General features: G+C 42.4%; 4 protein-coding genes, 4 long non-coding RNA genes, 1 other non-coding gene and 2 pseudogenes across 31 annotated transcripts; 5 read left to right on the top strand and 6 right to left on the bottom strand.

Annotated features, from left to right (window-relative positions):
* Positions 1-65795: 65795 nt before the first annotated feature.
* Positions 65796-148121, bottom strand: LIG4 (DNA ligase 4). Of its 14 annotated transcripts, XR_004915817.2 has the most exons (10): positions 147989-148121; positions 145525-145784; positions 130037-130296; positions 121367-121493; positions 121112-121239; positions 117491-117968; positions 84477-84733; positions 81443-81612; positions 79952-80045; positions 65797-76427 (listed from the first exon to the last, which is right to left on the bottom strand). XR_004915817.2 is itself a non-coding variant. In XM_078070095.1 (4 exons), the coding sequence occupies exon 4, from the start codon at positions 141750-141752 to the stop codon at positions 139017-139019; it is 2736 nt and encodes a 911-aa protein (XP_077926221.1). In that variant the 5' UTR covers positions 141753-141780; positions 144674-144871; positions 145525-145784; positions 147989-148121; the 3' UTR covers positions 138401-139016. The 14 variants fall into 14 exon arrangements, 5 of the variants coding, with proteins under 5 accessions (XP_077926221.1, XP_035943215.1, XP_035943213.1 ...); XR_013446844.1 differs by lacking the exon at positions 130037-130296; XR_013446847.1 differs by lacking the exons at positions 121112-121239; positions 121367-121493; positions 130037-130296 and adding an exon at positions 119453-119506 and having other exon boundaries at positions 65796-76427.
* A 43-nt stretch (positions 148122-148164) lies between these two features.
* Positions 148165-168609, top strand: ABHD13 (abhydrolase domain containing 13). 6 transcript variants are annotated; one of them, XM_078070091.1, is made up of 4 exons: positions 148165-148437; positions 150613-150689; positions 150923-151174; positions 163548-168609. In XM_078070091.1, the coding sequence occupies exons 3-4, from the start codon at positions 151126-151128 to the stop codon at positions 164579-164581; spliced, it is 1083 nt and encodes a 360-aa protein (XP_077926217.1). In that variant the 5' UTR covers positions 148165-148437; positions 150613-150689; positions 150923-151125; the 3' UTR covers positions 164582-168609. The 6 variants fall into 6 exon arrangements, with proteins under 6 accessions (XP_077926217.1, XP_077926219.1, XP_077926220.1 ...); XM_078070093.1 differs by adding an exon at positions 157874-158089 and having other exon boundaries at positions 150613-151174; XM_078070094.1 differs by lacking the exons at positions 150613-150689; positions 150923-151174 and adding an exon at positions 157874-158089.
* A 32211-nt stretch (positions 168610-200820) lies between these two features.
* On the top strand, positions 200821-233737 carry TNFSF13B (TNF superfamily member 13b). Its single transcript, XM_036087331.2, has 6 exons — positions 200821-201363; positions 201471-201558; positions 217516-217572; positions 228809-228921; positions 229006-229156; positions 232135-233737. The coding sequence occupies exons 1-6, from the start codon at positions 201016-201018 to the stop codon at positions 232245-232247; spliced, it is 870 nt and encodes a 289-aa protein (XP_035943224.1). The 5' UTR covers positions 200821-201015; the 3' UTR covers positions 232248-233737.
* Positions 233738-352892: 119155 nt separating this feature from the next.
* MYO16 (myosin XVI) lies at positions 352893-927118 on the top strand. Of its 3 annotated transcripts, none has more exons than XM_078070087.1 (35): positions 352893-352975; positions 493763-494026; positions 534181-534251; positions 547172-547315; positions 574699-574807; positions 581601-581725; positions 591407-591532; positions 604398-604473; positions 607138-607291; positions 622071-622221; positions 631201-631311; positions 639529-639594; positions 649377-649507; positions 655172-655277; positions 662371-662488; positions 675695-675842; positions 715376-715487; positions 718576-718693; positions 719503-719574; positions 721962-722103; positions 746287-746359; positions 760780-760932; positions 765222-765422; positions 787363-787438; positions 792441-792616; positions 795045-795125; positions 795390-795595; positions 831104-831206; positions 847535-847631; positions 852198-852444; positions 854341-854612; positions 864391-865431; positions 885289-885447; positions 900790-900881; positions 925896-927118. In XM_078070087.1, exons 2-35 carry the CDS (start codon positions 493801-493803, stop codon positions 926121-926123), a joined length of 5511 nt encoding a protein of 1836 aa, XP_077926213.1. In that variant the 5' UTR covers positions 352893-352975; positions 493763-493800; the 3' UTR covers positions 926124-927118. The 3 variants fall into 3 exon arrangements, with proteins under 3 accessions (XP_077926213.1, XP_077926212.1, XP_077926214.1); XM_078070086.1 differs by lacking the exon at positions 352893-352975 and adding an exon at positions 462659-463085; XM_078070088.1 differs by lacking the exons at positions 352893-352975; positions 864391-865431 and adding an exon at positions 462660-463085.
* On the bottom strand, positions 588754-589286 carry LOC118538134 (large ribosomal subunit protein uL23 pseudogene; annotated as a pseudogene).
* LOC118538135 (large ribosomal subunit protein eL21 pseudogene) lies at positions 620272-620893 on the top strand (annotated as a pseudogene).
* On the bottom strand, positions 786834-786906 carry TRNAR-CCU (transfer RNA arginine (anticodon CCU)). The gene has a single exon. It is a non-coding gene; the product is annotated as a tRNA-Arg (tRNA).
* Positions 860117-865003, bottom strand: LOC118538137 (uncharacterized). 2 transcript variants are annotated; one of them, XR_004918463.2, is made up of 3 exons: positions 864884-865003; positions 864100-864305; positions 860117-862425 (listed from the first exon to the last, which is right to left on the bottom strand). It is a non-coding gene; the product is annotated as an uncharacterized LOC118538137 (long non-coding RNA). The 2 variants fall into 2 exon arrangements; XR_013446842.1 differs by lacking the exon at positions 864884-865003 and adding an exon at positions 864398-864503.
* Positions 927119-929509: 2391 nt separating the features above from the next.
* Positions 929510-932842, bottom strand: LOC144381552 (uncharacterized). Of its 2 annotated transcripts, none has more exons than XR_013446840.1 (2): positions 931835-932842; positions 929510-930963 (listed from the first exon to the last, which is right to left on the bottom strand). It is a non-coding gene; the product is annotated as an uncharacterized LOC144381552 (long non-coding RNA). The 2 variants fall into 2 exon arrangements; XR_013446841.1 differs by having other exon boundaries at positions 931937-932842.
* A 36346-nt stretch (positions 932843-969188) lies between these two features.
* LOC144381457 (uncharacterized) lies at positions 969189-970800 on the top strand. The gene is made up of 2 exons (XR_013446695.1): positions 969189-969421; positions 970586-970800. It is a non-coding gene; the product is annotated as an uncharacterized LOC144381457 (long non-coding RNA).
* Positions 970801-1152105: 181305 nt separating this feature from the next.
* Positions 1152106-1153027, bottom strand: LOC118531147 (uncharacterized). Its single transcript, XR_004915008.2, has 3 exons — positions 1152785-1153027; positions 1152516-1152644; positions 1152106-1152320 (listed from the first exon to the last, which is right to left on the bottom strand). It is a non-coding gene; the product is annotated as an uncharacterized LOC118531147 (long non-coding RNA).
* Positions 1153028-1153433: the final 406 nt, after the last annotated feature.

Raw genomic sequence — 1153433 nt, 5'->3', positions numbered from 1 at the left:
AAATGAGAGCTTGGTCACTGAAAATGAACATTTTTCCCCCAAAGGACTGAGTCTAAACTGGTGGTGAGGGGGTACCCAGTGTGAGTACCGGAGGGAGCAGACGTGGGAGTGGTTTCTTACCCTCCATGTCCTGTGATCCAGTTGGTCTCTGTTGGCCTATTTTAGGCTTTTCATTTATCATTTAGGATTTGTCTGCAGGGTCCCTGGAGGACCTGTGACTTTCTGCTTTTGAGGAGAGGGGGATGATTTAATACTTCCTGCCACGCTGTAATCCAGCGAATTTCATCAGCCTCCTTGTCACCCTTTACTTACTGGGTTCTACTTTGGAACCATGGAAATTGTTGTGTTTCTCTTGTGCACTGATGGAATGAAGAGGAATATTGTAGGATTGCTTTAGGCCTGTCCTTCCAAACACACCCCACAGCCATTCCTCCGGGTACTTGCTGCCTCCCCAGGGCTCCAGCTGGAGCACTGAGTACACATACCCTCCACTCTCAGATCCCACGAACCTTTCTGTTCATTCTGGCCTCCCCGTCTCAAGGCTTCCTCCTGGCCCACCAGGTCTGCACTCTTCCTGCTGGCCCCTGATTCCTTTTCTTCCATCTGGCCAGAGGACCATTAAATGGGTTGGGGGAGGGATGATGAGGAAAATTTGCAATATTCTCTAAAAGCTACAGATAAGCCCTTTTTTTTTTTTTTTGCTGTCTCCTATTTCAAACTTTCCTCCAGGGAAAGAATTTGATATTTTATTTGTCTGAATGCTGAAAGGGCCAAGGATTAGAAATAAATTCCAGGGAGAATCATGACACCAAAGAAACTTGACATGATCTAATAAACTGTTGCAAGGCAGCTTTCAGAATATAACATCAGAAAGATGGCTAACGTTTCCAGGGTTCAGTTTGCTAGACGAGAGGAAAATGACCCCATATTTTAGAGAAGAGTTAAATAAATATTTTAATGTGTTGTGTAAAATGTGTTTTAAAAATAACTGTCTCAACGCCTCATTAATAGCATTAATAAAGGTAACTGATAATTATAATAATGTATCAACATTGATTCATTAATTGTGACAAATATGTAATACTAATGAAAGATGTTAAAGGTGAATGGAACAGTATATAATGCATGGAAACTCTTGGCACTCTCTTTGCAACTTTTATTTAAGGCAAAACAATTCTAAAATGAAAGGATTTTTAAATAGATTTTGAACTTTTATTTCCAAGGGAAAGGTGACATTGCATTTAACTGAGAATTATTTATTTCATATTCAGAGCTTATTAATTGTGTCCTACACAGTACCCAAGCTAAAGCTCTTCCATGATTGAATCAGAAACTAGGAACAAGTCCACCAGCATTTAAGAGTTATGCTTTCATGCTCATTTAAGTGGCCATTTCAAGTTCCAATTATAGATTGCTGACATGGACAATGAGGCTCCCTTTTAAAACTCAGTAGACAGTTATCTGTGTTTTGTTTCTCACATATTAAAGGAAAAAAGAAAATCCCATTGGTTATTATGTTTATATTAGCCTACACCTGCTTATTTTTCCTTTTTTCACATACATTAAAATACAGGGGCTTTGAAGTATAAACAATAGTTGAGAAAAATATCCCTTGTGTAAAAGCTGAGCCTCCCAAATTATATGTCTCACATCAGATTCCTGCTACAACCCTAGACCCATGATGTTCTTCCCTTGAAGTGTTTCTAGTTTTATTGTGATACCTTCCCAGAAAATATGCATTTGTTTGGCTAGTCTCCTAAAATCACTAGAGTTTTAGGTTTGTGAATTACACATAACTGACCTTTCTTTACAGAAGTCATAAAAGTATTCTGTCTTGTTTTATACCCTGGACTTTAACAGGATCAAATCCTGGGGCAGCAAATGAATTATGAATTTTGTAAAAATGCCATTTATTTCAGAGTCTCTAAGTGACTTCATTGATGGTGGGTTTTTTCCCCCAAATTTAAGAAACTAAAAAAAAAACCCAGACACTTTAAAATGTATTTTCAGAGTTGTGTGGCTTTAGAGAAACTTTAAAATACAGTCGTTGTGCACACTTTTGCTTTTACTAAAAAAATAAATCCAGGTATCTGGATTCCTTTTCAGTTCTGAAAATTGTTTGATTACCCATTAATTTTCCTTATTAATAAAATAAATAATAAACTCAACTTTATTATTATCCTAAAGGATATTCAAAGATGAACCAGAAATGTTAAAAATCTATATGACTTAAAAAGGTGTATTGATAGCACAAACAGAAAACTTGACATTTCAGTTTTCTATTATCGTCAGCTTTCACAGCATGTGTGTTTTCCAGGAGGGTGATTTTCAGGGAGCATGTTGGGATGCAGCATCTTTAGTTATTTAGAAATATTTGGCATGTCCAACATTGACTGATACTAACTAAAGAAAGAAAAGCAGGAAGAAGAAGGCGGTACCTGTTCACACCGGCCACACTGGAAATTTCACGAGTCATGGTGCTTAGGGCAGTGTGCAGAGGGTCTGGCTTCAAGAGCGGGCAACAGTGCGTCCTAGACTCATCACTTCTCCAGTCCTGCCTGACAGGCCTTCAACCCAACATCTGAAAGGATGAAACTGTTTCTAAATAACTTCACTATGTCCTAGAATGCAGAGCAGTAATACTTTCAGGGATATAATATTATTCACTCTTGAGTAAGGTAAAATTCACAATGGCTAGGATCCCATAAGAAATTACCAGGGATGCAAAGAAGCAGGAAAACAGGGCCCCAAAGGGGGAGACAATCACTCAATTGATCGATGTGAAAATTAACAGACACTAAAGCAATTATTATAACTGTATTTCCTAGTTACAAAAGTTAAGGAGAGACAGAAAAGATATGAAAGGAACCAAATTAAATTTCTACAAACTACAATGTCTGAGATACAAAACACATCATATTAAAGGCAGATTAGACATTGTAAACAGAAAGATTAGAGAATTTAATAACTAGCAATAAATACTATCCAAAATGACATACAAGGAGAAAAGAGGTTTTGGGGTTTGTTTGTTTGTTTGTTTGTTTTTGCTATTTTCATCATTTTTAAGTGTACTGTTTAGTGGCATTAAGAGCTTTCACCTTGTTCACATGGTCCAGCTATCACTACCATCCCTCTGTATCACTCATCATCCCACACGGAACTCTGGACCCACGAAATAGTAACTGCGCATTCCCCACCGTCCCAGCCTCTGGCAATCACCATTCCCCTTTCTCTCTGAATTTGCCGGTCATATAAGTCCATTATGTACATGGAATCATGCAACATTTGCCCTATTTGTGCCTGGCTTATTTCACTTGCTATAATGTCTTCCAGGTTCGTCCACGCCACAGCCTGCACCACAATCTCACCCATTTTTAAGGCTGAATAATGTTCCGATGTGTGTACATACTTTTGTTCATCCACGCATCTGTTGGTGGGCGCTGGGATGGTTTCTACCTTCCTGGGGGTACGGATATCTGTTCTAATCCCAGCTGGATTATATGGTAAATATAATGCTGGATTATATGGTAATTCTATGTTTAATTGCTTGAGAACTATCCTATCGTTTTCCACAGGGATGGCACCATTTTACATTCCCACTAGCAATGCGCAAGTTCTAGAATTTCTCCACGTCCTACCCAACTCTTCTCCTTATCCATCTATTTTACGTCTTTTCAGTAAATAATACTGGAGCAATTTAATCTCCAAACAAACTTAATTATATCTAGCATCTCTCTTTTCTTAAGGCAAAATTTTTTTAAATCTTTGTAATTTTCCAGGACTCTGGAAAATCTTAGAGATAGTCTCATATGTGGAAGATAGATGGAAATTTTTTTCCTTTTCCTAAATGTATGATGTGATATTGGAAAGACAGCTCACTTGGTTAAGGTAGGATTATGCATGCCTGAGAAACAATACTTGAATACCTATTTCATCAATGTGACAATAATATATTTTTGTAAGATTTATTTATTTACTTTTAGAGAGAGAGAGAGAGCGTGGGGGCTGGGGGCAGAGGGAGAGAGAGAATTCCCAGCAGACTCCCAGCTGAGCATGGAGCCCTAGGCAGACTCTATCCCAGACCTGAACTGAAATCAAGAGTCTGATGCTTAACCAACCAATTGAGCCATCCAAGCACCCCATCAATAACATATTTTAAAACAAACATAGAAGATACCTTACCTCATTCAAAAGTGAAGGAGTGAGTTATAGGACAATTTTTTAAAGTCAGTGATATAGTAAAGTTAGCAGATAAATTATTCTAGTGAGATACAGAGTCTCTGTTACTTGGGAAGATTACCTAGAAGGTAATTAAGAATTTCTATTACCCATTGTCAAGAACTCTAAGAGCAGCTTATAGTTTTAACAGAGAGAATGCTGAAGTCTGGTTTTGCATTACTAAATATTTATAGTTTCACAAACATTTTATTCCTTATGAGTAAGAGCCAATTTTGACAAAATTTTAACACATTTTATTTCTTCTTTTCAGAATCCTTATTTACAGTTATTATAAATGAAAGAAAAATTTAAAAATTTCCTTCCTTCTACAACATTTTCTATCCATACATTTGTGTCTGTCACCTTCTCTTTTATTCTGGGGGGGACCACACTTCATGACAAAGTATGCGTTTTCTCTCTTGAACAACAAAAGCTCACCTTAATAGCTTGCATACACAGCTGAATGTCTGTCACTCTACACTCCCAGTGTACTCTCAACAATCAATATTAATTGTAACTTTTAGCCAAAGAAACTCACTTATATTCCACAAAGTAAAACTGGAAGTTAAGACTTGACAATGTGCAGAATATACTATCATTTTACAGATTAGCAAAATGCCTGACACCTGTTACACATCCTTCTCCATCCTCAGATGCCTCCCGTCCACCATGTTTAGCAACATGGCCCAAAGATAGAGCCACTCTATAGCAGATCAAGATTTAAAAAACAGCAGTACCCGAATACCAAATAATGTTTAATAGTCAAAGTTTTAGTACTCAAAGATACTTAGAAATTATTTAGGTATTCATGGATTATTCATTAATCTACTCAATGTATTGTAAAACCAAGTTCATAAGTTATCCAAATATCTTTAATATTATGTTTAAGCTGACATTCTACAAAACATAATTACTGTTGATATTAAAAAGTTGCCAGAGTAATGATTCAATGTAGTTGAATAAAGTAAATGAGTTTTTGTAATTGTATATATTATATAGGGATGATGTTAGCTTATTTGATTAGTAAACACATTAGAAAAGTTTAGGACATTCAGATTATTAGGGTTTTTTTTTTTTTTTCATGATGAAACAAACCCAGAACTTATTTTTAAAATCAGATGTATATGGGGCCCCTGGGTGGCTCTGTCAGTTAAGCATCTGACTCTTGATCTCAGTTCAGGTCTTGATCTCAGGGTTGTGCGTTCAAGCCTCACATTGGGCTCCATGCGGGACGTGGAGCCTACTTAGAAAAAATCAAATGTGTAGTTGCATTATACTTCACGTGGATAAATCAAAGAAAAGATGTTTTTCTTTCTTAAGCAAAAATTATTAAGCTCGTCTTATTTACTAAAAGATTCGCCTTAATTATTTGTCTTGGATTCCTAAAGTATATCTGAACCAGCAGGGTTGTGTTTTGTTTTGTTTTGTTTTGTTTTCTTAAAAGTCTGGCACATGTACAAAATCAGAAGTTTCTTATTTTGGGTGAATTTTGAAACTATTAGATTTTTTTAAAACGCCAATCAAAGAGACCACCTTTAATTCAAAAGATGTTCCCTCATATTTATACGTGTCTCCTGCAGTTAGGAAAATAGTTCACACTCCTCTGGGAGCTAGTTGTGAAACACAGACATACAGGTCCACAGACACAGAGAGAGTGTGTAACTCCAGTTCAACCTCAGTCAACAGTGAAAAGAAAGACAGAAAGACAATTACACCAGATAGAAAAAGCTCTTCCCCTCCCAGGGAACACAAATATCTTAATGGACCTAAGCAAGCTCACAATCAGACAAAACCCCAAAGACTGACAGACTGAATTCTCTGCCTTCTCTCACCCAGCAGACAATAGCTGTCCAAATTTTATCCAGTAGAGATCACCGAATGCTCAGACCACTAGATCGAATTTCCCACCAATGCTACCTCTGAAGGGGAGTGACTTACTGACAATGCACAAGGCAGAAACAAAACATCAGAAAAAGGAGACGGGGAGTTCAGTTTTATTGCTGCTTGGAATGCACTCTGGGATGGGAGAAAAGGTGCACTTGAGCTTAAACAGCCCTGCGGTGCTTTTTCTAAACAACATGATTGACTTAGCTCCCGTTGGGTTTCCTGGTTAAACTTCCAAAACTTTCAATGTGTCATTATCAAATATGCTTTTAAAGATTTACTTATTTATTTGAGAGAGAGAAAGCTGGGGGTGGGGAGCAGAGGAAGAGGGAGAGAATCCCGGGCAGACTCCCCACTGAGCACAGAGCCCGACAGGGGGTTTGATCCCAGGACCCCGAGATCATGACCTCAGCAGAAACCAAGAGTCGGACACTTGACTGAGTGAACCATCCAAGCGTCCCTCAAATACCCTTTTAAAATGAAGTTTATAAAAGAAAGATGAATATATGCCAAAGATTTGTTTAACCCATCAGTTAAAGGAACTAGTAAGATATTATGACCAGTTCAAAAGGCCCTTAAGAAGGCGGATATAAATAGGAAATCAGAGGGTAAGAATGTTAGGTTAAGATACAAAACTGATTAATGTCAAAAGAGCCATATACACATAACCTTCTGGTTTATCTCAAAAGAAAAAACATTTGCATCGCTACCAGACAAAAATCTACAAGTTAAAATAGAACTTTATTTATTTATTTATTTATTTATTTATTTATTTTTACAACTTTAGGTACTCTTTCTTTATTTGAGAACCCTCCTGGAATCAGTCTCTTTTTTCGTTTGTTGTTGTTGTTGTTGTTGTTTTATTAACATTTAATGTATTATTTGTTTCAGGGGTAAAGGTCTGCGATTCATCAGTCTTACACAATTCACAGTGTTCACCCTAGCACATACCCTCCCCAATGTCCATCACCCAGCCACCCCCTCCCTCCCACCCCCCACCACTCCAGCAACCCTCAGTTTTTTTCCTGAGATTAAGAGTCTCTTATGGTTTGTCTCCCCCTCCGGTTTCATCTTGTTTCATTTTTCCCTCCCTTCCTCTATGATCTTCTGTCTTGTTTCTCAAATTCCTCATATCAATGAAATCATATGATAATTGTCTTTCTCTGATTGACTTATTTTGCTTGGCATAATACCCTCCAGTTCCATCCACGTCACTGCAAATGGAAGATTTCATTCCTTTTGATGGCTGCATAATATTCCATTGTGTATATATAGCACATCTTCTTTATCCATTCATCTGTTGATGGACATCTAGGCTCTTTCCATAGTTTGGCTATTGTGGACATTGCTGCTATAAACATTGGGGTGCATGTGCCCCTTTGGATCCCTACATTTTTATCTTTGGGGTAAATACCCAGTAGTGCAATTGCTGGGTCATAAGGTAGCTCTATTTTCAACTTTTTGAGGAACCTCCATACTGTTTCCCAGAGTGGCTGCACCAGCTTGCATTCCCACCAACAGTGTAAGAGGGTCCCCCTTTCTCCACATCCTCGCCAACATCTGTCCTTTCCTGACTTGTCAATTTTAGCCATTCTGACTGGTGTGAGGTGGTATCTCATTGAGGTTTTGATTTGGATTTCCCTGATGCCGAGTGATATTGGGCACTTTTTCATGTGTCTGTTAGCCATTTGGATGTCTTCTTTGCAGAAATGTCTGTTCATGTCTTCTGCCCATTTCTTGATTGGATTCTTTGTTCTTTGGGTGTTGAGTTTGATAAGTTCTTTATAGATTTTGGATACTAGCCCTTTATCTGATATGTCATTTGCAAATATCTTCTCCCATTCTGTCATTTGTCTTTTGGTTTTGTTGACTGTTTCCTTTGCTGTGCAAAAGCTTTTTATCTTGATGAAGTCCCAATAGTTCATTTTTGCCCTTGCTTCCCTTGCCTTTGGCGATGTGTCTAGGAAGAAGTTGCTGCGGCTGAGGTCGAAGAGGTTGCTGCTTGTGTTCTCCTCAAGGATTTTGATGGATCCTGTCTCACACTGAGGTCTTTCATCCATTTTGAGTCTATTTTTATGTGTGATGTAAGGAAATGGTCCACTTTCATTCTCCTGCATGTGGCTGTCCAATTTTCCGAACACCATTTGTTGAAGAGACTGTCTTTTTGGACATTCTTTCCTGCTTTGTCAAAGATTAGTTGACCATAGAGTTGGGGGTCTATTTCTGGGCTCTCTATTCTGTTCCATTGATCTATGTGTCTGTTTTTGTGCCAGTACCATACTGTCTTGATGATTACAGCTTTGTAATAGAGCTTGAAGTCTGGAAAAATGTAACTTTATTTAGTCTAGAACTTGTAATCAACAGTAAATAGTGAACAGAACTTGGCATATTCTTGTGGCTCTCAACCCCATGTGACATTAAAGGAATGTACCACACACATTTTTGCTACATTTCCACACTGAGTTTAACTTTTGCTACCCCAAATTCATTTTTTTTGGAACCTCAACAGAATTTCTAAATATTTAAATGGCATAATCAACAGATGCCTAAATCGTTGAATTAGCCGAGCTCCTTCCCAAACCACCCCCCCATTCCACACCCACCCACAGTTTCAGCCGCACATTTCTCCTCTTCCTGGACATCAAGTCCTACCACAGTGATACATCCACAGTGAATTGGGAAACAGAAGACCCGCATTCAAGTCCTAGGTTCACCAGCAACTAATCTCTTGATCCATGGCAAATTATTTTTCCCTGTAAATTCCAATATCCTTCTTTACAATATGAAGACAATAATCCCCACACATGTTGGATAAATAAAGCAGTAAAATGCACAATGGCTGTCTTTCTGGCATGGTGTGATCCTCTCCTAGGCTCCACAGCTCACCTCCCACCACTGTCTTCAGCTCAGATCATTTCTTGGAGGGGTTAGCTGTGGGTTACCCAATAGGATTTTCTGAGATGATGAGAATGCATTATATCTGAGTCGTCCAATATAATAGCTTTGCATTCAAGTGACCGTTGAGCAATGAAATGTGGGTAGTCCAACGGAGAAATTGATTTTTTTAAAGTTGTTTCATTTTAAGTGATGTAACTAAATAGAGTCCTGTGGTTAGCGGGTAGCCCGTAGGACAGTTTGGGTAACAACAGCAGTTCAGAGCAGGAGGTCATGAGGTTGTGGACGTCAGGCTACACAGTGAATAGTTCATTCTTGCCGATCAGAGTTGAAGAACTGGCGTAGCAATTAGGCTACCTGAAATACCCGCTTGACTGTATTTTAAGTGTAAGCTCAGTAAGGTCACTTTCACTTCCTGAAGAAAATTTTTAAAAAACAATCCTTAAGCCAAGCTCTAAAGTTGGAGAGGGGGTGCTCCTGGTTCCTGGGCATTTAGTGAATTCAATCTCTCAAACAACATGTCCATAATTATGATATTATCTGTTTTTGTTTTTTGTTTTTGTTTTTTATTTTTTATCTCCTTTGCCTGGTTGCCTTTTTAAAATTGTTTAGTCCCAAAACAACTTAAATAATTTCTCTGGACGTTCTGTGTTTGGACATTCCTGCTGTGCGGCACCACGGGCTGAATTGTCTCTGTGTGTAAACGGCATGATATACACAGCGTTACTTAGCTGGACTTCCTTGACCGTGTTGCTAAAACATCACAGCTGCAGATGGTAATAGCACAAACGCAAAAGAGAAGCTGCTTACATGTATGGCACACAAAGTCTTGGTTTTCAGAAGCAGGCTCTATTTCAAATACTTTGATTTCCCACAAAGAACATGTGAATGTCAGATCAGATATTTTATTTTTTTAAAGATTTTATTTATTTATTTATTTATTTGAGAGAGAGAGAGAGAGCAGGAGCAGAGGGAGAGAGAGAAGCAGGCTTGCCGCGGAGCAGAGAGCCTGATGCGGGACTCGATCCCAGGACCCTGAGATCATGACCTGAGCCGAAGGCAGACGCTTAACCATCTGAGCCACCCAGGCGCCCCAGATCAGATATTTCAAATCTTGATTCTTAGCTTCGAAAAATGTAAACCTACTGATCCATAGGTGTTAAATATGTGTATGTTGACTTACCCTATTAATTAATAAGTTATAAGTTTTAAAAATTCACTGTACTCCAGTCATTCACCTATAAAAATGGAATATGGAAGCTCAAATGACCAAATTTAATTTCCAGGGAAATGGGCAGTCTTTTTATAAACATAAGAGCCTTAAAAACAGAAAAAGCCAGTTTCCTGCCCATCTGAGATATTGTTTCCCTAAAGTGGTGCCACTTTCATCCCTGTATTCACCGTCCACCCGTAGAGACCACCAGGCTGCCGGGACCCCAAGACCTCAGGATACTGCAAAGGACGCAGCAGTATTGATTCTTACTGCCCCGGAACTCACTTTTTTAGTACTTAAAAACATAAATACCTTGAGTCGGGTAGACGATCATGCTACATTAGAAACCACCTACACAGAAACACCTACGCTGTTTGCAAACTGCAGTTGATGAAACGTGAGCCAGTTGCATCAGCATGAGCGCGATCTAGAGGAAGTTCCAGGGCTACATTGCCACCCTCGCTAACAACACAGACAAGAATTCAAATAATCATAAATATTTATTAAAATGTTCCCTCGGTTCATCTTTGAAAATCTGATAGTCCATCCAACTCACAAACGTCATGATTGTTTCATTTTCTCAGGTAATTCAAACACGAAACATTTTCAGATTTTCAGGATTTCAGTCTCTTACCATTCTAAATAAAACTTGCTTCTCTCTCTCTCAAGAATTTCACTCCTAACTTCTGCTCAAGTAATAGGCATGTCTGCCAATCAAGTGTTTTAGCCTTTAAGGGAGCAACAAGTGACTGCTTTTTTTTCTGAAATGAAATAAGAAAAAAGACAAAAGAACTAATAAAACTGGAACAATAAATGTTCAAAACATAGCAATCAGATAATGACCTTTCTGGAGACTAATACTACAAACAATTTTGCAAATATACCATGTAGAAGAAAACCAAATAGCAGTGAAAATGTGAGCTGCCCTTTACTTTATAAACATCGCCACGCAAAATGTGCACATTAATTATGCTGGTTGAATGCCAGGTGACAGTAGTGATTTATTTTTCTTGGAGAATTAAAAATTAGGACCTAAAACTTTATACCGAATAATTAAAATATACACATGCCTTATTCTCTTTAGCTAATTCAATGATGAACCAGAAATCTACATAGTCTCTCCAATATTGTTAGATGTACTCACATCCAAATCATAACTTTAAAACTGTTGGCAAAGAAGAAAGCTGGAACTTTTGCTGATAAGGAGGCTGACACCCAGAAGTCACTGGTAAGCACCACGGAAGCAGAAAAATGTTTCTGTATCTATTCTAATTTCCTGACAACTGTATAAAAACAGGATTAAATGTTTGGCCTCTGCATTAGGAATACAAAACAATTGTCTCTGGAGGGAAAAACAAACATCCTTCTTATGGTAAACTTGGGAAAATAACAAAAAGAATAAAGAAGAAATTAACATCCCTCTGATTTCACTATCCAGAAAGAACAACTTGTTATATTTTTGATGTCTGTCTAGGTTATGTGGGAGGGGTAGGGTGTGGGTGGAGGGATATGTTTATCTTTGTAACTTATTTTTTCAAAACTAGAAACAGAGGTTATATACAGCTGAAAATATGAATTTTAGCAACATATTCTGAATTATTTCTCAAGTCCTTAAATATCCTTCAAATAGATGATTATTTAATGTCTTCACAATATTCTGTTGCATAAGTGTACCATTGTTGAATTAATTAATCTCAATTTTTTTTTTTAAAGATTTTATTTATTTGACAGAGAGACACACAGCGAGAGAGGGAACACAAGCAGGGGGAGTGGGAGAAGGAGAAGCAGGCTTCCTGCAGAGCAGGGAGCCGGATGTGGGGCTCGATCCCAGGACCCTGGGATCATGACCCAAGCTGAAGGCAGATGCTTAACGACTGAGCCACCCAGGCGCCCCAATTAATCTCAATTTTTTACAGATAGGTTGCTCATGAGGTTTTATTGTTATAAACAGTACTGTCTTAAATATCTATTACTAAAAGTTCCTACAAATGAGCTTACTAGCTAAATAATGTGAACTTAGAAACATACCATTTTCTTTGGTTAAAATTAATATTTAACATATCTCCTTGTACAATATATGTTAAATGCACAGAAAGCAAAATTAAAATAATCAAAATTATTCATAATCCTATGCTTTTCTCAGTTTTTAAGTTTATATATACTGTGCATTTTTTAAAAGGCAGGATCCAACTTTACCTACAATAGGAACTGTCTTGTTTTTGTTCCAGATTCTCACCGTCAAATTGTTTTTTAAAAAGATTGCACCTTGGGGCGCCTGGGTGGCTCAGTCGTTGAGCGTCTGCCTTTGGCACAGGTCATGGTCCCGGGGTCCTGGGATGGAGCCCCGCATCGGGCTCCTGGCTCTGCGGGAAGCTTGCTTCTCCCTCTCCCACTCCCCCTGCTTGTGTTCCCTCTCTCCCTGTGTCTCTCTCTGTCAAATAAATAAATAAAATCTTTAAAAAAAAAAAAAAGATTGCACCTCTGTACATTTTTCACAACCATTGTTATATTCTCAGCTAAAATTAAATCCGTTTGTATTACAATCTGAGAAAATATTCATTTTAGAAACATTTAGGAAGGCATACAAATAAAAAAATTAAAATTAGAAAAAACTGTAAATGACAAAAAAATGAATAAAAATGCATATAAGCGAAATACGGGACATTTTAAAGTAACCACCATGCCGTTACAATGACATGGTCATTGTTAATATCCTGGTCTACCCACTTCCAGGCAGGGGAGAGAGTTGCTGAGAGGGAGGACCCAAGGCAGCGCGGGAGGTGCAAAGCCTGGTTCCTCTGGAGCAGCTGTGACACCTGCTTATTGATGCCTTCCTTTCGTCTCAGTGAGATGGGGTTAATACTAGGGTCTAACTCACGGAGCTCTTTCGAGGGTAGAGTGTGTAATGTATGTGGCGTGCTTAAAACCCCGCAGGGCCCAGAATGGGTGTCAAGCAATGGTAAATGCTGCAACATCACGGCATCTTCAGGAGAAGGCGGTGAGGCTTGCTCGTGAGCGGACCCCCCTGCGTCAGGAGCAGCCCTGACTCACGAAGCCTGAGCACACCGGTGGTCAGCGAGTTTTCTCCTCTCCAGCTCTCGGGGCTCCGGGAATTGTCCAGCGACGGCGGAACTACAATAACTGTTCCCCCGAGCCCCGAGCCTCATGGGGTTTCAGCATCCCAGGCACAGCTGAGCACTCAGACAAGGACCTAAAAGACACCCGGTCTCCGTGTATCCCTCCCGTTCCTCTCTCTCACTGACTCCAGCTGCTGGTCCTCCCAAATCGTCCCTGCTCCTGAGCCCAGCGAGCCCACTGTGTGCTGCTTGGTTCCCACTCCCGCGCTGGGTTGGGAGGGTGCCTTCCTCCACGTCAAGTGGGTCAACTGTGGGGCTCCCCGCATCTGTCTCCTGTCTGCCTCTTTTCTAATATCTGGGAAAATGTTCGATAAGCTTCTTGTCCAGTTTTGCAGATGTTTATAGTGAGAGAGCAAATCCGCTACCGGTAGGGATAAAATGGAAATCTCACACGTGACTTTGTGTACTTAAAAAAAAATCATTCAAGAATACATTACGAATAGCTTCTAACACTGATAAATATTCATTGTATTATCATGTTTATACCTAACTAATAGCCCAGTTCATGGGGGTTTAGGTTTCATCTCTCTTAAACGCAGATACTAATTTGGTTGATTATCATAACAATCATTGTATGTGTCCCTGGGGCAATGTTAATTATTCTTCAAATTCAGGCATGGTCCCAACTGGATACTCTATAGCTTAAAGGCTAAATTATAACTACCTCTTACGTGCAACTCCTATGTAAATTAGTAAGGGGAAGAAAACAGGAAAATATTGGTATATAGATGACAGATGGGTGGATAGATGATGATGAGAGAGAGATGATAGGCACCCACCCCCCACCCCCCCACACACACACAGGAGGAGATAACAAGCAAGAATATGGTCCACTCACAAACATGAGTGCATCAAACACGTGAGAGAGAACGATCCGCCTTACTGCCACAGCTCTCATTTCTCTGAATACCCCCAGCTTCCTTCTTTCATCAGCCATTCCAACCGGCCTTGTCCCCTCCTGGAATCTTGGCTAGCAGGTGTCTTTAATGGAACAACTGGATCTTTCACTCTTTCCTAAACCCTCTGCGGCCCTCGTTTGCTTTGGTTGCTGCAGCCTTGCTGTCACTGTCAGTACATGACACAGTAGGTGAGAGATGTCCCAGAGAATCCCTGGATCCCGGACAGAGTCCCCTGCCCACATTGTGTGGCAGCAACCAATACCCTGTGAGTCCTTCCAACATAACTGTTCGAGGGATACAGATTTCATAGAATTCTGTTTTGTTCTTTGTTCCCCACTTGTTTTGGAGAGAGGACAAGAAGTCTTCCTTTGTATAAAGGACACTTGCTTCCCATCAGGCAAGAGAGCACAAGTGTTATCACCACTGTGCGGGGTTACACCTGTGCGTGTGGGCGGCTGTGCTTGGCCGCCGAGCATCCAGCTCGGGGGAGGGGAGGTGGGGTGTGTGCAGGCTGCTGTACTGTTATTCCTCCCTCCCAGCCATCTCCCCCCAAGGCTCCCATGCTGGAGGTACCTACAATCTGCACTTCTTTGTCAGCTCGCTCTCTGTTAGCTCACGCAGCTGACGCGGGCTGCTGGGGGGAGAAGGGAAGGCAGAAGGAGGCAGCTTGGTTTATTCTATTTGTCCTGCCAGTTTTCCACCAACAATGTCCCTCCATTTGGCAGCAGTTGTGCATTCCCAGTAACAGCTGGTTCTATTTCCAGACATTTTCCTGCCTGCCAGAACCACTTCATCACATCTTTCAGAAATAGTAGCACCAGCCTAGAGGTAGTTGCCTCCCACTCCTCAAATGTGTGGCTCCCAGTGTGGTGAGCCCTTGTTTGAGATCCTGAGGTTCCAACAGCTGTCCACCTGCACCCTTTCCTTAGAGGTCTGGGTCCCAGCCTAGCAGAGGCTCCTCAGGACTCATGAATTGCTGGTACCAGCTAGACCCCCTCCCTGCTCCGAGTCCAGGTTCGTAACCACAGGCCTCAACCAAGGTTCTACTTGTAGATAACCCCCAACCGCTGCTCCTTTCATCAGTGGCTCTTGAGGTGTACTTCTCTGGGCCCCAAACCACTTCCTCTCTGTTTTCCAGTCTTCCAATACCTGTGTAACCAATATCCTGTATTAAATACTCTCAGGTAAAAACAAAACAAAACAAACAAACAAAAAAACTGTTGGGGTTTCTGTTTTCCCAACTTGATCCTGTCTGATACAGATATCAAGCCTCCTAATTTGAAAGCATATTAGGAAAAACAATCTGTGAACATAAACATATCAGGATTATACTAAATTCTCCTTATTTTCACTAAAAGGCATCATAAGTTTTTTGTTGTTGTTGTTGTTTTTCCCAGTAGTCTCTTTGGAAACAGAACCGGGTCCTATGACACTCCCTATTCATTGTGCAATTATGTTAGTAACAATTATAAGGATCAGCAGGCAGACTTTTCCTTAGATTGTAGACAGCAGATGAATAATTAACTTTTTTTCTTATAACAAAGAAATTTCTAACAATAATATAATCCTGATACTGGGTTTTAGAAAAGGAAAAAGCAGTGAGATGTTACTTAAAACCACTGCCATCAGGACAATACCTTTACCTTAAGAATAGTGAAAGCCAGTCTCTGAACTTGGGATCTAGAGGAACAGGATCGTGAGGTAAAGCATGTTTATTTTCCCAGAAATAAATGAGTATATTCTAAGTTAACAAGCCATGGAAACGAGTCTTCATGACCCCAGTGGGCAGCCCATCCATCCAAATTCCTTTCTATTAAAGATAATATTTAGATAGGCTTATATGAATGAATATCGAGTCCATGATATATATAACTTCAGTTTCTATAGTTCCAGTTAATTTCTGACTCCAGCTTCCATTGTCCCTTGTCCCTGCCCCACAGGATTTTGGGTCCGAGGGTCTTCTGTCATGCCAAGATGGGTCAGAGCACATGGCCTCAGTCCTCAGGTCACAGATGAGCAAAGAGGTGTCCATGGGGTCTCATGGTACAGCCAGTCATGTGGTCTGTGGTGCTCTTGGACCACAGAGACCGTTGGTGAGGCAACATGGTCATTGCTTCCTGGTGTCTTGCTTCCTATCCAAGGCTCCTCGAGGATCAGGAAACCCGTTCCTCTGCTCCCAGGGCAGGCAAAGATGTTTCTCTTGTCTCTTCCCTAGCCTGGGAGAATGCCTTTATTTTTTTGTGTGGACTGTCCTCAAAATGTTATTGTTTGTGTGAAAGGCCTCAAATGTATATCTATTCTCTGTGTCTTAAATTATCAAACTTATAAGAGCCAATAAAAATTATTTAACTTCTTCATCCATCATGCTCATCAATTTTGTCTATTACACAGACACTGAAAAAGAAATCTTTGATATGACTACCTTGGGGCATCTTTTAGGTGAATTTCTCTAACTGGATTCCAACAACATGAGTCGTTTATGAAAATTTAGTGTTTTTACCATGACTTGAGTAAACATTTAAAAATGTTCATCTGGATTTCTAATGTGTTTCTGAGAACCACATGAGATTTCAGGGCCTGAGCTCACATTTGTTTTTATTATAGTACTTGTCATCATTGCTTCGTTTTAATTTTAATAAGCCAGTGTTTGCTATTTAATGTTATTTAATTTTGAGGCACTTAGAGAAAATTTATAAAGGAAGTGTATACAGGGAGAAAAATATGGTGGTTGTTTCTGATACTGAAATGAATACATGTGTTAATTTAAGACAGCTTGCTTAACAATGCACAACTTTTCAGCCAAACAATCCCCATTCCTTGTCAACTGAAACTTAGCTTTACAGTGCTTGTGGTCATATAGCATTGGTGTTCTTAAAAACCCACCAGGTGATTTCCCTCACACACCTCCAGAGGTTTGATTTATAGATCCCCACTCCTGTAACAAGTTGTAGCTACAAAAACAATGATTGGGAAATCCACAAGGGATCCTCAAGAGTCTAAATAATCCATAGCCAACAGCATTAAACAAAGACCACCTCTAACTTCTCTGGGACTTACTCACGTCCATGGGGCTGGGTGTGAGCAGAAGTCAAACCAACAGTTCCGTGAAGCCATTCCCCATGTTTAGAACGCTGCCTGCCTCGGGTTTTGTGGGAGCTGTCCGAAGCAGCATCTCCTGGATGAATGCAGACAGTGTCAGGGCGAAGCCCACTCTGACCATTCGCTTCTGCAGCCCAGTGCTGAGTGCATACCTGGGAGGGTCACTAGCAGACCCCCGCTCCGTAGGTGTAACAAATGGGTACAGAAGGTGACAAAGACTGGGAACTGGGAGGATCAGTAAAAACATGTTTTTGGCAAAATGCTGCTCCACTTGAAGTACTAGAAGACCTATCTTTTCACACTGGATTAAGTTCTTTGTCTTCCGTGTTGATAATATATCTCTAATCCCACAACCAGACTCCGGTAATCTGATTTTCTTTAGCAGAAATACGCGGAGGCTTACATGAACTTTAGTTGGTTTCTGAAGCCACGTTGTGATGTTTCATTGCTCAATCTTGTACCAGAGGGCTTCTTAGGTCACCTGCTCTGATATGATCAATTGATCAATGTTCTCTCTTATCATTTATTCACATTTTCATTATTTTCTCCCAACACTGTGCTTCAGCTACCTCCTCCACGTACCTTTCATCTATGGCACCCAATCCCTATTTCCTCACCTGCCAAATAGAAGGGGGGTTGCATTAAATACTATGGATTTTATGCCATGGGCAATGACAGAAAACATTTGATAAGACTTTTTTAAATTACCTCTAAGATACTGGATTTCAGCTTTCTGAAAATAAACCCCAGGAAAATGTTCTTATATGTTTCACTACTCAGAAAGTCCTAGAGCCTGATTCATTGTCATCACGTCCTCTAGCCTAAATTCAGGGAGCAACTTTGGCCCCAGAAAATAGACCGTTGATTTTACTGCTCAAAATACAGCTATGTAGAGTCTTTCTTTCGTGTCTCGGTATATGACATACACCTTGCAGGATGGGTCAGGCCAATGAGGTGGAAACTCAGGAGCCATTCTTCAGGTTAGGAGAAGAGATAAGCAAGCTGAAGGCAAACATATTTACCAGATGGGAAGCTGCTCTCAGATTTGCAGATGATGTAGGCTGGCTTACACTAGTCTCCTTCCAGAAGAGACGAGTGGGAATGACACCGTGGACAGCGCCTTTTCTCCCATCTCCCTTGGCTCTACCTGCCACGTGTGTCCCTTTGCAAACAGGGGGTTGCCCTCAGGTTGCCCACGTGTGAGCAGATGGTGGGCAGGCGGGTGGCCCCTGAAGTCCTCTCTCTGCTTTCTGGAATTGATACTGTTTACGCTTTTCTTTTTTCTCTTAGTTCCTTCTTGCCAGCTGGAGGCAAATAACTCGCTCTGTCCCGCAAAGCCCTGCCAGAATCCATCATGAAAATTTAGGGAAATGTAGCATTTCAATGATACGAAACCCCAGTGCCCTGCTGCCACGTCCTCCTTCGGGGTGCTCCCACCTGGCGATTTAATAGACCTCTTCTGACACTGCATGAACCGACCAGGGGCAGCTACCGCCCTCTGAAAAGCTGCTGATTTTCTCCTCGGCAGAGCTCAGCAATGTTACACAAATTAACATACATCTCCTTTAGAACCCAATACATTTATGACTCGACTAGCCATTTACAATCAAACATGAGAATCACTTTACTCCTGCACGTAACATCTAAGCCCCAGGATTTCAGAAGTGGTGCATGCGTTCCTGAACAGAGGCCATCAGGGTCTGCGGGGGAAGGATGGTGATGCTCAGTCTTAGGGTGGAAACATTTTGAATTAATTTCAGTAATGTGACCAAAACACAGATAGGGCTTCTTAATATCAATCAGATTATAAACTAATGGGCTAATTTTCAATATCATCCAGCTAAAACATTCCCATTCTAAATGCTGCATAAGGCAACGTATTCCAATCCTCATTCTATAACTACTTTGTATTATGCTAAGGGGATTATCTGTGTGATTTCCATGCATGTTGCTAAATTGATCACAACAATGTGTACACTGAGAGACAAAAGCCAAAACCTCGATATGCAAGATAAAATACAATAAGTATTTTAATTTTCATAAAAATACTAGGGCCCATGCCAAGCGGTATTCCTGAATATTTTCTGTTAATGCAATGCCTGCTTATATCTTCCTAAATAACAATTCATAACTTTAAATATTTAATTTTATGTCAGATTAATGAAATATTTCTTCATGGCATATTATAGAGAAATAAAGCATGCAATAAAAGTATTAGCATCAGCTTTTATTTCAGGAAATCTAAAATAATCATTTTTCTGAAATGGGCAAGCCAACTTCAAAGTCATTTTAATAGGTTTCAATAATAATAATTATTATTATCCTGCCAGATGGATGCACAATATTGTCTGTATAGAAAATGCTCAAATGAAATTTTTCCTATTATGTCTTTATTTGAATGGACATCCAATAAAGCAAATGTCAGGGCCTTAATATGAGGTTTTCTAAATTTTAAAAACGTCTTTAAAAATATAAATAATGCTGGTGAAAATAGGACTGGCATTCTTAATGACAATCAAGTGCTTTAACAACTATCCTTGTGGCTGAGGCTTGGTGCAGCTTTTCTCTCATCTCCTCCAAATACATACATCAAATCACTCACATCAATCAAAAGGAAATTAGAAGCATTTCTATCTTTATTCAGTTTCTCTCTAAAAGGCTACTGGGGAGAGAAAAGTATATGCTTGCTGCCGAGAAGTATTTAAATCTTCTCTTATTCTGGTGAGCCCAGCCCACCGTCTTCCCAGGAAGGCAGCTGCCCCCCTAATGCTCTACTTTCACCCCCAACTCTCAAGTCTCCCAAACTCTTCTACTTTCTCTAATTGCTACTCACACCTCATGTTGGCCATTCTACCTTCTTTTGTGGATTCTGTCTGTGGACTCCAACCTTGCTCCACCACATCGACACAGAGCTCTTTCCCCTTGTAAACCAGATGCAGGAGGGATCTGAGAGTGTACCTTATTTGTATGTTTCCTATAATATGAACACATTGATAATTTTGATGACATGTCACTCAAACATACATTGCTTCTTCATAGTTCTTCCTTTCCCCCCCAATAAATCGTCCACTCCTCAGATGCCGAGGTGCACACACACCACCCCACATAATTAGGGAATAACCCCTCCAACTGAACTGATTTCGATAGCATTAACCATAGGAATTCTCAGCAGGGATAGTATTGACCCCAAAGGGCATTTGGAAATTTTTGTGTCTGTTCTGTTTAATGGTATCGCTGGGCCAGGAGTGCAGCTGGCATCGAGTGGTTCCGCAGGTGCCAAGAATCATGGTACCCCTAATGCCAGTCAAGCCCCACTGAGCAACACTGAGTTAGAACAATGAACATTGCATTCTTTGGGACCTTCTACCACAGGGCTGGAAGGGATTGGAGAGGGCCCTTGGTTGTTTGCTTTGCATTTGAACAGGAAGTAACATCATCTTACAAAATCAGGGAGCCCAGAAGAGAAAACATTGAGAGGATTGGAATTCCAGAAACCTCTCTAAGAATGTGGAACAGGAGGAGGACCTGAGAGGATACAGAAAGGTACCGTCTGCTGCCATGCCAGGTCACACAGTTTCCTAGGAACAGAAGACAAAGCATTTATACCTCTCCGCCATGCTGGTCCAACCAGTATTGCTTATCCTGGAGCGGAGACTCTGCCCGCAGCCACATCCTTCACTTTCACTTTCTTAGCTCTGTGAAGACCCTATTTCCAAAGAAGGTCATGTTCTAATGTTAATCCTTGGGCTTAGAACTTCACCATGTCTTTTGGGGGGGGAACATAACCCATAACACCAAGTGTCTGCCTTTTTTTCCTTAACAGTAATTTCAAATGCAAAATCCTAGGTCAGTCATTTTTAAGTGATCTCAGGAGCCAAAAGTTTTGAAATATTCTTTTGTCTATTCTAACTTTACTGGAAGGTAATCCTCATAAAGTGATGGAAGGTATCCTCATAAAACAAAACCCCAAAGTTACAAAAGCAAAATAAACAAAGTTGGAATCCGAGTATTCCAGTATTTTAGTGGCGGAGGGCTTGGCAGCGAGCAGGTATGTCTGGGCGCCCAACACAGAGTTCATCTTAAGCATGATTACATCGGCAAAAAAGAAAAGATTATTTTAACAAGGCCCTGGGTTTTATTTGCATGCATGAAATAATGCCGTTCAGCAATAAACAGGAATGAAAAAAAAAAACATTAAAAAGAGAGAGTTCATGCAGTGGAGAATGGATCTGAATAAATTATCCAGAAAACAGAACAGATGGACAAAGAGATAGAAAATATAAAGGAGAGGTTAGGCCAAAGCACTCTCTTAAAATAGAAGGCTAAGTAAATATTGTGATCTTAAAAAAAAGGAAAAAAAAGGATAAGAGACATGGAGGAAGGAGGGAGAACACTAAAACCATATCAAACCAGAATTCCAGAAAGAGGCTGAAAAAAAAAATGGGTCAATGGAAATATTTGACGAGATAAAAACTCGTCGAGATAAAAAACGAGAATTTTCCAGAACTCTAAAAAAAAAACAAAACAGTTTCCAGAGCCCAATGAATTTTTAAATCACATTTTATACGCTGTCAAACTGAATCTTTCTCCTTCACAAAAAATGAATGGCTTATCTTATTCTACTTCCATTTTCTAAACCTACACCTGAAATGGTATTTGTTGGTTTTATCTAAGACCATAAACTATGTCACTTTGATAGCAACACAAATGATTTTTAAAAGATTATTCATCTTCAGCATTCAATTTTTCCATTGTAATAGCAATTTTAATTTTGATATGATTTCTAGGGGATGGCTGGTCTGTTTCTTACTATCATATTTGCCTACTATTTCAATATATACTTATATATTTATATTTCCTACCTTTATAGGACTTATTTCTCAGTGGCTCAGACTTCAAACGATATTTTCAGGAACTGCAGAGGCGCTCAATGTTACGAGTTACACATCTGTGGGGGGATAAGGATGTATATTGCTTCAAACATTTTTCCAGTCAGCATTTGTAGGTATCATGCCATTATTTTTCTGGTTTGTTAAATAACTGTGAAGAAGGATGCAGTCACTTTATTTGCATTATTTTGTAAATAACTTTAATTTTATTTTTAAAAATCTGAATGCCAGTTAAGTGGTCACCTGATTATGACCAGGTGTGAATCTTTGCTTCTCTTGTCTCTGACTGGCAAGTTTTCTACAAAATCAGAGAATGTTTTACTCATCCACGAGCCTTTTTTCTCTATATATTTGATTACATCTCTTCCTACAGTTGTTCCATTTTTCCTTATGTATGGTAAAGGCTCCATCATATATTCAGTATCTTATACCCTATCCTACCCCACTTACTTTCTTTCCTCTCTGTGATTGGTTCACAAATGTGTTAAGTCACTAATTCAATTTCTGTTATATAAAAACCTGTTATTTAGAATATCTTGTTTGTCTTCTTGCTTTTTAAAAAATCTTTGCTAACATTTTCCATTCCAACTATTCTCAATTTTGCTTTTATTGTCTCTACAATGACCTGTACTTTTATCATAATTTTTTTATTGAGGACATAGAGAAACTATAGTGTAATTTTGGTTTTGCAAAAAATCTATTTCAGAAATATGTATTTTTCTTGTGTTCTTGGCATATGCTCTCTTCTCCTTTTGTGGCAATAACTTTCTATACGTCCCAACTGAATTTGTCTCTGCTAACAATACAAAAAGAAATCTATTTTGACAGCTGACTCTCCCACCCTGCTCCCTCGAGCGTCTTTCCAGGCAACAGTAACTTGCAATAGGGAGAAAAACAGAGCCACAGTGATGCACAGATATTTAGTTTTTTTGCACTCCTCTCTCTGCTCAGACCACGTAGCAAGAGGAATGACCAGCATGAGCAGCGCCCAACATGATCTCAAGAAATCTTCAAGTTCAATACATTCCTGTTTAACTGCCACACCAACCACTTCCCCATTATTTCAGGGATTTTCCTCTATATGAATTTCCCCAAACTGCACCTCAATTTCTTCCTCTTGTGGTTGTAGAAACATACAACTGTACAATTCATTCTGTTTTATCATTACTGTATCATTCTTGTATCTAAAAGTATCTTGCTGAATGAGTCTTTTCATACACTTCTAATGGAATGATGTGTTCTATTTTTACAAACAGAACATAATATGTATTTATATTTCAAACATGCGAGTGTGTTGTTGAAATAAGGAGGAGGGCAAGAACATAGAAGCCTGGGATGTTGCAGGGATAATCTGCACAGAGATTGAAAACATCAAAATGAATACAGGAGAGAATGAGGATGAGTGACATGCTGAAATCTTTATTTACGTCATGAGAAGGAGTAAACCAGAAGTCGGGGGTGACCATCATTTGCCCATTTTCCACAAGAAGGAATTGAAGTACAGAGACATTCATAGTTTGCCCTGACAGAAGCAGAGCCTAAACTGGAAACCACTGTCTAACTCCAGTGCCCACCCTTAACCCTTTCCTCTCCAAGTACAAGGAGCAAAGTTGGCTACAACCCTGGGAAATGCATCATCATGATGGATAACTCTGAAATGTGGTTTTATTTTTTTTAAGATTTTATTTATTTGAGAGAGACGCACAGGGAGAGGGAGAAGCAGACTCCCCACTGAGCAGGGAGCCCAATGTGGGACTCGATCCCAGGAACCCAAGATCATGACCTGAGCTGAAGGCAGACACTTCACCGACTGAGCCACCCAGGCGCCTCTACCACGTGGTTTTTATACCTGATTCCCTGCAGACTGAATTTCTTTCGATCCATTTTTTTTCCTTGAAGTTGCAGCATCATCTTTACGTTCTAAAATATTAAATGGCATGCAAACAATGTTAGTGAACAGACAGCTCTACATTGTGAGTAAAATGCATCTACTCACAGCAGTATCGGTTGATTGTATCATAGAGGGTGCAATCTAAATAAATGCTCACCCAAGTATATATAAATGCTGGTTTTACATTTACAAGTCTGTTCATATGCACAAAATTTGTATACCCGTGTGTACACAGTGAAGAAATCTGGCTTGCTTAGGTAATTTCCTTCAGAGCCAACAAGAGGGCAGGTGGCCCTCGGTGGGGACCTGACCACACTTCTGACGGTCTTCAGCACAGGTCATAAGTCTCAGACTGTCTTCCAATCCATTAGGTGATTCTATTTTCTTATTTCAAGCCAGACTCACATTTGTTTACTTCATCATGCTGTGTAGACACACAAACACAAAAATACAAAGACAATAAAGTAAAACATGGTTGCAAGTATAATTTATTTTTGTGTATCTGGGTATAAAGTTCTATGAGTATTTATAATGAGGTTAATCTAAATAACCAAGAACCTTGTAATAAACTTTCTCTTATAATAAACTTTGACAGTCTCACCATATCTCTAATGCACATTTCTGAGAATAAGAAATATTTATTTGATGAATGCCACAAAAAATATTTATTTGATGAATGCCACAAAAAGATAAACTAAATCACAGAAACGAGCTAAACTGACAGAGTATTATGTTTTTTTTTCCCCCTCAGGAAAACTTTATAAAAAATACCAAATCTTTCTACATGATGTTTTCCAGTTGCAACCAAAGATTGCAAGACTTGATGTTTGCACCCAATTTTAGAGTGTGTCAGGTCAAGTAGATTTGATTTTACATGACACTCCAAAAACTTATGCTGTTTTTTTATATTTATCTCCTTTTCTTCTAACACAATTAAAAAGCCTCTTGCTTTCTTCACAGTAATCAGAACATGAAATATTAACTGGTGTTCCAAATGCAGCCCATGGGGTTCCTTAGCATGTCTCTACAAGGCTCTCGGGAATTCTGCACAAATGTTGGAAAAACACATGCTGGCAAAGTCATTAAAGAGGAAGAAAACAGATGGTTCTTTGGCTAGAATTTATGCAGGCAATTTTATATGTTCAGGACAAGTTCAATTAAATAAAAATATTGGTAGTACTTTTAACTAACAAGTAGCTGTCCAGCCATTTTTTGTTTTAGAAGAAGGAATTGGCTTTTAGTCCACTTCCTCTCTAGCCCCGTCCCTCTGGTAAAAATATTTGGTGTTTTTCCATCCTAAGATACCAAACTTGAAAAAGGTTTACTCTGCTCTGTCATAATGTCTTAAATCCTAACCACGTTTGACATGAGGAGGCCCCACAGCATGGTGGTAAAGAGTTTGTGCCCTGGGGTAGTAGACAGATAGAGCTCAGGTCCAAGGACAATTAACCTTCTATGCTTCAGCTGTTTTCTTGTTCAGCATGAGGGATAATGACAGCATTAACTTCGGAAACCTTCTGTGAGAACACAGTATTTGGAAAAGAATGCCTGGTACTCAGGAAGCATCCAATCCAGCTTCCTTGTCTTTATAAATCCCTGTGTTTGGACCTACAGGCACAGAGCAATGCCATCTCCTCCCCCACCCCACCCCTCCCCGAGGGTTAACTGCTCTTTAATAATGTGCCTTAGAATAAATAGAATACGAGTGAACCTCATCTATGTGATTCGTTCCCTTGAATGGTTTTTCATTCTGAGACCCAGAGTCTTGCCTCTAACTGAAAGCATAGGTGTCCAGCAAAAAAGTGGGGTGATAATAGATTGAACTTTGCCACTAGGAATGAGCTGCTTGAGATTTCTCCATACTTACTTAGTACACGGGGGCTTGGATGCATCTTCTGCCTCAGCATAGTAACATTATTTGGAAGGAGAAAAATAATAGGGCCAACAAGTCATTAACTGTGAATAAAGCCATGTTTCCCTGCAGTTATGTTTTGTCCTAGCCTCACTCAGTATCATCAGTGACAAGCTTGTGAGTGTGAGAAAGTACAGTTGCAGGGACCGCTGTATCAGAAGGAGCTGCTAAAACAAGGAGTATCAACAGGAATAAACCACTTTTCCCTATTTTTCATACATCGAAATAATAGAGAATCATCCTGAAAAACTAGATCCTACCGACCACGTGACTGAAACTGACTTACCTGTCACGGGCTAATTGTGAGGTTAAGGAGGCTGTTCCTATTGTGATCAAAGGGGTCGCTCTTTGTAGGTCTTTCCCCACAATGGGTTTAGAGACAAGCTTTTTTTAGCAGCCCACTCACAAAAAAAAAAAAAAAAAAGGAAAGAAAAAAAGAAAAGAAAAAAGAAAAACCAGGTCAAAAGAGTCTTCTATTATCTGGAGTAATTACAGTAGAAGTTTTGTGCTTCCTATTTCCATTTCGTAAAGAATGAGGAGGATTTGGAGCAGCTGATAAGTGAAAAGCGCATTGATTTTATAGAGTACATCAAGGCCATTAAACATGAAGCCCATTCCCAGGGCTTGATTTCATCTTTTGTACTTACTTTTTTTGAAATGGAAACATACAACCATGAATTCTAGCTTCCATGTTGCAAAGTAAGAGTTACACTGGAACATTTGGCTGAAACGTTTAAGCCCTCAATACTTTTTAACCATTATCATGCTTGCCAGAATTCTAGGTATCATAGCCAAAAACTCTACTGGGCATGACCCCCAGCTCCCTCACACTGTTCCCCGTACACAAGGACAAGAATGGTACAAAAAATTTATGTACACAGAACCAAGAAGGGAAAAAGGAGTGTGTATATGCCTTTTGAGGTAGTCCAAAGTTGAACACGAGTCGTTGCTAGTAATGTTTCTAAAACTCAGAGCTGCTCCAAAATTCTGTTTTAAACCTCTGATAATACAGTAAGCCATAATATGCCAACTTTCACATTCATGCAAAATGGGATGGAAAGAAGGTAATAATCATTGTATCACACATCTCCCATGTTTGCATTGCTTTCTACTTTTCAATATACTCTCAATCATAATGCAATAGAAAAGGACATTTTTTAGAATAGCTTATAACTGGGTACTAGGAAGGGCCATTAAATTTAACTATGTTATTAACAATTATGTAAAACTAACCTTTCCAGAGACATAGCTAGAAATACAGTAACAAAAACCAACATAATGGTGCATCCCTGAAACCAATACTTGGATTTAACTATAATTTTAAAATCCAGGTTGGTTAATCATTTGTTCTTTTTCAAACTATTAAAACGTACCCTTGGGTGCGGTTGACCTGCAGATCCCATCTTGGTTGGCCCATCCTGGGCACCCCCCAAATGGATTGGGGCACATCAACAGAAGGGTCTTTCTTCCCAAAAGCTCCCCTGTGACTTCAGATTCACTTCCCAAGGTGATTCTGAAAATGATCTTTAAGAAGTTTTCAAAAACGTCTTTTTTGAATTTTGTTCCACACTTAAAATTTTTTTTTATTATTTGAAAACAATTCTAGTGATTTTCCTTCCAACATTGCATACTTTTTAATTGTTTACAAAGGCAAAGTTGTGCTTAGGTTTTCTGCAGCAAGAGAAAAATCATGTTAAGGCAGATTTACATTCTCACGAACGTATAATTGAGGCTCGCTCAACTGACTGTTACTGTTTTATTCCAAAATCAAGAGTTCCTGGCATCCTTTGTCATTCTTTAGAAGCCCCTCAGCTGAAACAAAAGCTTCAATGGCATCAGGAGGTTACAAATGTCCCTCGGTGTCTTACACATTTGCAATGATTTTAATCTTATATTGCAAATTTCTCATTTTTATAACTAATATAAGTTCTTAATTAAAAGAGAATTTTAAATTATTTAAATAAAGATTTCAGAGATTGAAGTGAAAATATTTCTAAAATTACACTCACGCCCCCAAAATAAAGCTGTTGGATTTTGTTGTTGTTGCTGTCCATTTCAGTAGTCAGGTTGAGCTGATTTGTGGAACAGAGAACTAGGGAATCCAAGGAAAATCATAGGAGATGATCACTTTTCTTAAAAAGAAAATAGATAAACCATATTTGTAAGTTTCAAAATATTTGCTGAGATAGCAAGTTTCATGTATTTTGACGTTCTTTTACTAGGTACGCACACAGGAAGCATTGTTATGTCTTCCTGGAAAATTGACTCCTTTAACATCTGTAATGCCCCTCTCTTGATCTCTGACAATTTTCTTTGTTTAAAGTATGTTTGTCTGAAATTAATACAGCTACTCCAGCCTTCTCTGGGTTCGTGTTAGCATGGTATCTTTCTCCAACCCTTTGCTTGTAACTGATTTTTGTCTTTAAATTTAAAATGGGTTTCTTGTCGACAACATATTGTGAGGTTACATTTGTTTGCTTTTAATCCACTCTGACAATCATTGTCTTTTAATTGGTATTTTCGGACTACTGACATTTAATTGAATATTGATATACTTGATATGGTTGGACTGATACCTACTCTGAATATAACATACTACCTCTGTCTGCTGGGATTGCTAGACCTAGGACGTCTGCAAGTGTGGAGGTCCCCCAGGTCTCTCTCATTCATGCTGGCCCACCCTCACCTGCAGCATCTGGTCAAAGTTACCATGTTTGGGTTCTTACCAGCTTGTGCTTCTAACCAGCTGTGCTCCAGGAAAGCTGATCTCAGCTCTGATTCTCTGCATTTACTGTCTCTCTTTGGAGGTGGCCATTCTCACTGTGACCTCAGTTCTCTGATGAGTCCAAAAAAAGTCATTGCTTGTTTTTTGTTTTTTTTTTCTTTTTTTCTTGTTGTAAGGACAGGACTTCTGAGATCTTTACATGTAGAGCTGAAACAAGAAATCCTGCAAAAATGCTTAACGTTCAAATATTAATCAGTGTAACTCACCACATTAAGAGAACAATGGAAGTAATCACCTAAAAATATAGAAAAAGGGGTGCCTGGGTGGCTCAGATGGTTGGGCGTCTGCCTTCAGCTCGGATCGTAATCCCAGGGTCCTGGAATCGGGCTCCTGGCTCCCTCTCCCTCTTCCTCTCCCCCTGCTCGTGCTCTCTCTCTCTCTGTATCTCTGTGTCTCAAGTGAATAAATAAATAAAAATAAAAATCTTCTAAAAATATAGAAAAAGTATTGGACAAGATTAAATAAACTTTCCTGAAATTTTTTTTTAAATACCCTACACTTAAGTAGAGATTCTACTCCTTTTAGATTTTCTCATATTTAATCTTTCTCAGGTCGAGATATTTTTGATAATGTTCACCCCTCTATGTCTCCTAACAGTAGGGTATATCATGACATTTCTCATTCTTTCACATGTACGCTGACGCTTGACCAGCCTATCTCTTCATAGGAAATTTTTCTACGCTTCTCTCTCTATTTACTTTCATTGTAATATTCCATAATCAACAACAACAGAATTCTTCCATACTTAAAGCAAAAATCTCTAAGTAAACTATCTTGCTGGGGAAACATGTACCTCATAAAATCTATATTGCAATGGCAAAGACACAATCGATCATATTAATCTTAGATATATTAAAGAATATATGATTTTGAATTAAATTATCCACATACTTATAGAACGTGTTGTTTTCCTTGAGACTCCTTGTTTCAATTTTCATTTACTAATGTCAAGGACTGAAAACATTTCCTAACAGAATTAACATATATGCACTGAAATGTTCATCTATTTGTATTGAAAGACTACTGATGTTCCTTTAAATAAAGATAATATAATGATGACTTAGATGAGTGATCATTAGACAAAATAACTAAACATTCTTAAATTAATTTAAAATATTTCCATTTTGCTGAATTCAACATTAAATCTCTCCTTTTCATAGTACTGAAAAATCATTTTGTTTTTGTCAAAAGTTTATTTTACAAATTAATCTTCAGAAGTTATATCAGCATTTCTTATGAATTTAGAAAATCTTCATATGTATTTAAACTTCTAGTTTTCTTCATAGTGTTTTCTTTTTTACTAAGGAGATATATAACTTCAGAAGATTAATTTGTAAAATTCATGAGATATGATTTACATAAATGTAAAAATAATAAGTAAACATATGTATGGGAAAATATTCAACTTCATGTAATTTGTAACTGAATTGAAATAAACTTTTGACATATTGACAAAGCATTTAGAACGTTTAAATGCCTAATGTCTACGGAATGGTAGTGACTCTGGTTGTCTCAGAGTTTGCTAAAACGTTATAAAGTCGTATTGTTAATTCAAAATGCTAAGACTGTGCACTGTAAGAAACATTACAATTTTCATGCTGTTTAGTAATCCCATATTCTGTAATCAATTCCAAAGAAGCATTATTAAATATAAAAGATGCATAAATGCGGAAAGATTTTATAACATTTTGAACATAATTAAAAATCAGAAATGAAATGATTTTTCAGTACTATGAAATAGTAAAGGAAATTATTCAGTAGGATGTTATATAAAATGATTTAAAATAAGATGGTTAAGAAGACACACTCATGATATAACAGGAGGCAAAATGTTTACATAAAACCAAATCAATAAAAAAGAACCAATTTTGTGCAAAAGTAATCAAATTATGAGTGTTTTTTCCATTTTGTCTCATATCAAAATTGTGTTAAAATTATAATAAAATTATATATAAAAGCAAAATAGAATTAGCTGTTATTAATACATGTATGAGTTGAAGCAGAGATAATATATGTAAGAGTCCTTATTGTTGCCAAAGATCTCACTATTTAAGATTACTCTAAATAAAACTATTCAGCAATGAAACTAGATAAAATGAGAAAACCTAATTACCAGAAACTTTAGAGGAAAAAAAAAAAAGAATCTTCCTTCTCTTCCTGTAAACTTGTGAATTTTGTTCCTAATGTTTCCATGTGAACTTATTTTTATAAATGTGCTAAATAAATGCAGAGTTAAAATAAATCATCTAAGTTTTTGCTTTAAAAAAATAGGATTTCACATTACTGATCTCTCTCATAGTGCATGCATGTTATTAATGTCTACTCAATGAACCCAGTATAACAGAGAGAGAGAGAGAGAGAGAGAGAGACTGGAGGGTTGAGGAGGGCAGAAGGGACAAAGAATATTGATTTATCAGTTTATTACATTTTTAAATGTCTTCAGTGGAGTGTCTCCAAAGTTCTCTAAAATATATATATATATTATATATATATTTTATATATATAAAAAACATATTTTATAATATAAATATAAAAAATATATAACATATTTTATAATACAAAACATATATTATATATATATAACCATCAAACCTGTTGATATATTTTATCTATATTCATTCATAAGTATTTATACCATTCAAAGCTAGGAATTTTTTCACTATTTCCAAGCTACGTTAAAGGTTTTATTATTTAAATATTCTTTAAATATTACTAAATAATATAGAAACTTCAAGATGCAAAAATTTTTTTAATGTTTTAGTAAAATCTTAGATGTTAAATAATATTAAAATAATGTTCTTTCCACCTAATTGGTTCATAAACCTAACAAAAGTGTAGGTGATAAAGATATCTATAGAAATATTCCTTCTTTCTCATGTGACTGAGGATTTAAGACAATATCCCAAATATTTTCTCCTGGGATAATTCTTAAATCTATTCATGATGGGTGAAGACAAAATTCTTCCAAAAGAGAAGGGTAATACATGAGATATGAAAAGAAAGAAAAAAAATCAGATACACAGATCTGAGTAGGAAACTCAAGGTTCTAATGAAAGCAAAATAAGTTTGGTGACCTGGGGGTCAAGGTCCATTAGAGGAGAATGTGATGAGCTCCAGGATTCACTGCTGCATTCCAGTAAACAAAGTGCAACTCTTTAAGTGTTTAGGTCATATATATATATATAGCAAGTAACAATGCTCTGTAATAATCACATTGTAATTCTTCAGCAGGTAAGAAATGTGGAAGTAAGAACACAGTACGTATTAGGAAGTGCTGTCATAATTCTGATGTACATTCGTCAAGAAACAATTCTGAAATACACAAAAATATCCCCAAACTCTGTCTTTCAACATTAAACAGACGTTGTGCTCAGCTCATTCTGAACAAACAAGTTTGTGAAGTTTTATGGTGCATGTATTTTATGGTGTGTGTGTGTTTCTTTAGAATAAAAACTCCTAAAGGATAGGCATTTTGCTTTCTTTTTGCAAACTTGTTAGAGTGGCTTCTTAAAATACTTTGTGTGTAAAATTTGTCTGCAGAAGAATCCGTGATTCAAAAAGAACAACAAAACCAAAAAACCCAATAGCAGTTCCAGTTGCACTCAGGATTGTCCAGAAGAGCTGGAAGATGCTCACCTCCGTTGCTCAAAAGAGCTAGGCAAGAATACATCCTTACCAGCACACCGGCCCCAGTGTGATCCCAGGGTGGCTCTGCAGCAGGACCTGCCCCTTGGGCTCGTCCTGCAAGCCGGCTAGCCCTCAGAAGCCCTCGGTCTGACTTTCAGCTGTTGTCCTACTGGTTGCCTGAGAGAGGGCTCAAGGGCTGTATGCCCTGGGCGGGGTGACTCCACCCGCCCCCCTCTTTTTTAAAAAGATTTTATTTATTTATTTGAGAGAGAGAGCATGAGCAGGGGGAGCTGCAGAGGGAGAAGCAGGCTTCCCGTTGAGCAGGAAACCCTGAGATCGTGACCTGAGCTGAAGGCAGACGCTTCACTGACTGAGCCACCCAGGTGTCCCAGAGTGACTCCCCTTTTAATGCATAGTGTTGGGCCTTGCAATCAGTAGGTTCTGAATAGATATTTGTTAAATGTTACTAACTACCTGCCTAGGTGTTCCACGGTTTACTCACGCTCGACAGTCTGAACGGAATTCAATTTTTCTTCCCAAAGCCTGTTTCTACACCCACTTATCCCATCTTAATCTTATTATCCTCTCAGACACAGGAGCAAGAGATTTCTAAGTCAAATTTATTTCTTACTTGCCTTTATTCACTCATAAATAATTCATTAATTCTACAAATATTGCTGCTAGGAACTAAAATAAGTTCCGGTGACACAGAGTCAAACAAAACACAGCCTCTGCTTTCAAAGATAATTGTGTCTGGTGAGAAAGAGAGACAAGTACATCAAGATTTAGACGACGATGTGCAAAGCACAATGGCAGGACAAAGAAGGAGTATTCACTGGGCAGAGGCCGGGAGGCCAGGGCCATCTTCCTGGGGAGGGGAGGCCCTCTGGGGAAGGATGGATGGAGAGAGCTGGGAGGGGTGCGGAGAGGGCAGAGGAGACGGAAATGGCATTTGCAAGCACAGAGAAGGTCAGTGGTGAACACAGGGGTGCGGAGTGGCCAGCGTGGACACTACGTTCAGGGAGTGGGACTCAGGCTAGAGCGGCAGGGAGGCCAGCCCTGTCTTCCAAATGCCGGAAGCCCTGTGGCACTAGGGAGGATGAGCCAAACACACCCCCTGGGGCAGGAAGGTCATTTCGTCTTAATCCTTGAGAGCTCTGGAGAGTGTTGGAGGGATTTCATACAGGACTTAACGATGTGTGTGTGTGTGTGTGTGTGTAGTACATGTATGTGTCTCTCTGTGTGTGTGTATGTACATGTGTGTGCTATTATAAGAAATATATTTCTCATGCTGCCATAGGCATCTAGTGAAATATCTTGTCAAATTTTTGATATGGTTTTTATATGTTTACAGCAATTCTCTATAAGTTGTGAACGAGCTCAAAAGGCAAATACAGGGTTAGTACTAGGTTCTGGACCCCGAGGATCCACAGGCAAGCACGAACTGCTCTGTAGCCTGGGGAACTCACAATCCATAAATAATAAGAACCCATACAAGATAATGTGGGAAAGCAGCATGCAGATGGAGGTGGCCTCCACGGGACTGCAGGGACTGGGACAGGACAAGCAGGCTTGCTGCCTGAAGCCTCTGGCCACTGGGCAGTGGGGTCCTGGCCACCAGACTTCCTTCTCTTAGTACACAGACTTCATTCCCACCAACAGTGTAGGAGAGTTCCCCTTTCTCCACATCCTTGCCAACATCTGTCGTTTCCTGACTTGTTAATTTTAGCCCTTCTGACTGGTGTGAGGTGGTATCTCATTGAGGTTTTGATTTGTCAAGAAATGGGCAGAAGACATGAACAGACATTCTGCAAAGAAGACATCCAAATGGCCAACAGACACATGAAAAAGTGCTCAACATCACCCGGCGTCAGGGAAATACAAATCAATAATATTTTAAGTAAGTTTTTATTACTACCATTATGTTACAGGATTTGTGTCCCTTTAGTTGTGTGGGTTCTTGGTTGCGCTGCTTCGAAGAATGAAGAGGTAGACTAGATGAGGATTGGTGGGCAGCAAAGCAAAGTTTACTGAGCAAGAGTCCAAAGCTCCTGGAGAGGGAGGGGAAACTGAGTGGGTTGCCCCCAGAGTTTCTAAGTTTAGGGGGTTTTATGAGCTCTTTTGCAGAACTTTCTTAAGCAATCAGGATGTACTAAATCGTGCCAATCAGGGCTTTGGTCATGTCTACCTATTAGCTTAATATCCACGTGCTGATGGTCTTTTTTTTCCTGACATTGGGGGCTTAGGTCTTTACTGTCCCTTGCCCATGATATTGACAAATGCTTTCATGGTTCATTGTCTTATTTTAGGACGTTTTGCAGAAGTCAGTTGTAAAGCAGAACATCAGTGCGGTCCTGTCCAAGCTGCAAAGCAGATGTCAGTGCTGTTTGATCTTAGCTGTCCTGACTCCGTATTTTCTTGTTGGGGACCCTGGCCTGACTACCTAACTGTCCAACTCACTCCTAACAATCACAGCATCTGTGTCCGGTAGGAAAGCAGGGTCTCTGTGTGTGTTTGTGTCTGCGTGTGTGGTGAAAGTGGCTGAAAGAGATGTTTGCAAGAATTACTTAAAACCCATGCTAATGAGGTAGTCTCTGGGGTTGGGGGAGAAAACAGTTGACTATGGCTTCTAAACATAAAAGAAGAGTCCAGTCGGATGAGAAAGTTTAAAAAAAAGGCAATAAAATGGATACTCGCATTCAGATTCCCCCCCACAGCTCTGGGTGACGCAGGCTCCTGAGCGGGGCCGGGCACCAGGCAGAGGGCACCTTATCTAGGGTAAAGTAGCTAGAAAAACAATACAAGAAAATAAGTAAATGTGCAAACTATGCAAAGGCCTATTACATGCTACAGGGAATTAGATTTTTTTTCAAAAAAGAAAGAGTTATCGAACAATGTGACAGACAAAATAGTAAAACCATACCAAAAAATTAGACAAAATGTCTGTAACTAATACAACTATATTCAAAAACACTTGTGAGTCTGATGTGTGATTTTTAAGAACATATACATTTTATTGTGGAAAAAAATATTGATATAGAAGATGCAACAATTTTGAGACTTAATAGACGTAACATAGTGTAGGGGCCCAGGGCAGGCTGCCCCCAAATGGACCACAGTGACATATTGGTTATTTTGAATTGAAGCTACTCGAGAAACAACCCTTGCAAAGACACTCAGAACCTCCCCTGTCCCCAGAGAGTAGGAAACAAATCTCCCATGTGAAAAATACCCTGCCTCTGCTAAGAAGTAAAAGACATCCTTATCACTAGAGATAGGGCTTTCAAGTCGAGAAAGCTGTAGAAATAAACCTTGTTATTATTATTATTTTTTACTACTCTACTACCCCAGCCCAAATTCTGCTTAGAATTCTTTTTTTTTTTTTTAATTTTTATTTATTTGAGAGAGAGTGAGAGCAGGGCTTGATCTCAGGATCCCAAGATCATGACCTGAGCCAAAGGCAGCCTCTTAACCAACTAAGCCACCCCGGGGCCCCTAGAATTCGTTATTAATTAAAGCTCCCAACCACCTGTTTTCCTTATCCTGTAAGTTCTTCACAAATTTATCATCTCTTTGTCTAAAATGTGTAAAAACTGGCTGCCTTGGTCATTTCTTTGGGCCTCAGTTTCATTATTAGGCCTTTGTGTGCACGAAACAAAACTGGGTTTTTTCCTCCTGTTAACGTGTCTCATGTAAATTGAATTCTTAGTCCAGCTGGAAAACCTTGAGGGCAGAGGAAGAGTTCTCCCTCTTCTACAACTCAAAATATAACACGATTATCTTGTGAAGAGATTCAGTAAGTCTGGAGGAGGTCCCACCATCGGTATTTTTATAAAACTCCATGGCTAGGTCTGAGGTGTGTCAGTAATTAAGAATATCTGGCCTAGAAGATGCTAGATTTGTAGGCAGAAAGAGTTAGGAGTCCCCCCAAAATGAAAGGTGAGCCACAGTTTTCCTGACACAAGAAAAGTCTTTCTAGGCCCTGGGCCATCTTGTGAAAGAATGTAAGAGCAAAGAGCGAAGAGCCACTAGGGGCCAGGAGATAGCTTGTCACATCAAAGACAAAAAATCAGTGGTAAAATTCCCAGTGCTGGTTCAAGAGTGAAGATTGACCCGACACACATTCTGAGTTATCTATATGGGATCTGAACCTCTGAGCACTCGGGTTCTGGCCAACAGAGCCAGAGAATCGAGGATGCTAACCTTCTCAGCCCTCGAGACTTTGACCTAAACGCTCTCACCTGAAGGTGACTTCTGTCCCATTCTGCGCTGAATTCCCCACTGTGCAAGCCCCTTCATGAACATGCATACACCTTAGCTTGTTTCCCTTTCTGTTGTTCAGGAGACACTGTTTGGGGAAAGATCCTTGGCGTTCTCCCTTCTTGTTGCAAGTAAAACCCTACCTTGTCCTATTCTTTGGCTTGGTTGTGTCTTTGGGCTCAACGCCCACCAAGAGGCAAACCCAATTTCGGGTAACAGATTCAAATTAAGTAAGTAAGGTTATGGCCAAGTAATAATTTTAAATAATAAGTAAACATATTGATGTTGTTTTTGGATATAGATGAGGTCCGGAGCTGACGGCCAAGAAAGAATTCTTGAGATGTCTTCGGTGCAAATAGGTGATTTTATTAAAGCCCGGGGACAGGACCCATGGGCAGAAAGAGCTACATTACAAGGGTGAGGGGTGACTGATTATATACTTGGGAGCTGGGAGTAAGGAAAAAGGGAGGTTTTCAAAAGAATTTTTGTATGCTAAAGAGGCCCTGCAAGATACTGGAGGCCTTCCCATTGTCAGGGTAAGGTTGTCTTTCCCTCTAGTAAGGCATTAGCATTAAGACTTTCTCGGGAGGAATGTTATGCTCTGCCTATCACAAGTCCTTATCAATGGGCTGCAGGTCGTAAGGGAATTTTATTTTATTTACATTCCCTTCTACCTTTGTTTCTCACATCACCATGGATGGGTGGGTGATATTAGGGCTCCAGGAAATTGAGTCTATGGGTCTCTGGGAGTTAGGCTATTGATGAGAACGCTTTTTTCTTGTAAATCACTAAAACCTTGGTAAACTGAGGGAGACTCGGGTCTTGCTGGACTGTGATTTCTATTAGTTAACCATTTGTGTTTTTTTTTTTCCTTTCCTTAGTTTTAGGGCAGGCAGGAGTGCCTGAGGAATGTCACACATATCCCACCTGGAGGAGGGGGGTGAGATGGGGAGGCAGGGGTGGGGGGTGGGGGGGTTTGCAGGGTGTCAGCTTGTGCTTTGTCCTCAGCTTGCCTTCTGCTCCCTCATCAATATGACTGATGTCACTTACTATCATCAGGCAAAACACCAAGAGGACTCTGATAAATAAAAACCTACTGTGGATGGTGCGATATTGACAAATAATCTAGGAACTTCCTATAAAATATGCCATTTCTGAAATATTTACAGTACTAGCATTTCTCTCTCTGCAAGGCTCAGTCAGCATCTCTTCCAATTCAACGCGTGTTCTCATGCAACCATAATAGTAACATATTAAATAAACCTAATGATTTCCAGCTTGCCTCTTTTTATAGATGAGCGAACAAATCTTTGTGATTATCCAGGGCCCCTCTGGGAAACCTCAAGCTACTTTTGGGTTTAAAAGGTATCCTGAAAATTCTCATTTTTCTATATTTAAGATCCAATGTAGGGATGCAAAAAATCACGGTTGTCACAGGAAATGTGGACATTTGATTAAGACAGGAATATGGGTGCCTTGAGAAGCAACACCTGGTGAACTAATCAAAAACACAATAAAACATTTAAAGTAAACCCTGCCATTTCATCAGTAACAAAAAGATGCCTCAGAGGTATACAGAGCTGGAAAAGGATATCACTCACATTCTAGAAGAAGAAAAAAGCAAGACAAATTGAAAATTGATGACTTTTCTTGAGCCCATCAGAGAATTAAAGCCACAGGACAGATAATGTTCCTGAATTCTGGGGAGACCCAGAAGTCTGCATAAGAAATAGAACTCACACATTTGCCTGGGGGCAGACATGTCTGGGTGCGATATGGATCTGCTAGGAAGTTTAACTAGAAAAATTTAAGAAGCTGCTAAAAGCTGAACGTGGGCTGTCATGTGAGTGTCATGGGGGACACTGACATTGAGGGCTTGTCACATTCCTATGGGCCTTTGCCCCAGGACACATCCACTAGCATCTCAAGGAAAATCAGAAAGAATCTGCCTCTTCTTTTTGCCCCCCACTATAAAAATCTACCGAGACCTAACCCGTCTGTCCTCACTAAAGAAAACACTGCCTGAGTCGGCAGAGATGGTAGGACTGGCATCCCACCACTGCTGGAAAAGGGGACAGAGGCCCCACTGAGACACAGCGCAGACTCATTCCTCCCTTCTTTCCTTACTAGGAAAAGGCTAATCTTCAGAAGAGGAGGGACTGAACGGGAGCCTGGAGACTGTGCAGCTGGAGGGGGAGGGGGTGGGGAAGAGTGACAACAGGAGGACAAGAGGTCTAGTGAAGGCCACACACCCAAGGTCCAGGCCCCCAGGACTTGCCTATGTCTGAAATCGAATCAGAATGCAATTGAAAACCCACCTCCCCTCTGCCCTCACCCCACAGTCATGCTAACAAGGCTCCAGCAAAAGATGAGGGGAGACTCCCACAAAAGGGAAACTGTCTCAAAGGAGAAACACAAAGTCAAGACCTAGCACCAACCAGGGAGATAAAACAAGATATCACTAGAGCAGCTGAGCGTCTGTGGTGTCCATCCCAACAACAAATTTCAACTCCAGTAACTAGAGCAAAAATACCTTCAAATCCAGCCCAAATCCTGCCTAGACGAAAACAAATCCTATACTAAAAGCATAGAAGAAGGAACAGAGTGAACACTGGCTCAGTACCTACCGTCCTCCACAAAACTGTGAGACACACGGGAGGGAAGTAAAGGCAAAAAATACCACCACGGTCTGGAGGGTCAAAGTAATCATCACAATCCAAACCCATTAGGAAACAAATGTTGAAAGTATCAGACAGAGGATATAAAATAATTCTGATTAATATGTTAAAGGCTATAAATAGCAAAAGCAGATAATGTGCAAGATCAGAAGGTAATTTCAGCTGTGAAACAGATACTTAAGAAATAGCCAAATGGAAATATTAGAAATAAAAAGCACCGTGACTGAAGCTCTACAGATTGATCGGTAGACTCGACACGGCTGAGTCTTGAAATAGGGCTGGACTTGAAATAGGTCAGGAGGAGTTTCCCAAACCCAAACGCAGAAGAGAAAAGATACTAATAAAAACAGAATGGAGTCGCCATCCCCTGTGGGACTATATGAAAAACTCGACCACACAGGCAGCTGGAATGACAGAGGAGCTGAATGAGAGAACATGAGGGAAGAAATAGTCAAAGGAAGGGTGGCCGAGGATTTTCCAAAATTACTTATAGATGCCAAACCACAGATCCAAGAAGTTGGAAAATACCAGACATGGTAAATCACACACACACACACAAACACACACCCCTGAGCATGTTGTATTCGAACTCTGGAACCAAAGACAAAGAGAACATCCTGGAGGCAAGAGGCAAACGCCTCCCCTACAGAGAAACAAGGGTAAGACTTACCGCACACTTCTCAGCGTGTGACAGGAGGAAGTACAATCCAGAGCATTGAAAGGAAGGAACTGTCATCCTGGAGCTCTCTTTCCAGGAAAAATATTTCTCAAAAATGAAAGGAAGTAACAAATTTCCCAGGCAGACAAAAACTTATGGAGTTCATTGCAGGCCAATCTACTGGATAAGCAACGTTAAAGGAAGTCATTTAGGGAGAAGAAATATGATACAGGTCAGAAGCCTGGGTCTAAACAGAGAAATGAAGAGTGTTGGAAAGGAAATAAAATGTTATCATATTTTAATTTCTCTAAAAGATAAATAATTGTTAGAGAAATAATATTAACAATGTATTGTGTGATTATAGCCTATGTGACAGCAAAACGTGTGACAAAATTGGCGGAGGAGGGGTGCCTGGGTGGCTCAGTTGATTGAGCTTCCTACTTTTGGTTTCTGCTTGGGTCATGATCTCAGGGTCGAGAGATTGAGCCCTGCGTCAGGCTCATCCGCAATTGGCAGGGAGTCTGCTTAGGATTCTCTCTCTCTCTCCCGCTGCCCCTCCTTCCACTCATGTACTCTCTCTCTCTCTCAAATAAACAAATAAATCTTTTTTCAAAAATTGGCAGGAGGGATGAGAGGGAGGAATTCAGAATATACTGCTCTGAAATCTTTATGCTGCACTCGATGTGGTAGAATATTTGTAGGTGGACTTCAGTGATTTAAAAGTGTATTTTTTACACTCTAGGACACAATCTTCTCAGTGGGAGTGAACTAGTCCATGTGCTTTTCTCTATCTTGGCTACCAGTATTTTATTTGCGCATGATTTTTCTTACAGTAAAAGTTATTGTCCTGAGGAGGGCATTCTCCGTTCGGAAACTGAGCTAGTTACGAATACAGCTACAGCCTGAGTGCCATCTGACTTGACTATGTCTTTGCTCTATCAGATCAACCTCTATTCATAGCCATTTCTCTCTGTCTTAGCCTGTTCAGGCTGCTATAACAAAAATGCCATCGACTAGATGGCTTATAAACAATATGAATTCATTTCTCACTGTTCTGGAAGTTGGGAAGTCCAAGATCAAGATGTTGGCGGATACGGTGTCTGGGGGGGGCTGGTTTTGGTTCCTAAAGGGCCATCTTCCAGGTATGTCCTCACCTGGCCGGAGGAACAAGGGACTCTAGGGGGTCTCTTTTACAAGAATCCCATTCCTGAGGGCTTTACCTTTATGACCTAATCACCTCCCAAAGGCCCCACCTCCCAATACAGTCACGCTGGGGGCTAGGTTTCAACATAGGTATTTGTGGGAGGACATAAACATTCAGTCTATAGCACATTCCTTTGCAAAATGTCAACAGTCTACAATTTCCACCTCCTAATCTGTTTCTCTACATTCCTTTATTGGCCAGTATACCTTTCTTCAAATACACAGACTTAACAGATTCTGAAATTGCTAATAATGTCAATCAATTTTTTTTTCCTGAAAATCCAGCATTTTCTTTCTGATCAAGGGGACCTCACAATACATGCGATCCTTTATTGAATCTTCTTACCAGAAGTAGCCAAAGATGCTTGCTCTCATATCTCCCTGTGTAGCCAGAGATGCTTGCTCTCAGATCTCCATGTAGCCAGAGATGCTTGCTCTAAGATCTCCCTGTGGAGAGCATCACTGACTATCAGCCTCAGTTGTTGACCCTTGGAATCTGTGCCAGATTTATGGTGAGGCCATGCTTTCTCTGGGTTGCCACCAGTCAGTGAATGAACATGGCAGTGCCAGCCCGTTCCTACCTGACATGAGACCCCTCCAATGGGCAGCCTTGCTTGGGACTTCACCATTGGTCTATGGAACTGTGATCTCTGTCTCCCTACCCAGCCTGTTCTCCCTCTTTTCCCGTGGTGGTCTGGCATGCATCATGAGCTAGAGACTTCCCTGCTCATTGCCTGTTCCTGATCCCTCTTTCTTTGTTCATCACAAATATCTCCCTCAATAAATGGTTTGCATACCTGATCCCATCATGACATCTGTTCCTTGGAGAACTGAAAGTGACACACCATCTTGGCATTTATTAAAGCTGATCTTCACAAGCAAATATCACTATCACCATTTTATAGTGACAAAATTACTTCTAGGTAATTTGAAGTTGGTTCTGCTTGGTTCCAAATTTCATCCTCTTTCTACTACACAATACAACCTCTATTGACAAGTAGGTCTCTCTCAAATGAGTCAAATGATGCTTGAAGACTAAATCCTATTTTTAGGCAAATGAATGTTATATATATGTGATTTGTATATTTCCCAAATAAAGTCCTATATATACCAAATCTAATTTGATCAATTATATACATATGATCTGTCTCAAGCTTGATTAATTGCATGATCACTTTGATGAAAACTTTCAGAAGCATAGAAACATGAACGATTCTATTAAGTACAAATATGATCTATGTACACTTACGAAACATATTTAAATCCTTGTTCTACTACTTCTTAGAGATTTTTCAATTTTATCTAACAGGCCACATATAAAAAATACTAAGACATTTTGCTACTAAGCAAAATGTAGAGACTTACAATAATAACCTAAAAATCTGAAATTCAATCTTGAATCAAAAGGGCCTTTCATCCAAAAAAAAAAAGGTATTTCAGAGTTAAGGAGTAAAAGAACTCTATAACTGTAAGTTATGATTAGGAAGTGATTTTTTTTTTTATACCTAGATTCACTGTTCAAGAACAGAGCAAACTTTTCCATCCTGTAAAATCTAGCAAATTTCTTAAAAGATGAACAGCAGAACCTTTGCCTCCAATTACAAGTGAGTTGGTGGCAGTGAAAAGTGCCAAACTCTCCACCATTAATTACTCTCAACAAATTAGCAGACGAAGCCTCCTTAAATGCCAGGCATAGAATGTGTGTTTAGCCAGTTCTTTCATAATGAGATACTGCTCTCTATTTGTCATAAAACAATTTTATAGCCCTGATTAATAGGAACCTTGTTAAAGAACGCTAATACGTCCTAGAGAAAAAGAGTCGTAAGCTACTGTCCAAAGACAAGTATAATAAAAATTCATATCTTAGTGTCTTAAGCAGGAGAAGAAAATGTGTGCCCTCATGTCAGCAATAGTTACATAAGACTTTTGTCATGTCAAGCAAAAACTTTAAAACTCTGACTTAAATGGCAAGAGGAATCAACGTGGGATTAAAAATACGATAGTTTAGGAAGAATACTAATTGAAGTGTTGGACAACTCAAACCAGAGAGGCAATTGGCATTTCATTTACATTTAGAGCAAACATTGTCATTATTTTAATATAACCAAAAATAACAAGGCTGTTCTATTCAAAAACATTATTGACTCTCCGCTAACTAGTAACTAGTGCTTTTTGAAATAGTGATGATTTGTATAGATCTTTCCACGGTCTTGGTGACCACAAGTATATGTGAGACCACTGTTCAAGACATTAGTGTTAATATCATGCAACACCACTTTTTCATTAGAATTACCATCACCACCATCACCATAACCATGACTGTCTTGTCTTACTTGTTCAAATAGGTGGTTTTTTTCTGCCTCTGCACTTAATATTCTTATTCTTTCTCCTACTAAAAGTAATCAAACCGGACAAAGTATTGGAGGTGATCCATTAGTAGGAACTATGCAATGAAGTATTTAGGAGTAAAAGGAGGATTAGGTTTGAAACTTACTCTGACATGGTTGAGAAAAAATAAAGCAGATGTAGTAATGTTAATATTTCCGGGTTTGGGATAAAAGTCCTCCAGGAATTCTTTGTATTATTCTTGTAAACTTTCTCTAAGTTTTTAACTACATGTATAAAAAAATTTAAACACAGTTTGTAAGTCTTTTCCAAGACCAGGTGAACATTTTTATTAACTTTGTGGCCAACAATGATAAGTTTTCTCTGATGATTAAGAAAGTACCTCTAGGGGCGCCTGGGTGGCTCAGTTGGTTAAGCGACTGCCTTCGGCTCAGGTCATGATCCTGGAGTCCCGGGATCAAGTCCCACATCGGGCTCCCTGCTCAGCAGGGAGTCTGCTTCTCCCTCTGACCCTCCTCCCTCTCATGCTCTCTGTCTCTCATTCTCTCTCTCGCAAATAAATAAAATCTTAAAAAAAAAAAAAAAAAAAAAAGAAAGTACCTCTAATCCTGTAGGGCCTTGCCTCTGTGAGAACATGAATACTGATTATCATTTTACAGAAGTGCAAGAAATATGCAAGAATGAAGAGATATTTTTATTAAAGATTTATGAATTATAAGTATTTTGGGTTATTGCCATCTTTGTCCTGATCAATAATAGTATCTATAATAAGAAAGATCTGTGATGCCATGATCTCTGTCATAGGCCAGTCTCTGGAAAGATTGTCAGGGTTTGGATAAATGGTTTTATTGTTGCAAACTATTGTTCAAAGATGAATGAGGTTTCCATCAGCTAAAAATGATGTTGATAATGAGATCCATCTTTCTTACTGTTAGAGAAAGAAGTTACAACTAATCAAAGAATGGAAGGCTAGAATGGATTAGAATCAGACATCAGAATGAACTTGTGTGTGTGTGCGTGTATGTGTGTGTAGAAAATGAAGAAATAATTACAGATGTGTGTACGTATAGGTTATTATGCGTACACAATTTCCTAGCTCTGTCTGCTGAGAGAGTCTAGAAGCAGTGATACCCCAATATGGCCAAGAGTACTCAGCACCCTGTTCTTGGTTTCTAAATACTATTATCCACTAAAAGGAACCAAGGCACCTTGAAGAAATGGCTGATTCTGAGAGTGGGGCAGGGAAAATATAAGATGATCCTAGACTTGTGGTCCCACCATGTAAGAAAGGGCCCCAAACTAAACAAGCATATAAAATGATGGAGATAATGTCAAAATGACACAGAAGCCAATCTAAAAGATCTCCCAGTGGATACATCTGGAACAATTTAAGCAACAAAATAAATAATGTAGAATTGGTTTATATCCCACCATATAGAAAAACATGCAAGAGTTCACACTGATGTAAGTAAACAGGTAAGGAGGGACAAGATCTTCTTACAGAAGAATTCCAAATAACATATGTAGTTACTCCCTGTTCCAGGATGGGGAACTTAATTCACTCTCCCTAAGGAATTTATTTACCAAAAAAACCAAAAACAAAAAATGAAAATAAAACCACAAACCAAGATAATTATTTGCTGTTTTCTATATATTGTCACCAAAACATTTAACAAATTTTATTGCCAATGTACAGTAATCACTCAACAGTATTGCACAGAAGACTCTCAACTGCATCCAACTACATTCCTCGTTGGATCCCAATTTATATTCACTACTCAAATGGAATTCTTAAGCTGCCTAGAACATTTTAAAGGAAAACCCAGATACTGGGAGGAAAAGAGAAGACCAAGAGGAAGACTGTATTCTCAGCTCTGAGAAATGTGTTTATTTTAAGAACAGAACACAATTGTTCTTTCCCGAGTGAATGTAAGCACAAGCACATAAATCACACCCAAGAAGAACTTCAGTGAGAAGTCATTGAATGTGGATTAAAGTATTCGTAATTTACAATAGCAATTTATGTTTGGCAGGACTACTTTTGATTAATTGCTATATGAATTTTAAAAATCCCCAGGACAATGAGTTGCCAAACTAACCTTGCAAATATTGCATTTTTCGTGGGGCTGGTTCTTGAACATTAAGACAAGATTCTATGAAAGGTTATTGTAATTGGCCCATTGTGTGACCAGGAATTTCTTGTGTGATCCAGAATGATAAGGGTGATTCTTGAGAGCTGAAGAGGATATGACAGTTTGGTACCTCCAGTTAGTATTTTATTGAACCTAGAAATAAGATTGCAACTATGCATGTTCCACTCCTTAATTTGAGCATGCTGTAATCCTAGCCATTTCTTTCTGTGTTAGAGTTATCAGTGAGGACTACTCAAGTCCTTTAAATCTAATACTTTTATAATTTGCAATGTGTAATTACATACGTCCAAGGTGATTGATTATGTATATATATCCTATTACATTAATTATAAATAATATTAATATTATGTTAATCATATATATTACATACACATTTAATTAGGGGAGAAACACATAACATAAATGTATCCTTTAACAATTCCAAGGTGATAGTTTGAACTCCTATGTTTTTAGATTCATTCTTTGTGTGCCTAACACTATGAAAAGAAGTTAGAATAAATCAAAGCACCAAGAAATAAGTAAATGAAGGAATCAAAGCATCAAGAAGAGACTTGATATGTTTTTGTCCCATAATGTTTAATTGGAAAGACTCATTTAAATCTCTTAAATGATTATCATGGACTTTTCATTCTTGTCCTAGAAATTCAATGAAGCCCAGAGGCATTCACCCTAGGGACGGTATGACCCTATGAGTGAGGGCCTCTGCAACCCAAATACTCAGAATTTCTGAGCTGAAACTGAGCACCCCTTACAGTGGAAGTTAAGAGAATCTGTAAGCCCTGATTTATAGAAAAACTCTCACAATATTGAAATGTCGGTCCCAGGTTTTCTATAAACAGTGGGTGGAGTATATGTGCATGATGACCATCTGCTCTAGTGTGTGAGTCTGCCCTCTCCATTAAATCACAGGTGTCTCAGGAACACACACTGTCTACTGTTCACATTTCTGTGATGCGGCTAACGCAGGGCTTGTGCAAGGTGCCATTCATGTTCCTGGACTTGAGTTGGCCAAAGACAAAAAGAGACATCCAAAAAAATACCGTGATGCAACTTTCCCTTTGCTCTAAAATCTCTAGTGATGGCAGTCTTAACGAAAACCTGAAGGTCTCGCACAGGTTCGCCGTAAATATTGCCCCAAATTAATGAGCTCTAACGTCTGCCCAGTGATGGCTCTGGATAGGGGCGAGGGATAATTATAGCTAAGGGCATCATGATTGACAAATGATCTGTTGCAAATCTGTGGTAGAATAAGCCAGAGGAAATTGCTGCCTGGTAGCTCATCAGCCAGGCTTCATCAATTGGCTTGGGTTAATTCAGTTTCCTGACATCCAGTTCTTTGAAGAGGTTATTTTTCACATTGGGTGGCTTTGTTCTGCACTATATCATATCTCTAACAAGGTTGTGTCATCATCTATACAATATTTCTAAAATGAGAAAACAATCACTCCTAAAGTGAAAAATAAGCTTGTATTCTCATTGTCTTACATTTTGTGTTTTTTTTTTTCATGGTCTTACATTTTGATTATCACAATCATGTGTTTGAAGATATTCTAGCCTTTTCCACTACCTTTAAATGTGTTGAAAATTCAAAAGTCCATTTTTCCTGTGTCCTTATACTTACTGTATTCCTTTACTTTGAAACATGTTTCCATTAGTTTGAAGCTGAGGAAAGTTCGTATTTTCTATTTACACTGCATTTCTGCAATTTACTGTGCTTTTAAAAGATGATATTAGGAAACTCCCAAGATTTTCCTTCTTAGCAATGTTATTAATGATGCACTTCTACATTCTTGCATAGAAGGAGCCAGCAAGTATAAAGGTCATGTGTATGCTAGGTAGCCATGCTATGTATGGATAGCCACTGCTAAGAATAAGAGTGACCATATGTGTTTCTCTATTCAGTATGTTAATTAATATATTAACACTTAGTATGTTCATTAATCAGCATCATAAAATATTAGTCCACTTCCTTTCACTAAGAAAACTCAAGACACAGGGCAGCTGGTGGCTCAGTCAGTTAAGCATCTGACTCTTGATCTCAGCTCAGGTCTTGATCTCAGGGTTGTGAATTCAAGCCCATTGGGCTCCACACTGGGCATGGAGCCTATGTAAACAAAAACAAAAAAACTCAAGACACTTGGTATACAGATTTAGATAGAAAATATAAGGGAGGGTCGATGTTCACATCATAGCCAGACAATAGGACCAAAGCAGAAAGCCATCATCAAAACCCATAACAAACTAGTTGAAGAAGAGAAAGTTGCACAAAATTTTCAGGGTGAAAGTGAATACAAAGATTATGGCACACTGTGTCTAATTGCCCTTATTTCTGTGTTCTGACTTGAGTTGCAGATGACACAAACCCAAGACACATTAGCTTACACAAAGTAAAAGGAATTTATTGGCATGCAGTGGGTCAGTCTCAGAGCTCCTTTGTACCCAGAGTTTAAAATAATCTCATTCTCTGGCAGGCTGCCTTGGTGTGGTGAAGACAGAGACAGGAAGTACCTGTTTCTATCATCCTCCTGGCTAACCAGCCCAGGGAAATCAAAATCACATCATTGTTCCAGCAGATGACCTTGGAGGATTCTCCTGAGCTCTGCTCGGGTCAAATTCTAATCTGTTTGCTAATTACTGTACACCAGGTGGATACTGGGCCTTTGTGAACAGTTCCCAGTGTTGCCCGACTCCAGCCCAAGACTGGGAGAAGAGTCAGAGCCACGTAAGCCACGTGAAGACTGGTTTGTTACCCCAAGGGGAAAGGGAGGTTGGTGGAAAATAGACCTGTGATCTACCTGATCTGTAGCCACCACTGTCCACTACAACCCCCAACCCGAGGAGCCTGCTGGAGCACATAGCCTTCCATACAGGCCCTAGAAAACAGGGGCCATCAAGATTTAAGTGTTACAGGTTAAGTGTTCGGGCCCTTTACTTCAGCTACTTGATCCTAACCAGGAATCCTCTGTTCTACCCTCAACTTATATCAGCTGTTTCTTTCTACCAGCCTCTGTGATTCTGATGCCAGCCACACAATCTGATCTTAATCATCTCTGTTCTAGGGTCTTAGCAAGAATGGCCAGAGACCCTTGTATGCACCTGTCTTGACAACATCTTCCGTTGTTCATTGTTTTTAATATTCTCATCTGTTAATACTGCCATGGAAGGGTTTTGGAGACAGATGAACTATCTTCCATTAGCTCGAGTCCCCTGGACCATCCCCTTGAGCACAGTGGATCACTGAATGGTTCAGTGTTCTTCCCTGTAAAACGGACATGGCAGCTTCTAACAGAAGCAGGTAGAGTGCTTCCTGATGAGGGCCCCTAATAGACAATATCTACTCCGTATTCAAGGTCCAGGTTCCTCCTTCAATTTCCAATACCCTAATGGATTATTCCATTCAGGACTCTTACTCTTTAGTGTCTGTATACACAAGACTCTCTGCTGGATGGTTTGGGTCTACCCGATAGCACTGAGCATCCTCCTGGGTTTTAAAAACAATATCCTGAGAGTTTTATCGTCCTGGATGCTGACTCGGCCCTGGCTGGCATCTGGCAGAAGGGTTTTAGGCATGGGCTGAGCTGGCTGTGGATATCCGGTGGCTCAGAGGATACAAAGAATCCTCTCAATGGCATTTCTGCTCTTCTTGGAAGGGTGACATAAGCTCATCTATAACTGGCTGGTTTTAAGTTTCATGGTTTTTCTGACCCCGAATGGTATCACAAAGCACTGCTGATGTCGCCCAGAGTAATGATGTGGAAATGTTGGGGTTCGGAACCAGAGGCCAGGAAAGAATTCTTAAAATGTCTTCGGTGTAAAAAGGTGTTTTTATTAAGGCTCGGGGACAGGACACCTGGGCAGAAGGAGCTGCACTGGGATGGTGAGGAGCAGCTGACTTTGGAGCTGGGGGAGGTGAAGATAAAGGGAGTTTCCAAGAGGATTTTCAAGGGCTAAGGAAGACTCACAGACTGTAGGAGGCCTTGCTATTATCAAGCTAAGATTGTTTTTCCCTCTAGCAAGGCATTAACATTAAAACAGTTGAGAGTTTCCTGGAGGAATGTCATACTCTGCTTGCCTCAAGTATTTGTCAATGGGCTGCCCATTATAAGGAAATTTAATTTTATCTACATTTCCTTCTTGCCTTTGTTCTCCACATCAGTAACACTCCAATGAGATCTTCTCAGTGAAATGGCATCTTGGAAATGTGCCTTTGCTTCTGGACCTTGTAGATGCCCCTGAAAGTGCTCTCTGGATATAAAATTCTACTCTGGGGAGAACATATAGTGAACCAGTGTATATTTTTTCCAAATTAGCAGTCAAGTTTTAAGTTCAGTGATACGTATAATATAGCATGACTGAAGGAAGCCCTCGATCATTTTTATAAAAAGGCACATACATTCTTTAAAAAAATCTGGATGCTTTAAAACCCCTGGAGGGGCAACTGAAATAGAAGGAACGTGTACCAAAATGTCTTGAGACGAGAATGCACTCTAGGGGGAAATGTCCACTCAGTTACTTCCTTAAAATATAGCCATCATACCTTTATATCAACTCTCTGAACTCACAGGTTCTGTTCATAATAAGGACCACGTTTTCTATGGATGTGTCATATGAGTGAACTGGTTTAGAGCATTTTGAGTTCTGTATAAAAAGAATTATATAAATTATTTTATTGGCACAAATATGGAATAATTTTCTTGCAGCTAAAGAAATAGGCTCTTGTATGGATAAAGTGAAGTGTCGGAACAGAGACTCTGGTGCTCTCTATACTGACCTGCAAATAAAAACAAACATAGTCTTTACTATATGAGTAACTCTCATAAGCGTTAAATTCACTCAAAGGGTTATTAATTGGAAATGTACAATGTCCTACTGGTTACAACAATACTTATGAATTTATATATTCCTGCATAACTGTTTCAACTCTAGATGCTTTACAGTGAAAGCTGACTTTCCTCTGTATCACAACAGCTAGAAAGAATTTGACTCCTGCATCTTTCTAAACCCTCCCCCCACCTCCCCGCATCACCTTATTTTCTCCCATAGTGTTCTCTGCAGGAAATGAATCTTTGAAGTTGTATTTAACATAACAACATAACGTCCCCAGCAAATGCAACAAAGCTTTAACCCTTTTAAAGAAAGCCCTATGAGATTAATTTAATCAACAGAAAGAAACTTAAAAGTCATTGACTAAGGCAAGAATCAACATCGCAAATTTTCAAAACATGTTGATTAGAAGTGAGGGTTTAGCAGCAAGAATCATTCTATTATCTGGAAGGATTTTATTTATGTGTCTAACTTTTATTTCGTTCTTATTGTACACAAATAAAAACAACTCCACTATTTTCCAGTGTTAGCTCAAATTGAGTCACACTGTGTATCAGCAATCAGCACACAACTATTCTTTGGGTGATTATTATCAAAAGGCCAGGCTGATTCAGTGTTTTTACCCAAGTCCAATAATTTCTCTCATTTCTCTCACGTATAAAGTTGTGGGAGTTATTTTACAAGTTTGACTTTTGCATCAGTTTAAGTATACCAGGTTTTCATCAGTTCTAATTTTCTTTTCCTATTTGAACATCTGATAGTCAGATGCATCCTATCATTGATGCATATCATGGTTTAGCGGGCAGTAGTGCCTTTCCTACTGGACATCTACGACATAATAGTGTAATGTTTAACTGATGGCATCTCAGTTTCCCTGGAATAAGCTAAGGCCTCCAATAATTCAGACAATTTAGAAGGAAACAGAAAACGGGTGAATAGAATATCACAGGGCAGACGTCCTAGGTTCAAGTCCCATCAGTAGCTCTTAAGTGCTCTATAACTCTATATCTATAAGTTTGTAGATAAAACTTGTCTAAACCTTAGTTCCTCAGAATACACATGGATTAGGATGGCAATTAAATGAGACAAATTAAAGCATTTTGACTTTAGTCGGTATTCAGAACATGGTAGTTCCCTTTCTTCCAGGGTTTAAGTAAAAATCCACTTCTTAGACAATCAAGAATAATGATAATTCCTGTGATGGGAGCTGATAATTTCTCTCTGCCTGGGTTTCCAAGTGGAAATGTTTCCTCCAAGACTTCCGGGCCTCTTGTCCCAGCACTTCACCTTCTCCAAGGAGGCTGAGAGAGTTATCTGACGGTGGGACACAGCCAGGTTCCCTGTTCAAGGGGTGGTGACTCATTCTCAGAGCACCGTGGCCTCGTCTTACTCTTGGGCCCTCCCGTAGACCACCAGGGAAGGGATGGATACCAACGGGGGGACAGGGGCCATGGTGTTGGAATAGCTCTCCCGAAATGGTTGCTTCTAGCAACTGTGCTTTATCTGTGTGTGTCTTCATGGGGTCCATCTCCTCAGCATCCCTGAACTCAGCTCAGTTGAGGGCAAACTTGTCTCATGGTTCTTCCTGTTTCAGGTCTGATTCTCAGTATTATAAAGAAGAAACATAGTAGTTTGAGTGCAGGTCCCTCCTTCCTCTTCAGGAAATGTGTCTGCGCAAGCTTTCCGAGGTCAGATACCAGACACTACCGCACTCTCTGATCCCTGCTCTTCCTCTTCTGCTCCCCTTGCCTGTGGCTTCTACCCGATCTCCTCAACATGGTCTGGGATCTGCGGTCTTGACAGAAATGGAAGTGTGTTTTGGTGTTTTGTTTGGTTTTTCCATTTTCCTGTTTGTGTTTGCACTGCTTTCGAGAGAAAGGGCAAAATCTGACCTGACGTGGCCACATTTCTTGCAAAGGTCACTTTTTTTTCCTACATCAGTTTAAAGGTCCGTGTTCCTAGGGAAGCTTCTGCTCATCTCTGGCCATTCTCTGAGAGATGTTCTGATTATTAAAAAACCTGCTCTCAGTCTCTCTCTATTAGTGAAGGTTCATAAAGAAACAGAACCGGGAGGATATATATAGGAGATTTATTATGAGAAATTGGCTCAGTGATTCTGGAGGCTGAGAAGTCCCACGATCTGCCATCTGCAAGCTGGAGACCCGGGAAAGCTGGTGTGTAATTCAGTCTGAGGCTGAAGCCCTGAAAACCAGGGAGCTGATGGTGAAAATCCCAGTGTGAGGGCCCAAGAAGATAGGAGCTGTAGCAGCTCAGGCGGGCGGGCAGGAAGCAGAAGGGGTGAATTCCCCCTCCAGGCCTTCAGTGGATCGGAAGCTGCCCACACCCCTGGGGGAACACAATCTACTTAGCCCAGTCCACCAATTCAAATGCTAGTCTCATCTGGACCCGCCCTCACAGACACACCCAGAAATAATGTTTAATCCGAGCAGCTCTATTAGATCCCCACTGGGAGTATATACACAGAAGTTGGAGGTTTATTTTTATGAGCAACATGTTCATAAATAATCCCCCAAACTCTTTGTATTTACAAGCAAAATCAGTGTGTCTAACAAAATGTTTGGATTATGTGTTGAGGAAATTGACCGGAGGTAATATTTTCATGGGGTGGGAAAGGGTGGTTATATATGGAATTTTGCTGCAATTTCTTCTCACAGTTGATATCTACTTCGGTGACTAGGATATAAATGCCTATGGTAGCTGTCTATTGGGCAATCAATTGCCCAAATTAAGATGCAGTGCCCATCCAAAGGGAAGTTGGGAGGTGCACAAAAAGCAAGATCTTGTCACTACTTAGTCTGTCCCTGGAACCCCAGTATCTTCCTCTTCCAGTGCTTTGTTCCTAGCCGAGCCTGACCCCGAGCATGGCCCGGTGCTGTGGGTCTTGCTGAATCCTGTTCCTGGCCCCACTTGTACATCTAGTCAACTCTGCCAATAGGCGACTTTCCAACTCTTCGATCCCCACGCCCACCTCCATTTATTTCTCAGGCATGGGCCTCACTCCTTTTGGCCTGACCTCCCACCCGCAGATGGGTCACTTAGCAGCCGAGCCCTGGGCACCCCCAGAAGCACATGGAGACCTTCCTTGCTGGGGGCCTCCATGCGCAATGAAGTCTTCAGTGCTTTACACATGAATAATTTGAAAGCCTCTAATCCAGAGTTTTCACGGATCATGAGGATTTGGATGTGTAAAAAGTAAAATCAGAGAAAATTTATTTTTTTGTATCCTTATTTCCTATTTTCTGCTTTTTACATAAACCTGTGTCCATTTTGTATTTTCAGTAGGTAATTCTGAGACCTTCAAGTAACTCCTACTTGATATCCATGATCCCCAAAAGAGTGGCTTCTGAACAGTTTCCGTATAGACCAGCCCATGTCTCACTCTTCCTTCTCATTGCAGTCACACACCAGTCACTCAGCGAAGAGTATTGAGGGAAGTAAACATGATGTCCAGCTGTGCTTTTTAAATTACAATATTCCAATTTATGACATGATTGAATTTTCAAATGCCAGAGACATTTGACTAATCTGGGAAGTTGAATAGATCACTATTTTTCTGCAGACAAACTACAGGGATCACTGATGATAACAAATCAATCTGTTCTTTGTTCCCCGAAATTCAGAGAATTCATTATGACACAGAGAAAAATGACCCCAAGTCAATTATTTTTAGCAAACTACAATTATACAAAATGAATGTGTCCTATAATCAAAGTTCAAATATACTGTTTTAATTTGGGGGGAAACCCCAAGAATAGGCCTTGTTTATACTGACTTACGTCAGACTGTTTATTTTAATCTCACAGGTCACTGCAAGTGACAGGCTCATTCTGATTTCCTGCCTGACAATGAAGATGTACATGTTGACAGTGAAGTCCACCTTCATTTCCTCACTAACTCTCATGGTGACGTTTATCTTCAGGGTTCTGTTGTGTTTGGTGACATTCTGAAACTTTAATAATTCAGCCATCTGAAGAAAATCTAGACATTTTTTTAAAGCCTGAGCATGGTTAAATGTAAAATGGGTTCTTTCATGCCATGCTTTTTCATGTTATCTTCTGATCATTATCACATCTTCCAAATAGCTGCCTGATTCTCATGTTGCCAACATTAGACTTGTTTTATCAGGGAAAATGTTTTTTAAAAATCTAAAGGATGTTTTTTATGTTTGTACAGACTGAACAAACAAACCACCCACTCAGATCGCCTGTCAGTTGATTTAAAGGATGTTGACTCAGGGCGTGTAGAAGAATTGTGACAAGACAGGCGTTCTAGAGCTGGTTAGAATAAATGAGTCAGTCATTACGAGTTAGACTGCTCTCAAAAGATTGGTTTTCTGGTTTCTTTTGCCATACATAGGTCATTGGTTAGGCGGACTTTAAGCAGGAATGATGTTGCCACCAGGGTACTGGAATATTTAAATGAAGGCAACACACTGAGTGTTCCTTGTATGAATATCCAGAAGGGAGCATAGAGATTGTCAGGATGCACAAAAGGTAAATATTGTATCAACGTTTTGATACTAACATACAGATCATTAAGGAAAAGTAAAATATCTCCTGTCAGACTTGACGGAAATAGAATTTCCCTAGAATAAAGGGGAGATGTTGATGGAAAATCCTAATTGGGAGGACAATTGTTGTCTTAAAATAGACATTATAAGGTTAGGTTTACAAGTGGGAAATCTTATAAATCTTAATTTAAAAGCTTCTGTCTCTGTTAGTGCATACTGGGAAATATTTTATGTATTAGGATTTATTAGGAGAAATTATATGAACGAATAGAACCACACAAAATGACTGATTCTTTTAAGGAAATATGTCCAGGTTAATACAGTTTTTGGACAGGTGAAAATAAGACAAAAATGATAAAGAGGCGATGATTGTACAATTTTGACACCTCCCCCCCCCCCAGGGAGAAGGAGGGCTGACGGTGGAGACGGGGAGCCCTGTGGGTTGGGGACCGAGGTCTGCAGGACAGTAAAAGTCGTGCATGGAGCCGGTCCCTCTCGGGTGGGGCACCTGCCTTCTGTGAAGTTTCTGGAAAGCTTCCGCAAGGACCCGAATCAAGGCTGCATCGCCCTGTGGAGATTTCATGTCCTTTAGTTCATCATCTCCACTGGGGAGGAAAATCTCGAGACAGCAGGGTGGGGGGATTCCAGAGATTTCACTTACTTTGCTCCGATGGTGACTTCCCAGGTATGCTTCTGAAATTCATCTTCTAATTTTCATAAACGTGAACTCAAATGACGGCTGCAGCAACAACAGCACAACACACCTACACGGACACACGCACACTGCGGTTTCTTTTCTGGGGGTTGCGAGTTACATACAGAAGACTGAGGTTTGGTGTGGCTTGCAGAGAACAATGCTTCCTTGGTTGTTGGTATTGGGAATATTATTATTGACATTAGGGATCATGTGGTAAGTGAGAGTAATTCGTACTTGGAAATTAAACACAATGACTCTACACGGTGCACTGTGTCATGACGCATTATGTCGTCAGGGACCAGCCTGTTTCCTGGAGGCTACGTGTAGGAATCGAATGCTTCTGAAGAGAAGCAATCTATAGAATCCCAGGTTTCAAAGGTGTAAAAAAAATTTTTGTGTTTTTTAATTACATTTTTATTTTGCATATAATTATATGTACAATCTCGTCTTTTTATAAGAGAAAAACGTACTTCGAGTTCAATTTTCTCCCCGTCAAGGTGAAGTAAGAATTGTTGGAATAACTACACATTATCATGTAAATCAATTAAAACCTTCGGAGTGGCAATACAGTAGAGCAGTTCAGAGCACGAGATTTTGTTTCAGACAGAACTGAATTCAAGCCTATTTCCACCTGTTGGTAAGTGATGAGTCTGGGCACGTTACTTCACATCCTTCAGACTCCAGTTTTTTTCACATCAAACAGGGATGATGACAATAATTGCCCTTACCTTGTGAGGTAATGTATTTTAACTGCATGGCACAGTGCGAGGAGCGCCAGAAAAGTTTTGATAAATGTTATTTATTGGGCTTATGTGGCTTCTTTTTTCTTTCCCATTCTGGCAAGCTGGGGCCTGATTATTTTCTCTCTTGGGAGAAGTACTCATGAAATGAAAGATCAAAGAACCTGATGTCTGAAGCCTGGGAGGAAGGGGCATTGGTCCTTTGAGAGCTCCTAGGGTGATCCTACTGTGAAGCTAGGGCTAAGAACTGCTCTCTGGAATTGTCATCAGAGTGAAAATCCGCCATAGCCCCAACTCCTGGGTCTTCACACAAGACTCAGTTCCTCTGTGAGAGAATCTTTTCACATTAACAGGGGGGCACTGTCTCCATGCTGAGGTCAGAGTTCCACTGAGTGCGGGGGGGTGGGGGTCGGTGGGGGGGTGGGGGGTGCAAGAGGGACTCTATCCCAGGATGCTGGACAAACCACAACCCAGAAGGGCATTGTGGTCCCCAGCGCTAATGAGAGCACAGCATTTTGGATCCTCTCAGGGACTTCATAGGATGATAGAAATGTTCTACATCTTGATTTGGATGATGGTCACTCAGGTCAAAAATCATCCATCTGAATGCTTCAGGTGTGTGCATTTTATTACATATAAATTCTAAATAAGTAAATACATAAATAAGTAAACAAACAAACCACTTAATAGAAATACCTCAGTGACTCAATTAAACGGTCTGCCATAGTAGGATGTAATTTATAATCGGGCTTCTGATAGTGTTCCATATCACAATCTACCATTCAATTAAAGAAGAAATTCAGAAGGAAGAGACACATACGGCAGATTCTTTTGATATTTTTTTATTTCTAAGTTCCAATTAATGGATGAAAGATGGAGAATTCCATAAACATGCACATTTACAAATCAAATGTGTCTGCAATACTTAGGTAAGCACTTCCATTGTCCTTATTCATGATGAGTGGGCGCTGGGCATGCTGCTGGGTGCTCTATAAAAGGGGCTTTAACATTGATATGGTTAAAACATCACACAGATTCTCTTTTAAAATTCTAGTCTCCTCTATATCATTAAAAAACTGTTCCTTAAAATAGCATGATTATATTCATTCCCAGTTGAGAAAACAAAGTGAGTAACATTTCAAATCGTTTAATAAAAAAAAAAATAGAACTCAAAAGATTGTGTTCTGCTTGAAACCCATAGATTTCTATAAGTACAACGGTCAATAAATTTATGCACGCCATCGGCCATTGCTTCCTGTTTTGAACTAGAAAAGAAAAAAAATTAATGGCAGAGTGCACTGAAAAGTCTATATTTGCTTGTATATCATTCCGTGATTGCCTTTATGTAAGAGTCCTATTTGTGTGTTCTGTGTAACTCTTAGAAATCCAAACGTTTCCAAGTGCAGCATTATTTTTATATTTGAACAGTCATCTACACGTACACCCACATCGTTATACCTCTATACCTACCTCCACATATTCTGTAATCTGCAAACTGAAAATAACTATGTTACTGACTAGTCGATAGATTCTTTCATCCACAGGTGCTTACTAAGCACCTGCTATGAGCTGCACCATATTTGAATATGTAAAGAAATGATAACCTCCCAGAAAGCCTAGTTTAGAAACCCTATTTCTTGTTTTGAGAAACAGGTGGAAAAAGTCTCTAAGGTAAGAACATAGTAATGGGAATTATGAAGAAAATGATGTAAGTGACCTGGAGGAAAGATGCTGGAGAGGCAACCCATGAGTGATGAGAATCCTGAAAGGAGGGAAAGCAGACCAAATACAGAGAATTAGCCACAGGTGAAAACACAGTCAAATCTGTAGTTTGAAAGGCTTCCCCAAATCCCAGGATTAGTTGGCGACCTGTCTGGTATAATTCCTGAATTCCAAGAGAAAAGGAAATATAATGCGCATTTTGTGATGGGGAGCATAAAAATGAAATCAGATTCTTTATGGAAAAGCCTGGTAGCTGGATGGCAGTGGAGCAATATTATAAATTATGGAGAAGACCAGGACCAGAACCAAGAACACTGTGGCAAGCCAAGACAGCATCCATCTGCTCGTGCAAAATAAAGATAGTCTGGGGATTGCGAAGTTCAGCCAGTGTCTGCCTGCGCTGGTGTTGGCTTGCTGGCTGTCAGCCCACCCCACGCCCTGCCTTCCCCAGGGTCTGCGTCCCGGGCCCCCTCGCCAGCTGGCTCCTCAAGAGCTGCCAGGAGGAGGAGGAAAGGAGACACCGGGATCTTTCTTCCTCCTCCTCTCTGCTTCGGGGTGCATCCTTTGGCTGGCACTGACTCTCCTATGGTTCCAGCTCCCACCACGGTGTGGGCAACACCACCCATGCCCTGATCCCTCCCGCCCTGGAGGCATGACTGGCTTCTTGTCACCGCTCCCCATGCCTCTGCCACCTGTGGCCTGTGACAGGTCTCTCAGCCACTGAACCACCTCCCACAGACCATATCTCACCGACAAGACCCCGATAGTTGCCTGCATCTGCCACCACCCAATATCCTGGGGACTCTACGAAACAACCATCGGATCAGAGCCGATATCTGCAGCCACATTACAGGGAAGAAAGCATGGGAACAATGGGTCTTGCAAGCCATCGTTAAACATTCATGGACGGTGATAATGAACGTGGGGATCTGAAAAATCATTGTTATGGGAAGCTTCCTAAAGTAAAAGAGATGTGTCACGTGGGTGAGTTTAGTATTCTGGAAATAAACAATGTTAGACTCTCTCAGAGAAAAGAGATGGGAAAATCCAAAGTATTTTCAAGATTTCATCTTGGAGCAGGGAGACATGGCAAGTCAATGTGTGAGGGAGGGCATGCAAGAATTAGCGTCGTTCTTATAAAATAGGAAGAAGGCTTGGAAAGCGCACCGGGACCTTCAACATCACAGGAAGAAAAAAAAAGAAAAGAAAAGAATTCAAGCCATGAAGATAAAGAAAGGGCAGAAGAAGAGAACATAACATCAACTAATCATTACATGTAAGTACAACTTAAAAATTTAGAGTAAGTTTCTCAAAACGTCAATGGGTTAAAAGATTGTGTCATGTACAGTGTCAGACTCTATTAGAAACAAGAAAAGCTCTTATTTATTATTCTTTTAAAAAAAAACACAAATGAGGTGACAGGAAGGAAAAGTGGACAGCAAGGGCATACCAGATGTTACAGTCACATCAAATAACATGGAACTCCAGGCTGAGAGCATTAAATAGGGCACAGAGAGGGAGCATACATGATTTTAAAATTTTAGCCTTTGAAGAATAAACCTTTATGCACACAAAGGGGGGGCAGTAAAGCAGAGATTTTTATAATATATTTTTTAAAGATTCTATTTATTTATTTGACAGAGAGAGACACAGTGAGAGAGGGAACACAAGCAGGGGGAGTGGGAGAGGGAGAAGCAGACTCCCCACTGAGCAGGGAGCCTGATGCGGGGCTCGATCCCAGGACCCTGGGATCATGACCTGAGCTGAAGGCAGACGCTTAACGACTGAGCCACCCAGGCGCCCCGAGGTTTTTATAATATTTTTGTGGCACACCTCACTTTGCCCAAGCTGCGGATGGAGGGGACAGGAGGGCATTGTCAGACTCGCGGAGCCAGGCGGCACCTGAACCTATGCTTTCTGACTGAGAGAGGAGAGTAATGAGGCAGGTTCCTCTGCATCTCTCGTCTGCACCACTCCGTGCTCATGTCCGGGAGCAGGTCTGCCAGGCTTGCGTGCTTGCTGGTGTTGGTGGTGCTCATCAACAGCAATATAACGAAAAAGCTGCCCTCTGCCCATGAAATTCAAGTGGTTTCTAGAGATTGGTTACAAGTAACAGCTCGTTCACAGCGATGTATCCCCCAAACACAGTCACCTGCTTGGATTTTCAAAAATATTTTCTCAATGATCAAATAAAAGCTAGTCAAGTTTCCAGCCTCGGCCCCAAATCAGAACCAAAGCAAAGCATGCACAATGTTCTCCTGGACAAGGGATCCCGGCCAAAGTCTTTCCCAGTGGTCAGCACCCATATGCCTCTTAACCTGTCGGTGTCTTCTTACCATCAATTTACTTCCATCTCAGGCACAAGGATTGCAAAGAAAGAATCAGAAGCGTCTGGTGATTGAATGGATATAAGAAGTAAAAATGTAAGATGAGTTAAAATGCTTTTAAGTTCTTAAACCAGAATGACCAAGAGAATGCCAGAACATCCGTAGAAATGAAGAAGTCAGAGCAGTTTACCTCTCAGGAAAATTAACGCATCCTGCGTGCATGTCCTGTGTTGCTAGTGGAAATGCTCACCAGAGTCTGGACAAGTGAGACTCATGCTCAGAACACAGTCCGAGGGTGAGGCTTTGGAAGGAGGGATAATTCATAAAGGGCTGCTGGGGATGTGTTGTTCTGAGAAGAATGGGCACAGATTTGAGGATGACTTGGGGAGAAGTCACAGGAGGTCAACTCAGCAATCAGGGTCCTGCGTACGGACTTCAATGTGCACTAAAGAACACGTGATAATCAGAAGCTATAGTCACCCAGAGTCCCTGTGCCTCCACATAAAGCACACACACATTTAGACAAGATTAGGGAAATGTTTTCAGATGAAACATGGCAAGGGTGAAAGCTCATAAAATGCAAAGTGAGTAGAATCAGTTGGTAAATCACGCTCTGGGTTTGAGAGAAGATGTTGGAAAGGAGAGAAGGCAGCCCCCACATGGCTGGTGAGCGCAGCCAGCCCAGCGATTTCCGGCACCTGGAAGGTATTCTTGTGAAAATATTCACCTAAATCCACCCAAACAAATACAATTTCCTTCAAATTTCTAAGACCTATATAAAAGAAGTGCATAACTTCTTTTTATCTCATGTCCTATTCCACATTTCCTCCTTCAGTCTCTCTCTCTCTCTCTCACGCACACACACACACACACACCCACACACAAGTATGAGCACAAACACTTCACCACCTAAAGCCACATCACAGTCTGAGTTGGGGGCTGCTCTGTTTGCTTGTTTTGATAGAAATCATCTCTCCTGAACTATAACTCCTTGAGGGCATGAATTATATCTTTTTTTCTTCATCACGATATTCCCTGTCTCTAGACTAGGGTCTTGGACATAGAAGGTTCTATATGCACATACATACTTCATATAAAGCATATGCACATGTTTACATAGCACATACACATACCCACTGGACAAATGCATTTAACGGCTCTGCAATACTATGTTACTTATGACTGAAAACACTGGAGCATTAGTGCATCAAATTTTAAACAACTAAGCTGTGAAAATAAAGTGACAGAGCATTTCAGTATCATTTGTGCAGACATGAAGGTTCTAGACCACTATGTATCATCTACCATGAATGCACAAGAAACACATCATCCCCTTGGGAAGACAAATGTGGAAAGAACCATGAAATTGTCCTGATATCCAAGTGAAAGCTTGGCACGAGACCCTGGTTCTCCCACCTTCTAGCTATAGTGACTTCATTTCTTTGGACTTGAGTTTCTTTCTTTCTTTCTTTTATAAAAGTAAAAGCAGGGATAAGAAGAACCCCAAAGGTCACTTCTGGATCTAAATGTGATTCTATGGTTAGAACACATGCATGTAATTACAATGGAGATCTGCACAAAGTCGTGACCTAAATGGTTGCCTGAGCAGGTGCCAGAGGAGAACACGGAACAGAGTTCCATCCAGTGCTGGAGATTCAAGATCATCGTCAAGAACTTTCAGGGCAAATGTTGGGGGTTTTGCCTAAACACCTCACCCAACTCATCGCTTTAGGTAGTTTTTCCTAATCATTCACAAACATCTGATAAATATCTCATTCTAAGACATTATGTAGTACTAACGACAGGTGGAAATCCATCTAGCCTGGAATTCCCTATGGCAAGATCCAAAATATATTTGTGTTTTGTCCCCTGCACTTACCATAGTAAGAAAGCACTCAAGATTCCTCCACCATTTCTTTAAGTGAAATAAATCGAATCCTGAATGTATGGAGATTCATTGTCAATACACTAATTAATCTTTAGCATCCTGGAATCAAAGATCTTGTCTTAAATATATTTTGAGAATTGAAACATCCAAACATCTGCTCTACTTAACATTGGGGGCTGCAGGGCCCACTTGGGGCTTGGGGCTGTCCAGCATTCTTTTCTTGGGCAACAGCCCCTCTCACTCTATATGCAGGTAGGAGGAGTCCAGGAACCTAGGGGTGCACACATCGCCCGTGCTGAGTGATCACATTCTCCCACAGGAGAGCTGAGAACTTGTGTGAAGACATTTATAAGGAGTAAAAATCACTGGAGACTTTATTCTTTTGTTAACGTTCATGACTTGTTCAATAGTAGTTCTCACTGCACATTATAATCACCTGGGGAGCTCTCCAAAAATAATGGGAGAGAGAGAAAGAGGGACAGGAGGGCAGGGAGAGAGAGATGTATTTTATATTACACTCTAATTATCTTCTCTTACCCTATAGGATACTTCTGTTTACTGCATTCTTGAAAAAAAAAATGTGTATCTTTGTTTGGTGTGTATGCATTTTAAAATCTTTTAATGGCATTCAGCTAAATATGTTCTATTTTTTCTTTCTTCACTAAGCAAATGCTTTTAAAAGCCATCTATCATCTATCTATCATCTCTCTCTCTCTCTCTCTCTATCTAACATCTATCTAATATCTATCTATCTATCTATCTATCTATCTATCTATCTATCATCTATCCACGCTCTTCACCTAATACTCCCAATCATACATTTATATTTATATAAAATCCATTGCCTCTAACTGCTGCTTTTAGCTCCTGCACGATTCCCCTTGGTATATATCTATTAATTTTAAATTTCTTTTCTTCCAGGGATGGACAGTCAACTTGAAAACAACTCACCGTAACACAAAAAATGTTGTGATGAATATTCTTCAACACGTCCCCTTAGGGACCTGTGTGAGAATTTCTTGGGGGGTAGACAGCTAAGAGGAATACTGTGCTATGTGCATAATTTGACTAAATGACAGATGGCCAAATCACTTACAAATGGCTGCCCCAGTCCACACTCCCAATAGCAAGGCATGAAGTTTTATATATGTTCACATCCTCACTAACTCTTGGCAACAGCCAGTGTGTTAATTTTTTTCATTTCAAATTTCAAAGGGGATATTTTTGTTTTATGTTTCATTTCTATATTTGTCAATGATTCTGAGTATCTCTTCATAAATTGGTTAGCTTTAGGGTTTTTTTTTTTCCTTATGGAGATTATCCCTTCATAACCTTCATTCATTGTGATATCAGAGTTTAAATTTTGATTTTTTACTAAATTTTGGTTATATTTTTGCTTTTGATTTATTGTTTATTTCCAGGAATTCTTGGCACACTCTAGATATTAGTTGCCAGGTTTAGACTTGAAAATGCTTCTTTGTATTACTGTCAATTAATTTCAGCCACGGGGCCCTTAATTTGATACCTCAAGTTTTTCCCATATTTTTAACATCAGAGCTTTTTACAAGTTCTGCCGTTGAGTCTACTGCGTAGCCAGGATTCATGCTGGGTTCAAAACCAACGCACAAGATAGATGCTCAAGAGTTTTGTTGCTGGTACCTAAGCTGGAGGAGGCCTGCTTATCCAGCTCTTGTTTCAATTCTTTGAGCTGCTCACTATCCTTCCAATAAGTGCCTTTCTTCCTTAAGTTAATTAGAGTTGTTTCTCTAGGTTTCAATTAAAGAAAACAACTGTGGAATTTAGCATGACGAAGTGGACCACAGGGTCAGACCCTCACGGGATCACAAAGAGCCATTCTGCCCCATGCTTCCACGAAGGAGAGTTGGGGATACTTGGTGAAGGGTATTAGTGTCAACTACAAAATGCCTTTCTCAGCATATCCAGCCAGAAATCAGAGCTTCTCACCCAACTATCACACAGACTCAGTGCTCCTTGGATGAAAGCAAGTATTTTTTGAGAAAAACCATGCCATATTATTACACACAGGGACTTTGAATTTTCCATTTATCAGGCTCACTACAAAATGTGGAAAAGGAAACACCCACCATTTTCAAGGCCCCTTGGACCTAAATCCTAGGGATTCAAGGTGATACAGGTCAAACATCACTGAGAGCAGAGCTCAGAGGACTGATGGCAAATGCAGTTTGATATTCGTACCAAATGCCTGATGACACAACATGTCACCTTGTAACTTTCCCTAGAGACTGAGCATAGGAATAACACAGATACCTTCAATGAATCGCACATTTTCCATATTAATTTGCCATTTGTCATCATAGTTGGAGAGATCCATGGACAATAACAAAGCTGTGTCCTTCCATATCAAGGCAATACAACACTGTCCTTGATTAAGAAAGAGCCACAGTTTATTTTGTATGGCTAGCCTGAGGTCAGATATTTTTTTTTGACTCATTCCCTTGCTTCTGCTTCTCTATAATAAAAATTAAAATCCCAGCCCTCTCAACTAATTTCGGAATGAACTGTGGTGTTAATGGAAATAGAATCCAGAATGGAGGAGGTCCCTAAGATTTGTTGGATTTCTGCATAAGAAGTCGGGCTTCATCTTGGCTGGTGTGCAGACTTAGAAAGACTTACGGAGAACTAGAAACACATGGGAGTTGGTCATACAAGATGTAGGTTCCAGGTAGGGCTCTGCTAGCCATGTGTATACACTTTATTCTCAGCTCCAAGGACTTAAGTGCTCAGAAACGTGACTTGATTGAATGACTAACCTGCTAAATGATCTGGACATGAGTTCCAACTATTTGAGTCCACATTTTGCCTGAATCGGGGGAGTAGAATAGATGTAAACTAAGCTCTCTTCCAGTTCTGGGATTCCAGTATATTGAAAAGTTTCTACCAGGCGGCTACCATTTGTGAAGCATATCACGGTATATTCTCAGATTTTTATGACATACAGTCTCTTTTTAAATAAAAATTTCCTCATGTTTTCATCATATAGTAACTAAAATCTGCACGACCTGTATGAATTCCTTATTCCTACCAGTCCAGTGCACCTATAAAATCCAAAGAAATTATAAAATAAATGAAAATAAAACTAGAAAAATAAATTTATTTCCAATCAATAATGTTTATTTAACTAGATTATCTTGTTGGAATTAAACTATAAACACTGGCTTTAACAAGAAAGAATATGTATTTAATAATAAGGAAAAGTTTGCCCTCTCTCTTTCGATTTTAGCATTTTGTCCCATGTTGACTTAAATATACAATATAGAAAATGCCTATTTGCATTGGTATGTTTTATAAAATATTAATAACTTTGACTTGACTGCTGGAGCTAATCAAGCTTCTCACTTTAATGAAATTCTGTCACAAAATCTTCTCTAATGATGATTTTAATTAGCATTCATGTGCTATTTGAATACAAAGTTTGCATAGCTGCATTACTGAATTCTGCATTTCGTGAGCATATATGGTAATCACTGGCAGGATCAGGAGCAGAGAAGTCTTCACTGAAAATAAACTGTTGTAAATTGACAAGTGTGTCTGCTCACAATCTGAAGGTGGTAACGTCTGCTGATTGCAGGGGTCTTTTTGAACTCAACCATCCTCTGCCAGTGAGAGATGTGTTATGGACTCATTCCTCCACCACTTTTCTCAGACTACTGCAAAACCCTCCTTTCTCCAGCGTACCACAAATGTTTACATGAGGTCTTTACCCCGACTGCAGTTAAACACAAAGGTAATTATTGTAGCAGAAATAAACAGCTGGGATTCAGTTACAGGCGTCATTCAGATGATTCAGACTATGCTTATAGTAAAGGTTTAATTAAAGATAAAGTCAAACGCTTAGTGTAAAAACATGGAAAAGCTGAAGGCCTCTAAGAATATTTCCCGCGCTAGGAGGGAAATATTGGGGTCACTGTTTGAGAAATATGGATTCTGAGCATAATTGCTAATAAAAATACTAAGGTTCTTTTTGTAAGGGAATTCTTAGAATGCATTTCTTTTATGGAGAAATGTAAAAGCAAGAACTAATGGAAGAAGCTAAATACGTTATCGAGGTTCTAAATAATCCCGTTATCCATTGCTACTCTCTGGGTTTTCTTACAGGAAATAGAACCCACAGGAGATGAAGCTAAATATTCAACTAGTGACTTGTAAAATTCATGTAGATGAGAAAGAGTATAAATATGGAGAAACAGTAGGGACTCTCTCAGATCCTTGTTTTACTCCCCTTATTTATCTGTTCCGCTGCTTTGAAGCAGGTAGAAGCAGCTCTCTCGGTCCTGCCTTTCTTCCGTGTGTGATGGGGATGCTAATTTCAACATTTTCAAAGCGAGCAGAACAAGCAGACGGAGGGACACCAGGACATGGAAAATGAACTGACTGGATCGCCGGCTCCCCTGCAAAGACAGTTAGCTGTCCCTCTAAAATAATAAGGCAGAACATTTTTTTTTTAAGTCATACATTTCTGGTATTTGGGAAAAGATCAAAGTTTGTCAGCATGACACTTGTACAGTTTCAAAGGAAAATCGTAGTTGTACCATCCTTTCAAATAAAGCAGGTAAGCATGTTAATGGACAAGTGAGCGGGGGTCACCTTGCAGGCCATTCCCATTAGAGCTGCCCGCTGTTCTCGGTGTGACAACCAACATCTGTTGGACAGGTAGGAGCTGTGACTTCAGTGCACTGTCGTTTGTGGGGGGGAAAGTAAATACAAGTTTTAGCGCTGAATTCCCAGTAGCTTTAACTTTGAGTTAATGATTGTTTTTGAGTGCACACACTTGCATAATTGCACTGGGAACCAAATCATTGATTGTTGAAATAGAAAGGAACTGTAGAGAAGGGCTTATCTTATCTCTTCATTTCAGGCTAAGTCTGATTCAGGAAGAATGGCTTACTTGTTAGGGGCATAGAGATGCTCATTAGATGAAATTTGGGTTAGGGTGTTCATTTCAGGATTAATGGCAGCGTGGCGGTGAGGTGAGGCTGTGAACTTTCCTAAGCCTCACTCTTTTTATCTAGGAAATAGGAAGGAGGATATCCATCGTATGAGGTTGTCATGAACATTAAGCCAGTTATGAGCAAAAAGTATCCTATATATAAAAAGTGCCTAATAAATGGCAGCTATAATGAGCAATGCTTGAAATCATATGATTAATGACTACTCTATGAGGGAGTATGCCAAGGAAAACATATGTTCTGCAGGTTATGACCCCATATAACACTAACCACCACAAACTATTGTAGAAACAACATTGGATTAACAAGATACGGTTCTTACCTTGACTTGGCTATCAGTTTAGTGTGTGATTTGGGGTACTTCACTGTAACTTCTCTCAATCTTGATTTCTCCTAAGTAATACACAGGGTAAGCCTACATATCCTTTAAGTGCCTTTCCAGAGATTAAATATCATGATCTGCTTTTGTCGGAGTTGCTAGTCTATGAATAATATGTAGACTGTTCACACCTTTTTAGACATGCAAGTGAAGACTGCTCTTGAGTTGACACAATGCTTCAGCCACCGATGGAAAAATGACTAACTCTGGCCCCTGCCATTCCCTACACATTTTCTATTGCTCGTTGACAAACCGATCAATATGGAAGTTATTGTGTGGTAATTATGATAAGGTGAGGTGATATGTCCTGTGGAAGTTCGAAGAGGTAAACAGACACATAAGAAGAAAACTAACCTCATTCAACTCTAAGCATAGTCTATGGTAATATCAGGTGCTAAATTCAGGCTAAGTGTATGAATGGAAAAACAGGAGATTGAACATTAACTGTTTTAAAGATGGGTCAGACTCAGAAAATAAGGAGACATCCAGTGACAAGTAAATACTTCCTATCCTTCTGCCCTGCACTGTCTTTCACTCACAGGTATGTCATTTTTTTCTTTTATAGCCCCAGTCACTGTATGGATTTATGCATTCCATAACTCAGGTATAACCAAGAAAGAAAGAATTGAAAAACACAAGTGGTAGAAAAAGTCACCTTTCCCTACAACGTTTTGGAATCTTTAAACTTGCATTTGAACCTGCAATTAGTTCATGAATTTAGACAAATTCTCTACCTGAATTTCTGGTCCCCCTTGTCTCTGACAGGACATGCAAGAAGAAGAAGTGAATATTTCAAGGTCAAATTTGGGGGATGATTCAGGGCCCTACCACATCTTTGCCTGACACGAACCCATTAGAATCTTCCATCACTTCAGCAATTCCTCATTTGCCTTCTCACCAACCACTTGCCAAGGCTGTACTGTGGCTCAGTGAGACTTCCGCTTGCTTCTTTCATTCATGCAATAGATGTTATTGAATGCTTACATTAGCTTCTAGGCCCTGTGACAGCTCTTTGTGATGTAATAGTGAACAAGTTCAAATCATACTTGCAGACATGTCTTTCGTAGCATCTAAGGGACACAAGAAGATGTGCTGGGGTAATACGTTGAGAAAATGTTCAGTCTCGTCTCTCCCATGGTCCCAAGGTAAGCTATTTTTCAAGTTTTTATTTTAATTCCAGTTAGTTAACATACAGTGTTATACTAGTTTCAGGAGTACAGTATGGCGACCCAACACTTCCATACATCCCCAAATAAGCTTTAATATGCAATTTCTGTTGCTATCCATCAAACAGCTATGCGTGGCTGAACTTGGAATGTGAATGCTGACCTGGGGGGGTACTCATGTAGAGGTGGGGTGGATAAACACCCCAGACGCATTAACCCTAGAAATTGCAATTCCCAGCATGTGTGAGCATTGCTCTGTAACCGATGCTGGGTGGTTAGGTGCTCTCCAAAAAGAATTGTTTCAAGCCACCTGTCTTATAAAAGTAAAATATTAGAATTCCCTCAAACTAATTGTAAGATCTCAGAGAGGGGTTTCCCCCCAAGAGCATAGAATTGATCATTTCTTGGTTGAAGGTTCTTATGTGGATACTTCTTATTTCTTATTGTTTGATGAGATTTCTACTCTAGCAGGAACATGCACATTCTTCATAATCTCGCTCCTGCCGTCCTTGCTGATCACTCCCCTACTCTACACCATCTTCCAGCCATAACAGCGTCTTCCCTGCTCTCCAGACACATAGGCTCTCTCATGTAACAAGGCGTTGATGTATGCTGCCCCATTTGTCAGAAATGCACCATCATTGAGTTGTATTAGGCAAACTCCTACTCGCTTTGCAAAACCTCTGCAGGGTGCCCTGGACTTCCCTCGGTGCCCTCACATAGTGCTCAGGCCATCTAGTGGAGCCCTTACCAATTTATACTGTAAGGCACTGTCTTCCCTTGCCCACCTAGCCTAACTGGGCATGAGTCTTCAAAGGCATGCTGTATCATTGATTTTTGTATCACCAGCAATTTTGGCTGAGCCAAATAAACTAAAAGATTCAAGGTCTCTCTAAACTTCGAAGAGCAAACGTAGGTATGTTCCAACAGCAGGAGACTTTAAAAGGGAAAAGGGCTCAAGAATGATAGAAGACTCTCATAATGAAATCAGGAAGATGTACTAACATATGACCTAAGTAAGGAAAAAATATCTATTTGAAGAGGCTGATGTAGTCGTACAGGCTGTTCTCCAGTGACTAAGATATCAGTGGGAACGTACAGAAAAAGGAAAAATAACTAGGTGCAGAGAAAAGATAGGAGGAACTCAGGAGAAAGGTGATTCATTCTGGGGCTCTAAGCTATCCATAGAGCTTCATTGTGCCATTGGAAAGCAGGACTCTTTCATGGGGAAGCAAGATAGGGAAGAAAGATGGCAATGTCCACCCGACCACAGGAGATGTGGCCTGGGCGCAGTTTTCCATCCTACTTGGCTGATTGAGGTGTTGAGGTGTATCAATCAGAGGGGTAAAATTTCCTCATTCCATGCCCTCACAGTGGTATTAATGTGGATCCTGACAGGGTCTGCAATACAGATTATACTTTAGCCCACATGGAGGAAAAGATTGGCAAAGAATAGACAGGTTATTAGAGCCGCAACCAAATGACATAGTGGGAGTACATCTCCAGTGAGATAGAACAGTGCATATCAGGGTCTGGGGAGGTCAGTTGTTGGGCTAGGAAATTATAGTGTGGGATATTAAGACTAGGTGGCTGTTGAGTGTTTACAGATATAGGAGAGTAGAGAACAGAAGGGAGAATCCCCACTAAGAACAAGAGATGCCAAGCTTAAACAGTGACAGTGAGATTTATTCTCCTCTCCCAGATGGAAGTGGTGAGTCTAATGTCTGTTGGCTATTTCAGCTAGGTCCTCTAGCAGAGGGATGTCAGGATAGATAAAAACGGAATTTGGGTCAATAATGCAACATGGCTACTACTAATCTTCATGAAAAAGAATAAATTAATAGAAAGGTATTCTCTAGAATAAAATATGTAACCGATACTCCATTTTTGAACTGTCAAGTGCACACCAAAAATGTCATGTTATGTGCATAGCATAAAGGTTAAGATGGAAAAAGACACAGGGATATATTAAATGGAGATCAATAGTCAGAATTCAAGATAATCTTAAACTATGCTATAGAAACCAGAAATGTTTAACCAGAAAGAGAAAAACACGAAAGATTATAGCACTATTTAAATGTAGATGAGGGACTAAATCTGTGAATCTGAAGAATTTGGGAAGTTGGAACTAGTACCAATAACTTGAAGTTTCAGAGTTTATACTCTCTAAATACAAAGACTTTTCCCTTTTCTCCAGTAGTAGAGACCCCCAAACAAAAACAGAATGATCTGCCTCTGCAAAGGGGCACGATTATAAAACATGCTCCTTAGGGAAATATTTTGTCCACTATATTAACAGGTAAGAAAGAGATTGGAATTCTCAACCCGGTGATAACCTAGGACTTCGAAAATCAACTCTGTGTTATTGCAAACAGTGTTAAGAACATTAGGATCCATGAGTGAGAATATCTCAGGGGCCATACCTAGAAGACATTCTCACGGTCAAGAGCAGGTGTTGACAATACGCTCTCCTGGCCGCAGTCTATGAGTTTTGTTTCTTCTTTTCCAGTTCTTATAAATGCTATTTCTTTTTTCTTGCCTTCCTCCACTCTTCATAGTGAACAGAAGTAGTAAGCATGGCCATCTTCATATCCTCTCTTATTTTAAGGGGAATGCCTCTAACATTTCTTCATTAAAAATTGTGCCAGGAAGGATTCCATTAAGGAAATGAAACCACTCCAACTATTTTAGGCATAAAATTAGTTAATATAGAGTGTTGGGTACTGATAAAATATTTAAAATGCTGGGGTAGTGGAGTCTTGACTATTCATGAGGGGGAAAAAAAAAAAAATATATATATATATATGTATACACCCTGACTCAGCTTTCTGAAACATCCAGGAACGTAGCTTCCATCTAACTTCCACCTTCCAGATCTCATATGTTTATCTAACTGGAAGGACTTAATTCATTTTCAAACCCTGTCTGTGAAGGAAGCTGGGAAATGCAAATTTCTGCTTTGAGTTCCTGCAAAGACTCACTAGAAGGTATGCCGAGAGCCGGTGCTGTGACTCCTCTCCAACGTACTTTCTCTTCCGTGGACACTTACTTGCACTCTCAGTCATCCTTGTGTACACTCACCCACTCCCTTAAAGGGGAGGCCATAGTCCACGAATCACTGTACACATCTCTGGGTAATATCCTTTCCTCTTCCAGGTCGGTCATAATCCCACCTTACCATCCTATAAGCTAAGGACTTAATGGCTAACCCCCTTCAGCACTACTTTTATTCATGCTGTGAAAAAGAAGGAAATGGTTTCATTTTTACAAATACATGCTTAAGAAAGCAAAGCTGAAAAGAGGGGTAGTTACTAGGGTCTTAGTTTCTGCAATTAATCAAGAGATGGTGTCTGACGTTTAAAATGGGTTCTCCTTCCACCCACTGCATGGGAGCATCTTAGCTGGGGGAGTTCTTTGTGTGGGGGGTTGAAGCGGAGGACCCAAATCCGTATTTCCACAAGGTCTGAGCCCCTCATGGTCTTGTCTGTATGGACTTGCTGAAGTCTTGCACGAATTTTTCCCACCGGACCTGACATTGGAAAGAGGTACCCCAAATCATTACCTCGGATTCTAGCACATTCCTCCTCACTCACATTGCCAGCAGCAGCACTAACTCCCCACGCTTGACAGGATAAACCCTCCGGCTGACATAGAATATTGTGGGGCTATTGGATCAACGGCATGAGGAAAGCAAAATGGCAGTCTCAATGGAGACATTGTTACATCCTGTGATGAATCACCTCTCCCTTAGGCCCTAGACTTCTGAGAGAGCAGAGTCTAAATTCATGGTGATGGATAACAAGGATTTTGCAGATGGGCCTCAGGTGTAAGAGTGAGAGGTACCATTGCTGCTTGTACCACTGGTTCTCCGGTCCTGTGTTCCAGCTGTGGAGAGACAGCGTTCTCTCTTCATTGATCTTGCATTGCATTCAGTCCACCCCGTAGGACAATAGCCCACACTCAGGAGGTATTTTCTCCCAGTTGATGCTGTACCTGAATTGTCAGGAGCCAGCTGCATCTCATAACTGGGCACATAACGTGAGTGAATGCCATGGTATGAATCTATTGCCTTGCGTACTTTGCCATTTAAAAAAAAAAAAGGAAAGAGAGATAACGTGGTTAGAAATAGTGTTGTGTGGAATACTATGAAAGAGAATTAGGCATTTCATAAGTTTACAGCGGGAGCTCTAGAAGAGATATGGCAGGCATGGAAGTCGAATCCATATTGAAAGTAAGGATATGGGCCCCCACTATAATGGAACTGGGCCCATGGGGTCAACTTGCCACCAGACAGTGATGTCATATCTGGGGTTTGGCGTCTGTCTCTGCTCTGGTAGAGAGGGCCCTTAGCAGTGTTGGTCATTGGCTCAGCTTTGTGGACTAGAAGTCCATATTATTGAGGACTATATTCAATTTTATAAAATTATGAGGTCTTTTTTTGGTTATCTTTTCTTTCTTTTATTTATTTCTAATAAAATTGCATTGGGTTCAGAGAATGTATGGTACGAGTTACTTTATTTGGTGTTTGTTTGCTAATACCTGATTTATGAGTCAGTCACAATTTTTATAAATGCTCTATAGTACACTTGAGAAGAGTCTGTTTTAAGTCTATGTGTATGTATTTTCTTTCAAACCAGATTATATACACATGCTGTTTTTAACTTTTCAAAAGTAAATGTACTATGAACATTTGCTTATAAAAACTCCAACACATTGCTAAAAATAAACTTTTTAAACTTAAACCCGGAACTGTCCACAGAAGTTGTGTAAGTCCCCGGATCCTCATTAAGACATGCTGCTTAGGGGCCCCGGGGTGTCAGGGCACCAGAAGGAGGCTGTCTGTGGACTTCAGAATGTGTAAAACTCAGGAGTCTTTGTAACTGCCCACATTACTTTTGTTTCTTTCTTTCTCTACCTCATTCTCCAGAGAGTCTGAGAGTAAAACTTTCCCAAAGAAAGAGCTCCCCTGCTCACTAAAAAGCCTCAGAGAGATTGGGAGGATTAGGGTTCATGCTATGCCAGGCAGGGAGGAGATCTAACCACAATAGAGAACAAACATGAGGTGCTGGCTTTTGAAGGGAGGCAACCTAGCTGTGTTCCCCAAGTGTGCTGGGACGAAGAAAGGGAAAAGAGGGGGATACCATTTACAGAATGAGAAGAGCTGGGGGCTCCTCCCTTTTGGGCTCCGTCTTGTCTCTGCTTGGAGCCTCTCTGAGAGAGAGAAATACGTTCCAGCTCTGCGGAGACGTCTGCGCAATTTAACAACTTGACTAACACCCTTGCTAGGAACCAAGTCACTGAATTTTGCGACACTTTCACCCAGACTGTGTAAAAAATAAGCCCTCGGGCTTCTGCTGACCAGCCTTCTTGTGGGCAGAAGGCCACTGTCTGATGTGGAGGACCACAGGGCGCACCCCCATCGCCTTGGAGGGCCCTGGGTCCGACAGAGGCTGATCTTTCCGAGCTTTCACGAAGCATTTCACAGCAACTTTCTCACCCTTGTCTTTGCACCAGGCTTTCCCGACAGTGCTCTGGATTGGATGTTTGCTCAGAAGCCATTTTTAATTTTAGCCTTGTTTGGCATCTGGAGAGCTGGGAGCCTTCCAAGCCAGCAAGTCACGATTTCATTTCATTGAAAGCCCTTCCTTGACGTATTCCTGTCCTTTTGCAAATTTTATCCCGAGCATTGGGAGCCACCAGGTAACACTGGCCACCCCCGGAGGGAAACCTCCTCTGCTGGATCACCCAGGACGTCAGGTGGACCTCCTGCCTTCCATGGGCCTCAGGTGACAGCGTTGGCCTCGTATGTCTAAAGTCACTGCCCGCACCTCGCCATTTCCAATCAGAGCCCCATTCCTGGCATACGGGGGAGGACTCAGTCTCCAAAACCTCACAGTACATTTCCAGTACTACCTCTCAGCCAGGATGTGCATCCTTAATTAAGTACTGCCACTTTCAGCTAATGGCGGTACAGGAAGGGGAAATGGGGGAGGGGGAGATTGGTGGGGGGTGGGGCAGCAGCCCAGGTAGACAGGTGATAAATGGAGAAGAAAAATAATCAAAAACCCTAATGCTTGGCATAATGTTTCCTAGGGCCAGGACAGAATCTAGCATAAAGACATGATTTTAATCATCGAGATCCTGTTTTCTGTCTCAGCTCTGGATCTGGCATTACTTAATGGTACGACTTTGAGAGCATCAGTTTGCCTATTGGGGTCCCCAGTAGTTCTCTTCCGAGGAATGAGGATCTATAATGTCCCTTTAGTTCTCAAATCCTGAGCATGGGTTGCGTTTGACCTCCTTGTACAAAGAATAAGCTCCTTACCCTCCATGTCCGAGGATGATCACTAGGCAGAGTGCCCTGGGTAAGCTGCACCATCTTGTGTCCCCTCCCAGCCCAAGGTTTGCATGTCGAAGATGTGCTCTCTGTGTTCCTATTCAAGGAGACATGACCTGTTGCAGCAGTCACTGTATTTCCCTGTGTGTTCAATTCTCCTTCAGTACAGGTGTTCAAATTGAGACCTATCGACTTTGTTCTCTATCACCAGGGTCTCATCTGCCTCCTCACTGTCCTTTGCTAATTGATAACAGATTGCTTCATATTAAGCATGGGTTCTAACACTCAGAAGACAAAAGGGAGTTCTGTCTCCCACCTCGTGTCACATAGCCTGTTGTAGTCTAATATCACTGAATATTTTCTGAAGGAGTACAAAAGGAAAATGGATGTTTAAGGCCATATGATCAATACTATGTTTATCTATGGAGAGTGAGAAACATTGAAATTATTGTAAACCAATGAATACCATCCTGAAAAACTGTAACAAAAGGAAGTCCATTCAGCAAATTTCATTATCTCAGAGATGGGAAGAAGAAAATAGAGATTTAAATAAGTTACCTTTAAAGAAAACTATCAAGTATTAAATAAGCATGCAAGGGATTGTCTCTGAACTCCTAAAAGTACTTCTTAATTCTAATTCAATTGGCATTTATGTCAAATTTATTTATATCATTAGTTTTCTCCTGAAGCATCTTATTTATCCAAATACATTTTAAGTCTCTTAAGGACAGAAATTTATTTCAGGTTCTCGATCTATATGTGTTCCTTCAATGATTATTAGTAATTACAGTTTGTGAAATACCATATGATAGGTAGTCTGCAGATCAAAAATAAACATCCAGGTTAATTTCAAGAAGCTTACAGCCTGTTGAGGGAGGATGTGGTGTTAACAGATGGGGTTAGGAGTCACGTTAGTTCCTCGACTGAACGTGGGCCCTGGATGGATTACCAGCTTCTTGCTCTGTGGTTTCATCATCTGTACGAAAAGGCTGATGGTACCTGCCTCAGCTGGAAAAATGACATGTGGTGTCCCTAGAATGTGCTTGGCGCTCAGCAAATACGGGATTCCGTCTGGCCTCTCCTGAAAACACAAGAATCGCGTGTTAAATAAGCATTTACTGTCAATATTATGAAAATCACGAACGTCCACTCTCCGAATCCTCACAATCACCCTCTGAAGAAAGCACAACCACCAGCCCATTTTATGGATGAGGACATTGAGGCCCAGAGATGTTACCAACAAGCTGCAGGGCTGGGACTTAACAGCCAGCCAGTCAACCTGGCCTAAGATTCTGGGTTCTTAACTACTTGGTTGGTTTACAAACCCAGGCATTTAAGAGAAGATGGTTTCTATTGTCATCTGTCTTCCAATATGTAAGTAAAAACTAAAAATGGATGTTTTTACTTTTCAGTTCTGATGAGACTGAATATGGTTTACCTTTACCTTTCATTGCACTTCTTTCAAAAATCTCTAATTTCCTTTCCTGTTAACTTAATCATCTATTGTTGATTTGCTGTAATATTTATTCTCCACTTATTAAAAGTAATAAATTTTGGTTGTCATGATTTGCAAATGTATTTCCATTCAGTCACTCAGCTAATACTTATCAAGAGTTTATTATGGGTGAAGTCATGTGCTAAGCACCTGAGACATAAGGAAGAAAGATCTTTTGCCCTCTGAGGGATTAAAGTCTACCTAAAGACACAGATATTTAAACAAATACACATGTTAAAGGGGCTATCAGTCTGATCCTTCCAATCTTCTTTTCTTCATTTACTAGCTGTAAGACATTGGCCAAACACTTAACATCTATTTCCTTCAATTTCCTTAATTATAAAAGCAAAGTAACAATGGTATCTACCTCATGGGATCATGTAGCGAGCTCACCGAGTAATCCATGGAAAGTGCCTAGCAACAAGTAAGTTGTAAAAATTTTACCTACAGATCAGGAGGCAATGTTTACAAGTAAACATAAGACACAAACAAACAATGAGGGCCATAAATGAGGTATAAATAAATATAAGAGTAGAGAGTCAAGCAGATTTATTATGATTACTCACAGCAGAGGAAGTTTAATGAAGGATATTCCAGGAGTGTTGGGGCTTATGGGCTGAGGAAGGTCTTACCCACCAGAAAGTCATGTGAGGAAGGGAAATCTTTGTTGAGCAAAAAGGGCAAGGCTAAGAAATAGTAATTTCAGTAAGTTACCTGAAACATGGCCCACTTAAAATGAAAGGAGAATGGGGCAAAACAGCAAAATGTATTGTGGTAATAGATTGAGAAATAGAAAGATATGTACATTTCATATTTATACTTATTCTCTATTTGACTTTATTCCACAAACTGAAGTATTCACCTCTGAGAAATAGTTTCCTGTTGGTGATTCTGTTAATGTGAGTTCAAAACTGGCACATTCTTTAATAAGCTTTTATAACGCTGTCTATTTTGAGAGAATGAGAGCGACAGGTATAGCTTATAGAAATCAACACCTGAAGTCATTAGGCAGATTATTACAATGTGTCACTAGCTGTGAGAACAAGAAGACAGACAGACCGCGTCAATGTCAGCACACGGCAAAACTCGCACCCGCTCTAACGAGGGCTGGGAGACGGATAACGACCCCTTCCCACCGAGGCCATAAACTCCCAAGGATTTGGTTCATTGCACTATTACTCTGTTGGTAAAAGGAACGCTGTCGTTTGAACCTCTCACAATACTGGGCGTTAGGATTTTGTTTTTAATTCCATTATGCCTCCTTTCAGAACAGGCTCAGAAATATAAATGATCCCTCCAAGGCCACACAGCCAGTAAGGGATGGAACTGGGACCCTAGTTCCGATGTTTTTTCCACTACACAGTGCTTGAGTGTGCACACGTGTGTGAACACACACACACACACAATGGATTAATCAATACAAAAAAGCAAAGCTTTAGAAGTCAGTAACCTCACAGGCCCTAGTAATGCCATCAATTCTTATTCCAGAAAACAAGACAGGGATTATACTAATTTCTACTCCCTACATTTCTTCCACACCTCCCCACCTTTAACTGCTTACTCTAAAAACTGGTTTTATTTTAACCCAATTGTCACCCATAATATTGCCTGTGATAGAGTGAGAAACACTTGAGTTTTCTAAATTTCTTCAGAACATAACCCTGAAACATAAGGAACCTGCAATGATGAACTATAAGAGTCACAAGTTATCATGTACCCAACTTGGTCATTAGATTTGAGTGGCTTTGTTGACGTAGAATTGACCTACAATAAAAATGACTGATTTTAAGTGTACGATCTGATGAAGTTTACAGATGCATGGAGTCGTTTAGCCCCCACCACGTGATAGATATTGGACATTTCCACCACCTCAAAAGTGCCTTCATGCCCCTTTCCAGCCTGTCCCAAGAACCCCTGTTCTGCTTCCTGTCAATACAATTCTGCCTTTTCTAGAATAACGTGTAAATGGAATTATAGAGTGAGTAGTCTTTTGTGTCTGATCGATCAGTGACATTCAAAGGTTCATTAAAGTTAGGGCCCAGATAAGTGGGAATTCCTGAGGGCTTACATAACAGAACGGATAGCTTAGTTTACTACCACGAGGAAGCAGTTCACCCAGAGATTATATCTTTTTTGAGTACATTTCCATGTTCTATGTGAGATCTAACCTGGATTCAAAAAGTAATTTTCCAACAGCCCTAGAAACTCGTGAGATGAAGGGAAGCTAATTGTGACCAGAGCTCATTGTTGGTTTTCGCAAAATCTCACTTAAGCCTTAAGAGATCATACTAACATTCGTTCTTCTTGTTTGTGCAAAGGAAGCCAAAAGTGGTTATGTGGGCAAATAATAGAAGTATTCTGCTTTTGTTGGGAGATCATAGGAAAATTATATTACATAAACACCTGAAAGGCTGTGCCAATTCTCGTATTGACGTGTTATCAATTATTATTTGAAATTTGTTTCTTTGTTTTACCAGGTATTTGGTTTTATTCGCTGTTTGTGTTTCATTTGTGGTTCTTATTCTTTATTCATAATTGAACCAACATCTATTTAACAACATTCTGCCTTGGGCTGTGATCATGACCATTAAGACGGTCCTTCTGTCGGAGGACAGAGAAACCAGAGGGGGTCGTCTGAGGAAAGAAACGGGGACGGACCGATTCACAGACAGTGTGGGTTTTCTTGGTGCCTAAACCCATTCCTTTTACAGCTACTGCCACACCAAAGTCTCTCTATCCACAAACCCCCACCACAAGACCTGAGTTTCTGAGCCCCAGCTTAAGGTACCCTCGCCTCAGACCTGGGGAGAGGAGGCTGAGTTTCAATGTACAAATCCAAACAGCAGACCACTGAGACTCAATGAAATAAAACCCTTCCATTGTGACTCTGATTTCAAGGCCTCTTTCTGCTCAAGATCTTGACTTTCTCTCCTTATGTTTCTTAAGCTCTTACTGTGTTTATGCACCACACTAACCCCTGGGAAATCAAAATAACTACAAGACATCATCCCTACCCTAGCGAGCCTCACAGGAAAAGGAAACATAAGTTATTAACTCTAGGGTTACCTTGTAACAACTATAATAGATACATGTAGACACATACTACTCACCTTCTCTGTGGGGATCAAAGGGGAATAAAGAGTGATCCAGATGACAGGTGGCCTTTGAACTGGGACTTAGAGACGAGGCAGGCAGAAGGCAAACCTGCATGAAAGCAGAAATAGAAAAGCTAACTGTGTGTTTAGGGAAACTCATGAGTATGAGTCTCTTCACCCTCATGATATTCCTAAAGAATTAAGAAATTCAATGTTCATTATATTCCCAAGCTAAAAAATAAGCGATGGTTAAAAATAATTCAGTGCATGCAGGTGGACCAAAAAAAAAAAGTAACCTATTTAATATTATTATTAATCCCTTAATTCTCCCTAGTTCAACTTTCTTGAAGTGTCTCTGAGCTCCATTTCATGACACTGGAAGTCTACTGAATTAATCAGTACATTTGGGAGGCAGCGGAAATCAAGGCACTTTCTTCACTCAGTTAGCTCTCGTCCTGCTGAGGGTCCTCGCCTGTGTGCCCTTTTCCTCAGTATTCCCTTCAGCGTCGCTTTCCGGAGCTTTCTCATCCTGCATCCCATGGTTTGCTGGTGACATCATTTCCTCTGCTTTTCTTCTCTAATGAGGTGGAGTCTGTATTTGTGGTTCTGTTCCATCTCCCTAATGTTAACCTCCTGCCGAAGGCAGGGCTCTGATTAAGGACATTCATGATTAGATTAAAATGTTCCTTCTCACTTTCCCCCTAACTATCTTTCTAACACATAATGCTATTAAAATACAGCTGCACTGTGCCCTGCTCCCTTATAGCTCAGACCGGAAGCTAAGTCCACATGTGTTCCAGATATCCGTAATTTTAGGGACAAGTTCTTGTTTAAAATATCCCCAAACTAGGTCTAAGATGAACAGGAAAACCACCACAGCACTTCAAATGACAAATAAGGCAAAATAAGACTCTTATTGACCCCTCATCACCACCATCCCTAAAGATGTACAGAGAATTATGAGCATCTTTACACGACGGCAAAGATACGGATGTAATTCAAGGCTCTTGGATTTGAGGAAGTTATAACCAGGATTGGAAACAAGACATTAAAATATGAGCCCTTAGTCATGAAGTATGGCAAGAGTTGATGTTCATAGTAGAGATATGATGGGTTGCTTAATAAATTTTAAGAATAAAAATTGTTGCAGTTCTCTGTAAAAATAAAAAAATCACTTCACGTTGACTTGTAATGCACTAAATTGCTACATCCTTCCCTAAAACCTAGATTATCAAATGCACAGCTTGCTTGTGCCTTGAAATTACTGTCATTTTAGTTTGCCAGCTAATACGTTTTCTTTTCTTCAACCCTGGTTGGGGCAGGAGAGGAGGGGAAACTAACCTTGATTGAGACCATCCTTCAAGTCTAGCATTGTGTTAATAGTAACCCAGATGCCTTTTGAAATTCAAGTTAAAGCAACTTGAAAACCACCCCCATTTCCTTAAGGAATTCTACCTGCCCTCACCCTGGGGGGTGGTGGGGGCGGTAAGGTAGGAGAGGACTTACAGTTTTATAAGCCTTCTCACTGTGATCCCTTGTGATAGCTCAGGAACTGGCCGCTCTTTTGGTCCAGTGTAGTCTGTGTGCCCTGGACAGGTGCTCTCCCACAAGATGAGACTCGGTTAAAAAATCTGTTTTTCTCTCCAGATCCTGTATTCTGGTGTCTGTCTTTTGTACTGGAATGACAGTGTGATGTTTTGTATTGTGTGAGAATGCTGGCGATTTGTCTCAATATCTAGCAGACCACCTGATCAAAAAATCAACTTGTAGTTGGTTAAGTGGCCAATATTTGTTAGTTGTTACCACAACAAAGCCTAGTAAAATTCAGTGAATACAGGTGAGGTCACCCTCAGCTTTCCAGCCTCATCTGCAACCATTTTACCCAGCTCCTACATCAAAGAGTTAGGGTTCTGCATCCCACACCCTAGATCTATCTCGCTCATGTGACCTTGTTCCCCCAAAGTCTTCCAAACTTACATTGCTTCCAGAAACTTTCTTAAGAAGCAGATACAGCATTGCTTGGTCAGTGATATCCTCCTGAACCCTGGTTGAGTACCATTCCTTATCACCCGAGCAGCTCACCAATTGAAAAAAAAAAAAAAAAAACTATACAATATTAGAACTATCTGTGAATCTGTCTCCTCCATTAAGTTATAAGCTCTACATGTCATTTCATATTTTTGCAATATGTAATTATAATATTTTAAAGGGTAATCTTTGGACTACTATCTCTCTAGACACATCAAAAAGCCCAAAGATTATGATATTTTGTCTTTTGCTTCTAATTTGTGTCCTCAAAGCACCTTGCACAGTTCCAATGGAAAATAGGTGCTCAATATAGATTAGTGGATCTGACTTGAATAATGAGCTATGTTATAAAAGGGCTGAATTATATCAATAATTAAAGTTTTAGTCAAATCCTGTGATAAAGAACAATGCTTAATTCACCCTAGAAAGGGCACAAAGCTCTTGATAATGACAAGATTAAAAGCCTATTAATATTTCAGGAAAAGTGTGATCATTTACATCTGTCTATTATGCCCTCCTATTTTTAATGCTATGTCACTTTAGGACTTAACATATTAACAATATGAAATTCAATTTTCCATTTATTTGACGTTTCTTCTTGGGTACTTATTGAATATAAGTAACAGCAAATATGAAGCTCTGAAAGCTCTATAATTATATAGTTCTAGGGAGAACAAACAAGGATAAACTACAGAGCACCTATAAATCAAATAAAATGCATCTGTACTTGGTGGGAAGAAATCTGAGTTTAGGAAAGACACTTAAAATATGTTTAACAGAAAGAGTCAAGTAGTCAAGGAAAAAATGCCTCTTAAAAAGAAATATCTAAAATAATGATAATCCTGTTGAAATGATGGGTGAGATCATAAAAATAACAGCTGTTCGAAGTGGGTTTTAATTAAGTCACTAAGGCAGATGACATTCGTGAGATTACGTTATTCCTGTCTTATCTGTTGTTTCACACAACAGGATACTATCTACTTTCTTTTTTTTTTTTTTTTAAGATTTTTATCTATTTATTTCAGAGAGAGAAAGAGACAGAGAGCACAAGCATGAGGGGGGGTGGAGAAGGAGAAGCAGACTCCCCGCCGAGCAGGGAGCCTGACGCCGGACTTGATCCCAGGATCCTGAGATCATGACCCAAGCCGAAGGCAGACTCTTAACTGACTGAGCCACCCAGGCGCCCCTATCTGCTTTCTTGTAAGTGAATGAAATGTAACTTTATAGAACTCAAAATTCATTTGCAGAGAATTCAATATGAGAATATACTTGTATCAAGAGTACAGCGATAGGGGCGCCTGGGTAGCTGGGTCCGTTGAATTTCCGACTCTTGGTTTCGGGTCAGGTAATGATCTCAGGGTCATGAGACTGAGCCCCACATTGGGCTCTGTGCTCAGGGTGTAATCTGCCTCTCCCTCTGCCTCTGCTCCTTACCCGTCCCCTCTCAAATAAATAAATAAGTAAATAAAATCTTTTTAAAAAAAAGAGTACAGTGATAATTAGATTATTAACCAGGCATAGGATTGTCTTCACTATTGATGTCTCCCACTCTATAATTTCTATTCATTTTATTTCCCTAAAAGCTGCCAGTTGGCGGACCCCACACTCTAATGCACACTTCAAATTAGGTCTCACATAAGTTTGTTGAGGAAAATGCTTATTGCTCAAAGGAAAAATATATTATTAGGCATTCAATTTTATTAAAATCCCTCCTCATTGAGGTATTCTATCAACAAAAGTATTTGTTAAATTGCAAGTGTTTTGGGTAAAGATTTGTTCATACCTTGGTCTCAGAAATAATGTTACATTTTACTCTATGCTTTCAGTAGAATCTGGAATCTCTGTATAATACAGAGCATTCTTGGACAGCAGCTTGTATAAGTTCATTATGTAATTAGAAATTGCATAATTGCAAAATGCATTTGTAATTTCTAGCTTGAGAGAGCAAATATTCTCAAAAATCGATGATTCCTCAGCAAGGTGCATCCAGGTTTGACCCTTGCACATATTATGGTGGGTTACTTTGAAATATTACCACCATCAAGAAAAAGGAGCAGCTAGTGCCCAGCATACTGGCTAAATGGCTAATTCAGTGAAAGACACTATCATTATCTCTCGAGATTTCTCTGTGTGTGGCCCAGAGCTAGGTGCTCTGCATCCGTCTTCCCGACAAATTCCTTTATATGACTTCATTAATAGCTCTACATTCAGGTCCCCCTGGGGTCAAAGAGAATCAGCGTTAAAAAAAGAGCCAAGTTAGCCTGGCTAGGACAGAACCCCTTGTAGAAGATACAGGAATACATATCGGACTAGGCATATATGTTAAACTCATTGAAACATTAATATATAAATAAGCAATTCATGTATAAACAGTGAGCTGAAGAAAAGTAAAATATAGGAGTAGTACTTAAACTATATATTATTTAGATGCCTTCTTGCTGGTTTAATATCACTGTAACATTACAGTAAAGCTAGTTCCCCCCAAATAACTCCCCAATGGTGCCTTGCTGACCAGTTTTCACATGAGAGGACTCCATCTTTTTCAGACAGTCCATCACTGAAGTGCGATGCTAATCGGAATGGAGCTCCCCTTGGATCCCTAGCAACTGATGACGTTTCTCTGTTCAGGTAGAATGGCTTTGATGGCATGGAAGAGGTCACAGCTGGGCATCAGAAGACCCACACGGAGTTCGTGCTCCAACGCTATGCCGATCTTGGAGTATAGATTTACATGCTCTGTGCCTCTCCTCTCTCATCTGTTAAATGGACCTAACAATAAGGATGTGTAGGGTTGTAGAAAAGATGAGATGACATTGCACATGTAAATACACATTATACATGGAGATGCAAACTCTGTGCCCTTCCACGGGTGGGCGCTCTGCCCATCCACCTCCACCACCCAGGCGGGCCCAGCCACACTGCATCCTGTCACCCACCCACTGGAACTCCGGTTCTGCTGCACTTGGAATGAAGTTCCTGACCCCAACTAACTCAATACTTCCAGACATGATCCTGAAACAGGAAAAAATGGGTAAGTAGAGAGAAAGAGTGGAAATGAAAGTTCAACAAGAGAAAGGAGAGGAAACAAGGTATTTAAGTAAAGGAATCAGGAATGGCTTGGGGAGCAGAAATCATCGAGGGTTCTATACATATGTATTATAGGATGATATGTGTGTATTCATACCGAGTGTATACATACAATACATAAATCCCATATGTATACACAAATCTCCCATTAAAATGAGAGGTGCATGTTTTTTTTTAAATAAATGAATGATTTATAAATTTCCTTTACCTCAATAATTTATCAGTCTCTTCAAAGATATTGATAGGCAATTAGATTGGAGGTTTGCAAGCTTCTTTGAAATGAAGTCAGAAAGAACTAAATGGTATTCAAATTGTCATCCTGACAATTTTTGTAGAGCAAAATGTATTATGGGGAAAGTATAGTAGTTATTAAAAGACAATTCCGAACTACCATTTTTCAGAAGAACTGATTGATACCCAAGAAAGGATTATAGTTATTTTGGTTTTTATTAAAATAATCTTTCCTCACATATATTTTCCCAACTGTTCTTTTATTCAGAAGACATTAATGTAATTTTATCTAAGAAAGTTCCCCTCAGCACCCAGAGTTAGTTAAGAAATGAAAAGTAACTATCACAGATCTTGAATACTGCAGGGAAGTTGCTGGTCAGAATTGTATTTGAATTTTTCTGAAGATACGGGAACAAAAAAGTGCAAATAACAAAATTCGGTTAGTAAAATAATGTCTGACCTATTTGGCCAAAACGTAAGTTAAATTCGATTGGGCTTAAATGAGTGAGTGCAGTAAAATCATCGAGTAGACCTGGAGAAGCCAAGGCGAGGAGGAGGAGAAGGAGGAAGGATGGAAGAGGATCAACCCCAGCAGCACCATGCGGTGCAGAGCGAGGGGCCGATGTGACTAAAGAGGCACAAGCCTCCCCGTAGGGCCTGAGCCATGTGTCCACATGGTCCTCTGGTTTTGAAAGTTTATAATCTTGATTTTTTTTTTCCTTTGGAAGACAGTTGTCTTGGTCAGCTTAGGCTACTATAACAAAATACCATGGATTAGTGGCTTAAAAAACAGGCTTTTATTTCCTGAAGTTCTGGAGGCTAGGAAGTCCCAGATCAAGGGGCAGGCAGATCTGGCTCCCGGTGAGGGCCCTCTTGCCCTTTGCAACAGTGGTCTTCCCACTGTGCTCTCACAGGAAACAGATTGGTGTCTCTTCCTCTTTTTGTATGGGCACTAATTCCATCATGAGAGTCTCACCTTCCTATACTAATCTAATCCCAATTACCTCCCAGAGGCTCCACCTTCAAACACCATCACACTGGGGATTATGACCATGGCATGAATTCTGACTGATACAACATTCAGTCTATAGTAAGGGTCTCCAAATTTTGTGAGCTTCAGGCCCCACAAGCCTGCATCCTCCACAACAATCACTATGATAGAGCTACGGCTTTGTTGAAAAAGTCAGGAAAAAATGTGTGTGGGAAGATCGTTATCCAGGTATTTTAAAATACATTAGCTCATTCTGATACTCAGCTGTTCCTGCTTTGACCCATCAAGCAAATCTCTGTTTTACCCTCTTCTGCGGGTATGTTTTGCAGGGAAAGAGAAGGACAGATGGTATCTAAGTGGGTAAGAAACAATTCTCCCAGTGCAGCATTTGATCTTCCATTTTGAGGTTATTTGTTCTCCAATCCCAAGCCTCTGGAGGATTAGCTGTGTGAGTTGGGTTGCTTCTTGGCTTTGCCCATTTTTAGTTTAGGATTAATGTTTCCTGTTCATGCAACCTTAGTTACTACTGTACATCTGCTTTCCAGCTTCCAAAATTTTACCCTCTCTGTCTTCTTTCTCTTTCTCTCTTTTGCAGATTTATGGTTTTGAAAAGTCCCAACAAAAATACCAGTTGGATTTCTGGGGGAGCAAAGCAGTCGGATTCCAAAGTATGCCAGGAAAAGAGAACTTACAAGACAGCTACAAGAATTCTGAAAAGCAAACAGTAACAGAGAGCAAGATATTAAAACATTATAATGCAGCAATAATCAAGAGATTGGCATAGTTCAGGAGGCTCGGGAAAACAGAAACAAATACCAGAGGGCATGAAGAAAAATACTGAAAAACTTGAACATGAAATGTTTGTAAACTATGAAAAGGCAAACCCCCCATAACCCAAGTTGAAAGGGAAGTACACATTAAGGAAACATTTATTTTTAAGACATAGGCCAGACCAAGGGATAATACCTAAAATGTATAAAGAATTACTTTAAATTTGTAGGAAAAAACTAACATCCCATTTTTTAAAATAAAAATGCAAAAATACAAGTGATAATGCAGAGAAGGGAAATTGCTTATATACATAGGAAACATGAAAATCACATGTTATTATAAAATAGAATTACACAGATACAAACTTGAAAAGGTAAGATACTATCTTTACCCTCATGTTGGTAAAGTTTGAAGTGTTTGACCTGCCATGTTGAAGAGAGTGTAAGACATAACCCTACCATCCCCTCTTGCTGGAACTGTGCAAACAGAGCAACTTAGCTCTTCAATATTTACACCTTTTTTTGTCCTTCGACCCAGCTACCCACCTGTAGGATTTATCTTATTAATTTACTTGTACACAAATGGAAATATATTCAAAGCATGAACAATAAATAAGCTAAGGGTCCTTGAAGAGAATGCCGGTTACTTAATCTCTAGTACATCCATAAATGCACATACTCTGTGGCTATTATAAAGAATAAAGTTGATTTTAACTTGCTAATATGGAAATAATTTCCAGGTGTTGTTAATTGTAAAGACTGTGGTTTAGAACAGTATGCAGTACAAAGTCTCCTTTGCAGATTTTTACATCTATGTATGAATCAATGCATTGAATGTCTCCAGAAGGAAATACAATAAATTATTATGTCTGTGGAATGAAATGAGGGTACAGAAAGGGGTTTTTGTTTTATATGCTCTTGATGGAAGAAATCACCATGTAAATATCTTGCATTTATATTTAAAATAAAAGCAAGTTAAGTAAGAATTAACTAACAGTTAAAATAAACAAAATTTGAATTACGGCAAGAGAATGGTCAATAAATAAACAGAATGAAACAGATACCTAAGAAGATATACCTTAAGGGAGACAGCACAACGCACAGGGAAGAACTTTTCAATAAAGGTTAATAAGAACTTAGAATAATTTGGCCAAAAAAAAAAAAAGGTCTTGGATCCTCACTTCACATTATGACCAAAACAAATTCCAGACAAATTCTAGGGTCAATTAAACAAAACACTAAGCTATTAATTAAACCATAGATAAACTGAAGGAAATATAACAGTCTTTAATAAACTAACTGGGGGAGGACCCAATGAACTTCAATGTAATTAAAAAGGAAATCTCAAAGAAAATTGATCCATTTGGTGAAATGGGATGAATTTAAGTTCAACCACAAAGATAGTTGACGAGATTTGTGGGGAATGTCCATCTTCCGCTTCTTACCATCGTTACCCAGCCTTTGGGGACCACTGTTGTTGGGGCAGGACAGCACCAACCCAGCTGCAGGGGTGAGGGGGAGAGGGGCCGACTGATTCAAACGAGTCAAGAAGCCTACTTCTTCTCTGGTCACAGTGGCTGGTTCAGGGAAAATCCAGTAGCCAACGGAAAACCCTAAGATGTGAGGGGATATTCACAAAGGTCTTCTGGGAAAGGGAAGTTTTCTCTTCTTTCTGCAGAAGACACTAGGAGAGACGCTCTCTCTTCTTATGAACTGTGTGATGTGAGAATGGAGGGCTGAGGTGTTGAAGCCATTTTGCTGCTGCAGGTGGAGTGATTGGGAGGGAGCATGGTGGGAGGTTGTGCAGCCTGCAGGGGGAGCGTGAGACCAACAGTGAGAGAGGCAGGGGGCACAATCAGGATGAAACGTGGTTCTGGGCATGTAGCTTGAGTTACTACACAAAGGCTATCCTAAGGCCAGATTTCTAGCGGCAAACCCAGCTAATTAACTGTGTGTTTAGAAGAGCTTGCACTGGGTTTTCCATAACTTGCAATACAGAATATTATGATACATATTTAAATGGATATTTTCTTTTTTTTTTTTAAATGGATATTTTCTCAAGATAATGTTTTGGATTTCAGGGAGGGTTTTTGAGTCCACAGACAGCGCCCCCAAATATAAAATCCACAATCATCCCATCGGAAGTAATCCTTCACTTTATAAATAATTCACAATGGGGCTCCTCCGAATATAATCTCCCCTAGTGCCCTTAAGATGGAAACTGATTTATAAACGATTTCTATCCTAACGTGAAGTAATACCCTTCATCTCTTAGGATTTCACAATTTGTGAAGCTGTGTTATGTGCATTATCTCATTCAATCTAGGAAACCAAAGGAAGCTGGCGATGGCCAAGATCCTAGGAGTATTTTCTAGGAAGAGTTGACATCCATTTCAGTCCACCCAACAGGGATAGTGATTCACTTTGCAGTTCTACAGAATGATGCCAGTGCCATAAATCCCGAATTACCACCATTCACACATGACCTCATATCTCCCAAAACAAGCCCACAACAGTTCTATTTGATGGTCTGGTCATTGGTTCAGTAACCCCACTGCCAAGTGGGAAGCTCGCGAGCTCATTGGGAGACAAATGGGTGTGAAATTACTCACATTCACTAAATACATGACATTTGGAAAAGTTACTTAAACACTTGGAGCCTTGAATTTATCATGTGAAAGTGGAAACAATAAACACCCACATCACAGTTTTGAGCACTAAGCAAGAGCATCCCTTTCACATTTTTATTCTTCCTGTGACCTGTCTTACCCTCTTCAATGCTTCTTTCGTACACATATGCAAATTGTTGTACTTTCTTAATTTGGAAGTTTGATCATTTCATTCCCATGCTTAAAAGAGTTCAGTGATTACAGAATGGAGCCTGAAACCCACCTGAGGACTTCCACCACCGTTCACAACCTGGCCCCGGGCCACCTCCTCACCTCTGGGCACTTGGCACGCCTTCCGGCCATGTGCCCAAGATGCAGAGGCAGCTCCGAACAGCCCGAATGTTCCCTCAGCAAGAGGAAACTTGAGTCAGGCTTCTTCCTACTCTTTGCTTAGAGCGCTTACTTTGGAAACCTTGCAAATTCATTTTCTTCCTCTTTGTAATGTCTGCTAATCTTTTTAAAGGCCTCTTGCAAGTTTTAGAATCCAGGACTGTCTTTCTCAAGGACGCAGAGTCATCCCTTTGAGATGTAAACATCCCAAGAGGTAACACCCTCATCTCCCAGGTTCTGTTGGACGGTAAGAGCCTAACTTTGGCGGGTGCTTTGCTCCCCGTTGCAAAACTATCTCTTGTCACAAGGACATGGGTTTACTTTTACTTTGGGTGCTGCCTTTTAGCAACCGCAGGTGGCCATGTTCTCCCCTCATCTATCGTTAAGGACCCCCTGCCCTTTGTTGTCATGGAGCGAAGCTCAGACTGAGCCCGGCCTCTCTACCCTACTGCAATGACCTTGAATAAATTCTCCTTGCTTGTCTACTTTTTTCTGGTGGGGTTTTTGCTTTGACAAGCCCCAAAGGCACCATGGTGTGGGGTGTTATTCATGCCTGGCTGAGCTCACGTCCCATCAACCTCAAAAAACTGTCTCTCTTTACCCACAGCTCTTTACGCCTCTTATGTCAAAGGATTTACCATGTGGTAAATTGCACTTGTTTCAACCCACTGGCCACTTCAGCTAGAAACTTTTGAAGACAGAAACTGTTTCTTTCAAATTTTTGTCCTTGCTGGTTAACCCAGTATGAGGTGCTCAGAGCAGTCTCCATAAATATTTGGTATCTATCAAGCAGAATATGCAACCTGCATCTCACCAAACAGACTTTTAGCCTCTTATTTTATTGGACCTTAAAACTAAGTTCGAGCCAGAAAGGAAGTTGGAGGTCAGAAGGAAAATCTCATAAGTAAATCAGGAACAAAATACTAGTATCACTTCTCAGCAAAGATAATGAGGATACTGAGACCATAGGCTCTCTCCTTCCAGGAAATAAACACTATGTGGGAGGAATGGTGGCAAAACCAAAGACACCGACTTCAACACCTTCCAAAGTATAGTTTCCTCCAAATAAAAGGGAAGCATCTCATGGATATTTCCATATAGCTTAAGACAGCTGTGCTTTTCCCAACTGTATTTTCAACATTACTAAAGCAGATGTTGAGAAATAATAATTGTGAAAATACTATGAAGAGGAAAAAAAGAAAAGGAAGAGAGAATGAAAAAGAATACTAAACATTTTGGACCCTTATAATTTTGGGGGAACTGTTCTAAGCGATGCGCCCTGGCCGTGCAGCGGGCACATGGACACTGAGGTCATAGGCACCAAGAGGCTGGCTAACTGTCCAGATTCACTCCGCTAGCGAGCCGCACGACCCGGATTCAAGCCCGGGCACATCATCACCCGAGCCTGGGATAATGCTCACTGCATTATAATGAAGCAACACATTCACTTATGGATAAATTCAGATGTTGCAATCCAAATGGTACTGTTGGTGTGAGACACACTCAGATATGCACTTACATGTTGTAATGAGCTCTATAGAAAATAATCACTACTGATGAATTACTGAACTCTGCTTCTGAAACTAACGATGTATTATATGTTGGCTAGTTGAATTTATTTTTTTTAAAGATTTTATTTATTTATTTGAGAGAGAGACAGAGAGACAGAGCATGAGCATGAGCAGGGGGGAGGAGGCAGAGGGAGAGGGAGAAGCAGACACCCCCCCTCCGCAGGGAGCCCGCCATGGGACTCGATCCCAGGACCCTGAGATCATGACCTGAGCTGAAGGCAGATGCTTAACCGACTGAGCCACCCAGTTGCCCCAGCTAATTGAATTTAAGAAAGAAAGAAGAAAGAAAGAAAGAGAAAGAATGAAAGAAAGAAGAAAGAAAGAAAGAGAAAGAAAGAAAGAAAGAAAGAAAGAAAGAAAGAAAGAAAGAAAGAAAGAAAGAAAGAAAGAAAGAAAGAAAGAAAATAGTCACTAACTTTGCCAACAAACAACCCAAGATCTTGGGGAGAGGATTGTATAAAAACTCCTTCCCATCTTAGTTTGCCCGCCATACCTCTTCTAAAGAGCATAGATGCTCAAAGTGAAACCAAAGCAGAGCATGCATAAATCAAACTAAAGTTATTAGCACTTTAGTTTCATGTGCCCTAAAAATCTCTCAAAATGAATAAATATGGATGAACATTATTTTCCTATACAAACCACCTGCAGTTTTTTAGCAAAGGTGTTTTCAGGGCGCCTGGGTGGCTCAGTTGGTTAAGCGACTGCCTTCGGCTCAGGTCATGATCCTGGAGTCCCTGGATCGAGTCCCACATCGGGCTCCCTGCTCGGCAGGGAGTCTGCTTCTCCCTCTGACCCTCCCCCCTCTCATGTGCTGTCTCTCTCACTCTCTCTCTCTCAAATAAATAAATAAAAATCTTAAAAAAAAAAAAAAAAGGTGTTTTCAGATCAGCCAAAACAATTTTTCCCTCCAATTGAATATAAGTACATAGAATATTATGAGCAAAGAAACTCATATTTTCCCAAGAAAAAAGGGCAATTCTACTTGTAGAGACTTCATTCCAGGTCGAGAACGATGAAATCCTCATAGGGAATAATTGCATTCCTGTAGGGTGCTCTGGAATCTTAAATTGCTTGGCACCTTGATATTAAATCACTCAGAGGTCCCATTGGTCACTGTTTGCTAATGCACACTGAGCCAGCAAGGGAATGGGCATTTGAAAAGCATTTTCTGAGAATGATCAAAGATATTCATTTGGAGTTTTAATAAGAAGGGCTAGGAAAGCTCAACAAGAAAATAGTTAAATTAACTTCAATTTTATGATTTTTTCCAGAGGTAGATATCAAAGTAGCCTAGATGAAAAGTAAATTAATTTTATACTATTTTAGAGACTTCACATGGATTATTACTCATGACCTTTAGGAGGCACATTGGTTTTATCTATTTTGGAATGAGGGTAGCTTCAAGTTAAACTGAACCACATCCAAAAAGTAAAAAATTGGTAAACTGAACTACATCCAACCACTGAAACCCGTTGATGTGAGGCACCACGTACTATTGAGTCCAAGCTCACGTCACCATGTTACCTGGTAATTACTCTTTCTGAGTAGAGAACAGTCAATTTACTTTTCAGTAAATTATCCCCTAGATAATACACTTCTGGATAAATATACTGAGTTTTTTCCATGGCTGTGTGTTACACTGCATTTCCAAGTAATGCTGACTTTGACAAATGTTGACTTTGTGGATCCTACTGTCTTACACAGAATTTGCTAGACTGAATGGTTAGTGTTTTGTCCTTATGTTTTCTGACTTTTCTCTGGGATTCAACAATATCTACTGTCCTCCTTAAAAGTTCTGTCTTCAAATGGATGGATATTTAAATGCCTACTTAACAAATCCAAATGTGTGTTCCTCAGTCAGCTTAACCACCCGTGTGATGGAATTTTACTTCTCTTTCTAGATCAAGTGTGTAGCACTTCTATCACTGTCTGTCCCTCATTTCTTTTCTCTCCTGTGTCTAGTCTTCTCCAAGTCTGGAGGATTTTGCTTTTTCCATCTCATAGCTGCTCTGTCCCCTCGGTCCTCATTGTTTGGACGCCTTGGTTTAGGCTCTCGTTATAGGTTTCACAAAGGCCTCCTTCATGCTATTCCTTACCATCCATCCACTCCAATACATTCACAACCTGAATAAACCTAATCATGTTGCTCCCATCACGCTGCTGTTCTCTGGAAAGTCTCCCGTAGCTTCCCATAACCTACATAATAAATCTGAGTTCCTTAGTAAGATTTTTCAAGATAGAATACTGCCCAGTTTTTCATCTCTATTTACTTTCTTTTCCATCTGCAATTTATGCAGCAGTAATTCTCAGCTACTTATAATTTTGCAAATTCACTGTTATGGACTGAATAAAATCTATATGTTAAAGCCTTCATCCCTAACTTAATAGTATTTGGAGCTGGGGCCTTTGGAAGGTAATTGGGTTTAGATGAGACCATGAGGGTGAAGTTCTCATGATGGGATTAGTGCCATTATAAGAAGACAAAAGGCTCCAGAGCTTTCTCCGTTTCCTTGCACACACACCGAGGAAGGGCCATGGGAGTACATGAACACAAAGTATGTAAGCCAGAAAGAAGGTCCTCACCTCCGGTGGTGTCAGGATTTTGGGTGTTAGCCATTCTAATAGATGTGAAGTGAGATCTCTCTGTTCTACAACAGGTATGATTTTTGCTGTGGATTTTTGGTTGATGTTCTTTGTCAAGTTGAGGAGGTTCCCTTTACTTCTAATCTGCTGAGAGTTTTTATCATGAATCAGTTTGAGAATTTTTCACATGCTTTTCTTTCTGCTTCAATTGATAGGATCAGAGGCTTTTTCTTCCTTAGCCCATTGATACAGTGGATTATATTAATCAACTAAACTGTATCTTTTCACTGATAACATTATTGCATAGCTACAAAATCCAAGACTCTGGTATGAAACAACTAGAATTAATAACTTGAGAAGGTGGCTGTACACATTACAGCAATAAAAATCAATCATCTCTGTATATTTCATTAATAAGTACCCAGAAATGGACACAGCAGGAAAAAATATCATTGACAATATTGACACAATTATGAAAAATCTTAGGGATATATTTGACAAGAAAGGTATCGGACATATATAAATATTCTAAACTATTTTTGAAAAACAAAGAATGTAACTTGTTTTAGCTCTTCTAGATCTCTTTCTTTTTCATAAGAATTTTAGAATCAACCTGTCAATTTCTGCAAAAAAAGGGGGGATTTTTTGGGGGAGTTTTCATAGGAATTAGATTGAATCTGTATGTTGATTTAGGGCATATTGCCATCTTCACAATATTAAGTCTTCAATTCGTAATTGATTGGGGTTTAAATGTACTGTGTCACTGTTTGTTTTATATTTCTCCCTCCTGTTCTATGTTCTTCTGTCTTTTATGGGGGAGGGGGTTAGGAATAATTAGATGTTTTTACCATATTTCCCTTCCTTCATTTCATCAGTTCCACCTTCTATTGCCCTTTCTTAGTGATCATTCTAGAAATTATAACCTACATGCTTGACTTAACGATAGTCGAGTAAAAAGGACTACTTTTAGCAATTCCTAGACCTTAGAACATTTTCAGTCCACATATTCCCTTTTTCTTGCCAATGTAATTGTCACCTGCATTTTAATTTTATGCATATTTTAAATTCCATGGATGTTTACTACTATTATTTTGTACAATCAATATTCTTTAGATTTACTCACATATTTACTCAGTCTGTTGTTTTTCACTTTTTCCTTAACACATAGTCTTCTGTATGGAATAATTTCCTTATATGTGTGATCATTGTCCTTGCACCTAATGAACTCACCTCCCCATTTCTTTTTTTATAGTTCTATAGGCAACAAATTACTCCAGTGCTAGTTTTTCTGGAAATACCTTTATTCTGCCTTCATTTTTTGAAAGGTAGTTTCAGTGAGTAAGGAATTCTTAATAGCAATTATTTTCTTTCTGCACTTCAAAGATATTACCCAATTATCTTCTAAATTCTATTTTTTCTGTTGAGAGATCAACTGGAATTTTTATTGTCTGTATGAAGGGAATGCATCTTCTTCCTCTGCTACCTTTAAGAGTTTTCTCTTTTACTTTTTACTTTGCTTCAACAGTGTTGCAATGATATGCCTGGGCGTGGTGCTCTTTGCATTCATCCTGCTTTGATCTGTGGTACACTCTCTTTTTAAGGTTTATCTTAAATTATCTCTTCAAATTGTTTCTACTTTATCCATTCAAATATTGCCTCTGCCCTATTCTTTCCCCTCCCCTTTCTGACTTCAATTTCACATGAGACCTCTTTCATTTCTTATGTCTCTCATGTACTTTTCTGTATGTTACATCACTTCTCTCTGGATATTTCAATGGACAAATCTTCCCCACACCTGAATATAATCTGCAATTAAAACTGTGTATTTCACCTCCTGTATTTTTTCAGTTGAGGGCCCTTGAAGTCTTTTTACTACACTTAGATTCTCGGGAGAAATCCTCCAGACTGACATCCATTGCCTTGAACCTAACAATCACAGTTATTGTAAGGACTGTGTCTAGCAACTCCAGCATCTGGATCACCTGTTTCTATTGTTCTACTTCTACTGTTTGTTTTTTCTTTTGTCTGCTTTTTGACATACCTGGTAATTATTGATTTAATGTTGGATATTAACATAACGAATTGTAGAGTGTATCTATGTGAGCACCTAGCTTTTGACAGCAGTTGTAATAGAGAGAGAACCTCCTAACCTGATGTGGAACTGATTTCGGCAGCATACGCACCTCTGTCTCCCACCTGGGGATGAGGCTGTTTTCTCTCTAGTCTGTGGCCACAAGAGTAAAGTTCCTGGTGCTGAGTTGAGTTTGGGGTTTCAGACTCTGAAAGACATGGTCAATTTCGGGTTTACACTTTTCTTAGAAAGCAGTCCTTCCATCATTCCAACTAGAGTCTGGGATGTCTAAGAGAGTGCCTCCTCCCTGGCAGGCCCAAAACTCAAGTTCATTCATCGAGGCTGGTGAAACTTACAAAAACCTTGCTTACACCTCAGCCTGAGGAATTGGTCCCCCAAATCCTAGCTGGTTTGGTAGGCTGACTTTCAGTCCTAGAGTCCTGGTGCTGTGAGAGAGCCAAAAGCTCTGCATGGTCACCGCAGTCTGCTCAGATTTCTCCTTGGTTTCTCAGCCCCTTGTCTAACTTATTTTAAATATCAGCAAATGCCTCATGGGGAATGCAGCATGGAAGGTCAGGCTCGACTCAGTGATTTTCTCTTCTCCCAGTGATCTTGGAATCCTCAAATTTTGGCAGCTTTGGCTGCTTTCTGATGTCTCTGAACAGATTTTTTGGGAGGGTGAGGAGATGGGTGACAAGGGTTATTTTATATGTTACTTTTCTAATTTTGGAGGATACAGAAGGAGTGCTTTGCTAGAATCAGGTCCATTGTAGCTGGAAACACAAGTATCTACTGGAATATTTAAAGCAAATCCAAATTGCTATACCATTTTGTCTGTAAATATTTCAACATGTACTACCAGCAGATAGGATGTTGCTTTAACACAAGTCTATTATCATAAAATAACAACAATTACTTAACATAATCTAATATCAAGTCAATGTCACATCATGTCTTCTCAAATGTCTAAAAAAAAAAAAAAAAAAGGTTCCTGAATTTGGATGCAAATGAGGCCCAAATGTTGTATTTTATTGATGTTTCTTTTAATCTATAACAATCTCCTCTCTATTTTGTCATTTTCACTCATAATTTAAGAAGTAGTTATTTTTTTCCATGTAAAATTTCCCATATCTTCAATTTTGCCGATTGCATTCTTGGTCATTTAACTTGTTCCTCTAATCCCCATGTATACTATAAAAGGGGTTATACAGAGAGGTTTGATTGTATTTAGGTTCTTGACAAAATTGCTTCAGAGTACACAGGTAAGTTTTTATTATCCTACTCTTTGGTTAAAAAAGATGTTATTTATTTGAGAGAGAGAAAGAGAGTACACACGCGAGAGAGAGCATGAGTTGGGGGGTCTAGGGGTGGGGAGCAGAGGGAGAGGGAGAAGCAGACTCCCCGCTGAGCAGGGAGTCCGAAGACATGGGGCTCGACCCCAGGACCCTGAGATCATGACCTGAGCCAAAGGCAGACACTTAACCAACTGAGCCACCCAGGCACCCCATTTATTATCCTACTTTTTTTTTTTTTAGATTTTATTTATTCATTTGAGAGAGAGAGACAGCATGAGGGGAGGAGGATCAGAGGGAGGAGCAGACTCCACACTGAGCAGGGAGCCCAATGTGGGGCTCCATCCCAGTACCCCGGGATAATGACCTGAGCCGAAGGCAGTTTCTTAACCAACTGAGCCACCCAGGCGCTCCATCCTACTCTTAATTTTGTTTTATATATACCAGTAGGCCCAGGTATTATCAGCACAAAATATTTTTAAGTGTAAAAAGACTGTCAAGAACATTGCATTATATCATCAGTTCTGTAACTCACACGTAATCATGGGCTCTCTTAGGCTATATCAGTGGTGGCCTCTGCTCTCTTCATTTTGCTTAGTGTACTTTTCTTTCACTCATAATTGCATTTTTATTCAGTTTTAAAGGACATATAAATTCGGGTGCCTGGGTGGCTCAGATGGTTAAGCATCAGCCTTTGGCTCAGGTCATGATCCCAGGGTCCTGGGATCGAGTCCCGCATCGGGCTCCCTGCTCCTTGGGAGCCTGCTTCTCTCTCTGCCTCTTTCTCTCTCTGTCTCTCATGAATAAATAAGTAAAATCTTTAAAAAAAAGGACATATAAATTCATCTCAGAATATTCAAGTGCTGTTAGAAAAACAGTACCTGCCCTCAAAGACCTGTCATGAGTAGGGGAAAAAGAGAGAGAGAGACATTATTGCAAAGGCTGGAGTGAAAGAAATATCCACAAGAAGTCTAAACCTGACATAAAGCTTTTAACGCAGTGGCTCCCAAAGGGATGTTCCCACCATTGGTGAGAGTTATGCGCTGATGTATTCCCCAGACTGGTGTGCGCAGCTCCGGGCTCCCATATGCTGGTGGGACTAGTTACCAGCAGAACTTTCCTGAGGCTGCTCAGCCTCCCCCAGCCTTCCTCCAAGAGGCGTAAACCCCACCCCGAGCTCCTGCTCGAACCCGGGACAGGGCTGTGCTGCATGTGGACGGATCTCGCACCCCTGCGGTGCTTTAATTTTTCTTGCAATCTGTGAGCGAAGGAATGTAGCTCCTGGTTTTAACAGGGGCCTGCAGAGCATCCCTGAGCATATTCTTTACTCTGTAAACTGTGACTTATACCACCTGGCTGTTCTCTTCACGGCCGTATTTTGTAGTGGTTTATTCTCTCCTCCAAATTCGAGAAAGGCTTTCTGCCTGATTTCAGCTTGGCCAGCTCCCCCATTGACCCATGGCTCTAAGAAACTTGGGGAAGCGGTGTCCATGTTCAGCCAAGGTAAACCAGGTGCCACGTGAGCTGGACTTGGCATCCCCCCTCTACAACCAGCCACCAAGTGCCTACTGGGCACAGAGTGCTGTAGATAAGGTTGGGAGGGACTCAAAGTTAAATAAACATGGCTTCACCTCTCAAAGAATTTACAGTGTGGCTGGGGACGTCACTGTTCCACCAGAGAGCCGACAACGCCAAGAGAAGGCTTTTGTCACATTACTTTTAAAACACGGGCTGCTCTTTATGCCAGCCCCTCTGACGTCCTCCTGCTCCCCATTTCTCCTCCCCATCATTCTGCCTCTCCTTGGTCAGTACCGACATTCATCCAAGAACCATCATTGAAAGGGGCCCCAGGAGGGAGGGCTCCTCCAGGTTCTAGAAAACAAGATAAACAAATACATATAAGGACAAAAGCCAGGGGTGTATTCAGAGACAAGCCAGGATTCCAGGGTGAGGGTAAGGTTTTAGGGAGAGAAGCCATGAGTAGATATGTCAGTAAATGATTAAATCAAAGGTCATTGGTAAAGCGGCTTACACTTCCCAGTGTTCACACAAGGAAGAAAGTATGGGTAGAAATATTCCCTAAGCTCTGTCTGAGTCCCCTCCTGTGGGGTTATGTAATCTTGTTACAGCACAACTCGAGCTAGGATACAGAAATCATCTTGGATTTAGACAGCGTTGGTGAAGCACAAGGACACGGTAAAGATCGATTCCCTCAATAGCGCCCCAGATCCAGTCCCCGCGGCCCCACATGGCCCCGTGAGGTTCTGTGCGCCCACACCGATTTCCCTTGTTTCCCCTGCCCTTCCTTTGCTCTCCATCAGGCTGCACACCCCTTCACTCCAGGACTCCGTGAAATCCCACTTTCTTTCCTGCTTGAATGACTTCTAGTTTTCTTCATTCATTTCTTTATTTCTTACTGGATAACTCCTTAACGACATAATGTTTTCGCCATCAATTGATGATTATCTTTAATATTCAAGTTTCTTTTCAGGAAATTCATCGTATTTTTCCTAACATGTTTAATTTTAATCCATTATTACATATCCCACCCTTACACAACATAGTATTTCGGTTAAGAAACTGGAGGCAGACAGCCTGGTTTAAAATCCTACCTCCTCCACTCAGTAGCTTGGGCAAAGCCCCCGCCTCCGTTTCTTGGTCTGTAAAATGGGCATGATAATAACACCAACAGAAGGTTGTTATGAGTATTCGGTAAATGGTACATAGTGAGTGCTTAGAACAGTGAGAATGACTTATCCCTCAGTACGTTTTAGCTATTTTTATTATTATTGGCCTTAATATGATATGTAATCTCCATTTTGAGAAGCTACTTCATCAGCATATAGACACATATATAGACACATATAGACACATGCTACTTTCACATTTGAGGCTGGCTGGGAGGCCCGGGAGGACTCAGTCAGAGTAGAGAGAACAGTCTGTTAGTGCCCAGATTTTTTGAGAGGCTCTTCTGCGTTTTGCGATATTCTATGCTGCCACCTGCTGGCCCTCCCAGGAGTTGTTCCTGTCGCAAGAACGGATGAACCATGCCACGATGTTTGATAGAATTTCACGTTAACACCAAATAAAGCAAGTAAAATATATTACTCAAAGCATGCACTCAACTAGTATTCATGTGAGCGATTGCTCTCACTGGGTGGCTCCATGAATAACTAAATGCAGTCTTAAAATGCTCTGTAAGGTTGTGTGGTCGGCAAAAAGACCACACCAATGTGCTTGTGAGCATCCTCATATTTATGATGACTATAAAGGCTCTCTTAGTCATAAGACCCACGCTTCAGGGAATATTGTAATGAAAAGTAGAACATGAGACAAATGTGACATTTAAAAGATTGTATTTTTTAAATTAAAAGGAATTTGAATTATTGATATCATAAAACCGTTTGCTCTTGTTATTTAGAAATACTTTAGCATAAAAGGAGGAAAATGGTTAAACAAATAGGAGACACTGAGATAAAAAATCAATAATCTCCTCAGAACGCTAAGGAAAATGTAAAATATACTTTTAGAATCTTTCCATTATTTCCCACTATTTATCAGATTTTTGTTTCACGGGGTCTATGGTTCTGTGATGGGAGCCATATTTTTGTTATACCACCATGGCCAAGCTTTGAGCCGAAGTGAGAGACAAATCCATATGGAAGCCTAGGAAATAATATAGCAGAATTTCATGAGTAAAGCTTAGAAAATATAACTCCTCTTGATTTAAAATTACTTAACCCCAAACAGACTCCGAGAAAAATGACATCTCTCATCATCACATGAGTCCTCAAAGGCAATGAAGTACCTGTCCCCCAAAGGTCACAAATCCCAAGTAGTGGAGTGTTGGGATACATTTCTAAGAGTGAATTGTATTAGTGAATCAGCACATAGGCCTTAATAACCACTAAATCATTAAATATCGAATTCTCTGTCTAGAAGGAGCACAGAAGGTTAGGGCCTTGAACAGCAGGTTAGAAAATGTGAGAGCTGTCTCCCAAGGTTTCCTGCTGAAGAGATCTGTGCATCTAGACACCTCTGCCCCAGTCAGGACTCTGACTTCTATCCTGTGGTATCAGACCACATTGTGGTTAACATGCAGGGCGTCAAGAACCCAACTGAGAGTTATATGAAGGCTGTGAACCCAACTGAAGTCATATGAGGTCATATGAAGGCTTCCCCCTGAAATTCGCATATCCACCACACACACGCACACACACACACACAATTGTCAACCCCCTGAATCTCTTTCTTGGATCCCCTAAGGGTAAAGAATCCATGACCATACCAAATGTAAGCAACTTTCCAATACTAAACTCCAAGTAATAAATTTGGTCAAAGGTGTCCCAGCCCGGAGTGAAGCATTGTGATGGTTCATTTTATGTGTCAGCTTGACGGGATGCCCAGACATTTGGTCACACATGATTCTGGTGTGTCTGTGAGGGTGTATGGATGAGATTAACATTTGAATCAGTAGATTGAGCAAAGAAGATTGCCCTCCCTAATGTGAGCTGGCTTCATCCAATCCACTGGAGGTCTTAATGGAACAAAAAGTTGGGGGGTGGTTTGGAAATTTCACTCTGACTGTCTTCCAGCTTGGGCCATTGGTCTTCAACTGCCTTTGGACTCAGGCTTGGACTGGAACTGACACCATTGGTTCTCCTGGGTCTCCAGTTTGCTTACTTCAGAACTTAGAACTTCTCAGCCTCCATAATCACATATAGATTCTTTATAATAAAGAAATATATATATTCTGGAGAAACCTGACTAATCCCAGTGTGTAAGAGGAGAATCCACAATGTCCTGGGATCAGGAAGTTGGAAGGATGACATACCTTGAAATGGTTGTGTGTATTTCCTATTTCTTCGATCTCCAGCTCTCCAGATAGGCCCCCACAAGGAAAGGCCTTTCCTTGTCCCATCAGGAAGTCCCAGAACTTCTAACTGAGGCATGGGAGGGGCACCTGTGCCCACGTGCCCTGGTGGTGGATTGCAATAGAGAAGACACACATTGGTCAGAAGCAGGCTTGTCCCTCTCACGTTCCAATTTTGTCTGAATCATCAAGTAATGGTGTGTGTTTCTTATCCTCCACAGCCTTATACTAAAAGAAGTGGAATTGTTGTACTCCTAATGCCCTGTTAGTGGTCTGCTGTGAATCCACAATGATCGTGTGTTTATGGTCCTTTGCAGTCTATTTCTAGACCATGAAGTGAGAGCCTGACTCCCCAATCCTACCCTACAAATGCATTTTGCTTTCCTTGTCTTTGGCCACTCGAGGAAGCACAGACTTATGTTCGTTCTCAGGTGACTCAGCTCATCGTGAAGAAGCATGACCTGAATGCCGAGGAATGGCGGGATGGGCAGGGGCTGCACTTCTGGGTGGGCAGTTATTCTGAGCATTCAGGAGGCATAGCTGACAAATGAGTGCAAAATGTGGCCCACTTACAATTTTAATAACTGGATCACCTTCAGTAGGTCAGATACTTGTGTGAGGTATATATGCATTTGCATACATTTCCATTTTAAATCTGACAGCAACAGTACTGGCAAGAGCAATATTGCTGACAAGGAAACTGGGGCTCACAGGTTTCAATATCCTATTCAAAGGCTGGCCAGTTGTCTAGGTATGTGTGGTGCCAACATCCCTAGACTATGTTCATCTTCACTGCTGCATGTCTGAAACCTGTTCAGATGGGATCAGGCTCTTTCCCCTTTTTATAAATTAATATTTTAACTTCACTGAAGACAAGATCTAATATTGCTAGCCAACTGATTTCAAATTGTCAGAAGAAAGGTGTTACATACATGCCAAATGGGGTGATTTCTTCCAATAAATTTGACTGATTTGTTCTGTCCGACACCATATCCCCGAGCTTACTTCCACTTCTTGGTACACATTTTCAGAAAAACATCTGCTAAAACACCAAATAACTTCATTTCTTTGTCTAACTTGTTCATGCTAATAATCAACGTTCATACCAACTACAATATCATAGCTAATTTCCAGGTTCATAATTCCTGAGTAATTAACACTTTCAATGACTTTATTGGAATAAGATTTGATAATAAGGAAGGTTGTCATTTCCTTATGGTCTTTCTCTATATCCATTAGCTTCCCATTCCCCAGACAAAAGGGTCCACATAAAGGTCATAGTGGCCAGTCTTCTGTCTTTTGCCATTATGGCTACAAATCCAAACAGAACCATAAGTTCAAACCAAAGTTTCTTGCTTCAAAAGATGTAATCCAAGAGATGACACAACTTGAAAATTTAAGTTAATAAAGAAACTGTGAGATACCGAGTGTCTCCATGCTAGCACACCTGACATTGTATTGTTCTTTTTTTTTTTTCTTTTTTTCACTGGGTACAGTATATTTCATTGATACATGACAAGGTAGGGCTCCGCAAGCCCCTCCCCTTCTTCAGTTGGTCTGAGATGGAAATTGTGGAGGCCGAGAGGTTCTCAGTGTGTTGGGGGATGAGTTGGGGCAAGGACTCCCCAGCAGTTGAGGGCCTCTCTCTTCCTCTTGCTCTCACTGGGGCTGGTGGTCCAGGGGGCTCTTACTCCTTGGAGGCCATGTGGACCATGAGGTCCATCACCAAGCTGCTGTAGCCAAATTCATTTTCATGCCAGGAGATGAGCTCGACAAAGTGGTTATTGAGAGTAATGTCAGCCCCAGCATTGAAGGTGGAAGAGTGGGTGTCACTGTTGAATTTGCAGGAGACAACCCCATTCTCAGTGTAGCCCAGGATGCCTTTGAGGGGGCCTTCCAAGGCCTGCTTCACCACCTTCTTGATGTCATCATATTTGGCAGCTTTTTCCAAGTGACAGGTCAGATCCATGACTGACACATTGGGGATGGGGACATGGAAGGCCATGCCAGTGAGCTTCTCATTCAGCTTAGGGGTGACCTTGCCTATGGCCTTAGTGCCAGTAGAAGTGGGGGGATGATGCTTTGGGCAGCCCCTCGGCTGTCACACCACAGCTTCCCCAGAGGGGTCATCCATGGTCTTCTGGGTGGCAGTGATGACATGGACTATGGTCATGAGTCCCTCCACGATGCTAGAGTTGTTGTGGATGACCTTGGCCAGAGGGGCAGGAGGCATTGCTGATAATCTTGAGGGAGCTGTCACACTTTTCATGGTTCATGCCCATTACAAACATAGGGGCATCAGCAGAAGGAGCAGAGATGATGACCCTCTTGGCCCCACCCTTCAAGTGAGCCCCAGCCTTCTCCATGGTGGTGAAGACAGCAGCAGACTCCACAACATACTCAACATCAGCATCACTCAATTTGATGTTGGTGGGACCTCACTCCTGGAAGATGGAGCTAGGCTTTCCATTGATGACAAGCTTCCCATTCTCAGCCTTGACTGTGCCATGGAATTTGCTATGGATGGAATCATGCTGGAATATGTAGACCATGTAGTTGAGGTCAATGAAAGGGTCGTTGATGGTGACAATATCCACTTTGCCAGAGTTACAAGCAACCCTGGTGACCAGGTGCCCAATACTGCCAGATCCATGTACTCTGACCTTCACCACCATGTCTCGGGGACACGGCTGGGCCTGCACCAGAAGATGTGGCTGTCTGTTGAATGGGGAGGAGCAGAGAGCCAATATTGTATTGTTTTGAGGCCCTCTTGCCCTTGAAGTTTAAATTATAAATAACGAGCTTCTACTTGTGAATAAAATCTTGCTTTAAATTGGTTACATAAACATTAATAGTGTCACATTTCCAAGGGAGAAGACCAGAAGGAGAGCACTTGATGATTTTCTAGGTCAGTCCTAAGTTTGGGGTATCATGGAGATGTTACTATGATTTCTCAAGAGGTTCAACAGGCTTCATGATCTCCTTTCACTGAACCATCATTGAGAAATCACTCCTCCCTGTCTGGAGGCTCACAGTCTCAGACGATGACAGCTTCACAATGTTACCATATTTCCCACTCAGAAATTGATCCTTTTGCGAGCAAAGCCTCTAGACAAGAAACGCTTTCTCTGTGATGCAACAAGTTTTCTTGCCTGTGACAACGTATGCAATAATAAATTAATAACAATATGGAAACAGGTCAGTATATGGAATAACTGACTTCAAAGTCAACAGATACTTGAAAAGTGAAATATATGTCCCTTAATTTCTATCATAAAATGACTCAAAAAAGAATAAAAAGCTCCAACTTCAAGTTCTAGCCTTGAAGAAAATTGCTATGTGGGCCTTGGCCAAATCACTTACCTTTTCTGGGCTTCACGTTTTTATCTGAAAATTTACTTTTTCTTTTCTCTTCCCATCCTCTAAGGGTTAGCATGCCTCCAGGCCTAGTTCCTGAACACTCACTCTCTTTGGAATCTCCTTCAAAATTGTCATTTTAAATACTGTTTATATGTTACTGATTCCAAAATTCACATCTCCCACCACGGTGCCCCCCAGACTCCTTACTTGGCATCTTAAAAACGTCCCCAATAAGCATCTAAAACTTAATATAGCTAAAGGAGAGCTTTTGATTCTCATGCCTCATCATGACTTCTCTGAATTTGAACAGTAATAAATATTTGATACTTTAGGAAATTACTGCTCATTTCTTAGGGATGATAACAGAATTGTGGTTGCTTAAAAAACGATTCCTTGTGAGATGCATAATGAACTTAATAATGAATTGATTGAAATAAGTGATAAGAATACACGATGTGAGGTCTGGGATTTGCTCGTGTAGGCTCATGGGGGTGGGAGGTAGCGGGAGAAGAATCTAATTAAAGTACGGACAGAACAAGGATCTCAGTGAGCTGACTGCTTCAGCTGCGTGATGATGTGCCAAGAAGCCAGAGCTGGAGTATTAAACTACAAACGTGCAGATCATGACCGGCTGCAGGAGGAGGAACAGGCCAAATGGGGTGGGCAGGTAGCCCTCTCGCATCCGAGGTCCCATCTGGGGGAAGTGAGAACCTGGGTCATCTTGACTGAAGGCACAGTTTCAGTGCACCCACACAAAGGAAGTAACGTCACAAGATGTGCTACTTGCAAATCCCCCAAATGGGGGTGGGGGTCTGGGGGTGGGCTTCGAGCCAGGGGAAGGGCGGTCCTCTATCCCAGGTCATGAATGAGCAGGAGACAGAGAGCAGGGTGGTGGCACCTGTTACGTACAAGGTGGTTGTGGCCAAAGGTCACTAACTTTTCAGGCTCAACCCTGAGTGGTTATTTTAAAAGGTGTACCAGGAAAAACAAGGTGGGGACTGGGGGCGGGAATCCTACGCTCAGATCCCTAAGTGTCCAGACTCGGGACGTGAGCAGGGCCACCATTCTGTGAAATGCCTAGGCACCCACTTGGAAGAGTTGTTTGTCTCATCACAGATGAGTATGTGGGTTTTTATATTATTGTCCTTTTAATTTGGGGTTATGTTTACATTTTTCCCTAATAAAAATCTTAAAAGAAACTACCTCTTCACCATCCGGATAAAGAGCATCACCATTAACTCAGTTGCTGTGAACAAAAGTCTTTGAATCATCTCTGCCTTATCTTTTTCCCCCCGTATTTCTCACATTTGCAAAGGACCTAGGTTCGGAGTGTTCTTGGCAGGTCTGTGCAGCAGCAGAAAGATTGAAGCAGCGTGCGTAAGGGATGTAAGAAGTGGAATCAGAGAGATGTCTTGATGCTTTTTAATATAGGACCTTAATGGTCGTGGTAAGAATTTGTATTTTATTTTCTATTTTGCTCTGCATGTAATGTGAAATCTTTGGACAATTTTGTTCAGAGGAGGAGAGTGATCGGTTTTACTTTTGACAAATGTCATCACGGATGGTGTGTGAAGAGTAGACATTAAGGGGCCAAGACTGGAAGAGGGAAACTAATTAGATGCTATTTCAGTAAGTCAAGGAAATGATGGTGGCTTGAAATAGCAATCTCTACGGAGGTGTGTTGGAGGGGTGGTTAGGATAGAATTTTAAGGTATTGCTGACATGATTTTCTAATGGATAAATAAATGTAAGGTGACACTACTGAATTAAAAAATCTCTAAATTGTCCTTTAGCTTCATAGCCCTACAAAATACAGATATCGTGGCCTGCACCATTAATTCCATGACTTCTGGGAGTCGCCTCCTTGCAATGCACGCACATGGTAGAAACGGCGTGCCCCAGGGTCAGAGAACGTGGGTTTTAGTTGGAGTGGGTGGTGCCGTCTACCCTGCAGGGCCACGGAATGAAATGAGACAGTGTGCGAAAATCCCTGAATACTGCACACTACAGCATAGGGACTCAAGAAAAATATTTCTTTCCTAAGTTACTTGCCCTCTGCAGGGGCATTCTTTCCTCTCTCTTACCCAGCCATGGGATGTCCACCTTCCTTTTTTTTAATATATATATTTTTTTATTTACTTGAGAGAGAGAGCGCAGAGCTAGAGGGAGAAGCAGAATCCCCACTGAGCAGGGAGCCTGATGCAGGACTCGATCCCAGGACCCTGGGATCATGACCTGAGTCGAAGGCAAACACTTAACCAACTGAGCCACCCAGGCGTTCCGGGATGTCCACCTTCGTTGCGTGTTCTCCGACTCCACCCTCAAGATTTCCACAACCGTGTACTTTCTCCTTGCTCTTTTTAGCCTGCAAATTTGTACTTACTGGAGCTGGGTTGAAAAATCACTTTGCAGAGAGGTGACCCTTATTTGGGGGCTAAAATGAAAGTATCCTTAGTTGGAAAGTTCTCTTAGTTGGAAATTTCAGGTCTTTATTACCTGATTCATCTTACATAGATCAGATTCACTTGTAAAGTGTCAGCCTTGCAATGGCCTTTTAATAAAACCTCTTCTAAATTCAGAATTAATAACATAAAATAAAGCTTTCATTTGCACATACATAACTACTTTATATTGCCCCCCACTTTTTTTTGTTTCCCTGGCTTCCTTTTTTATAAGCATTAATTAGTGGTTTACATTCTCATGTACATGTAGATAAGCAAAGATGGATAGAAAAAATTGAGTTAAGAGGAGCCTGGGTGGCTCAGTGGGTTAGGTGTCCGACTTTTGATTTCAGCTCAGGTCATGATCTCAGGGTCGTGAGATCCAGCCCCATGTCAGGCTCTGCACTCCGTGGGGAGTCTGCCTTGTCCTTCTCCCTCTGCTCCTCCTCGTTCTCTTTCTCTCTCTAAAATAAATAAATAAAATCTTTTAAAAAATTTGAGTTAGTAAATAATATTTTTACAAAATCTTGACTGTTTATCAGTACCTTCATTTGATTCATATTGGATTTATATAATTTAGTGGGGAGATATCTAGTTTTATGTGATGGTAGCACTAAAGAATTTTAACTGGGAAAGTTCAATCTTTAAAAAAAATCTGATTATGTCATTGAATAGATATTTAGATAGAATTTTCACTAGATAATAATTCCTTAAATAGTAACTGGAGCACAAACAATGAATCATGGAACACTATATCTAAAACTAATGATGTAATGTACGGGGATTAACATAACAATAAAAAAATTAAAAAAAAAAGAAATAATGGAACAGTGAAAAAAAAATAGTAACTGGAATGTCAGCGAACTTTCAGAAATTGTGCAAATTGGGGAGCTGACTTCCACCCATGCGCGACACCTTGTTTGATTCTCAAAATCTAGTATGGAACGTGACAAACAGATGTTTAGACAGTAAAGTCATGAAGATAATAGAAGAAGTGTGCTAATAAAGCCCATGACATCAAAGATAAAGAATTCCATTTCTGTGCATTGTTGTTATCAATCTGTGGTCAGTCTACCGGCCAGTAGAGGAAAGAACCCCCACAACATGGGAGGTCCTTCTTCAGCATCCTGCTGAAGCCTGATCATTAATCCACACGCAGTGGATGCTGTCTGCTTCTGCCCAATGCATTCTCTACTTTCCAGTTTATAAATATTTCCAAGTACTTTAAGTGAGGTATTCTAATTTTATCCCCCTGTTGCGATTATTTTTAATTTTTCTTGTTTACTAAAAATGTCCTCAATCTAAAGCTAGCGGATTTACTCATCCTAAGCACTGAAAGTTGGACTTTGGCAAATCATTCCCAATGACCTTCATGTAGAACCAGAGGCTCTCACGATACTCTGGGCATATTTCCACCAGAGCAGTTGTGACACTCTGTTGTGATCATGTTCTACTCTCTCTCTCTTGCCTTCTTCAACCCCTTTGGCCTAAACCTCGGTCATCCAGGCCTGTGGCTGGAGCTGGTCCTTTGCTGGTGTTCTACCCATCCCTCAGCATATACTGGTCTGGCATACAGTCGGAACTCAGGAAATATTTTATTACTGAACAAATGGTAAATAAGAAAATTTATTTACTATTTATATTTTGGACAAAAAAAAATGGTATAACATCAAAACTAAACACTATAGCACTTCCCGAAAGTGAGGCAGCCCCGGGTGGATGTGTGGATTGCGGGAGTCCGTCCTGGCCACCCCCGCGGGTGCCTTCCTTCCAGGTGGGGCCACTGCCCGGCAGTCCTTCCACTCCTCCCCAAGCCAGTCTGTCCGTTTGTACAGAGAGACTTACTATGATAATAGTCCCCAAAGGATAATGGCTCAGCACAATGGCAGCTTATTTCTCAATCAGAAAAACAGTGTAGGATGGGTCATCCCCGTCACCAGGCAGCTTTCCTGCCTGTGTTCATTCAGGATCCGGGTTCCTTCCTTCTGTGGCTCCTCTAGGGAGGGGGAGGGAAGGGGGAGGGGAGGTGGAGTGTCTGCTTCTAGAAACCCCTGGTTCTGCAATACTACACACCACCTGTGCTCACATTCTATTGGAGAACTAGTGAACATGGCCACACCTCATGCCGAGGGGCAGGGAACTATAGACCCTCTCAGCTCCAGCACCCACCCATGGATGGACAACATGAACTGCCCCACTTTGCACGCCTACCACTGAGGAAGAATTAATCTAGAGGTTTCATTTCCAATAAGGTACAACAGCTCCCGAAGCTCACTGCTCTTCCTACCTAGTGGTGGTCTCATTTTTATCTGAAATCAGAACACAAGCCCGAAATGGAATTAGATCTATTACTAAACAGAAGGTGTGGTGGTGGGAATGTCAGAAAACCTTCCGAAATAATGCAGGACAAGCAGCTGACTTCCAGTTGTGTACCAAATCATCTTGGTTGAAATAGAAGATTCTCAAAACTGTGTCCGAAGCATTTGAAACATATCCCCACTGCAAGTGTGAGCCTAAGAGACTGAACATGCTAATAAAACCTAACATTATCCCCATCTAAATAACTCCCTGTGGTAGAATTGCTTTAATTTCCTACATGAATGACTAGTCTACCCACAATAGGATATTAAAGCTTAGAATATTAGCACAGACACTTCACAGACCAAAGAAAATGCATCTTTCATTACAGTGTGGCCCCAGTTCTAATGTGCATGTGATTCTCTGAGATTCGAGCATTGCAAGCCCCATGGCCCCCAGGGGGCGCTGTCGCCCAGCACCCCGAGCAAATACCCCAGGGTGGGCGATCTAAGCATCCTGGCCTATATCGCACAAAAGGTGACAGAATAATGGCCTCACGGTGAAATATTCAGCTTTGAAGCTAATAACAAACAGGAACACATTTCATTTGCTTTTGTGCATTTTTCACTTACTTTCACTTGTTGATATGAAAAACCTCAAATGTGATGATTTAATAGAAATGGGAAATTTCAAAACACTGAAGTTTCCACAATTTGAACTTAGTATCTGCATGTTATGAAACTCTGTGATTAAATGCCTTAAAAGGTCAGGCCCACTGTGAATTTGAATGGGCTTCAGAGCTTCCCCTGATTTTTCTAGGAATAGCTACAAGTTCTGAAGACAAAGCCAATAGTCGAAAGACAGGTATTTATCACACAACAGAACCTATGCAACATGTTCTCCTGGAGAAATTTTAGAATACTCTTAAATACTTACAAAATGTCCTGAACATCATAACTGAATCACAGTTTAAATATATTCATAAATAAAATGGGACCTAATTATGCAATGTTTTTGCTCCAAATATTCTGCAAAACGAACAATTTTGTCAGTATGTAAATAATATAGAAACTCATGCAGATATTGGAGGTTTCCCTTGCCTTATATCAGGGGTTAAAATATGTCTGTGCGTCAGAATTATATGGTGAATTTTTTTTAAAGATTTATTTATTTATGTTAGAGAGAGCGAGTGAGTGGGAGGAGGGGCAGAGGGAGAGAATCTCAAGCAGATTCCCCACTGAGTGCAGAGCCTGACACAGGGCTACATCTTACGACGCTGAGATCTCGACCTGAGGTGAAACCAAGAGCCCAACGCCCAACCAGCTGAGCCTCCCAAGCGCCCCTATACGGGGAATTTCTGAAACTGTAGAGCCGAGGTCCTATGTCCAGAGTTTCTCATTCAGTGTGGTGTTTGTGGAGCTTGAGAATTTGAATTTCATTTAACTAACACATCAGGCAATTGCGATGTAGCTGGGTCAGAGACTTGTGGATTACTGATAAGGGTTTTGAAAGATTCAGAACAGCACTCCTCAAACTTTCTCGGGCGTGCGAATCACCTGCTTCAAAGGATTGTTGCAAACACCACATAAGAACACGCAGGACTTTGTACATTGTAAGCCTTAGCCAACAGCAGATGGGATTGTCTTCACTAAAGGCTAATGAAGAGTTAGAAAAAAGGAAAAACGTTCAACGACTGGAATAAAATGGAAAGAAGACGAGGGCTAACAGGCAGGGAAAGAGGCGCTGATTCAAAGTCAGGTGGTGCTGTACGCCTTCGCGCTTTGGGGCGAGCCAGTCGTAATTGTGAAAGATAAATGACAAACAGCCTTCAAACAGCTCATCCTATTCCCCGTTTGCAAGTCTGAAAAAACAAGGGAAGCGAACATTTTCATTGTCTTGATCGCTGTTCAATTCCCAGGAGCCACACCGTGCTCAGTGTACAGTTGATGTGTAATAAATACTCGTTCCATCAGTGACGGGTTGATAAATATGATGCAGCATATGTACACAATGGAATATTACTCAGCCGTAAAAAGAGGTTAATCCTGCCATTTGGGACATTATACTAAGTGAAATGAGTTAGAGAAAGACAAATTCTGTATGATCTCATTCACACGTGGAATCTAAAACAAATCAAAAACCAAGCCCACAGATACAGAGAACGTCACAGTGATTGTTGTGTGTAAGAGCTGAGGGTGGGGGGCCGGGGGGGGCGGTCAAAAGGTACAGACTTCCAGTTATAAAATAAGTAGTCATGGGGATGTGATGTACAGCGTGGTGACTGTAATTAATAATAACGTACTGCCTATTTTGAAAGCTATTAAAAGAGTAAACCTTAAAAGTTCTTATCACAAGGAATAAAATTCTGCGACTCTGTGTGCTGACAGATGCTAACGAGACTTCCTGCCGTGGTCATTTTGCAATATATACAGATAACCGATCATTATGTTGTACATCTGAAACTAGTGTCATGTTTATGTCGATTATACCTCAATTTATAAGTAAATAAACAAATAAATAAATATTTGTTGAGGGACACATATTGTTTACTTTTAATCAACTCTTGTGAAAAAAATCTCTTTCTTTAAATTCTTTCTGTGAATTGTACGAAAGCCACTTCCTTTGTGTATTTTCTACAAATGGCAATATTGCTTGATCAATAGATTTATACCTCAATTTATACAATTTATATAAGCCATACAGAGTTCAGTTATCTTTCCTCCCTGAGTTCCTTTTTTACGTACAAATAAGAACTGATTATATCAGTCATCAATACACAGAAATGTAACAAGTGGCAAATCTACTCCTTATAGTTACTAAGTATAGAGTAACGGGCACTTCAGTTCGGCTTGGAGAAAGAGATAAAACATAAGATGCACTGGATACAGGTGTTAACCAGAAACGATATTTTATCACATGACATGGCAGAAATACAAGGTGAACTGTAACTTGCACTTCCCCGGGCTGTACCAATCATGAGACAACAGCAAAAACTGGTAAGGCAAATACTACTCCTTTGTGCCCAGAGACCTTCCCTGTGCAGAACAAACAATCTGAGGTGGCCAATGGATTCTTGATTTTGGGACCCTCTGTGGCTGCCAGTCTCTCTCAGCCACGGACAGCCTTCCTGGTGCCGCCTGGTGTTACTGGGGCTGCTGCCGCCCCCACCTTTCAGCCTGACTCCCCGACTAGCCTGTGACCTTGCTCCACGTCTCCCTGTCCTTATCGTCTGGTGAGGCCATTCCTCCTGTTAGTTAGTCAATCACCAAACATGTGTTGAGCTCTGTGCCAGTCACCGGGCCGGCTGCTGGGACAGTCCTGTGAGGAAGTGAGTCTGCGACCTGTTCCCACGGGAGCCGGAAAGCAGCAGAGAGAGCACGCTGTTCTCACTGCGACAGGGAGAGCTCTTCAGACGGGCTAGTGAGGTAGCCCGAATTATTCCCTCTCTACCGTCCCTTCCACAAAGAGTGGTGATGGGCCTGGGGCTGGGTGACTTCCCAGTGTGCTTGCCGGAAGCATCTCCCCAGAGCTGAAGACCAGCCTATACCCCAGGTTCATCCAACTCTCTCCTGCCTCCCTGGGGTGAGTTTACTGCCCGCCAGGAAACTGTCTGAGAGATTTAACTCTGGGGCCTGGCTATTATTTCTCAGGGGTCTCATCTCTTCTCATTGGGCACATCAAATACTCACAAAAAAAGAAAATGTAGAAGCTCTCCACTACAATATACGGTGCTCCCTAGGTATGAAGATGCAGCCATTTTTCTGTGTCACTTTTAAAGGACAGACATGTGACTTCCACAGAGAAAACTAACTTAAGGTGGGGTTTCTAATAACTCCCCACCTGGCAATTCTGACCTCACCCCCAGGTCTGAAATCCAGTAGCAGAAACACTCAAAAGTTTCAATACTCTTGTTTCCAAAGGGGGAAAAAAGCCCACAAAACATGTGGCAAACAGGAATAGTCATTCCTACTCCTTCTGGTATTTGGGGGAAAAAATCAATAAAATGAAGAAAGGTTGCTCCTTATGTCCAGTAGTCTACCCAGGAATGTATAATAACCCAATAAGCTACAAGGTGGGGTCTATGCAATAAACAAATGGCTATTTTAGACAGGCTACCAAGTCCCAGCTAAATGGTATTCTGTGGCCACACAGAGTAGTGGGTGAACCGCTGTGTGATGAGCGAATCTGAAATACTAAAGAGACCGGAATCAGTTTAGAGCACGCACAAGCTAGGCGCTGCCACGATGATAAAGCGGGTTCTGAACTGCAAGGTCTAAAACGGGCCATGTGTAGATATATATTTTTCAATGTCAGTGACTCGGGACAGCATCCAGCCGATAAGTGACCTAGAATCCAGATGGCATGATGTGAAATCAGAGTAAGTTTGGAAGAAAGGAAACAGAAATATTTAGTCTGTGCACAACAGTGAGAAAAATACGGCAAAAGACAAAACGAAACAAAAACTTGTTCTCAAACAAACAAACAAAAAAAACCCTGATCTAGAAGAGGAATCAGCTGGCCTGATGGTGGTAAGACCAGCTCATCTGCTGCTCAAATGAGCTAAAACCTCCAACCCCGCTGCCCTGTTTATCTCGGGCAAACCGCACCTGCCCACACAGGATTCTCAGTGTGGTGAAACGCGTGGGGATACTTTTAGACTGCTGCTGCTGTGTGCCCTGAGCCCGGGAAGAATGCTATGGAACAAGGCTAACATTTAATATTTTTGGTCACTTCCTACTGACGGGACCTTTACTTGTCCTTTCTTTCTTCTCCCCCCACAACTCTTTGAGGTTGGTGTCCCTATTCCCGGGTAAGAAAGTTGAGACGGTGAGAGGCGAAGCATCGTCCCCAAAGTAACAAGTAGGACTTCCCTACCAGGCATTCTGACTCCAGAACCCCAAATTGGAATCATTTCTTTGTACTTCTTTTTGAAAATCCTTCCCTGATCTCCAAGACTGGATTCGATGTCTCTCCCGTGGGCTCCTTCTCATCCTGAGTCACTCCATCCTCCTTCGATGTCATGGCCTGGCCCTGACATTTTGCTGAACCAAACTAGGAGCTCTGAGGCAAGCACGGTGCTGACTACTGTATTACCAGGCTATCCTAGAACAGGCCTTCATTTATATTTCCTGAATTACTGAAAGACAGACATTTAAACCAGTGAATATTGAAACAGCAAGGCCAGGAGGAACGCCGACCCTTGATCTTGGCTCAGGTCTTGATCTCAGCATTGGGTTCAAATCCCACCATTGGGCTCCACGCCCAGTGCGGAGCCCACTTAAAAAAACCAAAACCAAAAAACAAAACAACAAGGCCATAGAGGAAATTTCACTCCTGACCAGTGGGTGGCAACAGTGGACCAATATCAAAGGAATGACCCAGGCAACCTGACCAGGTTCTTTCCTGCGGGGTGTTCAGCTGAGCTACCAGTTTTGCCAGAGGAAGTCATCTTATTGCATTAATAAACAGTTACTGTTACTCTTCTCTAGATGCCTTCCAGATTTGCTGCATTTCTTCCCAGCACCATAAAATCAGAACGGGTTTAATTATTCCATTTATAATACCACTTCTGCTGGATCTATTTCTTCACTAGCCTACCCTGTAAAATATTTATGTTCAAAGAGCAGATAAAAGGTTTTATAGATTTTATTCCTATAATTAAGCTATAGCTTAAATATATATATGACACATTCCCCAATTTGAAAGTATACGTTCCTATTCTGGAATATTTGTGGTTTGAAGAAATTGTGCCTATACCAGCAACAAGATGTTAGAGGAGAAGACTGACCGAAACTAGCAACCATTGCTGTTGAATGAGGACAATCTTCCCTTTAGATTTAACCACCATCAAAACATTCCAGAGAAGGGGGTGCTCTGCAGTATAATTAAGAACGTTCCTCCCACAGGGTGGGGTGGGAGGGATGGGGTGACTGGGTGATGGACACTGGGGAGGGTATGTGTTCTGGTAAGCGCTGTGAATTGTGCAAGACTGTTGAATCTCGGATCTGTACCTCTGAAACAAATAATGCAATATATGTTAAGAAAGAAAAAAAGAAGAAGAAGAATGTAGCAGGAGGGGAAGAATGAAGGGGGGGAGATCGGAGGGGGAGAAGAACCATGAGAGACAATGGACTCTGAAAAACAAACTGAGGGTTCTAGAGGGGAGGGGGTTGGGAGGATGGGTTAGCCTGGTGATGGGTATTGAGGAGGGCACGTTCTGCATGGAGCACTGGGTGTTATGCACAAACAATGAATCATGGAACACTATATCTAAAACTAATGATGTAATGTATGGGGATTAACATAACAATAAAAAAATTTATTAAAAAAAATAAAAATAAAAAAAAAAAGAATGTTCCTCCCACATTTATTTGCATAAACTCCCATTCCTTCTAATAAAACTATTTAGACTGGTGCTTCTTAGTGTTTAGTGTTACAGAGTTATATGCAAATCACCCAGGGAGCTGGGAGCCTATTAACATGCAGCTTCTGATGCTGGGGTCGGGGCAGGTCCAGAAACCCTGCATTTCCAGCAAGCTCCCAGGGGAGGCTGGTGGTGCTGCCTCTGGACCCCCATTTCAGCAGGATCTGGAGTACAGTTATTTCCAGGACTTTAAAGACAAGAATGACCCGTGTCTGTGCTCATTAATAGGTACGCGATGGCCTCCGATCAAATCCTCAAGGCGTGAATATTTCTTAAGTATATTTTGACTTACCTTAATATACTTAGCTAAGTTATTATATTGAATATTTATGATAAATACAGTCATTTCCTGAAATTAATGTTGTAGCTGTTCCTCAATTTAAATCAAAGTACTATTTTAGTTCTCTCTGATTGCATGACAAACCCTCCCAGAACTTGGTGCCTTTAGACGGCAGTCACGTCACTCTATCTCGGGGTTTTGTGGGCCAAGAGTTCAGACAGGCGCTGCCTGGGGTCACCAGGGGTCTGCACTCACGTGTCTGTAGGGCTGAGCTCAGCTGGGTCTCTCTCCCGTTCCTGGGTCTCAGGGTCCCTCTGGATGGTCTCTTCAGTAGGGCAGCTGCACGTCTTCCAGACTGGTTCAGGATTCAGGATCAGGGTAGAAGCGGCCAGCCCTCGTAAGAAAGAGCCATGAAACTAGGGTGGCATCGCTTCTACCAAAGTCTCTCAGTCCAGACCATCAGAGGCCCGCCGGGGCTCGGAGGAAGGAGCAATAGCCCGTCCCTCGCCACAGGGAGAGTGTCGAGGAACTTGCAGCCATCAGGAGTCTCCCACAGTTAGTTAATATCGGCGAGCAGGGGCCCCTGGGCGGCTCAGTCAAGCGTCTGACTCTTGATTTCGGCTCAGGTCATGATCTCAGGGTCTCGGGAGCTAGCCGGCGTTGGGCTCCCTGCTCAGCAGGAGTCTGCTCGTCCCTCTCCCTCTGCTCCTTCCCCTGCTTGTGCGCGCTCTCTCTAAAATAAATAAATAAATAAATAAGCAAATAAATAAATAAATAAAATCTTAAAAACTATATCAGCAAGCAAATCAACACCATGGAATCAGGGCATGTCTGTGTATTTGTGTGAAGGGGTAGGCAGGACTGGAATACTTCTATTGACTTCTTTCTCCCGTAAAATTGGTCATATTTTCAACTAGGCTTTCTTTGCATCTCTCTTCCTTTCGCTTGGAAACCACTATAGAAACGTAAAGATGGATGGAAATTAAGATGGACACGCTAATGCTCTCACAAGCCTTGACTTTGAACACATTTTTCTCTTCCTCCTTCTTTACGCCTCCCCCTCCACTTCACCTGTTTTTCTGTAGAATCCTTTGTTCTAGGAACTCGGTCTCCATACTTACTAGCAAGACTCGGATGGTCAGCGGCACCAGTGACGGTCACGAGACCACCTTGAAGACGTGAGGACTGCGGCTGGCAGCACTCTCGAAACCGCCCAGGTCCTGCATTTTTCTATAAAATCCTCAGCCTCTTACCCCACAGCCTCCCTTGCTTGGCAAAGTCATAAAACCGTCCTTCCTGTTCCTCTTTATCCCCAAGTTCTATCTCCGTGTTGTAGTTTATCTCCGGAGCCCAGAGGTCAGTTTTCGACCACAACTGGACTATTGCATTCATGAGATGGAACACAGGTTTGCTGATATGTTTGTTAGTACTGAGAAATGTACACGATGTCTCTAGGTTTCAATTTTCTTATTATTAAATTAAGAGTAAGAACTTAAATGATTGCTAAGCCTCCTTAGAACCCTGTGATTCTAACATATTAATCTATTTTGTCACCTCGTATAATATACTTGCAGTATTAAGAATATTTAATAGTGGGATGCCTGGGTGGCTCAGTGGTTAAGCATCTGCCTTCGGCTCAGGTCCCAGGGTCCTGGGATTGAGTCCCACATCGGGCTCCCTGCTCGGCGGGAAGCCTGCTTCTCCCTCTCCCACTCGCCCTGCTTGTGTTCCCTCTCTCGCCCTGTCTCTCTGTGTCAAATAAATAAATAAAATCTTAAAAAAAAAGAATATTTAATAGTCAATGTTTCAGAAGCACACCAATCCAAACCAAAAACGCACATATAGATGTATATGTATATAATTATACATACATACATTTACCTATTTACACCCTAACTCTCTGCCTTATCTTTATTTCCAGTAAGTGCTTCCAGACCTTCTGCATAATTTATTGCTTATTTAAAGATTTACTACTTTAATTATAGACATCCTCTCTCTGAAAATTCTTTAGATGTTTAGGGAAATCTTACAGCTCATTCGAACCTATATAATTTATTTATATAATATAATTTAAAAGCTTAATCAAAACATTCCTCGGTCCAAGTTATTGTTGGCAATGTTAAATCTTCTGACCTTTTTATATTTCCTATAAAACATTCTCAACTAGCTATAATTTTCAAAGAGTTAGAGCTGAAAAAAAATCCATCCATCTATTACCTCTAGACAGCTCTAAAGATGAGAGATTGTGAATCTTGGGGTTGGCATTCAGACCTAGAAGAGGGAGGGAAAAGGTTTACTTTATCGTAAAAATGTCACGGAACTTTCTAGACATTTCTTTGAAAGTGCTGGTACATGTTGATTTTTCCAGGGAGTTAAAAAAATTTTTTTTGTAACACAGGCCTCCAAAAGAAGAGGACTCAGTCAGGAGACAAGTACATCCTCAGGTATGTTAGGGACAGGCGAGGAGAGATGCTGGATGAGAATAAAATACAAAGCGAGAGAGGACAGGCCAGCAGAAGGAAGGGAGAAAATAGCAGGGTCTGTAGATTTGGGACAAACCCTCATGGAAAGCAGGGACTTGCAGCTCCAGCCCAGATTTTCACACAGTACGTCTGCCCAGAGTAAATGTCCTAAATGTAAAATGGAAACCTACTTAAGATAGTTCTTAAATATACATGGTTTCACCCCCCCAGACGAACAGTACCTGTATGGGCTGAATTGTGTCCCACCCCCCAAATTCCTATTTTGAAGCCCTAACCCCCAGTACCTCAGGACGTGACTACATTTGAGACAGGACCTTTAAAAATGTGACTTAGATAAAATGAGGCTGTTTAGGCGGGCCCTAATTCAATCTGACTGATGTCCTTCTAGGAAGAGAAACTTGGGACACAGAGGACACCAGGGATGGGTGTGCTGAGGAAAGACCACATGAGGACACAGCAACCACCAGCCAAGGAGAGAAGCCCCAGGAGAAACCAAACCTGCCCACACCTTGACATTGGACTCCTAGCCTCTGGAACTGTGAGAAAATACATTTCTGTTGTTTAAGCCCCCAAATTTGTGGGATTTTGTGATGGCAGCCTGGAAAACCAATATAGTGCCTTCATGTAATGCAAAGATCATGGGTCTGAATCTCATTTTCACCATATACTAACAATGTTCTCTAAGGCATTCTTTTCATAAACATTTTTATTTTAAGATGGTTTTAGATTTACAGAAAATGTGCAAAGATAGTACAGAGGGTTCCTACAAACCCACAGTTTCCTGTACTGTTAATATCTCACATTAGTATAGCACACTTGTCATAATTAATGAGTCAGTATTGATGCATTAACTAAAGTTCATACTTTATTTGAATTTCCTTAGTTTTTTTAAAGATTTTTATTTATTTATTTGAGAGAGATAGAGCAAGAGAGCACACACAGGGGGTGCGGCAGAGGGAGAGGGACAAGCAGGCCCCCCGCCCAGCAGGGAGCCCGACACATGGGGCTCGATCCCAAGACCCCGGGATCATGACCTGAACCGAAGACAGATGCTTAACCACTGAGTCAGCCATGTGTCCCCTGAATTTCCTTAGTTTTTACCGAATATGCTTCTTCTGCTCCAGGGTCTCTCCAGGACACATTACATTTAGTCACCACGTCTCCTTAGGCTCTTCTGGCTGCGACAGTTTCTCAGATTTTTCCTTGGTTTTGATGACCTGGACAGCTTTGAGGACTGCCTGCCAGTCAGGTATTTTGTTGAACGTCCCTCTATTGAGATGTGCCTTCTATTTTTCTTCGGTTAGATTTGGGTCGTGGGATTTGGGGAGCAAGACCACAGAAGTGCTATTCTCATCACATCGTGTCCAGGGTACCTGCTATTAATACAGCTTACCAGTGATGATATTGATCTTCCTCGCCTGGAGAGGCGCTCTCTGCCGGGTTTCTCTACCATAACGTTACTCTTTTCCTCTGCTCACACAGTAAGGCAAGATGTCAACCACCCTGAATCTCCCTTTCTTCCTGTTGTAAAATATAAACAAAACTACTTCGAATTTACGAAGTGATGTTTTCATTCTACTGACAGACCTGGGCTGCATCTATTCTCAACAAGTCGGCCTTGAGCGGGACAGGGAAAGTCACTACTCACACATACGTCGTTCCCCAGTTCCAAAGCTAACATGCGTCCTCTAAAATTCTCTCCTCCAGCCCATTCTCCAAGAGCCTCCAGCCTCCAATTTCAGGTTCCATCCCCTTCAATATCTCTCTTCACTTTCCTAGTCAAAGAAATTTTGAGTCATGACACCAATCACTTAATACAGTCTTCAAGGGTACAAAGTCTACTACGCTCTCCCCAGTAAATCTTACGGCCATTTCTATTTAAAAGATTGGAAAATAGTAAGTAACAAATAATTTCCTATCATACCTGCTTTCTTATCTCACCTGTATAAAATGTAGCATCCCTTGGAGACGAACCATGAGAGACTATGGACTCGGAGAAACAAACTGAGGGTTCTAGAGGGGAGGGGGTTGGGGGGATGGGTTAGCCTGGTGATGGGTATTAAAGAGGGCACGTTCTGCATGGAGCACTGGGTGTTATACGCAAACGATGAATCATGGATCACTGCATCAGAAAATTAATTAATTAATTTAAAAAAATGTAGCATCCCTTGAACATAGGGTGATACCTAATACAGGTGGTTCTCTTGTTTTCCTTCATATTGCCTTTCACTGACACATCTGTGCAAGCCAGTTTCCGTTGATGCACCCAGGAGAGGAGAAGCTTTCAGAGACACCAAGAGCCTGGACGATGAAGCCAGAGCCGAGAAGGCTTTATTTTACAAGAGGTCTCTCAGGAGTGAGGGATCTGCGTGTGTGTTGGAGTGTGTCCTCAACACTCGGCCAGGCCTTGGCCATCCTGCCCGAGGCTTCACCTTCTGCTGGTTCAGAGCCTTGAGGTCAGCCACGGGGAGAGCTTGGGGCCTGTCCAGGTTGTTTCTGAGGACACGCCCCCCTGGGTATGGATTCTAGACTCCCTAGAATACGTGGGAGTTTTTCAAAGTCCCCTGTGGACATCCACTTTCCTTGCTATTTAGTGTTTTCCCCTCCTTTTAGGTTTTTGGTTAGCTTGCAGTTTGTCCCAATGTCATCCCAGCTCGAACAGGTGTAACATCAAACAGTTGCCCCTGATTGTTTCCCGTCAAGGCCCCCAGGGAAAAGCTTTTTACCTGGGCCCCCTCTGAGTCTAATAAAATTACAATCAGCCTTACAGCTGGGTTTTCCAGGGAGCTGCCAGAGAGGCCGAATCATGACAAGTCTCTGACAAAGGTTTTGCCCTGGACCCTCTGGTGGCCACTGGTTTCCACTGTAACTGTGGATGCTGGTTTTTAGGGTTGCCGTGGAATTAGGGAGAGGGTAATGGGAATAGGGCAAGTTAAGACACCACAGAGCTCACCAGTCTTAACAAAATCAAACTGTTTTTCTTAAATAAACGTCCCCTAGATTTTTTTTTTTTTTAAAGATTTTATTTATTTATTTGAGAGAGAATGAGAGAGAGCACATGAGAGGGGGGAGGGTCAGAGGGAGAAGCAGACTCCCTGCCGAGCAGGGAGCCCGATGCGGGACTCGATCCAGGGACTCCAGGATCATGACCTGAGCCGAAGGCAGTCGCTTAACCAACTGAGCCACCCAGGCGCCCGTCCCCTAGATTTTTGTAAGCCTGAGTGCAAATTAATTACCAGAGTGCTTTAAAAAAAAAGTTGGCTTTGACAAGTTTTGCCAGTTTTCTTATTGCTTTTATGGAGGAGAGGCTTCTGAAGCAAGTTACTCTGCCTTTCCCAGTGATATCACTTGATGTCATATCTAATTTTGTATTAATTTTTTAAAGAGGCACCTGGTTGGCTCATTCGGAAGGGCATGTGACTCTTGATCTTGGGGTAATGAGTTTGAGCCCCACGTTGGGTATAGAAATTGCTTGGATAAATAAATTTTAAAAAATTTTCTTATAGAAGAGCTGGAAAATTGTATAAGCTTGGGACGCCTGGGTGGCTCAGTCGGTTAAGTGTCTGCCTTCGGCTCAGGTCATGATCCCAGGGTCTTGGGATTGAGTCCCACATGGGGCTCCTTGCTCGGAGGGGAGTCTCCTTCTCCCTCTGCCTGCCACTCCCCCTGCTTGTGCTCTCTCTCTCTCTCTCTCTCTCTGACAAGTAAATACAATCTTTTAAAAAATTGTATAAGCTTTAAGCCTCCACAAAAATGAATCTGTCCCTGGTGCCAAGCAGCTGTTTTAAGTCCTTTACAGGTATTAATCTAATCTTCACCACAATCCCTTGAGGGAAGCCCGTTATCATCACGATTCTACCTAGAAGTGGAGTTCAGCTCAGAGCTAGCAGAGTGAGCAGCCCAGAGTCATCCTGCCAGCAATACTAGACTCAGAGTCCAGCATGAAACCACTGCACAAATACACCTTAAAATTGGTAGCAGGTGCTTCCTGTCCTCCACAATCCCCAGGCCCCCCTCCAATCACATACAAACCATCTCCTTTCTGTGGTTAGTTTTTGAATATGTTCTAGAGTTAACTTCAGTGCTTCCCTCTGCTGATTCCTTGTTAGCTTAGATATCTGTCTATCTATCGATCGATCTATCAATCTATCTATTTTTTGCCTTTGAAATTAGACATCATTGTCCCACAGGGAGTTTGTTTTTATTTTTCTAAATCTCTATTAAAAAGTATCAGTTTCATAAATTATTCATCAGCAATCCTATGAAATATTTATTTACCAACTTTTCAACACTGTAACTATTTCTTTTTTTGTTTTATTTATTTTTATTTTCTATTTATTTTACACTACTTGGATAAAAATATAAGTATAAAGGTAAAATAGTACAATAATATCTAATCAGCTAACCAGCAGGTGTTTGCTATGTATCTCTATGACTTATAACTGAAGCAGGAAAAATCCCCTGAAAATGTAGGTAAAATTTTGCATTTCCCTGAAAGCCCTACTAAAGACTGCTATAACTATAGTAAAACAGGGGGATCAAGTACCAATTTGTTTGGTTTGGGCTAAAAACACAGGAGGATTTCAGAGAGGGAGGGGTTAGAGGAAGGTGCAGGGCAGGTAAGGGTGGGAATGGACCATGAAAATAGGATGGACATGCAGAGGCAGAGAGGGGGCCAGGGGTGCTCCAAGATCTCTGTGAACACAGGCTACGCTATAAATAACAATAATGCATATATCTTTCCTGTCTTTTGTGTAGAAATCATTTATTAAAGACTGATGGGCAGTGGAAAGCTTGTTAACTAGAACAAAGGTTTCCTGTTGAGAAACGGAAGCACAGTGTGAGTGTTGACGAGCCCAGGGCATCTCCCGAGATCAGGAAGTAACGTCCTACGGTGTCTCAGGACCAGGCTGTGATGTTTTCTACTTGTTCTCTCTCTCCTTTTATTTGTGGTCCTTCATAGGCACAACATGTGAGCTGATGTTTTATTCACAGAGGAGTGCTAAACTGCACCCAGCCATTAAGCTCATCCTAAAATTTCTGGAGACAGACCTGAAGAAATCAAGAATCTTATGATTCACTTATAATGCATTTTTTAAAAGATTTTATTTATTTATTTATTTATTTATTTATTTATTTATTTATTGCCCGTGTGCAAGCCAGGGGTGGGGCAGAGGGGGAGAGAGAGAGAGAGAGAATCTCAAGCAGGCTCCACACTCAGCAGGGAGCCTGTTGTGGGGCTTGATCTCAGGACCCTGGACCATGACCTGGGCCGAGAGTCAGTCACCGAACCACCTGAGCCACCCAGGTGTCCATCATGTGTTTGATATACATCCCCAGCTTCCTAATTTATGGCTCCTGTCACCAACACAAAGGGCACCTGGTGAATTTCTACTTCTTATCTTTACTCTAATATATTGTGCTACAAAATCGATTCTTTGTCTAAAGAAAGCAGGAAAAAATGTGTCCGTGAGGCTCATTCTCACAGTCTGCCTTGGGTGGCCTGGGCCCAGCTGCTAGGCTTCCGATCCCGCCATCCCCGTGTGGAGTCAGCAACACCACCATGTCAGTCAGAGCTGGATTGGACCCACCAAGTTAGGATTCGAATCAAACATAACTCCTGTCTTCCCACTAAGTAAAAGCTTGTGAATTGAATGCAGGAATCATTAGAAAGGAATAAATGTCTGAAAAGTTAAATTAGCCAGGAGGGAAAAAAAATGAACATATCTTATGAATGCCAATAGGAGAAAAAAATAAGATCTCTGATTTCAGTGTTCAGTTTTCATTGAACACAGTGTTCAGTGTTTCATTTTTAAGTCCATACTAATTTCATTTCACTGGAATTTTCCCCTCAGTACAAAAGTACTGGAGAACTCAGAAAAACACAAAGAAAAAATAGGAGTCATAAGGACGGCACTTACATATATTTGGTGGTCCTATTTTGATACAAGATCTATAAGGTTATATTTTTTTCTATGCATTTAAAATATACTTTTTTAAAAATTGCATACTGTATATATATTTCATACATTGCATGCCATGAAATTTCCTCCCTCGTTAATTTAACAGTTGCCTACCATATCCTTATACGAAGCACTCTATTTACCTAACCTCCCAGATTGTTTCCAATTTTTTTCTGTTGCAAATAATAATATGATGAACATCCTTGCACATCCATCCAGCCATATATATGGGATTTCACTTTGAAGAGGGACGCTAACCGAGAACTGGATCATTCTCACTATGTTCAAAGAAAGGAATATGATTAAAATTATGCATATCATCTCCACCTTTCCCATCAGGTATTTGATGGTAACTGATAATTAGCAAGTGCTCCTACAGTGATCTCATTTACTCTAATTAACAGAATCAGATAAGGTTGAAATTTATTGTCCTATTCAGTGAATCGTGAGTCTGGCAGCTGTTATGACCGAGGCAAGCATTAACACCCGGGTGTTAACAGATTGTCTGAAAAAGTATTTTGCTGATTATCTCCTAATGAACTTATTCTTAGGAGACGATGTTGTAAGAAGTACAGGACCAAGTTTCTCCACTGAGAAAAGTTTAAACTGATATTGCATTGGGATTTCTGAAACAAAAGGGGAAGCTCCTTCAGTTAATAAATGTACATTACGGCCCAGGGTGCGCTGGAGAACAGGCATTCTGAGACATGCTGCAGAGGAGGAGACTGGTATCTTCTCCAAGTGTGTCCTCGGTTTGGTGGGGCAGAGAAAGGCAGCACTGACTGCGCGCTTTAAGTTTCCATCTCATCCTTAATCTGGAGCATCCATTTTGGATGAGCGAGATCTTATCTTTTAATCTATATTTACGATAAATGGACCAATATCCAAGTGTGGTCACTGTCATGGCAATAATAACAAGGAAAGAAAGTGGTAGGTCTCTTGTGGTTAGACAAGGTTTTCCTTTCTTTTTTTAAGTTTTAACTTAAATTTCAGTTTGTTGATATACAGTGTAATATTAGTTTTAGGTACACAGTATTGTGATGCATCACTTTCATACATCACCTGGTGCTCATCACAACAATTGCGCTCCTTAATCCCCATCTCCCGCCCACCTCCCCCCTGATAACCATCAGGTTGTTCTCTACAGTTGAGAGTCTGTTTCTTGATTTGTCTCTCTCTTTTTCCTTTGCTTGTTTGTTTCTTAAATTCCACATATGAGTAAAATTGTATGCCTGCCCAGTCCTTCCCCAGCAAACACACTCAGCATCTCCCTATCCCACCACCAGAGTTCTGACATCTATCTGTGAGCATCTGGGCTTTATCTTGATTTATTTTGTGCTTGTATTAGCAAGAGGCATCCTAAGGTCTCAGAAAAGCCTAAGAGAGGTGAGTTTTGGGGGCCTGGGACTGCTCAAAAATGTTTCTGTATCAATTAATGGTAACGGTTTCTTCACTTCACGTGGAGCTTAGAGAAGTTTTCATAGGAACACTCTACTTTTGTTTTTTTTTTTTTTTAAAGAATTTATTTATTCATTTGAGACAGAGAGAATGAGAGAGAGAGAGAGCACATGAGAGGGGGGAGGGTCAGAGGGAGAAGCAGGCTCCCTGCCGAGCAGGGAGCCCGATGTGGGACTCGATCCAGGGACTCCAGGATCATGACCTGAGCCGAAGGCAGTCGCTTAACCAACTGAGCCACCCAGGCGCCCCGGGAACACTCTACTTTTGGATATTGGGGGAAACCTGTATGAGTTCACTAGTCTCTATGTCCCTTAAAAAAATACAAATGTTAAAAGAATTTCCTCAGTGCCCTGCAGTTCTCTGAGATATAATCAGAAGGGGAAAAAAAGGGGGGGAAACTCTTAGAAAAGAAAACACATTTTTTTTTAGTAGGTTCCATGCGGAGTGTGGAGCCCATCGTGGGGCTTGAACTCACAACCCTGAGATCAAGACCTGAGCTGAGATCGAGGGTTGGACACTTAACAGACTGAGCCACCCAGGTGCCCTGAAAAGGCATTTCTATGCATATCAGAGTTTCATATTCTCATGGGCTGATATACCATCACTTAGTAATCAAACTTCTGTTAACATTTATTTCTTCCCCTTCATCATAGTAATTTTACAGTAACTATCCTTGTAAATATGTCTTTTGTATATATGTAACAACATCTGTAAGGTAAATCCCTGGAAACTGAATAACTTGGGCAGACCATAAATGCATTTTAAATTTTGGTAGGTACTGTCACTTGCCCCCATAGAGGATTAATATATAGAGGATATAAATAAATATTTGCATTAAAAAGCATAAGAATATGTTTTCTCACATTCTTATCAAAACAAGATATCAAAGTTTTGGTTTATAAATTTTATAGCAAAAAGAAAAATACATTTTAGTATGTCTTTGTTATGGATGAGCAATCTATCTTTTTACAAGTTTAATAGCTGTTTTCTTTCACCTATATTTTTGTGTTTTTGAACTTTTTATATAAAGTCATATTTGTTATTTCTTATGTAGATGATAGCCTTTCTTATAGAAGCTCTTCATATCATAAAGAAAAAAGTCATTTTTCTACTATTTCATCACAAATATTTTCCCTACTAGGCCCCCTCTTTGACTTATTTATGGTATTTACTGCAGAGTATTTTTATAAATTTTGTAAATTAAATTCAGCAATCTTTTCTTCTCTGGTTTCTATTTTGTTTTTGTTTTCAATACGTAAGACACCCTTCTCCTAAATTTGTATTATTTGTATGGCTTTATTTTCTTACTTTTATTTTATTTTTTTAATTTTTATTTTTTTAAATGTTTATTCATTTGAGAAAGAGAGAGAGAGAGTGAGCGTGAACAGAGGGAGGGTGCAGAGGGAAAGAATCTCAAGCAGTCTCCCTGCTGAGGGCACAGCCCTAACTCGGGGCTTGATCCCAGGACCCTGAGATCATGACCTGAGCCAAAATCAAGAAGCAGCACTTAACTGACTGAGTCATCCAGGTGCCCCTGGTTTTTACTTTTAAATATCTGGTTTGGTTTGTATGAAATATATTTGGTTTAAGCAGTGAGGGTTCCAAATTGACTATTTTTCTCTAGATGACTACATAGTTGTCTCCAAACTATTTATTAAATAATCCATGTTTTGGGGTGCCTGGGTGGCTTAGTCGGTTGAGCCTCCCACCCTTGATTTCAGCTCAGGTCATGATCTCAGGGTCCTGGAATTGAGCCCACATCTGGCTCCACACTGGGCAGGGAGTCTGCTGGGAATTCTGTCTCTCCCTTGGTCCTTCTGTCCCTTCCCCCCACCCCATACACTCTCTCTCTAAAATAAATAAATAAATCTTTTTAAAAAATGCATGCTTTCCCCCATTGACATGCAATGTCCCCTTTATTTTACACTGAAGTTCACACATGGTCTCCATCAGAATTCGACAAAGCTAAAACCCACAGTTCAGGTTTATGCCTTTTCAAGGCTAGCCACCCCAGATTTACCCCAGTAGGTCACCAACAAATACTTTTATTCAGATTGATGCTGAGTTAAAGATAACATTGTTATGTAAATCTGCAGGTTTAGACTCTGCTCTAACAGGAGAATGTCACATTAGGTGAGATTAAGACCTATTTTGAAATTTAAAAACATTTATTCAGTGGAAGTGTAAAACTGTATTTATGACATAATTTATACTTCATACCTACAGAAAAAAGCATATTGTATTATACCCAATGTCCTGGTTTCTTGAGGTTTTTGCAAACTGTTTTATTGCTTTCATTTTATCAGACAGTCTAAATTACACAGTGACTCATGGGTCAGAGAAAATCAGTTTATAAATATAATAATATAATATAATTTTTCCTATGAATTATTTTTGTTTCTTCATAATCATTAAAGTTGTATTATGGATTCTGGCTACCACTCTCCCTTGCTATATATAGTGTTGCAAGGTTGGAAGAAATTTACTCCAATTTAGCCAACAGACCCCAAAGCAAAACCTATAGTTTTCTTGATTTTAATGAGCCAATTTATATACAGTCATATCCCAGCCATCTAAAGTTGGCTTATGTCCCTGATGCCTATCTTTCTCATTATAAATGTTCCAACTTACCAAAAATCATTCAGTATCGCTCAGGTCTTTGAGGTTTGCCTGGGCTAGTGAAGGAGCAGGGTCACAGCATAGGTCTTCCGGAATGGTAATCAATAATAAATAGCATTTACGTAGGACTTTACATCTTCAAAGGGCTTTGCAAACACTAATTAACCTGCGTACTAACCCCTTTAAAAGAAATAAGCAGGAATGAGCATTCGTTTTATGAATGAAAAACTGACTCGCAATAAAGCTGTGATTATGGCTGGTCTGAAGGCATTACTCACAAATAATATAATGTCTTCTCCCATCACATTTCACATGATTCTGGAACAACTTTCGCCACTTCGACATGATGGAACCTTTCATCTGGTTAATTGCTGTGGGGGACTTTCCTGTTCACTGTGGGCTATGTAACAGCACCCTTGGCCCCACCATATGCCAGTTGCGCTTCCTCAGTCTTGACAATCAAATCGTCTCCAGATGCTGCCCAACCCCGGGGCTGGGGGCAGGAGGGTGTGTAAAAATCATCCTCAGTTGTGATCCACTATGTAGAAGAAAGGGCAAAGAATGACTGACTGCCTGTTGGAAGGTTTTCGCTTACAAGAACAGTTCTTTTCTCCAATTCACATTCTGTTATTACCATGTATCACAGAACCCCTGCACCTGTTATTTCCCTTCCTACCTTATGGACAAAATAATACCCTATATGATGCAGTGTTCCAAGTATTGTTCTAAGACACATCCATGCACACGGGCATGCACATGCGTGCACACACACACATACACTTAGTCCTCAAGACAACCTGATAAATTAGGTGCTGTTCTTACCCTGTTTTATACAAGAGGAAACGAAGGCACAGAAAAGTTGCATTGCTCTCCCAAGTACAGAAGTCTGAATTCAGACTCGGGCCCCTTGTGTCCAGAGTCTGTGCTCTCAACCGCTAAATTATACCTGCATGTTTTTTGTTGTTTTTTTTTTCCAGCAGAGACTCTTTAAGCAGTGAACACCGCTGATGTCCTAAGTGTCGGTATAAAGTCTCTTAAAAACAACAGTGATACTACGCATAAGGAAGGAAGAAAGTTTCAAAAAAAAAAAGAAAGTAGTGAAGCAACACTGTATTGTTGTACTCCAAATATATTTATGACCCTCCATAAACACAAGACACACTAGAGCATAAGAGATTCATGCAGCATTCTTCAGATCCTCAAAGAGCTACTCAAAAAATAACATCAGATAAATAGATGTTAAGGCAGAAAATTATAAGGAGCACAAAATTGGTAAGTTCCTGGGTGGTAGGGAGGAGATGCATATGACTAGGGAACTGGGGCAGATCACATGATAAAAATGGCATGTCAGCTCTTCAAAGATGAATAGGATCTAAAATTGGGGGATTGTCACAGCAGGTGCTCGAAGAGAGCATTTCTGAAGAGAAAACAGGATATTTGTGGAGGGAGAAAGGGCAAAGTGTAGTAAGTCAGTGTGGCTGGAATTGGCTAAGCAGAGAAAGACAAGATTGAAGTCAGGATTTAAATGTGTTATAATCAATTTGGATTTTTTTTTCTAGTAAGCCTTACAGAGCAAATGGAGGACGAGGAAGTATTTCTTTAATGCCTCCTTCTGCACTGAACACCGCTAGCACTTTGACATAAATTCCTTACTTAATTACCGAAGGTTTTCAGGAAGAGGAGAGCATGATGAGACGTGTACCAGTCTCTATTGCTGCATTTCCAACTGGAGGCTCAAATGGAAAAGGCTTTGCCTCCCTGCTCTCAGGGCGGTGGCAGCATCGGCTCCTCACAGCTGCAGGGCCCTTGACGGCTTACTTCCGTGAAAGTCAGCAAAGACAGAAAGAGGGACAAGAGATGGAAAGAGGGAGAGAGGGAAGAGGAAGAGGGACGCAGGGACGAAGGGAGACAGAGAGGCTAGGGAGCGTCTGCTAGTAAGACTGACTTACACAATATCATGTAATCATGCGTGCCATTTATCATCTTTGTCATTTTCTCCTGATAAGAAGTAAGTCACAGGGCCTGCCCACAATCAAGGGGAGAAGATTGTACAAGGATGTGAATACGATTATGCAGGGATCATGGGGATCACCTTACACTGACCACGAAAGTCCATCCTCTGACCCTCAATGATTCTGTCTCTCTCCCATGTGCAAAATACATTTGCCAAATGAAAGTACTGTAGCTATTTCTAAGCTTTTTAATCTATGTAGCTAAAAATATACTAATAAATTGCTAGAATCAGGGTGCCTAGTTGGCTCAGTCAGTTAAGCATACAACTCTTGATTTTGGCTCAGGTCATGATCTCAGGGTCATGAGATCAAGTCCGGCATTGGCCTCCACGCTAGGCATGGAGCGTGTTTGAGATTCTTTCTCTCCTTCCCCTGCCTCCCCTCCCCCACCACTCTCTTGCTCTCTAAAAGAAATTGCTAGAATCTCACTTAAAGAAGGAATTTAAATTACTTTTTAATCTACTTCAAAATGTTACATTTGCGATCATGCCTGTGAAAGAAAAGATGCAAGAATGACAAAACTAGTTAATCTACAGATATATCAAAAATCCTACTGGGGCACCTGGTGGCTCAGTCAGTTAAGCATCTGCCTTTGGCTCAGGTCATGATCCCAGAGTCCTGGGATTGAGCCCTGCGTCAGGCTTTCTGCTCAGTAGGGAGCCTGCTTCTCCCTCTCCCTCTGCCCCTGCTCATGTGCTCTCTCTCTCTTACTCACTCTGTCTCTCAAATAAAAAAATAAAATCTTTTTTTTAAAAAGAAAGAAAATCTGGGGCGCCTGGGTGGCTCAGTCATTAAGCGTCTGCCTTCAGCTCAGGTCATGGTCCCAGGGTCCTGGGATCGAGCCCCGTATCGGGCTCCCTGCTTGGCGGGAAGCCTGCTTCTCTCTCTCCCACTTACCCTGCTGTGTTCTCTCTCTGGCTGTCTCTCTCTGTTAAATAAATAAATAAAATCTTTAAAAAAAAAAAAAAGAAAGAAAATCCTACTGATAAGTTTGTAATTATCATCATGAAGTCTATATTTTTTCTAGCAAAAAGAATCCATTTAAAAAAATACTTTAACATGTTATCCCATTTTTAATATGTTGTGCCACAGTTTCATAAAAGTTTGACTTGTCCTTTGACATTATTTATATCACTATTATTTAAAAATTATTATTTAATTCCAAGAAGAAAGGAAGAGATGGGATAAAATTACCATGACACGTAAAACCAGTAAGGTCTACTAGCAGAGTAAAAATTATAGGGGTAACTGCATTTCATGGCAGAAATAATAGGATGCCTTGCTTTGGTTTGACCCAGGTCCATCTTGATGTATCTGGAATTAAAATTCTATTTAAAAAACATACACAAATTTTTAGGTTAGCATCATCAGGCTCTGAAAATCAGTAGGTATACAGGTCTAGACAGATATTTCACACATTTCTAAAGAATCTTCTTTGCATGACTTTTAACAGTATTTGTAGTTACTAGTGAATTCTAAAAAATATACATAAGAAATGAAAGCCTCCAGGATGCGAGCCATCTGTCCTTACATGACATTCATACATCTTTTTATGTCATTTTGCCCGAATCAAAATTTTTAATATTGTTGGCATTTGGGTAATAGTCTAAAGAAATACAAGCAAGCATATGTCTTTTATAAATATGTGAAAATAGTCTTTAATTAACACTACTGAGGTCTTCAGCCAATGTGATCTTTATATATATATATATATATATATATAATATAATTCTAAAAGTATAAGAGGGTAATGTTAAGAATTAATAATGCCTTAATAGAATACATATTTGGCTATTTTTCATTAATTATCTAAACAATAGGTTCCAAATAAAGAGATATCCCCAACACATTTAGGATCATTAATTTAACCTAGAAAGTTAAATTTTAAGAATTTAAAGTTATATAACATATTTTAAACCATATTTCATGTTTCATGGTGTCTATTATTTTTATGTTGCTTTTTAATCCCCAAATTTGTTATAATGCTTGAGACATAGTATGTATTGAAGACCATTCATTGAATTAAATTTTACATAGAATCAGGTCATTATCCTACTGTCACTACAACTTCCCATAGACATAAAAAGGCTTTTAATAAATTCAACCAGTACATGATAACCCTAATTGAAAGGTTACAAACACGTAACAATTTTAGGGCCGTGAGAGACCTAAGAACACTCTGTCCTTTACACCACTCAACAAATGCCAACACGGAACTCCAATGAGGTTAGGCGATAGGTTTGGGGAACATACATCATTTTCTTGAGATCACACCTGACATATACCCTGAATAATAGTTAAATGACTGTTTAATGTCATCACTATAGATCAAGGGAAAAAATCAGTTTTGACCAAACACTGATTTGGCTATTTGGATTTTCCCTGGTATGTATCTGCCAGAGAAAAAGCAGAGATGAAGAGTAGTGGGAAACTGCATTTGTTTAGAGACCATCATGGCTCAGGTACTATATCAGGTCTTTTAAAATACATTTAGTCTTTACAACAATGTATGTGAAGAGAGCGTGGTCAGCAATAGAAGCTCAAGAATACTGAGCTGCAGGCCCTCAGATAGGAAGACAAATTTGCATTTAAATAAAACTTTCTTATTCTACAAAATCACTGCTGTGGTCTGAATGTTTGTGTGCCCCCTCCCCCAAATCCATATGTTGAAATCCTAACCCCGAAAGGTGATGCTATTCGGAGGTAGTCATTTTGGAAGGAGTTTAAGTCATGAGGGGGGAGCCTCCATGAGTGAGATTACTGCCCTCCGCCAGGTAAGATGCAACAAGAAGTCTGCAATCTGGAAGACGCCCCTCACCCAACCATGCTGGCACCTTCATCTCAGACTTCCAGCCTCCAGAACTGTGAGAAATAAATGTTTGTTGTTTAAGCCCCTTGGTTGATGGTATTTTTGTTACATGAACTTGAACTAAGATGGGGGAATCAAGAAATAAGCCTTAGAGGGGAGCCTGAAATATCTTGCTTAAAATTCTTCAATGCATTTTTCTTGAGCACCAGATGCAACTCGTACTCTGCAGTGTGGCATTCAAAATCTTTCAAGGGGCTCCTGGCTGGCTCAGTCGGTTAAGCGTCTGCCTTCAGCTCAGGTCATGGTCCCAGGGTCCTGGGATATAGTCTCGAATCGGGCTTCCTCCTCAGCCAGGCGTGTGCTTCTGCCTCTCCCTCTGCCGCTCTCCCCTGCTCACGCGCTCACGCGCTCTCGCGCTCTCTCAAATAAATGAAGTAAAAAAAACCTTAAAAATAAAATCTTTCAAAATCTATCCTAAGGTACCTATATCTTACCCTCCCACCTAAATCTGAGTATTTTGCAAACATTCTCCCCTGAATTTTTGTTCTCCCCATGCCTGTATTTATTATCTTCCCTCTGCCAGGAAAAACCCTCCATACCACTATGTCTGAGGGAATTCAACTTACGGTTCCAGAATCCACTCACTTATTAACCCCCATTGGTGTAATTAACCTCCTCTGGAAAGGCCCAGGTAAGAGCAGGTGATAAAAGCTGGAGGGGCCTTTCTGTATGTTGGGTGCTATAAGTCTGTCCTCAAACATTCTGGGTGAGATAGATACTGTTTCCATTTGAAAGTTTAGAAACGAAGGTTCAAAGAGGTTGTGATTTGCTCAAATAACAGATAATTGGTGGCAGAAGTGGAACCGAGCCCAGGATAACTAGATTCTAAAAGCTTGTATTCTTTTCACTACAGCTTTCCAGGGAATCCATCTTTCCTTTAACTAGGAAAGCACTTATCTTTTGTATTCCAATTATCCTTATCTTTCGGTACTCTGTGAGTTCCTTGAAGGCGGAGGCTTTTTCTTTTTTTTTTTTTTTTTTTGCTCATGTGACTGTCAAAGAGAATAAGAACTTAATATACATTGGTTGAAACTGAATGGAGATGGTTTATAAAATAGCTCTAGTGCTCCGGGAATTCCATATTAGATGTTTTAAAGCTATGCTCAACCTATTTCCCCCAAAGTGAGAATTCCAAGGTTCCCCATCAGCCCTGTCCACTCCAATGTCAGGCAAAGCGCATGACTATGAAGCAGCTAGGGTAGCCACCTGACTTTCAAAGAAGGTGCCATCAGCCTAAAGATATGAACTCGTTCAGGATGGTGAGAAGTCATCATGGTGCAGAAAAAGGCGGAGTTCTTGAACGGTAAATATCTTGTCCTGCTTTCTGGCAAGAACCCATGGCCTTGGTGAAGAGCAAAGTAGGATTTTCCATCTGATTCAGAGGAGTTATTCCATTAATATTTATTGAGTGACCGATTACAACAGTGAACAAAACACACCAAGTCTTCATTCGTGGAATTTGTATTCTAGTGGTAAGAAACAAAGATACAGTGCCTTGGGGAAAATAAAGCAGAGTGAAGGGATAGTGAGTGTTGGGGATGTGAGTGGGGCAAACTGTGAGAGACCTGGATGAAGTGAAAAGGAAAAGCACATAGACCAGTGAGACTCCAGTATGGTGAGCAAGGGGGTCCCTGGTAGGAAATCAAGTCAGAGAGCTAACGGAAGATAGCTTGTCATGGCCAGGTCCAACAGGCCATTTAGAAGACTTTGGAAGTTGTGAGTGATGGTGATTCAGTAGTTTTGGCTAGTGGAGGAAAATGAATTGACTGCATCTTTAAAAGTACAAATGGCGTCCTGGAGAGCAGTGATGACAGTGCAGAAAGGAAGGTGATCGTAGTCCAGTGAGTAACAGGGCAGGCTGTGGTTACTGGGGAGCCTGCTGAGGGGTCATATTCTGGACTATTTGGAAAGTCTAGCCAACAAGATTCTCTGTGTATTGGAAATACGAGAACAGAGGGGGCCGAGGAGGGCTCCATGGTTTTCAGCTTGAGCAGCGGGGTGGACAGATGCACCATGTAGTGAGGAGGGGAACACTGGGAAAGAGTGTAAGTGTATTCAAGAAATCCAGAGTTCTCTATGGAATACTTGGTAAATTAAGTTAGGTAATCTAAGTGACTGCAAAATAACCCAGAGGTCTGTAAATATGAAAAAGATGGATCATTGACAATTGCTCACACTGTGCACATGCAGGTTCATTATACTATGCTCTTTTGCATTTTAAATTTTTGCTATGATAAATATAGTTAGACATATTAAGTATGAGAGGCTCATTAGACTTCATGTGGAGATGTTATGTGGATAGATACATGAACCCGAGCTCAGCAAAGAACTCAGGGCTAAAAACATGTGGGAGGGATCAGCATATTTAAAGCCAAGGAGTGAATAAAGATAGAGAATAGGTCCAGTACTAAGAAATTGAACTCTCCAACATTTAGAGATGAGAAGAATCTAGAAAGGCATTTTTGCATATCAAATTTACATAAATGCATATCAATTTACTAAAAAATACATAACTTTGAATCAGCAATTCCATCCTAAGAACGTATAGAGAACAAACAGGACTAGAATACACAGACCATGATACAGATTTATCATAATGCTCACTAGGAAAACAAAAAGGTGGGGCAGAGGGACGGTGGCGAGGTCAAATAATCTGTAAATCGAACAATAATGGCCTAGCTGAACACATTACACTACATTCAATAGTGTACAACAATTTAAAGTGATGTAGGTCTACTTTAGTGACCTGTAATTCTCCCATTGAGAAAAGCTGATCAAATAAAGCATTACAGTTTTATACTTATCTGTTACACTGTAAATAATGTATTTTGCACTTTCCTTACTACCAATAACCTAAAATAGTGAATGTTACTATCTTTGGTGGTAAAATTATGTACTTTTCTCCCCTATTACCCTTACTGGTATCTGTTTTGTAGTTTTTCTCAATAGGTATTATAAAAATATATAAGTTTAAAATTTTTTTAAAGATTTTATTTATTTATTTGAGAGAGAGTGTGAGAGAGAGCACAAGCAAGGAGAGGAGCAGAGGGAGAGGGAGAAGCAGACTCCCTGCGGAGCAGGGAGCCTATGCAGGGCTCAATCCCAGGACCCTCGGATCATGACCTGAGCCGAAGGCAGACGCTTCACTGACTGAGCCACCCAGATGCCCCACAAGTTTAAATTTTTAATAAAGTTCATTCAGCAATACGAAATACAAAGGACCTCAAATAGGAAACTGATTTGAATCAGTCAAAAATTATATTGATACCAATAATATCTGACTGAAATAACTATTATTGTTTTAAAATAAATACATCATAAATTTTAATAGTATATTAAATATTTTATTTAAATTAAGAAATATAATATTTGTTGCACTGTTTCGATAAAATTTCAAATTACTTACAAATAATAATAATAATAATTCCTTGGGTACCACATTTCAAGTATTGCAAAGGTGTCATGAAAACATATTTTTCAAAATGAAAGACTATTCTAAAATTTGGTATATAAATCCAGACATAATACATATTATACATACTGAGTTTAAATAATCTAAAGATAAAAATCATTTTAAATAGAGCAATTTACCTCTCTGTAACGGAAGTTACAACGCATGCCATCTTGACATGTACTCAATGGATTACATCTAGGAAAATCACTCTTTGTGAATACGATTTATTCTGGAGTACAGTTCACATAAAAACACTCTCTTCAAAACACGCTCTGTTTTAGAAAAAAAATAAATGTGGGCCAAGTACTTTTAAAACTGCAAGTTTCTTTTAATTAAATTCATCTAATTTTAAGTTATTTCTCCTAATTTACCTAATGACATCATTAACAAGGTTTTATTCATGAGCTTGCCCTTAACCTTAAAAAATAAACTTGTTTACATTTCACACTTAAAAGAATTTCAGCCTTCAATTTAAAAGACATATTTTTTACAAGTCCAATTGTAACAATTCTGCTTCTTTCTTGCAATGCTTTTACTAGATAAAAACTATTAAAATTTTGACCTCAGAAAATCCACTTAGATCAATGCTTTTAATGACTCTAAAAGCTTCTGAATGTATTTTATTAATACTTGAGTCAAAATTCTCGATTTCTATAGGGATATTATATAAATGTCCCTTCTTGAAACTATTTATTTCATCTTGGTTTTAAAAGTCATTAAATACTACACCTCTAAAAGAATTTTTTCTTTCTTGGCCTTGGTCCATTCAGTGTTTTATCTATCTCAAAAGTTAAAATTATTGTTTTTCTATATCTAATAATACTGTTTAAGCATAAATTTTAAGGGATAAAAATAAAATGTCGTTTAATATTTTATCATGACCACCTGTTACAATGAGGCTTTCCTCACTAGAAAAGCTAGCTTTAAACCAAATATAGATTTTCCTCCTGCAACTCACACTTGTCTATTGAATCAGTTACCCAATCTTGTCGCAGGATTTTAAACTTTCTCTTAAGAGTTCTGCGAAAAGCTTTTAAATCTGCAACACGACTCTGATCCTCCCCAATGATTACATGAGACACTCCCTGAGCTAAACGAGAAACTACTTTGGCTCCATGAAATCGAAGCTCCAGAGCTGTAACAGCTAATCTCGTTCCCTCGATTTGGGTACTCAAGTCATTAATAACAGCATACAAATCCAAATAAATACTGTGGTGTCGAAACATACTGAGAGGGGAACGGTCCCAGGAATACCGATACTCTAAATTAGCAATCACAGAAGCCATTTCTCCAGGAGTTTGTGCGCTGGAATTTTTAATTCCTGAGAACACTTCCTTCAGTTGGTTCAGATCTGTATCAACAAAATAACTGTCACCGTAACGGTCATATTCACGGGCAAAGTGTTCCTTTGTTGACGGGCACATGTGAATCATAAAGTGAGGCTGCCACGGCACGCAGCTTTTGGTCTTAAAACACTCCAACAGCCACTCGGGCTTGACAACATCATGTTTATTCGAAGAAATTATGTTTTTCACTCTGATGTTCTCGGACCCTGCAATCACGCAGTATGTGTCTGGGCCTGGATTTTGTACTATATAACCACCAAATTCTGCAATTCTGTTCTCCAGATCAGGCTTCGGATGGCTGTCCGTTCCGCTCATGACACAAAACTCCACATCTTCAAATACATTAGAAACTTTGTTTACATTAGAAAGGTTGGGTGCTTTTAAGTGCTCGATAATTCCAATAACTTTCTTCACCTTCGGGGCAGCTTTCCTCTTCTTTTCCTGTGGTTCATCATCGCCACCTATGTAAAGGTGTTTGGACGCAAGCTTTCCCGATGCTTTCCCACGAAGCTGTTCTAAGTCATCCAGGGTGGTGCATTCGTGCCACTCTTTGTCTTCTCTTATCTTCTCGATTCGTGGAAAACGCAATGTGCAGCCAGCTTTGTACATATCGCTGGAGACGATCTCTGTGGCCTTAACTTGAACAATGACAGAATGACAAGGCTCGATGTACACCTCAGGCTTCTCTGTTCCACACAAAATGCTGCTTGGTGGAGCTTTTTTATGAAAAGGCTTCCAATGTTGGGCCAATTTCAAACCCAGATCGTACAGCTCTTTCATGGTATAACCCGAACCAACACGACACAGAGTATGAAACACTGACGGTTTTTCACCAGGAGGAGGCTTCTCTGCTATAGCACACAAAAAATGAGACATCATCCCACCTCGGGAACCTTTACCCCAGTAGCCCCCAACAATTAAGATGTCCAGCTCATCCATCAGCCCGTCCACGTACTCTGGTTTAATTTTCAACCATCCTTCGCCTCTTTTGTCTGGCTTGTAAATAGACAGAGGCTGTTTTATCATGATTCCCTCTTCCCTTTTATCTATGGCTTCATTCAAAGCATCGATCACTTCTTTCTGAGTATGAGCTTGTGTTTTTTGCACTATTTCTATTCTACCTGGTACTGGTGTAAAAACACTAGTAAGAATTTCATACCTCTTTTTCAGGGTTTCACGCCCTAGCTTTTTATTATTAACCATCAGTACATCAAACACACAATAACAAGTCTGCAGATCAGAATCCTCCACCATTCTTTTGATATCAAACTTATTGCCCTTTTGCATAAAAGTCTGTGTGTTAGGGTTGAAGGCCATCATCTCTCCATCCAGGATACAGATTTCTACGTCTGTTTTGAATGCGCTGTGAATGAACGGCGTGAGGGAACCTTCCCGGGGAGAATCGCCGAACTGATCGGTATAGTTAAAACCATTTCGGGAGAAGTACTGATACGCATCCCCCTGTTTGTGCATCTGCATCCGCTCACCGTCCAGCTTGGTTTCAATGTAGAAACTCTGGTGTTTCATGTCCCTCTCGATGCGCTCAATATCTGCTATAGCCGCCAGCATTGGTTTAAAGGCAGAGAATAAAGTGATGGAAATATCACTGAGTCCTATGGAAGGATCATGCAGTTGCCTACAGACTTTTTCCAGATCTGTGGTGACATTATGCAATTCGACAGCATCATTATGGAAAACAGAAAATACAGACTGCTCACTGAAACCAAGTTTTAAGTCCTTTACAATCATCCGTATAAGCCACTTTTGTTCCAGCGCTGAACTCTGACTTATTAGCTGAAGAAGACTCTTCTTTATTAGGTCCTTTCTTCTGGCAGAATTATTGCTGGCAATTGAGTCTAAAATGTCATTTACCTGCTGTATGGTTAAACTTCCTTTCTGCAAGCATCTTGGTTTCAACACAAAATATGCAATTGTTGCAAAGTCTCCAGCATCTCCATGAGGCCTGGTGGGCGTTCTATAATTTAAAAGTTTAAGGGCGTCTTTTCCCTCTTTAGGTAAATTAAGCAATTCGATATAAAGTTTAGCAAGCATAGTTTCTTTGATTCCGTAGGCCATTCTCTCTCTTTCTAGCTGAGGAAGAATAAGTCTCATTGCTGGATAAAAGGAGTCCCTGACATCTTTTTGGTTCTTATGAAGGGCATCGTGAAATCTTCTCCAAGAATCTAAAAATTCCCTGAAGTGTCTGATTTTTTCAGCACGTCCTTTACTTCTCTGTATTCGTTCTAAAGTCGAACACAAGTCTGCAAAAGGAACGTGAGATGCAACAGTTTGTGAAGTCTGTGAGGCAGCCATGGAGGTGGTGATCAATCCTCTGGTTTAACTAATAAGGCAAAAAGAGAATAACTTTCAATAAGAGACAAATTTCAACTAAATAGTTCATGTAAAGCCTTTACAGAGAGTGCCTCATTCGTGATCAATGTTCGCTAAATGAAAATGAAGTAATGCTAGAAATTATGTCTCTTTTCAATCTCTACATTTAAACTTCAATCCTATTTAGTATTTATTATCAAAAGTATCACCAGCCCTTCTTGCTACATTTACAATACTGAAATCGACCACTTTGCCTTTCTCCCTAAATTCTAACTTCAGTTGAATTAGTGATTCCATTCCTTATTTAGCTCGTCGTGAAAAGGAATAACAACAACAGAAAAACAAGGCTCAATTCATTTCATTTCTGGGCTTCTGACTTACATTTCTCCTCCTTTTCTGTCAGAGTACCACGCAGCATCAGAAACAGACGTTTTTAACAAATCATTGAATTGAAACTCGGCTTTGCAGGAAGTTTGAACTCTTACATTGGTAGGATTTCACCAAAAAAAAAAAAAAAGGTAAACAAAGCCCACGTCTGTGTTTACTTTCATTTCACTGCTAGCTATGCCAAATCACTCGTGTTCAAAACCCCACTCAAAATACCCTTCCCCATGAAATCCTTACTTGACCTATCTCTTTTAACTCTATTTTATCATAGTTACTTAATAGCTTCATAAACTTAAGCTCATTAGTACACTTTTTTGTTCATATTCACATGCCACTTGCCTCCCAACAATTTACTGACTACATATGAGCCATGCACCATACTATGGGCAAACACAGTGTGTTTCTGCCTTAAGAGAGCATACATTCTGTAAAGAGAGACGGGATATAATAGGAACTAATTACAAAATGCTGTGTTTTAACAAAAGTAAAATGTCATGAGGCAGAACTTTTCACTGAAGCATCTTCTAAAGTCAGAGAGGAAATAACAGGTACCTTGCTGGGTTAGGGTCTAGACTGTTTCCTAAAGTGGTCACAAGTGTGAAATTTCTTTGAAGTCTTAAATATTCATGCAAATTTTTTAGAGGGGGGAGGGGCAGAGGGAGCGGGAGAGAGAGAGAATCTTAAACAGGCTCCATGCCCAGTGCGGAGCCCGACATGGGGCTCCATCTCACACCCTGAGATCATGACCTGAGCCAAAATCAGGAGTCGGACGCTTAACCAACCAAGCCACCCAGGCGCCCCAGCAAATTCTATTAGAATCTACAAGATATCAGAGCTATTATATGATTTAAACTATGTAACATTAAAATCAACTAACTTTTCCAAAAAAGACTTCAAGTAAAAATGTGCGTTCCAGGAATATAAACCGTGTCCCATCTTGCGGTTTCAGACACCTCCTGGCACATCCCTATGTCGCCTAGAGAGCAGGGAGATCCACTGCAGTCTCCGAGACCATGAGATCGCCCACGGCAGCAAACAGGACAGCACACACCAAGAGCACAAGGCTGCACCGCCTGATAGCTGGCACAAGAAATCCAACGGCTGCTCATGGTACCACGGTTTCCACACTGCGGTCTCTGGAGGCCAGGAGCGCCTGGCATGTAGGAGGTTTGTTTGTGGAATGAATTACTGAGCACCTAGAGTTAAGTTCCTGGAGAAGCACACTAGGAAAGGCCAGGGGCTGGTCATACACCACCCCACTCCCCGCCACAGTGAGCCTCGTGGGATTCAGTGTGGTCAGAAACATTTAGCAGCTATGACTGCACTGGGAAAGTTTCACAGCAGCCACTTGGTGGCCTTTCGGGAAAAAGGCCGCACTTCTCAGTCTAATGCCTGACAAAGGAAACTCAACTTCCAGGGAGTCAGTTAGACCAAGAGACAAACCCATGAGAGACCACTTTCCTGAGACTTTTCCCTTTGAATACAGTAACTGCTTCCTCTGCCTCATTTGCATAACCGACTGAACCACCTGCTTATATATGTTTACTGTCTACCTCTCCAGACATGCTCTCTCTCAAGTCAGTACATTATGGTATATAATGTTATGTTTACAAATCACATACAGTATGTACATAAAACAAAGAATGTTAAGAAATACTTCTTGGAATGTTCAAGATGGGTGTACAGTTTCTGATCTATCTGAATGTTCCACTTGGTCTCAGTTTCCCTCAACAAGTTCCAGGCAAAGACTCAAATTACTTTATAACAACACTGAAATCTAGGTTACACATGTATGCCAAAACTGCTATAAATATAACAAGGGTTCCAAAATTGGTATAAAATGAATAGACTTAAAATTTTTACTCATTAAAATTGTACAGGAAAATCGCTTCTCGGCCTTTTGGCTAAAATCAAGTGTCAAACTGTACAAGAAAATAAAAATAAAATTGTATAAAAAAAGTCAAATATTAGGATTTCCTTTAAACATCAAACATAAAAGGATTTCCTTTTAAACATTCTCTAATTTTATTTTCTGGATTCTGAGCTATTTAGCTGATGTTTTTGATTTGTGAAAAAACAAAACAGTTTGTGGTTAGGGTTCAGGCTCTCGAGTCCAGTAAGTGTGAGTTCAACTGTGGACTCAACACTTAATAGCTGTGTGACATGGGGCAACCACATAATTTCTCTAAGAGTCAGTTTCCATAAGTCTAAAATGGGGTTAATAACTGTAGAGGGTAAGATGAGGATGACGTCAGATATTTACACAAGGTGCTTAACACAGTACTTGGCAGTTAGCAAATCCTTGGTTAATTCAGTACCATAATGCTTGTTGATTAAAGTAATATTTAAAATATAAGTATTACAAAATATTAAGGAAATAAGGCAGGGGTACGCTTTACTCTTTGATAAACATAAGCAAAACACTCAAGAGAATGAATACAATTAGCATAGAATAATGACTCATCGTCCATTCAGCTGCTGCCCATATTGTCCTAAAGTGACACAACAAAACGTACTAGCAAGGTGATTATGATGACTCCGTGAGTATGATGATTCAGAGGTATTTTATTGGAGAGAAAGTGACTGGGACAACTTCAGTTTCCTCCCTGCACCCCCTGACGAGACGATGCGCTTCCCGAAGAGACGAAGGGTTTACGGTAGCCTCCCGCCCACAGCACTTGTGACAATCGGGGAGAATCTCAGCAGAAAGGAAGCTGTGGAAGGAAAAGGCCAGAAGGCGGTGGGAGCCGGAACGTAAGAAGAGAAACAAGGCTCCAGGATCTCTGCCGACTCCACCGGAACACGCCTGCACCACCGCCGAGGGCCCACACCACTCCTCCGCCCCCCACCCGCACCCCCACCCCAAGGAAACCCGCCACGGATCCCGGGTGAATCCCCGCCGCGGGGGAGGATCCCGTTACCTCCTTGAGCCCGAGGGTCCCCACCGGCTTGGGGAGGAGGGGTCCCGGAATCAGAACGTCTGTGACCGCGCCATCACAGCCCCAACACACTCTCTGCGAGGCAGACGCGGACGAACCCCAGCCCCCTCGCCCGAGTCCAACCGTGGGGGTCTAGATCAAGAACCCCCAACCGAAGGCCCGCCTTCTAACGCAGCGCCGTCGCCAAGGTGGCCCGGGCCCTGCACCTGTGACGCCGGGAGGGGCGGAGGGGCTGAAAGACTTTTTGTCCCGAAACAAGAAAAGCAACTTTTAAGACCATAAGCATTTGCTGGGCTGAGAAGACGAGGGCCGGCGCCCTCCCGCCCTGGTCACCCTGGCGCGGCCTCCGCCTGCCCGGACTTGCCCTCCGGCTCGCCCCGTGGACTCCGAGGCCCCTCCCCAGCCGCGCCGCCACACAAACGTCCTACCAGAAGCGGAGCCGCAGGTGCTGTCACCAAACCGGAAGCCGCGCCCGAGGAGATGTTCCGCCAGCTGCTCCGGGCGCATACGCAGTCGCCACTGAAGGCCAGGGAGGCCCTGACATCACGAAGATGACGTGCGCAGACGCAGTCGCAGCTCCAGGCCGTGACGTCATATGGACGATGTGCGCAGGCGCAGTGACGCTCGGGATGAGCAGGGGCGCGCCTTGGAAGGCTGAGGACTCCAGGGAGCCCTGGTAACAGTGTGACTACAAACACAACTTCCGTTAGCCTCCCAAAGCAGCAGGTGCTCTTTGCTAGTGGTTGACCCATGAGAGTGGATTTCCTCTCTGAGCAAGAACCGAGAGTACTTTGTGTACTAGCTCCTTACTTGGACCATGAACCTAGTCCTCTCTCTGCTAGGCCTGCTCACTAGCAAGGGACAGCCTCATAGAGTTCTGTTCTCTGTCTGTAAACAGTGGTACCAACACTCATCTCACTGGTGGGTTGTGAAAATGCCCAGGACTGAAAAGGGCATCTTCCCTCCCAAAACATCTGCTGTTTACTTTAAATGGAAAAATAGGCTTTTGCAAAATTGCCTAAGGCTGTCCTTTCCTATTTGTTTCTCACAACGGTACAACTTTGACGTGAGTTCTTATCTCTTAATACAGAAATACATAATTCATAAAAACACATAATATATAATTCTTAATACAGACATAAAGAGTTGCATGCCCAGAAATCAACTATGGACTCTTCTAAGTGTCTGTTCAAGGATTCAAAATAAAATTATTTGGCAAACCTTTATTCAGCACCAATAGAGTAATTGTGCTAGGCATTCAAGATTGAGATGAAAACAAACTTAGTCCTTCTGTTCCAGGAGCTGTTGATTTCTACCAATATTTTGTTATGGTTTGTTTTCTTTCATGGAGAATTGAGAAATTATCCATGACGATGGGGGAAACAGCTTTTATAATTATTTCCTCTTAGCATAAAATACTGTTGCTTTAAGATGTGGTATTTTAAGAAAGTGGTATTTTGCTGCAACAGACTCTGAGAACATTTTAGAGCTGTTAAGTGCCCTTAGGAGCACTTAGTGTACAAAAATTTCATTTTACAAAACTGACACTTATTTAATTCACAGTATTGGTTTGTAGTAGAGCTAGACTTAGGGCTCCTTCTAGCCCAACAACATTCAGTGAATTTCCTTGTATGTCTAATTCACCTAAGTTATCCAAACATTTCTCTGAAATTAGCTATGAAGTTTTAAAGTCACATGATACTCTTGTGATGGTAATTTCTCTACCTACTATTCAAGTTAATTATCAATTTGTTTTGGAGTAACACCCAACAGTGTTGGTAAAGGACCCCCCACAGTTGCCCATCTTATGAAAGGCATTTGTCTGTGCACATTTGCACCTTGTTCAGCATCTACTGAGCTCCTACAATGTCAGAGTTTGTACTTTATATTTTTGATATGAGAAGAACCATGGATTATGAAACCAAACTCCAAATTAATTCAAATCTTCATCTCCAATTTACCATGATATTTTAGCTTTTCTAATGCTTGGTTCAAAGATAATCAGAGGTTTTTCATTAAGTATCTTCTAGAATTGCTGTGATTATTAGTTTATTTATTTAAGTAGTCTACCTTAGTGCCTGGCATTTATTAGGCGACAAACAAGAAGAAGCTATTATCGAGAGCTTATGACCTGGAGCTCTCCATCTGATGGAGGATACATGTTTGTTTGTTTTTAAATATGAAATATTCTTTGTATATGTATAAAATAGGGTACAGAGAATAGGGAATGAATGAGGGAGGGGGACAGACATCTGTAGAAAAACAATTTAGTACAACTTGGTGCCCAGGAGGGTTGATAGTGACGATAATGAGGGGTGCCTGGGTGCCTCAGTTGGTTAAGCCTCCGACTCTTGATTTCAGCTCAGGTCATGACCTCAGGGTGGTGAGATGGAGCCCTGAGTTGGGCTCCATGCTCTGCAGGGAGTCTGCTTGAGATTCTTTCTCTCTCTCTCTCTCTCTCCCTCTGCCCCTCACCCCACTTGTGCTTTCTCTCAAAATAAATAAATAAAATCTTAAAAAAGAAAAAGACAGTGAAGCTAATAAAACACCAGCTTCAAGGGCCCATTTGTGTGGCCACTTCCCAGGACCTGGGCTCTAGGAATGTTCCCCCAGTCTTGTGCTTTTGTAAAATTTTAAAAATAAGACAATTTTGCATTCTTTTTCTCTAAATCTCCCCAGGTTCAGGCCTCTGATAGAGGTAGGAGAGGGCAGGGTTGGGAGAAAACAGAAACAAAATGAGTTATGCACGCCTTCTAAGTACTTAGAGGAACACACTCTAATACCCTCATAATTCTATTAGGCAGACACGCTTTCTTATGTAATTAATACTTATTTGTGTGCACGCTTAGAACTGTGTCCCGAAGGGAAATCTGGTGCGTTACTAACACTCACCCTGGGGACCTCGGATGAGGGGCGGAAGGCCTCCAGGGGCCCCCGGCGCAGAAACCACCGGGTAGCCTACAGCGAGCTCCAGTACGCCGGGGACCAAGCTCCAAGGTATCTTGTCCCTTTGGGCCACCGTCGCGGGGACTCCCCCCGCCTGCGGTTTGTGCGCATGCCCCGGAGGGCGTGTCGGGTTCCCACTCCGGGGAGGAAGGCGGAGAGGAGAGCAGGTGATGTGGGAGCCGGCGGGCAGATTTGCCGGCGACACCGAGCGTGGGCCGGAAGTGGAGGAGCCGAGAGCGGCGCCGCAAGAGCTCCGGGCGAGACCGTGGCGACGGCGGCGGCCCCTCGGCTGGCGGAGGACGATGAGGAGCGACGGAAGCGGCGAGGGGGGACGCTGCTGCGCAGCGCCGGGTGCCGACTCCGCGGCCGACTCTGCAGCCTGCGAGCAGGTCTAAGTAAGTGCGGTGCGCGGCCGCCGAGCTGCCGGGTGCGCTCCCGCGGGGTGGGGGGCGCGGGGGGCGGCCGGCGGGGCCTTCCCGGGGCTGCGGGATCCGGCCGGGGGCGGGGGAGGCGCCCACAGGGGCGCCCAGCGTGGACGCAGGCGCGCCGGTGACCGACGGCCCCCGGGGTGCCGTGCGGGGACCGCCCTGGAACCGGGGTCGGAATGGTCCGCGGTGTTCCCTGGAACGCGCACAGACCGGTACTGGGAGACCGCCCCGCCCCGCCCCCACCCTCCCTCGCCCGGAGGAAAAGTGAACCAGAAATCCCCAGCTGCTGGGGCGCGGGGACCTGCCGCTCACAGGTTTCGACCTGCGGGTTTCACGGCAGGAAGTTTGGGGCGTCTAGGAAACAGCGCGAGCGCGCCCCGCACTGTCGAAGCCCATCTTGCTGTGGATTTCTGTCAGCCTTTATTTTCTGCAAAATGCATCAGTAGTGTGACTGCCCAAGGTGTCGTGACCAAAAAACAAAAAAAACCCCAGATCCTTTTTCAGGAGCTGTTCAGCGTAGGTCTGTAGGTGGTGGTAACGGAGTAGAAAGGCGCAAGACGATACGGGCGTCGAGTTCTGGTGTTCGGTTTTCGCGGATCCCCTCGCGGTTTCCCTTGGCACGGGTTAACACCTCTTTGTGTGCCGCTTGGATTGATCACATGTCTTTCACTAAAAAGTTAAGTTTCATTTCAGGAAGTGACAGTTTGCTGTTACCCGTGTCGTACCATCTCATAATGACCCAGAACACAGCCTGCTCAGTTCAGTAATCGTGGGTACACTTACTGTGTGCCGGGCACTGTCTTCTGAAAATACAGAATCGAATAGAGGAGTGCCCGTCATCAAGGAGCTCCCGGTCGGTGTGAGGCGGGGGGATTAGTTACACCGTAGTAGTGCCACCACGTACATGCGTGCCCACTACGGAGTATGGGGTGGGTAGTAAGGGAGGGCTTTCTGAAGAGCTGCTCCCTGAGCTGGGTTTTGACAGAAGAATGAGGCATTGCCCTAATTACTTCCTGTCTGCACATACTCAGGTATTCTCCGGTGAGTCTTACCCATTATTTAATCCAAGTCTAACAGAACTTCTAGTTGTACTTACTGCACTTACCCTGCTCTGGTGGATCATAAAATACTTCAACTTCTGTCTTACAGACGCAGCTGCATTAACACGCTACCTATTACATTTGATCCCAGCAGTTTTTCAATTACATGTTTCATCTCCCCTTTACTTACGAGGAAACATATATTTAGAGAAGCTAAGTGAGCTGGCAAAAGTCACCCAGGTAATAACAGACCAAGCCGGAAAACACGTCTCTTTCCACCGCCCCACACTGCCTCCCATGGTAGTTGACTTGAGAGGATGATCTAAGCCAGCTCCTGGCTCCTCTGCCTTCCCGTCCTGGTGCCTCGCCTGCCTCCTCAGGCCCAGCTCCGGCCCCTGGCCCTCTGAGTGAGAGGGCTTACGAACCAGGTTGCTCTGGGTTAACAGTATCACCTGGTGTGATAGGTTCAGGAAGCTGTCAAGCCTGCTGTTTTCCTATGATCTCCCCTCTCTTGTTTCTCATCTCAGGGGAATGTATTTCTGTTTCTGTTTTTCACTACTCTAGGACTCAATTATAACTCAGATTCTAAAATCTTTCTAATTCTTGTTTTATCACCTCAGGAATGCCTGAGGCCCGTAGATACCCTTCTTAGATTTAGACCAAAAAGGGTTCTAGTTTTTCTAATTCTTCTAATTAAGATGTTTTTCCCCTCAAATGACACACTTCATAATGAATTATTACATTTTATGTTACTGTTTCTTACAGGTCTTAACTCCTACAGTGGTACATTCTAAAGTTGCAAAGGTGGAGTATTTCTAGGACGTGAACTCTCTGCATTAGTGAGTTAGCCTGAGAATCATAATAAGAAAATAATTTTTAAGTTTCATCCGTCTAGTGTATAGTGAAGTGTCTAGAACAGTGCCCCCTTCATAAGTTGGAAACTTCCTGAGGTTCATTATCAGTCTTAATTCTCACATTACTGTTTGCATCTTTAGCCTTTGTGGATCTTTTAAAACAATTTTTCTTACAGATATTTATAATCTCAGAACAAATCGTGATTGGCTTCCACAGTGACAATGATCTGTCATCTTTGTTCTGTCAGAGTTGACTGCATTTGCCAAGTGTTCCACGCTTCCAGTAAAGGGGAAAGCACAAAAGTGCTCTCTGTGTGGCTGCCTGGTACATAGGTCCGAGATACCTGCTGAAGCAGGTTTAAATCCCAGTTCAGAACGCTCTCTGAACGATTCAGTTCCCGTCCAACATTTCCATAGGCCGCTGTTGTTCATCTGTCCCAGAGGACTGTTAATACACCTTTTTTCATTATTGATGACATGTGGGTACCCATTAGGGAAGTAGAGAATTCATTCTGTGGTGTCTCCAGCGCACTGATAGCCGCTGTGTTTCCATGTCAGCTCTGCAGCTGGCATGATTTCTCAACTTCCCGCTGCTTAGAAGAAAAGGAGATACGGTGATGCAGGAAGGTTGCACTTGAGTTCTGTATTACTTGAAATGTGATTGGAAACTGAATTCCCTCGGAGTTCTTGATGAGCAGCGTGGGATACTCCTAGATCCCTCGTGATCTGGCTGTTAGCAGTGACGCACGAATTTGCTGTCCATGTTTTACAGCCTTCACTTGAACCTGCACATGGTTCTGTCACTTGGAGGTATGCTTTTTAACGAATGATCAGTTTTTATTTTTAAACAAGCTGTTTCCAAAATTACCAATTTGAGATGGACTCAAGGGCCTTTAAAAATAATAGTACATTCACGACTGAGGACTTTTTCCATTGCATGTATACAGTTGGTGAACCTTCAGATTGTTTGGGGGAATTTGTCTTTCACGTACAGGTAAAGATCTTCTGTACTTTTCAAAGACCTTGTACTGTTGGCAGAATCAGTAAATCACTGTACACGGTGTAATACAATGTAAACATCTGCGATTAAAAAATAATTAGGCTAATTAGCATTTACTTTTTTGTGTGAGAATTCCAACCTTTATTAAAATATAATTTTAAGTATGATTGAAAGAATAACGTATTTGTCTGATTTACTCTGCTAGTTATTGAGGCAATGATAATTAAAATGTATTCATTCACATAGTTTGGAGTTTTAGTTCTTGATATATTTAAGTTGTTTTTCTTTATAATTTGTGGATAAAATATAGCTGGAAAAAGAATTGATCTGAATAGGTTACCAACTTCAGAGGGAAGTGATAATATTTTTGGCAAGGAGGACGTTGATGGTGGTTGTTACTCTAGACTTGAAATTAATCTTTAATGTAGTGTTTGCCATCATGTACATTACTTTTTATTGGAGAGACTAACGTGAGTTCCATTAACTAAAGCAAAAACAAGACCTTTCAGAGTTCATGAAAACTCTTGATAGTTCCTTGTGTATTCCTGGCTTTCCTTTCTCCCCTCCCAGTAATTACACAATCCTAAAACATGCTATGTTTTATGGGAAGGTTGCTCAGCCAAAGTTATTTTCTACAACTTTAACTGTGTATGCTTTAAAAATATGTTACTTTGACAGTAGTGGTGTGGGAAGGAGACTGAAAATGTATGATGAATAAAATATTTCACAAACCTCAACTGAAATATAAAATCACTGTATCTGTGCACATCGGAGATTTCTAGACTCATTTTTAATCTTGGTGCATACTTAAACCTCTCTCATTAACTTTTCAGTTACTTATTAAAGTCATATAACTGGACTCTCCAACCTTCTACTGTACTAGATAGCAAAGACTATTTATAATCTAATGCTTATTTTCCAACTCTACCTTTAATTTTTCTCTGTCACCTATAAAATAGATTTTGTGAGACCTTAGGGATTATTCAGGTAACAGCTTTCTTCTGCAAATCTGGAAACCGAGACCCAAGGTAAAAAAGTGGTATGTGGGAATACCCATTCAAAATGGGTTGGCACATTTAAATGTGGACTTGGCTAGTGATGTGAGAATGTGTGAAGCAGCATTCACGGAGTACAAGCCTCACCCAGAGTGACACAACCTTTGCCTAGGCAGAAAGTTCTCTTTCCAGAGTTTGTCATCTGTCTTCTGTTTATGATCCTTGGGAGCCTGAAGAATGCTAGGTGTTTTTATTAAAGATATTTCTCTTCCAGAATCTAGCAAGCTTTAGCAACCTGTATATATGATAATGCACAAAATATTTAAATTAATGTAGTACATCGTTCTTTGGGGGGGGGGATTTTTCTGGTTTTATTTTATTTTTTATTTTAATTCCACTATAGTTAACATGCAGTGTTATATTAGTTTCAGGGATTTTTTTCTGGGGATGCAGAAATGGTTCAATATTCTCAGTCAACATGATGCAACACGTTACCAAATTGAAGGATAAAAATCGTAAGATCATTTCAGTATTCAGAAGAACCATTTGAAAAATTTGAACATCTGATTTAATGATAAAAACTTTCAACAGAGTGGGTATGAGGGGATATACTTCAACATAGTGAAGGCCATACGTATGTAGAAAAAACCCACAAGTAACATCCTAGTCAGTGGTGAAAGACTGAATGCTTTTCACCTAAGATCAGGAACGAGACAAGGAAGTCCACTTGCCCCACTTTATTCGCCATAATACTGGAAGTCCCAGCTGTAGGAATCTTCTTCCATGTGGCCTCTGCTTTCCCTTTAGTTGTGGAGTTTGTTCTGTCAGTCTTCAGGTCGACTTCTGGGGTATTTAGGATGATTTGATAGTTATCTAGTTCTCCCCCGTAGTACATCGTTCTTAAATTTGAAGGTGACAAGTTTCTGGAGGAAAAAGGTAGGAAGGTTATATAGTTAGTATAGAAGAGTGGTTTTCACGCTTTCTGGTCTCAGAACCTCTTTACATTTTAAAGAGCTATCAAGGATGCCAAAGTGTTCTTGTATATGTGTACTATAGAGAGAGAGAGATTTACTGTGTTAGAAATTAAAGCTGGGAGTTTATAAAATATATAACATTTTCAAGTGGCAGTAAAAAGTTCATTACATGTTAATATATTTTTTATCCAAAACAGCTGTTTTGAGGAGTATGGCATTGTTTTACATTTCTGTAAATATCTTTAATGTGTGCTTAATAGAAGGCAGATTATCATGGTTCTGTATTCATTCTCAGGGGTAGGTTGTTTTAGGTGAACGGTGTGAAGCAAATCAGGCTCACACAAACCTGTAGTTGTAAAGAGAGGAGTATTATGGATATTCTTTGATATTACTCCAATACTCAAATATGGTAGTTTCTTAAGGGTTAGTTACATTGTGGAATCTGAAAATTAGATCAAAGAACTTTTGTCTTTGTTACATTAAAATCCATTGGTTTATCTTATAATGAATTTTTACTCATGCCTGATTATGTGACTCATTCATTGGTCATTTGGAAAATATTTGTTTGCTGTGTTGGGCAGATTCTTTAAAATGTTGATAATTTAAAAGCTTATCAAAAATCACATTTGCTAATATCATCGCTACTACGATGCCATCAGAAAAGTCTCTGAAGTCATGGGAAGCTATTGGCAACTTCACATTCATTTTCCGTAAAATGTCTGCCAGACACCTAAGTCTGAATAACCACAGTTTGTCAATTGTCTTTTTAAGTAAAAAATATTGTCGCCTGAAAAAAGCAGCTAGTTCAGCTCACAGCTCAGAATTTCAGTACCTAGCTCTAGTGCTCTTTGTGTCCTCCCCATTTTGTCACACATTCGTCACACAGAATGTTAAAGATGTGTACTCATTGGTTGGGATATAATTAAATTAACAATTTTTACAGCTTTTTCAGTGACATTCTTAAGTAGAACTGACTTCCCCCCTTTCCTGGAGTTCGTGGGGATAGAGAATAGGACTCCTGCTCTTGGTATCACTGCCTTGATTGTGGCCTAGGCAGCTGCAGTCCTGCCCAGCATTGGTTTTGTACCATTAATGCAAACAGTGTCTTAGTATAATTATAATATGGATCTTGAAGATACCTCGAAAGGGTCTTGGTGGCCCCTAGGAGTCAGCAATGCAACCACCTTTTGAAAACCACTGGCATAGAAAGATCTGAGGCTTAATAGGGACCTTGAAGACCGTCCATTTCCACCACTCTGATTTCCTCGACACTGTGATTGCCAAGTATTTACTTAGATTATGCTTGAATACTTCCAGTTCCTGTGAATAATTGTGCTAAATGAATAAAAATAAGTGGCATAGGCAGCTATTTGATAGCAAGTAAGAAAAATCCTTAATCATGGAGTTGTGCTTTGTCCTGTTTTTAAAAGTTTGCATAAATTTCCACTTGGTTTCTTTAAGTAACCAAGCATGATGAAATGTAGAGATTACTCAAATTATGTTGTAAAGGACACATAGTTGTGGTTTTATTTTTCTCTTGCTGTTTTAAGGGCCGTTGTGATCTTTGATTTTTTTCATCTCCTCTATAATTAAATCAATTTATGTTAGACATGCCCTGTTATATATGCCCCTGTTTCCTGAGTAGATCATGAGTTACTTGAGAGTTACCACCGAGTAGATCATGAGCTACTTGAGAACAAGCACTATCCATTTATGAAATGTAAATAGTCTTAGTGCCCGAGCACTATCATGCAGATAATAGGATCTGCACATATTTGTGGCATTGTCTTCAATCTTTAAGTAGTATGGTAGGATGCACTGGAATCTGACGAGGCTGGGAGACCAAGTGTGGAACTGCTTCAGTGGCCCGGGCTGGGTTTGAGAATGCCCATGGGGATTTGCGGTTGTGTTCTGAGGACTCGTGTCATTGAGGAGGGGCATGACTTTGGTACTGGTCTTTCTTTTTTTAGAACATCAGCTTAGACAATATTTATTTAAATACTTTTCCTTAGAAATGGAACCATTTGCAGTTCTCCAAGTACGTATATATGAGGGAGCACATGAGATGATTAACGGAGATAGGTGAGCATGCCTATGACTCACTCGGTTGACTTAACCACTCGGCGCACGCTGTATTCAATATGATGGTTCTGACAGCTTCATGACTTCAAATTGTTTTTACTTTTAGTCTTAAATTGGTGATTGTGTACTCATAACGGTCTAATATTTAAATACCTGAAGCACATGGAGCACTAAAGGTGAACAAAACAAGTTAATCAGGACCATAAAATTCTCAAGATGATCATCACCAGATCTGTAAGTTCTGGTCATATGATTAAAGTGCTTCTATAGTACATCAAGGTGTTGCTAATACTTCAAAACCATTCTCTTAAAAGGAAAATTATCATATCTACTTTGTCTATACATTATAATAGAAATTAGTAATGCTTTCAACAGATTATTTTTTTTAAGATTTTTATTAGAGAGAGAGAGAGACAGAGAAAGAGAGCGCGCACGAGCAGGGGCAAGGGCAGGGGCAGAAGTAGAGAAGCAGACTCCCTGCTGAGCTGGGAGCCTGACTTGGGGCTCAGTCTCCTGACCCTGTGATCATGACCTGAGTCAAAATCAAGAGTTGGCCACTCTACTGACTGAGCCACCAAGGCGCCCCTCAATAGATTATTTCTTGAGAAGTGCTTAGTAGTATCAATTTGATGCCTCTGATCACTTCATCTAAATAAAAAGCACAAAATTATTTTTAATGTTGACTTTTCGTTCAAAGTCAAGACCTGTGCATGTTATAATAATGTGTTTATTTTTGAAACTGTAACACATTAAATTTTAGTTTACATGTTACTATATATTGAACTCCAGAATTTCACCTGTTTTTGAAAAAAATATTTGTTTACACATGCTTTTTGTTTTTTGTAATTAACATAAAGCATGCAAAATGGGAGGTGAGGAGAAGGATGTGGTTACTTGTAGGTAAGTTTGAGGTGTCAGTGAACATCAGGTACTCAAGGAACAGATAAATTGAGATTGTAGATGGAGTAGACATAGGGAATTAGAATAAGTTATATACAAGTGTGATAGTTGGAGCCATGAGAAAGAATGAGATTGAGGGAAAGGAGGTAAATGGACAGGACCTTGGAAAATACCTACATTTGGGGGTGTATCAGAGGGAGGAACACTGGGATTTGAGTATACTGGAAGCTGAGGAGGAGTCAGTGTTTGGTGTTGCTGAGGATTGTGGTGTTACAGTGTGGATGGAGAAAAATCCATTGGATTTATTGGCAAATGAGGTTTAATTTTTATGAGAGATCGTGATGAGGGCTCATGCATCAGATTTTCACATATTAAGCAGAGAGTTCCTGGAGTGGTTAAAGCCACAGGTAGATGGATTTTAGAGACATTTGACATGTGCGACCTGGTGTGATAGCCTGGTAAGAGCAGAACTGAGAAATGGGAATGAGTCAGATGTGTAGGATGTAGGCATAAGGTTAAAACAATAACATAGAAGCATGGAAGATGAGAAGATACTGGTTGACTGAGTTTCTGTTGTCTATAGGTCTAATGCTCTTTCCCGCTAAGCAACCCTTCTAGTTAGTGTAAACTTTGGTTTAACTTTGAATATATTAAACTCATCATTTCTGTTGGTGGTTTAGGATACTAAGATAATGTCAGGAAATGCATTTGAGCATGCAAAAGAACCTGGCAGATAATCCATCTCTTTTGGCAACACATTTCGTGTTTTGCCCCATAAAATGCACTCTGAGGTATAATCAGTTGCCTTGCTCATTGTCCATGACCAGCAGCAGTGGTCTTGGGTTCAGCTGGATATTTGCACTCTCAACACCTGATAGGCCCTACTGGCACTCTCTCTGTCCCCTTTGTTGAAAGATAGGGAATAGAAGACCCAGCATGTCAGCATCAGGTGTGTTGTTCCCAAATAACATCGCAGGCCAGTGGAACGATGACATGTGGTGGGAGCGGTGCCGCGCTGACTGAGCTGCATCTTCTGTAATAGCACGCGGGCATTGCATCCAGGACTCAGCAGAGAACACGCCACTTACAAGTCCTGTCCCCACCGGGAGGCGGCCTTATTTACACTTCCTACCGGACATGTGTAGCCCTACTCAGTGTCTGCTCAGTCCAGATGTAGCTCACCGCTAGGGGTCAAGTTTACCACACAAAATGTTGCTTGGAAACAGCTGGTGTCCCACCTTTACCAGGTTTCCAGGGAAACAGTACCAGAAGGTTCACCAGAGGTCATGCTTTTCCTGCCTGAGAAGAGGTTTTGTTAACCCTTTACTCACACTAAGTTATTGACAAAATCTATGGAAAACTTGCATACCACTAGCTGTAGGATCTAGGCAGTGGACTGTATTAGAGGCACTGTTCATTTTCATTACCTTTCATGACATCTGGGTCTATACGAAATTGTTTTTACATGCCAGCAGATGGCTCCAGTAATTGTATTGTGCTGATAGGTTCTTTTTTTTTTCTTTTCTTTTTTTTAAGATTTTATTTATTTATTTGACAGAGAGAGACAGCGAGAGAGGGAACACAAGCAGTGGGAGAGGGAGAAGCAGGCTTCCCGCTGAGCAGGGAGCCCGATGTGGGGCTCCATCCCAGGACCCTGGGATCATGACCCGAGCCGAAGGCAGACGCTTAACGACTGAGCCACCCAGGCGCCCCTAAAGGCAGAGGTTTAACTGACTGAGCCACCCAGGCACCCCTGACAGTTTCAACACGTTTAGTAAGTAAAAAAATCTTCCCTATGTTAGGTTTGCTTGCTCCAGTTCTTTAAGAGCATAGAAGTGTGACACAGACTAGGGAGCAGAAATTATTAGCAAACTGGGTTAGGTAAAAATAAGGCAGTGTGTGAGTAGAGGTCTCTTTCTAAACCACCAGTATGCCAAAGCATATTAAAGAGGAGACAGCGTACATACTTCAGAGCCGTTTTTATTCACCTGTCCTTAAAGTTGATTTCCATTTGCTATTCCTCCAAATGGATTGACTTTGATATTGTCTTCCACAGTTTAAAATTATAAGATTATGTTTGTTTATCACAAAGTCATTTAGTTAAGGTGACTTTTCAGGAATGCTTTGTGGAAAACAAATTTAATTCCTCTTATTTCTGAGCAAAAGTGGACTAAAATATGCCATTTTTTCTGATGTCTGGTCCTAAATATATGTATGCCCAGTGCTCAGAATACAGTTATGTTTTCTCAGAAGTCTAATAATTTAGGTATATTACTGGATTATCCATTTAAAAAACATTTTAGTCTTGAATATATGTAAAGTGGTGTACTACCCAGTAGGGATACAGTAGTGAAAAAGAGAAAGACCGTTCTTGGCCTTATAGATTTAAATTCAGTATTTTATGTTGAAATTAGATGTCAAAGAGGCTACTTTAAAAAGATAATTTTTCAAAGTTCGAATAATTGATAATTGTAACTATTTTTTCCTATATATTTGATATATATGCACATATGAAATATTTTAGTAGTTTTTGTTTGATTTGAAAATTGGTCAACTCTTGATTATCCAGGATATAGGGAGCCTTATCAAATTTCTACATTTGCTTGCTACATTCTGATGTTGATGTTAATTTGAGCAGAACATGGTTAGGAACATAGTAGTACAGCTAGAAATACTAGTCACAAAAGCAAATAAAGTTAACATATCTCTATAGCATTTGTAAATGCTTTTTTTTTAAAATTTTATTTTATTATGTTATGTTAGTCACCCTACAATACATCATTAGTTTTTGATGTAGTAAGTGCTTTTTAAATTAGTTTCATTTGGTAATGCTGACTGGCCTTATATGTAGGCGTTTTAAAAATTCTCATTCTACTGAAAAGGAAATTCAGACTGGAAATAAGTGATAAACACAAGATTATTTAGGAAATATATGGTAGAGCAGAATTTAGGTTGATGAAATTTTACTGTGTGTTTTTTTTCTACTAAATCACCAAATAAATGGTGTTTGAGTTACTCATCTCTCTGATAACTGTCATAAATGATTGGCTTTAACCATGAAAAATACAGTAAAATTGTTCACTAAAGAAATACCTTAAGTGGTATCTTATTTTCCAAATAGTGCAATGCTCTAGTATATTTGTATTTTATTCCAAACCCCGCTAATCCTAATCATTACACAAAAAAAATTTTTATTTTGATGTAAAAAGTTAATGCTGGTGTGTTTTCACATTTCTCCAGTATATCTTTTGGGTACAAATGAAAATCATTGATATCACTTACAATTAAAAAAAAATAAAATTAAGTAAACATTAGATGAAAAGTTTAAGTGGGCCAGATGTGTTGTTGAGACTTAAATACTGTGTTGAAGGAATATGGAGTAGCCCTGTCTGATCTAAGCTGTGTTGATAAATAGCTGTCATAGGTTGTAAAGGCACTGATTGATTATTGATCTGGAACAGTTTTCAGTATTGAATGAATTGGCTTATTTGGCTGCTGTAGTGCAACCTCTTTCAATCTGGTTTTTAACCAGTTCTTGACACCTGCTGCTCAGGTATTGCTTCTGTGACTGTTAGGCTTGAATTTGTGCTTTACCTCACATACCTGCTTTTCTCTGGCTTTCCATAGTGCTCATTGTAATAAAACTTGCTACAACTGGGTGGCAGTGTTGATTTCAGAGAAACTTCAGAAAAATGCTATGTTGGTTTATGTTCAAAGAGAGTCATTTGAACAAGAACTCAAATTTGGAAGTCTGTGTTTAGCGAAATAGTGAGACATGTTTGGTGAGATAATGAAAAATCAAATCTATTAAGTCATCTAACTCATCTTTGTAGCCAATCTAATTTAACTTGGTTTTATGATTTTTTTCAGTGTTTAATTCAGTGAATGAAAATGTCACATTTATTAGCTTATGGAATACAGTAAAATCTAAAAAATCAGTCCCTAACATTTATTAAATTTAAGAATAACTTATGGTAGTTGTGTTAGTAGTAAAATAGAATTTAATATTTTTTTAGCAAATATGTAAATAGATGACTGCTATGTAAGAAAACTTAAAACACGTCTCACCTTTTTTGCCTTTTTAAGGCAGCGTGCATTAACTTTTTTATTTGGTAACCAAAAAAATTTGACTTGAATCACTTTTCTTCTGTATTTTATTTTATCAGTTATAATTTTAGAAATCTTTAAAAAAATTTTCTCCAATAAGTCATTTTCTTCATTTATCTCTGGTTCTCAAATGGAAATGCTGTGTCTGTTATTTCACACTTACTCCTCAGGTGTTTATGGTCTTGTCAGTACAACACATCATAGCAGCGTGTTCTGACTCACGGATAGGACACTGCACTAAGGGCTCCATGAAAGACTGTGCGTTATTTCATGACACTGGCAATCAGAAATTTCTTTTTAATCGGATGTGAACAACAAATTATTCAACTTTTCCTCAAAAATAATACAGTATTAGAAACGAGTGGTTAATTTAAGTAAATTGTTTAACTGTGAAAACCTCCAGGTAGAGAAGAAAATATTTTATCCTTTAGTTTGTTTAGTTATAATTTATAATGTGAAAAAGATAGGGGCGCCTGGGTGGCTCAGTCGTTAAGCGTCTGCCTTCGGCTCAGGTCATGATCCCAGGGTCCTGGGGTCGAGCCCCACATCGGGCTCCCTGTTCAGCGGGAAGCCTGCTTCTCCCTCTCCCACTCCCCCTGCTTGTGTTCCCTCTCTCGCTGTGTCTCTCTGTCAAATAAATAAATAAAATAAGTTAAATAAATAAGTAATCTTTAAAAAAAAACAAAATTGACAATAAATTATATCATACTGGCCTTGATTGGTTAGAACATGTTAACCATCTCATAAAATTTGCCTTCAACCTACCTTAGCTCATATCAGAAAGATAAATTAAGAAAACAGTTTTATTTACATTTCCATAAAAAAATAAATACCTTGGAATAAGTTTAATCGAGGTGGTGGAAGGATCTGTACACTGAAAACTATAAGACATTATGAAAGAAATTGAAGAAGACAGAAATAAGTGGAAAGATATTCCTTGTTCATGGGTTAGAAGAATTGTTTTAATGTCCATATTACCCAGAACAGTCTACAGATTCAGTGCAATCACTATCAAAATTCCAGTGGCATTTTTTACAGAAATAGAACAATAATCCTGCAATTTGTATGGAACCACAAAAGACCCCAAATAGCCAAAACAATCTTGAAAAAGAAAAAGCTGGAGGCATCACACTCCCTAATTCAAACTATATTACAAAGCTCTATCAAAACAATGTGATTTTGGCATAAAAACAGACACGTAGGTCAGTGGAACAGAAGAGATGGCCCAGAAATAAACCTACACACAAATGGTCAGTTTATTTATAGCAGAGGAGCCAAGAATATGCAGTTTCTTCAACAAATGGTGCTGGGAAAACTGGATATCCACATGTAGAAGAATGAAACTGGACCACTATTTTACACCATAAACAAAAATTAACTCAAAATGGAATAAAGACTTTAAGACCTGAAACCACAAAACTCCTAGGGGAAAACTTGGCAGTAAGCCCCTGACATCTGTCTTGGCAATGATTTTTGGATCTATGACACCAAAAGCAGGGGCAACAAAAGCACAGAATAATTAAGTGGGACTACATCAAACTAAAAAGCTTCTGCACAGCAAAGGAAACCATCAACAAAATGAAAAGACAGCCTACTGAATGGGAGAATATATTTGCAAATTATGTATCTGATAAGGGGTTAGTCTCCAAAGTATATAAAGAACTCAACGTAATAGCAACAAAACAAACAATATGATTATGAAATGGACAGAAGATCTGAATAGACATTTTTCCAAAGAAGACATACAGATGGCCAGTAGGTATATGAAAAGATGTTCAGCATCACTAATTGTCAGGGAAATGCAAATCAAAAAACCACAGTGAGATATCCCCTCATACCTGTCAGAATGGCTGTTATCAAAAAGACAAGAAATAAATGTTGGCAATGATGTGGAGAAAAGGAAACCTTTGTGCACTGTTGGTGGGAATATAAATGGTGCAGCCACTATGAAAAATAGTATGGAGGTTCTTCAAAAAATTAAAAATATAACTACCATATGATCAAGCAATTCTGCTTCTGGCTGTTTATCCAAAGAAAACAAAACCACTGACTCAAAAAGATATGTGGACCCCCATGTTCATTGCAACATTATTTACAACAGCCAAGATATGGAAACAACCTAAGTGTCCATTGATGGATGAATGGATAAAGAAAACGTGATACATACAGACATGAAATATTACCAAGCCATAAAAAAGAATGAAATCTTGCTGTTGTAACAAAATGGATGGACCTGAGAGCATTATGCTTACTGAGATAAGTCAGAGAAAGACCAAAAAAAAAAAAAAAATCTAACCCCCCGCCCCAAAAAACTAAAAAAACCCAAACCCCAAGTTTATAGATACAGAAAACAGATTGTTGGTTGCCAGAGTCAGGGATGGATGAAACGGGTGTATGTCCAAACTTCCAGTTGTAAAATAAATAGCCATGGGGATATGATGTACTGTTTGGCAGCTATCATTAATATTGTGTTGTGTATTTGGAAGTTTTAAGAGAGTGGATCATAGAAGTTCTGATCATAGGAAAAAAAAATTTTTGCAACTGTGAATGGTGACGGATGTTAACTAGACTTACTGTGGTGATCATTTCCCAATATATATAAATATCCTTATGTTGTACACCTGAAATAATACAATGTTACATGTCAAACCTCAATACAAAAAAAAATTTTTTTCTCAGCCTGCCTAGCCCACTTGTGGGCACACGAGGAGCTTTGGGATCGTGCTCGTTGGCCTCTGGCCTCTTGTACCTGAGGAGCTGGGAGCACAGCAGTTTACTTACACCCCTGAGCGTCCATTCCCTTATATAAAAATTTGGGAACATGGCATCAACTGATTTTTCTGTCAAATCAAGGAGAATGCATTAATGAAAGTACCTGGCAGTAATTAAGCACTTTTTAAAAAAATGAGTATAATTTGATGAATATTTGTGTTTCCTAAATACAGCAGTGGAAGGAAAAAGGAGACTGTTGAGAACAGAACGAACAAGGGGAATTAGAGCAACGGTGGGTGGACTGATGTAGCCTTCCGAGGATTCTCCTAGTACCATAATTTATTATATCATGGATCTAACTTTTAAAATAATGTATGTTGAATTACTGATTCTCTCTCTCTCTCTCTCTTTAGGATACTTACGGAGAGCGACCATGGAAAAGTCCTGGATGCTGTGGAACTTTGTTGAAAGATGGCTAATAGCCTTGGCTTCATGGTCTTGGGCTCTTTGCCGTATTTCTCTTTTACCTTTAATAGTGACTTTTCATCTGTATGGAGGCATTATCTTACTTTTGTTAATATTCGTATCAATAGCAGGTATTCTATATAAATTCCAGGATGTATTGCTTTATTTTCCAGAACAGCCATCTTCTTCACGCCTTTATGTTCCCATGCCCACTGGTATTCCACACGAAAACATTTTCATCAGAACCAAAGATGGAGTGCGTCTAAATCTTATTTTGATAAGATACACTGGAGACAATTCGCCCTATTCCCCAACTATAATTTATTTTCATGGGAATGCAGGCAACATAGGTCACAGGTTACCGAATGCATTGCTTATGTTGGTTAACCTCAAAGTTAATCTTTTGCTTGTTGATTATCGAGGATATGGGAAAAGCGAAGGAGAAGCCAGTGAAGAAGGACTCTACTTAGACTCTGAAGCTGTGCTAGACTATGTGATGACTAGACCTGACCTTGACAAGACAAAAATTTTCCTTTTTGGCCGTTCCTTGGGAGGAGCAGTGGCTATTCACTTGGCCTCTGAAAATTCACACAGGATTTCAGCCATTATGGTGGAGAATACATTTCTAAGCATACCGCATATGGCCAGCACTTTATTTTCCTTCTTTCCGATGCGTTACCTTCCTTTATGGTGCTACAAAAATAAATTCTTGTCCTACAGAAAAATCTCTCAGTGCAGAATGCCTTCTCTTTTCATCTCCGGACTCTCTGACCAGTTAATTCCACCAGTGATGATGAAGCAGCTCTACGAGCTCTCCCCGTCCCGGACTAAGAGATTGGCCGTCTTCCCTGACGGGACTCACAATGACACGTGGCAGTGCCAGGACTACTTCCCCGCCCTCGAGCAGTTCATCAGAGAGGTCCTCAAAAGTCGTTCTCCGGGAGAAATGGCCAAAACTTCCTCTAACGTAACAATCATCTAACGTTGCTCCTTTTGACTCATGCACTGTATTTTAATTTGTGCAGAATGATAAAGAATGTTCCTTTCTAGAAATGTGTTATGTCTGTACTTGTCTGAAGAGTGACATTAAACTTTGAAAGGACTTCAGTGCTCCTTTGAGATGATCCAAATAGTTTTTTACATTTGAAGAACTAGAATTCTTGGGATTCTTTCATACATTTTCATCCAGCCTTTCAATGTGGTTATGTATCCATACCTTCACTTCAATATGCCAGTGTAATCGCATATTGTATTCAAAAGTTTCTTGTGGCCTAAGTGGTGTGCCCTGTGTGACACTTGGGTTAATGGCGGGGTGCGGAAGGAGATTTGTAAACGAGAAACCTTTGAGTATTCTGCCTTTAGTGAATACCGGGACAATCATGGTGAGCAAACGTGGTGTGTAACTGCATCCTTCCCCGTAACAGGTAAAGTGAAGTGCATGATGGTATTTTATTCCTTGAATTATGCAATGCAATGTTTTTAATGTAAATACTACTGGTCATATACCGATGTATATGGTAACCTGGGTCATATCTATTTTTATGTAAACTCTATTTTGTTCTTGGCAAGAAGTGAAATTGAGGCCTGTGTGCAGGTTGCCACTGACTTTTGCTCTGGTGAACGCTGAGATCCAGCTTTTTCTTACAAATAAATGGGACCCCACTTTTCCAATATAAATGTACCGTGTTTTGTTAGGTACAGTCTGGATCATGGCATGTAAAAATAGAAATTTAGAATTTTACTGCAGCTTTGATGTGCATATTTGAACTTTTTAACATTTGTAATTTTGGTGGCAAAGAGAATTTTAGCTTCTGTCAGTTTTGTACGTCTACAGCTGAACCACTAATAGCAGTCATGATGACAATTAGAACTTGTTGAAGAATTAAATTAGCAAGTCTTATCATTACATGATTGTACATACGATTTTAGAGAAAGTCCCACATTTGATTTTTAAGTCCAATATCTAGGTATATCTAGCCCACTAAAGTCAAGATATCATTTATTGGACTTTCTGAAAATAAAAGTTACAAAAACAAAAGCAAAAAAGCTGTTCTTTGGTTTAATGTTTCAGTTGTTAATGATAGTATTGAAAGACAGTTTCAGGAAGTCAATTATTTATTTTTCTCCTACATGTAGGAATGTGGGAGTGAAGGAACTCTAGAGCTTTTTCTTACAGAACCTATTACCACATTTAACAATTAAGTGGCTATAAGTGAGAAGTAGCATTTAGACATATAGAAGAGTAAGAAAAACTTAAAAAAAAAAGAGCCCCTTAAAACTTGCAGGATTTACCTTAAAAAATATAAGCTATGAGGTATAATTGTGCTAAGTTGTTTCAGGTCATCCTCAAAAATTAGGTGTAATTGAGCTCTCTACATTATGTCAGCTTTAACGTACCATATTTTGAATATTTTAGCTATATTTATTGGCTTTGTGCAAGCAGCTAGAGCAGAGAAATAATGGGTCAATGTTCTTGACCTTAATTTTGAAAATCTTTCCATGGAGATAGGGCTAGAAATACTTTTGCCAAATAACATTCTTATTCACTTTATGTCAGTATTTAGAAAAAAATACATTCTAGCAAGTATGATTTCTAAAGGACACTGTTTTTCTATAAATTATTGTTAGAAAGTCATGCTTTTTTTAAAAAAAGTTGGTAATGCATATCGTGGAAGGAGTATTTTTATGTATAAATTCACCACGATTAAAGGATACTTTCCATCTTGTCAATCATTGCTATGTAGAATGACTATCCTAAATAGTAATGTAGTAAAAAGAAACGAGTTAATACAACAAATGTAGTGTCCTTAGACATGAGCCTACTTGGCACACCGTAGACTTTTATCATTCTTTAAAGTTTACAGAGTACCTTCATGTGTTTTCATGTGATTATTTAGTCTACTGCTTGTGGAGGGGTTTATCAACTTTAGTTGTAAATAGTATGCTGATGAAGTATAAAAGCTTTTTCTTCATCGGTGTTTTGTTCTTATGCTGCTTTTTTTTTTTTTTTTAGGGTTTATAAAGTTTTGTTTTTGTTTTTGTTTTCCCTAAAGCCAGGATTTCAAAAGTTGTAAAGTACTTGTGTCCATCCCCACCTTCATTCCCTTCGGATTAAGAGGCATTTCTTCTGCAGCAGAGGGAGGAGGCTGTGTTTAGGCTTGTAGCTCATCTTTCTTTCCTGGCTTCTATATTTGAGATTTCCTTAGATGGGAAGAGGATAGAAAACAAATTCTTGTTAACTGTGGTCCATGAAGCCCATGGCATCATTTTTTCAAACAATGTCTAACTTTGTGGCCAAAACAATTGGTCTTAATAAAACGTGAATTCTTCATGGGTCACTCCTTCATTTGGACACATGTCTTAGTGGGAATAGAAGTGTTTCTGTCTTGTGTATTAATTTCTGATGCATTTTGCAAGAGCAGCTGTTAAGAGATTATGAATGATTTTTAAGTTTTTAAGTTACTGTAAATTTGGAAATCCTAGAATGATTTTAAGTATGGCAAGATACAGTTTATTTAGATCAAAATCCATTATTTTAAAAGGGATTATTGGGGGGGGTGGCAAAAAGAATTTAGTACTAAAAAGGATATTGCAAAATAGAAGTAATTTTTGACAGATGAAAGATAAAAGATACTAAATGAATGGAAATAGCTGGAAAGGGAATGTGACCGGGTTCTTGAATGTAGATCCAGGAAATGATTAACTGAAGAGATTGGCAAAAAGGATACCTAATAGTGCAAAACAATACATTTGTATGCAAGGTGTCTCTAACCAAGAAAGTGACTGGAGCACCTGACATGGCAAATACATTGACTGTAGAATTGATATTTTTATTGAAATGGTATTTTCAATTTTGTTACTGGGCAGCTTAAGCTTATTTTTTCATGATGAGCTGTAGACACTTGGTAATTACCCAAGTCCCAGCTTTGGTAATATGTCAGTTACATTCTCTTGTTGAGAATTCGTACTACCTGATGCTTTTATATTCATTTCTTATTTTTGTAAGATTTAGTTTGAGGTAGGAATAGGTTTGTTTGGTCAAATTACAGAATGAACGCCATGTTGAATTTTACATAAATTTTCTCGCAATCTCAGTTTAAGGGCAGTTTTTATTACTGAGTCCCTTTCTTCCTTAAGGTTGGATAAAAATAAGGTTAACTTTTACAGAGGATGTCACAGAAGTCGCTTCTAAAATCAGTCATGATTGAGATACCCTGAACTCTTGCACTGACCTCCCCCCTCTCCGTTTTTTCCTATTATGTTTGACAACAATAATGAAGAAGAAAAAAAAAAAACTGTGAGAAATATTCGTTATAATGCTTTCGGATTAATCCACTTAAATTTATGTATTTTCATATCACTCAGGTAAAGTTGGAAATGACAGAGCACAGACATCTATTTTTTAAATCAGTAGGATAGAAAATGAAAAGCACTTCTGTTTATTTATATTACCATATATGCACATCATCTTAGCTAATCAGAAATAATATATTCATTTGTATAGCAAAATAAATGCATTCATCCTAGTTATAGTCAACACGTTTTTGCCAAATGGCACAAATATACCTCCATTTATATTTTGTATCTAAAAATGTAGTTTAAAAATAGGACTACGTATAAGAGACACTTTTTACAAAAAGTGCCATATACACATAATGTAACAGGGATGAGTGTGTGTTGTTCAGCATAATTTATAACAGTTTCTGTCAGTACAGTGAATACTGAAAAGTCAAGTTGTTTTCAACATATTCAAGTATATCCAGGATAAAATAAGTTAACCCAGTTTCATGTAAATCATATTTTTGTTATTTGCCATATTTTATTTGAAGCAGTAAGACAATTTTATAACTCAGATTTGAATGTTAGCGTACACAATGTGCTAGCCATGGCAAGCAAACATTTACATTTGTTTTTTTTTTTACAATAAATTTCTTTTAGAATATACTTTCTATTTTTCTGTACTGACATATGCAATAAATTGATACATTAAAAGTTTGATTAATGTCTTAAGATAGTTTGTATTCAGTCTTTTTTTCCCCAGTTTTCTATTAACCTAAATTATATGGTAGGACATTAAGGTTTCCTTAAGGGTTAAATAAAATTTCTGAATTCATACGGAAATTAGTGAATTTTTCTTGTTGTAATGGTATGGATGATAAGTACAAGTTAGATTTATATTCTCTTCCTTCATATCCTCCCACAGACATTTAATTTAGGCTAATAGTAAATATTTTCTTTTCTTTTTTTTAAAGGTAAATTTTTTTGAAAGATTTTATTTATTTATTTGACAGAGAGTCAGAGAGAGCAAGGCCAAGCAAGGGGGAGCAGCAGGCAGAGGGAGAAGCAGGCTCCCCACTGAGCAGGGAGCCCAACGTGGGGCTCGATCCCAGGACCCTGGGATCATGACCTGAGCCAAAGGCAGACGCTTAACCAGCTGAGCCACCCAGGCGCCCTGTAAATATTTTCTATATATGAACCTATTCATTCACATGAATGAATAAGGCCCCAAAGCATTTGATTAGTTAAATGAATCTAGGAATGAGTACATTTTAACTGTTCATAGGCCTATTGCCTTCAGATTTCATAAAGTGCCTTCTCACAAAATTCTGGTCTTTTTTCCCTCCCATTACTATGGAGTTGATAGTTTAGAATGATTTAAAATGGCCTGATACTCATTCAGTCTTTAAGAGTCTGTAGCTTGCTTTCCCTGACAAGAAACTCACATGCTTCAATAGTGTCAGAACCAGTTGGATGATAGGAAATGTATGACAAACCGTTTTAAATGGCCCCGTGCAAGTGGAGATGAAGAGTTCACTTATTGGAGACTACCCTTCCACTGGTGGATGTGGGAGGTGAGATCTCCCATGTACTTTCCTCAAAGACCGCCAACCTGAATCCCAAGAGAAAGTAGTTTTTTAGACTACTAGTTTTTGTTTTCAAAAAAGATTTTTTCACATTCCTATTTCACTCTCCAACTCTTGCATTACATTCTGTTACATGCTAAAAGTCATGAACAGGTGGGTCTGGTTAGAGACTGTAACAGTTACCTTATCAAAGAAAAGGGAGGGAAATACATTTTCTGAATACCTGCAAGTGTAATACCCAAGTGTAGAGCGTGTTAATGATCCTTGAACCCCCACAACAGACCTTTGAGTAATCTGCTCAAGAGTAATGTACTCGTTAGGAACACTTCCAAAAAATTGGCTATAGATCAAAAATTAAGAATATTACACAACAAACCACATTTTCCCAAAGCATTTAAATGTGTTTCTGTGGAAGATCTAGAAGTTAACCTGATAAGACTTCTCATTCTCTTTGTTCAGCCCTTGATAGATAAGCAAAGCATAAAAAATATGGGCATCCATCTTCCTCCTGTTGTGCAACAGATACTTTTGAAATAGATCTTACTGTTTATTGCCCCAGCCTTACCATACTAGTCCCTGACATTATTTTATAATAGCTAGCACTTTTACTGAATGATTATGACATACCAAGTATTGTTCTGACTCCTTTTTGACATTTATTCTTGATCACTAAATAGTGAACTGGTTTCTTTCTTTCTTTCTTTTTTTTGCTCAGCATCAGGGAAATCCAAATCAAAACCTCAATGAGATACCACCTCACACCAGTCAGAATGGCTAAAATTAACAAGTCAGTGAACTGGTTTCTAACTTCACTGAGCTTCACTCCTTGATCTTTGTCCTGTTCTAACTTGCCAAAACAATGCCACACCTTTCTCCACCAAAGGGCAGTTATGACTGCATTTCTCATTAGATCAAAGTCAGAAAAAAGTCAGACTTCTGGGTCTATAGGGTCCTTCACAAGGTAAACTTAACCATATGCTTCTAAAAGGTGGCTACTCCTTCTCTTTCCTGAATCAAACTCATTTCTCTTCTGTGCATTTACTTACGCACCGTGCTTTAACCTCTAGATCGAATGTCCTTTCACCTCGCTAGGCTCCCACACCCATAACCCAAACTCAGAGTGGCTCTAGGAATAGTTTCTCCCCTTTCTGAAGATCTGTGGCACTCACTAACTTGTAGTTTGGTACTCAATTATATTCAATTCAGTTCTTTGTTACACACTGTCTTAATTTCCCTTTCGTATGTCTTGGCTTTGTGAAATAAACCAAGATGTGGCAGGTTGCCATGTGATTTCTTTGTGTCTGACAGCACCTAGCACAGTGCTAAGCACCTTGGAGTGCTAAGTGTGTTTTCTGTGTGGCATGTGCTCGCTGAAGTTAGTCCACACTTTTCCTTCTCTAAGAACGAAGATGCACAAAGGCAATTAATGTAATATTTTATATTTCTTAAAGACTTAGATCTAGAATAGCAACAGAACCTGTAAGCAAAGGTACACACACACACACACACACACACACACACACACACACACACACACACACACACACACCCCTTAGCCAGTGATTGAAGTAGAAACATCAGAAGTTGCCTGTGTGATTAAACCACCCTTCAGAGGAGGGCAGGGGGGAGCAATAATTATGCAGGACATATGCCACTTGCAGGATCTAACTTAAGCTGAGCACAGGAAAGAGACAAAGGTGAAAACACACTTAAAAAGAGACAACACAGAGGGAGGGTATGGAACAGAGATCATATGTGATCACTAAGCCTGGCAGTAACTAGTGGATCTGGTATAGGGTAAGAAAGAAGGACCACAGAGTTAGCAGGCACACTAGTGGAAGGCCACAGGGTCCCTTGTCGTGGGATTTCTCCTCTGGGTGATGGTTTATGTCCGAGTTCTGTTATCTTCCATTATATTTTTAATCATGTACCTGTAATTCCCTTTTTAAAAATTTATCATGATTCCTATTATCATTTTTTTTAAACCAATAAGATATGCACTTAATGTGGCATATTGTTTGTTTGGGCTTTTGGTTTTTCATTTTTCGTTTTTTGTGGGGTTTTTTGTGGCCTTTATTCCCAGGACATATTCCTTGATGTTTAATGAGTTCAAGGCTCCTCTATAGTGATCATGCAGGCCTCTAAACACAGGACAGACTGGGTTAGGGGAGAGCACAGGGGCAAGTTCAAAATCTCTGGAGACAGTTGGTAAACAATTGTAGTTCTCACTTAAAAGCAGACCTCAAGTTGAATGACAATTGATGTTAGTATTGCTAAAATCCCTTCCAGTCTTTTACTATATTTCACCATTATCTGTTATTTGGGCATCTAGCATTTTCATCATCAACATTGTGAATTACAGACACACAAACATCAAGTATACAGTGTCATCCAGTAGACTAAACTTTGTGAATATGGGCACAGTTCTCATCTCTCCTCATTGCCTTGGACACATAGCTGGAACTCAGTAAATATCAGATGAATGAAAAATATCCCTTGGATATAACAAGTACTCCAATGTATGATGATACTGATGGAAAATATATGTAGATACCTTTGCACTCCAGAGACATTATCTGCAAGAGCGGAAGACCCTAGAACTTTTAGTAGGCTCTGTATCCCTGTGTCCTCTCAGCTTGGAAAGGCTGCAGTGTGCACTGCAAAGGTAACCTAGGTATTGAAGTTAAGATGATTATAAAGGTCACAGCCGAGTTAAGTGATGTTTTTATGATTGAAACACAGAAACGTTAGTTTACATGACAGACTTCGTTTACTAGAATACCAGGTAGTTGGGGTCGGTGGCTAATCATGTTTTATACTTTTTTTTCCATTAAAAAAAATAGAAGCTTTTCTTGAGGGGTGAATTAAACATTTTCATATACTCTTGAAGAATTGTACGTTCTAGACAGTTTTCCTATAGGTCCTAATAGAATTGTCCTGTGAAGACCAGTTTTTCTCAGTTTGACCTCATATTTGGTATATGTATTTTGCATACCTTAATTACTTGTCTTCCATTTTCTAAGGGGGAGCTAATCTAAAATATAAACCATTTGCATTCTAAGAGTATAATTTGTTTCCCTTATTAGAATAATTGTGGCTTAGAGCCTAAAATGTAAGAAAATATATTGAGTAACTCACTGCCCTTTAATTCTTATTTATTATGAGTAGAACTGGAAGAGAAAAAAGGCTGAGGGCAAATCTGCCTGAGGAATAGTTCATAAGAAGGTCATTTTAGCAAAGTGTGTTCTTATCTCCTACTGAGCTTTGGGAAAATGCAGAGGAGGAATGATCCTGGCATGTGAGAAAAGTACACACCTAGATTATAATGTGGCACAGAAAATAGCCTCCCCCCCCTTTTTTAATTTACTATCCTCAAAATTAAAGAGCCCTATAGCATCCTGTTGAATTCCCCCTTCCTATTTGAACCTTTTCTTCCTCTGGAAATATTAGTCTCTCAATTCTGCATTCACCCTTTCTTTATTCTCTACCATTTGAAAGTAAATTCCCAAGCTAATGCCCCATCATTTCTGAATATTTTAATGTGTTTTTGCTAAACATGTTCTCCTGCATACATACTCATAATGCAACCATTAAAAACAAGAAATCAACAAAGTAGATTACCTAATTCTCAGATCCCATTCATATTTTGCCAGTTATCCCAATATCCTTTATGGAAAAAGCATCTCCTTATGAATATAGGTGCAGAAACCCTCAACAAAATCCTAGCAAACTGAATCTAGCAAAATATGAAAGGATTATGGACCATAGACCAAGTGATCTTTATCACAGGAATGCAAGGTTGGTTTAAAATCTGAATCAATGTAGGGGCACCCGGGTGGCTCAGTTGGTTAAGCATCTGCCTTCGGCTCAGGTCATGATCCCAGGGTCCTGGGATCGAGCCCCGCATCGGGCTCCTTGCTCCATGGGGAGCCTGCTTCTCCCATTCTCTCTGCCTGCCACTCCCCCTGCTGTGCTCTCTTTCTCTGTCAAATAAATCAATAAAATCTTTAAAAAACAAACAAATCTGAATTAATACAATACACTATATATAGTAGTCTGCTTGGGCTGCTATAACAAAATACAGATTTGTGGTTTAAACAACAGATTTACTTTCTCACAGGCTAGAGGTTTATGATCAAGAAGCCAGCAAATTTGGGTTTTGGTAAGAGTTCTCTTACTGGCTTGTAGATGGCCTCCTTCTTGATGTGTCCTACGTGGCCTTTCTTCTGTGAGTAGATGGAAAGAGATCTCTTCCTCTTCTTATGAGGACACCAGTTATCAAGTTAGGGTACCACGGTTATGACCATATTTAACTTTATCCCTTTAAGGATTTTTTTTTTTTTTTTAAGAGAGCGGTGGGGGAGGGCCAGAGGGAGAGGGAGAGAGAGAATCTTAAGCAGGCTCCATGCCTCGCACAGAGCTTGATGCAGGGCTTGAACTCACAGCCCTGAGATCATGACCCGAGCTGAAATTAGGAGTCAGCCGCTTAACCAACTGAGCCACCAAGGTGCTCTGTTAACTATCCCTTTAAAGGCCATATCTCCCAATGCAGTCACACTGGGGGGTTAGGGCTTCAACATAGGAATTTCTGGAGGACACAATTCGGTCCATAACGCTATATGAACAGAAGAAAGCATTTGACAATATTCAACACACCTTCTTGATGAAAAACACTCAACAAACTAAGAATAGAAGGAAACTTAAGCCCATAATGAGCATTTACAAAATACTTGGGGCTAGCATCATACTTAAAGGTGAAAGACTGAAAGCCTTCCTCCTTAAGATCAAGAACAAAACAAGGATATATACTCTTGCCACTTTTATTCAACATTATACTGGAGGTTTTATGCAGACCGATTAGGCAAGAAAATAAAATAAAAAGTAGCCAGATCAGAAAGGAAGAAGTAAAACTAGATCTGTTTATAAATGAAATGATTTCTATATAGAAAATCCTAAGGAAGCCACAAAGATCAGAACTAATGAGTTCAACAAGGTTTCAGGATTCAAGATCAAGGTACAAAAATCAATTTTATATCTATGCACTATTAATAAATAATTCAAACATGATAGTGTCGTGGATTGGATTGTGTATCACCCCCAAAATTGATTTTTGACACAAGTACTAAGATAATTCATTATTGAGAGGACAGTCTTTTCAACAAACGGATGTGTTGACTGGATATCCACATGAATAATCTGGATTCCTACATCACACCATATAAAAAGTAACTCAAAATGGAACAAAGATCTAGAAGAAAACATAGCCACAATCTTTGTGACCTTGGATTAGGCAATCGTTTCTCAGGTATGATATCAAAACACAAGTGGCAAAAGAAAAAAAATAGATAAATTGAGCTTGATAAAAAAGTTCTTTAAACTGTGCTTCAAAGAACATTATCAAGAAAATGAAAAAAACAACACACACAGTGATATAAAATATGTAGACATCACATACCTGATAAGGGACTTGTTTCTATATATGCAAACATCTACGATTCAATAATATAAAGACAACCCCATTAAAAAGGGACAAAAGATTTGAAAACATTCTCTGAAGAAGAATAGAGGTGGCCAATAAGCACATAAAAAGATGCTCAATGTCATTAGTGATAAGGGAAATGTGAATCAAAACTACAATAAGATAGTACTTCACACCCACTAGGATGGACATAATCAAAGATGGTGACAGCAAGTGTCAGCAAGAATGTGGAGAAGTTGTAAACACTCACATTGCTTGCGGGAATGTAAAATGGAGGAGACACTTTGGAAAACAGTCTAGCGGTTCATATAATGTTAAAGATGGAGTTAACATATGACCCAGGATTTCCACTCCTGGGTATATATCCGAGAGAATTGAAAAATACATGTTCACACACAAATGTGATTGTGCATGATTGTTCATTGAAGCATTATTCATAATAGCAAAAAAAGTGGTGCCAATCCAAATGTCCATTAAATGATGATTAAATAAATAAAATGTGATATATCCATACAGTGAATGTACTGTTATTCTGCAATAAAAAGAAATAAAATACTGCTAGATGCAACAACATGAAGGGACCTTGAAAACATGCAAAGTGAAAGAAGTTAGTCACAAAAGACTATGTACAGTTGACCGTTGGAACAACCCAGGTTTGAACTGCAGTGAGCACAGATTTTTTAAAATGTAAATACAGTATAATACTGTATATGTATTTTCTGTTAAGATTTTCTTAACACTTTTTTTCCCTCTAGTTTTATTGTAGCAATACAGTATATAATACATATAATATACAAAATATATATTAATTGACTGTTATCTTTTGGTCAACAGTAGGCTATTAGTAGTTAAGTTTTGGGGAGTCAAAAGTTATACATGAATTTTCAACTGTGTCACAGGTCAGCATGCCCAGCCCCCATTGTTCAAGGTTCACCTGTGCTATATGATTCCAGTCACTTGCAGTGTCCAAACTAGGCAGCTCTATTGAGACAAGAAGTAGATTGATGTCTATCCAAAAGGGGCACTGAGGGGAAGCGGGGAGTGACTGCTGAGTTTCTTTTGGGGGTGGCGAAAATGTTCTAAAATAGATTATTATCTATCTGTATCTCAACTATGTGAAAATGCTGCAAATCATTGAATTGCACCTTTAAATGGGTGAGTAGTGGTGCATGTAAATTATCTCAATAAAGCTGTTAGAATGGGTGAGAACATTTAGGAATAGTCTAAGTAATAAGCCTTGGATTCAAATGATAAGTGTTGGATCTGGAGAGAATTGGATGGATTCAAGATACGCTTGGGATAAAGCTGATGGAGGCCTGCGGGAGGATACAGAATGAATAGTTCTCTACCTCTGCCTTTAATACCTGGATGATTAGGAGAGCACAGGAAAGTTTTGACAGAAAGACCAGGAGATCAAGTTAACTTTATAATGAGTTTGAAGTGCCTAGAAAGCAAAATGATGAGCATTTTTCATTCTTTTCACTGCCCAGCACCTGTCCTTTGGCAGTTCTATCGGACGAGTCAGAGCTGGTCTCTCAGTGTGGGATGCTTCTCTCACAGCAAAGATGCAGGTCCTGGATGTGACCCAGACTTTGTCGACCAGACACACTTGCTCCAGATGTGGAGGTGGAGAGGTGTGACACAGAAAAGGAAGGCCGTAGACAACCACACTAGTGCAGGCAGGTGCGGTGAGCAGCCAGATACAGATCTGAGAGGCTCCCGCACGTGTGGGTCTAGCAGTAGTTCCCCAGAGGCGGGCATGCCTACGGCAGTGTAACCGGAAGGATCTGGGCCAGTGGCAACAGCAGTGGTATTTTTATGGGCCCAATTCTGCATCATGATGGGGGAGGATATATAGATATTGAGCCCCCAAGCATGCTTCTCTAGTTCTCTACAAAGATTCTCCAAGTTACCCCAAATCTGTTCAGTGAAGTCCTTTTCTATTTAATTAGCTACAGTTGGTTTTTGTCACTTGCACCTAAGAGAAACCTGAAGGATATGCTATCCCTTTAGATAAGAGATCTAAAGATGGGCACTGACGTAGCCATCAGGGATACCACACGAACGGAGGGTGCACAACAATGTGGACACACTTAATGCACTGAACTGTATATTGAAAAAAGTAGATGAAGTGGTAAACTTTATGTTATGTATGTTTTACCACAGTGAAAAGAGAGAGAATGTTGAGGGCAAGAGTCTAAAAGGAAAGGAGGAAACTAGGACCCAGCCTGAGGAACTTGAACATTTCAAGAATAGGAGGACAGAAGATATCCCTAGAAGAGAAAGAGAATGAGATGTTTTATTTGATTCTTTGCAGAGTACCTGGCACTTGATAGTTTAGAGCAAGGTTTGTTTAAAATGTGAATGAATGAATGAATGAATTAATGAGCTTCATGCCCAGCTAGAGAGTTTTGGAGGCTGCTGAGTATTGATTGCTTATGCAAATACACATGGGTCATAAAAGTTGGTATATAGTATGGTGGTGAAAAAGATTAGCAAATTGCCGTCACAGCAAAGAGCGGCTTCTTTTATTACAGTGCAGAGTCCACAGGAACTGAAGGGGGGAAAGGACACTCTCAGCCCAGTCCTGCTGACTCTGCGTGTCACAAGAAGCAGGACAGCACCTAAAACACACGCTTTAACTCAGTGTATATTGTGTGTCTAGTAAGATTTATTCATGGATTTAGGTCATCATTAACAACCTTCATTACTACTGGACTACCACACCTTTATTTAATTAATAATGCCACCTCCTTTACGTTGACAATAAAAATGATGTCCAAGTTAATTCTTACATTTTCTTTTTCTCCTTCGCTGGATACGTAGGAGTGGCAGAAATGAACATATTCAGATAATCTGTGCAAGAAAGAGAGAGATAGTGGCGTTTATGCTTAGACTTTCTGTTACCTTGAAATTTTTTTTATTTGGAAGTATAACCAGTCATCGGAAGTGTAACCAGATCAAGGCGGTATCCTCCCGATACTGACTGTCTACTGCTGCTGTGGGAGGAGAGGGAGGACCGCGGGGAGGCTGGTTGGTTGAGAAAGACTATCTCTGGCCTTTTGATCTTGTTCCATTGACTTCTCTATCTGAATTTCAGTACTATTATTACTGACTCTTTGGAGTTTGGAAATCTTTTAGAGCAAATCCTCAATATTTATTTTTTTTTCAAGATTTTTTGAGTGTTCTAAATCATTTGCATTTCCCTAAACATATTGAAATCAGCATGTTACTTTCTAAAAAGAAAAAGCCTGCAAATTGATGAACTGTTTATCAACTTGGGTCAAATTAATATCCTAACAATATTCATCTTTAGTCTTTAAGCTCTCTCAGCATCCTTTTTAAATTTATAATTTATCTTCAGATAATACTTACACTCTTCCATCTCTTGCCTTTGTGCTGTTTTTGTCATATATTTTGCCCCTGTCTGGCTTACACATTTCATAGTTATTATTTTGCCATCAGTTAAGTATCTTTTTTTAGTGGTAAAAATCACATAACAGCATTTACTATCTTAACCATTTTTAAGTGAGCAGTGCATGTACCTTGTGCATAAACCCCTAGAACATTTTTATCTTGCAGAACTGGAACTCTGTACCCGCTGAATGACTCCTGTCCCCCTTCCCCCAGCCCCTGACAGCTCTCATTCTACTCTTCGTTCCTACCAGTGTGACTACTTCAGATACCTCATATAAGTGGAAGCAGGCAGTGTTTATCTTTTTTGGGACTGACCTATTTCACTTCACACAATGTCCTCAAGGTTCATCCACGACAGGCTTTCCTTCTGTTTTATTTCCTTCTCTTTTAAAGCTGTATTCCATTGTATGTATATACCACATTTTCTTTATCCAGCCATCAGTCAGTGGACCTTTAGTTTCCACCTCTTGGCTATCCTGAATAATGTTTCAGTGAACATAGGTGTGCAAATATCTCTTTGAGATCCCATTTTCAATCATATTGGGTATATATAGTGGAAGTGAGATTTACTGGATCATATGGTACTTCTATTTTTAATTTTTTGAGGAACGTTCATACTGTTTTCCGTAGCAGCTACACTATTTTACATCCCCACCAGTGGAGCACAAGGGTACCACTTTTCCCAAACCGTTGCCAACACTTTATTTTCTGCTTTGTTTGTCATTAAAGTGACCATCCTAATGGGTGTGAGGTGAGAGCTCATTGTGGTTTTGATTTGCATCTCCCTGATGATGAGCGATGTGAACATCTTTTTCACATGCTTGTTGACCATCTGTGTTTCTTCTTTGGAGAAATGTCTATTCAAGTCTTTTGCCCACTTTTAAGTCAGGTTATTTGGGGTTTGCTGTTGTTGTTGCTGAGTTGTAGTTCTTTATATATCCTGGATATTGCTGCCTTATTAGATATATGGTTTGCGGTATTTTCTCATTCTGTAGGTTGCTTCTTCATTTTGCTATTCCCTTTACTATGCCAAAGTTTTCAAGTTTGATATAGTCCTGATTGTCTGTTTTTGCTTTTTACACCCATTCCTTTGGTGTCATATCTACAAAATTGTTGTCAAATCCAATGTTACAAGATTTTTTCATGTATGCTCTCTTCTACAAGTTGATAGTTTCAGGTCTTAAGTTTAGGTCTTTAATCTATTTTGAGATAGTTTTTGTATATGGTATTAATGTAAGGGTCCCACTTTATTCTTTTGCATGTGGATATCCAGTTTTCTCAGCACCATTTGTTGAAGAGAGACTGTCCTTTCCCCATTGTGTAGCTCTGGCAACTTTGTCAGAGATCGTTTGATCATATACGTAGCCGCGCACTTATTTCTGTCTCTTCTGTTCTGTTGGTCTGTAAATCTATTTTCATACCAGAAACATGCTGTTTTAATTACTGTCACTTTATACTGTGTTTTGAAATTAAGAAGTGTGAACATTCTAGTTGCGTTTTGTTTTGTTTTTCCGTTAAGATTGGGCTATTTGGAGTCATTTGAAATTCCATGTGAATTTTACTACGGTTCTTTCTATTTCTGTAAAAAATGCCACTGACATTTTGACAGGGATTGCGTTGAATCTGTAGTTCACTTTGAGCATATTATGGACTTTTTAACAATATTAAATCTTCCAATCCATGAACACAGAGTGTATTTCTGTTTATTTGTGACTTGTTGAATCACTTTCAGCGATGTTTTGTAGTTCTCAGTGTACAAGTCTTTTGCCTTCTTGGTTAAGGTTATTACTGATTATTTTTTTCTTTTAAAATGCTATCGTAGATGGGATTGTGGTTGTAATTTCCTTCGGACTGTGCGTTGCTACCCTACAGATTGTATGTTGATTTTACACTGTACCACTTCTGCTGAATATTTATAAGTTCTAATAGGTTTTTCATGGAATCTTCCTGTTTCTACATATAAGATCATGTATCTGTGAACAGAGACAGTTTTACCACTTCCTTTCCAGTTCGGATGCCTTTTATTCCTTCTTGCCTAATTGCTCTGGCTGGGACTTCCAATACAGTTTTAAGTAAAAGTTTCAAGAACGGGCATTACTTACTTACCTTATTACTTACCTTAGAGGGAAAGCTCTCAGTTTTTCACCGCTGAGTATGATGTTAGACGTGGGCTTTAATATATGGTTTTTATTATGTTGAGTTAATTTTCTTCTAGTTTAGTTTGTTGAGTGTTTTTATCATGAAAGAGTGCAGGATTTTGTTAAACGCCAACGAAAGCAGACCCTAGCATGACCATTTTGATCAAAGAACCAATGACTGAAGCTTCTCCCTGGCCTGCTGTGGGGTCACATGGACTCTCATCTCTGCTCTCGCTTGGCAGATTGAGTTCTGCTGTGCTTGGACTTAGCCCGTAATTGGTGCCATCAGAGGTGCCCTCAGCCCCACTGCTCAGTTATCGGGCTGTTCATGGGACAGGTTGTCTGAGAGGGGAACGTAGGGAAAGGGAGGAGGACATGATGAGCATCTTCAGTATAGTGTCTTTCTTTTGGAATATATGAATTCTAGGAGGATTTGTTGGCAATTGTATTTTAAAACCATAAGAATTTAATGTTTAGTGAAATTAGTGGAGAATTAGGACATTTCAGTATGTATATAGTTGGAATAACATTTGATTTGGTGTCAGTGTATGAACAATGCACTGTTTCATTTTTCAAGGTTATCAGGAACAAAATTTATATGGTTGATACAATGAATTGTGGATCACTACATCAAAAACTAATGATGTATTGTATGATGAATAACATAACATAATAAAATAAAATTTAAAAAAAATTAATGGTTGATAAAATCTTTAAATGGTTGGTAAGGTCCTATGCCAACAAGGGTACAAGAAAGTGTTGCAGGCAGGATTATGAATTGTTACATTTTGGAGACCAAATTGCATCTATGTATTGAATGTGAAGATTTGTTTCATCACTTTTAACCCAGTGTTTTCACTTTGGGGAGTCTGTCCCCAAAATACAAGTAGATGAAGGCATGTGTAAAATTATATTTTAACGTAGCATTTTTGGAGTAGCCAGAAAAAACAAGCAAGCAAACAAAAAGCCTACAGAACAGCTTGAAACTCCATCAGTGGGAAATAATAAATTACAGAAGGAATTAACTCTTTTTTTTTAATCTGCAAAAATACTTAACGAAATTTTTACTGAAGCAAATCCATTGCAGTGCAATGTGAATAGTAATCGTCTATTAGGAAGCCTATACATATATAAAATCTGTGTGTGCATACCAACCCTTGACCCAGTGACACACCAAGCAGTGTTCTTGAGCTTGATACATATTTTTCTCATTAAAGGTTCAAAACAAAAATACACACACGGAGGTGTTGGTATACAATTTGTATATGTTATCTGATTCATATGTAATATACACAGTAATAATGTTAAACTGTTGATATTAGTTACATGTAGAGAAAGCGATTGCTGTAGGTAGGAGAAAGAAGAGATCATTAGTTGGTATAGGACTCAAAATTGTATTGACCTAAGGTTATAAGTGAAATAATGTTTAATAAAAAGGATCTTTAGACAAAAATATGGGTTTTGTTGCACTTAACATTGAAAAGATAAAGCTGTGGCATGGGGTGATTTTGTATGTGATTGCTTTAATAGTTTTCCCCTCCCCTAGTTCATAGAAGAAGTCTTTCTAGTGATATGGTGTTAGAAATTGGGGCATAGTGGCTTGTAAAATTGCCCAAAATAAAGAAAAGGTATTTTAAATATGTCATTCATGAATTACCAAACAAGTCATTATGTATAAACATACATATATACATGCATGCGTACATCCGTATCTGTAATATATTCCGTAAATCCCCTGTCTGTCTGTCTCTCCACCCCCACTGATCTCTTCTTAGAGAAATGGTAGCATTCTATACATGATTTACTCCACTGTGCGTTTTTCACTTAATACATTTAGGAGGATTTAGAAAAACATAAGAGAAGCACTTTCATATTGTTGAAATTTTAAGGATCTAAGCATAATTGGAATAAACAAAAGTTTATATTGAACGTCAAATTTCTTTTTTTTTAAAGATTTTATTTATTTATTTGACAGAGAGAGAGCGAGCACAAGCAGGGGGAACGGCAGAGGGAGAGGGAGAAGCAGGCTCCCCACTGAGCAGGGAGCCCAGCACAGGGCTGGATCCCAGGACCCCTCAGATCATGACCTGAGCCAAAGATAGATGCTTACCCAACTGAGCCACCCAGGTGCCCCTGAACTTCAAATTTCAAGTCCTTTTAACAGAGTTTTGAAATTATTTTACTAGATCATCAGCTATAGAGCATCATACAGCGTATACTTGTATCTATATTCTCCAGCTGTTAGAGGTAGAAGCCCATGAGCCCCAGCCCCTCCATCTAGCAGCCAAATAGGAAGTTAGATGAGAATGCCAGCCTGAACTCTTCCAGGTGCACAGCTCTCATTGTCAACAGGCATGGGCACATTGGATAGAGCAGGGAGGCACCTTTCTTGGCCCTTTGGTACATCTGACACCCCGATCAACGGGTCACTCCATGTTGTTTGATAATGTTTTGAGGCAGGATCAGCATGCTTTGTGGATCAGCAGCTCAGACAGCAGGATTTCCCTTGAAATGGAGAGATACAAGGTTAATAGGATCCATGCCTTCAGAGCACTATGATGGCTGGACCTGTCAGCTTCTTATCCTTGTAGGTGCAAAGGCAGTGGGTCCTGTCATGATCACATATCTTGAAGTCCACTCATTTTGCCAATTAAAAGTCATTTTTTTAGAAGATTTTATTTATTTATTTGACACAGAGAGAGAGAGCACAAGCAAGGGGAGCGGCAGTCAGAGCGAGAGGGAGAAGCAGATTCCCCGCTGAGCAGGGAGCCCAACATGGGGCTCCATCCCAGGACTCCGGGATCATGACCTGAGCCAAAAGCAGATGCTTAACCAATTGAGCCCGCCAGGTGTCCCTAAGAATCATTTCTGACAATCTTTTTTTTTTTTTCCAAGATTTATTTATTTATTTTAGGGAGAGAGAGCAAGTGCCTGCGAGTGTGGGGAGGGGCAGAGGGAAAGCATCTCAAGCAGACTCCCCACTGAGTGTGGAGCCCCACGTGGGGCTTGATCTGAAGACCCTGAGATCATGACCTGAGCCAAATTCAAGAGTTGGCTGAGTTACCGACTGAGCCACCCAGGTGCTCACATATCTGACAGTCTTTATGTTTCTTATAAAACCTAAGATGTACAGACAAGGTCACTCTATATAATAGTTAACCAACCTTAATTCATTAAATCTGATTAATTGGCATGCATCACGGTTGGCATACTGAAGTATAATAAACTACCAGAAATCTAACATTGTCAATCTAACACATGCTGATAAGATTTTGATATATGAATTCCCATAAATAGACAACTGTACATTTAGATAAGCTAGCCTGAATTCTTGACTATATAGATATGGCCACATTAAACACATGTGGCCTACACAATGGATACTGTTTATCACCTTCTTTCCATGAATGGAGCATCTACGATACATCTGTCACTGTGCTAGATTTTGGTTCTGTAAAGGCAAATAAAACGGACACAGCTTCTGCCTTCATGGAGTATGGGTAGGTGAACAATTAATAGGTAAATAAACAAACATATGCACATGCAATACAAATATGCAATAAGTGTTGCAGTTGGAAAGAATAGATTTCCCTGAAAAAGAATTGTCTCCCTTCTACTTGGGAGCAGGAAACATCATGTGTCCTTGTTTTTCTTTGTTTCTTCTTCTTTTTTTTTTAAGATTTTATTTTTCAGTACTCTCTACCCCCACCATGGCGCTCAAACCCATGACCCTGAGATCAAGAGTCACACACTCTAGGGACTGAGCCAGCCAGGTGCTCCCCTTGCTTTCCTAAATCAAATTAACCTGCCTCAGCCCTCCCTGACCTATCTGGCTGGATTGTCAGTCTGGGTGATTGGATGGAGAATGGTTCTGGTATCAGGGCATACTAATCTCTTTTTGGGGTTGGTTGAAGAGCCATCTGACTTATGGGATCTAAGGCAACTGGAGCAGTGCCTCTGATTTTCTATACATTATGACACCTGCTGGTGTGCTTGCTGTCGAAGCCCGTATCGGGTGATTCTGATCCCGAGTTCATTCTAGGGCAGTGTCACTCCTTCCATACCAGCCTCAGCCAGGACATCATTTTCCATGGCTTCTAAGGACACCATTTGTCTCTGGTGCCCACCCCCACACAGACGCCCATCAGAGGTCCTCCAGGGGGGCAGACACCCCCTTGCCTCTCCAGTCTCTATTCTGACTGCCTGTCTATTGGAAACTGACATGAATGCTGTATAATTTGAAAACCCACATCAACAAAGCATATGATGGGCACAGACCCTGAAGGGTTAGAGTAGAAAAAAGTTCATCTGCCTTCTGGGAAGAAAAACAAAAGCAAGAGAAAGCATCATTGAAGCTGACCCAGTTGTTTAGGTGGACTGTTTTCAAACCAAAAACTCAGGTGCAAACGCAATGCTATAAACAAGAAGTAATGGCTGAATGAAAAATCTGCTTTTTATATGATGATCAGCTTTGTATCATCATTTTACTTTTGAGAAAAGGATTGTTATGCACATGGACAAAAGACTGAGGTGTGACCTCCAAAGTTTGCTTTTCCTGGAACTTGTAAATAGAAAACGGTGCTTCACCTTTAGTTTCATTTTGGGGAGGTTACAAAATTTTCATTCCTTCTGAGATGTTAAAATAATAATAAAATGAATAAGCATTCACTTGTCACTTAGATTCAGCATTGGGGTATATTTTGCTTTACTTGTGTCACTCTGTTACATCCATCAAGTACCTATCTTTTATGTTGAACTGCTGTAAAGTAACTTGCAGTATGATGACACTTTATGCATTAATACTTCATGGTGCATCACCTGAGGACGAGGATGTCCTCCTGCATGAGCACATTATCAGTAATACACCTACGATGATGGACAGTGAAGTAGCCAGTTCGTATTCAGCTCTCCTCATCTTCTCCCCATATGCCTTTGAAACTTTTTTGTTTTTGAACTGGGATCTTCATCTGGTTGTACATTGCATTTGGGTTTGTATTTTATATTACAGAACAAACTATAATAAGTTAAAAATATGCAAAATCACCTTAAAAAGTAGAATATCTATGGGACAAGACTAACAAATCCAGAGGAAAACAATTCCTCAGTTAGAGAGAAGAGTGGTCAGGCACTAGGGTTTAGAAAGTGGAGTTCAGATTGTCGGCACATCTCCTGAGTGACCAAGGACATGGTGACCTAGAGGGTGTGGGTGTTAGAACAGATGTGCTCTTACAAAGGATGTAGGTTTGTTTTGCTAACACGGGTTGATAACAGTAACTATGAAATCAATCCAACTAAATCCCCTGGTCAACTCAGCAGCCTTGTGTTTCTAATTTTGCTTCACCGGTGTGTTTGCAAATGAAGCAGCATATTTGAGAAAAGTTGCAGATCAATGATCAAGAACTGTCTCTAGTTTTATTTTACCATGTAAATAAATAAGCACACATTATTTTTTAAAAGACTTTAGAAATATATATATATATATATATATGTATATATATATATATACACACACACATATATATATATATTGGTCTTTGACCCCGGATCCTAAATCCCTTGGGATATCCTAGGTGATACCCGTGTCTTCTGTTCTAATGAGGTGGCTCTTGGTGGGCTCCTGGATGGGGCTGGTTACTGAAAAGACCAAGCTAGGATTAGAAGCTTGGGATTTTCTGCACCCTATCATCCCCCTTCTCCAGAGAGGAGAGAGGGGCTGGAAATGGAGTTAATGATCCATAATGCCTAAGGAAGCTTTCATAAAAATCCTAATAAGTATGGGGTTTGGAGAGCATAGAGGTGCTTGGAGAGTGGTGTTCCCGGAGAGGGCATGGAAGCTCTGCACCCCTTCCCACTTACCTTGCCATGTGCACCTCTTCCATCTGGCTATTTCTGGGTATCCTTTATTATAACCTTCTGCAACAAACTGGTAAATAGGAAGTAGACTGTTGTCCTGAATTCTGTGAGCTGCTCTAGCAAATTAACCGAACCAGAGGAGGGGGTCGTAAGGACCTCTGATCTATAGCACCTCCATCAGAAGCACAGGTGACAGCCTGGATTTGTGATTGGCACCCTTCCCCAGATAGAAGGTGTCAGACTGAGTTAAATTGTAGGACACCCTGCTGGTTTTGCGGAGAATTACCAATGGGGGAAAGCACCCACACATCTGATGTCAGAAGTGTTGTGAGTGTGGTAGTCATGTGAGATAAAAGAGATACATGGGAAGAAGACAGAGGTTTTCTTTACAAGCAGATTTGAGCAAACACTATGTGTCTATCTGTAGCTTTATTTCATAGTGTAAACAAGTTAACATGTATGCTGTTTTTTAACGTGGTTTTTTAAAGAGCTTTAAAAATTGTCCATAGTTCTTCACTAATCAGGGAAATGGAAATCAAAATGACAGTGACATATCACCTCTCATCCATTAGGATGGCTACTATCAAAAAATAGAACGTAACAAGTGTTTGCAGGGATGTGGAGACCTTGGAACTACTTTGCAGTGTTCGTGGGAATGCAAACTGGTGCAGCCACTATGGAAAACAGTATGGAGGGTCCTCAAAAGATTAAAAATAGAAATACCATCTGATTCAGCAATTCCACTTCTGTGTATATATCCAGAAGGATTGAAAGCAGGACCTTCCAAGAAGTATTTGCACAAGAACATTCTAGCAGTATTATACATAATAGCTCAAATGTGGAAGCCATCCAAATCGACCATCCTCCCTCACTGATGGGTGAGTGGATAAACAAAATGTGGTATTGCATCGGCCAGGGTCCTCCAGAGACACACAAACAACGGGATATGTACATGTATGCACAATATTCTAATACAAATCCGAAAGCCCGAGAACCCAGAGAGCTGATGCCGTACGTTCCAGTCTGAAAGTTAGCAGGCTCCAGACCCCAGAAGAGCCAGGGTGAGTTCAAGTCTGAAGGCAGGAAAAGACCTATGTCCCAGCTCAGCAGTGAGACAGGAGGACTTCCCTCTTCTTTGAAGGAAGGTCACCCTCTGTTTTATTCGGGCCATCAATGGAGTAGATAAGGGCCCCCTACGTTAATCACAGACGTACATACAATGGAATATTGTCCAGCCTTAAAAAGGAAGGAAATTCTGATATAAGCCATAACATGGCTGAACCTTGAGGACATCATGCTCCATGAAATAAGCCAGTCACAAGAAGACAAATACTATATGATTCCACTTATCTGAGGATCTAGAGTGTCAACATCATAGAGACCGAAAGTAGAATGATGGTTATCAGGGGCTGGGGCAGGGTAGTTGTTAGTTCAATGAGAATAGAGGTTCAGTTTTGCGAAAAGTGCTGGAGATGGATTGTGGTGATGGTTGCCCAACAGAGAGAGATGGTAAATTTTATGCTGTATGTTTTTTGTCACCATAAAAAAAAAAAAAAATGTAAGGCCAGAAGAGGCATTATAGGCAAAGGACAGTCCTGGGACTCAAAATACCTTTCTCTGTACTAAGTAGAGTGGAGTGGTCCACACACACATTGCCACCTTCTGGAGCCTGAGATGATGTATAAATCCTCTTTGTGCTCCAAAATCCATGACATGCAGAGGTTTCCCAAAGTGAAATAGGTTTCCTTGTCTGAGTTGGGGTGAAAATTATAAATTCAAAAGTCCAGCTATGTTAAAGAGAAATTGAAGAGTGCCTTTATAAAGGGTAAGGTGGTAAATTTTATGTTATTTGTATTGTAATGCAATTTTATGACCTATAGTTAATGATTTAAGGTTAGTGTTCTGAAATGGTGAAGGATTTTTTAAAAAACTTTTATTTATTAAGTAATCTCTACCCCCAATGAGGGGCTCGAACTCACCACCTCAAGATCAAGAGTCACCTACTCTATGGGCTGATCCAGCCAGGTGCCTGAAATGGGGAAGGATTTTAATAGTCACCAGCAGATACAGTTTATACTTTATTCACTTTCACTTGTCATCCTTGGTTAATTATCATGAGTACTGCTGGTTGATAAGTGACAATGAGAATTTCACAAGAATTTTGCACTGCATCGTGATTGCTTCTCCTGAGCGTGGAAATACCAACATGGGTCTGGATTGTGTTTAATTTTTGAAACTATTAGAAGCCCATTATTCAGTTTAAAATATGTAAACAGCTGAAGCCGTGAGATAACAGATTATGCTTTTGGTTAAAATTCTGGAAATCACCCTCTTTTTTTTACCCTAGTGGTAGAACAAACAGACCTATTTTTAAGAGGAATAGACAAAAAAAATCAGTTCATTTTAAATGCAGAAAATACAGAAGTAATCAACAATAAGACGAATTCTTACTAACGTATTAGATAAGTTTTATGACTCCCCACAATTATCTAATATAGCTTTTACAAATTTTCTTATAAATTTGTTGGGCAATCAGACTTGGTAATAAAATAGTTTGAGAACATGAGAGTCTTCAGCTTTATATTTTGAGTAGGAAAACAACAAAAGAAGTTGCCAATTGCGGATAAAAGACTAAACATAACGAGATTTAATTTTCCTTGAGACCCTGTCTCTATGTCCTTTGCTACTCTTTCCTCCCCCCATGAGTAAGTTCTCAGTGGCAGGACTGTTGAGTGGAAGTGCGAATGTTACTATGTTACAATGTTACTAGGTATGGCCAGAGTGGTTTCTACAACAACTTTTTTATTTTGCACTTTTGAAAGAGTTCTTTTCTCACATTCTAACTAGCAATACATAATTAACAACTAACCATCAATGCTTATTACCTTTATTAACTTTCACTTCCTGGGTTATTTTGGCTTATTTTATTCCTTTTCTGATTTCTTCAGAATATTCTTGTGTTTTGATGATAGCTTTGTTTTCAGTGCTCTGATGTCATTAGTGACTAATGCCTTGCTGTTTTAATATAAATTGTTTCCCTTCTCGGTGCTTTCCAGGTAGTTTCTAACTTCAGTTTTGCATACCTCTTTGATTCAGATTTTATCTGTGATTGTAGTTTTACAGTTTCTGGGCTTTCTTTTTTTTTTTAAGATTTTATTTATATACTTGAGGGAGTGGGGAGAGAGAGACAGAGAGCACAGAGGGAGAGGGGGAAGCTTATTCCCCACTGAGCAGGGAGCCCAACGTGGGGCTCGATCCCAGGACCCCAGGATCATGACCGGAGCCAAAGGCAGACGCTTAACCCACTGAGCACACCGGGGCGCCCCTGTAGTTTTACATTTTCAAGTAAACAACTCTGATCAGCTTTTTAAATGATTTCTGTTATTAAACTATAATCAGTGAATGTGATATTTCAGTTATCTATTGCTAAGTGACAAACCACCCTAATTTATTAGTGGCTTATAACAGTGATGATTTATTATTTTTGTGATTCTGTGGCTTTCTGGCAGATGCATCTGCTGGTCCCACCTCAGCTCATTACTGTGGCTGCTTGTATCTGGGCTGCAAGGCTCCAGCTGGCCTCCCTCACACATTTGACACTAGATGCTGACTCTTGGCTGGGACACTGGGGTGCTTCTCCATGTGTCTGCCCATCCCCGGTGGATACACTGACTCTCTTACATGGGGGTCTCAGGAAAGCAGCCCAAGAGAGTGTAAACTGGAACTGGATCGCATCTGCCATATTCTGCTGGTCAAAGCAACTCACAAGGTCAGCTCAGATTCAGGGGGCAAGGAAATAGAGAAACCTTTTGATAGGAAGAGCTAGAGTCTCATGGCAAATGGACTTTCACCAGAGGATTTATTCTCACAGTCTTCCAAAGCTACCCATCACAGCAGCTTATTAAAAACTCTACCTTTGGAGCACCTGGGTGGCTCAGTCGGTTAAGCATCTGCCTTTGGCTCAGGCCATGATCCCAGTGCCCTGGAATCTAGCCCCGCATCCGGCTCCCTGCTCAGCGGAGAGCCTGCTTCTCCCTCTCCCTCTGGCTGCCATTCTGCCTACTTGAGCGCGCGCTCTCGCTGTCAAATGAATAAATAAAATCTTAAAAAAAAAAAAAAATTTAAAAAAACTCTACCTTTTTGAAAGTTGTTAATGTTGACTAAATTTTGTGTTTCTTGTATGTTGGAAAAAAAATCTCTTTTTCATAGATATGAGTCATTATCTTCCTGTTTTTTTGAATATCTTTACACTAATAATGTAATGTTAAATAATATAAAAAAAGAAAAAGAAACTGTAAAATAATAAATATTATAGCATCAGTACTCATAAACCTAAACCCCAGGAGGAACAACTGGAAATACACAAATAAAACATTCGTTGTAGAGACTTTAATCCATCTCAGTCTGTAACAGATTACATAAACAAACAAAGGATATTGTGGACTTTAATAAAAGTATGTGTGTTATAGTCACACAAATGAAAGTATTAATCTACAAAGAAACTTTAATTTTTAGAAACAGGAAGAGGAAATGATAATGCAGTACAATAAGTGAGAAATTAGTAAGAAAAATGAAAAAGAAACTCTGGCAAATTAAGACAAATTACCAAATATCCCTTTTTTGTTTTGTTTTGTTTTAAATTTTAAAGTGTGGGGTTTTTTTTTTAAATTTTTTTAACTAACATAATGTATTATTTGACAGGTCTGTGAGTCATCAGTCTTACACAATTCACAGTGCTCACCATAGCACATACCCTCCCCAATGTCCATCACCCAGTCACATACCTCTTAACTGACTTCTGAGTCAAAGTAGAAATCCAAACCAAATTGTGAGATTTTCTTGAAAATAGTAATAATAAAAACATTGCTTATCAAATACGATTGAATTTTGCTAAGCAATGCTCTTAGGAAATTTAATAGCCTGTTTGTTTATATCAAATAAGAAAGGAAATGAATGATTTAAGCATTCAACTGAAGAAGTTAGAACAACAAAACAAACTTAAGAAAAGCAGAACGAAGCAAATCCTAAAGATAACAAGTAAAACCATCTGTTGATTACTTAGATAACAGTAACCAAATAAGTTTTAGCTATCTTTTCATGAAATAAAGGGAGAAATCATAAGTAGACAATTTAAAAAAATAGTAAAAAAACAACCACAGATACTAACGTTGAAAACCAGGTAGAAACTATTTTGTATAAATCTATTATAATTTGAAATTGTTTGAAAAGGATGATCTCACACAGCGGAATTTAACCTCCAGGAAACAGGAGTTTTCAACCTTTCTTTTTAAATTTCTTTCTTTTCTTTTTTCTACCTTCTCTTTCTTCCTTTCCTTCTCATCCCTGGCACCTGGAGCATTAATGACGGACTGAATGGTATTTCATCTGCCGTGCTTTCCCTGCTTTATTATTTCATTTTTCTTGTACAGAAAAAATATATACAAACTCCCATTTCCCCTTATTATTACTGCAAAAATTTGTTCATCAAACCCTCTTACTATCTTTTTGGCATCTGCAGTTGCTCTAGAAACGTCCCATTTGTCATTTTTGTTAGTGTGAATTTGTACTTTCTTTTTTTCTTTGTCTTCCTAAAATTTACTCATTTTTTGTTTCACATAACCAGATTCTTTTATCCTCTCTGTTGTGTGGTTACTTGCTATCTATTCTTTTTTTAAAATATTTTATTTATTTATTTGAGAGAAAGAGAGCACACAAGCAGGGGGGAGAGGCAGAGGGAGAGGGAGAAGCAGACTCCCAGCTGAGCAGGGAGCCCGATGCGGGGCTCGATCCCAGGACTCTGGGATCATGACCTGAGCCAAAGGCAGAAGCTTAACTGACTGAGCCACCCAGGCGCTCCTATTTTATTCATATCTTATCTTCCTTTTATCTTCTATTTTTAAGCTTAATTTGCTGTGGGGTTTTTTTTTTTATTATTTTTTTATTTTTCAGGACTTTGGGAACTGTATGCTTATTTGCCATTATTTGCCATTGTATCATTATTTGCCATTCTTCTTTGCCACAGTGCTCAACCGGAATACTCTGCTTTCTCTTTAGATCACATAAATCTTCCACCTCTTACTAAAATACACAATCGAAGCTGTCATTTCCCCATAAAAAGAGTTTGAAGTGCATCTTCCAGGGTTTGGCGTATTTCCTGCAGGCCCCACGGACTTCGCTTGTGCAGGGATTTCAATAGGCTTCCTTGGGTCCGTTTTTCTCGGAGCTACCACTTGGTACACACTTTCACACTGGCGTTAGGTCTTTATTGGATTAAGAAAGGTTTTTTTTCCCCCTTCATGGTTTCACATCACTGTGTCTTTAATCCACCATGTTACGTCTCCTCTCTTTTGTACTCCGTGTTCTGAGGCATGACGTCCCCTCGGGCCTGCAGGCCAGTAATTCAGAGCTCCGAAGTGACCATCCTTGCCTTGGATTCATCTCTTAAACTGTTTTACTGGAAAATTATGGGAATCTTTCTCAGTTCCTAAAAAATATTACCTGCAATTGAATCTTCTATCAATTTTAAAAATTCATGTTGTCTGCCCCTACCCCCTTTGTATATGTGCAGGGGGATTTCTGTGTCCTCTTTCTTTCTGGGACCGCTCACCTTTCCTAAACATGTCCTTGGATCCTTTAAAGGCATGGCATGGCTTCAGTCTCATCGGCCCCGCTGGTGGGAAGCCAGCCAGCGCTGTGCCCGCAGAGAAACTGCAATCTGCCCCCGAGGCACGAGGGCAGGCTCGCCTTTCCTCTCATCTGCTTCCATTCTCCCAGCCCCAGGCCAGGAGGACTAAGTGTCCCCATCTAGTTCCTTCATACGTGCTCAGGGGTCCAGGAAACGTGGCCCGCTCCTGTGGGGCTGATGGCGGCCGCCGCCTGGACCACAGCTCTCTGCTCACCCTTCACGCACAGACCACTGAGCCTCCCGTCTCACATAGAGACTGTAAACCATCACTTGCAAGGAAAGCCTCACACCGTCTTTCTGTCTCAGACCAGTTAGAGCCCCAGGCATCACTACCATCCAGCTGCCTCTGGGCCCCCCTGCCGTTTGGCTTCCGAAACAGGTCCCTGGGAGCTAGTAGGAAGGACAGAAGGATGGATTCACACTGTGTTCCCCTTTGTGGCTCCCCTTTGTGTGTTTGAGTTGCTCCCCTCCCCACGCAGAAACCTACAATTCTGATTTCATATTTTCCCTTCGGAACAGGTGACTGAATGTCCTCTGGTTCCACACAGAAAAGACAATCTGTGACCTACATCTCCACACGGTAGCACTTGTAAAGGTCTTGTTTTCTTAAGTTTCCTAATGCTACGAAATAACCGAAGTTATCAAAAAATAACTTCAAGTAAAACTGGGAAGAAGACTCTTAATGAATGCATCCAGTTTTTTCCAGCTGTGGATGCTGACCTTTTCTCTTTATATTGTAGTTTTTAAAATGTGGACATGTGGAAAAATTCTGAAAGAACATTCAAAACTGTTCTGTACAAAAAGTCTTTAATTGCAGGACTATAAATATCCCCAAGCTAGCAGAATTAGTTAGGACATCTCTGGGAGGCTCAGCATCTAATCATGTAGCAAGTTGGCTTAAAGAAGAAGGAAAATGTATTACTTAATATAAGAAGTCCCTGAATACGGAACACGAAGATTGATTACTTCAGCAGCACAGTCATGGGGTTTGAGACCAGGTCTCTTCCATGACCCGGCTCTCCTACCCTCAGCCTGTCAGCCTGGGCATCCCAGCAATTGCAGACTGCTGGCACCATTCTCTGTTGTCCTGTGAGGACGTGTGACAGAGCGAGTGTTTCTTGTGTTTCTCTTTAAAGATGACGAACTCTTTCTCATGAGCCCACCCCCACCCCATCTGCTTGTAAGAAACCTCGCTAGTACGTCCACGCTTAGCAACCAAAGGCAATGTATGTGGAGTCACCAGAGCTGCATTTCAATGATTAGGATTTAAGCATGCAATTGGTCAGAATCTCACAAAGACAGACATCTAAGCAAAATCAGTTTCTACCCTACCACCCAGCAATGCACTCCTAGGTATTTATCTGAAGGATACAAAAATACTGATTCAAAGGGGCACATGCACCCCAATGTTTATAGCAGCACTATCAACAGTAGCCAAATTATGCAGTAACCTCTTCGACCTCGGCCACAGCAACTTCTTGCTGGACAAGTCTCTAAAGGCAAGGGAAACAAAAGCAAAAATGAACTACTGGGACTCCATCAAGATAAAAAACTTCTGCACAGCAAAGGAAACAGTCAACAAAACTAAAAGGCAACCCATGCAATGGGAGAAGATATTTGCAAATGACATATCAGATAAAGGGCTGGTATCCGAGATCTATAAAGAACTTATCAAACTCAGCACCCAAAAAACAAATAATCTGGTCAAGAAATGGGCAGAAGACGTGAACAGACACTTCTCCAAAGAAGACATACAAATGGCCAACAGGCACATGAAAAAATGCTCCACATCACTAGCCATCAGGGAAATACAAATCAAAACCAATGAGATATCACATCACACTAGTTAGAATGGCTAAAGTTAACAAGTCAGGAAGCAACAAATGTCGGCAAGGATGTGGAGAAAGGGGAACCCTCCTACACTGTTGGTGGGGATGCAAGCTGGTACAGCCATTCTGGAAAACCATATGGAGGCTCCTCAAAAAGTTGAAAATAGAACTACCCTACGACCTGGCAATTGCACTACTGGATATTTACCCCAAAGATACAGATGTAGTGAAAAGAAGGGGCACCTGCACCCCAATGTTCATAGCAGCAATGTCCAAAATAGCCAAACTGTGGAAGGAGCTGAGGTATCTTTCAACAGATGAATGGATAAAGAAGATGTGGTCCATATATACAATGGAATATTACTCAGCCATCAGAAAGGATGAATACCCACCATTTGCATTGACATGGTTGGAACTGGAGGGTCTTACACTGAGTGAAATAAGTCAAGCAGAGAAAGACAGTTATTATATGGTTTCACTCATATGTGGAAAATAAGGAATAGCATGGAGGACCATAGGGGAAGGGAGGGAAATCTGAATGAGAAGAAATCAGAGAGAGAGACAAACCATGAGAGACTCTTAGACTCCGGGAAACAAACTGAGGGTTACAGAAGGGAGAGGGGTGGGGGGATGGGGTAACCAGGTGATGGGTATTAAGGAGGGCACGTGATGTGATGAGCACTGAGTGTTATACACAACTAATGAATCGTTGATCATCAAAAACTAATGATGTTTACAAACTAAGTTTCAACTCTTTAATATATCAGTATAATATAATCTATATTCCTTTAACCACAATCAAATTAAAGCATTGTGATATATTATTGCTAGCAAATGTTCTTTGCCCTTCAGAAGGGATGATACCTACTGACTCCTTAATTCCAAATTTTGCTATTTGATTTGCTTTGGGGAATTAATATGTTATTTCAACTACATGGGAATTTTCTCTTGTATGTACAGAATATTATATAGGTTTTAAATTAACTAGATGAAATCTCACATAACCTTGCTATATTTATACATCACATTCTGAAATGTGTATTAAAATATGACATTCTATGTGGATTTTCCCAATTTATAATGAAATTATGACTTTTTTTGCATTATATACATGTGTATATGTAGAGGTCATATTTGTTGATATATAAAACACAAGAACTTATTTCTCTCATAAAAAAACTAATGATGTACTATATGTTGGCTAATTGAACATAATAAAAAAAATATATATTTTTTAAATAGCCAAATTATGGAAAGAGCCCAAATGTGCATTGACAGATGAATGGATAAAGAAGATGTGGGGGGTATATATATATACACACATATATATGTATATATAATATGTATATATATGTATATATATAATATGTATATATATATATCATATATCTCATATATATATGAATATTACTATATTGGAATATTACTCAGCCATCAAAAATGAAATCTTGCCATTTGCAACGACGTGAATGGAGCTAGAGGGTATTATGCTGAACAGAATAAATCAGTCAGAAAAAGACAAATACCATATGATTTCACTCATGTGGAATTTTAAGAAATTTAAGAAAACAGATGAAAATAGGGGAAGGGAAGGAAAAATAAAATAAGATTAAAAACAGACAGGGAGGTAAGCCGTAAGAGACTCTTGAATATAGAGAACAAACTGAGGGTTGCTTGGAGGGGAGGGGGGTGGGGGGATTGGGTAACTGGGTGATGGGCATTAAGGAGGGCACTTAAAGTAATGAGCTCTAGGTGTTACATGCAACTGATGAATCACTACATCCTACCCCCCTGAAACCAGTACTACACTGTATGTGAACTAACTTGAATTTATTTATTTATTTATTTATTTATTTATTTATTTATTTATTATGAGACAGAGCATGAGTGCAGGCATGCAGGCATTGGTGGAGGGGCAGAGGGAGCGGCAGAGAGAGAATTTTAAGCAGGCTCCATGCCCAGAGTGGAGCCCGGCTTGGTGTTTCAATCTCACAACCCTGAGATCATGACCTGAGCCAAAATCAGGAGTCGAGTCGGATGCTTACCTGACTGTGCCATCCAGGTGCCCCTTGAATTTAAATTAAAAAAAAAAATGAAGTAGTGCTCAAGTTAGAAAAAAAATCAGTTCCTAGATTTGGGGCAGGAAAGAGTGTTACGGTGGTGAAGTAGCCTCGGCTGGGCCTGCAGACATGTCCGACCTGCACTCCCCACCGCCATCATTTTACTTCTAACATTTATTGAGCAAAATTTCAAATAAGTTATTTTAAATGTTTGCGAGTTCTGCCTTATTAATTTTTAGAGGCAGAGAGTAATATTTCTTGCATGGGTAGAATCACTCTATCATTTCTCCCAATGTTTTTGAGGTGGGTTGAATCTGAGCAGCTTTTATTCAAGTGTTCCTAGGTGTCAGTGTGTGTTCTGTGTCTGTGTATGTGACATGGACAAATTCATTCCTGTATATGAAATAGGTAGATGATTGCAATGACTGACACATATCCATCTTAATACTAAATAAAATTTTATTCGTGTTGGTGTTATAAAGGTAAAGAGGAGCAAACTATACTGCACTGTCATTGAAAATATATTGAAGTCAACAGATATTTCTTGAAAGCACACCCTTAAACACTGTTATTCGAGAGCATTACATCTGAAAGCAGTCCCACAACAAACTAAAGATCCATCTGCAAATGAAAATGAATACTGAACAAAAGTGGATGTTTTTCCCAACAATGACACAATTAAGCTCCAGTAAATGCACATGCTCCTATTTTTTTTTAAGATGTTATTTATTTGACAGAGAGAGACACAGCGAGAGAGTGAACACAAGCAGGGGGAGTGGGAGAGGGAGAAGCAGGCTTCCCGCAGAGCAGGGAGCCCGATGCGGGGCTCGATCCCAGGACCCTGGGATCATGACCTGAGCCGAAGGCAGATGCTTAACGACTGAGCCACCCAGGCGCCCCTATTTTTAATGTAACTATTGAGAATTAGGAATCAGTATTGCCAGCATTATTTTTTGTATATGAAATGACCAGAAAACTATACCATTACTTCACAGTTAAGTTACCAAGTGATTAGCATTTAGCCTTACAAATCCATTTCACTGGCTGCATATATATTTCCAACAGAAAACAACGTGATTGTTTCTCAAAAGTAATAATTATTTGTATCCAACTGTTTACCATATTTTGAGCACTTTAGGAAGCCGGTTTTACCGAGATCTATTGTTACCTACATCCACATGTCTAGAAGAGTTGTCTACCTGCTTGAGTGGTCCAAATCCTCAGGAAAGACAATTTGTCCTCAAAGAAGGGGTATAAGAGAGGTGTCCTAAAGGTGCTAACTCTTCACAATACTATTAAGCCAGAAGTTTCTGATTAAGCTTTTTGAATATTTTTGAGGTTTTCAGTATAAGCTGCAGGCAGCCAAAGAGTGCATGTTTGTTTTATTCTCTGGTTCACACCCTTGGATAAACTCGTAACTTAAATTCTTTTCACATATACTCTCACACGTTCGTATCTGCCCAATCCTGAGTGGATGGGACAAGGAACATGGATTCATGTATTACATCTGGTAGAGCTGTATTACCCGGGAATGTTTTCTATGCTAGGTGAGAAAAAGAAGTGGGTAAAAATAGCTCCATCCTGGCCGAGAACACTCTGTGGCTCAGGTACGCTGGCTTCCTTCCCTGAATAAACTTGTGGCATGGCGTGTTATTCAGTGAATGGCATGCTATTTGTTGAACAGAATTTCAGTTAAATTATTGTCAAACCATTTCCTCAGCAGGAAACAGATCCTTGATTTATGGAGTAATAACTTCCTTTTGTTCCTCTAGTAAGAAACTCGGGAGCACATGACTGCCGCTTGGTTTCTACCTGTCTCCAGAGAAGTTCAGTGGTGGCATCGCTGTGGGCGACACGCACGTGGCCTTGGCCGCGAGCTCACACCTGGGTCGGGGAGGCCGCCGCCCGCTGTCCTCTCCGTGCTTAGGGCTGCCCACTGCTTGGTGCGAGAGGAGACGCGTGTTGCACGCCGACCTGCACGGAGGCTGCTCGGTGGCTCCCTCCGGAGCCCGTCGGCCATGAGGGTCTCCGAGGGCTCATTCTCTAGCAGTCAGATTAGTCCCTGTCTTTGGACTTTTTACAGCAGAATGTGGAGAAGCGTGGCCCCCCCGGAAGTGGAAGAAGCTCGGCTCCCAGGGAGACGCAGTGGCTGCAAGTGTCCTGAGTGAAAGAAGAGAGCGATGGGTTTCTAGCTGTGCCTTGAATTCCTTTATTTCTGTGTGTAGGTAGGTAGTACTAATACACGGGACCTGCGTGAGTCTCCCTTACTTCCACCCAGAGGGTCTGAGTCCCCAGACGAATTCTGTTTTTTTCTGGAACGTGACCTACTGTGTGTCACCCAGATGGGCCTGCTGACGGGCTGGGACAGGAGATGCGGTCACCTGACGTCTGGCACACACAGAAGACGTCCTTCCGCCTCAGAGACTGGAGAACGGCTGATGTGGGGGACCAAGGTCATCTCTGAAAGAACTTTGTGAAGTTTTCCTAAAGTTCTTTAAAAGTCATTTAAAAAGGTCTTAGAACTCACAGACACAACGAAAAAAAATAACAGTCCTAATAGGTAAAAATGAGTGTCTGATGACGTCACCCGTAGCGTGGGGAAGCCCTCGGGGGGGCTCCGTGGCCCCTGGTGACGGTGAGGAGGTGCTGACTCCCCGCAGGCGTCTGCTGTCAGAGCCCCGCGGGCGTCATCGGGGGACGCGCACAGAGGCGTCTGCAATAAGAACACTTCACGTAATGGGTGAACATGGAGGAGCAATGGAAGCAGCTTAAATAGAGTTTGTTCTGCGTTCCTCTAAGGCTCCTTAGAACTCTCAGGGACAGCCGTCCTCCCATTCCACAGATGAGGAGACGTGTATTTTGCCCAGAGAGATTCACAGCCTGGCTCTGGAGCCCTTCTCCTTGCTCACACGGTTCCTGCAACTTGCCCTTGGAAGCTGGCACAGGAGCGGGAGGGGGGACGGAGCACACAGAGGACTCGTGTGTCCCGGCCTCGGCTCGTGCCCAGGCATGCCGTGGAGGTGGGAGCTCCTGACCACACGCCTGTGCTGGGGGCAGAGCCGCTGAGAAACGTCCAGAAGCCCGCCATCGAGACGGGGCAGGACTGCCGTCTTCGCAGCCAGACCAAGTCCAGCAGCAGAGACTGGAAGCCAGAGTGTCTGCGGGCCGAGTCAGGTTGTTCGCACGCCCGTTAGGCTGGGGCAGAGTCACCTAACGAGGACTGCAGGGAGAGAGCAGCTCACGGGGGGCTGGGCGGACAGAAGGCTGGCTTTCCCAGACCGCGTTGCACTGAGCGGCCACTTGCGGCTCGGTGGGAGGGCTTGTCAGGGTGGCCAGTCCCAGGAGGGAGGGCACGCACAGGTTTCCCCTCAGAATGCATCCCCCGCGGAGCAAGAACGCCTCCGATGGACTCTAAATACACCTCCCAGATTCGGTCACATTCTGTGTGTTGCGTTGCTGAGACAATAAGAAGGCGACTGTGCCCCAGTGGACTTCCGTGCCTCCTCTGAGGACGGCTCATTCTGTTTCCTACTTAGAGACCGTTCATAAGTCACTCTCCAGCTGAGTACAGTTCAGGGCTGCCACTTAGCTTATCTGACCTTCACATTAATTATTTTTATTACCGCACCAAGAACCTCAGTGTTCTTTTCCCCCTGCCGCCCGGAGCCGTGTGGCCCCGAGTGGGGCAGCCCTGCCATGCTCGTCCCGCACCTGCACGGCCGCAGGGCTCTCCCCAGTGGGCCAGCCCACGCCCCGAGTCCCGTCACGTAGGGGGATGCACGGGGCCCGTGTGTGCGTGTGTGTGTGTGTCTTGAGATGCCATTAAAATTCTTACAAAAACTGAAAGTGAAATGAGGAAATGATTGGGCAATCGGATTGAAGGGCCAGTGCCAGGAAGACCTATCATACAGTGGGGGCCGGGATGCAGCGGGGCAGACGGCGGGAGGCTCAGGAGAGCTCTCCTGCGGGCGACAGCAGGGCCAGGCCCTGGAGTCAGTGCAGGACACCAGCAAGCACAGCTCACAGGAAATGATCCATTCCCTGCGCTCGCTCACTCGAAAGGCCCGAACCTCCAAAGTTCCAGGAGTGCCATGGATGGCTGTGCAGGCCGGCGGTCATGCCTCCCTCCCTGCCTGCAGAGGGGAGAAGAAATGAAACCGAGGGAGTGTGTCTCCATCCTCCCCCTGAAGGAAAGCCCCTCTGTCCCGTTCTCCAAAGATGGAGCGCTGCTGGCCGTGACCCTGCTGCTGGCCCTGACGGCCAGCTGCCTCTCGGTGCTGGCTTTCTGCAGGGTGGCCGCCCTGCAGGCCGAGCTGGGGAGCCTCCGGGCGGAGCTGCAGCAACACCAGGCAGAGCGGCTGCCAGGCCCCCCCCAGGCCGGAGCCGCAGCCCCCGGGGCAGCCGTGCGGGAGGCTCCAGCTGTCACCTCGGCCCTGAAAGTGAGTTTGCAGCAAGCAGCTGCAGCCCGAGGCGTGGGCTCGCCCCGCACCGCCGCCTCCCGCACCTCAGATGTCTTTGCAGTAACTTGGGGTTTCTCTCTTCTTAGGGGATCTTCGCACCACCCGATGCAGGAGAGGGCAACTCCAGCCAAAGCAGCAGGAACAAGCGTGCCCTTCAGGGTCCAGAAGAAACAGGTAAGTTTCAGGCACAGAGGCATTTATGAGTCAGGGAGCCTGGCGTCCACAGGTGTGGAGGGTGGCCTCCGCTCTGGGGCCCCGAGAGCGGACCAGTGCACGGAGACTGTGAGAGTTGCATCTAAACCGGAGGGGGCTTCCAGGCGCAGTCCGTGCACAGCACGTTCTGTCCTGCAATGAGCAGAGCCTGAGGGCTGTCCTGTCCCACAAGCAGAGTGGAGGAGGAAAGGGCCACATAGTCTTCCTCATAGATCATGCCTGTGTCAGAAACTTGTCTAGCTTCCAGGAAGAACTTCCTTGTCTAGCCCTCCAGGAAGAAAGCACCGCATGTCTACCCGAGTCAGAGAAGGCCAGGTAAAGGTAAACACTTCTCAGGGCGCATGGCGTGCCCTGCCGCCCAGGGAAGCTCATATTGCAGCAGGTGTGCGTTTGTGATTTTTTTGTTTGTTGCCTTAGTTTTTAAAAAGTTCATTTTACACACACATGTACACATGCAGAGATTGTAATGCTTTTCCAGGAAATCCACAAGTTTATGATCTTCTTGTAAGAGTTCTTGAGTGATTCCTGCCTTTGTTCATGTCCCACTTATTCCAAAGAGTCTTACAGATTCCTGAAACCTCGGATTGGCCAGGGCCTCCCCAAATGCTCAACTCTACTTCCTGCATTTCAAAGAAGAAAAGGAGTTATTTACATTACATTCAATAGCAGCACACCTTAAGAAATCCTTGGGATTGTTTCTCTTTTATTTTGAAGGAACATGTTTGGAGCACAGAATGTGCCAGGCAGGCACATGCTGGGATAGTTATTGTCACCGCTACTGTGTCCTTAACCCTCCCATTGACCGTGAGGTGAGCAGAACAGGTGCAGTTCTGTACATACAGGTTTGCACTTGTGAAGGGAAGTGCATGACTTACTGACTAGGTGCTCTTCTGTCAGATAACACTCACACACACACTCACACACACACTCACACATATGCTCTCATCAGATGCTCGGGCTGGAAACGTATTTTTCACTAACTGCCTTATTCATGGACGAAATTCTTACCTATTTCATAAAGACCGTGATTTTAACATATGCTTTGTGTCAATTATCAGAAACAGTTGGATTGAAACGTATATAAACTAGGAAACACTAATCCTTTTACTATACTCTAACACATAAATTATTTTCATACTTTGCATTTTGTCATCTGTATTTCCTACATAATTGAAAAAATACAGCATATATATAGTATATTTTTGTGTTCACTTATCATTATACAATAAGCATTTTCCCTATTTCTAAGTAATTCCATATTAGTTTGCTATATCATGCAGTTATTTAACGTGACCATTTCCAAAATTTTTGAGCAGATCTCGTTTCTGAGGAATTATATGTTCCATATAAATTCTATAGATAGACTATCAGAGCTAAAGAGGATGAACATCTTTACCACCCTTGCTGCCTCTTGCCATGTTGCTTTCAAAATGAGTTATAAATGTATGCAGTCAGAAATGCAGTGGACAAGTTCTCCACATTCTTACAGCGTTTTATCTTTTAAAATTTATTTTGGCTAATTTAGTAGTTGTAAAACAGTATCTCAGATGTAATTTGTTGCTCGCTTGCAAATAAGAATTAATTTCTTTCTGCATATTTGGTTAACTTCTAATTTTATGTTCTGCTAATTTTTATTTATAACTTCCCTCATTTGTCCTAATTTTTTTTGTAATTTTGAAGAAACTATATTAGACATTCTGCCTATCAAAATTCTGCTGTAAATATTTTCGCAATATTTTGCTTCTTTTTTTAACTTGTACAGAGATTTTACATCTGTGTATTTAATGTGATAAACTTTTCCTTTTGATTGTCTCTAATACATTAAAGCTAAAAATGTATTTATTCATAATCTCTTATATAGCCTACTCTATTCGCCGCTACTTTGACTTTTTTATAACTTAGTGTTTTAGTTTGGTACTTAACTCCTTAATCCTCCTGGCGTTCGTTTGGTAGATCTTGTCTACTAGCTTTAACTTCCCCTTTATTCTTTTATTTTTTCCTTCCAAATTACTGCTAGATACCTCAACTAAATTTATTGGATGATTCTTTTTAACTTGTTTGCATTCGAAAGCTTATTGTATTATATTAAGTTTCTCATATAGAGTTGAATCTATTTTGGGCTGTTTTTTCATTGATTTATTATTCTATTTATCTGTATTAAATAAAATACTTTAAGTATTTTATAATATAATGAGCTTTAATATCCAGTAGGGTCAAAGTGCCTTAATCTTCTTCAACCTCTATGCTAGTATTTCCCAGTCTCTGCACATTAGTTTTACAAATAAACCTTAACTTTACCATCACAAAGAGGATATGGGCTCTTTATAGCAGATTTAAGAAGAAAGGACATTGAGTAAGAAATTAATTAACTCCTGGAGTCCCACGTCCCCAAAATACCCTCTATTATATTTTAAATTTTCCTAACGTGCAAATTTTTACAAATTTATGATTTTATGGCATCCAAAAGTTATATGCTGATTAAAAATTTTCCCTAAATAATTTGTAACTGTTAGAAAGTTTGGAAAGTAACAAAAAATTCTATCAAGTGAATCAAAATTTACCCAGCTTCCAAAGTCCAGATGTAATTGCTATTGTCATTATCATGGTTTGCCTGAGATTTTTATAGACGTTTTATATAGTCCATATATCTATGTAGTATACATAGATACAGTATGTATATGAATTTATCATATATGTGTATAGATAACATATATATGCAATGAACAGTACATCTCTCTCTACACACACACACACACACACACACATACACACACACTCGTAACATTCATAGATCTGAGATGGAAGGCTTGAAGAGGAGAACCTCAGTGACAGGTCATATTTACTATTCCTCATTCATGAAACTGGCTTGAATGTTGTTTTAGATGCCATCCTTTTGTGCACGGAAAATGTATTTTGTTTAGCACTACAAAATTAATGTGTCCATAACCAAGAAGTTTGTCTGAAACTCCTTGATTTTTTTTTTTGTCTGTTTGGTACTGTCCTTTTTTTGGAATTGAGAAAATTACAGTTTGAATCTATGCACTATGCAGCTTTCTTTGTTTTTTTTTGTTTCTATTCTGGTTCTGATTTATTTTTTGAAGATATTTATTTGTTTATTTATTTGAGAGAGAGAGAGAGAGAGAGACCATGAGCTGGGGGGGGGGTGGGGGGCAGAGGGAGAGGAGAAGCAGACTCCCCACTGAGCAGGGAGCCCGACTCTGACTCTGGTTTAATCCCAAGGCCCTGAGGTCATGACCTGAGCCGAAACCAAGAGTTGGACGCTTAACCGACTGAGCCACCCCGGCGCCCCTAGTTCTGATTTATTTTAAGTAAGACTCAAAAACTTTAGGTTGTCCCTGTTACTTTCAAAGTGTCCGGCCATTCATGTTCTTATTTATTAATTTTCTATATACATTCTAGAACCATTGACATTTTTTGTTGGAATTTTATAAAAATTGTAACTCTGAAGAAGAAGATGGAATTTTTACATGGTTTAATTTTATATATCCAGGAACACTTAATATCTTTATTAAATATCAAATTTTAAATTTCCCGATTAGATAGAATTTTCCTTTTATAGGTTTTACTCTTCTTTCATAGTTAAGTGTAAAAAACGTTTTGTTGTGATTTTGGAGTCCTGGGATTTTCAAATAGGTTGTTAAACTGTTTTAAAATGTACAGAATTTTCAACAAATAATGCAGCATTTGATCAATCTCATGGTTAGTTTTAAGCCACATCAACACACTTACTGGATTTATACTTAATAGAATTATAGTATTGTTTTAGATTTTGTTTTTAGGATACTCTGCTTTCTGCATATTCTGTCATTTTATGTCAAAAAGTTTCAGAGCTAAGTACTGCTGAATAACACTCCAGAATGTTGCCCATTTTTATTTCTCTGTAAATCCAGCCTAAATTTCAGCAGGCACTTCAGTTTTATTGTGTGTTTGTTCAATTTGTAAGTAAACTCCAGTGTGTTGGGCTAGAAAGCCCCACGTCCTCAGCACACAGCACACCTGGTATTACATATATCACCTGAGGGAGGTTTGTACGTGTCCTGTCTGTCAAGCTAAAGAGGAGAGGATTCTGTGCTCTGGGTCTTGTGTCTTTGGCACATTCATCATGATACTTGTACACACTAGGTGTTCTGTGAGTGTTTGCTGATCGATTTTGGGCTCACTATGAAGTAAGATGCAGTGATCTGGCATCATTGGAAGGGGGGATTTTCCCGTATTTCTTTTTTTTTTTTTATTATGTTATGTTAGTCACCATACAATACATCATTAGTTTTTGATGTGGTGATCCACGATCCATTGTTTGCGTATAACACCCAGTGCTCCATGCAGTGCATGCCCTCCTTAATACCCATCACCAGGCTAACCAATCCCCCCTCCCCCCTCCCCTCTAAAACCCTGTTTGTTTCTCAGAGTCCATAGTCTCTCATGTTTCATCTCTCCTTCCGATTCCCCACCTTCATTTTTCCCTTTCTTCTCCTAATGTCCTCCATGCTATTCCTTATGTTCCACAAATAAGTGAAACCAAATGATAATTGACTTTCTCTGCTTGACTTATTTCACTTAGCATAATCTCCTCCAATCCCATCCATGTTGATGTAAAAGTTGGATATTCATCTTTTCTGATGGCTGAGTAATATCCCATTGTATGTATGGACCACATCTTCTTTATCCATTCATCTGTTGAAGGGCATCTCGGCTCTTTCCACAGTTTGGCTATTGAGGACATTGCTGCTATGAACATTGGGGTGCATATGGCCCTTCTTTTCACTACATCTGTGTCTTTGGGGTAAATACCCAGGAGTGCAATTCCTGGGTCATAGGGTAGCTCTGCTTTTACTTTTTTGAGGAAACGCCACACTGTTTTCCAAAGTGGCTGTACCTCTTCATTTCTCAGGTTTTGATTGGAGGCCGTGTTATGCAATTTTTTAACTTGACATTTAAAACAGCTAATTCACCAAAGAATGAGTTGGATAGCAAGGCTGGACTTGCTGGGAGAATTTGGGGGCCCCTTGCCTCAGACTTTCTTGGTTCACCAGGTAGAGGTATAATTTGGGCTCACTGAAGAGTCACAGAGAAACTGTCATATTCAACAACCTGTCTAACTAATTTTGTGGATTTCTTGTTTTATTTAATGTTTTGGTTTTAGTTGAAGTATTATTTACATACGGAAAAGGGCACAGATCGTAAGGGTATGGTTTGGTGAGTATTCACAAAATGAACAGCAGTAGATGAAGGGGCGGACATCACCCTCAGCCCACATGCCCACTTGGTGCTTCTCCAGGCCCCCCAAGGGTAAATGCTGCTCTTAAGTAGTTGTACGGTTTGGGTATTTGGCTCCAGTTTTGTTTTTCTTAATTGTGTTTCAAATGGAGGTCTTATTAGGGTTCTGTGTTTCATAAGATAATTTCTGATTGTAATATAACAAACAGAAATGTGGGGAAATCCAGGATCAAAGAATTGCCAAATGGCTCATATTAGCCAAAAGTTCACTTTTCAGCCCCTGAGTGTATTTGGAGATATTCCCAATTAAAACTAATAACTAAAGTGATCTGGCTTTGAAATATTCTTGTTAAAATTTCTTCACAAATGGAATCATCATGATCCCTACTGTCAGCTCTCAACTAACTATTCCATCCACTTAAAGAACGGAGAGATAACCATACTAAGAGCCCATCAGGAGAATGGGTTCTTTCAAATGGATTCCCACTGAGCTAAAACAAGGTTTTGTTAATAAAATCAAGTAACCTTTATATTTTCCCCATGTTATTCAGTAGGGAATTTAAAAGTTATTAGAATTGCATGTGTTTTAGATTATAGAAATACAAAAATTACTTTTATTGATAGTGTGTATCATACTCATCTCAATTATAAGACTAAAAAGGTGTTGAAAACATGAACAAAATACAAAAACAAGAGTGGAGGAAAATTATCCATATTTCATCTTCTAAATATTTGTTGTAAGATTTTGGCCAATCTACTTTAAGTTATTTTTCTCCATTTTTAAATAAACGTTCTTGGTTTGGGATTATTTTAGAATTGCAGAAAAGTTGCAGAGGTAATGCAGAGAGTTGCCATGTGCCCCCCACCCAGTATCTCCTGTTGTCTTATATTACCATACTTCGTCACAACTAAGAAACCAACACTGGTACTTAACAAATAACTGAACTCTATTTTTGAGTGTTCTTTCTTGAAATCCATAGTCCATCTCCTTTGCAAGGAAAGATGGCAGGTCCAATGGGTCTGTAACATCCAGTCTTTGTTCATGGACATTTCTGGCTTTGCTGTATCTTACAAGACTGTAAAATGAGTGTTGAATGCATATGCAATATAAAGCTCAGTCATCCAGTTTGTACCAAAATTAAGTTAACTGGAACCTCCTCCCCAGTAAGGGTGTGTTCCTTCCTAGAACAGAAACAGCCGGTTGTTGTCATGGTGATCTTTGACCAGAATCTTCCCTGAGTGCTATGCACCCCCCCCCCCCCTGCTGCTTCAATAATGACTTCTTTTTCAGTGTTGCAAGAGCTGGCTTCTGTTCAGTTTCCAAAAAAGCAATAAAATAAAATAGGGACCTCACAACCAAATCTCTGAACCCTGTTCTTGTCAAGTTTAAAGTTTTGAGAAACAGAAGAGCCAGGAAATGAGTCAATCAAAGCAGCCAAAAGTGATGTCGTGTATCTTCCATGGAAGCCACAGGCCCCTTAGGTCTCAAGCACTGTTCTAGGTGTTGGGTGTTGATCAGAAAACACAACAGATAAAAGTTTCCTGCCCACTGGAGATTACATTACAGCAAGGTGGAAAGACACAGAAAGTAGTCCATAAACACAATTAATGAGTAAATTACAGTATACTAGAAAATGGCAGACATCATGAAAAAGTGCAGTATCTCGGGCAGGGGTTCACAGAATGGGCAGCGTGAAGGGCGGGAAAGAGGAAGAGCGTGCGTCAGGGAGGCCGGGGTTAAGTCTTTGTTTCTCCTCGAAGGCTCAATAATTCTTTACACTTCCAACTTAAAAAAAAATGTGCAGAAATGGGTTGATATTTTAAAAGTAAATTCATAATGTTGAGAAATGTGTTCTCATTAATAGTCCTATAGGAATGGATAATACTAGTTGTACTATTCATTATTTTTGTAAGTCAAGTCTTATTTAAAAGAACCATATTGGGCAGCTGCACTTTCATTGTGGTTGGATTTTCTTTTAGAAGGTATTCTTGGGGCTCCTGGGTGGCTGTCAGTTAACTTTTGGTTTCCACTCGGGTCATGATTTCAGAGTCCTGAGACCAAGCCCCACATCGGGCTCCGCGCTTAGTGCCAAGTCTGCTTGAGATTCTCTCTCTCCCTCTCCTCTGCCTCTCCCCCGCTCGCGTGCACATGCTCTTTTTCTCTCTCAAATAAAATCTTTTTAAAAATTAAAAAATTAAACAAATAAAAGGTATTCTCATTAAGAGTTAGAGAAGAAACAGATTTTGCTCAAAAATAGAGGAAACATCCAGTGTGCCAAGGTCTGAGGTGGCACTCCAGAATATACAGAAAAGGGGAGAGAGAAACTAAGCTATTGGATACGTGGCACATACAAGCTCTGGGTTGGGCTCTGTGGGTCTATGATACCATTTACCTTCTCAGTAACCCCTATTAGGTTGGTGTTATTGTCTTCATTTTAGATGAGAGAATTAAAGCCAAGACATAACCAGTCCCTTACCTCAACAAGCTAAATACTGAGTTGGAGAAATTAAAGAAAATTAATGTAAATTTTAAAATAATAATCAACAAGCTCTTTAGTCTTTACAAAGCACACGTAAATTATGACTTCAGTTGGTCCTCACAATACTATGAAGCAGATATTGTTATTATATAGATAAGAAAAAGATATTTTAATATTAATGTTAATCTCATGATTAAACAGCTAAATTGGTTTGAGAACTAATGTTTGGATTCATTATATACTGACTACAAATTCTGAGTTTTTTTTTCCATTGTGCGAACTGTACGGGCTTAACGTTTGAATAATACATCAGATTTGACAAAAACTGTTGGGTCCCCAAGAGGCCTAGACTGTTACTAACATCAATACCAACAGGAGGCCATCTAGCAATGGTATCCTAGGATGTGAGTTCAGATCACAGACTGAAAGATGATTGACACCATGATGGTTAAGAGCTGAGCTGGGTTTTGAAGAGTGAGTTGATTTGGGGAAAAGGAGACAGTATCCCACGGCGTGGGAACAGGGATGCAGCGGGAAGTAGAAAACACGCAAGAAGAAGCCTTATTGTAGTGGGTGGATGGGGCAGAGTACAGGCCAACACCTTGACATTGTTCCTTTGCTTGGATTTTTGCAAAGGAAAACTGACGGAAGTGTTTTTACAAGTTCACGCTTCCTCCTCCTCGTCCTAGGGCTGGGCCATTTGGGATAGATGGGAGACCACTGTAAATAGCTACCTAATGCAGCTTCTGACACCGGCTGAGAAGTCACACTTCACGGCTCAATCTGTTTCTCTTCCATCTGCTGCACTAGAACTTCTTCTGGGAAATAGAGAGTAAGAAATCGTAGAGAAATACTACATAATCATTTGCTTCAAAAAAAAATATTATAGTGTGCTTCGGTTCTACAAATGAAAACTCGAAATCCTTCTTGTTGAGGGTTATTTGTTATGGAAAATGTTTTTCATAGAACCCTGGGCCCAAGGATTTATTTTTTTTTAATTTTTTATTTTTTTAAAGATTTTCTTTATTTATTTGAGAGAAAGAGTGAGAGAGAGAGAGAGCACAAGACGGGGGAGCAGGAGAGGGAGAAGCAGACTCCCCGCCGAGCAGGGAGCCCGATGCTGGACTCGATCCCGGGACTCCAGGATCATGACCCAAGCCGAAGGCAGTTGCTTAACCAACTGAGCCACCCAGGCGCCCCCCCAAGGATTTATTTTTAGAAGGTCCAAATATCAGTGGTTGTTTTTTTTTTTTATAGAACCTATTTTCCCTAAAGCATTAATTTAGTTTGATTTAACGTGTATTATAAAGTTGGATATAAGGATGAGGTTTCTAAGAACCAGTTGGAAAAGGTGGATATTGTTATGATGTCTGTTTTTGTTCTAAACTGTTGCACAGATTTTCTTTCTTCTTTTTTTAGTCTGATGTAAACCAGACACTGTGCAAATTTATAAATGATGGTCCTTAATATCAAGTGACTGAGCCTAGAGAGAGAGACAGTAATAGAAACAATTAGGATGTTTAGTGAAATGTTATTTCAGTAGATGTGTGCACAAAGTGTAGTGGGAGCCAATATTTAGCTGGAAGGATGAGGGAAACTTGATATTTGGTCTGAGCCCTGAGGGATGGATGGGTTTCACTAGATGCCAAGGCGGGAATATGTAGCCAAGGGAATGGCAGACATGCAGTCGCGGTTGGAGCTCCCGTTCTGCGAGGGGTGGAGGGGCTGAGGTCCTGGGGTCATGAAGGTAGCTTTGGGTTTTGTGTACAGGGGAAACCCACTGAAGGAGTTAGAAACATTAGAAGGACAAGATAAAATTCAGGTTTAGGAAGGTCAATCTGGAGGAAACACAAGCAGTGGAGTAGAAATGGCAGAAAAGAGAAGAGGCACAGCTTGGTGGGCAAGTGCAATTGTCCAGAGCAGTGAGGGTGGAGATCTAAACATGGCTGCCATGCGCGTCTTGTCCTTGTTTATTATTCTCCCCCTGCCTCTGTCTGTCTGTCTGTCTCTCCCTCCTTTAGCCATACTTGCCGTGTCCCTCCAACCTCAGCCTTTGTGTATACTCATGACACTTTCGTCTGGAATGTTCCTACCCCCTTCTTTCTTCTGACTTTAGTTTAAGCATCCCGTTCTGAGAAACCTTCCTGATCTCTCTTGCAACTTCAATTCTGTATTTGTGATGCTGATTCATACCTGTTCTCCATGGGGGTAGGGATGCTCCAAGGGGGTAAGGATTGTGTCTCCTCTGTTTCTTTTCTTTTTTTCTCTTCTATCCGGAGCCAAACACATGACCTAAATTTAGTGTTCAGTAAAATTATTGAATGAGATAAATGACAGACAGAATCCAAATTGAGCAAAAGTTGAAAATTCAAACCATTAGAACTGGGTTATTTGCCGGGTTTCAAGATTACAGGAAGGAACTGGGCATGTTTACAAAGTTTCTCGGTTGGGCAGCTCAGAGGGTAGTTATAGCCAGTAAGAGAAAACAGAAGAGTGAGAGGTGAGTGTGTGTGCGGAAGATAAATAGATTTGGGTCATGTTGAGTTTGAATTATCACTGTGACATCCAGAGAGAAGTGTCCAAGGGGAGGTTGAAGGTGTAAGAGCCAATTGTGCAATTCTCTGGTAGCTTTCTTCAAGCATTCAGAGATATTTCTATCTTGGTTTTCACCTGCCTTGACTTCAAGTATGTTTGCATGTTGTGTCATGAAACTAATTTTCTTCACTGGTAAGTTACTGATATCCAGTGCTTTATGAGTGTATGCCATTAATAATGAGAAATATTCTAAAGTAATGCAAAGAAGTCATGGCAAAAGAAAAAAAATAACATGTCCCATGGAGATGGTAATGCAACTACAAAATTAATAATTTTAAATTAAAATAGTTCATCAATTATAAAATGAAATAACTTATGAAGATGGCATTTTGTTTTCCTGGGTTTTGTTTTGTTTGTATTTTTACTCTTGGTGTTTATGAGGCAAGACAAAGAGCTACCCTTTTACATATCCTACAGTGCTTTAGACATAAAAGATACTCACATTATGAGTGGTGCGTGACAATATCCAGTTAGTGCTTAAGACTCTGCACATACTCTCTGTCTCTCTCTCTCTCTCTCTCTCTCTCTCTCTCTCACACACACACACACACACACACACACCTTCCATTCAGATATCTTTCTTTACTCCTATTGACTATTGTGATTTCTATATTATTTTATCAACCTCTTTCCAAAACCCCCAAAACCAGCCCCCCTTTGGTACTGCCTCAAGGCCATAGTAATGCTACCACCTTTCTGAATTATCCAGAATTGAAAATTTGTTTTCATTATTAGTTTTTAATTCTTCAGACACATTCATTAGTCACAAACCTTTAATTTTTTTTCCACAATTTACCTTGGATGCTCTATTTATATAATTGCTTCTGGGATCAAATAATCCTTATATTATGTTTACTACCAGTCAACAGCTGAACCTTTGCTTTCGTTCTCTCTGCATGGCAACTGATTCTACACAAGAACACATGTGTGAGCTTTCTAAAGCACAACATGTATCAGGCGGGCCCCTCTCAAGATTAAAAATTCCTAATTTTTAAAAAATTTTCTGGTACATCAAATACATACTTCTCAATTTAGCTCTCTAGAAATACTTTTAAAACTCCATTAACTCGTATTGGCAAACTGTTTATCACTGGTCAAATAAAACTCTATAATCCAGTTTTTTGCCCCTAAATTCTTATATTCCCATTCCAGTAGAAATGTTTATCCCAAAATCATGCTTTCTTCAATTTCTTCATAAATCTATGTCCCTCATTAGGTCAATATTTAGATCTTTATGGGATTTCTCCTAGTTAGACTTTTCTAGCCACTGATTATTTGTTCAAAACTAGTTCAAGAAAAATCAAACTGTGTTTCTCATGACTTCCATATACTGAATTGTAAGGTATACAGAAATAGGAGATTGGCATCGCCTTCAAAAACTCTGATGCAGTAAAGTAAGAAGACAGAAAGACAAAGAAAGAGACCCAGGGAAATGCAGGAAGGACATCTCATCCAGACTAAAGAGCTTGGGAGTAGCTTGAATGAGATGAGTAAGAAGGACTACCAAGAATGAGTAGGTGTGCATCATATGGATGGGGCAGATGTGTTGAGAAAAGCTATGTGTTTCCACTGGAGTTACGTGTAATCTGCAATAATTGCATTATTTATGGTAGTTTATATTAGGTTGAGCTTTGTTGAAATAATGTACAATAAACCCAACTCCAGTTTGAAAACGTTTAGTTCCGATACAGAAAATAATACAGCAGATACTAGCAATCCCATAAACATTCAAATCCCTTTTCCTAATTAAATGGTGTTTGAATGTAATATAAGTGTCGTACTTCAACAGATGGCTTTCAAACTCAAAATGTTTTCCGTATGGAAAATATTTAAATGCTTTTCTGTGAGGTTGGCTGGATTTTATTATATCAAATATTGAGCAATAGCAAATTATTTTTGTTCTAAAAACTCTTATTTTAGGAATTCTCTTTTGTAAACTATTTTTGCCATCAATATAATATTTTTGTTTTAGAAATATTTTACAGGGGCGCCTGGGTGGCTCAGTCAGTTAAGCGTCTGCCTTTGGCTCAGGTCATGATCCTGGGGTCCTGGGATGGAGCCCCGCATCGGGCTCCCTGCTCAGCAGGGAGTCTGTCTCTCCCTCTGCCGCTTCCCCTGCTTGTGTTCCCTCTCTCTCTTTCTCTCTCTAATAAAAAAACATAGAAATATTTTACACAAAGTTTAATGTTATGAATAAATATTAAGCTGTAAATTTGTACTTACCAAGATTAATTATCCATTTTTTCACACATTATTATAATATAAAAATATATATATATAGAAATATGTGTGTCCCCATCAGACACAGAAAGGTTTTAACGCATGTTATCGTGTTGTTTAGTTAAAAAGATAAATTATCTCAGACTCTCCAAATTCCCTTCAGTTGTAGTAGAGGGAAGGTTGTACGCAAGACTTTTGAAAACCAAATACAACTGATGAGCATTATAATTGTTACCAGCATTGTGTTTCTTACATTAGACTGTGCATTCTCAAAATTCTCGTGGCTGGCTGTCTATGCTACTCGGAGATATGAAAAAGCAGTATTGCTATTTTGACTCACTTTTTGTGAGCAATAATCTATACTTTAAGATCAGATCTGTGTTGAACCGGAAAGTCTTAAAGGATTGTACTAGAGATAAGATGATAACGGACATCGGATTTCCTAAAACGGAAGAAAGTGAAAGAGGTAAACAGCACTGCTGAGGTTGATGGGACCTAAGCAGCATCTCATGAGGCCAGAGTGGGCGGTCCTCAAGCTTATTTCCAGCAACACTCCTTCCAAAGCCCAGTGACTTTCTCTGGAATAAGAAGAGTGAATGAATAGCACTGGCTTCAGCAGGTGTAATTCAAACACTATTATCGAACTTTTATTTGAATAATCCACTTTCCTTTCTGAAGAGTATTTCTTGAAATACACTTTTCTCCCCGCAGTGTGTTTTCTTCTAGAAGTTCGATTTCTGCTACTACATGATGGAATAGATTTATTGTTTTTTTAACATGTAGGTTGTAGCTAACTCCAGTGGGGCTGCAGAGATTAAAATTCGGATGTTTTCTTAGCAGTTTAGTAGTGTCAAGGCTCACTCTAGGGAAATCTCTTTCTCTAAATAGAATGTGTAAGTCTCCTATGGGGTGTGGGGTAAATGGTCAAGGAAAGGGTTCATTGGAATCATGAGTAACATCTTACAGTTTTTCTTGTTTCTCTTTATCAGGTTCATCTGGCCTTCACAGCCTTCTAGTGCCCTTCCTTTATGTGCGCAGTTTATTGGGTTCAGTACTGTGAAGAACAATAATGCTAGCACCTCCCACTATAACAGCCAAGATTGATCTCGCTGTTTGTGGGCCAGGAATAGTTCTAAATATGCCACATGCATTATCTCATTTAATCTCTGTATGCACGTGCACATACAGCCCAGGAAAGAGGGAACATTTGGAAATTTAACCTTTTTGTCAACATCCTTTTCTGTGTGGAGGGAAGATTCAAGGTTCCCATGCTCTGCTTGAGCCTTGCATCCCTCACAGAGCTTATCACGATGCCCTGTGAGCAGTAATTCCTTAAGAAGTGTTTGTGAGAAGGATAGGAGCACGTTTAAGGGAGGGCTGGTAGCGCTCCTCGAGAGACTGCCCCTGCTCTTTAGCCTCTCTCTCTGCTGTGGGTGTTTTGTTTCTCCTTTCTTTCGCGCCGTCCTTATTCACGACCCTTCTGCCTCTTAATGATGCTTTTACGTATTTTTGGTGGCAGAAGGTCTGCCATGGTAACAGTGCTAATGAGTCACATTTTCCCTGTGGCACACACATGGCCATCGTGGTTTTGCAGATCAACCAAAGAATCACGGAGTCGTCCAGAATGTTCTGCTCCTATTGAAATGAGCAGATAAACGTAAAAATATGTTAGAAAAGTTTCAGAGTTATAAAGGAATTGCAGCTTTTTAAAAAAGATCTTGTATGAGAGAGAGAGAGATCGAGCGCACGCACAAACGGGGGGTATGGGGCAGAGGCAGAGGGAGGAGCAGGCTCCCCACTGAGCAGGGAGCCCCACGTGGGGCTCGATCCCAGGACCCTGGGATCATGACCTGAGCCGAAGACCTACGCTTCACCGACTGAGTCACCCAGGCGCCCCAAGAATGGCAGCTTTTAACATTATATTCCCACTTTGAAATACCAAGGGGGAACTTCTTAACAGATTTTCTGATGTGCTTACTCCCTGCAGCAGTATTCTTCGAAGGCCTGTGTGTCTGCAAGCTTGGGAATAGCTTGTAAGTCTTACATCTGTTATTAGGTGCTGTGCTATTAGGTATCAGAACTCAGAACGTTTTCAATTAATAAGGGAAGCAGGAATTCACCGTGTCAAACTCTTAAAATGTGAACATAGAGAGGCATGTTTTTAAAGTACTTCTTCAACTCTGAATAAAATACTTGCTAGATAATAAGAGATCTCGACTCATATTTTCTTAATTTAAAATAGGCACACTTAAACTGCTTTGTCGTATTTCCCATAGATATTTACTGGTCTTTTTCCCATAGACAGTGTTCTCGTTTTGCTTTCACCTGGAGGCATCTGTCCTTATTTAACAGAATAGTTCTCTGTTTCCTTGAATGCTAGCTGGAATGTCGTACCCGTGATATGTGATGCAAACTGATGCTTCCCAGAAGCTTTACTGATTATGCGGTTTCAGGGAAATCTCCCATTTTATTTTTAAAGATGCTCTCTCTCTTCTCTTCTTGGTCCAAAATATTTTACCCAAATCCTGACTTTGGCTCTGGAGTGAAACAGGCCTGGCTTCAGTTCTGGCCCCATCACTTTCCGCGACAGGCCCCGAAACAAGCCGTTTATACTTGCCAGGACTTAGTCTCCCGTATGTAGTTTTGAGGATTTTTGTGAGGTTGCCTGTATTTATCTGCTCAGTAAATGTTAGCAATTGTTTTTATTTTCAGGAATGGTAATTTTATTAGCAGTAACCGTGAGTTACTATTTAATGTTGGCTTTTTTTGTTTGTTTCTGTTTTTGTTTTTTTGATAGAGAGAGAGTGGGGGTGAGGCGGGGAGGGGCAGAGGGAGAGGGAGAGGAAGCCTCTCAAGCTGGGCGTGGAGCCTGACGCTCGGCTCGATCCCACGACCCTGAGACCATGACCTGAGCCCAAATCAAGAGTCAGGCGCTTAACCAACTGAGCCACCCAGGCGCCCCTTAATGTTAGGCTTTTTTTTAAAACAAAAAATCACTTTATAGTATTCTGATAGTTTGGCTTATACGTGTGACAGACTTGAAAGACACATGATAATCACTAAACTCGCTTTCTGTCCAGGCCTGACACCTTAAGGCAAGTTAGGTTGAACTATCAGGATGATATACTTACCATGTTTCAACAGCACATAGAGTTTCTCTAAACCGAATTTCAAGTCCATACTATATTTTAAGTAAAATTTATAATAAAAATCTGTGTGCAGATGTCATAAAGCAGTTTTAGAACAATGAGCAGGCTCCGGAGGAAGCATAATTGGTTCCGTGTTTCTGGAAGAACAGGTCTGTAGCTTTGTGCGGTGCGTTCAGGCATCTCACTCCCTACGGTTCCTCTTCAAGTAACTAAAAGGATGTATTTTTGCTTTTCAGTCACTCAAGACTGCTTGCAACTGATTGCAGACAGTGATACACCTACCATACGGAAAGGTAATAAGATCGTCTCCCGCAGCGTTTCCACTTACAGTTCAATCACTCGTAAGACTGTATTCAGACTTCATCTCAAATCAGCTGTCTGCCTCCAAACTTCTCAGAATCAGATGTAAAATAAGAAACTTCAATTTATTCAAAATGATCGGGGAATAAATATTTAGGCTAAGGTAATAATCTAACAAACAGAATTACCTTAGAGACACGAATACTTAGAGATTTAAAATAATTAGCATTTGATAAAGCCAATACTAAGCCAAATTCAGGGTTTTTTTTTATTTTTTAGAAATCATTTTGGCTTCTCAGTGACTCAGGATCATCTTCACAAATATTAATTGCCCTATTTTATTAGGTTTTAGAAATCATAATAGGATGAAGATGAAACTGAATGTACCATAAACATTTTATATTAATTATTAGTAAATATGTGCAAATGAATATAACACTTTTATGATAATCCAATGTGAAATGATTACTTTATATTTTGCATGTATTGGTTAAAGACATACAATGTTCTACTTACTGTGTGGGCCGTGGGGCTTAGCAAAGAATAAAATGTATATTGTTCCTCACTTTCATGGAATTTACCTGTTGATGAGGGGAAACGGGGAAAAAAGCTAATGAACAAGTGAAATGTAGAATGATAAAATTAAGTGCTATGGGGAAAACTCCAGCGGGGGGGGGGGGGCTAGGGAATGTCTGGGCTGTAAACCAGAACAGGGAGTTCACAAGTGTCAGAGGGTTAAGCTAGGGGCCGGGAATGGGGAAACAAGAAGGAGCCCAGAAAATGAGTTTGGATGGGCCTTTGTAATGAGTGCCAAGAGTACTGTCTTGCATCTGTATTTCTCTAAGTGGCTTTAATGATCCCAAATGTAACATAAGTACTAAACTATTTGAAGTTCTGTTATTATTTATCGCTCTACATTTTCCAAAGTCTTATGTTTGCAACTTTAATAGGCAGCAGACTGTTTAGTAAGAATTAAAAGAAGTCAGAAGAAGACCTTGAGGACCAAAGATAAAATTTTTGAAGTATAACTTAGGAAAAGTTAGTTTTACACATTTGGCCAAAACAAAAATGCTGTCCGTCACACAGAAAGATGAAGCTGCTACTTGATCGTGAATGTGAGTTGCACAGAGGATTGTGTGTGATCTTCCTGGTTGGTGGCTGCTCTCCCCCGACCTTGGGGTGCTTATCTGCGTGCTTTGCTCCTTGGATGTATAGGTTAGCCTGGTGATACCAGCAGGCCTTGAGCAGCACGGAACTGTTAGTGGGCATGGGCACATTTTAGCACCACTACTTGCCTGCGTCCCGCAAGGTCGGGTAGGTTGTGTTTCCATTTTCACCTGTCTCACGATATTTTTAATTCTACTTTTCAATTTCATGTGACCTGTTAGTTGAGGAGTGTGTTGCTTAATTTCCATGTAGTTTTGAATTTTCCTATTTTTCTCCTGTTACTGATTTCTAGTTTCATGTCATTGTGGTTGGAAAAGATACTTGATGTGATTTCAGTCTTCTTAAATCTCTTCAGATTTATTTTGTGCCCTAACACTTTTTTTATTATGTTCAATTAGCCAACTTATAATACATCATTAGTTTTGGATGTAGTGTTCAATGATTCATTAGTTGCGCCCTAACATTTTATTTATCCTGGAGAATTTTCTTTGTGCACTTAGGAAGAATGCATATTCTGCTACTGTAGGATAGAATATTCCATGTGTATCTGCTAAGTCAAGTCCATCTGGTCTGTAGTGTTGTTCAAGCACACTATTTCCTTATTGATTTTCTTTTGGATGACTTATCCATTATTGAAAGTAGGTATTGAATTCCCCTACTCTTATTGTATTGCTGTCTATTTCTCCCTTCAAATCTGTTAATATTTTCTGTATACATTTAGGGGCTCCAATGTTGAGAGCATATATATATATATATATGAATGTATACATTTGTTATATCCTCTTGATGAATCGATCCACTTGTCATCATATAATGACTTCTTTGTCCCTTGTGACATTTTTTTACTTCAAGTCTATTTTGTTTAATATAAGAATAGCCACTTCTTATCTCTTTTGTTTACCATTTGGATGAAATATTATTTTCCAGCCTTTCACTATGTGTGTCCTTAATGCTGAAGTGAGTTTTTTGTAGGCAGAATATGGTTGCATTTTGTTTTTCTTTCAATTCATTCAGCCACTCTATGCCTTTTGATTGGGGAATTTAATCTATTTACATTTAAAGTAATTATTGATAGGACTTATTATTTTCCTTTTGTTAATTGTTTTCTGGCTGCTTTATAGTTCCTTTGTTCCTTTCTTCCTCTCTTGATGTCTTCCTTTGTGCCTTGATTATCTTGTGTACTGATATGTTTTGATTGCTTTCTGTGTGTATTTTGGGTATCTACTACAGGTTTTTAAATTGGTGTTTACCATGACACTTACATAAAGCAACTTAGTTGTAGTAGTCTCTTTCAGGCTGATAACTTAACTCTGATTTACATCTTTTTATACTGTGTGTCTATTAACAAACTACTGTAGTTATAATTCTTTTAATACTTTTGTCTTTTACTTTTATACTAGAGTTCAGAGTGATCTATACTCATTATAGCCATTTCTTTCAGGTTTACTGGAGATTTGTCTTATCCCTTTGATTGTGTTGGGTTTTCTTGATCCTTCATGTTCTTTGCAGAGCTGCTTTGTTGCCTATGAAGCTATCTCTCCTACTCCTCATGGACTGATTTTGACTGGGATACAATTTTACTGGTCAGCAGTGCTTGATATTAGCCACGGTAAGGCCTCAAGGAGCAAGGCCCCCTTTGCTTCCTCCCTCCCCTCCTGGAGGAAAAGAATCTCTTCTCTGCTTTTCCTCAATCATGCAAAACAAAACAAAACAAAACAAACTGCTGGCTATAAAAGAATGTCTTCCCCTTTTCTTTGTTTCTAACTGTCACAGGGACCAAGCCCTTTTGGTTGTTCAGCACAAAGTATGGGGCGAGATGGAAAGCAGCTCCGCAGAAGGCACTCTGAGAGGCCATGTGGCCAGGTGCACACTCAGATCTCACCGTCCCTCCGTGGGGGAATCACAGACCGAGGCTGTCTTCTTGGTGCCGACCGAGGCCTGTCTAGGGGAGGGACTGATGTGAATAAGTTGAGATTGCTCCTCTTAGCTATATAAATGTGACTGCTTCTCAGTTTGTGCTTTACTACTTAGCTTCTACTTCTTAGCTGGATTCTGAATTTCTTTTCAAGGTATTTGGCATTTTCAAGGTATTGTTAAATCAATGTTTCTGTGGAGGGATGATGTGTAAGGCTTACTACACTGCACCTTGCTGACATAATCCTTCATTCATCCCACTGTCTTTTGCCTACACGGTTTCAAGTGAGCAATAAACTGTTAATATTATTGAGCATCCCTTGTACTGGAAGAATTGCTTCTCTCCTGCTGCTTTCAAGATTTTCTCCTTGTCCTTTCTTTCAACCACTTAATTATAATTCACCTTGGTATGGATCTCTTTGAGTTTATCCTTTTTATTTTTTTAAAGATTTTATTTATTTATTCGTCAGAGAGAGAGAGCACAAGCAGGGGGAGCAGCAGAGGGAGAAGCAGGCTGCCCACTGAGCAAGGAGCCCAATGCAGGACTTGATCCCAGGACCCTGAGATCATGACCTGAGCCTAAGGCAGACGCTTAACGGACTGAGCCACCCAGGCGTCTCTGAGTTTATCCTTTTTAGAATTCATTCAGCTGCTTGGATGTGTAGATGCATTCTTTCTTCAAAGTTAAGAAGAGTTTGGCCGTTATATCTTCAAATACTCTTTTTGCTCCTTTCCCTCCTCCTTCTGGCACTCCCATAATGCAAATGTTAGTCTGATTGAGGGTCCCCTATGTTCAGTTCACTTCCTTTCATTTCTTTTCTTTCTGCTCCTCAGACTGGATAATTTTAATTGTTCTATTTTCAAATTTGTGGATTCTGCCTTCTGCCTGCTTAATTTGCTCTGTAACCTCTCTACTGAATTTTTTAATTTAGCTATTTTACTTTTTAGCTCACAAGTTCTATTTGGTTCCTTTTTTAACAAAATATTTTTTATCTGTTTACTGATAGTGTCTGTTTGTTTATATATAATTCTCCTAGTTTTCCTAGGTTCTTTGTGGTTTCCCTTAGCTCCTTAAGCATATTTAAAGGATATAAATCTTTGTCTAGTAAGTTCAACGTCCTGGTTTCCTCAGAAATGGTTTCTGCCAATTTCTTTTTTTTTCCTGTGAATGGGCCATAATTTTCTGTTTGTTTTGTATGCTTTTGTCAGTCTGCTGTCCCTTGTTCCAGAAGGCTACAGGTAGTGTACATCTTTAAAGTTTTTGGTTGACACCAGCCTGGGGACCTGCTCCTATCTGAAAGAAATCTCCAGACAGGAGCGCCTGGGGGGCACAATCAGTTAAGCATCCAACTCTTAGTTTCGCTCAGGTTGTGACCTCGGGGTCGTGGGATCAAGTCCCGCATCAGGCTCTGCACTCAGCACAGAGTCTGCTTAAGACTCCCTTTCCCCCTCCCCAGCTCTCGCTCTCTAAAATAAATAAATAAATATTTTTTTTTAAATGAGAAAAAAAAAATCTCCAGACAGGTCAAAATGCATAGCCACAATGATTTGGGAACAAAGTGTTATACCCACCAGCACCAGCAAGACGCCACCTAGAACCCAGGCCATCATGTCCATAGCTGCTGCCATGCTGGAGAATGGGGGATGGTAAGTGAGGAAGCAAAAATACAATACTTCCTTACTGAAATTTAACAGCCTTTTTCTTTTTTTATTAAGTACTCTCTTGGTTGCTGTAAGTTTTTTTATTAGATTTCATATATTCAAAGATGTTGATTTGGTAAGTTTTGCCAGCTTAAGTGCTATTTTGGTGGAGGAACTTATTCTATAAGCTTTTTACTTTGCCATTTTCCGTGACATCACTCTGACATCTATAATTACCTCTTTAGGGAATATCTATTGACCACTCTAGGCTAGAATAAAATTAATATGATTCCTCTTAAGTCTCTATATTCTTCTTGTCCCCCACCGTACACTTTTTGGGTGCTAATATTATATTTCTAAATGTTTGTGTATGTACTATTAAAATATTTATGTTTCTGTTCCTTATCTATCAACTTTAATACACAGCCTTGGAGCCCCAGGTATTACATATGGGGCCATTATCAATATTTTTCCTACTCTACTTCTCTGTATTTATAAATTTTATAATTTCTACATTGTCATGACATAAAACTGTTTCCTTCTTTTCTTTCAAACCATTCTCTTTATGTGCTTTTGTCTTGCTTGGTTTTACAGATAAATATATTCAATACCCATTGCAAGTGCTTTTACTGTGCTTTCCTCATTCACATCTTAATTTCCTGAATTTCACTCTTGACTAGTTTATTCAAAATGGGCTCATGAGAAAAATGGTCACCAAGTTTCTGCATTGATAAAACTTTATCTTTGTAGTTTCTATACTTTAAGGACAGATGGCTAGATGCGAAATCCCATTTCCCCTTTCTTTACTTGAGTTGTAGGAATTTCTCCACTCTTCTTTGGCATTAAATGCACTTTGAAGAGAACTAAGGTAAGAGAAATTTTTCTTCTTATGAGTGGCTTGACTTTCTTGCCTGATTACATAAAGAATTGTTTATTTACCTTAAAAAGTCAGTATTTATTTTACGCTGCATCTCAGGGTTGACTGCTGTGGTAAGTAACATAACAGCTCCCAGAGACGTCTGCAGCCTCATCCCTGAGACTTGTGAGTATTGTAGGTCACATGGGAAAGGGCACTTTGCAGATGTGATTAAGAAATGTGGGGCAACTACCCTGGCTGATCTGGGTGAGCCCAGGGTAATGACAAGCATCCTTACAGAGTGAGTTGGTTGGGTCAGAGTCAGAGAGGTGATGTGAGGATGAAAGTGAAGTTGAGAATGATGAGACTGGTGCCTGGGAGATGGAGGAGGCCAGGAACCAAGGAAAGCAGGCAGACTATAGGAGCCAGAAAAAGGCAAGGGATGGGCTTGGCAGCTTCCAGAAAGAACACAGACTTGCCAACACCTTGATTTTTGCCCAGTGAGACTTCTGATGTTTAGAACCGTGAGATAGTAAATGTGTGTTGTTTTAAGCCACTGAGTTTGTGGTAATTTGTTGCAGCAGCAACACAAAACTAATGAAGCTATATGGAATCGACTTCCCTGGCCCGGGGTGCGCCTCCCCGTCTGTGGTTGCTCTGCTTGACTTTTTGTTGTTGCTGGTTTTGTCTACCAGGGTTCCAATGACGTGTATGCTGGTAATTCTTGACCTGTCTTACAGGTCCTATATATTCGATAGTTCTATATATATATATATATATATTTTTTTTTTTTTTTCAAATTCTAAACTCTTTCCACCTTACTTTGTCTTGTGCAAAACCTGTTTCCCATTCTGAAACTTTTATTTTCATTTCAGTGATTTTTTTCCTCCTCGTCTTCCACGTTCTTTTAGCCAACATGGGCATTTCCTGGACTGTGAGTTTGTTGGAGATTTCTATGTGCATATGAGGGCTTCTTCACCATTAGGGAGTTGATTTTTGCTGGCTCTTTGTGAAGCTGGCCCCTGTCAGGACCTGTCACTGTTTTCCTGGCTTCCCACGCCCAGCCCCAGTGCGATCCCAGGGACTTCTGGCAGCCCGTACAGCTACTCTGGAGAACATGCATCTGTCTGCTTCTTTCACATGACTGAACAGGAGGTAAAAAAGGACAGACGTTATTTCCACAATCGTGTTGATAGCAGAAGTCTCTTGTTTATTTCTGCCTTGCCATCTAATTATTTCGTACAGGCAATAATGAAATTTACTTTTACTCTCCCAATAGAATTTGACACTTGATAACTCCCTTCTTGAAACATATGCTGCCCTTGGGTTATTTCTCTAATAATTTCCTTACTCTTTTGGCCACTCCTTTTTAAATTTCTTTGCAAATTACTCCATAATGTATCTCCGCAGTATAGATGTTCTTCAGTCCTCTGATATAGTCTTATTCTCTTTTCCTTCTTCTTATTCCTTTGGCGTTCTTAAATACTCCTATGTTGTCCCTTAGCATGTATGTGCTGATGGTTTAAGTGTAGATCTTTAGCCCAAACCACTTAGCTCCAAGCCTATATATACCTCTATTTAACACCTCTTTCTTTACACCTTGGTGGAATCTCAGCCCGGACTGTAGGACTTGTCCCCAGATTTCCTCCTATTTCAGTGAGTGTGATGACTGTGTCCCCGGTTGTTTCAGGCAGAATTTGGGGTGTCATTCTTGACTGGTCCCTCTGACTCAGTACATCAGTCTCAAACTCTATCAGTTATTCCCCATGAACGTAACCTGAATTAATCTATCGCCCTTCGTGCCCATCTCACCATCCTGTTACAGATCCCCATCATATCTCTCCTCTTGGCTGGTTTCCTTGGCCCCCATTCTTGTCTGGTAGACACAGAGTGACATTTCTAAAGCAGAATAATCATTTCTCTGCACTGCCCACAGGCCAGCAGGGGCCTCCGAAGGCCCTTCGTATGGCTCAGCCCCCACGGCCCCGCCTGGCTGCCCGCGCTCCCTCCTGGCCCCCCTGCCCTGCCCCAACGACAGAATCAAACCTGTCATAACTGTGCATCTCCATGCCAAACAGCACTTGTTTTATATAAGAAATTACTGCGGCTTGAATTGGTTGATATAATCTGCCTTTTAAAAAAGCATTATCAATATCTTATCCCCTAAAACTATTTCCAGCAGCTGTGTGATGATAAGATTAAAAAATCAAGAGAAGCAACCAAATACGATAGCTATGATTGACCGCTGCTCTCTGTAGCGAGTTTTCAGTTACCGAGGGAGGTAACACCAGAAGTATGAATGTTTGCAAGGAAATCTATCCATAAAGTAGAATAAAAAACAAGTATTAATGAAATATATCTGATTTTTCTTTCTTTTTTTTTGGTTCAAGATTTAATTGGGCATTTTATTTTTTTTCAATTTTTTAAAATTTATATTCAATTTACATCATTAGTTTTTGATGTAGTTTTCAGTGATTCATTAGTTGCGTATAACACCCAGTGCTCATCATATCTGATTTTTCTATGAAATGTTGTCAACAGAAAATTTATGTTTTCACATAAGTCAGATCAGGAAAGAGCTAGTCTTTTTAAGAGCAGACACTTTTCAAGTATACGTGTAAATTATTTTCGCATGTTAGTTCTGGCATTCTGTTGATTTAATTTCACATATTGTATACATTAATTTTAAGTTTTCAGAAACATTTAAATACATCAAGTATTTCCAGCTCAGTGGAGCTGGGAAGTTCAGGCTTTATACACCGCAGCACATCTGTGTTTTAGCTGTGGACTAACAAAGATAAGCAGTAATACTCTTGGAGTTTACTTACAAATTCTCAAATATTTATTGGTGGTGATGCGTTCTAGTTTAGAAAAGCATCCTATGGAATAGGCATTTCATGCATATTTTCTTGTCAGCATTTATCCATAGTCTAATTAGCGTGCTAAAAATCTAAGTTTTAAGATGTAGAAACATGTTATAATATTTATGCTTAAGTTTCTAATTACTTTAGCTTTTAATGTATTGTTTCGTCAATTTAAGATTCTCTCAGCACATACTCACTGAGCACGGATGCTGTGCAGGGCCGTGTTCCTGGCATTTGGCCTCATGCAGTGTGACTTGTGGGCGCCTGCACGCACGTACACGTGTGTGCGTGTGTAACGTGTGTGTGCAGCGGGCAGAAATACAGACAGTACATAAAAACCAGTAACCATGGGCTGTCTCTAGTAAGAATATTTCCAGCAAGATAGGACAAAATGCCAAAAGAAAATGTCAAGAGAACAAAAGAATATATGTCTAGTAACTACTTGTTCTTCTTTCTATTCTGACAATGCAGCAGTGAAATTTGGTAAAAACCAGCTCACTAATTTTATAGGTGTACGTATGGTGTAAAGAAATAGGAAATCAACTTAAGGTATTGAAAAAAAAAGTTTAGTCAATAAACATCTCCAGCCAGAATGTAAGCAAGCAGTTTTGGAAACGTGCGCTTTCCTTTACCTTGCGAGTACATACTACCGCTGTGATGATGTTCCATCTCACACAGTTCCAGCGACCAGCTCATAAAATGCTTTTAAGAATAAATTAATAAATAATACGAAGCTTTGGAAACACAATGGGATGTTTGTGGGCAACTGCGTAGGACACCCCCACTTTGAATTTGTTTATGTTTAAAGTTGAGGTAGTTAATTCAGTGACTGTTCAGCCCGCCGTCGGCCAGCCATCATTTCAGGCCCTGGGAAATAGCAGGGGACCGGACTTCGGGGGTGCCCGGACCCGGAGAGGTCCGAATCTCAGACGTGTGCTGTTTGGAAGGGAGAAAAGGCCCGCCTGGGTCAGAGCATCCGGCCGGTGTCCTCACGAGCACGGGAGCGGCCCTCTTTCCTCATCAGTTGTGTTTTACAGTAATAACAACACGATAAATCATTCTTCCTCATATTTTGGTCACTCTGCATTTAAAAGTGCCTTGAGCACATGATCTCCTTTAAACAAATGTCAAACGACGGATGATGAGCTTGCCTCTGTGACTTGTCACTGAGGGAGACCTTTCCTCCAGGGACTGTCCCCTTGCAGTGTGGCCCCGGGGGGCTTTCATCCAAGCCCAGTTTCCTCACAGACCTTCTTGGGAACAGCAGAGCCAGGTGATCAGGCCTGCCGAATCCTGGGGGGCCTCCCTCCCCGTAGGAGACAGAGGCGCATCCTGGGAGCGCACAAGAAGAGGGACGAGAGCCTTCTGTCCACAGGCACCCGTGGCTCCTTTCGTGGTCTCCCTCACAGCTGCCCGCCCTCCACCTGTGGACTTGCCGACTTGGAGGACTGATGTAGGGGACGGAATTCAGATTCACAGTGTCCTCGGGTTCTTTACTTCTCTGAAGTATCCTGAAAATATGGGGTCCTTGTCTTATACTCTCCCCTCAATCCTATTAGGAAAAAGTTCAGCTATGATGGGTTTGCCTTGGGGGAGCTGGCTGAAGGAGGCACATTCCCTCAGCAGTTGTATTTATGAGTCTGAAAGCATCACCAACCACCACATCCTACGGTGCTACCCCCTTGCAAAAATCCACAGGGAAATTGCTCTATACACTCAGTCGAGGACAGATTGTTCTGCTCTGATCTTCTGGCATATTGTCCTGGGACTCTGAGTTCTATTATTTCCCTTTTTGCTATGACCAAGGTGAAGCCTGGGGACATGTGTGGTCCAGCATTACCAATTATAAGGGAACATTTTTTAGACTATTTTAGACCACAGTTTCATTTCACTATTCTCTCCTTGTATTACCACTTCCCTAATCTTCTTTTCACTTGGTTTATGCCATTTTATTTATAACCCCCGCATTCTTAACCTAGCCTCAGGGTTCACAGTTTACTCCAGTATTTTTACACGATGGTGAGAAATCCAGTGAATTTAACGCTGTGAATTCATGGGAGAGGAGTATATAACCTTCCTCACAGGTGTTTGTCCCAGAGCACGTGTTCAGCGCGGAGACTGGGTCCCCTCCTGCCCACCCATTTCTGTAACCACCAGCAGCTCTGTGCCCCCTTCCTCGGGCTCGTGCGCTCGGCGGCTCCCCCGTCACTCCCCAGGGGCATCTGAGGGGTCACGGAGGAGAATTTGTGTGCTGACCAGTAACCACTTCAAGTTGAATATCACAGACGAGTCCCGCCGAGTTCCTTGACCCTGTCCAGTAGAGATTGTCTTGGTCACTCCCTCGCTGCCCCTAAGCACTCTTCTGGTGCCTTCTGGGGAGGGGGCTTCTTCCCCTCCTTCCCCGCCTTCCCCCATGCCCTGCGCTAAACTCTTCCCATCCTAACTCCCTCCTATCCAGGAACCAAAGGAAAACCAGAAAATCTCCGTCATTCAGAGACATTTGGTCCATTTGGTCCTATGCAGACCAGCTCTTCTGTGAACATGGCTGAGACGCACACAGGACTGGAAGAAAACACAGACATTTCTTAGGACGTGCTTGTCCTCGGGTTCCCGAGGGGCGCGGGGGGTCATGTGTGAACCACGGCTGAAAGACCAGTGGAGAGTCCTGACTGGTCTCCTTTGCCTCTTTTTTTTAAAGATGAAATTCCCTAAGTTTCAGACTCGGGCTTAGCCTCTGAGCAGAGGTGAAAAACTGCTCTTCTCACAAGCCTTCTCTCTGTGTCACAGGAGCATACACGTTCGTTCCGTGGCTGCTGAGCTTTAAAAGAGGAAGGGCCCTGGAGGAGAAGGAAAATAAAATACTGGTGAAAGAAACCGGTTACTTCTTTATATACGGTCAGGTAGGTTCCCCACCCACCTGCTCCCTCTGTCCCGGGTCTCGCTGCCATGCTCCCTTCTGACCAGCATCTTTGTTTGTCCCTCAGGTTTTATACACCGATAACACCTTTGCTATGGGACACCTAATACAGAGGAAGAAAGTCCACGTCTTTGGGGACGAATTGAGTCTGGTGACTTTGTTCCGATGTATTCAAAATATGCCTGAAACACTACCCAATAATTCCTGTTATTCAGCTGGTAAATAACAGTTCTGTATAAATAGAAAGACATTCCTCGATATACTGTGTGGTGTTTATTCTCTGGAAGGATGAGTTAGTTCGTTTGAGTCGAAACGGATAAAATCATTACTAACAGTTTTATTGTTCTTCGGTAGATAATACTGTGTAAGAACACAGGAGTGATTGCCATGTGCCAGGCATCCTTGTCTTCACCTGGCCTGGGCTCCTTCGTATGATCCCCCTGTTTAAGGGAGGCGGCATCTAGACACAGAGAGGTAGTGCACCTTGTGCCCGATGGCACAGCTTCCAAGTTCCAGAACTTGGATTAAACCAACCGGTCTGACCCCAGAGTGTGAGCCCCCAAAGCTTTTTTTCTTTGTGTTTTTGTTTTACGTGCTGCTGAAGACATGCCCTTGACCGGATCGAGGGTCCGGTCAGGTTGCCCAGAGGCTTCCTCCCCTCTCCTTCAGGTGACGTCTGGTGCACATTTGACTTTGAGATGGAAACGAGCAGGAGCAAGGCTCCTTCGGCTCAGGGTCAGTGAAGATGCGGAGAGAAAAGAAAGAGAAAGGGAGGGCTTTGTCCACTTCAGCTCTTCAGGCTATAATTGCCAACATGGTCTTTATTTTATTTTGAGGGTAAATTCATCAAAGCTGCTGTTAGGGGGAAAAAAAACCCATATTTGCCTCTAACACATTTATTCCTCTCTGGTGACTTTGACAAATCCATTGAGAACCCTGAGGAATGTCTTCAGTTCCAGACAGTTCCCTGAAACCCAGGCATGGGGCCTGGCCGCCTCCTCTGAAACCCTAAGTTTCGAAGGCATTTGCTACCAAGTGCACAATCACTCAATCAGGAAGGAAGGAAAATCGGAGACGATTGTCACTGTGGACCCGCGGCCATAAACAGCTGTAAGGGATAATGAGGAAGTGTGTTGAATTGAAACTCCCTCATTTTCATAAAGAGATGTTCCCCTGCGCCCAGCAATAGCCAGTGTCCTGGCGTTGCAGAAAACCCACAGAACGGCGCGGCCGCCCCGTCTGCACTGAGTCCAGACTCAGCGGTACTTACAGGGCCGCGCTGGTCACTGCCCCTCCGTGCTCACGCTCTCGGCCATGCTTCCCAGGGGCCTCGCCTTTTAAGACTAATTCACTAGACCTGAAATCTGTGTCTCAGTGCCGTAGCTCACTGTCAGGTATGAGAAGCGTTCTCCAGGACATTCCAGGTTTGCGATTCTCATCTCTTCTAGCGCCAATCTGCTTAAAACCATTAAAAGCTACCTATTAGTACATCAGAGCATGCAGTGCTCCCGTACATAATAACCTGGAAGAAAATGCAAATGGTCCTTTTGAGGAGCCCAGCATAACACCAAGCACCGCCCTTACACAAAGCTGGACCTTACTCACTATTTCACTAACAAATCGAGTGTCTGTCGTAGAGGTCACTGCTGGTTGCTGTAATCTGGAAGAACTGAAATAGCCAAAAACTCAGTGTTAAGAGTTTCAAACAGAACCTACTTGAAAATCGTCGGTTCACACTGACCTTATTTTGAGAGTTAGTATTACTTAATGCTCCGTGATCGATAACCTTTGTCAAAATATTAGATTCTCTTCATTCTTTATGATAACAACTGATTTATTCAACAAGTAAATTCCAGTCTATATTTTTTCATGTAGTCATCAAATGCTTTGCTAATCCTAAAACGTGTGCACATTACCCTTCATGATACCTGAAACTGTTCTTTTGTTTGTTGTCTGTCTTAGTCCATTACAAAAAAAACAAGATCCCTGGAGACAGAATCTTTTGTCATTCTGATCACAGCCCTGTGCGTGTCTAGAAAGGTGTCTGGTACATCGTAAGTTTCGATAAATAAAGACTGACTGGCTGTTGCCTGAGGAGATCTGGGTGCTTTGGGCTTGATGATGGATGTTAACATACATAATATAGTCGTGTAAATACATTTTCACGGCATCTTCACAAAAATGCAACTACTTTTTAAATTGTTGGTTGAAAGTATTAACAACTTCGATGTTATTTTGTTAGTTTCTTTGCTTCTTCTCCCCTGATTGTCCTTTCTTTCCCTTCATGTTTGTCTTTGAAAATGGGGTCCCTACTGATGTACCGAGTGTAGTTCCTGAATTGTATTCTGTGTTCCTGAATCACAGAACACATCATTGTAAATTAGGCACATAAAGATTTATTGGTCAGTTTTGAGAAGCTAAGTATTTTATTGCTTTTGATTACGAGGACAAATATGGTCATTTAAGGACATGTAGAAATATAGAAGGCTATAAAAAATAATCCAAATGACTCCTAACCCCATGGTCTGGACTCCAGAGAAAAACTATGTTAACCGATGGGCTTTGCTAATATGTGGTGTTTTGTTTTTTATTCTTAGTAATATACACATTTTAAATGCACATTTAAGTGTGTATTTATGCAGCGTCTATGTGGTAAATACATACTGCATAGTGTGTGTGTACTTTTTGTATTTCTATTTTGTATTTTTATTTAACATCCTTATTTTTTGTATTTCTATTTTTTATTTTATTTAACATCCTTATTTTTTTGTATTTCTATTTTGTATTTTTATTTAACATTTTAAACACTATTATAAACCATTTTGTTAATAAAATGAAGCAAAACCACTTTTAACCAGACAATACCCCAACGAGGGATGTGCTATGATTTACTTAACTTTTTTTCTTCAAATAAGACATTGGTTTCTGTTCAGAATCTCCATTCTATAGACAGTAGGTGATAAATACATTTATATCTGTTGTAAACCTTTCTGCTCATTTGCTTTAGCTTTTTGTTTTGTTTTGTTTTTAGGCTGGTAGAATAGTAACTGGACTAGAAGTCCGCTGGAGTCACTTGAAGTGTGAATGCCTATGTTAACATTTTTCCAAAATAACATCGTTTTATTTAATGCACCCCCCGACCCTGCCTCCCATATTGTACAACCACTTAAAGCCCCTGTAAATCATTGTTTTCCAGGCATCGCAAAGCTGGAAGAAGGAGATGAGATCCAGCTTGCAATACCACGTGAGGATGCTAAAATATCACGAGATGGGGACGGCACGTTTTTTGGTGCATTGAAGCTTCTGTGACCTACTTACACCTTGTTTGTGGCTGTGTTCCTTCCTTTCTCTGTACCTCTAAGGAGAAGATACTTAACTGGAAATACCAAAAGGAAGAAAAACAGTAGTTACCATAGCCTTTTCTGGGAGCTACTTGTTTTGATTTGCTGATACTAGACCAAAACAGGAAATTTAACAGACAACCACAGCCAAAGGGTGTCATGTGAATTACAAGAACTAGGGCCCGTTTAGGGAAAGCTAGCAGTAGGCTTCTCACTGTAATGCCATGTTGAACGACTTAGTCATGGCTTCTTGACCTGGACGGAGCACAGGTTGCAAGGGGACAAAAATCATTTCTTCCAAAAAGGCATTCCATTATCGACTGCGGAACTAAGTGTCCGTGTCTGTCGGACATGAGGACATTCTTGGGGAATCTCAGGATCCAACCTTTCTCTTTATGTTAAGTATGCCCCTCTCCTTTTGCAGTTAGCATTGTGGAAAGTAAAACAAAAAAAAATTATAGAAATCTTGCATTTGACATATGAAAAAGTAATTAAAAGCTTACATTGAAATATATTAAGCAGTTGGACTTAAAATACAGGTACTATTTAAATTCTTCTGGTTTACTTCAAGTCTGCAGTTTTTATCTGTAATATTATATCACCTGATGGACCACCAGATATTTTTCACAGGAGGGAAGTCACTCTCTCGTGTGTCTATCCCTAACATGTATTTTTTTCTAGCTAATTTCAGTCACTTTAGAAACTTAACCGGGGGGTAATTCCGATTCTTACGCATATGAGCATGAAGTGAAAAAATAGCTCTAATTGTTCTTATGTAAAAATAAAATCTCCACTAGAAGTTAATGAATACATTTATAATGAATCTATTTGCCCTTTATTTCCTAGTCTTCTGTTTTAAACTGCTGCTATTATCCCAGCCTTTAAAACATACTCATGTTATTAGCTTTACAGAAGTTGAGGTTTCATTAAAGTTCCTGGCGTCCTGAAGGGTGTTTGGTGCCTTGTGCTTGTTACCTGGCTGAGGATATGCCAGAGACACCACCCTCCTTTCCATCTAATAGAGAATCGTATTCACAAATGCGTCTTTAGGACATCAATCTCCCTTGTTCTGCTTGTCTTTTTTGTAAATGTCATCGGTTTAAAGAGTTTACTTTATTAAACAGTTTCCTTCTCTAGTTTAAACAGTAGGTGGAAAAAATAGACCCTGGTCTACACTCATTTTCTCCAGTCCACATTGAAATGTGTTTAAGAATATGCTTTTCAAGACAAAACAAGAGATGATTTGTATTTTGTGTCTAAGATTAAACTTTGTTTAAAGCTCTGATGACCACAATTTTGGCTTTCTGGTTAAAATCAAATATATTTTGCAACTTACTGTGTTTTAGAAAATTATAATTAAAAAGTATAGGCCGAGCAGGAGTCCTGATCTAGGAGGTGAGTCATAGTCCTAGTGTTGCTGCTAACTTGAATCACCAAATAAAAAAACTTTGTGCCTTCTGCCTGGCCTTTTGATTGAGTTTGGTTAACACCACTCATATTTTGGTTTCTCTCTACGTACCTAAATGCCATTTTAAGGATTCAGTGCGGGGGCGCCTGGGTGGTATAACCTGTTGAGCCTCGGACTCGGTTTCGGCTCAGGTCATGATCTCGGGGTCATGAGATCGAGCCCCGTGTCTGGCTCTGTGCTCAGTGGGGAGTCTGCTTGAGACTCTCTTTCTCTCCCTCTGCCCCCCCCCACAGGCACGCTCTCTCTCCCTCTCTATAAAATAAATACATCTTTAAAAATAAGTAAATAAGAATTCAGTGCATACTCATAAAACATTATAAAGTAATATGTGTTAGGGTAGGAAACAAAGCATTTGGGATTGTGAATATCTTACATGTTTCGAAAAGAATTTGTTCACGTCAACACTATAGAGACAGATACAAAGCAAGGAATTCTTAGAGCATATGGGCCGAGAAGATCGTGCTCCAGATCGGCAGGCCTGCACGCCAAGCCCCTGTGGCCTGCAGCTGCCTCCGGTTCCTTTTCCATGACTTAGCACAGTTCATCAGCAGATGATGCATTCCGCCACATAAAGTATTCCTAACGTTTATTTTGCTTTGAGTTTAAACCAGCGTTAAAATGTGAATCCCGTCTTCCTCGAGTGTGAAACTGTGAGGGAAGTCAGATTGGTTCAGGAGGAGTTTATTTAGCAATGAGGAAACGGGTGAAGAGGAGGTAACCCCGTGGTGGTGGGGTGGGGGTCTCCACGGGAGCACCGGTGGTCCAGCATCCCTTTCCCTAGCTTTCTCCCAATTTGCTTTAGGAGAAATGATGTTATAGTGGGATTTCCTATAACAGATCGTTTCTAAGGTTAAGTGTAGGGGCCCAGACCCGAGGCGCTTGTCTTACATGCAAACTCAGGAAGGGTGCTGATAACTAAGTACTGAGGGTGTTGACTTGCTCACCTGTGCGGGACGGATGGACGAGCCAGCAAGCCCCCCGGCCAAGTGACAGGCAGCCCCACCGGGCCCCCGGAGAGATGGGCGCTCCTTCTCAGCCCTGTGCGGAGAGGGGGTCTTCCCAGCCTGGTTGGTTACGGGGGGCGCAGTGTATCGTTAGAAGATCTTCGTGGATCCCCTTGTAACTTGAGCTACGAATCGGGCTTGCCTGTCCCGGGAGAGAGGCTGTAACCCGTGAGCCCCGCTCCGACGCGGGCAGCTGCTCCGTTCGCTTGGCTCCCGGTGGCTTTACGGTTTTTGACTCGGTTGCTAATATCAAAATCTAGGCCCATTACATGAAAACAGGGCATTTAAACTTTCTATGAACATTCTCTGAAAGTATCTGGGAAGACCTATGTACACATTTCTGTGGCATTGATACCTAGAAGTCGAACTGTCGTGACAGGCTGTGCCTGGGTTCAACTTTAGCAAGTACTGCCAGGAAGATCTCTGAATGATAAACCGCGGAAAATCGCACAGATCCAGGCTACTGGAGGCGACAACCCACTGGGCTAGTTCCTGTCCGCCCACTGCGGCCACGCGGGCGAGCGCTGGGCTGCAGACCCCACGTGACTCTCTGTCCACCTGTCATCGGTCTGGCCCCCCACGAGGATGCCGGCGATTATCAAATACACTCCACTGCTGATTATCTGTAATCACTTTCACAAATCAGTTCTGTAACTTTGTATACATTGGATTAACTTTTACAAACTAATCATGGTTAAAAGGGAGTGGCCCAAGATCCTGGTCTTGCTGATATCCTTTGGGGTTCCTCGTCTTCCGTGGGTGATGCACGGGAGTGAGGGGCCCGTGTGGGGTCAGCGATGCCACACAGCGGGGCCGTCGTCCCTGCTCAACTGTGGCCAGACCAACTTTCAGGCTTGGTTTGAGGTCCTCACCTTCACCACCGTCCTTCTTCAAGTCAACTAAGTCTTGTGTTGTTTTAAAAATGATGCAATGAAATTATGTTTAAGATCACTTAAAAATAAAGACAATCAAATAAAATCATATACGTATATTAATAATGTAGCACCAGTATGGATTTCTTGCTTATATAGATTTATTTTTACAATCTTATGCTGGTGTGATCCTTACCAATACTTAGAACGATTTATTTAGAAGATAGCCTACCTTCTCTGCTCATGTAATTTCATGCATGTGGAAAGTGTGGGGCAATTGTTCTTTTCTTGTTGTTTAATCTTTTTTTTTTTTAATGTCCTGCTGCAGTATCACACTGTTTTTAAAACTAATCACAAGGATGGGAACTAATGGGCTTTCAGGAAGGAGAGGGGAGCTGCATCTGATCCAGAAATGGTTGATAACGATGCTTTGGATATTGAACTGTCCATTGAGACCACCCAATGGTTACTTAACTTGTCATTTTAGAGGAATAAACAAAGGAGAACTACAATACAAAAACAGTGATACACCTCATATGCAACAGAACAATTTCTGTGTCTCACTTTTTCCCTCTATATAAAACTAGCAATTTTTTTCACAAATGCGCACACACACACACACACACACACACACACACTGGAAAGCAGCCCTTGAAGATGGAGCTGCTTCTTGGCCACTCCGCAGGCTCCTAATCTTGGTTTAATCCTCTGCTGCCCCATCTTGAGATTTGTAATAATTTTTGAGCAAGGGGTCCTGCATTTTTGTTTTGCACTGGGCCCTGGAAATTAGGGAGTGGTCCTGCTTGAAGCTCTTGGAGAAGGAGTACAGGATGCTAAGTAAGGGCACATCTCTAGGGCTGTGCCTCTGGAGTTCATGTCCCTGTTGGGCTGTTCTCTGGGTGTATCGTTTGGGATTCGGGGATAGCAGTACCGCTGAACTCCCGCAGCTGCTGGGAGAGATAAAGGAACATGTGAAAACACCTAGAATAGTGCCTGGCATATTATACGTGCAGAATGTTGTTGCTTGAAAGATACACACATATACACAGAGAGAAGGGATTGCAATTGGAATTCAAAAGAAGTAAAGAGACGTGCACTGTTTGGTTTTATTTTAGCAAAAGATCCGAAAGCTAAATTGGCAGGAAATTGAAGAAATCTGGTTTTGTCGTTTGGTTTTCAGATATCTTGAATAGACCAAAAATAAAAAGAGAAGAAAGAAAGAAATGAGAAAGAGAAAGCAGCCCCCACCCCCCCAGGGTTGGGAACACCATGTCGGCCCTTCTTCAGGTCCCAGAAGGACACCTGCCTCTACCCCACGGTGCCGATGGGACAGAAAACGGTTCTGACTACATCCTGCCCTGGAGGTTAAGCATTTCCAGGATTTAGGGGACAGGTGGGGCAAGAGTGTCAGTGTGGGAGCCAAGGCTGCCCTAAGTTTAACCCGATAGGAGTGAAAGAACCAGGATCCAGGGGAGCAGGTGGGAGTGGCAAGAAAACAGGGTGGGGGGTTGATGAGAAGGAAAACGTCCACAGGAAAGAGTCTCCTGGGCCCTGGGGGTGCCCATACGAGCCCAGCTTGCAGGTGTGAGCAGGGACAAGGGATGTAGACAAGGGGACTCCGCTCACACCCCCCTGCATCGCCCCGCACACGGCTCTCTCCTAAACGCTGAGGGCCAGTTGATCCTCGTTAAGAGGTCTCATTGGGGAGGGAGGCCCCGTTGGGTCCGCGGTCACCAGCTGGAGCAGGAGTGAGTCACATGGGAATAAAAACAGCCACATTTTGATTTGCATTTCGGATACGTCTACTGCATCATACATGGGATTTGACTCCCTTGGAAGTTAAGACAAACTGATGGTTTTGTTAAGTGTAAACCTCTGAGCTGATAGGACTGCCAAATGAGAGTGCAAAAATCACAGCAAAAACGAGCAGGATGTTTGCTGAACAGCATCGCCTGCTGAGGACTCCTCTCGGCCCCCTTGGAGGCTGTCCTCCAGCCTCGGAGCAAACTCCCCCGGAGAAGGCAGCCTGCCTCCGTGTCGCCCTCCGTGTATCCGTGTGTCCTGCGCTCGGGACACCTGTCTCACCACGTGTCCCGGGAGACGGGAAGGGCGCGCGTGCGCACGCCGACGCTCACCAGGCGCTCACCTGCACCACTCGTGCAAGTCTGGGAAGCTGCAGGCGGTTTCATTTCCGAAACTGCAGACTGACTGGCATCCTGGCTGCTGGCTGATGTTGTCCTGGGGAGTGGGTCCCACAGCTGCTCAAGAAAGTAGAGCCCCCCCCCCCCGCATATGCGGTGAAAGAGACCCCGCACTTCCCAACGCAGCACCTGGGTGTGAAAAATACGGATGCTCCCAAGTCATGAAGCGTAAAGAGAGTAGAAATTTCTATACAAGAGGGAAAAATAAAAAATAAAGACACCCTTCCCACACACACACACACGAAATCCGAAAAAAGGAGACTAAGAGAAAGAGGGAGGAAGGAAAAAAAAGAACGAAGAAACATTTTCAATATGCAAGGAGCTAGAAGATAAAATCAATCAATGGATAGAACTTACAGAATTTTTTTCTTTTTAAAAAAATTTTATTAAGGTACAAATTACATGCTATAAAATTTACGTATAAAGTGCAAAATTCAATATTTTTTAAATGAATTTGAAAAGCTGTGCAGAAAGTTACAGAATTTAGTTAAAAACATTAGGAACTTGAGATTATATTTCCAGGAAGGAAGGGGAGGGGCTCCGAGGAAGATTAAAACAACAACAACAACAACCTTTTAAAGAAAATATGCGAACCATCCTTTTTTATTTTAGAGTAGGTTTAGGTTTACCAAAGTTTACAAAGGGAGCACAGAAGGTTCTAGATATACCTCACCCAGGTTCCCGTACTCTTCATGTCCTGTTTCTTACATCTTCACAACCAAGAAAGGACCCCTACATATTACTATTCACTGAACTCCACACTTGACTAGGATTTCATTATGTTTCCACTGCTGTCCCTTTTATTTCCAGAAACCAGCCCAGGGCACGTCCTTGCCTTCAGGGCTCACGTCTCCTTTGCTTCCTCTGGTCCAAGTTTCTCAATTTTTCCTCGGTTTCATGGCCCGCGCAGTTTGGAGGAGTATTGGCCAGCTGTTTTGCAGGAGGTCCCTCAGTCTGGGTTTGTCTGATCTTTTTCTCAGGTCGGAACCATAGGCGTTTGGGGGAAGAATCCCAAAGAGGTGGAGTATAAAATAAATCCTATAAAATCAGAAATACACGATCGTCTGGCCAGGTAGTGTTTGCCAAGTTCCCAAGGGACTACTTTTAAATTCACATATTTCCTCTAGTATGAAACTATTAACTATACATGCTACATTTATTTGGAAACAAACCCACAAAATGTTCATTTTGGGCAATGAACCGCCCTGCCTTTGCCTTGCTGAGGTGTTATACCCAAGTGCAACCACTAGAGGGAAGCACTAGAACAACGAACGGAAGGGTCTGCATCAGACTCCAGTGTGATTTAACCTACTGAGCCCCTCAGGCACTCCAGACTCCAGTGTGATTTAAAGAGAGAAGTATTAAGAATGATAAAACCAGAAGCTGGAAGAACGTTAAAAGACAAGCCAGACCCTGTTAGTGTTTCCTCAAATCATATTCAACTTTTTTTTTAAAGATTTTATTTTATTTATTTGACAGAGAGAGAGACAGCGAGAGGGAACTCAAGCAGGGGGAGTGGGAGAGGGAGAAGCAGGCTTCCCGCCGAGCAGGGAGCCCGATGTGGGGCTCGATCCCAGGACCCTGGGACCATGACCCCAGCCGAAGGCAGACGCTTAACGACTGAGCCACCCAGGCGCCCCTCATATTCAACTTTTAAGGAAAAGATGCAGTATCACAACTTCTGCTCTGTTCCTGCGTGATGGACATGATTCTTGTTGAGTTGTAGGAAATGGTTTGCAAACCTGGGAACTTTGGCAAAGGTATAGTCCCGGAAAGTCAGGGCAGAGGGAAAGAATAATGGCAGGGAGAGACGGGGGAGGGAGGCTGCAGGACAGACTCTCCTAAGTTGGCCCAGGCTTTGTAGAAATCTCTTCCCATCTCTGACTTCTTACTAGGAGATGGTTAGTGATATATTCTGAAGCCGACACATTGCAGACAACTCCCGTTAAATTTTTAAACTACTTATACATTCACTGCAGTAGGCCAGTTTGCACGCATTCTCTCATTTTAATTAAAAAAATCAATAGACCATTTTTAGAGCAGTTTTAGAGTTACAGAAAATTCAGCAGAAAGCACAGAGTTCCCATACACCCACCCAAATCACCACCACCCTAATCCCCCCTATTTTTAACTGATTGTATTAGTGTGGTGAATTTGCTACAATTAATCAACAGACACTGATACACGATTATTAGCTAAAGTGCACAGTTTACCTTAGGGTTCACCCTTGGTGTTGTGCAATCCTTGGGTTCTGACAAATTCATGATGTCATGTGTCCACCACTGCAGTGTGGTACAGAATCTTTCACTGCCCTGAAAGTCCCCTGGGCTCCACCTTTTCACCCCTCCACACCCCAAACCCCCGACAACCACTGATTTTTTTTTCTCTCTGCCTTTTCCAGAATGTCAGAGAGGTTGGATCACACCATATGTAGCCTCTTGAGACCAGCTTCTTTCACATAGTAATGTGCCTTTAAGGTTCTCGAGGCCTTTTTGCAGTTGGATGGCTTGTTTCTTTTTACTGCTGAATAATATTCCACTGTCTGAATGATCCAGTTTATCTGTTTGCCTATTGAGGGACATCTGAGTTGCTTCCAAATTGGGGCAACTGTGAATAAAGCAGCTATAAACATTTGTGTGCAGACTTCTGTGTGGATCTGTTTTAAACTCATTTGGGCAAATAGCAAGGAACACGATTTCTGGAACATACAGGTAAGAGTATGCTTAGCTTTGTAAGAAACCACCACACTGTCTTCCAAAGTGGCAGCACCATTTTGCATTCCCAATGGCCATGAAGGAGCATTCTTGTTGCTCCACTTCCTCACAGTATTTGCTGTGAGTAGAGTTATTTCATTTGCAATTAATTTGCAGTTCCCTCATGTCAGAGGACGTGGAGCATCTTTCATACGGTTATTTGCCATCTGGTTATCTTCTTTGGTGAGGTGTCTGTTGAGCTTTTTGCCCACTGTCCAATTGGTATGTTCCTTTTCTAATAGTTGAGTTTTAAAAGCTCTGTGTATATTTTTGATGCAAGTCCTTTATCAGATGTGTTGCTAAGATTTTGTTCTAGGCTGTGATTTCTCTTCTTATTCTCTTACCTATTTTAGTTTTTGCAACAACTCTGTGATGAAGGGGTTATGGTCATTAACTGGGGAAATCGGGTCCTGGAGAAGTTATGTATATCATCCAAGCTCTCAAACACTACAGTACAGTGGATCTGGAATGTGAACCCCGATGGGGCACTTCTTTGCCTGGTGTTCAGTGCTCATTAGCTTTGCACACAGGCCATTGGTGCTTGACTGAGGTCAATTGTGATGTGGAGACCCTGATACTTGTCCATTTGCCATCCACATTATGCTAGAGCCTAAAGCTTACTTAGAAATGCAGTGAGTTAGCAATAGCAGGTGCTTAAAAATAGACTTTTAAATGCTGTAAAATCAAATCCAGCCTCAAAAGAGTTGCATTCAGACCGACAGTGGGGATTTTTCAATGTCAGAGAAGAGAATGGTTTCTGGAAAGATCGCATAAAATTCCACTAAAACTTAAACAAGGGGATTTTAGTGGTTTTCTTGGAGGAAATGAAAGTGAATCTTCAGGAGTGGAGGCATGGGGTTAACCGGCCTTATTTTAGATCCCTTTGGCCTGGAAATTTCCAGGCAGAGAGCTATAAACTTCACTTAATCAAACACAGAAGAAAATGTGGATGAGCTATGTTGTGAATGCATTATCAACTGGACCAAGTTTTCTAAAAACAAAACAAACAGAAGGAGAGAGCGAGAGAGAAGAGGACCTGGAAAGCGAGGTGGGGGTGGAGGGAGATGGTGTTACCTCAAATATTTGAAATGCTTTCTTGAAGAAAGAGCATGAGTTCCTTTGTCCTGCATTAACTCCAAAGTGCACAATGAGACTCCATGTGAGATAAATTTTTCTTTCAACACAAGGAAATTTTTTTTTTTTATGGAAATACAGCTGCTCCTGCCTAGAATCAGCTACCTTACCATCAGTCAGAAAAGTCTGGGTGGATGAGCATTTCCCACACTCCCCGTGTGCAGAGCTCACCATCTAATCTGTGGGCCTCCGGGCGGGGCCAGCATCGTAGGGCAGAGGCCCAGGGGAGGAGGCCTGGCCTCCACAGGCACCCATGGCTGAGCTAGTGCCTCTGAGCATGGGGCCTGGAGTCACCTGGCAGCGGGTAGAGTCACGGGTGGGAGTTGGGAAAAACAGAGAGAAGACATACAATTGCGAGCAGTTCTGATGACAAAAGAGAATCCTTTTCGAGCAATCTGCTAAGGAGAGGGAAGGAGGGAAGGAGCATCCCGCAAGTGCCCGGCCCAAGTCCTGGATCCAGGAGAGGAGCTGGTATGAGGATCGAGAGGAGGGAGGGAGGTGAGGACCAGGCTGGAGACGGTGGGATCCAGCATCACAGCGGAAAGATAGCTTTAGATTCGCTTCACCTGAGGCCTCCGGGAACAATCCAAGGACCGAGCACGCAGGAGGCAGGAGAGAGAAGGAAAGGCAGCGCTGTGCCCAGAGAGAGCGAGAGAGAGAGGGAGAGAGAGAGCTTTCTCTGCTTGTCAGGTAAGAGATGAGGGTGCTGACGGCACTGAGCGTGTGGGCTTGGGGCGGGGGCTCTCGTCCTCCTGGGTCCCTCTTCATGGGACCCCCTCACCCTCTGGGGACAAGCTGCCCACACTCCGCCTGCTGGTGGCTACCTGCAGGGGGCGGTCCTCCTGTCTCCTGGCTCTCCACCCTCCTCCCCGCCCTTCCTCTAGCAGCACAGCCAGGAGGATTAGGATTCCTTTGCTCCCCTGCCCATCAAATCAGTGTGAAGGTGCCGAGTGCCTGTGGCCTTCCTTGCTTTATGAAGGACCCAGTGGGTCTATTTTCAAGCAGTTACATAAAAGCAACGGCAAGATCGCTTTCAGCAAATGTTTTCATGAACGGCTTCATGAGCTGTCCACAGTGAGCTGTAGAAACTGTGGGAGGCAGGTGGGCCCTTCCTCCTCCAGGCCCAGCCCCCCCCCCCAGCCGACACCCCCACTGCTGGTCTGCAAGTCGCTCAAGAGCTGACAATCTCCCCCTGAGTGCTGACAAAGCAGGTCCTGTTGATGGGATTCTTGCAAGTCCCGTTGAAGTTCCTGAAGTCAACTCCATTCAAGCTCCAGCGATCGTAACGCGCACATCGTTTCCTGAAACGCATTGCCTACTTCGTGGCACAGAAGGTGTCTCTGTCCCTGCCTCCTTTCACTTCTAATTAGCTTTTCAGATTCATAATGAATTAAGTTTAATAGGCCCCGAGCCTAGAGGCAGCCTCGTTGCATTTCACTCTCTTTAGTTGGAACTGGCCTAGCCACGCATCACTAGGAGTGAACGGATTCATCCGTATTGTGAATTGTATGAATAATATACTATCAAATATGAGAATTTTAATGGTTGTGTTATTAATATCTGAAATAGTATAATTTTAATGATTGTGTTATTCATATTAATCTCGGAGTTCCAAATCATCAGTTTTCTTTTAAATTAATGCACCGGACCAAAACAATGAGACAATACGGGGCATATTTGGTATTTCAAGGACCATTCCCATTTTACACTTTAACTAAAGAGACCTCGGTAAATCTTCACCCACACACTTTTCTTTGAACTTACCATCTATGAATTAATAATGGTGGAATGGTATGTGTACGTATCTGAAATGGCTTTGGGATGGAATCCCTTCTATTTTGCTGTGTTTCATTCAACATTAAGTACCAGTATGTCCATTTGCCATGAAGATTTCACATCTCTCTTCATTTAAGATTGCTTACGCCTTCCTCTGAAATGAGACAGAACTTCATTTCCACATTTTTGATGCATCATATTACATTAACTTGAAAAGTGACATGGAACCGTGGTTTACTAAGACACGCAGCTCCGTCCTGCCCATGGTGGCCGTGGCGTCATCTACACCCACATGTCCTCTGTCACTAGGCTGGTGCTGATCAGGGAGGGCAAAGGCAATCCCTACCTTACCTTTCTACCGCCATCGCTTAGCTCAGTGTTTTGCTTATAAAAGTTGCCAGTTTATGTTTCTTGATTGAGGAAACTAATTATTAAAGGAATGAAGTGTCTTATAAACTCTAACTTAGGGGACACCAGGAAAGCCATGTTCTTCACCCGTGTCCATTTCTTTCTATATGTTAATGTCAGTTTGTAAAGAGATACGGCACTTTCATTGTGCATCATCTAAGGTCTTATTGGGAGGAATAACATATTTTTTACATTTCAAGTAAATAGAGGGGATTAAGAGCACATGCAGTGTTGTCTCCTGTATCCACAAGTATCCAGGGGTCAACAGAGCGGGTCGACATCACTTGGCATTGAACTAGTAATAAAAATGACTCCAGACAAGTCACCATTCAGATAACAAAGATTTGCTGTAAAGATTTGATAATACTGTTTTTGTTCCTTATGGATAAACTTTATAAGAGGTTGTGACAATTATTTCTCTCATCTCTGTTCTTGTCCTAGAAAAGGCTAACTGGTGAAATACTATAACCATCAATATGGTTGAATTAGGAAGCTTAGGGTGTATGCACTTGGCTTACTCTCCCCTCTTCGCTGTGCATACCCCGTCCTTCTGTGGTTTCTGGTAAGGATGGGAATGGCGGTCAGAAGTAGTCGTAGTCGGGGGGCTTCTGCCACAGGATCTCTATGACGTCTCCACTAAAGGACTAAGTCTCCACTAGACAAAACCCCAGAAGAAAACAGTTATAGAACCTGGACATGCCCAAAACCGTTACCTGGAGGCTGGTGACAGGTAAGGAGGAGCTGACAGATGCCCACGGGGGTAGGGGGGGTGGACGTTTTCTTGGAGAAGGGGAGATGGACTATATCGGGAACTTTCTCTGGGGGGTTGTGGGGCACATGTGGAAAAAGCCAGTCTTATTCTCTAGGAAGTCAGAAAAGAGCTGGTAAAACGTAGCTGTTGAGGAGAGCTGGGAATGTTGAAAGGAAAAGGTCTGGGAATGGATGTCTGAAGCTGACCTGCCCACTTCTCTCTCTGACCCCTGACACACTCATGCAGACTCAAAGCACAGAGCTAAAAAGAAAATACCTGAACGGAGACCAGACCTCTGTCCAAGACATAGTTCAAACTCAGCAAACACCATTTTGTGCCACTCCCGAAATTCACCAACCCACATACATAAAGATTTGAATGGCATGGAAGGATTTCCTGATAGAAAAGAAACATGGGGGTAAATGAGGGTCAGAAAAGCCTGATTTGACAATAACTGAGAATTTCACCTATTTTGTAGGCTCATCTATTTTCAACTCGCTTGCTTTTTTTTTTAATAATCAATTTCAAAAGAAAAGTGCCCTATCAAATTATCTTTTAAGGTTTTCACGGCAGGTTGTTGGTGGATTCAAAATTTGTGAAATCACTTTTATTCCCTCTACATAATTACTTTTTCATGTATTTATTTATTATTATTATTATTTTAGAGAGGAGAGTGAGTGAGAGAGAAGGAGAGAGGGAATCCTAAGCAGAGTCCACACCTAGTTTAGAGCCCAACGTGGGGCTTGATCCCACAACCCTGAGATCATGACCTGAGCCAAAATCAAGGGTCAGATGATTAACCGACTGAACCACCCAGGCACCCCGCATTTATTTATTACTAGCATGTTTTTGTTTTTATTTTTGTTTGCTGGAAAACACTTAACCTTTACTTATTCGCTTAGATTTTGGTTTCCTTGCATTCAGTCTTGTGTTGGCACCTCCAGTCACGTCTTTCATTGCTTCATGAGTTAGACTTTTCCTGAGACAGATATAAATCTGTTAAAATCTCACACAAGTCAATCTGGTGATTCATAGTCACCATATCCTTTTTGGTGGACATCAGTAGTTTCTAACAACTGGAGGAATCCCCCCTCCGCACCCCCCAGCAAACTGTCTACCAGGAGATATGCTGCAGAGAGAGGGTATTGAATTCTGCCACACAATCTGACGACCAGTTCTCTGTACTTCAGTGAGTGGTTTGCATGAAAGCTTTACTCAATTTCAAAATCAACCGTGTTCTGAAGGTAGATATACCAAAGTTTTTGAAGCTGTTTGTCACAGGATCAACCAGAGGGTTGGACCTTTGGCACCATTTGGAAAGTTAAGCGACTCAGTCACCAGATTTTTGTACATGATCTCGTAAAGGCAGAGATGCCTAAAACTACTGTCAGCAACCATATAGCGTGAACACCACACATTTCTCCAATGGAACATCATGCTAATTCATAATCCTCCAGTGCAGAGGTAGATGGTGTTACACGTGGAGCTGGACATTCTAGCCTCTGGACTCTGGAGTCCCGATGAGGGTCTTCAGTCTCCCACCTACATGGAGCCTGTTGCATGCGTCGTCCATCATTGCCTCTCATCCCTCCAGCATGAATGAGGCCACTTGCCACACAGACCCCTCGCCACGTCTGTGCTGAAATCTATAAACAAATTACAGATCACATCACAGCCTCAGGTGAAGTTATGTGACAATAGCTCTTTTAAAGCACTGCAAAATGTTGTAGAGTGCAGGCAGCTTGGTCCCGGAGCAACCGAGGTAGAGGAAGTGAGGTGGCTACGGGAACCACGGGAGGAGGGGGGACATTGGAAAGCAGTTCCCGAGGACGGAGGTGACCGGCCAGAGCCGAGCAGCGGGCCCGGCAGGTGCGGGAGAGCAGAAGCGCTGATGTTGCTATGAGTGCTAGTGGGAGCGGACGGGGGGGGGGGGGGCGGGGGGCGGACAGAGGGGACGGCAAATAGAAAGTACAACGAGAATTTCATCATGCCTGTTCAAAATAAAGGAAGAGACAACTCCCCTCTTTTTCCTTAGAAAACGTATAGGTTCTTTCTCTGTCCCTCTGAATGTATGCCAATCTTTTAAAAGCTAATTCACCGGTTTCCCAACCCTGGCCAATCTTTCTCAAGGACCAGGGAGCCTTCTCTAAGGGACGTAGCATCAGGGAAGACAGCCACCCTGTCTCTTGACACAGAGATGGTTTATTTTCCTTTGTATGAACCCATTTCGCTAACACGGATGGTCACCCTAATGACCAGGCGGATGTAGGATGGACGACGCGCATGCTGTCAAGCCTGGTCCCTTGAGGACCAGTTACCAGGTACCCTGAGAACACGGACGTGGTGGGTTGCACCCGCTCAGCCACACAGAGGGTGAGATTTTCTTCTCTCTTTGCAGTCTCTTAGCAGACTACCTGTTATATGAATCACATTCTGATTTAATGCTTATTCGATAATAACACTGTTTTCTTTCTGTACTGACTTCGTGGAGAAGATATCTGAGTTGGCAGATTTTGTTTTAAGTTATATTTCCCCACGAAAGGCTAAAGCTTGGGGCAACTCGATTCTTTGACTTCTTTGTTATTTTACCTGCAGCAGGATGATGACATGTTCTCTAAACATTTTCTCTTTGTTTGTAGAAATATGGTTTATTTTCCAGCGGGTGAGCATATTGACCCTCCTGCTTCTGGCTGACCACTGTAACTTAGATGCTCTTTCAGTAACTGCTGACACCTCTGATCAATCTAATTGTTCTCCCTGGCTGAGCCCTGAGGCTTTCAGTCCATCCCTATGTGCCCATTGGTGATGTAATCAATATCGTTTGGCCAAGGGCAAACTCGCCCCCGGGATAGTTTAGTCAGAATAATAATGTTAGAGACAATAACAGACACACATAAATTATTTGAAAAGTGATATTTTTGGTGCACCGTTGGAGTTTTGCAACTCTGTCTTTGAATATTTTCATCAAATTCTCAGATCTTTATCAATATCTTCAATTTCTTTTTCATAATTTTTCTAATTGATTTAGCTCTATTTTTTAATAGATTGAGAGAAAAAAAATAAAATCACCCCCCCTCCAGAGAACACATCACAATATTAATGACCCAGAGATAATCACTATGAAGACGTCACAATTCTCAGTGTGTTGGTATCTGGGGATTTCCACACTTCTGCTATTGCAAAGCAAGCAAAGCAGTGCAAAGGAATATAGATTTTAAAAAAGTAAATTAGAAAATAATAAAGTAGGGGTGCCTGGGTGGCTCAGTCGTTAAGCATCTGCCTTCGGCTCAGGTCATGATCCCAGGGTCCTGGGATCGAGCCCCGCATCAGGTTCCCTGCTCAGCGGGGAGCCTGCTTCTCCTCTACCTCTGCCCCTGCTTGTGTTCCCTCTCTCTATCAAATAAATAAATAAAATCTTTAAAAAAAGAGAATAAAGTAGAAATCCCTTCCCCCCCAAATTCATAATAGCACCTAGATATTTTAAGAAGCACCATACTTAAAAGACAAATACATCACTGGAAGAATATTCATTTTCAGTGAGGCTTTCATGTTGAACATCATATTTTCGGTTCTATCACAGTAACCCAAATTGCTTTGGCTAAATTGCTTTCAGCCTAATCACACACCGTTTCTCAACACAGTGCTCTGCGTAGCTGTTACCAATTAATTGAAGTGATCTTACAGCATTCTTTTTCATTAGAGAGATTGTCTTTAGGGATGCATCAATCATTTGCTTGGAGTTTGTAGGAAAAAAAATTCAGGATCGAAAAGCAGTTTCCAAATTGCAAGTCATCCCCACTCTCTGTTGCTTGTTTAATACAGTGTAAGCCTTGAACAGCACCAACACACACACACACACACACACACACACACACACACACACGGGCCCCTTAGGACAAACACTAACAGTGACAGGTTACTGACCAGAAATCTAACTTCTTGCGTTAGAAAAATCACCTTAAATACACCTTCTTCTGAGAAGAGAGAAGGGGCACAACCAAAGTAAGGGTGATTTCTTGAAGCTCATTGTGGGCTATCATGACCTTTGAAAGTTATCCCCTTTAATCCAAGTATTTGAAGAAATCCTTTTCTTCATTAAGCACCAGTCTCAAGTGTCACTGGCCAATACTCTCATGGCTTGAAAAAATTACTTCTCCAGGTGGTTTAATTTCCAACAGGGAGCCCTTGAAGGCACAGGAAAACTTGGCTTCGTCCCAGCCTGGTCCTCACTTGGGAGGACAAAAGGCTGCTTCCGTGTCTGGTGGCGGCCACTAGATGGGGCACGATGACAGTTCTTCAGTGACTCGTCCTGGACCGCCTTCCTTCTCAGGAGCTGCAAAAGCTGTAAGCGCAAATATTCCTATAATTTACACATTGTCTTCCTAAAATGAGCACTCAATCGTTTAATATCTGTTGGGCGACCTCATGCCTTACCGGTTCTGTGTTTCCGGGCCTTCCAGCACCTTCCGAGGAACAGCGGGAAATGCCCACGGTGCTGAGGGAACCAGTGGGCACGACCTGCAGTGACTTGTGCGCGTCGGCGATTTGGGGAATCGAGACCAGGAGGACCTGGAATATTAATATCCTAATATTTTCCCTAAAGGCTCGAGAAGGGAGACGTGAGCCTTCCACTCGCTAAAGCAATGATCCCCTGGGAGGCCTTGTCTTTGCTGCCAAGGACAGAAGAGGGACACTGGAAGTGCAGGCCCGCATGAAGGCTCTGATGCTGTTGGCCGATCGCAAAAGCAAGAGGGGGACGCTCTGCTCTCACGGGTAAGAACGCAAATGCCTCACAGCCAGAAACAACAAACCCAAACAAAACTCTGCTCCTTGGGGAGAAAAGGAAAGTAGCAGGTCATCCTGGGGAGTTGCCGTCCCCAGAATGATGAAACCTTGACTCTGTTGCCAAGATCGGAACTCGGACGCCTGAGAAAGTGAGTCTGAAGGCCGGGGCTTTGAGCTCCAGGAGGACTCGTACGCTGACCTCAGCTACCTGTGTGGTCTCGGTGATCAGACTTTCCTCCAACTATACCCAAACCCAGTCCACGTACTAGATCCACTCAAAATTAGGTGATCCGTCCTCACTGCGAGTCCTTTGAGCAGTATTTGCAAAGTGGAACTATGGAGTCAGTTTCAAAAGTATGCAGTATATCCTTCTCCTTGAAGGGCAGGCTTTGGATGCAGCCACATTCGGGGTTACCCTCTAGATGCTCTGTTTCCCAGCTGCACGACGTGGCCCCTCCACCTGGGCTTTCTACCAGGGCCTAGTCACACTAGGCACCTTCAGTCATCTTGAGGATTCACTGAAATAAAATATGTAAAATGCCTTTCAGCTTGGCCCATCACAGGGTTCAGTAAATGTTAGATATGTTTCATTATTGTGCTTATGTACTTCAGTTGGAAATTAGTTACCCACATACAGGTGGGACTGTTGAGACCTAATGGTCAAGGGTCTCATGTCTTCTATCTTCTACCAGCGAGCAGCATAGACTCTAAGACTCAGGGCTTGTTAAAAATTGTCGTCATTCTTCTCAAATGACAGCTACAATTCTGAAGTTTTTCAAGAGGTCTTAAATTAATTCAACCAACAATCCATCGATAATTTTGGGGTTAAGCCTGCAGACCTTCTAACATTCCCTCGAACACCTGAATTCCAGTATTTTTTTTTTTCCTATAGGCAAAGAGATTGATGGTACCAAGTGGTGGGACTTTCTCAAAGGGCTTAAGTGTTGGGGTGGGTTGGGGGGAGGCATCCTGTAACAGGGTGCCTGACTCCGCCCAGGAAACAGGAGGACACTGTTAGTGAGTACTTCCTACGAGGATATGTTAAGGAGTCTAACGTTCATCTTGGGGGCAATGGGAACTAAATGACTGGTTTAGTTTTGAACAGGAAGTGACATCATTATTTGTTAAGATGGCGTTGGCGGCTCTGCGGTAGCTGGTTTGTCACAGTGAGAGAGGAAACAAGAAAATCGGTGAAGACGGCCAGCACCCCAGCAGTCATGCAGAGGAAGTGACTCGTGGGCAGAGGGGATACCTGGGAGGTAGAGCCGTCCCAATGATGGGCCTCGGCCTGGCATTGCAGCCCCTCCGGCTCAGAAAGAAAGAACGAAGGGAGGCGTGTCCTGGCGGTCCTGGCGGCCTCTGAGCCTCTAATGGGAAAAGGGGTGAGGCTGTGGTTCTGGGCCTCTCTGGCTGCAGAAGAGAGAGCACTGACCATGAACTCTTGCAGGCTTCCGAGAGCCCCGCAGGGTGAGAGGACACATGTCCACCTCAAGCCTTGGCCCTGTTTCTGTCGTCTGTGGGTTACTCACAGTTGGGTAGTGGAGACAAATGGGAGCGTTCATCCTGCCCTGAGCCCCCCGCCAGCCTTGTGTTTCCCACACGAGATCGACCAAGATCAGAACCAACATTTCCAATGAGGAGATCTTTGCTGCCCGTGGTGAGAACAGTTTCAATCCTTCCAGAGCATCAGGGGATGGAGAAATTGGGCTAGATAAGGATGTGGGGACATGAAGTGCATTTCATTTCATTCAATAAGCTTGTCTGTGAAAGGAAAGAGAGAGATAAGGAGAAGCAGCCTGAAGACGTGTTGTAAATTGAAGTGTTCTTTATATTCGGTTAGATAGATGGCACTTTATTTTAATGTTTTGCTATAAAATAAGCCATTGATTATGTGACTAAGTATGAGAGGCCAGTAAAAATGGCCTTCAATTCTGTTATTTTCCAAGTCACCGAATTGCTCCCTTGTGGCCAATAATCATAAATCTGTTCTCGCCAACAATAACAAAACATTTATTTAAGACATGTCCTCACATGAGGCCAGCCTTTTTAAGAAAGTGAACACTTAACATGCTGTGCTCTGGGGGACCTATTTCAAAATATCCCTCCTACCTCATCTACCGTGGACCAAAAAAATCCCCCAAACAGAAAACACCTGAGCATACTTCACCAGCAGCAAATCCTGAAAAACACCTCCGTGGAGACAGAGCAACACCATGTGGGATTCCAAATCTAACTCTTCAGTAGTTCAAACTCACTGCATTTTTTTTTTTTTTTCTTTCTGGTAGACTTTCTGAGAATAGTCCTAGATTTACAGAAAAAAATGGGCAGTTAGTATAGAGTTCTCACGTACTCTGTACCATGTGTCGCAATTAATGAACTGTACTGATACCTGATTAATGACAATGTTGCACAGTTTGTTTATATTTTCTTAGTTTTTACCTGATGTCCTTTTCCTGTTTCTTATTCCTATTCCCATTTCCTGTTTCTTACCTGATGGTCCCACCTAGGGTAACCATATCACATCCAGTTGTCATGTCTCCTTTGGCTTCTCTCGGCTGTGACGGATGCTCACACTTCCCTCCTATGTAAGGACCCTGATGGTTCTGGAGAATACCCCTTGGGCATTCTGCAGCATGCTTTTCTATCGGGATTTGTCTGATGTTTTTTTCATGATGAGACCCGAGCTATGGATTCTTGGGAGGAAGACTGCAGACATAAAGCGCCTTTGTTGTTCCCTCTTGTTGAGTGTACGTGTTATCAACACAATTTATGACTTGATGTTGGCCTTGAGCACCTGTCTGAGGGAGTGTGTCAGATTTCTCCACTGTTTGCTTTGGAAGGAGAGCGCCATGTTCAGCCCACACCTAAGTGAGAAGATACCTTCAGTTGAGGGTAGAGTACCTACTCAAATTATCTGAAACTCTTCTGCATGGCAGATCTGTTTCTTCTTCCATATCTATTAATATAGTCAATCATTTATTTATGTCATATGGATTCGTGGATGTTTATTTGACACTTTGGGTTGTAATCCAAGACTACTTTTTTGTTGTTGCTCCAACTATTACAGCTTTGGCGACTGGGGGCCCTTTCAGTTGGCCCCTGTACTCCTTTGAAATGCTCCTGTCACTGTGGGATTTCCATACCTTCTGCTCATTGTGGGTGGTTTTTTGTTTTTGTTTTTTTTTAATAGGTGGAAAATGCATCTAGTTTTAAGGGAAATCTACCTAGAATCGTGCTTGGGGTCTTTCATATTCTTCTTTATTTTTGTCCACTGGGTATGTCCTGCACCGAGAGTATGTTTACAGTAATCCCTCACCTCCCATAGTTTCTGCCTTATGAAGGAGTAGATGTGTTATTTAGTGCATAAGTATTCATACCTTCTATATCTTAATATAACATATTTAAAATGATGAAATGGCATTGAATTTGTTTCACGGAAGGTTTTTGATTCAAATTCTACTTTGTCTCTATCAGGATCGACATTCCAACACTCTCCTATTTCCATGGGCCTTGTGTATGTTGCATATTCTCTCATGTTTGTCTCATGCTGAATTACTGTTCTGAGTATGTCTCTTGAGTGTGGCATGTAGAAAACTAGGGCTTCCTGGGTTCCTCAGTTGGTTAAGCATCTGCCTTCGGCTCAGGTCGTGATCCCAGGGCCCTGGGATCAAGCGCTGCATCAGGCTCCCTGCTCAGCGGGGAGTCTGCTTCTCCCTCTCCCTCTGACTGCTGCTTCCCCTGCTTGTGCTCTCTCGGCTTGCTGTCTCTCTCAAAGTAATAAATAAAAATCTTTAAAAAAAAAAGAAAGAAAGAAAAAGAAAGTTCTTGCTATTGATGGGACTGAGATGATTGGTCTCCGCTCGCTCCCGTTATTTTTGTTGAATGTGTTGTGTTTTCCATTACATAATTTTGCTAAAGGCATAATATTTGGGGGGTCTATTTGTTCTTCTCGGTGATGTTTACAGAGTTTTGGAGGATATGCAAAGTGATTCAGACATAAGTGACTGCCGTTACCTCTGTCATCCAGAAGTTCCTTTTAACACCCACCAATATTTCCTTTTAACATTTATCACTCCTTCCTTATGCTCATAAAAGCTATTAATGCCAAAATGCCTTTGGGACGTCCATAACTGCTACTTCGATTTGGCATGTCCTTTTTGTAAAATAATTAATAAGGCCTTTTATAAAGAAATTAAAATGTATCTGACATTGTCAAAAAGCCCATCATAATAGAGAACATTACTTATACCATGAAGTCAATTCTTCCAATAATTTTTGGTAATTTCCTTTCAATAAAATTTACAATTAAGAAATCGGATGACATGATCTTAAAATTCAGATGAAGATGCAAATGTTTGAGAATAGCCAAGAAAACTTTTTTTAATTAAAGATTTTATTCATTTATTTGTTCGAGAGAGAGCAAGAGCACAAGCAGGGGGAGTGGGAGAGGGAGAAGCAGACTGCCTGCTGGGCAGGGAGCCCAACGCGGGGCTCAATCCCAGGACCCTGGATCATGACCTGAACCGAAGGCAGACGCTTAACCGACTGAACCACCCAGGAGCCCCAAGAAAACTTTTTTAAAAGCCTATCTGTCAGATGTCAACAGACACTACAAAGCTAGTGGAATCAACTCAATATGGTGTTGGCATAGGGATAGATAGATAGATTAGTTTAACCAAATAGTAAACCAAATAATTTTGGCCGTATAAAATCCAGGAATTCCGCCCAGTATACATGAGCTAAAACAGCAGACAAAAGTGGTATTTAGTTCAGCGGGACAGGGCGGCTTATGTGACAGGAAGTGCTGGCCCGACTGCCCATCGGTATGAATGAGAGGATCTCAGGCCCCAGAGTGGCAAGTCCCAGCACTGGCGCCTGCGTCCATGGGCATGTGGCCAGAGAGAAGGGTGGTGGTAGGGCCTGCAGGTGGCATGGCTTTGAGACTGTAGAAGTCTTCACCAGTCACAGAAGGAGTGAAATTCAACCTTGTAGGAAAACGGGGGCCATTTTTTCTATGAAGCAGAAGGAAGACAGTCAGACATACGTTTTAGGACAGAGTTGGTAGACATGTGAAGGATCTGTGGGAGGGCAGAGACCCTGCGTGGCAGGTAGCTGGACAAAAAGGTCTGGGGGAGGCAAGACGTGGGAATGCAGGGTTTCAGGACTCAGGTGAGGACCTCAGATAGCTGGGGAACAAACCCGTGAGGCCAACTTGCCTGCTTGATCCTTTTGCCAAGAGAGTCAAGAGAGTCAAGAGTCAAGAGAGCATTGCAAGCATGCTCCTGGTCTCAAGGTCTTTTCTCTCCTGGTCGACAGCTGTAGGGACCCAAAGGGCACAGAATGTGTGCTTAGCCACCAGCAGTTTCCCTGACACTGAAGTCCTGCCCTTTTCCAGCTCCTGGAACCAGCTTTCATTACACAGACCTCCCATCCTCTTGTAACCGGATTGTAGCCATCAGCTGCCCCGTAAAGAACTCCCTCAAGGGAAGCCAACGATCTTGTGGTTCAAAACCCACCCCGGAGTGTTTCCAAGCCTAAGAGATGATGCATCGTCCAAATGCTGCTTCATGTCAATGAGCAGTGGTGCCAACTGGCGGGGTGACGTTTCTCTCTGCGACTTGTACTCAGCGGCCGGTGGTCCGAAGCAGCAGGTGGAGCCCAGCTGGATGCAACAGACCCACAGCTGCCTGACCAGGACGGCGGAGGTGTAAATCTCCTCAAACACAAACCCTAGATTGGGTCTGAAGTCCATTCAAACTTCATCATGCAAAAGGTCACCGCAAAAACATCGAACATAAACAGAGCAGAAAGCAGTTTGTCATTTAACTCAAGTGTACACGGTGCCAAGGAACTCGCTCTCTCCACATTATATTTCCTTCCCGTTAAGCCAAAGCAACTCGTGTGAATAGAGAAAAGCTTGAGTAATTTTGGTGATGTATTTTGCCTTGAATGCAAATTGCTTTTTTGCCTATAATCTTAATTTAACTGGATGAATCATTGAATCACGTTGATGCGAGCACTGAGTCTGAAGAGGGTGACACAGTTTCAGCATGTGTCCTTGTACCCATCCTTGCCGGCCAGGTTCAGAATGTGGTAGTCATGACATTATTATTTAGGACAAGCTACTTAAATTTTCTAAACCTCTGCTTACTTGTCTACACAGTAGTTGCTCTAAACATTAAGTAAGAATAGATGGAAATGAACTTAGAGAATAAGACTTACAAAAAAAAAAATGCAACAATCTCCTTCCCCTCTGTCATACGTCCCCCTCAGATCTAGAGTGTTCCTAGACCCCCCTTGCACTTTAGATTTTAAATAATGCTTTGTGGTGAGGATGGCATTCAACCCCCAAAATAAACATCTCATCGTGGAATTTCAGGACTACTGTAAACAAAGGGGGGAAATGATAGGTTGTAAGATACTCTTGGAACATTTTCAAATCTCAGTCATCTGGCATCTGTTTCTTTAAAAAGCGTTGTGGGGGGTGCCTGGGTGGCTCAGTCCATTGAGCATTTGACTCTTGGTTTGCCTCAGGTCATGATCTCAAGGTCATGTGATTGAGCCCCAGGTCCAGCTCCCTGCTAGGCTCAGAGTCTCCTTGGGATTCTTCACCCCACCCTCTCCCTCTGCTCCCACCCCCACCTCTCGTGCACACATTCTCTCTCTCTCTCTCAAATAAATAAATAAAATCTTGGGTGGAAACATGTAAGTTTGGGCTGGCGTTCACTGATACAGTCTGGCTTTGTAAAGAAGAGAGGAAACCTTTGGATAGGAAAGAACAGGACAAGCACAGAGAAGGAAAGACAAAAATTTTCTAAATGAAAACATACAAAAATTGGTGAGAAAATAGTGAAAAAATAAGCCATTTTGATAGACAGCTGTGAATGTCATTAATGTTTGATATTGTCATTTTATCTCTCAAGGCCATAGTGTTAATAATAATTTTTACAACCGTTTGGTTTGATAAGAATCGAATCGTCACAGCGGATTGCACCGGCCAGAGGCAGAGGCTGGCGTGGGAATAAAGGATGCTTCACTACTAAGGTGCAGGACCTGCTACTTTCACAGTCACGTGACACAGAGCAAGAAGAGATCCGGAGAACGTAGCATTCAGGTTCTATTTTTCTGGAAAGTGACAGGTGTGCATTGTGGTTGTCTGCAGAGGGAAATCGTGCCCTTCTTCCTCTAGAGATTTCGGTATGGTTCCACCAGAAAACAATGCACTGTCCCCCACCGCACTGTGTCCTCCTGCCCTTTGGGGATACAATAGCTCATTTCAAGAGACCAAGTTTCATTTGGCTGTGTTTCAAAGACTCTGGAATTCTATGAGGACCATCGGAGAAAGGACGTCCTTGGGCTTCGTCAATTTGTTAGCTTGAAAATAGAACTCGAAGTCTCTGTCAAGTGCTCCTCTTCCTTGGGTAATCCTCTGAGAGCCATTATATTTAAAGTCAAAACAGAGCCAGGGATGCATTTAACATCTCCCTGGTGACTCGAAGAGGTCTCTCTGCTGAGGAAGGCACTTATGTCCAAAGTGATATACACAAATGTTCGAAACTACCTCATGTCAAAGAAGACAGATTATTGAAAGCCTCTGACATATTTCGAACTTTGATGTACAGGAAATAGGCTAGTAAAAAGTGTCCTGTCATTGAGCTTAGGAAATTGAAGAGTCACTGAGTTGAAGCCTGAACAGAGAAAAAGACAGGAAGATGAATTTAGCTTTCCTCTTCATCAATATACTATTGACAGGATGACTAACAATACAGCCGTCAGATGAGAAATGGTAAGTGAGGCTGACAGATACACTGGTGAGGTCTGCTCACCTGCTTTGTCCTCATGGGCTTACCTTTTGGGGGGGCGCACATCAGCTTTTATTTAATGTAGTAAATGCAGGGTTGGTATAAAATCATTGATTCTGAAAGCTTCACATGTCTCCTTCCATTAACAATCATTTTTAGTACCTGCAAAATGTATGTCAGACTCACAACATTCAAAATGGAAACGACATGGGCCCTCTTTCCAATGAGCACTCAGTCCCTGGGGCACCAGATTCCCTCCCCACAGAATGGAACTTGGTAGGCATTTGTGACATTATAATCTAGCTCTTCACTTCTGAGTGATCAGTAACCAGGGAGGATTCCCGCAGTATTATTTGATGACTTCCTGACACGTTTACATTATACTTTGATCTCCTGCTACAGATGAAAGCAGAGGAGGAATTGTGCAGAAGGGAATATTCATCCAAGGAGGGTGTCATGACCTCGAGTGCAGGCAGTCAACTGCTCATTGTTTGGATTTAACGCATCTTTGAGCAATAGGCAGGAAGGTGCTCGGTAGGGTCACCAAGCCCTGTCTTCAGCCATTTGAGGAGTGGTGACAGCTTTGAGCTCTTGGTGGTGAGGAACTCCACGGTGCCATTTTATCTTATAAGGAGGCTGTGCTAGGTGTAAGGGCTATCGTGATACACTCATACGCCCCGCCCGGTCTCCATCTGAGGGAAGGTGGTGTTTTTGCTTCTCTGACCAACCAAATCGTTTTTAAGAAACTCTCATTGGTGAGAAGGTGGTTCTATAATCGCAGGAGACAAATCCATGAAATACTTTGCTCCAGACACATTTTGTGTTTATTGTGGTAAGAACAGAGAACAGGAGATGTACCCTCATTGTTAACTAAAAGCCCAGCGTTGTACCCCAGATCGCTGGCACTCATTCATCATCTTGTGTAACTGGAACTTTCAACTACCTCTCATTTCTCCCTCCCCAACCCCTGGAAAGCACCGTTCCACTTTCCACTTATTCGAGGTATCTAAAAGAGTCCAACTCGTGGAAGCTCCAGATATTTTCGAAGCATAGCCCACCATGACTCAGGCCTGGAAAAGGGATATCCAGTCCATGTCTCCATAAGCTGTTGAGTTAACTGATCACATGAGTGGATTCAAATATGAGTTGTTCATTTATTGAACTGAAGAGACTCCCTTGATTTGCTGTTTCGGTGTTGTAAGCCCGCAGTCCTGTGCCTTACTCTGGACCACAGCTCTTGAAGACCCATCTTTAAAGCCACGCGGGGGATAGTGAAAGACATTTTCATCGGCAGCCTGTTACGTGTCACCCTGTTTTAGTTTGGGGAGACGTAGTGAGGAACAAGACAAAACTGTCTGCTCAGGGAGCTTATATTCCAATGAGGGAGACAGACGGTAAGCAAGTTGAACACATAAAGCCCACAGCATACGGAATAGTAATATGTGCTTAAGAGAAAATATGGAAGAGGGAGGAGGCGTAGAGAATGTCCGAGTGCAAAGCAGGAGGGGGTCCTGACACTTCAGTGGTACAGAGGAGGCAAGCTTCACAGGGAGAGTGACTCCTGCGTGAAAACTGAATGTCGCGCGTGGGGTGCGTCCTGTGGTGAATGGGGTCGGAGAGCAGCCGGGGAGCAGGTACCAGCCAGGTGCTGGCGGAGGGCCTGGGTATTTGGGGAACTGAGCCCTGGAGTGGAGGCAATGGGAGGAGAGGCCAGGAGGAGAGGTCAGAAGGGCCAGGGGAGCCTGTTGGGTGAGAGGCCTGGTGGGGCTGGAAAGGAATTTGGCTTTTTCTCCGAGATGGGAATCTCTGGTAGAGTGGTGCACAGAGCAATGCAAAGATACGTCGTGACAGGTTTAGACGGATGGTTGTGTGGAGAATATACTGTAGAGAAGCCGCGGCTGAGGCAGGCGGGAAGTTAGGAGTCAGGGCCGTCACTAAACCGCGGCCGGTGATGGCCTTGCCCGGGGAGGGGCTTGGCCGTGAGGGTGGCGGGAAGACAACAGGACTTAGGGTGGGAAGGAATGCGGGCAGGAGGAGGGGAGACTAGAACGGAGACTTGCTGGACAACTTGCCTTTGCCTGAGGCTGGGAAAATTCCGGGGGCAAGATCCCATTGGCGGAAGACAGAAGTCTGCTTTTGGGCCGAAGTTTTTGACATTACTATGATTCTAAATGGAGGGACCAGTCGACAGGTGGACAAATGGTTTCTGGACAAAATGTCTGGAGTAGAGACATACCTTTGGGACCCATCAGCAAACAGGTAGCATCTAATACTGCAAAACTGGATGATAGCAGCTAGAGCATGAGTAAGATTTTTTTTTTTTTTTAAGCCTCATCAGAAGAGACAAAGAGGCCGAGATCACAGCAGAGGCTTGGCCAGCCTGGAATGTTCGGAGCGGGCCTGGGGCAGCTGCTGGAGTGTCGGAGGAATTCCAGGCCCCGCCTTGGGAGCCGCTTCTCTCTCCTCAAGCCTCACGGTGGATCACCTGGCGTGGGTAAAGGGGAATCCTGCGTCTGCATACGACATACCTGCAGAATCCAAGTCTTCACTGTGTGCAGAGGAGGGGGATTGAGGTAGCAGAGGCGAGGTGTTGGATCGGCCGCGGCAAATATTTTGTCGCAAATGTAACTAACTATATACTTTCCCACAAAATTGAGCGTTTTATTGTGTTCTCAGTTCTTGTATTCATACCACTAGGTTACAACCAGACAATAAAGTGTTGTTTTTTTTTTGTTTTGCTTTTTACAAACAAAGGATATTTTTTTGCACAGTTCACAAGAGTGTCTGCCAGACACCTGGTAAGCAATAAATACTTCTTGGTAAGAGATAGTAATTTTATAGTCGTGTTTCTTTTTTTTTCTTTCACCAGAAATGATCCTGGTTTGAACTAGGGTTACAGATGAAAGTCCAGAAGGTATGCACAATCTTCGTTTGCACAAGTGTATCTTGGTGGTTTCTTATGGAAGTAACGTACTCTTTTCAACTGTATTAGGGTTACTTCTTTGCAGAAAACAAAAATTAAAAAGAAAAAGCCTAACTCCCTTCCTAGCACCTTCTGAATGACATTATCTTTGAACTATATTTTGCCTCTGCCTCCTGCATTTAGAGAGCGTCCTGCTAAAAATACCATCTGGGACAGCGGGGTGGTGGATTCCAGAACCTACAGCTGCTCTGGGGTGAACTTTTGATCCTTGTCATCAGAAGCCCAGTTGCTAATTACTACCATAGCAAAGGTTTTCTTTTTCTTTTGAAAAACTGAAATGGAAGCGACAGCATTAGGCCTTTCATGCAGCATGGAGTACTTTAAAGAGCCCTGATGGTCCTATGCCACCGTATCATGAGGTCCAGAAATGACGTGTCCGAATAGAGTACCGCCAGAGGAACTGAGAGTTAAAAGCTAAATATGTGTAGCATAACCATGTAAACTGCTAGTGAGAGACCCATAATCGGGAAGCCAGGACAAAAACCTGAAGTAGATTTATAAATTCATTTACAACAGGGTAAAATACATATGGCAAACACAAATGCCGATCATCCTAAATCAGCTTTACTGAATCGATCTGGGCTCTAATTGAGTGCTTTCAAGTAACATTTATTGAGCACCTATGGCAGCCCAGGCATTTTGCTGAGAACTTTGACATCCATGAGCTCACTTAATCTGTGCAACAATCTTTGCAATATATATTATTTTCCACTTTTATTGGTGTGGGAACTTAGGCTCACATAGGATAAAGTGCTGACCCCAAATCACCCCATAGTTCTTAAAGATTCACAATATAAAATTAAGAGTTACAACTTAAGGATACAAAATGAATATACAGAAACTTGTTGCATTTCTGTACCATAATAATGAAGTAGTAGAAAGAGAAATGAAGAAAACAATCCCATTAAAAATTGAATCAAAGAATAAGATACCTAGGAATAAACTTAACCAAGGAGGTGAAAGACCAAGATTCTGAAAGCTATAAAATATTGATGAAAGAAATTGAAGGGACGCCTGGGTGCTCAGTCGGTCGAGCATCTGCCTTTGGCTCGGGTCATGATCCTGGGGTCCTGGGATGGAGTCCCACATCGGGGTCCTTGCTCTGCAGGGAGCCTGCTTCTCCCTCTGCCTGCCGCTCTCCCTGCTTGTGCTCTCTCTCCCTCTCTGTGTCTCTCTCTCTGAAAAATAAATAAATAAAATCTTAAAAAAAAAAGAAATTGAAGATGGCACAAACAAATGGAAAGATGATTAGAAGAACCAATATTGTTAAAATTCCCATAACCACCCAAAGCAATCTACAGATGTAATGCAACTGCTACCAAAATACCAACAACATTTTTCACAGACCCAGAACAAGTAATCCTAAAATTGGTATGGATACAAAAAAGACCCCAAATAGCCAAAGCAATCTTGAAAAAGAACAAATCTGGAGATATCACAATCACAGATTTCATGATACACTCCAAAGCTGTAATAATTGAAATAGTATGGTGCTGGCACAAAAACAGACACATAGATCAATGGAACAGAATAGAAAACCAACGCTGATATGGCCAATTAATTTATGACAAAAGAGACAAGAATATATAATGGGAAAGGGACAGTCTCTTCAAGAAATGGTGTTGGGAACACTGGGGAGCTACATGCAAAAGACTGAAACTGGACCAGCACACACAAAAATAAACTCAAAATGGATTGAAGACCTAAAGGTGAGACCTGAAACCATAAAACTCCTAGAAGGAAACACAGGCAGTAATTTCTTTGACATCAGCTTTAGAAACATTTTTCTAAATATATCTTCTCAGACAAGGGAAACAAAAGCAAAAATAAACTATTGGGACTACATCAAAATAAAAATCTTTTTCCCACTGAAGGAAACCATCAACAAAAGGACAAGGCAACCCAGTGAATGGAAGAAGATATTTGCAAATGATATATTTGATAAGGGATCAAATTTGATATTTGATAAGGGTTGGGGGGTGTTCAGAGTAGCCCTACCGCACTGAGGGCAGAAGATATTTGCAAATGATATATTTGATAAGTATCCAAAATATATAAAAAAACTTATACAACTCAACACCAAAACAAAAACAAATAATCTGATTAAAAACAGGCAGAGGACTTGAATAGACATTTTCCAAAGAAGGCATCCAGATGGCCAACAGACATATGAAAAAATGCTCAACATCACTCCTCATCAGGGAAATGTAAATCACAACCACAGTGAGACATCACCTCACACCTGTTGGAATGGCTAAAACCAAAATGACAAGAAACAACAGGTGTTGGTGAGGATGTGGAGAAAGGGGAACCCTCATGCATGGCTGGTGGGAATGCAAACTGGGGCAGCCACTGTGGAAAACAGTATAGAGGTTCTTCAAAAAATTAAAAATTGGAATACCACATGATCCATTAATTCCACTCTTGGGTATTTACCCAAAGGAAATGAAAACACTAATGCAAAAAGATACATGCGCCCCTATGTTTATTACAGCATTATTTACAATAACCAAATTATGGAAGCAGCCCAAGTGTCTATTGATAGATGAATGGATAAGGAAGATGTGGCCCACACACACACTGGAATATTACTCAGCCATAAAAAGAAATGAAATCTTGCCATTTGCAACAACATGGATGGGTCTACAAGGTATAATGCTAAGTGAAACAAGTCATAGAAAGTCAAATACCATATGATTTTATTCATATGTAGATTTTAAGAAAAAAAACAAATGGGGGTTCCTGGGTGGTTCAGTCGGTTAAACGTCTGACTCTTGGTTTTCGGCTCAGGTCATGATCTCAGGGTCGTGAGATTGAGCCCCGTGTAAGGCTCATGCTGGGCATGGAGCCTGCTTAAGATTCTCTGCCCCTCCCCCCACTCACTCTCTCTCTATTCTTTCTCTAAAAATAAACAAATAAACAAAAAATGAACAACTAAAAATAGAAACAAACAAACTATGTACTCTTAAATACAAAAAATGACCTGGTGGTCACCAGATGGGAGATGGATGGGGACATGCATGAAATAGATAAAGGGGATTAAGACCACACTCATCATGATGGGCAGAGTGATATATAGAATTGTTGAATCACCATATTGTACACCTGAAACTAACATAACACTATATGTTAATTATATTTCAATTTAAAAAAAAGAATTTCAGGGATGCCTGGGTGGTTCAATTGGTTAAGTGTCTGCCTTCAGCTCAGGTCATGGTCCCAGAGTCCTGGGGTCAAGTCCCACATCGGGCTCCCTGCTCAGCAGGGATCCTGCTTCTCCCTCTGCTTGTGCTCTCTCTCTGTCTCTCTCTCTCTCTGACAAATAAATAAATAAAATCTTTAAAAAAATAGTTTCAATTTAAACAGAATTGTAAGCAGCACAAACTAAGGACAAAAGAAGTGAGGGAAATTCACATGGTATGATTGGCAAATCCATGTGCCCTACAGAGGAGACTCCCAGGGCAAACCCTCCAACAGTAGGTCAGAAATGTCACCTACATACCAGAGAGAGGGCACATTGAAATGAACAGGTTGTGATTTCTGAATGACAAATGGACTGGCTCTGCTATTTTTACCTCTCAAAGGAGGTGACAATGACACTCATGTGGCACATTATTAGACAACTGTCTTTATAACTCTAAAAATATATACTTAGAAGGCATTTCAACAACAGCAAAATATCAAGAATGATGACACTCTTTGTAGAGCACCCATATATTTGCTCTGAATTAATTTCTGCTAATGCTATTTTGCCAGAATGCTAATGTATTCGGCTAGGGCAGAGGTGTGGCAATGCATAGCAAAACAGCAAGGATTTTCTCTGAGGGTTCCTCACTTCTTTTGCATTGTCCCTAACTTTAATGGACCTGGTGTTAATGGTGACAAACATGTAGAAAAATAAAAACAGAAATCACCAAAATGGGCCTTAAAGGGAAAAAGAAAGCTCGTCTTCCTGTGTAGTAGACAGTTGACCTGTGACGAGGGCTGAAGATGACGTCTCCTACGTTGTCAACCCTCACAACCATGATGACCTTGAGTCCTACTGCTTGACTGCTAGCCTCCACTTTGTGTCTATCTGCTACAAAACCCAGAGTCTCTAGGACCACGTTTCCCACTGTGTTGACAAGAAGAAAGCATGGTTTGTCTTGACTCCTTCTCAAGGATTCTGTGAGAATCGAACAGGGAGGAAGCATGGGGGGCAGAACCCGGCTCTCCTAGGGTGGTGTGACAAGCAGGGATGGTCCCACCCTACGCCAGCTGCACATTTGAAACATTTGTGGGGGGCTTTAATATTCCTGAAGCCCAGGCCACACGACAGACCAGTTCATCCAGAAACTCTGGGAGTGGGGTTCTGGCATTAATGCATTCATACTTGGTAAAGCCCCCCAGGGGATTCTCCTGTGTAGCCAAGGGATTGAGACCCATGGGGTTGGGGGGTGTTCAGAGTAGCCCTACCGCACTGAGGGCAGACTCCTCATCCCAGAGACCTCGGCTTAGGACATATCCTGGCTCACACCCAACGCTGTAGCCTTCCCTCCAATGGATTGGCGCAGATTACAAGCTAACAGGGACCAACTGACAACTTGAGGCCTGACAAAATGACATACAGAGGAGGAATAGCATGATATCTTGGAGAAGAACACACATGACACATTTTTTTCCTCAAGAGCCAGTTCAAAATACGAACTTTCTAAATCATGAAATGTTTCTGACCCATGGTAGAAATAGCTGCTTATTCAATTTATGTGCATACCTCAGATGTAATTTTTAAAAAATTTATTTCTTTATTGAGCTGTACTTGACATATACATTATGTTAATTTCAGGTGCCTAAAGTCATTAATGATCTGCTGTTTGTATGTATTGTGAAATGGTCACTACGATAAATCCCATTAACATCACCACATACAAAAGATAGAGAATCCCAAATTTAGGGAGTGGAGATAATTAAGACATAAATATAGAATTTAGAATCAGATGTGAACTTACAGATTGTAATTGTGCTCTTAATAAGGTGAGTCAGTTATTCTTTGGGATGGATATGGTAGGCTATCTGTAAGGCATTCGAAGTTTTAAATTTTTATTTCTGAAAAAAAAAATGTTTACTCACTCACTCCTGGAGAGCCCACATAACCCAAGGAGGTTTTAAAAACATACTTGAAAGAGAGCAATTTATTTTTGTGGAGTCAGCCAGCAGCTACCTATTCATCAATGGGGCAATTAGCAGTTAGCAGTCCCGGTCACAAGACGGGAGTTTTAACCATACTATTCCAGAGCCGGTCGGAAGCACCAGGAAAAGCAATTTCAGTGTGGACTTCACCTTCCCCCTGTCATGGTTCATCAAGTACTGCAACAATATTCATGGAATGTATACATACCTCATAAACATGACCAAAGAGGGCTGTCAATTTTAGGATATCAATCTGGCAGGGGTCTATCATTAACCTTTGAATTTTATTCTCGGGAAGAGCAAACAGCACTGTAATTAGAGTAGCAAATGCTGAGTGCCTAAGACTTATTGTTTGCACAGGTCCCGTAAGAAAGACAATGCAGGTTTATGAGGTATAATAAACCCATCTTATATGCTATGCCTACTCATCTTCCACACACCTGAAAACCCCTCTTTGCCCTGAATGGATGAGACTAGCATATACCTGAAAATTATTTAGATAATCCAGGTTCCCATAACTGTGGAAAACGGGTGAGTCCTGAGTTTTATTACTTATCACGTCACTTTGAGTTCTATCTTTCATAGCCCCTCGACCTGATAACTGTGGGCAAACACGGGAAATGGATACATTGGAAGTCCTGGCTTTTAGGCATCCTCTGAGGGTATGGGGTTTGGGGGGGCGGGCAGAGGGCATTGGGATTTTCTGTTAGAGGAAGGGTACTGAGTATTCTGTGTTTCTATTCTGAAAGCACACCAAGTTCACGCAATGTTTGTTCAGTAACAAAGTGGGCAGCCACCTTCTCGGGCAGAAAATAAGGCTGGGGAAATGTGAGATAGGGTGCAGTGGATTCCAGGCCAGAGCACAGCCAGTGATGATGCGGAGGAGGCAGGTGGGAAGACCAGCTGAGGACACACAGGGGACAAGTGTTGGAGTGACAGGTGAGGGTGTGGGCCGCTGTTAGCGCATCGTGCACCTGCCAGGCTCAGTGCAGGGCAACCACACCAGCTGCTGACATTACGGGTGGGAAAGGGCAGGCAGCAAGAGAGAACACATGCAGGCCTCTCATGATGGGGCTGTGACAAATGAGCGACCTGTCATTGGAGTTGCCATGGGCCTTCGCGTGTAAAAGAGCGCAGCAAGGAGTGATTTTATCCTTATTGACTTCTGTCTCCCCTGTACTAACATATTTGCAGAGAATGGATGGGTGTGCATTCACCAATGCATATTTTAGTCTACACGGTGTGCTGCCTGGATTCAGCGCGTGGGTGCGAATCCTTGCAGCTCTGTCACTGCCCAGATGTGTGACAATTAACACAACCTTTCTGTGTCTCCATTTCTGCATGTGTGCGACTGGGATGATGACAGTAACCAGCCATAGGGCGGCCGTAAGGATTAAATGCATGGATTCCGAAGAAAAACACTAAACCGGAAAATAATAGCAGCTACTACTTTCTCCAAAGCCTTTTAACCAGGTAGACTAACAGACACCATCATGAAGCCACCGACTCGTCGCTGTTTTCCCATCGCGGCCGATTCATCAGGGGAATTAGCTCGGGGCAGTGCTCTGACTCTCGGAGCACACTTCAATTAATGGATTGCGTTCATTCATTATGAGGAGTGCAGCAAAAATGTGGAAAGATTTTTAAAAATATATCATCAGGAGAATATCAAACCAGGGATACGTATGTCTGGGAAAGCAAATAGTGCAGAAGGACTTAAAGTAAGAGGAAGTTTTCTGCTGGTTCAGTGTTTCTTACTCTCAGCCTTTACACCAAAGCAATAAATTCTTTCTTAATTTGAAGAATAACGTAGATGTCCAGAAAAAGGCACACATTTTCAGCGTCCAGGTGGACTTTTGCAGAGTGGACACACCCACGTAACAAGCAGTCAGGCCGAGCTGTAGAAGGCCTATGTCCCACCAAACGGCCAATGGGCCTGGACACTGGCCTTGCTCGCAAAAACTGGTAATTGGCTCAGTTATAGGACAACACGTTAAGTATATTTGGAAAAACCTGAGTGTGTGAATCTACTTTTTTATCTGTAAAATGTGAGTATAGGTTAAGAATTCCTGTTGAAAAATTAGCATCTGAATTGAGGAGGGCTGTAACATAAAAATGACTGATTGCAAAGACTTCGTACAAAAAATCTAAAATATCTCAATAATCCTTATACTGGTTGCATGCTGGTTAAATAAAGTATATAAAAATAGTTTTATCTGTTTCTTTTTAGTTTTTTAAAAATGTGGCTACCAGACATTTTCCATCAGACCCAGCTCTGGGTCAGCACATGTTGGTCACACTGACCTACCATGTGAGTAGCGCCCTTGCCAGCTCGCGCCCATGGCTAGCTAGCGCTGGCGGGTGGTTCTCTTTACTGTTCTTTGATATTCCATCATTTTAAAACCCCACAGTTCAATCATTTATCCACTATACTGTGAATGGTCCTTTGCATCCTCCCTTACTCTTTTTTGTCTTGCTGATTACTATGTTCTAGAAACTAGACTTGGATAACCCTTCAAGGATCCAGTTTTTGTGGGATTTCCCTATTCCTACAATTTCCGTCTGCCTGTTGTTCTCCAGTTCTTTCTGGAGCTCGTTTGTTTCCTGTACTTTGTGGCTGAACGCACTTCACCTTTCACCCGGACCCGTGGTGTCCCAGGCTGTAGTTTTACCAAACGCTTTCCCATTGCCCAGCATGCATTTCCTGCAATCCACCTGCCAAATCGTGTCCTGACTCCCACCGCTCTATCTCCACACCCGGGCCCCTATGTTCCAGCACCAGCTCAAGTCAAAATACCGATTTCTATTTTCGTCACAGTGTCTGAACGGCTGAAAAAAGCCCCCAGATCTCAGCTTAACATAACACCGGTGTGTTTGTTGCTGCCTCACCGCGGTGGCTCCGCAGCGGGTGGCCGCGGGATGCCTGCCTCCGAGCTCAGTGGTGTGTCCCAGGAGAATAGGAAGGACACCGATAGTAATGACCCTGCCATTCTCTGCTGCAAAATCCTGTTAAATCTCCTGTGGTGTCTTCCTATTGAATTCCTCTGCCCTCCAACTTTGGAAATGATCATGCTTCACTCTTTGATCATGTATTCCCCTCTTTTTGGGAAATTGCTAGCAATTGTAGATTGTACCTCCCATAATGACGCTCTGTGTCGCTTATCTACTGCTCTCATTTGTTTTTTTTTCTTTTTCCTCTCTCATTTCTTGAATTTGTATGCACTTCCCAAATAAAGTTTTCTTTCTTGTTGGTCTTGTTTTTATTTTCTGTTCTTTGAGTTGTCTTCCTGGACATTTTGTCTTTTGTCTTGGATTTTCCACCTCCTATTTGAGGGGTTCTTAAAATAACTGGTTCCTCTACTGTTCACATCAAAGAAGATGGTGATAAAACAGTGGAATGGAGCTTGTATTTGTTGGTGGGCTTGTTAACTAGACAGACTTCACCTCTGGTAATCGGAAAAGTGCCAGGACCCTTAAATATGGAAAATAGATTGTCTTTACCCAGGGATTTTAAATCACTCCATTTTCCTTGTTGTCCCCTCAAAATATCTTCAGAGAATAACTCCAACAGTTATCTGTTTTGTCTCGTTTAAGCTTTAGGTGTTATCCCAATGCACACGTTCCATGTGTTGTTTCTGGAGAGAGCCCGTCAACTGCATCCTCCCGCTCTGCCTCTTCCCACACCTAAAACCTCTCGTGGGTTCTGCCCAGCAGGTTGGCTGCCCCCTCTGGCCCTGAGACCACTCCACAGACCACTTCATCATTTGGATCTCCTTTGTCTAATTTCTGCCTTTGGTTACTGGGTCAAATGACTCATACCCATATCTCTTCCACTTAATGAACTGGTGGATTTTTCCCCCTTTATTTTCACTCACATCAGATTTGGGAAAAGAGAGACTACTCTTAACTTGTCACTTGAACAGAAGTTCCAGGTTGTTACACTTAAATTGATCCAACAGAGGATACATCTTTTCCTAGAGGCCAACTGAGCGGTAAGATGGAGTGAAGAGTCAGACTGTTGTAGAACAGAATATTGACTTCACTGGGCTATTCAAGTAAAGTCAGGTGCACCAACAGTTGCCTACTACATTTTGGTGTTTTGAGGGCTCATTACACAGTCTATTTGAACTGAAGGCCGGGAAATTACGTTGTATTCATGGAGCTCAGATATTAGTGTAATTTTAAAAGTGTGTTTTGCATTAAATTTTTTTTGGATGCCAGTGACAAATGTTCTCTGTGTGTGTGTTCTCAAAGGATTATGAGCCATTTATTTTTGATATATTGATTATACAGGAAAATTCTCAATTACTCCCAAATCTCAATACTTAAAATATGATCCACAGTTTCAATTGATGGTGGTTTAATATGAATTGTTGCCAAGTAGCTAATAGATAGGAGTGTTTGCTTAACAGGAGATCAAATCTTGTTTTGTGTACTCTACACTAGAGGATACATTTTGTGGTTATCTCTTCTGGCCAACACTTATTAGACACCAGATATCTGACCAAGAGTTTCCCATGAAAAGTCATGTTTAGTCCTCTCAATAGTTTTATAAGGTAAAAAGCATGATTAACTCCGATTTAGAGATGGCAAAGTTGAGTACTAGAGGATTTACTTGCCTAGGATTCCAGAGGTGGTAAGTATCAAACCCAGGATTGAAGCAGAGGAATTCTGGGTCAGGGTCCACACACCGGACGGTCTTGCGGGCATTTCTCCCACATGGGTTGCTGCGAACCACTGTTATGATGTCTGCCACGCCCATTCCATCAAGCACCATCTTCATGCTTTTTGGCTGTATTTCCGCACCACCAGTGCTGCTGTGTACTGAACACTTGTCTTTTAATGCATTCACTTTTCTATTTGACTTAAATTCATTTATTTTACCAAGAAACCTTCTATCTCCAGCTCAAAAGGAAAAACGGTCATTGTTTGCTGTTTTTACCAGGGCGACAGTGCACGATTGAAAGACACAGATGATCAAAGGACTAGAATTTTATTTGGCTAATGATGGGAAATCAGAGTATAACACAAAACAAAAGACAATTCAGTGTATTCACAAATGGAGATAGATGGCTTTGCTGGGTCTCAAAACTTCCCGTTGCTTATGAGAATTCTCTTAGATCAGAAGCTTAGTTTTTCCATCCTGAGTTTTTTTGTTTTTGTTTTTGTTTTTGTTTTTAAATGCCATCCTGGTTAGAACAAATGATAGGCCTGACTGCTCTGGAGACCCCAATTACCTAAGTCTCTGCAGATAACTGGTGCCAGAAACCCCCAATGTGTTCTCAAGTTTCCCTGCAGAGGAATGGCTCTCACAGCAAACTTGGGTTAATAGATTGAATCCAAGGTCAGTCCCCAGGTGCAGCATCTCGAGGCAAACCCAAGCTCCAGGCCCACCTGAGGTCCTCCCTGCCCACGCGATAAACTAAAGGTGTCACATAAAATAGTTTTACTCAGTTTTAGCTGGATGCTATCATCAATCAATGCTCTAAGCCTAAAGCTCTCTCTCTTTCCTAGAAAGGGAGTTAAGGGTCCTAAATACATACTAACATCCAACGTGGACTTATTTCTCGACGTTATCTCATGATTTTAAAGAGAAGTGAAATTGGTCAAAAATTTTTTTCACTTTGTGATGAAGTGATATTGAATGACCCGTGTACATCTTGCCTAAATTAGCAGAGGCACCCTCTGTCTTTCCTGTCTTGCGCTTTGGGAAACTCCACTCAGCTCTTACTGTCCCTAAATCAACCAAACTCTTAGCCAACACAGCGAGAAACACTAGCAAACTATCCTGTGAACCAGTTGGTTACCAAGCATTATCATTTTTTAAAAAGTTACATAAAGTAAAATAGACTTTTTGGGGTATGTACGTTCTATGAGTCTTAACACACATGTATTTTTGCATAACCACCACAATCAGGATAGAGAACAGTTCCATTGCCCCCCAAAATGCACCCGTGTTGCTTCTTTGTGGACAGACTTTCTCCCCCCACTCCCAATGCCTGCCAATCACTAGTCCAGTTTTTGTCCCTAGAGTTTTCCCTTTACCAGAATGTTGTACAAATAAAATCACACCATATATAACCTTTTGAGATGGACTTCTTTCACTGTGTCTATGCCTTTGAGATTCATCTACCTTTTTGAATGTATCAGGAGTTCATTCCTTTCCATTATGGAATCTCACAGATGGACCGTGGTCTGTCCCTTTACCCACTGACTAGAGAACATGTGTACTGTTTTTGTTTTTTGACCACTATGAATAGAAATGCTATAGACATTCACGTTCAGGTTTTGTGTGAACATCATTTTATTCCTAGGAGTGGTATTGCTGGGCATAGGGTAGGTGTGTGTTGGATTTTATAAGATAATACCAGACTGTCTTCCAGAGTGGCCGCTCCTTTCTGTGTCCTCAGAGGGTGTGAGGGTTCCAGGCGCTGCACATCCTCACCAGCCTTTGTCAGTTATTATTCATTCCTTCACTCATCCATTCACACATTTGTTTAAAATTGCAGCAGTTCTAATGTGTCCTGCTATCTTGTTATGATTTTAATTGGCATTTACCTAATAGCTAGATATGTGGAACATCTGTGCACGGGTTTACATATCCATTTGTCAAGTGTCTATTCAAATTTTTTTGCCATTTCTTTTATTGGGTTGTTTGTTTTCTTACTGTGGAATTTAGAGAGTTCCTTAAATATTTGGAATACAAGTCCTTTGTCACATGTGTAATTTGCAAATATTTTCCCTTAATCTGTCTTTTCATTTCTTTAACCATGTTCTTGCAGAGCAAACATTTTTCATTTTGATGAACTCCAATTTATTTTTCTTTTCTCAATTTTGCTTTTTCTGTTGCATTTAAGCATTCCTTGCCTACCACAATGTCACCAATTTTTCTGTTTTCTTGTAAAAAGTAACAGTTTTATCTTTTATATCAATTATATCATCCATTTTGAATTATTTTTTATAACGTGTGAGGTTTATTTTGCAGTTCATTTTTTTTAAAAGCAACCTTTGTTTTATTTATTTATTTAGAGAGAGTGTGTGTGCACATACATGAGGGGACAGAGAGAGGGAGAGAGAGAACCTCAAGCAGACTCCACGCTCAGTGTGGAGCCCAACGTGGGGCTCGATCTCAGAACCCTGAGATCATGACCTGAGCAGAAGCCAAGAGTCGGTCACTTAACAGACTGCACCACCCAGGTGCCCTGTGGTTAGTGTTTGTTATTTTGTTTGCATATAGATACCCATGTATTCATCACCATTTGATGAAGAGATTTTCCTCCATTGTTTGCTTATTCTCTATTCTGTTTCACTCATCTCTGTGTCTGTTCCTTCACCAGTACCATATTGTCTTGATTGTAGTAGCTTTATGATAAAAGTTAAAATTGAGTCCTTTAGGGCTCTGGGTGGCTCAGTTGGTTAAGTGTTTGACTCTTGATCTAAGCTCAGGTCTTGATCTCAGGGTCTTAAGTTCAAGCCCCACATTTGAGGGACACCTGGGTGGCTCAGTCAGTTAAGTGTCTGCCTTTGGCTCAGGTCATGATCCCGGGGTCCTGGGATCGAGCCCCGCGTCGGGCTCCCTGCTCAGCGGGGAATCTACTTCTCCCTCTCCCCCCTGCTCATGCTCTCTCTCTCTCATTCTTTCTCCCTCAAATAAATAAAATCTTTTTAAAAAATGTTGAGTACTTTTGTCTATTCCAGTTCCTTTGCCTTTTGGAATAAATTTTAGAATTGGCTTCTCTGGATCTATAACCTGACCCAAGAACTTAGATCTTCATTTTCTCTTTGATCTGTGGTGACCTTTCCTCAACACCAACTACCTCATTATCCTAAGACTCTAACTGGGGAGTCCAGCTCCAATTACTGCCCTGCTTTGAGTGGGGCTATATGTTGTATTGAAAAGTATTTAGTATTTTTCTTAAAAATATCTCAATGACAATTATCAGTAGGTTCTATCTGAGAAGGGAGATATTCTCCAAAAGTCACTCAGTGTTTGACACCCAGGGGCTTGAGGGCAACTGTTCATCTTTAAATTGGCTTTTTTTTTTTTTTCTAAAAGGTTTGGAAAGATGGGGAGTTGAAAGTATTCATATAAATCAAGTGTTACATTTGCTGTGGATTTTAGTTATCCCAGATACGAATATTGATTTTAACAATTGTTAAAGAGTAAGTACTTAATTTATCAATTTGTTAAATGAGAAAGATCAGTATTGAGGGTTTTGTTTTATTTTTGAGGTTTTGTTTTTGTTTTATTTTTTAAAAGCACCTATTGAAGACACACATCACAATAGGCAAATGGATATTTTGACCACGAATTCCATGTTTATGGGTGTGAGAGACAGCAAGTCAACGACCAATCCAGCTTTCTTTAAAGAAATGGAATATGTTTCTCAAATTTAGTTTCAATTTTCTGGTTTATGCTTTTATGGGGATTGGCTGATTATGATCTGTTGTTAATAAGTTAAGTCCTACCCTGTTTCAATTTTCGTACCCACTCGACATATTCAGAACACATGCCTTAAGGAAAAAAAGTATCAGCTAATAACAAAAATGTGTAAAGATATAATATTCACACACTCTAAAGTTGGCTTGGGAACAGTCTGACCTCCATTTCCCACTAACCAGATTGATGCACTGAAGGCTCTATGGGATTATGCTCCAGTCCCAGGTATTTCTGAGATGCTCCACCTTCCAGAACATCCACATTGCAGTTGCCCTACTAGTCAAGCTTGGATCTACTGCTGTGCTTGCTTGGGAAGAAGAAAAGTCATTTATGTAGCACGTAGACTGTAAGTCACATAGGTTTCCTGTGAAGCTAGTAGGGCTGTGGGGCGTGACACCTCCTGGGTGGTGTTGCTTAGGCTAAGAACAAAAATGTCCTTTTGTGTTGCTTGGCTGGACTGTTTCCACAGTCATTAATGGGAAGACAATTTCGCTTTCTGTGAATACAGTGGCTAGATAATGGGAGTCAGGAAATTGGATATAAAATGCATACAATTTTATTTCCCCAATTATCACATCCCCTCTAAAATTTTCTCCCTTAAAAAGCTTACTGTCTCATTTGCAAAGTGTATTTAGAGAGCATCTTAAGTAAGTTATGGCCTTTTAACTGACTAGAGAGCGATTTTATATTTTAAAAATTTGAAAGATTTTACATACTTCCATTCAGATTTGTTAACTAGTTAAATCAGGTTTTCTCAACTGTGACACTATTCAACATTTGGGCTTTTGAGGGACCATCCTGTGCACAGTGGGATGCTTCGCGGCATGCCCGGTCTTCACCCACTAGGTGCTAGAGGCCCTCCCACTGCCTCCCCCACCAGTTATGACCACTCAGAAATGTCCCCAGACATTGCTAGTTGTCCTTGAGGGGTAGGGAGCGGAACTGTCCCCAGCTGAGACCGAGGTAGATACAACAGCTCTGAGCTGTAACGGATGTTTGCACAGAGTTTGTGACTTCAGTTTGGAAACAAGGGGTTGTTCAACAAAAGGCAAAAAATCATGTTTCAGAAAAATCATGTTAAAATCAACACATTTATGTTAAATGATGTATTGAAATATCCCAAAGCTGTATCATTTTCCAAATGTTCCAGTCTCTCTTTATAAGTGTGAATTACATAAAAATCAAGTGTTGCCTATGAGTGCCAAATTTATTTATTTATGTGATTTATTTTTGCTATAAAATGTTTACTTTTCTGCACAGACAAGTGTATTTTTCTGGCTGCAGGATATTTCTATTTTATGCTGAACTCAGTGGGCCATTATAGAGCAGCTGTTTCTGGAATCATATGAAAACACTCGAGTCATTTTATTTTAGAATCTCACATCTTCACATTCAGTGGTGCAATTTTAAGTAGTTCACTTATGAAATGATGCTATTCTGGTTATTTGGAACTCATTTACATCCCTCTAAGTACCCAGCAGGAAGTCTTTAATAATTGTGGTGTGCTACCATTTTGTTTTACTTTGTTCATCTTCCTACAAGACACTAGTGACTACTAATCTAATTCTATCTCGTTCCTTCTCTATCATGTACTAGGTGACGTTATGCTGGTTTTTGTTAGACTTTAAATGGAGAACAGAATTTTTTGCTTGAGATAGTAACAGAAAGCCTTTCATTCATATTAGAATTATTTAAGTTCCAAGGGCACAATCCACACACAAACAGCAACAAGAAAGAACAGAATCATAAATACAGAGAACAAACTGGAGGTTTACGAGGGGAGTGGGGGGATGGGCAAAAGGGGTGAAGGGGATTAAGAGGTACAAACTCCCAGTTATAAAATAAAAAAGTCATGGAGATGAAAAGCACAGCATAAGGGAGGTAGTCGATACTGTAATAACGTGGTCTGGTGGCAGGTGGTGACTGCACGCATCATGGTGAGCACTGCGTAACGTACAGAACGGTGGGCTCAAGGCTGAGCATCCGAAACTAATACAACATTGTATTCAACTGCACTTAAATAACAAAAAGAAGTAAATACATAAAAACTGAAAAAAAAAATCAATGGTATGATCGAAATGCAATGGCATCATTTGTTTCATGACAATTTTTTATTAGAAAGTAAAACTTTTTTTTTAGAAAGAGAGAGAGAGCATGCACATGTGTTGGGGAGAGGGGCGAGAGAAAGGGGGAGAGAGAATCCCAAGCAGACTCCCCCCGACTGCGGAGTCTGATGCAGGGCTCGAGTTCACGACCCTGAGATCATGACATAGCAAAAATCAAGAGTCGGCCGCTTAACCAACTGAGCACCGAGGCGCCCATAGAAAGTTAAAACATTTTAAGCAATGCCATGTAAATTATATATCTTAACATTTCCACTTTTAGAAAGCCTCAGGTAATTCAGTGGTAATAAGAAATGTTTTCATAATTGCAAAAAGTATCCACCATTGCAGTGCGATTTAGTGATATTAAGAAATATAAAATTTCAAATCCTTTTTTTAAAAAGTTGCTTATTAAAACGGTATGGGATAATTGGTACTAAAACAAACCATTTAGTATACTGAAACCCCAGGTAAAGATGGTCACTTCCTTCTTTGGAAATCATTAAGAGAATTGTAAGTAATATGTTGACTCCACACTAGCTTTTGTTGTAGAAGCATGATCTCTTTCCCTTCCCTCCATGAAGGTGCCTTTCATCACTGTCTTTAGACACACTGAACAGCCAGTGACCACAAGCAATTGTACTTAAGAGCTCCAGGTTTCTTTTTCTTCTTCTTTTTTTAAGATTTTATTTATCTATTTGAGAGAGAGAATGTGAGAGAGAGCATGAGAGCAGGGTGAGAGGCAGAGGGAGAAGCAGACTCCCCGCTGAGCAGGGAGCCCAACGTGGGACTCAATCCCAGGACCCTGGGATCACGACCTGAGCCGAAAGCAGACGGTTAACCGACTGAGCCCCCCCAGGCTCCCCAAGAGTTCCGGATTTCTAGAGCAAAAACAAACACAAAGCACATGCCCAAGTGAAGAATGTAATTTTTAAATTCCTCGTTAGCTTAAAAGTCGAGCACCAATTTCATTGCTTCTTTTTGGTTACAAAGGCCAACAAAGGAGTCTGTTGGTCAGTGGTCAGGAATGGGGCACATTCTCAAGATGCTGCTGAGCTTTGCAGCCCGTGGCCCTGAGAAGGTACAAAACCACAGGCAGGTTATGAGGAGAAGGGTTTGGGGCAAGCACTAGAGGCCAGGGAGGCAGCTTACACCTGGAAGTAGGAGGCTTGTGGGTGTTTGGGGTCCACTTTCAAATCCTACAGTTTTTGGTGTAACAGCCAAAGACGTTAGCAGACTTGAACAAAGCTGAACTAGCCCTCAGGGATGACATCAAACACATTTACATTATACAAGTTCTTACAGTACCAAGAAAAGCACCTGCAAATAGATCATTCTCTGGTCAGCCTTTCCGCACTTGCTGGCCATTTACCTAGAACTGTTGACTGCCCTCACGTTGCTCTCTCCTAAATGCCCACGGCACACTCAGAAACGTCCCAGGAAACAGGTGATCTGTCTTGGCAGTGGGCTCCTGCCCCCTGAGCTCACAGCCAATTGTACCCGCTCACTGCCACGGCCAAATGCTCTGGCTGGCGTGGGTCTCCCAGCAGGGTAGCAAACGGAAATTACATTTTGCTAGTGTTTGGCAGCATACTTGGGCAGGAGCTGTGGGATGTGGGCTAGTGAGCAGGGACGGGTACCCCTCCCGCACCCCTCGCAGCTGCAGACAGTACTAATCCATCACTGCACTAACCGCGCTGAGGGCTGGGTTTCCTCATCAAACAGCCCCCAGGGCAGCCCATTCTCTGCGAATTTATCAAGTTGGGACTAGAGTTGAAACCTCTGCGTCACCCTTATTTTAATTCTCTCTTAGGCCACTGACTTGAGCCCCTCATACCTCTTGGTCTTGACTTTTCTCGTCTCTAAAATAAAAGGAGGGTCATTTTTCAAATCCATCATCACTAGTCTGACTGGAAGAAGAAAGGTGGAATATTTAAACTCAGGCTTCTTCCAACTCATATTTTAATCATAAAAACATATAATATTAGACTGCTGGGGAGAATTCGAGTATTTCACTTGCTTACAATGGCTTATCTATGGGAAGAGTACACTATTCCAGAGTATTATAGTTCTTGAAAAATATATATAAGAACTCTATGTTATTATAAGGCAAAATTAGATTATTACCCAGAAATGATTTCTTGGTGCTGAGCAGGAACTCTGTAACTTAAGATCAGCTAACATTAAAGCCATGTTTTTTAAAAAAATAACCCATTTTTTTCCAGCATTCCTTTCTGAAAGTTTTCAAGTCTTAGTAATTAACTCTAGCTTCCGATTGCACTGTTTTTAGCCCTCAGTGTTCACATGAGAGCAATCTGACCAAAATTCACTTAACATATGGAGCTGCAGCTGTTACAGAAAAATGAGCCGCACAAGGCTCTGATGTTGGCCCCCTAAGTCCCAGGTATGGTCACTAACACGTGAAATTAAGGATTGCAATCAGTTTTTAGTCGTGCACCACTGAAAGAACTATTGTTAGCAATTTGATTATGTAAGAAGCGTTCCCTTTAGAAACGGCTAGACTTCGGCAGGGAGGGACAGAGCTCTACTTACGAGGCATGAGGTCATGGAGCCCAAAACAGCAGACAGCTGTCTTGGTACCGGCCCTTGTGTAAGCTTGTGTGACCTTGAGAAGCTTTGAAATATCTTTGTGCCTTCTTTCCACGTGGACAAAAAAGAGATAGCACCTACCAGCGAGTGTGCTTATGTGTTAACTTGGGTAACATGCACAGTTCTTCGAACACTGTTTGTCAACTAGCGATGGTCCAACAAATTTTAACTATTAATACTGGGAAACATGAAAATTATATTTTCCTTAGAGTTTCCATTTTTTTAAGATTTTATTTATTTATTTACGTGGGGAGCGGCAGAGGGAGAAGGACAAGAGGACTCCTTGCTTGACACAGAGCCTGATGCAGGGCTCTATCTCATGACCCTGAGATCATGACCTGAGCCAAAATCAAGAGTCAGATGCTTAATCAACTGAGCTACACGGGCACCTCTAGAGTTTCCATTTTTTAACTTGAAGACTGTCTTATAGAATGAGATTCAAACCAACATATTTGGAAGCTGTACAAGAATGGATGACAAGAATATTGTGAATTAAATACAAAACTAAATAATACCTCAAGAATGCCTATACAAATTACCTGAAACAGTATTTAAGGCATTTAAAAGTATTAAAGTATTTAAGTACTCAAGCTGTTCACTGTGGATGAGAAAGGATGTGGCCCATGAACATAAATTTTTAAGCAGAAACAACTTTGGTGGGCAGATAACTACTGCAAAGTTGTTTTTTTTTTTTTTTTAAGATTTTATTTATTTATTTGACAGAGAGAGACACAGCGAGAGAGGGAACACAAGCAGGGGAAGTGGGGGAGGGAGAAGCAGGCTTCCCGCGGAGCAGGGAGCCCGATGCGGGGCTCCATCCCAGGACCCTGAGATCATGACCTGAGCCAAAGGCAGACGCTTAATGACTGAGTCACGCAGGCGCCCTACTGCAAAGTTTTTATTGGGCAATCAGAATAATGAAAGTGAACTTGAGCAACATAAATCAAAATTTCCCCATCACTGTAATTCATTACCATATGTCCACATACCAGGATATTAGATTGCAGTTGTTTCCTTCTTCTTCTTTTTTTAAATTGGATATTAAGAATAAATTATATCATGCATTAAATAGGTATTTTACAATTGAATACTTTGGCTTTTAGAAAAGGCAATTTGATTCAAATTAGTTTATATAAGAGAATGGCTTTATTTAAATTAATGAAATCTTTATATGTCTTTTTAATATAATTTAAAGCCAAACATAATAAACTTAATGTGTCATGATATTATAATCAATCATTGAAAATGAATATAAATATAACACATAGTCTTTAAAAACATGATAAATAATTCTTTACAGGGTATATCTGAGTGAAAAACAGTTTTGCTGCTTTCTGTACTTATGTAAGAGTAATTTCATATAGGCTATTAAAATTTTTAGTGTTATTTGAAAAAATGAATTGATTTCTTTTAAGGAGAGTGGCATACATATATCATAGAAGGATGTCTGGTTGACAAGACTCTGTGAGATTCTGTGTAATGGAAGAATGTACTTATCAAACGCACATGCTGTATCTCTCTTACACACACACACACACACACACACACACACACACACACACACACCCCATTACATCCAACCCAATAAAGGGTACTGAATAGATGGTAGTAAGTTTGGGATAATTAGAATAGTCAGTGAACTGAGAAATTAGAATAGATCATTGTTAGCTGAGCTACATGTTTTCACTTGCATGTTGGAGAAAATAAAAACTGGTCAAAGTGACTCTTCAACCAGCTTGGTAGTGGTCGGAAGCTTGGTATTCCGAAATAGATGAGAGACTTGTTAAATAACAAATGTGTTTAGGGACGCCTGGGTGGCTCAGTCGGTTAAGCATCTGCCTTCGGCTCAGGTCATGATCCCAGGGTCCTAGGATCGAGTCCCACATCGGGCTTCTTGCTTGGCGGGGAGCCTGCTTCTCCCTCTGCCTGCCACTCCCCCTGCTTGTACTGTCACTCTCTCTCTCTCTCTAGCAAATAAACAAGTAAAATCTTAAAATAAAAGTGTTTAAATTACTATTCAAATTGCAAAAATAGCAAAGTAACTCTTGACTACACATACAGTAAGTGTAAGATACATCCCCTCATATCTCTGCGGCCTTTGCCAGGTCTTTATCTCCCCAGAACCATTTTCTTCATTTCTGAAGTGGGATCACCCAACTTCATCCCCAAGACAGGCTTCTCTCTCTCAGGGGAGCCCATTGGCCACTACACACAGAAAACGCCTTCATCCCGTGCTCCATGTCTGCCGAGTTCTGTGATTGCCCTTAAAATGATGAAAGGGTCTTGTACCTGATCTGTCACACAGACACGCACTCATGGAATTTTATGTGTTTTGAAGGAAAGAAAATTTTCTTATTGTATTTCTTGCATTAAACAAGGTGACTCCATACGTTTTTGGTATTATTTGGAATTAAATGAAAAGTATTAGTTTCTCAGACAAGTTAAAAAAATCCTGAATGTGAATGTAGTGCATAATGCTTGGCACAATTTAGTGTCCAGTAAAGTGTGGTGTTTCTATTTGAGTTTCCAAATGGCACCAAATAATCAAATCCCAACTCAACAAGATTTCATGGTAAGCATCGTTCTGCAAATGAAATTATAGTAGAGGCATCCTGGGCACACAATTCATGAATGACACAAAAACCTGGATTCCATAGGAGATTCTGGATATGTTAAGATTTGGGGCAGCATTTGGCACAGACTAAGTGTCAATTCCTATCATGCACATCATCTCCATCCTCATCACCTCCGCCCTTGTCTGGTCAATAACCACTATCAACTTACCAATAAATACCTATGACTTTTACTTTATAAGTCTTTCATCACCATTGAGAACCGAGGCTCAGTGTCAACTCAATGACTGAATACGGGAAGAACTAATTCTAATGATAAGGTAAGTGGTGGTGGGTTGAGGAGAACCTACTCAACTCATGAAAGATTTTGACTTCTCTTCAGAAAACAGACAACACCTGAGAAAAGGAAAGACAGTATTTTCTGTCCGTTGTAACATCTTCCCTGGGATTCAGAGACCTGGCAAGGAAATAATTCAGTTCCTCACAGGATCTATGATGGAGTGAGTGACACTGTAAATGTTTAGAAACAAATGTGCAGGGCATAGGGCCAAGCTGGTGGTGTGGTGCATTCTGAGGGGTAGAGAATCCCAAAGGAAACAATACCCCCAAGAGGTAGACAGGCAGAGACTTGGTAACAGAGACACATGAAAATCTCGGTTTCCGTGTGCTCAGATCGCTTCCCTGCACAGAAGTGGTGGGTGGAGGCTGGGGGCTGGGGTGGCTGTGTGCGTGGAGAGCTAGAAGACACTGGTAGAGAAAAGCAGCCTACTTACTGCATGTTGGACTTGGGAATTCGAGTGGGGTGCTTGCGTACTGATCTGCTGTTCAGCAGTAGTTTTGAGAGGATTCAACCATGAGTGATCAAAAAATCAGGGCCCAAAACTCATTTTTTCATCTCAGCAAGTTTCAAGTATTATTCCCCATTCAAAGCTAAGCATAGAAATCAAGACACACACACACACACACACACACACACACACACACACACACAGAGATCAAATAGAATCTATAAAGAAGTACTATAAAATATTATATAAGAACAGACAAAATGGAAGAGTAGATTTACAATGAACATATAAATATTCTGACTTTCACTCCAGAAATTACAAACTCAGCTCTACCCGGGCAATAGGAACACAACAGCAATCATTGAGTGACCACCAGGAGGGCAGACGATGGTCCCAATCTGGAGCCCACATACCCTCTCCCAAAGGGAGACCAGAAGAAACCAGCACCAGCTCAGGTCATCCAGTGAGGGTTTTCAAATAAAACTAAATCTCCGAATTTTTTATGGGAGTTCTCTCAATGTTTTTAATATTGTGTGTGCCAAATAAAACATGTCTGTGGGCCATATGTGGCCCAGGAAGTCCAAGATATAACCCTATTCATGCACCAAATAAGAATGCATTAAATATTTATATCTAAAAATGTTAGAAACACAAGGCTTTAATCACCATAAAGGTAGCATTTTACCTTCGGACTTTGTCAGAACAAGGAGGCAAAATAGAAACAAGCAAACAAACAAAAGCAGATATATATTATGTATATATAAAATTTAGGCCAAAAATGAAATCTTGCCATTTGCAACGATATGGATGGAATTAGAGGGTATTATGCTAAGAGAAATAAGTCAATCAGAGAAAGACAATTATCATATGATCTCATTGATATGTGGAATTTAAGAAACAAAACAGAGGATCATAGGGGAAGAGAGGAAAAAATAAAACAAGATGAAACCAGAGAGAGAGAAAAACCATAGGACTCTTAATCACAGGAAACAAACTGAGGGTTGCTGGAGGGGAGGGACATAGAGGGATGGGGTGTCTTTGTGATAGATATTAAGGAGGGCATATGATGCAACGAGCACTGGGTGTTATATAAGACTGATGAATCATAGACCTGTACCTCTGAAACCAATAATACATTATATGTTAATTAAAAAATTTAGACCATAATCAATTAGGTTCATCTTAGAAATGCAAGTTCAGTTCAACAGTAGGACATCATAAGTGATATAAAATAAACTTTTAACAGCAAAAGAGCAGGTAGCAAAATTCAATATCCATTCCAGTTACAAAATAGTACTGTGTGAGGCCTAAGGCATAAATAAGAGGATTGGTTACTGGAAAGTCTGGTTTCAGGTCAGTTAGCACAATGCCCCATCTCTCCCCAGCACCTAGACGCCTAACCACTAGACAAAACATTGCAAAGTCATAGAAACTTGCCCCGAAATACTCCAATTATATTCTTCTGAGTTATTCTCCTGCCTCCTGGGTAATTACCTAAGATGAAGCTGCTAACTGACAAGACTTGCTCATACAAAGAGAGCTCCCAATTAACGTTTATTGTTTCCATCTCAAATATAAGTAAAACCACTGGATTACTTAATGAAATCCTTGTGATAAGGAAGTCTCGAAGATTAATTACAACAGCCCATCACAGCAGCAACTGATACTGCAGGAAATAGATGAGACCCAAAGAGAAAAAAAATGTCTATAGAGAGATTCAAGAAGACAAGTTTCAAAAAGAAGGCTCATCCACAAAATAAGAAAAAGATGCCATACAAAACTGAAAACAAAACAACACTAGGAAATTAAACTATGATTTAAGAGATTTAAAAAATATTCAGTAACAGTGGTGGGAGTTTGAAATAAAGGAATTATCCTAGAAAATGGAATAAAAACCAAAAGCATGGAAAATATGAGTAAAAAGATAAACAATATGAAAAATCATTCCAAGAAATTGCATTCAATTTGCACTCAATTCCAAGAACTGTACTCAAGGAAAGAACAGAAAAAAATAGATGGGGACATGATAAAAAATCTAACACAAAATAACTTCCCAGAGCCAATGATCAGGAGTCAGAGGTAAAAGAAGACCAACGAATGTCCAACAAAATGAATGAGAAAAAAATCATATTGAGTATATCATCACAGTAATTGAGAACATCAAGTTTAAAGAGAAGTTCCTAAAATTGCTACAATAAAAATCACCACAAAGAGATGGGAAGGAGAAAACTATCAAATTTTCTCATTACTAACAACAAAACTTCAAGTCAAAGGATTCATGCTTCAGGGCTGTACATGAGAAAAACTTTTACCTTAGAATTTTGTTGCAGTAAGACTTTCAGCGAAATAAATGTTAAGAACAGATAAATTTTCCAATTATAAGGACTCAAGTTCATTCCTACTTATCTTCACTTTTGAATGTGTTCTTTGGAAATAAGGGATAGTTCCCCAAATGGAATCAGTAATGGATACATGTAGTAGTAATCCCTCTTACAGTAGTGATGAGGGTCCATAAAACAATAGTAGACAGACAGTGAACACAGAGAATTTAGAAAGCCAAGGAGAACAGAGGACTCCAAGAGACAGTTATATTGAAAAGAAGGTGTATAAGATTTTTGACACTCTATTTTAGAATTTATAATATCTAATAAAACAATAAAGGCAGATGATACAGGGAAGAAAAAGTAATCATGAATGATGTAGTATTTACAGTAATTAGAGGCAGTTCTGGAGAAACAAATGCATACACACCACCAGAAGGTGAAAACTATCTCTCTAATTAATAGATGATAGACAGATTGATGACTAGATAGAGAGATAGATGACTAGATAAATAGATGATGGATGGATGGGTGGACAGATGATGGATGGATGGATGATGGATGGATGGAGAAAGACAGATACAGTGATATAACTCAGAATAAGAGAAGCTATTGATTTATGTATTGTAGCATTATTTACAATAGCCAGGATATGGAAACAGCTCACGTGTCCATTGACTGATGAATGGATAAAGAAGATGTGAGATATATATGGGAGATAGATATAGATATGTAATGGGATAGACGTATAATGGAATATTATATATGTTATATATAATATGTGTTATATATATATATTACTCAGCCATAAAAAAGAATGAAATCTTATTTTTTGCAATGACATGTATAGAGCTAGAGAATATAATGCTAAGCTAAGTAAGTCAGTCAGAGAAAGATAAATATCAAATGATTTCACTCATATATGGAATTTAAGAAACAAAACAAATGAGCAAAGGGAAAAAAGAGAGAGAGAGAAATGAAGAAACAGACTCTTAACAAAGAGAACACACTGATGGTCACCAGAAGGGAGGTGGATGGGGGAATGGGTCTTAGAGGTGATGGGGATTAAGGAGTGCACTTGTGATGAATAAGGGGTGATGTATAAAATTATTGAATCACTGTATTGGTATGCCTGAAACTAATATAGCAGTGTATGTTAACTGAGATTAAAATAAAAACTTTAAAGAAAGAGAAGCTATTGAAAAAAAGTAACAATTGTTTAACCATAGGAATAAGACTGTTTACCTGTGAAAATTTTGGTTTTGAATCAGAAAAACTATTATAAACCCTAGTAGAGCAATAAAGCCAAAAGAAGTGTAGCTTCATGGAGGGGCATAGAAAGAAATAGAAGTATGTTAATTTCATTATCTTTCTACCAGGAAATCAATCAATAGTGTCTGATATTGAAACCCAGCTTTAAAAAGCCAAGAGTAGGACTCCAAACTCTTAAATATTTGTGTAATACCTTTTTGCTTATCCTTAATAGCATGTGCTATAAATCCACATCTCTTGCAGTAAGGGAACATTTATCTGAAGTTCAAAAATGCCTTTAGGTTCACTTTTTCCTTCTTCTATTATATTCAACTTATATTAAACTGTATACCATTAATTTAAAAGCAGCATGTTTACTAGTGAATTTATAAGTAAAAATTCCTGACTTAATAACTGTTCTATGTATAATTCCACAACAGGGATCGAGCCCCTCATCGGGCTCCTGGCTGCCTCAGCAGGGAGTCTCGATCCCAGGACCTGGAGATCATGATCTGAGCCGAAGGCAGATGCTTAACCATCTGAGCCACCCAGGTGCCCCTGATGCCATTTTAATAAAGTTATTTTTACAGTTTCCTATGATTCCCTCCAACTAGCAAGTTACACACACACACACACACACACACACGGGTGTTTAGGTGTTTCCTGAGGTTAAGCCATGCACGTGATTCTATAATTTTAGGTAAATGCAGCGCTGACAAAAATCCCAAAGTCATAAAGACAAGGCAGATTCCATAACTCCTAATTCTAGACTTACAGAATCGGCCAATAGAAATGTCACCAGTTGTAACCTTTACTATCAAGTGAAAGACTGACAGCTCTGACCGCATACAAATCTACAGCTTGTGTACAGACAGTGACATTACATACAAACTAGGACAAGTCTTCCAGATATGACGATACAGCCGATCCTAAAAGCGAAATGACATTAATCAGGATCAGTGTTGCAAAACCTGTGCCCCTTGTCCCTCCTTCTGTTTTCTGTTACCTGAGACAGTGACAGACAGAAGCACTGAATATTAAACCCCATTCAAGAAGAAAATTCTGGGGGAAACATGTTTGTAGCTTAAGAAAGTAGAAGTTCAAAGTAAAACAGTATGTAAATAGTAGAATGTTGAATACAGAAATCAACAAAATTCAAAGCTTTATATGAATGTAGCTGGTATGATTCTTAATCCATACACCCAGGTCAGCAAGGTATATGTATATATAATTTGGATTCCAAGCAGAAAATAGAAAATTCACATTCATTTTATTTCAGGCCCTGAAGCGGTGTGCATATCCAATGTCTTATTAAGCATCGAGGCAATGGGGAAGACTTTTTACTCGTCAGCCTGGCTGAATCATGCCAACTGCCCATCTCCCCGGCCCCTAAGAGCCCAGTGGGCATGACAGGGGATGCTGGGGACCTACACACCCACATTTCAAGGTACACAGACATGCTTTCCATCTGAGTCCTGCTCCTTGCAGGGGCTCCCATCTGCCGAGCAAGGAGGCAGGGGCAGCAAAGCCCCTGGCCAGGACGCTGCTCTCATGACCAGTAGATCTCTCTCCCCTTACAGGTGTTCTGGGATTCCCCTTGCCCCATTTTCTGTCTTTCAAGGCTTTCCTCCTGCCCCTCTAGAAAAGCCAGCGTAATATCTCCAATGGGTTTAGTTTTTATAATAGATGGGGAGAGACAGATTGCCTTTGTTTTCTTCCCGGCCAAAATCCCCAGAGGAGGGATGTAAAAAAGAATGATGAAGCCTGGCTACTTGCTCACAGTGAGGAGAAAGAGGAAATTATAGGAAGTACCAAAACAATGTCCTATTTCAATAACTTATTTTGGCCACATAAAGAAAGCAGATTTAAGCAAGTCAAATTTGAACCACAGCGAAAACGCTAACGGCAAGAAGTCATCAGAGAAAACAAAGATTTGTTGTCTAATTTAAGATTACATTTTAGGGCTCCTGGGTGGCTCAGTCTGTTAAGCATCTGTCTTCAGCCCAGGTCACGATCCTGGGGTCCTGGGATGGAGCCCCAAGTCGGACTCCCTCCTCAGCGGGGGGCCTGCTTCTCCCTCTGCCCTTCCCCCTGCTCGTGCACGCTCTCTCTCTCATGTTCTCTCTCTCCAAATAAATAGGTGAGGTCTTTAAAAAAAAATCAAATTTTAAATAAAATCATAGCATCCAGTTAAAAGAGAAAGGCAAACAAGCTTTTGAAGCCAACAAAACAAAGACAGATGATTTAAAACCTGCAGTTGATCAACAATGCTACTTCCCTGTATACAAACGTGCTCAGCATGTGGTCCCTGTCTTGGCTGGGGGGGTCACAGAGCAGCAAGAATCCCGGGGCGCTGCTCTCTGCCTCATCCACCCTGCCTGGAGCGGTCCCATCGGAGCGAGGCATGTCCTGGCTCCCAGAGTGAGCCGCGTGCCCGAACAGATCAAGTCCACTGAGCTGCCACGGAGCTCTGCTGCAGAGCCTTCCAAGGCAAGGTAATTTTCAAGAAGAGTAATCGTGTTTACCTTTGCATCTTCCCCACACTGCACAATGTGAGCTGGAATATAGAACTTGCTCTCACATTTCACCACTCTGATGAAAAAATCTAAACAAACACGATTCAAAAATACGTTACAGGAGAGGACCGGGGGAAACGTCTCTGGTTTTGCTGTGAGGAGAAACAGAAAACGGGGGCGGGCGGGTAGTGAGAGGTGCAATGGAAACAGAGAGAGGGTTTGGTCTTGCTTTTGTGTTTCTGCTGGGTCAAGAGAATTAAAAGCGCAAGTGATGTTGGTGGCGCGATGTCACCAAGGAGGAAAACTGATAAAGCAGAAGGAGGCAAGGGTGACTAGCACAGAGCCCTTGAGCAGGTGGAGGGAATGATGCCTGCCTGCCGGTGGGGAGGACACCTGGGAACAGGGGACCCAGAGCCTGAGCACCTGCGGGGCACTGAGCGCCCTGGGGATAGCGGCTCCAGGAAGGTCTCTTCCAGATGCTCTGGCTCCCTGTGCAATGGGGAGCGAGAGCACCAGCCGCAGGTGAGGAAGTGGGAGAGAGAAATGGGCCAGCAGTTCCACAGATGCTCACGCCTCCTGGGGGTCCTTGACCCTACACACTCCTCTTTTCCGTCCCCAACCTCTTTCTCTCTGCTGACCCCTCTTCTGTAGAAGGACATGTTGGAGCCGGTCCCACTTTATCTTTTTAAAGGTTTCATTTATTTATTTGAGAGAGAGCATGCAGGAGTAGGGGGAGGGCAGAGGCAGAGGGAGAAGCTGACTCCCCGCTGAGCAGGGAGCCCAACTCCATCCCAGGACCCTAGGATAATGACCTGAGCCCAAGGCACACTGAGCCCCCCAGGCGCCTCACACGTCCCCCTTCAAACAACAAGATCAGTTCTTCAGGTTTTAAGCACTCTGGCTGCTACCAACCTCCAAGCTAATCATTCGAAAATTGGACGAAATGGTGATTATTTAGGGAAAATGAAATATTTAAAGTCGACCTCAGGAAATACGTAAAATCTAAAAGAGAAATTACCAAAGAAAAAATTTAAGGAAACAGGCAACTAGCTAACTCTTTTGAATAAAGTAATATATCATAAATCCCCATCTTGATCACGGCTGAACATCTAACTGATAAAATTCTACATTATTCCTGATAACCTGACTTCTGCAAGTGAAGTCAGGTTATAATGCCCTTTTCTCTGTAAATTAATCCAGTGGATCTCTTTTGCCTCACAGATAATCTACAAACTCCTTTTATTAGCATACACACAGAGAACCCTTAATGAACTAGCTCTTGCCTGCCTCTTTCCTTCCTACCCTGTACATTTTATTATGCTTCAAGCAGGCTGAGTAATTTGTGTTTCTCTGACCTTGACATTTTCTGTCCATTACATCATAAGTAATTTCTCCCCTAGAAAGTCCTTTACTTTCTCATCCTGCTAAATGCTAACTCATTCGTCAAGACTCAAGTCTGGTGTCCATACGCCCATGAACTTAAATCCAACCTCTTACTATTTTGTATGCACCTCGGTTTTTTATTTTTTACTATCTTTGAGGATAACTGTCACCATTCAGTAGATTGACTTCTTTAAAACAGTGATTTTGTTTTACTCATCCCCTGTAATGACTAGAGCAAAGCGTGATGCCTGGCCCTTGAAAGCAATGTGTGAAACAGAGTAATTTAGTCCTCCTGCCTCAATATATCCACTCTTGGAGCTGTCCTTTTATCCAGGGCTTTTGTGTGGCACTTAGCAGGAAAACATCCCATATAAGTCTGTCTTGGCTGATTTATTTGCCTCTTAGGGCACAACATTAATATAATCATAATAAAAAGCCCTAAAGATTAAAATTACACTATAGGGCACCACTGGAATGACATTTTGTGGTTGATAGAATCAAGTGCATAACTCAAGCCATTAACTGAAATCTGCTAGCCCCGCCTTGCCCACGGGAAAGCATGCGCTGCTGGAGAAGGCAAAGAGAAAGGGGTGGCTTGGGGCGGGAAGAAGGGCTTGTTTGTTTCTGCTGCTTATTTTTATTTCTTTATATTTCTGATGGACACATTGCCTTTGTATTCTCTCTGTCCACGTCAGCAAGTCTCAGGTTGAAGAGACAGCTTTCCTGATGGGGTGAGCAATGTTTCTAATGAGGAGGCCACCCCACAGAGGAGGAATTTTCCCCCTCTCACCATCCTCCATGGTTAGTGACCGTCGCTGCTGCCTGGGATGGATTGCTTTTTACCAGCCGCCTATTAAAGCCGACTGCACTTAGTTTGATCACATCTACTTCGTTCCCAGGAAAGTAGAGTAACTACACCATTTTGTACTAACTATTCTACTATAATCATTGTCCTTCCCTTGCACGGAGGGACGAGCATGCTTCCCATACATAATTACCCCTCTGTCCCAGGCAGAAGAAATTGCTTTCTTGCCATAGTCCCAGTAAAGAAACAGTAAACATATTCTTTAATCAGAATATGTTACAGCCTAATATTTATTAGTAATTTGTTTTTGCTGATTTGATTACCTATGCACACCCTTAAACAACCAGGCAAATGAATCAGTTTGACAGGAAAAATCAGTTAACCTAATTGTTTGTCCCTGATTCACTGGAATTACCATGGGATAGCTTTGGAATATTTGGTTTTAAAAGAAAGGAATGAAATAAGGTCAATCAATGCCCTTTCTTTATATGGAACATAAAGGATTGTCATCATTACAATGTTTGCTTTTAGACGGTTGACCCAAGGATCTCCTACTCGTGCACTAACTTATAATACAACTTTTTTAAAAGAAAATAATACTATGACAGTGAACTAAGGTGAAGTGACACATTTCTATTCAAGAGTAAGTCCGTTTGAGAGTATACAATTTGTGCTCCCATATTTCATTATTTCATTTATGTAAAATGTTCTGAACAGGCAAAACTATAGAGGGAGGAAGGAGATTCGTGTTTGTCTGGGGCTAAGGGGAGAAGGACAAGGTGGGTTACTGCTAACTGAGAGGGTGTTTCTTTTGAGGGTTTGAGACTTCTCTGGAATTTGATGGTGGTAATGATTGCACAACTCTGAATATACTAAAACCACCGCATTGTACATGGGAAAAGGGTAAATTCTATGACATGTGAATTATATCTCAGTAAAACACGGTACGGAGAGATTATATCTATGTTGTATTTCAGTTTGCCTCTGTACTGAAAGCTCTGTAAGTAATTCTTTTCTTCAATTATGTTCATTGTTTTAAGGCCAGAAACATCGTTTTAAGGCTTATATTATTCTTATACTATATTAATTATAACTTATTCAAATATTCTTATAACTTTTGACTACCCTTACCTACTTTGCCCCACTCCTCACCTCCTCACCCCTACCTCTGGCAACCACCAGTCTGTTCTCTGTATCTATGAATTTGGCTGTTTTAGATTCCACAGATCAGTGAGGTCATACAGGATTTATCTTTCTCTGACTTACTTCACTTAGCATAATGCCCCATTGGTTTCCATGGCTGGATAATATTCCATTGTATACATATCACAATCTCTTTACCCGTTCATCTGTCGACAGACACGGAGGTTGTTTCCATAACTTGGCTATTAGAAATAATGCTGCAATCAATGAACATGGAGGTACAAATAACCTCTTTGAGAGAGTGATTTTGTTTCCTTCAGCTATGGACTCTGAAGCAGGATTGCTGGATCATATGGTAGTTCCATTTTTAATTTTTTTGAGGACCCTCCATCTTGTTTTCCAGAGGGGCTGCACCAGTCTGCATTCCCACCAACAGTGCACGAGGGTTTCCTTGTCTCCCCATCTTTGCCAACACGTGTTATCTCTTGTCTTTTTAATGACAGTCATTCTAACAGGTGTGAGGTGATATCTCATTGTGGTTTTGATTTGCATTTTCCTGATTGTTAGTTATACAGAGCACCTTTTCATGTGCTTGCTGGCCATTTTTATATCTTCTTTAAAAATTGTCTATTCAGTCCCTCTGTCCATTGTTGAATTGAATTGTTTGAGTTTTTGTTATTGGGTTCTATAACTTCTTTATATATTTTGGATATTAACTCCTTATCAGATACATTATTTGCAAAGATTTTCTACCATCCCATAGGTTGCCTTTTCCTTTTGTTGATGGTTTCCTTTGCTGTGTGACTAACGCTTTAATTTTTCTAGTTTTCCGTAAGGTACTTTGTCCTTGAATAAATTGGCAAAGACTCTAACCTACAGCTTGCATGTTCTCCCTACAGCTATACTTTCAGTCTGGCTGGGTCTCGGGTAGAAGAACAGGAGTCTGAAAAGACCGCCTGCACATGACCCTGTCCACCGCTGTACCACCTCACCTCTCAAATCCCTGCAAAGCACATCTGATTCCCTTTTCAACTCCACATTTCCCAGAGAAGGTGATCTCGGAATCCTTTTGCCCCCAAAGAACACCTACTCTGCATCTCTGGGGGCACTCATTGGGAAACACTGCTGCACTGGCTGATGCTCTTTCTGAGGATAAACGCCTTTGCTCTACTATGAGAAATTGACTCATGTCTAGCCTTGATAAATAAATACTAAGAAGTGATGGTTGTGATTCTGTTGAATATGTTTTCTTTTAATTCAGAGAAAACCTAAGCAAAGCAAAAGAGTAAATCCATATAAAAAAAGGGTATTCAAATATTGACCAAGAACATCATTTGGTATTAACACACAAAGAAGTCTAATCTATCCTTGATTAAAGAGGGAGGGTGTATATTGTAGGATTTTTACTAATGTGAGAAGCTATGCTTGGGCCTTTTCTTTAAGAATTTAGCTAAAAATAGTTTCTTCTCCAGGCTGAATTTGAATACATTATAAAAATAAAAGAATAATTGTCTTTCATACAATGAATTGCATTTACATTTCTTTTCTTATCTTTTCTGCTCTTTTTTTTTTTTCACCAGAGGACAAAATAGATGTTGGATCCAGGTTTACAAAAAACTGACAGCTAAAGCCAGTATTGATTATGATAAAATCCATTTTTTCAGCAGCTTATAGAGAGCTGAAGAAAAATATATTCTACATAAGATAGAAAGTACAGCCAATCAAGCAAAGCTTTATCAGTCTGTGGATAAAAAGGGCTGATTATTTTGCAATTGCTGGACTTTGATGTGTGAATGTTTTATATACACTTTAAAATCTTTCCTTTAAATTCAAATGAGCAAGAAACCAGACGTATCTTATCTAGTAGTAAGAACATACTAATGTTTAAAGTGTTTCTTTTTTATCTTTTCCTCTTTATCTTTTTAAAAATTATTTTGGGGGTGCCTGAGTGGCTCAGTCGATTAAGCGGCTGCCTTCAGCTCGGGTCATGATCCCAGGGTCCTGGGATCGAGCCCCGCATCGGGCTCCCTGCTCGGCGGAGAGCCTGCTTCTCCTTCTCCCTCTGTCTGCCGCTCTGCCTACTTGTGCTCTCTCTCTATCTCTGTTAAATAAATAAATAAAAATCTTTAAGTAAAAAAAAAAAAATTTTGTAATTAATATTTCAAATGCCTGGCTTGTCAAAAGTCTTACACATGAGAATTTGACAATTTTAAGTACAAAGCATTCTAAGCAATTTATAATCAAGATACTTATCAATAATAGTTACAACAGGCTTATTGAATCTTTTGTCTTGCCTTCTTGGTCTCCAAGGAGAGCCAAGGTAAATATGTCATTCTTGGTCTTTCACACCTGCATCTACAAGTACAAACTTGCACATCGCTGGTCAGGGGTTACATGATATTCACCACACCTTGTAATAAACTGGTTCAAAAATAGTTTACAAGTGTAGAAAAATCCCTGCTACAGAATACTTTAAAGAAAATGTCTAAGTGATAATTCAACAGTAGATTATTGATTTGAAAAAAGCTAAAAATAAGTGAGTGGTATAATTCATTTGGGCATGAAAGTCTTTTCATTGTGTAAAAATAATCATTGTTTCCAGTATATACACGGTATAAGAAGACTTGATGCTCACATAATTAACCTGGTGCTAAATCATGCCAACACAGCATAATAAAAGGAGGGTCCAAGGGAGATTTGTTGGTTGGTTGGTTCGCACGATATTTATTTATTATTGTTAACGCTGAGGAAAGTCATTCAAGAGCTGAGGTGCAGACGGAGTGGAGTTACTTCTCTGGGAGAAAGCTCTGCATCAGCAGTGACTGGAACAGTGGGGACCCACCGCTACGCGTCAGCACACAAGCCTCAGACCCTCTTCCAAGACAACGTAAGATTTGGGGGGAAAGAATTTGTCTGTCTCATTCATCACAGCATCCACAGAGTCTAGAAAAGTGTCAGGAACATATTAGATACTCAGCAAATATTTGTGAAATTAATAACTATTTTGAGCAAGTTAATTAAAAAAAATTAAATTACTTTTGTTTTTCTGTTATGTAAATACATTTTAGAAGCATTGGCTAGAGAACTTCTATGCGAAGTCCCTCTGCTGGAAATGTTGACCAAAGCTTGACTTTCCTCTGAGCCCTTGTCTCTTACTCTAATTGCTCTTGGTGAGGCTTAAAGATTGTTGGGGCTCATGTGAGACATGAGCTGCCTGTGTTTACCCACATTTTTCTTGAGTTTGGAGCCAACATTACTAAAAATTATATTGTTTTGAGATGTTTTCAATCTATTCTTTTTAAAAGATGCTTTTCTTTTCTCTTTCTTTCTCTCTCTTTCCCTTTCTTTCTTCCTTCCTTCCTTCCTTTCTTTCTTTCTTTCTTTCTTTCTTTCTTTTTCTTTCTTTCTTTCTTTCTTTCTTTCTTTCTTTCTTTCTTTCTTTCTTTCTTTCTTTCTTTCTTCCTTTCTTTCTTTCTTCCTTTCTTTCTTTCTTTCTTTCTTAGCACAATAGTATTTGTTCTATTTGTGCCCATGGCAGATCAATAGAGAATCAAAACTCCTTTTTTGGCCATTGTACCTTTTAGCACAATTAAATAAAATAATTTTCTACTCATTTAAAAATAAATGGGTAGTTAATCCTTATAAAGATCATTCTGGCTGCAGGAACCATTAGAGCTATGTATAGTTTCCTAAGATTTAGTGCTGGGTGCATTCAAAGGGCCATCTCATTTTTGGATATATGTGTGTATGGTCTGTTGGTTCTAATGCTGCTGACTTTTAGTATTTCCTAATTCAGAGTTAGCGCAGTCACTTCAATACATCTAGTTGGTGGCTGTAAACTTTCCCGTAGGATTTAGCTGCGTGCAATTCTGCAAAATATGGTTTCAGCCCTTCTAACCTTTCTGAACAGAAGAAATCTAAAATGGCATTGCGGGGAGCCAATCCAGGCACCAATCGCATTTGCCAACTGTCGGCCAAAAGATGGCATCACCTTGTGCCCAGGCAAGATGAAAAGGGCAAGGCCAGGCAAGCCCCGTCTGTCCTCCAACCATAGAAATGAAATATTTCCTAATACCAACACCCCTCCCAGGAGCGCACGGCTCATGCCTCATTGCTCAGAAAGACTCCCAGGCCACATGGAGCTGCAAAGGCAAGCAGGGAGAATTCTGAAATACTTCCATTGGTCCGCGTCTACGTCTGCCTCCTGAGCTCAAGTGTCAGTGAGGAATAAAAGGAATAAAGGATACTTTCAAATATTCCTGCTTCTAGAGATGAGGCACTCTTCCTGAAAGGAAATCATTTGATAACAAATCAGTCCTGGTAACAAAATTCATCCAAGAGATGAATGACAACGTTGGATTAAAGGATGAATGGTGAGCACTAAATCCATTTCAGTCCCAAAGTAAAGGCACAGCAGGAAACACAGGGTATAAATAATAGGACACCATGTCAGCCCCATGTGGAGCTGGAAGGGGAGAGCAGGGGAGACAGCTGTGCTCCAGCATTCTTATCTTTCCTTGTGGGGGGTCCAACGAACTACCTAAATCTCATAACTTAATTAATAGAAGCTTAAGAGCATAAATAAGTCCCTAAGAAACACAAATTATAGTAACATAGTCAATTCTATTAATGACTGTAATTGCTTTAATTTTCTTATCTGGTAATTAGGGGAAAGCAGAGGTGAATATATCATTATTTCTTATTATTGTTCACCAGGATCCACTGCCCAAGCTTCCTCTAAAAAACTGCACATGTGTTATTAAAATTTAAAAAGGAATTTTCAGGACAAAATAAACCCAGACTCAGATCCTACGAAACATGCAGAAGGGAGATACACACATTCAAACACATGAAATTAAAAACATAGAGACTTGGGGCACCTGGGTGGCTCAGTCAGTTGAGTAACTGACTCTTGATTTTGACTCAGGTCATGATCTCAGGGTCCTGGCATTGAGCCCCATGTGGGGCTCAGTATGGAGTCTGGTTGAGATTCTCTCTCCCTCTCCCTCTGCCCCTGCCTCTGCTCGGACGTGCTCTCTCTCTCTCTCAAATAAATAAATAAATCTTTAAGAAACAAAAACCCCCACAGAGACCATGAAGGAAGAAAGAAAGAAAGAATAGAAGAATCCTTCAAAAGGAAATGGGAAAGAAAATCGAAGAGAAATGATAAAACGGAGATCAGACTTTCCTGTCCTTTCAATAAATGTAAATGAAAATGACACAAACTAATTAAATGGAAATGTTTCTGTTTTGATAAAAAACAGAAGCCCAATCTATGTGCACAAAGCAATGTGGTCTAGAGTGTACTTATAAAAAAATTGTTGGACATAAAGAAGAGGAGAAGAATTAACTGATCAATGTATACAAAATGAACTCAGGGATCATGAGGTTGTGTTTGAAGGCAAGGCAACAGTACTGAAAGACAGAGCCACTTTCTGATGATTAATATTCAGTACGGAATAGAGCCCTAGAGCCGCCATGAAGCTAATGGCCCAGTAAACTGTATTCCAAGCAAAGGTCTCTCCCAAGTGTTGTATCCTGGACTCTGACGTATGTGTGACTTACTGTGATGGCTGCAGAGGGTGAAGGAGACAAAAGCCAGGAGATGGAGCCTAGGGCCATTTGAGGTCAGAAGTCTGGTGGGAATCCCGAATAAAGTCGGCCCCAAAGTCAGCCCCAAAGTATCAAGCCATGAAAAGACATGGAATCCTACTCAAATATTACTAAGTGAAAGAAACCAATCTGAATTCATTCATTCTGTGAATGAAAACAAGTCAGTTGGCCGCACCAAAGAGGACAGGAAGGAAACTTAACTGCATCACTTCAGCCTTGAGTGACCATATAATATATCTTCCCCAGACACTATAATTATACTCTAACAGGTTGGAAGGGAAAGGAGATTCTCTGCTGATCTATAACTACAACCTCATTCTTCAGCCAGTTTTCAACACGAGTTAACACTACCTATAAGTCTGTTAAAAACTTAGGCAGATCATCTAACTTAGTCATCCCAGGTTGGTGGTGACCCCAGGAGAATGATGGAACAAATATCATCCCTCTTTGGAGGAATGCAGCCTTAAACTAGGCCCCAAAGAGTTTTCACAGATAAAGTGGAATACGAAGTTAAGGATAAATGTCAGAAAACACCCAGGAATAAAATAAATTTTGAAGGAAAAACTCAACTGTAGAGAGATTCTTACCCAAACAATGAAAATAATTCTATAACAAGTCTATGGAAAGAGAGACAAAAAGAGACATATAAATGCTCTAATTAATTACTAATCCAGAAATTCTATAACTAATATACAAATTCAAGAATTGGTCATTTGTATAGCAGCCATGAGGTAATTAGCCTAATCAAGATTAAAAAGTACAAAATAAAATAAAATACGATAAAGAGATACAAAATAGATGCATGTGATTTCACATTGGAATACAGCCACATTGGAGCACACTTCAGTAGTTTCTTACAAAACTAATCATATTCTTACCATAAGATGCAGCAATCATGCTCCTGGATGTTTACCCGAAGGAGCTGAAAACTTCTATCCACAAAAAGACCTGCACATAGAACTTTATAGCAGTTAGTTTATAGCTTTATTCATAATTACCGAAACTTGAAAGCAAGCAAGATGTGCTTCAACAGGTGAATGGACATATAAACTGTGGTACATCTAGACAATGGAATATTATTCAGCACTAAAGAGAAATAAAGTATCAAGCCATGAAAAGACATGGAATCCTACTCGCATATTACTAAGTGAAAGAAACCAATCTGAAAAGACTATGTACTTTGTGATTCCAACTCTATGATGGTTTTGGAAAGTTTATGGAGACAGTAAAAAGTTGAATGGTCACCAGAAGTTAGCAGGGAGGGAAGGATGAACAGAAGGAGCACAGAGGGTTTTTAGGGCATTGAATACTCAGTCTGATACTATAATGGTGCATACACACCATTAAGTGGGGCAGGCGATATAGATCTGGGGGTGGGGGTCTATGGAAAACCTCTGTACCTTTCACTCAGTTTTGCTGTGAATCTAAAAGTGCTCTAAAAAAAGTAAGTCTATTAAAAAAAAGTCTATGACTCCAAAGCAAGAAATTGCTCAAAACAAACAAAAAACGCCATAAAGACCTGCCTGACCTGCATAAGGAAGCAGCCTGAAGGGTTACCACTGGCCGAATCTAGGAGTGGACTCTAGTACAGGACAAACAAAACAAAACAAAACAAAACAAAAAAGATTCTTCAAAGAACATTATTGAGACATCTGACAAATTTGGAATATACATGATGGATTAAAGTATTCTATCAAGATTAAATCTTCTGAGTCTGATAACTATACTGTGGTTACATAAGAGAAGGAGACAATGTCCTTAGGAAATACCCTTTGAAATAGTAAAGGATCAAGGAGCACGATGTTTCCCTCCTAGCCTCAAGGAGCTCTGAAAAACAACAAATTGTGGCATTTGTTAAACAATGAGCGGATCTGGCTAAAGATTATTTGTAAGTTCTTTTATGTGGCCTCCAACTTTTCTAAAAGTATAAACCTATTTCAAAATAAAACCAAAACAAAAATGAGGAAAAATCCCTTTGTCTCCATTCCCCATGTGATGGAAAGCACAGAGCAGAACCCTCCGGGGTGGAGCTGAGCTCACAGTTCGCTGTGTCAGTGTGGGAGTTTCATCTACACAACTTGGCAACTCGTGCTCCCGATGAGGTGCTGGGAAGCCAGGTGTGGGCCCCAGGCATGTTGTGCTTCCGGTGCCACGGGGGTGCTATTCTGCTGATGGACACCCCCTTTCTTTAGTCCTTGTGTATCAAGTGGAATGGATCAGTGTTTAGATGAAGGAGAGGAAATAAAATAGCATAGAGCCCTGTGTACAAAGTGCATGTGAGCAAGTGTGTGTGTTTAATGCTTTTTTTTTTTTTTTAAGTAAACTCCACGCCCATTATGGAGCCCAACCAGGGCTTGAACTCACAATCCTGAGATCAAGACCCGAGCTGAGATCAAGAGTCAGATGCTTAACTGACTGAGCCACCCAGGTGCCCCTGTTTAATGCTATTTCTTTATCTTTCTTGGTTTATGCATGCTGGTTAGACATCACCTTAACTAGTTAACAACCTGAGATTACCTGATGGCAGCTAACCAGAGATGAAGACAGAATCATAAAAAGAACTTAGTCTTTCTGGGACTCCCAAATGCCAACCCTTCAGCTGTCCCAGGTGCATCACAGTGATTTCTCAGAGTCACGCATTTTCCTGGAGCCATTAGCCCCCAGGTGGACGTTTCCAGCCCAGGTCAGCGTACTTGAGACAGGATGTTGCAGGGTTTTGGCAGAGGCCCTAAACTCCAGGCGTGACACAGCAGTGACTTGCCGAGAACGTGCATGTGCTAATAGGAATGCTTAGAGATTGTAAAGTGTTTCTGCCAGCCCATTGTCCACCTTGTGGATAAAAAGGAGATGAAATTGAAGATACCAGAAAGTGAGAACGTTGTTGCATTCCTGTGGCCTTTCTCTCCTTACCTGTAGGAGGGGGGAAGGGGGCTTCCCCTTACCCAACACCAAATGAGAGGGGGCTCCCAGAGCATCTCCAGGGGCTTGGCCCATGCCCCTGGGAAGGGAGAGACATGGCCTCACACCTAAAGGTGTGAGACATTTGGTTCACACCTAAAAGGTCTAAAGGCAAAGAGGCTAGAAGCAGAGCTGCCAACTGAATGCTTGGAGAGCAAAGCCAAGCGGCTGTGGTGACTCCCAGGCCAGAAAACGTCTGAGCTTCCGGGGCCAGCCACGAACCCTGCAGGTGGGGCTGGCATGCACTTAACCCAAAAGGGATCCCACCCAAGAGAGGGTGCCTGGGAGGGGAAGAAGACCCACCGGAGGGATGGGCCTCGGGAAATCCAGGGTGAACGTCCATGTCAAGCCATTAGGGAGAGAGGCTTGTGCCGAAGAAGCTGGGTCTGGGGGTGCCCAGCTGGAGGTGCTCACAAAAGCTGGGACAGCAAGGTTTGCCCGCATCCGCCGCAGCTACAGGGCACCAGCGCCGGGCGTCACCAGGGACGCAACCAACAGTGTCGTTCCCGGGTCTGCTCCACATCGTGGGCCTCGTCCTCGAGAAGTCAAGCGTGGGAACCAGGAGATGAGGAAGAGAGACCGAAGAAAGAAGCGGGCCAGATCCCTTTTCTGCTTTGCGACTTCCTAGCCTGAAGCAGGCCAGGCTTGGGACAGGGAGAAATTCAAGTGCGATGAGAGCTTGGGCTGCTGGTTGGTTCCTAGCAAGGACACTCTGAAGCCAAAATGAGACTGCATCTGTGACTCAGAGAGGAGGGAAGGCGCGCCTGAGTTCCTTCCGGGGGCCAGGAAGCTGACTGGGTCTAACGGGCAGGGGTCTGTCTGCACCCTTGGGAATCCAGCGTGCTCAATAAAGTGCGTAAATGCTTAGTGTCTTCATTTGGAGATCCCGCAGAAATTTCAGTATCAGGATCCCCAGGCCTGACTTCTTCAATATCCAAATCTTATCTCCTCTTTTATCCACATGGCAGTGAGCAGACCAGTATCCCAAGCTGGAGGCTACACGCCGGCTCCAGCATTTCCACCTTCAAGTTGGCAGAGCTGAAGAGAGCGATCTTGCAACCATGGCAAGACCTTCGTTTTACTAAAAAATCAGCCCACACTCATTCTTGTATCAAATCACCTGTTTCAGTTTAAAACCAGGTGCCCTTCCTATAAGCCTGTCTCATGTACACACTTCCCTTGTCCCCTCCCAGGGGCACCAATCACTCTAGGACCACTGTTCTTCTTGGAATCCCCAATCATATCATGTTTCATGATTCTGTGGCCTCAAACATCTTGTTGGCTCTCTCCCCTTCTTCAATTATATCTTATCCTACACTGCTCAATCTAAGCATCATGGTTTGATGTACCTTTTCCTGATGCTGCATTATGATTTCTGGGCTCTGCCTTGGCCCCCCATTATAACCTGCAGTTTACTTCATTGTAGCTCATATCACACCTTGCCAGGAATGAGGATTTACTTCTCTTTCTTCACCGCACCTCATGCTCCTGTATGTCTTGTTTGACATTGCATTTCCTCACCCAGCAAGATGCTTGTTGCCAATTATACATTCGCTAGTTGTTGAGTAGGTGAATGAAGGAAAGATGGATGAAGGGTTTTGTTAATGCAGTGTATTATCATTACTGTGATGATGATGATGTATAGCAATAACTTATGTCAGCAGTCCTTGTAGTTTGCAGTGTTTTCGTATGCATTATCCTATTTTTTCTTCAGCTGTATAAAAGAATAAACCCAACATAAGAGAGATCAAAGAACTTACACAGTATAAAGAAGTAATTTTTTTCCTCTAAAACAATCACAGCTTTACAGAAAAGTTGGATTATTGTGCAAAAAGCTTTTTTTTTTTTTTTTCCAGAGCCACTTGAGCATAAAGAGCTAACCCATGATTCCATCAACCCTGAATACTGTTATGTTCCAACAAGGAAAATGCAAAGGGCAACATCGAACTCAGGAAATTAATACTGCCTTACAACCCTCAGGCATGTCATATTGGTTCTGCCAACTGTACCCACGATGTCTTTTGTACCAAAGGATCAGAAGCAAGCACTGCACTTGTCACATCTTCTCAGTCTTCTCCAGCCTGGAAAAGTCCTCCATCTTCCCTCGAAGTCATGATCTTGATGCTTTTGAAGATCACATAACAGTTATTTAGTGGGACAGTCCTCCATGTGAGTTTGATACTTAGTCATGATTTGATTCAGGGTCTGGGTCTTTGGCTGGAGAATTGTAGAAGTGACACTGTGTTCTTCGCATGCTATCCTTCCAGTGGCACGAGATGTTGATCTGTCTATACTCATGACGTTCCCTTTGATCGTGAATTAAGGTGGTGTCTTCCAGGTTTTCCACTTGCTGGGCTACTCTTTTCTCCCTTATAATCAGCACATACTTTGTGAGCCTATACTTTGGAAATATGGAAATAGGCTGTTCTTTATCATACTTTCAAATTATTAACTCAGTTTGGGCTATATGTCTCCAGGGTCATATAAGGTTAAGAGCCCTCTTTTTTATCCAACGGACTGCAATATATTAACTCTCATTATGTATTTTGATGCTTCACTTGTCCTTGAGCTGACCGATGTTGTCCCTTCAAACTGGCTTCTGTGTCTTTTAGACATTCCCACCATACTTGGAGCACTTCTTCTTCTTCTGGCAAAACAAGATTTTGTGGGTTCATTAGGTAATGTTTTTGGCCTTGAAGCCAACAATTTCTCCAAAGAGCCTTGGTTCTTTATAGTGGAAAATTGGCACTGGGTCTGCTCATTTTCATGGGGGTGACACGGTTCTCAGTTTCCTTCAGTGGACAGAGCTAGGGGAACACACACATATGCACATTTACATTTATTTCTATATCTAGAAACAGGTATTGAAAATGGTGAGTTCACACCAACACATCCAACACAATCAACATTGAGAATTTTATTCTAGTCACCCTCTTCCCTATTTTTGAAACTCCTCCTCTAACAATATAAAAACCTAGTTCTAATCATCATTAAGATATTTACTTTTTGGGTCACTCTCCCTATGTATTACCAATTTCCTGTCTCCCTTGCTGCTCTTTTCCCTCCTCAACCTGCTTGGGCTTCAACCTCCAGGCCTGACCACCCCTCAGGGGAGACAACTTCTTCCCACTGCTGGGGCCCTGACATTCCATGGCAGACAGCTCCCTCCCTGAGGAGTCCCACCACTATACTCGAGTGGGAGCTCCTCTCTGGGCCACCATGGCTGTCCATCTTCCACTGTCCAAGCAAGAAACAACTTTGCTTTCAGCCCACACCGTAGCACTAGGCTTGAGCTGTTTAACACATGTTTTAGTAGCAAAGAAATAAGATAATCAGGGCATTCAATTCTAATTTTCTTGCCTTTCAAACAACTCCTTGGTATTTCTATACTTATAGAGGCTACAGGGCCTCAGTTGGCTTAATCTAGTGAAGCATGAAATAGCCATATGCCTTAAAGGGTTTAATGGCTAATTTCAGGAACAACAAAATACTACTTGGATTTTCCTTAAAGAGGTGTTCAAATTGTAGAGGCTCACTGAAAGTATTAGTTACTTATTTCCATTTTTTCTTGATGAGTGATGCTTCAACAAATATTCTTGTAAGAAAAATCTGATGATTTCCCTAGGATAAATTCCTGGAATTGAAATAAATTATTGGTTCAAAGAATGAATATTTTTGAAGATATATATGTATATATTCATTCTTTGAGATATATATAATATATATAGAGAGAGATATAGATATAATTGCCCTAAAATATACCAGTTTTACTATAAAATATGTACAAAAGCAAAGCAAGTAAAGAACCGGCTCATAAAACAAAGACAGTTATATACCTCTTTATATATCACACAAATTATTCAGAACAGCTAGAACTGTTCCTCACACAGAGTAGATACCCAATAAATTTATTGAACAAATAGTGTTTTCACAGATGCCACATGATCTAAGAGTGTATGTGTAGGTACATACATACATATACATATACACATGACATTTCACATATACCGCATATGAAATATATGTGAATATACACAAAATATGTATTTGGATATACATATGAAACATACATATTATGCTTTACAGACTCTCAATGTTTGGCCATATACCTTTGGATGAAACATATAGGCAAGTTCTAGACATTCTTCTGACTTTACTGACTATGGGAACTTGCACAAGTTATGGATATTGTCTGAGAAGACCCCAGAGACACCAAGCAACAGAAGTATCATAAAAGCCAACAAAGGAGCCACAGAGAATCTGAACTTCTACGAGGGAAAACAAAAGGGCATTTAATGAGATGAGATACATGTCAATTCTAACGATGCAATGTTGGATTGGATGCAATGTTGGATTGGTTGCAATGTGTTTTCCAACTCTAGATGAAGTCTTGAGAGACAGAGGTGAAAAGAGGTTTGATTACTGGGGCGCCTGGGTGGCTCAGTTGGTTGAGTGTCCGACTCTTGATTTTGGCTGAGGTCATGATCTCAAGGTTGTGAGATCGAGCTCCTTATGGGGCTCCACATTCAGCGGGGAATTTGCTTGAGATTCTTTCCCTCTCTCCCTCCCCCTGCTCATGAGCTATTTAAATAAATAAATAAATAAATAATCTTTTAACTAAAAAAAAAGAAGTTTGAATATGATGAAATAACCCTTAAAAACTAGAGATGCTCAATAATGGAACTGGTTGCTGTCTGAACCCCAAACACCCTAAACCTTGAGCTTGGCCGAGCTAACGCCAAAGTGTCAAAGGAAATGCCGCACAACAGTCACCTCCAAGAAGGAGGAAATTGAATGTGCCTCAGCCAGGAGTTAGGGCCCTGCTTCTTAAAATGTTATTACGTAAGGTCCAAAGTATCATTTTGTTAATTTTATAAATGACAAAATACAAACTTTACGTATATAAGAACATAAAACAGGCATCTTCAACCAACATAACTGCCTCACGGGATGGAAAATTTGGTCCAGATGTAGACTGATCACCCACTCAGCGTGCCAATGAACCAACCAAAGGGCCTAATACTGAAATGGATGTTTACAATTTTGCCATTCCCTCCTCCACCACAGCATTATGTAACTTCTCAAAACAAGGAAATGTCCACGTCGGATTTATCGGTAAAACACTTGTTTCTATTTTGTTTTAATTTAAAGTAGGACAGATGTGTGAAATTTAAGAATATAATAGGAGGAAGAGAGTGAATAACAGTGCCAACAGATAAACTAGCAAGAATTTAGAGAAGCTAGAAGTGGGGAAAAAAATAAAACCTAATAAGCATTTATCTCCACCAGGCTGTTTAGGGATTGGAAATGGGCTATCACTCAACTTGAACTTCTGCCATTGGTAGGGAAGACTGGAATCTTCTGAGATAGAATTATGTTGGCTCGGGTCTAAATTGCCACTGAATAAATTGTGAGGGACTTCAGTTCTCATCTCCATCCTGAAGCTTCAACGGACTGCATGATTTGTCGGCGATGCGCCCTGGTTCTACTTGACTTTCAAGTATATCACATGTTTCTTTACATGGCTTGGAATGCTAGCTGCTCAGAATGCTAGCTGCTCGATAGTTTTGCCAAGTTTCTGCATCTTTTTTTCTACCTGGGACATTTTATTTTGTAAACACCGCAGTATTTTTGCAGATGTCGTTAGTTATTCATGTCCCCTCTTTGATATTTGAATCGTAGATGGAAGTAGAAGCCGTAGCTCTAGAAAAAGGTATCTTTCAGCATTGACCAGCTCCTGGCTGAAATTCCTATTATAACCGAATGAGATTAAGCCCACATTGAATTTGTATTTAGATAACCTTGTCGCTTTCCATTACGACTTGTAAACAGTTATGAGTAAGTGAAAGCCCCCATTGTCCTTCCAGGATTATGCCAATGTCAGGGAAATAAACACAGTGTCCACAAGGCATTACCCACATGCCTTCAGCAGTTAACAGATTCTATTGAAACAAGACTGACAAACTATTCTTAGATTCTCTGTGGGATCAAAAATTATCAAGGAGGCTTCTTTGTTGTCATAGATGTAGAGTCCACTTCTCCAATTAACTTGGACTTTGTGGATTTAAAATTTCCATTCTCCCAAGTGAAACTCTGTTTCCCCCGCTTCCCCCCCCCCCCCCCCCCCCACACAGCACAGGTGATTGGGCTCAATAGGGCCGTCTCCAGGAGACAGGGTGGTTGTATAACAGACGTGTCGGCTGAAAGAGAGAGGCGAAAGCTTATAGTGCATTCTCAGACCTGACTCCTGAACAGCAATTTCAACAACCCATCATGGCACTGCTCAAGATGCTCTGTGGGGGGCGCCTGGGTGGCTCAGTTGGTTAAGCGACTGCCTTCGGCTCAGGCCATGATCCTGGAGTCCCAGGATCGAGTCCGGCATCGGGCTCCTTGCTCAGCAGGGAGTCTGCTTCTCCCTCTGACCCTCACCCCTCTCATGTGCTCTCTCTCTCTCTCTCAAATAAATAAATAAAATCTTTAAAAAAAAAAAGATGCTCTGTGGGTAGGCTTTGAAAAATCCCCTTTCCTGCAGCACACACAATGGATATCCTAATCACTACAATGATCTCTGGATATTGACAATGACCAGATCATATCCAAAATCTATTTTAAAATAAGGCAGTAGTTTTTTGTGTGTTTGTTTGTTTGTTACTTTTTTTTTCTTAACATGCTAGATCAGGGGTCAGCATATTCAGCTTAAAACCAAATCCCGATTTCTTTCCTATGACGCCCAAGCTATGAGTGGCTTATATATTTGTAAATGGCTGGAAAATATCAAAAGGACTATTTCATGAAACACATTATTTCTATAAAATTCAAATTTCACCGTCCATAACTAAAGTTTTATTGGCACAGAGCCACACTCCTTGGCTTGTATCGCCTACGGCGGCTTTCGGGCTGCAAATGCCAAGGGCTCTGGCCAGTAACTGAGTCAGTCCAGATACAGAACAAACTCTCTGAGATTGTCCCCACCAGAGCTTTGCCAACAGGCATGTCTGATCATCACTGTTTGTGTCTTCATGATGAGTTGAGCTACAGGCTCCTGCCAGCTGGGTGGTTAATTAATTACAGGGGTCTCTTTGTGTTCTGACAACTCAGAAAATGTCACCAGGTGCCGCCACCACGTGACCCACATGTCCCTCCCTCAGAGGGAACTCTACCAACGGTGGGGGAAGTTATTAGTGGTTGTGGTTATCAAAAACTATCTTTAAGCCTTTTTTCTTATAACCAAACCACTATTTTTTTTTTTTTATCATTGGATGGACAGTATATAAGGTCAAAATCCATATTTGCATCTTTGCTTTAGAAAGTAGTTACTTCTCACTCACCAATCTTTCCTCAGAGGTGCAGATACGTCAGAAGCACAGATCTCTCTGTGGTGTACAATTTGCAGAAGTGCTGTGCATCCTCGTGCTGTATTCATCCCACCGATGCATTCAGTTAGTCTGGGGTTCATTCTCCAATTCACCTAAAACCACAGACTGGTTTAAGTTTAGACAGAGATAAGCATCTGTCCGGGCTATGACATACTATAATATTGTGAGTTATAATAAGAAATATATATTTAGTCGTCATCCCCCGTTTCTGGCACAGAGCTCCTAAAACTCTTGGAATTTCCTAGGCCAAGAAGCAATCAAGTGTCTTTTGTTACGTTAATGAGGTGACTTTTGGAAAGCACCTAAGGATGGGGGCTGTTGCCAGGGGAACCAACCATGAATAGAGAACTTCCAGTCTTACCTCCTGATTTCTGGGAAGGAGAGAGGGACTGGAGGTTGAACCCATCACCGAGAGCCAATGATTTAATCAACTATGCCTCTGTAATGAAGCTTCCATAAAGGATGGGGTTTGAAGAGCTTCCAGGCTGGTGAACACCTGGAGAGCTGGGGAGAATTTTGCACTCCGAGAGGACATTGGAAGCTTTGCGCCCTTTCCCCATGCCTGGCCCTAAGCATCTCTTCCATCTGGCTGTTCCTGAGCTATATCCTTTCATAATAAACTGATGATCTAGTAAGTAAAATGTTTGAGGTCTGTGAGCCACTCTAGCAAATGCATTGAACCCAAGGAAGGGGTCATTGGAACCTCCAAGCTATAGTCAGTCTGTCAGAGCATGGGTGACAGCCTGGGCTTGCGATGGGCATTTGAGGTGGAGGGCAATCTTGTTGGACTGAGCCCTTAACTTGCAGAATCTGATCCTATTTCTAGGCACAGTGTCAAGACTGAGTTGAATTGTAGGACACTGAGCTGATGCCACTGAGAATGCTTCCCCTCCACCCCCCCCCACACATTGGAATTTGGTGATCAGAACCACCTTTAATATGCCCTAATCCCTGAGAAAGTGTCTCTGGGGTCTCCCCACTTGAGGTGTGGCTACCAAGAGTATAACATAAAACAATTCATGGGAAAAAACTCAAAATAGGGCATTCCAAGTCCAAATGGAAATTCTGTTATCAATTTCTTATCACTGTCGCTGTTCCTATTTTGATGGATTCCATGTCTATTTATAATTTTCTAAACTTCAGGTAAGAGACAAAATAATAGAGAATCATCCCAGAGATAACAACCCCCCTCCACCGCCAACACACACACACACACCCATCTTACCAACCTAGTGCAAAAATGAGCTGGGTAGCGTCTACATAGCCTCTGCTCGATTTTTCATGGTAGAGAGCTCAAGACCTTGCAAGGAAGTATACTCCCGTTTTGTTATCTTTAATTATTAGATATCCTCCCCACTTTTTTTGCACCCGTGTGAGTGTCCTCTTCTGTACCCCGAAATAACACTATTAAGCATAACCCATTTTCCCCAGCCTGCCAAACCAGGTGATTCACTACTGCACAAAAGCATGGGACAAAGTAGTGTTCAAGGTAAAAACAAATCTCTTCAAGCTACTTCATCATATGCGGGACATTGTACGTAAGTAAGGAAATAGATTGAAGAACTGAAATTAGCTCACAATTACTTAGCATGGGAGAGCCAAACACTGACAAACTCAACTGAATTATGATGCACTGATTTCAAGAGAAGTTACTATCAAAAGATCAACACTACACCGAATTTATTATACGTCTTTATTTTTGGCTGGGAAAATGAGGACAAACAGCAATTGCTTTGTTATTTCTGAACTGATCCCAATTTGGAAAGTGTTACAAGCACCACCAAAGAAAGGAACCTGGTATTTAAAATGGAACAAGAAAAGTTAGAATTCTCATGGGAAATAACAAGGTAATGTTTAGCCTGGGTAATTCCCATTAATAGACCCAGGGACAAGCAATCCGGACCCCAGTTGATCAGCAGGGGATATACTTAGAAAGTCATGAGCAACAGTGCTGAAAAAGACATGTTTATGCAAAATAGTTTGCAATTGGAGAGTAAGCAAATCCAGTGTGACTTCAGCTATCACCAAGAAATCATCATACCCTGAGGTGTATATAATCCTTCCGTCTGCCATACCAATGAAGCTGGAGGAATGTCATAGAATGAACTCTCTGACATTCAGCATACCTCAATGGCATAAAGATGTGATAAAATTTGAGGGCTATAAGAACATGAATACCAAAGGAAGAGAACAATTGGCTTAGAAATATTTTAAAAGAACGGAGTCTACATGAATAGTCTAGCCTATTATTTATGTGTGGTGGAAAAAAATAATGAAGATATTTTTCAGGGGATGCTTTTCCAAGAGCACAGTAGTATGTGAATCACTTAATTGCATGCAAATGATAGATTCCGACTCAGAGCACAAGTCATTTGCATTCCTATCTCTAGATGTGAGGCTTCCACTTGAAAATAGTAGAGAGATCGAAACAGGAAGGAGGAACATGGGTTGATTCAGGATACAGGAAGAAGCAGTGTTTCAAACACAGAAATGGTACATACTGAGAATGCGTGTGTTTCAAGATAAATGGTTTAAATGTCCTGCCTTCTTTCAAATATATAGCAGCTCGTTCCTGTTTTCTCTAATACCACTAGGCGCATTGCACAAGACAGATGGCCTAAATGCCCTGCTATGCCAATATTCGAAAGTCCCTGCCCAACTGTAACAATAATGTCCTTTCAAATTTTAATAACACCTGTCACCCAGGGGACCCATGACCCTCTCGAGTTTCATTACATGCAACATTTCCATTAGGTTGGTTGTCTGCTTTGTTATTCTCAGCCAGGGAAGAAGCACATTGGGGAGTGCAAATTGGCTGGTATGATGATTCAAATTAGTTAATTTAAAATAAAAAACGTGTATTATAATTGGACCCACAATTCCCTACACATTGGTTCATCGTGTATCTAATTACTATATTAATTTTTACTGAACTGTACCTTGATGATTAATGTATTTAAAGGTGAACTGTAAATGTGCTTTCCCTTCAAACATCAGCAAAATAATGTCTTCCTACGTATTCACATTGGATATGAAACGTCTCTTGTCAGCTCTTTGTGAATTTATGGAGGACCGTGTATGGACTTTGAACTTACTCTTTCACTATTTCACAGAAACATGGTTCTTTCTCTCCATGGAAAGTAATCTCCTTGGCCTTGAAAGCCAAAGGAAATGGGGCTGCCTAGATGACTCACACGGGGACATTTAACGGAAGAGTGGGTCCATGGGTTCGCTGAACACAAATGTTGGTATGGAAGGACTCAGAGGACAATCTCGTGGCCATGTCCACCTGCCTCCTCTCAGCCATGCTTTCCTGTCCCTGTCACCACCTGCTGCCTACCTCCTTCAAAACCCCCAGGGCTCACTCCTTCTTATGTGCAGGATGGCCCATAACTTCATAAGGAGAATATCACTAATGGTCAGTATTTGTTTGGAGCAGAACAAACAGCTATCTATATTCCACTGGTGGGGCTAATTTTAAATCCTCACACAGCCTTAGACATTAATGTATGTGTCTGATTTATCTAGAAAGTATATTACCAACCAGTCAAATCAATTATTTCATTGAAAGTGTAAAAAGTGACCTTGAGTCTTTGATTGATGGGTTTTACATATGCACCTTGGTGAGCTGAGTCCTGGTTGGGCAGGGGTGTTGGCAGTCTGGGCCAGACTTTTTTCCTTAACAGTTTTACACTAACAGAGCAACAAAACAATCAAAACAATCAAAAGGGCAGCTAACTTATGCGCGCCGTTACCCGAGTCAGGCATAGTGATGAGCACCATTCCCATAGCCATTTAGGGGATCCTATGAAGTGGGTCCTATGACGTCCCCATTTTAGAGGTGAGTAGACAGAGGCCAGAGAACTTAAGGGTCTTCCCCAAGGCAGGTAGGCGCTAGTGGTTCTCTTACCACCTTTCTGCGCCAACCATGGAAAGAACAGTAACCCAGGTGCCTGGAATGCCTGCATGGTTTGCAGGCCCAGGGCAACATGAAATAAGGGCCCCTTGTTCAAATCTGTGAACAATTCCACAGCAGTGAGAGCAGAGCTGTCCTCCTAAGCGTGTGGCCCCTGGGCAGCTGTATCGGTCTCACCCCCATGAGCCAGCTCTGCGCTTAAGCCTCAGCTTCCTCCACTGGCAATGGAAGTGCTGACCGGTGGAAGGCAGCTTTCCATTCAGTGATGCCAAGATGTCCGCCCTTCCTCACCCAGTCTCCATTTCTGTCATTAGAAGAGAAAGGCATCTGTGTTTCCTGAATCAACGAATTTCCTTGACTAGTCCATACATTCAGGTAAAATCTGGCTTCCTGGTTATACTATATCCTGTCTCCATATGCAACCCCACAGTTGACTTGCTTGGTCTTTTCCCTGCGTCCACGTGCACACAGGCACTCACACGTTTTGCTCATCTTTGTGGCCACTGTCCAAAAGAACCTGATGCTTCTCGCCTTCCCTAAGTAGGAAGAGCTTTGCACCTTTCTAGGGATGATGAGACTCATGAGTCACCTATGGTAGATCATCTACAGGAGCTAACAAATCATTGATTGCAGAACTTCCCATGCTCTACCTTCTTCAGAAATCCTAGTGGCGGAGAACTGAGAGTTTTATGTTCATATTTATTGCTTAATCTTTGCCAATCAAGAAACTTCAGGTTTATTCTTTCCTCATTTTGAATATTGTAAGACACGCCATCTATAATTTTTCTCATAAGAAACGTTTAGTTTATTTCTATTGAATGGCAGTGTCTGTGCTTGACGTCCGATTCAGATCCCACATCCAAGAGCTTACAAGTGACAATCGCTCCATATTCTTCACTTTCCACTTCATTTCACGGAATCATGAATTCTCCATCTGTCCCCTGAACTAACATCTCAGGATGCCTCCTACCAGCATAACCCAAACATTTATTATCCAGCTTAATTGCCCCTCAGCGTAATAAACATCACTTGCATTACAAGGACTGTGATTTTGTGCTTACATTTTTTTAGATATCTTAATTTGTGTGCTAAATAGGCCTTAAAAATGCTTCTTTATATCTTACTTTGTTGAAGTAAAAAAATATCGAGTATTTTACCAGCCTTTTCTTCATCTGCTAATGGACTGGTAAGAGTGAGCTCTTCCCCATGCACACTTTTAATCCTCACACCTATGGAAATCTATTCCTCATATTCATTCTATGCCATAATTTTACTTTCAGAATTACAAAAGCAGTTAATTTTGGCTCATACACTTCAAGATAATGCATATGCTCAACTTAGAATTAGTTTCACAAAAGAAGGTACTTGAACAGCAAACAAAACTCCCAACTGATTTGAACCTTGAGTTATTTTCATAATGAAAAGAAACAGGTGAAAACTCATTTCACTTTGATAATATAAAGAACAAATCTTCATGTAATATTGACAAAAGCTAAAGTTTTTTGAAGCCACAGCACACCCTTATTATTGGTTCAAACAGGCAACTTCCAAGATGGCCTCCTATTGCTCCCCAGAACGCCCTCCTCTCTCTTTCTATTTCTCTCTCACACTCTCACACACACTCTCTCACACACTCTCTCATACTCACACATGCACTCTCTCACACTCATTCTTTCTCACACTCTCTCACACACACTTTTTCTTCCACACACTCTCTCACACACATTCTCTTTCTCACACACTCTCTTACACACACTCTCACACTCTTTCTCACATTCTCTCTTGCACTCTTTCACACATGCACTCTCACACTCACTTTCTTCCTCACACACACACTCTCATACTCTCACACACACTCAAATATTTTCTCTCACACACTTGCTCACACTCACACACTCACTCTCTCACACTCTCACACTCATATATACCCTTTCTCACAGTCTCTCTTGCACATTTTCATACATGCTCACTCACTCACACACTCTCTTTCACACACTCTTTTACACACATTCTCTTACACACACTCTCACACACACATTCTCTCTCACACACACTATCTCACACATACACACGTGCCTTTCATTTAGTATGTGTTAATTATGATTCTCTTTAATATGATGAATTTTTAAAACACAAGGATTCTTCATTCAGCTAGTTCAGCACTCAATATAGTTGATTCACATAATTAAATTCTGGTGGATGAAAAAATGCATTATGACCAGACAATAAACATGTTCTATATAGTGCTTTACAGTTGACAGTAAATTTTGTAAACGTTATCTTATTCACCCTCATGACAACTCATTCAGCTGGGACACTGTTATGGGCTAAATTGTGTTCCCCTCCAAAATTCATAGGTTGAAGGCTAAACCCCTGTACCTCAGAATGTGACTGCATTTGAGGGCAGGGTCTTGAAAGAGGTCATTAAGGTAAAATGAGGTCATGTGGGTGGGCCCAGTTCAATCTGACTGGTCTCCTTGGAAGAGGAAGATGAGGATCCGGGCACACAGAGGGAATACCGTGTGAGCAGCCGGGGAGAAGGTGGCGGTCTGCAAGTCAAGGAGAGAGGCCTCAAAAGGACACCCTGATGTCAGACTTCTATCCTACAATAATGTGAGAAAATAAATGTCTGTTGTTTAGGCAGTCCCGTCTGGGGCACTCTGCTCCAGAAGCCCTCGCAAACCAACACAGGCATTCCACCGAGGTGAGGTAATGAGGTCCGGGCCTCCTTACTGAGCAGGCCTAGGACCTGAATCTAAAACTTCTGACTCTGTACAGGTCATGGCCATGTAAGCACTTTGATGTCTAGAAACAGAAGTTTATTGAGTATGTTTTGCCTTTATTTTATGGTCTTGACTTTATGTTACTAGGTTCACTTTGTAAGTCTTTTCAAATAGAGTTTATCAAGTCAGTTAGGACCAAGCATAAAACCTTACTAACTGCTTTGTTCATGGTGAAATGAAGGAATTTTTAAAATAAGCAGATTCTGTGGTGCTTCAGTTATTTTGAGGACAGTAGAGGTAGAAATAAAATCCATTGTATTTCTGTTTGATTTTTTTTCGGAAAAAAATATGGGTAACATGAAGAACCTAACATCTTCCACTCTGCTCCTCATTTCTAGTCATCACTCTCATGCAGATTTAGAGAAAGCGATCTATTTGGAACATTAAGAAGGTGACAAGGTTATCAGAGATTAAGTGGCATGATGTCTGGTATTTGCTTTCACTGTGGGGAGGGAGATGAAATGAGATTGGGAAAACATTAATAACAGTTCAAATTGGATGATAAGAACATGGAATTCATTTTACTGTTGTGAATTATTTTAAGTAAGTTTGACATTTTTTTCTAATGGAAAAATAAAGGGAAAACTCGCCAACACTTGACCGCGGACTGCTGACTTTAACATTTGGCAAGTGTAATTACTCATTTCCTGATGGACACAAATACAGAGAACGGATTCAGATCTTTACTGCTGAGGCAAGACGGGAAACTTGGGGCTTTTATGGGGAGCTCAGTAGGGCTCACCTACTACCTCGTCTGTTTCATAAACTTTTCTGTCAACAACACACTCTTTTCCTTGGAAGGACCTAGAGTCCTTCTCGGAGAATAAAACTCTTAGCTACAACTTGGACTCAGACCGTGAAGTATGATGAGTTGACTAGAAGCAAGACAGGCCGACGAGAAAACAAATCACGTGGCAAAAGGATTTAAGAACTAGGGTGGCTGAACTGGCCAGAGAACGGGGCTCTGGGCAGAGGGCACAGGGAAGCTAGGCACCAGCATCGGGTCAAGGGCAATCGTCAGGTCAAGGGCAATCGTCTTTGACCTTACCCCTGGGTGTAGTCATTGCTGCGGGTGTGACACGGTGGAGGGAAAAGCATTCCGCTGTGGTTGTAGGGTCATTGATGTGAAATCCATCTACAGATGACAAAATCCGAGAGTGGAGATCAAGGGAACAAGTTCAGCTTCTAAAATGGAGAGGAGGCAGGAGGCACAGAGAGGACAGTGCTCTGACTTACGCTGTGTGGCCCCTATGCCATGGCTTACGTGTCTGGTCCCTCTCCTTCTGAGCCTGCCCCCTTGCCTTTGGGACCTGATGCTCTTCCTGCTTATGGCCACATTCCTGCCCTGTACATACTCCGATTCTTGCCGTCCATCCCCTTTCCTATCATGTTGTCTTGGGTAATCACCTTTTTTGACGCTTCTTGCTTCAGCAGAAGGTTTACTAATATCACTAAAACTGATAGAAGCATCTCTTATATGGAGGGCAAGACTAGTGAAGTCAAGATAAAAGAGGAGTAGAACTGAGGTCGGTCGGTAAGAGACCACAACCACATAGACTGCCAAGATAAAATGGGAGGTATAGAGAGGCACAGATAGAGGGTGATGGAGACCAGACCTAGAGGATTAAGCAGAGAGCAAGGGTTTGCCAGCCAGGAGCTCACTAACAACTAGGAAAGTGGTCTCGGATTTGAGGCGGTGACCACCTCTGACTCATTTTGGAGTCACCATGGGGTCTCAAGTCACATCCCCTCTGTTTAAGAGGCCAAGACTGGGACAGGCAACCCCATTACCCTTGACCTACAATTGAAGGAGGACGATGCCATTATTTTTCCAGCTCGGGAGCAGACAGTTCTCTTCCTATTGCCAGGTTGCAAATAACATCTTGTCTCGCCTTCATTCATGAATTTGTTCACCTATGAAAAATACATTACACAGCGAGTGTGTGTGCGAGGCACGGAGGCTCCGATAGTGAACTGAATGCACGCTGTGTCTTTGAAGAGTTTCCCGTGGGACGAGATGCACAAGAAAATACACAATTTCTATGCAAAATAATTTATGGAGAAAGGACTACATGCTGGTCTCGAGATAAACTGATTAGAAGAAATCTGTGCACCAAAGTTGTTCTCAGTTAAATTAGTGATCCATGCCATCACGGTGCCAAGTAACAAATGATCCTGAAATGTTGTGAGTGCAATAATTAGCACACACGGACCTCCCGAGTTTGCACTTTGGAGATTCAGGCTGGTCCCGGCTGGGTGTTTCTTCTGGCCTCAGCTTGCCTTGCTCACGTCGGGAGCAGATTGAGGATGGTCTCGGCTGGGTTGACTCCTTTCTGCTCCACGTGTCTCTTGTCTTCTGGTGGGCAGTGGGCTATCCTGGGCACAGGCTCATCGTGGTGGTGGTGGATGTCAGAGAGACCCAACACCCTGATGGCTAAATGCCACCAGCCACAGCAAGTCACATGGCCAAGTGGGAGACGAGAGTGAGGAGGTGCTGCAGGGAGGGGGGGGGTCCAGCTGCAGGATCCAGCTAACACACCGCCCTGGGGTACAGCAAACTGGCTGCCATCTTGGTTCTGTCACCAGCATCCAGAATGAAGAGAGGTAGCCAACCGTGTTATCAATGAATAGGGTATTTAGGAATATCCCGATACTAGGGGCGCCTGGGTGGCTCAGTCATTAAGCGTCTGCCTTCGTCGGCTCAGGTCATGATCCCAGGGTCCTGGGATCGAGCCCCACATCGGGCTCCCTGCTCAGCGGGAAACCTGCTTCTCCCTCTCCCACTCCCCCTTCCTGTGTTCCCTCTCTTGCTGTGTCTCTCTGTCAAATAAACAAGTAAAATCTTAAAAAAAAAAAAAAAAAAAAAAAGAATATCCCGAAAAGGAGATACACACCTGGGGAGCTGGGTGTTCACACTTCACTCAGGACAGCCTAGGATGTGTCATTTAAGCCGCACTATCTCCCTGGGAGGTTCTGAGAATCTGGTTTTTATTTTTGTTTTTGTTTTAGAGAGAGAGCATGCATGAGGGGGTGGGCCCTCGGGAGAGGGAGAGAGAGAATCTTAAGCAGGCTCCAAGCCCGATCCGCGGCTCCATCTCTCGACCCTGAGATTATGACCTGAGCTGAAATCCAGTCAGATGCTTAACCCACCGAACCACACAGCCGCCCCGATAATCTGTTGTTTTGTGCTGGCTTCTGGCTTCCCTTTTGCCAACACCGGGCTCAGCTGCACTTTGGATCAGGGGGAGCAAAGAGTTCCACTGTGTGGGGGGCACGGGGCAGTGGGCAGAAAGGGCCACACCACAGCTTTCAAGACTTCCATCTCGGACTCTTCTTGTAGCATCTCCGGATCATGCGGGGGCAGCGCTAAGAAACAGACCCCTGCCAGCCTGGGAGAGTAGACAAAGCAACCGCAAATCTCCGTGATGCAGAAAAGACACTGCCTTGACAGCCCCAAACAAATGGGTGTCCCAGAACGCAGGGGGCCCTTTATTGTCTGTGGGTCTCATAATTAGCTCCAGGGAGACGGCATGAGAGGGCCTTGCTAAGGTTTCTTCAGAGCACCAGGCGGGTCCTTGGCTACTTAGGGAGAGGCTAATCCGTTGCATCATCTGTAAAGAGAGAGCAAAGGTAACCTCCTGATCGCCCCTAGAATCAAAACCAGGTCGGTGAAAGGAACACACATTTCCAAGAGAGTTACAACTACTCAGTTGGTGTAATTACATGTCTGACATGGTTTGGATCCTTGAAATAATTCGGTTTATTTCAGACTTAATTATCCATTATAGATTTTATGTGTGTGTGTGTGTGTGTGTATAAAACTTAAAATATCTTACATAATGTATATTTATATCTCATACATGCATTTCATATATATGTACACATACACATGTATATTTACATACACGCAGACCTATTTCTTATATCTATGAAAATTCAGTCGAATTAACTAAGATTCTCAAAAAATATCTTTTAATATTTGGATAAAATAAGCTGAATTACCTAAAGGGAAACATACTTCTCTCTCTCTCCCCGCCCCCGTCTTTTTCTTTTTTTTTTTTTTAAAGATTTTATTTATTTGACAGAGACAGCGAGAGAGGGAACACAAGCAGGGGGAGTGGGAGAGGGAGAGGGAGAAGCAGGCTTCCCGCCGAGCAGGGAGCCCGATGTGGGGCTCGATCCCAGGACCCTGGGATCATGACCTGAGCCGAAGGCAGTTGCCCAACCAACTGAGCCACCCAGGCGCCCCCCGCCCCCGTCTTTTTAACAGAGAAAAACCCCATGGTCATTTTGTCACTACTCTGAGTATATAGCATAGTGCTTGGCATCGTACTATTTATCAGCTGTGCACACTTTGGCAAGTTACTCCTCTCTGTAATTTACAAAAGGGCAATATTAATTGTACTTACACACAAGGTTGTTGTGGGAATTAAGAATGTGTAAAAAGCTCAGCACAGTTCCTGAAACATTGCACTGGACTGCACTGGTGTAATCAAGACTCTACCACTAACTTGGTGATTCTGATATTGAAATCCCCAACATTTAATTTAAATAACATTCACTAAGTGCCTACTCTGCACAGAATTCTACCAGACTCTGTATGGATACAAAAAGGAAAGTGATATGTGGAGGTTGCCTTACATATAGGAAAACAATATGTCATAATGAAATACCAAAAAAACCACAAAAAAAAACAAAAAAAAAACAAAGTCAAAGGCACCAGAAAGAGTCGTGAGCAGTGATGGGCATCCAAGTGGAGGTTGAACTTTGGGGTTCCTTGCAGGGAAAAGAGGGATTTTGAGTAGCGACAAGGCAGAGAACACTCCAGGCAGAGAAATAACCTGAGAAACTTACGGAAGTTGGAAAGATTGAGTGGCATTTTGTCTCGGTACCCTTGCTAAAGGTCAGAGAAATGAGCTCCATGACATTATAATTCATACCATATGATTCACAGGTCATATGTGAATTCGCATATATAATTCACATATAATTATGCTTAAACATTTATGATTATTTGCAGAGTCAACACACACTTTTATGTGTACATATCATCTTGAGTAATATCAAATCCTCAACATAATAAATGAACGCGAACACTACTTATTTATTAATTCAATGGACATTATCTCACACTACTAGGGTGCCAGGCACCGCAGGAGGGGCTCGGAACACAAGGGAAGATGCGCAGTGTGCTCTTGAGAAGGGTTCAGTGGCAGAGGGAGGGAGAGAGACATGTCCACAGGCCATTGCAAGGTTGCCCAAGGAGGGCAAGGTAGCTCAGACGACAGGAGGGTAGGAAGGAGGACAGAGGGGTTTCTGGAAGAGGTGACACAAGGGCCCCAGCAGGCAGGATACAGCGGAATCAGAGAGACAGGGGAGAGGGGGCATTCACAGCAGAGACTGGAATATGCACAAGGCTGGAGGCGGGAGGATGAAAATCAGAGGTTTTCCATGCTGTTGAGGACTGCTCCCGTGTAGAATGAGAAAGGGAGCTGGTGGGATTTAAGGCTGACGGGATAAGCAAGGAGCACATCATTTAGGGCCTTATATGCTATGCTAGGGAGTCAGACTTGCATCCTGTAGGAACAGGAAATGAAGAAAGTGTTTCCGATAAGACAGAATAGCATTTGCATTGAGAAAGGCCACTTTGGCTGCAGCGTGCAACCTGATTGGCAGGGTCAACTCCAGAGGTGGGGACGGCAGGGGCTTCGGACCACAGGCAATGATGGCTGGACCTGGAAGCCTGGTCTGAGGACGAAGGGCAGGAACTGAATCTCGCTGTCCGGGGAGACCTTACCGATGTGTCTCAGGTGTTTAACTCGCTGTTTGTATTCGTCAGGGGGATGAACCAAAGCGATTGTAACAAACACATCTAACACCACAGGGGCTCAATACAACACAGTTTTACTGAGCATTTATTTAGCACTCAGTGCACAGCTGGAGGCAAGCAGGGTGACTCTCCGCCAAGCAGTGTCTTTTGTCTCGCAGGGCGCCCTGGCAGAATTCTTCCTTTGGGCCCCATGAGAAGTATGTGAGAGAATGGGGGAAACCTGAGGACTAGGCTTGTAAGGAGCCCACAAAACTGCTGTCCAGGGTCTTCTGCCCAAACTTGGTCACACCATCCCCCCAGGTGCAGGGAGGCCTGGAGAACATGGTCTTTCTTTGTATCGGGTTGGAAAAAAAACCAGCGTAGCCCAGCATTGATTGCGCCAACGTATCCTTTTCTGAGGTAGGAAACCCTGGAGGAAGAACACATCGTTTGGGGAATAAAGCAGAGTTCAACTGTGAACTTACTGACTTCGAGTGACCTACGGAGCATGCTGGGTCTCTAGATGGAGACATGGAAAATCAACTCTAAGTGTCCGAGCTCAGAAGGTGATTCCACATTGACGTCAGCCTTCCAGGAGCCAGCAGCTTATGCGTGGTAGAGAAAGCAGGTGGATGCGTGGGAGCACAGAGGGAGAGCGCCCAGGGGGAGGACCTTGGGGGAAAATTCACTCCTAAGGGAAGCGTAGAAAAATAGGAGCCCACAGAAGAGAATGAGAAAGAGTTCCCCGAACCATGGATTAAATGACTAAAGGAATAGCAGGACATACTGTTCTTTAGTCTTGCAGAGAAGTCAAGAAGTTAAAATGGAAAAGTCCATAGGTGACAGCAAGAGTGTCCATCAACATCCATCGAGAGAACAGTGTCAGTTGCCTGTTGGGGGATGTTGCTAGATTTCAATCAATGGGAGGCTGGAAGGTAGAGAGAGGGGCAGGGCCAGTGAGAGTAGATGTATCCTTCCAGGGCACCTGCTGTGTAGCTGGGGAAGGAGGAGGGTTAAAAGGAACATTCTGCCATTCTTCCTGCATTATTTTAAAGAAGGGAGAGACCTTAGTAATTTTAAATATTGATGAGAAAAAGGGGTTTGTACAAAGAACGCAAGGGAAAAGCGGGGTGTAGTGGGATAGCTGATGGACTGAGGGCTTTGAACGGCCCACGGAGAACAGATCCTGAAGGTGGAAGGACCAGTTTGGAGAAGAGCACGGCTATCTGCTCCTTTGCACAGGAAGGTGCTGGCTGGAGGCCACAGCAGGTGGAGAGGTTCCCCCTTCTGGGGGCGGGCGCGTGGCCGAACTTGCTGGAGTCCCACACTTTGGCACGGACCGGTTATCAGCTTTTCAAAGGGTCAGTACCCATCCTGTTGGGTTTTGCACAGGGGAGTGCAGGATTTAGCGAGCAACAACGAGGAGTCTAGCACCGCTCTGATCAATGACTTGCCCTGTTGCAGAAAGAGACCACTGTTGGCGGAATGACCCAAGCAAGCCGGTGGTGAGACGTTCGTGGTGAGTGCCTGGTTTATCAGGCATGTCTGACATTTTCTTAAAAAAGATTTTATTTGTAAGTAATCTCTATACCTAACGTGGGGCTCAAACTCACAACCCCATGCATGTTTGACATTGTTACGGTGAAGATTGGGTCAAAGGTTATAAATATGTTATAATGCAGATACTTTTAAAACTCGGTGTTTTGTTTTTTTTTTTCAAGTTCTCTAAATGTTTTGCTGACCTTTGTACCCATGGTAATAAGACCAGCAACAGTGGGGATGTGGTTCCTGTGTCTCTGTATGGTCAATCTGGGCTGTGATTTCATTTTAAACTTTTGTTGATTGCAAAGTCTCATTGTTACTTTTACTTTTATTTTTCGTACTATTAGTAAAGGTAAGCATCTTTCCATATATTGTTCAGCATTTTTATTTCTTTTTCTATGTATTATGTGGACATATCCTACTTGTGAATAGGGTTGTTTGTAAATTTTTTTGTCAATGCTTAAGTGTTTTTTTAATTTAAAAAAAATTGCTATTTCCTCTCCTGTGAGTGGCATACATCTTTTAGGTATACTTTTAAAATTCTCCCCAACGTGTACTGCATATTTCTTGCAAAGTTTAACCTCCCTTCTGGGGTGGGGGGCATTATGTTAAATCTGATATTTTCATTTCAATTAAAGATAAAAGCAGTAAACAGTGTTTTCGTTTGGGGTATTAATGGGATCAACCACTTTCTGACCTGTATTTAATAGTTTTTATTGTACTTATTGTATTTGTATTTAATAGCTGGGGTTTTTTTCCATTTAATTCCATTGTATTTAGGTGTAGAGTTATAACACCTGTAAGTGATCGCTTTGCCACCTCCTTATTAGTTTCACATTTTTTTCCACTCTCGTGCCTGTCTGGATTGACTAGTAACTCCTGAAGAGCCGAGAGCAGGTGACAGTGCAAACAGGGGCCTTCCTGCCTTACCCCGCTCTGCACAGGGCTGCCCTCAGCTCTTCTCGAAGCAGGAGGCAGGGTTTGACTTCACTGGGTGTGTTCTCACCCAGGAAGGAATGTTTAACTGTCCTGATTTTATAAAAATGTTTTTCTTTAATCAGGCATTGTGTTGGAATTTTTATGTCATTTTTGCATCAACAGAAATGACAAGACACTGTTTTCGTTGTGATGTATATTGATATCTTACTTGGACTTCACTACGATTGCATTCCTGAATAAATCTCTTTGTGGGGAGTCGTTCTTCTTTTCACGTATGTTGGAGTCTATTTACTCTGCGAGGTATTCACACGTTGCTGTCCTTTCTTTTCGATGCCGCTGAAGCATCTTCTGACTCACTCATTCCTCCTGATGCCAGCAACCTCTCCGGAGGAACTCATAATGGTCTCTCCCTGTGTTTTCCCCTGGCCTTCCAAAGCTACACTGAGACACTCTTACTGGTGCTTGAAAATCTGAAATCTTACAGGAAAGGGCGTGCTGAGAGCTGGGCTCCCAGATTATCCTGGAACAATGGAGGTAAGACTAGAGTGTGGGGGTGGTTCAGCTGGAGTAGGTAAGAGACGTCATCACAGTTATAGTCAAAGAATCGACTTTCAGCTCTCCTCAGTTTTACTTCTTTTTTAATTTTAAGTTCCCAACTCATTGCTTTTTCAAAAAATATATTATTAGTTCTTATCTTCTCCTTTGTTTTGTTTTGGCATGCTTTCAACTAAATTCCCGGGAAATGCCTTATTTAATTTAATCCATTCTTTTTTTAATTTGTTTTATTGTGGTGTTCATTTAATTAATTATTTAAAAAGTAGACTCCACGCCCAATGTGGGGCTTAAACGCATGACCCTGAGGTCAAGAGTCACATGCTCTACCAACTGAACCAGCCAGGTGCCCTTTGAATCCATTCCTATTTGATTCTTACTTGATTTAATCCATTATTTAATGACGTTAATGGTTAGGTCAACCCACATCTTAAATTTCTCTTACTTAGTGAAATACGCATATCTTCCTCTTCTGAAAAGACTACGCGTCCTTCAAATTTCAACAAAGTCATCTAGACCCTGTAAAAGGGATGAGGGTAAACATTCCCAGCCTGTGCCAGGAGTGTGAGTTGAGACTTTTTTTCTTTTTTTTTTTGATTTGGGCATGCATACAAAATACAGTGTAAACTTTATGTCCTTTCATTCAATAATGACACTCCTAATTTATCCTAAGGGGACAGTTAGAAATACACAAACAGCTTTATAGAAGAAGGATGTCGGGGTGCCTGGGTGGCTCAGTCAGTTAAGCATCTGACTCTTGGTTTCGGCTCAGGTCATAATCTCAGGGTTGTGAGATTTAGCCCTGTGTTGGGGTTCATGCTCAGTGTGGAGTCTGCTTGAGATTCTCTCTCTCCCTCTGCCCCTCCCCCCCAGATAAATAAATAAAATCTTTTAAAAAAATAAGAAGGATGTCCATTCCAGTTCTATTTACAGAATTTAGATGCAGCAAAAAAAAAAAAAAAATGTCAAACATTGGAACCATGCTTAAATACAAGCTGTGGGACCTCCTTATGATGGAATATTCTGCACTTGGGTTTTATTTTTCAATTCTAAAACTGTTTACTAAGACATTAAAAGTTATCTTCTTGGAGAATATTTAAAGATTCAGGAAAATTCTTAGATTTTAAAGTGAAAAAAGAGATTACATCTCTTAAGAAGAGTATGTCTCCAATTTTGTAAGACAATCATTGGACAAATACATGCCAACATATTTTATGTGTCAGAGATATGAATACATTATATTTTTAATATTTTTCTCAATTTCTCCACATTATTCATTCATTGTTTTTATAGTAGTAGGGAAAAAATGAACATTTTTCATAACAAGTGGGAAATTATAAGCCCAGTTTAAGAAGCAGCCTGGGCATACAACTCACCGAATAAAAACAACTGGCAAATAGCCTGGTGCTGCTTTTTTTCCCAGAGCATGCAGTCTGTAAATCTTCTGGGTCTCCTGCAGTGATCAAATATTTCACTTTCAGAATTAGTCCTCATCATGCACATTTACTTGCTAGTTGAAATGATCTACCAAGTAAATAGACTTTAACTGACATACTCCCAAGTAAACAGGAGATATCCAGTCTCGTGTTTTGTAAGAAAGACAGCAGATGCCTATGTTTGGGAGCAGGAGAGAAGAAACTCTCATTTCTTCTTCTTATTAGCTGGGTGAGTCTCTAAAATATTCATGGATATTATTCCAGGACCTGAATGACTGATAGGGAAGGTTAGAACTGTGGGCCTGAGTTAGGTAGGAGAACTCCATCAGATAGAAAACTATGAGACCAATCGCATTCTTGATTTTTCAAGGCTCAGTCTTAAATTTTTTAAAATTTTTATTGAAATTAAAAAAAAAACAGAAAAGGACTTAATGTTTAATCAGAGCTGTTCTCATGACTACTACTCGCAACATACATGGAAGAAGAACAGGTCAGAGCTTCTCTGAGTAAGTGGGAGGGTAGGGTTTCTTAGATCTCTTGTAACAAGCCATTCTGAGTAGAAAAAGAAAAAAAAAGTGGGGGGAGGGGTTATTTTAAAGTGTGTTTGGATCCTGTTTTGGGGGGACTACCTGGAAATTACTGACATTTGAAGACTATTTCTGTAAATTAAAACTAGACTACATGAATGAAATTTGTCTTTCTCATCATCGAGAAATGTAAATTTTTTTCACAATCTAATTCACAGTAGAGGTGGCCTTCCCTATCAACCTATCCAAAGTAGGTGTGTGCCTATAACTTCCATGAGAACGGGCGCCTTCTTTCTGTCCCAGTTGTAGCAAAAATTTTAATATTCTTCTTTCTGTCTTTATTATTTCTTTTCTCCACTAAAATGTTTATTCCATGAAGGCAGCTAGTCTGCCTCTTATGAGAACTTGTGTACTCATTACCTATCTTATGTATCTATTTGATGGAAGAAGAAATGAATGATCATGCCAGAGTCAGTGATATTTAAAATCTGTTCAGATGATCACATGTGTAACTGGGTTATTTTAATCCTTTCAAGGGAAAAGAAATTTCAATAACAAGAGAAAGAAAACTGGATTTAAAGTATATGATTAGGACAATGTAAACTTTATTTTTGCCGCAACAACAACAGTCAATCTAAGGCAAAGACCTTATATTTATCTGTCAGTGGAATTATAAAGTCCTGAGGGGGGGATTGCTTCGCATCCAAAAGCAAACAGCTTCTCTTAGACCCGTGTGAGCCTGGGAGCCTTCTGTTTTTCCAGAAGTATTTGAAGAGCGATGATGATGAAGACAGAGGAAGTGTGCAACTGTATTTATTATTCCTACTTTGAAACATAAAGTCTAAACTTCTCTAATTGTTACTTTTGTTTCTTTTTATGAAACAACCACTAAAGCATAACAGTGAAATCACTGCTTCTGAAGAAGGCTCAGTGCGTTTTCAAATTCTACCTGGTTAGAAGGCTGAGCCCTGACAATGTTGCTATTTCTGGGGCTGCCTCTGATTATTATTTGATTCTCTAGGAAGCCACCACTCACCTTGAGAGCTGCCTAGATGATCAAGGAGCACATGCACTGAGCGACCTTCATGAACTTCCTTTTGCATTTATTTTCAGAGTTTCCCATCTCATTGCCAGTTCCCTTTCTCTCGCCCCAGGAAGTTCCCAGACGTGCACCTGCTCACTGACCTCGCCTCTTCCCCCAGGAAGGACCAAGGCAGCAAGACTCACAGTGAGGGAGCTCAGTGGTCCTTTTTGCCCGACGGGTAAAAAAAGAAAAGTGGGACTCTTACAGTGAAAATCAAAGTTTTCAGTAGTGGCTTGATAGACAGCGGTGGAATCCAACCTGAATTTGTGGAGGTTAAAGATTATTTTGTAGAATCCTGCATTAATCATGATATAGGTTCACAGAATTGCACCAGGCAGGGTTTGAGGGCTTTACGTGGATTAACTCACTTGTTCTCTTAACAAACTTACAAGGCAGTTGCTACTATTATGCCCATTGTATGGATAAGCAAACTGAGGCTCAGACGGTTTAAGCGGCAGATCTATAGAGCCATGGGGCACGCCCGTGGCCAGGACGGCGTAGCACAAACCATGCATTCACAAACACGTGCATTTTTATACATGTTAACCCAGAAAACTCACCTGCATGAGGAATCTCGAGGGTATCATGACATTTACTGGACCTTGTGCTGGAAAGGAAATCTCGTTTAACATCTTAAAGATTAATAGTGGTCTGAAGTATTTCCCCGAGTATCATGCCTGTGGCAGGCTACGCCCAGACCTTTTCTCTGACAAGGAGAGCAGGCCTGAAGACACAGTAGGAACTGAAATAAGAAGGATCCAGGTTGTACCGATACGTCAAGGAGTGCCCACTGAGTGCTGCTGGGCCATCTGCCACCTCGCCCCATCACTTTAACGATGGCAGGTGAAAAGGCAGCAGAACCTGCAAATCCCAGATCATCCCGGCATTCCAGGTGATGAAGAATTGGGAGACAGCCCCCTGTCTGTGGACTCCAGGTGCTGCCTTGCATCGGGTAAGAGATCTCGAGGGAAGAAGGTGGGACAGAAAGCTCCCGCAGGGCACTGAGAGTTCGAGGTCTCCTGGGATGCTTTGCACTGTGTATTCACCAGCATGATGATCATGAAGTGAAAGGAACCAGAGCCAAGTTAGGTCTTCTTGTTGTTCTTGAACCCAGACCTTGTGGTTTGGCGGCCATTTCTACTTACTTCTGCTCTGTATTGAATATAATTATGTGTTCTGAAACCCAAAGCACACGTTATTATACATTATTGATGATCTCTTTAAAATGTTACTCTGCTACATTTGTTTCCATCTTCAAACAAATTGCAAATTCCCAGAAGGTTTTTATTATATATAAAGGTAGGATAAGGGGCTCTATCATTGTGAAATGAACATCGGAGTCATTGGGTCACCAAAGCTTTTTACAATTATTCCACATTAAACATAAAATGATCAGTCAAAGCAAGACTGGGTGACTGTGAATGCATCAGTCAGAGAGAAGCCTGGCTACTCCAGCAGGTTATCCTTCGAGAAGAGTCATTACATTTCGGGGGAAAAAATGGATAAGTCTAACCTCGTAACTGTATGAATTCTTTCATGAAACTTAATTTTTTGGGGGCTGATGTCCAAAGTCTATGGCCCTTCTTTGTTCCTCACAAAACTGTTTGAATTGCTTGGTGGCACGCTCCATCAATTCCTAAAGAAAAAAGTCACGCACGGAGCCCTCCCTACAGCCATCTCCATCTCCATGGGCGTAGGTCCAAGGCTGCTCAGAAACATTCTTTGCTGGTTTTCTGGGTCCATTTCCTTCACTAAACCATTAGCTAGAGTGTGCTGGGGAAGCAAGACTCTGCCATCCCCCAGTTGTGAAGAATCCCAAGCCCAGAGCAGAGAGAGGGTCTGTCAGTAGAGTGACTCCCAGCGGACGGATGCAGCTCTGCTGTGCAGACCTGCCCATGGGATGCCACTCTCACTTGTCACCAGGTGTTATGGTCAGTATCGATGGCATCATCAACTTTTTGATCCTCTCCCGGAAGACCCTGCATGTGGCCCGCACCCGGCAAAACTTGGCTCCAACCTGCTGCAAATGTCACGGTGCTAACCATTCCTACCAGAACTAGGATTCGGGAAGTTTTATGCACGGAAATCCTACCAGAGCTTGTTGGCATGTTGAATGCGTTGCTTAAACCATGACACACTATAAAGTTTTGCTCTGCACTCTTGGCATAATAACATTGTTAAGGAGGAAGTACGTTAGTTTGGCATCCTTCAGTTTTTTAAAACTAGAGAGAATGGCCGTGTGGTAAAACGCCATACTCAAAAAGACCAATATAATTCACGACAAGAGAAGTAATTTCTAAAAGACTAGAAGGGGAGAAACTTCTATTACAGGGATGGTGGAGTCCAGTCCTTGGAGAGGATTTTCACTTCAGTGTCTGGTTTGCAAACCCTGTGAACCTGTCGAAAATACGGGTTCCAAGAAGCAAAGACCGAAAAAAAAAACAACCCAAAACGAGGCTCTGAAAATGAGTATTAACACTTTTGTAAATCTGCCAAGATTCTCAATACAACTGCCAAAGTTTTGATGTTTGGAAAAACACAGAGGAACTGCTAACATGCATGCCGCATAAATGACCATTCAGCGAATGAATGCCGCAGCTTATAGGTGCCTGCTTTCTCTGGCTGACTAATATATCAAGCATGGTACTGGTTTTGTGCTCTGAAAAACTTTCCCCATTACCATAGTAACCTCTACATGTTGGCGGAAGCTGATGTCATTCAAGGTATTATTCATTCTTAGTGAATTGATACTCAGCGTGCTAATAAGTCTCAGGGAGATAAAAAGCACTGAGTATACATACTGGTTAAACATTACTTAACCCTTTTACCTCACACGGTCCTCGAATGCCCACTGAGGGGATTACTGAGGGAAATTAAAATGCAGCCTGGACTCGGGATGATTTTATAGCTGGGGTCACCGTCAAATTACAACTTACTTTGCTCAGTAGGTTATATCGTTGTGTTATTCAGCTCAGGCTGCCACCACGAAATACCACACTTTAGGTGGTGTAAACAACAGAAATCTATTTTTGCACCGTCCTGGTGCTGGAGATTCTGGTTTCTGGGACACTCTTCGTGTCTTACAGTTAGTTGCCTTCTGGCTGTGTTCTTACGTGATGGGGAGAGAGGTTCTGGTGTCTCTTCCTCTTCTTAGGACACCAGTCCTTTTGGATTAATTCCCACCCTTATGACCTCATTTATCCTTAATTATCTCCCTGAGAGCCCTATCTCCAAATACCATCACCCTGGGTGTTAGGGAGGGAACATATGATTTGGGGGGTGAGGAGGACACAACTTAATCCATAGCAATCATCCTATTTCTCTTATAGTCCAGTCCAGAACAAACCTATGAAATAGTACATTTCTAGTGAATGTGTGGTTTTCACTATTTTATTTAAACAGGAAGCCGAGACCGGGTTAATGGATAATAAAGACCAAGATCATCTTGACCTGACCCTGAGCCCCAGGTTAGCATCACTGTAAATATACCTCTGCATCCATATGTTGTAATTGTATGTATACGTAAGCTTATGTTAAAAATACTGAACGCTCATTGGCATTTAAGAGCAAATTGTGACATTGTATTTCCTTTTATCCATGAATATAAATTCAAACATTCTCCTGCATGGGTCTCAATGTTAATTTAGTTTTACACTTGGATTTGTTTTCATGTTGGAAATATTTAGTGCAGTGTTGACAGGAAGTCTAGGAGTCAGAGGCCGATTAACCTTCCACTAAGAATGTGCATAGACCCCATCACCAGGATATTCCAGGTAGTGAAGACCCAACCCCAAGTATGCTGTGGGCAGAGCACAGAACAACCGGTAACACACAACAGTGGTGTCTCCCACTTCACTGAGTCATTCAGTAAGTGTGTACGCATTTGGTAGGTGGGCAATGGCCTTCTAGAAAGGGAAAGTACGTCAGCAGTAGAAGCAGTAATTAAAGGCTCATTTCAGGAACAGCCTAGGACTGAAACAGAGAACAAGCATTAGCAACTGCTATGGTCTCAGTGTTTGTGTCCCCACCCCCCACCCCCAAATTCATCTGTTGAAAACCTAATGACCAATGCGATGGTACTCGGAGGTGGGGCCTTTGGGAGATGATTATGTGAGGGCAGAGCTTTCGGGAACGAGATTAATGCCCTTATAAAAGAGATCCCAGGGAGCTATATGAGAACACACTGAGAAGTGTGCCCTCCTCACCCAACCGCGCTCACATCCTGATCTCCGACTTCCAGCCTCCGGAACTATGAGAAAGACTATCTGTGGTTTGTAAGCTCCCCAGCCCGGGGTACTTTGTTCTAGCCGTAGGAACTAAGACTGAGACTGATGAGGCCAGAGGGGCTGGAGGAGCTGCGTCTATAGGGCTTCCTACGCTCAGATCAGGAGCTGACCTGGACTCTACCAGGTGCCAAACAAGGAAGAGGCTTGTGTTGAGGGATGTGGCACAGCAAAATTTCATCTCAGAAAAATAACTCTGATAGAATGTTAAAGAACCTTGGCCCTGCCCCCTCCATTTTCGTCGTGGTTGAGCCCTTCCTGCCACTTAGATCTTATCTTAAATAGCGTCTCTTTAGAGAGGCTTTCCCTCTCCATACAATCTAAATCCTTTGAATAGAACTTGCCGCTAACTGATATTTGACTTGCTTGTTGTCAGTTTCTTTGTTTTGTGTGTTTGTGGGACTCCTGTCTGCCCCATCTAAAACAAAAGCTCCATAAGAGATGGTCCATGTCTGCATGACCGTTGCTGAGAATGGAGAATGAGAATGCTGGGCAGTCAATAAGTATCTGTTGAATGAAGGAATGAATGAATATGGACTGGACTTCCAATAAAAACCTATGGCAGTAATCTAAGCAAAGAGTAAGAAAACCCGAAGTTAAGTTAGTAGTATGGAGGGTGAATCGGAATATACAGGTTTGAGGAACATTTAAGATGCAGACTCAACTGGATTTATTGACTAATTAAATATGGACAATGACTATGAATTTTGACATGGAGATTGTGTCAAACAGGGATAAAGGACCACTTGGGTCAATGGGACAGTAATGGCAGAGGTTGATGATTTGATTTCTGCATGGGGCAATCTGCTTTTTTAGAGGGACAGTATCTAAGTGAGAATGACTATCAGAGTTGACTATACTGATCTGACTTTAGAAAAAGTGAGAAAGCACAGGGATAAATTCAATAGAAGGCTAAGAGTGAATCCTACCAACATTGGCACTAAAGGATGAATAGGAAGAGAGGAGTCCATAAATAGGAGAGCAGGAAGAGAAGTAGAAGGGAAACAAAGTGAGCGATGGTTACCAAGATCCAGGAAGAAGAGACTTTCAGAAAGAAGGAAAGGATTGCCATCACAGGGGCAATAGGAGGTCACATAAAATAAACAGAAAGGTGTCCCTGGGATTTAGCAATATACAGATTATTAGTGACCATGGAAACTGTGGCTTTAATGAGGTGGTGGAGACAAGCACCATATTTTAATGGCTTGAGGAGTGAACAGAAAATCAGGTAAGAAATACATAGAGTTAAATTATAAAGAGTGAAAATGGCGGAGTGATAACTCAGCAGTGATGGCCAGTGATTAGAAGACAATTTCCTGGGACATATTTAAGTGAATTTATAACCAGTGGAGAAAAGAAGTAAAAGCTGGAGGGGACAGAGACTGTCGTGGAGTTGGGTCCCAAAGAAGACAGGAAGTCTTAGTGGAGAAGCAGGTATGAGTCTTGCAGAGACACTGGAGGGCATGTAGGAGCACACACGAGAACCATCTGTGAGACCTCGCCCCCGGACTCCCACTCAGTTGCAAATGGGCCAAAATTAGTTATAGGGGGTCAAAATCTAGTTACAGTTAAGAAGGAGTGACAGGGGCTGGATCTACCTGCTCACATGAAGCAATTAGAAAATGGGACAAAACATATGAAACAATAGTTTCCAAGAAGCTGAGCATCAGACAATGAAAGAGAGTGGTACCTGAGAGATGGGAACAAGGTGAACCCTGGGGGTGTCGTGGTGCAGGCAGGGGACAACAAGGCATGAGGCGGAGCCTGGCAGACTTGCCTTGGCTTGACAAGATGGAGCAGAAAGTCAAGGTGGACAGGAAGGGCTGAGTTCCCGTGGGAGACTCCCAGAGAAGAGCACACATGGAGAGTTCCATAAACGTGCACAGGGTCCCCACTGGTGTCCTGAAGACCACATTGTCACTGGGAGGGAATGACCAGGCGGGGGAAAGCACTCCCTGCAGGAATTAGAGCGAACGCTACTTGAAGCTTATGCAAGCTGGGAATAGTGTCTGTGTCTACAGGCCAGACTGGAAAACCTCCCTTTTCCCGGGACATTGGCTAGAATACTCAGAAGCGTCGGGTCTCAGTAGTGGAGAATATTTAGCCCTAGACTAAATGCTGCTCTGCCTTCCCCTACCAAATCTTAAAAGCAAGACCTAAGAAGATCCAACTAGTTCTTTGTAACAAAACTGCATATCAGAATAAATATGAAAAATATTTATAGGAATGCAACAACGTCCAACATGCAGAAGGTAAAATGCAGAATATCTGGCATTCAATCAAAAATTATCAGCTTGCAAAGAAGCAGGGAAATTCTATCCATGAGGCGAAAAGTCAATCACTTGCAACCAGAACTGACAGGGATGTCAAAATCAGAAAGCAGGGCCATTAAACAGATATTCCAACTGCATTCCATGTATTCTGGAGCTAAAGGGAAGATGGGGCGGGTGAAGTAGAGACAGGGACAATATAAAAACACCTGAATTCAACTCCCAGAAATAAAAACTACACAGTGTCTGATGTGGAAAATATATTGGGTGGCTTTATTAACAAATTAAAAACTGCAGAAGAAAAGATCGTTGAACTTGTAGACATCACAATGGAAACTACTCAAAACAAAATTTAAGGATAGAGACAAGAAGGCCCCAGACACTGAGGGCATCTGTGAATCCTGAGGCAAAAATCACACAGCCTGATAACATGTAAGTTACTAGGATCGTCACAAGGCATGTCCTCCTGAGACTTCTACTCAGTATCATATCGGAGGTTCCAGCCAGGTCAATAAGGCAAAAAAGAGAAGTGTACAGTATCCAGGTTGGAAAGAAGCAAAACTGTGTTAATTTGCAGATGACACGTTCGTTCACATAAACAATCATATGGGAGTACCCAATAGACGTTTCCCTATGTGTGGATCACTATAGTCAATTATACTTCAATGAGGCTGTTAAGAATGTCAGTTGTTGGAACATTGTCCCTTCCATTAAGGCTTCGATTTTGATCTTTACTTTTATTCCTTCAAAAAAATCCCATTAAGTAAAGAGAATTGGTCTTTCCCATATCCCCAGGGACCAGTGAGGCAGTCCTCTAACTGAGGTAAATGTTGCTGACGTTTTAGGCAAGGAGCGGGGGAGTCTTTAATTTTCAAGGACAGGACTTGCTTCAGGACAGAGGAGTAGATGGGAGTGAACGTCTGTGGGTTATCAACTCATTTGTTCGCTCGGAAAATAACTGACCCACAACAATGAGCACTAGTCACGGGGGATACAGAACGAACAAGAGACCATGTTCCCGCTCCTATGGAGCTTTCTATTTCAGGGGACAGAAATCCAACAAGTTAATGGGAAATATGCCAGGTGAGGACATGTACCTTGAGAAAATAAAGCAGGGAAGAGGTTGAGAATGGTGGGTGGGAAGGCCTCTCTGGCGAGGGGGCATTTGGAAAGAGACTCAAGGAAGTGAGCTTACGAACCACACGCCTATGCCTAATGGGGAGGCAGAGGGAGGAGCTCGAGGGACTGCGAGCCCAGAGAAGGCAGGGAGGGGTGGGAGGTGAGGACGAGGACAAAGGCCATTCAGGACTTTGAAATGGATGGGAAGCTTTGGAGGAGTTTCAGTAAAGGGGAAACGAGACCCAACTTGGATTTTTAAAAAGATCTTTCTAGCTACTATGGGAACATGGACTGTAATGAGGGTAAGAGTCGCACAGATTGCAATCTGGAGGCCAGTCAACAACCCACACCATAGACAATGATGGCCTGGACCAGGTGATGACACAGGGCATCCTTAAGACAGGACAGGAGACTCTGCCCCGGATCTGAAGGGGGAGCCGACAGAATTTGCTCCTGTTCTACGTGTGCAAGAGAGAGAAGGCTCCAGGCTGACTCTCAGCTGTTTGGCCCAAGCACACGGGATAAAAAGTTACCCTGTACTTCGATGGGTAAGACAGGAGGATGATATAAAACAGCTTTGAACAAATAGGTAAGGAGGAGCGGCTTTGAGACGCTCACCACCAAACAAAGGTATTTTCATTCTTATGGGGAAATATTTGTCTGATCAAACCTACTATCAGCTGACCCAAGGCACGGGCTTCTCCGTGTTAGAAAACAGGCGACGCCCAAAAGAGCCAAGTCTTGAGGGAGTAGCACTCTACATGTTACCGGCTAAGTCTTCAAATTATGATCCACAGAAAGGAAAAATCCAAAACAGCTTGGGCCAAATAGGAGCTTGTATTCATCTTGTAAATTAAATCCTCTCAGTTTGGGGTTTAACGGCCATGTAAGAATTCGTTTTAAAAGGAGAATGAGACTCTCGTTGCATGCCTGAGATACCGAAACCTTCTTGCTTAGTTTTCCCACCTCCCCTGCCTTGCTTCCCTCCTAAGAGCCATGAGTCACTTAAACAAGGACCCCTCTTTCAGGCTCTGCTTCTCGGGAGCCTGACCTGAGACTCATAAACACACAGACACCCTTGCCAGGGGTTTAGAGATCCGATCGCCTAAGAAAGCAAGCTCATAGAGATGAACAAGGAAGGTAAAAATCACTTTAGCTCCACCATCCACAGACAGGTACTATGAACGTGTTTTATGCATTGTAGGTCTTTTGCATGTGTAGTGATGGGTATAGGATTAACTGACAACACCAGCAATGCTATTCCGCACTAAACAACAAAGCTTAGACCCCCTCGTCTGCCATCAACTTTCTTCTAAAGCTTCACTTATAAGGGCTGCATAGAATTTTATGATTTGGGAGATCGAAATAGCAATTGGGGTCACCCTACCCTCTCAGCTGTAGATAAGATTGGCTCGAAATCCACATGTAATGGACAGTAGAAAGTTCACTGCCCTCAGCAGGATTTCTGTAAATTACTAGGGGTGTTATTTTCTTACCATCAATCCTGACTCTATGTTCAGGCTGCCATTCAATTATTTCTCTCTTACAATTTTCTCACTGTCTCACACAAGGTCTCCTTGTCTGCACCACACTGACCTAGATATGAATTCTAGGTATTTTCCTTAATAGAAATATCACAGAAGGCATTTCTGTGCACAACTGAAGATTTGGGGGGCCGAGGGGCTCCCCTTCCTGCAGTGCGGACGCCCTCATGCCAGCATTAGACATCACTGTCCTTAAGACATTTCTCGGTGGAGGAATTTTCGGTTGATACTTTATTTCTCAGCATTGGTTGCTCTTCCTTCCCCTCACCTCGGTTCTGCCCTTTTCCTCTCCGGAGCAAAATGGAGTTCTTAGGGAGGAGTTTCTCCCTTTTATTTCCAGACACATTTCAATTTTCGGCAGAGCCCTACCCTGGAGCTGAGCTGGGGCACTTTCTTTGAACATCCTCTGATTTAGAAGAGAATTCTTGCATTTGCCCTGCTTAGTGAGGTGAGGGGGTTGGTTTTTCCATTTATGTAATTCCTCTAATGTCGAATATTTAAAATGCTTCCACTTCTTTGCCAATACAAGTAACTCTATGATAAACATGTTTGTGGCTCAATATGCACCTACATTTCGAGTTTTCTTATTCTAGATGCCTAGAATGAGAATTTCTATATCGCAGGTATGAACGCTGTCATATTTGTGGGCAACCTGCTTTCTACAAAAGCTGTACCACTTTGTACCACCACTCAGAGTGCATGCGAAGACCCTTGCCTTCTCTGGATGTTCGCATCCTATTCACTTTTTACCTGTCTGATATTTGAGAGCATAATCTCACTTTTTAATTGGCATTTCTTTAACTGTCACTATGCTTGAATACTTTTCCCATATCTGGTGGAAATATGAGTTTCTTCTTTTCTGAGCTGCCCTTCAGTCTCCTGGGAGCTCTGCTTTTCAATTTAGTTATTTTTCTTATTAATTTGTTAAGAGTTCTTTGCATATTTAGGCCACTAACAAGCTCTTTGTCTACTGTTTTATGTTTCAGCCTGTTGCGTGTCTGGTAGTTTCCAAGCCTGCAGATGTGTAGCGGTTTTAAGTGGCAGTGTGAGGGGTTGTCCCCTCCTTCATGCTTCCTGACTTTGTGGCGTGGTCTGTGGTTTCTGAGGCGGCCGGTGATCCTTGCTCCCCGGCCCCCATGTAAGGCCCTCCTGTTGCGTGTGGGCTAAACAGACTGACTTGCCTCTGATGAGCAGAACATACAGAGTGATGGGGTGTCATTTCCAAGATTCAACGACAAAACAACTGTGGCTTCTCTCCTGGGTGTGTGTGCGCTCTCTCTGTCTCTCTTCTTCTCTCTCCCCCTCCCTCTCTCAGGGAACCCAGGAGAAAGCTCTGTGGAGGGGTCCACATGAGTGAATTGGAAATCATCCTCCCCCAAGGACACTGGAGATGCCCGGAGTCTGCTTGACACCCTGATGGCAGCCTCTTGAGTGACTGAGTCCAAACCACCAGACTAAGCCACTCCAGCTCCCAATCCACAGATACCAAGATCATCCGTGTTTGTTGTTTCATGCTGCTAAATTTTTGGAGCAATTTGTTACATTATCAATAGATAACTAAAACTGTGGTTACCTTGGAAATCCTTAAGCTCAACATTTTTTGAAACCCACTTATCATTCATCCTAGTTCTCTTATACCCCAGAGCACATGGGAATTACTCACACCAGCCAATCCTAAGTCTCCTTACCTTGCCTATTCTGTTCCTTTCTGCAGAAACCACAATACAGGCTCTCGCCCATGTTTTCCTCTCACTCCCTCTGCCTTCTAACGGACCCTGGTGCTTTCCCATGGGGCCCTGTGTGCACGGCGTGGCATGCCCCCTCCTCCTGGGGTCTGTGAATATAATAACCCATCTTGGGGCGCCTGGGTGGCTCAGTCAGTTAAGCGTCTGCCTTCGGCTCAGGTCATGATCCCGAGGTCCTGGGATCGAGCCCCACATTGGGCTCCTTGCTCAGCGGGGAGTCTGCTTCTCCCTCTTCTTCTGCCCCTCCCCACTGCATGTGCACTCTCTCTGTCAAATAAATAAACAAAAATCTTAAAAAATATATATAATAACCCATCTTGTCAATGAGTCCTCTCTTGATCTATTGGCCACAAAATGGCTGAATAATAACAACGCTTATATTTTAAAACATACGTGTATGTGTGTAACTATGTATGTACATATATAGCTACTCTATCACATATGTGTGCATATACATGCGTGTGCATGTATGTACACGTGTGCATATAAATCTATACGCAGTCACATGGACACACAATACATATATAAAATGTATATAGTTGCCCTTGCTTTTCATAAAATTACTCTGGTAAGGTTATTTTGGACAAGGAATTATACTAACTTTTGTATCCTCAATGCCTGTTATGCTAACTGATTGGAAAAACTGGGGGAAAAAAGACAGTTTTGTAGCATGTGGTATACCTTTCTAAATCTTGTGGTGAGAGACCTCATTTGCAAGCTGTGTTTCTGTAATTACATTACTCACGGACATCACGAGATGCTCAGCGGATTCACAGTGTGGGTGTCCAGGAGGGCCTCACTGCTCTGGACTGGGTTGTCACCTTGCGATCACTATATATCATTGCAGGCTTTTTCACTAGAATTTATAGTGTTTCTCTTACAGGCAGTTGCCAGTCACACCTTTTGAGCTTAGCACGAAATGACAGTGCAAGCATCATTACCATCATTCAACATTTATGGGCCGTGCAGCGTGAGGATGGGACCCTGAGGTACAGCACTCGGCTGAGATCAGTCAGCCCAGTGCAATGTATCCTTCTGACCGTGATGAAGGCAATCTACAAAAATTGCATAGGTGGTAAAACTTAAAAGAGGAGATTAAAAAGCAAACACATTAAAAAAATAACCCTGACATATTGCATTTTTCCCCAAGAAAAACTAAGCACCTAACAATGTATTTTCCACCACTTTGCTAATCCTACAGGAAATTCTCCTCTTCTATAGCTTTAATAGAGACAAAGGAGGGAAAGCCAAATAAGAGATAAGGAAGGATGGAGATGATCACTCAGGGGCAGTGAGGGACGTGACAGGGTTGAATAAAAGCTAAATGAGGAGTCACAGCAGAGAGAAGTGGCCAGGGAAAGCGGTGGGCTGGGCGGAGACTGAACTGGCTCAGAGGGCGAATTGGATGGATTCAGCCCAAGTTGAACGGGTCTCCGGGGAGCACCATCCGGAAAGCTGCACCTGCAATGTGGGGCATTGGCAGGGCTGTCTTGGAAGGGGCTGAGCTGGGACTTCTGTGGCAGAGGCGGTTTTTGGGACCCACGGCAGCCCAGCATGATAGCCCGTGGAGAGCATCACTGCCTTCTGTCTGCAGGGGTGCTGACGGGCTGGAAAGAGCTTTGGAATCCGAAAACCAGACCTTTATAACTGCCTCTCTAGACAGCTGAATGCTTTTGAACACCCGTTGACCTCCTTGAAAGATTCATTTTATTGGAAAAATACGATCAATAATAGGAATTTAAAGCTTACACATTAAAGAAGGTGGCTGTAAAATTGTCAAAGGAGATACTCTACCCTAAAATCTCTAAATGGAAAAGAACTACACAGCCAAGAGTGAGGGAGCTCCAGAGATCATAACAGGTAAAATGAGCTCAATTAGCTCCCATCATTCTCGAAGCACTGCCTCCTAGACAAGGAAGTTATGTGTGTCTCTAAATAAACTGCCCATGGAAGATACATTTCCCAGAGCACAACGACAAGAAAGGAAAGGGTGCCTTCTCCACCACAAATAGTACACATTTATCTTCTGAAAAAGGCAAATGTTGAAATAGATTATATTTGCATTCAGTTTTATTGCTTAGATTGAAACAACTGTGAGGTCCAATTCTAGTGGTCGCTCATGCTCACAATATTATTAATCTCTTCTTTATGGCAGATGCCATTCTGTACAACTTCATAACACACAATGCTGCGCACCAATTACTTCTGTCATTTTATGGCTTGGCCTTTGTTTCGCTTTTGCCTTTATTTTAATCCTATTCATCTCTTTCTACTTTGTAATATTTCTCCTTATAAGCTATCTTATGCCCTTTCAGAAAGAGAAGAATAAATAAAAATAACAAAACAGATACATCAGGATACTATTCATAAGCAAGTTATGTTTGAGATGAGTGTACATTATATATCTAAATCATATATACACATATATTGCATATTATATAGATTTTTAAGTGCATTTTATGATGGAAGCAAACTGAGGATCTTGAGTAATATAATAACCACACATTACAATTGCACTTGGTATTGTTAAAGACACAAGATGTGATTGTTAAAAGTCAAGTTTTGAACATGGTGTTTTCAGAGATCAATAAGGTTTTTCCTTTTATTGTTAGCAATTTTCTAATAAAATGGGAATAAAGAACAACCACATGAAATTCTAGTGGCTCAAGCAAACCCCTTTGGTCTCTGGAGATTTATTTGAAACGATGCCTCATTTTCTCTGGCAAATGTAGTCTAGTACAAAGAAATGTCTAAAATGCCCAGAGGTGATAGCATGTACACAATGGATTTGAAACAAAGCAAAATGACTGATCACAGAGATTTTGACATTGGAACAAATGGGGTCTCAGTTGCAAACTGTCCTCCACGGTTAAGGTTTAAGCACAGTTAAGAGAGGCCTGACCTTGGCTGAGGATCCAGCCGGCCCCCAGGCAGGAGATGGCTTTTCCGAGAGTCTGGTGGCTGTGAAATGCTTTCAGGAGGAACTTCTATCTGCCCCAGTCTCCTGATTATGAACGGACAGAGAAATTATAGAATCAGAAAACGTGGCTTTGGGAGTTTCCAGTCTTTGCTCGGCTTTCTCCCATCCTCCGGTGGTACCTTTTCTTTTCCACCTCCCCTTAAGGTACCGCATGACTTTGCAACACATGGAAAAGCCATTGTGTCTTCATTTACACTGATTACAAGGGAATTCCTTGTCATAGGTCAGCTCCAACTCTCTCAAACATTTCTGTTGTTAAACATGTTCTTTTTATTTTTGGGAGAAGAGAATGTGTTGCTAAGACATTTCAGCTTGCATGAAAGTAAGAGTTTATTTTTTTAAATAGGAGGATGATACTCTTCCTTAAGACAGTATCCACTTACGAGCAGCTTGACGCTGCACCTGCTTACTTACTTTCACGGCTGCATAAGAAGGAGGAGGCAGAATCCGGCAGGTGAGCAGACTGCGGAGACAGCTCTGCTGTGTCCCTTTACTTTTCCTTCTGTGGCAGTTTTCCTAAAATGACCCTCCCGTGCTGCTCCTCCAATCCCCCTGAGAGCCACTTCCTCAGATGGCCTCTGCTCTACCCGGTGTTTTTGCTTGCCACTCGTGTTCCTTAGCAAGCATGCGGTCACGTCCCGGCGTTCTGTTCCTACCATCTCCACTTTGGCAGTTTCTCCTATTTCTGACCCGACCAGAGAGCGCAGGAAGAGTAATGTCTTTGCGGGATCTGGAAAAAGGTTGGATAGACCTCGTGGATGAGCTTCGAAGGTCGTCTAAGGCCCTAAGATCATGGTGGAGGCAGGTTGGGGACAGGAGAACTCACGATATTTCAGAGTAAATATTAAAAAATGTTTGCCTTTTAGATTCCAGAAGAGAAATTTTGAATATAAGATGGTAATGATCAGAAACAATATATCTTGCTGAACTCAGTGTAACCGCTGTAAGATTTTTTAAAAACCTACAAGGAGAAACTAAAAGCTGTTTTGGCTACTAGAAAATTACAACAGCTTAGATGAATGTCTAACCTTGTCTAATTAGCTTGAAGTACCGTAATAATTACATAAATCTCTACGTCTGTCAGATTTGGCTGGTGGAAAGGGTTATTGCAATAATAAAGTCTATATGTATTTATATATATGTGTATATATATATATATGTATTTATATATATGTATATATATAATTAAGAACTGTTGGAATTGTAATAAGGTTCCATGATCACTTGTCCTGGTCATTTAATCATATCTTTAAAAATACACAGATAACACTAATGAGAAATGACGAAGAGCCATGCTGTCCTATGTCGATTAGCAATATAATCACAAGTAAAATACCAGTGTCAGAGCAGAATGAACCACGGAGTCACGGATAAGCCGACTTCAGAAAGTTGGACCCAAAGTCAGTTTCAGCATGATGGTACTGATCTGGGAAGAAAGTTTTACTAGAAATGAAAACAAGGCTCAGATTCTTGGGTCAGGAAATGCATTTCATTTTAGGTCAGCGTATAAACAGTCTATATGAAAAGAGAGGGGTAACTGAGGGAGTAATTAAACTGGAATCAGAGTCTGTGTGGTCATAAAGCCTGGAAGGGACAAAGCCTAAGGCAGTAAGACTCACGAGACGGGCATGTAGGGCAGAACGAGGACCTTTGGAGGAAAGGAGCTGGTGTAACTGTGTGAGACGTATCTGGACTGCAGAGCTCATGTGATAAACACATCCGTGGGGTCACAGGTCGAAAAGCGTGATACTCACACCAGGAAAGCAATCTTTCCTTTGTTTGATTAAGTGAAACATATCTCAGTGTTAGGCCCTTTGATGTAACTGAAATATTTTAATGTAAACCGCACTCTATGTAGCAGTGCTAAACATTCTTTTAGGAAGAGAATTTAGCAGAAATGCGTTGTTAGCTTCTTTCCTCAGGGGTTTTCAGTAACACCAATAATTCCCCTATATGGACTGCTCCAATCCAAAAGGAGTGAGAAGAGAAAATAATGGGTAATTATAAGTTAACAGTGAAATATGCTTAGATTAAAAAATCATGCTCTAGGGGCACCTGGGTGGCTCAGTCGTTAAGTGTCTGCCTTCGGCTCAGGTCATGGTCCCGGGGTCCTGGGATTGAGCCCCGCATTGGGCTCCTGGCTTGGCGGGGAGCCTGCTTCTCCCTCTCCCACTCCCCCTGCTTGTGTTCCCTCTCTCGCTGTGTCTCTCTCTGTCAAATAAATAAATAAAATCTTTAAAAAAAATCATGCTCTAAAGTAAGAATATTTTCAAATTAAAAATGTTGCTACACTTGCGGTGAGCACAGCATAATGTATAAACTTGTCAAATCACTAAATGGTATACGGGAACTAATGTAGCATTGTGTGTCAGCTATGCTCAAATTAAAAAAAGATGTTTCCAGATCATTCTAATGTTTATAAGATTGTAAACACTTCCATGAACTGACTCATAGATTTATAAATAGATTTCACACTGCATATGTGGTCTCAATAGCCACTACATTGCCTATGAAGTTTCCTAAATCTCATCTTTTTGTCAATAAGTTGTGCATATACAAATAACAGCAGTGTCGCCATGGTAACCCGCGTAGGTTAATATTGGTTTGCAACTTTGAGAGCTGGGGGTGGGGGGGTGAAATTTGCAACGGGCCTCCCATTCACAGAGGGCAACAGGAGACCAAAGAAAGAAGCAGACCACTCTGGATTGGTGGGTGGAAGGTGTAATAAGCAAGGGACCTTAGGTAGGGGGCTTGTCTTGGGTGGCTGCAAGACAAGCCGATTTCTGCACCAGCCCTCCAGAATCTTAAAAGTTTATATAGAGGCCTTAACAATGTGATTCAGTCACGTAGTCCCCACGTAATCTCAGCAGCACATTACTCTCTCAAGGCTTTGTCCTGGAAAACGGCTCTTCCGGTGGGAATGGTGGGCAGAACGTACATCCAAGGACAGAAGAGGGGCTTAGAAGTTTTGGCTGCCCAGCACCAGCTCACAGGGCAACTGTCTCACCTCCTCTGGATGACCTCCTTCAACCTTGAATGGGTCCATTTAAAAGGTAAATAGCTTAAAATAGAGTGAAACTGACAGGGGGAAAAAAAAAAATGTGTACTTGGCTATAAAGCCTGAAGCGAAGTACCCAGTACGTTTTTGGAGAAACCAGATTCTTGCAATTTGGGGGAAAATGGGAACTTCACAAATGATGTAGCTCAGGTAACTTATAGTTCAGAGAATCCGAATGTGTCTTTGTCTCTTACTCATTTATGGCACAGTATCATCTTTGCAAAGACTTCTGAAAGACTGTCTACTATTGAGATGAAATATTAATTTTTAGATGAATTTGAATTAAAATTTGGAAGGCCTCAACTGATTATAAGATAATTGCTGGAAATCTTATAATTTGCTCTGGGTATTTTGCTATAAGACACACTTGAGGTGATTTATTTTTATTTATTTATTTTTTAAAGATTTTATTTATTTGAGACAGAGTGAGAGAGAGCACAAGCAGAGGGAGTGGCAGGCAGAGGGAGAAGCAGGCTCCCCACTGAGCGGGGAGCCTGATGCGGGACTAGATCCCAGGACCCTGGGATCATGACCTGAGCCGAAGGCCGACGCCCAACCGACTGAGCCACCCAGGCATCACGAGGTGATTTATTTTTAAACTGGTTCATTCAAAATGTACGATACATACAGACAAGTGGGGTATGGGGGGTCATTTAGCATTTTAGAAACTTTTACATTTCAATCAATTTTCCTCATCTCCCTTCACAACAGTCAGTGATTATTCAAGAAAATTCTTATAAGTGATCTGATGACAACATTAAAGAATAGGTAAGCAAAGATTTCTATTTCTGACCAAGAAGGAATTATAAAAACCAAATTTACCGTCCTGCCCACAACAACTAAAAAGTGAGACAAAATACACAGAAGAATAGTGTTCAAGGTGTCGTACATTAGCAATAAAGGACAGTGGTCCCTGAGCTTACTGCCCAGAGGAAATGTTCAGAAGCAGAGCAGGAAGGAGGACCCAGGTGGAGACACAGGCTGCGAGCCTGAGAACACCACAAGGACACCGTGCTGACCAGAGTTCACAGGGTACCAGAGGTGAGAGAGCTGCACCACGAGAGAACCCCAGAAATCTGCAGGAGGTCCTCCTCAACTCTTCACATGAGTATTGATCCGTTCACACATGAAAAAAACACCGGAATCTGGGAAGTAACTACTCAAAGAATTACAGGGAGCAATCGATGGAGTTCGCACAGGGCTGTTCTATTTCCAACAGTCACAGTGGGAAACCTCATAATTTGGGGAGCATTAGGTAGAGAACTTCACATGGATACTCATGTAGCTCAAATGCAGGGGACAGTCAGACCTAGGCTGAGCATTTCTTTTGTCCACCTGACAGCTTCAAAGTAACATCCAAAAGGATCAAAGGATCAGACAATTTCCAAGTAGCTTAACTGTGTCACAGAACAAAGCTCAACAATATTTATAAGAATACAAAATATCTAGCAACCAGAAAGGAAAATTGCAGTGTTTATCCAATCAAAAATAACTAGGCATGCAAAGAAATACAAAAATGTGTCTCATAATAAGAAAAGATACTCAGTGGAAACCAAACCAGGTGACAGAAGTAGTGGACAAGGATGTTAAGATGGCTACCAGAGACCAACCCTCCATGCTTGGCATGAACACAGGGCTGTGGTCCTCTGGGAGCTGATGATCATCTTTAGAATGGGGGAATGGGATTGTGGAAGAGCTCTGAGTGTCTGCAACACTGTTATAAATCAAGGATTTCCACCAGCTCTTAGAGGAAGTATCATCCATGTTGTGCTCCCTATGGACTTGTGTGTGTGTGTGTGTGTGTGTGTGATTTTACCAGAATGTTCGTATTTGAGGGAATAGTTGACGATAGAAGATACAGTAATGAATTATGTTAGTTACAACCAAGCTTTTCTTTAGGGGAGAAAAGGGAACTCAGACCCCATCTCCTTGTTTGCTGCCTTGTCTTTAGCTTGGACATACCTTTTTTTAAACAATTACAAAGGCTATTTGTTTCATAGCCTGGCAAATAAAAGTGAAGATTTGAACAATAAGGTTCTCAGACATTTAAATGATCTCTATGAATTGGAGCCACAGGATGGTTCTGTGGTTGTGGATCATACCCTTCCCATGGCTCAAGGGAGTGCTCCTTCTCTGAGAGCCATGCAGCCATCCAGTATTACAAGAAAGATTCTGGAAGTCCTGAAATGTATGCTGTTGTGGAAATACATGGTGCTCGCCCAGATGACTATGGTGACTTGACATTAAAACTACATCATGGTCAAAAGCAGAATTTGAAGGAACAGTGTCACTTGGGTGTCACTGAAGTTTTTATTTAGCCTTTTTATAGGAAAGAATATACACATTCTTGGTGGGATAGGCTCTGCACGCAGAGGAAAACATTACGACCTTGCCTTATGATTGTGAATGGCAAGGTACCAACTCATTTTCTTACCCGAATCTGGATATAGCAAGGTGGACTACCTTGGTATCAAATTCTTGGGAAGATTGAAAAATACCATCAAGTCTAAGAACAAGAGCTAAACACATGCTGTTTCAATCAGCAGTCAGTTGTATTTGGGGAATGGAAGAGCTGGCCATGTAAAACCACGGAGCAGTCAGGTGATCTGTGCTTCCCTGATACTGAGAAGCCGCCAGCATCACCCCCAGTTCAACGGGTTACATCTACTGCTAACTCGAGCCGGGCGAGTGGGCTGAGGTGCTCGCAGCTGAGGTCAGCTTTCGCAGGGGAACACGGACACGCTGCAGAAAGATGCATGGCTAGATTCCCCAGCGGCACCAGACACGAAAGGATTCAGAGCGGGTGCTCGCGGACAAGGCGGTGGTAACACTCTTCCCAGCAGCATTCACGTTTTCCCGTCTAGATAACAGCTTCCATTCTTTGATAAACAGTGGAAAAACTGGACATATATCCATGCGAGGGACTTCAGTGGAACATAAACCAGATTCCTAAGTATGGGCTGGCTGCCCGCAATGCCCTTCATGGTCATTTTGGCAGCCAACGTTTCTCACATAATAGTTAAGGGGTGGAGATGCTGAGGAAAAGTGAAAATCCTCACACTTCAACAAAGGTGGATGGACTAAGTAGTTGCCTGGGCTTGAGGCACTTCTGTGTTCAGCACTGTGCGGGGCACGCTGGCTGTCATACACTGCTGCGTCTGACATAGTAACTGTCCTCCTTGTGGCCACTTCCTATACCTTCCTTCATAAAAGCTCTGCTCTCTGACAAATCTCTCTTTTTTTAAATTTTATTTATTTTTGAGAGAGAGAGAATGATAGAGAGAGAATGAGAGGGGGGAGGGTCAGAGGGAGAAGCAGACTCCCCGCCGAGCAGGGAGCCCCACGTGGGACTCGATCCCGGGACTCCAGGATCATGACCTGAGCCGAAGGCAGTCGCTTAACCGACTGAGCCACCCAGGCGCCCCGCTGACAAACCTCTTTTCTTGGTTAGTACTGTGATGCCAATTTTTCTACCCATGTGATTTGATTCCTTTTAACTGTTTAAAAGTGGCACAGGGCTTAAATAATTATTAGAAAAAGATGCAAGTTCAGAAACTGTGCCTTTGACATTTACGATTTTCTGAAGATCATGGTTAAGATCCAAACTGAGTAATGGATTTTCTGGATTCTTTTCAGATCAATATATTTGAATCTATTTGGGGCCAATTCATTTAACGTATTGTAGCCTTCAATTTCTCCATCAAGAAAAGAATTGACCTTTAAGATCTTCTTCAGAACCATCATTCTGTCTTTTCATGAAATATCAAAATTTTCTTGAGGTATGGGACTGAAACTGTCATTACGCAAAATTCCAAATTAAGGTACCTGTCCTGCTACTGCAGATGGGAGACATATCTGTATCTTAATAGGACACAGGGTTTGAACCAGCGCTTTAAACACTTGTCAGACTTATGAAAATGCTCTAAATGTTCCATTTTTTCAGTTTTCACCATAAAAATGTAAAGCTCCTTTACTTCTGAAGTAGAAACATTGTATAGCTTACTGAAGCTCCAGTTCCACCTTGAAGATGCAGAGAGGCATCAGGAACCCGCTGTGGCAGGTACCTTTTAAATCCTTTAGGAATGGCCATGGGGCGCCTGGGTGGCTCCGTCAGTCCATGATCTCAGGGTCTGGGATGGAGCACCCCCATCCGGCTCCCTGCTCAGCCCGGAGTCTGCTTCTCCCTCTCCTTCTGCCCCTCTCTTTTTATTTAAAGATAAATAAAATCTTTAAAAAATCCTTTAGGAATGTCCTGTGTCTCCTACCTATTCAAAATCTGGAAAACAATAGCAGAACAGCAATTGCAGAGTAGACATTTCAAACCACCAGCTGCAAACATTGCAGGAGCCTGTATTTTTCACACCTTATGTCTATTTAGTTACAGAGTAGCTCTGTACCCAAAATTCACAAACAAAACTCAGGCAAATGTTGGTTCATTCTTCAGGACTGATCTGTATGGGTGTTGCAGTTACTAATTTAAAATATATGGAATATTTAACATAGAGTTTTTGTAAAGAACTGGGATTTGCTGTACTATGGTATGTATGTATGTATGCATGTTTGTATGTATTTTTAAAGATTTACTTATTTATTTTAGAGAGAGAACGAGAGCGAGTTGGAGGAGGGGCAGAGGGAGAGAATCTCAAGCAGACTCCCCGCCAAGCGAGGATCCCGACGTGGGGCTCAGTCTCACAACCTATGAGATCATGACCTGAGCAGGAAACTGAGAGTCGGACACCTAACTGAATGAGCCACCAAGGGGCCCCTGTTACACCACGGTATTTATAATTAATGTGTCTCATTCTTTTGAAAAAAGTATGCAAACTTAGATGTATCACGAGAGCTTTCTGAACTCTGAAGATAAAATAAATGTACTGCCCCAGTTCAGTTAGACTATCACTTTGTGGCTGTACGAATCCTTGATCACATGGCACGTTGGCATAGGTATGGCTGGTTTCTTACCCTACCAATTCCTCGGTGGTAGCTTTGTCTTATATTTGTTGAACTGATATGCTTTGCCTTTGGCTCATGTCTGCTTTTTTAACTAGTAAAACTCTAGCTTACCTCGTTACTATGTTTTTAATCATTTGTCTGGGCACATTTAATCCGGTGTGTCTGATACAGGCTAAAGCCAATACTTAACCGAAGTTAAATTTAGAATAAATAGCAATTAGTCACGCACACATTGAATGCTGGTACTTGTTGAGTGCTTATGTGTGTTTAAATAAAAAATATGAATGAAAAGTTAGAGTAAGTGTATGTTTCCAGGAAAATTGTTTAACAAACTATTTTCATTATTAAAGAAAAACTGGATTTTTAACCCCTTTTTTTCAACATTAATTAGTGATTTGCATCTTGAAGAACTTCTCTCAATGGCAAGGCATTATTGATTTTAAGCAAAGCACCTGAGCAGGCGGTGAATGTGAGCCTGTGGTTCTAACAAACGACTTCACTTGTCCGAGAGGAGGGTGGCATTTCTATACCGACAGACTCTAAACAAAATAAATGTTTCCACTTCGAGAATTAGCCAACTGCTGTTATTTTCTGGCATTTGTACATTAATCGCCGATTACTTTTCTCTCTCAAATAAGTGACTGGTAACCTAAAGATATCATTGAGACATCTCTGTGGCTTTAATATTATTTAATAGATGGTCTGGAGTAAAAAAAAAATAATAGATATCTATTTGTGTCTTATGATTTGCATATTTTTCTAAGTAAAGATCCTTTTGTGCAACAATGGGCATACTATACAGATAGACTTTTCCATAAGAGATTACACTGAGTGAAATTACTTTCTTTACACTTCCTAATTGTATGAGCAAACCAGATGTAGCCAGCCTTTAAGCCACAGCCCTATTCCTAGGCCCTGTGACTTCAGTCCATATACGGAATATATGGAAGAACACGGACGTAAAATTCTTTCTTTTTTTTTTGGATGTAAAATTCTTATACTTTATGTATGCTTGAGATAAATGTAAATTGCCCAAACACTCCAATTAAAATGCAGAGATTGTAACATTGGATAAAAAAAACAAGACCTCATTATATGGGTTTCCATAAGAATCTGTTGGTTTGCAAACTCGGAAGCCTCCGGGTAAAATCTGGAACCGGCTCCCATAGCCAGAGGGCAGGAAAGACAGAAGAAAGAGACCGGCCACTCCAGATGGGCAGGTGGAAGTTTCATAAGCGAAGCTTTATGTATGAGGCTTGTCTTGGGCTGTGGCCAACTGAGCAGATCTCTGCATCTGCCCACCAGAATCTTAAAGTTTATATGGAGGCTTACCTGCAGGCAGTCACGCCGACTGTCCAGATGATCTTAACAGCATCCTTGCTGGCTCAGGGCCGTGCCCGTGAAAATGGCTCCCATTGTAGGAACGGAGGGCAGAACGCACATTCCAAGTTCAGGAGAGGGTGAGGAGCCTCCGATTGCCCTGGGCCAGCTCACAGGTCAACTGGCGGTCACGTACATCCTCTCGATGCCCACCTCCAACAGAATCTTTAAATATAAAGATCCAAATCGTTTAACAGTGAAAAGATGAGATACTAGGCTAACACTAATCAAAAGAAAGCTGGAGTGGCTATATCAATATAAGGAAAAGTAAACTTCATCTCAAGGAATATTACAGGGATAAAGAAGATTATTTCCAAACGATAAAGGGATCAATAACAGTTCTAAGCATTATGCACCGAAAAGAGAAACCCTAAATACGTGAAGTGAAAACTGACAAAACTGAAAGAAGAAATATGGACGTTCACCAGTTACCGTGGGGGATGGCAACAGCCCTCCCTCAATAATTGATAGGATAGTATCTTAGTCAGTTTGGGTTGCTATGACAAGTGACCGTAGGCTGGGTGGTTTATCAACAACACAAACTTATTTCTCAGTTCTGGAAGCTGGTGGTCTGACATCAGGGTCTGGCACGGGGGGTCTGGCACAGGGGGTCTAGGGGGAGACCCTTGTCTGGGTTACGGGAGACCGTGTTCTCATCGTCCTCACACAGCTGAGAGCAGACAAGCAAGCTCTCCGTCTCTTCTCATAAGGGCACCAATCACCTTGGTGGGGGCTCCACCCTCGTGACCTAGTCTCCTCCCAAAGGCCCCTCCTTCTAATACCATCACACTGGGGGTTAGGATTTCAACATACTAATTTTGGGGGCACACAAACCTTCAGTCCATAGCAAATAGAAAAACTGGACTTTTATACAAATGGTAAACCAGGGGTTAAAACGGTGCAGTGATTTAGAAAATGATACTGTGGTCCTCAGTAATACATATGAAATTCTCCATTTGCTGGCTCCTACCAACACTTTAGGGATGTGACTAATCTGGACACGAGTGTCTCTGTTCCCCAAACTATTAAGAATTAGCAAATTACTTTATTTCTGGGTTTAAATTTCCAGTTCATTTGAGAAAGGTATATTAGCGGGGCAGTAGATTATGAGCGTAGTAAAGCACAAAGAATTCTTTGCACAGACTTTTCCATAAGATGAAGCTTAATCATTTATGTTCTGGAAAGTGACAAAAACTTTAATTCAGGATGTGCACGTGGCCAGGTTCTGTGGGGCTTCTGTTTATGACATTCTTCTTTTTTTCTCTCTTTTTTTTTATTATTATGTTATGTTAATCACCATACATTACATCATTAGTTTTTGATTACGACATTCTTCTTTTACTAGCATGTACCTCATGGGGCTGCTGAGCTGGGTAATGCCTGCTTCTGTGCTCGCAAAATAATCACTATTCCAGCATCAGACCTCTCCATGTAAACAGAGCACTCGCCAACGGCAGGAGTTACCTTCGGGGAACTGAACCAATATTGACATTCTTAATAATATGTTGCCCATATGCCTGGATAGCAGAATTATTTTTTTTAAACCTTATCAAAGTCAGTTGTGTATTTAAAGCCACTGTGGTAAAGGATGAGGCAGAATGTGGTGGGAAGAGCTAGAATACAGACATGATACTGCTCATGATATATGGGTTTTTCTTTACATATTTCCCTTTTACTTTCTTCTTATAAGGTACTAATGTAGACCCTTAGATATATAACCGATAGGAACATACGTCAACTATATAACCTATATTTCAGAAATATAAGCACTTCAGTGATACCGAACATAAACTCTCCTGCCCAATCCACGTTAGTATATTAGCTGACATCTCTTGTTTGATTGTAGAGTTTTAAGTGCTGGTTACCAGGGCTGTGATCTTGGTTTGGCTCAGATCATGATCTCAGGGTGCTGGCATCGAGCCCCGCATTGGGCTCTGTACTCGGTGCAGAGTCTGCTTGAGATTCTCTCCTTTTCCCTTGCCCTCTCTCCTCTCTCTCTAAAATAAATAAGTTAAATCTAAAAAAAAAAAAAGTGCTGGTTACCAGAGCTAACTTTTGGTAAATTTGTGCAAATTTCTTCTACTAGAGAAATCTTACAATATCGAGAAAAATGGAATGGTTTCACATAAAATGCAACACAATAAATATAGAAATGGGTAATCAGCGCATGGCTATTTCTTGGTGCCAGTGTATAAAATGTCAAGATAACAATTAGGTGTTGAAATATTTATTTTACTTTTCATTCAGAACCATTCTTACTAGTCCATATTATCCTTAGTACTATTGTTGAACTGCTTTAATAAATTCAATGACCCTATAAATTATTTTTGCAAGAATTAAATCTGACTTGGGACTATATTCTTGTCACATTATGTATGGAAAACATCTCCATATCATCTCATAGTATGTAAGGTAAGCTAATTCATTGTCCTAACAGTCACAAAATGTATCTCAAGTCACAGAAAAACACGGAATATAAATGAAAATTAATATAGGATCTCAGAATCATCATTTAATCCATTCCTGAACATGCAGTATATAACGTCACTTAAATCTGAAATTTTGCATTTCCAGCAGAGAACTCCAGACTATTTTTCATATACCCATGTATCACATGTTTTATTTAGATGAGAATAATCTGAATAATTAATGTGATTATAAACTCATTTGAATAAAGTTATTGCGTATGTGTTATATACAAGGCCCTTTGCTATAATATATTATAAAGTGTGTGTTTGTGTATGTGTATCATATTAACCCCAGAATTAATATAGCCTATAGCTCTCACGGCAAAACGTGGACAGTGAAACATGTTTACAGGGCAAACAGGAACAAAAGTTTTTGGGGGGGTTGGGTGTGGAATTCTATTCTGTCATGAAAATCGCCACAGAGAGCAGATCCCCAGAGAAAGGCTTGAGCTTGCCCAAGCTTATCTTGTCCCACGCCAAAATTCATATTTTGGAGAATTCAGGACAATTCAAGGCTCTCAAGTACGAGGGCAGGAAGGACTGTTTGGCCTCTGTATCTTTAAAAGGGTCACTCATCTCATCTGGTGACAACCGCAGGGTCCCCGCGATGGCCTTTGTTCTGGTCGGACTGCCCAAGGGGGATGCCCGCTCCGGGTCCCAACTCCCGGCCACAGCGGGGAGGACCCGCGTGGCGGCCACCTCCTTCCCCTCCAGCTCCCTCGCTTCTTGCAGGAGTCAGGAAGGAAAAGTTGGACGAGTGAGCCCCATTCTTAGACTGTCAGCAAAGCGAGAGGCGGGAGAACCCGAAGGAGAGGATCGGAGGAGCAGGAAGAGGAGAGAGGCGCGGTCTCAGCGCGTGAAAGCGTGGGAAGGAGGGCGGCCGGAGACCTGGGGCGCCCACTCCGCCGGAGGGGAGGGAGGCGGGCCCCGCATCCTGGCCGAGGCAGGAGCCGCGGGCCAGCCAGACGCGGAGTGAGGGGGGCAGGCGGCGCCCCCCGAGACCTGGAGCCGAGCCCGGCGGCCGGCGGGGCGCGCGGGGAGGGGCGAGTGTGGCCGCGGGTCCCGGAGGCGGGCCGAGCGAGCCCAGCCCACACCGGGCTCCGAGCGGCCGCGGCCAGCCTCCCTGCGGCCCGGCTGCGCGCACCGCGCCCGCCCCGAGCGTGCCGCGGCCCTGGGCGCAGGGGACCCGCGCCCCCGCCGCCCCCGCGCCCCGCCGCCCCCGCGCCCCGCCGCAGCCGCTCGCCCTCCGCAGCGCACCCGGAGCCAATCCCCGCGTTCGCGCCGCCGGCCGCGCGAGGCTCCCGTGGACCCTTCCCCAGCAAGGTAGGGCGGCGGCGGGGCTCCGGGCGCGCTCCCCAGCGCGGGGCAGTCGAACGAGCAGCCTCGCCCCGGGTGCAGAGGACGGCGGGGCGCCCATGCGCACCCCCCGCCCCGCGGCGCTGGCGACTCCGGGAGGGTGCCGGCTGCTCGCACCTACATCGCGGGCTCCCCAGCCCGAGTCCCAGCGTGGAGAGGGGGGCGTGGGGAGGACGCTGGCGGTCCTTTCCCGGGAGGGGGACGGGGAGGTGTGTGAACGCGGGCAGAGCGCAGAACGCCTGTGAACTCTGGACCCGGCCGAGTTGAGGCGACACTGGCAGTTTAGAGGGACCTGGGAGCCTGTCGTTGCTGCGGGAGACGGGAGGAGAGGCGCGGTCACCTACTCGACCGCTCCTGGGGGCGGCGGGGGGCCGTCTTCCTTCTCTTTTTCCTTTGGGGATGAAAAAGAGCGACTACTTCAGAGAACAAAGATGTAGGGGTGAAGGTGGGCTCCCTGGCTGTGGCCTCTTGCCCTGATCCCACTGACCCCTGACCGCGACCCCCGCCGGCCAGGGTCCGCTCCATTGTCCTGGAGGCCCGGCCGCCACACGGTGGGCCAAGTCCGCGGGGCAGCGGGGTACCCATCCGGGGCTGCTCGCGGCTCCTGCTCCCCTCGGCCTCCGCCCACCTTCCCTGGCTGGGTAAAACCCACCAGCTCGGTGCAAGTGCTGGGTTTAACTGGCACCTTGTACGCCCCCGAAAGGAAATGGAGATGATTTTCATCAAGTTCTCTCGGCGTATCTGTCATTACTGAGAAGCGGTAGCTACTCGCTCGAGCCTCAGAGCTCTGTTTGGGGGACTGAGCCAGTGCATTTAAATTGGGTGTTAATCATTTGCCACCTGGTAGAATTATTTAGCCATTGGAAGAGAAGGGCTTGTGTTTTGCTCAGCAGGGCCAAGTAAAACTTAGCTGTTCTGAACCGGCCAAAGGAGCCAGGGAGCAGAAAGGCAGGCGCAAAGGCGGTCTTGGTTCTGCCCAGCGCAGGAGCTCCCGGGGAAGCGGGGATCCTGCTTGGCTTTCTTTGAGAATCTGGGGAAATGTTTGGAGTCTCTGTTCGGGAGAAGGTTAAAATGCCTCGCGCATGTTTACCAGGCGTTCTTGGGGTACTTATGAAGCTCCCGCAATCTATCCATGCGTCTTCTAGTGATTTTCACTTAGAATGAAGAGTAAGAACAAGAGACCTCCAGATCATCCATGAGCTCCGGAAATCAAAGCCACACGACTGAGGACAGGGCACCCCGCAGACCTACCTGGACCATCAAGTTTCCTCTTGATGGACTACATTAAATTTTGCTCTTGATGTTTTAAAAGTTTTTGAAGGTAATTTGTCAACCCTGAGTTAAGGGTCCTCCAAAGCATGTCAGGTTGTCTGTTTGAAGTTTAGTTTATTAAAATTATGCAAGCATATGTAACATGTGCTGGACATTAACAGCTATGGTCCCTTGCCACAGGTAACCAACCTGTGTGAGTCTATGAGGTTTATGTTTGATGGACTTTTTGGAAACCAGAATATATGACACTGCTTTAGAGATAGTGTTAATATGCCCCAGGGGTATATCACTTGCTATACAAATCATCCAGAGTGTGATATTTACTCGCAGAAGGAAAAATAAGTTTAATCAGTAAAATTTCATGCAGAGGGCATAATGCTATAGTTCAGTTTATCTGTGTCCTTTGAGAATTGGGGGAGTGAAATTTGTTCAGCACATACTAAAATACTAAAGTATTTTATTTTGCATGTGAAATAATACTGTAAAGATTTTCCCTCCCTCTGATCTGAGAATGCTTGAAGACACAAGCTCTAGTAGATAGTGTGGCAGGCCATTCATGTGATGAATGCTTATGGGATCCTAATATATATGTGTACGTATATGTGTGTACATAACTTGCAGGTCATTTAATGTGTTGAAACATTTGCATGAGTGAGAAAATATATTTCACTGGAACTGGGATATTTAGAGATGGTAGTTCTTTATATTTGACCTGTGGTGAGCAGAGCACCTCAAATACATATCTGCCTTTTTGGGATCTTCTCATCATAGCAGAGGACCCAGAGGACCTGCGTCATGTTTTCAAGGGCAGAGAGCTAGATCTAGGCAAGGTTTTTGGGCCTTGGTCTTTCTACCAAACAGGAGCATCGGACAGGTGGGAAGGAAGAGGGTTTGATCATAACCCCCTGAGAGGGAGACACATGGGGCAAACCTTGGGGAGATGGTATATTTTAACAGCAGTGATAAATCTCTTCTTCTCTCCTCACCTCTTTCTCCTATGGTTCTCCCCCCAACTCTTGTGGCCACTCCTCTGTTCTGGGTTCTTCTCTGTACTAGAAATAACACATCGTTCTATACGAGTTTCAGAGAGCAAAGGCTGAGCATGTCAAGCGAACAGGAAACCTTTAAATGAAAATTACTTATTTAGTTTAAAAATGCATATACTTTACCCATATGGATTAAAGAAAAAAGGGCCAGGTAGTGAAAAAAAAGATGATTTTCACCCAAGGTGCATTGAGGGGTGGAAGCAGTCATAGGAAGTCAAGTGTCTTTACCCTCAGAGATTGAGAAGCTCCCAGTAGCAACTGGGCCACTTGTGAGTTGTTTTCTCACCTGGGCTCTCCCCTGATCTTCTCAACTGCCCCTGGAAGGTGAGTGTAGACATGGCCACTCCTTTGACATTCCCAATTTCCCTTTCCTGAATCTGTTCCTTCTCCCTGTGGAGATGCCCCCAGGCAAAATTCAGTGCCCTTCCAGAGCCTCCCTACTGGTGGGTGATTATCACATTGTTTGTGTTCTGTCTCAAGTCTTTTCCCAGTGCCTTTACAGTCTCCTGCCTGGGGTGTGACCCTCCATATGGATCCAGTTTATGCTTTTAGAATATTGAACCAAGGGGTGCTTGGGTGGCTCAGTTGGTTAAGCGTCTGCTTCTGCTCAGGTCATGATCCCCTCGGGAACCTGCCTCTCCCTCCCGTCGCCACTGAAATCAGGCACTTCTACTCACTGGCCTCTTTAAGCAGCTACTTTTTTTCAGAGAAATGTGTGAATGATTTTTAGACCGTGAGAAGTGATAAAAATGCATTAACAGTTCTGTTGTGACATTTCCTGAGAATGAGCAGTCATTCAAGTACACAGAGATTTAGGTGTGTGCTCCCTGGGCTCCCTAACTCCCCCCAACCTGGTAGGAGTAGATTTCCTGAGCCGTTCCTAGAGTGCGGGCTGGGACACAGGACACAGCCCTGAGCGACTTCCAGGAGCTCCGTGTCTAAGAGCCACTGTGCCAAGGGCGCTCAGGAGTTCACACCTCAACTCCTCCAGCCAGCTAGAATCGCCTGTCTTTCCCAACACAGAGAGCAGTCTGCAGAGATTTTCCTACTTGCCTATTCTCGCGTTTGATTACAGTAACGAGGAACACCTCACAGTAAATCAGGCCGTTGGTTCTAAGGAAGTGTAGATCCACATTATCTAACTGTAACTAAAAGTAGACAGAGACAAAGTGATGCTATTTTCTTTTTCTTTTTTCTTTTTTAAGATTTTATTTATTTGTGAGAGAGAGAATGAGAGACAGAGAGCATGAGAGGGAGGAGGGTCAGAGGGAGAAGCAGACTCCCTGTTGAGCAGGGAGCCCGATGCGGGACTCGATCCTGGGACTCCAGGATCATGACCTGAGCCGAAGGCAGTCGCTCAACCAACTGAGCCACCCAGGCGCCCAAAGTGATGCTATTTTCTGACAGATGGTAGATTTCAAGTGGCAGGATCCTATCAACTGATTTTATTTTATATTCTGGGCGGAATGACAATACTTTCTGTGTAACTGTGTTAAAAAGAGCAATTTTAAATGCCATGGTCTTTAGGATTCCTGCAGTGTGCTTGTTTCTGTGGATATGGAGGGAGCTGGGGTAGAGTCTGCACCAGTTTACTCCCCTTCATGAGAGTTTCTCTGCGCCCATGGCCTTCCAGCTTCCATTCAGACCCTGCTGCAGAAACTCACCTGCACCCTTATCCCTCAGCCCCAAGGGCATTTGACAGCAGGCTCTCACCTCTTAGCTGCTCCTGGTTCCTTTGTCCCCTGTCCGCCTGATGTGGCTCCCCATGCTGTCCCTTGCCACCCGCTTGCTTCTCCCCTGTCCATGTTGCATGAGGGTCCCTCTCCACCCTCCCCCTGCACGCAGCTCCAGCCCTGCAGTTCCAGCGCCTCCTCCTGGGGTACTTTCTGGCCTGAATCTGCCTGCGGGACCTCTTACCTGGATGTCCCCTGCCTGCCTGACTTCAGCGCCCCAAGGAGAGTTCAGAATATGTTCCTCTCTCCAGGTCGCCTCTCTCATTCCTGCGCATCTCCCCCGCCCCAGGGGTGGAAGCCCCATGGCTGGCCCTCCTCACCCGCTCTTCCCTCCCCAACCCCACTGCCCCTTCCCTGGGTCCCCAGGGAGTCTCAGTTTATCTGGTAGACATTGCTGAGAGGAGTCTTCTTCTTCATTCTGACCTCTTATGCCCAGGCTTAGTCAAGTCTTCATCTCCTGCCAGGGCTCAGGGATCAGTTGCTAACTTGCTATTCCAGGCTGTCCCCTCAGATCCTGTGACAGATGCCAGAGCGATTTATCTTAAATGCCAATTTGGCCACGAGGCCTCTTGCTGCAAGTGACGTCCTGTTCCACAGCACCGTGTGCATGCGCCTCTGCACAACGTGGTCCTCCTTGACCCCCTCCTGCCCACCCCGCAGCCTCCTCTCCTCAGTCCCAACTCCCATCTGCTACCTTGGACGACACTGAGGTGCATGTAGTTTCCCACCCAGAATTTAACGTTTCCTAACGCATAGACTTTATTCATTCTCCTGCCTGTTGGGAACGTGCTTCTCCCTCTGTTCAGCTGGAGTCAGATGCAGAACACCTTTCTCCAATCACCCTCACCCCATAGATGTTCCTCTTTTGGCATCTCCTTACTGCACACACGTCATGGGCTTGTCCTTAGCGCCACCTGCTCTGTTTGAACGTCTGACTTCCTGCTACACGTCCTGGTGCATCTCTGTGTGTGTGTAGCTTGGTAGATGTTCTAGGACTGGATTAGATGTAAGCACTGCAAAAGCCAAGCTGCTTCGAGCCCTGGAAATGCCCTTTGGAGATTCCGGCCCCGACCGCGCCCTGCGCGCCTCACATTTTACTGTGACCCTTGTCTCTGCCACCACCCCAGACCCTGCCCCACAGACCCCTCTGACTGTGTCCTTCACTCTCCCATGAAAATCATCTGCTGATCTTACAGATAAGGAAGAGAAACCTAGAGAGACGGAGTAATTTATTCAGAGTTACACTGCTAGCTCGGGATAGATGAGGACTTGCATAAAGGTCTGGTTATTAATCCTGTGCTCTTGTCACTAAGCAGAAATCCAGGTTCTTTCTTTTTAAGAGAGGACCATTTTTTTTTTTTCCTTTTTGGCTTCTTGAACAAGTGCCATACAGAAGACCCTCTACAGCCAGGGGCAGCCAGCTGTAGGCCGGGGGCCAAGTATAACCTGTGGTTGGTTTGTGTGGCAGGCTGTGAGCTACACGTTTCATTTGCAAAGGAGAGCAGAAACAAGACAATGCAACCCAACACAGCACAACAAAGAAGGTGTGAGCCACTGAGACCCTATGGCCCTCCTAGCCTAAAATATGCGCTCTCTTGCCCTTTGCAGAAGATAACTGCCGAGCTTGATCCAAGGGAACGATGGGGCCTAAAGGTCATGTTCAGTGTAATTTATGTGGAAACTGACTTTGGTGAATAATCATCATCCCCCCAAAAACTGGACATTTAAAAAATTAGTTGTAGATTTGCTGCATTTTAAGAAGAAAAAAAATGAAGGCAGAACCCATATTTCATGCATTGGATGAATTGTGTTCGTGCTTGTTTCGTATCCTTCTCCTTTACCCACACGTGATTACCATGGTAGACATCATCACTATTACATAATGTAAGTAAAATAAGTCAGGTATGTCCCCCCAGAATTGCTGGGGGCATTTTTGGTTAAAAAATATGATTGAAGGTATGGATAAAGGTGAGTTTGATGTTCAAATTCTCATAAGCTAAATTGAATTAAATAAATTGCATAAAAATAGGCATTTGAATATATTCTTTTTCTATAACTGAAATGTTGAATGCCTTCTTTTCACTTTTATTACTAGAATTAGTGTTTTAAAAATAAACTTGGTAGGTTAAAGTCTCTGGCATGTGGCACTGTATGCCTTTAATGAACACATTTGAAATATTAAATAATTCCTTTAAGAATGATAAAGTCTTATTCAGGCGTACTCATTTTCTTTCTAATTTAGATTCTTGGTTATAAGCAGTTCAGTTATATGTGGTTGAGAGTCCCTGGGTAGAAATCATTCCATGAGCTCTCCAATCTTCCTTTAAAAAGTCTATTAATATGCCTTTTATCTTTATGATTTGGGACAGCGAGTCATTAACTTTACATTTATTTCCAGTGATTTAAAACTAAATGCAAGAACAAGACAAAAGAACTTTGGGATAAGAAATAAAGAAATTTCATAGAATGGAATACCGAGGAAGATATTTTATACAGGCTGGAGCTGTGTTCATTTTATAGTGTGTAGAAAGAGACAAGTCACAGTTTTCTGGAGTGAAACAAAGACATTTCTCAGGAAAGGGGTTTGCTGAAGCAATATATCCATGAGAGTTCAAATAAGGATGGTAAGTAGAGTTTTCCTAATATAGGTGATAAAAGAGGCATCGAGGCAGGAAATTGCAGTCATAAGACATAGTATGAATATACAGTAAGTGTAAGAGGTCAATGAGGAGGTGACCTTGAGGTGGGCAAGCATATGTTGGAATTCCAGATCTGCTTCTCACTCCTCTGGCACCACGAGTAAGTGGGAAAACCTTTCTACACTTCATGTGTGAAATGGGGTAAACAAAGTGGCTGCCTTGTAGGGTAAAATGCGAGATTAAATGAGATACAGTTTCTTGGACCCGCTTAGCTCGGAGCTTATCACTGGGCAGGAGCTCTGTCAATTCAGGCGGTGTCATCCTGCCTGAAGAAGACAGCAGTGTGCTCGGACTTCGGCCGAAGTTTCCTTCTCAGAAAGTCTAGGTGACTTAATTAAACAAGTTGGAGTGCTTTCTAAAAATGTACCATTCAAGTGCTGTGATGGACTTGGACTTGAATCTACTTACTAAGTAAGAACTTGTTGGTGACATAAACGTGGCAGAACCACTGGAGAAAATGATCTCACTAGCTTGTTTTGTACTATGTTGAAATAGTCTGGTGCCTAGTGGATCCTAAGAGAGTGGATTTTGAAATGCTGGGAGAGAGGAGCCCAGGGGATGGACAGAGACTGTAAAATCAGATGTGGGGTGGGAGATTCTACAAAGCAGCGTCATGGCTCTGCAGTCACGTATGGTCATTACGAGGAAGCAAAAGAAGGCACAGGAATGGCACATCACTCCCTAGGGTCTACCTGTGAGGTGACACTTAGCGAGGACGTGCATACGGGCTGTAGAGGGAGCAGGTGTCCAAGCAAAGTGAAAAACAGTAACATGAACCCATAAGAAGACTGTCAGGACTGAACCTCATCATGAGGGCGGGTTTGGAAAAAAATGCTGAAGACAACGAACAGGCTCTTCTTGCAATGTTTAGAATAAGAAGAGCAAGGCCGTGTTCAGCCTCTGCTTGGGACTAATGGTGTAAAAAGTAAAGATCATGTAAAGATGGATCTCCTCATTGTCGTTTTGGTCCCCGTCCTCTAAATCAAAGAGAATGAGCTTAAACAAGGAAAATAAATCAGAATCTTGGACCAAAGCCCAAGATAGATGAGGATATTAAGACAGAAATTCGTGTATTTCTTTTAAGTGCATTCAGGTGAAGCTCAGGTGAGTCGAATGCCAGGGTACAGAAAGAACTGCAGGTGTGTGAATGAGGATGTCCTTGACAATCATGGGACATGATGGAGAATGGCCAAAACCTTGGAGAACTGGGCAGGTCAGATGTCCTGAGCTTCATAGAATATCCTAGAAGCCGTAGATTGGTATATAGATTCCCATCAACAATAATACATTATAATATTATGTACACACACTCATCACAAATTTTAAACCACAAGAAAAACACAAGGAACCAGAATAGTTCACAAAAGTCAGTCATTACAAACTCACCTGACTACTTATTTGAAAAGCCAGTTACAATGAATGCTTCGCTTTGCTCATCTATAAAATTAGGTCAATTAATTTCTTTTTTTTTTTTTTAAAGATTTTATTTATTTATTTGAGAGAGAGAATGAGATACAGAGAGCATGAGAGGGGGGAGGGTCAGAGGGAGAAGCAGACTCCCTGCTGAGCAGGGAGCCCGATGTGGGACTCGATCCCGGGACTCCAGGATCATGACCTGAGCCGAAGGCAGTCGCTTAACCAACTGAGCCACCCAGGCGCCCCAGGTCAATTAATTTCTAAGGTTCGTATTTATTAGTATTTATATTGAAGTTTAGTTTGATTTTTTTTTTTTTGCTTTACGTGGTGTTAGTTGTTTTTTTTTTTATTGTGGCAAAACACACATAACAGAAAGTTTATGACCATAACCATTTTTAAGTAGATAGCAGTGCTAATTGTTGTGCAACAGATCTCTAGAAGTTTTTCCTGTTGTACAACTGAAATCCTGTCCTCATTGAACAAGAGCTTCTAATTTCCCTCCCCTGCCTGCGACCCTTGCAACCACATCCCACTTTCTGCCTGTGAGTTGGACTATCTTAGATACCTCATATAAACAGAATCATGCCGTATTTATCTTTTTGTGACTGTTACTTCACTGAGCATAGTGTCCTCAAGGTTCATCCGTATTTTGTAGCATTTGACAAGATTTCCTTTTTTTCTTAAGGCTCAATAATATTCCATTGTTCGTATGCACCACATTTTGTTTATCCATTGATCCATCAATGGACAGTTAGGTTTCTTCTGCCTTTTGGCAACCGTGAATAATGCTGCGGTAAATATGGATATGCAAATGTCTCTTTGAGATCCCGTTTTCAATTCTGTTTGTGATATATATCTTGAAAGGGGATTACGGTGTCATATGATAATTCTATTTTTAATTTTTTCCAGCTTTATTGAGATGTAATTGACATATAAGATTGTGTGAATTTAAGGTGTACAGAGAAGTGATTTTATATGTGTATATATTGCAAAACGATTACTGCAACATAATTAACACATCCATCACCTTATATAGTTAAAATTTTGCATGTGTGTGTGTGGTGAGCACTTTAAAAATCTACCTCTTATTTACAAATGATAGTACATACTTATTACTTATACATAATATAGTATTGTTAACTATAGTCACCATGCTGTACATTACATCCCCTTTGCTGTGCAGAAATTTTTAAGTTTGCTTTAGTCTCATTTGTTTATGTTTGCTTTTTTGTTGTCTGTGTTTTTGGTGTTATATTCAAGATATCACTGCCAAATCCAATGTCATGAAGCTTATCTTGTTTTCTTCTGGGAGTTTTGTAGTTTCAAAGCTATGTTTTTAATCTATTTTGAGTTGGTTTTTATATATGTTGTAAAATAAGGATACAACTTCATTCTTTTGCATGTGGGCATTTGGTTTTCCCAGCACCAATTGCTCAAGAGACTATCTTTCCCCTATTATGTAGTGTTGGCACCCTCACTGAAGATCATTTGGCCATGTACGTGAGGATTTATTTCTGGGCTCTGTATTCTGTTCTGTTGGCCTATTCATCTGTCTTTATGCCAGTACTATTCTGTTTTGATCATTATAGCTTTGTAATATATTCTGAAACTAGAAGAATGAAATTTCTAGTTTCTTCTTTGTCAGGATTGTTTTTGCTCTGGGCAAAAAGATGCCCGAATTCTGTGAATTTTAGAATAGTCTTTTTATTGGTGTCAAATGCCATTGAGGGGGCACCTGGGTGGCTCAGTCAGTTAAGTGTCTGCCTTCGACTCAGGTCATGATCCTAGGGTCCTGGGGGCTCGATCTCAGAAGGGGGCCTGCTTCTCCCTCTCTCTTTGCCCCTCTCCCTGTTTGTGCTCTCTCTCTCTGTCAAATAAATAAATAAAATCTTAAAAAAATGCCATTGAGATTTTTATAGAGACTGCATTAAATCTATAGATCACTTTGGGTAATATGGACATTTTATAATCTTAAGTCTTCCAATCCATCAACATGGGTTGTCTTTCCATTTATTTATGTCTTCTCTAATTTTTTTCAACAATATTTTATAGTTTTCAGAGTACAGGTCTTTCACTCCCTTGGTTCAGTTTATTCCTAAGTATCTTATTCTTTTTGGTGCTATTGTAAATGGGATTGTTTCCTTAATTTTCTTTTAAAAGTTTTCATTCCTAGTGTATAAAAACACAACTGATTTTTATTTGTTGGTTTTGTATCCTGAAAATTTGCTGAAAACTATTAGTTCTAATAGTTTTTTTTTTTTTTGGTGGAATCTTTAGGGTTTTTACATAGAAGGGCAGGGCATGTTGTCTGTGAACAGAGATAATTTAACTTCTTCCTTTCCAGTTTGGATATTTTTGATTTCTTTTTCTTGTCTAATTGCTCTGGCTAGGATTTCCAGTACTGTGTTGAATAGAAGGAGTAAGACTGGGGTTCCTTACCTTCTGCCTGGTCTTAGAGGAAAAGCTTTCAGTTTTTCACCATTGCATATGATGTTAGCTGTAGGCTTTTCACATATGATTTTTAAAAAAATATTGTGGGAATTTCCTCCTATTCCTAGTTTGTTGAGCATTTTTTTATGAAATGGTGTTGAATTTTGTCAGATGCTTTTTCTGTCATTTGAGATGATCATGTGAATTTTGCCCTTTGTTCTACTAATGGGGTGTATTAAATTAATAGATTTTCAAATACTGAAGTGTTCTTGCATCCCAGGAGTAAATCCCACTTGGTCATGGGGTATATTGATTTTAATGTGCTGCTGAATTTAGTTTACTAGTATTTTTTTGAGGATTTTTCACCAGTGTTTACCATGGATATTGGTCTGTAGTTTTCTTTTATTGTGGTATCTTTGGCTTGGTATCAGGGTAGCCTCATAAAATGAGATTGGAAGTGTTTCTTCTTCTTCAGCTTTTTGGAAGAATTTGAGAAGGATTGGCATTAATTCATCTTTAAATGCTGGATAGAATTCTCCAGTGAAGCCATTTGGCCCTGGGCTTTTCTTTGTTCGGAGGTTATGATTACTAATTTGATCACTTTACTGGGTATAGTTCAGCTCAGATTTTGTATTTCTTCTGGGTTTAGCCTTGGTGTGTTTTATATTTTAGGAATTTATTCATTTCTGCTATGTTGGCATGCAATTGTTCATAGTAGTCCTTTATAATCCTTTTTATTTCTGTGGCATCAGCTGTTGTATCAACTCTTCAGTTCTGGCTTGACTGAAAACGTGACTTTTCTTCACGTTTTTCCCTTAGTCTAGCAAAAAATTTCTCAGTTTTGTTGATCTTTTCAAAGCCCAACTCTTAGTTTCATTCACGTTATTTTTTTTTTCTGTTCTCCATTTTATTTATTTATTTGAATCTTTATTATTTCCTTTCTTCTGCTAATTTTTGGCTTGGTTTATTTTCTAGTTTCTTGATGTGTAAAGTTAGGTTATTGATTCCAGATCTTTCCGCTTTTTGAATGTAGGTGTTTACTGCTATTAACTTCTCTCTTGGTACAGACTTATTGTATCCCATAGGTTTCGTGTATTGTGTTCTCATTTTTATTTGTCTCAAGATATTTTCTGTTTTCTATTTTCCTTTGTGAAGTTTTCTTAGACTCATTGTTTTTCAAGAGTGTGTTGTTCAATTTCCACATATTTATGAATGCTCCAGTTATTTTTCTATTACTGATACTTAGTTTAATTCTATTGTTGTCAGAAAATATACTTGGTATGATTTCATACCAATACTCTTAATTTTTTTTTAATATTCTCACACTTTTAAGACTCGTTTTGTGGTCTAATATGTCCTAATATGTGATTTATCCTGAAGAATGTTCCATGTACACTTGAGAAGAGTGTGTATTCTACTGTCGTTGGGTGGAATGTTCCATATGTCTGCTAGGAATTGGTCTTTAGTGTTCAAGTTCTCTCATTTCTTATTGATCTTCTGTCTGGTTGTTCTAGTCATTATTGAAAGTGGGGTTGTGTTAGGGTTAAAGAAAGAAAAGGAAATTTTTTGTCAATAATTGGGTCATGTGATTATAGAGGCTGTGAAGTCTCATGATATGCTCTCTGCAAACTAAAGGCCTAGAAAAGCTGGTGATGTAATTCATCATACTGAGTCCTATAGCCTGAGAACCAGGAGAGCTGATGGTATAAATCCTACTCCAAGGGCAGAAGATGAAATGAGATGTTCCATTTCAGTGAAGCAGGGAAAAAAAAACAAGGATAAATTCCTCCTACTTCTGCCTTTTGTTCTCTTCAGTACTTCAGTGGATTGGATGATGCCAAACCATGCTGGAGAGGGCAATCATCTACTTTCTGAGTCCGCCAATTAAAATTCTAATCTTATCTGGAAACACCTGCACAGACATAACCAGAAACAATGTTTGATCTGGGAACCCCATGACCCATTCAAATTAACACATAAAATGAACCATCACATGAGGTATTGAAATCTCCTGCTGCCTTTGTGTTATAATCTATTTCTGCCTTAGATTATGTCACTTTTTTCCAAGTGTTTGGATGCTCTGATGTTTAGGTGTACATATAGTTATAATTATATATTCCTGGTGAATTGACCCTTTTGCCATTATATAATGTCTTCTTTGTCTTTTTTGACCGTGCTTGACTTCATGCCTGCTTCAGCTGCTGTAAATAGGGCTGCTCCTACTCTGTTTTGGTTGCTATTTGGATGGATTATCTTTTCCTAGCTTTTCACCTTTAGCCTATGTGTGTCCTTACATCTAAAATGAGTCTGCTTTTTAAAATCCATTCAACTACTTTATGGTTTTTGTTTGGAGAATTTAAACCATTTACATATAAAGTAGTTATTGACAGGGAAGGACTTACTATTGACATTTTGTTAAGTGTTTCCTGTATATATTATAGCTGTTTTGTTCTTCTTTTTCCTTTCTTGCTGCCTTCCTTTATGTTTTGTTGATCTTTTGTAGTGACATAGTTTCCTTTGTGATTTTCTTTTGTATATCTTCTATTGTTTTTTTCCTTTGTGGTTTCCATGAGGATTACATAAAATGTCTTATAGTTATGTAAAAAAGAACTAATCAGAGATGAAGAACACAATAAATGAAATTAAAAATACACTTGATGGAATAGATAGCAAGCTGGAAGAAGCAGAGGAACGAATTAATGAACTAAAAGACAGAGTAATGGAAGGTAGTCAAGCTGAACAAATGAGAGAAAAAAGAATTATGCAAAATGAGAATAGACTTAGGGAACTCAGTGGTTCTATCAAGTGCGGTAACATTTGTTTTATAGGAGTCCCAGAAGGAGAAGAGAGAGAAAACGGGGCAGAGAATTTATTTGAAGAAATAATAGCTGAAAACTTCCCTAATTTAGGGAAGGAAACAGATATCTAGATCCAGAAGGCACAGAGATCCCCTCAAAAAATCAACCCAAGGATGTTCACATTAAGACATATAGTAATCAAAATGGCAAAAAAGTAGTGATAAAAAAAATTAAAAGCAGCAAGAGAAAAGAAGGGAGTTACATACAAGGGAATCTTCATAAGGCTATCAGTGGGTTTTTTTTAGCAGAAACTGCATGACAGAAGGGAGTAGCATGACATATTCAAGGTCTTAAAAGGGAAAAATGTACAGCTAAGAATAATCTGTTTAGCAAAGGTGTCATTCAGAATAGAAGGAGAGATAAGGGAACTCCTGGCTGGCTCAGTCAGTGGAGCACACAACTCTTGATCTCAGGGTTGTGAGTTCAAGCCCCACACTGGGTGCAGCAATTACTTAAAAATAAAATCTTAAAAAAAAATGAAGGAGCGATAAGGAGTTTCCCAGACAAACAAAAACTAAAGCAGTTTATGACCACTAAACCAGCTTTATAAGAAATACTAATGGGGACTCTTTGAGTGGAAAGGAAAAATTGTAAGTGAGAGTATGAAAAGCAGAAAACACAAAAGCAATAAAAATAAGTTTTTCTATGAAAAAACCAGTCAAGAGATTCACAAAATAAAAAGATGTAAAGTATGACACCATATACCTAAAATGTTGCGGGGAGAAGAGTAAAGAATGGGTTTAAACTTAAGCGACTGTCAACTTAATATAGACTGCAGTATGCACGACATGTCATACACAAACCTAATGGTAACCAAAAATCAAACCACTAATATGCAAAGAATAAAGAGAAAGGAATCCAAGTATATCACTAAAGAAAACCAACAAGCCATGAAAAAGAATAAGAGAAGAAAGGGTCAGAGAAACACTACAAAAATAACCACAAAACAAGTAAAATGGCAATACATATCCATATCTATCAATAGTTACTTTTAATAGAAATGGACTAAAAGCTCCAAACAAAAGACATAGGGGGACAGAGTGGATAAAAAAACAAAACCCATCCATATGCTGCCTATAAGAGACTAATTTTGACCTAAACACATCTCCAGATTGAAAGTGATGGGATGGAGAAACATTTATCATGCAACTGGATATCAAAAGAAAGCAGAAGTAGCAATACTTATATCAGACAAAAACCACTATAAAACAAACATTGTAACAAGATACAAAGAAGGACACTATATAATAATAAAGGAGACAATCCAAAAAGAAATAACAATTGTAAATATTTATGCACCCAACATGGAAGCACCCAAATACATAAAACAATAACAGACTTAAAGGAACTAACCAATAGTAATATAATATTAGGGGACCTCAACAAACCATGTACATTGATGGAAAGATCATCCAAACAGAAAATCCACAAAACAATGCCTTTGAATGACACCCTGGACCAGATGGATTTAACAGATATAATCAGAACATTCCATCCTTAAACAGTAGAATACACATTCTTTTCAAGTGTGCATAGAACATTCTCCAGAATACGTCACATATTAGGCCATAAAACAAGCCTCAACAAATTCAAAAAGATCGAAGTCATACCATACATCTTTTCTGACCACAACACCATGAAACTAGAAATGAAGAAAAAGTCTGGAGAGAACACAAACACACAGATGTTAAATAACATGCTATTAAACAATGAATGGGTCAACCAAGAAATCAAAGAAGAAATCAGAAAGTACATGGAAACAAATGAAAACGAAAACATAATGTTCCAAAACCTTTGTGATACAGCAGAAGTGGTTCTAAGAGGGAAGTTATAGCAATACAGGCCGACCTCAAGAAGCAAGAAAAATCTGAAATAAGCGACCTAATCTTACACCTAAAGGAGCTAGAAAAGCAACAAGCAAAACCTAAAACCAGCAGAAGGAAGGAAACAATAAAGATTAGAGCAGAAACAAATGATATAAACACAAAACAAAACAAACAAAAAAACCAGATCAGTGAAACCAGGAGCTGTTTCTTTGAAAAGAGCAACAAAATTGATAAATATCTAGCCATACTCTTAAAAAAAGGAGAAAGGACTCAAATAAGATCACAAATGGAAGAAGAGAAATAACAAAACAACACTACAGAACTGTAAGAATTTTTTGAAAACCTATATGCCAACAAAGTAGACAATGTAAAGGAAATGGATAAATTCCTGCAAACATATAATCTACCAAAACTGAAGCAGGAAGAAATAGAAAATTTGAACAGACTGATTATTAGCAAAGAAGATTGAATCAGTAATATAAAAGCTCCCAACAAACAAAAGTCCAGGACCAGATGGCTTCACAGGCGAATTCTACCAAACATTTTAAGAAAAGCTAATACCTGTTCTTCTCAAAATATTCCAATAAATAGAAGAGGAAGGAAAACTTCCAAATTCACTCTATGAGGCCAGCATTACCCTGATGCCATAATCAAATAAAGGCATCACAAAAAGTAGAACTACAGACCAATATCTCTAATGAACATAGATACAAAAATCCTCAACAGAATACTAGCAACTCATATCCAACAATACATTAAAAAAAAAAAAAAAATCACCACAATCAAGTGGGATTTATTCCTGGGATGCAAGAGTGGTTCAATATTTGCAAATCAGTCAATGTGATCCATCACATCAGTAGCAGAGAGGATAAAAACCATATGATCATTGCAACAGACACAGAAAAAGCATTTGACAAAGTACAACATTAATTCAGGATGAAAGCCCTCAACAAAGTAGTTTTATAGGGAACATACCTCAACATAATAATGATTATTTATGAAAAACCCACAGCTAACATCATCCTCAATGGGGAAAAACTGAGAGCTTTCCCCCTAAGGTCAGGAACAAGACAAGGATGTCCACTCTCACCACTTTTATTTAACATAAAAGTACTGGAAGTATTGGAAGTCCTACCCACAGCAGTCAGACAACAAAAAGAAATAAAAGGCATTCAGACTGGTAAAGAAAAAGTAATATTTTCGCTATTTTCAGATGACATGATACTACATATAGAAAACCCAAGAAAGTTCATCAAAAAACTACTGGAGCTGATAAATGAATTCGGCAAAGTCTCGGGATACAAAATCAATGTGCAGAAATCTGTTGCATTTCTTTACACCAATAATGAAGCAAAGAAAGAAAAATTAAGAAAACGATCCCATTTAAAATTGCACCAAAAATAATAAGATATCTAGGAATAAACTTTAACCAAAGAGGTGAAGGACATGTACTCTGAAAACTGTAAAACATTGGTCAAAGAAGGTGAAGATGACACAAAGGAATGGAAAGACATTCCATGCTCATGAATTGGAAGAAAAATTTGTTAAATTGTCTATGCTACCCAAAGCAATCCACAGATTTAATGTCATCGCTATCAAAATAGCAACAGCATTTTTCACAGAACTATAACCAACAATCCTAAAATTTATGTGGAACTACAGAAGACCCCAAATAAGCAAAGCAATCTTGAAAAAGAAAAGCAAAGCTGGAGTTATCACAATTCCAGATTTCAAGTTATATCACGAAGCTGTACTAATCAAAACAGTATGGTAGTGGCACAGAAATAGACACACAGATCAATGGAACGGAATAGGAAGTCTAGAAATAAACCCACAATTACATGGTCAATTAATCTTTTACAAAGCAGAAAGATTATCCAATGGAAAAAGACAGTCTCTTCAACAAATGGTGTTGGGGAAAGCTAGACAGCTACATGTAAAACAATGAAACTGGACCACTTTCTTAAACCATACACAAAAACAAACTCAAAATGGATTAAAGGCCTAAATGTGAGACCTGAAACCAAAAAATCCTAGAAGAGAGCACAGGCAGTGATTTCTCTGACACTGGCAGTAGCAACATTTGTCTAGATATGTCTTTTGAGGCAAGGGAAATAAAAGCAAAAATAAACTATTGGTACTACATCAAAATAAAAAGCTTCTACACAATGAAGGAAATAATCAACAAAACTAAAAAGCAACCTACAGAATGGGAGAAGATATTTGCAAATAATACATCTGATAAAGGGTTAGTACCAAAAATACATAAAGAACTTAAACAACTCAGCATCCAGAAAGCAAATAATCCAATTAAAAATGGGCAGAAGACATGAACAGACATTTCTCCAAAGAAGACATACAGATGGCCAACAGGCACAGGAAAAGATGCTCATCATCTCCCATCATCACGGAAATGCAAATGAAAAGTACAGTAAGGTATCACGTCACACCTGTCAGAATGGATAAAATAAAAAACACAAGAAATAGAGGTATTGACAAGGATGTGGAGAAAAAGGAATTGTATTGTTGGTGGGAATGCCAACTGTTGCAGCCACCGTGGAAAGCAGTATGGAGGTTCCTCAAAAAATTAAAAATAGAACTACCCTATGATCCAGTAATTGCACTACTGGGTATTTACCCCCAAAATACAAAAACACTAATTCAAAAGGATACATACACCCCTATGTTGATTGCAGCGTTATTACAATAGCCAAATTATGAAAGCAGCCTGAGTGTCCACTGATAGATGAATGGATAAAGAAGAGGTGGTATATATAATGGAAAAAAAAAAAAATATATATATATATATAATCCAGCCACAAAAAGAATGAAGTATTGCCCTTTGCAATGACATGGATGGAGCTAGAGAGTACAATGCTAAGTGAAATACCATATGATTTCACTTTATGTGGAATTTAAGAGACAAAACAAATGAGCAAAGGAAAGAGAGAGAGAGAGACCAAGAAACAGACTCTTAATTACAGAGAACAAACTGATGGTTACCAGAATGGAGGTTGGTGGGAGTACGGGGGATATGGGTGATGGGGATTAAGGAGTACACTTGTGATGAGCACTGGGTGATGTGTGGAATTGTTAAATCAGTATATTATACAACTGAAACTAATATAACACTATGTGTAAACTATTCTGGGATTTAAAAAAATCTTACAGTTATAACAACCTATTTTAAGCTGATAACTTTATAGAAAACCTCTACTCCTTTATATCTGCCCCTCCCCACATTTTGTGTTCTTGATGTCACAAATTAAATTTTTATGCTGTGTACCCATTAAGAAAATTTTATAGTTCTTTTTTATGTTTTGGTTTTTTGAGTTTTATACCATAATTAAAAGTGATTTATGCACCTTACAGTGTTATAGGATTCTGTGTTTGAGTATATACTTGCCTTTATCAGGGAGTTTTATATTTTCGTATGCTTTCCTTTTTATGTCAGCATTTGTCATTTCAATTTGAAGGACTTCTGTTAACATTTCTTGTAATGCAGTTCTAGTGGTAGTGCATCTCTCATCTTTTGTTTACCTGGGAAAGTCTATTTCTCTATTTCTCTTTCATATTTGCAGGATAGTTTTGTTGGGTATATTCTTAATTGGCAAGTTTTTTTTTTTTTTTTCTTATACTACTTTGAATATATTATCCTACTCTTTCCAGACATGTAAGATTTATCCTGGGAAATCTGCTGATAACATGAGAGCTCTCTGATGAGTCACTTTTCTCTTGCTATTTTCAGGATTCTCTTTTCACCATTGACTTTTGACAGTTTGATCATGTGTCTCAGTGTGGGTCTTTTGGCTTCATCCTCGTAGGGATCCATTGAACTTCTTGGATTTGATGTCCATTTCCTTCCTTAGACATGGGAAATTTTTAGCCAATATTTTTTTGGGATTCTTAGAAGAAAGACAAAGAAAGAAAGGGAGACAATTAGAGGATCTCTCTCTCTTTCTCTCTTTGGCTTTCTTCTAGGGATCCCATATGAATATATTGCTTTCCTTATAATGTCCCATATATCCCTTAGACTTTTTTCATTTTTCCTCATTCTTTTTTTCCCCTCTGACTCAAATATCATATTACCAGTTTTTGAGTTTTCTGATTCTTCTGCTTGACCAAGCGTGATGATGAACCTCTCTAGTGAATTTTCAGTTCAGTTATTATATTATTCAGCTTCATAATTTGTGTTTAGTTTTGTTTTTTAGTTTCTGTCTTCTGATGGTATTTTCATTCATCATTTTCCTGATTTTGTGTAGTTTTCTCTTTTTGTTCTCATTAAGCTCATTGAACTTCTTTAATGGGGCTATTCTGAATTCGATATCAGATATTTCATTGATTTTCCTTTCTAAGATTGATTTCTGGAGATTAATTTTTTTCCTTTGTGTCATCTTTTTCTTTTTCTTTTTCTTTCTTTCTTTTTTTTTTTTTTCTGGGACTTGGGATTATGAGAACACAGCCATCTCTCCAGTCTTCATAGTCTGGCTATGTACAGACTTCACTAATCAACCTAGCTAGAGATTCTGGGAGTCCCTCAAACCTTTGTGGGGACACATCTTCTCTGCGTGATCTTCCAATTAGAGAGGTTTACCTGTTTATTTTTCAGGAGGTTGCAACCTCTTCCTCCATCGGGTGTCTGCTTGTGGTGCGGCAGGCTCTCTGGTGCTGCCGCAAGTCACCGAGATCTCCTCTGTTCCCGGTGGCTCCCAGGCATCCAGAGTATGCTGGTTCTTGTCAGTGCCCCACATCAGGCTAGACAGAAACCAGTTCCCAAGGCAGCCTCCAAAAGCTGGACTGCTGCATTCATGTTCCTCTCTACTTTTTTTCCTCCTGAGTGAGAAGGTGTACATTGGGATTTTCTCCCAGTCTTGAGGGGATGGGTAACTGTGGGTAGAGAGCAAAGGCTTTTCTTACTCATTTCAATGCAGCTATTATAGGCATTGTGCTTGCCTGGTCTACTGTAACTACTTTGAGGCATTTTGATCTATTTATTATTTTTGTCAAGTCAGTATATCTGTGGGAGAACAAGGGATGGGCTTCTTCTTCCATCATCTTGCTGATGTCCCTCCATAGGCTGGAGTTAAGTTTGATTTTAACAAGGCATTCTGCACACTTTTTTGGATTTGACAGAAGGCATCATTGCCTTGATCAACTGTGACCCATATCTGTGGACAGGAGACCCCTGGTAAGGCGAGAGAGTTTAATAATTGAGCCAAGTTGCCTTTAGGGCAAAGTATTTAATTGACTAGTGTCAGTCTTGAACAATCAAAGATCAACTTTAATGAGACATAGTTGAAAGAATAGGCAGAGAGGTGTGAAAATTATAGGAAGAAATATAAGTAGGGGATTTATCAAGGTCAAATCATTGGGGGACAGGATCTCATCGAAATGGGATTCCAGGTAACCATTAAGACCAGTAAGATATGTACCCAACCTAAAAGCACTTCATGAATAGAAGTTGAACTCATGCACAAACTAGAGACAGGGTATTGATTGGTCTAGAAACAGTGCAAAGTACATGCAAACTGAAAGAAAAAATGTAATAATTCATGTTCCCCCTACTCTGTGGAAATGTACTCTGTACACGTTGGTGTATATCCCTTCATAACAGTGTCTCTATGTATGAGTGTGTATGATTATGTATACATATATGTGTGCATGTGAATGTATATCAATCACCATTCATTTTACTGTTTTCCTCATTGCTTAGTGCTTAAATGGTCTGGGTGAAATTGAAACAAATCAAACTTTGGAAATGGACTGTGACTTGGCTTAGGTTTATCAGCGTAATAGTATTCTGCTTGCTCTCGTGATTTTTTAGGGTTAAGAATGTGGTCCCAATGAATGTGGTCAGAACTTTTCTTCTATTATTGAGTCAGTATCCATCCATCTATCCACGCCTCCTTCCCACCCTTTCTTCCTCTTTACATTGTCCTACTTCAGCCATGTTGCTGTCATGACAGAAACTGGCCTCTGGAGAAAACCACCAGGAGAAGTTGAATGAGAAGAGAAAGGGGCTTACACTGTAATCAGACAGCACCTGACACACTCCCCCACAGCCCACCGCACACAAACTACTTCTGACTTAGGATTTTTGTGGGTTGCAGAGGATAGTCATTCTAATTAATTCTTTTATTTATTTATTTATTTATTTTTAAAAGATTTTATTTTATTTATTTATTTGAGAGAGAGAATGAGAGACAGAGAGCGCGAGAGGGAAGAGGGTCAGAGGGAGAAGCAGACTCCCTGCTGAGCAGGGAGCCTGATGTGGGACTCGATCCCGGGACTCCAGGATCATGACCCGAGCCGAAGGCAGTCGCTTAACCAACTGAGCCACCCAGGCACCCTCTAATTAATTCTTTTAATTTTTTTAAAGATTTTATTTATTTATTTGACAGAGAGAGACACAGTGAAAGAGGGAACACAAGCAGGGGGAGGGGGAGAGGGAGAAGCAGGCTTCCTGCAGAGCAGGGAGCCCGATGTGGGCTTGATCCCAGGACCCCGGGATCATGACCTGAGCTAAAGGCAGGCGCCTAATGACTGAGCCACCCAGGCACCCCTAATTCTTTTAATTTAATCTTAGTCTTTTTTTTTTTTTTTTTAAGATTTTATTTATTTGAGAGAGAGAGAGAGAGCATGAGAGAGGGGAGGGGCAGAGGGAGAAGCAGTCTCCCTGCTGAGCAGGTAGCCCAATGCAGGACTCGATCCTGGGACTCCAGGATCATGACCTCAGCTGAAGGCAGTCGCTTAACCAACTGAGCCACCCAGGCACCCCTAATCTTAGTCTTTCTTATTGAAAACTATAACACTCACAAGAGGAAAAAATGCATATAACATAACCACTCTAACAAATTGTTATAAGGTAAACACATGTATCAAGAAATAAACTGTTGTAAGCAACTCCACTGCTCACTGTCTTTACTTTATAGCATTTCTTTCTTTTGCTTTTCTGTATACTGTTATTATCTTTGCATCCCTGAGCACTGTGGTTTTGTCCAGACTGATCGTGAACTTTGTGTGAATGGAATCATCGAATATTTGTTGCATGAGTTGTAGGTTAGTCAGTTTCATTGCTGGATATATCTCTTCTTCTCAGTATACCAGAATGAATTTATCCATTCTACTGTTGCTGAGCTTGGGGGTTTGGGTTTGCAATTTGGATATATTACAAATAATGCTACTCTGTCAAGTTTGGCCTCCTTCTAGATGCATATATGCACATACGTATGTATGGTGTATACCTAGAAGGGAAGGGCTGGGTTATGAAAATGAATACCTTAGATGATTTAGATCAACATTTTAAAGACCTTGGTAGGCTGATCTCTGGGTCTAAGAATAACAAGGGGGAATTTATTATGGAGAATTTTAAGTTTTGTTGGCTGATTCAAAATATTAATGACACAAGTTCAGAGTTATCAAAGATATGCCTTGACAACAGAGCATTTGGAATAAATTTGTGGGTATTAGTTGACTAATGCTTAGCATAATGAGCCCAATGTCACCATCATAAATGCAGATATGCTATTAATAGTGAAACCCGGTATCTAATATCCTAAGTAGGTGAGTTCACATTTAGAGTAGTATATTCATTTTGGGGAGTCATATATAATTAAAGATTCGACAAACTGGAGGATATACAGAGAAAATAAGCTAGAATAGTTAAAGTCTGGAAAGAGCAATGTGAAAAGTTTCTCCCAGGAAGGTTTACCCTGGAAAAGGGTAGAGAGAATGTTGTACCTTTCATGTAGAAAAATGATTACACCTATTTTGTTATCTCTGTATGGTCGACCTTGGACCAAGGTGTGGGGTGGGAGAAGATTGTATGAAGGAATGCTTCATTTGCCTCATATTTTAATATAAATGTGGTTCTAATAAGAGAACCAAGAGAAGGAGAGAATGATCTTAAAATGTAGAGAGCTCACTATCAAAGAAGTTTCAAATGGAAATGGGAAAAACATATTCCTGAGATGTCTAGATGTCCTGGCTCTAGGTGATGAGTTGTTAGTCTTCTCCGTGTGTCACCCTTGCAGGCGAGGCAGGAAGAAATCACAGCTCCAACCAAGGAAATCCCGGATAACCTTAAATATCCTGTGTAAAGCATTTCTCTACATCTTGAACAGAGAGGCATTTCTTAGTTCTAAATTATAGCTTCCACTCACCATGTGTAATGTGACTTAGACAATTGCACCTGTTTTCCATATGAATAATTACTAGTTGAAAAAGGGATAAAGTCAAAACAAAGGGACAAGTAATCCCTAAGGGTAGATAGGTTTTAAAAAATGTACAAAATGACATTCCATAGTGATTAACCTTATATGGGGTCTTCTTTAAAGTTCTGGCTTACTTATTACAGAGCAATCTTGATTTATAGAAACGAGAATTACAATGGAGGGATTTCTCATTGAGAAAAAAGAATGTCGGAATTTAAGATGCTTCAGAAAGTCAATGATCACTTTAATTTTCTAAAATAATTTAATAGAATTAAAAATTGCTGTCAGGCCAAAGGATAGACATAAATTCAGTGATGTGAACTCAAATGGATACACTTAAAAAAGAAACCATATTCCTGAGCATCTTGGAATAGATGCTGTTTTTAAAGTGTTGAAGAAAATAGAAAAAAAAAAAAAAAGAAATCCTAGTGCTTAGATGACTTTGTATTCTCGAGAGATCAGTGGCATAATAAATTTCTTAAATCTACATCAGGATCATCTTACCAGAGGCAAGAAGTCCAGGTTTCACACAGGTGAGCACAGAATAGTTTAATCTTGCCTAGCAGATGGCTCCAGGTCAGTGGCCAATAACAATTTGTAACACATCAATGATAATATAAGGCAGCCAGCTCTCTCCTAGGAGTGCAACCTGCTTTATAAAAATAAAAAAGGCTGGTGACTTTTTCTGTAGCATAGAAATCTGTCCTCCTCCCTCTCTCCCTCATTTCTTTTCCTCTTTCTTCCAAATTATGGACTTAACTGTACTTAATTGTTCCCTTGTTTATGGAAAAGTACTACATATATAAGCAAATTAGATACTTAAATAGATATCATATACAAATTCAAACAATGTAAATAAAAATAAGATTTACTTGACCCAAATCAGCCATATGAAAAATATCACACACACACACGCATGCATGTGTATCAGGAAGAAATTCCAACTTGTATCCACCATCCAGATGTTTTCGTAAGAGTTTACAGAAGCTATCTCATAAACGGACATCATGTAAAAATAAAGTGGGAGGACCATTCGTGGGATTCCAAGTAAATGTGCCAGGGAATGGATCTCCTGCTCCTTCCCCTGAAAAAAAGCAACCGAAGTGACTGGTGTTATATAAATAAACTGAAGATACGAGTTTTGAGAAGTTCAGCATGTGTGCATTTTAATATTGTATCTGTTCTAATAAGGAATTTGACTTAGGAAAGCCACATTGAACGGAAGTCTGCCTTTCGTCCCTGAGGCTGTGACTCTGGGACCATCAGTTTACAAGGTAGCTGCTTACTAGAATTTTAAGTATATTGTCATCGAGGAAATTAGAAAGATGAGGATAGATTCATTTTCTCTGGCTTCCCATGGCTCTCTCCTTCTCTCTCTTCTTTCTCCCTTGTCCCCCTCCGTCTCCGTGACCTGCCTCAAGTCATGCGAGACCATCGTGTGACGGTGTCCAAATAACACAGCGGGCGTCATGAGGTCTTTTGGGTCTGCTCCAGTTTTATAAGAATCAAACCAAAGTGATGCACGTGAAAGTCCTTTTCAAAACTGTAATATACACTCTGCACACACAGAACCATCAATAAATCAATCAATCAATGATATATCTGTAAGCAAAAATAGGAAATTACCACCATAATGAAACCACAGGTCATTCTACATGGAAAAAAAAAAAAAAAAACCTCTCAGTTTGTATGTGTGAATAGATATCATCAGACTGTATCTGTTATTTGGATATTAGACATTAGTTTTTATGCCAGCATTGTGGATTTGAGTTTCTCGTTTTTAAAAAAAAGCTTTGCAAATAACTACTCATCTGGGGGAGTTACGGATCTCAATACCTTGAATTAGTAAAATATGACACATTGTATAAAATTGGTGCCTGTCAAGAAGAAAATTGGCTGGTAAAGATCTATGGACAGTCTGATACATTGTTACCATTATATTAAATTATAATACACATTGAAATTCTCTTCAGTCTCAGACGCATGCAGGGCCAGAAGCTTTTCCCATTCTCTGTGGTGCGGTTATGGACAATTTAAAAGCCTGCCGTGGGTGTGTGTCATTGGAAGCAAAGCTGTCACAGTGGCTCTGAGCCCCCTTCCTCCCGGCGATGGCTCCAGCAGGTGCCCTGTCACCCCTCTTCCAGGAGCAGAGGGTTCGCCTGAGGACTCAGGTTACTCCGTGTGATGGGCAAGCCCCGTCTTGCATATGTCCTTCCCCTCATCCCTCCTTTTCCCTCCCATCTTCCCTCCCCTCTCCCCGATCCATTCCTGTCCTCCAGTTTCTCTTTTCCCTTCCCTTTCTCCTTGAACCCGGTATCTGTGCCCTGTTGTGACAGGTGTGAGACAGAAACAGCACAAGACATGTCCTCTGACCTTGCGGGTCCTGCCGTCCAGCTGGAGAGAGGCGATGAGCACAGGAACTGGGTAGGGCAGAGCGAGGCCAGTGTCTGTCCCTGCAAGAGGGGAGCGGACAGACAGCGAGTGCAAGCCACACTTGGGCAGAGGGCGGGTTAGTGAGCCTAGAACACGTGGGGAGACTGTGTGGACATGTCGTGGGCTTGTGGGATGCATGCAGGCAGAAACGATGGTCTGTGGACAATTAAGTAAGGTTTCTATGATAAGGCTTTGTCATTTATTAATGGTATTTTGCAGTTCAGTGTTAGGTGATGAGTAGGGCAAACAAATAACACTTTTGAAATGGATTCCAACTTCGTTTAATTATCTACAAAGTCTGTTTCTACCACAGATGTCTGTTAGAGGAGGTGAGTCTTGCTTTTTGGTTCCTTCTTCCTCAAACACAATTGGTTGTAATAGGAATGTATTAGGGGCGGCCTTCCGCTTACTCCGCTCACCTTTGTGCTGCTGTGTGCTAAATAGCGCTATTCAAACTGATGACTGTTCTCTCTATGTCTGATAATCTGCCTCTGAGCCTGGTGTTTGGGACCTTAAGTAGTTTTGCTTGTAAATGTGATTATATTTAATGATCTGTTTTGTAAATACAATGGTTTTCCCTTTCTGTGGGTAGTCAGCTGAAACTGAATGTGGAAAAAAATGAAGAAATGAGAGCATTATACATTTCAGAAAATACAGCTATTATCATGTATATTTTATACTTTGTTCTAGATTTACATTAAGCACAATTGCATTACTATTAATCTCAGACAACATAAATAGCATGCAGATTTATATGAATGTTTCTTTGCAATTTTCATAAGAGTTCTTAATATAATATATCCAGCATTGTGTATGAAGGGTGCTGAGTAGTTATCAGTTATTTTCTAAATGTAAAAGCAAAATTAAAGTCATGAAGGGAAGAAGAAAAGAAACCTAAGTAGAGACCATTTTGCATAGGTACGGATGATGTGCTAGGAATGATAGTCTGTTTAATGGGCTCTGGTGCAGCCCAGACCTGGGCCAGAAGTTTGGAAATACACAAATTCTTCCCTATTCAGAAAGTAAGGACTTCTGTGAGTTGTGTGTTCCAAAAAATGAGCCAGAAAGCAAATCTCTGGCAAGTGTATTCCTATTAGACTCCTGAATGAAGAAACAAATGAATATATAAATAAATCACATTTAGTATCTATAAATTGTTTTCCTCATGGATTTAAAATTGTGTTTCAGAAGAATCTAGTTACTGAATCACGTAATTCCTAAGAACAGACTAGGAGCTAATTTTTCACGACTGTATCAGTTTGCTGTCTGCAATAGCAGACGTTCATTGTTTCACAGTTCCGGAGCTGGGAGTTCAAGGTCAAGGTGTCTGCAGGGTCAGTTCCTGCTGAGGCTGGTGAGGAAGAATCTATGCCGCATTTCTCCCCTACCTTCTGGTGGTTAGCCTGCCATCTTTGGCATGCTAACTAATTACATCTGCAATGACCCGATTTCCAAATAGGGTCAGATTCAAAGGTACTAGGAGTTAGGACTTCAACATATGTATTTGTGGGGTGGGGTGAAGTGATACAGAATTCAACCCATTACAGAATATCAAAAAAAGGCCCCAATCCTTTCTACATAGGTGTTATCTGGACAGAGACAAAGATTAAATACAGACTGTGGGATGGAACAGACTCAGTAAGAGGACTATGAGGATGCGAAGAGCTTTTAGGTGCAGCAGTAATAATGATGACACAGTGCCAAGTCCGCTTGCACTAAGTTGGGGAGGTCTTCACAGAGGAGATGGCGTTTGAGAGTTGAAGGATGTGGAGACATTCTCTGATGATCACGAACCTCAAATTTATCATAAAGCAAACTCAATTTTCTAACTAAACTTGTTCCTTCTCTTGAATTGGTTGAATTGGATTAGTTCTAGCAGTGGAGTCAATGGAATCAGTCTTCTCTCTCCTCCATCACATCTGTTTAGATCATGAATGTCATCTCTTCTGTCCTCACAGAATCACTCCGTCCTTTCCCTGTTACATTTTGACTGCCGCTGCCCAGCATCAGAGCTTCCTTCCAGAATGCCAAGGATGGGGCTGATAGTTTTCTGTGATATCCTTGATTTCATCTTCCCTTCATCATCCTTCCTGCACATCACCACCCAGTTCACCTCCTTAGTACCAATTTGGGCATTACTCTGCAGGCCCCAGACCTTCAATATCTTCTGCCTGCCTGCCAGTCTTCATCAAGCTACCCCAAATCTTCTTACAGCCTACATTTCAACCTACATTTCTCACATCAACATTCAGTAGAGTTAAAGAATCCCATCTTGAGAATGGATTTTAGAAATCATCTGGTTGATGTCTATCATATGCATGAATCCCTCAGCAACATCCCAACTAAGTGGTCACGTCTTATGTCTGCCCCCGGTTCCAGGAACTTTGCCTGTCACCCTGCATACCTGTGGTCCTGACCGTTTTGAGCTCATGGGTATGTTTCTCACTTCTGTGTCTTTGTTTGTGCCACTGTTATGTCATCTTCTTCTGAGACATCTTTGTCCTCGCCCGTTATCCCCCATCATTCAAGATCTGGCTCGCATACTACCTCTGCTATGAAAAATGGCTATGGCACTCAGATTATAACACCTGAACCAAGGACTGTGCTGTGATGACAGGGGATAAATGACAAATAGGATGAAATGATGAAATAAAGATTGAGGCGGTAGTAGAGTGAGTATACGAGAGAAAAAGATGTAAGTGGAATTTGGGTGTAAAGGTTTTTGTTAAAGGTTTTGATGAAGATAGGTACTTTGTATAAAATTTATTTTTGAAACTATAAAGATGACTTTTAAAGTCAACTTGCCTCGTTGACATTATTTCTGATTTCAAGTTAAAATGACTGCCTTGTGGTTTATATTTTTAAAGCAGAAGAAAAAAATCAGACTCCCGTGATGTAGTTAGTCCATGTCCACAGCGTGAGGACTCTGGGTCCACACGTAACAGGCATAGGGATTACCTCGGGGTCCCGATGGGAACAGCGATCAGAATCACCTTAGTGTATCATTACACAAGATGTGACTGAGCGTGGATGGTGCAAGGGAACCTGCCCCACGTCACCTGCTTCTCTTACGATCTTATGAGATGTTGTGCAGCAGAGCTGTACTGCCTCAGAAATAGCCTCATTTAATCTATGTATTAGGAAGCAAAATGACAGCTAAATTATTTGGATCTGCCGACTTTGAAATGGTCATCCGGTGTCAGGCACTTTTAATTTATAATGGAAATAATTAAATTAATGAGATAATGAATACCATTTAGCAAAAGTTACGCTCTGTTCACAGTCCTTGGACTATGGGGGGCTGTTGCCTCATTTTATAATGTCATTTGAATGTGCGTTTGGATGTCCCCATTTCGCAGCAGCCTTTGATGGTTTGTACTTTCCATCTGAAGAACTGGGCACCGTATGAGACGGGAGTTCTGGTCCCCCTGCCTCCGATGCTGGCCAGCAGGTGGCTGGCTGTGTAACGTTTACGCACATCCTGACGCAGCTGGTGTGTTCTGATTCTTTAGAAGCATCACTGGAGGAATTAAAGTGGTGACTTCATTAGCATGTGGTATCTAGACCAGGGTTTCTCAACCTCGGCACTATTGACATTTTGGACCAGATCATTCTTTGTTTGGGGGGCTGTCCCATGCAGCCTGGGACATTTAGCAGCATCCCTGGCCTCTGTCCTATGTGCTAGAAGCACATCCCTCCCACACACAGTTTTGACAACTAAAAACATCTCCAGACACTGCTAAAATGTTTAGGGAGCAGAATCACCTCCAGTTGAACACCACTGATCTAGATATTAGCACCAACGCCGTGAATCTTATTTTTCATTACATCGAGGGGCCGTATACTTAGTGAAGAACACCTACTCCGTGAGTCACTGCATGATTGCTGAGCATGACAGGTAGGCTTATTATCTTATTAAAGGGGCTTTAGCGAAAAGCCTGAAACTAAAACCCATACATTTATGATTCCTTCAATGGGTAGATTGCACGTAACTGAAATGATATGGAATTAATTACTTTTTACTCATCTTACACATTTTTCTTGTGTATCGCTTGAGCAAAGGATGCCAATTTTTTTTCTTCTTTTAAGTCTGGCAACAGACGCTGCTCTTCATCTCCCTATGTCTGGTTTTGTGTGTGTGTGTGTGTGTGTGAGGTGGGGGAGAGGGAGCAGGAATGATACCAGCTGGTGAATTCAGAATTAATTACAGATTGTTTCTCTCAAAAAAGACACATGTGGGTCACTAACCTCTAATGATTTTGGCAGCTGTTTCGGCCCTATTAAGATTACTAGTAACTGGACAGACACTTTATTCCTTTTCTTGGAAGCCTATGTTGCAATTTGGGGGGATTTGAACACTAGGAGCTTTGTTACAGATGCCACATCTGATGAGAATTTAAGACTATACAAGCCATTGCCTCCGAAATCCATTATGTAATTTACTAATTCACTGACTTTTTGGTAATACTTGACTTTCTGTTAAAGACAAATGTACAAATAAATAAATTTCAAAAAACTACAGGCTCAGAATTAAAGGATATATGTCTTAAAAGTGGAAAACTTTCAGATAAGTGAAGAACGATCTCTCTTCTTATATTGGATTGGAAAAAGAATGATTTCAACATCATTTAAGTGATTCTTAAAATGTGTTATGTTCATGGCAACGATTTTGGGGGAGACATTTCCTTCTCCCAAACTCTGATAAGTTAATGGTTTAATTGCATTGAAATAGACTCTTTAAAAAAATTCAGGGTTGGTATGGAACTAATATTACTGTTTTAATAAATCTTATAATTGGAATCACTTTAATTTAAATTATATGGTTGAAAGGAAGGCTCTTAGTCTCAAAAATAGAGTCTACACACTGTTTCCAATGTCTTGTTTCCCATTTATTCCTCAATCCACTGAATTTGAATTTAGGTCAATGTGTTTCTTTAACTGGTCTGTTGGCTGGTCTATCTCCTTTCTGCCTTTCTTCCCTAGGCATCAGATGCTGCTGATGCCACTGGTAGGATTTCTCTCCATCACTTCCTTTTGTGAAGAAGCAGTGTAATGTCAGGGTTAAAAGCACAAACTTATTGTCGACCTACCTGGGTTTGAATCTTTGTTCTGCATTCAGCTGACTTGGGAAAAGCCATTACAAGGTACCATCTTGTTATTTCTCTGTCAATTAAGGTCAAGTTATTAAATTTGGATGAAGTTACAAAATACTGAGATCACAGATGGTGAGTTAATTATCATGAGGCTGGTGGATAAAATCAACCTTCTATGACAAAATGGCTTGTAACTTCAGGTGAGCGAGCACAGTTTTCAAAGACAAATTTCTAACAAATGTACTTCTTAAAACACGCTATGGTAAATATGGTCCTTGGAACATTTAAATTATTTAAACATATCTTAAGTACTTATAGAAATTTTTTTTCACATTACAAAGAAACTGAATTTTCATACAAATTTAAGTTTACAATAAGTTACAGATTGAATATACAGCCGACCTGAGTTTGATGGTAGCTTGTAAGTGAATTTTGACATACATTTTTTATTTGTGAATAAGATATAAGATAAATGTATGCTTTAATTCATCAAATTCCTTATATTAATAGTCTCTCGATTCTTTTCATGCTTCCTTATTAGACTGTTAATTAAAGCTTATAGCCTGTGGCTTCCATTATAATTTTGAGCAAAGATTGAATCAAAGAGTATGGGGCTTATAATTTCCCATTTTCATACACACTCATTAAAGAAATCGTTTAGCACAGATTCCTGTAGGTGCTCAAAATTACATAGCAATTTGAATTGTACTGTATATGAGTTGTAATTCTGTGTAGAGTGGCTGTTTTCATATCTCTGAGGTAACGGTGTATCCAGTAAGAGGATTCTCTAATGTGAGAGGGTGGTTTCACAACTTACTCATTTCTTTCTTTTTTTTTTAAAGATTTTATTTATTGGGCGCCTGGGTGGCTCAGTTGGTTAAGCGACTGCCTTCGGCTCGGGTCATGGTCCTGGAGTCCCGGGATCGAGTCCCGCATCGGGCTCCCTGCTCAGCGGGGAGTCTGCTTCTCCCTCTCCCACTCCCCCCTCTTGTGCTCTCTCTCTCTCTCACTCTCTCTCTCAAATAAATAAATAAAATCTTAAAAAAAAAAAAAAAGATTTTATTTATTTATTTTAGAGAGATTGACCATGAGCTTGCGGGGGGGGGGGGGAGGGCGTAGCAGATAGAGAGGGAGAGAAGCAGACTCCACCCTGAGCTCGAAGCCCCACGCGGGGCTCTATCCCACAATCCTGAGATCATGACCTGAGGATCTGAGCCAAAATCAAGAGTCGGGTGCTTAACCGACTGAGCCACCCAGGTGCCCCACACCTTACTCATTTCTTCTGTAAGGATTATTAACATAGGAATCTTAATTCTCCTCTTTGTTTTGCCTAGTTTTTTTTTTAAAGTTCTTTTTAACTTGGCCTTTTTAACATCTCTGTGTTAACATGTAGGCTAATGAGAGAATTCTTTGAAACGGAGGGTGTTACAGTCCACCCTATAAGAATTTTCCTGCAATATTCCTATAGTAGTTTTCTGCAATAATTGTTCATGGACTTCCAAAATATGCTCCTTGGTTTAGGATTCCCCCATATTTCCTGTGTCTGGGGAGGAAACGCCTCACTGCAGTGTTAGTTCACTGCCTGGAACCTAATTGAACGCATGGGAAATTGAGAACCGTAGGATCCCCGAGCATCCGCTGAGACACGAGGAAGAAAGATTAGAGTCAACAAGACAAGTGGAAAAAACATGATGAGCATGTACAGATGTGAAATTTAAGCATTTAGGGGCAACTAATGTTTCATGGAACCAAATCAGTGTGTTTACCACATTGGACAGCTTTGTCTTTTTATGTGATTTTATTTTAAGTGAAAGCCTTGTGAATGGGATGAAGGGCGAAATCCCATAAAGAGACAGACCCTACAAATAGTTAACCTCTTGGCCAGATGGCACAACTTGAGGCTTTTATCAAGATCTGAGGATAGAAATTGGGACAAGAAACATTAGGTCCAATGCCAGGAAGACAGGAAACTAATAGTGAGGGGACATGGCTTTATCCCGCTTGAATAAATACAGCAATGTTTCAAGTGCGGTTCCTTGTATTAACTAGGAAATCAACCTAGTTCCTTTAGTTCCTTACATTATACTCCATGGTCGGGAGGAGTAGGGACAGAGGATGGGAATTGGGCAAGAGAGAAGATCCGTTTCGGAGACTGGGTTGGGTCTTTCTTTTTCATTTCATTTCTTTTCCTTTTATTTCCTCTTCCTTTCCTTACCTACCCCCTTATCTCCCTTCCTCCCTTCTTCTCTTCCTCCCTCCCTCCCTTCCTTCCTTCTTCTCTAGACTTTCTTCTAAGAAGATATGGGATGGAAAGAAATGATGGTAACTTAACCAAAGGACAAGTTGGTAAGGTAAAGAGGGAAGAGGACAGGCCATGGGTTTAAACCAGTCTAGGGTGCCGGGTCAGGAGAGATAGCTCAGTAGTAATGTCTCAAGTCCAAGAAAACACTGAGACCAAAGAGAAGATCAGCAAAGCAGAAGTAAAGAATTACACTTTAGGTGCTGGATGGATAAAGCCTTGGTCTAGGAGACAGGCTTTAATTCCAGGTGTGTACTAACTAGCTGTGCAAGGAATGCACTTAAGTAGTCTCAGTCTGTGTTTCCTTAATTTAAAACACAAGGGATTGGATTTGCTTCACAGAAATTGTTGTTTCTTTGTCCCCAAGGAAGTCACCATATTTTTAAATATCTCTTTATATTTTTCTCTTTATCTCTACAAATCTTTCGAAACTTAAATACTTCAATCCTTCATAACTTAAATACTGTTTCCCCCAGAAAGCCTTTCTTACTAATTCACCCCAATTTGAAATGATCTCCTCACTGCCAAACCCCAATATTGGCCACCAATGATGCCTACAGTTTAACTGTCAAATAATTAAGTATTGCATTATATTTATTTCATGGTTCTATTTTCTTATATATTTTGTTCTGGTCTCTGATTCTAGGTCACTAAGACTACTGGGGTATTTTGGGCAGGAAGAGTTTCATGCACTTCTTCCTCTTCTTCTTTTTTCTTTTTTTTTTAATTACTCAGCACCTACCATGATCCTTGGAGAGAGCATGTTCTTTATTAAATACTTTATTTTTTCATGTGTTGAACTGTCAATCTGGAAACCTTACATATTTCCACATTAAATTCATTTTCATAACTTAATAAAGTGCCCTCTTTTGGAAGCTCACGGATATTCTACTGGGGAGGAAAAATAATGTCTCTATTTATTTTGGATTTATATTTCCTCTCTTAAAACTCCATCAGGGCCAGCCCCTTGCCCAGTAGAGCGAGCGGTAATTCCTATGCACCTGGACCAAAAATGTTGAGTAAAACCAAATGGATCATCGGGGACATCAGGGACAGACTGTATACCTCAGTAAGGTCATCCTCAAGGCATGTTTTTTTCTTGAACCTGATACCTGTTTGTGGAGCGCATTACTGAATCAGCAGAGTAAGTTACAACTGATTCTGAAAAAAGAAAAAACAAATACAGCTCCATCCTGAATCATGTTTGTTTAATTAATGCTGATTTGATGAACCACCAGCGTTCTCCTTTGTAACTCTGTGGGAATACCAAACACCTCTTCTGATGATCCCTGACGCACCAGCACCCATCTTACGAGAGTGTCAGCTCAGCAGGGCATGCTCACTGCTGACCTGCGGGGCCGTGTTCCTGTAGGCCCCAGAGCAGTAACTGTAGGTAAGACGGATTCTTTGCTTTCTCTCTCACTGGGATTTTCTGAATCCCCACATCTCTCCCAACACTTTTCTGCTGTCCCCACAGTGAGCTCGATGTTCCAGTTCCTAGTCGTCCCTGAATCGAGTTTAGCGCCGAGCAGACCCCCAGATACCTGCTGCGAGTTCTGTCCATGCCCATTCCCAGTCACTTCCAAGTTTTACGGAGGGATATGTCCGAGCGAAAGAAGAGCCAGGAGATGAGAGCCCGCTCTTTAACAATAACCACATTTAGGGGGTCAGTAGGAGGAGACATGGCCGGGAGGGTAAAGAAAAATAGATGTGCTGGAAAAAACAGAGATTAAAAGGGAAGGTGGGTGGTTTAAAAGATGCAGAGCAGAACGTCAGGATGATTATTTAATTGTGTGATGTGATGGGATTATAAGACGAGCTCTTTGGCTCCAGCATTGTTTCTTTCAGAGAAATTAAGCGTGCCTAGGTCACATGTCCCGCTGTTACTTAACTTAATCGTGGGACCCTGATTTTCAAAAATAGATTTTTAGTTTCCTTGTCTCATGAGCACATTAATTATATATGATTATTGGATGAATAAATCTCCACTTTGCTGGACTATAGGCTCCAGGGAGGCAGAGGGTATACCTATTTGATGACCGCCATATCCTTAGTATGAGTTAGGCACTTAGCTACCTTCAGAGATCAGAAGGACAGGAATTTTGGGATGGAAAAGTAAGAGGAAGTTTGAAAGAATATGTTTTTATGGAAACCAGAAGAAGCATTTATTTCAAGAAGGGGGGTAATTACCTGTGTAAACTCCCACTAAGTAGTCGGGTCAGGTGAATTTACTGGTGATCTTAAGGAGAGCCGTTGGTCAGGGTGCCTGGGTGGTGTAGTCCAACTCTTGGTTTTGGCTCAGGTCATGATCTCAGGGTCATGAGATCGAGCCCCCTGTTGGCTCTGCGCTCAGTGCAGGGTCTGCCTGAGATTCTCTCTCTCCCTCTCCCTCTGCCCCTCCTGCTCGTGCTCTCTCTCTCTCTCTCTCAAATAAATAAATAAATACTTTTTTTTTTTTTTTTTAAGAGCTGTTGGTCAGAGTAATGATGTCAGGACAGAAGCTGGTGTGGATTGAAGACGGTGCTGGGCCAGGAAGTGAGCACCTCCTCGTCTTCACGAGGAGAGCAGGGGTGTCTCCGAAGAGATGAGGGAGAACATTCTAACGAGTGTTTGGATGTAAGAGGATGGGTCCAATGGGAAGGAATAGATTGAAGATGCAAGATAAGGAGGATCTAATCCAGAAAGTGAGATTTTCCCTGGAAAAGTGGAAGCAAGGAGGATCCAGAGCAGAAGGCAGGACAGCTGGCTTTTGACGTGACAAAAGATATGCTTCACTATAAATGGAAGGAGAAAGAAGAAAAAGAAGGTATGGATGCAGGGTGGTTTGCAGGTTTGCTGGTGGAAAGATGAGGGGATTCCAGGGGATTCTGTCAAATGCCTTCAGTTTTTCTTTTAAACGATGAGCGTGGTTAGCTGGTGACATCACTGGGAGTGGTGGTGAGGGGGAGTCAGGTTGTAGAGGGGACAGGGTCCTTCCTATCAAGTTAAGGGGGCTCATGCAGAATTAGCAGCCTGGATAGTAAGAGATTTGGCTTCAACCAGAGAGAGAGCTGGGCTTTTTCCTGGATCCTGGGAGGTAACTATTAAACTATTGGATTTTCCCAAGTGATACTTGGGAGTACCTTTGTTAACATTGTCCCCGGTGGGCTTCTAGAAATATGTCTGATAGGTTATGCTAATGAATGAACCAGAATAGGGCTTGCCACACCAGGTGGACTTAGCGTGGGGGCTGCCCATGCCAGAAAGACCACCATATGGTTTGTGGTGGTGGCTTTGGTTATTGGTACACCTGGAGACTGACTTTGATCATATGGGCAATAAATCATCAGTCATACCGTAAGTAATGAAGTCTCCATAAAACCCTGAACACCAAAGCTTGGGTGAACTTCCTGGGCTGGCTATGCGCTGTGTTTGCCCCACTTTGGTTCTGGGAGTATAAAGTGTTCCCGAGGACAATGCAAGTTTGCCTTAGAACCCTCCCAGACTCTGCTCTGTGCATCTGTTCTTTTGGTTGGTTCTGATTTGTAGGGTTTTCCCTTATAATAAATATAAACATGAGTAGAATACATTTCAGTGAGTTCTGTGAGTTCTTTTAGTGAACTTTCAAATGTGAGAGTGGTTTTGGGAAAACCCCATGGACTTGTAGTCACTGTCACAAGTGAGGATGGTCTCATGTGGATTCTTCTGTCTAACTTTGTAGTTGGAACTTGCCTCCTTACAGTACAAGTCAGAAGCCATGGGCAGTCTTGGCTCTCTCTAGGAAATGTGCTCCTAGCCTCATAGTTTGGCTACTTTTGTGTACAACCCATTTACTATTTGGGGGAAATTAGGCTTGACGTGACCAGAACTATTCCTTGAGAAATTGTGACTCAGTTGTGTGTCAGGTGATTGGTGGGGTCTGGACTACTGGAGTCAAGGACAATGAGTAGCTATCACAGCTTTCCCCCATTGTGCCACGTGGGTGGTTCAAGTGGCAAAAAAGAAGAGGGATCCAGATGCAGAGAGATTTCAGAGACAGAGCTGATAAAGCTTAGGAACTGCTTTTGGAGGCGTCGGTTCATAATAGTTTTTCTCTCCCAAGCACACGTGAGGCCAAAAGCAAGCCTATTTATAACAGCAACCCACCTCTGAAAGTCACAGTGCCTCAGTCACTGTCATGAGTGGGGTGGGGGTGGTGACGGGACACGGGTCACCGTAGCGTGGATCAGAGTATCTGCGTGGGCAGCACCCCTGGAAAATGTCTAGCAGGTGTTTCTGGTTGGTCTGGCTGAGGAAATGTGCCCCTCTCCCAATATGGAAAATAAGCGGCTTAAGAAATCATTTCAGTAAACAGAATTTACATAAAAGAAAAACTTTCTGTGGCAGAGGACATGACCAGTGAGGCAGCTGGGTGGTCAGCTTCTCTGGGGCAGGCGCTGAGCCCCTGGAATACCATCCCAGGCAAACCTTTCCACCCTTGGGGTCTTTGCCCTGCTTGAGAGCTGTGGAGGTTTATATATAGTCTGTGTCCAGAACATTTTCTGATGAATCACAATTAATCAGAAAAAACAAAGGTTACCATTTGGGGTGACGTTCTGTTTCCCATAGAAATGAATCCATATTTCCTTGAATTAGAATTTGCCTCGGATAAAAAGATGCAGAGATTTCTGGGTAGTGATTTCAACTGCATGTATTCCATTGAGTATGCATAGCACCTTGAAAATGATTCTCCAATTTTAGCACTGGGACTTTTATTTTACTGGCGATTTCTCATGGCTTTCGTCCACCCCCTTATTTTTGTGCGGCTATAAAAGCATATTTTATTTATGTTTGCTCGAATGGGCTGGATGTTCCTGACGTGTTAGAACTCAGACTAAGTACCATAATCATTGTGCAATAACAGAAATGTTGCCTGTTCCGATTTTCAGGGGTTCCTATTTTTTGGCGTTTCCGCTCTGGCTTTACATTTCGTACATCTGTGCGTTGTGCACGTGTCTAATCGTGGTAGTTCCTGTTTCAGCTGTGCTAATGGGGAATTCGGGAGAGGGCCCCCAAACTAGAATGCTGTCTTCGTGTTATCTTTCCGGGTTGTAATCGGATACCGTTTCTCTCTCTTGGGCCACCGTTTGTACGTATTGCTGGATGTGGACGGTTTCATGCTGATTCTCCCATAGCTTCTGGAGAAAGAGTTCTATATCGTTGATGTAATAGGCATCATCTCCAGAAGTGCACCCCACACTCACTTGATTGTTCTTGGAGCCGTTTGGTGTCTGGTGATGATCTGTAATTGGCAACAGAAGGCAGCAAGAAAGATGGGTCGTGCTGCTGTCTGAGTAGCTGACGTCGGGTACCTCCCTTGATTGTCCGCGTGTGAGGTACTTAGCCCTTTGTGCAGGAAACACTCATTTTTCCAGTTTCACGCAGGGAGATTCGTGAAGGTGGGAAAGTGGAGTCTCTACTTGCTCTGCTTCTGGGTGAGGATTTTTCGAAGGAGAAGCCTCTGCTCCGTACCGGCTCCTGAATGGCAGCCAACAAGTCTCTGCAGGTAACATAAGCAACCGCACTTGGCCGTTCTTAACTTTTGCTTATATCTTTAGCAAAGAGGGGGCAGGAAGTGGGGAAAAGAACCCCGCAAGCATCAGGACATCTCAGTTACCTTCATTTGTATTACTGAAGCATAGGCTGAGTAGCAGCAACATCCCAAATCACAGTGGCCTAACTAATAGAGATATTTATTGTTCTCTCTAATCTGTTAGTGTGCACAACATGGGGCTGGCGTGGTGGCCCCAGAGTTATCAGGGACCGGGAGAAAAGCCGGTGTTAAAACTGGCAAGTCATCTTTGGTGAGAAGTGTGCAGGATCCGTTTATTTTGGCAGTAAATTGGTTATTGGCGACTTTGGCATGAGAACTTTCACCGGAGGCATATGTTTGTGGGCTAGGGCAGCGGGAGCCCAGAGACACCGGTGGAAGTGAATGTCCGTGATGACAGGGAGACAGCAGGTAGAGGTTGTGGCTCATGGAAGCTCCACTCTGAATGGAAGAAAATGTCAGGAGCTGGAGAGTCTCAGGTGGGATTTCCCAGGGAAGCCTATCCTTGTGGGTCTAAGGATTGGAGAGGTTCCACTAAGGTTGATCCTTAATGGGCATATTTGGCTCTGCCCAACCCCAGTCCAAGGTCTTAGGGGAGAGGTTCTTTCTTTTATGTATCTCTTTGTCCCTAGTGCTTAGCTCTGTGGCTAGAACACTCAAAATCTCTTTGTGGAATGAATAAGGAAGTCCCACATGGCACGGAAACATCATGCTGGTTTCTGTGCTAGCCTAAGCATTAGTCCCAAACTTGGATCTGCTCTCTGCTGTCTATAAGAATATTCAATCTAAATCCCAAACAGAATGGCTGTAAGTTTCATTTTCTAGTTTTCTCAGCTGAACAGGGCACCCCGTGAAGTCATATGTCCTTGCTCCTGCCTGCACCTTGTGCCCCCCCTGCCTTCACCCTGGTGTTTTTCCCAGCCTAGATGCATCACCTTCAGCTATCTGGCTACACGGCCCGATTCAAAAACATCCTACGCTGAGTTGTTATTTATCAGAAAAATTGTTTGCCAGTGTTTTATGTTCTGTACTTGAGTTAAGAGAAATGGATTTGATCAGTGTTTGCCAAAGCCTCTTTCTAAGAAAACTGTCCTTCTTCACATCAGTAATTTACATGACCCACAAATAATGTTCAAGATCTGTTTCATAGATGCATAAGATGTTTTATGAGTCTACGACCTTGCCAGCTTATGCTGCAAAGCAAAACAGGCCCACGTTTCTGTGATTGGTCCAACGGCACTCTGCACGGACCCCTCCTCTTCCAGTTTCCAGTTTTGAGAGAGCTGGCATTTTATCATTTGAGCAAATGAATGAGGAATGACCTAAAATGTATATTAAACTTCATAGTTTGTCCAGGAAACCAGGGCAAGGAACTCTGAATTGATGATCTGCCTCCCTGTGGGTCACATAACTTATGATCTGTCTTGCAGTGAATGAAATGCTGTGGTTAAGAAGGAATATTATGGTGGTTATGGGCAGATGTTTCGTACATTGAAAAATGAGTTTATTAATGGCATGCTTATGAAGAAAGTTCTAATCAGGGATTCTGTTACCGTATTTAATTAACTAGTCAGCCGTTGAAGATCCCTGAATCTCAGATCCAGAAGTGAGTGATAATCAATTTTTAGTTTTGCTCTGTCCATAGCTACGAAGAGGACGGTGGCAGACCTCGGAAAGCTCAATCAAAAGAGTAGATCAATATTTTATTTTGTCTTGGTCACTGATAACCTAATGAGAGGAAACACACACGTCTTCCTTGATTTCTGTTTGGCTCTACACTTGTATGAGTTTCAAGCGGGTGCAGAAGACGTGTGAGTTGGAAAAAGAGTATCAGATCATTTGGTCATTGCAAGGTGATAGTTACATGCCAAGATGGTGCAACCAGTGTTTACCACTAAACTTCAAATTAATAGCGCTGTAACAGGGGACGTATACATCATCAACAGAACCTTCAGAAAAAGATTTGAAACTTTAGGGACAATGGTCCGCTTATTTCTATAATTATAGAACTAACTTCATCCCTCTTCTGATGCAACTCTTGAATTAGATTCCACATTTACTGGACTATAATGGAGGACACAGGTGGGAAGATGTTTGATATCACATTAACATACACGCAGGTGTGCAGTGGCTAGCACAATGACAGGAGCACTAAGGGCTATGCAATATGAATTTTGTTCTTTTTTAAATTTTTAAATTTAAATTCAATTAATTAACATATAATGTATTATCGGTTTCAGAGGTAGAGGTCAGCGATTCATTAGTCTTATATAAGCAGTATGAATTTTAAATGCCTTATTTTTATGGATTTTCCTTTGTGGCAAAGCCAGTATTTTATAGAACAGTTAAATGACAATAGCTCTGGGCGCCTGGGTGGCTCAGATGGTTAAGCGTCTGCCTTCGGCTCAGGTCATGATCTCAGGGTCCTGGGATCGAGTCCCGCATCGGGCTCCCTGCTCCTTGGGAGCCTGCTTCTCCCTCTCTGTCTCTAATGAATGAATAAATAAAATCTTTAAAAAAAAAAAAAAAAATGACAATAGCTCTTGCATGAAATGGAAATATTGGAAAATTTTTCTTTTGTCCATTTGGAAAAAGCCTTTATTTTATTAATGATGGCACTTGAAGATGTCATACAAAAGAAATGAGCCTGGCACGACCCAGGAACACCTTGAAGGACCCTGGTGGATGGCGTGTGACAGTCCCTCTCTACAAGAAATTATTTAGAACTTGTGTGGGTCTGTGCTGTTGCATTCAGAGCCTCATTTCTGCTTTTGAAAGGCTAGAAAATTGGGGATTTTTTTGCTACTCATAAAAAAGAGACCAAATTAATTTTGGTGCTGCACTATACGTTCTTAGCAGTACACCATCCCGGCTTCTGCCTCCATTTCCATATTCAGAGTCAGCTTCCAAAGAGCTACCCTTAGAAATCACAGTGGAATGCCTTAGATCACAAGGATAAAACTTTGTATTTTTCCAGAAGCAGAACTATTCTGAGACTATGGCCTCGAAGTCAATTAGCCAAGAAAGAGAACTGTACTCACAAAGTTATAGCAAAGTTTTAATTTTCCACATGTTAAAAATGATAAGGCTTAAGTGCATTGCTCAGAACACACATGAGAAGTGGACATTTGAAGATTGGGAACAGTTTTAGGTGAGGTAAATATCGAGATCGAATGGGTGTTGTTTTTACTTGACACGACTTGAGAGTCTTCTTACCGAGAAGACTCCAAAGGACAGTGGACATGATTGAATGCTTGTCCCTGAGAATTCCTCAGCACCCTTGGGTGACCCCTTACTGTTGGCTGTTGGCCATTATTATTCAAATCAAAGTTAGGGAACTAAAATAAACATTTACACGTTTCTTACCAGTGACTTTAAAGACCTCTGCTATGTATATCTTTTCATTATACATCTTTACATATATCTGTATAAATACTAAAATGAAAAGAGGTGTACATACAGTATTCTGTAAGGAATGCATCTTTTGATGCACCGTAACATTCAGTAGACAGTTGCTTTAACCGCAAGGCTGTTGTGTTCCATACTTTTCGTTTTATGCTTTAAAGGTCATGGGTTCAACCTGTTCTTTCCTCTTTCTTTTGACCATTTTACCTGAAAAATGTCCAGCGTACTTCAATATAGAGCTAGTAGTACATTAAGCCACCAGATACTTGATATTCAACAATTAACATTTATTTCTTAACAAAAGTTATTGGGGTTTTGGTCTGGTGACTTTCTTCAGGGTCTCAAATCCTATAGTATTTCTTGAAATGGGTTAAATATGCACATATAACCGTGGGATGTCTTCATTTTGATATCTTATCTATAAATTCCCAGAAAGTCACACTGGAGTTTATATAAATATTACTATTGATAGTTTGACTAGGTATTGGAATTTTTAATAATATTATTTTTTTTAAATTTATATTCAGTTAGCCAACGTATAGTATTCTTGAGACACTGGAACAAAGGTGGAGTCAGGGAAAATTATAATGAAGCTCATCTGCATTTTCTGCCAGTGTTGATTTTTAAATAAGCCATTAATTGTTACATTAAGATTATATTGTTATGTAACAGGTGTGAACAGATAAAGCATTGTTTTGTATTCTGCAGAAGTCACATGTTTGATTTCAGCTAAGTGATCATGCTTGCTTGTTTTAAGAAAAAGCATTCTTCAATATCAAATATCACAAGCCTCCCTTTGTGGAAAGTATCAAATGAATATTTGGAAAGGATAAGAAAATTCATTATTGCTTGAAGAAAGAAATTTTAGTGTTTAATTAAAGTTTAATTACAATCATCTACGTTTATTGTGATTGTAAAATGCACAATAGTAAATAATTCCACCGTATTTTAAGGTTCAATATACACTAATGAAATAAGAGCTTATTTTAGCAAAATAGAATTCCCTAATTTTCTTATTCGACCAAAGTAAATGTACCAGGTGAATGGATTGCTTTTAATTAATGCTTTTGATCATACACTTTGTTAAAAGAGAATGGTACTTTCTTTAGTTGTTTTTTTTCCATCCGATACTATATACAGTGTTAGATTTTAATGGTTTTCAATCACTGCGTATTCATATGTTTAAATTAATATTCTAATTCGTGATGTAACTTATTATAGGAAGAATGTGGAGATCAGACCTCTGTGTGGGGGGCAAGTCTCCGCAGGCTTCTTAATCATGTAAAACCTTAGATATTAGATGAGAAAAAAAGGACATGTTGAGTCACATTTTAGGTACAAGGAACAGTGGAAGAGGGGGGAGTTTGGTTTACACCCTGGGGGAGTGCACGGCAATGACCAGGACCTGGACACCTTGAGTCAGGACTGGGTGTGGGTTCTGGTTTTGCCACTTTGTGGGGGCTTGGATGACCTTCCAAGCTTCCATGAAATGGAGATATTTACCTCCAAGTTTCCATGAGGACCAAACATAAAAATGTGTGGCTAGCGTCTGCCATATAATAAACTCCTGATATTCAGGAGCAGCTGGTGGTAAAGGTTGCCATGATAGTGAGATTGTGACCCTTGGCCATGCTGGTCCCACTTCTTCCTAGCTGTGCTGTGCCACTGGTTTTCTGCATGAGGGCAGATTCTCATAGTTATAAGCTACCCAGGTCTGGGTGTGTTCTGTGTGTGAGAATGGGGGTGCAGACTCCAGTGAGGCCAGGGGCTGCCTGGAAGTGGCCTAGAGTAACAGCATTTGGATGACAGAGAATTCTGGAGGAGCAGTGGTCGTTTCTGGCCAGAAGCCCATAAGGCTGCATCCTGAGCACGCTTCCCAGTGCTAGCCATCTTTTATTCTGGTTTCTTGTTATAAGAAAACTGAAACTGCCCTCTTTGGGGGGCTCTTCTGAAAGCAGACTTTTCTAGGGCAGTTAGCTTTAGGGTCTTGAAGTGTATCAATAGGACCTTGAAGGTGCATATAAGAACTTTAAAGTGTATGATGTGACAGTGTAATGTGTCTGGGGGACAGATTTATCTCAAAGAAATCTCTTTCTCTCTCTGTCACACACACACACACACACACACACACACACACACACACACACACAGAGCCTCAAATGTAGCTTATTATAAAATTTGGCTGGCACTTTCCCAGTGCTAAATGTTTATTTTCCTCATTTGCTTTCTGAAAGTTTAACTGAGAAAATATTCACTGTGATAGCATTGGACTGATAACTAAGCCCCAGAAAGCTTACTTACACAAAATGTCCTGGTCTCATTGCTCCCATTTACAACATTGATACAACACACAGACCACCCCCGCAATGGAGGCGGGGCTTATGTTTCCACTTCTCACCTCATCTTTGTTTCTCAGTGTAATCAAAATAATGGGATTTTGCATTTGTAGAACACATTTCAGAACTGACTTTCAGATCACTCAAGAAAGAGCCTCACGTGCGGTTGGTAAGTGGTAACTGTTACCTGTCCTCTAGGGTAAAGTTAGACAATCGAAATCGGAGCTGGCTCAGAATCACTTAGTAAGCTCCTATCAGGGCTCAGAACAAAATGCAGGACTGGTGAATACTTGTCAACTCACCTGTGTCTGCAAGCCGTAGTATGCGTGATGCTTACCAGTTGGCTCTTTTCAGGGGAGAGAGAGCTCTGATAGTAGCATTTCCTAGTTCCCAAAGTATGCACACTTCCACCAAGGCTGGTTCCAAGCTCCTGATGTGATGTTACTGAACGCAGAGTTGGAAGAGACGTGTACCATTGACTCTCCGGGGCTGTTGCAAGATGGCAGCCACCTACTACTCCTTACGCCCAAGAGTAAACCTTTCTGGAGCTTCAGGTAGTCGTTTACAGGATCTTTATTAGGTTATTTCCAAGAGCGACGTGGTGTACTGCCGCTTATACACAAGTAGGATATACAGTGTCTGTCGTCCAAGAGCTTGCTGATAAAATCGGTAGATGGTGTGCATGAAGGGTGCACCGTGCTTCAGTGAGGCGCTGGCTGTCTGGCAGTTCCCAGGTGGCTCATGCCAGGTGGCTAAGATCTCTTAAGGCTGGACGAGCAGGGCTTGGACTAATAGATGGAATTTAAATAAGTGGAAATCTTCAGTGTGCAGACCAAGTCATCATGAGGGGACTTCCTCTCCTCCTTTTCTACTCTGGATCGTTCTTTTGAACTTGTCACCATCCCTTCTGGTTCAGATATGGTGTGGTTTTGAGGGAACACCACAGAGTCATCGGAGGGTCTGGGTTAAAGAGCTGATTTGTTACCTTAGAATAGAAGGTGTTGGGCAAGTCCCTAAATGTCTTCACTTATCTGAGTTTAAGCTTTCTTCGTATATGAAATATATGTAGTCCTTTAGAAAAATGGTGACTACTTTGCAAGCTCTTTTTGGAGGAAAAACAATGTATTCCAATGATAAAAATCAGTTTGCAAGCTTACCACACCGTCATGCTGCTGCTGATGTAATGATGTTGGTGGGGGTGACAGTGTGGATGATGGTGATGGCGGAGATGGTGATTATGACGATGGTGATGGCGTGCTGGTGTTGATGACACGGGCAGTGGTGCTGGGTGGGGGGGCGATGGTGGTCTCTCACTTCAGCTGCCCACTGCTGGCTTTCAGGTTCAACACTAGCAAATGGAGTGTCTTGGACACTCATTAATTATTGTAACTAGTTGCACTGGTATGAGTTAGTAAAACAACACAGGCGAGGGATCCTACTGTGTGTGTCCCTCCTTGCACACAATTTCCAGGGTCCTGCTCCCACCATGGGGAGGAGATGCTGTTGGCAGCGGCATTTCATACAGAAATCGGAGATTGACTAACGCACTGTATCAGTCTCTTCCCCTTGGCTAGCTTTAGCTTGTTACAACACTTTCACACGGTGAAAAAGAAAGAAAAGGAACTTATCAGAGAAGAGATTCTGTTCTATCCAGAAAAAAATACGGCTTTGCAGGAAAGAAAAGTTACCTGATATTTACATATATCTTGCTCCCACCATCTCTGACGTGGTTCCATGCCTGACATAAGGAATATTCAATAAACGGAACCCGGGTGAGAGCCTAAGGTGTGGAAGGATGGGATTTAACATCTGTAGGCAGTCTGTGTCTCTGGGGAGCTGCACAGGCCTTTCTTACCACATTGGAACTTTGTTTACACTTATTTATGCTATAATTATACTTTATTTTCATACCCTGTTGCAGTCTCACTTAAAAATGAGAAAAACTTAAAAATCTGTCTTTTTTCATTAAAAATTTTAAAAAGACTAAATAGTATCCTTGCTATTTCCACAAGTTAACGCAGGGTTTGTGGGAGGTGTGTGAATATGATGTTTGTGTGTGTGCCTACGTGCACATAGGTACGCTTTATCAACAAGGACTCATTTCATTTAGGAGAAAATGGTAAGACGGTCATCAGTCAGAATAACTGTTACACGGTCACAGTGCGTCCCAATGCCGAGCACACACTATAATAGAAGCCAGGGTTTTAAATGGTTGTTTTGTTGGCTAGGAATGGTCCAGAATATCTGTCTTTTTTGCTCGCAAAGATTAAGTGATAAGGTATGATGATTACTTATTGGTTCCAATTTGTTTGCTGTTAACTGGTTTTTGTTGGGTCAGATTTTACCTTCTTCTCACACGGATTTCCAGTCTTGCTGGTGAGGTCAGAGCTCCTTTTCACAGATTAATATTGCCTAACATATTGCTTGCAAAACTCCTTTATTTATATTTTGAGGCATAAGAACTCACGGTGAATTATGTTTTATATAATATTTTAATATAATAATACTTTATCTTATCATTTTATATAATTTATAGGATGTAAGCCTCTACTCTTAAGCTTTTTTAAAATCCTATTTTAACGCTAGAGAGTATTTACAATAGTAAAATTCCTGGAACATGGCATGCATCTCCATCTGTTCAGGGTTACTTTTATGTCTCCCCCGATGTGTTACAATTCTCCTCATATAGGTTTTGGAAATTTGTTGTCTTTTTATATATAGACACGCGTTCACACCTTTGTGAAACACTTTTTTTCTATAATAGTGACGCTCAGTACATTTCTTTGTTTATTATATGTTTCTCTCCATAAAATTACCTTCTGAGGAGAGAATTTGTTTTGTTCAGTGTTGGATCTCCAGCGCACATAATAAATACTGAAAATGTACTTGTCGAGTAAATAAAAGAAGATACGCGTCAGCTTCTTCTCTCTCCCTAGCCTTCCCTTCCAAGCATATCTCTACTACCGTCAGGCAAGGTCTTGGGTATCTTCATGATTGGTCTTTACTTATATTTAAATGAAATTTATTATATAAGTTAACACTGAGCAAATAAATTCTAGAGCACAAATTGTAAACTGGTAATTTATGGCAAATTTAGCAGGCATCTTTTTTCCTTCCCTGAACAAGGTTTAATAAACTTCTTGTCTAGTTAGGTGGCACCCACGGGAATCCAGTGATTTTGTTGGCTTTCCTGGGTAGACTGGCAGAGCTGGTGGTCCCAAGCTTCTGTGAGCATGACACGTGTGGCCAGGTGCTCCCCGCAGAGGGCCCAGGGGGTGTCCCAGCCACAATGCCTGCTCTCGTTTGACCTTCACCTGGATTCTTGTACTCATCATTCATCTCTTCTGGCTTCAGAAAGCATTTGCATTTTCTGTCTGAATCCAGTGAGTTTGGTGTTGGCCCCAAAGAGAAACTGGTTTAAAATGAGAGCCTACTAGGGGGTCCGATGATTCTCTTCATGTTACCTTATTTGATTCTCCCGGTGACCCAAGAGGGCAGGCCTCTTGTCTCTGTGTTTCTGATAAAAGAACAACAACACAAAACACAACACAACAAAACCTAGATCAACTCCCAGGGCATATGTCCATAACGCTTCTTCATGCCTAGTAGTAGCTTAGTAATTTAAGGGAAGGCAATTCATTTTATTACATATAAAATTAGTGGGTGTTCTCACTTCTGAAAGCCTTGTATATTAATTCTTGAATATCACCCATCACCTCAAAAACATTTATTTCTTGGGCCTCTTTTTATCCTCGGTACCCAACATAATTGCCTCCACACTGTACATGCTCAATAAAGACTTGCTGGTGCTTATGCTGTGTTAAGAGAGGCAGACATGTGAAGCATTTTCATTCTGAAAAGGCAATAAACTATGATAAATCTATGGGTCACATCATTGGTTATTTTGTCCATTTGATGAACTTTTCAAACAAGAGTTGTCTGGACAAAGAGAAGATGCAGTGACAGCCCAGCTGGGAAGGCGTGGAGAGAAGCCAGGTTTGAATTTAACCTCAAACAAATGGGCCTGGCACGTTTTCCACAGGACCGGGGTCTCCCCTGGGCGTCCGGGAAGAGGGGTGTCTGTCGTGTGTCTGACCTGTGTCTCCTCACATGAGTACCACTACCCGCCCCTACGTCAGGCCTTTATCTTGGGCTTAAACACAGCTGCGGCTCCCAACTAGCTCTTCCATCTTGGTTTCACACCGACCCTCCGCTCAGTTGGCACACGAATCTACCTTAGGGAAGTAGAGGAGCCTCGGGCCTTGGGCTACTCTTCATTTCCTTCAGTTCCACCTTCACTTTTCACTGGGGTGAAAAGAACCAGCATCTAGCCCCAGCCCAGTCTTCTATTGGCTTCTCTCTCCTCACCCTTTCCCTATCATCAATCCTCAGCTCATTCCTTATCCCGACTCTTTATGCAATTGAATATTGTTCATCCATTGACAATCAGTTTATCCCATTATCTAGAAAGATCTGACTACTCTGCCATGCTTCTTTCCAACTTAAATTGTGTGCTTCACTCTCATGATTCTGAAAAAATCCTATACACACACACACTAATATATATCACAGCAGTATCTTCCAATTGGACTGCAATATTCTTGAAGGCGGGAGTCTGAGGATCGCCTTATTGATTGCTGGATTCCCATATGTGGCAAGCAGAAAAATGCTCCCAGAGATATCCATGTCTTAACCCCAGAACCTGTGAATAGTTCATATGGCCCAGGAAACTTTGCAGGTGTGATTAAATTAAGGATCTTGAGCTAGAAGACTATCTTGGGTTATCTGGGTGGTTCCAATAAAATCCAAAGGTCCTTATAAAAAAAGAAGCAGGAGTGTTAGAGTGAGGGAGAGCTTAGAAGATGCTGCTGGCTTTGAAAATGCTTAAGGAGCCAGAAATCAAGAAATGCAGACAGCCTCTAGAAGCTGGGAAAACAAGGGGATAGATTTTCCTTTGGGCCCTTTAGACTGAACACAGTACTACTGACAGTTGGATTCTTTCCCCCAGCGAAACCCATTTGGAGCTTCTCAATACCAGAACTATAAAATAATACATTTTTGTTGTAAATTTGTAATAGTTTGTTATAGTAGCAATGAGAAACCAGTGCACACTATGTAGAGGAGAGAGTAAATATTTGATGTGTAAGCAGTGACTGATAGAATGGGGTATATGATGGGACATGTCAAACTTTCTGTCAAAGGTACAAGAAGACATTAGTTTTAGGAAGAGAAACAACGTTGTATTGGCGCCTGGCGGGTGTGGGGAGGGGGGGAAGACTGGTGCTGGCACGTATCTGGGATCAAAACTTTCAGAATATTGAGATAATGGGAACAATGTAAAAAATTGTGGGGAAAAAAACCCAATACAACTCCCACTATGCTAGCAGACTTTAGAAAGTGGTTAAAGTTTAGCAAATATCTTAGCACTGGGAGCAACAGGAATGCTCATTCACCGCGGGTGAGAATGCAAAATGGTGCAGCCTCCTTGGAAGACGGTTTAGTGGTTTCTTACAAAACTAAACATTCTCTTACCATATGATCCAGCCTTTGTGCTCCTTGATATTTACTTAAAGGTGTTAAAATTTTATGTCCACACAAAAGCCTGCATGTGGACATTTATGGCAACTTTATTCATAATCGCCAAAACTTGGAAGCAACCAAAATGTCCTTCAGTAGGTAAGTGGAGAAATAAACTGTGGTACATCCAGACAATGGATAATTATTCAGCACTAAAAAGAAATGAGCTATGAATTTATGAAAAGATATGGGGGAATCTTAAATGCATAAGACCAAGTGAAAGAAGCCAATCAGAAAAGGCCACATACTATATGGTTCTGACTCTATGACATTCTGGAAAAGGCAAAACTATGGAGACAGTCAAAAGATCAGTGGTTCCTAAGGGTTGGGGGATGGTGAGGGATAAATAGGCAGATCATGAAGGATTTTTAGGGCAGTGAAATGACTCTGTATGACGCTATAATGGTGGACACAGGTCATTATCCATTTGTCCAAACCCACAGAATGTACAACACCAAGAGTGAACCCTAATGTCAATTATGGACTCTGGATGATGATGACTTGTCAGTTGCAACAAATGTCCCACTCTGGAGGGGGATGTTGATAATGGGGGAGCCTATGCATTGTGGAGGGAGGGGGACTATGGGAAATCTCATTCCTTCCCCTCATTTTACTGTGAACCCAAAACTGCTCTACAAAATGTCTTAATTCCCCTCCCCCCCCAAAAAAACTTAACAAATTTGAATAGAAGCTAATTTTGGTAATAATGCAAAGTAGAAGGGATAACCATGAGCCCACATTCCCTGCAGGCTCTCTGGCCCATCCCTGGGCAAGATACTCTGGGTTTCTGTCTTGGGTGATCTCCCATGCAGTTGGAACTGAATCCAGCTCTGCTCCATGTCCATGGTGCTGATGGGGCCAGCTGGCTGGCAGACCCCTCACTGTCTTTGTGCACCCGCAGCCGCAATGGTTGATGGGCAGGAAGAAGTGGAGCATGTGAGCAATGAGGAGGGACAGCCGGGCCTTGGGGGCAGTCAGCCCCTGCGGCACTGTCCCTCCCCCATCTGCTGTGTGACCACGCTCCTGGGCTGCTACTTGTGGTGATGTCAGCCCTTTGGCAGCTGAGCCCAGGGTTCTTGGAAAGAACAAAGTCTTTGCAGTTGCCTGGTAGTCCGGCCCCACTGAACCCTTGAGCTTTTAGCTCAGATATCACTTGTGGGTAAAGACGCAGAGCATGGATGCCCAGTAATGTCAGAAAAATCATCCTTCAAGTGACGTTGAACACCTTGAACCTAAATATGGAGTCTTTTGTTCCTTAAAGAAAGCATAAAAATAGTTTTCCTCTCACCTGCTGGAGTACAAACAGAGTTTAAAATAGAAAAGCAAGCTGGCAATGTTAGATTTGCCGTTTGTATTCGGTCATGACTTTTAACTAAGGCAAATAGTATTGAATCATTTATAGCACTTTGAGATTATTCGAGTTATATAATGTCTGCGGATCTGTAATAGAAATGGACTAAATTGAAAGAGGGAAGTAATGATTATTGTTTGTCTCTATTTTATTATAGCGCTATCCTTCTCTTCTAAATTTGCTTTTTCAGTTAAAAAAACATTCATTGAATCCCTGCTCATGCTATGAAAATGTATTACTGCATTTGGGAGAAAGCATTGCATGATTTTTCTCTTTTCCTCTTTGTCAGCAATGTTAACTTGCTCTTTGAGGAGGCACCTCCAAGAGAAATACTATATCCACGGGAACAATGCATGCTTGCAAATGCACCTAATATCTTCTGCATTGGATAAAAACTGATTATGCTTCGTACTACGGGGCATTGTGCCTGTGTCTTTTTATGGAAGCTTCTTCCTTGCCTTTTGTAATACCAAAATAGCATCGTCACCCTGATGAGCAGTTCCTCCTTGCGTTCCTCCACACACTCATTTTTATCCATTCTTTTCTTAAATATTGGGGTTCCAATCTTTATCTGTTTTCACACTACAGGATCCCCTGGAGTAATTTCATCTCTTCCCTGGCTTCATCTTGCAATTATACCTGGAAACTTCCTTGCCTAGGTCTTTAGCCACATCTGTCTCCTCTTTTAGACTCATTTGCCCAACCCTGTAGTAGACCCCTTTCTGTGGCTGGCTCCCTAGGTCTGAGGTTGCTCAGTACCATTTTAACCTCTAATCTAGCCCTACCCCCACCCCATGCATTCTCCACAGTCAGTCCAGAATTTTCCCACACATCATCCTGTTTTTTGCTCTGTAAAATCTTTCCATGGTTCTGCATTGCCTAGGAGAGGAATTCTTCACCCTTCCGCTTTGTAGGAAAGGCCTTTTTTTTTAAGTGATTTGATCCCTGACTATTTTTCTCAGCTGATCTCTCATCATTCCACAACTTAACGTCTGTTATTCTAAGTGCACTACATTTCCTGGGCTTTCCTCATGGTTACTGATGTGCGGGGAGTAATCCCGATACAAGGGGTGGCTTCCAAATGCACCACCAGCAGGCTGTCCCAGAGGTTGCTGAACAGAAAAGCTCACGCACCAAATTAAAATGCCTAAATCATTCCATTGACTAACTTCATTTGAAACACACAGGAAGAGCAAGGTAGAATGCAAGCAGGCAGAAACCCATACTCTGTGAGTCCTAGGACACTGATGATGATGATGATGATGGGGTTCTGAGGATCCAAACTGAGGCTCAGTCCAGTGGCCCATGGGTAGAAGGTGCCCTGGGCCAATGCCTTGTACTTCCCGTATCCGAGAGCAGGTTCACCTGGCTACAGCTCTGGCTAGTTCATTAGCCTGCTGTCAGACATGGGCTTTCTCTGCTCTGCTTGGGTCGAGGACATGTGGGGCCAGTACTGCGCGTCACCAGTGGGTGACAGAGCTGTCATCCTGGAAGTGTCAAGTTAATGGTTTGGTCCTCCCGTGGTTACCATCCATACAACACTCTTGTTTGTGGAAGCAGGTTTTACTTTTATTTATTCCCTCTGTCTTTGGCCTGTCTCACAGCTCACTCACTCTCTTCTCGGTTCTGCCTGGGTTCTTCTTAACCCAGTCCCCATCCCCAGTGGAGCCGGAGCACGTTGCTTTTGTGTTGCCAGCCGCCCGCATACCCACAGTTCACATCGGACGCTGTTTGTGGATCTCATCCTTATAGCAGAATGAAATGTCACGAAACACGCTCTCCGGTGCGTCTCGTCTATTGCACACGCGTGTGGCGGCCGTGAACCGTGTGCGCGCCCTGGCCCAGCCTCTCTCTCCTGCCAGGTCCGCCTGCCTGCCCTTCGCCGGGCTGATCTTCCTTCCCCCTCAGGCTCTCGTCCTTGCTTCTCCTCCCCAGGAAGCGTCCCGTCCGTGAGCCCGCCAGTCTGGATCAGAAGCCCTGCAGGAAACGCTGCCTCTGTCTACACTGGTCCCTGTACTTAATCATAGGTTCCCGGAAGTTCACACTGTTCCGTTCGCTCTCATTACACTGGGAGCCACCGCGGGCAGAACTGGTGTGCTTTCTCTGCCGGTATCCTGAGTTATCGCAGGCTGCGCTAGTCCCACGTGATGGGGTCGACAGCAAGCAGCATTGCTGTGGCTTTGTTTCCACCCCTGTTGCAGATAGTGTGGTTCTGCTTCGGGGCTGTGCCTTCCCCCCAGCGTGTAAGGAATCCCCCCGGCAGGTGTCTCATGTGCTCATCACCCCAACTTCTCAGCTGCCCCTGGGGGCGTTCCGCGGCCCTTCTGTCCTCCCCTCCTTCCTCTGCTGCAGGCCACGCTAGTGCTCTGGGGACGAACACCAGACGTGTTTTCAAACCGTCCCTGGGCTGGAGACCGTCCCTGGGGCTGGCTCTGACATAGAGTGGCATCATCCCCGACACACTGCCGCGTCCCAAAGCCCCGGCGCTCTCCCCGAGTCACAGTGGTGCTGCTTTTCCTTGATGGGCTCTGAAGCCTGTTGGGGGCTTCTGCATTTGGGTGCAAATAATCTCTTTATTTTACACTCTGTTCATGGATCCAACAAGTCAGTGCTGGGTTGACTTGCCGACAAATGACAGAAATTGTGCACTACGGCCATCCTTCGCCTTCTTGCAGTCTTTCTAGTCTGACTTCTGTGGTTCTGCCCCGTCATGTGACTCTGACCATTTTTACCATTTTTTTTTTGGCTTCTTTTCCAGAGTCTTTTGCTGTTCTTCAACTAAAGGCAGAAATCTGAGGTCAGCCCTCACCTCACAAACTTTCCTATAAATACCTGTCTCCGAGTGTTCATCCTTCTTTTGCCTTGAGTTGCTACCTTTATTTGGCTCACAAGTCTGAGCTACTCCTTTTGCCATCGTAACTGAGTACTAGTCATGGTTTTATTACTGTCTACTTGGTGCTGGTCGTGGGCTGGGGGGTTAATGTTTTCCAGATTGTACTAGCTTCTCAAATCAAATCTCCGTTTATCATCTTTTATCCCACACCTAGGTGCCTTCTACTCTTTTGGTGATGGTCTCTCCTAAATGTGGAAGAGAGCTGGATATTATCTAATAAATGCAAAATTCTCAGACCATACGGAAATCTAACTTCTGTATTTATTTTTATTAGCTAGCATTGAACACCTAGCAGGTGTTTAATAGTAGCTGTTGATTCATTGGCTTTCCCCAGAAGAGGATCATTAAATGTTTGGACCTGTGTGTATTCCTTAAGCCAATTATTCATCATTTTATCCAATTCTTCAACAAGTTTTCCTCAAGGACTCGTGAACTGTAACTCTGTAGGCGGATGAATAGAGTCACAGGCACATGCGTTAGCTGAGCTCAGATGACATTTGCTAGTGTTCAAGCAGAATGGGAGAGGTCCCTGAAGGGACATGGCTTTCAGATTTTTTATCATGATGCACATTAACTATTACATTTAACACTGTGCCAAACATATTTATACGCCACACAGACATACGTACACACTTGTAACTGAAACATAAGTATAAATTATAATTGAAGCAAAAGTTTCACAAACAATGCTTGTTACCATATGGGATAGAGTCTGATATTTTCAAGTCTAGAAATAATGCAGGTTGTTACCCATTCAGCTGGTATCAAAAGCACAGTTTGAACAAGACCACTATGGTTTACTTGAAATTGGGGACAGTTGCCTTGATCTCTAGCTCAAAGTGGGAAATGGTATGTTTACTCTAAAACCTTAGAAGAGAAGAAAAATGTTCAATTGTATAAGTAGAATGGATGAAAATAGGTAAATAAATTATCGAAAGGGAAGAGTCGCAATGCCTACTCAGCACTTAAAAAGGCAATGGGGATTATGCAAATAGAAACTGAAGGACTGCACGTGGATTTTCTCTCTTTAATTTTATTCTTGTGTAGTGATAAAAAGAATTTACACAATTCATATATATATATATATATATATATGAATTGGTAGGCCAGTCGATAGATAGATGATAGATGTAGGTACATATACACATGTTATCGTGCAGTGGGGCTACATGTTAGTTTGGGTTAAGGAACCAATGATAAGCATCTTCTGAGAGTAATTAAGGTAATCTTTTATTAAAATCTCATTTTCAGTTTTATTAAAGAAGGATTCCAAATATAGGAGCTTTGCAGTGAAAAGAAAAATACTGTGATTTCAGGCTTTTTTTTTTTTTAATTTTATTTTATTATGTTATGTTAGTCACCATTCATTACATCATTAGTTTTTGATGTAGTGTTCCATGATTCATTGTTTGCGTATAACACCCAGTGCTCCATGCAGAACATGCCCTCCTTAATACCCATCACCAGGCTAACCCATACCCCCCGCCCCTCTAGAACCCTCAGATCGTTTCTCAGAGTCTGTAGTCTTTCATGGTTCGTCTCCCCCTCTGATTTCCCCCCCTTCATTTTTCCCTTCCTTCTCCTAATGTCCTCCATGCTGTTCCTTATGTTCCACAAATCAGTTTTGAATTGCCTCCTGCTCTTCTGGCCTCTCCCATGTGGAAGAGGCCTCAGCAGGAGTGCAGGCATTCTTTGTGATGCTAGCTAAGCTCCACTTTGAACCCGGGCAAAGCTGCGAGGGCTACCTGAGTACCCTGAAGGAGTGTCCCTCCACGGGGCTTCTTGCACAACATTTGCAGCTGTGAGGGGTGCCTGGGGGGCTCAGGCAGTGAAGCCTCTGCCTTCTGCTCAAGTCATGGTCCCGGGTCCTGGGATCGAGTCCTGAGTCGGGTTCCCTGCCCAACAGGGAGTCTGCTTCTCCTTCTCCCTCTGCCCCTACCCCCCCCCATGCTCTCTCTCTCTCAATCTGATAAATAAATAAAATCTTAAAAAAAAAAACGATTTGCAGCTATGGAGAAGAATGCACAGTGGGGGCTCTGTAAGGTGTTTGCAGATGGAGTGTGTGTAAAACGACGTGGCCACAAGCAGCCAGAGGAAGTGAAGAGGGAGGGAGGCATTCATCCTTGTGCAGACAACCAACGGCTCACCCACCCAGCTTCCTCTGAGGGATGATACATGCAGATGCCCCCCCCCTCCACCCCGCCCCGGGAGTTTCTTAGCCTCCTCGCAGAGCTGGCTCCCCCTCTTGCTCCTGCTGCCCCCCCACAGTGATGGGGGACCTGCTGGAGGCCCATGGGGATGCCCTAGAGTGCAGGGATGAGGGACGGAGCAGTGCTAACTCCCAGAATCTCCTGTCACAGCCTGTCCCTTGGCACCTGTGAAACCACCACTCTTCTCAGCTCACTGTTCTACCTGTGGCAGTCCATCCCTGCAGATGAAGGAAGCAGTGCACCCATGGGACCTTGGATTTTTCTTCATTTTGTACGAGCGTCCCCTCAATAGCACAGTTGTGAGTTGAATTGTGCCCCTCCCCCAATCTCTGTTGAAGTCCTAACCCCCATAAGCTCTGAAAGTGATCTTATTGGAAATCGGGTCTTTGCAGAAGTCATTAGTTAAGATCAGTTCTTAGAGCAGCCAGACTCCGGTGTGACCAGCGTCCTTACTGGAGACAGACTGGGACAGAGGGAAGACAGCTCCATGAAGCAGACAGAGACGGAGGAAGCGCATCTACAAACCAGGGACCGCCGATGCTTGGTGGCAGCCCCCAGAGGCTGGGAGGAAGGAATGCATTCTCCCCTGGAGCATGGCCCTGCCCACACCCTGATGCTGGACTCCTGGCCTCCAGAGCTCTGAGAATAGTTTTGTGTGGTTTGAAACCACCGAGTGTGTGGCACTTTGTTCTGCAAACCTAAGAAACGAATCCAGACACGTCATGCTACCAGGAAGGTTCTGTAAGAAAAACCAAGGTGTAGTACCACCCAGCTTCTCATGATGAGCAATCAAAAATTAATCTTCGATTTGCTTTTTAGTGTTGAATTATCATTAATTGGAATTAAAATATCGACGTTAAAATATCAGGCTCAGAATGAGCGGGAAGGCCCATCTGTAAAGGCTCGGTGTTGCTATTTGCATGAGGCAGTTCACCATATACTGGGACTTGACTGCAGCGCTGGGCTGGCCTGTTACCATGTTGCGCGGTTGCTATGGCAACATCAAACCAATGAATGGACCACCTCCCAGAGACAGGGAGGTGAGTAAGTGTGAAATTGATTCAGTTGTACACAGGAATACGCTCAAGCCAAATTTGTCAGGATAAAATCACTGGTAGGAAACTGCATTTTTAATTACATAGATATGATGAAAATGATATTAAATATTTACTTTGGGTATTCTAGTAAAACGGTATTTGAAAACTAAGTGTACTGTGGCAATTTTATGTTTTTTTATGTATGCTTTGCACTTAATTTCAGGTTAACACTGATTTTTGTTTCCATTATTGGAATTTGGGTATCTAAAGCATAATTTTTACATTGAGATGAATATTTTAATTTATGTGCCCCTGATGTTAAACTGCTTTTATTTGCTCATTTTACATGAACATATTTAGCAAATGACTTTTTAGGATATACAAATGAAAGTTGTATGTATATATATGTCTTTATTTTTAGATAACATTTATAAATTGCATTTTGCATCGAGTGGTGCAAAATATCACAAGTAGTACAAATCAGTCAAAATTTAAACAAGTTTTAATATTTTAATACTTAAGCAGCCTATGATCAGGCTTCATAAAAATTATTTATTCTCATGACATATTATTTCATTGTGTCCAGAACTCATTCTTAGCATGCAGTTATTATGCAGTGTTACTCTAGGTGAGAAATCTTGATTGATGTAATGCTTTATGATAAATAGTTTATTTAGAGTAATCTGATAAAATGGATAGATTTGCTTCCTTTCTTGTCTTACTTATAATGCATACACTAGGCTTTGTCTATCCCACGAGGTTGCTGAACACACTATAGAGAGGAGAAGGATCTCTCTGTGATGTGGTAATTACTGTCTGATGTGAAATGCAGTTTCTATTAACAAAATATACTTATCAGGCGTCATCAGTTTGAAGTGAGAACATGTCTCATCTCAGGGACCTGCACATGCTAAGGGCTGTCTACCTTCCCATTAGTTCAACTTGTAGCACAGAAGAGCATGACTTGTTTACATAACAGAAACCAATATTTGCTCTCTCTTATTCTCTTGGCATAGACTTCCAAGGGCAACGTTTGCCAGATCCTGGCAAAATGCTTGCTGACGATGCATTTCTCCTTGGGAGATGAAATGGAGCTCTCTAAACCAGAGCAATGCTGTCTGAATGTTTTTATGACTTCCTAAGAGTTGCATGTGGATCCATCAATGTTTTTGTATGGGGTTAGTTATTATGAAACCAGTTTCCTTTTGTTTTGTGACCTGAAACTGATTGTAGCCTGATACTTATTTGGAGGCATTAGCACTCTGACATGATGCTGTCGTTCAGACGGTCTTCTGTACTCAGTCACATCCATTCCTGGGCAGGAGTTGTTACTATTACGTGTGCACCCACGGAGAGCTGTGGACACACACATTCGGGAGAATCGTGTATTCGAAATACTAAGTAAGACAAACCACTCAAGAAAGCAAGTCAAACAAATCTTCTGGCACAGAGTCATTTCTGGAATAATGGTACATTGTCTGGTATGAGGGTAGTAAGCCTATTCAAAACGGGATCTCGGGAGACAAGGGGAATATTTCTGAGTAAAACCTGACTCCTTCAGCGTGTTCCTAGCACCCCTGAATCTCGACTCTGTCACCATCTAGACCTTGGAGTTTTACCTGCCCGAGGAGGCTTTTCACAGAAGGCTCCCAGCTGCCAGAGGACCTAAGAAAAGGCAGGCAGAGGAGAAAAAGTGTTTATTCATTTTGAAATCCCTGCCACAGTGCATGCTGGGGTATCATTTGATGTTGATTTTAAGGGTGTGACAGTTTATCGATGAGTTCCATTTTTAGGAAATTTACTCCATAAAGTGTTGAGGGTCCTAGCATTTAAAATTGGCTTCATAGACAATTGCGATATGGTTTTGACAGACTTGGTTGGACCAGTGCTGGTCTATGAATTTTTGCGTGTGACTGGTCTATAAGAAGCAGAGGCATTGACAGAATGTGCTTAGAAGTATTTAGACAGATGTGGCATCCAACTGCCTGATTAGGGGGGTCATGGCATTAGCGTAAAGCAGATTGGGTATGACTGATCCTACGTGGTGTGGTGTAGGTGGTGTGTGCTTCCTACTTGGGCAGAACCTCACATTTTTTAATTGACATGTGAAAAGCTGTAGATATTTAATGTATATAACTCAGTGAGTTTGCGGAGAAGTGTACCCCTGTGAAACTATCACCAAAATCAAGGCCGCAGATATATGCATCTCCCCCCACAGTTTCCTCTTGTCCCCTCATTACTATTATTGTTATTATTTGTGTGTGTATATAGTAAGAACACTTGATATAAGATGTACCCTCTTAGCAAATTTTAAGCGTACAATACAGTATGGTCAGCTAGAAGCACTGTGCTGTGCAGTAGATCTCCACAACTTATTTATCTTGCAGAACTGAAACTTTGTACCCTTTGACCTTCCGCTCCTCGTTCCCCCTGCCCCCAGCCCCTGGCAGCCACCATTCTGCCCTCTGTTCTGTGAGTTTGACGATTTTACATTTCACATGTAAGTGAGATCATAGAGTCTTTCTCTTTCTGTGTCTGGTGTATTTCATTTAGCATAATGTCCTCAAGGTCCATCCTACCGTGTTCTTGCAAATGGCAGGACTTCCTTCTTTTTTTAAGACTGAATAATATTCCGTTGTGTTTTCCCTGTTCATTCCTCTGTTGATGGACACTTAAGTTGTCTCCATATCTTGGCTGCTCACAAACATGGGAGTGCATGTATCTCTTCCAGATCCTGACTTCAATTGCAGTACCACATGTTTATCCATAATTAATTTTTAAAAAAAGTTTATCCTCACAAATAATGTAGGACACACTGGTGTAGACCAAGGGTTTATTTATTTCAAAAGGCCCAATGCCATAATTTGATGAATATGAACTCTAACATATTTAATCCAGAATACATATCTTTTTTAAAGGTTTTATTTATTTATTTATTTTAGAGAGAGAGAGTATGAGTCAGTGGGGAGGAGCGGAGGGAGAGGGAGAGAGAGGGGGAAAGAACTTCAAGCAGATTCCCAAGCCAAACGTGCAGCCTGATGCGGGGCTCGATCTCACGACCCTGAGATCATGACCTGAGCTGAAATCAAGAATCGGATGCTTAACCAACTGAGCCACCGAGGTGCCCCTAGAAGAGAAAATAATTCTGACAATGATGATAAGCAATAAGAATAATTACAACAAAAAATTGCCAATTGCTGCATACTAAACATATTTTGAGTATCATGCAAGGCTTTTCATCTATGTTATATTACTTAATTCTTAAGATAACCTCTAAGGTAGGTAATATTATTTTCATTTTAGAGAAGAGAAAATAAAAATACGGAGTGGTTTTTGGCTTGCCTGAACTTTATCACAAATGGTAGATCTGGGATTCAAGCATTTTTCTAAATCTGGAGTTCTCCTCACCACACTGATGAGAAAGAAATATTTAACTGAATGGATATTTAACTTGATATAAAATAGGGGAGTGGAGGCAGGGAAGGAGAAATTTCTGAGTGGAAGCAAAATGTTACCTACAGATACAGGGATTGAAGGCTGTCAGGTTTGTTTCAGGATGGAAATTAGAGCACCTTGACTAGGGTAGAAAACTAGTTAGTGTGGAATACTAGAAATAACAAGGGGAAACAGGATGTGGCCAGTATATGGAGGCATTTCAGTCCAAAAGATTGAATTTAACCTTATAGGCAATGAGGAAATACTATTTTTTAGCCAAAAAAATTCCACAGAGAAAGATATTTTAGTCAGTCATTTTTAATATGAGTTAGGTGAGGAGAAACAAAGGCAGGGGAAAGGGTAAGGAGAGGATATGGAATAGTCTGCCTCGAGATGATAAAACCAAGAGTCGGGATGGTGGCAGAAGTAGAAAGGGAAGGACAGTTAAGAGAGGGATCGGGAGAACTGACATAACGTGATGAGCGGGTATGAAGGCAGAAGGAAATTGCAGATACCAACTCCAGTGCTTGGAGCCGGGACCCCTGGAGGGAAGAAGATTCCTTGACTGCTCGTGGGCCATTGATTAAGGAGAGTAGCTTTATCAGCCCAGGCAACAAAATTGATCACTTGCATTGAGATACAGCAAAAACTGTAAATATAAATGGCCAATAGACATTTGAAAATGTGAAGACAAAATCTGGGCATGGGAAAGATGTCTTATAATTACTTGAACACCACTTAGATAACCACAAAGGAGGACAGTTAAGGTGCTACAAGCTTTACGTGGTAACGTGAAGAGATCTGGGTGAATGAAACAAGGTCTATGAATTTGTGGGTTTTTTTTATTATTTATTTTTTAGAGAGAGAAAGAGAACAAGAGCAGGGGAGAGGGGCAGAGAGAGAGGGAGAGAGAGAATCTTAAGCAGGCTCCAGCCCCAGCGTGGAGCCTGACGCGGGGCCCGATCTTAAGACCCTGAGATCCACGACCTGTGAGCTAAAATCAAGAGTTGGACGCATAACCAACTGAGCCACCCAGGTGACCCATGAATTTATGTTATAGATGACAGTAAATCATGAACAGACATGGCTAAATCAACGCTTAACATCTTCATCAAGATATAATTGATAAACCATAAGATTCACCCCTTCAGTGTGTACAATTCAACAATTTTTAGTATAGTCACAGTTCTACAACCATCACCACAATTAATTTTAGAAAATTTTCATCACCTCCCCCCGAAACATCCCCATACCCATTAGTAGTCACTTCCCATTCCAACCCCCCTAACTCAGGCAACCACTGATACAATTTTCTGTCTTTATAAATTTCTTGCTTTTACTGGACATTTCATATAAATAGAATCATGTACGTGTGGCCTTTTGTGACAGGCTTCATTCACGTAGCATAATATTATAATGTAGCACTGTAGCCCATATCAAAACTTCATTTTCCACCCTGGCTAGTATTCCTTTGTATGGGTATACCACGTCTGATTTTTCCATTTATCCGTTGATAGGCATTTCTGTCGTTTCCACTCTTTGCCTGTTATGAATAATGTTGCTATGAGCGGTCACGAACAAGTTTTTTGAGGATGCAGGTTTTCATTTCCTTCGGGTGTACATCTAGGGGTGTAAATGCTGTGTCATATGGTAACTCCAATTTTAACATTTGAGGTGCAGCCAAATTATTTTCCAAAGTGACAGCAGCATTTTAATATCCCACCAGCAATGTATAATGATTTCAATATCTTCATATCCTCTCCAACACCTACTGTTTTCTGAATTTTGATTATAGTCCTCTGAGTGGGTGTGATGTTGCATCTCACTGTGGTTGTAATTTGCATTTCCCTAATGACTAATGATGTTCAGCATATTTTTCATGGGCTTATTGGCTATTTGTGTATCTTCTTTGGAGACATGTCTATTCACATCCTTTGCCCATTATTTACTTGGGTCGTCTTTTTATGGAGTTGTAAATGTTCTTTTATTCTGAATACCAGAACCTTAAAGCATATGTTTTTCAAATACTTTTCCCCTTATATAGTTGTTTTTTCACTTGATTGATGGTAGCAACTGCATGAAAAAATGTTTAAAAGTTTGCTATAGTCCAAACAGTCTTTTTTTTTTCCACTTGTGATTTCGGTTTCATATCTAAAAAAATATTATCTAATCTAAGACCACAAAGAAAGCCTTCATCTAAGACTTTTATAGTTTTATATATCTTACGTTTAGGTCTATGATCCATTTTGGAATAATTTTTGTGTCTGGTATAAAGAAGGGTCCAACCTTATTCTTTTGCATGTGGATACCAGGTTGTCCCAGCATCCTTTGTTCAAAAGCTGTTCTCTTCCTCATTTGCACCTTTGTCAAAATTCAACTGACTGTAAACGTAAGGGTTTATTTATGGACTCTGAATTCTACTTCATCGATCTATATATCTGTCTTTGAGCCTGTACTACATTGTCTCGATTACTGTAGCTGTTCCGTAAATTTTGAAATTGGCAAATGTGAGCCCTCCAATATTGTTCTTCCTTTCAAGATTTTTTTTGGCTACCCTGGGTCCCTTGCCTTTTCATATAAATTTTATGGTCAGCTTGCCAGTTTCTTCACAAATCCAGTTAGAATGTTGACAAAGTTTGTGTTGAATTCATATATCCTTCTGGAGAATATTGCCATCTTAACAATATGATGGGTTTCTACCCATGAATGTGAAATGTCTTTCCATTTATTTCAATCTTCAATTTTTTCACAATGTTTTGTAGGTTTCAGTGTACAAATCTTAGGCTTTTATTAAATTTATTCCTAAGTATTTTCATTATTTTTGTTATTATTGTAAATAGAATTTTTTTAATTAATTAATTAATTTATTTGAGAGAGAGAGAGAGAGAGTACGTACATTCATGCAAGTGCCAGTAAGCTGGGGGGGGGGGGTAGGGAAAGGAAGAGGGAAAGAATCCAAAGCAGACTCCATGCTGAGCAGGTTGCCTGATGTGGGGCTCCATCTCAGAACCCTGAGATCATGACCAGAACCGAAATCAATAGCTGGTTGCTTAACTGACCAAGCCACCCAGGTGCCCCTATAAATAGAATTTCAAAATTTTATTTTGGTTTATTCATAATGATTGTACAGAAATACAATCAATTTTTGTATGTTGATCTTGTATTCTGCAAACTTGCCAAACTCAGTTGCTAGTTCTAATAAATTTTTGTGTATGAATTCCGTAGGTTTTCTATATGCAAGATCATGTCTTTGTCAATAGAGAGAGTTTTGCTTCTTCCTTTCCAATATAGATGGTTTTGTTTCTGTTTACTGTCTCATTGTCCAGGCTAGAACCTCTATTGAAATGTTGGGTCAAGGTGGTGAGAGCAGGATCCTCGTCTTGTTCAGATCTTTGAGGGAAAGCTTTCTGGTTTTCACCATTAAGTGTGATGCTAGCTCAGGGTTTTGTAGATGCCCTGAATCAGGTTGAGGAAGTTCCTTTGTCTTTCCATTTTGTTGAGTGTTTCTGGCAAAGAATGTTGTTGGATTTTATCTGATGTTTTCTGTATCTATTGAAATGATAATGTGGTTTTTTTTGTCCTTTCTGCTCTTACTATGGTGTGTTGCCTTGATTGCTTTTCATATGTTCAACCAGTTTGCATTTCTGATATAATGTCTACTTGGTCATGGTGTATAACCCCTTTTGTAAGTTTCTGGATTTCATTTGTTTATATTTTGTTGGGGATTTTTTGCATCCATATTCATGAAACACCTGTCTGTAGGCTTTTGTTGTTGTTGTTTGTTGTTTTTGGGGGGGGGGTTTGGTGATGTCTACCTGGTTTTAGTAATACTAGCTTCACATAATGAGGTGGGATGCATTTCGTCTTCTTCCATTTTTAAAAATATTTGGAAGAATTGACATTAATTCTATCTAAAATGTTTTCTGTAACTTCTGGTAAAGCCAAGTGGGACTGGGAAGTTAACATTGAAAACTGGGTTTTCTGCTTGTTTATCTAGTCTGGGCACAAGAGTCTGAAATACTTTGTAGGTTCCATCAAGTCCACATATCTAGCTGAGGTAATCATAAAGGGAAAGCTTATTTAAGTCAAGACTTTATGAAAATTAAAAATAACATTGAGAATGACTAAATCTGCTCATGATTATAAATGACACAGTTGTGGCTAAGAGCCTTGCCTTTTCTAGATATCTATTATTCTGTTTCCCAGTATGCTCTTCGGTAATTCTCTACTGAGATTGGGGCTTTCCTTTGAGATCGTCATTATTTTGGATTAAAACATCTCTTGGGTCTCTTATGCACTTGCTTAAAGTTAGCTTTATGGACAAAACACTTATCAGAAACATTCTAAGGAGGGCTAAGGTGACACTCACTAAGCCATTGTAATTTTGGATTTTGGTGTAATTAAGTATGAGTAAGCCCAGATCTGATTATGTGAGGTTTTTGTATTCCTCAGGCAAAAGGGAAGAAAAGATACAAAAAGGCAAAGAGTTTGTGCTGCATCTCCCATTCTTTCTTTCTTCAGGCTCTAAGAAAATACTTCGTTGATGACTGGATCTCTGTGAACTGTGTAAGTCTAAGAGCTGGCCCACCGATTAAGGATAAGAGGATCCAGTATGGATGAAAGCAAGGGATCAGAGGATAGCTCAGAGCTGAGAATTAGCCCCTGGAGGAAGAAAAGACAAAATTGTCAAGGTTGGGGAACTATTGAGAGTAGAAAAAATAAAACAAGTGCCAAAGCTGGGAAGGACTGCAGATGTTTGCCTCGTGATAATGAAACTGATCTGAGAAATTACTAAAATAACAAAAGACTAATCACAGCTATTGTAGGGAATTAGAAGTTAAGGTTTTCATTAGTTGTATACTGAGAGTAGTTTCAAGAGAAATTTCAAGTGTGTAGGACATGGAAGAAGTGAGAATGTGCACGGTGGTGGTCAGTTTGTGCTCTTGAAAACAAAGTTGGCTACTGGCAAATTCCTGTATATTTATTTCTAGGTATTTTCTTTATTTTTGGTGCTATTATAAATATAATTTGTTTATTAATCTTACTTTGATTTGCTCATGATGAGTGTATAAAAATACAGTTGATTTCTGTATATGGATCTTGTATTCTACAAACTTGCTGAAGTCAGTTGCTAGTTCTAATAGATTTTTGTGTATGCGTTCCGTAGGTTTTCTATATACAAGGTCATATCTTTGTCAATAGAAATAGTTTTACTTCTTCCTTTCCAACCTGGATGCCTTTTGTTTCTCTGTACTGTCTCAATGTCCAGGCTAGATCCTCCACTGCGATGTTGGGTCAAAGTGGTGAGAGCAGGGTCCTCATCTTGTTCAGATCTTTGAGGGAAAGCTTTCTGGTGGTCACCATAAAGTGTGACTCTTGCTCAGGATTTTGTAGATGCCCTGAATCAGGTTGGGAAGTTCCCTTGTCTTCCTATTTTGCTGAGTGTGTCTAGCAAAGAATGTTGTTGACTTTTATCAAGTGTTTTTCTGTGTCTATTGAAATGATCCTGTGGTTTGTTGTCCTTCCTGCTCTTACTATGGTGTGTTGCCTTGATTGCTTTTTGTATGTTCAACCAGTTTGCATTTCTGGTATAAATCCTAGTTGGTCATGGTGTATAACCCCTTTTATGTGTTTCTGGATTTCATCTGCTCCTGTTTTTGTCGGGTTTTTTGCATCTATTTTCTGTAGTTTTCCCCTCCAGCAAGCTGGAGAAGTTTGTCTCTGCAAGCACCGAGGACCCCTGTGGTCCCAGTGTTCCACTGAACACGCATGCTCCTTGATGGGGAGTCATGAAATAAACTTTAAGATAAACTTTATCTCCCATGAACCATCAAACCTGCTCAGTGATGACAATGTTTCCTCTGCTATTCCATGAAAATTCAGACAGGTCTGATGACTCTTTTATGTAACAGGCCCGTAGCATAACGTTTTAGTTCAGGAACTTAAAATGTCCAGTGCCTGAAAATCAGCACTATTTTCAAGCTGACTTGAAGTTACATTTTTCTCCCTTTCTGCAGTTGGGGCCCTGATAAGTATTCCTGAGAGAAAAAGAAAGAGAGAAGGAGAGATTCTTTCCCTACCAAGAGTTCCTCTCTCCCCAGCTTGTTAATCACAATGGGTGCTATGTCTATGACTAGAGAGGTTTGATTCAAGAACTAAAATAATAGAAATGCTACCTCTAAGTGTCATTTGAAAAGTGAAAACTAGATAAACTGAGAAACTTTACATAACAAACTTTCTAATTGCAATCCATTTCATAATCTAGACTTAAATGGGAATTATTTTTTTAAAGATTTTATTTATTTATTTGACACAGAGAGAGGGAGAGAGCACAAACAGGGGGGAGCAGGCAGAGGGAGAAGCAGGCTCCCCACTGAGCAGGGAGCCCGATGTGAGACTTGATCCCAGTACCCTGGGACCATGACCTGAGCGAAAGGCAGACGCTTAACGACTGAGCCACCCAGGCACCCTGCACCGTGACCTTTTTTATGTGATGTTTTCATGTCCTGGCTCCTTTGCTTTCTTTTTCTGTCCAGTGTCATGATCATAATCAGGACTGTGTGTGGTGTGGTAGACCTTTCTGGCTTACATGTGTATCTTGTTACTCCAATATCAAAATAATGTAAACATACTTGCTGAGGAATCCTATCCCTAAAGTCATATTGCATACAGACTGGTTTCTCTTTCAGGCACCACCCGACTGCCCTTTGGGATTATCATTCTAGATACTAAATTTCTAATGGCTTCTAATTTTAGTTACTGAGCTTGTCCCAAGGGCAGTGGTGATTGATAGAAAGACTCCAGGAGACCTAGGCAAAAGATACAAGCTACATCCACATCAATAAGGATATGCAGTCCTAAGTACAAATAAAAACCTCTGTGGGGTGTGGGTCGTCTCTGGGATTTCAGGTTTCCACAAGATGCCAGCAGTCAGTGATGATCCCCTAGGGTCTTCCTCCCCTCTACCTCTCTAGTGGGTGGTGGAATATCCACCCATGCTCTTCCCTGGCTCCTCAACTCCCACTACTAACTAGTCTGTGTATCATGACTCTCTACTCACTGCTTCCCAAATACAAGTTCCTGGGAAAGAACGACCTGCAGCGTGTTCCCAGATGTTTCCTCATATTTGAGAACATCAACCCTCAATTTCCTAGGTGTTGCAGCTCTTGACACATGGCAGCATGGGGCTTCCTGAGCTCCATCCCAATGCTCAACAATGTTTGACTCAAGCCTTGGCTTTGATGATTTTCTTGTATGTGATTCCCTTTACTCATTAGCACATCTCCTCTGATATAATCCTGCTATTAATCTTCTAGGTCTGTATAACTCAGCCGCTGTTGAAACATCCTGACCTTTCTCCTCTGCCCCAGTCCAGAGGTAAGGGCAGGAGAATTTGCCATCAAACATCCCTCGAACCTCGTGATGTAAATGGAGGGGGTAGGAGGGGTGGGTGTGTCCGAGCCTGCCAGGTGATGGTTACCCAGTTGGTGTATCAGAAGAATTAGATATTAAGAAATGATAATTAGATGCCCAAGGACTGAAAAGATACAAAGGAAATACTAAGGTATAAAAGAGAGGTAGCAACTGCAAGATACAGCTGTGACCCTTAGATTTGGGGTAGAAACTTGGTAAAGCTTACATTTCTACCGGTGGGAATGGAATTCTCCCGGCTAACAGGAGACCAGCCTCGTGGGCAGTGCATGCCCAGGGGGTCAGCAACGTTGATCAGGATGGAGGACATCCAGTGAAGGAAAAGCAATTAAAAACTTCTCCTAGAAGAGCCACTTGTTCTAAGCAATTTAGCAACCCAGAAAATAACATACAAATGTGTTTAACATTTAGACTGCATAGATAGTCTAAGAATATTGAGGAAAATAAATGTATGTGAATGGTCTTATAAGACTTTAACACACCTTTCTTTCTAAAATAGAATTTTAAATTCCTTTTTTTCTGTATGGCAGAAGATGTGAGTGGTATTTTAATTAAATTAACTTTATATTGAATGAATCCATGCCATGTGGATGCATGTACTTAAAACAACAAATGTAAACATTTTAGGGCATCATTTTTTGAGTATTTTTGGTGAGTGAAAAGAGATACAGGAGCTTATGATGATTCACTGAAATTATATAGCAAAAAGGGTGAAGAGTGTGTGTGTTATCTAAGACAAATTTCTAAATGTAGAGTCACATCCTAGTAATGTGAATATCATTAGAGATTCTAGCCTGAAACTCCCTTTGACTGTCAGAATCCTAAGTCTTACACAGACGATATATACATACAATATGCAAGCTAAATTGAACAAAATATTCAGACTCTATTACTATCACATTCTTGTTTGAAGGTGGTTTCAGTAATTGAGGTGCCTTTTTTTTTCTACCTATAAACCTCCACCCTTCTTCTGGCCTATTTAGATACACTGCCTGTGTTTCTTGTCGTCATGGTCCCACGGGGGTTTGCTGGCTGCTCTTTCCCAGAGGCCAGCTCTAGGCAGTGTTATCAAGTGAGGAAAGTATGTCAGCAGTGTTACGATCAGGTGAAGCTGCTTGGATTCTTCCAGCATTTCCAATGAGGTTGTTGAACTAATGCATGTTCATTGTTTCCATTTGAGAGAGTACAGATGATTTAGATTCATTCAATAATGAATTTTCTGCATGTCATTAAAGCCATTTTAGGGTAAGCCAAAAACTTAAAATTTTCTCTAGTTCGAAAACATTTTTTAAAAATGTAAATTAGTTCCGATTTCCCCGCCCTTTTCATCAGGATGAGTGGATTTTCAGGACCTTTCTCTTGATGGTGACAATTTCCGATTCAAAAAGGTGACGGAATGCAGAGAAACTATATTAAACTCAGTGATAAAGCACCACAGAGTATTTATTTCTTACCCTCGACCTCACATCTCAGTCTTTTCTGTCCAGTTCCACATTTATATGTTCAGTCTATCTCACAGATACGGGAAGCACAAAATGAAATAAACACGTTTCTAAACTTGTGGATCTTGAAGGAGGAGGAGGATGTTCTGACCAGGGGAGACAGGTGACATACCCCTACCCAGACCCCAGCACCCCCAAACCCAGCCAGGGGAACAAGGAAGATATATAAGCAGAACAGGTCAATTCATAGTGTAAATATTAGAAAATAGTGTGGGGACAGAGAGCAGGGACAATCAGCAAACTAATTTGGAGATGGCTTCTATGTCAGGGGAAGACTGAGTTGAATCTTGGGGGATAAATAGCGATTGGCCAAATAAAGGATGTGAGTGTGTAGGGGGAGGATGGGGCTAGGGGTTTAGGGTGGAGATGAAAACCCTTTCATACAAAAAGAAGACAGGCTTGCATTAAGCAGCATTATGGTACATGGAGTCATTGCCTCAATGTTTATGAATGATTTTGGCATGTGAGGAGTGACCTCCTAGGATTATAGGGTCATCCCCTTCAAATAGGATCATGTATATTAAAGCATTTAAAAAAATACAAATTGCAAAAATGTTTATAATACTAAATTTTAACATTGGTATTTTACATTCAGAAGATGTTGTAGGGCAGATTCATGAGTAAATATTGTCATATTAATGAAAGCATTCAAAGAGCAATAATGTTTGAGGACTTGTAAAACTGCATGTTGTGTGTGTTTTGGCTGTTACATTCTAAACACAATGATAGGAGCACTGGTGATTTCTTGTTTTCATATCTGTTTTTTTTTATTTTAAATGTATGTAGGATTTGTCTTTTGTACACATTTATTATCTTCATATTTTCAATCAAAGAAGTTACACAGGATGTAATATAAGAACTAGTTTTAGGATCACATCCGTAAATCATCCTGGGATGGAAAAAGGACTCATACATCAAGTTGACAGGGTTGATGGCATTATTCCCTTGGAATTCCTGTATTCAGATGCAGAGGATTCTAGAAGAGTCTTTATTTAGAAACATTTTCCTGATACATGTTTATAATATTCTTTTGGGTTCGAAATTTAAAATGTTAGTACCTTACAGATTTCAGCCTCAGATTTCAGTATGAACACTACAAGTAAGCATAGTGGACTTGAAATATTATATTAGGATGACTTCCCATAGCACCTGATTCTATTTCTAAAACACCAGGTTATTATAACCATACAATCAAACAATGTTCTAAAAATAGCTTGAAGCCATAACACGCCTGTAAGCAGAGATTAATATCTGGGCCATAAATCAACCTCCTCTGAGATCGACAAACACATCTGGACACAGCCAGGACCTGAAGCACACAAACAATTTTTTTTTTCCTAAGTAACAGTTTAAATAAATACAAGTGTACTGCATAGTATTTAGAAAACAAAAAAACTACCTAAAGAAGGAAATACATTTTTTTAAATGGCCTGCAATACCATTACTGAGGAATAGCAACCTTTAAAATACTTTTTCAGAGCTACTGCATTACATACACATATTAAGTTTACACTTATTTATTATTATAAATACATAATTTATTATCATGATCATCTTGTATGAGTGATTTTGCGTATGCTCTCTGCTTCTCAGAGCGCTAAATGTGGTCTACTCAAATGTCCACGCCTTGAAAGGAACACTACCTGTATGTTACAATCCCTGCTTTGCCTGTTTGGGAAAAGAAGTTTGCCTAATTTGTACTTGGATAAATGGAGCTATTTTCCAGAACGTTCCGATCGTAGAGATTGTGCAGAGACATGCGTCATTGCTTGCTAAGTGTTCAGGAGAGGAGTTCGTACAGAAAGCAGCAGATGTAAAGTGTGCTTTGTCTTGCAATGATATTACAGCAGGAGCAGCCTGATAGACACTTACTAAAAAGTTATAAAAACAACACAAAGCAAGACAGAAACAGAGAGAAAAGCATGCTGGACATTGGGGAGGGTATGTGCTATGGTGAGCGCTGTGAATTGTGTAAGACTGATGAATCACAGACCTGTACCCCTGGAACAAATAATACATTGTATGTTCATTAAAAAAAAAAAAAAAGAAAAGCATACTGAAGAAAAAAAAGTAACAGTAGACCACCTCCCTTCTAAGACCACCTCCCACACCCAAGAGAACCAGAAAGGTCTTTATAACAAGAGCAAGGTTTGAGAAGATACTGAGTTATGAAGGTATTTTTATGGTAGTCATGAATTATATTTGCAAACTGTTCCACCTGGCCTCTTTCACACAAGGTAGGATTGCACTTTCTAGGCCTGTCGTGGTTGGGTGGCACCAGGTGATGAGTTTGGCCAAATGAGGTGTGAAAGGCGCTCTGTGTCTTTTTCAGGCATCCCGCTCACTTGTTGGTATGAGGCCTTAGACTCCTTCCTCCCGCCGAGTGACTGGCAATGTTTGAGCTTAAGCTGAATAGACACCCCCTGCCCCCCTCTGATGAGCATGTAACATGAAAGACAAGAAACTTTGGCTGTTTCCAGCCACTGGGGTTGACTTCATCACTGCACAATTTAACTCGTTCTTACTCATAAAATGGTTTGGCATTTGTGGATTTTATGTACAACACTTTGGAATTGCTATTGACTAAATGTGTACTCTTTCTTATTTGATCATGGAAAAGACATTGGAAAGATGTTTCACGGGCGAAGGCAGTGTCCGGTGAAAGGAATTCAAGAACAAACTGCAATTACTGCAGGTCTGAGGCTTTGGGGACGGTCCCTAATTACACCTGTTGTCCTTGTATAATTATCAATGGTAACTTCTTTCTCTCCCAAGGGTCCTGGTTTGGATGATGAATTATGTTGGAACTCTACAAAAACAACATGTTGACCTCCTTATTCTTACCTTTTCCTATTGAACAGGTTGCATGATTTGTTTGTCATTATTAACCTGATTAATATATTTGGTACACTTCCATATGAGTAGTTTACTTCTTGCGTTTCACTGTCCTAGATCTCTTGATGGACTTGCTCCTGGTGTCTTCATTACTGTAGTACTTATTTTCCTCTGCTTTATAATACACCAATATTTCCTTAGCTCCTTCCTTTTCACGATCTCGTAATAAACACAAGGAAGTTTATTGTTTCATAAACTTGCAACTGTTCAGCCAGTAATCACTGTAACAGCAAAGCAAATGCCAATGTAGAAGTAATCGTCAACCCAAAAGGAAAGTGATACCCAATATTACTCATTTAAGTTTTTTCAAAGTATTTTCTAGGGCTCCAGTCTGACTATATGTATTGAACACCTCGTTCTTTTCTTTTTTCTTTTTGACCCAGAAATTACATCTACCTATTCAAAAAATTTAGAAACCATTCCAAGTGTTTTCTGAAATCACGACTCTGAAAAACTGGGGACAATTTGGCAAGAATAGTCCAAATAGAGTCCTATATTATAGTCCTTTGGAGCAAAATTAGATAAAACTGTGAGAAAGACCTGAAAACAGTGTTGAAATCACCAGCTTGTTCAGATTAACTTCCCAAGTTCAAGTTTCTTGGGTTTAATTCTCTCACATGCACCTTCTTCCTTAACCTTGACCTTTATTTCTAAACATCTGTAATGGCTATACATAAGAGTAACTATTTTGTGATCTGTATTATGCCCGCCTTGAAGACGTAATCAAACATCCACAATCATATTGATGAGAAACCTTTGGGTTCTTGAAGAGCATTGTCAAAAAGCCTCTGTTTTCTAAATAGCATATTTTTAGCATAGGCTAAATTACTGGTATATTTTTCTTCAATTCATGCTAAGAAAAAAAAAACCCGCAAACATTCCATTTTAAAGTATTACACACTTTTACAAAGAGCTGTCAAATCTGAGTCTTGCACAGTGGTTCTCAACCCTTGCAGTGCACCAGAACTACCTGAATTTTTAAAGAAGAGTAATGCCTGGCTTCACCCCTGCAAGGTCCAATTTAAGTGGTTGGAACCTAGCATTGCTGTGATTTTGAAAGTTCAGCAAATCGAATGAGTAATCAATGTGGAGAAACAAAGTTTTAGTGGATCCTAAACTTTGGTGTGCACACAATTTAGGCTGAATTGTGTCCCCAAGAAGATATGTTGAAGTCATAATCCTGGTAGCTATGAATGTGACCTTATTTGGAAATAGGGTTTTTACAGATATGATTGGTTAAAATGAGGTCAGCCTGCAATAGGGTGGCCCTAATCCAATGATTGGTATCCTTATAAGAAGGGGGAAATTTGGGCACAAGACACATGGAGAGGGAAATGCCATGTGACAACATAAAGACGGAAGGGGACGCAGAAGACAGAAGGCCATGTGGGGATGGAGGTGGAGATGAGGCAGTGTGTCTACCATCCAGGGACCCGAAAGGACTGTCCACCACACAAAAGGCAGAAGAAGTGAGGGAGCGTTGTTCTCTGGAGCTTTCAGAGGCTGCATAACCCAGCCAGCACCTTGATGTTTTGGATTTCTAGCCTCCAGCACTGGGGGAATGTATTTCTGTGGTTGTAGACCACCCACCCATGGTCCTTGATTAAGGCAATGCTAGGATATTGACAGAGTGTGTTATGACCATTTGCTGAATTCACTAAAAATCAAGAGGTTCAGTTCCTGCTATGTAAGTACTTACACTGAATCTCTGGATGCAGGTCACGGGTTGCTGAATTTTTACTTAGTTCTCTAGACCCTTGTCGTCCGTGGTCCAGCCGTGTTGACATCACCTGGAACTTGTTGGAAAAGCACTCACAGGTCCTGAACCAGATCTCCTGAATCCAGCTTGCATTTAAACCAGACCCCATGTGATTCACATGCACAGTTCAGTTTGAGAAGCCTTGCCTCCAGGGAATCATGAGATGCTGCAAGGCATGAGCTTGGTTGCTGTAGCCAAGAAATAACTTTTGAGATGAGGAAGAGCCTCAGTCTTTAATGCAATTTGGTTAGTTGTGAAGAACAGAAGTTATTTCCTAAACATAAAGAACACCCAGTATTTGAAAATATAGTTGAGAATTGAGTTCAACAGAAAATATTGATTCCCTTGTTTTTTAAAAGGAAAAAAAAATCTGGCTCTCAGGTTCATAAATGGTTAATGTCTGCATCCTTTCATTTTGAGTGCTGAGCTACTTTTTTTTTTTCCTTTTTCATTTTTAGCTTACAGTTAGTGGCCTTTCATAATGATTGGAAGGAAACATTACAACAAAAGCCAATTTCATGACTTATTTTTCCCAACAATACTGGATGATGTGCTTGAGAAGAAAAAGTATTTGGATTTGGGTTTTACTGTTGTTGAGCCTTCGTTTATATGTTAACTGCTTTCTCTTTCTTCTTCCTTGTCCTTTCTACTGTGTAATGACCTACTTTGAAGTTTCAAATAAAAAGAAGTTAAATAGGCTTTTATTTGGCTCTTGATTCTGTCTTTTTCTAGCAAATTTGGAAAAGGTCCTGACTTTGAGTATAACATGGCTGAGTGTAGAGAGAAAAGAAAGAGCTTATCCTGTCTTCCCTCTTTCTACTGGTTCACTCCCAGGACTTTTCCAGCTCTGAGGGAGAATAGCAGACTCACCAATATTTGTAGTCCATGAATAGAAAAATTTGAGTTAAGAAAAATAAAAAGTACGATGTACAAGATGTTCACCCACTTTTTGAGATGTGACAGCTCTGTAAGGGAGCACATCATGTGTGTAGTGTGGTGTAGTTAGCTACTGTAGGGATGGAAAAGAATTTTCTCACTACCCTTCTGAGCTCTTAGGGGAGACTTCTGTAACACAGGCAGATTAACAAGAGAGAAGCAAGGAGAAGTTTATGAACCTGTATACCTTGTGCATGCCTGTGGGATATGCAGGGGAAAATGAGTAACTCCAAGAGGTGGCTTAGAATTCAGGATTAAAGTCCATCTAATTAGGGAAAGGGAAGGGGGAAAAGCGGAGGGGGATGGGGGAGGAGAGGAAATGATCTTTAGGAAAGATGAATGGGCCTTTAGAAGAGCAGATAAGAGTTATGACAGTTAGTGGCAAAGTTTGTCTCGGTGTGGAGTAAACTTCTAGTCTCCTGGCCTGTGATAAGGGTCAGTTTTCCCTGGTTGATAAAACTCTTGGGGAAGGGATTTATCACAACTGAGTTCTTTTGTCTTTGGGCAAGAATAGGCCCTCAGAGAAGGGATCTCCCTGCAGGTGTCTACAGCTCAAAACAACATAGCAAAGTGGCATATTTTGGGCTGGCACATTCTGCTACCCTTCGTTACATAGAGTTTATTTTATCTTAAATGCTTTGGTACCAATGTAGGGTCATTCTTAATAGGATTTGATAACAAAAGTTTTTTAATTAAAAAAACCGAAGTATGCTGCTGTTGAAATGGAAGACTTTTATAATTTTTATTGTAAGCCATTGTACCCTTTCCAAAGAAAATAGTAATGGAGGGGCGCCTGGGTGGCTCAGCCAGTAAGGCGTCCCATTCCTGATTTCAGCGCAGGTCATGATCTCGGGGTTCTGAAATCGAGCCCCGTGCCAGGCTCTGCACTGGGCATGGAGCCTGCTTAAGATTCTCTCTCCCCCTCTCCCTCTGCCCCTCTCCTCACTCTCTCTCTCTCTCTCAAAAAAAAAAAAAAAGAGAAAGGAAAAAGAAAGAAAAGAAAATAGTATCGGGGCACCTGAGTGGCTCAGTCAGTTAAGTGTGTGGCTTTGGCGTTGGTCATGGTCCCAGGGTCCTGGGATTGAGCCCCACATCGGGCTCTCTGCTCATCGGGGAGCCTGCTTCTCCCTTTCCTCTGCCTGCCACTCTGCCTGGTTGTGCTTGCTATCTCTCTGTCAAATACATAAGTAAAATCTTAAAAAAAAAGAAAATAGTATCTATAGTTCCCTCAAAATAAAATAGCCCTCTATCTATAGAGTTATCCTTAAACTCAACTCTTTTGATGGCACCTCTGTTGTCTGTTCTGGTGAACATGGATGGAATGCGGCATCCTCTACCTGTAGCCTGAGGAGGTTCACACCCTATCATTTCAATGTCACCGAGGAAGGTAATATTATATCTCTTGAAATGTATGAAAAATGAAGAATGGTTAAGTGGAGGGTGAATAAAATGCTTAAGAAATGGACTGACAGCTTTTCATGATGGGTGCAAATTCGTTAGCTGTTACTTAGTATCAACACAACACATAAGGGGATTAACATAAACTAAAATACTCAAGGAACTGTTCCGGAGTAGTTTAAGAGGAAAACAGACGATTCGATGCTGGTATGGTTTCAGCTGTGTAAAAGGGACGCTGGAGGTGGGTTAATCCAATAGACCGGAGAATCCCAGTAATGGATTTGGGGAATAAATTGCTTGGGGACAGAGCTACAAGGACAGGCGTGAGCTACCAAGAACGTGGAGCTTCCTCGATCTGGACCCACCTGAGATACTGTTAGAGAGAATGGTGCTGTCTGCTTTACAATCTGCAGCCTTACAGATAAAAAGCTTCCTTGCATATTTTAACAGTGAGGAATCCAGACTATGGTTTGCATAGTGTGGCATTTTGACGTATGGCGTAGGGCGGTGTTACCTGGAAACCTGGACAAGGGTGGGCTGGACTAGCTTGCGAGGGCGCTGGTAGCTCCAGCCTTCCTCAGAGCCTACTGTGAATCCTCAAATCCTCCCTCCCTTCAAGGCAGGTGTGGGCATGATGACGTGGTGCATGGGGATGTTTGCTGTGCTCTCACGTGACTCCCAAGTACTGCACAGCAAGTCACGTCTCCTGTCCGGGAGAAGTGTTCCTTTTACTTCCCCTCTGGGGAGACTACAGTGACTCTTCCTGGCAGCAGCTGCCCGGCATGCCCAGTGGGGTCACAGTGCTCTTCTGCTGAGCGTAGACAGTTTCACCAAACCCCATCTTCAGATGCTCTGTGTCTATGAACGATCAAGACGAACATGGGATCCCTCCGTTGTCCTGCATGAACACAGACAAAAACATGAACCCTATTCGAGCTGCAGAAGTGACTGAACTTTCCCCACGCTGGTCAATATGAGAGATGCTCACATTACTTACAGCGTTAGTGTCCCTCTTGGCTTCCCTGCTAAGAGAGAAGATTTATTGACACCCACCCTTAGAAATGACCCAATGTCCTAATGTCATCTGCTCCAGAGAAAAGTCCTGGGTCCTTGAACCCTCTCCCAAATCACCTAACACCACCCCTAAGTTTCTCTGAGATGCCTCACAATCCTCTGGCGTGTCCCCCCGCCCCCCCCCCCCCCGCTGCAGTGAGCATTAACCCAAACTTGCTCAACTTTTGCAAGTGCTTCTGGGGGTCTCTGCTGGAGGGAATGGACACTCTCTCCCCACTTTCATGCATGCTTATTTCCCTCCCCTCCGACAAATTGAGCCACTTCTTGAATCCCAGCTGGTGGATTCTCCCCTTGCCAGCCACACCCCTCCCTAGCCAGGTGATTAGCGCCATGCGATCTTTTTTTTTTTTAAAGATTTTATCTATTTATTTGAGAGAGAGAGAGTGCAAATGAGAAGAGAGAGAATCTGAAGCAGACTCTGCACTGAGCACAGAGCCCAATGTGGGGCTCAGTCCCACAACCCTGAGATCATGACCTGAGCCGAAATCAAGAGTCAGACACTTAACTGACTGAGCCACCCAGGTGCCCCAGCGTCCTGCCATCTTTTAACAAATCTGTAGGAATCCATCACGGGATGATTGGCTCCGATTTACCTGGCCTGGAATTCCCCGTTACCTGTCCCCCTATGGGATACTTGGGTGCTGAAAACCCCTCCAGTGTACTCTGGAACTTAACATGAAGACCCCAGTAGTGTGCTTTGCACAATCCCCCACCACTGGATTAGTTTCCTTAGGCGCCCCCAGCCCAGTAGCTGAGCAGATGATAGGGTTTGTACCCTCGCCTGCCTGATGTATGTGACACTTGTGAGGTCCCTAGAAATACTCAGGCATGGGCTGCATGGGATCCTTGCATGGGAGGGAGGATGAACCAGTAATTTAGTGAGCACCCTTGTGAATCAAAATTTCTGTGAGGTTAGGATGCACGGAAGTTAAGGAAGAGGAATATTTCTTGCTTCTTTATGATCAGTTATGGATTGCTTTTGCTAAAAGATAAGCCGAGGTGACTTCTGGTTCATATATATCAAGAAGTAATTTATTCCTTTCCAGACTTTGAACTCTTTTAAATATATTCAATCTATATATTTCATAGGTACTTTGCCTGAATAAGTCTCAAATATAAATGCCCGAATCTTGACTCCCCTGGAGAATTTGTTCTTCCTGCACGTTTCGTCTCTCCCTTTTGTAATTAACTTTGTGTTACACATAGATCTTTTATTTCTTAAAGTGACCAGTTGCAGAAGCCTGGACTGTCACAGCAGAAAACCACCATTGACATTTCCTGTATTGGTTTTTCATAGGAGTATTAGGCTTGTTTAATTCATTCCGAAGCATTGAATGGAGTAATGGAATCAGGTCAAATCTACCCATCGCAACGGGACTAGAAAAAAGTCTGGATCTGATACGTGTTATGAGGGGCCTGACTCCGAGCTCACACTTGAGTTTTTTTTTTTTTTTCTTTGAGTTCCCTCAAAGAGAGGTCTGAATACCCCACAAGGTTACGTCCCCCAAGTGATTAAACAAGGCTGCAGTTAAGGTGGTGACGTGCTTTCATCGGAAGGCTAATCCGCCTCTGCTCACCCCAGCCGCTGTGGCCTGGACCCCACCAGCCTCTGGTCTCTCTAATCACTATGCCCTCAAAGCCCTGCTCCACGTGCTGGGCTGTTTTGACACAAAATGAGGACTTGGCCCTGCATAGCCTCTGATCCCTCCAATAAATAAAGCTGCTGATTGGCACACCTCCTCTTCCCTCCCGCGACTCCCTCCACTTCATGCTGGCTGGTGCATCTTACTGGTAAACCTTTGACTTTATTTATTGTATTGACTTTGACGTTCATCAGGCTGGCTTCTTTGAGTGTTTCTACAGATAAAAAGTAGTGCACGAGTTAGAGCTCTTTACAAATTCAAGTCTTTGGTATTTGGGTTTTTTTTTCCCCCCTTACCTTGAGCAGACTTCCCTTCTTGTTAATGAAAGATCTGCACTGGAGCCCTAAAAGAACAGAAGCCAAATTCAGTGAGGCTGAATGTGGGGCTGCCCTTGGGTCAACCTGAGCTGCTTTGTTTTCTAGAATGACTTTTTTAAAAAAAGTCAGGTTTTGACTTACTGGAATCCCCATCATTTGCCTGGGTGGGGGGGCGGTGGGGGCGGGAGAGGGATGTCTCAGACACCCCGTGTGGACCAGACCTGCAGGCAGACTAGAAATGCAGGGAAGGGATTTCCAAAGGTTGTATTTTTCCTTCTGGTCGGAGCCTCTCATCCACACTGTGGTAAGTGGGTCAGCTCCAGTTCACTCTTCCTTTTAGGAGGAGGGAAAACCCCATGCAGAATTAACCCTGCATTTCCCACAAGCTAATTTTAAATTTCTGATTTTAACCTTAGGATGTGTATGTTGCATATCAAACTTTTTTTGTTTTTGTTTTTGTTTTTCTCATTTTTGTTTTTGGTTCTGTTTTTGCTTTTGCTTTTTGAGAGATTCAGCTTGGTGCAATGTAGTCATTCTCTTTTAAATTCATAGTTCTAATTAAAACTGAAAATAAAATAAATCTAAATTCCTGAAGTCTTCCTGAGGAAATCATACGTTAAACAAAGAAAATACTGGCAAAGTTCTGAAAGACACAAAAAGAAAGAAGGTGATTTTCTCAGTTCTACATGCTCTAGCAAATTCTTATGTGTAACCTAAATTTGAAGCTTGTAGTGGATAGTGGAAGAAAGATACTTTTCTTCGAGAGCGCATAAACATTTTAAATGCCTCTATAATGTATATAATACACTTAAAACTGCACACATTTTTCTTTGTTTTCACAAAACAGGGTGTATTTTTTGTAAGATCATAGTATTTGTCTGAATTTTTCAACCTTGACAATGGCTTTTAAAAGAAGTAATAGCCACCATTTATTAATGCTTCCTATATGCCAGGCACTATTAGAACTTTGTGTGCATTATCTCATTATACACTTATAACACACGTATCAGGCCTTTTTGTTACTCCCTTAAAAATGTATTTATATCAAAGTAGAACATACCACAGTTAAAATAAACTGAAAGATATCAAGGGGCTCATGATAAAAACCTGTGATCTCTCACCCATAATGGGTTCACCTAGTTTTACACAGTGAAGTGTATTTATTTCTGTTACTAGTTCTTTAGGGAGATACCTCCAGATTCCTAACAATATACCAATTTAGGCATTGTCTACTGATGGGTGACGATTTAGCTCATCCTGCACCTTCATTTTTGTCATCCTCCATTGATGTACTTTCCACCCACTCAGCTAAATATACATGTACTTTCCCGGTCAGTCACCTTTATAACCTCAAACAACATACTTAAACCTGTGTTTATTATTCCGTCCATACATATGGTATTTTTTTTTAAAGATTTTATTTATTTATGTGACAGAGAGAGAGACAGTGAGAGAGGGAACACAAGCAGGGGGAGTGGGAGAGGGAGAAGCAGGCTTCCCGCTGAGCAGGGAGCCCGATGCGGGGCTCGATCCCAGGATGCTGGGATCATGACCTGAGCCGAAGGCAGACGCTTAACGACTGAGCCACCCAGGCGCCCCACATACGGTATTTCTTAACTCCCCAGTTGGCAGCATGCAGCTGTTTGCTCTCCCATCTCTTCCTGCACTTCTTTCTCTCCTCTGTTTTCCAGTCTCCACCAGCCGTACCTGGATTTTGATCAGCTCGAAGTATGTGAAGTTGCCAATATGCAATAGCTTTTAATCTACAAAAACGGCAGTTCTGTATGTCATGTCGGAGGCGGATAAAATTACAGTACTTTGCATTCCGTAACCATTGTTAAATCTTCCGGATCTCTGGGATGGTCTTAAAATGGAAAACCAATTCATATTGTTTATATTGTAATGGCTGAGTATGTATTTTTAGAAACAGGCATGCACAGTGAGAAGGATGAACTCTTCCTTCTTTATCGACCCTTTGCTTTAGTGTGGATTTTCCTTTTGAACAGCTCCCCCCCCTTTCCTTATCCAGAGAAACAGTTGCTCCACCTCGGAAATTGCTGGACATGTATTCAGTGCTGCTTTTAATACTCGCAAGGCTAGTCATTAGCATTTTGGACATAGCTGCATTAGGGAGATAAATGAGAACGGTGGGCAGTGATCAGTATCAATGTTACTTTCATTTATTGATTCTGCAGATATTTATTGAGCACCCACTGTATGCCAGATACTGTGTGATGGGGTGAAGGGGACATGACACACTGGGGTCTGACTTCAAGGAGATGATACTCTAGTGTTAGTATTTTATGGCACTCTACATGATAGACTGTAGTGTCTGGAAATTGTGTGTGTGTGTGTGTGTGTGTGTGTGTGTGTGTATTAAACCTAGGCTAGGATTCTGCCCAAATTCACTGAGATTTTAGAGCATATTTGGATTTTCCTCTGAGTTATGACAGGTTGTTTTTTTTTAACCGAATGCTGATAAAGTACATGTAATTTTTTTTTTACTCTAATTTATACATTGCTAGTTTTCTCATCTCTAACAGGGATAGTAGAATTCTCATTTGTATCAATTGGTCTGGAAAGATTCTATGTTTCTATAATTTTTTAAATTAAATTCCAAGTTTATATAACAAGTGAATTGTCTTTCTATGGCTGAAAAAAGTATTTCTTAAAGGCTGCTCTTAAGGTGATAGTTTGAGGCTTTTTACATTTTATTTTATTTTTTTAGAAAGTGTTCCTGGCTTATAGGAGTAGAAAGTATCCATTTTTTGGTTGCAGTTTCATTAATTGCTTTTAAGGCAAATGGAAATGAACCAGTAAGTGTTAATTTCTTGTGTGATTACTCCCTGGAACCAAAGCAGTCTTCCTGGCCTGACTTGTCCTTTGCCTCCAGAACAAAATCAGTGTGTATGAACAATGGGAATATTGAACAAAGTTACCTGTGGTTTAATTGCTTCTCATGTCAGCATTTCCTTTTTACCAATATCATGGGAAAACAGCAAGGGTTGCGCTCACTTAGGCAGTGAGTTTGTAACCCGGGTGCCATCATAGGCCACGGTGCCCTTCTGTCTATAACAGATGCTTCACATGCAAGCGCATCTAACATACAGTCAGTGCCGCATAAATACGTTTGGAATCAGTGAGTGAAGTTAACTGAAACCCTACTCAAGGACCTAAAAACTCAAAAGCCTTCCTTGAAATTTCTGTGAATTCCAGGGGGGTTCCAGGGTTATGGCTCCTTTTGGCTCGTGACTGCTTTGTGCCAGTTACGAAAACGTTTGGGTTGTCTCACACAGCTGCCCATGCTCTCCCAGCTTGGTGCTGAGATTTTTTCGCTCCCTCGTGCTTGATGGAAGGACGAGTCAACGAAAGACCCATTTGTGATTACACCCGACTTTATTCAACGTTCGGGAAATGTCCTCAGTCTTTATGTGCAGTGACTTGGCCGTCCATCTGCAGAGTCTCCTCCATCTAGACGCACCCCCAACACCTATTTCCAGAAACAAAATTACTCAGTTGAGCAAAGCCAGCACTTCTCTAATGACTGCTGTTTACCCTAACTCTTGACTTTTTAAGGCTACATTTTCTAGTACTCTGATTCTAATGCAACATATCTGGCAGCATTGCCGTAAGAGAGTGGGGGGGCGGTCCATGGTGTCAAACAGAACTGGCTTGGCATTTCCGCTCTGCTGTCTGCCGATCTTGGATGTTGGCTCATTTGCCAAACTTCTCCAAGCTTCGATCTCCCCCCCGCGCAGTGTACGTGAGTGTAACACTTCACCTGCGTCGGAGAGTTGTAAGCATGATGTGAGCAAGGTGCACAGGGCAGTGTGTAGCCACCCGGGAGGCAGCCGGGGGCACTCTTGTGTTGGTACCGTATGAGTCATACCCCTACTGCGGACCCTTCCACACCCGGAGGGCTTCATGTTGGTGGAAGTTCTGTCAGTCATCTTTAGAAATTTTTGCTACTACAAAACTTAGTACATTTAGGGACGCCCGGGTGGCTCAGTTGGTTAAGCATCTGCCTTTGGCTCAGGTCATGATCCAGAGTCCTGGGATTGAGCCCCGCACATTGGTTCCCTGCTCAGCGGGGAGCCTGCTTCTCCCTCTCCCTCTGCCCCTCACCCCCCCCCTCAAATAAATAAATAAAATCTTTAAAAAAAAAATCTTAGTACATTTAAAAATAGTTTGCTACAAGGGAATCAAGCAGCAAAACTGAAAAACCACAGGAGAAGGTAGGGGGGAAAAATGGTACATGAGACTTGCTGTCATGACCAGACCATTTGACTTTCTGTTAGAAAATTCTAGTACTTTGAAGTGAAAATACTTTGAAACTTAGCAACCACGATATCAACGGCAGCACTTTTTCTTCTTTCATTTTACTGTTGCTGTGGGGCATTTAGTCCAGGTAGCCCATGACAGGTCTCTGATGGTGAAATCAGTCCAGCCTGAACTCATGTCACTGGGGTTTTTATAAGTAAATTAGTTTTCTCAACTTTATATTTTCCAGCAGGTCTTATTAAAAAGCAGGTATTTTTGACTACTGGGGAAATATCAGAGACACATTTTTCACCATGAGGATTTTTTTTTCCTTTAGAGAAAGAAATATGGAGAGAGAAAAAAATGTAATTCGAGATCCCTTTTACTTGAGCGGTTCTTAGATGACTTTGAACTCAGTGTGTAGGGTGTTTTGACCCATATAAAAACCTTACAAAAAAATAGCTCGCTTTTCTGAGAGGAAGGTCAGAGCTGACTGGGTCTGTGTGGCTCCATCCAGCACACTTGTGTCCTTTGGAAATGTGCATCCCACAAAGGATGAAGCCTGAAATACAGGCTTTGAAACTAGTATTTGATGGACTTTGGACTGTGTTGTGGACAAGTGGAAAATTAGAAAGCTTCCTAAAACCCACTTAGAGAATTTTCTGCTATTTATTGTAGCTACACTCCATCGTAAGAGTAAATTATTGAAATGTTCAGTAGGTTCCATCCCTCTGTTTTTGTTGTTGTTGTTGTTGTTGTTTTTAAATGAGAAGGAACACATTTTTGGTCACATATATAGGAAACAAAGGAGAAAAAAGTAATTCTTCCCTGTTTAGAGAACTGTAAACATATGGCCACCTAAAACTCCGTTTGCGGACTGGTTGTATTGATTTGTTAGTAATGATAATAGGAGTAATTTTTTTCAAGTTTCAAGATGATTCTAAGCTATTTCGTATAGTGTGTATTTGGAGATTGTGTATGGGAGAAATTATGAGATTATCCCAAAGACCCACAGGCGCATCCTCTTGCACCTCAGACTGTGGCCCCTCTCCCTTGGGCTGCCCGAGTCTATCCTCTGTATTTCCCACACCATTGAGAATAACCCAGGCTCAGTCCATTCAGGGTCTGACTCTTGATTTTGGCTCGGGTCATGATCTCAGGGTCGTGAGCTCGAGCCCTGGAGATTTTCTCTCTCTCTCTCTGCCCTCCCTACCGCCTCCCCGATCACGTGTTCTCTCTTTCTCAAATAAATAAATAAATCTTTAAAAATAATAATAATAACCCAGGCAGGAACTAGGTTTACAATGCTAAGTGTTTGGTTACTTGACCTTTAAGTAATTTGGAGAAAGCGTGGTCTTTTCATTGATGGTCTTGAGTCTTCCTAACTACACAGGCACACAACATTTTACTGGTGACTTTCTACTTGTTTGTACCTTTTGGGTCTTTCCAGTCTATGCGTATTCGTTCAAACTCTCATCTCTCAGATATACTTTTTGATGGTCATTTTACATATAATTGCAATCCTGAAACACCACGTTTAGATTTTAAGATACTGGTAGGAGTTTTTGTGAAATATCATGAAACATCTTGCCTAAAGACTAACTGAGACATTTAGATTTCGTGAGTGTCATGACTGTGTTGAGAATAAAGGGGTCAGGGAAACAGCCAGTTTTACTAATTACAGAAAATCCTAGACATATTTACATCATCCTAAAATGTTGTAATCAATCTTTGAAGCATTAAATGGGCTACTTTTCCTAACAGGGGTAGTGCATGTGTACTGAATTGCTAATCGGCACTGAGATTAGTTATATCTTGCTTCTAAACTAAGCCAAAGGTGGCAAAAATTTATGAACTTAATCTAAAATATTATTTTTTTATTTGGTATAAAACATTGAAGTTTATTTGGGATGTTAAACCTCTGATATGAATTGTTTGAATTGTTGACAGTAACTTCTACTAATGTTTAAATTGGGCAGTTTTTTAATTTTAATTTAAATTTTAAGTTAAAACTACTTATTCTTTGTCTTTAAATTATGTTATTTACTTCTTCAGATTAATTTGTTAATTTTCTGTGACTAAATTCATTTTAATAGCTTATTTTTCACAGCACTGAACTATGTTTAGCTGTATTTTTCTGTTCTGTGGCTATGATTGTACCAGATAAAAGGGACAAAAGCAGTTAATCAACTAAATTCAGCGTATGTTCTTATGCTATTTTCTTTCTTTCTTTTTTTTTTTTTAGAGAGAGAGAGAGAGAGTGAGCATGAGGGTGGGGCAGAAGGAGATGGAGAGAGAATTTTTTTTAAAGATTTTATTTAATTATCTGTCAAAGAGGGAGAGTGAGCACAAGCAGGGGAAGAGGCAGGCAGAGGAAGAAGCAGGCTCCCCGCTGAGCAGGGATTCCCAACACGAGACTTGATCCTAGGATCCTGGGATCATGACCTGAGCTGAAGGCAGACGCTTCACCAACTGAGCCACCCTGGCGCCCCAAGAGAAAGAATCTTAAGCAGGCTCTAGGGAGCCTGACGCAGTCCTCAATCTCATGACCCTGAGATCATGACCTGAGCCGAAATCAAGAGTTGGATGCTCAACCTACTGAGCCACCCAGGTGCCTCTGTTAACTTCATTTTTGAAGGACTGACTCATTGGCACAGTACAGACTCTTGTGAATGAATTATACCTGGAGCTAAATAGGGCCGTGAGTGCCAAGGTCGGATGTTCTAAGGAGCCTGTATTAGTAATGTATCTAGGAAGGTTTCCTTTTGTTTAACAGGAATATTCATCATTGGCTTACTCCATGAGTAAGAAAAATCCTTTCGAATGTTCTAATACCCCATGATGTTCTAATGTTCCATGATGTTCTAATGCCCCACAAAATTCTAATACCCCACAAACTTATAATACCCACACAATGTTCTAATTCCCCACCATGTTCTCATGCCCCACCACGTTCTCATGCCCCGCCATGTTCCAATGCTCCGCCATGTTCTAATGCCCCATGTTCTAATGCTCCACCATGTTCTCATGCCCCATGATGTTCTAATATCTCTCTGATGAAGGACTGGTCCCTAAACTCCCAGACGGATGGTGTTGGTATGGAAAGAAGGGAATCTGCCTGTCCTTACTTCCCCCGTGGAACGTTTTGGGACTGAAGCCAGCATGCTGGGGTGTCTCCTGCTCAGGTCAATAATGCATGCTGCCGCACACCTTGCTAGGAGCTTGGCACCCTAGCTAGATACTGCCGCCAAACTTGAACTCCTGGCTCTTTGCGTGTGGGTTTCACCCTCTTCTCTCCACCTTTCCCCACAGTTCCCGATCCTACAGTGCTCTTCCTCAGCTCCACTGCAGCTTATCTAAAAACGGCCCATTTTAAATAGGCCCTGTAAACATCATTAAGCTTTCCTAGATTTTCTTAGCTAGTCAGGATCTCTTTCCCACAGCACTTTGTGACTCTAACGATCGATAATTACCACTTTCAGCTGTGCAGATTTCTGGAAATCCTGATGTTAGCTTCCATGCCTGTTTTGGAAGGCGCGCATTAATGTTTCCATCAGGCTGCCCGAGGCAGTGTTTGACTGTGACCTGTGTTTACTGAGATGCGTTGGATGTCCCTCATCACGTATCTGCCGCTCCTCTCAGAACCCCCACGCCGTCTCCCACCACTGCCACGGTGCTTTTCCGGCTCGTTGGTTCGTCATTTGCCGTTATCCTCCCTGCGCCGGGGACATGAGCAGCCTGGGCCTCACACCCTGGCCACGAACTCCCTGTGAACACGTGAACCACCTTAGAGCCAGCTCTCCTCTGAACCCCCTAACGAAGTCACACTTCTTCTATTTTATTTTTTCTTTCATGCTATCGTATTCCTGACCTCCCTTGTATTGTTCACAGATTTTATCTACATACATACATGTCTGTGTATAACCTGAATACATTTAGAATCCATGTGCCCACTCTGTGCAGGGATTGACATTTAAAAAATCGCGTCCTCTTACCCAAAATCAACATGAGGAATGTGATCAGTGTAAAAAATTCTTTTTTTTTTTAAGATTTTTTATTCATTTATGTGACACAGAGAGATCGAGAGAGAGAGAGCACAAGCAGGGGGAGGGGCAGAGGGAGAAGCAGACTCCCCGCTGAGCAAGGACCCCGATGGGGGACTCGATCCCAGGACCCTGGGCTCATGACCTGAGCCAAAGGCAGATGTTTAACCGACTGAGCCACCCAGGTGCCCCAGTGTAAGATTCTTCATCTTCATTTACTGAAGGCCAGTGAAAGGGATCCAGTGTGTGATGCACAGTGACACGCCTCACAAGCTCTTTTCTTCATTGCCTGCTTGTTCCTGATTTTCCCAGAAAGCAAGTTCAGGTCTTCTCACTTGCCGGACACCTTGGTCTTGGCCCTGAGCTCTGCCTGTCATCTCACACGTCTGGACCATTCACACGGACTCTGCCTCTCAGGCTCTTCTCAGTTTGTTCTTTGCTAAGTGCTGTGGAGCCACTCGGGAGATCCTTCCTCCCTCTGTCTGTGTCCTTCTGCAGGTGCTTTGTACCCCCTGAGGGCTGGCCGTGCTTCTGATTCTGCAGCGTAGACAGAGAGGCGCTGGGGTCTTCACTGGGGAGAAAGTGCTGGAGGCGATGCGAAGTCAGGGGGGGCCGTGGAGTCAGGGAAGAGAGCAGGAATGCTCTTGGGCCACGGAGTGCGGCGAGACCTCGCCCCCAGGGCAGGGGCCCCTTCCCTGTAGCTCCCCCGTTGTGGTGCTGAGCCCACAGGAGGTGTTCAGCCAGGGGTGATGGTGAGGAGCGTCCCTGGGCTTTGGAGAGCATGCAGTGATAAACCGGGGCCACTAGAGGGAGAAGGGGGGAAGGACTTTAACAGGACGGGGAGAACAGAAGTGGGTTCAGCTGTGTTTGCGAGGATGGAAACTTCACTGCTCCCTCCTTGTCTTAAATTAAAAAAAAATATGGTGTGAAATCTAAACTGAATCGGATACAAATGCTTTCTCTGTTTTTAGTACAGGCCATGATGGCCCCAACCATCTGTAGAAAAAAAATGTAGGAATGCTGGTAGACAGTCTGAGATACTCATCGGGGTAGAAGGCTCATGAAATGGCTCTGTATCAGTCAACAGATGGGCGAGGATTAACACCACTAGAGATCTGACATGATAAATCAGAGACCAAGAAGGAGTGCTGGGGGCAAATGTGCTTGAGGGGAAGCTGTAGCCCACCAGAGAGTTGTGTGTGTTACGTGAAAGGACTCCCTTGCATTCTCACCAGCAGTCAGTAATGTAATTCGTCCAATATAGGGGGAAGCAGGAAATGTCTTAAGGTCCTGTGACCCTCTAGGACAGACTGCTCTGCCCGACACCCAGGGCTTCCTCTCTGTTTGACCTTGAACGATGACCTCTGCCAGCCTCGTCTCACCATCTGTAAAATGGGGGTAACGATAGTCTGTGTTTCACAGGGATTTGGTGACGTTTAAAGGGAAGAATGCACGTAAGGCGACAGGGACCTGCCTCGGAAGCATGTACCACAGGTGCTAACGCTTGGGTGGTACCCGATAGAGACCTTTATGTCACTGGGCCAAATTTCCTAACCTGTGCCCGCTTTGGTCCTTCCTCTTATTGGCTTCTCTTTGAGTGATTATGCTCTGCTGGAGTTTTTTTCTTGGACCGTTCCTCAAAGCGTTTGGGACCGTGAGTGTTTGGTGGGGAAGAGCAGTCTTCTGTGATTTTCGCGACCCCTCTGCATGTTGGTGCATCTGGTGGGATGGACAGGTGAGGCGCCCGCGGTGGCTGAGGGGCAGAGGTGCTCGGAGGAACATGTCTGACGGGCTCGGGGAGATGCTGAGGGAAGGGCTCTGTGATGAAATCCTGTGAGCCGTTCCCCTTCTGTTGCATTCACACTGCAGTTCCTAGTAAAGCCTCCTCTTTGTATTTGCTTCCTTCTTGGCTTCTGTATTGTTGGCTCCTGCAGAGGTTCTGATAAGCAAATGGCAGAGCGTAACCCACAGGGTACGGGTAGCCTTGAGGATGAGGAGGGAGGAAAGCTGACAAGACTGAGTAGGCAGAACTGGGGAAGGTTAACAAAGGAGCGTTTGCCTTTTCTGTCACCTTCGGTGTATAAGAGTTTTTTGTTTGTTTGTTTTTTTCCCTCTGGATAAATAAAGGTTGCTGCAAGTTCATTTCTAGATGCTTAGTAAAAAAAATTAAGTTTTATAAAAAGATGATAGGAAAGCCCTGTGTGGCACAAAAGCCATGTGTTTGGAGTGATGAATTCTTACATGAGCTTTAAAAATTAAAGATACCCATTAGGTATGACATGTATCGTTTTTGAAAAATAATGTCATATCTTCTGTCTAAATTGGAAAGAAGTATCACTTCAATGATCTTAAAAGTCCATATAATTTAGCCATCTGTAAGTAAGAGAAAGCATAAAATGCAACGAGACGCTGCCGTAGGAATATCTCAGAGTCTTCTAGTTTCAAAGACGGGCTGTTGAACCTTGTCTTTTGTCTTCCCCCTGCATTAAATCACAGAAAAGAGAGCAAAAAAAGAAAAAAAGAAAAGACCTCGAAAAAGCACCTAGTCAATGAATCAAATTAATCACTTAAAAAATTCCAAGTTGGAAGTCACACTGAAACAAATGAGAAAGGAATTAATTTGGAAGCACCAGAAAAATGACATGGAGCCAGTACTGGATTCCGTTCAATTTAAAATCAGAACAACTTTTATGTTTTACCATCTGCCTCACCAAGGGCCTGATAAAATTTGAATACTACAAACTTTAGAGATTCCCATATGAGGACAGCTTTTTTAAGGCCCTTTAAAGAATACAAAATCAGAATAAATAATGTTGGTGTTTGTCCAGGAATCGAGTTAGTAATTAGTGATTACTGAAAAGATAAATTGCATCTGTGGTTTAGGGACTCATATTGCATTAGAGTGTCTACCCTCTGCAAAACCTCGCAGAAGCCCAGCAGTGGGTCTTCTATTCCATGTAACAGATGAGTAAATGGAGGCCCACGGAAGGCAAGCCCCTGGGTCATACTCACCTCACCTGCAAATGGAGCAGAGCTGGAAAGAAACCCACAACTCTAAATTTCTGGTTTTTGGCATAACAATTACTAAACAAAAAAGGCAAGAGCATGACACAGGAATTATGTCTGCCTGCCAGATTTTCATGCTCTGGTTGTATATTAAGGTGAGCTAGCTAGATAGAAAGCAAGTGATATGATATGCTTTGCCTTTTACATACACACATGCATATGTGTGCATCTTTGTAGAGATTTTGATCAACTGCAAGCATTAGTTTATGGATAAGATATGAACATTATAATGTTTAAATTGCCCAGGTAGTTGATATTGGTGAAGCTCCCTGTGGATACGGACTGCAGCTTTCTCATCTTTTAGTCCCTTGTCTCAGACATTGACTATTCAATGAGTGAATGAGCACCTAAGGAGAGAGGAGTCTTCGAGAAGGCAAAAGAAAAGAGGAATAAGGTTCTGATGCCAGGAAAAGAAGTGGTAATATGCTTGAATCAAGGTTTTACTGGAGCTGATGATTATAATAAAAGATTCTACATGAGTTGGCATATTTGGGCAGTAATGCTCATGAGGAAGATCTAGTTAATATCTGCACACTCTTGACAGATGAATACCTTCACTTTTGAGAGTTCACATTCACTCTTTACTGATTTAACATTCTAATTGTGCCATGTGACTGGGTTAGAATGTCAAATAAGACGTGGTCCTTGCCCAGAAGGAGTGCACAGAAGACATCCAAGCAAATTGATAAGGGGGATATCAAGTGATAGATGCTAAGATCACACCTACATCACATCCAGGGGAGTTCAGAGGAAGGGGCACTATTGGGTATGAAGCAGTGAGCTTGGTCAGGTGAGGAGAACAGAGGTAGGTGGTAGGGGTTGAGCCGAGACAGCGCTTTGTCTACTTGCATGCTCACCTCCTCCTTTCAGACTGTGGGCAATGTAATGCAGGTCATCAGAAGTGATACCCGTTTCATGTTCTTGCTTCTCTGTAGATCATGCCTCTCCTGTTGAATGAGAATAGAAACCAAGAAAGGTTAGTTCTTATTTGAACTAGGACCTGAAATTAAACCAGGATGTAATGTGTGGAGAAGTAGCCAGGATGAGGACAGGAGATTATGCCAACACAGCCTTTGAAGCAAGAAATAGCACTGCCTGTCTGAAGGTGAGAGAGTATATAGGTCATGGAGCCCCAGATGAAAAGGACAAGAAGTAACCTTGACCGAAGTTCTAAAGTCATGCTTCCAGCTTGGGAAGGTGGGGTTGATTATGGACATGCATAAAGGTCAAGAAAGCAACTGGACAGATTTTCTGAGGATGGCTAAAGTTCAATTGAATATGATGGAAATGTGAAAATACTGGTTTTCAGCTTTTTCTAGATATAGCAAGACACATTTCAATGTCTGGGAAAATCGACATAATCTTTCTGGATTTGACATTCTGCCTATAAAAACATTGAGAATGTGTGAATGAGGGATTGAATTTAAATGTGCCCTCATTTCTGGATATGCTTGAGACATTCTAAAATTCATCTTCACTCCTCCCCTCTCTTTAATTCCTGACACCCAGTTAGCATGCCTGCTGATTTTGCTCATGTAAGATAGCTTTACTGTGTAACAAAACGTTCTCAAAACTTAGTGTCATGATAGAAGAGGAGGTAACATTTCCCAAATCATTCTATGCAGCTAGTTTTTCCCTGATACTAAAACCAGACAAAGGCTTTCCAAGAAAATGATATACAAATGCCATTTGTGAATATAAAGAGGAAAAGATTCAATAAAATACTCACAAACCACATCCAGAAACTTATTAAAGGTTTATACAGCATGACCAAGTGGAATTTATCCCAGGAATGCAAGGTTGGTTTAACATATGAAAATCAGTCAATGTAACACATCATATTAATGAAACAGAAGACAAAAAACACATGATCATCTCAATAGACCCAGATAGAACATTTGACAAGATCCAACAACCTTTCAGGATAAAAAACCTTAAATAAACTATGAATAGAAGGAAAGTTCCTCAACCTGATAAACTGCATTCATGAAAAAGCCACACCTAAAATGATGTTTAATAGTGAAGGAATGAAAGATTTATCCCTAAGGTTAGGAACAAGGCAAGGTTGTCTGCTTTTATCACTTCAGTTCAGTAACATACTGGAGGTTCTAGCCAGGGCAATTAGGCAAGAAAATGAAACAAAAAGGATTGAGATTACAAAGGAAGAAGTAAAATGATCAGTTCTCAGATAACATGATCTTGCATATGGAAAGTCCCGAGGGACCCCCTCCCCCACCACACAAATGTAACTAATAAATGATTCCTGCAGTTTTACCATATATAAGATCAGTAAACAAAAATCAGCTGTATTTCTATTAACTAGTAATAAGCAACCCAAAATTGAATTTAAGAAAACAATTCCGTTTACAAGTAGCATCAAAAAGAATAAAAAACTTAGGAATAAGTTTAACAAAAGAAATGCAAGATTTGTACATTGAAAACTACAAAGCATTGTTAAGAGAAACGAAAGAAGTCCTAGGCAAATGGAAATGCATTGCGTGTTTATGGATCGGAAGACTTGATGTTGGAAAGATGACAGTGCTCCCCAAACTGGTGTATGGGTTGAATGTGATTCTTATTAAAATTACAGCTGGTCTTTTCAAATACATCGACAGTCTAAGCTTAAAATCAATGTATAAGTGCAAGGAACCCATATTAGCCAAAACAGTCTTTTTTTTTTTTTTTTAAGGATTTTATTTATTTATTTGAGAGAGAGAGAGAGAGAGCACTAGAGAGAGGGAGCAAGCACAAGTCAGGGGAAGAGGGAGAGGGAGAAGCAGGCTCCCCACTGAGTAGTGAGCCTGATGCATGGGGCTCAATTCCAGGACCCTGGGATCCTGACCTGAGCCAAAGGCAGACACTTAACTGACTGAGCCACCTAGGCGCCCCAAAACAGTCTTGATGAAGAACCAAATTATAGGATTGACACTTCCCAATTTCAAAATTACTACAAAACTACAGCAGTCAAGACAGTGTGATAGTGGTGTAAGGCTAGATATTTAGACTAATGTAACAGAATTAATAGTCTAGAAAAAACCCTTACTTATATTTGCAATCAGTCAATTTTTGACAAAGTTGTCAAGACCATCCAATGGGGAATCAGTAGTCTTTTCTGTAAATGGTGCCAAAACAACTGAATATCTGCATGCAAAAGAATGAAGTTGGGCTCATACTTCATACGATATACAAAAATGAACTTAAACTGGATCATAGACCTAAATAGAAGAGCTAAAATTATAACATTTTTAGTAGGAAGCCCAGGAGTAAATCTTGTTTTTTAAGGTACAAGAAAAATAAAGTTTAATTTCTTTTCTCCCCTCAACCTTTATTGAGGTGTAATTGACAAATAAAATTGTATATATTTAAGGCGTACAATGGGATGACTTGATACATGCATGTATTGTGAAATGACTAGCACAGTAAGCTCATTACTACATCCCTCCCCTGACTTAGGTACCTTATTATTTATTTATTTATTTATTTGGGTGAGAACGGTGAAGACTTACTCTTAGGAAATTTTAGGTGCACAATATAGGTATAATTAACTGTAGTCACCATGCTGTCCATCAGATCCCTAGATCTTATTCATCTTACAACTTGAAGTCTGTACCCTTTGCCCAGCATCTCCTCACTTCCTCCTCCCCCTGGCAACGACCAATCTACTCTCTGCTTTTCTGAGTTGCACTTTTTTAGATTCACATAGGAATGAGATTGTACAGTACTTGTCTTTCTGTGTCTGGCTTGCATAGGAGTAAATATTTATGACCTTGGATTAGGCAATGAGTTCTTAGATAGGACACCAAAATCACTAGTGAAAACAAAGGGTAAACTACATCAAAATTAATATCTATGTGGTAGAAGGGATATGATCAAGACAATGAAAATAAACCCACGGAATGGGGCACAGTATTTGGAAATTATATATCTAATGAGAGATTTTTTCCAGAATATACAAAGTAATTGATTGACAATTCAACAATAAAAAGACAAATAACCGAGTTAAAAAAATGGTCAAAGAACTTGAATAGTTCTTCTTCTCCAAGGAAGATATATAGATGACTAACAAGCACATGAAAAGATGCTCAATATCATAAATAATTAAGGAAATGCAACTCAAAACTACAGTGAGAAATACTTCATATCCACTAGGGTATTAAAATAAAAATGCCAATCAGATGATATCCCGTCGTTTTGAGGATGTGAAGAAATTGAAACTCTAGTATGCTGCTGATAGCATTATAAAATGGTACACTGCTTTGGAAAACAGTTTGGAATCTGTGCAAAATTGTAAATACAAAGTTATCCTGTGGCCCAGAAATTCCACTTCTAGGCATAAAACAGGGGAATTTAAAACATATGTCCATACAAAAGCCTGTACATAAATATTCATAGCAGCAATTATAATAGCAAAAATGTGACAGTGACCCAAATACCATCAATTGAAATAGACAAACAAAGTGTGGTATATCCATTCAATATTATATTATCCTACCATAAAAAAAGAATGATGTATTGGTCTGTGCTACAAAATGCATGAACCATGAAAACATTATGCTAAGTGAAAGAAGCCAGACACAAAAGGCCGCATATGGTTTGATTCCATTTATAAATGTCCAGAATTGGCAAATCCAAGACGGCAAGTAGATGAGTGGTTGCCAGAGGCACTCAGATTAGTGTAGGTTTAGTTTCCAAACAACCTAATTTACAATGATCTACCTCAGCGCTGCACAGTCTATTCTTGCACAGATAAAGCATGCACTTCCCTCTTTGTTGAGCTGACTGTACCATTCTCAATCTGGACTTTCTTATCCGTCTTCCTTGCTCAGCTCAAATGCAGTCCCTTATATCCCAAATTAGAATGAGTCACTCTCTCTTCAGTGCCCATGTAGCACTGCATACCGCACTTGGTTTGGCATCAACAATTGTGCCAAATTTGGCTAATGACCTTCATGCCCATCCTCTTTTCCCCACCAAACTGTATGTCCCTTGAGGATAGGCCCCGCGATTTTTGTCGGTCATCATGTCCAAATTAGCCTTTAGGGAAAGGGGTTTGCACATAGTAGTCTTTCAATAACTAAGATTAAATTGAATATTTGAAGAGTAACATGTTCCAATGAAAATTGAATATGAAATAGATATTAAAGAGAAAATCTGTTCCCTTGCTCTGTATTTTATGCCCAAGTAACAAAAACAGCAGGCTTTCAGAACAAAAGGACATATTTTGAACTAACTGTGGTCTCAGTTTGTTTGGAGGATTCTAGTATCTTCACTGTTACAGTATGTGCTTCTGATATTTGAGAAAACAGGGGACAGCATCTCGGCCATTTTCTGTTCTAGTTCAATCTTACCCATTTGGTGATGGGTCACAGGATGGTAATGCCTCGGGAATGTGTCCTTAGGCAGCTGGTTTGTTGTTTTCCTCTCTTTTTTCCTTTATGGGTAAAGCAGTCTCTGAGTGAGTGAAGCTGGAGTGTCTTCTCTCTGACGCCGAAGCCTTGTGCGGTTCTGGGGAACTATCAAGTTCTTCCTGCAGGAGCTGAAATCCTTACTTCCTGCTCTAAGCAGATTAAATGCCATATAGTTTTGGAACTTTTTTGGAGACATGTATCAGAATCTAGCAGTAACTCAGTGCAAGGGACCAAATGCAGAGGACAAAGAGCTGCTGGAACCTGATCAGGTCTCTCCTTACACTTGAATGTGGGAGCACAGGAAAGCATCGGAGCAAAGATAAAGAAGTGTTTGAGTAAACTTTTGTTATTATAAAAGCACTGCTATTATTGTATCCTATCTGTATACACCGTGTGTGAGGTTTTTTTTATTAATGTGTTAATTAAGCAACCCATGTACTGGGCAGTGGGGCTTCAAAGAAAAATAAGGCTAGGTGTGTGTTCATAGTTTAGTGAGGGAAAAATAAGAAATGTAAAACTTACAAAGCACAAAATGTGTGATCTAATATAAGTAGACCAAACTAATCGAGCATAGGGGAGATCTCTCCTTCCCTACATCTTTCTTGCTGTGTATTATTTTCTCCTGTTTGTGTATGTGTGGTATCTCCAATTCTAGAGTCGATGCTAGGGTATTTTTTTCTCAGATTTTCTCTCCCTGGTGATCTTCCCACACCCATGGCTTTCATATCTGTGATTTATATACAGTTGACCCTTGTATGACCTGGGGGGGAGGGGAATTGACCCCCTCCCCTTACAGAGTTGAAAATCTGCATGTAACTTTTGACTCCCCTAAACTTAATGACCAACAGCCCTACTGTTGACTGGAAGCCTTACCAATAACACAAATAGTCAATTAACACATATTTTGTATTCTTCTATATTCTCACAATAAAGTAAGAGAAAAGAAAATGGTATTAAGAAAGTCATAGGGAAGAGAAAATACACTTTCAGTGCTGAGTTGTAAAAGTTCCACATGTGAGTGGACCAGCAGAGATCAAGCCCAAATTTTTCAGGGTCAGCTGTATATACTTGGTTTCCATCCCTGTTTGTGGGATAGAAGTACTAAAACCCTTGGAATTTCCTAACTGGTGAGAGCCACAAAGGTGTCTTTGATTGTGTTTATTAGGTGGCCTTCAGAGAGCACCCAAGGATGGGGGCTGGTTGCCAGGAGAACCAACCACAGGATTAGAAGGTTGTAACTTTCAGTCTCACCCCTTCCTAAGAGCTATGTAAACCCAGATAACTCACTCTCTGCTGGAACATTTCCCTAAAGTTCAAGAACAACCCTGACTCACTGTCCCTAGAACTGAGCTCATCGTGATGCCTCTAGTCCCCGAGTTGCTCCTCCGTGTTGTGGGCAGACATGGTGATCTTGTCCTCTGCAGTCTCTCAAACCCAGTTCATGAACTTACCCCAAATTCTGTAAAATCTACCTCCTTAATAGATTTGAGACTGTCGGGGCTCCTGGGTGGCTCAGTCGGTGAAGCGTCTGCCTTTGGCTCAGGTCATGATCTCAGGGTCCTGGGATCGAGCCCCGCATCGGGCTCCCTGCTCAGCGGGGAGTCTGCTTCTCCCTCTCCCTCTGCCCCTCCCCCTGCTCGTGTGCTCTTTCTCTTTCTCTCTCTCTGAAATAAATAAATAAAATCTTAAAAAAAGAGATTTGAGACTGTCTCACTTCCTTTTCATTTTTTGAATATGAATTTTAAAAAATCCAGAAAAGCATATAGTTTAGTTTCCCCTGTCTGAGGGCTAGTGACAGGTGGGGGCTACATTAGTGCCACGGTTGTTCCTGTGGACCTGGCACCCTGCCTGATAGTATAGATCCCATGAAAATGGTTACTCAGGGATAAATTAAAGGAGAGCTAATGGAGACCAGAGCCCATGTTTACTGCACCCCGTGTTCTCTCCAGCACCAGCCCAGGCCCTGTGTGCGGCAGAAGCGCTGCAAATATTTGGCGAATTGACAAATGATGGTTTTATAGGGATTGAAGGTCAAGACATTTTGAACAGCTCCTATATGTACTTTTTTATTCTATTGTGGGCATGACTTAGACTTTTCATCTGCAAAGAATATGTTGTTGCATTTCCCCAAACCAATCCTTCATTCTCTACTTCTGCACCCCACCGAGGACTTCACCAAATGCACAAGCACCTCGGAATGGGGGGCTGGTCTTCCCTCCTGTCTCTTGCGCTGCATCTCACCTTCCGTCCTGGCAATCTCAAAGTCATTGCTTCCTGAGAATTTATCCATGTTCTGTCCCCACCGCCGTGGCTCTATTTCAAGGCCTCATTATGTCTGCTTTGGACTTTTATAAGAGCTTCTAGTTTACTTCCCTGCTGCCCACCTTGCCTCCCTGTGATCTGTCCTTCGCAGAGTCTCACAATTTAACTCATCTGTTTAAAATCTGCTAACCACTCTCCCTCAACTTCAAGAAAGATCTTAATTGGGTCAGGGACCCCTTTGAAAAGATTAAATAAAGCTGGCCGAGATGATGAAGGTCTTTGTGCCATATGCAGCCTCCTTAGTGATGTGCTCCTGTCTGTCTCTTCAAGTTCAACTCCAACCACGTCTTCATCCTCCGTGCACCTGTCCCCAAAATCCGTTTGGCCTCTAGCAGTCTTAACGCACTGTGCCTTTGCTTGGTGCCCTCTCCTGGAAACAGTCTTTTCTGACCTCTCGTGAGCACCCTTCTTCCTGAAGGACACAGAGCGCTGTGCGTCCAGGATGCCCTGTTTATAGTTTACCTTTGCGTTGAGCATATTATATTATAACTGCCAGCTTACTGTGCCGGGAAACTACTCTGAGGGCTGTGACTCTTCTGTGTTTGTAAGGATGCATCTGCATAATCTACGTAGCCTGTCAGTTAGTGGTTGTTGAAACAATAAGTGTAAGATGAACTACCTTTGTTTTATACCCCTTGGAAATCTTTCTTTTGCTCTACTTCTTGTTGCTGTGTTTGGAACTGTGTTACTTTTTGTGACACTTAAAAAAATTTTTAGATATAATGTGGATACAGTAAAGTGCACCAATCTTATAGCTCAATAAAGCCTTATGTATCTTTATATCTCTCTATATTTTTATTTATGTCAAAAGATGCCCGATCAAAATAGGAAACATTTCTATCATTCTAGAAAGTTTGCTTTTGCTTCTTTCCCGATGATACTCCACTTTTAAAACTTCTATCGTCATAAATTAGTTTTACCTTCTCTTAAACTTCATGTAAGTGGAGAGTTATATATTCGACACCCTCAAAATATCCCGTCAGGTTCATGTGAGACTTTTATTTCGGTGATATTTCTTCGCACCCATCACATTACATCCTACCTTAAACCACTTAATTAACACCTCCATATTGGGGTCTAGAGATGTGTGTCAACATCCTCTGTGCTCTGAAAATAATCCTATAATATTAACGGCCTGCATATGATTGCTAGCAGCTGTAATATATTAAATTGAAAGAAGAGTCTATTAAAGTTGTTACGGCTTAACTTCGTCATGAGAATCTCAAATTCCATTCCCCTCTACCTCTTAAATCCTGTACATAAAAATGTATCCTTCTTCCTTCTAGTAAGTCCTACTTCTTATCTGTAGATCTTTTTCTTAACACTTCCCTTCTCTTTGCATGTATGGTTGAGTGACCCTGCACATCGCAGCGCTGCCATGACGGATATTCTGGGGTGTAAGAGTAAACATTGTAGTAGCATCATATTAGCATTTTGAGAGAAATGCCACATAGGAGATAAATAATCCATAATAAGATGCAGAATCAGAAAGCATGGCAGCAATAAATAAGCGTAGCTCACCTAAGCTCAGAACGAAGGGGTGGGGGACAGAGAAGGAGCCACGACTCACCCCGCTTGGATCCTCCATTGCTTATTTTCTACCTCATTTTACCCACCTTCTTCCTTTCTTCGCCTTTTCCTCTCTATAGGTCTTTTCTATGTGCAACTTCCCTCTCTCTCTTCTCCCTCTATATGCCCATAATATATAGGGTTGAGTTAATCAGACAAAAGAGGTTGGGGGTGAGAAAGGCAGTAAAGAATGTTCCAGACAGAAGGAGAAGTGTGTACTTAAGGTTGAGGGTCACCAGCGTGCTCTAGAATCTAAAAGAAGGGCTTGATCTCCGAGCTGGAGGTGGTAAGCAGTGAATAAGGGTGTGGTATGTGCTGTGCCCTCAGCGTTTTGGAGAGCCAGTATGTGCTTTCACTGTCGTGTGATTTTGGACGTCTTGTTTCGTCTTTGTGACTCAGTTTTCTCCTCTGTTAAAAACAAAGATGATAGTACCTACGCTGGAGGTCTGTTGGGAGGGTTAGATGAGTTGGTACCTACATGGTGAAGAGAATAGTGCCTGACCCGTGATTGGCACCTGTCAGTTGTTTGCTATACCAAATCAAGCCTTCAGAAAAATTTGAAGTCACTTCCTAAAACCATTCAGAGAGCAACTGATTCATAATTTACTTATTCTCTACAACTGGTTTGGATATTTATTCTGGAAGTGCTAAAGGGAATGACACTCCGTGTATTTAGTTTTTGACCACCCGAGTTTCAGGACGGGGTTCTGATATTTGAGACCTGAGCCACACTGAAGGCGAGGAAGGGGGGCTAAAACACAGGAGGAGGATGAATACAAGTGACTTTTCCCCGCGTCCCAGACTCTCTACTGAAGCCTGCTCCGTGAGCGGAACTTGTGGAGTTTGGGCTTCTAGAGAAGAGAGGTTTGTAGGATTGGTGATGTGAGGTATGTGAAAATGGCACATTAGGTCAGATCAAGTCTGCCCTTCTGAGGACGGGGGAAAGGGCTGGATGGCAGGTTGGAAAAGAGGGCCTTATAAAGAAGAAGGCAGATGCAGGGAGGAGATTTTGACGTAGGTGGTGGAGGGACTTAGAGTTTGGTCGGAGAAGGATGTGCCGTCTGTTCTCCCCACTTACGTCTGCCACCGCTCCAGCCTCCAACCCCTCTGCCTTGCATTCCGTGCCCAGCTGCCCATGGAGACAACCCTCCCGTTGTCTTCTGCTGCTGTCACTCCCTGCAGTCGGAGTGATGCTCACGAATCGCACCGCTAATCATCCCCTCCAGCATTCAAATGCCCCCTGTCTCTTTATGTTTCACGAGAAGGAGTAGAACCACCCCCCACTTGTCCCCACCCTGACCTCTGATGACTTCTCGAGGCTCACCTCTCACCTGGCTGTCCCATGAACTTCTCCTTTAGTCCTGCCCAGCTGTTTTTTATCTGGAACATCCCCCATGTCACCTCCTCTGTCCGCCTTCTTCACCAGATTTTTTCCGCTCATGCTCAGCTCTCTGCTTAGGTACCGCTTCTTCAGGAATATGCTCCAGACCCTCAAGCCTTGGTGAGCTGCTTCATGAGACCGTGCATTCAGGACACTTCCCAGAATCTTTAATAATCCTTACTTCCTGGTCCCTCACCTTTGCAGAGCTTCATAGGGCAGGGTCTAGGTCCGATGTGTAACTGTCACATGCACCGGGCATCCACATATTTCCAGGACTGATGGAATTCTCTGAAGTTGAGCTATGTGTTTAGCGCCTGGCTCATAATAAGCGCAGAGTAAGTGTTTACTGAGATTGAGTTTTACTAGTCATGGATGCTTGCGAGGCTGTGCCAAAGGGCAGTGATGTGTTTAGGACAAATCACATAATAAATATTTTCACTAATATAAAGATCACACTAGGTCAGTAAAACATCAGGGGTGTACAAATTGTTTTGAAAATAATGGCTGGGAGTACACTTGCCAGGTGCCTAAGCTATGCGTGAGAATTCGCTGTAGCTCGTATCGGTATCTCCTTTTCTCATCTGAGGAATTGGAAGCCCAAAGAGGTTGTCTGACCTTTAAGGAGTGACAGAGGCAGGCTTCATATCTAAGCATGTTCACTGATGTGAAAGGGGGGGCCACCCACTGGAGGAGCCTTGGTGATGGACAGGACGTGCCGTCCTCTTAGGGCTTCATTAGCCTTTTCGGTGCCTGCAGAGCTTACCTCTGTTTATAGCTTCACTCCGAGGAGTTCCTCCAGTTATCCCTGCGACAGGAAAGGGGGGCTGTGCACAGAGAGAGAGGGAGAGAGAGAGAGAGAGAGAGGAAGAATATGTACACAAATCTTCTCCAGAGAAGACAAGAAAGTCTCCAGCTACATCCCCCTGAAATATAATAATGTATAATATTATAATAATATATTATAAGCAAATGAGTCTGGGGGAGATGACTTACCCAATCTCCCCAGAGCTATATACTACCTTTAGCTTCTAAGGCATGTTTGTATCCTTAGGCATGGTAGTCCTTAAATCAAGGTTGCTGGTGCTCTTGGCTCTCACGGCCCACACTGTAGGCATGTGAGGATCGTTATGGAGAGCTGCCCCCAACAATGAATGCTATTGTAACTTTTCCAAAAAGTTTTAACCTTTAAGTTTGTGAAATAATTGGATGCCATTTGTGAATTTGGGAATTTCACTGTACCTTTTTTTCCAAATCACTTTAATATGCTGTTAAATTTTCTCCCTCAAATATAGAGACCACGCTTTATCTTTTGTAGTCCAAAGTGGAATCTGCAACCAGAGGGTTCATTTATTTATTTATTTTATTTTTTGGGGAATTCATTTAGAGAAAAGAAGTCATCAGTGTTTAAACTTGCCTCCTTATCTTCCTATGATCCATTGTAAATTCATAGGGAACGTTGAAAAGGCAAATAAACTAAGTCTACTTGTGCCTGCGTGCTCCCATGAAGGAAGGTGTGTCTTTCACTCCATCTCTCTGCTCTGCTCCTCTCAAGTCTAATAAATTATATACTCCCAAGTACTCAGTAATCCTGAATTTAATAAAATATTACCACAAATGTTATATATCATGACCAGAAGATGCTTTGTAGCAATTCTAATTCTTGGGTTCTTCATTTGGTGACCCTCGACTGTTCATTGGTGTTTTGGACTTTGTAGGAAACAAGCAAAAGTAGTAGGTCTGTAGCTAAAATAACTAATTATTTAAGTATGAAGGGACTGCCCAGGTGATGTAATTAAAGAAAAGTACAGAGCATTGTGTTACCAGGTGCTGGATTGACCGGTACGTAGAAAAGTGAATAGAGGGTCAGTTTAGGCTAGGACTAATTTAGGCCAAGATATATCGAGAAGAGTTTGTAGGTTAAATGGGCTCAAAGTGAATTTCAGTGGATTCAGAGAAATTGAGTAAGTATCTTAGTGTGTGTGTGGGTATGGAGAAGATTCAAATGAAGAAACTTTTGTTTTTTAAAGATTTTATTTATTTGTCAGAGAGAGCGAGAGGAAGCGGGCATACGCACATGAGTGGGGAAGGGACAGAGGGAGACAGAGAATCCCAAGCAGACTCCCTGATGAGCATGGAGCCCAATGTGGAGCTCATCTCACAACCCTGAGATCATGACCTGAGCCGAAACCAAGAATCGGATGCTTAACCAACTGAGCCACCCAGGTGCTCTGAGACTTTTTTTTTTTTTTTAAAGGAATGCATATCAATTGGGGACCTAGGAAGGAGAGGTTCCAAATTTAATCCCCTCCAAATTCCTTTCTTCTTTTTCAGGAAAATTGAGATGATCTTTTACATCATCAAAATACTTCACCGATACTGTTTCTTTAGTGACAGTGCTGTAGAGATCTGCCCACCTAGATGAGCTTTGTTCGTCAGGCCATCACTAATCTCTACAGTTGCCTTCTTCATCATTGAAAGTCCGCTTGTATGGGGCGCCTGGGTGGCTCAGTCAGTTAAGCGTCTGCCTTTGGCGCAGGTCATGATCCCAGGGTCCTAGGATAGAGCCCGGTGTCAGGCTCCCTGCTCAGCGGGGAGTCTGCTTCTCCCTCTGCCCCTCTGCCCCCCGGTCGTGCTCTTTGTCTCTCTCAAATAAATAAATCATCTTTAAAAAAGAAAAAAGTCCTTTTGTTTGCCCCCCACTTACAGAAAGCCATGTACCCCCACAAATGTGTTGAAGAACAAGGCAGAGAGTACTTACTCATTTGCTTACACGTACCCATGTATTCACACACACATGCACACGAACCTAGGTGCAGCACAGTCCATGTCTCATTTACAGTTAAGATATGCAAACCCCCGTGTTCATTGTCAAATTTTGGTGAGTTGGAGCAGTAACTGAAAGTGGGCAGGTCCTTCTGGATAGTTGTAACCAGTACGCTGGAGAGATTTCCAAATGGTGTTAACATTCAGGTGGATACATTTGCAAAAGTTTACAAATTTCCTTTCTTTGATAGCTACTTTAATTGCTCCATATTAGAATTCAAAGCATTTCATTTTGATTAGGGAGAAAAAAATCACAAAGGGAATGTGGGTAACCAGATGCCTTTATGAAACAACTAGAGCATCACATATAGCCTGTGTGTGTGTGTGTGTGTGTGTGTGTGTGCGTGCATGTGTGTGCACATATATCCATATCAGTGCAAGTATATGCATATGTTATAGTACTCTATATTGCATTACATAAAGAGCATCTTCATTCCATTTGTGGAGCAATTTTAAAATTGCATTTTTTTTTTTACTTTACAATACTATTCTATGAAAATGTTAGTGCTGAGGCTGATGAGCATTTTCTCGCCCTTATATTACATGCTCACAGTTAGGCACTAAACAGTGCTCAGCTGGGTTAGCATCCTCAGTGCTCTGTTGCCACAGAAAGGGTGGTCCGTGTTAACCTCTCCTTTCTTCCCAGCTGTGCAGATCTATATTGTAAATTCCTTCCTCTGTTGCCCCACGATTGCCTACATCTAAATTAGATGGCCGCTGGTTCTGGAAGGAGATCTGCGTGACTGTTTGAAAGTGGGGAGGCCTGAATCTGATAGCCAATGATGTAATAGACTGGCTGAAATCAAGATCAGTCCCAATAAGTGGCAGATTATGGAAAGGGAGCTGGTTAGAGAGGTAGGGGTCTGATCAGTTAGGCAAGGCAGGCTTGATCCTGGTCCTGAGGCATTTGTGAGATGACCAGTGAGGCTGATTTTCTAGCAGGTACTGAGTTTAGTGAAGCCTCTTCCTTCTTGACAACTCACATCTTTTTTTCTCTGCAGTCTTCAGAAAAGGGCCCCTTAAGTCATAGAGGGCCCCAGCTGACTAAACCAGAGTGTTATTCCCAGGAGACAAGATGGTGGCTCCATCTACCCAGAAGCATTCAGTAATTGTGGCAGATTATACTATAAATTTAATTCCCAGCCATTTGGGGGGATTAAGTGTGGATCAAAACCAATGTGTGATTTTTTTTTCATCAAAGTCAGTATTTATAAGCCCAGCCCATTCCCAGAGCAGAGGCAAAGAGGCCTACTTCATAGAGCTTGAATTTGAATTACAAACAAATTGTGCATGTGATTTATAGCCTCACTTGGAATTTTTATAGTGATCTACTGTGTATATGAACCCTACTGAAACTAGTGGTGTTTGTAAACTTGAATTTTAATTCCATCATTTAATAAAGTATGAAAAAAGTGCAGAACTATTAGATTTAGAAATTATCTATGAAAAGACTGGCCTAATAGATCCGTCCAAAAAGAGGTCTAAGGAGAGTAGTATTTCACCTGTGAGCTTTCACTGGAAAACCGATTTTGAAGCTGTGTATCACACAACTCCCACTTTAAAAAATATTTAGTAATAAGCAAGTGCATAATTGTAAAGTGCTCGTCTGTCACTAGAATCATTCCAGTTCATATTTTTTTTTTTTTTTGGCCAGGAAATCATTTGAAAAAAATCTGGTGTATAATGATACTAACATTTGAAATCATGTGTTTTTATCAGAAATAGTGTGAATAGTGAGCAGCTATTTGGTGTATAAAAGAGAGAAAGGAATTTCTTTATTGTTCCAAATTGCTTTTGAAATGTTATGTGTGACATTCACAGACAGCAGTTGGTCATTGTAGTAATCCTGAAAGATAATAAAATAATAAAATACTTGTGCTTTCTGAGCGTGTAAGTTTTGTTGTAGTGAAAAATAACTTCTTTTAATGCATGATTGCATTTTTTAAAGATTTATTTATTTGAGTGAGAGAGAGAGAGAGTGTGAGCATGAGCAGAAGGGCCAGAGGGAGAGAGAATCCCAAGGCAATTCCACGCTGAGCACAGAGCCGATGTGGGGCTTGATCTCACAACTCAGATCACGATCTGAGCCAAAACCAAGAGTCAGACATCCAACTGACTGTGCCACCCAGGTACCCTTGCATGATTACATTTTGTCTTAATGATCATAATCTGTAAAACAGATAGGTTACTAAGAATACAGCTAATCCAATCTAAGTCTTTCCTAACTACTACCATCGCCAATTCTGATGTTATATTTACTATATCAGATTCACAGAATCCTGAAATGATCAATCTGATCTCTTAACACTGAGTTGAATTTCTCAGGGGTGGGCAGAGATCAAGAAATTTTAACCCCTTGTAAATTACTATCATTTTTCTACTTTATAAAGGGAATAAAGTTAATGGGGCCAAAATTATTTTCCCTCTGTATTAATGCCTGCATAAATTTTTTGTTTGCCAATGAGGAAAAACATAAAGCTGTATGTCTTTGTGGTCAAACATAGTTCTACTAGTGTTTTGAGTACAAGTATGTTGTTTCCGGAGGAAAAAAAAGATGAGAGAACTTTTTAATCTGGGAGAATTATATGTATGTATATACATGCATAAAAGCACACCCTAAGTATTATAATAAAGGTAGAATACATCTCTTAGGATAGCCTCCTTCAACTCTAAAGTGGATTGGACATTGCTCCTCTAGGTTGTTTCAGAGATGTACATTTCCCATCTTGTAATTTCTCGCCTGCTACCCTACGCTGGCTTGCGTGACTGTCAATATTTCTCCAGACGACAAGCACTTTGAGGGGAGGGGCGACGTCAGCCTTCCCGTGGGTCTCAGTGTACCGTGACTTGCCAAATATCTGTGGAATAAATGAACCAGAGATTAATAAACGCATTTGGTAATGAGCCCCCGAACTATGGGGAGAGGTGTTACTGCTCACAGGGACTTTGTTCAGAGTTCTTAAGTTGGTGGGGGGGAGGTGAGTTAGTTAATAACAGACTGTTTGGGGCCCAAATCAATAACATATTGTCTTTGCCAAGGGCACACCATGCTTTATCTGAGTCGCATACGTTAATTTTTTCCCTTCAAAGGGTAAAGGGTGTCATAGAGCTCAGTTGAGTATTATGGGGAGGCATGCAATTTGCAGAAAACTAAGAAATTTAAATATTTAAGGAAGGTATGTAGACAACATACCTTTGTGTTAAAAGAGGAGGACATAGGGATATCTAGATGGATAGCACCTTCCCCAGAGAGACACTGGACATCATTCACATAAACTCATAATTACTGTATGTGTATACGAAGACTTGTCATGAGGTGAGAGCGCCTTGCTCTCTGTTGGATAACAGACATACATAGTTGTCTCTTCCAGTCTTATTAGGAAACAGTTGACACATAAGGAAATCTTAAATAGTCGACTGTATATTCCTTGTATATAAAGGCAATTTTTATTCCTGAAAAGCCTTTAAAATGGTGACTTGTGTAACGCAGACTTTCAACAATTAATTGTGGAATGAATGAATTAATGAAGAATACATATTACTGAAAACAGCTGAAACTCCTCATTCTGATTCTTGGGAAAACAAGTGAAAGTATGCATTGCAGTCATTCAGCATAGAGCTAACTGTTTTTTCCTTGTTAAACTGATGACAGCCTTTCAGTGCAGACCAAGAGCATGAACTAGAATTTGGATAGGCGTTTTCCTGACCTTCAGAACAAGGGTTAGGAATTGTACTTCCCATGTGTAGGTGAGGGAACTGAGGCTCTAGGAGGTAAAATGACTTGTTCAAGTTGATACTCTTGTAAATGGTAGAATCTGGATTTGAACTGAGGCCATTCTGACCAAACCTTGAACTTGTTCTTCTACATTGTACTACTAAAATGATTAGAATGATTTCTCATTGAAAACTTAAGTCATGACCCTTTGTTGCATAGGTTTGAATTTTATAATCTCTCTGCTTAATAAAGGTGCTGCTCTTCAAGTTTTGCTCAGTAAGGGAATCCCAGACGTAGGCTTCTACCACAGAAGGACATACATGTTTAATATATTGTTCATATTTGTCTTTCTGATGCCCCAAATCTAAAATACAGATTCTAGACTGTGTCAACTCACTGGCAGAGATCATTATAAAAAAGCATCAGTTTGCAAAAACAATTAATTTGCATTTGTAAGTGACTTAAACATGACCTTTTTCTTTGGCTCACAAGGCTATTGCATGAGGGGCATGGTATTTATTTTTATTGCAATAACCCTTGAAGACCATAGATTTCTTTCTTTCTGATTCCAATTCACTCAGACTTATTTCATCCGGTTGTACAGTGAAATCCATTGCAGTCTGCAGAGGTAGCAGACTCCTAAATTTGTAAAGCTATGCAAACCAGAAGCTTTCTGGGGATAATTTAAGTTTCACATTCTGCAGAGAAAACCAAAAAATGGGCTGCGCCATGCAATGTAATTTCTTCGTTACTAGAGGCGGATCAAACGACCTCTCATTCTAAGAGGTGGCATTTTGAGGTCCTGCTCTCCGTTTTCTGTTCACACACAGCAACTGGTGGCAACTAAAAATAATCAGCTCTGCCACCGGCTAAGAATCTGGTCACATTTGGCTTGTGGACAGCGTGCACAAATAAGATTGAGGATCCCTCATTCGGTTTCTTCCCTCCAGCCCACTCATCAGCTAGTTTGCTGCCATTTGAAAGCTGTTGAAAAGCCATTAACAGGCAGGACCGGGAGAGCCGCAGTGCAGCACACCTCTGTGTGGGCAGAATGTGGCTGCATGTGAGCACCAATTAGAGCGGACTATTCCCGGGACTGTGGCACCAGGAGCCCTGTCAGTCAGCCGACCTACAATAGCACGTGCAGCAGCAGTAGCTCCGAATCCACCGAGAGGCTTAGCTGAACTCCAGCTGCTGAATGAGAATGAGTTTGAAGCTTTTTGCACGATCATGGAACAGAGCCTCGGTTCAATAATGCATCCTGGGGTAAACTGTTACCTGAGTCAGGGCTCTAAATAATGCATTTCCTGGGGACTACAGCTGTAGCAGAAGAGAATGCTGGAACCTGTAGCAGGATTGCTGTCTGAGATGGAAAGATGTCTCACTATCATTTTATCAAGTGCTGTAAGTAAGCTGGGTATTTTGCTCATACAGTTGTCTTCTTGAAATAGGATATGCAGATGCCAAAATTCAGGCGGGTCTTCTGGTATACCACGTCCAGCTGAGTGACAGAGGATGGTGACTTTGAAAGATGTTTTACATGCTTAAATGTGTTTCCTCTTAATTTCAGGTGCTGAAATTATTCCAGTGTGATCCAAATGTTGATAGTGTAGAAATCTTTAAAAGTTGACCTTTGTAAGAAAAAAAAATACATACACGCAGTAATTTAAAAAAATAGCAATCGGTAAAAAGGAATGTGAGAAGGATATTTCTGGATATCAGCATACATTAATACAGTGCTTGCATAAAAACTTAGCTCATGAATGTATGGCTGAGACCATTTAGTTCCTGTTTTACTCTCAAGTTTGACTGCTTCTGCCTGCATCCAGTGCTCAACTTGTAAGCTTGATCTTTCCGATTATCCTTGACTGTAAACTTTTGTCCTTGCATCATTCACCTTGAAGTGTTCAGGGACTCGAGTGGCATCTGTACCAGATGCTCTGCACTGATACTGGTATGGTGAAAAATAGTTTGTCACTGGCTTTCTGATGAGTCCAGAAAGGCTTTCTTCAATGCCCGATTTTTTAACAATTTTCCGAGCTAGATAAAAGCTGCCTCTGAACCTTCTCCGGATGGTAATCATGAAGAAGGAGACATATTTATAGCAAAAAAGGCTTGCTAGATATACATGTGGCACTTGTGAAAACTTTTGTACATGTATGTCATTGTCTTAAAGTGACAGATGACAGTAGTAGAAAATGCTTTCCCCTTAGGGTGAGGGTTTTGTTGGCCAAGGGCATTACAATGTTCCATTTAAAGTAACATTGTGAAGGGAACACGTTTGAATGCATCTTGAGTTTTGCACTAAAGGAGAGTGAAAAATAATGCTAATTGAGAAAGAGAAAATCTTTACCTTTCTTTTGTCTTTTGTGGGGGTTGGTGTATAGGAGTGAAATATCTATGATGAATGAAAATGAAAATGCCTTACTTACTCTTCACCATACCCAGAAGAGGCATGCACTGGGCTTGCTGGACAATTTTAATTCCAAAAGGAATTCATTGATCAGTTTGTAAGTTGGAAAATTAACTCTTTAACAAAAATTGGGTGTGTGCAGCATATTTAGGAATTATGAGAATAGGGTTTTTTGTTTGTTTTAATCCCTGAAATCTTGGGGTTATTATCTTGGTGAAATGTCTGCAGGAGAGCACTCTTGGCAGGCTTTCGTGTTGCCCCTCCTGTTTGCACTAGCAGAATGTCATTATTTCTCGTTCCCGTACCTCTGCAGAGGAGGTTCCCGAAGCCCTCTGCACCATTTCTGTAAGGAACCTGGGTGCTTATTAGGCAGAGTGAACACACCTGCTGGAAGGCAGCTGCAGAGCCTGGGCAAAATCACAGAGGACAGAGTGACAGGGCTCAGGGAGGTTCAGGGAGCAGTTGGTCACCAAATAGAGCATGAGGCCTCCCTTTGCTGCCATATATTCCTTTTGTTCCGGCTGAATGATCTGACTTTAGAATTTTGGGAAATTAAAAGAAGTGATGATGTCTGGTCCAGTGGAAGCATTTGAGTCAATGCTTGCAGTCTGGATGAAATATAAAATTAGTAAATAGTGAAATGTTTCAAATACCTGGAAAAAAATGTTCCTGATGGATTTATCCAAGTAATTACATAGTACTTATGAAAGATCCGACTGTGTTCTACGCTCGGTGTTTGGTAGTGCCTATAAAATGGAAAAGAAGCATGGAAATGTCAAAAACTGTCTTGCATGGTGGAAGGGTACAACATGCTAAAGGAGTTCAGAAATTATATCTCACTGTGTGCCACCAGTCAAGGGACGTGTCATAGTCAAGCTGGATCCGGAAGGACGAAGAGAGTCCAGAAGGAAAAGTGGGGCCTGTACAGCATCAGAGGGTTTGTTGATAAGGATCATAATCCACAGCTTAATTGTTGTTGTCAAGGCATCAGTTATTTCCATATTGTGTTCCCTTGTCCCTCATATTGGGGCAATCTATTGGCAAGGTTCGTGGGCCCGTATTCTTCACACTCTTTCTTCCTCGCTTGAGCGTCCACATGCCTGTCTTCTCATCCTGGCCCCGACTCATGCCCACACCATGTCCACTTCCCAGCTGGGCAGCAAGGCAGGAAGTGTTCCAATTCCAGAGCAGGACCAAGAGCTTCTGAAAACCGGCAATAGCAGAATCCCATGGCATCCTAGGAGGGGAACCTGAGGGCTGGATTTGGGGAGACCGGTAAAGAATGCTTACAAGGAACTTTCAATATCACTTAGGGAAATACTCGTTACTTAATGTTAAAGCGTGTATATACTGAAAGGTCTAAACTAAGATTCTGGCAGTGGTTGACTCTGGCTTATGGAATAATCACCGTAGCATATAGAATTCTGTTAGTTATCCTTTTTTTTTTTTTAAAGATTTTATTTATTTATTTGACAGAGAGAGACACAGTGAGAGAGGGAACACAATCAGGGGGGTGGGAGAGGGAGAAGCAGGCCTCCTGCAGAGCAGGGAGCCCGATGTGGGGCTCAATCTCAGGACCCTGGGATCATGACCTGAGCTGAAGGCAGACGCTTAATGACTGAGCCACCCAGGTGCCTCTCTGTTATCCTTATAATTAATATAATATAAACAATTATATTATTAATTATAATTAATTAATTATTCATATATAAATATAAAATATAAGTGTCTATATATTAATTATGACTGATTTCAGAATATAATTATATAATTAATTATAATTATGGGATTATCTGTTACTTTTCTAAATTCGCCTATATTTTCTTTCTTTTTTTTTTTTTTTTAAGATTTTATTTATTTATTTGACAGAGAGAGACACAGCGAGAGAGGGAGCACAAGCAGTGGGAGTGGGAGAGGGAGAAGCAGGCTTCCCGTGGAGCAGGGAGCCCGATGCGGGACTCGATCCCAGGACCCCGGGATCATGACCTGAGCCGAAGGCAGACGCTTAACGACTGAGCCACCCAGGCGCCCCTCGCCTATATTTTCAAAATTGCCCATAGTGGGCATGTTTTCCTTTGACAGAAAAACAGACTTGAGGACCACATAAAGAGAATATACGGAGGAAGAAATAAATGGCTGAGACCCACATCTCCACCCACATTCCTTTCTGACTCCATGGGCTCTGGCCTAATTCTGCCTGTTCCATATATCTTATATAGAAAAGGTAAAAAACTGGAGTCTAAAAATGTCTCGTGGAAGCAAGATGTAGCAGGAAAGCCGAGGGATGTCACAGCAAAAAGTGCTGAGGTTTCCTGGACTGTATTTCTGTGGCCAAGAGGTGTCTTTGGACGGGTGTGATTCTGTCCAAGTCGCGCCTGGTGAGGTGGCAGGGAGGGAGGCCGGCGGCTGCCTCAGCTGAGGTGCAAGAGGAAGGGGGGAGGAATGGGCTCACAGTGTTTTAGGGCCTTGTAAAACCATGGAGCTATACTTCCAGCTTCTGCTAACGATGGGCAGAAGCATGAGGTCTGCCCTGTTAAATCCTCTTTGGTGCCTCAGGAATCAGACCTCTGCCTGGCCTCTATCTTTCCCAGTTTACTTCTTTAAGTATATGGGGTCGGACAGCACTGTTTGCAGGAGGAGGTGAGTTAAAGTTATTTAAAATGAATAGACTCCAGACCTGTTAGTTCATTCACAGCAACCAAGGATGAGTTATACCATCAAGGCTGCTATTTTGCATACTAAAAAATTTCCCGGTACCAAGGTCACCTTATTTTTCCTCTTGTCACAGGTTTTCATAAATGCTACTTCCACTAACATGCCTTCCCTGATCTTTCACTGATTGTGCATGCCGTTCACGAGTTAGAGCCCCGTGATGCTGCGAGCTCACCGAAAGGTCAGCCCGATGGTCCCAGGATCACCTCCCCGCCTCCTTGGCCCGCCCTCTGCCCAGGTCAGGCCTGTGGTCCTTCACTGAAGCCTCCCACTCCCTCGCCCTGATCTCCGCCTTGCACTCAAGCGAGAGATGCTGAAGCCAGCTTGAACCCGACTGTCCATCCTGTCTGTCCTTACACCAGAATAGCTGGATGATCACTGAAGGCGAGGCTGGAGCAGAAGCAGACTCGTTTCATTTCAGTTTCAGACAGCAACACTCTCCCTCGCTCGTGCCGTTTCCCCAGGAGGCATGGCTGCTCACACCCAGAGAATCCTTACATTTCCCATCCTGAGAGGATGGAAGCCATCAGATGGAAATAGCACATCTTCCTACCATTCAATCTGCAAAGGCGCTGGTGTGTGAATATCTCTTTGTCCGCTCTCTTCTGTGATGGTGAATTGTTCCTCCTCGTGTCCAAAGCCAGTGTGCTCTGGACTCTGTCCCCTCTCGCCTCCCTCCTTCAGCTACCCCTGCTCTCCGGCACCCTCAGTCTCTTCTCCACTGAACCATGTCTGCTAGCATTCATACCTGGTCCAACATGCCCATCTTCAGATAATCAAACAGTCACCCTTGACCTTATGTTCCTTTCTGGCCACCATCCTATTTCTGTGTTTTCATGGTCACTCTTAGAAAAATTGCCTGTACACATGATCTCTGACCCTCGTCCCCCTTTATGCTCTACAAATTATTCCACTGACCACTGCACGGAATCCACCTTAGTTAAACCATCTTTATGTGGCAAAATCCAGGGGACATTAGTCACTTGACTTCTACCTCTTCTTTTACGATTCTTGGGATTGTTCTCTTATTTCACTGGCAACTCTTCCTTTGCCTCCTTGCTGGCTTTCCTCAGTAGAGGTTGGCCCTGACACCTTGCAGAGTCCCTGGTTGACCCCATCCATTCCTGGGGCTTTAACCCTCACCTGTGTTCTCCCAGATTTGTACCTTTATCTCTGACATCTCCTTTTCCTAGGGGCAACTTTTCTGGTCAGTAAACATGTGTCTTCTAAGTATTCTTGTTTTGATTGCTAAGTAATATCCCATAGCGTTTATTAGACCATTTATTCATCAATAAACTTCCTTTTTGATAGGCATTAAAACATTATATTTTAGCATTTTGGCTTCTATTACTAAAGTATTGACTCACAAAGGCAGTGTTGTTGAATCAAATGGCATGTGTAATTTTAAGTGTGGTAGAAAATGCCAGATTTTTTTCTGCTAGGCCGTAGCGCTTCAGGTTCCCACCATTGGCCGAGAATGCCCATCCCTGCGTCTTCATCAGCCTTGGGTGCCGTCCTTCTCCTGATGTCAGCGCCTTGGCTGAAATACAGTTTCTCACAAAGGTCTAATTTTATTCTACTAATAAATAAGCAGATTCTCTCATTTCTTTTTTTTTTTTTTTAAATTTTATTTATTTATTTGACAGAGAGAGACACAGCGAGAGAGGGAACACAAACAGGGGGAGTGGGAGAGGGAGAAGCAGGCTTCCCGCCGAGCAGGGAGCCCGATGCGGGGCTCGATCCCAGGACCCTGAGATCATGACCTGAGCCGAAGGCAGTCGCTTAACGACTGAGCCACCCAGGCGCCCGATTCTCTCATTTCTTATGGGCCCTATCTCTTCATACCTGTTCTCATTTTTATTTTGGACTGTTTCTTCTTTTTCTTATCAATTTTATGTAATCTTTTATATTAAGAAATATCAATATTTCCCTGAATATGTGCTGAAGATAGCTCTCCTATTTTTTCTCTTTTCGTTTTGGGCATTTGTTGGCATCTAAGTTTCTAAATGATTTATGGAAACAAGGTTTCATGGATTTTGGTTTTATTTATTTATTTATTTATTATTGCTTTGGGTTGTCTATTTCCAAACTAAATGGTTAGTCTTCGTCTTATTTAAGCTTTTATTTTTATATTTTAAATTTCTAGTCCTTGTAAAATTAAGTGTATGATGCTTGTGTTCTTGACTGAAGACCTCTTCTTTCCTTCCACCCTGCCTTCTTTTTCCACGTGCACCATGACCACTGAGTTATAATTTCATATTTGTCACCTTTTAATTCCAAAATGTACTTGCATCTATTTCTAGTTTCTGTTCAGCTACACCGATTTATTTGCCTTGCTCACAGCCATACTGTTTTAGTTACTGTGGCTTTATAGTAACTTTGATAAATGACAAGGCAAGTCCCTTCTGAATTTTAAAATATTTTTATTAGATATTCTCAAATATTTATGTTTTCATTCAATACTAAATTGTTCAACTAGTCTTAAAGGAAAAAAAATTCTCAACTGGGTTTAAAATAAATTCACCTTGCAATTTAAATTTAATAATATTAGAATAAGATTTGTAGCTCAATAGTACGTGTATTTCTACTAAATCGCACACTGTTCCAATTTGATAGTTATCTTAAAACAGTACATTGATAATTATAGGAATATTTTATGTTTATGAGAATTATAAGAATAATTTAATATCTTATGAAGAGTTTTCTTGAATATTATTAAAATAAAAGAAAAAATAAAACGTTCATACCAGGGATAAATCTAGGACTCATAAATCTAACACAATTAAGAAAAAGATAGAAATCATTAAATGTGCCGCTAAAGATAAATAAATCTTTAATGTTGGACATTTATTTCTATGCACAACTCCAAATCTAACCTATATCTTTCTCTATACAAATATATCTTTTGTGTATATTTATATATGTATCTTTTATATCTATATCGGTTTTCCTGTGGTACCAGTTGTGAAGAAACAATTGAAGAATATGTATAAAATGATAGAATTATTACAGTATATGTCTGTTATTCAACATTTGACTGCATTGTTCATACATTTCATGTTTATACAGACTCTTAGGAATGTCATGGTTCCTTATGTCCCAATGGTCCCTCCAGTGATAGTATTTTTGTGTATTGATGCAGTTTTGTCATTCATTATTAAAGGCTTGTCATTATAGATGGAGGATTCCACATTCATGGCCTCACTGGACATCTGTTATTCTAATGTGATACCCTGTCTTTCTGTATGTTGTTTGGTGAATGAAAGGGGGCTCTTTATGCTTCCCGTGGTTGGCTCATACTTAGTGTCACTTTAGGCCATGGTAACTTAACTGAGTTGAATAGATTAAGTCGATCACATTTTCTTGTATCCCATTCGTTCATTTATTCATTTCATGTATTTTTCAATTAATTCAGTAAATGTAATTGTGTTCCTGTTCTTTTCCAAGTACTGGTCTAAGGGCTAAGAATTCAAGGATAATCCAGGGAGTTAACATCACTCTCATCTTGAAATCCTGATGACCGTGGTGAGACAAAGTAAACTAGTAAACACACAGATGTAGATAAGAGTTTTTGGTAGCAGCAACTGATGTGAAGAAAATAAAGACGTCTAAAGATTTAATAAGTGACCTGGCAGCAGAATGCGGTGAGGGTCAATTCTGAATAGGCTGTGAAGGGTTGACCTCTAAGTGATTGAATGCAGTGAGAGAACCAGGATGTGAATATCTGCGGGAAGGCTGTGCCAGGCAGAGTGGAGAGCAAGTGCAAAGGCCCTGAGGCAGGGATGGGCGTGTTTCACTTTACTGATTCGGAGAATCTAGGCTCCCAGAAGTTAACTTTTTCTTAACACTTCATTACTACTTCCCAAACTCATAACTTTATTTCAATGCTCTTAGCTGTTCAGGCTAATAGCCTGTAGCTCACTTACCTTTACTTCCAAACTTCTTTAAACAGTTATTTATAGATGGCCCTCAAATACCTTGCTACCCAGGGACTGCATGTTAGCTCCCACTTCATTATTGCATTGAAACCTCAAACTCTCTTTTTTGTTCCTCATTTACCTCAAAATATTTACCTACTTCGACTCAGTGATCATCTCTAATTTCTTAACCTTCTGCTTTCCTGGAAAAGAGTTTGTGTAACTCGTTGACTTTTTCTGCTCTTCCGGGTTCCTCCCTTGATCTCTCCACTCACCCCCAGTGATTTCAGATGTACCCATCAGTCACTCATGCTTGATGTGATACAGTGCACTCAGCTTCTAGGTGTAGACAGGGTTCTTTTCGGCAAGAAATTCACAGTCTAGAGAGGAGCTTGGGAACAGTGAACAAACACTATCAGCACATTTCTGTAAGTGGGTGTTGGCGGGGAGAAGGCAGCTCAGGGCACCTGGGTTCTGCTCTGGGGAAGGTGTGCGAGGAGTGGGCCAGTCTCCTCAAAGTGAGCGAGCAGGTGTTGAAGGATGAGGAGGCATTTACTGATGATGGATGGGTCAGGGACCTGGGCAGAGGGGAAGGCCTGCATGAAACCCAACGTTGTGAGTGCATGGTACATTCAAAGTACCAATCAAAGGAGTTCCACATGGTGGAGGGAGGAGAAATGTGCAATGTTTGGACAAGGATGATGCATTTTTATGCATTTTTATGGTATTCATCATAGGAGAGAGTTCATGGAGTGGTTTTGAAGAGTACAGGATGTGATAGGATTTGCATTTAGAACTGCCATTCTGGTCTCAATATAGTGGATGGATTAAAAGAGAGATTGAAAAGGGAAACAGATAAGAAAATAGGCCAGATGACAGCTTCAATCAGAGTGGGGGCAACAGAGCTGATGAGGCATGGTCTGATTTGAGCAGTATTCATAAGAAAGAATTAACAGAACTTACCGTCTGATTAGCAAAAATGTCCATGCTTTGCCCTCTTTTTCTTTATACATGTCCTGTTAGGGTTATTTCATCTCCAGCATTTTTGTGGATAGATTCCAGGAAAATCTCCCTGGTTGTGCTTTCGTCAGGCTCTCTCGGCACATGTGGTCAGAACCCAAGCAGACCTCTCTGTCTTATCAGCTCTTCAAACTCGCAACATCCAAATTCAGTCCATGCTCTTCCTTCCTAAATGTGAACGTTGAGATGGCAAAGGCCCTGTACACTGTGTAAGCATGTTTAGACTTTTCCTAAGAGTAATCAGAATCCATTAAGATCTTTTACCCATTAGAGTGAAGAGCAAAGATTTGTGTTAGTGGGGTCAAGTATGGAGAATGAGTGGAGGGGAGCAGCAATGGAGTGGGGGAGGCCGGTGGAGAGGTTCTCGTGGCAATCCGCACCCAGGTGGAGGGAAGGCTGTCTTGGTGAGTGACATGAGAATGGAGAAGTGTGGATGAAATTGAATGATACTTGAGTACTAAGGAATCTTAGGCTATAGGACCGATTTAGGAGTTGCGGAGGATGAAAGAAAGGGAAGATTCAAGACTGGCACTTATGTATTTGCTTGAATGACTGTTTGTATGGCGTTTCTGTTAAGCTTCAGATGTGCACCAGAGAAAGAAAGACAGGCCAGACCATGTTGGGTCCTGTGATGTCCGAGGAGAGCTGCCCGGTCTGCGGTTGTATATATGAGTCTGATATCAGGCAAGAGACGTCTGTTTAGAGACATGGGGTCATTACCATACTGGTTTCCTTTAAGCCCTGGTACAGAGGAAGGAGCCAATGGGGAAATAGATTGCTCAAGTTGGACACTTCGCAAAGGAAGGAAAAGATGTTCACAAAGAAAGGAAGAGGTCTTCAGTCAAGAACACGAGCATCATGGTGCCAGGAGGCAGGGTCTGTGAACAGCCTGGCACTATGCGATGAGATTAGGGCACATGTTTGAGGAGGATCTGCTGGGACAACAGACGGGGAGCAGGGTCAGTAGAGAAGAGGGAGTGGAGTTCAAACTGCAGTGTCTTGAGCTGTCATTGGAGAGGCGTTGAAGAGCGCTATGTGCTTCTGTTTCTAAAAGGAAGAGAAGAGAAAGGTCAGTTGGTGGGCAGAGATGTGGTTCTCAACACCGTTTTTCTGTTTTTAAGATAGGAAATACTTGAGTTTTTAATTCATTGTGTCTACTTCCTTGTCTTTGGAACCTCAAGCCCATGCTTGCTGTCATTAAAGACTACGTGTTGGAACTTTAAAAAAAAAAAAATCTTTGAGCATCGCCCAATCACTTGAGAAATTAAAATAATGATAAAACAAGGACAATAACGGTGATGCCACTGAAGATTCAGAAGAGCCTTGACATAAAGGCAACTTTGGTTTTCACCAATTGTCACAAATAAATTCACACTAGTGTCATGCTTTAAGAGCGATCTCATTACATGGGCATGACTCTCTTGTGCCATGCTTTGAAAACTTCTATTCCAACCCACAGCAGAATTATCTTTTCCTTTCTAAGGAGAAAGTATCCTACATGTGCAGAGTCTATTTGAATAATTCTTAAACTGTTTGGTTTTAAATTAGGACACAGCTTCAGAAAACTATGTAGAGGTCATTGTGGACAGTTCAGTAAACACGTCATCTCCGCAGATGGTAAGTCGCTAAAAAAGCTGATTGGGAGCTGTTCTCCACTTAAAGACAGGAAGATACGATGCAGAATGAAGACTATGACATTGCATGAGTCAGTGGAGTGTTCTAAATACTTCTCCTGTTTTGTTTCGTTCCGCATAAAAAGGTCTTTGGCTCATAGGATGCTGTCAAGGGAGGAGTAACAAAAAGGCAGAAAACTTCAGGGTCTTTTGAGTAAGGAAAGATAGAAGAGGCTTGAATTATTTATTATCTGGAGAGGAGGAGTGACGGCAGAGACAGACATAAATGAATGAATGGTTTTGTGGAAATCAATTGGCCATTCTTTTTCATTCAGGCTTTTAGCAGAAAAAGAGGAAGACACTTGTCTCGGTGGCTGAAAACACGTATGGAGTGGATGAAGGATATGCCTCTTGGTGCCTCATATTTTAAGCACATAAAAGCCAATTCTGTGGAGTATCATTGAGAGGAGAAAACCATTTGAAGTTGAATTGTTTCCTAGATTTCTGGTTCATTATGCTTTATTCGGAACAACTTGACCTATGAGGTTGAGCTCTGGGGACTGACTTAGACCCTTTCCGCTGGGGGCTCAGTGCAAGGCCATACATTGCTTCACCATTTCTATTCTTGTGAGATCCTAGACAAGTCTTTTTTTTTAAAAAAGTTAAAAAACATTCCAGTATAACTAACATACAGTGTTATACTGATCCTAGTCAAGTGTTAGCCTCTTCCTTTCTCACCAGTGATCCATAGAGTGTATCACCTGTGGTGGGCCAGTGAAATCACTGGAAGGTGGGCCCTGCACAGCGTGTCGTGACGCTCTCTGTCCAGGGGAACTGTGGTCACAGGTGTGGCCGGTGTGGGTGATGGAGACAGTACATGTCGTCCACAACCACCTGTTACTTACGGGCCGGTCCTAAGCTGTTTCAACTACAGTCTAGTTTTTTCATCTCATCTTTAGTATATCACTTAATTTCTTTAGGGCTTGGTTTTTGATGTCCTCATTTGAAAAGTGTAGATGGTAACATCATCCTTCTTCACTTTACATGTGTCTGTGAAAATCAGCCAGTTCGTTACTCTTCCCTTCCCTCTTTCCCTCCCTTTACCCACCACGCATTCATCCATCTCTGCAGTCAGCACTGGCTTTGCCATAAATCCCCTGCTTATGGTGGGGCCCACCGGCACCAGATCTAGGCGGGGGCTGGAGGCCCGCAGGCAAAGGAAGATCTCACAACGAAGCTGGTTTGGTGTTAAAACCCAACTTCTGTTAATAATATCGGACACATATTAATGACATAATAATACTTGATAAATGAAAATGAATCATCAGTAGTAATTAGTTCACATAATGACAGTCATTAATATTCCTTAATGAAGCCATCTTTCAAATTCTCTATATTTCCCCTGGTCTCTACCACAGTTTTCGGGGTTGAAAAGGACCTCTAAACCTTGTAAGGTTTAGTACGTACAGTTTTTCTTTGTACCTTTTTAAGGCCCCAATGTATTTCTCGACATCCAGAGACATCACTGTCACCCACACCTCCTTGCCCCTCGGTCCCCATGAGACCTCCCACAGAGTGGGCAGCACCGTGTCGCTTGCCTGCATGGATTCTGGGGGAAAGGCCCCCACAGCAGTTCCCACCAGCAGTGACTATGGCACACACACACGCTGAGCTACAAAAAGACAAGACACCCTGCATGGATGGGCCACATGGAGGAGTAGATTGGGAGGCTGGGGCCAAAAGGGCTGTGGAGGCCCACACCCCTGTCTCTCCCTTTATCCTCTGAGCTCCCTTGCGTGCGTCCACAGGGCTCTATGCCAAGATGCTTGGGGAGAGTAGAACTAGTGACTCCAGGTCGCATTGCTCAGACTGAACGAGAAGCCCTTGACAGGGCAGGGAGGTGAGGATTCAAGAGTGGGGCAGGAAGCCCTTCTCCCCAGCATTCTCAAGGTCAAGCGCTTACTCCTAGCCACGCCGCAGACCTGCCAGAGACTCCAGCCGACTGTATGTACGGGTCTACCAGGGCCCCATATCTTCCCTGAATCCCGTTTGTGATCCCAAGTCTGCATGAGGAGACAGTGGTGGTGGTTCTGTGAAAGGAAAGAACAAAGTCAGAAAGAATAGGGACTTTTTCTGTTTGGTTTTGGTAGCACATGATTCCTTAATGTATCTGTGTTTTATCATCTGTGCTTACCATAGCATTTTGTACTCTTTCTGTGTTATTCAGTTAATTTTGCACACGTGTCCGAAGATTTCAGAGGCACACAGACAAGTCATATAACTCCATTTTATTTTTAGAAGACATTTTTGTTCATTTCTGATTCCAAACCAGCCATGAAAGTATTATGTTAAAGGATGATATTAAAAGTGATGGAAATAAAATCTACTGTACATTAGGGCAAGTCCTTATTCCTTCCCTTAATTATAGCATTTATAAATTAGCATGAAGATATGATGGGCCATTGTCTTTTTAAATTGTTCCAAGATTGGGCGCCTGGGTGGCTCAGTTGGTTAAGCGACTGCCTTCGGCTCAGGTCATGATCCCGGGGTCCTGGGATCGAGTCCCGCATCGGGCTCCCTGCTCAGCGGGGAGCCTGCTTCTCCCTCTGACCCTATCCCCTCTCATGCTGTTTCTCTCTCTCTCTCTCTCAAAAAAAAAATAAATAAATAAATAAATTGTTCCAAGATTGATAGAATCTGTGAAAAAGAGACAATATTGGTAATTTTGATATCACTTAGAAATAACCAAATGCATGCCTTTCAAAAATCACTTAACAGTTTTTCCCCATTTTTCATGAAGTTTAAAAATATGTAGTAATTAATCACAGTGCGACTTGATGCTTATTGGCACAAACCTACATCTGGTTTAAAAAAATTAAATACAGCTGATATATGTGAGGTGCTCCAGGATCTGGGTGGAGTCGCATTTGAATGTGGACTGCTGCATGGTGACGGGCTAGCCGACAGACGTGAATCGTGGTTACACACACACGTCTGCTTGCTCTCTTCCAAAGTCAATGGTATGTCCTCTCTCACCAATGGCATCTCCTCTGTCCGGCCTCTGCAGTTTGGAAGCTCAGAGGCAGCTCTTACTCCACGTTCTGTCTCCACTGTCTCCTTCCTCACCCGCCTGGGGTCAGTTGCCACCTCTGTAAAATTCTTTCTTCTCTCAATGCTCTCACCTCCCGTGCTGTCCATGGTCCTGCTCGGGTGTGGCTGGGGCCCTGAAGCCTCAACTCTGAGAAAGCGTCCTGATGGAGCCTTCCACCCCATCTCCCCTAGAAAATCTGGAGCTGCTCCTGATTTTCCACAGATCCCACTGTTGTGATTGGAATGCTGTTGACACGTCCTCGGTGGCTCCCTGTGGCAGAGCTAAAAGTGTAAGACTTTTTCCTCCCTCAGAAATGTTCTGATTCCAGTTGTTTTACTCTCATTTCTGACTTTTCACCTTTATATGTCTTTGCATCTGTCCAACTGAACTGCACAAATGCTTTCATTTTTCTCTCATTATTGCCTTTCTTCTATTTTTGCCCCCCCAATTTGAAACGGAGAAATTTTTTTCTCGTCTTTGAATTTCCAAATTTTACCCGTTATCAAAATTCAGGTCAAATACCATGAAATTGTACTTGACCTCCAAGTACTCAGTTCTCCTTATATCTGAGTTAACTTAGCACTTTATCTGTTCTTCTTTGAAACTGGATATATTTAGATGGCTGTCCTCTTTATCTTAGTCAAGAAGCAATATGAGTGCAGCACAGTGACTGATTAAACTTGTAACCATCAAATGTGTAAATACTCAACTTTGCATACAGCAGGTTCTTAGTAGTATATTTGAATGAGTGAGATTGAGATTGAGTCCTTTACATGGCAGGCCCCCTAGATATGCTCTGTGGATGCACCTGTGAGCAGAACTAGAGATGGTCCTTCCCTAAAGGGGTGTATGGTCTATGGGGGGGAAGAGAAGGAAAGAATATTGACTAAAGTGTCCATTGAATTGTGAGAATAGAATTTTACAGTAGGAAAACTGCTTCACACCATTGTGTCAGGTACATGGAGATAGAAAACTTAAAGTGCAAGAATTGGGTTCGTTGGTCTATGACAGCATGAAGAGGGTTAAACTGAATTTTTGTGCTCCAGGACTCTGTTTTCTGGCCCTGCAGGTCAGCACGCTCTGGAGATGGTCAGGGATATTGGCATGTGCCCTGTGAGAAGCACAGAAGCCTGGCTGTCATTGTGCCTGAACTTTTCCTTATATGTATGAATTCTCAATGATGTGGTTATACCGTTGTGACCAGGGACTTTAACTTCTACCTCTTTACATCTCAGTTCATAGCCATGTGCACCGAGGGCATTCAATGACTATTTTGTTTACTGAGAATTGACTAGAGGGAATTTTTACTCTCCATCTTAAGCACAACATATAGGGAACATGTGTGGGAAGCTTTCTGAAATTCGGAAATGTATTATTTTAAAATAAGTAACATATAATAAATATTCAATGTGATGTAAAAGTTTAAACCTTTCTTCTACTAGTGGAAATAAGCTACACATTCATGGCTGAAGAGAAAACAAGTCAGTGCTCTATAGTGATGTATCTTTTAGCGGGAAGAAAGATGTGTATGTTATATGAGTCACTTGGTTGCCATTGACAAAAAATCAACTCATAAGGGTTTAAGCACAGAATGGAATTTATTGGCTTTCATGTGTGGAAAATGGCCCTTATACCTGGGAAGTCCAATTCAGTTGGCTTCAGATACTGCTGAATCTGGGATCTGGGGATTTAACTGATATTATTTTCTCTGTCTGTTTCTCTCTTTTTCCTCTCTCTCTGTTCCTCTATTTCTCTCTTTCTCTGAGTCAGAAGATATAAGTCTTGATAGCTCCTACCTACATCCTAGTGGATTGATAATAAAAAATAAGACAGGGTCTTTTTTTGTTGTAGTTGTTGTTCCTCAAGTCCACCTATCAAATCTCATGGAAGGGTCCTGAATTGTCCCCACTAGGATCATATCCCTACACAAGGACCAGTCATCGATCTTCAATGCATGGGCCATTATGATGGTCTCACCTAAGTCATGTTTCCAGCTCTGCACATGGTTGAGTTGGGAAGACTTTGTAATAACCCCACTAGGACCACAGGAAGGGAGAGAGGAGTGGTGATTTCCAGAAGGAGGGTGTTCCTAGAAGAAATAATGGGGCTCACTAGATTGGTAATGATAGATTCAGATTCTGTATGATGGAGTAGCAGGAAGACAGGAATGAAGATGGAAGGTATGTAAAAGGTTGGATGGTTTGTATGGCACACTAATTAGTAATAATCTTCAGTGGGCAAGGTGGAGCCCATGGATGATGGGCTTGAAAACTTTGACTAGTTTTATTGCTTATACCATTGTTTTAGGTTAGTATTAAGGCAAACTTTCTCTTTTTTTGAAAAGTGTCCAGCAGAGCAGAGTAGTAAGAGACTGAGGGCAAGTGTGTTCAATGCAATAATTAAGACTTGAGGGGAGCCTGGGTGGCACAGTCGGTTGGGTGTCCAATTCTTGGTTTCAGCTCAGGTTGTGATCTCAGAGTCGTGAGATCAAGCCCCGAGTCAGGCTCTGCGCTGAGCATGGAGTCCGCTTGAGATTCTCTCTCCCTGTCCCTCTGCCCCTCCTGCTTGTGCTCTCTTTTTCCCTAAACGAAATAAATTTATTAAAAAAAAAAAAAAAAAAAGCTTGAGACAAGGAGTGTCCTTATGTTGGATATGGGGATGTTTATTTGTGAATCATACTCTTTGTTTTGATATTGCATTTTTAGTTGACCTTGAAGAAATTTCTTTTATCCAAATGTATCTTATAAATTGATGCAAAGGACAATGGAAATCATTTAAAAACACAAACTATAACCTAGAAATGATCTTAACCTAGAAGGGATAATAGAAATTTTAGCATATGATTTTTCCTTAAATTTTTCCTATTTCAAAGAAAGGCGAAAAAACCAGACTCTATGAAGCCAAAATTAAATATTAAATGTGAAATTCCGTTTTGTTTCAGCTCATTACAGGACTGAAAATATTTTATATCAAAAGAGTGTCAAATATCAAATATTTTATATCAAAGTACCATTTTAAATAAAAAGTCTTTGCAAGACTTAGGAAAATGATGAAATAAAAAAATTATTTATAGCCATGAAATTACAGTTGCATCGACACATACCAGCTTTCACATAGAAAAAAGAAATTTAAAGAGGAGCTGTTAATGTACAGCATGTGCTCATTGGTCTTGTATTTGCCATTTGCAATGCTCGTTTTATAATGTTGCTTCAGGACTTAGACTAAAGGCATGCAGGAAGCTGCGTGATTGACTGGTGGGGTCATGGGGCTAGTCAGGGCTCTGTTTCCTAAAGAGGAACCAGTGTGTTGAAACTGGCAGGTATCCCATTCTGAGACAGCCTGGAACACCAGGGAATTTGTCTATTTAAAACATTGTCTGGCAGGAATAGAGTGAGCTGAATCTCTCCCAGCCAGAATCGAAGATGTCGACTAAAGGTGAAATGTGCAGATGTGGATTATGAACAGAAGATTATGTGAAGTTTGAGGGCCCAAACATATGTATTTGACGTAGAGGGCCTAAATCTGTTTTCTTCTGAATGAACCAAAAGAGATCTTCTCTTTTGAGCTACCCGAAATTGGAGTTTGTCTGAGACTGTTTGTTAATTCCAGGGCGTCGCCCTCTGTTGGAAAGGACTGGACAGCATTTACAGCAGTCTTGGAGACACCCAGTAGTGGGACCATGGTGTTTAGAAAGGCAGGGCATTCAGGAAAAGTCAGGATTTGATTTTAGCAAGATGGCATGCCAAAGGAAGTGTCTGAGAATAGCCATTAGCAGGCCGTTCTGATCTTAAAGGGTCTAGACTTCCCCAGACAAGCTCTCGTTAGTGTATCCCATAAGATAATAGCTAGTTGATATTTAGAGGTGGGGCTCCAGATTACCAGACTCTGTGGATCCTGAATGTAGCTGGGTTGTCTTCTGAGAAGGAGCCTGGTCTTCCAGTTCTCTGTGTATCAACGTAAATCTTTGTGCTGGGCATTAGCATGCGGGCATGATTATGGAACTATCTATGGCCCAGGGCAGAGCATTCACGACATGGTACCCTCCATCAGCCATAGATTTGATAAGACATGTGGGTCCACTTGAATAACGAACTGGGACCATTACCTCAGGGTGACAATCTTCCGTTTTATTGTTACCTGAAACAAATTCCAGAAAGAATTATGACTGTAAATCTGTATCTCCTGAAAAGCTATTTATCATAATCAAATCAGTTGTTTTTAAGGAAATTTTAAATGTAGAAAACTATAGGTCAGTGTGTAAAAACATAAATACACTCTGGAGTATGCATTCATTTTTTAGGTTGCGTGTATTTGCTTTATTTCTATTTTAACTTAAAGAGAGAACATTCTTCACATTCTCTCATTAGAAAAGCATGCCATAATAACTGGATAGATACAGAAGAAGTGATCACTTGACATATAAGTTTAAAAATTTAAAGACAGGGGCGCCTGGGTGGCTCAGTCATTAAGCGCCTGCCTTCGGCTCGGGTCATGATCCCAGGGTCCTGGGATCGAGCCCTGCATCGGGCTCCCTGCTCGGCGGGAAGCCTGCTTCTCCCTCTCCCACTCCCCCTGCTTGTGTTCCCTCTCTCGCTGTCTCTCTCTGTCAAATAAATAAATAAAAGCTTAAAAAAAATAAAAAAAATAAAAAAATAAAAAAATAAAAATTTAAAGACAGTAAGTAGTGAGATGAAAAATATTGTTGATTTTCTTGAGAAGAATTTAAATTATTTAAGTTTACCCCTCCATCATTCAGAGAAGTGTCTTAGTGCAGAATTTCAGGAAACAGGCATTGTGGACCTACATCCTAAGATATTTTAAGGCATCACATCTATATCTTCTTCCCCAAATGCAATTTCTTTTTACTATTTTTTGCTCTGTAAAGAGGGATATGAACCTGCAGCTTGATTGCAAAGATGTTAAAAATCTAGCACTTTTTAAAGACTTCAATGCTTCAGAAGAGTTTGTTTTTTTGTTTTTTTTTTTACGGCTCTGGGGGAGTATGTTGAAATTGATTATACTCTTGTCTTTGAAAATCCTCACTGTTCCTTTGTTTCATTGTCATTGTGTATGCAGTAAAAATAACTCTGGCAGCATGTTATCACAATAGATTCTGAGAATAAAGCTTCTGCTAGGACAGTTGTTGGGTGCATAGATAGGAGTGTGTGTGTGCGTGCGTGCGCGCACATGGGCGTGCTCAGCACCTGTGCGTGAGCACGCTGGTTTCCTTCCCGGACAACTGCCTTCTGCCTCTCAGACTTCATAGCAAACATTTTTATAATGTGGGATGAGCGATCAAGTTTGCAACTACATTTTTCATGAAGTATTTAAACTATGTACATATATTTTAAAAACTCCTGTGATACAGCCCATGTGTCTTGCTCTCTTTGTTCCCCACTTTTTTTTTATGGGGGTAAAACACGTAAAATAACATTTACTAGCTTAGCCATTTTTAAGCGTATCGTTCAGCAGTTAAGCATATTCACGTTGTTGTGACAGAGCGCTCTAGAAGTTTTTCGTCTTTAAAATCTGATACCCTGTACTCATTAAACAGCAACTCCCACTTTCTCCCTCTTTCCAGTCCCTGATAACCACCATTCTAATTTGTTTCTATTGAGGGAATCATACAATATTTGTCGTTTTGAGACTGGCTTGTTTCATTTAGCGTGTCCTCAAGGTTCATCGTTTTGTAGGATCTGATAGGATTCCCTTCCTTTTTAAGGCTGAATAATATTCCGTTGTATGGATAGCCCACATTGTGTTTATCCACTCACCATCGGTGACACCTGCCTCCACATTTTGGCCCCTGAACGATGCTGCGGTGAACATAGGTGTGCAAATAATACCTTTTGTGATCCTGCTTTCAGTCTTTTCGATCTATACCCAGAAGTGGGATTGCTAGATCCTATGGCTGTTCTATTTTTGATTTATTGTGGAAACTCCATATTGTTTTCCAGAGTGGAAACCATTTTGCAGTCCCACCAACAGTGTACCAGGGTGTCAATTTCTCCACATCATTGCCAACACTTCTTATTTTCTGTTTTCTTTTTTGGGGGAGTAAAAGCCACCCCCTAATGGGTATAAGGTGATGGCTTATTGTGGCTTGATTTGCGTTGGACTGAGAATTTTGAGCTTTCTAAAATATGCTTGTTGGGCATCTGTGTATCACATTTGGAGAAATGTCTAAGTCCTTTGCCAGTTTTTAAATTTGGTTATTTATTTTTTTCATTGTTGAGTTGTAAGAGTTTTTTTTATATTTTGGGTATTAGCCCCTTATCAGATATGTATAATTTGCAGATATCTCCTACCCTTCCTTAGGTTGCCTTTTTACCGTGTTGACTGTGTCCTTTGATGCGCAGAAGTTCGTAAGCTGGTCCAGTTTGTCAGCGTTTGCTTCTGCTGCCTGTGCTGTGGTGTCCCATCCGAGAAATCATTGTCAAGGCCAGTGTCACGAAACTGCTGTTTCCTTCTGTGAGTTTTATACTTTTAGGTCTTATGTTTAAGGCTTTAATAAATTTCCATTAATGTTTTGCCTGTGGTAGGACACAGGGCCCCACTTCATTCTTCCGCATGTGTGCCTTAGTACGTCTTGTGCTGTTACTACTTTCAGTTTTTGAAAACCTATGTCATCAGGTGTGTTCGAGCTGTATAAATTTTGCACCTACGAGAAAAATCCTTCCCTTTGGTGTAAACCGTGAAAATTAACAGAAAATTAAATACGTATAATCTTACATGTATTAGATCGTGTTTCCTAGAAGCAGAGTCTTGAGAGAGGGCTTCAGGAGCACATGACAATATATAGAGAGAATAATCATTAGGGAAATCCTGTAGGGAGTGAGGGAAGCAAGGCATTGAACAGAAAGAAGCGGCAAAGCAAGGTAGTCTTGGGAAAGTCTAAACTCTTCCCGATTCACTTTGTTCTGGGTTGTAAATCCCGCCGTAGAGTTGTCTCCTCTTAAGTCAAGGGGACACGTCTTTGTACTTCTGTGGGTAGAGTCTTCCACTCCCTGGGAGACTGAGTCTGGCAGGCAATTCTCCAGAGGAGGGAACAGCTCTGAATCCTTACCAGCCAATCCTCAGAGCCCCTGGGGAGGGTACACCACCCAGTAAAGGGGATCTGCGCAGGGCATCAAGATCACCTACCCTAATATAAAAAGTATTTGAAGTCTTTGATAGGAAGCATCCCCAAAATTGCAAATATAAGCTAATGGAATGGAAATATAATTCATACTCGTAAATTCAGATAAATACACATTCTTGCTTATAAATGATAAAATGTATTTTCTTTCTTTTCACAGGGAAAATTATAACACTATTTTTTTTAGAGATTTTATTTATTTATTAGAGAGAGAGAGAGTGAGAACACAAGGGGATGGGGAGGGGCAGAGGGAGAGGAAGAAGCAGACTCCCTGCTGAGCATGGAGCAGGGAGCCCGATGCGGGGCTCGATCCCAGGATCCCGGGATCATGACCTGAACTGAAGGCAGACGCTTCACCAACTGAGCCACCCAAGTGCCCTGAAAATTATAGCACTATTTTTATTTCATTCTGACAATTCATTTTCTTGTAGGACAACTAGGGTAATAAGCTATTTCTAATCATGCCCAAATCCACTCCATTCTCAGCCTTTTGAGGTCGGCTCCTGGAGGACAAAAACATATCCACCAATATCTAGTTTAATAATAATAATAATAATAATAATAATAATAATAATAAATCAGTCAAGCTAAAAAGGCACCGTTTGCTAACTTTCTTCCCTTGTTCCCTTGCTGGTGCCCCGTGGTGACAGCTGACTCAGCACCAGACAGTAGGTGGACAACGTTACAAGAGGAAGCCATTCTTTTTGTTTGTTTGTTTCAAGTTTTTATTTAGATTCCAGTTAGTTCTCATACAGTGCAGTTTTGGTTTCAGGAGTAGAATTCAGTGGTCCATCACTTACATACAACACCCGGTGCTAGTCCCACCAAGTGCCCGCCTTCATCCCCATCCCCCGCCCCTTCCCCACCCCGCCCCTCCCCTACCCCCTCCCTCCATCTACCCTCAGTGTGTTCTCTGTCCTCGAGAGTCTCTTTTATGGTTTGCCTCCTCTCTCTCTTCCTTTCTTTCCCTTCTCCGATGTTCTTCTGTTTTGTTTCTTAAATTCCATGTATCAGTGGACTCATATGCTACTTGTCCTTCTCTGACGGACTTATTTCGCTTAGCATAATACCCTCCAGCTCCATCCACGTCAGAGGGAGCTGTTGTCCTGCTTGCTTCTGAAGTTTGTAACTTGCCTTGGCCTCGGCGTCGTGGAAACCATCCTGAATGGGCTTGATGACCTGCATAATCTCACCTAGCGCGGTCGATACAGAATGTCATTATTTAAAGAAAACGCCAGACTATTTTCCTGTGTGGCTGTCCTATTTTACATTCACAACAGCAATGTTGAGAGATCCTGTTTCTCCACATCCTCGCCAGTATTTGGTATTGTCACTAATTTTATTTCATTTTTTTTAAAGATTTATTTATTTATTTGAGAGAGAGAGAGAGCGTGAGCAGGGGTGGGGAAGAGCAGAGGGAGAGGGAGAGAGAGTCTCAAGCAGCCTCCCCACTGAGCACGGAGCCCGACATGGGGCTCGATCTCACGACCCTGAGATCATGACCTGAGCCGAAACCAAGAGTCTGAGCTTAACCGACTGCACCACACACACCCCACTAATTTTATTTTGGTTTTAGCTCTTCTGATGGGTGTGTAGTGGTAAGTCATAGTGCTTCTAATGAACATTTCCCTAATGGCCGGCGCTATCAGACGTCCCCTCGTGTGCCTGTTCCTCGCCGTCCATCTGTGTCCGTGAAAAATGTCTGTCATGCCTTCTCCCATTTTCCAGTTGGATCATCTGCCTGTTTGCTGTTGGACGTTAAGGTTTTTACATGTTCTCGATGTGAGTCTTTGTCAGACAGGTGGTTACAAGTACTTTCTCCCGTTCTCTAGCTTGCCTCTTTTTGCTCTCAGCATGGCTTTGACACACCAGTGTTTTCAGTTTTGATGAAATCCAGTTCATCAGTTTGTTTTTCATTTATGGAATGTGTTTTGGTGTCAGGTCTACGAAAGCCAGGTCTCAGCGGTTTCCTCCTACGGTCTTCCAAACGTATTATAGCTTTACATTCAGATCTAGGATTCCTTTTGTTTTTTTTGTTTGTTTTTTAATTTAATTTAATTTAATTTCATTATGTTATGTTAATCACCATACATTACATCATTAGTTTTTGATGTAGTGTTCCATGATTCATTGTTTGCGTATAACACCCAGTGCTCCATGCAATACGTGCCCTCCTGAATACCCATCACCGGGCTAACCCATCCCGCCCACCCCCTCCCCTCTAGAACCCTCAGTTTGTTTCTCAGAGTCCATCGTCTCTCATGGTTCTTCTCCCCCTCCGATTCCCCACGTTCATTTTTCCCTTCCTTCTTCTAATGTCCTCCATGCTATTCCTTATGTTCCACAGATAAGTGAAACCATATGATAATTGACTTTCTCTGCTTGACTTCTTTCACTTAGCATAATCTCCTCCTTTTGGATTCGTTTTCCTGTATGGTGTGAGGTTTGGGTGGAGGCCCGTTTATTCGCTATGGCTGTCCAGGGGCCCCGCCCTTGTTTGTTGGGAAGACTCTCCTCACTGACTCACTGCACTTTGTCACAAACAGTGAGCCGCCTGTGCGCAGAAGTCTTTCCAGGTTTTCTTTTTCAGGTTCTGTTGATCTAGGTGTCTTTTCCACCGGTACCAATAACAGAAAATATTCAAAGGCACAGGTGGCAAAATAGACTTTTTTCCTCCAAAACTGAGGGAAGGAATTGCTTACAAAGTTGACTTTTGTTACTCCTAATCCTTTTCACTGCATGCTAGATTATTTCGTATTTGTTTATTTTTACGTGCAACGTATTTCAGAGGGTTTCTAGAGTACTTATCATGGTTGTGGGAGAGATACATCTTCAGTTTAGTGAAGTAGTTCCAATTTCTCTTTAATAGCAACGGGACAACGTTGTCAGTCACATGAGTGTGAAATGATATGTTTTAAAATTTTTCTAGACATAGGTAAGGCTGAACATCTATTATTAGGTTTGAAAATGTAACTTTCTTCTTGTGTGTGTATATTAACTTGTGTTGAGCAAAATTCTGGCCTATCAGTGCTAATGGCTGAGTCATAGAATGTGTTTGACTTCTTATGAGGATAACAGTGTTTACAATGATAACTGGTTTTCCCTTCTTTTACTCATGTTAGGGTCCTTATTTCTTTTCCTTTTGTTTTCTATGCTAATGGAAACCTTCATTTTAAACCTTCATTTAATAAAAGCAATGATAGAGGGCCTTCCTTTTCTAAATTTGAAACAGAATTGAAAGAAGTGACATACATTCATAGATGTTCTAAAATTAGCCATTTTTTATTCACACCGACAAACATACGTACGTAGGCTATTTACATGTGTATGTGCACATACTACTGATCTGTAACTCCTTTTTTTATGATGTTCTCATTTGGTTTTGGTAGCTTATGCTAGTCTCAGAAAATGAGTTGAGGCCATTTCCATTTTTTTCTAGTCTGTAGAAAAATTGGGGGAAAACACAGGTTATCCATTCCTTAAAGGCCTGTGAAATCATTTGGGCCATGCTTTTGTATGTTTGTTTCATTTTTTTGTAATTAGATTTTTAACAATTAATTTCATTAATGTAATGACTGTAAGTCTATTCAAGTTTTCTCTTTCTTCTTGAGTCATTTTTTGGTAAGATATATTTTTTCTGGATATTGTCCATTTCCCATGTCTTTCTTCGACTTTGCTCATCCTTTATTTCCTTTCTATCCATTCGGACCCTCATTTTATTATTTTCTTCTTTCTTTTTTGAACTTTCCTTTTTTGTTCTTTCCTACGAAGATGCTGTGGTCACCGATTCTAGGACGAGATTCTTTTCTAACAGGTACATTTAAAGCTGTAGATTTATTTCTATGCACTGTTATAGTTTCATCCGTGAAATTTTGATGTAGACTTTCCTCAATGGTTGGTGCTGGAAAAGTATGATTTCCCTTAGTTTTCTTCCTTAGATCTGCTTTATTTAGGCTCAGCGTTGTGAGTTTCTGAGCACGTTGGGAGGTGTGGCTTCACCTCTAGAGGTGATGTCCCGTCCTCAAGTGTGCTAAGAAACCGCTTCTATAATTTCAGTTCTTTAGCATTTTTTGAAATTTGCTTTGCTTTGTGGCCTAAGACATAGTCAACTTCATAAATCATCCATGAATGTCTGTTCCCCTGAAAATTGGGTGCAAGTGTCTGTAAATGTCCTTGAGATCAAATTATCTGTGCTTTTATCATTTTTTATTCCCTCTTTGATCTGCCAGTCGTGGAAAGAGGTGCAAAAACCTCCCACAATGAGTGCACCGTGGACCCCATGAAGGTTTTGGCTCTTATTGAGATGAAGGTATTTCTGGTAGTTGTACAGCAGAATAATTTCAGGAGTTCATTTTCCTAGTTCTCTTTTCCTTAATTTTATTCTTTATGTTTCTGGTTTGCTACAACGTGACATCCTGAGATCATGGCACAGTGTGTAGGGCCCTCCAAGACCAAAGCATGGAGCTCCTAATTTTTTAACTAGATGTTCTGTAATTATTTCTGAATGTAGATCTTTGTTTTTTCCTTGATGTATTTTATTTGCTGGCTCTCAAATTTTGTTACATAGAGATGCATGTTTGCTGAGCAGGGATTTCTGGCTATGGTAAATGTCTCTAAGTTTTTATCTAGAATTGCAGCATAGCCCTATATATAGCCCCCCCCCCAAATAAAAGGAGTAATATGGTAGATTAAGAAATCCAATACGATCATAAACTTGGCTACACTGTGTCAGTCCAGATAATTTTGTGAGGAAGAGCAATTAGGTGAGAAGTATGGTGCTATTGTGCATTTCTGTAAGAGCAGAAGTAATAAAAATCTGTTACCTACTGTATGTTGAGGGCTGGGTCAAGTTTTAGTAATACATACGGTTTCTCTGCCGGCAATTTAATTAAACAGTTTCACTAACAACAACAAAAATATTTAATATCTACTATTCCAGATGCTGAGAATAAGCAGTGGATAAAATGGTCCAAGTTCTTGCTTTTTGGGGGCTTATAGATAAATAAGAAAATATATGGTGTAAGTATTTTTTGTAAACAGCATTAGCATGAGTATAATATACATTCTAAGTATAATGATTGATATTGTAGAAACATAATTCAGGGTGATAAATACTAAGGGGAAAAATAAAGCAAGAAATAGGAATCGGAAGTATTGTCAGGAAACATTTGCAAATAGAGATAAAGGGGCCCATGAAAGTCTCATGAAGAAGGAGATTTTGAGAGAAGATGTGGGGGAAAGGAGGATGCTAACCATATGGTCTCCCACCATCTGAGGGATGAGTGTTCCAGGCACTGGGAACAGCAGGTGCAAAGACCTTGTGCCTCGAGCATTCATGGTGCATGGTAGAACCAGAAAGAACATAAAAGGGAGAGAGAGCCCTCCATATGACACATTCCCTTCTCTTTGGTTCTCTTAACATAGCCCATCTATACAATAGTTGGGACACACAGATCCTCATAATATATTCCTAATAAAAATAATTTCCATTCATTGAGTACTTACATTGTGTCAGACATGTTTTACAAACTATCTCCTATTTTTTAAATATCCCAGCAAATTTGAAATATTGCCTCCTTTTTATATATTTCAAAAATCTTAAAAGTGTTGAATATTTCACCCCAGGTCCTAAGTAGAAAATATGATATCTAAGATCAGAACTCAGTTTTTTCCATTTTTTGTTATTTAACATTACCTTCTACAAGTGAATGATTTTGATGATTAAGAAATTTAAAGCAGGGGCGCCTGGGTGGCTCAGTCATTAAGCGTCTGCCTTCGGCTCAGGTCACGATCTCAGGGTCCTGGGATGGAGCCCTCACCGGGCCCCCTGCTCAGCGGGAAGCCTACTTCTCCCTCTTCCAGTCCCCCTGCTTGTGTTCCCTCTCTCGCTGTCTCTCTCTCTCTCTGTCAAAAAAGAAATTTAAAGCATATGGTCTCTTGTCTTCCTTTGATAACTCAAACTACATTTGGTTAAATCATTTAAACATCCCAGGGTGCCTGGGTGGCTGTCAGTTAAGTGTCCGCCTTTGGCCCTGGTCATGATCCCAGGATCCTGGGATTGAGTCCTGCATAGGGCTCTTTGCTCAGCAGGCAGCCTGCTTCTCCCTCTCCCCTGCTCGTGCTCTCTCTCTCTCTCTCTCTCTCAAATAAATAAAATCTTTAAAAAAAAATCCTGGACAAAGACTGTTATATATTTATTATATATATATATATATATATGTATATATATATAATGTATATATATGATATATGGATAGATACATAGATATATATACTTATGGTTATAGTTATAGTTATTTTCTCTTGAGAAGTGGGTAATTCTTGGTGCTATCTCCTTCACTCACACATTGGAGGTCTTGCTAGAATATCTTTTCCTGAATATTTGTTGATTCTGATGCATATGAAGCCGTGATTCTCCATCGTGGGCTTGGTGCCGTGGTTGTGCTGAACCCGGCCTGCCCTGCCTTAGGGAGAGTACCTCTTCCCATCTCTTTGTTTAGTGATGTGACATTGGTAGCTTGAAACCGACTGTGAAATTTGCACCGTGATAATAGGCAGGCCCAACAAATTAAAGATTCCACTCCCATTGCACCAGAGCCTAGTGTCAAAAATTTGCTAGAACCCCACTTGGTAGGTAGTAATGGTGTAGTCTTACCACTCAAAATTCTACAAAAATCTGAATGTTCCCTTGATCACCACTCAACACTGTGAAGATTAAAAGAAAAAAAAATTTCTAGTTAGGGTGATGTTAATTTTTTTAAGACTTAAAACCCAAAACCTCAGTGCCTAAACGCAGTAGAAGTTCATTTCTTTCTCAGACACAGAGTTAAGAGAAGGGCTGGTTGGTGGAGGGTGCTCCAAGCAGCAGTGGAGAGACTGAGGCTCTCTGACACGTGGCCATTTTTGCTATGTGGTTTTCGCGGCCCCCATGTTCACAGGCAGCAAGCTGTAGGGGGGATAGAACATGATAAAATGCATGTGACCATTTTTTTGTGAGCCAGCCCCGGGAAACTCAAAAATGACATCTACTCATGTATCTAAGGAGAAAAGACAACTGGTCTCCCCAAGTCAGTCTCTGCCACATAATGCAAATATGCTCTTTTACTATAAATGTGTCCTGCATACTAATGAGCTCATATATCATTGTGGGAATGTGAGAATGAGGTTCAAAAAATGTTGAAGTTGCGTTAGTTCATGTGTGGCTTTTTCTAGGCCAAAATAGCAGGAAAGAATTACAGTCATTACTGGGGAAAAGCTCTTGGTTCTGGGCAGGCAGGACCCTGTCAACTCTCCTGCGGGACAGTGGAAAGCAAGCGTGTGCCCAGGACCCCCATCCCAGGGGTGCAGATCAGCCTTGCTCAGCTCAGACCCATGAAGTTCCTCTTCAGCCTTACCCACCTGCCTGCTTGGCCTGTCCCGATTGGCACCTGAGCTATTAATGGCTGTTACTCTTAGTGCCCCAGTGACCAAGTTCATAGGTTTTGGATAGACTGCGTCAAAGCTACATTTCCCAAAACTACCTTATTTTTAGTGTGGTGTCTTGCAGACTGAGAACAGCACATATACATGACGTAGCTGTTCCGCGCATAATGACACAGAAAGAAAGTCACAGCGCCCGTTACATATTTAGAAGTAAAATAAATGGAAGTTCAGACCGCTTAAAATCAAAGCACGGGGAATGATCTAACAAGAAAATATGCTAAAAATCAATATTTTATACATGTAGGGATTTGAAATTTAACAGCCTTGGCATCTGATTTTCCAAATCATGAGGGAATTAATTTATGAACATCCCTCAGTGCTCCTTTTTGACAGACTGAGAGGGCTGCTCGATGCATCATGAGCTGTCACTGCAGACTCCTTACAAGTTCATTGAAAATTCCACAGTATGGTTTTTTGTATGAGCCAAATGCCAGAGGACTGTTGTGTTTATGAGGTTGTCCTCCACCTTTGACCACGTGCTCCTCAGCAGGTGACACGCTGTGAGGTCATCGGCTTTACCTCTTCGGGTTTTCCAGTGGTTCCCCTGATGCTCTGGGCACCTGCTCACACACCAGGAAAGTCATGGCAGCCACCGGGTCCTGGGAACCCAAGTGCAGTTCTCTGAACAGATTGGAAGGCAGAAGATATCTCCTGCCATTACTAATGAGCACTCAGAGACGATCTGCTGGTGATCACGGCTTTTATCACACGGACCGACTTCCGGGATTTCACGGCCACCGCTGTGTCTTTGTGTTTAGGTCACTGGAAACCAAACTTTTTTTTTTTTTTTAAAGATTTTATTTATTTATTTGAGAGAGAGAATGAGAGACAGAGAGCATGAGAGGGAGGCGGGTCAGAGGGAGAAGCAGACTCCCTGCTGAGCAGGGAGCCCGATGCGGGACTCGATCCCGGGGCCTCCAGGATCATGACCTGAGCCGAAGGCAGTCGCTTAACCAACTGAGCCACCCAGGCACCCGAAAGCAAACGTTTTATATGTAGTTATTTGATGCTTCTCACATCACTCTGACAAATACATATGACATATGATACATATGAAATCTACATGTACAATATGAATCTACAAATACATATGAAGATCTTAATGAAAATATAGGATTCTAGAATGTTGTCAAACACTAACGAACAACCAGAACAAAATTTCCCAGCTCTGCTTCCCTCTCCTCCTCCCCCCTCCTTATATATCTTAAATATCTGGCTGTAGAGAGTCACTGTCTGTTATTCTGTTTTTTTCTTGAGCCTTTATGGAACATTTGTGATTGTCATATAATCATCTCTTTGGTCTTGGACAAGTCATTAGCCTCTCTCAACTTCGTTTTCTTTACTTGCAAAAGAGGAATGGTCTGGCCTGGTGGTTGTGAGAATAACACTTTGCGAAGCGTCAAGTGATACAGAAATGGAAACTGCCTTGTCACAACGTGGTGTCCTTTCAAAGGAGTTGGGCATCTCTCTGAAGATGAAGCAGCAGTGCCCTTTCTGAGTCATCTTTCCAGACATGGCATATGATCAGCCACATTTGGGGGCTTGCATAGTTCCTTTTACTTGCTTGAGACTTCCATCATAAATACCTGAAGAGAAGAACATACAAACACTTCTCTGAACTTGTGGGTTCGACTCTCGAATTTTCAGTGTTCTAATGTTAATTTTTTGCCAATAGTAAAATTTTAATCTAGTGGTAGATATATGAGCTTGTACATTTCCATTATAGGGGTTTGGGGTAGTGTTTCTAAGGAATATCAAGTTGAAAGAAAGTGAAGATTGCTTCAGTTTCAGGACAGAGAATTCAGTCTGTTATTCACTATATTAATAAGACAGAGACCACAACAGCAACAATTCTATCCATGGTTCTGAATTGCCAAGAGAAAAATCTGTTTTATTATTTTTTGTTTATTTATTTTTTAAAGATTTTATTTATTTATTTGAGAGAGAGAATGAGAGAGAGAGCACGAGAGGGGGGAGGGTCAGAGGGAGAAGCAGACTCTCCGCTGAGCAGGGAGCCCAATGCGGGACTCGATCCCGGGACTCCAGGATCATGACCTGAGCCGAAGGCAGTCGCTTAACCAACTGAGCCACCCAGGCACCCTCTGTTTTATTGTTCAACCAATATTAGGTCTCTTAGAAATGAATGTTACCAATCCATAGGAAAAGTGTTTAGCAATATATTGGTGGAAATAATCACTGTGTCACATAAACAGTTGATAGCCTACATAGGTTCTATTATGCTAGATAAGCAGAGTCATAGGGATATACAAAACCGATTTTATTAGGGTGTGCTGAAAGACTCAGAATGGCTTTCTGCCAAAAATTAACACACAAAGTTTAGTTGGCGTTATTCAAAGAAGGAACCTTAATGCATCTGTAGAACTTTTAGGTCTTTGGTGAAGATTTTAAAAGAATAAGAAAGGATGGTGTTTGCTAATAATTAAGTTGCACAAAACTGCACATCTAGCTCTGATTTTATTATTTATTTTATTACCGTGCGATGTTGAATAAGACATCAGCTCTCTTTGCTTCTCTCTCCATCTGTGAGAAGGCCTTTGCTATTTGCATGTCAAGCGCAAAGAGGAATGAGTGAGTTTCTGACTTGTGTGCTGGGCAATAGGGAATCGAGTACGCTCTGTCGTGCTACTGTATTGTAATAATGGGTCTAGTGACATTCTCACTGTGTTTCTTGCAGGTTGCTTTCAGCTATGTAACATTTTTCGAACCCATGAAATGGAAATTGACCAGTGCTTGCTGGAGTCCCTTCCCCTTGGCCAGCGGCAAAGGCTGGTGAAGCGCATGCGTTGCGAGCAGATCAAAGCCTACTATGAAAGAGAGAAGGCTTTTCAGAAGCAGGAAGGATTCCTGAAAAAGCTGAAGCATGGGAAGAATCAAAAAGTTCACTTTAACCTTGCCGACATGATACAGGATGCAATTATCCACCACGATGACAAAGAAGGTACATGACATGAAAGTTTTCCGATGTGGGTTTTCATTTGTTGTTTCCTGGTGGGGGAGATGGAGGATGGTATTTCTTTTAAATGTTAGGGGCTTTTTTTTTTTTTTTTTTTTAGGATCTGAAATAATCAAATAGTCCTCTTTCGAAAGAACATAGTTAAAACTTCCAAGTTTAGTACAGATGAACGACATGCAAAATTTTGGTAAAATTATTATAATTTTTTTAAAGAATTACCTACCTGGAAAGCATGTGATTTCCTTGTAAATTGTTCATTTAAATTTTTAATGAAACTTTTTTTTCCCAATGAAATTGTTTCCTTTGATGATGAGATTGTGCTGCAAAATTCATTATTATCTCATTTTGAATTCATGGGTAGAAATACCATAGGAATAGGAATTAGCTACCGTTTTATTAGTCTCTTCCTACTTGGAGCTCTTCATTTCATGGCCATCCCCTCTGTGGAGCTGTAAGCACCTCCAGGGGCAGCGATGCTCTCAGCCAAGTTCACCGCCCCCCTCCCCCTCCCAGTACCTTCCAGAGGTGTTGAGTGAAAGAGGGAAGCAGTTTGTCCATGTTCACCAGGCAGTACTTGTTGGAACATGTCTAAATTAAATGGCAGGCAGATATAAGCCCTATATTGATTTAAAAGTCATGCAACAACATAGAGATTATTCTTATGTAAAATATCAACAGGACAAATAATGCCTAAATCGGGTTAAAAAAATCAAGAAAATTAAGAAAAATTAAGAATAGGAAAATCATAAACCCAGAGATCGAGAGGAACATATATGTATAATATATAAGATGTGTAATAATATATATTCTATATTATAACATTTGGTGAAAACACTGAAGTCATAAAATTAATCCTGATGTAGACATGTCACTTGGGTGGTCAAGTGCAGGAGATACGAGTCCTGTCTTCAGAAAACTTCTAATCTAAGTAGAGAGGAAAAAATCCTCATAAGAAAGTAGAAAACAGTTAATGGAAATGGAGTCTGGTATGAGCGGGAAGAGTTGGGCAGTAGAATGTGATTTTTGAGGGGCTCCGAAGGAAGCTCTGTCAGTAAAGAGGAAAGCACACGTAGGCAGTGCGGTGAATAGCCGCCCAGCATGAGTGTGGGCATGGGGATCTGTCTGAAGGGAACAGGAGTGAGGAGCGTGGCTGCTAAGCTGTATTAGGGAAATATAATTACTGCGGATAATTCAAGTCCTACTTTTGAAGCAGAATGCAATGGCAGCCACTGTCTGTTCCTCAGAAGAAAATGCATATGCCTGTAATAGTGTTTAGTAAAGATTCATCAGGGATGTATATCTGTAGGATGGATGGAAGGATAAGGATAAGAACTAGAAGCAAAGACACCACTAAAAATCCAACGATGAAATTTCAGTGGTAGAGGGAGCCGGCTTGAGCTGGTAGCCGTGCGGATTGGAACAAAAGGATGAACCCAGCAGCCATATTCCACAGGAAAAATGCCTTAATATATCAAATATTTATTGAGTTTTTATTATGGGCCAGGTAGCTGTGAATGGAGGAGACCAAATCTCTATCTCTGTGATGCCTCACTGTCTGGTATGTGACCATAAACAATAAGATAAAGTTGGATGTGTAGTATGGGGAGGCGGTAATGGAAGGAAGGAAGGAGGGAGACCGCCCAAGGGAGGTGTGGGGAGTTAAGCAAATGGATATCTGAGGCAGAGGATTTCAGGTGAGCCCAGAGCTGTGAAGGGAGCATGTGGGAGGAACCAGTGTCAATACATCGGGAAGACAGACAAGCAGCCAGCATGGAGGGGCTAGCAGAGTCGTGGGAAGGATTCCGGCGTTTGTGCTTGGTGAGTCCTGAAGCCGTTGGGGGATCTTGAGTAGAAGAGAGAGCTGGTATCACTTGTGAGTTAACAGGACCAACCCGGCTGCTGCATTCTGACTTGAATCAAGAATTGTGAGGGCAGAAGCAGGGACACTGGTTGGGAGGCTGTCAGGAAGCTGGGCACGAAATGATGGTGGCTTGGGCCAAAGCGGAGCGAGGGCATGATGAGAAACAGTCAATTTGGACATATACTTTCAGGATAGAGCTGACAGGAAATGCTGATGAATGGGTGATGGGGAGTATATCAGTTTATACTGCTGCCGTAATGAATGACCACTCCTTTAGTGTGTAGTTGCAAAGGGTGTGAATGTATCCTCCATTAGTTCTGGTCAGAAGTCCTGGGTGGGTCGCACTGGGCTGAAATCCAGGTATCATCAGGCTGCGATGCTTTCTGGAGGTTCTAGGCGAGGATTGCTTTCCTTGACTTGTCCATTTTCTAGAGGCCATAACATTCCATCAATCCTAGCGCCTCCTCCATCTTCAGAGTCGGCAAGGGTAGATGGAGTGACCCTCTCAGGCCTGGAATTTCTCCTGGTTTTTTTCCTGTCCTTGCATTTCTCTGATCAAATCTTTTGCCTTCTTCTTCCACCTTGAAGGCCCATGTGATTTAGGGGCTATGGGCTCACTTGGATCATCTCGGATAACCTCCCTATTTTAAGTTCATCTCATTAGCCACATTAATTCCTTTCCCTACATAGTAACATATTCAGAGACATGACACCAAGTGTGAAATTATGGAACCCAGATCCTACAGACTTAAGGATCACACCAACTTTGCTGTGGCCCGAACCACTAGGAGGATGAAATGTTATTAACAGAGTTAGGGATGCAGCTAGGAAGTCAGATTAGGAGGGGGTGTCATGCTGGCTGGAGATAAAAATTGGAGACAGATGAGCATATAGCATATGGGCATCAAAAGCCCAAAGACTATATATCACTTAGGGAATGAGAGTAGATAAAAATATAAGAAGCTCAAGAACTGAGTCCTAAGGAGCTCCAATATTAAGAATTCAGAAATGAGGTAGAACTACCAGAAGAAACAAAGAAAGGAGGAACATGAAGTGAGGGAGCTGTCCTGGGAGCTCAGTGATGAGAACTTTTTAAGGAGGAGAGTGATTAACTGCCAGATACTGCTGTTCAGTCATGGGGGTGGAGACAGAATGGACTGTTGCATTTAGAAGTACGGAGGTTATCAGTTCCGGTGAATTGTTGGGAGCAAAAATCTAGTGGATAGCAATGGGGATAGAGTGGGCAAACAGAAATGGACACAGAATATGGAGACTTCTTCAAGGGAGTTTTATGTAGAGGGGAGAAATGGTAAGGTAGCTGCCGAGGGAAAAGAAACGAAGAGAACTTTTTAATGATGGGAGAAATAATAGCATGTGTATATATGGAAACAAATCATGTATTTGGGAGGGAAAAACTGCTGGCATGGAAGTAAGGAGGAAAGTTGCTGGAGCAAGGGCTTTGAGTATGCACACACTGATGAGATCTGGTCCTCAACTGGAGGGTTTGATCTGGCTAATTTTATTTGTAATTCCAGCATCTCGGCTCTGCCCATAGAGATTCTGGTTCAACCAGGGTAGTTTTCCAGTGTGTCTTCAGTGCTGTGCTGTGCAGACAGGGTTGAGGACCTCCTACCGAGGGCGATGGGAGAAGAGATGGAGCCAAATGGCGGGTGGGGTGATGGGAACTTAATGGCGGCTCTCTTACTGCCTCCAGCACTTACTGATGATGGAACCTTGGCTGTCAGAGAAGAGGGAGGATGGGGAGGAGGGCTTGCAGCTCCAGGAAAGAGGAGAACATGTACACATGGGAGAATATATGGACTGGGGCAATCTGGTATGAAAAAGAGGACTTAGATAGAATGCGATATAAAAAACAAAAACAGAAGGACCACCTGTGACTCAGAGTTTTCAGAAGTGGGTTGGGGCTCAGCGGGGAGCCCGCTTCTCCCTCTCCCTCTGCCTGTTACTCCCCCTGCTTGTGCTCTGTCTGTCAAATAAATAAATAAAAATCTTTAAAAAAAAAGTGGGTTGGCATGGCCTCTCCACTCGTGGGTCCTTATTCTTAGCTATTTGCTTTTCTACCCTAAAATTTTCCTCTAGCTTTTAGAGTACAGTTTGTCCCCACTTTGTCTTCACACATTCCACATGTATAGATAGATACCATTTTGTATGGAATATAATATCACCTCATCAATAGGCACTCAGATTTCTCACCTACTTGAAATCACTTGTTAACCACCAATGCCCGCCAAGCACACGTTCACACCTGTTTTTCAGTGGAGTACATGACCGCGCAGTACACGTAGCAGGTTGTTTGTATATGAACGTTGATCTAAAGACACCAAAATCTAAGCAAGAGGTCGGATTTGATTTTTCAACTCAGAAGAGGCAAGGAGTAATTTTTTGTTTGAATGATTAACTATGAGTTGGGTTTCATTTTTTAAATTTTTCATATTTTTAAAGATTTATTTTTTTTATAGAGAGAGCATGTGAGTGGAGGGGGAAGGGCAGAGGGAGAGAGAGAATCTCAAGCAGACACAAAGCCCAAAGCGGGGCTCAATCTCACAACTCTGAGATCATTACCTGAAGTGAAATCAAGAGTTGGACACTTAACCAACTGAGCCACCCAGGCGCTCCTTGAGTTGGGTTTTATTGAAGAAATTGCTTTTGGAATTGCAACGGAGAGAATGAACTGGTCAGTAAAGTTCCCCATTTTGCTTAATGTAATGACCGATAGAAGGTATTTAAAGTGATAGGGACAATAGGAAGTAGAAGAAAAAAATTGCACACATACACACACACACACACACACACAAAATGTTCATTACACCCCTGCTATGCACAACAAACTATAATAAACCCTTCCTATATACTATCTTTTTTATTCTTTATGACAGAAATTACACAAAAAAATTCAAAAGATTCTTAGAGAAAAATGTCTTCAGAAGGACACCTTCTATAACTTTCTTTACCCCTAGGAAATAGTTTCTATTACTAATGGAAGCAAAGATGATGTTCAGTAACTAAGATCAGCATTAGCATCAAATGATGAAGAAATAGTTCAATGATTCTTTTTTTTTAATAGTTTTCTTTTTTTTCTTTTTTAAAGATTTTTATTTATTTATTTAACAGAGAGAGAGAGAGAGCACAAGTAGGCAGAGCAGCAGACAGAGGGAGAGGGAGAAGCAGGCTCTCCACCGAGCAGGGATCCCGATGCACGGCTCGATCCCAGGACCCTGGGATCATGACCTGAGCCGAAGGCAGCTGCTTAATGACTGAGCCACCCAGGCGCCCCTAGTTCAATGATTCTTGAAACTCAACACAGGAGTTTGAATTTCTAATCAATTATTAAAAATTTAAGTACATTATTGCAATGTTAAATTAAGATATTTATCCACTGATAAATATTTATCCCTAAAAATTTTTTAGGGCTTTTAATTATATAAAGAATCAAATATTCTTTTTCAAAGGACAACATATTATTCTTGCTAAGGTTTGTATTATGTCATTGAGAAGCAATTCAGAATTGTTTAATTTTATGAATCTTGCATTTTTGTAATTGTAAATTTAGTATCTTCAGAGCTTTGGTCTCTTCTGGGAATTGGTGATGTTTTAGTGTTAATGTGCTGTTTTAATATACTACATCAATCTAAAATGTGTTCAACCTCCTTTCCATCTACAAAAATTTGTTCTAAAATTTTTTAGGGCTTTTAATTCACTTATTTATCACCTCCCCCAATTTCCTGCACTCCCTTGATTAAAAAAAAATAGTTTTTTTTTCTTTTGTGGTGAGAGCATTTAACACATCACCTCCCAGCTTGGCCTTTGATGGTAAAGGAGCTAAACTACCAACCCCACGAGCTGATTTGCCTTCACTGCCCTTTGCAGTCCTTTCTTCCTCTTGTCTAGTTGAGTTCTGCTCACTGTCACGGGGACGGCCGGAGGTGGGGACAGACATTCTTTACACTGTGACCTTTTCCCTCTCTCTCTGCTCAGACTCCACCTCCCCTTTTTTGGCTACAGTTTAGGAGGACTTATTTATTAACCCACATGCTTAATATTTTCTAAGAGTCTGTTTTATTCCAGCCACACAAAGAACTTCTAAGTGTAGTTACAGACCTGTAATGTCCAACTTCACTTATATCAGAAGTCAACTCTTAGGAAAAAAAAGGAAAAATCAAATTATAACAATGTGAGACTCTGTTTCCTTCTCTTGCCTCTCAGACCACTGGCCCCAGTTTCCTTGGAGGGCTAAGGTGAGGGGCTGTGGTCTAAGGCTCTGACCCTAACTCTTTCCACTTCCCACTTGTCCTCCCTGGAAGGCCTCCCTTTTCCTATCGCATTCCCTGTCCCCAGCTCCAGTGATTCTCAAATCTGCATTCAGACCTCTCTCCTGAGATCCAGACCCTACCTTTCCTAACTTGTGACACTCACAAGTTATCTATCTATCCCCTTCTCCTTCCAAACCAAAATTTCTTCTTCTATTCTCTACTTCAGTTATTGTCACCTTCTTCCACTTCTGGCCCAGAAATCTTGAAGTTGTGCTGATTTAGATATAATTTGTGAAGTCTTGATGGTTGTACCTCCCCTGAATAATTCACAGGAAGTAGTAAGTGCTTGGATACTATCCAGAGCCCTCTAAGAATATACCTAGAATGCAGCAGATAAATCTATCTACTATGTATTGAATTATCTGTTAATGGGTGGAACATTTCCCCACTTAGAGATTTTTAAGTAAATCATTAGGACCAAGTTTTCTCTTCCCTACCCACCCACACCCCCAGGTGTAGTTTTGGGTCAGAGAATTTCACATATTCCTCAAGTGTTTCACACATGAAACATGAAAGGAGGTTTCCCACTGACTTAGCACTTAGGGGTACTTAGCTGAGCCCTCTCCTTGCCTTTACTGGACTGGCATAGAAGTTAAAATAGTGAAGTAGGTGGTTACTACATAGATGTATTTATTTTTTTATTTTTTATTTATGTTTTAATATCTAGAGTATAGATGTAAAAAAGGAGCCAATTATGATATTTTCCTGCTTCCATCCTGTCTTTATGAAGATGACCCCATCTGCCCTGGCACTCTTTCCCACTGGTGGCTATGGATTTCTCCTGAATGCAGCCTCTTTCTGTCTCCCTCACCTCCCCATATTCAGGTGCATAAGTAGGCAATTGAAAAATGTGACAGTCAATAAGTAGATTTAATTTGACCCCTAAAGAAATTGAACCAAGACTCTGCCACCTTTAGAAGGATGGTCAGACCTACCGAGCAATTACCCAATCCTAGTTCCCTACATGCATTTATTCTGAACATAGTTGAGTGTGATGTGTGTTAACTACCCTGCAAGGATACATATTTCTAGAATTCAAAATTAGGCATATATCCTTGACATAGAATGTGGAAAGACCCTTCCCAAAAGAGTTGGATTCAACCAATATGAATGTCTTATGTATTGGATACTTGGGGTTGGAAAGCAAATAGAAAGCATCATCCTGTCTTTAAGGAAGAAGTTGAGGAAAAGAACATTCCCAGTGAAAAGACAAGCAATCTACTGCTGTCTGCGTCTTCCACGTTCTAGAATGGTACCAAACCTGGGCAGAGTGAGGGAAATGACAGCTTTATCAAATCCGCTCCCATCTTGTTGACTTCCAATGATGGGAACAGAAAATGAATGAATCTGTTCTTCTCATTTGGCAGAGGAGGGTGAGGATTTCGGAAGCAGTAGCTCAGGTAAGATGTTATCCGGGGCAGACACAGGAACGAAAGGACCACTTCTAGATTTTAGAGAAAAGGATGAGCTTTTTGGTGCCAGACATGTGTTCACATCAGAAATCTGGAAGGCTAAGTCAATATTGCTCATAGACATGCTGAGTTTTGAATTTCCCAAAGAGCTTTACAGAACTATCTTCACTGGACTGTGGTGCTTTCAATGAACAGGTAACAGTTGCTAGGTAATTAAGGGTGCCCGTTTCAAAACCAGTTATAGAATCATAAGGAGTTGTAAATTAAGTGCACTTAAATTCCGAGGGATTCTGTACGAATTTAATGAGGAGCTTAGTATTTCGCCAACACCACATTCATATTCCCGACAAGTAGTAATTATGTGAACTGCCTGCAGTATAGTCACGACTTTACTAGGGAGTGTGAAAATCATTGTAAAGAGAGAGAGAGAAAAGTGGGCTTCATAGGCATTTGTAATCTCAATGGGAAGAAACACTGTTCTGTAACAAGCAAACAAACTAGAAATGGATCCATTTAAAAGGAATCACAGTGGGCATTCACTGAGGTGAGGTCGGGATGAGATGAATCTGAAAGTCTGGGGGAAAATTTCCCTTTGGTAGAAGGAGAGAGAGGGACTTGTTGGCTGAGGCAGAGAAAAGCAAGGTTCTGATGGGAGAGAATCTTGACAGAAGCGTTGCTGCACTCGTTAGGACGGGTCTGTCTCTACTGCGATACACCTGAGCCGCGCGAGCCTGGCCAGCACACGTGTGCCTCCCCATCCTCTCCTGCCGATGAGGGTGAGAGGCAGAGCGACCCTCTTGCCCGTCCGGCAAATGTTTCTGGGGCCATTGGCATTCTGCTCATTCTGCAGGGCTGCCCAGGGTGACTGCTAAGGCCCACTCCCTCTCCTCTCGCCTAGTGCTGCCCACCCCCCAGGCTCCCAGACCACATTCCCTTCCCCACCGCTCGTCCCCACAAGTCCCTTGACCTCTTCCACAGCCCCGGGGTCCTGATATCTAGGCCCCAGGAGAGGGGGAGGATTGGATCATGTTGTTAGAAGACATCAGGAAGGCAACTAGTCCCACATCCTGAATTTGGAAGCTCTCTTCCAGAATTTAAGTGTTTTAAGAGGAATCAGTTTCTTCTTTACCCGAGGCTATTCTCCTTCTCCAGTGACTAGGAGGAAAGTTGTCTCTTTCCTCATTAATTCTGCCTTTGCTGCTCACTCTCTGCCTCAGGCCAACTGCTTTCTATTGATCCATCCCAGGGGGTACGTGGGGGAGAGAATGAATTGATGTAAATGCATGTGAACTCTGCCTGGTCCATGGTCTGCAATTCCAAGGATGGGAAACACTCTTACTGCTGAGTCCTTGGGGTCTTTGTTTAAGCTTTGTCCTCTGCCTAGAACATTCTCCCACCTTTCTCTTCCAAATGAACCTCTCTTCTCCCTGGTAGAACTTTCTCTGACATTCTTAGGCAACACTAATTCCTTCCTCCTTTGTGTTGCTAGTGCTGATTCCTTGAGGTTATAATCACTTGTTTACACATTGGTATCTTCCACTGGAATGGGTACCATACAAGGAAAGGATCATTCCTTGCCCCCATCCATTCCATTTTTAGTGAACATTCATTGAACCCCTGCCATCTGCCTTGCCCTGTCCTAGGCACTGGAAAGATACAGGAAGGGGAGAAGGGGTTCTGGGCAGAAAGAAAAGATTGAGCAGAGGCAGGATAAGAAAGTATGTTTTCTTTTCCTGTCCTAATAAACATCATGATATTTCCATCCCTTTTCCTAGCACAGAGACTGCGTGTGTCAGTCAAGGGTCTTGAGAGAAGCAGGACCGATAGGGGACACACACACACACACACACACATATGGAGGGTGGGGGAGATTTATATTGAGGAGTTGGCCCACATGATTGTGGTGGCTGGCAAGTATGAAATCTGTGGGCTGGTAGGATGGAAATGCAAGTAGGAGTCAGGGTTGCAGTCTTGAGGCAGAATTCCTTTTCTTCTTGGAAACCTCAGTCTTTGCTCTTAAGGTCTTCAACTGATGGGATGAGGCCCACCCACATTTTGGAGGGCAGTCTGTTTTAATCAGAGTCAACGATTGAAGCATGAGTCACACCTAAAAAATACCTTCACAGCAACATACACTGGTGTTTGACCAGATAGCTGGGCACTGTCGCTTAGTTAGGTTAACACATAAAATTAACCAGCACAGACTTTCACAGGGGACTAATAAGAGTTAAATTAATTGAATATTTACGAAGGTCCAGGCACTGTTCTAAGTGCTTAAAATGTATTAATTCTTTGACTCCTCACTGTGGCCTGTGATCTGATCTCAGAACAGGTCTAAACATTGGGTTCGACTCATGAAGTGCCTTGTCACAGCACGCACAGTTAGTTGTGGTAGACCAGAAGCCCAGGCAATGCTGCTCTGGAGCCGCTTGACAAATAAAAACAAATCTGGATTTAAATAAGGAGACTTTATTTGAAAAGACTGTTGTGACAGGGGAACACTGACCTTAGGATCTGAAAGCATTCAAAATCAAGCAAGAAGAGGCTTGGCTTTTCTAGGAAGGGGTTAGCAGGGCCAGTGGGAACTTTGGGGAGAAGGGCCGGGAGGTGGGGCGAGCCCAGAGCATGATTAGGTGGGTTAACAGGGCATTTTTCTCTCTGTGGATGGCTTATTTTTGCAATGAGCTGTTAAGGGAAGATGTTCAGCTCCTTAGTGCTTGCTTCAACATGGAGCAGACTGGGTCCAGGAGCCTGGGGGGAGGAGCTTGGTCAAGCCAAGTCAACGGGTAGGTAGCCAGGAGTCGCGAGCTCTCAGTCACAATGATGCTTGTAAAATCTAAACTATCTGGGAGGTCAGTACAAGTCATGGGAATTAATTAGCTCAAGAGCAAAATATTTGGGGTGCCTGGGTATCTCAGATGGTTAAGCGTCTGCCTTTGGCTCTCAGATCAAGATCTCCAGGTTGTGGGATTGAACCCTACCTTGGCTCCCAGCTCAGCGGGGAATCTCCTTCTCCCTCTCCTTCTGCCTCTCCCCCGCTTGTGCTCTGTCTCTCTCTCTCTCAAATGAATAAAAAAAAATCTTAAAAGAGCAAAATATTCTTTCCGATGATATTGCATGATATTATATGGGAAAAGTCAGGACATTTTTCATATTGTTGAAACTAGTATTCATTTACTTTAGCCTCTTCATTTTCAGTGAATGCCATTCTACTTCTCTTAGTTTTTATAAATAGATTCTGATAGCACCTAGTGAGTGGCGATATGAACAGACCAAGGTTGAACACATTCATTCGTTCCTTCAGAATTAAGGGCTTATGTTTTCACGTGTGCCCAGCAGTGGGCTAGGTATTGGGGATATCGAGAGAAATAGATCTTGTGCTCTGCAACCTGGCAGAAGGAGGGACAGCTACCGCAAACAAAGGCTGACAGTGTTTAACTTCTGTAGGAGAATGTAGATGGGCGGTGGGGGCAGTGGGTCAGAGTGGAGTGGGAGGTGAAGCCGACTACAGAAATGGTGTCTCTTGGCTCTTCTGAGTCAGGAAACTAAGCCAATGCTAATGTTGGTCAAAGGCCAGAGGTCCCGGAAGGATGTAATGTTCCAGAACTGCAAACACTGGGATATGACTGGGATTGGGGGAAGTTAGCATCGGTCTCTGGAGACCTTGCGTGCCATTGCAGGGAGCTTGGGAGTTGGAATATAGGAGAGAAGAACATTAGTTTTGAGCAAATGTATTCAGTTGTAGGTGAGCATTATAGACAGTTATGAATCTATACTGTCCGAAGTGGACATTGCTAACCTACCCAGGACAGTGATTTAAGGCTTTTTCTGGTTTTCCAAAGGAGTGTCAACTTGGTGGCAAGAATATAAAGGCAGACACAAGCCTATAGGTGTCATTCCTGATTTGCTATCTGCTGTTTAACATGAATGTAAGAAGTGTGGGAGGGAAAAATTGGATTAAAAAAGCACATTAAAAACTTTTAACCTACTAGTTTTCATATTTTAGGGAGGAGAAGGGCAGATGGTGGATTCTGGCATGTACAATCGCACATTGTCTTAAGATTTTGTAGTCACACTCCTCTATGTCGGTTTCTTGCTCCATATGACGTTACTTCTTAGACCTGCTCTCTTCAAACATAAACGTTGAATGAGAATTCTCGGCAGAACCTGAAATCTGCATGTTCTAACTCTCTACTCTTCAAGTTTTGACTAAATTGAAACTGAAAAAAACCAAGCATTTTAGTTCACTGAATTAATACTGCAGCTAAGGTCTCTGATCCATCAAATTTTAGACAGTGTTGCTGCTGCTGCTATAGACCAAGGGTTTTCTGATTCAGTGTGCTCAGAACAGCCTCTGAAAAGAAAGAGAAAAAAAAAGGACTCGTCATTTTCATAGGAAAAAGGCAAAAATCTGTCCGAGGCCCGGACTGCGGCTTGGTGCATTTGCTGCTGACAGTAGGACAGCGGTATGCTCCGCCCGAGAATGTTCCACAGGCGAAATTGAGATTCGCCATTTCCAAGATCAAACAAGTCATTTCGTGCCTGCAAGAATGGATGGAGCGGAATATATCATCAGAGTTTCTTTTGAGGTTTTTCAACACACACACCATTTCTAGGAAATTGACATTTCAAGGGCTGTTTTGTAAAGCAGCCTACTGGTGCCAAGGTCAAATGTGCCCACTGGACCCCATCCCTCTGGCCTTCCCAAGACCACCACGCTTTCAGCTGCCCCGTCACCGTCCACCACACAGGATCATGCCATGGGCGAAGAGTGCTTCATGTTGTCCAAAGTGGAAAGGAAAGAACACTAAACTAAACGAAATCACATCCCCTTCATTTCACTGATCCTTTATGACCAGCACTCCTCAGAAGAAGAGCCTGTCTCACTGCCCCCTATTTCTCTCGTCTCGAAAACACTGCCGCCAGGCTGTCTGCCAGCACTTCCTCCATCCAGTGCTGTCTGTACTTGCCAGTGGCCTCATTGGGGCCAGTTTGGGCATATTCCTCAGTCCCCATCCTCTACCATGTCTCCTGCTCAGGTGGCTTCTGGACCTGTCCTCTCTCCTGGGCCCCCAGTCTGCCTCGCTGGTCCCCGCATCACCGTCTTCTGGGCAGGGTATCCTCAGCCTTCTGACTTGGAACACCATAGCATCCCAAGACTTTAGCGCTCTTCCCTGTCTACCCTCCACCCTCTCAGAAATCACATTCCAGGCCACGTGGATGCCGTGAATCCCAGTCCTTATGCCCCACCAAGACCTTTCCCTGGACATCAGACTTTGCTGCAGCATCACATGAAGCCCTGCCCACCGTGCATGTTGGGCTTTCCCCAATGACCCCCGCTTCTCCTGCATCTTCCCCATGCACTGAGTCTCTCTGTTCCACCAGGTGTTCACACCAGATGTCTTGGAGGCTTTCTTGACTCCCCACTCACTCTCCCACGCACTGTCTGATCCAAGAGCACATTCCGTTCACTCTGCCTCTGAAGGGCATTCATAATCGGACCACCTCTGCCCGCTTCTGTGGTCACCGTCCTGTACGCCATCTTGCTGGTACCATGTCTCGCTTGGATTATTCCAGCAGCCTCCCACAGTACCACGCGGCTTCACTTCTAGTGCCCCTGTGTGCTTACACAGTTTCAGTGGCTTCTAGGCTCCCCAAGAGTGGCACCCGAGTCCTTGCCAGGGGCAAGAATACCCCACGATGTCTGCCCTCAGTCCTGCCCCACTCCAGCCAACTTACTGATCTCATGCTCTCGCATTTTCCCTCCCACACACTCTTCATCAGCCACTCTGGCCTTCTTACCTTTCCTCAAACATGCCACACCTGCTCTTGCCTCAGGGCCTTTGCACTTTGGGATCTAGATGCTGCAGGGTATTCATTCACCCACTTGAGCCCTCTGCTGGAATGTCACCTGATCAGAGAGGCTTTCTCTGACTCCTAGTCTCCTCAGCCCTCTCCCCTCTCCACCCACCCTGCTTTCTTATTTTCATCGCACTTCTCACCGTGCAGCTGATCCTTCGCTCATGTGTGTGGGCGCGTGCGTGTGGGCGCGTGGAATGTCCCAGGAGAATGCAGGTCTACAAGACCAACAGCTTTCTTTGTGTCGTTCACTGCTGTTCCCTCAGCTTCCAGAACTCGGCTTGCAGGATGTAGGCAACCGTAACATTTGTCTAGTGAATACGTAAGGGAATGGAATCTCTTCGAAAACATCTTTTGAATGTATCATTCTTGCCAGTCCCCACTGCCATGGCCTGCTTGTGGCCATTGTCACCTGCAGTCTGGGCTGGTTCCCGTGTCCCTAAACTGATCACCTACCTTCAGTTTTGTCCCCCCACTCCCTCAATCTGCACATGCTAAACATTACAGTCTTTCCAAAGCACAAACAGAAATTTTCTCTCCTCTACTCAGAACTCCTGCTAATAATGATATTAGTTTCCAAACTCCTTTTCCAGTGACTCAGCTGTGTTGATCTTTCCAGAGTGATTCTTTGACACCCCCCACGCAGCCTGTCTCCTCCCCTGTGCCCCCAGCATCTTGTACCATCTTACCCCTAGAACTTCACACACCTCCAGCCCTTTCTGCCTAGATGGTCCCCCTTCACCCTTAGGTCTCCATCTATCTATCTCAAAGCTCCAGGCCTGGGGCACCCGCACAGAGGAACCAGTCCTGGGTCCCCAGGCCAGCTCCCAGAGTGCCCTGAGATGCCCCTGTTACAGCGTGTCTCCATATGTATAATGACATGGCCCGTTTGCTTCTCTGTGTCCGGAACTGGCAGCGGGCTCCATGGGGGCAGAGCCTGCTCTCGTTTCTCGCCATCTGGATCCCAGCACCTAACACAGGGTAGGTGCTCAGACATTGCATGTTATGTTTTGCATGTTTATTTTGCAAATTAACATAAAATATCTCCGCGCAGCTATAAATTGTTTCTACGACGTAAAGAAGTCAGCAGCTCTTTTCACCTAATCAAATATTACCTTGTCTTCTGTCTAGTATTTACCCAAACATCCAAGGTCAATGTGTGGTCTCTGGGTTAACCTTGCCAACACTCTGGAATGTAGGCTTTGCATAAACTTGCTCTTTTTTGTTCGTTTCTTCATGCAGGTAGAGAGAAAGCAAAATTACTGCTAGGAGTACAGTCAAAAATATCATGTTTTTATAACTTGAAGCGCTTCTTAACCCTACGACTCTCATGTTTCCAGTTGTTATATACATATTGGGAACTGGACCTACTGTGATGACATAGGAGGAGAAGGCAGAGTTTTGGGAAAACCCCGAACACTTCCATTACACACCCCTCCCAGTGTTGTGGACTGGATCCCACACTGTGCACTGGGTTCACCCTGCATAGGGTGACCTGAGCGACGGCATGGGTGCAGTTCACGGCTTCACTACGGTCCCAGGTTACGTATGAATGATGGTGTTGTTGCTTATATTATACATTTATATAGTGGTTTCTTATAACATTCCATAATAACAGTGATTTTATTAAAATCTCCATGGTCTGGTAGGAAGAGTATTTGTCAATGCGATTTTGAGTCAAAAACGTCCAATGTCTTTCTCATGGCCTTGGTCTCTTTCACGGGGTGATTTCCAAATTTGATTTTCCAGAGTCCAGGCACTACTCTAATTTTTCCTCTTGTATGTTTAGTCAGAAACCATACAGGCATCTGAAACTAAGCCTGAAGCTGCTCTGTTTTTCTGTAGCCCCACTTGCCTTTCTTTACAGAAAGTCCTTCCCCCCACATGCTCATTTGTCAATATATGGTGATTTTTTTTCCTCAGAAACTCCAGTTTGAAACCTAGGAGTTACTTTTGATATTTTCTGTCTAAACTGAACATGGGCCTTTAACTTCTACCTTGCAGATCCCACTAGTGAGTTTCGGTAACAGGTCTGACCCCCACCCTGCATTTTGCTCATTGTTGCCGGAAAGGCTGTTTGGACCTTCTACGTGGCTTGCCCCTTGTCTGTTGCTTCTTCACTTTTTTTTTTAAAAGATTTATTCATTTGAGAGAGAGAGAGCACGAGTGAGAGGGGTGGAGGGAGAGGGAGAGAGAGAAACTCAAGCAGGCTCTGTGCTGAGCGCAGAGCCAGACACGGGGCTTGATCTCACGACCCTGAGATCAAGACTTGAGCCGAAACTGAGAGTCGTCAGACGAGTACTGACTGAGCCACCCAGGTGCCCGCCTCTTCGCTTTGATGTTGCACCAGCCCTCAGTCATTCACTCTGGAACTCCCCAAATGTAGTTTTCCAGTGCATATTTGTGCCCAGGAGGGCGTTCCGTGCTAGGGAGGTTAATAGTGAGCAGAAGCAGGTGCGGTCCTTGGCTGACGCACCTTACAGTCCAGAATGAAAGGCCACCCCCTTGGTCTGGTTGGTCTGCTCTTCTGGGCTCTCTCCTTCTCTCTCATCAGGAACATGAACTTGAGCCCCCTGGTATTGCTCGGCAGGCAGATGGAATGCTGCTCCACAGGGATAAGAGATACGCACCTGGTTTGTTTTCTCATAAGACAATTTCTAGAGCCATCCAGCTGCATTCTGTTTCTCTCTCTCTCTTTCAGTTTTGAATGGAATAGTAGGAATGTAATTGGGCATTTGTCTTCAGAGACTCTTCCTTCTTATAACCTAGTTGCCACTCATGGCCTTCCATACTTTTATTCCAGTATTACTTTCTGTGTCTCTGTTCTCTGCACCAAAGACATGCTACCCCAAGGAGCAGCATCACCCTCACCTGGGAGCTTCTTAGAAATGTAGATTAGCAGGCCCCATCCGGGACCTGCTGAGTCAGAAACGAGGGATGTGGCAGGGATCTGTGTTTTAACAAGCCTTCCAGGTGATTCTGAAGCTTTAGTTCGGTTCTAGAGGTTCTCAACTGGGCGTGTTTGTCATATGTACACTTGGGATCACCTGAAATTCTCTGTCCAGGGGACGGAGATGCTGAACGTTGCATAACCTATGGGACAGCAACAAATAAAAATAACTGTCCTGTCTCAAATGAGCCAGTCGTCCTTATGGACAACAGGGCGAATCTGGTCTAACAGAGCTGTTGCCGTGCTTTGCACGGAAGGGCTGATTTCCTGCCCTGTGTGCTTCCTCATTCTGTTTCTTGCTCTGATTTCTATCTCAACATGTCTGTGTTCTCTTCATCGGTCAAGGCCTGAATTGAAAATACCTCCTTCGGGACTCTTTCCTGACTTCCTCGGCTGAAAGAATAGAACTTCTCTGTACACCCACAGGCGTTTTACCCACGGATCTAGAATTTGCTTATTTGGATCTGCCTTCGAATATCATTCTTGATAGAAATGTCTTCTCTTCCCTACTCTGCATAGCTCAGGACAGGATTGTGGCTTCTTTCTGTCCCCAGCAGAGTTGCTGGCCTGTGAGAGGCTCATAGCAGGGACAGCTGTTCCCTTCCCCGCTCCCGGCGCTCTAGTGGCCTCAAGCACTAGAAACACAGCAGCTGCTGGCCGACTTCGCGGTGTGCAGGAATATGAAAAAATAAAAGAGGAAATACCCCCCGCCCCCGTTACAGTCCATGACTGCACTCTCAAAGGAAGCTCAAGAAACCTGCATCTGATAAATGAGCCCCTTCGTGCAGAATTGGTGCGGGATCCAAGAGCTGTAATTCCGGCTCGCTCCAGCTGTGCGATTCTAGAAGCCGTTTCTGAATATCCTGGGGCAACACAGAGTTGACAATTGCCTCCATTTCCCTCCCAATTGAAAATGATTCTGTAACAAAACAAGATTACCTTCTTGTCCTAATAAAATGAAGATCACAAACCCAGTTGCATGTCCAATTTGAATTTTAGGAAGATAAGGCTCCATTGAAGTACAACCCCGAGAATCCAGGGCATCGGAGTCCATTGTCTGAATTCCCCTGTCATGTGGGGCGCGTGTTAGGGGGTAGCACGCTTGCATCTGGAACCCCCGGGAAAGTCAGCCTGGGTCGCGTTCCTGAGAAACACAGATGTGTGAACTGGGAGGCTGCTGGGCGTGCCCCGCAGGGGACACTGCTCTTTTTCCGCCTGTGGGATTGTCTTAGGCAGGAAAGGGTTGTATTTGTCTGTTTGGACTGCTATAAAAACAGTGCCGCAGACCAGGGGGCTTGAGCACCAGAAGTGAATTTGCTCACTCTTCTCGAGGTCAGAAGGCTCCAGTCGAGCTGTGGCAAAGCCGGCGTCTGGTGAGAACTCTCCTGCTGGCTTGGCAGTATCTGACTTTTTGTGGCCTCCCGTGGCCTTTCCTTGGTGGAAGCAGAGAAAGCCAACTCGCTGGTGTCTCTTCTTAGAAGGACATCAGTCCCGTTGGATCAGGACACCACCAGTGTGGTCTCACTTAACTTTAATTAACCACCTTCACGGCCCCCTCTCCAAGGACAGTTGCACAGGGTGGCCAGGCTTCAACAGGAATTTTGCCAGGACTCAGTTCTGTCCATAACAGGTGTATTTTAGTTGAGTTCTCCTTTCAAGAAGACTGGGCGAGTTGGGGTCCATTGAAAAGCAGACACCAGGATGAGATTAGATGTGCAAGAGATCTGGGGGGAAACGCCAGCAAGGAGCAAAAGGGAAGGCCGCAGAGGAGGCTGGGAGAGACTTGAGAATGTGACTCAGGGGTGAGCCTGGTTGTGTTAGTTTGCTAGGGCTGCCGTCTCACAAAGCACGGCAGCTGGGGGCCCTAGACAACACACGTTGATTTCCTCACAGTCTGGCAGCTGGGAGACCAGGATCATGGTGTTAGCAGGCTGGATTTCTTCTGAGGCCTCGCTCCTTGGCTTGCAGATGGTCAGCCCTTGGTCCATGTGTGTGTCTGTGACCTAATCTCCGCTTCTTTTAAAGACACCAGTAAGACTGGATCAGGCCCCCTGTAATGACCCCATTGGACCTTAATTCTATCTTTAAAGACCCTGTCTTCCAATACAGACACAATCTGTGGTACTGGTGGGTTAAGACTTCAACGTAGGAATTTGGGGAGACACCATACAGCCCACAATACTAGTGAAGAAGAGAAGGAAGCAGAGGAGTGGGGAGACGTTTCAGAAGACAGCACAGCTCTGAGAAGTTGTCTAGGAGGCTGACACGTAGTTCTCCAGGGTGGTCTATCAGAGTCCCATGTCTCTCAGGGACGGACCTGCCTGAGTGCCCTTGCTGCGCTCTGTCATTTTGGCTGGGAATAGCTTGTAAAAAGCATGGCCATGGTATGATTTGGGCACAGCCTTTTTGTCACATGGCCACGAGAACAGAGATTTTCAAGATAAAAGCCTGTAAAACTGGTCTCCAGAATAGAGATTCAGGTCAGAATGTGAAGGTAGGAGCTACACTCAGTGTAGAAGGCCAAGCACAGAGAGATAGTATAAACTGTCCCCACATATAGGCACGGTCTGAATCACAAGGTCCCAGATTCTGAATATTATAATTTGGAGTCAGAAAAGAAGGATGGCAGTTATTACCAAAATTAATGGAAGATCTAACCCAAACAGAGAACTAACGTGAAGATACTCCGAGATCTTTGCACCAAAATAATCCCCTAAGTTTTTTTTTTTTCCTTCACTTACGTAAAGTTCTAACTTCCCAAAATATTATAAAGTCGATCTGGAAGTTATCAAGAAGACAATGGACAATTTACCTTGGATGATTTGGATATTCATATGCCTGATGACAATGGTATGAAGAGGTATGGTCATAACTGGGGGCTGGAATTGCTTCCAAGGCTGGAGTCGATCTGCTCCGAGGGAAATGGAGCCGTGGGTAGTGGGTGGTAAGACAGACAGGAGCATCCAAGGCCACATGGTGTCCTGTAAAATTGGTGCTTACCCCATCTGCCCACCCCAGTCCCCATGATCTTCCGTATGGATCTCCTGGCTGGCCAGTGCTATAGGTTGACCCTAGGACATTCCAGTACTCAGCCAGTTTTGACAAGAATAGTTAACCAAGTTTATATGGTCCAGTTTTGGTTTAGTTGCTTATTCTCACATTTTATTTTATTTTTCTAGTATTTTATTTGAATACAGCTGGCACACAATGTTACATGTGTTTCAGGTGTGCATCGTAGTGATTCAACATCTCCATAGGGTACGCTATGCTCACTACAAGTGTAACTACCACTTGTTACCATAAATGCTATTACACTGTCACTGACTATTCCCTGTGCTGTGCCTTTTATTCCTATCATTTATACATTCCACAACTGGAAGCCTGTACCTCCTACTCCCCTTAACCTATTTTGCTCATCCCCACACACCCCTTCCCTCTGGCAACCATCAGTTTGTTCTCTGTATTTCTAGGTCTGATTCTGCTTTTTATCTGTTTATTCATTTGTTTTTTTGATTACCCACATGAAAAAAAATCATATGGTATTTATCTTTCTCAGTCTGACCTACTTCACTTAGCATAATACCCTCTAGGTCCATCCATGTTGTCTCAAATGGCAAGATCTCATCCTTTTTTATGGCTGAATAATCTTCCATTATATACATATATAGCACATCTTCATCTGTTCACCTATTGATGGACACTTGGGCTGCTTCCATATCTTGGCTCTTGTAAGTAATACTGCAATAAAAATAGGGGAGCATATATCTTTTCAAATTAGTATTTTCATTTTCTTTGAATAAATACCCAGTAGTGGAATTACTGGATTATATGGTATTTCTATTTTTAATGTTTTGAGGACCCTCCATACTGTTTTCCAGAGCAGCCGCACCAGCTGGCATCCCCACCAACAGGGCACGAGGGCTCCCTTTTCTCCACATCCTCCCAACACTTGTTGTTTCTTGTGTTGTTGATTTTAAGCCATTCTGACAGGTGCGAGGTGATATCTCATTGTGGTTTTGATTTGCATTTCCCTGATGATTAGTGATGTTGAGCGTCTTTTCCTGTATCTGTTGGCCATCTGGATGTCTTCTTTAGGGAAATGTCTTTTCAGGTCCTCTGCCCATTTTTTAATTGGATTGCTTGTTTGATTTTTTTTTTTTTTTTTTTTTTTTTTTTGGTGTTGTATTGTATAAGTTCTTTATGTATTTTGGATATTAACCCCTTATTGGATATATCATTTGCAAATATCTTCTCCCATTCTTTGGGTTGCCTTGTCCTTTTGTTGATGGTTTTCTTCACTGTGCAAAAGCTTTTTATTTTGGGGTAGTGTCGATAACTTGTTTTTGCTTTTGTTTCCCTTGTCTGAGGAGACATATCCAGGAGAATGTTTCTGCGGCCAATGTCAACGAAATTACTGTTTCTGTTTTCTTCTAGAAGTTTCATGGTTTCAGGTCTCATCTTTAGATCTTTAATCCATTTTGAGGTTTTTGTTGTTGTTGTTATGGTGTGAGAAAGTGGTCCAGTTTCATTCTTTTGCATGTGGCTGTCCAGTTTTCCCAGCATCTTTTCCTCATTGTATATTCTTGCCTCTTTTGTCATAAATCGACCATATAAACATGGGTTTATTTCTGGGTTTCTGTTCTGTTCCGTTGACCTGTGTATCTGTTTTAGTTCTAGTACCACACTGTTTTGATTGCTGCAACTTTGAAGTATATCTTGAAACCTAGGACTGTGATCCCTCCAGCTTTGTTCTTCTTTCTCAATTGCTTTGGCTCTTCAGGGCCTTCTGTGGTTCCATACAAATTTTAGAATTATTTGTCCTGGTTCTGTGAAAATTGTTGTTGGTATTTCGATAGGGATTGCATTAAATCTCTAGATTGCTTTGGGTAGTACGGGCATTTTAACAATATTTGTTCTTCCAGTCCATGAGCGTGGGATGTCTTTCCATTCATTTGTGTCATTTTCCATTTCTTTATCAATATTTTATAGTTTTCAGATTACAGGTCCTTCACCTCCTTGATTAAGTTTATGCCTAGATATTTTATTCTTTTTGGTGCAATTGTAAATGGCATTGTAAAAGGAGATGTATCACTTTGGACTCTGCCCCCTAATACAGATTCAATTTATAATGACCAATTCTACACTATGGAAGAATACTATGCAGTTAACTAAGGAGTTACCTTGAGTATAGATATGTACACAGCAAAGTATAAGTAGAACATAAACCCACCTCCTCTGTGGATTAGTAGACTAACTGTAATGTCCTATTCCTAGGGGTTTGGTTAACAGTTATGGCAAAGGTAGTTATAGGTATGTCCCTGACCTGGTTCTGGGGTCAAGTTTTTGGTGCCCTGGATAATTATAATCACACAGATTCTTCTGTGTGTTCTATGCTGATGTTTTCTTCACATTGAACCACACTAGACTGGTCACGTCTCTCAGAGCTGATCTCCCAAATGCAAAAAACAACTGTCTTTAGGTTCAGAATTCCTGCTTCCTCTGGGATTTTGCTTTTCGTGCATTTGAAACCAATTATTGGTGGGTGCATGCATTTCCTAAACTTGTAGCTGGGATGAGTTGAAAATACACTGAATGTAGAAAGAGAAGCTAAAAAGAACTTTAGGGATTCAGACAGTGTACTTAATCCACCGATAGAAAAATTAATAGGGGCAAATGTAAATTCCAAAATATCAATGACTTTCTTTGGGATATTAGTGCTCTCCCTTCCCCAGTTAATAAAATCAAAGGCTGCGTTAATAGAAGTACAGTTTCTAAACCAAGAGAGGCATAAGTCCGAGGATCATGTAAATTAATTTGGGGGCCTTGATGCATTTAAATGTAGAGAATCTCATCAGGACCGTGAAAACAGTGAGGGGCCTAAAACCATTTTGTGGAGGAAGAGACAATGGGCCAAGGGTGTTTGGCTCAGAGAAGAGAAGGCTCAACCAAGGCAGAATGGTTCTGAGCATTTGAAGTATTGCCATGTCGAACTTATTCCTGTAGCTTATCAATTTTTTTTTCTTGTGACTTAGACTTGTTCTCAGTGGGATCCAATGGTTAGAGAAAGCCAGGGGTTTGAAGTTGTAGGGAAACAGAATTTAGCTTTGTGTAAGTAAGCCATTTCACGTATTCAAAACAGTCTGCCTTGGGAGATGGTGAACGAGGTAAGCAAGTTAAGGAAACTTTCGTGCCCGGTTTACTCATCTAAAATAATAGTGCCTACTCCATAAATATATGAATATGAATTTGCAGCTTTGTAGTTGTAAGTTGCAATTCCCACTATTATTATTTTACTATTATTTTGAATACTTGGATTGCTTGATTTTTACAATCTTTCTCCATATAACCATAGTGTGATTCTCCAAGTTCTTTATACCAAAATAATTGCATGCTCAAGTCACAACTGTAGGCTGCCATAGAATTGCTCTAGAATTCTTGAAAAGTTCAGGATCAGATTTCTTATGAGATTTAACTTCAAGTATAAATTATTTTCAGTGCAAAAGTAGAAATCGATGTAGGCAGAGAACAGCCTCCTAACAAATTCCTCTCCTGTCTCCTAAACATTCTGAGCAGGTTGGCACTTGAAGGGCCTGGGGGTAGGGGATATAAAATTATATAACTTTATTAAAGTGCTTCATGAAAATATATTTTAGCAAAGATGGTACGTTTTGGAATCAGCAGCATGTGAGCTGGTAATTTGTTTTTTAAATATCTTATGTTTTACCACAATTTTTATCAAAAGAACCTTTAAAAATATATTGTGGATAATAAATTTAGTTATCTTAATGTGTATATATTTGCCCTTAAATGTCACAGTCAGACATTTTATAAAATCACAGTAGCTAATTAAAGTGATAATTTTAAAGAGCTCAAACTTTTATCATGAGACTATACTATACTGGTCAAAATGAATCGTCTTACTTGAATGACCCACGAAGATCTCTCAGTGAGCAGTAGACATTATGATGATCTTTGCAATGATCATATTCAGTAAGAATTGGCTACACTTTTGTTGTCAAGACTTATCTAACTTAAACCCAGACGAATAACCTACTTTCTTGCCTATTCTCTTTTTATTAACTATTTCTTATAAAGTGAATGAATGTACAAGTACAGAGAGTCTTTAAAAACATAATGATAGCAGCAAGAAGCCAAAGCAGAAAAGCTTATCAATACCGAACTGGACTTGGAAACTACCACAGCCAATATACTTCTAGTTACTTCACATCTAGTGGAAAAGAACCGATTAACTGAGGAGCAGAGAGAATGGTTTAATACAGAAACAGTCTTCAAAATGAGATCCTGTCTAACACCCTTCCGTGGGGACTGAGGATGGCACCTGTGTTCTCACCGAATATAATGGATTCCGTATGCCCCTCCCATCATTTACCAGGTCACCTCCCACTTTTCTCTCCACGAATTGTTTCCAACCCTCACTTTTCAGCCTAGTAAGTCCAGTGCCTTCCACGAGATCCACTCAAATCCTTTTAATGTAGGTGGCTTGGGGCCACCTGAGGTAGAGACAAAGCAACACAAAAGGGGGAGCCTCTGTGAGCGCTTCCAACTAGTGCGGGAAGGCTTGGGAGATGGAGGGTGTCAGTCTCTCTGCATCCTCTGTCTCTCCCTCCCTCTTCCTTCTTTTCTCTTCTTTCTGCTCTTCTGCACAATGATTAAAATAAAACCCCTGCTATTTCATTTTCCAAGGGAGTCACAAAAGAACATGAACACCAGAAAGTGAAGATTATGGGAGTTGCCCTAGAGTATGCCCACCGCCCATTCTGCTCTGTCATTTTCATGATTAGAACCTGGTAATAAATACTTATGTTCATTTCTGTTATGCGCACGCACGCACACTTACACACGTTGACCTCTGTTGATCATCTGAATGCCATATCCTGAAAGAGATTAATTAATTCCAAATTTCTTCTGTTAATTTCAACTTTCTGTTTAACATAAAGTTTTAAAAATTTGTTTTGTAATAAATGGCCTTAACCACGAAATAGTTGTCAACGACTTTGCAGAAGTCAGTGAATTAAATACAATTCAGAGCACTTAAGCTCTTTTTATAAAATGTTTACAGTGTCAACCTTAAGGGAAAGTTCTCATGCCTATATATACCACCCCCAAAGTGCAAAATCATGCTCTTCACTGCATAAATTTTTTCTTATTTTAGTAGTGTATGTAATTTGAAAAATTAAAATTAGACAACTCAGCTCATCACAAAGGATTTACGAATATGCTTTTTTATCCATGCTTTGAGTTATATTCTTATTTCACAAATATATTTTAGGTAAATAATTCTTTCAGGGTTGATTCTCAATCACCTTTTTACTTTTTTATATCTTTATTATAAAATCAAAGGAAAAAGAGGCCTGTTGAAAGTCACAACAAGAAGATTCTGTTTGTGTTAGCTAGATTAAACAAAAACTCCTTTGGGAGAAAAAAAGAAAAATTGAAAAAAATATTTTGAAGGATAGGCAAGTTAGACGAGACTAGAATATTACACATGGATGCCAAGTATCACCTTAACATGAAAGATACCGAACCAATTAGATCTGTATAATAGAAGATAGTCAAGTTTTGTACTATTATTTTTTTCTACATATGTTCTGTAAACTCTATTCTACATAATTACACTGATTTCTTAATTAAACTGCTTGAACTGATTGTTCTGATAATCAGGAGTGATTGTAATCAGTGAAATTAAGATAATTACATTAGCACAAAATACTGGATTTTGCCCACACACATACACATACACACTCACATATACACCCACACTCATGTAATCATGCTGTAAAATACCATGTATGTTTGGGCTTTTGTGCATAAGAGGCTTTATTTCCAGAGCGTTCCTTCATTTTTGCCTATGGCCGCCTGTCTTTGGACTTGCTGATGGGATGTCCAATTCTTTAACTTCCCTGTGGTGTTCTCGGGGGTAGTTCTAAGCCTAGCTCAACTGCTATACCATTTTACACCCTCTCTATCTCTGTATCTCATTGCTTCCCTGATGTTGTCTGAGTCATTTAATTCTGTAGGGATGTCACTTGTCTGTTCTCTTTCAACTCCCTCTTTCATCCCTTAATCTTCTGGCTAGCTGCCTATCTTCACTGTCAGCTCTACTCTGGACGTGGCTTCTAGTGCATTAAAGACTTCAAAGGGGCTCAGTCTTTTTGATCCAATGAAAATAAAAATCTATCTTTTTTTTAGTTTGGGGCTTCAATGATTTTTATGACACATAAAGGAACCCTAGAGAAATGTTTATTATAAATCCTTTTTTCCTAATCTTGGGTATGTGATAATAATCTAAATTTTCTTTGATGATTAGAAAATACAAGATTCTAGTCTAGTACAAAAATGAAACTTGTCAAAACTTCAGCAGCTCAAGTCTGAATGCGGCAGACAAAAATTTGACGCCGTGATGAGCAATATGTGGGCAAGGCCAAACATCTGAACATTGTTTAAATAATTGTTATAAAATGGTGTTAGAACTGACTATATGATAAAGAACTTACAATCTAAGGAAAATGAGATAGGACATTTAACAGATGGGCTGGATAATGGGTTAATTTGGAATCAATGAATCAATGTGTAGCATTATTTTTTGGATCACTTGAGGTAGGGAAGGGGGGACAGGACTTTTGCAAAACATGCCTTTCCTCCAGCTGTGGGTTTTGTGGGGGCTGTCACGTGAGGCATGGCACCAGCAGGAAGAGCATGGAAGCCACAGGGGATTTCATTTCATGCCATGGGCATAACCAAGTGGCTGCTGGATTCATAAGCTAAGGATCAAAGCCCTGGTCTCTGCTCTACTCTAATACAACTGAACATTTTTCTATGTCCTTGGTCCCCATTCTCTCACTTGTAAATGACTCTTACCCTAATTGTAGGTTTTTTATTAATTTTAACATGCCAAGGTATTAACAAATTCTTGTTTATATAAGTTTTTCAATTTGCTTTTTTACGTCTCCAAATTAGAGTCAAGCTCTAATGTTGACAACATCTGGACTTGCAAAACGTTGGCATAATTTTGTTTCCTACATGTTTTCAGGTAACTGCTGAGCAATGTAGGTGATTATGTCACCTAAATGACTGTGAGGAAGTGTTTGACTCTACTTCATTTATTCCTTTCAGAAAGGGTCCATTTTGTATGTGGTCTGCCAATTTTTGCCTATTAGGTTATGCTTTGAATAACAGAAGGAAACCCAGAAAACAAGCATGGTCTGGTTGGGTGGTACAGAAAAGTAGAGGGAGACAGAGAGAAAGAGAGAGAGGGAGAGGAGAAGAGAGAGAGAGGGAGAGGAGAAGAGAGAGAGAGGGAGAGGAGAAGAGAGAGAGAGGGAGAGGAGAAGAGAGAGAGACAGGGAGAGAGATCATTTGGGTTTTGCTGTTTGTTTTTTATAAGGATTATTTCATCTTGAGTCCAAAGGATGAAGGATGCACTTATTCAATAATTCCTGTCATTTACTTCATCATTCCAATTTCTAGCTAAACTGAAGTTTTGTTGTTGTTTTGGGGAGTCTATGGTTGAAGACAGGTCATTTTGTAGTCCACCCTAATAGTTGGTTCTATATTTGATGAATATAAATAGGCTGGAAAAAGAGCCAAGACTAGCGCCACTGTCACGTATGTGAACTTTCGGGAAAGCATGGCACTAGACCTTGGTTGAGAGGTGCCCCTTTCAGGGCAAAAGTAGATTTATCTTTAGTGTCTCTCGGTTGATTGAAAAGTACCACCTCCAGTGACAACATTTTGAAATGTCCCTGAAGCTTAACTCATTTTATCCTTGCCTCTGACTTTTTTGACCTTCTCTTCACATTTAATAATGACTTTTTAAAAAGATTTATTTATTTATTTATTTATTTATTTGAGAGAGAGTGGGAGGAGGGACAGAGGGAGAAGGACAAGCAGACTCCCCCACTGAGTGCGAAGCCCAACTCTGGGCTAGATCTCATGACCTGAGATCATGACCTGAGCCAAAATCAAGAGTCAGATGCTTAACGGACTGAGCCACCCAGGTGCCCCGACATTTAATAATGAATTTTTAAACAAAGAACATCATGAATCAAATGTAAATGTTCAATATAGGATTAAGCTAAGTCAGCTGTGGACACCAGGAAAAGTCTCCTCTCTAGAGCCTGCTCTTTGAGGAATGATTTCCATCATGCATGCCTCATATTTCCTTGATTTTTCATGAAACAGAAATGTCGTTGGCGCCTCTGAGGCTAACCGAGGTACTTGTTATTCATCAATGTAACTTAGTCGGTGTGCATAATATTGGATTTCTAAAAATGTTTAAGACACAAACTGAAAATTGGTTAGTCAAAAATAACGTATTCCACATGCAGGGATATTAAATACTGATTTTGCGTGGGTCGGGCAGTTTTTCCGTTCGAAGACCTAACACCAATAGATACATTTATCTGACGGCTTTTGTGGTCCTGAGCACCCTGGGAAGGGGCGGGCTCACTCGATTTTGTTGAATGCTGAAGCCTCTGGCAAGTCCTGAAATTGGAATTGATAATTTCCTAAGGGGCAGCATTAATCTCTCTTCCTTAATGTGTCGCACGGTATATATTTTTCTACATGAGCTTCTCTGGGGACAGCAGTTATAAATGCTTAATGGGGCATGTGTCTGAGTATAAAAAAGAAAAATGTAATGATTAATGAGACTCAAAAAGAAAGTAAGCAGTTGAAGTAGGAACATGGGAAATAGCAGGGTGGGTCAAAGAACAGCAAAGAGCCTGTGGTTTATTTGAGGCCCCGTTGAAAACCATAAGAACTGGTGTCCATGATGCTGACCGGACTTGAACTAGCTCTATGTGACCAGAAACTGTACCTGTGAATCAGAACTATTCTCCCCAGATTTTTATTGGGGCTAAAATTTGCATAAGTTTAGCACATTGGAGAAAAAAAGCTCTACATGAATATTATGCAGCTAAGAAGGCTTAATTAATATCCCAAAGCTGTTCCCTCTCCACCTCAGAATTATTGAAAAACACAAACAGGATTTATATAAATAGACTCACTTGACATTAGATTCTCTGTAAATATAGTTTTATAAAACATAATTATGCCAAAATGTGTGTGTGGGGCTCCTGGGTGGCTCAGTCGGTTAAGCGTCAGACTGTTGGTTTCGGCCCAGGTCATGATCTCAGGGTCATGAGATCAAGCCCCTCTGTGGGCTCTACACTCAGCACAGAGTCTGCTTGGGATTCTCTGCCTCTGCCCCTCACCACCCCCCAAACACCTGCTCTCACTCATTCTTTCTCTCTTTCTTTCTCAAATAAATTAATTAAATCTTAAAAAAATGTCTGTGGCTTAAGAAGTTTATAATGTTCAAGACATCACAATAGGGGGATCATGGCTTTTTAATTGTAGTAAAATATGTCTAAAATAAAACTTACTATTTTTATTATTTTAACTATTTTAAAGTATACAGTTCAGTAGCAGTTAACACATTCACAACGTTGTACATCCATTACCACAATCTAGTTCCAGGACTTTTTCTTTTTTCTTTTTTCTTTTTTAGGGGTTTTATTTATTTATGAGAGAGGGAGAGAGCACGAGAAGGGGGAAGGGCAGAGGGAGAGGGAGAAGCAGACTCCCCGTTAAGCAGGGAGCCCGATGCAGGGCTCGATCCCACGACCCTGAGATCATGACCTGAGCTGAAGGCAGGTGCTTAACTGACTGAACCACCCAGGCGCCCTTAGTTCCAGAACATTTTCATCCCCCAAATGGAAACCATACCCATTAAGCAGCCCATCTCCATTTGCCCCCCCACATACCCTGACCACCACTAATCTGCTCTCCGTCTCCATGGATTGTCCTACCCCTGATATTTCAAGTAAGTGAAATCACACAATATGTGGCCTGTTGTCTGGTAGAAACCAGACAACTTAACATCATGAGCTTGCATGATGCGTGATCAATGTTCATTCATATTGTAGCATGTAGTACTTCATTCCTTTTTTATGACCGTGTAATATTCCATTGTATAAATATAACACACATGGTTTATCCATTGGTCAGTTGAGGAACATTTGAGTTGTTTTTACCTTTTGGCTGTTGTGAATAGCTTTGCTATGAACATCAAAGGTATAAGTACCTTTGAAAACTCTGACAATTTCTAAGAAATGCAAATTTATGCATAATCTGCAATCCAGCAATCCCACTTCTAGGTATGTGCCTTATAAAAATTAATGCATGATTTTACAAAAAGACTTGTGCAGGAATGTTGATAACAGCTGTATTCATAATTGACAAAAACTGGAACCAAATCCCGTGGTAGACATTTTGTTCTTTTATCTATTGTCTACTCTTGGACCAGTGCTCAAGAGTTTTAATTGTGATAGCTTTAATGTATCTGATACCTTTCCGTGTAATACTTGGCTCTATTTTTAGCTCACTGAAGAATTAAAGCATTAAAAATACTGTTCAGCCTTTGTGGTTGTCTTCAGGGAGTCAATTGCTCCAAAATGTCTCATCTTTTAGAGCAAACTTTGCTTGTATGAAATTTCACCTTTTTTCCCCATTTTTTTTTAAAGTAGGGCACGGAGCCCAACTTGGGGCTTGAACTCATGACCCTGAGATCAAGACCTGAGGTGAGATCAAGAGTTGGATGCTTAACCAACTAGGCCACCCAGGTGCCCCTGAAATTTCACTTTGAAAATGAGTTAAAAATAATGAATATCTCTGATACAGTTGGAATTCATGAAATACCCTGCACTCTGTGTTCTGTCAGTGAGTTTATCTGACAAGGAAGTCTGGAGGGGAAATATGAAAGATTAAAAGACTACATCTATACAACCACAAATACATCAATGAGTATCATGCTCTCCACCCCGTCTTCTGAGTTTATCTTTAGGTAGTGGTCAATGACGGAAATACTCAGATAGTTCTCTCCCCTTTCCCTTACTTTTTTTTTTTTTTTTTGAGGTGTAATTTTTTAAAAACTGGCTTGTGATTTTTTTTTTAAATTTAAGTAAAATTAACATATGTAACGATTCTATACATTACTCCGTGCTCCTTGAGGTAAGGTTGTCTTAACCTATTTCGCTCGTGCCCCCATCCCCCTTTGCCCCACTTAAAAGTGGGTAAATAGTTGTTTTACCTTTTATTTCAAGTACATCACATTTTAATAACTTTGAGGAATGTTTGTATTATTCTGTTTCTGTTTTTGTTTTTACTGTCCTCAGACATAAACAGAATTCTGAATTAGTAATGCTGATGGTGTACCGTGTTTTTTTATCATTTCTTGAAAATGCATCATTTTTTTTGAAGCTAAGGCTACTTCTTAAATTTGAAATATAAAAAAACATTTTAAAGTTATGTAAGATAAATTGACAACGGATTATAGAGAGAGAGTAAAAAGTGCAGCATGTATTTATATTATGTGCATTCTGGATTTACAATTCCTACATCGAGGTCTGAAGAAATACGACGCAGTTAAATCTGTGTTGTTATAAAACTGTCACTTTGGTTCTGTTCTGGAATATTTGGAGAGTTAATGATTTAGGACTGGTTTAGGTACACAGGCCACTCCTGATTCCTCCCAGGCGTATGCATCACAATAATATATGTTAGAAATTCTGTAGAACAGGTGAACTTAATAGAAGCCCTTTTTTGAATATCTTTTCAGCTCCCTAAAGTGGGGAGGAAGCAAATGAGTTACAAGCAACATTGGAAGAGGGAAATGGCAAATAATTTTCCAAAAAGATTCAGGATATCCAGGCACTGACTCGAGAACTACAGATCCCTCTACTGTGTAATAACTTCTTGTCTGTCTTCTGTCTTCACCTACTGGTGCCCATGAGATTATAAAGTGTATGAAGGCAGGATTTTTTTTTTTTCTGTTTTTTCCACTGCTATAGCTCCAACTCCTAGAACAGTGCTCCGCGCAGAAAAGGCACTCACTGGATGTTTGTTGCATCCATCACAGCTGCACGAGTGGGTTGGGTGGGGGTCTGAGTTGGCTTGGCAATGGCAGTCTTGGACCCTGGTCTCACAACTTCCAGATTTTAGTCAGATCCAGTTTTGACCCAGCTGAGTAGGGAAGGAGAACTCTTCAACTAATTGCAAAGTAAACAAACGATCAAAAAACACCTCATTACAAAGTCGGATGAAATCAGCCTTCACTGCCCGAAGCCTGGTAGGTGAGTGGGACTAAGGTGGGCCTCGGGTACCTGATTCCATGGTACACCTCGCTGATTGATCCATAGTTCTCTTACTAAGTCTGGAACGCTAATGCCGCCTTGACCCCACGGGTCTCTGGTTCTAGGAGAGCGGCTGGTAGCATCCCTGAATGTCCTGAAGATGCATGTGGACCTGACCCAAATCAGAAGCAACCACTTATGTGTGACTGAGCCGCTTCCCTGAATCCAGATACCAGGCCGATCCTCACTGTGAGCTTCACAACCTGTCAGAGCCTCTTCATGTCTTCGCCAGGCTGGGGTGGAAACAAGCTGACCAGCCCTTTGGATACTGATTTCCACTGCTTCCCACCCTTCTCAGTATTAGAATCATCAAGGTGCTTTGATCTTAAAAACATATGGACAGTTGGGCACATTCTTGACTGATTTTAAGAATCTGGTGATAGAACAGGGTATTTATAAATTTTTAAGTTTTGGTAATTGTTCTAAGCATAATTAGGGTTGAGAATCCTTGCCCCAGACTCAGGCTTTGTCTCCACCTGAGGACACCCCATCCGCGCAGACCTTGACTTCCTCTTGGAGATGGTCCCACTAAACCAAGATTCCAAGCTCAGGCAGGTTTGGCTAAATATGTATTTATTGAGAATAAATTGTGTGTTCTGAGGGATACTCGGGATCCCATCGAGAATAAATTGTGTGGTCAGAGGGATACTGTGATTCATACAGCATTAGGGGTCAAATTCTCAATGGCAAATTAACGGGAACAGATCTGCCATAAATTCTTAACTTTGGCACTCATTCTCTTGCTCTAAGTGAGATGTTGAAGGTAATTTTCTGAGATCATAAAATCCTAGCAGTTTTTCTCAAAATGAATTTAGGTGACCATCTGCACCAGAATCTCCTGGAGTGTTTGTTTAAAATGCATGGTTTAACCAATTGAGCCGCCCTTTAGATCCCATCCCGGAACGCTTGAATCAGAGTATCTGGAGGTGGGCCTAGGGCTTGATCCTGAAGCGGGGAGAAATGGCACCCCAAGGTGAAAAGTCTTTCTTGGGGGAGAAAAGTGTTAGCTTTATGGATGGTTTGTTGCCCTTCCTAGGGCCACAGCACCTGGTCAGATGGACAGAATATCTGTGGTATTACAGTTTTATGGTAGAGGTTGATGGGGAATGAGTGATAATGCAAAATAGGTTGAGAATCACTGAACTAGAAAAATCTATTTTAGGGGCACCTGGGTGACTCAGTCGGTTAAGCATCTGCCTTCAGCTCAGGTCACGATCTCAGGGTCCTGGGATGGAGTCCTTGCATCTGGCTCCCTGCTCAGCAGGGAGTCTGCTTCTCCCTCTCCCTCTGCTCCTCCCCATGATCCTGCTCTCTCTCAAGTAAATAAATAAAATCTTTAAAAAAAGAAAAATCTACTTAAAAAAAAAAATCCTCATGTCATTCTTAGACATCCTAAAATTTGGGTTCTACTCAGGGCAGGAAATCTGTGTGTTAAGCAGCATTGCTGTGCAGATAGACATTTCTGTGGCGTTAGTAACGTAATCTCTATGTTCCTGCTTTCTGCCTCCCTTCTTTATTAACATATTGATAAGATAAACCTTTTAAAGCATCTCTTAGAAGACTATCGATTGTTATGGAAATTTTCACATCTATGTTGTTTGCAAGTCTTTACATTGCTGTTCCTATTATCCCTTCAGGGAGAGAGGACTCTGCCTTGATTTTTTTGTAGTTATTCATTGTATCTTTTTATTTCGAAATTAAACCAAACTTACAGAAGAGGTGAGCAAATAAAACAAAGCACTTCCATACACCGTTCAGCCAGGTTTACGATTTGCTAACGTTTTATCACATATGAGTTATCTTTTCCTCTCTCTAAAAAATGCCTGTGCGGGGCTTAAAAACGGGGCCAAGACTTAGAACCCTTGGTTATGTTGTTTCCCTTGTCCTTCCATCCGTTGATTTTAAATGTAAAATCTTTGTGAATATAGACCCACAGTGATCATGAGAATCACACGAGCATCATAGATTGCTGTGTAGCCAGATGCCCACACGGGCTCCCAGGATCCCCAAAGCAGTTACGGGCCCCAAGTTGCTGTCCGGTTCCTCTCCTCCATGTGTGGTATGTCATCAACGCGGATAAATCACAGTGCTATCTGGAGACTCAGAATGAGTGCGGATTCTCAGCGGGACTCTTGGCTTTGGCTGTTGGTGGCGCTGGTGGGGACCTTCAGTGGGGACAGATGTATAGTCTGTTAAAGCTCCTTAGCAAATCTTCTGATGTGTTTGCCTCTATTTTCTACCCCAATAGCTGAAGATTTAGAGACTGAAGGTTTCTTTTTAAATATCAAATCATGCCCCCCACACAGACTTCTCGGTGGAGCTCTGTGGCAGCTTGATGACGAAGCCGCAAATATACAATAAATGCTGAATCAGTTCCAAGCAGCGCTACTCTAAAAGGAAGCCTCAGCCTCATTATTCTGCTTGGTCCCCAGATGGCTGTCTCTCCGGCTGTTTTCCTGCGGATTTTATTGTCGCAGAAAGACTTGGAGTGGCTAGGCCATTTGACTTAGCTGGCAATTCGCATCTTGTTATTACAAAGTTGCTACGGACCTGTGCCTTTTTAGAGAAAGCGTTTTAACCTACTTTTGGGCAGTTTTACACAAAATGAGTAATCGGAGGGCATTAGAATGGATCTTGATTCCTGTTGTGACTTTTTCTTTTCTGTTGTGATTTTTAAAATTTCTCTACCTTGATGCTCTTCTTGTTAAGAATCCTTGGAATCTTGCTGCCCACACTGAGTTCTAGATCTACCAGGTTACCGTGTGGCTTGGGGGGGGCATCACAAAATCTGAGTCTGAGTGTCCTTCTTAGTGAAACAATTATAGGATCTGCATCATGGAGTTGAGAGAATTAAAGTAATTTTTGTACTAATGTACTTACAGCCCAAGTACTTAGAAGACTGCTCACTGTGTGTGTTAGCATTGGAAAAATGTACCTGATGTAGGAAATGTTGGGGTCCAGAGCCGACGGCCAGGAAAGAATTCTTTAGATGTCCTCAGTGCAAACAAGGTGGTTTTATTAAAGCACAGGACCCGTGGGCAGAAAGAGGAGTACTGGGGTTGGGAGGGGGTCAGGGAGAGCGTAAGTCTCTAAGGAATTTTGGAAGCAAGGTTTCCAGGACCTTGAGGGGGTCTAGCTATTGTTGGGAAAAGGCCATATATTACTGTCTACTAAAACCTTAGTCACGAGACCCTTCAGATGCATATCGGTGGGCCATATGCTTGGGGGATGACTGCTGACACATATCTCAGGGAGGGGGGGTAATGGATAAAGGAACTTTCCAGAGGAATTTTTATATGTTAAAGTAGACTCACAGGGTCCTGGGGGTTGGGCTAAGGTTGCCTTTTGCCCTTAGCAAAGTGTCAATATCCAGGCAGCTGAGCTCCTAGAGGAATGTTGCTCTGCCTATTTTAAGGACTTGTCAGTGGGCTGTAAGTAGTAGGGAAATTAATGTTTCTTTTGCCTTTGCTTCCCCTATCATACCCTCTTTTTCAAAATTCTCTGTTATGAATGAATTATTATGCAAATGGAATTTTCTTCATTACGTCTTTATATCTAGGTACTTCACAGTGTCCAGTTTTAACCCTTGGCAGACATAGAATTTAGCTCACTCTACAATTTGTGTGTGTGTTTATGTGAAAAACATTTATTTTGTGAACAGCTAATTTTGTCTTATTCTTGAGTCCCCACCATGGTATCCAGGGGCAACCCAGTCAGCATGCCCTCCGTGGTTCTTAGTTCTGTCTGATAATGTAAACAGCCCTTCTGGAAAACAGCCCTTCTATCTAGGGGAAAAAATTATGCTCAGATTGTCCCCTCCTCTTTTCTCCTTAGGCTGAGGTGTGGCCCAGTCACGAGGGGTAGGACTTATTTGTCTGTCACTGTGGCAAGAAGTTCTGGAATTCTTGGGTGTAGTGTCCTTGTCATTCCTGGATGTTCTTGGACACGTTCCTTAAGGACCTCAGGCTGCTCCCAGTGGTTCGCTGAGCTTGCCCTTCCAGACCCTGAGAACCAGTTGTTAAAATTTCAGGAATTTGTCAGTTGGCTGTTAAACAGTTAAACAACGCCTATAGTAAAAATTAAAGTATATAAACTTACAATTAAGTAGATTGTAATAAAGAGTAATGCACAAGGGGCGCCTGCGTGGCTCAGTGAGTTAAGCATCTGCCTTCGGCTCAGGTCATGATCTCGGGGTCCTGGGATGGAGCCCCGCATGGGGCTCCTTGCTCAGCAGGGAGTCTGCTTCTCCCTCTGCCCCTACCCCTCCGCTCGTACTCACTCTCTCTCTCAAATAAATAAACAAAATATTTTTAAAAAGAATAATACTCAAGACTCATCACTTCCTAATTAGTTCACTGCATTTTTCTCTCATTTATGCCCTTGAAGTCACCTGCATGTCTTGTGGTGGGTGGTGGAAATGCTGTATAATCATGTGCTATGTCACATCTTTTCCCAGCCCTGGGTTCAGTGACATCACATTGGCAGCTTGAGATAGGAGAATCACACCACGGAAGCTGGCTTGATCTATTGTCTTATTGCTTGTCTAGAATTAAGAAGTTTTGAAGGCCATGTTCATGCAGGGCTATACTTACAAATGTGTTATGTCAGGACCAAAAATTTGACACAATATGATACATTGTTCAAAAACCATTATCTTACTTCCAAAGATGTCCGTCAGGTCAGGTCATTGATAAATGAGCGACATCTGACACACTTCATTGTTTCGTTTTAACCTTACTCAGAAGCCAGCAAACTTTCTGTAAAGGGCCAGATAGTAGCTGTGTTAAACTTTGCAGGCTACCTAAAGTCCCTGTTGCCCATTCTTGTTGGATTTTTTTGGTTGTTTTTCATTGTTTTGTTTTTTTTTTTACACACCCTTTAAAAATGTAAGAACCATTTTTAGTTCAAAGGCTGTATAAATTCCAGAGCGTGATTTGGCCTGCTAGCCATAGTTTGCTCACCCCGGCTCTACTCATTAATGTCAGTGAAAATATCCACCAGAATGTCAAGGTCATGTGCACTGATTGTAACCACAGACTGGCTGTGGATGTAAGAGTTCAACAAAAATCATCAAAAGTATTCTGTGAGAATCATTTGGCCAGATGGCATTTACAATCGTGAGTACTATGTATCTAATTATTTGTAAATTGTGGGCTACACAGCATTTGTATCAGTAAAATGTGTAGTAAACTCATAAATGCATATCTGTCTATCCATCCCTCTCTCCATCCGTCTGTCCATCCATCCATCCGTCCATCCATCCATCCATCTAGACATCTAGATCTCCATCCCTGTGCATGCTGGAGCATTCACCACCACACCACGGTATTCTCCCTGCTCCTGTGATTGACCCATCCATCTTCAGCACCTTACAAACTGGTTTCCCTGGACATGGTGTAGTGCTCCACAGACCCCTCCCTTTGCCGTGTGGCACCCACTCTGTCCCAGCCTGCTTAGTCGGCACTATACCCTCGACAGCAAATTATTTACAAATAACTAAATATAGAGTACTCAGGGCTGACTGGCCGGCATTTGTTGCCCACAAACTGGTGTCCGAGTCCTGTAGCGTGATGTGCCGTGTCCTCCCTGGGCCAGTCCTCCGAGCCACATGCTGTGTCCCACTCCCCGCACGCTCACCGTGCTTCACTGCCTCCCGCATAGTGCTCCTCACCCCTTTCGTGCTTGATAAATTACACACTCGTCCTCCAAGAGACTGCTGCTAAATCTGCGTGGTTTATATCCTACACTTACATTCAACATTTAAAAATTGGAAGGTTTTGAGAAAATTTAGAATAAACCTTAAGTTAGGTTTTTGTTGTTGTTGTTGTTGTTTTTAAGATTTTATTTATTTATTTGACACAGAGAGAGAGAGAGAGAGCACAAGTAGGCAGAGTGGCAGGCAGAGGGAGAAGCAGGCTCCCCGCCGAGCAGGGAGCCCGACGTGGGGCTCAATCCCAGGACCCTGGGATCATGACCCGAGTCGAAGGCAGATGCTTAACCAGCTGAGCCACCCAGGCCCCAAACCTTAAGTTATGGATTCTAGGATATGTTATTTTGGGGTCTCGTGACGTAGAGTAATTATACTAGTAGGAATCATTTGGAGATCCGTGCCGAGGGCCAGGAGGCATGATTAACATGCTGCTCTATTGGCTCATTCACTTCTGTCAGTGCCCCCATGGCGTGAGTTCAACTGAGAGGAAACTGAGGCACAGAGAATTCAGTAGCTCCCCCAGTGGGGCCTCATAGCCAAATCTGTGGATGCCCAAGGCCAGTGTCTCACTGACTTCTATTATGTATAATTCACTACACATGTGCCTGGTGGAGTCTACTCAAAAATCTGATAGCAGGGGCACCTGGGTGGCTCAGTCGTGGGTGTCGGGCTCTTGGTCTCAGCTCAGGTCCTGATCTCAGGGTGGTGAGATCAAGCCCCGTGTCAGGCTCCTTGCTCAGTGCGGGGTCTGCTTGGGACTCCCTCTCCCTCTCCCTCTACCCCTCCCCCCTGCTTTCTCTCTCTCTCTCTCTCTCAAATAAATAAATCTTTAAAAAAAATCTGACAGCATTTTATGAATGTTTTTCTAATAAAATCTGCCTCATACTGTATTTGTAGTATAAGTGCTTTGCTATGAAAACTTTAAAGCACTGTGTTGATATTAGTTAATTCAAGGTGAATAATTTCGTTTGCTAAAAAAGTAAACATTTGGGTAAAAGTGCTATTTATCTTCTGAGGAAACCATCGGTAAATGTATTTAATTAACTGTCTGTTGTTGGCAATGGACTGTTCAAAATTAAGGGCAAGAAGTATGTGAGGGAGCAGGAAGTGCGTCCATTTATTATACGTGTGCATAGAGAGAGCAGGGAACGGGAGGGAGAAAGGGCACCTGCAAACCACACGGCAGGACAGCTCCTAGAAATACAGCGAGGACTAGAAAGGCAAAGGACTTACCTTCCTGGATGTTCTCCTGCTGGCTGAGGGCAGAGATGCCCAAGTAAGCCAATGGTCGCCCCACGCCATGTCAGGTTACACTCAATCCTGTAAGAATGCGGTCTTGGAGAAATTATTTTGTCACAAACTACCAACATTAGGAGAATCTATGTTATGAAAAGAATTCAATTCTTAATTGGAGAAAGAACATACTCAAGGGGAAGCCACTTGGAAGGTGAACAGATGTGGACAGACTCCTGCTGAGGACAGCTTTCAGGGAGCGGACTGAAGTGAAGGGGCGCAGATCCCAGGAGCCCAGAGTTGCCCCAGTTGAGAGGGCATGGGGGTGTGTGTGACTCCCCTGGGGAGAGAGATTTGGACGGAAGGCCCTCCAACTTCGGGAAGGGCTGTCTGGAGGGCACACTGGGCTGGGTACGGGTTGTTCTGCTGTCTCCACGTCACCCCCATTTCGGAGAGGCTGTTCAGTCTCCCTCTTCACCCCCACTGCACACGTCATCAACGAGACGGCCTTCCTGGAGAGGGGACAGCTGGGGTAGCCATGTCTGCCAGGACCCAGGGCGCCCCTCGTGACGTGTGGTTAGCTTTGGGGAACATGGTGACACACTAGATATTGGAACGCATAAACGACTTGGGGTACCATAGAATAGAAGGTACATGATGTAACACTCCAGACTACAGAGTAACTTCATGGAAAGACAGTATGCTCAGTGAGGTATGCGTTTGAATCCGAGCCATTTAATATCGGTCTGTGGTATAATGGGGAAAAAAAGAGTCACGGGTGCTTTAATTATAGTTTTTGTGGAAAATGCATTAATGGCTTTTTATTAAAAGACTGTGATACTGCTATTAACTGCGGAAATGTGCTTTGGGGAATTGATAAGCCTTTCTGTGAGGCTGGTCCTAGAGCCCATTGTAAGAGGCGGAAAATACAGCAATCGGTCTCCTCACGCCGGTGGCATTCCTTCTACTAGTGAATTCACCTTTGCTGTTCAGGTGGAAACACAGGCCACCTTCCACTTGTGCATTTATTCTGATAATTGGCATCTGTTTTGACCTATTTGGCATTATTAACTCGAAATGGCTTTGTGCCATAGTCCTTCTTGGGAAAGGTGGACACCCTGCCAAGAGGTCATCGCAGGAAGAGAAGTTTAATGTCCAGAGTACAAAGTTTGTTTTAAGCCAGTGGGCCCTAATGAGATTAAAAAATAAAAGTTAAGTGGTCCAGTCCCTCCATGAGCCTCGTGAAGTAATTTCTTTTTATTATTTTGCCCTACAAAGGATATACAAACTCGACACGTTGAAACAATAAACTGTAAGAGCGTGTCCCCCTTTCTGAATGATTTGCTCAGCTGTAATAAGAAATGACACTGAGAGACGGAGGAATCAGTTTGAATGTGGAGACAGACGCCACCCGTCATACGTACACCAAGTGAGGTCAGAGGGCGGTTAACGAGTCTGCATTGGCTTTTACGGCTGTTTGCATTTTAGATATTAAGGAAACGCTCAGGTTTTGGTTCACGGTGTGGACGAAGCACGTGCTGTAACTGCCTACTCTTCCGATTTTTCAGCGCTCCGGCTCCTGAAGGAGGGCGCAGATCCGCACACCGCCGTTTCCTCAGGAGGGTCCCTGCTGCATCTGGTGAGAACCTTCTGACCGGGGCACGGTGGTGGGGGGGGGCGACACAGGGAGGAGCATCAGTCGTGGGCTCAAAGTTCAATAGCCAAATGTACATCTTTTTTTTAAGAGTTTATTTATTTATTTGAGAGAGGAAGTGCATGAGCAGGGGGGAGTGGGAGAGGGAGAAGCAGACTCCCCGCTGAGCAGGGAGCCCGATGCGGGGCCCGATCCCAGGACCCTGAGATCATGACCTGAGCCGAAGGCAGATGCTTAACCAACGGAGCCACCCAGGCGTCCCCCAAATGTACATCTGACAGATGATCATCAAAACATGACACTTTCAAATGATCAGGCTTGGATAACGAGCTGCAGTAGTTCCTAATTACTACGTCGGAGTTTGTAAGTAATCTTTAACAAATGGAGTTAGAACTTCTGCCCTAAAGATGCTTTTGAAAATGAAGCAAATAATATTGTATCCACTATAGACTATTAGGCATTCTTTTGCTTCTACATGTTGTCTTTGGCTACAGTGAACTTTCTCTATGCTCTGCTTGTGACCGGGCGCATATAAATGTGACTAAAGCTCACCGACATTCTTTTGGAGACAAAGCAGTGAATGGCTAAGTAATTAAGTAAATAAATAATGGCACAAACAAAAAAATATTATATTAGATTCATGTGCTAAAAATTTTTACGGGTCCACTTAAAAAGTCAATAGAAGGATTCAATTTAGTGGTCTTTAGGACTATGATTAAGCCTTAATTTTGAAAAATATAAAAATTAACATAACATTAAAAACCTAACTTAGGGTCATCTACCAAGGTCAGGGATGAGCTGTATTTCTTTGCGGTACATTGAACTCTGTTAAAGAAGGTCATGCAGCAAACAGCCCAGAGCTCCGGAACACGCCACCGGTTCTCAGCCTGGATTGCACGTAGGAATCACCTGGGAGCGGTAAAATGCTGACACCTGCCTCCCAACCTTAGCCCGGTCCGTGGAGATTCTGACTTAATTTTTCTGGGATGTAGCGATTGGGAGCTCCCCCAGCTGATTCTGATTTGCAGCCTAGGCTGAGAAGCACTGCATACAAGAGAAACCTGTGCCTCCCAAAGGCTCAAGATATCTGGGGGTACAGACAATCATGTTATGCACTCAGCAGAATAGAAAAACAACTCAGAATATTGATAGGAGACAGTCTGTAGAAGAAATGTAAACTGTTTCTCTCCAGCATTGACTGAGACAGAAAGAGAGATTTCTAGATGACTTTTTCCTTCTCTGGAGTGTTTTGGTTTTGAAACCTCTCCATTTTAGACTCAGATCATTACATGGCTTATGTGAAATTTCTAAGGATCCAAGCCTTGTTAGTTCCTAGATCCCAGGTCTGATGATGATAAGCAACGCTAGCTAGACTAGGGTCATGTGCTCTTGGTCAATATGGTTCTCTCTCTACCAGGAGGTCCAGTGATCAGCATGTTCAGAAGGAGACCAGGCCAGGCCCTGCTTTCTTTTCTTGGGAGTGTCTACACCTGCTTCTGTGTCCCCCATTAGAAGATGATCAGGAGAGAATTTGATCCCATGCCAGCGACTTTTGGTCTTTTCCTCTCATATGTAACTTCATGTACACTTACTCCTTTCATGAAGTTTGAGGAGATGCTTAAGCTCACCGAGGCTCATTTTTTCCCATCTGTGAAATGGGGCTATTATCTGGGCTATTGTACTCAGAGAATTTATTGTGATGAATACACATCACAGCATGCATTGTGATGATAAGATAGATACGAAAATAACTTTTAAGCCATAAAGTGTCTTTGCTATGTTAGATATTGATCAATATGCACATTATAGTATATTATTTATGATGCATTTTCATATAAATTAATTTTTTATTTACCATAGCTCTGTGTGCTTGGGAATACGCCTATGTGACTTTCCTAGTTAGAAACAGAAGCAGAAGAATGAAACAATTTGGCCAGGTTCACACAGTAACAGTGCAGAGCTTCCGCTCTGGCCTCTGCGGACACCAGGTTCTGGTCACACCTGTTCCCCCAGCAATGCTGCAAGGTGCTCATTGCAGTTTTCAGAGAACACACTGTCGTTCTAACTGAACTGCTGGAAGACAGACCTTTTCTGTAAACAAATCATGTGAATTCATTGGTAATACTGCCAAAAATGTATTATTACTGAGCGTGTGTGTGTTTGAGAGGGAGAGAGACACACCCATGACTTAATATATAAAATGCATTTGCCTGCAATGAGCACAAAGAAGTGCATCCTGTCAGTCAGCAAATCAGTGCTTGCTTTCTGGCCAGATGCCACTGTGTCCCTTCACCTGGACCACTGCCACCCTCTCCTAAAGCATCATCCCTTTCACAGGATAAGCAACAGCCTCTCTCATCTCCCTGCCCCATCCTCACCCACCTGCAGGCTGTTGCCACACAGAAGTCAAGCCAGCGTCTCTCCTCCATCAGAATACTCCAGAAACTTTCCTTCCCACTCAAAAAACAAACAAACAAACAAAAAACCAAAGTCCTACATAGAGCCATACCATGACCTGCCCCCACCATGGCCCCCGCCCCGTTTCCTCCCCTCTCGTTCTCACGGCTCCTTACTGTGCCCGCCACACTCCCACCAGGTGCACCCCCTCCCTTCTGTCTTTTCCACTTGGAACTCTGCTCTGCAGGTATCCACCCAGCTCATGCCCTCGTTCGCTTTGGGTCTCTGCTCGGAAGACATCTAACAGAACAGCCTTCCCTGGCTTGCCCTGTAGGATAGGGCAAACAGACCAGAGACCCATGTGATTCTGTCCTGCTTCCTAGACCGTCCACTCCGTGAGAGCAAGAACTGGACATATTCTCATGAGCCTGTTGTACGCCTGGGGGAGTGCCCAGCACTTGGTAGATGCTCAGTAGATTTGTTGAGTAGGAAAGTTGGTGCGTTAACTACTTAATTAATTAGTATCTGGTGCTATGATGGCTCTTAGGGGTGCAAAGATTCAGAACACATTCTGTGCCCATATGGAGTTTAGTTTTTCGAGGGAGGGAGGAAAAATAAACCACTGATTACAGCAGACCTGGGAGAGGCGTAAACAGGAGATCGTGGCAGAGGACTCTAATGAGGCCACTCCTGCCTTGGCAGAACACTTCTGACACCTTCTCCGACCCTCCTGATCAGACGTAAGTACTCTTTTATCCAGGATCTCCTAGCGCATGATCCTTGCTTCTGCTACAGATCTTGTCATGATGGGTCATAATTAATGGATGATGTGCCCTTTCTCTCTGCCAGACTGCATTTTCAAAAACTGTGGCTGCCTTAGATACTTTTATATCATTGGCGTGTGATGTGCAGGAAATACTCAGTACGTCGTCCATGAATGAACAGATGAATGAATGGGCCCCAAGGACATCAGGACCTCCTTGGCTAATGAGAAGTGAGTTATTTGAGGCCCAGGTCACAGAGTATAAAGACTCAGAAATGGTGGGGTCAGAAGGAAAACGAAATGAGAGGATTCAAGTGAGAAGGCAGAGGGAAATGCTTTCTGAACTCTCCGTTCAGTGCAGCTGTGTTGTATCTTCATACCGTTAGGCGTGGGCTGCGAGCCTCGGATAAAGGGGAGGTGGAGCTGGGGTGTGCGTGAGAAAGCCTGGGGACGGCCGCGGGCTCAGCACCGAGTCATCTTCCCCTGGGGTTCCTGAGTAAATAAAAGCAAATGAAAATTTGCGAGTTGCCAGAGAGACAAAATTACAGGGTTTCAACATGCCTTAGGTACTGAAAAAGGCAATTTCGCCCTCTGAAATGTCAAGTGTGAGCATCTGCGCTGTCGGCCCCACCTTTGGGGCATCCTGCGCTGTGAAGCTTGACGTGTTACCAGCACAGAAGCTCTAATTATAGAGGCTTGGATCAACGCCTTCGAGAAAAAGGCAGCCTCTGTTTGTGTGGACCATCGAGAATAAGCGGTGGAAATTGTTGAGATTTTCGGAGTTTTATTTAACTCAATTATTCTTCATTGAGTGTCTGATTCCAAGTGTAGATTTTGGTACATTCCTCTTAGAAGTGGCGGGAGAACTTTGATGTTGGAGATGAACAAATCCCATCCTGTACAGGTAGATATTTGAGAAGCAGGTTTGAGTATCTTTTGTCATATAAAATCTTTAGTTTTATCTTCTTTTAAAGTTTTCACCAAATACCTCTGGATTAGCTTGTTTGCCAACCCTTCCGTAAATAATTCATGTATCACACATATGGCAGGTGTCAAGCCCTGTGATCGACAGAGGGGAAGTAATTACAGCAGGTGACAGTATCGGCACCCCAGGAGGCCAATAGACACGAACACTCAGATTTAAGTCTCAGGAAGAAATTACGATATTTGTGGATTTGGAAACAGCACCACACGGGTTTTGCGAAACCACTGTCCAGGGTTTTATGTTATGACCTCTAATAAATGAGCTCTCGAGAAGGAGCTCCTGATGGTGACCAAACCCTCTAGAAGGGAGCATGAAACACAAACTCTTTTAGTGTGGTCTTGTGACAGCAGCTGACCACAGTGAGGCTTGAGTGGAATGCATTAGAAATAGGAACTACCCTTTCTTTGGCCTGGTGAATTGTGTATATAGTACAAGCAGGTAGATGAGATGAGAGAGAGAAAGAGAGAAAGGGGGAGAATCTTTTGCGAGAGCAGAGAAAATCTTGAAGGCTAGACCAGAAACTTTTAGCAGTGACTCAGGTTGAGGAAAGGAGGCAAAGTCTTTTCATTTTTACATGTATGTTTCATATAGTAGAAGAAATTGATAGAAGTAGTTCTGACTGCTGCTTTCTTAGACGGTAAAATTCTAACTGTTTTAATCACTTCCTGCTCTTCCAAGGAAGTCTGGTGTCTGAATTGGCAGCTCACTGGGCTTCACTCTCCACATCTTTCAAGCTTCAGGAGCTGGAAGAAGCAGAGATAATTAGCAAATTACTACAGTTGCAGCTGTTCCACATTTTAGTGTCTTTTAGAGGGGGTGGAATATTATATTTTGAAGAGTCAGAATATTAGGACTGTGCAGGAAAGGTCTAAAGAAAGATCTTATTTTAAGACTGGTCTAGGTGTTAGAGAGCAACAGTGATCAACAAGTACGTGGACATTGTCCAGAGCATCTGGGCATTGACCGTGTGACCCCCCTCCTTTGCTCTTCCAGAAAGTAAAGGGGAAAAGCTGTGGGGGTAAATAAACACTGGCGAGAAAATGAATCCTAACAGAAGAGAATGTGCCCTCTCCAGGGTCCGTTCCTGGGAGCTTCTTGGGTGTTGAGAAATGGGGTACATCCATACAGTATGGTGCAGCAGGAAGTGAAGAGGCAATTGAAGGAGCAAGATGGATGCAAAAGGATAATGCCCATGAGCAGGAGAACCCTACCATTCTGATGTCTGAGGATGATGCTGGAAAGGGCTGGAAAACAAGAAGTAGAGTTTCCATGGACAGGAAATAGTGACTCCTTTATTTTTTTTTCCAAGGATGTGATTAAGATTCAAATTTCTGGCTGGACTTTGCTTTTTAAAATCCAGCATCTCTTTGGTCCATGAGAATCATGGCATCCATAACTGGAAAGCCTATGTCCAGGATCTTTGATCATGGGTACAGTATCCATCTGAATCTTGAATGAAAATCTTAACCTTGTTCTGTGTGGTGGGTATATTTTTATCTGGACTGCCTGGGTGCATGACTTGGGGGTAAGAAGGCGACAGAAGTGCATTTCTCAGAATGTTACCAGGAACTGAGGGGAGTGAATTTTCCATTTTTGAGTAAATATATCACACAGGACTGGTTCATTCAAGAGCAAATTCTAAATTCCTTAGTAAAGTTACCACTGAGATTTGTGTTTTGTTTTGCTTTATCTCTGCAACCATAGAACCCAACTTATAAAGGATTAGAATCCTTCATGACAGGGTGAAGGTAGATGGGTGAGGAATTTTTTACAGATGTCTTTGAACTTTGAGCCCCTCTGAGAAAAATCCCAGTCGACCAGCTTGAGAGCATTGGTACAGAGCCTTTCCTAGGGGAAGCTGGATGTCGTACCCAGAAAGGTTTTCCCTGAGGTCTCAGTCTGAAACTCACCCTCTCAGAAAGGTGCCTAATGACATAGAATTCCTCAAAGAGCCATTTTCATTCCTCCTCCAGATTGTTATGCTGTTTCCTACTTTGGGGGTGCTCTCTGAGATGGCCCCGTAGCTCACTGGACTTTCCTATCATACTTCTCTTCTGACTGCATTGCCCTCTTGAATTTGGCTATTGATTGGGGACAATATCTAGTCCATGATACCAACTCTCTGGCTTGGCGCAGCACTGGGCACATGGTAGGTCTTCAGTGAATACTTAATGGATTATGAATGTCTCAACCCCTACCTTCCCCACCAAATCCTTCAAGACCTGTGCTGAGAGTGTCCCATACTGGAGTGTCCAGTTCTATCAGGCTGTTAGGTACGCTCCACTGTGAGTCTAGAATGCTCTGAACACCCTCAATTTCATTCAGCTGGATTGTCTGTTTCCCAAGGGCAGTTACTGTGTCGTTAAACTTTACTTGTACGCTGCCCAGCACAGTGCCTGGAATAGAGTGTTGCCTAATAAAATCTTGGTGATTCAAAGTGAGGCAAACCAATGTTGCAGCTGAAGGAGCCGAGTTTACGTTCACTTAAAAGGATAAAAGTTCCATTAGGATTTTAAAGTTTCTGGATGTGCATCAGTGGTACATCTGAATCTCTTTAGTAATAGCCTGGTTTATAATTAGAGTTTGGTTCAGTTGGCTGGAAGATATGTATGCTTAGAATGCAGGTGGAAATAATAACTATGATTCAGCTTGGAGGGTTCTGGGTAGGTTATGAATGGAGAGGTAATCTGTAGGACAAATATTTGCCAGAGAGAAGAAACACATCTTATATGACTTATGATGGGGTTATGTCTGGATGAACCACGTGAGTTGAAAGTATCGTTAGGTCAAAAATGCATTTAATACATAACCTACCAAACACTGTAGCTAGCCTAGCCTAGCCTAGCCCATTAGCCTACAGTTGGGCAAAATCATTGAGCACAAAGCCCATTTTCTAATGAAGTGTTGAATATCTCATGTAATTTATTGCATTGTCTACTGAAAGTGATACCACAGAATGGTTGCCTGGGTACAGAGTGGTTGGCAGTGTATCACTTGTCTTCGCTCATGACAACATGGCTGCCTGGGAGCCACGGCTGCTGTCCAGCATCATGAGAGGGGCTTGAACCGCATGTCGCCAGCCCTGGACATGATCCAAATTCAGAATTCTTTCACACCTTCGTAACGTCAAAAACTCTTAAGTTGAACCATTGTAAGTTGCAGACCATCTGTACATGAAAAACAAAAATGATGAGAAGTATGTTCAAGATGACATTATAATGAGTGCGATCCTTCAGTGTGATATAATGGCAGAGAGCTGAAAGTGATTTTGTACGGATCTAGGCACTGGTTGAAAGAGGTGGCTAGTGGGATTGATGTTCAGTACAAGGGGCCATATGGAAGTTCTAGAGAGATTTCAAAAATTTTAAAAATTGCAACAAATTCAAATTCATTTTCCTACTGATACAAATCTGTGTGTGTGTGTCTCTCTCTTTGTGTATCTCTGTCTCTGTCTCTCTCCATCTGTCTCTGGTTGTAGAAAAGTTTTTAACCACTGAGAACCCATAAATATAGGACAAGAAAAATGGACAATGATTAATCCAAATTGCTTCCCCTCTCCCCACCGCTTCTAGAGAGTTCAGAGATAATTTTTTTGTTTAATAGCAGAACTGTGCTTAGCACATGATACCCACTCAATAACTGATATCTGGATCAATCTGGATGTTGTCCCAGTAACTCTTTGCTAGTCTCTTCTGCCCTAGTGGCTTTGAAATCAACACAGGAGAAAAAAGGGAAGTGTACCTGAAAATGTATAGACGTTGAGAAAACTAATGTGACAGGTTCAACCCACGTTTAAAAAAAGAAAAAAAAACTTGCAAAAGATAACTGTCATGTATGAACCAGTGAATTTAATGTGGGAATTCAGCTTTTGATTTTCTGAGTGATAGATTTCAGGGTTGCTCAAGACATGCTCATTAGCCAACCAGAAGAACTAAAATACATAAAATATCCCTTATGACAAGAGGTAGGGAAAAGACAGAACATTTTAAGTTTAAAATTGTCTGTATTTGTTACTTGGTTTCTATGGTTTTTAGGGTCTTTTCAGCTGAATCAATACTACGCATTGTATTGGGTTTGTACATCGAGAGACGTTACCTTTGTTTAGAAACAATTCCAAACAGTGAAAGAATGCATTCCCTGAGAAGCTGTGGACTGCTGAGTTAGTGTGGAGAGTGTTCGTTCTTACTAATCCTAGGCAACTCAATAAACAGTCTTGGAGGAAGGAGCTATTTGTGGTGTCGCTCTCTAAGTATGCGTTAGGAGGCAGAATGGAATGTTTTGATCATGGATTGGGATATGGGGATTTAGTACTTTAACAGGGAGCCGGTCTTCATGGGGGCAAGCCAGGGGGTGGTAAATAAGTAAAACGTGGTGGAGGTTTCTGGGTCTTGGAGGGAAGACATTTTATGCTTTCAGAGAAGGTGGGTAACCCAGTATTGCTGTTGTGCTCAGACTGTGGGGATGACTGTGATTGTAGTCCCTAACTTTGATGAAAGGGGAGAGCAACCCTTTTGGGAGAAGAGTGAATCTTAGAAAGTAGCACACTGAGGTGAACAAATGGTGACTCTAAAAGAATCAATGAGCTCAGGGGCGCCTCGCTGGCTCAACCGGTGGAGCATGGAGCTCTTGATCTCTTGGTCATGAGTTCAAGCCCCACGTTGGGTGTAAAGCTTACTAAAAAAAAAAAGAGTCAATAAGCTCAGAAAGTAACCAAGGTTTTTCAGGGCCTGATGGGAGAAGAATTTTACCTATTCAGTGGAGGAGGCTTCAGGAGAGATGGTATTTCCAGACAGATAGATTTAGGTTCTGTGGACATTCCTAGGTAAGGAGGGTTTATTTGAAATGGACAAGGTTCCAGAGGTTCACTGGAAGGAAGTACAGTGTGTGGACTTGAGGGACCTGGGGGGCTGGTTGATTAAGAGGTTTGGCAGTTCAAGGCAGGCTTCACAGGCACATGGTCCATGTGGTCACTCCAGGCTTTGTGCTCTGCAGGACCCATCCTCTGCTTGGTTTCATCCTCTGCTGTCACCATCTTAAAATTCTTAGTCATTTTTTTAAAAGATGTATTTATTTATTTGAGAGAGAGAGAGGAAGACAGAGAGGGTGTGGGGGGAGGGGCAGAGGGGGAGAGAGAATCCTAAGCAGACTCCACACCCAGCACAGAGTCCGTCTTGGGGCTCAATCTCACGATCCTGTAATCATGACCTGAGCTAAAATAAGAGTCAGATGCTTAACTGATGGAGCCACCCAGGTGCCCCCAAATTCTTGGTCATTTTTGAATAAGGGGCCCCACTTTTTCATTTTACACTGGGTCCCACAAATTATGTAGCCCATCCTGCCTGGACCTTGGAGAGGCAGAGGACGGTGACGGGAGGAGCCAGGGGAGATGACTAGTGGTGTCAGAGCTCTCTGAAGGTGACCGAGTGGCAGTTCAGCCACCTTCTTGCTCCTGTAAACTGTTGCCAGAAATGGGTTGAAGTTGGATGAAGAACAATCTGAATGGGGAAGGAAGATTTGCTAGCTGGGAGAAAATTCTTTCCAGTGAAAATGACGTTTACTATCTAGCAATAATGTTGTAAGAACATTGTAACAGGAATGTTCAACCATCGTAATCTTTTCAGACAAGTGTGATTAGAAGGTATTTATTGCTGTCAAATTATTATTCATGATCCTCTGAAATGTGAATCTAAAAATTACATTACTTGAGAGAGGCTGATATCATTTTCCACACTGTATCTAATTAACTCTTTTTTGGTGAAAGACATGGAAAAGCCAAACTGTAGGTATCTTTGAATTGTAAATGTGGATTCCTGAGGTGCAGGCTGAGGAGATCTTGACAGACAGGGAAGGAGGAGGTCGCATCACTGTTGATTATGCAGTGAGTTATCAGAAGGATAAAGAGAGCGGAATAGGCATTACCTGCATGTGAATTTCCTGAAAGAAATTGGATCCAGGCCCCAATTCTAAAACCTATTTATTGAGCCTTTATACTCTGATCCTCATCTTATTAGTCATTGTACCCGAACCTGCAGCTACAGTAGACGGGGCTCTGGGTCATAGCGTCTTCGTTATTGTTACACATGATGCAGTACATCACATAGGCAAAGGTCATGGTTCAAAACTGAAACTAATCCTTCCGAGTTCATGTGCACCGAGTTCATTGCCCAGGTGCTTCCATGCATCCCAATACTGACAACCTGTGCTTATCTTCCTTCATATGGAACCTGTACCATGATTTTGCACCACGCTGACCGTACGTTCTTGAGACCACCAGGTACTAGAAGAAGATAGGAATGTTCTTCCATGACTGTATTATGATTGGGAACCACAATTCATATGTCTTCTTTTTTCTGTCTTTGGTGAAGTATCAGCTCAAATCTTGTACCTAATTTTAAAAATTGGGCTATCTTGTAATTACTAATTTTAATACAAATTAAATAATAGGAAAAATATAAATCAATCCATGTGTAGTCCCCATTTCCAGTGCTATCAGTTTGTTTGGTTACTGTCTGGAGATTGCCCATGGCTCACCAATGCTCGGTTCACTTATTGAAAGTCCTCTTCTGCTCTGTCTCACTTTGTGTAATCTACATTACCGTCTTCAGGTTCACCAGTCTCATCTTCTGCAAGAGCCAGTCCATTGTTGATCCCATCCATTGGTATATTTTTCATTGCAGCCAAGGTAGTTCTCATCTCCAGGAGTTAAATTTGAGTCTCTTTGCTGTCTTCCATGTCTCTGCTTACCATGTTCAACAGTTGCCCAATTTTTTGAACATATGGAATGTAGTTATTGTAACACTTTAAACATGCAGGTTTGCTCATTCTAACAAGTGTATCACTTCTAAGTTGGCTCCCATTGATCACTCTTTCTCCTCCTTGTGGGTCCTATTTGCTTGCTGTCTTGTATATCTGGTCATTTTTCCTTGGATGCTAGACGTAGTGAATTTTGCTTTGTTGGGTACTGAATATTTTTATATTTCTGTAAGTAATCTTGAGCTCTGTTTGGGGGGCATTGAAGTTATGTGGTTTGAGGCTTTCAGAACTTGAGTTTAGTATTTCTAGGTGGGAGTAGAGCAGCTTCCAGCTCAGGGCTCATATCCCCCCCTTCCACCCCGCACTGAAGCAAGACATGTCTGGTACTCCACCCAGTGCTGCATTGATTAGAAGGCCTCCTTCCTGGTTGCTGGAAACAGACACTATTTCTGGCAATTCATGAGCTCTGACTCCTCTTCTTTTTCAGGGGCTTCTGTTCCTGACCTTGGGTAGATTCCTAGAGTGTGTGTGTGTGCCAATCATGATTTTTCTGTGTACATGAGGGGACCGACCGCAGATCTTGGAAGTCCTCTCTCTCTCTCTGCAGCTCTGTCCTCTCTGTGACTCTGTCTGGTGCATGCTGGCCAGCTTGGTCTCTGGACTTTCAGTTCAGTCCCCTCTTGAGTGCCCAGGGTGACTGGGGTTCTCCTCGCTGTGCGGCGGCAGCTTGGGAGGTCCCTCAAGGCAGTGAGCTGGAGCAATAGCAGGAGCAGGACTGCCTTGTTCCCTCCCCAGCTCTCCGAAGTTATATTTTGTCTGAGTGTTTTTGTTTTCGTTTCAATTGATTTGGGCAGGAATGCCAATCTGGTCCCTGTTACTCGATAGGGGAAGTCCTCGGGTGATTTGCTTTTAATTGTCTGATGCAGTGACTTGTTGACACATTGGCATGATGGTACGGCCAGTGGCAGCATCGATGACTGCTTTTTGGGAGGGGAACCTGTCTGCTGCATCCACATCCCATGGAAAGCGTGTATCTTTCAACCCAGAAATTTTGCTAATAGGTAGTTAGGTTATTTAGCATAGGTCTTTTTTTTAAAACTAATTAGGTAATATGCATTTGACACTCATGTAGCCTGTAGATAGAAAATATCAGTCTGATACTAGGACCGGATAACTTATAAGGTCCAGGGCAGAATGAATATGTGGGACACTTCAGTAATCATCGAAAATTCATCATGGCAACAGTAGAGCCTTAAACCAAGTGCAGGACCCACCTAAGCATGACTACAGAGATTGTGCACCCTCGGAGCCAGCCCTGACTTTGAATATTTTTATGAATTTTACCTATAAATAATATATAAAAAGTAAGAGCAAAACAAGTCCCTGGAGAGTTTGATTTAGTAGACTATGAAATTTCTATAAAATACAATGATTAAAATTCATTTTAGAAGATTTTGAAATTACAATAGTTAACTGTTCCAAGGTGGCACCATGGAGTTTTTAGTTGTCTTATACAGCTAAGCTGAAGGCTGCATTTGGATGATGGGGGATGAGTTTAGAAGGACCACAAAGGGTCTTATCGGTCTTGGATGCAATAAGGTGGTGAAACTTTATTCTTTGACAAAATTCAATGACAAAATATGTACATTTTAAAGCAGAAGGATCATATGATCAAATCTGTATTTCAGAAAGATAATTCTGGTAAATGGTCCAAGATTTTCTGGTAATCCTATCTACAAATGTGGAGGACCCAAATAGTGAAATTTTTTCCTCCTTCTTAATGTCTGTCCCTATTTTCTCATTTTTATTTCTACTGTGTATGGATGCCATTTCCCCTTGAGTCCTCCATCCTCCATATGCCCCTTAGCTTATAGGTTAGCTGGAGAACAGTTAGCCCCATCTCTCAATCTCTAAATTGGCACTGAAATTTTTATCCCTGGACATTTGCAATAAACCTTATCATAGTTTGAAATACATTCCTTTTTATTTTTTCGTTCTTTCTTTCAGTGCGCTCGGTATGATAATGCCTTCATTGCCGAGATCCTGATTGACAGAGGGGTCAATGTCAACCACCAGGATGAAGACTTTTGGACACCAATGCACATCGCCTGTGCTTGTGATAACCCTGATATTGTCCTGCTGCTTGTACTAGTAAGTAAAGCAATTTAGTTTATTACCATTTGAAGATTTGACAGCATATAAAAGGCTATATATTTAACTATTAATATTTCACAATATGTAATACTTTGGTTGATAAAAAAAATGTGTATGTATGTCATCCTTTATTTTCCTGGAGTTACAAGATAATTAGAGACTAAGGTTTTGGGTCACAGAGTTCATAAAACAAATTGTGCAGATGTCATGTGAAGCTCTACTCCCCTGGTTTTTTTTCTGGGAAATTATGTGCCTTAGTACTTTGCAAGTGAGTCCTAACTAAAATGGTTTCATACATGGTGTTTCTTTCAATCCATTTTCTTAATTTTTAGCCAACTAGGCATACAGTAATGAGATATGGCATCTATTGAATCTTACTCTCTTGCTCACATCTAGTAAAGCAGTGTCTACAACATTTCTTTACAAGAAAATGAAAACTTTAAGTATAAAACTCACTAGAGTTATTTGTTGCTGTGGTTTTCAATTATAGTTTAGACCCTGACATTGATCCTCACAACATACTTTAATTATTTTGGAATTGAGATTTGGGATTTTTTCCCGGTGAGTTTATCTCTAACAAAGATTTTAAGAAATTATGCAGGATTTTTAGAAAACATGCACATCTCATCGTCTGATTATGTTGCTTTTCTTTGGCAGACAAAACTGAGAAAGAGAAGGTGGTTTTATTTCATGTGTGATCATAGAGTTAAATCTATAGTTTCCAGATTAACATGGTCATGGTTGTGCAGTGACCCTTTTCTCACATCAGGTACAAAGTTGTATTTCTGACAGTTATGTTCTGCAGTGATTTACTGATCATTTAATTAATGTTTATTGATTACTATTTTTAACATAATTCCTGCCCTTGAGGAAATTACAGCTTATTCGTTCATTTGAATATTTGTTGAATAACCACTATGTTCTAGGTGCTACACAGTGAACAAAAAGACATTTTACATTATAGAGTATGACAAAAACAAGAGCAAGCCAAATAAGGGCACCACTGAGAAATGTGATTAGTAGATTAAGCAAGAATAGAATAATTACTTTTATTTTTTTTTGTTTTTGAAAATTCTATTTTATTTTTTTAATTTAATTTAATTTTATTATGTTATGTTAGTCTCCATACAGAACATCATTAGTTTTTTTTTTTTTTTAAAGATTTTATTTATTTATCCATGAGATACAGAGAGAGAGATAGGCAGAGGCAGAGGGAGAAGCAGGCTCCCCGCAGAGCAGGGAGCCTCCTGTGGGGCTCAATCCCAGGACCGTGGGATCACGACCTGAGACAAAAGCAGACGCTTAACCGACTGAGCCACCCAGGCGCCCCAGAACATCATTGGTTTTTGATGTAGTGTTCCATGATTCATTGTTTTCGAATAACACCCAGTGCTCCATGCAATACATGCTTAGGTTCTTTTTTTTAAACTAATTTAGCTAATATGCTTTTGACACTCATGTAGCCTATACATATAAAATATCAGTCTTATACTAGGACCGGATAATTTATAAAGTCCAGGGCAGAATGAACATGTGAAAAACACAGCACTAAATAGACCACAACGAAGACTTTGCACTATGACGGTGAAACAAGAAGGCCCGGCATTGGCTTGTGGGATCTCTGTTGCAAATGTGTGCACTGGTTGACAAGAATTTTCCCCACTCCGCTCAAGTGTGCGAATGACCGCGGAAGTGGAGCCCAAGGATTCCTTGTGGTATTACAGAAAAATTCTGCCAACAGAAAAATTCGCAAAGGTGGAGCCTGTGAATGATGAGGATCCCTCTGTTTATCACTAAGCAAAACAATGGACACTTTCTTAGAATTTTAAGTATGAAATAGAAATCATCTAAACCCAGTATATTTTAGGAATTGGGTGGATCAAAAAATGATGAATTTCTGCAAGAAGTTTTCAAAATTTATACAAAGGAAGTCTCAGTATTTTTATAATTTCCAGTACGCAGCTGGATAGGGTTTTGGAGTTTCCTGCAAGTTTTACAGAGCATTCCTATGATGTGAGCAGTATACTTAATATATAATCCTTATTTTTTTATAATAAGAAATCAGTTATCAGAGAGTTTCCATAATAGAATAACAAGTCAAATCTAAATGTTTTGGCTCCCCCCAAAATAAAATTTTAGTGCACTATAATTTTTTATATTTATATATAATTACACATGTATTTAATTATGTGGAATATACATTGTAATTACACAGTTTGTCCACTGAGAATTTTCTTTTCCTTACTTTATTTTATTGATTGTTGAGCATCTCACATATGTACATTTTGATTTTTCATTCTACATTATCTAATTTTAAAAATATTTTCTAACTTGCTCCATATTCAAACGCTAATGTTCTATAACTCAGAATTATATCGTGATTTTTTTTTTTTAATTTCAAGGTAATTGGCTATTTCCCAGATTTTAAGAAGCTTTTCTATTACTCAGGAATATATCACAAAGGCTGATAAATGATTAACTCAAATCATGTCAGGTCGTCTTCTCTAGAAAATCTTGATTTCATATTTATTTCAGCATGTTTATGTATGTATATTTCTAGCCTGTTGTATCACTGCATATATACCTTGAAGAAGTACTTATGGAATATGCTCAGAATTTGCTCAATCCCTTGCCTGTGGAGGGAGGGACAGTAGGCTTGTCTTTGCTGTCTCGTGCCTTGGGACTGACTGCCCAGGGAACAATCTCTGAGGAAGCTTGCTCAGTTCTCCCTTCTTTTCTCATATGACTTTGAGTAAAAGATTTGCATTTATTTCAGTTTTCTGAATTTTCACGTCCGATTTTGCAGTGTGGCCACAGGTGCTACTTACTCTGCCCTGTGAGAAGTTCCAAAGCCGGGCCACATCTGCACGTTTTAACAGTCCATTGCATTTGGAACCATTGGAAATACATCCCTTTAATTTGGTGTTAATTGTTTTGAAAGGAAAATAATAGAGTAAAAGACTGTAGGATGCTTCTACTTGAGAAAATAATATACCTGAGTTACTGATAAATCATCTTGGACTTTTTGTCTTTCCTATTGAAAAACTTGGGAGGATATAATATTCCACATATCCTGGAATTATTTAATAAACATTACTCCGTAAAGGGTAGCTATTAAACATGATTGCAAGAAATGAGTAATGGACAACAGAAGGATAAAATGTCATTTTAATTAGTTTTATTTATAAAACAGTGAATTAATTCTGTTACATACTACCAGGAGACCTTTCAAGGTATTTTTACTCCTTGAAATCAGAAAGCGTAGGGAAAATATTAGCAGATGGATAGTCATTTACTAAGTGAGGCTCAGCAATATCTTTATCATTGTTTCACTTCAGTAACAATGGAATGATTAGTGGAAATTGCACTGAATGTTTTCTCAATCCTTGGCCTTTTGCGTGCGAACATCTGATGTTCATAATTTTTGTGCCTGTTGGATAGAGTGTGTCATGGACCATGTCTAATGGGTAGTGTGGAACCAGATCATTTTAATGGGTGTTGCAGGTAACTGCCAGAAACCAACAACTCTGTCATAACTGAGATAGTAAATGATATTTCAAAAACATATTGCTTACTTTGTGTTAGGTGGCATAAATTGATAGATCAAAAGTAACTCGTTCCCAAATGGTGCTTATTCATTGCTTAGACCATTCTTGGGTTAAATATTAGGACATGGGGTAGCCTGCTATTTAAGAAGGTGATATCCTCCCTAGAAAATGAGCTATACATCCAGATGGTTCAAGGTAAGTCTGATTTTCCAGTAAGATCTGTGGCAGAGGGCCTGGCGTCATTATCAACTTTTTATGTAAATGACCCCACACGCAATATTAAATCTCCCTTAGCAGTTTCTCTTGCCTTCAGCTTCACTGACAAAGTAAGTTTCCAGGCTTGAGTGCCTTCGGCTTCCACCTAACAGACAAAATCAACAACAAACTGTTAATTTTTTTCCTATTTATTCACAGCCTTTGTTCCATCCTGAAAATGTATTTGTTTCCCTCCTGAAGCTAAATTCTCCTCCATCCTCTCTAGACTCTACTAACTGCCACCTGTCGAAGGATTTCTCCGTCACTTTTCCATCTCCCGTTTCCATGGTCTTTCCACTGGGCTCCTCCTTTAAATTCATAGTTATGTCGCAGTATCTTCCAGTAATTAAAAAACTAAGGAAAAGCCCGATTAAACATCTTTCCTATAATTGTCACCACGGTGTCCCTCTCATTTTTATAGTCAGGCTTCTCTGAAGAGCAGCATGCTTTTGCGGACCCACTTACTGCCTCCCAGCCACGCCTCCATGTGGCCAGGCTGCCTGCTGTCCACGCAGGGACCCCAGCATGGCCTTGCCGAGAACACTTTTGACATCGCTGTGATGGATTTCGTTGTTTATCCTACTTCATTTGTCTCACTAGATCTAAAGGCAAGTGGGTCAATGAAGGAAATTGGGCCAACAGCCAGGTTTTTTTGCTCAAGGTTGTATTTTGGGGGCTCATCAGAGTAAGAATTTGAAAGAAGCTGCTCTGCCTTCTAAGCCCTGTTCATGGCCATTAAACTTAGGAGCCTCTTTGCTTTATTGAGGTACACTTGGCAAATAAGATTGTATATTAAGTGTACAGCATGATGATTTGATATACGCGTACTTTGTGAAATGGTGACCATAGTTGGGTTATTAACACATCCACCACATCACGTAGTGATCAGTAATTCTTATTTTGTTGTGGTAAGAATGCTTAAGATCCACTGTCTTAGTGAAACTCAAGTGTACAAAACAGTATTATTACTTACCGTCACCATACAGTACATTTGATCCTCAGAGCCTATCCATCTGCAACTGACCAGTGGCTCCCCATCTCCCCCACCCCAGCCCTTGGTAACTACCTTTCTACTGTCTGTTTCTATGAGTTTGACTTTTGTTATTGTTCTTATGTTGTGTTTTTGTAAACCTATCATTACCTGACCCTCCCCATGACTAAAATCTATGGTGAAAATTCATCCTGACTTATGGTGAAAATTCTCGCTCAATATTCACAGTGATTAAGACCATAAAAGTGATTTCAGAAAACAGGCAATAATGTGTGCTTCATGATAAATCTATAACTTGACGTAAAATCCTTTGAAGAATGGAGAAATACGTTACACACCTTTCATAGGCATCTGACAGAAACATGAGCACCTGAGGTTTTTCTCAGGCTTGTTAAGTTTGAGAAACACACATTTCCATGTCCAGGGTCTAAGGACAACTTCCTTAGGCTTCCTAAGTTCATTTATTTAAGCTTCCATTTTTAGTAAATAATACTGCCTCTTCAAAAGTGCTTTTCATGATAAATAACATTTTCATCTATATTTAAGACAATTAAAAATTTAATAATTTGCATTAATACTGTAAAGCATTTAGATTTGATTTCTGAATATCCTTTTAGTAAGACATTTTGTTTTTCTAATTATAGGACCAATTCACATTTGTTTTAGAAGCATTGGGAAATATAGAAAACCCAAAAGAACATAAAAGTCACCCATAATCCCACTGGTCAGAGAAAGTCAGTATTAACATTTAATAAATGTCCTTTTGGTTCTCATTGTGTGGGTGAGTGTAACACACACATAATACTTAGATTTGTGTTATATACACACTGTTTCATTTAGTTTTTTTTATTTTTAGAGATTTTTTTTTATTTGAGAGAGAGAGGGGGAGAGAGTGCAAGCAGAGGGAGAGGGAGAGGGGGAATCTCAAGCAGACTCTGCACTGAGCGCAGAGCCGAACGTGGGACTCAGTCCCAGGACCCTGAGATCACAACCTGAGCTGAAATCAAGAGCCAGACACTCACCCCACTGAGCCACCTAGGCGCCCCACATATTGTCTCTTAAATGTCACAAAATTATTCTGTGTTTTTAAATATTTTGTCCAAACACATATTTAGTGGCTGCATGGTGTTCCAGAGTTTAGATGCTGTAATACTTTTGGGTAACTTAAGCTGTTTCCAGTTTCTCACACTTAACAATGACGAGTAGTTTGTAATTTAAGAGAGCTGTTATTTACAATGGAACGTAGTTATCAGTTTTATTTCCTCCAGGAGTGAGGTGGAATGAGTTGAACTAAAGAGAGCTCTGAGGGTGTAGATGGATGTCTATACATCTGGCTCTTTCTAAATGAGATGCGCTCAGTTGAGGGGTTTTTCTAGCTACTACCGACTGGATTTCAGCAAACGAATTGTACCGTGATGCTCAGCTCTAAGACGCTCCTCAAGTGAAATGATTGACTTATACCTCTGGAGTGGTCCTAATAACGCAGGCCTTGGAAGACTGACAAAACGGTTACGGCCAGAGCCCTAGGTGAGAAGGTCGTGCCACTGTGGTTCCAGCCATTTCACACGGGGCCTGGGCTCCTGCTGTCGGGTCACGGACACCTGGCCGTGTTTACATGGTGAGAAACATCACGCAGCATTTCTGCTCTGCTTCGTTTCCCCCTCTGACCTTGCCCTCCCTGTAATGGCTCAAGAAGGGCTTTGGAATGATGAAGTATCGCCCCCTGTGGGTATCATAGCGTGGGGGTCATTAACGAATATGACTGACTTTCAGTCTGGGACGGGCCTTCTGTGTCGACGGCACTAGGCTGGGTGCAGGGCCGGGGAGAAGAAAACCAGGAGAGGGACCTCTGTGTTAGAGGCTGCAAGTGGAGGTGGAGGCCACGTACGTGAGAGATACATGGTGCTGGATGAAAAGATGTGATGAGAAAGGAGTAAGTGATGGACTGAGTCTCATTTCCGTGTAGATGGAGCTAACAATTTTAAACCCAAGAGTGAGTCAGTCTGTCAAAGGTTGTGGAATTGAGAGGAAGAGGATTCTGATTGGAATGATATTGTTGAGCGGACCCATGTCCTCTGTATTTGGTGAGGGCATGAATAAGGCTTATAATTCAGGATGGTGAGTTGTAGACGGTGTTTTGGGTTTTTCCTGGCTGAGTGACTGTTGTGGAATCCCAGCAAGAGAGCGATTAGCCTCAAAATCAGTAGTATCTTGAGTGGAGGGAAATCCCATGACTTTGCTATCTGTGAAATTGTCTCTATCGAATAAAGTGGAAGAAGAGTGACAAGCTTTAGCCAGCCCCTGGCTTGGGGAAACAAGGGCATGGGTTAGACAGAGGGTTTGGGAAGACTTCCCCCAGGAGCTGATCACCAAGGTGAGATCTGAAGGGGGACCCAGGTGTGTTCATCAGGGGAAGGGGGAGGATAGAATATTCCAGACCATTGAACACCTTGTATATTAGACTCCTTGATGAGATGAGAAAGGGCAGGTCTAGAGGAGGCCAGGCGCTTGGCTGGAGAGAGTGGGAAGAGCATGATGAGGAGGGAGAGGTAGTTGAGACCCAGTCAGATGCAAGGGGAACCTGGCTTGGAACCTGTGAGGATGGGTAGGTACGTGGTCAGATTGTCACATGGAAATGATCTCCCTTAGCATAGTGAGGTTATCACTGCAGCTTCGGTGAGGGGAGATGAATGTTTGGACCAGGGTGGTGAGGGGCATGAGCAAATCTGAAAAATGGTTATAAAACAGTACATATAATATGGTCCTGTTTTATAAGAAATAATAATATATTCATATGATCACATATATATCCATTTATAATTGTATATAGATACACTGTAGACATTTTTATAAAGCTGATATCAATATCCGTGCGACTTTACAACCCAATAAATACATGTATTAACAGGACAACTTGCAAGGGTGTATTAAAATGTATCTACTAGCCGTTTGCTGATTTATCCTTTAAATGACAATGAGAATATTGAAATAGAATGCCATAACAGTTGTCTTAGAGATTTTTTTTTTTTTTAGATTTTATTTATTTATTTGAGAGAGAGAGAGAGACAGAGATAGCGAGAGAGCATGAGCGGGGAGGAGAGGGAGAAGTAAGCTCCCTGCTGAGCAGGGAGCCTGATTTGGGGCTTGATCCCAGGACCCTGGGATTGTGATCTGAGCTGAAGGCAGATGCTCAAGCAACTGAGCCACCCAGGTGCCCTGCCTTAGAGATTCTTTTTTTTTTTTTTTAAGATTTTATTTATTTATTTGACACAGAGAGAGAGATAGAGAGAAAGGGAACACAAGCAGGGGGAGTGGGAGAGGGAGAAGCAGGCTTCCCGCGGAGCAGGGAGCCCGATGTGGGGCTCGATCCCAGGACCCAGGGATCATGACCTAAGCTGAAGGCAGACACTTAACGACTGAGCCACCCAGGTGCCCTGCCTTAGAGATTCTTATAAATTTCTAAAACACTGGTTCCCATAAATATAATAAATTTAACCTTTAATATTAACTTCAAATGTTCTTAGAAACTTGTAATTTAAAAAGTAAATTTTACCTATTGGAAAAAGTAGCACATTTTAGCATGGCCCACAAAATAAAAGCCTTTTAATGGGATTATTTATTATAATACAAGAAAATCCTGAAAAAAATATGTTACATTAAGCCAATATCAATTAAATATTTACCCACTTTCAAGAACATTACATCTGTGATAAATTTAGTACGAGAACAGTGCTCTGAAATTTTTATCTTTGTCTTTAGAATATCCCATTTCTAGTGCTGGAACATAATTTATAATAGGAATTTCCAACACATTATTGATGGTTGGAAGGTATCGATAGATCAGAAATATCTGTCATCCAAGTTTCTACGGTCACACTTAGAGTCGATTCTATGATACAGCTGCTGTTAAAGTATGATTGTTTCAGTGTTAACTTAGCGCTGCTGACATGCACACTGCACCATCAGACCACATTCAGCCTCTTACTCCAAGGGAGACGCCTTGACTTCCAGTTCAAATTGTATTTTTCTCAAATTTTATGCCCTATAGGTCGATGACTGGTGTCCCATGCAGATTTTGTCCTGTCCGTGTGTCCTCTAGGTAGAGCTTGCTTGGGAGTTTATATTTTACTAGCGATGACTTGAATTGAACCATTTCTGTAAGAGATCACTGTTATGACAACTGCTTAGTTCCGAGGTGGTTAGATTTTCAGTGTCTTCAGCTAACGGGAAGAGAAAAGGATCAAGTCATTTCCATCAGCATGAGCATCTTATGGAGAAATGTTGGTCTTTTGATTCCAGTCATTAGGGCTCCCTCCTTGCCTGCATTGGAAGAGGAGACCTGGCCGTCACTCTAGCTGCTGGATGTGGGTGATAGAGTATTTTTTACTTAATTCAGAACTCATCCCAGGGACTTGGGTGCAGTGTTTATGAATAAATCCAGCTCCACAAAATCAGAAATTCCTTCACAGTCAAATATAACGAAACATTCAATCTTTAAACCATTTTTGAAAAGCACATTGTTGTACCAGGACAGTGCAAATATTCCCTTATTTGGGGGGATTCATAAACACCAGACCCAGAACAGTGCATATTTCTGACCAGTGCTGTAATCTAATACCTTTGCTGTCATTCATGATTCTTGACACCCTTATTTCTTTTTCAATATTATCTGTTACAGCAACCAGATCTGGGTATTTTAATATTAATAAAAATATGATGTTAGGTAACTTATACTTTAGATTTTTTCATATTCAGTGAAGATATTATGAGATCTATTCTTTTATGTGTATAATTTAATTCAGAGAGCTTGAGCCAGGACTTGCCAAATGAAAATCACTCTTTGACAGATTTTGTAGGCTATGTTCTCTTAATGATTGAGTCTGTTTAAAAAAAAAAAAAAATCATAACATCTCATCTTTCTGAAGATTTTTACTTTAAGAACTGTATAATTTGCAGATAATATAGCAGAATTTCAAGATTCTCTGTTGACTTATGAATAGCCATTAGTGATTTTTGTGTAGATGAGGCAGGAATGACTATGTCATGAAACGCACACATTATCCCCATGTCTACGACCGTTCGCGTATTTCTGACATTTTGTGTGGTGGGCACATGGTATTTTGTGCTTTTTATCAAGTCACTGACCAGTTAGGACTCAGGAGAAATGCAGCGATCTGTGTTACCTGGGAACTGGGGAGGAAGACGAGGGAGTATCATACAAAAGATGTGATGCGGGAAAAGTGCTGTCAAACTAAGATGCGTTTGAATTTAGCTCCATCTGACCACCCGGGGCATGTAGAGTGTGCAGGAAAACTTAGTATGGGAACCATCTGGCAGCCTCTTTTCTGTAGTAATTGAAGACTTGTAGTAAAAACTTTGGGTTAAAACCTTTAAAAACTAGAAAGCAGGTAGAAGCGTAGATAGGAGTAAACAATATATCTAATGAAAGATAAGACAACTGTTTTGGCTTGAGAAAGTAAATTAAAAAAAAAAAAAAAGGCTGAGCCAAAGTGATGCCATAGAAAATCCAGTTACCATTCAGTATTTTCTGTCAGCCTAGAAGAAGTAGAATGGAATAAATCTGAAAGCTTAATTTCTTAACAGAAGCAAGAGAGGCATTTGATGGTGGCATCCACATGACCCTAAGGCTGGGGACAGAAAGAAGAGAACTCTGCCAGGAAGCACCAGGCAGGACAGCTTCGACAGCTGGGAGGCTGTGCAGCACGGAGCCCCCTCTTAGGGGCTGTGCAAAGTGGGTCCAGCTTCACGTGCTGCTTGCCACTCTCACTGGTTCTCAGATTCAGCAAACATGGGTTCTAGAATTGCATCGTCGGTCCTAACACTTGCCTGCCCTGCTGGCCTCAGCCATGGGGACACAGTTACCACCTGCCTCCATTCTCCAATAATGGAACTGGTAAATAAAGGGATTACCGTAGAAAAGGGTTTGGGCATCCGCAGTCCAGGCGCATCCTGATGAGGCATTTCCAGACCGTGCCTGGAACTGGATTGTCTAGCTCAGCAGTGCCCAGAGCCCTTGGATCACGGGGTCCCCATTTCGCTCGGATCCTTCTAGCATACAGAGGCTTCACATTACTCTGAGGCAGTGTGGGGTTCTAAGAGGGACAAAGAGTCGGCAGGGACCCCAGACACCTTAGAAAATCTCTCTTACGACCAGACTGTGCCATGAAATGCAGGTGACAGCTGAGGAAACTTTTCAGGGGAGCCAGAGGGGAGGAAGGACACCCCGCCGCCTGGGGACTTGGCTCTAGCCCCGATCCAGTGTCCTCATCTCTGTGACTCCTCTGAGTAGAGTTTAGTTGGCCGTGTAAATACTTGAGGGCGGAATGCTTGAGATCAGGGAGAGTTAATTGGAAGGTCAGAGAAAATCTCAACAATGGAGTATTTTAAGAGACTTCACTTTTTCTTTTTTTTTTTAATTCAATTAGCCAACATATTAGTACCTCATCAGTTTCAGATGCCGTGTTCAGTGATTCCTCGGTTGTGTAAACACCCACCCCTCATCACATCCGTGCCCTCCTGCATGCCCATCACCCAGTTCCATCTCATCTCCAAGGGAGAGGACACTTCCTCTCAGTGATGTCGTTGCCTGGGTTTACGCAGTCACGCAGCCCGACAGGGATTCACCTGGGGTCTGTCTGTTTCCAAAGTTCGCGTCCGTCCCCATCTCCGCCACCCCCTCTATCCGCTGTCTTTGTTGTGCTTTGATGCCGATGGGGATTATTTTGTCAATTTCACTGGACTCCTTAAATTGTAAACACCTTGAAGGTAGATTCTTTGCCTTAGAGTCTTTATACCACTTCTGCATCCTCCTCTGAGAACTGCAGATCCTAAAATGCAAAGGGAGACCTCAAAACCTGGAATAGAATTACGGGATTCAGAGTTTGGCTGGGATCCTGTCCCATCACCTCATCAAAAGAGGTCCTTGCACTGTCCCAGGTGTAACGATGGTCTGGGGCTGGGTTTAGAGAAAAAGCCACCTCTCCGCCTTGCAGAACACCATTGATAGATCTGCTCAGTTGTTCTTGAATCCAGGTGGATGTCACCTTTTCCTATAGCCATCAGACTTCCTGCTTCTCACAGGTCCTATTCTCTGAATTAGTATAAATTCTTTTTTTTTTTTTTTTAAAGATTTTATTTATTTATTTGACAGAGAGAGAGACAGCTAGAGAGGGAACACAAGCAGGGGGAGTGGGAGAGGGAGAAGCAGGCCTCCTGCTGAGCAGGGAGCCCGATGCGGGGCTCGATCCCAGGACCCTGGGATCATGACCTGAGCCGAAGGCAGACGCTTAACGACTGAGCCACCCAGCGCCCCGAATTAGTATAAATTCTAATGACTATTTTAGAACAAGAAAGCCATCCTCAATAAGCTGTAAGCTGTCAATCTTCCTCTCAAACTCAGGTTAAAAATGGAAACACTATTTTCAAAAATATCTCTGGTTAACTTATGATGTGAATTCATTCATTCATTCATTCACTCATTCATTCATAAAGTACATTTTTTATTGAGAATCTGCTGTGTGCCCAGTGCTACGGTTGCTCCTAAGGATACATGAGCAACAAGAAAAACAGGGTCTTTGGCCGTAAACACTGATACTCTTGTGTAGTAGAGAAAGTAAAAAATGAGCATAAACACTAATTAGTTTTTAGTGTATAATCATTAATATATTTACATCAATGATTTTCTGCCTGCCATGTGTCAAATCTCAGCTTCGGGTGAGGGCTGTGATGGGGTAAATATGAGAACCTCGTCCTCGGGGCTCTGGGGCTCCTCACCGGAGGCAGTTCCTTTGCAAGAACATCACCTGAAACGCTGGTAGGACACTGTGGGTTTAGGGTGTAGTGATGAGAGTGAAGGAAAAATTGATGATATATTTTGAAGGTGAAATCAATAGTAATGCAGGGTTTTTTTTGTTTGTTTTTTTTAATGTTAAAGAAGGAGAGGGAATTTTTTTTTTTTTTTAAAGATTTTATTTATTTATTTGAGAGAGAGAATGAGAGACAGAGAGCATGAGAGGGAGGAGGGTCAGAGGGAGAAGCAGACTCCCTGCCGAGCAGGGAGCCCGATGCGGGACTCGATCCCGGGACTCCAGGATCATGACCTGAGCCGAAGGCAGTCGCTTAACCAACTGAGCCACCCAGGCGCCCTGAAGAAGGAGAGGGAATTTAAACATGACTCCAGGCCTTCTGTGTTTGGGAAATTGGAAGGGATGGTGCAAACACCAGTGGAGAAATACTTTTCTGTGGGAGGGCCATGCGTTCCTTGTTGAACATGTCAAGGTCAGGATCCATGAAAGATGCACCTGGAGAAATCCAGGAGGCAGTTGGTCCTGGGACGAGAGAGAGAGAGAGAGAGAGAGAGAGAGAGGATGTCTTATCTGCACACACATGGGAACAGAAGCCCTGGAGTAAATCAAATCAACCCATCAAAATGTGAAGTCCAAAAAAGAAAGAACATCTAAAAGAGGGTCCGAAGTAAACCAATTAAAGGACTGTTAGAGAAACCGGAATCTGCAGAGAAGACTGGAAAAGAGAAGCCAGATTTGGAAGGCAAACCAGAAGCGGGTACTGTTGTGAAGTCCAGGGGAAATATGCCTGGAGCATTTCCTTGTGGAATGAGAACTGGAATTAACTGGAGAAGCTAGTCATTCAAACATGGAAAAGCAAACGCTAGGAAAGTTGCAAACTGCATCTCTTGCTCAAATGCAAGGACATATAAACTCTGCGTGGTTTCCCCTTCTTATGTATATAGATATTGCAGTGTGGAACATTAAATAAAACTGTAATAGAATATGCTATAGACTAAAGAAAGAAGAAAAAAAAAAAAGAGAGGAGCTGGTACCATAAGCCACCAGAGAGAAATCACACATGGAGACCATTAGAGCAAGATATTTAGGGACAGAAAGTATCAACTGCCCATATTCACAGTTTGCTGGTAAACAGACCTGGAAAAGGCTGTATTTTTCTCAGAGCAAAGTATGGAGTGTTCAGATTAACAAAATATGATTTTTTCTAAAGATTTATTTATTAATTTGAGAGAGGGAGCCAGAGCATGCGCAAGAGTTGGGGGGGGAGGGGCCGAAGGAAAGAATCTTGGAGCAGAGTCCCTGCTGAGCGCGGAGCCCAGCTCAGCTGGCACTGATCTCAGGACCCAGAAGATTATGACCTGAGTCGAAACCAAGAGTCGGACGCTTAACCAAGTGAGCCACTCAGGCGCCCCCAAAATATCCTTCTGAAAAAGCAGAGTACCCTGACTGGTATTGGAGAATATTACATGAGGTAGGAAGACATTGGCTCATTTCATGCAAGGTCTTAGTGAATGAATGTTGTGTGGTTCACACAAAACCATAATATGAAGGGAAATGACCAGCTTAGTAGGACATGTAATATAAGCGACTTGCACAATACCTTGAAATTATGTTCAATTTACCCTAACCATTGGGGCTCTTTACTAACGTGGAACCCATGATTTCTTGTCTTAGCTTTTTCTCGGAAACACTTAATTCAATATACTTGCTTATGAAATTGTATTTTTTAATTGGGTGGTTCACCTTTAATTACATCGAGGCCATTCATTGATTCAAACATCACTCAGGCTCGCTCACCAGATAATCATCGACTTGTCTAAAGTCTTACTCCTCACCTTTGACTTTAGTATATTGGAAACCTGCCGTGGACCCAAGAGAATGGTCATATGTTTTCATCTCCTTTCATAGTTTTGTTCATTGTTTACTTTGAAAAATATTTTTCTCAATATAAATATCACATATTTATTGTAGAAAATAGAAAGAAACCCATAAATGTAAAGAAGAAAATTAACAAGCACTAATAATTCCATCACATAGAGATAATTACCGAATGTTTTGCTGTGTTTTGTAATCTGTCTCTCCTCTTCCCCACATGTTAGAATTTATACAGAATTTATCTGATGTTGTGTGTATGTATTGGTAGCCTGTTTTTTTGTTTTTTGTTTCTTGGTGCAAAATGGTGGTTTTATTAAAGCACAGGTGTGGGCAGAAAGAGCTGCTGCCCCAGGGTCGTGAGGGGTGCTGATTATTTACTTGAGAGTTGGGGGAGGTAAGGAAAAGGGAGGTTTTCAAAAGAACCTTCATCTGCTAAAGAGGACCTGCGAGATATGGAGGCCTTACCATTGTCAGGTTAAGGTGGTTTTTCCCTCTAATAATGATGCTGGAGAAAGTCATTTAAGAAAAGCCAATGAATAGAAAGGAGAGCTTGAGAACTGGGTGGGGTTAGGCCAACATTTCCTCCCTTTGAGGAAGGGGGATTGACCACACCTTTCTCTAGAAGCCTGTCACCTGAGACTTAAGACCTGTGGCCGAGCTATTTACTTTTAACTGGCCAATAGGTGCCTGGTTTTGCTGTTTATGAGAAGAGGTCATCCAAGGGAGAGACGTCTCCCAGGAAGGAAAAGAAAAAGTGTCTGCTTTTACTCACCCTTCGGTGATAGCGTTCACGGGTTTTGGCACCAAAATGATGCGGAGAGCGATGTTCTTGTCTCACGGAGTCGAAGAATGAATCTCGCGGACAAAGGAGAGTGAGTAAAGCTGATGTAGGAAAGACGTTAGGGTTTGAAGCCGATGGCCAAGAAGGAATTCTTGAGACGTCTTGGGGGCAAAATGGTGGTTTTATTAAACCACAGGGCGCCTGGGTGCCTCAGTCAGTTAAGCCTCTGCCTTTAGGGGAGCCTGGGTGGCTCAGTCGTTAAGCATCTGCCTTCGGCTCAGGTCATGATCGCAGGGTCCTGGGTTCGAGCCCGCCATCGGGCTCCCTGCTCCGCGGGAAGCCTGCTTCTCCCTCTCCCACTCCCCCTGCTTGTGTTCCCTCTCTAGCCCTGTTTCTCTCTGTCAAATAAATAAATAAAATCTTTAAAAAAAAAAAAAAGCCCTGGGACAGGACCTGTGGGCAGAAAGAACTGCTGTCCCCCGGGTAGTGAAGGGTGGCTGATTATATACTATGGGGTTGGGGGAGGTAAGGAAAAGGGAGGTTTCAAAAGGATTTTCATATGTTAAAGAAGACTCATATGAACATTTTCATTATGTTAAAGAAGAAATACCAGAGGCCTTGCCATTGTCAGGTTAAGGTTGCTTTTCCCTCTAGCAAGACATTAATGTGAAGATAGTTGGGAGCTTCCTGGAGGAACATTACACTCTGCCCACTTCAAGGATCTGTCAATGGGCTGCAGGTTATAAGGGCATTTAACTGTATCTAGATTTCCTTCTGGAAGCTAGGTTGTTGATAGAAATGCTTTGTTCTTGTAGATTGCTAAGACATTTGTAAATGAGGGAGTCTCATGTCTTGCAGGATTGTGATCTCTACAAGTTAACTATTTGTTTTTCCTCTCCTTAGCTTTAGGGCAGCCAGGAGTGCCTGAGGAAGGTCACAGAGATCCCATGGCGGGGGAGGGGGTTGTGGGGTGTCAGCTTCTGCTTTGTCCTCAGCTTGCCTTCTGTTTCCTCATCAAAGCGATAGTTTGATTCAGTGAAGGCACAGAAAAAGCTCTCGGGACTGAGAGGGGTCCAGACAGGGTTGCCACTGAGGGATTTTAGGGATGGTCTTTTATCGAAAGCTAAACAGGGAACTTAAATCCTTTTAACATCTCCATTGATACCACCATACAGCAAGGACTAGTGATAACACCTTCAATGGCTTACTTTTTAGGGTCTGGTCATTTTCTTGGTCACAAGTAGCTGTTATAAAAAGACCCCACCTCTGACACCTAGGACAGGATGGTCTGGTTTGTTCCCTTATCTCTGGTTTCCCTTCATCTCCTGAATTTTTTAATTTTGTGAGCCTGATCCAATGGCCCCCTACCTCTCTCTCCCTACCTAGCCTCGCCTGTCCCTTACTCAGTAAGGTGTTAACATTAAGACAATTGGGAGCTTCCATGAGGAATGTCACACATATCCAACCCTAGAGTGGGGGAGGGGGGATGGTTTGCTGGGTGTCATCTTGTACTTTGTCCTCAACTTGCCTTCTGCTCCCTCATCATTTCCCCCCTGAACAACTTTGACCCATAAATCTTTAAGGTCGTTGAAGGTGGAGGTCTCATCATCTGTAACGTCTTCCTGCTGGATAGGGGCGTGGAGATGTCCCTACCTATGGGTCAAATTGGTTAGTTGGGGAAAGTATAGCGGGGCTACAAAAGGGGGAGGCAGCTGAATCCAACACAGACAACACCAATGAACCTCCAAGAGTAGAAAGGATCATCTGTCAGCTGGAAGCTGTGGCTGGGAAGGAGCCGTGGCACTAGGCAAGGAGACACAGGAAATAACAATAAAATAAGGTTAATATTATAATGAGAAAGAGAAGTCAGAATAAAAGACCTTTAACAGTTGACCTTTGATAATTTTCCTCCAGTCCAGGAGTTTAAGGCAGTCACTAAAGGAAAGAGAGATCCTTTAAAGCGCCAATTTGAGTATTCATGTCAGTTAGAAACCCAGAAGTATTTTGGTGGTAATCTGGAATATATACACAGCATTCTATTTTTACGATAGTGCAAGTTCTACCTTGTGCAACAGTTAAGACATCGAATGCCTTTTTATTTTGTAGAACCGCTTCACGCATTTATATTCCTTTAGTATTTAATAGAGAAATGCTATTTTGAGTGTCATTTAGGGCTTTGACCATGTACCTGTTAAGAGTTTCCATGTGCCAAACAACATCCTCCAGTCTCAAAGGGGGAACAAAGATGGATGCTAGGTGGTCATACCAATGTAACACAAAACGTGTCCGCCATTGTTTTAAATTTGGAAGGTTGGCTTTGTTGGTAGGGGCTTTTAATAATGCATCCATCTTTTTATTTACACATTCTGTCCATCTCCAGGTCTTACAGTTTTCTTCTACAACATTGCTTAGTGATATGCAGTTGGATCATACAAATGTCCTTAGTTAAGTATTCTCTTATTTTAGACATTCTATACAAATTTTCATTACTTTTTCTATGTTTACGACACTGTTGTTACATCATTTCACAATCCTGGCAATACCTGTTTCATGACATAAATAATTGTTTGTGTGCCATTGTTTTCCCTTTAGGTTTGTATCTCTGTCATACAAGCCGATATTTAGAAAGCCAGAAAACCAGATAATTCTATGGGACTTGTTGGAAGACTTGTCAGATTAGCCATGTCCTTCCCTTCAGCTCTTCCCTTCACATTTTTCTTCTCAGATATAATCACTTTGAACTCTTTTAGATGGTTCCTCTGGTTTTTATATCTATTTCATGTTAAATAACTATGTTTATGTCGCTATGCGTTGACTTTTCATCTTTAGTCTGGAAGATGGGGATTGAGCTGGTGGTCCCACAGCCCCAGGCACCATCGTGTCCGCCCACTGCTATGTGCCCATCAAACTTCTGTCATAAGTAGAAACATGTCCAGACTTCTTTAGTATGGCTGTAAATGCTAGCCACACCCATTTGCTTGGAATTCTTCAATTACCCTTTCTTTCTGACGTATTTTGTTTTCTGGACGTGGTTTGTTCCCTAGCATGGCAGCGGTGCAACACGTAAGGATGTACATGCTCCCGAAGTAATAAGTATTGACCTCAGGATGTTCACAGAGGGAGCTGTAGAAAGGTGCTCCAATATGATTCAGCTGTTATAAAATTTTAAATGGTTGTAATACAGGTTTTAAAATTTTTATTACCATAAAAATTCACAATCATTAAAATCTCAAAGTACATTTTAATTATAATAAGGGGCTTAATACATAGTTCTTAATGAATGAATGGATTCCCCAGTGGTATTGCCTCCTACATTATCTGCTAACAGTGCAGAAGCAGGAGGAAAGTTGCATGCTTTTAGTTTTCCCTCTGTGCTTCAACAGTGCAAACCCATGGGAAAGTCTCTGCTCCAGACTAGAGATGAATGGATCTTCTGCCTCAGTTCCTTAAGTTTTCGTGATTGTGGGCAGGTGGAAGCTCAGCAGTTCTCTGGTTGGTCTGACTCAAATACAAGAGAGATGGCCTGTGGCAGGAAGATGGGTTCTTCCTTCTTCTCAGCCCCATTCACTGGTGGTCTTCAGGGGTAATTCACTCTGTTACAGGTTTCTGCTGGTGCACACCCTACCTGACACCCTCTCTCTCCCTGACTGCCACAGGGCTTTCAACTGGGATGCCTCAGCTGAGCCTTGGGGAAAGAGGTGGCGATTCAATGTCTTGGGGTTTTGAGGGTTTTTTTTGTTTGTTAGTTTTGTTTTTTAAGATTTTATTTGAGAGAGCACGTGTGCATGCACAAGCAGTGGGGAGGGGCAGAGGGAGAGGAAGAAGCAGGCTCCCTGCCCAGCAGGGAGCCCGACATGGAGCTCAACCCCAGGATGCTGGGATCATGACCTTGACCAACTGAGCCACTCAGGTGCCCCAAGGGCTTTTGAGGTTTAACAGTTTCTTCACCTGTTCCTTTTGGTGGCATGAATATTTCAGAATGAGAGGGATTGCTTTCTGAATGTACCTTATAAAATAGCATTTCTGCCAATTGCCCAATTCAACAGTAATAACAAGTGTAAAACGATGCAGGGTACAGAGAATAGGTCGTTCCAAGAACATGAGCCTCTGTCTTCCCTGATTGCATTTGGTGGCCCTTTGGGTCAGTACCTATTATTCTTTTTGTTCAGTGATTTTAGGTTTCATTTTTGGGGGGAGTCTTATGGTTTTGATTGTCTTTTTATAAAAGCAGTTTTCTGTCTTTGTTCTAATTTGTTTGAAGGTTTAGCAGTTCTTTTGGAGATTGTCCTTGAAGACAGGGCAGAATTGTCATAAAGTTTTCTTTTCATTCTCAAATAATTGGTTGTAAGCTGTAGTGAAGGGTGTAGTGTTTTCCTGAGTCACTGGCTGGAGGACAGACTTTCAAAAAAACTAAGTAGCAAATTACTTGGAAATAAATGAATTGCACAGATTTTTGGGAGATCTCTTTCAGAAGTACCTGTAAGTTTCTACTTAATCTTTCATAAAAGCATTTTGTTACATGTGGGTTCTTTTTAAGGAACAGATTTACAAAAAGTTCCCTTATACATCTCAGAGCACATTGCATTTTTGTCAATAGCAGTGATAATAGAGGGCATTCTGGTATTTTTTTTTTTCTGGTTTGCATTAGATGCTGCACTTGAAACTTTTAACATTGTTGGACCTGCGTATTCTGGGCATGACATTTTAAACGTATTTCTTGCCTTTGACTGAAATTATTTTGCTTCCTCATTGCTGGTTTTGTCAAATATATTATCCGGTAACAATTAGGGGAAAAGGGAAGCAATCAAACCAAATCTACCATCCTCAGCACTTCAAGGAGCTTAGGCTGAACGTCCCTGCCTCTCTCTCTTCCCAGCTGGTTCATTCTGCCCATGCCTTTTGGAACTTGAATTCAGGACCCAGCTAACAACTGTGTGCAGAGAAGGATGGGTGGTTTAATAGAGTCTAGCTCAGGGTCGTCTTTACAAAGACCGTATTTAGTAAGATATTCTTTCTTTTCCGATTACTGTTGTTACCGGAGCTGGAGTTTATTGAGTGCCCATTGTATGTCAGCTCTGTGCTGGGCACCGCATAGGCTCACCCTGAGGCGAACTGGTGTCTCCATTCACTTTGCAAACTGAGGGGCAGAACTAGGTATATTGCCCTTGGTCACAAAACTGGCGAGCAGCACCCCGGCACCTGGCGTGGCTTCTCTGGCGCCAGGCCTCATTTCGATGTGCCAAGAGAACTTCCCTCCCCCTTTCCTGCTTCCTGTCAGCTCTAACTGTCACGGACTGTCGTGTCCGTGTTTTGCAGCTCCCTGAGTTCTAATGTCCCACTTTCCATTTCTGAACAGTGTCGCCAAATTTACCCCCTCAGTGAATGCAAGATACTGGAAATACACAATTAAACTTCTATGGACTTCTATTTCAGAAGCCCCATGTAGACTTCTTGTTCTTATCTAAATATGTGTTTCTTTCTTTTGAATGTGCATTTCTTGTAGGATAGCAACTTTTATTGTTTAGGTAATACGAGACTCTATGAATAGTTCGGCAGTGAATATTGTCACGCTTCCCAAACACAGTATTTTTGGTCAAATGAATTCAAAAAATTTGGAGACGATCTTTAACCAGTTGGGGTCTGGAGGACATGGGCACTGGAAGCCTTAAGAAAGAGTTGAGGTGATCCCTCTGATCCCACAGTACAATTCCCAGTATCCTTAAACTAAAAGCTTGCAGAAAGCTATTAGCATGTGTTCTGACCTAAAATAATTGCTCGTGCATTATACATTCGTTTGGGACAACCTTCATTTTTTTTCCCTGCTAGCACATAATGCAAAATTTTCTACAGAAAGAAGAGAAACCATCTGCAATTCAAAAGCACAAAACATCCGCTCCCAGAATTTTCTATTTTCCCTATCATGTTAGATGCCAACATTTTTATATTTAAGTGGGATATTTTGTGGCAGGATATTTGAGGACTGTGTAAATATTCTATTCCTCATCAAAGTTTCCTTCAAACTTCCGCCTTTCCAGCATCCAGGAACATAGTGTTAGCATCCCTTGGTGATTCTCATCTGAATCAATTACAACTAGAGCGAATGCCAGATTCTAACCTTGTCATTCCTCCTGCATGTATTGGTTGGTATTCTGTTGTAAGGAAGAGCCTTTTCTTCTCCCCTCTATTCAGGTATTCATGTGTTTCTTGATATCAGCCTGCACTCATGGGTTCCTAGCTGTAGTTCTGCTGTGCAGAAACCCGGCACACCTCACCTCTGCCAGTGATCAAGGTTAATGTCATCCGTGATGGGACCAAGGGACATCATGTGTGCGTCTGATAGGGTACAATGGGATGAACGTGCCATCCCCTCTGTGCTTTGCCTGCCAAAAACCTACTTGTAAGGACATATGAGAGAAGGCCTTGAAAAGACAGAGGGACTGTTCCAAATTGGAGGGAATTAAAAAGAAAGGACAACTACATGCACTGGGGGATCATGGATTACCTCCTGAGCCAGGGGAAATAGCTATCACCAATACAATTGGAAAAATTAATGAAATTTGGGTATGCATGGTGGCTCAATAATAGTGTTTAGTAATGCTGAATTTTCTGATGCAACAACTTTTATGCATGAGAATTACTCTTATGCTTATGAAATACATACTAAAGTATTAGGGGTAAAGGGACATGATTCCTGTGATTCACTTTTAAAAGATTCAGAAGAGGCGCCTGGGTGGCTCAGTCTGACTCTAGGTTTTGGTTCAGGTCATGATCTCAAGGTCGTGGAATCGAGCCCCTTGTCAGGCTCCATGCTCAGCTCAGAGTCTACTTGGGATTCTCTCTCTCCCTCTCCCTCTGCCCCTCCCCCTGCTCTTGCTCACACTTGTGCTCCCTTCCTCCCTGTCTCTCTCTCAAATAAAATCAAACTTTAAAAAGAAGAGATTCAGGAAAAATAAAGAGAGAGTGCAAAAAATAGGGGCAAAGTATAAATTGGCAAATTTGGGTAAAGGGCAGAGTATTAAGTTTCTTAGGGTTGCTATAATAAAGTACCACAAACTAAAGGGCTTAAAGCAACAGAAATTTATTGTCTCATAGTTCTGGAGGCCAGGAGTCTGAACAAGGTGTCAGCAGGGCCACAGGGCTCTGCAGCCTCTAGAAGAGTCTCCTTCCTTATCTCATCCAGTTCCTGGGGCCACCTGGTATTCCTCTGTTGGTGGCTGCCTGGCTACCTCTGTCTTCACGTGGCCACCTTCCCACCACGTGTGTGTCCCCAGGGCTCCTCATCTTAACTTTCCTAATTATGTCTGCACCGTCCCGTTTCCAAATAAGGAAACATTCACAGCTACTAGGGATCAGGACTTCAGTGTTTCCTTTTTTTTGGCGGGGGGGGGGGGGGGTTGGGGGGGAATGCAATTCAGCCCCTAACAGGTACTCAGGAGCTCTCTGTACTGCTCTTGCAACTTTAATGAAACTTGAAATTATATCAGAATAGAGTTACCAGAAAGTGTTAGCCTATAAAAAGTGGCATTTGCTTATTAAGATGCCATCAGGTGCCTCTCATTAAAATTCCAGTATTAATGTGTTAGAGAATTATTACTGAATGAAAGGCTTGGCAGGTATATTCACTGACATTAAATGGTTACATAAAGCAACCAATACAAGGTTTATTTACAGGAAAGGTGCACTTACGGGTTCATATGTCATCTGATAGGCAGTAAGTTTCCTATCTGGCGGGTGGGGGGTGATATACTTGAGTTCTGTTTCCAATACCGAGGAACATAGGTTAGGACAGGCTGGGTTTGGGTGGCCTTCCTTAGAGAAAATGTGCTCAGGGCTCCCCGTAGAAACTGTCCAGTCCTCAACCGAAGGAAGTATTTGAGGAGTGGGATTTTGCGTAGATAACATTGATTACTTTCATTTCCCTGATGAAAACCAATCACGATGTGATTGATTGTCTTGAGGCCAAACAGAAGGACTTGCCTCACAGTCTGTATTGTACAAGGATAACGTTTTGGTTGAGCTCTTCTCGCTAATGCAAGTTTTTCTTAATGCGGAACTTCTTCTTTGAGTAAGACAAAGAATAATGACGACTGTCAGTGTAAGAAATGTGACATCTGGTGATCAGGTGTAGGAATGTAGAACTAGGAAGATGTTTTGCACACATACACACCTGTGCGCGCACACACACCTCCCAGGGCTTAGTGTGCTCACGGGCGCTGGATATAAACGAGAAACTGTGTGTCTACCATCTATTCTCACTCTTGCTATCCTTTTTACACAGCCAGTTCCTAAGCCATCTGTTTTTATAAAGTCCAACGTTCAGTTATTATAAAATACTGTTTAAGCTTTGGAAAACATGTTGTGATGGCTTAGACAGTTGTTCTTGTACAATAAGGTAGGTGCGACCTTGGACACGCTTTGTCCTGTGTTTGAAAATCTAGCCTAAAGCCCTCACCTCATCCTGCTTCTCAGGCCCTTGAATGAAACAGTGGTGTGCGCCGTGAAATGCACACACCGACACATGGGGAAATTAAAGTTTATGTTTGCTTTTGGCGCCCACATTCTGTGCTGAAAATAGGGAGCCCTGTATCCACGGAAACACTGTAATTAATATGTGGTCAGTTCAGGAGCACTTTGCCCCGGCTTTGATACTCAGCACTGAAAAACCATTTTGGACTCAGCATCCGTGGAATAAATTTGAAATGTGAAAAGAATTTTATTTTTTAAAAAACGTATTTAAGAATATCATGTCTGGAAGAGAAAAAATATTTTATTTATTTATTTATTTATTTTTTTAAAAGGTTTTATTTATTTATTTGACAGAGAGATAGAGCCAGAGAGCACAAGTGGAGAGAATGGCAGAGGGAGAGGGAGAAGCAGGCTCCCCACTTGAGCAGGGAGCCCGATGCGGGGCTCGATCCCAGGACTCTGGGATCATGACCCGAGCCGAAGGCAGACGCTTAACCATCTGAGCCACCCAGGCGCCCCGAGAAAAAATATTTTAGAATACATATATGTTTTCAAATTTCATATTAAAAAGGGACAATGTCAAGGGGATATTTTTATTGAATGTTTTATTGGCTCTCACTTTGTAAACTTGAGAAAATTCATTTTATGTTACTGAGTGGCTCAAAGTATTTAAAAAAATAAGTACTGGCACAATACGTTATAAATGTTACTACATCCCAACCCCGTGGGCCGTTTCCTTTCTGCCTGCTGGAAATTAGACCATCCTGATGGTTTAAGGCAGGTCTCTGATATTTTGAGGAGAAGTCTTACTTTGCAAGTCCTCAGCCCCTCAGTTCCAGTGGGATCCATTAACAACTAAAATTGCACACTAACACTTGAGCCAGCCACGCTAAGAATGATAACCAGTCATGAATCTTATCAATGGTGTTTTTTTCCATTTTTGTTTTCTTAATAGATACACAATTTCAGAAGTGTAATTACAGATATAGAGCTTCTCAGGGGATCCTTCAAGACCAGTGTTCTTACTGCATACAGTTCAGCTTGTTTGGGGACCTCTCCCAAGACCAGACGGTCAGGGTGGAGGCGGCCCAGCACCGGGACACCCACAGATGGGGTGCTCTCACCCTGTCCAGTGATGAGAGAAAGAAGAGAGGGAGAAGGAGGGGGAGAGGGAGATGGAGGGAGGGAAGGAGGAAAGGAGGGATGGAGGGAAGGAGGGAGGGAGGAAGGAAGGAAGGAAGGAAAGGAAAGGAATATTCACAAATATACATGTGAAAGAGCAAAGTCAGGAAATGTAAGTATGCATACAGTGATTTTGTAATTTTATTTGTGCACCCTTAAAAATAAAAGGGAATTTAGTTAAAAATTATGAAAATTATAGTTCTCTGCTTTAATTTTTAATAATTAGTCTAAGTTCAGTTTTTGCCTTTTTTTGGGTTTTTTTTTTTTTTTCCAATAAACCTTTTTTAGTTCCTAACATGGGCCAGGCACCATAGCGGGGGCGGGGGGGGGCTTCTATAAGGGGGGATAAGTTGTGATCTTTGATGAGGGAAGTTTCTCACCCCCAGGGAATAACTTCTGTACAGGGGAGAACACCTGGGAATTGAGCAGCGCAGACTGGTGAGTGATGAATGGGTTGGAATTGCAGTGAATGAGCCCAGCTAAAATGCTGAGCTGCAGGTGTCCGCTTCAGACGTGCTTTGTAAGAGCCTCATTACTTCTTACAGAGTAGAAAGAGTTCACTCCAGGTGCACCATCCCCCTCAGCACCGAGTTGTCCTCCTATTTCTTTTTTTTTTTAAAGATTATTTATTTATTTATTTGAGAGAGAATGAGATAGAGAGAGCACATGAGAGGGGGAGGGTCAGAGGGAGAAGCAGACTCCCCGCCGAGCAGGGAGCCCGATGCGGGACTCATCCAGGGACTCCAGGATCATGACCTGAGCCGAAGGCAGTCGCTTAACCAACTGAGCCACCCAGGTGCCCCGTCCTATTTCTTTTTGTTGTTATTGATAATACATGACTCTTAGTTATATTCACTGTTGCCTTGTATCCAGATGTTTGGCAGAGATAAGATTCTAGCCTGGACGTTTATGCATTGGGGGAAAAAGAGAATGACTTGATTGACTTCCGCTCATGAGTATTGAAATGGACAATGACACCCTGCAGTTCTCTCTTTAACAATTGATACTTGAGTAGGTTTGCAAAATCTTACTCTCCTGGTTGGACGCTAAAGGAGAGGACTCATTAGGAAAGTCTGCTTAACAGTACTGCCTCAAGTGATTTCCTTCCAAACTCTGAATGCCTAAAAAAATTAAATGCACAAAGAAGATCCTTTGAAGTCTTAAGGACCTTAAACTTACATGTTTCCTTAGCTAAGTGAAAATCTGCATTATAGAACTTAATTTGTTCAAATACAGCAGTATCTTTATATGATTATAGAAAATAGAATGTGCTGCACTCTGGGTGGTGAGGGGAGCGGCGTAGTTCTCTGCAGGGCAGATAGCAAGATATAGAAGATTTTGCCACTTGGATCTACTTTTAGTTTTGTCTTCACAGGATATTTAGATCAGTCCTGTGGAAACGCTGTGTGGAGTCAGTAAGCTATAGGAAAGCTGTTTGTTTACAGGTATAGAATAACAGAAGGCAAAATCCCCCATTGTAGTGTATGAGATTATGAATGTCACACACCTTTTCATGAAACCTTAGGAATTCAGAGAGTATATGAACTTTAGTAACATTGCAGCACAGAATTGTATTCAGTAAAGAGAATAGGGGAAGACTTTCTTTGCTTTGACCTGAGTTCAGTGACTCGTGATTGGGAGGTGAACAGGGAGTCTTGGTCAATGGGTACGTGTTCACGCCATGCCCTTGGAGAAGAGATGCAAACCGTGCCTGATAAATATTATGGAGCTCATTAAAGATTTATGTGAGCAAATTTTTTTCAAAGGGAAAGTACATCTGTCATTGTATTTAAGCCGGAATGGGTGGCGGGGTGGGGCATGCATCCTCAGAGTTGCTTGATGGAGGGTGCTTTGAAGCTAAACAAGGTGTCATGGCCATATTTAATGTTCTTCATCCATTGATATCTACAGATTGTGCTTTTTTCAGAAAATAGTTTCTGGAAAGAGGAAAAAAAAAGACAAACAGCCAGAAGCCATTAGTCCAAGCCTTTATTAAAACATAGTAGTGTGAGACTAGCTCTCAGATGACTTTCTGTGGAAGAGGTGCTTGAGAAGCTTTTAGGATAGTTTGGGGAAGATGGGTCAAAGTTCATAGAAAAGTTCTCCATGGAGACTCTCCGAAGGCATGGGGGGTTTCTGCTGTGTTAGAAACAAGACACGGGGTGTGGTTGGCTCAGCAGTCATGGGCTGGATATTTGGGGTTTAGCGAGAGGGGTGGGGAGAAGTAGTCGGGGCTAAGGTCTTGCAAAGGTCCATTTTTAGCCTATTGGAGTTCCTCACAAAGTAATTGTATTTGTCTTGCAATGTAATTACAGTTTCCTACAGGGTTCTCCAGGGTTGTATCTAATACAGACTTTTCTGGACCTGTTTCTCCACTAACATAGAAGTGAAAGTTTTGATCTGCTTTCTTTGCTAACAGTATACATCATTTTCTGTTTGTTCTTTTTCATTTACAGGCTGGAGCCAACGTCCTTCTCCAGGATGTTAATGGAAATATCCCGTTGGATTATGCCGTAGAGGGGACAGAATCCAGTTCTATCCTGTTGACCTATCTGGATGAAAGTGGTAGGCGGATGCTTTGAGAAACTGTACCAAGATTTAAAGACAGCATGGTAGAATTACAAGTGCATACTTATTTTTTAGGCATGCTCACATGATTGCAGATGGATGTGCTTTCCCTAGATGGCACAACGTGAAGTCTGTCTTTCTCTGTAACATTTCATTGTTCCCACCGCGGTGCATTGTTGATTCAGCCAATGCCGTTTTGCAGGGCAGCAGAAATCTAGAGGCCAGAAATGAAGGAACATTTTAACAAGCGTCTGAAGTCTGTAATTAGTGGCACTGGGTTTGTAATTATAATCTATTCTCCACTGGGAGGGCAAAGGAAGTGAACCAGCACAACTGAATTTTGAGTTAATGAGAGCCAGGTCATCTGAAGTGTATTCTCTTAGGAGCGGGTGGTCATTGCAAGAAGGACATGCCCGTAAGTGAGGGCTTAAGTCAAGGGCAGCCTGCAGAGCATCCCAGCACCCGCTGTTGGTGACACGAGGAAATACCAGTGTTGGAAGTGGCACCTGGGTCACGGTGCTAGCCTGAAGACATGAGCCCCAGCTCCCAGCTATATCTCCTGACAAAGAGTGTTTAATTGCACAGACTAAACGTATAATTTCACGAGTAAGTTCAGCACTGGCAAAGTGGGGGTATCTGCAATCCTGAGCCCAATATGGTATTAAGCTGAAGAAGTCTGCCACTTTTTTTTTCCTTTCTGTTTAGGTATAAATAACAACAAAGAAACTCCAGTCCCTTCAAGTATGATCTTTTGTCAGAGAAAAAGTTTAAAAAATTTTAAGAGCCACACAGTGCTTCTGACTCTGTCCTTCTTGCTTCTAAGAAAAGCCCTCACATCTGCCTCTTTGTTCCCTGTGCTCTTTGCCTCCTCCAGATCCCTTGTATCAAAAGGTTTATTCTGAGGATGGCTTAGAATAATAATAATTAGTACTTAGCAGCCACTGAGTTCTTAAAAAAAATTATCTCATTAATTCTGAAAGCGGGGTGAGTACCATTATCTTCATTAGGGACAATGTGAGCCGGGCTGTCCTACCGAAGGTCACAGAGTCTCCGGCTGGGGTGACAGAGGCAGCGTGGGGGAAGGGGTGTGGCTCCCGGCTCTTCTCCTCACTCCTTGTACCTGCTCCTTACATGAGGGTCACATTCAGATCTTTTATCCGCTTGTCAGCAGTGACTCCTCGGGGACAGATTCAATCACTTCTAAGGGGAGGGAAGCCTGACGTCATGCACATCCCACGGCTGCAAAGTTCATTGTTTGGACCTTTGCAAAACTTGGACTGGCGGTGGCCACTTGGGAGTTTGCACGCAGAACTCAGTTGTGTAGTATTAGCTGAGTCAGCTCTATTTCACACCTTTCTGCTCTAATTCTTCTGAGTTTCTTGTAGCCACAGTGGTAAATATTTCTCTTTGAAAATTAAAATCAAGTATCTTTATTTGCAAAAGAACTCACCTGACTGATAAGCCTTTCCAATTCATCCAAGGATTTTGTTTGATAAGAAATTTTAGTATTTGCAAAAGCAGTATTATCTACCCTCTATAAAGAAAAATAAGTGTATTCCTTTGGGAGGTTGATTTAATTTTTTATTTTTCATTTTTGTAGAGAGAGAGAGAGCAGGGGTGGGGGAATCAAGGGGAGAGGGGGAGAGGGGGAGAGAGAGAGAGAGAGAGAGAGAGAGAGAGAGAATCCTCAAGCAGACTCCCCCCCGAACATGGAGCCTGACACAGGGCTTGATCCCACAGCCCCAAAACCACCACCCCAGCTGAAACCAAGAGCCAGATGCCAACCAGCTGAGTCACCCGGGCGCCCCATGAGGTTGATTTTAAACGTGGTTAAGGGAGAAGAAAGAGGGGGAGGCATTGACTCTGAATGGTTAGGAGAAAATCTGTCACGACGCTGGCTGTCACAATCAGTTTGTAACATGCATGTTTGCTGGAACAAATTCAATTTAGTATCTCCTCAGTTTTTAATGCTGTTTTCCATTTGTCCCTGCCTCCCACCCCTCTGCCCCCCCTCGGGTCATTCAGTCTGCTCCCCGTTCCTGCCGGGGTCCCTCCTCCGTGTCTGTATGAGCTGCCACGCTTGCCGGGAATACTGTCTCATTCGATTTATTCTCTGCCCCCTCGTCGGTGTGCTTTTAGAGTTATCCGCTATGACAGCGTGGGCTGATAGCCTCAGAAATTTCTAATATCCCACGACAAGACTGTCATTACTATTTGGCTCTCGGTGTTTCCGCACTGCATTCTTAATAGCTGGGTGGTTGCAAGTCCTTGAATTTTCCGTGCGCTTCCTACAGTTTCCACACCGAGTACTTATCACACCGTCCCATCAGGATGCATGTGGCAGGAGGCAGGCGAGGTCGTGAGCAAGCTGATTACGTGGAAAATCACTGGTCACAGTTCTAATTGTACTGTCGCCGCCGACACACCCTGTCCATCCGGGCACAGCAGTTAACCTCGGCTCACCACCTGAGCTCCCCGGGCTGGAAAATGACACAACCCGGAGCGCTGATTGAGCGCGGGATGCGTCTTGGCTTTGCTGCGCGAGGCGAACCCACTGGCTTTCGCAGAAAGCAATGGATTATAAAATGATCCCGCAAGGGAAGAAAGCGCCGCAGGGGGAGCACAGGGTGGTCTGGGACGGATGCACGGCTCGGGGAAGAAAATCTGCTTTCCACTCTGCTCCCTGTGTTTCATCACCCAGCTCCCTCTCTTCCTTCTGCGGACATCCATCCTTTTAGAAGAAGTCGATCCCATTTATTCTCCTGAGCTCCTGGTCTCCTCTACCGAGCCCACTGAAGTTCAGCTTCTTCTGCTGCTGGAAATGTCCCTGCAGGGATGGCCATTGCCTCCTTGGCTCTCTGTGGGCGGATCACCCTTCTGTGCTCACTCGTCTCCCTGTGACCCCCATCCCACTGTTCTGTGCACCCTCGTTTACCTGCAATGATTGTTTGTACTCTTCTGCATTCTCTTTGAGCTTTCACTTAGTCTCCTTTGGAGACTTGCACGTGCAGACGCCAAAATATGGATGATTGCCAGAGCTTTTGTCTTTGCGTATCTTCTTCCAGCCCGCCGCATGCTATTTTGGGCTTATCTCACCCCATTCCTTGTGTGGTGACCACCTGCCTGCCCCCAGGAATACTCCTGCAGCTTAGCTATCTCTGAAGACCTTCTGCTCTGCAGTGTGCTATTTTTAATAAAGTTAAAGTATCAGACAACTTGAAATAACACGTCCAATATGGAAATTACTGTTCTCCTTGTGTGCCCTATCCATAGTCTGTTGTGCCCTTTAGCCAGGAATCTGACCATCTGAATGTCACTTCTTTTTTCTAAGTCTCTCACATTGAATTGTCACCAAATTTCATAGATTCTGCTTCCCTGACGTCCCTCTGCTACATCCCCATCCCTCACTGATTGTGCGGTTGCTGCCTTAGTTAAAACCCTGGGTTGTCTATTTTTGGAACAGCCTCGGAAACTGGCTTAGCCCCCCAAATCTTCACAAGACTCCCAGATTCATCAGTGCACAGTGCCCTCGTGTATTTCTTCTGCCTAATAAAGTTCATTCAGAATGCTGTCCCCACACCACCGTCTTGGGAATCACCCACTGTTAGGGTGGCGGTGTGTCCCAGGGTGCCTGGGACAGTCCCACATGATGCCTCTGGTCAGGATTGAGGGGAAGGGATCAGGGGCAGGGCTCAAACACCCTTTTGGCTTGAACATGTCTATTTTTCTTTGCTAGAACCAGCTTCCTTTTGTTGCCTGCCCAGAGCAGCCTTCAATTGTTGGATTTAGCAAGCTTAGGAAGCTTTCGATGGAGACAAAACGTAGAGTTGGGACTTCTAGGACCTGGAGAGTGCCATGCCTCCATCAAGGGGCTGGTCGTGTGGGCGCAGTGGCACAGTATTATCTGCACTAGCAGCGCCGAGTCCCCTCCCCGAGTACCCCCCACCGAGCCCCCCCCCAAGCCCCCCCAGGGAAAAAGGGGTAATGGAGAAGAGGAAACATGGAATTGTTAAAAACACAATGTTATCGTGAGAGGGACAGTTAGGGAGATGGGTTACCATAGGGTTTGGACTGACTTGAGGTGTTACTGCGATTTCAGTTCTGCACATGCACCTCCTGATGGTTCAGACGTAATCAGGCAATAATATTAGCAGCACGTGGAATCACTTGTGAATTTCAGGAAAATGATGTTTTTCTTATTTCCTAAATGAAAAAAAAAATTACCAAATTCCTGTCAAAATGATAAATCTAATCAGGACTTCTATTAATGGTTTTCAGAAAACAGGATGAAAATAAAACTTAATTTCTTTGAAAAAAAAAAAAAAAGACAGGCTTGGCCAATTGCCCATTACAAAATAGACTTATTATGCCCATAATAAGTCTTGGCTATTTTTCTCCTGGAGCAGCTTAAGAAGTTTGCTTGACCAAGAAAAGGGATTTCTGTTCTGTTGTCTTACTGAAAATAGACTTATGCTTTTTTCCTGAACATATAATGAAAATCTGAAATCACATTTTACTTGGTATCATATTTGGTTCAAAATTAAGTTTCAAATAGTAAGATACAAGGTCATAATATTCCCCTCTGATTCCTTCACAACAATGGCTAAAATAGATTGCTTTCTCATGACACATTGTAAGTGAGCTGAAATGAGTGATCTCTAATATGTTTTTAATTTGTCTTTTATCTTTGAGCCCTGTTCTTCTATTATTCAGTTTTAACCATATGTTTAAGTAATTCTCTAAAAGATACCTACCACTCCCATAAACACTGCCACATTATAAAAGTTAGAATAATGTAACCATCAGATTCTTCTGCTGCTTCCAACTGTGCAAAATTGAACACTGACATTTGAGAAATAATATTTTCCAAAATTAACTCACATGTTCAATTCCATCACCCTAAAAATAAGAAGAGAGTGATAGTTTTAGTTGGTTCTTAACAAACCTCAAAGCAACTCTTAGGGGAAATCTGTTCATTCTTCCAACATGGCGTGGAGATTCCAAAGCTGGTCATTGGTGCCCCTTCATGTCTCTACTAACATGGGTTTACTTTGGACAGAGTATTTGAAACAGCCCACATTATTCAAATAGTGCATTCGGCTTTATTTTGTTTGCTTCTTGCCTGCCTCTTTATGACAAGAGGCATAATGAATGGCACGTAAGCCCTGCAGTGGGGAAGCTGAGTACGGATGAGAGCTCCCGTCTATTGAGCGCTGGCCACAAGCCAAACAGGGGCGGGGTGCTTTCTGTGTTGTTTGTAACTCATCCTCATAACAACTAGTGAAACAAAAATTATCAGCCCCATTTTGCAGCTGGAGAAAGTGAGGCCGAGGATAAGTTACCTTCTCCCATTGGCACTAGAAGTAGGTACAAGACCCAGCACTAAAACCCAGGCAGCCTGACCCCTGAGGCCATGCTCTGCTGTTCAGCCAGGCTCCGGGAGAGAGTTGTGCCACGAGGCGGAGCTGCTGGGCTCTGAGGGGAGAATGATGGGAGGTGTGCAACAGGATGGATGCTCTCTGCCCCGTGGACAGATCCTATAAATAGTGTCTGTAGCTTCTTTACTCCTTTGGGATGTATATTATTATCGGAGTGAGTGCAGATGTGGAAGATCTGACAGGTTAAGTTCCTTTCCCAGAGTTGCCCCAGGGGAGGTCGACCACAGACTGGCATGACCAGGGGGACTGCTCCTGGTGGCCTTGGTGCTCTGGTCCCCTGCATCTCGCCCACCTCCACGTTTGCCTCAAGGACTCAGTCAGATGGGAGAGGGAGAGAGTGCTGGTTCATAGCAACCACTGGCTGAGAGGCAGATGTTCATGGTCATCATCATCATCATCATCGTCGTCGTCATGATTACTTTCCCTGACAATAAGGTGGATTATTTCCCCTTAGTAAACACCTGTTCTGTCCAGGAACCAATGCTGGGAACAGAATGCATAAATGTGAAGGTACGAGCTACCGTGGAGATTCACGATCGTGAAAGCTCAGGTTAGAATGAAGGCTGTGCTGATGGACGGACGGGCAGTGAGCAGACCTGACTTCTCCGTGGCTGCATCCACCCCCCTCAGTCAAGTTGGACAGCCAGTTCTTCACTCCGCTTTAGTTGATTCCTCTTGATTAACACAAATAGTCATGAAATGCTTGATTGGAGAATCTCTTTAAATGTGTTTTGAAAGCTTTTGAGATAGATGGGAACGTTGTGAAAATAGCACAGGGAGATTCCGTACACCCTTCACCCAGTTTCCCCACATCACCAATCTACACGGCCTCACTATGTTGATCCAAGCTACGGAGTTAGCGTGGGTACAATACTATTCACCAAACTATAGATTTATTCAGATTTTTCCAGTTTTCCCACCATAGGCAGTTTTCTGTTCCAGGATACCACATTGCTTTTGGAAGCAACTCTTTTGGCCAGGAAATGATAGAGAACAAAAACTATATTTTCTAACTCACTTCAGTTCAATTCAAACCGTTTAAAATACTTTGGGCAGTGTCCTTGATGATTTATATACTAAACCAGAGATGCAATGAGAGCCTGTCATGGATAAGGCATCATATCACATCTTTGGGATATAATAAGAGGAAAATTATTCAAGACTGTATTCTAGCTGAAAATAGAATGCATGCCGAGAAAAACAATTATACAGACTTTGAGTGAGAATTCAAAGTGGAAGAGGGGCTTCAAAGAGGAACGTGTTGAAAGAACAGTAAGATAAAGCTAAGGGTTGACCCCCAAGCGGCTGAGAAGCATCTCTGCCTTCTGATTGAAAGGCTGTTTTCCTCCTAGGAGTGGATCTGACCTCGCTGCGCCAGATGAAGCTTCAGAGACCATTGAGCATGCTAACGGATGTCAAACACTTCTTATCAGGTGGTGGAAATGTCGATGAGAAAAATGATGAAGGGGTAACTCTGGTAAGTTTATGTAACTGACTCCAAAATATTGCTTAAATAGAGAATTTCAGTTGATTTTTACTGCATAGAATTGGGTACAATTAACTTATAAAAATGTCTTTTTTTTCTGATCGTAAAAGTACTACCTATTTATTGTAAAAATCTTGAAAACACCTAAGTATGCAAAAGGAAAATAGAAATCACATATGTCACCGCTCAGAGAAAACCAGGAGTTAGGGGATGATATATTTTCTTCAGGACTTCCTTCCATGTATGTTTAAAAATTGGGAATAATTTTTATGCATTACTTTGTCAGTGTGGTATCTGAACTGGAACTTATAGGATAATGTTTTCATTTTAATTTTAAGAAAAACAAATTATGGGTTACTCTGGTGAATGAATTTCTAAATCCAAGCAAAATCATGTCATTACTTTTTTTATAGCTATCAGGCACAGTTGCAGTGATGTAAAAACAGTACAATTAAATTGGATTAATTCTAATATAAGCGTAATGTCTAATCATGAAAATAAGAAACATTTGGACTATTGACCCATAAAATGTACTTGAACTGGGCATGCTGGTGTTAAAGTTAATTGCAGTGGAACTAAATGTATTGAAGCTCAGGGAAGAAAATTGAGAGAAATTAAACTAGCAGACGGGACTATGATGCTTGAAGCATGGGGTGCATAGAAGTGTCAATTTCTACCATGGAAAAAATAAGGTGTGAGGTTGAATACAGTGATGAGAGAAGTGACTTGTTTAAATGGATAAAAGTGGTGTGAGACCTGATTCAATTTTAGATTTATTAGATGCAAATCAAGCACTTTGAGACCTCTAGATAGAATAGTCTTCCTAGATACTGATTTTGGACTTTGGAATATAAATTTCAAAAGACTTTCAAAAAAACATAATGCCAAGTTATAAGCAAAGAAAACAAAGTATGTTTAGAATTTATTGAAAAATCACACATTCAAATGGAAAAATATTCTAATTACTCTATCGAGGAGCTATTAATTAACCACCTCCTGTGAACAAAATAATAATGAACAAAACCACAAAAATCCTTTTTTTGTGGGCTCACATTTCATTGGGGAAGGTACATAATATATAATATAAATGAGCTAAATATATAGCATATTAATAATGATAAATGCAAAGGAGAAAATAATAAAACAAGACAGGGAGGTGCTGAGCATGTTGTTGACATTTTGGAGGCACACAGGTAAGGTCTCACTGACCAGGAATTTTGAGTAATCTGAGAGAGGTCTGCACACACCACAGGTGTGCATAGGAGCATTTCAGGCTGAACATTGGTGGGTGCAAAGGCCCTGCGGCAGGGGTGGGTGTGTTGTGATTTAGAAACAGCACAGGGGCCTGTGAGTCTAAGCAGAGTAAAGGAAAGGAGGGAGGTAGCTGGCCCAGATCCTACAGGGTCTGTGCACCCGTGTGAGGATGTAGTTACTCGGAGTGTGATGGGAACACGTTGGAGGGCTCTAAAGAGAGTGAGACATGGTCCTACTTCAGTTCTAAAAGCATCACTCGTTCTGACTGCTGTGTTAAGGATGGACTGTCAAAGGGCAGGGCTGACGCTGAGAGTTCAGGTAAGAGGCTTTTCCGGTAACCCAGAGGTTGGTGGTGTGGCTCAGACAAAGCCGCAGGAAGCTGAGGGGGTAGGAAGTGGCTAACTTCCGTCTGTATGGAAAGAAGATCCACTGGAACTTCCTGATGGCCAAGTGATGGGAGAGAAAGGATGACTGCAGAATGACTCCAAGGACTTTTAGCTTGAACAACTGGAGTGATGGAGTTGACATCAAATGGGACAGAGAAGGCAGAGGACAAAACGAGCTTAGAGCAGGGACAGTGTGGGAAACATAGAGCTACACCTGCCTCTGAGCCATCTTCATGGAGATGTTGAGTTTGTGGTTGGATACTGGAGTCTGGAAGTCAGGAGCTGTCTGGGCTGCAGACTCACTTTTGGGAACACTAGCATGTACATGACATTGAAAGCCTTGACCTTGGATGAAATCACAGATTTGATACAGAAGGGAAGAGAATTTGGGACCGAGCCATGGAACTTAGGAAGAAGAGAAAGATCCAGAAATGAGACTGGGGGGAGGAACTCCCAAGGTAGGAGGAAAACCAAAAGAATGAGATGTCGCAGGAGCCGAGGAAAGAAAGTATGATGATGAGGAGGAGTGGGGGGAGGAAGCAGAGGACTATCAGATACCACTGGGAGATCAAGTGCCTGGAGATGGTGAGTTGGCTGTTGGACTTAGTAACGTGGAGGTTGTTGGTCTTCTCAGCGAGGACGGTTTCAGTGGAGTGGGAAGCTCGAAATCCGGATTGGAGTGGGTAACGGTTCTTTGAACACATGGAATGCACCAATGTCCAGCCTAGAAACCCAATAGACCTTTGCTTCTCTGTTTGGCAGAAGACATTAGAGCTTTATATTTCTTTTAAAAAAGATGCCCGCTAAATAAAAAAATAGGATGAGTGTTTCAAATACCGCTGAACAAAAGGACCCACCTACTTCATTAGCGAAGCTGTGGAAAGAATCAATACAGAGCCATAAATTGCTATCGTGTTCAACCATCTTCAGTGTTTGACATTCTTTGTGACTTGTTTCTATTGAGCATTGAGCATAAACGTTGCAAATAATTGTGTAATAACTAAATGATCATCTCTGAGCTTTTTATGAGGGAAGTAACAGTGATTGGGAGGCTAGGAAGTTGTTCCTCGAAGATGGCTCTCAGCATTTAGCAAGTGGCAGTTTCAGTGGATTCTTACATCTGAATTGGTTAGTCTATCATGTTAATGACTGCCACCACCCTGAGCTGGCCTCCAAATTGTGCGCATTCTGGTCTATTGTAGGTGGGGACAGTGGAAGACACTCTTCCACAGATTTCTGTATCCTGAGTTGGGATGCCAGTTGTGGTTTAAAATTAAGCATCATTTCCCACGCTGTTAAATTGTGCAAAAAAGATAAAGCTGTCAACAAAAGGCTCAATGCCACTACACTTCTAGTATGTTGCCTTTTTCTCCTCTGTTAGAATATGCAATAAAATAACCAAACATAATGTAGCTCTTTGAAAAAGACCTCTTGGTTTACACAGATATTCTTCTTAGAAGAAAACAAAGCCTCAAAAAAGGATACAATTCCAAAAAAAAAAAAAGCTGTTACAGAGCATATGGAAATACGTTCCTGAGTTCGAGCTCATAGATGCTCTTTGAAAATATGACTGTAATGACTTTCAGATCCATTATGAAAACGCTGGCTCTTTACTCTTTTGTCACAGAATTTGATATATAACATCTGGCCTTGGGACTCATTTACTTGGTTTGTTGGAAAAGAATTATTCATGAGATGCAAACATCAAGCAATTTTATTTTTGTCTCCCTTTGTTATTTCAGTACGTCTGGTTCATCCCTTACTTCTGAATGAAGACTTAGCCAATGTCATCAGCTTTCTGGCCATTTTTAGGGAATAGAGCTTTTTTTTTTTTTTTTTTTTTTAAAGATTTTATTTATTTATTTGAGAGAGAAAATGAGAGAGAGCATGAGAGGGGGAAGGATCAGAGGGAGAAGCAGACTCCCTGCTGAGCAGGGAGCCCGATGCGGGACTCGATCCCGGGACTCCAGGATCATGACCTGAGCCGAAGGCAGTCGCTTAACCAACTGAGCCACCCAGGCGCCCCGGGAATAGAGCTTTTATGGTTACTTTATATCACAACGCATAGTCTCAGTTTAGAGATTAGAATGTCTGGTCCTATATAACCATGAAAAGCCTCAGCTTGCATGAAGTCAGGGTTCACTGATCTTTTTTATGCCATATTACCCTCTAAATCTTGGGTGTAGCCATGGATTCCTTATCAGAATTGTGTTTTTAATGTCATAAAAATGGTGCCTAGAATTACGAAGAAACCCAGTTATATGGAAACATCATAATCCTAATATTAAAATTAAATTTGTGATTTGTAATGCATGTGCTTCTTTATGAAGGCACTGAGTAATGCATGTAATCATTACCATGATGTTAGAGTAGAGTTGAATATGGGGGATATTTGGAGATATCTGCTATGACCACAATGTGATAGGAACATATTTCTTTCGATGATAGCATTGTAGGTGTGTGGCCTAGGTTCACCATTGAAGAATTTGCTAAATTTCATTTTGGGTTAGAAAAAAAAATAAAACTAACCATTTTCCCATTTCCAAGTTTGCAAATCCCCTGAATCTCTCCCTAGATCCTGCAGGGGCTGGTGGACTCAGGTGTTGAGGACCCTGATATCAGTGAAATCTTGAACCTGCTGCTTGCATAGTGTTGCATCAGACTAGGGAGTCCATGGGAGGGAGGGTGGCTGTGCTCATCTAGTTTCCTCTCCTTCCACTGCCTCTTCTTCCGTGTCACTGAAGTGGAGAGAGAGGATGGGAGGAGACAGATGGGCAGGAGGAGACACAATGGGACCTGGAAGGCTTTGACTTGACTTTCCTTGAGAGGATGTTCTGCTCTCTGGGCAAGAAGCTGACATTTCCCTTGTGAGGATGTGGGGGTTCTTCAGATACCACCTCCTTACCCCCCATCACTGGGAATCTCCAGAGGGTCCTTCACACCTGCCTCTGCTCTGGGGAACCAGGGGAACCCCAGCCTGTCTCTGCTGAACCGTGCTTCCTCCTCAGGCATCCCCCTGAAACAGAACTGAAAACGAAAATGGCTTGTCCCCAGAAAATCCTCCCTGTGTTTGTCTTTGCCCTTGTGAACTCATGAGCGGATGCCAGTGTATCTGTGACTCCCCTTCACTGCTCACGAAAGCAGAGAGCCAGCCTGTCTCTTGCCCCTTACTTCTTCTAGTCAGGAATCAAAACCAGTAATAGTGTCTCCACCAAACCCCTGAGGACACAGAGCTTCTGTTCGTGGCCACTGAAGACGAGCTCTCCTGACTTGAATTAGGGAGGAATCCAGGCCCCACTGCCACACAAAAATTTCCCACGTGTGCAGTCTCCCTTTATCTCTCATTTGGAGCTATTATGCCCTCAGTCTAGACGTAGCGGTCAAAAATAATCTAGGCTGGGACACCCGGCTGGCTCAGTCAGTAGAGCATGAGACTCTTGTTCTTGGGGTTATGAGTTCAAGCCCCACATTGGGTGCGGGTGTAGAGATAAAACATTAAAAAAAAGTAATTTAGGCAGTTTTTGGACAACCTATTTTCAAATGTCCATATTTGGTCTCACTTTGAGATGTGATACATATTAGCTTCATACTCAGTCAAAACTATGGCAGGAAAAATCCTCTGTTAATATTCTGATAGAAAACTATAATTGGAGAAAATTCGCAGTTATTGGTTCAAAATCTGGACTAATTCCTGTAGGTGTTTGAATAGCTATTCCTCAAGATTGATTTTCATTTACTCCTAAAATAATTTTCATCAAAATTTGACATTAACCTCAGAGTGACCTGCCAGCCTTAGAGTGGCAGGTCACAGACCTTAAGTAAGACCACATTCATTGGGAAGATATTTTAAAATTCACACACAGATTCTTTTTAAAAATGAGATTCACAAATAGAAGACTGAGTAAGTGACTTAACAGTGAACCCCCAGTTTCCATGTTACACAAAAGAAAGGAGTTAATTCTGGGTGGAGAAAGCCCTTCCAATATCCAAATAGGGGGAGAAAGCACAAAGGGAAATACTGAGATCATTGACCATGACAAAAATTAAAACAAACATTTGTGCATTAAATAATGAGCAAAATTAAGAGGCAGATAATAAACGAGGAATGATATTTGCAACAGGTCTTCCAAAGTGTTAATAGTTTTAAAAAATGCAGCGGTCATAGAAATGAATGAAAAAGATCACCATCTCTTGGTAGAAAAACAAATAATAGAGAGAGTCAATACACAAAAGAAAATACAACTGTCCTCCAAATATATTAGAAGAGACCAATTTTTAGGAATTCAGTACATTGAACTTATTTATAGTCATTTTAGAAATACGTAATAGTGAAGACTGGAAGGCTAAGGGTCTGTGAGGGAGAGTCCCTCCACACACCACTGGATGGGGTGTCAATTGCACCAACATTGCCGAACTCAGTGTATGTAAATACATTGAAAAAATGTTCATTATTTTAGAATCGCAATTCTATTTCTGGGAATGTGTCAGAAGGAAATAATCAGAGAGACAAATATAGTGATTATCGACAAAGCGATCTTCTATAAAATAAAAAATGCGACAAATGCATAAAAGCCCAATAATGAGGAATTGGTCAGGCGGATGGTAATGCTCCACAGGATTGTGCACCATGCTCTCCTGAAGAACAGCCGGTTAGAAGAAGAACACCGTGGTGAAGAGGTGGGACAGTCCTCAGGCTGAGCGCCATCATTCCATGGATGTGACTTTTGTCGGGTTATCATCCTCTCTGTCTTGACCCCAGACTCGCACACCACCTGTGTGAGGAAGAGGCTGTTCAGAGACGATTGCGCTACCGCAGACTTCTAACTGGGGTCCGAGACTCTTACGGGTCTTCATATCTGAAAGATGCAGGACCTGGTGATGGTTTTGATCAGTATGAGGAGGCTACAGGCCATGCTTAACACACGAGGCTGCACCTCCACGGGTGTTGGGCCAGGGGAAGGCTGAAACAAGTGTGTAAATGGTGGGCATCTTCCAGAGACCAATGTTTTAATACAAGATAAGGATATTGGGGAAGGGGTGGTTTATAGGAAGAAGAAAAATTCCGTTTTTAAATCAATAAATTATGGGACGAACACAAGGATCGTTAGGAGCGCTAACAAATTGTGGTTGTTAGGAGCACTACACATTGTGGTTGTTACCCTGGTGGCCTGGCCGACTCGGGTGTCCACTCCCGTTTGCTGTTTCAGAGAGTCGGTGCTGGAGAATGCAGAAGAACGTGGCTTCAGCCCACAGGGGCCAGGCTCCCCTGGGCTGGTTGCCTAAATTAACTCGTCCCCAGCTTTTGCGTCTGCAACATTAAGGCAATGATTATTGCATCACGGGCTGTACAGACTAGAAGGAATAACTGGTAACTTTTTTTTTTTTTTTTTGGGTGAAAAAATTTATATTTAGATTTAGCCAGCTGGACTCAGTTTAGATGATTCCAATTTTGTTGGCAACATCCAAAGCATCATAGTCAGGAGCCAGTCGAACATGTGCCTCTTCTCTGCATCAGGCCTGACCAAGGTGTTGACCTTGGCCACGGCAATGTCGTAGAGCTTCTTCATAGCCTGTTTGATCTGGTGCTTACTGGCCTTGACATCCACAATGAACACAAGTGTGTTGTTGTCTTCTCTTTTCTTCATGGCTGACTCAGTAGTCAGGGGGAACTTGATGATGGCATAGTGATCAAGCTTGTTTCTCCAGGGGGCGCTCTTTCGAGGATATTTGGGCTGCCTCCGCAGACGCAGTGTCTTGGGTTGTCCGAATGTAGGTGACGTGCAGATCTTCTTTTTTTTTGTGACTGTGGACGCCTTTCAGCACCGCTTTCTTGTCCTTCAAAGCCTTTGCTTCGGCTTCGGCTTTGGGAGGGGCAGGGGCTTCCTTCTTAGCCTTCGGCACCATCTTCGTAAAAGGGCATAACTGATAACTTTTATGGGCAGCGTTTGCGAAGCGGCTATGAAACCTTGTCCCGCGTTGTAACTGGATAGGTGATTTCCAACCGGCCATAATTTTCCAGGACTGTCCTTTTGCAATCGTCCTTCCAAGAAGCTGCTGCTAATCGTTTACAGAAAGAGCAGCTGCCTTCGTGTTTCTCCTAAGACCCCATAAAATAGCAGGAAAGGAGTATTCTAAGACATCATGGGGATAAACACTTTCACATTTTGGCACCTGACATCTTCCAGCAATTGTCAGGACAAAGGAGGGGTATAACTTCCATTTCAGAAAATAGACATCTTTTAAGCTCTAACTTAGTGATGAGAACGGTCCCCTGGGGGGTCTGGAGGCTTGCTTATGGATTCCGAAGTGGATTGCCAGTAGCATCAAGGTAGAGCCTCTGAGCTCTTAATATCTTACTACGATGAATTTTTAAAATTCTGTTATCTCTTGTAAGGAAGTGGAAATACTCAAAGTCAGGGGTTTTTGCCTTCGTTTTGAGATTGCCTAGGATTAAATTTGTCTGCCTCCAGAGATGTCACTGGGAACTCATGCTTTGGATAGCTTTTCTACCAAGTGAGCCAAGACTTTCCTTTTAGTCTTTTCCTTGAGAGCAGTGCCTGAGCTGGCAGGGCAGGAACTGGGCTGAGTTTGAAATGGGAGAACCCGATTTTTGCCCCGTGGAAAGCAAATCTGCTCATTAAGGAGTTCATCCTTAATGCAAGTGAACTTGACTTCGTTAGGATCAGGTGCTAACCAACAAATGGTCAGTGAAAACCTTCTCAGATCCAGATATTAGTGCTCACTGTTCACAGTAACCTTTGAATCACCTGATTATTCAAGTAATGTAGAATAAATTCAGGAGCAGTTGAAAGATTGGTTTTCCAGGAGATCAAGCGTATAATATTATATTTCTCTAAAATACTTGGGGTGGATATTTTATTCTTGGGACTGTTTGCTAGAATATTCATGAGGTAAATTTTATATATAACAAAGTACAGGAAGATTGATGTGAAACTTAATCTCTTAATGTTTATACCTTCAGTTGGATAAATGTATTTGTCCTTTTGGTGCAATTAAGTACAAGAAATAAGCATATAAATACATGCTGTACGTTAAAGAGCAAAATTAAGTCCAGAGGTAGAAAAGCAAATGTTTTTGCTAGATTTTATTAATATATCTGTATGTGTATTTAATAAGTCCTTTGACTTTATTATAATTTTATCTTTGTAATAAAAAGAAGCTACAAAATTCCATGCTCCAAAACCAAGAAGAAATCATTGGTTCACTACTTTTATATTTTTTCTTTTGCCTTCGTTATAGTTTCTTATTATTATGCTCATGAAATCAATCACGTAGTTACTTAATAACCTAATTTAAATTGTGCATGATGACAGTTTACTTACAAATCAAGGCTGCTGCATTGGAAACAGGAATTACCCCATCTGAAAAGTCTGAATCGTTCTCCAAACCCCGATCCCATCATCGTAGCACCTAAGGCTTCATTCCTAAACTTCAGGTTGCATTCATAAACTAAACTGGGAGCATGTTCAAATGAGAGCTCCATAATCATTTTAAGGTTTGTCAGGATCAACTCAGTCTTTCCAGTGTGCCTGCCCCTTTTTCCTGTTCCTAAGCATCGAGATGTTCACATTTCCTATTGTCATATGTGTCCTCGAATCTCCTCCAGTCGCACCAAGTACAGGGCTAGAATTCCAGAGCCAGTCACTACATGTTTGACTTTTGGGCAAGAAGTGGTAAAGCATTCAATTATTGCATTTTGTATTTAAAAGTATTCAGATTACACTAAAGAAGAAAATAGGAATTATATGAAAAAGTGCACATTGTCAGGGTCAGAAGGAAAATAATAATTAAACCATAAGCCTTTGTTTAAAGAAGGATGATGTCCACTTATATCAAATAAATAAAACTGCATGTATGTTCTTTTTTTAAAGGTATTTTAGATTTTATTTTATATTATTTATTTTATTTTATATTATTTAGATTATATTTTAGTAGCTCTCTTCAAGCCACTGAATAAATTGTTTTTATGTCACTGCTTTAAGTTATATAACAAAATATTTCCTCACTGCAGTTGCATATGGCATGTGCAAGTGGCTACAAGGAGGTGGTGTCTCTTCTCCTGGAACATGGCGGGGACCTGAATATAGCAGATAATCAGTACTGGACCCCACTTCATTTGGCAGCAAAGTATGGCCAGGTAAAACGATCTCCTAAATTATTTTAAAAAATCATTCTATAAATAATGCATCATTTCATATTTAATTTTCAAATTTCAAATTGTGTACTAGTCAGCATGAAATTTGACTTTTAATGGCATCCTATTCATAAACAAGTATTTTCATGGTTGAACAAAAACATTGTCTTTTGGAAGGATACATAAAACACACAGTCCTCAGGATTCTGCATATCGTCAAAATTGTTGGGGAAATAAGACAAAATCATAAACATTTTTCATAGAATGGACTTATTATTTTCTTAACATTATGTAGTCCTTATAGTAGTTTATAATTTTATGAATTGTTAATTCTGTTTGTTCTCTGAAGTTAGTAGGAGTAAAGCAGAATTCCATTTTATGTTTTAGTTTTTCACTATAAATTATATTTCATCTTGACAAATGAAGGTGAATAGCAGATTTTTTTTCTCTGAATTGGTTTTTGGTCATAGCTAATACAACTTGAGTTAGTATCGCACAAATTACTTTCTCACCAGGTACCATTATATCGTCAGGAAGAAGCAAACGGACTTTTAAATGATTTTATGTGGGTGAATGTGGCAGCAGTGTTCGTAATAACTGATTAATTTTGAAATCTATTTATACAATACACAATATTTTGTGTTGGAGAAAGCCTGAGTACTGTTTTGGAAGAGAATTCATTGTTAAGTAAATGTGGAGATTTAGGTTAAACTTGTTGCTTCTCAAAAGTTGGTCTGGGGTAACAGTCATGCCCCTTAGGTTCATAGTAAGTTAAGTCTCTTAGGTACTAACTGGTATGCAAAATATCCATCATAAAATCTGAGTACTGCAGGTGTTGAAATAATTGAAACCATTCGCATTTCACACATTTTAGAAAAAGCACATTGCTTAGGGAAAGTCTTTCAAAATAATAAAAACATTGTTTGCTTTGACAACATTTCCTTTATGAAAACTTTCATTCATTAATAAATATTTCTAACAGGCTCTTTATTAAGTACCCCAAACTGTGTGTTTAGCAAGTGAATGTTTGTGTAAGTAAATGGATGGGTTAAGGGGAAGAGGCTGCAGATAGCTGAAGTCATCAGTCCCAGGGGTCAGGGGTCCTCGGTCCCCCCAGTAGATCATAGGAGTATTGGAGGATCCATAATCTACGTACACCACGAGCACATTGGTTCTGCATTTCTAGCACCACAGCATACCAGAAGACACTGGGTGAGAGGTTTTGTCTTTAGTAAAAAGTCGAGAAGCAAACACAGAAGCAAGTACTTCCTTGAATACAACCTGTTGACCTGTGCAGAGAAAACGGTGATCGGTGAATTATCAGAACATGCTCATTATCGTCAGTGCTCCCTCTGGAAGGAGCTAAATCTGCAAGTGAGTGAGAGCTTGGTAAAATGTGACAGAATGCTACTTACTTCAACTCAATTAATTAAGGCTTTCATTCTACCCATTTTTTCAATTTTTCTGATTGGACTTTTAGATTTCAGATTGGGTTCATTTTAAAGAATACCAAATTGGTTCCCTTTAACCACTTTCATAAGATAATGGGAGAATGGGACTAGATTTAACAAGTTTTTCTAAAGACATGCCTTGGGGGTTGCCTGGGTGGCTCAGTTGTTTAAGTGTCTGCCTTCAGGTCAGGTCATGATCTCAGGGTCCTGGGATTGAGCCCCATATCGGGCTCCCTGCTCACTGGGGAGTCTGCTTCTCCCTCTCCCTCTGTCCCTTCTCCTGCTTGTGCTCACTCTCTTGCACGCTCTGTCACTCAAATAAATAAATAAAGTCTTTAAAAAAATAGACATGCCTTGGACTAAATATGTCACTATTGCTGTTATTAGACATTTAAATAATTTTTATCAGAAGCCAGTGTGTGGTTTTTGTTTTATTTGGTTGCAAGTCAGATGAAATATTTGGTATGAGTTGGTGTATTATATTTGTTATTGTATTTTTTGGTTCTATGATTTCCATTTGTTTTTTATTGTAACTTCTGTGTCTTTGATGGGATTTCTTATTTTTTTCATTTGTTTCGAGAGGATTTGTAGTTGCTTATTGAAGCATTCTTATGAGCTCTGCTTTACCGTCATCATCAGACGATTCTGGCATGATTCATCTTGTTGTCAGTTTATCATCTTTTCTCATTCAAGTTGTGATTTCCTGATCTTGGTATGACAAGTGATTTTTAATTGCATTTTTGGACACTTCAGCTATTATGTTAGGAGAATCTTGGTCTTATATAAATCTTCTATTTTAGTCATCCTGTTTATGTTTGATATGCAGGGCCTAGTCTACTCCAATGGGTTGTGGTTCCAGTAACAGTTTAATTTTCAGACCTTTGAGGTGTCATTTTGGTCCACTTGGCCTATCTGGTGTCCCTGGGGTCCTCACTGCTTCTTTTAGTGTCCCCAAAGGTGTGGAAGAAGAGGTTTTCCCAAGCCAGATTACCCCATGTCTCAGGGTGAGGTAGGGGGATTGCCACAAAAGACTTTCAGGGCTGGGGGCCCGCTGGGTTATGCTCCCTCTTGTAGTTGCCCCCTCCCAGCTGCCCTTGCCTCTCATTGGGGAGGGGAGTCTCAGCTCAGTGGGAGAAGAGTGCTTGCCCTGGCACTTTGTATTAGCAGATCGTGGTGCTGGACTCACCTGATGTTGTCCGAGGGACACAGCTGGAATGTGGGAGGGATACATCAACCCAGGCCATCTTCTGTCCCTAAGTTGGGCTGGGAAACACCGGGTATGGGCTAGCCTTCGATGGGGTGGGGTTCCTGTCCATGGTTCCTTCCTTCTGCAGGTCCTGAGCCAGTTTACCTTCCTCCTTCCCTCTTCAGAGTTCTTCTTGGGTTTATTGTAATTAACAGGGAGGATCAGAAAGAACCAGTCTAAGCTGGTATGTTTTAAAACAACTGCTCTGGGGGCGCCTGGGTGGCTCAGTCGTTAAGCATCTGCCTTCGGCTCAGGTCATGATCTCAGGGTCCTGGGATCGAGCCCTGCATCGGGCTCCCTGCTCAGCGGGAAGCCTGCTTCTCCCTCTCCCATTCCCCCTGCTTGTGTTCCTTCTCTTGCTTTGTCTCTCTCTGCCAAATAAATAAATAAAATCTTTAAAAAAATAAATAAATAAAAAAAAATAAAATAAAACAACTGCTCTGTTTCAAAAGAATTACTGACTTCTGAAAGCCTCCTGAAGCTTAATAGAGAGTGATGGAAGGAAGTTAATTTATGGTTATTTTCACATGAAACCCATCTGTGGGCAGAAGAGAAATGAAGATGCATTTATACAATTTCCATTGTGAAGTGTCTACTGGGATCTTTGACTCTGCCTGTTGAACGTGTCTCGATGTGACTGATTCTTCCTGACTCATATTTTGAAAGAGCATCTAGACATTTCTGTTCTGTGTCCTGGAAGCTGTACAATTAAGGCAGCAAGAATGAGTGGCTTTCAGAAATTATATCCCTCAGGCAATCAGATGGAGCTCCTGATCCTTTTCCCAGTAGTTGGCTGCCATGTCAGAGGCCAAGAGTTCTGTGTGAAAATAAGGAATTGACCTTTCAGGGGTCCACAGGAAACCCTACCCTGCAGAAATGGGAAGTTCTACCCAAGAGACTACATTTTTAAAGTGCCTGCAATTGAGCTTTATTATAGGATAAGTGTTAAAAAACAGGATTGGAGTCTGATAAAACTTGTATCAGGGAAAGAGACCTATTTGATAGAACCATGACACAAGACTAATGAATATATTAAACTAATGAAACAGGTTGGCTATATGGTAAAAAAAAAAAAAAAAAAAGGCAGTTGGTTTTAGTAATGAAAGTAGATTTTTTTTAAAGATTTTATTTATTTATTTTAGAGAGAGATCCCGCTCGTGGAAGTGGGGGGAGGGGCAGAGGCAGAGGGAGAAGCAGATTCCCCGCTGAGCAGGGAGCTCAATCCCAGGACCCCGAGATCATGACCTGAGCTGAAGGCAGACACTTAACCAACTGAGCAACCCAGGAGCCCCATGAAAGTAGATTTTTAACAATTTTAATTTACAGTTAGATTTAAGAAAAAAATAATGATTGGCATATATACGGAGCATGAGACCTGCTGTGATGTACAGAACATAAGCCCAGTACGATGGCCACCTCCTTCCTAAAGCTTCCTGGAGATTCCCGTCACACACAAGTTACAGGATGCAGGAGTGGCTGATGAATAAGGCAGGAAGAATCCACGGATGGCAGTATGCTCAACCGATTACCTGCCATCTTTGAACAATTTTTCAAACTTTGGGCTTTCTGAACCTATATTTTCAACCTAGAGAAAGAGTTCTAAACTTACATGGGAAATGGGACCCAAAGCTACATTTAATTTGCAAGATGCAGAGTAATTAAGACTTATGTTTTTGTAACCACTTCTCCAGTGTGCCAGTGATATTTCTAACACTCATCATTTATTAATGATAAGTGAATTAAGAAACGCTTTCCAATTGCTCCATTTATTCTTTCAAAACCAGCTGAAAAATATTTGACCCCAACTTTTAAAAAAATGATGTCTATATTTTTTATTCTTTCTTGTGTTTCCCAGACACTTCCCTACACAAACATCTGTATTTCATTCTGCCCAGCCACGTGATGAAGCCAGGTTTGTTTTGAGGAACAGGGCCTTCTCCCTGGCTCTGAACGACTGGCTGTGTGAACCTAACAAGCCTCACTAATTCTCCTTCCGTAGAGTCTGGCCCTTCAATCAATGTGAACTGTCAACCTCTGTTTAAAGGGGGATTCTTACATAGCTCAGGGGATTCTGGGGAATGATGAAGGCAAGTGTATGAGACGTGTGTTGAACATCACTTGGCGTGCGTTCTGGTCAATTGATCCGGTTGCTAGATTTGTACAGACAGATACCCGACACAAAGGTTTCCAGAAATGGCCATGTATAGTGTTCAAATGAGGCAGATTTAAAAACGAATGTCACCTTTATCCTCTGCTTCTCTAGAAAATGACTAGCCATTGTTCAGTATTTTCTAACTTACATTTTAGTACTGAGGATAGATCTGAAGATCACATGTGTCCTTTCTGTTTTGCTCCATTAACCCTGTTCAGGTGGGGTCTCCACCAGAATGTAAGCTCTGAGCAGTGAGGACTGTTTGCTTGCCCTCCGTGCTCGGTGCTCAGCAGAGTAACCAAAGGAATTGGAAGGACAGATCGATCAACCAAGAACTCGAAGCAAAGCTCTAACATGCAGAGGCAGGGGGGAGGGGGGAGGCTTTTCTGTTAGAATATAGGACACCAAAACCAAAATACCGTTCTTCAATTCAGACTAAAAAGACAACTAAGAGATTTATGTTAATAGATTTTGAATAAATTGTATCTCAATTATTTTGTCAGGAAAATACCATATGATATATAGAATCATATTTAAAAATTATTCACCTGTAAAAATGCCATTTAGTATTCATTTTGGAAATAATAATTTAGAAATAGGTTTTATCTGAATGTCAAGTTATATGCATGGGAGATTATAACTCTCTGAAGAAATTTACTGTAAATAAATTTATCTCAGTTTAGAAAAAAAAAGCTTTAGAAATGCTAACATTTTAAAAGACTAATGGCATTTTTGGAGACTTTCATAGCAATTTCACTTTCTTATAAATACCTTACAAATATAAATACCTTTATGGGGAAGGTAGCTTATAATTTATAACAGTTTTTTTTATTGGCATTTATACTGCGATGGCATATATATTTTAACACTTCCCTTTATAAATATGTTAACTTTCCATTGAAAAAAAGGAGATGCTTGTTCTTGTCTAAAACTGGGAACTGAATAATTTATGTGACTGATGCCTTTTGGTTTCACAGTTCTTTCATGAGTTGTACATAAAATTTGATTCTAGCCTGATACATATTTTTAGTGTTTCTAATAGGATTGGTCACACTACAACAAGATAGGAAAGTAACTTCACAAATGCTAAAACCTAAATACCCGTCCCTTCAAAAGTATTTTGTCACACCACCCACATATCTTTATGTTTAAAGGAGTTGTTTGTATTCTCAAAAACATTTTTGCCCAAGTTCATAAGAACTGAGAAATCTTCAGAGGGTTTTTATTATTATTATTATTTCTTCTTTGCTTTGGGAAAACATAAAGACCCTCTCTGGCTTTCCTGCCACCCCTCTAGCGCGCGGTGTTGGCAGCCTCAGCGCTCTGTGTGGGTTCCCTCTCTTCTCAGTGTTTACACGTCTTTAGGGAATCTCCCCCCTGCAGCCTCCTGTCCCGGACATGCTCATGGCGCCCAAAGCAGCCTCTCGTTTCCCTCTCAGCTTGCAGACCCCTGAGGCCCACCGCCCAGTGGGTGATCTCTACCAGCCTGCCCCCCAGCTGCTCTCCTGTACAAAGGGAATGGTCGGCTCCTTTCTCAGCCCCAGTGTGCTGCCCTTTCTGTGTGTCATTTACTCACCACCACACTGGGCATCATCCTTCCTCTTATCCCTCCCTGAGCTTCCAGTACCCAATAAACCCTGAGTCCATGGGCTTCCACCTAGGAAGGGTGTGGGGCTCTGTGAGGTGTAACCGCGGCCCCCACCCCATCCAGCAGCATCCCTACCCGGGGATCCACTGGCCCGCCTGCCCCGCCCCCAGTCCCTCTGCACACGTAAGCTTTGTCAGGTGTCATCATAGCATCTCACACAACGTCCTTTGCCCTGTGGGGGACAGGAAGCACACACTCACTCCATAGCGCAGTTTGCGAGCCCCGTGCGCCTGGACTTCCGCTTCCTTCTCCAGCTTCATTCCCCCGCCTCCCCCATCAGGCTGGCGCATGTAGCCCTACTCAGCCACTTCTGATTTCTGGACGAGGCCACCATGTGCCTCCTTTCCTGCTCCTTGCTCTTCCTGAAATTGTTAAGTGGTTCAGTCTTACTTACATGGAGGACCACACGGAGATGCCACTTCAGTGGCCCCTTCCCAGTTTCCCAAATTCCAGTGAGGACACTCCCCCGTGCATCCGATGTGGCCCGTGTCTCCGCACCTCGTCCCTTACCACAGCGGGCTGCAGCTGCCCCTTCATTTGTCCGCACTGTCCTCCCATCTGTAACGACCAAGTGTGAAGACAACGAACGCCCTTTCTTATCAGCACAGGGTCCGACCCAGGACGCATAGTTCTGCTCTCGAACGAGGGAGCCCGTGTCCGCCCTAGAGCGGCAGGTGCCTGTCGGTCCAGCAGACTGTGGCGGCACCTGAGCCGCGAGCCCGCAAGCCCACGCGTGCGCTGGCCAGTGGGAGGGATGGGTCCCCGGGTGCACACATCTGTCCCCGGCGCCCCAGAGAAACAGCATGTGGGCAGAGGGAGTCCAGCCGAGGGCGAGCGGCACCGGCAACACCTGTTAGGTAGAGTAAGGGGTCATCCAGGAGTCTGACCAGGAGGGCGTCAGGGGAAGGAGGCTGCCACCTGGGCGGGAGGAAGGACCATCTCTGGAAGGACTGGCGGGTCCTGGCGGGATTGGAGAGCCTGTGTTTTCAGGGATGGAGGCAGAACTCTTGTGTTTAATGTGAAATCACAGTTGGGCCACAAATAGGGATAATATTAACAATTTATTAGATGGTTTTGTATTTTACCTCTGAAATCCTCCAGGGGGTTCTGAGTTGGAGGCATTTAGGCGTTACAGTGCGGAGCCTGCACCCGGGAGGTAGGATGTGCACATTGTGAGTTCTGGGACCTTCAACACTTCAGCTTCTTGTTATTGGATCAGTGAAACAGTCTCTTCTAGTGTCCCAACTAGAAACCAGCTGCGTCCAAACACTCATTGCCATTGTTCAACTCTTTAAAGAGGTAATTTAAATGACCATCGAGGAATTAATTTTGCTGAATTTATCCACACTGAAGGACAACTTTCCAAAGAATGAATAAAGTCCTTATCCAGTGAAACTTGTGTGGATTTATATTTCAGCTTAAGTACATTTTCGATTAGCCTGCAGGGTCTCTGTTTCCACACTCACCACCTGCAACACACACACACACACACTCTCTCTCTCTCTCTCTCTCTCTCTCACTCACCTTATCCTCTGGAGCCTTTGGTGATTATAACGTTCTTGTACTAGCGATGAATTCTTACTGGGTTATGCACTCAACCTATTCGCATTTGAAGCAATTTACCTAAAGGTCTTTTGCGAGGGTAAAGCAAATGTTCCATGTTCCGGAGGAGAGTAAGTGAAATTAGCACGGGCCTGTTTAATTTAGTTCTGTGATGTGCCTCCCCGATTTCTGATTGGAAGCACATGGGGAAAACGGGCTCTAAAAAAAGAAAGGAATTCCCCAAATGAGAGAAACGTCCTCCTTCCACACATGAATGCCTCTTTTTATGGGCCTGAAATAAAATGGAGTTGCTTTTATTGCTAAAGATTTTCATGTAGGAAACATTTTGCTTTTATTACTGAAATGCTTTCCGTGGTTCCAGTTGAAGCTGCGGAGAGAAGTGGTTTGCTGGGCGATGGGACATATTTCTCTTTGGAGGCCTGGACACCCTGAATTGAATTTAGAAATGCAAAGGGATTGTTAGGCATCTGTCTGACATTTTTGCAGAGATACGAAAGCATTTAGGTTTATTACTGTTCTTTCAAATTTGGGAAAACCAAAGGCAATCTTAGCTCATTTTTGGCTTTTTTTTCCTTCTTCCTTTCCTTCCTTTGTCCTTCCCTCCCTCCGGCGGTCCATCTTTCTTTTCCTTCTTCTCTTTCATGTGGTTTAAACACAAGCACATCGCTCTCATCTTTAATATAAAACAAAACTCTTTCGGGCACCTGGGTGGCTCAGTCGTGAAGCGTCTGCCTTCGGCTCAGGTCATGGTCCCAGGGTCCTGGGATCGAGTCCCGCATCAGGCTCCCTGCTCCGCAGGAAGCCTGATTCTCCCTCTCCCACTCCCCCTGCTTGTGTTCCTTCTCTCGCTGTGTCTCTCTCTGCCAAATAAATAAAATCTTTAAAAAAAAAACAAACCTCTTTCCTGTACCTATTTTAATGTCCTGGGAATCTGCTCTATATATTTTATCTTTCAGATTTCAAGAGAATCTCTCTTGCTTTAGTAAACTCTCTATTTGGAAATAAAAGTAAACTTCTACATATAAGCACTGTAACATAATTTAAATGTTACTGATAGAATCCGTGTTCTGCAAAACCAAATGCTGATTTTGAATGGGCTTTGGGAAAGCTAACAATGAGTAGATTATTTAAAACCTAATTGATTTTTTAATGAAAATTCTAACAAGAACAATCATTGGTGGGTGGGGAGATGCCTTGGTGTGCCTGGATGCGAAGGGGAGAACCACAACACATGTTACAAAAGCAAAACCCAAGATTGGAAAAGCCAGTCTCGTTCTTATCAATATAATAAAGCAAGAAATAGAAACAAAGGACAAAGTTGGGAAAGGAGAAAGGAGGATAAGAATGCCAAAGAAATCAGCAAAATAATGGAAAGACTAGACCCATTAAGTGCATTTATCAAGTTGTTTACGGTGGCATTAAAAACTTAAAATATATAACAATATATTTAACAAAATATTTTAACAAAAGATTTCTACACTGAAAACTATGGTACACCACAGTGAGGGAGTAAAGAAGACCCAAATAAATGGAGGAGTAAGCCATAATCATGTGTTTCAACAGTGAATATTTTTAAGATATTTGTGGAAGGCTGAATAGTGGCCCCCAGAGATGTCCACACCCTAAACCTCAAAACCTGTCAATATGTTTGTTCACTGAAAAGGCAAAAGAACTTTGCAATTGCGATTAGTTACAGATTTTGAGATGGGAAGAGTTTCCTGGATTACCCAGGTGGGCCCAGTCTCGTCACATGGGTCTTTAAAAGCAGAGAACCCTTCCTGGCTCAGGGTCCTCCCATGGTGTGGCTATGCAAAAATGGGCAGACACCTGCAACATTGTTGTCTTGAAGATGAGGGAAGGGGCCACAAGCCAAGGAACGTGAGTGGTCTCTAGAAGCTGGAAAAGGCAAGGAACACATTTGCCCCGAGAGCCAAAGGAAACATAGTGGTGCTGACACCCTGATTTTAACCCAGTGAGACCTGTGTCAGACTGCTGACCTACAGAATTGTAAGATAATATTTTTTTTCATTTAAACCACTAAATTCGTGATATTTTAAAAAACCATATAAAATTAATATGGTATCCGTTTAAAGCAATTCCAATCAAAATCTTAAACCCTTTTTTCTTCAGAAATTGAAAAGTTCATTCTAAATTTTTTTTTTTTTATTTGACAGAGAGAGACACAGCGAGAGAGGGAACACAAGCAGGGGGAGAGGGAGAGGGAGAAGCAGGCTTCCCGCGGAGCAGGGAGCCTGATGCGGGACTTGATCCCAGGACCCCGGGATCATGACCCGAGCCAAAGGCAGACGCTCAACCGACTGAGCCACCCTGGCGCCTCCATTCTAAAATTTATATGGAGATACAAAATACCTAAATAGACAAAATCATCTTAAAAAAAATAAGGAAATTACAAGCTTTTTTCAAGACTTACTATAAGTCTTTCACTTATAAGATTTCGATACTGGCTATAAGCTATACTAATCAGAGTAGTTAGGAAATGCAGTAGGGATAGACAAATAGATCAGTGAGACACACAGGAACATAGTCGATTAATTTTCTACAAAGGTACCGAAACAATTCAGTAAGAAAAAAAGGTCTTTTTAAGAAATACTGCTGAAAAATGAATGGGTGATGGACCAAAATAAATTTGAGTTTTCCTCTGTCATTTGCGAAAACTCACTTGAGATGGACCATAAATATAAAAGTTAAAATTATAAAGCCTTTAGGAGAAAATATAGTGTGGTATTGTCATGGCCTTTGAGTGGGTAAAGAGTTATTTTGAACATAAGGAGTGCTGAGCACTTGAGAAAAAAATACAGATGTTGCACTTTCACAAAAGCAAAACAAAGTTAAAATACTCTTCTGGTCTTAAAAAGACATTTTCAAGAATATGAACAGGCAAGTCATAGAACGGGAGGAAATATTTGTAATACACGTACCTGACAAATGTATCTAGAACATATAAGAGCATAGATCACTAATACAGAGATAAACACTCCAGTAATAAATGGGCAAAGAAGTCTTGAACAGACACTTCACCAAAGAAAGTCTAGGAGGGGCCACTAAACACATGGAAAGGTGTTCAGTATCCTTTGTCATCATGGAAATAAGTTAAAGTAGACTGAAATATTACTTCATTCCCAGTATGATAGCTAAATTTTTAAAAATAACAATATCAAATGTTGGAGGGAATGTGAATCTAATGATATGTAAATGCACAATAACAAAAGTATTAAATAGAATGTGAAGCAACAGGAACTCTTGTTGGGTATGGGGGTGGACATCTGAGCTCTTTGGAAAACAGTTGGAGCTATCTAAGCCACTTTGATGATGTCCAGACCTTTATCCCAGCAATTTCAGTCCTATGTACATCTGTCCTGAAGAGAGACCCTTGCTCACGTGCACCAAGAAAGATAAATGAGAATATTTGTAGCAACGTTATTTGTAAAAATAAATGACTGCAAATGGCTTGAATGTCCAGTGAGGAAGGCAGGTTAATTGTGATATATTTGTACCGTGCAGTTATGTGCAGCCAAGAAAATGAATAAATCTTGTTTCGATCCATCACCTTTGAAGATTCTCAAGAATGCAGTCATGAAAGCAAGGCATCAGTGAATATACGCACTAGGATTTCACTTCTCTAAATGTCACAAACAGATAAAGCTGAGCAATGTGTTGTTTGGGGGGTACTTCTGTACATAAGGGTTAAACATATAAAGAAATCATAGCCCAAAATAGCCCAAATTTCATGAGAGTGGTCAAATCTGGGAAATAGGGAGCGGTATAATTTTGGGAAGAAACACAGAAAGATATCATGAATGACCTATTTTAAAAAGTTGGGGGGAGCCTGGGTAGCTCAGTCGGTTGAGTGTCTGACTTTTGATTTCTGCTCAGGTCATGATCTCAGGGTCGTGAGATTGAGCCCCACGTTGGGCTCTACACTCCGTGGGGAGTCTGCTTGAGATTCCCTCTCTCCCTTTCCTTCTTCTCTTTCCCTCCGTGCTCTCCCTCTCTAAAATAAATAACTCTTTTAAAAAAAGTTGGATAGGGCGCCTGGGTGGCTCAGTTGGTTAAGCGACTGCCTTCGGCTCAGGTCATGATCCTGGAGTCCCAGGATCAAGTCCCACATCAGGCTCCCTGCTCGGCGGGGAGTCTGCTCCCTCTGATCCTCCCCCCCCTCATGCTCTCTCTCTCTCTCATTCTCTCTCTCTCTCAAATAAATAAATAAAATATTAAAAAAAAAAGTTGGATACACTGAAAATTATTTCATTACTTCTCTTTCAATGACTTATGCATATATATATATATATATATATATATACTCTTTGAATTTACATTTTATAATAAGATTTGAAGAGTATATTAACCTCTCATCAAGTTGCTTTCTTTTTTTATAGCTCGAGTTACATTTAAGTTTTCGTAACTCCCCCGTGACTTTAGTTCATATTGTCTGTGGGGCTGCAGTGATTGGACAGGACCAGTGAGACATTAATGAATCGCTTAATTAAAACAAAACACATATAACATGTAATTCCTCCCACAAGATGCCCTAAAATAAACCTGAAAGGCGTTAAGTGAGCCTTTTCAAATCCCCAGCAATTTATTCCTCATTTGATAAGTAATTTTTGGTTTGAATGTCTGTTATCTTTTCAAAAGGAACTGGGAAAACTGGAAGCAGAGAGAGTAAGAAATGTTTAGGGTGGGATATGCTCATGCCTTCTCCCTCCAGCAGGCTGGAAGCGCCCTGGAGACCACCCCTGTGTACCACTCCCTGATGAATCTTATTTCAGTGAACTTTACTGTTTCAGACAAACCTGGTGAAGCTTCTTCTGATGCATCAGGCAAATCCAAACCTTCTGAACTGCAATGAAGAGAAGCCCTCAGGTAGGTTATGAATATCCTGGGACCATGGAGCGGTTACTGACTCCTTCCTGTCCTACCGGAACTTGTTCATCCATCATTAACGTGGCTGCCGAGCGAGTCAGCCTCCCCTGAGAAGCTCTGCGCAGATGCTCCATTCGGGCACTCTTCCCAAACTCCCATGCCCACCTCCTGCACAAGATGGCATTACAGGGTGGTTCTGATCATTGGGGCCCCTTGTACTTCCCTGAAATTTGCTTTTGAGGTTTTCAACTTCCTGCACAGTGATTCCTTCAATGTCACTTACTTTCAAATATATTTTTGCTGTTATTTAATTGGTTTCTTATCATTTCAAATACATACTTGTTCATCAGGGTAATTTTAAATAATAATCTCTTTTTTTTTTTTCCCAGCACAGATAGGTATACTGCAAGGAATCGAGACTTGACATCCTCAAGCTAATTTAAAGTTTTCAAAATCTTAATTTAATGTTACAATTTTTGATAAGTATCTTTTGAACATTTCTAGAGTTCTTTTTACCACTGTTCTTTAATAATATTCATCTGCTAATTTAAGAACATGGATATTGCATTCATTTTCTAGCTTTTATAATTTGACAACAAATTTACTCATAAGTTTTTTGTTTATTAAAAATAAAAATTCTAAGTAACAGAGAAAAGTGTAGCATAGGTAAAAAAAATAATATGAAAATCTTGAAGGTAATAATTGAGCTAAATAACTTAATTCTACTTATTCTTGTTACCATACCTCTAATAACCTAAAAGCACTTTACGCCTGAGATTTCTCATTGGATGTACTTATAGGAATATGATTACATGATAAACCTCCAGCTTAAGACAGGATGAGAGATTTGCTCTATTATTTTATTGGAGTTAGATATTGTTTAATGTTTATTCATCTTAACCTGCTAAAATAAACTGAAGATTTAACAAATGAAGCTCTAAGATAGTGTTATAGTTTCAAACTTTGGAATCAGGCTAATGTTAATGATAGTGTCGTAACCTTAGTATTAATGACAAAAGCATGTCTAATGACAAATATTAAAAGAGCAAATAGAAATTTGTGGGCTTTTTCTATTTGTTTAATGTATTTATTGTGAAATATGTCACATCCTCTGTTTACTGTAGTTCTAACAGATCACATTTGTCAAGTTCATATCCCTGGCTTCTTTCCCAGAGAAGAGAATATACAATTGACCCTTGACCACATGGACTCCCATGTGTCACACTTATACCTTTTAGGTCTAGTGTGTTAGACCTAAATGTGCCAAAATGGACACCCGAGGCAACCCACAGTCCTAGAGCCCAGGACGTGACTAAATGTCTGGTCTAGCCTCAGCCCTGTCCACCTCAGGATAGGATAGCTGTCTTAGACAATTTGCCTGTGTTGGCCATGCCTAGTCTACCATCAGTGTAACCCATTTTCCATGCCTTGTTGGTCAAGAGAGACACAGTGATGGGCTGATAGAAGACTCTCAATAATCACTTGTTGATTGAAGGAAAATACTTCTTTCACACACAAGGGAACAAAGAGCTATAATGCAGTGAGAGTTTCGAGTAAATGCAGGAGGCACCAACATCTAATCCAGCAGCAAGAAAAATGAACCACATAACATAATAGCACAGAGAACAGGAAAGTAGACACCCATGTTATGACCAAGCAAATGAAAATCGTCATCAGTATTCTATTCTTGCTATTTTGTGTTCCTTGAATTTGGAGTGGATACAGAAAAAATTATCTGGGGGACAAAAGCAGTTCGGGGTCTAGTTGTTAGGTGGGACAGAAATAACCACCCAAGGTGAGGAAGCCAAGCTGCCTCCTCCTCGTTACTGGATATGATTTAACCTAGAGCAAATGGTGATCAAATCTTGGCATAAACATCTTCTTGTGGTGGCTGAATTAACTCATCCAGCCCATCAAGCCTCATAACTCGAATTTGTAGACACAGGTGGTCATGTACTTTAGTCAAGAGGATTGAAAAGGAGCAGTTTTGTCCATTAGGTTCCTAATTGTTATTATTGTGAATTTTTCTTCAGGATCTTTTGACTTCCAGTTTCAATTGTTAGTAAGTGTTAATTTGATTAATGCACATCTGTCTATATTGCTGCCCAAGTATATTCAGATGTTACTGTTAACACGTATTGTATAAGGGAGTATAATTGTATTTCAGATTGGAAAAACAGATCACAGAGGCTAGACTCACTGTTTTCATAATGCAACTATTTATTTGTACATCTACAAATGGATGCTTGTAGAATGCCACTACAAGTTTTATAGTAACCCAGTCTTTGGGAATGTGTAACTATTTTCATCAATTTGATTCTTATTCATCAAGATGAAGGAAGAGTTGCCCTGAGAATAAAATGACATCAAGTTCTTTCAAGCTTAGCTTCTCCGTGATTTTACATTTTATACATCACCACTCAGGGAATATTATTTTTATATTTTTTCATTTCATTTGTAATTAAATATGCCACAGATACAAAACACAGTCTTTTAAAATGGCAGTACTGCAGTTTTATTCCTACCTTAAACTTGTAGTGTTTTTCATTTTGCTCTAGGTATTGATGAGTTTTCATGTTTTAAGCACACCAGAATCATTGAAAGGGAACAGTTTTCTGTGATCTCAGCATCCGCTTTTTCTGATGTTTGTATTGTTTCTTGTAGATATCGCTGCATCTGAGTTTATTGAGGAAATGCTGTTGAAAGCCGAAGTTGCCTGGGAAGAAAGGGTAAAAGAGCATTTATCTGTTCCTGCGTTGGCCTCCGAGGAGCCCTATGAAGAGATCCTCCATGACCTCCCACCTCTCTCCAGCAAGCTGTAAGTGCCTTCACCGTAGAGTGCTAGCATCGTAGATCTTGCTCATGGAAGAGTTGATTATTTTCTCTGCCATCCCTGCCGACCATTTTATAGTCAGTATTAAGATGGACTCATAACTAAATTGAAGCTGAATGTTAACATCTTTACCAAAAAATACTTGTTGACAATGATGAGTTTAGCCTAATTTTCTGAGAAATCCTCTGATTCTTTTAAACATTATTATTTTATTTAGTTATTAGATCAAGTTTGTCACCATGAGACCAAAGATGATATTTTAAACGTACTCCACGTTTTTAGCTAAACTGATTTATAGGATTCCCAGTGACTATGGTAATGGCTAAATTCCTCAAGTAGGAAATACAAATATTCACTTTTTTCTCTCTAAAGTACAAAACTTAATGATTTCTGGTTGTCTAAAATATCTCCTAAATACCGATACATACTACAACAAAGATGACCCTCAAAAACGTTATGCCGGGCGAGTGAAGCCAGGCACCAGAGGCCATATACCGTATGATCCCATTGGCATGAGGTGTGGAGAATGGGCAAATCCATAGAAACAGAAAGGATATTAGTGGTTGCCAGGAGTGGGGACGGGGGCAATGGGGAATGACTCTTACTGGATATGGGGTTTCTTTTGGGGATAATGGAAATGTTCTAGAAGTAAATGTGATGCGTACACAAATTTGTGAATATGCTAAAAAAAAACCTACTGGATTGTAAACTTTAAAAGTGTGAATTTTGTGCTATGTGGATCCTATCTCAACAAAAGAAGGAAATACACAAAAAATATTTCAGGTTGAAAACAACATTTTTAACATGCCGTTCTTTTTTTTTTTTTTAAAGATTTTATTTATTTATTTGACAGAGAGAGAGATAGCGAGAGCAGGAACACAAGCAGGGGGAGTGGGAGAGGGAGAAGCAGGCTTCCCGCCGAGCAGGGAGCCCGATGCGGGACTCGATCCCAGGACCCTGGGATCATGACCTGAGCTGAAGGCAGACGCTTAACGACTGAGCCACCCAGGCGCCCCCATGCCGTTCTTTTTTTAAGATTTATTTATTTATTTTAGAGAGAGGGTGCGGGAGCAGAGGGGAGAGGGAGAGGGAGAGACTCTCAAGCAGATTCCATGATGAACTGGGAGCCTTAGGCAGGGCTCGATGTCAGGACCCTGAGGTCATGACCTCAGCCGAAACCAAGAGTTGGACGTTCAACCGACTGAGCCAGCCAGGTGCCCCTAACACATTGTTCTTTTGATAGAGAACATATATGAAATGAATCAGAGCTTTGGCAGAATTAACAGAAAACATACACGTGTTTCTTTCACAGATCTCTTGTGCATCATTTACAAAGCAGCATTTCTTCACACACCAGTTGCTGGAGTCAGTGGTTTAGCCCTGGTGTTCAGGAAGGTTTGGTCTTCTGTCTCTCTCCTCACCTCAGCACTGCTGAGTTTTCCCCAAACCATTTCTATCTTTTCCCTCCATTAAAATAAACAAATGCTACTGTTCTGTGAAAATCCAAGTTGCCCTGGTTTAAACCAAGTGCCTTCTTGAATGGTTTGATAACCTGAATTTTTAAATGTGAAGCCTGCCCTTCAGCTCTTTCTAGAAGTTCCTCAGCTTTAGGGAGGTGAAGAAGGAATTAGAACAAAATAAAACTCCTGGAAGAAGGGGAAAGAGCAAGTAGGCCTTGCCACGTTGGCCAGTTTTCCTCGGCTCCAGGTAGGAGCAAGCATTCCCATGAAGCTCACTGCTTCTTTCATCTCATTACTTTGCCCAAGGATGGATAGTGTGTATTCATCGGTATGAGAAGCATACGATTAGAAAGAACTTATTCAGCCTTCTCTTCTTCTCCATGTAATCTGTGTTTATCTTCAGAAAGTCTCTTTTCCCAGCTTTTATCAGCAGCCCTCTTTCTGAGGACTTAACCCATATTACCTCATCTGAATTATTATTGCCTATCTTTCAATTTTCAATCCAACTTCCTATTCCTTTGTGTTCTACAGTTAATGCACTCCTTTTACATTTTCCTAGGATATATTTTGCTAAATTTTTGAGAAATAGTTGAGTGGTTTCTGATACCTCAGCATACAAGTCAAATTCCCTTTCCAGTATCAACTGCTGTTGATTGTCTTGAGAGGCTTTGTGTGCGGAATCATGAGTTAGTGAAGATAAGAATGTCACTCCCGCTCTACTCCACTGTTATCAGCCACCCTGTCTTTGGTTAAACATTTAATCACGAGGAAATTCCTGTATTATTGAATTATTTCATATTCCATGTTTCTAAGATAATCTTCTATTAAGTGAACAATTTTAAGGGGTCTGTTTGTTGCCTCACTTTCAAGTTCGTGAGCAGGTTAGACTTAACTCCAGAGCCCTCCCAGCGACAGTCTTTCCTGTCTGTAAAGCTTTCAGGCTTCCTCTGTCTGCTTTAAATTTGCAACAACTATTGTCGTACTTGACTGCCATTCCCCCTTCTGTTCTTTCTTGACTTCTGGCCTCCTCCCCGTGCTGTCTCTCGTGTCCTGACTTGGATCTCAGTGTCGCGCATGCCGTGATTGCCACGAACGAGACAGCTGTGGTGACATGCGCCCTGTGGTGTTGGGACATGGAGATGCCCTCCCAGGGTCTGTCATCTCTGGAATGTTTGATGTGTGCCAACGTTTGCTACGAGTACTCTATTTCACGGGGTCCTGGAGTTGGAATCCACAGCGATTCCACCTAGTACCTGGCAGGGTGGCGTCGTTCGCTGAACAGTTGTGGGTGTTCAGCGATTCACGACAACAGCTGACGGTTCCCATGCGGCGACCAGACTTCAGGATTTGTGCAGAGTGTTTGTGTGGGCCATTGCCTTTAATCCGCAGAACAACACAAGTATGCTCTTTCTTTCACTTTTTGTTGTTGTTAATTTTTTAATTTGAATATTGTTGACGCACAATGTTACATTAGTTCCAGGTGTACAACATAGTGATTGAACATCACTATATGCTGTGCTCACCACAAGTGTAGTCACCATGCATCACCAGACAACACCATTACAGTATCATCCACTATATTCCCTTTGCTATATCATATCCCCATGACGTTTCTCTTTACTTATAATTTTTTTCAGTTTCAATATATTGACACACACAACACAAATATTTCTTTTTAAAATTTTTTATTTAAATCCCATTTTGTTAACATACAGTGTATTATTAGTTTCAGCGGTAACACAAACACTTTCTGTTCTATCCCCATGTTATCCATCCCTGTCTGAGACTCAGAACTCAAGTAACTTGACTCATGTCATGCACATGTACCCACTCTCCCATTGTTTCAGCAAGGAGGTCATTTTTATTTGCAATTCGAAAACTTCTAATTTGGCCTGAAAGAGGAAATTGCGGATCTGAGTTTCCTTGTTATGGTCAGTCAACTTTAGGCGTGGAGTATTGTCAAGTTAGCATAAGTGTTTCTTCATATGACAACTTACGGAGATAGTCTGTAATTAGGAAGACATTTCCCGTCTGCAGAAATGAGAAGCATGAAGTCTCCTCACTGATCTGCTCTTAAGCTGAAGCTCAAGTCAAATGGAACAACATAGGGCCATTATTTCCCATCTGGGGCCATGTTATTTATCAAACCCTTGGTCTGGCTTGCTCTGAGTGTCTACACGCACTCCCTGAGGCGACCTGTGAGGCCATGTGCTGTGGTCCTTATGGACAGAGACCCAGAGCCACACATCCTGGTTCAGATGCTAGCTTGCACCTGCTGGCTCTGTGACTTCAGCAATTTAGTCAGAGTCTTTGCCACCTGTTGCCTCCAGTGTAAAATGTGGGTGCTGTATAGTAAAGAATTTGTCCGGGCCTTTCTCCTTGTTTCCTGGGAGGGAAGATGCTCAGCCCTTGGAATTCCCAAGCCATAGGACTGCCTCTGTTGTCCGGGATTCCTGGGATCACACTTGAGTTTATGCTCACAAGGTGCCTCATGGTGGGGGCCGGTCATACCAGAAAACCCAGTGCTGGGATGGAATGACTGATCAGTGAGCCAGCCTGGCCTCCGGGAGGCCATCATGTCTACGGAACCAAACCTCAAGGAAGACTCTGCAAGCCCAGTGGAGCTTCCTGGTTGGTGAACACCTCTGTGTGCTTGGGGGCTGATGTGCCTGGATTCCCACACCTCACCTTGCGTGTCTGTGTGCATGGCTGATCCTGATTCGTACCTTCCCTCAGAAAGCTTTAATAGTAAGTATAGTGCATTCCTGAGCTCTGCGAGTTGTTCTAGTGAATTATTAAACCTGAGGGAGTTGTGGGAGCCCCTGAGCTGGTAGCTCGTGGGTCAGAAATGTGGGTGAGCATGGAGACTCCCAAAGTTGTGGCTGTGTCTGAAGGGGGGGCAGCCTTGCCCTTAATTTGTGGGGTCCATGCTATAGGTAGTCAGTGTCAGAATTGAGCTGCAGTCCACGGGTGGTGACGATAGTGGTCAGAAATGTCTCATGAGGTGGTTCTTGATGACTCCGTGACTTAATATTTTTGAAACACAGCAATATCTGGCTCATTGTGATACCACATAAGTGCTTGAGAAATGACAGAAAGAAAAGCAGATGTTCTTCATTCATCAGTGATTGTCAGCATCATCATTTAAAGAATAAAGGCCTTCTAGCTCTAAACTAAGACAATAGAATTAAGCTTTCAGTTTGGTGCTTTCAAACTGAATATGACCATATAGAGAAAAACTTATTTTCTAAGGAGCTAGACGGAAAAATCCAATCTCAGAGAAGACCAGCTTTGGTGTGGGTGTGTCCTTTCAGTGGGTTGCTTGGGGCTGGCTCTCCGGGGCTTCTGAGTCAGATAGCACCTGGGGTGGAGAGACGATGTGACTGGGAAAAGTCTGGAAAGAGTGGAAAGAGGCAGATCTGAGCGGGTCTGAGGACACAAGGACAAGGCGCTGGGGGTAGGTGGGTCCCAAGGTGCATAGGCCAAGCGGCCATTGATGAGGAGAAATACCCTATGGGGATTTGTAACAGGCAGAGTATGAGTTTTGCAATGTGTCTTTCTGGACCTCAGTAAAACCTGAGACTCACGACAGGCTTGGAGTAAATGTTATGGAAAGCCTCGAAGGGGTTACATTTTATGAAACAAGCCCAACATGCATTTATTTATTTATTTATTTATTTATTTATTTTTTTTTTTTTTTAAAGATTTTATTTATTTATTTGAGAGAGAGAGAATGAGAGACAGAGCACGAGAGGGAGGAGGGTCAGAGGGAGAAACAGACTCCCCGCCGAGCAGGGAGCCCGATGTGGGACTCGATCCCGGGACTCCAGGATCATGACCTGAGCCGAAGGCAGTCGCTTAACCGACTGAGCCACCCAGGCGCCCCCCAACATGCATTTATTTAAAAGCAAGCCAACTGTCGGTGGCTACACAAGGATGTCTCCTATGGCCTTTGTTGCTCAATGAAAATAAATACGATTCGCATATCAGTGCAATTTCAGTAATCATTTCCCTTGATCTTCACTTAAACTCCATGACTGAGGGTGGGTGGACATAATCATCTACATTTTATTTAGGGAGAAACAGAAACCCAGAGGTGTGACAGACGCAAGGGGATAGCGAGTGAGTAACCGCTGCAATTAGAACCACAGTCTTCGGACTCTTTGTTCATGCTCTCCAACCTGAGGCGGGAACAGGCTCAGGAAGACTGTCTTGAGTATCTCCCCAGGCTCATGGTGTGCACAATCCTGTTGTACAAATCTATAAAAAAACAATGACATTGCAAATGAAGGACATAGCCTTTGACCCGTGCCTCACCACCACACCTGGGGGCCTTCTTTACAGAAATTGTCTCCTAGTGATTTAGACCAGGACGCTTGGATAAGCAATCCTGAAAAGTGCATTTTTACTCCTAGAGTCTGAGCACAGTTGTGCTGCAACCGTTAATTTCCTGGCTCCTGATGGTTGAACACACTACCTGTCTGGTTATTCCTGCGAGGCATTGTTCTTGTACCTTTACTCCTGATCCTGAATGACCTGACCATTTTCAGAATCAGCGCAGCTCCCGGGACCATTTTGCAGTAAAATAACATCACCTGAGATAAAGTCGGACCAGATTCCCGGCCCTGGATTCTTCAGAGTCTTCAGAAAAAGCTTTGTGTTACAAAAGTGTTGATAAAGCAGTCCATCACTTCAGTGTGAATTTAGGCATGGATTCTGTGGTCCAGAGGGGGACAGAGAGAAATGTCACACAATACAGGGACATCATGAAACCTTGAGAATTATTTAATATGATTTCCAATTTTAAACCATTTACACTATCCCTCAAGCATGGTTGAATAACTAGTTGGTTTTCCAAAGTTGGTCGAGAACTAGACTCAGTTTAAGAGGAAGGTAGAGGGAGGGGGCAGACATTTCCATGTCTATTCATTTTCTTTTCCTACAGTTGAAAGTGCTCCAGAAATGGAAACTCACTACCTTTCAAAGCAGCTTATTCCACCCACCACCAAACACACACATCATTTTCTTCACTTTTTATCTTCTGTGCTGACGTGCGCACAATACACTGCACACAGTGTGTGTGTTCTGGAGCTTGCTCGAGTAACTTACGTAAGTTTTGCCCAATTCTATCAAATTTACTTACTAAAAATGTCTGAAAATGCTGATTATTAAGTATTTCCTTGACTCAAATGAACGATGATAATGTCGTTTCATATAAATATCATTCATTAAATGCCTATTCAGAAAAATAAATATATGCTGGACGGTCCCTTCTCACAGTATAACACAGCATATGCAGAAACTCATGCATTCACAGAGCTGCTGCATTCAACTTATTTTAAATTAGGTTTTTAAAATTTCTTTGTAGATACCTGTTGAGAACTACTAAATGAATATAAAATGTCTTAAAAACAGTGTCATTTCCAATTCAACCGCAAGAGACACGTTGTTGTTTTTTTTTAAATAGGCACCACACCTAGCATGGATCCCGACATGGGGCCTCAGGACTCTGAGATCGGGACTGTGAGATCAAGACTTGAGCTGAAATCAAGTCAGAGGCTTAACCGACTGAGCCACCCAGGCCCCTGACATTTTTGCTTTTTTAACACAAGTAATATTTTTAACACAAGTATATTACTTATAACACAAGTAATAAGCCAAGGTTTTTTTAAATGTATTTTTTATTACAAAAACTAAAGTCATTTTTTGGGGGGCACAGATATCAATTACCTCAAAGCTCTCCAAGAACTGTTCCATTCAAAATTAAGCTTTGCATCATTATTTTGTAGATGCAGAAAAACCAAATTCCTTATAGTAAATAATTTATGTAGCTGTGTTCTTAGGATTAAAATTGAGAACTATCTATTTAGTAAATTGAGAACTATCTATTTAGTACATTACTTCACCACCAAAATAACCTAGTCACATACGCCATTTCTTCACATTTGTTTTTTTTAGTATTTTTTAAAAATTTTATTTTATTATGTTAATCACCATACAGTACATCATTAATTTTTGATGTAGTGTTCCATGATTCATTGTTTGCGTATAACACCCAGTGCTCCATTCAATACGTGCCCTCTTTAATACCCATCACCAGGCTAACCCATCCCCCCACCCCCCTCCCCTCTAGAACCCTCAGTTTGTTTCTCAGAGTCCATAGTCCCTCATGGTTCGTCTCCCCCTCCGATTTCCCCCCCTTCATTTTTCCCTTCCTACTATCTTCTTTTTTTTTTTTTTTAAACATATAATGTATTATTTGTTTCAGAGGTACAGGTCTGTGATTCAACAGTCTTACACACTTCACAGCCCTCACCATAGCACATACCCTCCCCAGTGTCCATCACCCAGCCACCCCATCCCTCCCAACCCCCACCACTCCAGCAACCCTCAGTTTGTTTCCTGAGATTAAGAATTCCTCATATCAGTGAGATCATATGATACATGTCTTTGTTCACATTTGTTTTGGTTTGATTTTTTTCTTTGTTGGCCTAATATATCCCAATATAGTCAATTTTGCTTGTTGTCTATAGTTTTCTAAAATTGCTATAGTCATAATGGGCAATAATTGTTGCCTTTGTTAGTTTTATTTTATTACCTTCCTGTTTCCATTTTCAGAAATAAAATCTCAATTCCTATAGGCACATTTGCTCTGCGTGAAATGCCTTTTATGTTTATAGAAATCAGTAAGTCTTGAATAAATCCCGTAGAGTTCAGAAATTGATTGTCCACTGGTATAGTCTTGTGTAGTTTTGTCCACAGTCAAGTTAAAGCCGTCTATCCCCAGTTTCATCTAAATTGTCCTTGAATGGTTGCTTCCTCCATTTTCTTTATGTTTGTGGAATCTGCCTTACCAAAGCCTTCTTTTAGAAAATATACTCTTTTCAATCCTATTTTTTTCTGTTTCTCACTGATAAATTTCTGTTCCTGATACTTTTTTTTTATGTAATCAAAATAAAATTTTCTTACGGAGGAAAATTTGGAAAACTCAGAAAAACATATAGAAGCATGAAAAAACTCACTCATTAATGTCAAAGAAAAATTATACCAGAGAAGTTAAAGATGAAAGGAAGACTTTATTCAAGACTATTGCAATATGGGAAGAGAGAGAGTGAACTTGACTCAGAGAGCTTTTAAATGCTGGGATGAGCTTGTGGTAAAGCCTGGGGATATTAGCAGGAAGGCTGGTCCTTTTGAGAAGGCCATCCAGAGTTTTCTAGTTGGTGCTTAAGGAAGTGAGGCCCCTTCCCTCCCACAGAGACCAGGAGACTGGGGCTCCCTCTATCAATCCTGATGGTTACATTCCAACAGAATGGCTCCCAGGTCCTTGAGAAAGACATTGTGGGATTGTAGAATATTTACATCTCAGAAGGACAAAGGAAGAATTTACAATGGAAAGTTCTCTAAAGTAAGCACTCTAAGAAAAGAGAAGGCCACAGTCTCAAGTTGGGGAGAAGACTGTCCAAAGTATAGCTAATATGAGGGGACTGTGAAGTCCATTTCCTTCAGTAGTCTATGTTTTTTATGAAACTACTATTAATTTGGTCTATTTCTTTTTATCTTTTATGTTTTTCTTTTTCTTTATTGAGTTCTTGTTCTTTCTATATACCTGCATCTTATTTTTTTTTAAAAATTAATCTCATATCAAATATTTTATCATAGTTGATAAACATTTAATGAGTGTTGAAATAAATAGCAATGATTACTTAAAAATTATTGCTTTTTTCTAGAAAAATAGCATTTTAGTACATGTTCATAGTGTACCAATGGATAATCAGTGAAAATTTAAGTATGTAAAAGTTATCTTGTATGAACGCTGTTGTTAATCACAATGATTATGGATAAAATATATTTCATTTTACAAGTGGGAAAGAAACCTAAAGCACAGTTTTCCATAAACCTTTAAAACATTATCACATGCCATCAGCCAAGGTATCGGTTTTGTATTTTCTTACAGAAAATATGTGTATGACAAATATGTTGTCATTCGATTCAATTGTATTATTTAGAACCATTTTTTCTTATATGAATAAGAGTATTTTTAACTAGTTACTAACAATTATTGTTAGTAATAGATCTATGGTATTATATATGATATTATTGAGTGTGTAAGTGATTTTTAAAGATGTAGGTGAGATGATGTGTAAAGAGGGATTATGTAGTAACGTCATAGGTCTGTAGGGCTTGGCATACACTTAGACGTATGTCATCATCTAATCCCCGCATTTGCAAAGGCAAAATGTGGCCCAGAGATTTTGAAGGCTTACAGGGTCAGGTAGTTGCCAACTTGAGGTAAAAACTGACTTAGGGGCGCCTGAGTGGCTCAGTCGGTTAAGTGTCTGACTCCTGATTTTGGCTCCTGTAGTGATCTCAGGGTTGTAAGATCGAGCCCCATGTTGGGCTCTGTGCGGGGCATGGAGCCTGCTTAAGATTCTCTCTCCCTCTCCTTCTGCTCCTCTCTGCCCTCTATCTCTCCCTCTCTTAAAAACAAACAAACAAACAAACAAAACCTGACTTAGGATGAGGTCACTGTATTCCTGGATCAATCTTCTTTCCAAGTGTACTTCTCAGTTGGAAATAGACTAGATCCTGCTATTAACGCTGTGATTAGACTTGAGATAGGAGAGTATTTTAGCTATTTTAGTAAACTCACTGTTTCTTTATAGAAATCCTTTATAATTGGTGATTTTATGTAGTTTCTACCTGACTAGTCCAACCATTGCTTTCTTCATCGCTTTATACTCAAAACACCTGGTATAGTCTATGCAAAGCCTCTCTTTAGTTTTTCTTTGAAGACTTTCTTACAAAGCAGAAAAAAAGAGGTGATTGACATTCAAGGGTGGATAAGTAAGGAAATATTTTGGTAGGCATGAGGGTGGATTTTGGATGCGGGCAGTGTGACTGGTGGTTAAGAACACGAGCTCTGTATCTCAAGTCCCACCTCCACTCCTGCCTCACTGTGTGTCCACAGCCCGTTCTTCTCTCTCTCCCAGTGTACTCACCTATAAATATGCAGAAAAATAGATATTCCTTATAATGCTGTTAATATGAGTTAATATGTATAGAGTTAATATGTATAAAGTACTTAGAATGGAGATTATCTTGCATTCAATTCCAACTAATTATTAGAATGTTTTATAGGTGGTCCACTCACCTTATAGAAAATATAGGGCAACTGCAATGGTCTTCACATATTTGAAGGGTTCTCATGTCAGAGAAACAGAGGATACACCTTGGGAGCTCCAGGAATGGTGAATACAAGTTAGGACAGCAAGCATTGTTTCACAGTTGCTCAGGGAGGAAATAAGTTATGAATACCTTATCACTCGATGGTATTCCAGCAGATCTGGATATGAAATTTTTATAAGCATTAAAAGCATTCTAATTTTATAGTGAATTTTTAAAATTAATAACCACACTGTTGAGAGAGATAGTCTGCCCTGGGCCTTGAGCACCCTCTCCAGTGTTGGTCAGTGTGTCAGAAAGCAAAGCATATGTGCTCAGTCATACAGGCCATTAGGTAGCTCAAGGAGACCACAGAGCAAATGCCCGGCGGGGGGTGGGGGGGGAGCAGTGGCTTCTCTGCTTCTTGGTGCAGCGTTTGCTGATTGCTCAAAAAAATACTTGACTCCCGACCAGTTTCTCTCCTCCAACACAACACACTGCACATGTAAGCGTGCATGTAGTTTCCCCTGTGTTGGCCCCTCCTACCCACCATGGGACATGGTCAAGCGTGAACCTCTGGATACTGTGTGTGGCGTGAGTCATGAAGTCTTCTGTCTCAGATCCAGGAATCTCTTGTCTTCCACGCCTATCCATGAAGTAGTAACTAGCTAACCTGTTAGTTTGTAAATAGAGCAAAATCCTTGAAGCTTCAACAGTGCTGGACCCACACAAATCACGACTTTCCTTGCCTGCTTAATACTGTAGTCACTGTGCTAAGCCCTTGGTGTGCATGATGCTAGAAATCTCTCAGTAGAGGCCTTTCTTGCAGATTGGTTTTAGAGAATGCTTCTTTCACTTGCCCCGGGGTGCCAAAGTTGGCATCAAAGTGCAGTTTTCTGACTCAGACACATAAGCTCCTGGCCCCCTGCTGTCTCTCATCAATATACCTTTTCACCTACTTCAAAGTCTCTTCATTGTGGGGGTGCCTGGGGAGCTCTGTCAGTTCAGCGTCTGCCTTCGGCTCAGGTCGTGATCCCGGGGTCCTGGGACCGAGTCCCACATCGGGCTCCCTGCTTAGCGGGGAGGCTGCTTCTCCCTCTCCCTCTGCTGCTCCCCCTGCTTGTGCTTTCTCTCTCTGTCAAATAAATAAATTAAATTAAAAAAAAAAATCTCCTCATTGAATAAAACATCATCATCCAGAGCTCAAGGAAAGTAAAACTGACCTCACATTTCTGTAAATATGTTCTTCAGCTCTTCCTCAGGCCTTTCCCTCAACCCTGGACCTCATGTAGCCCATTTACTGGTCTTATTTTATCCACATTTTTCTAGACTCTGTGGTAAAGTGGGAAGATAAGGTCCAGAGATGGGCTGCAAACAGTGAGACCTTGTGGTCACATGACTCTCTTCCTCCCCTAATGAATGTTAGTCTACCAAATCATTTGCATTTCTATATACAGCAACAGGAGATTGAAATAAAAAATTCATTTGTAATGACATAAAAAGATCAAAATAAATCTAACATTATTTGCAAGACTTTAAAGCCAAAAGTTATAAAATACTGAGAAATTAATGATCAAAATAAATGGAGATATATACTGTGCTTCGGGATGACAGAATTCAACATTGTTAATATGTAAATTCTCTCCAAGTTGATTGATCAGTTGAGCAGAATGCTAATCAAAGTCCCAGTAGGCATGTTTATAAAAATTGACAAATACATTTTAAAATCTATATGAAAATGCTAATGATCTCGAATAGCTAAAACAAAAGAAAACAAAGCTGGATGAGTCAAAGTACTTGATTTCAAGTCTTACTGTGCAGGTACATTAATCAAGACAATGTAATAGGTGTATGACTAGACTATTATATCAGTGGAACACAATGGAACATCCCCAAATAGACCCATACATATATGGTCAATTGAATCTTAACAAAGGTATCTTAGATAATTGGCTGGGGAAAGATGTTCTTTTCAAAAATGATGCTGAAACATTTGGACAGCCATATGAAAACATAACAAACCCCGACTCGTACATAGCACCATATGCAAAAACTACTCATGATGCATCATAGACCCAAATGTAAAGCATGAAACTATGAAATTTCTGGAATAAAACCTAGGAGAAAACCTTTTTGACCTTGGGTTAGGGAAAGAGTTTTTAAATAAGACACAAGACGCCCAAGGCATAGGCAAAAAAAAAAAAAAAAAAAAATGTTCTTTGAAACACACTTACACTTACGCTTGACAACAGCTGGACAAACCCACATGTTTGGTGACTGGACAACCCAAGTGTAGTGCATTCTCCGGGAGACTATCACTCGGCACCAAAAACCAAACCATTGTATGTAGAGCAGCGTGAATGAACTCAAAACCATGATGTTAGCTTCCTTTCGGCCGGAACTGCCATCTTCCAGTAATTCGCCAAAATGACCAACACAAAGGGAAAGAGGAGAGGTACCTGCTATATGTTCTCTAGACCTTTTAGAAAACATGGAGTTGTTCCTTTGGCCACATACATGTGCATCTATAAGAAAGGTGATATTGTGGACATAAAGGGAATGAGCACTGTTCAAAAAGGAATGCCCCACAAATGTTACCATGGCAAAACTGGAAGAGTCTACAATGTTACTCAGCATGCTGTTGGCATTGTTGTAAACAAAAAGTTAAGGGCAAGATTCTTGCCAAGAGAATTAATGTACGCATTGAGCATATTAAACACTCAAAGAGCCGAGATAGCTTCCTGAAGCGTGTGAAGGAAAATGATCAGGAAAAGAAGGAAGCCAAAGAGAGAGGTACTTGGGTTCAACTGAAGCGCCAGCCTGCCCCACCCAGAGAAACACACTTTGTGAGAACCAATGGAGAGGAGCCCGAACTGCTGGAACCCATTCCCTGTGAACTCATGGCATGAAAAATGTAAAGAAAATAAAAGACCTCAAGACTGAAAAACAAACAAAAAAACCCATGATGTTAAGTCCGTGAAGGCAGATACAAACAGCTACATGCTCTGTGATCCCTTTCATAGGACATTTTAGAAAAGGCCAAACTATAGTGAAAAATAATTATCAGTGGTTGCAAGGGGCAGGAGGCTAGTGGAGACAATGGGTTCCGAAGAGCAGGCACAAAGAGATGGTTGGGAGTGATACAAATCCCGTATATCACAGGTTATGTGGGTTACACACACACGTATATATTTAACCACGTATAACTATATATATATTTGACATAGACATCTACAGGACATGAACATCTACACAAAGTGAAACTTACCGTATGCGGATAATACCATAATAAACCTGAATTTTTTTTAAAACCAAAAAGTACATTTAAGCATTAATTAGAATCACAAGTGCTATTGTAGAATACATGAAATAATTACGTTTATATGTATTGCACTTGATTAAATATGTATGTCTTTCTGCTCGTATGGTAACATTTAGGGAAATGCATTTTTAAATCTTACTATCATAATGTGTTACAATGCAAATTAAACATTTATATTGTGCTTATTTTTTATGGACATTACATAATAATAGCTTTCTTTTGGCAATGATGTCTACGGAACAACAAAAGAAATGAAGTAGCTTTTATTTTTTGCCTAGTTTGAGCTGTAATGAAGTAAGGAGTTATTGCTTGCAGTATTGGAATCCTTGAGCACATCATTCCTCTCTACTGCCCCTAATATTATTTCGTTACAAACTCTAAATATTGCCCATGATTCCATAACATATTTTAAGTTGTATATGAACGCTATTTTAATTAATTGTATAATTTGTGCCTTCACTTGTTTGCAGTTCACTTTCACCTTTAAATATCTTGCTTAGTTCAGTCGTGCGTTCAACCTTAGCTTATAAATTGCTTGTTGATTTGTCTCCTACAGTCATATATACATTTGTAAACATTTTCTTCTCAAGTTGAAGTGAATATATTTTTCTCTTAAAGTTGAAATTGAATGGAAGTTAGAACTAATAGAAAGTTGACAGATTCCCCATTGACCGTTTTTTTTCCCCTGTGTGTCAAGAAGTGGTTTCTTATCTGAATAAAACAACTTTCTATAACTGAGCTGTCCTGTTGTGGTTCTTTTTGATTAATATGGCAATGTTAGCAGAAGACTAATTATAGTATTGATTATTTTCCGTAGCAGTCCCCTGGTGTTGCCAATTGCCAAGCAAGACAGTATGTTGGAGAAAGACATTATGTTCAAAGATGTCACAAAAGGTCTATGCAAGCGACAGTCTCACGACAGCATCCCTGAAAATGCTACCATGAACGGCCCCACAAAACCTGAGCAGGTAAGTACACCTTTACTGCATGCCTGCTTATTACGTCATCCTTATAAATCCAACATTTCAACACCAAACACCCACAAATTTCCATTCAAAGAAAGATTCATGAATGCAAAGGTTAATAGTTTTTTGAATTCCCATATATAAACTGTTATATTATATTGACCATTAACAAACATAGCTGCTATTGTGTTGTACAAGGATTTGAATTTTATATATATCCTGACTTATATATCAAGAATGTAAGCTCAGCCAGTATGCTAATTCCCGAATATTTCCAATTATGTCCTTAGTCCTCATTTTGATTATTATGTAGGGTATGCTTTTTGTTTCTTTCAAAGATCCAATATTTTACATAACAAGAAAGGAAAATCAATCACTAAGAGTCATTTATGAAAAGTATCTGTTGGTGTGTAACTCTGTGTGTGTGGGGGGGGCGGTGTATGTGCGTGCCACAGTGCCCACGTTATGGGAGATCACTTTGATGAGCTTGGGGTTATAGAAATTAGTACATTTCCCTAGAGAAATCAATGATTTTTATATGCTTCATGTTTTATAAATGGCAGAGTAATTTTATAAATGTCAGCATAATCCTTGAAACTGGTGTGTTTCATTGTATCTTATTTTGAATATATTAAAGACATTTTAGCTCGATTTTTCTAAGACCATCTTTTCAAGATTTAATTTTAGTTTCCTTAATTTTTATTATTTCAAAATAACTAATAAATATTTTTTGTAATTTTGAGGTACTTTTAAATTTCAGTAGGTGTATTTGTCAGCTTAGGCTGCTGTAACAAAATATGACAAACTGGGGGGCTTAGGCAACAGTTTATTTTTCACAGTTCTGGAGACTTGAAGTACAAGATCAAGGTGTCTGCTGGTAAGGTTTCTGATGAACGTCCCCTTCCTGGCTGCTTTCTCCCTGTGTCCTTGTGTGGGGAGTGGGGGGTGGGGGAGGAAACAGAGACAGAGAGAGGAATGAACTGTCTGGTGTTTCTTGTAAGCATGCCAATCCTGTGGGATCAGGGCCCCACCCCTAGGACCTCCTTTAACCTTCATTACCTCCTTAAGACCCCATCTCCAAAGAGTCACATTGAGAGCCTCCACACATGAATTTAGAGGAATGCAGTTCAGTCCATAGCAGTAGGCAAATTGAATGTTAGGTAAGATGTAAGGCAAAGTTCTTTCTTAACTTTTGTAAGGGTCCTATGAACTTCCTATAACCTTAAATGCATATTACTGAGTGAAAGAAGCCGATCTGAAAAGGACATATACAGCATGATTCTAGTATTTGACATTCTGGAAAAGGCAAAACCATGGAGACAGTAAGAAGATCACTGGTTGCCTGGGTTGGTGGGGGGAGGGATGAAGAGGTGGAGCCCAGAGGATTTTTAGGGCATTGAAACTGCTCTGTATGATTTTGTAGTCATGGATGCATGTCATCACACATGTGTCTAAACTCCCAGAATGTACAACACCCAGAGTGAGCCCTGATGTACAGCATGGACTTGGGGTGATGGTGACGTGTCCATGTAGGTTCACCTGTAAGAAATGTCATCATTCTGGTGGGGAGTATTAATAGTGAGGAAGGCTGTGCACCAGTGGGGACAGGGGTATATGGGAAATCTCTGTACTTTCCTCTCAATTTTGCTGTGAATCTAAAACTGCTCTAAAAAATTAAGATCTTAGGGGCACCTGGGTGGCTCAGTCAGTTAAGCGTTCAAGTCTTGGTTTTGGCTCAGGTCATGATCTCAGTCAGGGTCCTGAGATGGAGCCCTTCGTGGGGCTCTGTGCTCAGCGGGGAGTTTGCTTGAGATTCTCTCTCTCTGTCTCCCTCTGCCCCTGTCCCCCATCACACGCATGTTCTCTCTCTCTAATAAATAAAATAAAATCTTAAAAAAAATTTAAAAATTAAAATCTTAAAAAAAGAGAAGATACAACATGATGTCAAGTATAAGCCTTATAGAATAGCCTTTCTGATTTTAATGTTAAGCTCTTTATAATTATACAATTTATAATTATATCCTAGACATTAAAGGCAGTTGCAATCATGTTCTGTTTGTTTGGTACTGAAGAGGGAGCAGCTGTTATTCAGCTTTTGCATTCATACATTATCGATGGAACATTTATTGGCTCTCATCTCCCGCTGTGGGCACCGCGGGCATCTCTTCTTGGCCGTGAGGTGCGTGGGTGATTCTCTCCCATGGAAGACCAACATTATCCACTGACTGGATTATATTTTCACATTTCATAAGAGAGCTTTAGAAAAGACTTGTCAAAGCAAGAACATTCTGATTAACATCTTAAGGAGAAATATGTAATGTAGAAAATTTTTTAAAAATTGAAACAAAAGCCACAGAATCTCTCCTTCCAGATTTTTATAAAATGGAGGTTTTATCAAATGGTAACTGTGTGAGTGAATATTCAAGGTTTGATTTAAACTTTTTTTGGTTCTGATAATCGCCAAAATGAACACATAATATCTCTGAGAAGGTAGAATTTTTCTTCAGTTGCTTAAAAGTGTGCAAGACATTCTTCCTTTAGGGCGCCTGGGTGGCTCAGTTGGTTAAGCGACTGCCTTCGGCTCAGGTCATGATCCTGGAGTCCCGGGATCGAGTCCCGCATCGGGCTCCCTGCTTGGCAGGGAGTCTGCTTCTCCCTCTGACCCTCCCCCCTCTCATGCTCTCTGTCTCTCATTCTCTCTCTCTCTCAAATAAATAAATAAAATCTTAAAAAAAAAAAAAAAAGACATTCTTCCTTTAAATTCCTTTCCACTCTGCCTTTCCCTCTCTTTCTCCTCCCCCGCCTTCTTCCTTCATTCTCTCTCTAATTGTCTGACTTCTTTTCCCCCCTCTCCCTTCCTCCACTTCCTTCCTTTGTGAATATATTTCTTTAAATTTAGTTCACACTTGAAATTCCAATTTTATTCCACTGAGTGAAGGCACATTAGTCTGGGAGTTCAGAGAAAGGCAGATGCTCTGGCTAGGTCTGCTGCTGAAAGTCTATGGCTTGGAGGTTCCTTGACCTCATAAGCCCCATCTGTGAAATGGGTACATGGTATAGGTCTCACAGGGTTGTTACGGAGCTGACAGAAATGAGGGCTATATGGTTGTAACACATTTGCCAAGAACAGAGTAAAAATGCACTAAGATGCATTTATGTTTTTATTGTTATTGATATAGACTGACTGTATGTTAGGTTTATCCAGAATGGCTGAATTTATCTGCTCTTGATGTAATTCCAGTCAACACATCCACTGCGCTTTATTTTTATCAGTGCAAACATAGATGACCTTAGACAATAATAATACAAAATTATACTTTATATGAACATTGCAATGCTTAAACATGCATTCACCTGCATTGTCTTAATCCTCAGAATACCACTGTGGGCAAGTTATTATCCCTTTTCATTACTTAATTTACACTCAGTTTACAGATTAAGTTTTTTTTTAAGATTTATTTATTCATTTGGGAGAGAGAGAGTGTGCGCGCATGTGCGCACACACACGTGCAAGCGGGGGAGGGGCAGAGGGGGAGGGAGAGCAGACTCCCCACTAAGTGCAGAGCCCCCTATACAGAGCTCCATCCCACGACCCTGAGATCATGACCTGAGCTGAAATCAAGAGTCGGACGCCCGACCCATGGAACCACCCAGGCGCCCTGCATATTAAGTTATAAAATGATCAAACTCCAGAACTGTAAGCAAATTGCTGAGAATCACAAGTATTTCTTTTACGCTGGATCCCGTTCTGTATTGGGGGCACTGCAAGGAGCATATTCCGGAGCCCCATGGACCTGTGATGGTTCTGTAAACAGGAGAGGAGGTTGGCGATCCACGGCTGCGTGTGTGATACAGGGGTTTTGAAGATGGGCGAGAATTCTCTTCCTGTGGTCCACAGACACACCCATCTCCATGTACACGAAAGTGTAAATCCTCGGCCAGGCAAAGCACTAGTAAGCAAAAGGACCTGATAGGTTTTATTGCCGTACAAACATCTAACAGAAGAACAGAAGCAGGGGGGAATAATTAAAATGCTGTCTGGGCATGGGGATGAGCTTAAGCTTTGGAAAACAGTATTTGTCAGATTATCACCTTTTTCCCTGCTAGGACCATCCCGGTCACCTCGTTTCTCTCCTGACTTCCTCTTTCCTCTTTATTCATGAATACTCGGTTGTTTCCTCTCCCCAAGATACTGTTTCTCTTCTCCCATTTGTCAGACCACCTCTTTTATCTATTGGACTTGTAGTTTCTGCACACATACTGCTCATCTCCCAGAGGGGACGTCACAAACGAACAAAACAGTAAAGTGGACGGCACGCCACGCAGTGTTGACAAGTGGAGACCAGGAATCAGGGAAGTCCGATTATTCCCAAATGTTAAGTTCCCTTTGGGTCTCGAAACATTTCTCAAAGTGTTTCTCTGAAGTTCGTCCTGACTTTCTATCCTGAACGATTTCTAGTTTATGTTCTAGATCTCTCCTTTTACAGAGATAGTTAGGGATATATATCTTCATAGAAATCATAGTGGTCAGTCCTAGAGAGAGGATGTTAATCTTTTTTACGTATTTATCCCATCTCTGTTTTGCCTTGTTGTAATTGTTTGGCGGACTTTGGCAGTAGACGTTATCCAGCCGACAACTATAACATAAAAATATTCAGAGGTGCCTTTTTCTTTTTCTTTCCACTCGCTAGCAGGTGTCCCCGGGCTTTTGAAATCTTTATAAAGAATGTGTCCCTTTGATGGCCTTGCTTAACATCAATTAGGAAAGCCTCCTTCCTGATCCTTTTGGGATCCTGTTGTGATAAATGCAAGGAATGCTTCTCTTGACTGGCTCTCACACTGTATTTGTCACATTTCACATTACTGCTAGGGCGTCTTCCCATTTTTACTGTCAGCCTAGTATTTTCCCTAACCCGAGAAACAGCTGTGCCACCGTAGATGGAAATCCTCAAGAATACCAACGAGATGTCTGCAATAACTCTTTCGGGCTTGTCGGAACAAATGTGGGACTTCTGTTAGTACTCTTCATGCTTTTTCTAAACATACACCCAGAAATTTGCATTGAGCTTGTTAGCACTGTGGTTATAAGAGGAAGTTTATTATCTAAGAAATGTAAACCATTTCTTCTAAAGAAAAACTCTTGCTTTTGATTTGTCCCCTTTTTATGATGCTTTGGGAGTTAAATATGTATGCTAACTTGATGGAGCCTTTTGTCTTATTTTTGCATTGTTCAAAGTTATTGCAATCCATTATTGGCTTGTACCATATCATGTAGATGCATGAATGTATATATATGCGTGTATTAGCTTGTACGTGTATAATGTGTATGGATATACATTTGCACATCCATATCCATTTTCTGGGGTGCATATCTGTGTGTATGTAGATGTATACATTTTTTACTTTCAGGAAATGCTCGCAAAGACACTGGAAAGAGGATATTTACATCCGTCTCTAAATTGATAATGAAAGTTTCCTTTTATGTCTCTCTCTATAAAGACTTTTGCCAGTAGGCTTTTTATTTCTTGGAAATACATGCTTACCCATTTGTACTTATTTTCTGAATTCCTTTCATATTTAAGGGCACACACTCGCGTCTGTGATCCTGGATACGGTGCAGTTGTCTCTCAGTATAAGTAAACCTTAGATCTCATCTCCGAGGGTCGCGAGTAGTAAATCCAGCGCAGATCCCGGCCACGGTGAGCGTGGCAGCTCTTCTTGTAGCCTCAGCATCTGTCCCCGGGTGCATCTCTCTTCCCTTCCACCACCACCTGCCCTGTTTCCTCCTGCCCTGCAGCTCACAGGCAGGACCTTCGGGCCCTTACCGAGTTCTTCCTTCTGCCTGCGCATCTTCTCATGCACCCTGCGGGACGGCCTTGCTGGATAGGGCCCAGGTGCAGCTTTGCTCCATCTCATCTGGGAGGACTTCTAACCACCCAAGCGAGAGTGCACTTTTTCACTTTTCACAGCATCCTCTTGTTTTCCCTCGTAGCACCTTTTATAACTGCAGTTTCTTACTTGCGTCCATCCTTCTCCCCCAGCGAACTGTCAACACTCTTGAGGTACAAGACCACATCCTTTTGCTCCCTCTCTGTACCAAACCTCTAGCGCAGCGCCTGGCAAAGAGCCCGTGAGCCAGGAAAAGAAAGGGGAGTGATTGAATACACATTGTCAGTTTATTCGTTATCTGCTAGACTTTCTCCACTGTTCCCTGATGGGTATTGTCCCAGCTTCCCCTTCTGACCTATCCGCTGTGTGACCCCAGGGAAACTGTGTGACCTTTCTGGGCCATAAGTTCTGCATCTACTGTTGGATTATATCCACGAGTTTCAAACTTTTCAAAATTATTATTTCACAGCAGATTCTTTCCCAAAACGATATGTGAAAGAGAATTCCAGTTTTTAGAGCAGGTGAAAGCTGAGGGTCTCTGCTGAGAGCCGCACAGATTGGCCCAGAGCCCTCTGCAGATTTGCTCCCCCTTCCTCCAAAGGCAGCCCTCAGGGAAGTTGGCAGGAAGTTTACCTGTGGTGCTCACGGCCCTCTCCAGATGTTTCGCTAGATAACGGTGCACCCCGTTACTGCACACTTACCTGCACACCAGACGCCTTGCTGGGCCTCCTCGCAGACTCATCCTCACAGCCTCCTGTGAGGGACACCCCATCATCTTCCGTATTATGAAAGACAATGAAAGTGACTTACGGAAGAAGAAGGTTCAGGGTCCCCCAGCCGGGAAGATCCGCCACTGAGATTTAAACACATTCACCCCCATGAGTACAAAAGTAATCGATGCCTTAGATGTGCTTCAGTTTCCAGCATTTTTAAGGTGGGGAGACTCAGTTCAGTGTGTAAGATTTTTACCCAAATCCGCATGACTGATGAGAAATGCAGAGTGGAATGCTGCCTGGGTCCACAGACTGCTGGTCACTTCCCCGGCAGCATTTCGGGCCTACGAGACTCTTCAAAGTAGAACTAAGTGTTGAATGTGAAAAAAACAAAAACAAAAACAACACAACAGATACCACACAATCCCAGAATTGATTTTGACAACCCAGAAGAGTATCAGGAGAGGAGGGGCATGATGACTTCAATTTTTATCAGCCACAAGTACCAGCTTTTGGTTTCTACTCTTGACTGTTTATTTATTTATTTATTTATTTAAGATTTTATTTATTTATTTGACAGAGAGAGAGACATAGCGAGAGCAGGAACACAAGCAGGGGGAGTGGGAGAGGGAGAAGCAGGCTTCCCGCAGAGCAGGGAGCCCGATGTGGGGCTCGATCCCAGGACCCTGGGATCATGACCTGAGCCGAAGGCAGATGCTTAATGACTGAGCCACCCAGGCGCCCTTACTCTTGACTGTTTAAATATTTCTGACAGTATCAAAGTCTTCCAGCTATGCCTCTAACTAATTAAAGTTAATTAATTGACTAATTTTAATGAGACTATGTAATATGCTCCTTACAGGTTAATTCTGAAGGGTATTTTGAGGCCTGTTTCTTTTAAATGCTGCAAAAGCAAAGAATATGGACTCAGAGTGTTGGCTGAGTGTGTGCATGGTTTGGGGCGAGGAGAGGTTGGTTCTTGACCCTCATGAAGTCTGGAGTATTTTACAAATCAACTTTTAGTACATAAACAACTTCCTTTTGGAAGATGGTGTTCGCCGCTTACATAAATGGTGGTATTTCTCACACCAGAGTCCACTGTGTGATACCCGTCTAACTGGAAGACATAACAAGCCACTCTTCTGACCACTTAACGATTCCCAGGAAAGAATTTGAGTTTCCATTATGAATACATTAGGATTACAAGCAGCCTGGGAAAGCACTGACTTGAATTTATGAACTCCTGAGAAAGATTGCATTTTGCGAACCAGTCACTCATATCAGAGAGATCATCCTACGTTTAGGTTTTTTTTAATGTGTAGTATTTGTCAATGCCATAAACATTTAGCTGATAAACAATAATATTTAAGTTCAAATTCTTTAACAGTGATACATACAATGTTAAGATATGTAATGCAAATATAAATACAAAAGGCAATGCAAATATAGAATACAAACGCGAATACAAATGACGCAAATAAACTTGCTGTTATTAAAAATTCACTATGGGCACCAATGAACTCGCAGAGGCTTTGATAAGAATATTCTTGATCTTTGGCTCCTCTGTGTTTGACAAAAGAAAACCAAAGCTGTTCTCGTAGATCAAGCATCTGTTTAGCACAACGTATCTTGTGTATGTAAAATTAAACATGGTCCATTCCTAACTTGCGAATGATAGATTACCGTCTAATTAAATCACCCAAATTCATCTTTTTTATTTGAAATATTTCCCAGTTTTTTTAACGCTGTCATTTTCTATTAAGTTGAATAGGGAAACATGTTTTTCGTTATGACAGAATTATCTTAATCTCACAGCTACTTTCATTGTAGGAGTTATGTAGAAAAGAATAAAAGATCCCAAGCCAAAATTCTAGAGTCTTCTTTCAAAATCTGGCCTCCTCCTACATGTATGCGGAAACTAAATTCCAGGCACACTGGTTCCTTCACCATGCCAACAACAGTAATAGGAGAAGTTTTGCTTTAGCTTTGGAAACACTGCAGATACGTGAGCTTTTCAGCTGCTGGTCGTAGAGGATGCAGCACAGCTCAGAGCTGTCTACATTTTAAGTGGGGACTAGGAAAGTCGACGTGCTGAAATGATTTTGGCAGACTGATGCCTTTGCAGGACGGAAGGTAGCACTGGGGGGTGCGTGTGTTAGTGTGTGTGAGCGCACCCACAGACATAGGACAGAAATTCTCATCTGAATACATTTCTCTGTGGCTGTTGTTCCTTCTAAGTGAACCATTTCATCTTTTAATAATGGTTTCAAACTCACGTGGTCTTTAAACTTTTGACATGTAATTGGAAATGGAACATCCAACTGTGAAGAAAGTTGATTGGAAAGCAATTAGAATTGATCTTACTTCATTTTTTCTCCAGGTCAAGCTGATGCCTCCCGCTCCCAGTGATGACCTGGCGACGCTGAGCGAGCTGAATGATGGCAGCCTGCTTTATGAAATTCAGAAGCGCTTTGGGAACAATCAGATATATGTAAGTGCCCTTGAACCTGCCTTGTGGGCTGCTTTGTCTTGCTGCCGATTTTCCCCTCCAGGCTGCAGATATTACAAGGAGGGGGCTTGTTGTTGTTTCTGGTCTTGCAGATAGCTTAAGGTCGATTTCTCGGAGTTCAGGTTCATTCTGATTCAGTTCTAAGGCAAGGTCAGCAAAGATCCAAATTTCAGAGTTGTTAAGTGAAGGTTAATACCCTACGGGTTGACAACTATCCTGATGTCGAGTTTGCTGTGGAAGAAGATCTTGCTAGAAACAGCAGGATCTGCAAGTCACTTCTAAAAATGCTCTTTGTTTCCTGTACTTAGCCTGCTAGATCTGGAAAAGGAAGCTAAAGAGGGAAAGTTCACTCCTCTTGGAGGATGTCCTCGCTATCTGCATGAAAAGAGAAACTGCTGTCCCTTTAAGTTATCAGGAAATGCTTTGTAAAGTAAATAATTTATACACCATTCTCTGATAACAGGGTAGGAATATATGACTCAGATGACAAACAGCACAGAGAATTAATTTGCTGTGGTTCTGCCCCGGTTTATATGTGTTATTTCACCCAGTATGCAGAACGATTTAGACACCATGTCATCTCAGTCCCTGTCTCTGTCTGTCTGTCTCCCTCTCCTTGATTTTGTGATATTCAACTCAAAGCAATTCAATCAGAATGTCTATAGAGAGATCTGATTATGCCCATATGTGCTATCCCTTTTTGATAACACTCTTTTTTCCCTAGTCTACTGAGAAATTGATTAAGTAATTTTCATGTAAATGCAAAGTCTAAGAGTTCCTTCTGAGTAATAAATCGTCAGGTGCTGATTAGCCTATGAAAATTCAGTGCAGCATCTTAATGCTTGGATAAATTGCCTGCCACTGTAAATACACTTAAAATTAAATGTTTCTATCAAAATGAATGGGATTGAGTCATTGGCATAAAGTGGTGAAAGCTGATTAACTTTGCTCCCTGGGACAGCCCTGTTACTTGTGTATTAGTTTTATTCATTTTCCCACCTTTCCAACATGGTGCTGATCCTTCTTCTCCTCTACCTCCTCCTCCTCCTTCCTACCTTCTTAGTTACATTACCAGAAGACCATTCCTTGAATTGTGTTGCATTTCTTTTTTCCTTCATGCTTCTCGAATGCCTCTGTCTTCCAAACATCCACTTAATCTACCCTCCACCTTGGGGGTCACCATCCTCATCAAGGCTACTGCCATCTCGTCTCAACAGCCTCCTAACCATGCAGAGGAAACCTTGTTCCCTTTCAGTCTGATCTCACCAGGAGCTAGAGTCATTCTTATCATGAACAAATGTAATCTTGACACTCCCAGTCTTAAGATGTCTCTGTGGCTTGTCCCTTCTCATGGGAGGATGACCACAATCTTCACTCACGATCCGGGCCCTAGATACTAGTTGGTGCTCTCAGCCACCGGGCGATTGCCCTGCTGTCTGTGTCAGGATTTTCCTTGGGCTGTTTTTCTTCCCCCTAAGCTTCTCTTTCTACCCCATGGAGTAAACACTTAGCTTTATAAACTCCCACTCGGAAGTTCTTCAGTCTTTCTGAGGAAGTCATGATGGCTCTTTCTTCTCACCGCTTGTGATGATCTATCTCACTGGTGATTTGATGAGTGTACAATTGCTGTGGTAGACTCTGGCTCAGTGACAAAGGGATCCGTGCTGGGTTTGCTCACTGTGAGGCCTGGTCAAGCACTTTCCAATCTCAAGTGACAAGTACTTCCTATCTGTTTATCAGAGTCATGGCTCCAACTCCTCCCCACGCTAGGCCATCTTCTTAGATATTTTCTGCCCACTGGGTTTCTCTTTTCTTTCTGGATCATGCTTTGCTAAAGTTCACATCAAATATAAATTTGCCACTGTGTGAGACATGGTCTTCCTCTTCTCCATACCTGAAATATTGAAGAGCTAAATTGTCTGGGATGAATTTTGTGATGAGTATGCTAAGTTATGTTATTTGAACTCGCCTTTAATGGATAGACAAGCCATTTAAACATTATTGATTAAATAATAACAAGTGATTCTTAAAGTGTATCCTGTGGACCATTGGAAGTATGAACTTTTTATTACTGGTCTGTCCTGAGAGTAAGCATTTAGAACCTCTTATGACAAGTTGATGGTTTCATTTCCTTCTGTTGAATCTAATAAGAATCCAGGCTTGCATTTTGTATGCCTTATGTCTTTTTCAATGCCATGTTTACAGGAATTCACTTTTATTACATTTTACAAAAGTGTCAGTCCACGATGAAATGGAAATAGAAGTATTCCTTCTCACAAATAAAAAAACACTGGTTTCAGTGGATGTTGTGTTCAGAGTTGGTCAGCTCACCTCCATACCCACTCTCCCTACAGGCCCCTCCCTTCCCCTCTTACTCTTCTCCCAGTTTCAGGCTGAAGTGCCTGGTTAGAGTGTTGAGACTGGTCTTTCTCCAGTGTCCTGCATTTGATTTTACTGCAAATCTCGGCAGCCCTCCTTTCAAAATACACAGAATGGACCTCCACTACTGTCACCAGTCCATCAGGGCCAACATAACACATGTCTGCTGAATTAATTGTCTAACCGGGATTTTCATCTCTTTTTGCTGTAATCTGACTGGTTATATAAGATGATCTTTCAAAACAGTCTATAAGTTGCCTCTTTTCTTTTTCTTCTGTTCTCTTCTCTCCTCTCCTCCCCTCCCCTCCCCTCCCCTCCCCTCCCTTCCCTTCCCTTCCCTCCCCTTCCCTTCCCTTCCTTCCCCTTCCCTTCCCTTCCCTCCCCTCCCCTCCCCTCCTTTCCCTTCCCTTCCCTCCCCTTCCCTTCCCTTTCTTCCCCTTCCCTTCCCTCCCCTCCTCTTCCCTCCCCCCCTTCCCTTCCCTTCCCTTTTCTTTTCTTTTCTTTTCTTTTTCCTTTTGGTGCCAAAACCCAGGAGCAAACATAACTTGCCCTTTTAACTAAGTGTATATAGCATTTCATTTGGATATCAGATTGTGAATGTTCCATACAGCCCATACAGTTCCATACAGCAGTAGGATGTGCCCAAACCGTCAAACAAAATGAATTGTAAGAGATGAGATGTTTGCTTGCTAAATAATGCAGAGAATAAAGACATTTCTTTCTCTGAATAATTACTGTCAACCGGGACAGTGGAAATAGAATATGCAATCAAATTTCTTTATGGATGGCAGATAAACATGGAGGTAATATTCTCTTTACAAACAACTGGTAGGACTCGAGACTGGTAAAGAAAGAAACCCCCCAAATAAACAGAGGCGCCTGTTACATCTAGTTAGCCAGGTAGGCAGCCTGGCTCACCTGAGCCACTTATTAACTGAACATTCCCCTCCAGGTGACCCAGTGGGATGTAGTGGGTCTTCTTTGTAAGAGCAGCTCAAGAGGCTAAAGTTGACAAGCTTGTGTCAGAAGTCGAAGTCTCTCTCACTTGGAGGATATTTGAAATTATGAGGACAGATGCATTTTCCCCCAGCTGACACTGTTCCCTAGCCTGGACTCTGAAGCTGCACCTACCATATGCAATACCTGCCATGTCACCTGTCATTCCACTGAACCTCATAGGCCCTTGTGAGCACTTAACATGTGTGAGCTATTAAAAAATAAAACAGTGATATTTTAGAAAGATGAGTAAAGGAAATGTGTAGGTTTCTAAATTTTAAAAAAATTCTTTCTCTGCAAAACATTTACAATGTTACTTTTCATCAAAGCAGCCTCTTGAGAATATGGAATAAACCTATATAAACTCATACATTAGGAGTATCGTTAACACTCAGATCACATTTTTCTAGACTATTTTTTTTTTATCGCAAAACACATTTGCAAAGACAGTCTCAAATTCCTTCAATAATTAGATCAAAATAGAAATTATATCGCAATAGAAAAGTGCAATTTAGAAGTCTTTTGATTTTATTTTAAAGCTCCTCATTTTTCCTTCCTTAGCAGATTTCTCCCTTCTCCCTCAGTCTACTTTTTTTCTTCATTTTTCTGAGTAATTTTCAGATACTTCACTACAAAGATCCCTGTTTGGTTCAGTCATTTTACTTTTCTTTCTTTTTTTTTTTTTTTTAATCATTTTACTTTTCTTTTCTCCTTTACTTGGCTGTAGAATCCTGGCCAGTCCTTCTTTGAAGTCAATGTTATCTTGAATCACAATATATAAAGAGAGTCATGCATCACTCATGGGTGTATGGCTTCATGAATTTTCATTTGGTGAACATGCCCAGGTAACCAGCAGCTTCGTAAAGAAATGAAATATTAAAAAGCCCCTTCTTCAGTTTACCCTAATCATCACAAAAGATTTTGGCATATATAGCTACAGATTCTTTTGGTTTTTTTTTCTGTACTTTATATAAAAGGACTCACCCAGTGTGTTCTCTTCTGCGTCTGCCCACTTTCATTCATTGTTGTATTTCTGATAACCATCTATCCTGCTGCTTTCAGCAACAGCTACCCACTGTTACTCCTCTAAAATCATCTGCTGTGTGAATATATCCTCATTTATTTATTTACTCTACAATGGAGGAACACTTGAGTTGTCTCCACTCTTTGGTTATTGAATTACGCTGTTACAATTATGTGAATTATTTCAGTGATACTGTTATAAACCATCTTGGGCCTTTTTTGGCGACATGTGTACGCAAGTATTTCCATGGGGCTATTTTCGTGGGGCGTGAACTGAGCCCTGGAATGCCGGCATCACAGGTACCTTCAGCCTGAGTAGACATAGCCACTTTCTCAGAGTGGTTACACTCCTGCCACAGACTTTGGTTTCCGCACCCTCACCAACACCCAGCATAATCAGTGTTGGCTGTTGTGTTAGTAGTTTTCACAGATGCTAGCCATTCCGGTGGTTGTGGTATCCCACTGTGGTTTTAGCTCACGTCTTCCTGCTGACTGATGATGGTGACCAGTATGTGTGTGTGGCTCACTTGGCCATCTCATCTCATGAGGCACCCTTTCAGTTATATTGACATTTAAAAATAAATGGGTTGTTTTATTTTTCTTCTTGATACGTAGGGATTTTTATATATTCAGGATATTCTTTCTTTCTTAGATCTACATATGTGTAAGCATTTTCTCCCAGTTTGTGCCTTGCATTTTCGCCTTATCGTAGGTCTGTAGATGAATAGAAGCTTGCAGTTTTTACAAAGTTCTTTACATTTAGTGTTTTTTGTGTCCCACTTAAGAAAATTTGGCTTGGGACATTTTCTTATATTTTCTTATTTCAGTTTGGTTGTTTTAACTTGAATATTTAAGGTGTATTACCAGCGTGGAAGTGATTTCACAGTGGTACAAGAGGAGAGTCCAGACTAATGTTTCTCCATGTGGATTCCCCTGCTGCATTGCAATGGCGCCTTTGTGGTGACCAGATGACCCTGGGGAGTGGGTCTGTCTCTCGAATCCACCTTTTGTTGTATGGATCCGTTGTGCCTAAGCCAGTACTGAGATATCTTAATCACTAGAGCAGTATAATAAATCTTGATATGCAGAAGTCTTCTATATATCATGGAAGGTTAATATCCCTCCTTTGACCATGTTTACTTTCTCTGGAACATTTTTAAATTTTTGATGCAGAAGTCTTGACCATTTGTATTAGATCTGTTTCTAGGCCTTTTTCAAACTGCGATGCTATAATAAATATTTTCTGACTGAAAATAACAAGCAAATTTCATTTCCTTTTTGTGTATTATAAATATAGAGATACAATTTCACTGTGATATTCATGTTTTATCTGCCAAACTTGCTAAGTTCATATGTAAATATTGATTTATATGGAGATTTTTTTGGATTTTCTGCATATACTGCCATATAGTATGTAGATAATGACTTTTATTTTTCTCTTTTAAATCTTGATAGCTTCCTTACTTTTTTTTTTTCTTGTTTTATTTCACGGGATGGCACTCTTAATAAATAGATAATGGGAGGTGACAGTAACCTAAGATAGGCATCCCTGTCTCATTTTGGATCTCAGGGAAAAGCTTTCGATGTTTTATCATTAGGCAAGTTGTTTTCAGTAGCTTTGCCATTGGTATGGTTAAATTTTATTAGATTAATGGAGTTCCTTCTATTAATAGCTTTCGAAGTTCTTATTTTTAATCAAGAGTAGGCGTTGAATGCTATGAAATGTTTTTTGACATTTATTGAGATGATCATATGGCTTTTGTTCTTTACTTTTTAGTATTATAAATTACAAGAGTGGATTTCCTAATATGAAGCCAACCTTATGTTACTAGAACAAATCCTATTTGGTTGAAACAGATTATCTGTTGAATGTATTACTGGATTTAATTAGTCAGTATTTTGCTCAGGATTTTTGCATGTACACTATGAAAGAGAACAGCCTGTAATCTTCCTTTCTTTCAATATACTACTTAGGTTTGTAATACCAAGTTTATGCAGGCCTCTTAAAATGAAACGGTGTTCCTCTTCTGTTATTTTCTGGAACAATAGGAATTTGCTTATTTTGCTTATTTTGTTCATCAATATTGGGAAGAATTCACCAGTGAAGTTTAAATTTTCTTTGTGGAAAGGTTTTTAGACATAGATTCAAATTTCTTTCACAGAAAAAAACTAGTCAGATGTTCTATATCTTACTGTGTTAGTTTTGGGAAGATGATGGTTGTTGTCCACATTTTCTAAATACCCATAGTGGCTAAAATGTGATTCCGAATATCTCTTTATCTGTTTTCATGTCTATATTGTCTGTAGTAATGTCATATTTAGGATACCGATAGTTTATGTATTTTCTCTTGTTTTCTCAATCTTGTTAGGGTACTCACCATTTTATTACACTGTTCAAAAGACCACCTTTTGACTTGTGTTTTCTATTCCATTAATTTCTGCTGTTATAATGATTATATTTCATTTTATCTTTATGTAGTTTGATGAGCTCCTTGAAAAGTATACTTAGATCATAATTACCAGCCTTTCTTCTTTTTTATAAATAGCATATCAGGCAATAATTTCCATACTAAGTATACCTTTGGTTGCATCTCACAAATTATGATATGTTATAATCAAAATATTTTCTGATTTGCATTGTGGCTCCTTTTTTGGTTCATCGGTTATTTGCAGATGCATTGTTTAATTCCCAAACATTTGGTGATTCTCTAGATATCCATTATTAATTTCTGTCTTAATTCTACCATGATCAGAGTGCATACTCTATGTGATTCAAGTCCTTTAAATGTGATGAAACTGACCTGTGTTCAATTTCAAAGAATGTATATTCTACAATTGTTTGGTAACAGTGTTGTATATAAGTCAATTAATCACTTGGTAATTATTTATTCCAAAATTTTATCTGCTTATTTCATGAGTTACTAAGAAGAAAATTATATAAAGTCCCCACTGTCATTGTGAATTAATTTTTCTCCTTACAGCTGTTTTTCTTCGTATATTTTGTGCTAGATTTTAGTCTCACTGAAATTTTAAATGCTGTATCTTCCTGATTTAACATTTTATCACTGTGAAATGTTCCTTTTCATCAGTTTTATTTATTTAATTTTTTTGTATGTGTTAATTGGGTGTTGCTAAACCACATTTTCCTGTTATCATTGTTTTCAGGTATATCTTGTTTTATCTTTTTATTTCTAAATTTTCTTAATCTATACAGAGTACTTTAGTTCATAATCTTCGTCCTTTAGTTAGAGTATTTAGTAGCTTTGCATTTGATGTAATTACTGATTTTGGGGGGGTTAAATCTATCATTTTATTATTTGACTTGTATTTATTCTATCTGTTTTTTGTGCCTTTATATCTCATAACTTGTCCTTTTTTATTACAAAAGTATTTTTATTTGCTTTCTGTGCTTTATTCATTTTTCAGTTGTGCATTTTATTCTTATTCTGTAGCAGCATAGAACTCATTACCACATTTATTTCCTCCAGTATATTTTGCCATGTGTTTTAATTTATATTTTTTTTATTCAGTCTAATTCTCAAAAAAACCCTTTAAGAAAAGCAATTCTTAGAATGTGGTCATTATGTGTTTAATGGAACAAGCCTATTGGTTTTATTTTATTTGAGTTTGACTTTCCTATTTCTTTATATACAAACTTTCAAAACAGTTCACAAAATGTTAATGTATGGCTTTTATTTATTTTCTATATTTTATACAATGATGTTAAAGTTATATCATTTTTAATTTTAAGTGTTCTATTTATATAGTCCACCAACTATTTATATCCTTTTCTTTTAACAGACTTTTATTGGAGACATCCTCTTGCTTGTTAACCCATTCAAGGAGCTTCCAATTTATTCCACCATGGTGAGTATAAAATTTAAAATATCATTTAAAATACCTATTTGCATCAAATGATTGATTAAGAAGAAACCCCAAAACAATAAGTAAAGTCAAACGTCTCAGAGAAGTCTAAATTGAAATTTGCATAATAATGACTTTCATTTGTTCTGAGACAAAAATGGAAAAGAACGTTATCTTCTCAAAAGATTCCTTTGCACTTAGAATGTGTCATTTTCCTACAATTGTAGTCACTAGACAGACTTCTAAAATTAAATAATATATTACTCTACTTTCCATACCTTCTTAACTAATCCAAGATCAGTTGGTTTACAGTCCTTATTTCAACATCATGACCTCTTTCAAAAAAATTCTATGATGTTAAAACAATGAGAATAAGAAAGGATAATGTTGAATTTTGTACATTTTTCCAAATGACCTTCCACTTTTAATTATGAGACTCTCAAAATTAAAAGAGAAATTGCTTTTGGAAAATTATTCCAGGCAACTGAAAACACAGCATGATTTTCGAGTAGTAATAGATCAAGAATATCATTGTGCAAGCTCTCTATTTTTTTGTAAGCACAAGGCTGGTTCCAGTGAAAGCAGAATCCCATATCTGGAGCAGGAGCATGACAAAGAGGCAAGGGGAGCGGACACGTGTTTCTGAAGCAGGGACGTGCTCCTAGATGTTGGAGGGGGAGGTGGTACGCAAGAGGTTGGAGAAGAGGGAGAAGGAGAGAAGGAGGGGAAGGGAGAGAGAACACCTTCTTTAAGCTCCCAAGGAATCAATGAAGAATTCTTATAGAAACCCCACCTGCAAAATAGAGTGCCCACTCACTACCCCAGCCTCCGCCCTTCTTACCAAACTGACTTGCACTGTTGCTTTAAAACTGCTGCACCTTGCCCACTGTCCTCACTCCACTCAGGCCAATCCCAGCCTTAGCCTTGGGCAACCTGAATGTGTGGTCACGTGATGGGCCAGGGCAAGAGCAGTCACCTGAAGTCATCTCAGGAGTTTTATCAGAGGAGTTTAACCTGACCTGTGATGATCAAATAGACATATGCACTGTTCGATTTTTATTTCTTTTTATGTCAGTTCTTAATAATTTTGTTTTACAAGGATTCTGTTCATTATATTTAATCTTCCAAAGTCTGGGGCATATAATTATTCATGAGTCCTATTTATTTTTTTAATGTTTGTAGAGTTTCGAGTGATTTCTTTTCGTTCCCAATGTTGATCATGTGTGCCTTCTCTGACTTTTTAAAATCAATTTGCTAGGAATTTCGTGATTGTATTAATCTTTTCCAAGAAAAACATTTCCTGACTTAATTTTTTTTCTGCTGTAAATTTATTCTCTATACAATTGATTTCTGCTTTTTCTTTTTATCGTCTCCTTCTTCCTAAGTTCTTGGAGTTTAATTTGATAGTTATTTAAGTTATATAGTTATATTGTCAATTTTCTGCCTTATATAAATAAGTATTTGGGGCTTTTAATTTTGCTTTAAACATAGTTTTCTGCATCTTTTTTTAAGATTTTATTTATTTGAGAGAGAGAAATAGCAAGAGAGAGCATGGGCAGATGGGAGAGGCAGAGGGAGAGGGAGAAGCAGGTTCCCTGCTGAGCAGGGAGCCCAATGTGGGGTTCGATCCCAGGAGCAGGGATCATGACCTGAGCCGAAGGCAGATGCTTAATGGGGTGCCTGAGCCACCAGGGTGCCTGAGTTTTCTGCATCTTTGATGCTTTCCAAGTTCATTATTCTTCAATTTAAGAGAGAGAGAGAGAGAGAGAACTCCTGCTATTTAAAGCTGACTATTAATGTGTTGTTTCTGGCTTATATTTATGGTATTATATTGGATCATAGAGTCAATAAGAATCTTATGGTGAGACAAAAGCCAGTTTTAAATAATTACATATTAGGGAGGACACGTAGTGCATGGAGCACAGGGTGTTATACGAAAACAATGAATTATGGATCACTACATCAAAAACTAATGATGTATTGTATGGTGACTAACATAACATAATAAAATAAAATTAAATTAAATTAAAAATAAATAATTACATAAAATATATATATATATAGCTATTGTAAAAATGCTTATATAGATCTAGAGGTCAAATTCTAAGGATTAGGGAAAATGTACCATAATAAATTGTTTTAGTATGACATTGCTTTTCATGTTATATTGTATCTCAAATGGAACAGACCTGTGATTTTGTGGTTTCTTCGTTTTTAGGGTGTTAATAGTTTGGCAGTTTTATGGCTTCAAGTAATGTATTGTATTTGCAGGTCTTTCAGAAATACATATAATAGAGAAAAGGAGAGACATTAAGAGACATACTTCTTTATTAATGTAGAAATAAAACACAATGCACTGAGATTTTTGCATGAACACTTCATTAAAACTTAAAATGGTGAATGCAACATATAACTTATATGTATCATCCTTTATATCCATCAATTCCAGTGGACTCTGACATAGAATGTAAGAGGAAAATAAATATATTTAGGTAAAATATACACTGATAAAAAGCTTACAATAAAACTGCCCACTTTTTATAGGACATAATGAGATTTTACTGTGTTTGGTGCTTTTGGAATTCACTTCCATTATGTAGAATTAAATACTTTGCACTTTCCTGGGCTACAAGTAATAACTCAAAATATAATTATAGATATTAGGTAGCTATAAGGTTTAATTTTTAGGCCGAATTAGTGGTTATCCTCTGTAGCAATCTTAGTACCTTGCGATTTTAAATCAGTTACTTGTGTACTGAACCACATCAAGTTACCTCAGTGTCCTATGGACATGCAAGGGAAAGTTTCACTTATTTTTGTGCTTATTGATTATATAATCATATATATGCTTATTATCTTAAATAAATTCTGTTCAGATAGTTTAGTTTCTTCCCTCGTTAGTTGAATAAAAGAAGAAACTAAAACATTGAATATGATTATATCTATAAGGATTATATAGACCAGGAGAATGCCTTCTGTGTTTCATGTTGAAAAAAAATCCACATGCATCATCTGTAACTCACTTTAATTTTGTTACCATTAACTGTGTTATATTAAGCTTTGCATAACATTCATTTCTTATTTCCAGGAGGCCATTAATCATGGATGTAGAGCCCTCTGTTTTGAACTGCATTTTGAGACTAATACAAACACATGGCAGCAAGCAGCCCTGTCCCTGGTTTGGGACATAAGCAATGTTAAGGTGATGCGAACAGTCACTGGGGAGGAGTGGCACCTAACGGGCCAGTAGGCAGACGGTTCTAAATGAAGTACAACCAGCGGAGGGGGGGGCTCACTATTGTGCTGCCCATTTATGTTGAAGGCAAGTGACATCGCTCATTTTAAACACATAAGAGGTAGGGGAGAGGGAAAAAATAGCAAAGTAGCCAGATCTTTCTGAAAAGGCTTTGCAAAAGGAGCAGTGTTATAATCGGGAACAAGAATGCTTCATCAAGCCAAGAAACGTTTATCGAGTCTATTAAACACGATATGTTATGTTAGGTATTTGGGGATGCTAAGAGTCTCCTCATCCTTAAAAACTGCATTGACATTCTAGAGATAATACATAAGTAATGATAAAAATAATCACAGACTTCACTTGTAGCTGAGGACAGTAAGATAGCTATATTGAGAATGTACACTATTAATTGACAAGTCAGGAGGTTGGAGGGAAGGAAATCTTACCAAGTTGAGAAAGGCATTAGTTGGAAAAGCAATGTGATTGGTGCAAATCCCAAGGAATGAGTAAGATTCTGGTAAGGGGAGAGGAAGTATACTTTGGAGAATTGTCTAGAGACACATTATGGGGACAAAAAAATATAGGATCATTGAGAAGAAGGCATAGACTAATCCTATAAGAGCAGGAGTTCAAAAAGTTAAAGAATTGAAAGTCTGGTTTAGATCTAGACTATAAAGCTAAGTTAGAGAGTTTGGGTTTTAATATTAGAAAATAAAGACCCACTAGAAACAAACAAGTCTGATACAAATAGTGTTTATAAGTCTGTCACCATCAGTTTGAGAAAAAGAGACATTTAGGCAAGAAGACTAGTTAGTAGGTACTGAAATAATCCAAGAGCAAGCCTAGTGTGGGGGCTCTGGTGGTAATGGGCAGAAGTTGAGTGGGTCTGTGAAAAGACAGTAAGAAGAACCTGCAGAGAATTTCATTTAAGGAACAAATAAGAGAGGAGCATCCCTTGAAGATACAGGCTTTGAATTTGTGGGTCTAGGAGAATCTATAACAAAAAAGAAAATGAAAGAAGAGAAAAATTGATGAGGAAAAACCAGGTACAGGTGAATGTACAAAGTTTTTGGAGATTAAAATGAAATAATGTTGAGGTTCTACCTTGGATGCAAGATTAGGAATAATTCACATAGATATTTTGTTTTGTAAGATTTCTAGCATTCATACCAAGTTTAAGAATGAGGTAGAAAAATAGTAGAAAGCAATGAAGGATCAGGAGGAGGAGGTAGAGGAAGAGGACCACAATGACAGGGCAGATGGCAGCCACTAAAGAACCAGGTCTAGGGGCGCCTGGGTGGCTCAGTGTTACACATCTGCCTTCGGCTCAGGTCATGATCTCAGGGTCCTGGAATCGAGCCCCACATCTGGCTCTCTGCTCAGCGGGGAGTCTGCTTCTCCCTCTCCCTCTGCCCCTCCTCATGCTCGTACACTCTCTCTCTCTCTCTCAAATAAATAAATAAATAAAATCCTTAAAAAAACCCAGGTCTAATGCATTGTCAAGGTAGTAATTAGAAAGGACAAATAACGTGGTGTTTGTATCATTGTGGAAACCAGTGAACACGTGAATGTCATGAGAGTAGACACTTCAGCTGTAGAGATGCATTGGCCGCCTCAAACATCCATGTCAGACTTGTCTCAGATATTTCTCACTGTGCCCTTTACTATGGACTTCACAAACCAAAGATATATCACTTGGAAACCTCAGTGTGCAAAATAATGACGCCATTCCAGATAAAAGATCTGGAGATCATTTCTCAAGGTTATATTTTTAAGTACACAAGGACACAGAAATGATCAGTACCCACTTTCTCTTTGTCCTCTATTGGCGGTGAACTTAAGCTCTCCCACTATGTAAAATGGCACCCTAGTGTAGCATGTCAGCCTTAGGGCTTCATTTAATTTTCAGATTCTGCTTGTTGTTGGTGTCCTAATATTCCCACTGCATGTTTGAGTTTGGCGAGTAGCTGGGGTCACTGAGCAGAGAGTGTTATCTCTGAACGAGTGGGGCTGGAAAGAGGACCTTCTTCACTGGAAGCAGAGTCCAGCAAAGGGAGGTACCCATGAATGAGGCTGATGTGATGTCATCTCACCCATGGGTTCCAATCGAGCACTTAAAATTACCAGTGACCAGAATCCTCTCGTTCCCAGATGATGCACATGGGGAGAGAATAAGGTGAAGGGGAGAGAGAAGGCAGGTGGGAGGGAGTGGCTGTTGCTGATGGTAGTTGCTGGACCCAGTGGGAACATCCAATAATATTAATAATGAAAATGACAGTGGCAATGAATGATAACCAGTCTGAAGGTTACATGGCCTGTCAGAAAACTGGACCTGCATAAGTGAAGATCTTCAAGCTTCAATAGAAAAAATTAAGTAGAATTGATTATTATCTTTATTAAATGCACTATTATATTAACATTATTATTTTGTATTTATATTACTTACAAAGCCTAGAATCAGCATCGAGCTAAGTATTACCAGGGGATAGCAATTGAATAGTCTACAACATAAAGTCTGACACTGTATGGAAAGGAGAGGGCTTTTAAGAGAAGGGATCTGAGAAATGTTAGTTTGATTATCATGAAAAAACATAGACACCCAAGATCCCTTACATGTCTAAAGTCTAGTAAAACTTGGCCTTAAGAGAAGATGTGACCCTGAGGAGGTTTGAAGAAGCAGAGTAGGAGTCACATATGCTCCTGGCTCTCTTCTGTCTTGCCTTGTTTGTAACATCAATGAAATTCTCAGCAGGATTTTACAGATGGAGTTTAAAAGCATTCTGTTAAAATTTGATTAGGCTGGTGTTGGACTTGGGACATGAAATAGTGTTAGTGCAAGTGTTCAAAAGGAACAGAAATTTGTCCTGCAAGAAAATAGAGCTGGGCTAGAACTCCCTGGTTGGTTTATGAATTATAATGTATACGTTACTATCATTAATTCTTTTGGTATCCATTTTAAATTCTGAAATAATTAAAAATACAAAACTCTGAAAACTATTTCAAATAAAGAAGTCCTATTTGTTCAGATACACTCCTGAGACTGGGATGCAGCTATAAAGATGTGCTAAGAACACATCATGCCCTACTTCAACTGTAACATTTGTTTTCTGCGTAGAACAGAAAATAAAGCTTTGTTTTAATTATATGGTGTCTTAGATTAGCTGGTGTAGTGTGCTATGAACACAGGCAAATTCCTTTTCATAAGCAATGACAACCACTCTCCCGAAACTATTATCCTTTCATCCAGTCATTTTTCTTAAAGGTTTTATTTTATTTTTTTATTTGAGAGAGAGAGAGAGAGCACGCATGTGCACAAGCAGGGGGAGGGGCAGAGGGAGAGGGAGAAGCAGACTCCCCGCTGAGCAGGGAGCCCAATGCGGGGCTCAATCCCAGGACCCCTGAGATCATGACCTGAGCCAAAGGCAGACGCTTAACTGACTGAGCCACCCACGCGCCCCTCATCCAGTCTTTCATATGTTCACTATACATAGGCACATACGGTTGTCCCACTTACCTGTGGTTTTGCTTTCCATGGTCTCAGTTACCCGAGGTCAGGGTCAGTTGGGGACCGATCTTCCTTCTGATGTAGCATCACATCAGAAGCCTGCATCACATGCCTGTGTCACTCATTGCACTTCATCTCATCATGTAGACAGTTGATCATCTTTCATCATCGCAAGAAGAGGGGTGTATACAGGAAGAGAAGGAATTTTGAGAGAGACAGAGAAACCACACTTGTACAACTTTTATTACGGTATATTGTTATAAGTGTTCTATTTCATTATTAGTTATCCTTGGTAATCTCTTACTGTGCTTAATTTATAAATTAAACTTTATCATAGTTAAGTATATATAAGAAAACACATAATGTATATAGGGTTTGGTATTCTCTGTGGTTTTGGGAGCCCCCTGGGGGTCCTGGAACATAGACCACATGGGTAAAGGGGGGGGGGGACTACTGTACATGTGAAAAAAAAACTTCAAATGCCATTATTTTCCATTTTAATTCACTCAGATATATTGCTGATATATTCACATATATTAACTATATCCTTTTACAAAACAAATCTTCATTAGCCATTGTACTTTTTTATGTTGATAGTTTCAGGTCTCGATAATTTATTCTAAATGCCCTATAGTATTTTATCATATTAAAACACAATCCTTTATATTCATCCATTAAACCCTATACTGATTTTTAAATTATTGGCATGTTTTCTGCTCTTACAAAGAGGCTAAGAACCGTTTCATGTGTGCTTTTTGCTAATGTTCAAGAGTTTCTTCGGAGAGAGTCCTGGTCAAGCCCACCTTCAGTTTAGAAGTTGTTACCAAATCACTGTTCCAGTTAGAACAACTCTCCATAGTGCAGGTGCGTTTTTCTAGTGCTGGAGAAAACTTCCTTTTGAAACCAAGCTCTACCACTAATTAGCTATGTGACCTTTGACCGGTTACTAACTTCATTGCTTCAGTTTCCTCACTCGTAAAAAGAAGATCATTCTCATACCCAAGTCATAGATTTCTAAGAGAATTGGATGAATATGAAGTGCTTAAAACAGTGGCAAGCACATAACAAGTGTAAGCCATTATTATTAAACCATTGATAAAGTTACTAGTATTTTATATCTGTCACCTTCCTATTTGAAATGGCATTTTCCTGCTTACCAGAGAGTTTCTGCTTCTTTTCTCATATTTATTGGTTATTCTTTTCTGTTTGTATTCTTTGTCCAATTTTCTATTTTATTTCCAGTCTTATTTATTTGTTGGAGTCGTTTATAAGACACTGTTAATGTATTGATAGTACACACAGCTTAATCTCCTCTCTATCTTTGATTTTTATCACATTACTGTATGTATGATGTTTGTGGTCGAACAGCAATTGTCAAATGTACTATTTTGATATTGATTCATCCTTCCCATTATAATTTGTGTTTGGGAACCCTATTTCCTTATTCCAAAATCATGAGAGTATTATTCTGTTTACTTGTGTAAATGTTTTATGCTTTGCTATTTATATTTGGGACTTAAATTCATCTAGAATTCAGTTTTACACATGGCATGAGATAGAGATCAGCGTTCGTTTCCTTTACTAATAATCAGCCCATTCTTTACGACTAATGCATGAAACAGCCCCCTTTCGTACCCCAAATCCACACCCATGTGTGGGCTTAGGTTGAGTTCTCTAGTTTGTCCAGGTGATCTCTTCTTCTGGTGTCTGCACCAGGACCACGGTATTTAAGGATTTTGGCTTTCTGGAGTTTTTATTGAGATGCAGCGGACATGGGTTTCTAAGTGTCCAGATGGGTAAATTTTCACGAGCCCTCAGATCCAGAGCATTTACCGCACTCCAGAAGCCCTGCTTTCACCCCTCTGCGATCACCAGCACCTTGGCCAAGGCACCACCAACCTGACTTCTACGGTGTGGCTTAGTTTTACCTGGTTTTATACTTTATCTTATTGAATGTTCTCTCGTGTGTCTGACAGATTCCACTCAACATTATGTTCGTGAGATTCATCCGATTATTTTTTTATAGCTGTAGGTCATTTATTCTATGAAAAAAATTATTTCCCCTATGATTTTAAATGACTTCAAACATATGAAAAATTTGCAGATAAATAGCACAAACAACTTTTTCCCCAGCAATTTTCAAATGACTTGCTGGTATGCTGTCCCATCAGCCTTGAATACATGCATTGTGCGTTCAATGTGTAACCTCCATATCACCCCTGGAATCAGGAAACTGCTCCTGATGCACTGTGACCATCCAGTCAAGATGCCTCACTCAGGTCTTTCCCCTCGTCCCACTGATGCCCACAGAGCCAAAGACCCAGGCCGCCATGACAGGATGGGTGCCCTTTCACCTTGTGTGGACACTTTCCTCCATCTTCTGATGAGCTTTCCACCCATGACGGCCTTGAACCTACAGGCCAGTCACTTTGTGAAAGAAAAATTAAGTTGGTCTGATATTTCTTCATGACTCACACGTCTCCCTATCATTCAGTGTTTCTTCTAATATAACAGAATTTACTAGAAACTCAAAAGGACTAAACATACTGACACCATGACCATCCTCATAAATCACTGTGTCACTGAAATTAAGTTCATTTTTGTTTTTCTGAGAAGTTTGTAAGTTCTTCCGTGTTTCAGCTGCAGGTGCTTTCTACTCGGATCAAAAATCCTTTCTGTCTTACGGTAGTGAAATGAAATGTTGCTGAGCGACGTTGTGTGTGATGTAAATCCCCACAGGTTCAGCTTACTTCATGGGTTTCTATCAAACTGGATGTGCGTGGGATGCTCTGCTTAAGGACAGCAGAATAATTTCAAGCCTGTGAACCAAGTAATGAGGGATCAGACAGCCGCCTCTATTTTATCATTATGAATGCTCAAAACGTGCTGCAAAGGGCGTAATTCCCCAGGCGTTTTGTAGTTACAAATGAGTCTCAGACGTGGAGCTTCCCTGGCGTTTGGATATGGAAATAAGGCAGCTGTGCCCTGAGGCGGGGGGCCTGCACCTTCTCACCGCTGTCTGTCTCCCACACTGCTTGGCAGGTGTCTCGGCTCTACCTCAGCAGCACGGGGCAGCCCTGCTCCTCCTCCCTGCCACCTCACATCTTCTCCTGCGCCGAGAGAGCCTTCCACCAGCTTTTCCAGGAGCAGCGGCCCCAGTGCTTCATTCTCAGGTGAGCCCGCCCCTCGCCCGCCCCTCGCTCACCCACCCGCTGATGATGCGCTGATGCAACGCTGGGGGGCTTGGGCGTGAGACCCTCCTCCTCGCCTATGGTTCACGTTTATTGACTTCCTCAGCACCTGGTGGTCCAGCGTGTCTTTGCCATAAGTAATTTGACTCGTTACCAAGGAGAAACATCTCTGTTCTTAGGAATAGCCCCAAGTGTGGCGGAATCAATATCAACACACTTAACCTGAAACTCAATTCATTTTGAAGATTTACTACCTAGGACCAGAGTGTTTTTGCTCTCAAACCTTAGGAATCACCGGGAAAGAAAGGCACCTGCTATTAGCGCCCACTGTATGGTGCGGTCCAAAATACAAATTATTACCCTGCAATTGTGGGTTTTCTCACCTGCTTCTAGCTATTTACCTCTGCTCATATTTTACCAAAAGTATATACCTGGACATATTTTACACTGAAATATCATGGTAACATTAGTTCATAAATAGCAAGAAGCTCAGGACAATGATTCACATTGGAGCAAACACCCACACATACACACACACACACGAACCGCAAGACGTAGAGGTGAAATGTGATTATGTATTGATAAAGGATTAAAGAATTATTTCAGTGTTAATATAAGATCTGCATTGAGAATTATGTTTCGTATTAGGAGCAACCTCTACCAGAGGGGACTTCTGTAAATCCTCAAGGCTTTGCCCGAGTTATAATCAGGCTGCAACTGAATGTTGTCAATAAAGCTTTGCCCAACTCATCAAAGTGAAATGAAAGATAGGACACATGGACACCTGGATAGAACCCAAAAGACATTTATTTATTGTTTTAAAAGATTTTATTTATTTATTCGACAGAGAAAGACAAAGCGAGAGCAGGAACACAAGCAGGGGGAGTGGGAGAGGGGGAAGCAGACTCCCCGCTGAGCAGGGAGCCCGAAGTGGGGCTCCATCCCAGGACCCTGGGATCATGACCTGAGCCGAAGGCAGACGCTTAACGATTGAGCCACCCAGGCGCCCCTAAAAGACATTTAAATACTTAAGTAGGCACTTACTTATACACTTTTACATTATCAATTTGATCAAAAAGTTCCAGAGAGGGTCAGATAGATGGCTTGCAAACGTCAATGTTCTGGTTTTCAAAATTGTGAGCAAGTGGTTGTTTTCACCCTTGTTCTGAAGAGTCCCCAGGGTAGGAGAGGCTCTGGGGGCAGGGTGGCCCCAGCCGTTCTTGAATCAAGCAACTGTGTTTTCATCTGCTTTATCTGTCCAATTGTCTAGTCTAACTTTGACCGAAAAGGGGAACACTTTTAAAAAAATCATGAGACTGTGGGGCATGTTATACTAGTGTGGTCAGTAATAACAACTAATGTTTACTGAGAACTTAGTAAGTGCCAGACCCTTCACAGGATGCTTTCCACATATTCCCTTACCCATTGCTTTAGCAATCTTATAAGATTGGTATTATTATTAGCATCACGATTTTATGTGTCAGGTGACTGTGTATTACGAGGAGTAACTCATTAGTCTAGGGTCTTCAGTTAGTGAATAGTGAATCTGGGATGTGAGCCCCATAATGTGAATTAGTAAATGGTGATTAATTAGTGTAGGGTCCAGTGGATGCTATATGTGGGATGGGAGCCCATAGTCTGGCTTCTGGGCCTGAATGAAGCTTACCCACGAGTGCATGGCCGGCCCCCTGTGGCTACCCCAAGGAGGTTTCCAGAGGCCCACCCGGGCTTCCCTAAAATGATGGCCACAGATCCACGGATTTTCCTAAATTCTTATTGAATCCACTCAATTCTTTTGAAAGACATTGGTCCATAGCAAAGTTCTGAGTTGCCAATGAATTGTATCCTTTGGGAATCTGCCTGTTATAGATTTTACAGTATCTAGCAAGTTGTTTCAGTAAATAAACCTGTTTATCTGTAACCCAGTGCTTTCTACGTGAATTTGCCCATGGAATTGCTTTCCCAGTAGGACTTGTTAATATTCTGCAGAAGCAGTATCTCTTCGGGGCATTTTTTTTTTTTATAAAGATTTTTATTTATTTATTTAACAGAGATAGAGAGAGAGCACAAGTAGGCAGAGTGGCAGACAGAGGGAGAGGGAGAAGCAGGCTCTCCACCGAGCAGGGAGCCCGATGCGGGGCTCGATCCCAGGACCCTGGGATCATGACCTGAGCTGAAGGCAGCCGCTTAACCAACTGAGCCACTCAGGCGCCCTCTTCGGGGCATTTTTAAAGGCTAATAATGCCATGTATCAACCAGTTTTTCTTAAAAAAAAGATTTCTTCGTTCAGGTTTCAAGAAATGAAGAACAAATCTGTGATCACAAGGACTTACTATTTTAGTCATTCTCTTTCTTCTTTCAGGATTGATGTTTTTATGTGGCTTTTCTATCTCCTTGATTGTCTTGACTAAGATAAAGGTTTTCTGCATTTATTTTATTATTTTTTTAAAGATTTATTTATTTATTTGAGAGAGCGAGAATGAGAGAGAGAGAGTACATGAGAGGGGGGAGGGTTAGAGGGAGAAGCAGGCTCCTCGCCGAGCAGGGAGCCCGATGCGGGACTCGATCCCGGGACTCCAGGATCATGACCTGAGCCGAAGGCAGTCGCTTAACCAACTGAGCCACCCAGGCGCCCTTTTTCTGCATTTATTATACTAATTCATTAAAATTAGTAAATTTAGAAGTCAGCTAAATACATTGTTTAAAGATAATTTTTGAGAGTCTGTGTGTCTTTAAAAGATTTATTTATTTTTGAGAGAGAGCGGGAGGGAGGGGCACAGGGAGAGGGACAGAGAGTCTTGAGCAGACTCCTCGGGGAGCGCAGAGCCCTATGTGGGGCTCCATCTCGCGACCCTGAGATCAGAACCTGAGCCAAAACCAAGAGTTGGATGCTTAACTGACTGAGCCACCCAGGCGCCCCAAGAGAGTCTATTCTGTCTTACAACCAGCATTTACAAAGGATAATTTAAGACTTGGAGTTCAAAACACAGATATTCCTGGAATAGCCATCCTGTAACTTAGGACTAGGGTGGGACTTTTTAAATTTTATTTTCAAATTTTAATTTTATTTTTCACTTTGTTGATAATTATACGCCCTACTAGCACACTAGGCTTCATCTTGAGGAATAGTTTTTTAATAATTTTCAGAACTTGGTCCTGGGTTATAACTGAGAGTTTGGTGTTCACCATCATCTATCTTATCTTTAATTTTCTGAAGGCCCTGATAGATGGTTTTAATTAATTGTTAGAGCACATGTACAAAAATCCATTATCCTAACAGTGTGTGGAGCAAATCTAAATTAATGTTATATGCTGAACATACAAGTAACTTGGGAAATACGCAGCCTAGGGTCTGCCTTTATCACGTGCAGATTTAGCAGACAAGACTGATCAGATAAGTTTTAAAATTCTTATGGGTCCTGATTGGCACCACCCAAAATCTCTGGTCAATTTCTAATTGAATCACAGTCTGGATTTGCAGATCAAGGAATGTTTCTTGATCACACTGAGCTAAAAGTTTTAGTTTTAATGTGAAAACCTGCAGTGTCAACCCTATCCTAACATATCCCATGTCTTTTTTTTTTCTTTTATTTCCTTGTATTTTACTCAGAGTTTAAATGGAATATGGCCATTTTGAGATTTTATGATATGGTTAAAATGCATGGGATTTTAGCCAGCTAAGAGAACTGATGGCCATTTTCTCTATTCCTACATGTCCTGATAGAGTGAGCGCTGTGGTGGGGGGAGGTGGGGGCAGCTCAGCCGCACATCCTCACAGATCTCTGGGGTCTTCGTGTCCGCAGACTGCTGGCCTCGTCCACCTTGTAGACTCACCCCCTGTTTCAGGTTGCATAGTACATGCTCGGGAAGTACTGGTTGAGAATTTCTTGTTGAATAATCACTGCCTTCCATGCTACCCCTTCTCCAAGAATCAGCTCAACCCCCACCTCATGGGGAAGTCTTCCCTGGTTTCTTCCACCTCTGGGCACCTTGTTCGCTGTGAACAGAATCTCTACAAAAACAAGATTTAAGAAACATCCAGTTATTTTGTTAAGTAAGAGAATATTTATAACAGCGAATACAAGTGTAGAAGTTAAATTTCCACCATGAAAGAGCTAAATTGTTTCCTCCCTGAAATGAGAAGGTTAAAAGCAAATGCCTTTGAACCCAGAAAAGAAACTCCTTATCCTGTGCAGGTCTCTGTCACCTGCTTCCCTGAGGCTGCTAGGGTAGTTGTTCCAAACGTCGTTAAAATATTTATGGGGAGTGTAGATGAGGGGAATAGAAAAGCATTTCTTAACAACTTGAGACTTGAATAAAAGAAGCAAATTTCGGCTTCTTCTTTTCTGGCAAACATCCTTTAATCAAATTCATTAGTACAAATATCAAGGGAGAAGCCTGAGAAATCAGCACTAGTAAAGAGATTTATATATATTTTTAATTTTTAAGCTATCAGATGAATAAAGACCTTTTCATTTCATTTACTTAACTGGAAGCAGTAAGAACATTATTTTGTATCAGTAATTACTGTATTGGATTTCTATGTTAATCTTCTCATCTCATGTCAGAAATGTAATATAGTTATTATTTATAGAAATTAGATGAGTTATGGGGCGCCTGGGTGGCTCAGTTGGTTAAGCGTCCGACTCTTGGTTTCGGTTCAGGTCATGATCTCAGGGTCCTGGGTCCATCCCCACGTCAGGCTCCATGCTCAGCAGGGAGTCTACTTGAGACTCTCTCTCTCCCTCTGCCCCTCCCCCTGCTTGCACAGGTGTGCATGCACGCACATTCTTTCTCTCTCTAAAATAAATAAATAAAAATCTTTTTAAAAAAAGAAATTAGATGACTTATGAAGTATGCCTGAGAAATATCAAAAGTACCGTCATTATAAATAACAAGTTTGGTGAGTGTTGTTTGTTCCTAGATTGAAGGAAAACTGAACACACAGAACGTCAGACTGAGAGCAGCCTCAAGAGGCAACTGGCCATTGGAGGGTCCGCCGCGTGCCAGGCACCTTACTCACCTGGTCACATCTGACCATCCTAACAACTTAGTTTCCGGAGTTCCTTGCTTTATGTTCATTTTGAGGAGAAGACAAGGGAAGCTTAGAAAGATTTCATGGGTCTCCTGAGGAAGATGTAATGTCTTTCCTGGAAGGCTCAGAAAGATTTAACAAGGTCATGTGGTGTAGCTCTAGGACACATGCATCCCCACCTTAGCGGCCGTCCCCTGGGGGCCACCTCACTTACCTTCATTTACAAAGCTGAGGACAAGTCATCATTGTCTTTCTTTTCAGCCTGACCCCTTTCCACTGTAATTCACCTACGTGTGTGGTTCTACCCTGTGAAACATTGGATGGCAGACTCGCATCCCATTGATATGATGTCCCAGCATTTAGAGACGTTGGCGTTAAATTCATATGTCTTCCCAGCATCTAGAACACCATAGGGCATGTGACATAGGACATATGTACTAAATATTTCGGTGAACCAATCAAAGGGAAGAGTGAGATGATACCATACATGCATTAAAGGTTCTGTCATTCCCTCACCATCTTTGTATCTGAGGATTACCTCTGCTCATTGGATCGTTCACTACATTCTCCAAAACAGTAAACTTAGGTTTTCTCTCTCTGTTTTCTTTTAGTGGAGAAAGAGGATCGGGCAAGTCTGAAGCCAGCAAACAAATAATGAGACACCTCATCTGCAGGTCTGGCTCCAGCAGACCCATGTTTGATTCCAAATTTAAACATGTAAGTTTCTTGTTTGGGTTGGAGAATATGTTGAGTCAAGAAACCTGTAGTTTACAAATAAAAGGGGATATCATAGTAAGACCATAGTTTGACCATAAATTGGTCAAAGTTTGTAGAAACAAAGGAAAAAAAAGATTGGTGCAAATTAATGCTGCTCAAGTGAAGGTTTATTTTTTTGTACATATTTTCAAATACTTTGAACATACTCTTTTTATATTTGCTCAGAACAGTTGGATTGAAAACATGTAATATAACTAGATTGTTGTTGTTCACCTAAAAAGTGCCACTTCGGTGTGTAGATTCCTTTGAGGGATTTGGCCCGATAAGCACCTCTTTTGGGGGGATCACTGAGAGCCGATAATAAAGTTTCAATGTATTTAAAAGAATTGATAACAGGAAATGTTAATGACATTGATGGGCAGGTAATATACCTTCACCCCCAATATTGATTTTTTTGACATACAACATTGTGTTAGTCTTAGGCATGCAACATAGTGATTGGATATGTGTATGGATTACAAAATGATCACCACAGTAAGTTTAATTAACATACATCACTACACATAGTTAAATTTTTTTTTCTTGTGCTGAGAACTTTGAAGTTTTGCTCGCTTAGCATCTTTCAAACACACAGAGCAGTGTTGCTCACCGTGGTCACCATGCTGTGCGTTAGATCTACAGGACTTACTTATCTTATAACTGGGACTTTGTGCCTTTTGACTCCCTTTGCCCAGTTTAGAACTGATTTTAGGTTACATTCAGTAACACTTGCTTCTCATCGTGTTCCTTCATCCACCTAAAATATTGTCAGGATTCAAGGAGGAACCAGAAAGGCCTCTGAGCAGCTAAGATAAAGGTCAGAAAAACTCAGAAATTTTACCCAAGGACACACCTGCAGGTGCTTGTCTCTTGTTCTTGCACGGTTCTGTTAAGTTTGGTTAGCAGGTTTTCCCTGGCACAGTAGACTGGAGGAACCAACTCGGGAACTGCTAGAAAGATCCTGCAATGAGAGCTTGGGAACCCCTAGGGGGTGGGAACAGACAGAGAGAGATGATCAATAACCAATCAGGAAAATGGTCAGAACTCAGAAGTGTGCTGCTCTGGGAGTCTCCATCTGTAGGGCTAAGCCTCCAATTTCATCATTTTATAGGAAATAACTCTAGAATAATCCAAGTACGTGATGATTGTTCTCTTACATGCACCCCATTGCTTGAGGGGCCATGGGTCCTACACTCTGCGCTTGCTTGTGCTCAGTGGTCCCAGGACTTGGTCCCTTCCGTGTGTGTCACGCTCTGTCCTAACCCCACCTGACCCCTTTCTTACCGTGTAGACTCCTGCCCAACAGCCTTCCTGGACATCCCACAGTGTGCCCCTAAGACATGGCCAGACCTGAATGCATGGGCTCGCACATTTCTCCAGCATTTCCTCCCAGGTCACCCATCAAATAAATGGCACAATCACTTTCTCATTTCCACGCTGGAAACTGGCTTTCACTTTGAGGCCAGCCCCTCCGGGCTTGCCCCAGGATCACAGTGTCCCATCAATCACACCAGCTGCTGTTTTCTTGTCCAGCCCCCTAGAGGTTCCCTGTTCCCTTAATCTTGCCAAAGCCACCTCTGAATGCACATCCCCCCCGACTGGGCCATGGTGCCCCTGTCACTTAGTCATTTATTCAACAATAACCTTAAGTGGCTGCCATGTGCATGTCCCTTGAATTCAGAGACACCATCTTAGAGCCTGCCACATAGTAGGAGATCGGTTTCCAGGTAGCAGAGGAATGAGGGCAGGCATAGGGTACCCGTAAGTATTCCTGGCACACCTGAGATACAGTTAATTATCCCAAGTTACCTAAATTGATGTACTTTAATAATATCAAATTAATTTAATGTGGATACACCATTTGTATGTCTTCAGGACCCTGTAAATTTTGCTGCGTGTGTGTGAGGATACACGCCATTGGCCGTGTTGCCCCGGCACCCTCTCTCGGTGTGCATTTCATAGTGAGGTTTGGCAGGTGCACACCTTGCCCCTCTAGAATCTCTCCTATACAAAACTTGCTGTGCACGCATTTCATTCGGCAATTTGATATTTGAAAATGTCTGATGACATTGGAATAAAAACAGTTGCTGTTAGCTTAGATTATTCCCTAAAATGGTACCCTCTGAAAGTTCAAACGTTGAAGATCTAGAAACCCATCGCCCTGAGAGAATTGTGCTATTTGTGTTTGGTTTTCTGTCCCTGCCCTTTTGACTTATAGCTGCAGGCCAGAGTTATTTCTGCCATGGTGGTGTTCACAAGGGAATATTCTGGACATTTTAGTACGCGATTCCTCATTTAGAAATGAGAGGGACTTCTATTTAATCGATAGATCAATGTAACTTCCTCATATTTTCTACTTTTGAAAAAGAAGTCCTTAAAAAATTAAATCTGCTCTTCTGGATTCCCAAACCTACGCCCGATTCTGGAGATTTTTCTCTTTGTGAAGAATGTACAGTCAATCAGTTCTGCAGCATATCTCTGGTGACATATGTGTTCATTAATGACTCTAATTCATAACCATTCATTAAGCTCAAACTATATACTGAGAACCTGCATAATTCTACCGCACAGCTCAAAATAATTTAACATTTTGGGTCGAACTGGGTAGAATAGCATAAATTATCTTTGTTCAGATATTGTCAGATACGTACTACTGACACATAAGAATTCGAGAATTTATAGAACAACATGGTTATAAAATAGACTTAGGTTAACTAATAGAATGATGGGATCTGTTGGCCTAATTATACTGGCAAGGAACAATAGTCTCCAATGTAAATTTAGACTAAAGCAATCATTTATTAAAATGATCCTTTGTGAAAGAGCAGGCTGCATAATTTCTAAACTGCATTCTAGATTACTTTATGTAAATTGGCTTTGCATTTTAGCTTAAGTGAATACATACTAAGTTGCATTTCTTTAGCTAGATATAACTCTTCCAAATCAGTTAGCATCTGGGAATCAATATTATGATATCCATGCAAATTTCAAGTACAACTATTTCTAATTCACGTGTTTGTTTTATTCATAAATCCTAAAATAAGTGATTTCTAGTCTTGTGAAATAATATTGCCCAGGGTTGAGTATGGCTTAAACTTCATGTCAATTATGCTTTTTTTGTTGTTTCTCTCTAAATTACAATCCTCATGAATATTGTTTGGTGTCCAAAGCATTCCTGAAAATTACCCAGTCCATTTTTGCACAGTGCCCAAGTATATGTGTGGGAATTAAATACAAGTGTTGGATAAACTTCTGAATTGACTGTAAATCTTTATAACATCATAGGGGTTTAGTGAAATTTTATACATTCCAGAGATGGGCCCGTACTTCCTGCATGAAAGAAAAGTCTGATTAAGGAGATGAGTGCCTAAGAGCATCCTCGATGGTGGAGCCTTCGGCAGAAGGCTTGAAGTTCAGCGCAAGGTGGGGTGAAAGGAAGCTTTGTTAGGTGACCCCTGGAAGGAGAGACGTGGGTGAGCTGAATAGGAAAGCCATTCAGCCCAGACCCTACGGTGCAACATCGCTCTGAGGCTCCGCACCAGCACGCGTGGTGCGCGAGGCTGCCCCATGGGGCCGCGTGCGCGACGGACACCCACAGGGCGTCTCCACTGGGGATGCTGGCTGCCTCTAGCCCACATGGTTTTGCCCTGGTCTTAGGATACTGCGAGAGAAAATCAGTTATTGGAGGTTATTCTGATCAGCAGTTTCTGAAGAAGAGTGAAGGAAGGGTGGGGACATGAAAGGCGTAGTGGGGTGGCCGTCAGCAGAGAATCCTGTAAGCTGAGGCATAGAGAGTGTTTTTCTTGTGGTTTCCATTGATGACCTAATTAAAGATTATTATCTGGAGCGTGGGGAGCAAAAGGACAAAGTGAAGAGGTTTGGGGGGAAGTTGGCTGTTGATAATCCCTCCTGACCCGTAAGCAGCACTCTCCGCCGGGGGCACAGAGGGGAAGAGGGGGATCCGGGTGGGGTCTGGAAGGCCAGGGAGAGCCTGGCTCCGAGTCCCAGACATGATTTGTAATATTTTCATGCCGGCCACACATGTATTATCAAGAGACACTCAGCCGTCATGTTCCTGAATCTTAATCTTATACTTCAGTTGTCCTGCCCCAGAAGTCTACGGAGGTTTACATTCTGCCCTCGCAGTGGGCTTCCGAGTTCAATGGGTTTGAACTCCATCACCGTGGAGGTGTCTTTTGATACCCCTGTGCAATTTCAGAACAGCTAAGATCAGTGAAGAAGGCTGCCGTTTTTAACCCTCATATCTGAATTTCAAACTGGAGAAGCAGGGGATTTTCTGTGGCAATAGGTTTATTGGAACATAAAAATCATGTGTTGGGGGAGAAAACCAACTGCCTGGTGCTTTTCACTAATTTTGGCCCAGATGACTTTCAAATTGGAGGAACATTCAGTTCCATTTAAATTGCTTAAATAAACATTTATTGAGTAACTGCTTTTACAGAGCAGAGTGATGGGGTCCACTTGTTAAGCCATTGTTTTTTATTGAGGAAGCCACAGATTTTTACTCTCAGAAAATACCGTACGTTAACGACTGCCAAAATAGGAGTGCATAACTTCTAGAGACACAGCTATTAAAGCTTTGGAAGAAAAAAACATACAATTGTAAATAGAAAAAAATCTTACCACTAAAATTTGGATTGGGGACTACTTAGGAAATATTTATTTACTTCCCTTTGCTATATTTTTATTTAAAGCTTGGTGTTATGCAACATTCTCATTATTTTCTTTCAAAGTTAAGGCGAGCAATGAACAATACCAGTTGTGCTTTTTTTTTTTTTTTTTGGTATTTCTCTTAACACATTGTTATTTAGTGCCACCTATTGGCCAAAGGGATAATTAAAGATAAAAAATGTTATTCCGGTATAACCCGAATCTGAAGCTTGAATTATGGATCAACAGAGCATAGTGCAAGATTGCCGTATGAGCTCTTGCATTTTGTTCAATGGGTTTAGCTTCCTATAGTTTGAAGGCTTCTATGTCCTTGCTGTGGTTCTAGCTGTCACGGCCTGTCACCCAGTGAGGAAGCACATCTTATTTCGCAGAGAGATTGCCTGGGTTCAAATCCCAGCTCCACTATCTCCAAGCTCTCAGTCTTGGGGAAGTTATGTAAGCTCTCATTTCCTTTTCTACAAAACGGAGACACTGTTGTGAGCATTAAAAGAAATATAGGCATAAATGTACATACACATGTATATCTATGTGTGTATAGAGTATACATAATTTTATATATAACTTCATTTATATTATATATGTTATATATAAAAAACTTTAGAATAATGCTTGACACAGAATAAATTTTGCTACTATTATTAACAAAAATAAAACTAATCGTTGTTAAACTTTGTTGGATGCGTACCATGTACCAGGCACCAAGCTGAGAACTTCATACAGCTGACATTGATGAGCACTGAAGGAGTTATTCCTGTGTTAAAATAAAGGAGAATGTGGTTCTGGGAATTCATGAAACTGGCTTAATGTCATATAATTTATTACTAGCAGAGCTGGAATGTGGGGGCAGCTACTTCTCACTCCAAAGCACATGTATTGAACCATTACCCTATATATCCTGTTTGAGCACATGTTATTCTTTATCTTTTATGTCTCTTTTCTATAATAACAAGCCAGTTTATTTTCAGATATAGCACCAAAATAGCTAGAAGCCAGAATACTTTAAAAAAATTCATTCTAATCCTTGTTATGAATTTTTAAATGATTACTAAATGTAATTTACATGTTAAAAATGTGATTTAATTACACTATTAATTCCACATTATATCTCTTTAATATTGAACTATTGGAAAAGAAGCAAAAAGCAGGACCTTTAAAAATACTATTTCAAATTATTTTTCAGAATATGTATCTGCCGTCATTACTATCGATTCACTGTTATGATCTTTAAAATTAGGTTATTACAAAGAGACCTAAATCCTGGGCTTTCCTTAAAGATTCAACATGTTTCCTTCAAAAGTTCAAAAGTTCAAAAACCAATCTTTTGGTATTTTACTATTACCACAAGTTTTAGCACTTGGGATTTGTGATTAGAATCAAAGTATTGTTTTGTAATCTTTCAAGATATAAAATACTTCCAGGTGAACCAAATACCTTAATAGGTCAGTATCCAGAAAGTAAAAAAGTAGCAGCAAAGTTTTTTTTTTAACTTAGAATAAAATTCTCAAAATTTACTATCACCAGAAATTATAAAGAAACCACTGTATCAGTAAAGTAATGTGTTAGTGTGCTCCTCCTTGTGGCTGGTGCAGGAACTGCATTTCACATCCATGACTTGAAAGATACAGAAAACTACTTTGAACCTTCCAGATTTTCACTTTCTGGAGAATTGCTTGGTCATCATCATCATCACAGACACAATCGATTGTGATAAGAAATGGTGTTTTCTCTATAGTCAGGGTTTAAGGAAACATGTCAGGAAAGACTTTCAGATGCCAGGGTTGATCTGAAGATCTTTGTTAACAGCATCTTAAAGCCCTAACTCCCCTCTCTGAAAGAGAACACTGGTGGTGAGACACACCGAGTAAAACAGTTTCATCTAGAGCTCTTATTCCTGTTCTGTGGGAGAGAACAGGAGAGAACATGTAGAGGCTCGGGGTTGAAAGAGTGTGTGTGTCAATCCCCGTTCAAAAGAAGGTTAGAAGCAAATGTTTAAGTTCATTTGTTTGTTTCAAAAGAAATTCTCACTATCGCTTCTATTAAATTTAATTCCTTCCCTCCAAAACCACAAAAGCATTTCTGCTGTCCTATTAAGTCTAAAAGCCTAAATAATATGTGTTGAGTTGTTTATGTTTGTGTGAAGAGATAGCAAAGCCAAGGGAAATCCTCTGTGTATCATTATCTTATTAAGTTTGAGGCAGAGGATACTAGTAGTTTGCTGTTGAAGAAAGAGTGTAAAAATTTAATATGGTATCATACAAACAACAGAGAACCTCTTAGATAAGGGGATATTTCTGTATCTTTGCTATTGTTCCCTTTATTTTGAAAAATGAGGAGCTCAGTAAATGTTTCCATGTTGCTGCAGGTCCTGTGCATCTTGGAAGCCTTTGGACATGCCAAGACAACGCTTAATGATCTGTCCAGTTGCTTCATAAAGTATTTTGAACTTCAGTTCTGTGAGAGGAAAAAACACCTAACTGGAGGTAAGAATAAAATTAAGAAAGGCAGATCTCAGGAGCTACCAGGAGAGGGCAGAGGAACACCAAACGTGGCGGCAACAGGGACCATGCACGTGGGTGCGTGTGTGTGTGTGCGCCTGAATGTGCACACCTGAGATGCCAGGTTAGGAGTTCTAAAATTATTGTGAATTGAAAAATATTCAGAAATGTGAGGTGAACCTTTTCAAGATGATTATTGTATAAACTATATAATATGGCACCAAACCAAAAACAGCTGAAATGAATCCTAATTATTGAACAGAGAAATGACTCACATAGTTAAAATAAATTATTACTTGAGTACATATAATTCCTTCATACAACAGACATTGAAATCTATTTTAAATAAAGCTGAGTCTATGTTTTTAAAACGATTGAATTAAAACAAATCAAAACAACAAATAACCACCCAACTAAAGCCAAACAGAACTATTTTTTTTTTGTTTAAATATTTAATGTGTACTTTATGAAAAGCCCTTATTTAAAATTCAACTTATTTAGGGGCACCTGGGTGGCTCAGTCGGTTAAGCCTCTGACTCATTTCCGCTCAGGTCATGATCTCAGGGTCATGAGATTGAGCCCTGCTTCAGGTTCTTCTCAGTGGGGAGTCTGCTAGAGATTTTCTTTCTCTCTCTCTCCCTCTGCCTCTTCCCCTGCTCATGCTCTCTCCCTCCCTCTCTCTTTCTCTCTCAAATAAGTAAATAAGTCTTTAAAAAAATAAAAAAAATTAAAATTCAACTAATTTAGAATTCACTTGTGATTTTACGTCTTTCTAATCAAAACAGATTATCCATGCAAATTAATCATCTGAACAGAATTGTAGGTGGGGTGCCTAATGCGCTTGGGAGAATCAAGTATTGTAGAAACTTTAATAACAGCCGTTAGCACACAAATGATTGCTAAGTGTAATGATTTTAGACAGAGATCAATCTTATTTGATGTTTTCAAGTGCTTTTCAGGAAACAAAAGTTAGTTTTGACCCTAATTTAGAAACAAAAAGCCTGTATTTTTGCAGTACGTGTTTGTCAAAATCCATTATTACTAAATGTAATCGGGTAAGAAAAAATGCATAGAAGGAGTCAGAGGAGCTAATTTTCGATGTTGAAGTTAGCAGCTTAAATTCTGCAACAGGAAAGTTATGTTTTAAAAATCCCTGACTACGAGCTCTGTTGGAAGGTCCACTGTGTTAGGAAGACCTCCGAGGGAGCACGGCCTTGGGCCTCCAAGCCTGGTTTCCGGGTCTCGGTTTTATAACCCTGCAGTGAGCATGTCCCTCTGAGGGGGAGTACAGCCTGACCCCTTCAACTCAGGGCACAGTTCCCCTTGAGCTTTCGGGGAGCTGCTGTTGGAGCCTTAGATGCTGGAGGTGGAGGAGGCCCTGTGCAGCCCCCCCCCCCCCCACCTTGCTCCAGTGCGTGACTCCAAGACGCGCCCTCGCAGCCCAGTGGGGGGCTTGCTGGAGAGACACACCTGCTGAACGGGACTCTGCGTTTCACAAGATTCCCAGTGACTCGCGTGGTCGCCCACGTTTGAGACGCACTGTTCCCGCCACAGAGAGCCGGCCACTGTTTTATGCACACGTGGCTCGGAGGAGAAAGCACCTGTCCGACATCACCCGCATGACTTGGTGTGCTCTGTTACCTTTTCCAAGGCGAAGATAGGATAACGGGCTTCTGCAGGTCTTATCCGTTACTGATGTTGTTGAGTTCCTTCCGGACAGAATTTAGGATGTTGGTCTGGAAAGGGTCTCCCCGTGTGCGGCACACCAGAACGCGCTGCCGCGGGCCCCCCTCCCGCCTCCGGGACGTCTCCGCTAGCGTGCAGCCCGGCTGCTCCGGCAGCATCGGGTCCGCGAGTACCGCCCTCCGGCTTCTGCACACAGCGCGCCGGGACCCGGGTATCGACTCACGGGGGTCCCGGGGCCCTCCCCAGGCCTGCGCTCGGAGCCGTGCAGGAGCCGTGCGCAGACGCGCCGGGTGCCTTTGGCACCGTGCCCACTGGGTGTGCCCCCCCCCCCCCCGCAGGCAGCAGGCCGGGGTTTGGTGGGCGCCCACCTCTCCCACCGCCCCCCGTTGTTCTCCCGTTTCCCATCTTCTCATCAGCATCCTCGATTCCCTTCCTGTCACCGAACTTGTTGGTTTGGTAGCTTCCTGCTGTGTTCTTTTAAAAAATCTGGCAAAGTGATGTTCTTTTTTTCTAATTTTAAGAGCAAAGCCCGCATTACAAAAACGGGCCAGTGCTGGTTGAGACCCCGTTGCTGGGAGCAGGGAAGCCGGAAGGCTCCGAGGGGAGCGCAGCTCTGCTTCCCGTGGGGAAGGGGAAAGGGGGGCAGTGTGTGCAGAGAACGTGCATCAGCGGGGGAGCGCTCGGGCCACGCCTCTGGCCTGCACGTGGAAGGACACGGAAGAGCAGAGTGTCACGGGGCACACGGCGAGTGCCTTCAGATATTCGCTACCGCGTGGAGTGGGCTCCGCAGAGAGGGTGGATGTTCCAGAGAGATCACGAGGCCTTCCCAGCGACTTCCTGGTGCGGCCCCCACCCTCTCTGCTCCGCCGACGGGCGCTCCAGCAGCGGGAAGGTGCAGACCCCCAGGCGCCCCCGACAGCCTCCATGGGACCTTTGCGGGGTTGCTCTAGAGAAGCTGCCTAACGCTCCACGTTCCCCAAGTCCACACAGGAAGCACCTGGTAACTGGTGACCGGGTCCCGATGCGCAGCAGAGTGACTGGATGACGCGGATTGTGCCCTGGCGCCCGTCAGCCTAGAAGAAAGACCCCGTGTGGGAATTGTGTCGAGTGCGGGAGCGTGTGAGACCCCCTCTAACAAAACATCACAGGCTCGGTGGCTTGGAACAGAAGTCGGATCAGCAGGGCTGCGGTCTCTTGGATGTCTCCGGGGGGAGTCCTTCCTTGCCTCTTGCAGCCTAGGTCAGGGGCTCCCTCGCCTTGGGGGTTCCCTGGCTGGTAGCTGTGGCACTCGGGTCTCTGCCTCACTTGTCACAGGTGCTGTCCCTGTGTCTCCCTCCTTACAAACACTGGTCACATCGGAGCAGGATCTGTCCTGCTCCAGTGTGACTTCATCTTGTCTAAAAAAAGTGTATTTTATGTTTTATTGGACACTTACATGCTCATACTGTTGTGTGAAGTGTTAGCTCATCAGTGCACTGGACTGTCCTGGGTCCGAGGCCCACCCAGTGCACCTATGGCCTTGATCAAACCATGTGGACTCTCTAAGGTTGATTTGTAGAATGGAAAGGTGAGACCACAGAGACCAGGCAGAACAGGTGAATGAAGTAGGATGTGCAGGATAGTGGGGACCGTGCCAGTCTAGAAGCACTCGCCCTATGGCGTGACCTCATCTTAATGTGAGTACATCTGCAGGTTCCCTGCTCTCAAACACAATCACGTCCCCAGGTCCTCGGGTTAGGACTTAGGCATACCATTTGTGGGACACAGTCCAGCCCACCACAGAGAATAAGAATCTGTTGTGTTGTCTTGGCATCTCAAACAAGACGCACTGAGCCCTAGAGGTGGCTACGGGCCAGTACGATACCTTTGATAATCTCATCTGATATCCAGGCTCCTTTTCTGAAAGAAAAACAAAAGAAATATTCATTTAAACTACTTCACACAAATTTTAAAGAGAGCTGAGATATTCAAATGGGTCCCCTGGAAAAGGCTTCTGAATTTGAAGTGTTCACTAAAATAGTAAACCAAACCTGAGTAAGGTTTTTACACCTCAAGCTAGGTCAAGTAAATGTAGGTTACAGGTTGATTTTGTACTTCATGGTAGTCTAGAGTTTCCCTTAAATTATCAACTTTTGTAAAATAGTGGTGATGGGTTTTTTTGGACGGGGAGTATTCTCTTACTAATTTTAAGGTTGCGAGATGTTGCCTGTTTCCTTTATGGATACTGTTGCTCATACTTTTATAACTTAGTGCCAGATCCCCAATCAGGGATGTAGCCACAGATTATAATAGAAAATATGAGGCTCAGTTTTATGAAACACGAGCTATAGAAAAGTAGGGAGTGTTTCTTATTTTGAAGAAAATTTAATTAATAAAGAACATTCTAGTCTGGCTTTCAGCCCAATATTTCCCCCCATTTGATTACTTATTTAACAATATAATTATTCTGAGTCCCGTTGTGTATATGCCAGCAGCCTCAGGATGGAGTAACGTCCAGAACATCTTACCATCACCCCATAGGTGAGTTTATAGTGTACAGATAGTAAGAAAACTCTGCCAGTGATGATTTGTTTTCACTCATCCAGTACACTTGGGACTTTGAGGTAATTTGCAGGTATGGTTGTCTGAATCCCTAATGATTTATATTTTTCGTCTAAGAGTGTAGGGAGGTTTTCAGGGTATGAGTTTCAAGTGCACTTACGAAGTTAATGGCAAGGAGTATATTGGATGCCCTATTCCCAGTTCTTTCTCTTGTGATCAAGATCATATCTGGTCTTTTTAAGGTCCTTTAAAGTATAAGGTTGATATTCATTGTAGAATATGTGCAATGTTTTGACACATGATAGAGTAGTATCCTTTCAGTCTTGTCCCCAGAGGACCATTTTAGTGTTTCTAAATCTTCAGATATATGTGATAGAGGCCTCCGCAGTCTTTGGGAGAATAGGTCAAAGCATTCTTCAGCAAGGGCGCTTGGCGCAGCACAGAGGGGCTCCCAGGCCGAGCTCAGCATGGACGCTGGTGAATGTCCCTTGCCGCCTTCTCCCAACTAGAAAATTCAACACCAGACCAGGCTCTCCTGTGCTCCTTTCAGCCTTGTTTCACTCAATTGGAGAGAAACTACTTTTGAAGTTGAACATTTCTCAGGCTTACGGCGGAGGCTACGAATGGTTTGTTGTAGCAGCCCCTCACCCCGGAGGGGGCAGGCGGGCTGTGACGGTGGTGGGGGGCCAGCGGTGCGTGCCCCACTCCCCACCCCTGCGCTCGGCTCAGCGAGCTGCGGGTGGCGCGGCGAGACGCCCTCGTAGTCCCAGACCTCATTTGGCAACTAGACGTTCAAAACTGGAGCGTTCCACAGATCCAAGGTAAACCCCACTCCCCACCGGATACTTTGTTGCGTGGTAAGGTCCTCTCCTCTTCTGGGACATTGACGATTGAAGAGGATGCTGCTCCCTGAACACTGATTGAAAGACTTTTGTAATTCACCACATCCCAGCAAACACGGGCTTTTAATGCTTTTCCTAACTGTTTAATTGTGGGATTATACACTCATCATAATAACAAAATAAGCTGTGGTTTTGGAAAGTATCAGACTGTCTAATATGAGGACTATTAGCTAAAACTTCCAAACTTTGGAGGCTGCTCTCCTGAAGTCTTTGTAGACTAAAGGTGACTTTTAAAAAAAAAAATTTTTGATTGTGTTATACTGAAATGAAGTCAGATTATTTTTCTGTTATGATTTCTTTTGAAATAAGCTTTTACATATTTTTAATGCTTTCTTCTGCATGGTTTGTATAAATTAATATTTTCTTTACAATATATTGTTTGGTTTCACTTTGATGTACTTCCCAGTTCCCCTTAAAGTCTACTTCTTCTCATTTTGCTGATCGTTCTAACCCTCTTCCCCTGTCCTGTCGTTGGTAATTTATATCCCTGCATAAACCAGTATGACTGTTTGCATGTTGGGATGTGTCCGGGCTGGGCTCTCCAGGGACTCACCGGTCTGTGGGCTCAGGTGAGTCACTGCAAGACAAGTCAGATATGCTGGCCCATTCCTGCCTCACCCCATTTCTTTCTTTCTTTCTTTCTCCTTTTTTTTTTATGTTCAGTTAGCCAGCATGTAGTACATCGTAAGTTTTTGTCGTAGTGTCAGTGATTCATCAGTTGCTTATAACACCCAACATGTGTCCTCCTGAATACCCATCACCTGGCTACCCCATCCCCCCAACCCCTCCCTTCTGTAACCCTCAGTTTGTTTCCTGGAGTCCATAGTCTCTCATGGTGTGTCCCCCTCTCTGATTTACCCCCCTTCAGTCTTCCTTTCCTTCCCCTGTGGTCCTCCACGCTATTCCTTATGTTCCACATATGAGTGAAACCGTATGATAACTGTCTTTCTCTGCTTGACTTATTCCACTTAGCATAATCCCCTCCAGTTCCATCCATGTCGATGCAAATGGTGGGTATTCATCCTTTCTGATGGCTGAGTAATATCCCATTGTATATATGAACCACATCTTCTTTATCCATTCATCTGTTGAAGGGCATCTCGGCTCCTTCCACAGTTTGGCTATTGTGGACATTGTGGACATACCTCATTTCTGATACCCCCCTTCGGTATTCCTGGCCGTGTCTCTGGACCCGGTGCTACTGCCCGGTGGTCTCATCCTGGAGCCCTTGGGTGGCTCACCAGTCAGAATGTCCTCTGGTTTAATGAGCTGAGGACAGCCCTTCCTCTCTGGGCACTGGAGGCCCCCCCCCCCGAGGTTCTGTGTTCCCATGTTTTCTGAATTTAGCCTTGTTTGGAACACCCTACCCTCCAAAAGACAAACCAAACCCACTTTGTGGTGTTTAGACTAGTATTTTTTTTTCTAAGTCATTGCCTCATTTACATACATAAATGTTAATTAAGAAGATAGCTTACTCTGTAGCTCAGTGGAAATGGAAATCAGCCATTGCTGTCAGGCTATGATTATGCCTCAGTTATTCTCCTCTCAATCCACAGAGCCCTTTGCTGGCCTCATCAAAATGTCAAGCCCAGGACCGGCTCCCTGTTCTTTCAGACTACAGCCCTCACAGCCCACTGCACCCGAGTCCTCCCCGACCTCCCACTTCACCCCGCCGCACCCGCTCCACATTCTCCAGCCTCACTGGACTTTTTAAGTTCCTTGGTAGATGAGGCCAAGGCTTGGTTTTCCCTCTTGGCTGCCTGGAGGAGGCTTGCCTGCTCCTGGAATGGGCAGGCTGCTCTCACTGTACTGGGTTCAGTTCAGGTCACTTCTTCAGAGAAATCCCTCTTTCTTCCCCAAACCACTCTTTCTAAGGTGACTTCTGGATCCCAGCTCTGTTCACTCCAGATCTGTCTCCTTCCTTATTTCTTCCACAGCATTTGTCAAAATCTGAAAGTGTCCTTTTCATGAGTTATCAGGTCAGTTGCTGTCTGTGTCTCCTATTAGGATATAAGCCAGTTAGTTGGCGGTGCAGATCCAGTCTGCCAGCATAGAGTAGAGTGGGCACTCGCTAAGTATTTGTTGGATTGATGAGCCTAAGGAATGTATGTAAAGCGTCAATAAAATGAGGCAGCCATTCTTCATGTCAGGGAGGAAATTGTATAAAGCCATCATGAACTTGTTCGTGTCCACAAAGAACACATATTATTGAGAGTGCAAGTAGATAAGGAAAGCTATCAATATTTAACTCGACTTTTTAAAAAAAATTAGATCCAATTCCTCTTCGTAACGACAGTTTGTGTATGGTAAGAATAGAACTATTTTCTGCCTCCTTAGTGCCCACTCTTTCCCCTGGGGATTGGTAAAGTGGAAGTGTGTGCAGAGGGAGGTGGGCACAGAGTCTGCATGTGGGAATTGGGACTACTTGGCTCCTGTCTTATCTGTGCCCTAAAGATGCCCACGTCTATTTAAGCGGAAACTGAAATTTACTAACAATCAGAAATGTCTCCCAATAAATATGCCAAGGCTATGTTATATACTTGGGAAACTTAACCTTACAGTTAAGGCAGATGGGATGGAAAATCTATTAGGGCTTTTGCTTGTGTGTGGTTTTTGTTTTTTGTTTTTTAAAACAAACCAGATATCATCTTCATCTTCATTATTAGCATCATCAATTATCCTTAGTATTGTACTCTCATTTGGACATTTTTTAAAAGCTTCAGAGTGCTTTAAATGATCTTGTCTCCTTTGAGGAGCAGCATCTTTTAGTGGTGATAAGCCAGTTGGGTTTCAACATGAAAAGGCTGACAATAGAATTTAAATGAGGCCAACATCTGAAAAGCCCCAGCTCAGAGCCCAGTAACAGCAGGTGCGTTGAATGGTAGTCCCTTCCTCTTGGAGGCCAGAGGAAGCCTGGGACCTTTCTATCTCTTCACCCCCACATTAGTATGGGGACATAGAAGTTAAGAGGAATGTGGAAATTGTCAGTGTCAGATTCAGGACCAGGAGCCACACTTGGGATCCTAGTTGAGGCACTTTTCCTCATACCACTGCTTGTGTTAATCTGGAATAATGAAGTCAAAGAAAATGCATAAGGGTGAAAGAGAATATTTGGATATATTAATTCAGCAACAGTGTGCTTTTAGGTGATTGCCAATTGAAGACATGATGGGGCTCTCTGGGAAGAGATCCTAACTGGTCATGATTTATAACTAGAAGGGTGGGGCAGGTGACAGTGAGTGCTGGAAGTTTCTGGAATTCAATGGGAAGGGCAATGAGGGTAGGTATTTGTCTTTCCTGAAGGAGAGGAGATTTATTTCCTCCATTTTCTTTTATAATTTAAGAAAAATTAGTATAGCTCTGTAAAATACTTTTACTGCATATTATGTTCTATATAATCTGCAAACATGTATGTCTTTACAGTGCCAAACTTTCTGAGCAACATATTCATATGTAGATTTCTGGAAAGATAGAGGATCACAGGTATATTTCTAGTCAGGGATATTACTGAAATAAAACATCTTTTAAAGCATTCGGGTCTTGAGAAGTCAAAAAAAAAAAAAAAAAAAAACCCAGCAAGAAGCTTTTTTCTGTGTGTGGACATTTACATGAATGAGTCAAATCTCCTTAACCCCATACCTATCATTTTCCTTCCTTTATTTCAGTGTCATTTCAGACACAACGAAAAGGCTGGTATTTTCTCCATTTGGAAGAATATTAGGGTCTCATAGAAATTTGAATTTTTGGTTGTTTTGTGTTTTCCTCTAGCTATAAAGCCCCTTTAAGATATATATATATATATATATATCTTTTTTTCTTTTTTTCAAAATCCTACTGATCAGAATCCTGCTAACCCACAGCAATTTTATTCACTGCGGGAGATGAACTAACTGGGATGATTACTAATTACACTGTTTTTGAATTTAGATTAAAGGTACTGAAGTCACTCTATGATGTGGAATTGGATTAGTTTTGAATGCTACTCTAAACAAAGCTTGTACATTGGCTGGGACAAATGGGCATCAGCCTCTTATCTGAATACAGAAGCAGGATGGTCAGGAGACATCTGTTCAGCTCTCCATTCCCTCTTGATACTTCTGTAGTTGACAACTAAAAAATAATGGGAAGGAACAAATAAGGCAGTTTATTTCCTATGTGATTTTAGAAATATCCTCTCCAGCAGGGCTAATATTATTAATACTACATGGAAAATGTTTTCAGCAAATAATTTGCTTAAGAAAGAAAAAAAGAGAGGAAAGAAAGTGTAGTAGTTAAGACCTCTCCTTGAAATTATCACCTGATTTAACACTCAAGGAGAGATGGGAAAGAAACAACGCTACCCTATTCTAATTTTAGCATCACCTTTGGACAACTAATTAAAGGGATATTTTGAAAGAGACTTTCTTTATGCACTTACAACAACTTTTCTAAAAGGTTTCTAATAAAACAACTTTTCTAAGTAGGGAGTGTTAATTTTGAGGTCTTGGGTTTTTTGTTTTTTTTTTCTTTTTTTGCACTAATAATCATGATGACAGGCTGGACTGACCACTTAATGAACTTTACCAGAGGGAGAGCACGTATGAGTGGTTCCATTTGTTCAAGTAGATTTGCACTGTAAAACCAAAACTAGGAGACCTCACATTTTTGCTTTTGGAGGCAGGACTCTAGAATAATTATCAGCAGACTCATTACACAGGATGATGTTTCTAGTTCAAATGTAGGGTATAATTACATCCATTTGACTTCCTAAGAACTGCCTCCTTTTGATAAAAAAAAAATATATATATATATATTGACCTTGGATCCTTACTTTGGAGTGGGAAACTACGGTAATTCACAGTTGCATTTGAAATTGGAATGCTTAATTGTTTACTGGCTGTTCATAATGATAAGAATAAACCTAAATTCAAATAAAAAATACTCCAGAAAAACTAGAATTTTCAGCCCGCCAAACATGTAGCCATAAATGTTGATTGACAGTAATTTCTGTATTACCAGTCCTATCTCTGAAGCAAATCAGGCTTGTGATTCCCATCCTATATCCTTTTGTCATTGTTCAGCTTCTGTGAAATAAAATGTCAACAACATGTCCTCATGTCATGGGTTATTTTTGTTTGTATTTTTGTAATGTTTAAAGACAGAAACCCCAAATGATAGATATTACTCTCTACTGTACATGTGAGGTCACGACAAACCACAAGATGGCTAAACACTCTTCACGCTGGGCATGCACTACTTTATAAACACATCACCTGCCTTACTCCTTAATTGGGATGTAAACCTTATTATCGAGGCATCTCTTTCATTATCTACTACCGGGCTATAAACCATGACTTGGCTCCTTTTTTATGATTTCAATATAGGTCTTGAAATTTTCCTAATATACCTTCTATATATTAAATTGTGTCTGCATAAATTCAAGTCATGTTTGCCTTTCCTGCAGTGGGTTGCTGCCAGTGTGTGCAGCAGCGAGAGACTATTGTCTATGTTTTTTGGTCTTTGTATAGTGTGGCTCTATACAATTCTGATCTGGTCGATAGCAATACTTGCTAGGGGGCCTACAGCAGAACACTTTATAATCAATGTCTGTATATATATATATATATATACCATAGCAATATGATTTGTGCTTTCAAATTGTAAGACCGTAATGAAGAAAATTCTAAAACTTTTTTGGGTGCTTTTGTTATACCCAAGGACGTGTTTTGCATCAGATTATATTGTGCACAAAAGTTCCATGTTTTCAGCATTGTACTGGAAGTCCTAGCTAATGCAGTAAGACAAGAAAAAAATATGTATATATACAGATTGGGAAGAAAGAAATAAAACTGTCTTTGTTCACAGATGACATGATTATCTCTGTAGAAATTTGGAAAGAATCACACCAACAAAAATCTCCTGGAACTAGTAAGCCAACAAGGTTGCCGGATACATGCTTAATATGCAAAAGTCAATTGCTTTCCTATATATCAGCAATGAACAATTGGAATTTGATATTAAAAACACAATATTATTTCCACTACCACCAAAAAATGAACTACGTAGGTATAAATCTAACAAAATATTTCTAAGATCTTTATGAGGAAAACTACAAAACTCTGATAAAAAAATCAAAGAAGATCTAAATAGATGGAGAGATATTCAATGTTCATGGATAGGAAGGCTCAGTATCGTTAAGACATCAGTTTTTCTCAATTTGATCTATAGGTTCAACACAATCCTAATAGAAATCCCAGCAAGTTACTTTGTGGATATTGACATAAAGTTTATATGGAGAGTTAAAAGATCCAGAATAGCCAATGCAACATTTAAAGAGAAGAACAGAGTTGGAGGACTGGTGCTACCCAACTTCAAGACTTACTCTAAAGCTGCAGGAATCAAGACAGTGTGGTATTGGTGAAGAATAGACAAAATAGATCAATGGGACAGAATAGAGAGCTCAGAAACAGACCCACATAAATGTAGTTAACTGGTCTTTAACAAAGGAACAAAAGTAATTCAATGGAGAAATGATAGGCATTTCAACAAGTTATGCTGGAACAGCAGGACATCCACATGCAAAAAAAAAAAAAAAAAAGACTCTAAATGGATCAAAAATCTAAATGTAAAAACAAAACTGTAAAACTTTTTAAAAGATAATATTAGATAAATTGTTAGGTGACCTAACGTTTGGCAATGCCTTTTTAATACAACACTAAAAACACAATCCATGAAAGAAAGAATTGATAAGCTGGACTTCATTAAAGTTAAAAATGACTGTTCTGTGAAAGACACTGTTAGGAGAATGAAATGATGAGCTGCAGATAAGGAGAAAATATTGGCAAAAAAACACATCTGATAAAGGACTGTTAGCTAAAATGTGTAATGAACTCTTAGTACTCAGCAATAGGAAAACAAACAACCCACTTTAAAAAATGATGAAAATATCTAGACACCTCACCAAAGAAGATACACAAATGGAAAATAAATAAGCATATGAAAAGATGCTCCACATTATAGGTCATCTAGGAAATGTGAGTTAAGACAAAAATGAAATACCACTGCAAACTTATTAGAATGTCTGAAATCCAAAACACTTACAACACTAACTACTGGCTAATGGATGTGGATCGACAGGAACTCTTGGTTAATGGCTGGTGGGGATGCAAAATGGTGCAGCCACTTTGGAAGACAGTTTGGTGGTATTTTACAAAGCTAAACATAGTCTTACCATACGATCTACGAATCACACTCCTTGGTATTTACCCAACTGAGTTGAAAACTTATGTCCACACATAATGTGGATACAAATGTTTATAGCAGCTTTATTCATAATTGCAAAAACTGTCAGCAACCAAGATGTCCTCTAATAGGTGAGTAGATAAATAAGCTATAGTACGTTCCTATGATGGACTAATATTCACTGATATAGGAAATGAGCTATCAAGCCATGAAAAGACAAAGACGACCCTTAAATATATATTCTTGAATGAAAGAAACTGAAACGATTACAACCTGAATAGTTTACGTACTGTATGATTCTAACTGTACAGCATTCTGGGAAAGGTAAATCTACAGAGACAGTAAAAAGAGCAGCGGGTGTCAGGGGTTAGGGAGGGAGGAAGGGAGAAATAGTGGAGCATGGGATTTCTAGGGCAATTAGACAGCTCTGTATGATACTATGCTGGTGGATACGTGGTGTTATGAGTTTCTTAAAACCCATAGAGTGTACAACACAGAGCGAACACCAACATACATTTACAGACTTTAGTTAATAATGAAGTATCAATATTGGCTCATCAGTTTTAACAAATTTACTACAGTAACGCAAGATGTTAATAAAGGGGAAACTGTGCGTTGGGGAGGAAAGAGGGTACAATGGGGCTCTCAGGATTTTCTGCTAAATTTTTCTGTAAACCTAAAAACTGCTCTAAACAATAGAGCCGACTGATATTTTTCAAAAGGTCTGTATTTGAAAACGGCTGCATTATTATCTCTTGCAATTAATTAGTTTGTGTAAATTTATGGAAATGAAACTAGTAATGCCATTTAACAGGATCACATTTTTTTTTTCCTTAACCAGCCAGAATTTATACATATATGCTCGAGAAATCCAGACTTGTTTCACAACCTGTTGGCCAGAGCAATTTTCTCATTTTCTACTTGTTGATGGATGGGTTATCTGCTGAAGAAAAATACGGACTTCACCTTAATAATTCATGTGCGCACCGGTAAGTGACTGCATATTTTCTATGTAGTAATTCTGTCCTCAAGTTGTGATGGCATTTTAGCAGTCTTAAATTTTCTTCTTATTTTTCAGAGAAGAAGTGGTGAGTCAAAGAGAATAATTGGGCACTGTTAGGTTACAACCTTTGGGGTAACAGGACTGTAACAGTTTAATTGAATGTTGAGGTGTGCACATGTATTTGTGTGTTTGTATTAAGTTATGTTTTTGTTTTCCTAGTTTTCAGATCAGATTTAAATAATTAGTGTATGTATGAACTTTTATATTCCTTTGGGTATTTTGGATATAACATTAGTTATGCATTCCTAATCTTTGGTAGTCTTTTGAAATAATGGGAAATATTATTTGGCAATCATTATTCATTAGTAACAGATGAAATTGCATGATGGATGAAGACAAACCACACACATAAACTGGAGAGCTGATTTTCTGCACCGGAGGCAGAAAGCATTTGCTAGAAGGCAGACTCATTGGTCATGGGATGGGATAGGGGTGAGGGAGACGTAAAGGTAGGGAGCTGAGGGATGTCTTCACATTGTGCACATTTCCACCACCTGCCTGATCCGAGGCGTCTCCCCATGAAGATTGGTCCAGATTTGGATCAGGATGAGAAGGAAACAGTGAGGAGGGTAAGCCCCATTCAGGAGAGAAGCAGGTGGGAGAAAGGAGCAAGAGAGCTCACTGGTAAATCCATGGCTGGGCAGACGCACTGGGCTCAAAGCGATAGGGATTTATTTCAGATACCTGTTACCACCTGATTAGTAGTTTATTGGGTGTTTGTTATTGGATTCAAGAAGAATGGTGTGTGTTTTCAAAATTGTTGAGAAATCTTGTGAGAAGAGTTAAAGAATGCTTGGAGAGGAGGGGCATGGCCTGAGGACCCCTCTTGAGGGTGAAGGTAGAGAAGTCTACGGGGCAGATGCCAGTGTGAGAGCTGAGGGACTTTTGGGGGGCGATGGGGTCTCAAGGGCGCTGAGCTCCTGGGTTGGAGAGGCATGGGGTTGGAGAGGCATGGGGTTGGAGAGGCATGGGGCAGCCTTTACCGTGGTGACTGCCATGAGGTGTTCCTGACGGGGGGGCACAGGGGCCAGGCAAAGGGATGAATTGTCCCTATTCTAACTCCCGCCGACAGTATTAACCACTCTCATTCCATTTCTTTGAAGATATGATATCCAGGAGTAGAGGTACAATGTGTCATGTTGAAAGGGGAAGAGTAGTCAAGAGGTTAAGAAGAACTCATCAAAATTGTGTTTTATTTAAAGTGAAAGACTTTGGTGGTTTACTGTGCTCCCAAACAACAGAAATTCCGAAGATAAAGAAAACACTAGTATTAGAGCATGGGAGCTCAGGTAAAAGTCGTAAAAAAAGAAAAGAAAAAATGGGAATATTAAGTTCCTAGGGCACTAGAAATGTTTTTATCAAATCCCCTCATTTCGTAAAGGAGGAAATCAAACCTAGAACCATAAAGAAGCTTGCGCCAAAGGGAATATGGGCCATAACAGCCGTGCTAAAAGCCCATTCCCTGGAATTAGCTTTTGTTTTGCCACATTGAGCATCTCCAATGGGAGGCATTCTCCCTGGGAAGAAAAGCATCAGATTGGAAACCCCGGGTCAGGTGTTCAGGAGTAGGCGCACGAGAAAAAAGTCCCATGGATTTCTGTGTTCCGAATCTTGCTTAAAAGTAAAAACTCAACGTTGATAGCAGATAATTGGTTTGGGGGGTGCATCTATGTGTATTTGCCCATGTGCACTTGGCATTTCCGACATAGACCACTGAAGAGTAAAGGACCATAATCTAATCTACCATGCAAAGAAACCGTTTAACTTCTGGGTTTGAGGTTTGGACCCGTCTCTCCAAGTGTGTGAGTGTGGGGGAGAAAACAAGCTTTTCTTTATTGAGGTCCAGTTCCAGCATTCATCTCTCTTTGCTAAAGAGAGTTTGGAATCACTCAGGCTATTTAGAAAGTCAAACAGCCAGGGGTTGCTTTGTGAGAAGCTCCAACAGGAAAGAACTCAGCAAAATCATGAATCATTCAATTCCCTTGAACAAAGAGGTTGTTTTATTAAAATGTATTATAAATATCTAATGGGAACAAAACAACATTCCTCAATAAAAATACATACCACAACCCCAGATTCATAAAAATATCAATCAGAACATTTGTACAATGAGAATTCCACAGGCATAATGTTTTTTGACAATAAAACAAGCTGTTTTGCAAGTTATAGTGCATTATATAGCATACTATTTTTGTGGTTTGTGCTGTGTGGGTCTTCTCACTTTTTACAGTGTGCTGGCAAGTATTTGTCTGATATATGAGTTGAGGTTGGGGTCTAATCTTTATCTGGTAATGATGTGCCTTAAGGACCATAATTTTTAAAATTGTTTGGCTTGTTTGCAGTCAGCAGTATAAATCTCAACTTGCTAACTTTCTAACTTTTCACGAATCAGTGGCCCTTCCAGGTTCCTCCTAAAAATCAGCACTCGATAGGTCTGGGAAAAATCACTATGTGGACACATACTGTTGTGAAGAGTACTGTTGCTACCATCACATCTACTTATCTGATTTTCTTTAAAAAGGCACCTATGTATCTATTAAGTACACCATCTGAATATGCCTTTGCTTTTTCAATGCTCATTCCACAGTGCAACTTGTACTGAAATGTTGATGAGGTGTGTTTAGTCTTAAGGCAAATGCTACAAAGAATTGCAAGCCTGCTTCCTCCAAATGCACCTTTTTTCCTCTTCATTATTAACAACCCATTACCTGCATGAAACATGAAAAACACATGGAACAGTAACTGGGAGCTGGAGACCTACTCAGTATCCACCCTCTGTTCTTATATAATTGAATTCCAAGGAGAAGGAAACATTGCTGGAGCTGATGCTTTAGAATTAAAGCTACGGAAGTGGTTTTTTTTTTTTTTTTTAAACTTTGACTCCGTTTTTGGAACTAAAAGTTTTCGGAGTCTCACATGAAAATTTATGGAGGTTTATTTCAGTGTTAAATGCACCTAAAAATACTTTCCTGCTTGTAAAATTGGAAGGATACCTAGAACAAGCAGATAGCACTCTTGCTTAAGTATGGAACATAAATGGTATGCTTAAGTATGGAACATAAATGAGTTCCTATAGCTGATCTGCATGAAAACAATATTTATAACACTTTGCATAAGGATCTTTCTGTACAGATTGTTAAAACAACAACAACAATGGTGACAAGGAAAACAAGTCTTAACATTTTAAGCAGTGGAAATAAGATTGCGTTCATCAAGAATTCCCACTAGATGGCGCACTCTCCACAGGGTCAGGAGCCCAGAAAAAAAAAAAAAAAGCTCCTCACTTAAGGTTTCTTTTTTATTTATGGTTCTTCCTATGATTTACTTCTTCTTTTCCTGGCTGTTTGTTTTTCAAGTTCTATTTCAAATTCCTTTGTACAGAATAAATATAGTCTGTGTTCGTGGGAATTGAGCTTTAATGAAAGTTAGAAATAGTCATTAATTGCTGATCTTCAACCTCATTTAAACAGCTTTTATGGGTTTAGTCCCAGAACAGCTGGACTCTGAAAAGCAAAGAAGTTATTCCTAATCTTCCTCCCTACTGATGAGCGATGGAAATGATTGTGATGCTGCATAGTAACATTTTCAGAAAAGGTCAGATTTTGAATTATAAGCTGAAAGCAAGCAATCGTTGACTCAGAGCGTGTGACCTGTTTCTAACCTTGCGTGTTAGTGAAAGGAAACTCTGACTCATCGAGTATTTGAACTTGTGATTCCTGCCTGGGAGTACACCTGTCGCAGTAGATGCTCTGACAATTAACTCTAAGTGAGAGTTTATTTTTATTTTGCTAAGGATCTATTATGTACGTTTGACTTCATCCGAGAAAGTCTCGCATAATTAAAAAATAGTTAAGGGTCAACTTAAATATTATTTGAGGATGAGTCTTCTGGGTTTTGTGATACAATAAAAGATTTATTTGGCCACGTAGTTTAGGCAAGCAAATCTTGAAGGTGCTCCCAAGGCAAAGTTTCCAGATAAGAAGAACCAAAATTGTTTTCTACCGGACTGTATTATTAGTTATATATTTTTTTAAAGATTTTATTTATTTATTTGAGAGAGAGAGTGAACACGCGAGAGAGATAACAAGCAGGGGCAGGGGGAGAGGAAGAAGCAGACTCACCACCTAGCAGGGAGCCCGATGTGGGGCTCGATCTCAAGATCCTGGGATCATGACCTGAGCCGAAGGCAGATGCTTAACAACTGAGCCACCCAAGCGTCCCTATTATTAGTTATCTAAATAATATTCACAGTTGTAGTACATACAGCTTAAGGAGCAGCCCCCGTCAGGTTCTAGACCTTGTCCTCGTGTCATCTTCCTTGTCTCTTTGAGTCCTCACCTGTAACTGAGCGGAGGGTGCAGGACCACATCCACATTGGATAGACCGGGCCGTGAAGACAGAGAGGTCAACCAGGTGCCAGATTTGAGTCCAAGTCCTACTGACTTTTAGCTTTAACCCTGTATTGTGTCCACAACAATGTTGCCTATAAATTGACAACCACTGCCTTTGTAACTTTGTGTCAAGGACATTTTTAAGGAAAATGAAAGTGAAAGCACAAGGTCAGTGTTGGTGTACATTTTTTTTTTTTATTTAAAATTAGTTAAACAAAACTAACTTAGGGCATTGTAGACCTTGTCACCTCTACCAGAGAAAACAATTCTGGGTTGCTTCTTTATCAAGTAGCATAATTAAAATTTTAAGCCGTAAGAGATGGCATTATCCTAGCTGAAGGTTATAATATTGGAAATATAGAAAGGGTTGGGTCACCTCTGTGAATGGTCAGGCGAATTCCACTTGTGGAAAGCCAACAGCGAGGAGTCAGGGGCAGGGGTTTCTTCCTTCTTTTTATTCTTGAGTGATGTGTACCCAGAAGAGGAGAGAGAGGGGAAAAAAACACGCACACACAGATATCAGGCATGGTACTCTACCTCTTTAGTCTTCAGAACCCTACGGGGAGTTATGAATATTCTAAATTGTTTTTATAATAAGTCTGAAGCACAGAAATGTAACTTAAGGACATTTAGCTGGTAAGTGTAGCAAATGAAAGAGACAGATTCCAAACCCAGGTATGTGTGGCCTCAAATTTGCTGTTCATTAGAACTCTTTGCAAGTGTCGTATACCCCACACTAACACATTTAAGAAAGAAAGAAGAAAAGAAAAAGAGGGAGATTGAGAGGATCGCATAACTCACTGGAAAATAAGAAGTGGTGTTCCCACACGCATAACTAGATCGTCTCTCAGTCTCTGCCTCCCTCTCTCTCTCTCACATCTGTTTTATTTGCATGTGTTTTGGAACATGGAGAAAAATGTGACACACACACCCTCACCTTCCATGTTTTAGGAACCCTGGGGAGGAAGCAGGAGTTCCTATTTTCTGTCTCCTAGAGGCCACCTTGGCAGCCCGGCTCAGGTCTCAGGCTGACCCGAGCCCCGGAGTCAAGGGGAAAGGGTGGAGGATAGGAGCTGTTTAACCACAGAGGCGGACAGGGAAGCTGGGCACCAATAAGCAGCCGCACGAAGCCCATGATGCTTCAGCTGCCACGCTGGTCCCCCGCCGCCCAGAGGAGTGTCAGCCCCGGCGTCAGGACACAGGTGTCAGGAACCCGGGCAGCAGGCCCAGCTCTGCCCCCGCTGAGTGACTGTGGTCCAGCTTACCCTGTGGATTTTCTAACTGGCAGTTCCAAATAGCTACCCATATGCAGGACCATTAATTATGCAAACATATTTCAGAAGGCCTGCAAATAAAAACTGTAAGGCATTGCCATATAATTTCTGTTTTATGTGTATTTCCCCCAAAATATTTTTGGGGGTTAAAGGTTAAAACAACACTATGAGGGGCGCCCGGGTGGCTCAGTTGGTTGAGCATTGGACTCTTGGTTTCCACTTGGGTCATGATCTCGTGGTTGAGGGATCAAGCCCCGTGTTGGTGTCTGGGCTCAGTGTGGAGTCTGCTTGAGGTTCTCTCTCTCCCTCTCCCTCTGCCCCTGCCCCCTGCTTGTGCTCACTCTCTAAAATAAAATAAATAAAATCTTAAAAAAAACCAACATTATGATCCACCCAATCCACAATATTATTAAGTAGTTTGTGTATGAGAATTTTGATGTCTGAATATACCTCAAAAGTTCAGATTTCTACTTTAAGTCAGTGATGTGTGTTACATGGTGACATCTGTTGTTTCTGTTGATGGTACCCTTATGGTTACCATTGTGATACTTCCAAAATTAATAAAATCATCACCGACTGAGCACTCTCCACAGATTTTTCTCTTTGTTCTGGATAATTGTGGAAGGTTATAACTGATCTCCCCATGTTGCGGACGGGGTGCCTGAGAGCTGTGGGTACTTGGTTAACCAGCGTGGGATGGAGGTGATGTTTGAACTCTGACCTGTTCAGTTCTCCATCACTTATACCAACAGTTTTGAAATTATTCCATACATGAATTTGCATCACAGTTAACATTTCGTGCCTCTACGAGAGTGAGAAAACCATTTGCTAAATTCAACTTTGTAATTCTTTTTTCTTCCTCAGATTTTTGACACTAATAGCATGGTCAAAATTTTGAGGGTGCATTCACACGTATAAACAAACATGCGTACCTCTATGGACAGGCACGAAAACCAACAAGAAACTACTTTTAAGACTGTATTATATGTTCCATTGACATTAAGTCCCAGACACTGTGATCAGTAATTGCTTGTATTATTTCATTTAATTCTTCTAGCAATTCTATGATATAGATATTAATATTGTTCCTTTTTTTTCGATGAGCGCACTGAGCTCTGCAGGACATGTAACTGCCCAGGGCTGAGCAGGAAGGAAATGGGGGCACAGTGATTTCAAACCTGCTGGTCTGTCTCCAGAACCCAAGCGCTCAACCGCTTGCCACTGATCACTGTTTGTCCATTTGGGAAGAGCGATAGCCAGCCTTAGCCCTTAGAAACTGACAGTCTTTTCTGACATATAAACATTAATTTCACTGTCTGCACCCTCATGATTTGAAGAAAACAGATGAAAACATACCTTTTCTCGGCATAACCAGCCTCTTACACTCTTTTCAGAGTTTTGTTTCTGTTCCTTGAAATTCCAGTTGGATCGTGTTCACTTTCCCAGTCACCAGTGCAAAAAGAAGGTATCTTGATCCCCAAATATTCTCACATCTTTGTTCTTTATTTGATTTTTTAAATTTATTTCTGAGAGAGAGAGAGAGGGTGCGCCTGGGGGGTCAGGAGAAAGCAGGGGGGAGAGGGAGAGAGAGAATCCCCAGTGGGCTCCATGCCCAGTGCAGAGTCTGATGCAGGGCTTAATCTCATGACCCTGAGATCATGACCTGAGCCGAAATCAAGAGTTGGATGCTTGACTGACTGAGCCACTCGGGCACCCCTCATCTTTGTTCTTTAAATGCAACACCATGTGCTGACCATTTTGATATCCTTTCTCTTCCCTGGCCAGGCCTGGCCTCTGCCTGTCCTGTCTGCACAGATGCTTATTTGCCTGCCCCTTCAATCTCGCTCTTTACACTCATGTCAGATGAATATTTGGTAAATACCAATTTAACTATGAAACCACCTAGCTCAGAAATATTTCATGAATATTGCTTTTCTGTCATATCAAATAAAGTCTTCTCGATGATAAAAGGAAACAGAGCTGATGAGGCCAAAAGGAATTTGAAAGAAGAGATTGTCAACATGTTCTTTGAGATTCTCTCTACTCTTGTCTCAGAGTGGAGTTGAATATCAGTCAAGGGAAAATTTAGTTTTATGCTGAGTGAAGAAATAAACAGTCAGTTGACATTAGATGATTAGTCACCATGTTTATCTTTCAGTTAGAAAAAGGAAATCCACTCTCATATTAGGAGAGTTAAGTGCTCTGTGTCTCACTTTCCTAGTCAGTAAATTAGTTGTAAAAATTTGTAGTATAGAGCTTCAATCGAGTCTTTATAGCCCCCAAATACAAAATGTTCTGAAAACCAAAACTTTATTTATGACTCATGTGTTCGTGGAAAGACTAACAACCTGAACTCATTTGAAGCAGAATCTAAACGTGAATCGATATGAGTGTATTTATAATCTTTATATAGTTCTCATTTGTTGAGAATATTCATATGGCTTTTCCCAGAATTAAAGTATTTGGTTAAAGCATACTGCCAACCTTGCTGGGAATATAAACACTGCATTAACTTACAAAAGGAAAAAAATGTGAATAGTAGAACATACTCGTGTCCAGGAGTTTAGGATAAAGAGTTGTGGCTGGTACCATCTGGTTTGTGCAGGTGTGCTATGGCAGTCATTGCTTCGCACTCAGGCGAAGACTCAGCCTCCCCAGAACGAAACACTCACTGGAAAATGACCTCCCCACCGGCCTTAGTGTCTGACGCCTAGGACCCTCCTTCCCTTCCACGCCCAAGAGCCTCCTTCCCTCTCAGTCTCTCTTTGTCTCCCTCATCTCTGTCTCTCTCCATTTAGAATTATTTCCCCCTTATAAATGACAGTGATTTTATTGCATTCTAAATCATGAAGAACTGGATCGAGATGGCAGACGGGCGTGGGCTTAGAGGACCAGCGCTCCGCCGGTGGTGGTGATGTCCTCTGTAGAGGGAGGCGTGACTCCGGCCGACTGACGAAGCCTGTGGAGAAGGGCCACAGGGCACACTCAAGTGTTTGCTTGGTGTCTCCCTGTTATTTTAGAGGGACTCATTCACAGTTCCATGTGAGAGACCGAGAGAATCTGTTTCCTTCTTTTCAGACCCACCCATGCGACTAGCAAGCAGCACCCCACACTCAGGTGAGACTCAGGTGAGGGCTGCTTCCCATCCACCATGGCTGCCAGGCTAACACAGTGGGTGTCAGGTCTTCGCTCACATCCCTGCTCGTCAGCGTCATCTGCTGTTGGCACCTGGCAGTCCCACACTGGCCTTCCTCTGGGTCAGAGGTGGAGTGACCATTTCCATGTGACAGGGAAGCCTGGGTGAGCCGTCCCCACCATCCCCACCCGCGCCTGCTCCGGCCTGGCTTCCTCCCCTTACTGAGTCAGTGACCACGCTACATAAAGAGCTCTCTTAGCAGCGCTTTCCACATGCTCCCTCCCCAGTGGTCTTCCAGTCTCCCTTTGTAGTTCACAGGATGCATTGGACAGACACAGCCCGGCGGAAGATAAGATGCGGTTCCTTGTCCGGCTGATAGAACCGCATTGCTGAAATCAATACACACGAATAACTCTTAGCAAAATCACACACCGATGTGGCCTCTAAAGTCCAGTCCTGCTCCTGCTGACATTTAGGGGGATTGTGTCCTCGCAATGGGGTGACTGTGTTTTGTGCTTGGTAAATATTCAATGATAAAGGCATGTGAGCTGCTGCAAGCACCCAGCTTCTACCGGACGCCCCTCTCCCTGCCTCGGTAGTTTGGGGGAATCGTGCAGGCTGTCTGTGCTCCCCATGCTCTCCTGTGAAGGGGGCCAGCCTCAGCGCAGTGGTGCATGTGGTCCTTTGGGGGGGCTCCTCTGGGAGCCCGCAGAGCAGGGCGCGGGACGGACCGGACGGACCCGTTACATTGTTACTGTCATTATAGAAGGCTCTTTTCCACCGAGGCCATGTGTGAGTAACTGAAGTAGTCATTGCTTTGCAAGAGATTATGAGTTGGCATGAGAGCTTTAGCTCCCCTAGAAGAACTGGGACCTTGGGAAGTCTTCCCCCGTGTGTGTGACCTGAATTTCTGTCGTGCGTCAAGTCCTTCACTCTGACATATTGCAGTTGTGAAATTTAGTTGCATCTTTTGATGACAATCAGCACAGCCTTTTGAAGAAGCGAGGGTGACGGAGAGCAGGTGTGTGTGGGGGGTGGGCGCGGGGGCCTGGCCTTCCCATCAGCCACAGGCGGGGCTGCTCAGCTGCCCCCCCCTTACAGGCAGGCTAGCAGAGCGGGTCCTCTTACAACCTAAGGCAGAACCCGAACGCTGCAAAACTTCCTGTTTCACATTTTCCCTAGGGCAGAAAATCAATTTGAATGCTTCAAATGCTTTGTCATTCTGTATCGGCTGGAGTCAGAAAAAAGATTTTCTCCAAGCCAAAAGACCTGCATTTATTTAATCACAAAAGGTGATGACCTCAGTAAGATTTGGGAATGCGTGCTTTGTTAGCGGTCAGGTGTCTCCTCCAGTGGATTGCGTGAGGGTCAGAGCAGACATGCACTGTGCCTACGACAGGGCGGGTTTGAAACGGATAATGTGATGTGGATATTTACGCAGACCCTTGTGATAAAACGTGTGTATAATGTGTGTGCACACAAATCGAAAATTACATCCCGTGCAGTGACGGGAAGGGGCTCTTGTTCCTGTGGATCCCCCGCCGCATCAGCAAGCATGTGGGAAGGACAATTAGAACCATACTGCCCAGCACCTGTGTGTGCTGAGCACTTGACACATGTCATCTCACTCATCCCACAGCTCAGCCCGACACAAGGCAACATTGACGGAATCACCCAGTGTCACGTGGCTTTGCCCGGGCCTCTCTTAAATACATCACATCTCTGCCTTTCAAACCCTGATCTCCAAATAACAGGTGAAAGATTTCAGGCAAGTGTTGGAAAAAGGGCCACGAAATGCTCGCAGCCGCCAGAGAAGTGTCCTCTGACATATCAAGAGAGGCCGGAGCCCCCAAGGGCGCCGATGACAGTTGTCCATCTTCCTGGTGTGAGTGAGGTATGGTGAGGGTGGACAGGAGGCAGAAGCCTGACCTCTGGCCGGTCCCTCTGCCCCGGCCCCCAAAGGCCCCTCTCCTCCCCACTCCTCTGCACCCACCCACCCTCTCCCCTCTGTCTCCTCTTCCTCCACCCCCTCTCCACCTACCCCAGCCGCACTCCACCCACCCTGCCCCTCTCTCCCCACCATGACCCAAACCTCCCCACTTTCACTTCCCCTTCTTGCTGCAAGCTTTCTGCTCACACACTTTCCTTCTCCCTCTGCCCTCTTAATCCCTGCTTTCTTGCAGATTCAGAATTTTCAGGATTCAGGCCAAGCATGCTGGGCCTCGTTGTTTTTTGCTGGTTTGGGGAATCTGCCACAGCAGGGCTGTCTGTGAGCCTCACCGTGAATGGACATGCAGAGCCTTGATATTTTACAGGAATTACTCCCAAGCCAGATCTTTCCCGGCCTGCACGTGTAGACTGATTTTGGAACCGAGGTGTGGGCCGTGACATGTGAGCTGTCACGTGGCGGCTTGTTCGCTTTGTTCTGACTGTGGCGACTTCTCCGGGTGAGCTCTTGGCTACAGGAGGCCTCCCCGCGGACCCTCCAGGAGAGCACAGTGACTGCACCTTCTTCTTCGGCTAGCGGTCACAGCCTCGGTTGTCTTGCAGGAATTGGCCTGTTAAAACATGTGGGTCCTGGTACTAACACATAAAGCAAGTGCCTATGAGAGGGACATTTCCGTGGCCCCCTAAACACTGGGATACCTACCAGAGATCTCTAACTGGACATGTCCCAGTCTGGGGTCCTGGGAAGCACCCCCCACACAAACCTGCGGCATCTCCCCTTCGCCCCCCCAGCAACCCCAGCCTTCCACGCCCCTGACCAAGCTCCCTGAGCCTCCTGGACGCCTTTCGTCCCCAGTGCCGGGTGACCCCTCAGGCCGGCACGGCTGCTGCCCAGGGTAGTCAGTCCGCTACCTCACAACGTCTCCAGTTCGGTGCACCCGACCACAGCTCCCACAGCGCCTCACAGTCTGATCTGTGGGGTCCGGCTGGGGAGACTGATGCAGCCAACATTCTATCCAGATCAAGCTTTTAGGTATAAAAACCTAGAGGTTATGGGGTATATTTCAACATATGCTTTGACTCGGCACCTCTAAATGAATAGTGGCAGGCAGCAGAAACGCTTGCTTCCTCCAGGATTCTGTAAGAAGGTTCTAGCTGACGGAGTTCAGTAACAGCGAGACCTCAGTGTCAGAACAGATAAAACCAGCCAAGTCCGAAAATAAACACCCCAAGAGCAGTGCTGGAAAGCCCCAGGTTGTGGCAAATGAACCCAAACAAGGAGAGGCATGACATCACTCTGAAAATGTTTATCTTAAGCACAAGCAGGGTTTTGGGGATAAGGATGCATACAGTCCAGAGTCAACCCTATTCTGTGCTGAGAATTTTTCAGTTTACCAGTGATTGAGACAAGCATCTGCGCCCTCTTGGACCTTAAATTCCCACAGAGGGACACACGAGGAACAGTGGGTGCCGTGAACGAGGAAATTCAAGAGCGTGCCAGGGTGCTCAGTGCTGTGGAAGGAAGCAAGCAGGGCGTGCGAACAGGGACCAGGAGTGCGGAGTCTGGGGCTCGGGTGGAAGTTCTGGGTGGCGGGGGCTTACAGAGACGGCAGACGTGAGCAAACTCTTAATGACGTAAGGGAGTTACCCAAGGTGGAATCGGAAGAAGAACGTTCCAGAAGGAAGAGGGAACAGGTAGAGCAAACCGAGGCTGGGAAGCTGCAGAGAGCTCAAGAAGCAGCGTGGAGCCCTCCGTGGCGGAGTGGGGAGCCCACAGAGGACGAGGAGGGAGGTCAGCGCCCACAGGGAGCAGATCAGACAGGCCTTGGGGGCTGTCAGTGGGTTGCTACCCTCAGGGAAGCCAGGAAAATCTTCAGGCTCGCTGAAGAGAGCTTCAAAGAACCGCTCTGCTGTTGCACTGAGGACTGGTCACTGACGGGGACAAAGGCAGCTCTGTGAGGACATGTGTCCTCACCTCAGCGAGACGCGGCCTGGGTGCGCGTCAGTGGGCTGTCTTGGGCGACGTGGCCCAGCGTGTGGCATGCTCCTGATTTCAGCCCTTCTGCCCTGAGTGCGGGTTGGTGGGCTTTGTTCAGCGCCCGAGTCTATTTTAATCCATTTGTCACACCCTGAGGGGTTCAGCTTCACTTTTTCCTGTTCACTCCTCTTGGCAAGTAGGTGATTGCTGGAGTCTGTTGCTCTGAATGTGACCTCTCTTTTCTTGACTCCTGTGTGTCCAACAAGGGGGGTTGACATCCTGGGATCTCCGGACACTGCTCTGCAGAATGAAGAGTTAGCTGAGCATCAACCGCAGGGTCCCCCGAATGCAGGGATGGATGGCGTGGGACGACTGGGGGGCAGCGTTTCCTTCTAGAATGACAGTGGTCATTCCAGACAGTCCCGGCTTTTCTGGGTTACCTTCTAAGGGGTTCGACTCATCTCTGGAACCACGAAGTTCTTGCAGGGCATTTGTTTTCGGGAATAACAATGCAGCAAAGGGAGAGTGGGCTGCAGAGATGCACGGGGTAAGCCATTCACCAGCCCGGGGACGCCCCACAGGTTATAGGGTGTCTCTCCGAACCCTGCCTTTTGCTTACCTGCAGAGGTGGTGCTAATCCTTTTCGGCAGGGGCTGGCGGGAACGGGGCTTGGGTGTATAGAAGGTGACGTACAAGCTTGTGAGTTTCTGATAGCTTTGGGGTGATCATTTCTCTTCTCTCCCCTCCATCTCCCCTGCGTTTGTAAGCGGCATCCCACTCCTCCCAAAACCTGCAGTGTTGTCCTTCACTCTCCTCCCTCCCACCCCCGTCTGTGGGCAAGTCCTGGCCGTGCCGCCTACCTGCACAGCAGACCCAGCTCCCTTTCCCCATCTTCCTACTACAGTCCTGGGCTTGGGGCCCAGCCTCGCCCACCTGAAATTCTTCAAGCCTTCCTTTCGGGCTTCCGAACACCGACCGGCCCCACCACGGTCTACACTCTGCTCTGCGGTCAGGTGCTCTTTCTAAAGTAGAAGTCAGGTCCTCACTGCACCCTGCTTAAAGCCCCCCAGCAAACAGAGCAGACCTGCATCTCTCGGCCTCGCCCGCGGGCTCTCTAGTCCGGTCCCTGCTGCCGTGGCTGGGCTGTGGCGGCTGCCGTGGCTTGAAGCCCCCACGCAGCCACCGCTCAGATGGCTCATCCCTCGGCCCTCCTTGCCTCCACTCTTGGCAGCGCACGGTCTAGCTCTTGCAAGCTGAAATGGGCGGAGGGGTCCCCACGGCCTCCTGGGCAGAGGAGGGGGAGCCCAGGAGACCCGCCACCCAGAGGCTGCGGGCAGCCGGTCCCAGGAGACTCAAGTCTCCGCTCGTCTTTCCCTCACTCATTCGAAAGGAAGCATTATCTCCTGAGCCCCAGGCCCGGTGCTCTTTTGTGAGGATGCAGGAAAGGACGTGGTCACTACTCGGTAGCCGCTCAAAGTGCTCAAAATCTGGGCCATCAGCTTCTCAGTGACAGTGTGACAAGTGTCCTGAGCATCTGACTGAGGGCCTCAGGAGCAGGCGATGAGGCCCCGCACCAAGGGCCGTAGGAGCAGGCGAGGAGCCTCCGTGCTGGCTGCAGGGGGCCGGGAAGCAGGAGTTACAAGCCCACAGATGAACTTGAGGAGCCCAGGAAGGCGAAGGCGTTGGGAATAGAGAAGCAAAGATACCGGCTGAGTGTAAGGTCCGTGGGGACCAGGCAGGACCCATGGGACAGGTATCTAGAGAGCAGCGACCACACAGAAGCGGAACAGCGAAACAGCAACAATTCCATAAATGAATGCTGATGGCGGGCTTCTTCCAGACGGGTCCCTTCCTTCCCTGAAGAGTACATACTGCACAGTGACTCGTGCTAATGAACTGGTCCGACTCATACTCAGTACACCTTTTGAATTGCTGGTGCTAAATAAGAGAAGCACGTAGCATACGGCAGAAATCAGTCCTTTCAGATTGCAGTTCTGTTTCGGGGAAAGACGCGGTGTTGGGAGCAACGAATACTGAGGTGTGAAATAACCTGGCCGAGTTTCCAGAGTCCTGGTGTGAGAAATTCCCATAAAGAGGCGAGAACTGAGAGCGTGGTCAGACGGAGGAGCTTGACCCGGGGCTCTCAGCCACACACGGGTGTTGGGCAGCATGCTGTCCCCCTGATCGCAGAAGGTGCTCACCAAGTATGGACAATGTCCCAGATGGAGAGTGAACACAGCAACAGGACACTTGGCGAAAATGGGGGTTGTGTCAAAATACCAGTGGTGTTCCTAAGTGAGGATGGAGTTATAATGAGTTATATTTGCATTTTAGCATCTTTTCCCTCTCGTGCCTTCCTTCAGAGAGCAGCAAGACAACACTGTCTGAGTTAGTGATTTCTCACATCCCTTGGGGCCTGCTAAGCCCATGGGTGCCTCCCACTTCCCAGAGATTCTGGGATAATGGGACCAGGGCATGGCCTAGGCACTGAGACTCACTGCCATGGGACTCGGACATGGTCTAACGAAAACCACCGTCTCTGGCGGATCAGATGCTGCACCAACCTTCAGAGGTTCCCCGAGAATCCTAAATCTCCAGCTTGTGGAATTGATTCTCAGATAAGACCTTCTGACCTGGAAATGTATTTACATTTTACAGGATTTTTGAAGGTTTGCAAATTTTCCTCCGAGACAAGGTAAAGTCAGGCAGGGCAAATATTTTGCTGTAAATGAACCTAAAGGATGGCTATGACATTTCTCTGGGGCCATGGTGGGAACGTGTTGGGCACATCACAGAAACTCAAACCAACCTGAGTCCTCGGGGCTACCCCACAAGGCTGCCTTTCCTGCCATTTCCACCGATAAGGAAGTAAAAAGAATGCAGAGAACGCTGAGCTCTGGAATGTCCGAAGGCAAGACCTCAGTCAGACTCCGAGCCCAGCGAGCTCTCAATGCTATGTTGTCTCTCCCGTCAAGTTCTTTCCACCAGACCCATTTTTCATTGCGGTGGCCAGGACTTGCTCAGGAGGGGCTCTGTCTGAAACAGCCCTGCAAGATTTCTAGAACTTTCTATCCTCCCACGTCTGTCATTTTAGAAAGCCCCACTGTCATCCTCCAGCCCATCTCTTCTCAGCTGTATTCAGTAGCAGGTCTTCCAGAGAGGCATGGTGAGCTTGCCTTCCAGGCTCTCTCCTCTCCCCGGTCTTGGAGAGGAGGAGGGCCAAGGGGACAGGGACAGAGAAGTTGCAGAAGAGAGGAAATGAGGATGTATTCCTGAGGCTTTCAGGAAAGAAGTGAGGACAGCATGGGACCAACCTGGAGGAGAGGAAAGACTCTGAGGGCCAAGAGCAGAAGGGCCCGTCCAAGTGCCAGATGCTTCCTCCTATGTCACGTCAGTAACTGCAGTGATGGAGTTATTAACAGCAAGCTATATTATTATATAATTACATCATGTACTATGTTACATATCATCTATATAAATGTTGCATAAAGTGCTATATATTATTTCATACACTATATTATTAAAATACCTAATCCCACATCTTTTATGCCTGAGCCAGCAACGTGGTGTTCATCTAGAAATAGGGTAAGTTTTGCATTTGGATAGGTCACCTTGAGTGGATGTTAACGTGTAAGAAAGACTTGTGATACATATAAAGACTCGAACATGTGAATAATTGAAAGGAAGAATGGAGCAGTTTGTTAGGGAAAAGGAGTGTATGTCGGCAGATGTGTATTTTAAGTTAATGAGAGGGACCATACAAAGAGCAGTGCTGTAAAATAAAATTCATAGAAAGCAAATGGGCCCAAAGCTGCATTTGCTTTTGAGCTTAAATTGCCTAAAATAAAATAAAGAGCAAAGATATATCAGGCAAGCAAATGGTAGCTTTTCATATCAATACTGTATTTTAGACACTTACTAAAAAAAATTGATCATATCTAAAAATAAACTCAAAATGGATTAAAGAACTAAATATGAGACCTGAAACCATAAAAATGCTAGAAGAGAACACAGGCAGTAATCTCTCTCACATCAGCTGTAGCAACATTTTTCTAGATATGTCTCCTGAGGCAAGGGAAATAAAAGCGAAAATAAACTATTGGGACTACATCAAAATAAAAAGTTTCTGCACAGCGAAGGAAACAATCAACAAAACTAAAAGGCAGCCTACTGAATGGGAGAAGATATTTGCAAATGACATGCCCAATAAAGGGTTAGTATCCAAAATACCTAAAGAACTCATTCAACTCAACACCAAAAAACAAGTAATTCAATTAAAAAATGGGCAGAAGACATGAACAGACATTTCTCCAAAGAAGACATCCAAATGGCCAACAGACACATGAAAAGATGCTCAACATCACTTATCATCAGGGAAATGCAATGAAAAGTACATGAGATATCACTTCACACCTGTCAGAATGGATAAAATCAAAAACACAAGAAACAACAAGTGTTGGGAGGATGTAGAGAAAAAGGAACCCTTGTGCCCTGTTGGTGGGAATGCAAATTGGTGCAGCCACTGTGGAAAATAGTATGGAGGTTCCTCAAAAAGTTAAAAATTGAACTACCCCATAATCCAAGAAGCACACTACTGGGTATTTACCCTAAAAATACAAAAACACCAATTCAAAGGAATACATGTACCTCTTTTCATTGAAGCATTATCTATAACAGCCAAATTACGGAAGCAGCCCAAGTGTCCATGGATAGATGAATGGATAAAAAGTAGTGTGTGTATGTGTATGTATGTATGTATATATATATAAACACACACACAATGGAATACTACTCAGCCGAAAAAGAATGAAATCTTGCCATTTGCAACAACATGGATAGAGCTAGAGAGGATAATGCTAAGTGAGATAAGTCAGTCAAATACTTTATGATTTCACTCATAAGTGGAATTTAAGAAACAAACAAGTGAAGGGAAAAAAAAGAGAGACAAACCAAGAAAGAGACTCTTAACTATAGAGAACAAACTGGTGCTCACAAGAGGGGAGGTGAGTGGGCGGAACGGGGAATAGGGGCTGGAGATTAAAGAGTGCACTTGTCATGATGAAATAAATAAAATGATTAAAAAGATTTATCATATCTTAGGCCATAGAGTAAAGTTGAATAAGTTCCCAAATTAAGAAAATGTGTAGAGTATATTCTTTGTACACAATGTATTAGAAAACTAAGGGTAGATCCTTGGTGATAGAAACCAGGGATATGTATAAACACAAAGGTAGTAACACTAAATGAATAAGAATCCTTCGTACAAATATGAAATTGACTCTAAAAGAAATGAAAAATCAAATGAGATGAATAACCATAGAAGAACCAGGACAATTTCCAAACATGAAAGGAGCCACACACAGGAAATTCCTAAGCATGTACTTCCAAACCGTCAAAGCACAGAAAATTGTTTTAATCGTTGCAAAAATTAAAGAATGAAGAAAATCCCCTGTTCCTTTTTCAGAAAGCAGCACATACAGAAGAAAAACCCCAGATTTCCAGTAAACATACGAAAAAGATGCACATTCTCACAAATAAGTAAGGAAATGCAAATGGAAAGAATACTCAGATACCATTTCAAAATGAGAACATTTGCAACAATAAGAAAAATCGGGTAACGCAAAGAGCTAGCCACTCACTCCTGATGAGAGTTTAAACTAGTAAAACCAATTTGATGAACAATTTGGTAATAGATGGTAAAGTTGGACATGTACATAACATATCATTGTAGGCTGATGCAACTCTAGAGGGGCTTTTGGCAATATCTGGACACGTTTTTGGTTGTCACACTTTGGGAGGTTGCTACTGGCATCTTCCGAGCGGAGGCAGAGGGTTCAGGAAAACACCCTGGGTTCCGCAGGATGGCCCCACAACAAAGGATTATCAGACCCGACCTGAAATAGCAGTCCCAAGGTCAAGAAACTGTGGCTTAGGTAAACTCACATGTATGTGCATTAAAAAAATAAATAAGAAAGAAAAACTTGTACATGTCTTCCCTGACACATTTCCAAAACTGGCAAATGATTAGAAAAGAAAATAAATTACTGCATTTAAGGAAATGAATAAATTAGTCAGGTGTGGTCATGGTGGAGTATTTTAAAACAATTTAGAAAAATGAACGTAACTATATGTAAGAATAGATCTTATACATCTAAAGTTGAGTTAACAAAGCAATTTGCTGAATGATGCAATGTAAGTAATACTTATATAATTTTAAGTAGTAACATTACATATTTTGTAGATGTATACATTTATAATTAGAAAAAGTAGACTGAAAAGATAGGCACAAAATTGATCATGCTTATTTCATCTGATAAGGGAGTAAAATAATGTATTGATGTGGAGATGTTACTTTGTGAAATTTGTTGAAAACAATGATCTGAAGTAAGTATGTCACAACATTGCTTTTTTCACACTGGAGAATGATGCATTGTCTGTCTCTATATTCTTCTTTTAAAACTTTTCTCATTGTCAAAAATGTATAGAAAAATGAAAAATCTAGCATATCTATGCTGGTAACACATCAAAAGATAGGCCAGTATAAGAAAAGCGTAGACAGTTATCTGGCTGGTAGATACAGAGGCAGAAATAAAACATTAGCAGATAGAGTCTAGCAGTCCATTGAAAGATACTCAATGATCAGTATCAGGAACTTTAATTATTAGTATACATCACATCAGTAGGAAAAAAGAGAAAAATCAATTGGCCATTTTAGAAGGTGCCAAAAGACAGTAACAGTCAACTCCAAATCTGGTTTTTTTGTTTGTTTGTTTTTGTTTTAAAGATTTTACTTACTTATTTGAGAGAGAGAGAGAGCATGTGGGGGGAGGGTGCAGAGGGAGAAGCAGACTCTCTGTCGAGCAGGGAGCCAGACATGGGGCTTGATCCCAGGACCCCAAGATCATGACTTGAGCTAAAGGCAGATGCTTGACCAACTGAGCCACCCAGGTGCTCCTTTGTTTTTGTTTTTAAAGGAATTACTGGGATATACGCCTTGTTGGTATTAACCTGTGGAATATGAGGCTTTTTTAAAAGATTTTATTTATTTATTCCAGAGAGAGAGACTAAAAGTGGGGGGTAAGAGCAGAAGGAGAGGGACAAGCAGACTGCGCTGAGCGCAGAGCCCAATGCGGGGCTTGATCTCACGAGCCCAAGATCACGACCTGAGCTGAAACCAAGAGCTGGGCACTCAACCGACTGAGTCACCCAGGCGCCCCCTAAATCTGTTTTTTTTTTATAGTAGTGAAAGGAATCTTTCACACGAATACACACACAAAATTATCTGAAGTCTTAAATGGACATCATATTTAGTTGTGAAATAGATTCAGACGTTTTTAAGCATTGATCCTAAAGTTGGAATCACCGTGACGAAGGAAGAAAATAAAAAGGAATAAACATTATCAAGAAGCATTAGGCAAAGTCTACATTATTTATAAATCAGATGATTGTCCACCTGAAAAATCCAATCAATCAATGGCAAAGTATTTTCTCTAATAGTATATTTCAGTAAAGTTTTGAATGACAAAACAAGTTATGCAAAAATAGAAAGATGACATGTATACCAGCCAAAACCACTTAGAAGAGACAAATGGAAACACTACCGGCCTTTGAACAATGCTGCTAAAGTATGAAATATCTGTGCATGAGATGCACCTAACAAAGACATCCACAAACAAAATGCAGTCGTGAGAGCAGGGATTTCCGACTCCCAGGGCTCCAGCCATGACAGACACGCCCTGAACACGCATACATCTCCTCTTTCATCTGAGCATCACTCTTTTACCTGTTTTATGTACTGGAATTACTGGGATTCAAAGTTTTCATGGTGGAAAAAATTATGTATCCAGATGTCTGGCTCCTCTGGTCCAAGCTAACCTGTTACTTGTTCCCACCTAGTCTTCTGTCCTCCGGTAAGAGCATGTGTCATGAATCTGGTCAACCGCATTCAATTCAATAAATAAAAGAATGAATGAATGAATGCCTTCACATCCTTCCTTTTGTGTGGATTCTCCTCCACCTAGAAAACATTTTCATTCTGAACGTTCGTCTTAGAGTACCTCTGTCCTCTGAAGCTGTTCCTGACTCCTTTCTCTGTCCTTTGTAGTCACGGGTAGGTAACCTTTCCATCTTCCCATCTGCAGGGGGCTCTAGGCACACCTCTGCTGTGGAATCCATATGACCCACGTAGTCTTTCTGTGCATGGCTGTCTTCATTCAGAAAGCCAGCATCCTAAGATTTGAGACCATGACTTAATCAACTTAATGCCCTAGACCCTGGCACCATCATTAGCACATAGGAATTGTGGGATAAAATGGATAAATCAATAAGCATTGTTATATGTGTGAGCCCCCATGCGCGTGTGTGTGCAGATTTCTAGTTTTGCTACAATGATTATTCATATGAATTTCATCTTATTTATTCTGTTTGAGATTTTCATTTGTAAATCATCAGATGCATTTATTTTACCAAACTTGAAAAACTATTTGAAATTTGAGAAATTATTGGCCATCATCCCTGCGAATGTTCTCTCTTCATCTTTTTTTTTTTCCCCTTTTCTTTTTTTCCTGGAACTCATTTAGGTTCCTGTTGTTCCTTCTCTGTTTCCTCCCCCAGCTTCTCTTTTATATTTTCCATCTCAGTCTCTCGGTGGTTCATTCTGGACGATTTCTCTACCGCTTTCTTATAGTTTCCGAACCCGTTTTTGAGCAGTGATTAATGTGATATTTAACACGTGCATTGCATTGTAATTTCAATGACCTTTTTTCCATTTCTAAGAGTTCTTTGTTCTTTTTCACATCTGCTTTTTCTTAAATATTATTCCTTGTTCTTTTCTCATATTATATTTCCAGTTCTTTTAGTTGTTTTAAACATGCTCATTATGCCATACATAACCAATCATTGCATTATCTGAAGGTCTCGAGATTCTACGAGTGCTATTTATTATGTCTGCCCAAAGGGGATTATTTCTCTGTGTCTTTGTCCTTTGGGGTGTGATTTGGTGTCCTGTGGTGGCCAGGCGGGGAGAATCTTGAATGGAGGGTTAGCCCTGTACAGACATTTGTCGTCCTTCTGCTTTGGTGAAATGTTCCAAGAGTTTGACCAGCCTGGGACCATTTTTATGTTAATTCTTTAGTTAAAATGTCCTAAGGGCACATGGAGTCTAAATTTAAACCTCTAAAACCAAGGGAAGGCTGGCTATGATTATGATTTTTCTGCGGGGAGACATTTGCCCACCCCGAATTCACCCAGATAAATTTCCTTGTGGCCTTTGTCTGTCTGTAGGCAGATACTGTATGGTATTTCTCCCACTGAGGTAGGAGCCTTGTGATTGGCTTTATGTAGTTTCTAGGGCCAACAAGGTGTCCTCCTTCCCCCCATGTGGACCTTAGCCCCTTGGTTAATAGAATATGTCAGAGTTCCCAGTAACCCAGAGATTTAGATCACAGTCCCCTCTGGGCGGCCCGGGGACTGTTCTGTATGCAGTGAGATTCAGCATTCCCTTTGAAAGGCATGGTCCATATGGTCCCAGAAGTTTACGAAGCAAGGTCTTCTTCACAACTGGTATATTTACTGCTTAAAGAAATGAAGAGATTCTGTTTCTCTTCACTATAAATCCAGAGTAAATAGTCATCTTAGGCTATTTTGAGATATTTCAGCTCCCTATGTCTGTAGATGAGATCATGCTGGTATGTGCACGCACATGTGTATGTGCATGTGTGCGTAATGAAGCATCTTTACATCCGCAGGATAAGGATGTTACTATTTTGATTACAGCTAGATATTTTGACAAGTTCTAAACACTTTTGTACTTATTTGGGGAATATTATTAGAAAGAGCTAATCCAGAGGCTTAGCTTTCAGATAGAGTAGATTAACCCTTTTATCTGGAATAATATACTCAGGATATCAATATCAATGGAAGGTACTGGGTGATATTACACATAGTGATGCCATGCTATTGTTGATGACCTGTTGGGTCATGTGTAGTATTGTGTGTGTGTGTGTGTGTGTGTGTGTGTTGGGTCATGCATAGTTTTGTGTGTGTGTGTGTGTGTGTGTGTGTGTGTGTTGGGTCATGCATAGTATTGTGTGTGTGTGTGTGTGTGTGTGTTGGGTCATGCGTAGTATTGTGTGTGTGTGTGTGTGTATGTGTGTGTTGGGTCATGCATAGTATTTGTGTGTGTGTGTGTGTGTTGGGTCATGCATAGTAGTGTGTGTGTGTGTGTGTGTGTGTTGGGTCATGCATAGTATTGTGTGTGTGTGTGTGTGTGTGTGTGTTGGGTCATGCGTAGTATTTGTGTGTGTGTGTGTGTGTTGGGTCATGCATAGTTTTGTGTGTGTGTGTTGGGTCATGCATAGTATTTGTGTGTGTGTGTGTGTGTTGGGTCATGCATAGTATTGTGTGTGTGTGTGTGTGTGTTGGGTCATGCATAGTATTGTGTGTGTGTGTGTTGGGTCATGCGTAGTATAGTGTGTGTGTGTGTGTGTGTGTGTTGGGTCATGCGTAGTATTGTGTGTGTGTGTGTGTGTGTTGGGTCATGCATAGTATTTGTGTGTGTGTGTGTGTGTTGGGTCATGCGTAGTATTGTGTGTGTGTGTTGGGTCATGCGTAGTATTTGTGTGTGTGTGTGTTGGGTCATGCGTAGTATTGTGTGTGTGTGTGTGTTGGGTCATGCATAGTATTTGTGTGTGTGTGTGTGTTGGATCATGCGTAGTATTGTGTGTGTGTGTGTGTTGGGTCATGCGTAGTATTGTGTGTGTGTGTGTGTGTGTGTTGGGTCATGCGTAGTATTGTGTGTGTGTGTGTGTGTGTGTTGGGTCATGCATAGTATTGTGTGTGTGTGTGTGTGTGTGTGTTGGGTCATGCGTAGTATTGTGTGTGTGTATGTGTGTGTTGGGTCATGCGTAGTATTGTGTGTGTGTGTGTGTGTGTGTGTGTGTGTGTGTGTAAGAGAGAGAGAGAATGATATCCAGGTATAAAATGATTTGCCCTAGGCATGCTTACAATATTTCACCTGTTTAAATATTTCGTGGTAAACAGAACATCATGCAATGATGGCTGGTTTCATTTCTCAATTGTCTCTTACACCAAATGCATTAGCTTGTTAAAATAGTCCACACATTATACCTATAAACCCTCACCATGACATTACGGCCGACTGATAGCCTCTGCAAAATAAATTAAAATAAAACGAGACCCTAAGCCCTGTGAGCAGCAGGTGACAGCTACAAGCGACTGGGGAGTTCAGGTGACAAGATTCTGATACTGCACTGAGTAGCTCTTCACAGAGAATCCCTTAAGAATAAAATAAACCTGGGGGTTTTGGCCTAGGTGGCCCAGTAGACCGCTTCCATGTATCTTTCAGACGAAGGATTACTTGTAACATGTTTTGCTGAACTTGGGCCACCTGCCTGTTACGTATTTGTGATGGGGACTATGAGCTGGAAGCACCCAGCATCCCGGGAGAACAGGCTCTGGAAAGAAGGGTTCTACCAGGTGTGATAGAATGACCTTGAAAAGATGAGCTATGAACTTGCAGGAAGGGGCCAGGAAATAGACATCTGTGACCATTTGCTCTTTTGTCTTCTTAAAGAATGTTCCCCCAACATTGATTCATGGAGAGAAATGTCCTTTCCTTTTGGTATCAATAGGAAAAGCTCACTGCAGCAAGGGAAGTTCAGATTAATTCGGATTTAACATTGTCGTGTTTTACTGCTTCGGGTCCTGCAAGCACATTCCCCTCCTTGTTGCAAAGAAAATTAATTTTGTTTAATTAACTTTGAATATTTTGAAAGATCTGGAAGTCGGTTTAATTATGCATACCTACAACCATCTATTTTGTGGCTTAATTGGCATAAATCCATCGTGTTTTAAGTTTGTACTTTACCCAGTTCTGTACTTTCCCAGAATACCGCAGAGGCCAGCAGGTCTGCATTTCATGGAAGGTGCTTTATTGATTAGAGACTGGGTTTTTAAATTCTGATTTATTTTTTCAAACAGTTACTCTGTTATTTGATTATTGCTTCTCTGTCTTGCATGCTATCATTATTATTACAGGCACATTTCCTCTAAGTATCTGCATTACTTCTAAGTTCACCTCCCTTAGACAGGGATTTGTGTGATGTTTGAAGAATCCCCAAGATCCGAAAGCCTCTTAGACAATACGCTGATGAGAGTGAGTGCATTTATGGAATCGTAACATCTTATTCTCTGACTCACTGAAATGCACATCTAGAGTTCCTGTTCAGCCAGCTGATGGAAACGGCACCGGCATTTTAGTATTAAAAATAAAATCGACCTTTTAAAATATCAGTTTGCTTTCTCAGAATTAATAATTAGGTATTCATTGCTATAATATATATTCGCACTCTATGTAATATATAATAGAACGAGTTATCATATTACTGTAATTTTGTCTTAACATGTCTGTCTCCCCTGCTGAAGTGTGTGTCATCTGGATAAATACTGTGTCTCGTTTGTCTTTGAACCCTCGGTAATCACAATTCTTGGCACATGTAGAAACGCGGTATTTCATTTATCTGACTGAAGCCTTCCGATCTTATATTAGCAGTTGATAATAACAGAAACGTGACATGCCATCTATCACGAGCATACAGTTGGCTCAAATCTTTCTCTATAAAGCTTCTCTGAGTCACTGAAACAGCATGGACCTAGTGTGACATGGTCACATCTATTAGAACCATTTTCATAGTCTATATTTTTGTTTAAAATTTTCCCTAGTAGTGAGTAATGAGAGGGTGGGAACCCTGCCTTATTGAGGCCTGGGGCCCCTGTGGGGAAGCATGGTTGGCATTAAATTAAACATTTTGAGATACAGTGAATGAATTATCAATGAAGGACACTTGGCTTATTTGCTGTGAGGATAAGAATGTTCATCCAATGAAAGAAATGAATATTCTGGCCCCAAAGAAGAAAAATATGAAAACATGTTTGTGAGTACCCATGGTTCAAACATGAGCACTAGTATTTTTAGCACCCTACACTTGGTAAATCCAATGGTGGTTGGTACAATGTTTCCTTTCAATATCTGCTTTACCGACAAGAATAGTATTTACTAGGATCACATCATAATACGGAGGGGTTGCTGAAATGCAAAATAACTAACATATGAAACCCTACAGCAATTTTCCTGATTGAGATCGTTATATAGACGTAGTACAGGCGTTTAAATGTAAGATTGTGAACCATTCAAATGCCCTACATTATCTGACATTTTAAAATGGATCTTGTAAAAAAAATTAATAAAATGGGTTTTGCTTTTTCTTTGGCTAAGATGTGTGATTGATTCCGTTCAGTAGGTATTTTCAGTTTCAGCAGGAAGAGATTTCCTATGTGAAAATGGAAATCCGAGGAAATGGAAAAGGGCATTTGGAGTGGTGGGTGTTAGAAAATCAGCTGTGTGAGGTTCTGAGCCTGGGTAACAGACAGAAAGCAGAGCCCAGGATGCACTATAATACTGGCTTCTTTCCTCTTTGTGCTCAGCCTGCTCTGGGTCTCTGTCACTCCCCCGTGCCCACACAGAGAGCTCTCTGGCCCCGCACCAGTGTGCCCCGTGAAAACGTGAAGATGCCGGGAGAGGGCATGCAAGGGGCCAGCCCCCCAGCTTCTGAAATAAAGCTTTCCCGAGATCATCATCTGCTTAAGCCGAAAAGGAAAAGGAAATAGGGCACGAGCAGTCATTCTTTTATAATGATAACTGTGGTTTTTAACGTTATCAGTTTATTTGTATAATTTAGTTCTGAGCTTCGGATTCCCTAACAAATCAGAAGGAAATACCTAGTGGTTTTAATCTTTTTAATTTTAGGAGCTTTTATTTTCATCCAAGTTGAGATTCGGGGTTAACTCTTTGAAGGGTTTCATACCTTAAATGTAAATACCGAAGTTACTAGAAGCAGCAGATTGGGCTGAAAGAAGCTACCAGAGGGATTTCTATAAAGTTCAAGGAACCCACAGCACCAAAAACAAAACAAAACAAAACAAAACAAAACAAGACAAAAAAACCCAAAACCATTCAAATTTATTTATTTATTTATTCTGACAGTGAAGATGCATCTGAGCTTCATCATATTTATCCTTATAATTTTATTTTATAAACATTTCTAGTAAGTGGAATTGGCTTAGGAGAGCTACGAGGTTATTTCCATGCAGAATAATGTTGTCATAATATATACTAATATATATACTATATATATATATAATATATATACTAATATAATAATATACTATATATTAGTAATATTAGTGAGAGGATGACCTGATCCTGCCAGGTCAGAATGTCACTTCACTCTCTCAGGGTCTGAAGGAAAATTAAGGCAGAATGTTAACTACTGGGATTGACAAGCATATTAAGCCCGGAATAGCTATGCCTACCAGTCTTGAAGGCTCCAGAACCCATCTTTGGAAAAACTGGTCTTTTATTGATTTAGTACCTTCCTAGGTAAGCGATTACTTGTTAATATCTTTGTGTAACTTACTTGTATTTCTCATATGAACTTCTCACAGTTATACATTACATCTGGAGCCAAAGCACATCATTTGGATTTTAATATGTTTTCACATTTTTTTGATTTTCAGTTAATTTTTTAAATGTCAAGCTGTAATGACCTTTAGGCAACGTGCTTGGGTCTTTTCTGCAAATGTTTTTTTTTTATGTGGAAGCATTTTGACCTAAAAACACAATACGACATGATCAGGGACCTCTTGTAGGATTAACCTATTATTTGCACTGCATGCATTATTTCATGAAAAGTGTTTTCTTTTTATTATAAGTAGCTTAACTTCAGCATGGAGGTGTAAATCCTGGAGTAGTTCAAAGTTCAGAACCAAACCAAGAAGTAGAGCTTACTTTGAGTGCCAATGACGTCCATCATTTCTCTTTTAGATTACTTTGGCTCCATTTTTAAACATTCTTCATTGTAATATAATCTGTGGATGATATTTTTGTATGATATATAATTTTTTTTGAGCGAGAGAATGCATGCACCCAGGGGGGTGGGGTGCGCAAGCAAGGAGGGTCAGAGGGAGAGAGAGAATCTCAAGCAGGCTCCATGCCCAGCTCAGAGCCCGACACAGGGCTCGATCTCATGACCTGAGCTGAAACCAAGAGTTAGAGGCTGAACCAACTGAGCCACCCAGGAGCCCTGTGTCTTGAGTTTTCTTAATGAAAGATTTATTTATTTACTTTAGAGAGAGGGAGAACATGTGTGCAAGCACGAGCTGTGGGGGGACAGAGGGAGAGAGAATCTGAAGCAGACTCCCCGCTGAGTAATCCCAGGACCCTGAGATCAGGACCCAGCCAAAATCAAGAGTTGGCCACTTAAATGACTGAACCTCCCAGGCACCCCTGTATGATATATAATTTTATTGAACATAGGTAGTGTATTTAGAATGACAACAAGTCCACAGCCATACCTTATTAGAAATTACTAAGAAATGGGAGCGAAAAGAGGTACAGTAGATAGAAGGTCTTGGTGTAGAGCCCACATATTCCATCCCTTTCTTCTTAGGTCAGTTATGGGCAAAGAAGTGTTTTTGTATGTTCTAACTTAATCATTTTGTTCAGGTTTTAAATAAGAATTGATATTTAGCAAAATGAGAAATAAGGCATTTACTCGAATTTATGAACATGTTGCATTTCTGACATCATCTGATTGAATATTTGGTCTTGGGCTAGATTACTTGACGAGGGACAATCTACATTTTAATAAGGTCTTGTGGTTGAGGAGATTTTCCTTATTTTTAAAACCTTTTAAAAATTATATAGTACATTTTTATTTTAATCATCTCAAGTTCTCTATAAAAATCGCCATTTGTTGAAACGGAGGTGCAGATGTTCCTTATTCACATGACGGAAACATTTTCGCATAATTCTGGGTGCCATACGGATACTGGGCCTTGAGCTTTTGTTTGTGGGATTTGCGCCTTTGCAGAAGATGTGGACATGCCGTGTTTTTGCCGAAGGTTAAGTTTACTGTCTGACTAATTATCAGGAAAGGCCATCAAACTAATTAAGTGAACTATTTATGTTTCTTCTTTAAAGCTGTTTTATTATTTCCTCACTCCTGTCTTCCTTCCATATTGTCCTACTTCTTTCCTACGACTTCTGTAAAGACATAGGGCAGGTTGATACCTCTGATAATTTACTGCATGTTTGTTGCTTTATACTAACCTTTCTTCACTAAATTCTTCACTGTAGTGTTTATGGGTTATCGTTTACTTTGGCAAAAGAATTGATTTTTATGACACGGATTTTTCATCTAGTTTTGCCAATCTTTGGCCAAAGGAAAAGGGTAGAGCTTGTGCTCACTACTTATAAATCAACCAGCTACATTTAGCCCCTTCCTGGTATATTGAGAACCTACCAGGAACTGACTAGGTATATATGGAAACTTTGAGATACATGTGGAAGCTTTCAGGTGTTTATAAAACCTATCATTAATGACTTAGATTTTGCGAGAACCCATGAGAAACTTTAAGACATGCTCTCTTTCTAAAAACAGTCACATGGGTGACATTTAATTCCTATATATTAAATAAGAACTATTAAATGTGTAAATAAATAAAGTGGAGAAAGGAGAGTGTATTCGTTAGGATTCTCCGGAGAAAACCAGTGGGAGGGATATGGATATGGATACATAGATGCAGATAGAAATATACATGCACATATACAGAATTGGCTCACATGATTATGGTGGTGAGAAGCCCCAAGATCTGCGGTCCACAAGCTGGAGACAGGAGAGCTTCTTCTGGCCTGGTGCCTGCATCTGGCTGGTCAGGAAGAGAATCCTGGTGAGAAAGTGGCAAAGAGCAGGGTAGGTCAATATTAAGTCACATGGTGGCCAACTGCAGGGGGAGGGAGAAGGTGTGTGCAAAGTACAACAAAATAAGAAGAGTCTGATGGGGAAGAGCCATGTTGTGAGGAGTCTTGGAAAACATGGAAGAGAATTTATGATGTAGGCGAAATGTTTATGAGTCGAACACTGACATGATGGCAGTACGGTTTGGGAAGATTAATCTGATAGAGGCTGTGCATACAGTCATTTTCTTCAATCCAGAATGACAGCTACTTCGCAAGGCTGGCCTTGCTTTTTCATGGGGACCCACGTCCAGGCAATTTGCATAGAGTCTGATAAAGCACTATTATGGAGGAAATTCACTGTTTTGGGGAGTTCGTACAAAGGACATCCAAACCGACAAGACTTCCTGGAGAAAGTGGGCTGCCGAGAACAATGGAACTTATCCAGAATGTTCTGTGGGGCTTGGGTATGTGTGGGTTATGTTCCCAGTGGAGAAAGCAGGATGAGTGAGGGCCCAGAGGTGGACAAGAATGAGGTCTGTCTGAGGGACCAAGGTAAGTTCCGTGTATGAGCTCAGAGGACACGGAGAGGCTAGAGGAACAGAACATATGGCACCTGATCATGCGGGCCTTTGATGAGCCACACTGGGGAGTCAGGATTTAAGGGTTTTGACCTGGAAGTGAGTTCACTAAATTTCCATTCCAAAAAGAGAACTTTGCCTTTCATGCAGAAACTAGATTGGAGGTGAGCAGGAATGGGTTCCGGGAGACCAGGCACCTGCCGTGCTCCGGGGGATTTGAACCGATGGAGACCAAATACCACAGTCCCTGGGTGTCCGCTGAGATGCTAGAGGCTGCGGGGAACATGGAGGAAGGTCTACCTCTTAGATTCACGGTGCATGAAGAATCGACCCAGTTAGGGGACATTCCACACAGTGTCAGAAGAGAAAGAAGTGTAGATGCTGTGAATGTTCTAATCGGTCCGACTGAAAGAGTAAAGTCGGGCAGGTGATAGAAATAATTCATTTGACACGAAAGTAGAAGTCCCTTTGAGGATAACCGAGTTGGAAGAGGTGGGTTACAGTCTGCAAGGTGCTTTTTCAGGGTTAGCACTGCAGAAACACTTGGTGTGAGTCCACGAGTTCATGGGCAGGTCCCAGAGGAGAGCAGGACACAGCATGCTCCCCAGCGTAGATGCTGGTAGATGGTCCTGCGTCTGCATCACATTTTCTGTCGTATTTATATATTACAAGAGTTTCAGTGTAGGTGCCTACCCCAGGATTTAAAACACAGGGGGATGATGAGGTTCATCCTTCACAACAGCATTATGGACATGATCTTGCACAACGCTTTTTCTTTTTTTTTTTAAGATTTTAATTATTTATTTGACAGAGAGACACAGTGAGAGAGGGAACACAAGCAGGGGGAGTGGGAAAGGGGGAAGCAGGCTTCCCGCCGAGCAGGGAGCCCGACATGGGGCTTGATCCCAGGACCCTGGGACCATGACCCGAGACGAAGGCAGACACTTAATGACTGAGCCACCCAGGCGCCCCCACAACGCTTTTTCATAACGATCCTCCCCGAGGAGGATTTCGGTACCTGTTCAACCTTGCCTGGAGCATATTTATATATTTATATATATACTGCGTACCGCCTCTCCCTGTGCACAGAGCTGGGGCCAGCCTCGGGGTGACTCGGTATGAGTCACTACGGACCCCTCCTCTACCCCTGCAGATGCAGCCCCTCTGGCCGGGGCTTGTTAAACAGGTGCATGAAAGCCAGACCAAGCCACCCATTCCGAGCAATAATTTCTCTCCCCCACCACATTTCATTCATTTAAATATTGACAGTTCTCTGGGAGTGCCTCTGTGAAAAGAAAAGGGAAGGTGCCCCTTCCTCTGGCAGAAGGGGGCCCATGCTGGACACAAGGTTCGGGGCCTGGTTGCAGACCGGGGTTCGGGCCCCCCAGACACTTGCCCTCAGTCTTTGTGCAAGATGCAGCCACTGCGTCCTTGGGCCTCCACCCCCAGCTCTTGGAATTAGACGTTTTGAAGAAACCAGTTAGTTGACCGTAAGCACTCACTATTTAAAAGATGGTAAGAGTTTAGAATTTGTTTCACCAGATGTTTTGAAGAAATATTCTGACTGATGAGAAAAATATGGACAAACTATTCTGGGAATGTCACAAGACCCAAAGTCTTTCTGAATGCATAATTTATTAAATGGATTCTGTTTTTTTCCTGAGGACCACTGGCAGGGTTTCCTCTTTCCAAACAAAATAGTTTGCGGCTAATATATTAATATTTTCATTGGTGGAGATTTATGTATCCGAACCTGTGGTTAATAAAAACCTTATTCATATCCAGTTTGGGGGGATTTAAAATTCGTTAATACTTTCCAGAGACTTTAAAAACAATAAAGAAAAGAATTTCCTTTTTAGGAGCAAAGTGGGGGGTGGGTGGGCAAGAAGGGGTAGTTTACCACCTTCATCGGTAAACTAGTAAACAGTGCCAACTGTTGATGCCAACTTTTTGCTTTTGCCTTATCTGGTTTCTGTTTTCATATTAAACATCCCCAAGTCGAAGGCAGCTCTGCCCACAACAGAGAAGACATTGTTCTTTTGTATTTATAAGGGGCAGATAAAACCCTGAGAGATTCATCATGTTCACAGTCGGTGAGCTTCTGACTTGGTGAATGGGCCATGCACGAGGCTTTAATTAGTAATATCTTTTATTTGTGTTCAAGCCCTTCCTTCCCAGTGTGTCCTGGGCACAGAGTTGGTTTGGGTCTGGTGAGTGGTGCTGCCCAGCGAGTACAGGCTGGGAAGCTGATATTTGTTTGTTCGTTAATTAATTTTATGTTGAGATATAATTGACATACAACATTGTGTTAAGTTTAAGGTGTACGACGTGTTGGTTCGATACATACATATATATATATTGTAATACCTCTATCCTGTCACATAATTATTATTTCTTTTTTATGGTGAGAACAATGAACATCTAGTCTCCTAGCAACTGTGAAGTTTTTAAGTTATGTTGACTGTAATCACTATGCTGTGCCTTGCATCTCCAGAATGTATTCATTTACTAGTTGCACGTCTGTTATTTTAATGTTCCTGGCACCTCTGGGAGATAGGAGCTGCTGACACCCGGAGGGGACACAGGCCCTTGAAGTCCCACAGTGGAGATTTTTGCAAACAGTCATTGTTTGTATTTGATATTCAGATCATATCAGCACTACCTTGAATTCCCAGCCCTCCTGTCAGAGTGATGCTACTGACAGTTTTTTATATAAATTTAAAGGCAAAGCTGCCATATGACCAAGCTCTTGCACTCCTTGGCATTTATTCTAGAAAAACAAAGACTTCCATTTACCCAAAAACCTGCATGCGAATGTTCGTAGCAGCTTTACTCATAATAGTCCCAAACTAGAAACAACCTGGATGTTCCTCCAGTGACCACGTGGTGTGACAAACTGGTATATTCCTACTGGGGAATGCTACTCAGCGATAAAATGAAGCAAATTACTGAGACACACAACACACTGGATGAATCTCTATAGAATTATGCTCCTATTTCTTGAAACTCATAGTTTTATGGAGATTTTTTTTCTGGTTATACATAATAGTCATTGGTTCTTGGAAAATTGGAGAATATGGAACAAAAAAAAAGAAGAAATGTACCTCCAATCTGCCATCTATTCCTCTGTCTTTCCATTTTGGTTTCCTGAAATTTTTTAAACTTACCCATGGAGAGAGAGAGAAAATAGCACAGCTTCATGATTCAGCGTTATCCAAGGGAAGGTTAAAAAAGTAAAGTCAATCATGTAAGTTACAGAGTATGCAATGGTGCTGGGGTCTGGATGCTGAGCTTTGTGAAGATAAAGACTGGGGGTTGGTTGATTCTGTATCCTGAGTCTATGTATTTGCCCCTGCTATTAAATACCCGTTTAATGGAAAAAAGTAACACATTTTACATCTATTAGGACTTTGGAGTGATTCATTAATTTAGGAACTGAGGAAGATATTTCCTAGAATTTGTCTCAAGAAGGATTGACCATGCTTAACATTTGGAGAGAAGGAATGAACAGGAACAGTGGTAGAGACAAGATCTGCTGTGAAGCAATATTTAACAAGTCTCCTTGTGGTGACCAATTCAGCCAACACTTATGATCAAGAATCTTCACTCTTTAAAAATATAACTTTATATAGTTGATAGCAGTGTTATCAAAATTTCTACAAAATTGGACTCCCTAATTTCCCGTGTTTTTGTCCTTTGTTAATGAAACCTAAGAACATTTAGTCAATACTGACTTTCTTAGAGGAAGAACAGCAAGCTCTTCACTGGGTCTTCAGAAAAAAGTGGGGGCTTAGATCTGTTCTTTAGTAGAATATTTCTACTGTTTCCAGATATCAGGATGGACATAACTTTCCCACCATAGAACTTCATTTTCTACTTTTTGATAGAATTGACCTCCTAAATCAACTTGTCCTTATCTGTTTCACAGACAATGGAGTTATATAATAAATAATCCATGATAAAAATAAGGGTATACTCATCTTCCTCACTGAATATCTCATTTCACGTTTTTCCTCCACCATCGAACAGAGGAACCATCATGCAATTATACTCAGTCAAGATTTGTATTGAAATAAATCTCTGACTTTGCATCATTTAATTTACTTCAGTGCAAATTATTTGCTTCTTGATAGGACTGTAAATAGAATTATCCATAGTCCTATTGAGAGCTAAATATGTTGTCATGACTACAGAGTTTTAATATGTACTAATGACATTTCATAAATTCAAGTTAAATACTGCTTAGGCACATGCACGTGTGCGTCAGATGCACGTGTGCGTCAAGTGCATGTGCCCGTCTGCGCATCATGCCTGGAGTGTAAGCATAAAGAGTTGAATTGTACACTTTGAGATTTCTTGGTGTGAAGTAACACAATGTTTACTACAGTGGTGTAGTGTAGAGCATGAATATCACCATCCAGCAGCAGTACGGGTCATCTAATGCAACCTGATCTCTGATCCTTGAATCTCTTTCGGCAAACCCATTTAAATGGCTGTAGAGCCTCAGCTTACCTGCTAATGACAGGGAGCTTACTACCTTAAAAGCAATGCATGGCTGTCCAGAACGTTTGTTTATTAGAAAATACTTTCTGATGCTGCATTGAAACCTGCTTCCTTGTAGGTTCTTACTGCGTATTTGGATTTATGTAAAAATACTATTATATAGCAAATTCTCAATTAAAAACTAATATTGATGATGATGATGGGATGATGACAATGACAATATCTACAGATTTACCATTAATGTAGCCTAAATTCACATATTGCCTTTGGTCAGATTAGTCTTCGCAACCATTAAATCCTTAGGATTTTACTCACTCATGCTAAGCCTGTCTTAGTAGTGGGAATTTTGGGGTAAGATGTATGTTTGGGTCTCTCTGACCTAGACCATCAAATTCCTTACCTTAACCCACCATCCAATGCAGTGGTTTTCCCTTAATCTTCACCACCACTGAATTCCATTATAACATCAAAGATGCTTCACAGGTGTCTGGGCCTTTCGCTGGAGGCCTCGCCACAGTGCGTAGACCCCTACGCAGAGGCAGCATGCGCTCGGCAGCATTTCCCAGATGCTCCCCTGAGCTGGGAGCTGCTCTGTTTCTGGCCTGCAGTGCAGCCATAAGACTGGTCTTCCCTGCCGGAAACCTGTAACTGAGCTCAGGGAGCCCTGGGGGCTCTGGACCCAGTGTGTGTTGGTCACCACTTACAGCTGGGAGGCATTCCAGAAACTTCAGCTCCCTTACACCTTAAGTGGGAGCAATGATAGGTCCTCTCTTCAAGGTCAACGTGAGGATGAACTGAAGCAGTGCTTCTGAAAAATACAGTCGAGAATGATTCGTTCACACTGCCTTTCCCTTTGAGTAGAATTAGTCAAGCAGTGTTAATCCAACTACAGTTTTTAACATGACACAACCCACAAGTTACTCTTCTGCTCCGGGGTAGAAGCTTCGTCTGGAGCGTTCCCTCGATTTGCCAAGCCTGTCAAAACAAAATAGCAAAGATTCTTGGTTCAACAAATGACAATCTCTGATGCTTCTGACACTGGACTCTGATATCTGTATGTTGCCAAACATTACTGTTCCAAGTTACATCTGAGTGAGAAGGAGATGATTTAAAAAAAAGATTATTTGAGTAGTAAGTGTACTCTTTTGAGTCATCAAAGAGATGATAAAAAACACATTAATTCTGAGATTTCAGTACTGGGAATTGTGGGACCACTAATTATTAGGTGACAAGTTGGAAACAGATGAAACACTTACACAGATTCATCTCGGGTGGTTTTCAGCCACTGTGTTGTGATGATGGGAAAACCTCAGGGGAGTATCGCTTCCACAGGGGAGTCTGTAACCCTAACCCACCATCATCATGAGCTATTTCCAGGTGTTAGAAACATCTGGAAATACCATGGTAATATTGCACATGCGGTCATTAACATTGCATTCTACTCAATTTATCACGAAAAAATCATCAAGAAGTGAGAACCATGATCTCTATTCCTTTCATCTATTTTATTTGTGGAAGAACAGAAAAACATATTTTATAGTTTAAAATATTCTGTGTTGTCAATAACATTTGTTATAATTTCTCAAAATGTTCCTTGATTTGAATTGGTTATTTATATGATTAAAAGCTTCATTAATGACAGAGCACGCTGACTAAAAGCTGCCCATACGTGTAAGATACACTATTTCCAGGAAACATACTCTACATGTGCATTGCAGTCTGAGTGTAGAAACCATACCACACACAATATCTTATTTGATTCTCACGAAATCATCATGAACTACAAGTGGAGAATTTTTTAGTCAATTTTTAATCTACTTACACTCCATTTTACAGATAAGAAAATAAAGGTTTAAAATGTTGTCCAAAAGGGTCAAATCGGACTTGACTCTAAGTCTCCAGATTCTTGGTTGTAATATTTTCTGGGCATATTTTTCAAGTATTTCCCTGTCCTTGTGTGTGGTTTCATTAATAAATAATGTCAAAGGGAAAGTGAGTACTTTTAATCTCCAAAAAATAAACTTTAAATTTTTTTTTCTGATACTAACCTTTCCATCTTAATATAGTTTTATGGATAGCGAAGAACTATACTTCTAGTGATCATTCTAGATGCTATTGAATAGTGGGAGAAAATTTAAATTTATATAGAAGACATTGAGTTCTGTTTTTTGGGGGGAGGTCATTTTCATGCCAACAAGTTTTCTGGCCACAAAGAAAAATACAACCCATCTTCAAGCATCGTTCCTCCATCAGGCAAACTGTCCTCTGAAAGCCTCGATTGTGATGGGGTTTCTCCCGGACCATTTCATACTTAACAACCAGGGTTAATTTCACATGGCTTCCTCCATCCAGAATGTAATGGAAGCGAAAATGCCTGTTCTCACGGCTCCACGCAGCAGGTCATAGCTGCTGGAAATTCTCTACTGTAAGGACACAAGACATGGGGGGTGGGGACGCTGAAATATTTAAAATGGCGCATCAATTAAGGGCATCATAATTGATTACTTTTTATTATTTTAAAAGAAACCGTGGTATTTTGCCCGTTTGACTCTGTAATATTCACGGGAGCCCCTTGTTCTTTGCAAGAGATTCTTGGTGACATCTTTTGATGGGATACGGACCTAGGCAATGGGCAACTAGTAAGTGGGAAAGAAAAGATGGCATCAGGGAGTTGGGAAAGCTGCTGTGGGAACCAGGGGACTTGAGAGAGGTTGCGATTTCCTATCTTTAAGACTTTTGAGTCGCTAAAATTTTGTAAATTTTAGGCAAAATGACTGACCACCATAACCCAGGTTCTCACTGATATTGCTGCCCTTGACCTTTTCCTTTGGTTCCATTGCCCATCCCAACTCATAATCCAACTTCTAACTCCTAGAAGCACTGAAGCCTCAGAGGGGCTGCTCTGAGACGCTAGCCGCCTGCGGACCGTATCTATCACCTTACCCGGCAGGTCGGAGAAGCCCCTCCGCAGGGCGAGGTACACCCTCCACGGTAACCCGTTCCAAACCCTCTTCCCTCCTCAAAACCCCCACGGCTCCCTTTCTGTCAGCCTTTTATCCGGGCTCTGTGTGCTTCCAACTTAGCACATAGCCATTCCGAAGGCCCTCCCGGCCCCCACCCCAGAGGCTAGACTGTGTCACTTGTGTGCTTCGGAGCTGGGACCGAGGGAGGAGATGGGCTCCCAGCCCCACCTGCACAGCGCCGACTGTGGTCTGTGTCCTCCCCACAACACCACGCATTTCCTTGTTTCTCTCGTTTCTTTTCTGTCCCCATCCATCAGTCTTAAAAAATGTTAGCCTTTTGTTTTGATGACTGGCTTATTACGATTTTCCTCCTCCCTTCCCGAACATTCAGTTCTTTCTTCATCCCTAAAACGTTAGCGTCTTCTTTGGGGTGAGCTCACCCAGTCACATGGTTTTAGTCATCTGCACGTTGATGACTTCCAGATCTTGTTTTCTAGGCTTTTCTGAATTTCAGGTCCTTCCAGCCAATTATTTTTTGGAATTCTCCTCAAACTTCAATGAGTAGGTCAAAGTCAACATGACTAATACAAAAGAGAAGACTTTCTCTCTCAACAACATACCCCTCGTTTTGAGAACGCTCTGGTTGAATGAGCCCACTCTGCATCCTGTTTCCCAAGATGTCATCTTGGAAAGCATCATTAATGCCTCGCCCTTCTCCTTCCTCTCTATCCAGTCAGTCCCCTCATCCAGCCAGGTCTGCCTCCACGACACCTCTGTCCCTCCTCTTTTCTTCACCACCACTGGTCTCACTGGTCACCAAGTCCTTAGTAGCCCTGCCCGTTCCAGGTTATCTTTCACTGGAATATCAGAATACTCTTTTTCACACACCACTCTGATCCTGCCCTTTCTTTGTTTCAAGACCTTAGGACTGCCTATCATTTCTAAGAGATAATGGAAGCTCTTTAGCAAGAGAGACAAACCTCTGACGACATCTCCAGCCTCATTGAGTTCTGCTTCTCTCACCACAGACTCCAATTTTGCCCACATACCTGCGTCCCTGTGTACATCATGCATGGGCAAGGCTGTGTGTCCTTGTACATGTTGCTAAGTCTTCCAGGAGCACCCTGAAGTCCTGGATTTGCTTGGAAAATTCTTATTCAAGTGTCCGCTTTGGATGGGAAGCCTCTTCCTCTCCCACAGGCTTTTTTGCATCATCCATTCTGGGTTTGGTCCCCTCCCTGAATACTTACAAACACCTCTTGTCCATCTCCGCTATTCTGCTTCCATGCTCTACTGTATATTGTATATGATACTCTCTCCTTCCTGAGTACAGCAATATACCGCTTTTGTTGGTGCTGAGCTTCCTGGGATGAGCCTTTTATCTTTATATCCTCAGCTGCTAGTACTCTATGTCTGGGAAGTGATTCCTATGTGATTGTTGCATGACAGGAATAAATCAACAGATTAATCAACTACCACATAATTAAAGGATATTGACAAGAAGAAATAATAAATGACTCTAAATTAAAAATCTTTAATAGAAGTACTAATTACAAAGCATAGGCTAGGACCCAGCAGATTTCTATATGAAATACATAGAATATCTGTGACCTTCTCCTTTAGGTAGGAAGGGTACAGTTCAGGTGAGAACCAAGTAAAACAGGGTAAATAGGTTCTGGTACAACAAGAACTTTTTTTTCCTTCCTGAAACATCATGTGCTATTATGTATCAAAGCCTTGTAAACACAGGGTACACAATGTCCAGGTGACTGCTATTATTCTGGGGACCAAATATGGCGGAAGTGACTTGTAACCACTGGAGTTTGACCACAAGCCAAGCCATAAAGCTGTGTGCTTTCTGTCCTCACAGGTATTTGAACCAGACCCTACCAGAAGATGTATCAACAGCAGAGCATTCTCTGAACAGGGAGAAATTCGCTATTTTGAAACAAGCCCTGAATGTAATTGGCTTCAGTCACTTGGTGAGTCATACCATAAATATTTCACTGAGAAAACCAACCTTCTACTAATGTACAAAAGTTATTCATTCAAAAACATTTACCGACGCCCTATCGTATTCCGGATATTGGTGGGAATACTCATGATTTAGCAGAGAATAAGCCTCAATCTCTGCCTCCTAGAGTTTATGTTCCCATGGGGGAGTTAGACAACAGTGTGCCCGGGGTCACAGGTCACATGAAGACAAACAGTGACCAGAGGAGGGGCATCTCTTTTCAAGAGGGTGGTCAAGGAGACCTGTTCCCAAATGAACCATGTGAGCAAACAGATTAAAGAACTGTGCATTGACCAATTCCAAAGAAAACTGGCAAATCTGAAGGAACTGTTTGCTGCCAAGAATCGCTTTGAAAAGTAACCTAATGACTTATTACGGTATCTTTCTTTGCAACATAAAGCTTTTTTTTATTCTTAAAGAATTACCAAATACCCACAGGCATCATGAAGCGGAAAAATACAATTTAAAATGTTTAAACCACTGCTCTACAATAGAAATTTTTGTACTCATGGGAATGTTCTGGATCTGTGCTTCACAATATGGTAGGTCCATGTGTGGCTAGCGGGCACTTGAAATGTGGCTCGTGTGAATAAGGAAATGAATTTTTAATTTCTTACTTTTAATTAATTTAAATTTAAGTAGCCTTGTGTGGTCAGTGGTTAATGAAACAGACAGCACAGGTCTAGTGGGCAAGAGATCTGAAATGAGATAAGCCTGGAGACCCCCCACCATCCCCTCAAATTCCTCTTCCCCTTACACATTGGCTGTGCCCTCCTCATTTGGTTTGGTGTCATTTTGAATTAATGGCCAATTCCTCATTGGCAGTTAATAGGAGATTGCAGGGGTAACTTTGGTATGCCCGTAGTTTAGCCACCCAGATTTAGCCATAGATTTATATACCTTCTTTTTCTTGTAGTAAGTTGATGGATTTGGGTCTTTGTTTTTATTTTTTTTTTTTCCCCTAGCCCACATAGATACAGCTCACGGGACAGCAAGATGTGGGAATATAAATGAAATAGCTCTGGGCACTTCACCTTCACCCCATTCGGAGACGGGAATTCTAGGGACCTACAATCATATGGTCTTTTGTTTTTTTCTTTCTCTCTCTCTTTCTCTAATGATCCAATCTCTATATTTTTGTCTTTTAGTGACTCCCACCCATTTGCACTTTTCTGTCCTTGCATTTGCTACTGTTGTACTTTTCTTGTTATTTCTTTCCCCTTCTTCTGTGCCTAAAATTTCTGCTTCCTTCTAGGAAACTGGGATAGAGAGATGGGTAAGGAATCACTCTACCAAAGTACCCGTTGCTTGGAAACAGGGCTTTAAAAATCCATGATTGATTCTCAAAGGCAGGGTAACCAAAATATGCTTTCCTCCTAAGGTAGCTAATAAGAGAATCTACAGCCTTTTTGGTAAAAGAAATATGTGCATTTTAACAAAAGGCATGAAGGTAATTGTGTCACTGAGCTGCTTTAGGGCGATGAGTATGGGGACATTTTAGTGCACTTAGGAGGGATGGATCATGCCCAGGTATGTCTGGGCTGGCGAAGCCCCCGAAGAAGACTTGCTCATCAAGGCGCCTGTGCCCAGAGGGATGGTGGGGGGTGGGGTGGGGGGACAATTGCTCACTCTCCGCACACGCGGGACAGCAACTCTCTGCTCACAGGGCGTAGTGTTCAGCACACATAATTCGTAGTATGGCTAGTGGTCATACTCTGTCTCCACCGCTAAACTCTGAGATCCTTGAGGTCAGAACAGTCTTTGTGACCATGTCTCCGAAGTCCCTACCTCACAGAGCACCACTGGGAAACCTCCTGAGGCAGGACGGGATTTATTACAAAGGGGGGAAGGCAGTTATCAGGGAGCATGAGGAGTAAACTGTTACTCAAACCAGCATAATTCGATAACATTTGAAACCATAACCTGTGATTGGTGGGTCACCAAAACCATTTGTAAGTAATGCCACAATCCTAGAGTATTATACCTAAAAATTACTTGGAGACTGTCCTTGTCTGTGTCCTCATTTTAAAGATGATAGAGTTATACTTTGTGGTGAAAACTAGCAGTTCTAGAGGAGATTCATGGAGGTCCTAAGGGCTACATTACTCCACCTATGTATTTATAAAGCAAATACGAATTGTTCTTAGTAAATTGTCACAGGCAGCAGCTTTTTATTTCAAAATTACCAATTAGGAAAATGAGAATTTAAAAGATTATGTCACTTGCCCAGTGTGGACCTCAACCAGTGTTACTATCAATATCACGATACTAAATATTTGTTCTAGAGAAGTGTATTTCTCAGCTTACAGATTTTCTTGATTTTTCATTGTCGCCACAAAATGACTGTCCATAAACCAAATTTAAGGCCTAATTTCTTTCTTTATGCAGAGTTCCAGATTCTCAGATCTCTTCTTTCAGCAGACACTCTCTTATTTCCTTCTCCCTTCTGCTCAAAGATAGCTCTTGCCAACATCCATTTCTTTCTCTTTTCCTTAAGATACCTTAAAAAACAATTAGCATTTTTTAATCTAGGCATAGATGCTTTTATCGTGCCTTCCTGAATCTCCCAGCAGAAGTGAGAAGTCCGATAATCATACCATCAGTTTATCTCAGAAGGGACATAACGGGAAGATGGACATCAGAGTCCGTGGCCTCTCGGGAAGCAGCCTCGGTGGGTGGCCCCGCGTCAGCCCGGGGAGCACGCATGCGATCTGACCGCGCCGGCGATGGCCCGCCAGTCCGACCCATCAGGACACAGTGATTCCTGTTTCAGTATGAGATTTATCTAGAAGCTGTCCATTTATATCAGAGCATCACTTCCTTACCCTCTTTTAAGGAGCAGAGACATTGATTTAGAGGAAACGTGCACTAACGCGATTTTGGTTTCGAGCTGGAGACGGGTAGTTCTCTTACTAGACACGCAGGATCTGAGAAGTCACAGCCCCACCAACAGGGTCCATGTCAGTTTTTTTAAGCTATTAGGTTTTTAAAGGATTTGTCTTTTCATCTTTCTTCTAAGCAACTCTATTCATTTTCTGTCTTTGTAAAACGGATAGGAAGTAGAGAATCTGTTTGTGATCCTGGCAGCAATATTACACATTGGAGACATTCGATTCACTGCTCTGACCGAGGCCAACTCTGCGTTTGTCTCTGACCTCCAGTTTCTGGAACAAGGTCAGTGGAACAGATCTCTCATTAACCTCGTGAGTGTGCAGTTTTGCAGACCTGCCAGTAGATGGAGACACAGTACAGAAAAGCCAGGGGAAGAAGCCCTTTCTTCCAGAGTAGAATTCAGAGTGGTAAAATAATATTAATAATGATAAACATAATAATAAAAGACCCGTATCCACTTTGTTCTTCTTTCTTACAAATGGTTTGGGGAATGAATAACGGTATGTACGTGATGTGCTCATGCTTCCCACATTTACGGGGTCGATTCTTAGGCACATTCTTGGGCTTATTTATGTTGTTCTAAATATTATTCCACCCCCACCCACCCCTGCCGCCCAGTGTATTTTGGGGGCATGTTATTAGCCAAACATTTTAAACAATATAATTACTTTCCTTCAAAGGTCTTGCCAAAAACCTCTCTCTCCCCTTTGAAGTTGCCTTGTTAATCACTCCCCAATTTTTTCAAAATACCTTCAAGCCACAGATTGTCAGTGAAAGTCATATCTTCACCTTATATCAAAGTAATTTAACCAGGGGCTGGGAAAAACATCCAGGGCCGTCTCTGAGGGTAAGGAGGGAAATGACTGGTAGTGATTTCAGGCAGAGGCCCCACCAGTCATTAGCGTTGTGATTACTAGAAGCGGTTTCTCTAGTTTGTTTTGATAATTAAAGCGGTAGTCAGTGTTCTGTTATACACCCAGTTCCTCATGGATCTATATCATAAACTTGTAAATAATAACCATAAAGTATAATGTTCTCACCATCCAAAAATATATACTAACCTTATGTTTTCAATGCTGCTTTAATTTTAGTGGCCAGATTGTTACAAGTATCAACTGATGAGTTGGTGTCTGCTCTAACAACTGATATCCAGTATTTTAAAGGTAAGTTTACTATACTCTGATGTTTACCTCTGTGCAGTTTGTGGTCTTCTCTGAGATATGGAGAGCAAATGCAACCTTCCTTTCCCCACCCCGTGTAACTGTTTCTATGAACTGAATGCCAAATGAGAAAAGCATTATGAGCCCATCTGGTCACTTGATATGACTCTGTGTTGGAAACCCTTGAAGCTCTTGAGAGACCGTTTTGATGAACTAGTCACCTTCTCTCGCTAATCAGTCATTTTAGACAAATCAAGTCATCAATCCAAGAGGACATATTCATCTAAATAATTGGAACCATTTGTGTATGCCTAGGCCACCCTCGTCAATGAGGAGCATCCCCTTCCCTCTACAACATAAGTCAGAAGAAGAGCTGCCATTTACTGGGCACTTAGGAGCTGACGGGCACTGTGCCAAGTGCTATGAATGCTGGAATTTTAACATTCTCACCAATCGCTATGAAGTGGGCATCACTTTTTCTTTTTAACAGATGAGAAAACTTAGATTCAAGGAGACTAAGTAACTTTGCACATCAAACCACTAGCAAAGGCGTGTTTGGAACTAGAATCGAATGCTGTCTGACTCCCGCCATGACTCTCCACATGCCATGCGCGTTTCTCTCTGTGCAGTGGGCGAGGAGAGTGGTTTTCCCACATGCACCTCGGTTGCTCCCTGGAAATCGGTGCCCTACCAACCTTCCTCTTAGTGAAAGTTTGAGGACTCACCATCCCTCTGATCTTTTTTCTCAAAATCACCACTGTCCTTACCTGTTGCTCCTCTTGAACCTACTTGCGGATGTTTAGGTACGTGGCTTATCCTTTCTGCCTCCTAGCTCTAGAGGGTTCCCTTCCATATTCCGGAACTTTATGAATCTCCCCATCATCCAGTCAGCTGTGCAAAAGTCATTTTGATGCTTTTTCCTCCTCCTTCTCCACTGAGTAGACCAGACGCAAGTCAGCTCTACTCCACAAATTGCTCTCATTCTCACTACCTTCTCTTCATTTCTGCCCACTGCCTTAAGATGTCATTCCTTCCCTAGAGCAGGGAACAACATCCTCTTTAATCTTTTATCTCCTATCGTCTCCCTTCCCCACTGCCTCAAGAATAGTCTTGCTGAATCATATTCTGCAAATGTGATTTTCATCCGTGGACTACAGCCTTTCAAAGATGCTCCCAGCTCTTCCCAAGTAAACCTCATCCCTTTAGGATAGCCCAGCACGCACGCCCTTTCTTATTCGGGCCCACCTCACTTTTATACTTTATTCTGAGCCATTTTCCCACCAGCCCTTGCATCTAATTATATTGTTTCTTGAACTTCTCCAAAATCATCATATCTCATGACTTCTTAAAGAAAACTTGAACTCACCATTAATATCTAGAATTTACTATACACACATTTTTCTGCTTACACCGTCCTCGTGTCCTTACTCGCCCACTATGTTGGTGACCCATCAACACCCTCAATCATGTTGACTCTGGAGACCTTAATTCTATAATGTCATAAATGGCACCTGCTTTCACGGCCACCTTGTTTGTTGATCTCGATGGCCTTGAACTTGTAGGTCTCTGAGTCTTCCTTACCTGCTGTTTTTTTTTTTTCTTTTATCTCTGCCTATCTCAGAAGAAGTTCTCCTCCACTGACCAACAGCTCACTCAGCTGTTATTTCACACGGTCATCATCCTATTACTTAACCCCCTGCTCGGCCGCGTGTCCCAGGTTGGCCCGCTGGCCATGGCCACACGGTATGAGTGTTAGACTCCCTCCTCCTCTCCGTCTCTAGCGTCAAAGCTATCACAGGCTCAGCTCCGAATCATCCTCACCTGTTTTGTTTTTTGGTTTTTTTTTTTCTTTAGTTTTTTTCTCGAGTCTTTTTTAAAAACCCTGTCACTCAAGATTTCAATCACCATCTCTTAGAGAATGAAATAAACATTTCTACCCGAAGGCCCCAACCCGTTCCCAAACTCCACACTCACATTTTGGTTAGCTGGACCATGTCTTTGAAAATATTTAAAATATGACTGATTTTCCAGATGGCCAGGTTTCCAAAGGCCCTGGGGACAATTCATATTCACGCCAGTGAGCGGTTATCGGAAAGCTTGTTAAGAAGGCCCCGCCCACAGTTGGTTCCCTAACGGAAAGGAAATCATACAGCCTGCCTCGAGATCCAAAGCTGTGCTGTGTTGGTAACAAATAAGACTGCAGGGTACATGGCCCTCACTTTGGGAAACATTTTAAGTAGTAACTGGCAGAGACCTCGTTTATCAGCCTTGTCGCATAGTTTTAACATCTTTTGGTGTAGGGGGATGTGTGAGGGATGAAATGGATGTGCGCGGTGTTGTTCTATGTGAGGGAAACCTTGTTCTACCTCCTCTCCTTTCTGCTGTTCCAGGGGACACCATCATACGGCGACATACTGTGGAGATGGCTGAATTTTACCGGGATCTCTTGGCCAAGTCCCTGTTCGGGCGTTTGTTTAGCTTCTTGGTGAATACCATGAACTGCTGCCTCCACAGTCAAGATGAGCACAGCAGGTAGGACTGGTGGACACTGGTCTGCAGAGTTATTCCTGCAGTAGCCAACTTAAAGGGCTCCCCTCCTGCAGGTGCTTTGTAATCCAATGCGACATGTAAGTTCCACTATCGTGTAAACATCTCATTTTAACAAGTGATTTTACCTAAAGGGTTTTATTGACTCTTTCTTAGAGATTTAACACCCCCTCCAACTCCCCACCCCCACACATTGATGAATTAATTAAATCGTATCTCATGCATGGAGATGCACGTACATTCTCTCTGGGCTGAAGGTGTATCTGGCCTTCTGAGCACCAAGAAATGTAAATAAAAATTATAAATCTGGGAAGAAGACTGTTTAAGAATATCTAAAGCACTTAACGTTTGTTGAGGAGTCCATGTCTCTCTTAGGACCAACTCTTCACGTATTTGTAGATTATTTGACGAAAGGTCTCTATGGTAATCATTTTGACTCATAGGCTTAATCACCTTTAAAGCAGTAGCTTTACAGGATTATTTGACAATCTAAAAATTACAGACCTCCATGGCATCTTGTCAATGGAAAACTTTGTTAATATTCTTGTCACTAATAATGACCTTGGGCAGGCCATTGAAAGCAGAAATGCATCCAGAGGTCTTCACACGTATGCTTGTCTTTGAATGAAATCTTTTGAGGATTTCTTTGTTGTCCATATAGAGTTCTTCACTAAATTCCTAAAAATTGCTACATTTGGAGGTTTCTTGGAAAACACTGGAAGTAACATGTATTGACGGGACAGTTCTTAAAGAAATGTAGACATCCCAGAAGACTTCAAGGACAAAGGGATACTGAAGACCTCATTAAAATGTGCACATATAAATCTCACAGCACGTCCATCAGCACACAGTACAGTCTGGGATTTGGGATCTAGGTGTAATATTATCGATATTTTAGCAGCTGTACCTTAGAGTTTGGTATGGTGAGGATTCTTGGGTTTATAGTTGTTTATTGTCAATTTTTAGTTTTCCTTAAAATATGAAGATAATTCACAGAATGATACTAATATGCTAAGTTTTGCAAATTAATCTTGTGTGAAATTATTGGCTGTGCAACTGAAATTGACGTTGAAAAAAATTAATGTTATAAATCCAGCTGTACATAGAAACTTTTAGAACATTTCCATTTGACATTTATTTTTTTAAAAAGATTTATTTATTTATTTTAGAGACACAGAGAGAGAGAGCGCACGCTCACATGAGCAGGGGTGGGGGGAGGGGGCAGGGGGGAGAGAGACTCTTAAGCAGACTCCACACTTAGCACAGAGCCCAAAGCAGGGCTTGATCTCAGGACCCTGAGGTCACGACCTGAGCTGAAATCAAGAGTTGGATGTTCAACTGACTGAGCCACCCAGGCACCCCTCCATTTGGCATTTAAATCTTACAGAGCCTTAAATTTATATAATTGGAAAAACTTATACATAGCCTTGATATTTGACTACACACACACACACACAACACACACACACACACACACACAGAAAAATATACAAATATAAACCTTGGAAAGCATATTGTTTCCCTTTCAGTGGTAACATTGCCACTGGGTCAGTATGTAAATTTATGGTGTTAGTGCTGTTTATTAAAATTCTTTACCAAGCAAATGAATGAGGACAGGGATTAGCAGGAAATTAGTAATGATTTAATGTATTAGAAGTTTAACTTAGAAGACATAGTATCCTCAGATGAGTCGTAATTCCCATGTTTTTCTCCCATTTCTCCCCGGGGTCACCCAAACCTAAATTTAAATCTCAAAATACTGCAAAAAAAGGTTATATTTGCAGTATTTCTAACTCATTGAAATTCATGGAAAGCTGAAGGATTTGTAGATTTACAGACCCATTTCCTAAGTCTCAGAGAGGTCTCAAAATTTGGATAAACTTAGGCTTTGATTGTTTATGAATCCTCCATTTTTTTGAAATGTGTAATCATGTCAAAACCATTATGTAAGAAATGTGTATCCCCATGGTTCAAGTTGGCGAGCACTCTTGATGTTGATGGGGAGTATTTTTCACACTACATTTGTTTTTTGTGGGTTTTTTTTTTTTTTTTTTGGTAAATTTTGCAAGAGAGAATAACTATAAATAAGATGTACTCTAACAAGTTATTAAAAGAAAACAAGTGAAATTGAATCAGATGAAATGTTTGTTCTTGGAATGGTGAACTCATTTCCTGGATTACAGCAAAATAGGTACAATATTAATAATATTATACACTTTAAAAGATGTTACTTTCTCTACCTAGATTCTAAATAGGGTCACTTCTAAGTTAAAAGCCTGAGGTATAATGTGGGAGATGGTGATGATTAGTTAATTATGATGAACCAAAGCATCTGCAGTATTTGCTTGGCCAGAATCAAGCCAGTAAGATTGCAGTGTGGATGTCTCCCAGCCTGTGGCAGGCCGTGGTTTTAATGTACATACAGGCTGGGGACTGACCAGGCTGGGGAAGCTCTCATTCAGGGGACACGCTTTGTGGTCAGGGCACTCCAGAAATTGAAACACACTAAAACTTTATTTATTAGGCTCAGTTGACAGTAATTTGGTCCAAGTAGGCAAAAAAGGAATAATGATAAAAACAGCAACAAAACCAATATATACAATGTGTTATATCATATACATTATTATATATAATGCATTATATATAATGTGTATTTTATCATATATCAAAATCCTCTATATAATATACAATATATAATAATATATATACACATACATATTATATAATATATAATATTATGATATATAATATATACTATACATGATATATAATTTATAATAATTTATACATATTATATACATAAATTATATCATACATATGTAATTATATATAAATTATATCATATAATCATCTTATTGTTATAATAGTTTATTTAATATATAACTATTATAAATGATTATATGATATGATAATTTGTATTATATGTACATAATATGTATATGTATACCTTATATATTATATATAAGAATGTATATATGATATAATAATATAATACATTCATTTGTTTAAAACTTTAGTGTTCACAAAGTGCATACATATAAACTACCTTCAGAAGAAATCCTGTTAAACAGCCAAGAACAACACACGTTACCGCGGGAGCAATGGCAGCTCTGGGAAGTTGTGAGGCGTGGATGTCCTGCTCCTTTTTTCCCCCTCTCGATGCACCTCCCTCTGAGAATTCCTACACAAATCAGAGCTGTGGTGTGTTAACTGCTTTCTGGGACATTTCTTTCTCTAAACTATCACTTTGGCCTCTGAAGCGAGGGGTACACAAGGTTAATACGGTGTTCCATGATGCTGGCATACCCCTCTCCCTGCCCGGTCGTGACAGCCTCGGTGGCTGTCCCGGCGCGTCTGCCCAGCATCGGCTCACGGGCTTGCTGCCGCCTCCCGTCCTCACACATCCAAGTGCTTTCATGGTCTTTGGGGGACATTATCTGTCAGTGGTCATCTTCACGTTTGATTCATAATCGGTTGAGAAATAAGACAGTGGAGTAAGGCGTTAGGGGCCAAGACACCGGTTCTGTGGATTGGGGGAGACAGCAGACCCGGGACGTGCCCCCGAGTGCGGGCAAGCTGCTTCTGACCTCCGCTGTCACGCAGGCTGGCTTTCGTGTGGGCCCCGTCAGCACTGGGGGGGTAGCCGCCCCGGGCAGGAGGGCTCCAAGCCTCCCACCAGGGCTGCCTCCTGCTCGCCTGTGGAGGAAGACCTCCTGCAGAGGCCAGGAGAGTTACAGCCCGTGGAGCTTCTCTCATGGAAGGAAACCCCAGGACCAGGGCAAGTATCTCCACTTAACAAGATATGAGTGTTTTTAAGAGTTGATTGGCTTGAGGGGCACCTGGGTGGCTCAGTCATTAAGCATCTGCCTTCAGCTCAGGTCATGATCCCAGGGTCCTGGGATTGAGCCCCACATCGGGCTCCTGCTCGGGCTCTCCCTCTGCCGCTCCCCTTGCTTGTGCTCTCTCCTCTCTCTCTGTTGAATAAATAAATAAAATCTTAAAAAAAGAAAAAAAAAGAGTTGATTGGCTTGAAAGACCCAAGGCCCATCTGATGCAAGAAAGCACGTAGGCTCAGGGACTCCTGTGCTGAATGGTTTGGGTCCTTTTTCCTGGTATTTTCCAAAAGATACAGCTGAACCCATCTGTCTTACGGTGTGACAGTCCTCCCTTTCTGTAGTCCTCAAGATGTGGCCACTAGATACGCAGGAGACCCTTGTAGTCTAATAGTACTTGGCCTCAACTCCCCTGTAGATTGTTAGCTGACACCCCATGACCAGTGTAGGCATAAAGGAATTCCATGTTTGAACCATACAGAGATCCATATGTAGATTCTTATAACCTCATATGTAGAAAATTGGCAACCGCCAAGAGCACGGGAAACACTGGCCTTCGATTCCACCCTTCACTGGCCAATTTTCTTCCCAGTGAATCCAAAGCTGTGTGGTGAGCTCCCTTCCCGGGGATACAGCCCTTCTTCTCCCCTCGGATGTCTTCCCTCGGATGCTTCATTAATTACAGTCAGACCAACATCCTTCTGCTTATTCTTCTCAGGAGGCCTTGAGCTGATTCCCAGGGTCCCCTTTCCCCAGGGAGTTAGCTTCCCTCATCAGGAGACCACAGTCTCCTGCAGCTTCATGGTCCCGCTGCTTCCCGAGTGTGCCCCAGCTCCCGTCTGCCCTGTGGTAGAGTTGTGATGTGCAAACACTTGGGGACTGTCACCTCCTGTGTTTCTGTCTGTGAGTCTTCCTATAGCTCTAAGTAGGCTCCTTTCCAGGGTCCACCCTCTGTGTTCCAAAACATCACCTCAAGCACAAACTGTGGGAAATAGACAGGATTCTGCATAAATTTCCTTAATACCTCCCTCTTCCCATGAATTATTTTGCCTTATCATCGTGGAACTCCTTCTCTGTTTCAGGATATGGGTTGGCTGTTTTTAGTGGAACATTCAAAATGGAAAGGCTTGCTCTTCAGTATCTGCTGTTCCTTTACTTAATAAAATTACAAACCTTGGGGCGCCTGGGTGGCTCAGTCATTAAGCGTCTGCCTTCGGCTCAGGTCATGATCCCAGGGTCCTGGGATCGAGTCCCGCATCGGGCTCCCTGCTCCGCGGGAAGCCTGCTTCTCCCTCTCCCACTCCCCCTGCTTGTGTTCCCTCTCTCGCTGTGTCTCTCTCTGTCAAATAAATAAATAAAATCTTTAAAAAAATAAAATAAAATAAAATTACAAACCTTTTGAAAAAGATAGTAGGGAGACACATTAAATTGATCTTTCACCTGAAAAGGCAACGTTATGGACAGTATTATGTTGGCCCACAAGAAAGTATTTCTTTTATTGTGTCAGCATAAGTAAAATTGTCCACAGCTTTTCAGACCTGTAGTATTATTACTTACCTTGGTGTAACAACCCTATTACAAAGTGTGATTTGTGGTGTCATGAAAACACATGTTCTTCTCATGCCTCACCTTCCCTTAAAGAGTATTATATGAGGAGAATATGTTAAGGCCCTGGGAAAAAACAGTGGTAGGTCCCAAGACATTTCTGCTCGCAAATTACAGTTCTGTGAATCCGTTAGTCCCCTAATATCCAGTTGGAACAGAAATTAAAAGTGTCTCAAGATGAGAGTCCTCTCTCCTGCCGCCGGGCCCGTGGTGGTAGCGGACTGCCTTCCAGGAAGGGTATGAGGTTGGCATGGGAGATGGGGGAAGGGACAGGGAAGTGAGGGATATCTTGGCTTTCTGATAGCTGGAGGATGGTTATCCCTGACCCTTTCTGGCTCCTCATAGATTCCCATGCTGGACCTCTCCTTCTGCAGTCCTCAGGGGGTGAGAAGGGTATTCGTTCATTCATTCATTCATTCATTCATTCATTTCCCACATGTCCCCCATTCTTGGGGCAGTCCATTCAACACAGGCTCATAGCAGAGTGGGCTGGTCCCCACACCTTCCCAGGTGTGCATCTTGGGCAGGATTTCTCTGGGTTGAGGGCAGAGAAGGACTCAGGAATGGAACGGTGCCTTGAGGAGTTGCAGACATTTTCATTACTCACTTTTTATAATTTTTAAACCAAAACACAGGCTCTAAACTGCACTTAACTTGTGTAAAGGATATCATCCGTGTGATTCTGAAATGAGCTAAATGTTGGAGATTCTAACTAAAGTAGAATGAATAATAAATACCTTGATTTAAAAAAGTGATAAAATAATTTTTGCAATTCCTAAACTTGGACTTGTTCCATAATGCAACACTGAGGATTGAATTGGCAATGTTAAATTTAAAATGACTACTTGTTCCTGAAATGGCGCCTTCATCAGAGTTGGACCTGGCTGCTTTCAGACGTTCTTGAGCAGCAGAGGGGTTGGGGGAACTTTGGGACAGTTCCCCAAATGTCTCGGACGCTGAAACCTGCAGTTTATTTCACTGGTTTTCATCATGCGTTCTGAATACAATGGTTTATGTTCCTGAGGCCAGCTGAGAAATAGAACCTGTGGAGCATATTCCTTTTTACCATTAGACACACCCTAAGAATATATAGATGGAGAGTTGAAGAAGGTTAGCAGGTGGAGGAGAAGAGGCCGGGCGGTAGAGTGGTATGGACAGTACACTTTATTTATTTACCTGCTTATTTATTTGTTCATTCCTTCATTCGTTTGTTCATTCATTCATTTATGTCTGCTTGTTCTGAAATCCACATTTTTGGTCAGCACAATTTGGCATGCAAATATATGCGGTAAATAAATGGAGTTTCAAGCGTACATATGGAGATTTGGGGGCTTGTACTGAGCCTTCAGTTTCTTAAATATGCTTATACTGTATTACGTTCTTACAATATTTTACTTGAGCTAAACATAAACATTTAAAAATTTTATGATTAATTACATTCGGCTTCAGTGACTTACAGAAACTTGGGAAGAGTTCCCCCCAGATGTCTTCAGACACCGAAACTGACAGTTCATTTGACTCATTTTCATCCTGAGTCCTCGGGTATCCAAGCTTGTCCCTCCCGGTTCCTCCGGGAACTTTGATTGGTGTCCAGGGTTATCTGAGGATAATGAGAGGACACCAGGTTGTCTGCGCAGAGCCAGACACCGCGGGAATGGCTGCTTGGGTAAAATCCCTAAAATCCCGGTGGGTGTGGCTGGAAAGAAGGCTTCCTGGTTGGGGATTTGTCTGTGGAGATGCAGGGATCCAAAGAGACGCAGATGGACAACACGTTGGGAAGCCAGGATATGGTCTAGTCTTTCCCGTTGAGTTTTTGGTTCAGTGACTTTGTGTGTTTCAGGGAGTGGCAAATAGAGGAAATATGTTGTTCCTTAGAAATAGGAATGTCGCCTATCACGTACACTCCTGGACCTGAGAGGTGTTTTCTCTTTGCTCAGTGTCTTTGCAATAAGTGGGTGACAGTGGATTTGCATCAGTCAGTTTCCATCCTCTGTCCCTTTCTGTGCTGACACATCCGTGACTCACCTGCAGAGAGCCTGGCTGGTCCAGAGTGCAGTGTGAGCTCCTTGATGGTTGCAAAAATGAGGTCCACATGGCTTAGATGCCGTATTTCCCAGGAAGTAGGGGTTCCTTGAGGAAAAACTCACATGGCAGGATGCCAGCTCCATGGACAGGTGAGTGTGTGGTGCCTGGATGGATTCTGGCTGAGGCAGAGGAGACGTTGGGGGCAGGGAGCTGGTGCTCTGGAGGGGCCCCTCTGGGCACCTGGGTACAGGTGGGAGAATGGGGTCAGATTGGAATGAAGGCTCCAGGCTTTAAATATGAAAGCCATCTTGTTTTTCCTGGGGAGGTAGGGGGTCACCACCCCAAGAAATGTCCAGAGTCTGTCCTTCCATCCATAGATTGATTATGGAGAGAGAAAAGAAAGCTGTTGAGAAGAAATCACTTGTGAAATTGCTCACACTGTTAAATGTCTCCTCTCCCACCCAGGATACGTGTAGTGTGGGTTTGAGTAAGAGATGGAGGTGTTACACAGATACACCAGTGAGAAAGAAAGCCAGACTATTTTAGAGAGAAGTTGAAGTTTTCTTTAGGAGTTCTGTTCTTTTCTTTTTTTTTTCCTTTGAATTCACATATCAATTCAATGGTTTGGTTCCCGAAATCATCAGTAGGATGTTTTTTGCATCTTACCCTGCTTCTAAAGTCACACATTTTGATAGTAAGGAAAAATCCTTCTGTAAGTCAGCATGGAACGTGCTAGATGTCCAGAAAGATTTCCATTGGCAGGGTCACCAAATGGCCCGTGTGCTCCCCAGCGGTCTGGCTGGTGTCACTGCAGAGGACGGTGGTGTCCGCCGTGGGGGCGGCTTCCCCGAGTGTCGCAGCAGAAGACACGCTCTCTGAAATGAGAAGAGAGGAGCACGTCCAGTGGGACATAAATTTGAGGTGCTGTCATGATGCCAAGCAAGTCCGTTCCGCTCCAGCATCTGACAACATCGGAAAGGATGTGAGCATCCAAATGAACATAGAAAATCTGGGTTACATTGTAACAAGCAAGTTAATGTTCATCTTCAGAAAAATCGCACTCCTTCATTAGATGAGACATGCTATTCTTCCTTAATTAGAGAGAACAAATATTTCCTGTAGGGAAAATATAATTATAGCTTTGGAGCGCTCTGCAGGCTGGTTTAAAAAAGAAACCCATGTCAGCATTTTGGATAATCTGTACTGGGTCTGAAGAGTGTCTCAGTGAGTGGCAGAGAGGGCCGATCTCTACCTTGGTGCTCTGAAATGAAAATACAGTGGATTAATGGGGTCAACTGGGTATATGGCTTAAGTTTATTGGGGAATTCTCCTTAGTTTTGTTCTGCTAAGAATTCAGTTCATAAACTATTAATTTTGAATATACACGTACATGTTTGTTGGATTTCCAAGGATTTTAAGTAGAAAGTAATATCTTTCCTGTTTATATAGAATTTGTAGGCAAGTTTGTTGTGATTACCCATTTATCTCTCTTTGATGCAATCAGGTAGCACTTAATGTACTTATGAAATGTTATAGTGTCTTTTTTTAGGTCAGGGTCTCATTTGAGAATCCGGTGAATAGCATAAACACACACACACACACACACACACACACAGTCCAATGAAAAAATTTAATACCTTCAGTGTGGTTCCTAGTCCCCTGGTAGTTCTTGAGGATTTTTAAGTCAATTTTTTTTGGTAATGATTTTGTTGAGATTTTTTTTTTGATTAAAAATTATCTTTTAAAATATTAGATGAAATCCATGATTTTTTAAAAAACATACCCTGAGGTACCTTCTAATAGATGAGTAACAATTTTAAAAACACTAATAGGACAGTAAACATGTGAATCTATTCTGGAAGATTAGGTATCCTAGATTCGATGTTTAGCTGTAACCGAGTATTTGTCAAGGATCTCGTCCGTCAGTGACGGGGAGTCAGAAAGTTGGGTTACGAGGTACTAGGGGGCCTGAATGCAGCTGCGGGCAGAGCATCTTTCTGCTGCACAGCAGGCCAGCTGTTGAAAATCTCTTTTGGATTACAGGTCAGACCTGCACTGTTTGCACAGATCATCTCTGCTTTACCTACCGTCATATGACACTTCCAAGTCCCGTCTGTAGGTTGTTGGTTTGCTTTCTGTGAGGGGGATTTGTCATGGCTTCCGCACCTGCTCCTTCTGTTCTACACGATGCATAAACCTAAACTCCAAGCAGGGCTGTGTGTGATTATATTGTTCTACATTGTTCTTAAATTATTTAACCAGAAGACTTTTTTTTTTCTTTTAAATGTCAGGTGCAACCTATGACTTTTTAGAAGAACTTGTAAAAGGCTATGGGATGTAGCCATAATGTTTATAAATGGTTCTTACGGAAGTTTAATTTGTTTTATCTTTTGCAAGGAAACAAGGTCAGTTTGGGGAGGGTGAGTCTTTGAGCTACAAGTTGGAAGATTAATCTTCTCCAGAGTGGCAGCCATGGGGAGCATCCGGGTGGTGAGAATTGTCCATCCCTGGGACTTGAAAATCTCAAAAGGTTCCGACAGTGTCATGACCTTGCCACGCTACCCACAGAAAGGTCGCCTCTGCTTTAGCTGAGGGCTTGCCATCATTCCCTACACCTGGAGGCTTACAATAGTCTGTGCCTTCCTCCTTCCTGAGTCCGATGAGTAGGAAAGATTTTATTGAAAACAAGGAACATGAATTTTGAGAACATCTATGCTCCACCAGCCCCCGCCCAAGTATGGAAGAGAACTTGTACGATGATCACCTGGCTCCAGATTTAAATGTTTTCTGCTCTTTGGGACTACTGACTAGATGATCCGTAGGGATTCTCAACAGTGTGGGGTGGGACAGGGCTCAGTGACCTCTGCAGAGCAAAGGAATATTAAAAATAATTTAAATCTCTTTGCCAAACCACACACATCTTCCCCATAACGCTTGAGGAATCATAGGGAGAGTTTGAAATGCCCCTCCATTTTTGTTGGTTTTTTTTTTTTGGGGGGGGGGGATGAAGTAAGTGATAGAAATGGTGATAGAAAAATGGAATAAGAAGAAAATGTCTAGAAAGTAAATGTTTTTTCACTGTTATTTTGATAAATTGGTAATTTCCCTAAGAAAACATCTGACCATATGATCTATTGTATTGAAACTCACTTGAGAATCCTAAGTAAAATCTCATTCTCTCTTTTTCTCTCTCATTTGTTATGTATTTTATAAATTCCTGTTGAAGTTCAAAAAAGGTTCACAGAGATTAGCTGTCCTCCTTTATGGACACAAAACTGGGAACAAAGTGAAACTCGCTTCTGAAGTAAGGATTGAAGGTGTAAATGAACCGATTAAAAACCAAATGTTTACTTACTAGTTTCAGTTTTCTCCCTTAACAATTTATTGAAACGATTCTAGAGATATAAAGTCTTTGCTGGATATTACAAATCAAAAAGATATCTGCAAGAAAGATAATCTAAAATTCTAGACCATCGGTTCATCAGTAATTAAGAGTTGGTACGATGATATTTTGTACATTACTTTATCAATTATAATGTAAAGTACTTAATTCTTAAAAATGAACTTATTAATTCTCAAATGTCTCACAGAAATACTCAAACACCTGCTGTGCATTTGTGGGAAAATTAAAATAGACTTATCCTGTGTTTTTTTTTCCCCCACTGAACATATGATATCTTTCTTCATTAACGGTCTTTTTTTGGAGGTGGGGGCAGATGTACTAATCAAGAGAAGTGCAGAAGGGTATAGCCAAGTCACTCATTCACCTGCTATCTAGAATTAACACTGCTAACATTTCCCACTTCTGTTTCAGATTTTTATTAACATAGAAGAAATAGGAAATTGCTGCTGAAAGCTCAAGTTCCTTTTGTTTACCAACATAGATCCATTTCTCCCCTTCTACCCCAGAGACAACAATGTCATCAATTTGGTATAAATTTCCCACAGTTTGTTTTTTTTATTTGTTTAGGTGTTGTGTTTTTTTTTTTTATTACAAATCTATAACATTGTGAGCCATTAAGGATTGAAGAAATGCTATCACACAGTACATTTATGCAGCACTTCCCTTTTTAAATCCACACGGCTTTTGAGAGTTATCTGTATTGATACAGAAAGAGCTAATTCAGTCTTTTTAACTGCTACATTAATGCCCTTTAATGAAAAAAACCACAATATTCTCATCTCTTTCCCTTTCAAGGGACACTTAAGTATCTTTTCTTTTCTTTCTTTTTTTCTTAATTATACACAGTATTGCATCCTTGTACGTATCTCCTGAGATACATGTTTAGAGTTTTCCTCCGGGTATATATTTAGTGACAGGATTATAGGGAGAGCATTAATTTGCATTTCCCTGATTACGAATGAGGCTGAATGTGGCAGGTTCTGCCCCATCCCCTGGTGATGTGCACGGAGAGATGTGCAGTGAGATTTGTTCAGTGATGCTCAGTTGTCTGACTTTAGGGCCCTATCATAGACGTCCTTCTCCTACTTCAAAGTCACCTTACATTTTCCTCCTAAAACCCTTAGATTTCAGTACATCAGGAACTTCTGTTTATATGAACCATTGATATAATGTTATATTTTTAGTCAAATATTCCATGGTTCCTATCCCCAGTTATCCCCAATTATTAGAAATGTTTTTTCACCCCTCCTGATTTTTAATCTATTTCACTAAAACTGTATCAGTAATATATTGTTTTAATAAGTAAGTTCTCATAATAACTTTTTATTTTCTTTTTTGTTTTGGTTATCTCTGGATCTTTATTTTTGCATATGAATTTTATAATCACTTTGACCCAGTCCATAAAAAAGTTCTTTGGGGATTTTGACTGGAAATACATTTATAGATTAATATGAGGAGAATTGGCTTCTTTAGATTATTGATTCTTTTCTTCCATAAATATGATCTATATTTCTATTTATTCATGGTTTTTTCTTAAATAATGTTTGTATTTTTTAATCAATTTCTTGAACATTTTTATTTTATTTTTTTCTATGTACTTTGTACTTTTGTTGTTATTTTTCTATCGCATTTTAATTTGTTTATTGGGACTTTCAGTCTTGCGTTTCATATGTTGATCTTCTATCTAGAAACCCTGCTGACTTTTCTTATTAGTTCTAATAATTTTCCTGTGGAATATCTTACTATTTTCTAATGTAAATGATCATAATCACCTTTTTTCTCTTGTCTCTCATGTCTCTTATTTCTTCTTCTTCTTTTATTGCTTTGGCTAGCACTGCCAGTACAACATTGATAGTTTGTGGTGATAGTGTATATTCTTCTCTTGTTTCCAAATTAATGTACTGTCTCTAAATATTTGCCATTAGGTAATCTGTTTACTTAGGGTTCCAGGAGATAATCTTTCCTGATTGTTTTCTATCAAGGATGCTAAGTTTTATATGTTTTTTTCCTCTACGTATTAAGATTACTGTAACTCTCTCTTTTTCCTTTTTTGCTCATGTGGCAATTATATTGATGTGGATTTTTTTATGTTGAATAATTCCTTTATAATGTGAACTCTGTTTGGTCATGATGTCCTAGATTCAGTTTTCTAGTCTTTATTAAGAATGTTTACATTTACTTACATTAGTGAGAAGAGATTCTATTTGTTTTCTTACACAATCCTTTGTTGTCAGGTTTATGTGAAAGAGTAAATTGGGTAGCTTTATCTGATTCCTCCTCTCTAAATTGGTTTGTGCTAAATGAGGATGATAGGCGCCTTGAATGTCTGGTGCAAGTCTTTCTAAAATATTTTGGGGAGGTGGAAGGTGGATTGCCTTTTGAATACTAATTATTTTAAAGTTCATAGGTCTAATCAGATTGTTTTGTTTCTTTTTTGGGTCATTTATATTTTCTAGAAAATTGTCCACTTTAATAATTTAATAATACTCACCAATTGAATCCTAGCTTTGTTTTATAATCCTTCAATTTCTCCTGTAGCTGTAGTTTGATAATTTTTTGATGTTCCTGGTGTTTATGTCTTTACGCCAATATCACTGATGAATCTTGCTTGAAACTTGCATGTAAGAATTATTTATCTTAAAAAATCCTTTTTTCCCATTTCTCACATTAATGTTATTCCTTTTACTAAGTCCTGAAGTTTCCTTATATCCCTGTTTCAACTTTCTTTGAATTTTGCTCTTTTTTTTCCCCCCTGACTTCCTGAGTGGAATGTTTGTCTCTTATTTTTTGATGATTTTTGCTGACCCCGAGTCTATAATGTATCTCCCAAGGACCTAGCATCTTCCAGACGCTTACTATGTAATGCTCCCTTTGTTGTTTAGTTCTAAATATTTTGTCTTTATGCTGTTTCACAGATAAAATAACAAACAGTTTGTCAGAAAAAATAAATTTGACACACCATGTTTTTCCCTCCCTCATCCAAACTGGGGAGTTTTTTTTTTTCCCCATTAAATAATGAGATTTCTTTGATTCTTATGAATATAGTATGAGTGACTTCTATTTCTGTATAGACTTATTTAAATCATAGTGCTATTGCCATGACAACCAGAACTACACAATTTAGCAAAATATCTGAGACAAACCTGCTTTCTAAATAATTCTCCTTCTGCTCCATTTCCTTACCAAAACACCCATATGTATAATGATTTCCTGAAGAGCTAAGAACTTTTTCTCTGTAATTGTACATTTGTTTTTCATTATTTTTTGAGACCCATTTTTTTTCAAATAGAAGGATCAAGAGGAATGAAAAATATTCAAATTTTACTAAGGCATCAGGTATATTAAAATGTTCGGAAATAATTTTAAATTACCACATAATAAATACAAAATAACGTTTAAAATTTGACTACCCTTGTTATAAAAATTACCAGATACTACAGACATAATAATGGTTAAATTTAAATATTAATCATGATAATGTGATAAATTTTTTCAAGAACAGTGCAGCTTATTGAACCAATAAATAACTATGTACTTTTCTTTTAAGTACATGTTTTCAGGAGATGGAAAAAAAGATTTGTCATAACTATGAGAATATGACATTTTTAGTATCAAACAGGAGTTGTTTTTCCTTTTTGATAATAACTATCGTATGATTTGCAAATATTATTGGAGACCCAAATATATTCCACAAAATGTGTAAGAAATTCAGTGATTTATAAGGCTAATAAAAAAACCTTCTAGCATTCTATTTCTCGAGCTCTTTCTCGAGCCCAGAATGTAGAGGCTAAAGCTTGTATATTTTATACAAAGGATAAAATTCATTGCATTGCTAGCCATGCCCACTCTCTTGTTTCATTTCTAACTGGGGAAATGCACTTGGCCTCTTTTCAACCCTCTGATAACCTGTTCTGCTCAACAGAGTTAACCAAATCTGTATTTATTATGCTCCTCTGTGCCTGTCATTTGAGCATCGTGGCAGGTCTACCCGACTAAATAGTACTGCAGTGTTCAGAAACGAGAGCAGAATGTCCCATTCTGGCTCCCGGTGACCCAGCCTCACCGTGTAGAAAACACCAGGGAGGAAATGTCAGCACCACCATTTCAATAGCGTTTGCCTTTTTCTGTTATAATTCTCTAATCGAGGAGGATGTGCTTTTTGACATTTTTAGTTTTTGTTGGCTCCATGCTTTAACTTTTCTCGCTTCACACCATCTTATTAAAAATACATTTCCGGGCGCCTGGGTGGCTCGGTTGGTTAAGGGCTGCCTTCAGCTCAGGTCGTGATCTCAGGGTCCTGGGATCAAGCCCCACGTCGGGCTCCTTCCTCAGTGGGGAGCCTGCTTCTCCCTCTCCCTCTGCCTGCCACTCCACCTGCTTGTGCTCTCCCTCTCTCTATCTCTATCAAATAAATAAATAAAATCTTTAAAAAAATAAAAATACATTTCCAAGCCTGGCTTCTGTGCAGATGTGATATGTGATAAAGGTGCACTTATAAAAAAAAAGAAAGAAAGAAAAAAGGACACAATTATCGAGGTTATCGTTTATTGGATATTACCTATAAATGAGCTGGGCTTTGAGCTGAGGATTATTGCAGTTAATATTGACATTAGCCATGAGGTAGGTATGGTGGTCTCCCTGTTTTAGATAAAGAAACTGGAATTCAGAGAGGTTTAGTAAGTCCTTTGTCACACAGCCTGGAAGTGATGGACTTAAGGTATGAACCCCAGTAGGTCAAGATAGAAACCTGAGTTTTTCCCAAAACCTCTCCCACATTGAAGACTGTCAGCAGAGTGATAAGAAAGCATAGTTTGAAAACTAAATTTTTAAATTAACCTTTTGAAATATAGATGACTTCTTTTTTTTTTAAGATTTTATTTATTTGTCAGAGAGAGAGAGCACAAGCAGGGAGAGTGGAAGGCAGAGGGAGAGTCAGGCTCCCTGCTGAGCAAGGAGCCCAATATGGGACTCGATTTCATGGTCCTGGGATCATGACCTGAGCCAAAAGCAGACACTTAACTGACTGAGCCACCCAGGTGTCCCAATTTCTTTATTTCTGATAAAATTATTATTTAAAGTTTAAAATATCTATGTATGAACATGTTCCCAAGAGCAAGGCTGTTCTCTGCTTTTTTGTATCTGGGCTTTTAACATCCTGCACAGTGCTTGCAAAATGAGGTGTTCTGTATATATTCACTGAAAAGGTGGATGAACTAATAAATAATTTAGTTAGAAGCCACTCTCAAGAGAAGAGGCTTTAGTAGATTGCAAAGACGGTCCCAGTTCTTTATTTTTCTCTGCGTCCCTGACTTTCAACACTTCTCTTATCCAGAGTTAGGTCTCTTTCCCCTCCCTTTGAATTTGAGCTCCTCTTATGACTTGCTCTAGCCCACAGGATACAGTAAGAATGATGATGCACCAGTTCTGAGCCCTGATGCGAATCTGTGTTCTCAGATCCTGGTCCCTGCCGTGTGCCTAAGTCTGGGCGAGCTCTGAATCGGCCCTCCCCTACACAAATGAGCCTAAAATGCATCAAATTCAGTGAATCCTTGAGTCTTACTAGAACTTGTAGTACCATCATCAATAGGTGAATTTTTAAACCTGCAAATCGCTTGCACCTGTAAATACTCATACTCATGACCTTGGTTAGCTTACCTCTTCCAGTGGCTCCACCCTAACAAGTCTAAGCCCCAGAGAAGGATGAGGTCCCCACTGACAGTCTAGACTCCTGGCGTGCACCTACTGGCACCTGTCCATCCATTCGCATAGGACAGTTCACACACAGGGGGACCCCTTTCCCACAATTAGTCATCATAGTTTGAAGATCACAAACATTGCAGATGAAGGAGTTTGATGGGGTCTGGAACTACTCCCACCCGACCTCCCTGGATTACCCACCCTTACTGGGAATCCTGACTTGGCTCTGCCTTCCAGACCAGACTCACCTAATGGGGTTTCACACCGCTTGAGTTTCCCTGCGTTTTGTCCCGAGCACTCTCTGACTGACCTTGGGCATGTATCCGACTCACCATTGCCCCTGTGAACCTTAGGCTTATTAAAAGCCAAATGTATGCTACAAACACACCTTCAGAGCTCACTGTCCTTTCAAGCCTGTCCTCTCTTTGAGGGCATGGACCCGTTTGTGGTGTGCGTCTCCCAAACCCCACTGGGTCTCACAATCTCCTACCAACTGACACAGACTGAAAGGGAAGGAGAGGTATCCGTCTTCTTGATCTAAGACTGGAAGAAGCATTTCCTTGAAAAGACAAATCAGCTACAGAATTTCTGCATCCTCAAGGAGGTTTTTATTTTGACACTTGTCAATTTAGAAAAGATAGTCCAAATACAATGATACAGGAAGGAGCCCACCTTAGAGGCATATGGCTATAACACTTCTTGTTATTGTATGGCATATAGGATGATGTAGCTGCTCACTGACTCTGAGAGCACAGGGCTAAACCCAAGGAACCTACAGCTGTGTTGACTTCATTTAGTTACTTCGCTTTGCTTTTTCAAAAAGCTTTCAGGCATGGCATGTTCCCTAGGTTGATGCGTGCTCTGAAGTAAATCCATCACCCTCCTTATACCAACGTACATCGACAGCAAGGAGCTTTCCCGAGATTCTCTCTGACTCAGTTATTCAGAGAATTGGTATTTTTGTTAGAGGGGCTAAAGTCACGGGTCCGAACGCATCCCCAAGAAATGCAACTCTGCTTTCAAAGAGCAGTAGGTCTTTGCCAAGGGAGTCAGCAGATAAGGGAGGGAGATAGATAGAAATCTCAAATGTAAATGAAAACAATAATGGGATAAATACGACTAATTATATTCAAGTCCTTGAAGAATATATTTCCATCTCTTCCTTAACCTCTGGGCCACTCAGGCCTTTGTAACTGTCTTCCCTACTGATGTCTCTATATTAATAAACAGGACTTGAGCCTCCTGGAGCAGCCAGAGTTTACGAGAAGGGACACTGTTCTAGCATCGCATTAGCCTTGGCAGCAACAAGGAAAACATCCATCTGAACATTACTCATTCGACAAACATTCACCTAGTGATCTCTCTGTCCTCACACGTAGTCGTGGTCCTCATGCACACACTTCTTTCCTGCCCTACTGAAGTAGAACATAGCCAAAGTACACATATTCTATATACAGCTCAGTAGATTTGACCCATGCAACGTGTCTGTGTGACCTATACACGGGATTGGTGGGCAGGATCTCTGCAGCACTCTGGCAGGCATCTGTCATGCCCGTTTACTGTTTTGGTTTTTTTCTCCTCGATATTGGGTAGGAGAGGGGCATCCACAATGTTGAGTACAGCAGTGGTTCCTTCTTACTCTATCCCTGAGGAGTATTCCTCTGCAAACACATGTCTGGACAGAGCACTCTGACTTACTTGTCCTACTGTTGGTGGGCACTTGGGGTGTCTCTAGTTTTTGACTATATGAATAAAGCAGCCACGGATATTCTTGTGCATGTCTTTAAGTGGGCACACGCCTTTGTCACCCCCCCCCCCGATTCGTGCCCACGAGCTGAACTTGCGGGTCATTCAATGGGCTTGTGTTTAGCTTTAATAGATGAAGCCATGTTCCAGATTTCAAATGTAAGCTACCCTCAGCAATGTCTGAGGGTTCTAGTCGCTCCATATTCAACACATATAGTTTTTATCTGACTCTTTTCATTATAACTATCTATCCATATTTCTATTTTTCCTAAGCATCACTTTTAATAACTGTTGAATACTTGGAACAGCGACGCCATAATTTGCTTAAATTGTCTGCTTTTGTTCTGATATGACGGTTGTTTCAGACTAGGAATGTGAAAGTTCATATGAACTATTACTTATGGTCTTAAGTAAATTATATGGTAGGTTGATTTTTGTTTCTAACGATGCTTCTGGTAACAAAACGTACATCTGTGTCATGTGACAAATGCAGCTTATAAAGAAGGACATATGTTCATTAACAGTAGTAAGTGTTGATGCTTTTCAGCTGTGAGTGGGAGCTTTCACTGATAAGGAGGGTTTCAGTGAACTTGTATTATTTCTACTCTTAAATACGCTTGTGGAGGGTTCCTTCCCTGGCTCCCAGAGGCTGGAGTTAGACTTGGTTCTCGGACCAGCAGGTGACAGCGGGTTTAGGTGGTGATTCATTCGCAGGGCTCACAGGTGTGGGCTAGGGTTAGACAGCCTGCGTTCCTGTCCTGGATCTGTCTGGTGCCAATGTGTGCCCTTGGGCAACTTAAACCTTCTCTGTCCTGGCTCAGTATTCTCCTCTGTAAAATGGGAGGGGGGGATCATTGTACGTGCAGCATAAGGTAGTTCTTAAGGCTAAACGAAATACGGCATTTCAAATGTTCTAATGGTGCTTGGCACACACTCCTCCCTAAGATGGTAGCTCCGAGTTTTACCCTCACCCCAAGTCTTTCTTGTATATCCAGGCTAATTAACTGCAATTCTCACCTCAAGAGGTCTCGGCTTTTTACTTCCTAACTTCTCTTTCCGGTGGGAAGGAGCGTGAAGAAGGGCTGCGCTTCAGAGCCACGTTGGTGTGTGTGTGGTATCACTAGGTGAGAAGGGGGCGGACAGTTGCTTTGGTAACATCACCCCCACCCGTCACCCGGCTTCTAGTTCAGCTTGTCAGCAACCGCAAACTCTTTCCCTAATTTCTGACATGTTTGCAAAAAATGATAAGCCTCACGTACTTTTCTTCGGTCAAAGACTAAAAGGGAGGAACTCCCAAAAGTATGCACCCTGGAGTGCCCCCTCTCTGTCTTCTCACAGCCTCGAGAAAACCCTGCAAGTTTCAGACAAGCTATGGCACGGGCAGAATGAGCCTCCACGATGACACACCTTGCCCATTACGTTAAGTAAATTCTTTAGCATGTTGGTGCTAGACTTGGTGGAGGCCATCGCGTGGCCAGCATGTTCAGGGACTTTGCACCAGTACCCTCCGTGAAAGTGCATCTGACCCCGAGGGCAGGGTGTCTGGACAGCAGGATCGCTCTAGTTCCTGTGCTTTTGTATTTCAGTCTTACCCCATCTGGGCTCCTACAGGTCAGCGATCAGCCAAAGAGGCTGATTCACCTCCGGCTCAATCTAAACACGTTATGCCAGGCAGGATTCAACTGTTTCCTGAACTGACTAAATATTTAGGCAACTGTCTAATTCATCTCCTTGCCTAGGGATGATCGAGGACAAAAGCAGACATGCACATCCCACCGGACCTCTCTGCCCCAATAAAATTAGCACATCCATGTTTCAAGATAGACATTCTATTTAATTTGGACCTTCCTCCCTTCCCATTCTAACACACGTCGAGGGCAAAAACAACACCAGACAATTGCCATGGCAATTAATATTTTGTCTGATATAAAAGGTATTGCATTTTACTAATAAGTAAATGCAAGTGAGCCAGTTTTGTGAACCATCCGGAAAGTCATCAGTGGAATTCTAAGGCCGAATACGAACAGACCATCTCATTAATATGTTAATTTTGCCTGTGGGATTGAATCCTAGTGGATCTGATGACCTCTGTCAGCTCCTTGCTAGAAACTGGATATTGGGTTAAAGGCCTGTGTAACGTAAGTCACAGTACCAGTAAGAGAAATGACAGCGATGCCGAGTGCCACCCAGCATGGGCATTCTGCTGGCTGCAAGTCCTTACGACCCTCCCGCCAACAAAGCTGTTGTAATAATGGACACGGACTTCATTCAGTCCTGGATGATAACAGCGATTTTTGGAAAAGAAATGAACATGTCAGATCTGTCGATAGTTGCAAAATTAATCCTTTAAATGCATTCGTTTTCCCCCGACATTGGTTTTTCTGTTCTTCCCCTCTTTTTCTTTAAAAACATTTTTATTTTGTAACCAGATAGAGTTTGGAATCCAACATCTGTGAAATATGGGGAAAAATCATTAAAAGGGAGTGCTCTTTCAACCACATTTATGCTATTCTAAATTGCCAATTAATCATGGACTTTCCCCAGTCTGAACTGGAATATTTAACACGTGCGCTCACCCAGACACGCCTGGGGGCCCGGCATCCTTCCTCTGCTTGCCACACGAAGCCACCATCCTCACGAGAAGGGGAGGGACACTGGTCGTGCGACATCTTGTCACCCACAGCTCTTGCCCTTTGTCCTAACTTCCCACAACATGATGGGACGTACGTATGGGGCCACTGTTGCCCGGGTCGGCTGGGAATCAGGCAAGGAGTCAAGGTCCGAGTGGGAGGTTCTGGTATAAGTTGGCAGGGAACATCCGTACCGGCCACCACCACGTGGCCTTCAGCCACAACCCTGCTCTCTCTCCCCAGCCCCGGGGTCCCTGCTGCTCCGCGGGTTGCAGGAAAACCAGACGCCCTTCTCTGCCTTCCCTGCTGGGCTCCACGTTCCTCTCTCTGCCCTGAGGTCATTGTTCCTTTCCCCACCAACTCAGGAAGTGCCCAAAAGGTGTTCCCTCATATATTTTTTAAAAGCAAAGGTTAATACCCAGTTTAGAACACTTTAAAATTAAGAAATCACCTCTAGATCTAGCATCCAAGACATCTCCTGCCTACATGTGCTTTACTTTTTTCTGTGTCATGGGTTTATTTTTTAACAGGGGTGCAATTATACTATGTTCCCATAAGTGTACAAATGGTATAAATTTTGTTTCCAGCTTAGTTGTTTTTAGCTTTTGTTGTTCAAGAACATTTCCCATGCCGTCACAGCGTCTTTATCAAGATCAATTAAATACTAACTGGTTAAAAAAATACAGAAACCTTAGAAAAAAATACAGAAACCTTAGAAAAAAACAGAACAGTAAGAAGAAGTAAACAAAAGCGTTTCTGTCTCCTCTTCTTGGGCTGACTATAGTTCTTTCGAGGTCTTCTGAATATATAATTGGGGTTATTCTTTATATAGAACTTATATATTGCATTCTATTAACTTGATAGATTCACTAAAGTAATCCATCATAGGATGCATGCTATTTAATTAATCATGTCTTTAGTGTGGGATATCTGCTATTTCTTTTTGTTGTTACTATAATTAAGATAAGGATGAACATCCTTGTTTGTAAGTCTTTAATTGCATTTCTGATAATCATTTTAGTATAGTTTCCTGTATATGGAAATACTGGTTCAAATGATACGAACTTTTCAAAGCTTTATGCTGCATAACCAAATTGTTTTTTAAGAAGACTCTACCAATTTTATTTATTTATTTATTTATTTATTTATTTATTTATTTTAAATAAAGTAAACTCTACCCCCAACATGGGGCTCAAACTCATGACCTGAGATTAAGAGTCTCATGCTCTACTGACTGAGCCAGCCAGGTGCCCCAAGAATCTACCAGTTTAAACTCCCCAAAAAAGTGTATAGGAATATCTTTCTCATCCTAATTTTTTAAAGTTTTATTTGTTTAGTATCTGTAATCAGATTGACATTTATAATCTGCCCAAGCAACTTGGCAGGGGCCCCTGGCTGGCTCAGTCAGTTGAGCGTCTGACTTTTCATTTCGGCTCAACTCATGATCTCAGGGTCGTGGGATGGAGCCCCCTTCCCTCCTCTTAAATAAATAAATAAATAAATAAATAAATAAATAAATAAATAAAAATCTTTAGGAGAAAGAAAAGCAACTGTCTACCAGCGATTGTCCTAGCACTGTTTTTAATCACTTCTAATTGTAACAGCCGTCCAGGTGGACAAATATTACTTGCTGTCTCAGTTTTATAGATGATGAAACTGCAATGCAGAAAATTGAAGTAAGTTGCCCAAAGTTGTCCACCTAAAAAGTGTCTGAACCAGGATTCCTGCCTGAGACTGGGCAACTTCAAAACCTGACAAGCTTTGTCACCAAGCTCCTACAAGAGAAACAATGCAGCTCATTACATGGAAAACACACACACACACACACACACACACACACACCCTAAATAAAACAACGTCTCATGTTACACCTTAGCACCATCACTACCGAGTGATGAGCATCATCTGGGCATCTCCTTGTGCACATTGAAGTCACCAGGGTGGAAGGAGGCACACGTGGACCAACAGATTGGAAAACATCTATGAAACTGAATGAGAAAACACATTTTATTTTTTTTTAATTTTATTATGTTAGTCACCATACAATACATCACTAGTTTTTGATGTGGTGATCCACGATCCATTGTTTTCGTATAACACCCAGTGCTCCATCTTAAAATAATACTCACCTCTCATAGTTTTGTTTTATTTATGCAACTTATCCTGCAAAGAATTTGGCATTTGTGTCATCATACTTTGAAACATTTTCTTTTGATATCTCTCAGAACTGAAAGCAGAAAAAATGATCACATTTGTTTTCTTGTGCATTTTTATAGTTTCTTGCTATAACATTTTATCTCTCTAATCCATATCGAGTTTATTTGGGCATACAGGGGGAGTACAAAGCTCACTATTTTTTCTTCTAAAAAATTAAATCAATTACCTAGTGGCACCCACTCGATGACTCTGCTGCTTTGTATTTTCTGCCATGTGAAATGTATATGAAATGTATATATAAAATGCTCTCCTTCCTGCTTAGGAAGCTGCTATTTGTACCATCTACAAGAAGTAATCTTAGAGAAGGGATATCATAGAGTCATTACCTTTTTAAAAAGAAACTGGTCATTTGAGTGACATATTACAGACCCTAAAATATTATGGTAATGTACTGCTAGGGAGCACCAAATACAGGCACAAAAAGAGAGTTGGGTGTCAGTTGCGCAGTTTGGACCAAACGAGTGGGGAGCAAACCACGAAAGTGTCTGCATCAGCCAGGATAGTGGTATTGAAATGATCCGTGATGACGACGGACCATCACCCCCACCGGCAGAAAATCAGGACAGGAGTCAGGTCCTGCTGAGCATCTAGAGCTGCAGTGTGGGAGGGCTGGGTGTGCGCCTTCCAGGGGACCAGCGTTCCAGAATCATCTGGGGCTTTCTTTGTAAGAAGCCTCCTCACACCCTCTCCTCGTGCGTGCTGCCCCCATTCCCCGCAGAATCCAGGCTGTCGGGGCTCCCACCACCTTCTGGGTTTTCTGCCCCCTTTCCTCACTCACTCCGAGGTTCCATGTCTGTGGCCGGACCTCCCAAGATGGCTGCAGAGGGCAGGAGAGAGAGTTTACATCGAAAGCAGGGCTATCACGAGGTACTCCCATTGCTTGCTTCCAAGTTGACACCCAAGTATCATGTTCTTCATTCTCCTGTATTTATAAGAATTTCTTTAGGAAGATCATAACATAATTTTTGCAGGTCTAAGTATGCTTGCTCACTGATTCTTTGTTTACTTTCAGCCCACAGACTTTGGATATTGGAATACTGGACATCTTCGGTTTTGAGGAATTTCAAAAGAATGAATTTGAACAAGTAAGTGAGTTTCTTTTGAAACTTTATAAACTCTAATGTGTTTTTTCCAACTAATAAGTGAATTCTTTAATTCAATAGAGACTGTTTGCATAATTACTTGCAAATACAGAATTAAATTAAGTATTTTGCTATCCTGTTTTAAAATTTATATCCCTGGTTCATGGACATATTCATCCTTATTATGTGGTCTGCAAACAACTGGCATAATCTTTTTTTTTTTTTTTTTTTTAAACAGAAGCACTTGTTTTTAAAGATAGAGGATGCTATTTCAACCAGGTCGGAGAGATGGAGGGCATCGCTGTGTGAAATCAGGGCAAAGGTCTTTAGAAACCTTGGCCAAAAATCAGAACAGAACACTCCATTATGCTAAATACTGTTATTTGTAGGAATTGTCTTTCTGTGACATTCATACAAACGACTATCGGAAACTCGTAAAAATAGATTCAAGAGGCCCTGATTATTTTTAATCCATTTATAGTTTAGGGCACTCTGAAAAATGCTAGTTCTTTTTTTAAGGATCTCCATAGTAATGTATGAATCCATTTAATCGAAGTAAGTGTATCTAAAAATTAAGCGTTAAAGAAGAGAGTAGAAATAGAACTTGCCCCAGCCGGCAGAGAAGGGGAGGCGAGCCTATGCAGAGGTACGGGGGGAAGAGAGAAAACCAGGCCGGGTTACAGCATGGGAAGAGTCCCAGCCGTGCCGTGGTTAGGAACGCTCTTAATAATGACATCACTTGTTCGGCTTTGCTTTTTTAAGGGACATAGCGTCATGGTGAATGACACCAGATGGGAGTTTGAAACCCAGTTCTGTGACTTTCATGAGCAGAGCTGTCTCGGTCAAGAGCAAACATCTGTAATGAGCCTGGGTCTCCTAGTGTGTAAAATCGGGACACCGATAGACTTGCAGAGCTGTGGGACTTAAGATGCCTGTCCTAAGGGTTCCGGTGGCATTTACTAGCTCCTGTCCACGTGTGAGAAATAGTGGAGAGCCACCGACCCTGTTGTAAATGAGGACACTTGAAAACCTTTTAAAATTCAGCCCTTTTTTTTTTTCTTAAAAAGTGGTGCAGCATCTTGTGAGTAGATCCTAAATCATGTTGACTCACCTCATCCAGGGTGAGTCACCATGAGTCATGTTCTTTACAAAACTTTTAAAAAGTCTGGTACGAAATCAGGCGAGGAGGACCACAGATTTCTCCTCCTTTCAGATTTCTGTACCGTGGGTGAGTGGGAAAAGGAGGACTGTGGTTTTATTTATTCACCACATACTCTAAGAAAACTAGGGGTTCACGGAGGCAGAGGACAGTTAGAAGACTCACCGGGAAAATGGTACAACAGACGTGCGTCTGCGGGCCTCGACCGAGATGCAACTCTCAGCACAAGAACTTGAAGGTCGTCTGGCCAGCAGTATTGACTCCTGACATGTTTGCCTTAAAAACATGCAGGCTCTCCTGTCCCCAGTGAGACTCCCTGGTTTCTCCATCTCCTGGTATGCGACATGCAGAAACCACAGGTGTAGGGGGCTTGTCATGGCCACTCCAATGCCAAGCTCCCAGCACCTGTTCCACACCCCACACATCGATGCATCCAGCCTGTGCTGATGACTGAGATGGACAAAACCTGTGTGTTGTTTTCTCATTAAAACTTTCTTCTTTTACTACAATTACCTATAGCCCTCCTTCTTTCTTTCTGCTAAATATTTTTATTATATATTTTAGAATATATTCACAGGCTGAGATTTTCACAGAACAAGGAATGGCATGTTTTCAAATCTAAAGAATGAGTCTCTATTAAATACCAAAAGTTAGTTTTAGACACTTCTGGGTAAAATCTAAAAATCAATTCTTAGGTTTAAGTTATGAAAAAAAAATATTAAAAAAAGAACTGTACCTTTTTCTTAGGTTTGGCTGTTGTATACAATAGTAACTGGGAGCCATTTAGAAGAATAAAATTATTTTCTTTGTGATGAATTCAAATCTCAGCTTACAGTGGATTTAGCAAATTTCTAAATTTGCATGTGAACTTATCACAAAGGCTTTAGTTTGAATGTTGCATTCTAGATTCCTGAGTTGCTAATAGAATGTGAACTTTTTCATTTTATATTCCATTGCAAACTTCCAACAAAATGTTTAACAAATCAATACTATGTTCTGAATCAAACCCAGAAGAATATTAGTGCCTTTATAACTATTTATTTTATTCTGTTTTGAGCTTTTTGACCCATCTCTCAGCTATTTGCTAGAATGTCAGCTCCTGCAGTGTTGAATTGTGTCTGGTACAGTATTTTGTATATAATAGAAGCTTAACAAATACAGTTTTTTTTTTTTTTTTAATTTTTTTTTTTTTTTTTTATTTGCGAGAGAGAGAATGAGACAGAGAGCATGAGAGGGAGGAGGGTCAGAGGGAGAAGCAGACTCCCTGCTGAGCAGGGAGCCCGATGTGGGACTCGATCCCGGGACTCCAGGATCATGACCTGAGCCGAAGGCAGTCGCTCAACCAACTGAGCCACCCAGGTGCCCCTTAACAAATACAGTTTTAATTGAAATCTCGAGAATGAATTCATAAGAAAACATCTTCATAGTGGATCTCCTAGTGATTTCCTTGCTCAGGAATAAACATATGTATTTCAACTGTCCCTCCATAGGAAGCCTGACAAATGTTTAGAACAGGGACAGTTTGAGGAGATGCTAAGAAGCACTTCAAAACCTCAGCATCTCCAACCTCAGTATCCCCAAGTAGCTCTAAAAGATTAGATGGGCCTCTGCGGTTCTTTAGATGAGAATTTATTTCAGCTAATAGGAATTGCTAATCCTGTTTTAATGATTCGTTTCTATTTAGAACTATTTTACATATTATAAAAAGATATTTAGAGTAATATATATATATATATATATATATATATATATATATATATATATATATATATATATATATATATATATATATATATCAGCAGTAGTTGGATGGTTCAGTAGAAGGGGGGTCATCCTGGGGCGCCTGGGTGGCTCAGTCGTTAAGCTTCTGCCTTTGGCTCAGGTCATGATCCCAGGGTCCTGGGATCGAGTCCCGCATTGGGCTCCCTGCTCCGCAGGAAGCCTGCTTTTCCCTCTCCCACTCCCCCTGCTTGTGTTCCTGCTCTCGCTGTCTCTCTGTCAAATAAATAAATAAAATCTTTAAAAAAAAAAAAAAGAAGGGGGGTCATCCTAAGTAATTGGAGTCCCAAAGTATAATTTGGAAGGCTCTGAATCTACCAACCTCATTATTTAAATAATTACATTATTACCAGCTTATCTCTGTTATGTAATACCTGCATTGTATGAACCCTATTTCCTTCATCACATAAAGTTTATCTCTAGCTCTGTAAAAATATCTCCTAATGCATGGAGGGAGAAGCCTCTGCAGCTGTCCCTCCGGCATCAGGCAGGCAGTGAATTCTAAGTTTGTAATGCTCAAGAAGCAGAAAGACAGTGAACAAGACAGGGTTATCCCTTACACATCACAGTGCCCATGGTGCCAGAAAGGAGAAAGCAATTGGAGGCATTAGAAAGTGGGAGAGAGAGGTAAAAATATTTCTAGATCCAGATGTGATGATGTATTTGGAAAATCGAGAAGAGTGATGCAACGTCATGGCAAACAACAAGAGGACTTGAGAGGGAAGCTAGTTGTGGCGTGAGCACGCAAAACCAGTAACTCCTATAGAGTTTAAAAATAGCATGTCAGAGGCATGGTGGGAGTGAAGATGGACTGACTTGGTCAAAATGAAGTAGATAGCCTAAGTGAGGGACTGTGTAGTGGAGAGGGCTCCTGAAAGTCACGCACTTAGACAGAAGGGCTTGGTGTCTAAAGATGCCCATCCTCCCTAAGCCATGACACAGGTCACTTGGGACGGTCCCACTACAAATAACTAAGGAACGGAAGGCAGAATTAGAGCAGCTCCATTCTGCCGCTCCCGATATGTACGGAATCAAGGCAGGAGTATCGGTGACTGCTAACGTTGCAACAAGAGACACACACAAGATGCTTATCGGTGTTCTTGCCAAGAAAGAAAGAAGGGTGAGGATGGAGGGAAGGAAGAGAGAAAAGCTGAATAGAATGAAGTTTCCTGAGCTAACTACTAGATAATAGGGACCAAGGACAGAGGAACATGATGCAATAAACCATGAGGATGCTCTCTGCAAAATCCAGCACATGGGAAACCATACAGGACGAATGGCCCGATCTCTTCAAATGCAAGGGTAAAGTATAGAAGGCAGGTAGCCTACAGATTCAAAGAGATCTAAGAGATAGAGAAGTCAGTTAAATATATGAGCATTATGTAGATCCTTAATTAAGTATAAAATTTACGAGTTAACTAATGTAAAAACTGGACATTTGATGAAATGAAGGAATTATGTTGATAGAAATCATGTGTGTTAAAGCTACTGTGGTTGTGTTTTCTAAGTCCTCATATCTTGGAGAATTATACTAAAATGCTTGCCAATTAAATGACACAGTGTCTGAGAATTACTTCAGCTGAGTCTAGTGTTGAGGGTAGTAGGAAAGTGGGTAAAGCAGAATTGGCCATGAGTTGATAATCCTTTAGGTTTGTGGCTGGCAGATGGGGGTTCATTACTTTGTTCACTGTGGAATATGCTTAAAACTGTCCATAACATTATACAATTTTAAGTAAATGAGAATATTTTGAGATTACATAGATATTATTTTAATAAACACTAGAATATTTCCACACCTAACAAATGGGATTGCAAAACTCTACGAGCTACAAATCTTTACCAAAGGCACAAAGAACAAAGTCATGGAAACTAATGGTTTAACATTCAGTAGTTTTCCTAAATTTCCCACTACCCACATAAAATGCAGCTATGTCTAATGAAATGCTTGGAACTATGGAATTTAGTAAAATTGCATGTCAACAACCTACTGTAAGAATATAGAGAATTTGAAGAGAGAATACATTTGTTCAAACTTAAACTCTCTTGCAGAAGATAAAATTGTGATATGCGACCTGTTTTCAAGCCAGGCTTCATCTAAGCTGATTTCAGAAGGTTACAAACTCTTTTCTAAAAAGTGAGATTTACTGGAAAGTCCAGACGAACAGTAATTCAATCAGGCCTGAGCTAAGTGTTCGAACACCAAAAAGGTCAGATACCTTGACTTCTAAAATTTTAGGAAATGAAGTAGTATATTTTGTCAACCTCAACCTCAAAAAAAATAATACCATAAAATCCTTAGTTGTGAAATCACTATCCTAGAAATGATACAAAGCTAAATCGTCACCCTTCACGTGGAGTACCCCATTTTACAGATGGGAAAAGTGAGGGCTCCAGTCTCTGCTCTGTGACAGAGAGTATTATTAGCAGTACCAGAAAGATCTGTTTTTCTGGCTCATTTGCATCAGGGCAGTCTATGGCTCCTTCATTAAACAAACGTTATTTGCGTATGTACGAAGTTCCACGCCCTGTTCCAGGCACTAAGAAATGTGCAGGCATTTGATGTGGTCTGTAGGATGCAAATGGAAGACCAGTTCTAATCAGATACTGTGGGAGAAGGACTGGGAAGCCTTCGTGAGGAAAACGTTGCCGTTTTATCTCCAAGGATGGAGGACCCGTGCTATTTTCATCACAATTAATGTCCTGACAACTATTAGGTTTCAGTATCGATCCGGGGTACCTGGATGGCTTAGTGGGTTAAGCGTCTGACTGTCGATCTCAGGGTCATGAGTTCAAGCTCCACGATGGGCTCCACACCAGGCATGGAGTCTACTTAAAAAAAAAAAAAGTAGGTTTCAGTATTGATCTGCTTACCACTCAATTGATCTGTGAAAACAAAAAAATATTTTTTTGTGAAGTCACATCACATTTAGATTCCAAAATTGTACATACATTAAATATCCAACTCAGTTTAAGACAAATTTGAATGAGAAAATTTACTTACTTTACATAGCAGAACACTAGTATAGTGCTACTCAGGTTCTATAGAGAAACAAACAATAATTAAATAATGAGATGCTATTTTAATGTACTTCTTGCAATACTATTGGGTTCTATTTTTAAAAAAACAGTATGGCTAGAAGTCTTCTTGGGGGAGGGTGGGGTGCCTGGCGGGCTCAGTCAGTAGAGCGTGCAACTCGATCTCAAGGTTGTGAGTTCAAGCCTCACATTGGGTGTAGAGCCTACTAAAAAATACATACATACACATATATACATACATATATATATACATAAACATAAGATAAAACAAAAAAAGAAACCTTCAGGTAACAGTTTTTGAAAAGCTAATTTTGAGGAAACAAAAAAATGAGGCAAGGAAAAGCAATCTCAAGTATGTAAACTGTACATTTAATGATATTTTCCCCACCAAATGCTATAACTTAAAAAAAAAATCACCATTGTGGTGCTAAGGAAAGCAAGGCTCAGATAATTTAAGTAAGTCACAGAAGGACACAGCCACGAGGCTCTGAATTCAGGACTGATGATATGTGCTCTCTCCACAGTTCCGCAGGTGCTCTGAAGCTAGACTTAAATGTGGATTATTACTATACATTTTCTAAACTGCTGCCTGCCCGTGAGGATATTTGTTTGTAATTTCTCTTAGGACACAACATTATTTATTCTAATAAATGTAGAAATAAAAAACTCAATACATTTTATTTGACATCATTTTTTTTTTCCCCATCGTGGAGTTTTTCACCAAATCCTTTTACTATGTATAAATAAATTAGAGAACGCAGGTGTATCTTCTTTATTACAGAATACCACCAGAATGGTTAAAAGGAAATGTTACAGGACATCGAAAGAAGAACGAGATGGATTTGAAAATATGCGTCAGGTCACCCTAGACAAGAGTCAATTGAGTTCTTGTGGTGATGACTAACCAAGGAAAAGCCTACGTTTACAATAGGGACTGTTTAAAGCCCAAATGTGCTAACCAGGGATATAGATTCATGTAGTTTTCTGCTAATAATCAATAATGGCTACAAGTTCTCGAGTCCCTACTATGATTTGGATGCTTTTTTTGGATGACCTCTGACTCCCACAGCAACCCTCTGGGGAAGGCTTTGCTGGCCAAGCAGGGAACGTGGCCAAGGCCAGCCCTCCGAGTGCTTGCTGTGCCCCTCTCTTTGCCACCTTGTGACCACCATCCTGAAGAGCTAGTTATTGATTCAGTACCTCTTAGCTTTGCATCAAATCCTGGGCAATGACAACTATTTTAAAAAAGAACCAATATTTCAGTAGAAATTATATATTAATTATTGTTTTTAGGCCTACATTAACAAGTGAATGTGAGAAGAGAAGGCATATTGATTAAGCTGAGATTTTTTTGCTAAACACACACACACACTTATTTTTTGTTGAAAAGTGATGAAAAGTATAGTGTCTGAAGCTTTAAAATATGAGAATTTTGACCAGAAGTTGTGTTTCCAACAACTGGGCATGGCTTCTCTGTATATGGAAGGATAAATTTTGTGGACAAAGTATCATACAAAATATCTAAAAATACTTACTCTTCATTTGCAGTTTCGAATTCTGATGTTAGTAGATTATTATATAGAATATGGCAATCAACTTAGCCAATGGTCAATCCCTAAGATCCCAGAGTAGTGATTCCTCCCATTAAAGGAGAATACAGGTATGAGTTAGGCCCATTAGAATGCTTAATTTATTTTATAAGCCTGTGTTGATCTAAATAAGAGAATCAGTAAGAGAAATGTTGAGGAAGTGGTTTTTGCGTGAATAAAAACAATGTTATTTTTTAAAGATTTATTTATTTATTGAGAGCGTGAGCAGGGGGAGGGGCAGAAGGAGAGAGAGACTCTGAAACAGACCCTGTGCTGCGTGAGCGCGGAGCCTGACGTGGGGATCGATCCCACGACCCTGAAATCATGACCTGAAACCAAGAGTTGTCCACTTAGCCGATGGAGCCACCCAGGCTCCCCTGAATAGAAATAATGTTTTTATGCCTGTGAAGTAACTTCCATCTACATTTGCTTAAAACCTGTTCTGCAGAGTTTGATTTTGAAATTTCAGAGGGAAACCAGAGGACGTTTGCAAGGACGTTTGGTTTGTTTAGGAAAGAGTAATCCACCAAAGAGGAGTGGAGGGGCAGGGAGACTGGAAAGGGTGAAAACCAAGCAATTCCAAGGTAGGAAGCAGCAGGGGACCCGGTGTGGGTGGGCGCTCAGCAGCTACCTGCTGACCCAGGCTCCCCCCGGGGGGGAGAGGCCCAGCACGCAGTGTCTACGCAGTGCCCTAAGCCTCTAGTTGTACATGACATCAGAGTGTTGGCAGGCGCTCTGTGGTCTATCAGGTTGAGACAGATGGTGCTAAGGGAAAGTAAACAGGCCTCCCCAGACAAGGACAGAGAGAAGAAAGGCCTCTACCATAATAGGACATTCAAAGAAGGCAAAATAAATTATAGGTTTTAAAAGCTGAAACAAATCAGAGAGGTGCCCTCACCAGCCTCTGCACCTGCTGTTTTATAGATAATGTGTCAAAATTGGGAATGATTGATTTGTTGGGGAGAGAACATAGAACAATCTGGCAAGCCCCGAGGCATGCTTTGAAAAAGTAAGGTAGACAGTCACAGTGTACTCAGCACAGGAAAGGCCCTGAGAAGTCCTGCAGAGAAGCCCATTAACTTAGCTCAGCTCAGTGTTTCTCCAGTGGGGCTCTGATTTAGTGCTTTTTTGTTTTTGTTTTTTAGACAGTATCAATTGACAGCTCACTCAATTAGTGTTCTGCTAAACACATGCAGAAAATACAGACTATCTGAAATCTGACATCATTCCTGCACAATCTAACAATTCCATTAGTGTATAATATACACATATCTGTATTAATTGAGAAACAAATCATTTAATGGATTGTGTATGCTCTGTGCTATGTTTCAGTGTATTCACCATGTCTACATATTAAAATTACCTGGAAAGCTTTTAAAATATATCAATGTCTGGGCCTCACTCTGACTTGATTGGTTTGGGGTCAGGCCGAGACATCAGCATTTTGTAAGAGCTCCAAGGCATTTCCAGTGTGCAGGAAGAATGCAAATCGCTGTCTAATGCCTGGGGCTCTGCCTTCAACTGGAGTCGGCTTTAATTAACCTCCTACTTTAATTCTGTGATGTAAATGTCATGCTCTATTATATTTTTGCTTCAGAGATATTTCACTGAGTAATAAAAATAAAGGGAGAACAGTTGGTGAAAATTTACTCAAGAAATTAAGTTTGTCATTAATACAAATGATAGGCCATCTGGATAAGCAATAATGTTCTGTTACTAAAGAGTGTTTCCAAGGGGTGCATAATTTTTATTATTAAACCGGTTAGCAACGGCACTTAATGTACGAAGCATGCGTTTTAATCAAAGAAGGGCGCATGCTAATTAAACAGTACTTAATAATTGCTCATTTTCATCTATGAATACTCACCTTCACTCACATTCAGGCTACTCTGAGGAATACCCAGAAATTTAGTGGAACCCAATTATGATTCTGATGGATGATGTCAAAAAGTAAAAATGATTGCTTTGCATTGAAGTCAATCATACTCTCAATTATCAATGCAGATTTGTGCTTCTAGATAACGTAAACTAATTTGCCTAGAGACATCATTCACAGTATCTTTCTCTTGTGTTTAATACACACCCACATATACACCCGCAACACAGCAGTTCAGTGAAGCCGAATCAGGAATAAGCAGGTTCTGACCATGAGTGGGGCCACCATTTTGTGGGTGGGATCCATTTTTTCCATTTTCAGCTAGGTATCTGACATAGGCCAATGTATTCATATTAGCTCCCTTAGCCACGTTTACTGGCACTTTTGAAGTTCATGCTACAGTTCTCTTTTTAGATTTTAACTTTGGTTCAAATAGTGGGTGCTGTAAACAATATAGAATAGGGAAAGGCAAACTGTTTTGGTAGAAAATTGTAATGTACACGTTACTTCAAAACGAGTTTAAAAAACCGTTCTACTTTGAACTGTATATGCTCCCAGTGATTTCCTTTACTGCTCAGCATTGGTCTTCTCTGTTAGAAACACAAAAACATTTCAGTTTCAGCGAGCACCAGTGTAATAAAGACTGCAAGTCAAAAACCACCGCCCAGCCTACTCAGTTTCACACATCAAGCTGGAATTTTCCCTATGGGATTTTAATAAATGACTTCTTTTTTTTCCCCTCCAAATACAAAGAACATGATGTACAATGCAAGGTTCAGATGTATTGTTCTGATCGCCCCATGTCACAAAATACCATCTGATGCTGCAGCTTAAAAATGTCAAGGCTCAGTAAAGGAGCTGGATGGTTTATGAATCATCTTGACCAGGAGTGTAAGAAATCGAGTTGTTGTATCCAGAAGCACAGGCCAAATCCTTTTTCTGTTTGCGGAAGTTCGGCAGATTACTTTAGGCCTTTTTTTTGGGCGGGGGGGGGAGGAAGAAAAAGATGTACTCCGACCCCCTGCAGCTCTTTCTCATTTTACTGTGGCTTCGACCACATTCCCACTTGGTGCCACCATTTTGCCTGAAACAGGGGTTCAATACAGTGAGGCCAAGACTTGGTTTGATAAAATATTAAACAATAACAACTGAATTGTCTGTTTGAATTATAAAAAAGCCTAAGTCAGTCAGACCAGCCAGGTGTATGGGGAGATGCTCAGCTATGAGGTAGTCAAGGGCAAGAGGATTCAGGCAGGTTGTCGTGGAAGGTAATTTTTGCAACTGCAGACCTGCCACCAGTTGTGAATGCGAAATGATAAGAGAATTCTATTCAGTGTGTTCGAGACATCCACATCTAAGTATCTTCAGTTAGAGAATCTCAAACGGAGGGTAGAGATCCATGTCCTACAATTTGGGTATCTCTTGTACAACAGAGAATCAGCCAGGGATCTTCTCACTTTGGAAAGCTTCATCAGACAGTAACCGACAGTAACCCATAAGACATCATACAGTATCAGACATCTTATTTTTCATGGCTTTGACCTTTATCTCCTGAGCAATCCATTTCCTAAAATATATTATATTTAGGCACACTCTCCATAACCACTTTTAAACCACTTCTTTGGTAAAAGCTCAGACTGCTGAGATATAGAATCTATGTTTTCTTAAATGATTTCATGTATTTTTAATACCAAGAAGTTTGAAAAATGACAGTTGTGTGTATCATATAATTAAAGAGAGTATTTTTCCAGCAGTTTCTTTCCATAATGGAGTCATTTATTTTCTGTTCATTTACTGTAAATATTTCACCCCGAATTTTAACAATCTTTTATAGCATTGATTCATCTTTGGTCACACAATTACTTTGGTATTAAAGGAGTGTAACACCTGATTAGATTGGGGAAACATCTCAAAATATTTTTTAAACAAAGTGAAATAATTTTTCGTATTTCCATTTTTCTTCCCCAACAACAATTTTCGGACATTTCTGTTTTTTGTTTATGATCAAATGAGAGCAACAGGTAAATGTATTACTTTCCTGGGGGGGCTGCTACTGTGGACAGAGGTGACACCGTTTTATGGAAAGGGTTTGTCTTTCCAGAATCACGTCTGGAAATTTATACCCTGGAGAGTAAGATAAGTACAGATCTTGGTCGGCTTTGCTTTGACGGAACAAAGCAAGTGGATGAATGTGAACCTAGGCTGTGTCAGTTACAAGGAAGGAAATATTTTTCGTATGATATTTAAATAGTGAGTTCCGTCTCTTTTTTTGCCAGCTATAATGTGCCGACCTTATTGGTCTGTGTCCATATTCAGGTTGTTTTAGCCATAACAAACAAGCATGTCAAGTTAAATGTCTTACGTGGCATGTTGTCACCTGAAGTGATTGCGGTTGTAATATTTTTATATTCAGAGAATTGATGAGTGAAAGTGAGGGTTTGTCTAAGAGACTTTTAGTTTAAATATAAAGAACGTCCAGTTTCGCCTCTATCTCATGAACTCTAGTTGTCAGGGGGCAGGGAGGAGAAGTTCTAGCAACTACTGGCCAAATCAGATAGAAGGAAGAAATTTCAGGAAATCCCAGCGACCATGGCTGGAGTAGCAGGAGGGAAAAGATGAGGCGAAGAGCAATTCTAAGTTTAAATGAATTGTCTCCAGTTCTTTAGGTTTTAAAGTTAATTTCCAAGACAGCAGCAATGTGGCAGGGTTCTTATTTTAGTTTTAACTTAGATCTTATTTTGCAATAGAATGCAATAAGAAAGCTTTTTCAGCCTACAGACATTCATTTTATCACGAGATTTACAAAAACTTTTTTTTTTTTTTTTTTTTTTTACTGTGAGGTCAGAGATGCAAAAACAGCTATTGGAGACAAGGCAATAGCCCTGGACCATCATTTTCTGACCTGGAGCTAATAAGAAGTGCTTTTGTTATTCTTTGAGTGTCCAGATAGGGTATTCAGATCTTATTTTGAATATAGTTATTAATTAGGCATGTTATTTGGTATACTTCTCTATCAGTCATTCTCCATCTATTGCATTAATAACAAAATATCGATGTACCATTCATCATTGCAATAACTTAACTACTTTAGGTCATCTGAGCCTCTACCTTTTCAGCTCTCCAATCATGCTTTAATCAGTGTAGCCCCATGCCCACAGTCCTGTCACCATGTCACCATTCCTGAAGACATTTGAGCTGTGTCTACTCACAGAATTCTGGTCCTGGTAAGAAGTAAAGAATGGAACCTGACATTACACCATCGGTTTCAGGACAAACTCTGTGTTCTGACCAGTGCCCTGTGCTGATAGGTTTGTTTCTTCCCCAAAACCTCTCCCTCTGAGACTTCATGTCTGTAAAAACCCATCAACTCCCCTTCTCCCAAATAGCTGGATCTGTGAGAAAAGGACTCTTTCTTTCTGTGCACACATTATTCTAAATCATGAATAGCCACACCCTTACGTGCGGGTGCTGATACCCATATGGAGAATTAAGGCGTTCCTGGTGTTGGTCATTTAGAAAAGTGGCTTGGCCTGCTGCTTGGAAGCTGGAACATAAGGGGTGCTCTTATATGTCCAAGAGAGAAGCCATGAGCTCCCAGTAGAAGGACAGGAATGTCTAGGAAGAGCTCCCACTTAGCAGGTGCTATAATGACACCAGACGTGGAGAAGAATTTTGATATGTGCAAAAGAGAAACCTAGGGTGGCTTTTCTTTTCTCCAGTGACTATTTCAGTCAGTGTGATTTACAAAATCTTTGGCGTTTTCTTTGTATAACTATAGCACATTCATATTACATATAATCCTAGATATTGTTTCCTTTGCAGATGAGATCTGATTTTCTTTTAAAAGCTTTTATCAGTTGTTTTGATTTACATAAATTGTTCATCTTTAATTATTTTCAGTGAGTTATTGAATTCTAAATACTTCTAAGCAATTTCTGGATTTTACCTGGTGTAATATAGGGGCTCGTGTGTGCGTGGCCTGTGAGACTGAGTGAGCTCATGAAGGACGTGGGTGTAGATGGAGAGGCCCATGAGGCATGAGCCCATGGTGTCCTGAAAGCCAATAGAGGCAGCTTTCCAGGAAAGCAGAGGAATCACCATGAGATAGTGCTGGAAGGTCAAGGAAAATGAATACCAAGAGTTGAAAACTGGATTTCAGAATGCACATGTCATTGGTGACTCCCACCAAAGTGATTCTGGTAGAACATTGGGGCACAAAAGTTTATTGGAGTGGCTTAAACAGTGGAGAGGAGAAGAATTTAAGATAATAAAGAAAGACAACTCCTTCGAGGTTTTCTTGTTAGAAGAGAAAGCAGAAAAGTGAGAGGATAGCCTAGAGAGGAAGTAAGATGACATTTTTGTTAGATTGGGGTATTTTATTGATTTTTAGTATTTTGAGATAATTTTTAAGATTGAGAAATAACATATTTGTTTCCCGATGGGAAGATAAAAGTTGACAATTGGAGGAATATAAAAAATTTTCTGATAAAATAATTTCTACAACAGAGTGCTTAGAGCAGTTATTCTTTCTGAAAGAAACCCATGTTCTCTTGCCCATCATGGATACATAACACAAGTGAGGAGGCAGGACATGTTTCTTCTGTCTCTGGGCTTTCATGGTAAACCCACCTTTTATCCTCAGTTGTTGACTAAGCCCAGATATAATTGCCTTTTGGAAATGTTTTTAAATACTCAACTATATTTTAAACCCCAACTTTGTGAGTTAATGTTGTAATTATAATTATACTTCTTGTTTTTAACATACTCACTTTAAATTGAATAATCAGACCAAATGAAGTCAACAGTATCAGGTGAAACTCTTTTCTTTCACTTCTCAAGCAATACTGTAATACTTTATCTCAATAGACTAATTGGTGAGGAACGTTTTGAGCCAATATGTCACTGATCTGAAATGGTCATATAACGAGTGGATCTGCATGGCTATAATTACCTTGTGAATTGTTTTCTTTCTCCCCCGAAATAGCTTTGTGTCAACATGACCAATGAGAAGATGCACCACTACATCAATGAAGTGCTTTTTCTACACGAGCAAACAGAATGTGTACAAGAGGGAGTTACCATGGAAACAACTTACTCTCCTGGTAACCAGACTGGAGTTTTGGATTTTTTTTTCCAGGTATTCATATAATATAATTAGATACTTTACAGGATTTAAATATACTGAAGACAAAGAATTTTCTTTCAAGGGGCCTTAATTTTGAGATGGCTTTATATCTGAGACTTCACTGTATTTATTTTTCAGAATTTTTTCAGAAATTTATTTTTTCAGAGTTGATTCAGGAGTACAAGTTACCCTCTTCCTGAAGGGGCATTTGAAGGATCATCAGTTCATTGAAAGGACCAGAAATACCAGATCATTTTATTATAAAAATATTCAGCGTTGGTTATGTCAATAAAACTCTTCTTTTGGCATAGTTACAGATGCTCAATGTACAAAATTAATATTTTATAAAACAATACTAAGACTAACAAGCTCATAGAACAAATTCAACAGGATCTTTTTAATTTATCTTCAAAGTTTTTAAATTGAAATATGGAAAAACATTGGCAGAAAAATATGTTTACATACATATAGTCTTAGGACATCTGCCGGTGTCGACCCTTACCTTTATTATTTCTACCTTATAATGCAAGAATCTTTGCGTCAGTATCTCTATCATAAAAACAAAAATCTACCATACAAACAACAGTCCCTCTGTACTGATGCAGTAAGACATGATATACATCCATCAATAATATCTCTAAAACACTTGAACGTTGTTTAAAACTGGTACGTTTCAGCCACTGGAGAACATAGGCTGTAATTTTCTACCCTTTATTTCTATAAATGTAGACTTGTAAATTTATTTTATACATTTACCTAGTATGTAAAATATTCTTGTTCCTCTTACCAACTTGTCAACCTTCTTTATTTTAATGACAGAAGAAGCCCTCTTCCTCCAGAAACCTCTCCCTCATCATGACACACATGGTATATAACTTCTCTATGTAAAGTTTAAAAATGTCTTCAAACAGGGGCACCTGGGTGGCTCAGTCATTAAGCATCTGCCTTCGGCTCAGGTCATGATCCCAGGGTCCTGGGATCGAGCCCCGCATCGGGCTCCCTGCTCAGCGGGAAGTCTGCTTCTCCCTCTCCCACTCCCCCTGCTTGTGTTCCCTCTCTCTCTGTGTCTCTGTCAAATAAATAAATAAAATCTTTAAAAAAAAGTCTTCAAACCAACAGCAATATATAGTGAACTGTGTATGGGAAGCCTCAGACACCTGCTGCCCTCATTCTTGCTTGGTGCTGTGTTCTCGACCCCTAACCGGTAGCCAGCAGAATGATGTTCTTTCTGTGTCTTCGATGGCCATGATATTCTTTCTCTCTCTTTGATGGCCGTCCTTGAGATTTCACCATGGAATGATGATTACTTCAATAAGAGGACCCTCATCGGTATGAGTTGGAAATGAGAGTGGGTATTTCTGACTGCTACTTCTCCTTGATCCCATAAAAATGAAAAGATGTACCAAGTATAGGGGGAAGCTTGGTGTTTACCTACAAATCTGCAGGTTTGTGTACCAGGCAGGCATACCCTATAGTAGAAAGGAAGCTTATTGTTTCCTTCCGAGTACCGTAATCCTCTACTGCTCACAAACATCTGCGATTTTTGCTTAAGCCACATCCATATTTCAGTGAACACGTATTTGTCTTATGTCCATGACCAGAGGAGGTGGATCCAGATTCTTACCTGACTCTCTACGTGTCTAGTGCATTTTGTTACCCTGTCGGTCCTCAGTGCTTTCTCTTGTCAAGGTGAAATGGCATACATTTCGTAGAACAATTCAGTCTCTCCTAAGCCCTCATTTCTGAAGGAATTGAAGGCCATTTTTTACGACTTCTTCTCCATGTTCTGTTTTCTTCTTCAGACACTTCACCAAGTTTCCAAGTCTATAAGTTTGATTACCACCATTCTTTCATGGCTTTATATCAAACATCCAGAAAACATAATACATATGAATTTTAAAACTTTTGGAGACAATCCAAATTGTAATGCTTTAAAAAAATATCTTGTGCTGGGGCGCCTGGGTGGCTTAGTTAAGTGTCTGCCTTCGGCTCAGGTCATGATCTCCGGGTCCTGGGATCGAACCCCATGTTGGGCTTCCTGCTCATAGGGAGTCTGCTTCTCTCTCTCTCCCTCTGCCCCTCCCCGCTGCTCGTTCTCTCTCTCTCTCTCTCTGTCTCTCAAATAAAATCTTTAAAAAAATAAAAAAATACCTTGTGCTATACACAACTAATCAATCACTGAACATTATGTCAAAAACTAATGATGTACTATATGTTGGCTAATTGAATTTTTAAAAAATTAAAAAAAATAAAATATTTGGTAGAATTAAAAAAGTGTATCTTGTTGGTTTCTGACCACCTTATCCTTGGAAAACATCATCTTGCTTTTGGAGTAGAGCACTTCGGCTATTTTGGAAGTTATCCCTTCCCTTACACTACTTGGGGCCTTGACTTTGAGTTACTGAAACACCCACTAGAGCTCTAAATTCTAGCCTCCAAAGAGGTCTGTCATTGCCCCCAAAACATGGATGCATTTGCAACATCCTTAACTGGCCCATTCACCCTTGCACTTGGTGTCTGTGTGTGCTCGCGTGTGTGGGGGGGTAAGTGTGACAGTATATGGAGGAGTGTCATGGTGTGATGCTCAAATGCACAGGTAAAGAAGCAGCTGCTGATCTTATGTATCCACATCATACTCTTCAGCACATAGGATGCTATACATTGAAATGAAGAATCTGATCTTTCAACAAATCCCAGGCAAGACCAGTCCTCTGCCAACTCCTTATTGGTTTTTCTTTTAGGGCCTCTCTCCATCCATTTTGTGTACCCATACTTTTATTTTTTTTCACCTCTGACTCTTTATAGGGTCCCTGGTTATCTGAGAATGTACCATACATTGGACTTCCTTCACCACATCCCCTTATCAGATACATTTCTGTGTTGGTAACACAAGTCCCCGGAGGTGTTAGTGACCCTAGGTCGTTTGCTGAGGTGGGTCAGCTTGCTTCTTGCAGGCCTTCCCAATTCCTTCCTAGTGCCCCTTCCCCCTTTATCATTCATTCTTCTCCTTCCTTCTCAGGGAGGCTATCTGTCTGCTTATTCCAGAGATGGTCCTTCAGTTGCCAAATGTCTCCCAAAGGGCTCCCCCTGGCACGTGAGCCCCAAGCAGGCATAGGTCCTTCCCATGGCTGCCGCTTCCAACCTCTCTTCTCTGTGGGTGGCACTGGAAGGATCTCAACGTTTGCAGCCCTGAGACAACTGTATATAGTCTTTGCATTTTCTTTACCATAAGCAGGAAACTCCAAAAGGCTTAAAACAACTAAAATATTTCAGCCACAAAGAAACAACTTTCTTTTGGCCTGTGGTGGTTTGGTTTGGTGACCTCGGGTCAAAATACAAACCGAATGGCTGTAGGGGCCAACAGAGACCTCTTCACTCCCTGAGAAGAATTATTTTATGGTATTCACACTTCCAAAAGCACACTTGAGTTGATGTGAAGAATTCAGATATATGACAGAATGAGGTAAATAAATAATACAAATTACCTGCTTTTTAAAGGTAGATTTGACATGTCAACAGAAGAACTTTCCTAGAGAAGAAAAGACAAACAGCACAGCAGTGGGTCAGAGTTATTCACCTGATGTGTAAACCACGCAGGCACAGTGGTGCTCTGTGTGCGGGGAACGAACTGTCAGGGTAAATTGAGAAGTTCTTTCAAGCAGCGTTTCCTTTCATGTGAGATTAATTTTAAGTGGTTGCTTATATATGACTTTAGCTTCCGTGTTTGACAGCTATAAACTATCAGACTTCTAATTTGAATTTTACAAGTTATAACTTCCAACTTTATTTTCTCTAGGTCTTAATATTTGAATATTATAGTCACTTCTACTTCCTGCTGAATAGGGTTTTTCTACAATTTTTATGACTCAAATGATTATAGGTTCTGTTTTCGGAGAAGTTACTTGACCCATCGTAACTGTGAAGCGGTCGATACGGGTTAGAGGTCAAGAAAAATTACACTTCTCCTTTAGTTGGAAATTTTATTTTTCTTTTTGAGATGACAATATGATTTTTAATAACTCCAGCATTTGAATGACATTAAAACACACTCTTTAATTGATTTATTCATTATCAATTATTAATCAACCAATGCTGTTTGGGGCCTACATTACATCTGAATTTTGCTAGGTGTTGGGGATACAGTCGTGAGCAAACATAAATGTGTATTAAAAGTAGACTAATTCATTTTTTGAGTGCTTATATGAACATAATGAAAATACAAATGAGCATACATGTACAATAATAACAAAACCATCAAACTGAGTAATAGAAGAAAAATACTATCTCTTCTTGATTTTCAGAAGCCATCTGGATTTCTCTCTTTATTGGATGAAGAAAGTCAGATGATTTGGTCAATGGAACCAAATCTTCCCAAAAAGCTACAAAGTCTCCTCGAATCGTCAAACACAAATGCAGTCTATTCCCCCATGAAGGATGGGAACGGGAACGTGGCGCTCAAAGACCAGGGCACGGCGTTCACTACCATGCACTACGCAGGAAGGGTGAGTGCAAAGAACGGCATGATATAGCACGTACACTAGGGGACCAAACGTCTTCAGGACAAGCTTTCAAGTTTTAGACATTTTAGAGTTTATTATTTCAATGAATGGAAGTTGGGCAAACAACCCACACAATTTTACTTTTCTAAGTTCTTTTATTTTAACCTGAGGAGGACTTTGCATCTTCAGAATGTGGGTGATGAAGCAGGTGGTCAGATCCTTCCGTAACATTCCCCAGATTATAACATAATGTGAGCAAAAGCACCTTGGTTTTAATACAGACAGCTCTGCTCTGCACTTTGGGATCCCTTCATTATCCAAGCAGATATTCGTCTTCTGACTTTACTTGCCCTCAATGTAGTTTTTAGTATTAAATTATTTTTCTTAAAGCATGTCAACCTGAGTAAAGAGAGGTACTCTCCACTCTCTCTCAGTTCCCTAACCAGTTTAGTAAAAGGCGCTTCTTTCTTAAACACCTTCAAGGACCTCCTCTTACCTGTCTACAAAAACCTCACACCCCTTAGGCTGGGCTAATATCCCAGGCCCCTCTGAGCTGATGCCAGTCGTTTTAGCCATGACTTCTGTGTCACAACCCCCTTAGCCAAAACCTCTGTTCAGGTGACTTTTCTAATCCACTCACTGTCTCCTGCATTCCACACCCCTTGGAGCTCCCACTCCTCCTGCTCCAGCTTAAAATACCCTCCTTCTTCACAAGGTCACATCATATTCATTTTTTGATACTCGAATCCACGTTCCATTTACCTTCCATCCAGGCCCATCTATGGTTACTGTCATCCCCCTATGAATTTGTGGCCCCTGGGTTTCCCCCATTTGGCGCTTAGCAGAAGTTACCTATTGGAGGGTGAAACCTCCAGTCAGTGTGTTTCAGGTCATTTCAGTCCCTGTTCACTGAGACTCTACTAGATTCCAAACCCAGAGCATTAAAGAAGCAAAGATGAAGAAACCATATTCCTTGCTCTCAAATATCTCACTGTCGACAAATAAGGAAAAGGCAAATTAACAAATAATTATGATATAATTTACTTATAATAACATGGGTAATATTAATCAAGTTCTGTATTACCCTGGAGAAATAAGCAATCATTTGGCTCCCAGAGAAAGTGTAGAAATATTTTCTAGAGGAGGTCAAATGTGGCCCAGGCCTTTGGGGATGTTAGAGCTCAGTAAGGATAAAAGGAAGGAGCATTCTGGTGGAGACATGGACCTTTGAATGGCATGTCCATCCCCCAGGACTCTGCTGCCTAGGACAGAATCCACTATCGCTGTTCAAGTGGAAAATAATTTGGTGTAGGAAAATAATTGTCGGGAGACTCTAAGTTGAACATTCAGGAATGACTCAAAACCACACCACAGGATGGGGCTTCCAACATCACTGTGGCCTCGTCTTTGATCCAGAGGCTTCCAGCCAAATGGAGAAGCTGCTGCCCCAGGTACTGACCCTCAGTTCCTGCCACCCACCACTGACACCAGGAAAGTGCCCATCCACTGGCAGTCAGCACAGAGAAGTCAGTGAGCCAGTGACCAGGCTGGGCGGTCTCCATTGCCAGAGAAGACGGCATCTTCATGACATGCTTATGAGACACACAGGAGACGCAACTGAAGCACGGCCTCCACCACGCCTACCTTCGGAATCTTGAGTGGTAGTGCCAGACTGGTAGAAGCTAAAGAACAATCAGATGCTAGCTGCAAGGAAGCCTGGGAATTTTCCCACCTTCTAACGTGTGCGGTGCAAGAAGGCGGCTATTGCTGAGAGTGCTGTGGGCCCTTCTGCCATGTCCACCCACCCTGCATTTGGGAAATGGTACAAGAAGTACAGTTAAGTCTAGAGATTGGCTGGAGATAAGTCTTTAAAAAAAACTGTTTTTGGACCAAATCATGAATAAATATACATGTACTACTCAGGACTTTGTCCTCTCGACGGTGTTAACTCCCCACATATTTTCAGACAGTGTGGGGGATGAAGTAAGGAAAACAGAGAACACGGTAGAGGATGGATTGGGGGAAAGAAGAAGGCGGTTATGGGAACACTCAAGCAAGAACTGCCTTTGGACCATAGCAGAAGATCGCAGAGGTGGTGTTCTGAAGACGAGGCTGCCGTGCTGGCTGATGGGACGCCCCAAACAGGGAAGGGGCCATAACTTGAAATGGCAGGTGTCTGTCTCCCCACTGTGGATGGATGGTTCCAGTGCCAACCACGAGAGGAATCCTGGAGAAGAGGCAGTCTGGAAGGAAAGATATTCAGTGTAGATGTTTTGAATTTGAAGTTTTTAGTAGAAACTTCAATAGGATGTGACAAATAAAAGAGGTTGGTTGTTTTTAGAAACATAGGCATATTTGTGGAAATGTGTATCTTGGTAATTTCACTCAGGAAGAACATGGAGAAGATGGAGAAAAGGAGTAGGAAATTGATCATGAAAACCAAGAGAAAAGAAGGACAGGGTCAGCAGGAGGTACACCTGAATGGAACAGGTGGGCCAGGAGCACCCCGGGGAGACGTTGTAGTATCATAGCGCCATGGGAAGGGCCGAGGGGTGAATGGCCGTGGAGAGGGCCTCAGTGCAAGATTTTATACACACACACGCGCGCGCATTCTTAGAGTGTTATTAACTTATTAACTACCTTTTACATATGAGAGATTTAGCCTTTAACATTTTTTATAATGGTAGCAAACCTTCTAGTCCTGTATTTGAATTTTTAATCTATATTTTCTTCATATTGAGCATTTACTAATTCATAGGATTTAATTGAAATATTACAGTAAGACATAAGTGGTGATTTTGGAAAACTACTTTCCTATTTTCCTCTAAGTTTCATGGAAGCTATCTTTAAGTCCGTCTATACCTGACCCGCCTTGTATTGAATCTTGGAGATGTATCAGATTGTTCAATAAATGCTGATTGCATTAAACAGAATGGGACCAAGCTTTGGAATAATATTTTGTTTATTAATTATTTGTTTGCTTTTAAAAATTATTCTACAACCACTTAATAGAATTTCAATTCCAAGTGTTTTTTTTTTTTTAATTTGGGGAAAAACAGTGAACAGTTTGAATAAATACAGTTATTTCGCTGAGCTCTGGTAGCAATAAAGCAAAGCAGAGCCAGTCAATCGATTAGCTGCCACAGAGACAAACCCCATGGAATTATGAATTTTTCTGTAAAAGTGCCTTTATGTTTTAAGCAGGATTTTCCATAATTAGAGTCAATTTTGTGGTTTTATAAAAATCTTTCATTTTACTGAGATCTACTAATGAGTCTTAGCCCAAGGACTCCCTAAGGACTCATTCACATGTTACAGTATAGATTATATGTAATTTGTGGCAATATGTCAAGCCATATGCCTTTCTAATCATCAGATGTAGCTACATATATTTAATTGTGAGCTACTGCATTTTCAAGGAAAGCAGCGTACTCTGCATTTTATAAATCAAGAGACATAGCAAAGAGCTACTTGGTTTAGAAACAGCATGCACGATCTATTTTGGACAGTAGTATGAGCATTCCTGAAGGGCCCTTTGGTGATAAAGCTGATCCCAGGGAAGAAGCTCAGTAGCTCTGGGGTTCTTGGGTTTCTTTGTGGCCTCTTCTTTGGCCAGATGGATGGGCTAGAGTGTCGCTCGGATCACCATGTGCTCTTCAGTGACTGGGTTACCTGGTTTCGCGAGTGAAAACTTACCTCTCACGGGAAGGATGATCATTGTGGCTGGTGATGATACTGACATCCAGCCCGCCAGGAGGGACTCTTCTGCTCTGACTACGAGACCGCACCATGCTTCTGAATCCTGTTTGGAGCAGAGGCTCCTAGGTCCTTTTAGAAATGTTTAAGCAACATTATTTGAATTATAGCTAAAGATCTTTCCTAAACACATTTGAATTTTTCATTACTCATAGGAGCCTGGTGTATTTTCCAATCTCCATTACAGAAATATTTTAAAGTAAATGGGAAGAGGCTGTGCATGAAATATTAACAGGGTCTCATTAATGAGCATGGATCTGAATTAAAAAAGGCTGAGGGGTTTTTTTTGTTGTTATTTGTTTTAGCAAATTTTAAATCATATATGGATTAGCTGTTTTAGGAATTGCTCTTAAACTTCCAGTGGTGATTTAAATGATGGATATGCATTAAATCCAGAAGTGTGTCTAATTTTATTGGCTCTTAAAATTAAGAATCTTGAAGGAAAGAAGAATTATGATTTGGAAAAAGACATTGGCTCTCAGGAAATTTGAATTTCCATTAAGGTGATTCTGAACTAACTCTAATAGGAAATAGTATTTTGAAGGTCCTAAATTTTAATGTGAGAAAAGTGAATAGATTAGGAGATAGTAAAGCAATCTGAAGTAATAAAAATTAAATTAATGAAAATATAGGTCAAAGTAGTAGTTATAAAATATATGATACTTGCCTATCTGACCTTTGTTGTCTGCTCATAAGGTCTTTGTCTGAAAGTTGTTTATGGCGATAATTTGTTTTAACACAAAGTGATTCTCTTTGGATCCCAGATGGGTGTCCTGTATGACCGGCCTGGTTTATACAAATCAAACTGGTGATATTGTTCTTGCCTGAGATGATGTGTCTGTGTTTTGGCTTCCTTTTCTCCCCAAACCCTTAAATATTGCAGTGGGCTGAATGGTGGCCCCCCCAAAAAGGTATGGCCATGTGCTCATCCCTAGAACCTGGAAATGGAATATTATTTGGAATAGGGGTCTTTGCTTATGTAATGAAGTCCAGGATCTCGAGGTGAGGAGATCACCCTGGATGATCTGGGGGAGCTCTAAATCCAAGGGCAAGTATCCTTCTGAGAAGGAAGCAAAGAGAGATATGGGAGAGAAAAGGAGGTCACACAAGCAAGGAGGCAGGGACAGGAGAGATACAGCCACGGGGCAAGAAGCTCCAGGGCTCCCAGAAGCTAGGAAAGGCAGGAAGGCGTGTCCTCTAGAGCCTCCAGGAGTGTAAAGATGCCCAATGTCAGAGTTCTGGCCTCCAGAACTGTGAAAGAACAAATTTCTCTTGTTTTGAGCCAACCGGTTTGTGGTCATTTGTCACAGCAGCCCCCAGAACCAATACACGTGTCCATTGGCTCAACATTCACAGATTAGAAGAGAAGGGAGTGGTTTTAATTCATACCTTTATGGAATTTCTTTACCACATTTGATTCATTTGAAAGTGACCCTGACATTTCTCCACCTGTATTGTTGCTCATGTAGTTTTCTTTACCTGAAATGCCCCTTTCCTGTCTTTCCAGACCTTATCCATCTTAGGAGCAGGTTCTTGGCCTAATCCACATTTCATTGATCTCTCTCTTCCCTAATCAGTAGTGATGGCTGATGCTAGCATGGCATTTTCCGACTTACAAAGTGCTTCTGAGGCCTTGTGTATAAACGTTGCTATGTCAGTTTTCCAGTTAAGTCAGCCTTGGTGAAGTTCAGTGGTTTGCCAAAGATTGAACAGCTATGCACGAGTCTCCTGGGGGTGCCTTAACAAAGTTCCACATGCTGGGTGGCTTGAAATGCAGAAATTTATCTCCACATTTCCAGAGACCAGAATCCAAAATCAAGTGTCAGCAGGGTTGGCTCCTTCAGTGGAGTCTGAGAGAACTCTGTTCCAAGCTTCTCCCTGGCTTTCGGTGGTTGCCAGCTGTCAGCGTCACTTGGCTTGGAGACACAATTCCCGATCTCTGCCTCTGTCTTCACAGCTCTCTGTCCCCTCCTCTTCTCTGAAGGTATCAGGCATTGAATTTAGGGCCCACTCTATGCACTATGACCTCATCTTATATAATGACATCTTTGAAAGATCTTATTTCCAAATAAGGTCACATTCTGTGGTTCTGAGTGGACATGAAATTTGAGGGTACGCTACTGAACCCACCACAGGGTGGTAGGTCACAATACCGTATTTCGCTTTACGTTTTGAGGACCACGTATTTCCCCATCTCCACCATAGTATGTGTGAAATTCTTCAAGTGCTTGTTGTCTGTGGTCACAGAATCCATGTATTACGATAGAGAACCTCTGCAGGGCCCATGGGGACTCCATCACCAGGACGTTGAGGAGGACACTGACCCCTCAGTTTCCACATCCATAAAGTTTGCAATTCAGGAGAATATAATTGTGAACCTCATAAACTTGTTCTGAAGGTCACGTATTGGGCAAGAAATCAAGGCATGTATGATTCTTTTGAGATGTTCCATCAAATATGAGTCATATTTCCCCCAACAATAGCTGAAGGTCTCTCCATGAAGAAGTACCACTGTATTTGGCAGGATTTTGAACTCATCAATAACAAGTTTTGAAGACTAGAAAATATTTCAGGTATCATCTATCAACTGGCTATATTTTCAGGCGAGAATATTAGGGGCCCAATTGACTTGCTGAAATTAAGTTAGTGATAGAATGTCCTTCATTAGTTAAAAAATAGGTTTGTTAATTTTTATATCTTATTGATATGCTCAATGCCTGAAGCAAAGCTTTGTAAGTCATGTTAGAATGCTTATTTTTATTTCTCATAGCATAATTAGTATCACTTCAGCCGGTGATAGGGAAAATGTAACCACCAAAGTTATAGTATTTTCTTCCCTATCATGCTTGAAAACCTTCAGCAGAAGGTGCAGAAATAGAGATATTTTTTCTATCTGTGAAAATTGTGATAATAGAAGAGAAAACATTTAGATAATATTTTAACTTAATGTTTTTCACTGAATATACAGGTCGTTTTCATGTTAAGTAGCTCTACCTAGATCTAAGAGAATTTTTGTAAATATTATGTTCTTTACCGTTTTGCTTTATGACTAATATTTTAATGGAGCAAACAGGTGTGTAAAATTTTACTGCAGATTTTAGAAGATCCTTTCCATTATTGTTTGCCTGAAGGAAATGAAAGCATTCTCTGCAATTTCTATACTATATATTCTGAGATGGAATTTTATGACAGTTTGAAAATGCAGAGTGCCTTTATATAATGTGCTTGTAGATGTGTCTTTCTGTGGGTGGATTTTGATTGTCTTCATCAGGATTCCTTTTTCCGTCCCCGCAGGGCACGTTGTAATCCCAGACATATAGGCCTTGATCATTAGTGTTCGTGTCGCTGATTTCCTCAGACCTTTATGAGAACCATATTACTAAAACATCGCTGATAGAAGTCATGTAGGGGAAGAATGATGTTGCTGATTTGTGGCCAGTCTGTGAAACATCTGATTTTTTTTTTTTTTTTCCTTCTCCTTGAATAAGATCTACCCCTGTCACTGGATAAACTAAGTCTGAAATTTATCCATTAAGGTTGCTGTTACTCAGATCTGAGAAGTAGAGATACTGCAGTAGATTTTGGTGACATACTGATGACAACAAGCCTCTTTGCCCCTCAGACGTATTTACATTACACGTATGCAGGGGAAATGGTGGCCTGTTCAATTTCCCAAATCCACCTGCCCCAGGAATGCCTTCTGTAGCTTGTCAACTGGCCTTCACCCTGGGGATCTGTGGGAGACACGATGTGCCCAAGAAGACTTGGAAAGTGAACCTTTAAAATCAAAAGAAAAAGGAGATGAACTAGTCAATAGGGAGGCTTCCATTTATTTCTCTTTCTTTTCTCCAGGCAGAATCCCCAGACGTAACAGTGCAATCTGTCTGGTCTAAGCCAAACGGATACTATTAAAAGTTATTTGACAAGGATATCTTGACCCACACAAAATGAGCTTAATTTACATCTGTATTTGCTCACCTCTTGGGCAGGCTCCTGGAAAAATAAAAACTAAGTCCACAAGGCCCCTGGTGCTCTGTTGCTCATATCAATTTTGCCTCTGGTGTAAATTTCTGTAGGAGACCTGATAAATGTTTCCTTATCCAGGGTTTCATTTGGAAGAGAAAATGCGGGCTCTCATTCAGGGAATCCTTCTGTTTCTTTGGGGATTTAATAGGTTCTGTTATCTTCACGGACCGACAGAAAGTTGTAAATAAGGAACTTTAGGTTTCCTGGAATATTGATATCTTATTGTTAGTTGATTGTTTTTTTTTCCTTAAAAGGAACCAGTGAGACATATTCATAAATTTCAGATATGGAAATTTCAAGGCAATGTCTATATTCAGATGCTAGATAAGGACCCTTAACAATAATACTGTGTGCTCCTAACTTTCTTTGTTTATTAGTATTTATAACATAAAGTGAATGAGAATGAAAGCAAGCAGTACTGTTAGATAGAATCACTTAATGGAAAAGTAAAAAGTAGAAGCCCCTACCTATAAATATTGATGGCTATAGAGAGATCAATTTACCACTACACATGAAATTGAGACTCTTTTTTAGCCCACCTCAGATAGAAAGCTGAAACCACTCATGAAAAATTATCAGACCCATTTGTATTTGCCTGAAAACAATCTTTCATTTCTTTTCCTAAAATCCGATCTTTACATACATTCCGATGTTATGTCTTATATTCAAGAGGATATTCCAAAGTTTTGAGTTTTTATCACCTGGTAATCCCAACCACCTCTTTTCTAGAAATCATATTTTGCATCACGTGAAAGGGATTAGAAATTTGACTAATAAGTGAATTTACTTCCATTCCATAAATATCAGTGTTTCCCAGGAGAGTATTTTATGTCTCCTGCTAGGACTTTATATACCCTCAAGATTCCCTTTTCTGCATGACATGAGTCCCGAAACTCCAGTCTATTTGCCTGTGGGCTTCACGCCTGCATTTGTGCTTGTTAAGATCTCTCCTTGGCTGGCATCTTCAGCTCAGCAGATCCAGAAGCGAACTGCACTCAATTCCCAAACCACCTCCCACGCTCTCTCTCTCCCTCTCAACTCACTTCAAAAAAGTAAAGCAGTGAAACTGATTTCCCGTATTTGTCCCACTTTTCAACTCATGGTAAAATCAGAAACACAGTTAATTGCCAAATACCAGCCCCCCCTCCCCTCCTTACTCCTGAATCCGAATGCTCCTTTCCTGCTCCGGGACCCTAGTTCACGGCCCCTCACTCGCGGCTCCTGACGCCGGCTGGCTGAAGAGGCTCTAGTTACCAGTTAAGGAATGAATGAGCGGTTTTACTTAAAAGTGTATGAACTGCCTCTGCTCCGTTGATCTTTTTGTTTCTCCGGTAACTGTTCAAAGTTAAAGGTGATTATCCTTATTGCACTTGTTAATTATGGACACGCTCCCAGCCGTGGTGGCTCCTGTCCTTATCAACTGCTCATAAACCGCTCTTTTAACCGATTTTGCCACCAACCTCCATCTCCCCGGTAGAAGAATAAACTTCCCTTTCCCTTCTAAAGACCAGATCTTCCAGATCATTTTCACACTCCTGTTCTTCATGTACCTGGGAGTTGAACAAGCAACTCGGGGGATGTAATCAGATTCAATTTTATTTTTGGCTCACACTGCTTTTTAAAATATGTTCAGCAGAGACAGTCCTTTCCTTGGAACCGGATAAAAACCCAGGCAGCTCCAGTGATATTTCTGGTCTCTGTCCAGTAATAGGACGTCCTTCATTTGCTTTCGTTGGCACTCACAGACTCAGTTCCGTAATGAAGAACGTCTAGTCCTTGTTAATAATCGTCATTACAAACTTAACTGAAAGGCGAGGTCCCTCCTGCTTCCACCGCAGAGGATGCTGTCTGTCCAGTGGCCTCGGGAGTCCTGCTTTCTCTCTTTTCTCGAGCTGCGTGGTCTCACAGCGTCTCAGTGGTTTCCCACAAATGATGCCTTTCAGCGTTTAGGGCTCGCTCTGCCTGGCTGCTTTCGTGTGTCCCCGAGACACTCTGCCTCTGCCGGGGTGGTGCGGACCCTTCGGGCTGGCTGCCCCCCATGGCCCTGGTTGCTGGGGTTCATCACACAGACTCTCTGCACTGGGCTCCGTTCCTGCCAGTCCCAGCTCCCGCCCTGTTGGCCAGGATATCACCGAACTCGGGCTTGGGGACCACATAAGGGAACTTCACCATGGCCTTTGTAGTTCATCAAAAACCTTATATGTTCTGTGTTCTCCACTTTCAGGAGCTGACAAGGAGGTCCAACCCACTGCAGCACTATTCCTGGGCCCCCATCCCCCCTCGCCTGCCTGCTTCTGACTTTGTGCTTCTCGGTGGAGTTAAACACTGGCTTGCAATGTCTCCCTAAGTGGTATGGCAATGTCAGCGTATGAGAGGGGTCCCATGAAGCCCCCTCCCAGTTGGCTTAGGAGACAGTAGGGAGAAGTTGTGGAAAAGCATTTATGGCCATATTCTCATGCTTTATAAAGCACCTGCTGTGTACTCGAACTAGGTACGAGGGCAATAGACCCATAGAGGTAGACATGGATATAGAAATCAATTACAGTAGATAGATTGATAAAGTAAACACACACACACACACACACACACACACACACACACACACACTTCAAATACCCATGCTGCCTAAACTCAGGAAAGCTCTCCATGCTATCATCTGGGAGATCCTAAAATGCCTGAATTGTCAATGAAGGTGGCTTGCTTACAGAAACTTTAACTTTTAGCACTTCATCTGTATGGAAATACAGATTTCCATATTAGAAACATTGTTGATGTGATAATATAATTAACAATTCAGTTTGTCCTCAACTTACTGCCGTATGAGGTAGAACGTGTGTGCTATTGAAAACCCCCTCGTCCTAATGTGGTGTCTGTAGTGTGGACGGACTCTAGATAAGCTCGGTAAGAGTGAGAACAAAGGAAAATTAAGGCATTTGCAGTCTAAGGAGTGAATTTCTGAGTGAGGCCATAAAAGGCCCCCCTGCCCCCCCAGGGGGAAATTATACCGTGGTTTGGCACTCGGGTCTTTCTCAGATTCTGCCCGGAATAAGATCGAGAGTTGTCATATTGGTGTTTCCAGCCTACACAGCGGTGCCCTGCTTGTTCTCATGTCTTTCTCCTCTAGCCCGTGAGGCTCCGCATCCCTGCCTGTGTGTCGAGACCCATTCTGCTCACTCCACAGGAGTCATTTTATGGGCCTGGATGAGCTCTCCTATCACACTCACTCTTTCTAGAATGACGGGTTCTCGTTGCTTTGTCTGCTGCCCTCCATCAGCGCCTCCAGGCCCCGCGTCACTCTCTTTGCTTTCTTTCCTCTTTGCCTTCAAGAGCTTCCTTCTCTTTCTTCAGGTGTTTTGCACAGTGATGAGTGCGGTGTCTCTCCCTGTCCTTTCCTGAGCTGCAAGCAGGTGGGAGCATCTGAGCCGTCAGCACCGAGACAGCAGTAGACAAAGCAAGCCACTGGGAATGCTGGAGGTCAGTCAGGATGCAGTCTGGAAAGAAAGCTGTGCCAGATTCTCAAGGAGGGGGAAAGGAGTACAGAGAATGGGTTCCACAGGAGAAGCTGAGGAGACAGACAAGGGACATTGAGGTGACCCAGAGGCGTGTCCCAGTGGATGCACTCACCTCCTCGGAGGCTGGAGAAAAGAAGGGAAGATGAGGTAGCTCTTGGGTGAGAATGGAACCCATGTGTTGGGGAGGAAAAGAGTCTCCAAGGGTCCTACCCTCCAGTCTTCCGCCCGTGGTCCCCGTCACAGCCCAGCTGGAGGGCTGGGTCCAAGCACCGCCAGGCAGACAAGGGACAGTGTGTAGATGGGACAGGACATTACTAAGCACAATGTGCGGCTGGGCCTTATTTTTTTAAAAGGGTGTGTTTAGACAAGGATAGATTTGATAGATGATACATAGATTAATATTGGCTATCTCCGAGAAAAGGAGTAATTTTTACTTTATTATTTTTATTGTTTTCCCAATTTTATAAACACACATGTATTGTATTTTGTAAGGTGTCTGTAAAATATAAAAGATTATAAAAAGACTTGCCCTAGCTATTTTCCTTGATTTTTTTTTTTTTTTTTCCGGATGTAGTCTTTGAACCCTGACAGCGTCCTCAATCCGATGAAGGTGGTATTTAGTAACCTTGGCTACTAGCCGCATCAGAGGCGGTTCGAAAGTCTAAGCAGATGATATCCACACCCGGGCCCATTTACCGTGTTCGTACGGAGCCTGCTCCCGTCCCCTTAAAATAACGATCTGTATTGCGGGCTGTGCCGGCAGAGTCAGCGGACTTTAGTGGGAACTGACCTCGGGACCCTTTACCTTGAATAAACAAGAAACCGACTTCCAGGGAAGCCGATGATGTCACGCCCACAGCTAACGGTCACAGTCCGCGTCCCGTAAGTGGGTTTTCGGTTGGCGGGTGGACGCTAGAATCAGAAGGCTTCGTTATAGCCGTGGGTGCATTTCCCTTCTGCTGCAGCACGCTTTTATTCATTTTCTGTCCCCAGACTGCCAGCGCTGTTTATGGCTTATGCAGGGTACCCCAGCAAGCAGGGTTGTTCGAAAAATACCGGGTTCTCTTGCTCCTGTCTCAGGTAAAAATATTTGAAAATCCTTTCTGAACAGCTTTTTACAAATGCTGACTCTCCTAAGGAAAAATGTTGGCAATGAGTATAATTATAGTGTCGTCTCATCTTAAACTTACCAGCGATTTTTAGCTACGCCAGGATCTCCTCCCATCATGACGCTACATCTAACATTCCTCGGCAAACCCTGTGGCCGGGCTCCCTTGCTCGCTGCCAGCATCCCGGGGAGGACAGAGTTCACCGAGCAGCCTACGCCGTGGTACCTGGAGCCACGATTCTCATCCTTGTGTGTGCACCGGGATCAACTGGGGAGTGAGTTAGAAATGCAGGTTCCTTGGTTCCACTCCCATAAATGATGATTAAAGAGGGCCGGGGACGTCCAGCGTGTGCGCCTGTGTGTTAAGCCCCAGAGAGTCCTCTCTGTAGGTAATCTGTGAAGGCTGTTTTCAGAAACGCTGAAGGTGTGAGCACCTGGTAGGTGCTCAGGTGAGCACACGTTCCACAGCCTTGCATGGCCTGGCCCCCGCAGGGGGAGCTGCACTGCAGGCCTAAAGAGCACACAGAGCCCAGCTCGGCGACCTCAGCACCTTCCTTATCAAAGGGCTGTAAGCCAGCCGCTCTTGCTCTCAACTCAGACTGAAAGGCTTCTAGGAGCAACCAGGCCCGAGCCTGACAGCCTTCAGGGAGGAGGAGAGTGCATGTGCGGCTGGCATTTCGTAACTTTTCTTTGTGGACCCAGGAAACGAGGCAGCTTGATAAAGTGTGATTCATAGCCATGGGGAAAGCTTGATTCTCCCTTTTACATATATAGCCTATGTAACCTAATCTATCTTGTGATTGTGTGTATTGCGTCCCCGAGTGTTAACAGCAAGGACTTCCGGGAAGACAGCACACGCACCGCCCCCCATCCCTGGCTCACCCGCACTCCTCCTCCTCCTTGGACCCCCAGGCTGAAACATTTGCATGAATCTTGCTAACTGCTGAAACACAAGCAAAATGCTAAGTTTCCTTTGGAGTCTTTTCATTGAACAGACTCATTCCAAATGAATCTTTGAATACGTAGATGGCTTCCTTAAACATTGGTATTGGGCTGTATGCATATAAATGTCTCCATTATATGCATGAGGGACGTTGCCACTTAACACATGAATCCTATCTTCTAGTCCTTAAGAGGAAAAAAAATAAAGCCTGAGGTCCAGTTATGTAAAGACAGTGGGGGGGGGGGAGGAAAAAAAGTAGTTGAAAGCATAGACTGGCCTCTATCTTTTGCTACTTTCATGTTCTTCTCCTTTCATCCCCAAATACTAAACCAGCAAGGACAGGCAAGGCAGGGCAGCGAGAGAGCTGACCTGAGTGATGGAGAAAGGCCTCTGCCTCCCCCCCTGCTTCCCGCCGCTCCCACAGCACCTGTCCATCAGTCCCTCCTCCTTGGGGACGCGGCTGACAGGACGGACCTGGCTCTGTTCTCCTGATGGCACAGACTCACAAAGCCAGGCACGATTTCTAGGGTACATTGAGTCTCTCCTTGGCTGTTTCCCTTCCATAGAAAGTTCTCTGTCCGTTCCACTGGGCTTTGAGGCTCACCTCCCTTTGGATGCCCGAGAACCAGGGGCGTTGGTTCCACTGAGTTTTGCAGCTTCCGTAGTTTCTTCTCTATGCGGCCGTTGCGCCCTCTCCCTCCTGGAGGCCGTTGCTGTCGGCGAGGTCCCGATGGCAAGGTGGCCAAGGTGGGGATGGCAGCGAGCTTCAGGTGGCTTTCCCTCCTGGGACACTCACTCTGTGAGATGGCCATGAGCCTCAGGTGGCTTTCCCTCCTGGGACACTCACTCTGTGAGATGGCCATGAGCTTCAGGTGGCTTTCCCTCCTGGGACACTCACTCTGTGAGATGGCCGCGAGCCTCAGGTGGCTTCCCCTCCTGGGACGCTCACTCTGTGAGATGGCCGCGAGCTTCAGGTGGCTCTCCCCTCCTGGGACACTCACTCTGTGAGATGGCCGCGAGCTTCAGGTGGCTTCCCCTCCTGGGACGCTCGCTCTGTGAGATGGCCGCGAGCCTCAGGTGGCTTTCCCCTCCTGGGACGCTCACTCTGTGAGATGGCCGCGAGCCTCAGGTGGCTTCCCCTGCTGGGACACTCGCTCTGTGAGATGGCAGCGAGCCTCAGGTGGCTTTCCCCTCCTGGGACGCTCGCTCTGTGAGATGGCCGCGAGCCTCAGGTGGCTTTCCCCTCCTGGGACGCTCGCTCTGTGAGATGGCCGCGAGCCTCAGGTGGCTTTCCCCTCCTGGGACGCTCGCTCTGTGAGATGGCCGCGAGCCTCAGGTGGCTTTCCCCTCCTGGGACGCTCGCTCTGTGAGATGGCCGCGAGCCTCAGGTGGCTTCCCCTCCTGGGACGCTCGCTCTGTGAGATGGCCGCGAGCCTCAGGTGGCTTCCCCTCCTGGGACGCTCGCTCTGTGAGATGGCCGCGAGCCTCAGGTGGCTTCCCCTCCTGGGGCGCTCGCTCTGTGAGATGGCCGCGAGCCTCAGGTGGCTTCCCCTCCTGGGACGCTCGCTCTGTGAGATGGCCGCGAGCCTCAGGTGGCTTCCCCTCCTGGGACGCTCGCTCTGTGAGATGGCCGCGAGCCTCAGGTGGCTTCCCCTCCTGGGACGCTCGCTCTGTGAGATGGCCGCGAGCCTCAGGTGGCTTCCCCTGCTGGGACGCTCGCTCTGTGAGATGGCCGCGAGCCTCAGGTGGCTTCCCCTCCTGGGACGCTCGCTCTGTGAGATGGCCGCGAGCCTCAGGTGGCTTCCCCTCCTGGGACGCTCACTCTGTGAGATGGCCGCGAGCCTCAGGTGGCTTTCCCCTCCTGGGACGCTCACTCTGCGAGATGGCCGCGAGCTTCAGGTGGCTTCCCCTGCTGGGACACTCGCTCTGTGAGATGGCAGCGAGCCTCAGGTGGCTTTCCCCTCCTGGGACGCTCACTCTGTGAGATGGCCGCGAGCCTCAGGTGGCTTTCCCCTCCTGGGACGCTCACTCTGTGAGATGGCCGCAAGCCTCAGGTGGCTTCCCCTCCTGGGACGCTCACTCTGTGAGATGGCCGCGAGCCTCAGGTGGCTTTCCCCTCCTGGGACGCTCACTCTGTGAGATGGCCGCGAGCCTCAGGTGGCTTTCCCCTCCTGGGACGCTCACTCTGTGAGATGGCAGCGAGCCTCAGGTGGCTTTCCCCTCCTGGGACGCTCACTCTGTGAGATGGCCGCGAGCTTCAGGTGGCTTCCCCTCCTGGGACACTCACTCTGTTTGGAAGCAGTTCCTCTGGAGTGTGACACAGGATCCGACAGCGACAGGACGGGCGGCCCTATTGGCAGCCTCAAGAGAGAGGACCTAGAGGACGTCGTGAGTCCTTCTCACATCAGTGCCCTCACAAGGTTCTGGAACAGGTCGGAGAAGGTGGAGGCGAGCATTGGAAGCGGGTGTGGGGCGTTGACTGGGGAGGCAGGTAGGGTGCAGAGCCGAGTGCTAATAACACCTTGTTCACTGATGTTCAAAATCCCCTCGAGAGAGGCAGACGGGCAGAGGTGGAGAGAGACAGGGAGGCTGACGGGACCTCCCGTGTCCTGGAGACGAGAAGGCCCAGTATCTTGACGGGTTTACCCAGGGGCCGTGGCCAGTTGAAGCTGGAGCCCAGCAGGTGTCCGGCCCTGCCGAGCGCCGGGGCTGCAGAGCAGACTGGGCCCTGGCAGCTGGAGGATCTGGGAGGTTTGCTGAAAGGGCAGGCAGGATGGACGCCAAGGGAGGGACCGGGCCGCAGAGTGGCGGGAAGTGAGGAGGAAGGCAGAGTGGAAACGTGCCCCAGGTGGAAGGAGCCTGTGCAAATCGTTCTGTAGGTGAAGGTTTATCGGGGATCCGACGGCAGTGCTCGTTGACTTCGTGCTTTTCCATTCCATCTTTTTCTCGAAATTAACTTCACGTTCTTGCATTCTTTTTGGATAAAAAAGTAAACGTGTGTTATTTTAGTCTAGATTATATTTTTTAGCTATGGCCACCTTGTTTTCTATCATTTTTTTTTAAAGTAAAAACAGGCACGACCTTTTAGTTACACTTATTAAAATGCAATTTTCCTCTTAGGGCGTGCAGTTTTGAAATGGATAGGCCTATTTCAGATTTCTGTGCTAAGTTTCTGAATTTGTATTGTACCCCCACCTCCCCACTGCGGCAGAGGATGTCAGAGGAGGTCTAGTGGGGGGCCGGGACTTTGGCCACCCCCCAGAGGTAACCCGGCCACAGTCCCCCTCTTCCCACACCCCCTCAGTGGCAGCCGTGTGGTAAGCCATGAAGACGCATGCCAGCCCTTCCACCTGCTCACCCCACAGCCAGGGAGGTATGACGGGGGCGCAGGAGACCAGAACACCCCTCTGCCCAGCAGTGACGAGAGTGCCCTCTTCTCCGTCAGAGGTGGTTGAGTGGGGAGCCTGGCTTCTCCCACGTGGCAGCGATGAGGCTGTGCCTCCCTTGTCCTGCCAGGTGGCATCAGAGGAAGCCAGCTGAAACAGAAGTTTATGCTGGAGACATTGATACCCTGCTCTGGACACGTGACAGAACATCTGTAACGATCTCCGCAAGGATAGAGTAGAACTCCACAACACTGCTAACCAACAGGACCTGCTCACTTACAGAACACTTAAACCAATGAAAGTAGAGTATGCATGCTTCTTGAGTCCCAGCAGAACATGGATCAAGAAAGACCACGTGCTGGGCCATAAATCAAAACTGAAGAAGTTCAGAAAGATTGGAATTCTATAGAGTGGGTTTACCTCCCACAATGCAACCAAACTAAAAATCAATACCAGAAAGATAGCAGGTGGTTTTCCAAATACTTGGAAACTAAACAGTGCCCTTCTGTGTATTCCATGGATCAAAAAGGAAGTCTCAAGGTAATTAAAAAGATATGTTGTCTCAAATGAAAATAGTACGTGTTGAATTTGTGAGACACAGCTAAAACAGTGTGGGGAGGAAAATGTATATCACTAAATGCATATGTTAGAAAAGAGGAAGGTCTCAGTCGATGATCTAAGCACCTGCTTCAAGAACCTAGAAAAAGGAGAGCAAAATAAAACCAAAGCAAGGAAACAGAAGGCAGCAACAAGAACAGAAATCAATAAAATTGAAAAAAAGTAGAGAAAATCAATGAAACAAAGGGCTGGTTATTTGAAGATAACCAGAAAATGACAAACCTGTAGAAAGAATGACAAAAAAGAGAAAAGACACAAACCGCAGTCTATCAGGAATAAAATGGAGTTTCACCACAGACCGTGCAGACACCACAAAGATGGAGAGGGATACTGTAATCAACTGTCCCAAACAACAGCTTAAATGAAATGGACCGGTTCCTCAAAAAACACAGACTACCTCAATTTACCCAATGAAATACATCACTGAATATCTCTATAACCATCAAGGAAATGAACTTAAAATTTAAATCTCCCCAAAAGGAAAGTTCCAGTCCCCAGTGGTTTCACTGGAGAATTCTACTAAATGTTTAAAAGAAAATTAACATTAAACTTATAAAATCTTATCTAGAAAATGGAAGGGAGAACACTTCTCAATTCATTTTATGAAGCTGGTATTACCCAGTATGAAAACCAGGCACAGTACACACACACACACACACACACACACACACACACACACACACACACACACAACTGAAGATCAGTATCCCTCATGAATGAAGATGCAAAAAGACTTTTATTATTAGCAACTATAATTTCACAATATGTAAAAGGAATTATCCACCATGAATAATTTGGGTTTTTTTTTTTTTCCTGGAGCTGCAAAGCTGGTACGATAATTTGAAAATCAGTCAAGATTAATCCACCATGTTAACAGGCTAAACAAGAAAAAAAAATTGCGTGATCATATCAACTGATGCAGAAAAAGCCTTTGATAATTCAACATTCATTCATGATAAAAACACTCAGGGGCGCCTGGGTGGCTCAGTCGTTAAGCGTCTGCCTTCGGCTCAGGTCATGACCCCAGGGTCCTGGGATCGAGTCCCACATCGGGCTCCCTGCTCTGCGGGAAGCCTGCTTCTCCTTCTCCCACTGCTTGTGTTCCCTCTCTCGCTGTGTCTCTCTCTGTCAAAAAAATAAATAAAATCTTTAAAAAAAAAAAAACTCAGAAAAATAGGGTTAGAGGAGACATCCTCAATTTGATAAAGAGCATCTACAAAAATCCTACAGTTAACATAATATTTAATGGTGAAAGACTGAGTGTTTTGCTCATAAGATCAGAAAGAAGGCAAGGATGTCTGTTCTCACCATTGTTATTAAACATAATGCTGGAAGTTCTAGCAAGTACAGTAAGATAAATGAAATAAAAGGCAGATATATTGGAAAGGAAGAAATAAATCAGTCTTTTTGTAGATGATGTGATTTTCTATATGTAAAATCCCAAGGAATTTACTAAAAAAAGAAAGGAAAAAGGAAAAAAAATCCTCACAGAACTAATAAGTGAGTTCAGCAAGGTTACAGGATACAACATAAATGTAAAATAATCAACTATTTCTATATACTAGTAAAAGGCACCAAAATTAAAAATATAATAACATGTACAATTGCTCCTAAAAAATGCAGATGGGTATAAATTTAACAAAGCGTGGAGGATCTATATGCTGAAACCCGCAAAGCCATGAGGAAAGCAAGCAGAGAGCTGCATAGGAGACATGTCACGTTCATGGGTTAGAACACAGCATGGTCAATAGTCTCACTGACAATCAGCATTGTAATACTTCTCCCCAAAATGCCACCCAGGTTTAATGCAATTCCTATCAAAATCGTAGCAAAAATTTATTTAGATATAGAGCTGTTGATAGACAACATTGCTCTAAAATTTATATGGAATAGTGAATAAATTAGAATAGTTAAAATAATTTTTTTAGAGATTTATTTATTTTGGGGGGTAGGAGGGCAGAGGGAAACAGAGAATCTCAAGCGGACTCCCCGCTGAGCACAGAGCCTAACACAGTGCTCGATCTCATGACCCTGAGATCATGACCTGAGCCCAAACCAAGAGTTAAACGCCTAACTGACTGAGCCACCCAGGGGCCCAAAACAATTTTTATAAAGAATAATATGGGAAGAATTCATCCATTTAATTTAATGTCTTATTATAAAGCTTCAGTAATCAAGACAGAGGTGAAGGGATAGACACATAGATCCATGGAACAGAGTAAAGAGCCCAGAAGCAGACTCTTCCCAATAGGTTCAAGTGGTTTCAGGGAGATGAGTGTGTGCATACTTGGTGGCATGTGGGATCTGTGCACTCAGGTGAATGTCCTGCATCTTCATGGAATTAATGTCAATACTCTGGTTGTGGTCGTTCTGCAGGACATTACCGTTGGAGGGAACTGGGTAAAGGGTCCACAGGATGCTGTATTATTTCTTACAACTGTAGGTGAATCTGCAATGATCTCAAAATCAAAAGCTTAATTCAGAAATATTTTTTTAAGATTTTATTTACTTTTTGACAGAGAGAGACACAGCGAGAGAGGAAACATAAGCAGGGGGAGTAGGAGAGGGAGAAGCAGGCTTCCCGCGGAGCAGGGAGCCCGATGCGGGGCTCGATCCCAGGACCCTGGGATCATGACCGGAGCCAAAGGCAGACGCCCAATGACTGAGCCACCCGGGCGCCCCCTATTCAGAAATATTTTAAGGTGCTGGTAGCAGGTTATATATAGACGTAATAAATGGACAAGAGTGGATATCATTTATTTAGATTTTCAAATTGCCTTTGACAAGGCCAATGTTAAACTTCATTGGCTTGAAGAAATTGTCACGGTTAAAAGACCAAATTTGGAATCAGATTGTATTTTATCTTTAAAATGAAAAAAAAAAAATTTAAAACCCTCACATAGGTGTTTGGTATGTGTGTGTATTTCTCGGCTCCATCCACTGAAAACTATAAACATTGACCGGCCCACCAATAATGTGCTGCTGTGTACCTTTTAGGGTCCGGGGGGGAGGCGTCTCTCATTTTGATTTTCCCCTCAAGTATGCAAGGACTTCTTGAGGAAATATTTCATTCCAGATTTGGGACCAGGAAAAAAAATATTCTTTGGAACCATGTGTTAACATTCCACTAATGCCAATTTTATGTAACACATTCTCAGTCATTTGCGTTATTATCTTGTGATGATACAATAACCAACTGTTGTGGGCAGTGTCTAAAACTTGTGTTGAGCTGTGAACTCAAATCCTGTCAATACTGTGGTCATCCATATCTTACGAGTAAGGTCAGAAGCTCTCAGACTCAGAGTGCCCTTCAGACTATTATTTAACACGTGAGAGAGAGCTATCGTGGTTTGCCCATTATCACAAAAATAATTAAGCTTGCATGCTTCAAGATTTGTTAATTTGATAAAGTAGAAACGTGTGCTAAACTCTGTGCTTCCTACAAGCATCACGCTGCCCTAGTTGAGCATTTGCACTTGGATGTGTGTGCAAGATGCCGGTTCCTAGGTGACTTGACCAACTGGAGTCTCCCACTGGGAAGTTCTGGACTTGAGTTTCAATGAGAGACCTTTAGCTTTTTCTCCACCCGGTACAGGTGCCATTCATGAGAACTTTCCAAAGCATGATCCAAAAAGCACAAGATCCAAAGCATGATCTTGTGATAATGAAAGACTCATCAGCACAAGCTTTAATGAAATGGACAGCACAATGTTTCACGGTGTTTGGTCATAATGTATTAAAATCTTTTTGTTCATTTCACCGAATATTTATCAAATGTGCCCAATGGACAGGTGTTCTGCTAGTTCCTGCAGGGAGACAGAGTTGAACAATTTGTAGTCACTGCGCTCAAGGTATGGCAGGAATTTTACTGTGGGATTAGGAATGGCCATTACAAAATGAGGCCATAACAGAGGCAAAGACAGACTAGGAATGTTTTTAGAGAAATTCAGGTAATCCAATTTGTGTGTGTGTGTGTCTGATTCAGAGGTGTCTGTGTCTGTGTGTTTCACTCAGAATCATGTTTTCTTCATTTTTTTTCCAATATTTTATTTTAAGTACTCTCCACACCCAACATGGGGCTCAAACTCACAACCGTGAGATCAGGAGTCTCGTGCTCTACCAATTGAGCCAGCTGGGCACCCCGTGTTTTCTTCGTTTTAAAGACGAACTGTTTAAATGATCCAAAAGGACTCTTTCAATAAAGAGACCATTGAATTTCTTCAACTGAAATCACTCCTTCTTCCCCAGACATGGTGGAATCCTCCTACCTGGTTTAGTGAGTTTTCTGGGCAGGCAAGCGTCCTCAAGAATAAAGGGGGGCTGCATGAATGTGAATCACCACCGTTTTCTCTTAAACTCACAATCAGAGGGGGACTTGGAAAATTAGAACAGGAGACGTGTCCCTTGTTTGATGTGCAGAAAGGGAGCACCCGGATGGGAGCTTTGAACTTGGGTGTAACATGAACTCGAAGACATGAAACACCTCTCTGGTGAATAATTGAAAACTTCCTCTGAATCAGATTATTCTTTAAAAGAAATAATTTTTGTGATCATGTTTAAACATTAGTAACCGTGCTGTTTTCTTTTATTATAGGTAATGTATGAAATTGTTGGAGCAATTGAAAAAAATAAAGACACCCTCTCACAGAATCTTCTATTTGTAATGAAAAGTAAGTTTTTTCCCCTATGGTTAAAATGCCACACATTTCTTCTTCATCTCTGAACATTGTCCTCTGTAATATGCCACCGGCGACAGGGGGATTGAAATATCTTTTACATTCTAAAGCCCGGAATAATAAAGAATGGATCTTGCCACACTGTACATTGGCTACAATTTAATTTGGAGTCTAGTAGAAACCATAATTTAACTAAGCTTTTAGCAGATAGAAATATAAAATACCTTTACCACTCTAGTGGTATGAACATAAAAAAGCTCCTTTGTGAAGACTAATAAAGATTAATACAGCTTCCAAAATTATTTAGGCCACAGCAGGGTGAATTTCATTACTGAAGATGAAGTCTGGAGCACACCTAAGGGTGGTATTTTATTCTTATGTACTTTCCGTTATAAAGAATTAATGCCCATGAAGTAGAGGGAGTGTATAAATTTATATATACACACACACATGCATATATGTATGTATCAATGTATAGGCTCCATCTACTTAGCGAATCTTAGCCCTTTATGTACGTGTATCTATTTCTATACAACAGGTAAGTAACTATATACTACACTTAGATATGGTGCATTTCTATGTATCAAAATGTGTACTTCTGCCTACTTTAGTCATTATTTCTTGATAGCAATTCTGTAGACCTTGGTTCTCATTTTCCTAACAACCTTAAAGTGAATTAAAATGTATCATCTTTTGTGCTTTAAGTTGCTTGGCATGAGCTGAGTCATTTATCTTTCCTGGAAAAAAGAAGCCTATGATAGCCTTTCATGAGATAGTTGGATGCCTCTGAGCTGGAAATAAGACATCCATATCACTGTTGGCTTGAGGAACGTATTTACCTTAAATCAAGCAGCACAGATGCAATAGATTATTTTTCATGGGGAATTACTCGGCTCGTCTCTCAGAACTTACGGTGATTGAGTTCTCTTAAAACTGAGACTGGTGGGAGGAGCATGGGATTGGAATAATATATAATATCATGTAGAAGGAAAGAACTGAAATAATTGACCCTATTGATTATCATTGGAAATATCTTCCTTCTTGTTTTCAGTTATTTGACCTTCCATTTATAATGTACTGCCATCTAAGTCATATCTTTTTTGAAGATCTAATATATAGCATGGTTTTGAAGATGGTGCAATGGCTTTTTCTTTATTTTTTATTTCAGGTGATAGAATATATATTTAGAAAGAGAATGTGATGGCTAATGATATTGTGATCCTTCTTATCTTAACAGAGTCCCTATATTTTAAAGTCATTCTTTTGTGTATACTTGCTATTAAATTCCAAGAGAACACAAGTGAGTCTTGTTTCATTCTAAATACTTTTGTCATCTGAGCAGGTGGACAAATTTACAATGCATTCATATATGTTTATACAGGAAGTAGCAGGTGTTTTCTATAAAGGACCAGATAATAAACACTTCAGGCTTTGCAAGCCATAAGGTCTCTGTTGCAACTTCTCAACTGTGCTGTTATAATGAGAGAGCAGGTGTAGACAATGCAAATGGACATGTCTGTGTTCCAATAAAACTTTATGTACAGAAATAGGCAGTGGGTCGGATTTGACCCACAGGCCACGGTTGCTAACCCATTCTGTCATATAGGAAAAAGATGCATGGTTGTGATATTATTTTATGAATTTGTGAAATGTTTTGATGCTGTAAATAGTTGTTAAAAGCTAGTGTAATTCGTATCATATGACCTCAATGATAATGAGGAATTCTTAATCTCAGGAAACAAACTGAGGGTTGCTGGAGTGGTGAGGGGTGGGAGGGATGGGGTGGCTGGGTGATAGACACTGGGGAGGGTATGTGCTATGGTGAGCACTGTGAATTGTGTAAGACTGATGAATCACAGACCTGTACCTCTGAAACAAATAATATATGTTTAAAAAAGAAGATAGCAGGAAGGGAAAAATGAAGGGGGGAAAATTGGAGGGGGGAGACGAACCATGAGAGACTATGGACTCTGAGAAACTGAGGGTTCTAGAGGGGAGGGGGTGGGAGGATGGGTTAGCCTGGTGATGGGTATTAAAGAGGGCACGTTCTGCATGGAGCATTGGGTGTTATACGCAAACAATGAATCATGGAACACTACATCAAAAACTAATGATGTAATGTATGGTGATTAACATAACATAATAAAAAAAGCTAGTGTAATTTATAGATAATATTTTTTTTTTATTTTTGAGTACCTTACTAGGTACTTTGTTTATAGTATCTAATTGAATCTTCATATTATCAAAAAGCTCCCAATTGAGGAAGGTGGTAGGGTCTGTTATGGGATCTGAACAAACATCCCTTTGTCCATGAGACACCTTTCCAAGTGGAGGCAGGTAGCTTGGAGACTCAGCTCATGCAGAAATGCAGTGAGCGCTCTCATCTGTGCCTGAGATGTGAAATAAAGTCTGCTTGGCTCAGAAAGAGGCAAAAGAGTCAAAATCTGGAGTATTAAGTCTGCTTAGAAAAATAAAAAAATTTAAGATCTACTGTCAATAATGTTAACAGCTCTTGAGTCTACTGTCTCCAAGTGCCTCTGCATACCTGCTCGTAAACTGTGCGCGTAAGTTAGCTTATCCTGATGTCCTGGCAGGAAGACACTCGATGCAATGTTTACAGACCCCCTGCGGGGGAAACAGTTAATGTTTATGTTGAAATGATTTCAAGTTTAAAGTTACAAAATTAGTACCAAGAACTCCCATATGCCCTTTTCCAGATTCCTTTTCCTCAGTTCCCTTCTTTTACTCTGGCTTCTCCCTCCCACTCACCCTGTCTTCCACTCCCCAGCATCCTTCCCTCTGTGTGCCCGTGTGCACGTGCATGTGCATGCATGTGAGCACAGGTGTGTATGTGTGCGTGTGTGCATGTGCGTGTGTGTGTGTGACATATATTTTCTGAACCATTTGAGACCAAGTCACAGGCATCTTTGGTATACATCCTAAGCTAAAGGACATTATCTTACAGAACATCAGCCACCTGTCAGAGTATTAAACATTGATGCGGCGCTAACATCTAGACCTGAGTTCTGTCCCTTTGCCACTCACTCTTGCCATGTCTTTCGTAATGATTTCCCCCCAATTCAGGGCCGGTCGCTGCATTTAGTTGTCATTTCTCTTCAGTCTTCTTTAATTTAGGACATTTTCTCTGCTTACCTTTTTCTTTCATGACTGACATTTTAAAACCTAAAGGCCAGTTGTTTTGAAGACTGTCCCTCAATCTGGATTTATTTGCTGTTTGCTCACATTGTCATCCGCGCACCCCTTCTTGGCGGGAATCCCACAGAGGAGCTGGAGGGTCCTCACCCATCCCGTTCAGAGGATGCACCGACTGTTTGAAACCCCATTGGTGACATAGCCTTGTTAAGGTGACCCCCGTCAGGCTTCCGTAATGGAAAGCTGCTGTTTTCCTCTGTCATTGATAAGTAGCCTGTAAGGAAGATGAGGCAAGTAAATATTCTCTTCCACGTCACACTTTCACCCGCTGGCTTGCGTACATGAATGATTCTTGCCTGAATCAATAGTTTCTCTGACGGTTGCAAAATCGTGATTGTCTACCCCCCGTTTTTCCATCAATTGTGACATTCAATTGTAAGAACTCCCCTTTCTCATTAATTAACTAATTAAATTATTATTATGTATGGGCTCATAGATTCCTATTTTATCGAATGAATCACAATCTATTACTATCATTATTTTAATGCTAACATTGCTCAAGACGTGGCCAGGGAGAACCCCTTCAAGCCAGCTTCCACATTCTTTTCAGATTCTCATGACCTTGTTTAGCACTTCCTTATATTCCAAAATGTTCCAGGATTATTTGCTATGCCTCCGAATCAGCCCTGTGCCCAAGAAGCCTAGATTTATTTTAGAGAAGAATGATATTAAGAAACACTGAGGTCTGGGGGCCTGATGAGCCCTTTTCTACTGGGTTGTCCTTGCTTTGAGGCTCCTTCAGAACTAGACAGTTAAAGATATATAGATAATATATAGGTATGTAGCTCTATATTAAAAATCATGAATTTATCTTGATAGCCCTAAATTGGATCCAACACCACAGGGCTCCATTTTGCCTTCCTGCATTCCATAATTGTTCTTTCCTTCTCTGACACTTCTCCCTAGTTTGTGTATTACGTAGTGACTTTCCTTTATATGCTTTGCTACTAAGTATGTTAGTCGGAGCAAGCAAAATAATCTGGGTGTGGAAAAGGTAGAAAAAAGGTTTTGCTGTTGAACAGTGCTAACCAGCTGATGGGTCGGCATGATCCTAAATGATGTGCGCATGACTTCACATTTTAATCCTGTATAATCCTTGAAGTAGGTATGTCATGGTCATTTTGTAGAAAAAGAAACTAAAGTGTGAGGGTTGTGTATATACAAATGTAGGTAACGTGAGAAAAGTGTCTTATAGAGCCCTAACCACCATACACAGTTTTCACTATGCTATTCCAATTTGTAACCAAAATTTAGTAGAATTTGTATAACCTAACATGTAAAATACATCGGCTTTTTACCTTTGTAGCTGAACAGTTTCCCCTAACAACTGGTACAAGCAAATGAGACAGGGTCCCCCACAGGTGTTTACACACACATGGAGACTGGATAGATCCTGGGACATGTGTTTCTGGGGTGGGAAGTTGCTGGTGGAAACCACAGGTCTTCATGACTTGGCCAAGGGCACTGAAGGCCCGTATACCCAAGCCGGTGAGATTCAGTTCCCACGGCTAGGAGAGTAGCAGGTGCTACTCAGAGAGCCAAGGGCCAGTGCTCAGGTGGAGGACAGGGGACACGGGATTAGGACTCCTGGCCAAGGACAGGGAAGGTCAGAATTCATCAAGTGCTAGGATTAATGGTGGGGGCAAAGGGAAAGATGGACCTCTCACTTACGTCTTGCACTGAGAATGTCTAGGGCTTACGGCCCTGGAATGAGGGTGTGTTGAGAGCTTATGTACATAACAATTTGAATGCCACTCACAATATCTCTTTATTTCTTTCCTAGCTAGTGAAAATGTCGTGATCCATCATTTGTTCCAGTCGAAACTGTCACAGACGGGATCCCTCGTGTCCTCCTATCCTTCTTTTAAGTTCAGAGGACAGAAATCGTCCCTGCTCAGTAAGAAAACAGCAGCTTCTTCAATTATTGGAGAAAACAGGAATTATCTAGAACTCAGTAAGGTAGGAGTTTCTCTGATTCTTGTTTGGTTGTTCTTAAGTCTGCTTAGTACATTTACTTTTTCTTTTTAAAGTGCAACTCTGAAAACTGATGGAAACAAATTGATATTTTAATTTAAAAAATGAACGAAAAGGATGCTGCCTGAAGTATAATCATAAGAGAGAGGGGATGGTAGAAGAGGGTCCCGTAGAGTGAAAATTCAATAGCAAATAGGGCATTAGTAATTTTATTGGTTGTCTCTGCAACATCCTATTTGTGCCTTGTCTCGGTGACTGTCCTTTTGATGAATGGGAACTGCAGGGAATAAAGTTAGCTACCTTATTCTGTTGACATTAATCACTTCAGAGGTTTTAGGTCTCTAAACAATGAATTGTAGCTTCTCTTAAGACATGGTGTATGTTGCCGGGGCTGGAATTATTTTTACCGGATAGTTTGTAGATTTTAAGCTTACTTTTGTATTATACTAGTTTTAATGTGTACGTGTCCAACACACGTGTGGTTATAATTAAAACATAAAGGTTCTTTTTATAAAATAGAACTACAGATTCAGTGGAGTTTTCTCAAACTGATAGGAAATAGGTAGGAAATGTGTTAACGTTAAGGATTCAGCCCCTGACAGTAGTCTGGTTTGCTCCGCTTGCCTCTACCAAAACCATAGAGATGAGAAATATGTTTGGGAAGGTGTCCAGGACAATCAATTTTAGAAATTCAGTTGTTGTAGCTTGTTGGAATGCATTTTAGCTTACCAATTAAAATAAAAGCATAATTAAAATCAGCTCTATTTTGGAAGAGTGGCAAGATGTATATAACATATTAGAAATGAGTGAGTGTGCGCGTGTGTGTGTGTGTTTAGCCAGTGGTCCCTACAATTAGGGATCCTTTGATGTAGTCATTCCTGCGCTATCTGATCACAGGAATTCTACCTCACTGCATACAAAATGGCATTTTTTACATAAAAAAGACAAAGGGTTACCCTTTATAAGGAAGATCTCTACTCCTGAGGGTTTCGCTGAACCTCCTGGCCCTTCCTTTCTCAATCATCCTGGAAATCAAGAGCGAGAAATCACCACACACCTCTAAACTGTAATTTTTAACCTTAATTATTAAACATTACCAGGCATGGATGCCATTAGTCTTTTCCCTGAAGGACTGCAAAAGGAAGATAATTCACGGTGGTTCCTCCACCCAGAGAGGGAAATTGAGTGTTCAATTTCAAGGGATGGAGATTTATTTATTACGATTATTCCTTAAGTGTTTCATTCCTCACTTCTGTGCAAACTGCCCTCATCCCTGCACGTCTGCGCCTGTGACCAGGATTCTACCCACTCTTTAACTGAGCATCACGCTTGGCTTTGTGTTTGTAGAAAACCAGTTGATCTTGGACCAATCGCTTCATTTTACATTCCCTTGTCAGTTACAATTGATCATTTCAGCTTGACAGTTCACGTTAATGGAAGGAAATGAGCGGTTGCCGTGATAGCAACAGCACCATATTGACAAGAATGTTTCATCAGATTTTTTCTCCTATCAAGACCTCTTTATTGTAACATAAATGATTTTGGATCAATAGATATGTTGGTCTCAGTCTGTGTGATTTTGTGAAGGGCAATAGTACATTAGTGGCCGGGGTTCCTTTTAACCCCCGGTGGGATTGAATTAATTACCTCCTGCCCTTTCTTTCCCCATTGGCTTCCTTTCCACTGACTTCTTTTATCTCCAATATCATTTCATCTTTGCTACGTATGCCTTTTTTTTTTTTTCTTTTAAGAGCTGTATATAATGACTTATCGAAGAAAACACAGACTTTTGCCATTTTTCAGACAGGTAATTTACTAACTCCTTTGAGTAGTTAAAAAAAAAAAAAGAAGAGGAAGGGAAAGAAAAAAAAATGGGAAGAAATTGATTGTGGTTAAACTTAAGGGAATAAACCAGTGATTGTTAGAGCATCAAATCTTTGGAACATAAGTGAGTATCCATTTGCCTGGCAGTAAGCTACCACTTCCTGAAAAACACGCACAATGGTGACGCAACCAGGCACCAGCGTGAGCTTGTTTCCTGCTAAGCGAGTCGGGCTCTGATTCTCAAAATTCGAATAGAAGCAGGGTGGCAACTTCTGTGTACTTGAAAGGTTGGTGGTAATGGTATTATTTAACAAGTAGTTGCCCGTTTCCCCAATTTATAGTACCATTGCCGAAAATCATTTGGTACTGATTTTTATAGTCTGCTATGAATCTGTGTCATCTGTGAGTGAATTCACATGGATGGGAGGCTGAATTTTTTTCTTCTACATGGAATTTAGGAAAATACTGCTAAAATCACTATGTTGTACACCTGAAACTAATGTCAACGATACTTCAATTAAAAATAGATGACTACATACTTACATAAACAAATCTGCTCACCCTTTGTTTCTTTTTATTTTCATTACAGTTATTAAAGAAGAAAGGAACTTCTACATTTCTTCAAAGACTGGAACGGGGAGGTCCAGTCACCATTGCATCGCAACTCAGGGTTAGTGGATTTTTTGGTTTTCCAAAAGTTAGATTTTGATTATATCAACTGTAGAGGGCTTACGTGTATTTTTTCCCCATTTTTGACCTCTTGAGTACCTTCAGATAAAAGTAAGCACTCAGTGTGCACACAGACACACACACCACAGAGAATTCATAATAAAAGATATATGGGTTAAAGATAAACATTTCTATTGAAAAGCTCTTTATATTTTCAGTCAGTGTTTTCTTTGGAGAATCAGCTGTTTTTTGCTTCTCTCCCTAGAAATCTCTAACGGATATTATTGGAAAACTTCAGAAGCGCACTCCGCACTTTGTTCATTGCATCAAGCCCAATAACTCAAGACTGCCAGATACTTTTGATAATTTTTATGTGTCTGCTCAGCTACAATATATTGGGGTCCTGGACATGGTGAAGATCATCCGATATGGATACCCTGTTCGCCTTTCCTTCTCGGATTTCCTGTCAAGGTAAATTCTGCTCTTGAAACATTATGTGCATGCTTGGTGTGGCATTCTGACGATGTGCTAGCAAGGATCTTCTGTTTTGTTCTTTGTTTCAAGCATCGGTTTTATTGTTTATACAGTTGACTCTTTGAACAATGGGGGAGGTTAGGGGCGCCTACCCCCACACACACACTTGGAAATCCACATGTAACTTCTGATCCCTCCACAGCTCGACTACTAATAGCCTACTGTTGACCAGAAGCCTTACTGATAACACAAACAGTGGATTAACACATATTTTGTGTGTAATACGTATTATATACTATATTCTTATAATACAGTAAGCCAGAGAAAAGAGAATGTTATTATGAAAATCATAAGGGAGAGAAAATACATTTATAGTGCTGCACTATATTTATATAAAACAATCTCCATTATAAGTGGACCCGCACAGTTCAAACCTGTCTTGTTCAGGGTTCAAGTATATTCTTCTAAGCTGAGTAAACAAAATACTCTGGGAAACAATAAAATGCACTGACCAAGCTTTTTGTAGAAGTTACTAAACTTTGATACCTTGGAAACCATTTTCATGTTCCTTTATATGAGTAGATTTCCTTGGATTTAAAGATTTCTAAAATTGTTGCATATAATGTTTACATAAGTTTTTCTGTTTAAAAGAACATAGGGGCACCTGGCTGGCTCAGTCAGTAGAACATCTGACTCTTGATTTTAGCTCAGGTCATGATCTCAGGGTTGTGAGATCAAGCACCGTGTCGGGCTCCACACTAGGCATGGAGCCTGCTTAAGATTCCCTGTCTCCCCCTCCCCGCTCTAAAAAAAAAAAAAAAAAAAAAGATTCTCCCTCTCCCTCTGCCCCTTCCCCCCTCAAAAAAATAAATAAATAAAAAATGAAAGAATGTATATATGTGATTATTTTCTCCCTTATATCTATGAACAAAATATTTTTTTAGATCAGGGAAACTACTCTCATTGGCCAAATCCAGCCCACTACCTATTTTTGTAAATAAAGTTTTATTGCAACACAGGCACTGGTGAAAATAATGACAGTGTCTGTTCTTAGGCTATTACAGAATAATAGGGAAGTAAGCAAAAAAAAAAAAAAAAAAAGAAAGGAAATAAAGTATTTAGTAATCCTGTATAAAAGAAGGTGAAGTTTTAAAATAAAATTGATATAAAATATTATCAATATTACAAGAATAAAATCTAGCATTTATGGTTAAAACTAACTGTACACCTAGTATGGAAAATCTATTTGACAAACCATTCATTTAAGAAAAGAGATTTAACACTTGGTTGACCAGAAGTTCCACTTGAGCCACTAGCGTGAGGAGGCGGCTAACTGAAAACAACGTTGTCTGAACTGCCCTGTTCCCCCAGCAGAAGGTGGTGAGCCTGGCTGTGTGCGCACATGTGTGTATCTATATTATATATCACAATGATTAGAAAATGCTTTTTACCTTTGTTTTTTTGGTATTTTTCCAAGTCTACTTTGACATATATACTCAGCCAGGACTTATCTCTAGGAAAACAGTATATGAGATGAATGTCTGTTAAAATTAAGTACGGCATTTCACATATACGCATCTCTTGCTCTACCATGACCTCTAGGCTGGGACCGTGTCTTACTCAGTAACAGTGCTTGTGCACTGGAAGTGTTTAATCAGTGCTTTCAGAATGGACCTGGCCTTGCAGATTATTCATCAATTTAAAGCAATATTTCTACATAACAGAGACCAGAGCCATGGTTTGTTTAAAAGAGTAGTGGGGATGGGAAATGATACTTTTTGGTAAATCTTTGTATCTCTTTCACCAGCCCCTTACTTAAAAGGAGATATGATTTCTACTTATCCTTATTTGCAGTGACATATCAATAGAGATGGAATTATTAATTTATTTCAGTGGAAATTTGCCACCATATTTCTTTTTTAAGTAGGCTCCATGCCCAGCATGGGGCCCAGTGTGGGGCTTGAACTCACCACCCCGAGATTAAGACCTGAGCTGAAATCAAGAGTTGGAGTCTTAACCGACTGAGCCACCCAGGCATCTTGCCACCATCTTCCTTAAATGAAGGATTCCAGTCTGGGCTATTGTCACAAAAAACACTGATCCTTAGAGAGATGATCAGTTTCTATAGAACTTGAATAAAACGTAATCCACATACTGTCACATCAGGAAGTAGCATAATTTTTGTCTTTGGTATAGTTGACACACAGTGTTACCTAAGTTTCAGCTGTACAACATAGTGATTCCGCTATAATTTAATATTTATTTAGAAAGCTCATCAGAACTTTGACATTGCCTCAGCAATCAAGCATCATTATATAAACAAAGATTAGAGGTGCAATTTAATAGAAAATTTTGCTTGCCAAAATCAGATAACCAAATGTATTGTTCCTATGTAAAATACTGATTTTCCCTTCCTATCACCTTGTCTTAATTGTTAGAGAATAAAACCCTTTGAAAAGAAATTACTTTGTTTAGTACACAAAAAGGAATATGATTGCCACAAGTGTATCGGACAGGGAAGAAAAAGATGTCCCAATTTGAAGCAAGCACCTACTTACTTGAACAGCATTTATTGTTCCTGAAATCCAGCAGGACACTAAACAGGGATAATGACATTCCTGTGGAATCTGTAGGTGGATGTGATGATATTGCAAATTTGCTTTGTGGTATTTTGGCTTTAATAACTGTCGATCATTCTGAGTCTTCCTAACTGAAACTGGAGAATCGCATTAGTCTAGCGGATCCAATTTTGATTAAATGTAGAGGTACGCTTGCTGAGTGTTTGCCTAATAGCATCAGTAGCTTCCCAGTGGGATGATAAAGATGTAAGGTCCTGTCTCCCGTGACAGGAGACTCCGCGAGTTTGGATATAGGAAAAAGAAAAGGAGCATCATGATCCATAACTGGATTTCCTGTTGCTATGAACTAAATCGTACGTCCCCTAAAACTCATAGTTCAGTTGAAGCCCTAACCCCCCACTGTAACTGTACTTGGAGATGGGGCTCTTGGGAGGGCATCCTTGTGGAATGAGCTCATAAGCATGGAGCCCCGATCCGATAGCATTAGTGTCCTTATGAGAAGAGTCATTAGAGAGCATGCACTCTCTCCGGGCTATATGAGGACACAGCGAGAAGGCAGCTGTCTGCAAGGTAGGAGGAACCTCTGTAGAAACGAAATTGGCCGGCACCTTGATCTTGGACTTCCCAGACTCCAGAACTGTGAGAAAATAAACTTCTATTGTGAAGCTGCCCAGTCTGTGGTATTCTGTGATGGTAGTCGAAGCTGGCGGGGATACCTGTGTTTGTAGGATATGTTTCTATGGTGTCCATGGGTGGCAGAGCTGGACGAATTATGTTGGGAAGTTTTCGGCGCTTGTTCTTGTTATAAAATACTCTTGTGTCAATGGAAGGAAATAAGAGTTTAGGGGCATATATCCTGTGGTTTCAAAAACTCTCTCATCCTTTTTACCTTTGTATCCATTGACTCAGTAGTATTTACTTAATATTCAAGATTCATTCACTCAGGCATTCTCTCCTTTGGACAATCTTTCGTAGAATCCCAAAGTGCTTGGTGTCTCTTTCTAGGCTTCAGAAAGGGCTTGTGCAAGACACCTGTTATATGCTCCCTGGAAATAGCCCTTCACGTCTCAACCACCAGACCAGAGGTTAGCAGACTACAGCCCATGGGCCAGATCTGGCCTGTCACCTACTTTTTCATATGGCCTGAGAGCTAAAAATGTCTTTTGCATTTTTAAATTGTTATATTTTAAATGGTTACGTAAATACAATATTTAACTTCCTCAGTCTTGTCTCTTGGCATACAAAACCCTAAAACGTTTACTCCCTGACCCTTTCCAGAACATATTTACTGTCCCACATGAGGCCATAGGCTGCTTGGATGAGGGACAGGTGTTGCTGCATTCCTGGACTCCAGCAGAATGCCAGTCACCCTTCGTGCTTCTCCAGCCAACTCAGTGACACTGAACGGAATGGATCTCATATGCTCTTCTGTCTCAATAACTTTCCCTAATGTTAGTCTGGTTCTTCAGTGTGTGAGATTTTTCAGAGGGCACTGTAAATGACAACTCTCAGCAGTAGATTCTTGGAAGATAAAACCCCACGTCAGTGGCTTGCAATAACAGAACTTTATTTCTCTCTTGCACTCATTTCTGTGATTTAGAAGTAGTACAGCTAAGCTCAGGCCAGCTCTGATCTGGGCCTCTTTTTTCATGGTGGGCCCCAGGAAAAGCTGAGATGTGGGACATGCCCTTTCTGTGTCAGAGGGAGAGGAGAAATGGCCGGAATGCGTGTTGCAATGTCTGCTGAGCTGTGGCATTTTTCACTTATATTCCATTGGTTAAAGGCAATCCCTTGGCCAAAGCCAACATGAATAGGGTGGAGAAATGTCCTATTCCTAGGAGATACTATACAACTCGTAACAAACTCAGTTCATCTGTTGCTCTGTATCAGACACCCCAAAACTTCATGGCATAAAACAACATTGTATTATTTCTCCTAGTTCTGTGGGCTAACTGGGCTCAGTTGGGGAATTCTTGCTTGGGGTCTTTCCAAAAGTCAGAGCCATATAGCAGAAGATGCTGGCATTAGCTGGGCTGGACGTATAAGATGGCTTCTTCGCTCATGTGCCTCGGTGTTCCTCCAGCAAAACAGTCTGGAACTCTTCCTGGCAGCTCCCAGTTCCTGGGGCAAGAAGGGAAACTTGCAGTCCTCCTCGAAGCTGGGCCTGGAACTGGTCCATCATCGCTGCCCTTGTATTTTCTTGGCCAAACAGTTGCAGACCAACCCAGGTCTATCCCCTGGAAGAAGCAATGGGTGGTAGCCAATGCCAGAACCAGCTACCATAGCCCCTTGAAGGGAGAACAGGCAAGTAATTGGGAACAATAGGAAGACTCTTCCATAGCCATGCCCCTTTGTAAGAATTGCTATTATTTCATCTCTCCCCAGTAAGTATATGGGAGTTCAATGTGTTGAATAATATAATACCATCATGGTTTTGTGTTTTTTTACAGTTCTAGAATTGAGGGAAGAATAATATGAGGTAATGCTAGGAAAATTGTTTGGCTGTTTTTTTAAAAGATTTTATTTATTTGAGAGAGAGAGAGAGGACGAGCAGGGGAAGCAGCAGAGGGAGAGGGAGAAGCAGGCTCCCCACTGAGCAGGGAGCCCAATGTGGGGCTCGATCCCAGGACGCTGAGATCATGACTGGAGCCGAAGGCAGACGCTTAACCGACTGAGCCACCCAGGCGCCCCTAGGGGAAATGTTTTGGGAACTCCTTCAAGGTATGGTACCATGCCTTTTACCTTGTAAGGTGCGGTACCATCATTCTCCAGTGGCTCGTGACATTGTAACAAACACCACTTCTCAGTGGAGCCAGCAGATGCCAGTTGTCATCCCCGTGAGTCTCTCCTTCATCAGAGCACGAGCCCCTCACTTTTTATCTTCTTCTAGATGCGGCAGGGAAATCTTTTGGAATCTACCTCTGGATGCTGGGTCGCAAGCTTCTGGAGCTCATGGCCACCCCCCCCCCGCCCCCCCCGTTCATCTATGGACTTACTTACAGTTGGCAGGGGAGAGTAGGACAGCATCACTCCAGGGTTGACCCTTTGGGGAGGCAACCTTATTTGGAAAAGACAGAAGGACTTGTGGGCGAGAAGCACCCCCGGGGGCTGGTATGATGCTTGGCGTGGTGAGGGAGCATGATCTGTCCTCTGAGATTGTCACTGGATGGGATCCCTCTCAGAAACAGTCTGAATCGTTGAGCTTGTTCCAGCGACATAGTGGTGGCTGAGAGGTCAGGCTGTGAAAGCACACGGCCGTCATACTAAATTGGGTGCGGGGGGACGCACTCAAGGAGCCGCACTTCGGGTTCTCGGACTCCGCGGGCGGGTGGCGGCCGCCCGGTGAAGCAGCATCACCAGAGCCCTAGGTCTGAGCTGGAATCTTCTAAACGTTTTCCTTGTTCCAGGAAAGTGCTTCCAGTACTGTCAGTGCGTCTTTAATAGAAATGTGAATTAATAGGTCCGGGAGCTATTGAATGTCCTAAAAGCTTTAATTGGCCAAAGGTCTGTTTTCTTCGGGGTGGTTTTGCCAAGGCTTCCCGTGTTCTCCCTGCTGAAACTGACCCGCCGGGTTGGCTTCATGAAGTTTGGGAGGAGAGGACCGGTGACTTTTCAGTGAAATGTGAAATAGGAAAGAGAAGCATCAGGCACATGGTTCTAGAAGCCATTTCAACTGAAACATCTTTATTGGGAACCTGTTATGGTGCTCAGTGGGTTGTGAATCATCATTTCCCCCATAATCTACTTGGGGCAAGTGTGAACTTCTTCTCTAAAGGGCCAGGTGGTCACCGTCGTGGGCTGTGGGCACGAGGTCACTGCCGCAAGCGCTCAGCTCTGCGGGGGACCCCGTGCAGCCACGGAGGGCGCGCGGAGGACAGACCCGCGGGAACAGAGGGCAGGTGGTTTGGGCCCCAGAGCAGCTGACCCTTTACCTAGGCCCACCCAACCCCCTTTTCCGGAGGAGTTGGGGAAACTTGTCTGTAGGATGGGCGCAGGGAAGGAAAGGTGACTGATATTTGCTTTTGCGCTTCCCAAATCTGCTCAGATCCGCGGTTGTGCCCCATCTGCTGGCATCCGTCGTCCATTTCTGCCTTACGTGCTCCCCCCCTCTTCCTTTCGTCAGGTGTTTTACCGAATCAGATGTGGTTACGACAGAAGTCCTCCCCGTGTGCGCGGATGCCCACTGTGGGTCACGCTCCAGATCGGCACCGTGTGCTCATTATTCTGTGCCTCATAATAACCTTTTCAGACAACCACTCTCATTGTGCAGATATGAGTTATCTTGTCCTTACAAGCTGCCAGCTTTGATTTAAACGTGCCTTGAGTGCATTCATCAGCGCCGGGGAGGCTGGGGCGGGGCGCTGGGCTGAGCGCTCCCCGAGTGTCATTCATTCCATCCTCGCGTCCCTGGGGACTTGGTTACAGTAGCATTCCTGTTTGCTAGCGGAGAGAACTCAGGTCCCCATGGAGTTCGGTACCGGCTCAACCTCTCGTCCCTGAGGGTGTCTTTAACCGATCCACAATGCTGGTGCTGTGCTGACGTTGGCCCTGTTCCCATGTCCTCTTGCGTCGCACGTCCTCCTCCTGCTGGATTGTCGCTAGCAGAGGTGCAGGACTCCAGAGCAGCACCGTGACCTCAGTGGGGAAAATAAATCCCGGGACACGTCTCACATTCAGCCCTGGGCCCTGCACTCTGGATTTCCTTTGCTCTACTTCCGAAAAACAACCCAGCTAGTTTCATTGGGTTCCATGTCCCCCAGTGTCCCTGTCCTCACCAGTAACCTTGCATGGTCACACAGCGGCAACGGGGCGCTGGATGATGGAGTGTGGACGGATGAATCGTGACTTCTGGAAAATGAGCTCCAAGTGAGTAAGAGAAGTGATCCTTGCAGATGGAGAACTGCACGATTTCATTTAAAATAACAAAAAAGTGAACACAAAAGTGTTTTACAACTTTCTAACAGTACCTTGGAAACAATACACCACAATGACTGGTCTAAAATAATTTACTAAGTGATTCCACTTGAGTAAGCATCCAATATGAAACCAATGAAATCAGGGTGATTAGTGCTGTTCCGGGAAAATAGACTCAGAAGCTACAGGAATTCAGTATTTTAACAATTCTATTGTATTTCTAAAACGGTTTTAGAAGAACATTAAAAATTCAGTCCCAGAATTCCGAATCTTATTATTCATTACCTGATTTATCTGGGCTTCCCCACTTTCCTCCACTGATGTATCTTCATGTTTTTAATTGTAAGTTATGTCTGGCAAAACATAATCACAAAATGATCTTGCTTTTGGGGCCAAACCAGCTTTAAATACTTACCCATAAGTTACTTGTTTCATTACCTACAAACTATTTAATTCTATTTATAGAACAACAGTGGTTTTTAATGTGACCATTAGTATGGGATAGTTGTCATTGATTCTATCTGATTGATCTCAATAATTCAGGAGTCTACAAAGAACCTCGTGTCGTCATTGGGATCTTTGAAGGAACCTAATCAATAGCATCTTTTTCCTTATTCAGTTTTTGGCGAAAGTGAGAAGGCAAAATGATCAAAATGTCACCTTTCAAAGACATTGCTCAGCGGGAGAGCTGGAAGTGCCTAATAGAGCCGACCCTACCACTGGTCAGCCTGACCCCTCAGTTACAGGCAGCATGGACCCAGCTAGACTCTGCCATGAGGGAGACTGTGCAGGGAAGGCTTGGAGCTTGGAGAGCTGAGGAAGACGACCAACTGTGAACAACAAGCAGGTGGTTCATTAGCAGCTGAGACTGCTGTGTATTTTTCTCACCAAAATTGCCAATCGGATTAGTCTGCCACCGCACCCTCCCTTACGAAATGTGCGGGACTAGAGAGGCCAGAGTGTCATCCCACCTTCCTCTCTAAGGAAACAGCTGAAAAGAAGCATCCTTGGTGAATCTCTGTGGGGTTTTGTGTTCTGGGACGTTGGACTCCTCCAGGAAGCCTGTCAACAGCCTCGGGGTATGGCTGGTCCCCTGGGGGGACACCCCGTCCTTCATGAGCACCCCACTACTTCTTTCTGTACCTTCTGGGACCACTGACAAGCAATATAAATTTTGCACCCAAAGATTCTGAAATGGGCCAACAGTGCATTACTTTAATTGATTTCAAGGCCACTCTGTATTCATGGCTGTAAGTGCATTTTATTTCCAGTTGTAAACCCTGTCTAGACAGAGTGTCCAACTGAGTCTATCAGAGATTCTGCAACCAGAATAAATGAAAATATTAAAATAAAACAAAAGAGCAACTCAGATAATAAAATCCCAGTAGCCTAGATATTCCCCAAATTTGACTATACATTTTCTTCCATTATTAAGTGCCCAGTGAGAAATGAAAGTTCAAAGATTAATATGTCTTGTAAATGAAAGTCCAGAGATATTCAATTCCAAAGGAATTGAAATCCCAAATCTGATTATCTTGCCTTGCTGAGTTAAATGTCCAGAATTCCATATGCATAAGTTAAATTTCTATTTCTGAATCATTCTTTCCAGTTTCTCGCTCAGCTCAGACGAGCTAAAGAGGTTCCAGATATCCTGGCTGAGCTGGGACTCTAGCATGACAGTGTGAGCGATCAGTCACTGTGTTGGTCACAAAACACCGCAGACTCGTGGCCTAAACAACAGATACTTATTTTCTCCCAGTTCTGGAGACTGGAAGTCCAAGATCAAGATGCCAACAGGGTTGGTGTCTGGTGAGGGTTCTCCCCTTAGACTGCAAACAGCTGCCTTCTCGCCATGAGCTCCGTTGCCTTTCCAGGAAGTGTGCCTCCAAAAGAATGAGAGAGTGAGGATCAGAGACCAAGAAGCAGACTGAGGGACAGAGCGAGAATGCTCTCCAGTGATAAGGACACAAATCCTATGGAATTAGGACTCCATCCTTATGACCTCATGTAACCTGAATTATCTCCTAAAGAAAGACCCTATTGACAAATTCAGTCACCAAATACTGGATATCAGGGCTTCAAAATATGAATTCGGGGGGGATGGGGCAACAAACCTTCAGTCCATCGTGGTCGTCCTTCTGGATGCGACTAATTCAACCTCGCAGGTTGTCTTGACTCAGTGCCGCATCCTTGATTACCTCCACATTGAGAGTCTGAGGAGTAAATAGTGGATGTGAGGTTATTCGGGCCCTAACTTCATCATACACACTAAATATAGCAATCTATCCCTAGTAGTTTTCTCTCTAGAGAGAGCAGGATACCACAGGCAGAATTATTCTAGAATCTTATATTTTTTGTTGACAATGACAAGGGTGACTGTATAGTATATGGACCAAACCAGGACATGTTTTATAATGAAATGGGGAACTTGATAATTTTGACAGGAATCCAGGTATAAACTGGGACTGCCCCTGGCAGACCAGGACATTGGCCACCCTACTCACCCTGCACCCACCTGCTCGTGAGCCTTTGGTGCATTGCCAGGAACATTTAACCCCTGCCATCCCTAGTACAAGCTCTCTTAAGGAAAACCTTCTGCTCTGTGCACATAATAGGTAGCCAGCCAGTATTTGTTGAATGAACTAAGACATGAATTAGTAATGTTTTATTTTCTGTATAGTTTTATAGTTGAGCTCTACATTTGGTGGCCAAGATGTATAAGATTCATTAGTGGGCCAAAAGAGTTGTCATTATCTAATCAGCTTAAAATGTTTGCTTTAATTATGCCAAGATATTTCCATTTTAGGACAGCCCTTTAGACTTTAGCACGAGACAGTGATCCCAGGTTTGCCTTTTCCACAGTTTAATAATATTCTCACTCCCCTCCAAAATACCGTGAGTCATTCTCCGGAATTTCTAGTCATATGATAACTAGACAACAGTGCCTGGATGCGTACTCCCATACTTGTCTAAGAAATAGCTTCATTTTATGTTTTTTCTCCTGTGTTCTTTGAAATGCTTTGTTAACTAAAGGCAGTTTCTTTGATCCCGTAAGGATGGAGGACCAATTTATGCAGTAGAAATGTATTTAGGAATAAAAACACCAAATCACAGTAGACTCTACTGATGATCTATGTTTAGGGGAGACGCTATTTTTAACTAAGTAATTTATAGTTAGAGCTGACCCACTTTGTGATCTTTCTACAATATGCTCACTTGAACCCTCTACTATAACTATATTGTTGTAAGACCCTATTACAAAGCTTGAAAACTTACTTTTATGGCAGTTTAATAAGTAAATATTTATATTATATGAAATAAAGAGTTCTACATTTAGCAGAATGTATTCAACTGCAGAATAAAAGCAATTTGTCTTATTGTTAGGAAACCCATAGTTTTAAAAAAAATCATAGTTTTAAAAATGTGGTGATGATAACATATTTTTAAACTTCAATATTCTTACAAATCTCTCCATTTATGACCAAAAAAATCCCAACATATTTCTGTATAGGGCCTCAGCTACTTTCTCCACAGCTGGAGAAATGGGATAACTGATATTAGGAAGGAACTTATATTCAAAACAATGAAATCTGCAGAAAAAATGAATCCTGCAGAGTGACCTGAAAATTGTCAATGCACGAAGTGAGGAGCTCCAGAGGAAAATAATAGGAATAATCTGAACTATCTCAACTGACAAATGGTTGGAGATAGGGGCAATGTGACTTTTTTTCAGTTCTGATCATCCTGACACAAAAAGTCAGAGTCCTATTCAGGAAGTAGAATACCAAATGTGGCGTTCATCATATTCATGCCCTCCCTTTTTTGAAGAAACTTCTTTTAGGTCTCTACAAAGCTAAGAAATGGAAGGCATCATTTATACATTATATTTAGTAAAGAAGTAATTATTTAACAAGACAGGAAAACAAGAAAGTTGTATTGTACATTTTGCATTAGAGATACATGCATCATTTCAAGACTGACTTTTATAGAATTATCAGGAAAAAAACTATTTTTTTTTTTAGAGAGAGAGCATGCATGAGCAGTGCGGGAGGGGCACAAGGAGGGAGAGAGAGAGAGAGAGAGAGAGAGAATTTTAAGCAGATTCCATGCCCAGCATGGAGCCCAATACAGGGCTCAATCTGACAACCCTGAGATCATGACCTGAGCTGAAACCAAGAGTCAGATGCTTAACCAACTGACTGAGCCACCCAGGCGCCCAGGAAAACACTTTCTAAAAGGAATCATTACATGGGCTATTAAAAACTCTACTGGTCCTGTCCCAGTGAAAGGTGTATTTGGAGCAAGTGTAGATACAGGATAATCTGTTTTCTATGCCCAGTACACCCCAGTGTCAAGACCAACATCAGTGCCATAATCATCTTCCCACACCAGAATTAAACAGTTCAGCACTGCTTAATTAGATACTTTTAGATGTTGACTTCCAAGTCTTTATTATGCTTTGACCATTACTCCAAATGAAGCCAACGGCATTCCGATACAGGACACACATCATCCCCAGCCCCAATCCAGTGCCCTTATATGTGGTTGATTGGGTTTCCTGCGTCAGGGCACCCTAGCTTCACAGTGCAGGTTGGATCCTCTTAGTGATTACTCTCTTGATGCAAGGCCACGGAGGACGTTAATTTCAACATGCCATGCTATAATGTACCTTAGAAATGTGGTGTTAAAGGCATTTTTCCCATTCTAGCTCTTTATTATTGGAATAGAAAGATTTGGAATAAAGAATGTTTTCTCTTCCCATTATACCATAATATATCTTACAGTCTTATCTAGATACAACCCTATACATACCAGTCTCTTATTTTATTTTATTTTATTTTTTATTTATTTATTTTTTTAAAAGATTTTATTTATTTATTTGACAGAGAGAGAGACAGCGAGAGAGGGAACACAAGCAGGGGGAGTGGGAGAGAGAGAAGCAGGCTTCCCGCGAAGCAGGGAGCCCGATGTGGGGCTCGATCCCAGGACCCTGAGATCATGACCTGAGCCGAAGGCAGACGCTTAACGACTGAGCCACCCAGGCGCCCCACCAGTCTCTTATTTTAGATTGTGTCCCCAGCACCTAACACAGGGCCTGATACAAGGTTGGCAGCTAATAATCGTGTTGCTATTCTTGAAATAATTAACAAAATATTCAGGCTATTGGTGGGACTTTTCCAGGGAATGCTCATACTCCTTGCATCTCTGTTACTGTTTGTAAAACCTGTTAGTAAACACTCAGTGCGTGTGTGGGCATGTACGCGCACACACACACACACACACACACACACACATAACCGCAAGCATTCTTCAGATCAAATTCTTTAAATCAGTGCCTCTCAACCATGCTGGCTAAGTAGATTCACTAAGTTTTAAAAAAAAAATTATGGATAGCTGGGTTGGGGCCTAGGCAGCAGGGTAGGTTACCAAGTAAGATACAGGATACCCAGTTAAATTAAAATTTCAGATAAACAACAAATGTTGAAAATTGACAAAAATGATGACCTCTAAAGGATGCCATGACATTGCTGGGATCACAGTTTTAAACACTGCTGTCTCTCTTTCCTCCCCTTTTCTTCTTTCTGTGCTCTGACTCCCTTTCCGTCCAGATAGTTCCAGATCGTCTCCTATGCATAAGGGATTCTTAGCTGCACTAGCTAATTGAGGGTTTTTGCAATTCTTGTAGACTAGTGTATTCAAATCCATTATTTGTCTAAGATAGGCTTCCATTTCCTATTTGTTTTACATTAACGATTGCTAAATATTGAGTAAGAATATTGGGTAAAGGAATGGGACATCTTTATACCATACGATGGTGTCTAAATGTGGTGATCTCTACTCAAATTATTCAAAAATACTAAGAAAACATTAAATTATTTCATTCATTCATTTAACCTGTGTCCTATCATTCCAAGATAAGGGGTTTCTACTTTAGCCTAAAGAAAAGTATGGAGATACATATTTTTATACAGATGTATATTTCCATTTACTTTCAACACAACTTCAGGCATATATAGAAACGTGGCCATTGAGGATGTGAATAGGTCATTAAGACTCTCAGTAGCTGACTAAACTGTATTATGACCAAATTACACGGAAAAAGCTACACACATGAAAAAATAACAGGGTTTTTCTACCCTTCAGTATATCCTCTTAAGAATAATCCTTATCCATTAAATATACTTAGACACCAAAAATGCAACACCAAATACCAGTGACTGACGTTTTATAGCTTTGCTGCTGACTAGACACCATCAGAACATGTGTTATGTACTCGTACCTCCCCCAGCGGTCATAGGACCTACATGTGCTTTTCATCAGCATCTCAGACTAGTCACTTCCTGTGAATCCATCTTCCTTGCTGTTCTCAGTACTGGTGCAAACACTCCTCTGTGTTTACTTACCATGCTAACTGAACATCAGAAGGAACGAGCACTTGGGTTTCTATTGTAGGCATCCAGAACAGATTTTTTTGTTAAGTTTCTCTGAATTCTTTTTATGAATGGTTTATTTAATTTATTTCTAAAATTTTTTAAGTTTTAATAGAATAGAAATGACATGCAATAAACTGCATCTGTTTTTTGGTTTTAAAAAAATGACAAGTTTTGATAGAAACCTACATCCTAGAAACCATTCCACAAATCACGATGGTGCACATACCTGTCATCCCACTAGAGATTCCCCGTACCCCGTGGTATCCCCACCTTCTCACCCACCCCTGCTTCTCCATCCCTAAACAAGCATTGGTATGCTTTTGTTCATGATAAATTAGTTTCATTTTCTGAAATGCCATACACATGAAATAATCAAGTATGTACTTTTTTTGTCTGGCTTTTTTCACTCAGCACAGTAATATTGACATTCAGACGTATAGTTGTGTGTATCAGGAGTTCACAAAGTCTTATTCCTTTTGTATGTTACTCATGTGTTGACAGATCATTAACTGTCCCCGGCATTTGGGGATTACAAGTAGAACCACAATGACCATTCATGTACAAGTCTTCATATGGACATGGTTTCATTTTGGGGGTGGAGTTACGGGTAAAAATAGAGTGGAATGGCTGAGACATATGGCTAGTATACATTTAACTTTAAAAAAAAAAACCTGCCAAACTGCTTTCCAAAGTGGGCATACCATTCTGTATTCCCACCAGTAGGCTATGAGAGCTCAGTTATTCACATCGTCTTCAACACTTGGTTGGATCAGCCATCTTGTTTTTGGCATTCTAATGGGTGTGTGCTAGTATCTCATTGTGATTTTACCTTGCTTTTTTCTGATGACTGATGACGTTGAGCATCTTTCCACGGGCTTATCCATATGTCTTCTTTGGTGAGTTTCCTATTCACATATCTTGCCTAACTTTTCGTCAGGTTTATTATTTTTTAGAGTTCTTTGTAGATTCTGGAGACACATATGAATTAAATATTTCATTGGCAAACATTTCCCCCAAGACCGTGGCCTATCCTCTATGTTGTGGAAAAGATTGCATAGAATTGGCGTTAATTTTTCTTTCAATATTTGTTAGAATTTGCTTAGTGACACCATTTGGGTGTGGAGATTTCTTATTTGGAGGGATTTTAAGTATAAATCCAATTTCTTTAATAGTTCTAGGGATATTCATGTTAACCTATTTTATCTTGGTTGGATTTTAGTAACTTGTGGTTTTTGAGAATTGCTCTATTTCATCCAAATTGACATATTTATCTATATGGGGTTGTTTATATCATTCTCTTATTATACTTTTAATATCTACAGTGTCAGTGCCAACTTCCTTTCTTTGCTTCTGATACTGATAATTGTATCTTCTGTTTTCTTTTTCTTTTCTTTACCAGTCTAGGGTTTTATCAGTTTTGTTTATTTATTCAAAGAACCAGCTTTTGATTTTGATTATCTCTATTGTTTTATGTTCAAATAATTTCATTGATTTCCATTCTTATTTTTATTATGTCTTTCCTTCTGCCTGCTTTAGATTTACTTCGTTTTTCTCTTTTTCCAGTCGTAAGGTGGAAGTTTAGGTTAACAATAGGAAGCTTTTATATCTTCTTTTTTTTAAGATTTTTTATTTATTTATTTGACAGAGAGAGTAAGAGAGCACAAGCAGGGGGAATGACAGAGGGAGAGGGAGAAGCAGGCTCCCTACTGAGCAGGGATGTGGGGCTCGATCCCAGGACCCTGAGATTATGACCTGAGCTGAAGGCAGACACTTAACCAACTAAGCCACTGAGTAGCTCCAGGAAGCCTTTATTTCTTTTCTGATATAGGAAATTAATATAAACTCACCTTTATTTATTTAAACAGCACCTTTGAGCTGATTGTGAGTTTACCATTTTTCCCCAGGATCCCCTGGCCTGGAATCCAGGCAACTCTAAACCCAGAAGTCAAACAGCTCCAGAAGAAGCCCTACTTCAGGCTCAAGGGACAGGATATGAAACTCATAAAGCTCCACATGAAATACACTGTTTTTTATTTTCTCCCTTCTCTCATGCCCCATCCTGAGCAGTCCTGTGGCAGGGGCCCACAGGCACCTACTCCTCTGAGGAAGGGGAGCCTTCTTCCCCAGTCAGAAGAATAGTGGTCCCAAGAGGGTGGGGTGGACCCCTATCTTTCTTGGCAGCCTACAGCTCAGCCCCAGATGCAGGTGCACTCCCAGGAGTGCACAGAGAAGGGGGGTAAATAAAGCCCCAGACTTCAGGCTAGAGGACAGGAAAGGGGAGATCCAGGCAACATGAAAGTGCTTGTGAGCCTAGGCAGGAGGAGGAGCTCTAGAAAGTGGCACAATAAAGCTTTTTATGAACCCATGGCTCACCTCTAAACTATATGTGTATAGATCATATACTGGTTTCACCTTCCTTTTTTTTCAGTTCATTTTTTTATTTTTTATACATCATATTTTTGAGCACTTTTAACTTCACAGCAAAGCTGATTGGAAGATAAAGAGAGATCCTCCCACACCCCTCCCCCCACACATGCACAGCCTCCCCCACATCAATACCCCCCAGTAGAGTTTTGTTAAATTTCTCTGGATTCTTTTTATGAGTGTAAAGATAATTTATTTACACATTTATTGTCACAGTCGATGACCCTGCATCGATACTTCATCACCACGCATCGTCCATAGTTTACAATACAGTTCATTCCTGGTGTTATGCGTTCTCTCCTTCATTTCTGAAAGATATTTATATGATGTAAAGTATCGTAGGTTGACATATTTTTTCTGCTAGTATTTTAAAGGTACTACTTCTCTGGGTTGTACTCTTTCCAAGAAGAAATTGGCTGTCATTCTTTGCTCTTCTGTGCAGGATTTGTCTTTTTTCTTCCTGTGTGCTTTTACGATTTTCTCTTTTTTACTGCTTTTGAGTAATTTGAGAATGATGCACTTTGGTGTGGTTTCTTTCTTGTTGCTTGTGTTTTGGGCTCATCAAGCTGCTTCAATCTCAAGCTGCTTCCTGGACCTATGAGTTTACAGGTTTCATAAAATCTGGAAAATTTTTGTCCATAATTTCATCAAGTATTTTTTCTATCTACTCTTTTATCTCCTCTAATTTAGATGTTACAATTCCATGTGTGTTAGATATGTGAGGTTGTCCCACAGACTCTCATCATTGATTAGTGCAAATCGTGGATGCTCATCAGTTTTTAGCCTTGTTTCTGTTTCATTTTGGATAGTTTCTATTGCTATGTCTTCAGGTTCACTAATCTTTTCTTCTGAGATGTCTAATCCACATTTAATCCAACCCAGTTCATCTTTTGCTTCAAATATTGTAGTTTTCATCTCTAGTTCAGTTTGGATTTTTCAAAAATCCTTCATGTCTTTAGCATTTTATCTTTCTTTTAGTACCTATTTGTCTACTAATTCCACTATCTGCCATATCTGGGTCAATGTTGATTGATTAATTTTCTTTTTGTTATAGATCAGAGTGTTCTGCTTCTTTGTGTGCCTGGTAAGTTTTGATTCAATACCAGACATTATGAATTTTACCTTTTCAGGTGGTACATATTTTTGTATTTCTATAAATATTTTTGAGTTTGGTCTAGAAAACAGTTAAACCACTTGGAAACAGTTTGTTGTTTTGAGGTTTTGCTCTCATGTTTTGCTAGGTAGAACCAGACCAGTATGTAGTCTAGAGCTCATTATGTCATACTAATTATGCAAAATAATTGACTTCTCTATCCAGTGCCCCATAAATTGTGGAATTTTTCACTCTGGCTAATGGGAACAGCCTTGTTTCTTATCTTTGCCCTAGGATGGTATTCTCTCCTCCATTTGGGTAGTTCTTCTCTAGGACCTAGGTAGCTTATTCACACGTGGTAACAGTATTCTACTAGAGACTTGAGTGGGCTCTGAAGGTCTCAGGAATCTTCACTTGGTGCAGCTCTCTCTTCTCAGACTATCTTCTCTGTAAACTGAAGCTACCTTGGCATCCCTCATCTTCCAGGGCTGTCTCCTCAACTTAGGGAGAGCCTTGGGCTTCACTTGGGATCCTTCTTTGGGCCACAGTCTAGAATCTTCCCTCATGAAGTAAACTGGGAGGTCCTCCCAGGGATCACTACCTTCCTTGACTGGTGTTCAGTGCGTGTCCTGAGAACCAATGCCTCACATATGTTAAGTTGTTTGAGGATAGAGGGTAAGACCAGTCACTCTCCCCCCATCTTGACTTGAAAGCAGAAATCTGTGAATTTATTTTTATTATTGGTTTCCTACTAGGTGGGTACTTTATCTATTAGATTGTTGTTGGGCTATCTTGTGAGTACCTATAATCTGTCCTTAAAACAGAGAACTTCCTAAAATGATGGTATTATTTGAAAACGTGTATTTTTTAAAGATAATTTTGATAGTTCAGATAATGGTACACTTTTCTCCTTTGATTATTCAGATTATGTATACTAATTTTTCCTAAACAGACTTGTATTTCTGTATAAAAATTAACATAGAGCAGCTGGTATTTTATAAAATGATGATGCTAGACAAGAGTTTTGGATAGGAAGTGGAGGCGAATACTATATTTGTTTGAATGTGCATGGGATTTTAATTAAGCTAAAATTAAGCACGTTAGAAATTGTCCAGGAAGCTGATGACTTTCATTCTTATTCTTAGGGAATTCATGGGTTGGACGTCTCTATGACCAAAATGGTCAGAAATGCATATTTATGTAAAGGATTCTGAACAGGCTTGTGAACATTCTGCCCCCCATCCCATGCCAAAAAATGCTTTGGCTCAAGAGAAAAAGTGCCACCTGCTTTGCCCACAGTAGAATTTCAAGACTTAGCAGGAAATCTCCTATTCCCTTATTTATCTACCGGTACTTTACGCAGGTAAACCCTGAGACATCAACAAATTCTTAAGACATTCCAAAAATTAATAAGTAATGAGAATAGGAGGATATGCTTTTTTAAAAAGTACCTTTAACTCAGAAATTTTTACAGTAACCATTACCTGCAAATACTGCTATAACCATTTCTCAGACATGTATAGGAAGAAGGCTCAAAAAATTAAGATTTAAGCAAATACCTCTGGCCTTTATTTTATTGCCATTGCATTCCAGTGGTCAGGGAAATTATAGATATAGATGTGGATACAGAGATATGTTTCAGTGATTTATCTGTTTCAAAGAAACACATGTCCTGATGAAGACAGACCTTGAAAGATAAGAACTATATGTATGATTCTTACACATTCTCTCAGGATTCTCACACATTATTTATTTATTGAAGCATTTAAAATTAAGAAAAGCAGGAATCATAAACAGATCTAACAAAGTAAAATGTTATATTATGCATGTACTTTATTTCCCTCAAAATGTTATTTTATTTCTTGCCCTAAATCTTACCCAAGTGTTCTCTAAAGACCTAGAAGCTTGAAAGCTCAAAGACATTGCTATAAAAGTTATTCATTAGATTTAATACTGAGTTCCTGCAGACTACCTGCAGCCATTCTGAGTGTTGGGGATGGAAAGATGAGAAAGTCTTGCCCACATCTAGATCATCTCCCAGTTGAGTTGGAGTCATAGACTCTTCGGAGTACTGTGGCTTATTGTCAAATTCTGGGAGTAAAGCCTGTTATCTCACCAGATGGAAGCAATCATAAGGAATTCGTAGCGGAGTCTTGAGTAATGATGAGAAAGTTATTGAAGGAGATGATGGGGGAAACCTCAGACTTAGAATGAGACCAAGGTTAGGTAAGACGAATATCATTAAAGGGAAGAGGTAAGAAGCATCATAAGGTGTACGGGGAAGACATTCTTACTGTAGTAACCTACGAACGAACAAAGAAGAGAGAAAGGAAGCAAAGAAAATGATAGCAGAGAGAAAGGCAAGGCCTATGTATTTTAGGATATGAAACAGGGAATTTATTCTGTAGCTAATAAGCATTAAATGTTTAGAAACAGGAAAATAATATGGTTTTGTTTTCCTTTAAGTAAGATCAGGGGATAGCATACTGTGGCTCATGGACCAAACCCAGTTAGCAGCCTATCGATTAAATACAGTTTCTCTGGCACTGAGCATGCCTATTTGTTTGCACATTGTCCTTGGCCACTTCCGTGTTACAAAGGCAGAGCGGAGTAGTTGTGATGCAGAATTTATGGCCCACAAAGCCTAAACATTTACTATCTGGCTTTTTATAGAGAAAGGCTGCTAACCCCTGAGCCGGATCTCCCTGGCAAGAGTTTTTTAACCTTGACACTTGACTTTTTGGGCCAGATCATGTTTTGTTGTGGTGGGCTGACCTGTGCATTATGGAATGTGGCAGCATACCTGGGCTCTACCCACCAGAGTCCAGGAGCACTCTCCCCGACCCCACCCCCATCATGACATCGAGAAATGTCCCCAGACCCTCCAAATGTTCCCCGGGAGGAAAGACTCACCTCCAGTTAAGAACTACTTCTAGCAAGTAAGTGGAGTTTGGTTTTAAGTGAACATGATCAGAGCTAAAGTTAAAACACTAGACAATTGAATGGACCGAAAAGACAGATATGAAAACCAAGGTGTTTTGAACATGAAAGTAGTATCACTTAGTGACTGACTGTGAACACGAGGCTTTGGACAGGTGGGGATTGAGGATGGCTTGCCGAGGTCTAGCTTGCATTATAACCTGCGTCATGGTGCCCATAACTGAGATAAGTAACAGCAGAGGGGAGGCAGGTGTCGAGGGAAGAGAAAGAGCCCGGTTTGGATGCAGTGGGTTCGGGTACCGAGGGCTAATGGCTATTGAATATGTATATTTGAAGTCAGTAGATGATAGCTAGGTTGTAGATGAAAACCAAAGAGCACCGTGTCAGAAAAGCCACAGGGATATGAAGCCTACGGGAACTGTGACCAGAAGGGTTTGTGCGGTACAGAGAACCAGACATACGGAGCACAGATTGTCCACTGCATCTCTAAATTGGGGAATGACTCACTGAGGGTGCTGGGAAGAAGAAAAACCGTGTGGCTCGAGGCGTGCGTGATAGTGAAGAACTTTCGAAAGATATAATGAGACGAGGGAAAAGAGAAGAGATTGCGGTCAGGCACTCCATGCCCTTGAAGGAATGCTGTAAGGAGAGTTACCACTTAATGCTGACCACAGCCACGTCCAAGAACAGTGTAGGTGAGCAAAACACTTAGCTCAGGTGTTTCGCGAGGGCGGGTTTCTTCTAAACCTTGCACTTGTATGGACGTCGCACTGGGTAGGTGGTGATTATGGCAGCAGGAAAGGGTTTCCAAGACCCCCAGCATCGCAGCGAATACTTGCATCGATCTGTGGGAGAGGTGGAGGGTCTGGGATTGAATTCGTGAAGCTGTAGCCTGCGGCGTCGTTTCCCTCCCTAATAGAGATGCGTGCTCACACGCAGGATAGACTGTTCTGAGCAGCACACATACTATGCGTTACATAGAAACGTAGGCTTCAACTTGGTCTGTTCTGTCACTTTCGCTGAAGTTCATCTACTCAGCAGTCCTGTTTTTAGACACTTTAAAGTGGTTTTAAATAAATTGGCCGCAGACTTCTTTTAATATCATTCAATCTGAACGACTGTAGAGGCAGCAGCATCTGAGGAAAAGGGAGCACTTGGAAAACTTCTAGGCAGTGAAGGAGAGGAAGAGTACTGTGAGGGTAGAGCCGGCAGGGACAGCGGCCTGGGGAGGACCCTCTGCAGAGCGGACGCCTCCTCGTCACCGTGACCACACCTGTTCCTTCGCTTGTGCTGCCCCCACCGACGCAGCCCCGCTTCCCCACTGCCTCTGGGGGGTCAGCGAGGAACCCCATGGTCTCCCCCAGCTGGAGAGGGTGACCAGGTAGACAGAAACAGTCAAACCCCTTAATATGTCAGAAATAAAAATAGGGAGGGGCGCCTGGGGGGCTCAGTCGTTAAGCGTCTGCCTTCGGCTCAGGTCATGATCCCAGAGTCCTGGGATCGAGCCCCACATAGGGCTCCCTGCTCAGCGGGAAGCCTGCTTCTCCCTCTCCCACTCCCCCTGCTGTGTTCCCTCTCTCGCTCTCTCTCTCTGTCAAATAAATAAATAAAATCTTTAAAAAAAAAAGAAATATAAATAGGGAGATGACTGGCTCTGGAATGGTGCCCTTTACCTTGGGTGACTAATAAAATATATGATGTGATAGTACAGTCACTGGTTTTTATACATCAGCATAAGGGGATGGTCTCCAGAAAAAAAGAAGGAGGATGTCCTTTAGTTATTATTAAAATAATATTAAATATTTTTAAAAGTATCCAATTATATTTGCCTTATAAATAAATATACTTACTTATACATGAATATTATAGATTTAATTATATTTATATATAAAATAACAGTTAAATAATCATTAAAATTTTATTTTCTCCCACTTCCTCATTTCTCTCTTCTTCTCCACCTTCCTTTGCCTGCTCACTCAACAATAGCTTGTTGGATGTTTTCAACATGTCAGATACTGTGGGGTACTTTAGGGTTGAAAATATGGAACACATAGAATATTCTGTCTCAGACAGCAGGGAAATAAAGGACAATGTGAAACAATGTGGTAGAAGGGGATGCAGACAGCATCTAGACCAGACAGTGTAGGTGTCCAGGGAGGGGATTCCTAAGATTTCCTGGAGCAGTTGTCATCGAGCTAAGGTTTGGAGACCACTTAGAATTAACCAGAAGAAAATTGAAGGGCAGTTGTCCGTGCAAGCATGTGGGAAAACACAACAATGAGGAAGAATAACAAGTTTAGTACATTTTAGTGTGGCAGAAGCGCGTGATCCTAATGGCTGGGAGGTGTTTAACCAGGAAAAGACAAAGTAAGGACTGCATCATGAAGGACCCCATAGCATGTGTGCAGAACAGGGGGGTCCCTAAAGGATGTTGAGCAAAACAATGTGAATGAAAATTGAGCAGACAGGGCAAGGCAGGTGTATGCAGGGCACTGTTGATTATAGTCATTGAGAAAGAAGCAGGTGAGGCTTGATGGCGAGAATTTAAGTGAGATGAAGGAGAGGTCATAACACGTCAGAGCCAGACGTTGAGGAGTAAGTCTCGGTGGACTCCAGGTTGCACGCGGGGAGGTGGACTTGTGGTGGAGCCCATGGAGCAGGATCAGCGGGGAGTATGTGGCAGGAGCGGGGCGTGGAACCCATTGGGCTTCCGGTGTGCTTGAGAGACCCACACTGTGCCGTCTGGCAGGCCATTCAGCATAGTGCTGTGCAGTTCAGGAAGGTGCGGACACGCATTTCCAATCATTAGTTCATAAATGCTAATTGCCTCCTTGAGTGCATCTGAGATCGCTCAGGGAAGACGTTCCAGGAGAGCCAGAAGCAAGTGCAGAAAAGCACACACATTCAGTAGCAGGGTGGAGGGGCTGGCTGGGAAGGGAGACTGCGGTGCGTGGGACCGTGGGAAGGAAGCCTCGGATGGCAGGGCTATCGGGGAAGCCATTTCAAGGAGGGAGAAGTCGGTGGTATCAGGTGCTAAAGAGCGATCAGGTTATATGAAAACAGAAAAATGCAGCCGGAGGAAAAAGTCCTGAAATACAGTTATTGGATTTGACATATAAAATGGTAGCTATCTTGACACATGATGTCTCGACAAAGTGATGCGTCTGGAAACAGAGCCTGAATTGCCGAGGCTGGAGACCATACTGGGCTGGAGAAGTGAATTGGGTTTGACTGTTGCTGGAACACAAACCCGTCCCTGCCAAAATTCTTTTTTTTTTTTTTTTAAAGATTTTTTATTTATTTATTTGACAGAGAGAGGTACAGAGAGAGGGAACACAAGCAGGGGGAGTGGGAGAGGGAGAAGCAGGCTTCCCGCCGAGCGGGGAGCTCGATGTGGGGCTCGATCCCAGGACCCTGAGATCATGACCTGAGCCGAAGGCAGACGCTTAACGACTGAGCCACCCAGGCGCCCCGCATCCCTGCCAAAATTCTCAACCCCCACACCGGATTGTGCTTAAGTATCATTTTTCAAAAAGGTAAAATCCGTGACTCTCGTACAAGGATAAAGCATCTCAAAGATTTTATTCAGCTCCTTATGAAAAGAGGGAACTAATAAGATGTTAAAGCCAGTTCAAATGAAAATCTGATTTACAGAGATTTATCTTCTCTACTGACAAAATTTATTTGCACTGCCAAGGCAAATATCATTTGCATCACTTTGGACAGGAATTATCTGCATTGTTATCAGTTTCCCACGGCTTATGTTCTAGTCCTGCAGAGCTGTAAAATAGCTTAGTCAAAAGCAGTGAATTATCACACCTCTATAAAATTAAATAATTTCCGGAGATCCACTCAACAATGTCCAGCATTCAATGCAGAGGATACCCAGAGAGAGAGAGAGCACATGTGCGCACACACAAGCGGGGGTGGGGGGGCGGGGAGGGAAAGGGAGAACCCCGAGCAGGCTCCATACCCAGCATGGAGACCAATGTGGGGCTCGATCTCGCGGATCTCATGACTCTGAGATCATGACCTAAGCCGAAATGAAGAGTTGGACACTTAACTGACTGAGCCTCAGGCACCCCTATAATGTCTTTTTTCGAATTAAAACTTCAATTAAAGATATTAGTACCTATCGGTAATAGGTAAATTAAATTAAAATTTCTGTTCAGGGGGCACCTGGGTGGCTCAGTTGGTTAAGCGACTGCCTTCGGCTCAGGTGATGATCCTGGAGTCCCAGGATCAAGTCCTGCATCGGGCTCCCTGCTCGGCAGGGAGTCTGCTTCTCCCTCTGACCCTCCCCCCTCTCATGCTCTCTCTCTATCTCATTCTCTCTCAAATAAATAAAATCTTTAAAAAAAAATTTCTGTTCAGTATTTACATACAATGGAATATTATTCAGCCTTAAAAGTGAAGGAAATTCTGCCATTTGTAACAACATGGATGAACGTGGAAGTTCACAGAAACACAAAAAGACAAATGCAGAAAGACAAATACTGTATGAGCTCACTTACATGTGGAATCCAAAATAGTCCAGCTCATAGAAGCAGAGAGTGGACTGGTAGCTGCCGGGGGCTGGGGGAAGAGGAACGGGGAGGGAAAGATCAAAGGGCACAAAGTTTCAGTTCTGCAAGATGAATAAGTCCTAGAGATCTACTGTGCATCATGGTGCCCACACCTGACAATATTATATACCTAACAAATTTTCTAAGAGGGTATATCTTATATTACATATTCCATTCACAAATAAGTAAGCAAACAAATAAAACTAAAGAGGGTGGGAGGAACTTTCATAGGGGATGCGTATGTTTATGGCATAGATTGTGGTGATGAGTTCACAGATTTATCCTTATTTCCAAACTCATCCAGTTAAATACAGTAAAAATGTACAGCTTTTTGTCAACCATACCTCAGCAAAGTGGTTCTAAAAAATATCATTATGGTTGACCCTTGAACACGTTCAGTGCGGGGGTTAGGGGTGCTGAACCTCCATGCAGTCGAAAATCTGATTATAACTTCCGACTCCCCCAAACTTAACCACTAACAGCCTGCTGTTGACTGCAAGCCTTACCAATACCATGAAGAGTCAATTAACACATATTTTGTATATGTATTATATACTGTATTCTTAGAAGGAAGCAAGCTGGACAAAAGAAAATGTTAAGAAAATCAGAAGGAAGAGAAAATACATTTATATTGGCGTGCTATAAGAAATCTGCATGTAAATGGACCCACTCAGTTCACACCCATGTTGTTCAGAGATCACTGTGATCCTTTCTGAAATTAACAAACATAATTAAGTTCAGACACTGATCTCTAAGTCATCGTTCAAGCCTGTCACACACTTTCAAAGTAGATGTTCAAAAGAAAGTTTCATTGTTATTGAGATAGTATGATCTAGGTGCAGGGCCAGACTGTTCCTGGGAAGATCATAGTCATTCTTTTTTGTGATCAGCTAACCAGTCATAATGACAATTACAGCTACCAATCTCCATAAAATGTTTTAGCATGTCCAAGGAAAAGAATTGCCCTCTCTTTGGTAGAGAGAGAAGACAATGGAATAACAAATATTTCTAGCAAATAAATTGACCTGCCTTGGTTTCCTGTCCCTACTCGGAAGATCGGTGGTCACACTGACCCTGGTGGGTCTTTGCTTAAAGAGCAAATTGCTTTAGAAATGGGATAATTTTACCCAATTGCATAGCTTAGAGAGGTCCCTTATTTAAAGGCTTCAACAACCAATGAACATCTGTTCTTTTCAGCTTAACTCCACAAGCTGTTCTTGTACCTGATAGATACGGGCTCTAGCTCAGCCAGTAAATTCTGCAAAGCCCAGAGGAGGAAGGACGCAAGCACATCAGTTTCAGCTCATGCACTGACCATGCTCAGCATCCTCCCAGGCGCGTGTCACGAGGCCAGGAGCTGCAGCATTGGGGGCTTTGCCTACAACCGTTATTTTAGCCCTGTTACAACTTCCATACACCCAAAGGGCACGGTCTTCAACGCCCCCCATGGTAGATGGCTCTGGAGTGCCGGGCATGCCCCGGTGGGGTCTCCGTGTAGGAGAATAGCCGAGGGCTGTATCAGAAGTGACCCAAACCTGGCTGAGATCAATGGTGGGGCACCACAGGCTGCTTAGGAAATGGAACTCATTGTACATTTCGCACCCGGACACTTCTCATTCAGTGTTTCCCTTTCATCCATTTATTGAATACATAGGACGCGGTTACGTCGTGCAATTAAAATGAAATGGAGGGACCGGGACGTGAAGTAAGAGAACTTGAGAGCATTATCATGTAAATTCTTAGCAGATGTTCTGAATTCATTTTTTATCTGCAAAGCGGGACTGGCTAATCCCAGGAGCCAAGGTCTAGTCTAACATTCTTTTTTTCATTATTCACCTCCCGCCTTGTCTGGGCTGGGAACGCCCTGGCTCGATGACACGGAGGGCATGAATGAGTGCCATGGGATGAGGCCGCGTCTCCGGGCGGGCAGGCCGCCCTGCCACGGGCTTGGGCTCCAGATGCTTCCCGGGAGGAGGCTACCGTGGAAGTGGACAAATCTCGAATCTCGGCCGCGTTCACACCCACCACCCTCGCCCGCCGGCCAGCCATGCATGCCCTAGCCAGAACAGCAGGTGGAACAGAAGCAAAGCCCGCAGCTTCCCTAGAGCTCACAGCGGGACAGCTTCACTCAGCCTGGGGACTCCCCGGTGACCGCGAAGGGCTCTGCCGAGCCTCCCGGCCCGTCCAGTAAGCACTCGGGAACTCCAGGATTCCCTCTCCCCACCCTTCCTGGGTCTCTCTCAGCAGTGGTGTGCGAGCCAGGCTTTGAGTGTGAGTTTTGGACGCTGTGTTTTAGAGTCTTGACAGACAAACACCTAGCAATGCTGGCTGTGATGACATTAAAGTAATACCATAATGTTATTAAAATAATAGTAGCAGAAAAAAAAGTAAATAAAAAAATAAGATAAAATAATAGTAGCAGAAGCAATAGTCACCACCACAATGAGATTGAGAGAGAGGGTTAGAGAGAGGGAGAGATGGAGGGAGGGAGAGAGTAGGAGGGAGGGACGGAAGGTGGGGAGAAAGGAAGAGAGAGGGAGAGAGAGAGAGAAGAAGGGAGAGAAAGAGAAAGAGAGGGAAGAAGAGAGAAAAAGGGAGAGAGAAAAAGAATTACCCCAATGCAGAAGATGTAGAATGTAAGGGACAACCATGGAGTCTGGCTTTTCCATGTCATGTCTTAGTAATATTCCTCATTTATATATTATTCTGCATGATGGTCACCTTTATCCTCTCAAGCCCAGAAACAAAAGGGGCAAGTGTCTGGTTTTATCTCATCTCCCACATAGCTTAGTAGAAGCCAGATTAGCCCCTAGCTCTGCTATAAACTACCTGAAGGTGTCACACAGCTTCGGCAAATGTCGTCCTGGGGTTGTGAGAATTCCGTGTTGATGTGCGATAACCTGTCATCACACCTGGAATTTATAGGCACTTTGTTAATCTCCCTCCCTCCTTCCATCTCTCCTGCTCCCCTGCTCCATTTCCAACCCTGGAGACCTGCCCATAGTAGGGGGGAGGCCCCTAACCCGCCAACAGCTGGCACGGTGTGGGCTGTGGGGTGACGTCGTTCCGGGGGCGGGCAGCCCCTCCCAGCACCTTCCCGCTCTTCCCCAGGACTGTCCTCCTTGGGGCTCTTGAACCAGGACGCACATGGAAATGTGAAATGCTAGCATGTCTTTGAATGGTGCATCCATGTTTCTAAAGATGACGGCCGCCTATTTGCCGTAACTGGGAGAGAGCCGGGCAGTCCGTCTTGACCAGTGGCACGAGCAGCAGGCCTGGCGCTGTCATAGTGCCTTCTCCACTTGATCGAGTCATACGCAGTTCCTGATGAGCACCGATAAGCTTAATGTTGATCCCACTAGATGTGAAAATAAACTCACGTCCAGATTCCAGGCCTGCGCAGTCCAGGAGGCCCGAAAGCTGTTGCAACCAACAGCTGACATCCCCTTCCTGTCCTTCCAGTGAACAAACAGGAGGAGTCGTGGGTATGCAGACAGCAGTGATGCACCGGGACGTGGGTCAGGCTGACAAGCTCCAGGCAGAGGGCACAGCAGGTGCAAAGAAGTGTGGGAAGGCTGCAAGTGGAGCCGTGGAAAGCTGGGAGAAGACCAGGCAGAGTGATGGGCAGGTGCACATGATAAAGGCTCCGTACGGGAGGCTGAGCGGTGTACTCGCTGGGCAGTTGGCGGGGGCAGGGCCGGCCCTCTACAGGACGGAGAGTTCAGGGGACGAACGCTGGACAAGCCTGCCATGGGAGATGGGGTCTTTAGACCGTAAGTCATGGGGAGAAGAGAAAGAATGTGCACACTTAGGGAACACAATGCATTTTTGTGTGAATGATGATTTTTAACAACTTTCTCTCTGTGCTTTCACGTCTTTTTCTTTAAAAGAAAAAAAAAGTGCTCCTCTTTAGTTGAAAAGCACTTCTGCAAATCCTGTCTCTCTCTGCCTCATTTCTCTTTCTTCTCCGCTGCCCCCCCCACGTCGAAATAGATTTTATTTCTCCCCCAAGCCCTCTGTGCTCCTTTTTCTTCCTACTTCTCACTATTTTCATGATGTATGTCAGTCCCGTTGCTAGGCAGCTGTTACACTCAACCCACCACTCAGCATTCTGAATGCTGGAAATTAGCCCCAAATAGCTAGAAAATCACCCCTCCGCACCTGCACTGTGTTTGCTGTGAGAGCAGGCATATGAGGAGCAAAATGAGCAGTCCCGGCAAGTTCGCAGAACAAGTGAGATGCATCCCTATTTAACTGTAGACAGAGAGCTACATTTCTGGCAAGGATGCTAGGTGGAGAAGCCCCGCGGTGCCCTGTGGCGAAGTCTCAAGGAAACGGTTCTAGAAGAAACCCCATCCTTGTCCTTTCAGAGCTAAACATGAACGAACAAAATAATCTGGAGAAAAACAGCAGTACCCCAGAATAAGCATGAATAGAATGTAGGCTTTGTCTGTTTCTGTAAATGTTGCCTACAAGCTCTGTGGTTCTTCCCCGACCCTGAAAAACAAACCCCCCGCAGTCCTGCCCCTCCCCTCCCTCCTCTGCCCTCCCAGCCTCCACTCTAGAGCTCCAGGGACATCCCGTCTTTCTGTGGATTATCCAGTCCAGTGCCAGAGGGATGAGGGTAATGGTGCTCCCCAAACCTTATTTTGTTGTTCCTGACTTAAGTAAAATATGTCCATTATAAGAAAATTTCACGAGGTCTTGAAATAAGAAAACCGCATCTTTTCTGAGATACAATTTTGGCCCAAAACGTCATACCTGAGCATATGCAGTCAAATGAGAGTGTTGCTTTGCCCGTCTTGGTAACCTTGCTTGTAAGAGGTGCTCGATAAATATTTGCTGAATAGAATTAAATTTTAAGGGGTTTGGGGACCAAAGCTTTCACAACAGAATTGTGCTTGAGCATGAAGAGATGAAGTCAATATTCAGCAAACAAACCATTTCAGAGAAATTGCATCTGAGGTTGTTGGGTTTTTTGTTTTGTTTTCTTTTTTGTAAGCATTAGCTTGATACATACACTTTGTATTTTTTCTAAGGAAGTGATTCTACTGTTTCATGGTAGGCTTCTTACAGGAGTGAATTCAGAGTCACTACTTTGTTTAACCTGCCTCTTTGGTCACTCCATAAGCTTATTTTATCTCTAGGTTAGCAAGAAATAGGACATCAACATTCTCCTCAAAGCTAGAAGGAATGATCACTTTGGAAAAGACAAATATTTATCTCATCACATTCCTTAGGTTCTCCGGTACACGTCTCAGTCATTTGCTCTTCTCACTCTCTTCCACATCAGCCTGTCCCTCTTAGACTATAGAGACCCCCGAATGAACACAACGGACAATGTGGTCCTTCTACCGATGATTTTGCCGGGCACCGTGATGCCTGTTAGGATTTCAGAAGCATCCTATGCCCGGTGGTGTGTGTGTTGAGGAGAGTTCTTGTACTTGAATCCTTGCTGTCGAGAGAGTACTTAATGACTAGCGTGCAGGTTGGAGAATTTTTCGGTAACTGTGCTGGAAGTCGCCATGAAACCCCAGGCTTCATCAAGTATTGGCCATCTGGGCTGTGGGCGGGCTGGAGGAAGGGAAGTTGAAAGTCGGCAGACGCGTTCACAAGGGAAGCGAGACACAGCGGGGTCTGTTCGGTTTCGGCCTCGGGGACACATGAGGACCCAGCACGAGGACATCTCCCGGACGGTTCGCGCAGTCCTGGCCAGGAGGCAGCGGCTCGTGACAGGCGAAAGGGACTGCAGTGGAGCGGCTGGCAGCCGGCAGGCGGTGACTCTGTTTCGGGGTGCTGGCTGATGTCGTGCGTCCTCTGGGAGCTCCAGCAGAATCTCCCTGCGGTCCCCCTCCATGGCGAGGACCACCGCCCTTGGGTTTGAGCAGCTACTCTCCCCGGGGCGCTCCGTCTCCGCGGATGTCGCTTCTGTCCTCCAGCTTCGCAGGTGCCGCTCCCCTCCCTCCTGCATCCACGTCCAGCCATCAGGAAACCCTGCCGTGTTGGCGGCTGCCCATGGACCCGAGGCCCCCGGCTCCTCCGGAGAGTCTCCCGGGCTGTCCACTGCACATGCCCACACCCGGGCCGGCAGCTTCCCTGACTCTTCTGGAGTCAAATGGTAGGACCCGTCTGCTCAAACCACCGCTCCCCGGGGCTCTCAGAGTCAAAGCCCGAGTGCTTAGAGTCACATGCGAGGTCACACCCTTACCTGTGAATCTGTCCCCAGCACCTTCCCTCTGCCTGCTCGGCTCCAGCCACATTGGCTGCCCTGGTATGGCTCACACAGCTGTGCACAACCCCACTCAGGGCTTGTGGGTTTGCGTTCCCTCAGCTGGGATTCCCGATCCCCCAAGGGCTCCGCAGCTTCCTTCCCTGCCGTCAGATATGTGCTCTCAGGGAAACCTTTCCTGCCCCGTTTTTCTCCCATCTCTCTCGTTGTATCCAACATCCTTCCTCATTTATGTTTCTATTCTTTCTGTCTCTATCATAGGATGTGAGGATTTTTATCTGATTTGTCCCCTGCTGCATTCCATGTGCGTATTTTGTGCTCAGTCAATATTGCCGTTCGTATTGGTTGATCAATTGAATGAGCCCAAATGAATGAGCCCCGGGAACCGGAATCTGGACGTGGAATTAGATCCCAGTCATTCCCTGCAACCCAAACCAGGACGAGGCAACAGCGAGCTGTTTAGCAGACTTGACATCTTAGAGTCAGTTGATCTGTCTCAGACACAGGCAGGTGCCAGCCTGAACACAGAGACCTTCGGTGGGTCAAGGTGACCTGGTCTTGGACGACAGAGGCTGAGAGGGTGTAGGGAGTGGAAGCTTCGAAGTCCGCGTCCAGTCACACCTGTGCTCAGCACCCGTGCGCGGTCCCAGGCTCATTCCTACCCCTCGGCCTCGGGCTGGAGTTTCTGTGAGAGCCTGTGTCGGCTCCGTGATCGACCTGGGACACACCTATAGATGACACTCGCGTTCCAAATAACAAGATGTTTTTAATTACACTAAAATAGAGTACCTCGCTCTGTCTGAGATGATGTGTTTGTCTTTTCAGTTGAAATGTCAGAATTATACCATTTTAGGTGTCACAAGAACAATATAAAATGAGGGGAAAAAAGCACCCAGTGTAAGATCTTTGTTCTGACTTGTTAATACTGTATTCAGATACTTGAATTATGTCAATTCAGTTCTCAGTGATAATTAGCAGAGCTCCAGAATGAGACAATTGTAAGAGAATAAAAAGATAATTTGAGTGATTTCATTTCATTGTGTAACTGACTAAATGGTAGGAACATGCTGGCTTCCCTGAGCGCTTGAATGAGTCTGTATTTCATTCTGAGCTTGAGTTTACCATCAGAGGCCCTGTCACCCAAAGGTCAGAGAACCTAGAATTCTTATCTCTGCACGTCCAGCATGCTGCGGATGATGTTGAGTGTTAACCTTTCCTGTCTCTCACGCTCCAGCCCTTTTCCGCTCTAGAGCCATCTGGGGCTGGGGGCTTGTTGGTTCCTGCCTAAACCGTATCAGTGATGGCCGAGAGACTGTCTCTGGGGTCACCTGGTCCTGGGTTCAAATCCCTGCTCAGCCACTGTTACCATCTCTCTCGGTGTCCCGGGGCTGTCCTAACAAAGCACCACAAACCGGGGGACTTCAACAACAGAAATGCACTCTCTCATAGTTCTTCAGCCTGGGAATCCCAAATGAAGGTGTCAGCGGGGCTCTGACCCTCTGAGACTCTGAGTGGAATCCTTCACGGCCTCTGTCCAGCTTCTGGAGTGGTCGGTCACCCTTGGTGCTCCTTGGCTCGAAGCCCACTCCCTCCAACCTCTGTCTCCCTCGTCATGCGATGTTCTCCTTGTGTGTCCCTGTCTGTACGTGGCATTCTCCTCTTCCTAGACGGACACCAACCATATTGGACCAGGGCCCACCTTAATGAGCTCATCTTAACTGCTTGATATCTGCAAAGACTACTTTCAAAGAAAGTCACGTCCACTTATCTTTTGTTGGTGGGGGGGAACGCAATTCAACCCATAAAATCATCTGTGTGAACTTGGGCAAGTGCCTTGATTTCTGTGACTGTCAGCTTTCTCACTGTTGAAAGATTACCATGCAGGCCTCCTGCATCTGGGAGGAGTATGAAAAGCCCATACTCCTGTTCAGTGCCTGACAAATGTCACTTTCCACATCCCGCTCCACCCCCCCCATTCCCCCAGCCCGGTTTATTGGTCTCCCATCACTTATTAGTACTTGCTGCATGCAAAGGCAATCCAGCAGACTGTGGAATGCACAGAGATGGTCCATCCCCTGGGGAAGCTCACCCACTTTGAGGAACCATAGGAATTAGACTCGTGCTTTTAATACAATACAGAATTCGTGTCACATCTTGAAAACGCATGCAGGCAGAACCGAGAGGGGGTATTCCTTGTGAAGTGGCCGGCCAAGGGTCTTGAAGCAATTCTCTGCAAAGTTAGACCCCGAGGCTGTGTTTAGGTCCCCCATCCAGTTTCTCCCGTATTCAGACCCACTGTGCAAGTCCATCACCTGTCGCCTTTGAACCACTGAGACATTATAAACCATAATCTGGTCTGCTCACTGATGTGTGCGTGTCATACACCCACATTTCTGGAGGGTCCACCCCACTGGCCTCTGCACATGATACTCCTGGTCCCGGCCCTTCACACACACACACACACACACACCATTCTACCCATTCTCTCTGTTCCCTTCTACCCTGAAGACACCCTTGTCTCTTCTGCAGCAACCACACGCTAAGACCAGTAGAAAATATAGATACCAACTCCAGTGCTTATGGGGTAGGAAATCACATTCTTGCCTCTTGTAAAAAAAAAAAAAATCACTAAATACTTCCGTATTCCACAGATCATTTCAGTCCATTTGGTGTGATCAAAATGATGAGCAAGATTTTTCATATCCTTGCCTCTGACACTATAATTTTCATGTTCAGGCTCGGCTACCTGCTATTTTTACACCCTCCTGTACCCTGAGTTTGATTCTTGAGCAAAAAATCTGTGTATGAGAAGGAAGGCTTGTGGCTGATGTTGATGTATTTCATTTGTCTGATGTGTGGCCACCAAGATGAGGATCATTCTCAGCCCAGGACAACCAATAGACCGAGTGCTCAGTGATAATGCTAAGGATGCAAAAAAGGAAATAAATGTCTGCTATTGAAAAATTCAAAATAGGTGTCTTTTCTCAGTGTGCGTTCTGCGCCTTGCCCACGGTTCTGGGCCCCTCCCCATGGGGTGCCCCGCTCTGGTGTGGCGGTCAGGGGGACTCACGCCCAGTTCTCTCCCAGCTGCTCTGAGGGAGCCTGGCCGATAAACACGTGGAGGCAATGAGCTTCCTTCCTTGCTCTAGGGAAGCAAAGAACTCATCCTAGAAGTTGCCAGATTTGCTGCAACAAACTTTAGATGGAAAGCTAAGATATTTTACAGAAAGTCACAGAGAACTTAAGTAATTTACCTTTGGGCATTAAATTCCCAGAGCAGCTCAACATGGGAATCATAAACACAGTGCAACTAAATGCAATTGCACTAATCTTTGCCTGTTTCTTCTCCGTCGCTCTTCCTCCTCCTCCTCCTTCTCTTCCTCCTCCTTCTTCTAATGCAGTTTTACCTCTATGTCAGGCTAAATACCCTGCATGCCAGGGAAATTTTATATAGATTTTTTTAAGTGGCTGATAGAATTTTGAAGGGCATTTAAAAAAAAAATCCATAGAAAACCATTATATTGCCATGGATTTCAGCTAGGGAATGACAGCCAATTATTCAGAGGAACTTTCAAAAAAATAAATAAATAAATGTCCTTCTAGAAGATTTAAAATTCTCAATATGTAACATAATGGGAAGAAGCTACTCTAGCTCTCACTTAAAACTTCTGGACGTTTCGATACTCACTTATTATAGGTTGTAACTTTCACTTTCACTTTCAAATGGTCCTAAGGAATTCTAAGATTCCTTAAAAGGTCTTTTTTTTTTTTTTTTTTTTTTAAAGATTTTTATTTATTTATTTGAGAGAGAGAGAATGAGAGAGAGCACATGAGAGGGGGGAGGGTCAGAGGGAGAAGCAGACTCCCTGCCGAGCAGGGAGCCCGATGCGGGACTCGATCCAGGGACTCCAGGATCATGACCTGAGCCGAAGGCAGTCGCTTAACCAACTGAGCCACCCAGGCGCCCAGAAAGGTCTATTTTTAAGAGCATTCTAAACATTTACATGAAAACCATGAGTTTTCCTTCTCTTCAGTTTTCTTTTGTTAAATGGTTTCCATCAATCGGTGATAATAGCGTTAAACATACATTAAAGGATTGAAATACCTATTTGGCTCATTTTAGAAATCATTCTCCACGTCACAGAAGAGGGTTACCTCACGGTTGGACAATGTTAAGTGCACAGCAGATGGCGATTTGGGGGCTTGGAGGCTCAAGTAGGGATTGGGGAAGATTAAGGAAACAGGGTGACAGAGACGACCCTGTCGAACAGAAGCATTTGCTTGACAAACTCAGTCATGGCTTTCGTGTTCCTGCTGCTTTTCCCAGGTACAAGCCTTTGGCCCATATGCTCCCGGGTGAGAAGCAGCCGCTGTCTGCCGGGGAGAAATGTCGCCTTATTCTTCAGCGGTGCAAACTGCAGGGCTGGCAGGTGAGTGACCCGCAAGCGACGAACACACGGGCTCAGGAGTCAAACAAGCGAGCTGAGTCACGGTGGGTGCTAGCAGCCTCCCTGGCAAAAGTGTCGATGTGTTTGGTAAGACGAGACACTAAGTGCAGTCCCTGGAAACACAGCAGTCTTTCTGACGTTCCCCTTGTCGGGGCTTGGTGGCAGACCCGTGAGGGGGGGCCAAGGGGCTCCTTGAATGGCGCGGACCAGGAGCTCATGAAGCCGCATTGTTGGCCTCTGTGTCCGTCACCCTTGTCACTCAGGTTTTCTGAGGGGGCTAAGGAGAGCAGATGAGGGTGTTGGTTTCTTGGCCCCTCGCTGGGAGGTGGTCTCTGTTCTTCAGACCCAGTTCCTGGCTCGTCCGGGGCTGTGTAACCCCGTTTGCTGCTTCTCAGCTGCCACACAAGGAAAAGGTCACTGTCCCTCCCACCTCACTCCATGGCAAAAGCTTCACCACTGGAAAAGTTCATTCTTTCCTGTGGCCCCCTGGTTGGCAGAGTCCAGGGGCCCACGGGAGAGAGAGGTCCTCCTTCCAGAAGGAAGAACTAACGTGAGACAGAATAGCCTGGGGGGCTCCCCAGAAACAGTGGGGTACAGTTCTGATTTTGTTCAGCACCTGGAACAACATCAGAATGCCATCTGTGACTACTGTGGGGAATAGGAGGTTTGAAGCTTTTGGAAGCATTTGAGAAGTTCACAGTGACACGGGAATGGGAGACAGAATAAATCCCCAGACACCTGGAGCCCCTGGACGTTTCTGGCCATAAAGCAACAGAACAGAGCATGGCGGCTAATCGCTTTGGTAAAACCTACCAATCACCAAAAAGCCGCCAGAAATGTCAGGTTGAAAAGCAGTGGGGCATCTCCAAGAGACGATGTAAGAGAACGGATGAGGCCAAAGACGAGGGCTTCCCTTCCGATGGTTCAGAGTTGCTGGATGTGTGTGGTGGTGCCCACCACAGGCGACACAGGCGGGGACCACAGGGCTGACGTTGGCACCTTGTGCACCGGCTGCGAAGGACGTGGAATCTGGAACGTCAGACCGATGACTGATGGCCTCGTGGTCTGTCCCACCCGATCTCTCTCTCTATTATCTTCTTTACCTTTCCTTTGTTTTCAGCTAATAATGGGATGAGCTTTAAATAGTCTGAAGGGGGAGGCGCACGCGGCTGTAGGACTCGTGGGTGCACATCCGTGCCCGGGGGCTAGAATGGAAAGGGAACGAGGGGGTGTCACTAACACGGGACGGTGTCCGCTCAGCACTCTGGAGCCGGGGGCAGGAGGGGTGGGGTCACATACAGAACGGTTAAACAGACGCGCAGGAAGCTGAAGTCATCTCGACTCAATCATTGCCAGAATTTTTAAGTAAGTCTTTTGGTAATAGTTGTTCCTGAATACAGAACTCTGAGATTTTCTTATTGTATTTTTTTCCCTTTAAAGAATACTCACAGAGGGGCCCTTGGGCTGCTCAGTCGGTTAAGCGTCCAACTCTTGGTTTCGGCTCAGATCGTGCTCTCAGGGTCATGAGATCGAGCCCCGCATCCTGCTCCACTCAGCGCAGAGTCTGCTTGAGGTTCTCTCTCTCTCTCTGCCCCTCCCGCTCATGCTCTTGCTCTCTCTCTCTCAAAAAAAAAGGATATTCACAGATAAGGATAATATGCTATTAATGCTGAAAGGAGGCTTGAGTTGTAGAGAAAAGGTGAGGGCATCTGGAACATTCTTCCCCCAGCAGGTAGGAAGCACAGTGTGTGACGTGCATCAGTCCCCCGATGCCTGTGCACAGAGCACGGGGTTCCACATGGGGGCACCAGGGAGGCATTTCATGCCCCCGGGCAGCCACCATTCCTTCTGTACTTCTGCGTGTGCTGGGATACTCGAAATCGCAGCTAGGGATGGGATGACATTGGAACACGCACTGGAACTTTGAAGAGGTGCATCAAAATAAAAAATGGGAACAGGTTCCCATTTCATTGCCCTGGTGTATTTTCCTCACTCCTTCACTCCCCAAAGGAGACTAAAAATAGGGGACAGAAGAAATAAATAAATCCCTTTATTCGCTGCATGTTTGCTTGTGTGTTCCATAGTGAATCATTCGGAAAGACTGCTTTCTTCAGCTTCTCCAAATGTAACTTCTTGTATACTTTATACTGTAAGAAAAAATCATTGACTTCATAGAAATAAAGCCTATTCATATTACACTTTTTTGCTAGACAAGAGAGCAAAAGAATTTTTAATTAATTAATTAAATTAGAGAGAGAAAGAGAGAAGGGCAGAGAAGAGGGAGAGAGAACCTTAAGCAGACTCCATGCCCAGGGCAGAGCCCCACGCTGGGCTCGATCTCATGAGCCACGGGTTTGACCCACTGAGCCACCCAGGCGACGCAGCAAAAGAATTTTTAAACATCATTTATTCCTGACCTGGAAAGTCAGATTTGTCCATTTCAACAGCGAAGCGTTTATTTGAAATGTGTTGGTAGTTGCAGGAAGAGTTGCTATGATTCTCCTCCGGCTGGTTAATCAGGACAAATCGAACGCGAAGCTGTTGAAGCAACAGTAAGGTCCTAATGGATGGCTCTTGTTTTTGTAGCATGATTCCCAAAGTGCTGAGAGTCACAATGTATGTTTCTATAAAGCAGTCAGTGTTCATCCTTTGGCTCTGAATGGTTAGCAGGAATTAATAGTCATTCTTTTCCATTTTTTTAAGAGCAGTGCTAGGAGACGGCAGGGATTGGGGCCATCTTTTGCTGTGTGAAACTGCGTGGAGTGTTAGCTAGAAATTCAATTATCTTACCTAAAAATACGATGATCCTCTTACTGTCTCTCTGATGGGTCCTGGAGGTGTTCATAGTGTGAGCTTCCCGCTCCTTTACGTAAGTCAGACTCTGTGCAGGGAAGCCTCTGAGGCGGCAGCAGGGGGTCCTAGCCCCACATTCTCCCACTTCTGTGCATTGTAGCGACTCCATGGCCTCTCCTTCTGTGTCAGATGCCAAGAGAGACGTCTTCCCTTCGGTGCTGTTGGGTTTGTTTCGGGATCCACCCGTGCTATTTTTTTCTCCCTGTAGTTTGGGTCTGGAGTCCGTGTGTGAGGCACTGGAAATTTTAATATTTTATACATGATGATTCCTCTCATCTACAGAATGTGTTACTATTCAGAGCTTTGGCTTTATTTGATATAAACCTAATAAACAACTATACACGGAAAAAGGAAAGTCGGCAGGGTGAACGGTAATGACCTCATTTGAGATATGAGGAAATGGAGTCTTGCAGATTGGCATACTGATCAAGGTGTTAGGTGCGGTTAATGTTTAGTTTCCGTGGAAAGGCCGCTTTGCTGATACCAGCATCTACGTCTTGCTATGCTGTGTTCTTTCCACTGCATTTAACTCGATCTATATCTTGTAATGTAACCATCTGAAGCCCTTTTATTCAGATTGCAGAACTTGAAAGGCATAGATTCTGCATCATAGTGTGAGCTCTGATCAAAGGCACTTATAGCTTCTTTTATTAGTCTGAGCAGATTGCTTCTTGGAGTGGGTGTCTTCTTACGTTGATAATTCACCTGGTGGAGGAAGGAGAGTGCCGCTGACTACACCCCATTTCAGGCGGGTTCTGATCCCAGTCTTGCTTACTCAAACCGTCCACCAGTGACCCTTAAGTAGCACAGCTCTTTTGGACTCCCCCTCCTAACTGCATCTTGGGAAGAAAAGGAGGAGAAGGAGAAAAGGGAGAGCAAGAAAAGAAAGAGAAGATGGAGAGGAAGATCTGGAATCAAGTGAGGATTCTCAGGAAGGGTTTGACTCTATAATCAGTCGTAGACGGAGCTGCTGCTCCGGCCATCCCCAGGCAGCCCCAGGGGCGGGAGACAATTCGGGGTGACGTTCCTGGAGATGGAGTCGAGGTAACACTGGCTTCCAGCTCACGGCTTGAGCGAAGGCGGGCTGAGAATAGTCATAGTAAGCCGTTTTGGTAAATCCCCGGTCTGCAGGATGCCAGGCTTCGCTCCATGCCATATTCTGACTTTCCAGCGTTCCCCACATCTCCAGAACACTTGCTCCCTCCTTTCTGCTCTATTCTAATCCCTCAGGTCGCACATCTTCTATAAGGTTGCTGATGGTCTCCCCATCACTGGGGATTTGTGTGCGCCGACTTTTTTCCCACGTCCCCAGGACAGGGGGCAGAGGAGGAGGCCCAGTAGACGGTAGCAGATAAGTCTTGGTCCCTAAGAAGCTGCCAAACCATGTATTTTATATGGATACACGGATGTTTAAGAATGCTTACAATCTGGAATAATTCACCACAAAAACCTGAGAGTGGTAATATCTAGGGCATTGTTTTGAGATGATAGTCAAAATAGAAGTGTAGTCTGTCTCCATGATTAGAAGATCAATGTGTTCATAAATTACTTCTGTAATTGAGAATTATTTTTAAAATTTGTTACCGCCCCATAAGTTTAATTTAAATAGAATATTGTATAGGGTCAAATTAATTATTTTAAGCATTTATGAAAAAGACCTGTTAAGCGCACTGACTCTGTTTTGCTCTAAAGCATTTTCTCCTTCAAATAACAAGTCCTTCTTACTGGTGGTTTCTTGTCCATGTTTACAATGAAATGATACATTTTAAAAAATATGGCGGCCTAGTCAGAGCCTCGTCCTTATTACATGGCAGATTTACGCCAGTTGTTCGAGGAGGAATGGAAGGTTCTGGAGGTAATCTGCATAGATTCAGTATGACTGACTTCCAGTACTTTTGTGGGAGCCCCTTGTTATGTCTTCCAGGATCTCCGTTTTCTGTGTCTCACCAGATACAGTTTTCTTGTTGAAATAGAGTCTTCAGATTACTTCATTTGTGGAAAAAATACAAAGAGTTTGAATTAAGTCATAGTTTGCAAACAAGTTGCGTGGAGCCGCGAGTTATTAACCTTCTGTTGTTTGTTTTTAACAATTATTCAGATATCTGCTCTACCTAAATATGTACATTTTTATTTCAGTCCTACTTTCAGGTGCCTTTGAAAACAATCCCTCCAAAACTCTGCACATTTAATCAACCACTTTCTGCCCTGATTTCCCCACGCCACAGAAAAGTGACTGGCAGGCACTTAGGCCCATGTGGAACATGCTTGTTTTTCTATGTTATGTCATTTATGTAAAGTGAAAACTTTTGAAACTACTAATTCTAAGTGGAAAAATAAATGGTATAATCTGATTTTCACACATTTTATATGAATCAACTGGTTATAGGATGATTTTTTTCTGTGTAGTTATTTGAATGCTATATTCATTTTAGAGCCATCTGGTGGGATGACGAAGGGAGAAACAAATCTGTCAGAGTCAGTCCGGGCGCTGCCAGGGGCGCCGTTTCCCAACACAGACGCTCGGAGCGCAGGGAAAGTCAGCGCTGGGGAATGGCTGGCCCCCCTTTGGGAAAGCTTCTGCAGTGAAGTTTCACCGTCCTTTCAAACAGATTCTGAGGACTTTAGAAAGTTCTGTGGGAAGGCAGAGAAGAGAGTCCTGTGAGGTGAGGCTCCCTTGAAGCAGGGGCTCACGATAACTGTTGCTGGAAACTGTGGAAGGAGAAGTTGAGAGAATTTGACATGGCGTCAGGGTGAGAAGGCAGACCCAGGGAGACTTCCGGTGACTTCCTCAAGATTAGACAGACAGGAAGTGAGAAACAGAACCGAAACTTCAGCTTCTCCCAGCTAGCCACTTGATGTGATAGTTACTCTCTCCCGTGCGTGCCCGTGTGTGGGCGAGTGTGAGCATGCGTGTGTGTGTGTGTGTGTGTGTGTGTGTGTGTGAGACAGTGAGGGAGAGAGGGACGGAGATCCTGAAAGAAGTAACAAGGGGCTCTCACAAGACAAACCCCAGATCCCAATGAAATACACTTTTCCTATTTGTGTTTGTTCACCAACAAAAAAATTACAAGAATTACTTTCTTTACCATCATTTTCTAGTGTGACTTTCACGGGATGGCCTAGATTTCATGGCGTGTCTCCGTAAAATATATGATCTTTGAAGGAGCCCCTCTTACAGTGCTGAGAACCGCAAGATTAACATTTTACCATAACATTAAATAAAATCAGTTGGACGAAGGATTTATTATTTCATTAATCTAAAATAGTACAGTAGAGAAAAGATAATAAAAGTAAGAGCAAGAAACTGTTAAAGTTTTAAGCACCTTCCACTTTTTTTACATCTTCTAAGACAAGACAATGGTATTAGAGCCCTTGGCTCTTATTAGCACAATAAATTAATGGTTTATAACCTTTGTTTTATTACTCAAGGAGCACTTCATAAATCAGCTGTAAGTACAGGCTAGAAAATAGCCTATAAAATTATTCTTTCTCTCACATCCCTTCCCTTTCTCTAGAATTATTAATGTTGAAAATAATAAACGTTAGGGATCTTAGTGTATCTCTTGGTACTATGTGCATTAGAAACTGAGAATTACTATATCCGTGCACATATATTGATTTCCTTTTTTCTCTTTTACTAGACACACACACACACATATATATGAACACATTTTTGTTATGAAAGTAGTATTTATTCTTGTTAAGAAATTTGAAAAATAGTGAAATTTAAAGAAGAAAATACAGATCACCCATCATTGAACTACCCAGAGATAAATACTCCAAAGTTTGGGGGTGTATTCAGTGACTCAGCTTTTAAAAATAATATTACAAAGTCTGATTCCTGGTCAATGTATCTCTCTCCTCTTTCACTCTGAATTCTATTAAGGAAAAATATTATGTCTTCTTTTTACATATATATATTCTCGTGTGTGTGTGTGTGTGTGTGTGTGTTTCACTATTACATTCCCTACAGGGTCTGGCACATGATAGACACTGAACATGTATTTGTTGAATGAATGAACAAACCTACTTATTATCACGTTTTCTCTTTGGAAATGAAGGAAGCCACCACCAAGCCTTCCTGACACGTATGATGGCTTCTTCATATCATTCCTCTCAGCTTTCTTGCACAAAGGCTTAGTATAATATCTGGCTTAATAATTGCTAAGGGAAAAGTAGCTGTGCCTATTCCTAATCCAGCTCTCATCTCTTAGAAGTCTAGTTCATTTCCTCTAGCTCCGGGCGTATTGGTTGATTGAATCAACAAGCATTTATTGAGCACCATCTGTGTCCACACAAGGCGATATGGTGCAGTGTGAAGGCAAAGTGTCACGGCTGTCTTCCACAGGTTTGCAGGCTAGCAGGGTCGAGAGGGAAAGTGGGAACCACAGTAAACTAATTAGGAGGACAGGTTGGGACCCGCACTGGGAAGGAACCCACAAGGACCCTGGTTTAGGTAGGCATGTGTCATGAAGAACAACAGTGGCTTGTGATGCTCCAAAGCTCAGCCCTCCTGGACAGCAATTAACAATGGCTTGACAGCTACTAGAAAGTGGTGGTTCTGTCTGTGCCTCATCCAGTGTTCCATCTTGTGTGTATTGATCTGTTTGTGCCCAGTTCCAGGATTATTTAGTCCTGCAGCAAGCCTTTAGTAAGTACCTATTGTATGCCACAAACCTTGTAATAGCAAAGGGTTTTTTCGCAGATCAGGAACCAGGTTCACCGTCTGGGGACACTGACTCACCACCTTGAGAACGGGGCTTAGTGGGAAGCAGGGGCCAAGCCCGTGGGACCTTGGTTGCATCAAAACACCACGTTCTGTTTTAAGTTCACTGTGAAGCCATCGATAAGCTTCAAAGAGGGTGGTGACATGACCTAATTTATGCTTTAAACATGAACAGATGTGTTGCCGGACATTAAGAACAGAGCCGGGAAGCCAGTGAACAGGGGGGTGCAGCAACAGTGATAGGCGGGACAAGGACAGTGGGGGCAGGGAAGGGGCAGGAGACGACTCACAGTGGCCTTCAATAGATGGGCCTATTAAATCACTTGAAGAGTGAAATCTCTGAAAACCGACATTATTAACAAGTGCGAATGTGCCGCACAAAATATGGGCGGATCTCGAGACGATGCAAACCCCTGGCCCTCTAGGAGTTGAAAGCAGAAGACGGTTCACAAAAAAAATAAATGTAGATGAATCTCAGAAAACAGGAACACCCCATGTAACAGGTATTTATTTGGAAAATTAGGAAAGTGATGTAGGTATCTTTTTTTAATATCTGAAAATGCTCTTCGGGAGGAACGGTGTAAGAGCCTGTGCCCAGGCTGAAGCACCACGAGGATTCCTAGTTTTAGAAGTAAAGCAAACCTCAAAAGACATACATGGCAGTGACCTGGGGGACACTGGTTGGGGAGGGCCCCTGCATGTGTGTGTGTGTGTGTGCAGGCCTCAGGCAGGACAGCAGGCTGTGATCGTGTGTTTGCTGCCGTTAATCATTTATAGCATACACATACCATGAGGCAGGTAATTCTTATTCATAGTATCGAGGCCATTTTGTTAAAAACAAAGACCGATGGTGCTCCTTCGATGAATGCATCCACTTCTCCATGCACTCTCCTTTCTGATTCTGAAGCTGATGAGCTTTGTGTGGCTTTGGCTTTGGTTTGCTTTTCCCGATGTGTGACTTGGAGCTGAAGAGGTTGACTTTCGTCAGTGCTCTTGACCACATCGATACGATTTCTGGAATGAAGCAATGTGTAGGATCACATAGTGAGTTATTCACCAGTCAGCTCAGAATAGGAGTTTTTGCTCATCTCTGCTTGTTGTACAGGTCATACTGTTCTAGGTGAGAGTAACTAATTTTCTTAACCTGTAATTATATGTAATTCGAGCCGAACCACCTTCCTCAAATACCGGAAGATGTGGTACTCTGTTCAACGTGTGTGGCTGTAATTATCTTCTCTGTGTTGAAGTTAAACTTCAAGAATAGTCTATTTATAACAAAGAGAACTTGTATTTTAGTATAAATGTATCCTCTGAGGATGTTTAAAAATACATTTAGAGCCAGGCTGAACATTAGAATATTTCCATTTGGTAGTTTTTCAAAGCTACCATGAAAATGTAAAGTATTGAAATATTAATAATAAAATGTACACACATAAAATAATGCCCATCCTTAGAAATTGAATGAATCAAAAAGCAAATAGGGGAAATATGTTAATTCAGCCTGAAGAAGATGAATTTTACTTAAACGGTTTTACTGAGTTTCTTGAAAGGATAGGCCATATTCTATTCATCCTTGGGGTCCTAGAGCCTGGCAAGGTGCCTGGTATCAGCCGCTGGCAAATGTTGGGATGGATGGATGGATGAATAGTTGGATGGTTGGTTGGATAAATGGATGGATGGATGGATGGATGGATGGATGGATGGATGGATGGATGGATAAACTAGTGGATGGGTGGATGAATAGAGGGATAGATGGGTGGGTGCGTGATTGGATGGAGGAGTGGATGGGTGGATGGAAGGATGGATGAATGATTAAATAGATGGAGAGGACAGACCATTGATAGGATAGATGGATGAATAAATATGAGACAGGAAAATCAGGAAAGCCATGAAATACAATGCACCCGAGAGTATGTGAAAATGACACAGAACCAGGAATGAGTGCAGGACTGTTCATGGTGGGCATATGGAAGTGTTGGGGTTTGGAGGTGTTTCTGTTTGGAAGAGATTACCTGGTAAGCACAGAAAGTACTTTGCATGGTAAAAGAAGAAAGGACCGTGCTTTAAAGGAACACAATGACATTCTCAGATCAGCAGGAAGGAAAACAAGGCTGATGGGAGAGTGATGCAGACATCAAAACACATAAAAGAAAAAGTGTGTTGTTCAGAATCTTGTCAAGAAAGCTGTTTAAAACTGGGAACAGACCTACTTTGGTCGGGCACGTTAAGAGATACCAGACATATTTTTGGAGTGCCAATATTACAGTGAATGATGACCACTTTGGATGCAACTATAACATGAGATATCTTGTCTTTAAATGAGAAGTATTTATTAGAATAACGCTAATGTTTTTGAAGTAAGGGATATTGACATTTTCAAGGATTAATTCTTTGTCAATAATAATGAAAATAAAACATTTTTGCAGCAAAAAAATAAACATTCACCATAAAGTATTATTAAATGTATGGTAATTATTAATAAAGATATTTCAATAATTATAAATATACATAGAGAGGGACAGTATCTAACATAACACTGACAGCAACAGTAACATTGAATTCAATACAAATTCCATGTGTAAGAATGCTCTAGGCCCTTGATAGTGTCTACAGAAGTCTCACATCGGTTTTCTGCTCTCACAGAGTGTGTGGGAAGTTGAAGTAACAGTAAATAACACCTATTTTAGAAGAGTAAAAAGTGTGAACTCTTCAGAGATTAACAAAAATCATATTGTGGAGGGCTTTGAATGCTAAACCCAAAGGTATACATTTAAGCTGCTAGGCAATATGGAATCATTGAAGGTTTCTGGAAGGTTAATAAATTAGAGGCAATGTGCAAGGTGAGTCAAAAGCAGGTAAAGAATTGGAGGGCGAGATAAATTATAGATTTTGGTTTGTGATAATCTTACATGGGAAATTTGGTGACAGCAGAAATATGCAAGGATAACATTTTTGTTTCTTGCTCTTTTCATTAGATGCATTTTACAAAATGAATGAGTTCAAATAGTTTAAACAGATTTAGTTTTTTAAATGTATTTAAAGTGAACTATTCTTTAATATCTGAGTTCATGTTATAGCTCGTGTCCAGTAAAATCACTCTTGAAATTCTGCTTTCTTCATTTTAGTGTTCCATTTACTTTTATCTCCTCCACCTTAATAGATGTAACTTAAGATCTTTATATTTGTCCAACATCATCCTAGCCCACATGTATCTCATAGTCAAGTTGAATATTCAGACGGGTATACAAATAATGACAAAAAACAGGAACTCAGTGGTATTATAGAGGTATATATGAGGTGCATTAGTGATGTGGGTATGCTATTAAAATGAATTCATTATTTTGAGGTGCATACTAGACTCAGAGTTCACCAAGCCATCTGTGTTTTAAAGGAGTTTATCCAGTAGATGATTTAGAGCAAGGTATATAGTGTATGTTGAGCCAGAGAAGAAAAGCAAGCTCCCATTTTGGAATAGCAAGCAATATGATATAGTTTAAGAATAGATACATCTGAATGCATTGAATAAAGCCATACTATAAAAAGTCTAATAAACATTTCAAGAGTTTGAACATTATCCTGAAAATCATGACCTGCTATTAAATCATGTTAGGCAGGAAAGTCACATGAGCTTGATGTTTAGAAAGATCACTCTGAAGATAGTTTTGCCCATGGTCTCCCAGTCAGTGAATGGGGGACATTCCTAAAAGGGCGAGGCCAGTAATAGGCTCCTCCTGCGGGAATCCCCGGGTTGCCATGGAAACCGGGAGTGTCTGTCCCTCTACCCTTCCACAGGAGGGCCACCTCTGCCAGCAAGCTTGCCCCTGCCCTCCTCTTTGTCTGCACCTTTGTGATTGGAGGCAGCCTTCAGTGATGATGAGGAGGAAAAGGAAAAAGGGAGAAGAGCATCTTCACAGGTCCCTTTGATCTCTGGCTAGTGAAGCCTCCAGGCTACCTACGAGCCATTGACGTGCCATCCAGCAGCTGTCTCTGCTCCCCCAGCCCCCACCTCTAAAAAATCCCCAAGAACTGTAGCAGGAATTGAAGCTTTCGAAGTCATCAATGACAATTTTGTTTAATCTTTTAAAATCTGTCACTTCAAAAAAGAAAAAAAAAACCTAATGGTTTTCTAATAAAAATAGCGATGACTATAATTCACAGATGGTTTACTTTTACAGGAGTCAGAATGACATTAACATTTTAATCTCAGATCAGAACACTCTGCATCTAGAGAGTGCACAGGGAGAGGGCTCAGTAGGAGAATGTTTTAACCTCTCCTTCTCTCTGGTTGTGAGAAACATTGTTTGATAAGAGAATGCAACCAAAATAAAAAATGTAGGTGATTGGAACATTTGGTTGCATTCAAATGAATCCTAACTTATTGGATTTGGTATAGCACACTAAGGCACTCACTTGACGTGAATTCATTCCATAGAAAACATTAAAATGGCCAACAATTTTCTCCTGGTCAATGACATTAATAGACAATAAAAATATAGAATCCTTGTGATCTTGTCTGGGTTTTCCTGGTTAAAAAAGATTCCTAGATTTATGTCCCAGTAATCCTTAGCCTGAATGATAGCAGAGGACTTAAGACTACAATGTGTTATTCAAAATAGTTTCTGACAAAGAAATCCAAAATACTACTAAATGACACATCTCATTCTTTAAGGAAAGGAGAAGCATTTACTATAAACATGACGTCTCTAAAAGACCAGCAAAGTCAAACCAATGTTAACATTTCCGACGAGTATCTCCAAATACTGCCAATCCACAAATAAATTACACGGTAAAATATATGTATATATAAAGAGTGAATGAATGAATGAATGAATGAGTCGCCCGTTGGGTAAGTGTAAGGTGTACCCAGGTAGCTGAATGAAGAATTATTTAATCCATCTGAATGTGATGGCAACACAATACCCAGCCATGCCCACAAAGTCTTTAGCTGTCCCTTAGTGGGACACTTGTCATGTAGATTCAGGCTTCTGTCCCCTCCTCCCCCCACTGAATGGAAAGCCCAGAAGCCTCCCTCATTTACAAAGCCTTTGGTTTTACCTCTGGAGAATTTCCATGGGCATAACTATACCAGAGCCTCAACAGGAGCTCTGGGAGCTGGTCTTATCCCTCTGGCTCCCAGAGGAGCGTCTACCTGTCTAGCAGCGCACCTTCCCCTCACACGCCCTGTGCCTCATGTTCCCACCCAGCTCCTCCCTTGCCATTGTCCCAATCCATGGATCTCAGGAAGGACTCCTTTTATCCTGCCTGCAAGACATGCACATCTGCTGTGTGAAGCGCTCAGACCACTCCTTAACGACCCACCTTTGGGTCCTGTGAAATCTCTAATACATTGTGAGAAGAACCTACTGCATCCATATTTACGCCCCTTCTAAGTTAGCCTCCATATGTGAACCGAAAACTGGACGTTCCTGAAAATACTCTCTTAGGAGGTTTCATTTCTTCTCACTTCCTTTGTCTCAGTGGGGGAGCAGGGCTAGCTGACTCATTGCTCCCCAGCCTTCTGTCTTATGTCTATACCATTTGTAGACCATTTTCACCCCACTTTTCTTTTATCGCCCCCATCATTTGTTCTATCACCTACGGGCTGCCGTAACTTATCTCCAGTTTGCTGAATGACTTAGGGTCTGGCTTGTGTTTTCATTGACCATCATAACTTATTTTCATCCTTGAAGACATTATCATCCATTGCGATGACTCATCTTCTTATACCAGGACTTCACAATTCCTTATGTTCTGTTTCTAATCTGAATCCACCCTCCCCACATCCCTACCACTTGTGAAGTTCAAGAATATATCTTCATATTCTTCAGGAGATGTAAATGTATGTGCATAATGGCAAATATGCAATGCAATATAATAACAGAAATAAGGAATCATTCATAGGGTGTTCTGGGAACACAAGTGAAAGTCATCAAAGGCCTACTAGAAGTGGATAAATGGATCTCAAAAATCTAATGATGGAAGCGGGGCTTGATTTCAGTCATGAAGGATAAATAAGAGTTGGTCAACACACAAGCAACAGTGGTAAGATCTTCCAAATCCAAATTGTTGATGACCTTATATTGTCCCACTTCACCAAGTACCTCCGAGAGCCAAGCCCAACAACCCATTCTTCAGATGATTTTAAGAAGGAACTTTATAAATTTCAAATACAATTTCAAAAGTCATTTTTATGAAATTTAGCTGGGATCCTCTTTAAATCTTCCAGTGGATCCACATTGTTCATAGAAGAATGTCCAGGTTTTCCTGGAATACTCTTCACGATGTGGCCGCCAGTTACACGTATGGCCTCTTCCCTCATCACTGCAGCTGCGCCCCAACATAGTTTTCTGCCCCTTGCTGTTCACAGGCTACTTTTTCTGTCCCACATTTATCTTCTCCCTCTATCCCTCGACACCCTGAAGAATTCCTGCCCATCCTTCAAGACTACATGGCTGAGGTAACTTGCTTCTCAGTGAATCCTACCTGACCCCAACTTGATCACCTCTTCCTTTTTGGTGTCCCTCAGACATAACTATAACTCTGTCATCTTTGTTCACTGCTGATCTTCCCCAGAAGCTTCTCTTTGAGGACAGTATCCTCCTTTATATCCTCGGCATCCAGCACAATTCTCAAGATAAACCTACTTCAGTGTTTTGAATGGCTGTTAGGAATGTCACTCTAGGAGATCTTTTTCATCCTGTCCAACTCCCTTCTTGTCCAGCCAGCGTCCCCATTTAATTAAGAGAGTGGAACTGGAATCCAGTTGTCTCAGTTCCAATCCATAGGTCTTTTCGCCATGTCGAGCGCCCCCCATAGATGAGTTCCCCTAGCGATCATCACCGACTCCACCCATTGGGCCGTATTGCTGGCTGTCACTATTCTACACTTGCATTTTGGGACAGAGGTTTGCATGCATTTTGCCTTTGGGATTCAGTTTCCCACAATGAGTTGCATACCACAGTCAGTGATGAACAGAAAGATGCCATGCTCCCTCCTTTCCAGGGCCCGTCTCACAGATTTGTTCCACAGCGCTCACAGACACTACCAACTGTTCTTCCTGTTGGCTGCCAAAATAAGTCAGCAGTTGGGAAGGGGGGAAAAAAAGACTATGAATTATGGAAAATAACCAGGGAGAGAGAATGGCAATAAAATGGGAAAAAGTAACAACTCTTTGTAGCCCCCCACCCAGGTGACTGTCTCAAATTTGAGCAGACTACCAGAAAACTAAACGAAGAACAGCATCCAGTCAAGCAGGAGCTTCTGAGACAGGACAGTCGTTGAAAACTTCCCCGGTTGATCTGACTCACCAGCCGGACCGCCATCATGCAAGACTCAGGCCCCAGTCTCTTGCACAACCGTGTGTTTCATTAAGACAGCAGATCACACGGCAAAAGGGGCAGCTAGATGGAAGGATGGGGAGTGACAACATATGTTTGGAATAAACTCAGTTTCCATATGAAAAGGTTCGTAAACCACCTCTGGCTGAGCATTCCGGAGACAAGTCTGACCTATAAACCCTTCCAGTGCCTAATGGGGTGTGCATACGGGCAAGCTTCGGGTGTCATTGTGATGTATGCCCGAGCAGAGGGGTGCTAGCATTTTAACGTCCCCAGCTCATGCTTGGGAGCACACGTGTTAGTCTTGTCATCCTGGTGGCGTTTGTCTCAAGTGCTAAGAATACGATCATGAACCTATCACGAGGTGTGCCTGAGCAGTATTTTTTCTTAATCTCGCAGAATATCACCTCAGAGCTCCCCCAGCACCTCATGTTAGTATTTACCAGGCTCTCCTGCAACTCTTTATGCCTGCTTCCCCTCAGAGCCTGCGAGAATTTACATCGCGAAGGGCATTCCTCGCACCTACCCTAGTTCTGTGAATTCTTAGAAAATACGCACAACACACAAGAAAAATTACTTTAGAAATGCATGGATGTGGTTTGTTGTTTGTGGCTTTAAGACTTTCCTTTGGCAGTTGTCTTCCTCAGGCGCAGGGCGTCTGCACCAGCTCATACCACTGTAGCTTTTGTAGAAGCTGCTTTGGTAACACGCTTTTTAAAAATGCTGCAGAGACATGCTCATTGTATTTCTGTTTACACCATCATCTAGACGACTGTTGCTCATAGATGACTTTGTTAAGACTTTTTACTTTTGGGCCGCAGCTCTATAATTGTGGTTGTATAAACATTCAATTTATAATAACATGCAGTGTAGTGGGAAAAAAAATAATGGAAATGAAACAATTTTGTGTGTCAGCTTTATGGGGTTTGTTGGTCTTTTTGTTTTATTGTTTTCCTTTTCATAGACTCAACCTCCCCACTTTGAGTTGAGGAAAGAAAAGAATCACAGAGGGAGGAGAGGGGTCCAGCTCTGCAGTGTGAGTGCTCGTCGATGGGGATGGTCGATGGGGAGGGTCTTACCTTCCAGTGGAGCCGAGGCCCGTGTTTCTCCTCAGCCCCGCGCGGTGCAGACGCTACAACTCTTGTGTGTGGGCATCTGCAAACATTAATGACAATGTGTGCACACAGCAAACACACTTGTTAGAAGAAAAACCTTTGGGATTGCGAGGAGATGGAATAGTGTTTAAAAAAATTAAGGAAAATGTACTGGAATTAATTTTGTTAGCTTTGTTTCTTCTAATCCTCTTCTGGAAAAATCTCTTGCCCGACTGTTTTCCCATCATCATTTTTGGCATCTTCATGCTGTTTAGTGTCTCCCTGCTGTTTGTGTTTTAGATGGGAGTCCGAAAAGTGTTTCTAAAATACTGGCACGCCGACCAGCTCAATGATTTGTGCCTGCAGCAGCAGAGAAAAATTATCACCTGCCAAAAAGGTAACAATTACACACTCACCTTTCCGAACCTCTTTGAGTTGTGAAATATGAAATCATTTAGTGCACCCCTGAGTCGAAATGTCAGTGGGACCTACACTCCAGTGGACAAGGACACGATGTGTGGACTGTGTCTGGGAGCTGAGCCAGCCCCGTAGTTCCGTTTGCTCCTTACCTGACTCTAAATCAGCATATGCTCGCTCTGCTCGTACCATATCTGGTAGTCATTCCACCTGAAATTTTACATCAAATTTTCACCTCACTCACAGTTTGGAAGAGGGAATATTCGTATCGTAGAATTTACGCAGCTGCCACCTCGCAAATAGTCACGCTTGCTGATCTGTTCAGAAAGCACAGGGCAGGAAGGTGTACCTTTGAATCCTCAGTGGGAACCCCCGCCCACCACCACCACCACCACGTGGCACTGCGGTGCAGCTAGGAGCCAGACATAGGCCAATTCGGTCAGCATCACTGGGACGCTGGGATTTTATGTAATCCTGCATGTGCCTTGGGAAAATCCTTGACTCTTACCTTTCCTTTATGAAGTGACAATAATGTCGGAGTATTATCTCTGATAGCAGACAGCTATTTTAGCGTTGGGAGAGATTCCGTGTAGAACTTTTTCCCTATAAAAACCCAAGTGACCATTGAAAATGGGTACATTTAAAAAAATCGTAACTATGCCTCCCATAAAATATATATATATATATATATACACTTAATAACATTAATTTTTAATTTGCTTAGTGATTTGATTATATTATATATCGTAAATATGATATTTAAAGGAAGGTCAAAGAAGGAGATACTATAAAGGCTAGTTTTTGGGGAACCTGTTGTAATGAGCTTAGCTCTCCAATATCTCCGGAAATGTTAAATACAAGCACAGCTCGTGGGATGCAGAAATCAGTTTTATTTGGTTCAAGCCTCTGTCCGTGGAGCCCCTGCGTAAAATATCCAAGGGGGTCCCATTGTTTTCTGATGAGAAAAAGCCCTGCTACACGCTGGTCCCTCAAACTGTCTCTATCAGAATTTTATAGGTCCAGTCCAAGAAATGCTCAAAATTCAGAATTACCTTCCAAGTTAAACCATCCCTCTTGGCCACCGCAGACCCCGCGGGTGGGGCCTGGGCATGGCTTTCACCCTGTCTACACAGGTGTGTGCAGACCCCTAGGACTGGCGACAGAGAGGGAAGAGGAGGGGGCAGGGTAGCTCTTCTGTCTGACTGGCACCTGTGTAGTCTGGCATTGGGCTTCTCTGACAGGGCTGCAGGTGTTCAAAGGCTCTTGGCTACGTGGGAGCACATCAGCAGGGTCCTTGGCACTGCACACCTGAGAGGTGGCCCGACCTCTCCTTGGGACAGTACTTGTAATTCTCCCCTAGCCTCTGGGATCCCCACAGGTATGCTGGCCTTGGTGCTCTCAAATAAGCCCCTTTCAGTGACTCCAAGCAGGTGTCTAGTGCCCGAGAAACACAGTGTGGGACCCTGGCATGTTCCACCATGTCCTCCAGACTCCACGGTCACATGGCTGGTTCTCCGCGTGGGCTCCTGAAGCCACTTTCACCAGCCTGGAGGTCAGCAGTGGTGTGGGGAGGCTCGGGTGATGGAGGCAGTCCACCCCAACTCTAGGCAACTTTTGCTCCTCTCTGGGTTATGACAGCCTGGTCTCCTTAACTTCATCCTTCATCCACGTAGCGAGAGGCTGGGGTCCCAGGTCAGTTTGCACCACCGCCTTTGCAATTCTTATCTGTGGGCTTGGCCCCACCAACTGCTGTGCCCTGTGAGCACCTGCCGCATCGGCATCACCTGGGAGCCAGTTAGAAATGCAGAGTCTCGGGCCCCCACCACCTCCAGATGCAGCATCTGCACTTGCAGCCTCAGCTGGACCTGGGATGGGGGACCCTATTGCCAAGACCAGTGCCCTCACCCTGAGCTATGGAGCCAATGGAGAATCCCATTTACCATCATGTTATCCGCACATAGAATGGGATCTCAAATTCCCCTGGAAATGTTCTTTCAATACAACGAAAAGAACGTGTACCCCTTCTTCACTCAGGGATGCTCACTAGAAACGTCTCCCCTATTTAATGACAAAGATTAAGCTGACCCTACTGACCTGAAAGGGTTACTCTAGGTATTCCTTCATGTTTAAAGATAAAAATTGAGACAGGTCTCAAAAAAATGGCATCACAATAAAAACCATAATTTCAGATTGCATAAATGAAATAATGGATATAAAAGTTCTTTAAAATTACAGGCTCTTAAATGCAAAGCATTAATTATTGATTTTTATTTTTACATCTCTTGGAACAGTCCCTTCAGTACTTTTTGCCTGTGTGAAATTTACTCAACATTTATACAATCTGGAGTTATTTCCCCATTTTTCAAGGGTTCTCGTTTTTCCTTCGTACATGTTGCGGGGGGGCGGGGGGAGAAAGTTGTAACTTTAAGCATTTTAATAGTCAATGACTCCTAATGGAAGTTTCTTCCTGATCCTACATGTTCATTTTGTCTTGGATGAAAACTGTCTTTAAACTCTCAATGCTGGAAAGGCCAGGAAAGCCAACTTTTAACTTGTCTGAAAGAGAACAAGTATCGGTTATCGATTATGGCAAATTTATTTTTACCAGTTGCCTCTTATTAAGGAAAGCCAGTTTTAGCAGCTGGTATATCATTTTTAAGGGATGTTTAAAGGCTGCCAGGATGAAGTGTGAGAAGACAGAGTCCCCGGATGCGGGACAGCAGGCCCCCGGTGAATGGACATGCAGCGAATAGCTCTGCTCTGACGGGGTCAAAAGAAGTCTCCCATGGCCACATTAATCTTCCCTTTGTTCCAAAAGATTAAACATCTTGAATATACCCTCACCTTCACCCTTCCAAAAGTCAATGTCTCCATTTTTTTTTAATGTAATAGGAACGAGCGAGCAGACAGACCAATTTGAGCTTTCTGTTTCTGTCTCAGTTGCCCACCGCCTGGTTAACACTTCTGCCTTTTATGCTGCACTTTATATTCCTGGAAGTCTGATTGTACCTTTTACTGTTCAATTTTTTTTCCCCTTTAGATTAGTTCAGCATGACTGTTTTATAGTGAACTTAATACAACTGCATTCCAAAGTAACTAAACATTTAGTATTGCCATTTGGAAAAAAAAAAAAAAAAAGCCTTAAGCATTTTAGATGTCTGCATATTATTTGCCTCTGGAGCCATAATTGTGGAAAGTTGTGTTCAGCTTTCCACCTTCTAATCAAGTAAAGGCATCAAAATGAATATCCTAGATAAGCCGCACATTTTTTCTTCTATAGCCAGGGAGTATTTTAAAGCACTTAATGCTTTACAGACCTTCCCCCCCACACACACACTATAAACAAAAACAAAGCGTCTTTGCTGCACACATTGGTTTTTCCCTGAAATTATAGATCTTCTTAGAATTCCAGCAATTCCTTCTAACCTTAGAAACTTGGAGTTGGAAGGGGCAGCATCCTAGGGTCAAAAGGCCCACCTGGGAATTTACACCTGTTCACAGTATCCAGATGGGGCCATTTACCCTCTCGGACACGCTGACTCCCTCTCTCAGGAGCCGGCCTGATCCGTTTACACCCTGTGCTCATTATTAGAAAGTTCTTCTTCACGTTGATCGCAAATATGCTTCCCTGTGACTTCTCCATTGGTGACCTGCTCTTTGGAGAGCTAAGGTAGCGTCCGGGTGGTCCGAGGTAAGGGAATGAATTTGGCTGCATAAGCACAGAAATTTGAAACCTGGCTCTACTGTTCATTGGTTGTGTTTACCTGGAGGAATTTTCTTAGCTTCACTAAGCTTCTCTTTCTCCAGGTGCAAAATGGAGATAATGGTTTATGAATTATCATTGAGTTTTGGCATGAAATGATAGAGTGCCTGACACATGGAAATGCCTTCAAATGGTGGGCATTATTATTTCTGTTTTCAAGTGTTACCATTTGTTACTGACATATTAGCGATTTCAGAGCGTGTTCACTCACGTAGTTCTCCCAATTCTTACACATTTTTCTAGCTAGCGCCACTTCTCTGGAGAGCAGGAAGGATGTCCTAAATTCACACACAATCTCTTTCCAGAGTCTTAAATGCACTGTTCGTTTTTCTAGGAGTTAAATCAGAGTCTTATTAACAATATGTGCTTTTTTGAAGACAACTTCCACAAGCCTCAGCCATTTCTGTTCTACTCGGATATAATGAGAGACGAGCAGTGCATCCTAAAATGGTCCAGTTGGAACTACACTGCAGAATTCTCTGGGGTTTAGACCTGCTTCCTCCCTACTGATTTTCATCCAGTCCGTCTCGTCCAGCTGTGCTAAGAAAAGAAGTGTGGATGTCTCATTTCTTAGGTTACGGATTTTGCCTCTTAGGTGTTACCATTGCTGAATTTAGATACCTTTTCAGATACGAGATTAGAAAGTTTTGTAAATTCTTATTCTGAGTTAAATGCATCTTATGTTATGGCTGCTGAGACATCAGTGTGTTGTGACCTGTTTGTATGTCTGGGGTTTCGCTTCTGCTCCTCTCACTGACCCATGATTGTGTTCTTTTATGAAAGTTGTAAGAGGATTTCTAGCACGCCAGCACTTGATTCAGAAAAGGAGCATCAGACAGCAAGAGGTCACGTCCATCAACAGCTTCCTGCAGATTACAGAGGACATGGGGCTGAAGACCTACGATGCCCTGGTCATTCAGAACGCTTCTGACATTGCCCGTGAAAATGACCGGCTGCGGAACGAAATGAATGCTACTTACCATAAGGAGAAGGTGGAGGCCAGACACAAGCCAGAGGAAGGAACCAAAAGGTAAAGGCAGATAGTATGCAACTTTAATTACCTTTGTCATTGATCCAGTGGAGTCAAGAAAATCCCGATAGCGCTTAATGCAGGGTTCACTCAAACCTGACGGTGGCCACGGGAACGAGCATGGATGTGTGCATGGCTTCCTATTTGAAACCTCCGAGCAATCTAAAAGGGTCCCTTCTCGTGCTTTCTTTTCACGCAATAGATGCTCTGTGTTAGTTTCTCTGTATGAAACGTTATTGCTTCCCTACGTGCTGCACCGCTTACCGTCTCAAGGCCAGAGTTTTAAGGCAGCTTATATTTCTGTCTTAGCAAAAATATACACCTGGGTTCTTGACATCTTTATACAAGTATTATGTATATGAGGGTGACTCATAGAAACTTCTGGAAGTCTGACCCAAACAATGGAGAAGCCACTCTGAAAACAGAGAAGTGGTGAAATCGATGTTTTGTACGTATAATATTTCCCTTAGTAATTTGTCACAGTTTCTTCGCCAATAGGGAAAGTTTTGGGGAAACACTTTTCATTTTAAAGTTCACTTTGGATGCTGAGCTTGGAATAGAAATGTGGAGGCGACCTGGTGCTTCTCCATCTTATCAGTCTTGCCTCTCTGTGAAGCATGGGGACACCCCTGATCCTCAGCACCCCACCCGGGAGGGCAGGGACCTGGGCCCTCACTAGACGTCAGGCAGGTGTTTGTTTTTCCATAGGAACTTGGCGTTAGCTGGTCTTTTCTCACTTGAAAATGACTCCCCTTTGCCTCAACTGCCGGTGTCCAATGATTTTTTATTAAAGATGAAATGGTGATGTGTCTCTCGCTAATTAGCTTCAACTATCTCTCCATGATTAAATACTGAAGAAATTCCCTTTGTACGAAAAACTGTAATTAAACATTACAGGGAAAACAAATTATTCACTGAGCGCCCTGCTTTCATCTCTGGCTAGTTCATTTTCTACATGGGTGTCTGGCTCTGTCTCGTGGTAGATCCCAGCCTGGCTGGGGCTCCGCCACACAAAGATATAATTACACAAACAAACGCTCGGAGACTCCTTGTGAAATGAACGCATTGGCATCTCACTAGTACATGATTACATTGACATGTGAAGCCAGAAGGCATTTTTTTTTTTAAACCAGATAACTATTAATTTTATCTGACTTCCAGAATAGTATTTATTATTTTCGCTGCTGGAACTAAACAGCCACCCCAATTTCCCAATTTGATTATGTATTCGTTTGCCTGATATAAAATTAAGTGAAGAAGTCTTTTTCTATGTATTTATTGAATACCAGCAGTTCCCTTGGCATTGCACAACCAGATGGGGTAAGAGAACAAAAATAATAATTCTGCACATCATTAAATATTGCTCGTGGGGTTTAAATTGCAAGGAGAAAAGGGGGGAGAGAGAGAGGTGTAAATCTTTGACAGTTTTAAGTCAAGTACGTACTCTTCGGCAATGGGAGATGGTGATGAACTCCCAGCATCTGATGCATCAGTAACTCTGTATTAAGATGGATTTCCCAGAAATTATCATTCAGATTGAAATTCTGGTTTCTTGATTTGCTTAATAATCAGAGTGTGAAAAATTCATTCAGTGAATGCCTGATAGAAAATGTGGCGCTCCTTAAGCAGTGCTATGTTTGTGTGAGATTCTTACAAAGTCACCATGATGAATCTCCATCGTGCTCATTTATCAGAGAGCAGGGGCCGGAAGGACGGGCAGCGCTCTCTGGATGCGCCCGTTTCCAGAGCGCTACGCACGCATCCTCCAGCCGCGGAGGGGAAGGCTCTTTACCAAAAAGCCGTGATTATGTCTGCTTGAGCGGGTTCATTGTGACCGTCTGAATAATGCATCTGGGCCCCTCTGGTGGGGTGCTCTTTGTGTTTTGTTCCCCCAAGAGCCGAAGACAAGTGTGGACCCAGGCATTTCCACTACAGCTCCGTCCCGGTCCCCATGGCAGTGGATGGCCTGATCCAGTCTCTGGCTGGCCCGTCCACCCGGTCTCCTTCTCTGCACTCGGTGTCCAGCCTGGATGACAGCAGTGGCCTCCCCTCACCGCGGAAACAGCCTCCACCCAAGCCAAAGAGGGACCCCACCACGCGGCTGAGCGCATCCTATGAGGCCGTGAGCGCCTGCCTGTGGGCAGTGGCCAGGGAGTCCGCCAGTGAAGGTCAGCAGAGGGAGGGAGGGGGGCGCCTTGTCGGGGCCCCGATGCTCTGCCTCCCGGTGTCTGAATGAAGCAGGATCGTTGCCCTAATCTATTTTTAATAGAAATAAGTCCAGTTGTTGGCTTACCAGCAGCTCTTTCACCATTAAATATAAATCCTATGTATTCAGTTCTCTGAGGGTGTTAGGGAAAAGCTACTCATATGACATTTCCTTACCGCCCGTCCCCACGTCAGCGTCGTCAGTGTGGGCGAGGGCCTCTGACCAGAGCATGTCAGAGTATCTGTCCTTGGCCGGGGAAATGTTCACTGGTCAAAGCCTAAAAAAATTCATCGGGCATCCCTATTGTCACCGTCTGATTAAAAACCAAGCCTGCTTTATCATGGGGAAAGTGCAACTTTCAGGCAGAGGAGACTCACACTGCAACAAAATCCAGTCAGCAGAACTTTGGGGTCTAGCTGAGGGAAGTTTCTGCATCGGCAGCCTAGAAATATTTAGGCAGAAAAGGGGGAAACCAGAGTCTTCTCTCCATGAGATCTCTCATCGACTAGTACATGTGACCGTTATCACTGAATTATGCATTTTTCAAAGAGTGAACAATAGAGGCAGGACGCCTTGGCAGAGCAGGTACCGATTCCAGGGTTATGTATCACCTACCCACAGGCAGGCCCCATCGTAGGCCCTAGGGCATACATCATAAATAAAACAAACGGGATCATCTTTCCTTGTGGGGTTTCCGTTCTCGTGTGGGAAGACAGATGCTCGACACGGTACACAAGTCCATACGTGAAGTATTTTAGCAGATCACGGCTGCAGAGAAGCGTACACAGGGTAAGAGGTGGTAGTGCAGGGCGGGGGGCGAAACTCTACATGGAATGGCGTGTAGGTTCCACTAGAAAGCTCCTGAACATGGGACAGCTCACAATTCCTTCCATAAGCAAATGAGCCAGGAATACAAGAGCGCGGCAAAGCCACACGCTCACCTGTGGGAGAAGATGGGTGATACCACGGGGTCAGTGGAAAGCCCACGGCTCAGGGGCCACGAGCAATGAGAAGGCCCCAGCTACCTACAAAGATGCTTCTTACTGGTCACTAAAAGGAAGAATGGATTTTTAAGAGAATATTAAAAAAAAAAAGGCTATTACTATTGTAATGTTCGAGTTACGTCATGGTAATACGGAGATGTAGGAAATGTAGGAGACATTCCTGAGTTTGGGGAGAGGAGTACAAGTGTGTTTCTGACGTTGTGGCAGCAAAAATAGCCACGAAAGGAGAAAATGGGGTTAGGGAAATCTCAGGAGGACAGGCTTCGGCGGACATAGATGTGAGCGCAGACCCAGTTTTAGAGCGGGGTCTGCGGAGATGCGTGGCCTCCTCCGATGCACCACACTGACCACAAGAGGCTGTAGGCTGAACAGATCAGAAATACGCTCCCGGGGCAAGGGGATACATCCCATTTCCGGCCCTACTTTTGGACCTCTGCCCAGGATTTATGGTATAGAGCTCAAAAAAGTGTGCTGAAGGAAGCTCCTTTGGCTTATTGGAAGAGGAAGAATGGCATCCAACAGGCTAACCCTGATGAGATGCGGAGCACGTGGAATAGACCCAGGATAGCATCAGAAGCTGGAAAAACAGGAAACAAGATTGAACATTGCAGCCTGTGGAAGGTGGTTCCCTGTCCTGATTCGAATGCTGCACACGCGCTCTAGAGATTTGAGGAAGTCGGCCCCAGAATAGTCCGTAGCATCTAAAAACTCCTGTGTGTGCCCATTCCAAAACCATCTGCCCTGGACTTGAGATTCTGGAGTAGTCAGGTGATGCCAACTAGTCACGTCATCGGGAAGGGAGAGAAAGTATTGCGGATGATGTCAAAACACATCCATTAAGAAAAAGTGACTGGAGAACCATAGGAGAGAAAATATATATATAAAAGCAGATGACAGGGAATTGCCACTCCTCTGAGGAATCACCAGGCTCTTCAGTCTCGCTGTTTAAAATACATGATGTGATACCATTAGAGTTCCAAGACTTACAGGAAAAACTTAAGTTCTTGGAACCTAATTTAGCAGGCATGCGACCGAGGTGCTTGTCGGGGTCTCCCCCGCTGATCACAGCACCCCATGAACTCAGATTTTGGAGGCCAGCCCCGAAGGTGGTGCTTTGATTGCTGTCTACAGTATGTGTCCTTTCTTACAAGATTCCTCACACGGACTCTGCGCCCACCACCACATCTCCTGCCGCTGGAGATGAATTCCTCCATCGAAGCTGCTGATCCGATCAAGCAGGTGTGCTCACTGCCCTTGCAGCACGTATAGCATCAGGAGTCGGGGGCCAGTGGGGGTCTGGTCACCAGGATTTCCAATCCATAACTGCAAGGTGGCAACACCCTCCTGAGATAAACCCACCGTGCACAGGGGCTCTGGCCCCGTTTATGCCTTTGTGACAGGAGCTGAGGTGTCCAGAACAGAAGCCACTAGCCATGTCTGGCTATTAACATTGAACTTCAAATTAAGTGAAATTTAGAACTCAGTTCCTCAGTCATTAGTGACACTGCAGGGGTGTGGAATCTCCAAACATCGCAGAAAATTCTGTCAGACAGCATTGATTCTACACACTTGTACCCCGAGGACAATGCTGAGTTTTTTGCACCCCATAGTACGTCACAAAACTGTCCTCCTTCTGCAGAAGATAGGAGGAAGCTCGGATTGCTATTTAAAATGCTCTGTCAGCCTTGGTTTCATAAGAACAAGGACCACAAGCAACCCAGTCGGTTTCTAACCTGAGCCATTCCTTACAGCTTCTTAAAAAATCAAGTTCAGATTTTCTTCTTTTATGTGGAAAGCTGCTGATTCATCTCTGAAGGTTATGTAGTGAAGGGAGTTCTGATTAGAGAAGGAGAGCCAAGAATCTTAGAGAAATCAATGATTAGATCACGTTAAGCTTTGTGCCCATCCCTTTCCCATAGATTTTCACCCAGCAAACTTGGCCATAATAAAGATGGGCAGTGGAGAGAGCTCATTTTTTTCACCGCCTTTGTGCTTGAAAAGCATGAGGCAATTTTATGAGCCAGTAAATGTTGACACTTGTGTGCAAAATATTAGCAAGCTGGGGCCAGCTCTTTGAGAGTAGAGTCGACCCCTGAGCAACACAGGCTGGAACCGTGTGGGTCCACTTATACACGGATTGTTTCTCGATACAGTACAATACTGTAAACGTAGTTTCTCTTTCCTATGATTTGCTGAATAACGTTTTCTTTTCTTTAGCTTACTTTATTGTAAAGATACAGTATATAATACATACACAAAATATGTGTTCATGGTCTGTTGGTGTTATCGGTAAGGCTTCTGCAACAGCAGGCTATCGGTGGTAGAGTTTGGGGAGCGTCAAAAGTTACAGGCAGATTCTCACCCCTAACCTTTGCATTGTTCAAGGGTCACCTGTGCTATTTTTCAAAAGTCTGGGGTTGGTTTTTGCCAACAGTGACTAGGGGCAGGAAGAACAGGGCTTCTCCTTCTCCTTGCTAGGGGGTTCCCCAGCTCCCAGCTCATGTACCCCTCTGGAGACTTGATTCTCTAAGCCCACGGTGCAGACTTGCTCCCAGACACGGGGTAACTGGATGGGGAGATTGCAAGAGACAGATTTTGTTCGATCAGCCCTTGCCTCCCCGCTTTACTCTCCTGTCATGTAATCCCCCCACCCACCACCCCTTCAGACTCCAGCAGCCCATTCCTTAGAAAAAATACCTTGTGGAATCCATAATTTTTAAAAGTAAATTGCTGTATAACTCCATTCTCAAGAAGACCATTTATGTGCATAGATACAAGAATAGTTCCTCTCTGTGGCTTAATTTGGAAATAACATTCCATTTCGTTTCTTTCTTCCTGGTCTGGTTTTTATCTTTACTCTAGAATAGCCCTTGACACATAGTAGGCACTCAATAAATACTTATTGAACAAATGCATGTTCTATAAATACATTTCTTTGTACTTCTTCCATTAAAGCAGGATTCGATTCTTATCAGTAAATCAAAATGAGCACAATTTGGCCAGGTTCAAAATGTACCCTTGAGATTTGCTGGATTTGGCCTGTCAGTGTATTTTTCGTAGAAGCCCTTGATTATATTTTTCTATTAGCTGAAATTTGACAGAAATTAGGTATTCCATGAACACCATCCTGAGAATATGTTACTGAATATAGAAGAATAGGATTGTTCTGGAGATGTTTCACAACTTAGGACACATGACTCCATTCAACACATAGTAATTGAGTGTACTCCATGAGGCTGGCTCCTCCCAGAGGGCCATGGAGACCAGTGGGGGAGATAAATGGGCAAACAAATTATAAGATAAGCAGAGTAACAGCAAAGAGAGCAGATGGTGTGGAACACAGGGCAAGGAGGCTGACCCTTGTTGGAACCTGGGGAGGAGTCGGGAAGGACATCTCAGTGACATTACGCATGTGGGGTGAAGTCCAGTGGGTAAAGATGGGGTAACAGCCAACGTTATGGACTCCTCCCACCAAAAAAAAAAAAAAAAATGCTGTAAGGTCACAATGTATCACAGCTCAGTGGAAGCCCTTTTTTTTCCCATTTGTATCTGGTTGTACATCGATACTACATTCACTCATGTATGTAGCTGGTCCACCGGCCAGCTAGCCAGCATTTATTTGAGCATCCTTTATGTCCGAGGTCCTGTGCTAATAAGCGTTAAGTTTGCTCTGAAACTAGGCAAAATCACACTGGAAGGATTGGAATACAGTGGATACGTACACACACAGATAGAACTGTTTTCTTGATGAACAAGCTTCTCGTTCATTTCTTCTCATAGATTAAATATGTAGGTACCTGGTTTTCAGTGAGAATAGGGCCAAATAACTTGTGTCCTACTCAAAATGGTTACCTAAAAGCCATCTGACATACCTTAGCGAAACTTCAAAGGGCAGGTATTCTGTACAAGAACATTTTATCTCCTAAGAGAACCTCAACATGATATAAGTCCCCAGATCGTTGCACGGTAGCTCAGATAAGAGTCAAGTCTGAGAATGTGGGGTTTAACCCTTAAGCTACTGTTACAACACCAGGCCTTGCCTGGAAGGTGTCCTGTGACCATGAAATGTCTACCGGACACCATCTTGATGGAGTCGCAGATGTTTTGCCCATAAATCTTAGGACTCAAAACATTGTTAAGAAAATTCTTTTTTTGGACACCTGAGTGGCTCGGTCATTAAGTGTCTGCTTTCAGCTCAGGTCATGATCCCAGGGTCCTGGGATCGAGTCCCGCATCGGGCTCCCTGCTCAGTGGGGAGCCTGCTTCTCCCTCTGCCTGCCGTTTCCCCTGCTTGTGCTCTCTGTCTCTCTCTGACAAATAAATAAAATCTTTTAAAAACTTATTTTTTAAAGAAAATTCTTAATATAAGTTCATTGTTCATAGCCCTCTGATCCATATTTGCCAATGAACTATTAGTATTTGTGTGAACACACACGCATGCAGACACGCAGAGAAACAGCCATAAAACCAAATGAGACTTTAATACTCTAACTGTGGTTTTCTAATTGTATTTTATGAAGCCCAAAGCTTTCCAGTTCTCACGCCCAAAGATTCGAATTCAGTCTTCATGGGCTCCTCTGTGTGGTCCTCAGTCAAGGTCCTTCTTGAAGCTGTAGGTGGTGGTTGGAATCATCTGAAGGCTAGTCCCTTGCACTCTGGTGCCTCGGCCATGTGAGGACTGGGACGACGTGGGCGTCTCTATCTCGAGATGTTTTCTGCACATGGTTTATGCGGTGTGATAGCTTTAGGGGAGCTGGACTTCATACATAGAGAAGCAGTGTGTCAAAGGTACATGATTCAAGAGAGAGGAAGCCAGGCAGCCTCGGAAGTCATGCAGCCTCACGTTCACCACCTCCCTCCCATCTGTCAGGCGGTCCCAAGGGTGCATCCAGGTTTAAGAAGGAGAAACAGACTCCACCTCTTAATAGGACGAAAGCAACACTATTGTGGCCAATTTTTGGAAAATACAATTCCAATCCACCCACTGGACAAAACAATTCACACCCATCCCACAGATGAAATACAGTCAGTCCTCTTCCAAACTCTCCAAAGCCTTCTTTCCCTCACCCCACCAGGCCCAGGCCCAAAGTCCCCATCTAGTTGTCTTGGTCAGACCCAGGCTTCCTGGCTGCTCAGGTGGACAGCTCTTCCAGGATGCCCCATTCTATCCGAAGACAGGCTCTCTACTCCCTGCAGTAAGCAGACCCTGGAAGGATGGGTGTGGATGCTCTTGACCGGAGACTTGGGAGCTTGGGAGGCACTCAGCAGTTCCGAAGGACACCTGGGCACAGGTTGCTCATGGCTTGAGTAGGATTGAGTCCTGGTGCAAATGATTTTCCATGGCTCTTAGGCCCATGCTCTGTAATTTTGGCTCACCTTTGAGTTATAACTCCTAATCTACTCGAGGCACCTTTTTTGGGGTTGATAGTTCTCTCAGCCTGCCTTCTGTTCATAAAATTTTGAGGCACCAGAACTCTCCATTTTGTAATGACTGTGCCCCTTTTGGTGCACACTGATACAATTCCTTTAAAAGCTTTGTGAGTTTCGTGTGAGTCAATCTGTAATCCCCTCCAATGGTGAAAAGCCACAGACACTAACTTTTTGAGACAACCTCTTCTCTAATCTGGGCTCTCTGTGGGAGTTCTGTGGAGCGATACTCTTGATATTCTTAGAAGGCCTGTGGTGTTCCTGCTTGGGAAGGATGCACGAGACACTGCTTCAGATCTTTCTGAGGTCTTGATAAAGAGTTTCAAAGTCATGACCTTGACTTCATCTTTAGCTAGGTTTTCAGGGAAATGCCCCAGATTTCATCTCTGCCTGGAAGTCATGTCCACTTCAGAATTATCTGCTATCTGGACAGCCGGGCAGTGAGGAGCCATGTTATTTTCCAAAAAAAAAAAAAAAAAAAGAGAGAGAGAGAGAAAGTCCTGGCTCCTTTATAGTTACTAGCTCTTTCTTTAGCTTATGTCTTTACTCTCACATTTTACTAGAGACAGCTAGAATAATCCTGAAGGCAGCGTTCACACTCTGCCTGCAGCCGTCCTTCGCTAGATCCTCCAGCTCCTTGAGCACGGTTTCTGTTTTCCACATCATTGCAGGGGACACTGTTGGCAACCCTTCTGCGGTGGCCTAATAAGGGCGGCCTTTCCTCCAGCTTCCAGCATCTTCCTCACTTTCCTGGAAGCCTCCCCAAGAGCATTCTTGAGGATCACCACACTTCCGCTCACACTGTCTTCAAGGCTCCTCCCATCTTCCAAAGCTGCTGCCATACTTTTCAAGTTACTTTGTAGCAGCACTCCACCGGACCAATGTTGGCATAGTCCTCTGTCGCTGTGTAACAAACCTCTCCAAACTGCAGTGGCTTAAAAGAACAATGATGATCCTCTCTCTCCCACGGCTCCGGCAGCTGGCTGGGCTGAGCCACAGCTGTGGTCAGACAGTGGCTGGCGCTGGAATCATCGAAGACTCAGTTCACTATATATTTCTGGTGTCTAGGCCGGGGAAACCCGGACAGCTGAGGCCTGGAGCAGATGGGGTCGCCTGGCATCTCTCACCTCTACGGCCTTTCCGCGGGTTCTCCACAGCAGGGCTGCCCCAGGGTAGACAGACTTCATGCAGAAAGATCAGGGCCGCCAAGACGCATCCCAGGGGAGCAGGAGTTGGACAGAAGCCGTACTGCCCATGAGCCAGCCTCAGAAGGCAGGGGGCTTCCCCTTTGTCATAGTTTATTCATCAGGGGGCAGTCACAGAAGCCCTGCTGGTTTCAAGGTTCTGGACGAGCATGTGGGATTGGAAAATATTGTTGAAGCCAGTTTTGGAAAATACAGTCTGCCACAAATCCTTTAAATTATTCAAATCTTCAGAACAATTCCGTAATACTAATGTTAAAAATTTGTTTGGTTCATTAGCTTTCTAGAAGCTTATGAGCTGCTCTGTTTTAGCACATTAGAAAGCCTTTGGAATAATGCTTATGAATTACAGAATTGTGCATTTTGGGTATTTTCTGCTCTTAGAAGTTGGCTACTTTGGGGAACCCTGTATAATACTGGCTTACAAAGATGTCCAGTGGGTTAGAAAATTAGCTTTGTTCTTTTCCTTTCTCTCTTGGGTATCTCCCATTTGATTCATGTTTACAGTGTGCCAGAGTAGGAACTGGGCACCTTCCATACAGTATGTCTCCCTTTTACTCCTCTAAGTTAGTAACTGCTATCACCATATTGCGTGTGATGATACTGGAGCTTAGAGAGATGTTCCCAAGACCTCTTTTAAGTTATAGTTTGCACCCTGACCCCCCCCCAACACATACACATACTTCAGTGACCCCCTTATTGTGGCCTGCTGTTCCTGGTCCTCATGGCATGTATCACATTCCAACATGCGAGAGAATTTACTCATCTGTTTCATTTACTTGCTTTTATTGTCTGACACCTCCCACTAGGGCAGAAGAAGGTACGGAACATTCTGTCTGTGTTCACGAATGTGTCTCAGTTAAATGCTGCTTGGATGCGTGACTAAGTGAATGACTGCATGAGTGATGGTCGCTCTGGGATCTGAATCCAGATCTGACTCCAGAGCCCTTACTTTTAGCCATGATACCCCCCCGGAGACGGACACCACTGTAATACATGCATAATGACAGGCTGTCTCAGATAACTCGGGAACTCAGCGAAATTAGCTGCGCTTATATTACAAATTCCTTCAGATTAGTAAAATACCAAATTAATGAAGTAGTTGAAGATTTTCGAGAAGTTTTGCTACTTCAGCAAAACTTTACACAATTTTCTGAAATTACCATCTCAGTTTCAAGAGAAATTATAGTTAATAAGAGCACTATTACAATATATAGTAAAAATATATTAGAAAAAGAAGTCTCTTGGAATTTTTTTTTTGGAATTGTTTTAACATTAACCTTTAATAAATGTTTTAGGGTCATACTTAAGTGGTTCTTCTCCCTCTGTCATTGTTTTTCTGAGTATCTCCCATTTCAACTTAAGAAGTTTCCACCTTAGAAGGTTTTTGTTGTTTTTTGTTTTGTTTTAAGTAATCTCTGTGCCCAGGGTGGGGCTCAAATTCTCCACCCTGAGATCAAGAGTCCCGTGCCCTCCCCACTGAGCCAGCAGGACACCGCTCCACCTTAGAAGCTCTTAGTGAAATGTTGCACTCTTGATTTCCCTGTTAAATATGTGTTTCTCTTAAGGATTCAAATATGTTGTAAAACTCACCCCAAGCATCGTGTTTCATAAAGTTCTTTTCTAAGAAAATAATCTCTCCATGCACGTTGGTGTTTTTGTTGGTGTTTTGTTCACTGTATACCCCTTACAATGAGCTTAGGAATTTCCTTCAGGAAGCATCCATATGCCACTAACTAGCTCATGTGCTTGCTGGCCCTAGTCTTTATTTTCTGGTCTCTAAAATCGTGAGGATCGGTTCAGCCAACACACTTACCTCACAGCTGCATCAGGCCCCAAGCGTTCAGGTCTAGTAGGTTCCAGCAGCAGATCTGAAAGGCCCTTCCCAGGGCTTCACCAGGAACGCCCCCTTCGCAGGTGGCTGCCAGGCGCCTTGCTGCCCACATGACGCCTTCCTCCACGGGTAGCTGCGGCCTCCCGCTCCAGGATCTGAATAGGTTTCCTCCCTGGCAGTCTGGGGCTCTGGAAGGCGGAGGGAGGCAGGCGGGTGCTCGCGGGGGGCCCGGGGTCTGGCTAACACCTGCCATCCCTCCGCTGTCCCCTGCAGTGCTCACCCGGCCCCGACCTCACAGCGACGACTACAGCACCATGAAGAAGGTTCCCCCTCGCAAGCCCAAGCGCAGCCCCAACACCAGGCTCAGCGGCTCGTCGGAGGACATGGCGGGCGCGCGGCGCAGAGGCGGCCCGCAGCGCGCTCCCGGGGTCCCCGCGCCCCCCGCGCCCCCCGCGCGCGCCCCGCCCGAGCCCCGGCCCCCGCCCCCGCCCGAGCCCGAGCCCGTCTACATCGAGATGGCGGGCCGCGCCGGCAGCCCCGAGCAGGCCGAGGCCGTGTACGAGGAGATGAAGTACTTCGTGCCCCCCGAGGCGTCCGCGTCGCCCCCTCTGCTGAGCGACAGTCGGAACCCCGTCACCTGGGAGGACGGCGACGGGGGCGGCCAGGCCGCTGGGCCCTGCAAAGACGCGTGCGACATCCCGGCCCCTTTCCCCAACCTGCTCCCTCACCGTCCCCCGCTCCTGGTGTTCCCCCCGACCCCTGTCACCTGCTCCCCGGCGTCCGACGAGTCGCCCTTGACGCCGCTGGAGGTGAAGAAGCTGCCCGTGCTGGAGACCAACCTCAAGTACCCGCTGCAGGCCGAAGGCTCGAGCCCCCTGTCTCCACAGCACGCCAAGAACCAAAAAGGCGACGCGGACAGGCCCGCGTCCCCCGGCCCGCCCGCCGCGAGCGGGTCCCCCCTCACGCCGCCGGCGCCCCGGCCGCCCACACACTTCGCCTTCCCCCCGGAGCCCGCGGGGAACGCGGGCCGAGCGGCGGCGGCCGGCCCCGACGTGTCCAAAGCGCCCCAGCCGCCCGGCTCGGCGCCCGCGGGGGGCCCGTGCAGCTCCTTCTGCAGGGCCCCCTACTCCCCGGGGCGCGCAGCCAGGGCCGAGCACCGGAGGGCCAGCGCCAGCCCCTCCTCCCCGGGGCCCTACAGCCCCCCGAACTGCAGGGCGCTCGGCAGCCCTCTGGACGAGCTCGCCAGCCTCTTCAGCTCTGGAAGGAGCGTGCTCCGGAAGTCCGCGGCGGGGCGCAGGATCAGGGAGGCCGAAGGTAGGGGAGCCGACACGGGGTGAGCACACTGGGACGGACGTCCGTCTGGGCCGCGGTGGCCGCGGGCTGCAGCGCGCGCACACGCACACACATGCACGCACTGCGGGCGGCCGGTGGCGGCCGTTCGGGGCAGGTGACGGCGTGAAAAATCGTATGCGGCCCATGTGGTCAAGTGGGTAAGAATTCAGATTTCCATTTTGCACGGAAAGGCTCGTGATATAAAAACACACAGTGCTAAAAGTGGGTTCAGTACGTTTTTATGACTTGTAAGGATGGGAGCAAGATTAAATTTGAGCTGTTGTTCTCTTTTCTCTAATAATGCTCCCTTCTAACGCGGAAGTGGAAATTTTTGTAGCATTATCTGGCCGATTCCCATTTGATTCAGGGTTCACCGTGAATGCCTGAGTGTCCTTCTGTCTGGCTGTCCGTCTCACTTCCAGGCCAGGTGTCTGGGGTGAAGACCTGCCCATCACTACCTTGTACTTAATACTGCTCACCTTGATATTGCTTTGGATGAATGATTTTTCTTCTGTTCATGTACCACCCACGGAGCGTTTTAACTCCCATCTGTGAATTCCTGTATCTTCTCATGGAGCAGCTCAGCCTAAGGCGTGGCTTGCACTGACAGTCCACTCACTTAGTGAGCAAAGCCCCCGGCTACTGCAGCCAACGGCTGTTGCCTGTATAAAAAAAAAGAGCCTGTAGTTTGTGTTCCTATAAAAGCAGAAGATAGCTAACAAAAAGATCCCCATAAGGAATTTTTGCTAACCACATGCTACTCCATTCAGATAAGGTAACCTTTGTGCCAATGGTGTTGTTTGGCGAAGGTTCGCATAATAATCACAAATAACATAAATCATCTTCCCCAAAAAAACCTCCTAAGGCTTTTATACAAAAGCAAGGTATTTCCCAATGCTCTGTGTTTTGAGGGAAAATTACATTAATATAAAGCTTCTTCTCTTTAAGGAAGTTCTAACAGGTCTCCTTAGTCTTGGTGCCATTAATACCCACCCCTTCTGGTAAAAGGCAACTATTAACATCCTCGCTTTACAGACAGATGGGAAACTTTGAGGTGAAGAGGTAAAGGCCTTCTCAAGGTCAAGTTGGTAGGATTGGAAATAAAATGTTGCTTGATGATGTAACTTTTTATATACACATTCACTTGCTGTCTCTCCAAAAGAAAATATATAAACATGTTAGCTTTCATCATTTGATTAGGAAAATTACTTTTCCATTTAGGAAAATTAGAAAAACTCTAGAAAATCTAGAAAGCAATCTGAATAAGTGAAAACTAGATCGAGGTAACAACACTTAGCAAATGAATAAATAACCTACTCCCTATTTATTCTTCAGATAAATACGCCAGTTGTTTGTTTTACTAACAATTTAAGTATGGAGCCATTAATAAATGAAATTGTCTTTGTAAGTAGAAGAATGTTTGAATTTCACAAGTCATATATTATATTTGAAGGAACAAAATGGAATCTACGAGAAAAGCATTAAATGCACAAATTAATATTTGCTTTTAGAACTAAAAGTTAATTAAAACCTCATAAAGCTCATTTTACCGTAGTTAGGAATTGGGTGAATTCTTCTTGACTCTATTCAGGAAAGTGAAGTGAATGGATTTCTAGACACACCTTGTCATCTGGAAATCCCTGAGCTGAGGACTCAGTGTAGTGAGAAGTACAGTGGGGCCTCCAGGCATGGTGCGTGAATTTGCTAATTATATTTCCCTGTGGTGGAATAAGCCAGTATTTGAGAACACGTATCAAAACCTCAAGTACAGTACTGTTAGTTCAAATCTAAAATTATAAAATACCTATTTTTCTACCGTGGGCTTTTACAAAACAGTCTTTGTTTGAAAAAATTGGCTTGAGTCACTTATGACTTTCTCATAAATACATGAATTGGCAACTTCTGCCCCAGCACGGTAGCTGTAAACCAAAAATTTAACAGTATGAGACCAGGTCATCCTCACACACCAGATTACTGGAGCTCCAACTCCACATTTGAGAACTTGGTAATTCGTGATGGTCCGTGATGTGGGAAATAGGTTTGCGCGTTTGCATGGCATGTTCTCATGGGATCTTATAGGTTGTTCTTTTAGAATAAAAGGGGCTAAAGATAAGATGTGGAAGAGAAAAGGTCTTCATGCTGAAACTAATCACTGGAGCTGCTATATGATGATTAAGGTTTACACAGTTTGATCCTGAAGTCAGTAATCCATTTTCTTCTGAATGAATTGAATGGCTCTTATTAATGATTTACTGTAGTCTTGGGATTTCTTCCCTTTAAGGCTTTAAATCGTCTACTTTACCCTCTTTATATTTAAAGATATTCTTATTTTCACCTGAAATGGCTTTCTTACCAAATAATCCAGTGGGCGGCTAATTCACCCTCCAGGCACCTAAATTAATTACAGCTCATTTCTTGGATTTGTGGTCTGGGGAAATTGTTCTGCAAATTTTGCAGAAGCATTCAGGATATTCCCCTCGCCTCTTTGGAAAGTGACCTTGAGGAGATTACACTGCTCCCTATTACCCTGCTGTGGGCATTTCCAGTTAAAATAGAAAAGACAATGAGTTGTGTGTAGTAACGAAGTCATGAAGTCCTATGGTGTGTAATTCTGCTCCATCACTGTTCTGCAGACTTAGATATAGGATTTCACAAATATTATCTTCCTCCAAACGGTTGATTTTCTATTGACTTGAGGGCATGTGACCTGAGGCATATGAAGTCACTCAGATTCTAAGAATTCAGGATGCACGCGTGCAGACAGAAGGATGCGGATGGTGATGGGCCCACAGCCCCAGAGGAATGATGCTGACAGCCAATGGCTGTAGTGCCTACTGGGCAGTTATTGTTTCCATGACCCATTTAATTCTCTCAAGACGAGAAGCTCTCTGCTACTATGATCCCCATTTCACAGATGGGAAAAAATGAGGCACAGAGCAGACCCCCTTGCTCTCAGCGCCATCCTACTGTGCGCGACATCACATGACTCGAGTGCAGTGATTCTGCTGCAGAAGCAGTTCTGTCGACCAGCACGGTGGTGCCTCGGACAGCAGGAAACAGAGGACAAGGGTTTAAACGTTCGCGTTTGCTTGCCTGAGCTACAACAAGTCGGAGTCCTAGAGTTGGGGTGGAGAAAACAGTTTCACAAATTTAAAAATGCGAAACATGTACGTGACAGCTTGGGAGTATATATACAGTTTTGGAATAGCGTATGTGGGCCACTTGGCCCTTAACGTTGAGAGTGACTAAATGTTTAATTACCTATGCCTTTCTAGATGCAGTTATCCCATTCGGTCACAAAATGTTTTTCATCTGATAGAATATGACTAATATTATGCCAATTTTTTCTAGTTGCTTAGTTTCAAAAATCGTGAGACCTAATTCGAATGGAAGGAGAGATTCATTGGCTTGTGTAGGCCACTAGGGGGCTCCATTGTTCCAAATGGTATCCCGGAGTGCGGGTGCGTTTATCTAGAACATGAAATAAAATGAGCATGTCATTCTCCACTCATTGAAAAGACCAGGCTGATAGGACTTTGACAAAAATGCAGCACACCTCCAACATCTAGAGAAGGAAGGAGGAGAGCCCGGCTGAATTAAGAAAAAGTCTGATTTGCAGAATATTTTTACAAAAATTGTTTTATTACTTTTGATATTTCTCATCCATAGTTTATAAGATATAAATAGGTGGTTAAAAATGATGTAAATAACAACAAAAAATGTACAGAATTTGTTTGCATATAGATGTTTATTAAATACCTATTTGATGAAAACCTACCTGAAAAAAAGCAGCTTGACATATGACTGTATTTAATAGACCTAGCCCTTGAGGTATTTTTACTTAAAGAGAATCACCTAAGCCAAATGGAAATCAGTGTTCATTTCAAATGCTTTATTTTATTGCATATACATTCTGAGTAAGAATATTTTGAGTTTTAAATCAGTGTTCTATAGCTGAACTTTTACAGTTTAGTATTTTATCCCTTAGGGCCATTTGTTTAAAAGGGAGTTCTTTTTACAGTTGGCCTTATGGAAAATTTCAAACATACGCAAAAGTAGAGGGAATACATGAATGAACTCTCTCCGTGGCCAATCTTGCTTCATCTCCAGTCTTTCCCACCCACCTTGTTCCCCACTGGACTATTTTGAAGTGCATTCCATTGTCAAGTCAGTTTATTAATAAATATTTACAAATATTTTATTTAAAAAGTCCTTTAGAAAAAAATAAAAGATTTACATCACCTTAATTTGTCCAGACCAGTGGATCCATTTCAGCCTTCCCTGACCTGAGCCTGAGGCTCCTAAGAGAAACCCGCTTCTGGAAACCAGGGCATCATTTTTCACGATAGAGACAAAATGATTCTCAGGGGTTAGCTTTCTACTGAAAGAACACTGGCCTGCGAGATCTTCTACACGGGCTTCGAGGGCAGCCCCTGAGGTGGGCAGCTGGTGCAGGCAGCCCCCCGTACTACCACAAAAGATAAAATTAAAAAGGGTGGATCTCTAAATATTACACCCAAACAGAACTAAAAGACCAACGTTGCAAAAGACATACAGTTGCTTCTGAAATCAATATTTTATGAGGTTTAGATGCTTCCATGCCAAGTTAAGTAGCTACTTATTCATTGTTTAGTAACAAGAAGAATGCTTTAAAATCACTGAAATGTCATGAAATTGCTGGCAGAAGTCTGACTTGCTCGAGGGCGATGTCTGTAAGCTGCCATTCTGTCCTTGTGTTTGAAGCACAAGTTTGGACACCATCTTCATTCAATCTCTGCCTCATGCTAGTGAGATCACAGCAGAGGAAACTGCTCTGTTTCATGCAAATCTCGACCTCCCAGAATGGGATGCAGAGCTTGGCATCCCATAGGCTTCCTGCCTCTCTGCGGGTTCTTCTAGCACTTTGTCCTGTGCAGGGGCTGCTTGTCTTCCTCCCTCCCTGCTCGGTTTCTCTCCGTCATGATTTATTTGGGGGGAGGGCTTGAGATGGGGGGGTGGCCTGAGGCATCTTGAAAATCATGAAGGGCGTGGACAGACAGGCACATAGTTTACTGATGTGTCTGCCTTCCTGCCTCACATAAGAGTCTGCCTCCCATGCAAACAAGGCATTCCTCTGCATTCTGGAACGATTTTGAGTCAACACTAAATGTCCCTTATTTTCCAAATGAGTAAGTCCTTTGGAAAGATGAGCTTAACACCCCAGAGAAGCAAGTTCTCTGTCTCTCACTAAGTGGCTAGGAGGCAAGGACGCGCTGTGTAGGTTTTCCCCGTGCAAATGAGCCCGAGCTTTGACAGGAGGAGAAGCTACCTCTGTGTGAGAAAAGGACTGTGTTCACCAAGTTCTCAGCCCCTCTGCAGTAACAGGGAACCTCTGTATTTGGGATGTGTTTGCAGTGTTTCTAATCTCCCAAATCATACTTAGCTCATCTCCACTTAGAAATAAGCTTTCATTTTTAATAGATTGATCAGTAGCCAAACTTACCTACGTTAACAGCACAAAGCTCTTTGTCTTCTATATGAATGGGACAGTTTTTTTAAAATGTCTAATATTTGTTGTGAACGTTTGTGACATTCTTCTCGCAATTTATAGCACCTTCTCTTTATGAGTGCCCAAGAATTCCCCCAGGGCAGTTGTGCAACTGGGGGCCCGTAACGGACTTGCATTAACTCGCAGAGCTAATTCCCTAATACATTTACCTAGTGGAAGCACGGGGCTTGCTACTGGGAATCGAGAAATGGAGAAATTCGTATTGTCCCTGTTCTCTCACCGAGTATAGGACATAGGCGGGTCCGTCCGGTTTCGGTGAGTGAAATTCTAGTGGAGGAGAGAGGCTTTAGCCGGAGGGTCATAAACCACCGGTGGGTCCGTAATTGAGCTCCAAGTGGCCCGTGAGTCCAGTGCTGGGCTTGTTCCTGATTTGGTGGAGAGGCATCATGTGTGCGTGGGGACATGTGAGCTCGGGGTACACGGGCCCCGTTAGAGCACGGGAGTGAAGGCTGCCGAAAAGGCAGAGAGAGAACAGAGGGCACTCCTTGCCTTGCATGGGATCAGGGCAGGGCGAGCTTTCTACCTGGAAGGTCCACAACACAGCTCTGAATGCGCTCCATTGTGTCTCCTCGCCACGTGGGAATTCAGCAGGAACTCTTCGGATCTTCCCCCACAAAGACTGCAAAGAACCGGAGGAGGGGGATGACCCAGAGGGTTAGTAGCACTTCTGGGTATGCGCATGTGACCTCGTGTAATGGAAAATACTCGGAAATGCGATGGAACATTTGTTAATGGTATTCTGTTAATAATATTAATAGCCAACGTCTGTGAGTGGTTCTTTCCTGTTGGCCAAGCACGCAGATGTCCCCAGACCCTCGGCCCTGTGTGAGGCGAGTGAAGCAGGTGCTAGCCTCCCCCTTGGCTAATGAGCAATCTGAGAGTTTGAGGGATTAAGTGACTCTCCCATAATCACAGGAACTAACCTATCCCAGAGTCAGGAATCAGACATGGCTCCTTTCTCCGAAACTCAGGAGAAATTTCTATTTCTGTTCCCTGAGGCCATTCTCAGTCTCCACAAACGATTACAAATTTTAACTGCTACAAAGTCTCTGTCTGAGAGAATCATCCCTTTCTGAAGTTAAATGGAAACTCATGACCAGGGAAAGATATGGGAAGAGGGCATACTCTTGTCTTTTCAGTGATTTTCAACAGCCCCCATGATTGGGATGGGAGAAAGACATTCGAAAAAGCCTCCATCATTCGCCTCTTGGTGACGTTCTAGATGAAAACCAAAAACAATAGCAATTCATTAGTTTCTGAATTATGTCAATCTGGAAACAGAGATGCAGGTAATAGAATCATGTCTGGACCAAATACTCTTGTCCGGCTTCCAGTCCTTGCCCCTCAAGCAGGACTTGTTGGGAAAATATTCAGCCCACAGGTCTCATGACCGTGGATGTCCACTGGACCATGCCGCTCTGTTATCCTTTGAAACCCAGGAGCAAAACCAAGCAGAGGATGGTGACAATTAACTATGTAGATCAACCTGATCAAAAAGTAACCTTTGAGTCATGTGAATTATATTGGGAAATTACCTGAACATATTAGCTGTGAATCCATAGCCACTAGCATGCCACTCTTACCAGAGATATGTGTCTTGCATAAATAGCTCATCGTTTCTGAAATGAGCCAAATGCAGCCGAGAAACCATCACAACTGGGATGTTCTATGATGCGCTGTCAGCGGGAGAAGAAGCTATTGTACCTGGAATTCTGAAGAAGAAAAAAAAAGAGGCAGTCTTTTCAGAAGTGGATTATCTTTCATAACCAGTAAATATTTTTCATGCTATCAACCCGTTAAAGCAAGCAGCTATTGTGTATTGTGGGTCTCTATACGGGATTGTGAATTAAACTCCCACGGGGGGCTCCAAAGAGAAGCCGGGTGCTTTATCTTGTGAGGCACTCAGCAGCTCTCCTTAAGCAAGTTAATAAAGACCTTCCTGACAATCTGCATCTCATTATTGCTACATAATACAACATCCTGGGGTTTTCTTCCTTTTGTGAAGAAATGCTTAAAAGCAACATGGTGCGTGGAAAGTTTTCCTAAAGATGGGCTGGATTGGTGCCATGTTCTCTTTCTCCTTAAGAGCATTGGCAGAGGAAAACCTATTTCTTAATTACCTACCAGTGTTCAGGTCCTTTATGCCAACTTGAATCATTTTTATGATTAATCCTCAGATTAGCCTAGAAAAGCTCACACTACCTGAGAGTTAGCTCTATCCAGTATCACTTTATCCAGCCCTCCGTTCCATGAGTCCGCAACGGTCACCTAGCATCCACTGTGTGTGAAGCTTCACAGACTTTTTTTCTACTCTGGCTTTTACTTCCATCTTTTTCTCGTTTCTCCTTGAAATCTGCAATGTTCGTACCCACACACATTTGCAATTACTGGCCTATGTTAATCGTTATAAGACAGCAAATAACCTTGTTCCATTTGCTCCCCACTCAGGTGACTAGGTCCTAAAAAGCGCAGGGTCCAGACAATGGCAGGCATGAGCTAGATCTGACATTACACAGATTTACCTCAGAACACTCACTGTACCTGGATGCCCGAGAATTTGTACATTACCCAGAATTGCTGAGAAATCTACAAGAGAGCTTCTTCACACCCAAAACTCTAGGCTTATCATCAAACCTAATTTTTCAAAGGAAAATTTCCTTTTAAAGAATGAAAGAACTGACATATATACACACTGGGTACAGGGGGGGTATTTCCCAGGCAAATGTGCGCATCTGGGATTTTGGTTTAATTATTCTTTGATGTGTAAAGATGGACAATCCACGAAGAAGTAAGTGTGAGAGAGAAGATGTGGGCAAAGCAGTGGGGGAAAGCTATGAGCCCTACAAAGGCATTTCCATGTTACTGAAAAGAGAACCAAAGCTCCCAGCTATTAAATTACCTTCTGACGTCACCTCCGTTTGCTGGGGCTACATTTGCTTAAACTGTTCTCAGGTGAGATTACCAGCCGATGGGGCCAGGCTAGATTTCACAGCAGGATGGAGGGGACACATCAAGGTACAAACACCTGACTTAAAGCGGGGGGGCACACCCGTGTACTTCCACCCACTTGCATGTCCTTTCTTAGGGAAACAACCAGTGCCCAGCCCCAGATCGTCTAGAGCAAAAGGGTACTTATTTATGTATTTTATTTTCTTGAGAATTGGATTGACTCTATTTCGTTTCTTGGTATTTAACTACTTTTCTATATAGCTAGTAAGAGAGTCCTTTTTGGATTTTTTAATAGATAAATTGCTTTAAAAATAACTCCTGAAACACATAATCTACATTGCCCCATTTCAGGGACATTAGCTTGCATTCCAGGCTTACCGTGTTGTTCTAGTGCCTTCTGGCCACCCCTGATCGCCTCCGCGTACACCTGAGCACAACTAGAGGTTTATTGAATCACCTGCGTGTCATACAAGACAGTAAAACTCTAATTGTTAACATTAATTCACTGGTGTAGTTGTGGTGTGCAGGGAGGGGGTCTCCCTCGTTCACTTATGGAGCCTTGGAATTGTGTCTAATTTCCAGAGGCTGAGGAGCGACACGGGACAGAGGCACTGAGCTCATGTTTGGTGATGAGGGATCATAAAAACGCCTTTCTGATCTGATGATTATTAGAAGACCCAGCAATGTGGTTCAGCTGCCAATCAGAGAGCATTTTCACTGCTGTGAGGATTGAATCCATCCTAGGAACCCTTTGTAATGATTTTAGGAGAAATGTTCCTTTTTTTTTTTTCTCCAGATAATAAAATCATTCTATGACATGGCCCCAAAATGTGCAGTTCTTCTCAGGACTTAAGAAAAATTAGAGGTTAACTCCAGGCAAGAGGGTTCAACTAGCAATATTTTGTACTGCTGTTCGCCTGATGTTTTCAAAGAGGTTTGGAAAGATCATCAAGTAAGAAGGGCAAGCTTCACTCATTTTTTTGTTTATTCTAAAAATGCAGCAAGGATCTATTTTGTGCCAGACATTGTACTAAGAGGTATGGATTTTTAAAATAAAATGTGGGGTCTGTTCAGAAGCAGCTCACAGCAGGGAAACATGAAAACTCCAGTGTATCCAGGCGGTGAGAGACAGTTTGCATGAAGACACGATTTGGGTGTCACGAAACACTACTTACCCTCAAAGCTTGTGAAATCCTGCGTTTTTATTCATTTGGTTCTATTCTCCTTCATCTTTAAATGCTTATCATGACCCACTAAACTGATTTCCCAGCCTGTAAATATATCCTTTGGAACACTGGTCTAGAAGGTGGGATTTGAGACCAAACACGAGGAGAGAAAGAACCAGGGCGGGAGGACCCTGGCCCCCATGCTAGGGACCAGTCTGTGCTCCATCCTGCACTGATTATAGGGTTTTGCACAAGGCATGGTGACATAATCAAGTTGTGTTTTGGAGTAACTCCATTACGGTATGTGGAAAGGACAGATGTCTCTCTTTGATTTTTCTATATTCATTTAAATGGAAACATACACACTTTAACAATGATTAATGAGGGGCGCCAGGGTGGCTCAGTCGTTAAGCGTCTGCCTTCGGCTCAGGTCATGATCCCAGGGTCCTGGGATCGAGCTGCGTGTTGGGGTCCCTGCTCCGCGGGAAACCTGCTTCTCCCTCTCCCACTCCCCCTGCTTGTGTTCCCTCTCTCGCTCTGTCTCTCTCTGTCAAATAAATAAATAAAATCTTTAAAAAAAAACAATGATTAACGAGAGATGCTTAGTTGCAGGGTGTATGGTGGTTGGCCATTTAGTGGTTTCTTTCTTCTGTAGTGGATGAAATGAGCATCCTTTTGAGATACAGGTTCAGCCTGGCCCCACGGGGTCCCAGGTGCTCCTCCCTTCTGAGTACCTGATGTCAGTGCTGTGATATGTCGCTGCGGCAGCTCAAGGGAAATGCCCTCACATGCACATATGATTTGGAGGCATAAGGAATTAGTAGCACCAACCAGCCTGCCCTTGGTAAAGGATGCAATCCCAGAAGCTACCAAAAACACAGTCCATGTGGCTCATCAAGAATTTTGACAAGAATTTAAATCTATATAGATACTTCTATTTTTTTTATTTTATTTTTTAAAAAGGTTTTATTTATTTATTTTTTAGAGAGAAAGGGAGCACAAATGGGGGGAGGAGCAGAGGGAGAGAGACAAGCAGACCCCGCACTGAGCAGGAACCCTGACGCGGGGCTCGATCCCACGACCCTGAGATCGTGACCTGAGCTGAAACTGAGAGTCAGACGCTCAACCGACTCTACCACCCAGGCGCCCCTATATAGATATTTTTAATTCGTTACTGAAGGCTTCAGAGTTACTGGCTCTCAGGTGGGATTGTTCCTCGAGAGATGAGCGGGGGACCACCCTATTGTTGTTAAAATATTGAAATGTCCCAGTAGGAGCTGGACATGACTACTGTTCGGGGCCTGCAGGGTCCCGAGCGCACCCCCACCCTCCACCTGGGTGTCCTGGCCCCAGGCCTGTCCAGTTTCTCCCCAGTTAGATGTTAACACAACAGGCTTAAGGTATATGGTTGGTGCCTCTTCTCTTGGCCCCCGCCTGTGCCCTTCTGGTTATTAGTATCTGAGGTGGGTACATTTTGTGATTCCTCCTGAACAAAGATTTTGAAAAGACTCAGCATACATCACTGCTATTTTTTTTTTAACTTTTGATGATTTTAGTGGTTCTCTCTCACCTGCTGCAACCACACCAGTGAAATTAGGGTTCGCAGCTAGAGTTTTCCTGTCCTGTGGGACCCGTGTGTGAATCAGCAAACCTCTGGTCGTGCTAAAGGTGTATGCAGAGGAGATCGGGGGGGGGGGGGAGCAGGGACTAGAGCATCGTGGCTAAGGCTGAATGCAAGCTAATATCCCTGAAATGGAGCAACATAGATCATATTTTTCTTAAGGACCAAAGTAGTTATTCTTAAAGCAAATCATCTATTAAAAATCCAAGAGGGACTCAATTACTAGCTATATATAAAAGTGACCAAATGCCAAGAAACGAAATAGACTCAGTAGAATGCTCATGAAAAATAAATAAATAAATGCTCTTTTAGGCTCTCTAGGATCTGGGGGGTGGGTACTGGTCATTTACGTAAGGAAGGATGCGTGAGCTGGTGCAGGTGCGTGGGGGCTCCTCTGTGTTGGTCTTGAGATGCTGGGCATCACTAGCTCACCGTCCGTGACGCCGCGCAGGTGTCGCAAATACTACACCTTCCCCATCAGAGAGCAGAGGATTATCCTCCTCACTTTTGCTTTCTGGAGAAAGCGGGGAGGACCCATTCACCCAAACGAAAGCTGCCCAGGCTGCCTGAGCCGCCTCGCAGGCTCTGCATTCCACGACTCCTGGATTTACATTACCACCTGGCACTCAGGAAATGTAAAAATAACAGCAATATAAATAACCACATGACCTATGAAATTATACATGAGGAATGGGTCTCCGAGCCAGGCCGGCGTGGTGTTTAGATGTTGCATGTCCAGCTAATTATAGGAGAGGCGAGCTACCCGAGTACGCGGAGAGGGAAGGAATTGGCGTGATTTGTTTCCCATTATGGCAGGGACAGAATAGATGGGCACAAAAGGATCCAGTTAGTTAAATTTAAAAGAAAATTGGCACAACATAATTTTCTGTGCATTTTTTGGGTTCTAAAAACCTTATTTATACTGACAGTCATTTTTTAGCTTTACTATCAATACATTCTTCCCCTGCTCGGCACATATGTTGTTGAAGATATCACTCTATTTCCTGATTCAGTTGGCGTTTCTAGCGCAAACCCTCTCCTTGCACTTGGCAGGGGAGTGGGTAGCAGGAGTTAGGAGTAGGGGACAAGGAAGCATTTCCATTCTACCCCACTTAACCCAGAAGATAAGTGTTGGTGGCACTTCCTGCCGCGGAAGAACGCCTAAAACACAACTCAAGAGGAATTTTGATGTACTCAAGAGTGGCGATTTCTGAAGGGTCATTATAGAGTAGGAAGGTGTGCTGGGGACTGGCGCTAGCCTTTTAAGGCCAGTAGCCTTGGGCAATTATGTTTTCTCAACCCACCCATGCTTTGTGATTGCTAAGGGGCTCTGTTTTTTCTGTTTCTTAAGTAATGGGTTCCTATAGAAATACAAGCAGACTGTGGGATGTGGCTGTGTCCTAAGGGTAATCGCACGGAAGCCTGGTGTTCTGTCCCCAGGCCCCCCTACTGTTATACAATGAAGCCTGCTCTTGATACATTTCTGCAACTATCAGCAAAGGGACGGCGAAGTCCGATTCACATGGCTTGGGGTCAGTTAGACGTGCGCCGTACAAAACAGACGCAGCGAGCGCCCCTCCGTGTGAGTGGACGCACTGTAGTCAGACCCCCTCTGCTCCTGTCTCATGTCTTGTGGCACAAGCCCGCACGGGGCGGGGGGTGTCTGTCTGCTTGTTTGAGGTTAGGATCAGACAAGGTCTAGGTGCATCCTTACACCTGACGTTTGTCTTTCTCTGAGACAGTAGGCCCTGTGTTCGGGCCATGCTAGCGTGTATTTTTTAAAAAAGTTTAATTCACTTCCTAGAAGCTTGTTATAGCAGAACGCAGGGCAACGTGGGGGTGCTAACTCCTTATTTGTAGTTCTTCCTCACGTGCGATAATGTAAGATTTTAGAAAAATCAGAGCTGTAAGAGACATTGTTCCTTGTAAGTCACACACGAGCTGCCGATCTGGGGCCTAAGTGATCCCATCCAAATTTAATTATGCACCATCTATGTGTATCTGTAAGCACAGTCTCGCTGTAACTCCCAAGTTTGAGGAACAAGAACTTGAGAAGTAGCAGGACTATGCCAGCCATGTCTCTCAGTGTTTGTACCTTTCCTTAATGCCAAAGAGGAAAAACAAGCGCATTCCCTCCGTGCAGTAGCCTTCCTGGAGAGGAATTTTCCTATAGAGTTGCGGAATGAATTAGAGCCAGCATGAGTAATGAGTTTAAAATGTATTTTCACATTTTTTCTGCCTTGCATAGCACTCTCAGTATTAAATCAGTCAAACAGCAATAGTTTGTTTTTCTCCTGCGTTACTGAAACCTGGATCCTGTCTCCCATGTTTCCAAAATACACTCTAAAATTATCTCAAGTTAAGGTAACCAAGAGAGAAATGATGTGTTTAAGCATTCTTCTTAAAGAAACACTCCGTTGCTCATTCCTCACTCATTCTCTGCGACCTTTCTTCGGTGCGCTCTGCTGTCAGCCTCCCTCTCCCCTGCTGCCCCCCCACCCCGATTCCGAGCCCACACCTGCCTGTTTGTGTCCACTGTCACTGTGCCTCGCCTTCCACTGCCCCCTCCCCTGCAAGAGGTCTCCCTACTAAGGGATGCTTGAGTCTCTCCCACACACTTTCTTTTCGGTCCTAGTAAATGCTGTGGCTCAAATAATTGCCACTCAATTTCACCCTTGGGCATGCGGCTGTCACTTGAAGGTCAACATGCACAGCCCCAAACTTGTCCTGTGTCCAGGCGTCTCGCTGGTGCTGACTTACTCCAGTCCCTCAGCTCCAGGAGACCCGTAACGCGGACCTCCCTGACCACCCAGGCCTGCCTCTGCCCGAGTCTAAATGCTCCCTGTTCCTGTCTCTGAGCTCTCCTCCAGCCTCATCCAGCTGGACACATTTTTGCTGGAGTAATAGCATTTTAGAAAATGCAGTCTTCACGTTATGCCCTTACCTAAGTAGTGGCCGGCCACCGCTCTGGTGGCGCTCCATGAGCTGCAGACTCGCAGGCTTCCCAGGGCAGAGGGCGGCGCCAGACTCCCCTCTCCTCTCCTCTCCCCTCCTCCCCTCCTCCCCTCCTCTCTCACCTCCGCTCTTCTCCTCTTCCTTCCCCTCTTCTCCTCTCCGTCCTCTCCTCCCCTCTCCTCTCTGAGCAGAAAGGCTTTCCAGACCAGCGTTTTTTTCCAAACATTGGAGCTTACACCATGGCGGCAGGTGTGGGGTGTCTTTAAGAAAAAGAATAAAAATGACAAACATTTAGGGAGTGAACGGAGCATTTATTTAAGATGAGGAAATGGGCAAAGCACACATTGACCGAAGCTGTCTTCTGCAAGCATTGACCGACTGGTGCTTGGGCCTTGGATGTGACCTTGGCAAGTGAGGGTGGGGTCCGCGACCATCACTCGATAGACTCCTGGTCAACCCACCTCTGCCCATCTCTAGGCACCAAGATGCCAGAGCCAAGACTTGTCAAACTGATTGCAGTTTTCTGAGATTAGAGGTCGCAAAGCCATGTACAGTAAGATTTTTAAAAACTGAGCATGCATGAACCGTGCATATCGGTGGGACAAGGAAGAAATATTTATCAGTGATAATTGGTAGCACAACAATGAAAACCTGAATGCACACTGTGGGTCAGAAATAGATTTCAAATATCCCAAAGTCCTTTCTTCCCCTCATGTTAACACTCAGGTGGAAAGCAAACAGCTCTGGCCCTTTGAATATGTAGGAAATTTTCACCTCGCACAATGTGAAGTTTTCCTTTTCTTATAATTTTAAATAAGTGGAGATTAGAAACACAAAGGTATGTTAGCAGTGGAGGTCCTTTCATGTTTCCAGGAATCTCCTGTGAATGAGGAGAAATGGTTACTGAGATTTTTCCATAATCATTCACATAGATTCTTCAGTTGAGTAAATTTGTCAACTATTTTAATTGCAAAACATGTAGTTTCCTGTTAGAAAACAAGAATTTCTATAGCAGTTTGGTTGTGATGATTCGTTTATTTATTCTGTTTTCCCTTTCTTTCAACAAAGATTTTCTTGAGCGCCTACTGCGTGCAGGCACCTTCCTAAGTTCCCACGTGGCACTTGCGCTGATTTGTGCCCGCACTCCGGAAGGGGCGCACGGGAAACAGACGATGGGGACGTGATACGTCCGCAGTCAGAAGGACCATGTAGGAGACTAAAGCAGGGAGTGGGGACAGAAATTGAGCTCGGCAGAAAGAGGTGCCGTCCTCTAGAAGGTGGTCTGATTTGAAGAGAGCCTGAACGACACGCAGAGCTCCGGGCTCTCTCTGGAGAGTGGGGTGCGTTCGTGGAGGGCTATCAGGCCCACGTGGCAAGGGGGAAGTTGGAAATGAGGTCCAAGGCGAGCAGAGTATCAGGTGATGGAAGGTCTCAGCCCCGGGACGCCTCTGGGTCTCAATGCAAATGAAATAGAAACCACTGGAGAGACTTGAGTGGGCACATGACATGATCTGACTTAGGTTTTAAAACAAGGCTTCTCAGCCTCAGCGTCATTGGCATCCTGGGCAGGAATTCCTCGTCCCGGGGTCTGGCTGTGCACTGCTGGGGCCTCACAGCACCTCGACCTCCACCCACTAGATACCAGTAGCAACCCCCTCCTCCGGGTGAGGACTAGCAACAGCTCCAGACATGGCCAAATGTCCCCCCCCCCCGGGGCGGGGGGGCAATATCACCTTCTATTGAAAACCAGTTTTCAAAGGATCACACCCACCCAGTGTGATATTTTAGTTATATATATTTTAAAAAAAAAGAACACACCAAAGCTGAAATTCTTCTTGTATTCGCATTTAGAGATTTGTTAGAACTCTCCCACTAGATTAAGATTCAACTTAACTGTGTCCACATTGCATACTTGTATTTAACAATCACACCCTAGGGTAGAGGCCAAGGCTTTATCTTTGAGTCAGACCCCAGGGTGATTCATTCCTCCCATACCTGTACAAACAGCACCGGGCAGGGGTGGCAGAGAAATCCTGTTTACAGGCTGAGAGAGAACAGCACAGGTATTCAGATCGACTCGTGTTGTGGAGCACCCAAGGGAAGGATGCCACTGAACTCCACAAACCACTGATTACACAAGACGCGGAGATACAAAGTGACTCAGACATGCCTTCAGTCTTCCTACAGGATTTCACAGCACACACTCCTCTACTTGTTTGTTTAGATTCACTCAGACTCTCAAATACTGTCCTTTGGTGTGACTGTGACGGACTTTTCTTCCCCCTCAAAATTCCAGTGGCCACTGCTTGGAGGCATGAAGAGGCCTCACGACTTTGTTTGCTCTGGATCATTCCCTGTAGGACTCTCCATGAAGTACGCATCTTGTGTATGTGCTGTTATAACTGAGACTGCGTCCAACTCAATACCAGCATCCTCTGGATTTTTTACAGTTGGAATTCCTTCAGTGCCCGAGTCCAGGGTCACGGGCACACTCAGTGAGGAACATCGCACCCGCTCATGGGCTAACCTGACCCTTTAGAGCAAAATCAAACCGTGGAGGGTTTCTGCATTCGCCCCTCGTTGTGGCTGAATCGAGGCATTAACAAGTCGGGGCACAGGCGCTCTGGCGTGTTTGGATTTCACTTGGAGCCAGGCTGTTGATGAGCAGAGGCTGACCAGAATTTAGGAAGCCAAGAGCCATCCCCACAATTAATATTCATGAGAAAGGAGAACCCTAAAGCAGAGACGTCTCTATTGATGTCGCAACTCTAGTTGAGTACAATGTTCAACCTCCAGTCCCCAGTTCATCACCACTGAGGCATGGGGATCCAATAAAGCCACGGAAAAGCAGCTGCATTATCCTTTAGATCAGCAAATGAAATGACGGAAGACTTTACGCAGACGGGCCAAGTGTAGGAATGAGTGTGGGTGGATGTTGGTCTGAACCCGGCTGCAACCACTGGCTGATTATGAAATGTTTGCACGTAGGTTAACCTCCCGAAGCCTCAGTGACCTCATCTCGAAAATGGGTGAGAAAGGGACAGCTCTTCAGAAGTACGAAACCAGAGCAAAATCAGATGCTCTGGGGGATTGGCGGGTCATAAACACTCAGGAGATGGTAATTATCATCAGAACAAGGTGAATGAATATCATTAGATTGGCCATCAGTTCTTACATCTTACTTGAAGAAGGACTTACTTCCTTATTCCAATCCAGAGCCATCCCTGAGAAGACCTATACTTTTAAGATAAAAATATAAAGAAGATTTTAGTAGATAATGTAAGAATCACAGCCTAACTCGCAGGACACATTTAAAAACAGTCCTTCGCTGCAGTGTAACCTGCTGATTGGAAATATTTTTAAAACCTTAATAGCAAAATTGGAGGTTTTGACTTTAAATATATGAGTTGTTTAGGAGCTGGAAATTGGTTAGGAAGGAAGCTAGCATCTTGTTCATACCAAGAGTCTACACAGTGTGTCAGAGGATTGAGTTTTGTCCCACCAGAGGTAAGAGGACCGTCCCCATTTACCCAGTGAGGGACACCCTGGTTCCCAGCCTTGGGTAAGGTCCCTTTGCGCCGAGAACAGAACCTCAGCTCCTTGCTGCGATGGCCGTCCATCTGTCATGGTCATTACTGCACTTGGAGCACCTGAAGAGTGCAAACACATCGTAGGCATTCAATAAACAACTGAATTAAAGAGCGAGAAAAATAGCTCGAAGAGAGGCAGATGAGTATCTGTGTCTTGAGACAGCTTTAAAGCTAACCATGTGTTACTTTCAGATTTCTATGAAAGGCAAACTAGAGTCAACCAAAAGAAATACATAGTCTTTCAGCGCCAGCCTGCTCAGCGTTGCTCCTTGTCAAGAACTCAGATGTCTCCTTCCGATCACCTGTTGTCCAGTTCATCACTGTTCCTACGCACACTGGCTGAGCCAAAGTTTTTCAGCTTGTTTGTAAGTGCAGGGAGCCAGGAGCTGCGGTGGCTCCCAGGTCGCTGAAATCTCAACGCCCCCACCTGGTTTTCAAAGCCCTGTCCATTTTGCGTCCATTCTACCTATCCAGCCCCTCCTGCTCTAGACAGCAGCACCCCTTCCTGTGGGGCAGACATGGCTCCTCTCTGGGCTGCACGCTCCACTTGTAAGTGACAGGTCCCTGTGGCTCATCTGACCACGAGCCCCGCTGATGAGGACAGGGCCACTCTAGCTGGTGGGAGTGCATACAGCAAAGCAGGGAAACACGGGTCAGTATGGAGCGTCTGGATACATGCCCATTGCCTGTAGTACTGATTGAGTGTAAGGCTCAAGGGCAAGAGGAGATCATGTCTAGAGGCAAGAGCTAGGATCGTGTCAAGATCAGCCTGGAAAGACAAGCTTTGGAGGGCTGGCATCCTCCCTCTTTTCCTTCCCTTCCTCTCTCCCTCTATCCTTCCTTCCTCCTTCTTCCCTCCTTCTATCCTTCCTCTCTCCCTCCCTCCATCCACCCTTCCTTCCTGCTTCCTCCCTCCCTCCATCCACTCTTTCCCCTCCTTCCCCCTCTCCCCCCCGCTCCATCTTTTGGGATCCCTGGAGATAAACTGTTCTGCCACATGTAAAGTATAATAAAGTGAATTATGCTTTTTATCCCTTTTGAATAATCTGTTAGCCTAAAACTTCAGAAAGGCCTAACCTAAAGGCAGTCAGAATCTACTGTGTACCAACAAAGGGCAGAAGAACATGCACTTCCTCCGTATTGAAGAAAAATCCTCCAGAACATCCCTGGGAAGCAAGAGCCAATCCCAGGCACACCTGGCCAGCCCGAGAGAGGGACCCTGACTCCAAGAGAGGAGAGGGGAGGGGTGGTGAGGGCCACACCTGACGCCATGGTGGACAATGGTGCTTGATTTGCACCCTCTGGTCATTTGTAGACCCTGCCTGAGGATAATGCAGTGGACATTGCTCCAAACCCTGGCATTTGTTATATTTTACTTTATTATTACTACATAGTTTAAAAAAAATCTTCGTTTGGCTCTTCAGCATAATTTGGATGATGGCGTCTGTGTTCGTCTATCTCCGAGCACTCAACACGGGACATGCAATGAACAATTAAGCAATGTTAGCGTACAGAATGCAGAAGTAGGGTTTTGAAGTTTAATACTTCTAAATGGATAATAACAAATTTTGTAATGATGCTGTAAGTCTATTTCTTATTTTTTTCAAGCCTATAAGATTGTCTCAGCCCTACTTAATTTAATAAATGAGAAAACTTCTGAAACATGAATTTATTTCCGTGCTTTTTAGGAAACAGTGTTCTCAAGAAGGTGCTCTAGTGACAAGTTATTAGACTCTGACATCAGAAATTCTGTATAGATATGTTTGAAAATAAGAAATTATGAAATTCATTATCACCACTTAATATTTCCCATTATGTTTAAGAGTGTTGTGACAAAATTCGGTGAAGATTTTGTAGGCCATAAATTTAATTAAAGATGATTATTAATTTACTATTTCAAATACAATTAATGTTTCATTTGATGAATTTTGTTATTTTCTTCTACTATTTTATTAAATTATTTGGTACATATTATCCTAAAAGAATAATCCTTTCTAAAATTTATTTTAGGTTTTGAGACTAACATGAACCTAACTGGCCGAGATTATGCTGGTAGATCAGAAATTGCATCTGAGACTCAAGACAGAAATGCAAATAACCATGGAATTCAATTATCTAATTCACTCTCGAGTGCTATCACTGCTGAAAATGGGAATTCTGTCTCAAATGGTAAGTGCTTTTTAAACTCAGAAGTAAACAGATGAAAGTATTAAGTTCTATCAACTTAATAGGGAGAATGGGTTTGAAACATAAAAATGAAGTAGGCTTAAAAACTGGAACATAGATCATAAACTTCACTGTAGAGTATATTGTAGCATTTTATTGGTTAGGTTAAAGAATTATAGTTGTATTTGATGTTAGTTGACTTTTCAGAGATTGTTGTGGATTATTTGATATGTGGGAACCAATATAAAATGAGATTATGCAGAACAGAAGGAGGAGATGGGGTTGCTCTAACAATATTTTTAATTTAAAAAATACCTTTTTCTTCTCATACCTGAGTAGTGTGAGGGAAAATAATATCGAAGTTATGGTAAACACCAAACTGGCATTGAGTAGTTAATTGGAGTGTATCAAGGAATGTATCATCTAGAAATTGGTTAGACTGTGCGTATCCAAAAATCATCTAATAGTGGCTTAAACAAATAACTTATTTCTCTCACACATAAAAGCAGCCCATGGCTGTTGGGAAGATTTTCTTGAGAACATCCAGAAAAGCTGGCCAAAACTTCCATTATTGTTTAATCTGATTAAAGGCACTAGAAAACCATTACGACCATGAGATCCAGGGAAGAGACTGAGGAAGGGGGTTTGCAATGTAGTGGGGACCAAGCAAGGAAGCCTACGTTCTAGGCTTTTCTCCAAGGGACATTCAGAGCACTCTTCTAGTTCACAGAAGCCAGCTCCGAAGCCGGACTGGACTTCTGATAGCCTCCTGGACTGTGGGGACCGGGTCTGCCAAGGCCATGGGTCGGAGCCTTAAAGTGTCCCTCCTAAGGGCTGGGTGTTCCCAGTCTAGAAACCACAGCTCAGCTATGAATCATCTCAAACCCCTGATGCTGGATGGACGTCCTTCAGGACTGACAGGGCCTGCAAGTACCTGGGAGGAAATGTGTGTGTGTATGTCCCAAAGGACAGTTACAGCATCGGAAGCTTCAAAATGATGTAACAAACCATTTTTCAAATACAATATTCAACGCAGAGTCAAAAAACCAGACACATGATGACACAAAACAAGATCAAAAATTAACAAGCAGAAATAGCAGTCCATTGCAACACATCCATGGGAGCCCAAAAGATTGGAGTTCAAAAGCACATACTTTAAGCTAAGTATGTTTACTATGCCCAAGGAGATGAAAGAATGAGAATGAGCAGAAATGGGAAACTATAAAAACGTGTCAAATGGAAATTCTGAAATTGAGAAATAGTCATAAAATTAAGTACAATAGAGGATGAGTTTAAAGTTAATTAGACGCAGTCATTTAAAAGGAAAAAAAAAACCTGGGGAAGTGGAAGATAAATGAGAAAATTACGGAATGAGACACGAAGAAGCTAGAGAAGATTGGGGATTCCGGAACACGGTTTAGAGGCAGGAAGGGTGTGTTGAGAAAGTTACTGGAATTCTGGAGAAAGAAGAGAGGTTACACCGGCAACAGGGAAGACTGTGCCCACGTGGATACCCGTGTGCAAATGTTCATTGTGCCCTCATTCATCATCATCCAAAATGGTGACTGGATCGTGTCGGTTATCTACTGCTCTGTAAATTTACGGCCACCTGCCCACCGCCCCCAGAACTTAGAGGCTTAATTCAACAGAAGGCTGTTATTTCATACCTTCTGTGGGTCAGCAGTCTGGCTGTGGCTGAGCTGAGTGCCCTTGCTTCAAGGTCCCTTGTGAGGCAACTGTCAGCTAACTGTTGGCCAAAATTCGAGTCCTCTTGAAGCTTGATGGAGAGGTGGTGCAACTTCAGGATCACTTCCGTGACTTCTGGCAGGCCTCATCCCTTCCCAGCTCACTCACACAGGCTTCTGCGTAAGGGTGGCCTCACGCCAGGGCAGCTGGCTTCCCCCAGGGCATGCAGTCCATGAGAGAGCGAGCAAGAGCATCTGCATGGAAACCATGGTCTTCTCATAGCCCGTCCTGGAGGGGACATCCAGCCCCTCTGGCACATTTTGTTCCTTACAAGCAGGTCATGCATCCAGTCCACTCGATGGAAGGGGGGGGGGATTATATGAGGTGTGAGTGCCTCGTAGTGGGCTCCCTGCGGGCCATTTTACAGGCTGACTAGCACACGGATAAACGGTGCAAAAATAAAAGGGGGGCACTACCCTTATGTGCAATGAAATGGGTGACTCTCAAACATGTTGTGCTAAGTGAGAAAAGAATCAAAGACTACGAGTACCATTCTGCGCACATGATGTTTTGGAAAAGGCAAACTATAGGCATAGAAGACCGAGGCTTGGCTGCCCGAGGCTGGGTGTGTGGGCCGGGATGGACTGCTGTCTTGCTCCATTCGGGCTGCTATAACAAAATACCTAGACTGGAGGGCTCATACGTGGCGGAAACTCTGCTCGCAGTTCTGGATGTCTGCGATCACGGTCCAGCAAGGTCAGCTCCAAGGTCGGCCCGCCTCCCAGCGGCAGGTTGCCTCTCTCCCGATGTGTCCTCACATGGTTGGAAGGAAGAAGCCATCTCTCCAGTCTCTCTCCTAAGGGCACTAACCCCAATCGTGAGGGCTCCGCCCTCATGACCTAATGTCCTCCCAGAGGCCCCACCTCCTACGACCATCACCTTGGGGGTTAGCATTCCAACATATGAATGGGGGTGGGGGGGACGCAAACATTCAGACCATAGCAGACTGCAGAGGGGCCTGAATCGTTATCCGCAAACGGGAATGCCTGTGTTCCTAGAAATTTATACACGTGTACATCTTTCTGTCTGTAAATGTGACTTTTGTTAAAACAAAACCAAACCCTGCTTAGCATAAATAAAAAGAAAACTGCCCCTAGGCATCTCATAGTGAAACACTGGTAACTAAGAGTGAATATTAAAAGCAGCCAGAAGTAAAAAAAGACAAATTCTAAGGAGCAGCAATTCAAAGACAATTCAAAAACAATGAAGTAACATATTTAACGTGCTCAAATAACTGCCAATCTAGGTTTTCATAAATAGTAAAAAAAACTTCTGTAAGGATGCAAAGGAGTTAAGGCAGTTTTAGAAAAAAAAAAAAAAAAAAACTGGAAGAATTAAGTGCGGGGCAGACCCAGAATGCTCAGAGATCCAAGGAGGAAAAACAAGCAGTAAATAAAGCCAGTGAAATCAGGAGAGCATGAAGCAGGGTTTACAATGACACGCGGATAACTCAGACTCGCAGGCTGTAATTTCAAAGGCAACCACTGAAGGAATAATAGTAGAATATATGATGTCCAAACTAATAGAGTAAAACAGAATAATAAAAGTCAGTCCACCCAAAAGGTGGCAAAAAAGAGGTGAACCGGAGCAATCTGAAAAACAAGATGGGACTCCTGGGTGGCTCAGTCGGTGAAACATCTGCCTTCGGCTCAGGTTGTGATCCCGGGATCCTGAGATCAAGTCCCGCATCTGGCTCCCTGCTCAGCAGGGAGCCTACTTCTCCCTCTGCCTCTGCCTCTCCCCCTGCTGTGGTTTTGATCTGTCTCTCTCTCTGACAAATAAATAAATAAAATCTTAAAAAAAAAACAAAAACAAATAGAAAGGTTGTAGATGGTAGGCATAAAAGCACCTCTGAAAATAACTAAGCTTGAACGCCATGAAACTTTAAGAGACTCATTTAGTGTGAATTCACATTAAAGATAAATCCATTAATAAAATATTTTAAAGCCTAAGATTTCTGAAAAGCATGTAAAACGTGAGGATGCTAAAAATTTAAATGTGAAGGAACAGAACCAGGAAAGGTATGCTATGAAAATATTAAAAACAACCATTCTCATCTGTCTGGGAGTTCTAAATTACATCTCCAAGGAATCAGTAGATTTAGGAAGAAATCACAAAAAAGCAGAACTTCATAACTAATGACAATGAAAATATAACAGAACTTGTGGGATGCTGCTAATGTCTTTATCAGTGGAAATGTATGTCTTTTAACATCTGTATTGCAAAAGAAGAAGGCCAAAAATCGGTTTTTCAAATGTAAACAAATTAGAAACAGAGCAATAATTAAACACCAAGGAAGTGGAAGAAAAGATATAATAAAGGTAAGAACTAAGTTATTGAAATTTATAACAAATAGCAAAACCAAAAGTCAGTTCTTTGAAAAAAATTTGTCTTTGAAACATGAATAAAATGGAAAACTCTCTTGCAAGAAGAGCAGAGAAACAAAGAAGGTGGCACAAATGGCCAACTCTAGGGATGAAGAGGGGACCCACCCCAGACCTTCCAGAGCTTGAAAAATAGTAATGAGTATATTATGAACAGTTTATGTCAAAATAAATTTGTGAATTTAGATGAACAGACACATTTCTCAAAAAAAAAGCTACAACTAACCAAAATGGACCAAAAAATCGGAAAGCTAAATAGTAACATAAATATTAAATCAATCGAAGTTGTAATTGAATACTTTTCTATGAGGAAAACCCAAATGACTTTTCCAGTAAGTTTTTTCAAAATCTTAAGGACAAAGAAATGCCAATGTTACATAAACTCTTCCAGAGTCAAGGAATACAGAAGGGGAAAGAAAGAAAACCTTCCCAGCTTGCATAAATAACTACTTAATTTACGACAAACTTGGCATTACAGGGCACTTGGGGAAGGGTGATCAACTGCTATCCGTGTGAGGAAAAAAAATTAACTTGACCCCTACTTCATGCTATACACACAAGAGATTTCTGGTAGATTATAGATCTAAGTGTCAAATGTAAGATAATAAAATGTGTTGATGAAAATATAGGATTTTTTTTTTTTAACCTCAGAGATAGGAAAAGAAAGGAGGACTTCTTAAACAGGCCACAAAAGAGTACTAACCATAAAGGAAAAAAAATAATTAGAGGAAGTGTTTTCAATACATTTAACCAACAAAGGGCCATATTCGGAGTTTACTTAAAAACAAAACAAAAGACTATCAAATAAGAAATTGGACAGGGGACATAAATAAGCACTTAAGCATTTTTCAGAGTCCACATTCATTGGGAATTAGAGAAATGCACATAAAGAACACAGGAGAATGGCAACACTGACCGACAAGGAGGGGCTCGGGCAAAGAGGGACGCTGGGAAGGGATTGCTGCCCAGGATAGGACAGGGATTTCCCTGGAGGAGAAGAAGCCCATGGTGATTGGGGAAGAGGATGATGGGGGCTTCTGAGTAGCTTCCTGTTTCTTGACTCATGTGCTAGTTACGGTTCCACAACGTAAAAAGATAAAACAAAGAGAAAAGACAGGAGGGAGAGAGAACGGAAGGGGAACGGAGGGGCAATGGAGAGTCCATGGTATGCATCCAGGATGATGGCTGGTCCCCACCCTATCTCAGGCTTCCCTCAAGGTCCAAGGGAACATAGGGAGGCTGGGCACCATAGCTTCTCAGCTGAGCATATTGCTCACCCACACGTGCTCACGCTGATGTCAGAAGCAGGAGGAGGAGAGCGGGTATAGGATGAAAACCAGGCAGGACCATTGCAGTCACAAGTCACACATTACGTTGGGGCCGGGGTGGGGAGGGGGGTATGGAGGCAGGTAGTTGGTCAGGGCAGGGTTTATTCAAGCTTAGCATGAAGGTCACCAGAACAATGTGGGAATTCTCTGTTGGCACTCAGAAAAAAGATTGCTCGAATCACACACACGGAGAAAAACCCAGATGTGTTTACGAATCTTATCCCACCATATTAAGCAAGGATTACAAATAATGATCAGAAGTATGCAGGTCACAGGGCACCTGGGTGGCTCAGTCGGTCAAGCGTCTGACTCTTGATTTCAGCTCTGGTCATGATCTCAGGGTCATGAGATTGAGCCCTGCATTGGGCCCCACACTCAGTGGGGAGTCTGCTTGGGATTCTCTCTCTCCCTCCTTCTGCCCCTCCCCCCACACATGCACACATACACTCTCTCTCCAAAATAAATAAATAAATCTTAAAAAAAAAAAGAAGTATGCAGGTCACAAAACAGAGGCTTTTTGGTGCAATTGGGGAGTGACATCAGTTAGATATAGAAGGATTTTTCTACCAGCAACAAAGACTTTTAGAAAAAGAAACTGCCCTTACCAAATTGTACTACCACTGCAAGCAGACAAAAGTTCGGCCAAGAATGATACAGGCTCTTAGGACCCCAAAGCATCAGCTCACCTTAACATTTTGTCTTGACTGAATTTCGCAGCTTTTAAAAAACAATATATTATTGGGCGCCTGGGTGGCTCAGATGGTTAAGCGTCTGCCTTCGGCTCAGGTCATGATCCCAGGGTCCTGGGATCGAGTCCCACATCGGGCTCCCTGCTAGGCGGGGAGCCTGCTTCTCCCTCTGCCTCTCTCTCTCTCTCTGACTCTCATGAATAAATAAATAAAACATTAAAAAAAAAAACAATATATTATTAATCAGATGGCATTTATAATTTTATGCATGTTATAAAAATTATACGTTTTGGAAAATACAGGGAAGAGTAAAGAAAGAATAAAAACTATCAATTCTATTACCTAGAAATACTCTAAATATGTCTCACATTCCACTGTGTTGAATTTTGTGTTTTCATACAATTATTATGTGTGTGGTTCTATCATGTGTTTGGCTTTATTTTTATAAAGTTTGAATTATACTACATGTAGTTTTACTATTCTGCTGCCCTCGCCCCACCTTAGGAATATCATGTGGTGTATGTCCATGTCAGCAAGTACAGATCTGCTTAGCTTACAGCTAGCTATTAAGCATGCTCAGTGCATGGCACTCCATCTTATTGGACAATAACGAAGCCCCGTGTGTTGGAAAGCAAAATAATCTCCCGATTTCCCACCCTGAATTACTCCACCTTGATTAAAATAGGCATTTTGTAAAACTCTCCATGTTAATGTTTGATGTTCAGATTTATATGTATCTGTTTAGCTAGAAATATAGAGATATAGTCTTTCTCTTAAGATGGTTAGTTTCTGAAATCTCTGATGCTAAACCCTTTGGGAGGAGGTAAAGATTACAAAAACATTGTATACCCTTATATTGAAATTAAGTAGTCCTAAAATAATAAAAATGGAATTTGAGTGACAGCAATAGCCACCAAATTGTGATAGAAGTATATTTCACAAGGGCTACATATATCTAGTAAGAAAGTAACTAATTCCTGTTTTACTTGCAATTTTGGAGTATTTAAAGATCACCACCAAAAAAAAACGGAATTTAAAACATGTTCAAATGGTAAAAACTGAATACACGAATATTTAAGAAAGATGACCATATACTCATTCACTTTTGCTAAAATTTCAGCCCATGCTTCTCCCTACCTCACTTTGGATGACATTTATCCTACCATAAAGAAAAAGAAAAGAAAAACTTCCTGTCACCAAATTACTTAATTTGTCTGTGTCTTGACTCAAAAGCCAAAAGCTATGGCTTGGGCAACGGTCCTGGAAAAACCTAATATAAAAAAACTGTGAGTTTTACTCTAAAAATCAAAGTAAAACCAAAAACCCATGGAGAAAAAAAAAAAAATCCTCTAGACCAAACTGGAAATTTCTGTGGAATATACTGCCTAAAATTAATAATATCAAATTAAATATTTAGGACTCTCAGGCTTCTAAACATCAGCATGTAATAAATGTTTGAGCCCTAGAACACAGGTATATACATTACCCCTTAAATCTTATAGGGACCAGATTTTAAAATAAAGCAAGTTCTGTATTGTCATTAATTGATGATGACTTGGAAATCTCAGGAGTTACATGCACAAAAGGAAAATTATTTCAATTGGGATTTTGGTCCTTCAAAGCTACTTGACATGTTTATGTTGGTCTACTTCTGCGAACACCGTGAAAGTCTGGGTTCCTGCAACCTCCCCAAATCACTACAGTATCTAGCACAATGCCCTGGATACTTGTCACTGGTAAGCACTTACCGATTGGATCAATGTTGCATGTGCATAGGAATCAGTGAGTTCTGTGCAGGGTGCAGAGTTAGAAAATTTCTCCTTGTCGGTATGATACCAACTGGACAAATATTACACACGCGCAGTACCTGATATATAGGTGATCATTATAATTCTGAAAGTGGTTACTAGTCCTGATTCCTAATTCACAACATATAGTCAATGTGCTTTCTGCATAAAGGCACAAGATGGAAATAAATGTTTAAAATAACTTGGAATTGTAATTGAATCAGAAATAGTGTTATTTTCTAGGAAATGATTTCTCTTGAATGCCAGTATCTGCATGCTACCTCTGCTTCCCAGAAATAATTATCTGTTTGTTCATTTGCTGAAATATAGTTATGTGTGGGTAATTATAGCTATCACTTACTTTAATTGCCATCCTTTTACTGATGTGAACACAGACTTAGATCTTTTTTGGTATACTTAATTATTCCCTGGACTTGTGGTTATTTATCATCAGATTAAAGAACAGTTTTTAGTGTTAGGACATTTTAGTTGCATCACACAAAATATTGTGAGTATAAAGATGTTTATTTTGTGGGGAAATAAAGATATAAAAAATTCCAGCTAGACCATTTTATGTCCGGTATGATTTTCTTCCTTGCTGCTCAATGAATATACATGCTATTGCTGGGCATCAGGAAACAAATGGCAATTAAAGAATACAGTCATTACATTTGATTTTACATTTATCATTCTGTGAAGATTGTCTCTCTTTTTCATTTGCATTATGTTTATCCTCGGTGCACAGTGAGGATTATCTGTGGCGGAAAGGGCTTTCTGCAGGGAAAGACTGGGTGAGACCATCTGCAGGAATGGAGGAGCTCTGCATTCTTTGCGTAGCCTCCAGCACCATATTGAAGCTCACACCATTGGAGCACCAAACCACAGTGATTCTGGAAACATCTAAAAATGGCTTTTGTCAGTCCCGCTCGAGATAGATCCAGAATGCTGGCAAAAGATCCTCTCGTTTGAGCCCATGAAAAAATTCAAATATACGTTTTACAGCATCACTTTGTTTATGGGGATTGTATAGATTCTTTGGAACTCATACTGTAGTCTGATTCAAAGGCTAACAGCCAGAGGAAGCAAGCCTTCACTTGAAAATCTGGAATATTGTGCAATTATCTATTTTCAGCAGCAGAAGGTAGCTTTGCAAAAGAAAGCCAGCTCTTCGGGCATTTAGAAAGCCCTGCCCCGCTCCTTCTGGCTAAGAATATTTTCAAGTCATCTTAAATAATTGCTAATTTGGACTTCATTTAATTAAATGTCCTCCACTGTAGTTGAAAAGTCGGGATTCAAAATGGCTGGGTTGAAATGCTGACTCTGCTCTTTCCTGGCTTCGTTGCATTGTTCCTGTGTTCAGACCCCAGCTCTGATGCTTACCAGCTCCATGCCTGGGAGCAGATTACTTAACCTGTCCAGTTCTCAGTTTTCTCATCTTAAAAATGGGGATAATTAAAGGACCTGCCTTATGGGATTGTTATGAAGGTTTTGTACAATAGTGCTGACACAGGTTAGTGCTCAATAAACATTACCTATACCCAGATATCATAAAAGCGTAGATGTTTGGGGGCTAGAAGGTCACTGAAAGCGTGTCCAGGAAAAGCAAAAATGCATGATGTAGATGAGGTACAAGGCAGTGAGTTAATTCATCTGAGACCATACGGATTATAATGCTAGAATCAATGCCTAATGACTTATTTACGCATAGACCCCAGTACACGCACATGTATAGTCGAACATGCATATCATTTTGGTGGCCTATGTTGGCATTCCGTGTGATGACAGATACTACAGTTTGGAGCCTCTGGGATGAATGGAAATTGGGATAGGTGGGTGGAGTTCCAGGGAACTTGGATGGTTAGAGGATTCGAAATAATATAAAGGACAGATTGGCAGGAAGAATCCTAGAGAAAGGCAGGTGCACATCAGTCAGTCAGAGCATTTATTAAGTGCCAGTTGCATGCAGGCATTGTGCAATGTGTGCAGAGCCGTGGGAAATCTAAGCAACTCAGGATGTGCTCTGTGTGAGAAGAGAGCATACGTGGAGCGTTAACAATACATTTCAAGAGAGATCACAAAACAGGGCAGCCGGTGACAAGTGTCAGATCAGTCACATAAATAATGAGTGTTCTGTTGCCTCCACATGGAAAAGGAGATTCCTGTGAGCTGGGATTGTCAAGGATGCTCCTGGTGAGGATTGGGATTTTCAAAACGAATCAGATTTAGACCAGAAGGGCACACCTTTCAGTGAAGAAAATTTATTGCACAGTATCTTTGTGGCAGGGTTGAGAATGGGGTACTTTGATGGAATAGATAAGTAACTAAGATGAGAGAGAAAGTGGCAAGAGCATTGAATGCCGATTCGAAGAGTCTCTCTAGAACAGTAGTCTTGGCTTGGAAGTGGTGGGGTGCTACCCGCTATTTTGGAGAAACTTCCCTGATTGTGTTATTCAGAGTGAGCAGTGGAACAGAAACTTAAGTTGGTAAGAGCAGTTTTGTGTTCCCCCACCTGAGCTTTCGCAGGCTGTGCACCCCAAGGAGAATGTTCAAGAATGGGCTTGGGACAGGAGGCAAGAAGAGGGAGTGAGGGTGATCCAAGATGTTGAGGTTCTGGACAAGAGAACAGGGCACTCTTTAACAGAAGTTAGAAACAAAGTTTGAAGAGGAGGTTTATTCTGGGGGTTGGATTTGAAGTTCAAGACCTAGGAGGGACTTCTGGCTGTAGACAATGCTTATACATATAAGCATCATTATATATGCTTATGTATAAACGATGCTTATAGTTTGGGAGTTTAAGGGAAGCTCCAGGATGGAAAGATAGAAAAGGCAGAGTTTTCAAGGAAGCTGGAGAAGTGGGGATCATTTATAGCATCAGAGGAAAACATTTAAAGAGAAATGAGGGGAAAATCTGATGACAAAACCGTGTAGAGTGCCAAGCTTTGAGAAGTATCCCTTGAGAAGGGCAGACATGGAGATAGAGAATAAATGATCAGAGGTAGAGGAACACTGATATCCAATTTCACAAACACCAAGAGAGGCATGATTTAAAGAGTAGGGCGTACTTGGTAAGCTGGGGGGACACGAAAGGAGAATCAAACCCCATTGCTGTTGACTAAACAAACTTGGGTTTGGACAGAATTTTAGGCATTGTGACTAGGAGGTACCAACTGATTCATTACATAAAGATGCCGAGCCACACCACCGTCTACAGCCTCCCCATGCTCTGTTCTTAGAAGACTTGACGTAAACCCATGGGGTTTTACATGAAGACTTTACCACCACAGAGGCTCTCCCTTTTCAACATCCCCTTACTCGAAGAGTCACGGAAGTCCAGGGTCTGGATCCATGCCACACGTGATGGGCATACTACCCACCCTGAGCATCCTGGGGCAGGATTCATTACAAAGCACCCAGTACACAAGGAGAGGGAGCACAGAGCCTCCTCCCTCTACCTGGACCCTCAGTCAAGGCCGATGACTCCCTGACTCCCCCTCTGCCAAGCCCCAGTGCAGGGTGGCGTGTTCTGTAGAGCGTTGCTCTCTACTACGTGGCCCACATCAGGGCGAGGGGAATGCCTTCCCCAAGCCTCTGCCTGCTTTCTTTGAACAGAAGAGCACGGTCTCTGGGGGGCAGGATAGGGATGGTTTCAGAAGACCTTAGCCTTTGCTGTAATTTGGACAAGCATGGCTCCTGAAAATGATGGTTTCATAGCAAGTGGGCATACTTAGCATTCTGAGGCCCACTGTTGCTGCCGCGGAAAGCACATGTGGAGGGCACAGAACTGTATCCGCTGGGAATTATCACCTCAGAATGCCGTCTGGGGAGAAGGCTGTGGCCACAAGAAGACTAGAGCACACTCATGAAAATGTGCGAGCCATCTTCTGGGATAAAGCCTTCCGTGGGAGTCAGTGAAAAAACGTTCCGGCTCACCTTAGATTTCCGCCCCCCACGGGTCAGGAAGCTTCAGCTCAGTAGGAACACAGTAGAATTCTCGACCCCGAGACTTGGGGGCTTTTCTGGGACCTTTGCATAGCACACTGTACTTGCACAAGGAAACCCCTGGCCTGCAGGAGAGACTCGTGCTCTAGAATTGACATTGACAGGTGAGATGACATGGTTTCCAGAGCTTTTTTTTTGGTAAAGATAATGAGAAGTAAATGAAACAAGATTGAAATAATGAACATCCCAAAGCTTGGTGATGGGCACGTGGAGTTTCACTACGTTTTCTCTTTATTTTTGTATGTGTGTGAGATTTCTGTAATAAAAAGTTTTGTAACAACTTGTTATCTTGATAAATAACATGGGTAAGTTATCGTACTTCTTTGTGCATTTCTTTGAATATTTATTTATTGATTGCTTACTTTTAGGTTTATTACTTAGTGCTTATTTACTCTCTCTCCTCCCTATACATATTCTTTGCCCGTATTTTAAAATCTGACAGCAGGTCCTTTATTTTGATTTGTAGGATGTTTTAAGAATAATAGGGCTTTTTATTTAGTGCATTTAAATGTTCTGTATTGTTCTTTTTTAGTTTGCATTTTATCTTTATGATATTTTAGTATATATTTATTTTTAAACATTCAAATGGAGGTACTAATCCATTTTTTTCCTTCATGGGTTTTCTTTTTTCTTTCGGTGTCATTTTTAGATCATTTGCCTTTAAAATGTACTGCTTCTGATATGGCAACAAGATAAAATATTTTATTGGCCCAAAACAAAACAAAGCAAAACAAAACAAAACAAAACAAAACAAAACTCTGCCTTCTAATGCCCTCAGTGCTTCCTGGCTATTACCTTATCCTCTGGCTCCCACTCCCTTGGCATATCGTCCTGAGTGAGCTTCTTCCACCTGTTTGCTACAACCAGCAAGGGTGTTCTGCACCCCAGGCTGGGGGGGTCTCAATTGCTCCCCCCACCTGCACCTTCATGACGGGAAGGAGATAGCATGCACACCAAGACTGCCAGCACCCCTTCCTTCTCCCTCACCGTCCCTCTGCACCCCCCCACGTTCCCCTGCCCCACGCTGACACCATGTGTCCCCACCCTGTTGACCCTGCCATAGGTTCTGGGATCCATGATTTCTTTAGTCAACAAGTAAGAAAGGCCTCTTAACGCACCACTCAGGTAAAATGGTGTCTCATCACAGTCCCCTCTCAGAAACCTACGGTGCTGTCCATTGCCTACAAAATATCGTCAGACGTCTGTGGAATGTCACGTCGAGTGCTTTCCCTCGACCTTCTCTGCCTTCCAGCACATCCTGCAGGTTCCCCTGCCGGACACACCCTCTCAGAAGCCCTTACGTTGGGCATGGAGCCATCTGGAACTTCATCGTCTTGGAGTGAGTTCTCCAAGCGGACCCACCTCACCTTCACCTTTCAGAACTTTCTCCTCCCAGAAGGTTCAGATCCTGTGGTGTCTCCACCACCACATCCCTCCAGTGCCCTGCATCAGAATCCATCCCTGCTCTCTCCAGGATCCCGCTCAATGTCACCTGCCCCCCTGCCTGACCCGTAACTCATTCCACTCTAGGTTCTGGCTAAGAGCCGCTCCTTTATTCTTCATGGCATTTCCCAGTGCCTTATTCAGAGGGGGACTGTAAATAATTCTTAACTTTATTTAATTGACACTATATAAAGCACAATATGCTACTGATTTGGCTGAGTTTGTATCCTCAATGAGCTGAGTTTCTGTTTTTATTCAGGGAGTAAACTTCTGATTTATAATTCAGTTTTAAAAAGTGGACTGAAACGTTCTTCCCCTTCCTCAGATTCCTGGTCTTCGCAAGACGTCCATGAAGTGGATTCTTTAGACGTGGACGTTTGTCTTGCTCATCGGTCAGCACTTTGTTCCCCCCACCAACACCCACACTTTTGGCACTCCTCTTTCCCATGAGTCCCAGACTCTCCGCTGCACCGTGCAGCGTGGACACACATTTTACTGCTGACTCTCTGCTGATCTGGTTGCCTGGAATTCCAGCTTGTGACCGACTCAGATTTCCATCGTCCCCTCCACCTGGTTTAGATTCCAGACCTCTCTACCCCTGTTTGGCCCCTGTCCCACAGCTGCTACCCCAGTCTCTACTGCAGTATTCCCTAGCCAACCTCAGACGTTGCTGTTGCTTCTGGCCAGCACCCGTCTTCCCCTGTGGCCCCCATTGTAGGCCCGTCACTTTCCAGGTGGTGGCCCCAGTCTGCCCAGTCAGGACGAAGCTAAGCTTTCCGTGCCAAGGCATTTGTATATGGAACAAGAAGATTGATCGGGGGCCTTGTTGCGTGTTGATGGGGTCTTGTGGACTTCCCTGCAGAACTCACTCCTGTAATTGCAAAAGTGTGCAGTGATTTGCTAATGATCTTTAATTTAGGAAGCCTGTATATGTTTAATCAATTACACCATCCTGGTTAATTATGATTTTAGGTAAGAGCAGTAATCACTGAATAATTTAAGGTCTCTGGATTGAGCACATTTCATCAGGTGACTTTTCTTTTTTCAGGTATTCATATTTATTAGCAAGTCACTTGTGATGCTGTTTGATCTCTCCCTCCCCGGGGTGCGCAGTCAGGGATGATTTTTGCCTCCCAGGGGGGCGTTTTTGGCTATCACAGCTGCTGAGGGTCTACTACCAACAGGGGTAGAGACCAGGGATGCTGCCAAATGCCTTACGCAGGGCAGCCCCACGACAGAGAGGGAGGCAGCCCAAAGTGTCCGCCATGCGGAGGTCGGGAAACCCTGCTTCTATCTTGAGGGATCGTCAGTAAAACCCTTTGGTGCCTCACAGGTATTTCTGTATGATTTTGGTGGGGGATATAAATTTCCTCACACCCGTTGTTTATCCTCCGGGGTTGGTTAGGAATTGGTCTGCTGTGAATACACAGGGGTCCTGACCTCTTCTGCATGGAACTCCACCCAGTCTCTTCCTTCCCTCGGTGTGTGCAGCGAGCACGAGTCAAGAGAATTCATACAGCGTCTTATCCGTCCTGAATCCCCCTCTGCCTCCCTGCGACCCCACAAATGAAATGCAAGCTTCCCTCTGTGGCAGTTGAAGGACCCCGTTCACTCTGTTGTCCACATGCTTCTCCCTCCACCATTGCTGCTTCACCGAACTATCTTCAGTCTCTAGAAGTTTCCCTCCCTCCCCCTCCCAATACCTCTCTCCTCCCTGCGTGCCACCATGGAACATTTCTTCGTTACCACTTTATTGTTTTTCCAGCGTATTTCCCCTTTTATTAAATGGAACTGCAACAGTAATTTGTGTTCCCGTGTTCCCTTGGGAAATTTATTATTCAAGGAGCATTTACTGACCGTCCTTTCAATCCACGAACTATAACAGTTCATGTTTATTGCAACAAGTACACAGCTTGTCTTATTTGGGGCAAGGACACACTTAACTGCTTGTCGGTGTTGACCTCCGTAGGTTTACCTGAAGAAGATGGATTCTCCAGGTTGTCTGTGAGCAGCTCCACAACATCCTCATTTCAGAAACAGAGAGAGAGCCACACCACTCAGGTAATGACCCCCACATTGTCACAGTTGTAATAGAAGCTGGAACTAAGGGGTGAGCAGACCCTCATGACGGTGTGACCAAGAACGTGCATTCCCCCTGGACTAGCAAACACGGTTGTTCTCACTCCGGCCCTAAGTGTCTTCAGCTCAACATCCTTCTCTCTCCTCCTCTATCTCCCAGCTTTCTGCTGGTTAGAAAGAGAAGAAGAATGCCCAAAACAAACAAAAATTAATGAATACTTTTAAGTTGAATATTGTAGACGTAATTTATGTTGTGGCATTTAAAAATCACTGTCAAGTGAAGATGACATTACATCCCCGGAGTGATGTTAACACTTTCTCCACGTTTGACCTCAGCCCAAATAGGAGGACTCTGGGTGCCAACAGCGTGGGAATAAAAGGCTTGAGGCACCTGTGGTTTTATGCCACTATATCTGTTTCTACCCCTGAAGTCCACATAACCCAGATGCATTTGTAATATGGTACATGGGGGCGCCTGATAGAGCACGGGACTCTTGATCATGGGGTGGGGGGTGGTGAGTTCAAGCCCCACTGTGTTGGGCGTAGTGCTTACTTACAAAACTAAGTAAATAAAAAAATATAGTGAATGATGAGAACGCTATAAAATCCAAATGAGATTACAGTTCACAAAACTGTTTTTGACGTATTTCAGCGATTTTGTGTATATGCTTAATGTGTTTGGCCTTAAAAAATTCACCAAAGTAAAGATTATCACTTCAAGAAAATAAAACAAAAACACTAGGATTTTTAGAAAGGGAAAGGATTTTTATCATATAATCTAGTGTTCTTTTATGCTGAATTTTAAAATATGGTTTTAATCATTATCTTCAGAAAGATGAGTTTGCAATCAAGGTGACACAACCAAGAATATATCAAAGAGCTTGTTATCAATATAGTCAAAATTATTGCTTTAGCAACAGGATTCTTATTTTGCATGAAGCTGTGGTACAACTTTCATGATGCCAAATATCTACATAAAAATCTTTAAAAAGGGGCGCCTGGGTGGCTCAGTCAGTTAAGCATCTGCCTTCGGCTCAGGTCATGATCCCAGGGTCCTGGGATCAAATCCCATGTCGGGCTCCCTGCTCAGCGGGGAGTCTGCTTCTCCCTCTGCTTCTGCCCCCTGACCCCTGCTTATGTGCTCTCTCTCTCTCTGTCTCTCACTGTCAAATAAATAAATAAATAAGATCTTTTACAAAATATTTTTTAAAACTTCGAGTATCCAGATGTTTCCATAAAATCAACAATCCAGCCAGTGATGCACTTTCATCTGAATATTTGGCCTTATATAGACAGGTCCATTGTTATCAGATGAGATTTTTCTAAATAACACTGATGAGGGAGTGAGAAAAATCAGTAACTTTAATCTTAAAAATAAATCTTACAATAGGCAGTCTGCTGAAATCACAATGATATATAGGTACTGAAATAGGAAGAAAACACAGATTGGTTGCAGTAACAGATCGTCCTAATCTCCCCTCTGTTCCTTAGCGATGCATTTACTTTACTTTGTAAGCCTTACAGATGCTTTATCTAAGGTAATTCCCAGGGGAGACCCACTTGTAATGAACACTGGTTTGATTTTTATTATTATAAGACTGATTCCTGTACCTTGGAGCACAGCGGTCGGCCAGGAGATGCCCTTTCCAGGGCTCCCACGACAACGTGGTTCGTAGAGAAAGGGGTGATTTTGCAAGAAGGCGCATAAGGTGGGCATCTCTTTCGTGGATTTGGCTAAGAAGCAAAGAGAGATGGGAAAGATCTTCAGGAATAAGTTTCCATTTCTAGTTGTAAGTGCGGGCATTCTGCTCAGGTGCAAATTCTCTGCCTTCAGTGACCTCGTGGTGCCTTTTTTCAAGGAAGCAGGGAACCAGGCTCATTTTCTTCCCTGCAAAAGTGCAGGCATCCTCATGGTAGGACACATTTCTCACTGTTGAAAAGCTCTAAGACTTCTGTCTTGTATGGCATTTGTACAGGAAATACGGACACCTACAGACATACTGCCTGTTAGATTTTCTACTGATGCAACTAGGTAAGAATTCTATAAAGTCAGTCCTGGACTGATTGGATCTATAGCAGTAAAATTAAATGTTGACTACAAATTAAATTTCTTGTTGTGGAGGTCTATAGTCTAATTACCATCATCCGTGATTTTAGTGAAATCTCTTTAAGAAAGACAAAGTGTATGTGTGTTATTGTAGATAGAGAAAACAGGAAATAGATTTGGTAATTTGCCAAAGATCATAGGGGAAATTCAGAGTGCATGCTTTGAATGGATGCCAAGACTGTAAGTCCTGTTTCTGAGAATGAACTTACCAAAACCCATTTTAAAAAATGGAGGAGTCATCCAACTTTTTCATAAAATTTGAAGAATTGTTGGTCAAGATAAAAATCGAGGTAGCCGTGGTGGACATTTGTGGCTTAGCTTTTTAGCTGCTGATTGCATGTTAAGGCTTCTCACGATGAAAACATAAGGGAAGAGACTCACCCTTCCGTCCTTTGGGAGCTCGACAAGCACATGCGGGATGGGCTAGGTCAGTCCGTCAGCTGTGGATTATGGAGTGAGAGACATATGATGGAAGGGACGCCAAGAGTAGATGTCCCCAAGGGGGTGACATGTGGCTGAGGTGGCCCCCTTCCGTGGCAGTTGTTAGGCGGCGTATGACCACTGCCAGCCACTGAACCCACCTTGATCCCTGCCCTCTTGCCACGCCGTTCCTTCCCGCCTCATGCCTTTCTCTCACTTTCCAATAAGGGTTCCACCTGTTGAGATGTGCAGAGTTTTCGTTGCCTGCAAATAAGAATTTTGACTGACGCTGATAGAGATGTAAAACATTTTCTGATGAGGGTCACACCTCAATCAATACTAGTTGTTCCTTTCCTCGAGGTGCAGCGTAGAGACAATGCCGTTTACGTCCTATGCCGTCATACATTTTTTACAAATTTGCAAAACATAATGACTTTACATTAGAGCAGTGAAAGTAAATTTCATTTGAAATATTTGAAAATCGTGAAAGCTGGGACATCCACGCATCTTGAATGTGGCTGAGTTCCTGTATGCTCCTCCTAGGGGAGGCTCGGTAGGTCCTTGCTGTGAGCAGAGCAGCACAGACATGACCTCGCAGGGCACTTAGTGCAGGTACACCCAGCAGTGAGTGTGTGATACCAGGCGGCCCCACGTGCTGGCCCCGCCGGGGAAGCTTTGGGGGACACTTCCCACCGCTCAGCTCTGCAATTTCCTAGGCTGTAAAAGCCACTTCAGGTTGGTTTTGAAATTAGACAGTATTTATAAAAATAATATGCCATTTATCCACTTGCTATTTCGTGAGATGTAAAATAACTTTTTTTAAAAAAAGTGCGTGCCGTTTGGCACGATGAGATCCCTCCGAAGTAACTCAGCGGGAGGAGCCTCAGCAGGGAGTGAAATAGTGAGAACACCTTCCAACCCAGAGTGACTTGGCGTTTTTTGCTGTGCTTGCAATCCTCTGCTGACTCAGAAGTCCGGGTAACCTGACACAGGATCCCCGTGGATTATAAATAGAGCAAAATCGTGAACCATGCGGCGGGTGGGGGCCCAAAGGCAGGAGGGTCCAAGGAGGGGATGGATAAAATAAAATGCTTGGTTCTTGCCCTAAGCCTGAAATTGCAGGTTCTACATGGGCTTAGGGCTCTACGCTTGATATTGAGGAATGAGCCATTTTCATTTCTTGTTTGAGCATACCTTATTTGTATTTACATCCTCCTTTTCACTTCTGCAACTTCTGCTCCACGCTGTTTTATTCCTCTCAGGTGTTTGTGCTCCACAGCGATACGTGATTTATGAGCTTTGATTTCCATTGTGGCATTTATCGTATTCCTTGCCTAACTTTTTGTTACAATTTTTTAAAGAGCATAAAACATTATTATTAATATCTGTCATATTCAAATATTCATTGTCAGAAATCACTGATGGTCTCTGATAAAATAGTGGCAGTCCAGCACCCGGGAGCTTAATAAATATCCAGCCTGCTCCCAACACAGCCACTGAAGAAAGCCGTACCATAATCAATGTACAACTGATCCACAATCAAGAGACAAAGTGTTATGTGGTTTGTCTTACTGACCCATCAAAGAAACCTTTCTGTAACGTCACATGTCAGCAAAATGAAGTGTTGCAGGGATCTAAATAAAGCCAGCACCTTCCTAAAGTATGCATTGTATTTGTCACGTGGGCTGCCTGAAATATATCCTGGCAGGGAAAAGAAACAGTGCGCTAGATAAACTAACAAAATGCAGACACATTTAGTTCAATCATTAAGGGATAATTCTAAAGCACATGGTAGGAAATAGAAATTAGATAAACACTTCAAAAGGAAATATATATGTATTTCATTTATAAGCTACAAATGGAAGCCGATCTAGCAGAGAAAGCTCTTTCACGGAGCTGAGGTTTCAGGGAATCAGTATGCACCCCTCGTGACTTCCATATTACGTGCAAGAAATGAAGGCAGTAAATTAATTTGATGGTATGGGTTGAATGGCAACGTTTTCAACAGAAAAGAGACAAATCCTGTATAGATATATAGAAACTTGGAAAATAAAAAACAAAACCAGATCTTGTTTTTTTTCTTGATTTTTCTTTCATAAAATTATACCGTACGTAGATCCGAAATGTATTCAAATGCATAGTGTTTTTCTAGTGAACACGTTGACTATTATCAATGAGGAGATCATTCAATCTTAAGAAATATTAGAAGAATGAGAAATACAAAGGTCTCATGATATCTCTGCATGATCACCTTCCAGTTGGGAAAGCTGCAGTGAGCCCACACCATTGCACAGTGGAGAAAACGTGGTTGAGGACAAATTCCAGTTAACTTAAGAATTTCAATGTTCATTTCATTAACTAAGTTTAATTTTTAAAATTAAATAAAAGAAAAGAAAAAACAAGAAGAACTGGGTATGAATCCCATAACTGTTATTTAACTTGGGGGTAGAGAAAGTAGCGATTTGTTTTCAGATTGATTAAAGAAAATATATATAACCTGACAAGTCTGCCCTGCAATATAACAAATGCTTAAAAACAGTGCTTGCTCTATTATCTTGGTATTCTCCCCCCACACCGAGGTCAGTATTCTGAACATCAATTCTGATTCTAAATAGTAGATGCTATCTAAAATATGCGGGAGATTAGACCGAATCGGCAGGACCCTGCACTTATCTGGGATTTGGTTAAAATGTGGCATGTATGTGATTTTCAAAAATATTTCGTGGTGGAATACTATAAACTTAGGGTAAAGAAGCACAGTGAGCAGTAAAACACCCAACTTCAGTAAATCTTAACATCTCCCCATATTTGCTCTGGCACCATATATTCTAGAGAAATCTATCTCCCAGTTCCTAACCCCCCACCCCTGCCTGCCACACTGGGGTGAATCCTGTCCTGAAGTTAGTGCAGAGCCCTCCATGCGTGTTTGCACTTTTACTAATATGGATGTAGCCATAAATTGCATCGTGTCTATAGATAATAATGGATGCTTGGCATGCTTTTAAAATCATGTATCCCTCTGAGCAGATTACTTCACAGATACTTGTACTTGTTGAGGTGTTTTCCCCCACTTTGATACATGGTGCTCTCCTTTGCTGTCTTATTCCGAGTACTAGCTCCAGGTTAAATGTAAAGGCCTTAAGGTGGGGCTGTCCCAGGGAAGGAGTAGGAACGGAGATGACAGTGGACACGCTCTTGCGGCCACTGAGCACAACATGGCTTTCAAGTTCCCTCAGCAGGGAGCAAATCTACTGGAAGAGAAAAGTCCAAAGGAACACAACACCCCATCGGGAAGGGTAGGTCTCACCCTGCTGCCATCTCTGGGCCCAGGGGCTAGCTGTGTCTCTGGCAGCCCCATTGTCTTCCTCCAGACCTTCACAAGGTGGTCGGAGGTGTCACTTGGGATCCTGAGAAACCTAATCCAGTGAGCTCCATGCAAGATGCAGGAAAATGATGCTGAATGCCCAGGGACAATATGGTAGCAGGGACTTTCCTGCCCGAACATTTATGAGAGGGCTACAACTGGGGCATTAGCAGAGATTCTTACTGGTACCTCTAGAAGCCCTCTTTCAACACCGTAAAACCAAATTGTATTACTCACTTTTTAGGTGTAAACATGCCTCCTCCACTTTCAACTTTTCTCAGAAACAAGTTTCACAGAGATACATTCATGACATTTCTTAAGAACAACAGGTTTGCAGGGCGCCTGGGTGGCTCAGTCGGTTAAGCGACTGCCTTCGGCTCAGGTCATGATCCTGGAGTCCCGGGATCGAGTCCCGCATCGGGCTCCCTGCTAAGCAGGGAGTCTGCTTCTCCCTCTGACCCTCCCCCCTCTCATGTGCTCTCTCTCATTCTCTCTCTCTCAAATAAATAAATAAAATCTTTAAAAAAAAAAAAAAAGGACAACAGGTTTGCAGTTTGACCAAGTGGAGTGGAAAACTTGATCAAAACCAAGTTTCCAAGTGATTACCGTTACAGATAATGCCACAGTGAAAATCATAGGATATGCCTCTAACTCGTAAGTAGAGAAAAATATCCGAAGTTTTCCCCTTTAAATGAAAGTGCTGCATTTCTGGAGATGCACATTTTCAACATAGGAGTGACTGCCAATTATTCCCCAAAATAGTTGTACCAATTTATACACCTCTAAAAGGGAATATTTCACATTTCTGTTTTGGTAATCTCTTGGTTTAATGAATGATTTTTTTTTTTTTAACCAATGTGATTAAGTGTAAAACATCTTATTATGGTTTTATTTTGCCTTTCCCTGGTTGCTATGGAGCGTTTTCATATGTTCTCAGACCTGGTAGTCCAAAGACATCCTTTTCCTATTTCTGAACTGGTTTCCGTGAGTTTCTTGATGATTTTCAGGAATTCTTTACATATCCTGGGTAATATTCCTTGTCAGTTGCATGCATGGCAAACACTTGGCTTATAGTGTTTTCTTAGTCTAACTAGAAGTATGTCAACTCTATTGATCTTTTAAAAATAGCTTTTGATTGTATTGATATATTCTATTATTTTTCTGTCTCATTGATTTCTGTGCTCTTTAGTATTTCCTTCCTTTCGCTTGCTTTGGGTTTAATTTGTTCTATTTCTAAGTTTCTTAAATAGCAAGCTTAGATTATTGATTTGATGCCTTCTTTTTTTCCCTAATAGTATTTAATGCAATAAACTTCCACCTCTAGCTGTGTTACCTGCATTTGGAACATTCTGATATGTTTTGCTTTTATTTTCATTCAATTCAGAATATTTTCTACTTTCCTGTAGGACTTCCTCTTTGACTAATGTTGTTTATTTTCCAAATATTTAGGGACATTCCAGATATATTTCTGCTTTTTATTTCTGGTTTAATTGCATTATGATCTGAGAATATGCTTTGTATAATTTCAGTTTTCTTCAATTTATCAGGAATTACTTTATGGCCCAGGATATGGTCTATCTTGGTGGAATTTCCATGTGCACTTGAAAAGGAGTATTCTGCTCTTGTCGGATAGTGATCTGGAAATGTCTATTGGGTCAAGTTGGCTGACAGTGTTATTGAGTGCTCTGTATCTTGGCTGATTTTCTGTCCACTTCTTTTATTGAATTCTGAGAGAGCATCCAAGTCTTCAGCTATAATTGAGATTTTTGTCTACTCTTCCTTTCAGTTTAACAGTTTTTGCCTCATGTATTTGTAAGTTCTGTTGTTAGATGCATGGACCATTAAGATTATTACATCTTCTTGGTGAATAGATCTATTTATCATTATGCATTTTTTTCTTTTTTATTTCTGATGATATTCCTTCTTCTGAGGTCTACTTTGTCTGAAATTAATATAGCCACTTCATCATTCTTTTGGTCATTATCAGCAAGGTATGTTTTTTCCATCCATTTAATTATTTTTAGACAGCTTTATTAAGATATAATTCACATACCATACAATTCAGACCTTTAAAATATACAATTCAGGGTTCTTGTGCAACTATTACCACAATCTAATTTTAGAGTGTTTTCATCCCCTCCTCATCCCAAAGAAAATCCATCTCTTTTCTTTTAACCTAATTATGTATCTATTTTTAACTCGTGATTTTTATAGACAAAATATGGACGAGTCGTGTTTAATTTTATCCAATCTGATAGTCTTTGTATTTTAATTAGTATGTTCAGACCATTTACATTTAATGTAATTATTAATGTGATTGGCTTTAGGTCTGTCCATTTTCTCTTATTCTGTTTCTCACCACCATTTTTGTTCATCTATTTCCCAATGGTGCTTTCTTTTGGATTATTTGAATATTTTTAGTACTCTATTTTAATTTATCTGTTGGTAATTCAACTATGTATCTTCATATGTATTTTTTTCATAGCTGATTTAACAGTTGTTATATTTACAAACCTAACTTTCAGTCTATTTGCAGTCAACCATATTGTTCCTTTTAACCTCTTTTACTGACCTTTACTTTATAGTCACCACATACATTGCATCTACAGTTGTAAATATATTACATCTGCATTCTTTATAGTTGTCCCATATGTTACATCTATTTTATAGTTGTCCCATACATTACACCTCCATACATTGAATATCTTCTCCCAGGCAATGATGCAACATTTGCCTTCAAATGTCATGCATGCTTTAGATGACTTCAGTGGAGGAAAATCTCCTTTTTATTATCCCAGTACTTACCATTTCTGCAGCTCTCCTTCACTCCTGAAGTTCCGAGTTTCCTTCTACTACCATTTCCTATAGCAGGTCATTCACAGCTGATCGAAGAATGCTCCTAGTTTTCCTTAATCTGAGTGTGTCTTTCTTCTGTCTTTATTCTCCAAGTTTTGATTTCCCCCCAAAATTCACATGTTTTTGTTTACTTTTCTGGTCCTCAGATAGATGTGTATTTTGTCCAAAGTTTAGTTATAATTACTGAGAGAGATAGGCTACAGTGGATTTACTTCATTGTGGCCCAACTAATGTATTTATCACACAGAAATTTATAATGTTAATGTAGTCAAGTTGATTAACCCTCATCTTTATAGGCTGTGCTTTTTTGTACTGTTTAAAAAACCTTTCTTATCAAAAAGTCAAAAAAAAAAGTCTCTCTTACCCTGCTTCCATAAAGATCTATCTCTCTATAAATATATTTTAAAGTTTAGGGTTTTGGGTTTTTCGTTTGTTTGTTTGGTTGGTTGGTTGGTTGGTTTTTGTTTTTGTTTTTTACATTTAGGAGTTCAAGCTACCTGTACCTTATTTTTGAGAATAGCGTGAATTAACAATGTAGTTTGACATTTTTCTGCGCCAATAACCATTGTCCCATGCCTTTTATAACATAGGACCATACTTCTGACTTCCTCCTAATGCTGAGAGCATTGCCTGAAATGGACTTGTTTCTGCATTTATCTCTAACCTTCTAGATTCTTCTTTAATATTACTTTCCTCTTGATGACCTTCCTTGAGCATCCCTTCTAAGCAAAGTACTTAGTTGCCTCTATAAATTGGTTCCTGTAATTCCATAATGCATATCTCCTTTATATAGCCTATTTTTCTGTAGTATAATTATGTGCATGTGTGTAGACCCTGTAGACTTTTGAGCATATAGAGAATTCATTGAATGCATCGTAATCAGTTTTGCATTCCAAACACAAAGCACTCAATAAATTGCCAACTCTGTGTAATTGTCATCTGGTAGCAGCTTCAGATGAATTAAGAAAAGCAAACTGGTAGAATATTTCCTAAATTTATTCAAATATTTAAATTCAGTTTCATGTTAAAAATGTACTAATAAAATTGGTAAATAGAATCACAGGCAGTTGCATTACCAGTTGAAGGATATTAAAGTCACATTTTATTTGGTGATTAGGTTCTGAAGTTGGCATGGTGTGTGAAAGTCACATACAACAAAAAAAGACTCCAGAACATCCTTTATCTTGCCTGTAAAAAAAATGTGTTTTTATATATTTTATATATAAAATGGTATTCTTTTGATGTACACAACTCTATACAATTACATGCATATATTTATGCACAATATATAAAACAACTTAAAGCATTAATAACATAATATTTTGAATTCTAAGAAAGTGAATTGCACAGAATTGAATTTTCAGAGGTTCATTCATTCATTCATTCATTCAACAAATATTCCGTGCGGACCAACTTGTGCCAGGCACAGATCTAGGCACCTTGGTCTACAAAACCAACATCCTTGCCCTGATGGGACTTAAATTCTACCACTGGAAAGCAAACAATAAACAATATTTAAATAAGTTCATAATATACTTAAAGGAAATAAAACATATTAAGAAAAGTAATCAGGATAAGCAGACCTGGGAGTGACAAGAGTAGGTGTGGAGGGAGGTTGGGTTGAGCAACGAGTTTAAGAAAGAGGGTCAGCAGAAGCTTCACTGAGCAAAGACAGAGGAGGGAAGTCAGGGAATGAGCCATGCAGACTGATGTCAGGGGAGAGTGATCCAGTTGGGGGACAGCGAAGGCCCTGAGACAGGAGCACCCCTGCGTGGCAAGGTGGCCAGTGTGGCCAATGGGGCGCTAACGGCATGTATTACTGGATGATTAAATGAAGAGAAGTTGGAATTAGCATTCGTTGTAAGTGTTAATCCTAGAAAAGGGAGACCTTTACATTATAAATGATAGCAAGAGGCTAAATGTAAAATACTAATTATGACTGTATTGTTCTTTCTTCAAAACCATTTGCCAAGTTTGGAAACTCTGGTCTGCTCAGAATATAAGTGAAGGGTGATTGTTTGCCTTTTCTGTAAGTGGAAAATATAGACGAATATAACTCTACTGTTGCTCAAGATCAAGAGAACTGGAACCTAGGCGGCATATTCCTTGACTGGTTAGGTGTGGTGATGGACGCTGATGTGGCCCGGCATTTTTGAATGCACGATTTTGGCTGAAGGAACAGATAGTTTTCCATTGTGCTGAAATTGTGATCAGTTAATTATGGTGAAAAGATTTATTTTATACAAAATAAAAGAAGGATTTATTTTCTGACCTTAATAGACCTTGAAGACAGGATTCTTTTCTGATTTCTCTGATTACATTATTATTTGACACTGTCATTTCATATTCCTGACTCTGTCAGAAATAGGTTCTAGAACAGCTGAACTGTGATATTGGGAAGAAGTGTCATGAAGTCAATGATATAAAAAGCATAGATTTTGAAGCCCAAGTGGATTTAAATTAATTTTATACATTTCCAGGTGATTTTTATTATCTATTTTTGGAAAGAAGTCTTGATTAAAAAGATTTGCTCTCATGTGTTGCCTACTTTGGCAAAATCTTGTCTCTTCTCCTTCCCAGTCCTTCCTGGTATCTGTTTTCCCTTTCCCTATGTTGTCTAGAATTTGTACCTGCGTGATTTGCCAAGACTATGTCTTAAAGACCCTGTAATGGACCCCAGAGTCACAGTGACTGCTACTGTGCCCATCAGGTCCATTTCTTCTTAGACACAGAGCTGCCTATGTTTCTCAGCTTCCCTCGGGGTGCAGAGCAGACCTGTAATTGATACCTACTCAGTAGAACAGGAGCCATAGTGAGCTGCATCCCTTCCAAGCTTGGCCCATACACCCCCCTTTGCCTAGCGTACCATGTCCCTTCCCATCTAAAAGCTAGATACAAGATCCCAGGAGGCGCAAAGTACACGCACGACGACACAGAAGGCCGTCCACTGATCCGAAACACCTGTTTTGGCCTTCAGTCGAACAATGTACATCGTTCCTGCCGAACCAGTGGTATTTGTCATTTGCCTGTTGTAACATCTAACCGATACCTCCTCCTTATTTATTTAGTTTAATGTTGTATGTGTTGCTGCTAAGCATGATTATTTATAGTACTTAGTTTTCTAAGTTTAGCTTCCATTGTGTAATGAAAATTATTTAAGATATCAAAAATCATACCTGCTAATGACAGAATCAGAATATCGCTTATTAGACATTTAATACAAAGTGGTGATCAGTGGTGTATATATATATAAAACCAAAGCTTATAACTCTTAACAAATAGTCTCTCAGAAATTCCTCAAAATCAACAGACTTAATTTTCCTCAAGGACAAAGTTAATGCCCTATAACAAGTTGGACACCCTAAGAAATGTTTTCATACTTTTAGGACCTTTTTGATGTGTTCAATGCTTGTGAAGGAGTGCCTTGCTAACCTCTAGTTCTCAAGTGGGTGCTTCTCACTGGTAACTAAATTTTGGAAGGAAAAAATCACAGTTGAGGACAGAAAATAAGTTTTCCCCAGTGCTGTGAATTCCATGGCCAATGGAGTTGCTAAACTATGTCCATTTCTTAATTATAGCTGATTTTTAAAAATCTCCTTGGATTAGCTTATTTTATTAACATCTAGTTTCTTAAGGTGTTTTTTTCTCATTCTTATTTCATTATATCTAATGCCATAATATACAGATTGTGATTGTTTCCAGAAAAAAATATAATGAGATATTAATAAATTAACAGATAAACTGTGTCCTACACAGCAATGCAGATCCTGGCTAGTTGAACAAGTTGGGGAAACGCTCCTTCTCCGTGGCTCCTCCATCCTCCAAAAGCTGTGGAGTGCTTTACTATCACGAGTACCACTCCTTATAGAACTCAACCCAAATGTCCTTCCCTCTTTTTGTATCCTATGTATCCTTTTACTCCAAATCAAACCCCACATCCCAATATGAATTTTTTGGCCAGTATATCACCTTGAAATGAGTCATGTCTCCTCTGTATTCCAACAACAATAATTATGCATATACTGTGTTAATTAATGAATGCTGCACTCCCTCATGACGGGTTTGTGGTTGTGTGACGTTTAAGCATCTTTATTCATCTAACTCTTTCTGATTTTATGTCTTGTTGCTCAGTTTGCATGGAAGCCCTTTGAGGAAGCAGGTCACACTATGTGGTTCTCAGTCCTGTAGAATGCATCACAGTGCCCTCCACTTCACATTCACTGAAAGAACTCGTGTTCACTGATCAGCACGCATTCTCGGAGGCCAAAGTCATTGATTAGTACCCCCAAAGGTCGACTAAACTCAGTGTACTTGAATTTGTGTTCTGACTACACCACTTACTAGCCAAGTGAGTTTGGGCTTTAAAGATGAATTTCAGCATCTATGAAATGAGGCTAATAATACAGAGCCTGCTTATTTCACATGGTTATGAGAAACTACTAGAATAGTAACATGTGAAAATGCTTGAAGAATAAATATCATGAAGATGATGTTAGAAATTGGCCCTCAGAAACCTCAGAGGATTCTGTATTCGGGCATACGACCTGGGACTGCCGCACAGAGAAATAGAATTCTAGGTGTGGCTACATCTGATTGGACTGACAGAGAGAGTCTGTGAGAATGGATGGTAAAGAAGCCGGAATAATCAGTGTGGCCAGAAAATACAGGACTTTCTGTAACCTCCTAAAGTGTGTAGACTTGATTGCTTAGACCAGGCAAAGTGGTCGCATTGAAGATTTTTGAACACACAAATTATATGAATACATCTTTTCTTTGGAGAGAGAAAAGCTAGTAGATTAATTGTCCTCAATAATACCTCCGGTATTTGCAGTGAGTCCCCTATAAAATCCCAAGAAAAATGTTTTAAAAGAAATCGTAATGCTATTACTTTCTGTATTTCCAATATAATAGATTTATGTTTTTCTATATATTCCATGGATTTGAACCCCATTACTATAATATGTCATTACTATAAACATACCCTAAATATATGTTATCAGTTTTTGTTACAATTTAGTCACTTACACTGATACTGCCATATTTTCTTAAATGAATTGAGGTAAAAGACCCGAACTCATACAAAATCCATATCCCGAAGTGTCACAAATTAATTACATTGCATGATGTATAGTACAATTGTAAATTTCTATTTTATAACTTTCCATTAATAGGAAGAAATATACATTCACTCATCAGAGTCCATTTTTATTCAAAGCTATTAACCTAAAATCAACCACAAAATGCAAATAAATGTCCATTTAAATGATATTAAATGTGTTCCAATACTTACGACAGTTACTTATGAAAAGTTATGAACGTTAAGAATGGTGACTATCTTATGAAAGTTAAGAACAGTTACTATCTTTTTTAAGAAATCAAAGTATACAGATAAGGTAAAAAGCTAAAATCTTCTGTCCCTCTCTTCACTGCCTGGTGTCCAGAGATAGCTACTCTTGTTTACAAGAGAATTTGTAAAGTGCCTTTGAAGAGATATTTTTCCCTTTATTTAACTCTTTGGCAATAAAGGAAGCCAAATGGCAATAAGAGAAAAAAATAGCAAGATGAACTTAATTGAATCGCTGTATAAATAGCTATTTCTGAATTAGAAAGGATCAACTCTCTTTTGCCTAAACCAGAAATTCTGTTTTCACATTCAGATCATTTTCTTAAATGTTTTTAGAAGTATGAAAATATACAACCCTTTAATCAAAGTTTTTTTAATCATATGTTACTTTAAGCCACTTCTTTAGGATCTATTGAGGTAGACTTTGGCTTTACAAACTGTGATTTTCGAATTTCACTTTTTAACGTTTTTATTCCTGCAACATCTTGTTAGCATCAAGTAGAAATGGGATTTGCATTTGAAACACTAATGTTCACTATTCAGTCAGCCAAGAAGCTTCCTTCTTTTAATTTCCATAAATGTCAGTAAATGCCTCTTTTCACCTTTGGGTGAATAGTCAATAGAAAAATCAACTCTGTGACAAATGAACAGCAACATGATTTTACATATGAATTATTTAACAAAGTCTATTTTTATCCTGGAAGGGAAAGACTTAAGGTAAAAATCAGCAGCAAATTGTTAATTTACATGTATTAATATTATTCACAGAAATGCATATCCACGGGAAGTAAAGAAATTTATATCTCATTTTTTAATTAGTTCATCTCCTAGATTTCTATTAATGACACCATAGAAAACTATTGAAAATTAATAAAAAGATATATAAGTAATAAACCTCATGACGTCTTTACATCACATTGGGTTTCCCTCTGGGTTGTGAGAGATTCAGTGGATTTTGACCGTGCAAAGCAAACAAACTAATGATAAACGTCCCACTTGAGATGTAGAACTTTCATGAACTCAGTTTTTACATCCCTTTATCAGATACTTGTCCTCATGTTCGCCTGATACCTCTGGACATTAGAAGGCACAAAATACTTTACAAGTCAGGTAGGGAAATGGACGCTAGATTCATGTCTTGAACTTCTAAATATCAAAACAGCAAGATTTTCTCAAACACAGAATAAAATCCTTTTTTTTTTTTCTTTTGAAAACCCCCATAGTGAGTTACTGAGGTAGTAATAGCCAGTGTTATAAGGGGCACTGTTTTCTCGGGATTACTGTATCAGTGAAGTAATCTTCTTGTTAAGACCCCGCTGAAAGGAGGGGATATTGTCTGAGGATGAGTATTCCAGCCCGCGGGGACGTGTCTGGACCGTGGTCGTTCACGTGTCTGCTCACACCTGCTGGGAGCTTGAAACGGGCGTGCAGAGGCACCTGTTTATTGAGTGTGGATGGCGTCGCTTCCCCTCCCGTGATCTCTCCTTGAGAGCAGAAAGGTTTGAGGGTCTAAGCTGACAGGAGGTTGTAGATTGCAGAGGCCACCTGCCCCCGTCCCGTGCACAGCACGTGGGGGCGACTCCAGGGCCCAGCAATGCCTCCATCTGTCAGTTCCTTTGAGGGGTCCGGTTGTCCCAGCTCCCAGTGAACGGTGACTTTCTATTTTCCCATGCCAAATCGCCAAGTGGCTTTTAAGCTTTGAAGCTTTCATATTTCTTTTGAATGTCAAATTTAAAAATAAATATCACAGAATAGGGGCGCCTGGGTGGCTCAGTCATTAAGCGTCTGCCTTCGGCTCAGGTCATGATCCCAGGGTCCTGGGATCGAGCCCCACATCAGGCTCCCTGCTCCGCGGGAAGCCTGCTTCTCCCTCTCCCACTCCCCCTGCTTGTGTTCCCTCTCTTGCTGTGTCTCTCTCTGTCAAATAAATAAAAAAATCTTTAAAAAAAAAATCACAGAATAATTTCCGGGTATATTATTAGATCCTCCACTGATACTGCTTTCAAAGGCATTGAAGCTGACAGATGGTCTGCACCCTTGTCTAGAAGCCTGGGGTTTGTACCTGTTATACAATAGTATCACTTTTTTTCCCCATGCCATCCAAAAATAATAATTCTGGGCATGGGACGTCTTAGTCTGTCCGGGCTGCTGTAACAAAATGCCACAGACTGGGTGGCTTATCAACAACAGAAATGTATTTCTCAGGGTTCTGGAGGCTAGAAGTCCAAGATCGGGGTGCCGGCAGGGTCAGGGGAGGGGGCCCTTCCGGCTGCAGACTTCTCTGTGTCCTCACAGGGGGAAGGGGTGAAGGAGCTCTGTGAGATCTCTTTTATAAAAGCACTAATGCCATTCACGGGGGCTCCACCCTCATGACCTGACCACTTCCCAAACGCCCCAACCACAAATAACACCACACTGGGGGTGAGGATTCCAACGTATGAATTTTGGGGGAACACAGACATTCAGACCACTGCATAGGATAAGCTTGTCTGATCGTCAGAGGCCTGGCACTCGTTGGCCACCCCGAAGTCTGGGGAGACCATCCCACTGTCTTTCAATGGCCCCACTCACTAGCCATTCAAAGCCATCTAGGCATGTCTGAATTCAGAGTAACTAATGGGTCTGGGACCACCCACACCCAATGTGATTTCAGGGAGCAGAGCATTTTTAATAAGTTCCCAGGGTTTTATGGTGTTTGAAAGGGCCTTATCTGAATCCATGACATGAGAACTACATCTCAAGTGTAAGAATTTGCTCAGGGTCGGTCTGGTATTACTTGAAGGCTCTCTCTTCCTTTCCTTCCCTGTCCTTGATGGTGGGGAGGTGCCCAATGTCCCTAAGTTTATTTTTTTAAAAATGAAAACACAAATTTCATATACTGTGAAAGAGAGGAGATTTCAATACAGGGCGAGCAAACCCAGTTAAAAGAGTCTTTTTTAAAATAGCATCGGGAGGCCATAAGGAGGAAGAATTTATGCACATCCTCCTCCAGGGAGGAACCTGGAACTTTCTGCCTGCAGCGAGCCCTCTGCCTGGACTTGAGTGCTTCCTCACCAGGACACCTGAGTCCTTTGCTTTCTTCACTTCAAAAGGAACCAGCTTTCAAAAGTCTCTGTATCCTTAATTTGTATATGAACCCAACCAACCCCAGTTAAGCTAGTCTCAATCCCTGTTTTATATGGAGGACCTAACTGAGAACAGCACTCGTGACCCTCGCCTTTATAACTCTGCCCTGTCCTCCTCGGCGCATGGGAGTCAGGTTTCTACCTGAATCCGTCTCCCAAGTCCCAATTCAGATTGCCCAAATCAATGCCTGTTTGCTTAAATTTCCAGCCAGTTCTTTCAAGGTTGACGATTGTGATCAACTTTCTCCCTTCTCTCAAGCATGCCCCTGGGTATTCATACACGAGCTCTGTTTAAGCTCTCCAAGCACACTGGGCACCCGGTGCTGAGTAGAGATTAATTTACTCACTCTGGACTCGAAAGGACACCCCTGGTCTGAGCAAGCAACACATTCTACCTCCAAGGATTTCTACCCACATGGATCAACATTTTCCCACTTACATATCTTATGTGACTCTTTTTATTTTATTTTATTTTATTTTAAAGATATTATTTATTTATTTGAGAGAGAGCACAAGCATGGGGAGCAGAGGGTGAGGGAGAAGCAGACTCCCCACTGAGCAGGGAGCCTGACACGGGGCTCAATCCCCGGGTCCTGGAATCATGAACTTAGCAGAAGGCAGATGCTTAACCACTTAACCGACTGAGCCACCCAGGCACCCCTATATGACCTTTTTAAAATGGAAACAAGATTCCCCTTAACCCTGAACATTTCTTAAGTTAACTTATTATGATGGTAATTAAATGTAGACACACATTGTTATGTAAGATCTCTGTATCCTTTCACCTCTCATTACAGCGTAAAACCAAAGCAAATTTACAAATTCAACCTGACAAAAACCTACAAAAACAAAAAATTAAAGTTTACAACATTCATGCTAGGTATGATTTGGTTTAGCTGGAATGAAATTACTATGACAAAGTGAGTGTGGTCCTGGCTCAGATTCCATGAACTTGGGTCCATTTCTACCATCCCGTGCCCTTGGTGAACCCAAGCCTCTACCACTTCTCTCAGCTTGAACTGCTAGGCAACTGCTAATCTCACCCAGGCCGTCATATCACTTAGCTCTTTCTCGGAGGAGAATGCCTTATTTGCATAGTAAACCCATCTTACTCTTTTCTCATTCGTCTGCAACGATATCAGTAATATTCCGTGGGTCATCCTGCTTGTAAATAAAATACGAAGTTTGAGAATAAAGTCTCGCTGAGCACTAGCTTAAAAAGTAGGTATTCAAATGATCCAAAGCATGATTATAGTGCTTTTGAAAAAATATCATGAAAAGAAAAATGCAAAAAATATTCGATTATCCAGAGAACTAGAGGACCCCCGAAATACAAACGCCAATTTCAGAAACATTACATTTAACAGTTATTTCAGTTATTCACTAAAATCTGTTTTATCTTGAAATTCAAAGAACCTCTGGACCTTTCATTTCTTCCTGTATAACTTTCTTTAGTTTTAAATTATATATATGTATATACATGTGTGTGCGTGTGTGTGTATGTATATATGTGTGTGTATATATATATATAATTGACTCATCAGGATAATCATAATTCAGCAATGTTTAGGGATTTTCTCAAGTCCAAGAGCTAACAATGACAGAATCATTAGACCCCACATTTATAGGGCACTGGCTACTTTTTTAAGGCACTCTTTTAAGTAGCCCACACACATTCGCCCTGTAAATTGTCACCGGTTTTGTTGAGGTAGACCGTTACTGTGAGCCCACTTTACAGGTGAGGAAGCTGATGGGCTTGGTGGCAAATGTGGGACCCCAGCCCAGCACTCCAGTTCTAGGGGCTGGGTTTTCAACCATGCTGCCTCTGTTCGAGGGAGTGAGCCCCAGAGCGCTCATGGACCCATGACACTTTGTGAAAGGATGAAGTCCAGGGTCCCCCTTGGCACTTGTCTACATCAAGTCCTGTGGAAACGCCTCTTCTCACCTCTTCCTTCCCCCTTTCCAACTGGTGGCAACCTCACTTTTCAACATTCAGAGCAAATGATACCTCCTCTGTGAAGTTTCTCCAGACCCTCCTTCATAAGCCCTGTTTCCCAGGTAAATGGGGGGAAAAAAAGTTTTAAAAGACATCATCTCCTTCTCTATAGCCTGTGCAACAAGTTAAGACAGTTGTGTGTTTTGCATGCTTCAGAGTTCCTTTAAAGACAGGGTACTTGTCACATTCATGGGGCACAGGGATGGGACAGTGTGGACACCCAAGGGTTCATAGGTATGGGACAGTTTTTACGTTCCCAGTCATAACATTTGCCTTTTGGTTCTGAAAGATAATGATTTTGTGTCCAAACACTATAATATAGAACATGCCCCAAAAGAAAATAAATAAGTGACTAGCTGTCTGCAGTGACCCGGGGTGGAGATAAATCTTTGAAGCAATGGTAAACAAGCTTCAAGTTCAAAGACACCAATATGGCACCTGTGGCCAGCAAAAAAATCAGGATAAATGAGAGGGGGGTGAAGCCCACGGACTCTAGGCGCTCATTTCCAGCTGCATCCCTGACCCCCAGCATCAGTTCCTCTCTTTCTGAAAAGAAATGGTTCCCTTTCAATACCAAAACTAAATTTAAAAAAATTTTGTTTTCATCATGATAAGTGCACCCCTCAGTCCCCATCCCCTATTCCCCCATCCCCCACCCACCTCCCCTCTGCTGACCAGCACTGTGTTATCTGTAGTTACAAGTCTGTTTCCAAAACCAAAATTTTTGTTAAAAAATCATTATTGCCTTTTTAATGATCATACTTAATTTATCATGAAACATGAAATAATGGTAGAGGAAGCTGTGAGGGTTTTTGTTATTACCAATAGGATATGAAATTTAAAGAATGGAGAAACACTGATTCTGATGTTTTTATAGCGCTGGGGAACATAGTGAATACTTTGTAGTGCTTGTATAGTACTTGACCATCATTTAAATAATATCCATATAGTTGCATTTGTTTGCTATTCTAAAATATTGAAGCTCTTTTACTACTTGTGACAAATGTGATTTTTGTGCCTCACAATCGAATAAATTCAATAAATCTAAATAAAGCAGATTAAACATCATTCGTCAGGGCACACTGTTCTTATCTTCTGATCTTCTATTTATTGTCTCACAGATCATAACTTTAAAATGTCCTCTGAACTTCATTATGTTGCAAGTAGTGACCTATCATGTATCCGTAAACAGAATTTTAACCTTCATTTAAGGAATAACCTGTGAAAATTCTTTTTCTTTTTTAAAGGAAGATCAATAATGTTAGTATGTTACCATCTCATTTATACCATCCTGGCAACTATCCTTATGTACCTATTAGGTTTTACTCAATACCTATTAATCTCTATAATAGACAATAAAGTTCCATGGGATCTCTCAATGAAGGGGTTTATTCTGAGCATTAGTTGATTATTGAGAACATCAGTCAAATTTCTGCTTATCAAGGAAGCATCAAAAGTTCCTGGTTGTTGATTCAAAGATGGTGTTCTTCTTTACTTATTACATTATTCAAGACATCAATATCCTCATTAAGAAAATGCTTTCTAATGGTTTGGGTATATAAGTTTCACCTTTTATAATGTACTTGGGAATTCAGATATTTTTAGTAAACACTGAGAGGCTTTGAAAGGGTAGAGAGCATTTTTTTTTTTTTTTTTTCCGAACGGTGAAGCCGTAACTTAGGGGATTTTGGACATTTTATGTCAAAAGCCCTCCCCAACAGCCTCTGTCAGATCAGCAGCCGTGGAGTGGCTCTATCTGAAAACGTGTTCCTGTTAGGAAAGCCTTGGCAGAGGGTCACACCTCGCGTATATTTTTGGTCATTACGAAGGGCTGCTGAAGAGTCTAGGATTGAGAAGAGACACAGAATGGATGTGCTCTGTGCTTGGTGTGGGGACAAACTTGTATGGCTCTCCCATGCCCCGGCATGAACATAAATACAACCCGTGCCATCCGGCCCCGGAAGAGCAACACCATCTGCTCGGTGGAGATGTGGATTCTGCTGGTCTTACTTTTTATGCTTTACTCTGTCTTGTTAGACCTGGCCTCCATTTGCATATTATTTTTGCATCCTTCTTGTGTCTTTTAGATTAATGGAATATTTATTATTTCACATTTTCTACATATAACTTGCTAATTACACATTCTCTCCCTGCGTGTTCTATAGTTTTACTAGAGAAGAGACCATGCATTTTTGACTTACTGCATCTTAGGGGATTTTTGTTACTTTGGCCACTTTCCTAATACTGCTAGAACCCTACAACCTCTAAACTCCACATAACCCCTCCTGGCTTTTACAGGTTATCACTGGCATGCATTCCTGTTCTACAAATTATAGTCTATAAGACACCCCAAGCATCTAACTTCTATTTACCCATGGATGTCCGGTGTCCTTAATTCTCTCTTAAATTTCAATTTTTCAAAAAAAAAAATTTCAATTTTTCCATCCAGGATCATTTTCCTTCACCTTAAAAAAAAGTGGGAGACTTCTGATGGCCAATTTCCTCCTTTTTATTGTCTAAAAATATCTCTATTTCACCTTGTAAGAGGTATTTTTATTGAAAGTAGAGTTTTAGGCTGAATTACTTTCTTCCAGTACTTTACTCTGTGATTTGCTATTGCCTGGCTTCTGCTTAGAAGTCAGCTTACCCTCTCATTGTTGTTCCTCTGAAGGGAATGTGTCTTTTTCCTTTGGATTTTAAAGCTTTTTCCTTTGTCTTTGTTTTAACAGGCTCCGCCTCGTGCTTTCTTACTGCTGGTGATGGCCTGTGTGTGTGTTTGCCTTTTGTATGGTTTGCTGAGCCTCTTAAGTGTGTGTATTGATGCCCTTTGTAAGTTTTGGAAACTTATCTGTTTGAGGACTGCCTTGTCACATTCTTTGTCTATCTTTTCCTTCTGGAATTCCTTTTATGTGTGTCTGTTCTGTTGTCTCTTCTGTTTGTCCATCATTTCCTCCCTCCTAAGCATTTCATCATAGGTATTTTAAGGTCTTTATCGACTAACGCTAAATCTGGATCATCTTTGAATCTGTCTTATCCTTCGATCTTTAGTGAATTTCCTTGTCTCTCCAGATGTAATTTCTGATCGCAAAGTAAAGCTTAGTGGGTCAACAAACTATAGATGCTGCAGAGGATGCTCTCTACTGGAAAGCTTCCAACATCCCGTTAGGAGGCCGAGGCGAGGGAGGACGTCCTCAGTCCAATCACAGATTGAGCCGCGGTGCAGGATCAGCCTGCCTCGGCTTTGCCTCTGATCTGCAGAGAGCCTGTGGGTCTTTTTGTTCCTTAGCTCTGGAAAAGTGCAGATGTGCTCCAGCTGTGCATTTCAGAGGTCCTGGCCTGCTCTCCAGGCTGTGCCCCACTCAGGTGCAAAATCTGCAAGTCTCGAAGATGAGACTAGTCAGGTGCTTGAGGCTATCCTCCCCCCACCCCTGCCCCCCATCAGATTTTTTGCTTCTGAGGCACCTTGAACACTGTAGGAGATTTCACTCTGCTTTTTGTAAGCTTTTGGCCTAAGGCACCACTCATGCATATAGCTGGAGAACTTAACAAATGTCTCTTGGGGAAAATGGCCATCATTTGAGGGTCCTCAGATTCCAAATCTGTGTCTCTAATCTCCTACAACTGCAACATATTGTATGGTTTCTCTTTCTTCTAGAAAGGGCTCTCTAGACCCACAGAAGAACTCGGAATTGGCAAATGTTCCAGGAGAGGGGAAAAAAAAAAACCAGCTGGTAGTTACCGGTTCAGAAAGATTTTCCCCATCCAGAATTTTTGTTTCCCTGGTTCTCAGCTTGCCAGAGCTATCGGATACTCTAAATATATGATTTGGGTAATTTGTCTCTTTTTTTTTTTTCATCTTTACAATGGGAGCAGTAAACTGTCATGATCTGCAAAACCCTATGCAGATGTGAAGGTTTCTTGTTTTGCTTCTAATTAGATGAATGTGAAGTTATGATACTTAACAAAAAGGATATCTCAAGGAAGTTGGGGGAAAAAATCAGCTGAGATGGTAAAAATATTCTTCCATCAATACATACTCTCTCATAAGAATAAATGCCGTGACAGTATTTTTTGCAGATTGCTACTATGTGCTGAACATGGGCCAAGGAACATATAAATAGGTGTTCAATACCCATAGAGTGAACGAGATTGCAGCTGAAAGTAGCCACCAAGTGTACACGAGAAAGTAGAGGAGCTAAAATACAGTAGTGAAGGAAGAGTACAGATTACACTGAATCCCGTGTGGGCAAAGGAGAAAGAGAGCATGACATAGGGACGCTGGTCTTTAGCACATATCGGCTCCTGGACAACAGTGTAGAGTAGTACCTCAGAAGGCAGACTCTGGAGCCAGTCACCATTTTTCATGTGACTTTGGGCAAACTGCTTTACCTCCTTGTGCCCCAATACCCTCATCTGCTAAAGGCGAGCTAGCAGTGCTGTGGAGAGCTCTCTGGAGGATTGCTGAGTTAATGTTTCTCACGTGCTTAGAAAAGTACCTGGTACCTAGCACTCTAAAGTGTTTATTAAAAAGATATTTTTTACACCCTCCCTTTCTTGGCTCACTTCCTGAGCGTAGAGTCAGTCTGGCTTCCATGGGAGCCTTCCCCGCAGGGGGATGTCTCATTTCCACGTCGTTCTGGTGCAGTCCCGGAGACTGGAGAAACATCCCCTCTCCTTGGGGGGGGGGAGGTGCGTGCTGCTTCAGCCTTGATTCCTGGAGGTCCCTTCAGGGAGAGACAGTCACAGTCCTGTTTTCCACACTTACGATGTTTTTCTGGTTATCTGTACATTCAATATGGGGAACCTCCTTTTGCTGGCAGCCAGCTCCAGAAACCTAGTTATGCACTGCGGGTATGGGTTTGGCTTCCCGGCTTCTGTGGTTTACCCCCATGTCTTGACGTTCTGCCCATCCACTTATTCTAGCTTTAAGTTCTTCCGTGGGTAGACGGTAGGATCAGATGTCCGGGTTAAGGTGTTGGTTCTCGAACTGGACCACTGATTAGCCTCGCTGCTTCTGAGTGACTGCTTTCACATAGGAGCCAACCGCTATGCCCTGCTTTCATTTACTGTCGTTCGTTTTGTGGTGGCTGGAAGGGGCACCAGAACAAAGCAGGAGGTACTTTCAAAGTGGGTTGAGACGTCTTGTTTCTTCTGAATTCTCCCCAGTATTCCCACTGTGAAGTCCCGCACACTCACTCTAGAATGGCCAGAAAAACGGTAGCATAAGGAAGCGAGAGGACTAAGCCCATACAATTGCATCATGATGCTCTCCTGCAAGGGTCCCTAAAGTTCTGTCTCTGTGGGCACAAGGTCAGAGAGCACCCAGCTGCTGGCTGAGATCCCTGCTTTGATTTCCCCGCACAAGCTGGAGCATCGAAGTCAGTAGGGTCATGCTCCCTTAAAAGATGTTGACTAGTTCTGCACAGATGGGAGGACCCTAGAATCAGGGGAACCTTGAGAAACCCAAAAACCTAAAACTAGCCTCACAGTTGTGATAAATGAGGAAAAAGTATGGGATGTCATAAGAATGTATATCATAATAGAGGGCAAAGGGCACGCAGACATGTGCCCGCTTCTGGAATTACCTGGAGGTGTATCTCCTTAGCCAGTGTCCCTGCCCTCCCTACTTTGTTCTGTTTGCCACCTTCACAGGGCAGTTTCCCGGGGCAGCAGCGCCTGGAGGCTTGGTAGCCAGCGCCCCCCATCCCGCGCCGTGGGGCTCTCCCTCTCTCCCCTCTGGCTCACAGCACCTGCTGCTGCAAGTCTCCCTCTTCCCTCCCGCAGGTAATCCATCAGCTGCGGCTCTCGGAGAACGAAAGCGCCGCCCTGCAGGAGCTCCTGGACTGGAGGCGGAAGCTGTGCGAGGGGACGGAAGACTGGCCGCACCTCCTGCAGCCCTCGGAGCCCAGGGCGCCCCCCCCTCCGCCCTGCAAGAAGCCCACGCTGGTGAAGAAGCCCGAGGGCGCGTCCTGCGGCCGGCTGCCCCCCGAGCTGTGGGACTCCGGCACGTGAGGGGCCGCGCGCCCCCCCGGCCCGGGCGCTTCCCGCGCGCACCTGCCCCGAGCGGCCCGGGACCGCGCAGAGGCCGCCGCGCTCCGCGGGTGCGCGCGCGCGTGTCCTTTCTCCCCGTGGGTGGCGCGCGCTCGGCTCCTCGGGCCCCGCGAGCAGCCCCCCTCGCGGCCGCAGGGGCAGGGCCGGAGCCGCGCGGGGGCAGCGCCAGGGGCCGCGGCGGGGCGCGCGCTGGGCCGTGTTTCGGAGCGCGACCACGTGCTCCTTGTGCGCCCGCCGCCTCCCGGGACACACCCTCCGCGACGGACGTTTGATTTCTTTGTGGGTGGTGTGTTTTGTTGGCATTACAAAGCCGATCGTTATTTACCTGTTTCTGACCGTTTTATAACTTTATGCAATTGGTGGTGCTCCCTTCAAAACACACGTTTAAAACAAAAAATCATTTCTAGAATTTTCTTTCCTCCCCCCCTCTTTTCCCCTAAAGGACCTAAGCCCCTCGAGACTGTGTCGTTGCTTTGCTTCGCCAGCGTCCAGCCTGCGCACACAGGGACTGAGCCCCGGGTTTGCGACCGGCTGGCTGGGGACGCACGTGTCTCTGCTGACGTGCACGGCCAGCTGCGGGCGGCCACCTCCTCTCCGCGCGTCACCCTCGGCTCCGGGAACTCAGTGAGGCGCGGGGGGCTTCACGTTCATAGCCGGCGGTGGGACAGGGTCACCGCGGAGGTCCGCACGGTCCGAAGGAGCTCGCGGAGACGCGCAGCTCGGGGCGGTGACGCCGCATCCCAGGGTGGCCGTCCCCTCGGAGCTGCGCTGCATGGCTCACCTGCTCTTATCTGCGCAACCCTCCCGTGACACAACCGCCCGTTTATCCGTGTGCTTCTGTGGCAGTCGGGAAGTCCTCAGCAGTGCCACCAGACCATGGTGTCTTGCTGCTTGGAACTTTGTGTTCATACCAGCCTCTGAAAAGTCACCGTACCAATAAAAGGTGCAGCCACGTCCTTCGGTGGTGGTATTTATTTGCGGCTGCTTCTGTCTCCCTGGCCCGGCGAGCAGGGGCAGTGAAGCCATCCTGTCCCCGCGGCCTGCCTTCCTCTGTGCTCGCAGCCCTCTGCAGGCTTCGGGCGCTAGGGGTTTATTTTAAAATAAAGGTTTTATGATTATTGCAGGTATAACTGCAAGCAAACGTCAGCATTAAGAATAATATGTTTGTCACTTAGAAATAATTATAGGCTGCCAGATCCAGAGACGATTTCCATTAAAAAGGTAATTTCTTACGTCCCTGGGTCAGCCAGGGGGCCGAGGGGCCAGGGGACCCGCGGGCCAAGCCTAGATTGTGATGCCCTTGGGAAGGACTGAGGGAGGCAGGGTTTGCAGGTGTAGAATCGGCAAGTTTGAATAATTTCAGGGACTCCAGGTCAGAGGCTGTCCCTGGTTGTCTGGTACCTGGCCCTGGGCCGGGGGATGGGGGCAGGGGTCAGTGGCTAGAGAGCGAGCCACCCATGAAGAAGGTGGTTTGTGTGGGCTCCGGATTGGTTGGCGATGTTTACTATCTGTAGGACTTGACTCAGAGGCAGGAGAGCGGGGTGGTTAAAGCATCAAAATACAGAAAATGAAAAGGCACAGGTAATACACGGTTAACGGGCAACGACCTTCCTGATGCCGCCCAACAGGGAGGCATTCTGCTCACCTCCAGCAGAGCCCCACACGCCGCCTCTCTCCACACTCTCCCTAGCACCTGACTTCCTAACCTCAGCCACCAAGTGATGGAAGAACCAACTTTCCTTGACGTACGTGGCTTCCTTGCCCACGCCTTGCACATTGTAGCCACCTAATGATCCTGGATCAGAAGTCTGGACTGATCTCCCCCCACCCCAACACACACAGTGTATTTATTTGGACCGGGGTGAAAAGCAAACTGTTGAAGCATTGCACCTTTTGAGCATTTGTTTCCAGTGCGCACTGAACACTTGCTATCGTTGTGCGGGCGCTTTGCACGCATTATTCCTCACGCAGACATCGGCCTCCGTGGTAATTACCGTCTACCTACTCATCCTGGAATTCAAGCTTTAAGTAGGCTGTCGGAACGTAAACCCTCATCTTTGTGGTTCCAAAGTCCATGCCAGGTTAACTTGATATGCAGAAATGTTCTGCTTATTATCTCAAAATATATCTTTAAAATCTTCAAACTAAATGACTCTTGGGGGATACAGTGCTGTGTGAAACTGTGAGGTAAGACAGGGAAAGCTTACGTGGAGTAGGCCGTCCCCAGCATGTGTGGGTCCCAATGACACCGCCCTCTGTTTTGTTAACCTGGTCGCAGTTTAGGGCTTGTGAAGGTAGGTGTAGGCTGACCTGTCTGTCACCTGCTAGAGGTACCACGGGCATCCCGGAGAGTTTGTATGGGCTGAGTCTAGGAATCCTTTTGTCTCATCTAATGTTTGTTGACCTTCCAGAGGCAGAGAACAAGCCCTTTGAAGACGTTCTAGACCACATTCAGGTGTGTGTTAACCTTCCTGTAGAACCCTGTCATTGTACCTGTTCTGACATGACCAGACAGGCAGCAGACTCGAAAGCATGAATAGCCACGATAGTAGAAACAGTATGAAGAGTCCTAAAAACATGAGATAAAGTCCGAATCTGTGCGTGTATTAAAGGTACTCCCGGAATGGTTCTCTAATGATTACAACACTGTCAACAAAATGAACAGAGGTACTATTCTGCTTAACAAAGCACCGAATGTTATTCCACATAAGCAAGATTTCAACAATTATGTGTGTTTGCAATATACTTAATGATGGTATTTTAATTGCTATCAGACCATAAGGTATGAATTATGATATATTACTGGGCCTGAGACTTTGTTTAGCAATATAATTGGTATGAATTATTACCCTGTGTTCAAACACTGCCCAATCTTACTGCTTTTTTAAAAAATGCTTTATGAGTGGTCTCTAAAAACTACTATCAAAATGTTTATAGTGGGTTAAAATTATTTAAAGTGTATTTTCTAGAGTGGAAAAATATATTGTTACTATTCTTAAATTGTGGTACCTAATTTAGTAGAATTATGCTTACATAAATCTACCCAATGAAAGCAACGACCAATTAAAATCTTAGATTTGTAAATGAACATCACATATGAACATTACATAAGTTGGACAAAAAGTATGTTATGAATTCCACAGTCTAGGAGGACAGATAAATTTCTGTCAAAATTCTATCGCTGTCATTTTCCAGCAAAACATCCAACTCAGCTCCTGTCACAATAAAGGGCATAAGGTTATTATATAATGGCATTCTGCAGTGGGACACATTTCGCTCCTGGCTATTACTCTGCACTGCTAATTTTTTCCCCAACTTTTGAATGTATATCTTTAGCTAGAAGTTAATAGGATTTATTTTTATGTTTATTCTCATCAGGAAATTTTCAACAAAAACCATTAAATTAGCTGGAAAAAAACAACAACTATGTTCCGAGTAAAAGTTCAGTGTAATTTCATTACATTTTTCAAATTGTTTTTAGCAGCACATAAAAAAGCCATGTAATGCGGATGAAAGCAATTATATTTCTATTTATGGTGCAATGGTAAATTCTCTGCAATGCTCATGGTTTCCCAAAACAGTAGCACTGCTTTCAAAAAACTAAAAATATCTTCTCTCCCCCCATTCTACTTCCTTTACATCTTATTCATAAGCAATGACTTTATCAAACAGATTCTACTACAATGTTCTCCCCATGTGAGTTACAAAGATACCCATATAGCACAGGGTTGTAGCATGCTGAGTTACAGACAGGAAAGAATTACCTTTGTAGTCCGTTCACTTTCCCTAAGTACTGCAGACCCCTGGGCAGCTCCATTATTGTGGTTCCAGTAAGTTTCTCTAAAATCCAGCATGCTTTGTAAAACTTTAAAGATGAGTTTTTTCAAAGGCTAAGTCTTATTAGCTGCCTATAATACATCTCTATCACCTGTTCTAATTTCTCAGATCACTTTCAGATTTAAAAACAAAACAAAACAAAACCTATTTATACCTAAAATATTTTTTGTATGCTTTGACATTGGCACAGTGTAATCTGGGTTTATGTAGTTTACCTGATCACTACAATGGCAGAAGAAGACCTTGATGTCTTCTCATAGAAAATATTAAAGGTGAATAAATCTATGCATTCATTTCCATTGTTGCTTCACAAAAGGAATGCATCGAATGTGTCTTCGCTTTGCTTTGAATTAGTCATGGGCTCATAGCCGTCGTGTCTGCTGGCTTGCCTTGCCCGATAGCCCCGGGGAACGCGTGAAGCTTCAAAGCAAGGTGCGTGAGCTTGCCCACATGACATTTTCCTGATGTCACCACTTAGCTTCTAAAGTCTAAAGAGAATGAAAGAGAATGAAACTATTGATAAATCCCGAGGGGGAGATCAAAGCTCTAAAGAAAAATGAAATAAAACCAAATTCAATTTGAGGTTTTGATCTTTTAAGATTTCAGCAAACAAAGGGGCTGGAGGTCCATGATCTCAAACAATTGGCTTAAAAGTGTATGAATTCTGTCACATTCTGAAGAAAGGTTTTCTTTACTGGACCTATTTTTGGGAATCTGTTCAACTGAATTTAATCACACTGGGTCTTGAGTGGTAACAAGAGGAATGGTGGTTCCCAGCAGAGTCCCTGTTGTGGTTCATCAATATTACTTTTGAATAAAAATCACCAATCTTCATATCATGAAAGGAACTTTCTGGCTACCTTGTTCTATAAGTCCGTTGTACATTCGTGTGGGTTGTGGGGGAAATAGTTCTCCAGAAAACTTCTCAATTGGTGAACTGTTGTCATTCCCTTGGGCGTAGAAGCTGTTATAAAAAGATAACATTCTATATTTTAAAAAGCAAGAAAAATTCCCTGGCAGAAGAGAAGAGACGCCACGGGAAATCCACATAGTAATGGCCTCGGCTCCTGAAGGCTGTCAAGGGTCAGGAAGGAGGGAATTGGAGGGGACATTGTCTCATTACTGATCACCAGGAACACTTACCTTTCAGCCTCATATGAAAACAAACCTTACAAAGACAGAAGACTTAGTGCCAAGAGCATTCACAAGCCAAAAGTTTGCCCAGAGTGACTCAAAGAAAAAACTCATTAAAGGTACAAGTTGGTACGTCTCCCCGCCTTACTCCGGTAGTTGGCGTTTGGCCCCAGTGAGTCTCCAGCCCTACCTATGTTTATTCTCAGGTAGACTAACTGTTTCAACCAACAACCACAGAAGCTAGCAGCTCCACACAATAGACTATTCTAGGTTTCTCCCTTACGTCACAGTCTGACACATGTTGACCGCAAGAAGTCCAGAGACCAAGGGTCCTTCTTCCCTCTCACGTCTCCGACCTCCTTGTGGCCTGTGGAGGACTCCTCGTTCAGCCAGTGGGTGGAGGGGAGCGAGTCACAGCCTGAGAGAGGCTCGTGTCACTTATGCTCATATTCCATTGGCCAGAACTCAGTTGTGTGATGGCAAGACGGGAAATGGCCCTGCTCTATGACCCAGAGGAAGGGGAAATCATTTGGTGAACAATTAGCCAGTGTCTGTCCCACTGTGCGAGGTAGGGAACTCCTAGCACAAATAGCCAAAATCTATTTTCTATCTCCTTTTGTGTTCAGAAGTCGCCTGGGGCAATTTGCCTTCCCCCAGCCATGAGCACAGGACCTCCCTCCGCCCAGCCACCACCCACTCACCTTTCCCCATGTCCCACGATAAACTGTCCTTGGCCACCCTGGAAGCTCATGCAGTGAGGATGGGTGGGAGACGAGAGGAGAGTTGGGAGCATTCTCACTTGCCTGGTGGCTTCCGCTCTGGGTCTGACAGCGAGACGAAGCTGCCATCCTCTTGTGGGAGATCCCCTGCAGGTCTTCTCTCTCACATCTGGGCACATTGATGCAGTTCTGTGTCCATGGCTGCCAGCAACACTTCCCGAGCCCTTGGACATCGGGAGAGATGCCTCTCTTCCCTGAGGTCTCCCTGATCTCCATAGGAGACTCCATCAGATGGTGATCTTGGCCTCTCAAAGTGTTTGTCTAAGGACCAGCAGCAATGACATCACCGGGAGCCCCACCCCCAGACCTGCTGAATCAGAGTCTGCATTTTAACAAGACCCGCAGGTGATTTGTGTGCTCCGGAAAGACTGAGCAACATGCCGTGGACTCGTTCGTGCTGGCTCCCTGTGTGGGACCATCTCCATCTTTATCATTCTGAAGCCAGGGAAATCATGACTCAAGCTTGTCAAACCATCTTCTATACTCATTGGCAGAGTGATGTCACCAGAGATTTCCTCTGGGTAAAACCGAACGCTGAGAGTTATAATTTGCCCTAGACCAGGGACCCGGTCACTCGCTCCCTCTGCCGTTCTAGGAAGCCTGCCATTCTTAACTCCAAATGTCTTCAGAGATGCAAGTACCCACCAAAACTTTCTACAAATGTGCTCACTCAGTCTGGTTTCAGAGAGAGGCAATAATGAGAAGACAGTTTCCAAATTACTTGTTTGTTGCAGGAGCATTTCTAACAGTCTTTGTCTTCTGTCTCTTGTGCTTGCACTTTTGCTCTGATCTGGGGTGCTGTAACACCCTCACAGGTGACTCTTAATATGTCACTAGTTTATGGTTTTCAGCACAACTTCAGTATCTAAAGAACACAGCTGGTGCTTGAACAACGAGGGAGTTAATGGTGCCCACCCCCCTACATAGTCGAAAACCCATGTATAATTTTTGACTCCCCCAAAAACTTACCTACTGATAGCCTACTATTGACCAGAAGCCTTACTGATAAGAGTCAATTAACATATTTGGTATGTTATATGTATTATATACTGTATTCTTACAATAAAGTAAGTAAAGAAAATGTTATTAAGAAAATCGTAAGAGAAAATGCATTTATAGTACTTCACTCTCTTTATCAAAAAAACATCTGGGGCACATGGGTGGCTCAGTCGGTGAGGCATCTGACTCTGGTCTTGATCTCAGGGTCATGAGTTCAAGCCCCGCATTGGGCCCCACGTTGGGTGTGGATCCTACTTTAACAAACAAACAAACAAAAAACATCTGCCCACAAGGGGACCTGCACAGTTCAAACCTGTGTTGTTCAAGGGGCAACTGTAGTTTGCTTTATGCTTCAAGTCACACTGATATTTTCATTTATAACTATTCCCAATTCAAAGTTTCCATCTTCAATTTGTTTACAGGTTTTTACATTATACTTAACACTGAATTGGTTTGGATTTCCATCTTTTAAATCAAGAATAAGCCTTCCCATGGCTCCTGCCAAGCCATTAATGCCAGGTGAAATGAAGCGAAAACCAATTTGCTCTCTATGAATTCAATTGACGTGTGGTCTGTGCTTTCAGTATCGTCTCTAAATAGGAAAACATAATGGCACCTTTTACCCTGAGAAGCACACCACTGGAAAATAAGTCAATGTGAGAATGCTCCAAAATTTTAAACTGCCCTTCCAAAGAGCAGACCCTTCCAAATTTTACTTCTTGAATGCTTTCTCATAGCCTATGTTGTCCTTGTTTACCTCGATCTATGACCCCTTTGTAGCCTCTCCACTTCACAGTCTTTAGGAGAGTACAGGTCACATGTCCAGACCGTGGACTGGGTAATTCATCTGACAGCAGTGGTGGTGGCTTGTGGCGACGGCGTCCCCACCCCCTGCCATGGGGCTGCGCCAGACCTGCCTGGGACCTGCTTGGGGTTGTGGAGCTGGGCGAGAGCCGGGGCTCCTGGGTCCCCTCTTCAGCAGGTGAGGTGGGCGAGAGGGAGCTGTGGAAAGGGAGTGTCCTCACACTCTTGTCTCGGGTTAGTCGTGAGCGTGAGAAAGACACTGGGTAGTTAATATGCTCCACCTACGTTTTCAGCTGGGAAGCAGAACTCATATTTTGGTGCCAAATTCATAGAGAAGCCCATCTATGATGGTGCTTTAATTTTATGTATGGTTCACCTGAAGCAAGTTCATTTATTGAAAAACATTTTTCTGAAGCCCCTCCTCTGCGTGTTTGGCCTTGAATGTGTGATCCTGTTCAAACGGATACAATTCCTGCTCCTAGGAGGTTACAATTTGGGGCAGAAAAGCAGTTAGACAAATAACTCCACGTATAACCATTTAAGGTCAATGTCATCAAGTGCTGCGAAGGCCAAGTGCAGGTTACTGCAGAAATCCAAAGGAAAATCTAATTTGCCTAAAGGAGTGATGGAAGTCTTTCCTAAAATAGTATTTATATTGAAACATATTGAAGCAGCTACAGGATGAGAAGAAGAGTCTGTCCCTCAGAGGCCATGCGGAAAGTGAAAAGCCTCGGGAGCGGGAAAGAGAGCAGATGTAGGCATTCGGTGAAAGGACGCCTCCCGTCCAAGCGCTCGCAGTCCTACACCTCTACCTCCCCTATGGCACCTGCCGGTTGGTATCACAATTTCCAACCTTCCCACCAAATCACGGGGACTTAAAAGACCTTGATATTCCTCAGACTCCAATCTTTGGCACAGTGGACGTGGCCACCCACGACTGACCAATGAATCAATGAAATGATGTATAAATGAATGATATCCTTCTGCTCCTTCCCAAATCCCTAAAAATAATATAAAAACATTTTAATACTTAAATCATGATATAGGGCTTTTGATGGACCGGAAAACGGGAGAAAGTCTTGAAACGTAGAACAGAGTGACAAAGGAATTTGGAAAGGAAACCACAGCCTAAAATGGGTAAAATAGGATTTGGTGTCAGAATCTATTGTCTTCCTATGGATAAATGTCAGAACATGAAAACTGCTTTCACCTGTCATGAACCTGAATATGCTCAACAATAAAGGACGTGGAATATATACATCTACCATATACAGTCGGCATGAAGGGAAATGGTGCGTGTGGAGGTAGTTTGTGAATTGTGTAGACACTGGTTATCTGGAGTTACGGCTTTGTTACTTAACCCTCCGTGGATCTTTACATACCAAAAGAATACTTAAGTTTAGCTTTTCGTACATGATCTCAGACAGTCCTGAGGTAAAGAAAGAAAAAGAAGAAATACGTGTCCCATTTGTTACTCTGTTTTACCTCCGGAAAGATAGAACTAATGGCCAGTCCCTCTGATGTGCAGAGAGTAGGAGTCTGGTATCCACTCATTCACACGGAGCCCTGGACAGAGCTATAGGGATCTAGGTTCTGTGCTGGCTGAGTGGGTTAGCCTGCCTTTTCTTTTCTTTTGTAATGTCGGATGCGTGTTTGTGTGTGTGTGTGTGTGTGTGTGTGTGTATTGGAGACAGGGAAGGCAGAGGATGTCTTGTAAATTCCTGAGTGATTATTCTAAAATGCTATGATTCTTATCATAAGATAATTGACATTTTGAAGAAAAGAGATAGAAGAGCTAAGAGATTGCTTTGTCCCAAGCAGGAAGTATAAAAGCGATGGTAGATCCCAAAGGAAGAAAAGGCATGTCTCTAGTCAGACAGAAGAAGGATGCTCATTCAAGGCAACAAAGTCAATGTTAAGAATATGTTCATAAGTTTAAAAACAAAAAAACAGGAAGCGTCTTCTAGGATTAACTGTGCCAGAAACATGAGGAGACTGTCTTCAGAGTGGCCGCTGACATTTATCCCCCAGACGTGGTGTCTCTTTTCGAGTGATGAAAATAAAAATCATTTGGAATTGGTAATCAAGCCCCTTCCTACCAATGTGACAGTGTAGACCTTGCCTCGAGCAAGCCCAAGGAAAAAGACAAAGAAACACAAGGAATTCAGAGTGCCAAAGCTCATCAAAGTCAAAACGGTATCTTTTTAAAATGGCAAGGAAGGTTGAAAAGATGATTTAATAGGAAAGAACATCGAACCTGACCAAGTGGGGAATTTCGGAGAAACGGGGAGGCTCCGAAGCGCACACTCCTTTCACTTTTGTGATGGTGCCAAAGGGTCCTTGGAAATCTAAAATCGTGGCAAGACCTGTAAAGTGGAAATTTAAAGAATTAGTGTGTGAGTGTGCATAAAATCTAGGAGGATCCTGAACTTGAAGCAGCTGGAAAGGCTCAGAGCCCCTGTCCCCTTGCACGTGTCAAATACAAAGAATATTATTAAAACTGACACCGAACTAGTCAGACGGTACAGCTTGTTTTTTTTTCAAGTTAATTTATGATGTGTTTGTTTGGTCTCTAGTAATCTTTCCCCCCTGATTATCCTGAGGGGATAGAAAACCAGAGTGAATGGGTTCCTAAGTAAGGTTTCCAAAGGGAGTACATTAGCTCACTGATACAGCCAATCAGTATTTTTGAGCACTTACTAAGTGGTATGCTTACAGTGGTCCCAGGGTTTACAGAAAAAATACAAGAAGTCCAGAGCTCCAGGTCTCGAGTGTAGAAAAATCTGGACTATGGAGTAAATGGTCCAGCAGCAGTAAGGCTTAAAGCATCAAAATCCAGCCGTTCTGAGAACAAGTGGGTTGGAGAGGATAGTAAATTAATTATAAAACATGGAGGAGAGGAGGGTGCCTCCCCACTTCGCCATACGCCATCAAAACTGGGAAAGGGCAGCAGTAGATGAAGACTGCTGAGATGGGTCGGTGGAAAGAGCCTCATAGAAGGCCTGCAAAAGTTCTTACATTTTGTACGGCAGATGTAGAATAACGTCCCTGTACATCAGCAACTGGGGAAATGCATCGGCACCGAACAAAGGAGCAAATGATTTGATGTCATCTCAGGGTTTTTTGTGTTTTACTGTGACCTTTGGTAGCTCCCATTCACTCCTTCCTTTGACCCCGCCGGGGCACCTACTGTGTTTCTCTGGGTTCCTAGGTAGCAACAGAAACACTCCTTCTGATCAGATGGGAGTCTGGGGCCAGCGGAGGGTGGGACAGGCATTGCAACGCAATGGCCCCGAGTACAGGGGTGCAGGTGGATTCTCTGCAGCGGATCAGCCCAGCACGAGGGGAACCACGTCGCCACCCGCCTCGCTGCGTGTGTCGGAGGGTGGTCCCAGGGCACGCACCTTCCTTTGAATCAGCTGTGGGTCATCACCAGCCTGTTTCCATGAGGTCATTTCTTGTTCATCATCCACGAAGATGTTTGCCTACAAGCCGTGGTAAAAGCACAAAGGACAGAAAGCCCTCAAAAGGAGAAAAGAAAACACAACAGAGCCAGCCCGCATAGTTTCCATGTCACAATCCCCACAGCCTGACATTCCGTTCTCGTCGATGAGGAAACAATATAATGTACAGTCCTGTCCCCATAGCTATTAATAACTTGGATGACTTCCAGAGCCACACGGGTACAAGGGAGTATTCTGTCCTTAGTAATCACATCACTGTTTGGATGTTTTCTTTCTGAGACCATGCCTCTACGTCTCCTGCCTGCCACATGTGAAGGTTCTAATTTTCCAGTCACACATAAGCCCTGATTAGTGGTGATAAGGCAGTAAGTGGGACCGAATTTTTTTAAGCGACTTAGAAAACCACAAAGAACTCTGAGTCCCAAAACACTCTATTAGCACTTTCCAGTCCTATTTTAGAAAACCAATGGGAAAAATATAAAATGAGGTGGGTTGGGAAGGTTTTTCATCAAAGTGTAGCTGTAATTTTAAGTAGGAGTTTTGTACTTAAACCCCCTAATGGCAAGCATGATTAAGAGAAGCTTGGCTTTACTGTTTACAGCAAACCTTGATTAAATACAAACAAGCTAATGGAACAAAAAAAAAAAGAGAGAGAGAAAGAAATCTCTTCTAGAATGCCCTGCGGCCCTTCCCCAGAAGAACCATCCTGGAGGAAAAACAGACAGGAAGCGTGGAGTTGGCCATCTGTTTCTCCCCTTCCCTCCTATTTTCTCCCATCCTTGGTCCGTCTGGACAATTCGCCTGCTCTAACCTATCTTTTGAGTTTCAGCTTTTCAAAAAGCAGATACCACACCAACCTACTTTATGTTCAGCATCTATCACTATGCGCCTTCTTAATGTTGAAGAATAATAAGACTCATGATTGCCCTGTGACTCCCTGAGACTTTTTTTTTTAAATGAGGAAGGCGGAGCCGTCTCTGTCTGCATTTTCCTCTGAACCTTCGATACCAGGTGGCCAGGAGCATGAAGACGGGACAGGAGGGAGAGGGGACAGGTGATCACACACCCTTGGGGGCTTCTTTCCTACCTCTTTCCCCCGTTGCCTTCTGTTCTTGCTTCTATAAAAGGAGTGAGCACACGGCAAGCATCACATAAACCAGCAGCAGAAAAACAAAAATAATTCATCTGTCGAGAGGAAAGAGAGAATGTGTTATGGCTACAGCAAAGTGAGTAAGGAGTGGAAGGTGGGCAGTAAATGGGACCTTGTTTCAGAAGGTCTGATTCTGAGCTCAGGGAAGAGGTGCAGAGTGTTTGAGAGGCAGAGCGTGAAGGGGAGAGTAAATATCACCCTTGACGGCAACCCAGGTGGCATTTGGGGACAAGCCAGCAGAGAGGTAAGGCTAAAGGAAGCAAAGTCGGTGTCTTTTCACAACTCAGAGAAGAGTTGTGGGACAGCTGGTTCTTACAGAAAATAGTTCTTATATTTAAGAAGGAGGTTCATGGGTGTGCTCTAGATTAAGCTGCAGCTTTACCGCCTCTCCTCCTTGTCCTTCTCCTTCTCATCTTCCTCCTACTCTACTCCTTTTCCTTCTTCTTCATACTGCATGAGGTAAGAGTTAAGTGTCATCACCTACTGTGTAACCTTCATTCAAAATGAACTTTCTGGGGTGTTTGGGTGGCTCAGTTGGTTCAATGTCTGACTCTTGGTTTCAGCTCAGGTCATGATCTCAGGGTCATGGGATCGAGGTCCCCGTTGAGCCCTACACTTGGGCTCTGCCCTCAGCACGACTCAGCTAGGATTCTTTTGCTCTCCCTCTGCCCCCCCCCCCCACCGCTCTCTCTCTCTCTCCTTTTCAAATAAATAAATCCTTAAAAAAAATGAACTTTCTAATATCAAGAATTTGAATTAAATGAATGAATTAAATACATAATAATAAGTAATAACATATACTACAATGAGATAGTAATAGTTTTACTAGTATAATTAACATATTGTATGTAATGTATAATAATAAAATAATTAATTATTAATTACTTGAATTAATTCACATTGAATTAAAGTGAACTGTCTCCTCTGCCCTTCTTTTTTACCTGACAAAGATGCCGCACCATTCATGACTATTTATTTGGAAGTGTACCGTTGTGAGATCTTGTAGTAAGTGCGAGGTGGCATTATGCCATGGACATACTGCTATAAGGTTAAAATGTATGCTGTACACCCTAAAGAAACCACTAAAATAACAAATTAGGTATAAATTTTATATCCAATAAGCCAACATAAAGGATGAAGTGGAATTATAAAAAATACTCAAATCACAAGAAGGCAGGAAAAAAGGAGAAATGAAAAAAAGAACAGATGAGACAAACAGAAAACAAATTGAGGGATGGTGCACTTAAACCTTACCATGTCAATAATCATACTACATGTGAATGCTCTAAACACCTCAATTAAAAGATCGAGATTGTCACATTAAGCACAAAAAATCCAAGATCCAACCCTATACTGCATTTTAAAAATGCACTTTAAAAACAGTCACACAGGGGTGCCTGGGTGATGTAGTCGGTTGAGCACCCACCTCTTGATCTTAGCCGAGGTCTTGATTTCAGGGTTGTGAGTTCAGGTCCTAAATTGAGCTCTGCACTGGGCATGCAGCCTACTTAAAAAAAAAGAAAATAGACACACAGAAAAGTTAAAAGTAAAACTATGGAAGTACATTATACTACAACTAATAGAAGTCAAACTAGAGTAACTACATTAATATCACACAAAATAGATTTCAGAGCAAAGAATACCAAAGATAAAGTCATTTCATGAAAGACTCAATTCACTAAGAGTATATAATAATTCTTGGGGCATGTGGCTGGTTCAGTCAGTAGATCATGTGACTCTTGATCTCAGGGTTGTAAGTTCGAGCTGCACATTGGGTGTAGAGATTACTTAAAAATAAAATCTTAAAAAACTAGTATATAATAATTCTAAAAGTTTATGCACATAGCAATAGAGATTATAAATATGCAAGAGTTACAGATCACATATTGATAAAGGATGCGTGTTCAGAATGTTTAAGAAACTTTTTTATACACAGTAATCAGAAACCAAACAACTCAATACAAAAAAATGGGCAAAAACTATTTAAACAGACACTGTATCAAAGAGGGCAAATGAGTGACCAATAGGTATGTGAAAAGATGCTCCACATCATTAACCATTTGGAAAAGTAAAACCACAATATGATGCCCCTACATACCAATTTCAATGGCTAAAATGACAAAGATTGATAATATCAAGTGTTGGTGGGAATGTGAAGGAACTTGGACCTTCATACACTGCTATTGGGGAAGTAGAACATCATAACCAGTTTGGAAAACAATTTGGAAGTTTCTGAAAAATGTGAATGTACATTTCTCATGTGATCCAACCCTTCCACTCCTCTATATTTCCCCAGGAGAAATGAAAGTGGATGTCCATACAGAGACTTATAGATGAATATTCATGGTAGTTTTATTTGTAATAGACCCAAACTGGAAACCATGCACATGTCCATCAACCGGTGAACAGATAAACAAATGGCGGTGCATCTGTACAAAGAGATACTGCCCAACAATCAAGAAGGGTGAAGCGGACACACACTACCACATGGGTGACTCTCAGAGTAATTATGCTGGGAAGGAAGATGGACAAAAATGTGCAAAATATAGGGGCGCCTGGGTGGCTCAGTTGGTTAAGCGACTGCCTTCGGCTCAGGTCATGATCCTGGAGTCCCTGGATCGAGTCCCGCATCGGGCTCCCTGCTCGGCAGGGAGCCTGCTTCTCCCTCTGACCCTCCCCCCTCTCATGTGCTCTCTCTCATTCTCTCTCTCTCAAATAAATAAATAAAATCTTTAAAAAAAAATGTACAAAATATATGATCCTATACACATATACTTTAGAAAATGCAAACTAATCTATAGTGACAAAGTCACTCAATGGAACATGAGGATACTTAGAGGACTGATGGATATGCTCGTTATTATGATAGTTTTGATAATTTCACAGGCATCCAGACACGTCAGAACTTATCAGATTATACACTGAATAGATGCAGTTTAGTACATGTCAGTTATACCTAAGGAAAGCTCTTTCAAAAAGAAGGGAGGAAGTTTAATTACGGGGCTTTGGAAGAGGTGGAAAGTCGAATTCTCCATCTTTAGTGGTTTCACAGCAAATATTCCTCTTCACATCTGTCTCTCTCACTGGAGTTCCTAAAGATTCAAGCCTGTATCCCTGTGCCTAGCAGGGTGACTGTCACATGACAATTGCTCAGTTAATTCTTTTAACTTACTTATCAGCCAAACAATTATCAAAGCTTAGTCTCCAGTGGTCTCCAAGGTCATGAGACAATACCAGGTAGAGGGCAAATGCAGGGTTGTGAACAAACCAGCAGATTCAATGCATCTTACCTTTGGTCAAGGAAGCTGGATCACCAGGATGTAATAAACCTTCATATATAACAAAGGATTTGTTTTAGATATTTAACTTCAGGCAACTGTAGGAGCTGGAGAAACATTTAATGGAAAGCTGTTTCCCTGAGTTCTGGGGCTGCAGCTTGAAGTCAGCAGAGCAAACAGAAAAGGAAACCGAGTGAGGACAACAGGACCTACTGAACCAGCCAGGGCGGGGAGGCCCCACAAGGACAGACCAGAATCTTTCCCTTTCTCACGGCCTCCAATCCTCCACCTTTAATGACAGAGATGTCCTTCGGGAGAAACTCACCCCTTTGTCATATAGAAAAAAAAGAAAATGGGGTGCCTGGGTGGCTCAGTTGGTTAAGTGTCCAACTCTTGGTTTCAGCTCAGGGTCGTGAGTGAGATCAAGGCTCACGTCAGGCTCCCCACTCAGTGTGGAGTCTGCTTGAGATTCTCTCTCCCTCTCCATCTGCCCCTCCCGCTCGTGCTCTCTCTCTCAAATAAATAAATAAATCTTTTAAAAAAAAGGTGATAAAGATAGTCTTATTCACACATTCACCTTGGTTTCACTTGCAAAGTTGTAAAAAAATGCTCTCATCAATCAAGATGTCTATCTCATTACTGCCCAGCATGTGTCCTATACTCCACTCCTTTTCTCACCACTGATTTTTCTCAACTCTTCGAAAGGCAAACTCTAATGCTCCCTGAGCATGCAAGGAGCCAAGCACAGTATAATGATTTTGCAATTTTTTATATGCTATGTAGTAATGTTTATGATCCTGTGGAGCTAGAACTACATGTTTATTTCTAGTATTTATTTAGAAGGTGAAAGCTCAGTAGACACTTTTTGTCTGACTGATTGGCTAAAGGTTCTGAAAAGTCTAGTAGGGTTTACAGAGCAACGTTCTTTCCTATTGTCATTTGAGCAGTTGCCAAATTTAGTTTGACTTCCCCATCTATGGAACCAATGAGATTTATTTAAAGTAATATAGGGAATTTTCTAGATCAATATTGCTAAGCATTCATTATCAAGAATCCCCTGAACACCACCTGTAAGTCTGAATTGTTGATTTGAAGAAGGTAATTGGTTTCTTCCAAGTTCCTTGAATTAATACTGACATTTTCCAAGTGAAACTCCAACCTTAATAGTTCACAAAGGCATTTTATGAGCTCATTACACAACATCGAATAAGTGTACCACATTAGAGGTCATTTAGATGTAAGGATGTGACAAGAAAAGCCAGGACGTTCACAATGACTGGATCATGGAGGATTTTCTTCTCTGACAACAGGTTTAAAAAAAAAATCATATTGAAGATACAATGGAAAACCAATTGGAAAGGACTGAAGAATACTGAAAGACATATTCTCCATACTGAAGTGTCATCAAAACAGTTTTCATCATATTAAAGGTATAATTTGCATTTCAATTAAAGGGCCTGAAATAAGATACAATGGTTAGGTGCTCTTTATCAGGAACCTGACCAGATTTAAGAGGAATCCAGTTCTTCAGTTTGAAAAGGAAAACCTTGGCATTTGGTCTGATTTGAACTATGAACTGTAACTTTATAAATATTTTTCCTCATTCACTCCAAGTACTACAAATGAAGCTTTATCCCTTTGATAAAGAGTGCTGAAGACAGGAAGGAAGGAAAGAAGGAAGGAAGGAAGGAAGGAAGGAAGGAAGGAAGGAAGGAAGGAAGGAAGAAAGGAAGGAAGGAAGGAAAGGTGGGAAGGAAGGAAAAGGCAATGCTGTTTCTCTAGAAAGTCGATAGTTGGTTTTAACTGTAACCACGGAGGTTACTCTTGAGATCCTTGAATTCTGTACTGAGAATGTTCTAGGTAATAGTTAGTAGCTAAATCTCAAGAGCTTCAGGACTAGAAGCAGGATCCAAAATACCTGGAGAAGAATATTTCTCATTATGACTGAGTTGGCACAATTTGTTAGGTCAGGAATAAAAGGGTTTTCGTTTGTTTATTTTTTTGGTACCGAGGTTCAGTCAAGTTTGCTAAGCTAAAACACTTAGTACTCTTTCCAGAAAAATGACCCTTTGTTCTTAAGGGACTTAATCTTTTTCAAGCCATCATGACAATTCAAGGGAGATGCTCGGGAAGTGATGAAAGAAAAGATTCTTTCACCAGCCACTTGTATGAATGTATCATGGCTTCGACTCACACCCCACTTTCACACTCTCAGGTGCCCAGGACAACATTGACTCCGTCCCCAGAGCATTCTGCTGCATGCACCCACATCTTCGTTCTCTACCCAGATTATTAAAGATGACTCTGAGAGAACCATAGTCAATGTAAAATGAGTGAACATTTTTTTAAACAAGAAAAGTAAGCAGGAAGAGAAATCTAGATATAAAAAAAGAGGCAATGAATCAAGAGTGAAAGAAATCAATCCCTCAAATAAAATATTATGTAATGGGGTGGTTGTTTTAAAATTTTTATTGTAGGAAATAATAAACAAAGTAGATGGAACGATAAAACAAATCTTCATGTACCCAGACCCTGGCTTCAAATATTACCAACCCAGGGTTAGTTTGGTTTTATTACTACCCCATTCACTTTCCTCCCTTATTATTTTGAAAAAAATCCTAGGCATCACATCATTTAAGTTTTAAATATTTCAGTATGTATCATATTTCAGTATGTATCTCTAAAATATATGAAACCATATTTAAATGTATCATTGTTACACCTAGAAATTAATAATTTCTTTTTTTTTAAGATTTTATTTATTTATTTGACAGAGAGAGACACAGCAAGAGAGGGAACACAAGCAGGGGGAGTGGGAGAGGGAGAAGCAGGCTTCCCGCAGAGCAGGGAGCCCGATGCAGGGCTCAATCCCAGGACCCTGGGATCATGACCTGAGCCGAAGGCAGACGCTTAACGACTGAGCCACCCAGGCGCCCCAGAAATTAATAATTTCTAATGTGATCAAATATCTAGTTAGTATACAAACTACTAATTGTCTCATAAATGTCCCATTTTTTTATAGTTTGTTTGAATCAGAATCCAAATAAGGTTCACAACTGCAATTGGTTGATGCATCGCTTAAGTATTTTGTGATGTTTCAGTTCCCCTCCATCTATTAGTTTTTTCTTGTAAACTATATTTTGAAGAAACAAAGTCATGTGCCTTCTAAAGTCTTCCCTAGTCTGAAGCATAACCTTTTCTCAAAGTAGTACACCCAAAGAAAAATCAATGTAAGTGCCCTGTGTTGAATTGTAGCAGTCAGATCTATTTATTTGAGTTCACAAACAGTAAATATTTAGGAAAAATTTTCATTGTCATTGAACAAATTTTTTTTGAGTATTCTCGCCATCCTATTAGACAATTTCAATTCTTTTGTTTTCCTTTGGTTTTGAGGTGTGTGAAGAAGATGTATTCGTCTGTTTTCTCAAGAGAAGAAAGTATCATGCTAAATTCAAATAGGGAATTGTGGCGGACATAATGCTGTCTTCACCAAAGCCCATCTCATGACCATAAAAACTTCTGTACATTTTCCTGTGCTCTCCTTACCACATGTTTAAAATGGCAGAATCCTGGGGCGCCTGCGGGGCTCAATTGGCTAAGCATCTGCCTTCTGCTCAGGTCATGATCTCAGGGTCCTGGGGTCGAGCCCCGCGTCAGGCTCCCTGCTCAGTGGGAAGCCTGCTTCTTCCCCTGCTTGCCACTCTCCTTGCACCTGCTCTCTCTTTCTCTTTCTGATAAATAAATATATAAAATCTTAAAAAAATAAAAATTAAAAAATAAATTAAAAAAGATAAAATGGCAGAATCCCGGATCCCTTTACCCACTTGGGAGACAGTTGCCTGACCTGCATCAGGCTGGGACAGAAGTGAGACAAAGAACTCTGTGTCACACCAGCCGAGATTTAGGGGGTCTGTCACCGTAGCATAGTGCAGCTTCATCTATCCTAACCAGAATTTGGGGACACAAATGTAAATGCAGGCATACCTTGTTTTATTGCATGTCACTTTGTTGTGCTTTGCAGATACGGTGAGTTTTGTTTTGTTTTTTTCTTTTTTACAAATGGAAGGTTTGTGGCAACTCTCAGCTGAGCTAGGTACCAACGCCATTTTTCCAACAGTCTTTGCTCATTTTGTGTCTCTGTGTCACATTTTAGTAATTCTCACAATATTTAAAACTTTTTCATCATGATTAAATTTGTTACAGTGATCTCTGATCCGTGATTATGACTCTCTGGAAGCTCAAGTGATGGTTAGCATTTTTTAGCAGTGAAGTATTTTTTAGTTAAGGTATGTACATAGCTTTTATAGACATAAAGCTAGTGCACGCTTACTAGACTATAGTCTAGTGGAAACGCAACTTTCATAGGCACCGGGAAACCAGATAAATAACCTGACTTGTTTTATTGTGATACCCACTTTACCGACGCGGACTGGAACGAAACCTGCAATGTCTCTGAGGCAAGCCTGTACTTTGTTTGCGGTCTCGATGAGAACATTACGAAACCCCTGCTGAAGTAAGACTCCCACTCTCATAATAAATTTACTTATTTATTCGTATATTTACCAAATAAATTAAACGAAACATTTTGAAATTGAACAATAGATACAGGCTACAGGGTTACATATTTTTAAAAGAAAACAGTAAAATACTTAAACATTTTCCATCGTATTTACTTTAAAATCTACATATGTATTAGACATCAGTAGATTGCAAGGAAATAAAATGGCTTCTGGAAAGAGGAGCCACCACTCCTTTGGCTGATATAAAATCAGCATAGGAGAAAAGAGCATAGCTAAATGTTTGATTTGAATGCAATTATTTTTCAGCACTGAGAGGAGTTTTCAGCCCAATAATCTATCACTCTGACACAGAGAGCTAAAACCAACTTTCCATTATACAAGTTCTTCCCCCAAATCAGAGACAACTTATGTAATCCACTTTGGTGGAGTTTTAGAGGTGACGGGCGACACCCGTGTGACCCGGAGCCATCTATCATCTCCAAAGGGGTTCTCTGGAACACACGGCGGTCTTTCTGGGGCCACCGTTAAAGGTCAGTCCTCATGCCTGCCAGGGGTCAATCCCCGTAAACCATTCTATATCATTTAATCAAAACCTGTATCTATTCTCTCTTCTCGATTATGAAGTAGACAAGCCATAGAGATTGCAGAATGCATCTTAGCCAAATGATACCATATAGAATCACAGAAATTGAGCAATGGGAGAGCATAAAGATTGTTAGCGAAGTCCTTTATTGCACAGATGAAGGAACTATGCCACAAACCGCCCAAGAGGCTTACACAAGCCCAGAACGCAGGCAGCTATGGCCACTATGGTCTAGACCCAGTTTTCTGACTCCTGGTCCAGAGCCCTTTTTGTCTGCCTTTGAATGGAACACCATCTTAATACAATTTGCATATTCTAAAGAAACTGACTTATTACAAATCTGATTTAAATATGTATGGGACTTAGAATAAACATTCTTGTCACTAATGAACATGGGAAACCATCTTTTTTTTAAATGTAGAATAACCTAATGAGAAGCAGATTATTAAAATATAGAATGGGTTTTGAAGGTTTTGTTCAAATCTCATCTCTCCGGCTTTCTACCCTTCTGACTTTGGATAAATGACTGACATTATATGAACCTCAGTTTCCTTGCTTATCCGAGGGGTAATAACAAAGCCCTGCAGAGTTCCTGGGGCAGCTACGGGTCCTTCGCGCTGAGCAGGCTCTAAGGTCCTTACTTGGCGGCAGAATCAAGTTTCCGTGCATGCTGGTGCTGCTAGAGGTCTTGCGACATCTCAGTTTAAGATCTGGGAGCTCACACAGTGCTGTTTTATCACCGGTTTCAACTTCAAATTTTGTGCATCCTGGCAAACAGTCCCACAATACTCTATTTATTTAACCACTGATGTGGATACATTTACCAGTGAAATCAACACTGTATATTTTCTAGAAACACAAGTCAACAAAATCCTCTCTTGCTTTCATGCCAATTTAATTGCCCCAGCTAGCTCGACGATTCCATTTTAAACCTAATTGCTTCAAGGTGGCAAGAAACGTATAGGACTTTTTTTGTTTAGGCTGTTTGCAAGAGGAAATACAGCCTGTCACCAACCACGTTCTATTGATGTGGTATGTGGTTGCACATTGGGAAAACTGAAACACTTAAAATTGTGTAGCATTAAGCATAGCCCTGGTACGATGAAGTGTGAGACAAATGTAACAGGACTCAAAAACCAAGAGAAACCCACACTTCCACTGCAGTGAGATGTCTGTACGACATGGCTCAGGGGTCAAAGGGCTTCAGAAACAACGCTCTAAACTCTCTCTCCGACCCTTACTCACTTAATCCTCACTTTCACTTTCTAGTGCCAAGCATGTATTTTCCATATAGAAAGAAAAATACAAAGTTACAAAAGACTCTTTCATCCCCCACTAAAATAAACACTATATGCCCAGGGTACTAATGCATAAATTGTACAGCATTTTAAAATGCTAATACCTATAAATATGAATTCTGTTTCCTCTTTGAAAACAACACAAGTTCAACTTTGTTATCATGCAGAATTCAGGTATGCAATCATATGTGTAACGCTGAAGAATATAAAAGGTAAGTGTTAAAGTCACACATGTAACAGAAGCACTGGTTTGAAATACCACTCTTAGGTTACTTTAGAGTAAGTTTTGCTTTCATACTTTTACATTTTGAATGGTAAAATAGATCTGGACTGAGAAGAGCTTCAGTGGAAATTTAGTTTTCTCAGAGTGTTTTTTGTTTATTTGTGTGCCTGTGTTTCAGTTTTTGTGTTGAGTGTGTGTGTGTGTGTGTGTGTGTGTGGAAGGTGAGGGACAGGATACTTGTTCCCTGAGAACCACTGAGTTTGACCCATACTTGACTGTGCTAAGGCAAACTGAGAAAAGTCAAAATGTGTCCAACCACTTGACTTTCCAGACTTTCCAGGTCAGCTATGAAACCAGATACTGTGGGGTTCCATCAAAGAGCATATTAGAGATGCCTGGGTTAAGGGAAGAAAACGTGTGTGTCATTCCTGACTGCCGTGATGGGGCATGAACTATATAAGGAAGCCACTGATGGATGCTTGTTATATAAGTAACTGCACTCCCTATAAAGAAAGTGACTACCGATTTAAATAAAAATATAAGCAACCCAGGCAAAGCCTGCTATTGGAGTTACCCTGGACTATCCTGCCTGTTTCCACACAGATAAGAATCCTCGTCTCGAATGAAACCAACAACTACATTGGCACATAACTCCATGACAGGACATGTGAGCACAAATAGTTGAAATTGCTCAGAGGGAGAAAGTCAAAAGTGCATTGTGCAATCCGACTCTTTGGAATGTCAGTGTGATGCATGAATCACCTGAGAGGTTTTGCCTCAGTCCATTTAAAGACATTATTCAAAGGAACTCTGTCTACACATCACTGCCCAAAAAGGAGACTTTTCTCTTTCAAAATTAAATGAAATCCTCAGCTAATTTCTCAGCAGCAGGTGTCATGACTACTGAATATGAGATCATCTGCCATGTGTTTAGCCTTTGTGGGACCTGAAACTTAGACTCTAGGAGACTCTAGATTTGTAAAGAGCATGGTACAAAGAGCAGGAATCCTAGATTCTAGATTGTGCCAAACCACTTCCCAGACAGGTGACCTTGAGCAAGTACCTTAATCTCCCTGAGCTTTCATTTTCCTCTTTGTTAAGGAGTGCCCAAAACTTTCATCACACTGGAGTTATGGGACGATCACAGGACAATAGTGAGTGTAAGGTTTGATGAAGTCTACTGCACAGGGACATTATAATGATTACTACAATATTTTATTATCATCCAAGCAGAAGCTTCTGAAATTTACTCTGAATAAAGTTTTAATTGAAGATATAGGAGTAAATGAAACTGTCTAAGAAAACTCACAGTACCAGTCAGAAATAGGCAAAGGGAATAAAAGCCAAGAGGAAGACTAATACTGAGGAAGAAGGCCTGCCCACGAACAGGAGGAGAGCAAGTAGGGATGCTGGAAGTGGGGCTAATAGGCACGTATCATGTACAGAAGACACAGACCCAGAGAAGTGGTCATAGGCATCACACAACACAAGGGCCAGGAGGAAGATCACAACTAAATTGGCATCTTTAGGTTTGATAATCAGGAAGGCACAGCCCTGTTTCTATTAAGTGAGTTTTCTCCTGGTCACGGGCCACCTGTCCTGCTTCTCCACACGTCTAGTGATTTTACCTGGACACTTGACATGGTCCATATTGGTCAGTGTCTGGATTCCCACCTTCCTTCCAGAGCACTGGGCTTTGTTCTGGAAGGCTGTTAATTTATGTGAGCATCATCAGCTTGACCCTTATAATTCTCTGATGGGTTGTTTTTATGCTTTGGTGGAATGGATTTAGGGGAAGGCTAGTTTAGCCTTACTCCTATGGTATAGCCTACTGAATGCCCTGGGTATTCAACAAGGTCTTTCCACTCAAACTAGATGGAGGGCAAATATCTCCCAGCTCTATGTGAACCTCAGTAGTTTTTTTTTAGCTTGTACTCACCTGATAGTTACCTTTCCTTACTAGTTGTTCTTTACCCTACTATTAGTTCAGAAGAATGTTCCAACAGAGACCCAAGGGAAACTCACAGTAGTCTCTGGAGTTCTTTCCCTGTGTGGCCCCTTGCTCTCAAGTACTCTGCCCCACAAATTCCAGATATGCATTCCCTGTGAAGTTACCTTTGAACCAGCAATCTCAGCCTCCCTGAATTCTGATCTCTATCACCTCATCTCAGCGAGGCCCCATGCTTTGCTTGGGCTTCCCCTTCCTGGGCCATAATGCAGAAGAATCATCCAGGCAGAAAACCAAGACACCAAGGGATCACCTCATTCCTGTCTTTTCTGTCATGGATTATGTTCCCATACTTTCTTTTGTCTGATATCCACAAAACATGTATTTTATATCATTTTCCTAGCTGTTTATGGCTTGAGGGCTAGTCCAGTACGAGCTACTACATTTTGGCCTGAGTCAGAAGTCCCGTGAGGGCTCCTAGAAAAAGTATGTTCAGTAACAGCAGAGGAAGCAGAACTGAGTTTTCAGAGGATTGGGGCATAAATGGAAGAAAGAAATGAGTCAGTACATATGAGACTAACAAAGAAGAGGGAAATGGAATCATGACTTGAGAAGACGTATTAATCTTCCTTACTAATGTTGGTAATCTATAATTTAATTCGGACAGTATTTCTTAGAGTTAATGTTTGTAAGTCCTTAGAAGAGTGCTGGACTCATCAGCTAATATAGGTTTCTGAGTACAGAGCCCTAGAAGTTTCAAGGTCAGCAATACTTATCACAACTGTAAAAAAAAAATTATTGTGTATTTTCTCTTTAACGACCCTCTCCCCGCTCAGATCATAAGCTCTATGTGGGTAGGAACTGTGTCCACTTTGTTAACTCAGTCTTTCTACCCATTAACACAATGCCCACAAGACGGGCTCATAACAGGGACTCAAAACCCACTGGTTGGATAAATGAATGCTTAATAAACCTTGTAGGATTGAGCCCCTTACCTGTGAGATCTGAGTCTGTCTCCAGATAGTGTCAGAATTGAGCAGATGTAGGAAGGACACCCAGGTATTGACTGGGTGCAAAGTTGGAGAACTGACCGGTATGGGGAAAAGCTTATTCACATCTGGTCACAGAAGTGTTCAGTATGAGCAGTAGAGAAGAGAAAAAAAAAACAGGAGTGTTTTTCACACAATGACCTTCAAAAATAGTACCTGTAGCGGGATGGAAGGAATACACAGGAGAGACAACCACAGAAGTTAGCCTTCCCTCAACGTGCTTCATTTTGTAAATTTGATAAAAAGCCCATGTAAATATCTGATATAATCTTAAGCAAAATTAATATTAGATAGGCAATTTTTTAAAAAGCAAAATAAAAGCAATGAGCCTAACTGTTTAATAAGTGAGTGGCATATCCACACGGAGAGGAAAACTTCCAAGTAACTTTAAGGAATATTAACGAGCTGTACCCCTAGTGGTTTGGATGCTAAAACAGAACTGGATAACAATATTATACTCTTTTCAATAATCATATTGTTAGTGATAGTACTGAGATAGCCATTTTGAGACAATATTATTACACTGTGTGTATAACAAGTAATTGGTGTGAGTTAAATCAAATGAGCAATTATGGTGTTGTCACTGAAAACAGGAATTTTCAACATGGAAAAGATACAGATATAAGGTGGTGGAGATGAATAATATTCTGTAGTCCTGAATTTAATTTGCAGTTATCAGTCACTATGAACTCACATTGTATCTTATCTTTAGGGATGTGGGTGTTTGCGTGTTTAGCTCTGTCCTCTGAAAACATCTAGCAACGGTGACTAATCCAATAGCGATTAGCACCCCTAGCACCAAGACTGTGGTCTCTAAATACTGTTTCCCACTAAAAGGAACCAGGACTCCTTGGTTAAATGACTGCTTCCAGCTTGAGGAAGAAAATATTCAAGATAAGTCTATAATATCTAGTCATTCCCAGAAAACAAGAAGCTAGCAAAGACTACTAGACTATGGCCAAAGAATTCAGGAGCCACTTTCAAAAGACTTCCATGAGCCAAAGGATAAATTTAAGATTAATAAATTGAAGTACATCAAAGATGTTAATTTATGTGTTTATAATAATACTCAAATCACATAAGTCATATTTAGAGCGTACTAGGAAAACAACTCATGGTTTTGAAAACTGGTAAATAAGAAGACATAATCAAGCACATATAATATTTTCTGTAAATTTTCTGCTGGATTTCTACCTCAGGGTAATTGAATCATATGTGAGGGGAAAATATCCTTTATAGACATGTTTTAGACAGTAAATTAAAAAGGAATGATCACATTAATGTATCACCATTTTACAATCCCTAAATTATTTTTAATCTACTCCAGGCAGATTGTTAATGGAAGCTATCTTTACAAAAAGAAGGATGGCCAGACATCGAAATCCTTATACTGCCTATAAGGAATTTTTGCATAAAAAGTAAAATAAAATAAAATTATAACTCAAATCTCATTAAACCTCTAGGTCTAACTACCAATTTACAGAAAACACAGGACGCAAAGGAATTACACAACACGTACACAGCAAAATGTGGACCAACAACCAAGTTCCTTCAACACATAAACTGCAATGGGGTGTGTGTTGGGCTCAGTGGGTAGAGTGTGGGATCTTGATCTTGGGGTTATGAGTTCGAGCCCCAACATATGTTGGGTGTAGAGATCACTTCAAAAAATAAGAGCTTAAAAAAATATATAAGGTGCAAGGAAAATAGCAGAAGCTACATATTTATTTAAAGCAATTTAAGAGACAAGTCAACCAATTGCAGCGTATGGACCTTTACGAAATTCCTGAGTCAAGCAAACCGTAGGAAAGGAAAAGAAGATCAGGAAAATGTAACACTGGGTGGATATTTAGTAATAGTAAGAGATTATTGGTAATTTTTTTGAGTGTGATAATGGTGTTGAGGTTACATTCAAAGGAATCCTTACATTCCAGAGATGTGTTAAAATATTTATGGAAGAAATGATATTGTTGTGGAAAACCAACTTCTGTGCTTCAGAACCAGAATGTACCAGAAAGACAGAGTTTGGGATAAAGAGGAACGGTTGGCTTTATTGCCTTGCCGGGCAGGCTGTGGCCTTCTGAAACTTGGAAGCCCATCTAGTGGAAGGGGCTGCAGGGTTTTATAGGGAAATACAGGATCTCGCTGGTTTTGACAGGAATTGTGTCCGTGCCACCAGCCTGGTTCATTACGTTTCCCAGGTGGTACCGGGTTCCTGAGAGAAAAGGCTAAAAAGGGAGGAGGGGAGGTTTACGGAAGAGAGGAAAAAGGTTACTTTGAAATCCAGCTTCAGGGAAGCATTCTTGCAGCCATTTTGATTCTTGTTCAACTTCCTGCTTTTAAAGGGTTTCAGTATGACCTATGGGATTTGCTTCAACGTTACGAGGGAGGGGAGCACAAGGTAGGATTATGGGTGAAGCAAGACTGTCTTCAAGCTAACTTTTGAAGCTGGGTGATCAGTACATGAACTTATTATGTCATCCTCTCTCTCTAATTCTTACAGGTGTGAAATTTCCACAATAGAAAATGTAAAGTAATGTCTTTAAAAGTGCCATGCCATGGATATTAGTTTAAATAAAGGAAGTTTTGAAACCTGTAGAAATATAATAGATGTCTTGATAATAAAAAGATAGTCAAAAGTTTACATTCTCTAAATTCCAGAGGCAAGGAGGGAAAGAAGGAAGGAAGGAGAGAAGGAAGGAAGGAAGGAAGGAAGGAAGGAAAGAAGGAAGGAAGAAGGAGGGGAAGGAAAGGAGGGAGGGAGGGAGGGAAGGAAAAACCAGGGCCAGTACACAAACTTTTTCAGTATTTGTATAGAGTTTTATTTTTTTATTTTTATTTTTTTTAAAGATTTTATTTATTTATTTGACAGAGAGAGACAGAGTGAGACAGGGAACAGAAGCAGGGGGAGGGGAGAGGGAGAAGCAGGCTTCCCGCAGAGCAGGGAGCCCGATGCGGGGCTCGATCCCAGGACCCTGGGATCATGACCTGAGCAGAAGGCAGACGCTTAATGACTGAGCCACCCAGGCGCCCCTGTATAGAGTTTTAAAAAGTGATGAAAGTAGTAAGTCTCAGTCACCCAAAATTACTACGAGGTAAGGTCAATTTAAGGCATTTTTACTTAGAGCTCTGGTAAGATGCCCGGAGAGGCATAAGCAAGAAATCCTGTGTGGAAGAGCGGATAACCCACTGAACGACCTGCAGCAAGCTCCTTGCCACCCCGCAGCTGCAAGGAGCAATGGCTGGCCCACTGGTCCTAGGGCCGTGCGGCCTGGGGAGTGGGCAGCTTCAGCCCTGACAGCCTTCAGTTGGGAGCAGTCGCAGGGCTGAGGCCCGCAGGGGTGAGTGCTGACAGCCCCCCTGGCCCACATCCCGTGGGACAAGGTTCACAGACACTGCAGATTGGTGTATTTCTTTTTTTTTTTTTAAGATTTTATTTATTTATTTGAGAGAGAGAATGAGATCGAGAGAGAGAGCATGAGAGGGGGGAGGGTCAGAGGGAGAAGCAGACTCCCTGCTGAGCAGGAAGCCCGATGCGGGACTCGATCCCGGGACTCCAGGATCATGACCTGAGCTGAAGGCAGTCGCTTAACCAACTGAGCCACCCAGGCGCCCAGATTGGCGTATTTCTTACCCCATTTCCCAGGATAGGGCCGTAGTCTCATTTCCTAGCAAAATCCTTCAACGCTGTCATATCCTAACAAAATCCAGACCCCCTCTGATGCAGCGGGGCCATGCGGTGACCACCTGCCCCAGCTGAGCATCCCCAGCACCCCGGAGCACTACTAGAGTTCTTTTAGGGGCCCTTTTTACTCTTTCAACTTGCCACATCCTGTCATCTCTGGACTTGGCTTTGCTAGTATGTAAAAGAGTGGGTTGTCCTTGAATTTCTCAGAATTCTCCATCTCCGCGTCTCTTCATTGAAAATGTCACAGTCTTTCATTTCTCCCACTCTTCTTACTTTTCCTGTTTTTCTCTTAAATGTCAAAAAAGCACCCTATCCTGGAAAACAAACCTGGAAGCTTGTTCTTGGGTTTGATGCACTAAACAAATGAACTGTTTTCCACTGAGTAATCGTCTTTCTGTTCCCGTGGAAATATAGGTTAGTTATGCATGAGCAGGTCTGCCCGTGTTGATGCGGGACATCTTTCAGGTATAGGTAAGCCCCCGGTGATGAAGCGATCCGCTGCAGCGAGCCTCTTCCCGTTGCATAAATACAGGCTTGAAGCCCGAGTGCGAGCTGTCACAGGGTGACCTCCTGAATGCAATTCGGGAGAAGTGACACGCGGCCATCACTCACGTTAGCGCCTATTTGTGCAACGATATTGTTTGAAATAATCGGCCAATTCATCAAAGGCAACAGCAGACTTGGGGTGTGGGGGAGGAAGAAGGTGCTTTTTCAGTACTAATGAAAGAAATGACATTTGTGTTTACCATTTGTCAGCTTTAAATAGTCAGTACATGTTTGCAATAACTTCCAAATTTTGAGATGTGATTTCACTATAGGTGAAAGCATATGCAATTTTTAAGATTTACAGAGAGGGTGTTTCTTCCGTAAACGCTCAGCTTTGATAATTATCAGGAGAACGATTCATTCTGTCTCAGAAGTTAAATGCATGATAAATGGAATGCCTCTTAGGGGTTGCAATTTTCTAAATGTAAAGAATGCCTATTTCTTCGATAATCACCTCAAGTACATTAATAATAATTATAAGCATTTCAAAGCGGCAAAGTGGTAATAACCTGTGTGTATAGAATTGTATGATCTCTATATTAAATTTTGTTTTCATTCTCAAAGCAGACGTCACAAAACCCAGAATTACCTTAGTGTTTCCCGGGACCCTCGCCCGGAAAGTCCAGCCTGGTAACAGCTCACGGGGTCAGCCAGCTCCCCCCTCTGCCACCCTGAAAGCCATCGGGAACCTGGAATCCAAAGAATGTGTTTGCGTTACCCAAGAGCTCTGGCTTTACCAAGAGGTCCACGCTGGGATTCCATTCGAGTGACTTGACTGAAGGCATCTCATGACTCATTACTTAGTTCCCACAATCGGATTGAGAACTTGTTTATGTTACCGAGAGGGTGGGGAGCCCAGTTAGGAGTCTCTGACAATTGACCATCAACAATAAGATAAACATGCCTGAAGTGATCACAGTGTCCCCGAACACGAGCTGGAGGGAATCAAAAGATCATCGAGGCCTTTCCGATTTTCCAAATGAGCACATGGGAAAGGTCACCCCAAAGTCACTCCGGGAAATCTGCCTGCCTGTGATCCCATTCACAGCTCCTGGCACCGGCTGGTCCTTCGACGGTGCTTAATGAATGCTGGTGTAATTGAAAGAATACAGCTTAGATGCACATCCTTTCCTGTCAGACATTCCGTTCTAGAAACACACAGGCCTGTCCTTCAGCCCTCCAATGCTATCTTCTCCTCTGGCCATAGCACAACCATTACCCACCGGGAGAGAGAGATGAAAGCAAGCCACCCACCTGTCCTGGGCTCCAAGACACCTGGGAGCACCTGCTCTCTCTACTTTCTCCCCCAAACGAACCACATTTGGGTACCTTTTCCAACTGTGTGATGGCCGGCAGCCCGCACGTCTGGGACAGTCGTTCATTTTAACGCAGGGAGGCCTGGCTCCTTTTACTCATTTTCTAGCAAGAGGATGAAACCATGTTGTCTAGGGAACGGGATAAGAGGAGAGGGGTTTGGGAACTGGGAATTTTATTCTGGCTCAAACGCTAATACTCCTGTGACCTCAGCCAAGCCCTATAAATTGTTACTATCTGCAAAGTGAAGATAATGGACAGGCCCTTCCCTCCCCCAGGAGAGTCCTGGGGATTAATTAGGCAGCTCATTTGAGATTCAAAGTGCTGTGAGCCCACAAGAAAAGTGACTGGAGAACAAAGGGGGCTCACACTCATTCTAGCAGCCGGGGACCACACCAAAGACACTCACAGGAATCCATTTGGTGGCACACCAGTCTTTGTTAATTAACTAGTATGAGGAAGTCATTATGGCGACCAGGGGTTAATGGAAAGATTGAACTTGCTCAAATCAGCCTACAGAGGTGTAAATCCAGGGCTCCTTTGTTCTGGAGGACGGTTGGGCCCTCCAGCCTTAAACCTAACTGGAGAGTGCTTCCTGGCCTTTCCAGCACCTTTTAGAAACCCCAAGCAAGTAGTTGGGAACTTGAACAGTTTCTTTTTCAATGAAAGATGAAATCTTCTAATTCTTACTATGTCAGAAACAAAAGTTCTTCTTAAAAAAATAAAGAGGAAGAGAACAAGTTACCTAGTACTCCTTCCATCATCCTTTCACAGGAAGGTTCCATCTGGTACTCAAGCAGCGGCGCAGTATGAGCCCTCACTCACACGCACAGGCTCACACACACACTCACGCACATGCACACGCCCACACGCTCACACACACTTGCACCCACACTTACACACACTCACGTGCACAGACACGTTCACACACACACTCACTCACACACACTCAAATAAGGAGGCTAGCACGAAACTAGAAGAACACACTGGGAGGATCCCAGAGGAATCCTCAGTTGGCCACGGGAAGAACAAACGTGAAGGGCACGGGAGGGAATGAAATAGATCTGGAATTTTCGAAACATGGTAGCTTTGCAAGAGAAGCCCAGAGGAATACAAACCAGTTGAGAAAGTTATGAACGGAAATGAGATGTTTGTCTTTTTATTAAAGGCAGGTATCTTTGCAGGGCCAATTTCGTGAGGGTTACTAGAGGGAGGGAGGGGTGCTGATAAAGATCCAGAGGACAGCATTCCTGGGCTGGCTCCCACCCCCCTCCCCCATGGAGCCCCGAGCCAGAGGTGGGTCAGATGTTCAAGTGCAGATTCCCCTAACCAGTTGCTACCAAACAGCCTGTCTGAATGGCGCTCAATATAGACAGCCTGTGTGAAAAGCATATCCTCAGGTCCCTTCCCCCTAACAGAGCCTGCATTCCAGCTTGCCCCTTCCCAGGAGCCAGGAAAAGACGTCAGAGAAAGGCAAGGACAAGCTGACCCTGAAGCAGGACAGGAATAAATGGGAAGAAGCCCGTTCCAGGAGAAGGAAAGCGTGACCTTTTCCATCCGTTCCTCTGGCTTCTCTGGTCCCAGAAGGCAGCTCCCGTGCAGAGGGTGCATTATTCCACCATCCTCACAAGGAAGACCCACCACCGGCTAATCACGAAGAGATCTCGGCGAACGCAGACCCTGCTCCTGAGGCTGCTCTCACCGAGGGGACGTTCTCTGTCTACACGGGAGAGCTCTCCGGAGAGAAAAGACTCTGTTTTCGGAATTACTAACCACCGGCTGTAAGAACTCAAAGCTGGGGGTCCTTGGGCTTTCTCTCTGGTCTTGGAATTTCTGAGTCTGGGGCTGCCAGAGCTTGTCAGGTGTTGGGGGCATGGAGCGGTGCACCTGCCTGTTTAGGGTAAGTGAGGCCAGCCTCTGTGTCTCAGGACCGGAAGCCTCATGGGCAGAGATCCCTGGGGGAGGGCTGACCTTCCAAGAGAGGATCTGAGTCCACATTTCAGTGCTCCCTCCCTCCTTCCAGCTCAGCAAGACCAGAGAATGCAGATTTAAAGACTTAGAAAAGCCAAATCTCTAGAGGAAGGGGTATCCCATGGGACAGCATCTGTGGTGCAAACGTAAACACAGACGTCGTCTAGCTTGAGAAAGTGGCCAGGCCCTTCCGGGGTCTCTGGATGCCATCTCCGCAGCCTCCCCTCCCAACTCACTTACCTTCTACCTCTTCTCTTTTGTCCTCGGCCCGTGGATCAGCAACCATGGGAAAGGGAAGCAGAATCCTCCCACATCCAAGCCCAAATATGGCCCCGAGGGGTACTGAAGGAGTTTGAGAAAAGGGCAGAAGGAGGCCGGCCACTCCGACCTACCCCCACCCAGCCGGGACAGGTGCAGACCCTCCTGGTAGAGGTGCCCTAGCTGGTGTCTGAAGAAAGGCACGTCCTTATTGTCCTTATCTCGGAAGACACGGGGCTCTAGAAGACTCGGAACCAGCAGGCTGTGCTAAGTCTGCTCGCGCCCCTCCCGCCCTGGACCTGTCCTGTTCCTCCAGACTGCCCCTCGCCTCATCCAGCCCAGGTCAACACTCACCTCTGCTGCCTCACCTCCTCCCTTCCCCCGCTTACTTAATATAGAACTCGTATTCAATAAATTTGTGTGCTTTTCCCTGGGAGCCTGTCTCTGTCAGCCAGGGCCCCCGAGAGGGTCAAGGAAAACATTTCCCTGTCCTGCCCCCACTGCTGGTCCCGCGCTGCATGACCATGGGAGCTGCCCCCTCTCCGACCTCACAGGCTCTGTATGTCTCTCAAAATGGGAAGCTCGGGGTTCTGCGGGCCCCGGCCTTCCCCCTCTGGGTGCGGCCTGCCTTAAAGAGGGAGTCCTGGGGGGCTGGCTGTGTCCACCTGGGCCCCAGTGGAACCCTGGAGCAGACTCTCAGTGCCCTTGGCTGCCAGACTCTGCAGACGCTGTGCCGGAGGATGCCCTCCCCCTCCCCCTCACCAGCTCTCCCCACACCATTCTGTAAATCAAGGAAGGTTTGAGAGCCACTTTTCGGGAAGAAGTTTAAAAACAAAAACGTTGCGCATTCATAAAGATTTCTCACCTCCAGAAGTGTTCAGGCAGGTGGCGTGGAGCCCGACTGGCCTGGGCCCAGTGCCCAAGACTCGCTGAGCGGACCCCAGAAAGCTGGGAGTCCTCTGCAGGCCAGTCGTTCATCTGTAAGCTTGCAAGGGCCCTAGTACCTCCCTCTTACTGTTGCTGTGTCTCAAACACGGGAAGTACCCACAGACCTTAACTACCGTCATTATCGATTCTCCTTCAGGGCTCACTCCCACCCAGGTAACAGGAGAGTAGAGGGGCAGGACAGTAGACAAGCAGTTATGGACGATTTCCCAGGACTTTTATCTCTAAGATTTTAGGATTATTTTTACCTACAGTATGAAGTGTACCATCAGTTATTCATTCTACAAACATTGAATGCTTAGGATGAGAAGGGGTGACTATAGTGCTGGATCTTAGTCCTATTTCCTCTTATGCTATTATTTTGGTACCAGGAAAACATCACTGACGCTGCTGGAGAGAGGACACGGACCAGTCAGTCACGCGAGGCAGGACTGCGGCGGTCAGTCAGGTAGAGAAGGCACAGTGACCCCGCAGAGGGCTGTGTCCCCTGAATTTGGTAATACAGTGACAGCTTGTCTGCAACCACATCAGAAGGAACGTGGTCCTGATCTTGCAAAGGCTGGAATGTATGAAGGATCTGAAGAAAACCTTCCAGAGCTTTGTTCTGTTGCAGTGAGCAGAATGGAGGCGTTGGGCATTGAGGGGTGACAAGGGAGGGGTGGCTTCGTGAGCTAGGGATGAAGCCGAGAGCTAGGGCCCAGTGAGTGGAGGAGAGAGCAGGGCTTAGAGAACCCCTGGAGGGAACGGACTGGCCCCTCCTAGGCGCCTAGATAAAATACGGGGCAGCCTTGCGGGTGTGAGTGGCAGATACACAACCAATAAGTGTTCAGTGTAAGTATGTCCAAGTATTACATGTCGTGTACTTGGGCCATCCTACCCATTCTGTTTCTCCAGAGAATCATTAACCCTGAGAGATGGTGAGACTGTGGGGCTAGCATGTCCAACATCTGCAGGTGGCTAGGGGGCTGGAGACCCACCGAACTACTGACATTGCCATTTGAGTCCAAAAGCTGTCTGCTGGCGGAATTCCCTCCTCTTCGGAGAGGTTAGGGTTTTTTCTATTAGAGCCTTCAACTGATTAGATGAGGCCCACCCACATGATGGCCGGTAAGCTGTTTTATTCAAAGTCTACTGATTTAAATGCTAATCTCATCTTAGAAATACCTTCACAGAGACATCTAGAATAATGTTTGATCAGAGATCTGGGCACCGTAGCACAGCTAAGTTGACGCATGGAATTAATTATCCCATTAGGAAAGATAGCTGGCTGAGCCCTGTGTTTGAAAATCTAGTGAATTTGCAGTGATTCGCACGCATCCATGGGAATCTAATCCCAGAAGTGTTGAGTCATAAAGCAAAACAGCAAACATACACTGCAGCTATCAGAAGTGCTCTGGGCATATGTCTTGCTAATGAGGAAATCTTTTTTTTAAGAATTGGTTACCTAGAGATGTTTTGTTTTGCCTTGCTTTTTCCTTCTTCTCCTTTGAAAGGGCACAGCCTTCTGGAGCCAACTGAAATTAGATGTCTCTGGATCGCTACCGACAAAACAAATCACTGTAGCCAGCTCTTACTCATTCCGGCACAGAGGCACAGGGTGGGCCTCCCATTCCAAGGCTGAGTTTAGCTCAGCCATCTCTCCTGTGTGAAGGTGGCAGCCGTGGTCCACGTGGACCTTTGACGACTGTTTCACTACAAGAGATGTTGTGGCGAAGGCATCTGAATATTATGATGTTGAAGATCTGGAACCCGGGGAAGCTCTCTGTGTACAGAGGGGAAGCGTCCTGCAGATTAAATGTCCCCCAGGGGTGGAGCTTGCTGGGGGGCAGGGCCGGCCACGAAGTCCCCGCGCCAGGTTTTGAGCACCCTCCCCTCCTGTGCCCGCGTAGCTCGCAGCCCCTACAAGGTGTCCTCGGAATCCGCCTATCACACAGTAAATCCATTCTAGAGAATACAGTCAAAACCCCAAACCCCAAAACCCTTTCCCCTAAAACGTCCTTGACAAGAAATACGGAGTTTGAATGGTTAGTGTGGAGAACATCTGCCCCACTCCAGGCTTTGTTTTATTCGCCTTCTTTGGAGATTGAGAAAAACTTTGTCCTTAGCTTCCAGAGGGAGACAATGGGGTCTTCTCCAAACCCCGTGTGAGAAATGGGAGCGTTTGAATCCAACCAGAGCTGGCTACGGAACCTTCCCTGTGGACGAGGTCTGCTCCTTCCCAAATAACCCACGTAAGGAAATGTCCCCAGACCAATCTCGATTCTTGTCTTATGTTACCAGAAAGGCTTTAGACAAATGACCCTCCCGCTGTGTTCTCACCCTATTCCCAGGCACACATACAAATAACAGTGAACCTGGCAGGAAGCGGTTAATTCTTACTTCACAAGTGTTCACCATGGGCCAGACGCTGCTTGAGAAATTTGCAATACTAACTTTTTTTTAATCCTAACAACAACCCTATGAGGTAGGCACTCCACACAGCATCTGGCTTCAGAGCTCATTCTATTTCCCATAAGAAAGCATCGTTTGGGGACATTTCAAAATGACAACAACTGCATACAAAACAAAACGTCCCAGGACGCTTTAAAACGTGGTTTCACAGGGCGCCTGGGTGGCTCAGTTGGTCATGATCTTGGAGTCCCGGGATCGAGTCCCTCATCGGGCTCCCTGCTCAGTGGGGGGTCTGCCTCTCCCTCTGATCCTCTTCCCTCTCGTGCTCTCTGTCTCTCATTCTCTCTCTCTCAAATAAATAAATAAAATCTTTAATAAAACGTGTTTTCACAGAACTCATCTTATTTGTCCTCCATTAGGATGGGACGGATGAGGGAGAGCAGCCTGGGAGAGGTGGAGGGTCAGCCTGGCCTCCCCCGGGGTTTTTGGGAAAGCCGTCTGCCTGCCCGGGTGCAGGTCCGCTGACCGTGTCATCCCACACAGTGTCAGAAATCCGGTCCCCTGCTTAGTGTCAAGGTCTTCCCAAACTCAAGCAAGCCAAAAAGAAATTCATTATCTTTCCTCCACAAACCATCCCTCCCAACTCTCTTCCCAACTTGTCAGTGATGGCCATCTGTCTTCTGGTCTCCCAGGCTCCAAACCTAACCTTCATCTTTGGTCGTCTCTCTCCTTCTCCCTCTCGCATCCAAACCGGGCTCTCGGCATGTCCTCTGGAAGGCACGTGTGCAATGGAGAAACCGCGCTCACCCGGCAAGACCACAGCATGCTCTGACCTGGGGGCACAGTGATGGGAAAAGCAAGATGATCCAGAGGTCATGGTTTTATAATCTCATGGAGGGGATGCGACCGGGACACAGATCGCGATGAGTCAGGGTAAGAAATGACAGGGACACAAGAGAGGAAATGTGCATCAGATCCTCGCTGATGTGGTGAGGGATCTCGGAGCAGGACATGCTCACCTCCACACGGCTGAGACAGAGAAGCAGGCAGCCTGGGAGTAGAAACTGAGCGACTCAGAACCTACAGACACAGGGGCAGGGCTGGGGCTCGGAGGGGAAGTGGCAGGAGACAGCAATGAAAGGTCTCTTCCGGCTGATGTTTTAGGGCGCAGTGAAGATCAGAAGAAGGAGGTCTTAACGTTAAAACTTCTTAAAATTGCATTCTTCTTCCTCTCTGGCTGCAGCAGGAAGATGTTGGCTGAGGCCCTTGTCACCTGCTCCTTGCTGGACCTCCTCTGCCGCCCCGCCCCCCACCAGCCCTGCCGGTCTCCCCTCTGCAGAGTGCAGCCCCACGCATCCCTGCCCGCCGGGGCCCTCATCACTGACCGACCGCTGTATGCATTGCACCCACTCCCTCCTTCTCCCGTTTCCAGGAGAGCTGTTCTACTGAATTTAAAGCCACCTCGCTCCCCTGTGCTTTGGAGTCCATCTCATCTCACCTACTCAGAAACCATAGAGGATGCTTCTCGCTTCTGTCTTGTGTGTCTGGCCTTTTCTTCACTCTGGGGCCCTTCGAATCTCCGTGGAAATATCCCCAAGTCTTTCTCGCTACCAAAAAAAAAAAAAAAAGAATCCTCCCAACACTGCCTCGGCCCCTCGGTCCCCCAGCTATTTCGCTGTGACCATCGTGTCCCCAACATGTACTCTTCATGGGCTTGCTTTCCAGGCAGCCAGGCAGGCCCCCAGAGCTCACTCAGGTGACTGTGTCCCCCACGGTGCAGCTGGGCTGAGAGGAGCAGAAAACCCGAGGAAGCCAATTACTGTTTATGCAGAATTAGTTTTATGTCATGGGAAGCCCAAGGCTGACAGGGTGGCCCCGAGATGCCGAGAGCGACCTGGGCCGTTCCATCTTGCTGCAGTGCCCTTCTTAGCAGGTCACTTCATCTTCTGATGGTTGCAAGATGGTTGTTCCGCTGTCAGCCAGCCCTCTGGCTCCAGGCAGGAATGAGGGGGAAGAGCCAAGGGCAAAGGCCGAGTGTGGTCTTTCAAATCCCCCAGAAGAGTTCGGAGGCCAGGGAGCCCCTGCAACCAGGCCTCATGGCCCGGTCGCCACTGCAGTCGGGGGACATGACGCCCACCCAGACGAAAGTGGGTTCTCTTGGGAAGGACGCAGAGGATGAGACTGGACAGGTGTGTTTTCTGCCCTCACCAAGATCTCCACTCTTCAAACACTGATGACCTCAGCTGCCATCTACTGGGCTTCTTGGAAGCCTTCTCTCTTCTTGAGTTACTTTCTGGCGGCTTCCAGGGCAGGACACTCTGCCGGGATTTCTTCCACTTCTCGGGCTATTCCTCCCCTGTCTGTTCCGCAGGCTCGCCCTCCGCTGCCCGACCGTGTTGTGGCGTGTCCAGTGTTCCCGCACCCAGGGCTCCCATCTGCCAGGCAGACCCCAGGCTTCGAGCAACAACGGCACAGGCCAGTGGCTGCCCAGAAAGGGAAACGGTTGCAGATGGCCAGTTACGGGCACTGGTGTGGAGGCTCAGAGGTACCGGGGCCCAGATGCCTGCAGCATCTTGGAGCATCTCCCGGCCCTCCCTTCAAGGTGTCAAGACGACTCTTGCAGCTGTGGAGAGAGTGAACAATGTCAAAACCTCCCCAGCTTGGATTCTAATGTCCTCCCTCCTTGTCTTCATTCTTCTGAGTTGATCCCACCTCCACACACAGCTCGCATCCTCCCCAGTCCCCAGCATGAGAGGTCACCGAGCCACAGCTGGTTGCAGCTTCATCCTCACGGTGCGAGGGGGACACGAGGGCGACGCTGCCCTGCCCACGTCCACTGCAGCCCCCAGAGTGGTTCCTCCACCACTTACTGGAAGCACAAATCTGATCATGCCATCCCCAAGGGTTTGAACACCTTTGCTTTACATCAGGGTAGGACCAAAACCCTGACCTTGTTCCGCTGACCCTACCTTCCTCTCCAAAGTCTTCTTCCAGAATGCCCGGTGTCGTCTCCTCCATCCCCCACCCCAGTCCCAGAATCCCCCGTGGCACCTCCCGCACTCCCCACTCATTTGTCAGCTTTCCTCTCCCTGGATTACATGTTTCTTCTAAAGCACAATGTTTCATCCATAAAGAGAACACTGTTTATTTTTCTTCTTGATGTATTTTATTCAATCTATTGGTTTTAGGTGGATGCTCGATCCCTGTAATAGTATGTTCCTATCTGACCCGACCTAAGCGTGTGTTTCTTTACTAAAACCCTACCAGGCATCATGGCAGGACGGTAAGTGGCTGTCCGTGTTCTAACAGCATAGTTTCAACAGCCTGCACGTTGCGGGGCGAAGACCCGGTGTTCCAACCGCAACTCTCTACACTTGCTCGCTCCCATAGTTCATGAACAAAAGATGCATACTTTTTTCACATGTGAACATGTCTAAAATCAGTCTTTCAATCCCTTTTATATTGGCATTTTATCCATGGCATGTTATATTGTTACTAGGCCAAACTTTGTTTATAGTACAGAAAATCATGGCATATCTTGCTCTTGATAATATCTCAGATTTGATGAACTGGATCATATGAGCTCGGGCGAATCACTTGACCTTGCACTGCCCAAACTCATCTGCACAGTGCGGTGATTCCCCAAGCTTTGGTACTCGTGGTAAATAAAGAAAGATGACCACATGCAGCACTTGAAGCAGTGATATCAGGCACAGACCACTCAATAACGTCAGCCATCCAACAAGAATGACTGCTGTTGGTTCCCTTTGTCCCTAGTTCTTAGCAGAATATCTGGCCCATCCTGGTGCTAATCATGTATTTGGTCAGCATGGAATAGACGAGAAGAAAACCAAGCACAGCGTGCTCATCCCCACCTGGCTGACATATGCTTATTCCTGATCTTTTCAACAAGAGATTCTTTTTGTCTGTATTCCTATTCTTTTCAACACAAGGTCCATTCCCTATGGTATACCTAGAAAAACCCCACCGTCTAAAATTCCACCTATTCAATAAGCAAATATTTAGTTTACTATGTAAAAATCATAAAATTCAAAATAAATTTTAAGACACTTCTAATAATACCTCTAAAAATATAAAATGTAAAAAATTTTACCCTTGCCCCTCCAATTCCACCCTCCAGAAGAAAATCATTATGTTCAGTGTAGATCTTTCCAGGCTCTTTATCGTTGCAAATAGTATGAGCTGAATAAAACAGTGATTGAGAAATGAAATGAGCGATTTCAGACACCAAAATAGAACTGAATCCCCATCTGACCACTGGCAACCCGGCTCGGGTTGCACCCCCAAGTCCCTGTCTTGACTTCTCCCCTCTTGGCTTCCTCTTTTAACCTAGTCCCTCCTATGACCCTCTCCCTGCTCACATGCACACCCCAGAAAGTCGTGTCTACCTCTCCACCGCCTCTGTATTTCTCGGTAGTCTCTTCCCAATAATCATGAAATCTGGGACGTCGGGGGGAGTAGAGTGGACTTCTTTCCATGGTGACAAGCTGGTCTTGAAGGAAAACTTGTTCTAGATGTTTTTCAGAGTGCAGAAGAAGGGCCACTGAGTCAGAAGAGCACTCCCTTGGGGCGCCTGGGGGGCTCAGTCCGTTAAACGTCTGCCTTCGGCTCAGGTCATGATCCCAGGGTCCTGGGATCGAGTCCTGCATCAGGCTCCCTGCTCAGTGGGGAGCCGCCTTCTCCTTCTCCCTCTGCCCCCCGCTCTGCTTGTGCTCTTGCTTGCTCTCTCAAATAAATAAAATTTAAAAAAAGAAGAAGAAGAAGAAGAAGAAGAAGAAGAAGAAAAAGAACACACGTGCTCCTGCTCATCTTTCAACTTAAATCGGTGCCCTCTCCCCTGGCTGCCTGGGGGCCACACAGAGCATGCTCTTCTTGCGGGACTGGATGTTGTCAACCTCTCTGATGGCCTTCTGGGTGTAGGAATCAACATTCAAATGCCAGCAATTTTTGACCCAGCAAACTTACTGGCAGAAATTGATGTAAGGAAATAAAGAGACAGATGCACAGATATATGTGAGAGAATGCTCACAGCATGGCTTTCCAATAAGATATGTAAGAAGCCTAATGACCACGAATAGGTGCATTATTAAATACATTATTGTACACATAGACAGATGTGTCCATTAAGAAGGATGAAACCTTATCATGTATCCTTTCAAAAATTATACACACAAATATGCAAACATGGAGAAAATTCTGGGAATAAATATAAAAACATTAGCAGAGTGGTTTTCCCTAAAGGATTACTAGAGATTTTTCCTTCTTTGTCATTTATAGTATTACATGTTTCTTTCCCCACAATAGTCATGTTATCACTTATATAATGAAATAAGCTCTCTTAATCTTGGAAAACTCACAGTCTACCTTTTACCATGCCTCCCCTGTCCTGAAGTTATCACCCAGTTTTGCAAGGTCCGGAGAGACCGTGGTAGCCCCAGGTCCCAGAGCCGACATCCAAGGCACTGCTGTCATCACTCAAAAAAGAAGGAGGGGAGACAAGAGGAGGAGAAAGTAGGTGAGCAAGGGAGGGACCCTATCTGCTGGTGACGTTCAGCCTGGTTTGTCTCTTAAATTGAATTTGAATTGTAAATGTATGTATCACCAATAGCACCCAAGTCTAAACTCACACATCGAAGCATATAATGGAGTAGCCCGTTCGCACACTCTGGGAAGGGAAGCAGTGCCAGATTGCTGTGGTTTTCCTGGGATTAGAGGTGACGGACGGATGGCTCCCTCAACCCCCGCCCCTTAAGACCTGGCTCGTTCCAAATACCACTTGGGGTCACATTCGACACTGCCGTCTCAATAAGCAAAAATGTGTGCGCCATTCTTTCCTATATAAGTGGAAGGGGGTGATTGATTTCTGGTCGGCTCTTTCATACCGTTTGCAAAATCTGTTCTGGATCAGTTTCTGGATTTGCCTGGTTTCTGAGGTTATGGCTCAGAGAAAAGCCAAATAAAAAAACCTTGTAGGATCTCACACACCGGATCCTTTCTCAGATTCTGCCTGTTTCCGTCTCCCGCAGCTGATGGGACGCCGAGGGGCCCCGTGTCCCAGAGGAAAGTTGTCCTGCCCCCAGAGCTCTGAGGGCCGGAGGAGAAGAACCCGCTTCCTCACTGCGTTCCAGCCGGTAACAGGGGTGACCCCACGCTGAGAGGGAAGCCTCGGTGTCCGGTACAAGCCAGGAAGCCTGATAGCTCGAGCTATGTGCAAGCTTGCCCCTCGGACACATTTGGCCGGCTGTTTATTTTTGTTAGAAAAACAGACTGGTTCTTCTGCCAGGGGACTCTCTAACACCCTCTGCCACCAACATCTGCCCAGAACAGAACGCTCTGGAGGCTCGGGCGAAAAGAACACTCCCTCTGAAGGGGGCCAGAAAGATAGTAGTGCTTCTGTGCGAAGCAACAGAATGGGTGAGAGAACGCGCCAACCAAGCCACAGCAATGAGCCATTGTGAGGTCTGTGCTTCAGCATAAGAGGGATCTGAGGCCGCTAACAAAGGTGGAGGGGACGCGACATGACTTCCAGCTCGGTGCCATCAACATCTGCCCCCCAGAACACAGCGCCATTCTGCGGCATTCAATATTCTCTTGTGTGCTGCAGCCGTTGTTTACTTATTTACGGTTTGTCTCTTTTCTCGTATGGTAAATAAACTCTAGGAAACAGAGCGTACGTCTAATACACCCACCAATACACACTCTGGCTTTGCTGCCCAGCAGATACTGAACCAAGGGCTGAAGGAAGGCAGAGAGGAGAAGGGGAAGGAGGGAGGGCGGCAGGAGAGGAGGGGAGGGAGGAAGGCACGCCCTTGTCCAACGGCACTGCCCCGACCTCCCCCACCAGGCTGGCTGCCGGGCGGAGGACCGCGCCGCCCTCTGCGGGACCCTGCAGCCTGTGTGCCTGGCAGCGGCAACATCATCAGCAAACATTTGCCGGATGGGCTACGGTCTTCAGTGCTCATTGGATTAACAGTAGATTAAAATCTACTTTCCAGGGCAGTCCGCTCTTTGCAGGAGGCGGGCAGCCTTGTTGTTCCAAAACGGATGCGCCACAGGCAGGTCAGTTACGGGGCCATTTGCAGGGGTAGTTCCTGGGGCTTAGCAGAGATGATCCCACTACTCAGTTGTCGTGTGACATTAAGATGAGCGTGTGGTCAGAGAGGCGGTGGCCTGTTCACAGAACACCCTCCCAGGGTGACAGGCGCGTGCTACACTGCTTTGGAAGAAGGAAGATGGGAAACCGATACGAGATCCTACCTTTTCCTCAACACTAGATTCGACTGTTCACTTCTATCTCTGGGCTGTTTATGATTGAAAACACTATGGGTTTGAATCCCAGCTTTGGCCCTGAGGTGGCTGATTTGGGTGAGTCAAGGGACATTTCTCAGTTTTCTAATCTGTAAGATGGGAATAAATAACATCTGTCTTGACAGTAGCTATTGCCATGGTTGAATAAAGGCAGTCGTTGACACGATTCTGTAAAGCATAAATTACTGCACAATGTATGGCTACTGGTAAAAATACCTGCCAGTTATCTAGCCCTGATGGTGTGTAAGTGTCTTGCTGAGCACATCACTGCCAACAGCATTTAAAACTCACGACAGTCGCATAAGGAAGCTAGTGGTAGCCATGGGCTATGGTCATCCAACCACAGGGCAACTTACAGACGCGGAAGACAACATGCACCAGACCACGAAGGAGAGAGGTTCATCCAGGCTATTGTGATAGGGAGGACCTTCGCTGATCAGTGACACCTCAGAGAAAAGGGAGGGCTTGGGGTTTCCTAAAGGGAGGTGGACAAGGGCAAGTGGACCACGGGGTCGCCCGTGGGTCTGCGGGAGCAGGAGAAGGTCTTATCTGGTCACTGAGGACGTGTGAAGATGAGTCTTATCCTGGAACAGTAAGAATGGGTGGTCTTTCCTGGTTAGTGGTTTTCTGGAACAAAAAAGGATGGTGGAGGTAGGGGGGTTGACCATCGCTGTTTACCAGGAACATGGGAATGAGGTGAAACTCCACACTGTCACAGGTTCAAAAATGTGCCCAAGAACACACAAGGAGTAGCACCTGCTGCAGTAATGTTAGAGGTCCCAGCAGCAACACTGGTGAACATCTAGTGACGGGTTATTTACTTAAGGGTCCAGTAACACACACACTCAGATCTTTATATGCATTCCAGTACAATAATTACATAGGAAAATTCTATTCCTCTTCTCTCACTTACAGATCAGAATGCCCGTAATGCTTCTACTTCAGAGACGTGAGAACTCGTGCAGGCTCCAAACGGCCACTGGTGGAAGGAAGTGTGGCTTTGCCCCTGGGCTCTGGCCCCCCACTCATGTGCCACCCACCACAGCATGGAAGCGCTTCCACATCTGAGAAGGCTTTGTAACCCAAACACCCTCGTCTGGAGATGACAATAAAAAATTAGTCTGTGTTGTAAGCCTGTGCTCTCTCTCTCCTATACAGCTTTTAAATTAGGTCCAACCATCACATTAGATTCCGAAGTCTTGCAAGATTTCTGGTAAGGGATAACGTATCAGATACTGATGGTGTTTTAAGTTTAAGGTAATTGTGATATTAACTCAAAAAGTAGGCTAGCAAAGAGAGGTGGGAAAGGTGGCATGAAAGACATCCTTATATCAAGTTACCGACGCTTGCCTATCATTGTGTGTACTGACTGATGCCCGAAGGATGCGTGAACACTGGCTTGGAGGCATCATCTCCAAGAGGTGAAACAATGAATGAGGCCAAGATTGTCCATGGAGGGTGAAATTATAAACCAACTGAATGGTTCAGGGCAGAATGAATGTAGGTTACTCTAAGAAAATGGAAGGGCTCACAAGTTAACTATACACTCAACTGACTTCATGGAAAGAATTAGATTATCTGGGGAGCCTGGGTGGTTCAGTCGGTTGAGCACCTGACTCTTGATTTCGGCTCAGGTCATGATCTCAGGGTTGAGAGATCAAGCCCCGTGTTCGGCTCTGTGCTGGGTGTTGAGCCTGCTGAAGATTCCGCATCTCCTTCTCCTTCTCCTCCTGCCCCCCCAAAAGGAAAATAAAAGAATTCGATTATCTGAAGAAAGAATGCCTCCTTTAAAAAGAGAACTGAGGAATGGCTGAAGAAAAATAATGAAGGCAGAGCTGACCTGCACTCCTGGCCCGGCCCCATCTGGGGAACGCGGGTGGTCCCTGTGTGGAAGCGGATACCCTTCAACATCTGGAGTCCTCCGGGAAAGGCTTCTTTTTCTAATTATGTGCTCACTAGGCAAGTCTAAGACTACTCAAATAGAAACCCTACTATCCTCTGCGATTGGGACCAGTGGCTGGTTAATAGAAAAAAGAAAATATTAATGCACAGAATGATACACATGAATCATGTACACCTTAAATATTTGGTTGAATGTCTTAAAACATATCAATACCCATTCACTCATGTTGATGTTTTTTGCTAATGGTTCCACTAATTGGACTTGCCATGGTATTTCTTGCATTAACACACGCAGAGAATAAATAGTGGATTGTCTATGAATTCCTGTTTCTATTTCCTGATGGCAGAGAAAGAACTTATGCAGCAATTTAATCCAGAAAACTTAGCTCTACAGTTTTCCTCTTAGCATCTACAGCTGCCTCATCTACAGCAATTTGGGAAAGTGATCTAAAAACAAAACAAAACAAAAATAAAAGTTGCTTTTATCAAATTCTTCCAGGTAAGTTCACTTCGATTTTCATAGAAATGATGAACTATGTACACTCCTGTTTCATGGGGTTGAATCTCACAAGAGTCCATTAAAATACACGGTTACTGCGAAAGCCCACGGACCTGGGGTGCGGGCAGAAACACCTGATTCCTGGCTGGGGACATGCAGAAGCACTCAGGTGTCCACTGGAAGGCGAACCAGCAGTGCCCCATTGATCCCAGCGTGGTGCCAGGTAGTATGTCTAAGAGGGAGGAGAATGCGTGAGTGGACGTTGCTCAGGAGATGTCTCTTGTCACTTGTCCTCTGGTTTCGCTGCCCCTCAGGGAAGCGGGCAGGGTGCCCAGACGGGGTGCGGTTTCTGATCCTTGTGCTGTTTCTCCTGCTAAGACATTAACTAGGTTTCTTGCTGCACCCCGGTCTCCTTGCTGGGCCCGCTTTCCTTTACTCACTTAGTCATTCCATTAGTTATCTATAAGATTGGTGATTAACTCACAAAATGCCAAAATCCGAAAAGTGAGCAATTTTCATTTCGCACATCTCCCAACCAACAAGCGCAGACGACCCCGGACTGGAATGAATCCACTGAGGTGAATATCCCACTGTGACACCATGGTGGGGGCCACGGCATCCACGTCAGGACACCCCAGCATTATACCATGCCCACCACGTCTCCCATTCATACTTGTTTTATCCTTTGTGGGTGTACCACATAGAAAGCAATTCATTACACATTACATTAACGTGTTCTGTGTGAGACTATTGACTGCTATATGTGGAATTTTGGTGTAAAACTAACTTTAGCAGGTCAGTTTTAATGATTTGAAGGAGGACAACATTGTCCACTGTTAGAACAACATTCCACTCCTAAAGCAACCTGGGCTGACCGTTGTCCATGAAGGGTACCAGGATAGGCCACCCAAAATGTGTCTCCTTGGCTTGTGGATTACTTTGAGCTAAAGGCAGACACAGGAAAAGCTCTTTACCTCCCCGTTTGTAAAGGAAATTCCTGTTGCTAAAGGTGTCTCTGTAGGAGGAAGAAAGTTACTCTGGGAAACAAGTCTTAGGACCTGAGAGGCTCTCAGCTCCGTGGCAAGATGGTGCTTATTTACCACCCCTTGCCTCCCTCACCTGCCCAGGACTCACCTCCCCTCCTAGAAGCTCAAAACTCCTTTCCCCTGTGTGGCCTAACGCGTATACGGGCCTCCATCACCTGCCTGCCACGGTGAGTTGGAGTCTTTGTAAAAACTCTTGCACACACTTCATTGAATTGGTTTTTCTCCAGTTAATCTTTTCACCAGTTTGATTCGTGGGCTTCAGCCAGAGCACAAACCTTACTGGTCAGGTCACATGTGTAGTAAAGCAACTGTCCTCTGTTTCCTAGAGTTTACGTGGGACAAGCTTACTACTATAAGCCAAGACAAGAGTCAGGATGATGGGTTCAGGGTTCTTACCACCCCTAGGATGAACGTGCTCTGAGTCAGGAAGTACTCTGAGAATCCCCGACAGCAAACTGGCCACCGTTGGATTCAAGCAGTTAGAGTTCTGTCTCGGGCCCTACACTTCAGGGCACCTCGTGCATCTCTTTCCCACACACACACACACACACACACACGCGTGCACACATGCACAAGGGAAATTATTTAAGAGCGCATGTGTCCCTTGGTCACGCAAGACCCAACACTCCACGCTGGGGTACACTTTCCATTACCTTAAGCATCATTCTCAGGACAAAGGCCCACAGACCCGAAGCAACATTTCACCAAGCTCTTTCCCCATCATCTTTAAAACAAGAAACTATGTCCAAATGCAAGGATCTGGGGTTGAGCCATTGTGGTGTAAGTGACAGGCTTTGCCGAATGGCAGGACAGTTTATGTGGCCCCTAGGGAAGAGAAAAGACAAGTTAGCACCCCACCCGGCCCTCTCTTGGAGCAAGGATGGGATCGCCTGGGTGTGGCCGTGTACCCTTTCCCCGGAGGGCAGGCCCCCTGTTCTCTTGCTCCCTCCCTGTGCATTTTGTGGGTCTGAAATCTTTGCCAGACAGCTCAGCACCCCACAACGGTTGCTGAAGACTAGTTTGCAATGTGAAAGACTTAACATTCCTGCTCAGTTGTTATGTTATGTGTTTGTATGTTATTACTCACCTAAATATTGCTGTTCGTGAAGAGAACACCCCATTCCCAGTATTAGTTAAATTACCTCCTCTTGCGTAACTTGCTGACATTCCATCCTTAAACCCCAAATTTGCATAGGTTGTCTATTTTGTCATTACATTTGGGAGGGAAGCAGGGCTAGAACATTTTTTATCGGATGGAATTTTGGTGCATAACTTGACCATATTGAGACATGGGAAACATGGGTCCCACTGGTGTGTTTGCCCTGGACCTGCAAGGCCCATCTGTGAGGACGGTGGTGTTTATGAATGGGGCCTTTCCACCTCTCTGCCTCCAGTGTTGGCTGCTAGAAGCACTCAGCTTGCTCTTACCATGAAGATAGCTGTGGATGACGACTTTATTACCCCTCAAGATTATTTTCTTTGCTATCGAGGGAAGATCCTTCAGAGTGCTGAAACAGAGGTCCTAAGCAGACGACCATCTGACCAAATGCAGCTGGCCCATATAAGAAGCTTGGCCCTTTCCTCGTGGAGACAAAACCAAGAAGTCACTGATATTTATGAATCAGGCATTTGCACACCAGTTCCCCCACTGTAGATCTAAAACCCCAGGGCCTGCATTTCAAGACACCATGGGCAGGGGCTGTGTTCTAGCAGCTTCTGCCAGACACCGAGTCTGCCATTCCTCAAGGACCCCACTGCTCTCTTCTCCCAGAAGGAGAAGGCCTTTCTTTCTCCGTTGTTCTTCGAGGGCGGGGTTATTCACATCGGCCTGCCCGGGGCATCCACGCTTGCCCACGTAGGCTGTGGACCAGGAGCGCGCTGGCGGGAGAGTGGCCTCTGGGCAGCCTGGCCTCAGAGCCTGGCCAGGGTCCTTCAGCTGGAGTTCTGTGATTCCTGGGTGGTGACGATTCACATGTGTAGACAATGTGTGCACAAGTTCTCAGACATGTGGACGGATCCCGGCGGAGCTCATCAGGCTGAGACACAAGCACGCGAACGACTGAATTTGTTTTCGAAACCTGGACTCAGTTCCCATCCACACAGGGTTGACTCCAACAGCACGAATAAAATAGCGCAGGAACGGATTGCCTGCTCTGGGGGTTGCGGTAAGACCTAGCTAATGTGGTCTCGGCGTCAAACCACACTTAGAAACAGGCCCCTTGGTCTCTCTCCCAGATTCAGTGTAGATACTGGGTTTTTATACACTTTTCCAATTAACCTTGAAGTCATCCTCGGATTCTCTATTTCTAAAGACCGGATATCATTTATTCTTCTCACTGGCAAAATACATTCCCACTGTGGAGGGTATGCGTCTGAGGTCAGGAGTAAGCAGGAATTCTGTTTGTGTGCCTGCATCTGGAACATGAATCAGAGCTTCTATTAGACATGATTACCCTCATTAGCAGATGGGACTTTCAGCCCAGCCTCTGGGGTATTTATTACTAACGGGATTGAGAGGGAATTGTGAAGGAGAATAAAAGATCCTTATTCTAGTCACCAAAATGAAGAAGAAATAATACCGAGTACTTTACTGACATGTGGCTGACAAATGGGGAAGAAATTCAAGCTGAAGCTGCCGTGAGAGATTATTGGATGTGACTCTGCAAAACATGTGATCGGCTTTGTGTTAATTAAACAGTGGAAATTTACCGCTTGCTGATAGCCCGTGGGAGTCAGCAAACTTCGGTGTGTGGGTCAAATCCAGCCACAGCCTGCTTTTGCGAGTAAAGTCTTTCGGCAATGCCTCGGCCATGGCCGAGACCTTACCCAGAGCAAGGGCGACCAGTGTCTGGCCCTTTCCAGAAACGTTTTACTGACCCCCACTCTCTGAGACTCAAAATCCCAATGATTCGAAATAATTGACTGCCGGACAGCCTAGCTGTGGTCAGGAACACACATATGTGTCAGAGGCAGATGGGCCCAGATTTAAAATCTGACTCGTGTATTCATTCAACAAACATCAGTGTGGAGTCCATTCTGTCAGGAATGACAGAGCAGACGAGTCAGGGCCTGCTCTCTCTAGGACCTTACATTCTAGTGGGCCCATCAATTAAAGGCGGAAACTCGAGGAACGTTGTTTTTTGGAGGAGGGTCATTTCCTGAGCAGTAAGAGAGGGCCGGGAGTACATAATGTGTGGAGTTACTGTGAAGATTACAGGAGAGACTAGAGAGAAGTACTTAACACAGTGCCCGGCACAAAGAGATAGCTCGGTAAATGTTCATTATTACCATCTTACTCTCAATAAACAGGTGGATGAAACATTACTTTTACTAACTCGGGGTCAACTCACTCAACAACTAGTTTAATTTGGGGTCCTGTTGTACTCTAGCCAATGGTGTTGTGTCGATGAATCTTGGGAAGTGAGGCAGGCGTGGTGGGGCTGAGGCCGGCCCACGGAGACCTCGATGGGTCCGCCAAGACGCTTGGACGTCCCAGATGAGGGCCCAGTGCAGAATCGGAGGGAAACTACTATGACGATCTGATGATAATCAGACCCAGGGTTTAGAGAGAGTTCTTGCACACATTTGGATGATGGGTTTGATTGGATAATCCTAATTTTATAAAAGGCAAATAACCCCCCTATAAAATGGTGGCCACTGAATAATGTATACTATCAGTAGAGTAGCTGCTAGGCACTAGAGGATATTAAATTTAAATACATTAAAATTAAGTTAACTAAAAATGGTTGCTCAGCCACACGCGCCACGTTTGAGGCAGTCAGCATCCACGTGGGCCCGGTTGTTACCACGCTGGACGACGCAGACACGGGGTAACTCCCCCGTCACAGGAGGTCCTACTGGATGGTGCTGATTGTACTTTGGAAAACATAAATTCAATACGATTCTATACTTGGGGTCAAAGCGTCTTGCTCAATGGGTCTAAATATTTGACAGTTTCTCAGGAGGAAATGAGGGAAGCTGTTGGGTTAGAAAGGATGGAAATCCATCATCTCTGAGACCTAAGCCTTTGGGCCAGACTCTGCCACACGGCGCAGCCTGGAGCGGATGGAGCGGCGGGGGGTTCGCGCTGGCCTGTGCGCTCAGACTGGGGGTGAGAGCTAACCCCAGCTCAGGCAGCTGCCCTGGGCGCCAGCTGGCACCTCTGAAGTCACCTGCGTGAGCAGGGCATCGTCAGGGATCCAGGACGGCTGGGGTGGAGACTCCCGGCCTTGGCTGGGTGCATCTGAGCTGGGAATGAATTCACGCACTCAACCTGCTAATAAGGATGCACGTTCGTCCCCTACCACAGGGGGATACGGCGCCTGAGGTCCTGTGGGACCACACCGGTTCCCGGCCTTGTGGCCACGCACAGCAGAGCAGCGGTCCCAGAGTCCTCGATCCCCGAGGAGGCCACAGGGGACAAGAGGAGATGCTGGAGGGGAAGGCCACGGGGGCTGCTTCTGGACGGTGAGCTCTCAAAACCTCACAGAAATGGCTGGGGAGCGCTTCGAAGTGAGCTAACGTCTACCGGGTGGGTGGGGGACATTGCATGCTACAAACGGTGGCTATAAAAGTCTGTGATTTGATAACCAAAGCCTGGTGACATCTGGCATATGTAAGTTTCATTTATTGTTTTCCAGGAAAAATAGTCCATTTGAAGGCCTTTCTACAGTACTCAAGTTAACAATTCATAGTTCTCTTTAGAATATAATAGAAGTTGCTCAGTTGGAACGAATGACCCTTGGCAGAGCACCCTTAAATGACCCAATGGTCATTAGTAGCTCTATCTGTCTCTGTCCCTCTGTCCATCTCTGTCTGTCTCTATCTCTCTGTCTGTCTCTGTCTCTCTGTCTGTCTCTCTCCATCCGCCTCTCCCTCTTTCTTTTTCTTTCTCTTTCTTCCTTTCTTCTCTCTTCTTCTTTTCTTATTTCTTGAATCAGGAAAAGAAACTTGGTTATTCTGCCCACTTCTTCATCATCACTTCTCTGATGGACAATTACAGGTTTTCAAAAGTTGTATTTATTTAGTGGGCCTTTCTGAATAGATCCTGGGGCTTCATGCTGGACAGAAGGAAAGCTGTCCTGTCCTTAGGTATGCAAGAATACATGTGTGACCGGGCCCCCTAGTTTGTAGAGGTTCGCTAGATGATGTGGAGTGCAGCCGGGGCTGGGAATCGCATGAGAAGCCCGGGGATGGGCTGGAGTGCGGTGAGCGGATCAGGTCGCCTCTCAGAGGCGCTGTTGAATGTTTATTCTCTCGGGAGTGTGGAGCAAAGAGCAGAAGCGGGAGGATTCCTCTGACCAGCCTGCACTTATTGAAAGAGGCTGAACCAGATTCACCGGAGACTGCATAATCCTGGGGCAGAGTCCGTAGGGCAAGACAGGAGCTGCGGCCTGTCCCAGGAGCTGGAACTTGCTGGGCTCAGAGTGAGAACGGAGTGAGTGTTGGTGAGTGCAGACGTCCTTCCTCGTGCGGATGAGGGCTAGCCGGAGGGACCTGCGGGTGAGGCACTGAGGGGAGGCCACACAGCTCTGAGAGCTCCCATTTTCTGAAAATAGCATCTGGGCTCTGCCTTTAAGTGGGAAGGAGAAGTTCCTCCACAGAACACACATTTTTGGTGCCTAGGCTTTGCCTTAGTAGAAGGAAGTACATGGGTCTGCCCAGGAGAGAAAAGCTCCCCAAAATCCAAAGGGGCAACAGGACCCTGGAAACCAGGCTTTGGATTCCAGCACAGCCGGGCCCTGGGACTGGAGAGGCCCCTCCCTGCGTGGGGGGAAGGATGGTGTGTGCCCCCCAGGGGGACACCATGGCAGATGTCCAGGTTCTGCTTGGGGAGTCAGGAAAGGCATGTTTGTGATCTGAACCTCTTATCCAGAGGTGACAGAACCATCAGGTGCTAGAGCTGGAAACGACCGCTCATGCCACCATCTTGCAGCCATCCGGGGCCGAAAGCGCTAATTCCGACCAGACACGAGATCCAGACTTGCTAGCTGGCTATTCAGTTCTGACCAAATGAATCCTCCTACCACCAACAGGAGGTCAGCTGACCATTTGTGTTCCACACACGGCCACTTTGAGCCAAAGACGGCACAGGTGCATTCTGAGACTTTAGCCAAGTGCCTGGGTCTCCAGGCCCCAGGAAAGATGTGCCTGAAACCCTGGTCCGCCCGAGAGCCCCAGGCCTCCACCCCTGCCCAAGTGTGTTTTCTGTGCATGCCTGCTTTGGCCTGGATCTGACAACACTCACGTTGGCCTTTGTCATGGGGGATGTAAGGTGAGTCGGAGTCTCTAGGACGGAGATATTGGTGGTACAGAAATTCCCCTGTCAAAAGACATCCACACGTCTGACAACTGTATTTCTACATTAGGACATCTCTGTTAACAAAAATAATGGAGACCCATACATTCTCTTTAGGAACAGCCTCCTTGGTCTAATGAAGACCCGCAGAAATCTGAATTATCTTCTGCACTTTGCCCTCTTTCTTTCCATCACTGTTCTTTCCAAAACTATACACACACCTAAATATGCATTTTATTTTCATACAGACCATTAGACTTTCATGATATATTGAATTGTTGCTGAGTCATAAGATTTTTTAAATGCAATTTTTCAGCTAAGATAAAAGCAAGGTTAAATGAACCAAATGTGATGAGTATTTATGAAATATAATTTTTTTATATAATAAAGTTTTAAAAATATCTTGAATATATCTTCCTTTTCCTTTTGGTCTAGTTAGGTGGGAAAAATTACTGTCCTTAACATCTTAATTAAAATAACATTATAATGTTAGCAAAAAGAAAAAATGATTTGACATATTCATGTGGTAATTACATTAAAAAAAGATTACTCTCCATTAGTCTTCCTGATTGTACTAAGCCATCTGTGCTTGTAAAAATGATAATAAACAATGAATTTCATATGCCATATGTACTTTGCTGCTTAATAGTAATTAAGCAGTAATCCCAAAGCAATCACTTGTTAACTGTGATAATTGCTCAAAGGTAATAATTTTGTAATAAATGATAATCAATTATTTATAATATTAACAATAGTTTTCTTATTTTTTTTTACCTTTAGAAATTGCTGGTGGCCATAGCTTATCTCAGCAGCTGTGCTGGAAAATCACTAATCTGTTGTGTTAAGAACAGATTTTCCACAAGTCAAAATTCTAGTTATGGTCTATTAGATTTGTAATATGTGTTTATAGTATTTTTAAAAATGAAACAGCTATAAATATCTCATACTCCTTATTATCACAAATAAATGGCTTTAATAAAACTTCTAGTATGAAGTGAACTATGGAGTGATCGATATTACAAAGCCCAGTATGAGTGTGAAATCAACAGAACGTATGGGGGAAGTCAGAACGGAGTTTGATTAGAGGGGGGAAAAAAACATAAAATGTAACCACTTATTCACAGTTGTAACTTTTCCTGATGTATCACTCCCGATTTTGGCTTTAGACAGCTTACTGTCATCTCAAGAAATGATGTATAATATTTAAGTGTGGCACTTCTGACAATAGAGAGGTGGCTGAATCATACATACTTAAGCAATAAGACAATTTAGAATATTCATGATTCACAGCGAGTGTTTAGTCTTATTTTTAATATAACAATGAAGATTGCATTGGACTAAAACCACTGTTTCTGAATTTCCCATCCAAGGAGTAAAATCCATGGTCCTGTCTGTCTCTGGATTCCTGACATGACACGGAAATACACAGAAGAATATGTCCAGCTGCCTCTGGATCAGTGGCTCTCTTGCCCTAGGGGGACCTGGGACATGCTGGGGACGTGCTGGTCCTCACACACGGGCTTGGGGGCTGCCGGACCCCCGTGGGTAGAAGGTGGGGATGCTGTAGGCAGGCCTCACGGCATAAGACAGCGCCCGGCAGAGAATGACCCAGCCCAATGTGTCCGCGGTGCCAAGGTTGAGAAACCCTTGGCCCAGATGACTCTTTGCTGCTGAATCATTTATAAAGGACATCAAGCATTTCGACTTTAAAAGTTTAAATGGGATTTAAAAGACCAAGCGACCAGGAACTTGATTCCCCTCCTCTTCCAGCAGAGCAAACAGGGAGTACTGCAGAAACAAAAACTCCTCCTTCCAGATCTGGTCCTAACCTGCAAAAACCAAATCCCACGCTGGCTATTGGAAGCCCCAAAGAAAGATTATTAAAGAGAATTAGGTAGCTCAAAAAATCGATGTGAGGACAGCACTGAGTTTCCCATATCCGCTGCGACCCACGTCACAGGAGGCCATGGTGCAGAAAGCCAGCTCGCGTGGGCTGCGACGCCACGGTACCCCGTGTCCGGGGCCAGGGACGTGGCCTCCCTCACCCCCAGGGGGAAAGAGGGGCCACTCAGGGGTCTCTGCTCCGTTTTCAGCCTCTAAGAGCAGGTCTCGGTCGGCTCCTCTCATGGATGACACGGCACACAGGCACGCGGCGTCCACAGTGGCTCAGAAGAGACACGTGTCCTTTCAGAAGACAGCACTGGGGATATGGGGAGCCACCAAGACCAAGGGGGCTGTGCAGACATGACGTGTGGTCACAAAAGGCACTTGTGCTTCACGCCTGATCTCGGGATCCAAACTGCCCCTTGTTCTTGGAAATAATAGGGCTAGAATCATGGAAGCCCCATATTTTTTTTTTTAATTTTTTAAAGGTTTTGTTTATTTATTTGAGAGAGAGAATGAGATAGAGAGAGAGAGAGCATGAGAAGGGGGAGGGTCAGAGGGAGAAGCAGACTCCCTGCTGAGCAGGGAGCCCGATGCGGGACTCGATCCCGGGACTCCAGGATCATGACCCGAGCCGAAGGCAGTCGCTTAACCAACTGAGCCACCCAGGCACCCCGGAAGCCCCATATTTGACGGCGGGAGGAGGCAGGGGGTATTATTCCTCTGACTACGCCCCTTCTTGCCCCGGCCCCCGCCTCCATCTGTGTTCAGTCAATGTCTCTTTGTGTCTTCCTTCCTTCTATCCCTCCGTGAGCCGACAAGTACCTATCGAATGTCTGCTTTGTGCTGGGCGCTGCTCGAGAAGACGCTACAGTGAGCAGAACAGCCAAATTCCATGCATTTATGTTCAGATTTGGGGAGAGAAATCAGCAAAATAAGTAAGTAACCTTAATGAGTATCTCTGGCTATCCAAATCTGGAGCTGCACATACAGAGGTAAATATTTGGACAAATCTCTTGTTATCCAAATTCTCGTTACTTGCTATCTGAAATTCAGGTGCCAAATAAATTCAGATAATGCGTTATCTCTTGCTATTAAAACTCAGCCCCCAACTCAGGAGTCAAATAGAACCAAGAAGTGAAGGCAAATTTATAAAATTTGTCAGATGGTGATAAAAGCCAGGGAGAAAAGCAACACGGGAGAGTGACAGCAACAGCCCCAACGGGGAGGGATTGCGACGCTGACGGGCATTGAGCCTCGCTGGGAAGGTGCTATTTGGGAGAAGTTCCAAGCAGATAGAGACAAGCGCAGAAGCTTCCGGAGGGAGCCTCCGGCTGGGTTTGAGAAGCCGCAAGGGCCCTGGTGAGGTTGGACATGCTCGAGGGAGACAGAGAAGATCAGAGCAATGGAGAGGCCAGACCAGATAAGGCTTTGACAACCGCTGTGGGGACTTTGGTTTCAGGGAGAAATGGAGAGCATCAGAGCGCACTGACCACTGGGTGGGGATGGGCGGCAGGGGGGCTGAGAACGGCCACAGAAGCCCGGTCAGTAATCCTACATGATGGGTAGTCAGGTGGCTCCGGCCAGGGTGCTCCCCGGGGAGATCATGGGGTCAGATTCTGGATATATTTTGAAGGTAGAGTCAAACTGATTTCCTGATGGATTTGATGTGGAGTGTGAAAAAAAGGAGAGGTCAAAGGTGAGAACGTAGAAGGAAGGTGGTCTGAGATGGGAGAGGCCACAGGGAGGGCGTGTGCGTGCCGGGAGGCAGAGGCTCTGTGCGGGGTGTGTTAGGTCTAATGTGCTCCTGGCTGTTGAGGGGAAACAGCGAGTGGAACGTGACCTGGGCTTCGGGAGAGGCGTGGACTGAGGGGGCATTTGGAAGCTCAGGGTGTGGGTGGTATTCAGCAGTGTGCACCTGCTTGAAGTCACCGAGGTCATTCCCATAAAGAAGAGAAGGGGACCATGTATGGGGTCCCAGAACACTCCCAAGGGAGGAAGGGGGCGTGATGCGGGATATCCAGCAAAGAAGACTGACAAGTAGGAGAGAAGCCCGAACGTCTTCCTCCAGCATGGAGTCTTGGAGCGTGCGGGGCACGGCTGGCAATGGGACCGCAGAGCCGGTGGTCCTCAGCAGCAGGGAAGGCACGGGCGCCCTGCATGAGCGGTTTCAGTGGGGCGGTGGGCGAGAGCCCCACTGGAAGGTGTTCAGGGGAGAACGAAGGGGCCATGGGACAGGATGGCATAGAACATGCAGGAAGAAGAGGGAGTGGGGAGGCCGGAGAGAAGACTTGGAGTCTGGAGGGTGGCGAGGCTGATCCCTTGGAGGACAAGAAATGTAGAAACACAAGCTTCCAATGAGTGATGAGAAGGTCCGAGGGAACCAGAGCAGGCCCACATCTGCTCTTCAGGGGTTACTTCTGGCCTTTGACCAAGGCCTCGGGCATCTTGCAAAGTCCCAAAGTCCCTGCCCCGTGATACAAGCATCTTTCCAGCCCTGGCCCTGACCTTCTGTGCTGAGCCGCGACCTCTGGATTCTCGAATTGCATTTCTGCTCTGCGTCATCACTGCCGAAAACACGATGCAACCACGTACTGCACTGATTCAGGATTGTCTAAGATTAATTCACTGAATCTTTATCCACCATCCGCTCCCATGGCTTCTACTCCCATTATTTCTCTAGACCCTTTCCTCTCTCTGTGCCTATCATCATGAACTTTCTGGAAGCTCTGTAGCATAGGGTGCAGGAGAGTGGGCTGCAGGTGCTGGGAAGTTTTACCAGGAGAACGTGGCATATGGCTTTTATGGAGACACATGCATATCATCGCTCCTGGACCATCTTGCAGATGGCTGAGGTTGTTAACCCTTTGATTTTCTGAATACACCTGACTTTCCAGGCAAATTCAGACATGGTTTCACCCACGCTCTGTTATGTTCGGCCCACTGTGACCTTACACTCAATAAGACACAAGAACCTTTCCTGGGACTCCAGCACTTAGATACATAGCCAATCTGAGAAGGAGGGGACTCGGATCTCCCCAGGGCATGGGTCGGGTAGTGCTGGTTGAAATCGTGTGGTAGGAGGGAGGCAAGCAGCACCCTTAATGAGACTTCTGTGTCCTTATCCAGCTCTACAGGGTCCTATGGCAAGGGTCCGAAGCATGGCTCAAGGTTAGGAAATACTTGCTTTCTTCTGGGCATTCTCAGAGCGTAACCAAGTTCTCAACATCCCGGACTCTAAATTAGTATTATTTGATATTCCTGAGGACCAGGGTAGATGGTCAAAGGTTAGAATTTAGAGCGCAGGGAAGTTAATGGATATGCAAAAGATGGAAGGAACCAGGTGAATAGAATCGGTGAAGGAAATGAGATAAGTTTGGAAGACCAGACTAGTTTAGGAATTTGGTGTCAACCAAGATTTGTTGAAAAGAGGAAAGGGTATGTTAGGAAAATTTGGGGAAACCCAGTTCAAATGTGCTTTACTTATTCACTTATTCATGGCTAAGAAAGCCATACTAATACCCAGCGTTTAACAAATGATTCTCCAGAAAATGTAGAAGCCCTGATTTGTAGTAGTTGCTAATTTCTTTGGTGTCAAGCTACCAACATGACTTCCTTAGATGAAGAATTGAGATAACATGTGCACGGTTAGCTCTTGTAAGCTGGTAAAGGCCAGGTCCAGCACAGCCCTGGAGCAAGTAATACTTACTGTGAGTGTATGTCTTAGGTCAAGTTCTTGCAGAATAAACTCTGAGTCCAGGATTTGGATGCATGAGATTTATTAAGGGCACACTCCCATGAGAGCAGGACAGGTTTGGAGAAGGAGCAAGCAGGGTTGTGCTCATAGGAAGTCCCGAAGTGGGTTGTTCAACCTGGTCCCAGGAGGGAGTCTGGAGTATGAGACATGGCTCTGTGTTGTCCCGGCTCTCAGACAACCTGTGCTCTGTGGGGGTCAGCTACTTTGCCTTGGTGGTGGAGATCTATGCACCTGTTGCCTCCTCGAGTTCAAGATAAAGAGGAAAGAACGACTCTTTATTTGAGAGAGAGAGCACAAGAACAGGGTGGGGGCAGAGGAGAAGCAGACTCCCCGTTGAGCAGAAAGCCTGATGTGGGGCTTGATTCCAGGGACTCTGGGATCGTGACCTGAGCCGAAGGCAGACGCTTAACCGACTGAGCCACCCAGGTGCCCAAAGAGCCACTCTTTTCACCAGCAGTTTGGAAGATGGAAAGAGCAGAGACTTTACTGCGAAGATTAACCCTGTTAAGGGCTTTGAAGGGTCAATAGGGGTTTGCCAGCAAGATAAAACTTTGACAGAGGGAATTTGACAAAGAGAGCATAGCTTGTCCGAAACAATGTGTTCCAACCCTGGCTGCACATTAGAATCATCCAGAAGCCCTGAAAAAATACTGGTCCCGGACCCCACCACCAAAATCTGGGATTTGATTATTTTAGACAGTGGTAATTGTTCAACTCCTTGGTGATTTATTGGTGTGGTCAAGGTTACGGATTAGTACAATAAGACTTTGAAGCAACCTGCCAGGGTTTGTTTTTTTTTGAGGACGCACACAGTTTAGCGTTGTTGGATCATATAATGCTGGTGTGTGTGTAAAAATGCACGGTGCCTGGCACTGTTGTATGTGTTATATTCTGTTGCATTTTGTTCATAGGTAACTTTTGGCAAAGCTACACGCACATATATGTTAAATGTTAAAAATATAGGTAGCTTTGCCAAAAATTAATATATATGGAATAAAAGTATCTCAAATCCACTGCAGCTTTTGCCGTCTTTTAAAAAGGCTGTTCTCTTATTCAGCACTCATTGCAACACCTCTTCTCGTAAATCTGTTTGTATTTATAGCCAGTTAAGTGCTTGACTATCTACTAAATTGTATTATTCTCTAATTACTTCTTGCCCATAAATCTTCTCATCTAGGTTTTAGGTTCTTCCAGAGAAGTACAACGCTGCCCTACTTTCTTGTATCCTCCACAGCTGGCCCCCCGCTGGAAGAGGGGGAGTCTCGTTCTTCCGGAGGGTTGACAAGTTGCAGGTCTTCATGAGATTTCATGGTCCCCATTCAAGTCTCTAATTCAGCATATCACAGCCAAATAAGGTATCTCAACGTTTCAGAAAAAGAGGGCAGCAATTTGATAGTTGGCCTCTTCTGCCTTACGATAATTCGGAGGTTAGGTGAAAAGTTGGAGGTCTTGGTGGTTTTCTGTAATAGATATAAAACCCTGCTTGTAGGGTGGATAGTAAAGATAGGGCTGCCGCCGCAGTTCTCGAACGCATTCTCCGGAAGCTTCACACTGACCTGGGTTATGATCTGCTGTGTGCCGCACACCCTGGGACTGTGTTTATGTTGCACTAAGTTAAGTGAAGGTTGGGCAAATACTTGGATGATATAATCAATAAAAATAGTCAGTGTCATCATGTCTTGGTAACATTTTCAGAAAATTTCACTTGTTTTTAGCAGAAGAAAATGATCAAGCCTTTAGCACAATGCCTGGCACAATTTCGGAGAAAAACGTGTAGGTGCAGAACAGCACTCTGGAAAGATCAGCCAGACACACAAGGCGGTGAGACAATGTCCCTGTAAGCCTCCACCTATCTCAGGAGTCAACGTTGATCCCCGCCACTTCCTTGCACTCTAGACCTGCTCTCCGAAGAGCTAACATTTATCTTGCCTGTTTTGAGTTTGGCTCAGTAGGAGATCTCCCTGAAGGAACAGGCTAACAGCACAGCTCCCCCTGATAAGTTAAATACTGTGTTGCGGTAATTGTTAACTTTGGAATGAGCCCCACTGTAGGGCATGTTTAGCCACTAGCCAAAATTGCACACATCTCCCTAATTAAGCAGACCCCCCTTTCCCTGCAACACGGGTCTGTTGAGAACAAAACAAGTAGGAATGAGCCCAGAGTCGATATGAGAGAAAAAGCTCTGGATCATCTTCAGGATGAAATATGGGAAATTCTCTTATGTTAGCACCAAATCTATGCCCAGTGTTTTGAAGACTATTTAATTAGTGACCACAACCATTGAGGACTAGGGCTGTGCCAGGGCTGTGCTTTACGAATGTCTTACGTTTTGCTTGTATCTTACAACAATCACACACAAGTAGTGGCCCCTCCTCCAAGAAGCGCCCCCCAACATTGCAGAACGGAAGTAGGTCATCCCTCAGGGCACCGTCTCTGGCCCTTTGCACCTCCCGGCCCTGAGAATGTACCTGTCACGATACTTCCATCCTGCGCTGCAATGATTTGTAATTAAAACTCCAGGCAACAAGTTTCAGGGTCAGAGGCTACTTCTTAAGTCTGCCTAGAGACTTTTAAGAATTGCCCTGCGAACACCTAATAGATCTATATATTACACAGCCCATCACTGTGAAAATCAGACCACAGGCTCAAAAATTTGGAATCGTGGCTTTTGTTGTTTACTTATGTGGAAAGTTTACTTATGTGGAAGAAAGGAGCTGACCCCGAGCCACATCTAGAGGATTCTCACACCTCAGCTTCTCAGTTCTTAGCACATTGGGTTTTCAAGGTCTCTTTATACTTCAGTACAATCTAAGACCTCACCCTACCCTTACCTTTCCAGGAATTATCGTAGGATTATAGGGGAGGAAGAACATCCCACATAAAAGTAGACAAAGATTGATAATATTCATCTGATAAATGATTAGACTATACATTTTGAAACCCAGAGAAAAAAACTATAGACAAAATAAAATACGTATTTGAAAAGAAGTTTAAATATACATTTTGAAAATAAGCTTAGCACGGTAAACTAGGTAACACATATGTCTGAAAGGAGAAATAGAAATGCATTTTCAAAGAAAGCATATTTGCTCAGAAAAACAAAGGACTATGAGACTGAGGGAGTAAAATAATGAGGATTTCTCATTGCTACCTGTTAGCATGTCATAAAGTTCTATTTCTTGTGGGAGGGCTGATCTCCCCCCTCAGCACTTTCTCTAAGCAGGACAACTGAGTATTGCACACCCTTGAACACAGTGATTGCTAAGGGAGAGGGAAAATCTCTCTTTCTGAGCAATAAAGCCATGAAATTCTGGAATTCCCAGGACATTTTCCTTGCTATGCAGAGAGAATCAAACATGCGAGAGTGAAGCCACATACAAAAGGGAAGCTGAGCTTCTGGATCCAGCCATTCCTGAAGAATTTACAATGATAGAAACAGAATGCTTCTTTTTTTGCTTGAGCCATTTGAGTTGTATTACTTGATTAAAATTTGTTTAATTTTTCCTACCCATGAAATAAGTATCTGGCACATTATGGGTGCTGAAAAATATGCCCATAAATCAACTGATTGACTTCAATTTGCCCCTCAGAGTCAACCACCTACATAACTCACTTTAATTGGTTCAGTATTTCCTTGATTCAAAATAAATGAAAACTGGATAGGAAATGACATTTGGGGAACCATTTTCCCCAGTGCCTCTCCAAATAGTAATATCAGTGCTAAGCGTTGTTGAAGAGCAGAAACAAGCCCCTTGTGTGAAGCCAAGGGGTGAAAAATAAGCTCAATGAGAGTGAAGTTGGGCTGAAATAGCTCTGTCTGTCTGTCTGATATTATAGATAGAAACTTGATATTGCCTATGTCTCATGAAAAAAATGAGACAACTGCACCAGAAAGGGAACTAGGTAGCATTGCACATGGCTGTGGAAGTGTGCAGCTGTCTGAGTATTCCTAAAAGAAGAAATGATTCAGGGTGTACAATAAGAAGGAGGTACATGCGAGGAGAAAAGGACGTGAACAGGAAAAATCTGCTGTGCAAAAGGAGATCTCAAACAAACTTTACCAAGAGCACAAAGAAACCCATTGTCATGAAATCATCAGACTTGATAACTGGGACAGTTCACCCCAAAGAAAATAGAAAATGTATCTCAAACAAAATTTACAAAGAGCACAAAGAAACCCATTGTCATGAAAGTCATCATCAGACTTGCTAACTGGGACTGTTCACACCAAAGAAAATAGAACAATGACTCAATCTAAGAAATTCCAAATCAGTGTATAAAATGCTGTAAGAGATAGGTGAGGGAATAATATTAAGACAAGAACCAGAAGTTGTTAAATAAAAATAGATACATTAAAAATAAATGAATGGAAATATAGTCATCATATGAAAAGTCTAATAGAGGAGAGAAGTAGTAGAGTAGATACTGATGAGAAGAGAACTGGTAAAATGGATAGTAGAATTGAAAAAAAAAAAAATTACCCAGAACACAGAACAACAACAAAATGCTGAAATTGTGGAGGGTAGATTAAAAAGTCCAGCATAAACTACAAAGGGAGACAACAATAAAACAGTTTTCCGGGAGCCTGGGTGGCTCAGATGGTTAAGCGTCTGCCTTCGGCTCAGGTCATGATCCCAGGGTCCTGGGATCGAGCCCCACATCGGGCTCCTGGCTCAGCAGGGAGTCTGCTTCTCCCTCTCCCTCTGCCTCTCTCACTGCTCATGCTCTCTCTCTCTCTCTGTATCTCTGTGTCTCAAATGAATAAATAAAATCTTTAAAAAAATAAAATAAAATAAAATCTATAAAAAAAACAACAGTTTTCCAGCACTGAAGAAAAAATAATCTTCATATTGAAAAACTAAAAAGTGCCAAGAAAGGTACATCTTATAAAGAAAAATTTCAAAAAATGCACACGGAGCACTGGGTGTTATATGCAAACAATGGATCATGGAACACTACATCAAAAACTAATGATGTACTGTATGGTGACTAACATAACATAATAAAAAAAAAGTCAGAATGTAAGCCCTGGAAGACTAATTTCCATGTGACTATTAGGGTCTCTGTCTCTACTACTTAAAACAGGAAAGCAGAGCTATCTTGCATTGCTGGCACAGTTGCTGAGTTCCGTTTCGTGATCCAGGATTTGAAGGATGCAGGAGTGGTAATTCCTTCCACATCTTTATTCAACTCACCTCTTGGACCTGTGCTTATCTTGGAAAATGACAGCAGAATATCACAATCTTATTCAAAGGTGACCCCATCACAAATGCTGCTCCAGGTGTGGTTTCATTGTTGGATCAAATCAGCTCACCCAGGGCACCTAGCATGTAGCTATTGATAACACAGATGCATTTTTTTCTTCTCTAAACCTGTAGGTAAAAGATCACCGAAGGTTTGCTCTTAGGTGGTAGGGGTGGCGGTCTACCTTCTCTTTCATATTGAAAACTACATCCATATTCTGGTCGGCAGAGCCCTTGCCCACCTCTGCACCCCACAGGACATCATGCCAGGCATTGATGGTACTGTCTTATTGGATCTGGTCAGCAGGAATAGCACCTCCCCTAAACCCCTTAGGAAGACACATCTCATAAAATTCAGAAGCCTGACATCATGGAATTTCTAAGGCACCAGTGGTCTGGGGCATGTTGAAGTATCCCTTCCATGGTGAAGGACAGGTTACTGCATCTGACCCCTTTTCCCTCTAAGAGAGCAATGAAATGCCTTACTGAGCTTCTTTGGATTTTTGAGGCAACACATACCTCATTTGGACATGATACTCCAACCCATCTATTAATCATCCAAAATGCAACCAATTTTAAGTAGGGCTCAGAAAATGACTCTCCAAATGATCATAGAGTATGAAGATATTTCTATCCATGTGAATGCTCAACAAAGAGCAATTTTAGAAGAAAAGGTCTTTGGTAAGCAGGTGGATAGACAATGTGATCCATCCATGTATATCAGTCAATCTCTCTCCCTCACTCTTACTTGATAGACTCATGGACAAAGTGACCATGACAGCAGGGATGGAGGTTATGCATGGGCTCAGCTATGACTTTCACCCACTGGGATTGATCTGACCTTAGCCACTGCGGAGTGCGCACTCTGCCAACAGACCAATCCTGAGTGCCCAGTTCCTGGGGGAACCATTTCCTGAGGGATCAGACATGCATTTTCTTGAAAGTTGATTAAAATAAGACTCTTCTTTCATAGAAGGGAAGTTACTTTGTTATCATTGCCTGTAATGCTTTGCCAAAAACATTGTCTCACAAATTGTATTCTCCATTGTCATGGTATGTCATTGCTCCAGATTAGGAAGCTCATTTTATCACAAAGTGCAGGGATTTTCTCTTGCTTATGGAATTCGCTTGTCTTATCATGCACCTCATCACCTTGAAGTAGCTGACCTGATAAGACAGATGAATAGCTTGTGGAAGAATTACTTTTGGTGCAACCGGGTGGCCATTCAAGGTGATGCTGGGCTCATGTCTTACAGAATGTGGCATATGCTCTCTGAGTCAGCAAGCAAGACATGGTGATGTTTCTCTTTAGCCAGGACTCAAGCCTGGGAATCAAGGTGGAGTTGATCCCCTGATTTTCTTTCTCTCACTAATACCTAACTGATAAAATTTTACCTTTTTGTCTTTGCAAGTTTGGACTCTGATGATTTATAGGTCTTAGTTCCCAAAGAGGAATGCCTCCACTGGGGATCAGTAGTTCCATAAACAGACCACTGGCCACTTTCACTTCTGGCCACTTTCACTTCTCATGCTAGTGAACCAATAGTCAAAGGAGGGGGTTACTGTACTGGCTAGAGTGATCAATCTTGATGGTTAAGGGGAATTGGGTTGTTTTTACTTGGGGGGGTGGGGCAAGGAAGAACATATCTGGGATATTTCTGACTTCTCTCATGTCCTGTGGCGAAGGTTAATGAAAAACTTTAATGTCTACTATAGGTAGGACTGCTAGTGTCCTGGACCCTACAGGAATGTATGTTCAGTGCACCCCACCAGGAATTGATGAGCTGAGATTCTGCTGAGAACTGGACACTGGGAGTCAGGATTTGGATCCCAGCACACCTGGGTCCTGGGGGCTCGAGAGCGCCTCTTGTGCAGCCCCTCCCTGTGTGGTGGTGGGACGCATGGTGTGTGCCCCCTGGGGGAAACTCAGCATCTGCTCAGGATCTGCCTGAGGAGTCATGAAACATGTATTTGGGATGATCCTCCTGTCAGGAGATGACAAGACTGATGTTTCTAGAATCAGAAATAACCGCAGATGCATCTCTTCCCTGGGTCTCCAGCCTGCCAGCCCACCGTGTGGGTTCTGGACTTGAACCTCCACAATCGTATGAGCCAATCCCTTAAAATAAATCCCTCCCCTATGAATAAGTACTCTCTCTTAGTACATCAAACGGCATTTTGTTATTCTTAAAGGTCATAATGAATAATAACAGTTGGGATGTTTCTTGAGTAGCAAGGGAAGCATAGTGATAAATATTAATTTCTTGGTAGTTATGGTGAACAGGTGTTCTCTGTAGAATATGAAAACTTTTGGCTAATTCAGGACAAAATTTAGTAAATTTGAGAAAATAATAGATCAAATCAACTATTTAGAGTCACAAAGAATCAAGAGGTTATCCTAATAAAGACATTTTTCATTTGGTGCTTCCTCTTTCTCCTACTTAGTGTAGACACAACCAGCGTCCTTAGGTGTTCTTCCTACCCATCACCGAGGACAGCATTTTGCATGATGAGACAGAGCAATCAAGATGGCCAAAATAAGCTATCCTGGTACTATTCCACTAATGGCTAATAAAAGGGAATAAAACACTAAAACTCTTTTCTATTTGGTAGAAGCCAATGTTCTGAAAGCCAGATGGAAAATAAAAAGCACGAGTATATTCCATGTCAGAACACCATGGTTTGTTCAGAGAGATGTGCTGAAAACTTGTTTGCTGTGATGTAGATTTAGTCTAGTGGGCTGTCATGTACCCAGAAGCACTTCATTCCTTACCAAAAAGAAGGATGGTGGGGGAGAAGTGTTGACCCATTCATCAGGTTCTATTTCAATGTACTGGGGGCTATTCACTGAGAACATTCTTACAAAACGAGGTGTTGGCTATGGCTGAGGAGGGAGGAATATGAGAACGGCTTAACAGATCTCAAGTTATCTCCAACACCCCTCCCAGACTCTGGTATTACCACCGGAAACAGTTGCGTGTGAGTTCTAGGGGGAGGCAAGGCAAGGAGTTGTTAATGATTTCTCATCCTCAGGCCATGTTGAAGTAGAAAAAAAAATTGTTATAGAGAAGAAACTGAGGGTGGCTGGAGGGGAGGTGGGGGGGGGAAGGGCTACGTGGGGGATGGGGATTCAGGAGGGCACTTGCTGTGATGAGCACTGGGTGATATATGTAAGTGACGAATCACTCAATTCTACTCCCAAAACCATTATTAACCCATATGTTAACTAACCAGAATTTCAATAAAAACTTGGGGGAGAAAAAAGAAAAAAATTAACTAAATTGGAAATATTTAAAAACAAAAGGAAATTGTGATGTACTTAGCCATCTGTAAGTTGTCAATTTGTGTGTGTGTGTGAGAGAGAGAGAGAGCGAGAAGGAGGAAGAGAGAGGTTAAAATTGGGCTATGTCCGTGCTGCATATTCTATTAGTAAAAGGTAGAGAAGTCAAATTTCTATACATTTGGAAAGCATTATCTCTTTAAATAATAGAGCGAAAAGTGGTTGTCGGGTGGAGGCTGGGTCCAGGTCGTACAGACAGCCGAAGGGACCTGAATTATCAGCACATAAACGACAAATCCCCCGCTGAGCTTGGTGCGAGGAGGCTCCGTTTCTGCCCGTCTGCTTGCACGGAGAAGTCAGTCAAAGGAATCCAGCGTTGAGCAGACGGGCACCTGGGCAACAGCCTCTGGAGACGGGCACCACCCTGTTTCCTCCCAGCAGCTGCTTGGCTCGTGCTTCCTGGGGTTGCGATTCTGCATCACGAAACGTGATTTTAAGTCGTAACATATTTGAGTGAGAAAAGGCGGTGTCGTCTTGACCTCACCTCCAGTGAGCCTGCTAGAGACTCAGTAAAGAGACCACTTGTCTTCTGCCCGAGCACTGATGGCCAGGTGTAGTCGTGCACACAAATGAAAGTCTCTCTCCTCGAAGGCTGTGTGCTTCACTTCCAAAATGTAGCAGAAGCTCGAAGAGTGACTCTCTTCCCCCAAATAAACCAAAACTGTCCCGTAAAATTCAACTATTCAGAGACCAAAATTCAAAACAATTTTTATTATCCACCTCAGTTCTTTCCCCAAACCCCGACAACCAATCATTGTTTTGAGTTGTTTTGTTTTTTATTTAAGGTCTTCAGTTAATCTCTATTTATTTCTGTTTCGTAGGAATTGTTGACGAGCAATCCCTCTTAGAGCGTAAAAAAGCTGCCTCTCGAATTTCACAAACATTCATTTTGTTTCTCTAATGAATTGGTCAAATGGAAGCTGATAATTAACTGGGTGTCTCCACTTTGAGTGGGAACAACTAAAGAGTGTTTGGGCTTCATGGTCTCCTTTGTGGGATTTGGGGGCTTAGGATAGCAGAGTCCCACGGAGCCCCCCGGAGCCTGCCTCGATATGTGAATCCTCAGTGCTGGGCCTTTCATCCTCGGCCATAGAATCTTCCTCCAGTGTAGAAGCTTTGTCTTATGGGATTATCTCAGGAGAAAATGAAAATAGACATATGCCCCCGCAAATTAGACTGGGATCCAGAGTGTATTAGGATAATTGTACTTTCACCAGGCTGCTCTGAGTGGTTCTCACTATGGCATGGCGGAGCGGATCATCATTTCCATTTGGGCTACAGTTTGAAAGTGCCCATTATGGATAGCTAAAGTGAGTTAGATACAGTGACTTCAGAGAAAATAATATGCCGTTGATGGTCACTAACAAGAAGATTCACATGGGCTATTATTTTTGAGAACTGCTTGGGGTGAGTCTCAATCATCCCAGCCTTTGGAAAGAACATTAACTTCCCACACCCAGGGCTGTATTTTGCACTTCAGAACCCTGGCAGAAATGGGCTTGTATCGTTTATTAAGAATTCTCCATTTATTTGTAAATTGATGAGAAATACTCCACACCCCTGGGGGAAAGAAAATACCGTAAGAATGTGGCTTGAGAACATTAGCTCTCTATGCCACCTGCAAATTCAGATACAGAGTAAGATGGTGTGGGTTTTGGTTCAATATCTATGTTTAAAGGGAAGCATCTCTCTCTGCCTCACAGCAGAGCGTCACTTTGGTCCATCCCTCTCCCCATCGGCTATAATAAACCTTTTTTTTTTTTTTGCAAAAGGAATCAGATAAGCGTGTCTTCTCCCCACCCAGTTACGCTCTCCCCCCATCATTATTTCTGAAGGAAAGTTCCTGGCCCTGGCGAGCAGTGTAAGGGCTGGATACCTACAGAAACCCTCCCAAAGGTGAGGTCTGCAAGGGGGACACCTTCCTCACATCTATGAAATGTCAGGTCACCATGAAGCCACTGATTGTGTTCCAGTGGACCTGGATTCCAAACCTACTCCTGCTGTGCGACCTTGGACAGGACGCTCGCCCTTTCTGAGGCTCAGTGGTTGCTTGGTCTGTAAAATGGGGATTAATGCTCCTATCTCAGTGTGTTGTGAAGGTTCAGTGACCCTGTGAGGCTCTTAATTCGATGCCAAGCCCACAGGAGCCACTCAGGACCCCCACATAAAATGTCCTTGATGCGTTGGAATAAAACTCTTGAATTCTTCCTTCCAAACGAGTTCATCAGGGAACCAGCTGCAGGGAGCTACAGGGGAAGAGTCACCAGCATGAGAAGGATTTTTCAGCACACACCAAAAAACACGAAAAGCACTAGGTCGGGGCCCAGGCCGATTTGGAATCGGACAATCCACTGGAACTCTTAACAGACCTTTGAAACCGAGGTCAGCAGTTTTCCTAAGGTCTCGTGTGTGTTTCTCCTGTGACATGGTCTTGAAGAAAAATTCACTATGAAAGCGAAGAAACCAGAACTTGAACTGTATGTTCTCTTGTGGACATTAAATAGTTTTAAAACTAAGAGCTCCAGCTTGTAATAGGCTTTTCAGAAGAGCAAAATATCAAAGGCCTCTTCCAAAAGGCAGAAGTTCATACCGAAAGAAGAGATGAGAGCGGAGGTATTGACCGTGTGGGAGACTTTCCTGGGACACGGTGTCGTCGGGACCCGTTGGCTCTGTGGTAGCATGAGACTGGTTTCTGCCTCTGCTTGTCCGCCGCAGGCCATGGGGGCCTCTCCGCTCCTGCCAGCCCACCCTCCCTCGGCAGCTGAGGCTGAGAGCAGAGGCCCACCGGCACCTGTGACCGAGGGAAGGGGGCGTCCCTCTGGGTGTTTCGTAACAGCGATGGGATGCTTGGCTGGATGAGGACACGGACACATTGTTCAAAACTCGCTGGCCACAGTGGCCACGTGGCCTAACTCCAGCATGGGGACCCTTCCAGGTACCCAGAGGTGGGGGACAGGGGAGATTCAGTAAACAGCTCAAATGATGCTGCAGCCCCTTACCTGAGCATGTTTAAGCCGGCCTCGAAGCCTGGGCTGCAACAGGTAGGTGAACGCGGGGCGCGGGGAGTGCAGAGGCCTTAGCAGGAGCACCAAGGGTCTCCACCAGTTTTGGGTTGAGACTTGAGTAATCACGATGCAAAGTCCCCGTGTACAGACAGGTCCTTGGTGTCATAGGAAAGACCCACAGGTTCTACGATTGTGGCTGGGTGACTTCTCCCCTCTGGAGGCAATGCCAGCTGAGAAGCACTGGGGGGACCAAAATGACCCCGGGGCCTTGGACCCATCACAGACACATCGGTCCTGGGCAGACGTCGTAACAACAAAACAGAGCTAACAATGGTTTGCTCGGAGCATGGGAATCACCTTGACGTGGCTCCAACGGTCCCGACCATCGTCCCTCGCTGGGCATGTTCCAGAGTTGATCAGACACTGAGGGCAGACCAGTGAAGCCGAGGACTGCCGGCCAGACGCCTCCAGGAGGTGTACCCTCGAGAGACCGTAACACCTTCCTACCGGCCGGGCTGGCTCACCACCGACCAGCTGCAGAAACGCTATCATTTCAGCGCGGAGTTCTGTGACGGAGGGTCATAGGCTGCCAAATTGCAACACCAAACTGTCAAGCACATCATTGAAAATCATTTCTGTGTCGTACATTAAGATGTGTATTTTTGTGCAAACAGACCCTCGTGCAGAGATTCTCAGAGTCTGGTCCCCAGGCAGCAGCATCCGGGCTACTTAGACACTTGGTAGAAAGGCAGATGGCCAGGGCCACACCCCAGCCTGCCGAGCCAGACCGCTGAGGGGGCGGCCCTATTCATGACTGAGGCACACCCGCAGCGTGAGAACCACTCCCTAGAACACATTATTTCAGGATTAACAGAGATTTTAAGAGTTTATCTTGTATAGTAGTTTTAAATCCTGGGTGAAATTAGAACTATCTGGAGAGCTTATTAAAAAAATACACATGCCCTGGTTGCACTCGCGGAGACCTCCAGTTCAATTTGCCTGGGACAGGACGCTGGCGTCGTGTTCTTAAAAATACTGCCCAGGTGCTTGGGGCATGCAGCAGAGGCCGAAAATCACCGAAGCCCACCCTCTCCTTCTACTGATGTGCCAGAGGAGGCAAGAGAGGCTGAGGGGCCCATGCCCCCTGCCCGTCAGCGCCCACACAAGCACAGCGAGACTCGCACAGCGTTGAGGAAAATGTGGGCCATGTTATCGTATAAAATCAAATCATCAGTGCATAGTTTCAAGATTCATAATCTGTTTTTGGCCCGGATGAGTCATAAGCACGCATCTCTGTTATTGCTCCAACCCGTAATTAACAATCCCTTTGCTTTCACAACCATCCTAGATTTTCTTTAATATCCAAAATTGTTCACCTTGGAAGATGACAAGCTGTTGATGTCATAATGATGTCAGCAACAGACAAAGAGGTCACCATTTGCACATTCAATTTAATCAGGATTCTTTCCTGTTTGTGTTGCACACGTCAATAGTCGTGGCATCAATATTATGTTTCAAGGACAGTGTCTGTGGTCTTTGAAAATCAAAGAATGGATCTATTTCAGAACCAGATGATTCAACCGTAAGTGTGATGTTCCTACATTTTCTGAGTCAATTTAATTTTGCAAGAAGTACTGCATCACGTTTCCTTTGATCCACATGTCGGTGGTAGCAGCGACATGCTCGGGGTGGGGGAGGACCAGGGCACCCTCAGCGCCCATACCTGCACCTCCCTTGTCCTGCCCCTTCCCCGGGATTCCCAGCCGGGGCCCCAGTCCCAGCAGCTGGACCAACTGGTGCGTGTGGCTGCTTCCCCTGCACACGCTGGACACGGCGATGCAGAAGGCAGATGCGAAAGGAAGGAGGTGTTTTCTATGCACTCTGCTGATTTCTCCACCTAAACACAAAAGCAGGGTTTCCCAGGCTCTTCCTTCTTCCCGACATTTACAGGGTAGGGTGCTAGCTGTGAAGAATACAGAACTGACTCAAGGCCTCAGGGAGACAAAAGCATGACTGGAACAGCATTGTTTGATGACGTTTGCAGCCCATATTTGCAAAGCCGGGCTGTATTGAGCCGTACGCTTCTCCCCACCTGCCCCTCGGTGCTGGGGAATCGGTGTTCCTCTCAGAAGACAGGACTTTGGACAGTGGCGGCTGGCCTTGCAACCTGACCCCTTCTCCATTGTCAAGAGCTGGGAAACCAGCAGCCTCTCATAAAACCGGCTGGAGGTTACCATAGCAACGCTACCCAAACCCCGCCAAAGGAGGCTTGTGGGCTGGGAACCGTTGTCATTTCCGCGCTGACTTTCAGGGGTTGGAAGAGGACTCTAAACCCACATATCAGAATACAAGGCTTGGCGTTCCAGAAGGGCGTGGAGCTCGGTGTGCAGTTTCCAGACGCGACTTCGAGGCCTCCGTGTCAATCAGCTCCGTACAGAGGGCACACAAGCCCGTTTCTGTGGCAGTTAGAATTTGTAGGACGGGTATCTGACTTCAGCTTCTCCCAACCTCTTGGAAACACAGGCTGGAGGAGCCTGGGAGGCACGACCGAGGACAGGTCCAGCCGAGTGGTCCCATGCCGTGCCAGGGCCCCTGGGGACAGCTAGTAGGCTGACAGGGCTGCACATCTCCTCCACTCTGGCCACGGAGCCTCACTGTTCTCGCAGAACACCTGCAGCAGACCTTTCATTCTTCTGTTTTCATTAGCAACCCCATTCCTCTGTCTGTGGTTCTCCACTCACTAACACTTTATTGTCCTTCTGCGACTGTTACCAGAATCTTCGACGGCAGGCTTTCAAGTGTGCACCTTCCATCTTTATGCCAAGTCCCTGGTGCAGTGGACGAGGTGGGGAGCAGGGAGGAGAGTGGGTCCCTCTCAGGCACTGCTGGGCCAAGGCCTCACTCTGCGCCGACCAGCATCTGAGCTAATTCCTCCAAGGTCTCTTTCCTTGGTCGGAAACCTTGCAGGGTTTAAGGATTAAGTCAGATAATGAATATCAAGTGTGTGGCCAGAGAAGGGACTTGGGGCAGACCTGTTCCTAGAGTCAAGCTTATAAGAGCCCAACCAAGATGACTGGCTACTTGGGTGTCATCTTAGGCTTGGGCAAGGGAGGTCCCCGTCATGGGCCTGATGTGTTATATGCTTCCTCCTGGTTCTCCCCCGGCCTTGTCCTTCTAAAGGAACAAGATGCCGAATGGGCCAAGGGCACCTGGAGCCCTGGAACCACACTTCCTTGGCTAGTCCCAGGGGACGGGACATGCTGAGGAAACAGTCCGAGGACTGTGAGCACAGTCCCGTCCATCCTCCTGGAGGGTTCCACCACCCCAGGTAGCCGACGGGGGCTCTTTGTGGGGACTGGGTGGAAACTGGACATGCGGGCTGGGTGCCACCTGCAAACCCCGGGGAAGTGAGGGGGGTGGGCTATTCCCTGCTCCTCCTGGTTCTGGCGCTGAAAAGGGAGTCTGAGAGCTCCACATGCAAACCTGGCCTTTCCAGACATTATCTTGATGTATGTGTCAAAGTAGGCAGACAGAATATATCTTATTTAACTGCTCACTGGCTTGATCTATGACTTCATAATATTTATACAAATGGTGTGAAGGTACCATTTGCGTGTTGGCTCCAGTGATGTCCGTGGCAGACTTCACACGCACAGAGCACGCATCATCCGGATGCAGAGCCTGTATGTTAACACCGGACACTGTTCTCTGCAGCAACCAGTTCGTGGTTTTTTTTCCTAAAGTTTTTTTTAAAAAACTGTATAGCAATTGGTCAGGCAACATTGGAATGGATGTGTTAAACACACAATAATAACATTGGAAAAGGGGTCAGAAAGGAGGGGGGTAGAGTTAAAATTCGTTTCTGATAAAAACCTGATTCCAGTTTCCTTCTCCCCTTCTTTCTAACCAGCTTTCTAGAATTTGTAATCCCAGAGAAAATACGACAGCAAAACACGGCACTAAATATCCATAGTTTAACAAGAACATGAAGGCGGTCTGGTCTGGGGGTAGATGTTCTCTTTTATATTAGAATGCATTTGAGTTGTTTTTCCTCCCTGACCTTAGATTGTCTACGTGTGATACGGATTCACTGGGCAGAGGCGAAGTAAGTGGTGCCAGGGGCGGATTTTACAGAGGAGCAGGTGGTTGCCTAGGGCAGCGCAATATTTCCTTGAGTCTATGATGGGAGGGTGTGTAAGCTGTGAGGGGGTGGGTGCCTTTGTGGCTCTTTTCCCCCATCTTGCCTAGGGCAGTGAATTCCCAGCACCCTAGGGCGGATGAGGCAGAGCATTTGAATATATTTACATACCTAATTGAAATGGGCGGGGTGGTGGGGGGAGAGGAGAGCATTTGTTTACTGTTTCCTGTGCTTCTGATGAGTCTTTAACTTTCGGTCTCTATCCCCACGGTGGTTCCTGCAACATCTCATGGCTGGGAGAGAGGGTGACAGAGCCAGGCTTTTATGTAGGTGACACGAAGGTCACATCAGGGGTGTGTCAACCCGGGCTACCAGAGGGACAGCTGGTACTCCTGCCCGCGCCCCTTTCCTTCTGTGCCCCTCTCCGGAGAATGTGAACATCATCCTAACAATACGGCCGACCTCCTGAAGCAGGTCCAAATTTGCACCTGGTTCCCACAGCTGCCAACACCATCTGTGCAGGTTGTCACACTGGTTCAGGTTGTCCGATCCCGCAGGAGCCTCGGGGAGACGGAGCACACTCTCCGAGCAGACCTGACTCCTTCGTAGTGCTCATTCACTTTGTGATGGAAATTACTCCTGCGTTGCAGTCGAACTGAACTGCAGTGTGACGCAATGTTGCCATACAGGGACGGGGTGATCCAGAACGGACTCCGCTCCAAAGCTGATTCTGTATGATGCGTACAGTGCTATGTAAAACGATCCCTTGCAAGTCAAGTTCGCCATTGTCACCCTGAGCCTGCAGGGGACAGGTAGACGAGCTGTTCAGAGGAAGTCTGGAGGCTTGGCCATTTGCTGAGAAGTAACACGTTTTAGGAAGTACCAGGGACACGTATCTTAAACTAGCCAAGATCGTTGGGACCGTTGCTGGAGTCGGTGGAAGGCCCCAAGAGAAAGGCTTCTGAATGGGGGCACCGTGGGGGTATGTTCACAGCGAGCGCACTTTGTGTCTGCAAAAGATGCTCTGTGGCCAGTGAAGGGTCCCCCTTTCCCCATCACAGGCAGTGCAGCTATAAAGAAGAGTGAGTTTTACCCTAGGAGACTATGGCAAGAAGGAACGGGGGAGAAAAAGGAGGCTGGAAAGAACAATAGTGCAATTCTTTCTGGATGCCGCGTATGGGGAAAAGCATTCTGTAACGTTTGGGAATTACAGTTTGCCATCCTCTCAAGAAAAACCCTTCCCAAGTCAGCAAAAGATTTTTCCTCTTTCTAAAGTAATTTTCATTTTTTTCTGATGTGTGGGATATTTGTATAAAGTACTTCCCAATTAACAAATGTGCTCTACACGTAGAGCCCAGGGGACCTATTCTCCTGTCAATATGTCCACATCACGCACCATTAATGGGAACTCAACGTGCACATCAGTGGAAGAAAAGAAACCGACCTAACCCAAACCAATAAGCTTTATTAATGCAACATTATGGCTGACTTTTCCTGAGAAAATGCACTTAAGCCTAAAGGTTTGGGATAAATCTGCCGGCAGTGGAAAGCCCAAAGAGATCTGAAAGATCGTCAGGCCAGGACTGCAAGACTGCGTTGGAGCCTGAGGTCCGAGGCTTCAGGACTTGAGTCAGTGCAAAAGGTTCTATGACTGCAGGTGGGTCTCCACGCAGAGAAGGAGGGATGAGCAAACCATAGAGACCATCAGTAGATGCTTTAAAAGAAAAAAAAACGCTTAATTTTGCTGCAATAAAAAAAGGTACAAAGCCCACAATATAAAGTGGCAATTTATGTGCCATCACAAGATAAATACAGTACCTTTATACCTCTGTGAACTATGCCCTTTGTGCATGGTGGTTCATAGTCAGCATTCAAGTCCAGGAGCTCTTGCAAATAGAGGAAGCTCAAAGTTGGGTTTCATTTATTTCTGTATGCAAGAAAATGCAGGGTCAGTAACACAGGGCAAAGAGCAAGCCTGTCCTATCTTGAGTGGCTTCGCCTTCATCCGAGGTTGGTCATAACTACACACCTCGTCTGGCACTTTTTAGCGGCATCCCCTAAGACAACCGATCAAAGGCGGGGATATTACCAAGTGATAAGGAAAATTGGGTTTTTAGTTTTGACGATAAAAATGTCTATGCCGATTTGGAGAGTGAAGGACAACATAATCAAATCCTCCCAGGAAAAAGCAAATCATGGTGCTTGTCGCTTTAACACACCTGTTGGATTTAAGGCTATGCAAAGTTGGCCTTGACGGTGAGCCAGCTCATGGGCTAGAAGCCCAGACCATATTTTAGCCATTAGGTTCACACGCATGCCTCTCGGTCTGTCTCCCCTTGTTTCCAATTCCAGTCGCAGCACGTCTGTTCTTAGAATTCAAATTCATATAACGTCACACTCTTGACCATGGGATTTTTATCCTCTGTATTGCTTCCTTACCACCAGCAAGAGGAAAAATAAAGAAACAAGCCAAACAATTTATGCTCTCATATTTCCTACTTGTATAAGCTTTGGTAATTCACAAGAAATAAGGAAAACACATACAAAATAATTTGCCGAGGTGTCAGAAGACTTTATTGCCATAAGTCTTTCTTTCATGTGAACCCTCACTCACGCTCAGCATCTCCATAGTGACGTGCTGCCTCCTCAAATCATTTGATTTTGAAGATAGGCATGCCAGTTGGCTAGGCTTGTTGTAAAAGAGGTCTGTTGAGAAGATCCCATAATAAAGGTCCTGAAAACAGCTGTGAGAGGTGACCCACCACTAGCAGAAGGGTCCTGAGGTGCCAGCTTCCATCTGACTCAAACACTATCTACTATCTCTGTTAACATCTGCAGGACCTCCTTTATCCTTATACATAATAAAGGAGAGAAGATTGGGGATCAACAAGGTCATTGCTCTCCAAAGTGTGCTCACTAGTACACAAGTCCTGGAAGTTCACTTTTGAAAAAAAGATTCACATTTCTTAAATCAGGAAATGCTACTTATTGTATTTTCTTAGTGATTTTCAGTGATTCTTTCCCAATGAATAGATTTGAGATGTTTTCAGTTTAAAATCAGTTTAATTCGTATTTCTTCTCAATCTCTATCAATGTGGAAAAGCCTTTAACAAAATTCAACACCTGCTCATGATAAAAAAATACTCAAGAAAATAGAATGTTTTCTTAATATGAATATACATACCATATGCACATACCATCTATACACAGATAGATATATAGATAGATATAGTCTTCAATCCACCATATTTTATTTTATTTTGTTTTGTTTTATTCCAGTATAGTTAATATACAGTGTTATATTAGTTTCAGGTGTACAATATAGTGATTCAACAATTCCATACATCAGCCAGTGCTCCTAATGACAAGGGCACTCCTTAATCCCCCCACCATGTTAATTAATGGGGGAAATTCTAGAGGTACTAGAAACATTTCCCTGAGGATTAGGAGCAAAGCAAGGATGCCAACTACGTCTGCTACTGCTCACTGTTTGGTAGAGGTATTAGCCAATTCAATCATACAAGATAAATCAATTAGGCAGGAGATGAGTAAAAAAAATAAGACTTTCTCTATTTACAGATGGTAAGATAGTCTATTGTAAAACCTTAACAATAAAAGAGCTCTGTGGTATAATAGAATATAAAATTAATACAAACATCAATAGCTTTCATATGCACAAACAATAAGCAGAGAAAATTCCACTTGCAATAGCAATAAGAAACTTAATACTTAGAAATATACGTAGCAAGAACTGCACAAAAACCCATAGGAGGAAAATTTGAAAGTGTTTGTGAAAGTTGCAAAAGTCACCTTGACCAAATGGAAAATCAGTTTTGTTTTTTTGGATATGAAAACTCAACATCATGGAGATATGTGTTCTCTCTAGGTTGATTTACAGAATCAATGTTGTCTCGATAAAAACACCAACAAGCCATGTTGTAGTGTTAGACAGCTTGATAAAATTCATAGGAAAAACTAACATGAAAATGTACTCATGAGAAGTCTGGAAAACAAAGACGAACGGTGGGGACTCACTCTACCGGATGTAAAGACACGCACTTCTAGAATGCAAACTGTGGGACTGACATGGGCATAGACAAATGGACCAGTGGGAAAAAATATATGAAGTATAGAGTTAGGCCCAGGGACATATGGAAATTCACACATTTACAATAACAGTTTCTTGAGCCACTGGAGAAAAAAAATATGGCATTCTTAATAAATAGTGCTGGAACAGATGAGTAGCCATTTGGGAAAAGATAAACTTAGAATCATATCTCATTCTATTCCTAAGAATATACTCCACCTTGATTAGGAAACTAAATGTAATGAAATCCTACAACTACTAGAAGAAAAATGGTCAAATTCTCCTTAAACTTGGTATAGAGGAAAGCTTTCTAATTATGGCTCAAAATTCAGATGCAATAAAAGAAAAGATTGCCAAACTGGACAACACAAAATATATAAAAACTGTGTGTCAAAAAGTCAGAAGCAAAAGGCAACTGAAAGTAGGAGAAAATATACAAAACAAATATGTCTAAGAACTGATACCATTCACATATAAACATCTCTTAAAAATTGAGAGACAAAGGGCAAAATATTATAGATAAATGTAAAGAAGCTACGAACAGACCTCTCAGTCTCTCTCTCTCTCTTAATCTAGCTGGAAGTCTGCCTATTTTCTTTATCTTTACAAAAAGCCAGCTGATTGATCATTTTTTAATCGCTTGTTCTTTTTGTATTTTGTTGACTTCCCTTCATTCTTTTCCCTTACTTCTTCTATTTTGGTTTTTGATTTGATCTTCTTTTTGTGGTCTTAAGGTGGAACTTCCGATCACTGATTTTGAAACTTTCTTCCCCTCTTATGTAGCCTTTTAAAGCTAAAAATTCCCTCTAAGCATTGTTTTATCTGCATCTCATAGGTTCTGTATGTCGTGATTTCCATTTTTCCCCATCCCCCTGATTTTAATCCCCCCAGGATCCCACATTGCATTTCCCTGCCATGTCTCCTTAGGCTCCTCTTGGTTGTGTCGCTTTCTAGGACTTTCCTTGCATTTGACAATTATGAAGACTGGTCAGGTATTCTGCAGAAAGCCTCTGTATGGAATTTGTCTGATATTTTTCTCATGATTAGGCCAGGGTTATGGGTTTTTAGAAGGACCACCCCAGAGATGAAGTGCCATTTTCATCAGGCTGTATCAGGGGTACTTATTATCAGCAGGACTTAACGCTGTCCATGTTGACCTTGGTCACTTGGTCAGGCTGTGTTGGGTCCCTCCACTGGAAGCTGGGGAGTAATGCTCTTCTGGGGTGAAGAATCTACAAAACTTATTCGGAATTCTTCTGCATAGAAGATTTGTCTGTTCTCCCTTATTTATTTAATCATGTATTTAGTCATTTATTTATATCAGTTTGGATTAATGGATATTTATGTAATAATACTTCTATATTATGGTTTTCACATCCTCTTGTCAACATGTAAATATATTATAGAATAGATGTCTAGAAGCAAAAATGCTGAATCAAAGATTATGTACATTCAGATTTTGATAAATGACCAAACTGCCCTCCTTATATGTTGTTCTCATTTTTACTCCCCCCAGTAAGGTATGAAAGCAACTATTTCAGGATGCCCCGGCTAACACAGTATGTTACAAAATATACTGAATTTGCCCAAAACAGAATCTCATGATGGTTTTAATGTGTTTGCTATTTATTCATTAGATCTAACTCACCAAAATGTGTTTTTTTGTGGTCCCTCTCTTAACCTCTTTTCTTCAGAGCTGGATGCACTCTGGGGAAGCACTTCATTCCCATCCTGTGACTGTGAGGTTAGATCTGGCCCTCCGGGTTGCCATTGACTTTCAAAAACTGGACTCTGTTGAATTTTTCCGGGACCTGAGACCACAGGTGTCCACCTTCCTCATCTTCCATGTTTGACACTCAGTGCTTTTAACAGACTAGCCTCCTATTCTTTATCCTTCCTTCCTTCCTTCCTTCCTTCTTTCCTTCCTTCCTCCTTCCTACCCTCCTTCCCTCTTCTTTTTTGTTTGTTTCATCAAAGGTGAGATTTATTTGTTTCCATTTTGCTTACTTTGGAGTAATCTCTACAGGAGGAATGTCAGCCTCACTTCACCGTGGTCAAAGCAGAAATCCTTACCAACTTTGAACTGATGGGTATCTACCTCATTTTGAAGGATTTCTGTGGAAGAACTTTGCGACATTTTCTTTTTAGCTTCTTAGGGGCATGTCTGGATTATCTGAATCTCAAGGTAGTCACCTGCTGTAGTAGATTTATCCCCCAGCCCCCATCGTTAGATCATTCACTAATTTGAGAAGCATGTTTTCTATGGCTTCAAGTAAGTGAATGGTAAAAGCATTTGATTGGACTTAATCATATCAGAACCTTTTGGCTTGCTGCTAATAACTTCCTTTCAGGTTGATATCAGTACATTAATCACCACTTTTATTTTTTTTTACAGTTATTTGCTACTTTACATTGCATTCAATTTTACTATCAGTCAGCTCGTGTCATCCTGTTGTTTCCACAAACATTTTTAAAAAGGTTCTGTCACAAGCTTTGATGAGATCCAGATACACCCCGTCCTGTCATCCCGCCTGCCAGTCTTATAAAAACATCAGAGAGCAAATGAGGTATGACTTATTGGCAGTGAACCCCGCTGACTCCTCGAAATTATTACTCTTTTTTCTAAAGGGCTTATAAATCTATTGCCTGATCACTCCGCAATCCGCTCCCCAGTTGTACCAGGAGCTGTCATGTCATCGAGTGAGTGCATCGGAAGTTTCCGGCACTCGGGGCTTTGCCTTCTCACTTTCTTTGCGATTCTCCAAAGATAGCTGAAATGGGTTTTGCAGTCACACATCTGTGTTCTGCATACCTTGCGATGAAATGCAGGGGGGCCTGGGGACTCAGTCTGTCAGGGAGTTGGTGCTCTCTTACCTGCTCAGCTATCTGGGACTCTACTTCCCACAGCTCAGTGGACTCTCCTGGCTTCGCTTGAAAGATTGATCTTGCTAGCAGAGAAAGTTGGGGGGAAAGTAGCAGAGGAGTGGTTTTGCCTTCTGTCTTCTGTTAACATCGAACTCAAACTGCGGGTTCACACCGTTCTTGAGAGCACTCCTTGTTCTGAGCATTCTCACAAAGTTCTTCTGGCTGTTAGGCCTTTGGCAAATCATTTTTCCTTTTAAAATGGGGACGATCACAGCGCTACCTGATAGTCCTCATCCGGGACAGAGATGATGCATTTCACATGCTCAGAACGGTGCCTGCTCCCTGCAGCATAGCGTCAGCATCAGCTGACTCGTTGCCATCGTCGTTATCCATGGCGTCCTAATGGGCAGAGTCACTCTGACATCTTAGCTTTCCTCTCCTGATGGTAAGAGCTGTTTGCTGCATTTCTATAAGTTCTTGGTTACGTGTTGTTTTTATGCCGACTTGAAAAATCTGAGCTCTTTGGAAACATGATTTTATGATCAGCCTCCCCAATTTTCTCTGTCACCAAGCTCGCTGGTGATATAATAAGGATTTCTTATATTATTTATTTGTCTCAAATGGTTGCTTCTTTTAGAGCCTCTGACAGTGAGTTTCCTTTTCTCTGGGTATCCAATAGAACTACCAATTCCTGCTGATTTGAACTTCATAAATCTGCTGGCTCCACTTCCTTCTCTTTATCTCTCTTTTACTATCTTTCATTGTTTCCTGTATTTCTCCTTTTTACTAGTTCAACATGTTTTCTGCCAGTTTCCCTGACATTAGATCTGCCCTCTGCTGCGAGATGGATATTTCTAAGACATTAATTTAATAATGATACCAGCTTGCTAAAGATTTCTTAACATATTGAAACCTCTTCTAAATCAATGATCAAGAAATGGAAACACCAATAAAAAAATCAGCAAAGATTGTGCTCATACATATCACGTTCAGATTTGCTTTACATGTCGGCATTAAATACACAAAGAGGAAAAATTTGACAAGCCCACTCCTCTAAAAGCTTTACCTATTTGTTCTCAACTACCTTGAGAGCTTGGGAGGATAATGAGCCCAATCAATAATTATTATAAACCTGAAGAAAGGGAACAGATTTGTTACCTCTTAACGTTTCTTGGAGTCACCTTAATCTCTGAGGACTGGTCTATGTGATCATCTGCAGATGGGATTTCTTCATACGCCACAGCTTGAACATCTCTAACAGAGCTATGTTGGTCCACCCTTAGGAGCAGCAAAGATGGTACATCACATGGGCAACGAAATATGTGAGAGAAGAAAAATGCTAAATAGAACTCTCAGACATTGGCACTTACCAATCCTACCAACAAGGTTTTTGAAAGTGTTTACTTTCACGGGAATCAAATCTGCTATATGAAAAAAAAAAAAAAATAGATGCATGTTTATCCAAAGAAGTTGGAGTAAAAATTGAGAAAAATTACCACTTGTGACATAGTGAAAGCTCTGAATAATTCAAAGGATCATAACTGATATTTTGTTCCAAACAAATGGGTAGATAGTTACATATAGATATAGATATTGATAAATACGTAGATACACAGATAAAATGCCTCACCTCCAAATAACAATAGAAATGAATGACAAAGCTACTGTATCACATTCTAACGAACAAAATGAGATAGAATCACTGCTCTCAATGCTTTTACATTTTCCTTGCTGTTGTATTTTCATTCACTTAAAAAATACTTTACAATCATTACAAACAAGATTCTAATTCTCTACTAAGCGTAGAGACACAGTGCCTAGTGCATAATAGATCCTTAGATGAATTCTTGCTAAAGTAATAATTTCTGTGAATGGAAGAAGCCAAGTACCTCCTAGAATTAACTTTTCCCAGAACTGTCTACAAGCTGATCTCATGCTTTCCCTGACAGCATACCCGTTGTACACACTGGTCTCAGAACTCTTAAAAATGAAACTTCTAATGTGAAAATGAACCAGGAAAAAAACCAAGGAAGTAAAGAAGAGAGAAATACCCAAAACTACACAAAAATATCCAATTATAGAAGTGCATGTGCCAAAAGTGACTGGAATTTACCCAGGAAATGGTACATGTGTGCCTCTGGGTCACTGCCCAACTTGTTTCGCGGTCCCTCCTTTGTCTGGTCAGCTTGCCTGTATCTTGATGGCTTTTTCCAAGGTCTCGCCTCAGTCAGAATGGCTAAGAAACAGACACAGAATTCAAGGGACGTTATACGACGGGAAAAAACAACGGAAAGATCCCATATATTGGTGTAGCACAAAAGAAGGCAGGTAACAGTCCCCAGAAGAGGGGCGGGGCTTCCAGAGACGAGGACATAGAAAGCGCTGAGCTCTGGAGGGATGAGCAGAATATTCTACATGCACAAAGGGTCGGGAGAGGGTCTCAGACAGTGAGAACAGCAGGTGCAAAGGCCAGAAGCAGCAACAGTACAGGCTGTTCAGCAAATTGCAGCCGTTTGGAAGTGATGGATGGTAGAGTCTGGAAGTAAGGATTAAAGCTAGACGTCCCTCAGGAAAAATAAGAATGCATCACGTTTGGTAGGGAAGGTTATTTCAGTCAAGCCTATGGGACACATTAGGGGTCCCCTCAATAAGGGGCAGAAATTCTAAGGTTAAAAAATTACCTTAAGCCAGTAAATACATATTAGTATTTACAAATACACATTAAACCCCGAATGGGTAAATAGTGCCTCCAGAATAGGAAAGGATTGTGCAGCAAACAGCTTTCTCCTGGGCTGTGACCTGAATTCTGTCCCTGCCACCAACACCTGCACATGACGGGACAAAAAGCCATCATTCTCGTATTCTCTGTAGGTCACGGGGCTCTCTGCAGAAACAAATAGTAATGACGGTAAACTTGGTAACGTTGTTTAAGGACTAAGCACATAATTATCGTGTCTCTAAAGACCTTTGCAAGCAAGAGTAGCTACCCAAACATTGGCAGATCTGGATGGTTCTGCCATTTCTAATGATGAGGCGTGTTCAACATCACACTCGGGATATTGAAAGGCCAGCAAAGGAATAGTCATGACGAAGTTTAAAATACACCACACATGATGAGCAGTCAACACCAGACTGTCCATTCAGTTACTGTCGGATCATGGCTGGAAGATATGCTGGCATGGAAAGGCTTGTGACCAAAAGTTACAAGATACGGGATCAAATCTTGGCTGGTCGCTTTCTAGAGAATCATAAAGTGACCGGGGCTGGTTCTCTATGTCCTCAAATCAAGGTGGCTGAATGAAATCTCACCATCATCAGGTACAACTGGGACTTTGGATCAGGTCCAACATGCCTGAAAAATCCCAAGAAATCCCTGACTCTCCCTGGTACCTCCATTATTCAAGCCTATGAGAGCTGGCAGGAGAAATTTTAATACACTTCTACAAAATACTTGATTTGGAAAAACCGTAGGAAAAAATGTAGTAGGCTCAGCCCTAGAAGTTGGAGAGTAGGCACTACCCTTGGACTATAGGACCCGGGACATCTGTATCTAATTCAAAAAGAGTGGCCCAGGATCCAGAGCTGGGGTGTCTGTGTGGGTCTGTGGGGAGTGGTGGGTAGAAGGTGATACATGATCCAACTCTGAAACTTTGTTGCTAGGATCTGAGCTAATGTTTTTTCTCAGCTCATGTTCTCATGAGTTGACCCACTGATGTCGACCAGCACAATGAAGCTGTTAACTATTTGGGATCCTTAGTCCAACAAATATTGGTGCATGTCTCTGGAAGTCAACTGTGTCTCTTCAAGACCTCTTCCAGGCATAGGATACATCTTCCCACGTGAAGCTATGATTGCCCAGGGGCAAATCACACCTTCTGTGTGACCGAAAGGAAGTACAGATCCTTGACCCCAAAATATACGCCCTCCATACACAGTCAGCCAGAACATTAGAAACTTCAGACTTCGGAGTCCTGCCTTCTGGGGACTATTTCCCAGAGCACGTGCTCCAAAACCAGTCATCTTGGGGGCCATATGTGTTCTGATGGAATGTGATACTGTAAATTATATCATATAGATTGCATATCACGTAAATATACATTACACATCACATGTCATATATTATACATATTACAGATATACCACTCTAACTTAAAAAGTGTACCTCAAAAGATGCTTTAAAAATATATTGCTGTAATTAATAATATCAACAATAATAGATAACATTGTGAGTTGCTAATCTATGCCACGTGGTTGTCTAAGCTTGTTGCCTATTTTCCTTTCGTCTTAAAAACAAACCTATGCACACCTCCCAAACCTACGGAATGCGCAGCACCAAGAGTGAACCGGTGTAAACCGTGGTCTCTGGAGGATTAAGATGCATCAGTGTGCGGTCACTGATTGCAGTGAATGGCTCACTCTTCCATAGCAGGGGACGCCATGTCAGGGGGTGGCCAGGGGCATATGGGAACTCTCTGCTTAATGTTGCTCTGAGCCTAAAACTTCCCTTAAAAAAAATAAAGTCTATTTGAAAAAGCCCTGAGGTAGGTACTACGATCATCCCTATTTTTTTTTAAAGATTTTATTTATTTATTTGACAGAGACACAGCGAGAGAGGGAACACAAGCAGGGGGAGCGGGAGAGGGAGAAGCAGGCTTCCCGCGGAGCAGGGAGTCCGATGCAGGACTCGATCCCAGTACCCTGGGATCATGACCTGAGCAGAAGGCAGACGCTTAACGACTGAGCCACCCAGGTGCCCCTGATCATCCCTATTTTACAGATAAGAAAAAGAGCCACAGGAATGACTGGCGTCTCTCCTGTGTTCACAAACCAAGTAAGTGGCAGAAATGAGATTCAAGCTCACATAGCCAGCTCCGGAGCCCGCCCCGATGTGCATAAAGTAAAAATAGACTTTTGTTTTCCAATTTTAAAAAATGACATCACTACACTCTTCCTTTCGGTTTGCTTTAGAATAATCAAGATGTTGGAGATAAAAAATAATGCCTGGGAGTTATTGAATATTTGTCCTAAACGTCTGAAGTTCACAAATAAGCGCCAAGGAAAGGACCCTTGTTTTAAAGAGTAGGATAAAGAAAGATTTTTCAGCTTTTGCAACTCCTTTCCCCACCACCCCCATCTTTGACTACGTTTTCAGTATCTGGTCTTCCTGATGAGGATTACTACACCTTGGAAACCAGTATAATTACTGTCTTACAGCTAAAATAAGTAGAAGATTACCCATGAATCTAGATCTTAATGAGACTACCACGGCTTTGCCTTATTTTTCCTTTTATTAAAATTGTATGCCAACCACTGTTCATCTGCTTTTCCTCAAATATTCCTCTTGCCTGGAATGTTCTGTTCCTTTCCAGGTTGTCAAGCCCCATTCATCATTTAATCACATTTGCTTCCCCAAAAGTCTTCTTTAATGACCCACCCACGAGAAGACTGCTTCCCCCTGGGCGCCCCCCAGAACTGATTGTGTGCCCTGCTCAGACGTCACTGGAGGTCCACTCTTCCCTGCCTTGTAGTAAAAAGCAACTTCTCACACTCCTTACATCTCCAGGTAGATCACGTTTTTCTTTACACACAATATATTCTTGACGCCCACAGAGCTGGGAACAAGGTGTAACATAGGCAAGTAGCCGAAAATTTTATGCTGATTAAAAACGCTTCCGTTGTTTGCATAAATGGCTGGCAATTGTCACCAAGGACAAGATACAGCAAAACTGCCAGGTAAACCAGTTTAGGCAGTGTTTCTGACAGTCAACTGAAACAACACTGAAAAATTACGTTAGATTTAGATGGAAATAAAGATTGGTAAAAAATTTCTTATACTTTTTTATGAACATATTTTCAGATAGGTTTGACTAATTAGAAGTACTATAAAGGGGCTCCTTGGTGGCTCAGTCCATTGAGTGTCTGCCTTCGGCTCAGGTCATGATCACAGGGTCCTGGGCTCGAATCCAGCATCAGGCTCCCTGCTCAGCGGGGAACCTGCTTCTCCCTCTCCCTCTGCTGCTCCCCCTTCTTGTGCTCTCTCTCTTCGTCTCTCTCTCTCTCTGTCAAATAAATAAATAAAATCTTTAAAAAAAGAGGACCTCTAAGGTTTTTAAAAAACAAAACAAACAAAAAGAAGTACTATAAGAACTTCATTTTCCTGTTTTAAATTGTTTGATTTCCACATGCAATTTAAATAAAGAGTGAGAAATGATTTGTCTCCGCATGTGGAAATTTTGTTTTGTTTTCCACCAACTCCAGCCTTCGGCCAATGCAAGTATTTCTAACGAACCAATGCCATTTTGACTAGTGAAGTTCATCCCTCATGTATTCAGTTAAGTCTTTCCTTTAAAAAACCAAAGTTTGTATTTGAGCAATGAAACACACTCACATTTTAGAAAAGTAAGATTTAATAAGCTATAAGGTATTTAACCTAGAGAAATGTAGTTGCAAACAACATTTTACCTAAAGAAGTTAAATTGCAAACAGTTTTTTAAATCATCATTTTCAGTTTCTCAAGTGAGAATCAGAGAAAACTGTTTTCTCAGGAGTAATAATATTGCCCAGCATGGATGACACCCACCACGTCAGTCTGTTGGGTTCTTGAAACGTGGGGAATGACGCACTGTGGGTACAGAATATGAAAAGAGACAGTAAAACAGGTTATTTATAATTTTTATGTTGAGTATGTGTTGACAATAATATTTTGGATCTATTGTCTTAAATAACACATTAAAACTCATTTCACATATTTCTTTTTATTTTTTAATATGTGGCTACTGGACCATTAAAAATCGCCTATGGGGCTCGCATTTTATTTCTATTGGGCATCGTTTTCGAGACAGTCACTTGTAGGAAGATTTTATTTAGCCTCCAATAAAGAGTTAGAATCATATTTTTCACAAAAAAAAACTTGTTTTTTCTGAAATATGCAGCACAGGAGTTTCCCGGCATCTGATAAGAAGAAACAACGAGAGTAATTTGTATTAATCCAAACAGGAAAAAAAAAAACAGAAAAAGGAAGAAAAACGCAATTAGAGTTTAATTCTTCTCAATTATTTTTAATATATGATTTTAAAAACATGCCACGCAAACACCTCAGCTTTTCACTTTTGGTGGAAAAATTGATTTGAGGGAAGGATTGATCCCTCCTCCACCGATCTGACAGGTCCAAAAATAAATAGATTATCCGTATCAGCTGATAAGAATGCAGCGACATGGCACACTGAAGCAGGTATTTTCTTCTGTGCCACGTTGATAGAAAAACTGACAAGGGACATTTAAAATTCATTGCTGGGAGACTCCATATTATAATGAATCTCATTAATAGTAATTAGGGTTTTTTTTTTTCCTCCCAAGCTTCCATGGCTGATACCCTCGCTTTTATAGGTCAAAAAAGCTTAAATACTGGACAGCCCCCTTAACAACTGACAACATCATTTGCTTCCTGAAGAATGCGTCATAGGCTTCTATCGGCTTCGAAGCAGAAAATGTTCATGTTCTTGCCTGAGTGTCTACGCTGGCCTGACGCAGCCACATTGCAGATTTTAAAAAATCATGACTGGAAAGGGACACAGGCTTGTCACAACATCACCAATGACTTAATCACGATTAAAGGCCGGCAATAGGTCAAAGCAACCACTTTTCTTCCCTGATCTAAAGAGATCCCTTGGAATTCATTATGGAAAATCATGACCCTGGCCCTGTGGACCTCGTCTGGGGACGGTGGGGTGTGTCTTGATGTAAACGGGCAGAGGAACTGTTTTCTTGCACTGGGATCAGCCTGAAAGAGTGTAATCTAATTACTCTGCGTTTCACTTACATGTGCAGACAGGGAGGGCTGTTTCTTTTGGCAATCCTGCCATCTGCACGGGGTGGTAACAGGACTCCCATACCGCGTGGGGACGGGGACAGCGGAGGCCACGCCATTAGGTAAGTGTTTCTGCCACATTAGCCCCGCAGCCTGCCCTTCTCACGCGTCCCAGCCATTTTACCACTGAGACAGCACAGCTATCCAGTGTTAATGCCGACCTAATTATATATTTTGGTTTCCATTTTTGCAATAGGCTGTACTTAAGCAAAATTTAGTGCTGTCTTCTGTGTTCCTACAGCTGGATAATTACAAGGCCCTTCCGTTTTCGGAGCAGGAAATTAATGATACAAAGATCAGCAGCTATTTAAAGACAGGGACCCACTCCTGGAAAGCGTGTGGAACTCTGCGAAGGTAGTCCTGAGGCGGGAGGCAAGGAGGTGGCGGGTTTCATTCAGCTTCAGCGTCAAAAGGGTTTTGATGCTTTGGGTCAATGTATTGTCAAAGGCAATCTCTACAAAAACATGTCTTTCTTGTAATACGTCTGCCTACATCCCGTCTAATAAATGCTCCTTAGATGGGGGTTGGCTGGGGAAGATGTTGGCAAAGCCGAAAGCTAGAAGAACAGAACTCCAGGTCTTCAAAGTCCCCTGATTAGTGGAACAGAAATATAAAGCATTAAGGCTGGAAGAAACCCTAGAAATCACCTAGTCAAGGGGTATTGAGAAGCATACTTTTGAACTACAGATACATCTAAGCAGAGGTGAACTGTAAATCCGATAAAGCTGGGGCCGCCGGGTCCCTGGACGCTCCCACTGTCCTGTGGTAGGAAAGCTTCTGAGCAGTACCCTCAGCTCTGCCCCAGGGGAGAGAATCCCGTTGCTGATACAATTATATTTCCAATATTACCTTGTATCGAAGTCGAATGTATTAGCTGAAGACCCTTAGCTACCTACCGCCCATGACAGAAGAAAAAAAGAGCTAATTGGAGTCACAAACTACCCTCTACCCCGCAATTCTATCCTCAGGGCGGCCACTGATTCTGGGCAGCTTTGCCTCGGTGCTGAAGTCTTCAGACAACGGGACCCATTTGTCTTGCAAATGTTTTAAACTTCACTGGTTAGAGTCAGGATCATTAAATATTTCACATGGAGTGGGTGAAAATATTCTGGAAGAAAACATGTATTTGGCAAAGTCAAGTCAATATGTTAGTAAAAAAAAAAAAAGGGTCCTTGAAGAGATCAAAGGCAGGAAAAGGAATTGTTTTAGATGAGTTCATTCTTTCTTGTTCTAGGTGAAGAGGTCTGTGGCCTTCTGTCATTTGGCGATTGACCTTGACATATATAGGAGCTGAAACAATAGTCATCACTGCAAACTCGGGAAGCAATAAAAGAATGCCTGAGCCCTGGCAGGGAAGAGAAGCCAGTGGAGGTCTCCCTGGTCTTTCTGTTGTTTGGGACGAGAACAGCAACGATCCTCCAAAGCTGTCCCTTCTTCTCTGTTTCCAAGAGCTTCCTTCTTCCTTCCTTCTTTCTTTCTTTCTCTCTCTCTCTCTTTAGAGAATTGTGTGTTCAGATGTGTTTATGTGTGCGTGTGGTTGTGTGTGTGTTTTTGGGTGAGTGTTTGGCTGTGTGTGGGTGGGTATGTGTGCACTCAGTTTGTCAGGTGGAACATGGGCTTTAGAGCCCAAGGGATCTGAACCCAAATCTCCCTTCCATCCCTCCTAGGATGGTTAGACCATCAGTGCTCACACTTGACCACATATCAGCATCCGCTGGAGATCCTGCTAAGCTCGGAGCACGGGGTTCACCCCCAGACTTTCTGATTCACTAGGTCTGGGATGGGCCTGAGAAGTTGAATTTCTAGCAAGCTCTCTAGTGAGGCTAATTCCGTGCTCCAAGACAATCAAACATTCTGTTATCTCTGCGGTGGGAGATAAGAGACCTACTATCAGGGCAGTTGTAAGGAATCAAGTATGTAAATGGCCTAGCATCAGGCCTAAAACAGTAAGGTGGTGAGAAGAGAGAAGCTCACCACTGTGCATTCCTATGTCCTGAGACTAAACGCACCGCTTTGTCATCTGAAGTCATATGGCAACAGGGAAAATTAATGAAATTTTGAAGAGTACCATATCATGCACATGGGAAGGTCATACCTAGAAATTCTGAATTTTATTACAAACCAAAGAGGTTGTTTTAAAAGCAATTTTAGGGGACCCTGGCTGGCTCAGTCAGTAGAGCATGCGGCTCCTGATCTCAGGGTTGTGAGTTCAAGCCCCAAGTTGGGTGTAGAGATTGCTTAAATAAACTTAAAAATAAATAAAAAAACAAATAAATAAAAGCAATTTTCAGCCTTCACTCTGACTATGGTGATGACAATGTTTCAATATGCACACATAGTTGTACTTCAGATGATGACAGAGGTATCATTTTCCGGAAATTCATAAGATATTTTGTTTCCTTTTATGATATGGTTCAATAATCCGTGTACCACTTCCAGTTCCAGAATTAAAAGATGCCTAGAGATGCCTTTGGCCTTGTGGGTGATGATTTGGCGGCCTGATTACAGAGATTCCATCTTTAATGTCTCTTTGCTACAGAAATTGCTAGTTTTCCACTGGCGAGTGTATCTAGTCACTTTCTGAAAGGCAACGAAGACACGGGCTGTCGTGTTTCCCTGTCACCTGATCTCGTGTTCTCTCTCACCAAGACTACGGCTACAGGCCCTAAATTGGAAAACCGCCACACAGTGAACATGATGCTGGGCATTGGGCCTTTCTATTATGCTTCAGGGCCTTCCACTAAATCTAGTATCACTCTGATATTTTGGCTTTGAAACTATGCAGAAAAAAAGACCATATTAAGGCAATAATTATAATCAAAATCTTTCTCTTTTGACGTGGTGCCAGCCAGGAGGCATTGGTTTAAAGATGAAGAAGAAAGTCGGGAAATAAACAATGGACAACTTTGCTCTTCATCCGTCATTTGGAAAACTTTTTCACATTTAAGATTAAGATTTCCAATCATGTGAGCTCAATATTACAAGTTTCATCTAAGTTCTTTTAAATATTTCAATAGTATTGGTTTAAAATCCAATGTAAGTATGGGTCTTTTCTCGTACTTAAAAAAAAAAAAACACAATATTTCAAAGTAATGGCTTCACAAGCATGAAATATTGTACCCCTTGATTAAATTTTGTAGCTCCCGATTACACGAGAGCTGTGAAATATGACTGACTCACTGACTGGCAACAGATAGGCTGCTAATACGTCTGTGTCGCTATTGTATTTAGGTATATCCAGATCCCTCTGTCTGCTCAGAGGTAGATAAATGAGGAAGAGTGCCATGACCATATAACACAGAGGTGTCAAGAAAACTAAAAAGAGAAATTCAATTACTTCCATAATCTTTCTTACATTTCTACTTCACATAATTCTTCATCATTACAAGAGGCCACTGGTTCTTTAATTCACTTTTCATTATAGATCGTCTTGTCATATACTCCAACCCAAACTACTTACCTGGTCACAAAATTCTAACATACTCTCAGTTAGGAGCTTTAGATCTTGCTGTCTCCATAATTAACATGCCCCAGATCTGTCCAGATTTTCCCTTGTATTTGTAGATCTAATCTGTTCTACCGTAAGAAATAACAGTAGACATGCCCAATAGGCAAAATCTTACTTAAGGCATAACACCATTGCATCGTACCTGCACACCCGTGAGAATGAACTACTGATGCACAGGGGAAGAGTAGACAGGAGAGGCGATGCTCCGTTCTCCCAATCGTTCGGGACATGTTGACGTAGAGACACGCTCCCTCCAGGCTGCATGACATATAGACTCAGTCACAGAAGAGAGAGCAGCTTGGACATCCTGTAATGACGGATGAAATCAAAGCTTAGCATTAGTTACGAAATATCCCCCCTCGTGTCAGATATTTATTAAATGTGATTCTCCTGTGGCCTTGTCCCTGATCCCTGCTTGAGTCGTTAACGCACCTGGCCCCGGTCTCCTATTTCTGCCTGGACCCACGAAGTCAGTATTTCACACAAAGTGGTCTAAGGACAAGGCCGATGTTACAAGGACAGTCCGGCATCCACGTTCCCCCAAGCACACTACACATAGGGCCTGTGGTAGCAAGATTAATCAATCCACTCACAGGCTAAAATGGGAGACCATGTCTGGTGCTTCCATCAAGAGACTAAAGACAGGTGTACAGGAGACAATCCAGTAAGGGGAACACTGGGCACGAAAGCGGTTCAGCACAGAAAAGCAGAAATCAAAGATGACTCAGCACGAAGGCAGATCACAGTCTCCCGCTGCCTTTTTTATTTTGATCTGTGTATTTCACTGAGAAGACCCAATTAAGAATAAACAGGCTATAAAATCTGTTGACGCTGGAGAAAAGAGAGAGAAGAATCAAATCACAACTTTGCAATCTTCCTCCGGGGAAGAGCATCGGCTATTTCCTGCACCGTCTCGCTCCTGCTGTCCTCAGGGGAAGGTTTCCGCAGCCCCTCTGTCACCAAGTACAAGTCCATCTTTCCTGTAACAGACACACGTACGGCTTCCTGGGGTCCTTTGTGCTGGTCCCTTTGATATGTTTCTACAAATCTTATTGATGAAAAGATGGTTCATTGAGGTGAATTTTCAACTTCCTGGACACTCAACAAGGTTGTTTTCTGAAGACAAGGAGCCTATAAAAGATCCCTGCTTGGTACGTTTGCTCCCAGACCAGTCCCAACCCTGATTGGCAGGGCAAACACGTGTGACATGTCTGCTGTGTGGCACGTTATGGTAGATCCTAAAGACAATCCAGAGACATCTACCTGCAGGTTCTGGGGTCATGGAAAGAGTAGACGAAGTCAGGGATGGGCCATCCCAGTCAGCCTCTCCAGTTCCTGAAAGAGATACCTGGGAGAAGTCAGGTGGATCAGGTGGTCTTCTCATTATTGAAATGACCAGCCACACACAAAAGAAAAGAAAGAAAGAAAGAAAGAAAGAAAGAAAGAAAGAAAGAAAGAAAGAAAGAAAAGAAAAGAAAAAAGAAAAGAAAAGAAAAGAAAGAAAGAAAGAAAGAAAGAAAGAAAGAAAGAAAGAAAGAAAAAGAAAGAAAGGTGGAAGGAAGGAAAGAAGGAAGGAAGGAATGGAGGAAGGAAAAGAAAATAGAAAAAATAGGGAAAAGATAATTATTTTTAAATGAAGGTATTTGATAAACTATATGGTATCATACCAATATAAAGTAACATTTGGTTAATTAGCTGAACACTGAAGTAAAAAATATGTGAAATGGTGACAATTAATTTGAACTTGGCCTTGAAGGAATTAGTAGAAAAAGTCCTTGAGCCAGAACTCTCAATGATTAGCCTTCCCTGGTCCTGCTTAATAGAGCAGCGCTGGAGAGCGGACCCACAGACACAGAACTATGCTTGCCTCCTGCGTTACCAAACAGAAATGGATGTGTGACCTGCAGCCAATCGATCAAACAGAATACTGCTTGCAGACAGAGAAAACCGAGAGCGTCTTCAAAACGCACCCACCCCCACCATTCATTACCCTATAAGTCACACACAGGGGACTACAAGATTCACAGTTTGTATTAAACCACGATCAGTTTGTCATTCCCAGAAATCGCTAGGAAAACAAAAGAACAAAATTGATGAAATAAATAAATGAAATAACCCGAGTCACATGGTATTAGAAAGATACATCTTCATACATGAGTCACTAAAATTTATCACCCTTTCAGCATGTAGTATTCTGCATCACCATATATTATCATGTAGTTTACTATCATGTCTTTGCAGGGTTACCGTGCTTGGAATGTATAAAACTTGTGTCCTTGTTTTGATGGTAAGCTGCCTCCAATCCATGTTGGAAGTAGATGGGATATCAATCAAAAATCAATGAAATATGTAAGAACGATTGCATCTTTGTGTGGTTGAATGAAGATGAGTAGCTCCAGTGTCCCTGCACTAGTTCTAAAGATGAGAGAACCGAGCGCAACTTGGTGGCCGAATTCTCGCCAGGATCATTCGATCCCCGCTTAAGAGACAAAGTGCCTGCGCTTTAACGATGAAACATAGTGTCATCTATGCATTAACTTAATGAAGGTCTTTTTAAAATTTTCATGAATTGTTCTCCGTAAGTGTCACAAATGTCATTCCCATTTTTGAGATGAGGAGCTTGAGGCTTAGAGAAGTCAGAAGACTTGCTGTATGAGTTAGCTCAAAACAGCAGAAATTTCTAGTCTGTTGTGTCCAGAGGACAGGCGTCCCAAGTCAAGGTGTCAGCAGGTCATGCTCCCTCTGCGACCAGGGGTAGGCGGATCCTTTGCCTCTCGCAGCTCCAGGAGCCGCCGGCACTCCCTGGTCTGCAGCTGCTCATCTCGGGTCCGCCTTTGTCTTCACGTGGCTTCTGTGTCTCTTTCTGCACAGCCGCCTTTAGATAACTTATCAGACATTTTGGATTAGGGGTCACCCTACTCCAGTGTGACCTCATCTTACCTTGACTAATTGTATCTGCAACAACCTCACGTCCAGCTACAGTCACACTCAGAAGTACTGAGGGTTAGGACTTCAACCTGTCTTTGGGGAGAAACAGAATTCAACCCATAGCACTTACTCTAAAATCATCAAACAAATTAATGGCCTGTTGTGATCAGAAGTGTGATCTCACACCTAATTCTTCCTACGCCCTTTCCCCAGAAAAGGTATCTGGGACTAGGGACGTGGGAGAGGGATGGTGGGCATATCCACGCATTGTACAATACTGAGCAACCCCAGACCCGTGCAAGCAACTCAGCATTGTTCGGGCAAGGGAGAGAAAACGTGAGCCACCGAGAGCAACAGTGGTTCCAGTATCACATTGATGACATTTTCCTGGCCACGCAGACCGACAAAACAAATGGCCAACCCATCAGACCAGAAAAAGAAATATGGATTGATAGAGAAGTGTTGGTCCATGGTAAGTACTGTGTAGAGAAGTAGCTGCGTCCGTGAATGGGGCACGTCTACGGCTCCTCAGCTGGGCAGTCTGGGCGCAGTGAACGTGGATGGGCTCACTGAGGTCCCTTCAGCAGGTGGCTTGTGCAACCCCCTCAGGGCAATTCGCTAGTCTTACACTGTCACAGTTTACAAGTGGAAGATCTCATGCCTGTTCAGTCACAGAAGCCCCACCGTGACTTCAGGAGCATACTATGGTGGGCTCCATGTCAATCCCCCTCTCCGCGCCAACACCACCTACCCAAGCTTGTGCGGCGTTTGTGCTGTGGTCCAGTCCCGCCATGCCACATTCTCCTGTGGAAACTGTGAATCTGCTCCAGGACCCTTACTGGATTATATGTTTGGAAAATTAACAACTGCACTCAACATCACCTAAATCTGTGTGTCTTTTATGGAATGGAGACAAAGCAGGATCCCAACTAGGACCTGCTCTGCATCCACCGTTGCTCCTTTCATGATGTCTCTGGTCTCCTCCTTCCTACATCCGAGGCTGGTCATGCCTCTTGCTCTATTCCTTAGCCTTCTTCGTCTCTTCTAAGATCTTGCCTCAGTGGTGGCTCCACACACAAATCCAACCTCTCGCTGTCCAGCAAATTGAGTTTGCGTGCGTGTGCATATGCAACCTTCCAGAAATCGTTGCCCCTGATAAGCATGACCCTCTGGGTTAGCCAAGTAAGGCAAAGTAAAAACAAGGATAATGTCAGCTTGAAGAATCTAGGAAACATTATTGCCTTCATAGGTATTCTCCATGATATGGAAATTAAGTAATATCCTGGGCCCAGACTGGCTCAGAGAGAGAGGATTCCCAGGATTTTATAAAAATCAAAATTTCAAGAAATTCTAAAGTCTGTCTTTTTCAATTCAACCTTCTCTCTGGTATAAGAGTTTGATGACCCCACACTCGCAGGCCTGGTAGGGCTCGGGGGAACTTGGCTGAAGAGAGCTTGCCCTCCGAGGTCTCTTTTCTATGTGCGAATCTGACCTCTTCATGCCCCCTGTGGAACCCCAGTGCTTTCCCCACTGTGGGCTAGTTAGCAGTCAACATCTGATGGCATCCTTAACAGAGATATTCCAGATCAATTAAGAAGGAAGACAATGTTCAAAGAGAGCAGTATGTGGATGTCTGGACATTCAAAACCCAACTGACTCAAAGAAATTCCTAGCATCAGATGAGGAAGGAGTCAAGTAAGAAAGGGTCTGCACACCGGAATTTACCACAGGATGAGTTCACCATTGCCCTATTTTTCCCCTTCACTTCACACAAACTTCTTGAAGGAGGGGTCATGGCCATCACTTCCTCACCTCCCCCCGCATTGGACGGGAGTCTTGTTTCTGTTCTTATTAAACCATCGACACTTGTCACTTCCCCAAAACCCATCATTTACATGGTAGTTCTCCTGCCTCTGGCAGGAAACACTTTTCCAACCTCTAAAAACTCTGTCTTTGATTCGGGACAACATTAAATTTCCTCACATCACTCACACGGCTCTCTCTCAATTTCTCTCCTAGATTTGTCCTTTGTCTGACCTCTTAGACATTGGTGTACTCCAAGGACCTCTTCCCTTCTCACCTTGTAGACCGGGCTGTGAGACTTGGCAACTATGGGATGAGCTGTATGGCCTGGGGCAACTGACTTACCCTCTCTCAGCCACCACATACCCCATTACAACTTGGAGATGACGTCAGAACCAACCTCAGTGGGCTACCACGTGGATCAAAAAGGCAAAGCCCACGGAGCATGGGGCGAGCAGGGAAGATGTGTGATGCTCCCTCTTGCGTCCACGCTTTCCTTCTTCATGAACTGTCCTCCCTCCTCACCCTTGTCAGCTTGTGGGACTTCTCCTCATCCTCATGTGTCCCCTCAGCCGCCGTTGCTCAGAGGTGGGGCGCCATTCCCCCCCTTCCTCCTCTGTGGCAGAGTGAAGTGCACCCCAATCAAATCTCCACTTCCCCTTCGCCCAGCTCTCCCGTAATGTGGTCATTTCTTGTTGCTGAGCTCTTTTGCTTTATCCTCCTGGCTGGTCTCCCTTCATAGACTGTGAGATTCTTAAGGGCCAGAGATTCGATCTTGTCCTATCTTGTTCGCAGCCCAGAGTGATGGGAACCCCACACGTGCTGAGTGTTGGGTTAGTTCTCTATCAATGCAGAACAAATGATCCCCACATTTAGGAGCAGGTATTAGTCAGCTCAGACTTCCATAGCAAAGTGCCATAGACCAGGTGGCTTAAACGAGAGGCATTCATTGTCTCCCAGCTCTGGGGGCCAGAAGTCCAAGATCAAGGTGTGGGCAGGTGTGCGCTCACCTGAGGCCTCTCTCCTTGGCTTGTAGGCGGCTGCCTTCTTCCCATGTCCTTGCATGGGCTTCCTTTGCACACCCACAGCTCTGTTATCCTCTTTTCACAAGGACACCAGTCCTCTCGGATCAGGGCTTCTGCCTTATGACCTCACTTCACCTTGATCACCACCTAAAAGACCCCATCTACAAAGACAGTCACATCGGGGTCAGAGCTGCAAACTATGAATTTGGGGTGGGGGACATAACTCAGTCTCAAACATACTCGAACAGCATTTATTCCTCACGGTTCCTGTGCATCAGGAACCCGGGCCTGCTGGGCTGGTCCTCTGACTCAGGCTCTCAGGCTGTGACCAAGATGTCAACGTCCAGGGAAGCAGTCATCCCAAACTCCACGGAGAAGCCCTCCGCTGAGCTCACTCTCAGGGAGTTGGATGGAGGGCTTCGGTTCCCCGCAGGCACGGGCTGGGGGCGCCCTCAGGCCCTGTCCTCTGGACCCCTCTGGCTTCATCGGAGCAAGCACTCGAGGAGAGAGAGAAGAGAGACGGGCAGCGCACAGTGTCACCTCCCCACCACCTCAGTGCGGCGTCTGGCCTGCCGCACCCCTACAGCACGTGCTCTGCTCATTAGGAGGTGTGACCAAGTCCAGCCACAGTCAGGGTTGGGGGTTGGGGGCTACAGAAGACCGGAATCCAAGGGCAGGGCCACTGGGCAGCTGCCCACCCTCCAGCAGGGGGAGGGGTCAGGCTACTCTGGGACATGAGCAGCTAAGGTTGTAGGGCTGGACGAGGTAATCACAGGGATGACCATAATGAGAACAGCATCATAGTTTCCCCCATGGCTCTGTTTAAAGTGCAGAGTACTTTCTTTTTTTTTTTTTAAGATTTTATTTATTTATTTGACAGAGAGAGACACAGTGAGAGAGGGAACACAAGCAGGGGGAATGGGAGAGGGAGAAGCAGGCTCCCCGCGGAGCAGGGAGCCCGATGCGGGGCTCGATCCCAGGACCCTGGGATAATGACCTGAGCTGAAGGCAGACACTTAATGACTGAGCCACCCAGGCATACCCACAGAGTACTTTCTGAAAGATCATTTCTAAGGATTTGGACTTTTGGCAGAACATAGCACCTCAATCACAAGAGCCCGGAATAAAATGAAAAATCATGAGAAGGTCTGGACATGCAGTACTCACACCTGGTTGAGGCGACACTAGGCCTGTCCCTCCTTTCTCCTAGCAGGTGGACAGGCCATGAGTGGCAGGCTCAAAGGCAGCTCTCGGGAAGGCCAGGGGGCCTCTGTGCTGAGCTGCAAAGGGCCAGGGGTCTGCCTCTCCAGGTGAGATTAAAGTGACAGGTATGTGTGCTTTAGGAAACCTTTATATCACAAGCACACTGTAAATCCAGAATTGTACATTCTCTGGTCAGCTATGATATGTAGTTTTTTTGAGTTATTAAATATTCGTTACTAAATATTTAATATTTGCCAGGGTTGTTTTTCATGCAAACTAATTATGTGCAAGGCCTTTTATTGCCAAGAACTATAGCCTGGTAAAACTAATTAGCATGACAATAAATGCCCCTCGTCTAAGGAGGGTTATGAAAGATCAGGATAAATATTTAATTTTAATGCTGTTTGGAAGCTTTTCCCAATTATACAGGAAGCTCTATGCAGGGGCCGTAGAAGCTCTTTCACAGTAAACAAGTGGCACAGAGCACAGAGCATGTCATTAGGGCAAAGCGTGCTTTGCCAGAGTTTTTATCTGCACCTGTTATGGGTCGAATTGCGTCCCCCTCAAAAGAGACATGATGGAGTCCTCTAACTCCCAAAACTCAGAAACTGATCTTATTGGAAGGTAATGGAGTTTAGATGAGGTCATTAGGGTGCTCCCTAATCCAATAGGACTGATACTTGAAAGGGGACATCTGGACCCAGAGGCGCACACCGGACAGCACCATGGGGACTGCCAGCCAGCCCCCACACATGGGCAGGTGCACGCGAGGAGGGCTGGCTTCCCCTCACAGCCTCGGGAAGAACCCCACCTGCCTTCACCCTGGCCTTAGACTTCCGTCTTCCAGAACTGGGAGAGAATAAACCTCTGTTGTGTCAGGTCTGCCACGTAGTCTGTGGTCCCCAGAACACGGACGTGGTACCTCCACTGACTGGTCAAAGGCCGAGGCTCTGGAATCGAGGGCCAGACTCATTTTGGATCAATGCCTTTACCCTCTGACTCCCTCTTGCTGTTGGAAGCCTCCCAGACCCCGTCTGCGGACCCCTGGCGTGAACTGCCCTCTTGTCATGCTGTTTCGCTCCCGGAATTAAGGAGAGTACGTCTCCTGAGATTCGGCCTCCAGATGGGCCCTTTTCACCACCTGCTGGTTGCATAATTTTACCTTCAGCTTCTTAGACTCTGAACATATTAAATAGAAGGGCTTGAGCGAAGAGATTTATAGCAACAGCAGGTCTTCCTGGCCATGCCCGAGGTGACATAAGGATCCAGGGAAAGAAGAAAGCCTCCAGAGACATTACACCTCTGTCACGAGAGACCAGCTGGACTAAAAAAGGAAGAAGACAAGAAAATGCAACGAAATGTACACACTTCTTTATCCACTCCCCGGAGAAGCGCATTCTGGGCACATACTTTTGGTCAGATATCATTCCAGGTATTGAGGGAGGAAAAAAAAGACAAATTCTCAGTTGAGTACTTCCGATCTGTTTCACCTCCTCAATCGTGATTTCCTGCGGCTTCAGACGCAAAGCAGCTCCCCTGGGACGGGAAACGGGTTGGGATTCCCTCCCTCCGGCCCCAGCTGCTCGGACCAGGGAGGCGACCTGCCTCAGCTGAGGAAGAGCCTTCCCGATGTGATGTCTGGGCTAATCCCAGGGAAACAAGCCCCCGTCCTACTGAACAATGACCTCGACTCCTTAACCACTTGGTGAAATCCATCTGATAATGTCTCAGCTTTCCATCCCCTTGGTCTGTTCTAAGCTTTGCTGTGAAGTGTTAATATCCCACCTTTAAACTGCAGTGCATATTAAAAGTCACTGTTATGAAAGAAAAGCACCCCCTCCATGTGTGTGTGCGTGCGTGTGCCCCTGTGTGTGTGTCCTTGCACACCCATTGTATACAAAAACTGCAGCCAATGTGTCACGGCAAGAGGCAGGCTAATTTTTTTTAAAGATTTTATTTATTTATTTGACAGAAAGAGACACAGCGAGAGAGGGAACACAAGCAGGGGGTGTGGGGGAGGGAGAAGCAGGCTTCCCGCTGAGCAGGGAGCCCGATGCGGGGCTCGATCCCAGGACCCTGGGATCATGACCTGAGCCGAAGGCAGACGCTTAACGACTGAGCCACCCAGGCGCCCCTATTCAGCCTTAATTTTTTTTTTAAAGATTTTATTTATTTATCTGACAGAGAGACACAGCGAGAGAGGGAACACAAGCAGGGGGAGTGGGGGAGGGAGAAGCAGGCTTCCCGCAGAGCAGGGAGCCCGATGCGGGGCTCGATCCCAGGACCCCGGTATCATAACCTGAGCTGAAGGCAGATGCTTAACGACTGAGCCACCCAGGCGCCCCGAGGCAGGCTAATTCTTTAAAGATCACTAAAATGGTAATAAGTCGCCAGAATGCCAACGTATAGTAAATACACGTTACTGTACTTACATAGCCGCCCGCCCGCCCCAGCGACATCGCCGAGCGCCTGGGCGGGGGAGAAAACAGCGTGCTGCACGCATACGTCGCTCCTTCCTTTGTTCTGATTCCACTGCTGCCTGATTTTGAACAGCCTTGGCCCGGTGTGTTATGTTCTCCTCCCCATCCAGGCAGCAGGAGATGTAAAAAGGTACAGAAAATGCTAGAATCTGCCAGGGGCGGCAGGGGCAGTGGCAAAAATAGAAAAATCCGCTCAAAGCATGTGGGTCACCCATCTCAGCATCCCCAAGCTGCAATCGGCTGCGGGGAGGGATGCCGGCAGAGCGCGGTGGGCTTCTCCTCACCGTGCTTCTTGTTCATCCTGTGGGCCCGGGGACCTGAGCGACCCTGGCTCATCTGGCAGATGGCCCCAGCTCTTCCGGGCACCTGCACCCCAGACAGAAGCCCCTGCTGCACAGGACATGCCAGCCCGGAAAAGTTCTTCCGGGCACCCTGCTCCTCTCCAGACCCCCCAGGGAAAAGCTCACACTTTTCCTTGCGCCTCCTGCCCCACCTGGCATCCTGGGCATGAACAGCACTTGGGCCTGCTCAGTCGACTCTGCCGAAAGGACGCCTCAGCCTGCAAGTCAGAGGCTGCCTCAGGACCCCTCTGCCCTCCCCTTAAGGAGGGACCTTCTGGACAAGAGGAAGAAGCAGCCACCACGGCAGGGCACAGACGCTGCCGTCCCATGGGGAGGTCCTCGAGGGAAGGGTGGCGTCTCCCCACGTACTTGGTACCCAGCTCATGGCCGTCCCTCCTGTCCCCATTCCCTTGACCGGGCTGGACATCAGTGGAAGACAGGGCGTATGACTGTAGAAGTTATATACGTGGCTAGGGGTAGTGTACTTGTTAATTTACACTCCTGTTTTATTAAGAAAAATGTTTTAGAAACAGTGTTTTATTGGGTCAGTTGTGTGCGGGGCAATATTGAACCGCTGTGCACATAAAACCATCCGAACATTCCAGAGTAATAGGCAAAGTGTCTACTTTGATACAAGTTTCCCATTTCTAAGCAAATATTTTATATATATTTAATCACTGTTTCTGGGTGGTATTGCCTCTTACATTTGGTATTGCATTTCAAGCATTTACCATATTATTTCAATATTATTCTACCTACAGCTACATATTATTGCGAAGTTTCCACAGAGCACAGTATTCCGCTAGATAAATAGTTGTGTTTTTAACTATTCCTCTACTTTTTTCCCTTTTTGTCTTATAGATCGCTCCAGTAAACTTACTTCTTCATCAAGCTTCTTTTTCCTAGTTAGATGTACTACCTTAGGATGCATTCCAGAAAAGTAATTACTGGACCAAAGGACATCTTGACTTAATCACTATCTAGAAGGTTGTGCCCATCCTACCCCACGAGTGGATGAGAAGTCTATTTCACAGAACTGTATCTGTATTTTTAGCATTCAAAAAATTTTTGCCATTTGATAAGTGAAAAAAAAATTTTTGTTGTTTGTTTTCCTTTATTCACCACATGAACATGAATATCTTCTGAGATGTTTGCTCACCTGCAGTATTTTCACTTTACTCATAATCTGTGTCTTCGCCCCACCCCAGGTAGGAATCAAAACGTCTGTTAAAAATTGGCGAAAAGTCCTCATTTTGTGATGCCTGGATGACTTCACCTACGCATCACCGCCTCATCTATCGCCAACCACTCTGGGACTGCCGAGCGCCCCCCCACCTCTGGTCTCCCGCACACGTGGTCTGCTCTGGGGCCCCCGCCACTGAACATCAGGGCCGTTGCTCCTGCCAGCACAGGGACTCCCTTGCCCTGGTATCTTGGCACGGGAAGCTGGACAGATGGAAACTGAATGGGACCATCTTTGAGCAGAAACACTCCTTCTGAGGTCAAGGGTGTCCGGACTCCGGGCGCTGAGTTACAAGCACAGAACACAAAGTCCCTGAGGCTCAGTGGGGACCATGGTAAACCGCCAGTCACTCCTACTTCTAATGCCCAGACAGCATAGTCTCTTCTCTGATCTTTCTTCCCTTCTCCCTTCATCTGCCACGGGAGTTCCAACATTTTGAGCTCACTCATTGCGAGCCACGACTTTCTCCAAGCATCCAAGAGCTCGTGGTCTTCCCACCATTTCCCACAGTCCTTGCTAAATCCTTAAGTTTTATGTTATGGAGGCTCGTATCAGCATGTTCACTCCCTTCTCCTGTTCAGCATTCCGCCCCACCGTGACGAACACCCTTGGAATCCAGCCTCTCACTGTCTACTGGCTTCTGCTGGAAATGTGGCGAGATCCCATGCGAAGTACATTTCCTCCCTTGGCAGATGCTGCCCTCCCCAAGCTGGGCGATGCTCTGATGTGGAGGACAGGTGGGGAAAGATTCTGAGCGTTTGTGGAGGGCATGTGTGCAAGGCAGAGAACACCACACAGTCTTCGAGCAAGGCAAGAGGGCTACCCTTTAACAGGGATACATGGGCTACTTCTGCAGGTGCAGAGGGTGACAGGTGTCTAGGGATTCAAGATTTGCAAATTCATTGACCCAATTTTCAGGGCCCCACTGTTTTGAAATCAGAGTCCTGAGGACAGTATAACAAATTTACTGGAGTTGAGAATAGTGCCCTCTGGGGCCCCCAACCCTATGAACAATGAAGTGCTTTCTGATTCTTGATTCTCAACTTCTTCCGCCCTCCAGCTGAAGAAGAGGGTGATCTCTCTGTCAGCTCAGGGTTTTGCTGTAACAATAGGTGGGGGAGGGCTTAAACAACAAATATTTATTTCTCACAGTTCTGGAGGCTGGGAAGTCCAACATCAAGGTGGTGGCAGAATCAGTTCCTGGTGAGAACCCATCGCCCAGCTTGCAGATGGCCACATTCTCCCTGTGTCCCCATTCAGTGTCTCCTCCTGCTGTTACAAGGGTACAAATCCCATCATGGCTCCACAGTCAGGGCTTTTTCTAAATCTGATCACCTCCCAAAGGCCCCACCTGTTAATATCATCCCATTGGGAGTTAGGGTTTCCCCACATGAACCTGGGGGGACACAAACATTCAGCCCATAACACAGGCCCTCTGACTCCCACATGTGTCTTCAATTAATCACTCTTGTCTTTCATTGTTTTTCTCTAAAGCAGTGTGTCTCCATTTGGGCACTGTTGACATTTGAGACCTGATCACTCTTTGTTTGGGGGACTGCCTTGTGTACTGTAAGGGGTTTGGCAGCCCATCTGGACTCTACCCACTAAATGTCAGTCAAAGCAACTCTGTCCCTTCGTGACAACCAAAACATCTCACATCACCACATATCCCCTGCAGAGCAAAATATCCCCTTGATGAGATCCACGGCCCCAAGGTACAGATAGCCCTCGACAAGAAACCCTGGATCCCAGTCCTGATCATTTCTTCACCCTGGAACCTCTCTTCCTGTGAGCTCCCTTCCACCCACATCCCAGCCTGGGGGGATGGCCTTCATGGCGGGATGGCTTTCATGGTGGGATGGCTTTCATGGCAAGATGGCCTTCATGGCGGGATGGCCTTCATGGTGGGATGTTCTTCATGGTAGGATGGTTTTCATGGTGGGTGAGTCTCTATGGCAGGATGGCCTTCATGGCGGGATGGCTTTCATGGCAGGCTGCCCTTGCCTGCAGCTCTTATAGATCAAGTTCCCAGGAAGCCAACTCAGAGACACATATGTGTGTACAGAAAGTGTGTTGGGAAGGGCAGCCCTAGGGAGTCAGGAAGCAGGACTGTGCAGGAGCTGAAAGGTAGCTGTTGTGAGAGGCGTCATGGAGCTCACAGGGAGCTGTGGGTCAGGATGCTCCCTGACTGGGGCCAGGAATGAAGGCAAGGGGCTGAGTTTTTCTATGACACTGGACAGAGGTGCTACGGACTGAATGTCTGTGTCCCCCCACATTCACATGTTGAAGTCCTAACCATCAGTGGGATGGTGTGAGGAGGTGGGGCCTTGAGGAGAGAACAGGGCCACAAGAGTGGAGCTCTCAGGAATGGGATTGGTGCCCTTCTAAAAGGCGACCCCAGAGAGTTAACTCATCCTCTTTCCTCCATGTGAGGTCACAATGAACAGTTGGCCAGGAGAGGGTCCTCCCCAGAACCCCGCCATGCTGGCAGCCTGATCTTGGACTTACTGCCAGGCTCCAGAAGTGTGAGAAATAAACATTTGTTCTTTAAGCCCCCAGTCGATGGTATCTTTGTTATAGCAGCCAAAATGGACTAAGACAGAGGGGGCCACAGAAAGGGCGAGCATGGGCCGGAGAAGCCCCCTCCAGCGGGGGTAATTCCCAGAGGGAGACTCAGGCCACGGGCAGCTCCCCATCGCCTCCAGAACCCAGACATCTCATGATATCAGGTCTGTTACAATAAAAGTGCCTCTCTTCAGATGCCCCCTGGGCTGTCTTTCTCACTAGCCTCTGGCCGTGGCAGGCGGGCCACGCTTCCTCACCTCGGGCTCTCCGCCACCAGCAGGACTTCCGGCCCTCGTCCAACTCAATTTATGTTTGTTTCATGAACCAGTGAATGAACCAATTAACAGCAGGGTTGTTTTTTTGTTTTTGTTTTCAAGCAAAATAAAACAACTCCTTACATATTTACCAAGGCTAATTATGAAAGATGAAAAACATGTTTTCTCCTTTTGTAAAGTCTCTCCCGAGCTTACAAGCATGCTTGGCATCTTTCCTTTCTAGAGAGCGCTCCCTCTGTGTTTCTGCTAATTCCTGCAGGGACCGCAGCCACGTGGGAAGGTCTCCTCCGTGCTGCTCTGTGCATTTCAGTAGTGTCTTGGGACAGATTCCTTTGGTACCATATGCCAGATGCAATTGTGAATTGGACTTAAAGGTACAACATGAACACATTATCTAATTAATTAACATTTAAAGGCTCTCGGAAGAAGAAATCACTGGGCAAACAATGGGATATGAGAATATGTAAATGATTAAACTCCAGATTTGGGGATTTAAGATATTTTAATGGGCACCCAAATTTATGTCCTGGCCGTATCTGCTCACTGGAGCTTTAGGCTTTCGGGACATTATTAGCAGGTGCTGGATGTAAGCCCATTTTCCAGTTCAGGTCGGAAAACTTGAACTACTCAAAGTCAGTCCTTAAGAATGTATTTTTATTACTTATTAAATAAACTGTTGGCCTGTTTTCTGGTACCAAAAATTCGTCTTGTAGGAAAATGGAAACACGATGATAATGAGCACTCTGTGCTCAGCTGATGATACCAAGAGAAAGGCACTCAAAGCCATTAACACAGGACACGGAGTATTGATGGGGCTCACAATGTTTCCTGCATGGTTTCGCCCCTCTGAGTTTGTTCTCACCAAAACAACTCAACAGTGTCCGTAGGTAATGAAAAGACACATATTAGGAACATAATGGGAGTGACATAAAGGGGTTCAGGTTGTACCAGGAAAGCATGTGTATTTTTGGTTCTGGGGCCGGGCCACTCCGGGAGCCAGCTGTCCCCGATCGGAATCTAGCTGCACTGTGACCCCAGCTTTTCGTTCCATAGCCAGCAGCGACCCGGGAGGCAGCAGCGTTCTCCACTGTGCCTGCCCTGGGTTGAGCTCAGCGATGCTGTGTAACCTCCAGCTGTTAAATGCACATATATATACAAGCACTTGCTACTTCTCGCTTTCCAGGCATGTGTCAATAAGAGCTCTTCCCAGCACCTGTGGGAACACCGGAAGGATGGGACGTCAGAGGGACCGGGACAGGCTCTTACAGCGCCCTGTTCCTGCTGCATGCGCCTCCTGAATGGCTCGTGGTCTGCTGGTAGGTGCCGGGTGCAAACAGGAATGCCACGTAAGCGCTTCCAGTCAGAGCCTCTGAATGTGCTCACCCCCGTGCCAGGTGGAAAACTGCGCCACGTATCCCATGAACATAGAGAAAAACAAAACCGATCTCTCTAGTTCTTTCAGCGTAGAGCACCTGGCTTCTCTGTGGCTGCCCGCCGAGCGCCATCCTCCAGCCCTCCTCCGGGACCTCAGAGCGCTCACATTCACTAGTGCACCTGCTGAGAAGGTTCGCACACGCTTTCCGAGTGTGCCGTGCACAGATGGCCCAGGGGTGCCGACAAGCTCACCAGGACAGGCAACACTTGGCCGGTCCCTCTTCTCTAAAGTCGGGAAAGGTCGGGAGGGGCATTTCTGCCATCAGCTCGTCTGCAGACGACACTCACACCAACCAGCAATATAATCAAGCCAAAGTGATCTTAATGTTGCTTAGCTGAAGGAGGTCGCCGACTAGAAGGATCTGAATCACTTGCTAAGCAGCCTTTCTGCACCCTGATGACCAAGAAGAGGGAAGAGACCCCGGAGGCTCCTGCAGATTCCAAGGCCGTGAAAGAGCCGTGTTGTTCTCCGTGGTTGAAAATGCCTGGTCAGATAACAATAGGTCTTTGATACGGGACAGTGATGCTGGTCTGGTTGCTTCTGTCTCTCTCTGCAGCTGAAAACGACACCGCATGTGACTTCCTGTCCGTCAAGCCCCGCACACTTTGCGGGGGCCGGGCCCACCGGTCCAGCTCTGTTTTCCTCGGCACCTCGGGAGCCAGGCCTCTTTCAGCGGGCCGGCCCGCGGCTCCACAGCGAGGCGCCGTAAACACCCCAAACACCCCGGGCGCCTCCCTCCAAGGGAGATTTGCTTTCATTTCCATTGGCTGCTGGAACGTAAACAGAACATTAAAAAAAAATAAAAAGGTAAAAATCTTAAAAAAATAAGCCATCAGGAATAAAACCTTCAAGGAGAGCGGTCCTTCTAAAGGTTTGCTCCTCCGGGGAAATGATATGATTTATACCTGTTGTTTGCATTTGCAGTCAACAGTACTGGAGTTGTAGAGAATACATTATAGCTTGAAGAAACATGAAACACCGCTTTCTCTATTAATGCCCGTGCCCTGGCAGGAGAGATTAGACCATGTGCAAGACACCCTGAAGTTTGCAAACGCACATCCAGTCCTGGGCTGATAAAATTCTGACATTCATTTTTTATGTGATTGTACTTGAACAGTCTAACTTTAGAAATAGTGGTCCTTGAGAAAACCCATGCCACTGTTAATTGTTACTTGCACCCATGCTTTCAAAATATTTTACGAGTGTTAAATGAGTATCTTAGGTTGAATTAGAATGTTAAATGTTAAATGCTTAAGGTTGAGAATGTAATTATTTTAAGAAACATCAGTTTGATTTATGCTTTACTTTCTCTATATTTTAATATGCATGGGTGTGTGTATTTCTTTTTAGAGGAACTATAGCCAGATTTCTACTGTGGCAGTAATTGGGAAGTAAGAGAATAAAGAGAGAAAGAACAATAGCAAGTAGAGTAACGTTCACGGTGGTGGGTTGAGTTGTGTCCCCAACATGGTATGTCCAAGTCCCAACCCCCTGTGTATGTAGCCTTATTTGGATAGGGTGTTTGCAGGTATAATGCAGTTAAGATGAGATCATAGGGTATGCCCTAACCCAATGATCGGTGTCCTTGTAAGGAGAGAGAAAAAGACATCATGCCAGAGGTCGCTGGCCACACTGGGGACTTAAGAGAAAGACCCAGAACCGACTCTCCCTTAGGGCCTTCAGGAACATGGCTCTGCGGACACCTGGATTTCAGACCTCTGGCCTCCTCTGACCTCCAACAACACTTCTGTTGTTTTAAGTGACCCAGTTTGCAGTCATCTGTTACAGCAACCCTAGGAAACCAGCACCAAGGAATCAGATGGTGGCAGAGCTGGGCCGTGTCCACCGGACCCCGCTCCAGGAGGCCCTGTCGTATCTTCAAGGTGGGAGCTCAAACAGCTCTGCAGAAATGCAAATTGTTTTATCAAGTTTCCCAGAGAATATTGTTTCTACCATAGTGTGAGTTACCGTCGAAGCAGAATCTGAATTGAGGATGTGCAGAAGAGTAGTTAATAGGAGGGGCAATCTATAGGTGGGGCATTGAGACGGGAAAGGTAGGATGGTTGGTAGTGCAGGTGAGTGGTGTGGGCACCAGGGCACAGTCCTGCTGGGAAACCGAATGCCAGTGGGAAATCTGCCTCACTTGGGGTCTGCCCTCTGTAGGTCTAGCATTCCTTCACACACAGGATGTCCTCAGACAGAAGGACCAGGAGGCCTGGTGCATGGCGGCAGGTGGTGCTTAGGGTGGCTGAGGGCATGATGCTGGAGCGGCTTCCCTTCCCGTCAGCAAATCTACATGTTAACAACATGCAGGCAGCAAACAGAATCCTTAGTGAATTAGAGGGCAGTGTGAGCGTAATAACCGGGGAGCTGGAGGGTGAGAATTTGTCTAATTCCAAAAGATTTTCTAAGACGAGAAAGTTAAGTAAAGAAAGCTGGGAATATTCAGAAGTGATGGAATCCGTATTGGCAAAAGAATAGATTACAGAATATAGTTGTTTTCAACGATTCTTTCAGAAGTGCGGCCAATCCGCATGGGTTATAGATCCCGTATTTGCAAATTCATCTATTCATCAAAGTGTATTTGTAACCCCCCAAATCAATACTCATGGTGCTTTCTCTGTCATGCACCGGCACGCACAGGGTGACCCCGAATTGCATTGCCGCTGTGTATGCTCCAGCCTCCCTGTCTCAGCGCCCAGACTGTGACGAGGGTGAGCTGTGTGGGATTTTGTGCCGTGCGTTGGTAATTTCACTGTTTAAAACAGCCCCACGTGCAGGGCCGCAGAGCCCTGGAGCAGTTCCTAAGTGCAAGAAGGTGGGAGGAGCCTCATGGAGAAAACATGTGTCAGATAAGCTTCACTCCTGCCAGACGTCTTCAAACAGAAACTCACGTAAGACAGAAGTATGAATTGAGGGGTTGGTGCAAATGTAACCAGAGCTTGGAGGAACCTGACCCCGTCTCTCCTCTAGGAACAATGGCTCAGCATTTGCACATACTTCGTTCACGGTGACTTTATGGAATATAATCCCTAATAGTGATGAGCATCCACTGTGCTATGACAAGTTTTCAGCATGATACTTTCATTGAACTGCCTTTGTCCAAAAGACAACTACAATCGACCAGTCAGTAAAGATAACACTACCCAAAATATTACCTCATGTTTATTTTTGTTGCACCATTGACTTTAGGTTCAACAAAAGGTGAGAATAATCTTTTCCCATTTTGCTTAACCTCCACATTAATGAAGTGGGATTGAAAATAAACAAATGCACACATATGTAAATAATGTTATACCCTTTTGTTTGGAGCACAGGGGAAAATAGGTTAAAGTCAAGTCATGTGTTAATGTATTCCAATTAAGAAAACTGGAAAAACAACCCAAAAGCACTTGATCAAGTAGTTGTTTCTGGAGATCATTACTTAAGAAAGCTAGACTGGTAAACAGAGGCAGAGTGATTCAGAAAGGAGTTACTGCAAAAAGTTAATGACAAAAAGAGGATTATGGACTTTTAAGACTAAGGCTGTATTTAATTACAGATTTCAAATGTCTTATTTTAGCTTGAACCCCCAATTTCCCTCAAGGCAAAGTATTGGTGTTTACTGTTCTTAACTGCTGGTTTTAGCAGTTCTTCAGGGAATGAAGGAAAACCTGTCAGCTCCCAACCCCGTGGAGACTCCCGTGTGTTCCACCATCCTGGTTATGTCTACCCAACGCTGACTCTGGCCACACGCTTTTGAGATTTCATCTCGTTAGAGAAGTTAAGAGCAGCGACTTTATTATTTCAGTTCCCCGAGTTGAGAGAAACAGAGTATTACTGTTTCAAAGAGTGAGTTTTCTTATTGACTTACCAAGGAGAATATTTGTATTGTTTAGAAGGTCTCAAAATGCGTAAGAGTTTTGAGATTTTTGAGATTCAGGCTCTGCCAGCCGGTTTTGTTTTTGTTCTTGTTTTTGTTGTTGTTGTTTCTAAAATATTCATAAAGACTTCCTCCCCAGAAGGCACTGCACTTTTGTGTGGGATCCCAGATTGCTTGGGTGGCTGTGGTAAGGGATACGTGTGCGTTTTCAAGGATACCCGTGCGAGTGGGAGAATGCAGCCTTTGTTACCTGCTTCCCTCTGTAAATTGAAACCTGTCAGGTCCCTAGAAGAGGAGACCGACTGGCCACCTACTGTCCTGTCTTCTGCACCCAAATGCTCCCAGCACCGGACTGCACCCCTGGCTCCCTGCAGGCCCTTCCCTGCTTTGAGCCAAAGTGACCCCAACACAGGCTTGCGTTAGTCAGGACGATGTGATGCAGACGGGCTGGGCTGAGTTGAACACTTTCTAGATGCTGCGAAATGTTGGGGCCTCACCGTGGCCTGCAGGGCAGAGCTGTGACAATGGAAATTGCTTAGTGCTTCTGTGGGAAAAAAAAAAGAGACAACAGTTGTTCAGCAAAAGCTGCCATGAGTGGAGATCTGATTAACACATCCATGAGAAAAGAGAAATCCAAGAAAGGATGGCAAGGAACAGAAGAGCTGGAAGAGATTTTGATGCATGGCCTGGACTCTGCCTCCCACAGTTGCTGTTAAAAGGGGCACAGTGGCTCCCTCACAGGGCCTCTAGGACCTCCTAGGATTGAGCTGTGAAGTATGAACACACAATATCTTCCCTCCCTCCTTCCCTCCCTCCCTCCCTCCTTTCTTCCATCCTTCTCTCTCTCTCCTTCTCTCTCTCATTTTCTCCCTCTCTCTCTCCCCCCAGCTCTCTCTCTCGGACAATCTTGGACAATGTTGTTCTGGTACAAATGGAAGGTCGGCTCAGGGAAGACATCAGGAAAGTAGAAACCCAATGTGGGTGAAGCAGGTGGACAGCCTGTGAGCACCATGAGTGAACCCTCAGGGGCAGAGAACTTTTGTGAATGTGATCCCTGAGACATCTTTGTGATCTTTGAGAAACAGAGCAGAAGAAAAGAATGCTAAAAACAAAAGTGATTAAATGCCCTTTCAGTACACACATGAAAAAGAAGATCCCTTTAAGGCAAACTATAGATTGGTGAATTTAAAGTAGATCCCTAGAAAGAATCTAGAACAGGTTGTTAAAATAATGGTCTGAGACACCTAAAGAGAAACCAGGGGTCACTAGGGCCCAGTAATGGGGGAGACGAATGAGTCATCCATCATTTCTTTCCTTGACAGGATTACTAGGCTCAGATTTCATGGAAATGTTTTAATGAGCAACTATGGGGACTCTGGTCAGCTCTAACAGGGTATTTTGTAAGGTCCTTACAGACTAGATGAAATTTTAAAATAAAACTTTTTTTTAAAGATCTATTTTTATTTTGGTGGGGGCAGGGACAGAGGGCAAGGGAGAGAGAGAATCCCAAGCAGATTCCCTGCTGAGCAGAGGAGCCAAACGAGGGGCTCGATCCCAGGACCCTGAGATTGTGACTGGAGCAGAGATCAAGAGTCGGATGCTCAACTGACTGAACCACCCACCCAGGTTCCCCTGAAATAAAACATTTTGACAAACATCTTACTCAACCAGTATTATTTGTAAGTAGCTGCCTTGTGCCTGATACTCCTCTTAGTGCGAGGGATACAAAGAGGGGAGGACGTGGCTCCCCACGATGGTGACGAGGCTTCGGCTCAGAGAAGAGAATCAAGGACATGTTCACAGCCACACCCGGAGGTCCCTGATGAATGAACTGGGGTCAGTATGGAGGGACGTGTGCGGTGTTGTCATTTTTATCAATGACTCAGTGCGAAGATGGAAGACATTTCATCAAATCCGCAAGTCCCAAAGGGATGGCAGTGACAACCGATGGCAGAGTCAGAATCCAAAAAAACTTCTAAATGTCCCCCAGGCTAAAGCTGCCATTTAGCGAGAGTGGGTGTGACCCCCAGTCCCGAGTAGGAAGGTCTGGGATGGTGCCAGGCAGCTACCAGATGGGGTCAGGCACCATTGGCTCTCCTGGAGCCTCAGCATAGAGCTCTGTACCACTCGGCTCCATCTCTAACCTAGACAGGACCCACTGCCCCCTGCCTCTGGGGCCCCGCCGGGGTGCAGGACTTGGCCATCTGAAAACAGGAGGAGGTGGAGGGAGAGGGACTAGTTCAGGGATGGGAGGTGACAGGTGCACTCAGAAGGCTAACAGGAAAATGGGAAGTTAGACCAGACACACATGGGGCTCTGAGTTCTAACACTTAGACTGATGGGTGGAAGCTCCAGGGAAGGAGATAAAACAAAATAAATCAAACCAGCACAACTACAGGGAGAACCTCCAGGCCTGCTCAGCTCTCCAAATACAGAAGTGTCTGTTCTCAGAGCTGGTGAATTTGGGACTCGGGGGTTAAGCTAAGAAGTTTGGAGAATTAGCAAAGAATAGCTGGCGGGGATCTGAGCCTCAGATGTTGCTTGCATGTCACTTTTTGGAGCCGGTCCTCACACAGAGTGGACCTGGGAGTTTTCTGTGCACTCCCTGACCTGGGCCTCCGAAGCACCCGGCTGGCTCCCAGTCCGTTACTGCCTTCCGCCTTTTTCGGGGAGGCCGTGCGACCGTCCGTGATCACGGCACTAACACCGTGCGTGTTCTCAAAGGCAGAATGAATGAAAGGTCACTTTTTGTCCCTGTCCTCACAAAATCAACTTTGCAAAGCCTCTGTAAATCCTGAATCTCCCATGTTGGAGAGATCGTCCAAATTAATGGCATTTGTCAGCAGCTGGGAATGTTGGGTGACATAACGTAGGAGGGATCGGATGCCTTGTGTGGCCCCTTCTGAGCTTATAGTCTCTGGGCCAGAGTTCTCCAAAACTGTTCCTCTGTTTTCCCTTTAATTGGACCCAGAGGTGTGTCGCCGGGGATTTCATAAAACCGAAACTTCTATCAGTTTGCCATTCCCTAGTTCGTAGCCAGAAGTGTTGTGTCTATAATACAGTTTCCTGGGTGTTTCCTGAGAGTCTGTCAACAACGCAGCAGAAGGGGCCATGATAAGGGAAAGTGCCACAGTGTGAAACTGGCTGAAGGAGGCATAGTATAGCTTGTAGGGAAATCCACCGACAGAAAACACGCCCCACCATCAACTCCACGGCGCAGGAGCAGACCCAGAGCAGACCCTGCGCACGTCGTGAAGGCCAGCTCTTAGTTCCCCACCTCCGTCCGCAGGCGTCTCTGAAGGGACTGCTCCCGTGGCCACAGGGATGCGCTGGGAGGACAGCTCACCGCACTGTGTCCCACATTCCTCCCTGGCCCAGCAGGATGGGAAAATGGGCAGGCAGATGAAAATGAGGAGGTGTGAGCCCTGTAGCCAGGACTTGCTCTGAACACGGTGCATGATGGTTGTCGTTCCCATAACAGTCCAACAAAGAGACACTGAAAACTGAGCTGTATTTGCCTGCAGAAGGGTTTGAGGGGCAGCATGTGGGGGCGCCAGGATGCTTTGGGGGTGATGGGTGCGTGCATCACCTTTGCTCTGGTGGGTTATGGGTTATGGTATATGCCGAACTTGGAAACCGTGCCCTCTAAATATGAGCCCTTTATTATTGCTAATCATCCCTCAATAAAGCTGCTAAAATTAAATCTATAGATTTTCTTCTCATAGAATGAGCTGAGTTTTGATACGCACTGTGTGAATACTTCACCAAATGTGCAAAATACTTTACCAAACCCAAAATCTTGCCAGTATTCTCTGATCACTTAATTATTGGATTAGGGTAAATTTCCCAATACTTAGCCTTACACCCTACCAGCCTTTATAAATCACTTCACCCTTTTCTTCTTCCTTGTCATTACATAAGCTAGATTCATGGTTCAGTGATATCTTCTCAATTTTGCTTCACTAACTTAGGTGCTTTTTATAAGCAGAAAGTGGGATAAAATGATCCAAATGTTTTTGTTTTTGTTTTCCTTATGAAGATCTAATTTCCTGCTGTGTGGTTTTCCATGTGGAGGCTTATTTAGTAATGCTGCGTCTACACAAAGCTTACTCATTCCTATATTAAGCCTAGCAATCCTTACTTTCAAGGAAGAGAGGAAGAGAAGGAAGATGATGTTGTCAGCCATTTACTAAGCCAGGGACTCTATATGTGGCCCCAAATTGACTCTCTGCACAGAAGGCGCTCATGACATTTCAAAGTGTGAGTACATCAGAGGGATACCCCGGACACTGACCAAAAGCGGGTAGTCAGGACAGTGAACACTATCTGATCTTTCTTACTTTTCACAGGGAATTTGAATAAAACCAGAACAGGATTAGAGGCAAATATCCAATTGGTTAAGGGCTCCAATCACTCAGCTTGCCCATTTAGGGAGATGTCCAAATAACTAACTGATTTTCAGTCCTTCAACAAAGCAAATCTGCTCAAAGTAGAATATCTTTTGCTATAAAAATTCCCTTTTAAAAAATACTATGTCTAGAAAATGTTCCAAGTCTTTGACCCAGCATTTCACTACTGGTAGTCTGTCTTAATGCTGCAATCAGGAACACATCTGAGGATTTATATCAAAGATGTAACTGCTATAATTTTATTATAATATCTGCAATAAATCACAGTAAGTGAGAGTATGGGCATTATTTACATTAATGAAAATCGGAAAGACCCAATTTTTGAGCTATATAAACTTGCTTATTGATACATCATCTTATAAAATGTGTAGATGTTAAAAACACATTTATTAAGAATTTTTAGTGATATGGAAAAGAATGTACAGTAGAATGTTTAAAAAGCTACAATAAAAATCAGCGCGATTCATGCAGAATGAGATGAATGAATCGGCCGATGCCTGTAACCACATACAGGACAGCGCCTGACACGTGGTTCACGATAGTGCTCAGCATCACCTCGGCGAACACACACCCAGACAGCAGACAAAAAGCCAGGATGCGGAGCACAGCTTCCAGAATCGGGTTTCGGGTAATATTCTTTACATCCCTATGCATCTTCTAAATTGTGTGCAGTGATTTTCTGACATACTTAGAACAGAATTATTTACAGAAAGGAGGGAAACTGCATCTCCATAGTCACACCTTTTATAAAAACCAGCAGAGATTGAATTCTGATATTCACATAATGAGATGGAGACTGAAGCTGGCGAGCAGTAAAAATAAAACCTGTAGTTTACCCTCCAAATTCACCTTTTCTTTCAGAAGTAGTTGTTATTGGTTTTGTGGAATGACTTAATCACTTTGATAATTTTTGAGTGATTTCAATCTGCTGACAAATAACTGGGAGTTTAATGGTTAAGAGAGCTTTGCCTTGCCAAAATTTATTTATTGGGAGTGTATGTGTGTGTGTGTGTGTGTGTGTGTGTGTGTGTGAGCGAGCCAGAGAGTACATTCTTACCTGTGTGTTTTCTTTTCAAATCATGTATTTTGCCTCGTCCAGGTTTTTACAACAAATGGATTGGCAATGGGCTGTCAACAATCCCATATAAGCGGGACCTGCAGGGAAAACGCGCTCCCCCCGCACCTCCCCGGAGACCTGCTGCTATGATGTTCAGCCCTCTGACTCCTGAGCTCTCAACTTGAGGTTGGACAGCTCGTGCGCATCCTCGGGCTGCTTCGCACCTTCCGTGGGCTTGGGGGCTCTTCCCACCCCTTGACTAAGGAGGCGGTGAGAACAGCACCGTTCAAACTACCGAACGAGCTCTTACCATCAGGAATAACCGGAATTCTTTTAAGGACCATTGTTTTCAGCAGCCCCCGTAACTGTGACCTGCATGCATTCCTGTTTTCACTTGTCACCTAGGCCCTGCTGACATGGGCGCACATGGCCTTCTGAACGTGGCCCTGTCTCGTCCCGGGCTTCTGAGCAGCCGTGGAATGCTGAAATGGGGCACCGCTGGGGAACGGTGTTGCTAGGCACAGAACATTTGCCACTCTGCTCATCACCAATTCCCAGAATGTGTGTGGAGTTGCTTTTCTGTTTCTGGACTCACATCCTGATACAAAGAACATCAAAACAATTGATAAACCACCCATAATAAGTAACCAGACATCATGAAATCATTTGTTACTCAAACCTACATTATGACAAAGGAGAAAAAGCCATTGGCCTCCTACAGTTATTGCTACACGATTGCAAAAGAGCAGTGGGTTAAAGTTGTATTTTATTTTTCTTCAGAAACTCTATTTGTCAGAGAACATAGGTTGCACCATTCCTGTTGCTCATACTGATAACTCCGTAATATGGGCTGTTTTCATAGGCAAATGAATTTGCAAAATCAGACCTAGTCTTCCAGATTATGCTGCCTTAGTTACAAATATCAACAAAGTCAGCAAATAAACAAGTCTCAAAGGAGCTTTCTAGCAAGTTCTGCTGGCATCACTAGATTCCTTTGGGAAGGATTATACAACCATTGTTTATTCACTCATCTGTTAACTAGATCAGTAAATAAGTATTGCAAACCTACTGTGAGCAAGGTTCTTTTAAGGAACTCTGCTGGGTGGGGGAGAAGATACAGAGAGGCATAAAATACAGCCAGGAGTGTAGTAGAGGAGGTAAATTATATGTGCAGATTGCTAAAAAATAAAAGAGAAGGTAATTCGCATGTCAGGGAAACCCAGGTAAAGCCAGAAACCCCATCCTCTCCCTGACCCTCCCTATTCTGTCCCATGCCTGACGTTTCCTCTTCTCCCTCCTCAAAAAATGGCACGGTGCCAGCCTCCTAGGTGGCCACTGAGGACACACTGTTTTTCCCCTCCGCAAAGTTGTCCCTACTGCAATAAGCCCCGATCTCATCATTGAAATACCTCCATAAAACCTTAAATAGCTTCCCGTTTCACTTTAGAATAAAGGCTGAAATTTTCACCATGGCCCACGCTGTCATGGATGTTGGCATGGACAGCTGGCCTGTCCACCTGTCCAGGCTCGTGCTGAGTATGGTTCCCCTTGTACTCTAATAAAGGCACAGATCTTTGAATGTGCCGCCTCATCTCCTGTTTTAAAATATTCATAATACTGTGCCCCCCACCTGGAATACTCTCCTTCCATGGTGTATTAACCTCCAAATCTTCCTGCTGACCTCAACTCCAAGTCTAGTACCCCCTCCTCTGAAACACTAAGCTTGATTATATCATACGTTCATAGAGCATCCTGAATTTTTTGGTTACTAGCCTTATTTTAATTAGACACAATTGTGTCTGACAAGAGCGGAAACACCAATGACTTAAAACAAGTCTATACCTTCTTATTTGAAAACTATGGTGCTGAATAGAACCAAATGAAGCTCTGAAGCTGTCAGGGACCCAGGGTCCTTCTAGGACCTTACCCTAATCAAGCTCAACGTTTCGCTTCCGCCATATTGTCCATGATCACCAGTCAGACTCCTGAGTCAAAACTGTGTTCCAAGCAGCATAATGAGGAAATAGGAAAAGAAGAGCCATACTCCCTTACTTTAACAATACATTCAATAAACTGTACTTCAATCTACAAACCTAGAACTTATCCACATGCCACACCTAACTGCAAAGAAGGCTAAAAATTTAGTCAAAAATGGATGGTCATTGCCCAGCTAATAAAAAGGATATAAAGGGAATAAAGCCACTGACCATAGCCATAGCCCATTTTCTAGGTTGTAAACTCCATGAAGACAAGACCAGATCAGTTTACTCACTACTGTATTCCTGGAGCCTACCTGACATACCACCAGTACATTCTAGATGATCCATAAATATTGTTGGATGGGTGGATGGATGGTTGGATGGACGGATTGGATGGATGGAGAGATTGGATGGATGGATGGATGGATGGATGGATAGAGAGATTGGATGGATGGAGAGATTGGATGGATGGATAGATGGATGGATAGAGAGATTGGATGGATGGGTGGATGGATGGATGGTTGGATGTAAGACTGGGTGGGTGGATGGATGGATGGCTGGCTGGATGGATGGAGAGATTGGATGGATGGAAGGATGGATGGATGGATGGATGGATGGTTGGATGGATGGAAGTTCTATGGTTGTCCAGAGAGAGAACTCACATCTTTCAGATTTGAGGGGGAAAGGGAGGTGATTGGGAAGTGTCATCTTGAAGGTGTGATTTGAACTGGGATAAAAGACAGGCATAACATACAGGTCACAGATCAAAATCGTCCCTCTTGGACATCTGCCCTGTGGCATCCTCCAAAACCCTGTGCTGCTGGTCTTGCCTTACACTTCATTAAGAAGACAGAAGGGACAGGAGAGGAACTCACTCACTGCCACCAGCTCTGCAGCCATGCAGTGCAGCGTTCGCATTTCCCTGCTTCCTCCTCGCTTTCAAGGGATGAGGTGTCCTTTCCCCCACTGACGGCCCCCATGGGATTTGCTGTAGCATCTCCTCCCCTTCTCACACTTCCCCTGCCACGTGGTCACTTTCTCCACACTGGTTCATTGCTATCTGCATATGCATGTGTTCTGGCTTCTTTATTAAAAAACAGAGACCTCTTTTGATTGATTTCCACCCAATCAAATCCCCAGGTCTTTGCTCCCTTAGAGGACAAAGCTTCCTGAAAGAATGCAAGCCTTTGTCTTCACTTCTTGGCTTCTTACCCCACCCGCACTCTCTCCCCTCCCTCCGGGCTTCTGGCCTCTTCCCAGGGGTGGTCTTCTTCGGGAGACCGTGGGTGGCCACACTGCCAGCCTTGAGGTCTCACCCCTCCCAACTCTCCGGGCTTCTGAGCACACAAAAATACACTTCACCTCTTGAAACACATCTTCTCACGGCTTCCAGGGCCCAGCCCATGTTTGCCCCACATCATAGTCCCCTTAGCTGGGGCTGTAAGTGCCCAGCTGGATGGGACTCCTTCACCGTCCTTTCTCTCCAGATTATCCCATTCTTTTTTTTTTTTTTTTTTTTTTAAAGATTTTATTTATTTATTTGAGAGAGAGAATGAGATACAGAGAGCATGAGAGGGGGGAGGGTCAGAGGGAGAAGCAGACTCCCTGCTGAGCAGGGAGCCCGATGTGGGACTTGATCCCAGGACTCCAGGATCATGACCTGAGCCGAAGGCAGTCGCTTAACCAACTGAGCCACCCAGGCGCCCCAGATTATCCCATTCTGACCGATGACTTTAAACAATCTGTCTACCAATGGCTCTCTGGCACTGTTCTGGGATTTTATTCATGACAAGAAAAGGTGGGTCTAAATTAAATGCCTACTGAATCAGTCTTTCCCTGGAACCAGAGATACCTAGAAGGTGGATATAAAATCTGAAAGAAGTAATGCTTTATGGGAAAAGAGACTGTAGTAGTTTTCATTTTGATGCCTTTGCTCTTCAGCATGAAAGGAGGGACTAGTAGTAATGACCACAGCACAACAGGTAGAGAACCAGGACGGTCCTGGGCATCATGGAATGTTCTGGCAGGGAAATTGAAAACGGTGTGAGCAGAGAAAAGAAAGAGGAGGATATGGTGAAACATCTTGAAATAATGTTACCGTGAAGGAGCTCATGGACAAACATTAATATGTAGCTGAAGAAAACACATTGAAAAAAAGATGCTCTAAAAACCTAAATGAAACCAAGGAAAAGGGCAGCATTGAGAACTGTAAACATCTTTGCAAATAGGCCATGCTGTAAACACAGGACAGAAGAACAAACAAACAGCCAATTGCATGGGTTCTCGTTGTAGAAACAATAACAGGTTCCGAGGAATTTATTGAACTAACCCCGAGCATCGGTCTCAGCGTGAAGGACTCACACATACAGACAAACAACAGGGTGGGGTGAGAGATAGCTCAGCCACACTGTGGAATATTCTTTCCAGATGTTAATCCTCAGTTCATCTTGAGACAATATTCAGCAGCAATTTGTTTTCTGATTATTCACTTAAGTCAACTCAGATATAAAACAACAGACGGCTTACAAAGATATGGATCATAGCCGATGGGAGGGGAAGTCGCATAAACAAGGAATCGATGATTAATGATAGGAAATTGCAAAGCAAATATAGAGGTCATATTGCATCTTGCATATAGCTAAGCGGGGTGGATGAGTTATAATTCCATCCTGCTGCCCTCAGCTCTATTGATTTTCCTACTCCTTAAACATGAAAACTGAAGAAAGGCCAAGGGAAGGACTCCAACAGATTTTTTTTTCATCTTTGGTTTGAGTGAAACCCATTAGGGCGCATTCTGCTTGATAGACCTGTGAGCGTGTGGCCCTTCCGCAGGACCACAAAGTGAAGTTAGGCTGAATCGCTTCCTTTGTGCTTTGGAAAACGGGGGTCATTTGAACTCCTCTGAAACGGGATTTCTGGAGAAAGCTCGGGGAGTGTGCGACAGGGAGAGGGGGGGGCCCCCCCTGGGCAGCACACTGCAACAGGACCCAGCAAACCTCCCTCCCCCGAGCCCTCAGCCGGCTCAGGCCAGCATGGGACAGGGCCCTTCCCAAGCGTTCTTTAGGAAAATGGCAATTTTCTCCCACAAATAACATGACATTCAATTTCACCCAATACCCACACCTGGCCTTTGAAGGTCAAAGAAGTGGCTGTGTGTTTTATTTTATTAATGGTGACAGAAGAATAGCAGGAATGTGGGTGAATCCTATTATGCCTGCTCTATGCACCGTAACTTAGAGAAGCCTAAGGAAAAATGTCAAATGGAAGGTATTTAATGCAAAGCAGAAGCAGAGATAATCTCCGTTTAGTAGAATTGTCTTAATCGTATTATATCCCCTGGTCAACCGACAATATTAGGGTTACTATTTTACTTCCCAAATTTAAGCCTGAACTAAATTTCCTGGAAGTATTCCTCTGAAATGACTGAAACATGAGAATATTGGGCCACTTCATGTTTCTAAATGTGTTTGCTTATTTTCATCCTTATTATGTTATTTCCTAAAGGCTTTCAAATTAATTAACATAATTCTAGAAAATAAATGTCATCAAAACAATAGGCAAGTCAGAACTCAACACGATGCATTAAGGATAGCTGACCTTGCTGTGGTTTTTCTGCTCTTTCCTAAATTTCTGCACAGCGCTGTGCTCTGGGAAGACCTGTCCCGCTTGAGCCTGCTAGGCCTTCCAGCATCACTCAGCAAAGAGGCAGAGAACAGCCGAGCTTCATCCCAAGTAGCCCTGCAGAGTCATTTGCTAATTACAAGGGGAGCCCTGGAAGAGAGGCAAGCAGGAAATGACACTGAGGACCAAGACTTTGGCCATTAAGTTCCAAGCAAGTGCCCTAGACTCTGCACCCCGGTTTCCCTACTCATAAAGAGAGGGGTTGCACTAGACCTTTAAGGTTCTTTGCAAAACAAAAACCCATCATTGCTTAGTGCCTTCTAGTAAGTACTAGAAAGTCCTTTTTCCTAGAAAAGACCCACAAATGGACAATGCATGAGCCTGGTATCTACATACACTGAGACAAGATCAAACTTAAGGCCATGACGTAAGTAAACCAAATATATAGTCATATTCTTGAGACCTGTAGAAAATGGGAATATACAACCTGATTCTTCACCTGTCATGCTGGCCCTTCTCTAAATTAATTCCAAATTCTTGATGCTGCCAGAGAATCCACAGTTATATAGAACAGGAGAGGGAAATTCTCACCAGTACTAAAGAAATAAGACAAACCTTGATAGGGATAGTAAATAAAATAAGAGATCTGTAATTAATTTATTTAAATATAACTTTGCTGGCTTGAGCATACCTACTTTTCCAATATGCACATCATTTTTCTTTCACAGGAATAGCAGATAATGAGCTATTTTGAATTTGTTCTCTTTACTTTTCTTCTCTAAATGAATTATCCTTGGAAACATTATTAAGTCCTTTTGAAAGTATAATTTCAGCAGCAGCAATATAATTCATTATAATTAAAAAATTCAAGTACTCGTTATTTCTATATTTTTACTAAAATAACTAACACTGCAACAAATATCCTTATAATAACTCTTTGCTTCAAGATTACTTATAAGATAAATTACTACTATTTTTTTAAATTCCTGTTTTTAGACTCTAATCAGATTGCAAGTTCTTCAGGTTGGGAACTCTATCATATATCATAACCGTATCATATAATATTTGTATTATCCATCATATATCATAACCGTATCATGTAATACTCGTATTATCCAATCAGTGATAAGCTATAGTCAGTAATGAGTGCCTCTCAGGAAAGTGCCTGTCAAAATGTGGACATTACAAATTGAGATTTATTTTAGCGAGTCCAGCTATGAAATAAACATAGAGCGGGGATAGAAAATCAACTTAGAGAAACAGACCGACTCTCATGTCTATGAAACTTAACTTCAGGGTAGTAGAAGAAATTTTCATGGCTGAAGAAAAACATCATCAGGAGATTGCAAGGGGAGGGATGGGGCCATGAACGCACTGATAAAATTATAGCAACTGACAGGAAGATAGACATTGCTTATCCAGTGTTTATGGAGTCAGGGTTTTATTCAAATACTTCAAAGTGTTCTTTTCCCCATGAGCAAAACATCTCACTTAAAGAATTAATGCCAATCCTTCTCAAACTCTTCCAAAATCAAAGAGGAAGGAACACATCCAAACCCATTTTATGAAGCCTGCATCACCCTGATACCAAAGACAGATAAGGACACTACATCAAAGGAAAACTATAGACTCATATCTCTGATGAATATAGATGCAAAAATTCTCATCGAAATATTAGGAACCAAATTAAAAAACACATTAAAAGGATCATACACCACGACCAAGTGGGATTCATCCCTATGATGCAAAGATGGTTCAACATACACAAATCCATCATTGTGATACATCACATTAATAGAATAAAATATAAAAAAAAATGATCCTCTCAATAGATGCAGAAGACATTTGACAAAGTGCAACATCCTTTCATAATAAAATCCCTCAACAAATTGGGTATAGAATGAACATACCTCAACATAACAAAGGCCATACATGACAAGCCCACGGCTGCCATCATATTCAGTGGTGAAAGGTTGAAAGCTTTTCCTCCAAGACCAGGAACAAGACAAGGGTGCTCACTATCACCTCTCCCATTCAACATAGTATGGGACAGTATGGGACGTCCAGCCAGAGCAATCAGGCAAGACAAAGAAATAAAAGGCAACCAGATCCGAAAGGAAGAAGTACAAATGTCATTATTTGCAGATGATATGACCTTATATATAGAAAATCCTAGAGACTCAATCAAAAGACTGTTGTTACGAATGAATGAACTCCTAAAGGAACGGGATACAAAATCCGCAGACAGCTATCAGTTACATTTCTGCATACTAACACTGAAATATCAGAAAAAGAAATAAAACCATCCCATCCCTGTCGTCAGATGGGTGTGCAGAAGCCTCAGTCTGGGCCTCTAAATACAAAGTTTTTCTAACTTGTCTATGTCTTCCAGCCTTCTGAGCTGACTTGATTTTCCATGTGGGCCCTCTGGGGGGAGAAAACTTGGTTGTTCTGACTTTCAGCCCTCCTGGACCTTCTGAAGTTATTTCTCATTGAAATTAAGATGCAGGATTTAGTCATCCAATTAGCCAACACCTTGTGCCACAGCGGCTATTTGCCAGATTCTGTGCCAGGCCTGGGGGACATAGGGACATGCAAACCACGCGTTACCCTCCGGGAGCTCGCCATTGGAGGGAGACCCAGCAGGGTAAGTAGGCCACTGCAGTCCGGTGTGATGGTGTAATAGTTCCCATGATGTGGTTAATCCAGGGGCCACCAGAGTCCATGGGATGGGACTCCAGCTGGGCCTGAAGGCAGGGGAGCATCAGGGAGCATTTCTATGATGAGACAGCAAATCTGCATGAAAACATGTGTGGGAGTAGAAGTTAGTAGGGTAATGGGTGAGGATCGGTAGCAAGGGGTGGGACATGAGGCAAATGTGGCTTCCAGGTAGAGAAAAACTTGCAAGGCGTTTTGTAGTCAGGAAGCAGCGAGTCACCCTGAGCAGCAGAGTTACCTCCTGTGGAGAGGAGGCCGAACACAGAGCATGAAGATCTCACTGCCATGCTGAGGAGCGCACTCGAAGGTTGGTAAGCAAGGGAGTGACTTGATCACTGCTTCTTTAAATGTCTCCATTGTTTATGACATGCCCGCCCTGCTCGGCAATATTATAAATGCACACATTGTACTGCAAGGTAGGAATTATTACCCTCATTTTCCTGCTACCCTGGCGTCCCTTGCCCAGAGTCTCCACAGAGCTGGCACCCTGACCAAGGTCTCTCCAAGCCCAGAGTCTTCCTATTGCATAAGCTTGCTGACTGCCAAACTCAGAGCCAGGGCTGGACCCGGGTGTGGGCGGAATCCGCCTGCGACTGGTGCCACTCCTTGCCGAAGGATGCTCCAGGGCTTCCCAAGCCAGGTCGACAATGACAATGTTAAGTAACACTGGGTTCAAGGCCACCCACTGCCAAAGACTGTTGGTAAGATCCTGTTAGGTCTAAATTGATCTGTTTTTAATGATCTGGTTTTAGCTCCGGGCTCCAGCAGATGTGTACTTTAAGCAATGCTGAGATGAAAGTGCATCTGGTCAAGGCCATGGGCTAACCACAGCAGCGGGCTTTGTCTGCAGAATGAAGGCTTTTGAAGTGTCCTGAAGAGTATTTAATGGCAGAAGAGAGTGCTCTGGATACACTGTTGAGTGAAAAATGCAGGCTGAAAAACTGATATGCTGTATATTGGATATTATGTTTTATACACACACGCATATGTGCGCACGCACGCACACGCACACACACACGTGCACACGCACGGATACACACATGCACACACACGCACACACACGTACACACGCACACATGCATGCACGCACACGCACGCACACGCACACACACACTCTATTATGACTAGAAGGGAAAACACTGGAAGAGAATATGCCAAAACACAGCATAGACAGAGTAGCAGATCGATAGAAAACTTTGATTTCTATTTTTCAAATTCTCAATAATAAACATGTATTGCATTTTATGCTTAAGAATTATCTTCTGGGCACCTGGCTGGCTCAGTCGGGAGAGCATGTAACTCTTGATCCCAGGATCATGAGTTCAAGCCCCATGTTCGGGGTAGACTTTATTGAAAAAAAGAAAGGGGCACTTGGGTGGCTCAGTCAGTTGAGCGTCTGCCCTTGGTTCAGGTCATGATCTCAGGGTCCTGGGATCGAGCCCGGCGTTGGGCTCCCTGCTCAGTGGGGACCCTGCTTCTCCCTCTGCCTGCCGCTCCCCCGATTGTGCTCTCTCTCTCTATCTTTCTCTCTCTCAAATAAATAAATAAATAAAATCTTTTAAAAAAAAGAATTATTTTCTTCAAGAAGTTGTCACAAGATGAAAATGCTTTTTTTATTTTTTATTTTTTATTTATTTTTTTTTTTTAAAGATTTTATTTATTTGAGAGAGAGAGAATGAGAGAGAGCGAGTACATGAGAGGGGGGAGGGTCAGAGGGAGAAGCAGACTCCCTGCCGAGCAGGGAGCCCGATGCGGGACTCGATCCAGGGACTCCAGGATCATGACCTGAGCCGAAGGCAGTCGCTTAACCAACTGAGCCACCCAGGCGCCCGAAAATGCTTTTTTTATTGACGTCTAGACCAATAAAAGTGCACAAATCATAAGGGTAAGCTCGTTAAGTTCCCTGGGTAGACACCTCTATGTAACCAGCACCCAGATCAAGAAAGAGAATGAACGTTAACAGCATCTCCAGAAGCCTCTCCAGGCTCCTCCAATCATTACCTCCTTTCAAACATAAATTCTAACACCATAGAAGAGTTGTTGCTCTTCAAATTTTGTATGCACGGAGTGGAGTGCATTTGGCTTATTTAGGTCAATGCTATGCTTATGAGAATCCATCCATGCTCTCGTATGTGGCCGTGGTTTGCCATCATTCCTACTACATCACGTTCAGCATGCACTGGAGCTGTGAGGGACCATGCTGCTCTGAACACCCTACAGAGACTTTTTGGTCAACATGTGTGTGCATTTCTTTGGGTCCACCTTTGGGAATGGACTTGCCGGGCCGTATTAATGCACGTGCTCTACCTCCGTGCGTGTTCCAGAGTCTTTCCAGGTGATCATGCCCCTTAGGCTCTCCCCACTGTAGGCGTGTGCTGGTTGCACCACATCCTCGCCAACGCTCGGTCATTCCGGTGGGTGTGTAACGTGGTTGCACCTGTCGCATTTCCCTCATGAATCATGAAGGTGTGCGCCTTTTCAGATCTTTCACAGCCAGCTGGAGCTCCTCTTTGGTGGCGTGACTTTTCTAGCTTTTTAAACCAACCTTCCTCTTGCCTTATTTGTCTGTGTCATTGATTTATGGGAGTTGTTTGCATCTTCCAGATACAAGTCTTTTGTGTAATAGATGTACCTGTAAATATCTTTCTCTACTCTGCAGCTTATATGTTCACTCCCTTAGTGGTCTCTTTTGTGAACTGACTTTATTAATTTTAATGGGGTACAATTTATCATTTTTTAATGATTAGTGTTTTGGGGGTTCTATTTAAGATGTGTTTTTGTATTCAAAGTCATCAAGATATTCTCTTATGTTTTATTCTAACAGGTGTGTTATTTTTACCTTTCACGTTTAGATGTGTTATCCAACAGGAACTGATTTTTATGTATAATGGGAGGTACGGGTCAAGATTTACTTGGCCACTTATCAAGATCCCCAAACAAATTATCGAAAAATAATTTTAAAAATCGATCCTCCCACTCCTCTTCCCAAAGACAACGATTCTTCCTAACAAAACAACAGGGAGCTAAGCAGTGCCCTCACTCAGGAAGAGGGGCAGCGACCATCAGGGTTGTACAGAGATCATGTGCACTATGCACACCTGTTACTCATAGCAACTCTGCAAGCTACGTCTATTTATTCCCACTCTATAGATGATGATAGTAAGAGAAATAAACCAATGTGCCCACAGTCACGAGTTGAATAAACGCAACAGGCAGGACTCCAATTCACATTTTTTTTTAAAGTTTATTCTGTTCTATTTTTATTTACTGGGAATAGGGCATATCAGTTTTGAACGGGACCTTAAAGAATGTATAAGATAGTCTCTACAAGAGTCTCTGCTTAATGGCATGGCACACACTATTGACTGTTTACCCAAGGACCATTCCCATCCATTCTTTCTCATTTAGGAACCCTTGGAAATACACCTCTGCGTACCAGGAGTTGCCATATTGGGCCTTGATAGAAAATGGCACAACACTTAGAGCTAGATACAGTACTGGGTGAGATTTTGATTTGTTCCCCTTTGGACAGTGAGTAAATGCATTTCCCACTCAAACTAGTCCATCCCATTCTTTTTTTTTTTTATGTTATGTTAATCACCATACATTACATCATTAGTTTTTGACGTAGTGATCCATGATTCATTGTTTGCATATAACACCCAGTGCTCCATGCAGAACATGCCCTCTTTAATACCCATCACCAGGCCAACCCATCCCCCCAGCCCTCTCCCCTCTAGAACCCTCAGTTTGTTTCTCAGAGTCCATAGTCTCTCATGGTTCGTCCCCCCCTCCGATTTCCCCCCCTTCATTTTTCCCTTTCTACTATCTTCTTCTTTTTTTTTAACATATAATATATTACTTGTTTCAGAGGTACAGGTCTGAGATTCAACAGTCTTGCACAATTCACAGCGCTCACCATAGCACATACCCTTCCCAATGTCTATCACCCAGCCACCCCATCCCTCCCACCCCCCACCACTCCAGCAACCCTCCGTTTGTTTCCTGAGATTAAGAATTCCTCATATCAGTGAGGTCATATGAAACATGTCTTTCTCTGATTGACTTATTTCGCTCAGCATAATACCCTCCAGTTCTATCCACATCATTGCAAATGGCAAGATTTCATTCTTTTTGATGGCTGCATAATATTCCATTGTGTATATGTACCATATCTTTATCCATTCATCTGTCGATGGACATCTCAGCTCTTCCCACAGTTTGGCTGTTGTGGACATTCCTGCTATAAACATCAGGGTGCACGTACCCCTTTGGATCCCTACATTTGTATCTTTGGGGTAAATACCCAGTAGTGCAATTGCTGGGTCGTAGGGTAGCTCTATTTTCAACTTTTTTGAGGAACCTCCATGCTGTTTTTAATCTGACCACAACCCTTGCTCTTTCCGCTCTTCCCTCTGCACAACGTAAGAGAAACAGGCAGAGATTATTCACCGGGATTTCAGTACAGCCTGCCTCCACCAAGAGGATGAGATGCACTTCTGTGGGTTGTGCCCCATCAGTTAGTTCTGTGTTTCCAACCCTCCAGATCACTAGGCGGGCAACTGATTGGATTGACTATATTCAATTTGATTTATTCTCTACCATGGCTGCAGTAAATGGATTGATTCTGTGGTGGTCCAGTTATTTCAGAGGCAAAGGCAGTCCCTAGGATGGAATTCGGGAGCCCATTCTGATAAAGAAATTAACACTGCCTTCGTCACTAGCGCCATTTGCATTGGAATGAACGTTTCAGACCTCTCTCAGGAAGAACAGAAGATCCCAGGAGTTACTCAGCCTCTTGGACCCTTTAGCATCTCACTTCCAAGAATCATTTATTTGAAAGTGACCCTGGTGAAAAAGCATCGCTTGCCTAATTATTGTAAAAATCAGAGCTTTATCTTGTTTTCCTAAACCCTCTTTCCACAAACACATTCAGAGGCAATTGCTGCTTTACGGTCTCAATCATTTAAGAGGAAGGAAGGCTGAAACCATTCAGCATTTGCATGAGGCCATCCTGTTACCTGGACACATGCAGCAGTACTGAGATGAGTGGGTCCCTGAGCCACGTGGTAAATCAGGCTGCCACCTGGCATTGGCACAACCCCGTCTCCCCCTCCTCCCCTTCCCCCCTCCTCTCCTCTCATCCTGCCTTGTCCTGTCCTGTTCCCTCTCCTCCCCCTCCCTCTCCTTTCCCTCCTCCCCCTCCCCTCTCCCCCTCCCTCTCCTTTCCCTCCTCCCCCTCCCCCTCTCCTCCTCCTCTCCTCCTCTCCTCCTTTCCCTCCTCCCCCCTCCTCCTCCCCTTCCCACTCTCCTCCTCCCCTTTCCTCTCCTCCTCCCTCTTCAATGCAACATGTCACATCTATCCGCTGGAATGCATTTTCTCTTCTCATGACGTTAATATTCTAAACAAACAGACGTATTACATCAATCTAATCAATACACTCTGAAACTCATGACCATCAAAGTTATGGAAATGTATTTTGTACATCTTCAATGTTCAGCTAAAAATCAATAAAAATCCATTATCTACTATTTCAACTGCTGCACACTAGAGACATAGTTAAAAATAAATCTCTCCAAAGAAAAAATTAAACTGTCTTATGCCATTACTAATTATTGATATTTACTTCTTATAATATTATACCTGGTGGGCAATTATTGGTAATTAAGTGTATAGTAGATCAGTCTCAGAGGAAAACAAATGGTAAATTGTTAGATTGAGGTATTTCAGATACGTTTGTGACCATTTCAGTGAATATTAACATTTTAGGAGATACACACTGGTTCAATATTATTGGTTTCTGTTTCTAAACATTGATTTAGTTTCAAAATATATACCTAGGAATCACAGATAACTACTATCAAGTTTAGGCTGTTATAAGAAAAGCCTAAAACTATGCTGGATTTCAAGAAAAAACAAGAGCGACACAAAGATGCTTAGCTATTTGAAGAATAACACCCAACATCCTCAATGAAACAGAATCTGAAGAAAAGGTTGAGATCAGATGAACTGTTTGTTGAGAATGACACAGTCTTAAGCTGAGAGTGGCCACCATTGGATGCTGATTTCTTTAAAGCATTCCCCATGCCCACCCCAACGAGATATATAAACTTTGCAGACATGTCCTATAGATGAGGACACGAAGCTCAGAGAGGTTGGGCCATGAGACTAGAGTCCCCTGCTCAGGCCAGGCGGCACTCAAGCCCAGTCTTAGCTACTTTCAGAAGCACCGGGGGCAGGGGGACGGGGGCCTCCCTGTCCAGCAACTCTGAGATTCAAGTGCATTTCCATGTCCCTTATTATCTCACACCTGAGATGCTCAAGGACAGGACGAGCTCTTGGAAGACAAAAGATCAGTAAAGAGACAGCATATCTTGTACTTCACAATGATGAATCCTATTTGGCACCTTCGTGGCTCCGAAATCTATTTACATATAGTCATAAACGCTTGCTGAGAGTCTCTATCATTTGTCGAGATCCACCACGTGCCCGGCACTGGGAGGAAACAGGGGACACCGAGCCTGCCTCAAAGGAGCTCACAACAGTGCTTGAGGCAGGTATGCACAGAGTGATAAACTCAAGATAGTTTCCTCGCTCGGGTTTGTAGTGCCCAGAGGAGTCTTCCTGGAGGAGTTGACCATAGATCCGAGTTCGAAATAAAAAGTGGGACTTTCGTCAGGTGAGTAATGGGAGTAGGGCCTTCTGGGAAACAAGGGCCGCACGTTCATTGTTGGGGACACTCGAAAAAATGGGGCTCCTGAAAGAAATAGCAAGTATTTTTTTTGTTAGGAAATGAGTCAGCAGATTATGGAACTTGCTGGCTGGGGCCATCGAGTCTGAATTTACCTCTGGGCAATCTGGAGCCTTTGAAGGATCTGAAGCAGAGGAATGAGGTGAACAGACTTGGTTGAAAAAGCAAAGTCACTCTGGCAGCCACGAGAGAAGATGGTGGAGGATGAGGATGAAGTCCAAAAACCAACGGAGAGGCTCTTGGCGGTGGTGCTGGTGAGGAGGCCGGGGCTGGACACGCACTCCGCAGGTCGGAATTCATGCCGTTACATCGGGTAGAAAAGAGGGAAGACCAAGAAAGCCTTAGGTTTCCCGTCCCCACTGGCTGGTGGCCCCATGAGGGCAGATGGGAATGCAGATGAGGACAAGCAGAGACGGTGCACAGGAATCCAGCTCCAGAGGTTGGGGTGAAGGTGCTTGCGCGGCATGCCTGGGGGACTGCACGGAGGTGACCGGGATCTTGGGGTGAAGGTGCTTGCGCGGCATGCCTGGGGGACTGCACGGAGGTGACCGGGATCTTGGGCTGGTAATTCAGCTGTGGAAGCAATCAGAGCATAGCTGGGAAGCCAGAGGGGAGAGAACGCTATGTGCTCAGATGCAGGGCAGAATGTGAAGAAGCCTAAGACTGGACCCAGAGAACCCCTCCCCACTTCAGAGAAGGTGGAGCCTGAAAAGGGATTTGAAAAGGAGTAGCCAGGGAGGGAGGGGTTTCATTCTGTTTCCTTCACATAAGTACTCTGATTATTTTTAAATTATCACAGTTTATTGTCTACAACTTGGAAACTATAAAATCTCATAGATATGAAAATATGATTTCCCCATAATCCTATCCCTCCAGAATAACCACGTTTCCCCTTTTTCCACAGGTCTCAATTTTATGCATCACTTGAGTAAATATTACCTTAAAAAACACATAAAAAGGTCCAAGTTTAGAAAGAATTTGCTTTTTAGTTTTTGCAGTTGACTTCTGTACTTTGATATATAATGAACTACACTTTTATTTGGAGGGAAATGCATTTATTATTTTAACATCAAATATAGAGTACTGATTTACATTTTCACAGAACTACATAGAGAAGAGTTGTTGCCTACCTGTAGAATTGTTTTCTACCTGTAGAAAATTATTCTTACAGTGAGTATTTTTCTGGTAAAATATTTTAAAATCACCTTCTTAAATACATAAACCCCAAAAATAAAGTTTTAAATTTTGTAGACGGAAATTCAAAGAAATCAAATTTCAGGTTTTCTACGCCAGGTAAAACCTTTCTATACCTTTCGAACTGGTATTTGGAGGATGGATTTCAGTGCAATAGCTTCTTCCCGTAATGTGTGTAATGCCGCTCTGACTGGGATGGTCCGTTGCTTTTGTCATTTTGTTTGTGTATATGTTTTTCCCTGTTCTGGCAGCCTACCCCTAGGCATTTTCTCAAGAAGAATTTCGGAGTATATATCAGGCATAAAATTAAGTGTCGGCCCAGGCGTCCAGAGTCTACAAAATAGATGAACACAAACTCTGGGCTGTGTGTGGCCACCTGCAGCGTGGCGAGCTGTCCGTGGGTCTGGCTGCGTGCAAGCAAGTTCTCAGCTTCTCCCTGGCCAGACGCTGAAGAGAGGACACCACAGACCCGACTGGCAGGCTTGCAGCCACGATGCACAGGAAACCACAGACTGCCATGTGGGCAGAAGAGGAGAAGCACCAAGGAAAGAGCTCGGGGAGGATAACTGTCGTCAGGACTAAGGTAGAGCTGAGGCAGCTTTGTGGGAACGTGGGGTGGACTCTGCTCACCTCCTGCAGAACCTAGAGAGGCCACCTCACTGCTGGGCTCAACGCTGGGGCCCACTTGGCTCCCAAACTTCAGTGCCCAGTTGCTCCATGTGTGCACTGCAAACCCAGGCCCCCCCCCCAGGGATGACTCCAGGACTGCTGGCGGGAGACAACCTTCCCAGCTCCCGCAGCCTTGAGTCCAACGCCCGTCCCTGCGCACAACCCAGAGCAGCCCCCTTGCACCACGCCTGCCCCGATCCTTCTTTTGCCAAGAGGATAACTCCTTTAAGCAAGGACGAGTTCTGAAGGATTTCCTCTGAGGTCTCTTTCAGAAGATTCACCTCCCCAGGGAGTTTAAAAATCGCACCTTGAAATAAGAGTGGCAGAAACACATACGTCGGTACATTTTGAAATGCTACGATGTTGCGAGTGACGCAGTGAACATCTTTGGGACTCTGGCCATAGCTTCGTCTCACACAGCGTGTCTCAGATCTGTGTCATCTCTACACAAAGGCAATTCATTGCACTAGTATGTGAGCAGAGGAAGTGACTCTCATCATTTAATAGGTATGGATCAGAATGCGGCCTGAGATGCACTGTGCCTTCTTTCCTCCATGTCCAGCCCAGCACTTTCCTCCATGTCCAGACCGGCACAGAGTCCACGTTGCTCAAAGCCAAGTACATTTTGCTGTGTTCCTTAGAGCAGAAAATATTAGGAGAGGGAGTAAATTGCTCTTCTCTGTGGTTTTCAATGAGGGATGTGTCTAAGGGCAAAGTAAGACCCTCAAGATTGAAATGTACCCCATACTCACCCCGACTTTTGTCTTGGATCTACTAACAGCCAAGAGCCACTTGGAATGACAAATGGGTGCCTGTGTCACATGAGAGACAGGGCACCCCCACCAGGGGGCCAGGTGACCACCATCTCTTACAGCTGTGAACCTAGGTGTAACAGTGAAGAGAAGTGGTCTTTCAAAGTGTGAAATTCACCAAGATTTAAAAATCTATACCTTCCCAATAACATTTCCCTTAGTCATTTTTCTTTTCAGCACAAAAATCCAAGGAAACCTAGCTGTCGCCTACAGAATTGTTTGAATTCTGAGATTTTTTAATTCCGGGTTTGAAAACTGATTTTAAAATAAAAATACCCAAACAAAATTTTGTTTTCCTTTACGAGCAATCTCAGACTCAAAATAATTTACTCTGTGCAGTTATATCATTAAAAAATCCATGTGGATTGCTTTTGCATCCAGCTTGTGTCTAAATCTGTGTATAATAACAGGAGCCTCCTGCAGAGATCTGCACACACACACACACACACACACACACTCACACACACACACACACGCACACACACGCACACACCCAGTCCCAGCCGCGGCCCAGCCGGGTCCTGCTAATTATGCAGCAGACCCTGTGGTTGTTTTCCTGTTTCGCTCCCTCACATTGGGGCATCGTGGGGCGCTCAGCACTGCGGCAGTGCTTGGGCTGTCTGGCCTGTGGAGACCTTTCTGTCTGGGGCAGTACCATTCTGTCTAGACAGGGAGAGACCGTACGTTTTGGTTGTTATTCTCAACACCAAAAGCACCCAAAGCAGCTCTGCGGTGAGGCTGCCTTTAAAAAGGTCTGGATGCTGAAAGCGCTTATCCTCAAAACGCTGGAAGGTCACTCTCTGATTCCATGGCCTCGCGTCTGCCGCGAAGGGTGTAGGGCAGGTTACCCTCTCCGAGAGCGAGCAGCAAGGCTCTTCCAACCACTGCCGTTATCTGTTAGAGAGAGCAGTTGGCTTGCAAATGATGAGCCCGGTTTCCCTCCTTGGGAAGCAGAGGGAGCCCGCCTGGCCAGGGAGACAGCCCGTTTAAAACACCCTTGCTCAAACACAGCTCGCTGCTTCCCAGCTCCCAATTAGGCCTCGCTATAAATGCACCAGCTTTAACCTCAAAAGTCAGAGTCTTAGACGTGCACAGTGATTCCAAGAAACATTAAACATCAAATAGAAATATTATAATCCACGCGAAGCTTATTACTCTGCAGGTGTTAACCCAGCAGTTCAAAGTGGTTTCTCCTGTTTAATGAAGGGAATTAGCTCAATAAAAGTTTATGTGCTGCGTGGTTCTCCAGATTGTATGCGCATTCTTGCTGTTATGTGTTAGTCTACTTGCTATAATGAAATCTTCAAAGAACTCAAATGCCCTGGGGCTAACAGATTTTCCAGATCAGACACCATGGGACAAATAACTTGCATTTTTTGATTGTACCTAGTGAAAGAAGTTTTATTTTGTTTTTCATTGTACTTGGACAAAAATCCAGAATTCCATTTCTCAGGCTCTTTAAAAATCTCTCAGGAAAAAGAAACTATAGCCTGTTCACTTTGAAATAATCATGAATTCCCATTTCAAAGAACTAACTAATATTCCCAGAAACGTACTTTTTGAAGACATGTTTTGCATAAGAAGTCTTATGGTAGCTCATAGCGAACTAAAAATAAAACCCTAGTACTGTACATAGAACTCATTTATTTTCTCAGAAGATAAATTTTAAAAAGATATCTTCTTTTTTTTTTTTTTTTGAGAAAAGAGCTAACTATATTCCTCTATGTGAGCAGAGTATAAAAAGCACGGCCCAATGTGACCCTAGTATATCTAATTCCTTATCTGTGTTTGCAAAATTAATTTGAAAAAAATCAGACTGGTTTTGCTACGGGTTCCCGTGGCTACATATTCATCTCCTTACTCACCCCCAGTCGTGGGGCACGTACCCACTCTGAGGCTGACCGTCCAGTGTTCTCATCTGTCAGCTTTCCCCTCAACTCAGTACGTCTGTCACCCTAGGTCGGACCAAGGATCCACATTTATTAAATATTTGATCCTTGCAGACGCTAAAGCGAAGTTATATGACGTTTTGGCTTCCATCTGTCTGATGGTTAATAATAATAATGCAGAGACATATATGGTTAGTACTCAAGATCATGCCTATTAGGAATAATGAGAAAATAGTTAAGTTTTTTGTTCAGATCCTGAACTTATGCATCCCAGTTTTTATCAAATCTGAATGATAGACATATTAAATAGTATAATTCTTATCCTGAATAGTACCTTGCACTTTACTGGCATTAAATTGTGTATGTATATGTGTGTGTGTGTGAGAGAGAGAGAGAGAGAAAGTGAGAGAGAGCGGAAAAGAGGGAAGGGAGGCAGGGAGGAAAGGAGAGAGGGAGGAAGGAAGGAAGGAAGAATATTTAACAACAGTTGTTGGCCAGGACACTCAGTTCTTCCGAGTAGTAAATTTTTGGGTGGTTGCTGTAATTCCTGTCTGCTAAAATGAAAACTCAAGGATCTACAGAGCAGTTTCTATAAGAAACTGTCTTTTAATTTGGCACCTATTATGGTATCTCAAAGAAAATATCAATTTAACTAACAGTTTTTGAAAGAAAGTGGATATCATAATATTTTAAAATTCCCAAATATCGGCTCACGCTTGGCTGTCTAGAACAGGTATTCAAGGTAATCTTACACCCTGAGAAACTGAGGCAAAAAGTGAGCTCAAATTCTTTGGATAAAAGCAAGAAAATTGAAAAGAAATCACCTTTTCAGAATTCCAGTGTTGGAGGGCATCTGATCTCTTAATCATGCCTTATCATCATAATTTTCATAGTTTATCCTGAGATTTCTTTTCTTTCTCCTGTTTTAATAATAAATTTCCTAGGAAATTGCCCTATAACTGCCACATAAGGAAGACAGATGTTCCAGAGAAAGGAGCAATTTTACTTTACAAGGTATATTTTAACATATGCATGTGAAGTTTCATAAATTGTCAAAGAATTACAACATTAGGTAAAAGGTAAGGTTAAAACAGAATTTGGAAAATGCGATTCTGCAAAAAGCTAATATGATATAATTACGTGTGCTTCTAAAGATCACAATTTATCAAAGAGAAGAATTTTGAGTACCTATAGAAGTGGAGGATGGTGCGTCTCAGGCTCACACCCTCCCCAAACATAACCCCGTTGACTCCCCGTTCCATCACGCATACGACTCTGATCACTTCGGAAAACGGTGATTTCCCCCCGCCCCCAATTATAAAAGTAAATAATATTCCTTGTGAAAATTTTAGAAAAAAGTAAAAGTAGCAAAAAAGAAAGAATTTCTCACCATGGTATTTCCTGGGCAGAACCAATAGTAATTTGTCAGATTTTCTTCTACTTTGGGTTTTTTTTTCCCCTATGCAAAAGAAATAGGAGGACTAGTTTGAAAAATATATGAATATAAATGTGTTGGGGATCTTTCACTTTTATTTAGGAGATGGTGCCTGCAGTGGTCGAAATACTGCAAACTAGGATTTTATACCAGAATGCCCAGAGAAGATTCACCTTCTTATATTCAAAATGGGAATTTTCCCCTATAAGCCATGGCTGGGAAAGACGAGGATTTTGTCTGTTTTCATCTCAGGCTCGGGTGGGGGGGGGGGTCAGTGGCTTACACTTCTAGGTTCATGGGACATTTTCGTGTTGTTCTGCCCCGAGAAAGGGTTTTCTAAATTCTACCATTTCCTCCTTTAACACACCCAGGGTGCAGCTTTACCCTGGATGGAGCGCAGGATCATCAGGAAAGAACCGGTGGGGAGCTGTCTTTTCTGGTGGGATGGGGAGCATGAAAAATCCAAAGGTTAAGAAATAAGTGGAGGTTGGGGCTCCTGGGTGGCTCAGTCGGTTAAGCGTCTGCCTTCGGCTCAGGTCATGATCCAGGGTCCTGGGATTGAGCCCTGCATCAGGCTCCCTGCTCGGCAGGAAGCCTGCTTCTCCCTCTCCCACTCCCCCTGCTTGTGTTCCTGCTCTTGCTATGTCTCTCTCTGTCTCTGTCAAATAAATAAATAAATTCTTTAAAAAAAAAAAAAGAAAGAAAGAAGTGGAGGCTTCTGCTGGACACCTCCTCTTCACCCTCCTCAGTGCTGGGGCAGCAGGAAAGGAGAGAGAGGGCAAGAGGCAGAGCCCTTGCTCGGGGCAACCTACCTGCTGATCTCTGAGAGCTGGGGCATCCCTCCCCTGCACACCACCGCTCCCATCAGCTTCTTGGAGTTACCTTCTCAGGTGCTGGGCACACTCCCTCCTCTTAGCCCATCAACCTGGTGACCATAAAGGCTCTCTGCAGTCGCTAGCCTCAGAATGGCTTGTCCACCTTGGGCTGGTTCTCCAAATCAACATGCTTCATGCCTCATGTTTGAAATACTCACTCTATTAAATTCTGCTCAACTTAGTGAAATTTGAGCAAGCCATTTGTTTCTTGAGGGACATCTTGACCTACACAGAATAGACACTTGGGTCCCAATTCCTCCTACAAAATGTGAATTCTTCAGAGGGGGAAATGTCATAAGAACATGGGGAATATCAAAGGTAGACAGACCCTGCCTATCTTCTTGAACGAACCTGTCTAGGTTCCTAGATAGATTCCTGTCTATAGAAACATGAGAGACGAAGGACTCTGAAAAACAAACTGAGGGTTCTAGAGGGGAGGGAGGTGGGAGGATGGGTTGGCCTGGTGATGGGTATTAGAGAGGGCGTGTTCTGCATGGAACACTGGGTATTATGCACAGGCGGTGAATCATGGAACACTACATGGAAAACTAATGATGTAATGTATGGTGATTAACATAACAATAAAAAATTTTAAAAAAAAGATTCCTGTCTAGAAGACACCTGTGTGCAGAAATCCTATGGTCAACCTGATCTAGATAAGGAGTCAAAGAATTGGACTCACACCACCAAAAGAATTGGTTTTTACTCCCAAGCTTTCCTAGATCCCCCATTCCCGCTGCCTCCATTTATCAATCAACCAATTTCTCCCTTTATAATCTTTCTATCCTTCTCTTTGTATATCCACGCAAAATTTTAAGTACATTGTATATGGTAACCTGTACTGGTATCATGTAACTTTTCCAAGTGGTTCAATTGCTTGGACCATACTGTCATCCACAGCAGTGTGCTTTGCTTAGAGACTGTTTGTACAGAGGTTTTTGGTGTGTGTGTGTATGCATTTTACATCTGTCTTTAGAACATTTGTAGAAGTTCTAGAGGCTCTGAAAGCCCCAAATAGTCGCCATGAGGACTATGTAGCTTCTTCTCCTCTCCTCCAGGTGTATAATATTTTTTGAAGTAACAAGACTCATCTGAAAACATTGACTTCATAGCAGATCTCTTTAATAATAAAATATATCTGAATGCTTTCAACTAATTCTTATCTCTGGATGCGTGTTCTTTGGGGGCTCTTGGTGAGGTTTCACATTTCCTGGTCTATAAAACCTCCACCAAGCTTTCAAGTGCCAGGCCATCAGATAATATTTAAACAAATGTTTTGTTGCTTCTACTGCAGTTTTACATAAATATACTGCTTTTATATGAAAATTAAAATGTTATGAAAAATTTTGCAATATACTTTTTTTTTGCCTGCAACTCTGATTATTTCTTCAGGATTGTTATCCAGAAGCACAAAGTGGGGGAATGGTGACATGGTGTCTTGAAGTATATCAATAAATGGTTTTCAAAAAGGCCACAGGATTGCAGAGTCGCACCCACAATATGCATCCTTTTCCACTTTACTTTTTTGTTTGTTTCTAACTTTTCATTTAGAAAAAAATTTTTGACTATATATTTTAAAAAGATTTTATTTATTTATTTAAGAGAGAGTGAAAGTGAGAGAGAGCACAGGAGGAGAGGGAGAAGCAGACTCGCTGCTGAAAGGAGAGCCTGATGCGGGGCTCGATCCCAGGACCCTGAGATCATGACCTGAGCTAAAGGCAGACGCTTTAACCAACTGAGCCATGCAGCCGCCCCTATTTACTTTAAAAGTTGCAAAAATACTCTGAAGAATCCCTGCATGTCCTTCACCCCAACTCTGCCCGTGATCACATCTTGAGTAGCCACAGCACAGATACAAAATCTAGGGAAGAAATAACACTGGTACAGTACTGTTATCTACCTTGTGCATTTCATTCAGATTTCACCACTGTCCCACTGACTTCCATTTTCTGGTCCAGGATATCACTCAAGATCACATGTTGGTTGTGCTTGCTGCCATGTTTTGTTAATTTCCTTTGATCTGGATCTGCCCTCAGTCTGTGTTGTAAGACCCTGACACTTGGAGGACTACTGGCCAGTTACTTTATATAATGTCCTTCCATTTTGAGTTGTCTGCTATTTCCTCATAACTAAATTCCAGTTTCGTGTTCTTGACAGAAGAGATGTCAGGTTCTTGGTGTATCACACCTAGAAACACAAGGCGATTTGCTGCATTACTGATGATGTTAACTTGGATCATTTGGTTAATGTGGCTTCTGCCTGGTTTCTCCACTGATGGAAAAATCTGTCTTCACAGTAGAATCCCAATTAATATGTGTTGAAGAAAAGATAGAAATAGAAAATCACCATTTGGTAGACACCATAGGTGGTGGTGTCTGCCAGGTCTCTCCACCAATGGAGAAACCTGACCTTCAGTAGCATTCCAATTAATAAATATAGAAAGAATGATGAACACAGAAAATCCCCATTTGGCAAACACCTCCGTAAACATTGTTTCAGGCAAAAATCATCACTGGATGCTAAAAGTAGTACCCAAAATATGATGAGAAGCAAGGTTTTTACATAATCTAGCATTATCTCTCCACGTGATACTCATTAATTACAAAGAGGGAAAACAGTTACTTTTGATGGAAAAACCTAGTTAACCACGACATAATTTCATATGCATTCTCGAGGAAAAAATGTCATTAATACGATATTAAAAAGTTGTTTAATTTGAAAGGAAAGATAATCTGTTGTAACATATGCCGGTTATAGGCTTTTCCTTCGGTAAACTGCCCACTCACATTTCTCAGCAAACTTCTCTCCTCGTTGTAACACTGTCTCATCTATTGATTTATGCCCTGTTTTTATGTGTGAAGGACATTAATCTATTGTTTGCTGTATTTGTTGCAGTTCTTCCTAGGTTGTCATTTGCCTTTTAATACTATTTATGCTGATTTATGAAACAGCGAAGCTTTTTATGTCGTTGACTGTATTGATTGTTTGTATCACCCTCTCTTCCATCACCTCGTGATTATAAAATTCGTCACCATCTTGAGAACAGAAAAATATTCCCCTGCATTTTCTACCATATGCGATGATAGACTCTGATGTGTTTTTGTTGTTTTTTTTTCTCAAAGAATAATACATTGCTTCACAATGTAATATGGAATCCTTCTGTTTTTCATAACTTTATGATGCTCTTAGTATTATTTACTGTTTTTGCAATATGTCCGTGTGTTTCTAATTCGTCTATTTAACCCATCGATCCATTTGCCAGGACCAAAGTGATTTGTCTATCAAGTCTTTACCTCCATAAAAAAAAAGGCTTCTCATTACTTTTATTTATCAAAATTCTACTCTTCAATTTTTTATGGGTGATATACCTGATAATCTTCAGAATGACTGGCCGAAACCTCCACCTCCAAAAATTTCCCATGGGGATTTTGATTGGAATTGCACTAAACCTACAATAGAAGCTAATTTTGAGATGGGGAAAAAAAAAAAGAAAAGATTTTTATTCAGTTCCCTGAATTTTTAGCTCTTATTTATTTATTTTTATGAACCATTTGGGAAAAATGGTAGTTTTATGATATTAAAAAGTTTAACAACTATTACGAAAATATAAGTATTTATGACTCAATATGTGGGCCAAACAGTAAAAACACATCCTTCTTTGTGCATTAACAATTGAATTAAACTACACCTATTTTTATTTTTATTTATTTATTTTTTAAGATTTTATTTATTTATTTGACAGAGAGAGAGAGAGACAGCGAGAGGGGGAACACAAGCAGGGGGAGTGGGAGAGGGAGAAGCAGGCTTCCCGCCGAGCAGGGAGCCCGATGCAGAGCTCCATCCCAGGACCCTGGGACCATGACCTGAGCTGAAGGCAGACACTTAACGACTGAGCCACCCAGGTGCCCCAAACTACACCTATTTTTAAATGTTTACCATGTGATACGTTTAGCATGGCTTTCTCTAAAATCATCGTGTGAACGTGCAAATTATTTGCGAATCGTTTAGACATTGTTTCTGTGATACTTTTGACATTCCTACCACCATTCCCGTGGTGACCAAGCTGATGTCAGGACTGCCGTGGGCGGTTGCCTCAACGTCTTCCAAAGAAGACCCTACTGAACTGAGTGTCACTAAATAACTTGCAGTCCCATCGAGTAGACAGTTTATATCCTCGCTGACATTTATTATTATTATTATTATTAATTTTTTTTGATAGAGAGTGAAAGACAGAATGAGCAGGGGGAGCGGCAGAGGGAGAAGCAGAAGCAGACTCCCTGCCGAGCAAGGAGCCCGATGCGGGGCTCGATGCCAGGACCCTGGGATCATGACCTGAGCCAAAGGCAGAGGCTTAACGACTGAGCCACCCAGGTGCCCCATCCTCACCCAGGTCTTCAGCCTGCTCTTGAATGAACTCTTTTGCACCAACAGCAGTTAAACTCCAAATAGTTTCTAGCTCGATAGTTTCTCTGTTTTCAAAGTCACAAACATCATTTATTGGCCTGTCCTATTTATTTGTTGACTTAACTTTATCAATTAGATCACTTTCAATTCGAGGAGATTTTCAGGGAATAGATCAGCAACCTCACTAACAGAAGACATGTTCGTATTGTCAAGCCAAAGAGAATAACAACTTTTTCAGAATGAGTTTCATTAAAGTCAGATTCAAAAGGACTTATTTTCTAATGTTCACCTGTTTCCGCAATTACTATTGAAGTCCATGTACAGATTTTGATGTAGTTTTCAAACTGTTTTTGTATTTCCAGCACTAACGAGCTGCAAGAGACACCCAGTCTTCCAATTTTCCTTAATTGAGTCCCTATCTTTTCAGATACACTATATAATTTCTCTGGTGTTTATTTGGTGCACAGTAGGGACATGAGATTACCTAAGCTAGCAGTGAAGTGCTTACTTAATTTGTACCTTTTGTAACACACCAGGAAGTAGGTATCTTATTGTGGTTTTGATGTTACAAATTTAAATGTGTATAAATGTTTCTAAATTTTGGCTTCAATTTCAGATTTTTCTCCATAGATTAATCTTGATGGCATCTGTACAAAATCCAGTAAGATTTTATTGTAAATCTTTCTGTTTAAAATATTTTCACATGGACCAAAAATGAGGTTTGATTTTTTTTTCTTTCAGATGACATTCCTTGCAGCCTCCTACGATCACTGGGAAATATCACTAAGTTCAAAATTATTGAATTTCACATGAAATTATCAAAACAGTTTTGCATGAAACCTTTTTCATCAATAATAACTGAAATTTTACTGCCCCGATGTTTACGTTTTTCCAAAAAGGTGCTGTCTTATTTGAATAGCATAAAGTGTTGAGGTGACAGCCTCGTAACTGTAATTTGAAATGAGACACTCTCATTGAAATTAATTTTTTGTTAAGTTCTAGTTAACATTTAGCATCCAAAATACTCAATAATGTCTAACTTAAATAATGCTAAAAATTCTCATGGTTCATTCTAAATATTTTTATTTCCTTTATCACCACTTTTTTAATATGAATATTCAGCAGCTTTTATTATCCCAATACTTGATAGTATCGAAATGATTCATGATGCCATCTTAACGTTCTTTATCTAGATGTCTTGCTTTACTGGGAGATTTTCGCTGGCAAATAAGGGTAAGGGGCTGCTTCTGAGAGAAGGATGGACAGTAAGCATCTCCAATCTCAGATTTCATTCACATTTCCACAGCAGAGACGATTCGCAGACACTTTCCATAATTTTAGAAATATTATAGCCTCACATCTCGTGTATACCCACGTTCAATGCTATTTGGATTTATTTCTGTTGAATAAATCCCCCACCACACACGCCCATGACAAAGCCGAATAATTCATTATCAAACTATGAAAGGATCCCTACTAAGAACCTCAGAATTCTGAACGTGGCCCTGCTCTGTCTGATACCCATTTTCTGTAAAAAGTTTATGGAGATATGATTCCCAGACTCCACTCCTCTGACTTGTACCATTTGTGGTTCTCAGTAAAGGCACAAGCTTGTGTGACACGAACAACTAACTACTTTTGCTCACCACTACGCCCCCTCTCTTCAGCTCCTGGCCACCGCCAGTCTACTTCTGTCTGTGGATTTGCTGACTCCAGACCTCCTGTACAAATGGGCTCGTGCAATACATGGTCTTCCGTGACCGGAGCCTTTCACTCAGCATGACTTGTTCACGGCTCATCTTTGTGGTGATGTGTATTGGAACCCCATTCCCTTTTGTGCCCTAGCGTCCTGCTGCATTTTAACCGATGCAGGGGAGGTTAGGGAGGTTGAGGAGGGTGTCGTGGATCCGTGAGTGCTGACTGGCCTCCACACTGACCTCTGATCCCTGTCGCAATAATCGTGCAGGTCATCAGAACCCCAGAGCACCTAGTGTGCCTTCTTGCCTTGCTTACGACAAAACACAGTTCTCCATTCAGTGCTCTCATTTGCTTCATTCAAAAGGCCTATGTTGAACAGAAAAGCTGTAAGAAGTAGTAGACACTTAGTGAGTGGTTATTAGGCACCAAGCCCTGACTTTCAGACACACCCCACGTGGATGATATTTAACAGCACACGTAAGGAGTGGGGGCTGCTATTATCTTTATCCCACAGCTGAGGAAAATGAGGCTTAGCGGTTTGCCCAAAGTCAGCTATACCTACTGGAGCCGGAATCCAAACCCACATGTCACAGACTCTCTGCCTGAGAAGGAACAGGAGGGGGAGGGAGGAAGGCGGGGGCAGGAGACAGAGCGGAAGGAAAGATCTAGACCCACTGTTGACTGTGTTCACCGTCGGTTCATCGTGCGTGGTCTCTTCAGTGTTCTTGCATGACGCCGACAGGCGGTCCCTCAGCCACCTTACAGACAAATACCTCTCCTAGAACAAAGGTGATTTTTTCTATTTTTTTTTTTTCCCCAATCTCTTCACAGGCCCTAATGTGACACTCTCCTCAGTGCAGGTAAATACCTGATGTTGACAAATACCCCGGGTAAACAGCTCCGAGTAGACGTGCGTAGTCTCCAGGGTGTTATATTAGAAACGAGAGCCACACCGGGATGAAATGCTCAGGCATTTAAAACAATATTCTGGAATTTATGGGTCGGTGCTTAAAAATAATAGCTCCAAAATGCCTCAAAATATGCGTGCACCAAACAGAATCTCCCTCTGTATTTATTGTGGAGTAATAAAAATGTGCAGAAAAAGGGTTTGATGGTGAAATAGTCTTATTAAAACCTAGGAGCCATGCAAAGAGCTATGGCGTGGCTTTGGGCCACATACTGCGCACCCAGCTATAATTCTGTCCAGGAGGGCACATAAACGGCCCTGACGGAATTAGAGGCGCATATGGAACGGTAACCGGGCCTTATCGTTTATAAATATAATGTCAGATTAGACTGCGGCGGTGGCTGTCGTGCTATTACTTCTCAGGAGCAAAACGGAATATGGAATTCGGTAGTTTTTCTTAAGAGAAGTAAAAGACACATGAAACCCAGAAAAGGTGAGGGATCCAGGCTGCTGGGTGGAAAGAACAAGGCAGGGAAATTCTCTTTGAGGGAAATATACAAACAATACAAAATTGTGAGCATTAAAAAAGATTAGCGCTGACATGGGGTAGGGGATTTTTTCGTTGTCATTGTTCAGAGCTGAATAGCAATAAGATTGTAAACTGCAGTGCTTGCTAATAGAATGAGGCCCCCTTGTATAATGAGGTTCATTATAAATGACATGCATAATTCCAGTCCTGTTCTGTGTTGATTCCATCTTTTGTTGCTGAGACAGACTGCTTTAATGGGCCCAAGGAGCCACGCCACACTTAAAACACACTTAAAACTATTTTGCGGGAGTGTTTTGTTTTCTTTCCTTTTTCAGTAGGTCAGGGTATACTTTAGACAGAAATACCCATCTGGATGTAGTGTGTGTTTGTGTAATAAAATGTATTTCATTCAGTACACTATTTTAAAATTCGCCAGTGATGAAAGTGCACATGCAAACATCGCCTGGTGAGTTAATTTCATCTGTTACTAACCAAAATATGCAAATGACATCGGGAAATTGTTTGATTAGTGTGCATTTTCAAGGCTGAATATTTATGTCTGCCAGCCCACCCCCAGCACTCCCATCTTTCGATGAAATCAACCAGGGTGACAGCTGATACGAAAACAAGGACAATGCAGGTAAAAGATACATGTGGTCACTGTGGCCGTGGGTCTCAAAACCCCACTAAGTGAAAGCAGGACACAGACAGGGTAACCCCGGTGCAGAAATGCCCCCGCATCCTGTCCAGCCACCCCGCTGTCCCCTCGCCACACACATGGCTTTGCCAGCAGGCTCTGCAGGACGGGGCGCAGCGCGTTCCTAGGGATCCAGCATCTGGAATGAGACGTCTAGGAGGGCCGCCTCCTGCCCCAAGCTGTTCTATCTGTGTCTGCCATGTTGTCTCCTTTGCTGTTTGGTTGGACAGAAGCAAAGAGCAAAGTCTCCGGGCTTCAGAAGTTCTTCCAGAATGTGCTGTCCCCGGGCTGAGCATACCTGCCCTAGGGGTCCTGGGTTTGCCCGTGCCTTCCCCCACGTGCCTGCCTACACCTAAGCGCAAGCCGGAGAACTCTGTGGTTTGCATGGCTCTTTCTCGATCGTTCTGAAATCTGGTGAACTCTAGTAGGGTCAGAGGCTACCAACAGTCCTACAATGATACTAGGTGTTTGCCTAAATAGTTAATGTGGATGTGATGCGTCATATCCGGTCACAACCAATGAACGGGATCAGAGTTCCGTGGAGAAATCACACGTTCCTTTGGGTTGAGGTTCTGTATCATTGCCCTCTATGTACCCACGCTAAGATTATTTATGCTCATCACAGAAAAAGAGTTCTCTTTTAGATTTCTTCCTTCTCTGTTAAATGTACAGTGTTGCTGTGGAGAAGTCTGCAATTTACAAAATATCTCCTAAAAGGATTGATATCAAAGTTTGAGAGAAGATGCAGGGGGGAGTCGGAGAGTGGAGGCAGGATGGCGGGATGGCAGGGTTGCAGGTCCCCCACACTGATGTCGGCAGATGAGGAGAACCACAGGAATGGAGCAGCTTTATAATTAGAATCCTATAAATTAGGCATGAAAGAGACCTATTAGTTCATCTCAATCATCCCTAAAGGGACCAGCCTGACACTGTACCCTGCAGAGCATTTTCTGTATTTCATTTATATCATTTTTAACATGCTTATAGGATGACGTGCTTTCATTAACTGCATGGACAAGGGCTTCACTGTGATTAAATAACAAGGAATCTTTGATCTGAACAGTTTGAGTACTGAAATTTTAATACAGAGTTGTTGCTTATGAGGCATATATGAAAAACAGGGTGCTGTGGGTTCCTGTCATTTCAAGTACATTTGAAGCTCTCCTACACGCAGTCATTTCACACTCCCACACACATGGGGACACTCGCTCTGTTCTCAAGAATCCCGAAATCAATAGACCCAGGAAATCATCTCTTATCTGTGAGAAGGCGAAAACCAGTGCCGGATGGGAGATGGCTTCCTTCATGTATTGATCCTGGGATTCTTGAGAAAGAACAAAAGAGGCAGCCTGGGGAAGGGGAGGGTCTGGTTTCTCCTCCTGAAGACCCAGCACCTGACCCATCAGGTTTCAAAGGAAGCCTGAATGTCACCTACAGAGAGAATAAGGATCTCCTACAACAACCCGAATTGGAGGGTGGGGAGGAGATTCTGGGGTGAAACCCTAAAACACGTTCTGACCCGGGCAGGTAGTGAGCTTGCTGTCAGGAAGCAGTCATGCCTGGACCACCAGCAACCAGCAGGGACCGGGAGATCGCTGGGAGCTGGGGACAGACACCTGCTCTCTTCCTGAGTAGCTGGGAAACCTCTGGCAAGTTACTGCGTCTTTCTAAAGCCAGGCTCTTCATTCACAAAAGTCATTCGTTTTTCCTTTCGACATGTGCTCATTAAGCACCTAATGTGGGCCAGGCCCTCCTCCAGGTGGGGAGCTGTGTGCGCACAGCCCACAGGCGCTCCCCTCCGTGCCCCGGCTGCGGGGGGCTCTCGCTGTGCCTCCGCGGGGGGCTCATTGCCCGGCACGTGGCAAGTGCCCAGCCGGCGTGCACTTCACCCCTGGTCTTATAATAGTATCTGGGTTGGGTAAGACACTTTTATAGGATTTCTCAATGCTTCTCTCTGAGCACAAGTTGGAGGAATAGGGACTGTAGGATAGCGTATTTGGAGAATTAGTATCTTCACACTTTTACCTTCTGAAAGAATCACACTCCCAGAAAGAATGGTTTACACTTCTCTAATTCCCTCTTCCCTACCTTCACTTCCTCAACCACCCCAGGGCCCTCCAGGCAGAGGGGAGGCACCCCAGGCAGAGGAAGGACCCCGCATGGACGTGCTGGATCCGGGCGGGGAGCGCAGGAGGCCAAGACTCGGTGGGGAGAGCGGGGAGGGGCTGCCGGCTGGGGCTGCCATCAGGCGGGTCCTGTAGCGTCCCAGGGCTCAGGTGACAGTCGTGATAGACCAGAGGATCACAGGCTTAGAATAACCTTTCTGCCTGTGGGCCACGGTCTCCCCGTGGCAGGTTGAACAGGCGCCTCGGCTTCCTGGTGCTGCGACGTGTGGGGACAACCTGAGGGTGTGCTCACTCCTCTGCCCTACCCACCCCTTCCCAGCTGGCCTCCCTCACTCTCCAGCGGGTTCTGTTGCCTTTTGTTTGCATCCCCACCTCTGACTCCTCCTTCTTTAACTCCTTCCCAGACCTTCCCTTCCTCTGACTTCGAATGTTTCATCTTGGGTATTTCTCAAGATCGGTTTGGTTTCCAGGATTGGGGCTCTTCTCTCCTGGGAGCTAATATTTTCCCGAGATGATCGTGCCCAGCGCATGTGCGACACCTGCCCAAGGATTTCTTTTTCTGTCCTGGAACTTGGCCGAGGTCCATCCACAGTTCCTTCTAGGTCTGTTGCACGCATGCCCACGTGCATGGACGCATGCCTTCGTTCATCCTACGGTCCCGTGTGGAGCACCGACTCGGTGATAAGCACCATTCCGGGATTTGGGGACAGGGCAACCAAGAGGGTAGACAAAACCGCCACCGCTGTGGAGCTCCCATTCTAGAGGGAAGAGACCGATGGGAGACGAGTACACGAATGTATAAACAGAAATTTTCCTTTAATCATGGACATAAAGAAGAGAGATGTGATAGATGCCGAGAGCAGGGCAGCTCCATCTCTGTCCCCGGGACTTTCAAACACCTTCAAAATTAATTTTCAGTCACTCTGGAGATATTGAGCTCCTGCCAGGCACAAGGAGTTCCAAGAGGACCAGCTTCATTCGCACCTGGTCCCAGGCTGTCCTGGAGCGCTCCCTGCTGTGATGAATGGCGTCACTGTTTGCTCTGCAGCTTTTCTCAGAGACCTGAGCATTATCCTAAAGGCAGCCTTCTCCCTAGAGCTCACATCAAATCCTAATTTTGTGGATTCCACCCTTTAAACACTTTTGCAAATACAGCCATTGCTTTTTAATCTCTACCGACATAATGTCGACTCAGTCACATCCTCTCAACTCAGGAGTGACTCAGGAGCAACACTAGTCCAGGGCTCTCAGCCTGGGCACTAGTTACAACCGGGGCTGGATAATTCCTTGTTGACAGGGGCGTTCTGTGCATGTCAGGATGGTTAGCAGCATCCTCAGGGTCTACCCCCTAGTTATCAGCAGCCACCCCCTTTTATGATGAGCAAAATGTCTGCAGACACAATCAAAAGTCCCCTTGGGGAGAAAATCACGCCCAGTTAAGAACCACCGTGATGCTCCTCCCAAGGTCCATGCGCGCTCAATTCACCTGCCTCCCTGGGGTGTTCTGGGCAATGTCACAGTGTTGGGGGGGCATGCCCATCCGACTACAGCTCCACCACCTGCACCCATCCTGGACCCCCAGCAGCTTCTCCAGCTCATGTGTGTCCCTTGTTTTTCTCCCTAGCACTTACCTCTCTTGCTTGTTCAGCATCTGTCTCTCCTCCCCAGTAAAAATTATAAGCCCCATTGGTGTCTCTGTTTTTAGTGATTTATCCACATCATGCCTCCTTAAGAGTCTCTTGGCTTTGGCATGGCGTCCCATCTCCCTTCCCCCATTCTAACTCCCAGATGCCTAAACACCTCCAGTCATCGTTCCGCCGTGAAGACGAGAGGACGCTGTCCCGCGCACGAAGTTCTCACCACACCCAGCACCCACAGATGATCGTCTGAAACCTGTCAGATCAGCCTTCCTGCCGGTCACCCCTGCTGGACATTTTCAGCCCCAGCTGCTGCCTCTCCCCCTCCTGACTCAAGCTGTGATCCCCGAAAACGTCACTCCCCTTTCTTACGACTTCTGACTTCCCTGCATCTTTTCCTCCCCACCCCAAATGCCCTCCTTCGGTCTTTCCAACCGGCAGATGTTCTGCCAATTCTTTATGTCTCTTCCCAAGTGTTGCCTTTTTGATAAATCTTTTCTTGATTCTCATGCAGAGTGTAGTTCTTTTTTTCCTGTGTTCCCAATGCATTTTTCACATACCTCCATAAAAATAAAAATTCCACTGTATTTTCGATTCTGCAGATGGTTGTTTTCTCAGTGGTCTCCAAGGTTCTTGAATGAGGAACTATGTATATTTACATCCTGGGCTGCTAGGACAGGCTCGGGCATACGCAGCACTCTGCGCATGCTTGTTGAATAAGGGGAGGGATCCTACTTTGTACGTTATCTTGTATCATGTATTTCAGTGACACCTTATATTACCCTGGAGCCGTGGTTCTTAAACTATGTGCCGAGATGACCCCAGGGAGCCACAGGAAACACGGGGACACAGGATATCTTGCACGTTTGAGGGAAGTACCGCCATGATCCACATCTGCTGGCCATCTCATGAACTACCAGCTCCAAGTAATTCAATCTCAGGATCAGCTCATGTTACTCTTCGTTTGATGCCATCATATCTCAGTAGAGCCAGAATTTTGGCTATTACGATGTTAAAAAGCAAGTTGTATGGGAACATCAATGTGAGCAGTCCAAGATTAAGCATGTTGCACAGTGACCAACAGGTACGATGTCCCTCAGAAAGTGGTGGTGCTTATTTAAGAGTGAAATCCATAGTTTTGCTTTCAATATATCTCTCTCATTTTTTTCAAATGACAACTAAATTGTTAGGATATAAATACGCATTAAGATGTTTGAACCTGTTTAATAAATTTTAAGGTCACATATGTATTTAATAAACATATACTGTCAGGTATTTCTTTTGGCCTCAGCATGCATTTAGGGTGCCATGAACAGGTACAGTTTGGGGAGTTCTTCCTTAGAGAGAATTACTGGTTGGAGTCCTTACTTGTAAATCGTAGAAACTGGTTCCCTGCCGATGACCATAAAATAAATGAATTTATTGACAGCATATTGTGGAGTTTGCAGAACCAGTGAAATAGCTTTCAGCCCAGGCTTGGCGGGAAGCTTCCAGGAACAGCTTCTCAAAATACACCTCCCACACCTTCCGCCAGGAGAGCAGTTCCAACAGAGCCACTCTTTGCTGGAAACTCGGTGTTGCTTCTCCAGAGAGAGGTGGAGACAGAGACAGAGAGAGGAAGAGAGATACCGAGGGAGGGGCAGGGACGCACAGAGAGCACCTTCCATCTCTGCTCCCAGGTCAGACCCCAGGCAGCCGCACCCACCCAGTGGGCAGGGACAAAATCACACACACACCTTTGCCCACCTACAGGGGAAGTTGAGAGGGTGGCTCTCCAGCATCGAACCTTCTACGGAGGCATGTTCCGATTACAGACTAACGTGTCGCAGGGAAATTGTGAATCTTTCCATTGACAGAGAGGAAGGAACTAGGAAAGATGAAATTCCAAATGTCTTGAGAGTTGTCTCAGCTATGTGAACCCTCTGACGTGGACGTGGGTTGGGCTTGTTTCCATGGCCACATGGATTCAAAATGGACACCAGGAGGGAGACTGGAGTCCGGGACAGGAAGAAGCCCCCAGGGCCAAGCTGTCTGAGGCTCCTGTCCCTGCCTGGGTTGGGGTGCAGCCGAGGTGATGGGGAAGGGCCAGACAGCAGTCCCGGGCAGGGGTCCCTGACTCCTGGGAAGCTGCCGCTGGGACCGAAGAGCATAAATGTGTGGATGCACAACCTGTCCTGCAAAGTGGTCTGAATAATTATGACAGCGTTAATGAAGGGTTTTTCCAAAACCGCATTGTCAGGTTTTCACTCTCCTGCAGCTACTGACACTCTCTCACTGGTGACAAACAAACACGAATTTTTAAAAGATTTTATTTATTTATTTATTTATTTACTTACTTACTTACTTATTGGGAGGGAGGGAGGAGAGGGAGAAAGAGAGAATCTCAAGCAGACTCCCCGCTGAGCGCAGAGCCCGAAGCCTGGCTCCATCCCACGACCCTGAGATCATGACCCAGGCCGAGATCAAGAGAGGGCCGCTTCACCAAGTGAGCCACCCAGGTGCCCCACGAAGCGTAATTTTTAACGAGGCTTATCTCTCACTGTAAAATATCCTCTCACTGAAAAATTGGAAGTGAAAAAAGCAAACAAGTCAGGTTCTACTCACACCATGTGACACAACAGAGTCTCCTTTGTGGGTTATTTCCCACTGGATTTTGTGCTCTGATTTTTTCAGAGCTATGACCCCATTTTACCGCTTTTTTCATGCGTCCTGCTGTAATGGACCACTGTATCACCCTGGAGCATACCGGGCAAATTGGTATAAATATTTCATCAATAGAGTGTCTTATTTTCTTTAGAAAATGAACACCGGATTATCATAAAGCTATTAGTACTTGAAGTCATGTCAAGTCATGTCATGAATTAAATTCTTGCTACATTAAAATAGACATTTTAAAGGACTTCGATACGTACTACGAAAATAAATTGAAAGTATTTGTAAAACAGAAGAGGAATAGAATTTGATTTTCAGTGCTATGAATGATGTGGAGAGAAACGCACAATGAATGAACCAACGTATTTCGGTAGATGATAAAAATGATGGAATTCTTAAAAGATGAAACGAGGGAGCTTTAAAGCAATAGGCACTTCTTTCCAAGAAGGCTGGCTCTTCATGGAAGCTGTCTCTTGAAAGAGGCTCCATGTCCAGTGGAGATGAGTTTCATGTGCCCAAGACTCCTCCTAAACCGTGTTGAACAAAATAACAAATCAAATAAGAATTGACTTCCAGTGAACTGGGAATAAAAATGTGTTTTCAGAGAAAGAATGGCCCCAGCATGCATCCATTTAAGTCTGCTGCTCCAGGAGGAGTTGGGTTGGAGTTAACTGAATGGTATGGGAAGACCTGGAATGGTGGCTGAGTTAGCACTGCTAGCTGGAGGGCGGGCTGCCTGCAATGGGCTTGGGGAAGCACTTTAACAACGGGAGAACATGAGTGTCCATTATTCCAGATGGACACCTGTCGCCAGGTCACCAGCTGAGAGTGTGTGGTTTGTGGAGTGCTCGGAGAAGGGAATGAGCCGGAAGCCTGCCTTTGTGTTGTGAATTCTTCCCAGTCCGGAAGCAGTCAGCCTTTGGGCAAGTGTGTTAAGTTTTCTGTGTCTGGCCACGTCCAAAGAAGCATCCTGTTAGATGGCACTCCACAGCTTCCAATCACCCATCCCGGTTTCTGCGCAGTGACGTGCTCCGGTGGGGACACTCCCCAGGCAGGTGGGGGACAGCATGTTCGTCCTACCTAAGGCCATGTTTGGCGGTTCTGTGGGTGGACAAACCCTCTGTCTGTCCAGAAGGCGTCTGCAGTTTACCTACTTCCTGCTCATGAATGCTTCCATGCCTAGGATATCAATGACGCCCAGAGAAGATGAGCATTTCTTGCCATTGGAACATTCACGTTTTTCCCAGTGTATTGTCTATTTATCTGCCACAAATTAGAATATAGATGCCCCAACCCATCGCTTTGGCCACTGTCACAAGCAATACCCATTACCCTGACCAACTCAATTGTATACAACTCAGTCATATAGATTTTCCTGGAGCTGGAAGACATTCTACATTATTGCAATGACTCACTAGGTTATCGAGACTCAACTGGGTGCTCTCTTTAAGGAGTAGACTCGCCTATACCAGTGACCAGTTCTTCAGCATTGAGCCTTGCTATGGGATCCGTTGGAAGGAGTGCGAATGTCCCAATCCAGAGACCCAGGTTTGAACTGGGAGTCAGATGCCTGCTGGTCCCGTGACCTTAAAATAGCTCTAAGTCTCCCTGTGTCTCAGTTTTCTGCTTGGAAAACAAAACCAGTGTTTCCTATGGTTTCCACTCATTAGGCAGTGAGAATTTTAAAACCTTCGAATTCTTAGGTATTACCTTTTCTATTCAAACCTTTTGACATCCTCAGTCTTATTTATCTGATACAATTTCTAATTTTCTTTATTCTTTTTCCTTCTTTATTTCTGTTATTCTTTTCAGCCTGATTACTACTTCCTTTTTAATGCTGTGTAATATGTCCCTAGTGTTGTTGCCCTTACTAGTTGGTGAGTTTGAAGTAACAAATAAATTGGCATCTGCCTCATCTTCCAAATCAAGCATTTGCAAAAATATAAAATAAGCAGTGTATGTGAAAATATTTGGGAATTGTAAAGCCATTATATATACAGCTATGTATAATGCATATACATTATGTACGCATAACACGTGGACATATGTATGTGTGTGTGGGCACATGCTGAGAGAGAGATATTACCAATGAAAGTCCAGAAGAGACAACAAAAGAAACACTGTCATCCTTTATTTTTGTTCTGGGCTGGAGCTCTCATCCTCCATGTGTAATGTATCCATCCCAGCAAGCAAAGGGGGCACAGGGCACGCGGACAGAGCAGCTGAGTCGGCGGGAGCTGGGCTTCACGCCCAAGGGCGCATGGGAAGGTCCCCTTACTTGGCTGACCACCAGCATATCTGTTACCTCCGCATTCTGCCATGTCTTCAGTTTCATTAGATAAGCTGATGAAATAAAGCAGCTGGGCACCTCCAAACAACAGCACATCTACCTTAATTTCTCAGGTAGTTTTACCTACTGTAAGTTAAATCTGTGAATACGTATAGAAGTTAGGGTTTATTTGTGAGATGCATACCAAATGGCCTTCTCTGACCTTTTGTTGTCATTGGGGGGAACCCCAGTGTCTCGCCTGTTGGATTACTTTAATTTTCTGCTGCTTGGTAGTTTGTGCTCAGGTGGTGTTTTGGCCTTCATGAAGGAATGCTTGAAAAAGTGAGCATCTCAAAATGTCCTCTCATCTGGTCCTGTAACTGTGGGGAGGTCTCGACCATACCGCAGCACTCATGGGCACACACACACTTGCACACCCACGCCTGGGCTCTCACACTCACACATGAAGATGGAGAGGTCAGTTCATCTTTCTTTCCATCCATTTTATCCAAATACAATTAATACAACTAAGCCATAAGAGAGACTGCAACCTTGACCTTATCACAGATTTCACGCCTTTGGAATTTGTGTGGACATAATTTCTCCTCTAAATTTAACACATAACTTAAGGACAAAAGAAGTATAGGTTCTAACACCTGTTTTTCTACCTTCAACACACCTATTCTTTTTTCTAGCTTGGATTTGGACCGCTGGAAGGACTATATTCTCGAGGCTGTTACACAGCGTGTCCCAGGCGTTGGAATAATATACATCAATGGGGTTTCATCGCGGTTCAGCCAGACAGAGGCTGAGCCCCGAAGTTCCTACATACTGCCTTGACAAAGTCGATTCTGCCTGAGGAGCCTGCCGTGAGGGGAGATAAGCCTAGAGCCCAGAGCTACCCGCCAGAGCTCCAGCCTAAGTCTCCACGCACAGCACAGCGGACCCCCAAGGACTCGGTAGGACCAGCAGGCGTCAACATGGCTCATTTGCCTGGACCTGCAACTGCGAGGGGATAAAGCAGGAGCTGGCCAGCCACAGGCTTCAGTAGAGGTCCCATCATGCGGGGACACAAGTGACGTCCCTGCAGAAGCCCAGAGAGACCAGAGACAGCGTGGAGACCAGCACCTTCCTTACCAAACACGTCAGTGAGCACCCAGCAGCAACAAGGGGAAGAGGAGGAACTCTGAAAGACTCAGTCATTGCTCAAAACAGTCATTGCTAATTTCGGTTTTTCAAAGAAGGATTATTGAACGCCAAAAATGTGCCAGACACTGTTCTAGGGGCACGGGGTGGCCCAAAGAGGCCGGTCCAATCCTACTGAGTACAACAAATTTGATGACATCCGTCCCCCCGTATCCCAAATAGGAAGAGCTGGCGAGGAAGGCAGATGTGCGAGAGCTCCAGAGGTTGCTTTATTATCTCAGCTGTGGGTTCAGTGCAGGTGACTTTGTGGCCAGCTGTCGCCTGCTCTTTTCTCTCTTCCTTCGCTCGCTGGAAAAGTATGTGCCACGCACTTATAACGCGCTGGCTATGCGGCGGCCCACTGGGCACCCAGTGGTGGTCAACATAGACCCCCCAGCCTAGACTAAAGAGGGCGGGGAGGGAGCCAGACATGGAACACATCACCGCAGGGTTAGAAACAGAGAAGCAGCGTGTAAGTAAAACGCACCGAGCCATGGCGGAGAACAGTGTTGGGGGCAGGCAGGGCTGGGGGCCGGTCCAGAAGAGGTCCGGCTGCGGATAACCGAGGCTGGGCGTGTGAAGGCTGCAAAAGAGCCAGTCCAGCAAGCACACATCGTCAGGCTGCCGCTTGTCAAGAACTAAAGCAGAAAAGAAGCCTTTTGGAGAACTGGGATGTGTCCTTCCAGGAAATGAGGGCACATGCATTATTCACGGCACATCCTTCCAGACGTCACACGCGAATGCACCTGTTCTGTGTAAAGCCGTATGGGGAATGTCGTCCTGTGCTGCCGAATGTTCTTTCCAACATGAGCTGAGTGGCGGCAAGACAGTGCTTGAATGGATACACCATGATTGACACAACCAAACCCCTGCTTTTGGATATTTAAAATGCCTCTAAGTTCTTGCTATTATAAATAGTTCTCTACAGGACATTCTTGTTATCCCTCAGATACATTTCTAAACACGAAATTGCTGATTCAAAGAGAATCCAAAATTGGCTTCAAAACATACTATGATATTGTAAGATTTTCCTTATTTAAACCTGGCACATGCCATCCTGCTGTGGGCAATTTATATTTAGTTGAACATTTTCAAATTAGGTGTGTGTACATGGTAAACAATTTGAATAGTGCAAAAAGCCAGATAATAACAAACCCTCGAACCCCAGCCCTCCAGGTCCCCAAGTCTCCCTCCCTGGACGCTGATGTGATCCCAGATGCTGATGCGTATTTGCACTGTTTCCAGGTTCAGGTGATTATGCATGCCTCTTTTACAAACATTTTTATATAAATCTTACTGTGGTCATTGGCTTCCTTTCTTTGGGGACTAGAATGGTTGGTTTACCCCATAGATGTATGTTCAACTTTTAAGAAACTACCAAGTCATTTTCCACCGTGGTCCCATTTTATGCTCCCACCAGCAACACATGAATTTCCGGGAGTCAACATCCTCACGATCATTTGACAGACTTTTAAATGAGCTCTTCTATTGGTTGTGAGGTGGTATCTCACTGTGGTTTTAATATGCATTTTCTAATGACTAATGAGGACATAGTCCTCCAGGCAGAAGAAATAACATTTATGAAGACTCCAAAGGAGAAAAGAGGTGTTTTTTGGAAAATTCCTATACACAATCTTAGAGAACATACGACATAAACATTATTGGCATTGCAAGTTATATATTCCCAGATCCCTCTCTCTCTCTCTGTCTGTCTCTGTCTCTGTCTCTGTCTCTCTTTCTCTCACGCACACACACACACACACACACACACATTTTATTTAATTAATATGGTGAATATCTGTCATAGACCAAATACGTCCTCTCAAAGTTAATACACTGAAGCCCTACCTCCTAGTGTGATGGTATTGGGAAGTGAGGCCCTTGGGAGGGGATTAGGTTTAGATGAGGTCATGAGGGTGGAGCCCAGGCAGGAGATTCATGCCCTTGTAAAAGGCGGATGAGACAGGAGACTTCGTTCTCTGCTTGCACGCACTGAGGAAAGGACATGTGAGGACAGAACCTGACCGGGCCGGCACCCTGACCTCAGACTTCCAGCTTCCAGAACCAGGAGAAGGAATAAGAGGCATTACTGGGACAGCCCACTCTGATTTGATCCTTTCAAGGTTCATTTACAACCTGCTGGGACAGGACAAGAGCCCCTGTCTTCGGAGATGTGGCCTTTCCGGAGTGGTGACCAAATGCCCCGATCTCCTGCGGGGCACCTTCTCTCCGTCTGCAGCTCACAGCTTCCTGGAGCTGCCCTTTCCTGGGCCCCGGGGTCCCACCGTATGCAGCACCGCATCGCACCTGCCCACAGCTGTGCAAGGACCCTGTGCACTTTCTAGAGCTCTTACACGGCACCCATTCCTTCTCTCCTGGTTCCTGTCCACAAATCCCAGCCACTGAGCAGCTCCTGACCCTGCTTCCCTTGGGCTCCATGTCCCTCCTTTGGTCCGCAGAAAACTGGGTTGACCCAGGACTACCGTGTGTCTCTTCTCGGGGAACCCAGTCCTACACAGATGAAAATAGTCGTTTCTTTGATTTTGCACAGTTCTGTAGTTACTTATGGCAGCAGGGTTATGCTAGTCCCAATTACTTTATTGTGGCCAAAAGTAATTGTCTTGTTTTATTTATAAAATTGTTGTGCTATTACAAATAAACCTTCGGTGGGCATATGTATAGTTCTCTATACACAGATACCCTGAATAGTTTTATTTGGCTACTTATTAAGTAGTAACACTAAGTGATTTATAGTTTTTGAGTTTGTTTCCTAATTTTGCGATTCCTTTAACTATACCCTGGCATGCTTCATCAGTAAATGGGCAACTTTAATTAGTTTTGCAATTAAAAGAAACACATGTATATCATATACTTCTCCCCTGAGTCAAGTAGAACTATAATGAAAACACAACCCTTTTTTTTTATTCATTATCTTTGAAAGAAACCAGCATTGACAGTTTCCTATGTATCTTTCAGAAGTTTCTAGGTTTGTGAATACCTATAAATATATTTTCTTTTCTTTGTCTTATGGTACAGATGAGAATGTAGTCCTTGCATTGTTGTGCATCTTTTAACAAATTAAAACATATCTTGAATAAATTTCCATATTGGCATAGATTTATCTATCTTATTTTTTAAAAAGAGCTCCACTTTCTAGATGTACCATAATTTAACTAATCAATTCCCTACTGATGGACATTTATAGAGTTTGCACGGTTGGTATTTCAAACAATGCTACAAAGTAAATCTTTTGTACAGATGTGAGAATGTACAGGGTCCCAAGGTGAAACTAGCAGGTCAAAGTAAATACGTCTTTCATTTTGTGGGATGTTCCCAAGATGCTCTCCAAAGAGCTCTGCCAATTTTCACTCCTACCAATAGCAGATAGGACATCCGTGGTCCAACATCCTTATACATTGTGAAATACTGACTTTTCAGTCTTTGCCAATCTGCAAGGCTAAAAAAAAATAGCATCCCATTTCTATATGTTGTTACTTCATTATAAGTAAGGTGTTGCTTACTTCCCTTTCTTCCTATTGGTATGTATTTAAACTGCTTTTTGAGGTCCTTTGAAAAATAAACTTCAGTGGGGCCAAGCTGGGTCAGGTAGCTACTGCTAATTTTATGGAGTTGTATGAATGAATCTCATGAACCCTGTGATTTACCTCCCAAGAAGATGTTTCTGAAGTTGTATGACTTTCTGCCATTTATGACAGCTTTATTTGAATGAATTTCATACTCTAAATTCTTAACCCACATCACTTTTCTTTGTAGTGTTTGATGACACCTATGTTTTCCCTTACTGCTATGTACAAATGGGGGTTAAGTTCTCCTTAACAAACCTGGCTGTAAGAAAAACAAAACTCTTCCATCAGGTGTAGACCCCTGGATCTTCGTTGAGTGCTCTTGTCACCCTACTGGCCTAGTGCAGCCTCCTGTCCGTGCCTGGGAGGGGTCAGGTAGATGTTGGCACTGCAAGGGTTGTCAGCCTCGTGATGGGAGGTTGGGTGCCCCGTTAGGAGGGACCAACTATGAAGGATCTTGGAGCAAGTGTTATTTGTGTAGCTCCTTAAAAGCCCGTTCCATCTCTTGTGGGATTGGAGTAAAAGCTGACCTCAGGAACTTGTTTCTTGGGGCCTGACTCTGGGCTTCCTCAGGAGCTGCCTTGCAAGGCTCTGGGACGTGGTGAGGACCATACTTGAACTTGTGTAGGTCAAGCCTCAGACAGAGCCTTCCTCCTACGTCTCCCCTCAATCGTGGGCTTCGGCAGCCCCATTATGTTCCAACATAATTAACCTACCCGTGGTTTCCCAGGCAAGAGAAAATGCTGCGAATGGCACATGGCATCTCCAAGGCTGCAGAATGTGAGTTGGTATGGCTGAAAAGGTTTCTCGACCAAAAGAAGGTCAAGTCAGAGAAGACCAAGCTGAACTGCAGGTGCGACCACTCACCTAACTCTGTGAGCCCTCACCTTGTTCGTCCGGTGACCCTCACACCCTTACCACCTCCTGTGAATAGCTTTTTTTTGGTGACTTCTTAAATAGCCTCTTCGCCTCCATTGTGGCTTCATAATTGTGACCTTATAACAGTTACCATGGAAAGAATTCCTAGATTATAAATAATGACAACGTGAGTTTCCTAGTTACCAAGTATATTTATAAAATGAATTCCAAAGGTACATGACATTTAATTCCAGCCTATTTTTAGAAACCAAAAGATAATAAAGGAACATACCTTTTTTTCCCCCCGAAAGAAAGAATTGTACTATTTCTCCAAATCTAGTTATAGAGCAGTACATCTATATGACTATTAGAAAAAAATGAAAGGTTTTTAGTAACATACTTTTCTTGGGAGTTTAAGAAAACATTTGCAATAGCATAGATTTCAGTGTTAAATCAAGTTACTATGACCACATATCAGAATTAGGTTTATAAAAGTTATCTTGGGTAAAAAAAGATGTCGTACCCCTCAATTTTCTCACCAGACACATACATTGGGAGAACAGATATGTCTTTGACTTCGCAGAATACTTTTATTACTGAAAACCACTATTTCTTATGCAGAGCTCACCTGTTTGGAGGAGCTGTGAACCAGGAAAGTCAGTGAGGCTTCCTGAGGAACACAGCACAGAAAAGTCACTCAACTGGGGCACCTGGGTGGCTCGGTCAGTTAAGCATCTGTCTTCAGCTCAGCTCATGATCCCAGGGTTCTGGGATCGAGCCCCGCATCGGGCTCCCTGCTCAGCGGGGAGTCTGCTTCTTTCTCTCCTTCTGCCCCTCCACCTGCTTGTGCTCATGTACTCTCTCTCTCAAAAATAAATAAATCTTTTTAAAAAATTTTTAAAAAAGAAAAGAAAAGCCACTCGATGGGCTTCAAGCCACTTTCTCATGTGCTGCAGAAACACAAGTTCAAAGAAGATACTAAAGAGATGGAAATGCAGTAATTTTTATGTCCTGTTTAATATTTTGTCTTTTCCCAACACTGTTCCAGGAGATGCTCCAAGGAAATTGGTTCTTTAGCTTGGCTGCAATGTCTCCTAATTGGGACATTTTCTCCCTTCTGAATCTTAAGTCAAGTCCTATCTTCTGTCTTCTACCCTGAAACATGACGTTCAGGAACTTAAACACTGGACCCTCTGGCATTAAAATTCTCCTTTCTCCACGTATGTTTAGTATCATATATTATGTGTTTGCAAGCTGTTTTGGTTCAGTTTCAATAAATACTTATTGAACATAGTATTCATTTTCTGTGGCTATTATAGCAAATTACTACAGACTTAGTGGCTTAAAAGAACAATAATTAAATTATTATTATTCTAAGTAAGTCAGAAGTCTGACAGGGACTCCTCGGCTGTATTCCTCGGGAGGCTCTAGGAGAGAACCGTCTCCTTATCTCTGTGGCTTCCTGTGGCTCCCACATCCCATGGTTCGTGGTTCCCTTCCTCCATTTTCAAAGCCACAACGGTGAATTGGGTCCTTCTCATATCACACTCTGACCTCTCCCCCTTAGCAGGACCCTTGTGATTACACTGAGCCCCCGTAGATGATCCGGGATAATCTCCCCAGCTCAGGGTTCTTAATTTAATCACATCTGCAAAGCCTCTTTTGCCACGAAGGTAACAAGCCACAGGTCCTGGAGATTGGGGCACGGACATCTTTGGAGGGGTGGGCAATTAATTACTCTGCCTGCCACTAGCATTGGTTTATTCTTTCCAAAAAAGTCTCTTGAATACCTAATGTATGTTCAATACAGCAGAGCAGATGAATACAATGATAATAGATCCCAATACTGCAATAACTAATCATGGTTGACATATTCATAGTCCCAGCAAATACGATCCAGCTCAGATAAGAGGCAGATTCCCCAATATTCACGCTGTCGCATTGGGTCTAGACCTTCTTCCAATGCTTATTGCACTTCTTACTTCTTGTATCTGTTCTATTCTCAAATCTTCTCCACCAATGTTGATTTCTCCAGTCATATGCAATGGTGGAGTTGTGCTAAGCATGCAGTGGGGAACACCAAGCTGGTAGTTACGTAGCATCTCTGCCTAAGGCTGGGAATGGAATCAGCACCAGCTTGTGGGACCTCGCATTCTCCCTTTGTGTTTGTTTCTATGTATTAATCATTGTGTTCCTTCTTTTTTTCTAAATCTATAGGAAGTCACAGTGTTGTAAAATTAAAAAGCATTTTTAATCGAGTCTAATAATCACAGTAATTAGTTTAATTAATAGCAGGTAACTTATCCAAATTACAGCTCAATATTAACTTCATAGCTAGGAATAAATGAATATGAATTTTATAATGATGCCAGTTACAGGTCAAGTCTAGCTCCAGCAGGAGGCAGTTTCTGGCAATGGCATGATTTCCTTCCTGCTGAGAGTTGTTACCTTTGAGGTAGCCTTGAATGTTTGAAATAGAATTGGGACAGATCTGGAGGCTAAACTTCAGTAAAAAAAAATAAAATAAATAAAATAAAATCATCACCATATTCTGAGCATTCAAGTGAAATCAAGCCAATTATCAAAGCTCCTACAGGTTTTGGGCACCTGGGTGGCTCAGTCCATTAAGCATCCCATCCTACTCTTGGTTTCAGCTCAGGTCATGATCTCGGGGTCCTGGGATGGAGTCCCGCATCCAGCTCCATGCTCAACTCGGAGTCTGCTTGAGATTCTCTCTCTCCTTCTCCCTCTGTCCCCCTGCCCAACCCTCTCTCTCTCTCAAATAAATAAATAAATCTTAAAAAAAAAACAAAACACTCTTGTAGGTCTTGGAATTAAAAGACACAGAAGTGACTCTTCTATGTTAGAATAATGACACACCAGATTCTATGAATGACCAGGAGATAAGATAAAATCCAACCAACGTCCCCCAAACTACAGCAGGCGCTAATGCCAACATGTTTACCACCAATAACAGGGGTACCTGGGGGAATGTAGACTTGGAAGTCAGATCAGCACACTTTGGGTCCTAGACAGCAGTAAGTACCCATGAAAACTTGGACAAATCGCTTAATTGTGATACCAATATATTTTTTGTTAAATGAGGATCTTGAGCTACTATAAATGACCTCTAAGGTTTGTTTTTTTTTTTTTTTTTCATTTAAAAAGTTTATGTCTGGTCTGCAATACTCAAATATTTTGGTCTCAAGTCACCTTTACACCCTTAAAAATTATTGAGAATTCCAGAAACCTCTCGTTTATGTCTACTATATCTGCTGGTATTTACTGTGTTAGAAATTAGAGCTTAGAAAAAGTTTTAAATATTTATGAACTTATTTACAATTAATGAGAAATCTATTACATGATAACATAAATAGCATATGCCTAGGAAAAATAACTCAAAAACACAACATTTCTTGGTAAGATGGCCATTGTTTGACATTTTTGAAAATTCTTTAAGTGCCTGGCTGAATAGAAAGCCGTCTGCTCCTGCGTGTAGTCTGTTGTGATAGCAAAGGTCATGGAAACTTTGGAAAACATTTTCTATATATACCTTTATGAGACAAAGAGAGTAAAAGGCAAATGATGTTGTAGTATTGTGGAGGTGGTCTTGTACTTTCAGAACCCCTAGCGGGATCTTGGGGCCCCCCCAGGATGTTTTGTCATCAGGATTCAGCAGTGCCTCCCCACTGTTGAAGTGGGACTCAGCAAAGTGTGGTTCATTGATCTGCAGTGTTAACTCACTTTTTATATGAAAACTGTAGCTCAACAGTCCAGTAAGTTCTTCAAGGTCAAAAGGACACAGTTGTTTTTCGTATTCTTCTTGGGCTTTCCCCATCCTTTGTTTGGCTCCTCATCCTCATATCCCTGTGGTTGCAAGGTAGCTGTCATGAGCCCGAGCATCATAGCATGACTGCAATTGTCCTTTACTTCCTTGAGGGGTTTTGTAAAAGCAAAGACGTTGTTGCCAAATCCCCGGCAAATCCGCTCTTTGACATCATCGGCTGTGTTGCACCTCACCTGAACTCAGTTCTAGAGAGAGGACTTGGCCCCTCGGGTTGGATTTAGGGAAGCAAGAGCCACCCCAAGAGATGGCAGGTGGACCCAGAGCTTCAGCCACAAGGGACTCAGGAGGGATCGGGCAGGATGGAGTCAAGGAACCACGACCCGAATAGTATTCTAAGAGCCTCGGGGATAAGGTGAACGGATCTTTCATCACATCACCGTTTCTCTTTAGATGATTTAAAAACCATCTCCTTCATATTTGCCTTGCACAACATCCGACAGAATTTAGTACTATTTCAAGTGTAAGTTACAATTCATAAAAAAGGTGTTAGAAAAGTGCCAGGACCTTCTTCCCACAGCTAACTTGTTCAGCATCCACCAAATGTACTAGTTCAGCTAGAAGCTGGAACTTGAAATAAAGAAACCTCAGTTTGGGGCTAGTTTATTTACTTATTTTTCTGTTGGGCTTATTTTTGGATTTATGTTCGAGCTTGTGCCGACTTTTCTAAATATGTTTATAAAACTCTGTAGTTCTTTATTATTTTTATTTCAAGCTTAAGCTGTGTACTCCTGCCATTAGCTATTTGATGCAAAAAGGCAATGGCAATTTGAAAAAGCAATGGCAAATAGCTCCTGAGGCTTATTAGTGTTTTATTGTGGGCATAATTCTTCTTCCCGATCTACACTGTGATTACCTGTTCAGAGGAAGCACTTAGTCTCCACTTAAAACATAGGAAGACTTTCCATTACCATCAACAGGAAGATTGTGGGCCAAGCAATAGGGGACTTTATAAGCACAATACAAACGCCTTAAAGCAAAACATAAGAAGCAGCAACCCGTCCCCCCAAAAAATTGCATGTGAAAACCTGCTCTTTTTCTGAATAATCAATCACAAAAGTAGCTTTTCCATGCCTAAAATGTGTGTAGCTGAGTGAAAAGTTAAAAAAAAAAAAATGCAGAAACCTCAACTGCAGCTTAGGCTAAAAATAGCGACTTACGTACACAGGTACACTCGTGTGTGTTTACTCGTAATGAACCTTTAACAAACAGCACAGCGATTAGAGCCCAACCTCACCCTTTTGAAGTCAACAAAACCCAGGGCATCAACTTTCTCCAATCACAGGATGCTTTGATCAGCTCTCAGGAAGGGAGTCTAGGGTAGGACGTAGCAAAGTTCTTACACTCATGCAGAGCAGATGTGGGTTTACACAAAAAATTCATGGAAAGCTAGGAATCTTTGAGAAATTAAATGAATATTTTGTGCTAATATGGCCTATCACCACTGAGAAAGCATAGTACTAGGTGGTACATCCCATGATTCTGAGAAAGTCTTCCCTGAAACCTTACATTTATTGAAATGAAATCTTACGGCCCCCGTTTAATTTTTTGGCCAGAATAAGAAAGCATTGCTGTAATCTGCAAAGCCTTGGTGCATCTGATTTGGATACCTGGCTCCAGCACGGATGTTCCTTCTGGTGTCCATCCAGGTGCAGGCCAAGAAAAGAGGTCCCGCCACACCACGGTGATGCGGTTGCCATGGAAATGCACCACTCAGACCTCCTGCTGCAGGAGCGTAAATGGCTGGGGCTCCAGCTGCTGCCTTCTGGATCCGCGACCACAGTCCCCTCCCACAGGCTATGCACAGACTACCACCGAGCCTGGCAGGCTCTTCCCATGACAGGCCACACGCAACCACTGGCCACTCTAGTTCAAGACTTCGCACTGTCCTGGCCCACCCTCTCTTGGAAGGGTCTGCACTGGGGCCCGAGACTCCTCCTGCACAGGCCCTCTTCCCTTCCTCCTTCTTTCATGGGTGTCAGACCCTCACATGGCCCCCATGACCCCCCGATGTACTGGCACCCCGTGCGCTCAATGTCCTGCATGTGCAGTCCTATCTCGGGGTCTGCATCTAGGCAGATCTGGATGAACTCACTTTGCTTCCCCTAAGTTCACTAGAAGGCACCATACTTGAACAGAGTACGAAGCCTCTGTTGAATAACAAACACTAAAATATGTTCAATGTACGAATTCTAGAATTTTCAAGAAGTAAAATTTTATCATAGCCCAAGAAATGCACAATAATGAAGTTAACAAAGAATTGACCAACAAAGCACCTTTAATAACTAACTATTAAAAGTGTGTAAACGTTCTATGACTTGTTTTGGCTGAAGATGGGTCAGCTCAGTCCATGGGTGCAGGCTGACGATGAACCGCTACCGAACCACAGCCCCATCAGCAGGCACTGGAAATCTGTGGCGAGGGGAAGTCTTCCCAACGGGCAGAGCTTCAGGTGTTTTACCTGGTTACCCATATTGTATAGAAAGAGAAGTGAGCAAGGCAAAAATTTACGAGGACTCACTGGCAGTGGCAAATGGCTTGGCTACTTGGTCAGGGGCCAACAAATAAAAGGTTGGCATATTGTGTACCAGGAGGTCCGGGGACCATGAAAGAAGAGACATCTATGTGGATGGTCACAAAGTGAGCAAATCCTCCTTTCACACATTAGTGTCCACCAGAGACTATCCACCATGGATTAATATCCATCAGAGGCCATCCACCATGAAGGCAATACTGCAGCCATTTAAATGGAAAGGCTAGACCAAGTGATGTCAGCTGACATCCATCTTTGGTACCATGAGCACCTGAGTGGAGCACCATGGTGTCAGGAATTAAGGCTAGTTGTGCCCAACAGCAAACTCTCCCCTTCTCCATGGTTAATTTACTACTCCTGCTGCAGAGTATCCAGCCTGAAAGCAACGAAAACCAGTGCTGAGCCCCACTGTATGGCGCCAGCCCTGGAGGAGGCCAGCTAGCCTCTTGGCAGCAAGTTGATTCCTCTGGATAGTAGCTTATCTTGCCTGGCATTGACATATATTTCCACCATGGGTTTGCCTTTCCCACCTTGCAGGACCTTAGCCAACACCACTCTTTAAGGACTTGCAAGAGTTCGGTCATCTGAACCACATCGTGTTGGACCAAAGACTCCACATTACAGCAAAGCTGCTGAGGAGTAAGCACAGACCATGGGATCCAGCAATCCTGTCCAACCCACACCACCCACAAAGCTACTGACCCGACAGCACAATGGGGTGGCCTCTTGAAGGCAGAACCAAGGTGCAAGCTTGGAGGTGATGCCATATGATAATGGGACACCATTCTCTATTACATATCAAATACCACTATCAAGTGTCGTGTCCCTAAAGGGTAGAATATGTAGGCTCAAGAACCGAGGTGTGAGAATTAGAGTGACCCCATTTTCTCTTACCCTCCAGGGACTTGCTTAGGGACAATTTTCCTCTTGTCCCCGAAATTCTAGGTTCTGTGGGTTTAGGGGTGAAATACTTCCATCATGATACACACAAAGAATCCCATTAAACTTTCAGCGATACCTCCTGCCCAGTGGCTTCAGGCTCCTTGTGCCAAGAGACCAGCAGACAAGAAAAAGAACCACCATCTTCACAAATGTAATGGACCATAATCATCAGGAGGAACTAGGGCTCCTATCACAAATAGAATCAGGTAAAACATATAGTTGATACCCAGGTGACCCACTGGGGCATCTGTTCAGAGGCCCCTTTCCAATTTAGATGGTAACTGAACACGTTCAGCAGGTACAGAGAAAGGAATGGGGACCAGGGGCTGGGGTTCCTTAGGGAGGATGAATGGGTCCACAGGTAAGCTGCATGGGCCAGCAGGGATGTTGGCCAGATAGAAGGGGATCTAAAGTGAGTTGTGTAAGGAATGGAGTGATTTGAATCCCTTAAAGCCCTATGACCAGCTATAGTGAATGATCTGTATTTTGTAACACTAGCCTAACTCTTGATAGATTCCCAGAACTTGGAGGCACCATTCCCAATAGGGCAATGGGGGAGGCGAGGAGCACAGATGGGGTGCTCAGGGGTGGGCTCAGTGGGGGACACAGCACACCTCCCAGCACCCCCCCACCCCCGCCCTGCAGGGCAGGGTGCTCCTTTCTCCAGCCACCAGCAGTGTCCCTGGCCAAGTTCCTCTCTGGGAAACTGTCTTGGCTGAGGGGCAGTGAGAGAGGTCCCCAACAAACTGTAGGCCTGTTTCCAGGCTGGGCAGCTTTAGGAGAGATTATATAAGGAATTCAGGGATCTTGAAAATGAGTTTTTTAAAACTTCCCATTTGCCTCCAAACCACAAGCAGAAACTTTGTGTGCCTCCCAGAGTATTTATACCTCAGTATTAAGACCACCTGTCACTACCGTGTCTCACCTGGATCACAGCATGATCCTCCCGGAGTCCTGGTGGACACTGTCCTCCCCACCTCCTTGCCCCCAGTATTATGCTTAATGCAGCCCAAGGGGCATTTTATAAATTGAAGTCATGCCTCTTCTCTGCTAATCCTCTCCAGCTGGATTCCCATTGTTCTTGGGATAAAGAAGCAAATTCTCAGCATCGCTTACTGGCCTCACAGGACCCACACCCTCCTGGACTCTGCCGTCTCCCCTGCATTCACCATGGAGGAGCGTCCTGGACCTGTAGCTCCCTCGTTCTAACTCAGTAACTCTCTCACTGCCTTCCTTCTAGAATGTTCTTTCCTCCTTCCCTTTTTACCCGCTGTATTTTATTCAGATTGTCTGCTACAACGTTGCTTTCTTGGGAAAACTGTCCAGATCCTAAAGAGGTTAAATGCTCTGTGACTGTGTGTCCTGACTTATCCGGGCAATCCAAGTTACTGCATCCTCTCATTCACTGATTTAATCTGCCCCCCACAACCTATAATCCACTCAGTTACACAGTTACTTGTGCTTCATCGAAAGTACCCCAACTATTGAAAATACATATTATTTTATTTTTTAATACCTGTTTCCTTAGAACAACCATAAGAATATGAGGACAATCATGTGTCTATCATGTCCATGATTGAATTCCCAACATACGGTAGAATCACTGGCACATAGTAGATGCTCAACAAATATTTCTTGAATGAAGGAGAATGATTAATAAAAACATGGCATTGAAACATTATCAACAGCTTTCACCAAGAAAAAAACCATATCGGTTTATACTGCCACCTATTATTTGGGACAATATTCCAACAGGCCAAAGACTGTGGAATGCTAGCCTCTAAAAAAATATTAGCAGGGATATAATGGTTGCAAGTCTTGCTTTAATTTGCATGTCTTTGATAACTAAGAAGATAGACATTTTATCCCTACTATTTATATTCCATTGTAAATTTTCCATTCAGTTCCTGGGCTCCTTCATTTATTATAGTCCTTGTAATGTTATTGTATCTGTAAACAAATTTATTTATTATAGGTATTAATTCTCTTATATGGTTTATTTGCTGCAAATATCTCCCCTATTATTGTTTTCATAATTCTTTCATTTTGGCTGCTTTTCATCTTTGATATGATTAACATTTTTATGGTAAAAATCTGTCAACCATTTTTTCATAGTTTCATTTCTCATCTGGCATACTTTTCCCAAAATTGTGATAAGTATTTTTTTTCATATTTTTCCTGGTTTTTCATTAATTCTTGGTTGATTTTTAGCTCTTGGCCAAATTTTCTTTTGATATATATGACACATAGTATGGATAGAAAAAATTTTCTCTCTGTAATCTTTGCTTACATAATAACTTTAAAAATAGCTAATTATAGATAAACCTTAGTCCACCTCCTTCTAATTCATGACTGTTATAGCACACATGAAATATTGAGGTGCTATTGTGTATGCAAACAATTATCACGAGATCAGTTCCTGGGGAGGGATGTCTGGTGATCTAGGAAGCTGGGCACATGCCCATCTTATGAATTATGGTGTGTGCATGAACATTTATGGACCTCAGTAGTCCCTTTTCATGTGAGGCTGTATAAAGTCCTCTAAATCAAAGTGTTCCTTAGGATATCAAGAAAGTATAGCACAGGATTTATGTGCATGATACACGGAGTTGGGGCAGCTTTTCCTTGTACACACGATAGTCATCCTACTAAATGATGCGTAATGAGGAGCGTGATCCCTAAGGACATGATATGTCCATAGTCATTGATAGAGAACGGCTCAGTCTGGTGAAGGCATGGGGAGGCAAGTGGGAGAGGAAAATGAACATGCTAAAATGGAGGCTTTCTTTCCTATTAGACTTCAGAGGGAAGTCAAAGATGACAGTAGTCTGACGTTTATTTAAGTCAAGTCTTTTCATTTGTGATTTTCTTGATATTTGCTGATTGATACCTTCCAGGACTCGCATACTCAGCCGTGTGAGGACGTGCATGCATTTAGAAGAAGGTGGATGGTATCAGGGTGCAGTCTGTACTTAGAGACCCAAGGAATATCAACCCGTCTTCATAGCAGCTGATCCAACTGAACCAAAATGGTGGCTCAGAGATGTCTATGAAAAACAGATTGAGTGGCGATGGGTAAAGCCACACGTAGCTGAAACTACACACGCTCTCACTGGGTGTGCTGCAGGTTCAAATCTTTGCAGCAAAAGTACATCGTTTTAGACCAAGTTGAAACTTAGCATGAGATTGAGATTTCTGCTAGCACCGCTGATGAACTACATGCTGTCAGAGAGTGCGTTCCTACAGCTAACTTTCGATCATTAGCTTCCAAAAGCCTCATAATAAATCTCATTTGCATTCTTGCTTTTTTTCAGAGAACTAAGTAGATTTCAGCCTATTTCTTTTCATTTATTTGAAATAAAGATTAGGACTCTCATTTGTTTTATTGCTTTCATTTTTGAGAGAAAAAATGAATGCATCCATGCATTTTTTTTTCAGCAAAGAATGAAGATAGGAATTCTCCATTAGCCACAATAATATAGCCATTGTATTTCTAAACTCTCTTTTTAGTTAATTGGATTAAAATTTGCTTTTATGGGCATGATTATTGCTATTTCCTTTTTATGATCATTGTCGTGTTGGTTTCTCCGTTCATCTGACCTTGTCCATTAAATGTGACGGTGACTTCATTCAGGTGGTATTCCAAAACGCCAAACTTGAATGTGAAAATAGAAATTGTAAAAACGAAAAAAAAATGCATCAGTTCTTGTTTGCTTAAAAAAAAAAAAAAGATTTAAGGAGAATATCTTCAGTAATTAATGCATTGTTAACCTGAAGGTCAGACTCAGGCAATATTGAATCCTGCTTTTAAAAAAATGTCCCCCAAAGCTTGCTTGCCCTCTTGTAAAATGCATATCATCCATTCAACAAATCTTTATTGATTATGCCAGTCACCATAATAGGTTTTGGCATCACAGCACTAAACAAAACAGACAGAAATCCCTGACCCTTTGTCTGAGTTTTGGATACTCAGCAGATGGGATCCGCCACATCCACCCATTCAGTGTTCTGTTTCCATAGCCCAGAGTATTCTGGTATCTTATTTTCCTTCCTCTCAGCCGTGTTGGGGAGAACTTTAATGGTGCATAAAATTGAAACAGGGTGAAAAGATATCTTGAGACCCAGGCTGTTTCCCCAAAAATGTTTCGGTGTTTACAATCCAACTAAACTGGGACCACTGGTACCATGGCGGAGGCTCATGGCACCATGGCATCCTTCATATTTCTATAAAAGGGAGAAAACATATGTTGCTTTTGGACCTCCAAGTCACAGTTTGGTCTCAGGCAAACATCTTTTTTTTTTTTAATCATCTTTGATCTGGTATCTACTACAAGTCAAATGTTGCCATGGCAGCATTTAAATTTTTTAGAGATTAACCAAGTTGTACTCAGAAAAAAATTAAATAAATAAATAAGACAATGGGGCAAGGGCAGTCCCTCAGGACTCCAAAGAACCAGAAAGACAAAAGCCTCAGACACTCTGTTCCTGGATAAGTGAAAGACTTTCTCACGGGTCTCTGCACAGCACTTCTGCCCCCAGACTTGACACAGCTAAAGACTATTTTCAAACCCCATTTGCGGTGGGACAAAAACTAATATCCAGCCATTGGTTCTGAACCTGAAGAGAGAAGGTTTAAGTGTACTCAGTGATTGTTGGTGGTTGATGAACTTAGTTGAAGCCAGGAAAGAACAGTCAAAATGCAAGCCCAGATCTGTAGAAACATGGCTCCCTCCATGAGATAAGAGTTACCATGCCCAGCCCCCATCTAACCAAAATGGAGTGAGGAGTGCTGTTGGTGGGGTCCTCATGCACCCTCCACATCTGGGCTCATCAAATGAGCTCCCAGGACTGGGGTGCACTCTTGGGTGTAGAATGCCAGGGAGAGTGACAAAAACAGTAGGGAGGGATGTTAGAGCTTTGGACAGGTTTTCTTAAGCTGTTCTTGTCACGGAGGTTGGTGTATTTCTGAGGTCAGGGGCTCAGGGATGAAGGGAAAGCCCTGGTGGAAAGTTCAGGGGAAGATCCAGGACTGTGATCCACAAGCCCTTAGGGCTGTATTATCCCCTCACTGTCTGTGTTTGCCACACCTTCTCCCCTGCAGAAACCTCTTCCACCACGGTTGAGTGGAATTTTAAAACATTAAAGCACATGAAGATATACTTTAGTTATCTTCGACTGAGATATTTACAATAAATATAATTAGACGTACTGTGTTATGGCAAAGCAAGGATGGAAATCACTGATGTACCAACTTAAATATGCTGTAAATAAATAGAACAGTTTGAGCTGATGGGCTGGCGGTTTCCTACCCACACCTGGCGAACTTTTTAAATAATATGAAACCCCTTCATTAATGTGTGCTTTCAGCCCAGAAAAGCACTATCTTTCTCAAGTTTTTTTCTCTTTGCCTCTCTTTCCAGAAGCCAAACCAACCTGGAGCTGAGGGATTTCTTCCTGATCTCCGTAGCTAACGAAACTCTCACGCTTGTTAAAGGAAGCGGGAGACCTTGGGAGGATTTCCACTCTTGTGGGATTTGTGATGGTGCGCCTGGCTTCACATGTATTTTCTACATCGTAACCGACCATCAGGTCTTCTTATTCCAAGTAGTTCCCGCAGAGATGTTGAGGAAGAATGCCCTTCAGGCATTTCCTTGGTGTCACCCTCCGAAGCGTAAGTGTGGCACCGGGGCCCGGAACTAGTGTGCACCTGTTCGCCGCATCCCTCCCGTGCTCTTCCTTTCCAGTCCAGCAGCTGGTCCTCTCCGAAGAGCCGCGCGCCTCGGGATGCCGATGACCAGGTCAGCACAACGTCTGGAGACACAGACATCGGGGGCACGGGTGCTGTCTCTTGTGCATTCATCACTCCGGTGACAGAATGATGTGCGAAATGCCCGTATTCAGCATACTTAGCTCAAGCAGAAGACAGGAAGGTCGGGCAAAGGGAGCAAGGGAGCGGCGTACTCGGTGACTAAACCTTTGCTGTTTACATAAACTCTCCATGTCCCAACCTCAACCACAAAACCCAGAGATACAAGTGAAGGAGAATCCTGAGCTCCTGGCTGCCGGCATCTTTTCAAGAGGCTGAGAGTAAGAAACAAGCGGGAAATGTTTGCTGTTAAACAGTGGTACTGCTTTGTGCACAAATGCAAAATGAAATGATTTTGATTACTGAGAAGCCCAGTTCAGGGCTGTGTTCACTGGCAATCCCGTCTTTCTGATACAACCACCAGCTACGTCTGGCTTTGATTCAGAAGGGATCCTTCGAGCACTGATGGGAGCACTCCCCTCCTGGTGCTTCTGATTTCACCTGCGAGATCAGGTTCTCCCCAGGAACCCTGCGCAGGAACATTTGGTAACCGGGTTTATACAACACACACGGGTGTTGTCTCAAAAGCCTGTTTGCTTGATCTGTTCTCTTCATTCACCGCCTTAGCAGATGCCCGTTTTGCCGAGCACCGAGCTGTGTGGGGGAGCACGCGGAGGGCAGGTCGTTCGGCTGAGCCCCAGCTCCACGGACAGCCCTGGATGTGTTCCAGTTTGTCTTCTGTAAGCTGGAGATGCTGTCTCTGTCTGTGGTCTCGGCGCAGAGCTGTTGATTACAAGTTTTACCCTTTTATTTGCTTGTTTCATGGCCTTCAGCCACAGAAACCCTCAATTTCTTCATCTATATGACTTGGGAAAATAGCCCTGAACTCCCAGGGATTAACCAATTAGGGATTTCAGAGGATCTGGAAATCTCTTTCATGGTTTTTCTGTATTATTTTACTAGGAGTCATGAATGTGCTTCATCTGTTGCAGTTTTGTAAATTATAAGTAATAAGTGATTTTTCCTGTTACATTCACCACTATTGGTCTTTATTCCTGATTAAATTTACAGTTAAATGGGCCCCTTTTCACTTGGGGTTTTCCTTTCTACTCCAAAGAATTCCTCAGCCCAGGGAGGGCTGTGCCTTCACATGCCTGCTTCCAAGATGTGTTGCTTTTGTGTTTTTGAAGTTATCTAAATGTTTTACATCATTTTACAACAGAGGAGGGAAAATTTGAGAAAGAGAGAGAGAGGGAAGGAAGGGAGGGGAAAGGAAGGGAGGGAGGGGGGAGGAAGGGAAGGAAGGAGGGGGAAAGAAAGAAGGAAGGAAGGAAAGAAGGAGAAATGGGGAAGGGAGGAAGGAAGGAAGGCACGTGTAAATGCTCCTTACAGAAGATGAGAGGCCCAACAGCAGACTGCTTGAATCTATAAAGATCGTTCAATGTATTTCTATATGTTGAAGATAGTAGAAGAGAACTGATGGATAAAATATTCGAATAAAATTTATGAAGCCAAAGACGTATCCACAGTCTCTCTCCAGAAGCCCCAAAGTGCATTGAAAATACTTCCTAAACTATAGTTAAATCATGAGTTACACGACTGAGTTATTTTTGAAGTAGTACTTTGTTTATAATAATGTCTTTTTATAATCCCTAACTTCTAGTTAATGTAAAATAAATCACCCACCTAGCACATTCTGTCATTACCAAATTACCTGCACCTCAGAAGATAATCATTCTTTATTGCATTTTTAAATCATGAGTATATGAACATTTCTCTCACCGATGGTATTTTCCTAAGTTTACTAATAGCACATATTTTTCTGTACGTCCTAACAACTAAAATTTACTTTTATACAAAAACTTGATTCCTTTATGGCACCACGAAAAGGGTATTTTGCCCTTTTTTTAGACCCAAACATGCTCCATTTTTATCCAAGAATTTCATGGCTCTTCCATTTAACTTGTAAACACACTCATTCTGTTATATAGTGTGTCCTGGGAATAAACCCAGGAACGACAAGTCCCACCCCTGCCTTGTCATTTGTAAAACAACTTTTTTTACTTATAAAACCCTCCAAGGCACAGGTGGCAGGCACCGTGCGGGCTGTGGGGCCTCCCCGGGTACCACCGGGCTGCACTCACCACCGTGACCCCGAGCAGCTTCCAGTCCAGCTTTGGGGGGCACGGAGGGCAGTGCTCCCGGCTTTCCCGCACAGGCTGAGGGCACTGTGGTCACACTGAGAGACAGCGTCCTCCCTGACCTACCTGTCCCTCCTGCTGCTTCTCGCAGACCAGAGGGGAGCAGAAAGAGACCTTCCCTCCAGCCTGGCCCCCCCCCCAGAGGGGATGCAGTGTCAAGGAGAGAAACGGTGCTGTGGTGGCTGTTGTCAGTGGACCCCGTGGGCTGTCGGGGGGCCGGTTCTGCTGAGACGGGATGCACGGACAGCCCACGGGCCTGGGAAGGGCACGGGGGACCATTTCCAGGATCAGGGACAGCAGATGCCAAGCCTCCTAATGCAATAACACCTGTCCTGTCCAAGGGGAGAAACCATGATCCCTCAAGGCCCCAACACTAAGTGTAGTGAAGGAGACTTTGGATCTCTCAACGTCTATCTGCAGCCGAGACAAAAAGTGAGTCAGCCGGGAGCCCAGGGGGAGAACGACAAAGCTCACTGGACTCCGGCAGAAGGAAGGGCCCACCTTGGGCATGCAGAGCACTGGAAGAGGTGTCAGGAATCCTGTGTGCAGCAGATGAATAGAGCAGATCCAAGGTGCCCCAGGCAGGGGAGGAAGGCCAAAAAGAGACGGGGGGGGGTGCCTTGGGCAGCCCCAGCACTCCGAATGAAGCACCGAGAGTCTGGAGATGCCCAGCACAGGTCTGAGGGCACTTAGTGTTCAGCCCACGGGCACTGAAGACAGTGACTGACCCTGGAGGTCATCGTGGGACCCCTCGCGATGCACCCCAACAAACAGAGACCCAGCTGCCTTTGGGGAGCAAACTTAAAACATCTATTTGCCATCACCCAACACCTTCGAAAGATGGGCTAAGAAAGAAAGCTTTCTGTGCCATTGCATTATGATGTGCCTCGATGTCATTTTCTTCCTGCATTTTTGTGCTTGGGATGGTTGAGCTGCTTAGAGCAGTGATTTTATAGTTTTCACCAAATTTGGGAAATTTTTGCACACTATTTTTTCAAAGAGGTTTGCTGTCCTCTTCTCTCCTTCCGATGAGGCTGCTTGAGGTTGTGGCCCAGATGAATGGCGCTCTGCTCATTCCTTGTCAGTCTTCTCTGCTCTGTGTCGCATTTACGTGGTGTAAATTTCTCTTGCTGTGTTTTCAGGCTCGCTGATCTTTCCCTCTGCTGTGTCCGCCCCACTACCGATCCGTTACGTTTTCCTCCTCAGACGTAGTTGCCATCACTAGACATTTGCTTTGACTCATTCCTCCATCTTCGGAAACTGCCCCTCACACACTCCCCTTGTTCTGCAGTTTCTGGAAAACGGCTCCCACCGCCGCTGGAGTATCTGAGCTGGTTCTGCTGGGCTTACACAGTCCTCCCAAATCTTCTATCTGAAGGAACACGTGCAGTTCCATGGCCAAGCCTGATATCTATGGGCAGAGAAATATCATGTCCCCAGGGAAGGAAAACGAGCATTTTGAATAATAATACAATCTACCCCAAAGAGGACAGGCTTTCCCTGTTGACTTCAAGTACTCAGCCTTGCCTTCCCCCATGATAGCAAAGCCACCAATTGCAAGAACCTGAACACAGCAGCAGAACACTCTGGTGCCTACGGAAACGCAAGAATTGGTACTGAGAAACAAAGGTGTTGCTCCCATCCGGGTGCAGACTGGCGAGAAAGACCACTGACCCAAGGCATGTGGGCACCTCCCACTTTGGCAATTATCACGTGGGTCTCAACTATTCAGATGGGCACTTGCAGGACAGAGTTCAGCCCCTGCCTTGTCTGGCCCATGTAACGCAGGCATGAAAAATTCAGAACATAGATGTCAGTCAATAAAGAGGATAAAAGTCTATCTGGGGCTTGAACAAAGATGTTCTCTCGGCGTAAGGCCCTCACCACCCTGGGGAAACAAGGTAAAATGGAGTTTAATTGTCTCATTTAAGAAACTGAGATTATTTTATTCACGTAAAAATGCCTTAGATAAAGAAATATAATTGCGGAGGCCATAGACAACACCCAGGAGAGGAGTTCTCTGAACCCATAGCAGGCTTTACAAGCTTCATTTCCCTCTTCCGAATGCGGCGCGGAAGATCAATTTAGCTATAGAATTAGGAGCAACAAGCAGCATAGAAAATTGCACAGTGGAGCCTGCAGGAAAAGGCTGACTTGGAGAAGATCTCTAGATGGTGTGAGTAATTTCGAAAGCAGGACACGCAGTGTGGAATACGTTTTAATTGTCCTGCACCATCACTGCAGACAACCAAGCTGATGCATGAGAAACTCCCCAGCCCAGAGGGTCAGGTTATCAGGCGGAGCCTCGGGCTGGCCTACCATCAGCTCTGGAAACTGTCACTTCCCGGAAAACCTTCCCTGGCTGGGGTTCTAGACTGTCCCAGTAACTGCGTTCTTACGCATAATCCCACGCACTTGACATCTGCGCACCAAGGGTGTTCACCATCCTTGCGTGTGTGATACCGCCAAGCAAGGATCAGCAATTCTCTCTCCTTCTCTCTCATTTTACATGTAAATATGTATATGTCATGAATGTTGCAATTATGAATTCCACAACTATGAAAACTCATCGCCACATGCATGCAATGTGTCTACCCGTGGTGTGAAGTTCAGGAGCGGAAAGCCATGCTAAGTGAGAGAAGACTGACGGCATAATCAACATGCAGCGTTTCCAACACCCGAGTCCACAGAGGCCCGTTTGACCCTACCGATCACAGACGTGGTTGCTGTGCCCGGAGGAGGGCACCAAGGGCCCTGCCCTGATATCCTGGGATGGGCAGAGGACGAGAGCAAAGGAAACGAGAAAACACCAACGAGGGAAACCAGAGTCCAGTCGGGAAGGAGGAGTTCATCAAGCATCAAATGAAAGAGGATTGAAAACCTGTCTGAAGCCCTCAGTGACCGTTCCAGGAGTGATCTGAGGAGATCAACTTGTGGCCCAAGTTCATTGGCAGCATCTGGACAGGCCAGCCCCGTCTGTCCCCACTGGCATGCACTGGTGATTTCCTGCACCGTGACCCGCCGTAGGAGTGCGTCTCCCACCACAGAACCGTGCACGTGTGTGCATCCATCACCCCCCAGCATGCACACACCACACACACACACCCCCAAGAAGGAAGTCTGAGTGATACCCGTCTTCACCCGATGTGGCGAACGTGGGCTCTCTCTGTTCTATTCAGTTGAAGCCTTAAGGCTCGTGGCCAACTAACATGACTCCGCAGCCTCTGACGGGAGGACTGGTGTTGGAGCATCAGCACACATGGGTGCCCATGCGAGGGACGGAGGCCGGCAGCCTGTGGACACCACCCTCAGGTGGCTTTTGGCCAGAGCTGGGAGCGGGGGCCCGTCCTCGGGGCGTGGGAGGCCTGGCGGCACCGGGAGCCCTGCAGTGGGCTCTCTGTTGCAGAAACTGCAGGTCTTGGGGGGAAAGACAAGGCGAAGCCAGGAGAGGAGCAGTTCAAGGTCAGGGAAGGAGCCGGCGCCCGGTGGATCCAGCCCCAGTGCTGCAACGGAGGGAAGGCGGGGGAGACCAGGGATCTCCACCCCAAGACTCTCTCCCTTACGGGCCTCCACTTCATTCTCCGGGCATTAACTGGAGCCTCAGTCCATCACCAACTCCCTGAGGAGGGAGTGATTGTAGCCGAGGGGCCAGCTGAAGGGGGCGCCCAGGGCCCCCCGGGAGGCTGTGGAAACAGGAGTGTCACAGCACGCTTCCTGACCCGCCCCCCACCCCCCGTGCTCCCTGCGCTCCGCCTTAGGAACACGCCCCTGATTTGTGATCGTGTACCTCCTCCCAGTACCACGGGCAAAAGTTGGAAAAGCCCGTGGTCCTCCCCGGACCTGACCCAGAGGCAGAGGAAACACGGGTGGTGTTGACCGTGAGCAGCGTCTCCATCTGCTGTTCTTCTGGGTCTGGAGGCTGTCTGCTTCCCGCGCTCTCCTCCCCCTTGGCCGAGCCCTGCTGTTCTCTGGAAGGCAGGGAATGTCCACACTGCATTTAGGGGGTGCATACTGGGTACTCAAGGGGGGGGTGCATTTCTTCATTTCACTGAACTTGCTCTACCCAAGTTGAAAAAACGAATATACACAGAGCTAAATATAGCATCCTGGGAAATCCGCCACAGCCCAAGTGCTCGGCAGGGGACCCCGGACGGTGAGATCACTCTCCTCCTCCTTCTCAGGGGCTCACGCTCACACACTCGGACACTCACTGGCACGCGTCCACTCAGCGCCATCCGTGTTCCAAGTTCCACACTTTCCAGCTTCATTATTCTCTCGGCTTCTTTTTTCCTCTCCTGCGTCCAGCTGACCTGGCAGTGAACCCAGGATGGATCCTCGGGCCATGTTCTAGTTAGTATTCCATCCTGGGGCTCTTGGTGGAGAAGGTTCCAGGGAAAGAGAAGCCCGGAGAGACAGGGGCACCGTGGGAAGGATGATGACAAGCAGAGACACCTCCCTGCTCGATGTTGCCAGAACCAAGCCATCCTCCCTCAAAATGTGCAAATGCAAGGAGAGATATTTTGTTCACACCAAATACAAAATCTTGTCAGGCTGGCCACACCCTGTCTAAGTCAGAAGGAGGGCCCAGGATTTTTAACCTCCCAAACTTTTCTCAGAGTAGGTGGTTCACAGAACACCTTAATAAGATCAAAGACTGATTCTCAACTAGAAGTTAGACAGGCTCAAATATGCCATCACTTCCGTATATATAAGTAAATTCCAGAAAATAAAACCCTCAACACACCATTGGTTCTATGTAAATATCCATTTTGGAGCGAAATCATGACATCGAACATAAAATCTCTCATAATAGGTAACCTTTCCTGAGCATTTATGTCCCAATCTGAGAGAGATGCTATTAGCTTCATTGTGTAAAGAAGAAATGGAGAGACACAGGGGCCAGCTAAGCCATCTGGAAACACACGTAGTGAGTGGTAGATCCAAGATACAAGCCCAGTTCATCTTGCCAGTCTGCGTGCTTCACTACAAAAACATAGCCTCTCAGCATTTAACACCCCACTCTAGGGAACTGAGAAAAGAGCTCCCGTTTATTATTGGTCCATAATTATTGTCCTATAATGTTGCTTTGTAAGCATGATATAATGAGCTGAGCACTGTTATGTCAGAAGCAACCAGATACTATCTATCAGGAAGAAAAGGCAAAGACAATCATCTAAATTAACTCCCCAAGCTAAGGGATAAAACCAGCTTCACTGAAGGCTTAGACAAAAAAAAAAAAAAAACCCAAAAACCAAAAAACAAAAAACAAAAACTGCTTTGTTCATTAACAAATGTAGACAAAATTGGCCATGCTGCTTTGTTTTGAGAAAACCTCTCTCCTGGTGGAACACTCGTTGCAAAGTCCAAAACTGTTACTCCTGCTGGATGGCACATGCGCCATCAGCTTATCATCATGTCCACCAGTGGGTTTGCTGGGTGGAAAGGAAAACTCATTTGATTTTTCTATTTATTGGCAAGGATAAGGGATTAAATGAGAATAAGCTGTAGGTACCTTATTTATGGGCAGAGGAAAACAATCTGGGCTCTGTCTGTTATCCCTTTGGCTTTATCTCTTCCCTCACCTGGAAACTTTGATGTCAAAAATATTATCAATTTCCAGACAGTTCTGATAACCAAGCAACATAGACTTGAAGGATTCAGTTTATAAGAAATAGATACATAACCTTTCTCTAGGGAAAAAAAAACACTCTGATTTTGCTGGGATTAGACAGTCGGCATACAATACGGTTGCTTAGAAACTTTCCTTTTTCACACACAAATGCAACATAAAATAGCTTCCAACAAAGGAATTGAGTGTCGCTAAATAAAGATATCTTCCCAATGACCAAGTCCTTTGCCAAAGGTGAAGGTGATCTTAAACGTGATCTAAAGGTAATGCCAAAGGTGATCTTAAAGTCCTTTAAGATCTGTTTGCAAAGACAGTCTTTTGTCTTATGTCATGGATACAAGCTGGAACTGTGCACAAATTTTACTTTTGTGGTTTGTCCTAAAAGCTCCCCAAAGCGCTCTGCTTTCCAATTCATAACACAGGTGTAAGGCCTTGATTTGATTCGAAGCTCTGCTAGAAAGTTTCCTTTTGGCCAATGCTCTTAGGAAATGTTCTGGCCAGACTTGTGGCCATTTTACACCTTCTGCTACATTTTAATTTGAGATTTGACCAGTTAAAGACCAGTGGGACGTGGGATTGGAACAGTGCCCCCATTGTCTGTCTGGCCTCGCGGGAGGATGGGTTTGGAGTTAGTTTCATTAGCCTACTAATGAAGATCTTTTCTTTTGTGTTTTTGCTTCAGGGATACACATCTTTGAGTGTTTTAGCTCTACTTTCAAATTGGTTGGAATTCTGAGCAAGATTCAGAAAATCATTTCACTGTGGGATCACGGGTTTCTGAAATTTCCTAGGCTTCCATCTCTCTGTCCTCCTTGGCTCCCTTTGGACAAGAGTCACTGTAGAGCCAGGGGCCAGCACATTCAAAGCGTTCTTCATATATTTGCTGAATAAATACAGGGATGAACATTAATTATGTCTCCTAGGAAGTTTTCTTTTAGTTTGGCATTGTAGATTCCATTTTAAAAATAATTCTTTATTGTAGGGGTGCCTGCATGGCTCAGTCGGTTAAGCAACTGCCTTTGGTTCAGGTCATGATCCCACGATCCTAGGATCAAGCCCCACTTCGGGCTCCCTGCTCAGCGGGGAGTCTGCTTCTCCCTCTCCCTCTGCCCCTCCCCCTGCTTGTGCTCTCTCCAGTGCTCTCTCTCTCGAGAATAAATAAAATCTTTTAAAATTTTTTTTAATTGTAAAATAAAGCCAATATACAGAATAACACCCAGAACAAAGATATAGCTTAGTGAACTATTTATAAGGCACATACCACCATTCACAAACAGAACAGACCTTTGTCAGACTCCACAGAAGGCCTTCCATGGGGCCTGTCCCTCTCAAAGATTCCCTCTCTTCCCTGACTTTTGTGGTAACTACTTCCTCGAATTTCCTTACCGTTTATTCATCCAGTTGTGCATTCCCACTTGCCATTATTGAGGTTTGCCCATCAAAAAATGAATTTATCTTTTATAAAATCTCTTTCTAATCTCATTACCTTGCTCAACTTATATTTCCTTGAAGTTAAACTATTCAGAAGATCTGGGCTACATTATTCGGTCCATAGAGACTCCCACAGTCTGGACTTTGCCGATTGCGTTTTCTTTGTGCAGCTCAGCATGCTCCTCTGTCCTTTACTTTTCCTGCAAATGGATAGCTGAATCTAGTTTAATGCCTTTGGCAGGAACATGGGTGATGTCATACTTTTCATCAGAAGGCACAGAATACCTGAAATGTCCTTCATTTTTGGTGGTAGTTATCGTTTATACTCAGAGCCTAAGAAGTCTATTCCTTCACTGGGGTTGCAAAATGATGATATTTCAATTCTATCATTTAAAAAAATCATTTGGAATCATTTTAAAGCAAGAAACATTCATCTCTTACTTGGCTATCCAGTGCTGCATTTTATATTTTAAAAACCAGGAAAAACACCTGCTTCTTCTCTTATACTTATCCAGTTTCAAAGGCATCTCCAAAATGCAATCGATTATTATTTTTTAATATCATAACAAACTTATGACTTTAATCTATTTGATGGGTTTCAATTCATTGAATTTTGATCCTTTTTAAAGTTCAAATTTTTCTATTTTGTCCAGTAGCAACCTTTTGAAATTGGCTCTTGAGTCTTTTGACCTGATCCTACTAAGCTTGATAGCTTCCTTCCTTTGAGGTGCTCCAAACCACGCTGAAGTCTCCTGTGGATCTGGGGTCTGCCGCTTCTCCGAGAAGCCCAGTTTTTTTCAAGGAGAAATGGCAACACAAGGCCACAGTCTTGGCATTAGGAGTGTTCATTGCTATCTGATGCATCATTGGTTTTAGGCCTTTTCAGCAGAAAGAGTTTAAAACTAGACACTTGATAGATGATTTAATCGTCTATTTAATCATAAACAATTTCTTGAGTGCGTATCGATGTTTTCAATTTAAATTCAGGTTGAAAGAGTTTATATTTGACCTATTTTATATTAAATATCTGTTTGCTTCTTTCAGGCCAAGAATCCTGGCTCTGAAAGACACAGATGATGAAAAACTTATAACATCCCGTAACTACTCATTGCCTTCCCATGTCGCAGAAATAATAGTCTCAGAATCGGAATACTAAGCCACCAGTCCCAATTTTAATGATGAAACATAGTTAAAATTTATACATGTATCCAAATTCTCTCTCCAATTTTTGCCCTGTCCTTTCTTGTCCTTTGTCGTGTCCTATAAGCATTTCGTGCCAGGCTCTCTAATTCCTCACTTAGTCTGACTTCCCTCAGTGACTACATGCTCAGTTGTTGCTACTGGGTCTTACCTCAATTTTTCTGGAGTCATTTGGGTTGCCTGAAGCTTGTTCTTTAGTCGATTCTGTAGGAAGAGATCAGGGAAGAAAATTCTCCAGATTTGTCAATGTTATATTTATCACATTTCTATATTTATAAGTCTGTCAACTTACGAAGACCTCATTCTTGGGCTGATTTGTATAGTTTTATAGAACATGGCAGCTTGTTCCTGGACTCCCATGTCCTCCTCTGTCTCTCTCTCCCACCTCGGTATGAACCTGCCCCCTTCTTTCTTCTCTATTTTTATTACTGACCTCAATTATGTTTTCTTCCGTGGTTGCTCCTCAGTATGGGGCCTGCCCTGGAAGACCACGTGGGAATTCATTTCCAAGGCTTCTTAGAATCTAGATCCTGTCTCGAGATCTGACCGCAGACCTTTTGCACTCAGTCAGTACAAACACCCTGATCAGCACCGCTCACCCCCTCTATTGGCCTGTTGGGGGCTTCTTCTGGCCACAGTCCATATTGCTGCTTCCATCGCTTCCCACATGGATATTGGGAGGGTGTTGACCTCTCGTCCCAGCAACTTGTGTTCAGGCTTGGTGGTGACACCTTGTTATTTCATTTTATTGTAAACGTTGTCAATGGATATTCTTCTTTGATCATTTAACTGCTCCTTTTATCTAGGCACTTGGGGAGGTTCAAAACTATGTTGGCACTATCAACACCATGACTGGTGATCATTCTTTCAAAGTCTTCTAATTAACTCGTGTGGTTATCTTGCTGCTTCAGCGCCATTAGGGGGAAGGACTTCCAGCCTTTGGTACGATGTGTTGAGGTAAGCGGGTGTGTATGGTTCAATACCTGTGAATTATATGAAATGCATTAAATTAGTGGAAATTTAAAGCTGGACGGAATGGAGAGGTCAGCTAGTCTGATGTTTTCAATTTACAGCACTGAAATTTGCCTTATGTTTTTTTTTTCTAAATATGTCATTACTCTATTTTTTGATGTTTTTATTAATGAAGGGTTCTAAAAAGTATAATGTAACAAGTTTACAATATTCGGATAACCTCCATACCCTATAAACCCACCCATTCTTTGAGTTTTCTGAGTTTTTCATGTTCTTAGAAAAGCTTCCTCCTTCCCAAATAATTGTGACAGAAGTCTTCATGGGAACCTGTATTATTTGTGTGTTTATAGAGGTTTATTTTTGTTACTGATTTTAACAAACGTCGAATCCAGCTGAAAGTTATTCTGGTGTTGGCAATGAGGAAGGGAGTCTCACTTCATTATTTTTTCCTGCAGATGGAGACCCAATTGTTCCAACACCATTTGTTAAATAATCAAATCGTTTTTTCCCAAAGGACTGTAAGTACCATCTTTATTAGTTATTAAATTCATGTATATATTGAATCTGTTTATGGATTTGTTTACTTTCGCCCCTTCTTTCCTAACTTCGCACCTCTCATTCCTGCCTCTTTCTTACCTGACGACACACAGTGAACATCACCGCTGGTGGCTGATTTAATGGAAGTGCTCCTCAGGTTTGCCTTTTGAGCATGATACTGTGCTGACTTTTGGATTGATATATAAAAATATTTGTATCTAGTAATTATCTGTTTATTCCTATTTTGATAAGATATTTTGTTCAATTAAGAATAGAGACTAATTTTTAATAAGTGCCTTTTCAGCTTCAATGGAGATAAGCTTGTGATTGTTTTCTCTTACTATTTTCATATAAAACTTGCATTGATAGGTTTTCTAATATTGAATCATTTTTCTTAAAACAGACACCCCTACTTCTTCATAGGGTGTTTTTTAATATAAATTTGGATTCTGTAAACTAATATTTGGTTTAGTATTTCTGCTTCATTATTCCTCAGTGAGACTGACCTGTAGCTTCTCTTTCTTTTCCTTTTTGCTCTCCATGCTCGCATTAAAAGAAAAATGCAGAATTATTGTCTATGCTCTGAAGCAGTTTATAGGGTATGGAGGTTATCCGAATATTGAAAGATTGCTGGAAATCCCCAATGAGTCCCTCTGCTACATTTTAAGAGGTATGATTTGTCAACTGTGGTTATTTCTCCTTTGATAGTTAGTCTGCTCTGTGTATTCCCATCACCTGGGGTCAGTTCTGTTAGTCTTTCCAAATCATCCATTTATCCTGATTCTCAAATTTGTGTACATAGATTGGATCAAAATAGTCTTTTATAATTGATGTGATCTTTTTTGTATTTCTGTTTTCCCTTCAGGAGTCCTTGAAAAACATGTGTATTTGTGTTTTAGCCCTTTGGTCCCCATGAATAAGTTAGTTATGAGTGAATCCAGTTTTAAATTTTTTTTTTGAACAATCACTTCAACTAGTTTTTCTTTTCAGACTCATACATTTCTGTTTGTATATTTATTGGTGCTCTCCGTATGCTGTATTAGGTGAGCTGCAGTGTTCTTTTCTAATCTGTTCAATTTCGTGTTTATTTATGTGATTTGCACGCCATGTTTATTAATGCAAATAAATATTTAAGCCTATCAATTGTCCTTTGAGTGTTGTCTCAGCTGTCTGGCACAGATTTCCATAGATTGCATTTTATTATCATTATTTCCTATGCATTATGCAGTTTGGGTTTTTATTTTTTATCCTAGAGTTTAAATAGGTTTTTGGGGGAGGGCATAAATATTCGTAATTATAGACAGCAGTGTTTTATTGTTTTCTACCTTTTTTTTAAAAGATTTTATTTATTTATTTGACAGAGAGAGAGCACACAAGCAGGGGGAGTGGCAGGCAGAGAGAGAAGCAGACTCCCCGTGGAGCAGGGAGCCCGATGTGGGAGTCCATCCCAAGACCCTGGGATCATGACCTGAGCCGAAGGCAGGTGCTTAACCAACTGAGCCACCCAGGTGCCCTGTTTTCTACCTTTAAAAGTAATTTGTCTTTAATTTCTTTGTGACCAGGGCAGTAATACAAACCTGCCCCACCAGCTCTGGAAACAGTTCATGACAGTGGGAGCACCTCTCCTAAGCCCACATGCCCCCTTTCCTGACTTATCTCTCTGCCTTTCCCAAGTAAACACATAATTGTTCATTCCAGACCATAGTACTTTAAGACAGAGTAGCCTCTTGTTTGAAATGCATGTACAAAATACAAAAAAAAAAAAAGATCATTATTTACTAGATATCAAATCTAGTGGATTTACAGAGTTTGGTTGTGAAATGTTAAATTAGCAGCAATAAGTGGGCCCTAAACTTGCAGTTGTCTCCCTGGATATAAGAACACCAAACCAGTGATCTTTGTGATGACAGAACCTGCTTTTTCTCATTTGATGATTGCGAATCCAGCTAAATAATCTATCTTTTGATAATGCATAGCACGTGCAAATTGAAAACAGTGGTGAAGCAGTTAATTCCAATGACAATTTTCTTTTGCTAAGGTCAACTGTTTGATGTGGAAACTGTATCACACTATAATTTCTGTCCATCTGCCCACAGGAGACCCAACATGCTCTTAAGATACGGCACACTTTTTGTTGATATGAGATGGATACTTACACAACACGGTCACGTAGATTTGGTCAGGTGGCAGTGTTGTGGGGACATATCCTAGAGCCTTAAGAAGGCCCAGGAGGCCCACAAGGTAGACTCTGCTGAATATTTATTTTTGAGCGACACATATCTCTCTTCTAGAAATCTCTTGGGTAAGGCTTCTCACAAAAGCCATGATCTGGATCAACAGGATGATGGTGATGAAGCACGTCTATGATATTCGCACGGACGCCATAATCTTTTCAGTTCACTAGAATGGAGGTCCATTAGCATCACTATTTTAGCTAATGGTTATTGAGCCTAATCTAGTACTTCCCCTACACATTTCATGTAGTTCTCACAACGCACCCTGCAAGGTGGGCATTTTTGTTGTCCTCATTCTACAGATGCAGAAATGAAGCAAGTATTTTTTGTGCTAAGCACTTTACATGCACAAACTCATTTACTCCTTATAAAAATCCTGAGAGGCAGCTCGTTCTATTTTCCACATTTTATAGATGAGGATGAAATTTGGAGACTGTCACTCGTCCAGTTTTATGGCTGGTGGGTAACAGCCAGGCTTCCCACTCAGTTAGGTCTAAAGGCTCCCAGAGGATGGGCTTGTAAGCCTCAAGGCCCCTGAATTCAACTCCGATGCAGCCTTTGAAAATCCTTGCACTGGGGATCTGCCTCGTTGTTAACAACACAATTTTGCGAGGGTTGCTGGTGAAGGATTAAGAAACACAGGACGTTTAATTAAGCTGTTCTTTTAACGTCTGGTAAAGCAGCCCCCACTGAAATGAAGTGGGATATGAACGTGCACCTACCTCATCAAGCCATTTTTAATGGTCAGGCCCATGTTATTCTACTAGAGAATGTCTCAATTTCAGAAAAACTTACTTTTCTGAAATGTTTTCTCCCATCAGGGTTGCAAATTTCTGATGACCCTCGTCAAGTTTGCCGATTGCTGACCATCCTGATGAACATCACACAGCGTGCATGGGCTACGTGTCAGGTAAGCACGTAGAGCTCAGAATGTAAAGTTAATACCAAGCCAACTGAGAGAACGGAGCAGTTGAAAGCAAGCTGGCAGTGCTCTAATCAAATCTTTCCTTTGTGCTTCTTTAATGTGGGAACTGTTTCTGCTGGATTTTCAAGGGTAACTTTCATTAGAATTAAAGAGATAATAAAGTAAAGTCCTATGATTTTCAAAAATCAGTGTCTGTATTTTATCCTGCAGTTTATTCACAGAGACTTTGCCATGTATTGAGGGATGCCCCCTCGGAGGTGTAAAGGTCAGATGCAGGTCCTAGCGGGTCACGGGTTATCCGTGGGACCGTGAGTTCTCTCCATTTACTATCTCCGCACTTGGTCTCTGGATGTAAAATAAGGGTTTGTACCTGCTGACCTCTGATCCTTTCCCAGTCCGATTGGCTAGACCTTGGTACTAAAAATCTCCAGGCCCCTGGGATTTTACCAGCTGTCTTCCCCATAGTACATGTAGTAGTATTAAATAAATTGTTCCTTTCTCTTTTGCACTCAAGAAGCCCTGTACACGGGCGCTCACCTGGGCATATGACTATTACTAATGCCCCTTCTGACACCGTGATAAATGGAAACACAACAGAATCATCACTCTCTCCCTTTCAAAAGTGAAGCAAGGGTAGACACAGGCAGAAAGCACTTAGACTCTAAATATTCAATAGAACTTAATTTTATTTCCCAGCTGAGGCAGCTTGAAGTCCTGGGCAGCAGGGCCGACCCCCACCCCCAGCTCCTGTGGTGTTTGCCCCTCTCCAGGAAACGATGTGTTCCCATCAAGTTGGAGTCTTTCCCTCTCCTAAAGATGTCATCAAATGCCATAATGTACACGTATCGCATTTGCCAGGGATCGCTTAGCAACAGAACCCAGTGTTCTGCCAACTTGCTCTTCATGCTGACAACCTAGATTTCACAGAAACTGTGTTTTCTAGAAGGCTTGAGGGATCGGGAAGGGTGACGAAAGGATGCCTCATTGCAGACACAGACAGATATCGGCACTGGCTGACCCTGTTTATGATTTCTGGGGATATTTTAGATGTTATTGCAATGGCACGCCATTCGACAACAATTTATTTTTAATCACTGGCTATTAATCAGCTGCAGACTGACGTCAGTTACCATACAAAGCTGATGACAGAAAGTGCTGTATTTGTGCAGAAATGTAAACTTGATTTTAGCCACAAACATTAAAAGCCGGCATAAAGCCAACGTACTGCCAAGGGGGTGTTACCACATTAGTGATGTCTACTCACCTTGCGAAAAACGAGGCCACAGTATCTTACACGTATTTGTTGTAAGACCTGGGACTCATCCTGTGGGGTGAAGGATAAAGTACAGGATCTGTCGGTCATTTCATCTTAGTCCTTCCGTTTCTCCTGACTCCGGCTGCATGGGGAAAGGAGGTGATGCTGCTGATACGGTTACAAAGGAGAATAACATTACCTGTGTTTGAATGTAATAAATGCTCCTCCCTTTAATGACAGGCCCTTATGTAATGATGTGATATATGGTTTATCTTAAAAGAGTATCTCATCATGGCAATGACAGAGTACACAATGGGCAGAATAATGGTATTCCTTCTAAGGAAGTCACTGCTTCTCATTCATTATGCTACCTATTTATTCTACAGATGCTATATATAGTTGATTGATTTTTCCTCATATTTCTTCATGAGATTATTCCTCTGATGATAAGAAAGAAGATGATGTTGTTCTTTTTTCATACCAGTCATACCTAAATGTGGGTCTGAATTTATCATAGGAGAATTCGTATAGCATTATCCAACAATTTTCTGGAATTCCTTACATCTGCCTCTACCACGAGTGAACGGAGGTTTCTGCAGGTAAGTTTCCAGAACCACAAAACATTTCTCACACTTTTAAGGTATATAAGACTAAATTATTAAATGGGTTATTTTACACCCAGACCATATGAGGCTGAAATTGATGAACGGATGGCCGTTTGACAGCAAGTCGATGGGCAAGTGGACTCCATTTTCTCTTCCAGTGTACGCTCTAAAACAGGCCGTCTCTTCGTTGTGTTTGTTCTACCAGACACGTGCTTGCTTATGATAACCGTTCATTCCACATATGCTGCATCTGGAGCTTCTGTTCCACTGGGCGCGCACACACACCCATACACACACACTCTTCACAGACTTCAGGCCATTAAGCGAGCTGAAATATTCAAATAATGACTATATGAAAATATTTTTAGTTTTTCAAACTGGAGTTTAGTGACATGCTGGTACTGGCCTATGGGAGGGTCATCCCCAGGAAGAAAACTGCTGTACTCCCTTCAGACTTTGCATAGGATGTGAGTGGTTTAGGGCGTATACTTTGGAATTAGACGAGGGTTTCAAATCTCATTCCAGTGTCCTCTCTGTGTCACCCTGACAATCTACCTAACCCGCCCAAGTGTCCATGTTGTCAAACATAAGTCAGTGAGGACGGCGATTCCCACCTGACAGGGCAGTTTATGTGAACGTGTCAGGAGATAATGCACCAGTGTGCTCCCCCTGGGGCCTGGTGCAGAGACCCACTCAATCAATTGCAGATTATTTTGCAAGTTCTCTGGTATCAGGCACGGCTTCCGACCCCTGCAGGCTGGATATCGGCAGCTGTGAATTTATCTCTCTTGTCCCATTTAAGGTTATTTTAATCTAGGAACACAATTACATCCCTGAGAAAGCCTTGTGAGGAATGGAAGAATCGGAGGGTGGGGGGGACAAATACTGGTGTACGGATAAAGTACAGTCGATTTTTCATGGTGGTTCTAGACTAGCTTGAGTTGCACCGCTCCTAAGGGAAATGCAGGGTTAGGTTCCTGTGAGCCTCTGGTCACCGTATTCTCATCAACGGATCAATACAAAGCTTTGATTTATGTGTTTTTCTTATTTAGTAATATTATTGATTCATTAACACTGAACTCAGGGCCAACAGCCCTGCAGCTCATGCCTGAAGAAGCTCATCTATCACCTGTGTTTTTCCTCCAGTAGACAGCTCTTCAGCACTATGCCTGGCCATTGTACAGCAGTGAAATCACACACACAAAAATCACAAAATGTGAAAAACATGGCACTAAATAAACTGCAAAAGGTATGCTCGTTCATTCTATGAGAGCTGAAACAGGAAGCAGAGTGCCATCTGCTCAGCCTCAGCTGGGAACATGCACCACGAGCAGCTCAAACATCCGGCCGCTCAGCGCGTGTCTGCACGTGGCCACAAAAGCTCCATGGGTGTTGAGTTGGGGGTCACAAAAAACTTTAGTGCATAGGCTAATTTGCAAATACAGAATCTGTGACTGCAGAGGACTTATGTATGTGACTCTCAAGTCATGTTCTCGGAAGAATGAAGGTCATGAAAGCCTGAGAATGGCCATAATGAAGTTGAAAGAGCTTGTTTTCATTTATAAAAATGGACAAGCAGGAAGTCCTGTGGTTGGATAGAGTCACACTCTATGTTCCTAGGTGTCAATGAACCTCAGTTCATTGGTGAAGGAAGCAAACTGGAACAGTGAAGAAAAATAATTTCAGCAAGATTCACTTAATTTTAGTAGAACATCTCCTTGCAAATGGCAAAGAACTTGAAAGTTTAGGATGACTTTGTCCATTATTCTGGAAATATTAATTAAATGCCTACCGTGCTCATACTCATTTAGGAAGTGCTGCGGGAGCCAACAGAGGATAAACAGATAGAATAGCTACCCTTATTCCACTTTAAATAGTATATAGTCCATATTCTATATTAGTATCAGGAAAGTTGGGGCTCATGAACATCCCAGAAGAGTGGCCCAAGATCTGGTGAGTCAGAGTGGTGGTTCCCAGAGGTAGGGCCCGTGGCACCCTGTCCTTCCACGCTGTGTGGGCAGGCGGCGTGCACCATATTGGGATGCTGGACAGTGAGATGTGAACCTTCCCAGGCTCCAGACTTTGGAGCATCTTATCTGTGCTTAATATATGATACTTGGAAAGGTTTAAACTGCCCACTCGGGCCATGTGCTGCTAGTTCTTGGAGGTGCCTCAATGAGCGCCAGAACCAAGATGGAAAGAAGATTTGACAGGGCTGGTGCAGTGGCCAGCTCTAAGAAAATGAAATTTAACTCTTCGCTTGGGTCTTTAAAAACCTAATTGTATGTATCCAAGATAGAATGGCCCAGCTTAGCTGCAGTTGGCATAAAAACAGCCCAGGGCTTTCACGGGCGGTAAGCTGAGGCCAGCTCACAGGGGTTGTGTCCTGGGCTGTCAGAACCGAGATAAGTTTGATGCAGATTGAAAGACACAGAGAACAGAGTCCTGCTTGTCCCTGCAGGGAGACCACAGTGGAGTATGTAAGTCACACAATGTAAGTCACAATTGGAAGACTGGGGGTGTTTTCTCTGAAAGACTGAAGAAAATGAATTAATTGGAAATATTCCATTGATTGTCTCATGAGAAAAAATTAATAGGCATTTCTTTCTGGGTGAAAGGTAAAGGGGAATCATAGCTGTGCTAGACGGAGCTCACCGGGGCAGCCTGTTTGAGAGGTGACACCTCCCCGTCCCTGCGAGCATCAGACGAGAACCATGCCAATGGTCTTAGCTTAGTCTTCCAAGATAATGCATTGGAGTTTTCTTCCTCAAAGTAAGGTCAATCCATCACCAAAATAAGAGAAATGACAGGGTGTCTTCCTGAAGCCTGGCAAGCGCACTTCATTTCTGCAGGATTCCCACGGACACACCGAAGAAGGCAGTTGCTTCATGCGGGGTGAGCGGCGGGCCACAGGTATGACCAGAAGCTCCTGAAGGGGAGCCGGCTCTGAGGCTATAGGAATACATCAGAGTCAAAAGAATTATGAGTAGCTTCCTCGTTGGAAACCACACATGTCACAGGATAGAAGCAAAATACCACCATGATTTTTAAATATCAGTATACAGAGGAGTCGACAAGAAAAAATTAATGAATTATGTTTCATTTTCATTTGTTTATATTTTAGCTTTGTTGCCTTTTTCAAAAAGATTTCATAAATTAAGTCAATATTTTTATTTGGACACAGGCCACTCTTGGGGAAGTGATCTTGAGACAAATAGTCTTAGAGATGTGAAAGTGACAGGACCCGGTATGCCATGAGATTTTAGTGATGATCAATTTCAAACATAGACCTTTTCTTTTAAAATATGCATTCAATCCTAATTTGTGTAGGAAGATTCAAGTGTATAGTCCCGAACCTTTTCCATCCAGGCCTCCAACCATAAGCCATGGGAGATGCAAGAAGAAATGAAGTACCAATTTTTGTCTATCAAAATGACAAAAAGAAAAAAAGGTATGCAACCTATTGACAAGAATGCACCTTGAACCAGCTATTAGCAATGTTGAGACTTTGTGGGAGGGCAGGTTGGCAACCAGTAGCAAAAAACACTAAAAATGGGTATATATCATATCCAGCAAGTGCAATTCAGAAAATGAACAAGAATGTGCACGAAGACTTAACTATGATGGTAAGCAGGTGGAACATGAAAAAATTGGATACAAACGTCCAAGAATGGTGGTGTATCCATTTGCTACCATTAAAAGTCATGTTGCATTTAGTAACAGAAAAAAAAAAATGAGGCTATTTTTAGGAGAATAAATTAAATAATAAAACCATATAATTCTTATTATATAAAGAACACATATCTATATGTGTATATGTGTGGATAGAAAAAGAAAAGAAATACATATAAAATGTTCAAAAAGTTTTATTATGGGAAATCCATAATATACACCAAGTGGAGAGACCCGTAGAATACATTCCACTGTGCCCATTCGCTGGGCTTCACTGATCGTTAGCTCAGCCGGTCTTGCTCCATCTCTATCCCCACTTAAGCTTCTCCATCCCTACGGACGCCAGCTGATTATTTCAATCATCAGATCACGTCATTTGTAAATATTTTATTATAAATGGCTAAAAACTAATGACTTTAAAAATCAAATAATAGTGATACGATTATCATAAAGTAAAAAACAGAAATAGTAATTTCTTAATTTTATTAAATGTCAATATTTTAATTTCCCCAATTATCTGTCCTCTTAAATCAGAATCCAAGACAAACATACACCTCAATGATTGACTGTGTCTCTTAAGACTCTTAACTTTTAGATTATTTTTCCCTTTTTTTGTTTGTTTGTTGCAATTTATTTACTGAAGAATCTTGCTTGATTGCAATCCTCGATATTCTGTGATGTGTTTTCCTGCCACCCATATTTGTGAGAAACTGATAGTACCTGCGATCTCAACTAATAATGTTAACCTATTACTCCACTGGGAATGGGAAATGGTGATATTCTGAATCTGTCCTTACTTTTCTCAGCCAAAACCAGAATACTTCCATAAAATGAAACTTCCTTTATCAACTCTCTGATCACTGTGTTCACTTAGGAATAAATGCTGGAGTTTTCCCCCTTTATTTGCCACTTTCCCAAAAAGTTAGCTGTTTCTCTAGAATCTTCTAAACAAGCAAGAAGGTCAATGAGGTTTCTTTAAACATCATTATGAACCAAGAGATTGGAACATGTGATGCATTTCGATGCCGCTACTATTATTGATGTTCATATTGTCCATTGGCCAATGGGGATGACTTCGGGTGGATTCCCACAGCTCCCTCCATCACCCCAGGGATCTTTGATAGCTGTCTCGCTGCCCCCAGCGGCCCCCTCCCCGCTGCGGCGCCACGTGGCACCTGACCGTAACCCTCAGAGGCTCTCAGCCCGGTTGTCCCGCTGCGCCCTCAGGCTGGCCCACAGAATTTCTGAACCACAGAAACTGAGGTACTCACACGATTGTCGTTATTCTCAACTCATTCAGTCTTCTGACAGGGATAACCAATAATTCTGGATTATTAACCAAATAAATATTATGAACCAAATAAATATGATTAACCAAACCAAATTTAACCAATAAATAACCAAAGGGAACATATAAAATAGACATGTGTGTCTGAGACACCTATGTGTGTGTATATAGAGAGAAAATAGGATAAGGTCAAGAGGACTGGAGCCGAACGTCTCTGTCTATACTGTATTTTGTAGATTTAATTTGGAACTATGTAAATGTTATACATAATTATACATAATTTTACAAAGCAGTACCTGAGCACTAAAACTCAGCGGGGTAGATGAGCCTGTGTATTGAGGCGAGGTGGTGGCATTCATAATCACAAAGAGAAGAGTTATTTCAAGGACTTTTAAAGCAGTAATTCCACTGTGCCTTCTCAGTGTCAGAAACGTAAGGACAAAAAGAACCAACAACTAAAAACAAAACATGAAAACATGAAGCTCTTTTCAAAATCATCTTATTAATAATAATACTGCTATTATTTTGCTGACATGAATTACGATACAATGTACAGTAAAGCAAATAAGTAATTCTGTTATTTTCTCGAGAAATCAAAATTGATGACACACCATAAGAGACAAACAAATATAAAAATCCAAGAAGTCTGTTTTGTTGCCTGGAATCCTAGAAACTCACCTTCCGGGTAAAATTCACCAATCCTGTCTCCTGGGTTGCCATTTTGGTGGTGACGTCAGTTTTCCCATCGCCCTGCAAAAATGAGACGCGGAGGAGTGGGGAAGCCGGAATGCACTCACACCCTCGCTCTGGAGCCCGCTAGAGTGACAAGGGTTCTGTCCTCCTACTTCAGTATTCCCGAGGGACGGCAGCGGGAATGAATGGGAGTGTGTGTGCGGCGGGGCTGGGGGCATGAGGAGCTCCGGGAAAGGGAGAGCAAGGTGGAGGGAGGGGAGGAAAAATAATATGTAAGAAAGAAAAAGAAACAACATCATATAGAAATTGGCTACTTTCCTATTCCGCATCGACCTAAGCCAATTAATCACACCGAGGGATGCGCACCACCGCACGATGGACAGTTCTGTCCGCATCTCAGAGCTTCAGACACCTTTGGGAGAGCTTGAGCCATTTTTATCCTCATCCCAGAGATTCGGCTACGGCTCAGCCAACACTTGCTCATTGATAACACACCTGGGAGGCTCTAAGGGTGTCCGAGACCCTGACGCAGAGGTTGGGGATGCGTCCAGCTATACCTTCCGTGCTGGCTCTTCAGCTCTCAGGTCATGTGCCTAAATAATCTCTTGTGATTTCAGTTCCCATTTTTAACAAAGCCTGACATGGTCTCCTGCCTTGAAAGGGAAAATGAGACTTCTAAGATTGGAGCAACGATCAGTTTGTGTTTACAGCACCTGTGCACCCCAGGGTTGAACTTCGTACAAGCTGGATGCCGCGGCTTCCAGAACCCCAGGACCACCTTCTCGGGGGTGACTGATGCTGTCTGTGGACTCACCTAAGTCAGGCGGTTGCCAGGCACATCATTTCCCAATAATCTGAGCGGAGAAGCTGGTGATTTCTGCCATCTACCTTCACGGGATTTTAGGGGCAGAGAGCATGGCTGCTGAACGGCAACATTATGTCCGTGATCTGAGTTTTTCACAGCTCCTATTCCAAAGAGTCGGAACTTACTGGGCACATCCCTGTGTTCAGTGTTGTGAAAATGTAAGTCCGGCACCAAAGAATTACAACAACAGACAGGCACAGATCGGGGATAAGCGTTTTGAGCAAGGAGCAAGGCCCAGCCTTGCTCCGGAACCCTCGGTGATTGTCCTCTAAGTTTCTGAACGGATTTCTGTGGAACTGGCTGAAATCTGCCCCTCTCTCTGGAGAAGGGAGAGGGTTCCAGATGGTAACTGGAGGAGAGCTGCAGGAGGTACTGAGCCCCAGAGGTGGGGAAAATGTGAGCTCGCTCGCGGCCGGATTCCCGCGTGACCTCCACATTCCACAAACCCGACCTGGGGCCGCTTCCTGCCAGAAGATCACCTGAGAACTTTATTGGTCTGTTAGTGCAAGTACTTTAGAGGTAACCCAGTAAGCTTGTACTCCCATTATAATACCCTCTTCTCTAATGAAAGAGCAGTTTAAGCAATCTTGGTCAAAACCAGGCCTCTCCATATTCTATTTTTGAAACGATACGTGGACTTACTCCACCTGTTTCCTGGGTTGGGGCTCTGACGATCTTTGTTACCTTTGAGTAAATATGACTTCTTTCCGTTACTACACAAACACCATTTAATATTTACAGTATCTGGAACACCCTTTCTGAACCGCACGCTTTGACTTTCTTGAACGTTCCATTCTTCTCATGAAATAGACATTAAAGATTACTTTTCATCCAAATGAATACCTGTAGCATATGTCCTAGCATCTTGTGAGATCTGGAAAGAGAAAGTGGTATAATAATTAGCATTGCAAAAATTCCTATTCTCGTTCCTATTTATTAAGCAAATGTTCTTGGAAAGGCCCTTAAATTATAATTTATATGTTGCATATACATACATATTCTTGGAATTTTACTCAGATTTTTCTGCATAATTTTTAATGCCTTAAAATGCTTACATTTGCATTTAGCTACTCTTCTGAAGATTAATAGAACCAGCAAAAATAATCAAATTATGAACAATTTAAAAATAGGATTTTGAACATACATGCCCATCTTTTTCCTTTTCATTTTTCTCAGCTATCATTTGGCCTGAAGCCTCAAAGATTTGAGGAAAGGGAAAAAAAATCTAAATTACAAAACAGTTTGTATCTTAGATTTTTATCTCTTCTTTGTCCCTGTAGGGTATAGACTCGGTTCTGGCCCGCCGTGGCTCAGCGGTAGTGCCCATGGCAAAGGGCAGCCTTTGCCGGCCCTCTGCAGAAGGAAGGAGCAGGGCCACCCTGCTTCCCAAGGGAAGCCACCGGTCCCCATGTGACTACCGCCGGTGGGATAAGGAGCTCTCCCGGGCAGAGCAGACAAGCGTGTTTGCTGGTCCATTCAAACTGAGTGAGATCTCGCTTCTGCCTTCAATTCTTGATGAGAATACCTTACCTTAGTAGGGTACCCTAAAGGACTCATGGTGTCCTTTAGCCTCTGTTTGATGATGAATAATCAATCGTACAATGAGCACAGTTATTCTGAACCTCACATATGGTGGTATACCGTATAGGGCGGGCTCTCTCTAAGTGTGACCCCTGGGCCCACTACATCAGCACAGGCTGGAGAGATGGTTCAGAGTTCCCCAAAAAGCAATACGTCAGGATTTGTGGGGATAAGAACTGCATTTTAATGAATCCCTGCTAATTCTGATGCCACCGGACGATGGTTCCATGTCATGCAGCAGCGTGAGCTTAAGCTCCTAGAGCATAAAGAGAGTGCAGCACAAGGAAACCACGGTATACGGAGTAGGAGTCTACACCAAAGCCACAGCAATTGTGGTGCAGGACACGAGTTCTGTGACTTAGAACCCAATCCTGATAATCGGTGGCAAGTAGTGTAGTGATGGTGTCATGCTTTTTTGTTGTAAAACCAAGGTGCAAAAGAGCCCAGCATGCTTCCTGGCACGTTAGCGCTTCTCCGTAGCATGGTGTCACTCTGATCATATGCTGGTCATATATTTTCTCTTTGATGTTCAATTCTCTTCTCGCCTGGCTACCAAAAGAGCTATGTGGGGAATGAATGGCACAGGGAGTAGGCAAAGGCATCATGGCATCGAAAGCACCAATTTGGAATGAGAACGGCTGGATTGAGAGCAGGCGCCTCCAATTTCTCATGACCCACCTTTACCTGCACCACTTGAACTGGGTGAGAACAGCCCCGCCAATGTCCACGGCATACGTATGCCTGGTCCGGCCTAAATCCTTCAGCTCTTTAGTTACTATCCAAGAGCGGCCTTTAACCCCACTTCCTTCCTGGAGCATGCTTCTCTGTGTTCTCCATGATGCTGAGTCTTCCCACCTTTCCTTCTATTTCTCTGGGGCTCCTTCTTCGTCTTTGGCCTAAATCCCAAGCGTGAGAGTTCCTTGATCCTGAACTCTGTGCCCTGCTCTCTGTAGTCTCTCAGTGCTTGTCATCGACAGCCCATGGGGTCCAAAATCCCATCTGCACACAGATGCCTTGTAACTTCCCATCTCTACCCAGAGCTCACGTCTGGGTTTCTCACTCGAAGTCCCCACGTGGCTGCCTCAAAAGCCCATCAGACTGAACAAAGTCTTACCTTCTCTATACCTCCCCCCTACTTGGTCCTTCTCTGCTGTTTCCTACTGGTGAATGGCCCCTCCACCTTCCATCTGCCCATCCCCGATGCCTGTTTTCCTTACTTCCCACACCTACCCATCAAGCTCAGTGGTTACCTTCCAAATCTCAGCACCCCCCTCCTTGCCCTGCCCATCTCCAACTCCACCCACCTGGTCCAGCCTGCAGCCACCTCTCATCTGGATTGATGCAATGGGCCCTTAATTACTTCTCCCTGCTCCTTGTCAGAAACGCCTTTAGAAAAAGACTAACTTGGTTGTGTCCTCCTTCCCTTGGAGAGATTGAAGTCCTGAGTTCAAGACTAGAAGCTCCACGAGGACAAGGACCAAGGCTGCTTTGCTCCTCTTTAGGATCAAGGCAAACCAACCCTCCTTCAGCTGGTTCTCAGCGAAGCTTCGGAGGAAAGCAGACAAAGGCCGAAGCCCACAGCATGGACTAAATCCTCATTATCCACAGGATCTGGCCCTGCCTGTCTTCCTTCTTCAAGCTCCCCAGGGTCACTCACAGGGATGCCCCACGTCTGCCAGGATCTCCTACCCTCACCGCGAAAAATGAGGAGAAAGGTGATGGGGAAGCCTGGGCACACAGGTGTGAAGCAGACTGCCCACAACGAGGAGGAGAGTGGGGACTGGTCCACCATTATTGTCATCACTGCCCCGTCATGTCCAGAACATCACCTCTGTTCCTGAAAGGGATTTATCCCTAAGTTTTATTTTTTCATTTTTTTGTTTGTTTCATCTTGATATCAAGAATGAGTGGAGGAAATTTCTCCTGCCTTTTTTTTTTTTTTTTTTTTTAATTTTCAGGAAGAGTTTGTAAATGTTTGAAAATCTGGGAGAATTTACCTATAAAATTGCATGAGGTTGTTGTTTTCTTTGAGGAAAGATTTTTAAATACTTATTCAATTTGTCTGTTGCTTATGAGATTGTTTAAGCCTTCTAATTCGAATAGAGATAATCTTGGATTTTTCAAATGCCAATTTTAGTATATTTCTAGGAATTTGTCCATTTTGTTTAGATTTTTATAATTAAAAAAAAAAGTTTTAAATCTCTTCTTAGGCTCCTCTCTGTAGCCCTATTGTTGACTATTTATGCCTCCCCCCGCCCTGCCCCTCTTTGGTCTTGATCAGTCTTCCGGGAGGTTTATTTGCCATTGTTTCTGAGAATCCATTTTTGACCTTGTTGACCCTGACTATGCCATTTTTTTTCTTACCTTTGTCTTGTCTTTCTTCTACCTTCTAGGCTTCTGTTGTTTCGCTTTTCCTAAATTCTTAAATGGAAAGCCTAGCTTATTGATATTGCATTAATTTTCTCTCCTAATATAATGTCCTAAGCTTCCCTGCGAACCCGTCTTGAGCTGCCCGACCTGCCCCAGGTGCGCGGATTCATGCTATTCTCGTCAGCGCTCACTTGCACTCTTTCCGTCTGCATTTTGGCTTCTCTTTAATTGATGTTTGACCTATAAATTACAAGTTTTAAAAGTCTCTCAATACATTCCATTTCTTCAAGTTCCCTTCCTCTTTTTGATTTACAATCTGGTTGCACTGTAATCCAAGAATGTGGCTTGCTTTATTTTGACTCTGAATTTCACTTAGACTTACCTTGTGAAACCAATTTGGGGTGTGAGATAGAAGGAGAGCCAATGGAGTATGCCACCCTGGAAAACAAAGGAAGAACATATGTCAAGGAGGGTGGAGGAATGTGCTTTGCTGAATACATTTGGAAGGCCAAGTAAGAGAATGAAGACAGCTGATGACCGGAGACTGTGCACGAGATTCATGTAATGTTCCTGGTCGTAACGAAAATAATGGTACCTTGAAATTGTTGAGCAGCGTTTTCATTATATGGCCCTTACATCCAGCATGTTAATTGTGTTGTTGCAATCTCCCTGTCTGAGCTACACGTTTTCCGCCTGACCTGGCAATCGCTACCGAGTTCCGAGGGTGCATCCCAGTCGGCCAACGACGTTGCTCACATCTCCACGGAACTCCGTCAGTTGTTTGTTTTTATATTTGCAGCTCTTTTATTACATCCATAAATATTTCAAATTTTATACCCTCCTGGGCAATTTAAACTTAAATTAAGATATAATGACCCTCTTCATCTGTAATAATGGTTTTTGCCTTTTAGCCTTTTTTTTTGACATTAATATGACCCTGTCAGATTTCTTTTGCTTGTTATTTGCCTGGCACACGGTTTTCGGTTAATTACCTGAGCAATTTCAATGTTCTTGTGCTTTAGGCTTATCTCTTGCAAAGGGCATATAATTTGATTTTTAAAGTCCCATCTGGAAATTTCTATCTTTTACTTCCCAAATGTATTCCTTGGGATTACTAATATACTTGGATTTATTTCCACCACTGCACTGTATGTTTTCTATTTGGTCTTCTGTTTTCTGTATCACTTTGTTTATTCTTCTCCTTTCTCTTATTTCCTATATATGACAAAATATTTATTTTATATATATACATATTATTTCTATATATTTTACATATTTCCATTTAAAATAGCAAGCCTAATGTTAATTCAGTATATCTACTCTAGGGCCCCTGGGTGGCTTAGTCAGTTAAGTGTCTGCCTTTGGCTCAAGTCATGATCCCAGGGTCCTGAGATCAAGCCCTGCATCGGGCTCCCTGCTCAGACGGGAGGCTGCTTCTCTCTCTGCCCCTCACCCCGTTTGTGCTCTCTCTCTCTCTCTCTGTCAAATAAAGAAAGAAAATCTTTTTTTAAAAAAGTATACCTAGTCTTCTCCTGAACAAGACAGAGACCTGGGGATCTCTGCTATCACCCCCCGAGGCTCACCTGCTATTGTTGGCCATATGATCTCAGTATTAATTTTATCCCTGTAAATTAGACATTTCAGTTATCGTCCTGTAAGCCAATGTTGGCTAAACTTTCTCACCTGCTCCCAGACCACTTGCTCAGCACACTATTTTTGGGGTGTTCTTGATTCTCTCTAAAGCTGTTCCTGCCAAGACTCCTTCAGGAAAGATCTGGGGCTGTAAATTCTTTCCGTTTTTGTTTTCCCAAAAAAATCTCCTTATTTCACTCTTGATCTTGAGAGATAATTCTGTTGTGTATAGGAATCTAGACTGACATTTGTTTTTCTCATTCCTTTGAGGATATCATTCTACTTTCTTCTGATTTCATTGATTTTAATCAGTTCTGAAAAATTCTCAGTTATCAGCTTTTCTTTATTCTCTCCCTCATATTCTATATTTTTCGTCATTTTACATTTCAAATCTGATTCTTATAGTATGTGGAGTCTTTGAGAATTGCAATAAGTGACTTGTGGCTTTGTGGAGACTTGTTTCCTTACGGTGCAGTAATTTCTTTTTTATTGTGAGCTAAGACTTGGCCAAATGTAATGTATAGAAATCCCTAGGGAACAAGATTGAGGGTTATTTGCTCCAGAGGGGATTTGCCCTAAAATATATTGGATGTCGCCTGCCTGGAGAAGGTTCATGTGATGCCTTAGCCTGGAGGTTCCCTGAGCAGAAGGTTGTGTTCGTTAAACTCCAGATCCGCAAGAGACTGAGCTTGTGACCCCGTGTTCTCAGGGGATGCTGTTTCCTTTTGGAAAAGAACAGAGTTAGAGATGTTCTTTCGGGTTTCCTTGCAGGCAGGCAATCAGGTTTTTCTCATCCACCATTTCTCTGAAGCTGTAGTTCCCTCAGCTTCCCTAGCTCTGTGTAGCGGCTTGATTCAATAGGCCACTTTGCAAGCATGCTCAAAGCCCAGTCTCTTCCTGCTAAGTGACCCCATTAATCCCCAGAACTAGGGTACCACTACTAGCATTTGTCCCCAAACCTTGTCACATTGACTTCTATGCTTACCTTCACCCAGCTCTGGCCTCGTTTTATTCAGTTTTTTTTTTCTAGCCCTTAAAGTCTTCTGGGGTGTGTGTGTGTGTGTGTGTGTGAGTGTGTGTGAGTGCACGTGTTCGGTGAGCAACAGGTATTTTTTTGTAACTTATTCAGGATGAGGACATTTTAGAAAATCTGCTCTTCTGTCAAAGAGGGGTTTTGACAATTGGATTCCCTTAAGTTTCTAGTTTCTACAGAATGTCTGAAGCCCAGTTAGGACTAGACATGATGGCACCTGTGTGTTTAAAGCAGAGACTGGGCTAAGCTAATTGAGAAAACTTTTTTCCTAATTTCCTCTATCTTCCACCAGGGAAGAGATTCCGGAGAGTGACAGCACTCTGTAATTACTGCTCTATCCAAGGACCCTCCGCTTCCTTTTATCTCATTGTTCACACAGACACAATCATTTCCTTACTCAGGCACTAACTCCAATGTGTTTATTAAATGTCCTTGGATACAAATGTATCCTTGAAAGACGTACGATATAAATGTGATCTTAAACCATACAAATAATTTTGGGGTACAGATCCTGTTTTGCTTTTCCACCCAGTGCTGTTTTTATGATCTCAATTGTTGCTAAATTTTGCTTCACACTGTGGCATTAAATGCTACCATATGTGTTCATCATACTTAACTGTTCACCTAGTGATGGGCACCCATGTTTCTTCCAAACCCTCCTCCCATAAACAACGCTGCACACATCTCCATATGGATCTGCATAAGCTTCTCCGATCATGATTCAGGCATGCTTGCCTCTAATGAATGCCACAGAAAGTTCTCTAGGATGAACGAAGCTAATTCTTCTCCCTATAAGGAATCAGGGTGCCCACTTGATATTCTGTAACTAGTTGAAGGAAGAGGGATCAGGTTTGGACCAAGCACTAGCAGTGAAATTGTAAGAAACAAGATTATGGATATATTTTGAGAGCCTCAAAAGATTTTCTGGTGGAACCAATTTGGGGTGTGAGATAGAAGGAGAGCCAATGGAGTATGCTACCCTGGAAAACAAAAGAAGAACATATATCAAGGAGGGTGGAGGAATGTGCTTTGCTAAATACATTTGGAAGGCCAAGTAAGAGAATGAAGACAGCTGATGACCGGAATTGCAAGAAGGAGGCCATCAGTGACTGGGGGAGGGGAGTAGTAAGGGGCGCCAAGCATCTAGATTGTAGGATTGGGTTCAAGTGAAAATGGGAGTGAATTTAGACTGTTTTCAAGGAGTTTTACTTTTAAAGCTATGTCTATGGGGATAGAGAGAACCCAGTGTTTTGTATGTTATTTTTTAAGTAGGGAAACTTATAACATTGATGTGGTGTTGGAACCAGTCCAGGGAAGGGAAAGCTCAGGGGCATGGGAAGGAGGAGGAATGTCTGGGACGGTATCTGGGAGATCGAGTGCACATGTGGGGAGGGTGGCCTTCGGTGGGGGCATGAAGGGGTCACCTCTGGTAACAGGTAGGAAGGCAGAGTATTTCATACAGATGTTCGCACATGGGTAGAAGCAATTAGTGAAAGTATGTGAACATACTCGCTTAATCACTTCAAGGCTGAGAGTGAGAAGGGGACACCTGTTGGCTTTCAGGAGCGAGGGCAAAGTGAAAAGCAGTCATTGAGGTGAGTGAACAAGCAAATGAACCATGGAAACAGAGTATAAATGCCAGAAGTGCCAAGGGACCCCTTGAGGGCCATGGTCTTTAACATGAGACTGGAATGACGGTTGGCTTTTCGCCACCAAAATTTAGGCTGAATGAAGTGAGCAAGGATTAGGTAGAAAGTTTTAGTTCATCTGTGATTTTGACGAGTATCATGAAGCAAGAAAGGGGCGAGGGGCTGAAATGTACTCAAGGGCATGGTGGTTATGGTCGGCCATGGAACTTGCACAGGATAATGAGGAAACAGGGGGTCTCTGTGGACCAGGGGGAGGGATCTGGAAAGAGGGGAGGTGGTGGTCAGAGTGTAGCAGACACAGACTTGAGATGAAGCTGGAATGGGATTTGTTGGCAATGACAAAGCTTTGACCCTCAAGGTCAAAGTCTATGGCAAGAGGAGGACGAGATGAGTGGCGGGTCTGGTGGGTAGGTGCCCTTGCTCTCAGATCTCCTGAACTTCTGAACATTGGGGGTCTTCTTGGGAGGGCAAGAGCTTTTCTTGAGACTTGAATGAAACTCAATTTATTCAAATAATTATTTTTTTGCCTGGGGAAGGCTTTGATTATCATTTTAATTTCTTCAGTGGTTATCCATCTACTCAATTTTTCTATTACTTCTGACCATTTTGACATTTTATGATTTTTTTCCAGAAATTTACCCTTTCAACTAGTTTTATTCTTTTTCTTTTCACATCAATTATATCTGCTATTATTTCTCCTTTTTCTTTCAATATTATTTTTTCAAATTTTCTTTCACCAGAGTTTAAATTTTTAAACTACCTTTTCAGAGGAACAAATTTTGTTCATATTCATGTTATCGACTGTTTCTGAGTTTTATTGATTTTGCACATTTTTATGCTCTTCCTATTTCTTTGTGCTTGCTTTTATTTTTTTCTAGCTTTTTGATTTGCATGCTGATCTCTCTTGGTTTCTTTTTTGTCTTTTTTTGTCTTTTTTTGTCTAATAAATGTGATCACAGTTATAAACTTCCTCAAGCACATTAGCAGTTTCCCACAAAACCTGACATGCTGTGCTCTCACTGTTACTCACTTGAAAGCATTTCCCAGATTCATTCCATATTTGTTTTAACACAAGGCTTATGTAATATATTTTTGTTTGTTTCTTCATATATGGAATTTTAAAACTCTTCTTTTTTATTGGGTTACAATTTTAATGAGTCATGGACTCATGGTCCCGAGGTGGTTCAGAATTCACTGAGGTTGTATTCATAGCAGAAGTCAGGGTGGGTCCCCACGATGCTCCCCCACCCCCCACCCCCATGCCCTCCAAAGTGTGTGTTCTGTCTCCTCGGCCCTGTGTGTGTCCAGTGTCGCTGTTACCTACTTTGTCAAATCAAGTGTCCCCTTTGGGTCCTTTATAAGTAGTTTGTCTTAAATTCTGTTTTGCCTACTGACAAAATCACTATCTTAAGTTTCCTCTTGGTTTCTGTTTGATAGCTTATCTTTCTTCTATTCCTTTATTTTCAAAAATGTGGTATATATTTGTTTTCAGTGTCCTTTTCATAACAGCTAATTCCTGGATCCATTCATTTGTTTGCTTTTTCTTCACCCAGCAAATCTGAGAAGGCCTGTCATTTGGCAAGCTTAATTTATTTACCCTTACAGACATTACTGATACCTTCTATTTTGTTTTCTTTGCTAAATTTCATTTTTATTTCTTTTTTCTCCTTGTTATTTCTAACTTGGTAGGTTTTCTCTGGTGGCTTGGAACAGACTTTAGTCTACCTTTAAACTTTTTATATTTCTCCTTATTTGATTAAGACCTATAATTTTGCTTGTCTTACTCATTTCTTCAGTAAATCAGTTTCTACACCTCTTCCTGGAACAAGATCTTTACCTGCTGAGCATGGTCCTTTCTCCAACAATCCCTTAGCTGTTCCTCCACCTGTCTGGGCCTCCGACAGCATCCCGAACCATGCTGCTGTCACCCAGAGCTGGGGTTTAGATTTCTATACACGGGCTTCTCCTGCCTGTTGTTGTTCCTGGTGTCGTTTTGGTTTTGGTCACAGCTTCCTGAGAAAACGATAGAATGTACTAATTTATTTACTTACCCTTGCTGCTCATAGTGTGGTCCTGAGTTTCCTTCTCTCCTTAGAAGTTCATAGCCCCCACGTATGTTTTCAAAGAGGAATTTGTGTGCCAAACATTCCGTGGCCTTTTATGCCAGAGACTACATTTATTTCAGGCTCACGTTAAGTGTATTTATATGGACCTAGACTGACCCCGAGCCCCCCGCCCAAGCTAGGACACCTGGAAATCGGACTCCGCTGTCTTCCCGTGTTCCGTTTGCCAGGCTAGTCTCATACCAGTCTGATTCACTCCTCTGTGGGTGATGTGCTTATTCTCTCTGGCAATGTTCTCTGTTCTTCATGTCCTTCAGTCCCTTCTAACATATGCAGGTGTGGGTTTTCTCTCATCTACCCTGCTTGGTGCCCTATGCATCCTTTCCACTTGAGTCTTAGGTCTTTCTTTAATACTGGGAGGTTTCCCTCATTGTCTAGTAATGTATTTCATCTTCTCCGTTCACTATTTTTTTCCTACTTATTCATCTACATGAGGGGTCTTGCTACATCAGCTTCTTTCCTCCATTTCTCTTAACTTCATTATTTTAATTAGTTTATTTTCCATACAAAATATTTCCATTTGCTTTACATGGTGATGGTTTGTTCCTACCTCGGACTTCCAGTATGTTCCCTTATCCCTGTATTATTGATGGGCTCTGGACCCGGACTTGTCAGAATTGAGCTCTACCTCCTGTGCTGTGTGATTTTTATCAAGATGCTAAACTGCTCTGCTCTTTGCTTTGAAATGGAGATATGCACTGAATCATGGAGCTACTGGAAAGAGTGAATGAGATAAAGTAGGAGAGCTGCTTAGAATAGTTCTTGACATACATTAACTGCTCAATAAAAGTGAGCAGTTGTTATTTTGTTATTTAAATTCCAGTACAGCTAACATACAGTGTTATATTAGTTTTAGGTGTACAATATAGTGATTCGACACTTCCATACATCACCCGGTGCTCATCACGACAGGTGCACGCCTTCATCCCCATCCCCTATTTAACCCATCCTCCCCCCCCCCCGCCTTCCCCTCTGGTGACCGTCAGTGTGTTCTCTGTAGTTAAGAGTTTGTTTCTTGGTTTGTCTCTTTCTTTTTTTTTTCTCTTTGCTTCTTTGTTTTGTTTCTTAAATTCCACATAGGAGTGAAATCGTATGGTATTTGTCTTTCTCTGTCTTATTTTACTTAGCATAATATAATCTAGCTCCATCTATGTCATTGCAAATGGCAAGATTTCACTCTTTTTATTCATTCAATGGACACTTGGGCTGCTTCCATAATTTGGCTATTGTAAATAATGTTGCAATGAATATAGGAATGAATGTATCCCTTTGAATTAATGTTTTTTAAAAAGATTTTATTTATTTATTTGAGAGAGAGAGAGGGAAAGCATGAGTGGTGGGGTGGGGCAGAGTGAGAGGGAGAAGCAGACTTCCTAATGAGCAGAGAGCCCCACGTGGGGCTCCATCCCAAGACCCTGAGATCATGACCTGAGCTGAAGGCAGATGCTTAACCGACTGAGCCACCCAGGTGTCCCTGAATTAGTGTTCTTGTATTCTTTGGATAAATACCCAGTAGTGCAATTGCTGGATCGTAGGGTAGTTCTATTTTTAACTTTTTGAGGACCCTCCATACTGGTTCCCAGGGTGACTGCACCAGCTTGCATTCCCACCAATAGTGCACGAGGGTTCGTTCCCCTTTCTCTACATCCTTGCAATTATTATTTTAAATTAACCTCTGTATCATCCATTAATTCTACTCTCCCTGAAAAAAAGTTATTCAGTCTCTGTTCTTTCTCCCACTGGGTGCCAGTGGTCAGACGCCTTGCTATTTTCTTCTGTGAACACATGCTCAGTGGGCACACAATCAGCTTCTGAATCACCTGGGATTTCTCACCCCTGTTGAGTTCCCATTTCCATCAACTCTCTTACTTTTCTGCTATGGCCCAGACAGTGTCTCTAGTTAATTATCCTTCTTTCCTTCTAACACATCTATTGATGCTTTATTTTCCTGTTTAAATTATTGATCCGAATAAAAAGAGGAAAGAGAGAATGTGGAATTCTAGATTCATGGGACGGGAGGTGATGAGGGGTGAAATAGTGCAGATCTGGAACTGTGGGAAACGTCGTCCCCTTAATCCTCCCCCAAATCCTCGGTGTACCTCTGCCCCGAGGTATATGTCATCTCCGTGAGCATTTGCAGAAAGGTCTCAGAAAGGGGACCAGGGTGAGGAGAAGACAGGAGGGGAAGATGAAGTCTGGTCTTAGAAGCAGAAGCATCCCTAGTCCTTGTGTAGAGAGATGGCTTTGCAGGAAGGAGAGTCCACCTACCCACACTGGCTGCTCCTCGGCGTGTTGCTTCCTTCAGCTCACAGTGTGGCACAACCGAGAATCAAACCGGCAAAGCAGAGCCAGAGTGCGTGACAGAGTCGGGAATGTGTGTCTCGCGGACTCAGAGCTCAATGGCACATCACAGTTGAAGCTGCATATTCTCAGCCATGCCTGTTGTTTCCCTATAATTATTAATGCCACTTTCTTTCACTCCCAAGAGAGTGTCCCGCTTTGCACAATAAACTGTATCCCCACACCGGCTGTCCACTTCGCAAGCCATAAGGAAGAGCCCACTAAAAATGCAGCCTTTCAAGATGGTGAAGTGATGTTCATGACCTGTTGCAGCTGCGGCAAGCTGCCACGAACTCTGAAGCTTAGAAAACAGCAACAGTTCACCAGATGACGCTTGCAGAGGTCACAAGTCCCAAACGGATCTCACTAGGCTAGAGTCGAGCCGGGGCAGGGCTGGTTCCTTCTGGAGGCTCCAGGGAGAATCCCTTCCCTTGTCTCCCCCAGCTTCTAGAGGCTGCCGTGTTCCCTGGCTCATGGCCCCTCCTCCTCCTTGAAAGCCAGCCGCGGCTAGTGGAGGGTTTTCCACATTGGACCCCCGCCTCCCTCTTTTGCTCCTAAGGATCCCTGTGATTGTAGCGGGCCCATTCAGATAATCCAAAGTCACCTCCCCACCTGAAGATGCAGGACTGTTCCTTTGCCATGTCGGGTCACCCATGCACAGGTTCTGGGGATTGGGACATGGATTTTCTCGGGTGGAGAGAGGGCATCGTGCTGTCCACCACAAGCGAGTGCAGAGACAACGGGTCCGCCTGCTTCTCCTCGGAGACGAGGTTAGCAAAGTCTGACAAGCAAGGTGGAGGAAGGCACAGAAGGTTCCGATGAGCCGGTCCGAGGGTGGGGGTGCGGGGAGGGGGGGATGCGTGTCTTTTCAAAGTCCTAGAGAAATAACATAGCAACGACAGCATTGACACCAACAAACAAAGCCTTCCGTGGAGAATTGACGGCAAGATAAGCGTGGGGTGGGGGCTCGGAGAGGCACATCAATAGCCCGGAACAGGCACCATGAGTCACCAGCACCCACTCCCAGTGCATGAATAAGCACCGAACACAGCGCTAGAAAAGGTTACATATGAATATTCAGGGGGTTATTATACTCGAGAAGGAACCGAAAAAAATCAGTGCTTTATATTGCCAAGTGCTTTACGCCCCAGTCCAGCTCAAAACTGCCTGGCTTTTCCCTCTTCTGTTGTGTTTCAGCCCGCGCTCAACGTGTGGGAAACCAGGCCCCAGAGGCGCCTGCGTCTGGGAGAGCACAGGGGTCAGGGGGAGGGGCGTGGCTGCTAGATTCCCTGAGCACTGCGGCCCAAGTGCCAGATGGATGTGCTTGCAGGGCCCAGGGAAGGCGTGGTCTTCAAAGGCTTTTTCCAGATGGACCCCAGAGGACCAGCCACTCTGTGCTGCTCTCCAGACCTTACATGGTGGGGTGTACGGGAGCAGGGTCCTCTGAGCTCCAGTTCTTGTCATAGAATCTCAGGCACCCTGTCCCACTGGTACCACTGGATCCTCCTTACTGTTCTCCCTCCTGGTCTGGAAAGAACCGGGACAAATTTTTTCTAGTTACACGTTTTATATATTTATATAAATTTCCTTTCTTCGGGAAACCTGGGGGCTCCGTTGGTGAAGCATCTGCCTTCGGCTCAGGTCATGATCTCAGGGTCCTGGAATCGAACCCCACGATGGGCTCCAGCCTCAGCAAGGAGTCTGCTTCTCCTTCTGCCCCTCCCCTCTGCTCATGCGCTCTTCTCTCTCTCTCTCTCAAATAAATAAATAAAATCTTTAAATAAATAAATTGCCTTTCTTCGGGGGAAGCATATGGCCCCTGGAAGTTACTGATTAAACAGAGTACAAAAGGGACACCAGCACATAACACGAGTAAACGGTCACTTCGGGACTCCAGCAGAGACTCTCGTGAGAGAACCCAATTATAGGATGAGGACATTAAAACACAAAACAGGAGGGGAAAAGAGGAATTTCAAACTACATTCTGGAGTAAAGCACTTAGCAATATAATTAATGATAAAATAAGAGTGTATTTAATATATGTTGGACACTCTTCCAAGAATTGTTCCTGTATTATCTCAGAGGATGCTAATAAACTATAAATAGGCTTGATTATTTCCGCTTACATGAGATAAAATGGGAGCACAGCCGTGTTAAATCCCTTTTCCAAGGGCAATCTTGTTAATAAGTGACCAATTTCAGAACATACATTAACACGTAAATGTCCTCTTTCTTTGTTCGATGGGAAAAAAGTAGATGGCATTTAGAAGTGGAAACTTTCTAGAAAACCCAAAGTTGTAATAATGTCTTTCTAGCCTCACCAACAGAAACACTTTGAAGGAATTGAAATATTTGCACTCCTGACATCTTGGTATGCTTTACAGATTCCGTCTCTGTAAGCATTTTCAAACATTATGAGAAAATTAGTGTCACTTTTGCATTTGTGGTTCCAATGATTTTGTTTGGTTGGGAGATAGCTTTCCTCAGACTCCAGGTCAGAGGGCCCTCCTTGCACACGCTGGGAGGTATACCAGTTCCCTGGGGCTGCCGTAACAAACCACCACAAACTCAGTGGACGCAAACAACAGAAATCTCACCTCTCATAGTCGTGGGGGCAGAAGTCCCTAGTTACATGTCAGCGGGGCACGCTCTCTCTGAGCCCCCGGGTAGAATCCTTCCTTGCCTCCCCAGGCTGGTGGTGGGGGCTCCCATCCTCACCATTCCCCGGATTATAGGTGCAACCCTCTGTCTCCCCGTGATCTTCTCCCCGTCGGTCCATCTTCACGTGGAGCTTCCTCCTCCTTTACTGACAGGGGTCATATTGGATCAGGGCCCCCGAACGATTTCCTCTTCACTCGATTATATCTGCAACAACCCTACATCAAATCAGGTCACATCCACAGGTACTGGGGGTTAGAATTTCAACACGTCTTTCTGGGGAACATCATTCAACCCGTAATAGGAAGCTAGGAAGTCCTCAAAAGGCAGTGATGTCTGTATCACATTTATAAATTTATTTAACATGTACTTGCATGCCTAGTATATACTGCCCTAGGCTAGATATGGGGAGTTCAGCTGGGAGTAAAATCAGTACCTGCCTCACGGTGATTCCAGCCTAGCCAGAAAGATAAATACCGCACATGTTTGTGTATAACTAGGTTGTAACAACAGACGGAGGGCATGTTAGCTTGTTAGCACTCAATCCAGGGGAGACAGGTCAAGGAAGGCCTCCCAGGGTGTAGACAGTTGAGTTGTCTTAAAAGGTGAATACGGTTCACAACAACTGGGAGTACGGGAGATGCTGAGGTCATCCCAGTGGGAGGGAATAGAGTTTGCCAAGTCCCAGAGGCGAGAAGGACCATCAAAAGTCAGTGACCAAGACTGCAAGCCAGAGGAGGGGCTAAGATGACAGAGGGATTGGGAAAGACAAGAGGGTCAACCGTGGTCTCCAGGCCTGGCTCTTCTTCTAAGCCGCCTAGACGCTTGGCAGAGTGCAGAGACCCAGGGTCGCCTCCGTTCATCATGCTGGTCCTCGAATTGAGTCTGTGAAACCTTCTTGTTCACCTCATTAATTTTAGGGTCATTGGGAAGCCATGGAAGAGCTTTGCAACAGGGCATAAAAAGAGACAGCTTTCTGGATCCCTTTGGAGCCACCTCCCTGGGTGGGGAGTCCTGACCCACGTCTCTGGGCAGAGCTAGGGGACCCTTGTCTGTCTCGATCCCCAGCCCTGTGTAAATGCACTCCCATCGGGCATTGTCCTCCTCTGATCTCCAGGCCAGAAGTCCTTACGTGATTAGAATCAGCAGAATGCCCCACGTCACCTGCCAAGACGAGAGGGGGTTCCTGCTCTGCCCCTCTGACTTCGGGACAGCAGGAGCCTAGAGCCAGATCATCCCTCCACCGCACCTACGGATGGGGAAGCCGACCCCGCGGCCCTGCTGCCACGTGTCTTGGCCACTGTTCTGCCTGCTGCCATGTTACTCTCCAGGTGCCTGGCCCTGGGCAGTGGTGCTCATCTACCTTCACTGAACTGTCTGGCCTGCTTAGTCACCCTCTGTCCCTCAGGACACCTCTTCCTGCAGGGAAAACCCACACAGTGCCTGGACCACCCTGAGCTCTGCACCCTTTGGAGCTGTGAGTGTGAGTGTGTCCGGCTGGAACACCATGAGCTGGAGTGTGGGTCACAAACCGATCCCACCCACACTGGGCCCACTTTTTCACCTTTTACGACTGAGTCACCGTCACGCTCCCCCTCACTGGTGTCGCCTCTGTTCTCCCAGTGTGAATCATCTCAACTTGCTTCACCCTCCGTCTTCCTGATAGAAACTCTCTCCTTGTGCCCATGTGATCCCCACATAGTCACACTGGGATACATCCACGGTGACCAAGGTGTCCCCAAAAGACTCCGTACAAAAGGGTATATCACCTCTCAAAACAACCAGCACTGCTCCCCGCTGGAGTCTCTAGAACATTTCCTTTTTAAATTAATTAACTAATTAATTAATTTATTTATTTAGAGAGACAGCACATGGAAGAAAGAGGCAAAGGGAGAGGAGGAGAATCTCAAGCAGACTCTGAGCTGAGCACAGAGCCCAACATATGGCTCGATCCCGTGACCCTGAGATCATGACTTGAGCCAAAATCAAGGGTTGGACATTCAACCGAATGAGCCACCCCGGCTCCCCTCCAGAACATTTCTAAGTCCTGTGGCTTGATAAGCATAATGAAGACTTTTGACTCCATTATATTTTTTAATAAAAACATCTTCACTGGTCCTGGCCTTAGGCGATCCTCCCTGTGAATATGGGTGGACACTGCACGGAGGTCTCCCTAGCTGGATGGCCGCGATCAGGGGCAGTCACACCAACAACACAACCAAAGCCTGAAGCATCGCGTCTGATGTCTGAACAGCGCTGGGGCTGATTACTGGGAACTGTGCACTAGGGTCACAGTCATCGGGGGCAACGAGCTAGTGTTTCTGACATTTGGAAGCTCTATGACATTTTATCTCCCTGTTCTAGTCCCATTTTTCAAATCTGCTTTCTTTCTCGCGTGCACCTTGAATTCTACCCTGGCTGAATACCATTTATGCCATCCCTTTCCTTCTCCTCCCTTGCTCCCGCCTGCCTTCTTCTGCCTGTTTTCCCAGGTATGTGGTTTTCTTAGACTTCGTGACATATGGTTGGAGTTTTCTATGTAAAATCTGAAATAGTTTATCTTTTAATAAGGTATTTTAAACCACTCCTGTTAACTTCTGTAAACGGAATAGCACTGCCATATCGATTATCTTGTTTTATGTATCCCTTCTTCATCTTCTCCATTCCTGAATCCCACCACCCCCTCCCGCCCCGCCTCTTCCCGCCAGTACAATTCTGTTCCCTGCACGAAGTCAGTGCGCTCCCTCCTGCCTCCTGGCACCTTCCCCTCCCTCGTCTAACATCACTGCCTTCGCTGGAGCTCACACTCATCTTTGAGGCTCACCTTCAGTGGTTTTGCCCTGGGAGATCTTCCCTAGCCCTCTGCTCCCTGCATCCTATACTTCCCGACCTGGTAGGATTACACACCGTGTCGAGTTTCTTTGTGACCAAATAAGCTCCACAAAGTTAGGGATGATTTCATAACAAGCACTCAGCATGGTCCCCAGGACAAAGTAGATTCGGTACATTGTTGTGGAAGAGTTGAATGAAGAATTAATTAGCTGTGACACCCAACTAGCCAGCGGATTATGGAAGACCGTAGAAAGGAGTGCTAGTCTTTCTGTTGTAGGAGCTTCATCTTTGTTTAGCCTGCCCTCATTTTGTGCCTAATATCAGCCTGTGGTCAGTCTCCATGCCCATCTCTGAGTGGCCCCTGTGGAATCCGACTCCGCGGAAAGACATGACTGCAGGGGTAGATCATTTCTGTAGCTGTGGGTCCAGCTCCGAGTTAGTCAGAGCCTCCATGCCCTGTGTGCTCTGGCTCCACGTTTGGCAGTTCAACCTCTGCTCCCAACTTCTCATCCACCAGGCAAAGAGGAACAGGGAATGACCCCTTGACTCACTTCCCTGGTATGCTGGGGAATCTACAGCTTTCGCTGTCCACTTGGATCCAGGCACCTCTGGAGGGCTCTGGACCTGGACCACGTTGCTTTGATTTCTTAACGGAACTGCACTGATGGAGTTTAAGAACCACCTTCCCCAAACTTGAGCTATTTAATGTGTAAATTTCCATAATTATACACATACCATTGTTGAGGACCCATAGGAAACATCCCACTGGTATATAAATTGCAGAAGAAGATGTGTTCCACCCGCCTGGATGTTTAGTTGTTGTGTGTTTCATCTCATCACACTGTGAATCATTCATGCATCTTTGATTTGGCTGCTTGGCAGCTCAGAGCACAATGTGTGGCTTCCTCCCCCGATGTCACCATAATGTGTGCATTTCTGCGTGCCCGTCTGCCCTTGTTTAGTTTCTTCCCTTTGTCCTGATCACCATAAGCATTGGTTTTACCCATTTTCTGTTATAAGTATTTTTCTGCACCTTAAAAAAATAGCTGGGGGTACCTGGGTGGCTCGGTTGGTTAAATGTCTGCCTTCAGCTCAGGGTCCTGGGATCGAACCCCACATTGGGCTCCATGCTCAGCATGCTCCCTCTTCCTCTGACCTACTCATGCTCTGTCTCGCACTCTCTCTCAAATAAATAAATAAAATCTTCAAAATAAATAAATAAAAAATTTTAAAATAGATGATCTTTTGATGCCTAGATTCTCACTCTACCTGCTTTCCTCATCAGCATAATCCATAAGGAACTGATCGAACTTTTCCTTAAAGTCTTCATATTCACACCATCTATTACCATCATGATTGTAATCTGTTACTCAGTGGAACTAAAGACTTTCTCTCTTCCTTCCCTCCTTCTTTCTTTCTGGTTTATGTGGTCATCTGTATGTGACACAGATTTCTCTGTTCTAATATCAATGTTATGTATTTCGGAGCTGAGCTCCTATCACTGCGGCTGGGCCAGGCGGCCGCGTACGCGCAAAGCCCAGGGATGCAGAGGAAGTGTGGGCTCTTGCTGCCACTTCCACGTCAGAAGTAGGGACGCTCTCAGGACAGGCACCGTGAAGTCTCTGCTTCATTATTTCTCACCAATCTCCACTTGCAAACTGCGTTCTCCTTCCTCCTTTATAACGATTGCACCTGCCCTTCGTGTAGGCCATTATGGCTTTCATACCACCTTGGCAAACACAGTGAAGCCACATGGTTGCTGTTTTCACGCTCACTTTTTCACGTGAGAAAGGTAACACTCAGGCGGGAAAACCTGAGGTCCTTTATTTGTCCAAGAGCGCAGTGGTTTGAGAGCATCGTCCCCAGGGCTGGCGAGAGTGGGGTTTGAATGTGCCTCTCTTCCCCATCCTCCCCTCTCTGTAGCAGTAAAGACAGATAATGAGTGACTCTGCAATACGCGTGCTATGAAGTCAAGTGAGTTTATCAATGAGGACAGCTGGAGTTCAGTGCCTAAAACAAAGTAAGCTCTCGGTGGGTGTTTGTTTAAAAGATAAATAAAACACTGGATTTGAATCTGGGGCTTCTGCTTCCAGACCCAGCATCCCTTTCCATGAAAGCACATTCTCAGTTTAGAGATGGTCGAGAGAGTTTTGCGAACCGAGTGGAAAAGACCCAAAGGTGAGTGACGAGGCGTGAAACCAGAAACAAGTCAGCTGACCTCACGTAGGCAATGGGTAAATGACCCCATTCTGCATCCACAGATGGAGCCTCTGATCCAGAGACTCATGTGAGTAACTGGCTAAGAATAACACATACCCACAGAGAAAGTACCTTCCTTCTCGGGGGCTAACACCCAAAGGTTGGTATTTCAGACCCAAACTGGGCAGCTAGCTCATAGAGGAGGACACTGGGTTGTGACCCTCAGAGTCTTGCCATCTGCATACCACACACCAGCCCAGCAAGGCAGGTCTAGAAAAGGTTTCAAAACACTTCTGTAAGCCTTCATGGGAAAATAGAATAGAGTAGAATAGACCTGACCAAGCCCTTGAGGTCCACAGTGACCCAGAAGAAAGACTTACTTTGTGAAGCTGTAACAGAGGGATCAGTTTGGCCTCTTCCATCAACGGCTAACTGGAATCCAGCGCCCGAACAAATCCTCACATTGCATGTGGGCCGAGTGGAAAACCTCCACCCATCCGTGATGTCTGGCCGGGAGAGGGGACAAAGCCCCAGAAGGCCTGGGGATGAAGTTTCCCCCATCATCCTGCCTATTGAGTGAGTGAGTCATCGCCGGTAATGGGAGAGAGAACCACGTCTTCCTGGCCCTGCTCCCTCCCACTAAATAACACGGTACGATGGAAGTCAGGTATCAATAAGACTACATTAGATTTTCAGATGGCATGATACTACTGCAGCTCACAGTAATCCAAGGGCCTGAGCTGCGCAGAATGATTCTCACTGGGAATAAAACATTTGCTTCAGGAGGTTCTAAAGGTGAGAGCAAAACAATTTGTATTTGTTTAAAACATAATGTCATCCATAATTAATGGGATAACTCTGGCTCGGTAGAGCTTGAAACTACTGTGTATATTTGAAGCTGGATTTCTAGTTCTCGAGATGAGGAATAAATTTACCCTTAAGCTTTTATTTTATTTTTTCATGGAAAAGGTGATTTCCAGTGATTGAACATTTGGTTTCTTTTTAGTATGTTTTGGATGAATGTTATTTGCTACTGAGTGGGAAAAGGAAGACCAGTTACTGAAATCTGCTTTCAAGCAGTAGCCGAGAAACTAGGAGGTGTTAACTTGGGTTATCATGAGCTCCTTTCATGCCTTTTCTCCAGCCTGTAATTTAAACTCTTGATTCAGGTTTTAAAAAGAAAGGGTTTTTCGTTGTTGTTATTTGTTTTGTGAGTAGCCTCCATGCTCAGCATGGAACCCAGTGAGGGGCGAACTCAAGACCCCAAGATCAAGACCTGAGCTGAAATCAAGAGTGGGACGCTCAACCGACTAGGCCACTGAGGCACCCCTAAAAAAGGAAGTTTTTAAAAAAATCAGTTAAAAAGTGTTTTTTCCTATTTTTAAATGCATTTTAAAACAATAAAATCTTCCATTTTGTAAATCAGTATCCAGAAAAAAACTTCTGACCCATTGCAATATTATGGAAACCTACTCCTCAACACACCCCCCCCCCCAAATGCACAACAATACAACACAGAAGGACCTGAATTCCCCTCAGGTGACCCTTCCCACAGGAGTCTCTTACACCCTGCGAGCAGGGGCACGGGAGGGCTGCCTTTCTTGTTCGTGTCATCAGTCTTTCCAAAACGTCTCCACTTTTGGCCAGCGTTCTGTTGCACGCTTTGGCCTGATGCCTCTGGGGGAGTCACCTGGAGAAGCCCAGGAATCGTTCCAACTCAGGAGGACCGCCTTGAGTGACTGAAAGCAGTACGGGTACCGGGATCATCCGTCATGGGTCAGCAGGAGGAGGGGATTCGGAGAGGCAAGTGGAGGAGGCAGGCACCCATGGTGTGGTTGGAAGGGTGGTAGAATTTTGACAAAAATGGATGAGAAGAGAAAAAGTAATCTAGGTAGGCAAATGTTTGGAGAAAAAAATACCAAAAAAAACCACAATCTCTTCTGACCCACGAGGGAAACGGTGCCCATTGGCCTTCTGCTCCCTCGTTCGGGGTATTTGTGGACATGACCCTAGCTACTCTTCTTTGTTTTTAACATTCTTCTCTACCTAGAGTTTCCAGTATCATAAAAAAAATAAAAGTGCACTGAAAAATGCTCCACAGGTCTATCCTGACTCTATTTACTTCATTTTAGGTAAATCCTTTAGCTTCTTTCTGTTTCTGTGTCTTCCTATTTGCCCTTCAGATGCGTGATTCAGTGACGGTCTCCCTTCCTCCAGGAAGCCTTCTTTGATTTGTCCAGTAGCCTATGTTCTGTCATCCAATTTCTCCTCAGTGTTGTTCGGGCAATTTCTTCGCAATCCCCCGAGGCAGACACAACGTGCCCAGGGCAATGAGAAAACATCTGTACCCAGGTTTTCCACAACAGCAAATTGATGAATTAATGCAAGAAGCAAATACTAAGGGAAAATTCCATGTCTCTCTAGTAATACGTAAACCCTGGTGCAGAAAGGAACTTCCTACTGGCATTTTCATCTGCAACTGGAGGGCAAAGAGTAGAAATTCAGCAGACGTCTATTGACAATTGGATCGTAACAAAACTTGTTCAAAAATTGAAAAGGAATGGTATTTAAATATTTGTAAATATGCAAATCTTAATAGGGTAGCATTTTACATAACTTAAATAACTCATGAGGCATCAATACTAAGAAGCTGGGAAAAGTTCTGCCCTCTTTTTCCTTGTAGGAAGAAAAATACGTTCTTCAGTCTCACCCTCAAGATTCTTCTGGAATATAAAATCCTCAAGAACTTTCTGAACGAAAGCCAGGCCTTGACCACATCAGGGATTTTTCCATATTAACCTTTCTAATCGCTGGGCAGTATGCTGCAAGAGGGACAGTGCATTTTATAAGATGCAAATCAGCAGGTGCAGGGGAGTAGAGAAGGTTTTGCTGACGGTCAGACCTCCCACAGACCTGCCGAACATTGGAATGTGTTTCGTTTCTAGGACTCCTCACCCGGAGACAGGCACCAGGCCACTCATGGTCACTCTCTTTCTGACTCACTGTCGTCTGGAAGCAGTAAACAAACGAGAGCCTTCCCACTTCACAAATCGGGAAAATGGGTAGAGAAGGACAGAGTCACTCCTTCTGGAAACTGACAACCAAGCTGTGTTTATTTCCAACACTTGGTTTCCAGAATGTGCTCTGGTCTGGAACTCTCTCTTGGGCTCCTCTCTTGAATCTGAGAGTGACAGGGTTTTCGCCCTGTCCCAGGCTACGTGACGCGGCCCAGTCCCTAACTCCTCGGTTGATCCTTGACTTCACTGATATTGCGGAGCCCCAGAAACTCCTTCCGAGGCCTTCCTTACCCTCCTCCAGCAGAGAAGAGCTTTGTTCAACTGTTTATCACTGTATTCCTTTCTCCATCTAACGCTGGTGCATGCACAAGTCCTGTTTTGACAGCTAAGTTCACTGTCTCCTCTTGTGTTCCCCACCTTAGTGCTCATTCTAATGCTGATGAGTGCTCCATTTGATCTGCTATGCACTAGGCACTATCCTAGGTTCTTGGGATAAATACTACTGAACTCCGTGCCCTCACAGAGCTGACCTTGTGTCCAGAGGCAGACAATAAATACCAAACATAATGGATAATTAAATGATAGAGCATGTTATAAAGTGCTAAGAAATACAGTAGAAAAAAAACATAGCACAGGATAAAAGGGACCAGAAGTAACAGCAAGTCATAATTTTACATAACTTCTCTGAACCTTACCAGGAGAAGGTAAAATTTGGGCAAAGACTTGAAGGAAATCTGGGGGGAGAGTATTTGGGCAGAAGAGCGAGGCAGTGCAAAGGCCCTGAGGCAGGTAGTTCTGGTATGTTTAAAGAATAGGGAGGAAGCCAGTGCAGATGGAACAGCATGAGCGGGAGGGAGAGTATCACTGAAAATGAGGTCAGATTTAGGGGCTTATGGGCGTTATAAGAACTCCGGGTTTTGTTCCGATTAAAATGGCAAACCTCTGCAGGTTGTGAACAATTGAAGGGCTTAACGTGCCTTAAGTTTTCAAAAGGTCATTCTAGATATTGGGTTGAGAATAAGGAGAACAAGAGGAAATGAAGGCAGAGCAGTTAGGAGGCCGTCACAGAAATCCAGGCAAGAGTGCGTGAGGGCTCAGAGCAGAAGACAGCAGTGGACGGGGAGAGAAGCGGCTGGATATCAGACATAAAGTACTCTGAGGTCAGAACCCAAAGCATTTTCTGACAGACGGTTTTGTGGCCTGAACCATAGGAAGAATGTTGCTGCCACCAGCTGAAGGTGGGGAAGGCTGTGGGGCAGCTTACGGGGGCAGATCAGAGGCTGTGTTGGGTGTGTTTGAGTCTGAGGGGCTATCACAGAGACAACTGGAGATACTGGGAAGTCAGGCGGTCGAGCAAGGACGGGGCCCGGGAACCAGGTCTGAGCCAGAGTTACACACGTGCTGGCCTCGTGCACACTGACGGTTGAGATTTAAAGCCTGGAGATGGGGGAGGGGGTGGGGGGATGGGGTAGCTGGGGGATGGGCATTCAGGAGGGCACGTGATGGAACGAGCACTGGGTGTTACATAGGACTGATGAATCACTGACCTCTACCTCTGAAACTAGTAGTACACTCTATGCTAATTAATTGAATTTAAATAATTAAATAAATAGATATAATCAATAAATAAATAAAGCCTCGAGACTGGAGGGGAATCAGCAGGAAGATGCATGGTGGCCTGGGAGAAGAGAAAGTCGAGACCTCGGTCCTTGGACACTCAAACACGAGGAAGTCAAGGAGAAGAGAAACGGCCAGCAAAGGAGAGGGGACAGAGACAGCAGTGTCACAGGAAGAGAGACGAGAAGGTGTGGTGTCCTGGGATCAGTGAGGCAGACGGAACAGCGTGGAGGGGTCAGCTGAGCTGCGGGCTGAGAATGGGCAGCTGCAGGGGGCCTTGATGAGAGCAGCTCTGTGCAGAAGGGCATGAAAGTATGATCTGGGTGCATTGGGGAGAGGACGGGGAGAGAATTTAGACAGGGAGCGGAAGCAACTCTTCTGCAGAGAGAAGCTGGAGGGGAGATGGAGTCAGGGGAAGGTGGGTCTGGGAAGGGAGAGATGATGGCCCGTTTCCATGGTGATGGGATCCGTGCCGAGGAGAGGAGGAAGTTGATGATGGAGACAGTGGGAAGCTGCCAGAGAGACGCCCCTGGGAAAAAAGGGAGAATGGGAGCGAATGCACAAGGGAGGAAGAAGATCAGAGTCAGGGAGGCAGGCAGGAAGGAGGGTCAGGTGGGGCCGGAGGCCGACCCCAGCATCCAGGTGCGGAAGAGCATCTGCACTCCGATGTCACAAGTCACATATCAAAACAAGAGCAAAAATCAAATGCATCGTCTACAATTGTTCTGGGCTCCACCCCTTTCCAGTGCATTTGCTGTATCTTGTCATTCATGAAGATGCCTTGTCCCTGTCTTCAGGGGAGCTGCGGCCGGCAGGCGGTCTCAGCCAGGAGCACGTGCGCCCCACGTGTAGGAGACTGTCCAGTAGTCTGTGGGGAGGAGAGCCCATAATGGAGCTGTTTTGCAAATCCTTATGTTGCATGGAGTCTCTTTCCTTTGGTTTGAAATGGCACCCCCAGGCCCCCTTCCCATAACGCCCCCTCACGTTTGCCCACCTCGTCTCCCACTGTACCAGAGGGTCACACGCACACCCCTTGACTGGACTGGAGCCAGGCTTGGAGGGAAACCCTTCTGGGCCCGTGGCAGCCGGAGCCCTTTGACGACACGCCAAGGAAGCCACGGCAGGAGGCGCTGAGGGGCAGCCCCCCGATGTCATGCAGGCGACAGACACGGCGGCTCTCGCGCTGACCTGCCAACCCCCCTTAGGACGGACCCAGAAGAACACGGCTGTCCTTCAATGTTTCATTGAAGTACAAAACCAAGCCAGACATCTCCTGCCAAAAACGAGCCCAGGGTAGCCACCGGGTTTGACCTTGGAGACCGGCTCATCCTGTTAGAGTATGTGATGCTCACTTTCCACGAATGGGACAGAAAACACCTTCAACTCCACCGTTTTAACAAAACTATGTTTAGAACAAATATACCACAATACACATTATAATGGAAAGTTCATCCATGCAGCTGTGAGATGTGATAAAATGCTCATTTTCAACGTAAATGTGTGAGGAAGCACATTCTGTCCGGAATTCCTTCAGGCCACGGGAGCAGAAACGGCTGAAGACCCCAGCCCAGCCGGTCTTGTCCTCAGATGCTGTCCCAGTATTCCCTCCGCACAGAACACGCGTTGGACTGCCTCCAGAAAACCAGAGGGGCCCTTGCCCCCAAATGCACCAAAAAGGCCAGATCACTGCCTTCCGTGCCCACTTAATAATAAACGTCGCCAGGAGGCCTGTGAGTTGCTTTCTGGCCGCCGTATCCCTGGTGGTAACATCGCTAGGGAAGAAACCCCAGTCTGGTCCCTCCCAGGTCTGGTCACGGCAGGAACCGGACAAGTGTGAACAGCCACAGTGGCTTAAAATCGTTCATGTGGGTCCCCGCGTCCACATGCAGAGGCAGACCCCTCGTCAGGACGGGCTCCCTGCTGCGGGCCCCTCGCCGCCCTGTCCATCCTCACAGGACGAACCATACCTGACACTGTGCTTTCTGTCAATGGAGTTCCTAGTACTGTAAAAAGTTCAGTTTTCTTTAATAGCACCCTACTGTTCCCTGACCCCCAAAAACTCCCCATCCCCAAATGATAACACTAAAAATATTCTCACAACAAGGCATTTCTCACATGAGGGTAAAAGCAAAACAAACCCCTCAGCATTTTTTACTCAGGATGGAGAAGAACAGACTCAGAGACTGCTCGGAGAGAATTTTGTGTCAAACCCATTTTTATGTCTCATTGTTACAACAGTGAATTTATAGGGACACCTGGGTGGCTCAGTGGGTTAAGCCTCCGACTCTTGATTCTGGCTCATGTCGTGATCTCAGGGTCGTGAGATTGAGCCCCGCGTCAGGCTCTGTGCAGAGCGTGCGGTCTCCTTGGGATTCTCTCACTCTCTCTCTGCCCCTTCCCCCATCTCTCTCTCTAAAAAAAAAAAAAAAAAAAAGAATTTACAGAAGGAAGTATTAAAACATGATGAGAATTTGAGCTTTTCCTTTTTACAGAACCTTCTGTGAAAAGAGATACCACGGGATCCTCCTCGGGTGGGAGGCACCAAAAGTGAAGGTGGGGGAAGCGAGGACACAGGGACCATTTTGGGGGACTCCCCTCCGTGCCCACCTGCTCGACGAGGCTGCTGGTCCCAGTCCAGGCATCAGGACCCGTGCCCTGGGGCCTTTCTATGTGTCTCCTTCTGTGAAGTGACAGCCAAGGGCGACGCAAAACATTCACCAGCTCTGCTGTAATATCCTGAAAACCCCGAAGGGAACAAGAAAAACCAAATCTGAAGCACTTCAAAAGGAAGGAAATGTAACATGTTGTTCATCATTCCTCCAATATACACATGGACTGTACTGGGTGAGGAGTTTGCCTCTAATTTTAAAACGTACCTCGCTCGATGGAACAAAGTTAACATTCTATTCTTTGTGCAGCTCAAGGACCTTTCAAGTTGCGGCAGAGCTTGAGGGAACTAGCTCATAAAGTACCCTCGCTATCTCTGTAACTTAGGACATTCCAATTAGCAAATATTTAGTTAGCAAATCACAGTATCTGCCGCTGTGGGAGAGACCGCAACACGTCCCTGTGGGTTTCCAGCCTTGCAGAGTTGGCAGTCTCGTAGGAGAGATGAGTTATGCCATCACAGGATCATTCCGTGGCTTCCCTTTGCTTTTCAAATAAAACCCAGGTTCCCCTCATGGTTCTGGAGGCTCCGGGCTGCACCCTCAGCTGCTCTCCTCTGCTTCCCCATGCGGTTCCCGGCTCTCGGAAGGCCGCCTCCCTCCCTCTGCTTGGACTCACCCAAACCACCCTTTGGATATTAGCTTAACTGTAATGCTTTCAAAAACAAGGATCCCGATGATGACCATCAAATGAGACACTCGTGCTCCTCTCCCTTCACACGCCGCCATTCACAGCATGCTTGTTTCTGGGTCCGGGTAAATGTCCGGTCTGCCCTCCTCTGCCTAACTGTGCTCCGTGAGAGAGAGAGAGAAAATGTATTATGTTCACTCTCACCCCTTGGCTAACATTATTCCCGGC

This window comes from Halichoerus grypus, chromosome 4 (assembly GCF_964656455.1).
Source record: "Halichoerus grypus chromosome 4, mHalGry1.hap1.1, whole genome shotgun sequence".
Taxonomy (NCBI): Eukaryota; Metazoa; Chordata; class Mammalia; order Carnivora; family Phocidae; genus Halichoerus; species Halichoerus grypus.
The sequence above is the reverse complement of the archived record's forward strand: the minus strand, read 5'-3'. Positions and strand labels throughout refer to the sequence as shown.

Coding starts and splice junctions, on each gene's coding strand:
- MYO16 (XM_078070086.1), top strand. CDS start 463,058: ATGTCTCACTATCATTTTATCAAGTGCT. Junction 622,222..631,200: donor GCCCCACAAAACCTGAGCAG/GTAAGTACACCT, acceptor TTTTTTCTCCAG/GTCAAGCTGATGCCTCCCGC. Junction 865,432..885,288: donor CAGGATCAGGGAGGCCGAAG/GTAGGGGAGCCG, acceptor AATTTATTTTAG/GTTTTGAGACTAACATGAAC.
- TNFSF13B (XM_036087331.2), top strand. CDS start 201,016: ATGGATGGCTGTGCAGGCCGGCGGTCATGCCTCCCTCCCTGCCTGCAG. Junction 201,364..201,470: donor CTGTCACCTCGGCCCTGAAA/GTGAGTTTGCAG, acceptor CTCTCTTCTTAG/GGGATCTTCGCACCACCCGA. Junction 217,573..228,808: donor TACACCTACCATACGGAAAG/GTAATAAGATCG, acceptor TCTGTGTCACAG/GAGCATACACGTTCGTTCCG.
- ABHD13 (XM_078070092.1), top strand. CDS start 151,126: ATGTTTTACAGCCTTCACTTGAACCTGCACATGGTTCTGTCACTTGGA. Junction 151,175..163,547: donor CATGGTTCTGTCACTTGGAG/GTATGCTTTTTA, acceptor CTCTCTCTTTAG/GATACTTACGGAGAGCGACC.
- LIG4 (XM_078070095.1), bottom strand. CDS start 141,752: ATGGCTGCCTCACAGACTTCACAAACTGTTGCATCTCACGTTCCTTTT.